At 44.4% G+C, this 1153433-nt stretch overlaps 16 protein-coding genes and 1 pseudogene across 51 annotated transcripts; 10 read left to right on the forward strand and 7 right to left on the reverse strand.

Moving 5' to 3' along the window:
• Positions 1-293: 293 nt before the first annotated feature.
• AGK (acylglycerol kinase) lies at positions 294-54694 on the reverse strand. The gene is made up of 16 exons (XM_039482194.1): positions 54510-54694; positions 52962-53139; positions 29661-29700; positions 24529-24608; positions 23149-23224; positions 21722-21814; positions 20683-20715; positions 18592-18686; positions 16346-16415; positions 15436-15515; positions 13397-13454; positions 10834-10981; positions 9480-9577; positions 7026-7096; positions 2281-2365; positions 294-747 (listed from the first exon to the last, which is right to left on the reverse strand). The coding sequence occupies exons 2-16, from the start codon at positions 53069-53071 to the stop codon at positions 610-612; spliced, it is 1275 nt and encodes a 424-aa protein (XP_039338128.1). The 5' UTR covers positions 53072-53139; positions 54510-54694; the 3' UTR covers positions 294-609.
• A 33981-nt stretch (positions 54695-88675) lies between these two features.
• TMEM178B (transmembrane protein 178B) lies at positions 88676-452871 on the reverse strand. 7 transcript variants are annotated; one of them, XM_039482217.1, is made up of 6 exons: positions 452574-452871; positions 434123-434284; positions 432255-433838; positions 334463-334576; positions 125147-125284; positions 101317-101567 (listed from the first exon to the last, which is right to left on the reverse strand). In XM_039482217.1, the coding sequence occupies exons 3-6, from the start codon at positions 432634-432636 to the stop codon at positions 101317-101319; spliced, it is 885 nt and encodes a 294-aa protein (XP_039338151.1). In that variant the 5' UTR covers positions 432637-433838; positions 434123-434284; positions 452574-452871. The 7 variants fall into 7 exon arrangements, 4 of the variants coding, with proteins under 4 accessions (XP_039338166.1, XP_039338151.1, XP_039338158.1 ...); XM_039482224.1 differs by having other exon boundaries at positions 452570-452871; XM_039482210.1 differs by lacking the exon at positions 452574-452871 and adding an exon at positions 435535-435606.
• Positions 452872-453109: 238 nt separating this feature from the next.
• MRPS33 (mitochondrial ribosomal protein S33) lies at positions 453110-463241 on the forward strand. Of its 4 annotated transcripts, none has more exons than XM_039482257.1 (4): positions 453110-453256; positions 458809-458871; positions 459859-460114; positions 462764-463241. In XM_039482257.1, the coding sequence occupies exons 3-4, from the start codon at positions 459900-459902 to the stop codon at positions 462867-462869; spliced, it is 321 nt and encodes a 106-aa protein (XP_039338191.1). In that variant the 5' UTR covers positions 453110-453256; positions 458809-458871; positions 459859-459899; the 3' UTR covers positions 462870-463241. The 4 variants fall into 4 exon arrangements, with proteins under 4 accessions (XP_039338191.1, XP_039338183.1, XP_039338208.1 ...); XM_039482249.1 differs by having other exon boundaries at positions 453166-453320; XM_039482265.1 differs by lacking the exon at positions 453110-453256 and adding an exon at positions 453963-453984.
• Positions 463242-489636: 26395 nt separating this feature from the next.
• Positions 489637-605277, forward strand: BRAF (B-Raf proto-oncogene, serine/threonine kinase). Of its 7 annotated transcripts, none has more exons than XR_005583091.1 (20): positions 489637-489882; positions 508388-508489; positions 526050-526313; positions 551002-551105; positions 552744-552846; positions 555607-555755; positions 556950-557069; positions 565871-566030; positions 569104-569140; positions 573553-573689; positions 574438-574555; positions 574897-574981; positions 575397-575573; positions 577357-577403; positions 578142-578260; positions 579999-580130; positions 583471-583605; positions 587962-588115; positions 596485-596606; positions 597350-605277. XR_005583091.1 is itself a non-coding variant. In XM_039482534.1 (19 exons), exons 1-19 carry the CDS (start codon positions 489745-489747, stop codon positions 597370-597372), a joined length of 2304 nt encoding a protein of 767 aa, XP_039338468.1. In that variant the 5' UTR covers positions 489637-489744; the 3' UTR covers positions 597373-605277. The 7 variants fall into 7 exon arrangements, 1 of the variants encoding a protein (XP_039338468.1); XR_005583095.1 differs by lacking the exon at positions 489637-489882 and adding an exon at positions 503007-503028; XR_005583094.1 differs by lacking the exon at positions 489637-489882 and adding an exon at positions 507101-507263.
• A 1040-nt stretch (positions 605278-606317) lies between these two features.
• Positions 606318-610354, reverse strand: NDUFB2 (NADH:ubiquinone oxidoreductase subunit B2). The gene is made up of 4 exons (XM_039497767.1): positions 610181-610354; positions 609950-610094; positions 607738-607836; positions 606318-606415 (listed from the first exon to the last, which is right to left on the reverse strand). The coding sequence occupies exons 1-3, from the start codon at positions 610264-610266 to the stop codon at positions 607762-607764; spliced, it is 306 nt and encodes a 101-aa protein (XP_039353701.1). The 5' UTR covers positions 610267-610354; the 3' UTR covers positions 606318-606415; positions 607738-607761.
• LOC120380220 lies at positions 610329-630793 on the forward strand. 3 transcript variants are annotated; one of them, XM_039497736.1, is made up of 13 exons: positions 610329-610826; positions 612011-612133; positions 612716-612942; positions 614494-614859; positions 615997-616088; positions 616297-616471; positions 619303-619531; positions 620154-620722; positions 622453-622618; positions 623912-624105; positions 626765-626928; positions 628286-628535; positions 628891-630793. In XM_039497736.1, the coding sequence occupies exons 2-13, from the start codon at positions 612097-612099 to the stop codon at positions 629113-629115; spliced, it is 2694 nt and encodes an 897-aa protein (XP_039353670.1). In that variant the 5' UTR covers positions 610329-610826; positions 612011-612096; the 3' UTR covers positions 629116-630793. The 3 variants fall into 3 exon arrangements, with proteins under 3 accessions (XP_039353670.1, XP_039353687.1, XP_039353681.1); XM_039497753.1 differs by having other exon boundaries at positions 628286-628531; positions 628891-629033; XM_039497747.1 differs by lacking the exon at positions 612011-612133.
• A 4397-nt stretch (positions 630794-635190) lies between these two features.
• Positions 635191-646799, reverse strand: ADCK2 (aarF domain containing kinase 2). 2 transcript variants are annotated; one of them, XM_039520539.1, is made up of 8 exons: positions 645119-646797; positions 644189-644335; positions 643050-643178; positions 642176-642271; positions 641060-641311; positions 639207-639335; positions 638493-638546; positions 635191-637263 (listed from the first exon to the last, which is right to left on the reverse strand). In XM_039520539.1, the coding sequence occupies exons 1-8, from the start codon at positions 646226-646228 to the stop codon at positions 637120-637122; spliced, it is 2061 nt and encodes a 686-aa protein (XP_039376473.1). In that variant the 5' UTR covers positions 646229-646797; the 3' UTR covers positions 635191-637119. The 2 variants fall into 2 exon arrangements, 1 of the variants encoding a protein (XP_039376473.1); XR_005592811.1 differs by lacking the exons at positions 635191-637263; positions 638493-638546 and adding an exon at positions 640260-640371 and having other exon boundaries at positions 639208-639335; positions 645119-646799.
• Positions 646800-661622: 14823 nt separating this feature from the next.
• Positions 661623-746193, forward strand: DENND2A (DENN domain containing 2A). 2 transcript variants are annotated; one of them, XM_039482681.1, is made up of 20 exons: positions 661623-661977; positions 698408-698506; positions 699857-701077; positions 702591-702718; positions 706702-706823; positions 711853-712050; positions 714849-714942; positions 717534-717584; positions 722322-722509; positions 723339-723448; positions 723732-723801; positions 724176-724253; positions 724755-724895; positions 730711-730859; positions 738771-738948; positions 740598-740639; positions 742207-742324; positions 743122-743361; positions 744542-744628; positions 745434-746193. In XM_039482681.1, exons 2-20 carry the CDS (start codon positions 698439-698441, stop codon positions 745463-745465), a joined length of 3315 nt encoding a protein of 1104 aa, XP_039338615.1. In that variant the 5' UTR covers positions 661623-661977; positions 698408-698438; the 3' UTR covers positions 745466-746193. The 2 variants fall into 2 exon arrangements, with proteins under 2 accessions (XP_039338615.1, XP_039338622.1); XM_039482688.1 differs by lacking the exon at positions 661623-661977 and adding an exon at positions 696284-696336.
• A 4117-nt stretch (positions 746194-750310) lies between these two features.
• On the forward strand, positions 750311-787172 carry LOC120381335 (annotated as a pseudogene).
• Positions 766565-809766, reverse strand: LOC120381329 (pseudouridine-metabolizing bifunctional protein C1861.05-like). Its single transcript, XM_039499540.1, is given in 22 exon segments — positions 766565-767077; positions 774252-774340; positions 775905-776071; positions 777469-777606; positions 778319-778433; positions 781332-781460; positions 782141-782235; positions 784360-784426; positions 788230-788311; positions 788313-788409; positions 795010-795106; positions 796232-796291; positions 796842-796966; positions 797781-797866; positions 798683-798803; positions 801373-801499; positions 801871-801977; positions 803072-803183; positions 804307-804481; positions 806575-806689; positions 807960-808063; positions 809723-809766. Coding segments are annotated over 21 exon segments (2385 nt in total). The 5' UTR covers positions 808045-808063; positions 809723-809766; the 3' UTR covers positions 766565-766881.
• Positions 809767-820666: 10900 nt separating this feature from the next.
• On the forward strand, positions 820667-851627 carry MKRN1 (makorin ring finger protein 1). The gene is made up of 8 exons (XM_039519948.1): positions 820667-820964; positions 837324-837452; positions 839274-839500; positions 847278-847504; positions 847993-848207; positions 848943-849053; positions 849534-849672; positions 849995-851627. Exons 1-8 carry the CDS (start codon positions 820819-820821, stop codon positions 850205-850207), a joined length of 1407 nt encoding a protein of 468 aa, XP_039375882.1. The 5' UTR covers positions 820667-820818; the 3' UTR covers positions 850208-851627.
• Positions 851628-858897: 7270 nt separating this feature from the next.
• On the reverse strand, positions 858898-868051 carry RAB19 (RAB19, member RAS oncogene family). Of its 5 annotated transcripts, none has more exons than XM_039482782.1 (4): positions 867910-868051; positions 866794-867023; positions 864814-864997; positions 858898-861644 (listed from the first exon to the last, which is right to left on the reverse strand). In XM_039482782.1, the coding sequence occupies exons 2-4, from the start codon at positions 866989-866991 to the stop codon at positions 861379-861381; spliced, it is 648 nt and encodes a 215-aa protein (XP_039338716.1). In that variant the 5' UTR covers positions 866992-867023; positions 867910-868051; the 3' UTR covers positions 858898-861378. The 5 variants fall into 5 exon arrangements, with proteins under 5 accessions (XP_039338716.1, XP_039338726.1, XP_039338741.1 ...); XM_039482792.1 differs by having other exon boundaries at positions 867895-867915; XM_039482807.1 differs by lacking the exon at positions 867910-868051 and adding an exon at positions 867618-867756 and having other exon boundaries at positions 866800-867023.
• Positions 863147-909693, forward strand: SLC37A3 (solute carrier family 37 member 3). Of its 3 annotated transcripts, none has more exons than XM_039482762.1 (15): positions 863147-863169; positions 876225-876398; positions 877534-877648; positions 882296-882388; positions 883739-883822; positions 886156-886301; positions 887336-887432; positions 892597-892681; positions 893805-893986; positions 900443-900584; positions 901795-901896; positions 902703-902750; positions 903432-903583; positions 905436-905501; positions 907329-909693. In XM_039482762.1, exons 2-15 carry the CDS (start codon positions 876298-876300, stop codon positions 907419-907421), a joined length of 1506 nt encoding a protein of 501 aa, XP_039338696.1. In that variant the 5' UTR covers positions 863147-863169; positions 876225-876297; the 3' UTR covers positions 907422-909693. The 3 variants fall into 3 exon arrangements, with proteins under 3 accessions (XP_039338696.1, XP_039338689.1, XP_039338679.1); XM_039482755.1 differs by lacking the exon at positions 863147-863169 and adding an exon at positions 869368-869488; XM_039482745.1 differs by lacking the exon at positions 863147-863169 and adding an exon at positions 869468-869547.
• A 46667-nt stretch (positions 909694-956360) lies between these two features.
• Positions 956361-1052881, forward strand: KDM7A (lysine demethylase 7A). 2 transcript variants are annotated; one of them, XR_005583216.1, is made up of 21 exons: positions 956361-956803; positions 979773-979858; positions 996005-996122; positions 997042-997202; positions 1001065-1001206; positions 1001485-1001671; positions 1002268-1002430; positions 1004082-1004169; positions 1004892-1004998; positions 1014809-1014900; positions 1022608-1022697; positions 1023904-1024113; positions 1026335-1026459; positions 1027156-1027316; positions 1029643-1029740; positions 1040069-1040217; positions 1040369-1040574; positions 1044483-1044568; positions 1045174-1045450; positions 1046163-1046562; positions 1048686-1052881. XR_005583216.1 is itself a non-coding variant. In XM_039483027.1 (20 exons), the coding sequence occupies exons 1-20, from the start codon at positions 956535-956537 to the stop codon at positions 1046255-1046257; spliced, it is 2910 nt and encodes a 969-aa protein (XP_039338961.1). In that variant the 5' UTR covers positions 956361-956534; the 3' UTR covers positions 1046258-1052881. The 2 variants fall into 2 exon arrangements, 1 of the variants encoding a protein (XP_039338961.1); XM_039483027.1 differs by having other exon boundaries at positions 1046163-1052881.
• Positions 1052882-1056748: 3867 nt separating this feature from the next.
• Positions 1056749-1082723, reverse strand: LOC120369589 (cystine/glutamate transporter-like). Its single transcript, XM_039483076.1, has 12 exons — positions 1082489-1082723; positions 1076103-1076229; positions 1068734-1068849; positions 1066727-1066852; positions 1065713-1065812; positions 1064784-1064828; positions 1063015-1063138; positions 1062341-1062444; positions 1061708-1061804; positions 1059515-1059664; positions 1058483-1058660; positions 1056749-1057169 (listed from the first exon to the last, which is right to left on the reverse strand). Exons 1-12 carry the CDS (start codon positions 1082703-1082705, stop codon positions 1057105-1057107), a joined length of 1449 nt encoding a protein of 482 aa, XP_039339010.1. The 5' UTR covers positions 1082706-1082723; the 3' UTR covers positions 1056749-1057104.
• Positions 1060584-1118835, forward strand: LOC120369550 (cystine/glutamate transporter-like). 7 transcript variants are annotated; one of them, XM_039483067.1, is made up of 14 exons: positions 1060584-1060645; positions 1092594-1092709; positions 1094045-1094331; positions 1100524-1100650; positions 1106157-1106272; positions 1107226-1107351; positions 1110731-1110830; positions 1110944-1110988; positions 1111181-1111304; positions 1111669-1111772; positions 1112306-1112402; positions 1113215-1113364; positions 1116797-1116971; positions 1118426-1118835. In XM_039483067.1, the coding sequence occupies exons 3-14, from the start codon at positions 1094136-1094138 to the stop codon at positions 1118488-1118490; spliced, it is 1425 nt and encodes a 474-aa protein (XP_039339001.1). In that variant the 5' UTR covers positions 1060584-1060645; positions 1092594-1092709; positions 1094045-1094135; the 3' UTR covers positions 1118491-1118835. The 7 variants fall into 7 exon arrangements, with proteins under 7 accessions (XP_039339001.1, XP_039338990.1, XP_039338980.1 ...); XM_039483056.1 differs by lacking the exon at positions 1060584-1060645 and adding an exon at positions 1061654-1061838; XM_039483046.1 differs by lacking the exon at positions 1060584-1060645 and adding an exon at positions 1087994-1088032.
• Positions 1118836-1135542: 16707 nt separating this feature from the next.
• On the forward strand, positions 1135543-1151881 carry LOC120369605 (protein mono-ADP-ribosyltransferase PARP12-like). Of its 4 annotated transcripts, none has more exons than XM_039483087.1 (8): positions 1135543-1135630; positions 1137565-1137717; positions 1139031-1139151; positions 1139803-1139899; positions 1141197-1141275; positions 1142274-1142404; positions 1148861-1149012; positions 1151518-1151881. In XM_039483087.1, exons 2-8 carry the CDS (start codon positions 1137634-1137636, stop codon positions 1151796-1151798), a joined length of 945 nt encoding a protein of 314 aa, XP_039339021.1. In that variant the 5' UTR covers positions 1135543-1135630; positions 1137565-1137633; the 3' UTR covers positions 1151799-1151881. The 4 variants fall into 4 exon arrangements, with proteins under 4 accessions (XP_039339021.1, XP_039339026.1, XP_039339013.1 ...); XM_039483092.1 differs by having other exon boundaries at positions 1135620-1135630; positions 1137657-1137717; XM_039483079.1 differs by lacking the exon at positions 1135543-1135630 and adding an exon at positions 1135648-1135766.
• Positions 1151882-1153433: the final 1552 nt, after the last annotated feature.

Here is a 1153433-nt window from a genome sequence, read left to right on the forward strand (position 1 = left end):
CATAAGTTGAAGTCACAGAAGTATTTCCCTCCCTCCAATACAGTAAGACATTATGTAAGTGCATTGTGGGAGTTTTATGCCTTCCTCTGAAGCATCCATCACTGTCAAAAGGAGATGGGAGATCAGACTAGCTGACCCATGTATCTGTTCTCGTGTGGTAATTCCTGAACTTCATGAGCTCCCCTCCCATTAACCCCAGCAGCATCTTGTTCATAGTTTTTCCATAAATTCTAGAATTCTCAGCTTTAAACACAGGTAAGAAAGATGGCTCCAAACGCTCAAACCCATAGAAGTGTGTTTTCATTCCACTTTAATACAGACTTGCAGTAGAACGGTAGCATCTGTCTTACAGCACTCATCTGTAGTATCCTACATGGAACAGTGACGGCTTCTTTAAAAAAAGACACCCCTAACTTAATCTGTTTCTCAGAGTCAAATGTACACTTTTTACCTCTTTGGTACTTGCCAAGTCAGCAGTTCCCACCAAGGTGCCAATACCTTGTGTGTTTACTAGCCAAGTAACTAATGACTCAATGGCGTTAATCAGGTTAGCGCTCGCCTGAGTGACCCCGAAGATCCTGATGAGATTGGTCCCTCTGGGGTGACTTCTCATTGCACTGCTGGCTGGAGCATCTGTTTTCTCCTTCTGGGGTCACAAAAGAATTGGAGCTTCCGGGGTAACAGTTTCACTTCTACAGGCATGGCCTCATACTCCTCGCTGTCTATGCCAAAGGAGCCCTCGGTGCCCTGTGCAGAATCAAGCGTAGGTCAGACTTAATAGTGCTGTAACAGTGGTACCTGTGCCCACTTACGTCTCCGCTTCAGAGTACAGCTGGGTTCTCTGCTGGGTCTTGACCCCCTCTGCCTTTCAGCCTGTTTAGTCTCACTACTACATAGAGAGCTGTTACTGGTTGCACATAATGTATTAACCGACACTCACGTAAAATATTACCTGGCTTAGTAACTAATTGGCAATTTGGCAGGAATTAAATGCTAGATCGCTTAAATGATCTGCATTGTTGAGATTTAAGGATTCTTTGCCCTTGGAATTACTATTTACAGTTGGGCAGAGTTTGTCTTTGAGATTGGAAAAAAAAGTAGACAGTGAGTATTTTTGTTCAAAACAATCCCGCTCTCACACCTGTTTTACACTCACACACACAAAATCATCAGTGATTAATGCCAGTCATTCAACATGGTAATGGCTTTACCTTTTGTACATAAATCATGTCCTTGTCTTCTGTTACTAAAGGCCTCATCAGCAGTTAAGGAGTAAACCAAGTTTGTCTTGTTAACAGACCACCTATTTATACTTGACTGTATCCAGCCCTGAGCTGGACAGTTTTGCACCTATTTTCAAAGCCACAGATTCTGATGATGTCGAAGCCATGTGTGAACGAGGATACTGGCTAATGAAAACATTCATTGTTCAATGTGGTTGCCTGGGTGAGGACTTTACCAGAAGAGCAGAGTGCCAAAGATTCTCTCAACTGCTGGGAAGGGCCACTCGGCCAGGGAATGGACCTCATTCTCCATGAGGCAGTTCAGGTCTCTGAAGAGGATTATAATAGCTAAAGATGTGGATGTAACCTAGTAGATCGACTCTATATCCTTCCAAATGCAGGGCCTACTCTTCTTAATAAGATGTATTGGGATGTTAAACCCAAGCTAACATCTACCCCGCTGCCTTATTTTTAGGAGGCAACTAAAAATGTATCTGCTCAAACACTTCTCAGTGGAAGAGCTGCCCACTTATCTAAGGTCTTGGGATTTATATCTGTAGCACCTTTTTGACCATTATTTCCCACCTGGCCTCAGCTCAGTTAGCATAAACCCACACCTCTGCTCTCCATCTTTTCACCTCTGGCAGATCCCTTCTAGACTAGCAATTTAAAGAAAGATTTCAGTACTCAGAGCCTAACCAGCAGAAGGGATGTGCACACACTAAGACGTGAAGTTTAGCAGGAGGCCATTTTCCTAGTCTACTCACACTGCAAGCGTGTTGACACTTTTTGCTGGCCGAATGGACAGGAACGAGCTGCTTCTGGAGCTGGGCCACAGTTCCTACACTAGCCACAGACATGTACAGCAGTGATGCCTGACTGGGGGTTACAACTTGGGTCTCCTGGTTTGGGACCCATTTGTCTTTCTGACTGGCTGCACTGGAGGTGGCTTGCCTTATTCACAGTGAGGACAGCATGACCACCTGTCAATGTGGGAGCTGGGGTTTCTTAGCGTGTCACATTAAGAAACAAGTGACCCAGCTTTCCGGCTTCTCACCTCTGAAAGCTGCAAGATGCATCTGCTGGCTTGGACACACTGACTTCCTTCGGGGCACAGCTGGGGGTCACACATCTTTTGACTTCTGTTCAAATCAAACGAGGAAAAAGAAACATTAGCTTCCAACAGAAGCAACCATGGTTAGGGGTGCAAGACATATAGGAGGGTCATTTCATTTCTTCCTTTCAAAAGAAAGTATGAGCGCCTTTGTGGTTGCAAGCATGAGGGACAGCTAGCGCTTTCTGGACAGCTAGTGCTTCCTATGCTTTGCCACACAACTGTCAATTCATCTCAATATTGACCTTTAGCACCCCAAGCTTAGTGATGCTCTGGGTTTGTCCTGAGCAGCATCTCCCCACTGTGTCATCTCATAGGGTGGGTTTGTGATGTCCACTTACATGCAAGCTGTATCATTCCTGTCTTCCTCGTATAGCACCAAACCCACAAAAATTACTGATGGCCTCAAAAAATGTTCAGTAAATAGTTACGTGATTGAATTCAGAAGTTAGAATCAGATGTACTGGGTTTTTTAAGCTAGTGTTTGACAAAAGTTCTTCCAGTTTCATCACTAGCACAAGGTAAAGCAAAGGTTGCTTTATTAGTTTCACTCCTGTTTGGAGGTACAAAACACATTCATTTTACCTAGTCTAAATAAAACGTTCACTTGCATAAACTTTATCAGTCTGCCTCTTTTAGGTACTTACATGACCTCCATTGCCTTAGTATATGATCACCTCAATCTTTAATATGTTTATGTTAAACAGTGTATTTAGGCAAGTACTATCATCCCCACTGTACAGATAGGGAATGGTGCAGAGCAGCTAAATGACTTGCCCAGGAAGTTTGTGGGAGAGCAGGGACACGAATCCAGGTCCCCCACGTCCCAGGCCAGCACGCTACCCTCTGGTTCATCCTTCCTCTCCAACTGGTAAAAACAATACTCTCATATATTCAGATCCTTTTGTTTTGTTAATTTATCAAGGGTTAAATTCACCTCAGTGCACAGAGGCAGCACAAGGTCTATGCATTCCATAAGTCCCATTAATGTATGCTTCATTTAGAGGGCTTCAGTGGCACACAGACCTTTTACTGACCCTCTGTACAAGAGAGAATTCCCCCAAACCCCAAAAGAACTGATCGCTGTATGGCTCTTTCTGCTCCCACATGCCCAGGCAGGCAAACAGAGTAATACAGTCCCAACCTTTGTGTATTGTAGCTCTCAAGAAGCAGGCCAGAATAATCATGGCTATTTCCACACAAGAGTTACAGATCTCCAAAACAGGTGGAGTTACTGAAGTATTATCTGTCCAGGGTTGTTCTATTAGGGATTTTCTACTCTTACCAGGGGATCAACGCGCAGCGATCAATGCATTGGCAGTCGATTTAGTGGGTCTAGTGAAGACCCGCTAAAATCGACCACAGATCGCTCTCCCGTCGACATCACATAGTGTGGCCCCCGCGACAAGCAGATCTAAGCTACGTCGACTTGAGTTACGCCAGTCACGTAACTCAAATTGCGTAGCTTAGATCGACTTTTCCCTGTAGCGTAGACAAGGCCTAAGGCACAGAAGGCTGTAACAGGCTGATAAGAAAGGAAGGGGGGTTCAAACATCACTCAATAATGGATGTCCCAAGAATATATAATCAGGAAATCCCCCTCAAAAGAGTGACGTGCCTTTGGGAATGCAAACACTCTTAGAATTCATGCTGTGAAGTCATGGGGGATAGGGGATGAGGGAAGAGGACCACAAATGGGGGGGAGGACAAAGCAACAGAAAGGAAAGCTGAGATACCACAGGAAAGGGACAGGTGAGGAGACAAGCAATGTAGACATTGGGAAGGTTGTTTTTAATCATCTATATTAAAAAGATGAATGAGTGAATTCAAGGGAGTTAACATTCTCATAGCAGTATATAGGACTCGGAATCCTGCAAATACATCTGTGCAGGCAGATCCCTCTGTCTGCAAAGGGCCCCACTAAAGTCAATGGGCCTCCACCTGGGTCCAGAGTCTGCCCATGTGGATCAAACTGCATGATCAGGGAAGGCAAGAGAGAGACAGGGAACAAAAAGATCAGGAAAGAGAGGGTGTTAGAGAAGCAAACAGGTATGCAGCTAGAACCAGTGTAATTACCCCCCCAAGAGGTCCTATGTAAGGGTCATAAGGGGTTTACTATTTATTCAGATCCTTACTCTGGTCTCTTACGCAGAGTAAGACAAAAGAAATAAAGAAAGAACCAGGAACAAAAATACCTAACAATAACAATGTTTTCATAGGCAATGATATCCCACTATATACTCTAACCGCCCCCCCCCTCCACACACACACAGGCAAAAGGCTACTCCCCGAATCACACCACCAACTGGCAATACATGCTGTCGCTGGAACACATCACAAGAGAATGATTATCCCCCTAGTCTCCATCAGTGGCCAATGCTAAACAGTTATGAGGCCCCCAAACCCCATCATAACACATACCAGTGTACAATGGAGAAATGCCTGACTTACTCCACCTGGTAACCAAGCTCATGCCCTTAGGTGATGTCCCTTATAATTGTATACAGAGCTCAAGCTGGGGAGTGGGAAAGAAAATTAGTGGTGGTACATGGGGTATCTCCTTTTCCCCCCCCACAGAGCAGCAGTTTGAAATGGGGCTATGATGTAATCACCTCAACTTAAATATTGACTTAATCCTAGCTGCAGAGGCTTGTTATTATCCACGTCTGAGATCTACAGTCCTGGGGCATGGTATGACCTAAATCTCACTTTGCAATCCAATGGCATTCAGCCTCCAGCACTCTCTTCAGGTTCCAAAGCGTCCACTACTTTCAATCTCAACTCATCTTCTGGTTTCCCACATAGATTGCAGAGAGGGAGGCACTATCAGTCCTGACGGATTCACCCCAATGCCTGCAGAAATACAACATTTCCACAAATTTCTCCACCCCGTGGCTAGGTAAAAAGGGGCAAAACTCCTCTACACAAATGATTCCTCAAATGCTTCCAAAGACAAGCTTCTCTGCTCTGGTGGCTGGCAGCAGGGACTCTGTGATGAGGTGGCTTTGATGGTGCTGTCCTTTGAGAGCTTTTCCTTCAGGTGGCATTTTCTATTGGTGTCCCTCCCAGTGGCCTGGTTTGGTTCACCTCTGGCTTTTTTTAATCAGTCTTCTGTTTCGAGGATTGAGCAGACCCTCTCCCTCTATTCTCTCTTTCTTGATTTACCTACAAAATTCTGGGAACTAAATTAAAAAGAGGTGTTGGGTGCATGCAGCCAGCTGCATGAGGTTACATTCTTCAGAGGCTTTCTGCACGAAGGTGTAACTGCAGTCACAGAATGTGACATACTGCTGGGAACCATGTATCCAATCCAGCTGGGAAACAACCTGTGTTGGGTGTGTTGGTGGCTGACTGTGAATGGAAGATACTTTTCTCTCTGAATTCCCACTAATTCACTGGCACCTTCCTGGTGGTGAGATGTCCCAGGCAAGACCACAATCTCCTTTTTTCCCTTCTCCTGGTCAGGCAGATTCCTTTTGCTGCCGATGGTAACAGTATCATAAACATTTCCTTCTATAAAGTCTTTACAGCACAGATTCAAATGGCAGACAACCTACAATCAACATGGCTGATGCAATGTACACCCAGTGCCACCTGATCTTATGCCACTTATGTATTCATAGTTCTGGAGATACTGTTCCCACAGAGGTAATACGGAGTGCTCAAATAAATTGCCTGCTACTGCTATTAATATTGTAAACAAGGTACAGACATGCAGTAACCATGCGGCACCTAAAAGCTGCTTATGACATTTCCACACCTTTCCATCTGGTTTCACTAGAGGGGGCCCTAGGACTGGAAAACAGCAGCTGCAACCAAAAGATCAGCCTGCTGGAATAAGCGGAATCTGATATTGTGGGAGACTCCTTGTGACGCTTCTCTCGAAGCCTCACACTCCACTTCAACAAGGACTAACTGTGATAAACTTGGTATTGAGGGACGTTAGAGGAGGTAGGAAAGAAGCTCAGATCAGCACTGAGTGCCTCCTAGTGGCTCATTTACAGAGTAGGAGAAATGAGCATCTCACAGGAAAGGATCCCAAGCAGAGGGGAGGGGGTGAGAAGACTCCAGAGCTCCTTCCATGTACCAGGCACCCATGCCTGGAACCTCTGGTTTGCCCATGCTGCCACTCTATTTGTTCAAGTCCCTTCTTAAAATGCACTTCTTCCAAGAGGCCTTTCCAGCTGAGACCTCACTTCAGAGATGTGTTAGTGAGCTGAGGGTTTGAAGATCTTTACCCCTTCCCTTAAAAAGTGAATCCTGGCACTAACAAAGGCACGTGCCAAACATCACCGGTGCCGTCACATTGATTCTGCTGTATCCCAGCCCCCACATCGTTCATCTAAGCTGCAAGCTTTCTGGGGCAGGGATGTTATCTTCCTACCTGTCTTTAAAGCACCTGGCCTCTTGATGGTGTTATACCAATAACAATGTCAGTCAGCATTAGAGGGGAGGAAAGGGGGAGGGTGCAGAAATCGTAGAAGGTAGGGAGGGGAGCTCTAGCCACACAACATTGGCTTTTGCTTCCAAAACAAGAAAATTAAAATAAACCTGTATTTGAATGAACAAACCCCACAATCACCACAAGGCATTCCCCACTTTTGTCCTTGCAGCACAAAAGCCAAGAAAACACAGTCAGTTTTGTGACTAGAAAATCTGATGGCCCACGGCAGCCTCCCCGTACTCACCCCCTATTTATGAAGTCTCCTTTGCCGACTGTATCTGGTTCAATGCAAATATTCATGAAGTCATCTGTTCGCTATGGAAAAGATTTAGAATCCAAATTGTTAGTGTTTCTGCAGCATCACACCCTCCATACTGCAGCATGTGCTGGAAGCCCTCTTTAAGGGAACAGCCCTTTTCCACATCCCGGACTGTCCCACAAAAAAGAGGGTTGAGTTGTATTTTATAAGGAATGAGAGGAAAAGAATTTATTTTTTCCTGACTTAAATGGTCAGCATCAGGTTAAAAATGATACCTAATAATTCCTTACCAACCATTATTCTGTACCAAACACTAAATCACATATTCAACAAAAATATTAAACCAATTTTTATGATCGTTTTACCGTTTATGACATTGGTTTCTTTTTGCATTCCATGCAACTAGTAGGACAATGAAAGTAGGCTGTTCAGTCTGACTTCTGTTCACAATACAGTAGTTCCTAGTCAATGCTTCTTTCAGGTTCTTACGTAGCACAATGCTGCAACATTTGGCCAGCAAGTGCTGCAAGAGGAAATGTTTATTCGTTTAAAAAAAAAAAAAAAAAAAAGATGCCCACTGGAGTTAAAAAACATGAATGATGGAAGCATTTCTTTTGGTCCTTGATTTTGTAAAAGCTTATCTGTAGGAAATGTAGATTTGGGGTCAAAGTATATCTGACATTGTCCCTTTAAATTCCCGGCTCAGTTGACCCGATATCTTGATTTCCTACTTACTACATACGCTTACGTCAGGCCTGTACTAGGAATGTTTGCCCTTACAGTAATGTTGGCTAGGGGGTATGATTTTTTTTAAACAACATTTCTATTATGGCAAAAGCCCTAGTGTAGTTTCAGCCAGACTGGCAAAGAAGTTCTTTTGCCAGTATAGCTTATTTCGTCTGCGGAACTGGTGTAAGCTACACTGGAAAAAGCACTCTTTTGCTGATATAAGCTGAATCTAAACTAGGAGGATTGGCTGATATAGCTATACCAGTCAACCCTATCTAGTGTAGATCAGACCTGAGCCTGGGATGGGAGGGAGGAAGGAATGACTCATGTTACTCATCTGAGATGCCTATGGCTGATTAATGAGCTATGTGATAGATTCCAAAGAGTCTCTGTCCAGTCCCTTCAGGCTGGGGGGACAATGACCATTATCTGTGGTCTCAGGGATGAGTGTAAAAGCATGGAGAGGGGATCCAGATGGGTGGGGATAAGATATGATATGAAGATGCTTGTTTAATGGGGGTGAAGCTGCACTTATGTAAACTGTCTTGTTCCTCCAGTCACTCACTCAAAAGGTGGCAAGTTCATGGGGTTGCACTGGTGACCACAGCAGTGAGCACACGCCCCTCCCCATTGACTAGTAAAGTGCCACTAGCGCTGCTGCTGCACAGAAAGGCCAAGTGAATGGAAATGAAGAAGTGGCCCTAGGGACCGGATTATGGTCATGGAACACTGAGTTCTTCACTTTAGATCACAGGTTCTAATCCAGCCCAGCTCAGTAGTGACCAAAGCTGTTACCATCCAAGGACTGTGGATGCTTTCAGTTCCTGTTGGCAGCCTGTGCAGGGAGGCCAAAGGCTGCGTGGAAATTAAACTATCCCCGCACTGCCACATTGTGGCATGTTGGGGCAGGGCAGTATGGGGAAGCTTACACTAAGTAGCCTGTTTTTAACCTGGTCCTATAAACAAAGGGCTTTGATCACTGAGAATGTCAGTCCAGCACTTTCCATCAGAACTAAAGACTTAAATCAACCCAGAAATCTTTGCTGTGATATCCTTGCTATGAAACATGGACTCCAGCCAGAGATGGTGTTAGGGGTGCTTGAAACAAACAGCAGCATATTGCGCCAAGGAGGCTCTCACGGGGACAGCTTTACTTGTCTCTTCCCCGCCCCTCACAAAATAAATAAATAAAAATGACCAGCTCCTGTCCTCTTTAATTTAAAATGGCCACAGTCCTCGTTTTAGTGCCAGCGTTTCTGAGTCCTTCGCTCTGTAGCTGGCAGATGGACAGGGTCAACATTCCAGGCACACATCCAGGCTGAGTGCTTCATTTCAGCATCAGTAAATAATATCTCCACTTTTCCATGGGGCAAGGGGAGGAGGTGCCTAACCCCTGCCATGAAAGCTTTAGGATTTCATTTGGTTACTGAAAGCTTCCTGTTACGCACACTCTGCCCTCTCTGCCCCAACCTGGCTTCTGCAATCCAGTCTCACAGGATCTTTATAATGACCCTTAAAACTGGCCCCCTCTCAGATTTTTCTGCAGTCCCACAAGGACTCCTCGTTCTTTTTGCTGATACAGACTAACGGGGCTACCACTCTGAAACCTGTCACAAGGACAGAGTTTAGTCTGTGTAGTCAGGAAGATGGGAGTTCAGTGAGGAAGGAGTGCTCTGCATGGAAAGGGATTTATTTAGACGGTGCTCTTACTGTCAGGTCAAGCTGCCTGTTCTGAGTTGTGATGGAGAGTTCAATGGCGGACAGCTGCATTTCTTCCCAGGCCTCCAAAGTCGCCTCCTGGGGGATTTCTGAGAATTCAGAAGGGGAGAGACCATTAGCCAGAAAGTAAATTACACAGACTAGAGATCCACTGCTGTGACATATGAAAGACCGGTGCCAGTTAAAGTGGCTCTGTCCCATTATTTCCACAGGCTTTGTTTCCTTCAAATGTAAAAAGTGACATATAGGGAAGGGAAGCTGTGCGGGCTGGGGCGGGAAAGTTAAGTTGACAAACAGCACATTGCACAAACACTTTAAAAGCAGTCCCTAGTGACCCCAGATTGACAGGTCTCTTGGGCTCACAGAGCAAGAGCACTTAGCAATCTAATAAAGGGATGTAGCCCCACTCCAACAAAATCCAAAAGCTGTGACGTTTAGGGTGTTGTGCTAATATTTATTTCCCACAGACAATGTCTCCTCATCCCTGTCACAGCCTATGCTCATCACTTAGTCCTGCTTTTAGCTCATCACTGCATGTGTAGGGCTTCTGGCCCAGAAGAACTGGATGGAAGCCCATCAATACCAGTGGAGCATGCAAGGCACTCTCCTGAGGGGCTGAACTGGATGGAAGCCCATCAATACCAGTGGAGCATGCAAGGCACTCTCCTGAGGGCTGAACGTGCTGCCCGTGTGACACTCCCACCCCCTGCTGGGCCAAGGACTAAGTGCCAAGAACTCCTAAGGGGCCGGGTAGTGGACCAAATTTCTCACTCCTCTCGATATTTGCTCTCCATCCAGTAAACGAGAACATGCTTCCTCTGAGGCCACCATGGCTGTCCAGCAGGAGGAGGGATTCAGGGACCACTAGAAAGTGGCATGATTGGCCCCCTACCACCAGAAGTGCCTGCACTGTGTCTCTACAAAGTGCTTGACTTCTGTCTACTTGGGCATTCCATGCTCATGGCCACTGTGTCTGAGCACTTGCTGGCCCAGCTAATAGCTGAAGTTCTTGTTGTACGTATTGTTTGCTGGGAGCGGGCCAGAGCATACAAAGTACTTCTCTGTCCTTTTTTTGAATGTCGTTATTGCCAAGCTAGCAATAACCATGATGGCCGCATCCCTGCAACCAGCCTGACAGGGCTTTTGGGATGGCGGAGACAGTGAAACAGGAGGGAAACCAGAAATAAAACCTGGACAACGTTTATACACTGCAGTGGAGTCTAAGGATAAAAGCACGCGCAGACAGGATCTGCTCCAGTGGTCTCCCCATGAAACAGCCTTACTGGATGGTGCACTGTTGGATAAAGCCCATCTCTGAGTCTATGCCCACACACATGCTGCTTACCCTTTTGGGGAGATGCCCAGTACAGTGAAAGCCTTCTGTAAATCCTCACATACAAAGGGGGTCTGGACAGCTTCTCTTCTGGCTCCTCAGGGGGTCTCTTGGTTGGGCCCAAATACGTAAGGGAAGCTTGATGTTTCTGAGGCCATTCCTTGGATTTACCCAAAAAGGAGGAAGAAAAATGACCTTCTGGTGAGCAAGCATCTGCTTATTCTGTGAGAGAGAGTGGGAGGTGACAGCTACATTCCCTTCACAGCCCGAGGATCCCACCCCCTCGTAGCCCACTTTAAGGTTCTCCATCCTTCAGATTCCCATGTGGGAGCTGACATTCTCCCAGCTGGGAAGGATTACACAAGACTCCAGAGCCTGTTCAGCTAGTCCTCCCTAGCAGAGCAATGAGGTGTATTTCCTCCCCGGCAGAGGGCTGACTGTGTGTTGCCTCTGCTGCAGGAGGATGAGAGAGAGAGAAATCTGTACTAGAAATCCAGTTCTCCTGCCTGGCAACATACAGAACTAATCATAGGGCCACAGAGGCAGCTCCAGTAACTTTATAAAGCATTTGAAAGGCAAAACACTAACATATAGCACACTGTTACTAGAGCCCTGCAAATCTGCGGTTATCTGCAGACCATGTCTGCAGATCAGAGGCAGATACAAATTTTGTATCCGCGCAGGGCTCTAACTGTTATCCGGAGATATTTCTGATTCTAACGCCAGAACTTTAGAGGCTAAAACAAAACATTAGCTACTCAAATAGTGCCTGTGGCTAAAACTGGGGACACCATTTACTTCCTTTTTTAACTAACTTCTAAAAGACTAAATACATACCCAGAGGGAATAAATGATGCCAACCACTGGCTTGGTATTGAAATTAACACACTACAGAAATTCAGCTGATAGCCCAGGTGCACAAGGTACATATATTCTTCTTTGCACAGGACAATGGCGAGGACTGGAAGCCAAAAAGTTACAAGCTTGTTTTGGATCATAGGACTCAGAATGTAGAGCTCCTCCCCTCCACACCTCTATGCATGGTGAAAAATTCCATCATGGCTCACGGTCACATTAATAGGACTGATCAAATTGTTCAGAAAGAGCAGTACAAGCATAAGAATATTAATGATCCTGGGGAAAAAGCAGGGCCTGAACTTAGTATTTCTTCCAAATTACTGATATGGCTCAAAAAGCTGCAATGTTTTGGACCATCATTTTAGAATAAAGGAGAATAGTCACTGTAATGACATTATATACAATCATGGTAAGTCCTTCACCCTGACTATTATGATCAATTATGGTCACCCCATTTCAAAAGGGGTACAAGCAGAAATTGGAAAGGTGCAGAGTAGGGAAGTGAACATGATTAGTGGCATAGCAAGACTTTAAAAAAAGAAGAGATTAAAATAGGTGGGACTATTTAGTTTAGAGACGAGGTGATAAAGATAACATGGTAGAATAATGAATGACACTGAAAAAGTCGATGAGGCTCTTCTGTCTACAAGGTGGCTCTCAAGGAAATATAAAGGCAAGAGATTTAAAAATGAGAAAAAGATTTTTAAAAACACAATGTATAAACAGCCTGTGGAATTCACTGCCACTAGATATCACTGAGGCAAAGATCAGAATGCTCTTTAAGTCAGACATTTATGTGAACAATATGAATATACCCAGTAATGCTAGGTAAGATATAAATGTATACTATTATCAACTCCTCTGCTTCAGGATCTAAAGACAACCCCTAGCTGCCTGGGGTTAGGGAGAAACTTCTCTCACGGACATGCTACTGCATAACTATCAATTATAGAGACTTATGAAGCATTCTGTGCCGGCCACTATCACAGACAGACAGGATGTGGGCTACATGGATCTGATCTGCTGTGGCAATTCCTGAGTAATATCATAGCATTTTTATGAAGGTTTGTATGTTTTAACGTTAAGGGGATCAGGAGGACAATCTGACTAGAAGTGCATCACCTTTAACACAGGTCAGATGTTAAGCTTCACCCTGTCCTTTAAAGCATCTGAAAACTTTAAACTGAGATATAAGCAATTAACCTTTGTGTTTCAGTTTATCCCACCTGGGAGCCTCTGTCTGATTATCAACACTCGTATGCAGTCTAATTAGAGGCATTTTTTACATCAGATGAATAAATCAGGGTGACACGTTACCACAAGGAAGCCTGAAGACAGACTGAATTGGAGAAAGATGGCTGAGCTCTCTCTACCAATTATCAGGTACACCAGCCTCTCTCTAGTTTCAAAAGTGGTTATTAGCTCCCTCTAGTGACTTTGACTATGGTTCCAGCAGTCCCTCAGACCAGGAATTTTACAATATATTGTAAGAAACAATATACCCTGCTCAGAGCTTCACAATTAAGGCTGTATGTGTTTCTAGGTATATCAATTAGCTGAATTTCCCTCTTAGTTTATGTTGTCACTGGAACGCCTCAAAGGAATTATAATGAATGGAATATTTCTCCACATACAGAGCACATACTCTGCCTCTCTTCCCCCCTCGCTAGGTATACTCTGCTTTTTATTTTTATTTTGTAATGCAATAATACTTTACCTTCAGTGTCTTGAAAAAGTGAGCTGCTTTGGTTTTTAGAGGCCCAAGGTACCAGTATCTGAAAAGAACCGAAGCAAAATTCATGAGAAAACTCAGGGGGCACTGGGTAAAGTAAAAATCTTCCTTGATGCAACACATGCCAATGTATATACATTTGCTTTCCATTGAGGCTTATTCTTGTGCACTTGAACTTCAAGATACAACAAAAATGACTTATACAAGACCTATACACGACAAGATGTGTAGTTCCCGCAACATAATGGCAGCAATATGTAATCATTAGCACTTTTCATCCAGTGATCTCAAAGTGCTTCGTGAAAGAGAGTATCACTATCCTCATATCACAGAAGGAGAAACTGCAGCACAGAGAACTTGCCCAAGGTTACACACCAAGTCAGTGGCAGAATCAGGAAGAGACTCATGTCTCAAGACCCATGTGCCATTGCTGGGTTGCACAGATCGGGGAAAGGAACTACAAAACCTGCACTACAGGTGGCCCAATGCCTCAGCAGCAGAGTGCCACCAAGTTATCTGACACAATCCAAAATGACTCAGGTTCTCATGGTCAACAGCTGGTGGGATGCATCTCAGCAGGCTGCATGAAGGGATGGGATGGAGGATGTGAAATCAATGACTTCTGAATTAAAGAAATAGATGCTCCTAATGCTTACTTGCCTGAAAGTGCTCTCAGACCAAACAAGTATTTAAATAATAAAAATACAGTTACCGTAAGTACTGGATGACATTTAATGACACACGCAGAAGGTCAACATAGCACATGAACTTCAGCAGCTCTGGAGAGTAGGAGACACAAACTATATAGGCTTCCATAAACCTCAACCAGGATCCTGCCACCCATGTTACACTGTCACCACTAAGCCACTGACTCATCTGTCTGCTAACTGCCTCCCATCTCCAACATGACCACCACCACACAAGACCACAGACAACATCATGGCAGTCCCACTGGAGAGTGTCTACACTGGAATGGAGGGATAACCATCAGGCAGTCCACAGAGGTCCCTGGAGCCAGTTACTACTCTTACGGTCCCCTGAACTTGTGGCTCAACTTCATCTGTGCCACACCTTAGCTGGTGCCTTCCCTTCTACCTATCGATGCAATACGGAGTCTGAAGCAGACCAAGTCCTGCACAAGGACATCACTGCACGGGAAAGATCAGGGGCTGGCAGTGTGTCAGAATGAGTGAAGACGTGGGAGTCTAGCCACTGGCAGGAAGGCTAGTGGGTGTTTAGGGAAGAAGAGAATGCATCCCATTAGCTACTGGCCATGGGAAACTTGGGGCTACATCTAAGAGGCACTCCTGTCACACAGTGGCAAGCACCTTAGCGCCCTCACCAGCCGCTGAACCCCCTAGTGACAAAGACTCTGATCCAAGCCAGGCCTTGTCACCCCATTATGCTAACTCCCGACCCCTCATCTGCTGACTGAGGTGGTTCATTTATGAACTACCACATCCCTTTGCTTCCCAGGCACCCAACAGCTGCAGTACAGCTCAGCACTATTCATTTGGAGCAAACCCAGCATTTATTAGTTTAGTGATCAGAAAACAATCAGCAGACAGTACATTCCATGCCACTCCTGGCAGGAACTGAAGGACATTTCTATTGCATCTAATGTTCTTTACTGGAGTTGAATTACATTATGAGTGAGTCTCTGTGAGTGTCTTTTCCTTGGTGACTGATGAAACCCAAGTTACAATTACTCCTCTCAGAGGGGACTCAGGAAAAAGTTTTCCCATTGGCCTTGTCTGTGAAAGAACTTCCAGAATTGGACATCACAGAGCGAGTGTGAGGTTAACATTTTCAAAATCAGGTCAGCAGAAAGTAAAATGCTAAATGCATATGAAAGGGAACATTGAAATGCCTGATAGTTTATCATTGTAAAATGCTATGGAACTTGCCCATGTTTGTCCTCTTCTAAAGCTCACAAGGACCTCACTGCAAGATTTGGGATGGGAAATACCAAGGGGTATTAAAAAAAAAGGCACAGCTACAAAAACCACATTGTATTTCTTTACTTGCTAACTTTAACTCCTGCATCTCTGTAGGATCCCCATCTTAATCCAGTCACTGCAAACACTGGCTGCTCCTTCTCTCCCTGTAAAGAAAAGCAACGAGTGCACATTTACATTCTTTTCTGCAACCATAAAACAGTCACTCAGCTAATCTATGACCAATCCCAGAAGCGAAATTTTATAGCAAGGGTGTCCTACAATAACCAAAACCAATAAGGATTGGACAAAGCTCAAGTGGTACATTCTGTCTACTCCAACAGAGAGGAAATCATAGCTGAAGGTTTCCAAGGTACCAGCAGTTCACTTCGATTGCACACCCAGCAAGCACTATTTCAGTTTGTGGAGCCCAGGAGCACAGCACCACTAAGTACCAGCTGGAAAGACAGCTATTTGCTCACAGAACAGATATACCAGAAAAGGAGGCACTCGGAAAGGTGACAGGCATGGTCAAAGGTTTTCCAGTCTCAGATTTTCCATGATGGCAGGTTATTAATCCCAATATCTACACAAGATGTATTTTAAATCAATTCAGACAGCTATTATCATCCCATTCCTCCAGAAATACCAGGATTTGCAAGTTATGCATTCATCGAGCATTTTCAGCCTCCCTAAAACATTTTTAAATACTCAAATATTTCCTTTAGCTCAGAACATCCCACTTTATTGTATGCAACCCATTAGGAGGGCAAATGAAAGAATTTCCACTATAACGACTAATGTCATAAGCACAAAGTGATGACATCACTGACTGGAGGGGGAATATTCTTGTGTAAACATTATCTAACAGGATTCCCCAATACTATGGAGAATGGAATGCCAGAGTGCATGAGAAATAAACAGAAAAGCCTTCAGAATACTGTTTTCACCTAAAAGCGTGAGTGGAGGGTGCCATTTTTAAACAATTTTTTTTTACCTTGATCTGCAGTACATCAAGTGGAACTGTCTCTCCCTTCAGAATGGCCAATGTAGCATCAGCAACGTGTCTGAAAAAAAGCCAGAAGGCCACAAAAAAGCAGTGTGGGCTTTTGAAGTATTATTTATTTGTATTACAGTAGCGTCCAGAGACCGATCAAGATCAGGGCCCCACTATGTTGGGCATTAAATAAATATATAGTAAGAGACAGTCACAGCCCCAAAGATCTTACAATCTAAACAGTGTGTTATTTTCTTATAGGATGGGAAGCAAAAGGAGTCAGCAGTAATCAATGACAAAAGCCAGTGTAACATTTTCAGAGAGGTTCAGCATCCAATTACTCTTAAGGAACATGAACCTACTCTATTCCCTACCTCCTTAAGTATTCTAATTGCAAATTTCTTTTACTATTGGCAAGCAGAGAATGTGCCGGGGGTCCGTGCATAGGATTGAACTCAGTCAAAATACAGGTGCATATTACTGCTATTTTTGCAGTGTATCAGTGCACTTATCTGGACAAGGGAACACACTATTTATTTCCTTGCACAAGACAAGATTCATTCCTTGTTGTCTTAGATTTTGTGGGCTTTGAAGGTAAGACAGTGACTGTTGATAAAATATGGGAGAGATTGAAAAATACCATTGCTCTTAGCTGGTGTAATTTATAAAAATGATTCAGGGATTTAATGTACGTTATTATACTAAATTAATCTATTCTACGCTCCTTTAGCCTTATATTGTGCCCATCATTATTGCCAATCTTAACCCGGCCTTCCTGCTTCTGATGATGGTTGCTGTTCATCCCCAGGGTTGATATTAAACCATGGCACATGGGCCTCAAAAGCCTTTCTCAACAAATTGTTTAAGATTCTGTACCACAGTGCCTGTTAAACATGTTTAAGGTACATTTCCTCCTTCAGTCACCGAATAAGACCTGAGGTCAAGATTGCGCACATTTCCCATGACAGCCGGATATATAAAACACTTTGGGTCAATCCAACATCCACTGAAGTCAATAGGAGTCTCTCCATTGGCTTCAGTGGGCCTTGGATCAGTCCATTAAAGAAGGAAAAGGAACCTTTTTCTCCATTTCTTGGCTCTTTATGGCTTTTGAACTCAGAATTTAAGTCCAATAAGCAAAGGAGGAATCAATGTCCAAATATCTAAAATGTTACTATTTATCATTCTTATGTCTGCACTCAGGTTCTGTTACTAATATGGGCTGTTAAGCAGCTTATTGACAAACTCTTTTCAACTCCACCAATATATTGTGGTCCCCATCTATGCAAATTATCATCAACAGACAATGAGATCTCTCAATTCAAATGGCTTCTTCAAAGCCCAAACACAAATTATTTTTATCCTACTGTTGATTAGAGCATTGTTCATCTTGTTGAGCTGCAAAGCACTCTGGGAATTTTAATGAAGGATCAGATGTTATGCCAGTTTGGCTTGCAGGCACTGTGTATACCAGCAATGCTTCCACAGAGCAGAATGCTAATGAGTTACAGTGACAAGAGTGAACAGAGCTCACAGTGAAGGGAATAAATCCATTAGTATGGGAGAAATTGGAAGGTAGAAAAACATGGGGAGAGGAAGAAAAGTTGGTTAATTAACATTTTTTAAAACAAACAGAAAAATAAGCTTATGTTTAACATAGCAAAATGCAGAAATATGATAACTACCTGACTGAATCAGACCCATGGTCTGTTTTGTCCACTATCCTGTCTCCTGGTGACCAGGAGAATCTTAAACCGATGCTTCAGAGGAAAGCAGAAGAAGCCCTGCAGTGGGCATATATGGGATATATTGTCCTATATACTGGGGAAGTTTCTTCCTAGCACCTACTAGGTAAATATTGGCTTATACACTGAAGCAGGAGAACTTGTATCCTTTCCAAAACCGTTGGGTTGTTTAGTCTATTTTATCTCTGGCTAGTCTCATTATCCATATAAATGCCCAATCCTTGTTTGAATCCTGCCAGGCTCTTGACTTCAAGGGTATCTTGGGGTTGGGAGTTCCACAAGATAAACTGTGCATCCTAAGAAAAAATATTTCCTTCCATGAGTTTTAAATTTGCCTTAAATTTCATTGACTATCAGGCCCTTAAGATTACCAATTACTGTGTAACCCAGAGAGGAAGGGAGGAGAGATAATAGAAGAAAGATCTGAAAAACCCAAACTATCAAGCAGCATTTTCCCCTCAAAAATAAAACCAAATCTCCCCCCTCACATGCAAAACTTACTGGACTTGGTTTAAACTTCCAGGGTAGAGAGTTTGGCTCAGGGTACTGGTCTTTCCAAGGGGAATGAATCCAATAGGAATCTTACTGAAGGTAGCCTGGAAACATGAGGGAAGTAAATTCACATTTGCATCAGCTGAATTAAGCTTCCTGTGGGGACTATTGCCCCCTTGGCATTAAGCAGTCAGGCACTTCCCGAAACAAGGCAGTAAACATGTAATGACTCAGAACATGGCATCGGAATCTCTGGACCCACCAGTGCCAACTGGCTACAAAGGAGCTTTCTGTAATCATTAGGAGCATCATTACACAAAGGTTGGCAGATACACACTACCTAATGTATGGATTCTGTCAGCAATCTGCCATCTCTCTGCAACTCAAAGTGGCATCTGAAGCCCTGCTGCACTGAATCTCATTTATCTTTGCAGAAGCCCTCTTGGTAGAGAAACCTTGCACGACAAAGATTTCCTCAAAAGAAAAAGTATGAATTGATACAGCAGAGGCTTTGATTGTGGAAGTCATTGCCTGCGTTGTTTTCTGGCCCATGGTGCAGTAAAGGCCTTGTTGCTGGAGCAAGCTAGTGCATCACCACACCACAATAAACTGTGTTCCCTGAAGTGTGTAAGCAAAACAATGTAAACTACTGTATATCACAATGTTCTCTCTCTCTCTCTCCTGGGTACTGCAGCTTGTAGCACTGTGACACTGCAAATCCACATCAGCTAAAACTGTATCCCTTTGCCATCACTTTTACCTGCTATCCCCTCACTTGTAAGCCCTTGCACCTCCGAGCACCCTCTTCTCACTCTACACAGTGTCATTTTATAGCTTGCAAGAGACTGGCTCTTTGCAGGCCTACTTGCTCCTACTTTGCCTTCCCACTTTACTAAAGAGGGCATCTCTTTAGCATCTTTAATAGGCTCTTCCTATAATCAGAAGTGTTGTTAAGACACAATCCGTAAAGGGAAGACAGCACAAGCAGGTGGGCAGATCGGCAGGAAACCATTGCCTCTAGCATGTGGATTGTCAGTAGGGACAAAACTCTGTGAGGTAGGAGAATTCTGTGGCCCAAGAAATGCAGAATCAGAAGCTCTGACTATGCTACAATGAACTCCCTCAGCCTGCAGAATAATGCAGCATGCAAAATATTCCGGGCTACTGTAAATTATCATAAACTGCATTGCACTGCACTATCTTTCAAAATGCTATCAAACGCTCAAAGTAAACAAATGGAGAAAACAGAACATTCATTCTTTTTTCTCCATTCTCTTTCAATGATAGGGAACTTAAGGGTCAACTTCAACAATAAGTAGTACAAAAAACTGCAGAGAAAAATGTTTTGTTGTCGTCATTCGTTTTTTAAGTTCACAGAGTCCCTTTTAAAAATTACCGGCTTATTTGCAAAGTTTCAATATAAAATGGTTGTCTTGTCACAGTCAGACAAAGTAATTGTGTAAGCAATTGCCAAGAGGATCATCAGATCCTTGTCTGGACCATTTCATTGTCTTTTTTCAAGGGTTCTGCCAAGACGTTTTGGAAGCACTGCTCCCCTGCTTTGTTAATTAGCAGTGTCCCATCCCTGGTAAAACATATCATCACTTCCAGTACAAGTATGCTAGCATAAGCCCTTAAAATTTGCTTTCTGCGACCATTTATGTAAGTAGAAATTGACTGCTTGAATACTAACGTTAAGTGAGCATAAAAGGAGTAGGAGCACAGCCGCACTGATTTCAGTTTTAGGTCACAAATACAGAAAATCACTTGTATTTTTTTCGACAGCTCTATTGCCAAACAAAAAACCAGTCACAATTGGGCCACAGGCCTTTGAAAGTTTTGTCTGGCTTCTGCACATTCCTTGCTCTGTAACTAGAAGCCCCGCAACAGTCTGGGCTGAGAGCCATTCCACTAATTGAAAACGGGAGAGAGAGAAAGGAAGTGGGCAAGACTGCAGGATACTAGCATGGCTGACTCATTAAACAGCAAGCTAGCCTTGGATTATCTGCAGAAGTTTGCTTGGACCAAGATGCTCAATTGAATGCCTGGGATGTCGCCCTCAGATATAAATTAAAATAAATAAAAACCAAACACCCTCACCTCATCTGCTCTGCGGAGGAGTCCGGTTATGACCTGAAAGATAGTGGAAATATTTGGCTTTTGGATTCTTTTGTGCAGTTACAGTAGAAACCTATGAAATGCAGACATTTGCTGTTCAGAATAGATGCACTTTTATGAGGCCTCCAATGTTTTATGGAAGGAGCTGTAGTTTCTTACACAGAAAGGGGTAAATTTTCTGTACCCACCATAGAGAATGGCAGGGGTTTGAATGTACAATCACTGACTGAAGTCAACATATGCATTTAAGGATGTAACAGAACCAGATGCTTGTGCACGTGTTATGATGGCACTCAGTGTGCTCTTAACACATGAGGAAATACTAAAAAAATAATCAATTTTAAGGCCAGAAGGGACCATAATCTAAAACATATCTTCCAGAATAGGGTGACCAGACAGCAAATGTGAAAAATCGGGATGGGGGTGCGGGGTAATAGGAGCCTATATAAGAAAAAGACCAAAAATCGAGACTGTCCCTATAAAATCAGGACACCTGGTCACCCTATTCCAGAAAGGCATGGAGAATCCGCTACTTACCTTGGTAATCTGTTCCAGGGGCTAATCACCCATATAATATGAAATTACTGCACACAAAGAGCACTCTATTTTGAATCCTTTGTAATTGTTTAAACATTCTTTGTCTGCATCCCTTGCTCAGGACAATGAACCCCACTTTTCAGTCATTATACCTTTCTGGTTTGGGTGTGGAATATCTGCAGACTAGTTTTAACCCAAAAGCGATGGGATGTGTGTGCATAGGAGGGTGTGTCTTTTCACAGAGTTTGAGTTATGCTACTATGAACATCAGTTGCTTGGGAAAGCATTTTCTGATTTCTTTATTGCCCAGTAACTCTCAAGTGGTTTCATTGTCAAAACTAATCCATGGTATGTTTTGGAATGAACATGTCTCAAATCAGAACTATAACATTCTGCAACTATGTTACACAACCCTTCATCTTTCTATCCCCAATATGGTATTGTGACTTTTTATATACAAGCCAGGAGAAAGCTCCTACAGTACCTCCTGTACAGTTCCATCCCCTCCTGCAATAATGATCAGGTCCGTATTTTCCATCAATTCGAGCAGCTTTTTTGCTTGTCCTTCGTAATCTGTCTGAGATACCAACAGAGACCAAGGGTCAGAAACTCAGCTTACCATGCCTATGGCCGCATGTCCACAGATAAGTCTGTGATGCATATGATTTGCTCTACTATTGGTCTCGTCAAAACACCAAGCACTTATTACATTACATGAACAGAAATCACTTCAATGATGAGTGAAACAAGTCCCCTGCTTAACAGCACTTCTTGTTGAAGCAGCTCACATGCCACAGTGAACCCCAGACAGATGTATTTGGAATACAGTTGTATTCAGCGGAAACTGCATGGAGAATTCAGATTGACTGCATGTAGTCTAAAAAGAACTTAACACAAACACCTGGATTTTCACTCTTGTTCTTGCAAAAGAAAATATCACAGGATCTTTTAATGGTCATCAGTGCTAAAAACTGTAGTTTTGTCTCCTCCAAAAGAGGCAGCCCACCCAGAAGAATAATGCCTCTAAACATGCTGGGGAAGTGGTTCAGTGTTGACCAAGAGGGTACAATGTCATCTACTGAACCACAAACTCCACTTCCTGCAACACCTCGGTTTTTGTAGTGGTACTGGCCCAGTCACATTCTGCTAAACTTGTGAAATCTAAAGCAGCACAGCTGCAGTTTGATAAGAGACTTGTAAAATAAATACAAAAAATAGAATTTCTTCTTGGGTTGACACTATATTTTTTTAGTAGAACAAACACCAATAAAGATAGGGGGTTTATCATGGAAATAACAACACAACCTCATCAATAAGGCTACAAGACAGAAAGATACATACATAAGAGTACACATATCTTCCAAAGAACAGTTTTTATTGCCAGTGTGTAATGAATACTAAACAGCCAACATATCAGTCTCAAGGATTCTTCAGAAACAGCAGGAACCCTTCACATTTGCTTTTCTTTTTCTTTCCAGGGAAGGCTCTATGCAAATTCACGCCCCTTTGTAGTTTAGCATCCCCCTCAGGAGAGGAGAACATTTCATTTTGGGGGAGCCATTAAGGTACGCAGGATTATTTTTAATTAATCTGCAGCTCTCAACTGGATCGCAAAACTTTCTCACATCAATTTTACATGTTGAGGCAGAACTGGTAACTCCAAGGACAGTGTGGACTGTGTGTCTGTATTACCATCTGACACTCAAATATTTGGGAGAGTCTCCTCTGAAATATCAGTTATAGAGGAGTTGCCTCTCACACCCACACACACGTACACATATTCTCAGTCAACCCTATTGAAAATTAAAAAGAATTCAAACTGTCTTTAAATTAACTGGGAGGTTTAAAAACTCAGCATCAGTCCAAGTTCTCAGCATAACACACAGGTTAATATAACAGATAAGGTCTTACCTTAACTATGGTTATATCCAAGCCAGATAAATGTAAAATTGGGGCGGCATTCTTTTCAAAAAGATTTCTTGCTTTTCTGGAGAAAGTAAGGGGGAAATTATTTAATCACTGAGGAGAAGGGGAGGGAGGTGGTGAAAATTCAAAGCAAAAAAAACAAACAAAAAAAGAGTACATGTTCTGTGAAGCAAGTCTTTCAGCCTGTCTGTCAAAAGTCAGTCGCAAGAGGTGGGTTTTGTTTTGGTCCAAATGTATGAATTTTCTAGACTGATTCTTAAGTATGTCAACTTTTTTATGCAGTCTTTATAAATGCAAAGGAGTTTTTTTAAACATGTTCCAAAAATAATTAGTAATAATCAAAACAAGTGCTTGAAAGAGTAATTTATTATTTAATATACAATTAATGTGTTATGGAGCACTGTGCCTTAAAGTCATGAAGGAAGCAAACTCTAGTTTCAGAGGGGAAATATTTTTAAAGTTACTTGTTCTATATATTATTTAGTAAGTTTAAAAACAAAAACTTTACCTGACCTTGTTTTGGTAAAGCTTGCATGCATTTTATGCCTGGAACTGCATAATAAAATAACTATCCCATTAATTATACATTACTAGCAAGGAGCAGAGCCCGGGAATAGAAAACGGAGACTTTAAATTATGGACACTGTACATTTTTCAAAGATGAGTGGTTTGTCACAATTCCACTCCAGCGCCATAGGACAAAACATGCAAGACAAAGTACTTCCAGAACAGGTAACTCACTTGTCCTTTAATATTATTCACTGAACCCCTCCCCAGATGTGACAGGGAGTATAGCCAATCGGCAGGGATAGACACACGCATTGCCAGCAAGCAGACCATTTTTACCAACACAATTTTCAAGACAACTGTTGGCATTCTCTAGAAACCCAACTCGGTGTCTTATTTAAGCATGTATACCATGTTCAGTGGCATGGTATGGGGCAGGACCCCTTCCCCAATGGCTGGCTTCCATGCAACAGGGTCATTGGTTGCCTCTGACTGTCACAAATGTGGAAGACATTATTATTGGTTTTTATTGTTGCTGGGGAGGAAATCAAGGTCACTTGCAGGAAGGGAATACTGATGGCCCCAAAGCAGGAAACAAGAAAACCAGCAATGAAGGAAGCTTAAAATGATTTGGGATTCATTCTTTTAACATAAACAACATTTTATTTAACATCTATATCTTGATCCAACATTTCTGGTGCAACTAGCGTAAGTAAGAGTTAGATAATACCAGGTTTGAGTGGAGTGGAGACACACTTGAGCCTAACAGGATGGCTGGCCTTCACAATGAAGGACAGTTTAGAAGTATAAAGAAGGGGTGCATGGGATGTGGGGAATGAAGTGTAAGGGGAACTTTACCCTTTGCAAGCTGCTGGGTTGAGAAAAACTGTTGCTTTCTTCACCTGCATGTTGGAAGGAATCAGCTGGTTGCCAAACACCTAAATAAGAAGAAAAAAAGGAGGAAACAGGGAGTTTCTCTTCTAAGTCACCTGTTACTAGAGTTTTAAATAACGTACAACAAACATCATCATCATACCCTCACCCCACACTACATACAAATGCCTTCACTGTCAGGCCTATCACATAGGTTCTCATATTAGCAGAGCCTACGATTAATTATTATTTTTATTAGTAATTCCTTGTTCCAGTGACACAGGAAATTTCAAAGGCTGAAGTCCTCCTGAGCAAAAAATTCTCTTTGTCTCTCAAGTCTCTGACTCCCACTACCATTCTTTATTTCAGACCTACATTGTCCTGCCACAGACAGAAATCTTGTGAGTTATTCTTGATCCTAAACTTCTTTTCCCTCCTACATATTCCTCTAATGTCTACCTACCACCACCTCCACAGCATGGCCAGAATTTGCCCTTCTTTTGATCCCATTCCAGCTGAAATCCTTACTAAGACTGTAATCACTTACTAGGCTATTGGTATTCCGTCTTGTACATTCTCTGTAAATTCATATCTTCTAGGCTTTCATCTAAAGGGGGAAGGAACGCTGCAACCAGACTACTTGCTCTCACATAGAGCAGCACCTTCCCAGGCCTGTGTTTTTAGACTCCATCAGTGGATTCCTATCCCACCTCTGTCCCCAGTTCTAAATAGTGCCCGTGGTTCTCAGAGCTCTTCATGGACTTACTTCACTCAGCCTCTCATACCATCTGCTCACTCCATTCCTGGCCACCTTTCTGTCCTCTTCCCACAATTCTTCGTTGTGGGGATGGGCAAGGGAAGATTGTGCTTTCACCTGTGCTGCTGCCCCTCTGTAAAACTCCCTCCCTAGCTCACTGGAAGGCATCATCACTCCCATACCAAACCCTTACAGCCTTTATTATTAATACTTTTTATTATTTTTATTGAAGTAGCACATAGAAGCCCCAGTCGTGGACCAGGGCCCCATTGTGCTAGGTACTGTACAAAGAAAAAAAGATGGTGACTCATTTTACATGGGAACCTCTTCAAAGCATTTTGTGATGCCAAATAAGGTGGCCACTATATAAAAAAAATCTCATAATTTAGTGATTAGCTGTTCAAAATAGTAATTAACTCCAATCACCACCTTTATTATGGGAACCCGAATTAAGAAAAAAATTATACAATTAAAAAATAAAATTCAATTATCCTTCTAAAGTAACTGGAAAAGCAGGGAAAGGAAAAGGGTGTATGAAAGTGGTTGTTGGGGGAGAAGAAAGGGGAGGGGGAGGAATCAAACCATCAGCTTTTAAGTTTTATTTGAAAAACATCTGGGAAAAGCCACTGATTAAATTTTATTACAATTGTTTAAGGGAAATCAGCAAAAATGAGGGCCCTCATTAATAGTCCCCTGGTATGTTACAGCTGTTAAAAACAATTAATAATTCACTCTGGGGGAAATGTGATATATTTATTTGTTCTAAACAAACAACCCGTCACTCTTATGATTTATGACTAATGACAATCATTTCTTTATGTGATATACTTGAGAGTATTTCTGTAGAAAATTCCTGTTTTAAAGCGGGGAAATTAAAAATAATAAACAGAAGAGTTTTTTAAAAACTGTTTAAGAGTCCAACATCATGAAAACAACACAGGAACATATTTTAAAATGATGTAATAATACAGTTTAAGACAACATTCGAGAAGGTCAGTTTCTCTTTTATGTTACCTACCAATAGCCGAACTCTTTTACTGTTCACTTATATAGCACCTTTCATACAAATATGCTTCACAAATATTACTACGCCACTTTAAGGTGTATTATAATCCCTATTTTACAGAGAAAGCAGCTGAAGAGCAATGTGACAAAACAGAAAGTTCCTTAATGTCCTCAGAGGTCCAACAAGAGTAAGATTGAGAACAATGTCAGCCAATCAGATCACATTTGCAAACAAGCATATATATGCAGGTCAATGACAGCTAACATTCACAAAAAGGAGTTGTAAAAAGTTTTAAATGGTGTGGTGGGTTCCGTAAAGTAGAATTTTAGATGGCCTATTACATCACAAGGTGATGAAGGTTCAAATCACCATATCCTGATGGAGTCTTTGCTTGAAATGTAGATGTACTGGTCACTTTAGCACCGAGTTTGCTCCTTCCTGAAGTCTGTATGCACAGGACTTGCAATATGCTTAATAATTCAATGAAGAATTGATATTTTAAAAATTAGTATCTCTTGTATCATTCTTTCACTGCAGTGGGTCTTTTAGTCTGTCTTCCTTGGATTTTTATTATTTAAACGACATCAGAAGCATGCATGGCACTTTGCAAACAATTAAACACTACTCTTTTCCTGAGGATCTTACAGTCTAGAGGTCTGATCCTATCAGCTCTTGCTGCTGCTTCAATGTATGTTTTTATGTCACACTCAGCATCACCATTTTGATGATAAATACACTAATGGAAATTAGAGATTGAAATGAACTACTCATCCACCTAGTCTATCATCTTTCAAATGCAGGATAGTTCTCTGCAGGATAGTCTCCTGCGCTTTATCCACTGTAGTTTTTAAGTGTCTCAAGAGATGGTGTTTCCACCTGTTCATTTATGAGACTAATCCATAATCTAACATATCCCATCTTTATGACTTTCCCAATACACAGGTAAAATTTATCTTTCCTTAATTTCAAATCCATTACTTCTAGGGTAGTTCTATCTCCTTGTTCCATCCTAAGCAACTCTCCCGCTTTGCAATGACATCCTTCTGACAATATGCACATTAAGTTCTTTTAAGCTTTCTGTTGGAATTATCAATAATATTTGAAATGATAAATATTAATATGGGAAACCAAACACTAATTTAACTATAAATTCTTTTATTAAGTCCAAAGGCCAAATCTTATACAATTGCTCTAAACATACCTAAAAAGCCTAAATAATAGGCAATTTACTACATCCAAACAGTAACAAAACATTTATAAGTATTTGATCAAGACACTTACAAATGGGCTAAACCTAGGGGTGCTTAGACTCATAGTGGTCAGCTTTGACGTGGTCAGGCAGGCATTAACAATGAACCCTTTAAGAGTTTACTTTTTATATCCTTTAACAAACAAGTGATGTCACTGCCAGGTACCGACTTTAGCGAAAAACCAAACTGAAACAGTTTCACCCTTCTTTCCAGTCTTAACCCAGATAAGATTTACAACCTCCTTTCCTCTCCTCCTCCTTGCTGCCCAACAGTTTTCCCATTGTGCCTGGATTCAGATAGGCTTTAACCCTGGTGTGTGAGGTGGGAACGGCCATGTTGGCTCATTTTAAGACAGATTCTCTTTTGTTTTATTTAAAACCATCTGCAGTCACTCCTACTGGTCAGAGGCCTTCTTTTTAGACACTTCCCCTTGTCTCATTCGTTATTCTTTGAACCAGACATCCTACTTTATTCCTTCTGGCCTTTTAACTCACTGTTTTCAAGCCATTCCTTCTACTTGCTAGTCAGGGCCTTTCTTTACAACACCCGTACACTTCCTTAATCAAACTTAAGTTAACTCTAATACTTTAATTTCATATTTATCAGACTCTTTCCTTATAAATCAAATCAATCCCTCAAACCCCTTATTCATCTTTACTCTTCTGTGAACTCCCTCCAATCTGGCAGCATCTTTCAGGTAGTGAGGTATTAACCGCTATTTATTGGAGGTGACATATAAGGCACTTATCACTTGTTATCTAAGCACTGAACAAGACCAGAGAAAGCATAAGAGTCTAGAGCAACTGACGTTTTCTATCAGAATTAGTGGAGAATTTGAATGTATAAATGTGGGGAAATACATTGATTTATTGTGAGTAGAGCTCATGGGGAAAGGTTGGCTATTGAAAAGGTTCTCTTATACTTTGATCAGGCTTGGGGTCCATAGACTCTCTTCTGGCGAGAAGCTGCACAGCCTGGGTCACCCTGCTGAGAACACTCTTCCTCGCAGCACTTTGTCTAAATTGGGGTTTCTCTGTGGTCCTCACTATTGAGCAGTTACCTTGGGTGAAGGTGTCTGAGGAGAAAAATAATTTACACCCACACCTCTCGGTGGGCCAATACTACAGTGATGAGCGATGGTTCAGAGCCCTACGAGGGCTCTTGTCAGGGTTCTGGCACGGGGAGCATGATCAGAACAAGCTTTGGTTGGCACGGGCAAGGAGGCAGTAAAACTCTTGAAATATCTACTGTGTCAACAGTGGAATGAGAATGGAGTGTGCAGTGGCGCAGTCCCTGGAAAACAGCACCCACCCAATGAAAGAATACTTGGTAAGAGCAGGCTTCCCTTGCAGGAACACTACAGTAAGAAGTCTGCCCTAGTTAACTGGCCTTACAGACCCCAGATGGCAGAAGTAGATGTGTAAAGAGAAAGTAGTGAGGCCAATGCTCCCAAAGGACAACCACGCAGACTTTCACTAGAATCCTATGTGAAATAAGTTGATGGTCTTCGTCCACTTCCTTGTGGACAAGTAGGAATATTACAAAATCAGCCACCACAACTGATACCCTTGATAGACACACACAGGATTGAATGGGCAAGGATACTTGACTACCCCATCAGCCCCAGAGATAATCTCTCTAGGTTAAAATTAGCATGAAGAACCTTACATGGTTTCTGCCGTACCTGTTCTATGGTATATATAAAATTTCAGTCTCCACTCCTGTCAATCCATTTCCTCTTCACCATCACTTTGCAGACAGATGGAATAATTAAATCTCCATAACTGAAGGACTATGCAAACTGAATAGTACCAAAAACTACTTTAATGATGCAATTGCATTGTTTATTATGGCACTGAATTACAGGTACAATTAAGTACACCAGCCTGTTGAAGGAAGAGGGCCTCATTCATCCTGTGGCTACGTAGCAAAACCACCCCCCGCCCAAAAAAAACCCCCACAACCATGCAAAACAAACAACACAGCCAGCATCCCTGTCAGGTTTGTCACGTAGATGAGACCTGCTGGGAGAATCTCAGGAGTCCTGCACAACTGAGATAAGATGGGGATTTTAATCTAATTGTATCACATTAAATGGTATTACCTGGGCTTCCTGGCATGCAGCTCTCCTTAGCAGGTTATCACTATCAGGAAAAAGAAAGGAGAGAATGGACGTTAAATAATATAACTTTAAGGAGCTAAGGCAGAAACTGTTTAATTTTTTTTCAAAACATATGCATCTGCCCTCTTTCTACTGTTTTGACACCCAGTAAAATATCATACTGAGACCTTTAAACACCATATGGAAAACATTCTACATAAGAATAATTTTGCTTCTATATATATACACATATATAGCATGTACATATATATATATATATATTTCTAGCTATTACCCCCTTTTTCATTACTAAAGACCAGGGCATCAGGTATAATAATTTACAAAGCCCTAAATCTCTAGCTATTATGGTTGTGAATAAAACCTTCAGACTGTGAACTGAACTTAAACGAATGCAGCAACTGATATCTGCCTGAGTCTGCAGGCAGCCTGAAACAGTAACTCAGAGAGACGTAAATTACCCCATACACCTTAATGTATGTAACAATACACATACATAGAGCTGTAACAATGACGTCTTGTAGTGTATCAATACTATTTCACTACTGATCATTTCAGCAGAAATTCTAGACTAAATGTACTTATTTGTCATTAGTAAATGTAATGGTGGATAATGGGCCAGGGTGTAGTGGGTCAATTAGCTAATAATAAAATTTGCTTGGCTGGGGAAGAGGTTACTCACCTTGTGCAGTAACTGAGATTCTTCAAGATGGTTGTCTCTGTGGGTGCTCCACTTTAGGTGTCTTGGCACCCTGCACTTCTAGTTGGAGACTTGTGGTAGCAGGGCCCCGGTTAGCAACACATGTGCGGCAGCCATCTTGCACCGCTCCGAGCAGCTACCCTACGAGCACAGCCAACCGCCAACCAGTTCCTTCTCTACCCCAGAGGATCGAGCCAAAACTCCAAAGCAGAGGGGAGGAGGGTGGGTAGTGAAGCACCCACAGGGACAACCATCTTGAAGAACCTCAGTTACTGCACAAGTTGAGTAACCTTCTCTTCTTCTTCAAGGAGTGTCCCTGTGGGTGCTCTACTTTAGGTGACTGAAGAGCAGTACCCCTCGGTGGAGAGGAGGGGCTTCAGAGTTAATGTATGTATGGTGGAGAGCACCGATTGACCAAAGTGGGTGTCTGCAGCTGACTGCTGTTCCATAAGGTTTGGTGAAAGTATGGGGCGATGCCCAGGTAGCTTCTTTACAAATACCCATGATGGGTACATGTTTGAGAAAGGCTATGGATGTGGACATAGCTCTAGTGGAGTGTGCGCAAAGTCCAGAAGGAGCTTGCAAATTGTAATTTTGGTAACACAGTTTGATACAATTAAGAGATCTATTTAGAAAGTCTCTGTTTAGAAATGATCTGGCCTTTAGATCATTCTGTTGTGGATATGAATGGCCAGGACGATTTTCTGAATGTTTTTGTTCTCTCTATATAGAACGCCAGCGCTCTGCGGACATCTAGTGTGTGAAGGGACGCCTCCCTGTTGTTGGTGTGCGGCTTGGGGAAGAATACAGGTAAGTAAATGGGTTCATTGAGATGGAAGAGGGAGGCGACCTTAAGTATGAATTTAGGGTGTGGGCCTAGGGTGACTTTATTCTTGAGGAATGTGGTATAAGATGGGTGTGCCAGTAGGGCACCCAACTCTCCCACCCTTCATGCTGATGTGATAGCTAATAAAAAAGGCAACCTTCATGTCGGAATGAGCAGGTCGCTAGAGGTTAAAAGAGTTTCCGCATGAGGACATGGAGAACAAGGTTGAGGTCCCACATAGGGGTCAGGTCCCTTAATGTGGGGTAAGTGTTCTTTATATGAGAAAGTGCTTAGTCGGTGGATAGGTGAAGACCGTGAGTCTGTCCACCTTGTCGTGAAAGGTGGTGATGGCTGATAAGTGCACTCTCAGTGAGCTAGTCGAGATGCCCAATTTTTTTAGTGTCAATATGTACTCAAGGATAGTAGGTAACGGGACCGATTGTGGAATGGTTTGCTTGTCTCGGCACCAAATGGAGAATCTTTGCCACCTGCGTGCTTATGTTTTTCATGTGGAGGGATGTCGGCTGTTAAGTAGAATGTCTTGGACCTCCTTGGAGCAGCATATTTTGAGTTCTGTCATCCCTGAATTAGCCATGCCTTGAGACAAAGTGTTGGAATGTTGGGGTGATGGAGGCGTCCTGTATCCTGTGTCAGTAGGTGAGGCAGGAGGGGAAGGGTTCGTGATCTGACAGACAACTGGGTCAGGTATGGGAACCATGTTTGTCTGGGCCATGTTGGTGCAATCAAGATGACTCTGGATGTGTCTTGTCTGATCTTATGTAGAACACGACTCAACTGGAGAATCAGGGGGAAGGTGTACCAGAGCAGGGCCTCCCATTTGTTAAGGAAGGCGTCTCTGAGACAGTTGTGTCCCAGTCCCGCTCGGGAGCAGTATTGTGGGTATTTGGCATTGTGGGTCGTGGCGAAAATGTCAACTGAGGGGAATCTCTATTGTCGGAATATAGTTTGCAGAATTTGTGGGTCTAGTTCCCACTCGTGCATCCATGAGACGATCCTGCTGAGGTCATGTGCTGTGGCATTCTGGTTTCCAGATAGGTAGGATACCGTGATGCATATGTTGTTGGAGATGCACCAATGCCAGAGGTGAACTGCTTCTATGCAGAGCAGGTATGATCGGGCCCCTCCTTGGCGATTTATATAAAACATAGTCACCAAATTGTCTGTGAGAATCTGGAAGTTTTGTTGCAGATCAGGGGGAGAAAGTGATGGCAGGTGTTTCAAACTGCTCGGAGCTTCAGTAGATTTATGTGGAGATTTGACTCCTCTAGGGACCATCGGCCCTGGATGATGATGTCGGCCAAGTGTGCCCTCTATTCCTACCAGAGAGGCATCTATGGTGATAGTGACTAATGGGGTTTCCCTTTGGAAGGGAACGCCTGAGCAGATATTTGTTTGTTTTGTCCACCATGCGAGCAAGTCTTTCACTCTGCTGGGCGTTGTAAGCCGTCTGTTGATCGAGTGTCTGTGAGGAACATATACAGTGCATAGCCAGGTTTGTAGACATCTCACATGCAGCCTGGCATGTTTCATGACAAATATGGTAGCTGACATGTGTCCAAGAAGTTGTAGGCACGTTCTGGCGGACGTTTGTGGACTGTGTCTTACTGTTGTGATTAGGTTTGTTAAGGCAAGAAACCATTGTTGGGGTAGCTGTGCAGATGCCGTGACACAGTTGAGGTGTGCCCCTATAAAGTCCAGTTGTTGGGTTGGGGTCAGGGTGGATTTCTGTAGTTTGGTTTGTAACCCTGAGTTTGTAAATAGGGTTAGAGTGGCGTGAACTGCCTCATCATATGTTGGTGCTTTTAGCAGGTGGTTGTCTAGACAGGGGAATATGGTCACACAGACTTTGGAAAAAACCCTTGGAGCCACAGAGAGGCTGAAGGGAAGTACCTTGTATTGGTAATGTAGGCTGCCCAGAGTGAATCGTAGGAATCTACTGTGCACTGGCTGGACGGTGCCGTGAAAGTAAGCGTCTTGAAGGTTGAGGGCCAAGAGCCAATTTCCTTTCTCCAATGCCGGAATTACGGTTGCTAGGGTTACCATCTTGAAGCACTGTGTTCTCACGAACTTGTTCAGTTGGCATAAGTCCAGAATGAGCCTCCATCCACCTGTTTTCTTCGGAGTGAGAAAGTAAAGTGAGTAGAACCCCGACCTCTGTGCTGAACCAGTACTGGTTCCACAGCACTTAGTTGCATGAGATAGTGTATTTCCTGCTGTAACAGGTACTCGTGGTATGGGTCCCTGATGAGGGACAGGAAAGGGAGGTGGGTAAGAGGAATGGAAAGAAAGGGATGGAATAGCCCTTCTGTATAACTTCCAGAACCCACTTGTCTGTGGTGATGGTTCTCCAGACTGGGTAAAAGGGTGTAAGGCAGTCCCCAAATGGGCTGGAAATTAGCAGTGACTCTGGAATTGAAGAATGTGGGACTCTTGTGTCCTCAACCAACACTTCAAAACGTTTGCCTAGAAGTAGATGGCTCCTGCACCTGACAGCGTCTCTTCTGGCGCTGCTTACGGCGTTGATCATAACGTTGTTGAGACTGAGTGTATGAGGCAGGACGGAATCATTGGATGTAGAATCTGCCTGGTTTCTTTTTGTTCATAGGGATATAGATTCCAAGTGTCTTTAGTGTCGCACGGGAGTCCTTCAGGGTGCGTAAGGAGACATCCGTGCTCTCTGCAAACAATTTTTGCCCCTCAAAAGGTAAAATGCTCTACTGTCACCTGAACTTCCCTGGGGAAGCCGGAGAGATGGCGCCATGAATCCCTCTGCATGACAACGGACATAGCAATGGAGCAATCCGCCATGTCAGCAGAATCCAGAGAAGCCTGCAGGGCAGTTCTGGTGATAAGGAAACCACCTGCTATATCAGCTTTATATTGCTCTTTTTTGTCAGCTGGGATGTGCTCAATAAAAGATGACATCTAAGAAAAAATGTTGTGTGTGTACTTGAACAGTAATGCAGAATAGTTTGCTATGCAAAACTGGAGGGTCGCCAATGAATAGGCTTTCCTGCCAAAGAGGTCTAGGCATTTCCAATCTTTATCATGCGGGGGGGGAGGGGGGGGGCTGGTTTGATGTTGCTTCCCCCTTTGATTAAATGCCTCTACCACCAATGAGTTTGGAGTAGGGTGGGTAAACAAAAACTCAGCTCCTTTAGCCAGCACGTAGTACTTCTTGTCAGATCACTCACAAGAAGGTGGGGCCATGGCTGGAGTCTGCCATATGGTTTTTGCTTGGTCCAGGATGGCAGCATTAATGGGTAGTGCTATCTTGGCTGACGGAGAAGCTTGCAATATATGTGTCAGCTTATGTTGAGTCTCCGGTAACTCCGCCAGTGAGATGTCTAATGAACCAGCTACTCTTTTAAACAAATCCTGAAAGGGTAGCTGGGAGGGTGTGACCCTCCGGCCTGTCCATAGATTTTTCAGCTTCCTTCTCCAGCAGTTCTGGCAAAGCTGGAGCAGATTGCGGAGGCGATCACTGTGTCATGGACCTAGGTGGACTGGATGGCTGGGAGTTTTGGGCTCTGTATAATGCCCATGGATCCCAGTAGAAGTGGGAAGGCCATGGGAGAGGGCACCCACTGTGGGGGTTGCCAACCCACGCCCTGTGGCCGAGCGGGCTCAGGTTTAGGAGAGGGGTGGTGAGGTGTGCCCATTAATGTCTCCATTTCCTCCTCTTCATCACTGGAGAGAGGAGGGGGCCAAGCCAGAGGTGTAGGGATAAAGCTTGGCCCTGACCTGGCCAGGGTGCCATCGGTGCCAAAGCGCGGAGTTCCAGGGGTGGAAGCAATGAGTAGGTCTGCATGGCTAACAAGCTGTTGCGGCATTGGGAGACTCGGTCCCGAGCGCAGGCAAGCTCAGGCTGGGAACCAGAGGAAGCGTTGTCGGTGCTGCAGACTTGTCATATTGTATTGGTGCAGCAGGTGGCGCCATAGTGCTGCTCTGTGCCTGAGGTGTCTGTTCCCTCAGTACTGACCTATGAGGCTTAGGCCTGGTCTACACTGGGGGGGGGTGTGTGTGTGTGTCGAACTAAGGTACGCAAGTTCAGCTACGCGAATAGCGTAGCTGAACTCGAACTACCTTAGTTCGAACTACTCACCCGTCCAGACGCCGCAGGATCGAAGTCCACGGCTCCCCCATCGACTCCGCCACCGCCGTTCGTGGTGGTGGAGTTCCGGAGTCGACGGGAGCGCGTTCGGAGTTCGAACTATCGCGTCTAGATTAGACGCGATAGTTCGAACTCCAGGAAGTCGAACTCTACACGTCGACCCGGCAGGTAAGTGTAGACCTACCCTTAGTTTTGCTGCTAGGAGAGAGAGACTGCACAGGGTCTTTCGCTCCTCGGGATGTCTCGGTACCAGACCTGGTGACTCGCTATCCGGCGCTCTGAGTGCCGTCGGTGTCCTGGACTCGGGGTCTGAGGGATCTCTCCACCATTAAACGTTTTAATTGGCAGTGCCTGGCCTTTCTTGTCCATGCTGTGATTTTCTTGCAGTGGGGACACTTTTGGGTAATGTGTCTCCCACCCAGGCAACGGACACACTGTGAGTGGCCGTCGGTCACTGGTATTGAGAGTCTGCAGGTCAGACAGAGCCTGAAACCTGGAGAACCAGGCATGTCTGAGAGGCTACCTGAATGAAGAATGGGAATAGTCCCAGTCTAATGCCTCTTCAGCGGCTGCCTGCCTCAGGCAGGGAGAAAAATGGGGAAGTTTTTGTTTTTTTAAATGTGAAAACTAAAAAATAAAATGAATGGAGAGATATACAATGAGGAAAATTAACTGAGGAAAGGGCAGAGATTAAAGAAATATGAGAGTAGATAAGGGCACTGCTGTCATTCCGCCAAAATCAAGGGCGGTAGAGAAGGAACTGATTGGCAGTTGGCTGTGCTCGTGGGATAATTGCTCAGAGTGGCGCGAGATGGCTGCCACGCGTGTGTGGCCAACTGGGGCACTGCTACCACAAGTCTCCAACTAGAAGCGCAGGGCGCCAAGACACCTAAAGTGGAGCACCCACAGGGACACCCCTCAAAGAAAAAAAAGAATTCAAACTCCGTCTCCTGAAGTAGTCACTTCTGCCCTTACACAAAAGGTGAGACAATGCATCACCTTCCACAGTACCAAAAGCCCCAACTGCCTCCTAAATACCAAAACCACCTCCTAAACCTTTCTTCTGAGCACCAAAAGCATCCCTAGCATTCCCCTGAAAATTTTTGAAGAGTAGGTCACTATCAATACAAAAATTGCCAGCACAATGAAAACTTAAAATCTGTAGTGAGTGTATAATAAATTGAAAAGAATATCAAAACAAATACTGACTGGATAGGACTGGGGGCAGCAAAGGAAAAAGCAACTGAAGGGCAGGGCAGCCCATTTCTGGAGTCCCTGAACTGTGTCAGCAACTCTTGTCAGGCCTGACATACTTACTATACATATCACACAGTTGTCATGATATATACCCGAAAAGGTGGCATGTAACATATTGTGGGACAACTAACAACTCACTGATCATTAATATTCTTGTGTGATGTATGTACAGGTGTGTACAAAGAGTTATGGACATGTGCTAGAATTATGTTCTTAAAATGTGTTTGGCAAGCAATGCGTAAGCCCAGTCTGCCCTAGACAAAGGGCTCTACTTGCTGGTCATCAGGAAGAGACCATGAAGGCACATTTACTTAGAAGGTAAGCAAAGCCATCAACCTAGGAAGCTGGGGAGATAACATCTTGGGGGAGTCTGAACCTGCAATGATAAGTAACTGAATCAACTGATGCAATACAATATTACTGTATTATAAAAGTGTGTCAAGTAAGATCTTTTATGGCTCATGACATACTGGTGATTAATATAATTGTGAAATGTACGTATTAACACCATATGAAGAAATATGGCTACTTAATGATATTATGCTTTAATATCTGTGACCAAACACAGGGAGAAACAGGTTTTCTCACAGACAGGAGGAAAAGCAGCCATTTACCTGTCTCCAATTAAATTAAGCAGTGTGACCAAAAACAATGGAAGCCCAATTTACATATGAATCAGCAGGGGAATGGGTTGTCTGGAAGCAGGGAAGAATAGCATGAGTTGATCATGAGTCTGGGGATAAACCAGTGAGTTTGGGAAGATACAAGGAGAGAGAAGACACCATCTTGGCATTTCATCAACGGACAGACACGAGGGACTACAGTTCTTGCAAGTTAAGAAAGATGGGTCCTTCAACCAAGAAGTCTCTGGAAACTGAACATAGGTGAGAAACCTGCTTAGGCAAAGATCTTTCACCTACAAGAGAAAATAGCACCTTTGTACTTTTAAGGAAGGTCCTGACTGAGAGAAAGTCAGCCATGGCTGGAAAGAAAAAGACCAGTAAGAAATCTACCTTGAACCAAGGCTGTAGCTCGTTGAAATAAGTCTTAGCCACTGGAAAGTGTATTTTACTTTTATTTTCTTGTAACCATTTTTTGTCTTTATCCCTTGAACTTGAATTCACTTAGAACCACTCTCTTCTTGTTAATAAATTTGTTTAACTTTTAATCGTAACCTCAGCTAAAGCAACAAACCACTGTGTTTGTGTCTCTTCGAAGAAGCAATGGACCTTATCTCTCCTCTGAATGCTCCAGGAGAGTGCTGGACATTCAGGGTAGACAGTTCTGGGGAAATTCAGGACTGGGCTGTGTTGGGGTCACTCAGCAAGTCATAATTAAGGCTGCTGGCAACCAGGCTGGGGCTGTTGTGTTGTAAGCAGGCTTCTGGTATCAGAGTGCGAACCAGGCCTGCACACCACAGAGACAATCAGACAACAGCATGCTTGTCTGCTGGCTGGAAGCGTCCAAGCCAGGGAGCTACAGCAGCAGAGCTTTTTAAGGCACCCAGGGTTATAGGACAAATGGTGATGGTGACACAACCTACTACTGGTCTAGGTTGCATTCCAGAACATGATACCTTGTAAAAGGCATTTGCATTAAAACAGGATCATCGATTCATACAATTTCACAATCTTAGGCTGTTTATCCCTCACTCGGAATCAGATAGTCTGCTCTTTGTTACATCACCATCGGTTACTGTAGCAGTCAATCATGATGCCACAAAAGCAGAGGAATGGTGATTTCAGGTGAGAAATAAATTAGGGGAACAAATGAATTGACTTAGCAACACAAAAGCCATGGAAATAGCCTTAGTAATAACAAAAAGACAAAAGAAAGACAAAAACAAGAGAGAAAGCATATAAATAATATATCCTCCAAATAGTGCCTAATTGGAATATTTATCAAAGTTTTCCTCAGAGGCAGTAGCATTCCTTTAACCTAATGTTTACTCTTTAAAACTAAAGTAATAAATCATTTGTATTAAAAAAACAGGAACATTACTTCCAGAAGTGACAGATTTGTGACTAATTGCAGTAATTTTACTACGGAATAATAGTTAAAGCAATTCCAGCTCTGAAATGGATTGCATGTCAAATATATCCCTGCATTTGCTATACTGAGTGCCAGGGTAACAGAACCCTCACGGCTAATTCCAAACAGTAAACCATGAAGTTATTAATATAGCCCCGTAAGTCCATACTGCACCACTGACTAGGTACTTCAGCCCCACCTTCAACCTTCTGGTCTCAGCTCAGTAAGCAAATTATGGCTTGGACTAGGCCATCCCCAATACCAATTCTCCCACATCCTACAGCAGTTATCAGATGATATGCTCTTGTTGTTCATACCCAGTGCTGACCTCCTAGAGTGAGGCAGCAGTCCATTATTGATGGAGAACCTCTACTTTAAAATTCATTGTCTCTTGTGATCCACCAAAGCCTGAGATTGATGAATTTGAGGATATAGAGCAGGAGTGCAACCTTTCAGAAGCAGTATGCCAAGTCTTCATTTATTCACTCTAATCTAAGGTTTCGCGTGCCAGTAATACAATTTAACATTTTTAGAAGGTCTCTTTCTAGAAGTCTATAATATATAACTAAACTATTGTTATATGTAAAGTAAATAAGGTTTTTAAAACGTTTAAGAAACTTCATTTAAAATTAAATTAAAATGCAGAAGTCCCCCGGACCGGTGGCCAGGACCCAGGAAGTGAGAGTGCCACTGAAAATCAGCTTGCGTGCCGCCTTCGGCTCCCATGCCATAGGTTACCTACCCCTGATATAGAGCAAGATGAATCTATCCAAACCAATTTCCAGCCCAGGAGAAGATAGTACCTTATTAACAGATAGGGAGTTCTTTGTCAACAGATGAGTATGGTCTAGTTTTTAAGGCCATATTATTTGGACATTCATGTGCAACAATCAGGGTCCAGACACCCTACGGGGGGAAAAGAAGGCCTGAACCCCCAAAATAAGCAATTGAATCAACTGATTGTATACAATATTATACTATAAAAGTATATCGAGTAAGGTCTTTTATGAAAGCCAGGGATTAATATTATTGTGTGATGTATGTATGGTTAGCATGTAAAGAGTTACGTGTGCAGAAAATATGTTCTTAAAATGTGTTTGGGAGGCAGAGCAGCCTGCCCTAGACAAAAGAACATACATTTATCTGTCTGACCGGCTTGGTTACACACAGAGGACAATGGAAGTACATTTACATACAAGGTAAACAAAGCCATTGAGCTAAAGGAGCTGGGGAGAAGACCATTTAACAATCACATCTGCAGTGCAGAATCTGCACAAAAGGAAGCTTTCATGGCTCTTCAAGCAGAGACAAGAGACTTGTATAACATAAGGGGGACAAAAACACTTTAGTTATCCATCACTGAGGGGACTCAGGGTTCAGTGCCATCTGAGCCTGTGAAGGTGGGGAGTAATATCTTTGTCTCTCTAGACAAAGATAACAACTTGCTGAAATTGACTTTTAGTCACTAGAAAGCACGTTTAGTTTTATATGTAACGATATCTGTTTTTATAGTATTACCATCACTTAAACTTCTGTTCATTGTTAATTAACTTATTCTTGTTTTACTACAAAACCATCTCTGTGCTGTGTATTATAGCAAAGTGTGACTCTTCAGCTAAACTAACAGGCTGGTACGTGTTCTGTCTCTTTGGAGGCAGCAAACTTAATAACTTCTGTGCGTGTCCAGTGAGAGGGACCAGACACTGCAGGGAGAAGTCTCTGGGGAACTCTGGAGTTCACAGATTGTTACCTGCAAGGCAAGATTTGGATTGACAGTGTCCTGAATAGTCTGTTGGCAAGGCAGACAAGCTGGCGTATCAGGAAGCTGACACATAGCTTAGCAACAGCAAAGCTCTTACCTGCCGAGGCTGAGAGAGGTAACAAAGCAGGACGTCCCATCATGCTCTCTTTAATATTTGTATTCAAGGCCAGATATGGTGAATGTGGGCAAGTAACACAAATAATCCCATGGACCAACTTACACAAACTGCAAGTTTAAACCAGGACATTCCATAAAGTCTGCAGCTTCTGCAGTTCTAATACCAACTTCCAGATGCAGGTTGTCTACAGTGAGCTGTCAAGGCACTGATATGCTAAACAGCCTCATCAGAGCATGCACATGACACTTCCAAACACAGGAACTCCTGCCACTGTGGTTTTTCATTCATTTCCTTCTTTGTTAATTTTTAGATTCAGTATATGTTTAAGTCATAATTGTTTTCACTGCATGGTTGGTGCTACCCCTTCTTTTCTAGGGTCAAAGTGGGCAAGGTTATGAGCCAGTACTTTTTCCAAGGTAGCTGCTATCTTGTGCTCTAATTTTAAGTTCTTTACAAATTTAGTCTATCCCTATGGTTCCTTGGTAAATTGTTTTTACCCTCCCTGTTAAAAAGGAAAACAAAAGCTGGGAGAAGTACCAGTACTTTTCCTCCATAATTCATCTGCCCTTATTCATTCCATATGGTAGAACCAAAGCTCCGAAAAATAGGTTTTTGAGGGCTTCTACAGATAAAGTTTGTCATAGTTTGAACCATACTGCTCAAAAAACAGCAGACAAGCTGGTAACATTTCAGCCTTCTGTCCATAAAACATGATTCAGGCTCTGTGCATACTGGGTTATCAGACCACGGATGTTTGAAATGCAAGCTAGTAAAGAATGATTAGTTAAATATGGGACATTTTGTACTGCTTTCTGTATTGTATTTACCAGCACCAGATAGTAAAATAATGAAACAATTATTGTAACACTCTGATAAGGAGGAGAAAGAGGCAGAGAGAAGTTACATATTTACCAGCTGACTGATCTATCATATTGCCTGAAAGAGTGCACAGACATTTCCTGTAACTATGCTGATATCCACAGGTAAACCATGAAGCAATTTCTACCCTGGTCTTTCCCTCGAGGCTTACAGACACAGCTTATGCCTTACAGCAAAACAAATTTAAAGTACAGCATCTGCTGGTTTATCTGGTGCTGCTTTCCTGATGTCGAAATTAACCATTACATTGCTTACAACGGGGCTAGCCAGGTTACCCCGCGAAAGTGAAGGGAGAAGAAAAAAAGCGGAAGAGGTGTCTCATCGACCAACTCCATTGACAGAGCCCAGAGTGAAGCTCTTTGAAGAGTCACATCCAATTCTCCAGTAAGAAAGGTCACAGTGGTGCAGAGCCTTGGAAGGGTGGACAGGGCAGGAGAACCCACATGGGAAAACACTATTTTATGTGAAGAACCCACATGGGAAAACACTATTTGTTGCTTCTGTAAATTAGTTTTGGTCTTTTGTTACATAGTGTTGAACATAAAGATAGTGGCCCTGATTCTAGAACTTGCCATCTGGAAACACCCCCAGTGACACAGACCCAGCAGAACAGCAGTATGGCATCCTCCCCTTCCCCTGCCCCAGCACAGGGCATGCCACAGGAAGAAAGGACACATGGCCAGAGTCTATTGCACTCTAGGTATTCTGGGCTGCCATGCTAGACCACTGAGAGCTGTTGCAGCACAGTATACATTAGAATATCCCTTGCGGTTCCTCTAACTCATACCTCCAGAATCCTGAACATACAAAGGTGCTCTCTACCCCCAGTTTCGATACTGAGTTTCTGCAGCCAGGACTGAGAATCAAGGCCAATGTTTTACTCAAAAATCACCCAAGGGGAGTATTACATCTTCCTTTTTCTTTTGCATAGCACCGAGCACAGCCTCAGTACTTAACAACTAAAACTACCACAACAGCAGCTCCTAAAAGATGTTGGTTATATCAAAGAGGCCTTTGGTTTTTCCTGATATAACTGCAGCATCCGTGCCACTTGGCACGACCAGAATATCAGTGTTTCTATTACAAGCTTGGCTTTGGGAGGATGTGAAAAATCAGATGCCCAGTCTGAATCAGCTTCTCCAGACTTTGCATTTATGCTCAATGTTTTTAATGAAGTTAATATCAAAAAGCTGCAGCAGCTGCTCAGAATGGAACCTTCAAAAAAGTGACAAACCGAGTTATCATCTGGCAGGGACATAAAGTGCAGCAATCAAATTAACGCTACCAATGACACTTAGCTTACTGGCAATGAGAGCCAAAGCCCTGTGAACCTTGCCAATATTTTCTATGGTGAAAGTCAACTCCTTGTTTGTTACATATGGAAGGTGAAAATGCATCATTTATTTAAAACAGATATTTATACATGGTGCCCACCACTTTGATACAATAAATATAAAAGCCCACTCTGTCAATTATGATGCAAGAGCCAATCAAAAGCATCACTGTAACAGGCTGGCAGCATTTGCCTGAAACCCCCACTTTGTTAAGCAGGTGTCGATCGTGCTAGGAAAGAGTTTAGCAAACTTTATTTGGCAGAACTCACGTAAGCAGGTGACTCATTATGTCACCAGGATATACGGGAGGTGGGGGGAGAGGTCCTGGGGTGTAAGCCAAGAAGTATTTTGAGAAGCAGCCAAAACTGGGTAGAAAGTTTGAGCTGACTTTTATGTTATAATTGTTATTTTCTTTGTGAGTAATGGGGCAGAGTTTGGACTTCACATATTGCGTGGAGTATGTCTGTAGAGCAGGTTGGACAGGGTACCCACTCACATTCAAGGAGATGATTTGTGCACTGTGCCCACAAGGCTGTTCAATTCAGACCCTGTTGCCAGTCTTGGAGAGTTCCAATCCAGAAACGAGTACCAATACCAACTCATTACATCTAACCGCTAAGACGGAATGTAAGGAAAAAGCAATCTGTCACTGGGGGTTTCCAAACTTTTAGGACTTTAGAGATCATAACCACTTAGGCCAGCCAAGTCACAGAGTCTCTTTGATCCTCTGAAACGACTCTACTGTAGTTCCAGTCAATTACCATGCAGTGACATAACCAGATGAGGTTATCTATCCTGTCCTCTCCCCATTTCCAAAGATAATTCAACTCTATCACTTTGATTTTGTAACCAAAGTAAACCTCTATTTGACTTTCAACAAAAGTGCAGAATTGTTACATAGCTGTATGCACAAAAAGCACCCTTACCTTAAGCTTTTGCCTTGCATCTTGAGCACACACTTAAATATGATACATCAGACAGTATATACACAGGGCAAAAGGAAACCCAGGTGTAAACTGGCATAATTCCAGGGAAGGTCAATGGAAGCATACTCACAAGCAGCAGGACTGGATTCTACCTTTCCTTTTCCTGAGCTGCTGGAGCATCCTCTATCCTGAATGCAAGAACTTGGATTTTTTTAAGCATTTGTATTTTATGAGAAATTAGAGTTTTGTAATAATAGCACTAGGGCTATAATTGGGCACAGCCCAGTCAGGTATGGTACAAATTATCCCCCTTCCCATTCAACTCTCACATCTTTCTTGCATATTTTACTTTTCACCTGCTATATCTCAGCTATTCCAGTTCAGTGCCTCTCTCAAAGCGATACCATCCACCACACTAGAATATGGGACCTCCCATGCCAAACTCATTTTCACTTGTGACCTAAATCAATCAGGATGTGAACTAACATGTCTGAAGGTGAAAGGCTACTGCAATGACCCACTGTCGCTCCCCGGGGCAAATGCTGCATTTAAAAATTGTGTCTGCCACAGCAAGGCTGAGATACCAGCTCTCTGACCTTTAGAATGAGCTACCACAATCCTCTGCCATCTGATTAGCATGGTGGCGAGTTACCATGCTCTCCCCTCTCTTTCCTGTTACCAGCTGTAGGACAGAAGGGGCGTTTTCTTCATACCCAAAGGTAGATTTTGGGGCCCATCCCCTATAGGACACTAACCAATTTTCCCACAGGAAAGGAGTGCAACTATGGAGAAATTATGAAGACCAAGTGCAAAATCCTTGCCTTAAATATGTATGTGCAGCTCTCAGTAAAGTCAGTGAGAGCCACGTGCGTATCTGAGGGGAGGATTTGGCCAAAAGCAGGTACTCCAGAGTTCTTCTGTCCGTAAGCAAATCTAGGATGGCTTTGGCTGGTTTGCCATTCTGGAGAGGTTGTTACTTTAAATAGCTCCAATTAATGCTACAATCACAGCATCTGAACCCAAAAAGGGATGAACCTTGAAATGGCAAAAACTAAATGAGTTTCTTCCTGCAAAGTCTTGAGAAGAGGATGGAAAAGCCAAAGGGAGCCAAAACCCTTCCTTCAGCTGCACATATGAACGAGCAAAGCCTCAGACAGCTAATTCCAGAATGTCGGAGGCTAATATGAATTGATGTGAACTAAAGCAAGCCCTTTCGTCAGACACTCCAGCAGTGCCAGAAACAGAAGCACAAGATTTCACTAAACCTTTAATCTGTTCTAAAAGGATAGATACAAGTCTAGTCAAGTACGCCTCATGCATAGTAATTTAGCCTAAGATGTCGACAACGGCAAACCTCACAGGCAACATAATCTATGCTCAGTTTATTAAGTGCTTTAAGTGTTGCCTCGCACACCAGGTATGTGGGGCTAAATGCACCTGTAGTGCTCCCTGGTGTAAGCAGTACGTCACCAAGTGCATGAAAAAATGCTGCCACATTCTGACAGCCCAGAGGCTGCAGCACATTCCATCAATGGAAAAGTAATTATAGACAAGGATTCTGACCTGTCCCTGCTTCCCACAAGACACATCCTCCTCCCTAGGGATAGCAGCCCCTAGAGGTTTATGGGGAAATCCTGGAAATTAGACCATTCCCATATGATGTCCATCTGGGAGAGGTTAGCTAGTTTCCTAAGGATTAACACTCCCTTCTATTGTATTTATACAGTGCTATAGATGGACCTGGAGCTCTCTATTTTTAATGACATACTTCAAATCAGAACACACTAAAGATAAAACAAGCAAATTCTAAGCCAGAATGGATTACAACAAGAAAACCAGAAACAATACCTAATACGTACTAAATAATAAAACAACAGACAAGTTTTAAGCAAAGGAGTATTTTAAAGGCTACTGTCCCATCAGGCTCCAGATACTCCTAGCAATATCCATCTTTCCTTTCCACATAAATCTGGCATTCTGACAAGGGATGGGGAAAAAAAAATAAACCAAGTATGCACATAAATAATTCACACCTGCCTTTTGGCTTCTGTCTCCTGCCCCAGCAATAGCTCTCCACAGAGATCAAGAAAGATCTATATGTTAAGCCTTGTTTTCAAGCACAAGAAATATTATTTTGAGATAAATAACAACACTTTACAATTATGTTTCATCTTCCACCCAAGGAACTCAAAGCACTTTGCAAATGAATTAATAATCTTCACAAAAACCATGTCAGGTAGGAAAGTGTTATCTCCACTTTGTAGACAGGAAAACTGAAACACAGGGAGGTTAAAGGGGCATCGACCTGAAAAATCACACTTCCATGTGAAAATGATGTGCTTACTTTTGTTACAAGTAATCCGCAACATTACTGAAACTGAAAGAGATTAGATGTTTTTTTTAAAAAAACCCTCTATTTTTTCCTGTTTATTTATGTTGTGCTTCTGACAGCACTTTGTTTATAGTCAGTTTCACTGTTTCCTTGATGATGCAGGCCCCTTCCCCAGGTCCTGTGGAAGTGTGTTTTCCAGGAAAAGCATTGTGGAGCCAAAATTGACAGAAACAAGCAGGTGCACTCACAGAGAGAAAGAAGAAGGGGGAAGAGAGGGTTGTGCCTGAAAGCATTTGGTGTGGCTCTTTGGCCTGTCCAAGAGACCCTTCTAAACACAGAGGAGCAAGGGGGGGGGGGGAACATGTTTAAAACAGAATTTAAAAAAAAACAAATGACAACATTCTATTTAAATTGTTCTTTATAGTACAGAGACATCTCCACCCCCAACCCACTGTGGCAGCAACCAGGAGGGTCCGTGATAGGAGGGGGGACCAGTAAGAAAGGTGGTCTAGGTGAGCAGGGCCTACAGACAGGACCCTACTAGGACTCCCCACCACTGGTGGAAGGACCACTTGGCTTCTCAGCTGGATGCTGCTCCTGGATAACAGCTCATGCCCATTATTTGGCCAATGTACATGGCAGAGGGGCATTGCTGTACATTGGCCAAACCAGACAGTCCCTACATAAAAGAATAAATGGACACAAATCGGACATCAGGAATGGTAACATACAAAAACCAGCAGGAGAACACTTCAATCTCCCTGGACATTCTATAACAGATTTAAAAGCAGCTATCCTTGAACAAAAAAACCTTCAGAAACAGACTTCAAAGAGAAACAGCAGAACTAAAATTCATTTGCAAATTTAACACCATTAATTTGGGCTTGAATAGGGACTGGTAGTGGCTGGCTCATTATAAAAACAGCTTTGCCTCTCCTGGAATTGACACCTCCTCATCAATTATTGGGAGTGGACTACATCTACCCTGATCGAATTGGCCCTGTCAACACTGGTTCTCCACTTGTGAGGTAACTCCCTTCTCTTCATGTGTCAGTATATAATGCCTGCATCTGTAACTTTCACTCCATGCATCTGAAGAAGTGAGGTTTTTTACCCATGAAAGCTTATGCCCAAATAAATCTGTTAGTCTTTAAGGTGCCACCGGACTCCTTGTTGTTTTTGTGGATACAGACTAACACAGCTACCCCCTGACAGTTTTTGAATGCTCTGAAAGCAATACTGTGGATTGAAGCCCAGAAAGAAATGAAAGTATTTAAAGGGGGGGCAAGGAGGAGGGTGAAAGAGATAGCAAGTCAAAATTTTAAAACAGATGTAGAAAGGTGAATGACAATTTATTGTAATCAAACACAGCACACAATAAATAGTGCACAACTGTTTTATTCCTTTTAATTTCAGGAGGGTGTGCCAACATGTGTATTTTTCACATGGGCTAGGATGTGTTGAGATTAGGTACATTTTTCAAGTCCTAACCGTACTGTCTTTTACCACCAAAACATATATATATATATATAGACAGACAGACAGGAGAGAAAGAGAGATTCTGAGAATCTCAGATACTTTTTAAAGAGATGTAAGTGGAGAAAAGTATATGAAACTCTCAGACCTACCAACCTTTACAGTGCCTTTTTAAAGTTAAATAGAATTATATAGATTAGAGATATAAAGGGCCTATTAAGCATTTTCTAGTCCATTCTCTCCTGCCTGTGTGGCACTGTTCCCCACAGCATATTCTCTTGTGCTTTGTCCAGCATAATCGCTTCTCTGTAGGACATACTACATAACTTGAAATAATTGCTCAATTAAATTTCATTATTTAAAATGAATTCAAAAACAACTGAAATTTAATTTACACTAGTTATTAAGTTACAGGTAATTACATGGGACCATCTGCACAAAAATTAGTTGCAATTTAAAGCGCGAAATATACCATATGCAAAATGTTCACATTTTACAGTAAGTAGAAAAGAGTACTCCAGAATATACCATGTGGGCCAAAGGCAGTACAGTGATTTTCCCTCTCTGTGCCTCTGTTTCCCCTCCCACCATACGTCTGTCTTGTCTATTTTAGACAGTAAGCTCTTCAGGGCAGGGATGTGTCTTGCTACACACAGATAACGAGCCTAGCACAGGGGGGCTATGATCTTGCATGGGCCTTTAGGTGCTACTGTAATACAAATAATAATGGAATAAAGCTCACATAAATGGACTGATGTGTCTTGGGGTGGGGGAGAAACATGATGCAAAATGGAATTCTCTGTGCCAACTATTCTCATGACAAGACAAGGGGACCAGTACTGAATGTAGCCCATAACTCTTTCTGAAGGCCAGTGGATCATGCAATATGTTGACCCACTGGGCCCATATCCCTGTGTTGTCCACAATCCTCCCGGAATATTGCTGCAGAGGACTGCTCCACTGTGCTGTAAGAGGAGGGAGTGTGGAGTCACCCACGCCTGCCCCCGCATGCAGCAGGAAGTGCTTGAATATGGTTCTATTTGGGCACCCAGGAGAGTGGGCAAAACTTTCTCATAGGAACCTAAGGTCAGCTTCTCTGCTGCTTCTTGGGAGAGAAAGGGGAGAACAGCCTCAAAGACTCACTGGCACCTCACAGAAAAATCGTGAAAGGCAACCTATTAAGAAGAGACATTTCTACTTATAATTTAGTGTAGCTGACATTTCTCTTTCATTGGTCTTTTGGTTATTGGAGGCATGTACATGAAATCAGAACCTCCGTTCATCTGCTGTCACTGCTTATTCCGCACTTGAAGTTGTCATGCTCCATGGCATCAATCAGTGCCACAGTAACCAATTACACTATCACAAAGAAAAGTCTATGGGCCAAACTTTCTGCTGGTGTAACTCCCCTGAAGACAACTAAGCCCCAAGAGTTAGGCATGAAGGAAGCAGCCAAAGCAGACTGACACTTCAAAACAAAGATTCTGATTTAATGCTGCTATCCCTAGGAAGAAAAAAAGAACAGGGAACAAGAAATAAGAAAAATATAATACACGGCATAAGCAGATTTGTTTTCCACTGAGGCCTTGGCAGCATTTTAACATTAGGGGAAAAAGAAACAGTTAAGCCCTTGTCACACTGATTTAAAAGACACAGGGAGATGATGGAGCGAATTGCAATCCCCAAAGCAATAGCACTTCAGAATCATTTGGCTATATTTGCATTATAGTAAAATCATGTTAACAGTAATCTTAAAAATTGGGATTGAAATTTAAGTCTGTTTAAATCTTTTCATAAACCAGTCCAGGATTTAGACCCCTATGGGGAACATTTATTACAGAGATAACAGAAACAGGCAACAGTGGATACTATACTGTATATGCTGTTACTCTAGTTGGTGAGGGAGGAGCGGGTGATCTTATTCCAAAAGGCAAACAATATTTTGGCTATGGCAGATGCTGACATATCTAGAATGCGATCACATGAACTAAAGTTGTGCTGATGCTGAAATCACATGTGTGCTTATTGATGAGCACTTGAAAATAGTACTTTAACATGCAAGTGAAGATAACAATTGCACTAGTTCAGGGATCAGCAACCTTTGGCACGCAGCCCGCCAGGGTAAGCACCCTGGTGGGCCTGGATGGTTTGTTTACCTGCAGCGTCCACAGGTTCGGCTGATCGCGGCTCCCACTGGCCACGGTTCGCCGCTCCAGGCCAATGGGGGCAGCAGGAAGCGGTGCGGGCCAAAGGATGTGCTGGCCGCTGCTTCCCGCCACCCCCATTGGCCTGGAGTGGCGAACCACAGCCAGTGGGAGCCGCGATCGGCCGAACCTGCAGAATATAGGGCTATATTACAGTAGGGCTATATTACAGACCACCTGACCAGGATGGTGTTAGTGACTCTGAAACACTCAGGGAGATTAGAGAGACTATTAAAATAAAAAACTCAATAATAATAATGGAGGATTTCAACTATCCCCATATTGACTGGGTACATGTCATCTCAGGAAGGGATGCTGAGATAAAGTCTCTTGACACCTTAAATGACTGCTTCTTGGAGAAGCTAGTCCTGGAACCCACAAGAGGAAAGACAATTCTTTATTTAGTCCTAAGTGGAGCACAGGATCAGGTCCAAGAGGTGAATATAGCTGGACCACTTGGTAATAGTGACCATAATATAATTAAATTTAACATCCCCGTGGCAGTGAAAACTCCACAGCAGCCCAACACAGTAGCATTTAATTTCAGAAAGGGGAACTACACAAAAATGAGGAGGTTAGTGAAACAGAAATTAAAAGGTACAGCGCCAAAAGCAAAATCCCTGCAAGCTGCATGGAAACTTTTTAAAGACACCACAATAGAGGCTCAACTTAAACGTATACCCCAATTTAAAAAACATAGTAAGAGAACCAAAAAAGAGCCACCGTGGTTAAACAACAAAGTAAAAGAAGCAGTGAGAGGCAAAAAGACATCCTTTAAAAAGTGAAAGATAAATCCTAATGAGGAAAATAGAAAAGAGCATAAGCTCTGGCAAATGAAGTGTAAAAATATAATTAGAAAGACCAAAAAAAGAATTTGAAGAACAGCTAGCCAAAGACTCCAAAAGTAATAGCAAAACATTTTTTAAATAAATCAGAAGCAGAAAGCCTGCTGAACAACCAGTGAGGCCACTGGACAATCGAGATGCTAAAGGAGCACTCAAAGACGATAAGCCCATTGCGGAGAAACGAAATGAATTCTTTGTATCAGTCTTCACTGTTGAGGATGTCAGGGAGATTCCCAAACCTGAGCCATTCTTTTGGGGTGACAGATCTGAGGAACTGTCCCAAATTAAGGTGTCATTAGGGGAGGTTTTAGAACAAATTGATAAACTAAACAGTAATAAGTCTCCAGGACTAGATGGTATTCACCCAAGAGTTCTGAAGGAACTCAATATGAAACTGCAGGACTACTGTCATCTGTAACCTATTATTTAAATCAGCTTCTGTACCAAATGACTGGAGGATAGCAAATGTGACACCAATTTTTAAAAAGGGCTCCAGAGGTGACCCTGGCAACTACAGGCCAGTAAGCCTCGCTTCAGTACCTGGCAAATTGGTTGGAACTATCATAAAGAACAAAATTGTCAGACACATAGATGAACATAATTTGTTGGGAAATAGTCAACATGGTTTTTGTAAAGGGAAATCATGCTTCACCAATCTACTAGAATTCTTTGAGGGGGTCAACAAGCATGTGGACAAAGGAGATCCAGTGGATATAGTGTATTTAGATTTTCAGAAAGCCTTTGACAAGGTCCCTCACCAAAGGATCTTAAGCAAAATAAGCAGTCATGGGATAAGAGGGAAGGCCCTCTCATGGATTGGTAACTGGTTAAAAGATAGGAAACAAAGGGTAGGAATAAATGGTCCGTTTTCAGAATGGAGAGAAGTAAATAGTGGTGTCCCCCAGGGATCTGTACAGAGCCCAGTCCTAGTTAACATATTCATAATCTGGAAAAAGTGGTAAATTTGCAGTTAATATAAAACTACTCAAGATAGTTAAGTCCCAGGCAGACTGCGAAGAGCTACAAAAGGATCTCACAAAACTGGGTGACTGGGCAACAAAATGCCAGATGAAATGTAATGTTGATTAATGCAAAGTAATACACACTGGAAAACATAATCCTAACTATACATATACAATAATGGGGTCTAAATTAGCTGTTACCACTCAGGAAAGAGATTTTGGAATCATCCACTCAATGTGCAGCAGCAGTCAAAAAAGCAAAGAGAATGTTGGGAATCATCAAGAAAGAGATAGATAATAAGATAGAAAATATCATATTGCCTCTATATAAATCCATGGTATGCCCACACCTTAAATATTGCATGCAGATGTGGTCGCCCCATCTCAAAAAAGATATATTGGAATTGGAAAAGGGTCAGAAAAGGGCAACAAAAATTATTAGAGGTATGGAATGGCTTCCGTATGAGGAGAGATTAATAAGACTTGGACTTTTCAGCTTGGAAAAGAGGTGACTAAGGGCGGATATGATAGAGGTCTATAAAATCATGAGTAGTATAGAGAAAGTAAATAAGGAAGTGTTATTTACTCCTTCTCATAATACAACAAGAGGCCACCAAATGAAATTCATAGATAGCAGGTTTAAAACAAACACAAGAAAGTATTTTTTTCACACAACGCACTGTCAACCTCTGGAACTCCTTGAAGGTGTTGTGAAGGCCAATACTATAACGGAGTTCAAAAGGAAGCTAGATAGATTCATGGAGGATAGGTCCATCAATTGCTATTAGCCAGGATGGGCAGGAATGGTGTCCCTAGCCTCTGTTTGCCATAAGCTGGGATTGGGTGACAGGGCATGGATCACTTGATGATAACCTGTCTGTTCATTCCCTTTGGGGCTCCTGCCATTGGCCACTGTCAGAGGACAGGATACTGGGCTTGATGGACCTTTGGTCTGACCCAGTATGGCCGTTCTTATGTTCTTATTTGGCTGCATATATTTGTTGACTAATAACTAGAAATAAAGGGTCAAACCTAGCTACATTACTATTAGACACAGGGGGTTTGGGGATTTCCTCCAGTGCTCCCCACTCCCATTCTCCATCCATTGTATTGTAGTTTAAATAAATTATCAAAATAATTGAAACCAGAGTGATTACATTGTGTTATTTTGACAAATAAAATATGCAGAATTTTAAAATATTGTGTGCAGAATTTTTAATTTTTTGGTGCAGAATTCCCCCAGGAGTACAATTCCTATGACTAAGCTACTGCAGCTTCTCTCTGGAAAACCATGTCACTGTAAGAACCTCTCAGGGAAATTACAGTCTTATCATTGCCCAGTAGGTTGTTCACAAAACCTATCTATAATCACCCTTCTCAAGTTTTACAGATGTTTACCCAACTTCACTACTGTCCATGTGCCATATCAAAAGGTGTTAGCAAAAATACAGACAAAGGTTCATTGTTATTGTACTTCTTTAAGGCCAGGTAATAATTACCAGTGTTTTCCATAGAGCCAGTTTCCTCCCCAGGTGAGCAAGCAGACCCCAACTGTGGTTTTCTTCCAGTGAGTCTTGAAGGTTTTAAACATTCTGACCACCCTGGCCATGTCTATCTTCACGCGGCAATGCAGGAAGAAGACGGAAGATGAGAACTTGCAAGCCTCAGTGTGATGAGCTAATAATGAGATTAATTCAATGAGAGCAGAGACAACCGTGATATTATTGCTTCTAAAACCCCTGCTTCTTTTCCTTTCAAGGAAACTAGACATTGACCAAGAGCTGTAAAACACCTATTGATAGAGGGATAGATTTGTCTGCACAGTTAGCCTGCACAAGAAAAATGCTTTCCACGACAGGAAAACTATTATAAGGTCACCTAACCATCTCTAACTGGTGAGGAAATCCTCTCCTCCCTTGGCGGGTCATTAAAAATGCTCTCAGTTTCTGCATACCATATACCTAGGGCCCTATCAAATTCAGCCAGGAAAAACAGGTCACGGACCTTGAAATCCGGCCTACCCCCATGAAAACTGCTCTTTGGTGTGCTTTTACCCTATACCATACAGATTTCACGGGGGAGACCAGTGTTTCTCAAATAGGGGGTCCAGCCCTAAAAGGGAGTTGCAGGGGGGGGTCACAAGGTTATTTTAAGGGGCTATTGCCACCCTTACTTGTGCACTGCCTTCAGAGCTGGGCAGTCGGAGAGCAGTGACTATTGGCCAGGTGCCCAGCTCTGAAGGCAGCACCCTGCCAGCAGCAGTGCAGAAGTAAAAGTGGCAATATATACCATATCATGCCACCCTTACTTCTGCGCTGCTGCCTTCAGAGCTGGGCAGCTAGAGAGTGGCGGCTGCTGATTGAGGGCCCAGCTCAGCACGCACACGTCCAGAAGTAAGGGTGGAAATACCATACCATGCCGTTCTTACTTCTGCGCTGCTGCTGGCAGCGGTCCTGCCTTCAGAGCTGGGCTCCCAGTCAGCAACCGCTCTCCAGCTGCCCAGCTCTGAAGGCAGCTGCCGCCACCTGCAGCAGCGCAGGAGTAAGGGTAGCAGTACCGTGACCCTCTCCCCCCCCCCCACACCCCTCCTGTTTGGGTCAGGACCCCTCCAACTACAACACTGTGAAATGTCAGATTTTAAATAACTGAAATCATGAAATTTATGATTTTTCAAATCCCATGGCCGTGAAATAGACCAAACTGGACGTGAATTTGGTAGGGCCCTACATATACCCACTCAGTCATTATACACCACACACTGTTTGCACCGTGGAGGGCTCCATCCAGTGCAAAAAAGAACAAATGAGAGAGACGCTCTGTGCTGTACTATACATGCGGGCACGCAACTAACTGAACAGCCCAATGCCCTCTGTGCCCCGGCAGCCTCTGTGACCCCTGCTCCCCACTCGCCCTGCAGCCTCTGTGACCCCTGCTCCCCACTCGCCCTGCAGCCGCTGTGACTCCCCCGCCTGCCCCATCGCCCCCTGCCCTGCCCCTGCTCCTCCTCGCCCTGCAGCCTCTGCGCCCCCCGCCTGCGCCCCGCTCACCCCGCAGCCTCTGCCTGGCGGGGGCTTCGGACGCTCAGCCGGGACCCGGGCGGCGCGGGTCCCTGCAGCCCCCGCACACGCCGCACTCCCCGCCCCGCGCCGCAGCCTCCTTCCTGCCGCCGCCCGAGCACGTTGCCCGGCCGGTCCCCGCTGGAAACAGCTCCCGCGGCGCTGGGTTCCGACCCGCGCGGGGCCGGCGGGGAGGGGAGCTGGGCTGACTCCGTCCCTAGGCCACCTGGCCTGTAGTGAGGGGCGCCCTTTGGGTGGGGGTCTAGGTGGTTGGGGCTCAGTGAGGAGGGTGTCTGGGGGGGCTCATGGGGGTGGTATAGATGCAGGGGAGGTGGGGCTTGTCAGGGTGAGGGTTTGATGGGCCTGCGTAAGGGGAGCCCCAGCTGCTGCAAGGGGATCCGCATGCTGGGCCCCTGCTTCCCCATCCTCTTCTCTTCCCCATCCCATGCCCCTTCCCCACCACTCCATCTCCTCCCCATCCCACCCCCTTCCTTCCCCCAGCCTCTTCCCCCCGCCCCTGCTTCCCCCATCCCCCTCTCTTCTCCATCCCATGCCCCTTCCCCACCACTCCATCTCCTCCCCATCCCACCCCCTTCCTTCCCCCAGCCTCTTCCCCCCGCCCCTGCTTCCCCCATCCCCCTCTCTTCTCCATCCCATGCCCCTTCCCCACCACTCTGACCAGCCCGACCCTGCTGCAGTCCTCAGGGGAAGGGCTGGAGTGGGGGCAGGGTGGAGCAGGGGTGGCAAGAGGCAGGGCTGGGGTGGAGCAGGGGTGGCAAGAGGCGGGGGTGGAGAAGGGACAGGGGCTTTGGAGAAGAGGCGAGACGAGGCGGAGCAGGGGCAGGGGCAGCTTTCCTGGCCGGGTGAGTCGGCCACGGGATCGGGCTAGCCAGGGCCCCTTCTGATTGTGGGCCCGGCGCCATGGCACCACTACCCACTGGCGCCATTGTAAACCTGGTACTACTACAGTGTGATGCTGTGGCCGACTATTTGCGATCCTGGGGTGCATAAACGTGAATCTCGAGTAGGAGTAGAGAGCTTATTTTACCTCTGTATTTGGCACTGGTGCAACTGCTGCTGGAATACTGTGTCCAGTTCTGGTGCCCACAATTCAAGAATGATGCTGATAAATTGAAAAGGTTTCAGAGAAGAGCCATGAAAATGATTAAAAGATTAGAAAACATACCTTGTAGTGATAGACTCAAAGAGCTCAGTCTATTTAGCTTAACAAAGAGAAGGTTAAGTGGTGATTTGATTACAATCTATAAGTATCTACACGGGGAACAAATATGTAATAATGGGCTCTTCAGTATAGCAGAGAAAGGTGTAACATGATCCAATGGGCGGACGTTGAAGCAAGACAAATTCAGACGAAATAAGGCATACATTTTTAAAAACGAGAGTAATTAACCATTGGAACAATTTACCAAGGATTGTGGTGGATTCTCCATCACTGACAATTTTTAAATCAGGACTGATTCTAAAAGCTATGATCTTGAAATTATTTTGTGGACATTCTCTGGCCTGTGTTATACAGGAGGTCAGACTAGATGATCACAGTGGTCCCTCCTGGCCTTGGAATTTATGAATAAAGGGTTTTTTCAGTGGGTTACTGTGTGAACTGAGCCCTGAACTGGGAGTCAGGAAACCTGTGTTCTATACTCAGCTCCACTGCCGACTCACTGTGTGACCCTGGGCAAGTTACTTTGCTATTCTGTGCTTACTTACTTGTTATGCATATGTCTTCTTATGTATATATGTTCCCCAGTATGTACAAATCTCATCCACTTGCTAAAATCCTCTTCCAGAGCAAAGTAACCCTTACCCAGCTTTCACTCATCCCAGTCTCCTTCACTAACCATCCTCCAACCCACTGTCTGACCCTCACTCTCACACCCTATCCTACCTTACCACCCAGCTGCCCTCTGTAGTCTCTCCACATGACATTCCTGGGCAAGTACCCTCCACACTTACTTCTGAGAATCTGTCCTATGCCTCAGTACAAGTCTTCTTCTTCTTCTGATAACAGGGACTCCCAGGGCTACGCGGGCCTCTCCCATTCTTTCTCTGCCCTGTCCAGTCAAACAGCCCTCACGAACAAATAGCTGGCAGCATCTCTCATACATAAGAACGTGAACATGATGTCTGTTTAGTCCATCTGCTATCTGACTCCTCCTATGCTCATAAGATCATCATGCATATCCAGGAACAAAACAGCAAAATGTGATAGGAGTGCAGAGGCTTTAAAGGCACCAGCTGGCACACACTTGCTCCTGCTACAGCAGATGTAGCTGCTGCTGGTACAATTTCTAGGAGTAACTGTTTTTTCCACAGGCCACATCCTGGGGGCCTTATGCCTCTTGGGAGAAAGGAGTCGTTCCCTCCGCTGTTTTTCCAGCTCCCAGGTACAATATAACTTTCATTCCTTTTATTTGTTGGGGACAAAGCACATGATGGTGTGGTCATAGTTCTTTGGCTATTCAAGAAGCCTGTCATGGAGGTGATGTAGGAGAGAATCCAGGGGGCATTCTGCCCTTAGCATTTTCGTGTACAGAAAACAGACCAAAACCTATGGGTTCATTCCCCTGCTGTGAGATATCTAATGTTTCATTTTATGCTCTGGAACAAATTGTCCCTGGAATACAAGGTCTGTTTTGGTTTGATTAACTGCTGGTGAACATTTTAGGTACATCCTGATACAACAAACATCTTTTACTGCTAAATATTCCTGCCATTTCTCTGTACAATGCACCTGTTATGTTGTTAAATGTTCTAAATATGTCCACTCATAGATTCAGAAATTCCAAGGCCAGAAGGGACCACTGTGATCATCTAGTCTGACCTGCTGTATAGTGCAGGCCATGGCATTTCCCCCAAAAAATTCCTAGAGCAGATCTTTTAGACAAACATCCAAACTTGATTTAAATATGGTCAGTGATGAAGAATCCACCATGACCCTTGGTAAATTGTTCCAATGGTAATTACTCCCACTGTTAAAAAATTATGCCTTATTTATAGTCTGAATTTGTCTATCTTCAGCTTCTAGCCATGGGATCATGGTATACCTTTGTCTGCTAGCTAGACTGAAGAGCCTATTATTAAATATTTATTCCACATATAGATACTTACAGACTGTAATCAAATCATCCCATAACCTTTATTAAGCTAAATATATTGAGCTCTTTGAGTCTATCACTATAGGGCATGTTTTCAAATCCTTTTTTCATTCTCATGGCTCTTCTCTGAACCCCTTCCAATGTATCAACATCATTCTTGAATGGTGGGCACCAGAACTGGACACAGTATGCCAGCAGTGGTCACAGCACAGCCAAATACAGGATAAAATAACCTCTCGACTTCTACTCAAGATTCCACTGTTTATGCATCCAAGGATTGCATTAGCCCTTTTGGCCACAGTGTCATACTGCTGGCTCATGTTCAGCTGATTAGCCACCGAAACCCCAAAATCTTTTTTCAGAGTCACTGCTTAGAGAGTCATACTTGGTGTGCTGCTGAATGTTCCAGTTATATCCAGGTAGAACAGGATGACTGAATGTCCTACTTTTTGTAGGATTGTCCTAATTTTTGCCTGTCTTAAGGCAGTGTGGCCAATTGTCCTCCTTTTTTAACACTCCTATTCTCCCTATTTTGTGAAAGTATAATATGTAGTTATAACTTTTTAAAATGCAGAGACACTATATGATGTGTCAGAAGTAACTGGTAAATACTTATAATTTGATTTCCTAAACAAATCTCTTCAAACATATCAAGTCCACGTGTGCTTATTGAAGACTTCTGCCATGGCAAGTGTAAACTTTTAAAATAAAGCCATTTTTAAGTATGTAAACACACACTCAAAACAATCTGGAAAATGGTTAATGTCTGAAGCATTTTCTATGCTTAGGGGGTCTCTGAAATGGCCAAATGGAAATATATCAAAGTTCGTACACAGAAAAACACCTCTGGGCTGAATGTAAGCATGAGAAATTTAGCTCAAAGAATAATTGTCTATCAAGACCAGTGCTGAGCCCTGGCACCTCTAGGCTTGGCAGTTCATAGCCCAGCACCTTTGGGATTGCTGCATCAGTTATGAATGTAAAAAATTGCTTGAGCCCTGGTACCTCTTTCATTACAAATTAAGCACTGATCAACACCTTAAAATAGGGTTTGGAATAACACTGGGGAAAAGGTTTTAGAATAAAATTGCAAAAGGGCCTTTCCATAAGGTTAGTGGGACACTACAATAGCAAAATCGGTCTTTGTATCTACTTAAAGTTAGCTTTCAGCTAGATGCTTTCTGTTGAATGTAATCACATGGGAAGCAAGATCCTCAGATGGTGTAAATCAGTGGATTTCAATGATTCTGTGCAGACTTAGGCCTTGTCTACACTGGGGGTGGGTGGGAATCGATCTAAGATAGGCAACTTCAACTACGAGAATAGCATAGCTGAAGTCGATGTATCTTAGATCAACTTACCTCCCATCCTCACAGCGCGGGATCGACGGCCGCGGCTTCCCCGTCGACTCCGCTTCCGCCTCTCGCCCTGGTGGAGTTCCGGAGTCGATGGGGAACACATTCGGGGATCAATTTATCGCGTCTAGATGAGACACAATAAATCGATAAATCGATCCCCGATAGATTGATCACTACTCGCCGATCTGGAGGGTAGCTAAGAATCTATATTAGAAGTTCTAGACGCTTTCTTGATGCTTTCAAGTGAGCTGTAGCCACTAGTAGCACTAAAGAAAACAACAAATTTTACACTTGCCTTATTATCTGACTTTGCTTATGTACTGATGCAGAGTCCTTGCTGAAAACCCTCCTGGCAAAAATACGTGTCCTATTTTTTGGCTGTGGACAGCTGATCACCCTAAAGGTAGATCACACCTACTGTGCTGCTGAATATACTAAGTACCTTCTTCCAAGCATTCAATTATTTTTCATACAATGTTAAAGGCTATTGGTAGCACAGCAGGTGCAGTGGAAGACAAGGTAAAGGGTCAATCTAAAACACCCTCTGTATTCTATACTGTAGTCATTTTTTAATCTAAGCAAAACAGTTCTGCATTTGCGGCCCTTTTCAGACTGAAGGAAGCTGAAATAAATGTTTTCTTCTCGTCTGATTGTTGGAGGGTTTATGTAGGTTGGAGGGAGTCAGTGTTCAAAAGAATGGCCTAACTGTCAAAATGCTTGTTATGGGAGCTTGAGATGTATCACCTGAAATTAGCCCACAAATTGTTTGCAATTGCAGGGTGATGCCTCATCCCCAGTTACTCAGGTCTAACCCAGTTTGAAGGGTAATGTTTTTCTCATCCTACTAGCCTGCCTGCACTATCACTGCCAAGTTTGCCAGCAGAAGCAGCCTGAGAAATATGAGACTGTCTCTGGGACATCTTTGTTTTTAGCTTACATAAATTCACTGCATTTCAAAGATGCTTGACTAACAGCTCTACATCTTGATTCCTCTCTTTAGCCATGCAGAAGCTTCAGCAGGAGCACAGGCAATGGAAAGCTTCTCCCTGCTACCTGGCCAATGTCCTTGAGTTACTCACCCACATGGGGCAAAATAGTTCAGTCTTCATGGCTTTTTACACTGAGTCTATGTCTACACTACCACTGTAAGTTGACCTACACTATGCAACTCCAGCTACGTGAATAACGTAGCTGGAGTCGACATACCTTAGGTCGAGTTACCACGGGGTCTATACCGCCGGGGGTCGACGGGAGAAAATCTCCCATCGACTTACCTTACTCTTCTCATCGGGGGTAGAGTACAGTGGTCGACTGGAGAGAAATCTGCAGTCGATTTGGCAGATCTTTACTAAACCCGCTAAATCGACCGCTGGTGGATCGATCTCAGAGTGTTGATCCCCGCTGTAGTGTAGATCTGCCCTTAATCTGTCCTAAAACCATCACTAATTCTACTGTGGTGGAAGACTGTAACCTGGACCTGTCTACTGAGAATGGGACTGAAGTTACTTTCTTGTTTCATATAGGCCATTGAATTCATCATCTGATACGTATGTTTGGGTGGCATTTTCAAAAGCTCTATGAGTTATAAACCCAAATTTCATTGAAAGTCACTGTTGAACACTACAGGTTCAAATTCAGAATCTGAAGGCAACAGATCTGGGCTCAATTCTGGGCTGCATGTGGAAAGTGAGAACTGCAGTTTCATTGGGTAATTCTAGTGTAGCCGACTAAATTGCACCATGCTGAATCTCTAGTTCGTTCTTACACCAGAAATACACAATGCATACAGGAGTGTCTTTAGGTAACGGGAAGAGCCAAGGCTGTGAGCCTTGCACTCACATACCCATCCCTATCTGTTTGTTCCCTTCTTTCATCTTTGCAGCAATGGAAAATGGAGATCTCTGTATCATACTACCAGTCTGCTGGTTAATCCAAACCCTGGCCTTTTATATTCAGCCAAGGCAAGGGTGTGATGGTGGTGGGACATTCTAGGGCTACAATCAAGAGCTCCCACACCAGTACCAGAGCCTACTCCAACCCAGTGGTGACTGTACTTCAACAAATTCCCTGCATGATTCTCAGTGGCAGAAATGGAAACTGCCAATTGGCCAAATGCAGCACTCAATAGGAGTTGCATGCTTGATAGGCCAGAATACGATCATATTCTTAACCAAAGGCAGCAGAGTTCCTGGTTACTATCTTCCTCTCCCTGCACACTATTTATGTTCAGCTGGTCAGGAAAAGGACGTGCTTCTTGCTTCTGACACAAAACACTCAAGCTTTCATTTTGTTGGTGAAGAAACTGCAGCTTCACACTCTCCCATTGTCTCTGACCCAATTAGGGGATTGTAATCCAGTCTCATTCAGACCACCAGAATCTCTAAAACCAGGCCTGGTTTAGAATAAGATGACCAGTCCCTTTTCATTGAAGCAAATTTTTTTCTCAAGGTTGGAAGAGGGCCCACTAGGTGGCTCTCCAGATCAGGCTGTTAGAAGGGAACTCTGGCTTTGTAAGCATACACATTCCTCCAGCTTTGATACTCTTTGGTAGGCTGGAGCCTTTCTGTCACTGCTGAGCCATAGAAATAGGCTTGGCTGCAGAAGGCAGCAGTTTTTCCTTACATGAGGTGGGATCCCTCAATAGACTTATGTCTCCTGTGGGTTTCCCATTTAGTGTTTCCCTACTCACGTCTTTCAATTTGTGTGTCTATCCTCTTTGCATCTGCTGGGTCTGCTTGTTACCTTTTCTTCCCTAGCCCCCACTTTCCAATACGAGTCACAGCCTGTGATGGGGGAGGAGAAAATAGGCAGTTAGTGAAGCCAAGCTAAGAGGTTTTCTGGACTGTGAGAACAGAAAAGGTCCAGGATGGGCTCTCTTGCCCTCATTTCTGACACTGCCCGAGGCTGCTGGTCCCCAGGCTAGTCACATCTGTAGTTAATGCCTGCTCCACTGGCTTAGAGAATAATCTAAATTACACTGGCAGAGTTTTGGTTGGGTAACTCAGAGAAAATCTGCCTGGGAATAACATTTCTTCCTTCCCATCCACGCTCTCCTTTTATTCTTGTACTAGAAAAACAGGTTCTGGGAGGATTTCTTTACCTTCCCCAAGCCAGAAATTAGAAGGGATGCTCCTGACGCAGCACTGCAGCAAACACCACTTGTCCCACAGCCACCTCCCTCCCAATACTAGTCCATGGCTCAGGAATATTCCCTGATTCTCAGATTGTATTGTTTCCATAGGGAAAAGTTAATATGGAAATAGAATAGAATCATAGAACTGGAAGGGACCTCGAGAGGTCATCTGGTCCAGTCCCCTGCACTCAGGGCAGGACTAAGTATTATCTAGACCATCCCTGACAGGTGTTTGTCCAACTTGCTCTTAAAAATCCCCAGTGATGGAGATTCCACAACCTCCCTAGGCAATTTATTCCAGTGCTTCACCACTCTGACAGGAAGTTTTTTCCTAATGTTCAACCTAAACTGCCCTTGCTGCAATTTAAGCCAACTGCTTCTTTTCCTATCCTCAGAGGTTAAGAAGAACAATTTTTCTCCCTCCTCCTTGTAACAACCTTTTATGTACTTGAAAACTGTTATGTCCCCTCTCAGTATTCTCTTCTCCAGACTAAACAAACCCATTTTTTTCAGTCTTCCCTCATAGGTCATGTTTTCTAGACCTTTAATCGTTTTTGTTGCTCTTCTCTGGACTTTGTCCAATTTGTCCACATCTTTCCTGAAATGTGGCCCCCAGAACTGGACTCAATACTCCAGTTGAGGCCTAATCAGCACGGAGCAGAGCAGAAGAATTACTTTGTGTCTTACTTACAATACTCCTGCTAATACATCCCAGAATGATGTTTGCTTTTTTTGCAATAGCATTACATTGTTGACTCATATTTAGCTTGTGATCCACTATGGCCCCCAAATCCCTTTCTGCAGTACTCCTTCTTAGGCAGCCATTTCCCATTTTGTATGTGTGCAACTGATTGTTCCTTCCTAAGTGGAGCACTTTGCATTTGTCCTTATTGAATTTCATCCCATTTACTTCAGACCATTTCTCAAGTTTGTCCAGATCATTTTGAATTTTAAATCCTATCTTCCAAAACACTTGCAACCCCTCCCAGCTTGGTATCATCCGCAAACTTTATAAGTGTACTCTCTATCATCATCATCATCATCATGTTCCTATTATGCCTCCTCCACTCCTGTCTATTTCTGGGAAGTTTTTCTATGGTTTCCCAGCTGTGCCCCAGGTTTTTCAGCTCAGATTCCACAGCTCTTCGCCATGTTGTTTTAGGGTGGCCTTGTTTTCACTTGCCTTCAGGTGTCCATCTTATTGCTACTCTGGTGATGGAATCAGTTTCCATCTGAAGCACATGACGGATCCATCTCCAGTGCCTCCTGGCAATGATGGTGCTCAGATCCTCTTGGCTGTACTGTATCAACAGATCTTGGTTTGAGATTGTTCTGGGCCAAAAGATACAGAGGATTTTTCTGAGGCAGGTTGTATGGAATAAAGACAGTTTGGACATATCATACTTTCTCATTCCCCAGCATTCTGCACTATAAAGTAGTATTGAAAGTACGCAGCTCTGATAAATCTTGAGTTTGGTTTTGGTGTTGTATTTTGATGATTTCCAGACTGTATTTAAGCTCCTGAAGGTGTTCCTGGCTTTATTGATTTTGTTCCAGATTTCCTGGCTTGTTCCACCATCCTGGCTGATGGTGCTGCCCAAGTATGTGAATGTTTCTACATTGGTGGGAACATAATCCTCTATCCGTACTGGTGATGGTAAGGCAATATTAAAGGTCATGATATCTGTCTTATTGTGGTTGATTTTCAGTCCAATTTTCTGGCTGAATGCGTTGAGTTGTTTTTTCTTGTATATGGTGTTGGGTATGTGATAGGAGAGCAACATCATCTGCGAAGTCCAGGTCTTCAAGGGATGACAAGAGTGTCCATTTAATGCCTCTTGGTATGTCTTCAGTTGTACGCTGCATTACCCAGTCAATGGCAATGTTGAAGAGGATTGCAGACATGACACACCCCTGACGGACTCCTGTTTTGACGTCAAAACTGAGCTCACTGTGATCAACTCTGCATGTAAAGTTGAAATAGAAGCTTTTGATGATGTTGATTATACAAAAAGGAATTCCACATGCCCGCAGAATGTGCCATAGGTTGGTCCTGTGAATGCTATCAAAAGCCTTCTCAAAGTCTATTAAATTTATGTAGCGTTGCCATTGCCATTCTAAGCACTGTTCTATTATGTTTCGTAGAGTGAAGATCTGGTCTGTGCATCCACGCCTTTTCCAAAAACCAGCTTCCTCTTTTCTGAGAACGCATCAGCTGCCTCTGATATACGGGACTCTGATCTTACACAATACTTTGCTTGGCACTGATAAAAGTGTGATACCACGCCAGTTATTACAATCACTGAGAGTTCATTCTTTGGTATCTTCATTATAACCCCATTGGTCCACTCATCTGGCACTTTTTCCTTTTCCCAGACTGATGTAAATAGAGGAGCCAGGATAGATGCCATTATCTAAATAATTGATGAAGATATTGAACAGAACTGGACCCAGAACCGATCCCTGTGGGACCCTGCTCGTTATGCCCTTCCAGCATGACTGTGAACCACTGACAACTACTCTCTGGGAATGATTTTCCAACCAGTTATGCACCCACCCTATAGTAGTTACACCTAGGTTGCATTTCCCTATTTTGTTTATGAAAAGGTCATGCGAGACAGCATCAAAAGCCTTACTAATGAGCCCTGTATGATGATTTCAGACATTTAGAGATGTAAAGAACTCTGGAACTCATTTGAGCCAATTCTATTGTCCCCAGATAGCTGAAGATATTCTCAGGAAATGTGCTTATTGTGCTTAAAGGAAAACTTTACCTAAATATTCATGCCTTTGAATTACACTGGAAAGCTATTAAACCATTAAGCCATTAAACCATATTGCATCACCCAAATAGCAGTCCTGTAGCGGGTCTATTCCTAAAAATGGGGATTCATTTCAGAAGTCTCTGCACTCCTATGAGACATATTTTGAACACAATGTCACCTAGATATTAGAGAGAACATCCAGGCCTGCATCCTTAGCTCTGGCACAACACAACTGAGGTGGGCAGGGAGGCAAAGTTGGATTTAACCCACCTCCTCTGATCCTGGCGCAGGCTGAGGGTCAACTGTCCCCCAGCATAAATTAGAGCTACCACAGGGCTGCCCTACTTTCCACCAGATGGAAGAGTCCCCTAGGGAACTCTTCTGACAGCCCAACATTGATGAAGCACAATCCCATTCTGGAGTCTCCCATATGCAGAGGGAATCCCAAGCTTCTTCTTTAATAAACATAATACTTAACTCATCAGAAGATCTCAAAGCACTTTACCAAGGAGGTCAGTGTCATTCATAGAATCACAGAATCATAGAATATCAGGGTAGGAAGGGACCTCAGGAGGTCATCTAGTCCAACCCCCTGCTCAAAGCAGGACCAATTCCCAACTAAGTCATCCCAGCCAGGGCTTTGTCAAGCCTGACCTTAAAAACCTCTAAGGAAGGAGATTCTACCACCTCCCTAGGTAACCCATTCCAGTGCTTCACCACCCTCCTAGTGGAAAAGTTTTTCCTAATATCCAACCTAAACCTCCCCCAGTGCAACTTGAGACCATTACTCCTTGTTCTGTCATCTGGTACCACTGAGAACAGTCTAGATCCATCCTCTTTGGAATCCCCTTTCAGGTAGTTGAAAGCAGCTATCAAATCCCCCCTCATTCTTCTCTTCTGCAGCCTGAACAATCCTAGTTCCCTCAGCCTCTCCTCATAAGTCATGTGCTCCAGCCCCCTAATCATTTTTGTCACCCTCCACTGGACTCTCATATTTTTCCACATCCTTCTTGTAGTGTGGGGCCCAAAACTCGACACAGTATGCCAGATGAGTCCTCACCAATGTCGAATAGAGGGGAATGATCACATCCCTTGATCTGCTGGCAATGCCCCTACTTATACAGCCCAAAATGCTATTAGGCTTCTTGGCAACAAGGGCACACTGTCAACTCATATCCAGCTTCTCACCCACTGTAACCCCTAGGTCCTTTTCTGCAGATAGGTCCTTTTTTGCATTATCTGATACTGATTCCTACTTTTAGGAATCTCCAGCTGTACAAGGTGAAGGCCACATATCTATTCCTATCTGAATGTATATCATTAACATAGAATGGACTGAGTAGCAAAGACCCCCTTCAAAGAAACTAGTTTAACACAGAGCCAGCAGATTTCAGAACTGCTCACATGATCGTAATGCCTTTTAAAGCAATGTTCATTTGGAAGGGCAATAACTATAGGCCAACTCTTTGAAAATAGCTAACTTCTCTAGGGTTTAAACAAACAAGCAAATATTTTCACTTCCATACATAGAACCTCAGGAGTCTCCAGAGTGGATGATTCAGAATGGATGGAGTTGTTTTAAGTCAGATATCTTGCCCCTGACAATGACTAATACCTGATGTTTCAGAGAAAAATGCACTTCTCCTTTTCTCCATAATCCATCTGGTCAACTGTGCAACTAGGTACAGGTAAGTGGGGGGGGGGGAGGGGAAGAGAGAAATTTAAGGTTTTTTTCCTCGTTGCTGATCCCTGTGGCAATCAGCTTATGTTCTGAAGCATGAGCTTTGAATACTCATATCTCAGTCTACATTATAGATAATTATAATATTAGAAATCCAGACCCAATATTTAACTCATGGCTGCCATTAATGTAGTCATGTCTACACCCCATTTCTAGCTGATACTGTTTTAATCAGAGTCTTTGGAAACAACTAATACAGCATTAACAATTCATTAATTTTGTATAGAGGCAGTGACCTGAGAATCTATGAGACAAGGCCTAGAACAATGGTAATTAAACAGCAACATCTCATAATCCAAAAGAAAGAGGAGAGATTCACAGATGATTTTCCATTGAACATCTCCATTTTCATTTTGTTTTGACTCAGTCGTGTAAATCATGTTAGCCCACTGGATAAGTCTCTGACAACTTGGACTGTGTGTCCTGTGCAGTCTTGCATATGCTTGATCTTTCACCTCTTCCAAATTTGGTGCCAATACTCTACAGAGACAAGATTTTTACTTCCCATCCTTAGGCAGAGATGGGGGACAATATTATTAATCTTAATTCAATGCAAGAGGAGTAAATCTATCACTGTAATAAAGAGTTACTCCTACACTCTCATTTTTTCCATATAGGCAAAAATCTTTGCAATCATAAGGACATGAGAATTAACTTGATTTATATTCTGGAGAGTAAGGTACAGCCCCCTGGGAAAAGGATCATCCCACTGAGTCATTCAAGTTGGACCAATCCAACCCCTGCTGAAACGCATGTCCTGCACTTAATATTGAGAATGCTGTTTGCTTAGGAAAGCTTCCTTGCCACTTCAACAATTTTTATGAGATAGTTTTATTTTATGTCTTTTAAAATAATGTTGATGAATGCACATCCATTTGGCTTTTCAGTTACAACTATCATGAACCCAGTTTAGGTTATTCTGACTTTTTAATAACTCCCATTTTTTCCATATTATAAACTTTTGTTTGTTTGTTTATTTTTTTAATGTGTGAGAGAAAATGGAAATTTTCTTGGTGAGTGGATTGCTGGAGTTACCAATTTTCAGCTTTAATGTGATATTCTACTTCCAGACACCCTAGGCCTTCGAAGATACCTAAGAATTCTTCCAATTCTGCTTTGCATGTAAGTTCTCTGACACTTACTGAAATCATGTTTGTACCTCTTTTCATGGCCAGTTAGGTTTTGAGTCATAACACTGGTGGTACAGATGAATTTACCTTCTGGAAAGTTATTACATGACACTGTTTTTTAAAACAAGTAATAATAGTTATTTTACATTGTATTGGGAATTGATGTCCTGAATATGAAACAGTCATTGCTTTAGAATTCTGTGTAGTTTCTTTAGCTACTTATTACATCTGTTCTTTGAACTAACACTGCATTAGGGTCTGGGATCCAATGTAAAGGATACAACTCTGCCATTAATGTTTAGTCATATTCATGTCACTTAATACACTGCTGGAAGGTGCTCGGGCACTATGGTGATGAGGGCAGTATAAGAACTTGTACAGAATTGAAGCAGTTTCCACAGTTACCAATTACTGCACGTACAAAGATATCCATCCCACTTTGTTGCTGTTCTCCAAATGGACCCTCTTGGCTGCGACTGTGTGATGGTCTTTGAAAAATGATTTTCTTCCTTTATGTTCATTGCATCTTCACCCAAAAGCCAGGCAAATTCTCCACCTGTTTATTGTTATTTTGGTTCTCTTCATTTCTTTCTCCTTGTGAAATGGTGGTACATGGATGAGTATCTGTCTGTAACAGCCTGAATCTGCATATCATTGGCTCTGCAAATACCTGTAGCTTGGGTTAAGCTTACATCAGCTTCCTGCATCAATTTGCACCTCCTGTGGCCATTCTGTATTCCACATATAAGCCTGTCTTTCATTAAAGGATGACATAGTTCCCTACATTAACATGTTTGAACTTCAAATCAGTCATGAAGGCAGCAGAAAGTCCATATTGCCTTATATTATGAATAAAAAAACCTAATTGTTCATCCTAAGTAATTTTTTAGCTACAGTTCCAACATCTCCCATATTTATCCATAATCTTTGTCAAATGTTCTTTATCCTCTGCCTCCCCACCTTTAAACATATTGTTATAGGAGCCATCAGATGACACTGTTACACATAGTCTTGCACATTCCTTTTCACAGAGTGCACCAGTGTAGGGTCTTTGTTGTTTGTATTGTTGCAGTACCGGGTTTAATATGGCACCGTCGTGCTGAGTCCACTATGGTTGCCAGGTGTCCAGTTTTTGACCAGAAAGTCTGGTCGAAAAGTGGACCTGGCATTATCTGGTCAGCATTGCTGACTGGACACTAAAAGTCCTGTTACAGGATTAACCGCAATCAGTCTCCATGCCAGGAAGGCAGGAAGAGCAGCTGCTGCTGCTTGGAGGAGCTGCAGCTCAGTTGGAGAGAGAGAAAAGTGATTCCCAAGGACCTGGCTCTGGTGGAGAGAAGTAGGTATTGGTTCTGCACTGCCCCAGGGGGGATCCTGTCCATACTCTCACTGCTTTGCTGTGCTTGTCCCTGGCCCCTGCCATAGGCGGCAGGTTTGTATAATTTTTGGTGGGGCCCAAAATGGTGGTGCCCCCCCGCTCCCGCCCTGTAAGCCGATATAAAATGAAGCTACAACGCGTCAGTGCCACAAGATTACAAGGGTCAATTAAAAGTGGAAAGTCAGAAGCAGCACTTGCCTACTTCAATATACAGTATTATATTTTGTTGCATCTGTTGTGATGAAGTGGGAATGTTCTTAATATTTTCTCTGAATACTGTGTGGGTGCCTCAGTTTCCCCTGCAAGATGCCAACTGAAGGTGTTAGGGACAAAGAGATCAGGTGGCCTCCTTGTCCAGAAGAGACACAGAGGCCAGAGGAGGGAGTGTCAGTTTGGAGTTGGCTGGGGAAATTGGGAGAGACCCAGAACTTGGTTCTGGGCTCCCCACCCCCCAAGATGGACCTGACAGAGGGGTTCTGTTTTCTGTACCAACAAGCTCTGTTTAAACTGTGTTCCCGTCATCTAATAAACCTTCTGTTTTACTGTCTGGCTGAGAGTCACATCTGACTGCAGAGTTGGGGTGCAGCGACCTCTGGCAGACTCACTTTGGAAAGTGCATGACGTGGAAGGGCATGCTGAATGCTCCGAGGTCAGACCCAGGAAGGTGTAAGCTTCTTGCCCTGGAGACAGTATGCTCTGAGAGAGGAGGCTCCCCCAGAGTCCTGACTGGCTTTGTATGGAGATGTTCCAAAGCATCACAGCATCCCCTTCCACACCGTGCACTTCCCAGAAGTCCGCACAGGCACTGACACTCCCTCCTCCAGCCTTTGTCTGTTTTCCAGGCATTAGGAGGCCACCTGATCTCTCTGTTCTCCAACACCTTCAGTTGGCACCTTGCAGGGGAAACTGATTTGGGAGAAATGAAGTAAAAGCTGCCCAAACCGAGCTTGAGCACTCCTGAATTTTGAGGTGTTCAAATCTGGAAGGCAGGTGCTGGGGGTGGGAGAGGGTTGTGGGCTCCATGGGGGAGCATGGCAGCAACTGTCTGGAGCTGCATGGAGCCAGATACGCTGGTCTGAGTGGCACAGTAAGCAGTTTGGGGGTTGGAGAAGAGGTAGGGAGTTCCGGGGGGCAGTCAAGGGACAAGGAGCAGGGGGAGTTGGATGGGGCAGAGGTTCGAAGGGGCAGTCAGGGGACAGGCAGCAATTGGATAGGCATGGGAGTCTAAGAGGTTTATCAGGGGACAGGTAGGGGGTGCGGTCCTGGGGGGGGAAGTTGGGTGGGGTCTCAGGAGGGGGCAGTTGGGGACAAGGAGAAGGGAGGCTTAGCGCGGGGCTGAGGTCCCAAGGGGCAGTTCGGGGCAGGGGTCTCGGGAGGGGGTAATTGGGGAACAAGGACCAGTGGGGCTTAGATAGGGGGTGGAGGGTTTGGGGGGCAGTTGGGGCAGGGGTCTGGGGAGGGGGCAATCAGCGGACAGAGGCTGGGATTCAAAGGGCTCTGGGCTGCTGGCAGCCGGGGATCCCAGAGCCCTTTAAATCCCAGCCCCGGCTGGGAGTCAGAGGACTCTGCGCTGCCTGCAACCGCAGGGAGCCCAGAGCCTTTTAAATCCCAGCCGGGGCCGGGAATCAGAGGGCTCTGGGCTGCCCACTGTGGCGGGGAGCCCAGAGCCCTGTAAATCACAGCCGCAGCGGGGAATTCAAGGGCTCTGGGCTGCCTGCAACCGCGGGGAGCCCAGAGCCTTTTAAATCCCAGCCGCAGCCGGGAATCAGAGGGCTCTGGGCTGCCTGCAAACGCGGGGAGCCCAGAGCCTTTTAAATCCCAGCCGCGGCCGGGAATCAGAGGGCTCTGGGCTGCCTGCAGCGCAGAGCCTTTTAAATCCCAGCCGCAGCCGGGAAACAGAGGGCTCTGGGCTGCCTGCAGCAGGGAGCCCAGAGCCTCTGATCCCGGCCGTGGCTGGGAATCAGAGGGCTCTGGGCTGCCTGCTGCAGCAGGCAGCCCAGAGCCTTTAAATCCCAGCCGCAGCTGGGAATCAGAGGGCTCTGGGCTGCCTGCAACGCGGGAGCCCAGAGCCTTTAAATCCCAGCGCGGCCGGGAATCAGAGGGCTCTGGGCTGCCAGCTGCAGCAGGCAGCCCAGAGCCCTCTGATTCCCGGCGGCGGCTGGGATTTAAAGGGCTCTGGGCTGCCTGCAAACGCGGGGAGCCCAGAGCCTTTTAAATCCCAGCCGCGGCTGGGAATCAGAGGGCTCTGGGCTTCCCGCTGCAGCAGGCAGCCCAGAGCCCTCTGATTCCCCGCCGCGGCTGGGATTTAAAGGGCTCTGGGCTGCCTGCAAACGCGGGGAGCCCAGAGCCTTTTAAATCCCAGCCGCAGCCGGGAATCAGAGGGCTCTGGGCTGTTTGCTGCGGCGGGCAGCCCAGAGCCTTTTAAATCCCAGCCGCTGCCGGGAATCAGAGGGCTCTGGGCTTCCCGCTGCAGCAGGCAGCCCAGAGCCCTCTGATTCCCGGCCGCGGCTGGGATTTAAAGGGCTCTGGGCAGCCCTGGCGGCGGCGGCGGCGGCAGCGGCGCTCGAAGCAGGGGAGAAAAAATATTGGTGGGGCAGAGCCCCTGCCTGGGATTTATTCATGGGGCTAAAGCCCCAGAGCCCCATATAAGTCGGCGCCTATGGCCCCTGCCTCTCTCCAGAGACTGACCCTCCCCATCTCACTGTGCTCTTGTCCCAGCCCCTGCCTCACTCCGGGGTCCAACCTCCCTACCCTGCTGTGCTCTTGGCCCCGGTGGCCCACAGATATGTCTTGCCCCAGGCCCACAAAAGGTTAATCAGGGCCCTGCATTGTTGTTAGCTTTATGATGCAGATCCCTTAAGGGGAGTTGTGGCAAACAGCAAGATATTTTGCTCTCTACCTTAATCCTCCAACTAGACTCAGTTCTTCAGTGGGATAGAATTGCTTCCTGGTCGTCAGTGCTGAGGCTGAAATATCTGAACAAGAGGTTTGCCTGCATGCTGTTTGTGACACCTTTGTTCCAAGACTGGTGTATATTGTGTAAATAAACAAGTTACACTAAGAAAGTACATAGATTCCATGTCACTGATTTCTCCTCCACTGGGAAATTGTGAGGCCTCTTAATCTGCTACCACATGGCAGAAGGGCAACAATACCTGTCACATTGCTGGGGGTCACCCCAGGGAAACAATATTACCTGTACTATGGCTCCCATGGCAATGAGAAGGATTTCAAAGTGTGGTGCAGCATTTTCTTTCAAATTGTGTTGCAAAAGCAATTACTCCTTCTATAGTTGGATATAACTTCTGACATCATGTAATGTTTAGCAAGCACTCAGGAGGCAGGCTGGCTAAGGAGCGAAAGGGCTGATGCTGTTATTAACTATAGGAGCACTCAGCTCAGTCTGGCTGCTTAGCTTTCTCAAAACATCATCACTCATACTGGCCATGCCCAGTGGCTTCATACATGCACTAGCACTGTCACTGCAGTAATTACATCATCTCATTAGTAGAGACACACCTCATGCTAGTCACGTGATACTTAGCTGTACAGCAATGCTCTGAACAGTGCTGTCCTGCCACTGTTTGTCAGTGTGGAAGTTGTGGGGGGCTGGGGCGACACCCAGGTGCACCCCTTGTGGGTCCTGGAGCACTGCCAGTACCACTAGACTGAATGGAAAGTCCAGCACAAATCTGCCAGGTGCTGCCTTTTGGTTCTTGTTGGTAACTACATTTTGGAACAAAGCAATATGTTTACTTGGTCTGCTGATTCCTGGACATACGGTTGTTCCAGCAGAAACCAACTGAGACCATTTGAAGGATTCTAATGGAGTCTACTGGACAAGTCTAATGCGCTAGAGCCGGTCAGCAATCTCACTATCTTGCATTTCTCGGTACTTTGCAGCCAGATTTAATCTCCCTGTGCCCTCTTTCCCCCTAGCATTCCCATGCAAGACAAGACAAATGGGCTAAGGAGTTTGGTATTTCAACATAATACTAATGTGAGGGTGTATCCACTTAACTTGGTAGTAAGTGCATCCTGGACTAACTACCATTACAATCTTCATCCTCAGAGTTTATTTACTCCAGGACATAGCTATTGCTATGAACAAAAAGCACCCTCAAGATGTCATCTAACTAGCTAATCATCTTTTTAAAAATCTGTTTCCTATTATCAATACAATTGCAGTACTCATTAAGTGAACAGAGCACAATAAAAATATATATATATATACACACAATAATTGCACGCAAATGAAATTCAAAGCACATCATGAATGATGGATAATTGTGGAGCAGATTGTTCTCCTCAGAGATTTTTATCTGTTATTTTCTGAGAAAGGTTTACATCCTTCAGGGAAATCATATTCTAGTCTCAGGCGTCTTTAGTAGGATCTGACCTGTTTGCACCACTCAGGCAGTGCAAAGTGGCCAGGTTATACCCATAAATGATTGGTAGAAAATACCCCTTGTGAAGGGAAACTCTCGGTGTAAAACTGGTGGAGGTTCTTCCTGCACTAGGTGCTACCCTCTTTCCTGCTGTAGGGAGCAAGCCAGCAGCAGGTCAGGGATGTGATGGAGCTGAGCACTGCTACAACGATCCAAAGGGCCTTAGGTACATAGGCTGCTCTAAGTGACACTGGGGCCAGATCTTAATTTAATGACTAATCCAAAACCCATTGGAGTCGATGGATAGATGCTCACTGACATCAGTGGGCCAAATGTTCAGACTGTTTTTGCATGCCTACTTTTGTGCATACAAGTGATTGCATATCTCCAGGTGGGATCACCTATTTTGCAATTGCACATGTAAATTGAGCAGCCAGTTGTACATAGAAAAGCAGGCAAGCAAAACTGGAAACTTAGCCCAATAAGATTTAATACATAGATCTCCCCTTAATCCATACTGAATATTCTAACATGGTGTTTCCCAGACTTGGGGCGCCGCTTGTTTAGGGAAAGCCCCTGGCAGGCCGGGCCAATTTGTTTACCTGCCGGGTTCACAGGTCCGGCCATTGCGGCTACCACTGGCCGCGGTTCACTGCTCCAGGCCAATGGGAGCTGCTGGAAGTGGTGGCCAGTATGTCCCTCAGCCCGCACTGGCCACCGCTTCCAGCAGCTCCCATTGTCCTGGAGCAGCGAACCACGGCCAGTGGGAGCCGCAATCGGCCAGACCTGTGGACATGGCAGGTAAACGAATTGGCCTGGCTCACCAGGGCTTTCCCTAAACAAGCGGCGTCCCAAGTTTGGGAAACACTGTTCTAACATAATCTTCTTTCTCTCTTTGGTAAAAGAAATGTTGGCAGATAGTCATTTTTCTTCCAAATTGAAACTGTTTGAAAGTACATTGGAGCAGTTTTCTTGAAGTGTCATGTGTGATGTAACATTTATGCTTCTTTATTGGTCTGGTGTATCAAAAATGTCTTCCTCTAACATATCTATTTTTATCAAGCCGATTTTGTACTGCATTTATTTATTTTCTCCTGGAAGTTGTTTCCATTTATCAAAGATTAATTTGTAAACTCTTCACTACAGTTTGGCCCAAAGAAAAATCTCTCTCTTTACCTAGAGTTTAATAAAAGAGAGAGAGAGAGAGAGAGAGAGAGAGAGAGAGTGTAAAGCTCTTATTGAGAGAAAGCTAAGGCAGAAAGATGAGTTTTGCATGTAGTTCTGAATGAAGAGAGATTATTTGTCACTACTCCTTTCTTTTAGCCTGTTCCTGTCTACTTTACATTAATCTGAATGAATGACCTTGATTTCCTTAGAGACTTTATTTTAATTTGAAATTTTTGAGGGTGGGGATGAGAGGATATATAAACCCAACACTAACATAGAAAGAGTTAAGGAGGTGCTTTGGGCTGGAATGGCCCCCATCCCAATGCACCTGGAAATCAAGGTAGGACTGGAGCAGGAGTTAAAATGGAGGGAACTCCTCTCAGACAAAGGAACAGACTAGTGAGCCTATCCAGCCCTGAAGAGAGGACTGATGGCTTGCAGCGCCCCCTGCTCTTGAAAAGGGAGGTTGCAGGACCCCTGAGCTGAAGGGGAAACAGGAGTGATACTTACACTGGAATCCCAGTGGATCCTGAAGTGGACAGTGATACTTCCAGGCCCTTCTAACATCAGAGAGGCCCTTATCCTTTTGTTTGTTTAGCCCCGTTTACTGCCTGTGGACTGTTTGGTGGTTTCGCCTGGGACCCTGAGAGGGGAGATGATTCCAGAGGTCTTGGCTGGTGGGTTGAGTGCCAGCCCATTGGAAAGATGCCCCACAACATCTGCTAGGGTGCAGGATAATTAGACTCACATGTGGTGTGTGCTCCCCCTAGAGCTCCTAGAGGTTTGCTCTACCCCAGACAGTTTTGAGACAGGAGGGTGCAGGTGTGGAGTTTTATTATATTACAAACATAAAAAAAATTAGGGCAGCTTGTAACACTTCCCAATAAGAGATCAAAATGGTGGTGGGGGCGGGGCGGAGAAGGAGGTGCGGGGCGACATTAAAGCAGAGCTACAAAAGGAGCCAGTGAAATTTGAGGCAGGAAAGGAAGAATTTCCTCTACCCAACTACAGGGTCAGGAAGAAAGGAGGATATGGGAAATGAGGGACTATATACAGTTGCCAAGAGACTTTGCATGTTAAGGTTTGTTTGCTTCTGCCTCCTGGCTGGAGCAAGTTTAAGCTCTGTCTTGCTTGCTGGGTTTTCTTGGATCAGGCTGTGGAAAGTGCCAGTTCTGACTTCCTGTACATTTAAAAGGGCAGAGAAATGTTCTTCAGAGAAGTGTGTACATCTGATTCTGGAAGGATGCAGTAAATGTTTTCCCTTGTCATTTTCCCCTCCACTTCTATTGCCTGCAGCTGAAGTTTGGGCCACACTTGCCCAGGGCTGTTTTCATGTGTTTACAGCAATAAAGAAATAACAAATAACCTCTATACTGTGCTCTGCCAAAGCACTTCAGTCCTGATCTTTAACACCCTGCCAGAGTATTTCTGGGTCCCCATCCCCACACAATGCATGATGTCCCACACTCCCAAGTCCAGATCTGTGCCTCTCTTGACCAGAAAAACATCCACTGGACTCACAAATAGGTTAAGCCCACTAATTGTATTTACTGCTCATCTAGGTGAAAGGGTGGTGTGCTAATTCATTGTGCCTTCTATCTTATAAATATTCTTTTTAAAAGGTTCAATATGGTGCAGAAGGCAGATTTTTACAATGGAGAGTGACTATGCAGCCTGTAATGGTAATAATACCACTTAGCAATTACCTCTCCAAAACACTAAACCAATAAACCCTCACAATATCTCTCTGAGGAGCACAATTACCACCCTTTTACACGTAGATAAACTGAGGCATAGAGGTTGCATGACTTGCCCAAGCCAACCAAGGATGTCAGTGTCACAGCTGGATGTAGAATTTGGGAGGGGCTGGCTTCCAGTACTGGCCCACCTCTCCCTTGGAGGAAGCTTTCAGTTTCCATTGTTAGGTTGTGAGCATTCAAACTATGTATGTAGAAAATGGATTTCAGCTCTGATTGTGAATTTTCCATGCCTCCCCTGACCTCCTTGCTCCTGGGGAGGTGTCCTGAGACCCAGACCGGAGACCTCAGCAGTCACAAAATCAGCCTATTTGAGACAGAAGGACAGAGAAGCCACCCTGCAGCTTTAACAAGAAACAGCTGTGATTGGCTAAACCATCAGTTCTCAACCCGCAGCCTGTGGGCTGCATGCAACCCAATTAGCACACAGCTGTGGACCAGCGGTGTGCTAAAGACCACCAGGCCACATGGGGTTTGGGTTCCCGGCTGCCTGGCCGCCCAGCGTTATGGGGTCCAGGCTGCCCAGCTGGGCGCAGCAGGGTCAGGGTCACCGGCCGACGCCGTGTGGCAGAGGTCCAGAGTTGCTGGCCGGCCCCATGGGGTTCGGAACTGCCTGTCGGCCAGCCCCACAGGATCCGGTGGAGTCCGGGGCTGCCTGCTGGCCAGCCCCACAGATGGTCCAAGGTCTGGGGGCTGACCCCGGGATTGGGGTCTGGGGTCAGCGTCGGGGCTGCTGGACATCCCTGCAGTGTCATGGTCTGGGCTGCCCTGCCATCTGGCCCCACGTGGCCAGGTCCAGGGGCGGGGCTGCCACCCGGTCCTACACAGAGAGGTCTGGGGTCTCTGCCGCCCAGCCTCCTGCCCAGGGCTCCTCTCCTGGCCCCACTTTGTGGAGGTGTCTCTGGGCAGGAGGCACTGGGCATAGGAGTCAGGGGAGGAGCTCCGGGGGGAGCGCTGTGGTTCTCAACCTGCGGCCCAGGTAACACATATGTGGCCCACAACGATAAACAGGTTGAGAATCACTGAACTAAACTGTTGTGAGCAGGGGCGGCTCTAGGAATTTCGCTGCCCCAAGCATGGCGGCACGCCGTGGGGGGCACTCTGGCGGTCGCCGGTCCCGCGGCTCCGGTGGACCTCCTGCAGACGTGCCTGCGGAGGGTCCGCTAGTCCCACGGCTCCGGTGGAGCATCCGCAGGCATGCCTGCGGGAGGTCCACCGGAGCCGCCTGCCGCCCTCCCGGCGACAGGCAGAGCGCCCCCCACGGCATGCCGCCCCAAGCACACGCTTGGCGCACTGGGGTCTGGAGCCGGCCCTGGTTGTGAGGACTTGGATCTTGGCCATTACTACCTATGCACAGTGATTCCATTGGGCATGCAAGAAGCACCTATGTCCTCACTGGAGAAGCAGCATTCTGGGCTGATTTCCCCCCCCCCTTCTCTTCCTCCTTCCTTCCCAGCTAGCTAGTAGGATGTCAGTGAGGAAGTAGAACTGTGGCACAAGGAGACTTGCCTTACTCTTGTAACCCTTCTGCCGGGCCAAAACGATAGCAGCAAGGGCCGGGTTCAATACATAGGGGTCCCTTCCCCACAACATAATGCAAAACCAGCTCGAGCCCCCACCCAGTGACCTGGGAAAATCTTACACACACCCCTGGGCGCCTCGAAGAGGCAATACTTCCCCTCTCGCAAGCACAGAGTCTTGGTGTAGCAGAAAAGGTTTAATTACATGACAAACAACAAGCATTAAATTGGGAAAATACCTCAGCTAGAGTTCATAGGTCAAACCGTGAGCAAAGACCCACTCCAGCAAATTGGGCCACGTCCTTCTCTCGGGGCCCTTGAGTCCAGCAACCCCCAAATCACCCACAGTCCCAAAAGTCCCACAATCCAAAAGTCTCTGTCCCGGGTCAGTGCAGCCCCAGAGCTCAAGAGTCTCTCTGCAGAGGTCCCCCTCCCCAGCCTGGTTAGAAAGGGGCACCTTACGTGGTTTCAGGGCCAACTGCCCTGCCTCTTCATGGGGTTCTGCTTCCACTAGTCATCTCCGCAAACAGCTCAGCTCCGCTTGCTCTGTGGGCTGCTCCGCTCTGCCAGCTGCTCTGGTCCACCAGCTGTCCTGTGAGTCACTCCAGCTGTCCTTGCGAGCTGCTTGGCTCCACTCACCCAGTGGCTGCACAAACTGCTCCACTCCGCTCTGCCAGCTGCTCTGCTCCACAGTATGGCTTCAGGCTCCCCCACTCATTAGCACAGTACTCAGTGCTCTCAGCTCAGCAAGTCCAGCTCTTCAGTGATTTCAGCTCTTAGTGATTCCAGCTCATAGTAGGAGAACCCAGTGCCCATGAGTTCAGCTCAGTAACTGGTATCTCAATTCTTAAGGGAATCAAAAAATTAACTCTGACATTCCACAGTGGAGAGAGGCATAGGTGGAACTGGTGCTTCTGGCTCACACAAGGAGCCTGCATCACCAAGTACAGACATCTGTCCCCAGCCTCTCTCTTTTCAATGGGTTTTGGAACCCATGTGCCCCATCTAGCAAGCGCTATCCAGCTGACAATGAAACCCCCCATCACAAGACAATTTTGTAGTTCCCCATTTACGCAATCAGGGTGACAACATTTCATTCCTCCTGCCCCAATAACAAAGAAATTGGGGATCCCACAGCGGTGAAAATAGCCATCCCAGGCTGCTGTGTGCTATGCTAATGGGAGTGGGAGTGCCAATGCAAATAATTGAAATACCAATGCGAATACATGAAACTTCTTTCTGCACTCCCCATAATTTACCACCAGATGTCAGGGTAGAGCTCATCCTGACTCTGCTTACACTCTGAAGAGAGATGTTTTGTTTGGCTTTGCATTAACCTTGTGTACCTAGGAGCCTATGCGCATGAGTGCTCACATGCTCATTCCCAAGCATGCTCATTGCTTAGTCATCACCAGGGGCTGCAGTGCTCCCTTCTCTTCTGGGCCTGGGGGTATGAGTGTGACCAGGGGAATGGTCCTATTGTGGGGAACTTTCCTGGCTTATAAAGTACCCAGTGGAATTGGCTAGCAAAAGGATCTGAAGCCTCACTCCCACTTCCTTTACCCAGAGGCCTGCCTGACCTTGAGGATTCCCCTGCCGCTCTCATATGTGGCAGAATCCTTTTAACCCCAACAAGGCTGGGCCCAGGACTCCTGGGGGCTTGACCTCCCTGCCATCTTAGGTCAGGGGCTAGGGTGTCCCCACTCCGGGGTACTCTCTCCACTCTGGACGCTTCCCTGACCCACTGATCATTACATGTAGTTCAAAGCAAATACAATTTACTAAACAGCAACTAATTAAAAAAATAAGGAGAAAATGGGAGAGGTGAAAGGAAAACACATACCCCTGCTCTGTGGCATGGGGAACCACAAACAGCCATCTCTGGAATGTAAGGGCACTTCACAGTCTGTTCCTCACATGTCCCAGGCCTCCCGCCCAGGCCCTGGCTGTGCTGGAGAGATGCTGAAGTCGGACACTTGCTCTGGCGGTGACCACACACCTACAGGCTCTAGGTTGCAGGACCCTTCTTCCCAGTGTCAGCCCTCCGTTGGGGTTATGATCTCCCTCCCAGTCTGGCCTGCAAGGCCTCTTGGCTGAGGGCATCTCCCTGCGCTGGGCCCACTGCCCACGGTCCCCCCTCATGTTCCCCAGCTGCTCACCGCAACCGGGTCCAGACTGCTCCAGCCCCAGCGCCTGCCTCAGCGCTAGGGTGACCAGGTGTCCAGTTTTCTACCGGAACACCTGTCAAAAAGGGACACTGGAGGCTCCAGTCAGCACCGCTGATGGGACCATTAAATGTCCGGTCAGCAGTGCTGCAGCACTAAGGCAGGCTAGTCCCTACCTGTCCTGGGGCACTGTGCTACGCCTCAGAAGTGGCCAGCAGGTCCAGTTCCTAGGCGGAGGGACCAGGGGGCTCCACATGCTGCCCCCACCCTGAGCACTGGTTCCGCACTCCCATTGGCTGAGAACCGGCCAATGGGAGTTGGGGGGCGGGGCCTGTGGGTGAGAGCCAGGGGCGGCTCTAGCTTTTTGGCCGCCCCAAGCAGTCATGCGCGGGAGGCGCCCCGGAGCCGCGGGAGCAGCGGACCTCCCGCGGGCATGACTGCAGAGGGACCGCTGGTCCCGCGTGGCTCGGCTGGACCTCCCGCGGCTGCGGACGGCTCGCGGGTCCGGCGGCTCCGCTTGAGCTGCCGCAGTCATGCCTGTGGGAGGTCCAGCCGAGCCGCGGGACGAGCGCCCCCTCCGCAGTCATGCCTGCGGCAGGTCCAGTCGTCCCGGGGCTCCGGTGGACCTCCCGCAGGCATGACTACGGCAGGTCCGCCGGCCCAGCCTGCCACCCCCCCCGGCCGCAGGGGACGCCCCCTACATTTTGCCGCCCTAGGCACCAGCTTGTTTTGCTGGTGCCTAGAGCCACCCCTGGTGAGAGCAGCGCGCATGGTGCCTCCTGCCCCCCTGCTTACTAGCGCCAACCTGCTGGCCGCTTCCGGTGTGCGCGCAATGCGGTGTCAGGACAGGCAGGCAGCCTGCCTTAGCCCCTCACCCCCCCCCCCGCTGCACCACTGACCAGGAGGTGCGCGAGGTCATAGGCGCCAACTTTCTTCAGTGCCGGTGGGTGCCCGTGCCTTGCTGTCCCTGGCTCCACCCCAACTCCACCCCATCCCCGCCTCTGGCCCCGCCCCCATTCCAATCCCATCCCCAAAGTCCCACCCTAACTCCGCCCCCTCTCTGCCCCTATTGGATCCCTTCCCCAAATCCCCACCCCGGCCCTGCCTCTTCCCCTAGTGCGCTGTGTTTCCCCCCTCCCTCCCTGCCCCACAAATCAGCTGTTTCACGGCGCAAGCGCTGGGAGGGAGGGGGGAGAAGCAGGATGCAGCGGAGGTGAGCTGGAGCAGGGGGGCGGGGCCATGGGGAGCTGCCAGTGGGTGCTGAGCACCCACCAATTTTTTTCCGTGGGTGTTCCAGCCCCAGAGCACCCATGGAGTCGGTGCCTATGTGCGAGGTAAGACCACACCCCAACCCCGAGCCCCAACTCCCTGCCCCAGCCCTCCCAAACCTGGAGCCTCCTCCTGCACTCCAAAGCCCTCATCTGTGGCCCCACCCTAGAGCCTGCCCCCCCCCAGCCCAGAGCCCTCACATGCCCCCAGACCCCAACCTCCTGCCCCAGCCCTGAGCCCGTTCCCAACCCTGAACGTCTCATCCTTGCCCCCACCCCCGGCAGAGGGAATGTAGTGAGCGGGGGCCAGAGCGTCGGGGAGGGGTGGAGCAGGGGGGCCTCAGGGAAGGGGTGGGACTAGGGTGTTCGGTTTTGTGCGATTAGGAAATTGGCAACTCTACTCAGCACTGCTGCTGCTGCTCCTCTGGCCCCTCTGGCTCTGGCCGCTGCTCTCTCCTTAGCTGGGCCCTGCTCTGGCCAGGCAACTCCAGCTCACACAGAGGACAGGACCCCACATGTCTCCCTCATTGGCCTGCCTGCCTTGATAATCAGGCTGACCTGGAGCACTGACCTCTCCCCGGGGACTGTCAGTCTCAGGGTCTTGATTTCTCATTGGCCTTTCCCCTTTCTTTCAGTACTGGGAGAGGCCAACCAAAGCTCCCCACTAAGTTTAAGTAAGGGGCTAACAGTCTGCTTATATTAGCAAATGTATAACTAACAAGACATGTATACGTGGCTATCATTGCACTGATTGCTCTCACTTTATCTTACTCTGTGGCTGTCTTTGTCCTTTTGGAGAGTACTCCCCTTTGGGGCAGGGACTCCTTGGCTCCTCTGTGTTGACCTGGTGGGATCTAGGGTGACCAGATGTCCTGATTTTATAGGGACAGTCCTGATATTTGAGGTTTTGTCTTATATAGGTGCCTATTACCCCCCCACCCCTTGTCCTGATTTTTCACACTTGCTATGTGGTCACCCTAGCGGGATCATTTAAAATGGTGAAATGACAGTAGAGTCTGTAGTTGTTCAATTCGTGAGCTGTTGTCCGAATGAATTTGCAGCCACACAGTCCCGACAGTAGTGGGCATGTACTGGGACCAGTGACTTGTTTCAGATTAGGAAGTAGCCGTCAGAGGACAGTAGGTTGCTATCACTACTAACATGTGCTGGAATGAAACCAGCAATTTACAGATGAAATGTTCTAGGTCCCCATTACCGCCAGTAGTCTGAGCCATCCAGTCCGTGGTCCCAACCACAGCTCAGCGTTAATGTTGAAATCAGAGCCATGTGAAACTTAGCCGGTTTGATTTTTTGAAAACTTTTCCCTTGGCTTTCATTTATTGGATTTGCTTTTCACTTTGAGTTCTGGCTTTGAACAAACCCACAAACTCACTTACAGTCCCAGCATCTGGAAGAACAGGGAGTGCTGCAAATCAAAACTGGGGTGTATTAGCAAAGCTGGGGGCATGGGGTTTGGAAAGCGCCTTTCTATACTATACAGTCCAACTCTGTCATTTCTGTTAGGCTCCCATTTTCATTAGCAGAACTATTCTCTCACTTCTGGTAGAAAACAATGTGTGACAAAGTGGCCGTTCCTTTAGCTCTTGCCTAGGGAAAGGGTTCTAATCCCTCTACAGGCCTCGCCTTCAAGTCACTGATTCAGGACTATTAAATGGCACATTTGTGATCACCTCTTGCAGTGCTTTGTGCATACAGCTTATCCCCTTCCCCTCCATCACACAGATTACATGATGAGTAATAGTGAATGAATGGCATTAAGGGCCTGCTGTGGGGGATGGATGCTTTAAACCGTAGCTCTGAGAAGGTTTTAAAAGTGATCTGAGGATTGGAAGAAGCAACCATGAATTAGCAATCAAAAGAACAGAAGCAATCAGTATCACAGAAAAGCTTGGCTCATGATAGCAGAGATCTCAAGGCAACCTTTGTGTATACATACTGGGATCAGACTAGCAGAGAGACTGAGCGTGGGATTGCACAGTAGATGTGCACCGGGTGTACAAGGACTGGTATAGCAAAACTAACTCAACACAGTGTTGTAAACTATGCTGTATTCATCAGAGGCTGTGCTGTATGTAGGAAACCGCTCTCATCTCAGCAGTCAGGCTGCCACTCTGGAATAGACTGGTCAGGGCCTTGATGCCACTGCAGAAATGAAGCACGTGCAATGTCCTTGAGCGTAAGTGCATGGTGGCAGCTGGTTTCTGCAAATTACCAGCCCCCAGAGATCCAGTCTCTCTTCCTCATGTGGCTCAGGATCAGGTCACTGCCAGGAGAGAGATTGGTAAGGGTGCATTAATGGTGTCATTGTAGACAGTGGATGCAGAGGACATGTCCAAGCTGCACTGAGAACCTGGTTGTTATACCTTAAGCCTTTCCATTTACCAAATATGTGCTCTTCAGCCTGCTTCATGTTCTGTGCTAGTCACTTTTCTTCCTGAAAGGAAGATGTAGGATTCAGTCTTGACTAGCCTTTAAAGACACTAGGCCACATGTTTTGCTCTGTTACTTCAGCGTAGCTTCATGGGAGCCAGTGGAATTGTTCAGGGTTTACAGAGAGTGGGAGTTAGTCCATCAGCTCTGTTTCGTGTGGGCTATAGGCTGATGATAGCACAATAACACTGTCACACAGCTTTCTTTCTCAGCAAATCAAGAAAGACTTTTTTTCAGGGTGGGGCAGGAAAGAAAATTTTAGTAAAGGTAGCTTTTTAGGTGGCTTAGTTTTGGACTCCATAGGAACAGCTCAACCATGACTCTCTCTAGTCCATCCCCGGGGAAGAGCCCAGTAATGCACTGGAATAATGATTGTCTGGCTATGAAAGCATTTCATTATCAGAATTCTCACTCCCTGCAGACCCAGTCAGTTTCAGTTAACATGTGCTTCTGACAAGAAAGGCCACTGTGAGATTATCAGGCCTTTTGAAAGGAAGCAGTTGTATTTCGGCAAACTAGGGAGATACCAGGGTCCTCCCTTCAGCTTGGGAAGGATGCGTCTGCAAGCATTGCTATGCAGTTTGGGAGGGGCTGCATTTTGTGTGGCTTGTCAGAGCTTGTATTTATATGGTTCAGAGGCAGACAAGTAGTTTAGCTGCTTTGAGGAACTCAAGTTCTGGGGTTCTGGAGTCCCCTTTGAAATGTTCAGTTTGAACTGCACACCACTGACTGTCCCACAATATTCCACAGGAAACTGGGAGGTGGAGTCCTCTCCCCAGAACGTCACTATTTAGCAACCTCCTTTATGAAAAGATGCATTTGTATCATCGTTTGATGGCAAGGCTAGTTTTCAAGTAAATGTTAGCGCTAGTTAAAAATAACAGCTTGACAGGCCTAAAGCTTGAAGTCCTGGCCACATCCCCAAAACTGAAACCACACAAGCAGTAGCAATGTGGCTTTCCCGCCCAGTGCCCTGCCACCTGTTGAGTAGTTCAGACTCCATGGTCAACTCAGCCCTTGCCCTCTCTGCTGAGATAGCTTAATAAGGGTGCCAGTCTAGGATCAATTCCTTGATCTGCTGCATGATTTCTGTGCAATCTCTTTGTGTCTCAGATCCCCAGCTGTAGAACAGGGCTAATAAACCTTCCTTTCTCTCATCCTTTGTCTTGTCTATTTAGCAAGCAAGTGCCTTCTGACAGGGGCTGCCTCGGACTAGGTGTATGTACAGTGCTGTGATATTTATGTCTGGTGCTGTTGCTCGATCAGAGAGAGAATTGCCACTCCAAGCTATTAATGTATTTGAAATGCACATATAAGGATACAACCTGCCTGCTGTCAACCTGCAGTGGGAAAGGTCTGCTTCACGCTTTCTGACCATCTGCTGCTAGCAGAAACAATTCAGCCAATGTGGCCAAAATTCAGCACAAGGTAGATGACTTCCTCACACCTGGAGGTTTGTTGTGATGCTTTCCCAAAGCCAGAATGTTCCTTTTAAAAGTCTGCAGCCAGAGGGTTGAGGCCCATTTAAAAAGAAGGGTTTCTGCCAGCCAGGCTTCTCCTGCTTTTTTGTGCTACAAGGAGTGTTCCCATGCTAACTGAACAACACACACACACCAAAGCATCTCCTGTTCCTCTCCTTTCTTATACTTATCTTTCTCCTTCCTCATATGAACTATCAACAGCTGAGCCTGCCTTTCCCTTCACCCACACTGAGTTCTTAATTTGTAATGAAAGAGGTGTCAGGGCTCAAGCAAGTTTTTTACATTCACAACAGATGCAGCAAGCCCAGAGGTGCTGGGGCTATGAACTGCCAAGCCCTGGCACAAATTAAGCACTGCTCACAGCCCCCATGTCAGGGTTTCTCTGAATCCTTGCAATGAGAAAAAAATACCTGTTAATCCTCTGCTCAGGGACCAGGTTTTAATTATTTCTCTGCCTAACACTGCACTTTACGGACTTCTTCCACCCTCATTCACCTTGATCTTTTTGTCACCTTCTGACACGCTTGATCACTCCCCCTCCCTCTGTAGTCTCTGTTTAGGCCATTTAGAAATCTAAGTATCTGATTTGCAGGCAAAAGCAGGATATAAAAACATGGCCTACAAGTTGTATTCATTGTGCATTGGTCAGGAATAGAGAAATCTTCTAGTAGGCCCAGATCCTCCAAGATATTTAGGGTCTGAATGCACAAAAGGAATTAGGTGCTAAATCCCTGTTTTAGGTACCAAAATACCAGATTCAGGACCAATGAGATGCACAAAACTCCCACTTAACCCTATAAGTACCTAAACTTTCAATAGGAGTTAGGTACTGTGGCAGAGCTCTGACCTTGCTCCCGTGGGTCCTGTGCTTCTAGGCGGTTTATGCTAGCCTCAGTGGCTTACTGTGACCCTCCACGTAGCCCTGCTCTCTCTAGGGCCAGGGTTACAGTCTACTGAGCCCTTTTCATCATAGGCTGCAAGGAGGTTGGTGAGAGAACTCCCACAGTCTCTGTTCAGCCTCCTGTCCTGACAGGGACCTGACTTCCCCTTCCAGGAGCTGTTCCTGTAGTGGTGGGGGGGGGGGGAAGGAACCCAGGCCCGCCCTCTACTCCGGGTTCCAGCCCAGGGACCCTAATGGTAGCAGTTGTTGGCAGCCAACCTTTCACTGCCAGAGTTGCTACATTTCCCTGGGCCACTTCCCCACAGCTCTCCTGCTTCTCCCTTCTTCACCCTTACCTTAGGGCTCCTTTAACAATGGTTTGAGGGTGTCTTCAGTAACCAGCCCTTCAGCCACACTTCCTCTCCGCTGGCTCTCCTCTGCCTGTCTGGAGTGAGCCCTTTTTATAGTATCAGCAGGGCCTTAATTAGAGTCAGGTGGTCACATTAGCTTAATAGCCTCACCTGACTCGTTACAGGTTAATTAGAGTCAGGTGTTCTCATTAGCCTGGAGCAGCCCCTGCTCTGGTCAGTCAGGGAACAGAAAACTGTTAATCCAGTGGCCAGTATATCTGCCTTCTGCTATTCTGCTGTACCCAACTGGCCTGGGTCTATCACAGTACCTAAATACCTTTGAGGAGCTGGACCCTCTTGCTTAAAGCTCTTACTTTTGGGTTTAGCATCTCAACAAGGCTACTGAACTGGCTTCACACTTTGCCAACTGTTATCAAGAGAGAAAAGATCATAGAATTTATGGTCATTAAGATTATGCATTTGACCACTGAATGCTTTCTTACCTTCTTCAATTCATAGTTCTTTCATTTTGCTTCTTATTTCAGTAAATGTTTATATTCTAGACAATACCCATGCTACTGAAAGTGCTACTGAAAGTGCTAAGTACATCCTCCTATTTCTTTGACTTCTCTTCAATGGATCAACAGCAGAATGTGGCTGAGGACAGAAAGTGAAAGGACTGTTTTGATATTTAAAGGGCCATTCATAAAGATAATTGCATTTTTAAAAACTTCTTATCTGTGTGTTCAGTAACAGTTTATAAAAAACAACAACAACTGATGATAAAAACGGAATGACTTTTAAAATCTTTGTTACTTTTCTTCTTTACTTTTCAATTTTTACTCAGTTGAAACTAGTCTGGTCAGTGTCACTCTTTGTTTATTGTCACTTTTCTAAGGATAGGTTTACATTTGCCAAGGAATCCACTGATTTTTGGGTGCCTGACTTGAGACACCTAAGGTCTGTCTCAAACTTGGCACTCATATTAGTGGAAACTTTGGAAAATGTAGGCCTAAGTTATTAGTGTTGGAGTAGATGTGCAAAAGAGATGATGGAAAAGTAATAAGTGACTACACTAGTGTCTCTGACCATGCATGGTGAGAAGGAGAAGTTTTCAGAAGTCTAAACTGTCTGAGCTGATTGCCTATGTGCTCTAACTTCTCTCCAATCTACCTACCTTCTGAATGTTTCCTAAATGTGACAAATCCCACTTCCTGGCTCTCATGCCCTACCACAATATCATAGAGTTTAGGTTCACTACACCGCAGAGGAATGTTTAAATTCTACAATGATTCTGAATTCCCTTTACATTTTAAAGAAATCACGAACATATTTATTTTCATTTTGGGATTCATAAACTTTTCATTTGAAGTTGAACTACTTGACAATATCTCTTCAACAGAATCTTGTATAGACTAAATAGATCCAAGAGAGGATGCTGTGATTAAAATTTGTGGGGATGTTCGCAGTCCAAGGGCTCTCCTACCTATGGGGAGCAGAAGAACCTTTCCCTAACTAAGCAGATTCAGAAACTATTCACGTTTGGAAGATGTGAGCAGAATACGTCCACACAACTAACACCTATTATTCAAAAATAGCTGATAGCTTCTCCGTTGCTCATTGCCACTAACAACACGCCCCTTCAAACCTCACCCCCTTCAGCCTCTCTCCCATTTGTCAGGGGAGGACGTGAGTGAAGCCCCACCTCCTCCATCCTGACATAAGCAGACACATCCGCTTAAAACACACAACATGATTTTTTTTTATTTAATTGTTTAATCAGCTTACATTCCACAATTGACAGTTTACTTATTTAATTTTAATTGTCCATGAACAAGTTGTTTAATTAATAACCAGACAAGATTTTAACAGATGGAAATACAGTATTTTCTGCCAATTGAAAAAAGAAAATTGCAAGATGCAGCCAGTTTTTCGGCAAAGTCCTGCAATGTTCTCTGTGTCCTTTGTCATTCCAAAGTTACAGGAACTTGGCAATTTTCCTTTTAATTTCCCCACCCCCAGCCCCACCATTTAAAATTAACAACTCAGGCCCTGATCCTGCAAACCCTTATACTCATGCATAAGTGTTTGCAGAATCAGGGCCTTGGAATAGAACAATAAATTTTTTTTTTAAAACTAGCTCTGCTCACTTTTTCTGTAATTATTGACAAGAAGGAACGGACAGTACAATAGATTTGGTAAGATGTAGCATTAATTGTAAAATGAAACAACACATTTATTCACATCATATCAGAACAACCTAACATAATAGTTATTTATTCATTTTATTTTTAGCACCAATGAGCCACAGGACCCACTTTGTCTCTGGCGACAGCACAGAAGTAAGAACCATGCAGGACATGCCATCCTCATTTACTTCTAGCCCATGGGATTTCATTATGCAAATAAAACCAAACTGTATGGCGACTGGCGGAGTGAATGATTATGTTTGATTCACTAAAAAAAGTCCCACATGGCTGAGTTACTTCATACCAAATTAACTGCACATATAGTTCAAATGTATTGGACAATGCTTGAACACAATCAGAAATGAACATATATCTCAATAGGCAAAATATGCTCTGATTTAGTGTATTTTAACTTGGATCCAGATCTAGCAAAGAATTTAAGCACATGCATAGTCCCATCAATGGGACTCACATGCTTAAAGTTAGACAGGTGCTGAAGTGCTTTGCTGGATCAGGGTCTTACAGGATATGCTGGTGATGAGACCCCAGAACTGGGAGCCAGGAAATCCTGAGCTCTAATCCGAGAGTTCACACTGACTCCCTGTGTAGATCTGGACAAATCCCTTATGGCCTGGATTTTCAGAAGTGTTGAGCACATAAAATGCCAACTGCAGTTAATAGGAGTTGTGGGGGTGCAGTACCACTGAAAATCAGGTCATTACACTCTCTGCCTCAATTCCCCATCTGTAAACTGTGTATAACAATACTCACTGGCCTCATACAGGTATGGTGTGGATTAATTAAAATTTGTAAAGCACTTTGAAAGTGCTAGATAAATGCTACAAATCAATACATTCCGTCGATATAGTGGAATAATATGCCATTTTAGATCTTTTACATCCAGCCTTGCAGTGTTTGGTTCATAGTGTATACGTTCATTGTCACCTATATTTTAAATATGTATGCACTGCATTTATATGAAATATAGCGATGCCTCTTTAAACATCTGGCTGACCCACAGTGTCTACAAGACCAGTGTCTTGTACCAGCCTCTTGTATTGTTTTACTTGGGAATGTCATAGGAAAGGTGCTGAAATGTATCTGGTCACAGGCATTTAACTGATTTGTTATGCTAAGCTTCTCGAGCTGTTAGTGGCAGTGTTGGGTGAAGGCAATTGGATCCTAACCAGAGCTGGGGGAGGCTGTTGACTCCTTCCTTCCTTCATAGCAAAAGAGTGTTCTCTCCTTACAGCAGAGAGAATGTGAAGAAGGGGGAAAGGGAAGGGACCCTTCTGAATAACTTTTGGTCAATGGTGCAGCATGGGACTAGGGCATATGTTATCTCTGGCAGGAGAATGCCTCCAGAGCCGATGGCCTGCACGGACTGTGGATGGATAAGGTTAACATTGCGTGCCTCAGTCCCCATGGTACCTTGCGCAAAATGCCCCCAGCTCTGAATGGAAGTGTTGTACGACTGTTTTGCATGCTGTGAGAAGGGGAAAATGAATGCACAAGGTGTGAAGCAGTGGGCAATCAGGCCCAGGAGAAGGAGGCCTGTCCTGTTGGCTCAATGGCTCAGAGAATCTGCAAAGTTGGGCTTTTCACTTCTCAGGGCTACTGGGAGTCTTAGTGATGCTCTAACCTTCACATGGGAGGTGCTTCCCCAAGCCCCTGACTTGCGGCTGGTACCAAAGTGATGTTGTGTTCTCATGGCAGGCTGCCCATACACCCTTGCCACAGGGTCAGAGTAGTGATTATGGCTTCTATTAGGCGAAGGAATCGTCTTATGAAGGGGAAGTGGAAAGGCAACCCAGAATCAAAGCTTTCGGAGTTGTGGCTTAGTCTGGCTATATCCTGAGGTTACTGCTTGGGCAGATGGGAGATGAACCCTCTTGGCAAGCCTATAGTCTGGCAAATGTCAGTGCAGTGGTGACGGGCGCGGCAAATGATCAGGTGCCTGGGGGCTGCTACTAGAAACAGAAAAAGCAAATAAACTGGGGGAAAGGACCACTCTTCTTTAACTCCCCCACAATATATAATGTCACATTCACATTGACTTTACATCCTTTTAAAAATGGGCTTTCCTTTGACAGCAATAGTCTCAAAAACATGCAAACCCTTCATTGAAACCAGAGAGTTCTACAGCGAGAAGAACAACCGCAGAGATTTTAATATCCTAGATCTCCATCCATGATACAAAGGGAAGGAGAGAGAATACTGATGAGATTTCAGGGATGGTCTCAAAAAGTTCCTTAGAAAACTGATGCTGAATCTTTAAATTCAGTTTACGTTCAAATCCCCTCCCCCGCAAGTTTATTTTTTAATCCTTTATTTCATCATCATCTTTTTTTTTACATTTTTACAGACATCTTGGATAGAAAAACAGTCACACACTTCAGGTGTTGGTATGAAAATGGGACTCATTGGAAAAAAACCTCTTCTCTCTACATGAAACATTTCCACACGCTCACGCACAGGAAGGAAGGGAGAGAGAAAGAGAGAGACCCACACCTGACCCTAAAAAAAGAGTAGGCAGGGCTTAGCAGGAAGATCAGGATGAAAAAGGTGGGATGGGGGACAGGGGAAAGAATTGCAGTAAAGAATGACATTTGATCTCCTGGAAATCACAGTTTCAGCTACCACTGAATACCACAGTTTCTCCCACAGGAATGCTACAGTATTATTGATCTGCTACAAAATAGGTCACTTCAACCCATCTAAGCTCCTCCAACCCCATCTTAACAGTATCTTCCACTGCTTTATTGGTGAGGGTGAAGGGGGGTGGGGTGGGGGAGTAAAAATCATCAAGTCACTGACAGAACTGAGCTGTGCAGATACCAGTGACCACACAGTGCCACTTCAGCTAACGTTAACCTTATCCAGGAGATTCTGGAACTCGGTTTAATTCTCCCAGCCCCACCCAGTCTGTTGGTCTTAGTGAGATAAAAATGTTTTTGAAGCATGTGAGAGCACAGGAGTTGGCATACTGGATCAAACTGGTGATCCTGCTCCTCTGTCAATGCCTGATCTCTTTGTTTGATTGACTCTATTGCCATATGGTGGCAGGAAGCAGTTGAGTTGGGGCATATCCTCAGTGTGATTGCATCATTGTCCAAATAGTTGCCTGACTAAATGTTCTCTCATTGATTCATGTTTTTTTTTTTAATGTGGATAGCTCATCCTGTGCACATCAGTGAGAGAGCAGATCCCCCCCTTGCCTTCAACATCTGGCTACCCACAATATCCTATATGAGCTGTTTGTAATACAATATATTTAGGATTCAAAAGAAATATTAAGCTACCAAAAATATGTCTTTAAGAGGAAGTTTTAAATGTCTGTTTACTGGCGGATGGATGTCCTTTTTCAGGTCATTTTGTGGGTGGAGCAAGAGAGTTATTCACGGAGTGGCTTCGTTACTGACAGGTATGTGTTTGTTTGTTAGCATAGGTTCAGTGATATTCTAGAATTGGGTTGGAGGTGTGGTACCTTATAAACAAAGATGGGCCTGAACTAAAACCCCACATCTTGACACCTCCAAACTTATAAATCTGGATCCAGATCAGAATTTTGTGAATTGAGTTCATCTCTAATAATAGGTTTGATAATCCACTTCTAGGGGTGGTGGCAAGCCCTCCCTTTAACAATCAGCTTGCTCTTTTTTGTTTGTCTGGAGGAGAGCTGCCACTGAGTTTCAACAATACTAAAGGTATGCCCCGATCCTGGATCCATGTGTGCCATAGACGTCAGTGTGATTCCCTTTCCACATACATGCGGTTGCAGGATCAGGGATTCAATGTGAAACACATTTTCTAATTTGTTTTGTTTTAAATCTGAGATATATAAGGATTGCAACATAGAAACAGGCCCTGGCCTAAAATTCTGTACATCAATCTAAGGGTATTCCAAACAATCATGAATATATGGACATTGTTCATAATTTTACATATATACATATATGTACATATATACATGTATATGTGTATCTAGCTATGGATCTGATTTACCACTGTGTTACTCCAGCTATACACCGGCATAACTCCATTGGTTGAAGCTGGAGCAACACAGTGATGAATCAATCCCTACTATGGACTAGATACCTAAAGTGGGCCCATATGTAAATATATATTCCCCATCTCTCTCTCTCTCTCTTTCACACACACACACACACACACACACACACACACACACACACACACACACACACACACACACACACACACACACACAATTTAATAAGGCCCAACCCAGCAGACTTTTCTCAGGCAAGAGTCCCATGGATTTCAATCAATGGGAGTTCTGCCTGAGTAAGGGCTGCAAGTGCAGGCCCACTTTGGGTATATCTAACAGCTCTGAATTTTACAATGTATGTCACACTTAGACCTCAAAACGTTTGAAAATAATTTAAGTTGCTGCAGCAAAATACTTTCAAAAGTCCCCAGATTTGCTATTTTATATCAGAACAAAGAGAAAAAGTTTTTAGAAGATCAAAGAACAAATACAGGAAGAAAGACACTTAAGTGATGGAAATTGCTGAGTAAAAATAGCACAAGTTTAAATGAGGTGTCTATGATTGTTGTTGGTGCCCAAGAGCTATAAATAATTCAATACACCCAAACTGAACTGAGTCTACAGCTGCACTTTTTACTTTGTGGTTCTGATGACTTGATCTTTTCCCTTATGATCTACATTGTTGCCAAAAACCCTTGATAAACATGCAGCCTTATATTGACAGGTAAAATTGACTTTTTGGATAAAAAATGTCAAAAGCACTTAAGCGATTTTGGCGTCTAAGGTCCAGTTTCAAAAGTCATTTAGCCACTTGGGAGTCTTGGTCTCAGTGTGACTCAGGGTGGTGAACATTCCAGCTTGAGGAGACATACTGGGACTGGCTCAGATCAAGCTAGTGCACTAAAAATAGAATCTAGCCACTGTGGCGTGAGCAGCAGAAGGCGCTAACTGTCCCGTGTATGATCCCACCCGAGATCCTAGGTACCTACCTGGGGAGACTAGCCCCTTCTGCTGCTCAATACTATATTTCTATTTTTAGCACACTAGCTTGATCAGCGCTAGCACGGATATGTCTCCTCAAGCTGGAATGTACACCTTCCAGCTCTAGTGCAGACATACCCGCAGCGCCTAAGTGCCTAAATCACTTTTGAAAATGTGACAAGCTCCTAATGCACCTAGGTGCCTTTGAAGGCTTTGCACTTTATCTGTAGACTTATTATCACTGGCTGAGAATTCTGACCAGGTGAAAAATGTAGCAAAATCATGTTAAAAGAAATAGTTTGTCACCACACTTCTCCATTAAAAGCCTTTTCAATGGCTTGGGAGATCCGCTATCACTTATTGTTGCTGCTCAATCCCCTTGAGGGGTGTAACTCACCCTGGGCAGAAAGACAGCATGAGACCCAGGCCTATGCACCACTGAAATCCAACTTATGCCCATGTTGAGGACTGAAGTGATGCTCAAGTGGTGCACAGGTGTGGTGCTGCCCCTCCACACAGCAGTGATTTTCACCTAAAGCGATCATAAACTTTTCAGATTGGAGCTGACATGGACAGAATAATTCTTCTGAATTAAGCAAAACAAAACTGGCTTTCTGCCTCAGCCTTTACATCCTAGGAAACCTCTCATGAGTCAGGATCAGCTGGTTGCAAGGAGTTCAGTAAGATTCTGTGAACACCAAGACAATCCTCCTGATGAGCCTTTGACCTTCACACTGGTTCCCCCTACCGACCCCTCTGAGCAGTTTTCTTCTGTACCATACACAGCATCTGTGGCTGTGGCTGGGTTATCACTGGTGTTCGGGGCACTGGAAAACAGCAGGAACTTGTGGGCAAATCAGAACTTTTTGGGTGAATTGTGTATAGCTCAGGACGGATTGGTCACAGAGGTGTGATAGGGAGGAGTCCTGTCTCTGAGTCTCAGGGATTCGGTTACAAAGGATAGTTCTGCACTGGCAGCTCTTTAGTATCCAAACACTCTACAGTGGTGAACTCACAAATTGTCCCAATTCCATTTGCACGCAGCTCAAATGTTTCCACTGTGCTTTGTGTGCTTCCTCACTACTCTTCAGCAGATGGCACTGTACGTGATCAGTGCACACGTGTGAATGGAGGTGTATAATACAGCAAAAGATGGGATTTGAATTGCTTTGCACCTCCTGACTGAAGTACAAAAGAACAGAAAAAGGGTATGCTGCCTCCTGCCATGTATTGTCTCTCTATACAGCACACAGACTTCATATTTACAGCATATGGACATACACCTCATGTATATATAAACTGCACATGGAAACTATTGAAGTTTTCTACCACTCTGCAGTGGTGTTTTACCAGTTAAGAAAAAGCTACTGCTCCTGAAAGCAAGGGACTGATAAGACAAGCTACAGAGATGGTGAGACTGCTGGCAGGCATGGCATACGTTTTCCCATACAGCTCTGCCAACACACATCAATTCTGACCTTCAACAACCCTGCTATTCTTGTTCTGGGCCCTTCCTGAGCATGTGACCTACAGCTTGCCCAGTTATTTCCATCCTGGGCGTCTCCTGAGCAGGGACAGACAATTGTACTATATTTGGTGGTGATTTAGGGATGCTTTAATGGAAAGTAGGATGAGACCAAAAAATGCATTTGCCACTGTGGCTTATTGTGTGCAAGATTTAAATCTATGCAGTTACCTAGCCCCTGTTCTCTAAATTAATCCTTGTTACCTACAGGGAATATTGTAATTATTATTATTATTATTATACTATATTGGGCTCCATCCTGTGTCCCAGTGATGTCAATAGGAATTTTGCCATTAATCAGAGGCAGCAGAAACACACTCCTTGCTTTATATATTGCCAGGAGTGACACCAGAGCTATGGCTAAAAGAGGAATATTAGTGTGTGTGTTTACTGGAGATGGACATAGTGAATCAGAAAACATAGAAAGGCTTCTGAACCATTGCCTCTTTCTAGCACCAAACATTTAGTTTTCTGAAATGTATGGACAAGCATTTGAACTTTCAGCTCTGGCCAGGACTATGCTGAAATACTGCAAGAAAAGTTGATTTCATGTGGCATAAGCCAAAGCTCATTGAAGTCAACAGGTTCATTGACTTCAGTGGGCTTTGGATCAGGCCCAAGGTCTGGGACTGGAAGCAGCAGTGCTGGAAATTTTGAGACAAAAGCTGTTCTCATCAGATTTCCAGCTCAGTTTGGCAGAACCAAGAGGCTCAGATCGATTGGATTTTGCAATCAAACTTCAGGTTCCTTGTTTGAAACTAGACTCCTTACCTTTGGAGATTCACCCAGCACTAGCCTTTATCTGCAGTTTGTGCTTCATGGACATTTTCTACTCTCTGTCTTTCAGTGGAGTCTGGCAATCTTCCAAAGCTGTCTTAGGTTTTCACCTCAAGCCTTCCTCCTCTGCATGGATAAGCATTTTTCTGCATGCAAACGGTATGGGACATGAAAGAGTTTTCAATTTGGCTACAAACAGATCAGCCTTGGTCATGTGTGTGTGTTTGTTTCTTTAGTGTCTCGACGCCTGCTGTAGATGCACAGAGAAGAAGAAATAGCTCAAATAATGTCTTTGTTTAAGCTCTACAGTTGGTAACTCATTATTTCGTCTCCATTTCACACGTAGCACTCAAGAATTAAGGAGAGATTACAGTAATTTTCTTCTGAGCTACACTTATTACTGTAGCCAGGATCAGAGGTGCTGCAAATGGGGAAGGACAGCCATAAAGACACAGACTTCCAGTAACACTTGGGACATACAGGATCTCCCCTGCCCATCAGCCCTCACCCTAACTAAGGGCTCCTATTCTATTAGTCACTTGATGTACCAGTAGGATTACAAGTCAAAAGCAGAACTGGCTCTAAACTGTTTGCTTGAAGAGTGAATCAGGAGAACATTTGCATTCTTTAATGATTCTCTGCTGGGAGTGTGAAGAACTTCCACTGAGAGGAATTTGGTTTAGCTCTTTCAGAGTACTTAGAATCACTTTTCACTGTCCAAAACTGCTTGTCAGAAACACGAATAGCTCTGTTCACCTGAGGGGTTGTGGGCAACTGCTGAGAATCAGGGCATGGAGGGCTATGCCTGAAAAATGTTTTTAAAATACTAACTAAGAGATTAATAAATATGGGGAGATCAGTTGTGTATATGGGAATGGGGGTGGGTGGGGAGAAGTGATGGATAATATATACAGATGGGCTGGTCTGAGTCCGGTATTTCGACACTCGACCAGCTTTAGCTTTAAGAGAGTGGCATATACAGTACATTGGATATAGAGTACATGGAATCCTGCCATGTAGTACAATCACACATACACTGCCCCTGGTATGTATGGACATGAGAACCCTCATTGTATCCACAGAACAACTGCACTACACAGTAACTGGAGATCCACTATAAGTAAAACTGAAGTTTGCATGCTGCAGTGCATTGAAACAATTCATTCTACTTCACAATGAGTGGCATTTCATGACGTCTGTGTTCATTTAAGCAGGTTCCTCTGTGGATCTCTGGAACATATACGTTTCGTGTCATAGAAGTGATACATGAAAGGCAATTTGTGAGACACTCTGGCAAATATTGGACTCCACAGTTATCAAGCTTCCAGTAAGAATATCACTTCAGCAATGGGAGCAGATGGGGAAAGAGGAACGGGGGATCAGTCCTGTAAGATACTAAGCACTATGGCCTGATGCAGTAAAGCACTTAAACACATGCTTAACTTTAAGCATGTGAGGAGTCAGTAGCATTACTTACATGTTTCAAGTTAAGCACATGCTTAAGTGCTTTGCTGAATTAGGCTAGAGTGTTCAGCACATGGCAGGATCAAGTCACAGGTCCTTAAAATTGAGATCATTGTCAACCAATTCAGAACTACCTCTGAAGCCTAGAAACTAGAGATGAGCCCGCATCACATCTGGTTGTAGTTTCAGGAACATATTTCAAAGCTTTCCTAAAATTCAGAGTGGGTTCCCCATCTGCTCTGGCCCATTATAGAATTAGACAGTAATCACAACATTTGGATCTGGCTTCAGGTGTGGATTTTAAAATAACCCTTGACCAAAAACTGGGGATGTGGAGATTCAGAATTCCAGCCTGAGCCAATAGAAAGCGTGGCAAAGGCTCTGATCCCTGATAATGTATAAATAAGTATTTAGGTGCCTTGCACTCTGTTCCGGGGATTGAGTGGAATTCTGAATACTCTGTAGGGTTCCTGTCCTGACTTTGGGGAAGAGGGTGGGAGAACTGCCCTCTGGACAAATGGCTCCTTCTACAAGCCAGAGTTTGGCACACTCTAAAAATTAAGCAATTAAGGATAAATATTCACCTGTCACGTCAATGGCTGTCCACATAATTTTTTACATAGTGGGTGCCCACTTATATTACCCACCCCTAGGGCAGGTCTTGGAAGGCATAGGCTCGTGAGTAGATAATCAGAGAATTGGGCCAAGTCTCCAGAGTTAACACTTCTCTTCTTCTTTAAAGCAAAATGAATGTAATCACCCCCTCTCCCTCCGCACCCCCATACACATACACAAACTCACATACATTTTGTCAATTGCCAGCTTCAAAGTTCATCATCATAAAGGCAGGACTATTTTTATCCCAGGTGCAGGAAGAAAGAAAAGACCAAGGAGCTCACAGAACAGTAGAACTGATTTCTGCCTCTTTAAATTTTGCTGCTATGCCTATTTTGAAAATCCATCAACAAAAGAACCCATGAGCTGTCATTGATCATACCACAATGAGCCGGCTGTGTGGTGCTTTCCAGGCCACAATAGCTGATGGTGGAGTGGAGCAGGTACTCTCTGTGCACTTTGATCCTACCCAAGGTACATCAAATATAAGTACTTGCATATAAGGGTTCTACTAACATACTCACCATAGAGGCGGTGGAGAGGTTTTGTTCAAAAATTGTTTCAATGAAATGTGGCTTTTTAAAAAAATGAAATTTTTCACAAAAATATTGGTTTGCTCAAAAATGTCAATATGTTTCAAACATTTTCTCTAAAAACTTTTTCATTTTTTCAGTGGTTGTTTTTGTTTTCCATTTATTATTTTTTGTTTTCAGTTATTTTTAATTTTCTGTGTTTCCTTATTTTTCCCCTTTTACCAATGTTAATTAGTCATATGGTAGGAATTTTGAAAATCGACCAGTTTTATTTACAAAACCATGATTTTTTAAAGTACTTTAATTTTTAAAAATTGCCAAAAAATTTAAAAAAAAACAAAAAAATTGGTCCATTTAGAAAACAAAGCTCTTCAATTTTTTGAATGTTTCAACCAGCTCCATTTGCAAGTGAAATGAATGAAAACTCACCTACAGAAGGTGGCACTTTAGTGTGAACACACTCCTTTGGCAGCTTGGATTTGCTTGATTGTGGAATACGTAAAAGCCAAATCAAGCTAACAAAAAACCAAGCAGCTTAGTGAGGATAAAAGAGAAACAAATCAACCCTACTCTGAAATACCCCCAAGAGTCTTCATTTCTTTGGGCCAGATTAATAAAACAAATTCAGCAAAAAGACCTAGAGGAAGGGAAAGGAGAGAGGGTGCAGGGAACGACTGACAATGTCTCCATAATTGTATTGTATGAGAATGACTGTTTTTTTAAAAGTAGGCAAAACACTGTCTCCCCGCAGCACTGTAGGCCTGGAAGTCAACACGTCCATTTTTTTCTGGAGCAATTTCTGTTTCAAATGGATTGCCTCTTCTGCCAATTATTTTTGTTTAGATGCCATGGATGTTTGTTATCTATCGACCAACTCGGACATGTGATGTGATCTATTCATGTAACAAATGGTTGCAGAGATTGGTCTTGAATTAACAACTGTTTTTTCATACCCCTTCTCCCCTCCTTGCACATTGGTCAGTAAATGCCTCAAGGAAGTGATTCTCTACACTCCTTCACGTGGCTATTCAGTGAGAACACCCTCTGACTCCACTTTGGTTACTCCATTGGAGCCTTCTCCCCTGCATTCCTTTCAGCCACACCTTCCACAGCAGGAACTACTGGAATTTCAGGTGAAATTTAGCTTCCCTGGATGATTTATTCCTCCCCAGTTGAGTTTTAGCTGCTAAATTAGCTGTTCTGGGATCTATGAGCTGCACAATGAGAGGAGCAGAGTAGAAAGGGGATGGCAGATAGGGCAGAAACAGGAAAAAGAGAAAGACACACACAGAGAAAAAGAAAGAATTCTAATTGTGGATTCACAACTATATCATACAAGACTTGAGCTCATGGGGAATGGATTTTCATTCTCTGCATCTGACCCATTCTATTCCATGTGTATAGATTGTTTTCCCAAATGGAAAGAAGAGCTGTCCAGTGAAATGGGGCAGTTTCCAATGACAAGATGTGGGAAAGTCTTATTTGGCATACCTGGACACAACAAGAGGCACCTCTTGTTTCTCCCTTACAAAAACTTGTCCCCCTTTTCTCCTCCGCAATGGCTTTTGCCCAATGGTCTTTAATTTCCAAAATGGAAAATAAAACAAATCCTACTCAAATAAATATTCAGGAAAATCAACTGCAAGGGCTACCCTGCCTCCCTTCCCCCAGGTGGTTCTTTCCTGGTATCCACCATCCTGAATTTTCCATTGTTCCATTTAAAAAAAACAACCTCCAGCGAAGGAGACCAGCTGTCTCAGAACTCGTGCCTTCCCTCACCCTTCTGCAGTCTTGATGCCTCTTTCTTGGGCTACAAACACAGCATGGATGGATTATAGACGATCACATTTCAATGTTTTTAAATTTTTCTTTTTTTTTTCTTTTTTTAAAAAAGAAGGGAAAATAGAGTTATACACACATGTATCACAGCATTTTCAAAAGGCCCCCCACTGCGTCTCTGTTAGCAGTTCAGCCTCCGTGTTAAGCCTGGATGTAAGGCAGCTGGAAGATTAAAACGGCATTGTTAGAACATCCGCTGAAATGTCCTCATGGTTTTTTCTTCTTTGTTTGTTTGTTGTTCCATATTTATTTGTTTGTTTGTTTGTTTTAAAGTTTGGCAGGCAAAGAGAAAATGCTTCCCCTCCCCTTTTTAGGCAGGAAGAAAAATAATGATGGGACAGTTTGTTTTTTTAAAGGTGGTAGGGGTTTGAAAATGGCCTCGAGGAGGTTACATTCTAGAGGTGACTCAAATGGTTGATTTGTTTCTTTTCTTGTTGCTTGTATTCTCCTCTTGCCTTGCAGTTGATAGTTTTTGGTTCCCCACATCCTGTACAGACTCAGGTTTCACATCCTCCATATAACCTGCTTCCCCACCCACCCCAGGTGGCAGTAGATAGATGCAACAGTATTTTCACTTGACCTTTACATTATGATACTGAAGTTAAGAGTTAGATGGAAGAGCCATGTTACAGAAAAGCTTTCCCATCTCTGTGAGAAAGAACGAAGCAACAGAAAGTCCTGTGGAGATGCAGGTGCCATGTTGAACTGAGCTCTACGTTGGCACTGGCATCAGTTTGAGATAAATATAGCTATACATACATATATATATATGTATGTGTATACATATATATATACACACATTGGTTTATTTATTTATTTTAGCACACTGTCCCATTCTCAGGTCTGGATTTGGGGCAGTTGGTCCTGGGGACAGGTTGGACAGAAGGGGCCAGGGTGCAGAAGAAGCCTGATATAAGAGTGAGGCCCAGGCCTCCCCAGGCACAGAACATGGACCATCCGTAGCCATGACTGATGTCATCGGGAAGTCCGTACAGGTAGCGGGGGTAGCGGGAGAGCTCGAAGTTGATTCCAGCCACGCATGTGCACAGTGAAATGATGCAGAAGGTACCTGGAGAAGGACAAGAGGGGGGGAAGAAGGGAGGGAAAGAATAAAGAAAGGTTAGAATGATAAAAGTAGCATTCCCCAGCTGTCTGCCAAAGAGGCAGTGTGATCAATAAGGGAATATCTGAAAGGCTAGGGGCTGGAGGACTTGCTACAAAAAGCAGCATGGTCACACTGGCTGCCAGGAACTGCTGAGCTGTAGCACTGGCCCTGACTGAGCTGGCTGGAGAAACTTCCATTGGAATAGGCTGTTCCATCAAAATCAAATCACTTTGTGAAATCAGGGCAATTTCACTGGTATTTTGTTTTGAAAAAAGAAAGGGGGGAGAGGAAGTTCTGACCATGTTAAAACATCCCATTTTGACATTTTCTGACTAAAATGTTTCAGGTTTTCATTTTACATGACTTTTCTTTTCATTTTTTTAAAATTTTGCAGTATATTACATAGTATAAGACATCATTTGAAAGTTGAAAATGTTCTCAAAACAAAACATTCTGAACCACCTGAAATGACACGTTTGGGGAATTTTTCTTCACAGAGAATTTTAAATGTTTGGTTTTCACTCCAATTCTGAACATTTTGAAATCTCCAAATCCTTCGCAAAATAGAAAATCTGTCCTCCTTGCCATTCTAGCCTCCCTCTGGAATACTGGGGAAGTCACTGAGGCCTGGTTTACACTAAAATGTTAGGTCAACCTCGCTACATTACTCAGGGGTGTGAAAAATCCACACCCCTGAGTGACATAGTTAAGCCAACCTAACCCCCAGTGTAGACAGCACTAAGTCGATGGAAGAATTCTTCTATTGACCTAGTTACCACCTCTATGGGAGTTCTCATCGGCATAGGTAATTTAGATAATGCTTTCCCAGCCAGAAGGCCGAGAAGCAGTGGTGCAGCTGCAATGCTTCATATATGCTGCTGTAACACTTCAAGTGTAGACAAATCCTGAAACTTGCTGCCTCAGTTTTCCATCTGCAAAAGAGGATGAGAGTACTTACCTGCTTCATGAGAAGCTTGTGTGTGTAATTCTTGCAGATAGGAAGTGTTATGGAAAGACATGAGTCTCATTTGAGTTGAGGTTTTGTTGAGCTACTCTCCCTTTATGAGCTTGATTTTCCAATTTAATCCCACCCCCCAACTTCACCAAATTAAATCCAGACCTCTTCACATTTCACAGGAGTGAACGATCTCATAGACCTTAAGGTCAGAAGGGACCATTATGATCATCTAGTCTGACCTCCTGCATAACGCAGGCCACAGAATCTCACCCACCCACTCCTGTATCAAACCCCTAACCTATGTCTGAGTTATTTAAGTCCTCAAATCGTGGTTTAAAGACCTCAAGGTGCAGAGAATCCTCCAGCAAGTGACCCGTGCCCCATGCTGCAGAGGAAGGTGAAAAACCTCCAGGGCCTCTGCCAATCTGCCCTGGAGGAAAATTCCTTCCCAACCCCAAATATGGCGATCAGTTAAACCCTGAGCATGCGGGCAAGACTCACCAGCCAGCACCCAGGAAAGAATTCTCTGTAGTAACTCAGATTTCCCTCCCCCCCCATCTAACATCCCATCACAGACCATTGGGCATATTTACCTGCTAATAATCAAAGATCAATTAATTGCCAAAATTAGGCTATCCCATCATACCATCCCCTCTATAAACTTATCAAGCTTAGTCTTGAAGCCAGATATGTCTGTCTATAGTATGTTCTTATAATGTGTCACCAAGGCACAAAACAAGATCAAACTAGCTAGAGACATAAAGGGTAACAAAAAAACATTCTATAAATACATTAGAAGCAAGAGGAAGACCAAGGACAAGGTAGGCCCATTGCTCAATGGGTGGCGGGGGGAGAAACAACAACAGAAAATGTGGAAATGGCAGAGATGCTTAATGACTTCTTTGTTTCAGTTTTCAGCAAGAAGGTTGGTAGTGATTGAACATCTAACACAGTGAATGCCAGTGAAAATGAGGTAGGATCAGAGGCTGAAATAGGGAAAGAACAAGTTAAAAATTACTTAGAGAAGTTAGGTGTCTTCAAGTCACCAGGGCCTGATGAAATGCATCCTAGAATACTCAAGGAGTTGACTGAGGAGATATCGGAGACATTAGCAATCATCTTTGAAAAGTCATGGAAGATCGGAGAGATTCCAGAAGACTGGAAAAGCAAATATAGTGCCTATCTATAAAAAGGGAAATAAGGACAACACAGGGAATTGCAGACCAGTCAGTTTAACTTCTGTACCCGGAAAGATAATGGAGCAAATAATTAAGGAATCAATTTGCAAACATCTAGAAGATAATAATGTGACAAGTAACAGTCAGCATGGATTTGTCAAGAACAAATCTTGTCAAACCAACCCTATAGCTTTCTTTGACAGGGTAACAAGCCTTGTGGATAAGGGGGAAGCGGCAGATGTGGTATATCTTGACTTTAGTGAGGCTTTTGATACTGTCTTGCATGACCTTCTCATAAACAAACGACTGAAATGCAACCTAGATGGAGTTACTATAAGGTGGGTGCAAAACTGGTTTGAAAACCATTCCCAGAGATTAGTTATCAGTGGTTCACAGTCATGCTGGGAGGGCATATTAAGTGGGGTCCTGCAGGGATCAGTTCTGGGGCCAATTCTGTTCAATATCTTCATCAATGATTTAGATAATGGCACAGAGAGGACACATAAAGTTTGCAGACAATACCAAGCTAGGAGGGGTTGCAAGTGCTTTGGAGGATAGGATTATAATTCAAAATGATCTGGACAAACTGGAGAAATGGTCTGAAGTAAATAGGATTAAATTAAATAAGGATAAATGCAAAGTACTTCACTTAGGAAGGAAAAATCAGGGAAATGACTGCCTCAGAAGGAGTATTGAGGAAAGGGATCTGAAAGTCATAGTGCACCACAAGCTAAATATGAGTCAACAGTGTAACACTGTTGCAAAAAATGAGAACATCATTCTGGGATGTATTAGCAGGAGTGTAGTAAGCAAGACACGAGTAGTAATTCTTCTGCTCTACTCCACACTGATTAGGCCTCAACTGGAGTATTGCGTCCAGTTCTGGGCACCACATTTCAGGAAAGATATGGATAAATTGGAGAAAGTTCAGAGAACAACAACAAAATGATTAAAGGTCTAGAAAACATGACCCGTGAGGGAAGATTGACAAAATTGGGTTTGTTTAGTTTGGAAAAGAGAAGACCGAGGAGGGACATGATAACAGTTTTCAAGTACATAAAAGGTTGTTACAGGGAGGAGGGAGAAAAATTGTTCTCCATAACCTCTGAGGATATGACAAGAAGCAATGAGCTTACATTACAGCAAGGGAGGTTTAAGTTGGACATTAGGAAAAAATTCCTAACTGTCAGGGTAGTTAAGCGCTAGAATAAATTGCCTAGGGAGGTTGTGGAATCTCCACCATTGCAGATTTTTAAAAGCAGGTTAGACAAACACCTGTCAGAGATGGTCTGGACAATACTTAGTCCTGCCATGAGTGCAGGGGACTGGACTAGATGACCTCTCGAGGTCCTTTCCATCCTACGATTCTACCATAGAATCTGAGCACCTCTTCCTAGAGATGATAGCCAAAATCACAGTAGAGCCAGTGGTCTAATTTTCCTCCTTACTTCCCCCCCCAACACACTCAGGGCCATGTTATTTTTCTAATATTTCCTTCTCTCGCTCTTCTTCCACATTCTTCTCTTACTACTCCTCTTCTCTCTCCTTCTTGCTTTTGCCTCTTTTTCTTCCTCTTCTTCACCATTGCTAGTTGCAGCTAAGCAGTGAATTGTACACACTCCAGTCTGCAGGCATGAGTGTAATTATGCTAGAGTGGAATATTTCCGGAATGTCTGAAGCCAATCAGACAAGGTGTTGGGGAGAACACATACCAAAAGACATCCTTGGCACACAGGGACATGCCAGTATGGCAAAATCCTTTTTAGAGGCTGCAGCAAAACAAACCTAGGATTTCCATGTGAATCCCATCTCCACCATTGACCTCCTGTGTGACCTTAGGCAAGTCACTTCCTCTCTCTCTACCTGTTTCCTCCTTCCCCCTCTTTGGGTATGTCTACATGGCACTCAGAGTTGATTGCAGCACAGGATGGAATACCCACGTGAGCTTTAATTTAGCTAGCATGGCTAAAAATAGCCGTGTCACGGGCTTCAGCCCAGGCTGTACAAGCATGCTGGGGAGCCTGGGACTGTACCCATGTTGCTAGCCTGTTCCCTGCATAGTCACTGCTATTTTTAGCCATGCTAGCTAGATTGAAGCTAATGCTGGTAAGCCTAACCAAGCTGCAATCACACCTCTGACTGCAGTGTATATATACCTTTTGACTGTCTTGTCTATTTAGATTGTAAATTCTTTGGGACAGGGACTGTCTCTTATTATGTGTTTGTACAGCACCTAGCACAGTGGCCCCCAAATTGTGGAGCATACCCCTTTAGAAGGCATGGAGGAACATACGAGATGCACAGCAGGGCCCAGGCCAGCCTCCACAGGGGATGGGGAGGGAGCGCCGCCCAGCCCCGCTCTGTCCCTAGCTCCACTCTGCTCCAGCCTCAGCCCCGCCCTACCCTCAGCCTACCTGTCGCAACTGTGACCCTGGCTCCATTCCTGGCCCCCGACTCCCGCTCACAGCCACGGTTCTGCCCCAGACCCCGGACCGTGGCTGCAGCTCCACTCCCAGCGGGGGCAGACACATTCCATTACAGGAAAGAGGGGTTGCAAGAGGAAAAGTTTGGGCACAACTGACCTAGCACAATGAGCCCACTCTCAGCTGCAGTCTCTAAATTATACTGTAAAAAAATTAATAAATAATAATAATAATTACCAATAATAATGAATAATAATCTGGTAGTGCCAAAATGCCAGAGAGCTCCCTCCATCTCTGAATTCACTAGAGACGCGTCCTTTGCTTGTGTAACAGCAGCAAGGAAATCCCACATTCACTAGAAGTTGGAGACACACCTTACATGGGGTGGGGTTATGGTAGGAGGGGATCCCTCTTGTAAGAAGCAAGCTCCTAGAAGAGTCACTCCCCTCTCCTTCGTGCTGCCCCCATATTAATACTTAGTTCTGGCTCACATTTTCTTCATGCGAATGCCTGGGCATGCTAGCCATTAACCCGTCCCGTGCTGCACAGCACAGTATGCTCTGGACAGCGTCGTACAGAGTGGAATGCTGTAACCACAACTCTGAATATTTTCCTTTGGCATGAAGGTACACACAAAGAGTGATCAAAGCTGGCCCCCTGGCACTTTTTTGGGCCTGATTCTCACTTGCACTGTACCTGCTGCCAGAACCTTACTGTAAGTGGGCATCAGGCTCTTTTGAGCTAAAGGTTGCACAGCCCTCTTGAAAGGAAGAGATACTCTGAACCTGTCCCTGCTCTGAGGCTAAATGATGACCAACAAACAGCGACCAAGAGCCTCCATATATTTCTGCTGCAGATGGTTTTATCTCCCTGCCTCCCACATACATGACCCTGGCCTCATGCATTTCCTCTCCCTCCCACTGATGTATCTGAAACCATATATTGGCATGATACACACTGGCTTGGCTTCTCTCTAGACAAACTCACGAAGCCAGCTGCCAGCAAACACCTTCAGAACTCTGGCCGTTCAGTCTGCACTGCCGCCCATGACAGAAGGTCATTCAGCCTGCTCTGTGTCCCTTGTAAGCCAACCTTGCTGGCAGCTGGGCAGCCTGTCAGACTCGCTCCTCTAATGCACTGATGGTGTCCTTTGGCCCAGAAAGCTCCTGGCAGAGGCATGGGACGGAGACAAGGAGGTGTTTGATTTTTCACCTCAGTGTGAGGGGGAAAATACATTGATGTTAGCCCTCACTTTCCCCTCTAACGAAGGGGCGGATGAGGGGAACTTTGCCTCTCTGGCCAAATTCTATATTGATACTAACTGAATACTGGTGTGTTTTAGGGTTGTCTGGGGACCCGTGCAAAATGAGCTGGGGCCTGCAGTCCAATACCTAGTGAATAGATGCCCGTATGACATAAAACCACCCTCCTGATTGGCACCACTGTTGGACTGAATGGGTATGGAGACTGAACTACCCCAAGAAGTGGTCTCTCCAAGTCAAGGTTAGACATACTGGTGGGCCGGTGTGAGGGGAAAGTAGACTACTGTTGCCCATGATACTGTACCGACGCTAGACACGGGACTTCAGAGCCTCCAGGACTGCCAAATTTCATGAACATTTCATTGTAATGGTCTCTTGCCCGCAAAAAATTAAATCCTAAAGAATTTCCCTGATAGGTTCCTGCAATCAGTCATGTACTTCCCTTCCATGTTTACTAATGAGCCAGCATCCCAGGACAGCAGTGGCAATATAGAATTTTTATTTGTTTATCAAAAACACTTTCTGCAGCTTTGGGATAATCATCCAATCAGAACTGAATGCAGATGGGCTGAGGTTTAAATCTCCCCTCCATGGAATTGGAAGATAGAATATGAATGACAGGCAGTAATAACAGTCCGCCAGGGATGCGTTGGCATCCAAGCAGGACTGGGGGGAGAAAAACTGACTTCTCCAGCACAGCTGGCAGGAGTGTAATAAACTGAATTCTGTTGGATGGGGGCAGAGAAATCCAGGCTGAGATTTGTGAGGGGAGGTGGGAGTGTCCCACATGAAACACTAGTGAATGAGACAAAGCCACAGCAATATTTCTGATAAAGGAAAAATCACATTTCATTGGGAAATGCTTCTGTCAGGCAAGACAGCAAGTCTCATCTAAGGCTGTGTCTACACCACAGAAGTTGCTTTGTTTGACATCCAGTAGCTACTCCTAATCAGACAGCTGCCCTTCCTTTCAATCTGGTTTTGAAAATGGTTGCCCTGATAATGGGGAGAGGTTAAATGCCTTACTGCACATGAATTGTATTTGTCTAGCTATTAAATCAATAAAAGGTAATAACAGAAGCTCCATCTTGAAAAAAAGGAGTGTAAGAACTCAGCAGCACTACTTTAGAGGGGAGGGATAGCTCAGTGGTTTGAGCATTAGCCTACTAAACCCAGCATTGTGAGTTTAATCCTTGAGGGGGCCACTTAAGGATCTGGGGCAAAATTCAGTACTTGGTCCTGCTAGTGAAGGCAGGGGGCTGGACTCAATTAGGGTGACCAGATATCCCAATTTTATAGGGACAGTCCCAATTTTTGGGTCGTCTTCTTATATAGGCTCCTATTACCCCCCCACCCCCATCCCAATTTTTCACACTTGTTGTCTGGTCACCCTAGATTCAATGACCTTTCAAGGTCCCTTCCAGTTCTATGAGAGAGGTATATCTCCATATATTATTATTATTATTATTTGTGAGGTACCCCTGTTCTGTTAATCTTGACAAAGCCAATCTGGGGGATCTATATACAATTTATTAATTCTGTTTGATATTATGAACCCTCTGTACCTATCTATATCAAACTACAAACTGCATTATGACTGTGAGGCTGGTCTGTGCCTTCTCTGCTGTCTTTTTACCTCCATCTTGGTGTGAAATTCCAAAGGGTGGAGACACAGGGCTAACAATGGTGGGTTGTTAAACTTCCATGGTCTTCCATTCAAATGGAGATACCTTACCTCAGGGAGCTATCAGGCACTCATAAGACCCAGTCCACTCAGGTGGGCTGGCAACCAGGCAGTTGATCACCTGACGAGGAGGGGGTTGAGGCTGACCTAACAAAGGAGTCTGGAAGTCTATAAAAGGACGATTCTGCTCAGAGCAGCTGTCTCTCACCAACCAGAACAGTAAAAGAAACATGTGTTGAAGGAGAGAAGTCCCAGAATCCGGATCAAATCCCAGAGAACACATGAGTGGTGAGTAAACAGGCAGGGAATCACACATGGGTTTTTCTTATTTTGCATAGATCTGTATATCTCCTGTGCATCTAAAGTAAAGAGTGATTGCTTTTTAGAAACCCTTTGCAATGTCTGTGCCTATTTGCTTCAAGGATCACATGTCCCATAAGGGGTAAATTACAAACTAGAGAACCCACAAAGCTGGAGTTCTGGGAAAGGGTGTGCTTAAGCCACTGCAGTGTCTTCGGGATGGGAGTGGGGTTCAGTACTGGTTCTGGGGGCCTACAGCAGTGGGGCCATGAGGTTCAACTTCCAGGTACCCAACAGAGAATCTGCACCAAGGAAGTATGACAGAGAGGCCAGAGCCTCCCCAGATCAAAGGAAGCTTAAAAGCATGCAGGCCCAGGGTGTGGGTACAAACACAACAGCCAGCAAGGGCCAGTTGCTGGGCTATTACAGACATCATCTCATCAAATAAATCTGTTAGTCTGTAAGGTGCCACAAGGACTCCTCATTGTTTTATCTTATATGTAGACTCTAAGCTTTTTAGGGCAGGGAGCATCCTTTTGTTATACACAACGTGCAGCATAATGAGACCCTTCATCTCAGCTGGAGCCTCTAGGTGCTACTGCAATACAAATAATAAATAATAATCGCTATAGCACCTGGGGACCCTGCTTGGATAAGTTTCCATGGAGGCTATTCAGAGCTGCAGAGGAGGAAAACCATGCATGAGTTGTGACTGTGGTTTGAGAGTCCACTTTTGCCCCCTCCATATCGGAAGCAGTACTGTGTGGAGCTAGTTACAGCCATTTTTAAACATGATTGCATCAAGCAGGGCTGTGGGGATGTTCAGGTAGGGAGGTTTTGTTATCATCTGATTACCAGACTGGCCAAATTGTGCTTGAACTGGTTTAAACACAACCGGCTCAGTTTGCCAGCACTAGCCATGCTGAATCGGTTTAAGGTTTTGCCCCACACCTGTACTTCTGCTTTCTCACATATATTCCTCCGTTCTGATTACCAAGTAACTAGTTTTATAGAGTCCCTTGTATTTGCTCTGAGAGCTTGCTTGGGCTCTGTGTCCCAGCCATGCGTCAATTCCTTGCCCTCTACACCTTTGTGAGGCCTAAGCTGGAAAGCTAGAGGAACCTCTGTATGCTGCCAGAACCCTGCCAACAACAACTTTGTTTAAACATGCCTGTGGCTAGTATTTGTGACTGAGGCCTTAGATAAAGGATGAAAAGCCAACTATTAGTGGAATTCGTTCCTTCACCTTGAAGAGACACCATGGATTTGAAAGCTAGTCAGTTCCTAAAAATAGTTACAAGTAGTTTCTGGTACTATGCCTGCCCTTGAGACCCCCTCAAAATTCATGTGGCTCTACAATCACATTTTCCTCGTCTTTTTAAAAATATCTCTTCTGTGCCTGACTGAAAGACACACACCCCTTCCCTACTCCTCCCAAAAAAACAACAGCGGAAACTGACTCATGAACAGACTGTGCTTTCAAATGTGCAAGATAGATAAATTGGGAGAGTGGGGGGGGGGATAGAGATTTTTTTCCTCTCTGATCTCTTACAGTTATAAGAACCTCAGGTGTTACTTTGCAACTCTAGTAGGTAAGAACAGCCCCACAGAAGCCTGATTTAGAAGATGATATTCATTTAACTTTATTTAACCCAGGCAATTCTCACTGAAATGTGAATTTCGTTTTTTAAAGTGTTTCTGTAGATCTGTATCTGGATGTTGTTGCTATTGGTTGTTATTTGTGGTTATTAATTTCTTTGGAGGGTGTGCTCGTCTTGTGGCTGTCATCTGATCTTTTATTATAGAGCTGGACGAAAAAACCCACATCACAACAGAAGCTGCATCACTTTCAGCCTCTTTTTACCCTACAAGTATTTTTGTTTCAGGTACATGAAACAAATAAATAACATAATGCAGCCTGATCCTCAGGTAGATGTCCCATTAACTAGTTAAATTATATCACAATCCTGAAATTATTGAAGAATAAAACAACACTGCTCCTAGCTCCATGGTGACAAACTCCGTTGTGAGGGAGCAGCTTTGCAGTAAACTCCTTCTGTGCATGGACTGAATGCCTCAGCGGTACACGGCTCTTGAGAACACTTTATTGCTCTGTGCACACTTGCACAGAATATAAATTATTGTTTAATTATACACCATTGCATCATCATCAGCTAACAGACGGGTTGCAGAACGCATAGGATTTACTTTAAATTTGCCCTTATAAAAAGGCTTGGGTGGAAGGAGCTATCTGATTGGCTGACAGGGTTTCCATGCTGTGTCATTATGAGACTATAAACCCACACGGGTTGGAATTTAACACACTTTTTAAAAACTAAGAACCACAATAAACAGCGGGGTGTATAGTAATGCTGTTATCGTATCATATATCTGCTGGTTGGGTGCTTCTTGCATTTGGCCTTTGACCTCATGTCTCACAGCACTCTGGAGGCATGCATAGTAAACCATAGTAACCATGCATCCTGTTGTGTATTATTTTAGCAGCAGTGCATGTGTACTGAATTGTAACTACACAAGTTGTAGTGTATTATTACACCTGGAGAACATGTATCCTTCCTATACCATAACTGTACACCCTCTTGAGCCAGATCCTCAGCTTGTGCAAATCAATGCATTTCATTGAGCTACACCTAATTACACTAGGTAATAGGGTGACCATATGTCCCGATTTTATAGGGACAGTCCCGATTTTTGGGTCTTTTTCTATAATAGGCTCCAATTACTCCCCACCCCGTCCCGATTTTTCACATTTGCTGTCTGGTCACCCTACTAGGTAAGGAGCTGGCCCTTTGTGCATCACTCTCTTATGGCACATAGATATGATACAGTAACTCCAAATTGTTGTGTATTATGACACCCAAGATTTGAGCACAGGACTCTACAATCGCAGTGCACCCTGTTGTGTATGATTGCACCAATGGTGTGTATACAGTGCACCCTATCATGTATCTCTGCATCCAAGATATGCACAACACAGTAAGTGCACACCCTCCCACGTGTTCTGCACACAAGTCAGGAGTGACACTGTCTCTGCACATCCTGTCTTGCATTATTTCTTCAGAAGCTACAGTTGCACTACGTTTCGATGAGATGGACTCCAGAAAAGAATAGAACAGGGGATGCTCAAAGCATGGGAGTTACTCAGTGACTAACGTTGGACACTGTGGGCACAGTGATGACTAGGACCATCTCACCTCAAGATAGCCCAGCAGTAATAACATGACTGACTACACCCATGAGGCCAACACGATGCCTTCAGCCCTGCAAGCACGTAACCAGGGGCAGCAAAAAACTTAGCCAGTATTAGCATAGCTCTTTAGTGGTGTGGGGGTAATACAGGCAGTGGTAATTAATGTCATAATTAAGTAATTTGTGTGTGGAAATAACTCCTTCCATCACTGCATGTCTGATCTCCCAGACTGTTTATCCTGCTGCAAGTTTGTCCAGTATCTGATTCATATGCCTGCCATTCCATCACATCTCAGGTCTGCCATATAACTAGACTGCTAGATTGATGCCAAATTGCAGCACTGGCAGGAACCCCCGTTATGGGCTCTCAATTAATTTGAGCTGACCTTCATTATCACATAGAAGGACTTGACTTGTCACAGTGCTGCATTCACAGCAGTAAAGGTGTTGGACTGAGATTCACTTACTCAGCAGGTGGGCCTAACAAATCTTTAGGAAGGCAAAGCACTCAGTGAGTAGTGATCAATTAATCACAAATGGGAAGCTCATCAGGATGATCTCATCATGGTTACCTCCAGCACTGGACAATAAGATTTCAGCTTCCCGTTGTTACGCAGACTTATTTATAACTTTCTGTTATCTTCATGTTTCCATGTTAACTCTCCTCCCCTGCCAGTACAGGATTTGTGTTAGTTCAAACCAGTTTCTTCTAGCTTTGTGGCTACTTTATCTTTTATTTTCCTCACAAACATGATTACTCTGCAATTTCTTACACATGCGCAGTTATTTTTAAGCTGAAACAAACATAATCAGAACAGACTATTAAAGTCACAGCAGGCTTCTTATCCAGTTTAAACATGCCTTCATGCCCAACAGAAGAGACTTTCAGCACCCTTTTCATTTGATCTTTCAGCACCCTGGTTAATTTTTCCCCTTTCCAGGATGTGGGGGATAAATCTACTTCTGCTCTGAAAATCAGATCCCTATATGGAAGTCTGACTTTGGCTTTTAAAGTGAATTTAGAGCTGATGAGAATTGTCAGATTCATGGCGACTGAGGTCCTTTCTTTGTCTATAGAAGCACAGCATAAACAGAGGCAGTGCAAACTTCTCACACACTGCCCTTGCCAATGCCTCTAAAATACTCAGCAAGGAACAATTCAAGGGATGAGAGGGTAATGTTATCTCCATGTCCATTTAATTCTTATTCCTCTGCTGTGGATGCCATCAAAGATGCCATCTGGTGCCAGTTGTGGTGGTGTTTGTTGTATGATTTGGACATCTGTCCATTAGCAACTGTACTGAGACCACCACCTCACTTCACGCAGGCAACCACACACCTGTCAGGTTATAATGACTTTTTCTTGGTCACTGTCTGACTTGGACTGAATTTGAATGGGGATGGGGGGGAGGAGGGAACCTTGCTGTAGATGGCTTTGTATCCCACAACCAGTCTCTCGAGCCATTCAGTTAGAACTGGAACCATTTATATTTGTCCTGAGGGATACAATTATCCAGAAATCAAACTGAGATTTTCATTGTCCTGTAAATGAAGCCTGCAAGAGACAGGACAAATCCATGAAAATGGTGTCACATGAATTGCAGAGTGGGCAGCAGCACTCCTGATCCCTTATTTTCTGCCTTTTAAAGGATTACATGGCATTGAAAAGGGCTATGATGGATTCTTTCTTCATGTTGCAGGGAGCTAAAACTTTCATCTCCCACGAAGCTGTCCAACTCCACACAAGTACCATATGTATGACTAACTTCTCTATCACCCCCTAATAGGACCCTCAAGAATAGACAAGACAGGCCCACATTGCAAGGGTGCCTGGGAAGGTGGGTCTGAGTCTTGAGTGAATTTCTAAATTCCAAACTAGGCTCTGTTACACATACACAGGCAGTCCCCTTTCTCTCTCTACAGAGAGTATCAGAGGGGTAGCCGTGTTAGTCTGGATCTGTAAAAGCAGCAAAGAGTCCTGTGGCACCTTATAGACTAACAGATGTATTGGAGCATGAGCTTTCATGGGTGAATACTCACTTCTTCGGATGCATGTCTCTACAGAGAATTGTTTCTGCCTGTAAGGTATCGTGCCAGCCCTACCTCTCTTTCTATTACCCATGCACTGCCTTCCTCTCTGTTTGATACCAGTATGCTAAAGGCACTCAATAAGTAATTGTTAAAAAAACCCAGTAAACTCAAATTTTGTTTGACCGTTTTCCTCTGTCCTTGAAATGCAAATGACAGCAGCAGCTCAAAGCCAGGGTGACATTATCAAGGAGCAGAGAATTACAGAACTTTAAAAAAACGTGTAGCTTGTCTTCCCTGGCTGTTGCTGGGACAGTCCTTTGTGTTCCTATCAGAGCCTACTCCACACGTTTTGTCCAGCTTTAATTCACCTCTTCACAGCAGAGCTACTGTCCTCCCAAAAGAAAGGGGCTACACAGACTCTCCTCAGAGCCAACGGCCAGATTATTTGCTGGTGACCAGCACAAGGCATTACCTGCTTTCTCGTCTCCCGAGAGGGCCGAGTGTGCTGCCTCCACATCTCTCCCAGTGCACGCTGGCCTTGGGAGTGAGCAATTAGGGTTCTCTCTAGCTATCTGGCCTACTTTAAAAAGAAACAAACCAAGAGCTGTGAAAAAATGCCTGTGCTGCAAAACCAGGATGAACTGACTTAGCAATCTAACGTAGGCCACGTTGAGTAAAGCGGGCTGATCCCAATCAGAAGTAAAGGGCAATGGGTTGTTGTGATAGAAAGGGAATTTTCTGTAAATATTTTGTATGAACCCTGTGCCTCAGTTCCCCTCATATCCTGCATTGTCACCTAGGGGGTAGAAAAGGGCTATTTACTCTTGAGCAGGCGACCAGGCAGGTGTGACTGGCGCCTCGCTGTGTTGAGTTTGGGGCCCATGCCATTGGGGAGTCCAAACACTGGGACATTTGCTACCTAGCAGCTAACGACCAGGGATGGTCCACTCCTCCACAGGAAGCCAGCCGTGTTTGACCAGCTGGACAACAAAGGACTGAGGAAGGGCCAGGTGGGACTGGCCCAGGAACTTCAACAAAGAGGGGACAGAGCGGGAACCAATGGGACATCACTTGGCTGAGGCTCTGAGCTACAAAGAACGAACCATGCTGTAACTTTCTTTAATCTATGCTCACTAAGGACTTTCTATATTGTGGTCCAGCTGACTAATAAACCCGTTTGTTCAACACTGTGCGAATAACCCTGCAGATGCTGTTGGAGGTCAAATTTGGGGTCATAGCACTGATCCTGTGGATCCGTGACAGTTGTATACACTCTCTCTTTCTCTCTCTCACACACAGCTACTGTCAGATCTCTGCACCACAAAAAGCCAGAGTTCGTGTGTGATCTGATACAAAGGTGCCATAACTATTTGTGTTGGTCTTTTTTCTTCGGGGTGTGAGTGCATGTCTAGAAGCAGCAGAAATGAACCACACAAAGAAAGCATTTGAAGTTTGTCTTTGAGGTCAGCTAATGTTTCTATGGCAATCAAATGCTACAGAGTTGATACTAAATTCTCCAGCTGCAGTTACTGATCCATCCCTTCTGTTAAAAGCATTAAATGAATACCACCTGTGTTACACCTCTGGGATTGGACTGGAATCCACCACTGCTTCAACCCCTCACCCCCAATTTCTGCATGTAGACATAAACTCTTAGGTTTTCACCTTAAAGTGCTGTGCCTGTTGGTATCGGCATAAAGATTAGGCTCCATTTCTGATGTTCTGTGCAAATCATTTAGTGAAAACTGTGTTTCTGCCAGAAGGAGGACACACAGTCCCACAAGTGAACTGATGCTACAGTAGGTGGCGAGATGTGTGTTGTGATCCCTCCTTGAGGAGTATTATTGTAGGAAGTTACAAAAAGGCACTACAACGGAGGACACAGAGTGATTTACAGAAGCGATCTCAGTGAAAGCAGTGTTTCACATTCATTGTTCAAAGTGTCTACTTTGGAAACTGGGTGATATTATTTAAAAAAAAATGCAAAACCTGTGTGAAACACAACAATAAGGCTGGAGAGTGAAGCACTTGGAAGTCAAGAAATGTTAAGACTAATCTGCTACCTTAACTGTGTCCTTTAGGCATGTGTATTATGACACTGTCTTGTATCTTCTTCTTGTACAATTGACCTTAACTTTTGCATTTCCTAACATTAAAACTGGGGAGAGAGAAGGGTGTGGGGAAGAGGCGGTATAACTATTTAATTTTCTAGATTCTTATTGTCTTGGTGAAAAAAGGAAATAAAGAAATGAAATGCCCCATTCCATAGCTGACAGGCACTAGTTGACCAAAGGATGACTGGTCAGCTAGTCTCTCAGGACAAATATGCATTTCCATACCTGTACATATATATCCCCGTCAGTGCACAGATTAAAAAATGTTTAAGGTAACATAAGAGCCCCTGGCCAGCTCACCAGTTCCGTTTTTGTTTGCAGCTTAATGCAATCGATGGCCTTAATCTTAAAGAGCTTAAACCAGTCCAAGACTTCAGATCAATTTAAGCTGCTTATGCCACTTCAAGGCCTTAAATAATTTTAAAATGCAAAAGAAGAGTAAAAAAAAATCAAAATTAACAGGGTAACAAAAGGGCAGGACACACTCCTGCCTGTTAACCAGTTTTGAAAGGCCAGTGTCCAAGACGTGCAAATACAGAGTAGCTCTTTGTCCCCCTCTAGTGTCTAAACCACATATAGGTGTTAATTATGTGACCGCCCCGTGGTGGTATTACACATGCGCTTCCTGAGCACCACATGCATGCAGCCGGTGCCCATTTTTAAGGGAACATCTCCCAGTGTCATGGACAAATTTAAATGAGCATGCTCAATATTTGCAAATGCTCCAAACTTTGTCAAACCACAGCTACTATTTGTCAAACCAAGGAAAGGCACTATTCCTCAGTGAAGACTACATTTACGCCCTTCTTCAACGTTTATGTTTTAGCCATTGATTATGTAGTTCTATTTCAAAGGGGATGGCCAGATTTCTTTGTGTGTAAGTGTATGTATCTCACAAATGGATGAAAAGATTTTGTATAAGCTTCCCAAAATTATTCATTTTTGAGAACAAGCATGAGAAATTGGATTCCCAAACGAGAATGTTATGAAAAGTTATAGGCATGTAAAACAGAATCTCATAATGGAAAGTGTTTTCAGCCTTCACCATAGCAACTGCTTCTGCTGTGACCACTATAAGAGAAGCAACAAAAAGAATAAATAGAGATCACGACCATTTTGCCACATAAAAAGTTACTAAAAAAAGAAATTGCATTAGCCTCTGCCATTTTTAGCGGAACTCCATGGAGTTTCATCCTATCTCAGTTTTTTTCCCTTCTTGCCTCCCCTTGGTAGCTGCCATCAAGGTACTTCATATCTGCCTTGGAGAGATCAATCGCAGAGCTTTGCCACATGCTTGTTTTTACTAAATCCCTACATTTTGTTTGACAAATCAATCGGCAGTAGAATTATTATTTTTGTGAGATGGAGCCCACAGACAAGTGGAATAGAGGCCCTATTTTTCACCATCATATGCAAGTTTCAAAGTAGGTTAAATTTGGGATCCAAAGGACTCATCCGTGGCTGCATAGACAGACACTGCAGTTGTCATTTAATTGCAGATATGCACCACATAGGCCTAGGCGGTACAATGCGTAACCTTGGACTTCTTGAAGACAAGCCTCTACTTGGTGAGCTAGAGGAAGATATGCATGTGTGTTGCAAAGAGACAGACTGATGCACACAACAGCTCTGATATATAAACCTATCTAAACTGTTAGCAATTGTCCACACTCTGTCTCTCTACCCCACATACCAGGAGTCAGTTTATCCTGAGCAGGACCGGCTCCAGGCACCAGCTCAGCAAGCAGGCTCTTGGGGCGGCCAAGGGGAAGGGGCGGCACGTCCAGCTCTTTGGCGGCTGGTCCCTCAGTCCCTCTCGGAGGGAAGGACCTGCCGCCGAATTGCCGCCGAAGAAGAAAGCAGCGCAGAGAAGCTGCTGCCGATCGCGGCTCCCCCCGCCCCCCACTGCTTGGGGCGGCAAAACCCCTGGAGCCGGCCTTGATCCTGAGATTTCTATTTCCATGCGATTTATTTTCCTTAGCATCATCCTGCTCACTGAGCTCTTGGATAGTACCAGTGATTTTTTGGAAGCCACTTGGCACTGATGCACACTGGCATGCTACACATGGCTGTACTGTATTCCTGCCAGTCCCTGGCACCAGGGGGATATGCACTACTCAGATGTTGCTTTGGGCACCAGAAGGGTTGTTTCCACCATCCCCACTCTCTTCCCAGACCAGAATGCAGAAATAGATGTGAGTAGAATCTCATACACTTATACCTGGTTGGGTGTTTTCTTTAACAAACATCCCTGCTTTGCATATCTGGAAGAAAACTCCAAATTGTGCCGGCAACCTGCATACCTATCCTTGACTTTCTTTTTCGTCACACATCTTCCTTGTCTGCTTGTCACTCCCCTAACAGCAGACACAGAGGAGGGTGGGTATTGATCACTGGTATGGGGAAGGGGTATGTAAAGCATTTGTAACCCTGACCCATATCAAGTGACTAGGGCCAGACAGTAAGGATGAGTCACTTAGCAGCACTCCTATGTGGTGTCAGAAGAAAACTAAATCTGTGGTGAAGATGGAGCCAGTGGGAGCTCCTGAAGTCCTCAGATTGGCATATCACTGGGGGAAGGGATTGAAGCACTTCCACATGTTCCTAGAAGCAAGTGCTAATACAGAGAAATTAGACAGGAAGAAATCCACCACACTTGCTACATGGGGAAGGCCAACAAGTCCTGGAGACCAATAGTACCTTCCAATGGGAGCAAGAAGGTACTCCAAATTGCGAGACAAGGCCATTAAAAAATGTCCTGAAGTCTGTGTTTCACCGAGGCACGTCACGTGCAAAAGACAAGGAATAAGCTGCCAGGTGAAACCTCTGATCATTTTGTGACAGCACTGCATACTAAAGCTAAATTGTGCAAACAGGGACATTTAGAAGATGGAATAATTTGTCTATTTGCTAACGATAGACTGAGTTATTGAAGGTAAAACTGATATCTGGTTCAAAGCCAAGTTATTGCAAGACCGAGACGTGACTTTGCAATGAATAGTGAATATTTGCAAAACAAGTGAAAACTGTGCTTCTCCAATGACAGTGTTAACAAACAGTGAAAAAACAAAAGTGCATCTCTAATTAGAGTGTATATTAAGGCATAAATAGATACTACAAGGGTAAACAAATGGCAGAGACCATATTTGTTTGCAATAAATGTGACTGTAATAACATGATGAAAAAGTGGTCATCATAAAGGGTGCTGTGTTATGCAATAAATAGTGCCCTAACAAATTCATGGCCATGAAAAATGCATCCCAGATGTGAAATCTGGGCTCCCCCCGTGAAATGTGTAGACCAGCATTTCTCAAATTGGGGATCCTGACCCAAAGGAGAGTTGGGGGGTGGGTCACAAGGTTATTTTAGGGGGGTTGCAGTATTGCCACCCATACTTCTGTTCTGCCTTCAGAGCTGGGCGGCCAGAGAGTGGCGGCTGTTGGTCAGGCACCCAGCTCTGAAGGCAGCGCCCCGCCAGCAGCAGCATAGAAGTAAGGGTGGCAATACCACACGATGCCATTCTTTACTTCTGCGCTGCTGCATTCAGAGCTGGGTGGCTGGAAAGTGGCGGCTGCTGACTGAGGGCCCAGCTCTGTAGGCAGCAGCACAGAAGGGTGGCAATACCATACCATGCCATTCTTACTTCTGTGCTGCTGCTGGCGCTGATTCTGCCTTCAGAGCTGGGCTCCCAGCCAGCAGCCACCGCTCTCCAGCTGCCCCGCTCTGAAGGCAGCGTCGCCAGCAGCAGTAAGGGTAGCAGTACTGCAACTCCCTCTACAATAATCTTGCAACCCCCCCACAACTCCTTTTTGGGTCAGGACCCTTACAATTACACCACCATGAAATTTCAGATTTAAATAGCTGAAATCATGAAATTTATGATTTTTAAAATCCTGTGACCATGAAATTGACCAAAATGGACCATGAATTTGGTAGGGCCCTAGCAATAAAAAACAACTATTTTGCCACAGTGTGTTGTTCTCAGTACGAATTGCAAAGAAATACAAAAGCAAAATATATTCATGAATGTACAGCTGAAGTACACAGCTCTGATGAAGATCATGAAATTGACAATAATAGAGTTCTTTGTTGGGTCTCTTAATACATTTGCAAAGGAAAGTTCTGCAACAGATTGTTTTTGACACTGGAAATAAATTAACAAAAAAGTGAAGCTCAAAATAGAGCTGAGTGCAATGTAATCAAACTTAGCACACACACATATGAGAGAGAGAGAGAGAGAGAGAGAGACTACTGACATTAAAATAAAAAAAAACCTTAAAAAATTAAAAAAATGTTTTATACAGTGGGCACAAATTAACCTATGTGACAAAGCTACATTTGCACATCTGTGTAAGGACTATCACTCAGCAGAGTATGAAACAGTGAAAGAAAAAACCCCATGTATGCCTGGGGTAGAGAGTAGGCTGCAAATGCAGATGATCAAATGGGTGATTAACTTGTCTACTGTCGATAGGTTGACCAGATAGCAAGTGTGAAAAATTGGGATGGGAGTTGAGGGAATAGGTGCCTATATAAGACAAACCCCAAATATCAGAACTGTACCTATAAAATCGGGACATCTGGTCATCCTAACTGTCCAGAACACAAAATATATTCTTAAATAACTTGATGAGGTGTTGAGGGAAGTGGGATGCATTGACAATATAAGAGTTCACATTGATAGAGACCTCAGTGTGCCACCAAACCACATAACACCTCATTAGCACTGAAAGAGAAAATGAAAGCTGAACCTGACCTGATGGTAAAACTAGATGCCGTTGAGTGAACAGACACTAACTAACTGGAATGATCAGGATGGCCACTATAATAAAACCAAACAAGTTAAGAATTTGGACAAAGTCAAAAGTTTTGAGTTAGGCCACCAAACATGAGTGCTACCCCCTGAGAACCGATAAAGAGTTCATGTCTAGAGGACCCCTAAATATTTAGGCTTTGATGCAAGTCAAGGCAGGTCTGAGTCAATATAAAAAGTATAAAACTCTTTGCCTTCCATATTTCTTTTGGTAGATATATGTTTAAGAAAATTCCCGTTGGGATTGTCTCAGCATCTTGACGTGCATGAAGACATCAGGTGAAATCCTGGCCCCACTGAAGTCCACTGGAATTTTTCTATTAATTTCAGCGGGGCCAGGATTTTCCCCATCATGCCCCAGACCTTTAAGGCTCCGTATGGGATGGAAGTAACTGTTGATGATCTGCTGGCTTAGGGTAAAAATGATCAGTGCCACAACAAGAGCTGGCATAATATTCTGCCGCATATCAAAGAAAAGATTCTCAGATTGAACAGCATGAGGTCAGAAATGCTATACATATTCCGCAGCGCCCATCTGGGTATTTAGAAGTGTAAGAAGAGAGGCTAAAAAATCCTATTATGACCAGGCAAATGCTGCCATCAAAGATAAGGTATCCAAGTGTGAAATCTGCAATAAATAGACTGCAAAATAACCCTGGAGGCCATGAGAGATTCCTGATCTCTGTTGGTATAGATACATTTGAAGTAAACAGGAAAGATGACTTCTTATTAGTGAATTTTTTTAACTTGTTGCAAAACACATTGAATAACAATGTAATAACACATTGTAAATCACCATTTACTTGTCATGGGATTACAGATGAGCTAATAACAGATAATGGCCCACAATTCACAAGTGACTCATTTGGCCATTCTTTTGATTTATTAGATCAAGCACACTACGTCAGGTCCTTACTATGCACAGTCACACGGGCTAGCTGCTGAGATCGGAAGACAAGTAGCAGGGTCAGGAGCAAGCCAGGTCAGAATGCCAGGATGTCAGGGTCAGGCACCAAGTTGCGATAGCAAGGTCAGAGTCAAGCCAGGTCCAGATACCAGGAAGGTCAGGCACTAGGTTTCAACAGCAATTGAATAGTGACATCAAGGACAAACCAGGGTCAGAGCCAGAGTCTAGCATCTGTCAGAAGCAGGGTCTGGAGCGGAAGCAGGCAGTCAGTCTGTGTCATTGCTCAGACAGCTCCTCATGTTGGCTTCCTGGTTTAATTACTGGCATCAGCCAATCAGTGGGCTGTGAGGGGCTGCCACTCAGCCGCTGCTGGGTGGTAGTGCCTGTCAAGCCTAGCTTCACAGGGTCCTCTCATGGCTTAACCCTCCCATGGTGCTGCAGCAGCAACAGTGGCCCAGAAGCCTCCTGGTCCCAGGTTTTAGCCCTGCAGGTTCTTAGAACAGCCAAATAAAACTATGGAGAACACTGACTCTCTGCTTTCTTAGGACAACCACTAGAATGCTACTTGACAATGCTCATGTGCTGACAGAATTAACACCTGCCCATCAAGTCACTGTCAGTGGAAAAACACCAAGAGCAATAAATAGGCTCCAAGTTGCAGATCCATCTCAGTGGCTAACCTGACCTCTGCAGTAGGCACTAGTATGAGAACAAGAAGAGACCATGTGATCAGAAAGCCAGAGGTTCAGAGATGGTAGTTACTGACAGATATTGAACATCCTGACCTCCAGCCTAGATGTCTCTATTTGTCTGTTTTATTCATTGACTGTTTCAGATTGTGGTTGTTATTTTGGGGTGATCTTTCATTTGTATTTGACTTTAAAAAAGTGAGGGAGGATGTAACAGTAGCCACGAGAGTCTGTGGCTACTTACCCATGCCACATGACAGGGGAATAACCTTTTGTAACTCTGACTCATGTCATGTAACTATGACTGACCAGAAAAAAAGTTCAGTCTCTTACCAACACATTTTTATTACAACCACCTCGCTATTTGTCAGATTTAATAAAACAGTCAATGCATCTTATTTCAGTTTGAATTTGCCTAGTTTCAATTTCCATCCACTAGATCTTGTTCTTCCTTTGTCTGCCAGGCTAAAGAACCTTCTAGTATGAGATCTCTCCTCCTTGTGTAGGTAATTCTAGAATCTAGACCATGACCAAGTCGCTTCTTAACCTTCTGTTCCACAGGCTAAAGAGATTGAGCTTAAGTCTTTCATTACAAGGCACATTTTCTAGACCTAAAATCATTCTTGTGGCTCTTCTCTTAACATGCACCAATCTTTCAAAATCCATTTAAAAGCATGGCCGCCAGAACTGGATGCAGTATTCCAGCAATGGCCTCTCTAATACTGTGTGTAGAGATAACACTCCCTCCCTACTCTGACTTAATATTCCCATTTATATATCAAAGGACTGTGTTCGCCCTTTTAGCCGCAGCATTGCATTGGAAACTCTGATTCAGCTGGTTATACACTATGATCTTTTCAGAATCATTGCTTTCCAGGTTACAGTCCTCTCTTCTGTACATGTGACCTATATTCTTTATTCCAAGATGTATGACCTTTCATTTAGCTGTATCAAAATGCTTGTTGTTTGAATGTCCTAAGTCTACCAAGAGATCCAGGTTGCTCTGGATAAGTGATCTGTCCCCATTGTTACTGATCACTGTACCAAACTTCGTGTCATCTGCAAACTTTATCAGTAATGATCTGTTTTCTTCCAGATCACTAATAACATTGTTAAACACGACTGAGCCAAAAAATGATTCTTATGCCACCCACACAGAAACACTCCCAGTCAGTAATAATTCCCCATTAGCAACTCTGTTTTGAAATCTATCAGTTAGCCAGTTTTTAATCCATTTCATATTGTGCTACATTGATTTTGTATAGTGTTAATTTTTAATCAGACAATCCCAGGGTACTAAGTCAAACTTCTTATAGATATCTGAGCATGTTATATCAATACAGTTACCTTTATCAACCAAACTCGTAAGCTCATAAAAAATCATATCCACTTAATTCAACAGACCTATTTTCCATAAAATTGCAAGTACTGAGTCCTCACAGTGAACAATTTGCAAGTGTCCACAGGCTGAAAGGTGTTTGGACAGAACATTTGTTGAATACAAGTTTGTGTCGATAGGCATGGAGAGTGTTAATGTTGTTGGTCCCACTATACCCAGACGGGGAATGATTATTTGTGTCATTTCCAGTTTATCATTACTAAAGCACTTACCTCTGCTGACACCAGACATGTCTGTGTGCTCCTTACTCCTATCTGCACCACAACATGACACAAGTGAGCAATAAGAAGCAAATCTGTTGAAATTGTGATCTCATCATCAAAGAACCACGTGCAGAAAAAAGGACTAAATCGATAAATAAACTATTTATTCTGAGTCACTCACCCAGCTCTGCCTGCGGGGCTTGACTCTGATCTCATTTACACAAACACCACTGGCTTCAGTTAAGTCACTCTTGATTTACATGTGTGGAAGATCAGAATCAAATCAGACACCATGGCATTTCAGACAACCTTGAAACCATATATAAGATACAGAACGGCAGAAGACATTTCTTTGCAAAACAACATCCTTACCTCCCATGAGGAAGAGAAGCCCTGCTACATACTGCATAAGGCCTCGATCCCAGCAGCACCCCAGCACCCCGATAATCCATCCAAAGAGGATGATGGCCACAGCCATGCCCATAAAGCCAGCCGTCATCCTACGCAGGTCTGAAAAGTGAAAGAGAGAACAATAGGATGCTTGTGAAATTTGATAAGTTATTCGGATCAGATCTTCATAAGAACTCTAACCCAAACATCTACCTTCTTTTGCACAGCGTTGTCAGTGGTTGGCACAGTAGGATTTGTGTCATGATGCAGAGGAAGGACAGTCCAGTGGTGAGGGAGCTAGCTTGGGACTTGGGAGACCAGGGTTCCTTTTCCTGCTTTGCTAACGATTTCCTGTGTGACCTTGATCAAATCACTTAAGGTATGTCTACACTACACACCACTGGTGGGTGATGTGTAGGGTACGCATAGCTATGTGCCGCAATGAAAAGCAGGCTAAGTCCACACTGTGGTTTGTAGCTACACACGTCAGGGGGAGGGCAGTAGGGAAAGGCTCCAGCAGTGGGGAACTGCTGGAGCCTTTCCCCATTGCCTCCTCGATACCTGGAGTCTTTCCTTGGCATAGAGAGAGGCTTCAGCAGCAGAGAACGCTGCTGGAACGCTACCCTCCCACTGCCAGAGCCTTTCCCCACCCTGCCAACTACCTTCCCTGTGACAGGAAAGGCTCCGGGAATAGGACAGTACACTGCTAAGCATAGCAGTGTAGATCTGGAAGGCACTGATCGGGCATGTAGACAGCCAGGTAGGGTAGATATCCACTGGGTTGAGGTGTGTCTTACCTTGCCTAAGCAGTGCCTCACCATCGACACTGCTATTTATACCCACGCAAGAGGGCCTGCAGAGCATGTACCCACTGTAAAGCGTGTGCAGTGTAGACGTACCCGTAGTCTCCCCCTGGGCCTCAGTTTCCCATCTGTAAAGAGGGGACAATAGCACTGCCCTACCTCACCTGGGTGCTGCGAGGATAAACATATTAAAGACTGTGAGGTGTTCAGCTCTCACGGTGATGAGGGCCATATAAGTACCTTATATACAAAGGATTGTGGCACGGAGCAGACACTTTTTCCCCTCCTTTGGCTTTGGATGGTGAATATTTCAAATGCCTTTTTGGTGGGGAGGTGTTTTGGTGCTACAGTCAGGAGTGAAGAGCAGTGGCAGAGCTATGGAAGGGCAGGTGCCTGGGAATAAAGCATCTGGCCACTCTAAAGATTAGGAATGAGGCGCATCACCACACCTGTGTGTGTTACATGCACGCCTGCACAGAACCTGTCTGCGCTATGGCTTGCTTTAGGAAATGACACAACAGTTATGAGCATTTCATAGGAGCAAAATATAGTGGAAGAAAAAACATTCAAATTAAAATTTTCCCATGTCCTACAGCAGGATTCATCAAAAAGGGAGGGATGGCTGCACTACCATCTCCTGCCTGCACACAGGAGAAAAATCAAACATTTTCACCGCTATTTCCAGTGCGAAATGTGGAGCTATAGCATCTACATGGCTACTGAAACTGCAAGGATTGCTAGAGTCAGTGAGCTCCTGGACACCCTCAGATCAGATATCCAGAGTGGGGGCACTTTCATTAAAATGAACATTTGACTATTTTCAGCTACACACACACACGCACACATATACGGCCATACTCACCACACAGAGGAAAAATTCCACCCAAGGCAGCACCACAAACACATTCCCTCCCACTTGAAGCACATTTTACTCGCAGAGGATTTTTCTTCTTCTTTCAGATAACAGAATGCACGTGGGAGGAAGGGATGCAAAAGGGGGATTTGAAAACAATGAATCAGCCACTGGGTCTAGGACAGCTTTTCTCCTTGGTTGGGGCGAGGGAAAAGCTGGCCGGCAATAGTGGTGACTAACTCCCACAGACCAGCTCCAATTCTCTATTTCTCTTTGCCACAATGGATCACAAGGACAACTAATGCCATTGGCCTAGGCTTCTCGCCCATCCTGGGATCTGGCCGGACAGTTCAGATTTTCACCTGGCTCCCTGTCCCACAACATTTGTGCAAGTTCAGGTGTAGAACACAACTTCCCCTGTGCATGTAATGCTGGCATGCATCAATGATGTTGTCACCATCTCATGTCTCCTTGTCACTTTTGTTATGGTTGTTGTGTAAGTGGGACAGTTTTACAGAGATAGTAACCCTTACTCTAGGACAGGGGGATCACTACTGAGCTCAAGATTGCCAGGTTCTCTTACAAAAGACAAGTCTCAGACTCCCACTTTCTGTCTTACTCAGAGAAACTTTTCCTGGTTGCCCTGATGACCAATAAGAAAAAGTGAAAAGAGAGTCCAAAGTATTTGAGTATATTTAGGAGGTCCCTGGTGCAGAAAAACCAGATACTTCCTACAGAACCAAAGCACCTGTACTGGTATCTGGTCCTCTGGGGGTTGTCAGAGGGATTGTTTTTTAACTGAAGAAGAAACTGAGTAGCCATCTTCAGTGGCAGAGTAGGCTGATATACTGGTTTTTAACCCAGGGGTTCAAATCCTAATACAGGTGTCAAAGGAAAGGGTTTGCTGATCTGTTCCTTGTCTTTAATGCCTCAGTATATGTATCACAAAACCACTGCATAATTGTCTGTGTTGTTCACAAGAGACCCTTGACTTTAACTCAAGTTAAGAACAAACTGTTTTTCCTTGTGAAGACAGAGCCCAACACCCCTAAGTGTTCGGCCTAAATAGCCTCAGCTGTATTTATTCTGCTCCATGAGCGGAATGCCTCCCTAAACTGCCTCTACATTCTAGCTGGGAGTTAACCCTCAAAAACCCAGTGCATTGACTACCTTGACAGAGCCACGTCTCAGAGTATATCTACACATGGGCTTCAGTGTGCGTAATACAAGCCCAACACAGACGCTTGGTATGTACTGAGCTTACTAGCCTACTCTGACCTGTCTTCATTGCTATTGTTACTTGCACTAGCTGGATTCAAGCTAACGTGGGTAGCTCGCCCGTGCAGATTTTGCTGTGTAGGCACCCCCTGAGAAACTCCAGAGGGCTGGGGTGTGGGAGTGCAGCAGAATCTCTTTCTTATCTCACCTACCAAACAAAGGGCCTGTTTCTCCCCATTGAAATTAGAAGTTTTGCCATTTACTTACTTAAATGGGAGCAGACGCAGGACCTAGACTCCTGGATCCAACTTGTAGGAGTGTCTCTAGTGCTGGGGTTCATTTCATCTGACCACCCTACCTGAGAGGTATCAGTACTGAGGTTCCTTTTCTCAGCACCAAGTTGCAGTCTATTAGCCTCATTACAACCCTGGCTAAGTCCTCTTATGAAAAAGGAGAAGTGGCCCATACTTGATAAGGTTAACTTTTGGCTGACATTGAAAACCAAGCAGAAAAGTTTTATTTATGTTCTGTTTAAACCTCCACTTCCCCTAAATTTATCCTCAGCTCAGTCAAAAATTTCCACCGCTTCCTCCTCCCAGCAACCCTCCTCTCAGAAGGCCTTCCACTAGGCTCATCTGGAAGAACTACAAAATAAAGATAAACTTCCTTTTTGTTCAAAACCAGTTCAGTTTCTGTCCCACCAGAACCGCCCCCAGAGGGCACCACTTGCAAATGGCAATGGCAGGAAAGGGGACTTGTAAGCTGGTTTCATAAACAGCTCTTGCCTGTTTGACAATATCTCCCTGGCACTCCTCACCTAGCAGAGCTCGCAGGATGTCAATGTTAAGAACAAGTCTATTCAAAGTGATTCTTCCATGGGAAAGTACTTAATGTAGCGCATCACTGAATCAGCACCCTCTGGCTATTTAGAAAAGAGGAGGCCAGAGAATGGAAGCCTGTCTGCTTTAGGCACAGGCCTATAGTAGCGGTATTATTACTATTACTGGCTTGTTTAAATGGTACTTGGCAAGGAAGGAAGGGTAGAAAAATCAAGGCTTTCCTTTGCATCACAGAATAGAATCATAGAAGATTAGGGTTGGAAGAGACCTCAGGAGGTCATCTAGTCCAACCCCCTGCTCAAAGCTGGACCAACCCCAACTAAATCATCCCAGCCAGGGCTTTGTCAAGCAGGGCCTTAAAAACCTCAAAGGATGGAGATTCCACCACCTCCCTAGGTAACCCATTCCAGTGCTTCACCACCCTCCTAGTGAAAAAGTTTTTCCTAATATCAACCTAGACCTCTCCACTGCAACTTGAGACCATTGCTTCTTGTTCTGTCATCTGCCACCACTGAGAACAGCCTAGCACCATCCTCTTTGGAACCCACTTCAGGTAGTTGAAGGCTGCTATCAAATCCCCCCTCATTCTTCTCTTCTGAAGATTAAATAACTCCAGTTCCCTCAGCCTCTCCTCATAAGTCATGTGCCTCAGCCCCCTAATCATTTTTGTTGCCCTCCGCTGGACTCTCTTCAATTTGTCCACATCCTTTCTGTAGTGGGGGCCCCAAAACTGGATGCAATACACCAGTGCCAAATAGAGGGGAATAATCACTTCCCTCAATCTGCTGGCAATGCTCGTATTAATGCAGGCCAGTATGCTGTTAGCCTTCTTGGCAACAAGGGCACACAGTTGACTCCAAGGGCAGCTCTAGGCATTTTGCTGCCCCAAGCACAGCAGGCAGGCTGCCTTCAGCGGCTTGCCTGCAGGAGGTCCCCGGTCCCGCGGATTCGGCGGCAGCCTGCAGGAGGTCTGCCGAAGCCACGGGACCAACGGACCCTCCGCAGGCATGCTGCCGAAGGCAGCCTGCCTGCCGCCCTTGCGGAGACCGGCAAAGCGCCCCCCCCGGGGGGCTTGCCACCCCAAGCACGCGCTTGGCATGCTGGTGCCTGGAGCCGCCCCTGGTTGACTCACATCTAGCTTCTCATCCACTGTAATCCCCAAGTCCTTTTCTGCAAAACTGCCACTTAGCCAGTGGGTCCCCGGCCTGTAGCACTGCATGGGATTCTTCTGCCCTAAGTGCAGGACTCTGCACTTGTCCTTGTTGAACCTCATCAGATTTCTTTTGGCCCAATCCTCCAATTTGTCTAGGTCACTCTGGACCCTATCCCTACCCTCCAGCATATCTACCTCTCCCCCCAGCTTAGGGGGGAGTGTCATCCATGAACTTGCTGAGGGGTGCAATCCATCCCATCATCCAGATCATTAATGAAGATGTTTAACAAAACTGGCCCCAGGATCCTTAAGGACTCATTAAGCTCTCCTTGTTGTGGGCATGGGAGTGGGAGGGCTCTGATGTCAATAAACAGCAGGGCATAGGAGCAATATGATGGAATTTTACCCAAGTTTGGTTAGCTTTGGCGATTTTTCTTGTGTAAAGGTATCCTGAAAAAGTAAACAAAACTGTGTTTGTACCCTTTGATGCTTCCTTCTGACGTTTAAACACATCCTGAATGTTTCTGATTTTTTAAAAGGTTTTTTAATTTGTTTTTTACACTTTGAAATTCGGGTCTCGCTATACGCTATTTTTTCTTAGAAGACCCTCTGGATGAATGGAGAACAAGTAGGATTGTGATATCTCAGGAGAGTGAAACCTGATTGACCGAAGGTGCATCTACATTAGAGAAATGCATTGCTGAAACTTGTGCCAGTGGGACTGAACCACTGCGAATTGCAGTAGTGTAGCATGTCCTGTGCTAGCCAGACTCTTTCAGGTTCACTGCTTTCCCTCCGTCCACATATGGCATGCCTTGCACTGCATTATGGGTTACCATCCCACAGTTCCTGACACTGCAGCAGGTGCATAGACTGTAGCACTCATGAATCCACTTTTACAACATAATCAATGTTATGCTATTATATTCTACATATGATAATATCTAAAACTAATTACATCTTTTAGGAGTGTGGTTATATGTTATCATAAAACTGGTTATGGCTGCATTTATTTGGTAAATAGTATAATGTGTAATTCAATTTCAAATTCATCAACTGTTTGGCTGCTAGTCCCAGTGGTTTACTAGGGCATGGGTTCTCATCCTGGGGGTCATGACCTCAGGGGGTCACAACCGCTCTCCCTTTCTTCATGGCTTGATGAGAGGGAAGTCTTGACAATGATTTTTCTGTTGTTAATATAGGGCTATGATATGGAAAGGGATGAGAATCACTTTGTTTAGTTCAATGATTGTTTCATGTTAGTTCTGGCCCTGTGGAGGACCTGTGTATGCACCTCTGGGAACTATGCCTTCACTCTGTAAAGAGATGGGAGAGATTGCTCAGGCTGTTGCTCCATTGTCTCCTGACAAACTGTGGCCCGATTGCCTGAGAATTTAAATTACAACCTACACCTGCTGGAGGCGCTGCTCCAGAAAATCAATGCATTTCTCTTTCCTTTCGTGTGCAGCTTTGTAGAAAGCTTCGCTAGGGTCATTTTTTGTTTCTAAATGCACAAGTGGTTTGTATCTCACTGAGTCTTGTTCCCTAGGCTTGTTCTCTTGTGATGTTTCTTGTTATTATTAAAGTCCCAGCTCCTTGAGTCCTTTGATTACCTGAGAATCTCAGCTTTCTTTCTTTCTTTCTCTTTCTTTCTTTCTTTCTAAAAAAAAGTATGAACCCTAAAAGCTCAAAAACCAGAAGGCAAATAAAAAAGCACCCAAAATTTATTACTTTTTAAAGTCTCATGATTTTTTGGGGAGCCTGCACCCGCCAGCCACAGTGGTTCTGGCCTTGGGCTGGTCACCAATCAGCTGTTTGGCAGGTGGGAGGCACTTGGGTGAGTGGAAAGGAGGGAGTGGAGGGTGGAGGGAGTTTCGAGGGAGGAGGCAGAGTGGGGGCGGGAAGAGGCAGAGTGAGGGTGCGGTGTTAGGGGAGGGGGCAGAGCAGGAGCAGGAAGAGGCAGATCAAGGGCAGGGTTGTGGAGGCAGAGTGTGGGTGAAGCCTGTAACTGGGGGTGGGTTTCACACCTTTGGGGGTGATGAAGCAGAAGGCAAAAGGCCCAGTGCCTCGTAGTTAAGGACTCGGGGTGGACAGATTTGGGGAGACTGTGGACTGGAAGAGGTTTTGGGGGCCACTACAGGGAGTAACTAGGCTGGTGATAGCCCGGGTTAGACCGTTGTGTTTGTGGGCTGGCTACTGGTGTCAGAGCACTGAGCCATAGCAGCACAGAATTAAGGCACCCAAAGTTACATGCAGGAGATGACAGAACTCTTGCTGGTCTGGGTGATCCCCAAAAGTCACACCCATGCACAATGTTGCTGGTGTGTATGACAAGCAACAATGCCAGCCTCATACTTGGCACAAGGAAGATGGGAAGGGGCTGGGATGGAGTTCATGCGTGATGATGATGTGGGCTGTGAGCCAGAGCCTCAAAGCTCACATTTAATAACGTGCGAGAGGAGGGATAGAATAGCCTCAAGTCTCAGGCATGAAGCTGAGATGAGAGGGTTGAGAGCTATCAACCTCATGCACAATGCTGGGAAGAGAGATCTAAAAAATCTCACAAGACTCCATGCATTCCCTAACAGCACTGCAGGCCTCAGCTGGAGAATATTTATTCTACAGGTTTCCTGGGTGTAATGAGAGGCAAAAGAGAAGCTGATGCTGATTTATTTTCTCTAAATAGCATGGGTAGAATCTTCTTGCAGTGAGTTTGCAAATGCCCCTCCCTCTGCTTTCACCCAGACATCTGTCCATCTGTGGTTGTTATGCTGCTCTGGCTTGAACGTCATAATGTGCGGGAAGTTTCACACCCCAGTAACCACAAACGGAACATGTTTTGAAGCAGTGTTGTTACTTGGAAAAATCAGAGTGCCTTTTTGACCATTGATATTTCATTCTCTCTTTTGAAATCACAAGTGAAATCATGAGGGTTCAGTCTTTCTCCCATTGATACCTGTTTGCCTCTCTATGACCACAGGAGTTGAATACCTCACAAACATTAGAATTTTTTTCCCCTTGCAACAGCTTTGTGAGGAAGGAAAATGTGAGCTTTGTTTTAAAGATGGGAAACTAAGCCACAGAGAGATTAAGAATCTTGCCCAAGATGACACAGGAAATTTGTGGCAGAGCCAGAAAGTGAACCTAGATCACCTGAGTCTCAGGTGAGTGCTTTAACCACAAGAGCATCCTTCTGACTTCAGGATGCAGAATTGCACCCAGAGTTTGCTATAATCAATAAGAAGGGTAGAGCTGCTGTAAAGAATGTGCTAGGTATTCTGTGCTACACTGTCTACCCTCTTCCCTCTCCCCACTCTCTAGAATAGCCTCTGGGTGCAGGCCCTAGAGGGAGAAGATCCTAAAGGAGATTTCTGTGCCACAAGAATGGACTCTCGGTGTAACTGCTCCTCTTTCTCAAACCTCCCGCCCCCTGGATCAAAGACTAATCTGAATCAGATTGCTGTGCCCAGCTAGGCCTAGGTGTCTAGGGTTTGTGTTATAAATAAGTAGAAATGGACTGGGACAATGTACGCCTCCATACTAGGTCATTCTAATCCATGATCCTCCCAGATTTAGGCTGACTTCAATTTTTTCTTAGCTATGTTGGTTTAAGTTTATCCAGAGACACCGGAATCACAGACATATCACCCGTCCCTTGCTGGGGGTACGTCTATTATACAGTTAAATTAAGCAGATCCCTGCACAAGTTCTTCTACAGCTCTAAATTCTCTCACATGATCCAAGAGCAAGGTTCACTGACTTCAATGGAGCTGTGCTTATTTATATCAGCTGAAGATCTGGCCCACAGTACTCTAAATTACAAACTTCTGCCAGGAGAATCAGCCACAGGGGATAGTCCTTCCCCTTTCCTCCACGCCAGAGCACACTGCTATCAAGCTAGAAAGCGGGAGATGTGTGAAACAGGCATTTCTACACTGACCTCGGATTTAGCACCATCACCAGCAGAACTCAATCACACTGGGTAAATGAGCACTACTGGAGGTGGTTTTAACTGTGCATTTTGTGGCTTGCTCATCTCATAGTTTAAATGCTGGTTTGGTGTTTTTCATTCTGTGAACAGCAAGATAATGGAAGAAATGCTTCCAGTCTGCCTGAAACACCATCAAAATGCATTCACCTATGAGTTCCTTTTTTGCACAATTGCTGCTCTTGGAATCTCATTTTGCAATATAAGGATTCCTACAAAGCGGCAATAACAAGAAAAACCTGTTTTAATATAAATAATAATAGTTTACATTTATACACAGGACCTTTCACTACAAAGTGATTCACAAACGTATATTCAACCCCACTGAAATGCAGCCCTTCTGGAAGGGAGAGGGTAGCCAGGCAGATAACACCAGCAAAATGGGAAATTTTTGCACAGAGGGATTTAGAGGAACCTTACTTTTACATAAAGTGCTATGGGATCTGTAATGGAAATGCACAGAAGACAGGTCCACATTTTCTTAAGGTTTCATCTGCAAAACACAAAGATCTTGTCTAGACTAGAGTTTTGGTCCTGTTGTAGCACTTGCCAAACACTTAATCCGTGTTAGCTAATGTAGACATGTTAGTCACAAACTTTTGTTCCTGGTTGTGGTTCACACGAGTCAGGCTGAGCTCTGTCAGACATGGTGGGGTTGGGCTTATAATGGAAATCCTGACAAGTTTTTAATTTTTGTCATGAGGAATTGTCTGTCTGTCTGCCTAGGTGTTTACCTAGTAACCACCCTGCACCAGAGTGTCTGAGCACTCCCACAACTATTCAAAAATAGAAACACCAATAACACTCTCTCTCCCTCTCTTCTTTTCCATCTTGCAGGAAGAACAGCTTGATTAGTTTATAAGGTTCTTTTGTTTGGGGTTTTATGTGTCTGTATGACTCTGCTAAGATCGTTAGGAAAGAAAAGCAAATCAAAGAGATGAGTTTTGCATTTAGTTGGGAATGTGCTGAGTCCCCGGTCACTATCTCTTGTGGCAATGAGTTCCATAGTCTAAGTCAAACTCCTGTGAAAGTTCTGTCTTCTGCGCTCTTTGAGCCTCATCGTTATGATCGTTTATTTTTTCCACTGGAATGTAGCTATTCTGTGAGGGCGCAATCTCTCATGCACCTAAGGCCAATCCCAAGGAAGGATTTGAACTTCAGAACAGAGCCAATGAACTGGCCTTTGTGTTCAATGGGGAACTAGTTCAGAAATGGGAGCACCAGAAAGCCATGTTCATGGTGACCTGTGTTCATAAGCAGCTGCCTTTTCTACCAGGTGGAGCTTTTTCAGGTGATGTGGCTTCATTCCTAGATATGAGTTACAATAACCAACCCTGGATGTCACAAATGCACAAATCACTGTGGCCAGGTCTGCATCTCATAGGACAGGGTTCAGTCTTCTGACTGGTGCAAATATAAGTCCCCATTTTTTTCTCAGCAGGCTATTTGTGTATCCCGTAGCATTGAGGAGTCCAAAGAGACCCAGAGGTTGCAGACTGACTACCAGTGGCTCTCAACCTTTCCAGACTACTATGCCCCTTTCAGGAGTCTGATTTGTCTTGTGTACCCCCAAATTACATCTCACTTAAAAATGACTTGCTTACAAAGTCAGACATAAAAATACAGAAGTGTCACAGCACGCTGTTATTGACAAATTGCTTAGTTTCTCATTTTTACCATATAATTATAAAGTAAATCAATTGGAATATAAATATCGTACTTACGTTTCTATGTATAGTATATAAACGAGTCATTGTCTGTATGAAATTTTATTTTGTACTGACTTTGTTAGTGCTTTTTATGTAGCCTGTTGTAAAACTAGGCAAACGTCTAGATGAGTTGATGTACCCCCTCGAAGACCTTTGCGTACCTCCAGGGATACGGGTATCCCTGGTTGAGAACCACTGGACAAAACTGTCTGAAGGCAACTGCCATTACTAGAGGAGGCAAGTTGTTTGAGGTGCTCCTCTTTCCCTACCAGAACCATCTCAACCTTGCCTGGGTTCAGCTTTAGGCAGCTGCTCTTCATGTAGGTGCTGATTATGTCTCGGCACTGTGAGTACTGGGAGACTGCAGTGTTTATATCTGATGTAAAGGAGACAGAGAGCTGGATGTCACCAGTGTACTGCTGGCACTTCAGCCCATGTTGTCTCCCCAGTAATCCCAACAGCTTCGGACAGATGTTGAATAATACGGCATGACTAGGATTGGTGTCATTATAGAGATTTTAGCTTCAGGACAAAAACTCCAGATTGCAATGCACTGTCATGACTCCCCGTCCCTATGTACTCTCATCACAGTGCACCCGAATGGTAGCAGGTTCCCGATTAAGGATGACCTTTGGGATTTGCTAATGTTCTGCAACCTATTCTCAAAGGACATGGGACAGACCTGCTGCTAATAGCAGGGGGCCCTGAGAAATTTGAGATGGCTGGCAGCCCTATCTGTGATCCCACTGTCACTCTTGGCTTTTGGCCCATAGTGCAGGGAGTGGGCGTGCAGAAGAGACATGGGAGACATGGTGGAAATGAAAAGAGCCTCTTGACACAATAATAAAAGAAAGAAGGCAAAAAAGACATCTGGGTTGTGTATGTGAGAGGAAAAAAAGAAAAGGTAGGAAGTGTCTCATCAGGGACTGAAGAGAAGGATTTGTCTTCAAGAGACTTTAGGGAGGTCGATGCACGAAGGCTGCGTTTGTACAGCTGAAGTTTAAGGAAGATTAGATGCAGCTCTGAACTGATGTAGAGGGTTTTACAACTGAAGGTAGAGAGTTTTACAACTGTCTGACCTTTGAGGAACCACATCACAGGCTCCACTTTGCTGGCCAAGGAGGAATGCATTGCAGCTGGGCAACAGCACTTTAAATTGGACAGAGGGATTGCAATGGGAGGGTGTGGTGCACTCCCTTCCCTGCTCCCACTGTGCTATCTCTGTTCCACAACATTTCTAGCTCTGCTGGTCGCAGGAGAGGCTGGGTGGAAAGCTTGGCTTTTTAAATGGAAATTCTTCCGTATTCTCTAATTGTCTGGAAGAAAGCTGGAATAGGCTTGGGGTCTCAGAGCAAAGAACACATTATTTCTTGTAAAGTGAATTTAGCGCTGAGGAAAGGTGTGGGATTGGCAGCCCTGAAAATTGAATTCCTCTATTTATCAACCAACCAGGGAAAAGCATCAGTGCAGGCTTCACCACACTGCCTTGCCAACGTGCCTCAACCCTGAGCTGGAGGGGCCACCTCTTGGGGTGAGGGGTGAGTTTTGTCTCCAGGGCCATTCAGTGCTCAGGCTGTCTACTGAGACAGCCAACAAAGGTGCCAGTTAAGGCCAAATTCTGTGAGGTAATGAGAACTTAATGTGAAGTGCTGAGCTGCCTCTGCTTCCACTAAGATGGTGGGAGTTGAGAGTGTTCAAAAGCTCATGGAGTGTGTGGGGAGGTTTCTAGCACCTCACAGAACCAAGTCCTTTGTGTAATTTGTGAGGGTGGTTTCTGCAATGTGAACACCCATCTTCTAGGAACTCTGTTCCCTAGACTATTAGTTCAGGGCACATGAACCAATAAAGAGCCCAGCCAGGAGATGGCAGGGCAATTTCCAGTCAGGTACCAACCTGGACTTGAGAAAGAGGAGGATCCTGTGGTGAAAGTAATAGATTGGGATTCAGGAGATCTGGGTGCACTTCCTGGCTCTGCCACTGACTTCTTGTGTGACCATGGGCAAGTCACCTGATTTTCAAGGGTGCTGAGCACTCGCTGTTCACAGTGACATCAACTCGAGTTGTGCGTGCTCATCACCTCTGAAAATCAGATCCATCATCTCTCTGATTCTCAGTTCCCTACCTGTAAGAGGAGAATAATACTTCCCCATCTTACAGGAGGTGAAAATATATTGCTTGTGACGCATTCAGATAACAATATGACAAGGCCATGTAAATAGATTTGAAAAAGTGACCTAGGCGCAAAAAAGCTCTGTATCCCATTACAGTCCCTCATTTTTAATTCAATTCTATAACCCATTATGAAAAATGTGTAATTTAGTCCATTCTGATGAACATATAGTGGTGATTTAGGGCTAGAAAAATCTGCTTCCAATCTCCATGCACATCAGATGAAAGGGGAAATTCTGAGACCCCAAAAATGAGAATCAGGTGAGTACTATGGGGGAAGACACCTTAAAGTTGGGAATAAAACACCCCCCAAACAATTCTGTCTAAATTAATCAGAGAAAAAAAAATGAGAATTGACTTTTTTCCCCCAGTTGCTTTGTTCAAGCTCATTCAAGACCAGGTCCTGAGAAGAAGTCCACAGATCAGCCATGCCAGTGAAGAGGGAGAAATGCCCCACAGGGTGAGGGCCCTGTCTCTTCTTCCACTGGTTAACAGAGTAGCACATTATCTTTCTAAATGTATCATCATTCAGTCTACAAATGTCTCTCTGTGGAGGGCGCACACTCTGTCCAGGAAGGGCATGAGACCTCTTATTCTATTCTATTCTGTCTCTTGTACTGCACCAATCATTGTGGCATCTGAGTGCCTTTTCGGCAGTGACCCCTCTGGAGCAATGTGATGGTCTCCCCTATCTAGGATTCCTTGACTAAGAGGAAAGAGGTGCTACCTAATCATTGTGGTGACTACTATTAAGATGGAATCTTGACTGTTGGAAGTACTTCACTCTCTGAATTCATGGGAGTTGATTAAAATTTAATCTCAGGCTATCATATGTGAAACCTGAGTCTATCTGAGCCACAGCCAGCAAAACGTGGCAGAGGTTAATAGGGCAATGAGTAAAGGGGAAGAGAAAATGGAAAAGAGCTTAAAGAGCTTTTTCTCTTTCTTCCTCTTTGAGTGAGGGAAAGAATGAAAAAAGAAAGAAAGGATCCAACAGATGGAAGAAAGAAGAGCTATAAGAAGAGGGAGAAAGGAGGGGAAGAAAAGAGAGAAATGAGAAAAGAAAGAGGGGAGTTCATATGAAAGATGAGAGGGAGACAAAGAGGAGGAGAGGAATAGGATGGTGTGCAAGGACCTGATCCCAAGAGGTGCTGAGAGCTTTCCACAAAATGCAGATTCACCCTCAACTCCCACTGAAGATAAATGACATGGGAGGTACTCAGCACCTCCGAAGATTGGGCCCTGGGACAGATGGAAAGGGATAGACATTGTAGCACCATCTCTGCTGTGCACTTCATACCATCACTTACAGACCAATGGCATTTCGTCTGCTGCTAACCTCCCCGGCCTCTATCAAAATCTTCCTGCTCACTTTAGAAAGAGATTATTCTAAAGGTTTTCTTCTGTGTGTCTCCCCCTGCCCTCCCCCAGCAACCAATGGAATATTATGCAGTGCCAGCCCAAGAATAATACCACCATAAAGCATTCAGAGCAGCAGGTTTGATAAATGGCTGGGATGGAAAAGGCTGGAGGCAGAAGGATGATATCTCTGCTTTATCAGCACCTCAGGGCTCTTTTCAAACATCCTCATTCCACAGAACCCAGCATTAAACATTTTAATTTAGGATTTTTGAAAAGCGTATTCTTATTTAGAAAAAAAGACTATTTAATACAAAAGAGATGGGGGGGAAGAAAGGTGGGGAAGAAACAGGGAGAAAGTATAGAAATATATTAAATAGAGTGAAAAAGCGCTCTCCCTCATGGAGAAATTTTGATTTTGAAGTTTACTCGTCTATTAACATTTAAATTGAAAGGCGTAGCTTCCAAACTCCATACAGGAAGCCAGAAAATCTGCATTTAAATAGATACCATTTAAAAAGGGGAAAATATATATCAGCACTGAATGCGTCTCCATTTTCTTGAAAAGAACTCACCCTATAAATGATTATTAATTTTTTTTTCAAAAAAGAGAAACTGCAAGTATATTAAAATCCTACTTGGGATGAAGAGGAGAGGGGTGGATGGCTGCTTAATTGCCAGAGACCCAGGTTTTGATCTCTGATGTTCCATTTAAGAGGATTTCAGCTTCTATAGAAGACAGAATGGTCTGGCGGTTTGAGCATGGGACTGGAAGACAAGAGACATGGTCTGTATTCTCCATGTTGGGCCTAATTCTATAACCCTTACTCCCAACGAGTAGCACTTGCACTAGCAAACTGTCCCACTGAATTCAATAAGCCTGCTCCCTTTGGGCTGCCGAATCAGATCCTTCGCAAGTTCACGTAGCCACTTTGTGCCTCGGTTTCCCCATCGAAAATGGGGATGATAGTTACCTCCTTCTGTAAAGCGCTTTCAGCTCCTCTGCTGAGAAGTGCTGTATTAACTGGGAAGTGATCTGGCAATAGACAAGTCAAGGGGGTTTGGGAAGACCGGACTGGATTAGTTTTGAGTGAAGTCATGTGGCCACTAGAGACAGACCTGTGCCACAACACCTGCATTTAGATTCAGGTTTCAACCCCCACAAAGTTCAGGTGCAGTAGGATTTGGGGTTTGGGTGCAGCCCATTATAGAGACAGGAACCTAGTATGTAATTTGGATTTGGTTCAGCATTAAATACTCTGCTGTGGTGACTGGAACCTGAGGAGAGAGACCGAGACCAACTCACTGCGCCTGTGGAGCGACAAATACTATTTTGTGGTATATCAGCTAGGGTGAAGGTGAGGAATATTCCCGCTTCACACATCCCGTCCCCTTGCCTGACACACTTTGACTCCTCCCTGTCAAAAGTGACTGACTGATTGAGTGAACATCAGAGCTACGTGCCATTTCCTCACCGCTGACACACAGCCCTGGGCTCTTTCGTCTTAGGTTTCTGACTTGTGTATGGAAAGAGCAGGGAAAAGAAAGGGGGAGTTTCTGCCTCTTGTGAGAAGGGGCATCTCACCTACTTTCTCTGTGATCTGCCTCAGAATCCCCTTTTGGTTTTTATCCTGAGTGATGATATTAAATTTCTCCTACCAGCACCATTCAAAGAGCAACAAAAGGCCACCTGTGTGTGGTGTTCGCTCTAATTCCACTACACAAAGGGCTTCATCTCCACTAGAGAATCCCTGGGACAATCCAATTATTAATATTCATTTCCTTTTTTTCTGCCTCATTTTCAAAATCATTCCTACAGAAAAGGGTAGACACGCATTCTACCCCCTAGCAGTGCATTATCAGCAACCCACAGGGCCTTTACTGCCATGTCAGGAAAGGGATAAGCAGAGACAAGCTAGGACTGGATGCCCCAGAGGACTGGTAATGGACTCCGGTGTCTTTCACCTCTAGGTCACTGGTTTGACTCTAGGGCAAGATGGTAGTAACTGGAAGCCAACATGTGAGGGCTGTGCAGTGGCTTATGTGAAAAAAGCTATGGGGCCTCCACAAAATTGCTGATAGACAACTGTCCACACCACACGTTGGCAGCCTTCGCAGGGTGGCCTCATTGTGGAAACTCAATGACCCCTCGAGAAGGTGATGGCTGAAGCGTGGTGGTGGTGTGTCTATGTGAACTTACGTTGCTCGTGCCTGTTCTGTGACAAACAGGGCCCTTCGGCTTCCATGGCTGTCAGCTAGACAGTTTACTTTAAAAGAAACAAAAATGTACAAAGCCAAAGGACAAAAATAGGAACAACGGAAGAGGAAAGATGGTCTCGTGGGTAGGGGACTAGCCTGTGGTTTAGAAGATCCAGGTTCAGTTGCCTGTTTCCCACAGACTTCCTGCGTGACCTTGAGCAAATCACTCAGTTTCTCTGTGCCTTGGTTTCCGTATGTAAAATGGGGATAATTTCTACCTCAGCAGGGTGCTGGGAGAATAAATACATTAAAAACTGTGAGGTGCTCAGATACTATATGAACAAGGGCCACAGAAATAACTTAGCTAGATATAAAGCTTGTTGTAAACTGCAGCAGGATACGTGAGGCCATCCACTGATTTTCACTGCTTACTTCGTGCATAGTTCTATTCTGTCTAATTAAATCTAATTAAATCTGCAGCAGCATATAAATGAAAATAAATAAGAAGACAGGGAGATGTCATCGCTATACGCAGAGTCCAAACACCTGCAAACTTTGGGGGTGTACAAAATCTGAACCGTGACTGAATTCTGTAACTCTTTATGATGGGCCAAACCAAAACCATGAATCCAACATCTTCAAACTTCAGGGGTGGTGAAAATCTAGATCCTGACCAGGACCTGAATTTTGCAGCTCAAGTCCATTTCTAATTTCTATACACAAATGCCTCGTCTAATTGCAGCATGTGAACTGCAGCTCCTTACTTCTTCTGCATCTGACTTCCCCTGCTCAGCCTCACTAGGAAGGGGCTTTGTATTCCTGGCAGCATCCACTAAGGATTTTTGCTATGTAGACGGTAAAGCCTTTCTGAATTTATAGGTGATAAGAAAACAATGTGCAGTAGGAGAAGCAGGTGCCCGGGAAATGGATTCCCCCTTACCCTCCCCTCCCCTTCTCCAAAACCCAATCATTTCCTTGTTAATAAACTCGCAGACTACAGTGTGGCACTACCCTTTTGCAATTGACGCCAGTGACATTTTGACAGTTCTCCATATGGGCCTGCCGAAAGCAGAAGGAATACAAATTTGCAACATGATGAAAGCTAGGTCAGGAGCCAAAGCAGCTAGAGGGAAGGAGGAGAGAAACAGCCAACCATCCAAACAAAAATATCCTGCACAGATGTTACATTGAGTGAAAATGAAAGGAATACCGCCGTTCTCACAGCTGTAGGTGCCCCAGAAAATACATGCTCAGAAAGCTAGCCTTAGGCTCCTGGCAAGTCCAGCCTAGCCAGAGAAGCCCTCCAATGGTCTCTTCTCATAGGGGACTGGCAAATGTAGGGGATATTCCTTATGGGAAGAAATTAGACAAAATGTTCACAGGGTACCACATTGATACTGGTTGCCAGCATATTATGTGACAAGGGAGTTGCTCTTTTAGGGGATTCTGACAGTATTTCAATGTGACCAGCAACAGGGAAACAATATGTTTATAACACTATGCTAGTCTAGTGGGGCTTGGAAGGTAGCTTTGGATGGCATATCACTAACATATCATAGGATCAGAGAGTTGAAGGCCAAAAGGGACCATGAGATCATCTATTCTGACCTTGTTTATATCACAGGCTATGACATTTCACCCAGTTATACCCTGTATTGAGCTAATATCTTGTGTTTGGCTAAAGCAGAACTCCCAGAAAAGCATCCACTGGCTTGATTTAAAGACATCAAGAGATGGAGGATTCACTACTCCCTTTTGGTAGTTTGTTCCAATGGTTAATCACTCTCCCTGGTAAAAAAAAATTGTGGCTAATTTCTAATTTGAATTTGTTTGGCTTCCCCTTCCAGCCATTGGTCCTTGTTATGCCTTTCTCTGCTAGATTAAAGAGCCCGTTAGTACCCAGTATTTTTCCCCCATGAAGGTACTTATGGACTGTAATCAAGTCACCTCAGTCTTCTTTCTGATACACTAAACAAACTGAGCTCTTTAAGGACATGTCTACATGGGGAAGTTATTGGAAATAAGCTAGGGTATGAATTTACAGTGTAATAGCTACTCTGCACTAGCTCCTTGTGTGGACACACTCATTCTGCACTAAATGTGCCTTTTTCCACTTTCGCATAAACCACTTCTAAAGGGGATTAAACTGAATGACAACAGCTATTCTGGGCTATTTCCCTGCATCAACAAGCTTCAAGTCTCTCACTGTGAGGCATTATCTCCAGCCTACAAATCATTTTTGTGGCTCCTTTCTGCATCCTCTCCAATCTTTCAATATCCCTTTGAAAATATGGATGGCAGAACTATACACAGCATTCCAGTACAGGTCTCATCATTGCTGTATGCAGAGATAAAATCACCCCTCTACTCCTACTTCCTCCTCTCTTCTTTATAGATCCAAGGATCGCATGAGCCTTTTTGGCCACAGCATTGCACTGGGAGCTCACGTTCAGTTGTGTGTGCACTGTGTGTGCACTAAATCCTTTAGAGAGTCACTGCTTTCCAGTCCCCATTCCATAGGATGGCCTGCATTCCTTGTTCCTAGATGTATAACTTTGCGTGGGGCTGTATTAAAACACATTTTGTTAGAACAGGCCCAGCTTACCGAGCAATCCGTTTCTTTCTGTATGACTGCCCTGTCCTTCTCATTTACCAGGCTGCCTGCCTTTCCGTCAATCATCCACCCATAGTTGGAAGGCTAGTGTCAGCAGGCATCGTCACCACTTTGTTGTCAGCGAATTTAGATGACACAGTGGTAAAACACGGGAGCCCTGTCTTTAGTGCTGCCACCATTGCTATCGCTGGAAAAGCTCATCTGAGGGCTAGTACAACAGTGGGATAGCTCCTGAAAAATGATAATCAATTAGCAAATCTTTTTTCAGCAGCTTTGTAACTCCTGTTAACAGGATACACCAATGAAAGGCCTGCATCTTTACACAGGCATCTGGACCCGCCACCCTGTTACAGAATTCTTTAAGTACACTGCAGAGTGCTGCAGGAAGTGTTACTGACAAATCAGTAGGTAGCACTCTGCCCTTTTGAGTCAGTGCTGATCCAATGGCCCATTATGATGGTGTGAGACATTAAAATGGTGAAGGTGATGATTTTTGGATAAGAAATAAAATAGATATTAAAGATCCTATTACACTTTCTACAAGTTCATAGGAGTGTTAGCACTTTTCTCCTGGCCAAATTCCACTTCAGGTAACATTCTGTCTAACTAAAAAAAATCTCCCATTTACCTTCATTTGCACAGTGTGTTCTTCACTTTTTGTCCTGAATTCTTGTTTACTGTTGCTGCTGTCTATTATCCACCCCAGAAACTGAAGATCCTATGCAGTCTCTAAAGTTTGTAGAGTGTGCTGTGATCTTAGGACAAAAGGTGCTATCTAGAAAATCAATACATTACACTCAGCACCTCATCAATCAATCAGAATTCAGGACTTGCCAGAGTTCTAAAGCATGGAAGAAATGGCAAAAAAGTAGACAGATATAAATGTTGCTGAACCTGAATGCGACATTAATTTATGCATGTATGATATTCACGCCATTTGGTATTTGCTCACAACCCTAGTAAACATCCTGTACAGCACGTATACTTCACAATCACACTCAATGATTCTAGAATAACCTACCATGCAACATGCCCTTTAGTCTTCCTGAGAGGAAAGAAGTTATCCTGTTATTCAAGGGGTCAGATTCCTTTCTCAGTCACACCAGTGTAAATCTGGAGTAACTCCACTGATATGCTATTTAATGTGTAATTACTCACTACTGTATAGGAATGGCCAGATAGTTAAATGGTCAATAACCACTACATGACTATAATGCGTGATTGATTTTTGTGCCCTGCAACAAAGTGTTAATTAGTTTAACAGTCTGGAGATACAGATATAGCTGTGGAGCAGGTCATACAATCTTCTGACAGCAGCACCTAAGGTGATTGTTAGTGGTGGAGGGGGATGGCACACTACGTGAACTCAGAAGTCACAAAGTTCACCAGATCACATTTCTTCCTTCACTTCCTTCCTTCAAAGACTTGAGTCCAAGCTTCTGATCCAGATGGTTAGATGTGGCCAGAGTGCACAGAACACAAGTTGGGAGTGGTGTACAAAGGTAACAAAGTTCTCCTTTACATTCTCCCATATCCTACTGTTGCTATCTATAGGTCATTCCCCTTGCACTGTGTTAGAGCGGCCCCAGGTCTGCTCTAACTTGCACCAAACTGCAATGGCCAAAATGAGCTAAAGACCAGCATCGGGATAGCATTGGGGTGTTCTGACCATGCCCCCTTTCTTCAGCCATACCTTCTCCCCCCTATTATGAAGGCAGCAAGGAGAGTGAAAAGAATAAAAACTCCTGCTTTGGCTCTACTTCACTGGAAGAGCACCCTTACAGTGAGGTAAGCTTCCTTGGGTGGGTCAAACCAGCTTTATGGCCAGACAACACAGGTTTTGGGCACAAAATGACCACACTACACAAAGGCTCTTGCCCTCAGTCTTTCCACAGTGCGACCACAAAAACAGCAGTGCAACACAATGCTTCATTGCAGGCGTGTGTGGGGCTATACCTACTGATCTGTCTGCCTACCCCTCCAGTTCTCTTTATAGATATTTATTCTGCACCCATCCCAGCAGTATCTGAGTGGTAACAGAGTGGTGATGTTTCCCTTCCAGCCATTGATAGGGCTTTGGCAGGTACGTGAAGGAAGAACTGATTTTCAAATATTTGATTTCTAAAATAACTTCTAATTATGTTTTATGCCTACCCAGGAGTTATTCCATTAATATGAGACCCTAAAAATCCCTGTAAGATTTTTTTCTCTTTTTATGAAGTATTTCAATTCAGCTTTATTGGGTGTTTCATTTGGTTCCTAGCGTTTCACTGGGTCCCTCCTGGTCCGCCATACTGACTGAAGCTGTGAAGGGTATATTTGGAAGGGGGAAGAGCGTATTGCTAACACTCTGGTACATTTCCTTGCCGCTGTGGTTGGGAGATCCCCAATTCCGTTAACCTGTTTGATCTCACCAGGCAGTAGGAAATAGCAAGAGGGAATGAAAAGATTGCAGTCGTTCCCATTCCCTCTGCATATCAAAACAATTGCCTCAGCTCATGGGGAGCAGGAGAGAGGTACTATAAATGCACTGATGGTAAATGGAGGCAAACATATTTTGATTGGGGAAGAGCTGTTTACCTCCTGGATGGTGTGTGTGAGATGTGAGAAAAATCTCTAGCACACACACTGTAGTGGGAAAGCAAATATATGCAGGTGCAGGAATTCACTCACCTCTGCTGCACTCTATTATGATACAGTAATGGTTTATCTTTTTGCCTTGCTCGTTAGCAGGGGAGCAGAAGGCAGATGGGCAGTAATGTGTCCATTAAAATAGTTTATTTTGCCAAACACTTGGTGACCACAAGAAGGGAGTCACTACAGTAGAGCCCAGTGGGCTCATTCTCCTTTTTTAACTCATGTCCATCTAGATAGAGAGCAGGCCACACATCTTATATAAGAAAATGTACACAACTGGGACAGGGTCTACAACCTTTCCCCCCTCTCTCCTTCCCTCTTCCTGCCTTTCTCACTCTCGCCCCTCCTTCCCTTGCCTCATCTTTGTCTCCTGCATATCTCCCCTTCTTGGCCCTCCGCTTTTCCTCTTTCTCTTTCTTCCATCCTCACCCTCTTTATTATTTCCATCACCCTACCCTTCTCCTTCATACTTACCCTTCACTTCTCTATTCTGCTTCCTATACACTATAATGTCCCTCCCCTCTACCTTCTCTCTTACACTCTCTCGGTACAGCACATACATATTGACATCTTCTTGGTCACTTGTAAGATCTCATCCCTCTGAGGATTTGTAGTCAGATATCAGATCTCATACATGGCCAAGAGAAGGAATTAGGGAAGCCTAATGCTACTAATGATCAGACCTTATGATTGCTGCTGATGGCATGCAATGACCATACCAACGTTTGTGGTCTCAGAGTAGATTAATATTATTTTTAAAACCACATGCTTCCCCCAGTTTTGTGGCATCACTACAGGGCTAAGTTAAGGTTGTCTGGGTGCCTTAACTGTGCATGTCTTAACTTAAAACATATGTAGATTTCTTTTAAGTGTAATCTTAACTGTCAATTTATAATGCTTGGTTCTGGGATAATTACAACATCCCTCAAAGGTTTTTACCCGTAAATTATTGATATATACTCTCAACGTTCACTCCAATTTTAACCTAGGTATTTTTGTCTGGGAATTTTTTTTTAATTATTAAAAATATCACGAATATTCACAAGAAACTCAAGAAGAATGCTACCATGTGACATTTCTAACGATCTGGTATGTAATAACTTTAAATCATTCTTTTTAATTCTAACTTTTCAGGGCAGATTCAGCAGTACCTGAAAGCAGCAACAAAAAGCAGCCAGAGTGCACCAGCCAAGTATGCTGGGTTTACAGCCGTTTTATACCACTGCAAGGCAGCCAAAGCATACTGGTGAATCTGGTCATTAAGTTGCAATTGACTTGTGGGTTTAGAGGGTTATATTAGCGAGACCTGCAACATGTGAAGGGGTGCATGGGGTCAGCCCAGACACTCAGTCCAAATATCTCTGTGATTTAAAGGCTGCCCCTCCATCCTGCCTCAGTTCCCCAGCAGTGCCTCAATGCACAGTGAGCCAAGATAGCATTACCAGCTCAACGAGAATAGATGGCTGGGATCAGTAATCTATCAATGAAAACTCTTGATACATGGTGTCCAGTATCCCTAATGCCACTGAGTCATTGCAACCTGTAGAATTGTTGCAGGCAAATTAGCTACAGAGGAAGGATAGTAATTGATTGAGTTACTTGTGATGTCACAATGGCACCACCCAAGAGTTATCTGAGCTGTAGACCTGAGCCTGTCAGAAGCCTATATAACCACAGCAATTAGATACAATGATCATTAATAACTTTCATTAATTACAGCTTAATGTCTTCATATATAGCCTTATGTGCTAGATTTCAATTAATTTAAACTATATGGGAATTTTGAAGCATCTGCGTTATTCCATTGTTAAGATAATTTGAGACAAGAAAAAGACTGACAGATGCTAAATTTCTCGAAGGATCTATTTTAAATTAATTTTTAACTCAAACTAATTATCAGATTTATTTAGACTACAGAAAATTAATTCTGTAGTCAAAAAGTAATTGTGGTAAGTTTCGGGATTATACGCAAGGGGGTCATTTTGTGAAGCACTCATCACGCAGGGAGGGGGGTGGCAAGGGGCTGATTTTTCTCTGGGAAGAACCTGCCCTTATAGAGTGATTGCCTTTACCAAGTTTGATCAGAGATAACAGATTTGGTGCCATGAGTATTTGCAGTTTGGCCTTGTACTTCACTATACTGAACAGAGGAAATACCTTGAATACTGCAGATAGTGAGCTTATCTAGCTGCAAATACTTAATTAGTTTTGTCACGCAACTGGCAAGTTTTTAAGGCCTCCCGCCCCCATCTACAGCAGTGGTGCTTTTAAAAATGCCTAGAAACTATAAAAATATGCAAAGAATAAATCTGAACTCTGCAAACAGTTTGAAACAGTTTATAGCAAATTAATCGGTGCCAGTGTGGTTGATACTTAGACATGTTATCTCTGGAGCATAGTCTTCCTTCTGTGGGTGGGCAGCACTATGGAGGCAATTGGTAGCTCTCGGTAGTGGGGTAGGAGGCTCGTGTTGCCTCCTAATGACCTCTCTGGCCAGTCTCAATGTCATTAGCATGGTTCTAAGGAAGCTACATCTCCATCAAGATGGTCTTTGGTGCAGGTTCAAGGGGTAATGGGGAAGTAAAGAGGGGAGAGGTGAAAATGTGGGTGATTCTGAAGAAAGTGCACCGTCTCCAACTCCCCATCCCCATCACTCCCTCGAAACCAACGCCAAATGTTCTCTTGTTAGCACTATGGGAACCAAGCCCCACAACAGGTACTCACTTATATATTTTGTTTCTACAGAGCTGTTCACTCTGCCATGGATATGTAGTGGGGTGGTCACCCGCTCCTGCTCTGAGGGGTTTAAAGACAGCCCTTAGAGAGGGCTGGGGTTGAGCGAGAAAACCCTAGTCTGATTGGGGAAACAGCTGCAGCTGGGCCATGCCCCAATCAGGCCCCAGCGGGCCTGTATAAAGAGGCTGGGAGCCAGGAGCTCAGCAGTCTCTCTCTGTTTGTAGAGGGAAATGGGCCTGGCTGCAGGGAGCTAGAGACAGGATACCTGAGTGGAGCAGGGCTGGGGAAAGGCAGAGGAGCAGGGGAGCTCCAGCCTGGAAAGCCCCAGGCTGCGGCCTAGCACAAGGCCAACAGGTACTGGGGGTTGCAGAGGGCAGCCGAGGGGTAGGCAAAGGCAGCAAGTCCAAACCCAACCTTGCCAGTGATAAGTAGGCTGATACTGCAGTCTGCCCCAGGGCGTGGGGGCTAGACATTGACTGGCAGTAGCCTGATACTGAGGTGAGGTGGGGATAGTGGGTGGGGGTTCCTAAGATTGAGGGGTTACTGCCAGGGGGCAGTGCCCGAGAGAACAGGGCACTGGATCCAGGAGGGACATGGGGGGGCAAGCAGTAGTGGGACACTGGCCTGCAGAGGGTGCTCCAATGGCTGGAGAGCTAATTCCCAGAAGAGACCAGCAGGAGGTGCTGCACGGGTGAGTGCACATTGCTACAGATAATACAACAGGCTAGCTCAGCACACCAGGAATGTAACCAAATTCCAACCCAGAGCTGGCCTGTGACTGCCCTAGCTGAGCACTGTTAAGCTTTTTTTTTGCGTTAGCTGCTAGACATATAGAAGAATATCTGAGGGGTGGTGTAATTACATGGCATAAGGAGGAAAAGAATCTACCCTGGATTTCAACACCTACTTGCCTTTCACTTTGAGCAGAGCTTCTGCAAAACACAGCAAAGGGATTATCGCTACAATTATTACTTCTCTTTTACCACCCATTCCCCTCTACCAAGGACTGGGAAGAAACAGAGCAAATCCCTGTCATTGCAGTTCCTACTGGTTTGTACTGATGTGCAAGTAAACCTATGGGAGAGATACAATTCCCTACTGCTGAGATGGTGGTGAGAGGATCAACAGCAGCAGGATTAGATGGGGAGGGGACTGGAGCAACTGCCTTTCAGTGTTTTCTGTTTCTCTGAACTTGTCGGGAACCAAGAATCCCCAAGCTAGGTAAATCTGGAGGTAAAAAGCGCAGGGACCCAGTTTGAATCAGTTTAGTGATATAAAGCCACATTGTGTTAATTAAGGGAATTGTGATTTGCCAATGAAATCCCAGCAGGGCGTCTGCCAGCCTGATCAAAGACTCAGCTTTCTGATGGAATCTTAAGTGCACGAGCCATGAAATTACTTTGCAAAACGGGAACATGCAGCACAAAGAGCGAGAGGAGAGGGGTGGAGGGAAGGATGGAGAGGGTGTCTTGAAGTGATTCTGTTGAGAGCTTTCATTCTCTTCTTCTGAATAAAATTGCAGTGGGCTAGACCAGAGAGAGAATTCACAGAGGCCAGCCAGTTAGTACAGTCAACATTTAAAATCACCACCTCATCAAACAGGTACATTTTCTCGTTTCTTCTTTAAAAAACAAACAAAAAACCTATGAAAGGAAGCGGCAAACAGAAGTAGGAAACAATGGTTTCATTTCTCAGTGATTCCATATTTTTTCCATCCTAATTTTGTATGGGGTTCATACCTCCTTATTTTCATTTTAAATTTGGATATCAAATAAACCTTAAAAAATTCAGCTTACTCAAATCAAGTCTTTTTCTTGCTTGGTTGCTTTTTTCTTTCTTTCTTTGTTTTTTGGGGGGCGGGGCGGGAGGAGAAGAGACATATAAAACAAGTTTCACATTGCTTTAGTGCAAAAGGATCAATCAGCCATATTTGCTCCAAACTGGGTCCATGTTTGCTCCAAAAGTTAGCAAACCTTTCAGCATAACTAGGATGAGTTTGGAGCTCATGATGAAGCTGCAAAGCAGGGGAGTTCTGTTTGATTGTGTGTTATGTCCGAGGACACTGAAAGCTCTTTAAATCAAGAGACTGAAACTTGTTAGTGAGACATGTAGAGGTATCTATGAACTTCATTGATCATTGCTTGCACTCCATGAGCATCTCCACAGCACTCACTAAACTTCCAAAGCCCTGTCCGATCATGCAGCAGGCTCAGCATAAACCTTGGATGGATTCTTCAAGGGCAGTCTGAGCTTTGGTTGTTCCAAAGTTACGGTGAGCAATCTGGTGGCGATACCTCCAGGCCATTCCAGTTACAAATATTTCACACAAGTCTCCTGTCAAGGAGTAGTGTCATCCCTGACAGCTAGTTCAGACTGGTGGGTGTCAGCACCTCCTACTTCCTAAGCACGTATTTTTCTTTAAAATGATCTCTTTCACTGTGGAGTTGAAAACACAACTTAAAGAATGTAAGAACGGTGATAACAGAAAAGAACCGTGGTTTGTCTCATTTGGTGTCCCTATCAGTGGCCTAAGCTGGTTGCGTCTGATGGAGCTGTAATACACCCATACACACCAATTGTGCAATGCAATACCACATTTAAGGTTGGACTAATATAAAACCTCTATTCAGCAACAGCATGGACCTAATAAATCACAGTCAGATGTACTGACATCATCACTGAGACTGGTGCAAAACCAGGAAATAAACAATCAGAGCCCCGTGAATGTCAAGCTCCATTCAGAATACACAGAGGAAAGCAATACACCTAATGGAAAAAAAAGGACAAAATCAGTAAGGAAAAACAATTTGTTTTCAAGCATCTCCAATGGTTTGTGGAGCATAAGGCCAAAGGGATTTTAAAAGTCACTGCATGAAATAGAGAACACAGCTCTGGTTCTAGCCCATGGCACAAGGCACTATGTTTAATATGCCACAGTTTGATAGTTTTATACTAATGTGCACAGACCAAAAAAAAAATAAAAAATCTCAATGGCATCAATTTAGTCAGTTTTCAAGCTTCACTGAATGTTTCTTTTTAGGCCATGCGGAAGCTGCAGGGTGAGGGAAATAGCACAAAGTGGGTCACAGAGCCTAAATACTTAACTTTACTCAACCTGATTTCTGAACAGTGGGTACCTCCCTCCATCTCCTCCCCTACCAAGTTCTACTCACCCAGTTTAGCAAAACATCTGCTGGAAATGCGATAGTCACACATTTTACTCACAGCTCTAGGGTCTAGTAAGGGCTTCTCTAGTTCATAATTGACCTCTTTGGCCAAAATTCTGTCAGTTACACAGGTGCAACTCCCAGTGAAGTAGATGGGTTGTCTCCATATAATTCAGAACAGAATTTGGCTCCTTTTTGTAACTGTTTGTTTGACCTAGCTTATCCCACAGTTCTAATTCTGACATCATTCACATAAGCGCAACTCTAGACTTCAGTGAGTGAAGAATTGGGCCCCTGGTCTCTATCTGTTCCCTTTCCCGCCCATCTCTTCTTACAACCTCATCACTACAACCGATGCAAAGGCCTTCTCCTCTGCAGTTCCTGCCATCTGCAGCAGTCCCTCTCTATTCAGATCTCAGCTAAAAACATAGCTTTGCTCCCTTGCTTCGTTTCTCTCTCCCCTGGCTATTAGTATCGATTGCTGACTCAGTTACGTAACTTCGTAAAGTCTTTGGGGTGCCGTTTATATGAAACTACACCAAATAAAGGTGGAGGTGTTCTCTGGTTGAGAACAAAATAAAAGTGTTTGGGTGAGGGTCTCTGACAGGATAGGGCCCTGGGAAGCAGCCATTTCATATCCACTGCATCTTCAAAACACCTTCCCGCTAAATGTCAGAGTGGTCTTCTTAGCTCAGGGGTAACTCACAAGCCCTACTTCCTGACTTTGCCCTGGTAGGTTCTATGGTGTATGTAGTTATGAAATTAAAAGAATTAAAGTTAACTCAACTTTGGTTAAGAACATAATATATTTGTTTTAATGGTTTGTGGCTGGTAAGGAAAAGGCCCCAAACAGCAAGTAGAAGAACGCTGAGAGACTAATATATTTATTGCTTGTAGTGTGGGAAAAATGTATGGTTCCAAAAGTAAACCAATAAAGTAAAAGCTGCAGTAACAAGACAATGGAAAACTGCCTTAAAAGAAACAAGCCTAAACCTTTCCACTGTTCTGCTGGTAAGCAAGGACAGGGCAAGAGATAAGAAAGGAAGGCCATGGAGAAAAGAAAAGTAGCAGGAATAAACTGCTTCAAACTGGGTTTTTGCTAAAGCTAGCTGAAATTAGCTGAAGGGTATAAAGAGAGCCATGAGTCTGAAGGGTTTATGTCAGACCCAACCTGAACATGCCGGAGCATGCCAAGCAGAGATGGTTTTCCTAGGTCTGGCCTATTTGTAGGTGTATTGATCACATGCTTATGAATACTTTGTTAGTGTAGTGAGAATGGTGACTGCTTATGTTTAGGCTGTTAGGCATGTTTAGAGAAATTGTATACAATACCATTTGCCCTTTGGGCTTAAAAAAAAAGAATTTATGGTTAAATTAGTGTCTGGTGGTCTTCCATACTAATATTAATAATTCCAACAGCTTGCCTGAAAGGGCCAGTTAGAAACATCAAACTTTGCTTATAACTTTCTACATAGACTTGTATAGATTATCGTTAGCCCCAACCCTCTGACCTCTAGGGAGCAGTGTCCCCATTTGGGCAAGAACTCCTACCTTCAGGTCCTCACCTCGGTCACCCATGTCACAGCCACTGTTCTCCCAGCCAAGCAGGCCTGGATGGCTGGAGGAATTTTTGTTGAGCACCATGAGGCAATCTTTCCCTGAGAAGCTGAGTTCAGCTCTGCTTCTGCAGCATCTCCTACTAGCCTGGGGCATGGGACTGGAAATTGTCTTAAGTTTTCTGGCTTGGGAGTGCCTACCACTAGCTAATAAAGCACTGTGCATGCCAGGACGGTGTATGTCATTTGGTTACTCAATAAGGCTTTTGATGCTGTCTGCAGCTACACACAGATTTCAGAAACCACTGGCCAGATCCTCAGCTGGTATATATCAGCAGGGCTCCATTGTCTTCAATGGAGCTATAGCAATTTGCAGCAGCAGGGAATTTGGCTCACGAGACACAGATAGATGTGTATATGCATGCGGTGACTGCACATGTGTGAATGTAGATGTAGTTATGTTTGTGCAGAGACCTGGGTCAGGGATGTGCCTATGAGGAGGACAGTCTATGCAGTGGAATAAAAAGGCAGGTTTTCTCCCCCCCTTTCAAAGGATTCCTTTGGGACAGGAATACTTTTTTTTTTTTTTTGGTTACTTCCCACCATTCCCCCAACTTCTCTCATCTTGGGAGCGGCTCCCTCAGACCCTTTCAAAGCCCTTCCAAATGCCACCTGGAGGGATGAGTTCAGGACGGTCTGCAGGTTAAGGCACTGCACTCCAGAGATCTGAGTTCAATCCCTGTGTGACCTCAGACAAAGCACTTAGTCTCTCTGTACATCAGTTCTCCCTCTGGACAATAGGACTAATCAAGCTCCCCTACTTCATGGGGCTGTGATGAGGATAAATTCATAAACATCTGTAAGGTGCACAAATGCTACTGTAATGCCCTTCAAGTACCTCAGTAGAAGAAGAGTGAGGTGCAGCCCCCACTGCCTTCTGGGAGCTTGGAGATGAGTATTTTGGATTTCTCCAAAGGAGGACACTATCAATTCAGACAGCGACCTCTCCCCTGAAAGAAAGGGGGTATGCAAGCAGAGACGACATCATCCGCGGTTGTGCCCAGCCCCCAGAATCTCGCTCTGTGTAGTCCATAGCTGCTCTGCTCACCATAGGCTCCCTCCCCTTTTTTTATTTAATGGAAAAAACTAATACACATGCACAATCTCTCAAAATCAGTGCTCATTGTCATTAGCCCCCAGTTCTCAAAGGGCATTAATCGCTTTGGGCTTCTCCTCAGAGTCATTAAGTATTGATAATAACGGGTTTGCTAGGGCTTAGTGCCTAAATAGCTGCTAATTACAGCCTGAGAACAGCAAGGAGCATGCTGTCTTTCTGCCACAGCTGTCTGTCTATCTGGTTTGCTAGGCATCTGTCCACCTGTCTCTAGGCAATTGTTCCTATTTCTTTCTCTCCCATCCCCCCCACCCCTTTTTTTTTGCTCTTTTTCCACCTTTTATTTTTGACTTTCCTCCTGAGTCCTGACATATTTGATCTCTTGTCGACAGGGAACACAGTGTGCCAGCTCCACATTCTGGAACCCAAATGTTTTATCACGCCCCAGAAGAAGCTTGCAATGTGACAGGTGAAACGTCAGAAACAATTACAGACAAAGTGAGGCTGCAAACCCCAAAGGGAAACCATCCGGTCTGCATTCTGTGCTTCGTTTGCCAACCATGCACAAATCAGCGAGAGCTCAGACATACAGACTCACAGACAGACAGACATGCAGAGAGACACATAGATGGGGTTCTTCAGACCAGGTCCCTCCACCTGTGTGCACCTAAGAAATAACCCTCAGTCAGTTCCTCTCTTAATATAACCCATTTGCATTGTTGTGACCATCTGCTCCCTCATCTTTGAGAGTCTCTGTGGGTTCTGATGATCACTCTGCCTGGAGTAGAGAACCAGGCACTGGAACTGAAGCCCAGCTTGCCACTCAGGGAGGGCCGCTGGGAATTCATTCTCTGCTGTGGCCCATTGCACTGAAGTCTGACAGGAGATGGATGTGGAACTGGGGTTGGCACACTGGCTGGCAGACTGTGGTGTGGGGCTCATAGCAGACCAGCGTTCTGTGTGGCTGCATGTCACATATGCCCGAAGTCACCCACGCTCAAAGAGATACAAACAAAGAAATCCACGAGCATAAAGATGCACACACAGAGGGCCTGATTCTCTGCTGCCTCCAGCTTCTGTTAGGTGCCAGAGTATGGGGTGCCTGTCAGAGAACTGCTGGTGACCTCCTAAATCTCTCCCTGCCCCTTGATTCTTGCACAGGTAATAACACTTTGGGGGCTGCTCTGACTTTATGTCAGCTGACTACGGACCCTTAGGGATCATATACCAGAGCATATGGGGTTGCCAGGACACACTGCTTTCTGGCCACTCCTTCCACCTGCCCCTCTGCACCCAACATGCCTCTTGCACCAGCGGCTGTGTGGGGAGGGAGGTGTCAGAGCTGGCTATGCAAGCTATCAACCGGCTGAGAACTGCCCCACCGTTAGGGTATGGCTACACTTGCAGCCAAACAGCGCTGCCGCGGGAGCAGCTCTCCCAGCGCTGCAGGTACTCCACCTCCCCGTGGGGATTAGCTTACAGCGCTGGGAGCCGTGCTCCCTGCGCTGGGGCAGTGTTTACACTGGCGCTTTACAGCGCTGTAACTTGCTGCACTCAGGGGTGTGTTTTTTCACACCCCTGAGCAAGAAAGTTGCAGCGCTGTAAAGTGCCAGTGTAGCCAAGGCCTTAGAGTATTGCTAGCTGGAGACTGGAGGGAGGTTTCCACTCCCGATGCACCACCTGAGCAGTGCAAAGGGCATGGAGCAGAGCCAAGAATCTGAGCCAGAGACATCTACAAGGAAATCCACACGCCCACAGATACCCACATAAAGGGTAGCTGTATAACACCCAGAAGGTCAGGACGCACAGAGGTGTGTGAAAATGGACAAATAAAGAAGGAGAAAACTTGACTAAATATTTTCAAACCTCAAAAAGATCTAATTTTAATTCTGTGTGAAGGTTCAGATCAGTTCTTATTTGTATAAACTGGTTGGCTCATCCCTCCCAGTAATCCCTCTGCTTTTCCTTCTATTTCCTTCTCCCCCAGGCACTGCTCACAAGCAGTCTGTCACACCTGAGCTTGTCAAACATAAGCTCACCTTTCCCATAATAAGGGCTCTTGTTCTGCAGATTTCCTGCCATTTATAGAAAATGGCTTTCCCCCTCCCCTGTTTTCTCTCTCTTTCTCTTTTCATAAAACCGTTCCGGCAAATTATCTTTTTGGTTCCTGCTGAACAGTATAATTCGCCTCCCATGCACTTGTGCCAGATGGCAGAGTGGAGTGACTGTATCTGTACAAGAGAGCACTCCAGCTTTCCACACAAGAGAAACAAGCTGAAATGAAAGGGAAAACACTTTCAGATGATGTGTCTCCTGACACAAATGGATGAAAAGCCAGGTGGTTTGGAGCCCTGTCTGTTCCCACTTTGTCCTCAGCTCACTATCCCATGCGCTTCAGTATTGCAGGAAACTTGCAAATCTCTCATGAACTTCTGTATGTGCTACAATAACAGAGATGGGCCCAAATCCAAACTAAAACCCCAGTGCTGAGTATTCCTACACTTTGAGGACATCTGGATTTCACAAATGACCTCATCTTTACAACGGACAGAACCCAAACCTCTGAAGTTTGGAGTCAGAAACCCACATCCACATCTGAATTTTGAGGGCTGAGTCTATCAAAGCTGACAAGCATCACTCATCAGGTGTGACACTCAGACATTTGGCAGCTCGGCTGTGTGTGCCTGAATCCCAGCTATAATCTTATGCATTCAGCTGAACTGTGGGCAGACAGCAGCAGTTCCTCCTCCAAGATGCTGTGGCGCTGCGTTCCAGGTAATTAAGTGGCCTCTCTGCAGATGTCCTCTCTGCTTCTGCTAGTTCCAGGGGCACTGGTAGGCAGTCTGCAGCCCCCAGGGAGGGGGAGGCAGAGCAGAGCAACCAGAAGAGCAGCTGTTTTGGACCCTGGGTAGGGGGAAAATCAGTGACTTTTTCTCACTGTCAGCAAATGTCACACAGGTTCATAAAACAGGCCACCTCTGCTCTGTGCAATGGGACAGCACAACCCAGGGGGGTGCTGGGCAGCTCACAGCCTGTAGGATGGAGCCAGGAAACCTTTAACAAATAGAAGCTAAAGTGGGGGAGAAGCCTACAAGGGATGGTGGTGGTGCAGGAGCAGGGAACAGCTCCAGATGGGAGGTAGAGGAGAGGGAAAGGGGGATTCATCAAAGTTCTATAGGAAAGTCAAGTTTGCTTGCGGTTCCATCTCTCTTAACTCCATCTCTCTTTATAAAAACAGCCATGGGCAGGAGGGTAAGAGATTAACCCTAGGGCCCAGGGTCGATATCCTCTCTTGGTAAATCAGGTTCTGATGTCCAAAGGCTGCATGAGAGCTGCTTCTCAGCACACAGTGGATGGATGCTGTGTTTGCCTGATCAGTTGCTGCAGCACCATGTGACACTAACTCATTGCTTTGGGATACCTGGAGCATGAAAAGCGTTAAATTGTATTCTCATCACAATGTTGCCATTCTTCACTGCTCCAGTTAACTGTTATGGCCTGGGTCATTTCTTCTAGACACCTAAGTGGTATTTTGGAACAACCATTGCTGATTTTATGCTGGGCCTGCTGTTTGCTGGGACAGGATTTGGGGGGTTTAAGTCAGTGCTGCATGGATGCCCATGCAGCACAGACATCATCAATAAAGCCCATAGTTACACACCTGGCTATTAAGCCTCGGTGCCTGGATTTAAGAAGCTCCCAGTCTGCTTTGATATAACATTAAATATTTAAAAAACAAAGTTGTTGGCTGCATGTGTTTAAATCTGGCTTTTCCCTGGTGTTATTCAAAGAAATTGCCTGAAAGTCTCATGTGGTTAACAGCGTACTAGAGAGGATGGGGATGGGGCGCTAGGGAAGGGAGCGCAGGGCTCCATTGCCAGATCATCTCAAGGAGAAAACAAGAGAGTTCAGTGTGCTTCAAAATTCTGAATGATTCAACCTTTAACAGCAATGAACGCAAAACAAAAAGAGCCTGATGCCATTTTCTCCAGTGACGTGCCATAGCTTATTAGGAAGGGGTTATAAGCTGCTTTCCAGGGTACTTGTCCTGGGAGAGATAAGCTGACTAGTGGGAAATCAATCACTATGAATTTTGATAGCAGTGCCTGCTGAAGTAATTACTTCAAGCATCAATAATTCTGCTCACCTGCCTGTGGAGTTTTCAGTCATGCTGAAGGTTAGATTAACGCCACCGTGCTTCTGAGGGGCTTTTGTTTCTTTCTTCTGCCTCTTTCTTTCTACTTTCTTAATTTTTAAAAAATGCTGATGTAACTGAAATGTCACTTTGTTTTTCTTTCTCTGTCTCCTCACCCGAGTCAGCAGCATAAGTTTGCTCTTATCAGTGAAATAGTCTCTTCCGTGTACACAGAAACTGTGGGTGATTCTTGTCGTCAGAAGTACTGAGTTTTGCACAGTCATGCCATCTTGTTCCTTAAGCATTTACATGTGTGTTTAATGTTATATATATTTGAAAGATAAGCTCAAACCTCAAGCCTGGAACCAAATACCCTTGAACTTTGGAGAACTTCACATCAGACTCTGAACATTGTAGCTCTGGCCCATTTTATATATAGATATAAATGTATATAGCTAACTATGTGTATATGTGTTTGTATAGATACAAGATGTGTGGTCCCTATCTGTATTCCACTGTGGGTTACATATGTGCGCCATGTGTCCAGAGACGGATAATTTGAAAGTAGTGTGTTGGTCCAGCATGCGTACTGGCTCATCTTGTGCTTCTGACTAAGGGGATGAAGAGCAGGGTGGACCGATCGCCTCTTCAGTTCCTGTTCCACCACTAATCAGAGAAGATCCAGAGCAGAGGGGAAGGAGGGTGGGTAGTGGAATACAGATAGGGACCAAGCCTCTAAAAGAACCTCCAGCTACAGGTGAGTAACCTTTTCTTCTTTGAGTGATGGTCCCTATTGTAGTCCACCATGAGTAATTAACAAGCAGTTCCTAAGTAGGTGGAGGGGGCGAGGAGGTAGACAGTAGGGATGAGCGACGGACAGTTGTTCCAGAGGAGGCATCAGCAGAGGAGTCCTGGACTAGGGCATGGTGTCTCGTAAAGGTGTGGGCAGAGCCCCACATGGCTGCTTTACAGCTACCAAGGAGAGACCATGCCATATTCGCTGCTTGTGCTCTCATGGAATGAGCTCTTACCCCATGAGGAGGGGGAAGGTTTGACAGTTGATTGCAGCATAGAATGCAGACAGAGATCCACTTGGAGATCCTCTGGGTGGAGAGTGCATGTCCCCTGATTCTTTCTGTTATAGTGACAAATAGCCTCAGGGACTTCTCCATTGGTCTTGTTCTGTGCAGGTAAAAGGACAAGGCTCACTGGACACCGAGGGCCTGGAGTCTCTGTTCCTCTGAAGAGGCATGTGGTTTGAGGAAGAAAACAGACAATTGGATCGATTGGTTCAAAGGAAATTCTGAAAGAAACTTGAGGATGAATTTGGAGTATAAACATAAGGAAACCTATTTTTTATGGCTCTAAGTCACAAACCCTTCTGGCTGAGGTGATGGCTACAAGGAATCTGACCTTCACAGAGAGAAGGGATATTGAGCAGGAAGCTAGGGGTTCAAATGGTGACCTTATGAGTGCAGAGAAAACAAGGTTCAAGTCCCACTGAGGGGTAGGCTTGTGAATAGATGGGAAGATTCCAATTAGGCCCTTTTAAAATCTGGTGGTCAGTGGGTGAGCAAAGACCGAGTACTCCCGAGAAGGAGGATGGTATGCATTGATTGCTGCCAGGTGGAGTCTTAAGGAGCTGATGGAGAGAACTGATGTGTTTAGAGAAATTATACAGTCTACAATGAGAGGGATATCTGTATTTTCTGGAAAAGCATCCTTTTGATGCGCCCAAGAAGAAAAACATTTCCATTTAGCCAGGTAACAGTGTCTAGTAGAATCTTTCCTACTACTGGAAAATATGTCTTGTACGGCTGCAGCGTACAGGTGTTCTAGGGACCATGCCCATCCAAAAAACAAGCCCTGAGGTGAAATGAATGCGGTTTTGGGTGCTTGATCTTGGTGATCCACTGGGTCAGGAGCTTGGTAGCATTGGGAAGATGATCGGTACTTGGGATGACATGCACAGGAGAGTTGGGAACCAAAATTATTTGAGTCAGCAGGGGGTGATCAGGATAACCAGTGCCCTGTGCTGCTTGGTTTTGCGTAGAACTTGTGGCAGGAGTAGTAGTGGAGGGAATGCATAGTTCAGTTGATCTAACCAAGGAAGAAGTGGAGCATAACCTGGGGAATAGCGAACTACGTCTCTTCTGGAGCAGGATGTGATGCATTTTCTATTTGCCACAGAGGCTGGTTGGGGTTCCCCATAGATCGAAGATATTGTGCAGCACTGAGTCGTGGAATTCCCACTCGTAGTTGACAGCGAAATATCTGCTGAGGGAGTCCATGAGAATTTGTCGTTTCCCAGAAAGGTAGGCTGCTGATAGGGTGATTTGGGTGCTGACACACCAGTTCCATAAGTTGATCGCTTCCATGTGCAAGGAGACAGATATCACTCCTCCCCACTTGTTGATGTAGAAGGTGGAAGTGACATTGCCTGGCAGTATCAGGACATGCTGAATGGAAGAAGAGCCTTGCATGTCTTCCTTACTGCTTGTAACTCCAGAATATTAATGTGAATCCTGGACTCTTGGGGTGTCCAGGCACCTGGTATTGTGTGGTTGTTCATGTGGGCTCCTGAACCAAAAAGACATGTCTGTGGTTATGGTCGTGTCTGTTGAGAAGGGGAGAAAAGGGATGGCCACACACACCTGTCAAGGATTCATCCACCATAGAAACCACCTTGGCAGGGATTGTTACCATGAAGCTCATGAGCTGGTGGTTCAGAGTGTATGCAGACTCGAGCCATGCTTGAGGGCAACAAAGATGGAGTCTTGCAAATGGAGTGACATGAGTGCAGGAGGCCATATGGCCTAGGAGAAATACACATGTCCTGACTGGTTCTCAAGGGCTGTTTGTGATATGGACTATAATATTGTTCATGGTCTGAAACCTGTCTGTGGGCAAGTATGCTCTGAATCCAGGGTGGCCCCGATGAAATCCAGAGACTGTGTGACTTTTTGAGATTTTTGAGACATTTATGCTGATCCTCAGGGAAGAGAGATGTAGCATCATTAGAGTTGACACATGGGCCTCTGGGCATGACTTGGCAACAAGGGGCCAGTCGTCGAGACAGGGGAAGACAATGAGACCAAGGCATCTTGTGAGAGCTGCTACTACTGCAAACACTTTGGTGGAGATTTTGGGGGCAGTCGCTATGCTGAAAGGGAGTCATCTGTACTGAAAATGGTCAGAACCCACCACGAATCTGAGGAAGCATCTGTGAGAGGGATGAATATTGACATGAAAATAGATGTCCTTCAGACTGAGAGCTGTAATCCACATGTCCTTTTCTAGGGATGGTACTATAGAGGCCTGCATGACCATACAAAACTTAAGTTTGTGAATGAAATGGTTGAGGTGGTGGAGGTCAAGAATTGGTCTCCATCTGCCCATCTTTTTGGGTATAAGAAAGTAAGTCAAGTAAAAGCCGCTCCCTTGGTATTGAGGAGGGACATCTTCTGTCTCCCCTCGGTGTAATACAGAGTCCATCTCCTGCTTGAAAATGTTCTCAAGAGAGTGGTCCCCAAAGAGGAGAGGGAAAGGGGGTTGTGGAAGAGGTAGAGATGCAAACTCAATCATATAGCTAGAGCAGATGACATTCAGTGCTCACTGGTCTGTTGTTACTGCATGCCAGTGTTGAGAAAGTGATAGCTTGCAGCTCTTGAGGTCCCACCAAAAATAACGCCTCACTGGGGGGTTGAGATTGGGATGCCGAGCCTGTTGCAAAAGATCTAAGGAAGTGGGTCCTTTTAACCCTCTGTCTTTTGCATGGCGGTGCATAGAGCTTCTGATGAAAAAATTGTTGAGCCATGGGTTTAGGTCTAGATGATTGTTGATGGAACTTTCTCTCTGGGGATATATACACTTGCCCCCAAGAGTGGAGAGTAGCCCTAGAGTCTTTTAAGGTATTGAGAGACTCATCTATCTTCTGACTGAATAATCATGATTCATCAAAGGGGAGGTCCTCCACAGTATTCTGGACTTCTGTAGGGAACCCTGACACATGGAACCATGACTCTCTGTGCATAACAGTGGTGAGAGCCAGGGCTCTAGAGGAGGTGTCAGTGGCATTGACTGTGGATTGGAGAGCGGTCTGTGCTACTAGTTTGCCTTCATCTACCAATGCCGGGAAACAAGCTCTGTCCTGTTGCAGAAGTGAACTCCGCCAACTTGGAGTAGTTCAGGAAGTCATACTTAGCCAGTAGTGTCTGATAGGTGGCTATCCTGAACCTGAGGCTAGGTGACGAGATGATCTTTCTCCCCAATTGGTCTAGACACTTACCCTATTTCTCTGCAGAGGTAGACTGGGGGTGTTGCTGTCTACCTCTTTTGGAAGCAACTTGGACTACCAAAGAATTGACAGAGGGGTGAGAAAACAAAAACTCAACCCCTTTGACTATTATTGGCACATAATAGTGTTTTACTACTCTCCTGGAGGTGGCACAGGTAGTGGGAGTGTGCCAAACAGCCCTAGCTGGTTCCATTATAGCCTCATTAATGGGGAGCACTATTTTGTTGGATCCAGGTGGGTGGAGGATGTCCAGGAATTTGTGCTGGGATTCGTGGATCTCTTCAAGAGGAATCTGAAGTTTACTAGCAACTCTGCGAAGAAGATCCTGGAACTGCCTGACCTCACTGAGGAGGGAGAGATAAGGGTTACCGCTTTGTCCAGAGATGAAGATGGCAGTCTTGCTGGTTCTGGCAAAACCACTAGCTCCAGTGCATGTTGTTCTTCATCTTCAGAAGGATCAAGGGGGGATCCAAGTACCTTCTTCAAGGGGAGGGGAGGAGTGACTCCCCAGCAGACCTGACCAACTCTGCAGGGGAGTACTGGTTCCAGGGCCCCCAATATGACCAGTTAGAAAGGATCAAAAGGATATGGAGGTCCCCATGGCATGGGTCCAGTGGTTTTGAGCTAAACACAAATGTTGGTCCCAAGGTGGTGTAAGTCTTTTGGGCAGTGGTGGATATGTAGGGTAAGAAAATGAAGGCTGTGGATCAGTCTCTCCCAATGTGGAGAAAGCTGATTCCTGTTCTGGAGATGGTACTGCCGATGCTGCTGGAGGGAAGTTGTATCTCGAGGAAGGCACAAGTGGTAAACTTCTCCAAGCGGACTTCTCCTTAGGTGGTGTTATGACATCTCTGGAAAGGAATGGACCTGATGGAGGGAATTCCAGATCCGGGAGTACAAAGGTGTCCTGTGGAGGGGCATGGGACCCAGTTCTTCCCAGAGTGAGAGGGGCTGTCTCTGCCTATACCATCAGAGCCAGAGAAGGTGCTGTCAAAGATGGTGCCACAGATAGGCAGTGAGTGGTCTTCGTTGGTGCTGGCAGATCCCAAAGTTTGGCAGGTGCCAAGGATGATGGTACCGATGGATCATGTTCCAGTGCTGATGGAGCCCAATGTTTATGGACTTTCTTATCAAGCCTGTGGGACTTAAGATATACTAAGCCCTCTTGTACTGAGATGTTGGTCTTGCTGAGAATCAAATCTGACTTCTTCTAAGAGAATTTCAAGGAAGACTTAGTTTCATGAGTATAAGAGAGTTTTCTGGGTTCCCGAGAAGATCCGGCCAGGAAGTTTATGGGGGTAGATTCCCTGGTACCAGAGTTGGACTTAGCAGCAGGAGGTTCACTCCTTGATGAGTCAGACTGACATACAAGATGGGGGGTTCCCCGATCTGGGGATTATTGAGGTCTCATGGCCTTTTCGTGAGGTGTTTTTGGAGGTGGAGTTCCTGCCCTTCTCAGGTGTGGCTGGGGAAAGAGAGTCAGATACTGCTGCGATGTGAGCTTCCCCAAGGCCATACAGGCAGTATTGGTGGTTGTCATTGGCCAAGAAGGATAGCAGGTAAGACACTCAAAGTTTGAAGCCTCAAGCTCTGGGCATAGTCCAGTACCTGCATGGGGTATGGGTGTGTGTATGATCACCCAAAGATTAATCTAACACTAAAGCTCTAAACTGTAAAAAATGCTAAAACTATTTACAAAGCTAAATCTTATCTTAAGGGACGAGGCTGAAGCTATGGACACAGAGAGGTTCTAACCCGGACCATGCAGCGGAGAGAAGGAACCGGAGGGGCAGGCAGTCCTCCCTGCCTTTTATCCCCTCGGTTGGAGGCACGAGATGAGTGAGGGTGCAAGCATGGACACTACTACCTAAATTATCCGGCTCCGGATGCATAGCACACATGCATTAGCCACAGTGGAATGCAATAGGGACCATCACTCAAAGAAGTACATATGCCTGTTTATCAGGTACATGAACAATTCAGAACAAAAAAATCCACCACCACATTTTACAAAAACTCTAAGGTGACACAATGTTGGTCAAAACCTCCCCAACGTACAAAACTAGGATACCCCCTTGCTCAGTCCCCCTCATTAAAAGTCAAATTGAATAGACAGGCATTGCAGTGTGTGTGTTTGTGTGTGTATATACACACAAAGGAAACTGCAAATTAAAGGAGCTACAGATCCACAGAGAGGTTGAATGCTTTGTCTAGTTACTAAAATCCCATGAAATCCCTAAAATCCTATGTCCAAAAATGTGTCTGTTTTTCATTTCATGTAATGCATGATCAGAATCTTGGACCCACATTCTTCACAAACTCCCATTTCCTCTGTTCTCCTCATTCCCCAAGCTCCTGGACAGTTGCTGCTGTATTCTGCTCATCGCCCTTCAGGACTCCTGCAACTTCCTCTTCCCCTTCCTCCATATTTCTTCTTGTCTCCCACTGCTGCTTCCACCCGCCTCCAAACAGGGCCGGCTTTAGGAAGTGCGGGGCCCAATTCAAACAGTTTCGACGGGGCCCTGGCAGGGATGACTTAAAAAAAAAAAAAAGATGTAAAAAACCACGTGGGGCTTGTATTCACCGGGCGGTGCTCTGAGTCTTTGGTGGCACATCGTCAGTGGGTCCTTCACTCGCTCCAGGTCTACAGCGGCACTGAAGGATCCACTCCCGAAGTGTCGCCGAAGACCAGAGTAAGCGAAGGACACGCCGCTGAAGTGTCATCGAAGACCTGGAGAGAGTGAAGGACCTGCTGCTGAAGTGCCGCTGAAGACCCAAAGCGCCGCCAGGTGAGTAAAAATTAAAAAAGCGACTCTAGCCAGGGAAGGGATTCTCACTGGGTGCAGGGCCCTCTAAGGTGCGGGGCAAAATTTGGGGGAATTGCTGGAATAGGCCTAAAGCCGGCCCTGCCTAAGGGTAGGGCACTTGGAGCTAGGGTTAGGGTTCCTATGGGTAGGGTGCGCCACCCTAGGGTTAGCGTTCCTAAGAGTAGGGCACTTGGAGCTAGGGTTAGGGTCCCTAAGAGTGGGCAACACAGCCCTAGGGTTAAGGTTCCTATGGCTAGGGCACCTGGAGCTAGGGTTAGTGTTCCTATAGGTTGGGTTTCCCACCCTAGGGTTAGGGTTGCTAAGGGTAGGGCACTTGGAGCTACGGTTAGGGTTCCTAAGGGTAGGGCACCTGGAGATAGGGTTAGGGTTCCTATGGGTAGGGCTTCCCGCTCTAGGGTTAGGGTTCCTATGGGTAGGGCACTTGAAGCTAGGGTTAGGGTTCCTATGGGTAGGGTGCTCCGCACTAGGGTTAGGGGTTCTAAGGGTAGGGCACTTGGAGTTACGGTTCCTATGGGTAGGACACTTGGAGCTAGGGTAAGGGTTCCGAAGGGCAGGGCTCTTGGAGCTAGGGTTAGGGTTCCTATCGGTAGGGATTCCCACCCCAGGTTTAGGGTTCCTATGGGTAGGACATCTGGAGCAAGTGTTAGGGATCCCACGGGTAGGGCTTCCCACCCTAGGGTTAGATTTCCTAAGGGTAGGGCACTTGGAGCTAGGGTTAGGGTTCCTATGGGTAGGGCTTCTCGTCCTATGGTTAGGGTTCCTAAGGCCAGGGCACTTGGAGCTAGGGTGAGGATTCCTAAGGGTAGGGCACCTGGAGTTACGGTTATGGTTCCTACGGGTAGGACACTTGGAGCTAGGGTAAGGGTTCCGAAGGGCAGGGCACTTGGAGCTAGGGTTAGGGTTCCTATTTGTAGGGATTCCAGCACTAGGGTTAGGATTCCTAAGGGTAGAGCACTTGGAGCTAGGGTTAGGGTTCCTATCGGTAGGGCTTTCCGCCCCAGGGTTAGGGTTCCTATGGGTAGGGCATCTGGAGCGAGTGTTAGGGATCCCATGGGTAGGGCTTCCCGCCCTAAGGGTTAGATTTTCTAAGGGTAGGGCACATGAAGCTAGGGTTAAGGTATCTATGGGAAGGGCATCCCGCCCGAGGGTTAGGGTTCCAATGGGTAGGCCTTCCCGCCCTAGGGTTAGGGTTCCTAAGGGTAGGGCACTTGAAGCTAGGGTTAGGGTTCCTATGGGTAGAGATCTTGGAGCTAGGGTTAGTGTTCCTATGGCTAGGGCATCTTATCCTAGTGTTAGGGTTCCTATGCGTAGGGCACCCCGCCCTAGGGTTAGGTTTCCTAAGGGTAGGGCACTTGGAGTTAGGGTTCGTATGGGTAGGGTAGTTGGAGCTAGGGTTAGGGTTCATATGGGTAGGGCACTTGGAGGTAGTGTTCGGGTTCCTATGGGTACAGCGCCCCGCCCCAGGTTCAGGGTTCCTATGGGTAGCACATCTGGAGCGAGTGTTAGGGATCCCACGGGTAGGGCTTCCCGCCCTAGGGTTAGATTTCCTAAGCGTAGGGCACTTGGAGCTAGGGTTAGGTTTCCTATGAGTAAGGCGCACCGCCCTAGAGTTAGGATTCCTAAGGTTAGGGCACTTGGAGCTAGGGTTAGGGTTCCTATGGGTAGGGCACTTGGAGGTAGTGTTCGGGTTCCTATGGGTACGGCACCCCGCCCTAGGGTTAGGGTTCCTATGTGTAGGGCATCTGGAGCGAGGGTTAGGGTTCCCATGGGTAGGACTTCCCGCACTAGGGTTAGATTTCCTAAGGGTAGGGCACTTGGAGCTAGGGTTAGGGTTCCTAAGGGTAGGGCACTTGGAGCTAGGGGTAGGGTTCCTAGTGGTAGGGAACTTAGAGCTAGGGTTAGGGTTCGTATGGGAAGGGCGCCCCGCCCTAGAGTTAGGGTTCATCAGAGTAGGGCATTTCGAGCGAGTGTTAGGGATGCCACGGGTAGGGCTTCCCGCCCTAGGGTTAGATTTCCTAAGGGTAGGGCACTTGGAGCTAGGGGTAGGGTTCCTGGTGGTAGGGAACTTAGAGCTAGGGCTAGGGTTCCTATGGGAAGGGCGCCCCGCCCTAGAGTTAGGGTTCATCAGAGTAGGGCATTTCGAGCTAGGGTTAGGGTTACTATGTGTAGGGCTTCCCACCCTAGGGTTAGGGTTCCTAAGGGTAGGGGGCCCTTCGCTAGGGTTAGGGTTCCTACGCCTAGGGTACTTGGAGCTAGGGTTAGGGTTCCTACGCCTAGGGTACTTGGAGCTAGAGTTAGGGTTCCTATGGGTAGGGCTTTCTGCCCTGGGTTTAGGGTTCCTATGGGTAGGGCACTTGGAGCTAGGGTTAAGTTTCCTATTGGTAGGGATTCTCGCCCTAGGGTTAGGGATCCGAAGGGTAGTGTACTTGGAGTTAGGGTTAGGATTCCTATGGGTAGGGCACCTGGAGCTAGGGTTAGGGTTCCTATATATAGGGACTCTCGCCCTAGGGTTAGGGTTTCTAAATGTAGGGTTTCCCACCCTAGGGTTAGGGTTCCAAAGGGCAGGGCTCTTGGAGCGAGGGTTAGGGTTCCTATGGGTAGGGAACATGGAACTAGGGTTAGGTTTCCTATGGGTAGGGCTTACCGCCCTAGGGTTAAGGTACCTATGGGTAGGGTACTTGGAGCTAGGGGTAGGGTTCCTAGTGGTAGGGAACTTAGAGCTAGGGTTAGGGTTCCTATGGGAAGGGCGCCCCGCCCTAGAGTTAGGGTTCATCAGAGTAGGGCATTTTGAGCTAGGGTTAGGGTTCCTATGGGTAGGGCGCCCTGCCCTAGGGTTAGGGTTCCTATGGGTAGAGCTCTTGGAGCGAGTGTTAGGGTTCTTATGGGTGGGCATCTTATCCTAGTGTTAGGGTTCCTAAGGGTAGGGCACTTAGAGCTAGAGTTAGGGTTCCTATGGGTAGGGCTTTCTGCCCTGGGTTTAGGGTTCCAAAGGGCAGGGCTCTTGGAGCGAGGGTTAGGGTTCCTATGGGAAGGGCGCCCCGCCATAGAGTTAGGGTTCATCAGAGTAGGGCATTTCGAGCTAGGGTTAGGGTTACTATGGGTAGGGTTTTCCGCCCTAGGGTTAGGGTTCCTATGGGTAGGGCACTTGGAGCTAGGTTTAGGGTTCCTATGGGTAGGGCGCCCCACCCTAGAGTTAGGGTTCATCAGAGTAGGGCACTTGGAGCAAGGGATAGGGTACCTATGGGTAGGGTTTTCCGCCCTAGGGTTAGGGTTCCTATGGGTAGGGCACTTGGAGCTAGGGTGAGGGTTCCTATGGGTAGAGCGCCCCGCCCCATGGTTAGGGTTCCTATGAGTAGGGCATTTGGAGCTAGGGTTAGGGTTCCTATAGGTAGGGCTTCCTGTCCTAGGGTTAGGGTTCCTTAGGGTAGGGCACTTGGATCTATGATCAGGGACCCTATGGGTAGGGCTTCCCAGCCTAGGGTTAGTGTTCCTATGGTTGGGGCACTTGGAACTAGGGTTAGGGTTCCTATAGGTAGGGGTTCTCGCCCTAGGGATAGGATTTCTATGTGTAGGTCTTCCCACCCTAGGGTTAGGGTTCCTAAGGGTAGGGCATTTGGAGCTAGGTGTAGGGTTCCTATGTGTAGGGCATTTTGCAGCTAGGGTTAGTGTTCCCATGGGAAGGGCTTCCCGCCCTAGGGTTAGGGTTCATAAGGATATGGCACTTGGAGCTAGGATGAGGGTTCCTATGGGTAGAGCGCCCCGCCCCAGGGTTAGGGTTCCTACGAGTAGGGCACTTGGAGCTAAGGTTAGGGTTCCCATGGGTAGGGTTTCTCGCCCTAGGGTTAGGTTTCCTAAGGATAGGGCACATGAAGCTAGGGTTAGGGTTCCTATGGGTAGGGGTTCCCGCCCTAGGGTTATGGTTCCTATGGGTAGGGCACTTTGACCTAGGGTTAGGGTTCGTATGAGAAGGGCACTTGGAGCTATGGTTAGGGTTCTTATCGGTAGGGATTCCCGCACTAGGGTTAGAGTTCCTAAGGGGAGGGCACTTGAAACTAGGGGTAGGGTTCCTATGGGTAGGCCTTCCCACCCTAGGGTTAGGGTTCCTATGGGTAGGGCACTTGGAGCTGGGGTTAGGTTTCCTATAGGTAGGGCTTCCCGCCCTAGGGTTAGGGTTCCTATGGTTAGGGCACTTTGACCTAGGGTTAGGGTTCGTATGAGAAGGGCACTTGGAGCTATGGTTAGGGTTCCTACTGGTAGGGCATCCCACTCTAGGGTTAGGGTTCCTAAGGGTAGGGCACTTGAAGCTAGTGTTAGGGTTCCCATGGGTAGGGCGCCCTGCCCTAGGATTAGGGTTCCTAAGTGTAGGGCACTTGGAGCTAGGGTTAGGGTTCCTATGGGTAGGGCACTTGAAGCTAGGGTTCCCATGGGTAGGTCTTCCCGCCCTAGGGTTAGGTTTCCTAAGGGTAGAGCACTTGGAGCTAGGGTTAGGGTTCCTACAGGTAGGGCCTCCCACCCTAGGGTTAGGGTTCCTATGGGTAGGGCACTTGGAGCTAGGGTTAGGGTTCCTCAGGGAAGGGCACTTGTAGCTAGGCTGAGGGTTCCTATGGGTAGGGCACTTGGAGATAGCATTAGGGTTCCTATTGGTAGGGATTCCCGCCCTAGGGTTAGGGTCCCTAAGGGTAGGGCACTTGGAGCTAGGGTTAGGGTTCCTAACGGTAGGGCACTTGGAGCTAGGGTTAGGGTTTCTAAGGGTAGGGCACTTGGAGTTAGGGTTAGGATTCCTACGGGTAGGGCTTCCCGCCCTAGGATTAGGGTTCTTAAGGGTAGGACACTTGTAGCTAGGGTTAGGGTTAATAGGGGTAGGGCACTTGGAGCTAGGGTTAGGGTTCCTAAGGGTAGTACACTTGGAGCTAGGGTTAGGGTTCCTAAGGGTAGGATTCCCATCCTAGGGTTAGGGTTCTTATGGATAGGGTAGTTGCAGCTAGGGTGAGGTTTCCTATGGGTAGAGCGCCCTGCCCCAGGGTTAGGGTTCCTGTGAGTAGGGCAGTTGGAGCTAGGGTTAGAGTTTCTATAGGTAGGGCTTTCCGCCGTAGGGTTAGGGTTCCTAAGGGTAGGGCACTTGGATATAGGGTGAAGGTTCCTATGGGTAGGGTTTCCCGCCCTAGGGTAAGTGTTCCTATGGGTAGGGCACTTGGATCTAGGGTTAGGGTTCCTATGGGTGGGGCACATTGAGCTAGGGTTAGGGTTCCTATGGGTAGGGATTCCCGCCCTAGTGTTAGGGTTCTTAAGGGTAGGGCACTTGGAGCTAGGAGTAGGGTTCCTATGGGTAGGCCTTCCCGCCCTAGGGTTAGGGTTCCTAAGGGTAGGGCACATGGAGCTAGTGTTAGTGTTCCTATGGGTGTGGGTTCACGCCCTAGGGTTAGGGTTCCTATGGGTAGGGCACTTGGAGCTAGTGTTAGTGTTCCTATGGGTGTGGGTTCGCGCCCTAGGGTTAGGGTTCCTATGGGTAGGGCACTTGGAGATAGGGTTAGGGTTCCTATGGGTATTGCGCCCCGCCTTAGGGTTAGCGTTCCTATGGGTAGGGCACTTCGAGCTAGGGTTAGGGTTCCTATAGGTAGGCCTTCCTGCCCTAGGGTTAGGGTTCCTAAGGGTAGGGCACTTGGAGCTAGGGTTAGGGTTCCTACGGGTAGGGCACCCCGCCTAAGGGTTAGGGTTCCTAAGGGTAGGGCACCTGGAGCTAGGGTTAGGGTTCCTATGGGTAGGGCTTCCTGCCCTACGGTTAGGGTTCCTATGGGTAGGGCACTTGGAGATAGGGGTAGGGTTCCTATGGGTAGGGCTTCTCGCCCTTGGGTTAGGGTTCCTAAGGGTAGGGCCGGCTTTAGGAAGTGCGGGGCCTAATTCAAACAGTGTCGACGGGGCTCTGGCAGGGATGACTGAAAAAAGAAAAAACACATGCAGAAAAACATGTGAGGCTTGTATTCACCGGGCAGTGCTCTGAATCTTTGGCGGCATGTCATCGGTGGGTCCTTCACTAGCTCCAGGTCTTCTCCAGCAGTGAAGGACCTGCTCCCGAAGAGTCGCCAAAGACCCAGAGTAAGCCAAGGACCCGCTGCTGAAGTGCCGTCGAAGACCCGGAGAGAGTGAAGGACCCGCCGCTGAAGTGCCGCTCAAGACCCAAAGCGCCGCCAGGTGAGTAAAAATTAAAAAGGCGCCTCTAGCCAGGGAAGGGATTCTCACTGGGCTCGGGGCCCTTTTAGGCTTAGGGCCCGATTCGGGGGAATTGGTGGAATAGGCCTAAAGCCGGCCCTGCCTCCAAATTCCTCACAGCACTGGCAGCTCTCTCACTGCTGGAGCAGCAGAGCATTTATTACTGTATTATTATTGTACTTCAGCTCCCAGCTACAGCAAATTCCTCCCTGCTGTAACCACTACCTCCATCTACCATTCGACAGCCTGGGATTCCAACAGACCGGCAATTTTGATAGATTTGTTTATCAGCTCATCAAGACTGATGCAAGTGTGGCTTTATTTGCTGATTGCAATTGAAAGCAGAGGAAGCTACTCCAGGGGGTGTTTTTCTCGCATTTCTTTTCACAAGTCCATGGGGTGGGGGAATGGGGGGGAAGGGGAGGTTGCTGTGATGTACCACAAACAATTTAAAATTGTTTATATGCAGTCTCGAGTCCCACAAACAAAACGCCTCAGATTAATTTGAAGGTTCCCTTTCAGAGGCGGCTCTAGGAATTTGGCCGCCCCAAGCACGGCGGCATGCCGCAGGGGGCATGCTGCCGGTCCCGCGGAGGGTGCGCTGGGAGGGCGGCAGGAGGCTCTGGCGGACCTTCCGCAGTCATGACAGCGGAAGGTCCACCGGAGCCGCCTGCCGCCCTGCCGGCAAAATGCCGCCCCAAGCGCGCGCTTGGTGCGCTGGGGTCTGGAGCCAGCCCTGTCCCTTTTATGTTAGCTTTAAGGCAGATCTGTACAGATTTCCTTCGCTTATATCAGTGATTGACTGAATACATGTCAGAGCTTTCAACAGAGAAAGTCCTCTGCAGACCCCGTTTCAGATCCAAAAAGTATCCTGATGACAATTGCTCACATAAATCCAAGCAAAGAAAGAATGAAGATTAAAAGCAAGTGCCTTGCTGTCTGAAAGACGATACACACTCTCAGCAAAGGATGCTATCCATCACTCCTCTACCACTCAGCAAATCACTGCATCCATGTCTTGCTGAAAGCGAGACAGACAACCTTCCCTGGTAGGGAGCTATGGGTACTCAGAACCTCTGAAAATCAGGCTATTCGCATTTAGGGTTCTTAATCCATATTTAGGTAGGCACCTAGCTACAGGCACTAAGGTTTGAAACTTTAACTAAATTCTGCTCTCGGTTACATTAATATAGCTTTACTTTAGTCAAGTAACTGAGAGCAGATTTGGGCCCATTTTCTTGATAATGCAAAGATCAATATTTGGTGGCATGCTGTGAGGATGTCTATTTGGGCTTATTAGCGGGAAAGTGCACTCGGTTGATCTCACACCGTGTTTACCTCGTTTTTATTGAACTTCCTTTTGAGTTAACTGTTAGGGAAAGGGAGGGGAGCTCTCCAATGAAAGCATGGAATGAGAAGGAGTTGATGCATTTAGAACATTTTTGTTAAGACCGCAGCAGTTTGTGAGCAAAATAAAAATAAAAAATCCTTCCAACCAAAGCTTTTGGATAATATTTTTGAAAGTGCCTAAGTGGTTTATGAGCCTAAGGGCTTGTCTACATGGGAGCAGGGGTGGCTCTATGTTTTTTGCCGCCCCAAGCACAGCAGTCAGGCAGCGTTCAGCGGCGTTTCTGCGGGAGGTCCGCCGGTAACGCGGCTTCAGCGGCGTTTCTGCGGGTGATCTGCCGGTCCCGTGCCTTCGGCGTACCCACCGCCGAATTGCCGCCGAAGCCACGGGACTGGTGGACCTCCCGCAGAAATGCTGCTGAAGGCTCCCTGACTGCTGCCCTCACGACGACCGGCACGCCGCCCCAGGCACCAGCACTTGCTGCGCTGGTGCCTGGAGCTGCCCCTGCATGGGAGGCTACTGCTTGGCAAGCCAGGGTGTGACTGTACAGCACACTACACTTTGCAAGTAGTAATAGCCAAGCTGCATTTTTAGTGTGCTGGAGCAGCATCCACACAGGATGTTACTGCGTAGCAAGCTTGTGTGTGGTAAATTCACACCCTGGCTTGCCAATGCACTAATATCTAGTGTAGACAAACCCTAAATTCTATTGGCTTTCAGAATAGAAAGCAGCTGAGTGTCATTGGGACCAGTTTAATCCCCAGGAACCTTTTTATTGAACTTCAGAATGACTTTTTTCCCTGCCTCTGAAATTGCAGTAACTTTTCAAGATTGAAAGGTTGTGAGTTTTGTGATTCTGTTTTGGTTTCATAGTAGTAGTATGGTTAATATATTTATTAATGATCAAGAAAAGTGGGTAAAAAGTGGGGTAGCAGAATCTGCAGATGATACCATTTATTTAGTTTAGTGGAGTGCAGAAGACTGAAGAATTTCCGATGAATCTGACAAAACTAGGTGCATGGGCACAACAATGGCAAATGAAATTCAATGTTGACATGGTATTTCAGACTGGAAGGAAGAATTTGAACATTGGTGGGGTCTAAATTTACTGTAACCACTGGGGACAGCTCAAAGTGCAATAAGAGCAGTCAAAAGAGCAAACAAAAGGTCAAGGTGTATAAGGAATGGGATGAAGAACAAAACTGAAAATATTATAATGCTATTACAGAAACTGATGATACTCACTCCCTCACTTGGAATAATGTGTTCAATTCTGCTAATCCTATATTTAAAAGCATATAGCAGAAGGCAACAGGGGTCAGATACAAAAATGATGGATGGAAAAAATTCATTATGAAAAAAGATTGGGTCTGTTTAGTTTAGGAAGGAGAAAAATAAGTGGAGACATGATAGCAGTATACAAACCATGGATGGTACAGAGAAGGTAAATCATGTGTTCCTATTTACTCTCTCTCTCTCTCTCTCTCTCTCTCTCTAATTCAACTTGTTCTTTTATAATCACTGAACTGGAAGTTAGTGGTTGCCTAGGGACCAGTGATCATGACCTGATTACATTCAATATGGGCAAAGAGGACAGTCCCAACCAATAATAGATATACTTGGTGATTCCCAAAGCTAAGGAAAATTATGAGAAAAATTGAGTGGGAAGAGAAATTTGGACAGAAAAAATGTGAATTAAAATTGAGAATTCTTTAAGAAGAGTTTATTAAATGGCCAAAAAGCCACAATTCCAAAATCAAGAATAAGGACAGCTTTGGCTAAAAGCCCATCCCGGTTCAGTGGTGAAGAGAAGGTAGCAATTAGAAATAAAAAAGCACAGAGAAGAAAGGGGAAATAAATAGAAATTAAAAATTATGAAGTGCAGAAAATTGATAGGGAAAACTAAGAACTGGCAGGGCTAAGAACAATAAGAAAGGAGTATTTAAATTATATTATGAATAAAAGTAATGGTATAGGCCCATTACTAGATGGAGATGGTAAAACTGTTAATAATGATGTACAAAATGCAAAGTATTCACTAAATATTTCTGTTCTATCTTTGGAAAGAAGCAAAGTGATGTACTAGTGATGTACTAGTGATGTACTAGTATAATCTGTACTAGTATAATCTAGTATAATCTGTACTAGTATAATCTGAGTATAATTATGAAGTACTTTAAATTCCATTAGTAATTAAGGAGGACGTTATACAACTTCTGCTAGGGATAAACATTTGTAAATCATTAGGCCTAGAAAATCTACCTCCAAGAAGCCTAAAAGAGTTGGCTGAGGAGTTTGTTGGCTCTTTAATATTAATTATTAAAATCTCTTGGACGTCTAGAGGAGTGCTAATGTTGTCCAATATTCAAAAATGGCAAGTGGTATATGACCCCTGTAACTATAGGCCAGTTAGTTTGATATCAGTCCTCGGCAAAATTAATGGAAAAGCTGATATAGGATTCAACTGATAAAGAATTAAAGAACAGGAATTTATTTAATGCAAATCAACATTGTTTTATGGAAAATGATCTTGTCTAGCAAACTTGATTTTATTCTTTAAGATGATTACAAGTTTGATTGATGCCAGTAACTGTGTAGATATAACATACTTAAGCTTTTGTAAGATATTTGACTTACTACCGCACAGCATTCTGATTACAAAATTGGCACTATACAATATCAATAAAGCACACATTACATGGTTTAAGAACTAGCTAACTGACTGACAGCCTCAAAAGATTTTTTTCAATGGGGAATCACCACCAATGGGGTGTTTTTAGAGGGGTTCTATAGGCACTGGTACTAGATCTGATGCTATTCAGCATTTTCATCAGTGATCTGGAAGTAAATATAAAATCACTGCTGATAAAATTTGTGAATGAGGCAAAGATTGGCAGAGTGGTAAATAATGATGAGGACAGGGGAGTTATATAAAGTAGTCTGGACCACTTAGTAAGATGGGCGTACTCAAATAAAATGCCTTTTAATACAGTCAAATGCAAAGTTACACATCTAGGAACAAGGAATGCAGGCCATACGTACAGAATGGGGGACTGGGTCCTAGAAAGCAGTGATTCTGAAAAGGATTTAGGGGTCTTAGTGCCAGTGCGATGCTGTGGCAAAAGGGGCTAATGCGATCCTTGGGTGTATAAACAGAGGAGTGGTGATTAGGAGTGGGGAGGTGATTTTACCTTTGTATATAATACTGCTGTGACTGAGACTGGAATATTGCATACAGTTCTGAGGGGCACATTTTAAAAACATTGTTGATAAATTGGTGGGGGTACAAAAAAGAGCCACAGAAATGATTCCAGGGCTGAAGAAACTGATTTACAGTGAGAGACCTGAAGAGCTCAGTCTGTTTAGCTTATTAATAAGATTGAGAGGTGCCTTGCTAACAGTGTATAAACACATTCATGGGGAGAAAGAGCTCTTTAATCTACTGGAGAAAGCCATAACATAAGCCAATGGTTGGAAGATGAAATCAGACAATTTTAAATTAGAAATTAGACATTTTTTTAATAGTACGGGTGATTAACCATTGGAAAAAGAAACTATCTAGGTAAGTGGTGGATCCTCCATCTCTTGATGTCTTTAAATCAAGACTGGATGCCTTTCTGGAAGATTTACTTTAGCCACACACAAGTCATTGGATTCAATACAGGGGTAGCTGGGTGAAATTTATTGGCCTGTGATATGCAAGAGATCAGACTAGATTATCTAACAGTCCCTTCTGGCCTTAATTTTCTGTGACTGTACAAAAGGCGACATGAAAGAAATGGAAAGGTAGAAAATTAAAAAATGATAATAGGAAATAGTTTTTACACCATCGTAAAGTACAATTGGTCTGTGGAACTCATTTCCACCAGATATAATAATTTACTCCTACTTTAAATATCTTGTAATAGTCTATCTGCATACAGTAAATACATTGTCACCTCAAACACAAGCAAAGCCACAGACATGCAGCTTTACCAAATATAATTCAAGACTTTTAGCCCCAAATGGAGGAACTCAATCATGTGTGCTAAGAAGAATCTCCATTTCCAAGGGTGAGGAGAGATGTGTGTCTGCTGGCAGTGTCTGAGAGAAAAGGAGATGTTAATGAGTTGAGGAGTGTGAAAAGTGGGTTGTGTGCGTCTTCACTGCAAAGCTAATTTGGATGATTGGCATCCAGGTCTGAGCACCTGGTTAGCCCAACCTGCGTTTGAGCGGTCACATTGCAAAGCCCTGCTTGAGTGTGTCCACTCAGCTGCATCCACACTTGAGCTCCATTCACCTGTGTGAGGTGCTAGAACATCTGTGGTCAGATCCCATGGTTCTTAGCTCCGCAGTCAGCTTAGGCTCTCTGTGATTCTTTATTAGTGAATTGTGGGAGAACTTGTTTGTTCTCCTGGGCACACAGCAGGGATTATTGGCAGGGCCGGCTCTAAGTTTTTTTTCTCCCCCAGGCAAAAATATTTTTGGCTGCCCCCAGCCATGGGCTCCCTCCCGCGCCCCCAACTCTGGGCTTCCCCTTTTCCCCCCACCAGTGCCCTCCCCACCACCCACAGCTCCCTGCCGCCCCAGCCCTGGGCTCTGCCCCCCCACAACCTCCTGCCACCCCAGCCCTGGGCTCTCCCCTCTGCTGCCGCCCCAGCCCTGGGTCACTGGTAACTCGCTCCCAAGGCGGGTCATCAGCAGCCCATTCATGACACTAGCAGGGATGGAAGCTGCAGCGGCGTATTATCGCCTAGGCCGACAAGGCCTAGGCCTAGGGCGGCAAATTTGAGCACCCACGGAGAAGCTCCCCTGCTCCAGCTCGCCTCCTCTGCGAGCATGCCGCCGAGTCCTGTTTCTCTCCCCTCCCTCCCAGCGCTTGCGCTGCGAAACAGCTGTTTTGTGGGGAAGGGAGGGAGGGGGGAGGAGGGGGAAAGAGGAGCGCTGGAGGAAGAGGTGGGGCCGGGGCAGGGATTTGGGAAAGGGATCCAATAGGGGCAGGGAGGGGGCAGAGTTGGGGCGGGACTTTGGGGAAGGGGTTGGAATGGGGGCGGGGAAAGGGTGGGCGGGGCGACAATTATTTCAGGGCCTACGGGCGGCAAAATCATTAATCCGCCACTGGGAAGCTGCATCCACCTGACTCCTTCCCGGCGTCCAGAGGAGCCCTAATTCCGCCTGCTCCCCCCTCACCTCCAGCCGGTCCGGCACTGGCAGGGTCGGGATAAACAGTGGGGCTCCCAGGCCGAGCCTCAGACCAGGGTCCCTCCAGCCAGGGCTCCTGCCTCCAGGATCGGTGGGACCTGGGAGGGCGGAGCCGGTGGACCGTCCCGGCAGGGGGCTGAGGGAGCCACTGGCGGGGAGCGGAGCCCCGGAGAGCAGGACGCGGCCCCACAAGGCTGTGCCCCAGGCACCGGTCCCCTCTAAGGCCCCGCTGCTGCTCCTGGCCACCCTGCTGCAGCAGCCCCTGCAGCATGAGGTCTCAGCTACCTTACTCCCCGCCTCCCGTTGATCAGTGCCAAGGGAATGCTGGGAAATGTAGTTCTTTCCCTGCTCTAGGGCCGGCTCTATAGCTAACCATGTTGGATCCCTGCTGCTCCGAGGCTTCTGCTGCGTTGTGAGAGGGGAGGAAGTGAGTGTCATGGAGCGCTATGACCGGCCCCCAAGCAAAAAAAAAAAAAAAAAAAAGAGAGAGAAAAAAGAGAAGGATGGCCCGAATGCCGCTCCTGCAAATACGCTGCCCCAAGCACCTGCTTGCTTTGCTGATGCCTAGAGCTGGCCCTGATTATCGGAAGGCATTGGAGGACTACCATTATTCGAGGGGTTTAGCTAGTGTCTTCACTGCAGAATGGGCAGATTACCAGCCTGAATGAAAACACCACTCGGGCTTTAGCCTACAGCCCCATACAAGCCACCTAGCTTAGGTGGAAAGCACCAACACACTCAGGAGAGGAGGTTTTGTATGTGGATGGGAGCCAGGTTAGAAGCAAGATCCAAGAAAGAGCCTGGGTTAACTGTGAAGACTTGCCCAGAGACAGGAGAAGGGTAGAGACGAATGGCATGGAGTATGTCTGAGAGAGAGCAGGATTATGTCCTGAGAGCATGTGAGAGGCGAGAAGGAATGTGTGCTGGGTGGTTATGAATTGGAAATGAGGGCATGTAAGGATGGAGATTAGGGCATAGTGAAAGCAAGAAAAAGATGACAGATGAAAGGTGAGGCAGATATGGGGACAGAAGCAAATGGAATGGGAAGAAATGCCAGAAAAGTTAGGGGAGGATAAAAGCAGATATAAGAAGGGACAAAAAAAAGTGAAAAGATAAGAAAAGGATGAGTGCAGGCTTCCTTCTCCATTCACTTTTACCTCCATCCCCATTACTTCTCTTCTCTTTCACCCTCTCATCTTTCCCTACTCCCCTCCTTCTCTTCTTTTCTTCCCCTGTCCCTGGCAGATATTTCTCTTAAAAAAGAACGAATCCACGCACGCCTCTCTGGTACACAAGCAGGATAATGGAAAAACCTGACATCTCCACCTGAGCCTGTGCCTCTGTCAGCTTCTGAATCAATGCCAGGTATGCAACACTAAAGACAGAGCAATTTTACCTTCAAAGAGACAGCCTCATTCTGACAAACCCAAAATTTGTTTCCACCAAAATCCCTGAGGGAATAGAATTTAGCAAATCATACGCAATGTAATATTAATTCGTGTGTGTTATTTCAAGTTGACATGCTGTCTATTAAATGACTGTTTTTTCCCCTAACAGGGTTATTCCACTGGGAAGGAAATTAACTCAACAAGCATTTCTTTCCTCCTGTCCCCTCTCTCTGGTCTGCATTCCCTCTCATCTTCCGCTCCCTTCTAATACTTCTCTCTCTCTTCCTCTTTCCACTCCCCCATCCCTGATCTCTGAGTGTTCCTCCTCTGTTTGGTCTCCCTCTGACCTTTCCTCTCTTTCTACTTTTCCCTCTCTCCTCCTCGCTCTCTTTCCTGTACCCTTTCCTCTTTCTCTCCCTCCCTCCTTTATAGCTCTCAGTCCTCTTCCACTTTCTTCTCATTCCTCCTCCTCAGCATCCTTGCTCACTCTCTCTCACCCCATCCCATCTGCTCCTACAATCTCTACTCAGTACAGTGCATCAGAACTTCAGTCTCTATTCTGCTAATGCTAAAAATATTAGGGCTGTCAATTAATCACAGTTAACTCACGCGATTAACTCAAAAAATTAATCACGGTTAAAAAAATCAATTGCACTTAATCGCACTGCTAAACAATAGAATACCAATTGAAATTTATTAAATATTTTTGGATATTTTTCTATATTTTCAATTATAGTAATTTCTATTACAACACAGAATACAAAGAGCACAGTGCTCACTTTATATTATATTTTTGATTACAAATATTTGCACTGTAAAAATTATAAAAGAAATACTATTTTTCAGTTCACCTCATACAAGTACCGTAGTGCAATCTCTTTATTGTGAAAGTGTAATTTACAAATGTAGATTTTTTTTTGTTACATAACTGCACTCAAAAAAAACAAACAGTGGAAAGCTTCTGAGCCTACAAGTCTCCTCAGTCCTACTTTTTGTTCAGCCAATCACTAAGACAAACAAGTTAGTTTACATTTACAGGAGATATTGCTGCTTGTTTCTTATTTACGTCACCTGAAAGTGAGAACAGGCATGTGCATGGCACTTTTGTAGCCGGCGTTGCAAGGTATCTATGTGCCAGATATGCTAAATATTTGTATGCCCCTTCATGCTTCGACCACCATTCCAGAGGAAATGCTTCAATGTTGATGATGCTCGCTAAAAAATAATGTGTTAATTTAATTTGTAACTGAACACCTTGGGGGAGAACTGTATATCTCCTGTTCTGTTTTATCTGCATTCTGCCATACATTTCATGTTATAGCAGTCTCATATGATGACCCAGCACCATGTTGTTCATTTTAAGAACATTTTCACTGCAGATTTAACAAAATGCAAAGAAGGTACCAGTGTGAGATTTCTAAAAATAGCTACAACACTCGACCCAGGTCTCAGAATCTGAAATGCCATCCAAAATCTGAGAGGGATGAGGTGTGGCGCATGCTTTCAGAAGTCTTAAAAGAGCAACATTCTGATGTGAAAATTACAGAACCCGAACCACCAAAAAAGAAAATCAACCTTCTGCTGGTGGCATCTGAAGCAGATGATGAAAATAAACATGTGTTGGTCTGCACTCCTTTGGATTGTTATCGAGCAGAATCCATCATCAGCATGGACGCATGTCCCCTGTAATGGTGGTTGAAGAATGAAGGGACATATCAATCTTTAGCACCTCTGGCACACAAATATCTTGCAATGCCGGCTACAACTGTGCCATGAACTGCCTGTTCTCACTATCGGGTGATATTATGAAAAAGAAGTGAGCAGCATTATCTCCTGCAAATTGTAACCAAACTTGTTTATATGAGCGATTGGCTGAAGTAGGACTGAGAGGAAATGTACAGTCTAAAGTTTTACATTGTTTTCTTTTTGAACGCAGTTTTATTTTGTACATAATTCTACATTTGTAAGTTCAACTTTCATGATAAAGAGATTGCGCTACAGTACAGTATGAGGTGAATTGAAAAGTACTATTTCTTTTGTTTTTTACAGTGCAAATATTTGTAATAAAAATAAAGATAAAGTGAGCACTGTACACTTTGTATTGTGTGTTGTAATTAAAATCAATATATTTGAAAATGTAGAAAACATCCAAAAATATTTAAATAAATGGTATTCGGTTATCGTTTAACAGCGTGATTAATTTTTTTAATCACTTGACAGCCCTAATAAATATATATTTATATAGATCTCCACAGAGCCATAAGGGCCAGTCCAGCACTGTTTAGAAATCAGACCGGCTAGCCAAGTGCAGCCACCTCTACAGCACATTGTTCTGCAGCACAGGAGTTCCGTGTGCTGGAGTCGCAAAGGGGCTGCAGCAGGGACCAGGATCCAGCTCCACATATCCAGAAGTGAAACGCCAGTGCATGAGTTCACCGAGACCCTTATGATTCTCCATGCTTTGAGGCAGACAAGTAAGGAGGAGACAACATGACAGAGGGAAGAGAACAGAGATGGGGAAGCTGGGGAAGGGAAGAACATGGAAAGAGTAGATGAGGAAAGAAATGAGCGGCTTTCTGTGCTTACTGTGGAATAGAGCAAAAAAAAGTCCTTGCCTAACTCAGCAATGCATTTAGGGCCTGCTTTTCACCCACAGCTTCCATTGACTTTGACTAGCAGTATGACTGCTCAGCGCCTCGGAAAATCAGGTCCCTGGAGCCTCTCCTGAGATAAGAGCTAATCCAAGTGGTTTGTTTTTCACTGCTAATGCTTTGGGCATCTCACTCCGAAAATGCTGACTTCATTAGATTTTGCAGCTAACCTCTACAGGGAAAAAATGGAGTGAGGGAAGCAGAGAATTAACACAAACATCTCTCGTAGGAAAGCAGTCAATATCAGAGAATTCTGTCTCAGGCTATTTCCCTCACGCCATTCTCCACAGTATAATTTAATCTCCTGACAGCATAGGCTGTCAAAACCTGGAAGGGTGCACACGTATGCATGGGCCTGCTAGTGCGTACGTATAGTTAGGTGACAGTGATTTAGATCATAGCTGTGTATAGATGTATACAGCAAATTTTCTCCTAAAGAAACTGGGAAGTTCAGTACTGTTTTCTTTGAGGACCAGCGCTGGCTTCTGCAGCTGGTTTGATTTGGCATCTCCATATATATAACCATAGCATATGACAATACAGGCTTTAGATAATCAAACATGAAGCAGGGCTGTGAGAAGTGATGTTAACTCCAGGGATTGGACTTTTTCAGGTTCATATTCAGGGCTTCCATAATGGGCAGGGCACAAGGTAACCAAGTGGGAGACAGGGTGAGTAGCAGAAAATAGAGATCTCTGGACCAAATCAAGGAAGAAAGGGGCAATTATAAATCAACAGCAAATGCTACCAGTAGCCCCGTGAATAATCAAGGCTGTTTAAATGCCGGGATAAACCCCCAAGCCATAGGGAAGGTGGATATTTTTACAACCAGGCTCCAGCCATGAGTGGGAGCTACTATATCAGAAGGGGTTTCACCTTGTTTCCAGAAGGGGAATGTCCAAGAGGCGAGGCTTCTGGGCATAATATTAAGTTAAAGATGTTGACCCTGGCTCAGAAACAGCATTTCCACCAGGGAGATGTCACTTCAAAGGGTGAACTTGCTGTGTCAGGTCACTGGGGTATGCAATGGTATTGGGCCTAGCACACCAGGACCTCTTTAGCTGAGCATCCTGCATAGTCACTCTCAGAGGATCTCTGCTGGTGAATCCATGGAGTGACAAAGACCTCGGTGGATGGCTCCTATCCAGCTCTCCTGATCTAGGGCCTGGGTGCTATGACAACATCCAGGGTGGGAAGGATCAAGCCACATGTGGAGAAAGAAAAGCATCCCAAGAGAGATGAGGTGGGCCGTCTCCCACATGTGGAAGCTTGACGGGAAAGGAGGGGGTCTGCCACAAAGAAAATAATTGAGGTGAGAGGTTTTTTAAAACTTCATTCATGTAATAGCACAGTTTTAAAATAACCTGTGGGCCAGTTAGCCAGTGAACCCTTTGTCCTGGAGTACTGAACTACTTTTTGTGATCTGGGTCCTGTGCATTGGCCTATAGATACCCCACCCCACCCCACCCCCCACCCCTTTGTTCTGTTTCCTGACAAGTGAGAACACCTAGGACTCTTGAACTGACCATCCCTAGATTTTCTTAAATGGGTGTTAGGAGCAAGGCATTCCCACTAGAAGGCCTTCACCACTGGAATTCACTTTTCCTCTTGGTCCTACAGAAACTGACTTTGTTAGATGTTTACTTAGGCTGTTTCTGAGGAGACTGACACAGGGGGCAGGGTGAGGAGGTTGTTTCCATCTGCTGACACTGGTTGGTGCATGTATTGTTGTGTTATTTCTATTGATATTATAATTATGCTAAGTGATTGTATATACCACAGGTGAATTTATCACAAAGAAGTAATTCCTCTGTAACTTTGTAATTACATACTAATTATTGTCCATAACAGTGTCGTGCTTTCATCTTTACCTGCCTTCTAATGCACAATGCAGATTACAGTGGAGCTACTGGAGAATCTAATACAGTAAGGGGAATTAAACAGTAATCTATGGGTACCCATAATTGCTTTGGAGTTGCAAGACATTCTTACCTAAGAAGTTACCATGTAATTCATTAGAGCATGAATGTGATATTTCTTCTCTTTAATTTAGTGTAGCACATTTTTGTACGGGAAATGTTAATTTTTTGGGTTAAGCACAGCTGAGACTGGAATGAAATGCAATGCCTGGAAGATACCTTGAGGGGAGAGGATAAGGGGAGAAGTGTAAACATTTGCATTCTCTACTACCCCACACGCAGGCACGCGCACACACTTTTTTAGTTGAATTTTTATTCCAAAGGAAATGGTGCATGGCAACAAAATCTGTGATGTCCCTACAAATGCTCCTTTGTGGGAAATTTGGCAATAAGCACCAGAGAGAGAGAGGGAGAAGGAACGAGAGTTTGTATTGGACCAGCCCGTTGAGTGAGAGCAGCCAAACAGATGCACGTGTCCGAACAATGCACAGCCCTTCATGTCACCCTCATTCACGTGGTAAATTCTTCCCTGCTGTGGGTTGTATCCATGTGAAGAAGAAAAAGGGGTAATGCCTACTATTCTAGTAACCATGGTGACAGCAATTAGGGAGGCCAGCAACTGAAAGCACCTAATTGACCAGCAAAAGCCTCACTCCCTTCACTATCAACATATATCATTCTCTAGCTCAGGGTTCTCAACCTTTTTCTTTCTGAGCCCCCCACCCCAAAACATGCTATAAAAACTCCACAGCCCACCCAGTGCCACAACAACTGTTTTTTCTGCATATAAAAGCCAGGGCTGGCATTAGGGGGTAGCTAGCAGAGCAACTGCCCATGGCCCCATGCCACAGGCGGCCCCAAGAAGCTAAGTTGTTCTGGTTTGGGGTTCCTCCCCACCACGGCTTCAGCCCTGGCATGGCTCTGGCTCCAGCTTTCTGCCCTGGGCCCCAGCGAGTCTAATGCCAGCCCTGCTTGGTGAACCCTCTGAAACCTGCTTGCAGACCCCTAGTGGGCTGCGGACCTCTGATTGAGAGAGCCACTGCTCTAGCTAATTCTGGTGGATGGGTCTAGCTTACCTCTGTCATACCAAAGAGTACATTAATTAAATAAATATCAGCGATAATGTTCACTGATTGGCTAATTAAATTACGCCTCCCTCCCAACATTTAAGACAATGTGACTCAATACAGAGGAGCTTGCCAAGTCTCGTCCTCCATTCATTCTAGTCACTCTCCACTATAAGGGGAACACTGATATATCATTCCAAATTATATGTTTTTTTATTACCCATGGGGCTTCAGAGAGCATTTCTTAGCAGCAGAGAAGGATTTAAGCAGATACACACACATTTTCTCTCTCATACATGCCACATACATATGTTCTACTATAAATATATGTACCGGAGTGAGTGTTTCACTCTTTCTTGTTCCCTGCATTAAGTTCTCCACATATTATACCTGCTTATGTTTTTCTTGGAGTAAATGGAAAATGAAGAATGGAAAAGGTTTTTCTTTGAGTAAATAGAAAAAGCAGAATATCAAAGAACCCATAAGCTGAGTTGCATTTTTAAGCCTCTAGGAAAATGAAAAGCTTAAACAAATTAGGAATGTGTAGGACAGAGGGAAGGTGAGTGGTGTGAGACAGATGGGAATGGAGCAGGAACAGGATGAAAGAAGATGATGAAGAAGTGGGCAAAACTGGTGGGAATGCAGGAGATACTGAGGGGAATCAGGGAAACGGAGTGACAGTGGGTAGGAAATATAGGAATGAAGCACTACCAGGTTGGTTCAAGGAAACAGTAGGAGTGTGAGGGACAGAGAAACAGAACAAGAAGAGGCAAGATACAATGGGGGAAAAGAGACAGGGAAACAAAGCAGGGATTTCTAGGACACTCGGTGGGACTGCACCCAGGATCGTATACACAGATCTGGGCACCTTTTCTCAGAAAGATGTCAAATTTGGGACCATTCAGAGAAACTCAACAGAATGGTTAAATGGTAAATTGGGCTATTACTTGGCTTATTTTACTTATTAGGGAAAATTAAAGGTGCTAAATTTGTAGGTTGACTAAATGATGACCAAGAAGGGATATTATTAATTATTATGCATTTGTATGTTAAGTGGTAGGACCTACAAGCCCCTGCCATGGACCATGAACCCCACTGTGCTAGGTGCTGTACAGACATAGCATGAAAATATAGCCCTTGCACATGGGAACCACCTGAAAGTACCAGCGAATGAAGTGTGCAGACACCAGGGAGGGAGAGAATGTGTTTAGACTGTCACATGTGGTGTATACGTTTCTATGCATTTATGTGGTGGGGGCATATCTAGGAATTGTAGGATGAAACTGAAGCAAAAGAAAATATAGGCTGATTATCAGAAAAATATTCTAACACTGATATCTGATAGAACGTGTAATAGCCTCCCAAAGGAACTGCTGGAAGCCCCCTTGCTTTGGACATTTAAACTAGAGTAGAAAAAACCCTGGAACTATACTGTAGGGAACAAGCCTGCACTATACCACATGTAGGGGATGGTCTTTTCTATCTCTCATTTCTTTGAGTCTGTGACTGTACGACACAGGGAAGCAGAGCAGTTGTGGATATTCAGGACATGTGTAAAACAGATCCAAAGTTGGAAGAACACAAGGCGCTGGAACAGAGGTGAGTGGCAGATAGAGCAAAGGGGATATGCAGAAATGGAGCAGGATCCAGTGATACAGACAGACTTATGAATATTTGATTTTTATGCCTAAAGGAAAATTTCCCAAACCTGGTAATATATTTTTCCAGCCCTGCAACAACCAGGGCCACTTACAACTGGACTCAAAATTAACAAAGATTAAATGGTGCAATAAATCAACTGAACTGAATGGTACCCAGAATCCATTAGAGGTGGGTACCAAACTCAAGGTCATGATTTATCTATGAACCTCAGAGACAAAAGAAAGGTTAAATGCTAAAGGTCTGTCTCAGACAGGTCGAGGTCAGGGGTCCTTCTGACTTGTGCAGAACATTGATGAAGAGGGAAATGGGAATGGGAGGCTTGAGGGTCCCCCTGAAATGGGCTCTGGTGATATTCATTGGTGTATCAAAACCTTTTTCTGGATTTCTAGGCAAGCCGCCACTTAGCATGGACTTAAACTTTCCTTCTGTTGGTGAGACACTAGCCCTCCCTCACCCCACCCCTGATTCCCCTCTTTCACTCCCCACCAACTCTTAATTGCACTAGTTCTATGAATGCACCAAACTCACCTCAGTTCTGACCTCCAGCTCCAATTACACTGCATTTGAGGGCTTTGAAAAGTCAGGAAAGGACAATTTGGTTCTTTGTTCTTTAAACAAAACTGCATGAAAGCTGCAAGTTAATAATCCAATGAGAGGAAACCTCATACAGGGCAAGTGCTGCTGTTGCTCTGATCAGTTGGAAACAGCACAGGTCTCTTGAGAAGAACCTTTAGACCTCACTAGTTAAGTCTCTGATTGGCACAGGCTCCCTCCCCTCTGCCTCCCTCACACAGCCTAGGGAATGGTGTTGAGGCCATTAATCAGCATCAAGTCCCTGGAGAACACCCTGCACTGGAATGTCACTGATGAGCAGATGGGATTTTTGGAAAGACGTGACCTGGCATGAAAATGAACAGCAGAGGAGAGGGCTAGGCGAGAGGGACATGCCTCAAGATTTGCATTTGAAAGGATGGAGGAAAAGAGATCCTCTCTCTCCCCTCATCTAAGTTGGGTTCTTTACTCGCAGTTAAGGAATTCTGCTGAGGCCACCTGTCCCAGCAGCTATAACCATTTCCTTTCTCTGGATTCTAAAGAGCCTGATCCAAAGCCCACTGAAGTCAATGGATAAGGCCCTGAATGATGGAGAATCCTTCCACCTCAGAGAAATGAGTATTCATACTTAGGAGTGTGGGCTCAGACTCCAGTCCTGGGAGTGGAAGAGATGGTCAGGCACATGGTTCCACCTGGACAGCTCAGACCCACCACAGTGGCAGTCGGTGAAATTATTAGCAGTACACACACGCAAACAAGGCTCGGTTCGTATATGTAACTGTCCAGTGTGGCAAGTTTTAACCATGTGAATCCCACTGATGATACTGGGGGTTGGGTAGCTATATTCCATCCCAGAAAATATACCTCTCTTAGTAAAAGGCTTTTACGATCTCACAGTATTGAGGAGCACTGTCATTCTGCCAGGTTCAAACACAGACACACTTGAAATGTTGATGGAGATTGTTTGCTTCAGCTAAGTTTCTTCTTTAAACTCATTCATCCCATCACAAAGTTATTTAGTTAAAAACACAACGCAAAAATGTATAGTTAATCTAATGATAAATAAAGCCGTGTGCACACAGCTTAGCATCCAAGCACCTGCTCAGGGATCATTAGCGACTGGAGATGGAAACACTTCACTGCCTTGCATTCTCACTTCAGACAAGTTTTTAAAAGTCTGAGGCTCTTCATTTGGTGATGCACATGGTACAACAATCTTTTGCATTTCTATAGCTCCTGCTATCCAACAACCTTAAAACACTTTCAGCACATTAACAAATTAATCCTCCTCCCCCCGCAGTGTTGCCAACTTTCATGATTTTATCATGAGCCTCACAACATTTGGTGCTTTTCGTAGGGTATGACTACACTGCAATTAAAAACCCATGGCTGGCCCAGGTCAGCTGATTCAGGCTTGGGCAGAGCTCAAGGTGGGATGGTCCTGGAACTCGGGCTCCAGCCGAGCCCAAATGTCTACACCACAATTAAACAGCCCCTTAGCAGGAGCCTCACTAGGCTGAGTCAGTGGACATGGGCCAACCATGGGTGTCTAATTGCAATGTAGACTTATGATTAAAGCCCCAAGCTCCTGGAGTCATGTGGATATATGAGAATCTCAGTGTGTTGTTGTTGTTGTTGTTGTTAAAAGTGAGCCCTAATTGCTCAAAATGCAGAAGGTAAATAAAAAGATCCCCATTTTTAAAAATCAAATGATTTTTAAGCCAATCTCATGATTTTGGGGACCTGACTCATGATTTTTGAGTCATGCCTGGAGTTGGCAATACTGTAATGCTTCTTTGAGGTGGGTAAGTAGAATTATCCCCATTTGGTAGATGAGGAAATTAAAGGATAGCAGTAAATTTAGCCCTCGTGTAAGTGAATTTTTAAGTCAGGGGAATTGTTCTTCCTTACAGCAGTTGAATTTGACCAATAAAAATAGTAAATGAGTTGCTCAAGGTCATCCAGAGAGCATGTAGCAAAGCCAGTAGTAAAATCCAGCTTTCCTTGTCTCCCAGTTCTGTGCTTTAACAACAAGAAAGACCCTATTCCCCCCACCCCCAAACAAAGAAGAAAAAGTCAGCCATTTTAAACAGCAGAACTGCAACCACATGAGAAGCTGCATAAGGAAAGATAAATCTAGTAAGGAAATAGAGTTAAGGTGGAGCTTCTAATAAAGGATTAGAAACAACAAGGAGTGGTGTGGGGGAAGGAGAGAGAGATATTAAAATATCACCTTGACAGAGTCCCTTTGAAATATTAACCGTTATTTATGTTGTAAGTATTTGGGACAGGTTCCTTGTCTTCAGACTATAAGGTGCCTTGCACACTAGCACTACAATAATAAAATAAAATGAAATAAAATAGCCAATGACACCTATGTTGTCAGTTCAGAGCATAGTAGCAGACAACAACATGAATGCTGGGCTTCTGATGGATAACAAGGTGTTAAATGGAGTTTTCCCCCATTAATTTCACATCCTTAAAAGCTCATTATGGATACAGGCTTGGCATAGCTGGGACCCTGAGGCCTTTTATTTAGCTTGCAGTATGTGGGAAGGGGTGGAGCCCACACCATGTTGTTTGATGCCCAGTGAACAGGATGATATGAGCATGTACTAGGAAGGTTGCACAACCTTCCCGAAGAGAGTCTGGCACAGCTTTTTCTTGGGGCATCCTGAAGTGCACAGGAAGCAGTAATGAGTGCCTCAGGTGCACCCGCTTCTTCTGCTGTCTGCCACAGGCCAGCTGCCACCTACATGGGACTGGAACCCAGAACTTTTGGAGAAGGCAGGATGGCTGGGTTATGCCTGTTCTGACATAAGAACAGCTCTACTGGTCAGAACAATGGTCCAGCTAGCCCAGTATCCTGTCTTCCAACAGTGGCTGGTGCCAAGTGCTTCAGAAGGAATGAAGAGAACAGGGCCATTTATTGAGTGATCCTTTCCCTGACATCCAGTCCCAGTTTCTAGGAGTCAGAGGTTTAGGGATACCCAGAGCATGGGGTTGTGTCCCTGGACCTATCCTCCACAAACATATCTAATTCTTTTTTGAACCCAGTTATACTTTTGCCCTTCACAACATCCCCTGGCAATGAGTTCCACAGGTTGACTGTGAGTTGTGTGAAGAAGTTTGTTTTAGACCTGCTGCCTATTAATTTCATTGGGTGACCTCTGGTTCACTGTCTCCATACCATTCATGATTTTATAAACCTCTATCATATCCTCATCTCTTTTCAAAGTTGAACAGTCCCAGTCTTTTTAATCTCTCCTCATATGGAAGCTGTTCCATACACAATCATTTTTGTTGCCCTTCTCTGTACTTTTTCCAATTCCAATCTATTTTTTTGAGATGGGGTGACCAGAACTGCATGCAGTATTCAAGGTGTGGGTGTACCATGGATTTATATAGGGCATTACGATATTTTCTATCAATTTCCTAATGGTTCCTAACATTCCATTAACTTTTTTGACTGCTGCTGCATATTGAGCAGATGTTTTCAGAAAACTATCCATGATGACTCCAAGACCTTCTTTCTTGTGTGGTAACAGCTATCGTTTTGTGTGTATAGTTGGGATGTTTTCCAATGTGCATTACTTTGCACTTATCAACATGGAATTTCATCTGCCATTTTGTTGCCCAAGTCACCCAGTTTTGTGAGATCTCTTTGTAACTCTTTGCAGTCAACTTTGGACTTAATTATCTTGGGTAATTTTGTATTGTCTGCAAACTTTGCTACCTCACTGTTCACCCTTTATTCCAGGCCATTTATGAATACGTTGAACAGTACTAGGTCCAGTACAGATTCTTGGGGACCCCTTTTACCCCATGTCTGCTTACTTTGCTTAAGCACCTTTGGTGATGAACCTTGTCCTCACCTTTGGTGAGGGACCTTGACACTAAATAAATAAACACAGAAACATAAATAAGCTCTCTATATAAAAGAAAGGGACAGCTTCTTCACAGAACAAGCCTTTGTATGCAATTTAACTTCAACAGCTATCTTTAGGGAGTCAGGCTATTGAATGGTTTTAAGGTCCATAAAACAGATTATAAACTGTTACACAAGAGCGACGCCATATATCGTTGAATGCAATTTTATAGGGTCCTTCAAAATGAAAATAAAATGCTGGGCAGCTGGGGATCTCTTATGTACCTGCGAAAAGCAAGGCAAGGAGAGATCAATTATGCAGGGAATTTATAATCCTGGAGAGAAGAGATGGGGCAAAGGAGAAAAAGAAAAGAAGAGTTAATAAAAAAAATTAAAGAAATAGAGTTTATTTTAAAGTATTGATGGGTCTTCTTGATGCCCTCCTGAAGGAGTATCTGTTAAATGCAAGAAAACATCCCTGGCTAGTATGTAATCAAGGCAGGAAAATGAACAGGGATTTTAAAAGCAAAATACCCTGACACAAATTAGTTGCTAGCATTCTTTAGGTTTAATTTTCCTTGAGAAGAGGGTGGGGGAGAAATGCCTCTCTCTCATCAGTTAGGCTGAAATGATAAAATTCTCTTTTAGAGCGCAGGGGTCATGAGGGACGAGTGTGAGATGAGCACATAGAGACATGGCCCAAGAGCACATACTGTTTCAACATATCCCGTTACAGACCGACTTGATTAAAATGACTAAACCCGCTTAGATTTTCCACATTTATAAGAAGGGAATTAAAATTAACCAGGCTGCATCTGAGTTTCTGCTTCTCTTCCATTTCCATTTGTTCCCATATATTCAGGAAGGTGAGGAGATTGGGAACGTCAGCCTCAATAACCTTCCTCAGCAGCCTGGACCAGACTTGCTGCATATGTGACCAGTCCATTCACTGCAGCTGCATAGCTTAAATGGGGATCTTCATCAGTTGTACGTAGCTGTTCTGCTACAAGGTGAGCTGCACTGGAGCCAGCTTTGTGAGGAGAGGTCAGTAGGAACTGGCACTGAGCTTTTATATATTGTAAAAATATCTGCGTCCACCTCGGACTTCAGAGTGATCATTACTTCTGCACATGCTGGCCACTCAAAACAATATGGAGTCACTGAAACCAGAATCCAGACCCTTCTGCTCCAAAAAGCACAGGCCCCTTACCACAGAGCCAAATTAGTTGTAAGCAGTATGGGGTCTATGAAACACAGGTAAGCAGTTCTGGTTCTGTCCAACAGATAGTGGCACTTATTGGCACTTCCTTTCAATACATTACGGAGAGTAAAATGATAAGACACATCTCCACTACAAATGGCAGCCTGCAGCAGCGAGTCTGAGAGCCTGGGTCTATGCACTACAGCACTAAAAATAGCTGTGTAGCCATTCGGACTGGGGCTGGAGCTTAGCCTCTGAAGCCTACCTGTAATGCAGCATTCCCACCAATCACAGACAACACTTCTTTTAGAAAAGAATATGGTCCTTCCTTCCTTCCACAATGGAAAATAGAGACCCCCTCCCTGCTCTTCTAGTTCTCTCTACCACTGTCTCTTTCTCTCTGTGAACCATTTCTTACTGGTTTAAATCTCTTGACTTCAAAAGGGGGGCTGCATCAGAGATGAATTAGTCTTAGGTCTGCTTCTCCCTCTGTTTCTCTTGGTGAAACCAGTTCTCCTGCTGTCCATCGATATGTCTCCTACACACATGTTAACAGCAAGCCTTTCCAAAGCAACATTTTGCTGAAGTGGCTCAGACTTAAGGAGCATTCTCCTACCCCAACTGCTCTGTTCCTTCTAAAAGTATAGATGCCTTTTAGCATATCATCTTCCTCTAGGTAGTTTCACTTTTGGATATGTCGGATCCAGGGCTAGCCGAGAGACAGCCAAGGATGGCTCTGAAAAATGTCAGCAAATGCTTTGTCTGTGCAAAGAGAAATTTGAGAGCCTTTTATCAACACTTTGCTTTTTGCAGTAGAAAGTACCAGATATTTAACTATGGGCTCCTGGAGCCCACCATCTCAATCAAGGCAAGGCATTTGCCAAGGAGGCAGAGGGAAAGCTCAACAATTTAGCCCAGGGCAGTGAGTCAAGATGTTAGGCTGGCCTAATATTCGCTCACTGTTTTATGATGTGTTACTACAATTTGTTATCCTTTATGCCTTTGTATAGTTATTGTATCCTAGCACTATAAAGCAAGTGGACATCTATTTCTAGCTTAATTCCCTTTCTTCAATCTCTACCTCCAACTCCAATATTCCCATCTTCTACTTACAAAGCAAGTGCTAGCAACTAACCTTACCCCATTGCTCTCTGTGATTCAATAAAAATGTGTCCTTCTGTCGTGCATGTCATTTCATCTTTCATCTCTAGTCCTGGATATCATATGGCAGATAAATCATCCTCTCCCAGGAGCCCAAAAGAATATACTTGGGAAGCTTATTCATTGGATACCTTATTTGTCTCTAATTTTGATGTGGAAGGCAGTGAGAAATGCATTGCAGGAAGGGGCTGATGCTAAAAGCATATCCATTAGGTGACAGTAATGAGCCTTACTCCCTCAGCAGCAGTGTACAGATGCCGTGAGTCAGAATCCTGTTTTTTACCAATATTTCTTTTTTTTTTTAATTAATGCTGGTGAAAAGTGTCACACTGACAGCCCTGGAGACAGAAATCCTCTCTCCACAGATTGCAGACAGCATAGACATTAGCAGTACAAGTTTCCTCACATTGCCTTGCCAATATGCTTCAACCCGGAAAGGGAGGAACCACTTCTAGAGGTCGGAGTTATCTCCAGGGCCATTTAGTCCTTGATCCATCCGCGGAGACTGTTAAGATGCAGTGGTATGAGCACATGCCCATTAGGAAATGAGCTGAGATCAACAATCTACTTACACACGTGGCACCACTGAAATTATGTCATGTAGCAATGGCTTTGAGCCTGAATCAAACTAGCAAACCAGAAGTGAAAGTCTTTATACCCCATTATCAGTCAGTCCCTGACTGGAGACACGTAGGGAATCAATCTGCACAGCAGACACCTAGTAAAAGGACACATGGGCTCAATCCTTAGCTGTGTCCAATCAGGGCTGGGTGCAGCTGATTTGGGGAACTGTCAAAGAGCCATTCTACTCTGCAACCCATCCCTGTCATAGTTTACAGCACATCTGGAGTTGCTTTGAACTATGCTAGTGAGCTGTGGCCTCAAGGGAATAGTACATCAGCCAGGGATCACTGAAGTGCAGTGACATTTCAGCCATGCTCTTTCTTCCTGGCCACATCCCCAATTGGTGGTGCAAGAGGTGCAAGGATGTTGGAGCCAGCTATACCACCTCGACTCCACCCACATAAGAGAAATCCCCACATGCCTAGTTATACAGGCTTTCTGGACACATAATGCTACCAGAGTGGTAGAAAGTGGCTGGAGCAGGGCCAAGAATCTGGCCCAGTGTTCCTAGAACTATACAGTTGAGTGTTGGACATTCTCAGAGATCTTTGGCACAGGTGAGAACCTGAACTCTTCTGGTTAGTGCCTGGAGTGCTATCCATTCTTCAGACACAGTGCGCTGAGAGAAGTGGAAGAGGAGCAGCAAGATGAAAGGGGCAAATGCTAACGATCATGGGGATGAGGATGCTGATGTTGGTGAAAATAAAGCAAGTGGTTTGAGACTGATGAGGAGGGTTACAGAGTATGGAGTAAATTAGGGAAGTGAATAAATCACCCTCTTGAGTAATTTGTGAGACTGGCAAGAGTCCTCTTCGAAGCATAGGTAGATATGACCCACCTTTTCCATTTGGGACAACTGTTTCTTCTATTTCAAGAGCCACTTCTGCAGTTACTGTCAATACTGCTGCAAAATTAACTAGGGTGCAGCATCCTCCACTTGGGGATGAGCTGGAAAAGTTAATTTCTTTTGGTTGCTCTCAAACCCCCGCCTCTCCCATTGTAATTCAAAACAGTGTTACAGTGTCAATGGGCTAACGAAAACATTATTACTAAAGAAACACTGTCTTTGGGAGGGTGGCACAAATTAGCATAATGGCATAATTCATTACAAATAACTGCTTTTAATCTTGACAGTTTAGGTCTTCAGAGAGGGGACCGTGTCATTGTGAACCTGTTCTCAAAAGTCTCATTGAAGTTATCCTGCTGTGTCCTATTAAAACAAACTAAACACCACAGACCACCTTTGTGTCTTCCCTTATATAAAACTCTGGCTGTTCCATTCATTTAAAATTATGTAGGTTTCCCATCTCCATACATATTTATCATTAATAATCTGGTTAATTACAGCTATTTCTTTTTTTATTTTATGTTTTACTGGCTTTGATGCTTATGTGGGAATCAAAGAGAAATTAAAATCTCTTTTTATAGCTACTTAGGTGGTTCTTCCTAACTGAGATATTTGAATACATCTTGTTGCTGCACTAAAAGCAGATAGCTCCAATCTATCATTAACATGTTGTATTGTTAATATCACCTTTTGCAGAGGTTGTGAATTCCTGGCTCAGGAATGGTGCATGGGTGTCCAGAACCTTCTACATGGTAAGATTGTGAATTCCTCTCCTAACATGGGGCACTGGTCTAAGGGAATTCTATTACACTATATGGCTGGGATACGAGTTCTGTTGATCAGGAGGCACCTAAATATTACTGTGGTGATGATCATTACAGCTGATGAGTGCTTAGAAATGCATATATCCAGCTTGTATCACTGGTGCTACTAGTATAGCAGGCTTACTACTCTATGGGGCTGATTCTCCCCTCGCTTACACCAATATAACACCATTTACTTCAACAGACTAAATCAGAAGAGAATCAGGCCCTCCATGTGTATGAGTCCCCTTCTCAAATTTGGTGTGGGGATCCTGCTTAACTATAAGACTGTGGCCTGGTCTACCCCCAAACTTCAGGTCAACCGCTCTACGTTGCTCAGAGGTGTGAAAAATTCTCAAGAGATGTTGTTAAGTCAACCTAAGCCCCAGTATAGACAGCACTAGGTTGACAGAAGAATTCTTCCACCGACCTAGCTTCCGCCTCCTGGAAAGGTGAATTTACTACAGCAATGGAGGAACCCCTCCCATCACTGTTGTAAGTGTCGACATTACAGCACCACAGCTGCAACTGTGTCATTATAGCATTTCTAGTGTAGACGTACCCTGTGTTTATATTATGGAGACTATATCGGCAGAGCTATGTGGGGGTAGCTCTAGCAGCATAATCCCATCGCATAGATTCAGTCTACATTGACAAGAAGGGGTTTTTCCATCAGTGTAGGAACCCACTTCCCTGAATCAAGTTAATTATGTTGATGGAAGCATTCTTCTGTCAACACAGCTGCATCTGCACTGGGGACTAGGTCGGCATAGCTATATCAGTGAGGAATGTGTGTTTTCACATATCTCTGACAAACGTAGCTACGTTGACATAAACTTTTAAGCGTAGACCAAGCCTAACCCTGGTTCTTCTGCACAATGAAGTTCAAGTTGCAGTCCCACCACTTGCATGCTAGGGCTAGGGCTATTATTTCTGTCTTCTAAGGCATGCATGTGTTGGGCATTCAAAGTCCCTAAATTCTAATTGCAGCACTACTGCTCTAGGTGGCCAGTTCTAGCACAGAGGATCTCCAAATGCAATCTATAGCCCAGGTTGGTTTATTGATCACTTGCTGATTGTCTTTGGAGTGTAGGCTGCTCTGCTTCTTGGTTCCAGCTTCTAGTTCCCACTCAAGGCAGCTAAAAATACATTAAATACTTTCCTAATATTTTTCCATAGAAGGCAATTGAGGAAAGTTATGCAATTGTGAACGGAAGGGGAGATGATCTGCAGGATGGTGAGGTGGAGGCAGGTGTCACCAAGGCAATCTCAATATTAAAATGAAGTTCACACTATGAAAAAGATTGAGAAACCCTGCAGCACATTACATAGTGTTAGCCGATATTATTAATCCTGTCTAGTCCAAGAATGCATAGCACTTACTGCTGTAGTACTGGCCAACAGAACATGTATCTTACGGAGACCAGTAGCCATTTGCACTGAATCTTGGTATGCAGCAAACTGATGTAGTATTGTGTTGAGTTCTTTCCATGCTGCTGCAGTAATAGAACAGAACTAAGGGCCAGATGGAGTGGTAGAATAGGGACAGAAAACTGGCTTAAACAGCCAGCTTGCAGTTCCTTTTGTGCCAGTGAATCCCTGGGTGATGTAAAGTCAGTTTGGTGCCCCACGTTCCTGCTTCTCCCTCCCACACAATATATAGGCCTTAGGCTGTTCTAACTGGCACTGGTCTCTGGTTACCTCCTAGAAGCAGGGTCTAGGGAGGCAGAAAGCCACTTATTTCCGCCCCACACACAGACCATTTGTTTTCAGTATAGCTCAGGCACACCAGAGGCACTTGCCTAAGAAACTGCTTGCTAGAGTCTAGGAATGTGTTCCTACCCAGGACCTCAGAACAACTTTACCATCCAGAATATATGGTCAAATTAACAAACACTGACCTGGTATGAAATCAAGAATTTAGGACATGATGGCTCATAATGAACTGGTTCTATATATAACTCTGACATGAAGGGTTAGTGAGGGTATAATGGGATGTGGTATGCAGATAGTGAAAAAGTCAACAGAATAACTAAACATGGGAGAGCACGATATCTGAGGCAAGGTTTATAAAACAATATTGTGAAGTTATATCCAGAAGTTATATAATAAGGGTTTTCAACTTCCCACTATGAAACCTGTCACTCCTGCCTTGGGAACTCAGTCCTGGGGTTATTTGAGCAGGTCCCCCCCCCCTTTTTTTTTTTGCCTGTGTAGTAGTGAGGGTCTACCCTCACTTGAAACTGGGGGGTTTCAAGGTGAGGACCCGCATGCCACCATGTCAAAGGTCTCACCCCCACTTGGAACTGTTGGGCTCCAATGTGGGGACCTGACTTGGTTTCCCTCTAAACTAAAATCCTAGTTTAGATCTAGTAAGCTGCCACCACTCAATCAGGAAATGTGGATTGAGACACAGTCCTTCCCCAAAATCCTAGGGGATTCCAAGAGCCCCAAATCCATGGAGTTCTTACACCCAGGAGAAACAAACCATTCCCCCTGCTTCCTCCCCCCTCCATTTTCCTAGGAGAGAGATACCTGATTCAAACTGCTTGAATCAAACCCAGGAGGAACTGTCTCTTCCCCCCTCACCTTCCCCTGAATTTCCACAGAAGAAGGAATTAACCAAGTCCAAAGAAAAGAACAGAATTTATTAAGAGAACAAAAAGAAAATACAGAATCTCTATGAGCCCAAGCTGGACACTCATAGGGTATAAACTTATCAATCTCTGGAGAGAATCCCCTCTCCCCCTTTCTTTCTCAGTGAAAGCAAAGTAACAGCAAACAGGAATAAAGAATTTCCTTTAGCAAACACACAATTGCAAATATAGAAATCAAATCATAAGACTAATTCGCCTTTCTAATTAATACTCACTATTAATTAGTAGAAACTACTCCAGGAGAACTTGGAGACATGACTGGTCTCTTTTAGATTCAAAAGAGTTCCCGAGACAAACAAAGAAAACACAGACAAAAGCTTCCCTCCACAGAGATTTGAAAAAATCTTATCTCTGATTGGTCCTTCGATCAGGTGGTCATCAGGTACTGTATGTTAACCCTTTACAGGTAAAAGAGCCCTTAACCCTTAACTATCTGTTTATGACAGTAGGTCTCTCCAATAGTCTGAAAAAGGATTTTTGTTTCTCTTTATTTAAACAAGATTATTAATAAAAACTGAAGAACGACAACAATGCCGATGATTTAGTGAGATGTTAAGCCGACAGAAAGGCTAGAGACTGAACTGGAGGGTGGTACAAAAGGAAACAGATCAGAGGAGGCTCGGGTACATAGGAACAGAGCAGAAGAAGGTAGCTTACGTGCAAACAGAAGGAGCAGACCAGACATTTGGAAATGAAGCAGTCGTGGGAGGATAAGTGAAAAGAGATGAAAGTAGATAGGACATGAGGAACAGGAGTAGGCTGGGTGCACAGACACAGATCCTGATTCACCACTGAATGATTCCATTTTTACACTGGTAAATTCATTGGAATCAGTAGTTACACCAGCATAAAATTGGAGTAAACTGTAGTAAAACAGGCTGTTTCTTAAGCTTTGATGTAACAGTCAGGGGCGGCTCCAGGCCCCAGCACGCCAAGCGCGTGCTTGGGGTGGCATGCTGCGGGGGGCACTCTGCCAGTCGCCGGGAGGGCGGCAGGCGGCTCCGGTGGACCTCCCGCAGGCGTGCCTGCGGAGGGTCCACTGGTCCTGCGGCTTCGGTGGAGCCACGGGACCAGTGGACCCTCCGCAGGCACGCCTGCGGGAGGTCCACCGGAGCCGCGGGACCGGCGACCTGCAGAGCACCCCCCGCGGCATGCTGCCATGCTTGGGGTGGCAAAATGTCTAGAGTCGCCCCTGGTTACAGTATAGCTGGTGAGGCAAAGTGGGTAGAGACAACAGGCAAAATTCTGTTTCATTTACACCAGTGTAAATCTATACTACCTCCTTTTTAGCCACTGAATTTTTAGCAGAAATTTGTCTAGAGAGTGTAAAAAGACCTTCCATTGTTTGGGCAAAGTGCTTTTCAAACCTGACAGGAAACCCTCCAAACCTGCCATTTTCCCTTTACAATGGGACAATTTTCAGCTCTTTGGGTTGCAGCTCAAAGGTTTTGTCACAATTTTTCTAACACTGAATGAAAAATCACAACTAGAAAATAAATTATTTTGCATGGCATGGTATAATCACTAAACATCAACATGAAGCAATTTTCCATTCAACACAACCTATTTACTTGACAAGTTAAATGTTTCAATACACGTCGAGAAGTGCTTTTCTTAAAAAAGAGGCAGATTTAGCAGAGAATTTTCAACAACATGTATTTTATGGGGGAGAGCTGGTTTTGTGTGCTCAGGTACTGGCCCTTGGGAACCTGAATTCACATCTTAACTGAGTGAAATAAGTTTGGGAGTTTCATTCCAGTTTTTGGTGCCACACTTTAAGAAAGATGTGGACAAACTCTAGGAAGTCCAGAGAAGAGCAACCAAAATGATAAAAGGTTTAGAAAACCTGACCTGCAAGGAAAGGTTAATATAATTGGGCATGTTTAGTCTTGAGGAAAAAAAGACTGAGTCTTCAAATATATGCCATAATGAGGACAGGTATCAGAGGGGTAGCCGTGTTAGTCTGGATCTGTAAAAGCAGCAAAGAGTCCTGTGGCCCCTTCTAGACTAACAGACGTATTGGAGCATGAGCTTTTGTGGGTGAATACCCACGTCGTCGGAGCTCATGCTCCAATACATCTGTTAGTCTATAAGGTGCCACAGGACTCTCTGCTGCTTTTACATAAAGAGGACAGTTATCAATTGTTCTCCATGTCCACTGAAGGTAGGACAAGAAGCAATGGGCTTAACTCTGCAGCAAGGAAGATTTAGGTTAGATATTAGGAAAATCTTTACAGTTAAAAAGGATAATTAAGCACTAGAACAGGCTTCAAAGGGAGGTTGCTGAATCCCCATCACTGAAGGTTTTTAGAACAGGTTAGAAAGACACCTGCCAGGGATGGTCTAGGATTACTTGGTCCTGTCTCAGTGCAAGAGGCTGGACTAGACGACCTCTCGAGGTCCCTTCCAGACCTACATTTCTATGATTCTAGGCCCTACTGAACATTTATCCACCTCCTAATGCCACATCGTACCCTAACATGAATGGCAGACTCTTCTCAGGACCCAGGAATGGATAAGCAGATGCCCAGCACCTGATCCGACAAGTTCACTTTGACCATTCATGTGGCACAAAGTGAAATTAAACCAACTGGAGATTCGGACTGGAGACTTCCCTCATCTAGGAGACTTGTCAGTGACCAGGACGTAGATGGTTGTGCCTAGTGGTTGGCGCATGATTCAGTAGTGTGAAATCAGAGCCCAGGGTCAGAGCCAAAGTCAGAGGCCAGATGCGAGAGTCCAGGGTCACAGCTGGAGTCAAGAGCCAGGAGTTGGAGCCCAGGGTCAGAATTGGAGTTAGAGGTTAGCTGCCAGAGCCAAAGGTCAGAGCTGGAGTCAGAAGTCAGGAACCAGAGCAAAGGTCAGGACCGGGTTCCCTAGAGTTAAGTAAGGCAGGCACAGGCCTGGAACAAGCGTGGAGCAGGATTGGAATAAGGCAGGAGCAAGGTTGCGAACAAGTAGGTACAGGAGCTATCACAGCTGTGGGGAAATGCTTTGAGCAGACACTGGACTGCTGCTGCTGGGCTTAAAAACCAATCTGTTGACTCTTCCAAGCAATCAGGCAGCCTACTACAGGCCAGCTGCACTTGTTAGGTTGCCCATAGACTGGCTCTGCTGCATGTCCTGATTCCTAACAGGAATCTCCATTGGCCTAAAGCTGGTGGAGGCAGAATAGTCACTCCTTCATCAACTTTTCTCCCCATGGACTAAGGATGAGGAAGCTGCAGCCAGCTCCCAGTGGCCATAACTCTTCATTGTATCTGAGCTCAGCTTGGACATAGTGAAGATTTGAGGCCTATGGATTTCAACAAAATGAGAGTATAAATCCAGTCCCGATATGTCCTGCAAGACCTTGGACAAACAGGAGAATTTCTGTACTATTCTGTCAGTGCCAGGTCCTCACTATATCTGGCATTTCGCCCATCTGAATTTGACCTGCTTCTGAAGCTGGAGGGGAGAAACAGAAATGGCGCTGTGGGAAGAGGTGAAGGTGGAATTTATCTCTTGGAAAGTAAAAAAACCCAGCACAGTTGGTTCTTTGCTGTCAATCTGATCAGCACTGCTGAAGGTACCTGCTCTAGGGATGTTACCCAAGGGGCCATTTATGTCACAGTGACAGAGTGCATGCCATTGGCCTCTGTGCTGCTGACAGCTCCCAGTGTAAAATGCACGCAGTTCCACAAGAGAGCCAGAGCAGGCTGGCAGAAGGACAAAGGGAATTGGAGCAGCAGTGGAGGTGAGATACAGCAATCAAGGCCAAGAATGGGGTCCCCACCCAGGGAATCATTAATGAGCCTTTTATTGCCTCTCTCCCCATTTAAAGGGAAAAGCATCAAAAGTTTTTTTAATTTTCACTCTGCGATACCCTTCCTGCTTCAGAGTCTGAAAGTCAAAGGTCAAAATAGGCTGACATGGTGCAAGCTGCCTGCAGAGCAGGAAAACTTCACACACAAACTGGCCTCCAAAAGTATGGGTTATTCACAGACTTATTCCAGTACTGCAAAGGCTCTTTCCACTTAGGGCATGACTACACTTGTGAGTTAGAGCGCATTAAAGCAGCCCCATGCGCTCTAACTCACGACGTGTCCATACTGGCAAGACATGTAGACCGTCTGACTCCGCAGCTAGAGCGGTCCTGGTACTCCACCTCGGTGAGTGGAATAAGGTTTGATGCGCCCCCACTGGAGCGCCGCAGCACCAGTGTGGACGCCCTGGTCTGTTAATGTGCTCTGATCGGCCTCCAGAAGTGTCCCACAATGCCTATTCTAGCCACTCTGGTCATTACTTTGAGCTCTACTGCCCTGCCCTCAGATCCACCCTTTAAATTCTCTGGGAATTTTGAAAATCCCCTTCCTGTTTGCTCAGCCAGGCGTGGAGTGCTCTCAGTGCATCTTTGCAGGTGACCATGCCTCCACACGCCAGGCAATCCCCAGTATGGAGCAATGGCGAGGTGCTGGACCTGATTGGTGTTTGAGGGGATGAAACTGTCCAGTCCCATCGGCACTCCAGCCGTAGGAATTACAGTACCTTCAGGCAGATATCAAGGGAAATGATGGAAAGGAGCCATGACCGGGACACACTGCAGTGCAAGGTTAAAGTGAAGGAGCTGCAGAATTCCTACCGCAAAGCCCACGAGGCAAACCGCCACTCCGGTGGTGCCCCCAGACCTGCCATTTCTACAAAGAGCTGGATGCAATACAGGGGGGCAACCCCACCTCCACTCCGAGGACCACTATGGACACTTCAGAGCCCAGTTTAATAAGGCAGGAGGAGGAGGAAAGCAGGAGCGAGGGTGCTGAGGAGGAGGAAGACACCCCGGAATCTGTAGATGCATGCAGCCAGGAGCTGTTCTCAAGCCAGCAGGAAGATAGCCAGTCACGGTGGCCAGTGCTTGGGGAAGGACAAACACCAGAGGAGGTTCCCGGTAAGCAGCTTTTATTTTGGGAAGGAAGTTATTCAGTGCAGGTTCTTGGGACGAGGAGGGTTAGAGCTGCATACATGCCCAGATGTGGAATAGGACGTAGATGTGCTCTCTCAGATAGCAGTAATCGGCCTCAGTGATCTCTTTGAAGGTCTCATCTAGGAGTTGGGCAATGTGCTCGCGCAGGTTTCTTGGGAGAGCCACTGTGGTCCTTGCCCCAGTCAGGCTAACGGGTCTGCACCACTGTGCCGTGAGAGGTGCGGGGGACCATTGCTGCACACAGGTAAGCTGCATATGGGCCAGGGCGGAAGCCACATTGCAGTAGAAAACCCTCTCTTGCTTCCCAGGTCACCCTCAGCAGCGAGATATCTTCCAGGATGAACTCCTGTGGAAAATGTGGGGACAATGTTCAGTATAGGGCCCCCTTGCAACTGTTGGCTCTCCCCAAGGCACAGAAACCCAGAGGACAGTACAGCTGTGAAACAATCAGTCCCCCTTGACCCTGTGCTTACTCACCATTTTGAGGCTCCAGTGGGTTATGTGCGCTCACTTTGGGATGGTGTAATCGATTGGGCCGGGGCTCAACCCTCCTGGGGCAGGAGGGGAGCCACACCGACTCCTTACGCGTCCACTGTTACAGTGGGCTGTGCAGCAGAAAACAGTTCAGAGAGCTCAGGCCCTTTGGTGCAGGGGCTGAGCAGCAACCAGTACAATGAGCTCAGGCCCTTTGGTGCAGGGGCTGAGCAGCAACCAGTACAATGAGCTCAGGCCCTTTGGTGCAGGGGCTGAGCAGCAACCAGTGGTTATATAGACCCAGGTCCCTAGACCGGAGCGTTGGTTGAGGGGGAAAACTGCCACCCGCGAGTGGGATGGCAGGGGGGACACAGGCCCACCCACTCCACTGTGTCCCAGCCCAGGGCCCTAGCAGCGACTATCACCACTGCTGGTCAGTGGGGTCCTGACCGCAACACACTGACACCGGTACCTCTGTGTCTGCAGCCTGACAGGGATCGGCTACCCCCGGGCTACTTCCACTTTCCCCCTCAGGGCCTACCTCGTCGGTTGCACCGGGTCCAGGCCAGTCAATCAGCATTGGCTCCTCTCGGCCAGGGCTTGGTGGCAGGTCTGGCAGCTCCTCAGGGAAGTCTGGCCAGGTGTGCTCGGGCGGCTCCTCCGGGTAACAGCAGGGCCGGGGAGGCTCCGACGTCTCCTTCTCCTCGTAGTGGGCGCAGGGGAGTTGTGGCGGCTCCTCCCAGTACCGCGCCCGGGGAAGCTCCGGTGGCTCCTCTTCATAGCGGGCGCGGGGAAGTTCCGGCCAGTCAGGACAGCTGCCTCGGGCCCTGGAGGGATCCCAGTCGCGAGCTCCTGGTGGCACGTCTGCTCCCTCCGGCGGCTGGGGCCTGACTGAGCTCTGGCGGCCGGCTTTTCTACTTCCTGTCCCGCCCCTTGACTTCCGGGGGGCGGGGACAGGTGGTGGTGGCTCCGCCCACTTGGGCATCTGCAAGGGCGCTCCCTCTGCTGGGCAGGAGGGGAGCCACACTGACTCACTACAGATGGGCAAATTATGCTATTGTGTAGACTGTGCTTGCCCTTAAGTATGGGGGACTCATTGCTCTGTCTGTTGTGAACAATGCTGCTTCTGTTAAGTGTTGCATTTTGCCTTTACAGATGCAACCTTGAGATCTCAGCCGTCCATGTTATCACTGGCTGAAAGATTCCAACGAATTAGGAAGAGGACACGTAGAAGCAAAGAAGACATGCTGCATGAAGTAACACAGCAGTTACTTAACGAGAATCTAAAAGTGCAGGACTGGAGGGAGAGTGAAAGGAGGATCCACCAGCAGAATGAGGAGCGCTGGCACAAAAGCGCGGAGTTCTGTCAGCAAAGCACAGAGTGGCTGATAAGCATCATGGAGCGCCAAGCGGACTCAATTTAGGTGCTCGTAGCCATGCAGTCGCAACACTACTGCGCCTGTCCTCCCCTGCATCCCTTTTCCCAAAACTCTTTCCCTTGTCCTCCCATGTCACCTCCAACCCACCTTCCCCAACATCCAGGTTCTTATTGCCACCAGCTGCTTCCAACACCTGTAGCTTCACCACCCAGCCCTGAAAACTAAGACCCTTACCCACTGCACACAACCCCCATCACCACGTATTATAGCCATCCTGAAGTGCAGCACTCACTGCACAGCACTCCAGACAGAAAGGCTTAGTGTGATAACAGGACATACACAAATCTGGGATTATACTGATCTCCACCCCACCCCCTTGCCCTTTCTGTTTCCCAAGCAGTCGTGTTTCTTTTCAATAAATTAATTTTATTTTCAATAAATGGATTTTTTAGCTTTGAGAACATTCTTTATTATTGCATAAAGTAAAAGATACCTTAGCCCAGGAAAGCAACAGGCACTGCAAGTCAGCGTAGCAAACACAGATTCCTATTAACATTGGAACCACTGCACGGCACCAGATAATATTGGTGGCTTTCAGCCTCAAATTGCTCTCTCAAGGCATCCCTAATTTTTGCAGCCCCGCACTGGGCCCCTCTAATAGCCCTGCTCTCTGGCTCTTCAAATTCAGCCTCCAGGTGTTGAACCTCCGAGTTCCATGCCTGAGTGAATCTTTCACTCTTCCCTTCACAAATGTTATGGAGGGTACAGCATGCGGATATAACCACGGGGATGTTGTCATCAGCCAGGTCCAGCTTCCCATACAGAGAGCGCCAGCGGCCTTTTAAATGGCCAAAAGTACACTCCACAGTCATTCTGCACCGGCTCAGCCCATTGTTGAACCACTCCTTGCTGCTGCCAAGGCTCCCTGTGCAGAGTTTCGTGAGCCATGGCATTAAAGGGTAAGCAGGGTCTCCAATGGTCACAATGGGCATTTCGACTTCCCCTATGGTGATCTTCTCATCTGGGGAAAAGTCCCAGCTTGCAGCTTCCTGAACAGGCCAGTGTTCCAAAAGATGCGTTCGTCATGTACCTTTCCGGGGCAGCCTGCGTTAATGTCAATGCCCACGGTGAGCCATAAGTGCCTGTAGAACCATAGAGAAATACCCTTTCCGATTAACGTACTCGGAGGCTAGGTGGACTGGTGCCAGAATTGGAATATGGGGCCCATCTATCGCCCCTCCGCAGTAAGGGAAACCCGTTTGTGCAAAGCCAGCCACAATGTCCTGCACGTTACCAAGAGTCACAGTTCTTCTGAGCAAGATGCGATTAATGGCCCTGCAAACTTGCATTAACACGATTCCAACGGTCGACTTTCCTACTCCAAACTGGTTCGCGACCAATCGGTAGCTGTCTGGAGTTGCCAGCTTCCAGACTGCAATAGCTACCCACTTCTCCACAGTCAGGGCAGCTCTCAATCTCGTGTCCTTGCATCGCAGGATGGGGGCAAGCTCCTCACACAATCCCATGAAAGTGCCTTTTTTCATCCAAAAGTTCTGCAGCCACTGCTCATCATCCCAGACTTGCAGGACGATGTGATCTCACCACTCAGTGCTTGTTTCCCGAGCCCAAAAGCAGCATTCCATGGTGGTGAGCATGTCTGTGAATGCCACAAGCAATCTTGTGTCGTATGCATTACTCGAGTCAATATCATTGTCAGAGTCCTTGCTGTCAGTTTGGATCTTAAGGAGTAACTCGACTGCCAAACATGACATGCTGGCAAGACTCGTCAGCATATTCCTCAGCAGTTCAGGCTCCATTTCCGCAGACCAAAAGGGAAGACAGAGTGCACAGTACAAAAAATGTTGAAAGATGGCGCCAAATGTGGACGGAAGCACAGGGATTGCTGGGATGCGAACCAATGCATCACGGAGTGTTGGGACAGGACCCAGAATGCCCCGCACCTCCCACCCCCTTCCCACAAGCCCCAGGGCCAGAATGGGAAGAGGTGCTCTGTGGGATAGCTGCCCATAATGCACCGCTCCCAATGCTGCTACAAGTGCCACACCAATGTGCTTGCAGCTGTCAGTGTGGACAGGCTGCAGCGCTTTCCCTACTGCGCTCTACGAAGGCTGGTTTAACTCAAAGCACTCTACATTTGCAAGTGTAGCCATGCCCTTAGAGTCGGATCAGAAGCCATCACAAGGCAATTTAATAGATAATTCAATTGCTGGCTTTTGATGATCACATCAGTCATCAGTCTCGCTCCTCAACCATTATTTATTTCATTACAGCTGAAGAAACAGTTAGTGAAGGACCTCTGCAAAGCCAGGGGAAGACTTTTATTTCAAAGAAGTGGGTGAGCCCAGATGGGGGAATTACAGCCGTGATTCACCAGAGAAAACTGTTTATTTCCTCTGAGAGTTTTATTGACTAAGCTAAACACAAGGGGTGGTAGGAGACGGGGGAGGGGATGCAAGGATTAATTGCTCTTTTGATTTTTACATGGGTGTAAATGTTCTCTCTCTCTCTCTCATTAAAAACTGAGCAGCATCTCATGGAAGGCTTATAAGAAGATTCTATTTAGAGGAAACTCTTTTTCCATGTGAAATATCTCTCATCCCTTCTATCTCTCCCCATTTTTTATTGCTAAAGTAGATGTGTATGAAAACAGGGTCTTTACCTTTTAAAAGCACTGCTGCTTATGGGGCCTGGCCCTGTGAGGTGTTGCACACTCTCAACTGCCATTAAAAGGCACCTCACTGAGAACCCCACAGGAGGCAATCTCAGCACTTCGCAGGATTGGGGCCAGCATGCCCCCCAGCCTCTGTTTTAACACCTCAGTTAGTTGCTGTGGAGATGACACAGAGGATTGTGAATTCCACGGAGTGGTGAGAAAGATGCAGAATTATGAACTCAGAAAGGTCACGTCTTCCTACAAACGTCCCTGATAGTAAGAAATTAAGTAATCCTCTCCTGTGCCACCCACCAAAATAGGACACTTAAGCAGAATTGTTTCAACGCAGGGTGCCCCATCAAAACCGGGACTTTGCAGTGGAAAGTGGGAAGGGTGGAAACTGTGCATAATCTCAGTTAAGACTGAGGAATTGGAAGGCTTCCAGAATTCTGTTCCTGCTTCTGCCACAAGCTTCCTGTGTGACCCATAACATTTCACCCTGCTGGGCTTCCGTTTCCCATCTCCAAACTGGGGATAATAACTCCATCACTGACAGGGCTTTCGAGTGGCTAAATTGACTGATGTTTGCATTATAAGGCATTGAGATTCTTAGATGAAGTGCTATAGACGAGGGCTGGCACAGCTGAGTGGTGGGTGGGAGATCGGAACTGGAAAAAGCAGGTGTTTTGCAGGAGTACATTTTGCAGAGTTGGGTGGGTGGGAAGAAATTGCTTAAAGTCTGCCAGGTCTGGTCCTGGTGGTATGCAGAAACGCAGCTTCTGGAGGCTGGGAACCCTGAGTACAAATTCTTTTCTATATGATGTTGCATGTTAATGAAATAATTACTAACCGTGGTATTTGGGATGTGCCGAATCACAACTCGGTGACTCAGCCTCCCCTTAACCTGGTATTAAGCATTAAGAACTAATCAGGGATAGCTTATGACAAAAGGGGGAATATACATGGACTGCATAAGCTTCATGGTTTAGTGTAGGGGTTCTCAAACTGGGGGCTGGGACCCCTCAGGAGGTCACGAGGTTTTTACATGGGGGGTTGTGAGCTGTCAGCCTCCACCCCAAATCCTGCTTTGCCTCCAGCATTTATAATGATGTTAAATATATTAAAAGGAGTTTTTAATTTATAAGGGGGGGTGTCACACTCACAGGGTCGTTATGTGAAAGGGGTCACCAGTACAAAAGTTTGAGAACCACTGGTTTAGTGCTTTAAGGGGAAACACCCCCCCCCCCACAATTTTACAAGAATACTGTCAAATCCAAAACTCTTTGCTTGTTGTTGTTCCAACCCAACTCCTCCTAAGCTTGAGGGCAGGACAAGCATATATATTTTTAAAAAGTGAACCTCAAGAATGTCTGTGAAATAGGTGAAAATCCAAGAGAGAGGCTGAGGAAGGAACCCGGAAGAAAAACAGGAGGAGGAGGATGGTGATAGAAAGACCCTCAGAGTTAGCTCCAAATCCACAGATTCATTCTGGATGGAAGGGAGACAGGTTCAAAATTCAATTCTCCCCCCCCTCCCTGCCACCCACTCATAAGGGTTGAAAGCATTAGTTCAAATTAAAATAATTGCACTTCCTCCCAACCCTTCCGGGGGCTGGGGAGAGAGATTTCATGCTGCAGTCTGGATTTTGGACCAAGTCTGAGACAAAACTCTATATTTTGTTTGCAAAGGAGGTGGTACGTGAAGGATGAGGGGAGAACCGACCATTCTACAGGATAAAGTGTTGCCTCCTTCACCTTGCCTACCAAAGCCATCATACCCCACGCATCCCTAGAGTAGAGAGAGAGACAAACAGCATTTGGGGGATGGGGGTGGGAGAGGAAACCCTGGTTTTTTATTCAGAAGTTGTCCTCTCCCTCAGTCCTTTGCCTCCCATGTCTCTCCTCTGGTTTCCATAGCAACAGCAGGCTGTAAGCATCCTGTCTCTCTTTCTCCCTCTCTCTCTGGCTTGAATATAGATGATTCAACAAAGGGTCAAATGCAGCTGCTGGTTTCAGGGGTGTAAGTAAACACACGTCATCTTCCCTCCCCCACCCCCGTTCTGTTGGTAGTTTTTTGTTTTTATCCTATCATGTTTGTTTTTCTCAATCACTGGCACAAAACAAGTGGTTTCATTTTCAGGCAGCTATTCGGACCCTTGATCAGCCATATTGTCCGTGAATCAGGATGTTTATAACAGAAGCACCACAAAAGTATCAAAATCCCTAGAGAACTCAGCTCCAACCTACCTAGCAGGTTGCCTTTGGTAGAGCTGGCTGAATAGTACAAAAAGAGGTGTGCAAATAATTTTGTAGATAAAAGTGGAGAGCACACACCACTGTTATTAAGTGGATCATATTGTTTATTATTTGTTGTGTTATTTGGATAACTTACTGGTTGGTACATAAAAATGCTTGCAAATCCCAAAAGTTTCACAAATGTCCAAAACCTGGTACCAGAAGTGTGTGATTTCCTACTCGAGATTTTCCAGAGTCCTTGTAGCATGGAGGTCACTTACTGAGCATGCCCTCATGGCCAGAGGTCACTCTGTGACACCCTGCCTCTGTTTTCCCCACTTCAGGGCTCTTACACAGACTCCACCCACTTCTTCTGTGGTCAAAATACCCCTCCTTGGGGTCTCGGTTCATTAACAGAAAACAACAGTCTCAAATTAAAGTCCAACAAACAAACTTCTCTTCCTACTCCCAGGCCTCCTTGCCTGGAGAGTTTTTTCACTCTTTCCCCTGCTTGCTCGGGGACTTTCCTGCCATAGCAGGCTACTCCCAGCCCTTCTTGGCTGGCATCAACCCCAGATCCAAAGACTCTGCTAGGAGTGAGCAGGCTCCAGCAATCTCTCCTTGAGCAACCTCACCATCTTCCTACTGCTCTTTAGGAAGCACCTGGTCCTTCTCAGGTGAGGCTCATCCTGTAATCAGGGTTGGCTGAGTCCCAGGCTCTCCAACTTGTGCAGCAAGCCACCCTCTTATACTTCTGTTTAAAAAGTTTTGGTCATCCAATCAAGGAGCAGAAAACAATACCATGTGACAAACTCAAAATGACTCGTCATTCACATAGTGGACAGCTGTTTAAGAGAGTGAACAATCCCTGGGCTGAAATTTGTTTGCATAAACTATTCAGCAAGTAGTTACAAAACAACGAATATATTAACCATGAACAGGATGAGTTTGCAAACCCAAAAAAGGGCTAAATTCATTGGATTCTTTATTTGCAACTAATAATAATTCTACCAGCTCTATTCTGATTTCTTTAGGTTGATTACAAGTGTTACTGAAAGTTTTAGAAACGCAAATATAATTGAAATTGAAAGTTTTCTAATCACATCATGCTGTACGCCTCTGTCACCATAGAGTTCTCAGTTATGGGAACAGGACTAGCTCCAGATCCAAAACACATCATCCTGCACTGTTCGATATATAATGCTATATGAAATATTTGCTGGGAGAGAGGATAGCTAAAAGGCACTATTTCTTTTCATCTTCTTCTGCCTGCTTTCTCTTCTCCCCTTCTCCCTTTTCCACTTTCTATTTTATAACCCCACCAGGCCACTTGATCTTGGCTAAAGGTTTCTGATGGCACCCAACTCCCAGTTAGGAGAAGACTATACATGGGTTTGCCATGATTGCAGTACTAAGCAGAACATTTATGTCTGATTCCTGCTCTTCTCTCTACAAACCAGCAGGAGGTGCTAGTAGTGCTGCACCTAAGGTTCTCCCCTCCCTCAGAAGTGGAGAGCTGTATGTCAATTAACTGTCACTCCTCCAGATGATCAGGGTGCCACACTGGCAGGTTCTGAAGTAAAAACCCCTCCCAGTCATCCCCAGGCAAAAGGAGAGTAAAAACTGTGAAACAAGCATTTTTGACACTATCACCACAGAGGATGCTGCAACACACATTGTTGCCAAGCAATACGATAGCTGATGACATCTTCATTCCTGATTCTGTGTTTGAAAACAGGATGTTTGAAAACAGGATATTTAAACGTTTTTAAAAAGTCTCCCTCTCTCAGCCCTACTTGAGCTGTAAGAGGCTATTGATTATCACCCCTCATTCTATCATTACCTCTGGTTTAGAACCTCCCACTGGACATTACTCCCGAGCCAAAGATAGGAAAACTGATGAACTACTCAGAAGTACAAATTTGCTCTTTACAAGACTGCGTGCCTTACCCACTCTTGCTCTGCTTCCACTTGTTCCACCCACTCCTTGTTTGCTTTCACATGTCAAACCTGTTCCTACTCCATTTCCACAAGTCCCACACATTCTTCCTCAACTTCCACCTGTCCCCCTTGCATACAGGTCTCCATTGCCACCTGCCCCACCCACTCCTGCTCTATTTCCACGTGTCCGCCCACTTGTGGTGTGGGGAAAAGCTGGCAGCCTTAACTCCGAGTTAGTGTAGATTCTCCATATTCTGTCTCTGCTCACTGTTTTTACCCTAGGACAGGCTCAAATCACCCCATAAATACTGTCTTGATGACCAGTTTCTCTTCACTGACATGCAAGAGGATTAACTTTGATTACCAGTCCTAGGTGCTGGCTCCACAGGTCAGCAGCACTGCAGAGACCTCCAAGGGGTGTAAGGTCAGTACATACAGCCTTCTAGTTGCTAGCACATCACTCCTTTTCTGTAGAGCTATCTTTGTGCATGCTACATAGAGGTAAAACATTGTATATAGGTAGATTTAGACTGACGTCTGGGATACCACTTAACACCCTTCGGAAAAGAGAGTCTTGTACCTTTGGTCAGTAACACTTTCATTCACAGACATCCTTATACTGCAACAGAAACTGTAAGATGTCAGTTCGTCTCTTATTATGAGAGACGCTTGAGATGACTTGAGAGGGTATATAGAAAGCAAGGGGGGAAGGAACACAAACGCACACATTCGCACCCTCACTTTTAAACAACCACAACAGCACAAACGCATTCTGGGTTTTAAATTCCCCTGTTGTCTCAGGGAGAAGTAAGCTGGCCCCAAGGAAGTTGACTCAGGAGCTGAGCGTAGAACCAGAGCCCAAGATTAATGGCTTTTTTTGCTCTTCTGATTTCCAAAGTGGAAAACAAGGTGGGGAGTGAAGAAAGAGGGAGGTTGAAAGGGAACTGGAGTATATAATTGCCTAATTTATAAGATTTTCTCCATTAATTACAATCACTTTTAAATTAAATAGGGTTTAACTGTATCATAACCAAAATCTCTCTCTTGCTTTCTGCACTAGAAAAGCGCCTGCAGAGCATCACGAAGCCCCCTGCAAGGTTAGAGCTCCTGTGATCAGGGCCGGTGCAATCATTTAGGTGACCTAGGCGGTCGCCTAGGGTGCTAGGATTTGGGGGGCACCATTTTCTTTGGCAGTGACCACAGCGGCTGGATCTTCAGCTGCCCTGGTCGCCGCCAGCAATTAGGCGGAGGGAGCTGGGGCAGGGGAGCACGGGGAGGGCCACCTGCAGCAAGTAAGGGGGGGGGAGCGGCACGCAGGGGAACTCCCTGCCTACTCCCCGAGCATGCCATGGCTGCTTCACGGCTCCCGCCTTCCAGGCTTGCGGCGCCTAAGCTGAAAATGGCGACGGCGTGCTCGCGGTGCTCGAGCGCGGAGCAGGGGTGAGCTGGGGCGGGGTGCCTCAGGGCAGAGGGTTGGGGGTGGGGAGCTGCCGCAAGGGGGGCACCTCAGGGCGGAAGCTGCCATGGGGGGGGTGTGCCTCAGGGTGGGGGCGCGGGGAGGGGGAGGGCGCAAGATGGAAGTTTCGCCTAGGGCGTGAAACATCCTTGCGCGAGCCCTGCCTGTGATTGATCTTTTATCAGTGACCTGGGGCCAAATTCACTGCTGGCCTAAACTAGTGCAACACAAGTGAAGTCAGCAGGTTAATCTGGCCCCAGGATTTGATCCTCACTAGCTTAGAATATTGTAGAAGAGGGAAAGTAGAAATGCAAATTGAGTCTGGGATTCTGCAACTGTCCCAGCCAGGTAAAAGAACATTAGCTATTTTTACAGTGCCCAAGAATGTTCAGCCATTTAGGTTGCTCAACTGATGGAACATTCCAACAACTATTTTCAGAAAAAAAGTTGACATCATAGAATCATAGAAAATTAGAGTTGGAAGAGACCTCAGGAGGTCATCTAGTCCAATCCCCTGCTCAAAGCAGCACCACCCTCAACTAAATCATCCCAGCCAGGGCTTTGTCAAGCCAGGCCTTAAAAACCTCAAAGGAAGGAGATTCCACCACCTCCCTAGTAACCCATTCCAGTGCTTCACCACCCTCCTAGCGAAATAGTTTTTCCTAATATCCAACCTAGACCTCCCCAATGCAACTTGAGACCATTGCTCCTTGTTCTGTCATCTGCTACCACTGAGAACAGCCTGGCTCCATTCTCTTTGGAACTCCCTTTCAGGTAGTTGAAGGCTGCTATCAAATCCTCCCTCACTCTTCTCTTCTGCAGACTGAAGAAGCCCAGTTCCTTCAGCCTCTCCTCATAAGTTAAGTGCCCCAGCCCCCTAATCATTTTTGTTGCCCTCCGCTGAACTCTCTCCAATTTGTCCACATCCTTTCTGTAGTGTGGGGTCCAAAACTGGATGCAGTACTCCAGATGTGGCCTCACCAGTGCCGAATAGAGGGGAATAATCACTTCCCTCGATCTGCTGGCAATGCTCCTACTAATGCAGCCCAATATGCCATTAGCCTTCTTGGCAACAAGGGCACACTGTTGACTCATATCCAGCTTCTCATCCACTGTAATCCCCAGGTCCTTTTCTGCAGAGCTGCTGCTTAGCCAGTCAGTCCCCGGCCTGTCGCAGTGCCTGAGATTCTTTCATCCTAAGTGCAGGACTCTGCACTTGTCCTTGTTGAACCTCATCAGATTTCTTTTGGCCAAATCCTCAGATTTGTTTAGGTCACTCTGGACCCTATCCCTCCAGCCTATCTACCTTTCCCCACAGCTTACTGTCATCCGTAACTTATGTAATAGAGTATGTGATAGATCATACCATTGTTGTGTAACTGGATGGGGAGGAGAGCTTTTTAAAAAATAAATTAAATGCTAAAACTTTATTAGATCAAAATGTCATATTATCCTTTAAAATTGTTCAGATGCCTTTGTCTATTCCTAAACAGATTTGTGCATGCAAACTTGGAGGTCAAACATACATTTAACTCAATCTATTTATGTAAGTGATGGCATGCACAAAATTTGCATGAAGTAGTTTAAAGTCTGGTTTGAATACTTGTTCTGATTTAGTTTATTTTCTAGCTCAAATGGAATCAGATAATACTGGGAAATCTCACAAGAAAGCCTGTCCTCATGAGATTTCTAGCTCAAATTTGCAGAAAAAGAAGTTTTGAAAAGGTTCAGATAAGCATCCAAAACTTTTGGGTGCTTCTCTGTCCCAAACCTCTGAACCTTTCTTGGATCAACCATCACTAGCTGTAAGTCAGTGGAGATGGACCAAGTGGGTTTGTGTGCCATTCATGGATGGGGATATCATGACAGGAAACCTGCCTACTTTGGCTTCTTTTCAGCTGTGATAACCACATTCAGAACAGATAATGGCTCTCTCCCAGCTGAAGAGTGGCAACAGGCACTTTAAATGAAGATCTTTATGTGTAAGATGGTGTTTCATCATTTAGACATGAAATGACCTTACTCTGCAAAATGAAGAACCATCTTTAAATAACAAGTGATGACCGCTTGCAGAGAACATAATGCCGTACACTGAACTACAACAGATCTTCTTTTCCCTTGGGAAGCTATCAGGAAAGTTATTAACTTCCCCAGCTGAAAAGAAAAGGAGAATGCCATAGGAAAATATACTCACACATCTGTACACCTCACAGCATAAATACATGTATATATACGACATATGCCTGCAACACACAACAGATACTCTATACACCGTAATCACATATCTCTGAAAATTATAAAGTACAGACACACATGCTTCACCTATCTCTGCAACACATAACATATACACAAATACAGAGCACACTTACACTTCAACACATAGCATGCATACACACGCACACATATCTTGGAAACAGCTACATCAGTGGTTTTCAAACTTTTGTCATTTGCGGACCCCTAAAATTTTTTGAATGGAGGTGGAAACCCCTTTGAAAAAATCTTAGACATAGTCTGCGGATCCCACGTTGAAAACCACTGATCTATATGCATGTATATAAAATGTAACCACTCATCTCTGAAACATATATCATATATACATGCGTGTACAATATTCTAAGGTATCTGAATAACACACAGTATAAAAGATCATATGCCTTCCAGACTCGCCTGTGTCAACAACCTTACACATGTACAACCTTACACATGTATGCATAACGTTGCACACACATCAGTAATTCACTATATAATGTTGTGACGCTCTGTACCTCATGTTGTGACACTCTGTACCTCAGGGGAACACCCAGCACCCCCATGTTCATCCTTATAACATGAATATGTGGTATCCAATGCAAAGTTTGTCATGTCAGGTGTCTTCGGAAGGGTCATGATATGCTGAACATTATTGTTATAATGATGTTATAGTAATTGTTGTTACAGTAAAGTTATAGTAGTATTATAGCTGTAGTGAGGCGGCCTGGCTCCCAGCCACCCCTGAGAGGGCCGAGCAAGAACAGCCGCCTCCGTGGGCGGAGCCGCCACTGCCTGTCCCCACTCCCCGGAAGTCAAGGGGCGGGACAGGAAGTATAAAGGCCCGGGCCCAGAGCTCAGTGGCAGCCCGGCCGCCGGAGAGGACAGATGCTCCTGACCAAGCTCCTGTTGGACCGAGCCTTCCCCGAGCCCGGTACCCTGAGGAGGACTGGCCGAGCCTTCCCTGAGCCCGATACCCTGAGGAGCTGCCTGAACGTCGCCTCGCCCCGTGTCCTGAGGAGCAGCCTGACCTAGCCAGCGCCCAGCATCCTGAGGAGCCCATGGTGTGGGACACGGTAGAGGATGCTAGGGATGAGCAGGTACCAATGGAGGGGGAGATTGGAAGTAGCCCGGGGGCAGTCGATCCCAGTCTGGCTACAACAGACTTTGAGCCCATGTCGGTGTGTTGCGGTCAGGACCCCACCAACACAGCAGCAGACTAACTGCCACTGTTAGGGCCCCGGGCTGGGACACAGTGGAGTGGGTGGGCTTGTGTCCCCCCTGCCACCCCACTCACGGGTGGCAGTCTCCTCCTCATATCAGCGCTCAGGCGTAGAAGCCTGGGCTTACCTGTGTGTGTTTGCTCAGCCCGGGCCTGAGGGCCTGAGCCCCTGAACTGCTGTGTGTTTGCTCAGCCCCTGCCTGAGGGTCTGAGCCCTTGAACTATTGCTTGTTGTCCCGCCCTGACCTAGGGCTTGGGCTTCACTGACTGTTTGTTTTGCCCAGCCCCTACCTGAGGGCCTGGGCCTGTGAACTACTGTTTGTTGCCCCACCCTGACCTAGGGCTTGGACTTTGGAGACTGGACTGCTTACTTAGCCTTGCATAGTGAGGCGGCCTGGCTCCCAGCCGCACCTGAGAGGGCTGAGCCCCCACACCGGACCGTCTACAATAGGTTATAATTTCATGTTTATAGTTATGAGGCTGAAAATGTGTCTTCATGACTTAAAATAAGCCAAGGCAAAAACTCTCTAACAGCAGAGGGGCAGTTCACACCTCATCAAGCATGTATAGGACAAACCCAGCCCAGCCCCACAGGAACAAAGGACACTGGCCTAGGCAGCAACAAAAGGATCTGTTGGACTCTCAAGTGAGTCACCCCTCTTCCTTTGGTCAGTTTGGGACTGTGATAAAATAATGCTCACCTGACTCTGAAGGGGGGGGGCAAAGCCAAGAGGGAAGAAAGAACATGATAAAAGTGAGAGACATTTGCCATGCTCTTCCTCTCTCTTCCACCTACATCTATAGACACCACATCAAGCGACTAAAGCGCTGATCAAAGGGGAGAGCCTGGCTGAAGAGCAACCAGCCAGCCTGTGCTGAGAAGCATCTAAGTTTGTAAGGGCACTGAAAGTGTTAAGATCAGCCAAGAATGTGTTTTGCTTTTATTTCATTTGACCAAATCTGACTTCTTGTGCTTTGACTTATAATCACTTAAAATCTATCTTTGTAGTTAATAAATCTGCTTGTTTATTCTACCTGAAGCACTGTGTTTGGTTTCAAATGTGTCCGAGACTCACTTTGGGATAACAAGCCTGGTGTGTATCAATTTCTTTGTTAAACTGACGAACTCATATAAGCTTGCAGCATCCAGCGGGCATAACTTGACACTGCAAGACGGAGGTTCCTAGGGTTGTGTCTGGAACCGGAGATATTGGCTAGTGTCATTCGGTTGCACAATCCAAGGAGCAGCTTACATGCCAGAGGCTGTGTGTGAACAGCCCAGGAGTGGGGGTTCTCACATCAGAGCAGGGTAAGGCTGGCTCCCAGAGTCAAGGATTGGAGTGACCTAGCAGATCACCAGTCTAAATAACACGTCACAAATGTACATACATAACTATGCACATAGTAATCATCACACATCCTTGCTACATACTGCATAACACCAAATACACATATTGACAAGCTTAGCCTACAAAACTCTGCAACACATTCTATACACAGATACAACATATATGCCCATTGATATAACACACACATCACAGCAAAATAGACTCAGATAACAAAAGAAGTTTCAGATGTAAAATCCCTTTCAGGTGATCTAGACGATCCTTCTGCCAGTATGGGATTGTTCTTTACAGAATTGTTTCCGGTACTTTGTCCCATACTGTTTTAAATGACCCAGCTGCTGGGCTCATGTATACATATACATATACACGTAAACACAGAACACCCACATACAGTGTCTCAGCAACATACCATGTTCATATGTAACCCATGCCCATTTCTTGAGCTACACATATGCATAACATTCTGGCATCTGCATGACACAGTGTACACAAGCACATCTGCATCTACTTCCCACATAGTATCAGTTTTTCCCTAGATAAAGGAATATTATGAACTTCCCACCCTCAACCTCCCTATGGAGCTGAAATGTCATCTCTAGCTGCCTGTTTACAAGCTCCTTGACAGCACTGGCATTGCCATCCATATTATTGACATTCTTTTCCATCCTCCCTTCGTGGTCATCCTTGCCTGCTCTGCCTGGGTAGCCCTGCTAATATCGCCATTTACAACAATAGCTGAGACAGAGGTGCTGACCAAGCGTTTCCACAACACCCGTTATTGATTCAACAGGCATGTGAAAAAACAGGGGAAGCTAAGAATTTTTTCTCTGCAGCACATTTACTTGGAAAAGTGTGTGTATGTGTGTGGGGGGGTGTTTCAGAATTATGGGTACTCCAGAATGTCCTTGTCATTAAAAAAATCAATCCCTCTTCCCCAAGCACACACATCATACCCAGGCTTACCCTGGATTCCAAGCACTCCTTCCACCCTCTATTGGCAGCTTGGCAGTTTGCCATAAATCAATAAGTTCTCTTTAGAGTTCCACCTTCCAAAAATATTTACTGTACATAATTTAATATAATACTCGCCTGGATAAAGAGCTGACACATTTAATTACCTGGCTCAAGTGCTCTCCTTCTACAGAATATATAGCACACACAGTTAGGAATATGAACAATATGCTGGGGATTTTTGTTCTGTAGGGAAATGGGGTGTAGGAACAATTTTATCCATATAAATCCTCATTTGACACTGTCTTCCTTTTCCTGAGGTAAATTTGTGTGTCACCCCAGGAGGAACTGGGGTGTGCCTACTCACATAGCTAAACTAGGCTCGGTGTCTGCACTGCAAACTCCAGGGCTAAGAGGTCAGAGGGTAGGAGAGCTAAGAAGGGAGCCCACAGTTTCAATAGCTCAGCATATAACTGCACTGATTGATTTGGTGGGAGAGTGTTCATCTCAAAGAGATCTTCAGGAGAAAGACACAGACAGAAGATTTCACTGCCACCCACTTCCCTCTTTATTCTGTTCCAGTACCTCTGATCACGGGGAATCCTAGTCACATCAAGACAATCTCTCCACCAACTCCTCTCATTCCCATTAAGGTTTGGGGTTCAGATACCTTTGTCCATGTGTATTTGACACCTGCACTTTTAACTACCCTCCCCCATGCATCTGCACTTTTACCTACCCTTCTCTTCACCTGCTCACCACCATGCACTGCACCAGGTTTTCTAATGGGAAATGCTTGTGAGGTCATTCTACAGCTACTATTACTATTACTATCCCAGACTCCCATGGCTTTTCCCCCACCCCATTATGTTTTCATTGAGTTGATTCCGTCATGCACAGTATTGCTATGAAAGAGGACTGGGTGTGATGTCACCATATGAGACATTTTGTGGTGATGGTATCACACCATGTCCAGGGTGGTTAAATCATGTCAAAACTGGGAGGAATCAGATTCTTAAAACTCAAGAAATGGTCAAGAACTGAGAACCTTCTCCTTCAAAATAAGAGATCTGAAATCTTCAGAAGGACTCATTTCCCAGTCTGAAGTCAAAGCCTGTTATATACTTTAACCCTCTCAGGTACCATGCAATTTTCCCACATGTAGTAACAGACCTCTCTCAATATACCTCCAGTTCTCAGTCTTTCTTAAGCAGAGGTTGCCAATCACGCCAAATTGTTTGCTAGGGACAAATGTCTCTTGTGTAAAAATAGCCCTGAACCAAAAATCCTGGATCTGAACAATTCTGTAAGTCTGTAGGAGAATCAGAACCTGCAGTTGAATTTTGTAGCTAACCCAATCTCTGTAATGGCTGAATCAAAACTACAGATCTGAGCTTCCTTAAACTTTTGAAATCTCAGGTCCATCTCTGCATGTACATGTGATGGGGTGTCTGCCCCACACTGGGCTCTAAGGGGTTAATAGAGCCCTAGGGAGGCTGTACAGGAAGCAGCCACTCAGAAAGGTTGAAGGGAGGAGCCAATCAGGGCCAAGCAGGCCCATATAAAAAAGGAGCTACAGGGCAGAGGAGGACAGTTCTTTGCTGGGAGCCCAGGGAGGAAGGACTGTCTCTTTGGAGGGCTGAGAGAACTGCCAGCACCCTGGACAGAGCAGTACTGCTAGCAGGGAACCTGGGGAGCGGAAGACAGTTCCTGGCTGGCTGCTGGGGTTTGCGGGCTGAGGCCACAAGGAAGTGGCCAGACAATTAGCTGCAGTAGCCACTAAGGGAAGTGGCTGAACAGTGGACTGCGGGTCCCCTGGAAAGGGGGAGCACAGTGTGTGGCACGGCTGGAGGGCTGTGTCACTGAAGAGGATGCCACGGTCGTTGGAGAGATGTGGGTCCTAGAGCAGAAGTGATGGCAGCAAGGCACTGCCAGAGGAGGGTGCACTGACAAACTGAGCTAATCCCCAGGACAGCCAGCAGGAGGCACCACAGTGGTGAGCGAACCCCGTTACAGTAGGGTCTAGGATGAGACCAACAAATTAATTTCACTTGTGACCTAAGGCATGATCCAAAGTCCCCTGAAGTCAATGGGAGTTTTTCCATTGACTTCAAAAGCTTTTGGATCATGTCTGAAATCAGGATATGAATCTGATCTGCTGAGATGAAAAGCCAGTGCACTCACCCGTCTGCACCAGGGTACTTCAACTCAAGCCTTTCTAGCAGCAGACAGCTCTGTCCCTCTGTGACATGCTGCATGCCAGTCTCCCTGTTTCTCCCACTCCTACTGTCCCCAAGAATAGCTTATCAGAGTCTCCTGCATTGTCTATCTGGCTGCAAACCAGCTAGCAACTTCTGTCTCCATGGCGACTGATTCTTTGTCATCTTTTCCTCAAAGCCTCCTAATTAGACATCCTGTAATTTGCAGCTTTTCTATGAAATATTTGGAAGGATGGCAGGGGAGGGGAACCTGAGTAAAGATTAAAAAGTGGTGGTGAATCAGCATTCCACAAATAGCCATAATAAATAAATGAATGTAAAATAGAATATTTTTAAAATGACATGACCATGGTCGTCCTTTCGGACAAACAGCTGGTCACTTTGTTGCTTTATCCTTAAATCCAAAATCTGCTTTAACAAAGAATAATTTGGCTTGAAAGTTTCCACCCATTCTCAATGGCATAAGACAGTCCTGAGTTGAATGATCTGTCCCACACCCTGCAAGGCTAGCAGAGGATAGATTTTGACAGTTTAACAGAGTGATTATGTAATCTAGAAATTTCACCTCTAAATCATCACTTCGGATCCAGGTCAGACTGGCAGTGACCAAAAAGTTGTTAGCATTTGGTGATCTCTGTGAAACGAGATGGTGACCTCAGGACAGTTCCAAGTGGAACCCAGCACTAAAGCTACCGTCACAGCTGGTGTTATTCAGCAGGCTCAAGAGACAGGCCAAACTAAAAAAGGAGGCAGGCAGGCAAAGAAATGTCAGTATAGGGAATAGATGAACACAGAAAGAAGTCAAGAAGGCACTTGTGATCTAAAAACCTATTTTTCTCACCAAGGATCTAAGTTTACAAATGAATCCTTCTGTCACATTCCAAGGTGCAATACCATGGGGTTGTGTCACCACCTGCCCTCCAACCTTGGGTGCTTCACAATGCTTTGCTGCTGTAGCTCCCAATCTGGACTGCTCATAACTAGTCAAACAGCATGCAGGTCACACTCCGAGTGTCTGTGTACATCTGCAGCCTTCCAGAAACACTCCAGTCACACTCTGACTTCTACCAGCCTTGGTTACTACTTGCAGAGTGACCCCAACACCCAGTCCTGAATTTTCCCCAAAATGTGTGTTCTTCACTGTCCAGCCCTCTCCTGGACAGTTCAGATATTAGAGTCCATTGCCCCTGTAAGGGGTCATTACACAACAGTTTGTTCCTTTAATTGGCATTACCCAAACAGTTCAGTTTAAACACAACATTGGATTAGTTTTGATTAAAGTTTATTTAACTACAAAGAGAGGGATTTTAAATGAGTACAGGGAGAGGGTATTAAAGTCAGAAATAGTTACAGGAGAAATAAAGATAAAACGCTTCTTTGTAACTAAAACTTCAACTAGACTTGGTTCAAGGTAAAATCCTCCATATATTCCCAACAACAAGGCTGACCAAATTCTCAGGTCAGAACCCTGTCTCCCCCGCAAAGTCCAAAGGGGTGAAAAAGAGAGAGAGAACGAAGGAGAGAGAGAATTCCTGGAATGTTTTTGTCCCTCGACTTTTATAGCCCAGTCACCCTTTGAAATGCATTTTTCCGAGGGTTACCCCTAGATCAAGTTCTTCCTGCTGTGAGGACAGAGACATGGAATCTCATGGTGAAAGAAGTTCCATGTTGTTGTTTGCTAAAATGCAGATTGATCTGTTCCTGCCCCCCTTCCTTGCCAAAGAATGGCCACTGACCAGTGATTGCCAATCAGCTTCGATGACACCTGGTTAGAGGCATCAGCTTGTCCTTTGTCTTTGAGAAACAGGTTACCCCTCCCTAGATTTGTCTGGAAAACACAGCAATCATAATTTCAGCTTATGTTCATAACTTTACCTATAATGTTGCTACATACGTTTTACTATGATATTATTGACCAGCAAGGTATTTGTTTTCAGATGATACCTCACAAGGCATATTTTGTACAAAGGTGATTACAATAGTGTATAGGGTGTGAATACAGGGGTGCATTCAGTCACACCTCCAAAATTGGTTTTTATGTCATTATTATGCTAGTAATCCCTGGGCTTGAGTCACATTTCCTGATGGAAATTTAGGAGGCAGAACCCTGGTGGCACAAAGTAACAGGGTGCCTACTCTGCCAGAGAACCTGAATTTCACCAAGGCATCCAGGATGTATGCTGGTCCAGCACATATCGCAGGGAGCCTCCAACAATATGGCTGCTTTGAAGCCTACACTGTACTTAAAAGGTGCCCACCCCCAGCAAAGCGATACTATGCCCCCCATGCATAATTTCTACCAGTGCTGAGTTCAGCAGTGATGAATTAAGTCAAGTGTGTTTGAACATGGCTGCCAGTAACCAGCTTCTGATCCCAGTGTAAATAGGGCCTGAGGGAAATAGCACCCTTCCCTGCCTTTTTTTTTTTTTTTTTAAAGAAGTGCTGCTATTTGATGGGAAATTTAATAAAATATTCTCCTTGGAAGCAATTTTTGTTTGTGTGTGTGTGTATATATATATATATATATATATATATATATACACATACACACACACACACACACATCACATATTGTTTGCGTTTCTCTCTCGCTTGTTTATTATCGCTAGGGACATTTGCAGAGAAAGATGGTGTTTGTTTCTGAAAAGTTCATCTGTCCTTGCTGCTCATTCCCCAGTTGAAGTCCTAATCCTCTCCTTGTGACATCATAATAATTTCCATAGCAATTAATTGTGTTGTCACAAAGAAAGGCTTTATGATTTCAAAAGGGGAATAATCAGCAGGAGCAGATGAACTCTGAAGAAACAATGATCATGTTTTTCATGGAAATTTCTGCAGCAAGAAATAATGAGAGAATGAGCTATATGGAAAATATAACATACAATATAATCAGATTTACGTCTAAATAGAACATTTCCTATGAGGCATTAGCAGATCATTAAAATGTCCATGTCCAAACCCCATTGTCAGGTAAGTTTGCAGCTTTGTGAGCAATTTGAATTAGAGAACCCCAAAGCAAAATTGAATGTTGGGGGCAAGGGGATCCCTCACCCAGAATATAAATGGGATGTTGGTCAGAGACACCAACAGCCAGAAGAACAAAAGGATTACAAAGTCCGTTTCATTTGGCAGAGGCGGGAGTGTTGTAGCTGTCTTTGGTACTTACACTAGAAGCAAGTCTTTAATTTGAGCTGTAAGTAAAATACCCTCACTTGGCCAATGGGCTTCTGAGACATTTTAGGGATTACCCAGACCAGTAAGGGGTTCTGTCACACCTGCCTCATAACTCTGGGTGCCTTAATGCTATGCTGTATGGCTCAGAGCTCTGACACCAGTAGCCAGCCCACAAGTATAGAGGTCTCAATGCTGGCTTCCCCCAGCCTCGTTACTCCAGGCACGGTGACCTCAACAACACCTTCCAAATTTTCTCCCCTGGTTTGTCACCTCTGAAGGAATGAAACCTGACCTCAATTATCAGTTCACATTGTCACACACACTTCCCACAACAGAGAATTGCTTGGGGTAAAAATAAAGAAAAAAGTTACTTAATAGAAAAATCGTAGATTCTAAGATGCAATAGTAAGGGAAACCAAACACATACAAGTTACACAGGAAACAACATGAAAATGCAACCTCAGGCTTTACACTTCTATATTAGCTAAATTCTCTTTTCTAATATACGTTATCTATTGCCTCTGAACAGTTTCCCAGCATGCCCTGTGTCCCAGAGGGCATTCAGTATTTCATGGACAGCACCCAGTTTAAATGCTGGGCCTCAGCTTCTGGATAGCCTTCCCTTCAAAACCCCTCCCTTTTAACAGGGATTGCAGGGTTTTTTTCTTTCTCTCTGGCTATGGTAATTCATGGTTATGTACAGCTTATGTATGAATAAGCCACTCTCTAAGTGACATAAGTTACACCGACATAAGCGCCAGTGTGGACAGCATTGTCAGTGGGAGAGCTTCTCCCACCGTCATAGCTACCGCCGCTTGCGGAGGCTGGAGTAATTAAGTCAATGGTAGAGCTGTCTGCACTAGCAACAGTGCAGCTGCACCGCTGTGAGCTCAGTAGTGTAGCCATAGCCACAGAGTAGGGGAAACTCCCTCCTTCCTTGGTTTTCCAAGACTGGGGGTTTCTTTTCAGTTCCAATGGCTTTCCATTCACTTGAATGGTTCGCAGTTGTCTTTCCCTGGGTTTTACAATGCTAGGTGCTTGGATTAATTTCATATAAACATCTAGCCTGGGAGGGGCACCTCCCTGCCTGATTGCTTCCCCATGCTGCTATGAAGTGATGCTGTAGTTCAGTGGCTCTCAAACTTTTGTACTGGTGACCCTTTTCAAATAGCAAGCCTCTGAATGCGACCTCCCCTTATAAATATATTTAAAAAGTTTTTAATTTAACACCATTATAAATGCTGGAGGCAAAGCGGGGTTTGGGGTGGAGGTTGACAGCTTGTGACATCCCCCCCCATGTAATAATCTCGCAACCCCCTGAGGGGTCCCAACCCCCAGTTTGAAGTGCTGTAGTTGCACCCTACTTACAATTACAATATCCTATACATATGTACCTGCACACACGCATACCCATAACCTGGATACACATCTCCTAATGACCATCAACTCCAGAACATGACAAGCTTTCAGAAAAGACCGTACTTGACATATATTTATATACTATACCATTGTGTACAACCATTTCATTCAATTGCTTTTGGGGGTTCAGACCTTCTATTCTCCTCTTGGGGTGTCTGGACCAGGATTGTCACAGATCATTATCTTTTTGCTCCAGCACTGGCTATTGCAGCACCTCAGGAGGACACTACATCCTGAAATTATGTCATTGCACAAGAAATTCTGGACTCTTAGAACTAGTAATGATATTCCCAGAAGTAAAACCTTTTTGGAGGAGCTATGTCTGGGAATGAGATCCAAGACTGGCATAATGGCAAATATCAGCAGGACAGGCAGACATACATACAGGCACCACATTAAAAAAAATCATTGGATGTGCAACTATTTAAAATATATAATAAAATCTGCTCCACAGACCACCTAGAGTAGAGAGCCCACTACTTAAGTCAGTGGGCTTGTCTACACTTAAAAAGCTGTAGCAGCGTAGATGCATTGCTGCAGCGCTTCAGTGTAGACACTACCTACGCCAATGAGAAGGATTCTCCCATTCGCATAGATAATTCACCTCCCTGAGAGATGGTAGCTGGGTCAACTGAAGAATTCTCCCACTGACCTAGTGCTGTCTACACTGGGGGTTAGGTCAGTATAACTGCTTCACTCAGGGGTGTGGTTTTTTCATACTTCTGAGCAACATAGTTGCACCAATCTAATTTCCTACTGTAGACCTGGCTGGTATTGAAACGGATTCAGGCTTGGTCTACACTTACAACAACCTAGCTACATTGCTCAGGGCTGTGAAAAATTGCACACCCTGTGCAATGAAGTTAGGTTGGCCTAGCCCCCACTGTAGACACAGCTCAACTGATGGAAGGATTCTTCCATTGACCTTGCTATCGGCTCTCAGAGAGATGGATTTACTACAGCAATGGAATAACCCGTTCCGTTGCTGTTGTACATGTCTACACTACAGCACTACCTCAGTGAGGCTGCAGTGCTGTGGCTGCAAGGCCAGCTTTAGGCCTATTCTACCAATTCCCCCGAATCGGGCCCCACACCTAAGAGGGCCCCACACCCAGTGAGAATCCCTTCCCTGGCTAGAGGCGCCTTTTTAATTTTTACTCACCTGGTGGCGCTTTGGGTCTTCGGTGGCCCTTTGGTGGCGGGTTCTTCGCTCGCTTTAGGTCTTCGGCGGCGGGTCCTTCGCTTGCTCTGGGTCTTTGGCGGCGGGTCCTTCAGTGCCACCAAGGACCTGGAGCGAGTGAAGGATCTGTCGCTGAAGTGCCGCCGAAGACTCGGAGCACTGCCCAGTGAGTACAAGCCCCACATGTTTTTTTACATGTTTTTTTTTTTAAGTCATCCCTGACGGGGGCCTGTCAAAACTGTTCGAATTGGGCCCTGCACTTCCTAAAGCCGGCCCTGTGTGGCTGTGCTACTGTAGTGCTTTAGTGTAGACACAACAGCGACGAGAGGGGTTCTCCCATCACTGTGGGTAATTCACCTCCCTGAGAGGCAGTAGCTAGGTCAATGGAAGGATTATTCTGTCAGCCTAGCGCTGGCTACACCAGCAGGTAGGTCAACACAACTACGACTCTCAGGGGTGTGGATTTTTTCACACCAGTGAGAAACTTAGCTATGCCAATGTAAGTTTTCAGTGTATAGACCAGCCCTTGTGCAAACCTCATGTGCAAACACTTATTTCTGTCTGAGAGTAGCTTCTTTCAGTTTAGTTTAAAACTGTTCCCAGTTGACTTAAATGAAAACAAGCCAGTCTCAAACTGAGGGTTCACATAGGAGTTTAGACCCCTTTAATTAAAGTGATTTAATTCACACTTTAGTTTAATCTGGTGCAAACTGCTCGCTGTAAACAAGCACTTCATTAAAAGCTCTGGGTCAGATCTGCAGGTGTAACTGGCATATTTACAGTGACTCCAATGAGCTGGGATGATTGACACCAGCTGAGGTTCTGGCCCTGTATCTCTAGACACCTGATTAACGCTGGTTCTCTGCCTGGTCATTTCAGACAGTTCTCACCATATTAGGAATTGTTCCACTGGGATGTGAGCATCAGCAATGTCCATTTCCACAGCTTCCCCATGTAATGCACCAGGTATGAACCAAATGGTTTGTGAGGTTCTGGCCTCATCCTCAGCTAATGGCTCCCAGTTAACAGAACCAGCCCAAGGGCAAGGAGATGGGAGAGAGAGTTCATGAATATTTATGAAGCAAAACAAGTGGCAGAGCTAGTTCCTTTTAACAGTCTTCATTATCTCCCTCTCCATTCTCCTGATGAAGCAATTGTATTAAAAACTAGGCATCTTGTTAGTGTTTCTCAGCTGCCACTCACACACAATCAGACTCACAAACATCATTTAAACACATACACGTCTACAAATGGAAACAGGAAGGAACAGACACACATTTCTTTTTAAATCACTCTGCTGCTCAGGGACAGGACCAGACTGACAGACCTCTTTTGTGCCTAATCCCACAAGCTGCTGAGCACCCTCAGTCCCCATGAGTTGGAGACCAGGGTATTTAGCCTCTCTCAGAACGCGTTCAGCAGTTTGCAGAACTGAGCCCTTTATTCACAGAACACGTCTAGCCTGGGCAACAGCAGAGCAAGCTTTCCCCATGCTGCCCCACCAACCGGCCAGAACAGTCTGTCTTTACAGGAGAAGGATTATTTCATTCTCCAACCTCCGTCAGTCCTCAGCTTTTCTGCTGAGGCTGCCAAGAAGAGTGGAAATTACTGCTGATTGTGATGTAGAAACCTGCCCTGCTAAGACCTCCAACTCATTTTACATCAACCAATCAGCAGCAATGAGGCATTAACAAATTTCAGCCTGGGCTAGTGTTAAGATCATGACCACATCCATCCAGTTCCCTAAAGGACTAGGCACACACCAAGAAACAAACTTATGGTGAGATTTTTCATCCCTGCTATGGTTTCTGTTTGCCGCTGGTTGAGGGAGAATTCCGTCTGCATCGGACAGCCATTGGCATACTGGGGGCAGGAGGGGATGTGCCAGGAGTAAGAGAGGACAGGCTGGAAGTGCCATGGGGATTCTGGTTAGCACTGCCGCAGCTCAGGACAGGCTGCTGTAATTTAAGGCACTTCCCTGGAATGACTTGGAATTTGGAGCTATCCTTGATTTCCTCCTCTGGATTGCGAGTGCTGTGTTGCATCTCTACGAGACACAGTTTATAATGTCGCTGATAGAGTTAATACACAGAGACATCAGGAAACAACACATCTGTTGAGACACACAAAGAAATGCACATACCCACACTCAGTAACACAAAACCAGCTCCAAGCACACCAGAAGAAACATGCAACTCACTCTTAGGTATGGACAAACTTACATACACGCACCCTTACATACAAAGAATCTTACATATTTTCCTTACATAACATACACCCTCTTACATACATAACATACACCTTCCTTACATAAGGTGCACGCAACGTGCACACAGCTTCATTAGGATATTCATTTGCAACAAAGGCCTCGTGGTTTGTCGGAGATCGTTACCCCACAAAAACTGATGCAATGACTCAGCTGAAGAGAAATGTAAGTGCAATCAGCAAGGGTTTTTTCCCAAGGGAGAATGTTCATCACACATAATTAAAACAACCTAGAAGATGCAAAGAAAGAGTCACAGACAATTCTCCCAGCTTGAAGTTCAGCACTATGACCCTGAGATTGGCATTCCTGTGTTCCCACCAGCATTCTCCCCACTTTGCCACCCAACCAGTCAATTCACTGTCTTACCTTTGAGCACCTGTGAAAGGGAGAAAGGAAGCTGATTTGAATATAGCTAACCCTGCTTGGGCTTGTATTGAGGTCTGAATCCAGGACCATAAGCACTCCCTAGCACAAGCCTCTACCACTTGAGCAAGAAAGGAATAAATCCATTTGCTCGGAGCCGTAGCAGACTCTTAAACCTCTATGGATGAGCCACGACAGGGGGATGCAGGACACCCACTGAACAATGGTTTATATACAGTGGTTCGCGGAGACCAGGAAATCCCCCTACATTCTTGCCATAATAGTGGCCAGTCCCATCAACATTATGCCATGAGAAAAGGAAAGGAAAGAAAAGAAAAATATTCTCACATCTGGTCCCTTTGGGTGTTTCACTACCTTAGTATCAGGCCTCATTACCATGCTGAAATCCTAGTGGGAATGGGATCCAGTTCTACAGGCACATTTATATTCATTTCCCCGAAGAGCGCTGTCTAGGATACACAAAGTCAGTGATGCAGAATGTTCGAAGAGGCATCTTGTGTCACTGAAAAGTTGCTGACTTTTCTATCGCTTAGCAGCATATAGCACAATGCACATAGGGACAGTCTACCAACACACCTCTGGAGTCCATCTGTACACACAGCATTCACAAAGCTCCCTAAACCACAACACTGCAGACACATTGCTCAGACCAAGGAGGAACATCATATTCGGAAGCTGTTGTCTCCAAAGGCTAAAATTAGAACTGTTGAAAAATGGGGAGGAGGGATCACGGAAAATTTTGACCAAAAAATAGTTTTCATCAAAGTTTTTAGTAAAAATAAAAAGGTTTTCATTGAAAAAACTGAAAACCCCAGAACTAAACATTTTTGGTTTTGGCTAAAACATTTCAATTTTCACTTTTTCACTTTAGGCCAAAACAACAATTTTTTTCAGGAAAGCAGGTGCTTTATAAAAAAAAATGGTTTAGTCAAAAACCTAACTTTCCACAGAAAAAAAGTTTTGACAAATTTTTTGACCACACCTCACCACGGTTTTGCATTACAAATGAGCATGCTTGCCTTCTCTTCCATTGTAGGTAAATTAGGAATGTTTACCAGCACATTGCCAGTGCAGTTCCACAAGCAGATCATAGTTTCAGTGTGCCTGATCTACATACCTGATCTATTTGTAAACCTTTGAATCGGTATTCCTTTTGTATTAGTAACCCCTTTCTCCAGACCATCCACCTACTTCTGATCCTCAGGTCTCTTCCTATCTCTCTGTATCGGACAAATTCTATAGATTTGCAGCAATGACTAGATAGACTCTGCTATGTTAAGAATGAAGGTAGTTCAGGAAGTCCATCTCATTCCATCCCCTCATTTAAATTAACATTTGAAGTGCCCCACCACAACAATACAGGATCATAGATGGTAGAGCCAGAAAAGACCTTCCAGGTCATCTACTTTGACTCTTGCAGACATTTCCTTAAAACATTCCCTTTAATATCTAATATTTTCTAGGTCTATAATTTGTTTTAAAAGCAATGGGATTTATTGCCCATCACACTAATTTTATATTCATGTAACTCCAATGACTGCCATGGCGCTACTCTTGATTTACTCTAGTGTAAGGGAGCGGAGAATCAGGCCCATCATACATAATGCAGTTTTACAAAGCACTTTATTAGGTTCTTCTGTCATTGCCTGTGGGAGTTCATTCTACATACAAGAGGTGGAACGAAACTTTTTGACTATTAAGTCCATTACCTTTGATTCAATCCTGCAACCAAGATCAGATATTAAACTTGATTTAGTCAAAGCAGGAGGGGAGAGCACCAAGCTGTGGTAAAACAGAGACGAGGGGAGATTTAGTCTTAACTGTGCATCTCATTTATGCCACATTCAGTATTGCATACCTCCAAAATATACATACCACATGTTAAAGAGTTCTGGAATATTTGCACGTGGTCTAAATGGGAATCCATTCATATTGTTTTGTTTTTACTGTCTAGAAGTGTTTAACATCCAATAAAGGTGAAAGTTCTGAGCTCTCAATCTGGACAACTAATTCTGATCTGTTCTGAAAGCCAGGGGCGGCTCTAGGCATTTTGCCGCCCCAAGCACGGCAGGCAGGCTGCCTTTGGCGGCTTGCCTGCGGAGGGTCCGCCGGTCCCGCGGCTTCGGCGGACCTCCCAAAGGCGTGCCTGCGGGAGGTCTGCCAAAGCCGTGGGACCGGCGGACCCTCCGCAGGCATGCCTGCAGGAGGTCCGCCGAAGCCGCGGGACCAGTGGACCCTCTGCAGGCAAGCTGCCGAAGGCAGCCTGCCTGCTGCCCTCGCGGCACCAGCAGAGCACCCCCCGCCCTCGCGGCACTGGCAGAGTGCCCCCCGCGGCTTGCTGCCCCAAGCACGCGCTTGGCGTGCTGGGGCCTGGAGCCGCCCCTGCTGAGAGCTGCTTGGCTGTTAGAAGTAGTGGCTTCTAAAGACTGGTGCAACTGATCTCTAAACTGCTCAGAACCTTTTTACTTTGTTCTTAATAAAAGTGAAACATTTTGTTAAGTGAATTCAAGTGAATGCTTTGTGATTTGTCAGTACACAAAACATATATAAAGTCTCATTTGAGGTTCTGGTGACACAAGTTTGTTTTTGTGGTTAGTAATGTCATCAGAATTCTTCATTCCTGTCAGGGTTCACATTATTCAGTAAATTAATGGGGTACTGGTAAGTCATATTTAGTCCAAAAATTAGGTTCTATAAAATTTTACAAAACCCAAGACAAACAGAAACATTTCCATGAAATTATATTTTAATTAAAAAACACACACACAACAATGGAACATTTTAAATCTAAACTAAAAATCTGCTACAGCAATTGGATCTCAGTTATATCTAGGGCTTCTGATTTTTGGTTTTAACTGATAAACACTGATTAAAACATCCTGATATATAAACAGAGAAGAGAGAAATCAGTGTTTATCCAACAAACACTGGAAAACACCAGAACTGGTTACTTGTATCTAAGGGCTTGTTGACACAGAGCAATAATGCGGCCTACAGGGAGGATTTCTATAGCGCACTAATGTGTTGCATGGTAATTGGTCCATGTAGATCCTACTGGTGCACACTAAAGGTTCCCTAGTGCGCTTTAACATAGCGCTGTTTGAAACAGTACTATATTAAAGCACACCAGGGAACATTACAAAGAGATTACTCAGTACAGTATATACAAACAGAGAGCCCTGAAAGCACATGAATTTTGCACATCTATATAAAACTCCAAAACTGCTAAAAACAACTCCCTAAAATTAAATTAACTCAAAAAGCAGAAGCCCAAGTTATTGTGTAAATACCAGAGTGAAATTGACTAGAAAACGACTAGTTAGACAAAAGTGAAACCAACTAACTATTTGCATTAAGTTAGCTGAGAAAAATGCACAAAGGAGTCAATTAGCATGAAAAGTGAACTCGATTTTTTAAATATTCATTTTTAATAATCTTAGACTCATATAATTTTAGGACTGGAAGGGACCTCAAGAGGTCATCTAGTCCAGGCCCCTGCACTCATGACAGGACTAAGTATTATCTGTCCCTGACAGTTGTTTTTTAAGAGCAGGTTAGACAATTTCCAATGACAGAGATTCCACAACCTCCCTAGGCAATTTGTTCCAGTGCTTAACTACCCTGTCAGTTAGGAAGTTTTTCCTAATGTCCAACCTAAACTGCTCTTGCTGCAATTTAAGCCCATTGCTTTTTTGTCCTATCCTCAGAGGTTAAAGAGAACAATTTTTCTCCCTCCTCCTTGTAACAACCTTTTATGTACTTGAAAACTGTTTTCCTGTCCCCTCTCAGTCTTCTCTTCTCCAGACTAAATAAACCCATTTTTTCCCAATCTTCCCTCATAGGTCATGTTTTCTAGACCTTCAATCATTTTTTCTGCTCTTCTCTGGACTTTCTCCAATTAGTTCACATCTTTCCTGAAATGTGGTGCCCAGAACAGGACACAGTCGTTCAGTTGAGACCTAATCAGCATGAATTAGAGCAGAAGAATTACTTTTTGTGTCTTGATTACAAAACTCCTGCTAATACATCTCAGAATGGTGTTTGCTTTTATTGATTGATTGATTGATTGCAACAGTGTTACACTGTTGACTCATATTTAGTTTGTGATTCACTATGACCCCAGATCCCTTTCTGCAGTACTCCTTTGGAGGCAGTCATTTCCTATTTTGTATGTGTGCAACTGATTGCTCCTTCCTAAGTGGAGTACTTTGCATATGTCTTTATTGAATTTCATCCTATTTACTTCAGACCATTTCTCCAGTTTGTTCATATCACTTTGAATTTGAATCCTATCCTCCAAAGAACCTGCAACCCCTCCCAGCTTGGTATAGTCCGCAAACTATATAGGTGTACTCTCTGTGCCATTATCTAAATCATTGATGAAGATATTGAACAGAACTGGACCCAGAACTGATCCCTGCAGGACCCCACTTAATATGCCCTTCCAGCATGACTGTGAACCACTGATATCTACTCTCTGGGAACGGTTTTCCAACTAGTTATGCACCCACCTTATAGTAACCCCATGTAAGTTATATTTTCCTAATTTGTATATGAGAAGGTCATGTGAGACAGTATCAAAATCCTCACTAAAGTCAAAACATACCACATCTACCGCTTCCCCCATCCACAAGGCTTGTTACCCTGTCAAAGTAAACTATGAGGTTGGTTTGACAGAATTTGTTCTTGACAAATCCTGCTGACTGTTACTTATCACCTTATTATCGTCTAGGTGTTTGCAAACTGATTGCTTACTTATTTGCTCCATTATCTTTCCAGGTACTAAAGTTAAGCTGACTGGTTTGTAATTCCCTGGGTTGTTCTTATTTCCCTTTTTATAGATGGGCAAATATAGTGCCATTTTCCAGTTTTCTGGAATCTCTCCTGTCTTCCACGACTTTTCGATGATAATCGCTAATGGCTCAGGTATCTCCTCAGTCAGCTCCTTGAGTATTCTCGGATATATTTAATCAGGCCCTAGACACTTAAAGACATCTAACTTGTCTAAATAATTTTTAACTTGTTCTTTTCCTAGTTTAGCCTCTGATCCTAGCTCATTTTCATTGGCATTCACTATGTTAAACATCCAATCACTACTAACCTTTCTGGTGAAAACTGAAACAAAAAAGTCATTTAGTATTTCTGCCATTTCCACATTTTCTGATATTGTTTTTCCCCCACATTGAGTAATGGGCTTACCCTGTCTTTGGCCTTCCTCTTGCTTCTAATGTATTTGTAGAATGTTTTTTTGGTTACCCTTTATGTCTCTAGCTAGTTTAATCTCAATTTTGTGCCTTGGCCTTTCTAATTTTGTCCAGACATACTTGTGTTATTTGTTTATATTCATCCTTTGTAATTTGACCTAGTTTCCACTTTTTGTAGGAATCTTTTTGGAGTTTCAGATCATTGAAGCCAGGGTGGTCTCTTGCCATACTTCCTGTCTTTCCTTGGCAGTGGGATAGTTTGCTCTTGTGCTCTTAATAACGTCTCTGAAAAACTGCCAACTCTCTTGAACTGTTTTTCCCCTTAGACTTGCTTCCCATGGGATTTTAGCTATGAACTCCCTCAGTTTGCTAAAGTCAGCCTTCTTGAAATCCACTACCTTTATTGTGCTGTTTTCCCGCCTATCATTCCTTAGATTCACGAATTCCAGCATTTCATGATCTCTTTCACCTTCCACTTTCAAATTATCAACCATTTCCTCCCTATTTGTCAAAATCTAGAAGAGCCTCTACCCTAGTAGCTTTCTCCACCTTCTGAAATAAAAAAAAATGTCTCCAATACATTCCAAGAAGTTGTTGGATAATCTGTGCCATGCTTTGTTATTTTCCTAACAGATGTCTAGGTAGCTGAAGTCCCCCATCAAGTCCTGTGCTTTGGATGATTTTGTTAGTTGTTTAAAAAAAGCCTCATCTACCTCTTCTTCCTGGTTAGGTGGTCTATCATGACATCACTTTTTTTCTTTACCCCTTTTATCCTTACCCAGAGACTTTCAACAAGTCTGTCTACTATTTTCACCTTAACCACGGACCAAGTGTATATGTTTTTAATATATAAGGCAACACCTCCTCCATTTTTTTCCATGTCTGTCCTTCCTGAGTAAGCTGTATCCTTCTATACCAATATTCTTGTCATGTGCATTATCTGACCAAGTCTCTCTGATGCCAGCTATGTCACAGATTTGTTCATTAACTAGCATTTCAAGTCCTTCCTGATTATTCCCCATACTTCTTGTATTAGTATACAGACATCTAAGATTAATTATTGGTAACAGAGATAAAAATGTTTGTTTTGTTTTAAACATAAAACCAAATTCTCTGCTGACATAACTGTGGAAATACACAAACAGAGAACATGGTCCATGATTTTTCTCTTGGCTGTGTCCCTTAACTTCTCTATGTTTAGAGGAATTCTGCCTATATTTCTTCAGTCCCTAGCCTCTCAGAAATCACTTAATAAACCCAGACTGCCACCACTCAGCTCCAGAACCCCACACCTCTCCTTGCAAGAATTGATCATCTTATTTCACTGTGAAGATCTCCTGCGTCTGGGAGCAGCAGAAAAGCAGCAATCTTTCCAGGATGCAAAATCAAACAACAGATAGGACCACATTAGCCCACATCTATCTGAAGCTGTTGGGATTTGTAATGAGAAAAGAAAGGCTGATGTGCCAGCATCATGCAGATGACACCCAGCTCCACATTCCCTTTACATAAAACAAACAGCATCATCCCCCAGCTTTTCAGGCAAGACTGAGACGATGCTTGTAGGAAGAGGAAAGCAGTTAGAGAAGGCAAGTTTTTTTTAAGTTGTTCCCATTATTCAAGGCATCTTCCTTCAGACTGTCAAGATGGTCCACAACCTTGGGATCTGCTTGGAGTCCTCAGATGCTACTGGATGCCCAGATAGCCATAGCAGAAAAAAAGCCACAACACTTCCATCTGCCACTGGCTATAAGATTGCACCCCATCCTATCAGACATAAACCTGGATATAGTGATTCAGGCATTCATGACCCTCAGTCTTGATTACTGAACCTCATCATATCTAGGAATGAAGCTACACACCCTGAAAAAGCTCTACCTGGTGCAAAATGCAGCAACTCGTCTGCTTATCTACACAGGTCACCATGAACACATCACCCTGTGCAATCTCTGCATTAGCTCCTCTTTTAAATAAGAGTCCAATTCAAGTTTTCTGTCCTGATATTCATGGGATAGCGAGTAGATGTGGAGGGATCACCTCTTCATCAGTGACTATGACCTCCCATGACAGCTATATTCCACTCAAACAATAAAATGGTTGACCAACAGCAGGAGGCTCTTGAGAGGAAGAACTTCACAGACTGTGAAACTCACATCTGTAAGAATTAAGAATGACCCCAGGCCACACCTCATTCAGAATTCAATGCAAAATACATCTGGTGTGGCTCTTCCTCTATAAGACATTCATAAATTCACACACATGCCAGCTGCCACTAGGGTGACCAGATGTCCTGATTTTATAAGGACAGTCCTGATTTTGGGGTCTTTATATATATATATATATAGGCTCCTATTACCTCCCACCCCCCATCCCGATTTTTCACATTTGCTGTCTGGTCACCCTAGCTGCCATACACTCACCTATACCCACACAAACTAATCTAGCTATTTCTTTTACAGTCTGAGGAGGGTGAAAGAAAAAAAAGATTGTTAATGTTGTTTCTATTTTTAATTACTTGGATGGGACGCAGATACTGTGTTGATGGAGGTCCTGTGAACACCTACTTGACAGATAGTTTAGATAGATTAGATATGGGGTTCTCAAACTGGGGGTCAGGATCCGCTCCCTGCCCTGAAGGGTTTAAAAAGAAGCCCTGAAGAGGGCTGCAGCTCTAAAAGCTGGGCTGATTGGGGAGGCAGCCGCAGCTGGGCCACGCCCCAATCAGGCCACAGCTAGCCTATATAAAAAGGCTGTGAGCCAGGAGCCCAAAGAGTCTCCCTCTGCCTGTAGAGGGAGAAGGGCCTGGCTGCAGGGAGCTAGAGACAGGGTACCTGAGTGGAGCAGGGCTGGGGAAAGGCAGAGGAGCTGGGGAGCTCCAGCCTGGAAAGCCCCAGGCTGCGGCCTAGGACAAGGCCAACAGGTACTGGGGGTTGCAGAGGGCAGCCCAGGGGAGGCAAAGGCAGCAGGTCCAAACCCAACCTTGCCAGTGATGAGTAGGCTGATACTGCAGTCTGCCCCAGGGCGTGGGGGCTTGACGATAAGTGGCAGTAGCCTTATACTGAGGTGAGGTGAGGATAGTGGGTGGGGGTTTCCTGGGGAGGGGAGACCCTGAGAGAAAGGGGTTACAGCCAAGGGGCAGCGCCCCAGCTAACAGGGCACCGGAGTCCAGAGAGGGACACGGGGGCCAAGTAGTACTGGATCACCAGCCTGCAGAGGGTGCTTCAGGCTGGAAATTGAGCTAATTCCCTGAGAGACCAGCAGAAGGCGCCACAGGGGTGAGTCCACATGCTTTCAGGGTCACAAGTTTATTACATTGGGGGTTGTGAGCTGTCAGCCTCCACCCCAAACTGTGCTTTGCATCCAGCATTTATAATGGTATTAAATATATTTAAAAGTGTCTTTAATGTATAAGGGAGGGTCGCACTCAGAGGCTTACTATATGAAAGGGGTCACCAGTACAAAAGTTTGAGAACTACTAGATTAGGCAGATATGTAACCCACACACCTCCTGTGCATGGTATTCTGTCCCATCTAGTGGCACTAAGACCACAGCGGGTATGTCTAAACTGTGAAGTTGTCAGCCCCACCCCCTTACCATGCGGCTCTGAGTGGGGAGGAGCTCAGGCCCCACTGGAGCCACGCTGCACCGCTGTTCAGGAACGCTCCTGGATGTGATGCGCTGAGGCTCGGGGGGGAGCTGGGGGTAAGAGGCTGGGCCAGGGGGGTTGGATAAGGGGCAGGGAGTCTGGGGGACAGTCAGGGGACAGGGAGGGGGCAGAGGTTGGGGTGTGTGTGTCAGGGGACAGGGAAGGGGGGGTTGGATCATGGGCGTTCCAGGGTCTGTCAGGACTCAGCGGCGGGGTGGATAGGGGTTGGGGCAGTCACGGGACAGGGAGAAGGGGTGAGGTCCTGAGGTGGTGGTGGGGGACTGTGAGGGGGCAAGGAGCAGGATGGGTTGGGGATTCTGAGCGGGGTGGGCAGTTGGGGGGGCAGGAAGTGGGTGGGGGTCAGATAGGGGACAGGGACAGGCTGTTTGGGAGGCACAGCCTTCCCTACCCTAAAGCTCATTCAGCAGTTTGAGGCTTGCAGAAGAGCCAAGCTGTTAGCTTTTCCATTAGGGCTACCATCCCTTTCACTTCTCAAATGCCAAATTTATAGTCTATATTTAATTTCAGTGCCATAGGGAGATTCATGTCAGGGGAGGGTAGCTTCACTTAAAATTAGCCATTGGGAGAGGGATCACATGAGAAGAGCAATATCCTACACCACCTACCTCCTTCCCAACTCTACCAAGGGAGACCCCCCTCCCCTGCATTCCCTGAGGCTTCAGAGGGGTTAATTCAATGGTTCTCAAACTTTTGTCCTGGTGACCCCTTTCACATAGCAGTGCGACACACACCCACCCCCCTTATAAATTGAAAACACTTTTTTATATATTTAACACTATTATAAATGCTGGAGGCAAAGCGGGGTTTGAGGTGGAGGCTGACAGCTCGTGACCCCCAGTTTGAGAACCCCTGAGTTAATTTAATTTTAGCACCCTGTGTCCATTCACATGCATGTGCTATTTTGAGTATTTCAGTTTTCACAACATAGGCTCATCCCAGATTCTGGAACAAGCTCAAATGCTCAGTTCGTGGAGTATGTACACAGGCTATACTAAAGACAAACCCACCGTAACTGTCTCCAGTTTGTGAGGGACCCCATAGAGCCAGTCTCTAGGAAACAGATAAATGCATGGAGGTTAAGTCCATTAATGGCTATTAGCCAGGATGGGTAAGGAATGGTGTCCCTAGCCTCTGTTTGTCAGAGGGTGGAGATGGATGGCAGGAGAGAGATCACTTGATCATTACCTGTTTGGTTCACTCCCTCTGGGGCACTTGGCATTGGCCATTGTCAGTAGACAGGATACTGGGCTGGATGGACCTTTGGTTTGACCCAGTATGGCTGTTCTTATGTTCTAACCTAAATGAACCCAAACTTATGGAGACAGATACGAGTCAAGGAAGCCAGCAGAGTATCAGAAACCTGGAAAAATCTCTGACTGGATGGGCTCGGGCATTTGGTCACAAGCTGAGGTGGTTCAAAAGTTTTGGATTTTTTTTAAGCAGAATTTTTTTTATTGTTTCTTTAAACAATCAAACACAGCAAATATTTGGCCACACACTTCTGAAACCCAAACCATACTCAGGTTTTGGCAGACTAATTTCAGATTTTCAATTTAAAAAACCACAACAAATTTTGAAGGAAAGCAGACATTGTCCGTAATTTTTTTTCCCTCTTTTTACAAACCCCTAGTTTTTGATCCAAAAAAAGTTTTGACAGAAAATATTTGTCTTCCCTTTTAATGAGCTTTAGTGCCTTTTAGCACTAGCTGATGCTGAGAACCAGTGATACCTTGTAAAGAAGTTTTCTCAAAACTGGGTTTGTACCGAGATGTGGAAGGTTTATTTTTCCCAGGGCCGCCCGTGCGGGGGGGAGCAAGTGGGGCAATTTGCCCAGGCCCCACAGGGGCCCCCACGAGAATATAGTATTGCAATTTTTTTTATGGAAGGGGCACCCAAAATTGCTTTGCCCCAGGCTCCCTGAATCCTCTGGGCGGCCCTAGTTTCATCTGGACATGATAGTATACACACTGCCTGTTCTAAACTGCTGTGCGTTGTATGTTGTTAAACAACTGGTGTGTTTTACCTCAGAGGTGGCTTAATTTCAGTGCTGGGCAAAGTGATACATTTTCTCTCTCTCTCTCTCTCCTCTTCTCCCCCCCACCCCATACAGTCAGTTTGTAAAAAGCTGTGCAATCCAGTTGGCTGAATGGCACTATATGACTATCATACATCATTCCTTATCTCACTTGGCTCTTTTTATAAATAGCACAGCTTGACTTTGTACATCTTAAATGTTTTGGATCATTTCTTTTGTTTGGGGAAAAAAAACAGTGATAAGGATTTATTCATTTACAGGGAGAGGAAGACAGGTATTAATATCTTTGTGGTGATGTTGTTAATGAAAACAGTCCCAACAGGAGATGAATTTTCAGTCTTTTCTATAAAAGGTACCAGCAGCCTTATTCACTAGGCTACCTAGGATGTTGTTTAAAGCTTCACACACACACACGCAAAATTTCATGTAAATTAGCCACCTGAGGGTACCAACATGGACCCATGATTGAAATGGAAACATATTGACATTGGCATAAAAGAGGCTAATTAACTGCTCCCCTTCTGCCAATTGTATACCAGACCCATCTAGCAGCTGAGCACTTCTTGGGCTGCCGAACATACACAAGCAAATCCTCTCATTCCATTGACTTCCGTGGAATGCCTGTTTAACACAGCGGCACAGAATTACTCAGGAATGGAAGAAGGAGAGTGAAGGAACTCCAGAAGCAAAGGGATAGAGAGCTGAAAGTACATCTCCCCACCTTCCTATGCAGCAAAGCTCTCATCACACCTGCAATATTTCTGGAAAATCAGACTTCACTTCATAGGTTTTTCTTCCACTGTACAAAAAGCTATTGAAATGTTTTAGTCCAAATGCAGCATGTTTTGGGCTGATAAGAATAACTACGTGCAGAGAATGTAGTCCTTTGTATCACACTGAAGAAAACAGAGGGGGAGTATTTTCACTTAAAGACTTAACTCTAAACAGGATTTGAACTCAAACCCCTTAAAGTTTGAAGACAGGCACTTTAGCCAATAAACTACACGGCCTGGGTAAGAGTGAGGGGACTTGGTAGGCATTAAGTGAGAGTCTGTACAGCTTCATAAATGCAACAGAAACATATTGAGAATTTGTTTTTAAGTACTATACTATGCACGCGGTACTGGGCCTGATCTCCACTGCCTTGCACCTTGTGTCATCACTTGCACCAGTGCAAGGTAGGCACAACAAGGATGCAAAGTACTTTCCGGGTCTGGGTGGTAAATTCTGGACATGGCAGCAATTTATACACTCATTGCACTCATTTTGCATGAGTCTAAATGGCTCTACAAGGTGCAAGGCAGGGGAAAGTCAGGTCCACAGATTTCCAAGCAAGTATGTTCTCTAGTATTTTCCAAGATCTTCAGGTTTGCAAATTTCATGAGACTCAGACCTCTTTTATTATCTGAGATAAGTCCAAATCAAACCCCCAAACCAACCACCACCAAAAGCTGAGATGTTTGCAATCCAGATCTACATTTTGAAGCCGAACCTATCTTTGCAATTTATAATCCTTTTATTCTTCTTAATCACTCGTTTTCTCCACAACGTGCAGCAGAAGGGGAGATCATCTTAACATGTAACCATTCTGTATCCACATCATCACTTCCTATAATGAAAAGCTGTATCTATGAATTATACCCATGAAAGTGACATAATAATGGGTGACTGGATAGATCAGGGGAATCATAATAGGATACAAAACCTTTCATCTTTAGGTCACCAGTATGAATCCAAATCATCTCACTAGTAAATGAAAGCCAAATGAAAGTTGTTACAGACTGACACTATTCAGTAGCCTATATGAAATGAGCTGGTGGTCTCGCTCCGTTTCACAGTGGACTGATGATCTCATAGAAAAATACTACCAGAGTTGACATCACTGTTATCACTCAGTAATGAAGCCAAGGACCTAAAATGTTTGGAAGTGAAAGCTTATCCTCTCATCCCAGGTACAGCATGGGCAGCGACAGTCCAAGTTTCAGCACAGCACATATGCACCTCCAATGCTCTCATAGATGCAGGTGCACAATTCTAGGGGAAAGCTCTCCATGTACCAGAGTTCACAGTCAGCAAAGGGAGCAATTTTCAAAGCCCCTGCATTGAGGGTGATCAGATAGCAAGTGTGAAAAATCAGGACACTTTGATTTCAGGGGGGAGGTATAGTTGTGTATAGAAGACAAAGCCCCTAATCTCAAGATGTCTGATCACCCTACCTGCAACTCTACAAAGGTCTGCCTCTTAATAGGCTGTAGAATCATTACACTCCCACTTCTGAACTCATTCTAGAGACAACCCTTTTCCCTCTGTCTACAAATTAAAACATTTTTCCCCCTCTCTCTCTGCCCCACCTTTCCATTCCCTTCCAGATTTGAAAATACAGCTGTAAGGAAGATGGATGCTGTGGCAACTGCAAACTGAAAATGTTACTGGTTAACGAAAATGCTTGCTAGAAATAGAAGATAAGGTTACAAGCAATGTTTCTGCTGCCAAACCCTCTTCTGACTCCTGAAAAAGCATAACAAAGGTTAGCTGTTCTACTAACCTTGCTCTCTAATTGTTTCCCCCCTCACAGCCCGAAGAAGGCCTTGAAGCAAAAATATTACCTCTAATATCATTGCTGGTTTACAGTGTGTGCTCTTTGAGGACCTTTTCCTTTCATGGGATACAAAGGAGCTGATGAATTCTAACCAATCCTGCAGACAACAGGGATGCATACACATCCAGCTTGTGTTGCTTTGAGCACTCTGGCAACCGCCAGCTACAATTAGACAGGTGCCCTATTAGAAGTTAACATGAGGGGATGGAACAGAGCTGAGTGTGCAGTCAGGCTGTCCTGAAGAGAAGGACCAACACTCAATCCATTAGCCAAAGTCTTTCTGTTAATTGTAGAGTGTTAGCATTTATGTACTGTACTCTGTGGACCATGTACTAGTGGACAACATAGTCTCACTTGAGCAGGTCTATCCAACCCAGGGCAGTGAGCATATAGGGTGGGATTTTCAAAAGAGCCTGAGCAGCTTAGAAACACAAGACCCACTGAAGTCTGATGCAATGAACACTGATGTCAATGAGAGTCTTTCCATTAACTTCAATGGGTATTGGATTAGACTCTAGTAGAGCTGGATGAGCTATCTGTAGGAAATATTTTATTCGCTGAATTTTACCCTTTTTTTCCCCTGTTTGCAGGCAGACTGATTTTTACAAATGTGTTTGTTAATTCAAAATTGATGAATCCCTACTGCAAATTTCAACCTATGGATTGTTTACCATATGTTTTTACTATTTGTTAGTTATTATTACTGTTGTGTGACTCGTCACTTTACTCCCATGGTATTGTTTCTGGTCCCTGGATTGGACAAGTGTAATGGAATAAAGAAATAGAAGGGGTTTTGGACCAAGTGAATAGGAAAACCAGGAAGTCTGTTACTTCTGCTTCTTCCCAAACTGAAGTGTGTTTTGGAAGAAAACATATTTTGTCTGCAGGCTCAAAACTCATTTCCAAGAACAAAAGTTTGTTTGTGTGTTTGCAACAAAACAGATACAGTGAACCAAAATTCAGTTTCTGAATTTTACCAAAATGTTTGTGAATATTTTCCTCCACTCTTCACCCACTTCTGCACTTTAGCTAGTTACATTACAATTCTATAAGAAAAAATACAATTCTCCAAACACTTCAAAAGAAACCAAAACATTTTGAGTACTTGCTTTGAAAGATGTCAAAGAAATATATGTTGGTATATGTTCAGAGGAAGATCATTTCAGAGTTTCTGGCTGTTAGCAGAGGCACCTCTGATTCCTGTCCACTTGAGATTATAACATATCAATATGATGGTCAGATGGACCAATCCCAGAGCTCTTAATAGGCGTGACAGGACATTGGACAACAGACAGTCCCTTAGCTGTGCCAGTCCTACAGAGAGTTCTCCGGTTCATGGACAGAGTGGCAGACCAGAGACAGTAGCTGACAAGAGAAGATCCCCGATAGAAGCACGAGTGATCAGTAAAATAAAAATTTGTGATAAATGAAACCAAGCTGTCAGTGTTCTCATTCCTGAGAAAGGGAATGAATATTTGCTTCAGCCCGTTTCCTTATGATTTGCCATATCCGTATCAGATCTTTTGTTCCTCGAGTTTGAATCCCACTGCTAGCAAAGGCCCATACGTGATCCTTCAGAGGAAGGCTAATAATGTACACCATCAGTTGTGCAATACTGTATAGGGTGGGCGGAGGAACAGGGAGATTCCTTCCTGATGCCTGCACATGATCAAATTATACACCCTGAAGGAATTTGCCTTGACATTTTTGAACATGCTCCGGTTTATTTCCTAAATTGAAAGGAATCTCTTTGGAGGATAAGGATGAACATATAGACTATTTACTTCCATTAGCCATGCCAGTCCTCTTTTAGCTTTAACACATCCACACACATCACTAGTATATTTTGCTACACTATTTTATCAGAAGCTTTAACAACAATAGCTCTGCTGACAAAACATGAGCTAACCAGTAAAACTGAATAACCCATATAGCTGCCACTGCCACCGCCCCCACCCCTACTCACCTGCGATTTTGTAGCTATGCTGCTGGATAGTCTCATAAACTTCCTTTTAATATGCTATTACAAAAACAAAGGCATTTGCAGCACCCTCCCCGCTTCAGTGTCACTACTGCGTGCTATCCAGAATGGCACAGATGAGCTGCAGTGATTTAACTTGGATGGAGAGAAGGCTGCTGGAAAGTCATGAGCAGGGATTAGGAAAGGTGAGTCTACTGCTGGGTCATAGGAAGGGGATGGGTTAGAGAATGAACTTCAAGGTTGGGTAGGGAAAAATCTGAGCTACAACATTCAGCTCCAGATTTCAAACTCTGGGTATTTGGGTCCTAGGCTCTGATTAGACCTATTACAGAGACTGGGACCAGTTGCAAAATTTAGGTGCAGGTCAGATTCCAACCCTCGCCCCAAAGTCTCTAATATTTTTCAGCTCTGGGGTGCACAAACTTCCAAAGCTTTACAGGTTCTCCCACCTCCATTAATAACCTACAATGTTAATCACTATTAGTATATTCAATGTACATTATAAGGAACATTCCAACTTCAGTACTGCTCTCCCGTTCCTTCAGGTGACTCATGCTATATTTAATTTTCTGTGCTTTAAAACTGCTGCTGGTTTTAGTATCCCCCCCACACACACACATACACACACAGTGTTGATATTGTCTACAAATCACACATGACTGCAAGCAGGATTGTGCAGTGGAGCGGACAGGGCTGGTAGGAGATTCATGGGGCTTACTCAGCTCACTATGATACTTATCTTGCAGGGAGTGACAGAGGTAGCGGTATGGCACAGTAGGAATGCTGGGTTTCTTGAACAATGGCTGCTGAGCACCTCATTACTACACTGTGGATCAACTCTCTGCACCCCTAATACTCCCATTTAGTGTGGTGCACGTGTGCAGAAGAGGGGTGGGCGTGCAGGTGCTGTCTTGCCATGCAGAACCTGGTATGCTTAACATACTGTTCCATGGGTGCCTGTGCACACAAGGAACATATGTGCATCCACCACTCTATGAGATTCTGGATAGCACCCCATAGTTTGTGCACTATTTAAACCACCCTGGAATGTCAGCCAGAAACCAATGAGCTCTGAGGATAGGGTTTTATTAGGTGTCCACTGAAGAGCCAGCAGGGTCAGCTCATAGATTCTATAAGCAAAGACATTCAGCATCTGGAGGACATTCATCTCCATATTTGTGGTGTGTCTCATTTTGACCTTAAAATACTTGCTTTTAGCCCTATTCCTAAAATACATAAGACATATGCATGTTATTCTTTGGGGGATGGACTCCTGCTCACCTTACTCTCAGCTCTACAGATGGGTTCTCAAAACAGCAGTTAAGCGCCAAAATAACCATTTTAGGCAACCAAGTGAAAATCTGAGCCCTCAGATATGGATCTAGGCAATTAATTTAAGAGCCCAAATTGGAAAATTAAGGCCTGTGATGAAAATGCATCAGGACATGGTGCAGTTGTATAGCGACTTCATGACATAAAGCTACTTCACTATCATGCCATACAATTTTTTTCCTACCTGAATTAAACGTGGGAATCATTAATGTCCTGCAAAGTGGACTTACAGAATACAAAACTGACCTTCAAGATCAGGACAGTGCCAGGAAAGTCAAGATGGTTGTCATTGTTAAACCTTCCCAGACCTTGCCTAAGGAATGAATTTAGGACAGAAATACATTTCCGCATAGCACAAATGACACTGTTTTTAAATCATGAGGCCTCCAAACAGAATCCCCATTAAGCATTTCTTTTGTTAGTGCGGCTGCTCAGCAGACCCACTGTCAGTGCTTGTGCCAAATACCCAAGGTGGCTGTGACACTGGGAAATCTAGTGGTGCAAAAGCAGTGACAGAGATAGTGCAGTCATACCAAATGCAACGTTGTGTGGGCAAAGAGTAGGGTGACCATATTTCCCTGTGGTGAATACTGGACACCTGGTAAAATTACTCATAGTCAAGCGAGTTACTATGCAGTACGAACATTCAAATTAACAAGTTGACTGAGCCCCTGTCAAAAAGAAACACCATGTAGGTGTACCTTCTTATCTTTAAGGCTTTATGGTTCACACAGGGAGAGGTGACACACACACACTCCCATACACCTCTCTCACAGTAGGGGGTGACTGACCGACCCAACCCTCCCTGCCCAGCCCTCTCCACCCTCCATGCCCACCTCTCCTGGTACCTGGCGCCATATTTTCCTGAGGCAACGCGTGGGGGGACACGCAAGATCACATGCCCGCCCCCCCCCCCAGATTTCTGCCAGAGTTCGCTCCAGAATGTGGCCAGCAGCAGCCTTTCGGCACTGTGGGGAGGGAAGGGATGGGAGCTGCTTCCAGATGCGGGGGTGGGGTGGGGGAGGGAGGATGACTTGGCCTGTGTCTTTGCAGAGCTCATCTCTTCCCCGCTTGCATCCTCCCCCAACCCGCTCCCCTGTGGCTGGAAGCAGCTTGTCCCTTCCTGCCCACACAGTGTCGAAAGGCAGCTAACACCTTCAGGCTGCTGCTGGCCACAGCTGGCCTCCAGATACAGCACAGGCAGGAAGGGGTTAAGCCCTAAGGATGCATTGTGCACCAGGGCCCATGGAACCTGACTGCAGGGGCTTCAGCGAACGGTGCCAGAGAGGTGGCTCAACAGGGGAGGGTGCATGGGGGATGGAGCAGCCCCATGCTCCCTGGGGGCAGGACCCAGGACGGGGTGTGTTTGAAGAGGGTGCTAAGCTCGTGCCTGGGAGGCTGCTGTAAAGTCTGCACGTTCAAGGCAGGAACAAGCTGGAAATCGCTTGCCCCCTCCACCCCACCCCCGCCACTCCAGAGCTTAGTTGAGAAGCGGAGAAGCTTCCCCATGCCAGGGCTGTGCAGGGCTTTGGCACATGCAGGGCTCGGCTCCTCCTGGCCAGTGCCCCGGGCCAGAGGGTCTTGGGCTTTCCTGGGGTGCCGGCCGAGCCAGAGGCAGTGGGAGAAGGAAGGAGCCTGCCAGCCAGGCTGCTGGTGAGCTGAGCGCTTTGACTAGGGACTGGTTCTCCGCACAGCGCTGGGAGTGGGACGCATCTCACCATGGGGGCGGGGGGTATGTAGGAGCAGTGGGGCTGGGGTGGGGGGTGAAGGGGCAAAGCAGGGAGAGGACAGTGAGATGGGGAGCACGTAAAGGGCCGATGGGTGGGCAGCAGAGGTGACATGTAACCGGCCACCGCCCTGCACCTGCCCACACTCACCAGCCACTGCAGCTCACAGCGCACAGTCAGTGCCGGTGTAGTGGCACAAACTGCTCCCTGGCAGAATTTCAGGGTAGCAAAGGTTAGCAAATTCTACTGGGTAAGCAAAGAGGCCATCCTTACATGACGATCGCTGCTACTGGTGGGAAAATGTGCCGGTTGCAGTTTGTGCCACTGCGCCAGCCGGAAACGGGATGCAGGGCAGGGCCCCACTGGCCGAGAGCCAGCACACAGCAGGGGTTGTGCTGACGGACCAACAGGAGGAGCAGCCAACCCCACGTGCTGCAGCTTTGTCCCGCCACCAGCCTTGCACACCCACCCCCATCGTCAGCCACTGGACCCCTCCACTCACCACTGGTGGGCGGGCGGCTGGTGAGCAGGGATCTAGCCAGCAGCAGACCCGCCAGTACTGATGAGGGGGGAGGGAGAGACAGAAAATATGGAACAATTTGCCTGTTTTCAAGAAGAAGGCGGGGCACCTGCAGGAGGGTTTAAATACGGGATTGTCCCTTTAAAAATGGGACGTCTGGTCACCGTAACAAAGAGGAGGATATGGATGGTAAGAGTTGAGGTAAAGAGATGCACAAAGGAAGCCATTTGTACCAAACAGGTTCCTGTTCCGTACCGGAGGGGACAACGGAACTCTAAGAATCTATCTTCAGAGTGAAATGCATCAAATTTGAGCAAGAGCAAAGAGCAGGATTTTGACAGGGGAAGTTAAGTAACAGCATGGAGACAGTCTAAAGAAAGCGATAACCTGTCAACGTCAGGTCAAGAAAGAAAATCTGCGAGGAGACAAACTGTGAAAGAGACGAAAACTACCATGCCACAGGCTATGTCATCAATGCCTTCTAACACAGCCTGGCAGACTGCAGGTGCCCAGCAGTAACAGCACCTAAATCCCTGGGGAGATTGAGCTGTCTCTGCCCAGCTCACCGCCATCCCTGCATTTGCTGGTGTTAGTCACTGGTGTCTTGCTAAGGCCATGCCAGTCAGCCTTCTAACACAGAGCCTGAATTGGCACTGGATTCCCTGCAGAGCCCTTGGCCTAGCGCTGCCAGTGGGAAGTGAAAACAGTGTGTCCCGTTTACTGACACAGGGCACAGTTCTTTTTACTGACACTGCCTGGGTTTGTCTTTGGTTTGTTTCTATATGGAATGCAGACAACGGCCCTGGGAGGGGAAGGGATCTGGACTCGGGAAAGCCCCATTGCTCTTACCACAATGGTTACATTTCCAGATTTATTAATCATGTTTGAATATTAAATAGTCAATACATGTCAAATAAAAAGACAAGTGTTCCTTTAAAATGTAAAAAGAAAAATAAAGAGGTTGCAAGACAGCAAAAGCCAATGAGATATGGTCTCCCTTTTGGGGAAATGCACCGGGTCTGATAGCGCCAGAACAAATGTCCTGTCCCAGATACAGTTTCAATTCTCTCAGTGCTTCAGGGTTTATTTATTTTTATTCCAGATGCTTCTAAAATGGAAACAATAATAAAATAAATAAATATTATTAATAATTTACTCATAAATAAAATACTCATTAATAACAACAGAATCCTACATAAACTACATGTATTTCATCCCATAGGGTCCTGGAGAGATTTACAAATAGGCTAGAGTCATCCTCTGCCAAAACCACTTCAGAGCAGTGCACGAGGTGGGCAGGGCAGTGCTGAAAAGCCCAAGCTATGTCTTCCACTACCAAAGCAGGGCAGGGATGTGCTGGCCTGGCTTTGTAGAGTCTGAAGAGAGTTCATGCTAGCCAGCCCGCCAACGCTGGAGAGGCTGTGTTTAAGGTTCCCCACCTTGGAATGCTTGCAACGGATGCTGGACAGCTCTGAAAACCCCAAGGTCAATCAGGGTATGACAGACTGATAATTCCCTGCAATATCCTGAATGAACTTTATTGAATTAAGTTAAACCTTACTGAATTAATTGCAACGTCTCTGGAGTTCATTGTGTTAAAAATGCAGTGCTGCATGTGTTATTGTGGAATTGTATGTATTTCCATGGGAAGGGTAAATAGGAGAATAGCACCGGCTGATTAGGCAAATTCACTGAGGCTGTAACATCTCCAGAGAAACTACGCCCATAACATGTGTGCATATACTTGTTCAAACCGGATTCTCCAGGGACCTATAGACAAAGGAAGGGTTTTGGAATAAATAGCCTGGTTTTAAACTGGCATAGGGCCTTTTTCCTGATCCAGCAAGTGGATGGGATCCCAGGTGCATGGAGGGCCTCAATCCTTCGGGGAGGGTTGAAAGGTCTGGGCCTACTGAGGCCCCATACGATGGGGCACTTGTTCTGAGCTGAAGCTGTGATGAACTGGTAACTAAAAAAAAAATATCTACTTGGGTGGGGTACTGAAGGATTGCTCCTGCCAGAATCCATGTTAGGTTGGGATAATGTTGGTAGGCTTAATAGTGAGCATGTAGATTATTTTATTATTTTACATATGTTTTCTCTGTAGTGCTTTTTTCCTTAATAATAAAATAGGCTTGCACAGGAAGAGCTGTGTGGTACTTATAACTGTAGCAATTACACCTGTTGGCTGTTTCTGAAGAGAAAGCAAGCTGGTGCCCTGGGGCAACCTGTCTATGCTAGGAAATACAGAGCGATGGCGGGGAACTGGGCAGCCTGGAAATACTTTGGTCAGGAGGGAGAAAGATGTGGGTCTCCATCCAGGAGAGGCAACACCTGGGGAGCTGGAAACCTGAGGGTTGGGTGCCCTGGCTGGACCACAGAGGGGAATACAGGTGTGGTTGCCCTGAACTGTGACACAGGGCTGTTCAAAAGGGTTGCTGAGTACAGTGGTTGCCATTTAAAAAAGCAGCACGTACCAACAGGAACCATACCATGGTTTTCAAAATACCACTCTGCATACCGTACTATTGAATTCTATTGACATGCCACCCAAACCAAAGCACTAAGACTTTTTCAATTGCAACACTGGTATCCTAGCCATACCTGGTGTATTTGGCAGTAGGTTAAGTATTTTGCAATGCATGGGATCCAAAAAGAGAATCTTAAAAGGGAGATATTTAGAAAACCATGTAACAATGGAGAAAACACCTTATGCTAATACTCATAGGTAGTCAGTCTGCTCAGGCAGCCATCAGTGGTGAGTGTGATGCCACCAGCACAGTGCAAGCTGGGTGGTACACTGACTGAGCAGGTGAGGTAAAGAGTCATGACAGGTCTGTACTTCACAAACTGGCTGCAGATGGGGATTTGAGATACATTTTCAATTTCTGAACATACTCCTTATTCAGTTTACAGCTACATTCAGTACACACTGCCTTTAGGGCCTGATCCAAAGTCCACTGAAGTGAATGGGAAAACTCCCATCCAAACTCCCATTTGGATTAGGCCCTTATTCCACAAATCCTTCCAACTTTGATTTCCACAGCAGCCAGGTCTGGATGACGTTACATCATTACCCAGCATAATGTTTGTGTCAAAAATTAACTCGGAGGTTGTTTGGGAAGGGACTTTGTCTTTTAGGTGTTTGTAAAGCATCTTGTCCACACGTGCTTTATAAACTATAAATACATAAGGCTGCTTGATTAGGTTTTCTTAAAATGTGAAGGTCACCTTGAAAGCTGCAGTGTAAAGTATTAAACCACTTCATCTCTAGCACCACAGCTCTGCCTGCTGCTGCAGAATAAATAGATCCTCTCAACTATTGTGTGGAGATTCAGCTGGCTCTTCTGGAGTTACTAGAAACACAAGCAATGACCAAGATGATCCTGCCTGGCCGCCTCTAGGTGTTGTCCAGATGGACATTTAAGATCCCATGGCACTTTTTTACTGAGACTCAACAGTAATGTAGGAGAGTCAGCATGGTTTAGTGACTATGGTGCTGCGCTATGAGTCAGGAGACCTGAATTCTATTATTAGTAAATATTCTGATTATTTTATTAGCTACCCCTGCTGAGGAAATCATGATACTATGAATAGGTGACACCAGGATATTCTCTGGCTGGCCTGATGTCAGCCTCCTCTTTGTAAACAAACATGGATTGCCTGCAGCATCTGGATTCTTGTTTATATCTCACAGTGGAGAGGTGGAATTCTAATGCATCAATTTCCTGATCTTCCCACAAAAAGGTGCTATGAAAAAACCACAAGTATTTGCGTTTGCTATTTAAATTAGGCCCTTATGCATAAAGTCATTAATGTTGCTCTGTATTTTATGTCACTTTAAAATAGCTGGATTCTTGCATGTGGGTTAGAAATTTCCTCTTTCTTTAAAAAAGCCTGCTGTCCCTGCTGCAGTCCATCCTGGTGTCCATCCTGTCTGACATTAGTTCTAGCCAGTGCTGAAACGCTGATCATTTTAATAATTAGTATTCTTAAAGATACATTTCTCTGTTTTGAGCTATTCTGCATGTAAAGGGTCTGCCACAGTTTGCATGGTGAGGAAATTCAACTAAGGCCTTGTCTACACTACAAGACTATTTCGAATCAACTTAGTTCGAATTTGTGGATTCGACCTTATGAAGTCGAATTTGTGTATCCATACTAAATACACTAATTCGAATTTCTGAGTCCACATTCACGGGGCCAGCGTCGACTTTGGAAGCGGTGCACTGTGGGAAGCTATCCCACAGTTCCCGCAGTCCCCGCTGCCCATTGGAATGCTGGGTAGAGCCCCCAATGCCTGCTGGGGGGAGAAATGTGTCGAGGGTGGTTTTGGGTAAGTGTCGTCATTGAACCGTCAATCACAACCTCCCTCCCTCCCTCCTTGAAAGCGCCTGCGGGCAATCTGTTCGTGCACTTTTCTGGTCAGTGACAGCGCGGACGCCACAGCACTGCAAGCATGGAGCCCGCTGCGATCATCGCCGTTTTCTCCTCCTCGCACTTTATCGTCCACCTCTTCCACAGTCAGCTGCTGAGAAATTGGGCCACTTTTCAATGGTGCTGCAAGCACTGGGGGACCATAGGGGACGTTTTACAAACATCAACGTCGGGTGGCCGGGCAAGGTTCATGATGCGTGTGTTTTCAGGAACTGTGGGCTGCTCAGACGCCTGCAGGAAGGTAGTTTCTTCCCGGACCACGAAATAACTGTTGTGCATGTGCAGATGCCTGTAGTCATCCTCGGGGACCCAGCCTGCCCGCTAATGCACTTGCTCATGAAGCCCTATACAGGCGCCTGGGACAGCGACAAGGAACTCTTCAAATACCAGCGAGCAGCGAGCAGCGTGACCTGTGACTGTTCAGTTTCTTTACAGAGAAGCTGAACCTGCCCCTGTTTCTTTACCCAGTTACTGTTGACTCTCCTCTTCGGTTACATACCCCGTTCACCCCGTTACCCCCACTTCCAGCACACGTGTAAAAATAAAATACATGTCCCATTATTACTTAACAAAGGTTTCTTTATTCATGACTTTTCGTGAAAGGGTTGAAACTGGGACGCAGGCTGTGCTGGGTAGGGTGTGCGGTGATGTAAAGACCGCCTCTAAACTCAAGGAATGACAGGCTCCTGCTCCTAGAGCGGTCCGCAGTGCCAGAATGCTTCTTTCAACGGAGCCTGCCATTCCTCTTTATGGAATTCTGTGTGCGGGCGGATATGTGACTTTGTGGTGGAGGAGGACGGATACAGATTCCTCAGCTGCGTGACTCAGCGGTCCAGGACAAGGACCGCTGTATAAGATCTGTAACCGCTCCCCGCTGCAAAGTCACATCTCCCCCGCCCACACAGATCCTGGAAACCACCTCCAAAAACCGACCAGGGTGCCTACTGAGTGCACCGTGTGTGTGACCCACTGCTGATCCTGCCCCCGTGTCTGTACCCTGGGAAAGGTGACTGTCCTATGCAATTAACCACCCCCTTTCCCACGCCCCCCATTCAAACACAGTCTTCTTTGAAAAAACATTACGGAAACAGTAATTAACAGCAAAGCATTTTTATTAATTAAGTAGACAGTTAGGGGATGGGACTGGGATTGGGACTACTGTGAGTGTGGAAGTGAAGGACTTCGGCAAATGTAGGGTATGAGAGCTTTTGGGTACTTGAGCACTGTGCTGTGGTGCAGTGACAGTATTCACGTCCCCGGCCGCCCCTCCTCCTGATCACTTTCGGTGAGGGGGGTATGGGACTTTGTGGCAGGGGAGTGCGGTTGCAGATACACTGCAGGGTGTCTCTGTCCTCCTGCGGTCCTGCAGAACATCCACAAGGCGCCTGAGCGTGTCCGTTTGCTCCCTCACTAGTCCAAGCAGCGTTTCAGACGCCTGCTTGTCTTCCTCACGCCACCTCTCCTCCCGTTCACTGTGTGAGCGCTGGCACAGAGAGACGGTCTCCCTCCACTGGCTCTGCTGGTCCGCCTCTGCTAGGTAGCAGCCCATACGTTCCTCAAACATCTTGTCCCTTGTCTTTTTCTTTCGCCGCCTAATCTTTGCCAGCCTCTGCGAGGGGGATGCTGTGGCAGGTCTGGAGACAGTGGAAGCTGTGAGATGGGAAACAGGGAGTGAATTCCTTGCAAAGATACATTTTGGCGAACAATTAACTGAGTCTAGGCTGTCTCTGTGAATTCTGGGTTGAGACCCCTGTGCCTGCTGGGGCACAAATCATTTTCGCGGTGGATTCTGGGTAAATGTCGCCAGTCATTCCTTCCTCTGGGAAAGCAACGGCAGACAATCATTTCAAGCCCGTTTTCCCAGAATTGCCGTCTGTCCGTAGATTTTTTTAAAAATACTTTGGACCAGGCGTAAAATTACAGTAATTACCCTAATTAGATGCAGGAGTCTCCGAGCGAGATCACCCTGAGGAGGGTCACTGAAGGAGATAGAGAGCGCATGCTGCGTGAAAGCTAGCACGAACCAGGGCCCGATGCAGCCGTGCTCGGGGAGGCAGTGCTCCCTGAGTACCTCATGAAAGCCTTGCGTGGAAAACTGTGCTACCACGGAGCACCCAATAAGGCAGCTCTCCCCAGGAACCTCCTGCTGATGCTTTTCGATTAACGCAAAGAGAGCTTCGTGGAGATCTCCAAGGATGATTTCTGTTCTATCCCCATATCTAGAGAGACCTCCTTTTCACACAGTTAAGATTCCTGTTATATTAAGAATAAAAGTTAACATGGTTACAGCACTTACCGACTGCTCCTTCCCCTGATTCAGGGTCCGGGTTAATGGCCGGGGAGGGTTGTTGGGGGATCTCCGTGACGGTGATGAATAGATCCTGGCTGTCGGGGAAACCAGCGTTGTAAGCGCTCTCGCCTGCCTCGTCCTCCACAAACCCTTCCTCATCTTCCCCGTCCGCGAACATCACCGAGGAACTGGCCATCGACACTGTCCCATCGTCAGAGTCCACGGTCACTGGTGGGGCAGTGGTGGCAGGCTCCGTAGCGTCCGTTTGCCGCTTTGATTTTTCGGTAGCCTTGTCTGGGGTCCTTGATTTTCACACGGCGCTGCGTTGCATCCCGCCTGTATCCTCTGTCTCTCATGGCTTTGGAGACCTTCTCGTAGGTCTTCGCATTCCCTGTTTTGGAGCGCAGCTCCGAAAGCACAGACTCCTCGCCCCACACACCGATCAGATCCAAGAGTTCCCAGTCAGTCTATGCTGGGTCCCTCTTTCTATTCACAGATAACATGAACTCCTCTGCTGGAGAGCTCTGCATCGTTGCAGGTGCTGCGGAGCTCGCCCCGATGTCCAGCCAGGACATCAGATTCAAAGTGCCCAGACAGGAAAATGAATTCAAATTTTCCCGGGTCATTTCCTGTGTGGCTGGTCAGAGAATCCAAGCTCGGACTGCTGTCCAGAGCGTCAACAGAGTGGTGCAGTGTGGGATAGCTCCCGGAGCTACTAAGTTCGATTAGCATCCACACCAAGCCTAATTCGAGCTAGCCGTGTCGAATTTAGCGTTACTCCACCTGCCGGGGTGGAGTACCAAATTCGAACTAAAGAGCCCTCTAGTTCGAATTAAATGGCTTCCTGGTGTGGACGGTTGAGCGGTTAGTTCGAATTAACGCTGCTAAATTCGAATTAAAGTCCTAGTGTAGACCAGGCCTAAGAGTGTTGCATCAAAGTCATTAGCACTACAAAGAACAGAGGTGAAAGATTTGGCACAATAGAACAGCAGCACTTCTTTAGAGAGAAATCTGCATTGAAAAACACCCCTTCTATTATTGTATGTGTATTACAGTAGCCACTAGGTACCCCAGCAAAGATGGGGGTGGCATTGTACTGGGCATTGTGCATACACATAGTAAGAGAGAGAGTTCATACCCTGAAGAAGACAGTCAAAAGGTGAAAGAAAGGAAGTATTATTATCCCTATTTTGCAGATGGGGAACTCAGGCCCAGAGAAGTCAAACTCAAGGTGACATGACCTGGCTTTGGCACAAGTTGAGTCCAAGTCCAATGACTTAACCACATTCCAGTTGGGAATGGGAAACTGTCACTATGTGCTGAAGAGCAGAGAGAAGGAATGGGAAATTAGCAGACTGGGAGGGGGTGAGGGTGGGGAGTGAGAATATGTTTGTACCAGGGAGAGACAGAAACGGAGATACTCCCTTTCTTCCTGTTAATGAGAGAACACGACATTGAGCAAATACACATGTTGTACAAAGGCAAACGTCTCCAGAGAAAAGGGCAAGAACCGTGTAACTGAAGGGTGAGGATTTCCAGCACACACCATCTTCCTCTCCGTCAGAACCCTGTCTCCCTGCTCTCTTCTCTGCCAGCAGACTTGTTTCTACCATGCAGTAAACCCAAATAATCCTTCAATATTTGGTAACTGTGACCAGGTGGCTTTCCCACCTTGTTCCAAAACACAGTCCATGCATGGTACTAGGTAAAAACTCCACCTCCCTCTCACTGGGATTTGGCTTTATTCACAGAGAAATTAATAACAGTATTACATACATTCCAGCTCCAGCCTTCTTCTGCACACTTGCGTGCTCCCTTAGACATCCCGGGAGGACTGTTCAGCCTCTCTGATGAGAAAGGTACCCCGATGTTATACAGCATGGAATTAGCCCCACCTGCTGCAAACAGTGAGTCAGCAAGAATCCACCAGCAGTTCCCAGAAGGGTCCGAACACCTACTCAAGAGAGGGTCAACAGAAGAATCCTAACCCCTCGTACAGTAATTGTCCATTCGGTGCCAGTCTAATGATATGGTCCATAGTGTTCATTTAGGCACATGCTGTATGCGCTTAACTATCTTTTATTTTACGGTTCTCTCTTTTGTCAAATTGCCAATAAAAACGTATTCTGTTTAAATCACTCTAAATGGGCTCTGTGATTTATCTAGGACAGGTGCTGGTGGCTCACTCCGAGAAATCTAAACTCTGACCTAGAAAAGGCAGATAAAGGTGAAGTTAACTCAGCCCATATTTCAGGTCACTAACGCGGGCTGTAGTCTTCCTCTGGAGCGGTGCCACACTACAGTTAGTGAGGGGCCCTGTGCCTGGGGGACTTACAAGGCACGAAACACAGCTATAGATTATTTTTTAAAAGACTCAAAGCGAGGTTGTCCAAATGGCCAAGTATTAGTGAGTGCTGTCTGGGGGTGTCCACCTGGGAGATCTAAGTTCAGGCCTCACACGCTCTCTAAGAGCTGTGAATACTACTGCGAATCTCCTCTTTTCCCCAACACCACCATTACTCTCCTGCCTAAGCACCTTAAAGAAAGTCCTGCCCTTCTCACCAAGGTTGGTAGCTAAGACGTAAGCCCTGAGGATGGAGTTGTAAAAGAAGGGCGAACTGAAGATCACCAGGCACTAGCAAGACTATGGAGGACCCCATTCTCTTCAAATAGAAAATGCACAATTTAAGAAAGAAAAGAGCTCCAGAGAGAGGGTCTTATTGGCAGTTGGCTATTGATTTTGCAATATTTGTAAGATTTATTCCCTTTTATTTTTACCAGGGGAAATTATGCTGTCAGGATCTATTAACCTGAAACAGGCCCTTATCCCCCTCATTATTACCATCTTGCAGAGCTGGCTGCAAAGCCTGTCAGATGGTGAAGGGCTCTGCCTTTACTGTGTGCACATAAAGGATTTACTGCGGAGGCAAGTCAGCGGATAGAATGGATCCAGGAGTCTAATGTGCAGAATGAGAAGCCCATGACATTTCCCCAAAGCCCTGTACTGCATTGTACCGCCCCATCGCCAACTCAAGGCCTAGCGTTGGAACACTGAACAGTTTGTGCAGTGACATCACAAAGCATCGTCATCACGTCCTTGCAACGTGATCTTGTTGTAATGTAGCCATCCAAGGAGCAGGGTTAAGGCTGCATATGTGATTTTGGAATCCTTAATGCATCCTTAATGTCCCCTTAACATAGCTTATTGCATGTAATTTGCAAGGGTGTTTGTTCAAGAAAAAGGTAGAAAAATCAAACGAAGAATCTTAAATCTCCACCGATTTTAAATTCTTCCAGCTCACAAAAAAATTGCAGTACAGTTTGTTAATCTAAAACTGCTTTGCTAAATACTACCAAAATTCTGCCATGCTTGATCAAAATTTCAACCCACCCACCCTGTTTGAAAAGTATGTCCGAATAATCTTCAGGGGAGATTAAATAGCTTAGTGTGCATTTAACTACAGGACAGAGGCACATTTATGCAGCACCTCCTCTCTTAGATGCTCAGTTAAGGAGCCTACCAAAATCTCTGCTGGACAGGTTCAGTATGTGATTTGTAAAAACTCTTAAATTGGTCAAATGAAAATCACTTTTCATAGGAACCAGGCCAATTGCTGCTCCTGAGTGCCATCTGTTTCCATATTAACCCGCAACTTCCAAATTCCAGCCAATTCAGCACAAGCCAGCCTCACTAAATAAGGGTTGTAAAATGCAGAAAGTTATGAAGCTCGGAAGAACTGGAAACAGGATTCATGCCCTCTTGACTCTACAATTGTGCATATTTCCCTGGGCTAAGGAGGCATTTCAAGCAGCAGGAACAAAAGAAGGATACATCTTTACCGTGAGTTTTTCAAACCATTTATAAAGTTGTCCATGATGGTTTGAAGCTATTCTGGGACCTAGCCAGTTGACTGCAGAGCTAAGTTATTCACTCATGCACAGTGCCTAATTTCTAAGGTGTGCACTTAAACTTAGCAAAAACACTCTACTGTGTAGGCTCAGTATGCAATTTTCAAAATGCTAATAACTCTGTCAAATCAAATACAATTTCCTCTGGAAAAAGGCCATGCACTGCTCCTCAATGAGGACTATTTGCAATCCAAATTGCAACTTTCAAGCATCAGCCATTTCTACTGAAGGACTGATACAAATAAAAAAAACAAAAAAGGCACAAGAAGTTTTTCTTTCACTCCCATCAAAAACAGCTTGTTCCAACATCAAAGAAAAGAAAAGGAAAAAAAAATCTAAACCACCTGCCTCCCCACCAAAAAAAAAATCATGTTTTGGTGGAGACCCGGCCTGTCTGCCCCTCTGTCTCCTTCTACTGATTGGTAGCCAGGCCAAATCTGAGTGCCACTGTGTCCCACTTTAAAATTTTGGGAGACATGCATGTGTATGTGCAAGTGCAAGAGAGAAAGAGAGTTTGTGTTGGCCCTGATTCTTATGCTGAGGAGAATGATAAAAGCTTGTCTCCTCCTCTTTACAGCTGGTTTCCAGAACTGGCACTGCAGGCAACTGCTAGTCTGGATGGTGACCCAGTCAACTCAGCCAGGTCTTCAATACCGTAAAAAGACTAGGTTGCACCATCTGTGGTGGGTATGCATCTGTCACAGCACCACCTGCATTCCCCTGACATTACGTCTCACTGCACTAAGGGGAACATGAAGTAAAAATTGAACTATTCTGTGGATGGGGTTGTTCTTGCCCTCCTTACACTGAATTAGGGTTGCCAACCCTCCAGGATTGTGATGGAGTCTCCAGGAATTAACGATTAACCTTTAATTCAAAATTATGTCATGTGATGAATCCTCCAGGAATATGTGGAACCAAAATTGGCAACCCTACACTGAATGTATAGCAGTGCTATAAATTCCTCCCAGCTCAGTCAAGTGAGAGAGTGAGTGAGTGAGTGTGTGTGTGTGTGTGTCCCCGTCCCCATCTCAGGCTGTCTGACCTGTAAGCAATATACCTGCATGTGCATGGCCAGAATGTGATGACTGGTCCTTGCATGGTTACGTGGGGGAGGAGGTGCAGCGTGCAAGGGCCTGTCCAAATGCAGTTCCTCTACTTGGTGGGAAGCGCAGGAGCTGCTCCTTCCACATGCCTCTAGGGTTGCACATTGCCCACCCCTTTGTAATGTAGATGTTGCGGGTACGCCCAAAGGATGGTGCTGCCAGTGCAAACCTATGCATTCTAGGGAGCTCAGGGAGGAATGCTCCCTGAGACACAATCCCTCCCTAATTCCCTCCGTGGCACTACGGCTCCTGAGGAGGCCTGTGCAATAACAAAGCACAACAATCTGGGCCTCAGGACCTCGTCAACTCTTGTGAGAAGCTCCATCTTTGTTAACCCTTCTGCATCTGCAGAAAGTTGCTGTGTCAGTTTCAAAGAGAAATATTATCTGACTTGTGTGACCAGAATGTGGGGCTGGGGTTGGCGGCGGGGGATATGTTGGATGTTGCTTTAGATCACAGAAGTGGAGTACGGCCTTTCCAGGATTAGACACCACTGTTTTTAGATACTGTTGTGCTGAAAGGAGCTAACTGCTGCCAGTAGGTCTGGGTTTAGCTCCAAAGACAACCGTAGAACTCATTGAAGACAAAGGGCGTGCCAAACACTCTGGTTCAGGCTAACAGAAAGAGCAATCAAAGGCCCCTTAGGTTGCAAAAGCAACTGAAAACAATGGACCACCCAAGGCAATAGACCATATAGCAAACCAGAGCTAAACTGTGTGGACTGAGGGATTCCTGGATGCAAACACGAGGGCTTTAGGCTATGAATGCTGGAGACAAAAGGCCCTGAAAAGAAGCAGAGGACAGAGCTATGGAGACACGGCATTCATGGGAGTGGCAGACTAAGGGATTTCTATTAAGGAAACTGATGCTTTTTTTCTACTGTGTTCAGGCAAACGGGACTTTGTGTACACTTTTGTAAATAAACAAGATTACGCCAAGAATGTACCCGACACATTTTACCAATTTCTCATCCCAACAGGAACAACCCTGCAAGGTCTCAAATTTTGGTTTATTGCTTGGGCCAAAGGGACAACCATACCAAGATAATACAGATGCTTCAGGAAAACCTGAGATTTAGATACAAGGTTAGATAAAATAGAGAGATTAGATTAGAAAATTGTATAAATTAGATTATAAAGAAAGGTTAGCGAGGCTGGGTAGAATGATTAGATTAGATCAAATAGATTAGCTAGAGAGATTTTAAGAGTACTAGACAGATTATATAGCAAAATTATGGACATTAGATTGAGAGAGATTAAGGGGATGTGGAGAGATTATGGAAAATAGAGAGATTAGACAGATTAGCTAGATTCACTACTTCATTCAACATGGAAGAGGAGGAGATGTATATTTTGAGGCCAACTCTGCCTACACAGTCAGTTCTGTGACATTTTATTCCTTACACATGCAAGTTTTCCCATTAACTTCAATAGGACTAAACATATAAACACAAGAGAAGAGTTTGCAGGATCTGACAGACCCCCAAAATATCAGGCCAAATCTTGAAGTTCTACTTGAGTAAAATTCCTGTTGACTTCGGTGAGAGTTTTGCCTCAGTAGGAACTAAGTGAGGGTTTCAGAACTTGGCTGTACTCCCCCCCCACACACACACACAATAAATGTTTCATTCAAAACTGAGTGGAACTGTCTTAACAAAGCCAAGAAATAAAGCGTTCCTGGAGAAATCTACAAGGCACATGAAAAGCACACAGAATTCTTAACTAGCTGAGAAACCCCACTGGCCCTTTCTGTGTACATTCAGATATGAAGAGATGGACAAGCAGACTAAAGACAGCCCAGCCAATTTAGAGAACAGCCATTTAGAGGACACCCATGACAACTTCACAGCATGTGAAAAAAGATTCTGACTAATCATGTATTCGCTGATGATTCTGGAGTGGGAAAAATAATAGTAAAATGCCAGTCCCATGTCCCACTGCCTCACGCGACAGCTGCACCTGACTCTGGTGCAGGAAGTGACATAGCAGCTTCCTCTATGGCATGGGTCTCTAGGAAGCAAAGGGGACACCTGCTAAGAGGGAGTCTCTTTCTTTTCTGTCCTCTGCTCATAGAGCATCATTAAACCCATTCCTTTATTATAATAAGTAGGGCAGCTGTATGTTTTTCCCTTGCAGACTTCTTCCTTAAACCATGCTCTGCAGGCTCTGACATGAATCCCAAGTGCCTTGTGAAGAGGACAGGTTGAAAGGGAAATGCAGAGGTTCTGAGCTCAGGAACAAATACCGGAAGTTGGAGCTCCTGCTTATGTTTCAATGAGAGCGTGTGGCCTAGAGGATAGACCAGGAGAGGTCACTGTGTAGCTATGGGCAAAAAACCCTTGTGTCTCAGTTTCTGTATTTGTAAAATGGGAATAATAATGTTCACCTACCTCACAGAGGTGTTGTGATGTGTATTTAATATCTGGACATGCTTTGAGATCCTGAGATGAAAGGTGCTATGTGACTGCAAAATATTATTATAAGTCAAAGTATGTAATATGGGTAAGAATTTGGAACACAGAAACCCACATGCTCATTCTCTGTATGCCAGAATCTACAAGGATCCATATTTTATTCCATTGAGATGAGAAGGGAGACTTCCAGTGGGAGCACAGTATGATCAAATGAAATCTCCTCCCCCATCTTCATCGTCAGATCAGCCGCTAAAATCCCTATTTATTGCATTCACCCGGAAGCAACAACACCACAGCAGCAGCAGCTATTATTGTTCCCATATACAAACTGTATTAAAAACACCAGTTACAATATAAGCTGACAAAGAATATCCTTCCCCTCCACCCACCCTTTAATATATATCCACTGCTGTGAGGAAACCAGGACTTTAGGTACTGGGAGGGGGACCCCTCTCTCAGCAGTCGTGGCAGTAGAGTACAGTGTCACACAAAGGCACGGTCTTCCGGGCATACTCGGAGGAAACTCTCAACTGAAAAGGAAAGATAAAAGGCTAAAAGCTGAAGTGTTTGCTCTGTAGATGACTGTGCCTGAATTTTCTAGGGTACGTTTCTTTTATGCTGTTACTAACAGCCTCTTTCAAATGATGTGAAAAGATGTAATCTTTATTTGTGTTCTTGTGAGAAACTGATTGTTCAGACAGCACAATTTTCACTACAAAGGACAATAATAATATTTTCCATTTACATCGTATCTTTCAGCACAAGATCTCAAAGTGCTTTACAAATAATAATGAGAAAGTGTTGCCCCTATTTTATAGATGGGCAATTGAGACTCACAGAGATTAAATTACTTGTTCAAGGTCATGCAGGACCTTGGCAGGCAAGAAACTGAACCCAGATCTCTTGACTCTCAGTACTGTGCATTACACAGAATATCATCCTTTTTCCTTACTAGCTTTACTCCCAATCTATCATTCCCAGCCCCCGAAACACTTGCACCTAACAAGCATAAATTCACAAGTGCTTGCACACGTGCCAACTCTGACACATATACACATCTATGCAACTGTACACGAACACACACACACGCACACTTCAATGCATCACACAAGTAGCCATACACCCTCCCTCATACCCAAGCAAATGCTTAGAGCTGCAAGACTATGGTCTCCAACTACTCTATAACAAGTGAATTTATGAGGCTGATACAGTGACTGCCTACACTGCTCTGAGGGGCAGGGAAAGTGCGTATCCCAAGCCTCTCCTGGACCAAAGAAAGAAAAGTCCCAGCTGCTTCTAGGACTGAGTGGGGACCAGGAACATGAGCTGAGCTAATACTCTCAACCTGCGATACCAGTTACTGACTGCTGGAGGGAAACTGAGCGAGGGGGCAGGCAGTGCCGCTATGGGATATGCATCAGAAGAGGGGATGAAGGAAGATGTTGCTGCGCTCTGTGAACCTAATAGCCTCTATGATCATCTTGCAGCCCGTTTTAGCTACTTTACTTCACTGGGCAAGGGGAACTGTAGGCCAGCCCCTCCCCCACGTGAGAGAGTTGGATAGGCAGGGAGAACCGCAGTCATGGTTAGGATGCAGGGAGGAGCAGCAAGCAGCTGCTTGAACAGAGAAAAGAAAGAGGATGATGTGCCTCTGAATGTCTTTCTTTCATTGCCCCTTCTCCCATCTCCAGGGCGATGGAGCGGAGCGTGGGCAGAGTGGCCTTTGGGGGTGTGGAAATGTGGGACAGACGGCTGAGCAGTGCAGGTAGAAAGGGAGCATAACAGGAGTGGGCAGATGCAGGAGACACTCAAGAGCTGGAGAATGCGCAGAATGGGCACTGCTGGGTTGGACAGGCATTGTCAGGGGGAGCTGGAGCATGAGGGAGTGAACACTGTGGGTGAAGCGAGCATGTTTGGACTGGAGAATGGCAGGAGTGGGCCTAGGGACTGCTGAGCTAGTGGAGTGGGCATAAAGGTAGAGCAAGGGTATTGGTTTGTTGGCTAAATCATAGAATCATAGAATATTAGGGTTGGAAGGGACCGCAGGAGGTCATCTAGTCCAACCCCCTGCTCAAAGCAGGACCAATCCCCAACGAAATCATCCCAGCCAGGGCTTTGTCAAGCCTGACCTTAAAAACAGCTAAGGAAGGGAGTAGGAGGAGAGAGATGCCAATTTCAATATATGGAATGGTTACTGGTGAGAGATCTTAGTGATTCAGCAGCCTACTATAATCTTTAGCTACAGACAGAGTTAGGTTTGAACTGTTTAATTTTTTTTATGTCTGGCTCATTCAGGGACCGTGTAGAGCTCTTTCTTTAGGAAGCAAATCATTCAAGAATTTGTTAAAAAGAAAAAATAGTTTTGCTGGGTGCCCTAATTCTAACATGTCGGGCCAGGTTCTTGGTTTCCTCACACTTTGTATAGTCATTCGCACCAATGCAAAATGCCACCAGATCAGAACAGTAGCACTTTAGACCCACTTTGTGCTGATGTAAATGAATGCACCAGGCACAGTAGAAAGGAGAATCAAGTTAATTGTTCTGAATCATTCCTGCCAGCCACTAAGCAACCACTCATTCCTGGGTATATAATAAAACAACCTGGCTAGTGACTTTCCAGACATTCTTCCAGGCACACGCTCTCTCTCACACACTCACAAAATTGCCTGTACATACACTCACAGAAAGGCAAAGCACCTGCAAATCTCTGTGCATACAGACATACATGTGGTGTGTGTGTGTGTCTCTCTCTCTCTCTCTCTCTCACACACACACACACACACACTCCTTTCATTGTGCTGACAGCTTTTACAATTGTTCAAATTGCTTCTGTAAATGTAATTGTTCATCTTCTGTCAAAACACACGGAAATAAGTTTGCTCTTCAGTGGCAGGTTCTTAATGGGAAAGAAGGATTAGCAGCAGCTTTTCATACAAAGCAGGAGTCCACTTCATCATCTCAGCCAATGCCATCCAGGGACCTGGGATCTAGAAAGCCTCTTTCCTGGAAGTCCATTGATCTAGTTCTAACATCTTAATGTGGAGAGGTGAGGGAGGGGAGTAAAGGGGTACAGTCAGAATTAAATGTACATTTTCATATAGCGCCCTTCACTTGCACCGAGTCTTTAATCCTTAACTCCTCCACCACTGGTCTCCTCCAAAGTCAATTTAAGGTTAGGCTGTACCTGGCATGTTTGACTGAACAGCAGGTATGGTCTAACAGAGCATAACTGGCTCATCATGAGACTCTGAGTTTAAAAATTAGAGATAATTGTCCACATAGCAAAGTGGTGACCTAGCAGAGGAGGAGCACTGGGATGGGGTATACAAATTCCACACTAGGCAACACCGTGTTAATGAGCTATTGTGGTCTCAGGCAGCCCCACCTCACCACACCTTTGACAGATGTCAGATTTGGAGGGAACAGACTAAAAGGGGCAGAGCACAGTACAGTTGGTAGCAGACCAGACCTCCAGTTCACAGCTCCTGGAGAAGGGCTGGTTGAAGGCAAGCACTCCTCAGTTGACTGATGCCCAATGGACCCCTTCCTTGCAAGAAGGGAGGGCATGGTGCGGATCCACTTTTAATGGGACTATTCTTCCCTATTATCCTGTGAGCCCAATTGGGACCACAGCCTACCAGAAGCCCTGTGAAGAAAGAGAGCCTTACCACACCTGTGAGACAACTGATCATTCCTTTTGTGTCTGGTGAGAGCTCTGGAAGAGGCAGACTCTCCAGGGCTCAGCTAGAGGTTTGCGCCTCTTTCCACTGGACTGATGTAGTGGAATGCCCAGATGTCACAGACCAGAAGCTGGGTGAGTGCAAGGCAAGGGACCTGGGGACATCCCCTAGTGGCACACAGATGTCCTTTAATGTCTCTGGGATAGACTGAGGAATTACATGTTCAGCAATAAATCTAAAATTCAGCTGACCTGGTTTTCTCGTGGTTAGTGGTTTAGTGCTAAAGATTTATCTATTAATTTGTCTGTCTAAGGTGTTTGTAGAGCATTTATCACTAGAGTATCAAAAGGCTAAATATAAACTAATACGCAGTGGCTTCAGAAAGCTACCCCCATGTTTAATATCTTTACCCTTAGCTAGTATTATCATTATTACTTACATACTACAATGTCACAAATGTACAAGGAAAACACAGCCCCTGGCCCAAAGAGTTTACATTCTGACTCCTACAAAAACACAACACTGGGCAAGAATTCAGGTGCAAGAGAGGGTGGACAAAACAATGATTATGGCTACGTTGGAGCTAAACAGGGGTGAAAGTAACTTAAAGGACTTACCAGTATGCCAGAGTCCTGAGCAGGGGGCATGGCCTCAACCGGAAGGGGCGTATCCTCAACCGGAAGTGGGAGGACCTTTAAATACCTGGGCCCTTTAAATCAAGGTTTAAAGGCCCAGGGGCTCCAGCTGCGGCTTTAAATCTTAAATACAGCTGCAGGGCCTTTAAATCACCCCCAGAGCTACCAGCTGCAGAGGTGGCTGGGAGGCCCAGGGCTCAGGGGCAATTTAGAGGGCCCGGAGGTCCACCTGCCGGGCCACAGCAAAGCTCCAGGCCCTTTAAATCACCAGTGGAGCCCTGCCGCTGCTACCCCTGGGCTCTGGCAGCCAGGCTCGGGCGGCGATTTAAAGGGCCCCGGGCTCCAGCTGCTGCGGGGAGCCATGGGCCCTTTAAATCACAGCCAGAGCCCTGCTGCCGCTACCCAGGGCTCCGGCAGTGGGGCTCGGGAGGCAATTTAAAGGGCTCAGGGCTCCAGCCGCTGCAGGGAGCCCCAGGCTCTTTAAATCGCCAGCCTGGGGAAGCCAGTCTGGTCCGGCACAGTGTACTGGCTCTTGCCAATATGCTGGACCGAACCGGACTGGCTTACTTTCACCTCTGGAGCTAAATGACAGGTCCACTAATTTATAGGAAAGATTAGATTCATAAACCTTTTTACCGGAGGGGGATAATTTCCTTCATCTTATGGTCTGTGTTTTTGGAGCCATTCAACCTGTGATGTAGTCCTGGCTTTGGGTTATTATGGAAAAGTTGGAAGCATCTCCATAGTTTGAGTTGTAATTAGGGTCCTGCCAGGGTTTACCAGAGTACTGTGTCCCGTTTTGCATGCCACACTTTAAGAAAGTAGATGACAAACTGGAAAGAGTTTAGAGGACAGCAACAAAAATAATAAAAGGTTTAAAAAACCTGACCTATTAGGAAAGGTTAAAGAAACTGATGACAGCCTTCAAATATGTTAATGGCTGTTATAAAGAGGACAGTGATCAATTATTCCCCATGTCTACTGAAGGTAACACAAGATGTAATCCCCTTAAACAGCAGAGAGGGAGATTTAGGTTAGATATTAGGAAAAACTTTCTAACTATAAAGGTAGTTAAGTTCTGGAATAGGCTTCCAAGGAAGGATGTGGAATCCCCATCACTGGAAGTTTTTAAGGACAGGTTAGACAAACACCTGTCAGGGATGGTCTAAGTTTACTTATGTGACACAAACATGGCCAGGCAGGTATGTTACCTGTGTCTGATAATCTTCTCAATATTTCACCAAAGAGGCTCATGTGTGGTCTCTGCTGAGAGCTAAAAACTAGCGGAATGTTGTGGTTATTCCGAGATGTTTGTACAGGAACTAGTTTAAGAGAGATGTAAAATATTAGGTTGCAAAACTGTTGACGAGAAACTTAGCGAAGTGGGGTCTCAGGGCTAACTCAGTCAGCATTGAGACCAATGGATATCTGTGAGCCAGTACTTTGTTTACTGTCTGGACCAGTTAGAGACTTGAGAATTTACAGAGACAAACAAACCCCAGGAGAGTTCTCTGAAAAGGGACAAGAGGTCCCCCATGCTGTTGCACATGCCTCTCTGAGAGAGGAGGGGGAGCCTACCATTGCCACTTTAAGTGTGGGATGGGACCAGGGCAATGGGATAGGACCATGGGGGCCCTGTGTTGCGGTGTGGGAGCCCTAGGTTGCCTTAATCAAGCCCTGCTTAAAACGGATACTTTTAAATGGTTTTGCAAAGTTTTTAATGTTTCTTTGCGTTCCTCTCTCAGCCCTGTAAAACCATTACAGCACAACATTGCAAGCATAGTAAACTTTACTGACTACTGCAAAGCAGCCTCACTGCTGTTTTTTAATCTATGTACAGCACTTGAATACCACAGTGGTAAGTGCCTTAAAAATGCCAATGGACAGAACTGAGAAATGTTGACACTGCCTAGTGCAACCACAGGCGGTTTTCAAGGGCAGGGACAGTAAAATGTTTAACAAATTGCCATTATTTGAAAATCAAATACGATTCTGCACTACTGAAGCTGATGTAAAAAAGACACAGAAGATATTGTCTGACAGCCCCTATCATCATTAAAATCTTTCAGTGAACAAAGCAAAAATACTGGACTAATGGATCATTTGTATACCATGGATTTTCACTAATAGATTTTTTTCCCCCTAGGACAATTTCAAAGCACTAAAGAAGTATCAATGTTGGTTTTCAGAAATTATTAGGTTAGGAAGAATGGCTCACTTCTTAAATTTAATAATTGGATGAACCCTGCCATCCCTTTTTATTTTTAAAAAAAACTGTGTTTTTATTCACCTGAACACAAAAATAGCAATTAAATTTTTAAAAAACAAATTAAAAAAAAACAAAAAACTTGCAGTTAGGAAACCATTAATGTTGCTAAGTGGCAATAATGTGTTGATCTATCACATAAAGCAAGGAAATTAAGGTATCAAGCTGGGGGGGGAATGTGATGATACTCCCTCACTAACCAAGCTCTGCCTTCAGCCAACAAAATGAGACATCACTCACAGATTCTGCAGATGTTCAAAATATGGTCATGAGTATTCTGCTGGTCTCCTCCCTCAGGGGGTTTCAGATACACTCTTAGACAGGACTGGCATAAGGCGTAGGTGAAAAAGGTGTGTGTATAGAGTCCCTTCTTCCAGATTTGTGATGAAATCAGAATCTGTATTTTAATGAAAACTGAAAGTGTCTAGACCACAAGGTTGTAAAGACTCATAGACTTTAAGGTCAGATGGGACCATCGTGATCATCTAGTCTGACCTCCTGCATGTACTCACCCACTCCTGAAATAGACCCCTAACCTCTGGCTGAGTTACTGGAGTCCTCAAATCATGGTTTAAAGACTTCCAGTTACAGAGAATTCACCATTTACACTAGTTTAAAACCTGCAAGTGACCCATGTCCCATGCTACAGAGGAAGGCAAAAAACAAAACAAAACAAAACAAAAAACAAGTAAAACCAGGGTCTCTGCCAATCTGACCTGGGGGAAAATTCCTTCCCAACCCCAAATATAGCGATCAGTTAGACCTTGAGCACGTGGGCAAAACCCACCAGGCAGATACCTGGGAGAGAATTCTCTGTAGTATCTCAGAGCGCTCCCCATCTAGTGTCCTGTCTCTGGCCCTTGAGGATTTTTGCTACTGGCAGTCACCAATGGGCCACATGCCATTGTAGGCCGTCTCATCATACCATCCCCTGCATAAACTTATCAAGCTCAGTCTTGGTGCCAGTTAGGTTTTTTGCCCCCACTGTTCCCCTTGGAAGGTTGTTCCAGAACTTCACTCCTCTGATGGTTAGAAACCTTCACCTAATTTCGAGCTTAAACGTCTTGATGGCCAGTTAATAGCCATTTGTTTTTCTGCCCACATTGGCACTTAACTTAAACAACTCTGCTCTCTCCCTGGTATTTATCCCTCTGATGTATTTATAGAGCACCATCATAACTCCCTTCAGCCTTCTTGTGGTTAGGCTAAACAAGCCAAGCTCTTTGAGCCTCCTCTCATAATGTAGGTTTTCCATTCCTCTGACCACCCTAGGTTCTCTGAACCTGTTGCAGTTTGAATTCATCATTCTTAAATATGGAAGACCAGAATTGCACAAAGTAAAGAAAAGCCTAGAAATGTGAAGTGAGTGTACCCAACATAGTGATGTCTGCCCAGTGGTGCAAGTAAGCCAGTACGCTCAGGTACACCATACCATTAAGACATGTATTCCCGGTATGCTGTACTGGGGAAGACATATTTTCAAGAATGAATTGTAGAGCCCTGCGCAGATACAAATTTATACCCATGGATGCTGGAGCACATGACTTATGAGGAGAGGCTGAGGGAACTGGGATTGTTTAGCCTGCAGAAGAGAAGAATGAGGGGGGATTTGATAGCTGCTTTCAACTACCTGAAAGGGGGTTCTCCAAAGAGGATGGATCTAGACTGTTCTCAGTGGTAGAAGATGACAGAACAAGGAGTAATGGTCTCAAGTTGCAGAGGGGGAGGTTTAGGTTGGACATTAGGAAAAACTTTTTCACTAGTAGGGTGTTGAAGAACTGGAATGGGTTACCTAGGGAGGTGGTGGAATCTCCTTCCTTAGAGGTTTTTAAGGTCAGGCTTGACTAGATGACCTCCTGAGGTCCCTTCCAGCCCTGATATTCTATGATTCTATGATGCAGATATCCATGAACAGAAATTGGTATCCGCTGAACCGCAGGGCTCCCCTGGGAACCGCAGCAGCAAACGGAGCAGAACGTGCGGTTGCCGCTCCCAGGAGCCAGTGCCCCACACCAGCAGCTCCTCCGGCACAGCTGTAGTGCCCACCCCCAGCTCTTCCATGCAGCTGCATCTCCTGTCTGAGGTCTGTACAGCCCCACCAGAGGACAGGGCTGGGGGCGGGGCTAGGGGCAGTACAACCGCGCCAGAGGAGTAGCTGGTGTGGGGCAGTAGCACCTGGGAGCGGCGGCCCCACCTTCTGCTCCTTTCACTGCTATGGTTCCCGGGAAAGCCCTGTGGTTTAGCGGATACCGATTTCTATCCATGGATATCCACATCCGCAGGTATAAATTTGTATCTGCACAGGTCTCTAGTCACGGAACATTTTTTTTTGTGAGGAAGGGCAGGGTCGGAGGGTCGGTACCTTACCGGTAAGAGTTAAAATCTACTTGCAACACTGTGTCTGCCTGAGCCTGCAGGTAGCCTTCAGCAGCACCCACTAGAGCCAGGGTGGAAGACACCTGGTCTCATCTCCTCTGCAACAGCAAATTCAGCCTTTGCTACTCAAGGAGGTGGGGCAGGGGGAGTCCCTGATGTTCCAATCACCTGTGCTCCTCTCCTTTGGCCTGTTGGAGCCCCAATTTAAAAAAGTGGTGGTACTCTCCCCATCTAACATTGACTCATAGCACCAAAATAAGATGTCACTCACAGAAGATTATGCTGACCTTGCCTGATATGCTTTGATCAGTAATAGACTAGTTAACAATGTTGAAATTTAAATAATTGTAATTGGACATGTTAGTTAACATCCCACTGAGATGATCAAGGCAGTGCTCACCTTGAACTCCTCCAGGAAGCAAAGGCATAGCCTGTGCACATCACAGAATGGATGGACCAACAGAGAGGTGGATGGACAGGACACAAAGTTAAATATGAACTTCATGAAGTATTGAGAATGAAGTCCTGCTTTCCCAGGGGTGCCTGTACCACTGGGATGAGAGTGATATGCTGTACACAGATCACAACGATACAGACCACTGAGCTCAAGATGCAACAGGCAGTTTAAAAAATAAAAAATAAAAAAAGCATCCCGCATGGCTTATAATAGCAATAATGTCCTCTGGGTTGGGCATTTCCTAGCAGTTAATGATTGGCTGGGCTAAAGCTCCTTAGCAACTCCTCTAAGCTAGTCATTAACTGCAGGAAAATTCCCTCCCTGGTGGTGGTTAATACTTAGGGGAGAGATTGTGACCTTCCAGGAGAGTAAGGGGGTGTAAGGCCCCTCTTTATCTCCCTGCGTAGCTGTGTGTGCTACATTCAGACAGGAACTAAGGCATAAATTTTGAATGGTGAGCGTAATTAGCCATTGGAACAATTTACCGAGGATCATGGTGAATTCTCCATCACTGAGCATTTTAAAATCAAGAGTGGCTGTTTTTCTAAAAGATCTGCTCTAGGACTTTTGGGGGGGTTTTGGGGGCGGGGGGAAGAATTCTCTGGCCTGTGTTATACAGACGTTTAGACTACATGATCACGATGGTCCCTTCTGGCCTTGGAATCTATGAGTGGTCTTCACTGGCCAATGCTCAGACCAATGACAACAGGCTGCGACACAACCACATCTAGACCTTCTTGCTCAGGAGAGGGGTCCCCAGAATGTGGGCTGAAAGGAGAGAGAGGGAGAAAATCATAAGGGAACCCTTCCTCCCCCCCCAAAAAAAAGAATAAAAACAATACAAATCCAATACTATAGCTGAGACATACAGTAAATCCAGGTTTCTAGCAGAGGTGTGTGTATGGAGAATTTCAAAACTGCATTCTGGACTGGGGCACTGGGCATCCCCCAATCTTCCAATCAAGGTTGCAAAAAATCCTGACCTGACTGCCTGATGCAAAAGACTAAGAATGGAACTTGGAGTCATAAACTCTTGAACTCCAAGCCTGCTTCTGCCCCTGATTTGTTGTATGACCTTAGGCAAATCACCTAATCTGTGTGCGCCTCAGTTTCACCATCTGTAAAATGTGGTTAATCTGCCCTATCTCACAGTAGTGTTGTGATAATTTTTTAATTAATGTTTGCAAAGTGCTTTGGGAACATAAAGCACTAAGTATTATTACTTCTTTCAAATGGTGCCATGGGGAAAAATTCAGGCTGCTGGGAAAATTAGGCGTAAAATGGAATCAAGCAAATGGAAGTCTCTGGGGTGGCCACCACATATTTATTTGTTTTTCACTCTTTAGAAGGCAGCTTTCTCACTAGTAAAAGCCACCACTCCATTTGGAAAGGCTATGCTGTCTGTTCCCTCTAGGGTGACCAGATGTCCCGATTTTATCGGGACTGTCCCGATATTTGCTTGTTTGTCCCGCGTCCCGACCAATGTTAGGTTGGGACACTGGACAAACAAGCAAAGGCTCCGGAGCCCGAAGGGCTCGCGCCCTCCCCTGCCCCGACTCCGCCCCCTCCTTCCCCCATTGGATCCTTCCCCAAATCCTCGCCCCCATCCCCGCCCCCTCACTGCCCCATTGTCTCCCTCCCCAAATCCCCGCCTCTTTCCAAGCATGCCATGCCCAGGAGACTCAGGGGAGTGCGGGGCCGGGGTGAGTGTGAGTCTGGCCTGGCCCCGAGCAGGTGGGACTCGGGCGCGGTACCTGGAGGGAGCGTAGGGGGGCGGCCCGTGGGGCTAGGTGGCGGCTGTTCTCCCCACCTGGGCAGGGGACTCGGGAGCAGCCGCTGCTGCAGCTCCCACTGCTGCGGGGGGAGGAAGTGGCCAAGCACGTGGCGCTCGGCGGCTGCGGCTTTGGTGCCCGGGCCAGAACCCCCCGAGCCCAGGCCTGCTGCGGGGCAGCGCGCACACTGCGCTCAGCCCCTGGCCAGTCGCATCTGGGCTGGCTGCCCAGCTGGTGCAATCCCGTGGCGGAGGCATCAGCAGCCCAGACGCGAGTGGCCAGGGGCTGGGTATGCGCAGCGTGCGCGCTGGGTCCCCGCAGCAGGCCCGGGCTCGGGGGGTTCGTGGGCGCCAGAGCCGCAGCTGCCGAGCTTGGCCAGCGGCCGCTTCCTCCCCCCGCGGCAGTGGGAGCTGCAGCAGCGGCTGCTCCCGAGTCCTGCTGCCCAGGTGGGGAGAACAGCCGCTGCCTGGCCCTGCAGGCCACCCCGTACTCTCCCTCCAGGTACCGCGCCTGAGTCCTGCCTGCTCGGGGCCAGGCTGGACTCACACTCACCCCGGCCCCGTGCTCCCCTGAGTCTCCCGGGCCTCCCTCCAGCACTTGCGGAGGGAGGAGGAATCGGGGGTGGGGGATTTTTTTTTTTTTTTTTGCTCTGCCGCCATTTTTCCCCCTCTGCCCCCGCCCCGCCCCCCCACGTCCCGATATTTGACCTGGGTGATCTGGTCACCCTAGTTCCCTCCAACACGATGAGCTGCTGAAGCGGTTTTCACACTGTTACAAACTCTCTCCTGTGGAACACAGAAGCCAGCCTGAGAGTGCAAAGACAAAGCATTTGGAAAATCCAGCCAGAATGCTACAGAGACAACCAAACAAGAGTGAGTTTCGTGCTGTGCAAATGCCACACTCCCTGTGTGCTGGCAGCAAATGTCTGGCAAAGCAAAAAAAACCCAACCTAGAATGTTTTGTTCTACATGTGCAGGCAAACTGGGAGGGTTCCCCACTTGCACCCTCCCTTTCTTCCAGACACACAGAAGGAGTCTGGGAGGAAGGACCATAGCTTTGGGAGGCTCTCAGTCTGTCTGAAAGGATCAATGAGTCAAGTGCATGCTTTCTGGGGCACTTACCCAATTTCTAGGCAGGCAAAAGAACCCACCCTTTCTCTATTTGGCTCATCCGCCTTTGTGTTTTCTGGGATTGACTTAATGCCTCCTATGGCCTTTAAAGCCCAGCTGCCAAAGAGAATAAGAGAAGCATTCGCGCGGCTCCCGATGGGAAGCAGAATGCAGTCACTTAAAATCACAAAACAGAAAACAAAAGCACAGACTAGGGAGACAGGGAACGTGGTGACTGTAACAATAAATGGACTCATCTAGGCAGAATCCAGTCTGCATACGATAAAGAATTAGCTTATCTGTGGACCACAAAAAGAGCCATGCCAGGGAGCCAAGGGGGCTTTAAGCCCGTCCTTCTCTGCCCCTCTTGAAGCAGAAGAGTGGAGGTGGAGAGAGAGACATCTGTATTTTCCCTTTTGTTGCAGTCCATTCCCCACTGGCATCCCTCCAGTGTATGGGTGCTGCAACCTAATCCTGGTTAATTATCTTCCATTGAAGGTTCAGTCTTATGTCAGTGCTGTTATTCACAAAGGAGGAAGGAGGAGGGGAAGGGCAGGCAGGGAGAGAAAGCAGCTGCTTGCAAAATTAGCCAGCCTAGGAGTTCCTCCCATTCCTGGCGGCACAGAGCTGACCATCTGGAGAAGGGGAGGGAGAGATGAAGAGGAAGGAAACAAGGGAGAAAGAGAAGTGTGACAGAGGGAAGATAGGTGCGGAAGGACAGAAGTACAGTAGGGAGAAAGGGGGAGGGGGTGATGGGGCAGAGGCAGGAAAGGAGAAAGGAAAGAGGAAGAAAGGGGAGAGTAGGGCAGCTGGGTCCCAGATTGAATTGAGGGTGTGGCAATCCAAAAATCAGCTTAAGGGCGTTTACTAATTAATATGCTCACAGAGCTTGCTCAGGGCAGATGAAAGGGTCATTTAGAGAGAGGCAGTATGATCTGATTCTACAAGAATGATCTCAGGGCTGGGAGGGAGGGACTCCTAAGTTTTAATCATGGCCAATAACTCACCTTGTGTTCTTGAGCAAGGCATTTAACTTTGGTGCCTCTGTTTCCCCATCTGTGAAATGAGACCAATACTACCAACCACACAGGGGTGTTTATGAGGCCAGACATGATTCATGTTTAAACAGGGCTTTGAGGCCCTTGGCTTTAAAGTTGCTATAGCAACTGCAAAGTTCTAGCCTCAGCCAGTAAAGGAATCAATCCTGACTTGTTCTGGACAGAACTAATTCAAATCATGCTGTCAAATGATCTGGGAACCTCATTCACTAGGACTGGCCTGGGACAAATGTTAATGCATGGCCTGGCACACGTATAACACTGTGGAAAAGACTCATGACTTCTCTCTGTCGTATCAGTGGTGCTTCAAAAGAGCAGGAAAGTTCAACAACAGGGGCACGTATCCCCTTGTACCCCACTGGCATGAGAGCTCTGTCCACAACTATGACAGGCACTGGGGCCCAGTGCTGCCAAGTGAGAAAACCCAGTGTAGGAGCAGCACAGTTGCTGCTTAGGGTACTGTTAAGTGAAATCAATGAATACTGGAAGCAGCGAGGAAGCTAAAGAGACAGAGGAGGTTAAGATCAACTAAAAATGTCAGTATGAAAGGGGCAGGATAAACTGGAATAAGCCAAGTCATCTTAAAGGGCCAGCAGCCTAATAGAGGAGAGAAGAGCATGCAATGCCCCTTTCAAAAAGGGAGGGGGGGCATGTTTTAAATGTTCCATGCATACCAGAGGTCCAGACAGTATTGCCTAACTCTTGGTGGCCTAGTTGCTCAAGAAATATAGTACCAGAAGGAGGAGGAGGGAGGGCAATCCATACATGTGAAAGGTTTCCTCCTCCTCACTCCAACTATCTTAAATGTGACACTGTAGTCTAGAGTATACACGTTCCAGCAATCACAAGGTGATACTGTAGGCTCTTGATTTCTCCCTCACCTATCTAAACCATGTGGGAAATCAGCAAGGAAACCCCATGAGGAAGCAGTTTTATCACCCAATTCCAGTGAAACCAAGAGGATGGCCTTTTGCGCACTGCTGGATCAGAAATACTGGGGGATGGGGCTGGTACCCATCATCTCCAGTACATTATTACTAAACTGCATCAATTTTGCCTTCAGAAGTGAGAAATTCTTTGTTACTGCCTGTAGAAGAGCTAGTACAGTGACATCTAGTGGAACTTGTGTGTGAGTCCTACGAAAGAAAAGCAAAAGAGGAAAAAATGACTTAAGGCTAAAGAGATAAACACCAACATGGCAGCTCCAGCATCATCTGGCTGAGAATTAAAAATCTCCTTCCAGTCAATGCTTAGTATCTTTAAAGTGTTATTTAAAGCAGGCTTCAAACAATTCTCATGTCATGAGTGGGTTTTTCATATTTATATATGAAATATAAATACACCCCCATGCACCCTCCAGATCTAGAATCAAAAGCTCATCGGAGGAGGAATCGGTGGCATAGCTGATACACACACACAGGTATCAGGGTTCTCTGTGTGATCTAGAGATCACATTGTCCAAGTAATGTAAAACAATCCTATAAGGGATCTCCCACATTTTCAAAGCACAATATGTTTTGTTACAGGAATTCCTCCTTTGGTTCTCTCTTCTTTGTTTTTCATGTTGTGGGAGGAATCCAAGTCCCTGCTCTCAGCTGTATGCTCAAGGAATTTAAGAGAAGTCCTGTAGCACAGGAGTCATGTCACTGGTGAAGCCAAGGGTGGGACAGAGGGGGGCTATAACTCAGGTCACTGTGGCCATTCTGGTTTCCCCTGCAAGCCATAGACAACGCCACGGGGGCTACCATCATTTACAGCAGACCCCAAGGCTGCCTAGGTTAGGCTAGGGGCTGTTTTAGGCCCCTGCAGCAGCCCACAATCCAGAAGCGCAAAGATTATTTAAACTTTGTTTTGTATCCCCTCCTCCTGAACACACAGCACAGAATCTGACCTTTTATTTGTATGAATTACCATCTCAGAAATGATATAGATTATAGATAAAAACTGAACAATGAGAACTTGGAGAAAAATATTTCAGATGGTTTCCCTGCAAAAATGAATACATTTCCCAGAAGATCTGTAGGCTCAGATGTTTGAGCAGTGCACGGCACAAAAACTCCAGACCAGATCTCCTTGTTACTGACCCAAGAGGTGAATATTAGGGAGGCAAACCTGTACTAGTGTCAGACTTAGATAGAGGTACCCTTCTTCCCCACTTCTACCCAGTGACTAATTCAGTTGGAAGAAAGAGGACAAGGACCTGAAATGAGTTTCTGTGCCTTCCGCTAATAGGTTTTGTGGCTTTGCCCCATGAAGGTTGAAAGTTATGGGCTGGAAAACACCTCAAGTAAATATGTCCTTTCATACTTAATAGGCACAAAGGAAAGTGCCTGTTAAACAGAACAGACAGAGCCTCAAGGAAAGGATTAAATGAATTTATTATCTGTGTCCGATGGAGGCAGGCAAAAGGCTGAACTGGATTTTCTAATGAACTACTGGCCAGTATGTGTGAAAGGCAAGAGGGCTGGTTTACTGGGAATAAAAGTAATTGTAATCTGTTATTAAAAGGGCTGTCAAGTATCTTAGACTCAAACTCTTATTTAACTTAAAACTGTTACAGTCTTGTGAGGAGTGCCCTATTATTCCTTCTCCCTCACTCCTCTTGATTATATAACTCCAGAGAAAGAGAAAGGCTGGACAGGTGTGGAAGACAGGGTTTATCTGCATGCATTTGGGATGGTGGTGACATTGGTCATAAGTGGCAAAGCCACGTGTTGTGCAGATCATCCCTAACTCAAACTAATATGACCTTTCGACCATCACGAACCGTCATGTATGTTCTCTATGTGCCACATATGCTACAGAAAAACTATTTTAAGAATGTTTCAAAGAGTTTTGTAAACTGTAATTGGGACTGCATTGTTCATATCCTTCTGCCTGTAAAGCCAGGTGCCTTAGTTACCATGAGCTCAGTGGTACAGGGCTCAGAGGGAACCATTAATACTGCAAAAAATGACCTAAAATAGCTTTTTTATACCTAAAAATATCACAGCTTTAGGCTCTTATCTCAGGTCCTTTTAAGAGCTAGAGGCAAGTGCTGATCCCATTGGGAAGCCAGGGATCTTCTCTTCCCAATGGTATAAAACTCCGGTCTCTAGTCCTGCAGAACCACATACTTAGTTTTATGTCTAGAAAAGCCATTACTGGCTGACGACTGGATCCTCTCCATCCTAGGCTTTGGACACTGGTTACTTTGGAGGGGAAAATCCCACATTTGCAGGAAAAGAGGAAATATTACTCTGGCAGGCTGATGTTTTATCTATTTAGGGTCAGCTTTTTCAAGATGTACAGGGGAAGAAATGTTAGAATAAGTCACACAAAAGCAAATTAGTGGGCAGAGGCCAGGTGAAGTACTTGTTAAATGTATTGCATCACTCTGCAGTTTAATATTACCTCTATCAGCAAGCACACCTTACTGGTTAAAAAAAAAACAACAACCTCATTTAGAGGGAAAGAGAAGGCAACTGTAAATATATGTCTATCTACCTATCTATCTATATCTATCCATCTATAGATAGATATAAAACAAATGGAAGAAAGGGAAGTTGATAAGCATGAATATAAATCAGAAGTTAGGAAATGAGAAGGAAATGAGAAGGAAAGCCAAAAGAGATAGGAGAATCTGGGGCCAGCAGAGTTAAGGACACTAAGAAGGAGTTTTTTAAAAATATATTAGGAACAAAAAGAATCCTGACAATGGTATTGTCCATTACTGGATGGAAACCGTAGAACTATCAATAGTAATGCAGAAAAGGCAGAAGTGTTCAATAATTCAGTTTTGTATTTGGGGAAAAAAAACAGATGATGTAGTCTTACCATATGGTGATAACACTCTTTCCATTCCACCAGTATCTCTGGGGGATGTTAAACAGAAGCCACTATAATCAGACATTTTTAAATCAGCAGTTGCAGATAACTTGCATCCAAGAGTTTTAAAAAAGCTGGCTGAGGAGCTCTCTGGACTGTTAATGTTGATTCTCAATAAGTGTTGGAGCACTGGGAAAGTTCCAGAAGACTGGAAGAAAGCTAATGTTGTGCCAATTTTTAAAAGGGTAAATGGGTAGTTATAGGCCTGTTAGAATGACACTGATCCCAGGCAAGATAATGGAGCAGCAGATATGGGATTTGATTAATAAAGAATTAAAGAAGAATAATGTAACTAATGCAAATCAACATGGGTTTATGGAAAGCAGACCCTGTCAAACTAATTTGATTGTATATATTTTATGAGATTACAAGTTTGGCTGATAACAGTAATAGTGTTGACATAATATACTTAGACTTCTGTAAGGCATTTGACTTGGAATTGCATGGCGTGATAAAAAACTAGAATGATGTAAAATTAACATGGAACACATTAAATGGATAAAAACTAGCAAACTGATGGGGCTCAAAATGTAACTGTAAATGGGGAATCGTCATTGAGCAGATGCATGTTCAGTGAGGTTCTGCAGGGATTAATTATTGGCCTTACATTCTTTAACATTATCATCAATAACTTGGAAGAAAATATAAAACCATCACTGATAAAGTTTGTAGATGACAAACACTGGGGGAGTGGTAAATAATGACGAGGACAGGTTACTTATTCAGATCAATCTGGGTCGCTTGGTCAATTGGGTGCAAGCAAACAACAGATGTTGTTAATATGGCTAAATGTAAATATCTAAGAACCACCATACTAGGTCAGACCAAAGGTCCATCTAGCCCATTATCCTGTCCCCAAGAATGGCCTGCACCAGAGATTCACGTGGAGTGTACAGAACAGGGCAGTTAGAGTGAACTAACCCTGTCTTTCCCTTCCTCACCCCCAGCTTCTGGCGGTCAGAGCATTAGGGTCACCCCAAGACCTTCCCTCTTATCCCATGACTACTTGGTTTCTTTAAGAGCCTTTGGTAAGGGATCTTGTCACAGGCTTTCTGAAAATCCAAGTACACTATATCAACTGAATCATTCTTGTTGACATTCTCAAAAGGATTCTATTAGACTGGGGATGCATTACAAAAGCCACGTTGGCTGTTCCCCAACACATCAAGTTTATCTATGTGTCTGATAATTGTGTTCTTTACTAACCAGTTTGACTGCTAGTGAAGTTAGGATCACTCAATTGCCAGAATCACCTTTGGAACCCTTTTAAAAAGTCAACATTACAATTGCTACCTTTCAGTCATCTGATACAAAGGCTTATTTCAGCAACAGATTACATACTACAATTAGTAGTTCTGCAATTTCATATTTGAGTTCCTTCAGAACTCTTGGGTGAATACCATCTGGTCCTGGTGATAATATTCTTTTTTAATTGATCAATTTGTTCTAAAACCTCTTCTATTGACACATCAGTGTGGGACAGTGCTTCAGATTCGTCACTCAAAAAGGATAGCTCTGATGTGGGGATCTCCCCCACATCTTCTGCAGTGACTACCAATGCAAAGAATTCAGTTAGCTTCTCTGCAATGGCCTTGACTTCCTTGAATGCTCTGTTAATACATTGATCGTCTAGTGGCCTCATTGCCTGTTTGCCAGGCTTCCTGCTTCTGATGTACTTAGAAAAAATTCTTACAGCTAGTTTTTGCATCTTTACCAAGTTGCTTCTCAAATTCTTTATTGGCCTGCCTTATTATACTCTTACACTTAACGGGCCAGAATTTGTGAGCCTTGTTATTATCCTCACTAGGACTTGACTTCAAAGGGATGCCTTTTGGCCTCTAACGGCCTCCATTATTCAGCTGTTTAGCCATGGTGGCATTCTTTTGATTCTTACATTTTCTTCTTGGATTTGGGGCTTACATTTAGTCCAAGCCTGTATTACAGTGTTTTTAAGTAGTTCCCTTGCTGCTTGTAGGCATTTAACTCTTGTGACAGCTCCTTTTAATGTCCACCTAACAGGCATGCTCATTCTTGTACAGTTCCCCCTTTTTAAAGTTAAATGTTACTGGGGTGGATTTTTTGGAATTATCCCCAACCTGACAACAAGGATTTTAAATGTAATTACATTATGGTCACAATTACAGAGCAGTTCAGCTCCAGTTACCTCTTGGACCAGATCCTATGCTCCACTTAGCCTCTCCTCTTGTGGGTTCCAGGACTAGCTGCTCCAAGGAACCGTCATTTATGGTGTCTAGAAATTTTATCTTGGCATCATGCCCAGAGTTGACATTTACCTAATCAACATGAGAATAGTTGAAATCACCCATTACTATTGCACATTCTGCATTTTTAGCCTCTCTAACCTCCCTTAGCAGTTCACAGTCACTGTCACCATCCTGCTCAGGTGATTGGTAGTATATTCCTACTGCTATATACTCTTTTTATTCATGCATGGAATTTCTATTCACAGAGATTCTATGATATATTTTGTTTCATGTATGATTTTTACCTTATATGCTTTAACATCTAGTGCCATTCCTTCACCAGCATGACCTACTCTGTCACTCCTTTATATTTTATACCCTGGTATTACATAATCAATTAATTATATCATTCCACCAAGTTTTCATGATGCCTATTACATCAATATCCTCATTTATTGCCAGGCAATGTAGTTCACCCATCTTAGTATTTAGACTTCTAGCATTTGTATATAAGTATTTGTACATTTTGTCAATATTCAATTGCTTGTTTTCCTGTGCTATATTTAGATGGGACTCCATTTCATTTGACTGTTCCTCACTAGCTCCTTCCTGTACTTTAGCAACTTCTTTCCTATCCTCTTTACTAGGATATAGAGCTCCCCCTTTAATAAATTCATCCCTAAGGAACATTTCCAACCAAATCAAGTACTCTTCTGCACCTGTCAGCTTCACCCCAGAACAAAGAATGTAGGACATACATATAAGTTGGGGGAACTCTATGCTAGGAAGCGGTGCCTCTGAAAAAGATTTGGGGGTCACAGTGGATAATCAACTGAACATGAGCTCCCAGTGTGGTGCTGTGGCCAAGAGAGCTCATGCCATCCTGCTTTGCATAAACAGGGGAATCTCAAGTAGGAATATTTTACCTCTGTATTTGGCACTGGTGTAATCACTGCTGGAATATTGTATCTAAGGCTGGTGCCCACAATTCAAGAAGGATGTTGATAAATTGGAGAGGGTTCAGATAAGAGACACAAGAATGATTAAAGGATTCAGAACATACCTTATAGTGACAGACTCCAGGAGTCTCGATCTATTTAGTTTAACAAACAGAAGGTTAAGGGGTGACTTGATTACAATCTGTAAGTATGTACATGGGAACAAATATTTAGTAATGGGCTCACTGATCTAGCAGAAAAAAGTATAACACTATCCAATGACTGGAGGTTGAAGCTAGACACATTCAGACTGGAAATACAGTGTACATTTTTAACGGTGAGAGTAACTAACCACTGGAACAATTTAACATGGGTCAGGGTGAAGTCTCCGCTGCTGATCATTTTTAAATCAATTAAAATTAAACCAAGATTGGATGGTTTTCTAAAAAATCTGCTCTAGGAATTATTTTGGGGAAGTGCTACAGACTGTATTAAACAGGAAGTCAGACTAGGGGTAGGTCTATACTTCCCTACTTCCATGTATCCCATGGATTTTTAATTAACCTGGTTTTTAAAAACGGCGTCTGGACAAGTAAGAAGTTTGAACTAAGGTAGTTCGACTTCAGCTACGCTATTCGCGTAGCTGAAGTCGCGTACCTTAGTTCGACCCCCCACCCTAGTGTAGACCAGGCCTAGATGATCACAGGTGTCTCTTCTGGCTTTGAAATCTATATCAGGGGTGTGTATGTTTAATCCACTATTGTTGCCAAGAAATGTTCCAAGAGTAATAGTCTCTGCTTATGTAGGACCTGCACTGCGTTACTTTGTGCTGCTTCATAACCAGAAGAGGTAGCATCAGTTAATTAAAGAAAAACCCATTCCCAGAGCTGTGCGGGCATTCTCCAACATGCAGGTGCTCAGATAAGGAAGTAAATGGGAAAAACCAGGTTAATTAAAAATCCATGGGATACATGGAAGTAGGGAAGAGGCTCTAAATTATGTTTGTCTAATGGTAAAGGATGAAAACATTAAGAAAAAGGATTTTATTTTCATCCTTTTAAGAGGGTCTCACAAATAAGAAAAGCATAAAATACCAAAAATTAAAACCAATGGGCCAGAATTTAATCTTAGTTAAAATGATCATCCAGGGTAACTCCATTAACTTCAGTTGGTTTACTTCACCTTTGCAGTAGTAAAGATGCCTCAATGCCCCTCTAAATTTAAAAATACCCAGATTTCACCAGCAATCGCAAATCCAGTACTCAGATTCTCTCTCTCTCTAGTGGTACTCTGCTGTCAAGCTCTAGTCAAACTTACTTAAGTATATTTTAGACTCTTGCTGCCATTGCAGATTATGCTAATATGGATGAGAAATCATTTTGAGGAATAAGACAGAAAATTAACAGTGGGATTAAATGGACTTTCATTTTGTATTTTTAAAGTCTCCTTTGTTTGTAGCCACCATTGAGACATTGGGAAAGAACAAAATTTTTGTCTCCATTGTTTTTTGCCCTTTACTGTTTGGAAAACGCTGCATTTTCTCCCTGCACTTGTGAAGCTGCAAAAGCCAATGTGGCCCCATTTTGTTTTCTCCAGTGTCCATGCACCAGTGTCTACCAGATCTGTATACCTGTTTCTTGGCCTTTCTAAAGTGCCTGTCATAGTATCTCAGCAGTTCATAGATTAAGCACTGACTTCTGCTTTAAAACTTGCAATTGGGTTTTTCCATTACTTCACATCTTTTGGAGAAGGTTTTGGCAGAGATGAGTCTTGCAGTGTGATATGAAAATAGGAAGGCTTGAATACTTTCTAGCTTCCCACAGGGGGATGTTACAGGGCCTTTGCCATTGGGTTTTTCCCACTGTTGAGGAAACTCTACCTATGGCTTTCTTATGTTTATATCTGGGCTCTGTCAGTTGCAGTATGTTGGACAACTGCTGTGGTAAGTCTTGTAAGAAGAGGCAATCTTAGATCTAAGTTGGCCTACCCTTTCTGTATCAGACATAGGCTACCATCAGATATTCCATTAGGCTCCTGAAGTAGTATATGCATTGTAGATCAGCAGTAGAATCTTGAAGTGGATTTAGTTTTGGGAATTGTGGGTTGGTTTTTTGTTTGTTTGTTTGTTAATTACTGCAGTACAACCAGCAGTGGGAGGACAAGAGAATGAACACTGTTTCTGTATAGTTCCATGTGAGAAGTGAGTGCCATCTTGTTACAAGCATCCCCTGGCTGAGCACGTGTGCCTGTACTCTCTTAGGGTACGTCCAGACAACCCGCCTTATCAGCAGGTAACGATCGATTTTTTGGGGATCGATATATCGTGTCTCAGCTAGATGCGATATATCGATCCCTGAATGCGCTCCCGTCGACTCCGGAACTCCACCGGAGCGAGCGGTGGTAGCGGAGTCGACACAGGGAGCTGCGGACGTCAATCCCGCGCCATGAGGACCTGAGGTAAATCGATCTAAGATACTTCGACTTCAGCTACGCTATTCACGTAGCTGAAGTTGCGTATCTTAGATCGATACCCCCCCAGTGTAGACCAGCCCTTAGTCTGTGGTGACCTCTGTTGGTGCTTTCTCAGGCAGTTTTCAGTAACTCAGCTCTCTGGCTGAGACACACACAGTCTGTATTTGAAACAAACCAGGCCCCTTCTGAGGTATACACTCCACCAGGGGCCTATTCCAGTACCCCTCCATTGGTATCTCTGTGGCCCTCACTAGGCTCAGTCTTTAAGTAGTCCTGGCCCTGATATGGGGTCGTGCCCCCAGGGCTTCCTCCCTGGAGACTCTTCACCCTTTCTGGCCCCAGCTGTTCTTCTATCTTCAGTCCCAGCAGCCAGCCAGGAGCTCCCTCTCGCTTCCACAGATCCCGACAGCAACTGCTCTGTCCATGGTCCTGCTGCTCCTTCTGCCAAACAGCCAGGAACACAGTCCTCATACCTCCAGCAACTGACTGTCTCTAATGCTACAGCTACTTTTATATGGCCCTCCTGGGCCCTGATCAGCTGCTTCCTGCAGCCTCTCTCCAATTGGCTGCTTTTCCCGCAGCCACTCTAGGCAGCCTGGAGGACTTCTCTACTGCTCTTTTCTGAGACTGGGTATGGTAGGAACCTGAGGCTGCCAGCAGGGGGCCTCTGGGCCTAGTCCACCCCATTACAATCCAAAAAAACTGGTTTTTAAAAACAATATTAGGAAGACTGAATTTTTGAAAGTAAAAATAGATATTAGGAGCCAAACTCTGCTCTCCAAGACCTGTTCTCACTGAAATCCAAGGAAGCAGCATTCATGTAACTGAAGGCAGAGTTTGGCAGTTCGAATTCAGAGGCAGTTCTACATCAGAACATAACTGATTGAACGTTGAGCCTAGAACAATTAGCGTTGCCTTCTTAAACATTTTAAAGCAACTATTTAAGTAACCCTAAGATTGGGACATAAAACTGAAAAAAATCTGGGAAATATTTTATGTGATTTAAGTGAAAAAAATCTTGGAAATATTTTTAAGTGATTAAGAGAGAGATTCCAATTTGATGACCTCTAGCTACAGACCAGTACAACATAGGCAGTAATTCTACAAGCTCAACCCACCAACATGTTGGAACCCTGATGTGGGGGGAACCCCTCTAGTTCTACATCTATAGTACTTATATGCCCCCTACTACCATAGGATCTGAGCACCTCCCAACCTTTAGTGTCTTCATTCTTGCAAGACTTCTGTCAGATAGGGAAGTATTATCATCCCAACTTTATAGATAGGGAATTGAGGCAGTGAGAAACAAGGGGCACTTCTACACTGCAGCTGGAGGTGTATGGCCAAAGGAAGCAACTCTATGCTTCTTCCCACTGCAAACTTTCGTATAGGGGGACAGACTGGGGAAATGAGGGTACATGCTGGGACTGGAAAGGGGAGTGGCTGCAGCACTGGAGGATTATACAGCCCTGGGGAGGTTACTATAAACTGGAGCAGCTCCCAGGGCTCCTCTCACTCATCCTGGGGTGCAAGTCACCTTTGCCGCCTCCTCATCCTGGGCTGAGCCTTTTGTACTGCACCTCTCAGTGTTACTGACTTCACTGGGAGCTGGAGCTGGCCCCTAATCCTGTACTGCATTGTTATCACAGCAGCAAATACACTGATTGCAGACTGTTGCAATGCCTACAGTGGGGAAGCATACGTTACTGCCTACAGAGAATGTTAATGAGTGCAGTGGGGAGATGGATTGCAGGGGAGCATGAGAACATAATCACATTTTGTCTGGTGAAGTCCCTAAAGCTTCCCCAAGTGTCAGTGTTGAAGGATGCAGTTCAAAGGCATGAGCCCAAGCTCCTAAACCTCAGTCTTGCTGTGTAGATATGAAGGGCATAATGTGCCATGTATAGACCTTTGGGGGTTGTTAGCAGATGTGTGTTCTTTCTCAACCATGTAACTACTGCTAGGTGTTTTAGGTATATGTCCAGACAGAATGTACCTGCTGTGTTGCCAAACATCCCACGTATGTCCCTTTGGAATAGAACAGCTGTGTGGTTGATCCCAGGAATGACATAACATTAATTTCAATGGAATTTTAACTGAATGATGGCAGCCCAGCTAGGGTAGTGGAGAACCAGCAATAAAGGAGGTAATACTGTTCTCAGGGTACAAAGTGTGGCAGGGGTACCAGAGGGATAGACATTGGACCAGAACACAGATGCCCTTCTTTAGCACATTCTAATCAGAAGCTAGAGTGGGGAGCAGAGCAGGATCTTCACTGGCTCACCAACAGGCAAATTCTGCATCACATTCATTACCTAATCAGATAAACAAGAATAAACAAACTCCTCTTCTTTCCCTCATTTTCTTTCTATTTCTACGTCTTTCACTCCCCCTTCCTTTCTCACACACTTTGATTCTTCATCCTTCTCCTGCTCCACCATTTTTCACTGCCTTTCTCTGTTTATTTCCAGTTTCTGCCTCTGATACTCTGTTTCTCTCTTCTTCTGTCTTGTCCTTTGTGTCCTCTTTCTCCCTGCCTCCCTATCTCACTCCTCACAGCTGTAGGCTTCTCCTCTATCCTTTTCTGTCCTTCGTCTCCCTTATCTCTACCCACCCTTCACTGACATAGCGAGACAAGTCTATTCCTTTCTCACTCTTTCTGTGGCTCTGCCAGGAGACAGAGTGTTAAAAAATGAAAGATGTAAGTAATTATTTTGAGTGAAACCCTGACAGACTAAATTAAGAGAGCAACATGGGCTGCTCTTGGCAGGTGTGTCTCATGAGTGGGAGCCTGCTACCTTTGTGCAGTGATATGCTGAGCGACCTTGCCCTAGGGAGATCCTGCCACCCTTTCATGGCATTTCATGTATTTCTTTAATGCCACAAGAAGTAAACTAATCCATCTCATTAGAAAGCAGGGTCTTTATGGTATTCAGGAAATTCTCCTTTGAAGCAAAATGCAAGAATTTTGTTTCTGTTTCATAACGTTTCTTGCTTTGCATTATTAATAGCACTTGGCACTTCCCAGCTGTTAACTAACTAATCCTTGCAACCCCCTCTGCGAGGTGAATAAGTATTATTATCTCAAGTTTAAAGATGAAGAAACGCAGAGAAATTAAGTGATTTGGCTAAGGCCACAGAAAGAACTAGAATTAGAACTCAGGAGTGCTTGGGCTCCCAAGGCCACTAGTCAGTCTAAGTCTCTCTGTAACAGGGCAGTTTTGCATCATCCTGTTAGCAGGCACTGGAATCCTACAGAGAGCCCCTAGTTAATTCCTGATCACTCACTGGGGAAGAGGTAGCTTTTTCAACTCCACCCTGGATATAAGGAAAGTAGGAGTAGCCCTCTGGCAGAGGAGCTAAATTTTGTGACAGACAGGTCGTGAGTTAAGAAGCCTAGAAGCTGCCAAACCTTAATTAGAAGACTCAGACTTAAATTTATGTTGTATTAGCCTGAGTTACTTTGATAATAGAGCCAAATCCCAGGATGAGGGTAAAATTTTGAACTTATGCAATGTGTGTGTAGCCTTTGTTTGGCACAGCATCAGGACTCCAGTGTCTTATATTTTACCATTACAACTTGCTGGGAAGTACTAGAAAATACTTGAGAGCTGAGGCTCTTTTGAAGTGCAATCAGGAAAGAGACTATGTAAAAATGGGTACCTTCTAACAACATAGCGTTTATTAGGGCTGGTCAACATTTTTTATTTATTTATTTTTTTAACAAGAAATTGGGTTTTTGACTAAACAAAAATGTATGTGGAAAGTGGCTGCTTTCCTTGAAGATTTTTAATCAGAAAACCAAAAACTGAATTTTTCAATTATCATCTGAAATTTTTCAGACAAAAGAGGGCAAAACCTCAAAAATATTACAGTTTTCATTCCACAATTACATGGTTTGGAGGGGGGGTTGTTTTTGAAACAAAAAGTCAAAATCTTCCACTGAAAATATCAGTGAAAATGTATTTTTTTCTTTTTTGGCAAAATTTTCCATTGGGGGAGGGAGAACATTTTCTGATCATTTCTGAATGTATATTTGGAATATCCATAACTTGTTAGATGCATACAGGAAGATACAGATCCAGATTTTTAAAATCACTTAGGCATGCTGCACTCAGCATTGCTGGGAAAATCAAGGAACAAGGACCTGGTATCAAATTTTCATGAACAATGGTTCTCTAAAATTGGGGTAATACTACTTCTCTACCTGAGAAGGGACTTGTAAAGATACTATGGTAATGGGTGCCATATAAGTACCAAAGACATACAGAACTAGAGGGGTTTCCCCCAAAATCAGGTTCCAGCATGCTGGGGTGTTGTATGTGGGGAACTCATAGAGTTACTGTTTACGCTGTACTTGTTTTGTCTCTAAAGATCTTCGATTTGGCATATTTCTCTAACATTAAATCACTCAAATCATTTCCCATAATTTTTCAGTTTTGATGTCCCAATTTTAAGGTTACTTAAATAGTAATATGTGATCTCAGTCAAGGGTGATAACACACGCTAATGTGGAGCATCACACACAAACGTAACCCAAATTGGGAATTCTGAAAGCTGGAACAGCAGAGTTTTCCTCTCCTCATACATTAATTGATAATTGTTTTCTTTTTCCTTCTCCTTGTTAGTTTAGTGCTAGCAGAAGTTGGCAGATTTAAAGCCCTGGAGGTAGAAGTCTTAATTATCCACAAAATAGGTACAGCATCGTCAGCAGCAGCAAACACTTTCTTTCCCACACACACACCACCTGTCAATACACCTTACTGAAGGGACCACTTACACAGCCAAGAAAGTACTTTAATCTCCATGTGTATTCAGTACTCTTGGTCTGTCTGCTGTGATTGCCAATAAAGGTATCTGTTTGTGCTATGGACATCTCGCCACTCTGAACTAGATTCACACCAGCAAATTATTTCGGAGGCTATCAAACAGGGCTCAGATTATAAGGGATTTCTGGTACTACTGACCTGATCTCTGCTGGAATTTTGAGGAGACAGGCTCAGTATCCCATTGCCAAACCTGTGAACTGTCTAGTCTCCTACTCTGAACATTTAATTTCTAACCTGACTGGAATTTATCATGGATTTTTTCCCCTTCTCTACAATGCATGTGTAGGTACAAAAAAAGTCACAATCCTACTATTCTGATGGACACCTTTAGAGATAAATTGAAGGATTATCAGCAGCCAGTTGACTAGTTCCCCCAGAGTGAATTTTCCAGGTAACATGCATTAGCAAACATCCTCCTAAGAGCTGCACTGTGTGTACAGACAGAATGGGGGGCAGTTAAAGGCCATTTGCTTCTCATGTGACCACTAAACATATCCGGTTCAAAGTAAAGATACCGCCCTGCCAAACCAAACACTGTCACACTCCTCCACTCATTCTTCACTCTCATTTGTAAGGAACTGCTGACATTCAACAACAGTACATTAGCTTTGGCTGAGAAACCCCAGCAGGAAGTATTAAAGTCACAGTGGGAGGAATCCCAGCTCTGTGCTCAAAACAAAATATCTGCTCTGTAAGGAAAAGAGCATGTTGTATAAAAATGAAGGGGAGAGTGACTGCACCATAAGGTGCAGACCTTCACCATCCATGAGTGTTTGGGTCATAGGGGAAAGGTCCCTGCTCTACAGGGCTCACGTTAGAAATTCAAAGGGCAATCATTCCCATCCATAAAATGTTGGAAATACAAACAAATTCCCTGGTGTCTGTTAGAGAATCTAATAAGAGTGATCAAGCAAGTGTGCTAGATAAGTTCTAGTCAAGTACTGGGCCAGACATGGATCCAATCAATTCTGGAGAAGTACTGGATTAACAGGTTTTCTTCCCTGCCTCCCTCCCCAATACTTCTTCAGTACTCCATGGAAGAAGTGCCAGAGAGATCTTGTCTTATATCTTGTAAGTGTCAATAGAGAGATTTTGTTGGATAGCCCTGAATAAGGCAATCCATGTTCCTACCTAATTTGAGTTTTTTTGTTTTTTTTGTTTTTTTACAGGACTAATCAGAATTTTCCCCCCAAAAATCTTTCAAATAGATTTGAGACCTCCTGACAAATATTTATATAGATGATGCCTTCAAATCATGATATCCTTACACCTACTGCATAATACCTTACTCCACAAGCAATCCCATCCAAAGCCAACTATTCCACATGATTTAAGAGCCCACATTGATGAACCAAACATCTGGCTGTTTCAGCATCTTACATGGGAGCACTCGTAGGCCAGTCCTGACAACAGCTCCAGTGGGGTTTCGATGCTCACTTCTGTATCCATCAGTCCAATCCTCTTCCAAGGGGGTTCAAAAGGTCAAGGCTTCTGATATACATCTCATTTTCATGAGGCTCACAGGGGAGAACCATCATATAACTATACTTCAGCCTACTTCAATTAATCTCAAACAGCATATTTTTATGTGTCTCTCCCAAAGAGGTTAACAAAGTCCACACACTGTTTAATCAACAATTAGATAACACAAAGTTCAGCTCAAGCATTCTCCTCAGGTTTGGCTATTTCTTGGTTCCTATGTCAGGACAGCTCAGCCCACACTCTAGATCCTCTCTTTCCCCTGTACAGCACCTTCACTTGTAGCTGAATATATATCCCTTATATCTCACTTATACTTCATTTAGTCTAGCAGAACCCACTGAACCCTTTCCTAGTGGTATCAGCACCTGCAAACAGAATAGGGTGTATAAGGCAAACAGTACTGTCTTGTTGCATTCTGATACTCCTGTTTCCTATTAAAAGTGTGTGTGCATGTGCACATGCATGTACGTTTTTAATGCTTATAAAATTGTCAGGCTGAAACTGGAGTCCCCTATTTATTCACATAACAGAGACAGCTTTGTGCTGCAACTGTGACCAGGTAGGAGCTTTCCTAACGGCTAGAAAATGACACTCTCTTGACCCATTCAATTTTTGACATCTCTTCTGAGACTGCCAGTTGGTGTCCATTGTGTTGGTGGTTTGTGTGAAGTGGTTAGCTGTCCAATGGGAACAGGCCCATGATCACCAACCTTTTTACACACAGGCCACTAAGCAGAATTCTGCTAGCAAATGGTAACTACCTTCAATTGCTACTGATCTGGGCTGGATTCAAGCCAGAGGCCTAGGAAGGCTACGAGCCAGATTCATCTCTGAGCTGGTGCAGTTGCTGGCACAGATAGAGGCAGTTTGCACCTCTTCTATTCAGGGGCTGCAAGGCCAGCCAATATGGCCTCCCATGTAGACAAAAACAGCCCTAAACTGTGCCCTTGCTTCAGTGACCCTTACAGTCTTTTTACAGGAGTGCAGGATTGCCAGGGTACAGATCCACCCCAGCCACATCTCCTCCAGCCCATCTGCACTCCACTGCAGAACACAGGGAGCTGATGCACAGGTGGTAAAGAGTTGGCTGAATCAGCTCTAAATCTGCGTGCAGGTGTCTCTGTGCCAGGGGTATTTTCCAGGGGAACTTGCATCTGCCCTTTGGTCCCTTTGCACTGGTCTAGTTGGTATAAAGAGGCCACAGATTAACAGTTATTCAAGCACTATGGGCCTGATTCAGATCTCATTAACTTTACTCATATACCAGTGTAACTCCATTGATTCCATGGAGTTAATCCTAGATTACATTAGTGAGAGATCAAGATCAGGCTTGCGTGTCATATTACTAATTGCATGAACTATCCAGTCCCCTGGAGTTTCACAGTACTCAAATGAAACAATGGTAGTCTTGGCACTAGCCTAATAATTTAGCCTTGATTTGCATTTTATCCGACCCACAGGTCCACTGGAAAAGATGACCGGTATTTTTGGCTTGGGGCAAGCAATAATGGACTGCGCGTGTGTACAGGAAGATATTGGCAATATGAAAAATGCCTCCCAGTCTGAACAAAGCCTACTGGAGAGAGATGGATCTTCTAGTAAAAGGAAATGAGATGGCAATACCCACAGAGCTTTTGCTTGTTTCTAAGATAGACTGAAGAGAAATTTATCACATCAGATAGCCCTACACCAACCTATAGCAAAAGGAAAGGAAGCTCCTAGTAATGGAAGAACACGGGTACTACAAGGCTGTGATGAGACCAAAGACCAAAAACAATATAATGGTAAGCTCAGAGCTAAACACAGTGCCTTGCTGCACAGAATGACCTTGGTGGGACTTGTGTCCCTCATGCTGGAGGATCTCAAGGGCACCAAGAACATGATATGATTGGGAAGGGAAGTTGCATCTCCTGTGAATTAATTCATTGAGCTTTAGTTTCCCCCAGTGGGAATTTCACCCTCCCATCTGGACGCAAGATGCTACAGTGGCAGCTGCACTAGGTGTAGGGTATGGGAGAAAAACAGTCTGAATAAGCTGAGATTTTCATGTGGATCTGCCTTCATGTTGGGCTGGCCTGTGGGAACCCACAGTCACACGCTTGTAGGATGGGGAAAGGAATCTTAATAAAAAGAGAACAAGGGCAAAAGCTACTGAAGAAGGGTTTTGTGGTATAATGAAACATACATGAAAGCGCTCAAGAGTTGCTAGGCAACAGTGCCCTGCCCTCAAGATCACTGAGCTGCCAATGAGATTTCATTCCATCATAATGCTTCTGTCTAGCATTTCACTGGGCAAGGAATTATATTGCGAGAACAGAGTTCAGTGAAAACTGATCTGAAATAGTCCCAGCTGCTTCTGAGGACACTTAGGAGCTCCCTGACTTGTGCAGATGAACAAAGCTCTGTGGATGAGACTGTTAACTTTCTAATTCATCTCCAGATATTTAACTATGACTCCAAACACATAGTGTACAAGTAGTCTGAGTTTTTAAACCAAGTCTCCTTAAGAAGCCCCTTATTACAAATGAATCCCTGGAGCACTCCCTGTCCAGGAGCTATTGCTTCTCATTGCTCATGAATTTTTCATTAGTTTTTAGCGTAAGAGGAAATTCTGCCTCCCGGCAACAAAGGGTTAACAAAAGCTCCAATAATTAAATTATCAGCAATCAGCTAAGGCGCTCTCCAATGCAAAGTCTGGTAAATATCAGTTCTACTTCTTCTCCAGGATAATGCACCAAGAAAACTTCTGAAAGTCCCCTGCAGGACTACAGCTAACAGTCACAAATGTTACTTACACTGCTCAGTCTCCCAACCACAGAATGACTATGCCCCCCCCCGGCCCCATGGCAGACAAGCCTTTATACACAATGGGCCAAATAGCATCAACAGGAGTTATACCTGCTTCCTCCAGGTTTGAATCTGGTCTAATATAATGGCTAATATAGTGAGTGTGTTAGAAAAAGAGATCTAATAAGGTGTTAATGAAAGACCAAAATTAATGTTGGCCCCAGGAAATTAAAAATTGCATGCTGTGGTATAAATGGAGTAAGTTGGCCTTTAATAGACCCTTGACATTTCTCTCCCTTTCATCAGACCCCACATGGGAAAATCACTGTAATGTGCAATCTCTCTGAATGGAAGCTTCAAGTTCTCTATCTCCAGGGAAAGTACAGATTGTTCTCCTTACTGGCATGAGATAGCCAGTTAAGATGGTAGAGATGGGAACTAATTACCATGGAAATTAAATCAGCCATAGAACCCTCTCTCCTTCTCTACCCTTTGAACTGGATAGAATCTGGTTCTCTCAGATTCTTCAGAGCGGAGAAGGGGAGACAGAAAGGCTTTCTTAATGGTTGGGCTCATACCATGAGGCTTTCAAGCCAGGATCCAAATGTAACATTTGTTAAAGCATGATGCCTAATGTCACGAAGACATCCTTGTTCTACTCTCAGCAACACTAAGAGTGCTGCATCCTAATCAACAGCACCACAAGCCAAACACACATGGAATATATGAGCCAGAGGGATGATTCACCTCTGGAGGAACTGGAAGATAAATAGCAGAACTGTTGTCATCCTCCCTCAAAGATTCCCTGTGGGTGGGTAGCTTTAAATTCTGCTACTGACAGCTACCTGCAGATGTACTGATTCAGCACATTTATTAGTCAGCTTGGCCCCTAGTCCTCCCTAGGCTAGTCCCATTTATTTGTGGTAGCAGCTGGATATAGGGGGTTTCATGTGGCTTATGCCACTATGTCCCCAATCCTGGCAGTGAACATACATGAAAAATAACTTCCCTCTTGTGACATTAATTTAAAGAGCACAACACGTTCTTTGTTTTGCAATAGAGTGTGTATGGTTTTGTTATTGAGAATGTGGAAATGTCAAAAATATTTGTTGAGAGCAGTTTTTGCAAGCTGAGTTAAGGTTAAAATTTTGAGTCAATTTTACAGTATGACAATTTAGCTAGGTTCTTTTACAGTCTTTTCTGCAAGAAGGGAATGACTTGGTGATATACAGTGTGTAGTAATAACCTCAAAATTCCCTCCCAGTCACAGACATTTGTTAATGTAATCTGCAAATATACAATTATTATAAACAGTATCAAAACAATGGTACAATCAAATGAAAAATGAATTGCCAATGCACTGGTGTTAATAAGAAATGTACCGTTGGCATAATAAATTATGCTGGTATTCTTCAGATACCAGAATCTTGTAAGAACTGTTTGGATTTTACACCGTAATTGATGTAACTAGAGTGAAGTTATTTTTCATGCCTGTTGTAAATAAAACGTAACTAGATATCTGTATTGTCAAGCTAGTACAAATATTAAGAAGTCAACTCCAGGGGTAATAACAAATAATTCAGTCAGGCAGATATCTGTCCAGTTATTGAATTTTGAGGAAAATACATGTCAAAAGCTATATCTACAATTAATGTACCTTTATGACTGAGGTTAATGAATTCAGACAAATTTTGCAAACCCACAGAATAATTTGCAGTGCACCAAATTCTAAAATGCCTCTTTGGTTTGTCTATCCCTTATCAGAATGTTGCAGTGCTGAAGCTCTCTGCAACTCCATCAAATGCAAGCATATATTAAAGTCTGAGTGATGCTATTTTAGAACATTAGGGGCCTGAACATCCCAAGAGATACATGCATGCAGCTCCCAGAATGGCTGGACCCCAAGATCTTGAAATGAAGCTGTGTGTGTATGGGAGTTTGAGAGAGACAGAGGGAATGGGGAAAGAGAGAGAGAACAAGATCAGCTCAGGAAGCTGCTGTATGCAGATTTTTCAAACATGTGTTTATATAATCTGCAAATAACACCCCACTGCCTGCCCTCCAACAGCCAACTCTTGATTCGATCTGTCTTGGCAGTGTCTGGGAGAGATGCTCCCACTGGGAAAACATCCACAGATGCCTGAGGACTAAAAGTCAAAGTCATCATTAGATGTGGTGGTGGAGTCTGCAGGACTGCAGAGGACACGGCCGAGGGGAAGTGGCATGAAGACTCGGTATGACTGAATTCTTTCAGTACACCCACAACTAATATTTACAGAGAGGACTGTACTTTCTCCCCCTCCCCCACATCCCACCACCATTGCAGCTTCCAACGTCTGTTTGGGGGTGCTGTATTTTGTAAAGGACTTTGTTAGTTTGGTTAATTGCCATGGGTTAGGTTACTGATCATGGAAATAATGGACTCAGGTTGAACTACAATTGGAAAGTGGAGGCAGTGACTGAGCATGATTTTCTTTTAAACACACAACTCTGCCAATCATCTCAATCCTAATCTGCATCATCCCCCATTATTCCAGTTCTGAGCCTAAGACTCAATCCTCACCTGAAATACTCCCTGGTGTTTTCATGCTTGGCCTCATAGGAGATCTGGAAAAAAAAATCAACCTTCATCCTGCTCTGCGGTGTCCTGTGCTATTCCAGTCCTGGGATCCCACCCAGCTCAGCAAATGAATCTCATTAACACCCTCTGCCAGTCAAGAATGTGACGAATACTGCCACACAGCAACTACGTTTTCACTTGTGATATGATGATAATGCAAATTTAGGGCCATATTTTCAAATGCCTAAATTGAGCCTGGAAAATTTGCATGTGCACCCAATGCACTTGCGAATCCTGAAATTGCTTGCACAGATGAGTCTTTGCACGTATTATCAGTCAGCTCAGTTGCAGGTGTATCCCAAAGTTTCATGTTGCTCACCCTTCGTAAAATCCTTAGACCGGCTTTGTGCCTACAGGTGTAATCATGGTGGACATAAAGAGATTATGCTTCAGGGGTGGGAGTGAGGAAAGGTAGCAAACGCTTCTTCCACAGCCTACCCCAAAAATGCAAACACCAGCTTGGCTTCTTTCAGCTCTTGCTGGAGCGGAGATTGATTTGGCTGCTGCTCACTAAGGCAGCATCTGTGGCGCAGATATGCCCTCCCATTGCTGTGGCAGCTGCTGCCAGGGGAACCCCCCTCCTGGGTCCTTCACTTAGCGCCGATAAGAGCGCAGTGGAAAGCGCTGTGTCGTCCTCCCCTTCCCTTACCTCACTGCTCCAGCAGCACGTGAGGTGAAGACGAGTGGGGCCATGCTACTGCTGTACTGACTAGAAGGTACGGCCCACATCTCTCCTCACTGTCAGTCCAGCCCTAGTTTGAAGTTTAAAGAGCTGGTACTGGGAGAGAGCCTGGAGGCCCCCCGCCACCACCACTACCCAGGAGAAACAAGCTTGCTACCTCACTTAAGTCAGGGGAGATTTGCTCCCCTACCTTGCTCTCCACACCAGTTAAGAGAGACCTCCTGCAATTAGGGAAGTCTTTCCTATCTCAGCAACCAAAGAGGACGGCCCATCCCTAAATGACTACCAAGCCCACCTTGAGAAGGAACCTGCTCCCCACTCTGCAAACCTCCCCATTGCCAGAGGCCACAGGATGACCCACCTGCCCCCACCTCAGCTGCTGCAAGGACCGGGTGTTTAATAAAGGAGCCAGCTAGAAGAACTTTCACCAGGCGCTGGAGACAGGGAAACATGGTGAGGCTGGGAGAAGGAGGACTGATGGAAGTTTTGAGGTAGGAAAGAGTATAAAACTGATAAATTTAAGAGGGGAAGTGAAGCAAATGGAAGGAGGAAGTAATTTATCCAGTGAATGTCAAATGTATAACCAACTTGGCGGGGCATGGGTGGAATCTGAGGGAGCCCCTTTTCAAAATGTCGGCAACACACCCCTGAGGGAGACTCTTGCTGGCCGTCTCAGCAAAGAAGCTAACTATTGAACAGGCCACGAGACGGACTTCTTCACTCACCCCTGCCAAGGGTCTCTCCAAAACACATTACAGTCATATCAGCAGGGCACTGGGGGGCATGGATCAGCATTCATGTCGCATTCCCTGTCAGTTCCCGGCCCAGGCCAGGGAAGCTAATGGTCCAACCAGTGGACCAAATTCGGTGATGAATCTTGGTCACATGCCAGCCAAGGCACGTTGCGCATATGCTAAGAAGAAGCAGGGCAATTTGCACTGATACTCCTCATGCTGTACCGCCACCTGCTCTGTGCATTAAGGATGGGATTTTCAAAAGTGCCTAAGTGAGTTGGGATCATGAGTCCCATTAACCTTCAGTGGAACTTGGGATCCTAAGTCACTTAGGTGTCTTTGAAAATCCCACTCTAAATGAGTTCAGTCTCCAGAGCCATCACTATGCTGGGGCTTTCTGCCAGCATTGATATTTACTAGATGTGGGGAGGAAATTGATTACAAGTAACAAAAATAAACCTTTGGCCAACCAAAAAAAATCAGCAATTCAGGTAAACGTGGCAAACAGACTTTTTCTTAGTCTGCTGGTTTCTATTTTTCTGAAGCTCTCTGGGCCAGTCAAAATGCAAGCCTGCAGCAAACAATCCAGTGAGCAATTGTCACTTAACTGCACTAACATCCATGAGAGAGAATGACAGCATTTTCTTTGTGGATCACACAGTCCTCTGACAGAGAGAGAAAAACAACTACAGTGAAGCCTCTCCAAGAGACCATGCTCATCAGGCAACTCCTGATTGTAGGAGACAGATTACCGCCAAGTCTCCACACACACACACACACACACAACACCAAATTCTCATAAGCTTACTCACAATATATGCTGAGAAGTGTTGAGCACCCACACTCCGAAAATCAGGCCCTTTTAAGGTCTCAATTTCTTGTGACACCCAGATTCACTAATCACGGCTGAACATTTTATGTTTAATTTAATATAGTTTTATAAATAAATATTTAAAATTGGCCAAAACCATTCTCCTGATACAACAGTCTCTTCTAATGACACTAAAAACTCAGGATCTCTCAGCATGCTTTTCAGACCGCTGCCTAAAGATCATGTAGTCTATTTTTTTCTAAACAGCCATCATTTTGCTGGTGCAAAATATGACTCTGGGTTTTAAGGCCCCTTTGAAAATGTAGTCTGGGATATCTGGAATGTGCCCTTTGCTCTTGACACAGAAATGTCCAAGCATATGGAAAGAGGCCATCCTGCCTTCTCCTTCCTGTCAAGATCAAGTAGGTCACCAACTTGGAAGAGGGCAGAAACCAAGATCAAAATAATGGACAAAGGATTTACAAGGAGCTGGAGATGAGTAACCAACTTGTTTACCTGCCACTAAGAACCTATCCCTTCTTCAGGACTTGCTTAGGTAAATTATCACTCTGCAAACCAGTGAACGGAGATTAAGTTGCCCAGCTCTCATTAACAGTAATGATAGATGCATAGCTAAATCTTTGCACGCTAGTCGGAAGATAAATCACAGACTTTCATCTGTAGGGTGCTCAGAACTCAGTATATTTGCAATGAATGGGTCAGCCATTCTTTGCAAGGCCCTTCTTTGAAGCAGCAATGAGAATGAGGTAGGTGTGCTGTGTATTAAGCCTCTCCTTTACCCCACTAGGACTTACCCAGGCAGCTTTGCATTGAAGTGGGAAAAGTAGAGCTATATGATTCTATCTTGTTGCCATCCCAGTAATATCAGCCAATGTTCTGGGGGAAGGGGCTGGCGGGGATGATTTAATTTAATTATTTTATTGAGGAAGAGAAGAGAAAAGAAGTCACAAAAATTCTATACATGTGCTACTGCAGCTGATTTTTAATAAAGGATGAAGGCTGAAACATTTTCATATAGGGACCTGGAAAGCTAAAAATAACTTCTATTTAAAAAACAAAACAAAACAACTGCCAATGGAAGAGTCTGTGTTGAATATATTCTGCAGGAAATCTCTAACTGTGTCTTTCGTTTTCTCTCTTTTCTGCAACCCTTTCCCCAGCCTACCCCCTGTCGTTTCCCTGGAGTTGAGGGACAGGTGGCCATTTTTAAACTGCCTCAAAGAATCCTTGGCTGAAGAGGGTAGTTAAACCAGTTAATATTTCACAGGAGGCTGGTTCTGTCAAGTCTAGGCTCGCTACAGTTTGCCTCCGAGATGCTGGGATTTTGTCTGATTTGATGGCAATCACAACCTTTCACCTCATACAGTCTCTATGTAATAGTGCTCCATAAGCTTTTAGACCTTTTTCTCCCTGACCTCTTGTTCTTCTACCTCAGAATCTCCAACACACTCTCTCTCTTTGCAGAACTTGTGTACAGTAAAAAAAATCATACGAGAGGGTAGCAGGGGTTACCATAGGATAGGCAAGAAGCTGCAGGGCACACTGAATTATAGCGCATAAGTCAGGGATAATCACTAGATGGACCACTGGCCAAATCCAGACCGGCAGATGCTTTTGAACAGACCACAAAATCTTTTTATTTACTTATTGTTGTCATTATTGTTATTTTAAAAATTATTTTTACCCTCTCATTCTCTCACAACACGACCTCCAATACATTGTACTTTGAATTAATGACTGACTGGTTCGCCTTAATTCCTATTCACTTCGTTTGAGCTATCAGTTTTCGCCAAAAAAAAACAAAAAACCAAGAGTATTTTCCTTTTAAAAAATATTACATTTTCCACTGTATGCTCAGAGGCTCCTTTACCCCATTGAAAGCTATAGTCCCACCTGCGGCGCTTTCAACCTTTAACAGCACTATGTTTAAACATGGCAGCAAAAAAAAAAAAAAAAAAAAAGGAAAGTTGACACCGAAAACCATTCATTTACAGAAGACCGGACCGATGCTTATTGTTTTCTTTTGCCACAGTCTCCAAAGGCGTAACCAGTATGTTTCATTTGTAGAATGGTTTGATTTTATTTTTCATTTAATGCACTAAAAATATGACAAGGGGGTATATTACTAATGGACAGCATTGAATATGTTTGTTGAACAGGGGCACGTGCAGTGTGAAAAATGTCCTCTCTGCAGTCAGTGACTTCCACCAGGTCAGTGGCTTGACTTTCTTTACAGTTTGGGACCAAACCTGTACTACTTAATACGTTGTGTATTTAATGTAAATGGTTTTAATAGATTATAATAACTTAGGCCCTAACATAGCATCTCAGGAAGAGCAGGAATAATTGCAGCCAGGCTTGAGACTCATTGGAAAAGCACTGTGCTATGCCAGCCAGGGATCGCCTGTTACTAGAACAACCGTTTTGTAAGTTGTGATTGAAGTGCACTTGCATAGCTGTAATTGGGAAGCTTGCCCAGTGCCTGCCTGCAAATCAGTCCTTGCTTTCATGAGCAATACATTATTTCTAGAGCTGTCGATTAATCGCAGTTAACTCAGAAAAATTAATCAGGATAAATCAGTTTTAATCACACTGTTAAACAATACCAATTGAAATTTATTAAATATTTTGGATGTTTTTCTACATTTTCATATATATTGTATTGTGTGTTGTAATTGAAACCAAACTGTATTTTTATTATAAATATTTGCACTGTAAACATTATAAACAAAATAAATAGTATTTTTCAAGTCACCTCATACAAGCACTGTAGTGCAATCCTTGTTGTGAAAGTGCAACTTACAATTTTTTTTTGTAACTGTAGATTTTTTTTTATAACTGTAGATTTTTTTTATGTAACTGCACTCAAAAACCAAACAATGTAAAACTTCAGAGCCTACAAGTCCACTCAGTCCTACTTCTTGTTCAGCCAATTGCTAAGACAAACAAGTTTGTTTACATTTACAGGAGATAAGAAGAGGGCAGCATTATTTACAATGTCACCAGAAAGTGAGAACAGGCATTTGCATGGCACTTTTGTAGCCGACATTGCAAGGTATTTACATACCAGATATGCTAAACATTTGTATGCCCCTTCATGCTTCAGCCACCATTCCAGAGGAAATGTTTCCATGCTGATGATGCTCATTAAAAAAAAAAGCTAATTAATTAAATTTGTGATTGAACTCCTTGGGGGAGAATTGTATGTACCCTGCTCTGTTTTACCAGCATTCTGCCATATATTTCATGTTATAGCAGTCTTGGATAATGACCCAGCACATGTTGTTCATTTTAAGAACACTCACTGCAGATTTGACAAAACACAAAGAAGGTACCAATGTGAGATTTCTAAAGATAGCTACAGCACTCAACCCAAGATTTAAGAATCTCAAGTGCCTTCCAAAATCTGATCGGGACTGGGTGTAGAGCATGCTTTCAGAAGTCTTAAAAGAGCAACACTCCAATGCAGAAACAACAGAACCCAAACTACCAAAAAGGAAAGCTGCTTTAGATTGTTATCGAGCAGAACTCGTCATCAGCATGACGCATGTCCCCTGGAATGATGGTTAAAGCATGAAGGGACATATGAATCTTTAGTGCATCTAGCACGTAAATATCTTGCAACTCAGGCTACAACCATGCCATGAGAACGCCTGTTCTCACTTTCAGGTGACACTGTAAACAAGAAGCGGGCAGCCAGGGCCGGCTCCAGGCACCAGCTAAGCCAATATCAAGGGGCAGCATTCTGGCTGCTACTGGGGCAGCACGTCCAGGACTTTGGTGGCAATTCGGCAGCGGGTCCCTCAGTCCCTCTCAGAGTGAAGAACCTGCCTCCGAATTGCCACTGAAGAGTGGAGCAGTGCGATCACGCTGCTGCGGCTTTTTTTTCTTTTCTTTTTTTTTTGCCGCTTGGGGTGGCAGAAAACCTGGAGCCGGCCCTGTAGGCAGCATTATCTCTTGCAAATGTAAACAAACATGTTTGAGCAATTGGCTGAACAAGAAGTAGAACTGAGTGGACTTGCAGGCCCTAAAATTTTATATTGTTTTATTTTTGAATGCAGTTATTTTTTGTACATAATTCTACATTTGTAGGTTCAACTTTCATGATAAAGAGATTGCACTACAGTACTTGTATTAGGTGAATTAAAAAATACTATTTCTTTTATTTTTTACAGTGCAAATATTTGTAATAAAAATAAATATAAAGTGAGCACTATACACTTTGTATTCTGTGTTGTATATATATATATATATATATTTGAAAATGTAGAAGACATCCAAAAATCTTTAAATGGTATTCTATTATTGTTTAAAAAATGCAATTAATCACAATTAATTTTTTAATCGCTTGATAGCCCTCATTATTTTACATTTTTTAAAATAAAAGGAAAACATCTTATTTTGGGAGCCCGTGTTTATGACAACTGTAAATTAGTTTTCATTCCTTTGTAAAACAAAGCAATCTAATGTTAGTTATGATATTTTCTACCAGGAGTATCCCACTTTGGTTAAAAGCTCCTGTGTGCAACCTGTTATGTTCCTGAAATGGTCTTTTATCTGATAGGTAGCCACTGCAGCCATGAGGACTATCATTTTCTAGTGCATACTGTATAGTGTGTTTTTATAGCTCAGTCCTCTGAGTGGTCAATGACTCCTCCAGTAGAGCTGCTCACTGGCTAATAGTGTTAATATATCTCTAATATATGAGTGCCCCTTCATAAGTTCTTTTCGTTATGACCAACACATTGGTACTTGGGGACTATAAGGTGCTGGCTTGTTCCCAGCCCATAGAAGACCCACTACCACACCCAGAAGCTCTTTCTAGGAACAGTTTGATTTATCAGATATAAGCAAATACAGCAAGAATAGTTCCTTAGCCTCCCTAGGCTACAGATGGATTTTCCCCTTTGTCCTTCTCCATCCTTCCTGCTTCAGGGCCTACTGTAGGATTCTTCTGTGCTCTGTTAACCGAGCACTGCCTCCAAAGGCTTTCTCCCTTGAGGCCCTTTTCCCCTAGCTGGTTGTCACTGCTTCTCCTCCCAGAGGACTCTGGCAGCCATTCCCAAGAAACTTCCTGCTGCTCCTGTTCTACACACTAACTTGTTTCTTCCTTCCCTCCCGCCCTTAATGGGAGGGAGGAGCTTGGATTGTGCTGACTACACCATGTCAAAGGCACACCTGCCCTGCAGTGCCCTCTCCCCCCACGACGGGCCAGCAGGGCTCTGGTGAGGCCTGCCTCAGTTTTCCCTTCTCTCAGGGCCCCTTAAAAAGTCCACATAATCCAGATAGTCACAACATTTCCCTTCTGAGGTCCAATTTATCAAGTGCTGCACAAAGTCCTTCAAAATAGTACTCAAACATACAAAGTGATTTAGTTGGGGCTGGTACTTCTTTGAGCAGGGGATTGGACTAGATGACTTCCTGAGGTGTCTTCCACCCCTAATTTTCTATGATTCTATGAAAGTCTTCCTCCCACTTTCTGCTGGGCCCAGCCCCTCCCTGAGCTCTGTCTTCTCTTCAAAGTTCAAACACTCTTCTGCACCAGTTCCAAGCCTTTCCTCCCCAAGGATCTGTCTTCTTGCTCTCCCAGCACCTCTCCCCTGGAGCTTAGCCTTCTCCATAGACCTTCCCCACTAATGTCTTCCCCCTTCTAACTCAAGGCCCTGCAAGAGCATTCTTACTCCCTGCAGCATCTATAGGCATCTCCCCAAAACCGGCAGCTCTCTCTCCCTTTATAAGACCCAGGTATCTTCCTTAAGCCCAACTGGGCAGCAGGTAATCAGTCTGGATGCACTGGACCCCACTCCCACTTAAAGGTGCCAGTCTGCCTGTGACAGGCATATTTGTGCACGTTAGTTTGTGTACATAGTTCTCCATCTTCCTGTATTACTGATAACAAGCAGCAGAAAAGATAGCTGTGTGCTACTTGTAAATAAATGGCATAGCCACGTTGCCATGAAATAGTGCATCCCCTATACGGCTGATCACATGACCTGATGGCATATTAGTGTACTGGCTAGCATCCCCATGCCTCCGTATAAACCAGTCTACCAAATGTGTGGTGTATTAGTGGACAATTACTGCAGTCCTTTGCCCCACTACAGATTAGTGTACCAGATGCTAACCAGGACAAAAACGCATTCCCAACCTATGCCTCCATACAATTCTGCACCATATGCTGTGGTCTATTAAGACAAGTATACCAGCACCCAATATGGTATCGCAATACATGTGATGGTCCACTAGTAAATAACAAAACAATGAAACTGGGCTTTGATGTATTAGTTTAGCTAAAGGTCAGCACATTAGATGCATAACTATGGGTGTGCATACATGCCCACCTAGCGCGGGTATAAAATGCAGTGTTACCGGTGAGGCACAGCTTAAGCAAGCAGAGTAAAGACAAGCCTAAAGGGTTCAGGCATCTATGCAAATACATACGCTACATGCTGTGTTCTCGCCCAAGCCAGACTTCCCTGTCTACACGGCTTTTTTTAGCTGTGTCATGGTCCCCCTGCCTCCTGGAGTATTTCTCCGGGGCATAAAAAGAGTCCCCCAGGGGGAAGTCTCTAGCAAGGGAGAGGCAGCAGGGAAAGATCTGGGCAGCTCCCTGCTACACAGCCTTTCCTCACCACAGGGAAACACTCCAGCAGAGGGGAGGCACCAGGGAAAGGCTCTGGCAGCTCCCTGCTGCTGGAGCCCTTCCCCACTGCAATGAAAGACTCCAGCAGGGGGGAAAGGCTCTGCCAGGGGGAGGGAGCGGGGAAAGGCTCAGCCCCACTGCCTCCCCTCTGCCAGAGCCTTTCACTGACAGCGTAGCATGGACACAGCCTGCTTTTTACGGTGGCATGTAGCTACACGTACTCTACATGCTGCCGCCAGTGGTGTGCAGCATAGATGCATGTAGCCTGAGTGTGCTTTCTAGGTGCTAGTCCAAAAGAACACTGTGTGTACAATGCTGCACCCTCAGTCTCACTGAGTTGCCATGAATGGGCTTCCGGCAAGAGTTCTCCAGGATGTTGTCCCCCCACCTCGCCCCCGTGCTCTGGTTTTTGGGGCTGTCCACTAGCTAATGGCATCAAATGTACTTTTAATTGCAGTTTTTGTTTTGCCATCCAGATGAAATGAAGAGACTGATCTCTATTGATCCAGGGAAAGGCTCGTTTTGTTTGCTCAACCTTTCCTGTCGCTTATCTGGGCTATGCCAAGAGGTTGACACACGCAGACACACAGGCTGAAAAGTAAATTAAAGAAAAGCAATGTGTGAGTGGTGGCAAACGCAGGCCAGTCTAGTCTACCCTCAGACTTCAGTGCAAACAGAAAACAGAGGAGGTGGCTTCAGGCTGCAGTCTCACTCAGTGATGGCAAGGATACCAGGGACTTGTTTAATAACCTCGTGGTCTATAGTGTCTGCTTCCAGAGAAAATCTTATTACACACAAAAGGGCATCTTGGCATCACATTTTTATTCTACTGTAAAGATTTCCCTGGGATTCTCTATTATCCCTCCTTACTTCTCCCCAGCCTATCTATGCAGATACTTTATTAGCCCTCATCACCACAGTAACAGAGTATCGACTCTTGAAAGCCCTCATTGCCATTACCCTCACATAACCCATCAGTGCCACCCTACACAGCCTCCAGCAGAGAGAACTTGATTGCAGCGCAAGGCACTGCCTCTTCCCTGTACTACCACTGCATGGGTGGGTCTCGCACTTGCACAGGAGCCCATTTTCACTGTTCATGTGTGTCAGGATTAGGGGCTGTAGAGTAGCAATAGCCCTGTTGTTGCTGGCTGGATCATCAGACAATTGCCCAAGGCAGGAGTTGTGTGTCTCTCATTTATTAACATCAGAAAATGTAAAGGGTTCCTCTATGCCTTATTCTTGGTATATCCTCCCTCCTTCCAACAGGCCAACTTCTGATCTTCTTTCCTCTCGATCATAGTGACACTGCTGATCCTCTTGAACTATAAATATCATTTCTTCCCATTGTCTGCTACAGCACCAAGATGGAGCAACTTTGATGCTCTGTAAGGAAGTGGCAGCCAAGAGCTCATCATGAAGCCAATAAACAGATGACAAAGGGTCTTTTTTTTTTGCTTGTACCCCTTGCTGATGGAACATTTGATCTCCCCCTAGCAGTGATAAAAACAAAGATCACTGCATGAGCCCTCTGACCCCTTCCCCAGTAAAATGGAGAAAACAGTCTCTCTGAAGTTCTGTCCTCTCCTTTTGCTCAGGAGATGCCATCTCATGCAGCTGTCAGAAGGCAAAGGGGAGATCGTTAATCACAGAACCATTGGAATTAGAGGAGAAGAGATGGATTAGCTCATCTAATCCATCTACGCATTGTGAGGACACTTGCACTGCCACTGTCTGTGCTATCTGGTCTGTCAACAAAGAGCTTCAATTAACAGAGTTGTCAATTCAGCCCCTTCCAGTGCCACTTATGCCTCCTAGAAAACTCTGGAAGCATTCTACTGAGAAACAATACCACTGCCATGTCAAATATATTCTGAAATTCTCATCCCTTGTTCTTTATTATGAAGAGTTTTGGCACAAAAAGAATGTCTGTTTCCTAAAAATTCACTACTGCTGCTTGAAAATTAATCTATCCCCCCCTGAAATCACAATCCACTGAATGTGACAGGATCCTAGTCACTGTAACATCACAGTTTGATGATGTGGAAGAGAGACAACCAAGGCTTCGGATGGGAAGTAAAGAACAGGAGCGGATGAATACTTCAGAAAACAAGATCCTGCAAAAGCGCTTAGTAATAAAGAACAAAGGGTAAAAAATACAGTTAATATGTAGAGCCAGATGCTCAGGTCCAGCCATGCTGTGCTCAGTGGAGGACCTCCCCCGTCCACCACCACTCTATGACAAGCCAAGGGCCACCTCAGCCCTAGGCATAAGTTACAGCAAATGGAGAACTGCTCTAACTTACACTTACTGGTAACATCTCCCTAGGGGCTGCACAAGCAGCCAGGAATCACCAGACTGCAGCGGCACTCCTGTCACCCCGCCTGGTCCATTCGCAGCATGCCTTTCATATTCCCACTAGGCTTTTGGCGGGGGGGGGCAAACTGGCTCTATGCCAGCCTGGAATTCTCCTATACAAGTTGACTGCTGAGTTGCCCTGTACTGTGCCCTCCAGGACCAAGAATATGGACCACATCATACTGAACAGTGTTTCTTCAACAAAAAAAAATCCATATTTTCCCATGAGGCATCATCAACATCTTTTTCAAGCTTACCTTCAGGTTGGTTAAAATAACTGATTATAGTCACACTCTACATTCTGAGAAGTAATCTGGTTACTTTTCAGATCAAACAATAATGCACATTACTTGCAGGTACTTTTCAGTTCAATTATGTTATTCTTGCCCTGAGCATAAGTGAAGTTGTCATGGCAATTAATAGGGACACACACTCAGTGTGTGATTCACATATGGCAGAAAAGCCACCTAATATTAATCCACAATCTAATGGAGACAAGCTCCAAAAAATATTACTAATTTTGGGTACCAATTTGAGATTCCTTACAAGGCCTGTTTTTAAGAAGGTGCTGAGCACTAGGCTTTTTGAGCATCAAAAACCGTGAGCCATTTTTAAAAATCTTGGGTCTTCTATCTAGAAAAAAAATCACCAGTAATATATGTAATGGATTCTATTCTGTGACCAGTAATCATTCACATGCAATTGATTGACTTTTTAAAAATTATCTTTAAATAACCCTGTTAACCTCAATAGGGTTATACCCTGGTCTTTTTTAGGATATATGCTATAGCTTCTATGCCAGGGGTGGCCAACCTGTGGCTCCGGAGCCACATGCAGCTCTTCGGAACTTAATATGAGGCTCCTTGTATAGGCATCGACTCCGGGGCTGGAGCTACAGGCACCAACTTTCCAATGTGCCGGGGGGTACTCACTGCTCAACCCCTGGCTCTGCCCCCACTCCACCCCTTTCCGCCCCCTCCCCTGAGCCTGCTATGCCCTTGCTCCCCCCCTCCCCCTCCAAGCCTCCTGCATGCCATGAAACAGCTGATCAGGCATGCGGGGAGGGAGGGGGTGAAACTGATGAGGGGCTGCTGATGTATTACTGTGGCTCTTTGGCAATGTACATTGGTAAATTCTGGCTCCTTCTCAGGCTGGTCACCCCACTCTATGACCTTGCCTACACTTGTGGTAGCACATAACGTACATGTAGCTAAACACAGCAGTGAAAGGCTCAGCCTTTCCCTGCTGCCTCCCTAGTGCTGGAGACTTTTCCTGCTGCCGGAGTCTTTCAGTGCAACAGGCAAAGGCCTCAGCAACAGGGAGGCAATGGGACACTCCACTGCTAAAAACTGCAGTGTAGACTTGGGAGGTTCTGCTTGGGCATGTACAGAGACATAGAGGGTTTATACTCTAGGGTTCAGGCATGTAGGGCACCCTACACTCTACTTGCCTAGGTAATGTCTCACTGCCTAAACTGCTATTTACACCCATGCTAACTAGGAGTGCAGTGTCTGTATGCTACATGCCGCTGTAAGTGTAGACCTACCCTATGACACTAAAGGAAGAACTGCCTAGCACTGCGAGTCAACAGACCTGAGTTCCATTCCTGGCTCTCCCACCAAGTTACTGTACGACCTTTGACAAGTCACTTAACATCTGGGTCTTTGTTTTTCTATCTGTAAAATGGGCATAATACTTATGCTATATTAATACTTCTTACACCATATCTATTTCACAGAACTGTTGTATGGAGTAATAGTTGTGCAGTACTTTGTGATCCATTGATGGAAGTTTCTCTATGCATATTAATTACTATTATTATTAATAAAGGACCGTTGCGCAATTCTAGAATCAGTCTACCACTTTGGAGTCTAAAAATCAAAATGTCTAAAACCTCAGAAAGTTGATTTATTTTCCTGAAAATTCCATTAAAATCTTCTGGAGCCAGATTCCGATTTCACATTGTATTTATAGCAGACTAACTACTTTGACTTCAGTGGATTTATTCCTGACTTACACTGGTGTAAGTGAAAGCAGAATCAGTCTCCTAGTTCCCAGCCTTATCTCCCCTCCCACACACATTAGGATCCCCATGAACATGGAGCCTGTCATTACTGACTCTCCTCATATTGACAAAAAGACAATACAGTGCCTTGTTTTGCTGGAGAACATCCTTTTTCCATGGCAACATGATTTGACATGAGAGGTATAGGTAAAGTTTGGATGTGCACAGATGTCTGATCACAACATGCAGCAGAATGGACACCAAAGGGAAGATCCTGTTTAGTATGAAAGTGTGTGTGGTGGGTGGGGGAGTGGTGATATTGAGCTAATACGTGAGCTACAGATTTGATCAGATAAATGACAGGCCCAATCAGCCATCTCCTTCTGCTCTCCCATACAATTTTAATAAGGCCAGCCATGAGGGAGGAAAAAGGAGACTGGGACCCTACTGAATTATTCACAGCCTTAGTTGTGTATGGCAGAGGAGTCTCTCTTATGTGTCAGTAAGCGATCTGCTCCCATTGATTTCCCCGCCTCAGGATCCCAAGGTGAGAGTTAAGTTTTGAAAAATATCAAAAGATAAACAGAAGCTAAGGGCAAACTGGACAGAGACAGAGGCTGATCGAGACAGAGATGGTGGAGATTTTTCTATATATGGCAAAGATCAATCAACTCTAGTATACATCAATGATGGAAAGACTCTAATTAGCTGTCAGAATTGTCATGATGCCCAGGCGCACACACATGCTCAACTTCCATTAAGAATAACCTATATCTGAGCTGGCCGGATGAGAGCTGAGTGGATGAGCCCTGAACAGGGGCGGCTCTAGACACCAGCGCGCCAAGCAAGCGCTTGGGGCGGCCGTTTCCCGGGGGGGCGGCATTTGGCTCCGGTGGAGCTCCCGCCGGCATGCCTGCGGCAGCTCCACCGGAGCCCGGGACGAGCGGACCTGCCGCAGGCAGGACTGCGGCGGGTCCCGTCTTCCCGCGGCTCCGGTGGACCTGCCGCACGCATGCCGGCGGGAGCTCAACCGGAGCCGCGGGAAGACGGGACCCGCCGCGGGACCGGGGAAGGGCGGCGCAGCGCTCCCCGCTGCTTGGGGCAGCCTACTTTCTAGAGCCGCCCCTGGCCCTGAAGTCCCATGGGAGAGACCTGCAGCTGATTTATGTTCCTGCTTTCCTATTCCCACATCAATGGCACACTCACCACTGGAGGTGAGGAGCTCAGCTGTGACCCACCCAGTCAATTGAGGAGTCATGTGGATGGGCTCTGAAAATAATCCTCTCTCATTTGCCTAGGCCAGAATGATGTTCAACTGTGATTTGAGGCTTGAAGGGTGGGGTCTAGTTAAGCGGTGAAATGATCAGGGCTCATCAGTAGGGACAAGGAACCCAAAGAAAGAAATCCTGTACCTGCAATGCCTGTTTTCCTTCCCTTCCCCAACACCAACAGACTCCTGTACTACTGTTTTCAATTTCTTTACAGCTCCATTCCCTAAATTACAACAAATACTTCCCAATATGTATTTAAAGGCTGTAAAACACAAGAAGGGAGGGAAACTGTTTTGGGTTAAATGAGGGAAATTAACTAAGGCCTGGTCTACACTAGGAGTTTATGTCGAATTTAGCAGCATTAATTCGACTTAACCGTGCACCCGTCCACACCAGGAAGCTAATTAGTTCGACCTAGAGGGCTCTTTAGTTCGAATTCTGTACTCCTCCCCGACGAGGGGAGTAGCGCTAAATTCGACATGGCTATGTCGAATTAGGCTATGTGTGGACGGAAAATCGACCTTAGTAGCTCCGGGAGCTATCCCACAGTGCACCACTCTATTGACGCTCTGGACAGCAGTCCGAGCTTGGATGTTCTGACCAGCCACACTGGAAAAGCCCCGGGAAAATTGAATTCCTTTTCCTGTCTGGCCAGTTTGAATCTCATTTCCTGTTTGGACATCGTGGCAAGCTCAGCAGCACCGGCAACGATGCAGAGCTCTCCAGCAGAGGAGTCCAGGCAATCTCAGAATAGAAAGAGGGCCCCAGCATGGACTGACCAGGAAGTCTTGGATCTGATCGCTGTGTGGGGGGATGAGTCTGTGCTTTCGGAGCTGCGCTCCAAAAAACAGAATGCAAAGACCTACGAGAAGGTCTCCAAAGCCATGGCACTCAGAGGATACAGCCGGGATACAACGCAGTGCCGCGTGAAAATCAAGGACCTGAGACAAGGCTACCAAAAAATCAAAGCAGCAGACATGCCGCTTCTACGAGGCACTGCATGCCATTCTCGGTGGGTCTGCCACAACTGCCCCACCAGTGTCCGGGGACTCCGACGATGGGATAGTGTTGACGGCCAGTTCCTCGGCGATGTTCGCGGACGGGGAAGATGAGGAAGGAGATGAGGAAGGAGATGAGGAGGAGGAGGCAGTCGACAGCGCTTACAACGCTGGTTTCCCCGACAGCCAGGATCTCTTCATCACCCTCACGGAGATCCCCTACCAACCCTCCCCAGCAGTTATCCCGGACGCTGAATCAGGGGAAGGATCAGTCGGTAAGTGCTTTAAACATGTAAACTTTTATTATTAATGTAACAGGAATCTGAACTATGTGAAAAGGAGGTCTATATATATGGGGATAGAACAGAAATCCTCCTGGGAGATCTCCATGAAGCTCTCCTGGAGGCAATCGAAAAGCCTCCGCATGAGGTTCCTGGGGAGAGCTGCCTTATTGGGTGCTCCGTGGTAGCACACTTTTCCGCGACAGGCTTTCATGAGGTATTCTGGGAGCATTGCCTCCACGAGCATGGCAGCGTAGGCCCCTGGTTTGTGCTGGCTTTCACACAGCATGCGCTCTCTATCTCCTTCAGTGACCCTCTTCAGGGTGATCTCGCTCGGCGACTCCTGCATCTAATTAGGGGAATTACTGTAATGTTACGCCTGGTCCAAAGTATTTTTAAAAAATCTCCAGACAGACGCCATAGCAGAGAGTCAGCACGCCGCTGCGTGACAAGCGTAACGGAAAGCCAAAGAATCAAATGGACGCTCATGGAGGGAGGGAGGGGGGACTGAGGACGCAAGCTATCCCACAGTTCCTGCAGTCTCCGAAAAGCATTTGCATTCTTGGCTGAGCTCCCAATACCTGTAGGGTCAAACACATTGTCCGCGGTGGTTCAGGGCATAGCTCGTCAATGTACCCCCACCCCCCACCCCCAGAAGGAAAAGGGAAAAAAATCGTCTCTTGACTCTTTTAAAATGTCACCCTATGTGTACTGAATGCTGCTGGTAGACGCGATGCTGCGGCACTGTACTGTAGCATCCTCGCCCCCCCTCCTTGGTGGCTGACGGTACAATATGGCTGATATCCGTTGTCATCATCAGCCTTGTGGCAGATGGTGTAGTGCAATACGACTGCTATCCGTCCTCGTCATCAGCCCATGAGTGCTACTGCTTCCCAGTAGACGGTACAGAATGGCTGGTAACCGTCTATCATCATAGCAACAGGGGGCTGAGCTCCATCAGCCCCCGCCCTTCATGTGTAAAGAAAAGATTCTGTACTGCCTGGACTATCATAGCAGCGGGATGCTGGGCTCCTCTCCCCCACACTGCTTAATGTCCTGTCTGGACTATCATAGCAGCTGGAGGCTGCCTTCCCCTCATTTTATCTCACTAACAAGTCACTGTTTCTTATTCCTGCATTCTTTATTACTTCAGCACACAAATGGGGGGACACTGCAACGGTAGCCCAGGAAGGCTGGGGGAGGAGGGAAGCAACAGGTGGGGTTGTTGCAGGAGCACCCCCTGTGAATGGCACGCAGCTCGTCATTCCTGCATGATCTGACACGGAGCGGCTGTGCTCTCTGGTTCTCTGATACACTGGATCTCTAGTACACTTGCCCCATATTCTAGGCAGGACTGATTCTATTTTTAGATACCATAAAGGAGGGATTGACTTGGGGAGTCATTCCCAGTTTTTTCTTTTGCGCCCCCGGCTGATCTCGGCCAGGGGCACCTATGACAGCAGCAGAAGGTATAGTGCAATAGGACTGGTAACCGTCATCTCATTGCCAATTAACAATGGCATGGTAGACGGTACAGAACGGCTGCTAACCATCTCTGCTGTCATGCAAAAGCAAATGAATGCTGCTGTGTAGCGCTGCTGAATCGCCTCTGTCCGCGGCATCTAGTACACATACGGTGACAGTGACAAAAGGCAAAACAGGCTCCATGATTGCCACGCTATGGCGTCTGCCAGGGCAATCCAGAGAAAAAGGGCACGAAATGATTGTCTGCCGTTGCTTTCCCGGAGGAAGGAATGACTGACGACATTTACCCAGAACCACCCGCGACAATGATTTTTGCCCCATCAGGCACTGGGATCTCAACCCCGAATTCCAAGGGGCGGGGGAGACTGCGAGGGGGTGGAACAGGGGCAGAGTTTATGCTTTCCGGATTGCCTGCAGCAGGAGTGCGCATGAGATAGGTGCTGTGCATGGTCTTGTTCACAGAGACAGACTAGACTGTGTTCATTGTTCGCAAAAATGTATCTTTGCAAGGAATTCACTCCCTTTTTCCCATCTCACAGCTTCAACTGTCTCCAGACCTGCTCCAGCATCCCCCTCACAGAGGCTGGCGCAGATTAGGCGGCGAAAGAAAAAGACACGGGACGAGATGTCCGCTGAACTTATGGGCTGCTCCCGAGCCGAGGCGGACCAGCAGAGCCAGTGGAGGGAGAACCTCTCTCTGTACCAGCGCTCACACAGCGAACGGGAGGAGAGGTGGCGTGAGGAAGACAAGCAAGCGACTCAAACGCTGCTTGGACTAATGAGGGAGCAAACGGACACGCTCCGGCGCCTTGTGGATGTTCTGCAGGACCGCAGGCAGGAGGACGGAGCCCCCCGCAGTGTATCTGCAACCGCCCTCCCCCGCCACAAAGTCCCATACCCCCCTCACCCAAAATAACCAGAAGGAGGGGCGCCAGGGGCCGTGAAAACTGTCACCACACCCCAGCAGAGTGCTCAAGTACCCAAAAGCTCCCATTCCCTAAATTTTGAGAAGTCCTTCCCTTCCTGACTCACCCAAGCCCCAATCCCAGTTTCACCCCCTAACTGTCTAGTTGATTATTAAAAATACTTTGCTGTTAATTACTGTTGCCGTCATGTTTTTGTACAGAAGACTGTGTTTGAAGCGGGGGGTGGGGAAGGGGGTTGGTAATTGCATAGGACAGTCACCTTTACCAGGGTACAGACACGGGGGCAGGATCAGCAGCAGGTCACACACACAGTGCAGTCAGTAGGCACCCTGATCGGTATGGGAGCTGGTTTCCAGGTTCTGTGTGGGTGGGGGGGGTACGTGACTTTGTAGCGGGGGAGGGCTGTTACAGATCTTATGCAGCAGTCCTTGTCCTGGACCACAGAGCCACACAGCAGGGGAATCTGTATCCGTCCTCCTCCGCAACAAGGTCACATAGCCCCCGCACACAGAGTCCCAAAAAGGAGGGATGGCAGGCTCCGTTGAAACAACCAGTCCGGCACTGCGGACCACTCTAGGAGCCGGAGCCTGTCATTCCTCGAGTTTAGAGGCGGTCTTTACATCACTGCACACCCTACCCAGCACAGTCAGCATCCCAGTTTCAACCCTTTAACGCAAAGTCATTAATAAAGAAACCTTTGTTAAGAAACAATGGAACATGTATTTTATTTTTACACGTGTGTTGGAAGGGGGGAAACGGGGTGAACGGGGTAGGTAACTGCAGAGGAGAGTCAACAGTAACTGGGTAAAGAAACAGGGGCAGGTTCAGCTTCTCTGTAAAGAAACTGAACAGTCACAGGTCACGCTGCTCTCTGAGGACCCTAGCTTTCAAAGCCTCCCGGATGCACAGCGCTTCCCGCTGGGCTCTTCTAATCGCACGGGTGTCTGGCTGAGCGTAATCAGCAGCCAGGCGATTTTCCTCAACCTCTCATCCTGCCATAAAGGTCTCCCCCTTGCTCTCACAGAGATTGTGGAGCACACAGCAAGCTGCAATAACAATGGGGATATTGGTTTCGCTGAGATCCAAGCGAGTCAGTAAGCTTCGCCATCTCCCCTTGAGACGTCCGAAAGCACACTCCACCACCATTCTGCACTTGCTCAGCCGGTAGTTGAAGAGTTCCTTGTCACTGTCCAAGGCGCCTGTATAGGGCTTCATGAGCCAGGGCTTTAGCGGGTAGGCTGCGTCCCCGAGGATCACTATAGGCATCTGCACATCCCCAACAGTTATTTTGTGGTCCGGGAAGAAACTACCTTCCTGCAGGCGTCTAAACAGACCAGAGTTCCTGAAAACATGCGCGTCATGAACCGTGCCCGGCCACCCAACGTTGATGTTGGTAAAACGTCCCCTATGGTCCACCAGTGCTTGTAGCACCATTGAAAAGTAGCCCTTTCGGTTAATATACTGGCTGGCCTGGTGGTCCGGTCCCAGGACAGGGATGTGAGTTCCATCTATAGCCCCACCGCAGTTTGGGAATCCCATCGCGGCGAAGCCATCTATGACGACCTGGACGTTTCCCAGGGTCACTACCTTTGAGAGCAGTAGCTCAACGATTGCGTGGGCTACTTGCATCACAGCAACCCCCACGGTAGATTTGCCCACGCCAAAGTGGTTCACTACTGACCGGTAGCTGTCTGGCACTGCAAGTTTCCAGAGGGCTATGGCCACTCGCTTCTGCACAGTCAGGGCTGCTCACATCCGGGTGTCCTTGCGCTTCAGGGCAGGGGACAGCAAGTCACACAGTTCAAGGAAAATGCCCTTACGCATCCTAAAGTTTCGCAGCCACTGTGATTCATCCCAGACCTGCAGCACTATGCGGTCCCACCAGTCCGTGCTTGTTTCCCGGGCCCAGAATCGCCGTTCCACAGCATGAACATGACCCATTGCCACCATGATCTCCGCGGCGCGGGATCCCGTGCTTTCTGAGAGGTCTGTGCCACTCTCACACTTCATGTCCTCACTGTGCTGCCGGAGCCTCCTCGCCCGATTTCTCAGCATCTGACTGTGGAAGAGGTGGACGATAAGGTGCGAGGAGTTGACAACAGCCATAAGTGCAGCGATGATCGCAGCGGGCTCCATGCCCGCAGTGCTGTGGCGTCCGCGCTGTCACTGACCAGAAAAGTGCGCGAACAGATTTCCCGCCGGCGCTTTCAGGGAGGGAGGGCAGGAGTGACGGTTGAATGATGACAGTTACCCAAGACCACCCTCGACACATTTTTCCCCCAGCAGGCATTGGGGGCTCTACCCAGAATTCCAATGGGCAGCGGGGACTGCGGGAACTGTGGGATAGCTGCCCACAGTGCACCGCTTCCAATGTCGACGCTTGCCCCGTTAGTGTGGACTCACAAAGTCGAATTAGTGTCCTTAGTGTGGATACACAAATTCGACTTTGTAAGGTCGATTCCACAAATTCGACTTAAGTTGAATCGAACTACTCTTGTAGTGTAGACATACCTTAAGAGTAATAGCATTAAGGAAAAGATAGGCTGGATATAAGGAAAGACCTCTGGAAAATGAGGTTTATTAAGGTGGTGAAAAAAGTCTTTCACTGGAAGCAGTGGAAATGCCATCACATGGAACATTTAAAAGTGAACTGAACAAAGCATTGGAGTATATTGTGTAGGGAATAACTTGCACGGATAGGGGCACGGACTAAATGACCTAATATGATCCTATGTCTTGTCAGATAGTATTCGCCACCAGCAGGATCTTCACTACATGCCCTATTAATACAAGCCCTTTGCCCAAACAGGACTGACGGGAATAAAGATATGAGGGTAGACATTACGGTATCTGAGGTAGAAGCCAAACTTGAACAGCTTAATGGAAGTAAATCAGGGGGCCTGGATAATCTTCATCCTAGAATATGAAGGGAATTGCCGAGTGAAATTGCAAGCCCGTTAGCGATGATTTTTAATAAATCTCTAAACTCGGGGGTTTTACCGTTTGACTGGAGATTAGCTAATATAGTTCCTATATTCAAGAAGGGGAAAAAGAGTGACCCGGGTAACTACAGGCCTGTTAGTTTAACATCTGTAGTATGCAAAGTCATGGAAAAAATTTTAAAGGAGAGAGTGGTTACGGACCTCGAGGCCGATGGCAACTGGGACAAATTACAGCATGGTTTTACGAAAGGTAGATCGTGCCAAACCAACCTGATCTCCTTCTTTGAGAAAGTAACAGCTTTTTTAGACAAGGGAAATGCGGTGGATCTAATATATCTTGATTTCAGTAAGGCGTTTGATACGGTACCGCATGAGGAATTACTGGTTAAATTGGAAAAGATGGGGATCAAAATGAAAATCCAGAGGTGGATAAGGAGCTGGTTAAAGGAGAGACTGCAGAGGGTCGTATTGAAGGGTGATCTGTCGGGTTGGAGGGGGGTTACCAGTGGAGTTCCTCAAGATTCGGTTTTGGGTCCGATTTTATTTAATCTATTTATCGCTGACCTCGGAATCAAAAGTAGGAGTGGGCTGATAAAGTTTGCGGATGACACCAAGTTGGGAGGTATTGCCAATTCGGAAAAGGATCAGGATATCCTCCAGGGAGATTTGGATGACCTTGTAAACTGGAGTATTAGTAACAGGATGAAATTCAATAATGAGAAGTGTAAGGTTATGCATTTAGGGATGACTAACAAGAATTTTAGTTATAAGCTGGGGACGCACCAGTTGGAAGTAACGGAGGAGGAGAAGGACCTAGGAGTCCTGGTTGATCGTAGGATGACTATGAGTAGGCAATGTGATGTGGCCATTAAAAAAGCTAATGCGGTCTTGGGATGCATTAGGCGAGGTATTTCTAATAGAGATAAGGAGGTGCTAGTCCCGTTATATAAGGCGTTGGTGAGACCTCATTTGGAGTATTGTGTGCAGTTTTGGTCTCCCATGTTTAAGAAGGATGAATTCAAACTGGAACGGGTACAAAGAAGGGCCACTAGAATGATCCGAGGAATGGAAAGCCTGTCATATGAAAGGAGACTTGAGGAGCTCGGTTTGTTTTCCTTAACCAAAAGAAGGATAAGAGGAGATACGATTGCACTCTTTAAATATATCAGAGGGATAAATACCAGGGAAGGAGAGGAATTATTTCAGCTCAGTGCTAATGTGGACACGAGGACAAACGGATATAAATTGTCAGTCAGGAAATTTAGGCTTGAAATTAGACGAAGATTTCTAACCATCAGGGGAGTGCAATACTGGAACAGCCTACCGAGGGAAACAGTGGGGGCGAAGGACCGCCATGACTTTAAGATTAAGCTGGATAAGTTTATGGAGGGGATGGTATGATAGGATAACGGGTTTAGTCAATAGGTCAATAACGTGCCACACTGGTAATTAGTACAAAGGGTCAATGTTGGGATATTGTTAGCCTTTTCCAGAGGGTCTGGCTGGAGAGTCTTGCCCACATGCTCGGGGTTCAGCTGATCGCCATATTTGGGGTCGGGAAGGAATTTTCCTCCAGGGTAGATTGGCAGTGGCCCTGGAGGTTTTTCACCTTCCTCCGAAGCATGGGGCAGGGGTCGCTTGCTGGTGGATTATCTGCTACTTGAAGTCTTTAAATCATGATTTGGAGCATTCAACAGCAGAGTCAAGGGAGAGAATTAGTTCAGGAGTGGGTGGATCGGCTTATGTGGCCTGCATCTTGCAGGAGGTCAGACTAGATGATCATAATGGTCCCTTCTGATCTTGAATTCTATGATTCTATGATTCTTGCAAAAACAAAGTCCAGATGCAACAGTGGGAGCTTTCTTGGGAATATTACCAACAATAGTTTCACGCTGGTTACCAAAACAATAATACTGGCATGCTTTATATTAGATGTACAGAAAAGGATTTAGATTCCCAGTTACACTGGTGTTTATATGGAGCAAATCCACTGAGCTCCTCTCTGTCTCATTAGCTGAGATCAGAATCTGACCCAGCATTTCTACAGACTTTATTTCTTCAATTTTAATATGAGTTTTAGGGCTAGTCTACGCTAAAAAAGATTTGCCAGTATAGCCATACAGGTGTAGCTATGCCAGCAAACCCTCCTAGTACAGCTTATATACCCACAAAACAGGGCTTTTGTTGGTACAGTCCCCAGAACAAAACAATCTATACCGGGAAAAGCATTTTCACTGTCCTACAATTGAACATCACTGAAATAATTCTCTTGTGTTGCTAAAGATGAAACCCTTCCTCTTACTTTAGCTCCAGTGTTAACCAAAATGGCAGACCACTGGGAATTCAAAACTCAATAAGGAATTTTCTAAGGGAATGCAAAACACAACGATAAAAAACGGAATAAATCCTTGTGGCTCCGTGTTGGCACAGATGTCCAGGCACACACATGCACACATTGGATCCGATTCTCATTTCTACTCAGGCCCCTTTTTATCCTTCTAACATTGTAAAGGGGCCTTAATATGGGCATAAATTGCATTGTATCTAAGATTTCTTTATTCTGCCAAGTTGGTGTAAGGGTGTGTTAGTGTACATGAGAATCAGCTCCAGGCAGTAATTCACAATATCTTTATGTCAATGCAGCAACTACAATAGCAACTATTGTCTAGTACAGAGGTGAGCAAACTACGACCCGCGGGCCACATCCGGCCCGCGGGACCCTCCTGCCTGGCCCCTGAGCTCCTGGCCTGGGAGGCTAGCCCCTGGCACCTCCCCCGCTGTTCCCCCTCCCCCACAGCCTCAGCTCGCTCTGCCACCCGCACAATGCTTTGGGTGGTGAGCTCCTGGGGCAGCGCCACTGCAGAGCCCGGCCTGACCTGGTGCTCTGTGTTGTGCAGTGCGTGGCAGTACCGCCGTCAGCCACCGGTGCTCCACGCAGCGCAGTAAAGGGGCAGGGAGCGTGGGGGTTGGATAGAGGGCAGGGGAGTTTGGGGTGGTGGTCAGGGGGCGGGGGTGTGGATAGGGATCAGCACAGTCAGAGGGCAGGGAACAGGGGGGTTGAATGGAGGCAGGGGTCCGGGAGGGCAGTCAGGAAGGGGGGGGGGGTTGGATGGGGCAGTGGGGGGCAGTCAGGAACGGGGGCTCCAGGGGGTGGTCAGGGAGGCGAGAACCAGGGGTGGCAAAGGGGGGGGAGCACACACCCTTCCCCTAACCAGCCCTCCATACAATTTCCAAAACCCAATGCAGCCCTCAGGGCAAAAAGTTTGCCCGCCCCTGGTCTAGGACTATCAGGATTTTAAAAACACCTACATGATTCAGCTTCCAGATTGTAACAGGTCAAAGTCAGGTTAGTTGATTCCTAGTTTGTAGTCACATCTCTCATACTGAGTGCTGTGATGTTTTATTAAGGTAGGAGTATGCTTTTATCTGAGCGGATCAGAAGAGCCTCACCTCCAAAATATTCTGCTATAAAGTCTGTCTGTACTGAAGCAAGGCAATATTTGCTTCTCAATAGTAAACCAGTGTGCATGTAATCAACTTGAAATATTTAACTGGCCAGATTTCATTTCACAAACAGCATGTGGCGTGGCATCAGACTGGTGTATAAATAAACTGGGATATAAATCACTATAAACCAGCCATTAAATTGGTATATAAATAAAAAATTATAGAAGTCAAAGATGAAAAAGACCCATCAGATCATCCTGTTTGTATTTTGCAGCGTTCTCACCCTATAAATGCACCAGACATCACTCTTGATTAGCCAAGAGACATAGAAAAACACCCCACCCCCCCCAGAGAGAAAGTGAGAGAGACAGTGAGCGCGCCACATGCATATTAATAAAGCTGTATTTTGACTGGCTGAATGATTTGACATGATTAGTGATGGTATGCTTTACCTGTCAACATCTCCACACTGCAATAGGAAAAAGCCTCTAATATTCCTATGCAGAATATTACAGATAAGGTTTGAGAGAGGAGTGGTCACTTTCAATGCTGCTATAATACTGGGGATCTCCCTAAATGCCCTAAATCTGTTTTCAAGGATCAGAGTGAAAAGGGCCTTCTTTCTTCTATGATACGTATGAAAGAAAAAGCCCAGCCAGCCAGGAGATTCACAGAATCAGAGTATTCACATATATTACACATAGAACAACTATGTTAAAAGAACATTATTGAGGTTGAAAAGTCAAGCACTCAAGAGCTAGGAAATGCCAGAATTATGGTTGCCCATGCAACCTTCATCCAGCTCCTTTGTATGTATGCTTTATGACACCATCATTAATTACATGATCACATACTACTTTTTCTACAAGACCTCTGCCTCTTTCAATGCATCACATGGACGGTGCTCACTTAATGAGCAGCTATTCAATATTTGGTTTTATCCTCATTGTTCAATGTGTGACCCTAGGCATTATTTATTGCACACTATTCAAACCCTGCTCTGAAGACAGTATTATGGAACTCCAAGACCATCAGAACTCGAAAGACTATGGGCAGCTGCCAAATGACTGACCTTCGTAGTGGTCTGTCTCATCCCATATTAATAAGCAATATGCATTCAGGAATAACATGTTATCAGTCAACAACCGGCATTGACTGGTGTGGTGATTCCATACTTTGTCCATAAATTTGAAGCCAAGTTAGCTATTTTTAAAACAATGCAGATGTTCTTCTGGCGGTAGTAAGGAAGGAGGATGTGAAGAATGGATAGCAGGCAGGAAGGGTCATGGGAAGGCTAGAGTAAGACAGCAGCAAGGAAAGATGGATGTTGATTGTTTAAGTCAGCTATGCATTCACACTGCTTTCCTTATTATTCAGAAAATAAGTAGGGTGAAAATTCTCTACAGTCAGCACTTAATACAGATATGATAATGACATATTTACCATATTTATCATAAGGTACAGAATTGATGGAAAACTCTTCAATCTCCGAAGACTTACTACAAAGACAAAAGTTCTTGAGAAACTCAAATGTGAAGCCCTTTTTGCAGATGATTGTGCTCTACTTAGTCAAAGTGAAAGTGACCTACAGCTTATCCTAAATAGGTTCTCAGAGGCAACTGAACAGTTTGGACTCAGCATCAGGCTGGAAAAAAGTGAAGTCCTCTTCAAACCAGTTCCATCAACAATTACCATTGAGCCAAACATCATCATTGATGGTACAGAACATTCATCACTTTACATAACGTGGCAATGCCATCTCAAGTGATGGTTTGCCGGATCAGGAAACATCAAACAGACTATGAAAGGCAAGACAGGCTTTCAGAAGACTTCGCCATAGGATACGCAACCAGCATACCATCAAACAGTCAACAAAACTGATAGCATCCCTTTTATATGGATATGAAACACGGACAGTTTACCACAGACACATTAAGCAACTTGAAAAATGTTACATTCGCTGTCTCCGCTCTGTTCTGAAAGTCCACTGGCATGACAAAGTGTTAAACCTTAACATCCTTGAAAAAGCAAGAACAACCAGCATCAACGCAATGAGCGTCAAAGCTCAGCTTAGATGGACAGGTCATGTTCTCAGAATGGGTAATGATAGACTCCCCCAAAAAAGCTTGCTGTAGTGAGCTGAACCTCAGAAAGTGCAGGAGGGGTAGTCAGCAAAAACACTTGAAGGACACCCTTAAACAGAATCTGCCCTTATGCAGCATGCATAAATAATAACTTCAAAGATGTAGCCAAGGACAGACCTGAATGGGGAGCAACTATCCAAAAAGGTTGTTAACACTTTGAGGAAAACAGATGTGAAAAACTGAATGAGAAGAAAAAAAAAGTGGCCAAGCTTCATGCCAAGTCTTCAGTGGGAGCCTGCGTATTCCTATATAACATCTGTTCATGATCTTGCTCCTCATGGATCGAACTATACAGCCCCATGAGAACACGTGCTGCTGTGACAGCATCGTTGGATATAATGGACAACCACACAGATTTACCCTTGCTTTTACAAATATCAGCTCAGCCCAAAAGCAGAGTGGTGTTACCTAAATACTGTCAAGCAGAAAACCTGAGTCTCTGTGCCAACCTCAGCATCTTGCTCCTGGGATGGATGCAGATGTGTTTAGCTCCTGAGGACTGGGAAGTGAAGCCCCATGTCTTTTCTCTAGTAATACTTGCTAGTTACTGTATCAGTATCACAGATGAGCCCCAAAAGGACATCCCATCCAGATCCCTCATGACTTCAATGGGGCTTAAGCAAGTGCTGAAGTAATTTGCTGAGCCTAAAATGGGGAATAATGATAATATTCATCTCCGCCACCACACACAGGCAACGTGAGGGTTAGACCAGTGGTTTTTTTTACCTTTTTTTCCATTTTTGGACCCCTAAAAAATTTCAAATGGTGGTGCAGACCCCTTTGGAAATCTTAGACATAGTCTGTAGGCCCCCTGGGGGCCATGGACAACCTGCTGAAAAACCATTGTTCTATGGTAACGACAACCTTTTGCAGACTCCTTAGACATAGTCTGCTGACCCTCAGGGGTCCACAGACCACAGGCTGAAAACCACTAGGTTAGATCATTCATGCTTGTAAAATGTTTCAAGTTCCTAACATGGAAGCTGCTATGTAAATAAAAATATTATTTCCATCTTCCATTAATTCTTCACTTTCCCTGATGATTGTCCCCCTGCCCACCATCAAAGTCGTCTTCTTCTGACATCACAATAATTTTTTTTGCAGATGGCTTCCATGATGATTATATATATATATGATTATTATGCACTCACATTATGAGAAGAGCCAGCTATCACTCCAGTGAACATGCCAAAGCATAATGGTTCCTTTGCTCCTGACAATAGGATTGGCCACATAAAAGCTGTATGCTCAATGCCAATGCCCTTAGTAATAATGATCATGAACATACAAAGAAACATACAAAGGAGATGACACAGTACCATAATTGTTTCCAAATAAACAGGATATTCTAAACATTTTTGGGGAAGCATCAGCTACTTATGTGTAAGTTGAATCTCTCTAGAGCAGTCTGGTGACACTATTTCTATCCAAGATGCACAGGGAAAGGAAATCAGTTTCCATAGCAATTCCATGGTCACTTTATGCCCAGATGGAACACATGCCGCATGTTCCAGAACACAAAACACAGCTGTTCATCCATCACCATTGATGGGAAAGGCCTAGGTGGCAGGGAACAAAGGCCTAGTGGCCAGGGGCGGCTCTAGGAATTTCGCCACCCCAAGCACGGCGGCATGCTGCGGGGGGCGCACTGGCAGTCGCCGGTCCCGCGGCTCCGGTGGACCTCCCGCAGACGTGCCTGCGGAGGGTCCGCTGGTCCCGCGGCTCCGGTGGAGCATCCGCAGGCACGCCTGCGGAAGGTCCACCGGAGCTGCCTGCCACCCTCCCGGCGACAGGCAGAGCGCCCCCCACGGCATGCCACCCCAAGCACGTGCTTGGCGCGCTAGGGTCTGGAGCCGGCCCTGCTAGTGGCAGCACCAAGGCTTGGAGGAAAACAGACAACACATTTTCCCCTTTTAGCCAAGTTTATTCCGAAGTATAAATTCAGGCCTGTGATGCACAGAAAAGTTGAACTAGAAGGTTTAAAAATACAGAAATATGTCTAGTGTGAAGGACAGTGGAGCCCTGTGAAGGACAGGAACAAAGGTCTTTGGAGAGAGGGAAGCATGTTTTATCTCACTTCTGATCTGGGAGGCCTACATGTGGTACAGTATGAGCTCTGGAGGGGACACACATCAGTGTTTTGGATTACAAACAGTATGGGCTTCGTGTAGCATTTGCCTACAGTTCCTGCTATCACCAGGGGGTTTGTTTTGTTTTCATGAAGAAAAAAAATCTTATTAACCAGGAACATATGGCAGGAATTTGTTTGTTTGTAAGCTTTTTAGACTCAAATACCTTTCTCGGTGGTCTCCTGAGGAGCAGTTCTTCCCTTCCTGCCCTAAGCAATATGATGCTGAAGTCTGCCTGAATGCCCCAAGGACTGCAGTCCTGGCTGGGGCTCAGTAACCAGAGAGAGGTACACTTGGGGTGACAGTGCTCAGAAGGCAGAGTCCTTCTAATGTCTGAATTATTTTGCTTAGTGAAATGTTTTATAATAATATAGGGTGTACACACTCACACTCTGAATAAAAATAGTTTAAAAGGAAGAAATAAATGAGCGTAGCACATGCAGCCATTTAGACCAAAAGGACTCAGCCATAGAAGTGAAGGGCAAAAATAAAATGCCTTCATACCAGATTAGTTCTTTTAAAAAGGTATTTTCTTACCAAACAAAATTATATCAGGGTACAATACTTCCCCATCTCTAGTCTCCCTTCCCTACATTATTTGGCTACCTGCCTTCCTTAGAGCAGGTTTGGGTTACAAATAAATGATTTATGGCTAAAGCACAGGTCTTGGGCTTGGAAGACCTGGGTTCTAGTCCTTGTTTTGCCACTGACTTCTTGTGTGACCTTAGGCAAGGAATTTAGCCTCTCTGCATCTCAGTTCCCCAGCTGTAAAATGGGGGTGATGATATTAACAGGGGCAGCATGACAATTAAATCATTAATATTCATAAAATACGTTGAGATTCATAGATAGAAGTGTCAACCGTTGTCATAAACAGTTGTGCTGGCCTCATCCACTATTTTTTGTGGACTTGGATTAGGACACAGAAACATAGGAGCAGCCACACCAGAGCAGACTAAGACCAGATTTTCTAAAGGTGTTTAGGTTCTTAAAGATACAGATAGGTGCTTAGTGGGGTTTTAAAAAGGTATGTCAGCAAGCTAGATGCCTAATTCCCACTAAACATCTATCTGACTGCATCTCTAGGTGCCTAATGATCTTTGAAACTCTGGCCCCAATTGTCCATCTCATTGAATATGCCGCCTTCAGCAATGGCCAACACCAAAAGCCGCAAAGGAACAAACCAGATCCTAGGCTCTCTGTTGCTTCTCCCATTTCCAAAAACTTTCTGATGGTTCATAATGCCATACCAGTCAGCTGGTCGTTATTTCTGCTCCAGTGAGGTGGAACCAAAGGAATAGCTACTCTCCAGTCCCCTGAGTGCCACATGAGGTATTTTTATATTCTGGTCCTCATTCCTCAGCAGCACTAGAGAAGGACACAGCTGGCACACAAACTGGATACATTGTTTTCCCTAGTGGTTTCACTGGTGTATGGAATGGGGCCTTCAAAACAACCAAAATGTTTCACACACTCTACCACTGTACATCAGATTCAGGTCTCCAGAAGTTTTCAAGATAGGCAAAATATGTAAGGCCAGATCTGCAGCTGGTATAAATTAGCACAGCTCCAGTTACTCACCCCAGCCGAGGATCTGTCCTGTAACATCCAGCCATATGATTATTACTATTATTGGATTTACCAAAAAAGGGTGTGATTTTAAACCAGTTTAGTTAGACCGGTGCAAACCACCATGTGGACACTCTTATTTTGGTTGAATCAGACTTATTTTAGCTTAACTTAAATCAACTGGGAACAGATTTAAGCAAAACCAAAGTGTGCCACTATCAAACATATAGTGAATGTAATATTAAATTAAATAGCACAGGGACTACTGTCCTAACTGGATTTTTTATTTTCAGATTTAATTCAATAGAAACCTCAATTTTTAAAAAATATTAAATGAAGTTGCCAAAGATCTTTAGACTCCAGTTACCCTACTGCAGAATTCCTCTCCATCTTGCTGTGCAGTACACAGGACTGTGCAGTACACAGCACTGTGTTTGGTAAATACACTTACAGTACCCCAGCCCCATCACTATGCTTGGATTTTCCAGAGAGACATGTTAAAAGTTGATGGACAAAATGTTCTTTTCCTTCCCTCTTCTCTTCCCCTCCCAGCTAGTACAGATAGTCATTTTGTTTAATTGGATGAACATTTATCTCCTGATGGGGGGAGCTGGCAAATCTACAGTCACACTCCCTGCCATTCCTATTTAACAAGAGACTGTTGAGAGGAACTGATTACAGGGAAGTGAAGTTCTATTTCCCTGCTCTCACTGCCACAGGCAATCAATTTGAAGCAAAGGATCTATCTTGAAAATCCCAAACAGAATTGAAAAAATGCTAAAATCAAAAATGAAAAAGTTGGCTTCAGCCATTCCTCTGGGACCAGCCTCTCCCCTGAGTTCTTCTGGTGCATCACTCAAAGCACAGCTATAGGAGTATATGCTTCACTGTACTGACTGCTGTCACCGGGGTCCTCTGTATCAAATGAATAACCCCTCACCCTCTCCCACCCTTGAAAAGGAACGTGCTGGAGAGTCCGTTGTGGCTGTCAAGCTGAGAAAAATGGGCTACTAAGCACCACTAGGGGCCCATCTATCCCTCACTCCACCACTTAACAGCCTGTTATGAGACCAAGGAGAGCTGCTGCAAAGGTAGCAAGAGCAATCGAATGCCTTCCTAACTCCAGCTAAAGCAATCTTTTCCTATCTGAGGGGGAAGGGAAATCATAGCATAGTGATTCAGAGATGGCAAGGGAGAGCAATGGCTCTGGCTAAGGCACAGAGTGTATTTTGGAGGAAGGTTAGAGCTAGAGTACTGAACTATACATTCTACCTCTTTTTCTTGTACCTCTATGAAGCCATAGAATGAGTAAAGCACAGGCAGCCATAACCCAGCCTTCTCCCATGTAACTTTGTCACTCTCCCTCAACCCTGAATAGCGAGGACCAGCCCTGAATGTGGGAGGGGAGCTCAATCTCTAGTCACTTCTTGGCTTCTCTGCTTATGCCAATTGTGGTTCTGGTTTCAAATACTTTCTCTGTACACCACAAAATACAATCTGGCCTCTGCTGATAGTAGCTACCAAAACCAAACTCAGGACTCCTTGTGTCAGATGTGCACAGCTAGAAGTAAGACTGCTATTACCCCTGAAGCACAAGTATGTGCTACTTCCTGGATTGATTCAGGGTGGGTTGGGGGAAGCGGATCCATTGGAAAGAAAAAAATCCTGAAGACGGTTAAGATCTCTTTTGTTTTTCACAGCTTTCCAGTTTCCTATTCTCTTCATCCTTTGCCTCTGAGACAATAATCCTAACTGTGAAAGACGCAAGATGTGCTGCCCTAGGATGTCCACTGTCAAGTCATTTCTTCATTGCTAAAAACATTGATCCCTTTGTTTTCAGGTATTATTTGCCCCAGAATACTTTTGTATTATTCATGTATATCAGGCAATATAATAATAATTTACCTGAATGTAGTGCTCTTTAGTCCTTTACAAACAGTAATTACATAGGAATCACATCAGCCTCCACTGAAATGTAGCCATCTCTGGGGTGGAACTGTTTAACAATGCACAGCAATACTAAACAACCATTTAGGGGACTGAAAAATACTGTAGCCAGTTAAAACTGCAGAGAAAATATAGCAAGACAGTTCATAATTCACAACGTTGAAACTTGACCAGATATGGCTAAAATCAGGAGTGGTTTTGGTTTCACAAAACATCATTGTCAGAGTTTTGATTTTGCACAGCTAAAATCTGGGGTGGTTCAGATCTAAATCCCAATTCATCAGAATCCCCAAAAAAAGTGTATGAAGGGAGATGCATAAATGACAGAAATCTGAGTCCATCTGACATTAACACCTCCTTTCTTATAAAAAGGGACATGGGACCTTTAAGGAGCACAAGTGATCAGGGCCTTGGTTTTATAGCTCATCCAGAAAACAGCAACTATAGCCACAGAGAGCTTATTAGGGCACTGGTTCAGTGCTGACTATGGGTATGTCTATACTGCATGATTGTAGCTTGTGCAAACATACCTGAGTTAGCTTTAGTCTAGCAAGCTCAGATATCAGAGCGGTGAAGCTGTGGCAACATGTGCTTCAGTGCTAGTTGTACAAGTCCGCCTGGAACCCTGGGTAATTATTCACAGGGCTAGCCCATACTAACGCGGCTTCACTGTTCCAGTACCTGAGCTAGCTCGATTAAAGCGAGCTCGGGAATGTCTACTCACACCCCATGGCTGCAGTACAGACATAACCTCAGAGGGAACGTTGCCTTTGAATCACCAATCCATTTCCTGCAACACCTACATGTTGCTTGGAGGTCTCAAAGGCATAACTTGCCAAGACTTATACTCCTAATATATTAGTATGGTGTCTATAGATTCCTAGATTTGGTACACTAGTGGGGTTGGATGTTTTCTGGATCGCCAAGTTCCTATTAACTCATGGTTCATTTCTGTCCTCTTGAAAAATTAATTCATGCTTCCACTACATTGGCAAAGGAAACATTAAAAATTGAGTAATAAGACAAAGGTAAAGAAAGTATAAACCCAAATATTGTGACAGCTGTAACTCTTCTAATCAAATAGGTTCTATGCCTATTGCTGCCATAGCCTTTTGAGGATATCAGCCAGCAGGTATAGGAAGGGAAAAGGAAAGTGGACTCCATCAAACCATCCTCATTCGCATGGACAACATCTTTAACGAATGCCTGCCCCTGTATCTGCTATGGCCTGTCTCTTAGTGTGCCCCACACAGCTGGGAGAACCATGACCTGTCCCAGAACTGGAGGCTGTGATCTGAATGAAACCAGCCTAGCTGTACAATATATTGTCCATGGGTACAGAGGGGGATATGGTCAGAGTGTTTGTGTGGGTAAACTTTTTGTATTGTCCTTTGCCCAAGCTAGTGACCATCTAATGGAGATTCCAGAAGCTCTTTGAAGAGAGAACACCTCCTCCAGCCCAAAAAGAAATTGAAAGGAGATTGCTAATGAGAGCTTTTCTAGCCACCTCCCTCCTTTAAAACTGAAAGTTGGTCAATGGATAAGGTAGCAAGTCACAAACACACCTACCTCCACACAGTAAATCTACCTATGGCATCAGTTCATTGTTAAATACAGTGACCTTCAGACCCTCTAGTGGCTATGCATTAACCCCACATATCCAACACTTTGAAATGTAAAGCCACTGCACAAGACAAACTGATCTATAAACAGCACAGATTTATCAAGGCATGCCTCTCCTTTTCCATCTTTGTTGAGAGGGACACAGATTCGTACCTCAATCACATACAACTATCTACCTACACTTATCTGATTCATGAAGCATCAAGAAAATCTAGGTCAGGAACATGCACAGATGCACATGTGCCTGCCCACACATACCTTCCACAGTGAGGAAATAAACAACAGCCTCACCCTGAAAGTGCCTCGGACCAAATTGGATATGTAAATGTGTCAACACTCTGTGTCTAGACTGCCTCTTCAGAGACTGGAAAATATGCTACTAAAGATTCCAGTCAGCTGCTAACACTTTGCATTCTCCCACGGAGCTTAGCACTAGAACAGGAAGGGGGAAGCACTCCAAGGGACCAATATGACCAGACATGTCAGCAGTTACACTTCAGCTGAAAGAAGATACATGTACATCCTCACAATGACCCATAACCCTAAACATTGCTTGCTTAAAGATGCATGTTTTTTTAAAGACAATAATTCCTGCATTAATTTGCGAGATTCCCAGAAGGTGATGACAGGAGATAGTCACTGCTGCTCGAAATAGAAGAGAAGAATTTTCAAAGTAAAACACAGTATCCAATATACATATATAACAAGAGGATGCGCTCCTGTTGGCATCTTCCCTTTCATGTGAAATCCTAATTGTTCTATTTTGTCAGTGAAAACTCTTTGTCCATTTCCAAGCCCATAAGGAGGAAGAGAATCTATAAAGCCAGCCCTGCATATCCAGGCAATTCCATCCCTGTCATGTCTTATTGCTTCAGTCACTGCTACAAGTTGATGGCCAATGGCCACAATTATCACCAGAAGCCAGGATCCTTCCCTGTGCCTTTAAAGAGCAGCATTTCTTTTCCTAGATTCTCAAAGGCAAGCAGTGTCACTGAGCAGGGCCTCTCACCCAAGAGACGGAGTGGGGGTAAAACCACATATTCCATGACAGAACCTACCAGTTTCTGCTATGTGCTAGTACTGAATTCTGCTGGAAGCTGGAAATTCTGCAGCAGCATGAAATGCATGGGAAAAATGCAAACGCAGAAGATTTTATTGAATTAAAAATTACAAAATTGATTATTGTATTCATGTTCATATTTAATTCAATACTAACTTCTGCATATGAATGTTTCCTCCCCCCTGCACACACACTCTTAATGCTTTCATGCTAATGTAGAATTTCCAGTCACCCAAACAAATACACAGAGCTGTGGATGTTAGCAGAAAATTGGCTTATCTGCCATGACGACTATCCACATGAGATGTCTCTGATTGGGTTGTCTGTCAAAGCCGCAGTTCACCTTTACTGGTTACTATTGCCCTTTATGTACACAACAGAGAAAAGGAAGAAAAAAGATGGACACACTTACGCAAGGCATGCCACTCATCCTGGCGGATTGTCTTGGTGATGTTGTAGGTGAGGTTCTTGGGAATTGTTGCTGAGGAGTAGTGGTACTTGATGTACGTGCACTGATCAATTGCTCCTGTGATGGCCAAAAAAAAATAATAATAATAAAATGATGTTAAACAAGAGCAATTTGTTCTCCCAGTCAAGGCCCTTCACTACCAAAAACCAAAAAGAGTGAAAGCCAAATTAACTGCTTGGGTAACTCCATTGAACCTATTGGGATTGCTAGGGCTGTCTTTGACTCACTAGGACTATCCTACTTACAGATGTGGAGGGCACACTTTTTTGACATGATTTTCACATGATTTTTTCCCCTGGGAACAGGAAGCAGACAGAGCGAACCACACCTGACAGATTATAGTCATGTAGCTTAGTATACCTCTGGAAGGTGCTCAGATACAATGGTGATGCATATGGTATAAGAACCAGAAGAAAATAGAACAGAAGCAGAATGCAGTGGCGTCACATGACCAAAAAATGACAAGCTTCAAACGCAAACATGAATGGCCAGCATTGTCCCCTATTTATTGTGTAGCTGAGATTTCATCTGCACTCTATGGGAGGCAGCTGTATGTGATACTACTTTTTTGTTTGATTTGATGCTGGAGGGACTACATTTTCTTTTTATAGCCATTCCCCTCTCCCCCACAATAATCCCCACTGCAAGCGTTGGTCTCCTGAGGAACCTCTCAGTGAAAGTAATGCCCATGGAAGCAATGGGTTCACTTTGGCCACAGGCTCCCCACAACTCACGCCTTAGCCAGTGTTTGCTTCTGATCCGAAACACTTAGAAGTTCAGTGATGCAAGGATGGTTGCAATGACAGTAGGGTTTCCTACATCCCTTTCCCTGGAACCCCCACCACCATTTCTTTCATGAGACCATTTTGCTAAGCAATTAGCAAAAGCCCACTAAAGTCAACTTTCCTTTGACTTCCATGAGCTTTGGATCAGGTCCTTAATAAATATGTATTCTCAGTGTCACTCCACTGCCATGCTCAGTTCACCACTCGGAAGAGAGACAGACTTTCCTAACTGTTGCCTCTCTGATTGATACTCAGCAGATGATAGAAAAATACATTAAATAAAGCAATAAACCCATACACCAATAAAACAAATAAGAAAATGATGCAACCCAGTACTGGGGCCATGAATGGAGCACCCACCATTAGCACCAACTTAAAAGGCATTTAAACACATGATGCCAAGAGTCCTGTCTTTCAGCTCCAAAGGGTTAAATATGCTTTCACCATTCACCTCTGGAAATCTAGGTTTCAAGCTGCCTCAGGTCATAAATGTTACTTGGCATGAACTGAAACAATGCACCATGGATTCAGAGTGTGAATAAAACATTATGCAACAAAATTATTAGTTACAACCCAGACTGTTAGCATCTTCTGAAGTTAGTGCAGCACAAACATTGGAGGTCCTCACTGTTTGCTTTTCTTAAGTGTTCTTTGCATTCTGCCTTTGACAGCAATTAGATTAGACAAAGCCAAATATTACAGGGGAAAAAGGCAAAATATTTACATATGTATCCGCCTGCCCTGACAGCGTGATGGGCTTCTGTGTGTGCCTGCACCATCTGGGCACCAAATGTACGCCCAGAATGAAAGTTTCAAACCAAGAATAGTATTTAAAAAAAGAAAGCTACCGTGGAAAGATCTTCTTTAAAAAGAAAACAAAAAAAAAACCACACTCAACCTTCCTAGTGATGAATTTAACGTCTTCATGCTAATTTGTAAAAACATTCTACCCGCTTTTGCTCAGCTACATTCATGGTTCAGAAATTTTGGCAGAAAGATGGAAATTGCTTATTTGTCTGGAAATAATCTTCATGTTATCTGATACCTATCCAGAGAGAGGACTTGCCTAGAGCAGCAGCAAGGAACACAGATTCACAACTGAAAAAACCATAGTATTCCATTTATTAATATGTTTAAAGGAATGCAATCAACACTGATGGGCTGTGCTAACTTCCTGTGAGATGCTGAGCACCCTCCATTCCTGTTGCTGTCATTGAGAGTTAATGGCTCTCGGCACCTTGCAACATCAAACTCTAAGGCAAGAGAGAAACTATGACCTCAATTCAGGGCAGAACTTAAGCATGTGCTTAAGTCCCATTGGCATCCACACGCTTAACCGTTATCCTGAACAGGAATGCATTCTTCAACAAAGGCCTGTGTTTGCAGTGGTAATTGTTTAACTAAGATATATAGCATTTATGATGAAAAAAATTGGCAATATTTAGGTGAGTAGAATGCCATATCAGTAAATTCCTCCTGTGCCTACAGAATTTAAAAGACTACAGCGAATGTAGTTCAGAATATGTCAGAACCACATTTGATTAACTGTCTGACACACCTGAATTATTTCAGACTATACAACACTGACAACTGGTGGAACACACACCCCGTGGAAAGGATGTGCAACTGTGACTGCCTTCTACTGACCATCACTGACAGACAGTTGTTTGCAGTATTGTGGTAGCCATGTTGGTCCCAGGATATTAGAGAGACAAGGTAGGTGAAACAATAGTTTTTACTGGACCAACTTCGGCTGGTGAAAGAGAGAAACTTTCAAACTACACAGATCTCTTCTTCAGGTCTGATAGACAGGGCAGATGAGCTGTAATAAGGTCCACTCAAGATTTCCTGGTCAAATTTACAAAAAATTTCCTGTAGCCAGAGACAAACTCAAGTCGTCATTCTGACCTTGCTTGCACACAAGTGTAGATCTGAGTAAACTTCACTCCATTCAACGGAACCGCACTGGTGTGAAACTGGTGAGAGGAGAATTCACCCTTAAACATCTGAAAGGGTTTTCTTTGTCAAAGTCTCTAATCACAGTCAACAAAAAGATGACTTTGTGCTGCCAATGTTTAAGTACTTCACCCCCACAGATGGTCTAGCTCGTAATATAAATTACCTCCAAGTCCTCTGAATACACTCATCCTCTAGTGGCCTGGGAGGATGACATGATTCACTACAACCGGGCCCAGAACTACTTCCCTCGTGGAAGGCTTCCTGAAAATCCCTGCACTCAGGAGGGCATGCAACTGTGGCTTTTCTTTTCAGAGAGAAAAGAAACTCAACCATCTCTTTTTCATCCACTGAGTGAGGTGTCTCCACCCCATCACATTGATGCACAAAGATTTAATACTGCTATAGATCACAGAGATTCACATTTAGTTCAAGTGACTGGGTCAGGGCTGGATTTACATGCAGGCAACCCAGGGACTGCCTGGGGTATCAGGCTGGGGGGTGGGGCGTGCTGGGCCCGGTGTGCTGTTTTTGTTGTTAGCAACAAAAGGGAAAATAGAATGTTTGCAGTAACATGTTTCAGATATTCTGTTTGTGGATTCATTTTCCACTAAACCTCCTAGAATGTTCTTTGTAGAATCTCCTGGAACCTTCCAGACTTTCCGAGAACAACATTTTCCTTGAACCTCTTAGAATGCTGTCAGCCATGCCCTTGCGGGTATGTAAGGGGAGGGGACATTGCCAGTCAGTCAGTGAGATACAAGAACGAAGTGAAGGGAGAGCCCAGCTGCGATATTATGAACCTAGTTTTACTGTGTAATTGTGAAAGTGTACTTGTGTTTTAAAACTTGAAGCATGTAGATAGTGACTAATAAAGGACATATTTAATGAGATGCCAGAGATATCTATTCAACTCTTATCTGTGCAACAATATAAAAGAAATACTGTTACTTCTTTTGCCGTGCTTAAAACATGTTTGATGACTTGATGTTAGTACATTTCAGTTATTCTTAAAATTAAAAAAAGTTTCTATAAGCTTAGAGAAAACAGTTTTTATTTGCTTATATATGGCATGAATAACAAATTTACAGATCCTAGCATGCAAATTTATCGTCTTGTATGACAGGATAAATCATGCATGCAAATCGTGCATCAAAGTAGTGAAATGGGCTACAAATTTAATAAAAAAAATAAGGATTCAAAAGTTTAACAAATGGAAAGAGGGCACCAAAAACACTCTTTGCCTGGGGCACCATTTGGTCTAGGGCCAGCTCTGACTGGGGCCAATGTTTGGGGGGGGAGAGGGGGGAAATCACACTGAGTGCTCTCTTTTTTCAGCAACCCTGAAATCTATGCAGCCAAAGTGAACAGTACGGATGGCCACTGTCAAGACAATATGGCTACAGAACTGAAACTAGGAGATGTAGCCCATCCCATGTTCCCCTGGTGGAAGGGAACTCCCTGCTGGCAAAAACACAAAGAAGGTGGCTGCTATGCCAGTTGCCCCACACACACACACACACACACGCCCCTAGCAAAGGGAGGTGCCAGGTAAGGGGTGTGTCAAGGGGCCTGAGCAGAACTCAGAGCAGAGCAGCACTCAGCTACACCAATTCTCCACCGGTAGCATAAGTCAGAGCAGACCATAAGGGTTAAATATGCTTTCCCTATTCACCTCTGGAAAACTAGGTTTCAAGTTGCTTCAGGTCATAAATGTTACTTGGCATGAACTGAAACAATGCACCATGGATTCAGAGTGTGAATAAAACATTACGCAAGAAAATTATTAGTTACAACCCAGACTCCTAGCATCTTCCAAAGTTTGTGCAGCACAAATACTGGAGATCCTCAGAGTTTGCTTGCTCCACCCCTTAGCTCCTTTCCACTCCTACAAAAGGAGAATTGTTTCCAGGAGAACCATCACACCATGGCATGGCAGGGATACCACCTGAATACCCTGGCTCACCACGCTCTCTTCCATTTTCAAAGCACATTCCAATATTGTGGCCTCAGTCCAAGTGCTAATGAACCTGTGCCCCCACATGCGACTTGCACTTTAAACATCACACTTGCTGGCAGCGTCAGCAGAGAGACCAAGGATGGGCATGGGGAATAAAACTGCCCTCTCGCCTCACAGAGGCAGTAAAGAACAGCATTGAGGCACATTAGTAGGGATGCTCACACTAATGTTGTCCATGCTGAACCTATTCTGTGGATAAATAGAGGGTTTCAATCTCCAAGGCTCTCAGGCTAGTACCTTTCCTTAGCTGATAATAGGCGGACAGCAGGACTCTGACCAGAGTGGTCATGTTAACTTTTCCAGAGATAGTTTCATAGATGTTAAGGCCAGAAAGGATCATTACAATAATCTATCCTGACTTCCTGTATAGCACAGGCCTCAGTTTAGTTGTCCGACAGTGGCATGACTGAAAGTGCTGTTCCAGCAAATGACTTCTCAAGGTAGTCAGGAACATCAAGAAAAACGTCAGTTTGCACGGAAGGCACTGATGCCACATTGATCCTAGCTTTGATAGATGGGGTTAAATCAGCGGGGAAGGGTGTTGTTTTTATGGTGACAGTGACAGACTCCTCCCAGTCCCACTGGAGGATGCACCTTTGTTCCCCACATTCAGAGCACCACATTATGAAGACGATTCTTACAAGTTAGAAAGGGGTTTATTTTGGACCTATTAATGGCTTTCCTTTGCTAGGCAGAAGGCTCAATGTTAACAACATGGGAACTCCTCCTACACACACCTTCCATGAGCTGCCATCCTGGAGAATGAGGGGCCAGGAATCCGACATGGCAGTTGCTGAGAGCTCCGTCACTAGGCTTAATTTGTTTTGGATTACATTTGACAGGGACAATCTAAACTTCACAACTGATTTAGCCTAGAGCACTGACCTGACAGAAACTCCACAGAATGTTTCCTTTAGATAGACAAAGACCAATCAGCTGAAAGCATTTGTCACCTCCCAGTGTGTACTTTGATTTCTTGGAAAAATTCAAATGTAGCCCCATCATTTGTTTATTTCATGGACCATGGTACCATGAGCTTCCCCAAGAAGACTGAAGGCAGCTCTCTCATTCCTGTGTTCTAGATACGTCTAGTGAACTGTTCATAACAAACAATTTATTCCACAAATTTCAACCTTTGCTCTGGCTTTAATTTTTACAACTCTGTTCTTCAACATTATTAGACAAACATGTTGTATGAACACATTTCAGCCTATGACTTATGCACCCATGTTCACCACGTGTGTTCATCATTCATCACTCTGTCTGTGGGAATAATCATCCTAACCACATGGTTTTGTTTCTGTCCCCTGATTGGATGACTATATCTGTAATGACAGGAGTAAGATATGGTCCAGTCACTTAATCTTGGATTCTCTTAGGGGGAAATGTGGGAGCAGAGTGTGGGATTTGGAGGAGCTAGCCCAGCAGAACAGGGAATGTTTAAACCCTTTCCTTTGCAGACCAGTTGAGTCAGGCTTTGCCTGATAAAAATTAGGCTGTAGTATTACTCTAGATTTGGATCACAGCACTCAAAATAATTATGTGTAGCCTACATATGTGTGAGGTCTCAAGCACAAAAGTCATGTCTGTACTAGGAAAAATAAAGTGTATTGCTAACACTCCTTAACATCTTAGTGTAGACAAGGCAGTTGTAGTTTTAACACCTTGGCTGGTAAAGGTAAACTGTGGGGGGAGCCTATGGTTTAACTTGACCAGCTGTGTTAAGACTTAACACTAGGATTTTAACACAATAGTTAACATATTAGCTAACGTGTTAAAAACACACCTCTTTTCCTAGTGAAGACAAGGCCAAAGAGTGTGGCTAGATACTTGTCTGGATTATTTCATTCCCTCTGGAGCAGTTCCAGCTCTGAAGACTGTAGTTACATACTTTTGTCCATCTCTATTCATTGTGATAGCAGCAGAAATCTGGCCTGGGGTTTTGGGAACACAGTCCTTTTCTGTGCATACCTGCTAGAGCTGAAGGTCTAAGCCTGTAAATAATAAGCAAATGACACAATACCTTAACCTGCCTGTCTGACTATGACTATGCATTGCATGATTGCATTGCATAAACGACAGACAATGTCCTGATTACCGACACTCAAAACTGACTAAGATGCATCATGAAACAAACTTTGGGAATTTATTTGTTTCTGGCTGGCTCTGGCATACCCTTGAATTGGTGTCCTGGTGGCTTTAGCAGCTCTGCTCACTGCTGCTTATCCTGGAATGAGTGGAGAGCTGTGGTTGGGATGGCAGCCCCAGTGCTAGCTACTGCCTGTCCTGGGCTGGGAGAAGGAGCTGGCTGCTTCCTACATTCAGCTAGGGGGTGTTGTGGCTGAGCTGGTGGCTCTTAGCCAGATGTCTGGCTCTGGCTACTCCTTGCCTCTTGCTCTGTGGCTGGAGGGAGCACTGCAAGACCCTCCCTGGCTGTGTGTATGTGCTCATGAGCACATGCACTGGCTCCCCTATCTACTGCTCACAGGCCCCAGAGGCCATGGAAGGAGGTAGAGCACTGCCCAGTGTTGCTTTAGCCACATCTCCAAGTTTATTGTCATGGGTGGGTTATCATGGAAGGAATGGGGGTGGGTCATTTAGGCTTAGGGGAGGACTCTAACCATCGAGAGTCAGCCTACAGTAGTGACCTCCCAGTGATCTGCCACACACCATCTATCCATCTCTTCAATGGTGACCCACCACCATTCCATCCATGATAACTTTCTCAAGGTTATTTCCATCTCTACACCTAATGTGACTGTGATAAATGAAAGGTGGGGGAGATACTTCCCTCTTATGGACACCCAGCCAGCCAGTTAACTATAAAATCCCTCTTAGTAGCTGTTCTCTACTTGCTTTACCCGGAAAGGGTTAAGTATCTCACTGCATGCATAGGTAGAGGGAACTGAGTGGGCACCTGACCAAAAGAGTGAATGGGAAGGCTAGAACTTTATAAAATTGAAAAAAAACTTCCCTTTGTCTGTCTGACAAAGCATCTCAGATCCTCTAGATTAGGGCAAATTGTACAGAAAACCATCAGTATGAAAAACCATCAGTATCATACCTAGAAACTACTCATTTAAAACCCCAGATATGTAAGTAGATTAGGAAATGTCTAGGAGGACGTGATTAGGTTTTATCCCTTTTATTTCTTTATAGCTTATGGATACCTCTTTGCTATCCCCAGGTGCTTTTGTCTTGCTTGTAACCTTTAAGATGGACCTCAACAAAGCTATTTTTGGTGCTTAATCCTTGTATTTACTCTTTTAAAATATAGCAACAGCCTGAGTTCCCAGATATATTTTCCTTTCTTTTTTAAATAAAATTTATCTTTTTTAAGAACAGAATTGAATTTTTGTGTCTAAAGAGATTTGTGCACATGGTGTTTGTTTTGTTTTTTAAATTAGCTGGGGGCAACAGTTGATTCCCCCCCCCCTTTCTCAGCTCTTCACTGGAGGGGGCGTGAAAGGACTTGAGAATTCCTTCCTGTGGGGTACCCTCAAGTAAACCTTCCTGGCCTCTCAAACAGGTTCTGCACTTGGGTGGTGGCAGCATCTACCAATCCAATGTCAGAGAAAAGCTGTAACCTTGGTAATACAAGCCTGAAGTGGCAAGTATTAATTTTTAGAGTCCTTGCGGGCCCCCACCTTCTGCACTCGAAGTCCAGAGTGGGGAAATCTGCCTTGACAGTAACCAAAGTACATAAGTTTGTATCCGTTGATTTCCAACATCTGGGTCTGCTCTCACCAATAGTATGTCTATCAGAGGCATTCATCTTTTTCCCCCATAGGGGAGATATGCAAGAGTTTTCACCAGCACCACATTTCAAAAGCTTCCATTTTCTTCTTGTCAGCAGCTTTAATTTCTCACAATTCACATCCATACATTGCTATGGAAAAAGTTAGGCTATTCACCAATCGCATCTTCATACATTTTGAGATGCCATATTTTTCTCCCCACACTTTCTAAGGGAAGCCATAGCTGTCCGAGCCATCCCTAGTCTTCTTGTGATTTCCTTGGAAGAGCCTCCCTGCTTGATATATGATCCCAACTGATTAAATTAATCTACTGCCTCTACAGTTTGTCCATTAATCATGATGTCCACTTGTTAGTCCTGTCAATGTATATGCATTTTGTTTTCGTCACATTTAGGAACTGTCAATATTCCTCATTAAACTGTTTTTACAGACTCCAACATTTGTTTCATTGGACCAATGGTTGTAGTAAAGAGCATCATGTCATCAGCATATCAGAGATTGGTTAAGAGGTGTCCATCAATGGAAATCCCAGCTCCTTCCACTTTGTCAAAACCTTCAAATGGCTTGTCTGATAATAAATTCTGCATTTATGTTAAAGATGCTTCAGACAAAATATACAGTGGAAAACAACTCACTGTCTCCTACTGCTGTTCGCACTGTGGTCTGCTGTTGGTGGTAAAGACTTATGACAATTTAAATGAGATGCTTTGGAATCCCTACATCTGCCAGTATCCTCCAAAGATGGTCACGTCAGACAGCAAATGCTTTTGAGTAGTCAGTGAAACCCATGATCAATGAGATTGCGTACACTGCATTTTCCAGTGATGTGATGGATATTCGCTATTTAGTCAGGGATGCTTCAGCCCTCTCTGAAACCAACTTTGTGGTGCTAGTTCTCTTTCTATCCTTTGTTTCATGAGATCCTTGATTATGTAGCACATAACTTTGCTTGCATGGGATACCAGGGAAATGATACGATAGTTACTGAGCTCTGTTATGCTTCTCTTCTTTGTTAATGTCAAAAAAATTCTCTTTTGTCTAGTCCTCTGGCTAATTTCTAGTCATCCATACATCATTACAGATTTTCTACATAAGATCAGTACTGCATTTGCCAACCACTTTTAACAATTCTTCAGGCAAGTTATCTACCCTGGTGCTTTCCCAGGTTTCATGTGCATAATAGCACACCCCACTTCCCCTTGTAGGATTGATGGCTCTGGTTCCATACTCTCTTTTCTGTCACCCAGTATTATGACTGGGTCTGGTGAGGCACATAGACTGGGCCTGGGCCTGCTGCACTCTTATTGGCTGCTTCCCTTCAGCCTCTCTAGGCAGGCCTAGAGGACCCACTTTCGATGCTCCTTTTCTGGGGCAGGGATTAGTAGGACCCTGAGACCTCCAGAAGGGGGCCTCAAAGGGCCCAGTACATCCCATCATAGTCACCCTCTGTGAAGACTCTGCCATCATGATCTTTTATGTTTGATCACAGGGAAAACCTTTTGGTAAGAAGTCTGACCCCTGTGAACTTACCTTTTGTATTATTACTCTCTATCATTCTCAAGTTCCATACATTTTGCCCCTTATATATTCAGTCAGCTCATCTAGTCTGCCTTTAAATCAGACTGCTCAGTTCCTTGTATTCTCTCCTATGTTCTTCCACCTCCTAGCCATTCTCTTTCACTCTGTGTAATTCTTCCTCCAGCCCACCCAGGTTCTCAGTTAAGCAGGTGCAGTCCAACATGGATGTTTCAGAACATGTGCTTTAGCAGTTTCAAGCACAATAGTTTTCATTTTATTTCAAAGTTTGTTGGGAGTGTTCTCCTCTTTTGCCTATGCCAATGCCTCAGACCCATTCTGAGCAAAGATTATATAATCTTCATTGAGATTCAGGCCCAATGGCAGTGGAGCTGTTGAATGTCATATCTTTTTAAGTTTTAACTGTATGTTTGAGGCTAATAGCTAGTGGTCTGACCTGCAGTCTGCATTCGGGAAAGTCTTTGTCCACTGGAAACTTGCACTCCAGCATTATATCATTACACAGTCAATTTGGTTCTTTGTCATACTGTCAGGTGACCGCCACGTGAGCCTTAGATGTGGCATGTGGACCATTGCTGTGAAGGATAACACAGAAGCATTAGTGGTGGTGAGGTGTCCCACTACCTGGTAAAATCACTAAGGACTGGGCGAGGTGGTGGAACTTCAGAACATGACTTCAGAACACTACAGGCAGTGACAGCAATGTGCTGTGGCACAGGCATCACTCAGCCGCCCTCCACACAACACACAGGGGCAGGAAGTGAATAGCCCTGAAGGCACCCCTGAACACACCCCTGGACTAAGGGACTTCATTGACCTCAGACGACAAACCGTGGGAGGGGTGGAGTGGAGGGAGCAAGATGGGCGTGTTAAAGAGACATTTGTCCATTGGACTTTCACACTGCAAGGTGGAAAACCGAGGTAAAAGATACTTCCCAAGATACTGTGGAGCAGGTGTTTACTTATTGTTTGCATAATTTTGAATCATCATTTCAGTGTTTTCCCAAATTAATGCCACAATCCCTCTCGTCAAAGTTTTCTTTTGTTATACACAGACTCAATGCTTGCAAGTGGGGAAGTAGTGCCTCGTAGAGGGACTCAGGGGTGGTGTTTAGTTTTCCCAGATTTCTGGGTGGGAGCGTGAGCCAGTTCTGTACTGTAACATTAAGAGGAATCCCTAGATATTAAACCCAGCGCTTGTTGCTGCCAGCACTGCCTGGCAGAAGGGTATATATGTATTAGCCGGAGATTTTTAATAGGAAAAGAAAAAAGTTTTTTCTTTGCAGTCAGGAAGGGAAACTTCCTATTTCCTTTCCTCTTCCTTCTTTCTCTTTAGTATTTCTTCTCAATTTGCTTCCAAATGAAGAGCATCTCAGATCCTCTAGATTAGGGCAAATTATACAGATAGTGGTCAGCTGGTGGAAGGAGACCGGTAGAAATTGATGAGGCGAACAAGCTATAATCCTATAAAAATACCTTCAGTAGGCAGCTGAATTTCAAGGGTGATGAAAGAGATAGAAAAAGTCTACACAGCTTTTGCCAATGCCGTTTCCCATGTACTGCATACCCACAGCTGGCAAACTTCAGTTCATTGAAACTGTTCCACTGATGGAAGCATAAATATTCTACCCGTGATAAGAAAAGAAGCCAAGTATGAGACCAAGTTCTGAATTTGCACTGGGAAATAAGCAGTGCACACTTTCTCTCAAGGGACCAGAGGAAGGGGGTTTCAAGGAAGCTGAAGCCAGGAAGATGGTTATGAAACACTTTCTTATTTCTGCTATTAATAACAATCTCCAGGCCATGAAGCACTGGAGGGGTAGAGAGACATCCATTTGAATTTGTTAATCTTTGTGTCCGATTATTTACATGGTGGAGTGGGGAGGAAGGAGAGATGAAGAGGTTAAAAGGGCTGTAAATTATTTATTCCTGCTTGTTTAGATACAGAAATTAAGTGATCAATAGAGTCGTGGAGACTGCAGTGACCAGTAAAGACTCACTGAAGATCCGGCACTGCCAGCCGGATGAGAGTATGCATAGTGGGGGCTTGTACAGCAGAACGGGGTGAGAGAGAGGCTAAGGGGGGCATGGAGATGTTTGTCCTTGGTTCTCTAGCCTCCAAGTATCAGATGGAAAACTGTGTTCACTGATCTAGGAAGCCATCTCACTGTATGAGCAGCTCCTCTCCAATCACAGCATTGATTACAGGCCTGGAGCTTTTTTACTGAGTCCTTAACACACAGGCAGTGTCAGTATCTCTATCTCTCTGCTAATCTCATCGTATAGTCCTTCCATATTTAAATACACTGGGCCAGATCCTCCTCACACTTATGTTGCTTTTATTCCCAAGTAACTCTTCCGATTTCAATAGAGTTACTCCAGATTCACACTAGTGTAAATTCAGACAGAATCAGGAAAACATAGGCCCTGTTTCTAAGAGACTGGCTGGAAATGTGAGGCCACTCTTCAGATGTAAATAGTAGGATGACCAGATGTCCCGACTTTATAGGGACAGTGCCGATTTTGGGTCTTTTTCTTATATAGCCTCCCCACCCTCATCCAGATTTTTTACATTTGCTGTCTGGTCACTCTAGTAAATAGGTACAGATCCATTGACATCACTGATTTACACCAGCTCAGGACCTGGCCCATTTTGTGTAACAGAATCTCATCTGTACCTTGGCAAACTGTTTACTGTCTCTGGTGCTCCAAGATGTAAATCTGCCTTTCCCTGCAACATGTTCCTCTCTGCCTGCTGAGGAAAGAGGAACACACATCCCACTCTCCAGGTCTCCCTGCTGCTGGTTTTTGGCTGCTCCACAAATTGCCATGCTAGACAGTAAGCTTGGCAAATGTTTTTTTCAGTATTTCACCCCAGGGTCTTAACAGCAGAAGAACAACATGACAAAGGGAATAATTCAAATGCTCTACAGCCCACAGTCCAGAATTACAGTGTGCATTGTGTCTCAGCCCATCTCCCAAAAGGTCACACTTACAGACCCAGTCTGATCGAGAGCCCTAGAGCATTCTCCCTTAGAAAGTTTTACCTTGCTAAACATGCATGTGGACTGCAGCATGTGTCTAGATAACACTCATCACATTTCCATGCAGAATTTATGTTCTTCACCTGATGTTTCCAATGAGTTTCACATTGGAAAAATGTCATGAGCTCCGTAGGTGGCCCTCATGGGTTTCATATGTGGAAATTCATAGGGATAAAACAAAAGAAAAAAAATAGTGTAGACAAACATTTAGGCTAAATGCCTTCTCCAGTGCCTTCAAAGATGGCATGTACACAAAATGTTTCTCTCCAGAATTGTTTCTTAACTTACATTTGGGATCACCTAGGAGGCAGGTTTTGTATGGATTAAATAACCCAGGAGTAACATGACTTGCATATGAATCTCACATCTTTTTGCATGTTTTAATAAAAGGGTTCGAAGCTATCACCACAGAAATTGATAGCATCCAGAAGAATGGCATTCCTGTAGAGTAAATGTAAGAGGAAATCTCTGTGCCTTATTTTCTTTAGGCTAAGGTCAGAATTCAACCAAGATTGATTTTTTTCCCACCTATTGGTAAAAATCAGGAAAATTCAGATTAACGCAGACTGTTTTGCCTATAAATAGTGCTTTCAACTGATCTCTGCAATGAGTTTGCAACATTCTTTGTAGGCAAGATAGACAGTCTTTATGCTGGACTTTCCAGGCCTTTTCACTGTGAAAGCCATGGGCTTTGAACATATTCTTTCCCTCTGAGGGAGTTTGACTTGTTTTCTGGGGAGCATATACTTGGTCTTCTGGGTTCCCCAAGACTCAACTCTTTGCTCTGCCCCCTATGTATCCCAGTTGCTTAATGCAAGTGTTGTCGCTGTGCTGTCATTATTGATGGACATTATCAAGACATCACTCAGCAAAGGGAAGAGTGCTGGCCTTCCACTCACGTGGAGGTCTCCTACAGTTGTAGGCCAGTGAGCAAGATCATTCCTAAAAATTGAGTAGAACAGCTGATAATACACATCTATTTCTCCATGAACTGCGCAAGTTCTGTCTCTGCTTGGATGACACCTTGGATGATACTGCCAGCTAGATACCTCACAGCTACATTGCCATAAACCCTGGAAAAGCAAGTGTTGGTGAGCTGAGATCATTCATTATAAGGATGCTCACTCTTCCTTTGTAAAGGGACCCCCTCCGAGGTAGGGCAGAAGAATGTTGGTCTCCTTTTTGACCATACCCTTTCCATGTAAGGCCATTTGTTCGATGATTGTTATTTGAGTTACATTGCATAGCACCCAGCAGTCTGAATCAGAAGCAGGGCCTCAATGTGCGAGGTGTCGTGCAAACAGACAAAAAGAGGCAGTCCCTTCCTTGAAGTGCTTGCACTCTAAATAGAAACAAGATGCAACAAAGAGGTGTACTAGGACAGGGAAGGCAAGGAGAAGAGGAAGAAGATCATGCAGTTATACTGCAGTATCCTAGGCTGGCAAGTGCACAGTTTGATCATTCTGAAACATTTGGATTATAAAGAAACTCTCCCCAACCACCACTCTCCCTAGCCTGGGTGGCTGCTTCCTTGCAGGCACAAAGTTCATCTTCAGCAGGGATTTTAAAGAGGAGAGGTGGTCCCAAAAAAAGATATTTTTCCAGCTGTGTATTTTGACCAGGCTGTCCTTTATCTCATGATGAATTTTTGCAATAACATCACATGCCCTTGTGTCCACAAGCCTTAGTTATTGATAGTCCCCCTTAGCTGGCTTTCCAGCAGCACATCTTTGGTGCCTGCAGGTTGTGCCAGCTGCATTCACACACTGATTTTTATTTAAACATTTTAGAGCTAGATTCTCCAGTGTGCGCTAGGCACTTTGCACCGAGTAACAGCACAAAGATCTTAAAATGGAGACAATCAAAGGAGAATTTCCTTTACACAGAGGAACAGAAAGCTGGCAAGGACAAACTTCCACCACCTCCTGAGCCAGCCATCCCCCTAATCCCATGAGGGAGATGGCATGGACAGGAAGGGACACTCCTGATCCTCCACTGGTGTAACATCCATTATAGACCTAATATACATGGTGGAGGATAGATTAGTCCCCTCGCTGCTCCAATTTCCACCAGGATGGGGCGACCAGGGATCAAGTTGCAGTCCCTAGCTCCTTGAGGCTGCAGCTTTCCACTAGCTCAGTCATAGCAGAGAATCAGGGCATTTACTTTATTTATAACATATGCATAAATTATGCAAATTTAACATATCTCTCAAAATGGATTGGCCAGCAGAAGGCAGCTCAGGTGACATGACTGGATAGCAAAACTGAAAGAATGCATAAGAAATAACTCAGCAGCTGCAGTAACATCAACAGCTGATTTAAAAATGCCAAGAAAGTTATACATTGTCATGAAAATACATATCACACTAGACTAGACTGAAGAGCTGGCATATGTTTAAATGGACTGAAAGTCTATTATTAAGAGATGAAAACTTTCTCATCCAATACGCGCCTACTGAGAGGTTAGAGCAGTCTTGGGAGTTCTCTTTTTACAATACAACGGTTCCTTGTCTGTGGAACAGAGTCATGTCACTTGTGTGAGTAATCTACCGTTTCTCATATCCCATTGTCTGCACTGTCAAATCACATCAGAGGGTCGTTGTGTGAAACCTTCTCCCACTCACTTCACCATAGAAAATGTTCTGGCCAAAGCAAGACAGACTGAACATTTCTGTTGCCTGTCAGGTAAGGTTTGTAAGTTAAAAGAGATCCTTGAAGAGTAGCTGTTAGGTTGGTTGAAAGAACCTTATTCACGGCAGTAGCAAGTTTTATCCAGCAGGTATGTACCCCAGCAGTAAGAACAACTCCTGTCCCTCTAGCCCTTCACTTAAAAGGATTAGCTGACTTTACATTGGCCTCATTTGTTTTCACAGCCCGTAGAAGTATTGGCCCTGGCTATACTCAAGACCTACTTCTTGGGCCTTGTCCTGAAAGGACTCATCCCCCTTCTGGAGATCCAGTCACCACATCTGAGGTCAGCAGGTGAAATTAACAGATTCTAAAGCCAGAACCATTGCGATCATCTAGGCTGAAATCCTGCATAACACAAGCCAGAGAACTTCCCAGAAATAATTCCTGTTTGAACTAGAGGTCAGCAGATGATTGTGCCTTTGCTGTAGTGGTCCTGAGGATGTGGTAATGAAACCCCCTTGAAATCCATATTGGAATCTTCATCCCTATTTTTAAACCAAGGCTTTACATTTGGAGAGGAAGGGTTGGGGAAGTGGATGTTTGCTTTATGACCATTGTGACTCATTATTCGTTACCTTTACCTTGGTAGTAGCTGTAATAAATACAGATATTCTGGTAGCACCCAAAGGCCCCAAACGGGAGTGAGGCCCTATGGTGCAGGGCACTGTACAAGCATTGGAAAGAGACAATCCCTGCCTTGGAAGGCTTACATTATTCCTTTTTTGTTTTGCATTTTGCATACCCCCTTCCCGATCTCTTTGCAAGTTTTGTTGAAAATGTGAAGAGAATACCTCTTCGATTATAACGTTTAGTTCTACAAACGTTTTAATTGCACTATAGCTCAGCACCCAATGCACTTATCAATACAATGAATGTTAGTGCTATTATTATTATAATACTATCTTGCATTTATGGAGTGTTTTTCCATCTGAAGATTCCAAGGCATTATACAATGGTAGGTATCATTGCCTTGCCTTAGGTATACACCTAACCAGTGGCAGAATTCAAGCCTCTGATTCCTAGTCCCATGCTCTAACCAGTAGGAACACTGCCATCCCTAATCACAGTAGGTTGCTTGTTGCCATGCGGACACTAGTCCTTCATTAAATATCTGCAAAGAGGGGTGAACAAATCTATTTTTATTTTTCACCCATAAATTCACAATTACAAGTTCAAGAACTATCAACATGAGAAGACGAGAATCCCTGTTTATTCATAGGCCAAGTAAAGGACAGCAACTTATTACAACATGAATTTCCTATGCTGCCTCAGAAAGTCATAAAAGTCAAAGTCATAGTGGTTGGAAAAAAGACCAAGCAGATGCTAACTTACATCCCCTATTTTTCTTTCCTCCCATTCTGGTAGTGACCACGTTTGGCCTCTCTGAGTTTCAAAAAGGACGGAGTTCCAGCTCACTGAATGAAAGTTCAGCAGAGGAGACCTAATATGTCTCTAATGGGCCATCAGCATTTCTGATGGAGTGTGTGAAGAGGACACATCAACCTAATGGAATAACCCATTCCTCGAAAAACATCCAACACACTAAAAAAAATAAAAACCCACCATCAGCATTACTTCCTGATTCCCTGGGGTTTTGCAATGCAAGCCTTAATGACAACAAAGATCATAGTACAGAAAGCCAGAGAGACAGCTGTTTGTTGATCTTGTCCAGAGACTCCAGCCATCAGAGGAACCATCAGCTGCAGCATTACAAAGAGGCTGATGGGATACCAGTCTAACAAGTCAACTTCACTCAAATCAATTACAGTTTTTAAACATTGCAACTAGCCAAACCAAAAGGAGACAATGGACAGTAGATTGTTACAGCAGTAGCACAGCGGAGGTTCACATTACTGCCTTCAGTACAGAGGGTTTTCTCTTTGGAAGGAAAAGGAAATAAGATTGGTCTTATATCTCATCAGAAGTGATAGATGATTAGAGAAAAGTCAGGCCCAGTGACTACCTGTTAGTGCTTTGTGATGACATGCAAGAGACCTGGGTTTGATTTTTGTGGTCATCTACTGGGGCAAGGAGCACTGGAATTGATTTGAACCCCTCTGGCAAATTATGAGTTGCATGGATATGCTAAGAGGAAATTGCCTCCAGCCTTACATGGCTAAAAGGATGGGTATTGCCATAGGCATGGGAAATAGAAGTGCAGGGGATGCTGTAGCACCCCCAGGTTTTATGTGGGGCCACCAGCCCCATGCCCAGGGCTCCACTCCCCAGCTCAGGTCTTGGGGGTCAGCCCCATGCCCCACTCCCCAGCCCCTGGCTCTGCACCTGGGGCCTTGCACCCAGGCCCCCGGCGCCCCATGCCCAGCCCCCTGGCTACAGCCTTAGCCCCCTTATCCTTGTCTGGGTCCCCCGCTCCCAGAGACACACCCCTGCTCCCAGCCCCAGCTCTTGGGGGGAGTGGCGCAGACAGCACCCCCACTACTAAAAGTGTTCCAGCGCCACTGAGGGTTGCAGTGTTAACACTTGAGGGTGAAGAGTGGTGTAAAGGGAGCAAACAACAAAATCAGAAGCATGTTCTTGCCAGCAAATTAAAGAAGTATCGATTGGATGAATGGACTATAAGGTGGATAGAAAGCTGGCTAGATCATCAGGCTCAATAGGTAGTGATCAATGGCTTGATGTCTAGTTGGCAGCCGGTATCAAGCGGAGTGCCCCAAGGGCCGGTCCTGGTGCCAGTTTTATTCAATATCTTCATTAATGATCTGGATGACGGGATGCACTGCACCCTCAGCAAGTTTGCAGATGACACTAAGCTGGGGGGAGAGGTAGATACGCTGGAGGGTAGGAATAGGGTCCAGAGTGACCTAGACAAATTGGAGGATTGAGCCAAAAGAAATCCGATGAGGTTCAACAAGGACAAGTACAGAGTCCACCACTTAAGACAGAAGAAGCCCATGAACTGCTACAGGCTGAGGACCGACTGGCTAAGCAGCAGTTCTGCAGAAAAGGACCTGGGGATTACAGTGGATGAGAAGCTGGATACGAGTCAACAGTGTGCCCTTGTTGCCAAGAAGGCTAACGGCATATTGGGCTGCATTAGTAGGAGCATTGCCAGCAAATCGAGGGAAGTGATCATTCCCCTCTATTCGGCACTGGTGAGGCCACATCTCGAGTATTGCATCCAGTTTTAGGCCCCGCATTACAGAAAAGACGTGGACAAATTGGAGAGAGTGCAGCAGAGGGCAACGAAAATTATTAGATGGCTGGAGCACATGACTTATGAGGGGAGGCTCAGGTAACTGGGCTTATATAGTCTGCAGAAGAGAAAAGTGAGGGGGGGATTTGATAGCTGCTTTCAACTACCTGAAAGGGGGTTCCAAAGAGGATGGATCTAGACTGTTCTCAGTGGTACCAGATGACAGAACAAGGAGTAATGGTCTCAAGTTGCAGTGGGGGAGGTCTAGATTGGATATTAGGAAACACTTTTTCACTAGGAGAGGGGTGAAGCACTGGAATGGGTTACCTAGGGAGATGGTGGAATCTCCTTCCTTAGAGGCTTTTAAGGTCAGGCTTGACAAGCCCTGGCTGGGATGATTTAGTTGGTGTTGGTCCTGCTTTGAGCAGGGGGTTGGACTAGATGACCTCCTGAGGTCTCTTCCGACTCTAATCTTCTATGATTCATGCATAGCACTTTGTGTAGCAGAAGGGTGTGAACAAAATAGAAGAAAGCAAAAAGGTGAGGCTCCTATTTCTGGGGTGTATCTGTTTACTGATAACATCCTCTTCCTGTGGTCTGACTACAGCTCACTGGTTACAAACACAGCTGCTTTCTAAATTCCAGGCTTATGGATGATACATCATTTTCTTCCTGAAAAATACCTGCAGCCAACAGCTATACGACATTGGTTAAGTGGCCCCATGGTTTTGGCAGATTATGCCAAACTGGGGCCGCCAAAAAGGGAACAAACTGAATGTGCACTAATCTAACTGAATCCCTGGTTACAACCCCCCCCCCCCCACTTCCCTGTCAAGTACGTGCATAGAATTGGAGTCTGCAGGTCAGCGCTTTGTAATTTATTGCATTAAAAAAAAAAAGATAGCTCAGCAATACAAAACCCCAAAGGTTTGAGAATGATTTTTTCAATATCAATGAGTGAACAAGTAGGGCAGAAAGGGAAAATCCCTTGGTACCTAGAAACCAAGGGTTTCCAAGGCAGGATTTTCCAGCCTCCAGCAAACATCTCCTCTTCAAAAAGAAAAAGAAAAGAAAAAAAGGAGGAAGGAAAAAAAAAAAAGACGACGGAGGGTACTAGAGGGAGAAATAGGCAGGCATCCATGCCCACAGAGCCCTTTAAAATACTAGCCAGCTGGCTATGGAATTCAGTGCTAACTAGTGTATTCAGGCAGAGGGCCAAAATAAATATGAAATGAAGAGACAGCCTAACAGCTTTGCATGTTGTTGAGGCTGCAAGGTTTGGGGAAGCTTATATTATGCCTCTTTCACCAAAGCTTGCTGTATCAAGATGCAGCATTGTATGCTGCTTCAAAAGAGGAAGTTGGAGACAGGACTCCTTTGTTGTACACTCAGCCCTGTTACAGGTTTGCTGATTATTAATTATTCGTATTATTGTAGCATCCAGGAGCTCCAGTCATGGACAGGACTCTATTGTGCTTTGTGCAGTGCAAATCCAGACCAAAAATATTGTCCTTGACCCAAAGAGTTTACAGTCAAAGTATCTAAGGAAATGCTCTCTCTCTACTTCCATTTCCCCATCTATAAAATAGGGATAATGGTATTTATTTGGTGGAATGCTTGGAAATCTATGGAAGAAAAGAGCTGCACTGTAACAGGGTGCTGGCCAGGAGATCCAAGCCAGGCCCCGTTAGCCCAGCTCCACTTAAAAGGGGGATTAGTTAGGACTGGCCGGGGAGGCCACTCCCTAATCACCTGAGGGGATGCACCTGCAGGCCTGAGTGGCCAGCCTGCTATATAACGCTGGCTGGGAGGAAGCAAGCAGGGAAAGACAAGAAAGGGAGGAGCAAGGAGCTCTAGATCCCTGCTGGCAGGAGAAGCTAGTGGTCTCCCAGGGCGTTGGTCTGTAAGATATGTAAATAGTAGGTGGTGGGGATAGGCACGAACAATAAAAAAAGAGCACTGGTGCATGTACTTTGGCGCGGTCTCCGACTGAGTTTGTGGAGGGGCCAGGAGAAGGCGCTGCTACATGCACACAACGCTAAATATTATTAATAATCAAACTCCACAGAAGAAGATATCCCCTCTCAGCAGCCTCACCATGCTCAACCATATCTGCAATCTCTTACTCACACAAGCGAAGTGTCTCTTGTGGACATGTTCAGGTTTATTATTGCTGGCATCTATCAGGGGATTATTACCATTCCAACGCATGGAAAACACTCTGCAAATGTCTCCAATCATTTTTATAGTTGGAGAATTAACTTCTCCTCACGACTCTCCCTCTTCTGCTTTCAGCAGACCATAGCCTTCAGTTCCTGTGGCAAAAACAGTACGTGATCTGGTAATTAAAGACTGTATCAAAATGCACAGGTGCAAGTGGACCAAATTAAAGTGGTTAACTCTGGCATTTCTTAACTTTTCAGTAACTGACTTTCTAGTCTGAATATTATGAAATCTAGCCTGAATTTTTGACCTCTTTTTTAGTCCTAATCCTGTGCTGTAAAAGTCCTATAAAATCAGTACAAGGGTTTACTGCAAATTAGGCTCTATCAACACTACAGAGGCACGGTGCTGCAGCTACACCACTGTAGCGGAGACGCTTCCTGGAAGGGCTTTTTCTGACAATGTAAGTAATCCAGCTCTCCAAGAGATGGTAGCTATGTCAATGGAAGGATCCTTCCATCAACCTAGGCTTGTCTACACCAGAGTTTAGGTCGCCCTTCACAGCTCTGAGCAATGTAGCTAAGTCAACCTACACTTTAGGTGTAGACTGGCCTTACTCATCACGAACTGCTACAGCACAGCAGATCAAGCATTTCAGTACTAGACAGCTCCTAGGCAGATCACTATGGATGCTCCACAAGCTAAAATCTCTGTAGATAGGTCTTAATGCTTGTGATGCTTAGCATGTTGTCCTCCTGACTGGTACTGTCCATCACAGCAGTGGCAGAATTTAAGTAGTGCTGTACAGTCTTTGCTTTCTGGACCTGAAGGATCCCTGTCTCAACTCTGCAAGGAAGGACAAGATCACTGTCACCATGGATGCCCTTGGCAGGAGATATATTGGAGGGAGGCAGTGCTAAATTAGTGGCCTGTTTCCTGTCTTTGGCTGGAGGATGCTGCTGCCTGATACACCATAAGCCTATTGTAGGGAGGGAGGGGGACACTTCTGCTAGAGGATTGGCACTGCCCGTCAGACAGATGCAGAAGGTGTTGTGTCCTGACAGCCAGAGCAGTCCTGAGTGAGGCGAGACATTCCTGGTGGAGAGCTAGGCCATGTCTGCCATGTAAGGCAGAAAGATCCTGGGAATGGGGGTGGGAATGGGGATTCTTCTGCTGGAGGGTCAGTGCTGTGCCACAGGGCCGCCCGGGGGGGGGGGGGGCAAGTGGGGCAATTTGCCCCAGGCCCTGCAGGGGCCCTCACGAGAGATTTTCGGGGCTCCTGGAGCGGGGTCCTTCACTCTCTCCGGGAACCCCAGAAAACTCTCGCGGGGCCCGGGCTCCCGAAGCTTCTTCCGCTCCGGGTCTTCGGCGGCAATTCGGTGGCGGGGGGTCCTTCCGCTCCGGGACCCACCGCTGAAGTGCCCCGAAGACCTGCAGCGGGGGGTCCTTCTGCCCCGGGACCACCGCTGAAGTGCTGGGTCTTCGGTGGCAATTCGGTGGCGGGGGCCCCCCCGCCACTGAAGACCCCAGGCCCCCTGAATCCTCTGGGTGGCCCTGCTGTGCCAGGGTGCCCAGTCAGGCATAAGGATCCTGAACGAGGAAGAGATATGAGCACCTTCCTGCCAGAAGCTCTGTGTCGTGTCCCGTCAGGCAGACAAATCCTCCTGTGGCAAGGGTTACGTGATGTGACAAAATGCGGCTCATCATGAAGCCTCTAAAATTACCCTCCCCCACTGCATATGCCCTCATTTCCTATCCATGAAACACACCCTCTCTGGACCACCAACTGCAGTCATAAAACAGACAGTGGATGCAAGTGGATTGCTAGGACTTGTGAAGGCAAGGAACCTAACGTCTGTTCCCCACCCCAAACTAAGTAATTTACATGGACCACACCACTTAGCATGTACCACTACTGAACAGCTATAAAATAAATTAGGAATAAAAGTCACTGTGTCTGTATAAAACTGTTTTTAAAAAAGAAATAATCCAGGTTCTGAATTACCATTAAAATTAACTTCCATCCAAGCTCAGCCAGTGCTACTGAACTAATGTTCTTTTCAGAAAGCAGAGCGGGTTGTTTTATGAGTGAGTGATATGAATCGATATGAACTATTGTGCTGGCTGCTTCAGCTAGAGATCAAAGGGTGCAGAAAAGCAACAGTCTTAGGCCTCTTTCCTTTTTTCCCCTCCCTTTCTTCCCCCATCTTAATTTTCAGTATACAACTCCTATATCACTAAAGCTCTTCTCAGGCAGAACTAGTCCTTTTTCCCCTGCCAACCATCAGTCCCCACTCTCCCCGAAAAGGCAAATACAGCACCCTATGAGAATTAAAGCTCTGAACAAGATAGCTCACAGACTGTAGACGACTATACCGTTACACTAAAAAGCCATCACATAACTAACGAGGGCTAAGTAATGTTTAAAGGAGTGGACGCAGCTTGTCCGGGTTTCTTTCCCTATGGCACTTTGGCAAGAAGTCAAATCTCATTTCAGGGTGGCTGCCTGTCTCTTTTTTTCACAGCACTATGAGCAGTGCTACTGGGTTACGAGTTCCTAACGTCCTTTTCTTTTTCAGCCCCTTTCCTAGCTTAAGTATCAGCTTTTGTGATAGCTGGATGTTTAATCTTTCCTTGGTTTAAGAGCTACTCAGAGATTCTGATCCATTCTAGTAAACTGCAGCTGGAGGCAGTGAGTTGGTAGAGAGACAACAGTGAATGAGCAATGGAGGGAGAAATGACATAATTTGTATATGATTTTTTAACAATATAAAAGAAACTCTTTCTCCCAGTGATTCCTCAGAGTAAGTCACACTGCAAAGCATCTTCCACTGGGCTTCGAAAATACTTAAATAGTTATTCCGATCATAGGCTGGTGTCTTGTTACATAGTTCAGGAACTATTCTGACTTTCATGATTTATGCCCATAGATCTGTTTTTCTGTGTATTTTTTCCCCCTTCACAGATGCCCTGCAGCTTAGGATAGCCACATGGGTGGCAGAGGAACTCAGGAACCACAAAATACTCCCAGGAATGGTTTAGGTGTACTTAACCCTGCCTCAGTGCAGTGGGCTGGACTAAATGTCTTCTTGAGGCCTCATCCAGCCCTACACAGTTCTACTATTCTGTATCCTATTGCCATAGGAGTTATAACTTTATATAGGTATTGCTTGTTGTTCGGTGGCCGTATTGGACTGGTGGCCCTCTGGAGTTGGCCGGGAATGCTCTGGCCAGATGCAGCAACTGTGATCCGCGCCCCATGCCGCAAGGAGTATTTCTGTGAAACTGGTGCCCAGCTCCTCCTTGACAGCAAAGGCGAGGTGGATGCTGTAAAGCATCAAATAAATCAAAATAGCCAAAGATGGACCATGCGGAAACTCAAAACATGCAATCAAAGCCGAGACGACCGCCCGCAATGGCAGTTTCAGGAAAAAAAATTGTTCAAATCAAAATCACAGAGAAGAAAAAAATGGGCGCTTTTTAAAAACAAATAAGCAAGGAAAGTAGCAGAATCAAATGGAGCAAGCATGGAAGCCACAAAAATCAAATCTCATGGACTGGATTGCAGGCTCAGTACAGAGCGAAAAGCTTCTCGAAAAGTCTTTGCATCATGAGGCTTGGAGCAATGCTTGCACTGGGGTCAAACACATCAGGTCAAAAACAGTGCATGGAGCTTGGGGCAGAAGTGACTGGGTGAGCTCAAATAGCTTTTTTCTGGCTGGTATAGGCTGTTTTTTCTGCTCTTAGGAGCTAGGTGTGACATAGGGGTTAGCACATGTTAGTAGTCAAACAGGTGTTAGGTAAGTCATGTTACAGCTGCTGTTGTAATTTGCTGCAATTATATACTAGAGTATGCTAGGCTAGAGCTGCCTGCCCTGAGAGTATAAAGAAAAATGCTGGACTTGCTTGCCATCTTGACTAATGGCAATGACTGCGTGACTGACCTGATACGATGTTGGTGCTGCCAGTGAAACTGACTGAACGGGTGTTGGTGAGCTGAACTGACTGAGAGTCGCAGATGAGCTCAGGAAAGTCCGGCGCGCCTGAAGAGGCTTTTCAGTGGGCCGGCGCGAGAAGTGGAAGGCCCGGGTGGAGGCACGCTGAGCTCAGTGGTGCGAGTGGCAAGCCGCAGGAAGGGAGCGAAGGGGAGGTCAGTGCACCCAGAGGTGAGCAGGGGCGCCTGAGAAAGCAGTGCTCACAGGAAGGGAAGGGTGCTGCAGCGCATGAATATCGCATCGGGGAGGGAAAGGACAGCAGAGGAATAGGGAGAGCGCTCCCCATAACGGGCTGGGCAGCAGAGGTGAGGTGAGGCGGAGGAAACCAAGTACAATTTTGAGAGAACTGTTTGGGAATGGAGTCTGCAGGCTTGGGGAAGGCTCGGAGGCTCAGGGCGATATGGCTCAGGGCTGATAAGCCAGGAGGGGAGCTCTGGAGAATAGGCCCGGAGGAGGCGCAAGAGGCGTGGGCAGCGGGCAGAGAGACGCTTGGCCGTGAGGCCAGCTTCGCCTTCTGAGCTGCCGGTTGAGCCATGGAGTTTGTCGGTGTAGAGAGCGAGAACATACCCTAGGATGTGTCTGTGCAGCGGCTTGGATAGTTGCTGCCCTGCCTATGGATCGGCCCTCCATGGCTGATCCTGCTACGGTCTTTGACCCCCGACCGGGTCCCCCCCCCCCGGCTAGTCTTGCCGTATGCACCTGCCCAGCCCTGCCGGCCCCACCCTCCAAGTGTGCCCACCTGGCCTGGGTTGCTGCGTTGGTGGGGCACAGAGTCCCGCAGTGGAAGCGTGGTGGAACATGTGCGGTCGAACCCATATCCCTTACTCAGTTTGTTTACTCAGTTTACTTGGGGAAGTAGATGGATCAGGAGATGGAGCTCCATGGGATCAGCAGCCAGTTGGACCAGAGCTGCAGTTTATATTTTGGGATGGTTGGCCTTGTAAGGTTGATGCTCTGGATGATCTTCACACCGCCTTTCAACAGCCCTCCTTCCGGGACCCCTCCGGCCGATACTCTCCTGGAACTGGGCGCTGCTCCGATCCGGGAAGCTTTGCACCGGGTTACCCCGCTTCGCCTGGCCCGCCTCAACACCCCTCCCTAGATATCCAACACCCCTTGGAGGATCGTTTGGGCCCTTATGGACTGGAAACCATCATGATGGCTGGAACCCTTGATCATGGCTTGCGGACTAGATAAACAGAACATCATCTGTACAGTATATCATTGATAATCTGCATGAAGCAGTAAATCGATGAACATTGATGCGCTGCACAATGAGCTGACATGATTTGGAACACAGCTTATGATTGAAACTGATGTGGGCTTATGATTGGCTATTTGTCACCTGGGATGATTGGTTTATGACTGGATATTTTTGATGCCACTGATTTGGCTGGTTGAGCGAACTTTATTGCCTGCAGCAATTTGATCCTCCTGCCGTGATCCCTCGATCCCTGCAGGCTGCCGGCAAGCATGTTTGTTTAGTTGCAAGCCTGCCCGGCAAGCCAAAGCCGCAGCCTCGATCGCTAATTTTGCTTTGCGAACTTTGAGAGCCCCCTTTGCGATTACCCAGATGAAGGCTGCTATTCATAGATCTCATGCAATCTGAATCTGACACAGAACTGCATTTGGGCTTTTGATCTTGGGCACCAGAAGCACCTTGAAATCGCCCGCCGTATATTAGCCACCCCATTGCTGGAACATAAAATGCCTGAGAATGCCCATGGCATGGGCAAGCCCAAGACTGCGACCCTGCAACGGATGGCTGCTTCATGCTAAGGCGATGCTGCCTGGGAAGCGTATGGCCAAGACCTACATGCCAGGCTGGGCCCCTCGGGCCAGCTGGCCCTGTTTTAGGTTTTCGGCCCGACAGCGGGTTGCGGAAAACTGCCCGGGACAAAACCTGCAGGCCCCTCTGCGAAAACCTGGCGGGCCTCTGATGTGTTACCTGGACTGCGGCGCGGGATCTGATGCGCCGCCTGCCGCAACGCGCCGGGATCTGTTGGGCGCGTTTGGACCGGGACGGGGCTGCCGCGCGCCCGGGGCCCTGGCGGGAAACACGGGCACGGGGCACACCACCTCGCCTCCCAACCCGCCAACCTGACACACCACAACACAAGCCCGGAGTGTAGTGTTAGAGACCGAGGCAGTTCGGTAGTTTAGAGCAACTGGTTAGCAGCGCTCGATGTTCAACAACAGATGGTCCCATAGTTTTTTTTGAGTTCTTTTTTGTGTTTCAGGCTTTGCATTTGGATTCAATTGGCCTTGTTTTGCCTTTTTTTTTTGATTGCCTATATTTGATTATACTTATATGCTGGTAATATCGTGATATTATAGCCGATTATACAAGTCTTGTGTACCTGTTACTATGTATACTTGGCCCTCCCGATATGCACTTTTGGATCCCCTCCCGCCCGACCTTTGCCTTCCCAAGATGTGCCCGAACTGCTGGCACCCCTGGCTCTCCTTCACTGCCAATCTTTGATCCAGAGGAGGCCTTTGCTGAAGATCAGGGCAATTCGGGGCGGGGATTCAGGAGCGATCGGCGGGGTGGGATGCAATGAGAGGTAGTGGACTGAGACACAGAGTACTTGGGACGACAGGAGGTAGAAGATAGGCAGACATGAGGGAATCAGCTCCACTGGAAGAATCAGCTCCCCCAGTGTTAGGAGATGAGGCCCAATGCGAGTAAATGCCCAGATCCAGATATAGGAGGCCCATCTGCAGGGGGCATGTACCTAAGGACTATGGCCCCCTGAAGAGGTGTGTTGTGAGCAAGAGCAGTGCTGTTGTGATGGGGAGAAGAAGAAGAACATTGGCTGTATGGCTGCTTGCTCTGCAGCTCAAAATTTGTTTATAAAGCCTAAATTCAAAAATAATTCATGAAAACTATTGAGAAAGAATGAATTGCAGCAGATTGAAGCACAAAAAAACCTCAGCTGACTGAGGAAAGCCTTAAAAAAACAGCCTGAAGAACTTACCACTGAATGCTAGGAAAAGAATTTACTGAACAGCATCGGGATTTGAGGCTGCAAACAGTAGGTATCGGAGATGGAAACACTGTGAAAGCATCAAGATGCACTGCAATCATGGATAGAAGCTGCAATACTGAGTGGAATGTGACACTGCAACAAGTTTGTGTGGCTGCAGAGTTCCATTGCTTGACCTGTGTGATGTTTTTGTTTGATGAAATAGTGTGATGAATGATGATTGATTTAATTTCTTGAAATAATTTTGCTGATAAAAGGATGATTGAAATCCTGAATCAAAAGAATGATAAAACTTGGTGGAAGATGGTGGTGGAAAGAGAGAGATTGACTACTGCCTGAATGTACTGAAGATTTGCACACTGAAAAAAATTGATTAAAGAGGAAAAAAAAAATACACTGGCAAAGCAAATTGCACACTGGCATTTAAAATTTGGTATTGATGTAATTGGATTTTTTTTTTGAATTTTTTTTCCTATTATTTTGTTTGCCTAATTTGTTTGCATTTGATATCCCCTAATTATTTTACCTAATTTTTGTACCCCCTAATTTTTAGTTTTTTTTAGCCCTTTTTTTTTTTTTTTTGTTTTTGAGAAAAATTCAGCCAAAAGGTTTGTTGAGTATATTTAGGTAATTATTGAGGTGGTAATTGTTATTTTTTGGGAGAATGGCTTTAGTTTTATTAATTTAATGATACCTTTATGTAAAGGAATAGGCAATAGGATGAGGCCTAGGCAGGTAGGCAAGGAAAAAGCGCTTGGAAAGGAAAAAAAAAAGGGGCAAAAAAGCAGGGCCCAAGCTTTGAAAGCTTGGTGAAAAGTTTTGATAGTGTAGAGTTGTAAAAAATAATTAACTACATGCAGAAAATAAGTTTAAGGTTTAAAAGAGTGCAAGGCAGTTGCTGGAGTTGGTACGTTGGTTGAAGAGTAAAGTTGCTAAAGTTTTTAAATTTTTTTTGTTAAAGAATTTTGTTTAATAAATTTTGGTAAATGTTAATAAAAAAAAAAAGGGTTTTTTAAATATTTAGTTTTTTGTTGCATTTGTTTATTGTTGTTGTTTTATTGTATGTGTATATTTTATTGTGTTTATATAATATATATGTAGTTAAGTATATAAGTGGTGATTTAGGGTAGTAGAGGTAGACGTTAATTACTTAAAAGTAGAAGCTTTGAAGTATTTGATAAATGAATTGTATAGATGAAAATATTTGATTTTGTCTGAAATTAATTAATTTTTGTCTGAAATTAATTGTTTGTAATTATATTTTAAGTAATATTGTATTTTAAGTTTTGTATTTTATATGTTTGTGGATTATTTTTGTATTTATATTTGATATTATATAATATTAATTTGTTATTGTTATAATTTGTGTTTTATGTTTTTTATTTGTGTTATGTGTTGTATTGTTGTTTGTATGTTTTGTTGTTTTGTTTGTTTTTTGTTGTTTTTTTTTTGTTTTTTTTTGTGTTTTTTTGTTTTGTTTGTTTTTTCAGTGAGTGTTTGTTTGGATTGTTTGCCACACATGTTGGTGCTATATTTTTGTTTTATAGAAGTATAGAAGTTTTAATTGTATAGAATTTTTGTTTATGTTTTTTTTTTTTTTTTTTTGTTTTTTTGTTGTGCTGGTGTTTGTTGGGTTATGTTAAAGTTATCGTTATTTTTTATTTTTTTTTATTTTTTGTTTTTAATTGTTTTTTGGTTTTGGTTTGGTTGTTATGTTTGTTATGTTTTTTTTTTTTTTTTTTTTTTTTTTTTTTTTTTCTTTTTTTTTTTTTATTTTTGATGAGAGAGTGGAGGAGTATTGAGACTTCAAGAAGAAGGACTTCAGAGCTGTTAGTTTTTTAGACTTCAGCTGGTAGTAAATAAATAGAGTGATAAGTCAAATAGAATGATAAGTCAAACGGGTGTTAGGGTTGCAGCTTAATTTGTGTAAATAGCAACTAATTATTAATAACCAATTGCTGTTGCTTAGCAACTGCAGAAATAATATGCTGGAGAGAAATAAATGACTCTTGCGAGAGAAAAAACTGACTGATGGCTTTGTTCATCACTGCGATCAGCACTGCATATATAGCCATGCACCACACCCCCCCCCCTGCCCACCCCAAAAAATCCTCTCAAAAATCCTCTCAAAATTATTTTCCTATCTGAACACTTTACTAAAATGTAAATTGCATGATGCTGCTAATCAAAACATCCAACATCCCCTCAACCCCCGCCATCCTCCTTGGTGCATGCTGCCTGACTGACTGGTCAGCATATTGGCCCTATTGGCACATGGGGCAGTGCAATAAGGGTGCCCAAAGGACTGACCATCAGTTAGGTCAATCAAGGGCGCCTGCCTTAATTTTTCCTGGCCGGGTTTTGCGGTATGGGATGGTATAATCATCATCATAGCCATCATCATCATAGCAACACCTCCCCACCCTTCATGTGTGTGAAAAATTCAATTGCCCTTAGACTAGCAGAGCTAGCTGGGTCCCTCCTCCTCCCTCTCTACCCTCCTGTCTGGACTATCATAGCTGCTCTGGCTGCCTGGGCTCTCATTCCACTCATTTCTCATTAACAAGTCTATGTGTCTTATTCCATTCTTCTTTACTTCTCATCATTTACAAGTGGGCTGGGGGGGTGGGGGAAGGGGAGGGAGGGAAGAAGGAAGGGGGGACGGAATCAAACAGGTGGGTTGTTGCACATGCATAGCATGAATAGCATACAGCTCAATTTCAGCACAGGATCTCTGCAACTCTCTGTCTGTGGTTCTGGTTCTTGTACAGATACAGACCTAGATAGACTATTTATATTTTAGAAACAAAAGGAGGAGATTGACAGGAGTTCATTTTTTTTGCCCTTTTGCGCCTAGGTGATCTCAGCCAGGGGGCACTTAGCAGCAACAGCAAATGCAGCAGTGCAAACTCACTGGTATGATTTATCATCAATTTACCAATTTATGGTATGGGAGATGGGTCTGTATGGCCATCTCTGCTCTCTGCATACAAAAAAAAGCATGCTGCTGCTGTGGCTGTGCTGCTGAATCGCTCTGGCATCTAGTACACAGGCACAGGCGGCAACACACAGGGCAAAGGGGCAACCCAGGCATCCATGCATGCAATCCAACATCTGCCAGGGCAATCCAGGGAAAAGTCGTGAATTGCTTTGCCTTTGCTGCTCCCAGAGGAAGGAGTGACTGATGACATTTTGCACCACCACCCAATTTTTTTTTTTTTTTGATTTGCGGGCTCAGGGATCTCAACCCGGGGGAGGGGGGAGGGGGCGGGTGGGATAGGATAGGGAATAGCTACGGACCACAGCCTCCACCAGAAATTGGCGCTATCGGGACTCGGTGGGCCACACCACCCGATTTAATGTGTTTAGTGTGGCCGCGCACACTCGATTTTATACAATCTGTTTTGCTAAACCGGTTTATGTAAAATCGGAATAATCCTGTAGTGTAGACATACCCTCTGTAATGTAAGAGTGTAGATAGATTACACTAGGCCCCATTCTCCTTTGTCTTGCACATTGCGCAGTCATTCGCACATGCTGAGGGGGCAAAGCAAGGGTAAAACCAAGTCAGAGTGGCAGTATTTTATACCCACTGTGTACTCACTATGCACTGTAGTTAATGACTGCACAAGAGGCAGTGCACTGTAGAATCCACTCAATCTTTGAGCAGGGCACTCTCTCTCAGAGCTTGTGTATACTGGGTGGATTTTTGCCTTGATGTAGCAATTGACCAAAATAGATGCACTTCACTGGTTGAAAGCAGGCTTTGAATCGGTGTGACTTATGGCTCGTCTACATGGCTCTACAGTTCAGACTACAGGGGCATGATCTGCAGCATACCCCAAAGTGCTGAGCTGCAACTGCCCTGCCTGGACACTGCTGGTGTGAGCTAACAGGTACCTAGTCTGAGTCCTGAGGCGTTCTAGGTTCATTCGAACCAGTTATATTTGAGTTCATGCTAGCAGCATCCACACAGGGCGGTTACAGCTCAGCACTTAGGAGCATGCTGCAGTTCACACCCTCATAGCACACACTACAGCACCACATAGCCATAGCTTTCAACCGCATGTGAAGGTGGATAAATCACCCCAGAGCAACCTCCACGTTCAGTCAGTGCAATGCGCCTATACTGGGGGGTTGCACTACTGTAGTTACACTGTGCCGAAAACCCCAGTAAAGCACAGCCCTTCAACGCATAACCCGCATTGCTACCTGGGCTGGGTCTGAATTAATGCCTTGTGTCTCTGAATGCAAATGTCAAATATGGGAATATAGGTGCATCTTCTACCACATATGAGAGAAACACAGGCTCATGGGGTTACTGTTGACACCAATGGGAGTTATGCATTTAAAACAAGACGTTGTTAATGCCTAATGTAAACATTTTGCATTTTTTACCACAACCAATAGCTACCCACAGCAGGTACAATGAAACACAAGTTTACTTTAGATAATGTGTACCATACAAATTTATCCCAAAATGCTTTGTAGAGGTAAATAATAGCAGATGGGGAAAGGAGTTAAGAGGCACTGGCAAAGGAAAAACATATGTTTTCAGATGAGCTTTGAAATGAGACAGAAAGTCAATGAGGCAGAGAGGCATAGGCAGGCTGTTTCAGATGGCAAGAGCTGCAGAGGAGAAGACTCTCACACCAATAGTGACTAGAATGTGGAAGGTGAAGGGTTAGACAGAAGCTTAGGGCTAGCAGAAATAGATCTCAGGAGGAGGAGCAAAAAACATAGTAATACACAGGGGACTGCTTGGGTTTCTTGGAAACACAGGAAAGGGAAGAGGCAAAGAGAAGCTATTCAAGGCTCAAATCCACTTAGACTCTGTATGCTTTGCTGCTGTGACCCCACCACACTATTGGGAAATTAAACCAGGCCTCACGACTGATCTTCTAATACAAAGGCGAAGATAATCCATCTTGATGCCACATTTCACCCTTTACTCCCTCCCCTGTCCCACGAAAGTACTGTTTGAGAGGAGCTTCATAGTTGCTTCTGTGCCACTGGAATTGTGCTGTTTCATAATCAGACTGCACTAAAGGACTCTAAGAAGTGTTTATTCTTGAAGCAGGGCCGGCTCCAGACACCAGCACAGCAAGCAGGTGCTTGGAGCGGCCAAGGGGAAGGGGCAGCATGTCCGGCTCTTCGGCTGCGGGTCCCTTGGCCCCTCTCGGAGGGAAGGACCTGCCGCCGAAGTGCCGCCAAAGAAGAAAGCGGCATGGTGGAGCTGCCACCGAAGTGCCGCCGATCGGGATCATGGCGCTCTCCACCCCGCCGCTTGGGGCGGCAAAAACCCTGGAGCTGGCTCTGTCTTGAAGGGTGGAAAATGCTTCTGAATTTACTCTGCCTGGTAATGAATTGTATCTCCTTTCAGTCTATTGCGGATATGGAACAGTAATTCCTGTTTGATGTATTTGCATTAAATTTAATTTTTTTTAACAAATTTGTTATCCATCATGGTGAAAGCCGGATAAATAAAACAATACCATAAGAGGGACAGAAGGGAAGGCCAACAATAAGGGAAGCTGAGATTTTCCTTACAATAGCTACAATAAATTAATCAAAATGGGAGGGAGCAGAAATATCAGTGGAAATAGAAGACATGCAGGTCAGTTTAATCAGGAACTGGGTTCGTTGGTATGGTTATAAAGCACCCAGCAATACTTAACCAATCAGAATGTTTGATTGACTGAACATTACTTGTCCTCTAATAACACTGGAACGCTGACAATGACAATAGACTATTTCACTGTAGAAATGGAGAGAGAGGAAACTATCTCATTTTTGTTTTAAAACTCGTGTGTGTTGGTCTTCTAAGAACATTTTTTTTATTAAGATAATGTTCCATTGCACAGTTCTGTCTATAGGAATTAGAGAACTCCTGGTTCAGAGTTCAGCTATCATAGAATCATTGATATCAGAGATGGAAGAAAAGACCTAGTATGTTTCTAGTGCCAGGGCCAGAAGTATCCATCTTTGTTTCACAGTCCTATTATGCAATGTCTGAAATGGCCACAAGCAGCAGGCGCTGAAGAGCAAGTGGAAAACAGGGGGGCACCGGGCGGCGCCTGCGGGGGCGTGGGCTGGGGGGGGGTTCTGCGCAGGTCATGCCTGCCTGCATGCCACCGCCGTCCACCGGAGCCCGCGGCCAGGCATGCTGACTGCGCGGCGCTGCGGGCCGCGGGGCGCGGCGGCTGCGCGGCTGGTGCGGAGCATGCATGCAGCGCCTCGCCGCCGCCGCGAGCCCGAGCCGCCGCGGCTGCCGGAGGTCCAGCCCGAGCCACAGGACACCAGCAGTCATGTCATGGAGGTCCGCTCGCGGCGCCCGCGGGCGCCCCGCGCATGACTGCTTGGGGCAGCCAAAAAGCTAGAGCCGCCCCTGGCCACAAGGCAACGTCCTCTAATTCCAATGACTGAACAGTGGTTTATAAACAAAGGTATAGCATCTCAGCTGGACTAAACTTATGGTCAAATCAGCTGGCGTGGAAGGGAGGAGGGTGGCTCTAAGCCATCTTCCCACAACCCAACCCTTATGCCACCGGGGGCCAAAGGCATTCTAAGAGTTGCTCTAGCATACATCACTTGGCGCAATCCCATAAGCAGGGCCGACTTTAGCCCAATTCCCCAGAATCGTGTCCTGTGCCTAAGTGGGTCCCGCGACTTAGGCGCCTTTTTAATTTTTTGATTTTTTTACATACCCGGCGGTGGTCCGGGTCTTTGGCGGCACTTCGACGGCGGGGGAACCTTCACTCACTCTGGGTCTTCGGCGGCATTTCGGCAGCAGGGGGTCCGGAGCAAGTGAAGGACCTCCCACCGCTGAAGTGCCGCTGAAGACCCGGACCACCGCTGGGTTTTCGAATCAGGCCCCACAGTTCCTAAAGCCGGCCCTGCCCATAAGAACTGCTCCACCAGCCAAGGATCTGCACAGGACTGTCTGCTTAAGCCCTGCCCCCAAAATACCTAAGATGTGACTGGCATAAGGCCAGCTATACCAGCTGAGGATCTCCTTGCACTGGGGGAATCTTCAGCTGTCTACCTGAGGCTGCTCTAAGTCTCCTTTGGATTGCTGGAATGGTGCAAAGGGGACTTAGGAGAAGCAGAGACTCATGAAATGTGAACCCCCGTTAACACAGTCAAGGTCAGCAAGTTCTGCAATAATCTGCTAAATAACTGCTGGTCAGTCAATTTAGAGATGGCTGGGGGGAAGCTCAGATCTACACACCCAATTGCTGCGAGATTGCCTGTGATATTAGCAGGGGATTCATGTGACTTGTTCATTAGACCCAATTGCTCCTCTGTTCCTATTTTTTCTGTCCCCACCTCTCTCCCACAAACACACCCTTTGGAATGTTCCCATTTCTTTACCCACCAGGAACTAGTCCAACATCGGCTATAAGCTACCAAGAGAAATTCCATTCCTCATTCAGATCAGGCACAGTCCTGACACCTGCAGGGGAAAGTGAACATAATTTGCAAAGACAGGATGTTTTTATATGGTTCCAGTTATGGACAGGACATTTCTTTGTCAGGTCAGGCATCTATTTCCCAGTGTTGCTGTTAAAACATGGAGAGCAGCCCATTAATTGCACTAATGGATACTGTGTGTATAATTTCCATGTTATTTTGAAAATGTGCCCAACAGTTAAAGAAATCCATTCCTCTGCTTTCATTGCATATGTGGGGGGGGGGCGCTAAGGTGAAAAGTGCTTTTCAGTAACACCACTGTGCACCTACTTAATGCCTTTCATTTTAGCATCACTTAGACTTTTAATTAAGCATCACAAAGCACATCACCGTTAACACATTATAATAAAATTATTTCATTGATAAGTAAACTGAGACAAGATGCTAAGTACTCCCTTCCATTAGGGCAGTTTTATGCCATTCTGCTGATACACGGCTGACCTGGTCAGCCAGCCAAGCCAGTCCCAGGAGTACTATGCCCTGGTTATAGAGAATACAAGTTTGGCACAAAGCTGCTGTGATATCGCCTATATCACCCCTGTAACAATAGGCAACACGTGGGGGGGGAGGGCAAGCAGAGTCATGTGCCCCTCTCCCTGATTTGCTGCTTGGGTTGTACTGAGCATGCTCAGTAACACTGTTAAAGCCGGCTGCCCTCACACCACCTGCCCCTTTCCCCCCATACACACAGTATTAGCAGGCACAGGTCAGCTCTGCCTGTAGCCATGGCCAGCACAGAGGTTGTAGCCATGGGAAAGGCAGAACAGACAGGGCATCTCTACACTCTGGCAATCCCCGACTGACATAGCTTTTTGGAGTCACTGGCAGCCAGCACAAGTTAGGGTGGCCTTAAGCCTGCTCCAACTAGCACTGGAAGACTGGAGTGGTGAAAAGTGACCATTGCAGCTGGGAAGCACAAAGGTGGCTTAAAGCAATATCTGCACATAGGCACACAAACCTGAGCTGCAATCAGGACCAAGGAGTCATTATCCAAAGTTGATCCAAGTGAGTCAGCCAAGGATGTAGACCTCTGTTATAAACCACTGTTCAGCCATTGGAATTAGAGGACTTTGCCTTGTGGCCATTTCAAACCTTGTACTTAGAGAACTGTGAAACAAAGCCGAATGCGTCTCTCCACCTGAGTAACTTGCCCAAGATTCTACTGCAATTGAATGGCAAATCTGGGAACACAATTTAGCAGCTTGGCACCCAGTCTCAATGAACACACATATAGAAAAGCACTTAATCAAAGATTTCATTAAAATTGACAAAAAAAGACCCCAACAACCCTGGAAGAGATACTTAGGGCTGATCTGCAGTTTAAAAAGTGTTACCAGGGTAACTACAATGGTAAGGAGTGCGAGATTTTCCGACGCAGCCTAGTGTGGATGCAACTATATTGATATAAAGTGCTTTATACCACTATAGCTTATTTTTGGCTCCCGAACTGGAATAAGCAATACCAGGATAAGCATTTTTATACCAGTATAACTGCATCTATGCTAGGGAGGCTTTGCTGCTTTAACTAAGCCACGGTGAATGCTTCCCACTGGGAGGTGAGCTCAGGACCACCAAATTTACTGACACATTAGGCTAGATTTGAACCCTGCATAAAAAGTCAAAGGTTCACTGACAAAACCTGCCAACTCCAATTCTGTTTTCCACCCCTCCCCCCCACTCATTTCCTAATGAAGGGGTTATTGCCCTTCCAGAATGATCCATCCTCAGAGTGATTTGGAAACTGAAGTGTTAGACAAATAGTTTATGGGAAAAAGCACCTGGAAGGTATTGCTGCCTCCAAGGTTGGAAAAAGTCCAATATTGCTATTTACGCACATACACAGAGAGATTGGCAATGAGCTACACAGTCTCTAATTTAGCTCACCAATTTGAATCAATCTTAGGTCAGTAATCTAGAGTTGAGTGAATAATTCACAGCACAACTTATTTGACAAGTTTTACCTTTTTTTTCCCCCTTTTCATTAACTGTCTGCTAACAGACTGCAAAATTCTCAAATTTATTCATTATTCAAAATTATTCATAAACATCTTCAGTGAATAACTCTTGGCTTAGCAAATCTCAAACTGTAAATGTTACAACTGAATATACAGTTTGCAATTCATGGTGTAACTTATGTAATGAATTTTTGTAACTTATATAACTCCCTCATAGTTTAAGTAGCTAACTAGCAAAGGCATTTTTAAATTACCGTATATACTCATTCATAAGCCGAATATTGTTGGTAAAAAAGTGACGCATCAAAGAGCGGGGGTCGGCTTATAAATGGGTCTACACCAAAATTTGATGATTTTGAACGCTGTGAAATCATTGAATTGAATATCTAATAAATTGTCGTTTTGTTTACCTGGAGCATCTGCAGGCATGGAGCCCCTCAGCACCCTGTGGCCGCAGTTTGCCGTTCCCAGCCAATGGGAGCTGCGGGAAGTGGCCGCCACTTCCCACTCGCCATTATCTGGGAACAGCGAACTGCGGCCACAGAGAGCTGAGGGGCTCCAGGCCTGTGGATGCTCCAGATAAATAAAACATCCCGACCCACGAGCAGCTTACCCTAACGGGCCAGGAGCCAAAGTTTGCCAACCCCTGAAATATAGGGTCATCTTATGAAAGGGTCATACAGTTTTTGCTATTTTTACCTATCCATCTTGGGGGGTTGTCTTATAAATGAACGGGCTAATGAACGAGTATATATAGTATATGTTTGATTGCAATATTTGCAACTGAGAGTCTGTTGGCTGGTTATATAAGTCCTCCATCCAGGGTACAGAAACAATGCCATGTGACTCATGTAACCAACATAGTGCATATAGCAAATACCAAATTTTACATTTGAATATATGTGAAATTTACTTTTGTCTAATATTCAACCATTCCAGTTACAAATTAGCTTTCTGCATGCATCTTGTGCCAGTAATGCTTGAGCCAACATAAAAGGGACATGAACATAATCAAAATAAAGTATGCTTATTAAATTCCAAAAAAATATTTATAGACTTCTTTTCTATATTCAGTCAACTCTACAGTAACCAGAGAAGTTTAAGATGCACACACCTATTAGGCTATCCGGTCCATCTGCCTACCAAGTTAGGGTTGTCTTCTACAATACAATATCTAGTAGTTTCTCCAACCAAGTTTCAAGAGGCCCAAGCAACAGGGCGTCCACCATTTATTTTGGGAGTCTGTTCTATAACCAGTCAGGAATTCTACCTGATATTTTTCTCTTTCTTAATTGTGTCCCATTACTCCTACTTTCCCTCCTTGGTGTTTACACCCTTCAGAGATTTGTAGACTATTATGTCCTCCCCATCTGTTGCTTCTTTGCCAGATTCAGATACTACTTGGCATAAGGGTATCTTTCTTATATATAGTCAACTGGAGAGAACTGATTTCATTGGCACTACTTGGAGAGTAGATATTCAATGTCAATAAGGGTAGCAAAATCTGGCCCTATATATTTAAATTTATGAGGAAAGATTTTTAAAAAGTTAATCTTCCCCATTTCCAAATAATTTTTGTTGTTCTTTGATTTTCCAAAGTTGCTCAGTATCTTTCTGGTATTGTAAATGCCCAGAACTGAATGCAATAATCCTGTGCAGTCAGACAATAGATATATCATAATCACCTATGGCTCCAGGATGTGACACTTTGGTCTCCCTTAGTGTCCATCCACAGTACAGCTTGGCAAAAAAATTCACCGCTATTTTTTTTTAAATGACCTTTTTTCAAAAGCTAAACTTTTCACAGAACATTTTCAATTTTTCCATTTTTTATTAAAATCCCACACTTTTCATTAAAAAGCCCACATTTTTCAATTCAGTAACAATTTCAAAAACAATTTCAATTAAAAAAAATTCACTTAAAATGTCATGGAAAAATCTCACAAAAATAAGAAAATGGATCTATTTCAAACTATGTGAAACTATTTTTTGTATGATTACCTTCCCCTGTTTCTACCAGCTCAAATTCCTGGGTCTCTTTCTACTCCCAAGGCTTCCCACTCACCCTCACCCATTGACTATATGTTCCTGATTATTTTGCCCTGTATGCACAATTAGTTTCTTGTATTTTCCCAAGACTCTCATTTTGTTATTTTCTATCTGCGTTTTTAGTCTTCCTAGTTCTCTTTCCCTGTCTTGACCAGTGTGTGCAGCTCTTCCTAGTACAGTATCATATCAGTGAAACTCTCCTCTGTGCAGAAGGCCAGCAAGAGGCCTATGATGCACTTAAGAGCCACTCAGCCCCCCCCCCCCCCACCAAAATAAGGTCCAACCTTTCCTGACTACTGTATCCCTTTGAGGAGCCTCATGATTTGTCTTGTGCACGCCCAAGTATCACCTCACTTAAAAACGAGTTGCTTACAAAAAGCGTCACAGCACAGTTACTGAAAAATTGCTTATGCTCTAATTTTTACCATATAATAAAATACATCAATTAGAATATAAATAGTGTGCCTACATTTCAGTGTATAGTATATAGAGCAGTATAAACAAGTCAGTGTGTGTATAATTTGTACTGTCTTTGCTAGTGTTTTTTTATGTAGCTTGTTGTAAAACTAGGCAAATATCTGGGTGAGTTGATGTACTCCCAGAAGACTTCTGCGTACTCCAGCAGTATGCATATCCCTGGTTGAAAACCACTGGTCTAAGAGATGCATAGGCATCATGCTGATTCTGTGTACAGGAGGAAGTATCACATATTTATGAATTACATTAACATGCTGTTTACTTCCTCTTCAGCGTACCCTCAGCCAGCAGCCCCTTTTCTTATCCCAGTGGGACTCCAGCTGAGATGCTCCTGCCAGCCATGTGGGAGGGGGTGCTCTTTGGGGGCCACATTCCAATACCCTTATCCACACTGAATAGCATCTTACGCTACAAGGAATCTCCTTGACTCCAGCAGGATAGCCAGTGTTGCCAGCTCTTGCGATTTCATCACGAGTCTCACAATATTTGTTTTTTTCTTAAACCCCAAGCTCCTGAAGTCTATTCTGTGAGACTCACTTTCATTTTCAAAAAGTATGCATCTAGCCTTGATGGTTGGGGAGCAAAGCATGAAAGTGTGACCTCAATGTATCCTAAAGGCTCAGAACCCAGAAGAAAAATCAAACGAAGCCAGCAGGTTTTTTTAAATCATGACTTTTGCATGCTTGACTCATGACTTTTGCATGCTTGGGGCTGGCCCTACTGGATGACTCAAAGAGTAAAATGTTGCTCAGTATGAACGAGAATCATAATGCAGTCCTTAGGGCAATTAGGTCTCACGTGAGAGTTTTGGCACTACTGCAGACGTTGCCACACTTATAACACACCTCCACACACAGCACAAGGCAGTGAGGAATCAGGCCAGGGGTGTACAGAGATCTGGTGCAGAATGTTACACAAAATAGTGTTTATTTTAATTTATAATATAGAGACACGTCAACTTAATGAAGTGTGTTTGTTATAGCTTCACAGTACTAGTTGGTTATGGAGATGGACAACTTATTGCCTTTGCTATTTGTTACTCTTATGGAAATTGTGTTATTACTACATTGCAGTAGAGGCCATCACAAAGTAAGCAAGCCTTTAGAGAGGCTGAGGCTACATCTCCACAACACACCACTGGCAGCAGCACGTAGTGTATGTGTAGCTATCATTCTCCACTGTGAAAAGCCATCTGCAGCCACACTGCAGGGTGTAGAGATGTGTGTCAGACAGGATCTGGCAGAGGAGAGGCAGTAAGGAAAGGCTTCAGCCTGTCCCTGCTCTGCGGAAGATCTCCAGCAGCAAGAGCTACCCAAGCCTTTCCCTTCTCCCCCAGCCCCACCAGAGCTTTTCCCTGCTGGGAGAGTCTTATCCTGCAGAGGGGAAAAGGCTCCAGCAGCAGGAACAATTTAGATCTGAGTAGCACCATTGAGTTAACAGGACTATTGAGATACTTACAGATAAGCACCTACATACTGGTAAATGTGTGCAGAGTACAGGCCTAAATAAGGACAAGATGTGAGAAGGGACAAAGAGGGAAGATGCAGATAATAGGAGCACAAGGTTGCATAGCTAAGCATACAATTTGCAAGCTTCTAAGTTTTATTCCCCTCTCTCTGCCCAGACAAGGTCCTGCTTCAATAGAACACTTCAACACATGTGTAACTCTAAGCTCAGGAACAGGAGTATTCCATAAGCATCCATAGAGCTAGGCACATGCTTAGGTGCTTTGCTGAATTGGGGCCCAAGTGAACAATAGATTTGAATAAATCTCATTTGTTTAATCAGCTTTATCTACTTGTAAATAAACAGAGACTTAAAGCATGCAGAGTGCATTTGTTGACAGCACACTCACCGGCCATGTTGGGCTAGAGGCTTACTACTGGGCAGCGATAGCACTCCCAGGCAAACCTTAACAGTGACCTCAGCAGCATTAAAGCAGAAGAACTTCCCAAATGTCACAGTCAGATGTGCTGGTCTGTTAATATTAAACACCGGGTCACTGTTAATGTTTTGTGTTAGATGCAAGTTTGATGAAGCTGGGGTATGTATTGTTTTTGGGCAGTGGATTAAAAAAAGTCAAATGACTGTATTCCCCAGTGAAAAGTGTAAATGTCTTTACCCTTGACTACACCAATGCTTTTGGTTAGCTGGTGCAGATGGGAGGGAAAGCCTTATGGAGTGTGTTAACAGCACTGGAGGAGTCGGAAGGTAACAAGGAATGCACAAGTCTTCTTAAAATCTCATTTCCATGCTTTTAAGGTTCTGGGTGAATAGGGTGTTGTCACCTTACCTGTTGCTAAGTGTAGTTTGTTTCCTAATACAGCAATGCCAGAGGTCCCCAAACTGAGGCGGGCACAGAGGAATGTTCAGGGGGGCACAGCTGAGGCCCAGGCCAGCCCCAACAGGGGGCAGGTGGGAGTGAGTGCCACCCATTGCTGCTCCTGGCCCCATGCCTGCCAGGGCCACGCAGCTACCCCCAACAGTAGCCCCAGCCCTCTTACCCCTCTCTGCATCCCCCCCACTCCTGGCCCCAGAAAGGGCAGCAGGTAAAAAGTTTGGGGATCACAGCTGGACCTGCCATTAATACCCCTACTGGCCAAGCACACCACTACAGGCACTCACTGACAATGGCCCCACACCAGGATTCTCTCTCTCTCTCTCCCCTCCCCTCACATGGTTCAGCCATACAGGTGGGCTACTCTCAGAGTCTAATCACCTTCCCAGCGTAACAAGAGCTCAGACAAAAGGGTCCTTCCACCCTGCTTGGGTTCCTCTTCAGCCCACCCTGGAAGTTCATTGCCAATCCCTTCTGGGTTAGTTTTAAGTACCTCTGGCTCCAGGATAGAGCTCTGACTCCCAAGCACCTTTCCTCAAGTCCTCTCACATGGATTTCAGCTTCTCTCAGCTACCTTCCAAGCTCTGAGATCCACTGCTGACTTTCAGGCTGCTTCCCTAGAGCCTTCCCAGACCATCTATAGGAGCCCAACTTCCTTCCAAACTCAGTTTTTTCAGTACTTTGATGAAGCCCAGGTGTTTCAGACTGTCACCTGACCCCAATGAGTCCAGCCCCCTAGGAGGCAGCTAATTATGGCACAGGCAGGGCTGGCTAGCCCCGGGGCTCTTAAAGGGGCAGGCCACCCTGAAACAATCAAAACTAAGAGAAATCTTTAAATCCACCCCATCAGTTGTGATATTTCACAGGATGAGAAGACTCTTTCCCTAAGACTAAACTAGGAAATGTATTGCAGAATAGGGTTCTAACTGTATCACCAATTATAAGCAAATTGCTGGTGGCAGCAACCATCTCACAGAGAAACTGATGGCATGTTGAGCAGGGGAGCTTAACACGGGAATTGATAAACCCATTTGGAACACACTCCAGTATTAGTTGAACAAACAGAAGGAGAATATTAACTTTCCGGAATGAAAATTTGCTTAAATACTAATTATTGTAGGTTTCTTCTGATTCCCAACCCCAGATTTATAATCCTAGACGAAAGAGGTGGACAAGACCTATTGGATTATCTAGTCCCTCTCCCAGCCAGAGCAGGGCTGCTCCTGCTCCTACTACATTTATTAGTACCCAAACCTGTCTAATTTTGTACCAACTAATCAATGAGGCATCCACCATTTCCCTAAAACCATTCCACAATCTGCCTCCCTGGAAGGAGCTAAGAACCACAGTTGCCAATTTTCCCCATGGTAAATAAGCACCCAGGCTTTCACAATAAACCAAAAAAAAAATCAAGCTAACCCCATTTCAAAACAAGCCAATCCCTAAGAACCTCAACACTATCTGACTAAAACCCCCCAGCATACAATCTGGGGCTGTGGTGGGCCTGCTGAGCACCCAGACTCTTTCCCTGCCTTGCCCCATCCCTTACAGGAGCCCATTAAAAAAAAGGCAGCAACAGGTTACAACAAGCTACAAACAAACCAAGCTACAAGCAACTCACAAGCCAACTAAGCCAAAAACAAGCCCAATTTTTGCATTTTTTCCATGGGTTTGGCCTGTCTGCTAAGAACAGATAGCAAAAGGGGAGGAAGCTTTGCTACCTATAGGCTATTGTGAGCTATTCTCCCAGGCTGGGCATCTGAGAGCTGCTAGAGGTTTGTAATGACTACTGCAGGGCTGCAGCTACAATGGCAGCTCTTGCACAGCACCACAAATATTGGGAGCACCTGCCACGCCCCTAACACACCTTGTGCCCACACAAGAGCATCTGCAGTGGTGCATAAGCACTGCTGCTATTGCACTTACTCCAAGCAGGCTCACCACTATTGCATCTTGCCTGTGGATGTTGAAGTGGGGATTGGTCCTGCTTTGAGCAGGGGATTGGACTAGATGACCTCCTGAGGTCCCTTCCAACCCTGATAGTCTATGATTATAGTATTCCAAGTGCTAGCATAGACCCCAACTACTAGCATTTCAGGTACAATGGTGCAACTGGTCTTCCCAATTCAGTTCGCCCATACTCCTTCCACCCATCTTGTCAGCTGCGTGATGCTGAGGCTAGCCAAGGCACAGAAGCATTGCAAACATACCCCTTCACTTCAGCAAAAGCACCTACAATAGGGGAACCCACATCAGGTTTATACTACCCAGGACTTCCCCTAGGCTAGGGCAATCTCCAGGTAGCCAGTTAAGCTGACTGCATAGCCTCTTTGCTACAGCAAGGCAGTACAAAGGAGCAATAACACAGGAGAATCTAGCTCCTACTGTTTAAAATAAATTCCTTTGGTACAATCCAACTGTAGATAATGACAGAAGAGCAAAAATTGGGTCCCCGACAACCCTTTCCAATTGTCAGTCAGAGGTATACCCAGCCCAAAAGTTGCACAACCCTTAGGAAGGAAGTTGGCCTCTGCTGAGAAGACACTTTATTAGAATAACAGAACCCACCTGCTCTCCCTGATGGGTACTGAAGTACACAGCTGCCTCCCATTATTGCAAATTGGAGCAAAGTGCTGGCTTTGCCTTGTTAATCCTGGCTGGTGGTTTTTGTCCCCATGCTAGTGTGTGCTGGTGAGGATTGTCTATTGACCTGCTCTCACATGGGGCAAAAAACCAGGCAGTTAGAACTGGTTGTTGCTTCTCTTCTTCCCTTCACCTCAGTTGTCCTGGGTAACTGTTGTGAGAGAATGTTCCTTTGCTAGGTACTAGCCCCCTAGGCTCAGGCAAAGCCAGCTGGGCTTTTGTCCTACTCTCCCTTGGACTCCACAGCATGGCCATGGAGCAACTAGAGCTACTCGTCTCCCTCTCCTGTGATGCAGCCAGCAAGGGAGAGGCAGGCAGAGACCTCTGGCCCTGAGCAGTGGCTCACATTAGAGTAGCTCTGGAGGTGGTGCCCCCTATTGACAGAGTTGATTTGCTTCCATTTAAAAACCACAGGCTGCGGCTCAGGGAGCATATTTTCTATTTGTAATCAAGTATACACATTTGCTTCTTAACAGAGGCCTTCGAGGGCCACAAGTGGCACCCATGCTGGATACTGCTAATATTAGCTCACGATTGGGCCCTTCGACCACAATGTTGAGTTAAATGGGATTTTCCTCAACCCCCTCCCCCCTCAAACAAAAACAAGCCCAATCATATATTTTCTCAGGTGTATTTTCAGTGTTCACTAGACAGATGCAATTAACATCTTGGGGCCTTATGCTATTTTTTCACACAGTAGTAAGCATGTATCAAGCAGCTAAAGTAAAATGGGTCATCAGGCAAAGAGTGAGATAAGAGTGTTCAAAAATATAGGAGATGCAACGAACCAATGCAGCGGGCTTGCTTCCATCTCTCTCTCACTTCTCTTTCCATTGAAAAGCTGCAAGGCAAGTAAGTATCCACAAGCCAAGGGGGAAACATTCTGCTCATTGTCCTGGCATTTTGTCCCCCTCAAAATTCCTATGAACGTTGCACACATGCTGAAAATGTGCTCCTGTGTACAGCTCATGCTAAATATTTTTGGAATATATTTATCTGCTCTAAACCCATTCTGTTCTCATGTTGAACGACCATGAGCACTGCAGCAGATCAAATAAAGAAAAGCAATATACAGCCTCTTTGGAGTAAAAAGAAGCAAAAATAAAAATGGATAATATGAAAACCTCAGTACACTTGGTTACTGACACCAGAACTCTAAGTAAATGGCTGAAGTCATATGTGTCTAGCATTGCAAACACACATAGTACTTCTGCCCTTTGATCAATCAATTATCCCCAAGGGAAACATAACAGGGTTTGCCTCCTCCCTAGCCCAGCTGATCCTAGTTTAGTTTAAAGCAGCAGAACAACTGGAAGAAAAAGGATGGTGGAGAAATGACAAGCATTATTAATCACATAGAACTTAGTTTTCAGAGGACAAATAGATATATCGCAAACTCCTAGAAAAGTGCTATTTTGGTCGTCTTCTAGTCCCCCTCTTCCAGGGCAGGATTGTTCCATACAGTACTTTCTTCTAGAGTTTCATCTTATCTAATTATTAAAGTCTGAAGTGATGGGTCTTTCCTGGGGAGATTGCTCCTCGGTGGCTCAAATCCTTTAGTGATAGGTGCCAGGCAACAAAACCCTGAGATAGGCAGCATGAGGATACTATACATCTTAATGCCAGGAAATTTATCCTGATATTCAGGCTAAATTCTCCCTCAATTTTGTCTCATTGCACTCCATGAGGGGCTATAGGATTAAAACTCAGGATTGTAGAGCGCAGGCCAGTTGCTGTTCCTACATTACCATGGGAGGATCATGTAGAACCATATCCAAGGAGCACTGTGTAGATTAGGTGCTGCAGGAAGTACCGCCCAAAGGGACCAGAGGGACAGCACCCAGTGGCCTCCTGATTGGTGCATACTCACTACTCAACTTGCTGGGCTAGTCTCCAGGGTTATTTAGGCAGCCATGCAGACTTGTAGCTTGCTGTGACTCCAAATTAGGGTTGACCAGATGTCCTGATTTTATAGGGACAGTCCTGATTTTTGGGTCTTTTTCTTATATAGGGTCCTATTACCCCCCACCCCCGTTCCAATTTGTCACATTTGCTGTCTGGTCACCCTACTCCAAACCTTTCACTGTTCCCCAGTCTCTGATCCTTGCCTGACTCTTGCGTGGAGATCCCATCCTGGTCAGTACCTCTGATCTCTGACCCCAGCCTGACTCTTGCCTATTGATCCTGGCTCTAGTGATTACTCCAATTCCTGCTTGCTGACTCCTGCTTTGTGGCTGTTGTTGACTTGTGGACACCAGCTGAGCTGTGACCAATAGGCCAGACTGCCTATGCCCTGGTCCCTTACACACCCACCCTGAATCACATTAAATAATTCCTCCTTCTCCCTAGTATTAACACCCGCCAAATATTTGGAGATTGTTAGCACATTTCCATCTTAGTCATCCCTTAGCCAGTTTTAGCATTTTGAATCTTTCTTTATAATTCAAACCCTGCAGTCTCCTGATCATTTTGTTGCTCTTCTTTGAACTTCCTTCCATTTGCCAGTATGTTCCTCGTAATATGGTGCCCAGAGCTGAGTGTGATGTTCCAGGTATGAATGCATCAGAGCAGCATAGAATCAATCTATTACTATCCTGTTCTGTAACAGTGCAGGGGACTGGACTTGATGACTTCTTGAGGTCTCGTCCCGCCCTACATTTCTACGATGCCGCCATATATGCAGTTCAAAATTGTATTTTTTTGTGTGTGGACATAATGCTTTACAAACGAATGTCTATTATGTTATCCACTATCATCCCTAGGTCTCAGCCAGGGCTGGCCTTACCATGAGGTGAACTGAGGTGGCCACCTCGTGCCAGACTGGGGCAGCGGCGGGGGGAGGGGAAGACGTCACTAGGACCCAGAGTGTAGAAAACTGTGTCTGCTGCTGGTGCATATGTATTCTTTCTGCTCTAGATGCACAGAGATGGTGGAGTGCTGTGGTGGAGGAAGGAGGGCATAAGAGACATAACAGCAGGCAGGAGAAAAGGTGAGAGGGAATAACAGAAAGCAGCAGGAGCTGCACGGAGAGAGAGGAGGAAGAGCCTCTGATGTACCTCTCTAGCACTTCCAGGAGCCTTGACTGATTAACACCAGCTTCTCAGGGAGCTTCCTGTTTCCTGCAGCTTCTCTGAACCCACTTGTGGAGAACAGGTAGTCAACTGAAGTAGTAGGAGCTAGTTAGGCCCTTAAGATGCTGATATCTTCCCTCACTCAGGCCCTGCTACCAGCCTGCTTATTTGTTCCCTTCAAATGAGTGTTGAGAGCCACTATAGCTGGCACAGAACAGCAGTCATGAGTGAAAGTAGAAAACGCTCCTCTGGGGCAGCATTCAGAAAAAGAAAGAAAGCAAAGGAAGCTTTTCCAGCTAAGCAGGAAGGAGCTCTCCTGAGATACATAGACACAAATGTTCATGGTGAGCCTTCCGGCCCCAGTGAGGATGTGAGTGGTGAGGAGATGCCTAATCTTCCAGTTAGTCAGAGTACAGGCTACCTGGCAGCTACAGCAGCATCCATATCTCCATGTCAAATGGATGTAACCCATGCACATCCCTGAAGAAAAGTGTAGACTAAAGAAGAGCGCGGTGGAGGTGCAAGAAACAGCTGCTGTGGAGTTCAGTTCCTTAAGTCTAGCTGATCCAGGACAGTGGACCCACTTGAGCAGTAGCCTGAGGGACTTCCTTGTACTGCATGGGCCACAGCAAGTGAAAAACTTTATGTTCCCCAAAGACAATGAAAATAGAAGTTTCCATCCAACACATTACTGGCGTAAAATCCATGAGAAGGCAGCAAATCACCAGAGGGCATTCCATAGGTGGAAAGAGCTTGAGATGAGACTAAGGTTAAAGGCCACCATAGATGATCAGCATCAAGAGAAGATTGCATCAGAGTCTCTTTACTTGCAAAATGTTCTGAAAAAGCTCATTGCCATTGTGAGAATGCTTGCTACCCAAAACCTAGCACTGCGTGGCACTTCAGATCAGCTGTATGTGCCAAACAATGGAAACTTCCTTAAAATTGCGGAGCTGATGGCTAAGTTTGATGCTGTACTCCAGGAGCATCTAAGAAGAGTCACCACCCAAGAAATGTACACACACCACTACCTTGGAAAAACAATTTAAAATGAGATCATACCGTTACTGGCAACAAAAGTCAAACAGAAGACTGTGGCAGATATGAAGTCAGCAAGATATTACTCTGTTATTCTGGACTGCACACCTGACATCAGCCATACTGAACAAATGACTTTAGTGGTGCGTTTTGTAACAACAGCAGAACCTAGCAAAAATATCCCTGCAATGGTGACTGTCAGAGAGCATTTTCTAGAATTTATTGACATTGATGATACTACAGGAACTGGTATGACAAATGTGCTTCTTAAAAAGCTGGAATATATGGGAATTGCGATAGCTGACATGAGAGGTGAGGACTACGATAATGGTGCCAACACGAGAGGAAAAAACAGAGGAGTGCAGACATGGATCTGAGAGTTAAACCCTCGAGCTTTTTTTGTCCCATGCAGTTCTCATTCATTGAACTTGGTGGTCAGTGATGCAGCATCAGCTTCTAGTGAGGCTGCTGAATTTTTTAATGTAATTCAAAGCATCTATATATTTTTCTCAGCATCAACTCATCGATGGCAAATTTTGAAGCAACATCTGGGAACAGTGAAACCACTGAGTGCCACACGATGGGAAAGTCAAGTGGAGGTAATAAAACCTATCAAACACCAAATTGGGAAGATAGATGATGCCATAGTTGCCATTATGGAGGATAATGCTATGACAGGAACTGTTCATGGGAGAACAGTGGCAGAGGGAAATGGAATCACCAGAAACATACATAACTTCACATTTCTGTGTGGCTTAGTGTTGTGGCATGACATACTGTTTGAAATAAATGTTGTAAGCAAGAAACTCCAAGGTTTTGACCTTGATATATCTGGAGCAAAGGAACAACTAGACAAAGCAAAGTCATACCTACAGTCTTACCGGTCAGATGAGGGATTTCAGAATGTTCTGAAGAGTGCACAGAAGTTGGCAGAGGAACTTCACACTGAAGCTATTTTCCTACCCATTTAAGAATACAAAAGTCACCGAAGAAGACGACATTTTGATTACGAGGCACGGGATAATCCCATAAGAGACCCCAAACAACAATTCAAAGTTGAATTCTTTAACCAGGTGCTAGACTATGCAATACGTTGAAGAACGTTTCATGCAGCTCAAGGAACACAGCAGTATATTTGGGATGTTGTATGATATTCCAAAACTCCTCACTATACCTGAAGAAAACCTACACCAGCAATGCAGGGCACTAGAGACAGTGTTGACACGTGATGACATGCGCAATATTGATGCAAGTGATTTAGGTGATGAACTGAAAGACCTGTCAAGATATATTTCAGCACGATCAACTCCAAAGGCTGTTCTGGAATATATGTGCACAAATAAGATGACCAACCTCTTTCCAAATGCTTTTGTTGCTCTGCGCATACTTCTAACACTTCCTGTAGCAGTTGCCAGTGGAGAACGCAGCTTCTCCAAGCTGAAGTTAATAAAAACACATCTACGCTCCACAATGACACAGGACAGGCTAGTCGGCCTTGCAACCATCTCAACAGAGCATGAGCTGGCCCAGACTGTGGACCTTCAGGAAGCAATTCAAATCTTTGCAACCATGAAGGCACGGAAAGCACCACTTTGATTATTCAAACCGATAAAAATGCCAGTGTTTACTATGCAGACAAGAAAAGTTACATTTGCTGTTCAGGTGACTGAAAGTTAAGTGTTACTTAAAATTTTTGAACAAGCCATTTTAAGTTGTTAGTTCTCCTTTATTGGGGTAGGTAGCAGAGCACTATCACGAGAGGAGTAGAACAGGAAGAAGGCAGAATTGAGACCTTTCAAAGTTTTGGCCCAAGCGAGGGGACATGGGAGTGTCATTTGAGCTCCCCGCCTCAGGTGCCAAAATGTTGTGGGGTGGCCCTGGTCTCAGCATTACTGTTCTCCAGGTCTCTCGCTCTTTTTGAGCAGTATGTGTGTCTTGGATTATTTTCCCCAGATCTTGCATATTTCTGAGCTGAAAATCTATCTAATTGATACTGAATATACACACAGATGTAGCGGGCTTCAATGACAACAGCATCAGAGTATGCTACGCAAATCAGCAGGGGGTCTTTGGCAAACGTCCTGAAGTCTCCACAATGTGTGGCTCCTCGAAGAAAAACAATCTAACTGGACCAAATCCTGACCCCCATTCTGTGTGAGTGCAGAGCCCATCTGGATCTCCAAGGAACAGCCAGAAGCCACACCCACACAATCCTCAACAGCTCCACAAGTGTATAACCTCTTTGTCCCCTGTAAGGTGAAGTTTATGATTTCAATGTCCACGATCAGTGGGATTGCTAGGAAATGGCATGACGGGGAGACAATGCTTCACCGGCCATGTGGCATAGTGTTACACCGGCTGACTGACAGGAAGCTCAACCAGGGAGACACTGAGGAACTAATAATTAGCTAACAGCTGTGAGTGGGGTCCCAAGGGAAGATCTCTCATATCTCATACACCTAATGGGCAACTAGGGGAGGAGAGACCCCAGACCTCTCTAAACCCCCACCCACCAGCCTGCTAAGGTTTAGTTTCCCATGCTGAGTTGCTCACTCCCTATCTTTGGGCTCCCCCAGAAGGCTGTTACATGGGAGTTACTATAATATAACCACATAATTTCAGTAGTATTTGCTGTTCTTGTCTGAGTAAGGGTACGTCTTCACTACCCGCCGTATCGGCGGGTAGCAATCGATTTCTCGGGGATCGATATATTGCGTCTCATCTAGACGCAATATATCGATCCCCGAACGCGCTTCTGTCGACTCCGTAACTCCACCAACCCGAACAGCGGTAGCGGAGTTGACATGGAGAGCCGCGGACATCGATCCTGCGCCATGAGGACGGTAGGTAATTCGATATAAGATACTTCGACTTCAGCTACGTTATTCACGTAGCTGAAGTTGCGTATCTTATATCGATTTTCCCCCGTAGTGTAGACCTGCCCTAAGAGAGGGGCCAGGAGCTGCACAGAGCTGGGGGGAAGGGTAGGGAGCTCCCCATTCCCTTGTGAGGCTGGAAGCCACTCCACACCATCTTGACCATTCTCAGGATTGGTCAGCTTGGGGCAGAGCTCCCTTCCCAGGATGTGCCCCTCTAGATTTGTGTGCCCCCAAGTACACAGTAATACAAATCCTTGGTGCCTCCCTATGTCTCAAGGTGCTGAAGAAAAGCAGTTTGAATCCCATGTGTCACCACACGCTAGCTGCAAACCTTGCAGTCAGTCAGTGTATGCAGGTACTTGGCAACTTCCACCCTCCCCTCCTTTGATCTGATCCTTTGCTGCACTGAGGTGAGCTTACGTTTGTGTGCATCCATCAGTGTGACACAAGAAGATCTTTGACTGGCACTTCTAAGATCAGGAACCTTGTAAGGTTACTTTGCTATTCACGAAGGTAAGAGGTCGGTGCAGAATGGGTAGGGGCTGGAAGGTGGATTAAATAACAAGCTAGCTCACGAGGGTGCGGGTGGTACCAGAGAACAGGAAAAGCACAGAAAAGGAGGGAATGGAGAGGAGTAAGATCCAAGGACTGAGAAGAATAGGAGTGAGACCACCAAGAAAGGAATCTCAGTTCTGGTCTCTCACTTTGCAGGCTAGCAAGATCTGTACACTCACCCCGTCAGGGGTGAATGTCATATCAGTCACAATCATATTCCCGCTGGCTGAGCTAGAAGGGGCTTTACCAGGTTCCAAAGGGAGTCCCATTCAGTCCTCCTTGACTGAGATGTTGGGGACTGCAACATAAGGCCTTTGTGGCTGGACATGTGAACTAAAACAAAGAAAAAGTTGGGGCTTCTTAGAGCTCAGGCACAGATCCACACCCAGAGGAAAACAATCGCATCTTTTTGGGGATGAATGGAGCCACCCTCTGCATTTCAAGCACTACTGATGCAATATCAGGAGAGGAGCCATAGACACAGACCTGTCAGTGGTTCAGTTGATTTTAAAGATAATAACCAAGATCCATTGCTGCTGAGACAAAACCCAAATGCACATCTCTGAAAGGACCCAACAAGGGCTTTGATTTTTTCCAAACAGAAACTGAATAGAGCAAAATGCAATGCAGAAATATAATAATACCTTGCTCTAGCTTATGTCTATCAAACGGGGTGTGGCCACTGGGAAATGGTGGGAACTCACGTAAGGGGAGCAGTGTCTGCTCAGACAGTGCTGCCCCTTCTCCCCTGATTGCTCAGTGCATTAAGTACATGAGAATTGGGTTAAAATAATGTTAAAGGTCAGACTCAGCACCCACGAAAAGAGTAGTGAGAGCTCAATGAAAGCTGAAACCATGTCCTCGCCTCGCCCTGGAGAGATGGAATATGGCAGTTGCAGCACAGAATGCCGATGGTTTCTGTCACAAACTGTCAGTCTGCAGAACACATATGTTAGATATACAAATGCACCCTCCGGGGATCTTGGAACAGTGCTCAGTGTCAAGTGCTATAGCTGAGGCAGTACCAATGCCCAGAAAAGAGAGAGTATCAACTGGGAATGCTGCATGCACCCAAACGGGTTCAGGGAAGTGGAAATTACATCTCCCTGGGGCAGCTCATCCCTCTGCACCTGAGGGGGATTCACCCATAGACAGGGCAGAAGGGAGTGTCTCAGCGTTTGCTACAGGGGAGGGAGTAGATTTCAGTTGTGGTCAGGGTTCCCAGGAGATCTGCTGACTGAGGCTGCCAAATCAGCTCACCTCTCAGACAGCATGGCCAAGGCCCCTTCCCAAGCTGGCACCAGCCCTATGGCCCACTGCAGCCCCATTCTCCTCCAAAGGAGGTATAATTGAAGCTGCCGTCTACTCCTACAAACCCTGCCTGGTGGACTTTCTACTGCTGGGGCACTTCTAGCAGGACTTGTATTGGTGGAAGCCAGTGTACAGCCATGAATGAAGCTGGACTGGAGTTTTCTGGCTAAGAAAAAGTGCAGCTGTGAGACAATGGGCTATACAAAAATGGTGCCTTCTTGCTTAATAGATCTGCTCCATGACTGCCTTCAAGCCATTCGATGTTGTTGTCAGATGTTTGGCTGTGTGTGTTCCCTCTGTATGCCATCCCAGCTCTGCACAGGTAGCTGGCACAGCAGACCTTGAGCAAACCGCCCAATGACCTCAAGATCTGTTAAGGTACGAAGGCACCCAGCCAGGTTTATTGTTGATGACGCACAGTACTAGTATCCTGCAGACTCTACCAGACCACTAATACATGTGTGCCCATGACCAGCTCAGTGGTCGATGGGACTTTCCATTCCTCCCTAGGCCAGACAAAGACACTCCCTTTGAGGCATCATTTTATATACCAATACAAACAAGTTATGTATTGTCCCTCTGATATGGGCTGTTACCACCCATTACCTTGTACATGTTGGTTTGATCAAAACATCTTTATCCATCATGCTGTCATCCTGACCTTATCTTTAGGAGGGGTCAGTGTGTTCTCGTTATCTTTGGGGGCAGGGAGATGTTCTGGTACCATCCTTCTGGAATGTGTTTGCATGAGTGTCCTGTGCCTAGCTTTTCTTAGGAATGTGTGCGTTTTTGCAATACCAGCTCTGTTGTCAGGTTCTGTGAGCTCCCAGCCTGTCTCTTGCTAACTTTTGCATTATATTAGCGAGGCTTGACCACTGCTTTAGTTCAGGCCCCAGGCCTAAAGCCAGGCCTCTGATGCAAGGGTGTATGTCTCTGGCTCTCTTTCTAATACATGTCTGGTTGCTTTACAGATATAAATGAGTTTTTACCAGTTAGCACAGCAGAGCCAATTCAGCTATGGAAGAGTGAGTTGGAATCTTTTTTGCCTCATGTGTCAACTACCCACTTATCAGCTATATTCTATTTGCAGAATCTTTATTATGGGTGATTATGCATGAGCCAGAAAGGACATGGCTTGACTTCCAGATCTCAAGTTGAGTTTAAAGGGCTAGCTGGTCAGAAAAATCACCTTGAAAACTAAGTAAATTTGAACTGGAAGCTACTGAAAGAGAATAATTATGGAATTCCTCCACCCACCCCCCCGTTTGTTTGTTTTTTTCCAAATTCACTGTTCTGACTACAACAGCAACTTAACTTTATTTGAATGAAGATTTTCTGTTTTGAATTTACTTTTCTTTGCATTTTTTTTAAACAATAGAAAAGAAAAATAAACCCAGAAAAGAAAAGCAAGAATCATTGTCAATCTGTCTGATGTTTGTTGTGACACAATACACAGCTGTGGAGAATGGAAGCCAAGCAGGGGTGGCTCTAGACATTTCGCCGCCCCAAGCACGGCGGCATGCCGCGGGGGGCACTCTGCCGGTCGCCGGTCCCGCAGAGCGCCCCCTGCAGCATGCCGCCCCAAGCACGCGCTTGGCGTGCTGGGGCCTGGAGCCGCCCCTGAAGCCAAGGGAGCTTATTTATAAGGTTTTCAAGCTTTGATAGAGACCAACGAGCTTAAATTACCCATTGCTAAAGTCAGGGGAGATTGTAAACTGCACAAGATGAATAGAAGTGGAGCAAGATATTTACAAGATCGTATAACAGACCTTATAAACTGTGAAAGTTGATTATGTCCAGATCTTAAATTGATTTTTTTCCATTTTTACCCTGTTTTCTTTTTCCTTTAAAAAAAATTAAAATGCAAGAACCCCAGCGCTAGTGTAACATGGAGGCTGCAAGATCAGCTTGTCAAAAGTCAGGATGTTCCAAAAGTTAAGAATGATCCAACAATATTAACTCAGCCATGTTGTACAGCTGTACTATTTACTATTCCCTAGTTAAATGTAAAACCTGAGGCATTACTCAGCTTTACAGTGTATTATTACCTCCTGGAACAATACATTATTTGTATTACATAGAATGGAAGGATGACCCTGTGGTGAATGCACTAGAGCAGGACTCGGGATATTTTGGTTGAATTCCCAGCTCTTCCACAGACTTCGTCTGTGACCTCAGGCTAGACAGACCCAGATACACAGAGATATTTAGGTTCCAAATCAAGAGCCTAAATACCTTTTGTGGATCTGGGATTTAATTTCTCTGTGCCTCAGTTCCCCATCTCTATAAGGGGATAATAGTACTGCCCCCTCTCCTGCCCTGGGTCTTTTCCAGTTAGATTGCATACCTGGAGCCAGTGACTGTCTCTCAATATGTATATTCACAGTGCCTGGCCCTGATTTGGTTGGGATCTCTAGGCCCTGCCAGAGCAGTGTAATGGGATCTTAGCGTAACAGGGAATCAGACTCCTTGAGCTTTGAGTGTTTGATTTTTTTGCAACTTTTGTGTAGTATTAATGCTTTTAAGGGGGTGGAGGGGGGTGCATGATGCTCGTAAACGGTCACTTCCTCACCAGCAAGCTCCCTCTAGGATTCCTCCAGCAGGCTGAAGCCCTTCTGTTTTGTTGAATTTCCATTTTGCAAGTGGGAGTGGAAGCTGATTAGCTCCATCAGCCACTCAGTACACCCCCAGGGCCTCATTCTCCTCTCATTTATACCACCTCATGCCTTTGTAATTCCAGTGAGGTCAGTGCAGTGACTAGTGATTTACCTCAGCGTGAGTGAGAGGAGAACCATGCCCCCATTATCTGCTGTGACTTGCATGCTTCTGTCTGTGAGCCTCCCTGCCTCTCGGGACACCTCCCTCCACTCTGCCTTCTAAGCTGACAGTAGCTGGACATAGCTGTCTCCGGACAGCCAGGATTCAGACACCACAGTGAAGGCGATCTGTAAAAAATGAGTTAGATCAAACCACTGACACTCCTCTGCTGGGGGGGTTTCACAGTACTGGGAATGAATGCAGTGTTTTCTGGAGGGCTCCCAACCCTGTGATCATTCAAAATGGGGGCACCCAGGACTCAGCACAGAGGCAATTGTAAGGGGGTTACCAGAGAGCAGGGTTTGATCTGTATCCTGTGGTGGATACAACTGCAGCAAGTAAGGATGCAGGCAGAGATCCCCACTTGGGATCAGCCTCCAGGAAGATTAGGGTTTTAACCCTGTGAGTGCTATTTTGCTACAACTGTGAAAAGGGACATTGAAATGTCATACAACTGCCCCAGGGTTATGGAGCAGAAAGTGATAGGGAAGGGAATTCTTTTGCGGGGGCTCAGCAACAGGAAGGCAGCCGGGCTTCACAAGAGCATCACTAATGGAGAATACCTGTGAAATGCCCTGAATGGGTCTGATCCAAAGACCACTGAAGTCAATGGGTGTTTTTCCATTGACTTCAGTGAAATTTTAATCCCCAAAAATATCTGGTAGGGCCCTGGCCACACTCCTCCCTAGCTGGTTCCACCCAGTTTCTGGGCTGTTCTCCAATTCTCCTCCTCCCCCATGCAATGGGGGTAGTTCACACACACATTTTCCTCCACGGGAAGTCCACAACCCTGGTTCCACCAGCAAGAGTGGTCCCAGCCCATGACTCTGCTTTTCTGCCACCAAAGAGTTGACAGTGAGGTGGGAAAGAGGGTTTGGGAAATCTTTCCCTGGAAAGCCCTGTATGTGAAATTAAATAGCGCATTTTGAAAGTAAATTCAACCCAGGCCTTGCCAGGCAGCAGGCATCGGAGGCATGCCCAGTGCTTTTACACTCAATACCTTCTGAGTGCTAAGTCCACCTTTTGTGTTAACTAGTGATTAGGGGGGTGGGAAACTTTATAATTAAAAAAAACACTTGCAAAAAGGTCATGTTACCCTTAAAGTGAAGAAGTCCACTGTAAAGAGAAGCAGACAAAGCAAAAGATGAATCCCTTAAAGGGGGGTGGGAGTGATCCTACACTCACTCCAGTAACATGTCAAAATCACTAAGGGGAAGAAAAAGACACACAGTAAATCCAGAGCGGGACATATTTTAAAAGTAGCTGGAAACTCAAATGATGTAACAATAGTATCCAGAGTAGCTGGCCATGAAAACTTAAAGGGTCAGATTTTAACCCCCATCTGTCTTCAATATGTAAGACCTGGCATAGAGGTCGTGTTCGGAGTGGCAGAGGGGGCCCATAGCACTACAGGCATTCTTGGTGGCACTGCAGCCCACCGGGCTACCTGAGGAAGGAGCTGTAACTTATGGCAACCCCATGAACTGCCTCATTTACACGGAGGGTCATTTCAGGCCCTGGAGCACCCCAGAATTGGGAAGATACAAATAAGGTATAATGCCACCATTGCTCTCCCGCCCCTAGGGCCCCGAGTTCAGTTCTGCATCTCTACAAGGTACAACACAGACTCTCAGCCCATTTGGTTTACCACAAAGCCCGGTGTATAGGGGCAGTAATATAACTTTTATGTGATTGTATGGCTCGAGAAGGCACAGGACTGTCAGCCCTGAAGACAGCTGTCCTCTTTAAGCACAGTGGGTCAGATCGTGCACAGCACAGGTACTGAGTATATTGTTGCACGGCAGCACAAGGTCAAAAACTGATGAGGACAGTCAGGGCTCCACTTCTCTATTCGGGCTGAGCCGAGATGGAGGCAGAGGTTGCAATGATGGCTTTATGCCACCTTCGCATTTCCTGGATATTGAGACTGACTGGGGACTGAAGCAGTCCCTGGCATAAGTTAGAGCAGCCCTTAGGGTTCCATTTGTGAATGTGGTTTGGAGATGTAAATATTTGTCTGCTAATAATTAGACTGAGACAACACACTTCACTTGTGGTGATTACTTTAGTCACTACTAACGTAGGCAAGATTCAACCTACAATCAATAAGTGAAATGCTCTGTATTCTATGACTAGTCCCATAAAGCATCCATTCTCTAGCCAATATGCTGTAAGAATATACCTGAGTGGCTGGCATAGAAAACTAAATATGCCAGCAAGAAAATGTCTTTCACTTTACCCTTTGTTGTCAGAAATGTGAATTTCTGCTGGACTGCTAGCATATGGGGTGACTATAGGGAGAAATTCACCCCCTGACAGAGGGCCGGCTCAAAGGCCTATGAACCTCTTAAGTCTCAGAATTCTATTTTGAATGCTTGAGTGGCGCGAAAGCCCTCAGCACAGAGGTGAATTTCACCCTCGAGGAATGAGTGTCTTTTCTTCCAAGCAGACAGCTAGCAAAAATGGCTACAGTCGCTCCAGTTTCTTTTCCACTTTTGCATTGCCTTGATTCAGTTTAATTGTTTTTATGCCTCACTCTCTTCTTCCAAGCTGGGGCCTGAAAATTAAACTACATGCCCTACAATAACAATGCTGCATGAAGCTAAGAAGCTTTTAAACTGACCATCCATATGAAAGCAGCATTTTTGCTGAATGCTGCAAATGCTAAGGGAAGGAATTCAGCACATCTGTTGTTTCACATAAAAGGCTGGGTTGGGGAGCCAGGGTTGTGTGTGTGGTGGGGCGTGGGGGGGGGCGGGGAGTTCCCAGTTGATAATATTGTTGCAAAGCACAACCTCATTCTCTTCATGGGACACAAGCCCCTACATTAGTGCTGCAGAATACATGCAGCTGGGAATGGCATAGGGCCCAATTTCCACTCCCACAGTCCAGGCCTGCTTGCTGGTCCTGAAAATCTGGTCAGAAGCAGATGTGCCAACTTTGTGATTTGCTCCGGGGGTGCTAGACCCCTGATCTGCCCCAGGCCCTGCCCCCACTCCACCCCTTCCTCCAAACTCCCACCTCACCCCACGCCCCCTCTTCCCGCCCCGCTCCACCCCCAATTCTTCTTGCCCCCGCTCCTCCTCCTTCCCCCCAGCACCTTCTACACATCACTGAACAGCTGATCACTGGCAGGAGGCACTGTGGGGGAGGAGGAAGAGCTGATTGGTGGGGCTGCGGGTGGGTGCTCTGGCACTGGAGCACCCACGGAGTCGGTGGCTATGGTCAGAAGTGTCACAGTGGGAGCTGCTGGAAGCTGAGCACTTTTGAAAATCTGTCCCTGATTGGGGGTGCCGAGTCTTTGAAAATCTGACCCTCTGACTATTGTGTGAAGCCTGGAGGCTAGCTAAAGGAGTAAAGGAGGTGTTTTAATTAAAATAGTGCATTGCTATCTTTTTTAATATTAGGGTATACCATGGGGTGTAATATTCAAGTAGGATTAAATTAAATAACTATATGATATAGTGTGTTTAAAAAACCCCTGCAAGATGCAAAGGAGCTCAGCGTTGGGTGAAATAACACTTGCAAAGTATGGGCTAGGGAGTTTGCCTGGAATGGGAGGCTGTGAGCTGAACCAGGGGATGTAGAAGAGGGCAGCACTTCATGACCTGCAGAAGGAAACAGAGATTTCCATTCCAAATGTGCTGAATAGCCCTTTCTCCAGCTATTCAAGGCACTCTGCATATAATGCATAATTGTCTGATGGAGGATGGGGAGGGGTTGGTTAGGTGTAATATTGCAATTCAGCATCATATCCCTGCTGTAACAACATCCTGCTCTTCGTTTACATTGTGCTGTGACATAACTTAATGGGAGATACTGATTTATTTATTCCCATACAGCACGGTAACAATGAAGGAAGTTCACTATCCCTAACAGGCATGTCTTTCTTCTTGCTCGTCTTCTCTTTCCACATTCTTTATTCAGTCATTCCTTCTCTTTCAGTCTCTCCCACTCTTCCTTCCTCCCTGTCTAATATTGTTTTTAAAATAATGCTCGTTACCTTTTTTAGACATATATTAAATCTAGTGTTCCCACCACCCACTTCCCTGGCTTTCCCCTGTGTTCTGGTGTCTATCCTTCCTTGCTACCTCCCTCTTGTGTTCTCCCACCCTTTCCTTCCCTGTGTCTGTCACCCAGAGAGAAAAGAAATGGTGTGGGATATCTGACACGCTGCAGGACAATTCTGACTCACTGAGCCACACTCTGCTCTTAGTTACCCAAGTGTAAATCCAGCATGACTCTGCTGAAGTTAATGGAGTTGCTTTGGATTTACATCAGTGTGACGGCAGAATGTGGTCCACTGTTCATAGAGGATCTGGATTACTGTGCTGCTATGCCACTAGATCAACCCAGCTATCAAAACCATGGTCAGAAGCTGGGCTTCTACAATTAACTTATTTGTGCTCCCTCCTCCACCTCCGCAAACACATACACACACTCCCCTCTACCATTGGATTCTGACCTACACTCAGGAAAGCCAGAAAAACCCTGGGAATGTTGGTGTCAGTCCTTCCTTTTGTTGTAGTGTTAAAGCTGCTCCTTAATGTTCATACATGCATATTGTATAGATGAACAGCCAAAAGGGACCACTGTGACCATCTAGGCTGACCCCTGTGTAACTCAAGCCAGAGGACTTTCATGAATTGATTCCTGCATCGACTAAAACAGATCTTTTACACAAACATCCACTCTTGATTTAAAAATTGCCAGTGATGGAAAATCCACCCCAGTCCTTGATATGTTGCTCCAATGGTTATTTCTAGTCTGAGGGCTTGTCTGCGTAGTGGGGCATTGCAGGGTGTGCTTTTCTAAAGCACACTAACTTGTTGCGCATTAATTGGTCTACGTAGACCATGCTGGTGCACACTAACATTTCCCGAGTGTGCACTAACATAGTGCTTTTTCACAGCATTACGTTAAAGCACATCAGAAGGGTCTAGACCAGTGGTGGGCAACCTGCGGCCCATCAGGGTAATCCGCTGTCGGGCCGCGAGACAGTTTGTTTACATTGACCGTCCGCAGGCACGGCTGCCCGCAGCTCCCAGTGGCCACGGTTTGCCATTCCTGGCCAATGGGAGCTGCGGGAAGCGGCGCAGGCTGCAGGGATGTGCTGGCCACCGCTTCCCGCAGCTCCCATTGGCCGGGAATGGTGAACCACAGCCACTGGGAGCTGCGGGTGGCCGTGCCTGTGGATGGTCAGTGGAAACAAACTGCCTCGTGGCCTGCCAGCAGATGACCCTGACGGGCTGTGTGCAGCCTGCAGGCCGTAAGTTGTCCACCACTGATCTAGACAGACCAATTAATACACAACACGTTACTGCACTTTAGAAATCACACCCCTATAGAGCGCATTAACCCACCATGTAGAGAAGACATCAGACTAGAAATAAAAGGTGCAACTTTTGAACATTGAGGATAATTACCATTGGACCAACACACCAAGAGTTGTGGGGGATTCTCCATCACTGGCAATTTTTAAATCAATATAATCTCTCTTTTCCAACTCAATATTCCTCATTTATACATACAAGAAATTCATTAGCCTTTGTGGTCACAGTGTTGCACTGGGAGCTCATATTCAGCTGACTATCCACCATGATCTTTTCAGAGTCACTGCTTCCCAGGATAGTATGACACATCCTGTAAATATGGCCTATATTCTTTGTTCGTAGAAGTATACATTGACATTTGGCAATATTAAAATGCATACTGTTTGCTTGCACCAGCTTATCAAGTGATCTAGGATCACTCAGAATCAGTGACCTGTCCTCTTCATCGTTTACCACTCCCCAATCTTTGTGTCATCTGCAAACTTTACTGGTAATGTCTTTGTTTTCTTTCAGGTCACTGATAAAAATGCTAAATAGCTCACGGCCAAGAACTGATTTCTATGGGACCCCAGTAGAAACACATCTGCTCAATGATGATTCCTCATTTAAAGTTATATTTTGAGATCTATCAGTGAGCCAATTTTTATTCCATTTAATGTCTGCCATGTTAATTTCATATTGTTTTGATTTCTTAATCAAAATATCATGCAGTACCATGTCAAATACCTTACAGAAATCTAAGTATATTACATCAATGTTAACTTTATAAACCAGACTTGTAATCTCATCAAGAAAAGATATCCTATTAGTTTGATAGGATGTATTTTCCATAACCCCATGTTGATTGGCATTATTTATATTACCTTCCTTTAATACTTAATCAAATACCATATCAACTGTTGCATTATTTTTGCCTAGATTGATGTCAAACTGACAGGTGCAAAACTGACCCGAGTCATCCCATTTACACTTTTTAATTATTGGAACAACGTTAACTTTCTTCCAGTCCTCTGGAACTTCCCCAGTGTTCCAAGACTTATTGAAAATCAACATTAATGGTCTAAGAGTTCCTTGACCAATTCTTTTAAAACTCTCAGATGCAAGTTTTCCAGACCTTCTGATTTAAAAATGGCTAGCTTTAGTAGCTGCTTATTAACACCCTCCTAAATCTTTGGAAATGGAAAGTATTTCATCATCATACAGAACAGAAATATTTGTTGAACACTTCTGCCTTTTCTGCATTATTATTGACTACTCTACCATTTCCATCTAACAATGGATCAATACCATAGTTAGGATTTCATTTGTTCCTAATATACTTAAGACTCCTCATTGCCTTTAACTTTGCGGCCTGTAGATGTCCCTTTGTGTCCTTTTGCTTTTCTTTTCAATTTTCTACAATGCTTAGCTTCTGATTTATATTAATTACTATCAACTTTCCCTTTCTTTTATTTGTTATATATGCTTTTAAAAAATTATAGCTGCTTTCACTTTTCCTATAAACCATCTTGATTTTTTTTTAACCAATGCAGTCTTCTTTCTCAGTTGTGGAATTGTGGCTTGAGCATCTAGTAAAGTGTTTCTTAAACTGATTTGGCTCAATTGTTTTCAGCTTTGTCAAATGTTACCCGATCGGCTCTTCCTTCACATATTTTAGTGATATACAGTTACAGGCATATGGTACAGTGATGTAGCTATCCAAAATAGATAAAAATCAATCTATATATACTGTATTGATATCAACCAACAAGTATAAGAATGCAGAGAATTAAATTTTGTAGGCTTAGAATTTGCTATTATTCTGCCATATGTTTTGTCATCACCATCATGCTACTATCACCTGTAGATCTATAGAATCAGCAAAACATTTTTTAAATTAAATCTCAGATCAGTCACTACACACAAGTATCTACTTATCAAATTCAAATGTAGACTGTGCTAAGAGTCTGAAATTAGCTATTTACATTGATGAAGCAGAATGGTTCAAGTACTCCCTAGCTCAGCAGTGCTCTGCCACCTGTGGGTAAATAAATCCTTTCTGTGCACACAGGTTTAGTCGTCAGTGAAAACTGCGGGCTCCCTCCCATTCAGGACTTTGTTTCATTCTGCTGGTCTGAAGTCAGGTTCTGCAGGCAGTTGATAACACTTCAATTAAGTGTTCCTCTTCCAGCACTTGCTGATTTATATATCTTGCTCCTGTATCAGCCATCTTGCTGAATAAGTCCACATAATAAAAAGGATACCCCTCCCCCACGACACACCCTCCCAAGACGTATAACTTTATCTACTTAAAATAGTAAGCACCTGAAACCAGTCGCTACCAAGCAATTTAAAATAAAGTGATATTTGATTTTTTAAATTATTATTAAAGTTGTAGAGTGCATATTACAAATGTTAATAACAATGCCCCATTTAGGTGGCTAATAATACGTGGCATATCTTATTCCAGCCAGTCTGTGTGTGTTTCCATGTGTGTGTATACTCAGATACGATAGCATAGTATAAGAATCTTAGTGACACATTTTATATTTAGCCAGGTCTCAGTAGTGGTACACCCACATATAACTGGTGTGACATGCATGCAGAATCAGACCATTGAAGAGTTTACAATTGAATGTCTAGACACTAACTACTCATTAACAGTGTAACACTTACTATAGTGAACAATTCTATTGTGGAAGCATTACATTCAGCATTGTTCACAGGATCGGGCTTCAGATTAAGATAACTTGATTCATAATTATTACAAATACTTTAGGGAAGGGGACAGAGGAGGGTGAAGGTAACATCAGTAAGACTATGCAGATGATTTAGTTGGTACTCCATGCATCTTGGAAGTTCTGAGCTCTCTGGTAGTGAGTGATATTTGTCTGTCTAAAGGGAACATGAGCATTTTTAGCTTTCACAGGAAAAGTACCATATATACTCATCCATTAGCCCATTCATTTATAAGCTGACCCCCCAAGATGAATAGGTAAAAATAGCAACAACTGTATGACCCTTTCATAAGCTGACCTTATATTTCAGGGGTTGGCAAACTCTGGCTCCTGGCCCATTAGGGTAAGTGGCGCCACTTCCCACAGCTCCCATTGGCTGGGAATGGCGAACTGCGGCCACAGAGGGCTGAGAGGCTCCATGCCTGCAGACACTCCCGGGTAAACAAAATGACAATGTATTAGATATTCAATTAAATGATTCCATAGAATTTAAAATCATCAAATTTTGGTGTAGACCCATTTATAAGCCGACCCCCGCTCTTTGATGCATCACTTTTTTACCAAAAATATTCAGCTTATGAATGAGTATATACGGTAAGTTTTGTGGAGAGAATTGAAAGAGGGGAAGGTGGAGGCATGATGGACCGTTTTAGTTAAGTGACTCTCAATATTCCCATTTGTAAAAGGTTTATATTACTTGATGTAAATTGTCAGGTTATTTTATTTTACAAACATGAAATCTCTTTGATTTCATTTATCTCTCTCTATATATATATAGTTATAATAGCCTTGAAAAATTATCCTGAAAACTTACCAGTCTGGGCACAAAATCTACTCACTTGCCTATTAGACTATGAAAATAATGAAGAAGAAAAAATCACCCCTCAGAAAAAGTACTTACCCCCAACATATAGCAAGTAAAATTTGGCAAGACTGTTGTTGAGATGCTTTTATCATAGCAATACATGTATTTTTAATTGTACATGTTGGAGATCACCTGCACTGTATGTAACTTATTACCTCTAGGCCTACCTCCAGACCTGCCACAGAGCAAATCCTTCCCTGGCCCTCACAGGGTTAGACCTGTGCTGGAAAGACTAATTCAGAAGGCCTTCCTCCATTTTTACTCAGCCCCTCCACAGACAACACATTCAGTAAAATCCTAGTCTCACTGAAAGAGAGGTTTGCCATTCTCTTCAGTGGGGCCAGGATTTCATCCATTGACTTCAGCAGAAGTCTTGCCTGATCAGAACTAAATAAAAGCTGTGCACAATCTTCAAGATTTTGCCCTGGGACGATTTCAGTGAATATGGCCCTCAGGATGTCCAGCTGCTGCCATCACAGCTTATCAAGGAAATAAATAGTAAGTGCTATTTTAAAATGCAAATCATAATGGGGCAGAGTGAGGGCCCTACCAAATTCATGGCCATGAAAAACGCATCACAGATCCCCACAATTACAACACTGTGACATTTCAGATATAAAAAGCTGAAATCATGAAATTTACGATTTTTTTAATCCTAAAACTGTGAAATTGACCAAAATGAACCATGAATTTTGTAGGGCCCTAGGCATTGTGTGTGTGCATGTAAAATAACATAGAAAACATGTGTTTTAGTAATATCAGGGACCTTAGTAAACTCAAAAGAGCCAGAAACTAAGAGTTAAGAGTAGAAATCCGGGATCAGAGTCCATCCTGAACTAATGCAATGAAGGGCAGAGTATCAGCATGGATTTACTCTGATTTTCGTTGCTTTTCTGGGTTTAAGACAGACCCCCTAATGTTCTTTTAATATGGATTTGCTACAGGCTCACCAACAGAATAACTGACAGGCAGCCATGAATTACAGGGATATAAATAAATCAGAAGGGCTGCAATGACCGGCGCTGATACAGTAAGTGATTACTTCTCAGCATTGCATTTTTAAGAAGTAATCTGATTACTGATTATTTCAGGTAACAAAGGCACTGTGATTACTTTCAGTTCATTTTCTTGGCAATCCTATCATTCCCATCTTGCCCAGGAATAATCATGCCATCCATGGTGCTGTACCCACTTCGCCCCTAGTGGGCACACACAGTGCAAAAGTAATCATGTCCTATAAAAAACAATCAGCAATATGTATCCAGTTATTTTTCAGGCAACAATAACTGGTCAGTTCATGGAACTATAGGGAATTCAGAGCCACCATCTAAACAGTCTTGTAGTAGTGATGGCTGAGGTATGCAACCCCAGTGAGACTTGGTGGACAAACACAGAGCCTCCAAGAGCACTAGAAGTCAAGGTGGACTTTGAAAAGATACCACATGTACTGCTTCCCCCAGGCCAAGCCAGCTCTGCTAGCTAGCATTGAGAGTTGGGATAGCCTCAATCCTACCCTCCTCTTGTCCCTTCCTGCCATCTTTGTGCAGGACAGTCCATGGCATGCAGGGCCGGCTCTAGGCATGTGCTTGAGGTGGCCCTTTTCAAGGGGAGGCATTCCGGCTTTTTTTTTTTTTTGCTTCGGCGGTGGCACTCTGTTTTTGTTGTTGTTGGTTTTTTTTGCTCAGGGCGGCAAAAAACCTGGAGCCAGCCCTGATAGTATGCTGTAGTTTGGAGGAGCTCTTGCTCTCCGAACTGAGCTCCTGTGCAATGGCTAGTCACAAGGCATGGGAAAGTTTCTTGTGCTCTCTCCCCTATTTCTCCATGCACATGCACAGGGCTAGTTACAAGCTGCTAATAGGAGCTGAAGACGAAAAGATGTATTAGGTCATCTAATCCAGTGGTTCTCAACCAGGGGTCTGGAGCCCCCTGGGGGGCCGCCAGCAAGTTTTAGGGGGTCTGCCAAGTAGGGCCAGCACTAGACATGCTGGGGCCCAGGGCAGAAAGCCAAAGCCCCACTACATGGGGCTGAAGCCCAGGGCCCCGAGCCCCACCATCCAGGGCTGAAGCCATAGCCTAAGTAACTTAGCTTCACGGTGCCCCCTATGGTGTGGGGCCCTGGGCAATTGCCAGGCTTGCTACCCACTAACGGGTGCCCTGACTTTTATATGCAGAAAACCAGTTGTTCCGGCACAGGTGGCCCATGGAGTTTTTATAGCATGTTGGGGGGCCTCAGAAAGAAAAAGGTTGAGAACCCCTGACCTAACCCACCCACTGCCAGTGCCGGAGTGTTCCCTGCAGTATTTTTCCTAATACTTTGTCCAGTCGAATGTTATATGTCACTCATAATAGATTTTTTCCAAAAATAACTTTCACAGTCCTGCAGTTGAAGTTATCTGAAACCACAGGATTGGAGTTCAAATGGACGGTGATGTTATCAAAAGCCAAGCCATCATGCTGCTCCTCAGCCTCCGGTTTCCCTTTCTGCCCTTCGCTCAGCTATACAAGCTATGGTGAAAATCCAAAGGAGCCAGCCAATCAGCGGTGGTAAAACAATCTCTCTCTCAGCCACACACACCATGCCACATCCTGTTTAGCTTACTCAAATGAATAAGTCTCATTGAAGTCAATGGGACTGTTTGGGTAAGTACAGGCAGAGAGATATGGCAAGAAGGATTCAGGGCCTGATCCTCCAAAGTGAATGGCAAAACTTCCATTGTAGTCAATTGGACACGATTGGGCCCTTAAAAATTAAAGATTTTTACCAATGAGAAAGGCATAACAATTGGGGAAGTCTTGTTTTATTGTAGAGTATTCTCCATATTATAGTATTCTCTAGGTTCTCCTGTTTTCACTGTGATCTGAACTACTCTCATCCCCTCCAGAGAAATCTTTAGATTATCCAAAAGCTCAATTACTCAAACTTAGTCAACGTCTCCCTTGATGTTTGGACTATATCGCTTGTGTTGTATATCGATTTCTCTTCTCCTCCTCCCTGCCCCCTGCAGACCTCATCTCCCATTTCATGTACATATTCTTCCTGGATTTCAGGGGGAGGTATCTCAAGGTCACAGCAAGATGCTTCAGTAGGAGCCTGTAGCTCAGTTATGAAAAATGCATGCAGTTCACAATATTGTTCAAAAACAACCGACTGGAAATCATTCCTATTGCCTGAAGGTGTTCAGATTTATTTAAAATACATATGTATGTATGTGCACTTCTAAAATTTCTATTATATTTTAATAGTTCAAACAATGAGACTGAATGAGGCTGTGATCTGTCAAGCAATCCTTTGTCACTACCAGGGCAGGGCTGTAATCCCTCCGTGGTGATTATGCAGGAGAATATTACATTGATCCTGTAAAATATCTCTGATTGGATCAACGTTATTTTCTCTCGCATAGACAAGGTCTTACCAGAGAATGAATATAATTCCACTGCTAACACTGTCTTACTGAAATCCCCCAATAAATCCTCAAAGCAGGGCTGTTAGTAATACCTTTATTAGACTAACTAAACAAGATATTTATATGCAGGGCTTTCCTGATCGCTCTGGTTCCTGCTTCAGATCAAGGAGGAAAACTTGAGCAGAGGTGCTCTTGCGCAGAGGAAGAGACCAGCTGCTCTGCAAGAAGACTTGCCTCCACAGAAGGTCTGTTTGAACACAGTTTACAGGGGAAATCATCCCCACAAAATTCACAGGGTCAATCAGAGATTTGTCAAGACAAGGGCAATTTATCCCACGTGTGCTATGGTGACGCTGCTTCTCTGGGTGCTTCCAGTGTCCAAATAGACCAAGGGTGTCAAACTCGTTCAGAGGAGACAGGTGAATTCTGTTTCAGTATGGTCTGTGGGCCAGCGTGGGGACTATGTGCTCTCCACGATGCACAGCAGAACAGCTGTGTCAGTAGGGCTTGCAAAGAGATCAAGAGCAGAATATGGTCTTGAGGTAGTAACTGAATGCTTAGTTACTCTATCGTTTACTATTTGTTTGGTGCCTTCTTGTCACATTCATATCTCAGGAGAAAATCTGCTCCCCTTTGGGCCTCTACTGTCTCTGTCCCTTGCTTCTCTTCCTTTCCTATTCTTTCTTTTGTTTCTCCTTCTCTTCTCTGTTTTTCTGAGTGTCTTCTGTTCTTTTTCTCCATTTCTTTTTCTGCAGCCACTCTCAGTTCCCAGAATGAGCTTCACTGCCATTCTGACCTCAATTTCCTCCACTGAAATAGCCAGTGAAAGTGAAGGGTCCTGTACAGGCTTTAAATCAGATTAATGGTGCTAGCCCCTTTGCATCATTTTTTGTTTCAGGCTGTCTGCACACTCTTGCAGTGGTTACACTTGGTTCACATGTGGAAGGTTTTCTCTACAGATATGCGGGCTAGAAACTTATTGGCAGGGGTTGTTGGCTTGTTTTTTTAATGAAGGCTTAGATTCTGAATATGTCATGAGGGCCCCAAAAATACATCATATCAGCCAAATCTGGCTTACAGGTCATATCTGACAACCTTTGAAATAGACACCTGTGCACCATATGTGCTTAGAATGTTACGTTTCTGAAGAACAGAGCAGGGGTTGGCTAAAAGATGCCTTTGGGGCTTCACTCATCATACCCTTTTGCCAAATCATACCATCCCAAATTTGGCCCAAATGAAGGCCATGTTAAGCACAGATGATATTCCTTCTCTCAGGCTAATTAACTGATGTACAATAGCTATCACAGAGGTGGAGTCCTGGGTAAACAGACTAGAACATACAGCTACACATAGCAGCTGATGGAAAGGTCACAAAACAAACATCAGTGATCAAGAATATCAAGCACTTGCTGGAGGATGTGTCATCTTAGACCCTTTGAAATTGGATTGGCAAACTGTGACAAGCACAATTTGGCTTTTATATGTCTCATGTGAAAAACGTACTCACATTCCTTACATCTGCGCACTGAAATGTCAAAAGAGTCACCTCTTGGCATGAAGACCCTCAGAAAAGCAATCAGCATCAGCCCTTGAGAATGTACATCTTGCTGACTCACCGATTAGAGAAAGCTGTCTGTTTAATCACTATTGAACACCCTTGGTGAGAGACCTACTTCTACATTCAGTTCATTACATGTTGCTTCCACATTCTAGTGCAGATGTCTACCTAGGCAAATCAGTAAGAGATGGAAGAACTATCAGTGGGACTAAGGCCCAGATCCTCAAAGGTATTTGGGCTCCTAACTTCCATTGATTTCAACAGAAGTTAGGAGTCCAAATTCCTTTAAGAATATGTGCCTAAGTGACTTTGGTAACAATTTCTCCCTTAACAATATACCCAGCTCTTATGCGCTGGATATTTTGCTGACCTTTAGGATGATGGAATCTGAGATCTATGCTATTATGTTTTTATGATTTATAGTAATGTAGTACATGGAGGCCCCAACCAAGAGCAAGGCCCCAACACATGGTAAGTGATAGTCCCTGCCCCAAAGGGCTTACAATGTAAACAGCCCGGACAAATGGGAAACTGAAGCAGAGCGGTGAAGTTGTATCATGATCAGTGGAATGGGAGTCAGACCACCATGTTCCCTGGAGGGACTGTATTGATAAAACACCAGGAAAACAGGGAACGTGAGGAGTCATGGAAGCAATGCAGCCACATGGACAGAGCAGAGCACAAGGGTTTTAATAACACTCCTCTTGTTCTATTTAACCTGCCTTCAGCTTCGCGTTTTACAAATTAAACATGGTGGCAGTGCCTGAGCTGTGAGTTCTCTGCATTGCAGCAGCTGACAGCAGCATGAGCCATAGAACTCAGTCTGAAGCCCCTCCAAAGCCTTGGATTCAACTGATACAAACTTAATCCAGAGGTGGGCTCAGTGGAAGGAGGAGTTTGAGCTGTACACTAGGGTGACTAGATGTTCTGATTTTATAGGGACAGTCCCCATATTTGGGGCTTTGTCTCAGATAGGCGCCTATTACCAGGGCTGGCTCTGGCTTTTTTGCTCCTCCAAGCAAAAAAACAAAAAACCTGCAGGGCAGCCGGAACAGCAGAGCAACAAAAACCATGCAGGGCGGCCGGAGCGCGAGTGCAGGGGGACTTCCGGCGCTGCAGACATGACCCGGGCAGCAGTGGGGAGAGGGAGGGAGTGGGGGGGAGAAAGAAGGGGGGCGGCCAGGCCTTCTTTCAGTGGGGCGCTCGCCATGTGGCCCCTCCCACCACGCCGCCTGCCGGGAGGGCTCCGCACCGCTCCGGTCGGTGGGGAGGGAAAGACGCGGGCTGCCCTGCCGGGCTTGCTGCAGACCTGGCACCGGCTGGGGCAGACGGAGCGCGCAGCCCGCTCCCAGCAGGGCGCTCCCCTCCTCCGTGGTGCCACCGCCCCCGCAGGGCAGCCAGAGCGGTGAACCAACAAGAAAAAAGAAAAAAACCTGCGGGGCAGCCGGAGCGCCGAAGCAACAAAAAAAAAGGATTCGAGGGAATTCCACCCCTTAGAATCTGCCACCCCAAGCACGAGCTTGCTTGGCTGGTGCCTAGAGCCGGCCCTGCCTATTACTCCCCACCCCAGTCCCGATTTTTCACACTTGCTATCTGATCCCCCTACTGTACACAGACCTGGCCAGGCAGGAGGACAACAACAGCAGGAAAGTAAAACTGCTATTTTACCTCTCTGGGGAACAGGGCAGAGAGAACTACAGCACTTTCAAGCTCACCACTGACGCAAGCCTCACAGCAATCCTAGGCGCCCTGGAGACCTATTGTTCCCCAAAGCAGAACAAAACTGTGGGGCCACTCAGGTTTTTCATGGGAGACCAGTCTGAAGGAGGAGATAGACCCCCTGTGTTACTGCCTTAGGCACATTGGCTACCACTTGCAATTTTGGGTACTCAACAGTCTCCTTGATTGAGGACAGGATCATCTGCATCACTTGGGATCACCACCTGGAGGAAGGCAATCTCCCAGATGCTTAGACATAGAGTGCACAGCAGATGCCTCAAGAGAAAGGGTGAAAGCCCCAGGAGACCCAACATCCCCAGAAGAACGTGCAGTGAGACAACAGCAAAGGAGAGCGGGTGGCCAGGGTACCATACCCATAGTGAGATGCACTAGGAAAACATTGCAAGGAATGTGGCAAGCTGAGCCACTTTAGCAGTGTGTACAGGAGCAGAGGAAGGTCCCAGAAAGATTCAGTGAGACTTGTACAAGAGGGAAATGGCACATGAGCCAGCAGTGATGACATCACAACTCTCTCGTTAAGTCCAAGAGCATGTTGGATTCAGGCTGTTGGGACAGGAAAGCAACAAGAGACAATACCAACCTCTACGCATGCAACCAAGTTAATAGGGAAACATCCTGTGCGATTTCAGCTGAATAGTGGGGCCTCCTGTTCTGTGATTTCTTTGGGTGAGTTGGACTTGAACACAGTCATTACAAAGAGCAGGAACAATCTAACAATGTACCATGAGATCCTGCAGGAAAATGTGACTGCGATGAACTGGGGGTTCTGCCACTCCCACTTCTGTATTTTGAATGATTTTATGAAATTTTATCATGAAATTACTGTGTCCTGGAAAGCCTTTATTATATGTGGATCCCCAACAGGGAGGTGTCATGTCTCTGCCAGGCCAGAGACACTGGGGAGTGCCAGCACTCGATGATCATCTGTTTACAGTAAAACTTCTTTGGACAATAGGTTTGTTCTGAGTGAGAGAAGACACTTCTTCCACTTATCTGAACAAGGGGGAGTTGGGAGTACTGGAAAATTTCCAAAATGGAGAACAAAAGGAACAGGTGACCCCAGTAAGAGTCTATAAAGGGACTCACATGGGGCAACTAGCGGAGAGAGACATTTTGTACCCGACTCAGGGTACGTCTACACTACGGGACTATTCCGAATTTGCATAAACCGGTTTTGTAAAACAGATTTTATAAAATCGATTGCGCGCGGCCACACTAAGCACATTAATTCGGTGGTGTGCGTCCGCGGTCCGAGGCTAGCGTCGGCTTCTGGAGTGTTGCACTGTGGGTAGCTATTCCCTAGCTATCCCATAGTTCCCGCAGCCTCCCCCGCCGCCCCTTGGAACTTCCGGGTTGAGATCCCAGTGCCTGATGGGTCAAAAATCATTGTTGCGGGTGGTTCTGGGTAAATGTCGTTAGTCACTCCTTCCTCTGGGAAAGCAACGGCAGACAAGCATTTCGCGCCTTTTTCCCCTGGATTGCCCTGGCAGATGCCATAGCATGGCAATCATGGAGCTTGTTTTGCCTTTTGTGACTCTCACCGTATGTGTACTAGATGCCGCTCACAGAGGCGATTCAGCAGCGCTACACAGAAGCATGCTTTTGCTTTTGCATGACAGCAGAGATGGTTACCAGCCATATTGTACCATCCAAACCCTTCCATAAATTGGAACTAAGATAATCATGGCTACCAGTCCTTTTGTACCATTTGCTGCTGTCATAAGTGCCCCTGGCTGCTCTTAGCCAGGGGCGCAAAAGCCAAAATTGGGAATGACTCCCTGAGTCAATCCCTCCTTTTTGGTATCTAAAAATAGAATCAGTCCTGCCTAGAATATAGGCAAGTGTACTAGATAACCACTGTATCATAGAACCAGAGAGCACAGCTGCTCTGTGTCAGATCCTGCAGAAATTATGATCTGTATGCTATTCACAGGGGGTGCTCCTGTAACAACACCACCTGTTCATTCCGTTCTTACCCCAGCCTTCCTGGGCTACCATACCATTGTCCCCCCACTTGTGTGATGAAGTAATAAAGAATGCAGGAATAAGACACACTGACTTGTTAGTGAGAAATGAGTGGAAGGCAGCCTCCAGCTGCTATGATAGTCCAGACAGGACATTAAGCAGTGTGTAGGAGAGAAGCCCAGCATCTCTCTGCTAGTCCAGGGGCAACTGAATCTTTTCTTTACACATGAAGGGTGGGGGGCTGATGGAGCTCAGCCCCCTGTTGCTATGATGACGATGGTTACCAGCCATATTGCACCATCCACCACCAGAAAAAATTAGGGCCAGGCGCCCTTGATCGACCTGACGGATGCTAATCAGCATGGTTACTGCCCCATGTGCCAATAGGCTGATGACAAGGACGGTTACCAGTCCTTTTGTACCATCAGCCACCCATGGCAGGGGGGAGTGATGATGTTGGTGTTGAGTGCTGCAGCATCGGGTCTATCTGCAGCATTCAGTAAAGATAGGGTGACATGTTAAAGAGTCAAGAGAGGATTGTTTTCCCTTTCGCTTCTGGGGGTGTGTGTGGGGGGTGAGTAGATTGCCAAGCTATGCCCTGACCCACCGCGGACACTGTGTTTGACCCTAGAAGCATTTGGAGCTCAGCCAAGAATGCAAATACTTTTCGGAGGCTGCAGGAACTGTGGGATAGCTTCAGTCCTCCAGTCCATGAGCATCCATTTGATTCTTTGGCTTTCCGTTACGCTTGTCACGCTGCAGTGCGCTGAGTCCCTGCTATGGCGTCTGTCTGGAGATTTTAAAAAAAGGATTCTGAATTTCATCTTCTGTAATGGAGCGCTGATAGAACGGATTTGCCTGCCCTTACAGCGATCACATCCGCATGGTCCGTGCTGGAGCTCTTTTTTTATTTTGATTTCGGACTGCATCGCCACCCGTGCTGATCAGAGCTCCACGCTGGGCAAACAGGAAATATTCAAAAGTTCACGGGGCTTTTCCTGTCTACCTGACCACTGCATCCGAATTCAGATTGTGGTCCAGAGCGGTCACTGGTGCACTGTGGGATAGCTCCCGGAGGCCAATGCCGTCGATCAGCGTCCACACTAACCCTAATCCGATATGTTAATACCGATACTAGCGTTACTCCTCTCGTTAGGGAGGAGTACAGAAACCGGTTTAAAGAGCCATTAAAATCGATATAAGGTGCCTCCTAGTGTGGACGGTTGTGGCGTTAAATCGGTTTTACGCTCCTAAAACCGGTTTAAACGCCTAGTGTAGACCAGGCTTAAGATGAGGGAGGCTGCTGCAAAGGCAGGGCAGGCAAAGGGGCGGAGGGCCCTGCCTGCCTGCTGGCCGGCTGATCGGACAGAGCACAAATGATCACCCAAGGGAAGGGTGAGCTAATGATGGACAATTGTGGTTAGGATGTTCTGTTGTTTTGTATGATCTGTACTCTCCTGTGCATGATTAAATATGATTAAATATAAGGAGCATACAACTGTTACACTGTACAACGTGTATGTGTACTGATGCTTCACAACTGCTGTGTGGCCCTGAGGGAGTTAAACTGGAAACCAGAAGCTTCAGACCTGTTGGGTGGAGTTCTAGGAAAGGGGTGTGTTGGTGTACTTGGGAGCGAAAGGGGTCAGTGCTGCGCCCAGAGGGGCTAGGTGACTGGACAGTGGGTTCCAAAATTCAGAGGGGTATGCCAGATAGAAGGCTTGTGCCCTGAGTGTGAGCTTAAGGACCCTTAGATTGGGGAAGTGGCTGGACTCCATTCAGTCTTCAGGAGCTTAAACACCCCTGGAAATCCAAAGCACAAAGGCTTGGATTCCCCTCACAGCAATCATAGAAATGTAGGACTGGAAGGGACCTTGAGAGGTCATCAAATCCAGCCCCCAGTGCTGAAGCAGGACCAAGTAAACTGAGACCATCCCTGACAGATGTTTGTCCAACCTGTTTTTAAAAACCTCCAATGATAGGGATTCCACAACTTCCCTCGAAAGACTATTCCAGAACTTAACGACCTTTATAGTTAGAAAGCTTTTCCTAATATCTAACCTAAATCTCCCTTGCTGCAGATTAAGACCATTATTTCTTGTCCTACCTTTGGTGGATAAGGAGAACAACTGATCACAGTCCTCTTTATAACAGCCCTTAACATATTTGAAGACTGTTATCTGGTTCTCCCTTGGTCTTCTTTTCACTAGACTAAACATACCCAGTTTTTTAACCTTTCCTCATAGGTCAGGTTTTCTAAACCTTTTATCATTTTTGTTTCTCTCATTGGGAGTCTCTCCAATTTGTCCATCTCTTTCCAAAAGTTTGGCACCCAGAATTGGACACAGTACTGCAGCTGAGGCCTCACAAGTCACAAGCAGAGCAGGACAATTACCTCCTGTGTTTTACATATGACTCTCCTGTTAATACACCCCAGAATGATTTATTGAATTTCATCTTGTTGAATTCAGACCAATTATCCAATTTGTAATGGTCATTCTGAATTTTAATCCTATCCTCCAAAGTGCTTGCAATCCCTCCCATCTTGGTGTCATCTGCCAGTGTTATAAGCATTCTCTCCACTCCATTATCCAAGTAATTAATGAAAATATTGAATAGTACTGGACACAGGACCAACCCATGTGGGATCCCACTAGATACTCCCTCCCAGTATGACAGCGAACCATTGATAACTATTCTGAGTATGGTCTTTAGAATGTTGTGTACCCACTTTATAGTAATTTAATCTAAACTGCATTTCTCTAGTTTGCTTATGAAACTGTCATGTGGGACTGTGTCAAAAGCTTACTAAAATTAAGATATATCACATCTACTGCTCCCCCATCCACTAGGCCAGTAACTCTGTCAAAGAAGGAAATTAGGTTGAGTTGGCATGATTTATTCTTTACAAATCCATGCTGGCTATTCATTATAACCATATTAACTTCTAGGTGCTTACAAACTGATTGTTTAATAATATGTCCCAGTACCTTTCTAGGTGTTATGCTGACTGACCTATAATTCCCTGGGTCCTCTTTGTTCCCCATTTTAAAGATAGGTTCTATGTTTGCCCTTCTCCAGTCTTCTGGGACCTCACCCATCCTCTACAAGTTCTCAAAGATAATTGCTAATGGTTCTGAGATTGCTTCAGCTGGTTCCTTAAGTACCCTAGGATGAATTTCATCAGGCCCTGCTGACGTTAATACATCTAACTCATCTAAATATTCCTTAACCTGTACTTTCCCTATTTTGGCTTATGTTCCTTCCCGCTTCTTGTTAATATGAATTGGATTGAATATCTGGTCACCATTAAGCTTGTTAGTGAAGACTGCAGCAAAATAGGCATTAAACACCTCGCTCTTCTTGATGTCATTTCCTTCATTTTCTCTTGCTCTAATGACTTTAAAGAACCTGTTCTTTTTGCCTTTTATGTCCCTGGCTAGGTGTAACTCATTTTGTGCCCTAGCCTTTCTTCTTTTGTCCAAATGAAATTAATAGGCAGCAGGTTTAAAACAAATAAAAGGAAGTTCTTCACACAGCGCACAGTCAACCTGAACTCATTGCCTGAGGAGGTTGTGAAGGCTAGGACCATAACAGGGTTTAAAAGAGAACTGGATAAATTCATGGAGGTTAAGTCCATTAATGGCTATTAGCCAGGATGGGTAAGCAGGGCTGGCTTTAGGCCGATTCCCCCGATTCCCTGGAATCAGGCCCCGTGTCCAGGCCTAAGAGGACCCCACGCCTTAGGCGCCTTTTTAATTTTTTTATTTTTTTTACATACCCACCAGCGGTCTGGGTCTTCGGCAGCACTTCAGTGGCGGGGAGTCCAGAGCGAGTGAAGGAGCCCCCGCTGCCGAAGGGCCGCCGAACACCCGGACCGCCACCAGGTATTCAAATCGGGCCCTGAAGTTCCTAAAGCCGGCCCTGTGGGTAAGGAATGGTGTCCCTAGCCTCTGTTTGTCAGAGGGTGGAGATGGATGGCAGGAGAGAGATCACTTGATCATTACCTGTTAGGTTCACTCCCTCTGGGACACCTGGTATTGGTCACTGTTGGTAGACAGGATACCGGGCTGGATGGACCTTTGGTTTGACCCAGTATGGCCGTTCTTATGTATTCTTATGTTATAAGCTTGTGCTTTGCTTTTGTATTACTCCTTAGCAATTTCTCTCTGTTTCCACTTTTTGTAGGATTCCTTTTTGATTTTTCAGGTTATTAGAGCTTTTGATGGCACCATATTGGCCTCTTACTGTTCATTCCATCTTCCATTCAGATACAGATAGTTTGCAGTTGTGCCTTTAATATTGTCTCCTTGAGAAACTGTCGGATCTCCTGAACTCTTTTTCCCCTTAGATTTTCTTCCCATGGGACCTCACCTACTGAGTCTGTTAAAGTCTTCTTTTTTGAAGTCCACTGTCCTTATTCTGCTGCTATTATTCCTGCCTTTTCTTAGAATCATGAAATCTATCATTTCATGATCATTTTCACCCAAATTTCCTTCCAGCTTCAGATTCTCTACCAATTCTTCCCTGTTGGGGGAAGTTTAAATCAAGTTTAAAATGACTGGCTACTTCCTCCACTTTCTGGAACAAAAATCTGTCCCCAGTACATTTTAAGAAATTAATGGAAAATTTGTGGTTTTCCTCAATTACTACCAGGTCCTATGTTTTAGATATTTCTGTTGTTTGTTCTAGAAATGCCTCATCCATCTCTTCTTCCTGATTTGGTGATCTAAAGTAGACCGCTATCCTGACATCACCCCAATTTTTACCCCTTTTAATTTTACCCAGAGACTTTCAACTGGTCTTCTTCACACCTCCTTCTGGACCTCAGAAGAAGTATATAATGGAACCCTTCCTCCCTGTTCATCCTGCCTGTCCATCCTGATCTAGCTATACCCCTCTATATGACTATTCCAGTCTTGACACTTACTCACACTTACTGTGAGGCCAATTAAGCGATAATTTAGTTTATGGACTAATACTTCCAGTTCTTCCTTTTTATTCCCCATACTCCTTGCATTTGTGTAAAGACAATCCTAGTGGGTGGCCAGGAAAGGGTGCTTGCTAGAATCTGTCATGGTGACCTCATAGTTACTAACCTCCCAAAAAAGAGACAGTGCCAACTGAAGTCCGTGGTGGTGGTGGATGGTAAATACTACAGACCTTTCTTTGAGTATACAGCAACACAAGCCATGGATCTGATCAGGGTGCAGCATCAGAATGTTATAGCTGCAAAAGGGACAATGGAGACCATTTAATTGCTGAAATGTTTTCAAAGCTGTGACTTGAAGGAAAGCTGTAACTTAGGTTCCATTGTGGGCGCCAACAATTTTTCAAGGCTTATTTTGTATTTGTACATTAAATAATACAAAAAACATCATATTTAATATTACATAATATATGAATCCATAAGATAAAAAGGGTAATTTTACATGTAAAAGGTATTAATTAAATTATTCGGCAATTACTTTTTCACCTTACCATGTGAATTTGCTCTTTTTTATCTACCTGTAAGAAAAATTAAGGAGTTTTTACAAAATAAATATCATAAACAGTTTTCATCTTATTTATTTAAAAAAAGTTAAACATTGTTGAACTGCTGGTCCAAATATATTTATTATTCTTACTTTAACATAGAATGAAACCTGCCGCCCCAGAGTTCTCTGTCCCCGGCAGGTGCGGGGCCACGGCTTCTCTCCAGCTTTGAAGCCGGAGAGAAGCCACGGCCCAGCACCTGCCACGGACAGAGAACACCGGCACCTGCAGCCCTGGAGAAGCCGGAGAGAAGCCGCAGCCCCATGCCTGCCAGGGACAGAGAACGCCGGTGCCCGCAGCCCCGGAGTTCTCTGTCCCCAGCAGAGGCCAGGCCATGGCTTCTCTCCGGCTTCGAAGCCGGAGAGAAGCTGCAGCCTGGCGCCTGCCGGGGACTGAGAACACTGGCGCCTGCAGCTCCAGAGAAGCCGGAGAGAAGTCGCAGCCCCGTGTCTGCCAGGGACGGAGAACACCAGCGCCCGCAGCCTGCAGCCCTGGAGTTCTCTGTCCCCGGCAGGCGCAGGGCCGTGGCTTCTCTTCCCTGCTGGGCACTAGGCAGGCGCACATAAATGCCCTGGCGGGCGCCATGGCACATTGGGGACCACTGCTCTAACTCATAGGAAACTGCAGCTCACCTATACAGAGTTTGTACTGTGCAGTGAGACATACAATGAAAGGGGCATAGCAGTAGGATGGTTTATGGACCACAACAGGATAGGAGATATGGGAGAAGGGAAGCGACAAATGGAAGGTTTTTTTCTAACAAGCTAACCATGTTGATATTCTTGAACCAAGAACATAGGCTGTCTTTCTAACAAGCTGGAGGTGTCAGTTAAAGCTTTCCTTCTGATGCTTTCATTGACATTAATTTGGTTGATATCCCAAAGTTTCCCTGACCTTGGCAGTGTAACACTGGACAACTTTACATAGTATGAATGTTTTCCTATATGTCAATGATAGAGCTGCTGAACATCAAAGCTATCCCTTAGAGAGATCACATCTGTTTTATCCACTGTGCCTTCAAATTTGCGAAGGTGAGCAAACTGAGAACTGGATACCATGGCAGATGGATTTCCGCCACCAGCACCAAGTGTTTCAGAATTCAAAACAAAGCAATAACAGATGCAGGAGTATCCAGTCCCTTTATTTTTGGTCATATTATATTTTCATCCCTTTGGAGGCTTCTTAAGGGCCTGATCGAAAACCCACTGACTAAGGGCCATGCTTCTCCACCTTTTCAGGTTGGCAACCGCTTATTTGAAGTCAAAACATTTTGCAGCCCCCTTATATTTACTATAATATTAAAAATGTATGGATGATAATAAGCCTATATAATTCACATGTGTGTGTTTTGGGAGGCCAACAGAGAATACTTGACATTGAACAGTCAGGGTGTGCTTTGCTTTAGGTTGTAATATATTTTCAATGCTGCACAACCCCCCAGTGGCCTTTTGTAGCCCCCTGGGAGTCATGACCCACCAGTTGAAAAACACTGAGTTAGAGTGAGCTTTGGCTCAGGTCCTAAATACTGCTTCTTCCCTAGTTTGCCTTCACAGGAAAGTCCCTGCCATGTTCTCTCTGGCAAGCCGGACCTAAATCCTGCTGCAAAGTCCCTGGCTTCTGCAGCACTCTGGTGTGGCGAGCTGGAAATTCTACTGCAGCTTCACTGAAATTAAAAGAATGGCAGTTACTGATGAATTAACTGTGAAAATGAATAACACAGTCAGGACAGTAGTCCCTGTGTTTTTCATTTTGATACGAAATTCAATGTATTCTGTCCTGTCCCTAGGTTTTCTGTATGCCACAGACCTTTGTGCTGACAATAACTGCAGGGTAAAAGCTGTTAGGAGCAAAGCTGGAGGTTTCGGCAGCTGAGTGAGGACACTTGGGACTCTAGACACCTGGGGAGGCAATATGGGATTGTGCAAGAAGGTGGGTATTTCTGCTCAAATGATCAGCAGTGAACTAGTTAACATTTATATTGTGATCTTTAGGTTTTGGGATTAACAACCCATGGAGCTGTGTGAGGCAATTTTGTGTTTTTTTCCAAACCACTCTTTCAGGTTTTGTGCAGACTCATGCACACAACCTCGCATTGGTTTACACTCGGTTCATATTTTCAAGGTCATCGGTGATGGCTAGAAAAACTTATTTTAAAGGAAAAATTAAATTCAGGAGCACCATCCTGCAGTGAGGGTGGAGCCTGTGGCAAAATCCATAGATGTGAAATTGCAGAATGCACGGGGGGCTTGACTACAGAACCCAGTGTGGGTTGTTTCTTACATTACAAGGTTGACAGGTGGGCTAATACATATAGTGCAGTCAGATCCTCAGATTCTCACCTGTTCACTTCACAACAGCTACTAAGTCCTTGCCATGCTCGGCAGAGCTGTTCTGAGCTTCTTCAATATAACTTGGCATTATGTGTTCCTATTCAGAGGGTGGGAAGTGGTTTAGACTGATACCTTAACACAGCCTGAAACTCCAGACAACAAGCTGGATCCTTTTGGTATTTCAAAGTCAAGAAGGTGAAGTAATTTGAATGGAGGAAAAGTGTTCGTAACAGATAAGTGATCAAACAGAGTAAGGGCCCAATCATCAGCTGGTGTAAATTGGCTCCACTGAAGTCAACAGAGCTATGCCATTTGAAAATCTGGCCATTTGGACCTTATTTTGAAACATGGGCACCTAAAGTAAGTACCCAAATGCCATTTGGGAGCCTCAATACATGTTTTAGGCCACAGATCATGTGCCCAGATCATGTGCCCAAACGGAACACGTGGTATATCAGCCTGTGTTCCAGGTGCCGACAAAATGCAGCATCCCAACACAGCAGTAAAGCAACTGCACTTTATACATGTGCCCTCAAAGTGCAGGTCCAAAATCCGGCCATGCAAGAATTCAAAGGGAGGAGGAAAAGTAAAGCAGTCCAAGTGATCCAAGTGCCTTCAGAGCCAAACACTGTTATCCAACTGAAGTACAGTAACACTGTCAAATACAGCACGGGAACAATCGTGGGAATGTCACAAACCCTTTGTCAGAAGCAACGCTAAAGCAAGTGAAACAGAGGTTGGGTATGAAAACCTGACAATGTCTAAAACCTTTGGGAAATGTTCTGCTTAGAGAAATTCTCCTTAGCTATCATTTTTCTGTGCCTCTCCTCCCTGTCTTTTTTGTTTCGGTTTGGTTTGGTTTTTTTGTTCAAAAATTATTATTCCTAGAGCTATTCATAAGGAAACAGGATCTTGTTTCTAAAGAGTTCATCTGCTCCTGCTGCTTTTTCTTCATTTGAAGTCATTGACAACACAATTAGTTGCTGTGTCCCAGGCAGCATTATAACCTTAAAGGGTGAACAAGATGCACCTGAGGATGGGTGTGCCCCTTGACTCTGTTGTAGCACAAAATCTGTGATACCACTCATGGCAGAGCCTAGGTTCCCATTCAGAGACAGGAAAACTGTGGGGAGGAAGGAATAAACTACTGGAAGCTACCCCTGTATAATAATTCCCCCCGGGTGAAACCAGAACCCAAACTAAAATCTACCTCCCTGCCATTTGACACTGTCTGCCTATGAAGAGCATTTTATCCTCCCCCTCCCCCGATTGAAGACACAGAGCTTGATGCCTTTAACCTCACAGGTCCAGTTCACTCTATGACAGACTCCTTTACTGTGGGATGGAGCATCCCTGGCCTCACCAGTCAGGTGGTTGGGCTTCTGAACTAAAATGCACTTCTTAAATCAAACGTGTGTGGATAAGATTATTGAGTCTGTTTCCCTGTTTGCAGTGCTGAGGACTTAAGGAAAGTATGAAAACACCATGGCTTGCATTTGTTTTGTAAATGAACTGCTCTCCATGAAAAAGCGAAAGAGCGTTGTAACAGGGTGGCTTGCCCGCAGGTTGGAAAGCCTGGGGCTAAGCCACCCCCCCCCCCATTGCAAGAGGAGCCCCACCTGAGAGGATTCCCATATAAAAGGCAGTAGGAAGCTGCAAGGAGGGGTGTGGTTGAGAGAGGAGCTGATACTGCCAGAGGCAGGAAGCCTGGCACTAAGCTGGAAAAGCTTAGGAAACTGCAGCTATCCCTGTAGGGAGCTGTAAGAAGACATCTGAGTTAGTAGCGGGAAGGCACCAGCTGAGAAAATCTCTGGAAAAAAAGACAAACTCCAGGCAGGAGCACCTGGGAAGCTGACAGACAGACTGACCGACCCTCAGGGAGAAGAGGCTGTGTCCCGATGAAACCGGGATAAAGACTGTGAGAGTTTGTTTTGTGCTATGGGATGAGAGACACTGAACCATGGGTTGGGCCTGAAGGGCCAATCTGTACCCAGAAGAATAAATAAACGGGATCTCATGTGGGGACTATTTCAATTACCTTTGAACGATGAGTTCTTAAATGGGCCCTGTAAAGTGAAGAGGAAATAGAGGCAGGATGGCCACAGAGGAAACCCTAGCTACAAGGGGGCACTTGGGAAGCAAGAAGTAGCCGCTGTGCTACGAGCACTGAGATAACAAGGAGGGACTAGTCACTCCCACAACGTATATGTACCCGTGGCTGAGGATTTGACAGACAGCTGTTTGCTTTTGCAGAACAGAGGCAATTAGAAAGAAAAACAGATTAGCTGACATGAAACAAAGTTCTTCTTAACTAAAAGAGGGAAGGAGAGAGACCGAAAATATGTTCCTGGTCCTAATCCTAAATCCTACATGAATGTGCAGGGGCATAAGGCAAAGGAAATACTGCACGCCTTGGATCCAAGTAATCTAATCCCTGCAGTGGAGTGAAGTGGAGCAGCTGGCTTTGTCTGAAATTCCTTCCCACACACCATGCAGTAGTAGTTAGCATCAGGTTCTACATGTATATCAGGGCTCTGCAACACAGGTTGGGCGGTGGGTTCCTCTCATTGGGTCCAGCCTGCCACAGAGCATTTTTAAGTCAGCAAAGCCCTTGTAACTGAATTCAGGCTTTGCTCACTTTTTCAGGAAGATAATTCCTTGCAGTGTTGTAATACTTTTCATCAAAGGATGCTCCAGTTAATGTTTTCAAATGTGCCCCGGTGACTTAGGACTTGACGTCCCATTTTCAAAAGTGACATAGGTACTTAGGGCAAGATTTTCAAAGGTGATGGGATTTTAGTGTGCCCAATTTGATAAACAGGCCTGATTTTCAGAAGGTGCTGAGAAATCCCTTGTGAATCAGATCCATTTATGGTGTCTGAAGTCGGCCACTCAGAAACTGAGACACTTAAAATTAATAAGGAGTACTTGTGGCACCTTAAAGACTAACAAATTTATTTAAGCATGAGCTTTCGTGAGCTAAAGCTCACTTAAAATTAATAGTCACTCTTGAAAATCGTGCTATTAGGATCCTAAATCCTACTGATTTAGGAGTTTTAAGGTTCCTAAGTACTTAAATCACTTTTGAAAATGGGTTTTAGTTGCCTAAGTCACCTATGTATTTTTGAAAACATTACCCCAAGTATTTAATTAAGCCACATGATGCCCCATGAAATAGTAAAGTCATAGATAGGGATGTCTATATTCAAGACTGAAATGCAGCCACCTTTGGGGTGAAATGGGGTAGCTATTTAACAATCTAATGCAACATTGCATGAATTGATAAGTGAAGAAGACCATTGTATCTCATTGAAAAGGCAAGGCAAATCTCTTAGGGGATTATAATTAGTTGAGTAGGAATTTGTACACAGGGCTTATATCCCTTCTCTTACAAAACATGCCATCAGATCCTGCATGACCACAGGTGGCCAGATATTTAGACTTACATTTCATACATTGGATGGCACTTTCAGCAGCACAGTGCTTCTGACCTTATGCAGGGGCAGTGATTTGGTGCTGCCTCAGGGGGAAAAGTGCCAAGCACGCTGAGCGGTGCTCTGTGGAGGTCATCTACATATAAAACTATCCCTCAGTAGATTTTTATTTCAAAGTTTGCCATGAGTTGCCTCCTTAAGACCTAACCATCTTGAGAACCCTTTTAAACAAATGAGTCTTTCTAATGGGATTAGAGTGTCAGATACACAGAGTGAGACTCTCCAAAGTTGTGCATTCTTCACTGTCTCATTACAAGCAAGGAGCATTATTAAATATAACCTACCTCCATTACCCTCCCTTTAACCAACATTACATTTTGGATGCAAAGCCAATGAAGTCAGCTCTTAAGCTGCTTCCTTAGTTTGCATCATTGCAAAAAAAAATAATAAGGCATCACAGGTGTGCATGAATTCTCAAAGCTTAAAATAGAGAGGAACGATAGTCCAGTGATTAGGGCTAACATAGGATTTGGGAGACGTGGATTCAAGCCCCTGCTCTGTTACAACCATCCCACACCTGCAACTTAGCTGAATCATGCAGACCTTGGACAAATCACTTAGGGCTTGTCTACACTTAAAATGCTACAACAGCACATTTGCGCCACTTCAGCGCTTCAGTGTAGACATTACCTATGCTGATGGGAGGGGTTCTCCAATCAGCATAGTTAATCCACCTCCCTGCGAGGCGGTAGCTAGGTCAACAGAAGAATTCTTCCATTGACCCAGCACTGTCTACACTGGGAGTGGGTCAGTATAGCTACATCTCTACATTTCACACCACTGAGAGGTGTAGCTATACCAATGTAAAATCCTAACATAGACCAGGCCTTGGTTTCTCTGGGCTTAGGTTCCTGATCTATAAAATGGGGTAATCTCTTCCTCTGCAGGGCGTTGTGAGGATAAATACATTAAAGATTGCACAGTGTTCAGATTATGGTAATGAGAGCTATATAAGTACCTAAAATAGATAATTTGTGCTGGATCACCAGCTACCGTGGATCAGTGCACTCCACTGAAATCAGTGCAGCAACCCTAATTTGCACTAGATGAGAATATGGCCTTTAACTTTTAATTTTCTTTCTTTTGTCAGTTTCTGTTACAACCCTTAATTTATTAAATTGCCCCAGGGCCAGAAAGGGGTGGCATCTCAGATGGGTTTTTATGAAATTTCTTTATTTAAAAAGAAGCCTTCATACATTCAAAAGCATGTATTAATTACTGAAGCAATTGGGTAAACACCATTCATATTTAGGCTGAAGGATTTTGTTCAAATCTCTCTGTTTGCATGATAGAACTAGAAGGAGCCATTCTGCTCCATCAGATACGGTTAAACTGTGTTAAGGTGGCTTTTTTAAAAAAATGTTTAATTAAAAGATCCCATAAGCTGCAGATCTACTCGCCATTAAATATGGCTGGCTTGCATTTTCACAATGACTAATGATTTTGGGTGCACTGATTTTTGGGTGGTAATTTGAGGCACCTTAAAAAGACCTGTTTCCAGAAGGTTCTCAGGACTTTCTGAAAATCAGGTCCCTTTAAAGCATCTCATGTTGGGCACCCAAAAATAGAAACACCCAAAATCACTAATCACTTTTGAAAATGTAGGCTGGATTTGTATTTATCTTTAATGTTGTTTGCACAGTAGACTTCAGTAATCAATTGGCTGATTGGCCCTAACTTGACACCAGCTACTGTTATCAGATCTGGGAAATCCTCCAGATGCTAATAACTCTGCTCTCTTCATTTTGCCCAACCCAGTGGATGTGGCTGAGTTTCCTTCTCAGTATACGGTAGTGGCGACACAGAGGTAAAGGAGCTGGTTAAGACCCAGTCTAGGGAAGACTGAGGTGATGTTGTTGCAGCAAGCAACTGGAAGAGATTGTAAAGATTCTGTCAGCCCCTCTGACTGAAGGTGGGTGGCTGCCAGTTTTCAGTCATGTTAAATTCTCATCGCCCTTTCTCCCTGATGTGAACCTTGCTATATGCACTCAGGCCTTTGTAACTTGAAGGCATTACTGCAATGCACACTATACGGGGGTACCCCTTAAATCAATTCAGAGACTGAAGTGGGTATAGAAGACAACATGTAAGGATCCAGGAGTGAGGGCCCCCAGTTTCGGCTGTGGGACCCTGGGTCTCTGACACACTGTTGTCGCCAGCAGGTGAGACAGACAAAGCAGCACCTCATTAATCCTGGAAGGTCAGGCCCCACAGGAAATCCTATTAGGGCTCCCAAGGTTTGGGGTCACCTGATTGGCTTGCACCTACTACTTAAACCAGGAAGTGATCCAGGTGGGAGGTCCAAGCAACTGTGCAGATTCCTTGTTGCTGCCACATCGACCCTATTCTTTGACTCCTGCAATCTGCATCCAACTCTGTTCCTGGTTCCTGCCTTCCTCCTGACCTCATTCCCAATTCATTCCCTGCTCCATTCCTGCCCCATACCTCGTCTCTGGTTTCTGCCCCTATGCCTCACTCCTGACTATTGGCTACCAATTCTGGCTCTGACCCTTGGCTTGACTCTTAACTGTGGCTCAGACTCCTGGTTCCTGATGCTGGCTCTTGCTTTTGGCACTGTTCCTGCCCTTTGAGTGCCACTGCCATGGCCACTGGGCATGACCGCCACTGCTCCAACCAGTAGATCAGACCCCTACAGCCTGGGTCCTAACACAGCAGTCCACTTGTTAAGCAATGAGTCTCATCATGAGCCCACGATGGCAGCATTCCAGAATCTGCACTGGTTGGCTGGCAGTTTCTGGGTGGATTTTAAGATGTTGGTCCTGGCCTATCAAGTCCTAAGTGGCTTGGATCTGGCCTACCTGAGACACTGTGATCAGCAGAGGCCCCTGAGCTACAGGAGTGGTGGTATACATGAGAAGAAGTTGCTGGCATGGCTTCTCAACCCCTTAGTCGAAAATAGCCTGAATTTGTTCATCTGTGAGACAAGCTGAAAAGCTCATTTTTTATTATCATCATCATTATTATTTTACTATTATGATAGCACCTAAAGGCTCCAATTGAGATCAAGGCCTGGTTGTTCTAGGCACTGTACAAATACATAGTGAAAGACGGTCCCTTATAATCTAAGGGTGAAAGTCTGACCACATTAAAGTCAATGGTAAAACCCCTAGTGACTTCAATGGGGAGTGTACAGAATTTCACTCCAAGTAGACCAGACAGACAACTCCATGTTGATGATCCTTAGCTGCACATTTCCTCACCCTCACGGGTTTTCAACCTGCAGCCCTGGTTCAACTCTCCCACTCACCAAAAGGGCCACACACTTGATTTGGTCTTCACCAAGCATTGCTTTCATTATTTCTCTTGTCTCTCTGTTTCTCTGTCTAATGATCACTTGGTTCTTCAGCATCACCCATCCCCACCCCACCCCCTGCCCTCGACACACACACCCTGTCCCTTGGCCATTCCATGACTTCTGGACCATCACTGCTGCTGCTATGTCAGCTGTTCTCAGCCTTCTCCTTCCTGCCCTCTCTTTCCTTTCTCTCATGTATATGGTCACTGAGTGTCTGTATGCTTCACTATCCTCGACCCTTGACTTCTCCCCTCTCTCCTATTGTGAGGTCTGCCCTGCCATCCCCTAGCCCTAGACCACCCCCAATATCCACTTCCTCTGCTCCTGCATGTCCTTGGCAGAAATCCTGTGATGAGGATAACTTCTTCCATTACAAACTCATTCTCTCCTTTTTCAGTTCTGCCATCTTCCTAGCTAATGTCTCTAACTTAATTGAATCCCACACCTGCAATCCTAGTGCCTTTTTGAGACCTTTGACTTCAAATCCTCCTCCCCTGCTGCCTTGACTTCTCTCTCCACACAAGATCCCGTGAATTTCTTTCAAGGGAAAATGGACAAAATATAATGTAACCTCCCCCTCTCATCTATTTTTCTTTCTCCCCTCTCCCCTAGAACTCTCTTCTCAGTCACAGATGCAGAAGTTTTTCATTTGCTGTCCTCCTCTCACCTCTCCATTTGTCCCTGAGACTCCATCCCCCCTAGCCAATATCCTTTTTTATGCCCACTTTCATTCCCCTACTTTATTCATCTCCTTAACCTCTCACTCTCTGTATTCCCCAATTAAAAAAAAAATAAGGACCAAAAAAGTGCCATGGTGGCTAAACAACAGAGTAAAAGAGGAGGTTACAGGCAAAAAATCATCCTATAAAAATTTGAAGTCAAATAATAGTGAGGAAAATAGAAAGGACCATAAACTCTGGCAAGTCAAGTATAACAGTATTGTAATGCAGGTCAAGAAAGAATTCGAAGATCAATTAACTAAACTAACAGCAAATATTTTTTAAGTACATCAGAAACAGGAAGCCCACCAAACAGTCAGTGGGGCCACTGGATGATCAAGATTTTAAACGAGCACTCAAGGAAGACAAGGCCATTGCAGAGAAGTTAAAAGAATTCTTTGCATTGGTCTCCATTGAAGAGGATATGGGGGAGATCCCCATACCTGAGCCATTCTTTTTCGGACAAATCTGAGGAACTCTCCCAGATTGAGGTGTCAATACAGGAGGTTTTGGAACAAACTGATAAAATTAAATAGAAATAAGTCACCAGGATCAGATGGTATTCACCCAAGAGTTCTGAAGGAATTCCAATATGAAATTACAGAACTACTAATTGTGGTATGTAATTTATTGCTTAAATCAACCTCTGTACTAAATGACTGGAGAATAGCTAATGTAACACCAATTTTTTAGAAAGGTTCCAGATGTTATACTGGCAATTACAAGTCAGTGAACCTAACTTCAGTATCAGGCAAATTGGTTTAAACTAATCAAGAACACAATTTATCAGACACATAGATAAACATGATATGTTGGGGGAAGAGTCAGCACAGCTTTTGTAAAGAGAAATCATGCCTAGTCATTCTATTAGAATTCTTTGAGGGTGTTAACAAGCATGTGGACAAGGGTGATCCAGTTGATATATCATACTCGGACTTTCAGTAAAACTTTGACAAGGTCCCTCATCAAAACAGAAAATATCATAAAATACTGCATGCAGGTCCGGTTGCCCCATCTCAAAAAAGATATATTGGAATTGGAAAAGGTACAGAAAAAGGCAACAAAAATTATTAGGGGTATGGAACAGCTGCCATACAAGGAGAGATTAAAAAGACTGGGACTGTTCATCTTAGAAAAGAGATGACTAAGGGGAGGGATATGATAGAAGTCTATAAAATCATGAGTTGTATGGAGAAAGTAAATAGGGAATATATAACACAAGAACCAGAGGTCACCCAATGAAGTTAGGTTTAAAACTAACAAAAGGAAGTACTTATTTCACATAATTCACAGTCAGTCTGTGGAACTCATTGCCAGGGGATATTGTGATGGCCAAAAGTATAACTTGGTTCAAAAAAGAATTAGATAAGTTCATAGAGGATAGGTCCATCAATGGTTATCAGCCAAGATGGTCAGGGATGCAACCCCAGGCTTCAGATGTCCCTAAACCTCTGACTGCCGGAAGCTAGGACTGGACAACACTTGAAATTTCCCTCATCTATTCATTCCCTCTAAAGCATTTGGCACTGGTCAATGTTGGAAGACAGGATACTGGATTAAATGGACCATTGGTCTGACCCAGTATGGCCATTCTTATGTTCTTATATTCTGGTTCTTTGCTCTTCACACAAGCATGCTTTTTGTTTTTCCTATCTAAAAAAATCCACCCTTGACCCCACTTGCCTCTCTAATACTGACCCATTTCCCTTTTCCCTTCTGTCGCTAAACTCATTGAGCAGAGTTTATGATTGCTGTCTGGAGTTCCTCTCCTCCAATTCCTCCTAGATTCTCTTCAGCTTGGCTTCTTCCCTTTGCACTCCACTGAACCAATTCTCACCAAAGTCTCTGAGGACTTCTTCCAAGTCAAAGCCAGATCCACTACTCCATCCTCATCCTCGGTGACCTGAGAACCCACCTCTGAACACCATCAACAGTGCTCTTCTTTTTGAAATTGTATCTTCCCTTGGCTTCCATGACCGTCCTCTCCTGGTTCTCCTCCTACCTTTCTAATCATTCCTTCAGCCTATCCTTCAGAAGATCCTCCTCTTCCTCCTTTTCCTCTAACTTTCTATGGAAGTTCCACAGGGCGGTCCTTCGTCCCTTTATCTTCTCCCTCTACACATTATCTATGGGCAATCTCACCTGCAAACACAAATTCAGCTACCAGCTCTATGCTGATGACTGCAATGGGAATTGTGGTGCTCTAGGGTGAAATTCACTCCCCTGCAGAGACCCAGCACAAGGCCTGGCCATTACTTAATGGTGATGCATTGCTTTGAGTAAAGTTATAGCTGAACCCTGTGGGTATGTACCCTACACAACTCTCTACATGCCCAAGCAATACCGTCTACACTGCTGTTTTTAGGAATTTAGTGTCTCGCTGTCTCCCCACTGCAGGAAAAAGGTCCAGCAACTCCCTGCTGTTTGAGACTTTCCCCACCACAGGGAAAGACCCCAGTAATGGGAAAAGGCTTTGGCAGAGGAAAGCAGTTGGGAAAGGCTCCAGCAGCTCTCCACTGCAAAGTCTTTCCCCACTGCCTCACCCTGCCAGAGCCTATCACTGCTGTGTGTTAGCTACAGACCGCAGCATGGACCCAGCCTGCCTTTCACCATAATGTGTAGCTACATGTACACTGCATGCCACTGCCAGTGATGTGCAGTGTAGACGTAGCCTTAAGTAGTATTTTAGCAGTGCCTGGGCCTTGTGCTGGACATGTGCACAAGGACAACTTTAACCTTGGAGGAGACTTGAAGGTGATTGCAGTCCTGAAATCAATGGAACTTTTGCCACTGGAGCAGGATCAAGCCCTCAGTGAAGTCCGCTTCATACAGATGGAGTAATAGGAAAATTGTTTTGATTGTTTTTAAATAAAATATCATTAGATTGCTTTAAATTTATGAAGAATCCAGGAAAAACGAATGTCCTTATTCACCTGGCAAAACACTGATTTTAAAAAAAATAGCCAATTTCAAATAACTGCAGGATACTGCAATTTTTTTAACAGACATAAATCTTTCTACTCCTATACGTACCCGCAGTAGCTGCTCATCAGACTTTTCCAACTGCCTATAAATAATCCCTAGTCACCGCTGGAATGGTCTTGTTATGCCTTTCTCATTCAGTTGTGCCATGCATCTGACAAATCTAAATACAGAGTACTTTCATTTCAGAATCCTTGCACATTATTTGCTGTGGAGTTAGCCTGCACAGGAATTAGATTTTCTTTTTTGTTTCTGTGTTGGCATGGGATAAAAATACTCACAATAAAGTGTTTAAAAATAGGATTTAATATGACCGCTGTGTATGTTGGGGGGCAAAACATTAAGGTTATTGCCATATTTTTCTATAACTGGATTCCAGTGGCAGCAAGCGGAGACCAGACCAGACAGTTTTAATTGGCAGTCTTCCAAACACATGATGAAAGGTCCTCTGAGTAGTAATTGTCTAAGTGGAATGATCTCAGGTTATTGTGTAACTTCTTCATATGTGGTATTGTAGCTGTATTATGAAATGATTTAATCTTTTTTCCCCCGTTCTTGTTTCCCTTACTGCTCAATACAGAGGGAGCTTCCAAAGTTGCCATCTGATACAGACTCAAGAGGCTCTGTTTTCCTTTTGGGTTATTATGAGTCAAACACAATAGGATGTAATCTGATTACTGCAAAGGCAGGAAATAAACTCCTCCCTCTCCCAATCATGTCCCACACTGAACTGACAGTTCTGTGCATTAAGGGTCTTTGCTTGCTGGCTTGTTTTTTGCTTTCCACTAGAGAATAATTACTGAAGGATGGACCACTGGTCCAAGATGGTATAGTGACTCCTAAGTCCAAAGTGAGTGCAGCAACAGTGCTGTAAAATTCATTCTTCCTGGAAGAAACCTAGATTATTCAGATGAATGAAAATGAAATTAATTTCCTGCTACTTAGACACTAGAAAGGCTTTCAAGATCAATGGTAAAATCCTGGCCCCACTAAAGTCAATGGGAAAGATTACACCCCAAGACAGAACAGAATCAGAGGCCCAAACGCTTACTCTCATAAGTGGGCCTTACTCCCAAAAGTGGTCCTATTGTATCAAATGGGACTATTCATGTGAATAAAGGTAACTCATGTGAGTAAAATTTAGCAAATGGGGTCCCAGGTTTGTATGCTTGAATGCAATACTCTTTTTATTGGCTATATTTTCTGTTGTCTTCATTATTCTTTTTATTTATATAAATAAAGAGTATAAATTAATTGCCCCTTTTTGTTGAAGTTGTAAAATGTTCTTATACCTTTGATCTGCCACATTTGTCAGCTCCTTTGTGTGTGGGCTTAATTGTGGAAATATGTTTTAATTCATTGCACGCTAATCCAATTGTTTTGTTTAGAAATCTTCCAGCTGGATTCTATGGGAAGATATAAAAATAAATGGGGAAAATATAAATATGAGGAGCTTTTATATGCATTATTATTTATTACTGTGTACTAAAAGAAATCTCAAGTAGCACATTTTCAGTTGCGCCAAAGCCACACATAAGATTTTGATATATTTCAAAAAATGAAAAATAATAAAGAAAGAAAAGAATTAGGGAATTGGTCTAGAATTCCAGAAATAGGATTGTTTTTAAAGACACTGATGTCTGAATATTCCAAAGTCTTTCATGGGTCCCAATCTTGCATCTGATCTGCACTTACAACTCTCATCAATGTCAATGGTAATTCCACAGCTGGAACACTTGCAGGATATTTTCAAAGATAGTGAGCAGACCATTAATATGGCCCATATCCAGCAGTCCTTTCTTAGGCAACACTACCATTGACAGTAGTGGAAGTTTTGCCTGGGGAAAGATGCCGGACTTAAAATACTATCCATCTTTGAAAAGAACTCTTAACAGCATTTATATTTGGCTCTGTACAGTACTATATGCAATATTCGGAGCCGGAACCTGCATTGGTTTATACAATTCATAAACAGGAACACTGTCTGAAAATGACATTTGTGCAGAGGGGCAGCACAAGGTTGCTGCACCACTTAAATGCTCCAAATGGTTTTACATGGTGCTGGCCCTCTGCCCAAGGGGAGATTTCACCAGTAGTGCATATGCAGCCCACTTGTGGTATTTGACTACTGCAGGCATGGTAAGAGGTCATTCAGAATCCTTCATGTTCGCACATGGCATGCTGAGCCCAGCTCCTACACACTCAGTTTCTACTACTGGAGGAGACTCTGTGATGGGAGATTAATCATCCAAGGATCATGAATATGTCAGAGTGCCTCGTTTTGGACCCAGCACTGTTCTTTACACCTGACAGCAGTGGAAAATACACTTACACCACATTCACTATATTACAACAGAACCTAGAGAAATGCAGGAATACCTGCCCTCAGGACATGGAACTGGGACGCTATTTGATTGCCCATATAAGGATGGCCTATACACATATATATTGAATACCTTTTGCAGTGATAGCTGGATACAAAGATTTTTAATGGATTTTTAAAAAATTGTTCTTTGATATTTTTGTATCATATATAGATATATAAAGATAGCTATACTGTAGCATGATGATTGAGAATTTATTTTTGAGTAAGGTAAAGCTTCATATTGCTAACTTGTTGTAATCTTTACTTTTCTGTGTTTTAATTCTTAAAGTTCTAAGGCAATGCAACCCCCTATTCTTAAAAATAATGAGCTAGTATTACGCTGAATAATGACTCAGAGTTGTTATATAGATGTATCCTCAATCAAAATAATCCCCCATTTCACTGTAATATTGACACTTGACTTAAAAGAACCTCCCTCCTTTTACCTCTCCCTTTTCACCCACACAGAAAAAGCTAAAGGTGTACTGCAAAGCTTTAAAAGATAAAGACAAAATATTGTTTAAGCTCACAAATCGTGCAACAATATACACCCAATTTTCAAGCCAAATGGCAACCAACTGCATGCATATAATTGTGCAACCTACCCAAAATGCAAACCCAAATCTGATATTTGTGCACAAACATTGACAATTGCCTGGCTGGCCCTGGCGTAATCATATATCCAATCTGCAGGCATGCATTGGATACCTGAGTCCATAAATTAGGCACTTGCCTCCTTTGAATATCTGCCTCAATATGTTTAGGCTAAACTGACCACACACGAAAAATTAAAACTAGATCTTCCAAAAATCAACTCTTTCTGCAAATATTTATCTGCCTGAGGTTACAGCTGTGTGTTCTGCCATCACTAACACCTAAAACAGTGGTCCTTACACTGGTTCAGATGTTAAGTGATTTCAACAGCAATATTAGGGGAAACACAGATTCCTGAACTCAAGACGTAGCAGGCAGGCAAAAGGAGGATTGATTTTCATATATTTTGTTTTAAAATGAAATGCATTTATAATCTTTTAAACTACATTTTAAATAGACTTAGTATTTGTGAAATTTTCTGGAGACTGAAATTCACTATTTATCCTTATACCAGGCAGAGCACACACTGTAGTGCAAGCAATCCCGCGCTGCCACACCATTATGCCTCAACCCTGACCTGGAGGGATTAAAGGAATTCTTGGCTTCGCAGCTATGACTGCCAATCAGGGTGCCAAACATGATGACAGGTTTTGGATGTGGTCATTTGTCCATTACAAAATGGACTGAAGCCTCCAATCTATTTCACATAAATGACTGAACAGCCACCACATAGTAACGACTTGCTCACTAACAGCTTGGGCTAGATTTGAACTAGCAATCTAGAGGTGAAAGGCTCCATATTTCATTATGCATTTGTACTTTGTGTGCCTATGTGGTGTTATTAACCTTTTGCGGTTCACTTTTAAAATAAACAGAACTAAACTCTATATTCATAAATGTGATTAGCTCCTTCGATATTTCTGCATGTAGTATTTGTAAAGGGGAGTAGGACAGGCAAAGAGAATCACGAGAATTCTGGATAGTTAATATATTTAAAACACAAGTGATTTTAAAGATTATATTGTATAAGAAGCAATCAATTCATTTTGGGGGAAATATATTGATAGGTAATCCTCTGAATTCATCATAAGGACTACGGAGAGAAAGGATGTTTTGTTGTAGGGAATAGCATGATGGGGCCAGCAATGATGCTGTAATACTCATCTGGAACCCTAATTATCTTGCAAAAACATCCATCTTTTTTGAAGGAATGTTTAACTTAGTTGGTGTTTATACACAGCTGTTTGTGCTGCGCTCTGGATAAAAGAACCATTCAAGGCAAATTGACCATCATCCTCACCAATTCCTCAGGAAAAATAAAACAAGAACAGCACAATGATGCTACTGGCAAACATCTGTGTCTCCTTCTTGGGAGAAAACCATTCCTCTTCAGACCTTTCTTGATGAATCAGTTTTGGCACATTGAACATATTCCAAAATCTGGTTTGGAATAAGCGGCAAGCAGGCTGTATTCTCTCTCTTGCTCTCTGGCATTTCCCTTTGTTTATTGGGAGCTGACGTTTAAATTTGATGTGGCAATCAGGAATAGCGAAATACACACATGTACAGCCTGGGTAACAAAACAAACAAAAACTGGGCTGGGCCAGCAGGGTCAAATGAAGACTTTTCTAATCTGCGAATTATTAATATTGTTTACTTCTCCAGGCAGGTTCTCAGAGGGCAGCCTTATGAAAACCTCCGACAGACAGACAGACAGACTACCTTCCCTGCAAATATGTAATCATGCCATTCTAGACTCCCTCCCCTTCAAGTCTCAGTAAGGGAGAATTGGACACCTTGTACCAAACGGTTAAGCAATGGTTTGTGAGATTACACACTTCAGAACCTTACACTGCAGAACCCCCATTGCAAGGAGGGGTACATGGCTGGGAATGTCCAGCTCTGCTATGTTAGATAGTGGGGCGCTGTCAGCATAGGTGCTGGAACTGGGGTGCTGCCCTGCCCACTGGCTTGAAGTGGTTTCCATTCTACACATGGTTCACAGTTTGGTTCAATGGCTCTGGGCACCCCCACTATACAAATTATTCCAGCGCCCCTGTCAGGCGCTGTAACTCAGCCCAGCTCAGCTCATTCATTTTGCAAAGCGGCCCTTACCTTTGGCAATCAGCTCCTCCAGCTCTTGGTCGAAGCCCAGTCTGTGGCATTTCCTCCAGAGCCCCATGTTGGTTGAGTTGTACTGTCTGTTGCACTCATCGGCGGCGCTCATAGCAAAGAGCTGCCTCCTGTTCCTTGCTAAGAGGAGTTTCCCTTCCCAGCGGTCCAACCTAGATCTGCTGGCCCTCAGAGGCAGGTTGTTGTTGGAGTTGTAAATGAAGCCAGGGTCGTTTCTCCTGGTGGTGAAGCTTTTGCACCTCTCTCTGTGCTTCCTGGCGTCCGTTTCATACCAGTGGTCGGAGCAGATCGCCACCGCCAGCATGCCCAGGGCACACAAAGCTAGAGAGAGGCCGGCATAGAGCAGTAACCTTCCCGCAGCCATACCTCAGCTTCACAGCAACACCATGGACATCTTCACAACAGGCAAAGCCCTGCCACGCGAGACCCCGCGGAAACCTCCAGGAGCAGCTGCTGGGAGTCACTTGACAGCCCGTCTGCCTCCAATGTCAACAACTCGGGCGGGTTCGCATCCAAGCCGCCGGAGCCTGGAAAAGCTCTACGAAGTTCTGGCCTGGAGCCAATGCTGGAGACTCACCCGCTTCTCTTATGGCTCCACTCTTCCAGCGCAAGCATGCCAAGTGCAGACCCGGCGAGGAAATCTGAGCCTCCCACTTAAAAACGGAGGCGTACCTGTCCAGAGGTGTGTGCCCCCCGCTGCATGGGCATGGAAGGGGTCTGGGGGTCAGGGCAAATGTCCTGAATCTTCCCTTGCAGTGTCCTGAAGGCTCTGGCCGTAAGATCGGTCCACCAAGCTCTTTCGATCCGGCCAGCTGACGAAGACAGAAGGGTCCCTTTAATACCAGCGTGTGACCTGCAACATCCCAAGAGCACAGGGCTGGAGAGGAAAGTTCAACGGCTGGAAATCAGCGGATGTCAAGCAGCGGCCACGGCTATCCTGGTTGCAAGAATCAATGACTTGCCTTTTCTTTGTCAGTAGCCCGACAGGCGCATCAGCTGGTTGGCTGGATGCTTAGGGTCGGGAAGGGGAAGTGGGGAAGAAATGTGTTGTTTTAATTTCAATCCCTGGTCTGGGAGGGAGGGTCCCTCCACCGCTAATTAGGGATCCACGTTCGCAGGCGTCTTTTCATTAGCAGACTCCATGTAGGTGTGCAGCCAGTGACATCTTTGTTTCAAAACCACCTCCGCCTCTGTCCCAGCCTTGCCATTCACTAGGTGTGTTTTGTTGTCGGTGGTGCTGTCATCAGGGCAACGTAATGGATCAGTTTCTTCCCCTGACTGGCTGAAGCTGGAGAGCACCGGGGTTCTGCTCTCTCATCCACAGTAACGCAGCAGCCGCGCCGGTGCCCAGGACTCAGCGTGAGGCGGCTGGAGATGGGGGTTGGAAGAGATGCAGGATTCAGCACCATGGACCGTGCCAGCTTCCTTCAGGCAGCAATGAAAGCAGTCCTAGATCCCAGCCTTTTTTTCCCCCGCGATCTCCTCCTGTTGTTGCAAAGAGTCCTTTTTCACCGGGGCTTCAATTCGTTGGGCAGGGTTTTCCTAATACACAGACACGTTCCCCATCTGCAAAATGAAGGCAGGCAGGCAGGCAGGGCTAGGGCTGATTAAAAGGATGGTAGGGAAAAAACAACCAACCTAAGAGTGGGGGAAGGAAAACAGCCTCTAACAGTTGTCAACAGCTTTCGGTCTGCACCATTTCTCTGACATATGGCCTGATCTCCACACAGGAGCCAAGATCACTGGCTCAGCAGCTTCCTGCGATTCCTATCCCCAGCCTCAGCAGTTATATATTCAGACATTTTTTGCTTAAATTTCTATTCCCTTCTTTTCTAACGGGAATAACTCACCCATCTCGCCGAGATCTGGAGCACCAGAAGGCGAGCTGGAGTCCGCGAGCTTTAGAAATCTCATTTCACCGTTTTCAACCCAAATAAGAGCGAATCCAATCTTCTGTACACCTGGGAATCATTCCTTGTTCAAACACTGAGCCCTGCAGCCTTGGCTAAAGCCTACAGACAGAGAATACAGAGCACTGAGCCAAAAGCCAGTGATGTCACCCATGCAACGTGAGACTCATTTCTTATTTCTCTAGCCTCCTTAAAGATAAACTGCACCACTTCATAGACAGGAAACGTCTAAGTCTTGCTCTGTTAAAGGGGAGGGAAGGTAAAACCTGGATCTACCTGCACCCTGCTGGAGCCTGCTGATTTTTAACCACAAGCCCTCCAATGGTGCCACCAAAATACACAAGTGTAGCCGTGTCTTGCTGAACCAACAAAATCAACCCCCCGAACATATCCCAAGACACCAAAAACCTGGATCCAGCACCTGGATTCTACTGGCTCCAGACAAATTTTGGCCCCAGTCCCAGTTATAATGTTGAAATAGAAAACAAGTACAGTGGTTCCTACTACATCAAAAAAAATCTGGACCCTGACACATCCTGGAGCAAGCGCACCACAAAATCCCAAACCTGGCACATGGATTCAGGGGCATTGGAACAATTTGTATAGTGGGGGTGCTGAGAGCCATTGAACCAAACTGTAAACCCTGGATATGATGGAAACCACTTCAAGCCAGGGGGTGCAGTAGCACCCCAGCACCCCTAGTTCCAGCACCTATGCATGGATCCATCCAATTTTATGCCCCCCAATAGAAAACAAGTACAGGCACAACTGCTTCAAAAAATCCAGACCACGATGCACCCCAGAGCAGAAGTATTGCAAAATCGTGGATCCATATGGATCCTTGCAACTTTTGGCCCCAATACCCAAATTGTACAGTCAGAAGAGACAGAAAGTGCAGCCTTTCCCACTTTACTGGAATAATCGAGATTCTGCTGCATCATGGCCCCAGCAGCACTGCAAAACATAGATCTGGCACCTGGATCCTGCCAATTTTTACTGGTGAACTAGATAAAGAAATGTAGCAGTTCCTAGTGCACCAAACAAATTCAGATCCTGTTGCAAAGTGATGCAGCTGCATCACAAAAATGTTGATCAAGCATCTGAATCCAGCTCGATCTTACCAAATTTGGCCTCAAGCCAAAACAAATTGTAGCAGCAAAAGAGACAACAGGTGTAGCATCTCCTGTTTAACCAGAAAAATTCAGATTCCAGTCCACTGTGACTTTCAAAGCAGCCTAGTGGATTTAGATACACAGTTTACATTAATTTATGCTTAAAATTAATAAAATATATGTTTAAATCACACGGGGTGTTTGGGAAACCACAATGGAAAGAAGGTAATCTAAACCTACCTCTAATGTGATCATCCACATCTGCTAGACCAGTTCCATTGCGAAATTTCAGTGTTATGGTATGACTGGTTGTTGGCTGGTGTCTAGAAGGATCCAGATGTCAGATTAAGTTTGTTGTGGTTTCAGTGAAATAAGACATTGGATAAATATTATTCAGATGTAGAAATATAGCTCCCTTCACTGTTTATCTAAAATGTAAAACTTGGAGTATCTAGGTGAAAAATGGGCTAGACCATGCGGGATCCACATCCATATTTGGATTTTTCAAGTGATCATGTTCCAGGATATATCAAGGTGTAACAGTCTGTGCTCCTATGTTCACTCCTTTTATGAGATTATGATAAATTTTGTACAAAGTGTGCCTTCTGAGGTATCATTTGAAAATTCATAATTGGCTGACCATTATTGTCCTGGTAAAATATGTATGGCAACATTGTGTGTAAAGTTATAAGATTTCACTGTATGCTATTACTAAAACATGTTCCAAATCTGGGGAGCAGTCACAAACCAGTTCCTCAGAGACAAAAGGCTAGCCAACGCCTCAGCCAGGTGTCAGAAAAATCAAATGGACCATCACCTGGTTAAGTGGCCATTCTTTGTCAGGAAAGGGATGTGGGCAAAGAAACAGCTGGGGGTTCCTGTCTTTGTCTCCTAAACTTCAGATCGAGATGATTCTCAAAGACGAGAAATAACTATAAGAAGAGAGAGCAGATGCCCCAAATTATCTCTCCCTTTCTCTCTAGTCACAGCATTGACAACACTTAAGAACAAAGGAAGCAGCACTGGTCTGGGAGAAGGATCCTGACCTAAAGAATTCAGCCAGTAAGACTGCTAAGACATGTGGTGAGAGAGACTTTTCCTTTGAATCTATTTAGCTTGTTAAGTTAGGAATTAGTTGCAATTTACTTTTATTTTTGTAACCAATTCTGACTCTTATGCCTCATTACTTGTAGTCACTTAACATTTATCTTTCTGTAGTTAATAAATTTGTTTTATTGTTTTATCTAAACCATTGTGTTTGGATTCAAGCGTTTCGGGAGCTCCATTTGGGATAACCGGATTTGTGCATATTATTTTCTATTAATAATATGTCAGACTTTATATGAACTTGTATTTTCCAGGAGAGAGCTGGGCAGTACAAGACACAAATTTCTGGGGGTAAGCCTGGGACTGGGAATTTGTTGGTGTTGCTCTGTAGAATAATTCAAGGGTGGCTGGCCATAGCACTCATACAATACAACTGCAAGTAACTTGGGGTTCTGGAGGCTGGTGCCCTAAGTTGGAGAATTGAGGGGACACAGCTGACCATCAGTTCAGATTTCACCCAGGGTAATGTCACACAGGGATCCAATTTTCATAATGGATTAGGAGCAGCTACACTTTTGGTCTCCACTTAGACAGCAGAGGTTATGGGGTTGTGGACAAACATTTGCTGGATCCAGAATGATTCAGATGTCAGCTATGTCTTTCTAGGTTGCTTTTGCATGGGGATGTGTAAAAACCCGGAATTCACTGGTCAAAAAAGAGGGGCAACATGTGTTGTCTATTTTGATGGAACAATGTGTTGGCATGGGGACACAAATAATAGGATCCAGCTGGTGCTGGGTGTTAGACAAGTGTATTTACAGTATTATTGAGCAGCAATACACAGGTGTCTGTATTTTTACAGTGAAGTTAGAGCAGCTATGCTCCTGCTGCTGGTAGAATTTTGGGGTTTGGGCTAAAACAACCAACCTAAAAGAAGCCAAGTCCTAAACGCATGTTTTATGGTATTGTTGCACCACTTTGAAACTAGGTGGGATGAGGTGTTCACCCCAAACAAAGTAGAGCAGATTAAATTAGGTTAATTAACCTGACCAGCTCCACCTGGGGGAGAGTCAGGGCTCGACTGAGTCAGCTCAACTGAGAAGGAACAGTGGGGCTGCCATAAAGCCAGGAAGTTGGCAGCAGAAAGGGGCTGCAGTGAAAGTAGCCTGCAGTCTCTTCATAGGAGAGAGGTGTGTTTGGGGCTATGGAGTTAAGTGGGCTGTCGTGGGAGGAAGGAATTTGAGTTGGTAAGCCTGGAGAGGGGGAGCCAGAAGCTGTAGGAAGGATTCCAGGGAAAGAGCAACAGGGTCTGAGAGCAGACTGCAGTTGCTAGATGTAGGGTCCTTGGAGTAGAGAATGCATCTGGAATCCTATACCAGCCATTGGGGAAGTGGCACAGACTTGGCAGTGGAGCAAAAGACTACCTGGGATAGTCATCCATTGGGACTTCGATATCCTGGAAGGGCAGAACTGTAGTGACCTGGCTGGAGAGCCTAGTCACAAAGGAGTACCTCAAGTCCCGGGGGAGGGGGCATGGTGTAAGGAAAGGGGCATTGGAAAAGACAGAAGGAGGTGCCCTAGCAGTGAGTGGACTCTGTGACACAAGGTCTCGATTTTGTGGTGTATTGGAAGCTATTTTTTGTCTATTAAGACTGTGGAATTGTGGGGGATCAGGGTTAAAAATCCATTGTCCGGTTACTAGATCTGTTTGGTTTTTTCCCCCAGTTATATGGAGCCAAGATGCATCAGGGGCCACAGGAATAATCTAAGATAGAAACGTCTACACGTTTTCTATTTAGACATTAGAATTTGGGGAAAGGGGCCAAACTTTGGCAGGGCTCAGCAGGATCCATGTGCCAGACTTTGGTTTTTGTGATACTCTTACTCTTGGATGCATCAGGGGCTGGATTTTTATTTTATTTTATTTTATTTTATTTTATTTTTGTTTTGCAGTTGGAGAGGCTAGATTTGCTCTTTATTTTGGTCACCTACAGTCTGGGAAGCCAAAAATTAGCAGGATCCACCTAGATCCAGGTTTGGATTGTTTCCTTTCAAAGGCAAACCTGTGGCACTCTATGTGCAGTTTTTTTGCTTGTATTTGTAGCACTGTCAGACAGCAATCTATATCCTCCCTCAAGTCACTTTCAGTATATAAATGTTCAAGAAAGTGTAGGGTTTCAGATTAACTTCAATTTAACTCTTAGAATTAAGATTTTTTCCCATTGTCTCAGTCTTCTCAAAAGGGGTAGATTACTGCTCAGTGCAGACCTTACAAACATTTTCTTTGACTCCTCGCAAGATTACTATAGGCAGCCCCATCTCAGCGTAAACAGATCATTATTAAATTCTCTCACTCCCATCCTGGCCCCACCTCACCAAGGGAAAAACAATCATTGTGGATACTCTGATGAATGTAAGATGGGACAACAATCTTGAAGAAGTATAGAAGACTACACAGACTCTTTTGGGTCCTATATACAAATGTTTCTCTATAGTTAATTAGAGGTGTCTCAGGGAGGGGGATTGATATAATGACTTGAAATCAGTTTGGATATAAAAATGTAATTTGAGGAAATTATTAAAATGAAAGTTGAGGGATTTGTTTGTGTAGATTACAATATCTATGAAAGATAGACAAGATAAGGCACTGGTGCACTAAAAACCATGTCTGAAGGAACAGCCCAAAGATTCCATTCAGAACAAATTTGTTGTGACAAGCTGCCTGTATTACTGGTTAGACCTCACCACAGATGTTATCTTACAGATAAAGACAGTCCATTCTCCCTCCCCTTGCAGGACTGTTTCAGTTCTCCTTAGCATCCTTTAGCCACAGCAGCCTAATGCCTTTCAAGAAAACGTCAGTTACAGAGAGGCCCTACTGAGGTGCATTCAGGCATTTGGGGGTCAGGCTGGGGGAAGGGCAGGGTTGCTTGGAGAATCAATTGCAATTTGCTTTTCTTCATATTTTAAAATCAAAATGACCTCCACCATATTTTTTCCTCATCTTCCTTCTCTCTTTTTTTAAGAAAGAGAGTTCAGTGCCATCTAGTGGGGGAGGGGATTAAACAGCTCAATACATGTTCCTGTTCACAGGGATCTGTGCTGCTAACTCAATTTATTCAATGGAGAGAGCTGAGCCTTAGTATTTCCCTTCTCTCTTTGGCAATTCTTTGTGCTACCAGCCTGGGCAGCATGTATAATAGGCTGGGGAAAGCAGTGCCTCCCCAAAGCGCCCTGTGTGGCCCCACCCACGCTCCACCCCGAGGCCTCTCCTGCTGCCAGTTGGCCCCCGCCCAGGCAGGCTGCTCCTCTTTCCGGAAGGGAAGCCTGCTGGGGCTGGGGCTAAGGCAGTTGGCACTTGGGTGGCTGGGGCTGCGCTGCCCGCCTGGTTCTCCGGAGCAGGGGGAGGCCGCGTGCCGCCCACCCAGTGCTCTGGGGCATGGTGGGGGGACTGCATGCCACCTGCCTGGCACTCTGTGGCGGGGGAGGGGCCCAGGCAACCCAGGGCTGCGGGGGGGCTGGCAGCTGGGAGGAGGTCTGGGTTGGGGGGGGAAGGGGCGGGGCCTCAGGCCGAAGGGGTGGGCCGGGCTGGGGGCTAGCCTCCCCAAGCCCATGGTTCACCCACTGCCCACGAGTTTTTGGGTGCACAAGCAATACAAGATCTAGCACAGATTCTATAAGAGGGAATCTAGAATAGAGAGGGGAAGGATGGTTTGGGGGTGAAGCCATTGGACAGAGACTCAAGAGATGTGGATTCAATCCTTAACTCTGTCACAGACTTGCTGTGCATCAGAGAGCAAATCACTGAGTCCTTCAGTTCCCTGCCCTTTCTCTGTCTTGTCTATTTACATTGTAAATTCTTTGAGGCAGGGACTGTCTCCTACTTTAAGTTTGTACAGCGCCTAACATGGGAGTTCTCTGTGAGCATTGTGGCCTGTAGGAGGGACACAAACAGGAGTCGGGGGTTGTTGCCATTCTGCTCCTCCCATGTTAATAAGATTGGAATATGGGCTAGATCCCAGCTAGTTGGAAGTCAGTCACCATAGTGAAAAGGGCACTACTGTACAGAAAAAGTTGAGAACTACTGGCCTGCCACAATGAGACTCCAGTCTTGGTTGGAGCCTCTCTAGACACTGCTGTAATATAAATAATTAGTTCTTGATCTTTTTCATTCAACCCCCAATGTCATCCATTCTTTTTCTACATGATCTCCCATCCTATAATCGTTTACAGCCGTCTCACATTCTTTTACTATATTTCCGTCAAAAACCCCAACTGCTGTTACAAATTACATCCTAGTTTCAATGTAGTGATTTGGCTCCTATGTGTCAAAAATAAACACAGATAATTTTTAAAAAATATATTCATATATAATTTGAGCTTTTTATGGAAACGCTCATGAATTCTACATTCCCTAATGTAGTCCAAATTATTACTATTGCACATTGTCCAATATTAATTCTTTTCAGTGCTACATATGCAATAATGAATCTGGGAGCAAAGTCTCTTGGGAGACCAGAAGCTCCCATTCTACAAATTACATAGTAAGACAGCTCACATATACATTCTTGACACAATACAGTGATAATTTTACACAGTGTAATAGAGGAAAAGCTGTGCTATCTGGCATTTTATAAACCACAAAGCTCTATTAACCAGCATTTCTGATATCTCCCAATACAAATCTTCAGTCTAGTAACCAGCACTAGTATACTGCCCAGGAGGTTATGCGATTGCACATTCTGCACTCTACTTTTATGTAAAAGAGGCAGAAGACAAGTAAGCAAGCTGATATCAGGGATTTATTCAAAAAAGCAGCTTCCAGGGTGTGTCATAGGATCATTACAGATTCAGCCCAATCTCTTACACCTTCTACATCTATACTGATAATTGATGTTGATAATGATGACCCTGAGGCACTGCAAGATCCTGAAGTGCCTTCTGAATCATCAAAGATTAAATTATGTGCAATATAGTTTGAGTGTTAAGTGTATTTTAAGTGATCTGTGTGTATGCCATGCACTGCCCATAGCAATATGTAGTGTTATAAGATAACCTACTGTATAGAAAACTTTACCTGTATACACCTAAGTGCTTCAACAAACCCCAGCCACCCTGCAGTGCAGTGCTTCTACTGGATTGCTGAGTACTTGTATACTATTTTATACTTTATTCATTTTATTGTATTCTTATTCTTTGAAAATTGGTATTCCATTGGTAAGTATAACTCTTAATTAAATGAAATATTTGACTAACTGGCACCCCACCTCCCCCATTCCCCCAACATGCTGAATTACAAAGCTTTTGCTGTAGATCAAATTTTGCTCTAGTAAACTCACCTAATCCAGATAAATTCTACTAATGGCAAAGAAATTACTTCAGCTTTTCACCAATGTAGAAGAGCAAAATTTGACTGATGTTCCCAGGTGATAGATATATCATATTATTGCACAAATTAGAAACCTATCAATACACACACACACACACTGTTTCTCTACATCGGTATATATATATATCGGTATATTTATATATATATAGTTTTATATATATAAAACTATGTTAAGGGTTGCAAAATTAAACACCCAAATTAGGAAATGCCAGAATTAAGGCTACCTGTGCTATAGTAATTTACCCCGCATATGTATGTCTGCACATTATGATAGCTTTTAACTACATGATCACATACAATTTTTTTCTACAGGACTCTTGCCTTTTTCAATGAACAGGATAGATGGCACTCACTTAACAAACAGCTATTCACCACTTCTTTTTATCTTCATCATTTGTTGTGTGGTCCTTTGCATTGTTTAATGCACTGGCAAAACCCAGCACTGAATATAGAATTATTCATTTCCTCATGGGCTTTTCTATGGTCCTGTCAGCGTAGTGTCTTAAATTCATTAATGTTTGTAAAGAACTAAATTCAACACCCATATGTTACAGCTGAGGAGGTACTATCCCCATTTTACACAGTGGGAACTGAGGCACAGAGATTAAAGCCAAAATTCTCAAGTGCCAACATATTCTGAGCATTAAGTTTGAGAAGTGTAGGGCCACATTTTTCAGAGTACAGTACTAGCATTTTATATTTTCAGAGCACAGCTTTCATTGACCTCAGTTGCAGTTGTGAGTGCTCAGCACTTCTGCAAATCAGACCCATGTGTCTCAAGCGGAGTGCCTAGAAAATGAGGAACACACAGAGGCCACCTATGAAAATGTTGGTTCATGTGACTTGCCCAGCCTCTCACAGGAACTCTGTGGCAGAGGCAGGAATAGAATCCAGTTCTCCAGGGCAGCATTCAATTGTCTTAACCATGCAACCATCCTTTCTCTTCCTGCAGTTCTCTGCCACATTCCCTACACACCTTCCAACTTCAGCAACCAATGAATCAGGGTCCTACAGACAACAGCACGAATGGTGAGAAGGGATTCCTACTCTTAAAGTATCTGGGGGTAGCCGTGTTAGTCTGTATCCACAAAAACAATGAGGAGTCCAGTGGCACCTCTTAAAGCTGGGCCTAACACACAGCTATTAAAGCCTGTTAGTAACTCCCACTGAATAATTCATACCTTGCTGTAGCGCATCAATATTTGGTTCATATATGTGGTCTTATACTTAAGGCGCATCTCTACTACTGTTAGTCTGCATCTGGTGAAAGGTCATTCTGTACCTCCCCATAGATGAGTGGTTGTTACTGATGGCTACCGTGACACTATTTTTTTTTCCAAAGGGACTCTTGGCCACAGATCATATCAATGATATTTCATGCATTAGTCCATAGAGATATGGAGCCATAGTCTAAGCTTAACATTTTCTCCTTGGCATAAGTGTATCACATCTGCATCATGCCTATGCCAACTCCAAGCTGCCAATTCGATTTACTGCTTCTGTTGGCAACAAAAGAAAGACGAGGTTTTTGTTGTTTGTTTTTAAATGTAATTCACAGAAGATCATGGAAAAATCACAGGAGGGACTGGAAGAAAAGCCAGTTAACAAAACCAAAAACTAGCACCTGGCCAGAAAAGTATGTTCTCTAAAAAGTTCCTTAATTCTGAAGCATGACTTAGAAGAGAAGCCTTAATCCTGTAGCCTGATCTATTATTACAATTATAAAATTTATAGAGGTGCAACAGGTTCTTGTCTTGAATAACTGGTTCTTTTTCAGGTGGCTACCTAGTTAATTCTGAAGATGAAACTGGTGAAGCATACACAGATGTTATGAGCTTTACTTAATACAAATAATTGAAATCATGGGAAAAATCTATATACATAAGTATAAGAATAAGATGTACACTAAAGTGGTTTCCTGCATTGTTCATACTTAGTTTTTCACTGTGCATACTTATTTTCCTTTCATCTTTGTTTCTAAGGCTCTCCATAAAGTTGTAAGTGGAGATCACAGGAGGGCACTGGGTCAGGCTTCCCCTGGTGCCCCAACAATAGGTTGCATAACTAAATCTTTTATGACAGGTTTCAGAGTAGCAGCCATGTTAGTCTGTATCTGCAAAAAGAACAGGAGTACTTGTGGAACCTTAGAGACTAACAAATTTATTTGAGCATAAGCTTTCGTGGGCTACAGCCCACTTCATCAGATGCATAGAATGGAACATATACACCTCTGCCTCGATATAATGCTGTCCTTGGGAGCCAAAAAAATCTTACCGTGTTATAGGTGGAACCATGTTATATCGAACTTGCTTTGATCCACCGGAGTGCGCAGCCCTGCCCCGCCGGAGCAATGCTTTACCGCATTATATCTGGATTTGTGTTATATGGGGTCGCGTTATATTGAGGTAGAAGTGTAGTAAGAAGATATATATACATACAGAGAACATGAAAAAGTGGAAGTAGCCATACCAACTGTAAGAGGCTAATTAAGTAAGATGAGCTATTATCAGCAGCAGAGAAAAAGCTTTTGCAGTGATAATCAAGATGCCCCATTTTAGACAGTTGAGAAGATGTGAGGATACTTAACATGGGGAAATAGATTCAATATGTGTAATGACCCAGCCACTCCCAGTCTCTATTTAAATCTTCTTATTTCATCCATGCATGTCCGGGACCATATATGATAAGGTGTCAGCCCCTGCCCATGTGTGTTATTCCAGCTAACCATAGTTAAACTTCCGACCACTGGTGCAACCCATTTGTGTTAATGTATCAATAGTTTTGATATGTGAATGCAGTTAGCTGCATGGCCACCTTATTGCAAAGGTACCCTAAGGTGCAACTGTATGTTCATTTGTAGTTTACCTATTTATCACGTAGTGCATTTCTAAACTATCACAAGATACATTTCACTAACACAGAATACTCACGTTAGCTTATGCGACTGCAAACTACTTTTGGACCTCGCTAAGCCCTTACTACTAAAAACCTATAGCCAAGCCTATTTTTAAAACATATATTTGGATTTTTCTAGTTCCTGTTACAGCTTCAATAACGTATATTATTATTTCTCTAAGGATGTTAGCAAATAGATTATATTTTACCCAAAAACACATGCCTCCAAGGTCAGTTTGGGGCCACCAGGCAACAATTCTCATGTATCTTTGTTGGCAGTGGAGTACCAGCTGAGCAGGTTCTTTCAATAGTGAAAACAATTTCTATAAGAGCAGGTGACATCTAGGATTAAAAGCATTCTATTTAGAAACAAGTCTGCTGCTATCTCCTATACTTCCGTATTTTGCTCCTTTTTCTTTATTAATAAAGGTATTTGCATAAAAATGCACTCTTTGGCTCTTCAGAGTTCATCTATTCCTGCAGCTTTTTTCCCCCACATGAAGTGTTTGTGATATTCACAATTGGTTGCTGTGGAAATGATTAGATCACAAAGAGAGGATTATAATTTTAGGTAGGGAATATACAGCAGGAAGAGATGAACTCTCATGCAAGGAGACCTAGTTTCTATGCAATCGTCACTGGTTCCTTCTCTTTCTCTCATTCTGTATTATTACTAAGGAAAGAAAATATGTATTTCTACAGAATTGCTACGTAGGATGGTTTCCAAGTGGTGTCAGCAACTCTATTTCCTAAACCAACAATGAACTGAGATCACAACAGTGGTTAGTTTCTTAGACACCATAGTTATTTCCCATTGAAAATTGCAATCTGATACATTATAGTTCTAAAGCTGACATGGAAAATGAGGCATTATTATAAACCTATAGCAAGACATCTCTCTCTTAGATTAGCATTTTCCTATGGCACCTTTCAGACTTTGAAAGGATGGACCACTGGCCACTGGCAGAAGAGAGAATACTGGACTATTGACCCAGTATGGCCATTCTTTTGAGATACCCAAGTGTTTTACAACAACACGTTAGATACTCATAGCGCAGTGACTGTGAAAGCAAAATCAGCAGTCACCAGACACTGTGGGGAAATACCCGTTCTCAGTGCCCAGCCTGGATAACTGGGCTAGCTGCTGGTGTCTTCCGAGGGAGCTGAGAGAGGAGATCTTCCCCCGCTCTCCACAACCTCCACATCTATCTTGGTGCTACTACAGTAGCCTCTGTACCCCTGCATATGTTGGGTCAATGTTGGAGATTCTGTGCAACAACAGATCAATTGTTACTGTGTTACATCCAAACAGCCACTGCATATGGTTGTGTGGGAACCCTTACGGAGCTGAGTTCTGTAGGGATTCTGGGTGTGTGCATAGCCCCTGGCTGCAGTCTCTAAAAATACTGTTTCCTCCACCCTCAATGGTGCTGAACTAGTACTGCTTCAGGCAAGGCCTTCTACACACATGGAGGAAGGAGCAGGATTTGGAGCTCCAAAACAGTTGATACAGACAAAGGGAGTTCAATTTAATATCTGCTCAGCAGCAGCAATCCTCACCCCACTCCAAATGCCACACTGCAGTGTCAGCACTAAAAATAATGAAGCCAAGCCTAGTGTGGGATTGAGCCCAATGCCTTCTGAGTAAGACGCAAGATGCTGCCAACAGAGCTATACAGACGGCTTTTATAAGTGTCTAAAGGTTCCAGAAGGGATATTAACTTCTCAGGGGAGTAAATTCTCAGGTAGTCTGTGCTATAAAAAAGAAGATAAAATTATGTAATACAGCAGGGAGAATGGAGAGTTTAATATGCATTTACAGGTCACCCCTGAGATTGTTGATGGCACACTTCTGTTTATTACTCAAATGGGCTGATGAACCCTCTTGAACTTTTTGTTTGAGAAATGGTTATCTTCCTGAGGATTTTATCACTCGAACACTTTTTTTTAAACAGTTGGTCAAACATAGTTAGACGTGGACAGATTTTTTTTTCATTTTGGAAACCCTTGAAAGATACGCTTTCAGATGAGCTCTGCAAAGGATGATGGGATAGGAGCTGTGAGAGCTTTTATCAGCACAGAGCCAGATGTCTCCATTATGTCTTTTTCCTTTCAGTGGATTCTGTCATTTTAATTTTTCCTTTCTTTTCCAATGCAATATTTTGTTCTTGTCAGAATGACAGGCTTTTGTTGCTGCTACTTTTAAAAAGTTTTGTTGCATATAATATAAAATGCTGGTAAAGTAATAAGAATACTCTGCATAGGTAAAAGCCCCTTTCATCTCCATACGTCAAAGCATTTTACAAACCTCAACTATGCCTCACCATTTGTAGCCGACAAGGTGGTGGAAGCAAGAGTTCAGGCTACCAGTTAGAGCTGGGTCCATGATGGGCAGAGTCAGGAAATGAGCCAAGGGTCATTACCAGAGGGACAGCAGCCAAATGCCAGAGGCAGGGGGTAAATCAGAAATGTAAGCCAGAGACAGAGCCAGGGATCAGTTCCTGAGAGACAGAAGTTGTATGCCAGAACTGGATGATCACCCACAGCCATAAGCCAGAGGCAAAGCTGGAGATCTAAGCCAGAAGTCTGAAGCCGGTGGGGAGCAGGGACTGGAACAAAGGCTGGAACAATGCAGGAGCAAGGACTGGAACAAGGGCAAGCACAGCTGAAGACATGGTACACATTGAGCAGCTGCTGATCTGCTGTGGGGAGCCAGGCTTATCAGCAGGGCTGCTAAACCAGCATCCAATCACGGGCTGTGGCCACTCTGTCAGTTCCAAGCAGTGCAACTGGGCTCATGGGTTACCTAGAAGCAAAGTTAATCAGGAAGCAGGCCAGAAGCTCCTGGACACCACTCCGTCTGTGAAGTATATTATTATCCCTAGTTTACAGAAGCATAAGTTGCCAAACAGGTTAATTCACTTGCCAAAGATCACACAGGGAGTCAGTAGCAGAGCTAGGAATAGAATTCAGCAATCCTAATTCTTCTTCAAGTTCTGGTCCCTATATGAATTCCACATGTGGATACACATATGTGCCATGTGTCTGAGTCCAGAAGTTTTTCCAAGCAGTGTCCGTTGATCCATACATGTGCAGTATCTTCCCTCGTGCTCCGGACTGAGGGCATAAGGGGTGGTGCGAGTCTATGCCTCTCCAGTTCCTTCTTACTTACGCACGGCCTGAGTTGCAATCCTGTCCTCCTTCGCTCTTGCAATCGCTAAAAAAAATATTGTAAATATTTGATGTAAATAGTTGTCTTGTAGTTTAGAAATCTTTGAGACTCTTTGTCGCTATAGCAGAAAGTTCAAGGGGCCCACCCATAACCTCATAAAGAATTTCTAAGTGCATCTTGGAATGCATATTAGAATAGTATCAAATAGCAAAGCTTCCCCTTCCTGGTGGTGTTACAACTCACTCCACATGAGCACAAGCAGTCTCCACAGCATCCTTATCAGACATCCCATTGCAGAACATTTGCAAAGCTGCAACATGGCGATCTGTCCATGCATTTATGGCAGAATACACCCTGACTCAAGCAGCAGCTGCTGATGCAGCAATAGGAATGGCTATATTACAGGCAGCTCTGCAATCAGCTTCCTCGCACCCACCTTTACACTGATCACTGCTTGCAAATCACCCATATGTAGAATATACATAGGGACCAGCACTCCAAGAGGACAAGGTTACTTACTGTAACTGGAAATTCTTCAAGATGTGTGGTCCCAATCTGTATTCCACTACCCGCCCTCCTTCCCCTCTGGTTCGGAATCCTAGTGCACAGCGATAAGAGGAGGAACTGGAGAGGCACTGACCCACACCATCCCTTATACCGTTGGTCAGGAACACGAAGGAAGATACTGCATATGTGCGGGTCAACGGACACTGCTTGAAAAAACTTCCAGACTCAGGCACCTGGCGTGCATGCATACACCCGTGTGGAATACAGACAGTAACCACTGTGGTTACTGTCTGTATTCCACACATCTCAAAGAATGTCCAGTAACAATAAATAACCTCCTCTTCCCAGGCCCTTGATCTAACCACAAGGAAACATTCCCTCTCTTAATTTTAAATATTCCATCTAATGTTAGCCATGTATTAGGACATACGTTTGAACTATGAATCATTCAGTCTAGATGACATGCATTTGAAGACTGGGGATTTTCTGTATCCCCCGTTATTTGTCTCCATTCATCCTCGTGTACCCCATACTGTGCTAATCAACTAATCCATTCAAAAAGGACTTGATGCACTTCCCTCACATACGGTCAATACCATTTCAAGCATCAGTCAGAGGGTAGCACTAGAGACATAAAACGTGCTTGCTCTCTTTCCCCAGGAGGTGAGAATGCTGCCTCCACAGCCCCACTGGCCTGGAAAGCAATGAACTTGAGACTCAAACAAGCTTTGAAAAAATAATTTAGATTTTTCTTTTTAATTGATGCCAGTCTTGAAATCTCGTACACCACAGTGTTTCTAATGGGGTCAAAGTGGCAGCGTTTAATAGCAGCTTCCTTGCAAATTTCCTTCTGAAGCACTGACTTCAGTGAGTTATCTTAAAGCCACAATATGTTGCAAACAACCACCCAAAGACTATTGGTCTAATAAAAGATATTACGTCACCCAAAGACTGTCATCCCCCTAGTACAACATATTCTCCATAGTGGGATTTGCATTACTAGTTGTTCTCAGGGATTAGTGTGAATCACTGGAAAAGACAGCCCAGTTCAAGCTCACAAATTAATCACATTAATCATTAACCAAAAAAAAAATCAGACATAATGTATTTTTTTAAATAGACAGCACTTGATACTCAATGCAAATTAACACAGTGCCCTATGCAGCTCTCTACTTGAGTCAAAATACATCTTCTAACTTCAATATTTAAAATAGAACAGTCTAAAAGGTGTTCCTTCTACAGCATGAACCACCTGCTATAAGCAAATTGATAGGGGGGGTTAGGGATATTTATCCCATCCACAGTGGACTAGGATTTATTACCATGTATTACACATTTCCAAACATAAATAAAAATTAATAAATTGAGACTATCCTGTGAGTCACAAACTAACTGATCCACAGATCTATTGTACTTACTGGTGGACGTACTACTGCCCTCTAATGGATAGACTGAGACAGGCTCCAGCATGCATAGTGTGTCCAGAGTCCCACTGTCCAGGCCTGTTTATGTTCAATTTTAAATTAAAATGTACAAAAAATATGAATCAACCAAATAGGTGACTTCATATAATTAATGTTATTGCCCTGTAACCCGCACACAAGATTTGTCCTGCACTTTTACTATGATGTCTGATTAACCACTCCTTCCTATGCTCTACTCTGCCAGTACCCTGTGTCTTGATATTTCCTTCATCGCAAATTCCCATGCCTAGAATAGCCACCCTGGTTTTATGCCCCATGTAACTCTCCTTCAAACCTCATTTCAAGACTCCCCTCTTTTGGTCAGCTTTGTACTACCAACCCTCATCCTAGACATTGTCCAAGCCAAAAATATTACTTTATTAAGAACCAAAAGCCAAGAAAGCTCTAAAAAGACATGTTCATAATACTCAGCTTATCTTCCAAATTTTCTTTGTTGTCACCCTCCAATACCTCCCATTCCCCCTCCTTTTGCTCTTCTTCTCCATCGTGTCAGTCTAATTTAGATTATAAACCACTCAGAGCAATACGTCACTTTATTTGTCAGTAAAGCACTATACACACCTATAGTACTGCATCTTCTTCAAGTGCTGTCTCTAACGTAGAGACTGTTGACCACCAACTTCCATCTTTTGCAGTCACAACAAAGTTGTAAAGCTTTCACTCTTCTTTGGATACCAGTCCACCTGATGACATTTCCAATATAACTGACTCTCTTCCTCTTCCTGGTTTTCCTATGATCTTGCCTGATAGTATGAGTGCTGAAATGTCCACAAAAAGATGTGTTTTTTACCTAGGGTCTCAAGTTTACTTTTTAAATTAATCCTTCCCATAATTTCTTCATTCATATGTCTACACATACAGTGCTGCAGCGGCACAGCTATGTCGATACAGCTATGCTGCTACAGCACATCTGATGAAGAAGCTCCATGCTGGTGAGAGAGAGCTCTCCTATCAACATAAAGAAACCACCTCAGCGAGTGGCAGAAGGTCTCCCACCGACATAGCGCTGTGCACACAAGCGCTTATGCTGGTATAACTTACTTAGCTCAGGAGGGTGGTTTATTCACACCCCTGAGCAACATAAATTATGTGACATAGGCTGTCCATATGGAGCACTTCAGCATTCTAGTGCAGATGTGCAGTTTTAAATTTTGACAACACAGAAATCTTTGGAAGTTGTTGAATATATCTTTTACAAGCTGTATCTCTCTCTCGATTTCTTCATCACATCTCCTGTCTGATGTCATTAGATCCCTTAAGTAGGGGAACCTATTCACTTGTTCCACCACTCAACCACCAAAGTATAGATGTTGCCTAGTTTGTGCATCACTGTTTACTTACTTAGTATTGCATAAATAATAAAAATAAAAGCCTGATTAAAAACAAGTAGCTCTGCCCTGTGCTCTGAACACCATCAACTTCAGGGAACAAGGTGAAGTGTAAACCTTATGAACCCACTCTGTTTCTTCATCCCGTATCTTCCTGTGTTCATCATCCTGGGCTGGAATGGAGGTGTATAAGGAATGTAGGAAAGAATGCCATGGAAACAGGGCCACAGAAATGCTTACTGTATTTACCACAGCCCTTTCTCTGTGACTAGAGGAGCTCATAATAAAGTACCAGCCAAGTGATCACCCATGCACTATATCATTAGCAATAGTCCCAGAAGATGGTGGGAATCTTCCATTCCAGCCCATTCACCTTAGCAAATGGTTAACGGTCTTGGAATCCAACTAGGATCATAGAAACAGGAGTATGATCACTTGTGGACCATTGGGAACAATTCTGTATATGAATGAGTAGTGTGCTACAGACCTGTGAGGCTTTCACAATGGTGCTTAGCACTACCATAGGCAATTAACATTACTGCACTTCTTACCTACTGTAAGTACTACTGTACTTAATATAGGCAAGACCTCAGGAAGAACAAGTTCTGCATCAGGAGTATGCTACAGATGATTCCCTCCACTAGTCCCATAAAGTCTAGGAACTAGCAGATCTTAAACTTCTCGATGGGCACTAGAGAGAAAGGCAATCTCTCAGACCATTTACAGCTTCACAGATTGTAAAAAGTACCTTACTTTCCAGGTGCAATGTAACAGGCACTAAGTGGAAACTACATTTGTGCTTTGTTAACTATTGTGACTTTGTCATCCTGTATGTTTGTACAGTTTCTAGCTGAATGCGGCCATAATCCTGACAGCTCTTTGCATGCTACCATCATAACTAATACATATAGTAGTAACGGATAAGGAACTGATGAGAAAACAATTTTTACTTTACTATTGGTCTAAGACTAAATAACATGTGGTTGTTGTTTTGTTGACAGAAGGAACTATTGATTTGCAAACAGAAATATACGCCCTGATTCTGCACTTTTGTACATGCTTAAATTTACTCCCACAAGGGGAACACTCGTTCAAAAAAATAAGCATGTGCATGCTTGCAAGGCAGAGGCAAGATTGAGACGAAGGGCCAAGGGGAAGATGTTTCTAGCTAGCAGAACTGCTTCATGATGGAGCCAGTGGCACAATGAATAACAATAGATCAGAACCCAGTAGGTTTGAATCTTAACTGAGTCTTGAGTTACTGGAGCTTTTATAGTGTAGCAGTTCTGAGGCATTAGATGTCCCTTAGCTGGAAACCAAGCAGGATTATTTTAGGCAATCAGACACGACGGGGATTATGCTGCATAAAAACTTAAAATGGAAATAGAACCTTTACAGTAGGCACATTTTTAGGCCAACCAACACTAAAAGGGAAATTAGAAATGTAAAGCACCTACTAGGTCATCTAGTCAGTGCCTTGCCAGCGTCGGATTGTTCTGTGCCACACATTTGCTCATTCATTATCCCTTTTAACAAGGTGGTTGTTCCAAGCAGGGAATTCACGTATTTAAAACAGTGGCAGAAGATCTGTGGCGCCTACGGACATGCAGGAATTAGCTCATAGGGCGGCAGGCAGATGCCGTGGGGGCAAAGCTCGCTGCGGGGGGAAGGGCTGCTGAGCATCGTGCAAAGAGCCCCCTTCTAAATGACTGCCCCGAGGGCGCTGCAGGCAGGGCACGGCAGCGTCCCCCTAGCTCCGGGAGAGTGAACACACGCTGCCTGCCCTGGGGACTAAGCAGCGGCTGCCTAGCAGCGCGCTCCCCGGGCGCGTGCCGCTGCCCTCCGCCCCTCTCCCAGGAAACCCCGTGCCGGGATGCCCCCCTAGTCAGAGGGAGAGAACCAGCCGCCGCCGCCCGCCCAAGAACGGGCGGTGACCCAGCAGCGGGCGCGCGCCCGGGGACGAGCGCCGCGCCCCCACCCTCGGCACTGCAACAACCGCCGTACCCTGACGTCACCCACACGGGGAAGAAGGGACTCGAGCTGGCGGCGTCCGTAGAGCGCATGCGCACGGCTAACTCTGTCTTCTTGTGTTGGGTGGTGACGGGGCGCCGGCGCTCTATGGCTTTGCTGTTGCAGCCCGGTGAGATTAGCGGGAGGGACACTTCCTGTGGGGGCGGCGGCTGCATGACCGGCAGGGCAGAGAGGTGAGGTCGGGGTGGGGGCGTCTGTGAGGCCCGGTTAGGGGGGAGAGCTGGGAGCCCAGGAGGCTGTGCGCCAAGGGGAGGGGGCGCGCCTGCGTGTGTTGGGGAGGGGGTAGGGGTACCTGTGGTGGGGGGAAGGGCTCGTGCGTGTGTGTTGGGGGGAGGGGAGGGCTCGTGTGCGTGTGTGTTGGGGGGGAGGGGAGGGCTCGTGTGCGTGCGTGTTGGGGGGGGAGGGGTACCTGTGGTGGGGGGAAGGGCTCGTGTGTGTGTGTGTTGGGAGTTCCTGTGGATGCTAGTAAAAGGGGGGGGGCTCATGCGTGTATATATTGCAGGAGGGGTACCTGGGGGGAGGGGCGGAAGTTGGGAGGGGCTTGTGTGTAGGGTAGTGGGGGAGGGGGCTCCTGTGTGGTATGATGTGGGAAGGAGGCGTGTTGCTGTGTAGGGGGCTTCTCTGTGCATGTTGGGTGGGATGGAGGAGAAGCTTGTCTGTGTGCTGTGAGAGATAGCAGCTGTACCTAACTTTAAGGAATAACTTAGCGTAGGGGGTGAATTTATTGGCCCTGAACTGTATCAGTGGTTCTCAGCTACAGAGATTGTTGTGCTATCCCCACCATGGATACTGCAGGCTTTTGCAATTGGTGCTCGCCATGGCATCCGTCAGGGTCTTGTAAGTTCGGGATGCGGCAATGAGATGAAATGTTTCACTGTTTTAAAAAAAAAATTCCTTCACTTTTTAAAAATAAAATTAATGGGAACATTTTTGTTATAATTTGGTATTGTAACCCAACCCCTTTATTCTTGTTTGTCAAAATCTAAACTGTGCCTCCTACTTAGAATGCTAGTGTCTTTCCTCTTCATGGAAAGCACTTGAAATGATGTAGGGCCCTTAGAATGGATAGCAATGTAACATTAAGAATTAGTTCATATTTTATCAGAAACTGTTGGAAGGAGACAGGTGGCTATTGTTGATGGGGATTACGCTCTTCTGTTTCTGGCCCTCTCCTGCATTGTCGCCTATCTCTAAAGACACTGTCAGGTTAAAAATTATATTAATAAGGGAGAACTAATCCTGTGGTCTACAGGTCTTTTTAAAGACTGTACTGTGGGGGCCATAGTGGAGGAAGGGGGAGAGGCAGTAAGTAGGAGCAAAGGAGAGGGAAAGAATGGCATTTAAGAGGAAAAGGAGTGGGATGAGGTCAGGGCAAACAACCTATCAGAAAACAGCATTCAGTGTTAAACTGCTAACAGTCAGTTTGATAACATCACTGTCATCCAGAAGTGTGGGCCAGCCCCTAGTGTGGCTAGCTCAGGGGTGGGTAAACTATGGCCCAGGGCTGGCCCGCCAGCCAATTTAATCCGGCCCTCGAGCTCCCGCTGGGGAGAGGGGTCAGTGGCCGCTCTGCGCAGCTCCCGGAAGCAGCGGCATGTCCCCCCACTTCTGGCTCCTATGCATAGGGGCAGCCGGGGGCTCTGCACGCTGTCCCCACAGCTCCCATTGGTCAGGAACTGCGGCCAATGGGAGTTGCAGGGGCAGCACCTGTGGACAGAGCAGGGCACAGAACCACTTGGGGCAGTGTGCAGTATCAGTAGTCTTTCATGTACTATGCTCAGACTTTCCATCTGCTTCTCACAGAAACTCGGGTCACCAAGGAGACCGGCTTGGATAGCTCTTCAGACACTGGTGGGAGTTTTCAGTTTTTACCAGTTTAATCTCTCTGGTATTCTTAGATTAGATAGGATTAGCTAAGGACTCCAACCTTGGATTAGGCTATTTAGAAGATCCCAGCAGGGACTATTAAATTAAAAGCCCATCACTATTCTGCTGTCTTGCATCATCTAGGAGCTAAGAGTGGTTTCATGTCTCCTGGCACAGTGGAAAAGGGAGACTGGAGAGGGTTGGTTGTGGCACAGTAGAGTGCATTGGTATCTGTGCAGGTGGTGGCCAGTGCAAAATAATAATCAATTCCATTTAGGTCTGACCTACAAATGCAGAACATAAGAACATAAGAAAGGCCGTACCGGGTCAGACCAAAGGTCCATCTAGCCCAGTATCTGTCTACCGACAGTGGCCAATGCCAGGTGCCCCTGAGGGAGTGAACCTAACAGGCAATGATCAAGTGATCTCTCTCCTGCCATCCATCTCCATCCTCTGATGAACAGAGGCTAGGGACACCATTCTTACCCATCCTGGCTAATAGCCATTTATGGACTTAGCCACCATGAATTTATCCAGTCCCCTTTTAAACATTGTTATAGTCCTAGCCTTCACAACCTCCTCAGGTAAGGAGTTCCACAAGTTGACTGTGCGCTGCGTGAAGAAGAACTTCCTTTTATTTGTTTTAAACCTGCTGCCTATTAATTTCATTTGGTGACCCCTAGTTCTTGTATTATGGGAATAAGTAAATAACTTTTCCTTACCCACTTTCTCAACATCACTCATGATTTTATATACCTCTATCATGTCCCCCCTTAGTCTCCTCTTTTCCAAACTGAAGAGTCCTAGCCTCTTTAATCTTTCCTCATATGGGACCCTCTCTAAACCCCTAATCATTTTAGTTGCTCTTTTCTGAACCTTTTCTAGTGCTAGAATATCTTTTTGAGGTGAGGAGACCACATCTGTACACAGTATTCGAGATGTGGGCGTACCATGGATTTATATAAGGGCAATAATATATTCTCAGTCTTATTCTCTATCCCCTTTTTAATGATTCCTAACATCCTGTTTGCTTTTTGACCGCCTCTGCACACTGCGTGACATCTTCAGAGAACTATCCACGATAACTCCAAGATCTTTTCCTGACTCGTTGTAGCTAAATTAGCCCCCATCATGTTGTATGTATAGTTGGGGTTATTTTTTCCAATGTGCATTACTTTACATTTATCCACATTAAATTTCATTTGCCATTTTGTTGCCCAATCACTTAGTTTTGTGAGATCTTTTTGAAGTTCTTCACAATCTGCTTTGGTCTTAACTATCTTGAGTAGTTTAGTGTCATCTGCAAACTTTGCCACCTCACTGTTTACCCCTTTCTCCAGATCATTTATGAATAAATTGAATAGGATTGGTCCTAGGACTGACCCTTGGGGAACACCACTAGTTACCCTCTCCATTCTGAGAATTTACCATTAATTCCTACCCTTTGTTCCCTGTCCTTTAACCAGTTCTCAATCCATGAAAGGACCTTTCCTTTTATCCCATGACAGCTTAATTTACGTAAGAGCCTTTGGTGAGGACCTTGTCAAAGGCTTTCTGGAAATCTAAGTACACTATGTCCACGGATCCCCTTGTCCACATGTTTGTTGACCCCTTCAAAGAACTCTAATAGATTAGTAAGACACGATTTCCCTTTACAGAAACCATGTTGACTATTGCTCAAGAGTTTGTTTTTCTATGTGTCTGACAATTTTATTCTTTACTATTGTTTCAACTAATTTGCCCGGTACCGACGTTAGACTTACCGGTCTGTAATTGCCAGGATCACCCCTAGAGCCCTTTTTAAATATTGGCGTTACATTAGCTAACTTCCAGTCATTGGGTACGAAGCCGATTTAAAGGACAGGTTACAAACCTTGGTTAATAGTTCCATAACTTCACATTTGAGTTCTTTCAGAACTCTTGGGTGAATGCTATCTGGTCCCGGTGACTTGTTAATGTTGAGTTTATCAATTAATTCCAAAACCTCCTCTAGTGACACTTCAATCTGTGACAGTTCCTCAGATTTGTCACCTACAAAAGCCAGCTCAGGTTTGGGAATCTCCCTAACATCCTCAGCCGTGAAGACTGAAGCAAAGAATCCATTTAGTTTCTCCGCAATGACTTTATCATCTTTAAGCGCTCCTTTTGTATTTTCATCGTCAAGGGGCCCCACTGGTTGTTTAGCAGGCTTCCTGCTTCTGATGTACTTAAAAAACATTTTGTTATTACCTTTGGAGTTTTTGGCTAGCCGTTCTTCAAACTCCTCTTTGGCTTTTCTTATTACACTCTTGCACTTAAGTTGGCAGTGTTTGTGCTCCTTTCTATTTGCCTCACTGGGATTTGACTTCCACTTTTTAAAGGAAGTCTTTTTATCTCTCACTGCTTCTTTTACATGGTGGTTAAGCCATGGTGGCTCTTTTTAGTTCTTTTACTGTTTTTCTTAATTTGGGGTATACATTGAAGTTGGGCCTCTATTATGGTGTCTTTAAAAAGGGCCCACGCAACTTGCAGGGATTTCACTTTAGTCACTGTACCTTTTAACTTTTGTCTAACTAACCCCCTCATTTTTGTATAGTTCCCCCTTTTGAAATTAAAGGCCACAGTGTTGGGCAGTTGAGATGTTCTTCCCACCACAGGGATGTTGAATGCTATTGTATTATGGTCACTATTTCCAAGCGGTCCTGCTATAGTTACCTCTTGGACCAGCTCCTGCGCTCCACTCAGGATTAAATCTAGAGTCGCCTCTCCCCTTGTGGGTTCCCGTACCAGCTGCTCCATGAAGCAGTCATTTAAAGTATCGAGAAATTTTATCTCTGCATTTCGTCCTGAAGTGAAATGTTCCCAGTCAATATGGGGATAATTGAAATCCCCCACTATTATTGGGTTCTTCAGGACTTCAGGATATGTGTTTAGAAAAGGCCGGTGCTGTGATTCAGCATGGCTGTCTGATGTCTAGCTGCTGAAGAAAGAGAGCCACTGTAGCACAGGAGAGGCTTATGTTAACTCTACCATATGTAGCCCATGGTTGTGATAAACTGAGATGCTGGACTGCAGCTGTTCCAGAACTTCTCTCTTCTCACATTAGGACATTGCTTTGCCGTAAAGCCTCTGACACTTTGCTTGCCCTCCCATTGTAGTTCTTCTCGTATTCTCTTTTGACCCAGAACACTTCATTATTATTTGGGTGCTGAATTTACTTCCTCCCTCTGTTTTGTCTTGCTATTGAGCACCAGTGGGAGCAAATCTAAGGAGGCGATTGTGCACCAGCTCCTCCACTATGTAAAAGCCCACGTGGGGTAATATTTACTTCAAGATAATGTTATTAAACAAAATATTCCCAATTAATTTAGTTAAATCTACCTGGCTTGGTCCTACAGGTGGTTTTCACTGTTGCTTTTATACATCTCCAATATTTTTATGCTCATCTTGATTCTGTTGCTGGTTTCTGGATGCAATTGTGAAATGCTTTTTAAAAGAAAACAAGGACTTTACAGTCAATCTAGTGCTCATGAAAGAATGCTGCCAGCTCTAAAGATTTAAACCATCACCTGTTCACCAGACAGGCATGGTATGGGCAGCACAGGGGGTTTGAAGTCATTACAGGATCATGGGAATCCCGTATGATCTTGTTCACTAGCCCTATATGACATATTACATAAATTGCTTGAAACTCCACTGCCAGGAATATCCCAAACAGAGGATTGTACCTCTGTGCCTCATATGCAATGCTTCCCCAGTGGAGCTGACTGCAATAATAGAGAAAAGCAGATCTAATCCTCTTACTCCTGTTTATAGCTGTCAATCCTACGGGAAGAATCAGAGGGGCGATCTGCTGCTGAAGCCAAGACAAATAAAAGGGTTAGTCTTTTCCTTCTCTCACTCTCTCATTTGTCTCATTTTGTGTAGCTGCTTCCCCATTGATCCCAGCAAGTAGAGTGAATCTAACAAGGTTTGTCCGGTTCATTCAGTGGACAGTAGGAGCTTGAGAGCTATTCTGTGGGAAAGAACAAATTTAAATAGAGAGGAAGATGAGGAAAGAAATGGGGAAGGAGAAATGTGAAGAGAGCTGAAGAAAAACATCAAAGGGATCATTAGGGTTGGGAGAGAGAGAATTGCTCTTGTGGTCTAGCAGTAATGGCTAAAAGTTTGGAGTATCACTCTGAGAGCATCTTATATTCTAGAGAGATTCCATTTGGCTGTCTGAAGGAGCAGAAGTGAGGGACTCTGGAGGGAGTCTCCTTGGTTGGAGGGAAGTTTGTTGACATGTTTGGTTCTCTTGGAAAAGAGAAGGCAAAAGTGGAAAAATAGTTGGAAGAGGGAGGTGGGGACATGCTTCAAACAAAAGGACAGATATGAGAGAAAACTGACAGAAAACAAGGTCGTGGTGGAGGACATGCATGAAATCCAAAGAGATGAGGAATGGGAGAAAGAAATGGAGATATGAATCTCCTAACTATATTGACATCTATGGAAGCTAGGTGCCTAAAAACCTTTTGAGGATCTTGGCCTGAGTCTTCATGCCATTTAATCCCTGTCTTCTCTGCAGAGACTACCAAATTAAGTGATGTCTCTATATGGAGAACTGTATATTAGGAATTAGACTAGTTTTACATAGAGCTGGGATGACAAACCTCAGACGTGCTAAAAGTGATAAGTAATGTGTTTTATGGTTATGCCAAAGACATTGGCATCAACTGTGTTGCAGTGAGAAATGCAGCCTCAAGCATGATGCCCCTCGTGTGAATTGCAAGTGTGATTTGAGAGTGGAAGACAGGATCATACTGGCAAACGCTTGGGATCCTGGAACATCTCAAATAGCTGCAGTTTTTCCTCTTCCTTCTGTAGGGAAGTGTGCATATGTGTGCGTGTCCATTCTTTGCCCGGAGATGTCTGCTCTTTCCAATTATGCCTTGCGGATGGCCCGCCTGAGTGCCCGGATATTTGGAGAAGTTGTCAGGCCAACAGACAATAAGTCCATGAAAGTAGTGAAGCTGTTCAGCGAGCAGCCCTTTGCCAAACGGAAGGAGGTCTACGATTGGTATCCCTCTCACAACACCTACTTCGCCCTCATGAGGAAACTCCGCTTCTTTGGCCTCTACAGGTGATCCATATGTGTAATGGAGGGGCGGGGGGTGAGGGGGATGGACTGGGCAACAAGGACTTGTGGATTCTATTAGGGTTGTGTTAAAGCAGCAGTAGAACTATTAAAGTGGTGCAGTTCAGAAAACAGACAGGTCATATAGAAGAAGCACTTTTTTTGCTGTGCTTGGTGTGGGAAGAATAGAGTAAAATGTGGACTGGTTGTTTATGTAGTTTTTCCTGTTTAGATGCACTGAATCTTTTGTGGGCAAGAGTTCGTAGACCAATGGGTGTAGTTAAGCAATCACATGTCACTATGGGGCATGCTTCTTCTAGCTCAGTGGTTCTTAGACTGTGGGTCAGGACCCCAAAGTGGATCGTGGCCCTGTTTTAATGGGGTTGCCAGGGTTGACGTTAGACTTGCTGCAGCCCGGGCCCAAAGCTGAGACCCAAGCACAGGGTTTGACTCGGGACTGAAGCTGAAGCCTGAGCCCCACCACCTGGGGCGGTGGGGCTCAGGCTTTGACTTTGCCCCCTCTACTGGAGGCCGCACGGCTTGGGTGGGCTCAGGCTTCGTTGGCCCTCCTTCCCCTCCCCCATGGTCTTGTAATAATTTTTGTTGTCAGAAGCGGGTCGCGGTGCAATAAAGTTTGAGAACCCCTGTTCTAGCTGTTTGGGACAGGGGCCTTATCCATTAAGAAAGCATTTTGCAAAGATGATGAATGATAGGTGTGATGTCTGTCTGCAGAACAGAAGCTAAGGCAACAATTATGGGGTGTCCTGTTCTTTCAAGGAGCTGCAAAAGACGTATAGCATGTTAACACACCAACTGCTAAAATATCTTACCCTGTGTTTATGGCTACTTCAGTATCCATCCTTGAAATTTGGTGGTGGTTGGTTTTTCTTTAAGTTTTAAAAAACGAAGTCCCCTTCAAACCATCCAAAATGAAGGGAAATTGTTTTACAATTTTGAGTAAGGAAACTCTGAACTGATTACTTATAGATGTTCTTTGAGGCAGTTAAATGCAGCCTTTACTCTGGCAAACTGGCCTGGAATTTATAGGAGTTTCTTTACCATACTAGAAATAGAAATCCTACCTATTATATAGTGACCATCCAGGTGTTGCCTGCACTATTGTAAGAACAACACTTCCTAGAATAACTTGCTCGTGGCACAAAACGCCAAACTATAAACTGTGCTCGCTCAAGTGTCTTGTTTCTTGTGTATGCTCAGAGAGGCCTGCAGTGGCTCAGGTGTGCTATTCAGAAATAAATGTTGTGGTAGGCAGTAGACATTAGACACAGATCTAAAGACCAAGGGGGCCTGGGAATAATTCTTAAGCTTTTCTGGAAGTATTAAAAAGAGCAGGGCAGCAGCCTTAGACAAGCTTGAGGTGCTACTACCCATTTTCCCACACTTTCCACTGCTAAGTTGCATTTGGATGGGAGATGGAGTGGAATTTGTTTAAAGGGTTCTCCAGGATTTCCTATCCTGTACTTCCCCACCCCTGTTCACTTTTTTACTGCTTTTTTTACAGCAACTAGTGCAGGGGAGTCCTGCTTCATGACTAGGGCTCCTAGGCGCTATGATAATACAAATAAATAATAAAGATCCCACTGGCAGATATAGATTCCTCCAGAACCCTTCAGTGAAATCAATTGAGAGCAATGCCAGGTGTAACTGCAGCCCTCCCTGCCTCTCTTCTTAGGAGCTAATGACCCAAACTTAAGTCTTTGCATGACATTACAACACAAGATGAGACTTCTGAGCTAGCTTGGGGGCGTGGGATTTTGATTTTCTGTCTCTTTTTGATTTTATATTTTACTTCCCATTTGAGCACAATGGATCAATAAATGTACTGTAAGAAATATATATCATTTGTAGCTGATAAAGGCAATCTTGTTAATTCCATAAGTACCAAAGGAAATCTTTCAATGAGATTCAATATAAGCTTCATTCTCTAACACATCTGGACAACCATCAGACTTGCCTGGGAATAGGTGTGGGTGTGGGAGTTGGAGAGCATTGGATAAACAACAAGACTGCAAGTGAGGAGATTTGCATCCTGTTTTTCATTCTGCCACAGACTTGGTGTGACTCTGAGCAAGTCCCTTCACTTCTAAGGCCATGGCTACACTGGCGCTTTACAGCGCTGCAACTTTCTTGCTCGTGGGGTATGAAAAAACACTCCCCTGAGCGCAGCAAGTTACAGCGCTGTAAAGCGCCAGTGTAAACAGTGCCCCAGCGCTGGGAGTGCGGCTCCCAGCACTGTAAGCTAATCCCCACGGCAGCGCTGTACAGTTGCAAGTGTAGCCATACCCTAAGTCTTGTTTTACCCCACCTTTTAAAATGGAATAACACTACCTCACATGTTGGTGGTAGGCTTCATTCCTTAATTTCTGTTAAGTACTTTGAGATTCTTGAATGGAAGGTGCTGATGTAATGCAAAATATCACGTTGTTGGTTTGTTTTCCTCTTGATATAAAACACACTAGGATAATGTACATGTTGTATGTTTAGTTCTCATCTTGTTTTGTGTACATCTCTCCGTTCTTCTAAGTGGGAATCTACCATTCTGAGTGGGAAGTATTGGCCGCCAGAACCCACTGCACTCTTGTTTTTTTGGAAGAAGTTAAATTTAACCCTCTTCCCTCTCTTTCTTCCATTCAGAGATGAACATCAAGATTTTAAGGAAGAGATGAGGCGGCTGAAGAAGCTCCGTGGTAAAGGAAAACCCAAGAAAGGAGAAGGAAAAAGAGCTACCAAGAAGAAATAGTGCTATTTTGGAACTGCAACAGACTACTTTGGAAATGTCAGAGCAAAAGCAACCCTATCCCTTTCTTCCCAGCCAGAGATGGATTTGCATGCAGCTGAGTTTATGGCTGCAGTGGGGATTGGGTGTAAGCAGTCTGCCAGATATTAAACTCTGAATCGAACTCTGTTTTTACTAGGCTTCTTTGAGTGCTCAGGTTTTTGGGGGATGATGTTTTTTTTTTCACCAGTGACTGTATATATGGGAATAATTCAGTATGTTCCAGTACCCATGATGATGATGGTTTTTTGTTTCAGTTGCTATGGGAGCCCTTTTCTACCTGAGTCAGCAATAAAAACCGATCTACATGTTTGGTGTTCACCTTTGCTGCTTTCAGTCCTTGTTTCTTGACTTTTCACTTTCACCAAAATACTACATGTTCTACCTTTTTTTTGTTCATTAAGTATGTCTTACTTGCTTATATTGATCCCAGTGCTGTTTGGTTCAGACTCAGTAAGAATGATGCCTTCTGCTACTGTGTAGCCTGGAACATCAATTTATAATGCATGCAGCTTTACCCGCCCTACCCTTTGCCTTGGTGGTTGCTTTTACTTAATGCTGGAAACAATTCATTTGCATTCTGCACTGGAGGGCACTTTCTGGTCCCTCCCTGCCCACAACACTCTCACTGTACTGTGTATAATTAGATCTACAGATGATAGAAGTTGTGGTGTGAGGATTCTAAATTGCTTCCAAGTTCTGGTCCCTACCAAATGTATTATTGTTAAATATGTATTGTTCCAAAAGGAGATCAGACAAAGATGTTTATCTGTAAGGACATGTATGTATTATTCCACAAGGAAATTAACTCTAGTTCATTGATATTGGGGGCATCTTTATAGCTAGGCTCCTGCAGCGTTATCCATTTTAGCAACTAGGTGTCTCCTTACCCTTTTTTGTCTTCTTTTCTATTCTTTCCCATTTTGTGGGTGCAGCAACAGAAGATACGTCCACATCTGTTCCTGTGTTTTAGGTGTACCTTTCTGGCCCTCTTCCCACTTTACATGCTGATGCCTTCTCTTCCAAGTGTATAGGCCCAGCTCTTTCCCTTTCCCCACTTGCACAATGTACTGCTAACAGTACTCCCTTGGCTGCCTTCCTGGATGTGGCAAGTGAATTAGCAGGAGAGGGCCAAGTTAAAAGGCTTGTGTGCATGAGGGGGGAGATTGTAGTACATAGCAAGCTTTCAAACTCCAAAGGCACCTACTGAAATAAACACCTTCTGCATACCCTGGAACATACAGATACAGGCTGAAGGTAAAAATCATCAGGGAGGCATACTCTTCCCTGTGTATCTATGCCACATGCACTTGAGAATGAGGATAACTTTATAGGTATACTCCAGCTGGAGATACCCAGTAGAAATTGGTGTGTGGGTCTATGCATTCACAGTCATGTTAGGGTTAAAGTTTTATATAGACAATCCAAATTCAAAAATATGGCTTCTAGAGCATACAATCCACTCCTTGTGCAGCTCTAGTGCTTACTATTACTGTACATGAGATTTGTATGTATCTTATGTTAGTTAATCCTTATTTTATGGTGTCTTCCCTGGCAAACAGTAATCAACAAGGTTTTCTCTCTCTCACATACACACACACACTATGTGTGTTTAGAGTGCTGAAACACAGTTTGAGAGGAGACTAACTTTGTTTCTAGACTTTTGAGCATTTAAAATCTCAACTAATATTACATAATTTATTTTTTTCTAATTCATACTACAATATACAAATGAGCACCCATCACAAATTCTGGTCACCTTTGGCAAATGTCTAAAAGGGGTAGGCAACCTATGTCACGCATGCCAAAGGCAGCACCCGAGCTGATTTTCAGTGGCACTCGCACTGCCCAGGTCCTAGCCACTGGTCTCAGGGGGCTCTGCATTTTAATTTAATTTTAAATGAAGCTTCTTAAACATTTTAAAAACCTTGTTTACATACAACAATAGTTTAGTTATAGACTTATAGAAAGAGACCTTCTAAAAACATTAAAATATATTACTGGCATGCAAAACCTTAAATTAGAGTGAATAAATGAAGACTTGGCACACTACTTCTGAAAGGTTGCTGACCCCAGTCTAAAAAATAATTAATCAACTTCAGCACTTACACCCAAACAACCACTACCTTCCCCAATCACTCCCCTTCCCAACTCCTTGCAGGGAAGAGAGAAGAGATGGTTCTTATAGCATGCCCTGAATAATAAACTTCAGGCTATGAACTGAAGCTGCAGGGCAGTGAGTTTCAAAGGCATAGGTTTCCACCATTAATCAATTCCCGGCAGCCCCATCTCTCTTATCCTAAAGGGGCTTTATCTAGCTGAAATACCTATATGGTCCCCTTTACTGTAGTATTAGAGCCCCTCATAATGTTTAAGACATTTAGCCTCACAATGCCCCCATTTGGTAGAGAAGTGTGACTATCCTCATTTTACAGATGGAGAGCTGAGAAAGAGAGATTCTAAGGGTACCTCTACACTGCAATATACGATCTGTGGCTTGGCCACAGCTGACCCTGATCAGCTGACTTGGGCTTGCAGGGCTAAAAATTGTGGTGGAGGTGTTTGGACTCAGGTGTCTGGGCTCTAAAACCCTGTGAGGGGGTGGGTCTCAAAAGCTGGGCTCCAGCCTGAGCTGGAATGTCTACTTTATGTTTTTTAGATCTGCAGCCACCCTGTGAGGTGGAGTCAGCTGAGCCAGGGTCTGAGACTAGATGCTGCAGGTTTTTTATTACAATGTCCTTTGCCCTTGTATAACCTTTCTTAGACTTCAGATCAACAGTTTTTATAGTGAAATTACCTTACTTTGATATTTAGATGACATGCAGACTGGGAGCACCTGAAATAATGTTACACCTGTGCTCCAGCTCTTGATGATGACAAACTTGGTTCATTGACCTTTAAATAAGGAGCTGAGAGCTAAATGTTTGCTTTCATCTGTATCCTGAACAGGTTTATTGAGATATCCTGGCAATTTATATCCTAAGGTAAGAGGGTCAGTGTCACGGTTTATTTCAGGTGAGGCATGATGGTCAAAGGAAGTGTGACTTGAGGTCTAGCAAAACATTACAAAGTATAAAGAAATATGTTTCTCTATATCTGAAAATCTAGCCTTTATACTTCTATATAATGATAGTAACAGCAACCTTGAGTTCAGGCAGAGTATTTTTAAGGGTAGCAATGTTCTAAAGTAGGGTTCATGGGGCTCTTTAAAACTTGTTTGTATCATAATGAGAGAGTAACATGGTAACTGGCCCCTTTAAAAGGGAGCAGGATCCAGTGCACCTGGACTGATTATCTGCTGCTCAATAGGGTTTATGGGAAGGCAGCTGGGGCTTGGGATGGGGGAGATAACTACAGGTGGCTGGAAGGTGCCTGTGCAGACACTGCAGCTAGTAAGAAGGCTCCTGAGTCAGCAGGAGAAAAGCACTAGCTGGGAGGGCTTGTGGAGAAGACCGAACTGTAGGTAAGAGGTGCTGAGAGATAAACCTTGGAGGAAGAGCAGGTCTAACTTTAGATGGGGGTGAATTAAATGAACTTAAGGGAAGGAAAGATCCTCAGGGAGGAGGGACAGAGCCCAGCTGAAACCAAGATGAAGACTTCATATGTTTGAGTTTTCTTTTGAAAGATTTCATGTAGGACTAAACAAATCAGATGGGGGAATGTTTTGAATATCTGGCCTAAGTGGACTTTTTAAGGGGCCCTGAGTGAAGGAGAAATTGAGGCAGGGTGCTGCCAAACCATATTTGTCTAGAAGAAGGCACAACAGGGCAAGTATTTCCTTTGATAGAGGCACACTGAGAACTTTTTTTGAGCAAAATAATTGACCTTGCACAGCCCTACCTTTATGGGATCCAGTGTTGTCTGTCTGTCCAAATCATGCCTATCATGCAGCCTCCTATTATATATTATAGTCTAATAAATGCAAGTTTCTTTTGGAAACATAGTGAAGATGTTAAAACAAATACTATTGTGAATGTAGCCATTACTAGCACCACTTATTGAAAATGTGGAGCAAATTTGATTATTGATAATTTGTATATTACTACAACACTAATAGTGGGTGGGGGGGGAAGAACAAGTAGAACTTTTTTCACACCCTAGGTATGTGTGCTTCATTCAGGATAAATGTTAAATTTAAAATAATTCACCAGCGGTGTCCGGGGGCGGGGGTGTATTTTATTCCACTAGTTTGAGTGCAGAATTGGGTAGCAGGAGATCTGGAATATGTCCCTAGTTCTGCTAATGAGTTGCTGTTTACTCTGTCTCACTGTGCCTCTGTTTCCCCATCTATAAATTGGAATAATGTTTACCTACCTCACAGAATTTTTTATGTGGTTAAGATGCTACCTGCCCCTATTTATGCAAATAGCAGCTTTGCCTGTGTACACTAGGGCCTACACTTGTGCAGCTATGCCAATGGCTGGCTATGGTGGCTGTAACTGGAGCAAATCCACAATGGAAAATATATTTCAAAACCTGATTTCAGAGGGATTCTTTTCATGTAAGAGTTGATGACACCAATAACACCTGAAACAAGCTGTATGGAGCTCTGCATTCACTGTTCCGCTTTAGGTGTTAGAGATGTTCCCTTCCAGTAGCTGCTCCCTCTGGACTTAGTTGACAAGTGGAGGGGAGAAAAAGCTGATTTTCAAAATTTTGTTTTCAATGGTAAATGTATCTGCAACTTTTAAGTGTAACACACATTCCTTGGAGAGATGAGTTAAGACAGTTTTGCATACTTTTTTTTTAAACACACAAATATGGAGGGAATGTCACTTTAGCCCCTAGAATTCTATTCCTGTGTGTGGTCATTGAACACTTCTTGTACAGCTTTTGGATTGGAGCCCTACAAGCCATGCTGCTTATCAGAAAACATCTCTGAAGCCTTGTCTTCCCTGCTAAAAAAGGTGGTGTTTTATTTAAAAAAAAAAAAAGTCCTCCAGGCAGCTCATACTTGTGAGCTATCCCATGAAAACAAAGCACTTTTTTTTACCATGAGATAAATTAGGCAAGATCAAACCTAGGCAAGGGTAGAGGGTTGACCTCACCTAATTTACCTTGTGGTAAACTAAAGCCTTCTCCTCACTGTGGTTTTACCTCAGGCTAGCTTGTGTGTTAGTTATCCTGTGGTAAAAAATACACTTTTTTTTTTTTTAAGGCAGTAAAGAGAAGGCTTGGTCTGTGCCCTCTTGACTGAGAATCCCGAGTGTAAGGGTAGGCACTCTTCCTCTGCAACATCTTCTAGAGGTTGGAGGCTGTTTTACGTCTCCCAAACTACTTGCATGAATTTCCTATATAACAGTCTTCGGCCTGGGCTACACTAGCATGGGGGTTCGAACTAAGATACGCAACTTCAGCTACACTATTCACTTAGCTGAAGTCAAAGTATCTGAGTTCGACTAACCTGGCTGTCCTCACAGCGGTGAGTCAACTGCCGCTGCTTCCCCATCGACTCTGCTTACTCCTCCTGCCGAGGTGGAGTACGAGTGTCGATTAGCAGATCGATTTATTGCATCTCATCTGGACACCATAAATCGATCCCTGATACATCGAACACTAGATATACCCTTAGACTCAAGCGTCTAATTAAAAATACTTAGTAAGAATAGAGAAAGGAGCAAATTAAAACAAATGGTTTACATAACCAATGTAGTTTTTACCTTAGGTGAGAATTAGACTAGGTAGGTACATCTTGGGCCAGAGCCTTAAGACTGACCTTTCTGGGACAGATCCACTTGGTGGAAGAGAAGGTGTAAAGGTTGCATAGCCTGATATCTTATTTCCTGCTCCCTGCACATTTTCCTGCTTCCTTCAAAACCAATCTGTGTTAGGGAATACAGGAGAAAAAGGGAATAAAAATTATTAGTCCTGAGAGGATTAATTTATGATTATAGAATAAAAAGAGCCATGTAGCTAAAATGTGGTTAAATGCTAACTAAATAGAAATATAATTGTTTGCAAATATTTGAAGCTTCTAAACACCACTGTAGCTGAGGGATTGTTTAGAATTGTCTAAGGGGATATAAATAGAACTAACCGGTTGCTGATTCTGCTGCCACTGCTGAATCTTAGTACTCTACAAGTATTAACTGTTTAATGAAATTGAGAAAGTTAATTTAGGCTAAATAGTTGGGAAAAGTTTCTAAGGTGGTTATGTAGTGGACTGTGGGTTGGGCTCCTGAAAGTAGTAGATTACACCTCCTTGGCCTGAGCCATTCATTCAAAGCTAGATTGGACAAAGCTTTTTGTAAAAGACAGTGTATGGAACAAGTCTATGCTGTGAGGCAGGGGAGATATGCTAGCTGACCTAACAGGTCTTTTCCATCTCTAGCTGCTATGAGTCTATGAAAACAAACCTCTCCAAGGGATAAGAAACGGGAGGGGGCCTTATATCCATTATGGTGTTTTGTCTAAATCTGAAAGTTCTTTACTTCATCCCACTGCTCTTCAAACCATTTGTAAATATTTGATGGCGTTCAGTGGGTATGCTCCATTCTCCTATGTTACATGTCTTGTGGCTTTTTCAGTAAATGGACCTTTTAGCAGTATCAGAAGCAGAATGCATTCAATCTGGAAAAAACTAAGAAACTTGACACATCGGCAACACTGTTTTTTGCAGCAACGTTTTATTGCCGCAGAGGTAAAAGTAAACATATAGGGAACCTAGTGTTTCATTACAACTCTTGTCTGGATACAGATTCATAGGGTTGCTTAGGCCAGGATTTCAGAAGTTGATGACTTAAGTTAGGCTTTATAATCAAGCAACTAAAGAAGGGGCCTGATTTATTTTATTTTTAAAATGCTGAGCACCCACTGATTTCATTTAGACTAATACTTGCATAAGGATTGAGGCCCAGATTCATAAAGGGACGCAGGCACCTAAACCCCAGCTTCAGGTGTGACTGTAATCCACAAAACCCACTTTCATCTGCTGCCTAACTCTGTAGGTGCCCAAACTCACTTGCCCCTGAAACTTTCACTGTAAAAGTTCCCTAGGTGCCTACGTTTCTGCCTGCAGCCATGTGTAGATGCCTGTCTCCTGTCCCACCTAAGCCCCAGTGTGACCCATGAACTGGGGGAAGATCCATCTCGCCTATGGGGCCTGAGCTGGTAGGTGTGCTCAGAAGCTGCCTACTTGAGCTCCATTCAGAATTGAGAAGGAGGTGGTAACCCCCTGTAAGTTTTAGCCCACTGGTTAGAGCACTCACCCAAGACCCAGGTTCAATTCCTCCCTCTAGCTGCTGGGGAGAGAACAGAGGTCTCACACCTCTCATGAGTGCCTTAACCACTGAGCTATTGGATATTATGATGTGGGGGTAGGGGGTCTCCCTCCATCTTGCCTGTTGAAGCTGTTCCATTGTACATAACTAAGTATAGACTCATTGAAGCAGGGGAACTGGATCCTCGGTCTCCTACTTCCCACCTCCATTCCCCAATCACCAGGCTATAGAGTTGTTCTTTCACTCTCTGGCCCAATGACTATTTTAGGTATTTCTCCAAAGCAGAACAGCATCAACAGGAGAGATTGAGGGGCTCTTGGGGTGCCCCACATGGGAATAGAAATTGATGGAGTCTGGTATTTTTTTATGCTATTGTTTATTTAAAGTCCTGCTTGTCTGCATGTAGGAGAAACCAAAAACAAGGTATAGCTGCTCTGCTTACAACCTCAAGCCTTTTTAGCCAGCACCAGACCCCAAAACTTCTCCAAGGTCATGCTGTGTTTATAGGCTCCTGCTTGTTTTGTTTTTTTTTATTGTCTCTAAGTCTCTGCCCGTTTCTTGTCTGTTTGCCCACCTACACTTTTTTTCCATACCTGCAGACACCCAACTGGTCAGAAAAATTGCCAAATCGTGCTAGTTTCTGGGCAGACTCCATTATGCCTTGTTTTAGCTGTGTCCCCTTAACTGCCCTTTACAGCAATCTTAAGTAAAGGGCACTTTCACACATGAGTTTCAACCATGTTTTAACTCAACCCATAACAAGGTTTAACCCAGCTCACAGCACTCAGGTAGATGGCTCACAGCAGCTCTGACTTAGGTACCTGTAGTGAGTCGGTGTGGCTCCCCTCCTGCCCGGCAGAGGGAGCTGCCCTGCCAACACCTCAGTGGGTGGAACTTGGCGCATGCCCAAGCTCAGTCAACACCCAGCGGTAACTGCCCTGCCTGGGGAGGAGCCCCAGGATTGCAGGCCCTGCTGTTACCCAGAGGAGCCGCCCGAGCAGTCCTGGCCCAACTTCCCAGAGGAGCGATGCAGACCGACTGGCCTGAACCGGGTGGGACGGACGAGGTAGGCGGCTGAGGGCACTGATGTGCCCATGTCAGTGTGTTGCGGCCAGGATCCCCACTGACTGCAGCGGGTCCACGCGGCTGGGACACAGTGGAGTGGGTGGGCCTGTGTCCCCCCTGCCACCCCACTCACGGGTGGCAGTCTTCCCCCTCAACCCAGCGCTCTGGCATAGCAGCTTGCACTTGGCTGTTGCTGCTCAGCCCCTGCCTGAGGGTCTGAGCTAGAGCTGCTGTGTTGCTGCCTGACTGAGGGCTTGGGTTTTATGGACTTGAACTGCTGCTCAGCCCTGCCAGAGGGCCTGAGCTCTGCCTCTTGCTGTTGCCCCGCCCTGCTCCAAAGGGCCAGGGCTTATTGAACTGCTGTTGCTCTGCCCTGCTCCAGAGGGCCAGGGCTTATTGAACTGCTATTGCCCCGCCCTGCTCCAGAGGGCCAGGGCTTATTGAACTGCTGTTGCCCCGCCCTGCTCCAGAGGGCCAGGGCTTATTGAACTTGCTCCAGAGGGCCAGGGCTTATTGAACTGCTGTTGCTCTGCCCTGCTCCAGAGGGCCAGGGTTTATTGAACTACTATTGCCCCGCCCTGCTCCAGAGGGCCAGGGCTTATTGAACTGCTATTGCCCTGCCCTGCCCCAGAGGGCCAGGGCTGTTGCCCTGCCCTGCTCCAGAGGGCCAGGGCCTATCTGAACTATTGTTGCCCTACCCTGCTCCAAAGGGCCAGGGCTTATTGAACTGCTGTTGCCCTGCCCTGCTCCAGAGGGCCTGGGCCTATTTGAACTGCTGTTGGCCGGCCCCTGCACCAGAGGGCCCGGTGATCTAATGTTGTTGTGACTCCTAATAGCTAGCAGGCGAACAGAAGTGAGTTCCTGCCCGCTGGAGGACAGTACCTAACTCTGAGAGGGGTGGGGCTAAGGACACATCCCTCTTGTTGTCATCTCACATTGGCTATCTTAGGCAGCTCCCCACCTAGCATGCTGGCTTTTATGGATTATATTTTAAGGTGTCCAACCAACAGGGAGATATACAGGGAGCCTAGGCACCTAAATCAGGTTTTGTGGATTCCATTGTTGGTTCCAGCACTCTTTCTAGTTAGATGTTGTGACTCCTAAATCCCTTCGTGAAGCTGGGCCTGAGTAAATACTTAATGAGGATCTCAGAATGCAGTCCCTGGAGAATCTTTGTATACCTGAGTCAGCATTGGCTAATGCATATTAGGCCCCAATTCAGCAAAGCACTTAAGCAAGTGCTTACTTTTAAGCGTTTAGTGAAAAGGGATCAACTTAAAAATGTGTTTAAGTACACCCCTGACCTGGGGACTTATTTTGTTTTCAGCAGATTGAATCATAAGTTACATTTTTTTAAAAGTACTACCAAGAACGTGTATAAAAGACTGATGGGATGTGCCTGAATGGATATTTCTTCACCTGAGTGAACCACTTAGAAAAAAAGATAGACGTGGTCTCTGGAAATAAGTCTCCACACAAACCAACTGCCAAGAAATTCAACATTAAGTCTGCCATAGTTCCCTAAGTAAAACAGGGACATTGGATGGTTCGGAGGGATTGGTAATGGGCCATAGAACCTTTTTCTGTTGCCATGACAAATCTAGCTTGGGTCAATAGTGACCAAAAGATATTCGCATCTGAGGGCTGTTCAGCAAACTGCATGAAGTGAGTTGATATTCTCAGCAGGCTGGTGTTCATGTCAGTAACCATGATCACAAATGGTGTAAGAGGAAGACCAAAGGCTGAATCCAAGTGGAGACTGATTTATCCAATTACTCAAAAGATGGTCCTTCCAGGTTGGGACTGAGGTGCAGTATGAGGAAGCTCGTGTTGCTGCTGCCTGGCTGTTCTGTGCCTGTTTTTATTATTATTGATATTATCATAGCACGGAGGAACTCTAGTCATGGAGAAGGACCCCACGGTGCTAGGCACTGTACAAACACAGAACAAAAAAAAGTATCTTCCCCACCCCTGCCTCAAAGAGCTTACAATCAAAATAGGCACTATGATAATACTAATACTAAGCCAAGAGACAATGGATGGACTTTCAGGCTAGCACTGTTCACAAACACTAAATTCACACTTCTAAAAAATAAATAAAGTAAGAAATATCAACCAAAAGCATGAGAATCTTGCAGTCATAATTGACTCTCCTGGAAAGTAGCACTCCATAGCCTCTTGGCTTGTTTATGCTCTTAGCCAGTCTGCTTATACGTTGTGTCATTTTTCAAGGCACTGCTCTGTTGCCTGATATTGACCCAGGCACAGGTATAAAGTCTCTCTGTATATTGTCAAAATCAAACTGCTAGTTAAGTCTAACATGCCATCAAATAAAAGCTCTCTATATAATAAACAATGCCTTCTGAGTATAGATGAATATTTATAAAACATACAATTCATTTATAAAAACAAAAATAAAAAATGGATCTAAGATGGAGCCCTGCAGAACTTCCCCAGTGGGAGTATCTAGGAGTTGTATTCATTTACTGAAACAAATCGTTGCCTTTTGTAGGGAGAAGTCATATCAAATTAGAACAGGAATACCCATGTCCAGAAGCCTTTAGTGTAACTGATGGCTGCAAGCAATCCACAGCATCAAAAGCCTTTGAGAGATCATTGAACATTGCACCAGAAATTTTGCCTGTGGTCTATTGCATCTTAAGCATTCTCAGATACTCCTGTATCAGAGGGGTAGCCATGTTAGTCTGGATCTGTAAAAGCAGCAAAGAATCCTGTGGCACCTTCTAGACTAACATGTTTTGGAGCATGAGCTTTAGTGGGTGAATACCCACTTGGTCGGATGCAAGTCTATAAGGTGCCATGGGATTCTTTGCTGCTTTTTCAGATACTCCTAGAAATGATAACCATAGAGTATTCAGTGAGTTGCCTGATTCCCACATGCTAGACAAGCAGATTGCATCTTAAGGGAAACTAAATGTAAGCAAGTCTTTTTTTTTTTATTTTATTAATTTTATTTTTTTTAAACCACTGACAGACTATTAATTGTGGCATTAACCCCTTCAACCTTAATATCCATATATTACAGTATAAAACTTCCATTAAAAACCAAACGACATTCAATGCATTGCTGAAGAACAAATATTAAAACGAATGAAAACTCAAGCTAAAATTTAACACACAATTCTGACAAACAATTTTCACAACATGAATTGACACATACCTATCAACTGAAAATTTCTGTCTGGACACGTATGCTGTGTGTTGGGGAATATCTGGAGTAGAATAATAGGGAAAAGCATGGGATGTTGGTGGGCCTTGGAGAGGCATCAGGCAGGTAGTGGGAGAAGCATAGGTGGTAGAGGGCATGGAGCATATAACAGGTAAGCTCCACTCCTCCAGTGCATGTGACTTCCATGTGCTGAGGCAATCCCTGCTTATGCTAAAGAAGCTTCCCCCTCTCCGAAACAGGTTTTCTCCTGTGCTGAGGAATTCCTGCCCTTTTCTTTGAGGGATTCTCCAGCTCAGGGAAAACCTGTACATCATGAATGGGACATCACTATCCTTAAAGAGGCAGACTGCCCCATCACAGTGACAAATTGTTGTTCTTTACTCTTATCACTTGATACTCTGTTACCCCAGAGGACTGTGAAAATAAACAGTGAAGATGGGGAGGGTTGGCAGGCTAACAGGCCAGCCCCTGAAGATGATTCAGTGGAGAGGAAATGTCCACTCTCCTTCACAGAAGCTACAAGGTTCATTTCCAATCAGCTACTTTAACAACAATGGAATGGTTGCAAAGAATTCCCAGCTGAAATAGCAGAAATAGTCATAAAACCAATACAACCAACATCTCTTATAGCAATGACCATTGATTGGGCAACATTATTTCACTGTCCCATTCCAAAGCTGCAGTTTCTGTATTTGAGTTACTGTATTGATTTAGCCTCTTTTGTCTTATAGCTTTCCTACTCCAGACCCATATAATCCCTAATGACTTTTGCTGTTCTGTGAAGGAGGTAAAAACTGAAGAGGAGGGAAAAAAAAAAACGGAGTGAGCGGATACATTCACTTGCTAATCTGTTAACATTAGATCAGAGATGCAGGAAGAACCTCACTTCCTTGGAAGTGCTGGGGGGAAAAAATCAGATTACAGCAGGTGCTGTGGTCAGAAAGAAAGCTCAAGGAAACAAAGACAGAAAATGCAAGCCTGGGAGTTGTGGAAGAAACTTCTAAGACCAGGCTATATAAATGTCTGGACACCAAATGAAACTGTTTATGTGGAATCCTTTAAATTCCCCTTCCTGCAGCCCCAGTAAGTTCTCTGAGCTATGTTTTGTACCCTGTTAAGCAGTTGTAGACTATGAAATGTGACCATCAAGTGGCTGTTGATTTTTTGTATTATACTTCCATTTAGCACTTAAAGGCTGATACATCTGAATTGTTAATGATAGACTTTTTTTTTAGAAACCAGATATTTGCATGATAGCAGGGGTGGCTCTAGGATTTGCGCTGCCCCAAGCATGGCGGCATGCCGCGGGGGGTGCTCTGGCGGTCGCTGGTCCCGCAGCTCTGGTGGACCGCCCGCAGACGTGCCTGCGGAGGGTCCGCTGGTCCCGCGGCTCCGGTGGACCTCCCGCAGGCATGCCTGCGGATGCTCCACCGGAGCCGCGGGACCAGCGGACCCTCCGCAGGCACGTCTGCGGGAGGTCTACCGGAGCCGCGGGACCAGCAGACCCTCTGCAGGCATGCCTGCGGGAAGTCCACTGGAGCCGCCTGCCGCCCTCCCGCGGGATGCCGCCCCAAGCGTGCACTTGGCGTGCTGGGGTCTGGAGCCGGCCCTGCATGATAGCATAAATCAAAGCTATGAGAAGCATAAGTAGAAACCCAAGTTAACAAATGTCTTGGCTGATTCTATCAAGTATGGCATGTCATAGAATATCAGGGTTGGAAGAGACCTCGGAAGGTCATCTAGTCCAACCCCCTGCTCAAAGCAGGACCAATTCCCAACTAAATCATCCCAGCCAGGGCTTTGTCAAGCCTGAGTATTTACTTAATAAAAATTAATTAAATGTTTTGACATTGTCAACACTAAAATCAGTGTGCACCAATGTCCGACAGCGTTGGTGGGCAGCTGGGCGCAGGGGTAGTGGTGCGTCTATTTGTGCCCTCTTGCTCTGTCCCGCCCCTCCCGTGGCCTGGGTTGAGATCCCAGTGCCTCCCTGCTGAAATCAAAATTCCTGGTGTGACAACCCCCCTCACCAGCGCTCCTCCCCCCTCCTCCCTCCCCTGACAGCCGCCTCCCTAACCGTTTGCTTGCGTCTGAGCGCAGCAGCGCCATAGCAGCATGGAAAGCATGGCGCCGTCGTGGATGTTTTATATGCATTGACTCCTCTGTTCCATACGCAGTATATGACCCGTGCACCATATGCATAAGAACCCAGGCGACTGGCGGCGGAGATGCGCGGATGCGGAGGAGCACACAGATGGATTGGAGACCAGATGATGGGACTGGGCGGCGCGCCCGATCCCGATGGCTGGGCAGATTGACAGTGATGAATTTTGGGACACGGGCTGAAACAAGCACTGGGTGGTGGGATTGCGCGTGTGGAGTGTGTGTGCGCATTGTGGTGCTGCCGTGCGCGATCGCTTTGGCACTGCACTTTCGATGAAACTTGGCTGCGCTTGCCATGAACTGAGTGCCCCTGCCCTGGCGAGAGAGCTGCGCAGCAGCAGAAGATGAGAGCAGAGCAGCAGCGAGAGCTCAGTAACACAGTAGCCCTGTGCTACAGTCCTATCAATTTCACAGTGAAGGTCAGTCGGGAAATGGGGGCTGCTAGCATGCTGCTGCAACGGGCTCACTGTGTAATGCAAGGCTGGTTGTGACTGCTGCTGCTGCTACTTATGTGTGCTGGGAAATGTGGCCATAGTGGGGGATGATGCTGGGATGGGAATGGGATGCCCCATCACCGATAGATGGCACCCTTGGGCTATCTTGGCACTGCGACGCATGCGTGTGGGGGTAAACATATGCACAAGTTTTTCAATTGTGCTTTAAGAGGATGTGGAGGGGAGGGTCGACGATGACCAGGATCAGGGCGCATGTTCATTTGTGTGGTTCATGCAGCAAGGTTCATGATGCTCGCGTGTTCAAAAGGGGGAGCTGAAGAAAGGGACTTACTTCCCCAGACATCAATGTACAGTTGGGGATGTGCCATGGCCTGGACCTGCACACCCAGCCTACACCCACCCTCAGCCAGCCATACACAGGGTCACAGGACAGGCAGCCTGGTGGGTGGCAAGGGCAGAATCAATTACAGGAGCAAGTGTGGAATGATGGTGTGGTGGCTTTGCTCACTGAGTGCCAACGCACATGCCCAGACCTGCGTTATTGCTGCTTGCTGTAATCTCTCCATGTGTATTTGTGCTATCTTGCTGTATTCTGGGGGTGGGAGGCTGAGGAGGGAGTGCTGATAGGCAGCAGCCAGGGGCCAGGCTGATTACAGAGGCCACACACAGGGAGAGCAGAGAGAGCAAGAGAGAAAAAGAGCACACCAGAAATCAGACACCAGGCAATGAAGCTGCAAGCCATGTGTGAACACCAAAGACCCCATTGACCTTGATTGACTCAGTTGACTCAAGCCCCCCCTCCCCTTCCCCCTACCCCTGAAGTACGAGTACCCCTTAAAATTACCAGCTTTATTTTATTTTTATTTTTTATTTTTTCATTTAGAGGGATTAAAAATTTTTTGGAGGGGAGGAGGAAAGGAGAAGGGAGTGAGGAGAGGAAAAAAAGGAGGGGAGGAATGGGCTTCCACGGGGGAAATGGGGGTGGGGTGGGGCTGGGGTGGGCTGTCACGGGGGGTGGTGGCCTGGTAGGGGGGAGGAGGAGGAGGGTTCTTAGGTGGGTGGGGAGGAGGGAGAGCAGAGGGTGTGGTGACAGGGGTGTTGCTGCTGGGCTGCCAAGCGACTCTCCCACATCTGCAAGATCATGTCAGTCAGGCAGCCAGCAGCCCTGGTTTGATCCACCTGCAGCCCATCTGCCTGCCGCTTCCGCTCCTCTTCCTGCCCCTCCTGCCGCGCCTCTCTGCTCTCCTCCTCCTCTTCCTCTCCCTCCTTCCTCTCCTGTCCACTAATTTGAAACCACGTCCTTCATCTCTCTTCACTTTCATCCACCTTCCTTTCTACATGATATCATCTCATCCTTCCATCTTTCTCCTTCCTTTCCTCCTCGTCTTCTTTTCTCTTCCCTGGAGGGGGCTTGGACGCCTTTGGGATGGAGGAGGAGCTGGATATTTAGGAAGATACATTTTACAAGAATAATTTTATACTTTTTCTTTTTAGAAAGCACTATTCACCTTACATTCACAGTGAAAAGCACACTTCCATACATAGCTTGATTTTTATTTCACAATGCATGCATTCATCTCTTTATCTATCTTCACACACAGGGTCAGACAGACACATTCAGGCATCAGGCCAGGCATCAGGATTCAGCTTGCACTCATTGATTACCCTCCCCCCAACGCATCCCCCCCTCCCCCGCTACGCTAATGCGCTTCCTCCCCCTCCCCCCCCTGCACTGCCCCTCCCCTTCCCCCACCCCGCGCGCTGCCAAACAGAAAGCAGAGAAGATGATTCAAACTCCTCCTCCCAGAAAGCTCCCCCTCATTTCAGTGTTTTGCCTCCCTGCTTTTTCCAGAGGAAAGTGTCCAGACCCCCAGCCCTTACTTAAATTTTTTTAAATTTTTAACATTTATCCTTTTTGATATTATTAACTGTTTTAAAAAGGTGAACTAGAATAGAAGATGCCAGAGATAACAGATGCCAGAGTCCCCCACATTTGGCGTATGCTGGATGCCATGATATGATACCTGATTACTGATTATATGCATGTGCATGGTGCATGTACATGGTGGGGTGTAAGGGATGCCTTTGCCAGAACCAGGATGCCTTGCCCTTCTGACCTTACCTACAGGAGCCGCTCATCGAGAGAGATGTGGAGGAGGATTTCTTCAATCCCCGGACATGTTAAACTTTTTTTCTACAAATAATGCTAATCAAGTCTGCAGGCACCCAACTCATCCCAATCAAATCAAAAAAAAAGGCTTGCAAAAAAAAATTTAAAAAACTATTTGCAAGGTACACTCACAGAGCTCTCCTTCCAGCCTCTTCTCTGGGCAATTGTTGCTGCAGGGAGCTGGGAGCAGGAGTCAGGTGGTAAAAGTGATAAAAAGCTCTGGTCTGCTGGCTGGCTGGGCTGCTGCTCTCTCTGTCTCTCTCTCTCTCTCTTCCTCTCTCTTCCTCTTAATCTTCAGAATCCTCAGAGATTACAACCCCACCCCACCCACAGAAGAACACACAGGGGGGGGGCCCTACGCATGCAGCAACCAGGTGCATGCAGCTCAGCATGCATAGAAGCATGCTTTCCAACCTTCCCCCGGACTTTTTTGCTTCTTTGGTTTTCTTTTAGGCTTCTTTGTTTCTTCTCTGCAACACTCTCTGCTGCTGCACTGTCTGCTCCTCCCCCTGTTTGCCTTTAGAGTCACTAAATTCTTTTTTTTACTTTTTTTTTTTTTTTTTTTTTTCAGTTCTGTTAGCTAGCACCCCTAGAATCCTCCCCCATATAGCGATCAGATCCATTACCTCCCTCATGGTCGGGGGCTCTTTTGATTCTCAGGAGACTGCACTGTTAACTGTGCTGATGAGCTGAGCTGATGAGCCTGTGCTGTGCTGCTGATGAGCATGCGTGGATGATGAGCTCTCACGCGCAGGAAATGAATTTCAAAAATTCAAAAAGTTTTTCTTGGTCTTCCTGGCCAGTGCATCGCCAGTGAATGCTGTCCAGATGGCGTCAGTGGTGCACTGTGGTGGATAGAGGCCAAGGCCATCCCGCCCATACGGCCACCACCCACCCTATATATAGATATATTATTATAGCGCTAGCGCTCTACTCTCCTCGGGGAGTACAGAAACCAAATTTAAAAAGAAAAAAAAAAATCGATATAAGGTGCCCTCTAGTGTGTTGTGTTGTGGCGTTATCGGTTTTTACTAAGAAATCGATTTAAACGCCTAGTGTAGACCAGGCTCTTAAAAACCTCTAAGAAAGGAGATTCCACCACCACCCTAGGTAACCCATTCCAGTGCTTCACCACCCTCCTAGTGAAAAAGTTTTTCCTAATATCCAACCTAAACCTCCCCCACTGCAACTTGAGACCATTACTCCTTGTTCTGTCATCAGGTACCACTGAGAACAGTCTAGATCCATCCTCTTTGGAACTCCCTTTCAGGTAGTTGAAAGCAGCTATCAAAACCCCCCTCATTCTTCTCTTCTGCAGACTAAACAATCCCAGTTCCCTCAGCCTCTTCTCATAAGTCATGTGCTCCAGCCCCCTAATCATTTTGTTGCCCTCTGCTGGACTCTTTCCAATTTTTCCACATCCTTGATGTAGTGTGGGGCTCAAAACTGGACACAGTACTCCAGATGAGGCCTCACCAATGTCAAATAGAGGGGAATGATCACGTCCCTCAATCTGCTGCCAATGCTCCTACTTATACAGCCCAAAATGCTGTTAGCCTTCTTGGCAACAAGGGCACACTGCCGACTCATATCCAGCCTCTCATCCACTGTAACCCCCAGGTCCCTTTCTGCAGAATTGCTTCCTAGCCATTTGGTCCCTAGTCTGTAACAGTGAATGGGATTCTTCCGTCCTAAGTACAGGACTCTGCATTTGTCCTTGTTGAACCTCATCAGGTTTCTTTTGGCTCAATCCTCTAATTTGTCTAGGTCCCTCTGTATCCTATCCCTACCCTCCAGCGTATCTACCACTTCTCCCAGTTTAGTGTCATCTGCAAACTTGCTGAGAGTGCAGTCCACGGTGTCCTCCAGATCATTAATGAAGATATTGAACAAAACCAGCCCCAGGACTGACCTTTGGGGCACTCCGCTTGAAACCGGCTGCCAACTAGACATGGAGCCGTTGATCACTACCCGTTGAGCCCGATGATCTAGCCAGCTTTCTATCCACCTTCTAGTCCATTCATCCAGCCCATACTTCTTTAACTTGGTGGCAAGAATACTGTGGGAGACTGTATCAAAAGCTTTGCTAAAGTCAAGGAATAACACATCCACGGCTTTCCCCTCATCCACAGAGCCAGTTATCTCCTCATAGAAGGCAATTAGGTTAGTCAGGCATGACTTGGCCTTGGTGAATCCATGCTGACTGTTCCTGATCACTTTCTTCTCCTCTAAGTGCTTTGATCCCTGTTTCAGCAAAACAAAGCAGGCAATGCAGCTACTTCTCTCTCTTCCCTCACCTTCCCATTTTCCACAGCCTCCCATTCCCCACATACATTGCCTCTCTGCCCCCTTTGCTGGTGGCTTCTGTTCCTGCTTCATTCTCTCTTCATCTAGTATTCTATCCAACCCCTGCCTCTCTACTTCCTTCTCCCATAGCTGCCTTCTGCCTGCTTCCATCCCTTTCTTATCTTAATGATGACTTCACTTCAGGACTCACCAGTTTCTATTAATGAATCCTGATGTGCCACCTCCATCAGCCTTTTGAAGTCACCTGTACTACTGCACAAGTGTTTGGACCTTTCAGTGTCTCATATTTCTACTGCACAGGTGATTACAGGAGGGTAGCAGGAGCAGGAGACAGTAGGTTAGGGCTCAGCACACAGACAGTTGGACCTTGAAGTCACCATTAGGGTAGGAGAGGAAGTGGATTGGTGTGTGTGGTTTTTTGTTTTGTTGTGAGAGTGCTGAAAGACATACGGCGACAGAAGGGAGAGAAATTAATTCTCATTTAGCTAGTGATATGTGCTCCCATCCCCTTTATGTGACATATGGCCCAATCTGACCACCTATCCAGCTGCCAAGGCCCTCCCTGATGTGTGTAGTCCATCAAAAGGGAAATGTTTTGGTTTTTGCTTTCCAAAGGTCACCTTGAATGTGTGAGTTGTATTTCAGAGTAATGTTTTATTAGAAACGATCCTGTAAAGTTATTTTCAACGGGGGTCCAGTGAAAAGCTTGTGGCTCAGTAAATATGCCTCTTACCACTCCCAAAATAAGAAGTTAGGTATTTTTAAAAGGGGGTTTGTCACAGGGTTCGCACAGGTTTCCACCTTCTCACCCTGTGCTGAGGCTGGTAAAATAAGAGTTCTCACTCCTTTTTCTGGTATTTCACCCTTGTGCTTTATTTTACAGTGCCACCATGCAGTCCCCTTTATCCGGTGGTGAGCTGGAGCCGGTTCCCACCAGTTCGCGGGAACCGGTTGGTAAATTTAGAAGCCCTTTTAGAACCGGGTGTCCCAGTTCTAAAAGGGCTTTTAAATATAACAAAATTTCTGGCAGCTCCCTGCCCTGCTCCCAGCCCCAGCTCACTTAGTGCCACCTCCTCCCCCTCCCCTGCTTCCTGTGAATCAGCTGATTCACAGGAAGCAGGGCTTCCTGCAGGTGAGTTGGGGCAGGGCGTGAGGACGACTCCAGGCACCGCATGGCCCGGTCCGGCTCCAGCCGCTGCCCAGCCCCGACTCCGGCCCGGGCCCCAACTCCGGCCGTGTGGAGTGGCTCCGGCCCAGGCCCGGCCCCAGCAGGGGTAAAAGGCTGGGGCTGGGGGAGTTGGATAAGGCGGGGACAGGGAGTTGGATCGCCGTGGGGGAGTTCCAAGGGTCTGTCAGGGTGGTGGTGGATGGAGTCAGGGCAGTCAGGGGACAGGGAGAGTTGGGCAGGGGGTGGGGTTCTGGGGGGCAGTTAGGGTTGGGGGTCTCGGGAAGGAGTGGTCAGGGGACAAGGAGCAGGGTGGGGGGGGTTATGGGTTGCAGTTTCTGAGGGGGGCAGGACATGGGTGGGGGGTGTATTCACCGGGCAGTTCCCTACTGGGTCTTCGGTGGCAGGTCCTTCAGCTGCCGGAGCCGTGCCGCCGAAGATCCAGTAGGGAAGCAGTTCCTAAGACTTTGGCAGCTCATCACTGCCTTTATCCCCTTGCCAACCCCTTCCAGGGTCTCTTGGCCCTTGAGGCTCCCTTTCTGTGGTGAGGTGACAAAGCTGTAGCCTCCTGTCCCCTCCCAGGCTAGCCTCCTAACTGAGTTTTGTTCAGGGCTTTTATAGCCCGCCCAGCCTTCAGCCCAGCTGTTGCTGGTTAGCTCAGTCTATTGCAGTGAGCCAGCACTCGTTAGGGCCCACAGCTGGGCTCCCTGCTGGCTGCTTTGCACCTCTGTCCCTGACCTCTCTGCCTGAAAGCAGGGCTTAGCCAGCATTTTAGCAGGGCATTCAAGGGGTTTCACCCCTGCCCTGCCACAGGGTGAGTTAGGACATCATTCCTTAAAATGTAAGAATGGTAACTGAGGTAAGAACTTTGTGGACTTTTCTTTCTTTTAAATAAATACAAAAGGCATATATATCAAAGAGGAAAAGCTTAAATTAATATTCTAAAGTATTTTTAAAAAAATAGAATGTTCTAAATAAATATTTAGAACAAATATTAAATATGATATATTTAAACTATAAAACACATGTCATTTTTAACATTTAGTTTTTAACAAATCTTTTACTAGTGTCAAATCTCTGAAAGCTTGGATCTAATGTTCAGCCTTTCAAAGTTACTGGGCAGTAGAGAAATTGTACTTTGGTTTGAGGAAAATGTAACTTTTGTAATGATTTAAGGCCATTTTATTTGTGATATAATTGTTTTATATTGTTAAATTGTTTGGATTATAATTCTTTAGTTCTCTGTCTAAACATTAGGGGCTTGAACCTATAGAGTGAAAGTTAATGGGAATTTTTCCATTGGCTTGAATGGAAGCAGTATCCAGTCTTTTTATAACATGCAGATGTGAACTAGGTAGCATTTTTGTGCCTTTTGAGGGAGAAAGAGAAAACATGAACTGAGAAGATGACTTTTACTGAACTGTTCAGCTGCCAGTTACTTATCCCCTGCCAACTATTAGTTCATTTCCATAGAGAGGGCATGCAGCATCAAAAGTCTGAGGCTCAGCAGCATTGCAGAACTACAAGATTCTTCAGCTGGGAGCTTCAAACGATGTGAAGAACTATCATCATATTCTGCTCAAAAAATATCAACAAGATCAACAGAGAAACAATAACAGAAAAAAACAAAGCACCTATGCTTTTCCCATTGTCTAACATGGGAGTAATCAGACAGGGATCTCTTGGGAGCTTTGAAAGGTGTACCAGCTACAACTTATGAGTGGGACCACCAAGCCTTTCATGGATGGTGAAGACAAGTGAAGATCGTCTGGGCTCACTCCTGAGGAGTGTCAACTCATTCTTCCTGGAGGGCAAGCTACCTTTATGAAGTACACACTATTCTGGCCAGTACTCAAAAAACATGGTAGGATTCCAGTAATCAGGTTAACTACTGTCCTGTTTAAAATTTCCTTGGCAGCGTTACAGAGAAGGTAGTGACAAACCACTATGAGCGTATCTATGTTCCACCACAATCCTGGTTTCCTCCCTCTTGGGATTCAGACTTGTACATGACACACAAACAGTAATCTCCACTGGAGGATGGATGGATACACAGTTATGTATTTTTAGCTCCATATTATTGCATATAAAAGTGCCATGTACCTAACACATGTTAGAAGGTTTATTTATGATGATTTCACTGCAGTGGATAAATTAGTCTCCCACACTTAAAATGTGTGCTGGTAAAATGCAAATACTGCAATGCATGGGGCAATTCCTGCATCCCTTACTAAGCATCATTGAACTCCCTTGGCCTTGTTCAAGAAAATGCTCAGGATTTGGCACAGTGGGTCAGAGTAAAGATATTTAGATGCCTAAAGATGCAGACAGTTGTCTAGTGGGATTTTTAAAAGCGCCTGGGGGCGTCTGAAAAGTCAATCATGTACCTATCTGCATCTTCAGGTGCCTAAACACCTTTAAAAATCTGGCCTTGTGTGTTTAACTAACCTAATTTATTAACATATATAAAAAATCTTGGACTAACCATTTGGATAAGAAGCTATGAAAGATTTCTATTATGAAAATGTACCATACAGGCAGGTTTTTGTTTATTTCTCATTTTACTTGTTTCAAAATGCTCCCTTATTTGAAAAAGAAATGGCAAACAAGACCTATCTTAGGTCTGACTGAGAAGCCTTTTCACACCACTGGACACTAATTTCTTCTGAACATTCTGTCAAGGTAATCTGATTTCTTTGTGGAAGGACAGCTGATGTGTTCAAATTTCTACATTGGGCTAGACACTGTCAACTAAACTGTCTTATTTTCTACTGACTAAGCATTTTGTTTTAAAATGCATGTGTTAATTTGACCAATAAATGTTATGTTGAGTAATCTAAATGTCTGTGCCCTTTAACTACCTAACCAGCTTATTTTTCTGATCAGATTTTAACCTTTTTCTGAAAAGGAAAAAACAAACATAAAAAGTTGGTGCAAAAAAATTGCATCAGTACACATTCCTTGGAAAGGGGCAGGTTTTTTATGTTTACAAATTCCTTGCCATAATAGCAGTTAGACTGTCTGTACTACATCTAGGAATAACCCACCCAGAGGTCTGGATAGTTTAAGGGTTGGGCAATGGAAAAACAGAGCCCTTCAAGTCTAGGGCACTAATTTGACTTGAACTTATGTTGATAGTGACTGGAAGTACCAGCTAAAGGCTGTCTGGTAGCCGCTGCAAAAGTGAACAGAATTCTACATAAAAAATAGTTACATTTAACACTGATTAGCCTCCTTTCTGATGGCCTAAGCAGAGAAACCAATGATGATGCAGGACCACAAAATATGAATAATATTCATCAATGGATGTGGACCCTCCCAAAGAGCAAGGACGTACAGTGTGAACAGAAGGTTTCTGCCTCTATTCTTCTCAATCCATCATCTCTAACTAGCATTGCATTCTCTTTTATTTAAAAAACAAAACAAGCAAACAAATAAAAAAACAACCCACCCACACCGTATGTATTAGGTGGTAACTCTTAGCTCTAATTCTAATTCTGGTTCTCAGTTGGCAGCATTAAGGTTCATACTTGCAGCCCTTAATGTGTTACACAGTATAAATAATAATAACATAGTATGACTAATGCTCGCCATGTGAACGCAAACCTCCTGATAAAGTAAAATGCACAAGAACAAAGCAATGTGGGATTATTAAAGGCAGAAGGAAAATGTACTAAAAAATTGTAGATTGATGGTAGGCTCCTGGTGCTGATGTTAGACTTACACCTGACTGTAAATTGTTTGGAGAATAAAACATGGATTATGACTAAACTTTGCACAGTAAGGCCAAATTCATCCCTGTAGTAAATTCTATTGAAGCAAAAGGAGTTACACCAGGGATGAATTTTACCCAGTGACTTTTCCATTAACATCAGCTATCTAAGGAATGTGCCTACCAGATAAGTACTTAATACTGCACTTCCTTTCATTTCCTTACAAGAACAGGGAAATCTCTCTTAACATTCTAATCTTCATTGTTACATTTATTTCCTAATCTGTGTTTTGCTTACAGGCTGTGTACACTTTTTGTCAACATTTCAGATTCTTATCCCACATAGTGCATTGTTGACTATTATCTTTTCAACAGTATGTTTAGAACACAGTTTTCTAAGGCATAAAGTTACAAACTTGGCAAGTAACTTAGTTTTTATGTTTGGTTCTCTTACATAGTGTTGGTTAGTGGTGGTAGTACTCCAAGCCACCTGTGACACACAAATTTGGGCTTCTGTTCAGTGGTGATGCTGTACTGCCCTAGTAGGGAGGTGCTGTGTTGTTAAGGTGTAGTGTGTCAGATGACTTGTTAAACCAATCCCTTCTGCATATCTCTGGTGGCTGTCCAGGTGGGAGTTAAATATTATGTGGCCTTTTGAACAGAGCAGGAAATAATTTTGACCAGATTTGTGGCTAAAGTTCCTCCTCTTAATAAAACAGGATCTAACGTTCCAGTCTGTATGGGAGCTATTGCTGAGCTCATACAATAAATAACTGTTATACTTACTTAATATTTATAGTACTACCAGCACTTAACTCATTTCCAAGTGCTTTTACAAAGCACTAACTTGAATGTGAAAGGTGCCATATAAAACCAAAAGTTATTGTGTGTGTGTGTGTGTGTGTATATATATATTTTATAGAGTATTCAGCATCCCAAAACTACATTAATAGAATGAGAAGGCTGCATGTCAAATGTCAGGAAATGCAAAAGTTAAGGATGCTTGTGCCATCTCAAAGGGACGCTGTCAACTTGAATCTGTTTAATTGACTAATTTAAAATATTCCAGGTTGTGACAGAACATCCTTTAAATAGTTTGGCTTGATTTTGTTTGTATTTGATGCATTTTTGGTAATTTTTTAAAAAATATGCATGAGGTTTTTCTGTTGCTTTCTTGAGGATATCATGAGGATATTTTCAGCAAGATATCAACTAAACCCCCGATCCTGCAAACACTTACATACATAAATAAAGTTAAGAATGGGCATAATGTTTGGAGGCTCAGGCTGTCAATAAATTGAAAATATTAGAGGTGTTTTGTTTTTAACTCCTCTCTTTTTTTAATACTCTTAGGTGTTAAATGTATCTACTCTAGTTACAATTATGTCTGAAAACTGATTTTTCAAGCTGGCAGAGTCCTTTTAACTGCTCCTTTTGTGCATATCTATAAAAATGTCTTACGTGCTTACATAACATTTCTCAAATGTTACATCGTAGTTTTTTTAATACATTGAAACAGTTGTAGCATCTTGCAATATTTTCCCATTATTGCATAATTTTAATTGTCATAATGTTCTGGTATATTGTGAATTTATACTGTAAGGTATTATCTCTTGGAAATGTATTTTAATAATATTGTCAGCAGTCATGTACTATGCATTTTTTTCCAACTGCAATTTGGGAAATAGTATGTTACATAATTAGGGACAGCATTGTAAAGGGGTTAAAGATAATTTTGCCTGTACAATCTTAACTTTGGACTCTTCTGATATTCAGTACTTAAATATGCACCCTTAGACTCCAATCATTCAACTGCATCTGCATAGGCAGACCCTTGTGCATATGGTTTCTTCTGCAGGACAGGATCAAAGCCTTAAGGTTCTATAACATACTGTAGTTTTGAAGAGAATATTTTACCCATGAAAATATACAGAATTGTGATTGTGGGCCCTTTGAAGTTTACGTTCAGCTTTCTCCCACCCTCCTTTTTTATATCCACATTTTGTCCACTAATTTCAGAAGTGAAGGCCTGGTCCCACTGAAACCACCGCCAAAACTCCCATTGACTTCAGTTGGGCCAGGATTTTACCTTGGTGTCCAAATTGAGACATCTAGGGGATGAGTTTCCAAATAAAGCCACTGGGGGCTGCAGGCACTCAACACTTCTTCTAAAAATCAGATCCTAACCACTTCAGGTTGGTCATCCTAAAATCAGTGGACACGGTTGAAAAATTTGTCCTAAATACTCTTTACAAATGACTCTTCTTTTTATGTAATATTTTCTCAGTACAAAGGTTTGATTTTTTTAAAGTTGAGGGTTTTTTGTTTTTTTGTTTTTAGTTAGTTAGTTCATGCTTTGCGGCATGCCAGTTTAGTAGAGGAGCAGCACATTCTGATGTATTGTTGCTTTTGAACCCCCCTCCACTTGTTGGAAGACTGTCTTCCTATAGCAGAGAGGCAGAGTTTAACCTTCTGAGCTCCCTCTCTGAGTAGAGATCCCACCCTAGCAGAAGTTAGTACCCTACTTCCAACCAGTGACTTGTCATTGTGCTTCCTGCCCTTGTGTGATTTGCTAATGGTTTATTTTTAGGTTGAAAATATGCTAGTTCAGTGCTTTATACTACTACTAATTGCTAAAGTGGAAGAATGAGGGGGCAACAGGCTAACACCATACCAAAGGGATTTTCTGCCCTGACTAGGGTAAGAGTCTTGAGGGGGAGAGAGCCCCAGGAAAGGCTGGGGCATTGGGTAGAGAACCTGGGAGGATGGTAGATGGGGAAGGCTGTTAGGGGCTGGCTGGAAGGAGGGGTCTATGGAGAGGGAGGTATGTGTAGAGATGAGAGAGGTTGTTGGGAGCAGGGAGGGAGGGTGTGTATGGAAGGGGCTCTAGGGCTGAGATGGGCGTACTATGCATATCATAGAATATCAGGGTTGGCAGGGACCTCAGGAGGTCATCTAGTCCCAGCCCCTGCTCAAAGCAGGACCAATTCCCAACTAAATCATCAGAGGGCATTGGGGGGAGGCAAAGAATGGAAGGGATCTGGGAGAGGCTGGAAAGGGGCTTTAAGGATGTTAGTGAGGGGGTCGAGGAGGAGCTTATAGGAAAGGGGCGGTGTTACAGCCTGTGCCCTCTGAGTTCCCTGGATGACGTTTAGTCGCGCCGTGACGTCAAGGTGTTTCCCCGTGACGTCAGACGGCCCATGCGCAGTAACAGTGGCTATTATAGGTGACGTCACGGACCGACTGTGACGTCTAGTGGCGCGGGCCGCTGGAGCTCTCCGGGTTGTGTGGTCTCCCCCCTCCCACTACGGGTCGCGGCTGGGGGCGGCCCGGGAACGGGGACGCGGCTTCCCCCTCCCACCCCTCCCCTTCCTCCAGCGCTTCGACCCAAGATGGCGGCGCTGAGCAGCGGCAGCAGCTCCGAGGGGGCCTCGCTCTTCAACGGGGACATGGAGCCTGAGCCGCCGCCCGGAGCTGGGGCCTCGTTCCCGGGAGGCGGCGGCGGCGGCGAGCCGGCCATCCCAGAGGAGGTGAGCGCCGGGCGGGGAGCGGGGCCGCCGAGCGGGCTGTACTGGAACCCCCCGGAGCCGCTGCCTGGGGCTTCCCCGACCCCTGGGCTCTGCGGCCTGAGCTGCCGCCGCGGGGGCGGAGGTGCGCGCTGCCCCGGCCCCTGTCCCGCGGAGGAGGCTCTCAGCGGGGTGGCCCGGGAGCGCGGTGCGCACGGCGGGGCCGGGGCTGCCCAGGGGCCCAGGTGAAGGGCGCGGCGGGACGGGGGCTCCCCTGCCCCGTGTAGCGGGAGGGGGTAGGGGATGACGGGGCCTCCCTGGGCGCGGGGGATCCCCGGCGCCGGCAGGCCCAGCCCGGGCCGCTCCGCATTGCTCCGATGCTGCGGCTTGGGAGGGGGCTGCTCAGCTCAGCTGCGCTGCCGGCGCTCCCCCGGGCCACCCCGGCCGCTTTGCGCCTGGCCATGGCGACAGCGCCTGGCTCCCAAGGGTTAAGGCGGGGGCCCCGGCGCGCACGCTCCGCCTGCTCAACAAGTGCAGGCGGCGCAGGTGGCTCCGGCGGGCGGACTGGCCCTGGGGCGGGGGCGAGGCGAGGCGCACGGGCAGCAGCGGGCCGGGGTAGTGCTGTGTATCTGCAGCGCGGGGACGCCTCGGCAAGGTCCCTGCTCATTGTTCGGGGCTCCCGGCCTCCCTCTGCCCGGAGAAATGGAGACGCGTGTGCGCGCCTCGCTCTGATGTAGGGCCGCTGGTAGTGACAGGTGCAGCGTCAAGGGGTCTGTCTCTGAGTCAAAACCGAAAGTCGGGGGTCTTCAGGCAGCCCCCCTACGGCTCCTCTGTGGTGTGCATCTGAGAAGCTGTAGTATGCTTTTGCAATCAGTTTATTTTGTGTCTGAGAATCTCAAAGCGCATGTCGGATATTGCCGGATCTCAGTGGAATCACTCCTGTGTGTTTGCGGGATTGTGCCCTTAACCACTATTGCAGCGTGAGGTCTACTTCCGTGGATTGGGCACTGGGTTGGGGTTCAGGATACCTGGGCTCTAATTTGTGTCTGTCACAGACATGGTGAGACTTCTGGACACATCACTTAACTAGCCAGTGTTTGTTTCCCAATCTGAGGTGTTGAGGTTTAAATTGCTGTTTGCAGAATGAGTTCAGCACTTGGCTATGCAAAGTATTTTGAGGTTTGGGGAGATTTAGGCACAAAGACAAAGTGACTTGGCCAATGTCACACAGAAAATTGATTTCAGAGCTCGGTTTAGAACCCAGAAACCCTGACTTCTGGTCTCTTGCATCAGTCACTGATAGTAAAACTTTCAGAAGCACCTGAGTGATTTGGGAGCCTGGGAATCCAAGTGCTCTGGGTCATCAGACTCTACTCCTAGGCTCTCTACTTTTAGCTACACCAGTTGCTAAACAGTTGCCATATTCCTACCTTAATGGTAACAGTGTTTTCATGTTTACTTATAGCACAATAACTAAATTCTCAGTATTTCACAAACACAAACGAATTATGCATTGCATAATCCCTGGGAAATATTTTTTGTTTGTTTCCAGTACACTTTACAAATGGGAAAACTCAGACAGGGAATGGGTCTATGGCAGGGCTGCGATTAGACTCTTGATCCCACATCTCAGACTTCTGTCAGTCACATAATTGTTCTTTTCTGTAAGTAATAATCATCATTTGTTTGTAACTCTAGTTCTAATAGCATTACTTCCGTAGTAAATAAGAATGGTAATGACAGCAGTCAAAACTTTGCTAATACATAGTAGAAACTGAGATTTTTATTCCTGATACAAAAAAAGAATTTACAGTTTAAAGATTTAAATGCCATAAAATCAGTGTGTGCACGCATGCTCTCTATATTTTACACAACATGTAGGAGAAAGTGATGTGTATGTAGCAAGAATTATCATATTTTGTTACTGTTAAGTGGCTACTGCTCTTGGACCAAAGATGTTTAAGGAAAAACCTGAATAGAACAGTAGGAGCCAATTTTATTCATGTAATGTGCTCATCTGCAAATGTAAATATTTTGTACATAGACTTTAAACAGAATAGATTTGTAACAGATAAAAAACCATAGGTTCACATACATTAAGTTGATAGAATGAGGAACTTTGCTTATTATGAATACACTTTTTAATTCAGCCCTGATATGTTCAGATGCAAAAATGTATATTTATGGTCTATATTTACTCAGATCACACACATTTTGAGGAGGTCTGGTTAGCTATGAAACAGGAGACCTACCAAACCATCTTGTGAGGGGTGACTTTGCTCTTGAAAAGGGTAGCTACTTAAATGCTAACACCCTTGTTTTTATATACTTATACTTCTGTCAAGTTCCCAATCACAGATTTGTAGAGAAGAATTCTTTTTTCTTAAAGACAATGGAATTCTAAAGTTCTTAAGTATCTACTACAGCGTCTCATTAAAAAGCTCAGCTTCAGTTGCTTTGAGTCAATATCTAGAATGGCTTCAGGGTCAGAGTGAATGTTGTCTTGAGCCCATGTGAAAACCTAAGCTGAATTTACTGACACATTACAGGAAATCTAGCTTTCTTTATAATGTTCTTTTTTGGGCTATTCCATAGTTTTTGTTTTTTTAAAAATGTTAAAAAAAGGTGGGTGAAAGTGTTTGGGAAATTTTGAAAAAGTCTGACTTACGTAGTATTTCAACACAAAATTACTTGTATTTTAGTTGAGTATATAATTTATACTGAAAGCATAATGCCTTACTATGAGGTTATGTGGTTAATGGCCAGAGCTGAAGTAATGCCTTACAAGTTCAAGATTTAGGATTTAAACAAACAAAAAAACCCAAAACCAACTTTTAGGCAGATGTAGTTAAGTCTTCATGAAGAATTCTTATCAAATCTTGAACTTCTTGCCTCAAATGTTATCTCTGTAGCTCTAGCCAGTGAGATAAAAAGCCTGTCATAATAAAGTGTGTTGATCATTAATACTTGCTCTGGTACAGAAAACAAAGTTGAATACATGCATAAAACTAAAAGCTTATATCTGGTGGTATGGGGGGAAGAATTCACTGTGCCAGAATGTAGTAATTGCAAAAGCTCATCTCATCTGAAAAATCATGCAGGAATCGTTAGTGTACTTGGAACCACACATGTGCTTACAAAAGCGTGGTACAGTTAGGAAATTACTCCTAAGGGCATTCTGTGCCAAAAAATTAAATTCTGCGCACAATATTTTAAAATTCTGCAAGATTTATTTCTCAATAAATAAATGCAGAGGCTCCAGCATGGCAGTGGGGAGAACAGGCCACTGGCTTTTTGAAGGTGGGAGATTACCCTGCAGCCTCCCCACCGGGACACGGACTCAGTGGTGAGGCTGCACCTGACCCTGACACAGCACAAGGTCTGGGCCTGCTCTTCTGCACCAAGTGCACCAGGTGTGGGGCTTGCAGGCTCAACCAGGCAGGATCAAAGTGTGGAGGGGCTCAGTGTGGAGTGATCCAGGTGTGGGGTGAGAGCATTGTGTGTGGGACAGTCTGGGTGCAGCTCAGTGGGGGATCTAGGTGTGAGGGGATCTGGATGCACAGAGGCTTTGGGGGGTGGTGGTGTTCCACGTGCAGGGGCAATGGGACTCTGCAGGGGCTTCTAGGTGAAAGTGGTTCGGTCTCAGAAGGGTGGGTCTGGGTGCAGCTAGTTGGGGGTCTGTGGTATGGTGGTCTGGATGTGGGAACTCAGGGTAGGGTGACCAGATGTCCTGATTTTATAGGGACAGTCCTGATTTTTGTGTATTTTTCTTATATAGGCTCCTATTACCCCCCCACCCCGTCCCAATTTTTCACATTTGCAGTCTGGTCACCCTAGCTCAGGGTGGTGCAGCGGGTAGGGCTTATCAGGATGGGGGTTTGAGTGCAGGAAGCTCAGTGGAGGGTGGTCTGGGTGCAGGGGTTGGGGTCTGGAGGCAGGGGGCTGGGTGCAGGGGGGCTCCAGATGCAGGGGTTGAGGTTCAGTGGGGTGGGGTGGGGTTTGGGTATGGAGGGCGGCTTCGTGAGGGTGTCTGTAAATGGGAGGTCCAGATACACAGGGATTGGGGAGCAGCTCCCTGTACAGTGATCCCTCCCCCCTGGAACTAAGGAGCAATGGGGGAAGGGGAGGATGCTGAGCTTCCTGCAGCTGGAGGTGGTTTCTGGGGATGGGACTGACACAGCCCTAGCCACTCCTTGCAGAGGAAGAGGAAGTCCTTTTCTCTCCTGCCTCCAGCCCAGCCGGGACTAGCAGCTGATCCCAGCTCAGGTGTCCCCAGCCCTGCAGTGATGTACCGGTAGAGCTAGGGAGTGGTGCATGACTGCTCTTGCAGCTTCTCTTTGCTTCCCTGTCAGAAAATCATTTTCTGCGGGGAAGCAAAGAAATCTGTGGGAAACATGAATTCTGCACATGTGCAGTGGCACAGAATTCCCCCAGAAGTAGAAAATGCATACTTTCTAGAGGCACCGGGATCTCTAGACACTGGAGGTGAGTGCATTTAGGGTATATGTCTTTTACATCCCCTACTCCATTCCCATCAGTTGTTCTCTTATAAGCTGTACTGTCAGATGAGGACAGGGTTTTCAGGACCTGGTGAAAACTAGAGATGAGCCTTGGGGAACCATCAAAGTATTATACCTGACTTCTAAGGGGGCAAGATGGACATTTCAAAGTGGGGAACCAGCCGTCTGAGTCTTGCCTTCTTTCCTGTCTCTTGGATGCCTCAGTCTCCACGCACCTTCTCAGCTCCCAGTGGCCAGTCTGGTTGCCTGGATTCAAGCTGTCTGTCTACTCTTGGGTGAGTTTCGGGGACATTAGACATTCAGGCTGGTTCACCCCAGGATGGATTCTCAGAGCACAGGCTTGTTCAGGTAGGGAGCATCATGGGTTTGCAGGATGGTTGGACGTATTTAGCAGCTGGGAGTAGAGACTACATTCTTGTCACTGGGGAGTAGTTCCAGAATTATTAAATCATTCCAATTAGATTCTGTTCTTTCAGAGGAAGAAATTCAAAAATAGATGACTCAGGAAGTCCCTGCGGAGACACTCAGACTTATTGGACTCCTGATGCCACTTTAATGGCTGGGGAGAATAAGTTCTGCTTCAGCCTTTTTGGAACATGTCGTTATTTTCAGTTTTGAAATTATTTTAATTTTTAATAGTCCATAATATTTTCTATTGATCCGAAACAGCTTTCCCCCCAAATTTTGAAACTTTTTGCCTTTGTTCTCTTTTGGAACAGTTTATTTTTCAAACTTGCAGCATTTACCGCAAAACAAAAAATCCAGTTTCCACCCAGCCCTAGTGAGAAGCCACCTTTAATTGAGTGATACTTCAGTTCATACTACTTTAGTTTGGAAAACATATTTTTTTCTCCTTTTGAAGTATTTTCCTGCCAAGTGTAACTTTACGTAACAGATGTTTGTGGATTGAATGAATTTTCTCTTATGATGAAAGTTAATGCAATATGCATTCCCAATGGAAGTACTCTACTATGATGAAGCCATTCACTGTATTTTCCTCATTACAAGACACAAGATGCTAGCATTGAAAGAGTCCATGTATCAACATTCACTCTTTTTGTTGAAAGCTGAGTCTTAAAAATCAGTTACTTTTGGTTTGAAAAAAGGTTTGCAATCAGTTACAAGTTGTTGATGAAACTGAGTATCTCTGTGACATCTTCCCTGGCAAAATGAAATGTAGTTGCAAAAAGAACAGGAGTACTTGTGGCACCTTAGAGACTAACAAATTTATTTGAGCATAAGCTTTCGTGGGCTACAGCCCACTTCATCGGATGCATGCAGTGGAAAATACAGTAGGAAGATATCTATATACGCAGAGAACATGAAACAATGGGTGTTACCATAAACGCTCTAACAAGAGTGATCAGTTAAGGTGAGCTATTACCAGCAGGAGAGAGAGAAACTTTTTGTAGTGGTAATCAAAATGGTCCATTTGCAGCAGTTGACAAGAAGGTGCAAGGAACTGTGTGTGTGTGTGGGGGGGGAAATAAACATGGGGAAATAGTTTTACTTTGTGTAATGACTCATCCACTCCCAGTCTTTATTCAAGCCTAATTTAATGGTGTCCATTTTGCAAATTCCAATTCAGCAGTCTCTCATTGGAGTCTGTTTTTGAAGGTTTTTTGTTGTAATATTGCGACTTTTAGGTCTGTAATCAAGTGACCAGGGAGGTTGAAGTGTTCTCCGACTGGTTTTAGAATGTTATAATTCTTGATGTCTGATTTGTGTCCATTTATTCTTTTACATAGACACTGTCCAGTTTGACCAATGTAAATGGCAGAGGGACATTGCTGGCACATGATGGCATATATCACATTGTTAGATGTGTAGGTGAACGAGCCTCTGATAGTGTGGCTGATGTGAGTAGGTCCTATGATGGTGTCCCCTGAATAGATATGTGGACAGAGTTGGCAACCGGCTTTGTTGCAAGGATAGGTTCCTAGGTTAGTGTTTTTGTTGTGTGGTCTGTGGTTGCTGGTGAGTATTTGCTTCAGGCTGGGGGGCTGTCTGTAAGCAAGGACTGGCCTGTCTCCCAAGATCTGTGAGAGTGATGGATTGTCCTTCAGGATAGGTTGTAGATCCTTGATGATGCGCTGGAGAGGTTTTAATTGGGGGCTCAAGGTGATGGCTAGTGGTGTTCTGTTACTTTCTTTGTTGGGTCTGTTCTGTAGTAAGTGACTTCTGGGTACTCTTCTGTCTCTGTCAATCTGTTTCTTCACTTCAGCAGGAGGGTATTGTAGTTGTAAGAATGCTTGTTAGAGATTTTGTAGGTGTTTGTCTGAGGGGTTGGAGCAAATGTGATTGTATCATAGAGCTTGGCTGTAGACAATGGATCGTGTAGTGTGGTCTGGATGAAAGCTGGAGGCATGTACGTAACTATAGCAATCAGTAGGTTTCCGGTATAGGGTGGTATTTGTGACCATTGTTTGTTAGCACTGTAGTGTCCAGGAAGTGGATCTCTTGTGTGGACTGGTTCAGGCTGAGGTTGATGGTGGGCTGAAAATTGTTGAAATCATGGTCAAATTCCTCAAGGGCTGCTTTCTCATGGGTCAAGATGATGAAGATGTCACGAACGTAGTGCAAGTAGAGCAGGGGTGTTAGGGGACGAGAGCTGAGGGAAGCATTGTTCTAAGTGAGCCATAAAAATGTTAGCATACCGTGGGGCCATGCATTTACCCATAGCAGTGCTGCTGATTTTAAGGTATAAGTTGTCCCCAAATGTGAAATAGTTATGGGTGAGGACAAAGTCACAAAGTTCTGTGACCAGGTTTGCTGTGACATTATCGGGGATACTGTTCCTGATGGCCCTTTTATTATAGAAACACTATAATTTTCTCCAAAGTACCCAACAAGCAGCAAAGACATGAACTAATTAATACACTAAAATGTATTTACTATCAAAATACGTTGCATAGCTCAATTGTCAGTGAGTTTTTAAAAATAAGAATTCTGTTATGCAGACGGATACTAGCAATAATTTCTGCAGCATATTGTTTAAGTGTATAGCATATTTAAGCCTCTGAAACAGTGTTATTAGTAAGGTAAATTGAAACAGTAAAACTTGCTGAAAATTGGTAATTTTAGTTTCTAATACAGTATTTGAATTGTTGCATGAGAGTGCGTGTGATAGAGCATGAAGTCTGCTTTTTTTCATGTATTTTACCTAATGTCTGTAACTTTGCTTGATGTAAAATGTTTTCCTTATTTGACAAGTTCCTTATTTTAATTTATGAAATGTCTGAACTTCATTTTTTTTGCAAAGCATTGCAAGCAAAATTGCTCTTTTTGGATTTATTTATTTATTTATTTTGGAGGTCCCTTAACACCTTTCACGAGGGTCATCTTTGACTTGTAAACTTCAGCCTGGGCAGAATTTTTTCTATTAATTTAATGGAATAAAAATTTCTTCTATCTCTTCCCCTTCATCCAGATGTCCTGGGCACAATAACTTTTTTTAGTTATTGCAGTATTCTCCATGATTTAAATATTCTAGTAAAGGGAAAGGAAACAGGTAGCTGATGCTTCCACAAATATACCTCCAGCAGAGCAAGCTGGAAGGGTATACCATAGCTCTTTTCAGAATGTCTGGAATATAAAGTTTTTAGTCTTTGCTAGAGTTACTATAAGATCTTCCAGTGTCCTAATTGCTCTGTGACTCAGGAAAAGCAGGCCATTCCTTTTATTGGTTGTTTTTTATTATCTAGCACCTAGGTGCTTATTTACAAAATTTAAAAATATCACACACATTCACAGTGGATAAGGATGACCAGGTCTGGAATCCCTTGGGTCTTCTGGCTCTCCTTATGTTCACCTTGGCCTATGCCAGCTGCACGAGCTGGGAAGGGGAATCAAAACCCGATTCAGCCTTTACGGAATGACCACACTGTTACCACGTTCCTGTTTCTGCTTCCCTTATGGGCCAAAGTCAGTGGTCTTCTTTACCAAGTATCTGCAGCAGTTAGTCCAGTTGCAGTCGCCAAATCCAGTTACATTTATTTTAAGATACGTGGATTTGACATAATGCAGGAAAATCTCTAAATAGTCAATTGTAAATAAGTGTATCTATTAGGATATTATGATGTGTTGATCGTTTGACACACAGTTTGGATTACAAATGTGAAGTATTACCTACAACATATATAAATGTTTTTAGTCTTCCTCAATCCCAAACTTCCAGATACGTAGGGCTGTCAGGCTTTCTTGCAGCATGTCCAATTAATGTTACAGCACATCTCATTGGAATTCTTTGGTTCTATCTGTACTAAGCAAGTATACTATTATAGGGACATGGGTTGCATATAAGTTGTTGGTTGCATGGATTGTCTTTGCATTGGTGCAGCATGTCCACCCTGCAAATCAGTTTGAAAAAGCACTTTTATCATGTTCACATGTAGTTCTTTCAGCTGGTCCTGTATCAGGGCATTTTAGGACTAACCATCTCATAGTTCTAGCATAGCTTTGTGGAACACTTACAAAAATTTGTGATCTGCAGGGCATTCTGAAAGACTTGTTTAAGCATTCTTATTTGTTGCAGTGAATCCCTTTTGGGGTTGTCACCTTTTTCAGCATGAAGTGCATGAGAGACATTTTTGGTGCCACTGAGCTGTTGGCCTGGAATCCTTTGGCTTCTCAGGGTTAGCTAGTATACCTCCCTATGAGGAAATGGGAGGGGAGAGACTTAAAGGACATCTGTCACTGAAGGCTCTGGGTCTCCAGCATTGTTAAATGGGGCTACTGAATTGAGCTTAAATAATTTCCTGAAGGCTACCAGAAGTTTAATTTCTCCTGACAAAGAATACCATTCAGCTCATGCCACTAGGTGAAAGAAGAAACAGATTCTTTATATCAGGTATTTCCAAATAAAAGACAAGGACATTCTGAATATAAAGGATCTAGTATTTCTGGTAGGAAAAGGTAGAAAATAGTGTCTGCAATTATGTAGCTTCCTAAGGAAGGTGACTGGCTGTGCTCTCCAGATTTTTGCAAACACTTAAGTGCGTTTGGGGGTGGGAGGAGGGGGAATGTAGTGCAACCACTGAAAGTATCACAGATTTCTTATAAGAGACCCAGACTAATAATTCTGGGTGTTGCCTTTTGGTCTGGCATCAGTTATTCATTTCTGTAAAATACTTTGGCAACCATAGCCTAATACCATAATATTTGAGTGCCTCTGGGGCAGAGACCCCTTGGCAATGGATCCCCTATTCTCAAACATCTCTCACTGAGATTTGACAGACTAACTAAACTAAACACATCTTACACAACACTTATTTGTAAACAGTAACATGTAAGATATCTACACAAAGCTTATAACTTGTTAAGATTCATAATCATTGTAAGGTGTATGTACAGGTATTTTTCAGAAACAATGTATTGAAAGTATGCTTTATGCACTTAGAGTAGAAGTTAGTCATCTGGAGATAATGTAATGGCCCATTTGGGCAAGGGGGAGTTGCCACGTCACCCTCTTTGGCTGGTGATGCTATGCAAGCTCAGTTGTTTAGCCTTGAGCAATACTAAGGGCTTGGCTACACTTGCAGGTGTGCAGCGCTGGGAGTTACAGCTGTCTTCATACAGCTGTGTAGGGAAAGCGCTGGAGTGTGGCCACACTGACAGCTACCAGCGCTGCAGTGTGGCAACATTTGCAGCATTTGCAGTGCTGTTGGGAGTGGTGCATTATGGGCAGCTATCTCAGCATTCAAGTGGCTGCAATGTGCTTTTCAAAAGAGAGGGGTGGGGTGGAGTGTGACAGGGAGTGTGGGGGAGAGAGAGAGAGAGAGTGGATTTTTGGAGCCGACACTGTCAGCTCCCTGCCTTGCAAATTCTGACCATTTCCCCGACCCCTCATTCACTCTTAAATGCAAATAGCCTTCAGACCAGATAAGTAGCTGCTCCAACGGTCTCCCTTCCACCCCCCCACCCCCCCGCCGTGCTGTTTCTGTCCTCAAGCAAACACTAGCTGTGGACATTCATCCCCCTGCCTGCCTCATTCACAGCAAACAGGAGCTGTGTTTGTTTTTTAGATAAGCAGCTCTGGGAGCCCCGAGTTCACAACAAAACAAAGAGAGGCATCATAACAAAACAAAGAGAGTTCTTTAGTTAAAAGCATTATGGGAAAATTCTGGAGGTCAGTTACGGAGTAGTAAGATTAATCATTGTTTACACTGGCACTCCAGCGCTGCAGTCGTTATTCCCCAGGCAGACGTGGAGTACAGCCAGTGCAGTAGCCAGGGAGATACAGGGCTGTATGTGCCTTGCAAGTGTGGACGGTGAGTGAGTTGCAGCGCTGGTGGTGGCTTTACAGCGCTGCAACTCTCCAGTGTAGCCAAGCCCTAAGACATTGAATGGGAAGCCATCAGAGGCAACAACAAACAAATGAAACCACTTAAAGGTAAAAACAAACAAAAAAAACATTACAAGTAAGTATTCACCCTGTCTGTGAATAGTAAACTGAAGGCTGATTTTGGTACAACATGGAGGGAAAAGCACCCCATTTACTGAGGATAACCCTGTGTAGAGCAGGGATGTTTTCCTGAACTTTCAGATTATGGTTCTTAAGAAACCAGCTATGCCTGCAATAGATTTCCTGGGGAAATCTACTTTATTAAATAGGAAGAGTAACTGTTGATAAGTGTAGACCCAGATTTGCATTTTATGATTTTGTTTTATATTGTAACCCTTTTCATAGAATATCAGGATTTGAAGGGACCTCAGGAGGTCATCTAATCCAACCCCCTGCTCAGAGCAGGACTAGTTCCCAGACAGATTTTTGCCCCAGATCCCTAAATGGCCCCCTCAGGGATTGAACTCACAACCCTGGGTTTAGCAGGCCAATGCTCAAACCACTGAGCTATCTCCCCCCCGCCCTTTTTTTTGTTTCGTTTCGTTTCCACCACTCTTATTTCTAGTTAAATCTTCATTTTTACAGTAAACCACAAATATGTTTGTTTAAGTGCTCACAAGTGTTGTGTGTTGTACAGGAGTGGTGGTTTAAGGTAAAATTGGTAAACTGGGGTATGCTGAACCTTTGGGTGTAGAGAATCTAGAGTTTCTGTGAGTAGCCAGTGTCGGGGGCTAGATATCACAGGGGAATGATTCAAAGGGACTCGGGGATTGAGGTACATCTATTGTTAATCTGCAAGGCAGATTTAGGGCTGCCATAGCCCAGAGGAGAGTGGTTGAAAGGCTGGTGGCGTTGCAGAGCTGATGCCCAGCTACCTCAATAAAGACTCTTTTGCGGAAAGCAGGGGGTAACAAGGTGACAGTCCTGGCTAGCCAAAGAACTGTTGCAGCCTTCCAAGAATAAGAACATCTCTCTCTCTCTCTTCCCCACCTTCTCCCTCCCCACAGCAAAAGTTGGCGTGTGTGTGTGCATGTTGTATTTATTATCCTAAGGCTTGTCAACGTGGTACTTTTGTGCACACCAAAGGGATGTAAATTTTAATCCTCTTGTGTTGCACAGTAACCTGACCCAGGTGTGGTGCATTAAAAGTTCCCTAGTGTGTGTTAATATAGACTACGCTGACATACTTTAGTGCATGCCGTCAGGCTCCACGGGAGCCAGTAGTGCATGACACGCTAGTGAGGACTAAAATTTACACCCCTCTGGTGTGACTATCTCTGTAGACAAGCCCCTGGAAAAAGTGATGGGTGTGGGTAAGGGTGCAGTTAGAAGAGAGCTTGAGAACAGAGGGGTGTATTGCATTTAGCCTGCAAAGTCACATAGTGCTTATTCTTATGCTATCCAGCAGTGAGTTCTATAGTCTTGGGCTGGTTCTTGCAAAGATTCTATCTCCCATGACTGAGTTGCCCATATTGATCAACAGTTTCATTGTTGTGGCAGAAGATAGTTGTAAAGGAGAATGAGATGTGATGATTTCTTGTGTAGCTAGAGCCATAAGAGGCTCATATGCACTTGCTTGCTGTTTGGACAATTGGAAGGAACCCACACATCTGTTTGTGCTGCCGGAGGCAACGGGCTTCCTTCTTAAAGACCCAACATTCCAGCTTTTCCCACATAGGTGAATGGGGTGTGATGTTGCACTCTACATGATTTTTTTGAAAATATGCTGAGTGAATATAATGTAACAGGAATACGCTTCATGCAAAAGGTCTCTTGTAAGGTATCATTACAAATCTTATAATCTACTGAGCGTGGTCATCCTATTTGTATAAATGTACCACTCTTGTATCTGAAACTAGAAATATGAAATATAACTGAGGTCCTATTGTAATTATGCAAAGTGTGGGCCATTAATGGTGGCTTGGAATCTTGATGGCTCCCATCAACTAAGACAATTGACTGTACATGGCTCTGTTTACTTGTAAGCCTTCCTGTATATTTGTGTACTGACAAGTGGGTAATGAAGTCTTACAGTGACATGTGATCATGTCACCTGAACTAGAATCCATCTTTAACCTGGTGCTTTTCCATTTAGAAGGAGGGGTGGTAACCCAGAGAAGGACAAAGGATTCCCACCTTGTGCAAAAGATATATAAGGGGGTGGAACAGAACAAAGGGGGCTGCAGTCATGAGAAATCCCCTAGCTACCATCTGAGCTGGAACAAGGACTGTACCTGGGGAAAAGATTGGGCCCAGACTAGGGAGGCATCCAGTCTGTGAAAAAAGCCCATTGAAACATCTCTGAGGGTGAGATTTACTTTTATTCAGTTTTCTTACTGTATTAGGCTTAGACTTGCGTGTTTTATTTTAGTTTACTTGGTAATTCACTTTGTTCTGTCTGTTATTACTTGGAATCACTTAAATCCTACTTTTTGTATTTAATAAAATCACTTTTTACTTATTAATTAACCCAGACTATGTATTAATGTGGGGAGGGGGAACAGCTGTGCATACCTCGCTGTCAGTGTTATAGCGGGTGAACAATTTGAGTTTACCCTGTATAAGCTTTATATAGGGTAAAATGGATTTATTTGGGGCTTGGACCCCATTGGGAGTTGGACATCTGACTGCTGGAGACAGGAGTACTTCTTAAGTTGTTTTCAGTTAAGCCTGCAGCTTGTGGGGGACATGGTTCAGACTTGGATCTGTGTTTGCAGCAGGCAAGCATGTCTGGCTCAAACAAGGCAAGGCACTGAAGTACCAAGCTGGCAGGGAAAACAGGCTCAGAAGTAGTCTGGGCACATCAAGTGGCATTCTCAAGGCGGTTTCGGTGATCCAACCCATCACATAGGTACCTTGTGTGGAAGCCCAGCTGGACTCAAGGCCTTCTGCACTGGTACAGTATCAGCAGTGTGGACCTAGCAGAGAAGAGATATTGGAGCCATCCGGCTTCAAAATGGATTAAGTTATAGATTTGGGGCCTGATAGCCATAACAGTAGCTCATGGCATGGGAGACCTCTGTATGAGGTGACAGCTACGGATGCTGTAGTGTTAAAGTCAGGTGTTCTTGTGCTGCATGTGATTGACTGCCTCCATGAAGTAGTGGCTTGTTCACGGGCTAGCTGCACTTAGGCAGGGGCTTCCAGATTCCCTCAATCAGATTGAGTAATCACAGGCTTCCTGCTTGAGATGGGTTGTACATACATGGAGCTTCATTTTTAAGGAGCTGTTCTCTCTCTAGGACAGTCTGTAGATTAGTGGTCTCCAACCTTTTTATACCCAAGATCACTTTTTGAATTTAAGAGCAACCCAGGATCTACCCCCCCTGCTCACTCCACCCCACCTCCCGTTGCTCACTCTCCCCCACCCTCACTCACTTTCACCAGGCTGGGGTAGGGGTTTGGGAGGGATACGGACTCTGGGCTTGGGCTGAGGGGTTCACAGTGTGGGAGAGCACTTTGGGCTGAGCCTGGGCAGGGAATTGGGGTACAGGAGGGGGTGAGGGGTGCAAGCTCTGGGAGGGAGTTTGGGTACAGGAAGGGGCTCTGGGTTGGGGCAGACTGTTGGGGTGCTGTAGAGGGTACACAGTGCTGGCTCTGGGAGGGGGCTCAGGACTGCGGCTTGAGGTGCAAGGGGGGTATGGGGTGCTGGCTCTGAGAGGTGGGTCAGGGCTGGGGCAGAGGGTTGGGGTGCAAGAGTGGGTTTGGAGTACAGGAGGGGGTATGGGGTGCTGGCTCCGGGAGGGGGCTGGGGTATGGCCTCCTTCCAGGTAGCACTTAACTTGGGTGGCTCCCGGTTGGCGGTGCAGCAAGGGTAAGGTGGCTCCCTGCCAGCTGTGGTCCCATGCTGCTCCCAGAAGGGGCCAACATGCCCCTGTGGGGGAGGGGCATGTGGCTCTGCGTGCTGCCCCTCTCTGCAAGCACTGCCCCCGCAGCTCCCATTGGCCACAGTTCCCCGTACCTGGCCAATGGGAGCTGCGGGGGCGGTGCTTGCAGGCAGTAGTAGTGCGCAGAGGGAGATTCCTGCCCCCTCCCCCCAACCCCAAGGGCCACGTGGCCCCGCTGGCCTCTTTTGTGAGCAGCATGGGGCCAGGGCAGGCAGGGAACCTGCCTCAGCGGCAGCCACGCTACACCACCAGAGATTGCGATCGACTGGTTGGTGACCACTGCTCTAGATGCAGCTTTTTTGAGATAAGATCCATGAGGTAAGGTTCAGAGCTTTCACTGACCTAATATTCCCAGAAATGGTTGATTCAACATACAGGATCCTCTCTATGTGCAAGGTAGAATGGGTGTTGTCTCCTTTGTTCGGCAGTTCTTCAAGGATGGGTTCGGGCAGTGTACCACAATATGTCTAATTACCAGTTACTTGGCAGGAAAGAGAACCTGATTGTAGACAGAGTATTTCAATCAATGTGAGGGCCATGTGAGTTGTCTCAGATTGAAGCTAGCTCTTTCATGAGTGGGGCATACCAGAGAGATCGGTTTGCGGTGTCTGCAAGCAACACACTATTGGAGTTCTGCATAACTTGTTTAATGATCCACTTTTGAGGGATGCTTTCTTTACTTACTGGATGGGGAGGGAGTTCATGTACCTTTCCTCCTGTAAGTAATGCAGCTAAGGGAGTAGAGCTCAAGAGGTTAATTTTTCGGGTAGACTCCTTCCAACCATCTAGGAAAACGAACCAATTCCAATAGAAAAGGTCCATGATTCAGTGTGAAAAGGTGTGGTTTAGAATTTAGTGTGTGCTCTTCCCCAACTCCTTTGAGTACATTTGGCAGCTATTTGGGCTTTTCCAGGGCATTAACTCCAGTTTTTGGCTCTGAAAGTCTGCTCTCTATCTGCCCTCTCTTCCTCCTGGTGCTTCTGCTTCTGTTATTATAGTGCTAGAACAGTAGAACAGGAAGGAGGGAGAGAGAAAAAGCAGCTCAGAATAGTAACTGCTGGATGCAAAGTAGAAAACATCTTTGCAGGGAGGGAGGAAGTCATTCACCCTCCAGCCACCACAGAGAAGAAATGGGGAAGCTTCTGGTAGTACAGGGACAACCAGATGAGACCACTTTGTCCACTGGCGATTCCTTCCTCAACCACCTATGTATGTGATGTTGTTAGTGTAGGAGAGGGATGTTGAGTCCTAAGCCCCTCCATGAGGTGATTATCCATGGGTGGGATTTTCAGAAGTGAAAGTTGCATTGAAAGTCAGCGCGACTTGATTCGAAGTCACTTAAGTGCTCTTGAAAATTGCCAACCCTACCAAGAGCCGAGTGGAGATGTAGCTTAGTAGGGACTCCAGCCATAGTGGTAGAGTGGATTTCTCATGCTCACAGAAGAACTGGGAACAGAAGGGCTGGGAACTCTGTGATCGCTGCTTAGTTTTAGGATACCTAAAGCCCTATTTAACACTGGAGGTAGATGAGCTTATAAATGTAGTACACACAAAATAAAAAGCCGAAGTGCCCATGTTGGATGTTAATGAGGTGATTAAACTTTAGTGAAACCACCTCCTTTACAACCACTCGATATGTGAGCAGACTTATTAAATGAAGGTTTTCCTTCGATACTGGTGATTTCAGCTTGTGTCTTGAGTGAGCGTTAGGGCTCTGTTGACAGATCCAGTTGCAAATATCTTCCAAGGTTGTGCTGGGATTCCACCTTAATCATCCTGCCAACTTTCTTTCCCAGCATCCAAACCAGCAGGATCTTATTCCATCAGTTTACCAGGTAAAACTCCCTACTCTCTTACCTGGAACAGATTTGATGACAGAGCTTTCTGATTCTTTTGATATGTATACATTGCACAGCTCTCTCATTGCTGCTTCTTGGCAGGCATACAACTTAATGGTCATATTAACAAACATTTGTGTGAGTTCAGAGAAAAAGTTGGTCTTTACAGCCAGCCTCCACTGAGTTTACATAGTTGGAAGGCAGCCACAAAGTTCTGTACATCTTTTTACAAACTATTATTGCTTGAAATTGGCCTCATGAGAAGAAGCAAAATTTATCATCAGTGCTTCAAACTTGTATTGGGCTAGAGGTTACCCAACTGTCTTTTCACCTTGTTTTATTTTTGTGGTGTCCCCATCCTTAATAGCTACTACTGAATAACTGAGATATCTTTATTAAAATATGAGTTAGTTAGGTGTGTTTTGAACTTCTAACATGTTTGTTCTGTGTTGCAGAAAGATTTTTCTCTTTACTTACCTTCTAGTATAATGTTTGAGACATCCATGGAGTTGGGGTTCTGTTACTGGTATCTTTTAATAGAACATAAAGCTAATTCCTTGCAATTTTTTCGGTAAAGGTATAAGTTCTATCACCACCATCCCACCTCTCTCCTTAGAGACTGAGGGATTTGTATTTTCTTTCACTGACAGGTCACAGGAATCTCTGAGGTTCCATTGGAAGAAGCAGTATGCAATTCTTCATCCTGGAGCTGATGGCTTTTTTTAATTTTGAGCTATATTACTTTCTCACTAGTCTCTAAGTAATAGCATCAATTTTGAATAGTGATACTTTTATAAATGGTACCTTCAGAGAACAGATAAGTATTTTTTCTCTGGCTTGTAGAAATTAAATCTTTCTCAATTTTCATCACATTAAGTTGATAGCAAATGTAATCTTTAAGAAAAATAAAAATATCTCTTTCTGGAGGCCAGAGTTTATTGGTCCAACAAGTGAAAAAATTCGACTTCTACTGGATCAAAGTACCTTGTTTTCCTGTAAGTGAACTTACTATTCTATTGATTCAGCTTCAACAGCTGAACATTGCATAGTGATGACTTACACTGCAAGGTAGCACTCATAGTCCTCTCATAATACTAACAGTGGTTATTATGGGCTCTTTTAAGAAGTTGCAGAGTCAGTGGGGAAAAACTTGCAAACTGAGGCAGTATAGAGCCCCAAGTGTACAATGTGTTTAAGATCAGGGCATTTAAATACTGCAGTGATAGGGACATTAGAAATATCTAGATCATGTGATTACAGTAGTTACCAGTTTACCACTGAATGTTTGACATTTGTTGATTTACAAGTGTCGTCATAGCAACTTGAACAGATTAATAAAATCCTGAAACTCTGAACATTACATAGATTAGTTTTCTCCTCAGATTAGTTTTCTCCTCTAATCAGATTTCCGTTTTGTACTGTATCATGTGTAACCTTAGACAAGTCACTGCACATCTTTACCTCAGTTTCCCCATCTATAAAATGGAGATAAGACTTTGTAAAGTGTTTTGAGATCTCCATATGAAAAGTAATATATGAGAGAGATGTTTGTTTTTAGCAGTTCCTGCATTTCAAAATGAAAGGGTCTTTGCTCAGTTTAGTTTAAGACTGGAACAGAACCGAGACTGTATTGATACAGATAGTAGGTGATCATAATAACCACCAGTTGCTGTTTTTGATTGATATTACTGATACTTTGAAACGGTATTTTCATTAAGGACTTTTGTCAACAAAGCTCTGGAAAAAAATGATTTGATTTATGTCTAGGACACATTTTACAGTCATTTCAGTAAAATATGGAGTCTGACTTTTTTTTTTTTTCAGCCTTAAGGATTAACTTAGTTTTTAGCTACTAAGATGTGGGTTCATGGTTTTTAATTTTTTAAAATCTATCCCAGACTTGCCTCTTTTGATTTACAAAAATATATGTTTATATTTTAGGTATGGAATATCAAACAGATGATTAAATTAACACAAGAACACATAGAGGCGCTGCTTGACAAGTTTGGAGGAGAGCATAACCCACCATCAATATACTTGGAGGTAAGCTTTGAGTATCAAATGAACTCCATTGAGTTAGTGTAATATGCTGTATATTTTTCAAGTATAAAGTAACTGTCCAGTAGAAGACTGACAGAAATACTTGTAATAGAGAACTATTTCCTCCTTGACTATATAAAAACAGATTATGCTTCTAATACTTAAGATGGTAAAGAGATATTAGTGAGTGTCCCTCTTTTGTGACAAGCTGTAGGGTTCCTGGTGAGTAATGTGCGTACCACTGAGGAAAAGGCAGAAAGCTATTGAAGTAGGTGTGCTGTTACAACTAGCATAAAACATAAACTCTTAATGGCAGCTTTCCATTCTGCATTCTAAGTGCATGTAGGTGTGCATATGTATATATCTGGTTGCAACTCCATAGGTAAGGTACAGTTGTGTTGTGCATTGAAACCTTTATTTTGTCTAGGGAGAAATACAAACTTAAAACAAATTCTCCAAGTTTAGAACACTTTTTGATCACAGTGAATTTTCTGAGAATGTATAAGTAAATCTGTTAATTTGTTTGCATTATAATTAATAACATTATTGCTTTTAAAAAAAATTAGTATTATGTTTTTTGTTCCAAATAATCCTAATGGAATAACATACTTGAAATTTACCATGATAGTTGAAATGAATTGAAATCTTAAACTGTTTGAGATAACTAGTTGTAATTAAGCTATATTATTGTGTCTAATTTTTTATGGCTAGATGGGATCAGTTAAACAGCTCAGATAACTCTCAGATGGGACCATTGTGACATCAGTGCAACCAGTCCCCACCCTTTCTGTACATCTAACTTGCATGCAACAGTTTTATTAGTTGTAATGGCTCAGTTGTACAAGGGAGACTAGACATGCAGCGAGATCTTCTTGGTTAGATTACTTGCCTCAACTGTCATTGCTCTTTAAAGATTCTGTAGTGAAGACTAGTGAGCTAGTTATTTGCCTTTGCTCCGTTGCATGTTAAGGCAAAACTGCTGGGGGCCCAAGCACAGGCGGAGCCATTAGAGCATGGACACTGGGACTCTGGGATTGAGTTCTCGCTGCCTTTGGGATTGAGTTCTCACTGTCTTTATTCACATAGCACTGATTTTACTAACACAGCACTCTGATAAATCCATTGCAGTTTAAGGGCCAGATTCACCATTACACTTGGGTTGCTTTGCTCTGCTTTGGTGTACTGCTCTTAAAAGTTAAAATAATAAAACATGTTATTTTAACAAATTATTATCAATATGTGATAGCATTCTCTTTGTGTTTCTTGCTTGGTGTTCATATATAACATTTTTTAAAAATGAAGAGAATTCACAAACCAAAAAGCTGTTACTTTCTCTTAACCTTAACTCCATAACATCAGTAAGTTTTTTAAGGATAAAAACATTACAGGGATGTTGTAATTCAACCAGGAAACTCAGAAATAAGGTTACACTTAAAAGAAATCCAGATTTGTTAACAGGGGCAGCTCTATGTATTTTGCCGCCCCAAGCACGGCAGTTAGGCGGCCTTCGGCAGCATCCCTGCGGGAGGTCTGCTGGGGACGCGGATTCGGCAGCGTTTCTGCGGGTGATCTGCCGGTCCCGCGCCTTTGGCGTACCCGCTGCCGAATTGCCGCTGAGGCCATGGGACCGGTGGACCTCCTGCAGGCATGCCCCCGAACGCTGCCTGACTGCTGCCCTCACAGCAACCAGCAGGCCGCCCCCCGCAGCTTGCCGCCCCAGACATGTGCTTGCTGCGCTGGTGCCTGGAGCCTCCCCTGTTTAAGGTATGAAAATGCATATTTAAGGCACCCAGATGCCTCTAGGGCAGGGATTCTCAAACTGGGGGTCAGGACCCCTCGGGGTCACAAGGTTATTACATGGGGCGTCGCGAACTGTCAATCTCCAGCCTAAACCTCGCTTTGCCTCCAGCATTTATAATGGTGTTAAATTAAAAACACTGTTTTTATATATTTATAAAGGGGGGTCGCACTCAGAGACTTGCTATGTGAAAGGGGTCATCAGTAAAGAAGTTTAAGAGCTACTATTCTAAGGGATAAAGAGACAGGATTAAAACTGGTATTTAAACATATGAAAGAAAAATCTAATCCGAGACCAGAAACACTAAAATACTTTAATCAGAATCCTATATTCTTTGCATAACATCACTGCAGGCAGAGATAAGGTTGTTTGGTTGCCTTGACTGTGCATTTCTATATCTAAACATGTTAAGATTTCTTTGATCAACATGTTTGTTTTAGCCTGGTGCAAAAGTAGTGGTTGGCGCTTACTAGCTTGTTAGAAGTTGCCGTGACACAATTGGTCTGAGACTCTAGTGTATCACAGTGCTGGATATAAAGCAGCCTGACACACAACAAACAAAAACACATGTTGGTGTTGATTGCAGGGTTGAAAGTACAAAAATGTAGAAAATATGTTCCACTGTCTGATTAGAAACAGTATGGTTGCCAAAGAATGGAAGACAAATGTTAAATTTCAGCAAGTGCATATGAGCAAGTTCACCAGGAAATTCTCTACATATAAGAGAGACTTTAGAAGGGAGATAAAGCAATACTGATAAGTTACAAGCTGCTCAACAGATGTGCATACCATTGAGAAATCTAATAAAAATGAAAAAACAATGTGGATAACTTGTGCACCACCATCTTGCCTGTTGCTCAGGCCCTTACCAGGGCATCATCCTCAAATCAGACCTCCTTTGGTTTTCATGACCAGGCTATGTCTAAATCTTGCAGGTGCTTTTTGCATGACATACCTAAAATATGCCTTTCTTTTCCATCCACACAGCTAAAACTCTTGATCAGGTCTGATCATATCATGTGTAAATTACTGCAAAATCCTTTTCTGTCCTTGACAAATGCAATCTTGCCCCATTCCTATCTATTCGGAATTCTCCTGCAAATATACTTTTCCTAGCTCATCACTTTGACCATGTCAACCCTTCCTTTGCATCTCTTTTTCTGTTGAATCAAACATAAGATACTTGTCTTTGTTTTCAAGGCCCTTTGTGGCCTGTCCTGACCTTTCTTGTCCTCTCATTCACTATCAAGATGTGGACTTTGTCTCAGATTGACCCATGATACCAGCCTCCATTGCCCACATGTTAAATTTTCATACAAGCACCTTTGTGCTTTCTTCCATGCTGCCCCTCATGCATGGTAGGAACTCCCCATGAACATCTGCAAAACTAACTTACTGTCCTCCTTCAAAATCCTCCTTCAGACTCTTTCTTTATACTTCCCATCAGTCTGTATCTGTCCATTGTATCTTCTCTGATGCTTAATGTGCCCTCTGTTGGAATACTGAGAACTTAGTGACAATAGTTGAGCACTGCTAGGGAAAAACTACTTCAGTGTTGAGCAGTGAAAGATGTGGAAACATGCAAAACATCTTTCTGGGGACTAAAACACAACTTACTTTAAAAACCATTTCTGATTTTTTTTTTTTAAAGTGATACAACCTACAGTTGCTGCTGGCTCCTCTTGATCCAACATGTGACTGTAAAAAAGGGAATGGTGGTTACTTCCACAAAAACAGAGCAAAAATTCAGTTGTTGCCACCAAGCACATATGTATTGTTTTGTGTGTAAGGTGCTCAGGAATGAAAAATCAGGCAGGGAGACAACCTTTAACCCTCATCAAAAATTTCCAGATATACTCCTCGGAACACCTGCAGTGAGTCTACAGCAGGGGTCTCAAACTCAAATGACCATGAGGGCCACATGAGGACTAGTGCTTTGAACTGAGGGCCGCATCACTGACACTCCCCCTCGCTGCCTCTGGCCCTGCCCCCACTCCACCCCTTCCATTAGGCCCCGCCTGGCCCCACCTCTTTCCACCCCTTCCCTGCACCAATCCAACCCCTTCCCCGAAGTCCCCACCCCAACGCTGCCCCCAGGGGGTGCAGGGTGTGGCAGGGGGCTCAGGGCAGGCGGTTGGGTGTGGGATGTGGCAGGGGGCTCAGGACAGGGGGTTGGGGTGCAGGGTGCAGGCTCCAGCCCGGCACCGCTTACCTAGAGCTGCTCCGGGGTGGCAGTGGCGCGCAGGCTCCCTGCCTGCCCTGGCCCCCGGCCCCATGCTGCTCCGTTCCAGGAAGCAGCTGGAACCATGTCCCTGCAGCCCCTGGGGGAGGGGCTCAGGGTTCTGTGTGTGTGTTGCTCTTGCCGCTCCTTTAGGTACCTCCCACGAAACTCCCATTGACCGCGGTTCCCTGTTCCCGGCCAGTGGGAGCTGCGGGGGGTGGTGCCTGGAAGGAGGCAATGCAGGAGCCCTCTACCTCCTTCCCCCTCCTCCCTGGCATGAAGGGGCGTGCTGCCAGCTGCTTCAGACAGCGGCGCGGGGCTCGCAACGCCATGGGGCAATTCCACGGGTAGGCAGGGGGGCGGGGGGAGCTTGGCGGGCCACACGCAAGAGCCCCGCGGGCCGCGTGTTTGAGACCCCTGGTCTACAGAGAGCTGTGCTGGCTGTTTTTGTTTCCAGCTGCTCCTGCAGGTGACAAAGCTCTTCACTGCAAAGAAGAGTATAGATGTCTGTAAAAGCAGCTGGAAACAAATAAGAGCCAGCGTCTGTCCCTCTGCTGGAGTCCACTGCTACTTAGAGGAAGAGAAAAGACTGGAGACGCTGCCACATATTAGAGCAGTCCGCAGGAGAAGAGTGTTGAGATGAAAATGGAGTGAAGCATTGGGGCAGCATGTCAAGGGGAGAAGGGAGCTAAGAAAATGTCTACACAGCCTACAGGAGCAAGCCTCCCAACCTGGGTTGAGAGCCCACCCTCCGCTGTAGGTTTTAGTGCTGGAGCGTCAATCTGAGCTGCAGCTTCAAAGTGCTGTCTACACAACTATCTTTAGAGCTCTAGTGCGAGCCTTGCTAACCCAAGTCTGTTGTCCTGGACTCAGAGGCTCACTCCCATGGGCTGTGTGGATATACCAAAAGTGACAGGGACATGTGTTGGGGGCAAAAAGGAACATGGCTGCAGAGAAACTTGCAGGGGAGTGGTGAAGGAGAAGAGAGGTGAAATGAAGATCAAAAATACAATGATTAACTGTCCAAAACCGATAAAAACGCGTGTATTGTTAGAAAGCCAAAACAACATTAAATATTTTTCTAATAAGTCTTCCGTATAAACTATTGCTGTATTTAATCTATCAATTTAAGTATCACCCAGTGTCCTCTAACATGGTTGCAACGGGGCTCTTCTGTCCATACAGCCTACATGGAATAACCAATTTTGGGTACAACCACGTTTAAACATGGTTTTTGTAGTGTAGATGAAGGTTAATTTTATTTCAGGCTATCTCCGTTTTTCTCAAATTCTCTTTCCATAACTCATCATATTAGGGCACAGTTTTGCCCAGTCTTATTAACCTCTCCTTATATGGAAGCTGTTCCTTACCCCTAATCATTTTTGTTGCCCTTTTTCTGAAACTTTTCAAATTCCAATATATCTCTTTTTGAGAAGGAACAACCCGATCTGCACACAGTATTCAAGATGGGGAGTACTATGGATTTGTCTAGAGGCAATACGATATTGTCTGTCTTCTCTCCCTTTCCTAATGATTCCCAACATTCTTCTAGCTTTTTTGCCTGCTGCTGCACGCTGAGTGGATGCTTTCCGAAAATTATCCATGTTAACTCCTAAATCTCTTTCTCGAGTGGGAACAGCTAATTTAGACCTCCATAATTTTATATGTAATAGTTGGGATTATGTTTTCTAATGTGCATTACTTTGCATTTATCGGCATTGAATTTCATCTGCCATTTTGTTGCCCAGTCACCCAGTTTAGTGAGATCCCCTTGTAACTCTTCACAGTCTGCTTTGGACTTGCTTATCTTGACTAGTTTTATATCATCTGCAAATTTTGCCACCTCACTGTTTACCCCCTTTTCCAGATCATTTGAGTATGTTGAATAGGACTGGTCCCAGTACAGACCCCTGGAGGACATCACTATTTATCTCTCTCCAGTCTGAAAACTGCCCATTTAGTCCTATCTTTTAGCCAGTTATGGATCCAGGAGAGGACCTTTCCTCTTATCCCATGACAGCTTGCTTTGCTTAAGAGCCTTTGATGAGGGACTTTGTCAAAGGCTTTCTGAAAATCTAAGTAAACTATATCCACTGGATCACCCTTGTCTACATACTTGTTGACACCTCCCCCTCCCCCAGAATTATAGTAGATTAGTGAGGTATGATTTCCCTTAACAAAAACCATGTTGTGTCTTCCCCAGCAAATCATGTTCATCTATGTGTCTGATAGTTCTGTTCTTTACTACAGTACCAGGCAGACTGGTTGAAACTAAAGTTAGGCTTACCGGCCTGTAATTGCCAGGAGCCCTTTTTAAAAATTGGTGTCACATTAGCTATCCTCCAGTCATTTAGTACAGGAGCTAATTTAAATGATAGGTTACATACCACAGTTAGTAGTTCTGCAATTTCATATCTGAGTTCCTTTAAAATTCTTGGGTGAATACCATCTGGTCCTGGTGGCTTATTACTGTTTTTAGTTTATCAGTTTATTCCAATACTAGTAAATAAATATCAGTTTATTCCAATCTGGGCCAGTTCTTGAGATTATTGACGTAAAAAGAATGGCTCGGGTTTGGGAATCTCCCTCAAATCCTCAGCCATGAAGACAAAGGAAAGAATTTATTTAGTTTCTCTGGAATGGCCTTATCTTCCTTGGGTGCTCCTTTAGCATCTTTATTGTCCAGTGGACCCACTGGTTTAGCAGGCTTCCTGCTTCTGATGTCCTTAAATTTTTGCTGTTACTTTTTGTGTCTTTGTCTAGTTGTTGTTGTTCAAATTCTTTTTAGGCCTTCCTAATTATATTTTTATACTTCAATTGCCAGAGTTTATGCTCCTTTCTATTTTCCTCAATAGGATTTAACTTCCACTTTTTAAAGGTTGCTTTAGTGTCTCTAAACTGCTTCTTTTACTTTGTTTAGCCATGGTGGCACTGTTTTGGTGGTCTTACTGTGTTTTTTAATTTGGACGGTAGTGTCAAGTTTTCAATTTACTTTTGGATTGGTTAATACAGAAAGAAGAGATGAATAAACATTGTATTGCTTTGCCTTGGAGAAGCTGCAAGAGCATCTCGAGATTCTATAGCACACTTTGGTAGCATTATATATCACAGCCACTAAAAAACTGCACTCTGGAATTAAAAAATCTGTTCTTAAAGTGGTGGAAAGACAACAATTGCTGAAGTGCTGTTTCCCCAGATGTGCAGTGTATGATTAGCTGTGATTGGCCACTTAAAAGGTGGCTGATCATATTGCGAGCACCCTAAAGGAAAATTGATTGTTAGACCTGGTGTATGCACTTTCAGGACTTAAATTTTTATTTTTTAGAATCCTCAAAATAAGAACTAGTGTTGCTTTTGACACTAGCAACAAGACTGATGATCTACAGCGACTGAAGAGGTAATGCGACATTGATGCAAAAGGAGACTTCAGGGAGGAAATAGATAAACTACAGAGCTATAAGTTCAAATTTGGTATTAGAAACATATTTTAGTTTTTGGTTATGGAGAAGCTAAACATGTATACAGGTACAGAGAGGTCAAAAGCAGTCAGCTCGGATTTATAAAGGAGAGGCCATGCTTAAAAATCCAGTTAGCTTATTTAAGCAAGTGATAATGAGCCAACATCGGTGAAGTATTAGACCTATTCTGTTTATTCACTTAATGTTTCTATGAGCCCAGATTTATGGTACTGTATAAGTGTATGCAAGGATGGCAGAGAAAGGCTTTTGGAAGTTTAAAGAATTGATATAGCAGTAGTAACATGCCAGAATATAGTAGTTCCGTAAATGGGTACAGATTAGGTTGGAGCAGGGGTTCTTAAACTGGGGGTCGGGACCCCTCAGGTTAATGAGGTTATGACATGGGAGGATTGCAAGCTGTCAGCCTCCACCCCAAACCCTGCTTTGCCTCCAGCATTCATAATGGTGTCAAATATATTAAAAAGTGTTTTTAATTTATAAGGGGGTGCGGATCGCACTCAGAGGCTTGCTATGTGAAAGGGGTCACCAGTACAAAAGTTTGAGAACCACTGGATTGGAGGGTGTTGCTAAGGGTTTTTCAGGGATCACATCTATACCTGCTTTTTCAAACTATTATGCCAATACCCTGAATTAATTGTTACAGAAAACCTAGTTTGCAAATGTAAACCCAGTATGAAAAGGAGAGGGCTAATCAAAATATAGAAAGAGGACTAAATGGTTTTATGGCTTTTATTTTTGTTTGGGGGAAATCTTCTTCCCTCCCAATTCCTTCTATTGAGAGACAATCTAGAATTACAAAGATGGAGGTGGTTGTCTTTTCAGATAGCATAATTTCTCATCTCTCTTTCTGGGTGTCTCCAAACTTTTTTGCTTTTCTGTATTAGGGAATTTTGCCATTGACTTAAATAGGGCTAGGATTTAATTTCAGGTTTCTGCATAACTCAGTGTCTTCAGCAACCCACTGGTTTACTTAACAAGATAACTTTTCTCTGCTGTAGATACAGCATGTAAATTGTAGATACAGAGAATAAGGTTGAAAAGAACTGGAATTGCTGGATCCCAGATTGTTTCTTATTGCTCCTTGGACTACCAGGAAAGTACTACTATGCAGGAGCAGGGGCACAGTGATGCTGAGTTATTGTGTGGTAGTCTCCTGTTTGGGTGAGTGTAGGAATAAATACCAGACTTGTATAAATCTGCACTGAACTTAAACCCATGACCCTTACACACACACTCAACTGGTAAAATGGATTGGGACAAAATCTGAGTGTCTAAAGTTAGGCTCCTAAATCTATATTTAGTTTGTTAAATAAAAATATCCTGGCTATCAACAATGCTTGACCCCTGCAGCTCCCATTTAGTTTGGTGGCATTTGGGGGTTCTCAGTGCTTTTAAAATCAGGCCATTTTTGTTTAGAAGCCCAACTTGAAGGTCCCAGATCTGGAAACCATGTCATAAACTCTGAACATTCACACACTTCAGGGCTCTGATCTGGTCTCTACCTACTTGAGATGAGACTTAGTTTCTCACCAAAAGTCACTACTCCTGCTAGGCAAAACCCATCTTTTTCCACTTGCCATTTCAGATTAACTTTTTGAAAACTTTTCCCTTCTTGACATTTCTTGTTCCTTAAAAGAGTAGTAATAGAATGAGTTAAGTCTGGTTATGGCTCAGGAAAGTGACTCTAAAAAAAAGTACATTAGAATTCTTTTATTTGTTGGCATTCACTTCTGTGTAACGTTAGAAAATTCTTATGTGATTTGTAAGCTGAATTAAGACCACCACAAATCAAGACATTCTTTATAAAACTTCTCAAATTATCACCAACAGCAAAGATCCTGGAAGTAGAATTTTGCTGGCACTTCTGCAGAATATAATGCAGTTTGCTGTTTCGTGGATATTGATTCTTGTGGAGTCTCTCACTAGTAAATTTATTTTGTCAATAGGTAACTATGTTTAAGTTTAAGTGGTTTTACTTTTTCACCTGTATTGATTGTGGGAGGGGATGGAGTAGGCAGCTGTATTATGATATGTGAATGTATACACCTCATATAAACACACCAACTGTGTGTAACATTTTGGATATGCTCTTTAATTAGCCTGTTTAAAGGGTGTAGTAAATGCATTTAAAGCTGTTGCAGCTTCATTAGTATTCTCACTTCCATTATATCTTTTGTGTATATAAATGAACTTGCTGTAATGTCTCAGATGATAATAGTGTTCTCTCTCATGCAGTTACTTTGCTTTGAAGTTTCCACATATTATTAGCCCTTTAAATGAAGAGCTTAGGGGCAGTGGCAGAGTGGCTAATGGGAACAAGGATACAGAAGTAGAAATTACCACATCCAAGATGGAAGTCAGACTCAGACTACTTAGTGGGACTAAATCGGGGGGAGAGGACGACAGATAATCACCATCCAAGAAATTAAAGGAATTGCCATTGATTTTGCAATTTCATGTGCCAAGCATTTTTAATGAATTTGTAAACTCGGGGGTCATACCCACGACTAGAGAAATGCTAATATAGTACCTATTTTTAAGAAAGGGGAGAAAAAGTGATCCAGGAAACTACAGGCCTGTTAGTTTGACCTCAATTGTATGCAAGGTCTTGGAACAAATTTTGAAAGAGAACATAGTTAAGGACATAGAGGTAAACGATAATTGGCATAAAATACGACATGATTTTAGAAAAGGTAGATTGTACCAACCTGATCTCCTTCTTCTTTGAGAAGATAAATGATTTTGTAGACAAAGGAAATGCAGTAGATCTAATCTATCTGGGTTTCAGTAAGGCATTTGATACAGTTCCACTTGAGAAATTATTAGTTAAATTGGAGAAGATGGGGATTAATATGAGAATTGAAAGGTGAGTAAGGAACTCATTAAAGGGGAGACTATGATGGGTCATACTGAAAGGTGAGCTGTCAGGCTCGAGGGAGGTTACTAGTGGAGTTCCGCAGGGATTGGTCTTGGGACCAATCTTATTTAACATTTTTATGAGTGACCTTGGCACAAAAAGTGGGAGTGTGCTAATAAAATTTGCAGATGACACAAAGTTGGGAGGTATTGCCAATATGGAGAAGGATCGGAATATCATACAAGAAGATCGGGATGACCTTAAAAACCAGAGTAATAGAAATGGGATGAAATTTAATAGTGCAAAGTGCAAGGTCATGCACTTAGGGACTGACTAAACAAGAATTTTTGCTATGAGCTATTATCAGTTGGAAGCGGCAGAGGAGAAATACCTGGGTGTATTGGTTGATCACAAGATGACTGAGCCACCAGTGTGATGCAGCTGTGAGAGAGGCTGCTAATGCAGTCCTAGGATTCATGAGGTGAGGTATTTCTAGTGGAGACAGGGGAGTGTTAGTACCATTATACAAGGCACTGGTAAGACCTCATCTGGAATACTATGTGCAGTTCTGATCTCCTGTGTTTAAGAAAGATGAATTCAAAGTGCAGAAGGTGCAGAGAAGGGCTACTAGGATGATCCGAGGAATGGAAACCTACCTTATGAGAGGAGACTCAGAGCTTGACTTGTTTAGTCTAACCACAAGAAGGCTAAGGGGAGATAGAATTGCTCTCTATAAATACATCAGAGGGATAAATGCCAGGGAGGGAGAGGGGTTATTTAAGGTAAGTGCCAATGTGGATACAAGAACAAATGGATATAAACTGGTCATCCACAAGTTTAGGCTTGAAATTAGACAAAGGTTCTAACCATCAGAGGAGTGAGGTTCTGGAACAGCCTTCCCAGGGGAATAGTGCGGACAAAAAAACCTAACTGGCTTCAAGACTGAGCTTCAGTTTATGGAGGGGATGGTATGATGAGACTGCCTACGATGGCATGTAGCCAGTCTGTATCTGCTAACAGCAGATACAGACTGGCATCTCCAATGGCCAGTGATGGGACTAGTATAAATGATGGATTCTATTTAACGTGAAGTCTTTAAATCAGGGGTAGGCAACCTATGGTACGCGTGCCAAAGGCGGTACGCGAGCTGATTTTCAGTGGCACTCACACGGCCCGGGTCCTGGCCACCGGTCTGGAGGGCTCTGCATTTTAATTTAATTTTAAATGAAGCTTCCTAAACATTTGAAAAACCTTATTTACTTTACATACAACAATAGTTTAGTTATATATTATAGACATAGAAAAAGACCTTCTAAAAACGTTAAAATGTATGACTGGCACGTGAAACCTTAAATTAGAGTGAATAAATGAAAGGTAAACTTCTGAAAGGTTGCCGACCCCTGCTTTAAATCATGATTTGAATACTTCAATAACTCATCTAGAAGTTAAGGGTCTATATTACAGGAGTGGGTGGGTGAGCCTCTGTGACCTGCAGTGTGCAGGATGTCAGACTAGATGATCATGTTTGACCCTTCTCACCTTAAAGTCTGAGTCTAAATATTATAACATTTTCATTTAATTATGTAAAATACAGTAGAATCTCGCAGATTCACACTAACTGGGAGTCCCATCCCCATTGTGAATTACTTATGCTGTGAATTAGTGAGCAAACGAGCATAATATGTCAAGAATGTTTTATTGAATGCACTTCATTTATATGGACTACTGTCTAATTCAAATGTAGTAATATTTTGGTAGTATTAGAAGCATAACAGCAGTGTTCAGGGGCCAGCCAAAAACAGGGTCCCTATTGCTAGGCATTGTACAAACAGAATTATACACTGTCCATGTGCCAAAGACCTTACAGTCTAAGGGCACACTTTACGCAGCAGCAGGCTGCAGCAGCAAAAACACACACTCTGAAAGCAGCACCTCCCCGCGCGCTAGCCAGCGCCAGTAGCGTCAGTGCCCAGCGAGCAGCGCCCCAGCGCAGTCCAGCGCTGTCCACCCACGTGGGAGGGGGACAGGCGACAGAGAGCTGGGAGCAGCGTGGTGCTGCTTTGACTACACTAGCGCAAGCAAGCGCGCGGCGCGCGCAGCGCGGCAGCGCTTTGAAATGTAAGTGTAGCCAAAGCCTAAATCAAGAAGACACCCACAGAGTAGAGGAAAGGGATATAACATACAAGCAGACTGATAGATGTTAATTCCATGACTTTTTTTTTTTAAAGTCTTTTCTGCAGCGGGGTTGCATTAAGAGGAGATTCTCTAAATGGAAAAACAAAGGTAGGAAGGAGGACGATGGGATCCGGGCAGAAGATGATAGGGCAGGGGTCAGCAACCTTTCAGAAGTGATGTGCCGAGTCTTCATTTATTTACTCTAATTTAAGGTTTCGCATGCCAGTAATACATGTTAACGTTTTTAGAAGGTTTATTTCTGTAAGTCTATAATATATAACTAAACTGTTGTATGTAAAGTAAATAAGGTTTCAAAATGTTTAAGAAGCTTCATTTAAAATTAATTAAAATGCAGAGCCCCCCGGACTGTTGGTCAGGACCTGGGCAGTGTGAGTGCCACTGAAAATCAGCCTGCGTGCTGCCTTTGGCACCCGTGCCATAGGTTGCCTACCCCTGTGATAGGACAAGAGTGCGGGAAAGAGGCAAGCATAGAGGGCAGTTGGATAGAGGCTCACGTGAAGTTTGAGGGAGAGGGCTGTAGTAACTAGGGGATAGTGTCCACATTAGACTGCTTTTTAATAGTTTTCAGTGACATCTTTAGTGTTCAACAGTCCCTCCTGCAGTACCTGCTGAGGCTGCTTCTTCTGTATGTTCCTGCTGGCTTGAATTTCTGTTCTGTGACCTTCATGATGTACTAGTAAATGTAGTGAAAATATGGTAGAACATTGGGTAGAAGAAAATGTAGTTTTAGGAATAGTTTGCACTTACATAGCACCTTTCTCTCCCCCCCCCCCCCCCCCCGAAGGGTTCAGGGGGAAGTATTACCTCTCTTACAGATGGAGGAGACTTATGCCGGGGTGGTTATGCAATTACTCACATAGCTGTGAGTTTGGATACCAGTAATGTCATGCTTTATTGAAAATTCTGCTTTCAGAGAAGATCCAAGGATGTCATGCTTGGAGAGGGTTTTTACCTTGTGCTTCACTAAAATGTTGAGTGTCTTTCAGATTTTTCTTTTCTGAGAAATTTAAGTTCTGTTGCTAGTTTTTTACCTGTCAGAGAATAAACAGCTTGCATCCATTTCTGTAACACGTCAGTCTCTGAAATGGTTATCCACATTTCTGTCATAACAAGAATAGATTACCGGAATTCCCTGTAGGTTGGCTTGCGTAATAAGGTTTTCCACAAACTCCAGCTGCTGCAGAACACAGGTGCCAGGTTCCTTGTGAAAAGGGGGTGATCTGAACATGCTTCACCAGCTTTAGTTGCTGGATAAGCATATAAAGGCTTTAAAAACTGCAGTTTTTAATCTCCAAGTGCTACATGTCCTCAATCTTGCACATTCCACTGTTCTGCATTTATTTTCTTGTCTGTATATGGCGCTAAACACAAATATATTAAACTTGTCTTGTAGCAGAATCCTGCATGCTTCCATTGGAAAAGCAAAAACTTAACAGATTTCAACCTAATTTTTTTTTGATATTTTATAAAACCCTATTACAATTTTAACTCTGCTCATTATGTTGACAGAATATTCAGTTAACTAGGCCTTCCTTACAATACAGTGGAGATACGATCTAAGACTCCCTTTATTTAAAGCATTACTTTTTTCATCAACTAAATCAACCACTATAAGCAAAAGAAGGAGCAGAAATCAATTTTGACTATTAAGGCTTTGTCTAGATTGTTTAGAATTTTTTTTTTAAGGGCCATTGGTGTAGCTTCACAAATGCAACTCTCTAGTATAGACAGGCAAAGTTTCTATTTGTATCAGTGCAGTTTATCACAACTTTCAATAGAGGTGAATCCTCTTCTTCTAACTGATGTTTAAGATAGGTCAGTCAACCTTTCTGTTGTAATAGTCGTATATCTTTACCCAAATGAAGTACGGTAGGAGGATTTTTTTTGTTTTTTTCCAGTATGGTGCAACTGTGCAGCTGTTACATGTACTATAGCAATCAGTCAAAACCCACATGTGTTGTTTTTTGTTTGGTACATCTCCAATTTAAAAACAAACAATCTCCTAGAACTGGAAGGGACCTTGAAAGGTCATCGAGTCCAGCCCCCTGCCTTCATTAGCAGGACCAATTTTTGCCCCAGATACCTAAGTGGCCCCCTCAAGGATTGAACTCGCAACCCTGGGTTTAGCAGGCCAATGCTCAAACCACTGAGCTATTCCTCCCCCCACAAAACATGTCTCCAAAACATTTTGGCTTTGACAAAATGCAATTAAATTGAAAATGTTCTGACCAGCTCTCCGTTCTGTTATTGCTTCTTGCTTATAAAATAGATTGACTTTTAAACAAACTGCTAAAATCCAGTCATGGATATCTAGTTGTGTGACATGTTTTTGCTGTTTCTTCTGTTACTCTGTGACTAATAGTTTAAAGTCTAACAGGCCCTGTTCCTGTTCCCATTAAAAGTTAATGAGTTTTTTCCATTGACTTTGGTGGGAAGGAGCCCAAAGTTAGTTTACCAATGTCTGTCACTTACATTCAAGTGACTTATCTATAAAGTATAACTTGGGTTTGCAATAGTAATATCTTAGGTTGCCAGAATAAACATTCTGCGTATTTTGAAAAGTATGTGTAATTTTGTCCAGGAACTAAGTTAAACCCACAAATATCTTGCAGCGATGTGATACTGTCTGTTACAAAACATTATTTCAGCTAATGTTTATGAAAAAAGGAAGTAAGAATAGATTTGGAAAAGTATATTGGCAAAACTATAGTAGAAGCTTGTGACTTTTAACATTTGTTTGGCTTAAGATAATTCTCTGCGTATAACTTACTGGAATTATATATGGAAAAACATGCCACTTTCCTGAAAGTAGGAGAGAAACTTGTATTAAAAGCTGATCTTCTGTAGACAGAGCCAATTCTTCCCTCAGTTACACCTGAGTAAATCTGAGGTAACGGTTTTTGACAATGGGGTATAATTTACGGCAGAATTTGGTGTCTGTGAAGCGCTAGACCCTTTTCTGGTGTATGAAGATTATATCATTTCCTTTTCAGTTTTTCTGGGTTCTCTTCGAGATTTAGTATTTGAATTTGATTGTTTTTTCTCACAACTTTTCTTCTTAATCCCAGAGTGAATTCGTAATTCTTTGTCAGTCTGGCATAGAAATGATGTCACAAATTCAGAGTACATCTCCATCTTGAACAGTTGGTAAATGCTGATAATGAGGAAGAGGAAGACTGTTTGCTCAATAAAGGCAGAGTGGTTAGCTGAACCTGCAAATGCAGTTTTGAAGGCGAAATACAAAAATGACAAAATGGAGTGCTAATGACAGGCTCATTGAAAGTGTTGTTTTTTCTCTCCAGTGAATGCTAATGGCTTCTCCACACATGGGCGTTGGACTCCAAAATCTTTAAGATGTTCTGTTAGTTCAATTGTAAAACATTTCTGATAAAAAAAATTAAGACCAATTCATCACATTAAAATTACTATAAAATCAATTGGAGGAAGTTTATAGCTAGAAAACATTGCGTATGAAAAGGACAAATGGATTTAAGTTGGAAATGTGTTAATGTTTCTATAACAAGGAAGCCCCTCTAATAGTCAAAGCAGGCAGTATGCACCTTGACATCAGTCTTGACTTCTTGTGTGGAGGATAAAGGGGAAAACTTCTGCCCTCTTCAGCTATTTAGATGGCAAGCTCTTGGGGGCAGAGATCTATCTTAGTTTGTCTGTAAAATGCAGTGCATACACTTGTGTGTATTTTTTTTTTAAACCTCCAAATTCAGAGAATCATTGTAACTAATCTGAAAGTTTTTAATGTTAGTATTAACTAACACACCCAACAGAAACACTTCTGGTGAGCTGGCTGCAGAGTTCAACATTCTAGATGAAAATAAAGCTAGGCTATTGATAGTCTATATTTTGGTTAAAAATACGTCTGATTGCAGGTATCATATTTGTTCTGAGGGTTTCTTGTCTTCATCTGGCTGAAAAATCAACAGCACAATGAGTGATTTTTCCTCTCTTGTGTCTGTGTATTAAAACACTTTTTTTTTTTATAGCCAGACATAAAAACTGTTATTCAAAGGATAGTGTGCTGTTTTTCAACTAAGGGATACTGTCAAATAGTTTTGGATTCAAATTTTGAGCCAGCTTTAATTATCTGGTGGAAATGCACTGGATTCAAAATATTTAACTTGTCACACAGTTACCAAATACCATCTTTTAAAAATTGTTTTATGTCCTGGCAATTGTTTGTCCTGCTGAAAAGCCCTTCAACTTGAGTGCACTTTCTAACTAAAACTGTGTTTTTGAGAGCTGTACTGGCATCCTTGATAATGTAAGTAGGGAGGGATGAGGAGGAGTAAACAGGGTAGCTTGTCAGCCAGCAATGATGAAATATGTGAGATCAAAACAGGAGGCAAAGACATGCTATTCATGAACCCCTGAAGGGGCATAACAATGTAAAGTGAAAATAAGATTTTGTTTTTAATTGACACTTTAAAAAAAGAGAGAACCATGTTTAATTTAGTGCACAACTAGTCTTAAGGAACTGGCCTGTAGTTATTAGCAACTTTTCAAGTTAGTATTTCTCCATAATAATGAAATACTAAAACGTGTATACTAGAGGTGAAAACTTCTCTTTCCCCCTTCATTCTTATTCTGCACATGTTTGGTTTTGGTTCCAACGGAGTAACCAGTTTGTAGCATAGTTCAGTGAAGTAACCAGCAAACTTTGTTAAAGCTCATTATTTAAGTTGCCTGTTTTAGGTACAACAGTATCTTTAGAGCATTTAATTTGGAGTTGATAGTCATGATGGTTTTTATATCACATCAAAAGATGAGGTATTGGTTCAGTATCAGCTTGGCTTAACAAATCAATAGCAATGTCCTGTATTTCCTGTTGTTTTTTTACCCCGTCTCCTATCCCAGAACTTATCAGGCCTAATTTTGTGTAACTTGAATCTTCTGTAATTACAGCCTAAAGTGTTATGGCTACAAATTCACACTCAATGCAACGTATGCATCCAAGATGCCTAACTGATTTTAAATAACTTTTTCCCCCTCTACAGGCCTATGAAGAGTACACCAGCAAGCTAGATGCTCTACAACAAAGGGAACAGCAGTTATTGGAATCCATGGGGAATGGAACTGATTTCTCTGTCTCCAGCTCAGCTTCAACAGACACAGTTACATCATCTTCCTCCTCTAGCCTCTCTGTAGCACCTTCATCCCTTTCAGTTTATCAGAACCCCACAGATATGTCACGGAATAACCCCAAGTCTCCACAAAAACCTATTGTTAGAGTCTTCCTACCCAACAAACAGAGGACAGTGGTGAGTCAGCCCTGCATACATGCTCATAACCTTAATTTTTTGTGCATCTGTCCCCCTCTTTCCATGTTTTTGAATCAAACCTGAAAGCCAAAAAAGTATCTGTGGACGTATGAAAGCAAAAAGTGTAATGTAATTCTTGTATTCTGCCAAAGTCTGTTGGTTATTTCAACTTGGCTACACATGCTGCTTTGTACAGTGTTAACACTGAGGAGATTGAGTCTGCTACGTGCAACAAAAGAAGCAAAACTTTAACTTCAAGCAAGATGCAAAAATGGATGCTTAGAATAGTTTTCAAAAATTAAATCTAGGTCAATGAAACAAATATAGTCAGCATAGCTATTTCCCAGATTTAGTTTTGAGTAGTATTGTTTCACTGTATATTTATTCTGGGAGTTGGAGATTAGTGTTATATTTCCATGTAATGTGTATTGCAGGTAACACATTGGTTTCCAGACTGGTCTCTGAACTGCTGGTGGTTTACAAACAGATAGAGGTCATAGTGCTGGTTCTTCTTTGCCTCCAGTTACTTCTACAAGGCATTCCAGGCTCTTCATTACCAAGAGCAGCCTTGGCAGCAGTGAAAGCAGGAAGGGAGCAGGAAGGAAACAAGATAGTGGAGCCAGCCTTTTTTGCATCCACTTGGCTATTGCTACATAGAAGTAGTAGGTGAGGAACTGGCTATCCTGAGACTGTAGCTGCCTGGACCTGCTAATGTAACTGAAATCGCTCATGCTAGAGAAATGTCCAAGGGAGTGGAAAACAAGTACTTGGGTTGTATCTCCAAGGGAGAGGAGGGCCAGACATCAGGGAAGCATGTGTCTGAGGTACAGAGAAACAAAACAGATCCGGGGAGAATAAGTACAGAACAAATGTACACAGTTCGTTAAGGGCCAGTTGTCAACTTAAATTTCAGGTAGAAGTTTGACTTTTTTAAAGTTAAAGTTAAAATAGTTAGAAGTTGTATGTAGCGTTGTAGCCGTGTCGGTCCCAGGATATTAGAGAGACAAGGTGGGTGAGACAATATCTTTTGTTCGACCAACTTCTGTTGGTGAAAGACAAGCTTTCGAGTTCTTGTAGCTCAAAAGCTTCTCTTTCACCAACAGAAGTTGGTCCAATAAAAAATATTACCTCACCCACCTTGTCTCTCTAATAGTTAAAAGTATCACCTAAATCAGCAGTTCTCAAACTTTTACAAAGGTGACACACCCAACTGCATTTTGTCTTTCTGGGGGACCCACCATTACTCCAGTTGGTTCCCTTCATCCCCCTTACCCTCACTCTCTCAGTTCTGCCCCCTCCTGCAGCCCCAGCTGGCCACTCTCTCCCCGTGACCGACCATGGCCACCATCTCTTTCAGGCTGCTGACTGTCTGCTCACTGGCTCAGGCCGCTTCTTCTGCGCTGCTGCTGTCCAGATCCCACTCCTCAGACTGCTGCCTGCTGCCCAGGGGAAGTGAGAGCCAGTGTGGGGGGTGGACACCTGTGGTAGGTCGGGGCCTACTATTTGGGAAACACACTGCAAGATTAGAGAAATATTTTCTGTACTTTTTGAACTGTTTACTGCCTTTGACAGTGTTTTGTGTGTAGTCAGTTTTCCTCCCTTTTGTGGGACTTTTGCACAACACCGGTGGAGGAACACTTTAAAAATAGGAAAACATAATTGTGAAGCCACAAAAAATGGCATGGGGACTCGAACCACTTTTGTACCTGAAACTGCTTTTAACTTTTTAAAATGGACTGTTTAATGCTTAAATTGAAAACAAACAAACAAAAAAAACCTACAAGAAACTTGGTTGCATTAAGGAGAACTAAAAAAGATATTCTGTGGGTAGTATTTTTTAAAAATACTTTACTCCAGTTGCTGTAGTTGCCATAAGAATGGTGAGTAATGACTGGGTGGTTCATAATAAAATATATCCAAGATCTAGTCCATACTAAGGAAGAGTTTGAGTGCCTCTGGAAGTGTGCATTTAGTATTTGAAAACTTTGAAAAAGAGCCCAGTGTGTTAATGACCACTATTCATGATATAGTATAACCATCCTTACTGGATGAGTACACTTCCTTGGCCAAAAGTGAAAATGGGAAATATTGATCAATGAGGGATGAGTCATAAATCTGTTACCAAGACCTCTTTGAAGTAAGCTGATTTGTGTACTGTTGTAAACAGCTGTTCACGTTTTATTTGTCCATTGAGTCTATTCTTGCCCTCACGCCCCACTCTCTTAGCCTGTGGTTACCCATGCAGCTCAGCAACACTTTCTAGGCAACTCAGCAGTTGCACTTATAAATGTATTTGTTTACTTTGAGATCTCAATAAAAATGAATTTACTGTTCATGAGAGCTGCTGGATTGATCACTCTGGTGAATTAAGTTCTTATCTACAGAGCGTACAACAGACACAGTTGTAGTATAAGCTTCACCCACCTCAGTTCTTTTCTAAAGGTGAAGATAGTTCAGCCTTTGTCTGTTCAGTCCTGCATGCATCATCTGAAACCAGCAACAAGATGCCAATTGATGTCAGTTATGAATATGACTTTTGTGATTTACATATTTGTTCCTTGGAAATTGGATAAACACTAAAAGTTCAAAATTTAAATCACCAAACACCTATTGGATAGTAAGCCTTTTAGTCACTTCAGCATACATGAGCCAGAATACAACCAGTGACTTAGAGGCAAAAGGTTTTATCTTGTTATCCAAAATCCTGATCCAGTCTAAGACTCATAGACTTTAAGGTCAGAAGGGACAATCATGATCATCTAGTCTGATCTCCTGCACATTGCAGGCCACAGACCCTCTCACAGCCACTCCTGTAATAGACCCGTAACCTCTGGTTGAGTTCGTGAAGTTCTCAGATTATGATAAAGACTTCAAGTTACAGAGAATCCACCATTTACACTAGTTTAAATCTGCAAGTGACCTGTTCCCCATGCTGCAGAGGAAAGCAAAAAAAACCCAGGATCTCTGCCAGTCTGACCTGGTGGAAAATTCCTTCCTGACCCCAAATATGGTGATCAGTTAGGTCTTGGCCACATGGCTCAGGGTCTATCAGCCAGATGCCTCAGAAAGAATTCTCTGTAGTAACTCAAGCCTTCCCCCATCTAGTGTCCCATCACTGTCTGTTGGAGATATTTGCCGCTAGCAGTCACAGATCAGCTACATGCCATTGCAGGCAGTCTCATCATACCATCCCCTCCATAAACTTATCAAGCTCAGTCTTGAAGTCGGTTAGGTTTTTTGCCGCTACTGCTCCCCTTGGAAGGCTGTTCAAGAACTTCACTCCTCTGAGGGTTGGAAGTTTTCACTTAATTTCAAGCCTAAACTTGTTGATAGCCAGCTTATATCCATTTTGTTCTTGTGTCCACATAGGCACGTAACTTTAACTCCTCTTCCTCCGTGGTACTTATCCCTCTGATGTATTTATAGAGAGCAATCTTATCTCCCCTCAGCCTTCTTGTGGTTAGGCTAAATAAGCCAAGCTCTTTGAGTCTCCTCTCATAAGGTAGGTTTTCTATTCCGTAGATCATCCTAGTAGCCCTTCTCTGCACCTGTTGCACTTTGAATTCATCTTTCTTAAACATAGGAGACCAGAATTCCGCACACTGTTCCAGATGAGATCTCACCAGTGCCTTGTATAACAGTACTAACACTTCCCTGTCTGCTGCAAATACCTTGCCTGATGCATCCTAGGACTGCATTAGCCTTTCTCTCAGCCTTTTTCAATTCTTCCTGTTTCCCCCATACGTTGCTGATATTAGGAATTTAATGCCGTGTTTGAGTACACAAAACTTAGAGCTAAAGCAAGTCCTGTCATGGAATAAATCCCTTTTATTAATGTACCCCTGGAATAAACACTAATTTTTTCAGCCGTGGCCTTGTCATCTGTACTCTTCTCTATTTATACATTTTACAGTATTTTATGTTCCAAACCTCTCAGTAATTTCAAGTGGCTGTCATTTTAGTAAAAAGAAGCTGCCACAAGAATATCATGCTACCCCTCAAATGTGTATCGGATAAAAGCAAGGATTTAGAATTTAGCTTCACCTATTCAGACGTTGACCAATGACAGTTTTAAAGATCCATTTTTTGCAACATTCCAAAGCTAGAGATAAGTCCTTTATGTAACTTGAAGAGCAGGGATTCACAACCAGGGGTGGCTCCAGGCCCCAGCACCCTAAGCGCGTGCTGGGGGCGGCATGCTGCGGGTGGGTGCGCTCTGCCAGTCACCAGGAGGGCAGCAGGCAGGCCGCCTTCGACGGCTTGCCTGCGGAGGGTCTGCTGGTCCCGCGGCTTCGGTGGACCTCCCGCAGCTTCGGTGGAGCCGGAGCTGCGGGACCAGCGACCGGCAGAGCGCTCCCCGTGGCATGCCGCCGTGCTTGAGGCGACGAAATGTCTAGAGCCGCCCCTGTTCACAACTTTCTATTGATGTAAAGCATTTGTTCATAGAGAAGTGTATTGAGAAAGTGTACCTTAAATAATGACATGATAGAAAAACTATTTAGGGAAATATTTAGTTCTTGAATGTATATTAGTACTGATGTCACTCCAACAAATGCACATTGTAAATGAAATCAGCTTGTCTTCACAACTTTCCATCTGTATTAGTTTGTGCAATTATCTACTTTTTTTTTTTTTAAAGGGGGATTGGAAAAGCCAGTGTCTTTTTCTCTTCAATGTTTGACAGAAACAAAAGCTTGAAAAAATGATTTAGCACATACACAAACTGTGAATGTCTGATGTCACTTCCTCTCCACAGCTGGTCCCCCAGCAATTTGAAGGAATAAAATAGTAGTGCACTACTTGTGTTCTGTTAAATAAACTATTCAATAAGTATCAGTGAAATCTGGCAAGAGAGTCCATGGAATGTTATTAAATTAGACCTCATTACTATTTTTTTTGTTTATACCATTGGCCCCTACCTGCCTTTACTCTTTACACCGTGATCCAGTATAGGAAAGAGAGTATCACTTCCTACATTATTCTCAGTGTTGTTCCTTCTCTGTCCCTATTGTTATCATTTTCTCCTATGTTGCTATTGCCTGCCTGCTCCCCTACCCCCACCCAAAAATCACATTACAGGCATGGTAATGCCTTTAAGGCTCTTCAGCTCTTAAAGTGCAGGGGTACAACCTCTTTGTTTTGCATGAAGAATACAGTGTATATTCTCCAAACTTACAGTACATTGTGTGTAAATATTGAACTTTGTTGGGTTTTAAGAGTATATCTGTTGATTTGAGTTCAAATTAATTTAAAATAGGACCTACAGGAAAAGTTTCCTCTCTGATCTATCTCCGATGTCTTGCTAACTAAGGTGGATAAAAATACAATGACTAAATAAAAGCATTCTTTAATTATTTTTTTTAAATAAATCTATTTAATTTTAAACTTGTGGCAACCTGTTAGAACCTACAGGGTTGGAACCTGGGACCCTGAGGGTTCTAGGCTGCTGACTCCTACACAGCCACAGGAGGCTTAGGCTGGGCTTCTGTGGGAGGTCCCTGTGAGGCTGAGCTCAGCAGGAAGTACAGCAGGACTGGAGTGGAAGTCCCTTTTGCAACCCCTTGATTGTCAAATACCAGTATGTAAACCAGGAAGCCGTGAAGGGGAACTCTCTGAGCAACAACATAGACTGTCTGTCCATTTCTGCTCCAAACTCAGCTTTCAATAGACCCTAGTCTCTGGCTGCCGACCCTGGTTTGTCCTCAACTTAGCTATTTGATTGCGGTCTGTAACCTGGTACCTCACCCCAGTCTCCTGGTAACTTGAGCCTGCCTGACACTTGACTCTGTTTGCCCTTCGGCTCATCTTTTACTCTGACTTCCCCGTACCTGACTCCTGGTCCGATCACTAGGTCTGACTGTCCATGTCCCGGTTGTGACACAGCCTATGTTAAGGTGCAAACTTACAATCTATGAAAATAATTTACATTGACTACTTATTATTTTTGTATTTAATGTTTGCAGCTAAGTTTTAAAGTCAAACCACTGAGCTGCTGGAAGAGGGTGGCTAAGCACCTGGAACCAGAGTTTGTTGTAGTCCTAAACCACCTTTTGATAGCAATAGCCTTTTCTGCAAGTGTAGAGAGAATATATTTAGTTTCAGAGAATTCAGCTAGTTCTTTCAAAGTTAAGAAACCAATTGGGAATTGGAAACAAAAAAGAAAGTTTGTTTTTCTGATTCCTATCTTTGAATCGAAACTAGGTCTGAGAAGATGAGATCATCTAGTTCTAAAATCTTGAAGGACGTGGCGACCAGAAACAATTACGGTAGTTCAGTTCACTAACTACAGATAATATTTATTTTGTTTAATAAATCAGTTTTAAATGCAAAACACATTTTGATATTTTTTTTCCTTATGTATCCAGCATAGGTAAGGTAGTTTCATTTAATAAAAATTAAACTGTTTTGTGAAAATAGAACTTGACACAAATCCCAAGTAAAGTAATCGTGTAGTAAATAAGAAATGCATCATTCATCATTTTCTAGCAATAAAAAAAGTAAAAATTAAGAGTCTGCCTAAAAAATAAGTTAAAATATATGTAGGCTTAAGTAAATGTGTATAAATATATTGTATCCTCCTGGTTAACAAGAAGCACCAAATTTAATGTAGAGGGTATACTTAGTTACAAATCAATGTGTATTAAGGGCTATTCACTAATAGTAGGGAAATAACTAAGGTACAAATGCAAAACACAATTAAAACTAATGGCTTCATTCATGATTAAAATTGGTGATTTAAATCACTTTGATTTAAACCAATCCACCCTGTTGCTAATAAAAGGCTGGCTTGTTTATACTTTATAGTTAAAACTCATTGCTGGTAGTGATGAATGCAGGTTTGAAGAAGTTAGGTTGCATTTAAAGTTATTAACAATTATTTTCTCCTATCTCTTTCATCACATTCACAAATAACACAGGTATGTAGGCACAAAATTAGGAAGGTCAAGGCACAAAATGAGATTAAACTACCTAGAGACATGAAGGGTAACAACAGAACATTCTACAAATACATTAGAAGCAAGAGGAAGACCAAGGGCAGGGTAGGCCCATTACTCAATGAGGGGGAAAAACAGTAGGAGAAAATGTGGAAATGGCAGAAATACTAAATGACTTTTTCAGTTTTCAACAAAAGGTTAGTAGCGTTTGGACATCTATCATAGTGAATGCCAGTGAAAATGAGAGAGGATCAGAGGCTAAAATAGGGAAAGAACAAGTTAAAAATTACTTAGACAAGTTAGATGTTTTCAAGTGACCAGGGCCTGATGAAATACATCCTAGAATACTCAAGGAGCTGAGTTAGGCGATATCTAAGCCATTAGCAATTATCTTTGAAAGGTTATGGAAGACGGGAGATATTCCAAAGGACTGGAAAATATAGTGCCAATCTATAAAAAGGCAAATGACTGGGGAATTACAGACCAGTCAACTTAAGTTCAGTATCTGGAAAGATAATGGAGCAAATAATTAAACAATCAATTTGCAAACACCTAGAAAATAAGCTTCCTTATAACTTTTTTGACAGTGTTATAAACCTTGTGGATGAGGGGGAAGTGGTAGATGTGATGTATCTTGACTTTAGTAAGGCTTTTGATACTGTTTCACATGACTTTCTCATAAGCAAACTAGGGAAATACAATCTAGATGGAGCTACTGTAACAAGGGCGGGCAAACTTTTTGGCCTGAGGGCCGCATCGGGTTTTGGAAATTGAATGGAGGGCTGGTTAGAGGAGGGGGTTGTGGCCCAGACCCCACCCCCTATCTGCCCCCTCCCCCCCGGGACTCCTGCCCCATCGAACCCCCCTGTTCCCTGATTGCCCCCTGGGAACCCTGCCCTATCCACCCCCCTTCCAGCTCCCTGTCCCCTGACTGCCCCCCCATCGCTCCATCTAACCCCCCCTGCTCCTTCCTGATTGCCCCCCCCGGGACCCCTGCCCCATCCAACTCCCGGTTCCCTGCCCTCTGACCCCTATCCACACTCCTGCCCACCTCCCTGAACTCCCCTGCCCTCTATCCACACCCTGCCCCCCACTCCCTGCCCCCTTACAGTGTTGCCTGGAGCACCGGTGGCTGGCGGTGCTACAGCCACAGCCCCAGTAACTCGCAGCCCCACTGCCTGGAGCATTGCACCGGGCGGCAGGGTGAGCTGAGGCTGTGGGGGAGGGTGAACAGCAGGGGAGGGGCTGGGGGCGGGCCAGCTTCCCCGGCTAGATTCTCAGGGGCCAAGCAGGAGGGTCCAGTGGGCCGGATGTGGCCCACGGGCCATAGTTTGCCCACCTCTGTACTATAAGGTAGGGTGCCCAGATAGTAAGTATGAAAAATCGGGACAGTGTGTGTGGGGTAATAGGCACCTATATAAGAAAAAGGCCCAGATATCAGGACTGTCCCTATAAATCGGGACATCTGGTCACCCTACTATAAGGTGGGTGCATAACTAGTTCAAAAACCATTTCCAGAGAGTAATTATCAGTGGTTCACAGTCGTGCTGGAAGGGCATATGGAGTGGGGTCCTGCAAGGATCAGTTCTGGGTCTGGTTCTGTTCAATGTCTTCATCAATGATTTAGATAATGGCATAGAGAGTACATTTACAAAGTTTGTGGACGATACCAAGCTGGGAGGGGTTATAAGTGCTTTGGAGGATACGATTAAAATTCAAAATGATCTGGACAAACTGGAGAAATGGTCTGAAGTAAATAAGATGAAATTCAATAAGGACAAATTCAAAGTACTCCACTTAGGACAGAACAGTCAGTTGCACACATACAAAATACGAAATTACTGCCTACCAAGGAGTACTGCGGAAAGGAATCTGGGGGTCGTAGGGTATCACAAGCTAAATATGAGTGAACTGTGTAACACGGTTGCAAAAAAAAAAAAAGCAAACACCATTCTGGAGTGTATTAGCAGAAGTATTGTAAACAAGACAGAAGAAGTAATTCTTCAATGCTGATTAGGCCTTAACTGGAGTATTGTGTTCAGTTCTGGGCATCACATTTCAGGAAAGATGTGGAGAAATTCGAGAAAGTCCAGAGAAGAGCAATAAAAATGATTTAAAGGTCTAGAAAAGATTACCTATGAGTGAAGATTGAAAAATTGGTTTTGTTTAATCTGGAGAAGAGGAGACTGAGGGGGGACATAACAGTTTTCAAGTACATAAAAGGTTGTTACAAGGAGGTGGGAGAAAAATTGTTTTCCTTAACCTCTGTGGTTAGGACAAGAGGCAATGGGCTTAAACTGCAGCAAGGGTGGTTTAGGGTGGGCATTAGGAAAAACTTTGTCAGGGTAGTTAAGCACTAGAAGAAATTGCCTAGGGAGGTTGTAGAATCTCAATCAATGAAGATTTTTAAGAGCAGATAAGACAAACAGTTGTCAGGGATGGCCTAGATCAATGGTTCTCAAAGTTTAGCAACCTGAGGACACCCATTTTGATTTAAATTTTTTGGGGGATTGCCAAACCCCCCCCACACACACACACTCAGCCCTTGCCCTGCCCCCTTCACCAAGGCCTCTTCCCTGCCCACTCAGTCCATACACCCTCCCTCCATTGCTGGCCCTCCCTCACTCTTTCACCAGGGTGAGGCAGGCAGGGATTTGGGGTGCAGGAGGGTGTGCAGGCTTTGGGAGGGGGGTTGGGTGTGGGAGGCGGTGTGGGATGCAAGGAGTTTGGGTGCAGGGTGCAGGCTCTGGTTGGGCAGCGCTTACCTTGGGTAGCCCTGAAAAAGACCTGCACATCCCTCTAGCAGCGGCTCCTGGGTCGCGGGGGGAAGGGGTCTCCGCACGCTGCCCCTGCCTTCAGGTACTGACTCTGCAGATCCCATTGGCCGCAGTTTCTGGCCAATGGGAGCTAGGGAGTCAGTGCTCGAGACGGGGGCAGCATGTGGAGACCCCCTGTCCCACTCCCCCAGGGACATGCTGGTCACTTCCAGGATCGACACAGAGCCAGGGCAGGTAGGGAGTCTGCCTTAGCCTCGCTGCACCACCAGACTTTTGGCGTGCAGGTGGCGCTGGGAGGGAGGGGGAGAAGTTGATCAGCGGGGCCTGCGGACCCCCCGGAGTATCCTCAGGGACCCCCCAGGGGTCCACAGAACCCAGTTTGAGAAATGCTGGTCTAAATAATATTTAGTCCTGCCATGAGTGTAGGGAATTGGTCTAGATAACTTCTTGAGGTCCTTCAATTGTGTGATTCTGTGATTCATTCTCCAGCAGATAAGGTAATGCTACATATTAATATTAGTCTCCTCACCTAACACAAGACTTTAGTGATGACCTTATACTTTCTCTAGGATTCTTGAGTATGTCTCCACACCACTTTAAAGTGTAATTATAGCAGGGGTAGGCATATCCCTGCTAGCTTTGATCTAACTAGCCCAGGTAACAATACTATAGCATAGGCAGGGTGGCATGGACTAGTGACCAGAGTTTAAGCCACCTGGGGAGCCAGAGTATGTACATGGGTTGGTAGTCCATGCCACCACATCTACCCTACTGTTACCCACGCTAGCTAGATTAAAGCTAGAGTGAGTATGCCTGTGTGTGCTACAGTCACACCTTCACTTGAGCTATAGACATACCTTTAGAGTGACCCATCAGATGGTTAATGTGTGTGCGTGTTAAAGCTGAACATTTGCTTACTGAAGTTTTGTATTATGCTGCTGGGAAGGTTAAGGTGTGTTGGACTGGAGGATGAAGAAGGTTCCTTGTGGGGAAAAAAAAGGAGTCAGTCACCATCGGTGGAAATACGCTGTATGGTTAAGAGATGTCCTATAATTTACCGAATTTTTGCTTTTATCATTTTGCGTTGGGGGGAGATTTTGCACTTAACTAGACTTAATCCCTTTCAGATAGATTTTGTTTATGGAATATACACTGTGCCTCTTCTAATTCATGTCATCAATTTCTTTCAACTCTGTCCACCTCCATTCTAACACCTATAGCCCTTGAGGGATCCATTCCTGGGGCCTGGAAACTTTACCAGACAACTTGAGCCTGATCCATTAGTCAGTGAAGACAGTGGAAGGACTCCCGCTGACTTCAGTGGTAGACAATTAAGGACAGATCAACGTTCCTAGCCTCAGAATGAAATGAAAGACATAAGGCCCTATTGTCAAAGCCAACTGCTTCCCCCTCCTCCTGCCAACCTCAAGCTGCTGGAAATGGGTGAGGCTGCTACATTTCAAACCAGCAGTGGTGTCTCTGAAACTTACTTGAGACCTCCAATTCTCCTTCCTCCCCCCGTTGCTTTTAGTCTGAATTTGAAGTCTGTCTCCTTTGCCCCAGCCTCCTTTGGCTACTGGAAGGAGGACGGAACAATTTTTCTCACCCCATTTCTGCCTTTTATTCCTCCTTTTATTCTGTTGGCTTCTGCAAGGGTACTTGGCTGTCTAAGTTCTACCTTCCCCATGTTGCTACATGGTTCTCTCTAACAAGTAGCTGCAGTGCCTCCTGCCCTTGCTGCTGCCCATAGTTTTCACTCTTTTCTGCTTGGGAAAAGCTTATCAGAATCAGAGTCACTTGGACTGTCTATCTGCAGATTTAGGACAGGACTACCTCCATTTACATTCAGTTTATGTTTGGAAAATTTTCTTCAACTGTAAGGAATAGAAACTTTTTTTGTAATGAAAGCTTAGATTTTGCAGACAATATGTTGGTACAGAAAAAGCTTTCTGTTAATCACAGATTAGTGTGGTTTCTCATGGTACTTATTGAAGATGATCTGCATAGTAATCATTGCACACTTACACCCATAAACCTTTAACACACCACCATTTTGTGTGTATATAAATATCATGGGTTTCTGTATTTAAAATAACACAAGTTAATCACAACAACAAAGGCAATGCAATATATACAAAATACCAGGCAACATGGGACTGTTTCCTAGACTTTTCTTTTATCCCCAAGGCATTTAGTAATTCCAAAAACTAAATAGGAGTGTGTGTGCTGTTCTGCATAGGGACAACAGTGTTTGTTACTCAGAGTTCTGACTTTTGTCATACCTGTCTCTAAATTAGAACACCAACCCTCTAATTACAGTAAAAGGACCATTTGATTTGCTCCTCTTCCCTGGGGGTGTGAAAACTGGGAGAACCAGATCTTACTTTTTGCTAGTACCTAAGTGATTGACATAGTAGGCTAATTTTATGCAGTACATAGTTGGATCCTTTCTGCTATTCTGTTCCTAAATATCTTTGAGCAAGCTTTAGGTAATTAAGTTATCCATAATATATTTGTCCTTTTTTGCCTCTAGATTTGCATATTGCTTTCTGCAATCTGTGTTCTGAGTTTGATACGCCTCAAAGTTTGCAAACTGTAACCATTGAGTTTCTACAGGCATTCAAGTAGTCCTACTGGTTTCACCTGTCAAGTGTGAGGAACTCTTCCTTCTTGGAAGTTTCAGACAGCTGAATAAATTAGTTTCTTACCACTACTCACCTTCTTTTTGACTGGCAGAACCTAATGGGATTAATCCAATTACAACTACCCACACATTTATCAATCAAATATTGAAAATGGAGTTCTTGTGCAGTCTGTGGCAATGAAGACTTACAAAATGGATCTGAATACTGTTGGTTATAATTTACATGATATGTATAATGTGAACATATTGGGTAAAATGCATCAGTAAGTTCCAGATAAATTTATTGATCTTACTGCACTAATCCTTCAGTAGATCTTATACTGTCAATCTATCCAGGCTTCTCCTTAGTCTCTTAGGGGTTCCTGTACTTCTTACACATTGGGCAATCCAGTTCTTCCATCGATAGTAGTTGCTCACTAGTTGTAGGTTTCAGAGTTGTACTACTAGTTGTAGTAATTCTTCCCAGGTGATGCCAGTTCATTCAATATCTTCTGTTACTGACTTCTGACAGTTCTTCCTTGGCCTTCCTCTGTTTTTCTTTCCTTCCTTGGGTACCCAATTGAATGCTTGCTTAACATGTTTGCCATTTTCCATATAGTGTAAATGTCCCAGCCACCGGAGACTTCTTTCTTTGATATTTTCTTTCCATAAAATGTGTAATACCTTCCTCGGCCATCTGTGATGGGCAGCCTCCACTCTCTTTTTGTTAGCCACCTCTCTACTCCATACAGTAGCATGCAAAGTATAATCACATTGTATAATCTGGCCTTTAATTTGGTGTGGAGACCTCTGTATGAACAGATGTTGTTCATCCTTCTAAAAGTAGTGTTTGCTTTTCCTAATTTTGTATGAATATCTTTATCATAGCCACCTTCAAATGTCATCACACTCCCCAGATAATAGAACTCTTCTACCTGTTTGATTTCTTTTCTGTGTACACTCTTGCATCTATTGTGCATTTTCTTATCTTCATAATCTTAGTTTTCTCTATTTTTATTTTCAATCCAATTTTTGCTGCTTCCTGTTCTACCTCTGATGTAAGTGAAATCATTCCTTTCCACATTATACTTAGTACAGTAATGTTGGTAGCAAACTCAAGGTTGTGTAATTCATCTCTGCACACCCATTGTACACCAACATGCCTTTTGTTGCCCGCTTTATCACCCAGTCTGTTGCTAACACAGAGGATTGGTATTTAACATGCACTCTTGTCTAACTCCAGTCACAGTATTGAACCACTCAGCCAGGCCTATATCTGATCTGATTGCATGTCTGCTTCCATCATATAAACGCCTTATGATGTTGATCAGCTTGCCTGGTATCCCACAGCTTCTAGCCATGTTTCACAGAGTCTCTCTGTGGACACTATTGAATGCTTTCTTAAAGTTGATTAAGATGGGTTTTTGCCAAACAGTAGCATTTTTGATTATCTGTCAAAGAGTGAATATTTGTTCACAGCCTGATCTATCTGGATAATTGCTGCATAGGTTTGAGAGAAATGCCAAAGCTAAGTTAGAAATAGAAGAGGGACCATTAACATCTGATGAAATTAAAACCGCTATGAAAGATTAAAAACGGAAAAGCCCCTGGGGTTGATAGAATTTAAGCAGAGGTACTCAAGGTAGCAGGCAAAATTCTGATTGAGCAGCTAGCAAAACTCTTAAATGAAATATGGGTGAAAGCACAGGTGCCAAAAGACTGGAAAATGGTATCAGCGTGGTATTGCCAAAAAAGGGTGATCTTCATGCACGAACTGGAGAGGTACTGCTATCAACCCTGGGTAAAGTGATGGCTACCGTTAAGCCGAATATAATGAAGAAGGCAGTGGATGGAATATTATGAGATTGCTGGATGACTAAACTCAAATAACTCAGAGTACGAATAAATGGTCATTTTTCATCATGGCAAAAGGTTAACCATGCGGTGCCTCAGTTCATCAATAAGACTTATTTAACATATTTAAAAAAAAAATGAGGAGTCCTTATGGCACTTTGGTCTCTAGGACTCCTTGTTGTTTTTGCTGATATAGACTAACATAGCTACCACTCTGAAACCTGTTAGCATATTTATTAATTTCTCAAAAGGAGCTGAGGAGTGAAGTGAAATTTATACTTGGCACAAAATTTAGGTACTTCAGATCTGGGGAAGACTGTGAGGAAAGCCTCTTGAGAGGGACCTAACTGAGCTATGTGAATGGGTAATGTGAATGGCAGCTGACATTCAGTGTTGTTAAATCCACAGTAATGCACACGGGAGGGAAAAATATGAATTACTCCTACCGTACTGGGATCTTATTAATGGTATTGGCTTACCAAATGGACCTGGGTATCATTGGGACAGCTGAATGAAGATCTGGAATGTGTGCAGCTGTGGTTCAGCGCCCTCCCCCTCTCCCCCCCCCCCCCCCAAAAAAAAACAACAAAAAAACCCAAACCCATCGCATGTTAGGTTGCAGAATGAATGACATGAAGACATGGCAGCTATCAGCAATCAGTTCCAGACGTGAGGGGCCTGTGGTGTGCTTTGCTCTTATAGGACTCTAACACCATTCTATTGTACTGAACTACTCCTGGGTTTTCCTACACCTTTGGCACCATAAAATATTCCCTTCTATTAAACAAATAACTGCTTCATGATGACCATGTGGAAGAACCATCACTAATAATTGATTCCACTATCTATAAATAGCTCAGAAGCATGATTAATGGAATGTTAAATCTTGCAAAGCAGATCAGTTCTATTCAGTTTTGCTTTGGAAGAGGGTTTGTGTCACTGCAATGGAACAATTCCCCCATACTCTTTTTGTGAATATTGATGCTGTTTTAATAATTTATTTTCTTAAACTACTGCTATTGCTGGAGGTTAGAACATAAAGGCTGACCCCAAGATCCAGTGGGGAAAAACTGCCTTCCTTCTAATTTTATGGAGGACATTTCTGTATGTTTCCTCTGTTTCACATAGTGTTCAAAACCCTTACTTTTTATTTTAACAGGGAGCAGTCAATTTTACCCTGCACCGCTGTTAACAGATGATTGGCTAAATGTCCTGTGAACAGCTCTAGATAAGAAATAAATGCCCACTGGATCTCAGATTTGGGGTTTTAGCAAGAAAACAGCTGAAAGTTTTGAAGGCAGAAGTAGTTACTTTAAGCAATACCTTTCCTATCCCCCCACCTTCCTAAAAGACAAACACCTGGTCTAATATGAACTGAATTTTGTATGACTAATAAATGTTAGTGTCACACCATTTTACAAGAAAGAATCCATAGCTTTCCCATGTGTTGAAAATTTGGCAAGATATAACTTTCTAACTAGTACTTCCTAGTGATATTTCAAAATAGACTCCACCACTTATAATATCCCAGATATAACTAATTCCACAAGATGTACGGTACTAAAATATATAAAATTTGACAAAACCGAGCTAACATTGTTCATACAATTTCATGAGAAATATTAATTTAGAAAAACAGGCCTTGTATTTAAAAATATCATAGAGTCGTAGAAGATTAGGGTTGGAAGAGACCTCAAGAGGTCATCTAGTCCAACCTCCTGCTCAAAGCAGGACCAACCCTAACTAAATCATCCCAGCCAGGGCTTTGTCAAGCTGGGCCTTAAAAACCTCTAAGGATGGAGATTCCATCACCTCCCTAGGTAACAGTCCAGTGCTTCACCACCCTCCTAGTAAAATAGTTTTTCCTAATATCCAACCTAGACCTCCCCCACTGCAACTTGAGACCATTACTCCTTGTTCTGTCATCTGCCACCACTGAACAGCCTAGCTCCATCCTCTTTGGAACCCCACTTCACGTAGTTGAAGGTTGCTATCAAATCTCCCCTCACTCTTTTCTTCTGCAGACTTTAGAAGCCCAGTTTCCTCAGCCTTTCCTCATAAGTCATGTGCCCTAGCCTCCTAATCATTTCTGTTGCACTCCGCTGGACTCTCTCCAATTTGTCCACATCCTTTCTGTAGTGTGGGGCCCAAAACTGGATGCAATACTCCAGATGTGACCTCACCAGTGCCTCGATCTGCTGGCAATGCTCCTACTAATGCAGCCCAATGTGCCATTAGCCTTCTTGGCAACAAAGGCACACTGTTGACTCATATCCAACTTCTCATCCACTGTAATCCCAGGTCCTTTTTTGCTGAACTGCCACTTAGCCAGTCAGTCCCCAGCCTGTAGCAGTGCCTGGTATTCTTCCATCCTAAGTGCAGGACTCTGTCAAGCACTTGTCCTTGTTGAACCTTATCAGATTTAGAAATAGTTTGAAATGACAAGATAGTTAGATCTCTGGTAAAAAATAAATAGCCAGACTGTGTGCACTTTTTTTCTACAGAACTTCAGGTCAACATTGACACCATAAAGTTAAATTGGGAAAAAGAAATGAGCCAGCATCTCACTCCTGAGGATTGGAGGAAGACTGTACAGCTGACAGTGGCTGGCATTATAACTTCTCTCTCTTGGAGTGAATACCAGTAGAAATTTTGATTCTTCTTGGAGTCTTGGTCCTTATTGTATTCCACTGAGGGCTATGTGCATGCACCATGTGCCTGGAGCTGGAGCTCTTGAAAGTAGTACTGTTTGGCGATCCACACGAGTCCTGTGCTGCCTTGTGGTCTCACCCGAGGTGATAAAGGGCACAGGTGGCTGCCAGCATCTCCAGTTCCTTCTCACCGCTGCATGGTCTGAGTTGGAGCTTCTACTCCTCTCGTCCTTGTAACACACTTTCCAAAACTTTTCAGAACTGTCCTTAGTACTGTTCGTAGTTTAGATTTGTTATTCTGGAATGTTTTTATTTTGTTTTGTTTTCTGTTCGATTCTTCCTTTTTGTATCTGATTTAGGACTTGGCTTCAGTGGTGCTTCCCACCAAACTTTACCCTCCCCGTACCTGGGCCTGGGTACTGGATTATGCCAAAGATGCAAGGGCTCAAAACCTGTGCGTACTGCCCTTGCTTGTTTTCCTCAGTGACGAGCACCAATGCTGTTTGTGCTGCATGGGGGAAGCCCACATCATGTCTGGGTGCAGTATCTGCCTTTCCTTTCCTGCCTGTACTTGGGAGAACTGGACTCTCCACCTCAGGAAATACCTTATGGAAGCAGCCATGGGACTGGCATCAGATCCTGTCCAGGGAACCCCTCCCCCCTCCCCCATACATCAGCCTGAACAGGTGAAGAGCACTCCACTACTGCGTAGCCTCCATCAGGCTCCATGAATACCCGTGCTAAGGACCCTGCATTGGGGCCGAACCAAGGAAGCATGCCCATAAGCATGGCAGTAAGTCTTCCTCCAAGTCTAAGAAGGACTCTGCACCATCCATGGGTACTGTCCACGAAGGAACCACACATTCTAAGTCTCACAAGACCGAGAAATGGCTGCACAGATTGCCAGATCCACTAGTAATGACTATGGACATGTCGACTCCGCCAGCATTCCGAGAACAATCAGTCTCCAGACAGACACAGTTCCTGACACTGACTCCTCCAGCAGAACGGTTACCATTGACCCCCGGGAGACTCGGAAGCACCTCGGGTTCCCACGAGTTATTCACACTAGAGGGACTACGGTCTCCATGACCCTCGATCCAATCAACAGGTCAAAGGGACCCTTCCCCCGCTATGTTCCTGCTGCATACCGTTCTGGTGGTTCCGACCGCACAGCCGTTTGGTGAGGTTTCTGACTCCTCTGATTCAGATGATACGGCTGTCCAACATGGTCCACTGCTCCCATTCTGGGAGCACAAGTACCAGAAGGCTCTGATGGCACTGTGGCAGTTCCCCACCTTGCCTTACCTGCAGAGTTGGTATCCGGTACTGTGGTCAGAAGCTATGCAACAGCAGGGTAAACCGAGCTGGCCATACTGCAGCTTGTGGCCCCCATACACAACCTCCGAACGATCCCACTTGGATCAGGAAGACTCCCCCACTTCACCATCACAACTCTTGTTAGGTAGGTATTCCAGCATAGCGTTGGATGACACGCTGATTAACCTGATTCTTATGGTACCAACAGATCCGGAGAGACATCCCTCATCTTCTCCAGACACAGCCACTTCTTCAGCCCCTCCTCCCCACTGGACAACTATAGCCAGTTCCAGGAATTGCTGCGGAGAATAGCCAATACCCTGGAAATTTCCTGAGAGGAGGTACAAGGCAGTCAGCACTAGCTTCTTGACATCTTGCATACTTCAGTACCAGCAAGGGTGGCCCTACCAATCAACGATGCCATCTTCCAACCAGCATGCACTGTATGGCATACCTTGTCCATGTGTGCACCCACCCCAGAAGGGTCTGAGAAGAGATACTATGTCCACACCAAAGGGCCCGAGTTCCTGTTCTTTCATTCTCCACCAAACTCATTGGTTATCCAGGTGGCTTCAGAGTGTGGAGGGCAACTCCCATTCATGGTCAGTTACAAAGTTTCTGCACTGACAATTTGGACGTTCCTGGAGCTACTGAGCCAACACAACAGCAGACTCAGACACCCCAACCTGCATACTCTTCATCTGATGGCTTGGTTTTTGGATGGACACCTCCACTAGCGCAGGAATGCTCACTGGCAGTGCAAGATGTCCTCTAAAGCAGCAGGAAGGAGTCCACAAGACTCTCCTATCGAGCCAAATGGATGTGTTTCACTGCCTAGGCTACCCGGAAGGGCCTTGTCCCTGAAGGGGTGGCCATCCCACTACTCTTGGATATTTCCTTTATCTGAGGGACTTGGGACTGGCCCTCAGTTCCATTAAGGTGCATGCAGATACCCTTAGTGCTTTTCACCTGCTAGTGGACGGCCATTCAATCTTTACCCACCTATTAACTGTATGGTTCTGGAAGGGCCTTCTGTGAAAATACCCTCCCATTCAGCCTATTGCCCCACAATGGGACCTTAACCTAGTCCTCACTTTGTTGATGTCCACCCCCTTCAAATCTATGACCTCATGTTCACTATCTCTCCTTTCCATGAAAGTAATTTTGCTCATCACCATTACATCAGCAAGGGGGATGGTGAACTAGGAGCCATGATGGTTAACCTCCCCTTCACCACTTTCATATAGACCAGGTCTCTTTACAATTTCACCCCAAGTTCCTATCCAAGGTGGTTTCCCAGTTCTACCTCAATAAACCCATACATTTACTTACCTTCTTCCCCAAGCCTTACGCTTCAAATGAGTAAAGAAGGTTCACTCATTAGATGTTCAAAGGGCATTGGCTTTTTACCTTGATCGGAAAAAGCCGTTTCAGAAATGTCCATGTCTTTTCATTGCCATAGCAGAGAGAATGAAAGGGCAAGCCAGAGAATCTTCAAGTGGGTCTTGGGATTCATTACATGCTGCTATCAGTTATTGGGACGATCCCTGCCTGAAGGGATTCAGGCTTATTCCATGAGAGTGCAAGCATTAACTATAGCTGTACTCCACAAAGTGCCCTTCGCAGACATATGCAAGGCATCCACGTGGAGTTTGGTACGCCCCTTTCCACACACCACACTGTAATGTATGATTCTGCGATGGACGCTTCGTTCAGAGAAGTCCTCCATTCCACAGTCTCCTTGCACAATCCTCCCACATAGGCATTGCTTGTTAATCACCCTCTCTGGAATTCAATAGGGACCATCACTCGAAGAAGAAAATGAAGTTACTTACCTATAACTGAAGATGTGTGGTCCTGATCTGTATTCCAGACTCACACTCCTTCCCCTCTGCTCCGGATTCAACAGCTCTGCAGTAGAGAAGGACCTGGACATGCCAGCGGCCCACTGCATCCTTTATTGCCTCAGGGGAGACCACAAGGTGGCACAGGGCACATGCGCAGACCACCGAACAGTACTGCTTTCAAAAGCTTCAGCTCTGGGCACGTGGTATATGCACATAACCCTCAGTGGAATACAAATAGGGACCATGCATCTCGAAGAATCTCCCGTTACAGGTAAGTAACCTCATTTTACTTTTGGCATGCCAGTCTTGCAAACAAAATTGACACAGTTCATAGTAAAAGACTAAAAGGATACCATGGTGTGTGTCATGACCTGCCTCTTCCTGGGGCCAGGCCTTGTTCAACACCAGTGGCTCTAGGGCACTAACCCTCAGCTTCCTCTCAGGATGCTTGCCTGTGAATATTGGGCGATCCTGGCTGCTTCTCCTAACTCTACTTTCAGGGCCATGTAGATTTCTTCAAAACTACTAAGGTCTCTGACTTCTGGGTTTGAAAAACCACTCAACTTTTATTTAACCTGATTAAACATAAAAGAAACATAACAATAGCTTTCAGTAACCCTTTTGTTTCTTGCTCCCAGAGGGAAAACCTAATCTTATAAGAGCCCTGCAGTGCTTCCCTTCCTGATTGCTGCCTATTTGTCTGATCGCCTCTCTGATCCTGTTCCCTCTCCTCATGAGCCAACCAAAGACCCTTCAAATTCAAAGCCCCCAAAGTATCAAATGAGCAGTTTGGATGAAGCTTCTATCCAAGAATCCATGTCTCTGTGCACTCAGTAGCATATGTTCTTTTTGCCTTCATCCAGCAAAATAGCCCATCATACGGTTTTGCTTAACAGCATGGAACCAGCTTTCTATCTCCTGAGAATGTCCCAAAGTGAAAGGTCTGATGTTAGAAAATTGATGCAAGAGTTATTTCAGGGATATAGCCCCATATCCTCTTATTACAGTGTTACTGGAATTTAACACAGATTTACTGAAATAAAGCATTTCCAGACACCTGCTTAAATCCTTGTGACTGCGGTTAATAAATGTATTTTCAGCCATATGGTTGCAAATACACATATCCACTTTGCAAATATTTGATAAGAACAAAAGAATTGAGAAATGGAACAATTGATTGTCTAAATAGATTAATTTGAACTACAGCCCTGATTCAGGAAGGTTTTTAAGCACAAGTAATCCTGTTCATTTAATTGGGACTACTTACATCCTTAAAGCTAGGCACATGGCTATATACTTTCCTGAATGTTTGATGAAAAGTGTATCAAATGGGTTAAACTGAGTCATTTGTTAAAAATGATGTAACTTACTTTTTTTTTAAGTGCTTAATGCAGCTCACAATCTACACAGCCTTAGCTCTGCAGTGTTCCCTTATAATATATATTCAACACCCTCTCCTACAGCTTATGTAAGAAAATAATTTGTCCCAGTAACAATTCTATTTATCCTTGATTAAAAAATATTAGCTGAGGCTGAGAACGAGAACTGGCCTGTTAAATGTCTCTTCTTGTTTTACTCGAGATTGTCTCAAACTGCGCGTTGGGAAGAGTGCATATAAGTAACTTGGATTCAGAAAAAATAAATCACTAGACTTCTGGAAATAATACAAACATGAGCAATGTGCAGCCTGAGTTTATAAGAAATAAATATTGCCAAACTAATGTAGTTTATTTTTATATAATTGCAGAATAAATGGATAAGAAGGGAAAGTGGTAGATATGTGAATTTTAATAAAGCATTTTATGTAGTCTCATTGAATCCAAAATCAAAATTTAGTTCAGCCTATCTTGGATAGGAATATAAGGGTATGGATTAGAGCTGGTCTGAAACTTTCCAGTGAGCAGTTTTCTGTCAGAAAGGTTTGATTTGATGGAATTGAAACATTCTGTGGGAACGTGCCAAATCATTCAAAAATTTTAATGGAAACCAGCCAGGTTTCCCCCAGTCAACTGGCTCCCAGTCTTGTTTTCTCCCCCCGACTCCCTTTCCTCAGTGGCTCCCAGTCCTAGTCTCTACCCCCTACAGCTCCCAGTCCCAGCCTCCCCTACCTCGTCACCCACCCAGTCCTAGCCTGCCCTATTCTCTCCCAGTATCCTTGCGAGACCAGACCCAGTCTCCCTCCTCCAAATCCCAGTCACAGTTTCTCTCCCTCCCTCTGTCCCCCCAGTCCTACTAAACTCCATGTCCCAATCAACCCCTTCCCTCGTCCCCTCTGCACTTAAGTCAGCAGGCTTCCTCCTCCACACGGTCTAGGTGCCACCAGGGGGATCACTGAGAGCACAGGATAGACAGGCTCCGTGTTCCCGGACCAGAACAGCTATTACGGGTAAAGCCTTCTGAACCCCCTGGGCTGGAGCATGCTCATTTGCTCTGTGGGGATGGTGCAGGCACAATTTGGTCAGCATGAGAAGCTGGAAGGTGATGGAGCATGCTCAGTGAGGATAGAATTTTTGGAGATTTTAGGTATTAAGCTCTAGTAAATCTTTAGTGAGCATGTGCGAACTGTGATTTTTTTCAAAGGCTTATAACTTGGCCAAATTTGGGTGCGTTTTCACAGGGATGGCAAAAGGCACAGCCCTGACAAAGGCCACCCCCTGCCAAATTTCAAGTCCTTGATCCAATGCTAGAGCATTTCAAAGAAAAAGTATCAATTTTTTAAAACATGGGCATAATATATTTTTTCCCTAGTTGCCCTCTTGGAAATGGTTAACCCATTTTGGTTGAAAATTTCCATTCAAAATCAGCATGAGGCAGATACCTAGCAAGGAAAATTTCAACCCGAACAGTTAAAGTTTAGCAATGTCGTAAGCACTTGAACTCAGGGTCTTATAATGGGAAGTGTTGGACAACCTTGATAATAGGCTGTGCTATCAGTCCCACCTGTAACAATTTTGCTAAGTAACAAGTACATGGGGGCGGAGGAGAGAGAGAACATAATTTTACAAAAAATTGAACGGTGGGATGTAAACACTATGAAGTGGGAGGTTGGATAAATGGTGTATTTTTGGAATAATGGAGTGGATTTATGGAAGGGAAGGTCTAGGCTGTATAGCGAGAAAAACTTTGACACACATTTGTCTGTTTCTACAAAAGAAGTACTGGAAGCCCCATTTCTTTGAACTTTTAAAAATAGACTAGATAAAATGTACTGTAAGGAACAATTGTACATGGACAGGGAGAGGGATCAAGACCGAAAAGGTCACTTCCATTTCTTCCTTCTAGGAGAGCTTACACCTAGAGTCCTAGAAATGCAATAAGTAGTGTAACCTCAGTAAAGTGGCATTCACAAGGACGCTTGAAAGAGGGTTGTCATTGTTATCTTTAAGTATGAGCCACAGGCTTCTGTCTACATTTAGAATTTTTAAATGTTAGCTGCTCAACTAAGCCCTGATACAAAATCCTTTAAAGTCTATGGAAAGACTTCTATTGACGTCAGTGGGCTTTGGATCGGGCCCCCGATAAGCTGTAAATAATTTCATTTCATTTGGTCTGACTGGCTTTTTGGTTAGTTAAGGCTGAGGAGCTTCCTAGCATGGAATGGCTTCATTACAGAAAAAAATAAAATACCAGGGATGAGCAGAAGGGAAAGTATTGGTGTATATACCAGCAAATGAAACCCTGTTCAGCAAATAGCACCAGAAGTATTGAAATGGTAGTGTTTGATATGTTTAGTCACTCTAATATATCTTATCCTTTTTTTTTATTGCTTTAAGGAACACTGTCAATTAAAAATCACAGTTTGCTTTAAAAAAAAAAAAAAAGCTTTACTACTGTTACAGGAAACACCTAAGATCACTGAACTGGAAGAGATTAGAGGAAAAATTGTATTAGAGAACTGTATAGTTTGTGCACTTCACAATATTTTGTGTTTGGTCAGTTTTAATCTGTTTCCTTTGTATTCAACTACTCCTCTTTGCTCATGGGGATCAAACAGCAAAAGGGGAAAGAAAAATATTCTTTACAAATAGGAAAATGTGTCTGTAGAATCACAAATATTGGCGGGGGCCTCAAGGACAGATGTGTTACCAGCCACCACTATTAACTCTTTTTTTCTCTTTTTAAATTGACTAGATTTGAAGTTGATATTTTCCACTGAAGAGATCTGTATCTTATTTCAATATTTATTGTAATGAATTTTATAAACTTGTGGCAAGTAGTCCAGTTCAAGCTAGTTCATCCACGCCTATTGCCTGTTTATTTTTAGTTCTAAATGACATCACTCCACTTAATTGCAGTACAAGGTCTTCAAAATTATCATATGTATAAATAGCTTTTAGTTATCTATCTCTCTGCCATCTCTGTTGCAAAATGGAAAAGGATAGAAGGTCACCCGGTCAACTCAAGTTTTCTCTCTCAAATGTCATTAGAAATTTAGGTGGCATGCATGTCCAGCTGAGCTTGGTTTGATATGGAATTCATAATGGTGTGGTTTGCACATTGTGGACATTATGTAAACTGCATACAAAGTACTTTGAGAAATTAATATTTAGGATTCTATGAAGTGCTGTACAAATGAAAATTGTGGCGCTTTGAACATTTTGTATACTTTTTAGTTTGCTTCAACCATGAGAGTGAATTGTAATCTCTTCCTCTAATGCTTGTCTTATATTTGACCTTGCAGGTTCCAGCAAGATGTGGGGTGACAGTCCGGGACAGTCTAAAGAAAGCTCTGATGATGAGGGGTCTTATCCCAGAATGCTGTGCTGTTTACAGAATACAAGATGGGTATGGTTGATGTGGGGTGTGGTTTTTTTACGCTATCAGGGTTCTTTCTAGGAGTATACCAGCATGGGCCAATTCCATCCAACACTGAAGGTAAAGATCAGTCTCACTAAATTCAGAATGAACTATTTAGTTTGTGCTAGAATGGTTTGGGCCAGCTTAAAATATGGGGTGATAGCCACAAAACCGTGCCTAGAAGGCTATGACATATGAAAAGTTTATGGGGAAATCTCTAACAGAATGCAACAGGCTGTTATCCCTGAAGTCTGTTTTAGCTGCAAAACTATATGAAAACATCTAGTTTTAAACTATGAAGTAGGGTTGTTTTGAATTTTTAACTTTTATTTGGTTTTACCTGAACTGGGTTTCAAAGTAAAACTTTGTTAGATGCAGGATTTACATGAATAGCTCTTAAAATGAGTTTCCATCCTTAAACTTCTAATTAAAATCCTACCATTCCCCCAAATTAGTAAGCCCTCTGAAAGTCTGTTGTGGGGACAAATTAGAGAGACAAAGTAGGGGAAGTAAAGGCTGAAGTGACCTGTAAACTTCCCCTGTTGGACTTTATCCCCTGAGCCCTGAACCAACCAAACTGAACTCTGCCCTGTGAGGGTCATCCTATCATCATTACCCAGTCCGCTCATTTATTCATGCCCACGACTATCCATAACCTGTTTGTATGAGTGATGTACCCTCACTGCTTGCTGGCTGTACCCTGAACTCACCCACCGTATACCCCGCATTGGGGACATGACAGACTGTGTATATGTATATGCCGTCCAATACCAAAACGCTAATATCCCCCTACAACCTGTATGTTACCCCCAATGACACAATAACTGACGCTTCAAACACTTTGTATCGTTTATTTTTAAATAGTCTCTAATAAACTTTCAATCTGTTCTTTTATTGGACCAACTTCTGTTGGAGAGAAAGACAAGCTTTCAATTTTACACTGAGCTCTTCCTCAGGTCTGGGAAAGGTATTCAGGTTGTCACAGCTAAATAAAAGGTTGAATAGATAGTTTAGCATAAGTAGTTAGCACATATTCTAAGGGGCCATTCAAGGTGAATATGTGCTAACTACTTATGCTAAACTATCTGTTCGACTTTGTATTTAGTTGTGACCTCTGAGTACATTTCCAAGACCTGAAGAAGAGCTCTCTGTGGCTTGAAAACTTTTCTCACTCACCAACAGAAGTTGGTCCAATAAAAGATATTACCTCACCCCACCCCCCCCTTGTCTCTCTAATATCCTAGGACTGACACGGATACAACAACACTGTATACAACATGGGGACAAATTGTCACACAAGTACTCTTTTTCTTTGAATGGATAGAATAGTATCTGTCAATTTTGGACCCAAAGGACCAGCCATTCTCTGCAGTTGTAGATCTTTGCTGAAGCTGGTTTGAAGAAAAGAGTGCATCTCTTTACCCTGCTGTTTGTCCAAGAGTGATGCAATTATTTGGGAGTAAACTCAGATTAATTTCTTGCCATTTAAATTTCTAACAGTGGAAGACTGGATAGCAAACCTCCCACAATACTACTATCCTCTCGATAACAACTTTTCACGTCTTTAGCATAATGTTTGCAGGGGTTTGCAGGTTTGTAACCATACAGGGCTTGTTTACACTTCAGAGAGAAGAAGCCCATTGGCTGGGACACTGACATTTCCTGGCTCACAGGAGAGGAGTTGCACGTGGAAGTCTTGGAGAATGTGCCGCTTACCACACACAATTTTGTACGTACTTTGTATTATGAACTGTCTAAAATGTTGACTAGAGTTGAATCTACTTTTGAACATTTTAAATCAAAATAACTGTGTCTGGTTTTGAACAAATATTTGTATCTGTGGTGGGGAAGATTGTTGCATAAGAGGTTTTTAATCCAACAGACTCCGATGAACTAAATCTTATTGCAGTTGAGATAATTGACATTAAAATAAACACAACTTGACTTTCCTTAACATTTTAAATCACCACTGCATTGCAGAGTGGTAATAATAATCCACTATTTTTGTATAGTTGTATTTATAAAATGTGTTCTGTGCTTCCCTGCTGACTCCGCAGCAGCAATTAACTAATGAACCATATTCCGAGAGCTATGCTGACATCATCAGTGATGTCGGTGCACATATATTTTTTGACCCGATGAGGTGCTACATGAATGGAAGCTATTTAACAGAAGCCCTCTGGATCATTCTAGGTCCATACAGAGACCTGGAAATAACATTTACCACATGGAAAAGGGCAAAATCTAAATGAAAGCTATTTTATTTTTAGGCTTAGGGTGTATTATACAAACAGTGGACTGTTAAATTAATGCATACAAGCGATTATAAAAATTTCTGGACATCATCCTTTAAAACTTTTGATTGTTACTTGTAGGAAATCTTGCTTGTGTTACTTTTAGGTTAGTTTTGTTTTTAAGGTGGGGGAACCAAAATAGAACACAAGTTTTGTGCCTTGTAGTGTGGCTCTGTAGTGTAGCTTTTTCTTTTTTACAATTACAAACATTTCCAGGTTTTACTAAACAAAATTATAAATAAGTTGGGTAGAATTTGATTTTTTTTTTTTTTATAATTGTGATGGATAACATCGATGTTTATTTTTGCACAGAAAGAGTTTAAGTCTGGAACATTTCTGGTAATTAAAAAGAGCTCTTTCTCTGGAACTCAGAAGTATGATGTCCCTCAGGATATTAGTACAACCAGCCAGCAGTCTGCTCTATGCCATGTAGTCCTGTTGTCCACACTGTATGATAGGTGGCAAACCCCATTCACACTGTGCCCAGGAAATAAACCATATGCAACATTTAAGTGTAGGCAATGGATCTTTCAATCCCTACGTTCAATTGTCCTTCCAAATTGGAATGAACAGAAGTTAGGTGTACTGAGACCTGAAATGTGGGCCAACTGCTCCGTTGGACCAGAGTACTTTATTAGAGCCAAGGAAGGCTTAGTATCAGAAGGGTAGCTGTGTTAATCTGTGTCCACAAAAACAACAAGGAGTCCGGTGGCACCTTAAAGATTAACTGATTTATTTGGGCATAAGCTTTTGTGGGTAAAAAACCCCACTTCTTCAGATGCATGGAGTGAAAATTACAGATACAGGCATAAATATACTGGCACATGAAGAGAAGGGAGTTACCTTACAAGTGGAGAACCAGTGTTGACAAGGCCAGTTCAGTCAGGGTGGATCTGGTCCACTCCCAATAATTGATGAGGAGGTGTCAATACCAAGAGAGGGAAAATTGCTTTTATAGTGAGCCAGCCACTCTCAGTCCCTATTCAAGCCCAAATTGATGGTGTTAAGTTTGATAAAAATTTAAGTTGTGGGAAATTATGGGAGCTTTCATGAGTGGGGTTGGTCAGACAATAATTATTTAATGGTAGTAGATGTTGAGATTCAAAAAGTTAAAGCTTTATGACTGTTAAAACACATTGTCAATATCAAATGTCAAAATATACAAGGTAAATATCCTTAAATCAAACTCTAATAAGTTCTCAAGCAGCATTTTTCTTACTTTGCCTGTCTGTAAATTGAAATAATTATTAATGGAAATATTTTTTCAATGGTTTTATGTGTGTGGTGACATTGATATTTACTGACATTTACCGATAAAAATCTAAACCCTCCAAATCTAATTATAAACCATTTGAAAGTTTCCAATCCTCTGATTTTGAGGAAGGGGGTTATCTGATAAAGATAAACAAAACCCTCTAAAACAGGCCTTCTCTCAAATCCTCTATTTACAAGGTGTTTTGAGACATTCTGTTTAAATATCTTTGAGTTGTTTTCTCCTTCAACCATTTTAAATGCCTTCAAGAGTCATATCTTTGAAATAGGGTTGCTTCTTTTACAGTTCTGACACAGGGATACTTTTGACTTTGCTTCACAGTCCTGTGGCCATTGTCTTTACTGCTCATGGAATGATGCACATTAATTCTGATGGTGGGAATCTTAGGGGCACTTAATGGCTAAAGAGCAAAATGTTCAAACTTGGATGTTAAAGTTAGCCACTTTAAAACCATATTTAGGCAGCTAAATAAAGCAATCTGATTACCAGAGGTGCCAAATGCTTCTGCGCTCCTACTGAAGTATGGTTATGCGCACCTCTGAAAATCTAGCTACTTCTATCTAGATGCTTAAGTATGGATTTGGGTGACTAACTAGGCACCAAATTTTGAAAACTTTGTCCTAAATTCTTATTCCATTTTTATTACTCAATATACTTTGTATAGTGTTTATATTAGTCTGATAAGAAGTTGAGAGGATGCCATAATGCTTTATAACTAAGATTACTTCAAATATAAGATCTTTATGTGTTTAAAATAATACTCTTTGCTTATTGTGTATAAAAGTATATTTCCAAGATCAAAAAAGAGAGTTGTATGTATTTCTTCCAGGGCAAGATGATAGTAATATCTTAGTGGAAACATAGAGCCCTGTCAGATTACAAAAGTATCTAACTATCTAACTGTTTGTTTTCAACACTACAGGTACGAAAGACATTCTTCACTTTAGCATTCTGTGACTTTTGTCGAAAGCTGCTTTTCCAGGGATTCCGATGCCAGACTTGTGGTTATAAATTTCACCAGCGCTGTAGTACAGAGGTGCCACTGATGTGTGTTAATTATGACCAACTTGAGTAAGTAATCAAAACTCCTGTGTTCTTTAATTCAGACTTTTGTTGAGTTTCTTTACATGACGCAAAAACTAATTGACAGATGTAACTGAAAAAGTCAAGAGAAGTGTCTGAGAAAATTACAATAGTGAAGCTGTTTCAGTGAGAGTATATAGTTCTTATTTTCTCAGTGCTGGTTCAGATAACAAGTTCAAGTTTTCTGTTTGTACTGTGAAACTCTTTCTTAGAAGATGAATAGAAGGGCTGAAATCTTGATTCAGCCAGATAAACTTTGCATTGGTCACATATGTTGTTATCCAGTCAAAAAAAATTCCTTATGAGGGGAATGATAGTGCCTTACTTAAATGTGTTTAGATGCAGGTGTATTATCTTTGGTCAGCTACAGTTAATTTGGTCTCAAATAACATTGGACTTGATCAATTAGACAAAGTTGACATTTGTTTTACTGCAGGCTTGGTTGAAAAATAAAACCCGCTGGTGGTTTTTATATACCTGGGTAAAAAGTATCAAGCAGAATCAAGAAAAGTGCAGAATGTTTCAATATGCATTTGTTCTTGAATTTTTATACTCAATTTGTTCTGTACCAGGACTCTTAACCAAGGTTTCTGCTCAATCTGTAGTGATCTTAGTACCTATCAGTTCCAACAGGGCCAAGTAAAACCATTTAAAAAGACTTCCCCATTAGGGAAGGCTTCCAAATGTTTTTCAAATAAAGTTTTACTTCCAGCTTGCATTCATCACAATTTCCCTGGCCTTTTCTAGATGATGAACTAAGAGTTGTGGGTGCAGTTGTTTTATCCTAGTCGTAGCCCCATTCGAAAGTCCCTTTTTAATATTATACTACCACCTTCCATATAAGGTTACATCACAGTCTTCTTTATAAATTACTGTGATTTAACATGAAGGTATAAGTTGCCTGCTTTTACACTGCTTAGAAACTAGGTTTTTACAATTTCTAGCACTCGGAGGTCAAAATAACTTTAGACATAATAGTGTTCAAGGCACTAACTCTTGCTCCCTTGCAGTTAACTAACAACTTGTGAAAATGTGCAGGGTAGTCTGCCAGTGCATTCTCTATTCTAAAATTTAGAATTTGATACATGATTTTTTTTTCTTCTGTGCATATTATGTTGTGAACCTTCTGGGTTTTGCACAAGTTAGGTTTGTTTTTGTTTTGTTTTTGTTCTTGCCTCACAGTTTGCTGTTTGTCTCCAAGTTCTTTGAACACCACCCAATATCGCAGGAGGAGGCCTCCTTAGGAGAGACCACCCAAGCATCTGGATCGTACTCCTCAGTGCCCCCATCAGATTCTATTGGGTAGGACCTTACTCCTGCTGCTTAATGACTTGACATTTTAGTACTGTTTGCCTTGATGTATTCAGAATACTGCTTCAGAGCCTCTTCGCTCACCTGCATAATTAGGTCCCTATCCTGCTAATACTTGCACATGTGCTCAACTTTTAAGTTCACCAGTAGTACCACTGATTTCAGTGGGAACTAGTCACATGTTTAAAGTGAAGCATATGCATAAATGTTTGCCGGATAGGGACCTTAGTTGTACTTTTTTGCCTATAGTGGTAATGTAGGCCTGGTCTAAACTGGAAAGTTTTTTGATATATCTTTAGGTTTTTTCACTATAAATTGCTTTGCATCCACACACAAATTCTCTCTTTTTGCTTTATTTTGCATATTGTCCAGCTATAACTAATTCGCTTTGAAGCAACATAACTTTATTTCAGAATGAGTTATAGAAGTGTATGGTTTGTATGGACACATCTCCATTTCAGATGAACAACACTGCTTCAGGTAGTCCTCCCACTACCATCCCTACCTGCACATTACTTCACATCTACATTGGCCTGCCTGGCTACCTGTTCTTTGGGGTCCTCTTGACTGGATGTCCCCCCTCTGTTTAAACACTGACGTACCCATATCCATCTGTTTGCGATGCCAGCTTGTGATAAATTCACAGACACCAAATCCTTTCAAGCCACCGTGCTCTGTACTTCTGCATGTTCCCATCAGGGAATGCTGTACTGCCTTGCCCTGTGGAGAGAAGAATATGTTTACTCTCATCTATCCAGTAATCACCGGAATGCCAAGATCCACCAGCAGCTAGCAGAGCAAATGAAGGAGAAGGGGTATTCCTGGGACACTAGCCAGTGCTGTGCCAAAGCAAGCAGCTGATTCAGAATTACTAAAAATGCTAAAGATAAAAACAAGACCTCTGTTAATGATCCCATCACATATGTATGCTATGAAGAGCTGGAGTGGATTTTTGCCCAAGAGGCCACCACAGAACCCTGGTATATGTTGGCAACTGAGCCATGGTCCATAATAAAACAGACACACCTTTGGAAACTACACAGGCAACCATGGACACCTGACCAGGAGAGATTTCCCTTGTGCAGCCAAGATCTCTTTAACAGAGACCCAGCTTGATACACCCCCAGGGATCCTGCCAGAGAGCTAGAGTGAGAATGCTGCAGAGGGGATCTCATCCAGTAAGTACTGAGTGCTATATTACTATTATTCATCCCGTAGTGCCTGCTTCGCGGGATTTGGAAACCTTTCTTCTAGGTGCTGGCTGTGCGATGCCATGTCTAGTGGATGTTGCTATAACGATGGCAGTCGTGTCCATCTCTTTGCAGCACCCTTACTCCTTGGCTTACTCAGCTTTTCTCTGGTCCCAACAGCATGGAAGCTGGAAACACAAGCTGAAAATACAAATTGTTAAAAGTAGCTTTTCTCCTCCATGCAAAATATTTAATCCCGTGCCCATAGACCAAAACACACCACATCACTTCTTCCCCATGCTGCTTGATGTTAAATTTCTCTATCCCTCAACCATCTCTGCCCTCACCCACTACCATCCACATGGCACTACACTATGTGGTGACTAGATAGCAGAGAGAAAAATGTAAAAACAAATTGCTTCCAATGTAGGCAATGAAAAAGCAAGACATAGTAGAAAATTCATGTAAGACCATAGTTTAGACATTGCCTTGAGCTTTCTCATATATGTGAAGGTAAACAAGATAAATTGGCCACTAGAGGTTCTTTTAGGCATTTCAGATTTAAAAATTGTATTTATTACATAGACTTGAAGGCATATGTGGTGGCAGGCGTTATAAAAGGCGTGTAAGCTTTTCACAGAGCACTCATTTACCAGTACAATGTACTGCAATAAAGCCAGTTCAGGACATGCATCACAGCTGCAAAATTCTGTTTATTTTGTAGTGTGCTTTATGCTGATCAGATGGTTTAGAATTAGAAATAAGACTTGTAAGCAAAGATAGTGATATAGTTTTGACACACACATTACAAGATATTGCTGCCTTCCCAGACAGACTCATGTAGGTAATGCTTCACTCCCGCAACAGCTCAGTGACCAATAACAAATAACGATGCTACATATCTTCCTGGTTGTCCTTTGCTTTCTGAACATGCCTCCGAGTAATACCCACCAATGTAAGGGCAGGCTGCAGGGTTCTACAAACAATTAGCCTGTCTCATGGGAACACACATGCTTTCCATTCCCCCATCCCCAAACAAGCAAACACACATACACAAAATGTAAGGATAGTTTTAATTTAAAGGTCGCTACTACACCATATTGCAGGGAACCCCACTAGAGGGCAAATAACGTCAAAAAAGTAGTATATCCAAGTGTACCCCAGGCTGGGAAGAACTCAAGGGAATGGAATTCCAAAATTGAGAAAATTTGGAGAGAAGTAACATTTTGTCATTTGTGGCTATTATATTGGTATAGTAACTACGTGTATGGTTTCTCTGTTCTCCTAGCCTGTGGCATGGCACAGCCCACATTGAATGGGGTATTACCAATAGCTGAGTTCCTGGCAATCCTCTGAGGGTAGCAAGAGAAGACAAAGATGCTGTTTGGTGACCTCATGAATGAGGCCCAGCAGAGGGCAAAAACCCCAGAGAACGGAGCGAAAGATTTGTGCTGCAGGACAGGAATGGGAGAGAGGACAACAGGGCATATGCTGAGGAGTTGTCAAGAGAGCACATGGACTGACTGACCAGAGAAAGGGACATGCAGGAAAAAATGTTGGACATGATGCAGAAGGAGACATGTTTGCTGGAGAACAGTGTTACGCTATATTCCTGTGTAACACTCTAACCTAATCCTGTGCTGCCGCCTATTAAGATCACAGTGTACTGGGAGCCCCCTTTCATTCCCCAACTGCAAGAGAGAGACCGTTCCCCACTCCATTCAACCCCCAAGACAAGGAGAGAAAAATGTGTAGGTGGGGATCGTTGGTGTTGAGTCCCTAAAGAAATATATATTCACTTTTATACCTTTTAGCGCAAACTTAAAAAGAATTTTCTTGTGTTAAATCAATAGTTTTGTTTACTATTGTACTTGTATCAATGAAGTTTTTCAGCCAGCTCTTCCTACCAATATGCATTCCTAATAAATTAATTCACAAACTGTATAAGTTACTTTGTATTCATTTCATTCAGTACATTACGTCTATTTTCCTCACCTGCACCCTGCTCTCAAATAGCACATTGCACCTGTGACCTAGTTCCCTGGACCACAGGGACATTTGATTGAGGCATCCTTTCCGGCTATTCATAGTGTTCCAAAAGTCTCTCTAGTGTCCATTTAGCCACACCAAACTGGTTAGCTACTGACTGGTACAATTGGAAGTGGCGACCTTCCATATGGCAGTGGACACATAGTTCTCCATGTTAAGGGGGGGGACACTCATTGTGGTGGTCCAGCATTGCAGCTCCAGATTGAGTTCTACACAGATTTCTAGGAAAGTGCCCTTCTGTGTCCTGAGAGATTGCAGCACTGTCCCAGCCCACTGGTAGGTGCTGACTGGCTGCGGCCACAAATAATGTTGCACTGAGTAAAGCCTGTCCCAGAAAATGTTGTGCAGAAGTAGCTGCTCCTTCTCTAGTAGTATCTGCCTGGCATTGTTTGTGATATCCATTTTATCCACATGGAGGAAGAGGGGTCAAATCTGGCTTAAGGGGAAAGGGGATTCTTGCCCTCATGCAGTGGGAAGCCCTGGCCAAGTCTGCCCTGCACTCACCCCACAGCAGCAGCTCTGAGAGTCAGCAGGGTCTGAGCTTGGCTCCCTACTCTGGGTGATGCGACCATGTGCCCTGAATGGGGAGCCAGGCCGTACCCTGTGGACAGGGGCCACCACTACGGGCTGAGCTTTTTTCATTTTCTTTTCTTTTATACATTATTTGTTTTATTTCGTGTTATTTCATATTTGTGAAAAACACAGGGCTCTAGCGATCTTCCATCTCCTTCAAAGCCACCTGCTTGATTGCCAATACATCTGGAGTGCCTTGTTTGTGTTAATTAGAGTTGCCAACTTATTTCTAAAAACCGGACCCCCTGAGGCTCTCCCCTTGCCCTGCGCCTTCCCTTGAGGCCCCGCCCCTGCTCTCCCCCCTCCCTTTTCCTCATTGCTTGGTCCTTTCCACCTCCCTCTGCTCCAGGGCTGGGACGGGAGTTTCAGCCTGATGCAGAGTCTGCTGCTTGCCTGCCGACAAGATGCAGGTCGGAGGTGGCCCTGGCTGGATAGGGGCTGGCAGGCAGGTTGCCTGCCCAGTGCCTCTGCCCAGCTCCCCCTCCACGGTAACAGGACTTTTGGAGTCTGGTCAGTACATTTGACGGGATGCTGCCAGGTCCCCTTTTTGACCAGAAAACCAGACACTTGGCAACCCTAATAATGGTCAGGATCAAGGTGCTCAGCATCCTGGCTGGTTGTAGTTTGAAAATTTGTTTGAAACTTTGAAAAAAAAAATGGTGCTGGCTAGCGAAAAACAGGCTAATTATGGCATACAGTGAAAGGAATCATGGGTGTTTGACCCAAGTCCCAGAATTCTAGTAGGTATCTCACAATCTACCATGATAAATAACTTATAATGCATTGAGCCTAGCTCCAGAGAATTGTACCCTGAGATACCAGCCCAGAAAATGGCACTTATTTTGAAAAACCATAGTTCTGTGTGGATGCTGCTTCTCACAGGTGAAGTGGCATAAGCCACTTTAGACAAAGCAATGCTGGATACGCTCTTTCACTTTTATTGTATCTGTATAACTACAGTGAGGGAAAAACTATGTCAAAAAACCTTTCCTGGGTAGACAGAGCCTTAAGCACATGAAAAGTCACGTTGGTGGGTGTAAGGAAACATAGACAATTCATCTTTGGTATTTGTAAGGGGAATAGAATTTTAAAAGACAATTAGATATTTAAAAAAAATGTTTCAGGCATCTAGATATTTTGAGGACATTGTGTGAGGAGATGGGGAGAGTTGTGGTTCTGTAAAATCTGTGAAATATTGTCATTTGCAGGCATATATCCAAGCTTCATTCCTGTTCCCAGTGACCTCGAACTTGCATCACTTGAAATCAATGGGAAAGTTGCTATTTGTGACAGTGGGCTAAAGATTAAATCTTAGACTATGTCTCATCAGTGCAATAACTTAGGCATGCTCTCCTTTCTTGGGAGATTGAACGTTATTTTTCTCTCTCTCAGAAATTCCTGCAGATTGATGTCAGTAAAATAGGAATCAAAACAGGACTTCATCCTCCCTTCTAGCACAAACACGCTGTAGAAATACAGAGTCTGTTTTCTATTGTTATAGGAGTTAAAGTAATGTCTCTTAAGGGGTAGGGATGTGCCAGGCATTTGCCATGTAGGCCATTAATATTTTATTTATGACTGATTTAAAGGTCTCCACAGTGAAAGACTGGAATATAAGTATATGGGCCTGGGAAGATACTGTGCTGGATAATGTCACAAACCTCCCAGTACACCCAGAAAGAACTCTCTTCTCATATCGCCTGGAAACTGAGAGTTAACCACAGCCACAAACATCAGAGAAGCAGCAGACTTTCAGAATTTGGCACATAAACTACTCCCCTCCTTTTATGAGTCCTGGAAGTGCATCAGAGCACCAGTTTGCTGCATCTGTGCCACAGTAAACAGCGCTTCTCATAAGAACATAAAAATGGCCCTATTGGGTCAGACCAAAGGTCCATTTAGCTCCATATCCTGTCTTCTGACAGTGGCCAGTGCCAGGTGCACCAGAGGGAATTAACAGAACAGGTAATCATCAAGTGATCCATCCCCAGTCGCTCATTCCCAGCTTCTGGCAAACAGAGGCTAGGGACACTGCCTACAACTTCTGGGGCATACGGCTGCAGGCAGGTCCCTGATAACTCATGCCAGGTTTCACATGAAGTGTCTCCAGGTGTGGTTCTGCTCAGTTTACAGGCCGAACAGAGACAGATTAGACCATGGGTCCCCAATGCGTTGCTGCCGAAATGCCGCAGAAATTCGGTGGCATTTCAGCGGATGCTCCACCGCTGCCACGGTCCTTGGTCTGGCGCCTGCCCGACAAAAAGGTTGGGGACCACTGGACTAGACAAACCTCTGTCACTGCCCACCAAAGTCAAACACTCCCTGGACTAGTGGAAGGACCCAACAAATGTCTGCACAGGGATCCCCTTCTTGGAAACTTCCTCATCATTACTACTCACCATTGATGCATCCCTCATAGGGTAGTGCTCACATCTCAACAACCTCATGACACAGGGCAAGTGGTCATCCATGGAGACAAGTCTTCACATCAACCTCTTTCAACTCAGAGCGGTCAGATGCACTCACTTCCTTCCGCTGATCAGAAGTACACATACAGGGGTCATAACAGACAACATAGCAGGCATGTACTGCATTACATAAACAAGGAGGGCACCAGATTACCCTCCCTTTGCACAAAAGTACTAAAGCTATGGAACCTGGTGCTTTTCCTACACGTTCACAATATCAGCGTTGTACCTTCCAGGAGTACGGAACCCGACAGCAGACAGTCTCAGCCACAGGTTCCCACATGACCACGAATGGAAGACGAACTCAGAAGTACTCCACGACATATTCCGATGGTGGGGGACACAGACCATAGACTTATTTGCCACTTAACCTGAACAAGAAATCTCCATCCTACTGCTCCAGGGCAGGCCTTGGACAACACTCCTTAGGGGACGCTCTCCTTCTCTCATGGGATAAGGGCCTTCTATACATCCCTCTTACTAAAATTCCTGTAAAAAGTAAAGAGAGAGAGCAAATGTCATACTGATTGCTTCCACCTGGCCGAGAAAGCTGTGGTACCCTTACCTGTCACAGTTTGCCAACCCCTCTTCAGCCCACTCCATACCTCCTCTTGCAGAACGAAAGACACACTCTCCACCCCAACCTGCAGATACTCCGTCTCAAGGCCTGGCTCCCTCATGGTTCAGCGCATAGAAAGATCCTGCTCTGAGAAGGTACAGAAAGTATTACTACACAGTAGGAAATCGGCTACTTGTCATACGTACCTGCAAAAGTGGATCAAGTTTCAGATTTGATGTAATTCCAAGCAAATTTCCCCGACATCTGCTATTCTCCAAATGGAAATCAGGACTATCTCTTAGTTCACTGAAAGTACACCTAACAGCCTTTCATCAACACATAGAGGGATACTGAGGTCGGAGTACCACTGTCTTAAAGTAAATGATGCAGGCTATCGTAGATGGAAAAACTCAGGGTCCCTTATTCCCTTGCGAATGTTCCCCAGAAGGAAAAGAAAATCAAGACAGATCGTGCTTCCCCAATGCTTAGCTTTTTGGAGAAGGGTAGTGAGTGCACAGTAATTTAATTGAAAGAAGCCATCTATTTCTAGGGCCTATGCTAAACTATATAAAATTTCTAATGAAAAATGGGATAAATATGGCTCTGCCCGTAAGGTAGACTTCAAGATATCCTCCTTGGGTTAAAAATAAAAAAAGACCACTGTCTCTGTTGAGGGTGCTGTTGCCCCTAAAGATCAGTGAACAAAAGATTAGAAAGAATTTATTTAAAGGGGACTTGATAGAACTTTGTTGGTGCTGCATGCTGCTTTGTCCTTTGCCTCCACTTCTAAAGCCCTTCCCTATCCTAACCTTTGTGGATGTGGTTCACTCATCTATCAGTCTCCAGACTAGAGGACTGGTCTGTTATGAGAAGACATATTTGCAATTAGTTCAAATTGACTGTTACCTGCTATCAAGTGTGCTGTAAATGTAAAGTTGCCTTTGAAGAAGAAAAGCAAGCATTTCTCATTGACTTTTTGCCTAAATCTATTAAAACTTACCAACAGACCCAGCAATGATTGACCTTGAATTGAATAATAGACAAATATTGAATTACTTCCCTTAACCAGAATACCAAGATAAGTGACATCTTGCCTTTTTACTAATAAAAAGATAGGCACATGTAGATACTTTCTCTGTTAAGTAAATGACACAGAACTCCACAAATCAAAGGTTAAGGTTTTAGCAGGATTTTAATGACCTGCAACAGCTACTTTTCCTCAAAAACTGATCTAAATATTCTGAACTGTATGTTTCAGGTCAAAACTCTCCAATTCAGTGATTGTAATATTTATAAGTAATGTTTAAAAATATTTAATTGTTCTAAGTGATTTGCTGAAGACAGAGGTTAAAAGTTAGTATTTTTATTTTTATTTTGATACTAATAATTCCAATTCCAATGACAGCCATAACATTGTTACCTTTGCTAACTTATAGTTTTCAGTCCATCTCTACTGCGCAGCAGTCGTATTCTTATATGCACTTTATTCTGCAAGATCATTCAAACGCAGGTCACTGATGTAGTACATCATCTTTAATTCTCATTGGGTTACCATTAAGAAAGGGGTACCACATTTGCCCCTTAGTATAAGAAGCTGTGGAGCAGCCCATTCTCTGCAATGCACATCTGGCCTCATTGATTCCCAGCATAAAGGGATTAACACAGGTAACTAGATGCAGTAAAGATTGTTTTTGCTTTAACCCCAGAACATTCTATTTCACTGTTTTGTAATTAGGGAGTTCACACAGCAGGGATTAATTACAATTAATCCTAGGGGAGTATAGACAGTTAAATATAAATTGGTTTTGATTGGGTCTTTATACTGGCCTACTAAAGAAATGATCTTTTTATATATATCATAATTGAAAAGAAAAGGATTTGCCACACCCACTATAGAATATGTGAAGCCATTTGTACCCCTAAATCCTCTTTTTCCTTGACTTTGTTTCTCAGACCACCAATTCTCCCTAGTCCTTCTCCTTCAAAATCCATTCCAATCCCACAGCCCTTCCGACCAGCAGATGAAGACCATCGGAATCAATTTGGGCAACGAGACCGCTCGTCTTCAGCACCCAATGTGCACATCAATACAATAGAGCCTGTCAATATTGATGTAAGTATCAATATATGTTTGATCAGTAACAGTGTAGTTGATCGGCTTTCTTAATACATGCCACTGAGCTCGTAAAACACACAAATGTTATTGTTCTAAATAAATCCTTGTTGATCTGCTTAAATCCTCATAAATCCTAACTAACAAGAGAAGAGTTTTTACCAGTCAGAGCTGGGAAAAAATCAGGCAATCCCTTCACAAATAATATTGAATCTCTCTTGACAATCATATCCCCACTCCTCCACACAAGCACACTGCCACAAACAATTAGTTTTAAGATCAATTCTTGAACTTGTTATTGCTAGCAACACTCCACAGTGATGATTCTGAAAAGCCAGTAACAACTCTTGCAAGACATCCCAAGTATTGGAAATGTTGTTTTAAATGTTCGATTTCTTGTATCACTTACAATGGGAATAATGTTTCTGGCATTGGAGGATGTGGTTTTTGCAATAAACTGAATTTGAAATTACCAGATGCTGCTTTGAATCTTAGAAATGATCTATTGTCCCATGTGTATCACCCTTAACATTCTCCTTGAACCTCCAATAATTTTCTACAATATGATTGTCTTGAATTTTTTTGTCTGTATCCTTTGACATTTTGGAGGCTGAATTTTACAATTTATGAAAATGAAGGACAAATACATTGTTTCAAACTAGGCATAATGCTGTCCAGCACTATGCAAACTACTGCTAACACCAGTATCTTCCCAGTTTTTCTAACACATACCTGTATCCTAGAGAGGAAAGGTGAGTGAAGTAATATCTTTTATTGGACCAACTTCTGTTGATGGAAGAGACAAGTTTTCAAGCTTACACAGAGCTCTTCTTCGGGTCTGGGAAATGTACTCAGGTGTGTCACAGCTAAATACAAGGTGAAACAGATTGTTTAGCATAAGTAGTTAACACACATTTTCAAGGGAACATTCAGTGAAGTGGCCTGTTAACACCGCTCCAGTTATAGGGGGCGAAAGCTGGGGGAGGGGAGGGAGGGAAAGGGGAGAGATTTAATGGGTTATAGATTGTTGTAATAAGCCATAAATCCAAATTTTGTAGTTTCTAGCAAAGTCATTTGAAGGTGTGCAGGTTTCCTTTGAGGATGACGACTGAGCGGTCAGATATAGAATGATTTTTTTGTGATAACTGTTCACTCACAGATGATATGGTATTTTTGTCTTTTAGCATTTTTCTGTGTGAGTCCATTCAAGAATGTAGTGATTGTCTTATTTCACCTACGTAGTTGATATTGGGGCATTTAGTGCACAGGATGAGGTATACTACATGTTGTGCTAGGCATATGTAGGATCTTGAAAGGTGTGTTGTGGAGGGTGTTGATCATTGTAGCAGTGGAGATATGTCTGCAGACTTTGTATCTGTTCTGGCAGGGTCTGGTGTTGCTTTGAGTTGGTGTATCCTGGTCTCTGGGGAGTTTGCTTCTGATGATGAGCTTGGAGAGATTGGGGCTATGTTTGAGGCCATAAGACAGGGTGCAGGAAAGATTTCTTTCAGGATGTGGTCTCCATTGAGTATGAGTTTTAACTATTTAATGATGTTCCAGTGTGGGGTGATAGATGACAACTGGGGATCTACAGTTGGAGGGGGTTTTATTTCTATAGTGAAGCAGGTTCTCTCTGGGTGAATGGGTGGCCCATTCGATGATATGATCTACTTCTCTGGTGGAGTGTCCTTGTTTGGTGAAGGCGGTTGTATCCTGGAATTTCTCCTCAAAACTTGTTCTGTGGTATCTGAGTGCCTGGCTGTAGACAACAGATTTCTTGGTGTGTTTGTGGTGGTTACGGGATCTGTTAAAGTAGGTCTGGTGATCCGTGGGTTTATGTATATAGTTGTCTGTAGGGTTCCGTTGTTGAAGCTAATCGTGGTGTCCAGGAAGTTGATGTTAGTGTGGGAGTGTTCTAGAGAAGGTTTAATGGGTGGGTGGTCGTTTTAAAGTTGTGGAGTAAGGGAGTTTAGGTCGTCTGTCCAGATGATGAAAATACCATCAGTGTATCCCAGGTATATCATTGGTTTCATGGTGGATTTGTCCAGAAATTCTTCCTCAAGGTGGTCCATGAAGAAATTGGCATATTGGGAAGCTATCCCAGTATCCATGGTTGTTCCTGTGGTTTGGACAAAGTGTTGTTGAATGTAAAATTGTTATGGGTGAGGATAAAATGGATGAGTTTGGCAATGTGATTGGGGTACTAACACCTGAATCCTGGTTTTTAGTACCATTACCTGTCCGTTAGCTTGCCCTCTGAAAATCACTGAGTTGTCAGTTGAGTTGTCTTGATTTAGCAGCAAAGCTACCAAAACATAAAGATGAACAAACTCCTTGAACCTGTGATCTAAGTAAGAGCAAAAGGTTAGTACAACACTTAAGGCTCATTGATGAAAAGAGATGCATGAAGGGAATTTGCATAACTTTTCTCTGTTCAAAAATTGCTGTTTACTACTACTTGTAAAATTGCTCAGTTATTGTCCCTGGATATTTTGTAGCAAATACAATCAATGCATACTACATTGCAACCTAAAAGAACCTGATAAAATTAATCAACATCTTTGAAAAGAACTTGAGAGCATTTGGTGTAGAAATCAGGTACCTTGTTACAGGAAAAGCTTAAGGAAACTTTTGTGAATCAGTATCGTCCACTTAAGCAATTGGTGTCCCAGCTTCTGATGTGACATTCAAGAGCATTTTATGTCTCAAACAACATAACTAGAAAAATGATTCCTGATTTGGTTCAATTTTTCCCTTTTCATGTTGACTAATTGCAGGCCTAAATCAATACCTACAAGTATGCATCTGTTTTAACTAGCCTATACTTCAGGTTAGTGTTGAGTTACGCTATTTGAAATTAAGTGATTTCTTAAAGTTTCATACATTATTATATATATTTTGTGTGCTACTGTAATTATTAGATTGTAAGCTCTTCAGGGCAGAGGCTGGCTTTTACTCTTTGGATAATTCTTGGTTTGATGGAGCTTCAATCCTGATAGGGGCTTTTAGGCAATACAGTGATACAAATAATAATATATGAACCAGATACATACACTTGTGCTTTTGTTTGTAGGACTTGATTAGAGACCAGGGGTTACGAGGAGAGGGAGGTAAGTAATCTTAGAACTATCTTCTCTTACTAAATGTAATTACATGATTGCCGTAGCCCCTCCCCTTTGTACTACTTCATTCCTCCAAACACAGACACAGAGAGAAATGTGAAGAGAGCAATGAAATGTATTTACATTTGTTTGTCCATGATGTTTAGCATCTGTCTGATCAGGTTTCAGTCATTCTAGGAGTGGGGGAGAGGGAAGGAGGAAAGGCTGTGAAATGGTAGCCAGCGTTTTTTTAATTTAAAAATAATTTTATTTCTAGAGAGGGGGAATCCCCTCTGTTCCTGATGGAGCCTTGAGGATTCTCCCCAACATATACTTAACCTCCAATTCCATTCTCAACGCCCTTTATGCCAGCCACTACCCTTCCACCTAAGGAGTCATCAGGGACTTCCTTTGAAGTCTGGCAACATGTTTTGTGAACCTGGCCATATAAACTGCTCTCTCTCGTAAATGGCATTAGATATTTGAGCTCCTTCTTCCCCTCTCCCCAGCTGAAGCTGCTGCTTTGCTGTACTGCATGCCTTTGTTAACCTGGGAAACAAATAATTATGACTATTAAAGGCTGGTCTCTTGTATGCCTTTCAACAGCACTCTTGTAGACAGCCTTAACTCTTAGCTAAGGCAAAATTAGTGAAAAAAGACAGAATTACCATTTTTCTTCACGTGTCACACATGAGCCCACAATCACTACTATGAAGTCTGCTTTCCCTAGGAAGAACCCTAAGCACTGGCTGTCAAGGTCTTGTGAAAACGACTCCTTTGCTGTACTGAGTCACTTGAGATGACATAGCTGACTCTTAATAAAGAGGAGATGCATGTGACCACTCACCCAGCTCCAAATAATGAACAGGCCTGATATTTCCTATTAACTATGACTTGCTTCACCCCTCAGCAAAGTCTTAAGTTAGCATGATCTCTCTAGCTCAGTGGCTAGGGTCTTGTACCTTAAGCTACAGCTGACTTTGGTTTTGCCATCTGTATCTGTTAACTAGGAAGGTGGTAGCTGGCTACGGCTTTGTGTTCTCAGGAGCTAGGATTCCTTATATTGGCTCTAGTACCACCCTCTTTTTTTTCCTCCTTAAATCCATGAACCTACTGATAAAGAATTGGCCAGTTTTAACTATCTTGTATGTCTTGGTAGCTGTGGCTTTCAACAAGTTTTGCCCATTATGTCCAGCATTTAAATGTCATACTATCATGTCAGTTTTAACTTTGGTCATAAGCTGTCTGCTTGGCATCTGAGAACAATTGGCTATTCCCATTCTTGAAAGCATGTTTTTAATAAGTGGAGGTGGTTTTTTTCCCTTCAAAATCCAGAAGCAATCTATGAATAGGAGTCAAAGCCTCCTAGTTATTTCCCATGACTTCTTTCATTTCTTCTGTGTGTCTGTCTTCCTGTCTCTGCCTGCCCGTCTCTTTCTCTCTAACAGCCCCTTTGAACCAGCTGATGCGCTGTCTTCGGAAATACCAATCCCGGACTCCCAGTCCCCTCCTACATTCTGTCCCCAGTGAAATAGTGTTTGATTTTGAGCCTGGCCCAGTGTTCAGAGGTAGTTGGGCTCTTCTTTCTCGTTTTCACCCCAAACAAAATAAGTAACACTACAGATGCTGTTTGTGCCTCACCCTCACACCGTGTGTATGTAAGTGTGTGAGTTTACCAAAACACCTCAATTTTTTGCTTGGCCTGGCTGGAATGCTTTGAATGTGCTTTTCACACATACTCACTCCCACCTTTATACATATGCAACTACTGTATGTTAAATCTGACTTAAAGGTTCTAAAGCAAGGAATTTCAGAGTTAAGGTTTCCATAGTGTCCCTAATATAGCTTGTTCATTGCAGGGATCTCAGACTGCAGTGGAATGAGGCCAAGGACATAGTGACATCCTTAACTTTGAATTTCCTTTACTGTCAATTTAACGTTCTAAGAGTTTTCTATATTTAACATTCTGTTTTTTAAAAGTACTGTAAGAAATAAAATGCAAATTGCAAACATTTCCCTTGATATTTTGTTAGGTCTTAGGCTTTTGGAGATCACGTAAGTGTCAACTTGCTATGATTCATATGTTTTCAGAGAGTTGCACTGACATCAAGTTGGGGATTTAGATAAGTTGGATCAGATCAGACACTAGTGCAGTTATTTCAGTTCTCTGCATAGTCCCATTAAAGTCAATACTTGTTTGTGTACTAAAATTACTAAACAAGACCGTCATTTTGACTTCTTATAAGGTCTAAGGATCTCTCAGACATGAGGCTGTCAATAGATCTGTTGTTGTATTGTACAAAATCCCAGAGTACTCTGTGGGATTTCATGTACTAAAGATACTAAGTATTAAAAAATAGTCTAGAATATTAGTGCGTGTGTGTATATATAGATAGATAGATAATAATGGATAGTCCAGTGCATACTGTATATGTTTTTCAAATACTACTATTCTGGCTGTTTCAAAGATTTTTGTTTCAGGATACTAAGAGCAATTCACTTTATGGACTAAACTCTTAGAAAATTGTTCCAATGATCTTTTTGAAGAGAGGCATTTGCTATTCAGTTTTCATCTAACAGACATGACTAAACAAATCAGAATTAATTAAATATAGTGCATAAAATATATCTTCAGATTGCAGGCTGATGGCTTGGTGTACAAGTTTCAGTCCAACAGAAGCTGAAGTAGTCAAACTATAATTACTGGAAAAACAAGCCTTCTAGGTTACTTACAAATAGATTAACTAAAGCAGTTCTAACTTTGTGCTGTAACCATATTCTCATGGAAGGCTGAGTATTGTATTGCTATTTCTGTATCTTGAGTTTAAAGTTGAGTACAAGAACTTACCTCTAAGGAAGAAACCATTCTTGTTGAACTTTGACATTACAGCTAAAATCTATAATCTAATAAAGTTGTAGGAAAATTGCATCTTTCCTTTAAATGTCAGACAGTTAAGTTGAAATATTTGTAATTCAGAAACATGGTAAAATTAACACACAAAGCTTAGCTACTACAATATTAGTATAAAAAGGAGGAAATAATAAAGTATTAGATTTAAAAATAAAACCTCACCCTTGCAAAATCAGTGGTTTCCACAAGTCTGCTTAGGTAAGACACCTGGCACATTTATCAGTACTAGTGCTTCACACCTTTATGATAATATTCTAGCTACTCCTTCCCAACCTTTATGATGACTTTTCATGATGGCCTGTGTATCCTTTTTGTCTGCCTCCCCTTTTCAATGCTGGGTTTTGGAGCAGTGAGATCAAACCTAATTGAAAGGGCAGTAGCAGCCGTGGTCTTAGTCTGGCAGACTGGTATGCCCTGAAAAGTAGGAACCATTGAGCTAGTGCAGCTGTTATTAATTGGGATTTTAATACTGCTTCAGCAGAAGTCTCCTTTCTAACAAGAATGGAGCTGCTGCATGAATTAGAGGGAAAAAAAATAACTGGCTTCTACCAATTCCTCAAGCACCACTGTAATAGAAAACATCTGTGAAATATTGGAGGTCTTGCATGGTGACATGTAATGATTAGCAGAGCAGCACAAACTTAACTAAAAAGTGGCCCTGTTTTATGTCCCTCATGTTGGGAGTGTCAGTTTAACCTCGCTACTAATAATTATAGGATATTTTAGAAAGCAGTATCTAGTTTGAAGTGGTCTGTATAAACAGGCATTGAAGCTCTGAAATGCAATCCTGTTGTTAGTGACATTTTTCTGTGTAGCTTTGTTTACATACACTGTATGCTAGGCAGATGGACTCTTTTTGTATTTAATGGAATAAAACTCAAGCAGCTAACTAAAATACTTGTTCTTTTGAATCCCCAGTGCACTCTAGTATGCAACTTTGAAATAAGTGCTCTCTGCTAGCAGCTAGCTTTGAAACAGCCAAATGAGATGGCACTTGAGGACTCAACTGGAAAACATCCCTAGTTTTTATAGTCAATCCATTTTAATCCCAATTTTGTTGCATCCCTGCAATTGTCAGGGCCCTAAAAAGTTGGCAACAGCAAGTCTGGGAAGCTGGCTCTGTTAACTAAAGTATTACATTTTTATTTTTGTTATAAAAAAAACTGGATATATCAAAAATAATGTGTAGTGGTGTTTTTGTTGTTCAAAGAGACTGTCCTTTTAATAAATCAGTAACAAGACATTGAAGACTCTTTGGCATACAGGGATGTTTGCTGTAGATTAAATTTTGGTCTTTCCTGCTTTCTGAGTAAGACTTCAGTACTAATCAGATATTAATACAGTATTCGTAAGTGCACGTTCCTGTACTCTTAACATTTACATTTGTGTTTGGAGATATTGCATCTTAAACACAATTCCTGCACTTAATATTTTTTTACAATAAATTAATATGTACACTGGCTTTATAAAAAATTACATAAATCTTCAATTTATCTAATTTCCAATTTAGGTTCAACCACCGGTTTGTCTGCCACCCCACCTGCCTCCTTGCCTGGGTCCCTTACCAGTGTGAAAGCTTTACAGAAGTCCCCTGGACCACAACGAGAGAGGAAGTCATCCTCATCCTCAGAAGACAGGAATAGAATGGTAAGGGGTAGATCAACTATGTATTACTGCTTTTGTATTAGGCATCCTTATTCCTTCATCAAAGCCATCTAGAATTATTCTGGAGAAACTGATATTTGCTATCATATACGTTAAGCCAATAAATAAGATGATAGGACAACATTAGGCTACTTGGACTGATGTAAGAATCAGTTGTAAATCACTGAGTTATATACAGGTTTTCTAGGTGGCATCCAAAAGATTCTATATACTTCATAGTGTGGTGTGGATCTCCCTGAGAGAAAAACTTTTAAAATTGTCGTACATCTCACAAATTTTAGCTTCCTGATTCTAGATTTAGCCTAATCCCCTGAAAGTTACTGGGTTTTTAAAATTCACAATTTAACCATTATTTGTCTTTCAAATTCCAACCTAGTCATGGGTTTTTTGGTTTATTAATAATATCTCAATTTTACTAGTGACAACTACCAAAAATCTGACTCAGTGATGAATGCCTCCTTGATAGGAAAATATTTAGTGCACCTCTGTGCCAGAGTATAGAGGTACAGTATGTGCTCATCTTGAAAAAAATCACAAACACTTAAGAGTAAAGATTAAATTATAAATAAAATATTACTAAGTACTTACTCTGGAAATCAAATGAAAATAAATTTTGCCTGACGATAAATGACCTATTAAGGCTTCAGGTTTAGAAAGATACCCAAGTAGCCTTTAGCTGGGAAGAAACCTGTTTTAATGAAGAGTACTACAGTTGCATTTCTTTTCAAAGAAAACCCTTGGTCGACGGGACTCAAGTGATGATTGGGAGATACCAGATGGGCAAATTACAGTCGGACAAAGGATAGGATCTGGATCATTTGGAACAGTCTACAAGGGAAAGTGGCATGGTATGTAATCATTGTGGCAAAGTACTGTTACCAAGCTTCATAGGGGAAGTTGTCTGGGTGTCTTTTTGTTTAATTTTTCATTTAAACAAAGCAGTAGATCAAATGTGTGATATTGGAACTTCAACAAGTTAAGAAACAGATATCTTGTTAATTTTAGTGAGTAATTATCACACTAAAGATTAATCCTAATTACTCATGAGCCTGAGGTGTCCATCTCTTATTGAATAAATATTTCCAAAAGTATGTGTACGTGTGTTATGATCTATGTTGTATTTCCTCATTGAGTGATCTGTGTATACTGTATACATCTTCATTTTGTTTATTAAATGGCTATTTTTAAGGTGACGTGGCAGTGAAAATGTTGAATGTTACAGCACCCACCCCTCAGCAATTACAGGCCTTCAAGAATGAAGTAGGAGTGCTCAGGTAAGAATGTGTAAATTATCTTTTTGATGACATTAGATAATCAATATGCATTTACATAGCTTCAGGAGTTATAACTCTTGTGTATTCCATTCAGAACACTGCACTTATTCCCTTTATCATAATATTCAGAAGCAGAAATAACTAGCATTTTTCAGAAATATTTTGGACCTATTCCTAGTTTTTCCTTTTTAAAGATAAATTTGAACAGTTAGCAATTCTTGACCTGTCATCAGAAGTGTTTAAATCCTTCCATATAGTGAAAGAAGTTTAGAATACTGCACAAACCCAGGCTGTGATATTTCCTTGATGAAACCTGCATTTGTATATTAGTACATCTAAAGGCAGTCACATCATCTGGATTGTGAAATTTCCATTAGTGCTTTCATTGATTTCCAGTGAAAATTTTCTTCTTCAGGAAAACACGACATGTGAATATCCTACTTTTCATGGGTTATTCAACAAAGCCACAGTTGGCTATTGTTACACAGTGGTGCGAGGGCTCCAGTTTGTATCACCACTTGCATATCATTGAGACCAAATTTGAGATGATCAAACTCATTGATATTGCACGACAGACTGCACAAGGCATGGAGTAAGTATTGCATCACTTGTTTGCAAATGAACTTTGAGATAATATTGAATTCTTCTTTCTCTTTGCTCTGAACTTGAAGCGCAAAATTAAGTTAATATATGTGTACCACGGCCAGAGTCCTATCTTGATGTATCACATCATTTTATGACAGTACTGAGTTATTGCTGCTGAAGAAAAGAGTAAAATAGGCCTTCTAATGTACTACTGTTAGAAGAATGGAGATGTGTTACTCAACAAGGAATATTGTTCCAAGAAATAATATTTTACCAGGAAATAAAGGTACTTAACAAAAATTAAAGGTAATTAGATAAACTTTAGTATGTCTAACTTTAGTTTAGTCAGTCTGTTCATCAAAGCCCCTGTAGTTCTCGTGTTAAGAAGAGTGAAACAGTAAATTTGCAGAAATCTGAAAATCTGTAGCCAGAGTATTTGATTAAAAACTAAATCCTGCAAATCCTTTAGCTATTGCCAACACTTCTATTACAGTGGATGATCAATTCTAATATAAAACATAGAGTTTCAAGTCTGAAGGAAAAATATTTATAAAAAAGATGGGATGCTAAGGTTTAATTATGAGCTCTGAGATATAGTTTCAGGTTTAAAGCAAAGGACCAAATCAGTAGTCATCATGATCTTTAACCTGAGGCTTATTAACGCTGAGATTTTACCTAAAAATCCTAAAATTAGCAGTAAAACAATAACTTTAGGGCTATAATCTGTTGATTACTTTGAAAATTCATATGTGTGCTGTTGTTTGTAGTTTAGAATACAATCATATTTCATGCATTCAGTGAAAAACTTGTGTTGAATTATGTACAAAAGTTGTAAATATGGGATCTGCATTTTTGCAATCTCTACTTGCCTTCTAGTAATTTATACAGTTCTACACATTTTAGGATCCCCATCCCCAGGCATCTAGCACCTTACAATAAAAAATAAAATAAAAATAAAACAATCACTCTGAATGCGCAATGAGACAGAACTCTGCTATATACCAGAGAAGGCAGATTACCTCATCAGCATTCAGGATCAGTTTCTTTACAGTTAACTTAAACATGTCAACCTCCAATTCTGATACAGATATTTGAGTTTCTAATTTAAATACTAGAATTTAGTATTTGAATAATACAGCTATTCATATCAACCTTAAAGAGCTCAGGTGATCCTGCAAGGACTGTGTGAGTAATCCTAACTCACATGGGTAGTCCCACTGAAGTCAATAGGACAATTTGTGTAAAAAAGGGTTTATTGGACCCATATTCTGTATTTCAACAAATTAAAATACTAGTAAGGTCAGGATTCACCCTCTGACTGAAAAATTATCACAGTGACTAAAGTTAATAATAGTTCCAGTAGATAAGATGCTATGCTGAATACAGTGGTATTTTCAGTCAAGACTTGGTGTCTAGGGATCGCCATAAAGAAGGCTGGAAGGTGGAGCTGTTCAACACAGAAGGTCATTTCAAAAGCTTTGGTTGAAATTCCTCGATGCTGGCTTCGAGTGTTGAGTTAAAGACAAATAAAAACAAGGTTTCTGCAACATGGCTGGTGGTTATTCTTCAGCAATGCCAGATGTGACACTAGAAATCTAATTCTTTCTATAAAACTGCTCCTGGTTTGATAGGACTATCAAGGGTAACTGAAGATTTACTACTTTGACTCTGTGCATTTTAATATGTAAACTGTTTGTTGCTTCACTAGAATAGAGAGTGTACATTGAACTGTTGATGAATGAAACATCCTTTAGCCCACCCATCCCAAAACATTCTTTGTTTCTTTTCAGTTACTTGCATGCCAAGTCAATCATCCACAGAGACCTCAAGAGTAATAGTATCCTTTCCTAAAGATGTGACCTTGGAACATGACATGAAGCCTCTTTCATGTGCCAGAAATGAACTTCCCAAAGTGAAAAGCAGCTCATAAGTGATTCTTTTCAGAAATGTTAGAGGAGAATTGACATTTGGGTGGGAATGGGGTAATAGTACCAAGAACAGAAAAGAAATACTCATTGCACCTTATAATACGTTCACAAAGGGAAAGCAAGTTTTGTTGAAGTATCAGCATTCACTTCAGATAACCATTCATCTTATGAACGTGGCAGGACCCTGACAACTCACTCACAGACTTCCACTATATCTGCTGTTTCCAGCAGCCCTTTAAGAATTTGACATTGTAATATGATCATCTGGTCCATAGTCTGCTTAGTACTAGTCTAACCATTACAGCTATCTTTAGAGCAGGGGTTCCCAAACTTGGTTCACAGCTTGTTCAGGGTAAGCCCTTGGCGGGCTGCGAGATGCTTTGTTTACCTGAGCGTCTGCAGGTACGGCCACTCGCAGCTCCCAGTGGCCGTTCCTGGCCAAGGGAAGCTGCTTTAGAGGATAGGACTTCACAGGTGCTGGCTATTTGGAATCTAGGCCTATGCGAGAACTGATCAATTGAAAATTATACAGTGTATGGGTGCTACAAACTGGTACACCTAACGCTGCAGGCAGAGGGTCATTTAATGTGTTCGTGCTTGATAGGAATCTGTAGGGTCAGTGCTTTTCCTTTACATCTCCTCCATAGATATATTTCTTCATGAAGATCTTACTGTAAAAATAGGTGATTTTGGTCTAGCCACAGTGAAATCACGATGGAGTGGGTCCCATCAGTTTGAACAATTGTCTGGGTCCATTCTATGGATGGTAAGTAAAGGGGGATGATGTAGTCCTTTCAAATTATTTGACTGTAGATGGCCTTTGAAACGTCAGCTCCTGTTCTTTCAAAAGGTTTCCATTTTGACCAAAGGTCTCTAAACACCACCCCTCAAGCATGCAGACGTATAGAATCTGACTTAAGCTGACATGGTCAAGATCAATTAAATTAATACTTGTTACTCTTCTTTAAATACATTTTTAAAAAATCAGCAAAATCTGAAATGTTCTCATGTTTGTTTAAAAATAATTTGCTTTTATGTTTGATATATTCAAGTGTGGCTGTTGTGAAGAAACTGTCATAAAGATTAACCAGATTAATTACCTCTTCAGAAGAAACTTATTTAAGGACTTTTGTTTAGCCCAGCTTCACCCTCCACCCACACCTCAAAACTTTGATGGTGGTCAGGGTTGTTTTAGCACTGTTGTAATTCCAGTTTCAGAATTGCTTCTCAGTCTCTAAAGTGTCAGTTGGCCTGTCATAGTACAGTAATGAACTCACCCAGTTTGGTAGCCGATGGATTTAGAAATTCATGTTCAGATCCACCATATTAATGCTGTAGCTAGCCCCAGCAGTTCTGGACAGAGCCATCCCTTGGATATGGAGAATCAGAGCAACAGCTCTGGGCCCCACGCTTCAGTGTGCATGTCATGCAGGAGGGAGGGTTAGGGGTGCCTGGGGGGCCAGCCCAGGCCAGGGGGTGGGGTTACAGGTCAGGGGACCAGGCTGGCCTGGGAGTCTAGCCGGGGGCCTGGTGCCAGCAGTGGGGGTCAGGTCGCACTCACTGGCGGGAAGCATGCATTGTATTTCTTGCTCACCTGCTGCCGCACTGGCCTTAAGTGTCCTAGCGCTGCCAGAACATACCAGCGCCAGGCTGACCCCATCCATTGCTCTTCCGCCCTGGACCCCTCTTTTTTCTGGGAGCCCCTAGCACAGGTGGCCCCCTAGCCCCTAGCACTGGTGCCACCATGTGACTCTCCATCTTCCCTCACCCCCCAAGCACTGGTGTCTGTTCCCCACACCAGATTTCACCTGTATACAAAATATTAAGGGGGGCCCATACAGGCTGATTTGTCCCGAGTCCTGCACCCCGTGAGTGACTGCCCTGGTTCTGGAGCAGAGCCGACTCCAGGCACCAGCACAGCAAGCAGGTGCTTGGGGTGGCCAACGGAAAGGGATGGCATGTCCGGCACTTCAGTGGCAATTCGGCAGCGGGTCCCTCAGTCCCTCTTGGAGGGAAGGGTCTGACGCCGAATTGCCGCCGAAGAATGAAGCGGCGGAGTTAGAAGTACCGATCACAGGTTTTTTGTTGTTGTTTTTTGCTTTTTTCCCCCCGCCGCGTGGGGCGACAAAAACACGGGAGCTGGCCCTGTTCTGGAGTATCTGTTTCCAGCAGTGGACCTGAACAAATCCAAGTACATGTTTCCAAAGTTACAAGATTTTAACAAATACCTCTGAGGACTTGGCTACACTTACAAATTTGCAGCGCTGCAGCAGGGTGTGAAATTGGGTAATCAGTACTGAGGACAGAGAGAGAGCATGGAAGCCTATGTGTTTTCCTGTTGAGCAGTTGGAGCCTAAAACTGAAAGACTGCATTTGCATGGCACCTCACTTGGTGTTGTTTCACTGCTTGTTTGTTCTTTTTTTAAAGCAAAAGTTTCATATTTGGTGTGTGAGATGGCAGCCTGAGGTGGTAAAATGCAGAATAATTCTCTTTCCTTTTACAGGCACCAGAAGTAATCAGGATGCAAGATAAAAACCCTTATAGCTTTCAATCAGATGTATATGCATTTGGGATTGTTCTTTATGAGCTGATGACTGGGCAGTTACCATACTCGAATATCAACAACAGGGATCAGGTAAAGAAAGCATGGGTTTGGGGAGGTTTTGATTGCACTTTCTCACTAGTCTGTTGTAGGTGTTAACTGCAATGTAGAATAATTTAGGCTAGTGAAATGAACGAGATAATGTTTTTCAGCTGTCCCTTTTCAGTGTAGACCCACTTTGGCCAGGTAGCACCATTCTCACACTTCTTTTAATTCTTTTCTGTTTTTCTTACTGAAAGTGTGGGTTTTCAAATTCTGAAAACTGTGTGGCAGGAATCTGCTGAAAGAGAGAACTTGTTATTTATGGTAATCTAATTTACTCTTAATGATCTGCAAAAAGCAGGTGATCTTCCGTATATTCACATTTATCCACCTTCCTCCTTCCTAATTACTTCAAATTAACATAGGCTTAAGAAATAGTTCAGGAAAAGAACTGTAAGTAATTGTGTCCTATATTCAGCTCATACATTGAAAAGCGCATACATTAGTTAATTGAAATTCAGGATTTCAAGCAGCTCCCAAGGTCTGCTTAGTGAAACACATGGCTTTCCAAAGTGTGCATATTCTGGAAGAAGATTACTTAATTGTGACCAACTAATCAGTAAGTCATGCAGTGTTGAGGGAACATAATATGCCTCCATGTAACAATGTTCAGAGACCTTACTTGCTTCATAATTTTTCAGTTTAATGTGGAAAGTGTGTGTGTGAGAGAGAGAGAGAGAGAGAGAGACGGCCTTTAGTGAAAACTGTCTAAGGTCTGGGTGATGCCATTTGTTACATTGTTTGTGTCTCCATCCCTGTTCTTGTAGTGTCAATACTGAGAAATGCAGCCATAGCAATGTTCGTCCACAGAACTTAATTTTATATGGCTGTGTGACAGGGTGCTATCAGCAGCACCCTGATCACTGACATTGATGCAGCCTGGAGTAGGCTGAAGGCCCAGCTGAGGGCAATTACACACTTTCTGATGGGGGACTGCGAGCATCTGGATGGCAATCACTGGGTTAACAAGGTAATTGGGGAGAATATAAGCAGAGGAAACAGTCAGCAAGGGGCAGCCTGAGAGAGTCTTAGGCTACGTCTACACTACCCGCCGTATCGGCGGGTAGCGATCGATTTTTCAGGGATCGATATATCGTGTCTCATCTAGACGCGCTATATCGATCCCCGAACGCGCTTCTATCGATTCCGGAACTCCACCGCCGCGAACGGCGGTGGCGGCGTCGACATGGAGAGCCCCGGACATCGATCCCGCGCCGTGAGGACGGGTAAGTTATCGATATAAGATAGTTCGACTTCAGCTACGTTATTCACGTAGCTGAAGTTGCGTATCTTATATCGATTTTTCCCCTTAGTGTAGACCAGCCCTTAGAGGGTGAGCCTGGGCTGGGGAGTGAGGGCTGCAGGGAAGCCTACCCTTGCTATAAGCCTGCGTTGCATGCTGCTGTTATGTAAGAGGGGAATGAATACACACTTTGGTGAAAGATAAACAGCCTGGTGTGTGTTTGTGACTGAGAAATCAACTGAACTGGCCAGGCAGTGAGGTTCGCCAGATAGTGACAGAGGCACCCTGTGACAGGCTGCTTCCATATATGTCAGAATGCTTCACAGCTCATCAGATCTTGAGTGACTCATTTGCTTTCTTGTTTCTGCATTCTACATCTTTTAAAGGAGGGGAAAATGCCGACATTCCCAGCCAGCAGGCTGTTACCACTTACAAGTTGTACTTGGCCCTGTTTCATTTTAATTTTTTGACAGCTCTGACTCATGAATCAGTTTTGTCTGCCTGGTGATAGATGACATGAATGCTGACTGTTGTTTTCTGAAACAAATTTTAAACCACAGGTGCAGCTGATGTGTAAAATGCAGTGAAATGCCTTGAGTTTATCTTCCTCGGTCCATTGACTGAAAAAGATATAAACAGGGCGCTGTATGTTTTGACAGTTCTAGGCCACGAAGAAAACAAACAGTTTAGCTATGACATGAAAAGTTAAGTCCAAGTTTGACAATGGGCAAAATCTATGTCACTGCTGCTTATTGGCTCTGTGATGTAATTGAACTCTGGTATGCCTGTTTATAGATTATGCAGGCCTTAGATTAGGACTACTGTTCTTGTGATGGTCCCCTACTTGTAAATATTTAAAAAAAAATAAAGTCCTTAATGTTAATTAAACCCGTAATATTGAAATCAGCAAACAAAAACAAATTATCAATAATGTCAGTGTTAAATATTTATTGTAGTCTAAAGAATGTTGTCTCCTGGATGGCAAAATGTCTGCAGAAGCAAGGGGTAGACTAGACAAGTTTTTACATAGGATACTTAGTTGGTGCTTGCCAGTTTCTAAAGATGATGTGTGGGAGCTTCAGGCTATCTCCTAAAGGGAGGGCAGAAGCTCTTTGGGACCAAAGTTTAAAGAAGGAGCAGTAGAATATGTTAATTTAAGCAGCCTCCATATGTAACTTGACATGTAATTGCTTTGCCTCCCATACAAGACATAAAATAATTATATTTCTTTAAATGTGAAGTCACAACACGCCTGCTGGAGCCATCTGGCTAGTTATTCAGCAAAGGTAGCGATTGTCTGTTACAGCATGAATAGATCTTTGAACAGTTTGAAGAGGTTTTTTAGTATCAACGGAATGTTCAAGCTCCGTTATATTTGACCTTGGCTTGACATAATAATGTCTGCTTAATATTTCTAAAAGAAGATGCACCAAGTTGGAGTTGTGTGCCTCATTTTTAGTCCTTTCTGAAATGGAGGCCTTCCCTGTTCAATAAATTGGTATTGAAAATGCAAGATCTATTTCCAAACAAAGCAGACCTATAGCACTCTAGCTCAGTAGAAGTGCGGCAATCTCTCCTTTCCCAATATGTTAAGAAAATGTAGTCAGAAGAGAATCAGGAGAATTTATGATGGAAAAGTACGGTGCCATATGTTTCTTTAATTGTCCTAAGGTGTGAATTTGCCACTGACTTCTAGATAAAATAGCGCAAAATCATTAAATGGCACAGAATATTTATCCTTTAGTCCTGCAACAGAGCCATTTAGTGTTTTTATTTTAACCTCTTTCGGTGTTCAAGACTTGTTCCTTATATACATTCCTGCAAATAGTATTGTCTGCTAGCATTTATGGTTCCCCCTCAGTTCCTTTTTAAAAGGGGAATGGAAAAAAGAGCATAACTCCTTTTCTACTGAAATGATTTATGAAGTATATCAGCAAAGTCATTAGTCTCAGAATGTACTATGCCAGATACTTCTACATATGTGCAGAGAACTACTGCTGGAATATTGACAGTTAAATGTGTAATTCTTTCTGATTTGTTACATGGTTTTGTTTTATGAATTTTCCCTTTCCCTTTTTCTTTAAAAAGATCATTTTTATGGTGGGACGAGGATACCTGTCTCCAGATCTCAGTAAAGTGCGAAGTAACTGTCCAAAAGCCATGAAGAGGCTAATGGCAGAGTGCTTGAAGAAGAAAAGAGATGAGCGACCCCTCTTTCCACAGGTAAAAAATGTCTCCATTTTGGATTGAGGTGGCAGGTAAAGTAGTCTGGTGGTTCTCATCCATTATTGGGCTCAGGACCCATTTGTAAACTTGGATGGCCTGCCGTGATGCAGTAAATAGCATTAGTGCTAAAAACATCTGGCTTATGAAATATTTCTTGCCCACAATATATTACTCCTGGAGGAATTCTGCGCCATTGCGCATGTGCATATTTCACGTGCTGCGCATATTTTTTTGTGTGCAGAAAATAGTTTCTGCTGAAAAGTTGCTGCAGTTCCGCCTTCTGCTCACCAGAGGGCTCTGTGGCGCTAGAACACAGCAGCTGCTCCTGGGAAGCTCTAGCTTTAACAGGGAAGAGAGAGAGCCTGCAATGCCTTCTTCACAGCGCCAGGTCAGGAGACAGGAGATATGGGATGACAGACAGTGTGGGGTTGCTGGGGGTGGGTGGGAGGGGTCACAGACAGGTGCTCATGAGAGCTAGTGGGGGAGGACAGACTGGGGAAGGGTCTGAATGGGAGTGAAGGTGCAGGGCCATAAGAAGAAGAGAGGTGCAGGGCCACAGGAGGTGCATGGACACATGGAGATGGCGGGGAGGAGGCTGGCTGAACAGGTGCAAGGACACATGGGCAGAAGGGGAAGGGGTGCAGAGCTACAGGGGGGAAAGGGGATATCTGAGTGCGGGCACAGAGACACATGGGGACAGGAGCAGATGTGCCTGACTGTATGGGAGAGGCTAGGGTGGGATCGGCAACTTGTGGCTACGGAGCCACATGAGGCTCTTTGGCTGCCCTCTTATGGGCAGCTGTTTTTTGAGGGGATGCGAGGTGCAGGCTCTGGCTGGGAGGCGCTTACCATGGGCAGTTCCCAGCTGGCAGCGCAGCAGGGTTCAGCAGGCAGGCTGGCTGTCTGCCCTGGCCCCACGCCGCTCCCGGAAGTGTCTGGCTGCTGGCACGTCTCTGCGTGCCCCTTGTGGGGAGGAGGCAGCTGGTCTCTGTGCGTTGCCCGCGCCCGCAAGACCACCTCTGCAACTCCCATTGGCTGGTTCCTGGCCAATGGCAGCTGTGAGTACAGTGCTGGGGGCAGGGGCAGCATGAGGAGCCTCCTCCCCTCCGCCAGGGGTGCGTAGAGACATGCCAGCAGCCAGCCGCTTCTGGGAGTGTTGTGGGGCAGGCGAGGCAGGCAGCCTGCTAAGCCCTGCTGTGCTGCCAGCTGGGAGCAGCCAGTGGTAAGCACCACCCAGCCAGAGCCTGCACCTCACACCCCTCCCGCACCCAAACTCCTTCCCAGACCCTGCACCCACTCCTTCACCCCATCCCCTGCTTTGTTATCAAGGAAGACTGGCACCCAGCGGAAGAGGTGGGAGGTTTGCATGCGGGGGATTCGGAGTCTGATACAAAGCCAGAGTGAGGTTCTCATAAGCACATAATCCACCACAGCACAGGTGTAGTTATTGTGTCGTCTCAGGTATGCAATGCTCCTGGGACTCCCGAGCGGGGTCTGTGCACAGCTGATTGCTTTGAGGTACTGGTAGTGATATTAAGTGAGTTTTAGGTGTAGTGGCTGGAGAACAGACAAAGTGGTTACTGGTTTGTTATTTTCTGTTTGCTTATTTCGGGAAAGAGAAGTAGGGACAGAAAAGGAAGCAAAATAAATAAGATTGAAGGTCAGAAGAAGCTAAAACTGCACTGGTTGCAAATTATCCAGAAGGGCAGAACAGTGGGCACAGTGAAAGTCTGTGTTAACTAAGCATCCCCTGAGCTGAGTGCATCTCAGTTTGAGCGAACTGCAGAGGTGTGTGGCCCAGCACAAGAAAGCAGGAAAATGAGTACTAGTGACGCCGCTATTAAACTAAAGCTGGCCAAACTGGAAGCAAAAGAGAAAGAAAATGAACATAAGAGACAGCTAGAACTAAGACAATTAGAAATTAGTGTTTTGGAGACAGAAAATGCAAGGGAAGAAGCTGCCCACAAGAGGGCTATGGAGGCCCAGAGGGAGGCCCAGAAACATGAACTGGCTGTTATGGAGCTGAGGAGACCACTCAGCCCCCAGGGAGCACACATTGCATTACTGTGACCTCCTGCCAGGATACTGGCCTTATTCAGAGCCTCACTTGAGGGACTGTCACTTCACTGCAGGCCCTGTAGCAAATGCATTTTAACAAACCCAAATCTAAATGCAAACTTAGCTGTATGTCAGTAACATCAGTAGGCCCCAACTGAGATCAGGTCCCCATTGTGCTGGCGTGTTATACAAATACAGGGGGTGTGCCTACACTGCAATCAGAAGCGTGATTGCAGCTCTGCTAGCTTTAATCTAGCTACCCTGGCTAAATATATCACTGAAGATGCAACACCATGAACCCAGCATGATTTAACACCACTGCTACATACCCAGGCTGTGGGCAGTATGGTAGAGTCCTCGCTGAAGCACCTAGATTCTAGTCATGTTAAAAGTATTGGTGAGTAGTAATAACTTTAATATGTTCAATTATTATTAGTTGATCAATTTTAACTCTACAAGTAGCCTTGCGTGTTATGCGGCTTTCAAAATATTTTGGTCAAAGACAAAAACAAAAAAATGGCTCTTCTTTGAAAGGTTGCCAACCCCTGAGCGAGGGTCTGCATGGGAATGCTCCCCAACAATCCCTCCTCACCCCCACAAAAATCCTGTTCCATACTTTTCCCACCCATACCCAACAACCCTTCAAGTTCACACCCAGACTTCTTCCCAGCAATTACTTCCCTCTCCCTCAGCTCCTCCATTACCCCTGACTCCCCCAAGCCTTTGCACTGCTTCTGAGGGGTGTGGGAAATACAGTTCTGCATTGTAGTTTAAATGAATTATTACACAGAGTTCTGTATTAATATGCTAGTAAGGAATCTGTTTGTCAAAAAACATTTCCTGAATCTTTTTGTGGTCTATATTGTTACAGACGTACTTGCTGACAGGTATTTTGAAATAAATGACCAAATATAATTGAAACTGGTAGGATTATATTGTTATTTTGACAAATAAAATATGCAGAATTTTAAAATATTGTGTGCAGAATTTTTAATTTTTTGGCACAGAATCCCCCAGGAGTAATATAATATATACACATTAACATCATAAGTAGTAAATAAATGGATTGCGTATACCATAGTAATGACTCCTGTCTCACAAGCTGGTTGGGCGTGGCTCCCGGCTCTGGGTATTACCATCTCCAGGGTTACAGCCCAGATGGGGATCTGGCCAGGCCGAATTTATGAGAGTGGCACTGTGACGTGATGCATAGGGACACAGAACCACTCACTCAAATTTGGCCTGGCTCTTTCCCTGTCATCAGGATGGAAGGGTGGCTGGGCTAACTCTGATCATCACTGTGACTCCGTGCTCCAGGTCACAAAGCCTAGAACGGGGAGCCAACCCTAGCCACCCCACAGGACCAGAGCCACAGGAGCCACTGCTGCAGGGTGAGTGTGGGGTGGCCTCTGTAACATCCTCCTTTCCCTCTGGCCTCCCACATGACCCTTTGATGTATTCTGGCAACCCAGTTTTGAGTAACAACTCACCGGTTAAGAAACCCTGGTCTAAGAAACGCACCTATAGTATGTACTTATTGACTGTTTCAAGGTTCTCCCTTTGAACTGGGACATGAGTTCCAGCTGAAGATCTGACTAAGTAAGGTTGTAAAGTTTAGCACATAGTTGGCATGTGTAGTTAGCAAAGTGCATTTTTAATACAAAGAAGGCACATTCACACAGCAAGTGGACGCTGCATTAACTTCTCAGTTTTAGTACTTACTATATATTCTCTGAAATTTTTATACTCTCAAAACACTATAAAGGGGAATTGTCAAGTAGTTTTGTTCCAAAACTTGACCTGCCAATCCCTCTGTCAGGGAAAATAACTTTGGATTCTAAACATTTTTTACTGTATTTTTTTTTTTTAAGTACATGGGTTCAACACTTAAAAAATATAAAAAGGTGAGTTCCCTCTGCAGGCTTTACAGTAGTGGTTTGAATCAAACTATTTTCCAAAGCACGTTCATTCCTGGTGACATCATTGATGCTGGTGCATACACAAGGTGGTAAAAAAAAAAATATTGTCACTGTCATCAGATTCACTGAAGAAGAGGCAGTATATTCCTTAAGGTAAAAAGTGATGCAATTTCTCCATAGATGTTTTTTTCAGCCTCCTCAGGAAGTATAACAAAAACTTGAGTGCAAAATGTTAAACTGTGTAAAAAGTGGTGGCGTAATTGACCTTGAGTCACTCATTGTTTGTAACTCTTCAGTGTTCTGCCTTTGGCTTTGGGATGCTGTTGCCACTCTACAGCACCAGGTTTGATCTTCTCTTGTTTTCTGCTTGTTTTAGATTCTTGCCTCCATTGAGCTTCTGGCTCGGTCATTGCCAAAAATTCACCGCAGTGCATCTGAGCCCTCATTAAACCGGGCTGGCTTCCAGACGGAGGATTTTAGTCTATATACTTGTGCTTCTCCAAAAACACCCATCCAGGCAGGGGGATACGGTGGGTTTCCAGTACACTGAAAAGGCGTTGAAAGCATGTGCCTGTGTGAGTGCTGGTCTGTTCCCATGTGTGCATGCACAAGTGTGTGTATGTTCTGAATTCCTACCTGCTGTTCTCTTTAGAGGTGCACTGAGGGAGTAAACACTCACATGTTAGGAGTGTGGGCATTGTATGTTCCTGGCATGAAGACTGTTGCTGGCAATGGATGCCCTGGGAATTGCCAGCACAAAAGGATTAAAAGGTCATCTAAGAGAAAAGGGAAAAGTCACTTCAGACAAAACAAAAAAAGCCTGTTTGGGTTACTGGGTCATACCTTGCGTTTCCTTTGCTTTCTATGCCTTCTTTCCTTACTTTACTGGTTGGGTTAGTTGCTTTGTGGGCGGTGTCTTAATGTTTAAATAATCAAACTATATATTTTTTTCAAATGAGTTGTCTGTATCCATGAGCAACAGGTTTTAGCTTCTCAAATTAGTGGTGTTGCTGATGATATGTGAAGATGGCAAAAAGAGCTTAGCTTCAAAGCTGAGCACAGCCAAAACTTGGTGTAGTCAGCAAAGATGAGCAAACGCAACACAGATTGCAAAAGAAGGCTTTGGCAGTGTGTGACTTTTATTTTTAAATGTATGGTTTAAAAGAGTGCTGGTTGGAAAATATCTTTTACCAGAGAAGGTATCTGTTTTTTGTCTAAATGGTCTGACCAGTTCTACTTTAAAACCTTTTACAAATCTCTCATATCATTGCAATGTAGAACAAACTTCAGATGTCTGGTGTTGCTTCTGAACAGCACATGTATCACAAATAATCATCCCTGTATCCTGCAAATTAGAAGGAGCCTTACTTTAAGAAACTTGACGACTCTGGAGAACATAACCAAACATGTGTCTGCTATGCAATAATATGTTAACACCCATAATAGGAAAAACCTATTTTGTAGAAACAAAGCAGTAAACTTGAAAAGTTGTTTTCAGTGGGAAATCAATATTGTACCATGAATTTCAGTTTTAAAAAATGGTTTGCTATTATTTCACTACTTTATTTTAGTTAGTAATGTTGCCGAAGTAGTCTCTTTTCTGTGGGGAGAACTTTTTACTCTTGTATAGAAGCTACTGGGTTGACTGCAAGTACCTCGCAAGGCAAACTAGAAACCCTGGTAAGATCATAATGTCAGCTCACACTCTATTTTTCTCTCTTTTTGGATTATTCATTTGGAACAGGTAAATGACAGAGTAGTCCTATCTGTTTCATGTTACACTGACCTCTGGTGGCAGACATTAAAACAGTAACATTTTCAATGTCTGTGTTGTCATATTCCTATCCTATTTGAACTGTGTTCTTGCATATTTTACAGTTCTTTTAAATATTAAGCTATTTACTGTGAACAGTTTCTCTCCACCAGAAACAAGATTTTGCTATTCTGGTTGGGCCTTCAAGGAAAGGAAAATATTTCCTAATGGCTTCTGGTTTATAATTTGTAGAGAAGTTTGCAGTGGTGCCGCCGGGATATCTTACTGTTAAATGTGGGGGAACAGAAAAAAGCTTTCCTGCATGCCTGACCCTGCTGTAGGAGTAGAGTGGCTAGCCATGTGGTCACAGATCCTTGTAATACAGTAGTTGGAAGCTGAGGACTTGGAGAGGCGTGAGCTATTCCTACAGTCCATAGGCTGACAATAATCGCCTAGCCCCTCTAATAGTCACCCTGGTTCCTTTCTATCCACCTGCTGCATTAGTAACAGAACAAACCTCTTTTTTTTTTTTCCCCCATTTCGTAAGATAAGGAACTCCAATTGTAAACTGTGGTTTTATTAGAGTTAGGTTTAGGATTAAAAGCTTTTATTTTTTTAACCTTTTTGACCATTGTTTTGTCAATGTTTGGGTATTTTTAGTTCACCATGGCAGACCTATCTTAAAACCAGAGTTTAAAAGGTTTTTTTTGATCTTGCCCATGAAATTCCCTACTTCAAAGAGTCAAGAAAAGTGCCTCTTATGCTTTGGGAAAGGGCACTCAGCTGAAGGTTACGATGCCTCCCCAGGTGCAAGTAGTATGGCTGCTATACCTCCCTTGCTGTCAAAACAAGATACAATGCAGAATTCCAGGCAGAAAGGGCTCATCCTCTCCTGGGTTCATCCTCTTGTAAAATCATCCTGCAAGGAACCGTCAAAATGGTTTCCCTCAGCTAAGGGTGCAGAGTAAGCAGCTGTGACTCCAGCAGACCCAAGAGGCATCTCGGTAAGAAAACAGGTGCTCTAACAAGGATCCCACAGTCAGATTTGTCTCGGCTTCCCTGGATCTGGGAGAAAAGTAGAACTTGTTTGGATCTGGGCCAGCTGGATCAGTCATCCACATTGGGCACCCTTCCATGTCATCTAAGTACCAGGAGCCTTTGAAGGCTCCAGTGGTGGGGCTCTCAGAGAACACAGAGTCATCATCACTGCCCAGCCCCAGCTTACTCCCTCTTGCAGTCAGTCAGATCTGGTAAAGATATTCTTTGGAGCAGTCTTCCCCTCAGTGCTCTGCAGATGAGCCTTTGATGCCGTGGAAACCACAGTTCTGGAAAAAACCAATGTCATACTCAGATATATGGGGACCGCGTTTCCTGCTATATCTAAGCTGAGTGCAGTTGTCTTCTTGGAACCAAATAAAAAAAAAGAGTTACTTGCCATTCTGCTGCAGCTCCACCTCAAGGGGAGCCCTGTATGGGCACAGGAACATCCTTGGAGCCTCAGGTGTCAGGTTGGGAAGCTCCAAAGTTTAAATCTTACCCAGACTTCCCTCCTGAACACACTTTTTGGGGATTTTTACCCTATCATCTTCCACCACCTGTGTCAGAGGTCTCTTCAGCGAGGAGTGGTAACAAGAGACCATGGTTTCCTACTCTCCCAAAAAATCTCCTGAGAAGGTGAAGGATTTAGCAGGGATCCCTCTGCCATCTCCACCTGAATTCACTAATTTTCCTGATGTGAATTCAAGTCCTCAGAAATATAACTGTCTACCTCATCCTCTGATGAGACCATCTTAACTGTTTCCTCCTCTCCTCCAAGTAATATCAGGGCCTTCTGTAATTCCCATCACCTATCCTGGACCTATGGAAAAGGGCGGGGGGGGGGGGGGGAAGGAAGCTCCAGAAAGTCTAATTTTGCATGGTTTCTTTGGGGTGAACCCAGTCCCTATTCTCAATCCCCAGGATTGATTATGGGTCCTTATCCTTTCAAGATGCCTACTTCTGTATCTTTTTAAGGCAAAAGTACAGTGACTACCTTAGGTTTGGGGGGGAAACAACCTGTACAAGGTAGCAGCCTGCAGGGTATTCACCAAGTAACTAGTAGTGACTACAGCTCATCTGCGTTGACAAGATTTACAGGTGTATCTGTATCTGGATAACTGGTTCATTAGAGCCCAGTCTTACTGTGAAATAGTTTATTCCCGGTGAGACTTGCTCCTTCTTCAGATCTCTTGGTCTGAGACTAAACAAAGTGAAATCAAACTTGGTCCCTGGGCAGGCTCTAATCTTCATAGAGGACCAGCCTAAATTCTACAAGAGTTCTAGCTTACCTGTCCCAAACAGTGAGCCTAGCTATGTCCATGCTAGATGGTCCTGTGAGATTTTATCTGTATGCATGAGGCCTGATGGAGACCTGCACCTGTGTTGGCCCCCTTTGTGACCCAGGTAGAGGTAGCTGCAGCTGGTGTAGAAATGTTTTCATCTCGGTGGATCAGATACTCACTACTGCTGTGGATACTGCCAGTGTGCATCTCAAAGGCCAGAGGATGCCCTTCTCTTAGCTTGCTTCTCAGACAGTATTACATCAAATCTGGGTTAAGGAGCACATCAAGGATCTTGGAGCTGTGAATAGTCTTTGGAAACCTCAAGAGTCCTGAGTCCACATAAATTTGCTAGAGCTGAAGATCCATAAGTTGGATTGCAAATCCTTTCTCCCAGAGATGAGGAGCAGCTAGTACAGACCCTATGAATGTGATTTATTATATGGACATCCATGGGAGAACTTGGTCGCCTCTTATTAGAGCAGTTTTTGGAAATTGTGCATTTGAAACAAAGTGGGTCCATCTGCTCTGCACCTAACAAGTATGAAAATGCCTTAGCCAACTACTTGAGACAAATGGGGACCATCATAAGTGGCCATTCAAATAATCTGTGGCATTTGGAAATTGAGTTGTTTGCTGAAAGTTAAAACAAGTGTCAGATGTTCTGATTGAGAGAAGGCAGAAATCCAAAAACCAGATATTTTTCTTACGTGCTGAGGGAAAACGTCTCTTACTTATTTCCTCTCGCATCCAGAGCATTGCATAAGGTTCAGCATGACAGAACCAGACTGACCTTATTCACACTGGGCTGGGCACAGTAGACTTGTTCTCAGAGTTTATGGCACTGTCTGAAGATCATCCATTCAGTCTTCCTCAGAGTCAAGATCTCTTGTCCCAGCAGAACAGCCGGCTAGTGAACATCTCAAGTTACTTCATATAACAGCACGTTTGATGGGTTTCAAGAACCAGAGGTCTGTGCTTGTCAAGTCAGTCATTCTACAGATAGAGGTTGAGTGGGGCTGGGGTTATAGATCAGCTGATGCAAGGTTTTTATATCATCAGCATATGAAATGTTGGGATAAGGGAATTTGCTCTTAACTGCCAACTACTGCTCAACAGAGTTCTGTGGCCATATGGCTGGACACATGACTCTTGCAGCATGGCTGTGTGGAGCCAATGCACTTGCAGACCAAGAGCATTTGTTGGCAAGTAGACTTTTTTTTATATATGTAGTCTTATCAAATTTTAGAAGAAAATTACCTTGATTATCTACCACTACAGGGCCAGCATGTTATCTGCACTAAATTTGTCAACCATTCAGTTAAGATTTATTATCTGAGATCAGGCTAGCACCCGAAAGTTAATAAGGATAGACTAAAATCACCTTGTTATAAATGTCACTTTACTAAGATGTAGATCATAGAATCATAGAATCTCAGGGTTGGACGGGACCTCAGGAGGTCATCTAGTCCAACCCCCTGCTCAAAGCAGGACCAAACCCAACTAAATCATCCCAGCCAGGGCTTTGTCAAGCCTGACCTTAAAAACCTCTAAGGAAGGAGATTCCACCACCTCCCTAGATAACCCATTCCAGTTCTTCACCACCCTACTAGTGAAAAAGTTTTTCCTAATGTCCAACCTAAACCTCCCCCTCTGCAACTTGAGACCATTACTCCTTGTTCTGTCATCTTCTACCACTGAGAACAGTCTAGATCCATCCTCTTTGGAACCCTCTTTCAGGTAGTTGAAAGCAGCTATCAAATCCCCCCTCATTCTTCTCTTCTGCAGGCTAAACAATCTCAGTTCCCTCAGCCTCTCCTCATAAGTCATGTGCTGCAGCCCCCTAATCATTTTTGTTGCCCTCCGCTGGACTCTCTCCAATTTATGCACATCCTTCTTGTAGTGTGGGACCCAAAACTGGACACAGTACTCCAAATGAGGCCTCACCAGTGCTGAATAGAGGGGAACGATCACATCCCTCGATCTGCTGGAAATGCCCCTACTTATACAACCCAAAATGCCATTAGCCTTCTTGGCAACAAGGGCACACTGTTGACTCATATTCAGCTTTTCGTCCACCATAACCCCTAGGTCCTTTTCTGCAGAACTGCTGCCCAGCCATTCGGTCCCTAGTCTGTAGCAGTGCATGGGATTCTTCCGTCCTAAGTGCAGGACTCTGCACTTGTCCTTGTTGAACCTCATCATATTTCTTTTGGCCCAATCCTCTAATTTGTCTAGGTCCCTCTGTATCCTATCTCTACCCTCCAGCGTATCAACCACTCCTCCCAGTTTAGTGTCATCTGCAAACTTGCTAAGGGTGCAGTCCACACCATCCTCCAGATCGTTAATGAAGATATTGAACAAAACCGGCCCCAGCACCGACCCTTGGGGCACTCCACTTGATACCGGCTGCCAACTAGACATGGAACCATTGATCGCTACCCGTTGAGCCTGACCATCTAGCCAGTTTTCTATCCACCTTACCGTCCATTCATCCAGCCCATACTTCTTTAACTTGCTGGCAAGAATACTGTGGGAGACTGTATCAAAAGCTTTGCTAAAGTCCAGAAATAGCACATCCACTGCTTTTCCCTCATCCACAGAGCCGGTTATCTCATCATAGAAGGCAATTAGGTTAGTCAGGCATGACTTGCCCTTGGTGAATCCATGCTGACTGTTCCTGATCACTTTCCCCTCCTTTAAGTGGTTCAGAATTGATTCCTTGAGGACCTGTTCCATGATTTTTCCAGGGACTGAGGTGAGACTGACTGGCCTGTAGTTCCCTGGATCTTCCTTCTTCCCTTTTTTAAAGATGGGCACTACATTAGCTTTTTTCCAGTCCAGATGTAGACAGACTGAAAAATGACTGACAATATTGACCTGTTTGCATCTTCTATGCATCATATCAGTTACTAGATGAAATACTTTGACCTCCTAGCTCTGTTCTCCGGCCCATTCATATTAGTAGTTCATCTTTCATCTTCTGAAGTCCCTTAGCAACAATTAAAAACTGAACTATTAGCTGAAACAGGCACAAGATGAGTAAAGAGGGAACGATCTCTTGTTTATAAATTAATCTTTAATCAGCCGTTTTGGAAAGTAGACTGAAAAGCAAATTAAGTAGAACATGTTTAGACAGTTTGGCCTGTTAACCTCAAAGAGGCAATATTGTAATCTTTTGTCCCTTTCAAAAAAAAGTATAAAAACACGAGGCCATGAGTTTTACTAAAAGATGTGGTATATATGCCAGAGAGAGGCAAGGATAACATTAAATATATTGAGTGTTTGAGAGCAAGGGTTTCATCTGTTGGTAGGTTAAACGAGTATTAACACAGTAAACTGAGCAAGTGGATAAAACACTTCATTTAACAAGATTATCTTTCAGTTACATGCCATGGGGTACTGGAGCTGTCAGAGGGCATACTTTTACTTGCAAGTTGCATGTGTGTGACTTCCACATATTACAGGGACACTAAACCCGTTCAAGCCCGAAATTTGACTAATTTTAAAATGGTGAGAAGTTCTCCAGACAGTTCTCTTCCTGTGCTCCCTCCACCCCATACCTTAAATCAACAACTGTGATGCTGGAAGATTTAAAGTGAGGAAAATGAACATTGCTTTGGTATAATGTCCCTACTGCTGCTCTCAGGATGAAATTCATCCTTGTGCAGAGGGCTAGTGCAAGGCTTATGCACTGCTCACATCCCAAGGCTTAAATGTGGCTTAAGCAGTGCACTGAACTTGGGCTGGCCTCTCTGCTCCTGGATAAATTTCATCCTCCAAGCTTATCACTATTCTGGTGTTCTCTTTAATGCTGATTCCCAAAAAGATATAAAAAAAAATATGTCATATTGGATTTTTGCCAAATGAAGGATGACAAAAGTGCTACTGAAGGAATTATGTTTGAGCTTGCAAAAGGATAGTCTGGAAAAAGCTAAACATTGTGAAATGCTTTTTGCATTGTTACTACTTAAAAATAACCCCACCAATAAACAAGATACACATGGTTCTGTAGATTACAAAATGCCCACTTCTTTATCCCAGACCCCCTTATTTAGAGATCTTGAAAGCACTCCCTCACTCACTTCTCATGACACTCTCCTTCTAGTCAAGACCTTCTATTAGTTTCCCCAACTCTGACTCCCTTATGTGCTCCTGTGTCCTTAGGGAGTACCTCAGTGCATGCACTTCTGTATGAGTTATTCCTAAGAGTACTCTCTGCATATGTTCTCCTCACATGGAGACTTTTGTTCACTCTCCTTGGTTCCTTCCTTTGTAAAGCAGGCTGTTCTACACATTTTGAGGAACTGAGTGTCACTTTGAATTGAACTAACGTAATTCTTTTTAAATGCGACTTGTGAATATATTTCTGATTTTTTTCCCCCTTGTTCAGGGTATACATGTAAGACAGTACTTGTACTTATTTTTCTTTAGACTATTTGGGCTGTTTTTCAGAAGGTGTAAGGATACCAAGACAGGGAGCAGTTGTTTGATTGTAACAGTGTACAGAATACCTTTGCTGAGAAAAACAAAGACTGTTCTGTGCATTTATCAATCATCCACTATTGGAAAAGGATTCTGAAGGTTCCTGTGGAGAGGTATCCTCTTGCATGAGAGTGGCATAGCTTGTCCTACCAGCAGTGTGTGAACCCAGTAATGGAGACTGTAGGCCAGTTTCTTTTCCTCACATTCAGTCCCCTCGAGTTAAGCACATATAGAGATCCTCCATGAAAAGCCTGCCACGGTACAATTTATTGGCAGGGAGGAAAGGAAGGTCTTTTGGCTAAAGCACAGAATCTGAGGGCAAGAGGCTTTTGTTTTATTCCAGGCTTTGCTACAGACTTCTTGTGGTGACCTTGGGCAACAATCTTAATCTCTGTGCCACGGCTTCGTTTCTGTGAAGTGGGGATCTGGATCTACCGCACGGGGTGTTGAGGCTTAACTAAATGTGTATGTGAAGGCACTGCATAGAAGTATGATTTATTGCTAAATAATTCTAAAATGGCCATTAGGATTGTTTCAGAGCCAGGCTAGGCACCCATTGTTGTGCTTCCTGTCCTTGGTGAGTGAATGTACTTCCATCACTCTGCTTTCTGGCCCAGGAGTGAATGGATGAGCTCACATCTCAGGTTCCCATCCCACTAGATTGCTGCATTGATCTATAACCCAGTTTCTAATGTACTTTAGTATTGGTTTAATAATCAAATGGACTTTAATGTGTAACACTTAAAGATTCATGTGTAAGCACAATAATTCTTTTGATTATTAAACCAGTTTTCAAGCAAGATAAAACTGGTTTACAGGCTGACAAACTGCCATTATTACAAATGTCACTTTTCAGCAAGTGGTACACATCTGACAGTAGGAAGCATTAGAAATGAAATTCTAATGCAGTATTTTATTTTAAAACTCAAGATGAAAAAGATTTCTTCCTGTGAATGTTCAGACCTCTGCCCTGAGCAAAATGGGCATGGCTTGCTTTTAAGAAATCTTACTTCAATGAAATATGCTGTGAGTGTACACTTGATGTTCTATCACTACAAGTATGATCTTTCTGTGCCTTAATTTTAACTGTTGCATTTTTTTTAACATCTGACATATTCAACTAGACTGCAGAAATCTCTGTCCAGCTGATAATTGAGATCACTTTTTTAAACCAAGATCTTGTCCTCCCTCTTGTCCTCCCTCTACAGGAGAATTTGCAGCGTTCAAGTAGCCACAGCGCCATGGCAGCACCTACTCTATTATTTAAGTCTTGTGTTCCTACAGTTTCTTAACATCAAAACTCTGTTCTGCTCCTCAAAACCTAAAGCAATTTAGGAAAAGATATCCGTAAGCTTAGAGCGGAGCAGAAAGGAACTGCTGGTCCAACACAAGGGGGGGTAATAATCTTTTTAGGAACCAGAATTCTCTGCTGCCAGTGTTTCTCCTTCAACACAAAACACCACGTGTATTCAGAGACCCGCAGTGGCTGCCTGTACCGTTGTCATCATTCCCAGGAGAGAGGAGAGGGCACGCGTGTTTTGACTTTGGTGCTCAGGCATAAGGGGATGGAACTGCTGCAGCAACTTAGGAGACTTGCTTTGGATGTCTGCCAGTTGGCTTTCTCCCTCTAACAACGAATCATCAGAGGCTGAACATCTGATGAGAGTGCTAATCAAACGAATCATCTTCTGTTCTGATTTATTTTTTTCCTGGCATGCTTACTGATTTATGGGTCAAAATGCAGCATCCCCTTTTCATTTAAATGCAAATATCAAACATTTCAATCGATCTATGTCATTGACTTTTATCCCAGTCAAATTTGATACTTTGAGGGGTGGGAGGTGGCTTCAGGAGAAGTTAATCTGGAGGAAAAGGGGATGCTGCACCATTTTTCAAATTTACTTTTCACTTATCCAAAAACTACCCTTTTCTTGTTTCTAATACTTTCTGGTGTGCTCAGACAGGGCATCTTTCAGAAGGGTTGGGAAGCTCCTCTCGTTGGTCCAGCAACAAACTAAAGTTAACAACAAAAAATGTAGCAAGTTCTCAAAATATTTTTTTGTATCCTCTAATTCAATGTATTTTTCAGAAATGCGATAATGGCATGTGCTGTCTGTAAAACTGCTAATACAGACTATGGAATGGTGTATGTACCTATTTTAAAAGTTTTATTTTAAATGAGGGTGCAGGTGAATGCCAGGTACCTTACCAATGTATAAGGTTTTCATAAACAGGAAAAAATAGTTCTCAGGTTGAATTGAAAAAAAAAAATACAAAAATCCCCCCCACCCCTGAATTAGACATTCTGCAAATTGTGTTTTGGTACTTAGAGAGCTTTTTTAAAAGGATTTTTATCCTGTTAACTCAGTGTTCTCTGATAAGTGTGTGTGTAAATGTGGAGCATCTTGTCCCAATGGCAAGGTGTTAGATTTAAAAAACAATCAACTACTACAAAAAACGGTACTTGCTGGATCCACGCTGACCTTTTCTCCTCTCATTGATTTCTTCTGTTTGACTCTCTTGTTCCCATCCCTCCATTTTTCCCTTTTCCACAGTTTGCAAACTAGGATAAAGGTGGCAGTATCCACATTTAGTTTCCCTTGTTTCCCTGTCCTCCAAGCCCAGTTCTCAAATGGTTGGTAGCTTTGTGACAGGCTACCAAGTCAGAAGACAAATTCGTAAAGTTCAGCACAGTGTTTACCTCTAGTAGAATATCTTGTGATGTGATCTGTTTGCAGAATTCTCCGATATGTGGTATTAAACGTAAATTATTTGTACAGAGGCAAGTCAGACCATAGTAGAAAGAACTTCAAGCTCACACGGAAGTCTTCAGAGTTTGATTAATATCTGCCTATCCCACTCTACATGAGGCAGGAGAATTGATGCCATTAATTGGCAGCACTATTCTTAGGTGAATAAAATCAGGTGACTCATGTAAAGGAGTTAAATGTGTACAGACGCACATGGCGTTGGCTGAACACATTGTTTCTGCCTCACTAGGTGAGTGGGGACCTTTACTGTGTACAGAAGGGTGCCCTTGGAGATATAGGTAGCCTGTTATGTTTGTTAATTATTATTTACTGTGGTTAAGGGGTCCTGATTAATCTGAAGTGAGAAATATAATTGAAATACTGTGTATTCATGTTAATTCCACAAACAGCAGCCAGACAGCAATAGAGAGTGATGTGAAGTTACTACAAGGATGAAGCAATTCATGTTGCTACATGAATAGAATTGATTTTATGTACAGGATGCATTTGAACAAACAAGCACAACTTTTTTCTTCTCTGCTGTGGGTCTTCAGATGCTATTAGGTTTTTTTCCTTCCTGAAATGGGCAGGAATTAAAATAATCAGTAGCAGTGTCTACTGTACTTTCCAGTGTGGAGAAGCAAGCAAAGTGAGCAGTAGTGCACAGTCAGGTGAAATCACCATGCACCATGGTAGCGTAATGGCAGTATACAGTGCTATCTGAGGCAGGTGACAGACCAAGGTGGAAAAAGCAAGGAACCAAGTTGTCAGCAACAGTTGAGAATTTTTACCAATATTAACTCCAAGAGAGTGAAGTCATTACTGTATCAATGTTTTCCCCTCAACCTTTTTTTTTTTTTTTTTGGCCTGTGATGTAGCTTGTAAATATAGGGCACACTGAAAATTACATATGCTCCTAAAGAAAGGTATAGTCTAAGTATGTATTGCTAGGTTAAGAATTATCATTTCAACATACTGGATAAAAATCCTAGTTTCCTTCTATATTTTCTTGCTGGCAGAGAAGTATTTGTTAAAATAAAACAGTAAGGAATGACTTTTTTTATCCTTGTTTTAAATGAATTTATTTTGTAATCCTTCATTACCTGTTAGTCTACAATATGCTTCTTGAGCCCACAGGAAAAGCACAAGGAAAATTGCTATCCTTGTCCATGCAAAGCACTTTATAAGTAACACATGGTCTTTGATTTCCCCCACCCCCAAAAAACATGTATGTTGTTTGACTGTTGTTTAGTTAAGTCTTTCAGGTTTCATTTCTATTACCTTCCAAGTTTTTTTCTCTTAAAGTAGCTGTAATGCTTTATGTTTGTGTCCAGCTTTCTATCTGTATAAAGACCACCTTAATCCTCATGCAAAACTTTGGGAAAATTTGGTTTGTAAATAATTGTTTTTCTTCATTTCTTTTCCTTCAGAAATTACTAAGGACGTTTTGCATGAAAATAGGATCAATTTCAAAGGTGCCTTGCAGGTGTTTGGTAAACAGTGAGACAGTAGCAGGGATATGTATTGAAAGCCCCAGATAGCAAGGGGGTGAAGAAAACAATGAACTCTTTTTAAAAAAATAAATAAAATTCAGGCTCGCTGTTCACACCATACAGCTTCAGCTCATCTGTGATTCCCTGGCTCAGTGCACTAGGGCATAAACCCACATGCTGGGTTTGGTAATTTTATTAAATATTTTATACCTGTTCGGATATAAAATTATCTAGGCACTTATACTGCTTTAAGATCCAACATATCTGAGCAGATAATAAACCTTTTCAAAACCACCACTTGAGCACCCATAGTCCAATTCCATGCTCTTGTGGAATACATTAGCTATGAAACACCCCTTCTTCCCCCATATACAGAAATTAGAAAATACCTGTCCTATCATCTAGTCCCATCTCCCTGTCAATGCAGGATTCGTCCCTACAGTATATTTTCTGGGGCACCGTGGTGGCATTGAAGTCAAACGGAGTGAACGTAGGAGCCTAAGGTAACAGCATCAGTTAAATGCTGAATGTCTCTGTATTTGACATAGTCCTGCCATTCTCACTTTTCACAAAACATTTGCAGGTCACTGAATTAATCTGTTCCTGCTTGCTTTATTCCTTACCTGAAATCATCCTTTCTCACAATTGAGTTCTTTGGCAATTACTGATAATACAGATTATTTTGGGTCAAATTCTGCCCTCATATTTCTGTGACTTCTGCTTAAGTCAGTTGGAGCTATATGTGCTCTTTAGAGGACAACATTTGGCCTACTATGACATGAAGTGAATAAACAGAAATGTGAACTGTTAACAAAGATCACATCTTTATGCAAATGTCCAGCGATAAAAACATACTGAAGAATTGCCTCTGTAGTTGTATTGTGCTGTCTATGTACACGGTGCTTTACTGAACACTTTGAAGACAAGGTCCATTCCCCAAAGACACGATGATCTAATATCAGTTGAGGCATCGGTAGTTCTTGAAGGTATCTGTGTAGTGGAGGGCCGAATTAAGAGCTGAAGCGTGCAAACATTTCACACCTTTCCAGCCTGCAGGTTTTTATGGAATATATTCCCTTCTTGACTGTGAGTGCAGCATGTGTAGCACAAACTATTCAGAGTACTGTAGACAAGTATCTTTCCGTCCATTGAAACAATGTCACCAGGACGTAATATGATAGTCTAACCTTTTAGGTACATTCGAGATTCAGTTGAAAACCAGTTGCATAAGGACTGTCATGGCATCACTTTGAAAATACTGGATGTTTTGTGTCTCAATGGTTTGGTTTTTATTTTCTTTATATATACTAGTTTATCTCATGCGCGCACACACACATTTTCTTTATAGATAGAAGTTTATCTCACGCACACACACACCTACACCTACCTACCTTTCTTGGCTGCTTTATTATTTCTTATCTGGTAAATCAATGCATCAGAAACAGGTGTTGAGACAATTGGAGTAAAAACATTTTGTTTGTCTTTAGGTTTTAAAGATGCTAATATAGAAGCTAATCAGCACCATGAGAGCAGTGAATAGTAATAGTCATAAGTGTGTGTATGTGATGAAGGCAGTTTTTCAAAAATAGCAGGATGGGGATGCTGATGTGAACAAACTGAAGAAGTGAAAGCTAGTAGTATTTATATAGAAAAGATATCCAGAAACTCTCTTAAATGGTATACATGAGGCTTCCCAAAAGTTACCTTTGCAATTTGCCAAATGATCTTGTGCCTTCATGACTTAAAACAACAATACATATATATTAGGTGCTTTGTAACTAGAGCAGTGGCTTTGGTTTAATTCCAATGCAGTGTCTTCATATTTAGATGCAAATATGGACCTTTCACAAAAGTCAGCAGTTTTTGAGTTTGTAAATGTAAGCAAAAGATATATGGAGGTGAGGGGGAGGGGAGAATTTACAGAAATATCTGTAAAAAGGGACAGAGAGTCCTGTGGCACCTTATAGACTAATAAACATATTGGAGCATAAGCTTTCGTGGGTGAATACCCACTTCATCAGACGCATGTCTGGTGTTTGTATCCAAAATAAAGTTCATACGAGACATATGCATGTCTGAGAAAATCTGCAACTAGAAGCTACTCTACAGACAATAAAATGGGTTACATTTTTAAATTAATAAGACTTTTTGACCCCTCCAAAAATCAAGCATCTTGTTAGGGAAGTGTAATATAAAGTTCTTAGGAGAGATAAAGTTAGAATATCCAGAGCAGTGTATGAAAAGCAAGCTCTAGAATAGAAGGCTGTCAGTACCAATAAGCCATGTACATCATGGTATACTGTTAATTTCCCGGTCCGGGGTTATGTCGTTTATGGAATATCAAGAGGTTTCTTTAGTTCTTCCTCAGGCCTCGTATTGATACACTGCTGAACCTCTACAACCCCAGCCACTGTTTAATGATCATATATCCTGTAATCACGTTTACCTTGGGAGATGAGTATATTATCAGTTGAGGGGCAAAAGATACGTTTGGATTTGATGTATTCATGTTTCAAACTTATCTTCGCTCCTGGCAGTACTTTAATACTAGTGTCATATTTCATCTGTATGTCCATAAGGAAAAGAATGGTCTTTGTTCTTAATGTTTTTCAAGTCCTTTCCCTAACTTTGTTGTTGGTGGAAGACTTTGGACATAATTCTGTGTTAGATAAATCAGTGCAATTAAATGCACAATTATTACAGACTATTAGACTTCTAACAACCCCTTTTTAGTTCCTTTTATAAATCAGGATGTAAGGTTTTTCACCTGTTTTACTTAAATGCCCAGGAAATATCTGGAACTTTTCTCCCTCTTCCAACCCACGCACTGAAAATAGTATCCTCCCTACTTCTATGAAAAACACAACTATTTCCCTATTTTGCGAAGGGGAGAGGGTAATGTTGGGGAACTTTGAAACTGCCTGAACATTTGTTTTAGTATGTCATAGCAACAGTATGTTCAACCCATCCAGATGCCCTAACAGCCTACATGTACTATCCAGTCTTTGTGTCTGGCTTATCATACCTGCAGCAATTGTAGTTTAGAATAAGCCTGTATGACATTTACTTCTGAATTAGTAAAACACAAAGCCAAGATTGTTGTTTGAGTTTTAAATAATAGTTTGTTTTGACAGATATTTAATTTGGGTGCTCACCCTGCTTGAACTCAATTTATTTGTTTTGTGTGTTTGGAAGTTCAGTAAAATGTTAAGACATGACAAGTAGTAACCCTATCTGGGCACAGATGTTGGGGGGATAGGGGTAAAATGGACCAAACTGGTATGGTGGGTATTTTTGGGATAGTGGGGGTGGGCATAATTTAAATAACTTTGTCTAAAATAAAATGTAAGTGCAATAAATGTGCTTTTTATTCAAAGCTGTGAACTGTTTAAAAAAAGACATGCACATCATTCCTTCCTGAGCCTTGTGTTTTTCCTATGTTTCTCCCCAAATGACTGAAACCTGGCAGTGGCCAACCTGCATGTCTTCTTTAGTATCATGATTAAATATGTGCTTATCTAAACCATGCCATTAAAAAAAAAAATCTAAATCCCCCTTGGTAGGACTAAGGCAAATCCTCCCCCTACTTCTGCACCCCTGGAGAGTCCTTATAGTGCCAGTCTGCTGTGCTTCACTTGGAAGGGCAGGCTGTGAACATCCCTTGAGGCTGGAGCACTGGCAAGGGCCCTGAGGATCTGCTGTGTCGCTCCTCTTCACAGGGGTACAGAGCCTACTCCAGCCATTGCAGTAGCCTCTCTGAGTAGGAAGATTCCTTCCTCTGCATATGACTGGCACTTGTTCTGGCTAAGGGCACCAGGGCTGGGCAGAGGATTTTTTCCTAAGCAACTAGGAAGAGGGCCAGCAACTTCCTTCTTGGGTCCTCTATATTCCTTTTGTCAAAACAAGCATGCAGGCTGGCCCCTGTTTTCTCCTATTACTCCACCTTGTTTTGAAGGAATAGTTATACATATTTTTAATCACTTGTGCGGTACTTACACAGTCTGTCCCTTCCTCACTCAAGATCATGTGCTTTCCCTAGACTAGGAAAGGTGCGGTGGTCTTTTCTCCACAAAGGACTCAATACTAACGTTTCATTAAAAAGTTCATGGAAAGCGTAGAACTCACTAGTTGGACCCCGTAGGGAAAAGCAAGGGGGATGGCTTTTTAAAAAAAATTATGAAGATGTTGCCTCATAATACCTTGTTTATGAGCAACAAAATACTCTAGTAAGGAGAGGAAAGGGAAATCATATATAGATTTGATTTTTTTACTTAGTGCAATGAAATGTACATCCCACAGTTTGAACTCTGTGCTAACTAACACAACATTCCTTTAAGCTGTATTTTTACCACCAAAAGTTTTGTGAGGGTCTAAGTCTTCACTGTAGAAGGTCCAATCTGGTTACTTACGAAAAAAATTGTGTTAGTAGATTTCTATAGCTGCTTTTAAAAACTACAATGGAGTAATTGTTTTAAAACTTGTATTTATTTTTTAACTCATAAGCAAATGTTTATTTTCAGTTTTCTGTTACACAGACCATGGCAACTCCCATTCTTTCCCTTCCCAATGTCCACAGTAATTGCTAATAAAAATTATTTTTCTTGCTTGTTTCCCTGCCTTCTACTTTTGTTACCCCTTCCTGCTCAAGTCCCTTCATTTGTACTTTGAAGTTTTTTCTCATGTAAATTTGTACAATGGGAAATATTGTCCAGTTTGGTTAGAGAGCATGGAGACTTAAAGAAAACATTAAAAATTTGATAGCTGAAATTGAAGAAAACTATTTCTGTGTAAAGTTATTTAAAGAACTCTGTATTATATAAAAGGCAAAAAGTTCTATGTACTTGATGTGAATATGAGATTACTGCTATAATAAAGATTGACTGCATGGAGAAACAGCTGAGAGATTTATTTTTAAGGGTCCAGTCCACAAGACATTGTCCCAGATGTGTTTTAACAAGAGTAGTTTTGTTCTTGTGACAGCTCTGAAGTTTCATAATCAACTTATAAGAGTGGGAGTCAGGAGAACCCAACTTTACCAGCCTAAAGGGCTGTGTCTTGTCTGTTTATTGACCTGTGTTAGAACAGATATTTGCACTTTCTTTAAGAAACTTGGATTAGAATTTCCCACACTACCTTTGAGGAAAATAAAAATCAAGGATTCAGAATGCATCAGCTAGCTTTTACATATGCACTTTTCATCAATAGAGCTCAAAGTACTTTACTGTCTAATGTATTTATCCTCACACCACCACTCAGGGGCAGTGAAGTATTAACATGTTAAAGCAAGGGCAATGAGGCTAAATGGTTTGATCAAGGTCACACTGGAAGACTAGTGAAGCAGGAAATTGAATCTTGGTCTCACACTTCCTAGGCTAGTGCCAATTTGAGTTTAGACATATGCTTTGTAGTCTGAGGGGTAGCAGTATCCCCTCCTGCCTGCAGCAGAAAGCTGCTATGAGCTTGCTTCACATTTTTCTAGTTGTCAGATTTTTAAAATAGGAAGAACTTTCCACATTAAGTGGGCTATTTTAAGATATCATTAGATGCTATTTTTTGGTTAGGCATTAATGTTAGTATTGACATTTAAGAGGCTATACTTCAATTCCCCCCCCCCCCCATTTTGTATAACTAATGCTAACAGTTTTGTCCTCCCCTACATGAAGCCACTTGCTGAACATGGATTTGTCTGGGATTACACTTGGTGCTAAATAGTATTCAGCACATCTTCAGCTGCCACCACAACTCATTAGTGTAGCACAGACCAATTCAAAGTAAAGTTGTGAAGCAACTGCATGAGCATGTTTGGCAGGAGAGTGGGAAGTATATAGAAGAGAACTTATTCAATTGCCCTTTCCTCTCCCCATACAGAGATGATTATTTTGCAAAAAGTTTCTATAGAACAGTGATGTAGTCAACAAAAGAAACTTAAAGCACAAGTTTGTAACTTGAGTTTTTATTTACAATGTGGATTTGCTGAAACAGTTATACGAGAGCCAAAGCTTCAACTTCTTCAGAGATCCCACCACCAGACCTGCAAGTGACAGATGGGAAGAACATTAAGAGAAACTTCGGTTGTCAGAGTCCCTCCCATATCAGTACAAGCATATACCAATAAAACCCAAACCATCTACTTAAGCCTTTTTTGGCAGGAACCTGTTTTCCCATGATAATGTTCTAGTGCAAAAAAACACCTACGTTAACAGCTGCAATGGTTTTTAAAGACCTTTTAAAATGCAATAGTTTGAATTCCCACCGCAAATGGAACAAGTTTGTCTTTTAACCAGTCTTAGATGGAAACAAGGGCTTGACAGCAAATACTTTCATCTTTTTGACATTTGGGAAGGGAGGGAAGACAATTCCTTTAACTGGAGAGCTTCAAATGGGGGGAGGGGTGTGTGAGAAAAACTAAATCAATGTCTCCATTACACTTTTAAAAGTTATAGTAACATCCTTCTTCGGTGGATCACTAGTTCTTAGCATTAGTAGAGGCAGCAGAAGGTAGTTGCTGGGTGAGCATAGTACCTCCTACTAGCTTTTCCAACTCAAGTGCCCACTCAAAGATTTAACACATCAGTTTACATCCCAGACAAATCCTAAAAAGGAATACAACTAAACTTTGAAGCACAAGCCTGTTAGGCCCCTAAGACTAGTTTTAATCCTATGTGCATTTAGTATTAGGAATGGGATCTAGAGCCTTTCAACTCTCCTGATGCCATGACTTATTGTATTCAGTGAAGTACACAGTTATAGAGATGGAGAGCTCGAGGCAAAAAACACTTTAGTTTATTCTTGAACTTTTATAAAAAATACCATGGTGAACAGTGGCAGAAGATACAAGATTTATCCCACTACATGAAGTAGATTAAGGCTGTCACAAAACTACTAAATGACTTAGTAGCAGGATAAGTGAAAATACTCCTTTGGCTGGGAATGTGAAGTGTTACTTCTGTCCAGTAAAGTAGCATGTCCTCAAAACTAGATAAGGACAGTCTCAAAGGATTCTAAGCTCATGTAAGTCCCCGACAATAGGGGACAATGCAAACAGTTATGAAAAAAACTACCCTATTCTGTGAATCAATACATTAAAAGAGGAAAGCAAAAGGCTCCTGAAGTCTGCCAGTAAATCTTACTGGTAGATATCCCTCTTCATGTTCAGGAATACACTTGAGCATGACAAATAGGACACTACAAACACCTAAAGACTCATCTTGAACTCTATATCAACTGTGCTATGGGAGAATCCTGTTCAGTGTTCACTGTACATCTACATCAATTCACAGAGGTTGGACATTAAGACAAGTATAGCTCATTCTAAAGATCATCTGAAAAAGGGAAAGTTTCAAGAGAACCTACACATTGACAGCTCCAGCTACCAATCTATTCTTCATCATCAGGAGGAATCCCCAATTCCTCATCTGTCCATTTCGAAGCATCTGGGTAAGGAAAGTGACCCTTGTAGCAGAGGAAAAACATTCAATAGTTAGTTAATATTTCGTTTTCTACTGAGGGTCGTAACCTCAAGTGGGATCACTCCAATATATGGGGGTCATGGCAATCCTGAGTGTATAGATGACACTTTCATTAAATGGCATCCACTGCACAATGTGACCTCACACACACAAGTGCAAGGTCATGTAGGATGCTATTTTACTCTACAAGATGGTGTTCCCTCTCCAATGTGACCTCTCACACACGGTGGGTGCAGATCTTGAAAAGTAAAATCCATATGGCATGACCTTACATGTATGCTGCATGGAAGAGGCTATTTCAGGAGCAAAGCACAGGAAGCAATACATGAGAAAATGGGGTCATGCAGGGAAAGTGTTTGGGAACTTCTGATATGCTACCACAAGAAGAGATCCTGAATACTTGGTTAGTAACTATAATGGATGCTAGAGGCATGTTCTTTCTACAAATGCAACAAATTTGGGTGCTATAACATCTCCTCCTGCACTGGGTGGTTTGGGGTAGCAAAGGCATTGGATTGAATGGTACTAAGGCACCTAAATCCAGTTTTGGCTCCACTGTGATCCACAAAACTGCTGTCAAACCCTGTGGTCACCTAAACTTGCTTGTCACCTAAGTTTTTGGGTAAAAGTTCCCTCAACATCTATGTTTATGCCTCTGTGCAGGTGCACTACTGTCTCCCTCTAGGAGTCTGGACACCTATCTCCCACCTAATCCTCACAGCAATTTGCAAACCAGAGTTAAGACAGGCATTTGGCCACTTAAGTCACATGCAGGGCCCAATCTAGTAGGCATGCCTAGAGGACGCCAAATTCCAGAGGGAGGATGAGCTGAAGGTGGTGGTGCACTCCTCCACTTTTAAACTATAGGTAAGAGCAGTTGCTTAGGATGTGGGAGACCCAGGTTCAATTCTCCCATCCCCCCAGACAGGGAGAGAGGATTTGAACAGGGGTCACCCACCTCTCAGGAGAGTGCTTGAACCATTTGAGTTCAGGGATATTCTGATGTGGGACTCCCTCCATGTCTCCTGCTGAAGCTTTACCACTGTAGATAAATGACAAATGGAGCAGGAAGCTCCCTTGCCCTATTCCCCAGCACTGCTCTGCTTCAGGTACCTTCCTCTCAGGCAGCTAGCCCCTCTCCCTCTAGGGCTAGAGTGAGTCTCTTTCAGCTCCTGGCCCACAGCCCTCTTATAAGGGCCAGCTGTGGCTGCCTCCCCAGTCAGCCTAGCTGGCTGCTTTAATCCCTGTTCTTCAGGAGTGGGGCAGCTGCCCCACTACACACACACAATAAATAAACCCTGTTCCATACTTTTCCCCCCCATATACAACGACCTCCCAAGTTCACATCCAGGCTCCTTCCCAACAATTTATTTACATCTCCCTCTGTTCCTCCATTACCCCTACCTTCTCACTGCTTCTGAGGGTGCAGAAAATACAGTTCTGTATTGTAGTTTAAATGAATTATTACTCAGAGTTCTGTACTAATATGCCCAGTAAGGAATCTATTTGTCAAAAAACATTTCCTGAATCTTAGTTGGCTGTATTGTTAGACATACTTGCTGACAAGCATTTTGAAATCAATGACCACAAATAATTGAAACTGGTGGGATTATATTGTCTTATTTTGACAAATAAAATATGCAGAATTTTAAAATATTGTGCACAGAATTTTAACTTTTTTTGGCACAGAATTCACCCAGGGGTATTATACCCACAAGAAACAGCTTAATCACTTTAGCCCCTTGACTCCAGAAGAGGGGTTCCCATACATGGATCACTAGGCAGAGATAGAAGCCTCCCTGCAGCAAGACCAAACACAGTCCCCCTGAGAAAGAGGTGGGACTTAATACACCACCCCCCTCCCAATTTAGCATCTCCCATTAGGTAACTTACACAACTCACCCCCTTGCATGGTTACTTTCGCAGCCAGCTGCCGCTCGCCCCCACTCATTGCACTAGGGGCGGAGGTGCTTAACTCGGGCTTTGGGCAGCACAGGCGGTTCCTAGGATTTTCCAGGCACCGCAGCAACCAGCACTGGCGCACCCCCCCACCCCACTCACGGGCCCCTCCCCTCGCCGGGCCCGGCCCCGCTCACCAGCACCGCGTCCGGGTCGTGCCAGAAGTGCCACAGGATCCAGAACCACATGAAGCCGCTGAGGATCTCGCCGTGGATCACCTGCCGGCGGGTCAGCCCCGGGAACTGCCGGTAGTGGGGCTCGATGTGCACCCCGCCGCCCGCGCTGCAAGGGAGGCAAACACAGGGCCCGTCAGCGCCCGCCGCCCCGCCCCCACTCGCCGCCCCCAGCCCCGCCCCGCCCCCACTCACCGGCGGAGCCCGGCCGCTCCCCTCACGTCTCTGGCGCGGAGCACCCGGACCAGGCCGCCGCCGGTGCGGCCCAGAGCCCCGAGCATGACGCCACCGGCCGAGCCGCCCGCCCGTTCCCCAATGTCACCTTCCGGTATTGAGGGGGGAACGTGGCCTCCCAACAACAGCCGCTTTGATTGGCCTGCGCCCCAGCTGGGACATACCAACTGTAACCACGGAGGGAGGGAAGAGAGAGACACAGGCAATCCTACCGCCTCGGCCTGCGGCGGGGACCCTTATCCGAAGTGGCGCCCTCCCCGTCCCAGTAATGCGGAGAAGCGCCACCCTTGTGGTAACCAAATCATTGTTACCCCCCCCTTTCCAGGAGTGGTCCCGGCCCAGGCGCTACCAAGTCCCGGGAGGGGGATTCGATGAGCTGAACTCCATCATTAAAGCGGGTAAACAGCGGGGAAAACATGGCAACTCCCCACAGCAATACATGGCCCGTCCTTCCGTAGGTGTGTGTGTGTTTCTTACCTTAGTCTGTATTAACGGACGTGCAGAAAAAGGCTCCCCCCCAGCGCTGGAGATGGTCGCGTCCGCGGCGTCTGGTTACCGGGCAACGAGCTCCTGACCTGCAGAGTCCGACAGGCGAGTGGAAGCCCCGGTAAGTGGGGGGAGGGGCATCCCCAGACACCCCTACTGGGGGGGGGGGCACACACCACACACACCCCGGCCTTGCCCTCGGGGCCCAGAGGGAAACGCCTAAACAGCGACACTGACCCCTGCCCTGTGGGGGAGGAGACCCACACACATACCTGCCCTGCCCTGCCCTGGGGTGGGGGGAAGAGATTCCCCCCCCACACACACACACACACACATAGAATCACAGAATATCAGGGCTGGAAGGGGCCTCAGGAGGTGTCTAGTCCAACCCCCTGCTCAAAGCAGGACCAATCCCCAGCTAACTCATCCCAGCCAGGGCTTTGTCAAGCCTGACCCTAAAAACCTCTAAGGAAGGAGATTCCACCACCTCCCTAGGTAACCCATTCCAGTGCTTCACCACCCTCCTAGTGAAAAAGTTTTTCCTAATATCCAACCTAAACCTCCCCCACTGCAACTTGCGACCATTGCTCCTTGTTCTGCCATCTGGTACCACTGAGAACAGTCTAGATCCATCATCCTTACCTGCCCTGGGGTGGGGGGAAGAGATTCCCCCCCACACACACATACCTGCCTTGGGGTGGCAGGAAGAGATTCCCCCCCACACACACATACCTGCCCTGGGGTGGGGAAAGAGATTTCCCCCCACCCCCCACCCCTGCCCTGCCCTGAGGTGGGGGGAAGAGACCACAGACACACACCAGTCCTGCTTGGTGGATGGAAGGGGGCAGAACCCAGAGTGCTCCACTCTTAGCATCTCAAAAATATAAATACATCGGGGTCCATGCTGTTCGGGGAGTCGAAAGCAGGGCTGGGCAGTGATGGCCACCACCTTCCAGACAGAAAAGGCTCAGAGGGTGATAGGGAATTTTAGGGGAGAAAGTACCAAGCAAAGCCGGCTCCAGGCACCAGCGGAGGAAGCATGTGCCTGGGGGCAGCACATGCTAAGGGGCGGCATTCCGTCTATTCTTGGGGCGGCACAGTCTGAGCGGCTGGCAAAAATGGTAGAGCTGGCCCTGGTACCAAGCGTAGGCATGGAGGAGAAGGTTGGATTGCCAGCCCCAAATATTCACAAATCATTACTCAGGCCCCCCAAAATCATGAGATGGACTTAAAAATCAAGAGATTCAAAGAAAAATAATACATTTGGGGTAATTTTTATTTTCTTTCTGGTTTTTGAATCTTTAGGTCACACTCAGGTGACATTTTCAAGCCTGAAGGCTAGAAACTTAGTTTTATTTTTTAAATGAAACCTGAGAGACTCCTGTAAGCACATGATTCCAGGAACTGGAGCTTTAAGAAAAACACCAGGTAGTGTGAAACTCATGATAAAATCATGAGAGTTGGCAACAACTCTGCAATTAACAAAGTATTAAAATGCTGGAAACCAGCAGATCTTTCCCTAAACTAAGTTCACTGTTGGTTCTATTTGCCCATGCAGCTAAACTAGTGATAGCACCAATGGGAATTGTTTTTAAGAGGCTTTATCTGCATGAGAGAGGGATAAGTTAACTGTAATGTCCCTGAGTTAATGGGAAGTGACATTGCATCCACACACAAATTGATGCTACAGTTGATGTCTGCTGGCCAACAGTCTGTGAAAATTACTCCCTACAAGTTCTAAGGCTGATGCTGTAGTTGGTGCAAGCTCATTTATCTGAGTGCCTACATGATGCATCCTGCTACTGGGATCAGATGCTGTAGCGTAAACAAAGCTTTGGGTGTGTGTTTTTAAAGCAGTTGGAGAACTATGGGAAAGTAAACACACTGAGTGACATATGACTGCTAATTTAGCAGAGGAGTTGGGAATAGATTGGATTCACCTTGTACCACAAATCCTTTGTAAAGTCAGTTTTAAGAAGCTTTTTATAAATGGGCTGTTTGTTTTGGCAGGTGGTTGTCTTCGTGCTTTGGCCATGTCGGTGCTTTCTCATCCCCACTGTGCCACCTTACCTTTGTTTGGTGATCTCCAAGACCAGAATGTAACCTTTGTGGTCAGTATGTTGGAAGGCATGTCCTCCAAGCAGGATTTTGTGAAAGAGCATCTCATAAAGACTCTCTTCTTGATGTCCAACAGTCCAACAGAGTCCACATTCAACATCATAAGCTTTGCCAACAAGGTAATGCCAATACAGCCATTGCTGGGCAAAGGGTTAAGGTTTTATAAGAAAGGTGACATCAATGGAAACAATGCTTATCGTTGTTGCTGTGTTTGAATTATAGCAATTAACTAGTATAATCTCTGCCAGGTGAGGTGGTTGTAACAAGTTAGTGGTCCCCAGTGGGGTGAAATAAGTATAATAAAATAGGATTGGAAAATGCCTAGCAGATTACCCAGTCCCTTTCCTGCCAGCATAGGATTATTCCTTATAGTATAATTTCTTGTGTTTTGAGTACTTGGTTCCACAGCTGGCCTGGGTATATCCTGCTCCTGTTTAAGAGCTGACAGTTGTGGCAGTGTCAAATAAAGGAATTCTAACATCAAGTGTGATGGTTGGTCCATGCATTTTCATGGTAATACTCCAAAATCTGGAAGAGCATTCTCATGCAGTAGCAATATTGGCCTCTGAGCTCTGGGAACAAATGGAAAGGGATGGGATTTGCTGGTAGATGCCTTGGGATCTTTCATGCATGCTTCCTTACACTTGCTTCCTTATTGCCTGGTCCTCCTCATCCCTTTCACACTTTGTCCATCCATGTGGTCCTCTTCTAGAATAGTGAAAGATGATTTTCCTGCTGCCCTATCACCATATCTTCCATTAGTTGAGGGAACATGGAACCCATCTCTCTGACATCTTCTCTTGAATGTCTCACCGACAATTTAAGCTTAATATAGCCAAAACTGAACTTCTGACCTCTCTTCCCACTATCTGTCACTATTGTTAACAGTACCATCCTTCCTGTCATTCCAGCCCCATAATGTGATATTATCTTTTACTCTTCCTTCTCTCTAGCCCAACACATCCAGGACATGTCCAAAACTTGCTGTTTTTCCCTTCATAACTTCACTAAGATTTGGTCTTTTCTCTCTGTCCATGACTGAAATAACTCTAGAACAGAGGGAGTTAGAGTAATCTAGCATATTGACTAAAATCAGTCAGCTCACAGTTACCATACTGAGTTATACAGATGGTACACAGAAAAACATGAGGCGGAGTTAGACAGCAATGAATTTGGGCTTTGGAATCTGTGATTACACAGAGAGTCTCATAAGACACCATCATAAGACTGACATTTCCTTTTCATTTTTAACCAGGGAAATTTCTGGCTTTCTACCACAGTCCTTGATGAGTGATAAATTCATCTTATTCTCCTTCCATCTTCCTCCAAAGAAATCCTCTACAACCCTGTTGGGAGCCTCAAAACTCCCCTCACCCTTAAAGACCCTAGAATGGCACCCCGGTTTTTTCTCCAGAAAGTTTAGAGCCCATCAGAGCTTAACTGATTAGAGCAATTGTATTGCAAGATGTGAGAAACTCTCTTCTCCACCCCAGAGGATGAGCAGGCTGAGAATCAAGTCCCAGATCTCACATATGTCAGACCATTTACGAAAATATCAACTAGCTAACCCATTTCTCAGTTTTATCAATTTTTTAAAAAATTCTGTGTTATAAAATATTTGCTTAATAGATGTTTAGTGTGTTTGGTTAAAAATTTTGGCTTTTGTACAGGTGGTAAAATGGTGCAATAGTTTGGTCAAATGTTCGCTCAGTAACATCATTGAAGCAACCGCCTGGATTAGAGCTCTGCAGTGTGGGAATGGTGCAGATCCTGTGCGTGCTTTGGCTATGGCATTTGAAGATCCCACCTGCCAGGTGGCATACTTGGTCACTGATGCACTCTCTGAGAGTGCTTCAGAGGAAATCTGTAGCCTTCTCGCAGAGACTGGAGAGGAACGCCCAGTGCACACTGTGTACTTGGTAGAAAAGCCAGGTGACTATGAAAGCAGCACACAAAAAGAAATGGAGAAAGTAGCCAGACAATCTGGAGGATCCTTTCAGGTGATCACCGTGCACCCTTCTGGAGCTTCAGAAGAGGTAAGTCATTAACAGCAGGTTTAGATTAAATGAATTTTTGGTAATTCCAGTCCACACAAACAAAATTTCACAAAACCAGAGCTAAGGCAGAGGAAGTTTTTTCTCTAGGAAGGTGGCTACTACATATTTTGTCTGGCAACCTGCAAACAGAGCTGCCTGTGAATAAAAAAGAAAATAAATTCAGAATCTCTGTTAAAGATTGCGCACACACACAGTTGTTCTAATGAGTACTCTCTCCCTTTCTGTAGAGCTCACAACTTTAGATTCATACTTGGGAGTGTAGTGCATGCAGTATGCTCTACCTCAGGGAGAAGGTATCATCTCATAGTACTCTTGAACAACAATACCTGAGACCAGTATTAGGGTTCAAATTTAGATATACATAGGTGCAAACCCACTGACTTCACCAGACCTGAATTTGGCCTCTGAAGTGGTGCAGATAGGCTTTCAAATGAACTGATTCCAGCTTTTGAAAGGAGAGACTGTGGTGTTGGGGAAGGAAATGAAGATCCTGGCGGAAGTCCTTGCAAAGAAAGTATATCTTACTGCTGCCAATTCATTTCACATTTACCATGCTAACTGTTTGTGCGCAGTGATGGCTACAGTAGGTCCAAATATCTTTTTAGACATCCCATGGCTATTTGGATCACCATCAGCAGGTAACATTGAATATTATCCTTCTAAAAAAATAACAGTACTGTTAAGCAGTGCATTTAGTAAGCAAAATATTAATAACACTTTTAGCATTTGTCTAGAATAGGTTTTCACGGTTTTTTTTCACAGTGTGGGTCACATCTTAATAAAAGGGTTATGCAGGGCTCTTGGACACTGACTAAAGAAACAGACGATGATTTAGCTACCATATGTTCACAGCTTTGGTTTATTTTGTATTTATATTCTAGTCTCTTAATGTTCCTCTTTTTAAACCTTTAGATTGCTTGAAATGGGAGAAATCAACTATAGCACACTTATAAGAGCTTATATACTACATTGAGGGGTGTGGTTAAGAACCAAGGTAGATAGCTGAATTTTGCTTGAGTGTTAATTGAAGCTTTAAATATAAAATAACTGGTGTAAGGATTTATGGCTTCATTCAGAAATTAGTTTAATTTTCTGCTTCTCTTCCCTGTTTTCCAGGTAAACCCAGGGTGCAATTCAAGCATCCACTGTTGCAATGCTATCAGTAAATATCCCTCTTGTTCTCTGCCGATGGGTATTCCCAAAGCACAGTAAGTTCAAAATGTGGCGCATGGGACTGTCAGAACCATTAGAGTGGTAGCTCAATTTGATAACCCAATGATGGAAACAACTGGGAAACCACCCCAGTTTTGGGTGGATTTTCGTTGGCTTTAATTTTCATAAATTGCAGAAATCTGCATTATCTATTGTGAGAATCTTCATCCCTTCCTAGAACATACCACTATCCTGTTTCCACAGCTTTCCTGTGTGCATCTGTGCAAATTCCCCTAGTATACCTCTGACAACCTTGACAAAGGGAGATTTAATGGACTGGTCACCAGAGGCTCCCCATTTGCTGAGGGGGGCCCGAGTCCTGGCTAGGAGAGAGACTGATGGATATTATTATCTGGGCCACATTGCCCAAGAGGTGAAGGTAAGTCTTTAATATAAATGATGGTTGTAAGTGATTGCTCCTTGGGTCACATGTGATGTTTCTCCCTATTCCTCACCTTGGGCTTCGCTAGGGTGAGTCTCCTTTAGCTATCCCATATCTCTCTCTCTCTCTCTCTCTCTCTCTCTTGCTGGATGGGTATCAAGCTGTCCTGCAGTGGGTCACAATCGTGGGAATCAACCTCAGGGCAGACTGTTAGGAAACAGGGCACAAACCCCAAACTGGTTATGAGTTCTATATGTAGATGTCACTAATCAATTATCAAGTGTAAACTCCTCAGGCAGACAGTCCCCTTGAGTACTCTGATGTGTTTCGCCACCCAGGTAAGCTTACTTTTGTGATCAATGGTTCATTACACCAAAGATCACAACAATAGTCAGGTTTCTCTCAGTCCCAGTCACTTACCCTAGGTCAGTTGCACTTTAGATCTCACACCAAAGACAACACTTGCAGCCAATCCTATAACAAACTATCTAAAGATTTATTATATAGGAAAAGGAAACAAGAGTTATTTACAAGGTTAAAGCAGGTAAGCATATATATACACACAAATGAGTTCCAATCTTAAGTTTTAAAAAGTAATAGAAGCTTCCATAATAAGTAAGTTCTATATGTTCTTTAGGGAATAACCCAGGCTAAGCACTGAGGATCTTTTGCTTATGCTTAGTAATCCTTGCCACTCAGAGTCCAAGCAGTATAAAGATACTGTTCCTCCCTGTTATGGCATTTTATTTGCTTCTCCTTCATGTGTTTTGAGCTGAAAACTCAGCTGATGAAAGGAAATCACTTGCATGACTCCTTTTCACGAGGGGGAGGAGAGCAATCAACAAACTCTCTTTTGTCCTCTCTGATGTTTCACAATAGTTCACCTGGGCCTTTCTTTTGAGATAGGCCATAACATCTTCTGTTGGAGATCAGCACTTTTACACTAATTAATGTCTCCTGTCTGGTGACTTACACAGTCACAGAGACTTATAATACAAATGCTTAAATATTACCTTACAATATGGGATACAGATGTTAGAAGTGAGATTAATACATGCAGCAGCTTACAAGCATTCAATAAAATCTAAACACTAAGCACATTTTTATAATTCTAATGCCAGTTTACACACAGGTGAGCCAGAACAGTTCCAGTAATGTATTTTTCAGTGTTCCGCTGAGGCTTGAGGTCCTTGGCATGAGCTGGTATCTGGGGTTTCCTAATCATGTTGTTTTTTGCTTTTCAATGACTCTAAGCTGTTTACAGCAAGGAGCCCTGCAGTCAGAAGGACACACATTTTTGGTGAATGCCACAAGTTGTCACTCAGAGCCAGTCACAGCCAGCAAGTCCTTTATATCGCCTTCACCCAGCTCCACCCAAGCCGGCAGGAAAAGCTAGCAGCTAAACAACGCTTGCCAAAAAACTGAACAAACTAAGAAGGCCCCTCTCCTGGATCCCTTCCTCCACAGGCATCTCTGCTGGGATGGGTTTTTTCAACTCCCCTCTCTCTCAGTGGTGGCCTCTGTTGTTCCCTGGCTCTCTGTGTGCAGCAGAACTCCTGCCATGGGGTGGGCCTGGCTCCCAAGACTTCCCCTTCCGGGGGAATATGCTGCAAGGGTCAGAATATGCCATTACAGTGCTCTCTGTTCAGAGGGCATGGCCTTTGTATAACAAGTGGACAAAGATGCTTTTGTTATGGAGCCAACCTCTGTAGTTATCAACTAAAGACAGGTTTTCTGAAGAGGGAATGCTTACTGAAGAATTTAATTGGTATGAATTCTGTTTGGTTTTTAAGATGACATAATCTCAGGCCTCCTTGGCTTTCTTCTCACTGGAAATGTGCAATCAGCAACCTTTTATGGTGAACTGAGTATTTCATAGCCATACAAGGAAAAGCTGGGTATAGAATCAGGGTCTGAGCTAAGGATCTCTTAAATTAAACAAATGTGACTATCGCAAAGCGTTGATATCATTCAAATGTGCAGTCACTCCCTGTATGAAATCCCCAATACAGTTAATATAAGTCATTGTTTTGTGAGGGAAAAGGAAGATGCTATCAAAGCCCTTCAGAGATTATTTTATCTGGGGCCAGTGGAAATCAAACATTTTGCAAGACGATGTGTCTGAGTTCAGGATGAGGATACTAGGCGGCAGGCTGGCTGAAATAGCTGCTCTGTATCACCATTGTTAACTCTGTGACCTACCCTAATAGTGGAAAAGACCATGCCCTCTGTCATTTTAATCAGCAGGGAAACAGACTGTTTTGGGGAAAACAGGAGAAAAGGATGTTGGCTTCTTGGCACATGTAGAATTTAACATTGAGCTTTCCCAACAATTTGTCACTTGTGGAGTGGAGGAATTACCTGAATTACTCCCCACTCCTATGGTGGATGCTCAAATTAAAGCAGTAAAATTATGGCATTGGGAGCATTTTACCATTTTATTTTTCCCTTTATTACTGTGTAACTGACCAGGCAGCAAAAAGCAGTCTGTCTTGGCTACCCTTTTTCTACTGACTGGGTGATAGAGGTCTTCCTTAGCATGGCAGTTGTGCTGCTCATCCCCAGTGAACACATTACTTGCAAGATCCAAGAGTGAAGGAAGTGGGAGGGCTTTACCGGGCAATCTGCTATGGTCTTCAAGCTCTTTGGAGCTGACTTGGACAGAACAGAGTAAAAAAATGAGTGTTCTAGGTTCAATGGATTCTCTGACCATGTGCTATTTCTTGGAATTTCTGCCAGTTCCCTCTCTCTAATGTTAGCAGCCCTTAGCCCCTGTGTTTGGCCATTTGTGGGACTCACCTTGCATACTGCATGGTTTAATCCTGCAGGGCTCCAGGGAACGTTTTTTAATCGAGTTTGAGAGAAGTCGGTTGCTGAAAGGCAAGGTACAGTTTCGCATGCAAGAAACACCCCTCTATGACATTATCCACTGTGAAGATGCCAGGCGACAGCCATTAGCTCCAGAAGACAGAGTCTTGGCACCATGGGAGGCTAAAGGTGAACGATATGGCCCAGGCACTGTACTAAAAGCTGCAGAGAGCAGTGAAGCACAGTTAGGTACAGTACATTTTTTTCCTATTGTTATTTATATTGGAGTAGCACCTTGAAGTGTGGTAGACACTGTACAGAGAGGAAAGCAGTGTCTGCCGCAAGGAGCGTACAATCTGTAATTTGCTTTCCCTCTTCCTCTCTCCTTTCCTTCTCTTTTCCTTTCAGTGCTGCTAAGTAACCTTTTCCTGTTCAGTGCCAGAATCTAGCGCTGCTCCATGAATCAAGCTGTAGGGCTGCTTTGTGAATGGAGACTTCGAAAGCATTTAATCTGTTGTGGAGCCAGGTGATACCACTTCTAATATAAAGAGGAAAAAAGAGTTCTGGGGCCTCTTAGGTACCCAGATGATTTAGGCCACTCTCCAGATGCATATTGGGTGAAATCCTGGCCTCATTGAAGTCAGTGGGAGTTTTGTATTGACTTCATAAACACAGGATTTTACCCATTGTCTTCTCAGTAAGTTTGAAAGAGATGAGTGTGAATCCTAAATATATAAAGCAAAACTACTGTTAAATGGTTACAAAACCTTTCCCTGCTTTCTATAGTACAAGACCAGGTCTCCAAGAGGTCAATCAGGCATGTATTTGGCATGCTTCTAAAGTGCTGTTTGTCATTTATTTCTATTTGTAGCCAGTGAAAACAGCGGAGTGCTGGTGAATTTCTGGAATGGTCAGACTAAGAAGGTGTCCTCTGACTTAGCTCTACGGATCTCTCTGCCCCTGAGTGAGCGCATCATCCTGGAACTTCAGATGCCATTAGTAGCCAGGCAAATGTTGGTGGACTCAAGCTCAGACTATCCCTACATTGTGACACCTGGTTACAGAGCTTCAGGGCATTGCAGACAGGATGACTTAGATCCAGTTTGCTGGCAGGATTCCACACAGATTCAGTCATGTCCTAACTGCAGCTCTGGATGTTCCTCACTTTGCCATTGCTGCCTTGGAGCCTGGGTACCCATCAGGCCCACAGTGAACAGAGCACAACCAGAAGATGTCCTGATCCCAGGAACAAGCCTGACCAAAGAAGAGTTGAGCAGGAAGATAGAAGAGCAGCTGTCTAAAGGGAGAGTCCCCATTTCAGAAAGGGTCTCCAAAGAGGAAGATAAAAAGGAAAAGAAGAAGCGACTAAAGAAAGAAAATGTCCCTAAAGATTTAGGATCCTGTGTGGAGATGGGAAACAAGGTTACAGAACCCAAGAAGGTAGAGAGTGCTTCATACTGACTATGGTATTACAATATCCTTTGCTATAGCTGCAGTAATATCCCGTGATTCTGTTTTCTGTGGCAAAAAATTATTAGAAATACTGGACTAGATTATCATGTATACCTGAGCTCTGCCAAGGATGGGGAAATCCTAGATGTCTTTCTACCACCTTTCTGAGCCTTTGATCCAGGGAGTACCTGGGGTCTCATTCATTCTCTGGCACTGGCTGGAATAGACTCCACCTGTTCAGGATCACTGAAGCACAACACAATCTAGCCACACCTCATCCTGCCTTGGCATGCCCCCTTTACAGTGTGGGTACGGGCAGGAGAGGGTGTCACTAAGATGGTTTTGTACCACTCAGTACAAAAGGAATCTCTATTCACCCTATTAAGGCAGCTCCATCCATGACACAAAGGAGATAGGACTAAGACTGAGGATCTGGCCTATATGGTTCCACACTCAAGTATTTTTGGCATGTTTATTGTTTCATGGACATGTTGACTCCAAAGTAACTTGTATGTTTCACTCAACATTTGATTTGCTTGATTATTGTTGTTCTGCGCTAATATATGAAATAATACAGTGTTAAATACACATACAAAGATAACATTTATTGCAACAGATGTCTGTACAATTAATTAGCAGCATACCTAACTGGCCACGTGTAAATCATGGTAATTGCTTGTACAAATATCGGCATTTTTGTGCAGACTAATGAGTCTCTTTGGCTTTAACAAATCTGCTCCCTCAAAGATTTTTAAACCAAAGATCAGAATAAAGATTTTTTTTTAATACACAAGCACTTTGTAATACTAAACAGTCCTTCAGAATTCGAGGTTTTTATTTTATTTGCTTTGTTTGTAGTTTAAATGACTCCTTGGGCTGAGTGTTAGAGGCAGATCATCAATTAGTATAAATTGTCAGAGCTCCATTCATAGATTCATACATTTTAAGTCCAGAAGGGACCATTATGATCATCTACTTGAACTTCCTTCATAAAACAAGCAGAGAACCTCACTCAGTAACTTGAAATCACTGGAGCTATGACAATTTATACAACTGAGGATCTCTCCCCTCAGATTTTGCAATTTAATCATGAATGTATTTCTTCCTTTTCTGTTTAATTTGGTGCTCATGGGAGAGCAGGCTATCAGCTAGAACAAGGTCTAGTTCATGCAGGTACCGTGGAAGCTTCTTCATATGGCTCTCCAGAGAACCACAATTCTGATTTACCTCACGTCTTTCTAGTGCGTGTCTGCCAATGCACCTTATTCCTGGCCTGCTACTCCAATTTTGGGTCCCTTTAATGCAGAAACATTGTCAGTTGTGGGGTAGCTTTTAGCTGCAAACAAACCTAAGAAATGGGCAGAAACTCCTATGTTTAAAGGCTTCAGTTATTCCTTGAATAAAGAAACCAGTTTTATTTTCCTTCTGAAACCCCAATTTCAAGAAGAAGTTTGGATTGCTTGTGTGCATGTCAAAATGACCATAAAGTTAGTCATCACTGTGTCAGCAATGACAGCTCGCCCTCTCCAAGCAACATTTCCCTACAGCTGAAGGCTCGCCGGTCTTTCAAGTAGTATCAGCCAGGGTTGGTTTACACTAGCGATGGGATTAGTGCAGTAATGGCAAAATCATACAGTAGCTTATTTTGTAAATTCATGTTACTGACATATTCTTCTCCCCAATGGTTCAGCATTTTGATAGTTTCCTGTTGTTTCCAGAGCCCTCAGAAGGAGATGACTTCAGCACGTTTGATGGGAGGTGCTCGTGCCATGGTTGATATTGCTGTCCACCCAGACACCTGCCTAATGGAGCCAATGCACAATGACAAAGAAGACAGCAGACACAATGGGGCTGATCTCGAGTCTCTTCTGAAGAACAAACCTGGTATTGATACTGTATCAACTAGCTGTTTCATACAAGCCTAGGACATGCCATACCAGATGAGAGCATTGGTTCTTCCTGTCTGGTCTCTTGTCATTCCTGGTGCCTTAAAGGAAGATGAAAAAACACCATAATGCATCTGGTCAGTTGTGCTCTGGTATGTTTAGGCACTAGTGGTTGTGCACTATGGTGATTTACTTATCTTCCTCTGAAACATGAACAGTTCCTTTTGGGCTCCTGTGGCTGCCACCTTCCCTGAAGTAAGATCTTTGATTGCCCCTGTCTTAGCATGCACTACAAATTTTATTAGTCCTAAAGCTATCCTACCCTTTTTAAAATCTATCTGTAGTATTTGACTAGACTGCCTGTGGCAAAGGATTTCACAAGTCACTGTGAAGAAATACATGCTCTATGTTCTGCTCTTTAATTGCACTTTAATTTAAGAGATTACTGCTCTTTAATTGCACTGTGTAATCCCTTGTTCTAGTATTGTAAAAAAGGTTCATAGTCTAAAACATCTTTTAATTAGGTCCCCTTTAACCAATGCCTTCCTCACGTAAGAGAGATCTGTGAGATGTGCAGGCAACTGGGAGTGGATTCCAAAGGCCAAAAGCCTCCTCCAGCCACACCACCTATTTAGTGCCATTGTTCCATTCCCTGTCCTGCCTCCTATGAGGAGAGGCTGAAGCTGGTATAGCAGAGGTGCACATTTCCTCACAGCCAGCATTCCCTACAGTAACTCCTACTGAGAGAGGCTCAGTGAAGGCTAGGACTATAACAATGTTTAAAAGGGGACTGGATAAATTCATGGTGGCTAAGTCCATAAATGGCTATTAGCTAGGATGGGTAAGAATGGTGTCCCTAGCCTCTGTTCGTCAGAGGATGGAGATGGATGGCAGGAGAGAGATCACTTGATCATTGCCTGTTAGGTTCACTCCCTCTGGGGCACCTGGCATTGGCCACTGTCGGTAGACAGATACTGGGCTAGATGGACCTTTGGTCTGACCCGGTACGGCTGTTCTTATGTTCTTATGTAGTAGATGTGAGCACAGTCAATGCTTCATCCCAGTTACTGGGTAAAAACTCCTCCTTGTCTATGTTGGCAAGATTCTTTTTGAAAGTGGTGACTGTCCTGTGGTCACTGTGGTTCTCACTTCCTTGGGGAGAAATGTTAGTACTTAGTGGTAATAGAAAGGTCTTGCTTGAATGCATTTGACATTAACACATTTTTCTTTCTATCTGTTCACCATTTTATCAGGTGTCCATCACTTGTTATATCTCTAATTTGTCTGAAAGCTCTTTTTCAGTCCAGCATGATGGAAGCTCCAGCCCAGCATCCCCCAAGGAACCCTCCTGTGAAAGCACATGCTTTCGGCACTTCCAGGCTCCAAGCTATGTTTGACCGAGTGGATCAATCACTGAAGAAAGACCGCTTGACCATTGAATCAGTTCTGCGTATACAGAGACCCCACAGCGCTCCGAGTACACAGGTTAAGCGCACACAACATTTTCTAGGAAGAATAAAGCAAACATTTGTTATTGCTGACCCAATGCCTGGTCAAAAGCCTATTTAAATCAGTTGAATAGATTCATGATTGGCTTGTGCCACAAAGTTCTTTTTGTCAATTTCCTGAAAGGTTATTTTCATAAGGGCCTAATTAGAAGTAAGGAAGTCTGATCTCTGGCTAAATGTTAGGAGAATGAGTTGACTACTGGACACTGGCTCAAATTCTCCAGTGCAGCCAACTCCCATTATCCTTGGCCATCTCTGTGCCAGCATAAATTAGACAGCCTGAGGGCTGCTCTAATTAATGTTGATTGTTAAGAGGACAGGGATACCTGGCCAAACCCCAGTCACACTCTTTGCTGGCAGCTGGAGGTGTACGTACCTCTACCCTATTGTGGCAGAATCCTCCAATGGTGTAATCCTCTGGGGCAGACTATGCTGTTTTAAGGGTTGCATTATGTGGAGAGTGTGGTGCAAAGCAGCTGTACAACAACACACAATCTGGCCCAGTTAGTTCCTGGCCATTAGGTTGACAGGATTTATTCACATGGCATGGTATAAATCAACTAGCATGGCCTCATTTTTGTCTATTTTACGGTGACATGTACTGCAATTGAAGATACATACACCCATACAAACATCAAACCCCCATCAATGCATGATGTCATTGTCCAGGAACAGGATATTAATACTTAGTCCTTCTGTGGAGCTTTTCATCTTCATATACTGACTAATCCTCTCAATCATCCTTGCAATATATAAAAGAATAATTCTTCTTTTGCAGATAAGGAAACCAAGGAACAGAACAGTTAAGTGACTAGCCCAAGGCCATAGGGGGAGTCCATATGAAAGCTGGGATGAAAATTGAGGATGTCTTAGGCCTAGTCTACACTGGGTCAATGTAAGATATGTCGACTTCAGCTACGCTATTCCCACATATCTTATTTTGACTTACCTCCCGTCCTCACGGCACGGGATCAATGGCTGCGGCTCTCCTGTCAACTCCACTTCTGCCTCTCACCCTGGTGGAGTTCCGGAGTCGATGGGAGCATGTTTAGGGATCGATTTATTGCGTCTCATCTAGACGTGATAAATTGATCCCCAATAGATCAATCGCTACCTGCCAATCCAGCGGGTAGTGTGGACATACTCTTAGTCCTCAATACTGTGTTCTAGCCACTAGATCAGTGGTTCTCAACCAGAGGTACGTGTACCCCTGGGTATACGCAGAAGTCTTCCTGGGGGTACATTAACTCCTCTAAATATTTGCCTAGGTTTACAACAGGCTACATAAAAAGCACTAGCGATGTCAGTACCAACTAAAATTTCATACAGACAATGACTTGTTTATATTGCCTCTGTACTATACACTGAAATGTAAGTACAAATATTTATATTCCAATTGATTTATTTTATAATTAAATGGTAAAAATGAGCAAGTAAGCACTTTGTCAGTAATAGTGTGCTTTATATGTCTGATTTTGTAAGCAAGTAATTTTTAAGTGAGGTGAAATGTGGGGGTACACAAGACAAATTAGACTCCTGAAAGGTTGAGAGCCACTGCACTAGATCACATCACTTTTTCATCTTCCATTTATAAAGCACTTTTTAATTTTTTGAAGTTTCACTTTATTTGTTTAAAATCTTTCCAGCTGTAACACATTAAGCACGAACTACTTACAGGGCCTAGGTTTTGTACATGCCACACAGCAAAGAATAGGAAAACACTCGAAAGATTTAGCAAAGATACCTGACTTTTTAATTAAAAAACAGCAGAAACACTACATGAGCCTTCTAGGGACAATCAGGAAAATAGGGAAGACAATTGCAGTCTAAAGTTCCTAAAGCAAAGGAACTATAGCTTATTGTTATTTAAATTCAAACTTGTATCTGAAGCTTCAGGTACACTTGTGTTAGGAATACAGTGCATATTCAGGAGACAAAGTAAACACTGCACAATGAGATAAGAACTCAGTGGATGCTTCATTGCTCAGGCTTTTCATCCCTAAGGATATACTTTTACAAACTGCAAATAAGAAACACTCTCCAGCACTAAAATACAGCCGCCACTTACGTGAAACATGACAACTGCTCAACAGTGGATAGCAACATTACACCCCAGGAAGTCACGAATATAATATCTGTTCAAATCTACAGGGAGCAATTTCCATTGCCATAGGTAGGCAGAATGTAGTTATCCCTGCTGGACTTTCTCAGCACACGTAGGTTAATACCCCAAACTCTTGTAAAATCCGATGTGGGATTTTTAATAACCACAAGTGGTCAGAACCTCTGTTCTAATCCAAAAGTTGCTGTCATAACAACATAGGGCAGATCCATGTATTGGATCAGTAGTGACTAAGCTGGAACGGTGCTGCCTACTGAATTGTGAATACCATTTCTTGAAGTGCCTGGATTTTCCTTCACCCCGCTAGTTATAGACCATGCTGTAGAGCTCCTGAAATGTGCTAGTGTCAGACCCATCATGCTCACAGCTAGGAAATGATGCTGTGACAATAATCAATAACTCTTGCTCTCAGAGCTCAGGAATGACGTTGGAAAACTAAGCCTTACTGATTATACAGGACTTCGGTTTACATTAGGAATAAACCTTAACTGATATTAAGGACTTTTTCTTTCAGAAATCAGTCACCAAAGGTGCAACTCAAGAGAGCCTGAGAAAGATGAACTTCAACACAGCCTGGATTGAGCACAGAAGGCAGCAAGAGGAGCTGAGGCAGCAGAAGAGGGAACAACAGCAAGAGGCAGAAGGCCTCAAACGCCAGTTGATGCGCGACAGCAGGCGGTAACGGTGTGGGGTGCAGGTGGGAGGTCAGAGCAGGGAGGAAAGATTTCAGCAACTCCTGAGGGATGTCCATCTCTTTATAAGTACTGAGTATTCTGTAGTGCATGCTTCCTGAGCTAGTGCTTTGGTACTTTTTATCTTAAATGTTTATAGAGTGTTTCCCCACCCTAGTGTCTGAATGCTGGTCACAGTTGTCCATTTAGAGCCTAAGACTTGGAGGGGCTGAGCACCCTCAACTCCCATCCACTTCCAAGAGAAGGGAAGGCACTTACCACCTTGCAGGATTGCGCCCTTAAATAGTGCAGTTGGTTTAGTTATGGTTATAAAATGTACTCCTTCTCCAGCTGCTGGGGAGGGCAGTTTACCCTCTTCTTCCTGCAGTTTGATTAACTGATGAATTTCCAATGGTGACTCATGAAATCAGAGACATCTTTTAGTATGAAAACATTCTTACCAGTATATTTTGTTATGAGGCAGAGAAGTCAAAATTATGCCTAGCTGAGGAGTCTGCTTTGGTAACTTGCCTGTGAGGGCAACACCTAATTGCGCGCAATAGAGCGGCATCACAGTTGTCCTCATCTTTGGGCTTGCCTACACAAGGAGTTATTCCTAATTAACTCCCTGTGTGGATGCTCTCATTCTGGAATAAGAGTGCCTTCTTCTAAATTAGCATAATCCACTTTGGACGTTGATTATGCTAATTCAGAATAAGGCACTCTTATTCTGGAATAACAGCATCTACACAGGGAGTTAATCAGGAATAGATATTCCACTTTGAATTCACACCCTACCTTAATTCAAATTGACTTTCCTGTGTAGAAGCCCCGTCTTGATCTGATCTCAGCATATGCTGGTGAAGAAAGAATAGCATATGCTGGGACCTGCAGAGTCAGGCTGCATCTCTATTAAAGATTAAGAGTTTTGGGCTATATTGTAGACTGTAAACATGGGCTGCATTTGGCAACAAATTGCAGTTTAGCCCCCCCATTCTAACAGTACATAGCAAAACTGGGCACAATAAAACAAGAAGTGAAGAAATACATGGTGGCTTGAAAACGCAAGATGAACAGAGGGATGCAGAATCTAATAGCTAGCGATGATTGCAAACTTTAGACAACAAAATGTCACGTTTTTACTATTTTCCCACCATCTGTAGTAATTATTTGAGCAGGAATTTGGACAGGAAACAGGGGTTAATCTCCTTAACGTTGCAAAACGTGGGATTGTATCTTCAATGTCCAAAAATTGTCTGGAATTCTGGTTTACATCCTATTTATTGACACTTCTACGGATGACCTTTTCCCTTTCTTTCTTTTGGTTTCTGACAAGCTTTCTGGAAATTCTGTTTTGGAAACAGACAGAGGTCTCTTCAGAGGACACTGCAAAGCTTGGAGAAGCAGCTGGAGTACAATAACATGGCCTGCCAGCACATGGCAAAGCTCCAGACTGCCAGGGCAGAGAGGAGCAGAAAGGAGTCCTCCTTGCATGAAGAGGAGAAGAGAAAGGAGAGTCAAAGGCTGCAGTTCTTAAAGGCACAGCGCTTGCAGAGAGAGGAGTTGCAGGCAGAATACAACCAGAGGAACTATGACCAAGACAAAAAGAGGCAGGTAAGGGTTATTTCACTAATGCTTTTCTTGGACTCTTCCTTCCCCTGTACTGGCACCAACACACTGTCTAAAATAGTGATATTATTTGGAGATACAAATATGAAATGTGACTTTAACATGTGCAAACTGATGAAAGGAGAGACCAAGATCTCCATATCTCTAAGGACTATTTCAGAATGCTGCATGCCAGCCTTCTGCAGCAGGAGTCCATGTAGAGAACTGTTTAGAAGGTGCTGGCTGTGGCAAATTCACGACTACCCCATTCCCAACTTCCACCAGAAACAGGCACTGGATGAGACTGAGCCTGAGAGCTAGTTGTAGGACTTAAAACATCCCTTCACTTCCCTTGCTGTAGGATATGCTGAGGAGCAGAATGCAATCCCGGCAGGAGACCTTAGAACGAGAAATCCAGGAGCAGGATACCCAGCAGAGGAAGCGTGAAGATGCCAGATGGAGAGCATTCCAAAATCGGGACCATTTCCAACAGAAGCTGGAAAAGGAGTGCCAAAAACATCATCACCTCCAGCAGTACCTCAGAGAACAGAAACTTTTGATGCTCCGGGCCTCGCTGCTGTCATAAAACGACTGCTGCGTAGGCAAGCAGACCTCTGAGCATTGTAAATCTATTACAGATGAGTTTGTGTGCTGGGGCCTAGGAAATGGTGCTATTGAAACAAGCAGAATTATTATTAGAGCTATTTGATATCTCCCCTTCATCACAGCTAGAGGGCCTTTTCAGGTATCTGTCGCTTACAGGCCTTTCGTTTTGGACAGTCTAACCCAGCTATCCAATGTGAAGTCACCCAGCCAGCTGTCTAGCTTCCTTGTGCCTTATGTGCTACATGTGTAGTGGTCTAGCAGATGGATGCAGCCCAGGTCAGGGCTAGGGATGATAATGCACAGCAAACGAGAGAGGAATTTGCAGTGTGATTTGCCAGCACCAAAAAACAGCACAATGTTGAGCTTCAGACACAGGCATCCCATGGAGCAGGAAGGTGAGAGGCCCTGCCTGTGGGACTCCAATGAGAGCATCCCTGCGATACTGCATTCAGTTCTGAGCCCCTCAGTGAAAGGAAGATGGTGATGAACTGGAGGGAGTGAAGTACCATAACAATTAGAGTCAAAATAAAAATACTGTATAGCTTGGCCAAGGGAGAGGAACATCAGGCTGTAAACACCAAGGAAGGAGAATAATTATTTAGGCTTCTACAAGAGGTATACTTAGGAGTAGGGACATAAAAATAAGAAACATTTGAATGTCAAGAAAAGCCTCCTGAAAGCACAGTCTGTTAAACTGTGGATTAAACTTTCCCATAGGAATTGTGGAAGCCCCATCCCTGTAGCCATTTTAAAGTAGTCTGGGCACAGCCAAAGGAAGTCTATTGTTGTGAACAATTCAGCACTGGCAGGGGGGTGAACCATGTGACTAGGTGTGACACTCTGTACCTCAAAGTAGCACCCTGGAGCCCCCATATTCACTACTGTGATATGATTAGGATGTGTTTCGTACTGAGTATGCCTTGGGAGGTATCATTTTAAAAGTCTTAATCTGTTGAACATTAATCTCCTGTTGGATTGTGTGTGCTATCATTATATGTGAAGTTATTAAGTATTGCTATATGTTGTGAGGTTGGGCACACACACAACTAGCCTTTCAGTTACAACAAAGGAGAAGCCATCAATAGCCAGACAGCAATAATAGCTCATCAACACACAATTCACTGTCCCAGAGACTTCTCAGAGAAGGCACATACACCATGGGGGGTGACTAACCCACATCACAGCAAAGATCTTTCCTGCAAGCTGGAAGAAAGCATAAAGGAGAGGCTGTGACATCATCATCACTTGGCCTTTCTTCCCCCGCAACTCAACACCTGGAAGAATATCTGGTGGACAAAGACTTTGAACTGGGGAAGTTTGCTCCCAGGTTTGAAGGTAATCCGAGCCTCTGTAATCATAGAATATCAGGGTTGGAAGGGACCTCAGGAGGTCATCTAGTCCAACCCCCTGCTCAAAGCAGGACCAATCCCCAGACGGATTTTTGCCCCAGATCCCTAAATGGCCCCCTCAAGGATTGAATTTACAACCCTGCATTTAGCTCAAACCACTGAGCTGTCCCTCCCCGCAGGGTGTGGAACTGCAACCTGCTTGGACCATGTGTCAGGGTGAGAAAAGCTGTTTGATTCAACTCTTGCTTAGACTAAAAGTTTAGGATTTTGAATGCGTGTTTGCTTTTTATTTTCTCTGACCTCTATGCCTATCACTTATAATCTATCTTTCTGTAGTTAATAAATCTGTTTTATATTTTACCTAAAACTGTGTGTTTTGGTGCATGTTGTCTTTGGTGTAAGAGCCAGTGTACCAATTGATCTGGGATAAGTGACTGGTCTCTTGGTAAAGTAACCTAAATATGGTGTGATTTTTGGTGTAAGTGTAAGTGACCATTTATCACTGTTGAGTTTGTCTCTGAGGGGCAAGATAGACTGGAGAGTCTAAGGGGACTGTCTGTGACTCTATGGTAAGACTGTAAAAGCAGCAAAGAGTCTTGTGGCACCTTATAGACTAACAGACGTTTGGGAGCATGCGCTTTCGTGGGTGAATACCCACTTCGTTGGATGCATACTTGACACCACGGTAAGACTGTTATAGTGATCCAGGTCACATTTGTTACTGGCTCGATAAAAGCTAATTATAGCCCATACCACCAAGTTTCAGGTCTTTGCCCTGTTTTTGATACGCTGCCCTAGGGTGACCAGATCACCCAAGTCAAATATCGGGGCGGGGGCAGAGAGGAAAAAAATGGCAGCAGAGAAAAAAAAAATCCCCCACCCCTGATTCCTCCTCCCTCCGCAAGCGCTGGAGGGAGGCCCGGGAGACTCAGGGGAGCGCAGGGCCGGGGTGAGTGTGAGTCCGGCCTGGCCCCGAGCAGGCAGGGAGCAGTACCTGGAAGGAGAGTAGGGGGTGGCCTGCGGGGCCAGGCCACCGCTGTTCTCCCCACCTGGGCAGCGGGACTTGGGAGCAGCCGCTGCTGCAGCTCCCACTACCGCGGGGGGAGGAAGCAGCCGCTGGCCAAGCTCGGCGGCTGTTGGTCTGGTGCCCACGAATCCCACGAGCCCAGGCCTGCTGTGGGGACCCAGCAGCGCGCACGCTGCGCATACCCAGCCCCTGGTCAGTCACGTCTGGGCTGGCTGCCCAGCTGGTTCAATCCCGCGGGTGGCCCCGAAGTGGGGGCAGCAGGCCCCGGAGTGGGGGCAGCAGGCCCCAGCCCCGCCATCCCACTCAGGTCCCGCAGGGGAACGAATGGGGCTGGGCTGCCGATGCCTCCGCCGTGGGATTGCACCAGCTGGGCAGCCAGCCCAGACGCGACTAGCCAGGGGCTGGGTGCAGCGTGCGCGCTGCTAGGTCCCCGCAGCAGGCCCGGGCTCGAGGGGTTCGGGTCCGGGCGCCAAAGCCGCAGCCACCAAGCGCCATGTGCTTGGCCACTTCCTCCCCCCGCGGCAGTGGGAGCTGCAGCAGCGGCTGCTCCCAAGTCCTGCTGCCTAGGTGGGGAGAACAGCCGCCGCCTGGCCCCGCAGGCCACCCCCTACTCTCCCTCCAGGTACCGCGCCCGAGTCCTGCCTGCTCGGGGCCAGGCCGGACTCACACGCTCCCCTGCGTCTCCTGGGCAAGGCGTGCTTGGCAAGAGGCGAAGATTTGGGGAGGGATCCAATGGGGCAGTGAGGGGGTGGGGAGGGGGGGGGCGGGGGTTGTGGGACGGATCCAATGGGGGAAGGAGGGGTGGAGTCGGGGCGGGGGAGGACGCGAGCCCTTCCGGGCTCCGGAGCCTTTGCTTGTTTGTCCAGTGTCCCGACCTAACATTGGTCGAGACGCAGGACAAACAAGCAAATATCGGGACAGTCCCGATAAAATCGCGACGTCTGGTCACCCTACTCTGCCCTGAGATAGGAACTCACGATTGTGAGCCACTCCAGAGCACACGTGTTTTATCAGTGTTTGTCAGTTAAAATTGAAAATCAGAAGCCCTAAACATGACCTAATACTTTTTTTCCACTTCTGATTTCTCTGGCCCTTGGGCCGTACTCTGCTGTGCTCTACAAGGGTTGCAACTGCATGTTTCTCATATGCATTAAGAGCACTATGGACTAGGAAAGGTAGCTATGTGGCATTCCCCACACACACACATGCTTGCCCCCACTACAGTGATACCATGTCTTGGGAGAAGCATGTGGAGGGGGAGTCAGGGAGCAGCAGGGCTTGTGGCATGCAGTTGTGGAAACAGGTTTAGTTATACAATGCTTTGTCATGTAAAGTTCATGCTGCAGCTTTCAGCATTAACTCCCCGCATCTGCACCCTCCCTCACCAGTGGAGGGGGTAGTTGTAAGCAACCACAGAGGGGGAACTAGTGGCTGCACAGCATATGAACAAGTTGCACTGCTTGTCACAGATATCGCTGCGGGCGGCAGAGAGGACAGTCAGTGCAATGCTGGGTGCTTTAGAAAAGCTTATAGCTGACCAAACATTACCCGGGTTTGGCTTTAATTTAACTTCACAGCCTTCATCTCTGAATAACCATCAGGCCACACTCCCTCCCACCTCCACACCAATGCAGGCCACCCCCCATAGGAAGGCGCATGCAACCCATAAACTTATGGCTATTTTCTTGTAAAAAGTCACCCCTTCCTGATGTTCTGCTGTGGGGGGAAGTGACAGCTAACTGTGACTAGGGACACTGATGGGTAAACCTGAGGAACAGAGAGTCCCTTTGCTGTTACCATGAATAGCCAAGGCCAAGAGTAGTCAGACACATAACTAAACATTTCTGTGAATAAGACTAACAACTCTAGGATGAAATTACAAGGGCTACCATTTCTCATGCTTCGTGCAGAAACTGATTAGCAGCTGGAGAACAGGAAGTATTTCCTGATGCCCCAATACTGTATAGAAGCTTTCAGCACTGGTCACTACCACAGACAAGTTGTCAGCTCTGCTGTATGTCCCTACATTTCCCCCTGCATGTGGCCTTCCCAGCAAGCGGAAGGGAGGCCACAACAAGTGCCATGCTTGGACAAGAGCAAGTATCTTTAAAGCATCACAATCAGAATAATCAGGGGTGGCTCTAGGAATTTAGCCGCCCCAAGCACGGCGGCACACCGCAGGGGGTGTGCTGCCGGTTGCCGGTCCCGCAGCTCCAGGGAACCTCTTGCAGACGTGCCTGCGGAGGGTCCGCTGGTCCCGCGGCTCCGGTGGACCTCCCGCAGGCATGACTGCGGAAGGTCCACCGGAGCCGCCTGCCGCCCTGCCAGCAAAATGCCGCCCCAAGCGCGCGCTTGGCACGCTGGGGGCTGGAGCCGGCCCTGAGAATAATACAGGCTTCTACTACAGCCAAGTGTTTTTCTTTCCACTCCTGTGGTGGGGTGATGACTGTCACTTTTGTGAATGCCAATCCACTGCCTGGCATCATCAGGTGTCCAGATGTGTCAACGTTGAGCTGCTGCTTCAGCAGCAGAGAGCTCCTAGCCTCCGCTTTAGTTAGGCAGAAATGCAACTAATTGACATGCTCTCTTGTGACCACAAATGATGTGAGATTTAGACACTTCATTTGATAAGAATCCCTTTTACTGCAACTCTAAATGGTCTGATTTCCTATATGGTATGATAAAAACAATCCCCACTTGAGATACTGTGTTTCAAATTATAATATTACAGAACCAAGATTTAATTAAATAGATAAAACTACTACTGCATTACATTCTGGGCACTTTGGGAAACGGTAACAAATTGCCTGGAACATTGATTGTACAATGCAAAACCCACAGAGATGAAGGATTATATAAATTCACGTCTTCACAGGACCAGCTGTTTATAGACACTGGCCTTTTCAAAAGAGCAACCGTCTTTTTTTTTTTTTCTAGCAAGTTTTTAAAGCGGAGTAGTTGACCACTTGCACTTTCTGCTCTTCAAGCATTAGAACATATTCCCATAGATAAGGCTTGAAGGTTGTGCCCTCAGATCTTTCAGTGAATGCCAGTTACATAGAACTAGGTCATGGAGCCAGATTCTTTCTAAGCAATCTAAGGGCCTTGGCATCTCTGCTAAAAAGGTGTAATTTTTTTACACCAGATAACTAGCATGAGCTATGCCAAGGTAAAAACACAATGAAGACCAGGCATCTTACTTTTACCAGAAGGCAAACTAAGCAATGGCAGCACTATATACCTGCCTTGGGATGATCTTGCAAGGTTTACCTCAGAAAAAGCAGGTCAGACTAGATGATCCTGATGGTCCTTTCTGACCTTTGAGTCTGAGTCTAAAGCGCCTTGGCGTCAGTGTGTTTTTAACCTCGCCATACCTCACTTGACTCAGTTTTGTGGAACAGCTCTCTCGAACCATGACTAACAAATGTTTCCATGATGGCGTTTTAATTATGGAACCAACTTTTTCTTTAAAACAAATAATCTCCTTTATTGTTTATAACTCAAACTTCTACAGCACGGGGGTAGCACATCAGACCCTGAAAGTGAAAAAACTGACTAGTCAATTTTGTTCAAAATCATTAAGAACACAGGGGAACCCTGCTCCTTCCTGGGATCTCAGGGCACTACAGCGGTACAAATAGAAATGATATTGATAACAAATAATACAGTGAAAAGTATGTTTGTTTGATTTTTTCAGATTATTTTAATAGCCAGAACTTTTGACTCACTTGTGTAGGTGGCACCAGGCCTCTGTGGTCACACTGGGTACCAAGGCATCACCACTATGCCGGATGGCTCAGAAAAGTAACAATGTAGTGAATATTGTTGTTCCTTCAAAATAATCAGATTGCTCACTCCTAATACAATGATGACGTAGTTAGTATAGTCAGTTACTTTAACAACTTTGATCTACAGGGGGAAAGAATGGGACAAAAAAAATCCCCAAACATTTCAATATAAAAATGGACTCACAGGTCTCTGAAACTATGTATAATGAGCCATCTGATCTTGTCTTCAGTTGCAGTTCAGCATGTTATATCTTATAAAAATCCGTAGCTTCTCACAGGTGGATATTCATTAGTTATTTTACTCAGATGTTCATAAGCCAACAGAATCTGTGTAAAATCATGTTTCATGTAAAGGTACTTACAATATCAACTACTCAAAAATGTGTCAGCCAAGAGGAGATTGATAAATGGTGCATTTTAAATTAACATCCTTCACCAGAGTGCTTACTCTTTCAAGAAAATAGTAACAAAACAAAATCCATTTTGTAACATTTACTCTGTGGAAAGGCTTATGGGTAACATTCAAATGGCGTTAGGAAGGGTAGCATTTAAAGACATGAATGCTGATGACATAGGAAGGTCAAACCAGGTCTCCATTGCCTGTTCCAAACGTCAGAACAGCAGAGTCTTCTCTGCAGTCTCATCCCACTGCTATTCAGCACAGGGTCTGATCCTGCATCCACCAAAGTTAAGGGCAAGTTTGAGCCCCTGCTCCGCAGCCTGCAGCAAGCATTTCTGCTCCTTGCACACTAAGATCCATCTTTAATTTGCTGGTGCTTGAGGAAAACCATGCTGAGCTTGTACACAGGGTCAGACCTACACTAAATAGGATGCAATCTTCTTCCAGCAATAGAACACCTGGAGATCACCAGCTCCCCAGAGTAAAAGATGCTTAGCAACTATTTAAAAAATATTTATAGCTTCTATTTCTTCAAAGCCTGAAAATAATACTCTCCCCACCCCCATTTGACAATGACTGATCCCCTCCCCTGGGACTGAAATGACACTGAAACCGATCTGGTTCTTTAAAGCTCATTCCAACAATAGCTTTTAGGAGCTAGCCTACAGGGGGAGATCACACATGGTTTTGTTCCACAAAAGAGATTTTTTTTTTTTTAATTAAAACTCCTGACCACAGTGGTAAGATCTAAACATTTTCCAAAGATGTTTCTAACCTAGACGACTTATCCCCATTAGATTACAGCAATCTTGGGAACCTAGCTGACTTGACAGTGTCACTTCAGTCAGGCTGAAGGAAAACCCAACGTCCTGTCAAACCCAACTAACAAAACACCAGATTGTATGAACGTGTAAAATTCTAAAAGGCCCACAAGGCTGAAAGCAAAATTCTCGCTAAGGGAGTCAGAACTCACCCACCATTTCAAGCTGCAAAATGTCTCTGATGTTTGCAATTGCATTTCCAAGGCTTTTCTGTCTATCCACTTATATGACCTCTTCTCATTGCAGTTTGAGTGCCTTTCAGCAAAGTGGGACTAATCAATAAGGAGGCCTGATTCCTAACAAGTCTCACCAAGCTCAGCGTCAATACTTGTTACTCAAACTTGGATACAAATTAAAGGGCTTTATTGTCACAGAACAGCTCTCTCTCATAGGCAGGATGGGGGACCATGAAGCCTGCTGGAAAGGCCTTTGGCACCTGGATGCTGCCTGGGTGGTGATGGCTGATACCCAGTTTAACGGGGAATAGCCCACTGCTTCTCCTCAGAGATGAGAGGTGAGAGGCTGTCCCCAGCTTCAGGCTGTTTCCCCATCGGCTGCCAAGGATCCCAGCAATGCAAGACAAATGTCAGTGGCTGCTGCTACTCTAGGAGAGAAGCGGCGGTTCTGATGAGAAGTGGTTTAGCTGCCTCCAAGATGTCCAGTTCGGGGTCCAACGAACGGGCAAGCCCTTCCAAAACCATGATGGCAAAGACAACGGAGGCAAAGTTACTCTCCAGCTTCACCTGAAAGCACAAGTGGAGAGGTTGTAATGGACTTGGGTGTCTCTGTGCGTTCCACGCCCCTTCCATTGAGGTTCCAGCCTGTGGTGGGTGGGGGCTGGGAGGGCATGTGTGTGTCCTCCTAGACAGCTGGACTGCGACACAGGAGCTCACTCATTTCCCTTCAGTTTCAAAGCAGCCTTGCTGCAGTTCAGCAGGAGGGGAAGCTGATCATTTCACCGGAGACACCCTAAGTCAGCCCAGTAGACAGTGCTCTGCACTTCCTTATAGGAGAAGATGTTTCCCTCCCTGGAGGAGCAGGAGGTAGCAGGACTGCCCAGTGCCAACTCAGCTGTAGGAGCTTCCATGGCCCAGGCAAGTAGACACGCATGAAAAGGGGCAATGTGCCCCCCTCCCCTCTGCCATGGAGGGAGCCCCATGGAACAGAATCAGACCCCTATTCCACATCTGGACTGCCTGCAGCCTGCCCCCCAGCCATGCAAGAGAACTGCTCCACATCCTACTGCCTCACACATCTGCTGAGCAGGAGGCAGGATTTGCCCTTATTGGGGCTTGGTCACATTTAATGTTATTGGGGATAGTTCAATGGGGTTTAACATCCAAAAAGCTGAAATAAAATAAAATTTGAGGGGACACTGTCCAGGTCGAGCACCCCAGCATTTGACCTAGACACTGTTCTGATCTTTGTAAAGTCCATAGGGCAGATCCTTAGCTGGTATAACTTGTCATAGCTCAGCTGAATTCAATTGAACAAACGTGATTTTTTTTCTGCTTTTAAAGTAAGTGCCAGCAGCTCCTGACTCCTGCGTAACCCCCTCACAAACCAGCACATGGAGCCCAGCGCTCCTACACAACCCTACGATAACGAATCAATGCATGGAGGGAAAAAAGCAAATTGTTTTCATTTTACTTTTAACAATAAGGAAAAAATAAATGGAGACACCGACACAGTCCTTTTACGGTCTGGTGTCAGTTCTGAAATGCAGGCTATTGAAGGCCAGATCCAAAGCCCCTTGAAATAGATGGAAAAATACTCACTGGCCTCAAAGGCTTTAAGGCACTGTTTTCCAAACATCGCAGGCAATAAAGCATGCACGATCCCCCAGCACATTTCAGGCACTCTCCCTCACCTCACACCTTTCCAATCCCAACGGTTCCCGCCTGCCCATTTTTCAGATGGCAAAGCCTGGCACAACTTTTAAGGAGAATGAAATGAACACAGAGAACCTCACCTTGTGGGTCATCAGTAACTTAAAGACACTGGAGAGCAGATTCGCCACTTGAAGCTGGGATGGAAAGATACAAAGAGGAAGTTAACTCTGCTGATCAGGAGACCATGAAAACTACTGCAAGCAGGAACAGGAGGGATTTACCAGAGTAAGCTGCTGGCATATCGTATGATCAGTTTAACGTCTAAGAATATTAAATGTCAGATTTTATTATTAGAGATATTGCTCAGGGAACAATATTTGCTATGTTCCATTGACAGCCTTATCCATCAGGATGTTGGTAAATATTGAGAGGGCATCAGCTGAGACCCCACCAATATCTATGGATCTCTTAACCCCACAGCCCAGGAAGGAGGTAAGAGGGTTGAGGAGACAACCATCAGCCCCTGCTTTGCTTGCAGCCTCACCGCTGGAGCACAACTATGGTTTCAAAGGGAGTCCCAGCAGGATTTAGCCAGAAGGATACAGGCTACAGCTCCTTGGATTAAAAAAAGTCAACACTATTTTGAGTTAGAAGGAAATAAAAGAGGAGTTAGGGGCCTTGACGGAGTTTTTCTCCAGCTGTGAGACTAAAGAATCATAAAGAATCGGTAACACTGACAAGGGAGATGGCTGATGTGTAAGCGTCTGGTCTTTCAATCTGGGCCCGTTTAAAAGCACGTGTGTACTCAATAAGAGATCGTGTCCTGGGCTGGGTACCATATTTAGTCTGCTCACCTTTCCCAGTGCTACAGTGTTCATCCTGGCCTTGGTCACTAGCTCTGCCATTTCAACTTTGAATCTCTCTATGTCCTTGCACTGGTTAGCCCTGGCGTGATGAAGGATCAGTTCTGCCACTCTCTCCCCCTGTGAAACAAGTAGGAAGAGATGTGTCTTTAAGAATCCCAGACCATGGTAACACCACCAGATCTGTAATGCAGCTGCACAATTCCCTCACTCTCAGGCTTCCACTGGCACCTGTAGTGATTAAACTGCTTCCTGTAACAGGGTACACTGGCCCTTTTCGACCAGAGGCTCAGACTACCCTCCTCAGGGGTTTGAGGGCAGATAGAGACTGACGCTGAGAGAGAGAAAGTGGTTCTTGGAGGGGGAGAGTCAGTATGTGGGAAAACCTAAAGCTCCTGATCCTTTTAGGGCCTGGGAGTAGGAGCCTTGTAGTGTTGGGCTGGCCAGAACTGCCTGCTCTCTCAGCCAATCAGGACAAGTTCTGGGAAGGAGGGCTGCATATAATATGCCTCTTCCCTTATAATAGAGGAGACAGTGGTAAGAAGAGCACTGATGGCTAACTGCTCCCATGTCAGGGTGACTGAAACGAAACCCTCTGCCTCCAAAATTCCCACCCCAGAGAGTCTTCCAAGCCAGTGTGGGTGGAAATAATTTAAAGGGCCAGCTGGGAGAAGCTGGTTCAGGGCTGCAGCCAACTACACATACCCTGAGGGCTGGCCGGCCCATGGAAATAGTGACAGGACCTCGTGTAAAAGCCATTCTTCTGTAGGCCACTAGTTCAAAGCCAGCTTGTGTCTCTAGTGACTGGAAGTAGTTTCACTTCAGCAGCTGAGTGAGGTGAGTTGGGTCTCAGTACAGTTCCTGACAGACAACAATTGACTGCTGCTGGCACTGACTGCCATGCATGCTGGCAGTCTCAGAAGAGAGGCCAAGGACTGAATGGGCGTGAAGACATCATACATCCTCTTGCAGTAAGGTGAACCCTCCAGCTCAAGAACGAGATGCAGCAATAGGGTTGTGGAAGTGCTGACGTGTGGGCTGTACCTGTGCTGTGGATAAACAGAAGCCTTCAGGGCTCGACTGGGGAAGGGACCGGCTTTTTGTTCTATGGTTGGACAGCACAGCACAATGGGAGCCTGGCTCAGGACTGGGGCTCCTAGGTGTTATGATAATACAAATAACAAATCATTATTATTATCATCCAGTTCACTAGAGGCACAACGCAGCTGGAGATGGGCAGTGGAGAATTCCCCCTGCATGGAAGAATTCTCAGCTGGGTGAAACCTGGCAGAGGTGGCTCTTCCGCCTTCTGTGCCCGTGGCTCTCCCCAGTCCCTGGTACAAGGGGAAGAAAGGGGCGTGTTGTGGGCATTCCGGGAGCAGGGCATGGGAGGATGGGGAGGGGAGCAGCGTGGCAGAGCAGAGCTCCACTACACAGGCTCCGCCAATCTGGCTTAAATCCTGAGGGACCTTACACACGCTGTGTAAGCTGCGGTTGCCTGCATGGAGCCCTAACTTGCCGCGGGGTTGAGCAACCCTGAATTGGGGAGCTGCGACTGCCCTCTGACTCCTGAATCAAGCCCGGCACTCTCCTGGGCTAACTGAACTCGTTCAGAATGAGAACCCAGAGAACCCACTTTCTTTCATGTGTGATACAGTTATCAAGGCAACTGAGAGTGTCTGAGAGGCAGAAACCTTCCTTCCCCCTTTTAGAAACCCAAAATGGCACTCGTGTGGGGAACGGCTGTATAACGTACTGCTGACAACTGAGATGACTGAAGAACTCCAGATGTCTCCCTTCCCCCAACTCCAGAGCCGTCAGCACCCATCCGGAGCAGGCCTCACCTGTCCCTGTACCACAGCCGTGAAGACTGACTTGAAGTTCTGAAGATCAGCTCCCTGCAGCTCTGCCACAATCCCTGCATCCAGCAGCATCAGACGGAGCGGGCAGGGGGATGGCCGCACTTCCACGATCAGCGTGTCACACATGTCCACAATGGAGGTTTGATCCTTGCAGCCAATGCTGAAATGGGCGGTGCCCTGGACCAAGATGTTCCCAGGGTGCAGGTCAGCATGGACAAAATTATCAACAAACACCTGGAGGGGGTGATATTTATAATATGAAAAGGAAAAAGGTAACTGGAGTAAAATCTTCCATGGTGAGAGACCTGGGTCCAAAACCCGACGATAGTAAATGGCATTAGTGGGGTGGTTTCAGTCCTGCCCCCCGTGATCTCCTTGCCACATCACAAAACCAATACACACTGATACAGTTAGTAGTTCTGCTCAGGAGTGGCCCAATACTGAAACAGCAGGAGATGCTGTAGGCGAAAATCGGTGCATTGGCAAAGCTGCATGTAGTGAAAACAAAGATTTGCTATGAGTCCAAGATAGTTCTGGGGAATCACAGACCAGGAAAGCATTAGTCTCTGAAAATAAGCCATAACTAGACAGAACTCAGGCTTTTCATTGCCAGTACCCATTCAGCATCCAGCATTCGCTCTGGCCATGACTGAGTAACGGAATAGTTAGTTATAGGTTGCAAAACCCACGCAGGGCTAACCGCCTTGCAATTCAATAGAAAAATAAGGAGGGTAAGTTGCACTGCTTGCAAGAGTTGGCCAGATTTATTTTCTTTGCTCCACGCTTAGTATTATATTTCACCTACCTGTAAACTGCTAGCAGCAGATGCTTTGACAAATGGAACTAGAAAGTTAGCTGGTTTCCCTAGGGCTTTTATAAGTCCTGTAGCCTCCGTCGAGATGCCACTTAAAACTTTGTGCTTTACATCACCAAAGCGATGTGTAAATATTAATTAAATGCAGCTCTATGGCTCCCCAGAGCAATACACTTCTCTGTGTGTATATATAAACATATGTATTAAGCTAATTGAATTATTTTAACAATGGGAAGGCACCCTCCTCCTCAGTTCAATTCTAACAACACAGCCCAGACTCTTACCATCTTTAGGAGCATGTCTATGCCCATCTTGGCTAGTCTCTTCCTGAGCTCTGAGGAAATGTCCACGTGCAGATACTGGGATATGGGCTGACTCTCCTTAAACAAAGACAGAATGGGAGTCAGACAGATCCTGTAGATCCCTATAGGGATCTTCACCACCCGCATTCCAGGGTCATGGTCTCTCCTGTCCTTGGCAGAGCAATGAAGATGCCACAGAGGGGGCTAGGTTAATACAGGCTGAATTTACTGTGGCTGATGAAGCCAGAGAAGCAAAGGTTTGGGACTGGGAGGTGATTGGCTAAGTGGGTGTGAAACAGGCCATGAGGGATTTTGGGGACAAGAAATGCTAAAGAAAATATATAGCTAGAATTGACACACAGAGTGGGGCTGAAAGAACAGCTTTGGGAGCTGATTCAAAGCTGGTCCACAATGAAGATGAACCAACAAACCCAACTATATCCCTTTACACAGACCAGCTCAGGTTAGATTCCTGAACTATACACCCAACCCTAACACAGAGAAGGAGAACTAGAGTGTGTTTTATGGGCAGAAAACACAAACAGAAACAAGATTGCTAGAGAACAGTTCTGGTTTTGGCACCCTGAAAACCAGTTGAGTTTCCTACACTGAGCTGAGACTACATTTCTCACCCTTATTCCAGGGAACGCAACCTTGAAAAGAAAAGCAAGAAAGGAATGAGAGAAGGAAGGACCTAGACACATTTAAGCCAATAGCAGAGAGACGCACCCTCCTACCACTCATCTTTCCCTCCCTAGGCCACCTCTAAACAAGGGCTTTGTGTTGAGGTTAAGATCAACCATTGAGTGTAAACCTCCAGCACCACCAACCTTCTCATGGCCGTTGTAGCTCTTACCTCAAACGTTTCCACCAGGATGTTTCTCGTTACAAAGGGGCGAAGTGGAGTTGGGAATTTCACAAAATCCACATCCAGGAAATTTTTCTGGAAGCGCTCCAGGTTTCTGGCTTCGTAGCGTAGGTCAAGCTAAAGAGGGAGAGAAAAGGGAGACTGCGTGGTGCAAGGGGTGCAGAACTAGGAGGACAGGAAGCCTGGAGGGTCCTGCCTGAGCTACCATCACACTGCCTGACATTCAACCCCAATGGAGCTCAGCCAACTCCACCAGAAAACTGGTTAAAAAGCAAGAACCTCAATGAAAAGAAATAGATGGTGCTCCTTAGCTAAGCTCTCCTGGTGGGAATATTACAGAATGAGGCACCCCAGGGGTAGGCATCTTAGAACTACCTCAATTAGATAGAAAAGTGACAAATATTACTATTTATTATTTGTATTACAGTAGTGCCTCAAAGTCACAACCAAGATCGGGACCCATTGCACTAGGTGCTGTACATACACATAAGTGATATCCCTTGCCCAAAAAGAGTTTACAGTCTAACTAGATATGCCAAAGGGTGGGAGAAAGGAAGTGTTATCCTCATGTTACAGACAGGAGAACTCAGGCAGGAAGAAAGTGTCTTGCTCAAGGTCACCCAGGCAGTCTGTAGCAGAGTCAAGAACTGAATCAAGATTCCAGAGTTCCAATCCAGTGCCTTAAGCACAAGACCATGCTTCCTCTCTAAGTCACACTCCTTCATACCCCCAACATATATTTCTTAGCTTTCAGCTGCAGTTTGAGGATTGAAGCAGGAGGGTGATGTCCCCTCCATAATTTGGAAATGATGACTAGCCTGTGAGTATAATTATCCCCCTAAAGAGAAATGAAAGGAAGCTGTCCTGAAAGATACTGTCCTGACTCTTCTCACCGTTTGTACCCTCGGCAAAAGGCCTGGCTGCCTGACTGACGAGGCACTGAACACCCTGGGCTGAAGACATCCCTGGTGTAATTACTGATGTCACTACTGTGCACCAGAATGCAGTGATGCTGCACAGGATGCAAAGTCTCTTTGTAATTGCTGGTAGTAATGGGTAGGTGGCTGTATGACAATGAGAGGAAGCAACTGTGCTTCGGTATATGCAGAGCATGGAATTGTGCCCACCTGTTGAGTCATGAGCTTCTCAAATTCCTCCACTATTTCAGTCAGACTGAGCCACTGGAGCCCCGGGAAAAGCCCAATGATCTTGCTGCCCATCTTCATCAGCAGCAGATCTATCTGGACCTGGTGGACTAGTCCAGGATGCAGGACCTGAGCGAGAAACAAGTGTAGGCAGATCATCTCCCATGGACATAATACCGATACTGTAGGGAAGCCAGTCCATTCAGTTTAGTAAACTAAGATGATAGCTCCTGAATAGTCACATGCCAGGCTATAATGGAAATACTCTTTAGATTAAAAAGGGGATGCTATTAGCTCTGTCAACAATGCACATTTCCCATGGATCCATGGTTCAAAATGTGACTAAGGGAAGTCTTTATAATACTCTTTAAACTGCTCAGATTTATTCAGTTTAGAGTCTGCAATGTCAGCAAAACTAATTTACAACTGCTTTCCCCATCCTCCCTTCATCTGCAGCATACTATCTATTGATGTTCAGGGGGCCTGAACAGAGTATTTATTTCATGGTTAAAAAGAAGCAGAGAAGGGCTGGACAATTTACTTAAGACCACAAGTGAAGTCTAGCTCAATACACAGGTTTAAAGTAAATTGGGCCTTAGTGGTCTAGTGCCCACATGGCAGTCAACGTGGCATGACTGGAGTGTCTGTATTTTGGAGAGTCCCAGACATGCGACAGCAAGGGCTGCTGAGGATCAAGTTTGAGGAGCATTAGTAGCATTTTGTGGCAAGCAGAACCACAGGCTGGAACTGAAGAGCACTGGGAAAACTGCCTGGGCAGAAAGGTTCAGCAGCACCTCTCCTGCACTGCATTTAGCCCTAGCCACATCTATTAATTTTTCATGAGAACTAAACTCTTCACCAGATTCAGCAATCTCTAATTCCAGTCATCCACCTACAATATATCTTACTTACTTTAATGGCTACTGGAATAAGATGGTCCATCGCATCTAAACTGCCAATAGATGATGTGTTTGCAGTTAGCTGAGATCCAGACATTCGCTCCTCAGAGGTAGCGTTTCTATTAATACCTTCATCGAAATCTTCTTCCTTAAGTGAGTGGTCTGCACTACTGTCTGCCAAACTCTCTCCAGCCTTCCCTTTCCAGGGCCACCTGAAGAAGCCCCTAAGACCAGACACCTCCCAGGCTTCAAAAGCAGATTCTGTTTCAGAGTTCTTCACTAGTTCCTCAAACTGGGGGTCATCAATGGTAGTGGCATCAGCATAAGCTTTATACACCTGGGCAACACAACCCGAGCCAATGGGTTCCTTGCTCTTAAACTTGAGGACTCTCTTCCAGTCTTCCCCAAATGCTCTCCTGAGGAAGTGTTTGGTGTAACCCCAGGGATGAGGTGTCACCTTGACATGAAGCTTGGAAAACTTGATGCAGAACTCTTCAGAGAAGAGATCTCTCCTGGTGCATGCCCACTGGCCCAGCTTGATATAAGTGGGACCCGAGGACTCTGTGGCCTTCAGCAGAAGATGGAGCCACAGGGCTGCAAAACCTGAAGACAGGTAGGTCACAGGATAAAGCAGAAGCAAAGGGCCAAACTTCAACAAGAGAACACAAGCCCGGAGTCCCAGGCGAAGGGCAAAGCCAAGATGCCAGAAAAATCCAGCTGAAGGTTGTTTGTCTTTGGCCGGTTCAGGGAATAAGGATGAACATTGGTTTGATACTTCCTGGCATCTCACAACAGACACCTTCGTGATCCCCCAGCACACTAAGGTGGTCTGAGCCAAGGCTTGCATTTTGATCAAGCTGTGTTTATCACTAGATGGGGAGTTGCCAGATTTCTTACACCATCTTATCCAAGCCAGGTTTTTCCTTACATTGAGGGGCCTTAAACTGAAAAGGTAAATCCTAGCAGTGCAGCCCCAGGCAATCATAATCCTGGAGGTCAACAATGACAGAGAAAGTTGTGTATCTATTGGTGGGCAGTGCAGCCTAGATAGAGAATAACAGCAACCAAATCCAACGTTTGTCATTTGCTGTTTTGCTTCAATGTCGGTGAAAAACTGGAGCATAAAAAACCCCAGATGATGCTCAAAAACTGGATTTACAAGGTTCGGTTTTGTTTGTTACACCAAAGTGCAAAAAGAAAAAAACAACATTGGCGAGTCTGTGCCTGTCAGCTCCAGAATCTGCTGTGATGGGATCAAAGGCTGGGGTTTGGGCTGACTTGCTCCCCTCCATGGGTAAGTAGAGACACCCGCCCTGAAAATCAGGCCAAGAGTCTCTGTTCTTACGTCAGACCACAACCTCCTCCAGGCAAGGGCTGGCAGCAGAGGCAGAGGGCCACAGACAGGCTCTGCTAGCGGCGCGCCTCTGCATTGCGTTCACGGCCAAACCGCTCGCCGCTTCACCTTCCCCAGCTCGCTTGTTTCCCGGCCGCCACGGAGGCAGTTTCATTCATACTCAGCTTCCCTCCGGGAGCAGAAGGCAGAGCTGGGTGGCGGCGATCCCCCGCCGGCGCCGCGTGGGGCTGGTGAGAGCAGCAGAGCCCCCGCTGCGGGCCGATCGGCTACAGCCTCACGCCGCAGAACGCGGGGGGCAGCGAACATGATACACAACGTTCCAAGCCCACGGACTTCCGTGGGCGAGGGCCCCGCCCCTTAAAGAGACAGCGGCTGGCGCTGGGCGCCGCTGTGCAAAGCCCCGGGGAAGCCCCTCCCTGCTGTACGTTGCGGGGCTCGCAGAGAGCGCGGTTTCCTCGGCGGCTCGCAGGCACCAAGCACGCAGCGCTGGTGCTTCGCGAGTTTATTTTTGTAACAGCCTCCCAGTGGCCCCGTTATCCTTTCGCCAGCCGGCTAGATCCCGCCTTTGCTGGCGGTAAATTCTGTCTGTTCAGGACAGTCATTAATTTAGGACATAGGTTGGGCCGTACATTTGTATCTCCCGCCCTGCTATTAATTGTATTCCTGTTTATTAGTGGGTTTAAATATTTGTTTCAAGTTGTCGTTACAAGCTTTTATGGTCTTACATTATCAGTATATCTTGGTCCTAACTTTCCTGGCCAGGTCTCACTGAACCTATGTAGTGTACAATGGAGTCAGTCCCTGAAGTTATTAAAATGCTGCTTTTGTTCTGATCGGTCGCTGTTTGGGGAGTCCGCTAAAAGGTGTTCTACTTCCTGGTAAATTACATTTCCCATCCCTTGTTAATTTCGGCAGGTAGAGCCGCTGGCAGGGCGGGAATTAGTCCGTTTCCACTGCTCAGATAGTTTGGGATAGAGGCATCTCATCGGTCAGAGTAAGGCTGTTTTGCGGGCAAAAACTATTATGGCTTTTCCCAGCCTCTCCTAGTAGCAGAAAATAATATTTTAAGTTGATTTTGAGTCTAAGTCTTAAGATTTTGGCTTTAATTTTCTGCTCTGTGACTTCTGTGTGGGACATTTTATTTTGTTCTTTGATTGTTTTAACTTTGGGATATTTCTCTTGTTTGTTTTCATCTTGTTACTACAGGGAGAATATGTAAAAGCACAGTAGCTCCTTTTCCTGGGGGAAACTACATTTGAGTGGGGCAAATGACGGATTTTGTAGTTCATTGGCCATTTTGGAAATTCAGGGGAAAGTTTTATTTGAGGTTAGAATTGAAAACAAAAATTTTCTAAAAATTTTTATCAATTGAAAAGGGAAAAATCATTATGGGTTGAAGAAAATATTTTGTTCAGACAATCAAAATGTTTTGTTTTTATCTTAACCATTTTAAACTTTTTTTATTTAAAAAAAATCAAAACTGAAGGAAATTTTGAAATCATTTCAAACCAAAAATTGAAATGTTTCATTTTTTAAAAATCTCAAAACAAAATTTCAATTTTTTTCTGATTTTTTTTCACAACAAACAATTCAGCAAAATCAGTTTGAATTAGCAAAATATCTTGGGTGTTGACAAATGTGCATTTCTCACTGAAAAAAAAGTTTCAGCTGAAAAGTTTCAGCTACCTCTACTCTACATGAATTTATTCTTTGCTGTGCCCAAGTATAAAAGAGCTGGTTGATCAAGGTGAAGGTTTATGTCAAGGAAAGAAACAGTCTTTTTGATCAACAAAACAGGAATTGATAACATGCCTCTTGCTTTATAATATATAGGGATATGGTGAGAGATCTTGTACATAAAAATTCTGAATTGTTACTGTTACTAGGTGGAAGACATGACTGTGGTATTCATTCCTTTTATAGCTCTGATCGTAACAGCTCAAGGCTTTTCATATGGGTAAAAAAGCTAAAATCATCTAATGTTTATTTCAAGAAAAAGTCACCACTCTCATAAAGAAGCTGAAATATCACACTGTTTGAATCTCTAATCTAATGTAGATTGGAGTGATTACAGACACACTGTGATTATTAATTATGTTCCAAAAATACTGAAAGAGAAGGAGATAGCTCCCAGGCATTTCCAGTTATGGATGGACATGAAGGTTAGTTGATCTAAATGACAAGACAGGTTTTATCTATGTGTGTGTTGGTGGTGGATGGGGGTGCTCTGGAGTGAATGTAACAAGTGCAGGAGCATTTGCTGTGTTTCAGTTATGCAGACAGGTAGCTCAGATAAAACCAGGACAGGGACTCATAGACTAAGATCATTATGATCATCTTGTCTGATCTCCTGCACATTGCAGGCCACAGAACCTCACCCATACACTCCTGTAATAGACCCATAACCTCTGAGTTACTAAAGTCGGCAAATCATGATTTAAAGACTTCACGTTACAGAGAATCCACCAATCTGTTTGCTCTCAGGAGCAAGTGATTCCACATTTTGGTGTAAATGCCTCTGGTTTAATGTAGGAAAGAGAGTCTAGACTTGTGTTTAAATAAATATAGGAAAAGGTCCAGGCATTGAAAGGACAATGTGTCCTTTTTCAACGGTTACAGAACTGTGTATTAAATATTGGAGAGCTGGGCTGTACCGAGCCTTTGGGGGAATTTTCCAGGTACTCTCATACAATCGAAAAAACTGTGTATTGACTTAGCTCTCCCAACCCAGTAATATTACAGCCCTGCAAAGAGTCCCTGTCTGCTCACTGTGGTCTGGAACCAAATCCCTTCAAACTGAATGCCCTTCTCTCCCATCCCCACTTGGAGGGAGTTGGGAATCTGGTCTGGGTCTGAACTTGGTGGTCTCCGGGCCCATTTCTGATTCATTTGTTTGCTTTTAATCTCTTGCCCCTGACACATCATTAACCACAGGGAGCAGGACTGGGGTTTCTCTGCCTTACCGAAGGGAAGGGAAGGCCAACATTTTCAAACTTGAGTGCCTGAAAGTAGGTACCTACATCCATACTGAGGGACCTAAATAGAAGTTTCAGAGTAGCAGCCGTGTTAGTCTGTATCCGCAAAAAAAACAGGAGTACTTGTGGCACCTTAAAGACTAACAAATTTATTTTAGCATGAGCTTTCGTGAGCTACAGCTCACTTCTTCGGATGCATAGAATGGAACACACAGACAGGGGATATTTATACATACAGAGACTCTGCCTGTTGGTATGCATACTTCCACCTTTTCATGTTCTCTGTATGTATAAATATCCCCTGTCTGTGTGTTCCATTCTATGCATCCGAAGAAGTGAGCTGTAGCTCACAAAAGCTCATCCTGAAATAAATTTGTTAGTCTTTAAGGTGCCACAAGTACTCCTGTTTTTTTTGCTAAATAGAAGTGTCTCAGTTTTTAGAGGTGCTGGTCCCCAGCCAAAAACATCCACTGATATCAGTGAGAGCTGCAAGTGCTCGGCACACTTAAAATTGCAAATCCATGAGCTGTGGGCGGCAGACACACTACCAAATAAATCACACATGGAACTGCAGAGGCTGGAGGTGAAACCCTCCTCCCTCAGCTCCAAAACTCCAGAGCTTTAGCCAGCAGGTCTTTTGTTCTGTGGCCCAGCCACTATTTAGTGACTGCTTTCTGGGTATGTTGCATTAGAATTTCAGTGAGCCTTACAAACGTTAATTAACCCTCACTAGATCTGGGCAAATGATTTTCAGCAAATAGTAAATTAGTTGAAAAATGCATTTTTTTAGGGCACTGGAACTATTTGCAAATTCAGGTTGAATTTGGGGAATGGTTGTGGGTGAAAAAAATTAGGAAATGTCAAAAGGTTTTGATGTTTTTAAAAGGAATCATTTCCACATTTTGTTTCATATTGACAGTTCATTTTGAAAACGTCATTTGAAACATTTTGTTCAACCCCCCCGCCCCAACTATTTTTATTTCTGTACTGAAAAACTGGGGGGAAATCAGTCCATTTGAAATGGACCCATTTTAAAATTTTATTTTCAGTTCCCCTTTAAACCAAAAATCAATTATTCACTCAGCTCTAATCCTCCCCCCGCCCCTTCTGTGAGGGAGGGAAGTATTATTATCTCCATTTTACAGATGTAGACCTGAGGCACAGAGAGAGTAAGACCAGAATTTTCAAAAGGGCTCAGCACCTGTCAGGCTGTTGATTTCTCTGACCATTGGCAAGAAACACTAGAAGCCCCAGAAACACCACAGCCAGTGAGCCAGCAGTTCTTCCTGCTGCTTCCACTTCACATTCTCCTGCCTGAGTCCTCCTGTATGGGCCAGAGTGAGGGACTGGCTCTGGGAAGTGAGCTCCCCCAACCTAGGGAGAGGAGCGGGAGCTCTCCCTGTGCCTTCAGCTGAGCTCTGAGAACTGTGCTTCCCAGTGCTCCTTCTTACCATGGCCCCTACACTTGACTCTCTGGGAAGTCCAGTACAGTGGGATTTCAATGGAGCACTGCCATCAGGGAGCTGGGGGAAGACTTTCCAAGGGGCCGAGACAGTGTGGGGGCAAAGGTCTTGGCTTCCCATGGATTCTTTAGGTTAGAGGATTGGTCCTGTGCCCTTTTTTATAGATTCACAGATTCCAAGGCCAGAAAGAGCCATTGTGGTGATCTAGTCCGACCTCCTGTATAACAGACCATAGAACTTCCCCAAAATAATTCCTAGAGAAGATATTCTAGAAAAACAGCCAATCTTGATTTAAAAATGGTCAGCGATGGCGAATCCACCACAACCCTGGGTAAATTGCTCCAATGGAGAATTACTCTCTGTGTTAAAAATTGACACCTTCCTTCTAGTCTTGCATCCGAAGAAGTGGGTATTCACCCACGAAAGCTCATGCTGCAAAACGTCTGTTAGTCTATAAGGTGCCACAGGATTCTTTGTTGCTTTTACAGATCCAGACTAACACGGCTACCCCTCTGATACCTTCTAGTCTGAATTTGTCTAACTTCAACTTCCAGCCATTGGACCATGTTATACCATTTTTTGCTGGAGTTAAACTTCTCTCCACCCACTCCCTTGACATGACAAAGTGAAAGGACCTCTGAGAGGAGATCCTTGCGGGAAGTCCTTTCCTCCCACCAAATGACTGTGGAGTGGACAGAAACTTGGTGAGGTATTATCCAAAGGAATGAGAGACGGTACAAAGAGCTGAGCACTGCTGTCATTAAATGACCCAATGTCCCTCAGCCCTCCCAGATGGGCTAGTGGCACCCCAGAGCTAGTTACAAAAGGTCAACAAAAGATTAAACATTGTAGGAAATTATTTTTGTGTTTTCTGACTGACTATGGAGCCCAGCTATGTCACAGCACAGAGCATGGGAGCTCACAAACACAGCTCAGCTCCTCTGTGGGATGCTGCATCCAGCTACCTTCAGAGAGTATCTCATTGCTAGGTGTGATCTTCTGGAGATAGGGGAGAGCAAGGGGTCTCCCAAGAGATCCTCTGAGAGGCTGTGGGGAGGGAAAGACAACCTTTGCTTTACACATTCCAGTTTAGGGACCCCTTTAAGTTATAGGACTCCTTCTCTCCTTCCATTGTTCTCCTTTATTAACCCCAGTAGTCCCAGCCTCCTAGTTTGATACATTTACTGACCCCTCTTAACACCAGATTTGGGATGGTTGGAGGAAGTCGCTCAAGAGTACTTTCCTCAGGGAAGAATGACCTGTGTCAGTGCTGCGGTGGAAGTTCTTCCCTCCTCAGGGTCTAGAGGTTTCTGCCTCTTATGTTGTAGTTGTACATTATCCCAGCTAGATGGCACTCTCCACATTTCTGATGTTCAGCCTCTAAGAGCTCCTTAGGGTTGTCAGTTGGCCCTCCAGGGAAAGATGCAGGGATTCAGTGCGGAAAGTTTCACTGGTTCATTTATTGACATTTTCCAAATGACCAATCTTGTGTTTGGCCACATACAAATCATTACGTTCCTACTACAAGCCAGAGGCAGGGAGTACAGCAGTATGGGCTAATGAGTAGAGCCCAGGGCTGGCAGGGACAGTCAGGAAAGCTGGGTTCTTTTCCTGGCTCTGCCACAGATTTGCAGCCTGGCTTTGGACAAGTCACTTGAAATCCAGGCTCTAGTGAAGCCAATGGCAAAGCTCCATCTGACTTAGGGCCTGAATTTCACCTTCTGTGTTTGTTCCCTATCTCTAAAGTGGAGGGAAAATAATACTTGTCTCATAGGAGTGTTGTGGGAACTAGTTAAGGGCCTGATTTTACAAACATGTATGTGTACAGGAGTAGGGTGCATCCCTTTAAATAATTTTTTAGCCTTTTATTGGCACTCACTGTGTTATATTTTAGAAGCTGCCAGGCTTTTTTAGCAAAACTAATCAGCTGTTTAGTAAACACAGTTATCTGGGAGTTAACTGTGCCTGTATGTTTTCTCCATATTGTTTTTGTTGTGCTAAGAGCAAAGGGCAAAACTGTAACTCTATTCACATGCATAGTCCCACGGAACTCATAAAGTTACATGTGTAAATGTTGGCAGGACAGAGACCTAAGTTTGTAATGTGCTTTGAGATCCTCAGACTTGTAGCCAACTAGTTCATTTTATCATCTATTTATCATTCTGTTATGTGATGTTATGGTCAATGTATATGCTATTTCATATATAATCAACGTATGCTAAATAGATTTAAGTTGTAGGATTATAGAAGTATAGGATTGATAAGTATTTAGGCGTGATGACTATGTAGTAGGTATACAAGTAAAGCATGGCTGAAATGCAAGGCCTGTGGGCTGAGAGCTGTAAGTTTTTAGCTTAGCCATACTAGGCCATAGGCTTAAGAATGCTTAACAGGAATGAGTGACCTAGGAATAACCCTGTGCCCATAAGGTCACAAGGTGACTGTAAAGGTGTGCCAACAGGTGACTGCGATAGACTGCAATGTATTGCCCAAGGCCATGAGACACCTGACTGTGACATCTTTGAATGTCTGTCTTGACTACAGGATGCATGCCAGGCGTAAATGCTAATGAGAAAAAGAGGAACTACTGTACAAACAATCTATGAAAAATAGGGCAACCAATATTCATGGGGTGTGGAAGTACAAATAAGAAAAAGAGGGTTGACACTATCATGCATATACATAAGGTGTTAGGTGTGGTCAGAAGTACAATATAAAAGAGGGTTCTGTGGTTTGGTAAAAGTGGGAAGATCCAAGGGATGACCCCACAGGAAACACCAGCAGGAACCATCCATCTAGTGAAGATTGTCTATTGAGAGGTCCATCAGACCCTAGAATATCACTGAGGCTGTGAGTATGACTACAGTTATAATTATTGCATAGGTTTTTTATAGGATTTCCATATGCATGCGAAATTGTAACTTTTCTTGTTGCTTTAATAACACTTGCAGTACAGATATGACTTTGTACTTGTGATTGTGTCTGTGGTCCTTATCCTTGGACTTCATATGTTCCTAGAGCCTCAACATTTCAGAAAAGCACCAGAGGCAATTTCAGTCTGAGCTTGAAACTGTAGCAACCAGAGCTGCAGCCATGGTGCTGTAATACGACATCACTAAATTCCCTGTAAATAAAATAAAAGGCTACAGACTGAAGATTCTATGTAGGTTGAAATATCCTGTAAAAGGAAAACAGACTGGAATCATACAGTGTTCTCTCTTTTATTTTCTTCACTATTGCACGTATTAAAATTCTCCGTGAAGTCAACAGTTATTTGCAATGGGAGACGGGTTATATTTGCCCCAGGATACAGTGGAGTCGCAACTTATGCGGGGGTTAGGTTCTAAAGTCAGCGCGTAAGGCAAAAATTGTGTATAGTCAAAATTACCCTTGAAAACCCTTAAATCGCCCATAAAGTACAGTATACTGTACATGGTTTTGTGTATACAACCCTGTACAGTAATATGTATAAATGTATAATGTATACAGTAATGTACAGTATATAATAAAGAGTACATATGCAAAATATAATTTTACAATACTGTATTTTTAATTACAGGGGGTAATTACAGGGTGTCGTCAGGGCTTGATGTCGATTCAGGAAACGGAGGTGACGGAGAGCTTGGGTGACGGAGAGCAAGTCGTAGACGAAGTGGTTGGCTCTGGTTCAGCCCGAGAAGTTGATTGCGTAGACTCATCTGCTGCTGGCTGTTTTTCCTTGAAAAACATGGTGATCGGCAACTGTCACTGTTGTCTCTTGAGCTGCTCAAACATTTCTTGTTACGGGCTCAAATCATCTGTAATACTACGTGTGATTTTGAGGCTTCATTCCATAGAGGGATCATATTCAGAAATTAAATCATTCAAGTGTTTTGCTGCTTGGAACACTTCAGAAAATTTATGAAGATTCCAACTTGCTGGCTCTTCCTGTTCGTCATCATCATCTTCATCTTCTGTAGACGATTTTATCAGTTCCTCTAACTCTTCGTTAGTCAATGTTTCTCTATGGTTCTCAATTAATTCTTCAATTTCTTCCTCAAGGATGTCGACGAAGCCATCACCACCGACTTGCCTGGCCACCTGAACAATGCGTTTCACTTCTTTGTCAATGGTCGGGAAACCCTTAAAATCATTCACACATTCTTTCCATAGGTTTCGCCAACATGCATTGACTGTTTCAGGCTTGACTGCATCCATTGCCTGTTAAATATAAGTGATGCAATTGGCAATGTTGAAGGACTTCCAACACTCCATCACATTAACATTGGGATCAGCATCCATAGTGCTACATATCTGTGAGAATGTAAGCCTCATGTATGTGGCCTTGAAACAGCGAATCACGCCTTGGTCGAGAGGTTGGAGGATGGAGGTGGTATTGGGGGGGAGAAAGATGACTTCAACGTGGTTATGTGCAAACCGGAGTGCCGCAGAGTGGCCAGGAGCTTTGTCTACAATCAGCAACATGTTAAAGTCAAGTCCTTTCTCTTAGAGGTACCGCTTGACCTCCAGAATGAAACACTTGTGGAATCAATCCAGAAATAATGCTGCCATCACCCAAGCTTTTTTATTTGATTGCCAGAACACAGGCAGGAGATTTTTGTTCTTGCCTTTTAGGGCACGGGGATTTCCAGCCCTGTAGAGCAAGCCTGGCTTTATTAAATGCCCAGCTGCATTGCCACTAAACAACACAGTCACACGGTCTTTAGCTGCTTTGAAGCCAGGGGCTTGTCTTTCTGATTTCGAAATGTAAGTGCGATTGGGCATTTTTTTCCAGAAGAGCCCAGTCTCATCAGCATTAAAAACTTGTTCTGGAAGATAGCCCTTTTCTTCTATGATTGTCTTTAATTGTTCAGGTTAGGCTTTTGCTGCCTCTTCATTGGCAGATGCAGCTTCACCAGTAGTCTGCATGTTTTTGAGGTTGAAGAGGTTCCTAAAACTGTTAAGCCAACCTTGGCTGGCTTTGAATTCCTTCTCATCAGAAGGCTGTCCCTCTTTGGCAGGAGGTTTGAACAGCGCGTAGAGGGTAAGAGCCTTTTCTCGCAACGTGTTGCCATCGATAGGCACACGTTTACAATTCATGTCTTCCAGCCATACGTTTAATTCCTTTTCAGTCTTACTAAAGTCTTATCACGCACCTGGCTCGTCACCTTAGCAGTTATTGGAGCACTTGATGCCACGGCTTGACGAATTTCTCTCTCTCGAATCTTGATGGCACGGATGTTAGATTCGTTGCGGCTGTATTTACGCGCCACGTTGGAAACCAACATACCGTCTCTCAACAAGTCCAACACAGCCAGTTTTTCCTCCAGGGTTGGAACAGATCGCTGTTTCTTCGGTTGAGCACCAGATGAAGTTGGCTTGCATTTAGGGGCCATGTTGTACGAAAAATACATATCTTTAAACACTAGAATCACACTCAGCATGGCGAGATGCTCACACTATGAGGGGCACGTGGGAACTGCGACCGACTGAGGGAATAGCAGATTCACGTCTCCCATCTCACGCTCACACCGGGGCATATGCTCATTGGGTGGAATCGCCCGCACTATTTACAGGTATCTTGTTGTTTTTCTTTTTTTTGCCGAGCGCGTATAGTTGAATTTGCGTAAGTTAAATGCGCTTATGATGTGACTCACCTGTACTTATATATGACTTTCTTACATACAGTTCTTGTCCTTGCTTTTACTATCCACATTATTTTTTATTCTAACAAAAACAAGAGGAAGAGGGATCTTTTTTTTTTTTTTTTTTTGCCATCCCACACAACAGGGTCAGCACAGCACAGGGAAGGGGAAAACAATTTAATCAGAGAGATGTAAGTACATCTCAAGAGCAAAAATAATTTGAATGGAGATCTGTGGGGATGAAATCAATTTCCTCTTCTTATGCCTGAGATGCCAGTGTTTTAGTATCTAAAAGTTATGGGGATGGGGCCAGCGTACTGTGTGTGGGCAGCATCCTAGTGAGATATGTGATGCTTTTTCAGAGTGCCAGTTTCTGTGTTGCATTAAGAAAAACAGGAACAGGGCTCCATAAAATGCACCTCAGATGGAGCTTGCTGTTGACTTAGTAGAATGCCATTGTATTGCAGCAACAGTGTGGTTATGTTTAGCTTGGCAAGGTAAAATTCTGCCCTTTTATTATTACTGGGTTTTGTATTACAGTAGTGTCTTAAGGGCCCTACTGAAATTGGCGCCCCATTGCCCATATCCACTGGTAAGAGAGACTGCCCTAAAGGGTGCCTACTGTCAGTAGACAGAAAATAAGAGTATTATTTCCATTTTGTGGCAGGGGACTGAGGCTCAGAGAGAGATTAAGCAATTTGCCTAAGGTTATTCAGTTAGTCCTTTGTAGAGGACTTGAACCCAGCTCTTCTAAAGCCCAGTGTAGTGCCGTAACCATTAGACGAGGCTTCAACTCTATTATTATTTTTTTTAACCTTGGTTGGGAACTCAGAGCATTAGATATGGAGCTTTTCACTTGTGGAGAGACAACTGGCAATTGCTGGAGTTTTTGGATTTCGGAGGCCCCTTCCGGTCTGGTTTTAGGCTAAGAGTATGTCTGTGCTGCCAGTGCTACAGTGGCACAGCTGCAGCAGCGCTGCTGTCGTGCCATAATGTAGACACTTGTTACAGTGACAGAAGGGGTTTTTCCATCACTGTAGGAAATCTACCCCCTGAAGAGGCAGTGGCTAGGTCGATTGAAGAATTCTTCCATCAACCGAGCTGCATCTACAGTGGGAGTGAGATCAACCTAACTAAGGGTATGTCTACACTACCCGCCGGATTGGCGGGCAGCAATCGATTCAGCATGTGCAGCTGACGAAGTGGGTATTCACCCACAAAAGCTTATGCTCCAAAACGTCTGTTAGTCTATAAGGTGCCACAAGACTCTTTGTTGCTTTTTATAGATCCAGACTAACACAGCTACCCCTCTGATACTTAATTTTTGTAGTGTAGACTTGCCCTTACTTAGGAGCATGTTTTGTACGGTGCATGCTACAATCCTGAACCTGAATCTGCAAAGCTTCGAGTTATTTCCCAGATGCAGTTCAAGTTCTTTATGGCCTGAATTTTAGCTGTTTAGAAACCACCTCTCTCATCATGCCCTGTCCTGTATTGCCAACGCCAGCATTCAACAATCGTGAGTCAAGTCCTCAAAAGAAGTCATTATATTAGCATAAAAATCTTGGATTTTAAAATAACTACTCTTGGGTTCTTTTTATTTGCCTCCTTGTGCTGAAGGGTTCAGGCATCATGTTTTCAAGCTTTTCTCTGTAACCATGAGAGGTAGAAACTTACTTAAAAAAAATAAAAGCTGAGATTCTCAGGTAACAACCTGATTCTAGCAGTTGTGGTCTTTAAGAAAAACACCTGGGAGACCCAGCATACCCCTTACAGCCATGGCTCATGAAACCTTACACGGGACACCTGAACAGCAGTAAGGAGCAGTTCAACAATAAGCTGAGTAGGTGCCGGATGACCGTGGAATTTGCCTTTGACAGATTAAAGGCGCGCTGGCGATCCCTTTATGACAAGTTAGATCTCAATGAGGATAATATTCCCATGGTCATAGCTACATGTTGTATGTTGCATAATTTCTGTGAAGCTAAGGGTGAAGGGTTTGCTTAGGGGTGGAGTGTCAAGGCAGAGCGCTTGGCTGCTGATTTTGAGCAGCCAGATACCAGGGCTGTCAGAGGGGCCCAGAGGGAAGCAATGCGAATCAGGGAGGCATTGAAGCAACACTTTGAAAATGAGAACCAGTAACGTAGATCTCTGTGATTGGTGATGCAATGTTACATTACATGTAGTTTTCATAGGAAACAACGGTGACATTTGAGGCCTTACATTCCAGTAAACAAATTGTTGAACTACCTCTGTATGTATTAGTGGTGCCTGCTATCTCAATTTGTAGGAAACAAATAAAGATGAATTACCATTTAAAAACTTTACTTTTATTGCACAAGAAACAACACACACACACACACACACACACACACAAAGACGCTTGGTGGGAAAGGAGGTACCAGGGAAGGGCAGACTTTCACAGCTGTGTGTAGGTCCAGGTATCATTGTGAAAGTTGTCCGAGGGGGTGGAGTGAAGGGGAAACTGAGAAGTCCCGGAAACGGGAAAGGATTGTGCGGGCAGAGTTTCGGGGAGCACAGAAAAGATTTCTGAATATGCTGCAGGGGAGGGTGGGCATGCATCTGCTCAGTCTGCAGCTTTATTAAATACTTCAGAATCTGTGTTTGCTCCTCCATTATTTTAATCATCCACTCAGTAGCATCCTTAACAAACTCCTGATTTTTTTTTCTGTCCTGCCTTTCAGCTTCCCTCCACTCCTTGTGTTCCCTTTTCTCTCCATTGGAGAAATGCAGTACCTCCTGGAACACATCTTCTTTGCTCTTAGGCGTTTTCTTATCTGGCGGAGATGCTCAGCCGGTGTGTGGGGGGTGTTCCTCAATGCTACATCTGCCGAAGCACAAGGAACAATGTACAGAAGCCCGATTGTTAAGTTCACACACAGCATTGAAACATTTCAGTTAAATTAATCTCTGGTAACATACCAATCACTTTCTCACTGACCCTTGGCAAGCACACACCTCTGTGAACACCCAAAGCATGGTGAGTGTTGGCCGGGGTGGAGGAGCACTCTACATGGGGGAAAGCCGTGTGTGCAGCCGACTAGGGAAAAGAATCTAAAATTCTTTTCCACAGGCAGGGGTCATTGTAGCAGATATCTCACTGCTGAGGGTAAACAGGGAAGCAAGGTTGCATCTACTACACACTTGTGGCTTCACCTCTTTTGTCAACCACACTCTGTAGTGTAGACAAAGACTTTTCCCCCTCCAGTTTTCTCCTTAACTGTTTTTCGCCCTTCTCCTGCAATTTGATCCATACAAGCACAATCCTGTCCCCCTGCGGAGTCTCAGGGACTTCATTGGGGCCCTATGCAAGTCTGCAGGTCTGCCCATGTAAATCATTTTGCAGGAGTGAGACCTTAGTAACTAACTGTTTTCAGTGAAGCACCTGAAGGCTGGAGTGGTGGGTTCCCCGGGCGGCAACAAAACGTCAGGGAGACTGGCGCGCTTTCGTGGGCAAATGCTGACTAGCAGCTTCCTTCTCTACCGTGTCTGTTCCTGAGCAGGGAAAGCATTGCCCCGCTGCCTCTCTGCCATGTTCCTCTTGGCCAGTATGGTAGCATTGAAAAAGAGCAAGATGAGGAAGTGGGGGAAATGCTCCTGAATTGGAAGCAGCAGTAGGTTGGTAAATCTCTTCATTATTGTGTCTCCCACAGAAGGGCAGAGATAACTTTCAAACAACAAGGGAGGCACCAGGGTCCAGTAGGTAAAGTACTGGACAGGGTTTTAGGAGAGCCGAGTTCAATTCCTGGCTCTGCCACTGATCTGCGAAGCAACCCTTGGCAAGTCACTTCACCCTTCTGCTCCTCCTTTCAGCCTTTGTCCCATACCAGGATGGATTATTACATACTGTCTCCCTGCATTTCTTATGCAGCACCAGATGGATGCAGCGTTTCTGCCGCTTGTGATTTTATCGCAAACCTTGCAATATTTGGTGTTTTTTCCCAAAGTCCCAGCTTCTGGAGTCTGGTTATTTCATGAGATTCTCAGCTTCCATTTCTTCAAAAAGGAAGTTTTTAGTCTTTGTGGTTGCAGAGACAAGCTTGGAAATGTGACCCAAATGGATCCTACAGGCTCAGAAACCAGGAGACAAATTAAAAGACCCTTCAGTTTAGTATTATTTTATTATTTCTCATGGTTTTTAAGACAGTCTCATGATTGTTGAGGCCTTATATGTTTTGAATGCTTGGGGTGGGTGATACCATGGGCATAGTACTTCCTATTCCAAACAGTTGCATAGTGTGCCTGTGCAGTGCTGAACATTCGCCCCATTCCACGCCAGAGGAGGCTGCTTCAGCACCATGATTCCTTTGTGGATATCAGTGTGTTTGTAAAGGGAATCTTTAAGGATGGGGAGCACTATATAATGGTAAGCCCACTTTTACTTCTCACGTGTTGCATTGCTCATGATACCCTAAAAAAGTCTGCACTTCCCCTAACGAAAAGAATAAAATACTGACTGGATGAGGTGATCTGCCATACTGCGGTGACATCAAGGTGAGCTGTAGTGTTTTGGAGAATGGTGCCCTAAAATGCTGGTGTAAATCTTGGGGCCTAATCTTGCCATACCGTGCTGGGCAGAACTCCCCCAGGTCCCATGTCCAGGAGGCTGGCAGGGCAGGGCTATTTGTTAATTACTGTTTCTAAATTGCCTTGAGGTCCTTGGAGAAAAGGCACTAACCAAGTACCAGCTGTTAGTGATTTTATAAGGATGACCCTTTAGATCAGCAAAGGAGAGAGTCGGGTTTGCTAGGGAGCTTTTGGTGAGCTTGAAAGCTGCTGGGACTTTAGGGGCCAGTTCACAGAGGTGAGAAAGTATTTTAAAAGTCAGTAGCACTGAAGGAGTTAATGCACCTCCCACTCCCCCCCCCAAAGAAAAGTGTCCAGCAGAAGGTCCTGTTTACTGTAGTTTCCCCAAGTCAGTCAAGTATTCAGGGACATGGGTTTCCATGGTAATGGGGCCTGTTCTTCAGCCAGCTGCAGATTAGCTCACTGGAAAGGAGTCAGGATGGGTCAGGCTAGGGAAGGGTGGGAAGAAAGACACAGGAGGGGGAAGGGGTGGAATTAACGTCACGAGCTTGAAGAGATAGTTACAAAATCAGGAAAGAGGAAAAAGTAACAGAAGAATCTAGGGGAAATAAGCTCCACAAAAGCCAACGGGGGCAGGAAAAGGCTCTGGGCAAGAAACCGCTCTCCTGCTTGTGACTGGGGAATGATTGAGAATGGAAACTGATCTGTATGGAGCGGGAACGTGGGGCTTTCGAGCGAAAGGAAAAATCCTGTAGAGTGGATTGTAAGGAACTCTGCTAACAAAAGAGGGGGCGAGCCAGGGAGCCATGCATCCAGATGTTGCTGCTGCTCCCAGGCTGGAGCTGGAGTTCCCCAAAATGAGACCTGAAGGTAAAAGAGCTGCAGCCCAACTACTGCCACTGAGAAAGGTAGGACTGGGATGCCAGTGTCAGAACTCCTCTGAAATTAAGCTTAGGGGTGAGGGGATGGGGAGGAAGGGCCTGGTGTGGGGAGAGGATGGTGAGATAGAGGGGGAGCAGTTTGGGGATCCATTCTGCAAATGGCGTTGGAGCTTTGGAACAAACTTGTCAAAGCAGCTGCATTGATCAGGGTGTGAGGAGGAGGGAATATTGTAATTAGCTCCAATTGGTCCAACTGGTCATTGACAAAACAGATTGCAGTGCCCTTTTTTTTTTTTTTAAAGGGAGAAAATGCAACCATGCTAACAAAAGGGACTGCAGCAAGAGCCCAGGGTCTTGCTCACAAGTAGTTTTGGGGGGATCAGTAATGCAGAGAGTAAAGCAGCCCCCCCCCTTCCCCATCTCACCACTCTCTTTTCCCCCTATAGTTGCCGTGCGGAGCTCCCAGGAATGTAGATCGCGCCGCAGACTTACACATGAGGGTTTTCTTTCCTTTTTAGGGATCATTTGTTGTTTCAAGGAGCCAGATGGAGGCTCAGTCTAGTGGGGCTGGAGCTGTTTAATGTCATTGTAACACAAGGCTAATGATATGTGCACGTACATATGCGCGTCTCTGACTCTACCCTTTGATTTGGCTGGGACAAGTACTTGCATTAGCCTCTTGGTTTATTTATTTTTTCCCAGCAATGAAACATAAATGGTTAAAGTTCTCTCCATTCCACACACACACACACCCCAGCCCAAAGAATTAATTAGCTGGAAAGCGCAGCTATCTAGAGAACTGACTGATTTCACACACTGCACTGCAGGAATGGGGTGGAGGCCATGAGGAAGGATGATTAATTTTGGAAGGGAGCAAAAGTCTGTGAGCCTGATTCTCTTGTCGTTTGCGCCTATGTAAATCAGGAGCAACTCAGTGGAAATCCATCCGTTACAGCCACTTGGTGTTTGTGTGTCTGAATGCGGGAAAAGTCTCCCAAACATTTCAACACAGTTATCAATTGTAAAAGCCTTGGTGTTGCAGCAAAGAGGAACAGACTGTTCCCTAAATCATTTTGAAAGTCCAGGTTGAAAGCAAAACAAAATATCAAAACAGCTTGGGGGCAGGGGCAGTGAGAAGGGTGTTGGATGAAAAGATTGTATAATGTTGTGGTCTTTCCCATCACACTTCAAAAGCACACTCTTCTTCATAACTGGCCAGCGTTAGAATTCCTGAGAATGGAGAAATAAATAATAATAATAATGAAAACAATTTCCCCAGCTCCAGGACAGTTAGTCTCCCTTGGATGGAGAAATTGTAAGTATTCCATTGCCTTTATAATGCTTTACATTTCCAGCAGCACGTTCCCAAGTGGAAAAACTGACAGGCACATTTCCCCTCTAAATTATACGGGGGGAAGCAGTAATAAATAGAACAGAAATTTAAAAAAAGTTGCTGGGCTGTGTGTTGTAATAATGGCTGATTTTCACTCTGCTGCTTTAAGACCCATTCTGGAGTCAAAGCAAACTCTTTGCAAGGAAACTACATTGTTGGGTTTTTTTGTTCTTAGTACAAGGAAAAGTTGTTTTAATTTCTGCTGATATACAGGAAAGAGACAATAGGACTTTTGCTTCCTTGTGGCTGGAGATTTTAGATAAAGGTATGATTTAAAGGGATAAAACTGAGGGACTTGAAAAATTAGGTAAAAGCAGCAACATGCAAACTGGTTTTGTGTATCACCCCAGGGAAGGGAAATGCAAAAAACTCAGAGGAAATTTTTGTCTGCTCAATTTTTTTTTGTCTAAATATTTGCTTCTGATTTACGAGACAGAAAACAAAGGTGGTAAGCACATTCCCTCGTAAGAACAGCCATATTGGATCAGACCAGTGGTCCATCTAGCCCAGTATCCTGGCTTCTGTCAGAGGCCAGTGCCAGATGGTCCAGATGGAATGAAATGAACCAGACTATTTCAAATGATCCACCCCCTGTCATCCAGTCCCAGTTTATGTCAGTTCCTTAGCTCTGTAGGGTACTTTTAATCCAGCATTTTCTTAACAACAGCAAATTTCGAAAGAATATTGAGATCCAAAACCAGGCACGTGTAGGTCACTGATTTGAATGTAGCCCAGATAAGCAGTGACTCTCAATAGTAGCTATTTCATTATCGTTCAATGAGACCTATGTGAAATAAGCTGCTAGTCTCAGTCCAGTTCCCAGTGGACTAGTGTCTAGTCACAAAACCCACTACTGAACTGGCATTCAGCACACGCATGGAAGATTGAATAGAGATGGGCACATAACTAGTTTAATGTCTCACCTCTAGAGGTTGTCCCTATTTCAGGGATGAGGGGAAAGGATGGGGCAAAGTGGGTGAGCTTGCTTGGCAGCTATCAGTGGTCTTTTGCTACTAAACGGGACTTCACTCTCTGGTGCTTTCAATCCTGCGCCTTTGTCTAGCACTAATCTGACTGTAAAAAATAACACAATGACCACAATAAAATGCTCAATGAGCTAATTCTTAGGATGGAATCCTGGCCCCATTGAAGTCAATGGCAAAATTACTTCATGAGGTCAGGATCTCACTCGTAATTTTTAGTTTGATTGACTTTTCATTTCTTGGATTGCTTGAAATGTCCTTATTTAATTTGCTATAGATGGAGCTATCAGCACTAACTACATTAAGTGGCTCAGTAAACATGGCATCTAGTTTCTACCCTTGATGGTGACCCTGAGAACTCACCTGACCTGAGAAGAGAGGCTCAAATCACCTCCATGTCATAGTGTCTTATGATAATGAACATTAATTAATTAGCCATAGGGCTCAGTTGGAACAACAGCTGGGAGGGGAGTAGGAGAGAATTTACAGCTATCTTTGATCCTCTGTTCTTATGTTGTGAAATGCACTGTGAGGGACAAGCTTTGTGAGGTGCTACGGCCCATCAGACCCAGAGCTTCTGGTTCTATCTGTTAATCTAAGCTGTGAGGTGCCCAGATGTCACAAGGAGGGGTGCTATTCAAGAACCTTGATAGACTCTAGGCTCGTCACCGAAGTACCTGAATCTGATAGCTGGAAGCAGCATCTTCTCACCAGTACTTGTAGCTCAAAGGAACAGACTACAGGCTTCTTTTACCTCCTAATCATAAGCACTAAATAGGCCTTGCTTGGTGGCCTTGATGGTTAGTACTTTGCAGGGCATTTCACAAGACCACAGTTTAATTGCTGATCAGGTTGGCAGAGCCTAGAGACAGTACTTCACTGTGGGCAAAGCTTAGTAACTTGTGGCTCTGTAGCAGCTCTCACCATTAACGAATGGGTGTTGCTAGGCTCTTGAGACAGTGGCATCTAGACTGCGAGACCTCAGCTGGCATAGCCTTGGTGCTATGCAGCTGTGGTTCAATTCCCTGACACCAATAGCCTGCCCACAAGCAGAAGGCCCCAGCCTGGCTCTCACCAGCCTAGTTACACTTTGCAGAGTGACAGGTGACTCTGAGAGTAGGGGAGAGATGGAAGGGGGATCCTGAGGGCTCCAACAGGAATGCAGAGGTCCCAGGAACATGTGGTTACCTTCTCATCCAGTTGTGTATAATCCTGGGATAATTTCTGTGACTGGATTGTGGTTCATTACTGCACAGTGAGCTACATGCTTCTGGCACAGAGTTTTCTAATAAAGCTTGTGGGCTGCATTTCTGAACCACCAGAAAGTGAGTAACACCAAGTCAAACCAGCACTTCGCTCTGTCGGAGTGGAATATTTTCCCTTGACACTGAGAGCCTCTCATTGTAATCTTAGTTGTCGTCATCATTATATTATTTGTGTTTTCACATCTGGTCTTGGCAATAATGAATTTAAAAAATTATATAAAATCTCAGTATGTCAATAGATCCTAATCATCATTGTTTAGTCTTTCAAGAGCTGAAAAGTATTTAAATGAGATGAAATCAAAAGATTCCCAAGACAACATGCAGCTCTTAGAGGAAGTGAAGAATAAGAACCGAGAACGAGGAGCGCTAGAGTGACCAAAGTAAGCTGCAGATTTATAGCTCAGCTGGTAGCACTGTTTGATGTCTTACACCAGTCCTTGGCTGAGCAGTCAGTGCTGACGAGGCAATGCAGAACAGGTCATTGCTAGAGATGGCCTTCTTCAAACTGAGAGCTTAAAACAAGGTCCTTTCTGCCTCTTTGTGGTAGCTGTTGAAGATCCCATGGTACTGCTTGTGAAGTCAGGGATAAACTATGTGTCCAAAACATCATTCTCTGTCTCATTTAACCAGATTCTAATGACAGCTGCAGCATGACAACTATCTAGCTCACTGCCCTGTATAGTGCTTTGGGATACCCAGGCTATACAGGGCATGGTGTGATGCTGACTATGCTGTTAAAAAGAGAGGGGCAGCTACATCCTCTGCTTAGTGTTGACAGCATGCTCAGTGCTCTATGTAAAGGAAAATATGGTTCCTTCTCTGAAGAACTTACAGCCTAAATGAAAAGGCAACCTAAGATGCATTGGGAGACCCAGAGGATGATGCTAGCTTCCTTCATACCTTTCCACCATGCCTGCCATATTAGTCATTCCACAATTTTCCTATTAAAAATAGAGAATATACGTAGATTAGTCAAGGCACTGATTTTTTTGGAGGTGCTGGGCACTTCCAACTCAAGCTGAAGTCAGTAGGAGCTGGGGGTGAGGAACTCTGAAAATCAGGCTTTGATGGCAATTAACTTATTTATGTAAATCAGAACTGAAGTCATGTTGTGCTAGGCACCCTACAAACATAGAGGCAGACATAATGCCTGTCCCAAATTGCTTGCAAACTAAGAAGTACTTCAATCTGACTTGGGGGCCAGAAAGCCAGCTGGTTAAATGGGGGTGATGCGACGACGGGGTATTTTGAAATAACCTGAAGGATGTCACACCCTCTTTGGCTCCCTGTGGATATGTTGCCATGTGCTTGTGTGGTTCTGTTTTTCTTTTGTAGCAGTTGGCACTTTCTGTCTTTCCTGAATGGTTGTGGAACAAAAGGAAACCATCACCCTGCCAGATGGAGGCCCAACTGGGAGGAGATAATTCTCCTTATCCCACCCTTTGTGAAATCCAGGGCTGATGGGAGGGGATCTAGCTGGGAGGTTTCTTCAAGTTCATTCTGTTGTGGGAGCAGGTTAATTCAGCTGCTGAGCAGTGCGCTCAGCTAGTCAGGGCATGTCTATCAGCTCTTCAGGACAACATTTCTTAGCGTAAGGGCTTAAGTTTTAGTGGTTGCTCCAGCTTTTGACGGAATCCCAATTGCTGGCTTGAGGGGCTTGGAAGGGGGGGCATTTGCATGAAAGAGTGAAAGTTGAAATAAGATTTGTCATTAACCAGCTTGTCAGTTTCTTAAGGACTGAAAGTTTTACCCTTGGGGAGGTGATGACTATCAGGAGCTGGACATTCCCTCCTCTCTTTGACATCCTATTGTGACACAACTCTAATGAACTGAAAAATAAACCATCCTCGATATTCACTAGATGCTGCCGAAATAGTGCCGAACAAGATGGGCACTACTTTGTCGTAATGAGATCTGGGGAGAGGTGGTGTTTTTCCCATAGCAAATGAGAGCGAATGGGTCAGTGAGTACTGGTTCAGTACGCATTGAGTTGTGCTTGTGGGATTCGTTTGTTTGGCATTTATAAATAGTTCTAACTGTATATGTAAATAGCTGCAAGTGACAGCTGGGATCAAACTGGGTTCATCTACATGCTGTTCCTTGTGCCTAGTGAAGTGAAAATGAGTTCAGTTTCATCCTAGTCGCTAGCAATTGGCTATTTGTGTACCACACTATTCAATCCAGGGTTTTTCTATAGCGCCTGTGGCCATAGTATCTAAATATTGGCTTCTGCAGGAGCTGAGGGTTAGCATCACCTCCGGAAATCAGGTCTTTTTTGTTTAGGTGCCCAGATTTAGATTTAGGCACCTAAGTTTGGAAATTCTGACCCAGGTATGTGTGGCTAGTGGCATTAGAGGGATGGTCTGTTCCTGTAAAAGCCTGTTTTCTCAACCGAGGGGTCATGGTATTATGTCAGGGTGGCAACCTTCCTGCCCTTCCCATATTGCTGAACAGGAGCGGGGTTCTGGTTAGATCCCAGCTAGATATGAGAGGATCCAGTATGGAACAGGTTGAGAACCTCCTTTGAAGTGTGTCTCACTGAGAGCTTCAGAGGGAGACAGCCATGCTATGAAGTCATTTAGACAGATATTTAATGCAAGGACAAACCATCCACGGCCCTGCCAACACTGACGGAAACCATGATGGCCACAGCAGTGTTTATAGCATGGGTCTAGCATGCTTTCCCTGACTGTTGCAGACAAGGATTTTTTTCCTCTGCGAGAGCCCTGGTACATGGTCCAGAACAGTGGTGCTCTGGGATATCCCCAGGCTTTCTCCAACATGAGCTTAGCTATATACACATTTCTCGGCCTGCCACGGTTCCAGTGTGGAACACAATGTGTGTGACCAAGACCCAAAGTTAGGGACACCAGAAATGATTCATGCAGGAAGCCTGAAATGCCGTGTCACTCCTTCCTGGAGAGTAGGTAATATTTTTCGATAGTCTCTGTTTCATCCTTTCTGCTGTAAATAATTTTCCATAACAAAACGGACTTGGACTCTAGGGAAATGTAAACGAATGGCATCCCTTGGATTTGAGAGAGAGGCAGTTGTAATGCAATCCTCAATTAAATAGTAAATAAATAAAAAGCTCACGACCCCTAGGTTAGGGAAGCCAGGCTAGAATCAGCCCAATTTCAACCCCGGGAGTTAAAAAAAGTAGTCAGCAGTGTGGCATGACCACTGAAGTTCACTTTAGACTGATTAAGCTTATTAAGAGAAAGGATTAAACAGTGAGGGCCTGATTCTCATTTACACCAATGCCCTTTCACACTGCGAATGTTACCTAATGTCTTTAGTTCCTGAGAAGGTCCATTAAAACATGACCTTTCCATAGCGGTATGTGTGTATGCTGTGATTACCTCCCAAAGGGGTGGAGGATGCAAAGGCATGTGGGTGTTAGGGTGACCAGATGTCCCAATTTTTATAGGGACAGTCCCAATATTTGGGGCTTTGTCTTATATAGCTGCCTACTACCCCTCACCCTCTGCCCTGATTTTTCACCCTTGTTGTGTGGTCACCCTAGTGGGCGTGCACATTGGAGCAGTTGGAGGGGGAGCAGTAATTCAGTGAGTAAGCTGCTGTGCTCAATGGAGACTGAAGGGGTTAGCGCCGGGTCTCGCTCTAACTCATTCTCAGGCTCTCCTAACAGCTGTGGAAGGCCTTGCTCCATTCTGTTCTCATACGCTGGGAAGCAGCAATGTTTATGTGATGAAAGGGAACAGAAGATGGCTTTTCTTGACTGCTGCCTTTACACATACACACACTGGCCCTACGCCAGCCATGATGGAAACTCTCTCCTCATGAGCAGAGAGAGATGGGCGGGGAGAGTGGGGGGGGGCAGGGAAAGAGAGGCCCACAAGCAGAGGAACCAGAGGAAGTGAAAATAAAACCTCAAACCCAAGCACAGATCAGACGGTAACAGCTGCCCCAGAGTTCCTTAATGGGCCTTTTCTCAGGTCAGTGGCTTCAGATACCCCTTCAACAATAACTCACTTTTAGCAGTAGGTAAATTTAGTGTGGGATGCTGGCCCTTTAAAAATATGGGATGGAAAACCAAAGTAAAAGGCAAAATGAGGCTAACAGGGATTGTAAATTAAGCTGTTGGAGGCCTTGTCTGCACTGGCTACAGCGGGCTTCATACACTGGCATAAGTGTAGCACTGCTGGTGGTAGCAGTGCTGGAAGATGTAGTGTAGACAAGTGTCAGACATTTTTACCATGGTCTCCACTATAACTTCACAGTTGCTAACACTGTTGGAGCTGCAACTGGGGGTGAATTAACGATCTATTGTTTACCAGAGTAGATACAGCCAGTAAAAAACAGAGAGTTAGAAATCTGACTTGAGAGAGATAGGGAGAGGGTTCCTCTCTCCACCAGTCAGAAATACACTCCCCAGCCATGGCCTCCCATCACAACCATCCTGCTGTGCCATCTCCTGCTCTTCAGGTTCTCAACCAGCAACCCAACCATGACTCACCATCTGACAGTGCAATCTGTGCCCCTCCTGCCTGATGGGGTGCCCCACTTTCCCTGCCAGGCTCCTCCAGCAACTTCAGTGATGCCAGCTGGGTCCCTCAGCTGATGCTGCATTGGCAGCTCTCTGGCTGGGGCTGCAGCAGGAGTGGCGCTGATAGCTATGCAGCCCAGTTCCCTAAAAGAAACACCACTTGTTAGGGTGAAATAGAACTGTTAGACCCAGTTTTCAAACCCGGGAGCCAAAAATTAGAAACATGGAACCAAACAATGACACCTACATAAAAGTGGCCTGGTTTTCAGAAGTGCTGAGCGAGCACCCATGAATCCCCAGGAAGTCAATGGGAACTTTGGGTGTTCAGCACGTTTGAGAATCAGGCCACACTCATATAGGATCATTAATATAGATTTCAGAGCCTATCGTTAGGCACCCAGGTTTGAAAAGTTTGCCCTTGTTTTGATGATCTAGTGCCCGGTTCATCATCATGGCTTCTCCTCATGAGAGAAGGCTGGTGTTTCCCTCCCCACAATCACAATGTACACTTCATGGGGCCTGCTTCACTGCAGTTGTCTTTGTTATAGTTCCTGCAGTGGAGCTGATGCATTGTGATGGAGGGACTAGTCCCACCTGCAGCGGCTACCACAGCACCACAACTCTCTTTTGAATCGCCCATAGTGGGTGTGAGTGCAGAAGGGTTGTCTCAGTGCAAAGCAAAGACATTAGCACTGTACCTAGACTTCGTGGGGTCACAAGCGCAGAGCCTGCCAGCTGACTGAGCGCTTCATCATTACAAGGAGGTGAAATCAGTATTGTTCAGGGGTTTGGTGTGACAGCTTAAAAAGCAAGATCCTGGTCTGCTCTGCACGGATTTGAGATTTGCAGTGAGATCTAGGGTTTAACTATAATGACGAAATAAATTTGTAGGGAAGAAGGTGCCACTAGGTCTATCTTTCTCCTTGTAACACAGGCCATACTAATGTGATGTTAAATGTGATTCTACACATTTAAGGACTGTGATAGTTAAAACTGTGTCCTCTGGTTGTGGTTCTTGCCTGCTCTTAATGCTTAATATTGCGTTGTTAGTTAACACCTGTTATAATCCAGTGTTATTTGCCAGTGTAGACAAGCCTTTCATAAGACTAGGATTTTGCCCTTGAGCATTTAGCTAAACTGTTCCTGCTCCCTACACTTCCACAACACCGCAGGACAGTTTCTCTGAGCCTGGTGGCGATATTTCTGCACTCCTGTGTGGATGTGGCATAGAGACCATCGCTCCAGGGTGCAGGTTGTGTTTTGTTTAGCTTTCAGTTATCAGCCTGAGATTTGACACCTCCACTCAGGTGTGTACTGTCTGCAGGGCCAGAAGAGTACAGTGTTCTGAAAGAATGGGGCTGCCATTGCAGCATCTGCATGGTAGAGCTTCCAAACTCTGCAACGGAGTTTGCGATGAAGCTTCCATCTGTTTCCCATCCCAGGCAAGCCATCTTTGCCTGACCAGGGTCAGGGCTCCACACAGGAATTTCCAGTCAGTGCTCTGCATGGACCTGATGCAGTTCCCACTGAAATTAATGGAAGACTTTTTATTGGCTTCAGAGAGGACCTGGACTAGGCATTATGGCCTCAATTCTGCAAGGCTCATTATTTTTATTATTTGTACTGTTGTAGTGCCTAGGAGTCTTGCCCAGGGAACAGGCCCCCATGGTGCTGGGCACTGGACAAACACAGAACAAAAAAAATGTCTCTGCCCCAAAGAGCTTACAGTCCAAGTATGAGACAACAGATGGATACAGACAGATCAATGGAGCCGTACAAGGAAAGGATGGCACAGTATTGGTCAGCACAGCAGGCAGTGATCTCGGCACTCCAGCAGCCTAACCATCGTTCAGTTTTTTGTAGGCTCACGGAGGAGGAGAGTTTTAAGGAGGATCGATTAGTTTTGTGGCTGTTTACGGGGATCTTCTCCCAAGCATGAGGGGCAGCACCGGAGAAAGCACAAACATGCTTGATGGAAAATGTAACAAATGGATGGTGGAAGCTGGCATTCTGGGCCGATCTGAGGTGGGAGTTGACTTTTTGATAATGCATAAGAGATGACAGGTGGGGTGGGGATAGGTCATGAAGGGCCTTGAAAATGAAGACAAGTAGCATATGTTACGCATGCATGTTACATATGCAAGTAACCTCACTGATGTGTGGAGTTCGGCACATGCTTAACCTGCCCGCTGGATTGTGGTTTATTAATGTAAATCCTCATCTCCTTATAAATGAATCAATGGAATTTTTATTTGTAATGTTCTTTGTCTTGTTTTGGCTTCTTTAACTGTTTTTTTTAACCCAAATTAGTGAATAGTTTGTATATGATTTATCTAAAAGAGCTTTTCAAGAAAATAGTGTTTAAGGCAGATGAAATAACACTTCATAAGGTCTTTCTTTCTTTCTCATTAAATGTAAATATTATTTTAAAGACCATTATTAGATGGTTGTAGGTTTTATTATTTAAAAATCTGAATTGAGGAGTTTAAGGTTAAAAGTGAACATCTGAAAGTCAAGCAACTAAAATGCTGTGTCAATATTTAAATAAAAATTCAGAGATCAAATTTAAGCCAGGACCAAAATATAGTCACTCATGGGTGACTATAGGCAAAACACATCTCACTTCACCCTCCCCAAATGTGAGGATTGTATGTTCTAGTTGTAAAAATGTAAGCAAAAATTGTGTTATAATTCACATGTATAGGGAAGAGTCAAATCCTTTCATGTCATAACTAGGCTCTGATTCAGCAAAGTGCTTAAGCATGGGCTTAACTTTAAGTTTGAGTTGGAAGCAATGGAACTACTCAGGTATTTAAAATTAAGCACATGCTTAAGTACTTTGCTGAACTGGGACTCAAATGGTGGTCTAGCTACAGTTGATTGGAGGAACTTTGGTGGAGCTATATTTCATTGGAATGTATGGTTCTGTCAAAATCAAAATGCTTTGGAAGATCAGGTCAATGTTGCTGGAATTTAATGTAGAGGAAAGAAAAGGGCAAGGAGTGGGGGAGTGCAGACAATGTCAAAACATCTTATTCCAGCTTTTTTTCTTTTAAATAACTAATATAATACCTCCCATGAAAAAGTCAAAATCAAATCAAAACATCAAAACAAAACATTCTGAATGACCTAAAAATGTTATTTTTTAAATTTTCCTTCACAGCGAATTTCGATATTTTGGGTTTTGCTCTGATTTGGAATGAAGCTAAATTTTAAAATCTCAAAATCCTTTACAAAGTAGAATTCCCATTCTCTGCCCAGCTCTAGTGCTAGCCTGCAATGCTGAGGGGTTCAAGACAACGCTGGTGTTGGATCCTTAATTGAGGATTTCCAGACTCTGGCATTTAGATTTGAGTGCAGTGTTCTGCTTTCCTGCCTGTTAAATGTTTGACTCTTTTAAAATACCAGCAGTGTTCTAATCACTTTGTGTTAAATTAATAGATATTTGCAAGCATAACTAAAGTGTGTGGGCTTGGGGCTTTTCTTGGTTTTGTCTGGGAATATAGCCAATGAAGTGCCTTGGGGAGTAGAGTATTCAGATCTATGGCACTGATTCAGCAAAACACTTCAGTTCATGTTTAACTTTAAGTATGTACTTAAGTCCATTCCTATTTAGCAAAGCATTTAGGCCACTAATTCAGGAAAGCACATAATCAGGTACTGAACTTTAAACACAGGCTTAAGTCCTATTGAAGCCAATGGGAATTAAGCATGTGCTTAAAGTTAAATACCTGCTTAAGTTCATTCCTGAATAAGGATGGGCTTAAGCATGTGCTCAGGTCCTTTGTTGAATCCCCGCATGTGTGCATTTCCACACTAGAGACATGCAGGAATGTTGCCCTCCTCTTAATATCCCCGAGCCGAGCCTCGTTACCACAAGCAGTTCAGGCGAGATGTGCTAATAGTGCTGGTATTTTGCTAGCACTGTGCATGACCTGCACATGTGAATGATTAAATCAACCCATCAGAGTGTCCTATTGAGAGAAAAAAACGCTGAGCTTGCTTTGGGGAAGAGGTGGATAACATGCCCCTCTGCATCTTTTGCTGAAAGGTTTCCCACTGCACAGATGTGAGGCTGTTGAGATTCCATTGCCATAAAGCCGCACAGAACAGCAGAGTGAGGGGAATGCACAATGCAGGCGGCTTGGTGGGCCATAATGCTGGAGGTTTTATTTTCATGGCAAAAAGTGCCAATTTTTGTGGAGCAACACTGCAAATTTCACAGAGCAACATTAGAACTCATAAACACACATCTTAATACCCCGTATCAACCAAACAATACTTTATAAGATACTACAGATGCTCCAGCACATACCTTGAGAAGGGGAGAAGAAATTTCCAGTCAATTTTTCGATTGTTGGAGATTTACTTTGAAAAAGTCTAAAAATCAAAAGATCTGGGGCATTCAAAAGTGCATCACATTTCAAGGGTTAAACACCTAGAAATATGATTTCTTCTAGGAGTGAAGTGTTGGGTTATTCAGAGCACTGAGTGGCATGTTAGCAAATGTAAATGCCTCCACCAAATTGGGAAGGGCTTCTTTTCAACACACGTTATGTTCTGCTTTTATATAGCGGAGCTCAAAATCTGGCCAAAATAGACCCCATAGGCCTATTGTGCTACGGAATTCAATGCTTTGGATCAGGCCCTAATTGAGAATCTGCTTTTGTCTGCCTTGCCACTTTAGGCTGTGCATACAGTAACCCATAGTTGAATTCTCAAAGGTACTGAGAAGTGGCCTTGCAGTGATGGATTTTGTTCTAAATTACACTGAGGGGTCATGCATTTTGTAGCGCATTGACCAAGCTTACTGCACACACCAGGGCTCCATGTTGCTAGGCTCAGCAGATAGTCAGGGCTTCATGTGTTCCCTCTTTTTTCCCTTTTGTTTTCCAAATTTTACCCCAAATCAATAGAGTTCTGGTCACTGATGCCAAGAACGTTCCCTGAAATGTTGAAATTGATTGGATGCTGTATTCATACGTTATAGTGTTACAGACAGACATACTGACTGACAAATGGAGACATGCCTTCAAATTCAGCACAAAGCCTTCACAAGCTTGACCAATAAGAATCCCTCCATCAAGATGGCTGCAACATTCCAGTCCTGCCAAACACAGACTAGATGCATAGAGTCCCACCACCGGGAAACCAAGACTCAGTGGCTGTGTCTGCATTAGAATATTTTCCCTAAGATTTCCCACTGGTGCATTTCTATCAGTGGCAGCAACAGTGGCGCTAGTATAGGCATGGTTCTAACTGGTTACTGGCATTGAGTGATCCAAACATCTAGCTCTGAGCAATCCTAGACAATACAGTACTAAAAATACTGGTGGCTAACTCCCGCCATTGTTATCACTGTTGGGCTACACAGCGGAACATTTGAGGGGGAAAGAAAATCTAGTGAGGGGTCACTGGCTATTCTTGTAACATTCCTTAGCTGCCCACAGATGCCAGGCAGCTGGGAGCTTCTCAAGAAAAAATGGGATTGGCTTTAATAGCCACAAATTTAAGCAAAAGGTGCCCGCATTTCAGGAGCTATTTGGTTTTTTACACTAGTAAATTCTGGGGTGCCTAATACCCAGCTTGTATAAGAGTTACATACAACAGTGGGGAGAGATTACTTTTCTGAGTTTGAACAGTCTGGGGACTTTCTCAGAGACAAAGAACTCGTTCCTCACGAGCACCATGGTTTTTCAGCGCAGACAGCACTCACTGAGGAAATAAGAATCCCAGACCTCATGTACATAGAACTGGAGCTATTCATGCACGCTGGTTCCAATCTCTCTGCTAATTCAGCGAGGTTAGGCTTCCACTCAAACTCTCATTTTATTTCAGGCTCTCTGCTCTTCAAGTGTGATCTTGAACTATGTTAGACTTTCTTTTTCCCTTAATAAAAGACATGTAGAAAATAGTCTCCACAAATGGCTGGCACACATATGTACACCAACCGTATTCTTCTTTCATGTAAGGACTTATAGAATTAATTTAGCATTATATTTTCCCTCTTTCTTTCCCCATTTGTGGACAATCCTTTCTATGGAAGATGATTTTGGTATGATTTATAATGAATTAATTTAATCCGGAATAAAACAGAGTATTGTACTGTGCAACTTTTCTTAAACAACTGCCCCAAAGAGCCAACAAAAATTGGTGATCTATTAGAGGTGGAGGACATTGGCTTGAATATGGACATGGCCAATAGAGACCAGGGTCAGTTCCTCAGCTGATGTAAAATGACATAGCTCCGTTTGACTGCAGTTGAGTTACAACTGTCTAAACAAGTTGAGGATCTGGTCCCAAGATGGTTTGCCATTTGAAAGATATTTCATGACTCATGTGAAATGAACTGGTGACAACCTGTGATTCTATTTCAAACGTTATATTTCCATTGATATGCTGATTTATATTCCCACACAAAGTACTCTGTAAACACCATTTTATAAGTATTTTAACAATACATTTGACATGGAAACTTCTTAATCCTACCGTAAAGTACAATATTATGAGAAACAACAATGAATATATTGTCAGAGTTAAGGCTGAATTCTTATTTATACTTCTATGCAAGTACATAGCTGTTGGATGAAATGTGTGAAAGAAGTGATTTCTCAAGTTTGCGAAGCCAGTTTGCCAGAAAATTTCCTCTGTTTTTAACATTCCTTTTAATTAAGAATTGACTTAGCTCCATGTTAGCACAATTTGTTATGGTGGTGTAGTGAGGCGGCCTGGCTCCCGGCGGCCCCTGAGAGAGAGGAACCGGAACAACCCCCTCAGTGGGCGGAGCCACTGCCACCTGTTCCCGCCCCCCGGAAGTCAAGGGGCGGGACAGGAAGTATAAAAGCCCGGCCTCAGCACTCAGTTGGAGCCCAGCGGCCGGAGAGGACGGACGCTCCTGGTCGGGCTCCCGCTGGACCGAGCCTGCCCCGAGCCAGGTACCCTGAGGTGGACGGACCGAGCCTGCCCCGAGCCAGGTACCCTGAAGTAGACGGGCCGAGCCTGCCCCGAGCCAGGTACCCTGAGGTGGACTGGCCGAGCCTGCCCCAAGCCCGATACCCCGAGGAGCAGCCCGAGCGTCGCCCTGACCCGCGTCCGGAGGAGCAGCCCGACCTAGACCGTCTTCAGCCCGCCGAGGAGCCCATGGTATGGGACCCTGCTGCCGAGCCCAGCGGGGAGCAGGTACCCGAGGAGGGGGAGATGGAGTGTAGCCCGGGGGTAGCCGACCCCTGTCCGGCTGAGGGCACCGACGTGCCCATGTCAGTGTGTTGCGGCCAGGATCCCCACTGACTGCAGCGGTTCCATGCCGCTGCTAAGGCCCCGGGCTGGGGCACAGTGGAGTGGGTGGGCCTGTGTCCCCCCTGCCATCCCACTCACGGGTGGCAGACTCCCCCTCCTACCAGCGTTTCGGCCGAGAAGCCTGCACTTACCTGGGCTTCCTGAACTATTGTTACTGCTCAGCTCCTGCTATAAGGACCTGAGCCTGGAACTCTTGTTTATTGCCCCGCCCTGACTAAAGGGCCTGGGCTTCCTGAACTATTGTTACTGCTCAGCTCCTGCTATAAGGACCTGAGCCTGGAACTATTGTTTATTGCCCCGCCCTGATTGAGGGCCGGGGCTTCCTGAGACTGATGCCGCTGCTCAGCTCCTGAAGTAAGGACCTGAGCCCTGAGACTGGTGCTGCTGCTCAGTTCCTGAGGCAAGGACCTGAGCCCTGAACTGGTATTACTGCTCAGCTCCTGCTAAAAGGATCTGAGCCTTGAACTATTGTTTCTTGCCCCGCCCTGATTGAGGGCCTGGGCTTCCTGAGACTGATGCTACTGCTCAGTTCCTGAGGCAAGGACCTGAGCCCTGAACTATTATTATTGCTCAGCTCCGGCTGTAAGGAGCTGAGCCTAGAACTGCTGTGTTGCTGCCCCGCCCTGATTGAGGGCCTGGGCGTAGCTCATTAACTTTGTGGTGCTCAGCCTGCAGGAAGGACCTGAGCCCCCTGGACCCTTGTGTGGTGCCCAGCCCTGAGCTGGGGCTCGGGCTTGCTGGCTTGGTGGCTGCTCCGCCCTGGCTGCGGGGGCCGGGGCTGGGAGCCGGTTTGCCGCCCCGCCCTGGCTCAGGACCGGGGTTTGTTGACTGTGTTGCTGCTCGGCCTGCGGGGGGGATCTGGGCCTGGGGCTGGTGTTTGCTGCCCCGCCCTGCCTGGGGGCCGGACCCATTGCGGTGGCCGTGTGCCTTCTGTTTCGGCCCCTGCCTGGGGGGCGGGGCCCTGGGGCCTTCGGCGCCCGGGGACTGGTCCGGGCCGTGTGGTGGGGCGGCCTGGCTCCCGGCGGCCCCTGGGAGGGCGCGGCCCCCTTACTGGACTATTACAGGTGGAAATTCTCCCAGGGCCGCCCAGAGGGGGGGCAAGTGGGGCAATTTGCCACAGGCCCTGGAAAACTCCCCCGGGGCCCGGGCCCCCGGAGCTTCTTCCGCTCCGGGTCTTTGGCGGCGGGGGGTCCTTCCGCCCTGGGGCGGAAGGACCCCCTGCCACCGAATTACCACCGAAGCGGGGGCCCCCCACCGCCGAAGACCCCAGGCTCCCTGAATCCTCTGGGCGGCCCTGAATTCTCTCCTCCTTTTTGTTTGGGATTGTAAATGTTAATACAATTAATGTTAATGTAAATATTAAAGGAAGCTGAGGACAGATTTTCATTAAGTAAATACTGTCACATGTGAATGTTTATTACTTATGGAGGAGCTGGCAGGAGGAATGCATATTTAAATGCTAAACATACTTCTTACCAGCCAAGAAGTAGATCAAGTGTAACATTACAAAAGCACTTTTGGGGCCTCCTCTAGTGCAAAGAAGATGACGGGGGAATTTCCTCTTAGGTCTGGTCTACTAATAGTTCCTATATAGACAATATCCTCAAAATCATCTTTATTTGCAGTCACAGATAACTTAAACAACACAGGGCTGAAATAGAGTTTAGCCCTAGTTCCTTCCTGTTAAAGTGCATCGTAATGTTGAGAAATGGATCTCTAGATTAGATGGACTATTACGTAATCTTGTGAATGTAACTGGATGCAGTTGAGGGTGTGTGCTCTTGTGGAAACCACTGTCTAGGCCGATAGACCTGGGACTGGACTGAGGACCTCAGAGCATGACTCTTACAGTTGAGCTAAAGCAGTGCACCTGGGAGTTATGACAGGCTCCCATCCTCTGTGGATTGGTCATAGAGAGGAACCTGATACACACTGGAGAGGGGAAGGATTGCAAAGGTAATCTGTCTCCCATCCTGGGCAGATTGTGTTTCTCTCTCAGAGAGACCTGCATGGGCTGTCTGGTTAACATGTTGGTAACACTTGTGGTACTTACCATGCCAACAACGCATTATTGAATTCAACTGAGTGCAGTGTGTGTGGCAGGGGTGTGCTCCACCCCTGCCTCTTTCCAGACACGCAAACTGTTTGGAGCCCTTCTTCAGGCAAAAGACCCAGTGATTGATTTACAGAGTTCATTCCCACCACCTTTACAGATTGTGGCAGCAGCTAGAACAGTATCCTGGGGCTCTACGGCTCCTGAACCCTGCAGGGGAGACATCCTGTGTCCTTGGCTCTACCAGCCTACAGCTCTTCCGCTCTCTCTCTCCCCACTTGGCACTTCCTTCCTATGCCGGCTTTGCATCTTCTGAGTCACTGAGGTAATTAGCTTTTAACTCTCCCCAGCCTATCTTCAAGCTACCAGTTTAGCAGAGTTCCCATATTCGGGCATTCGGGGCCACTGATTGAAGTCACAGTGATCAGAGTGCTGGATCACCTGCTGTTGCCCAGCACTCTGTCACCGCGTGCTCGTTTCTCTGGGAATTCCTGTCAGCGTGAGGAAACAACTGCTTGAATGTGGATGCCTGACTGAGCAAGAGTAAAAACTAAGGGTGCAATGCTAGCTCCACTGAAATTAAGGGAGAAGTGAGGCAATGGCGATTCAGAGGATGATGCCAGGAGCAATCAGTGGGTCTGGGAGCTTTGGAGCTCCTACAAGGGACTTGACTCCAGAAGGGTCCTGCTTTGACACTTTGTCCTGGACCCTGTAAATCCTGGCTACAATGCTGGTGAAATGCATTCTGTGTTAGCTTCACTGGAGCAAATGCCTTCCCCATGCACAGTAAAATATCTTTGGGCCTGATTCAGAGCATATGGGGTAGGACACTGGAATACAAGATTGGATGTCTTTATAAAAAATATACTGTAGCTCATCCATAAGATATGGGCTTGATGCAGGAATTACCAAGTGAAATTCTCTGGCTTGTGTTATGCAAGGGGTCAGACTAGAAGATGGTCATAATGGTCCCTTCTGACCTTAAAATCTATTAATCTATAAATTGTGGGCAAAATGTGTTTGTCAAATGGCTTGGCATAAATAAAAGTAAAGGCAAAAATGTAGGTTAATATTTTACTGTGTACATCTGAAATTCAGCACATCTCCGTGACTGGAGAAGTGATCAATATCTACATACTTGGTAAGTCTCAAGTTTCAAAGTTTTCAGCAATGAGGGACTCAAAGAAACATTCCAATAAAAAAGCAAAAATTTCCAAATGAGTCATTTAAAATGTTTCTGGCTTTTAATCTATTTCACGGAATCACTAAAAACCTTCACAGAAATTAAATCTGGATCCTCTTACTAAATGATGTGAGTTTGGAAAAGAAATGTTTTTCTTTGCTAATAAATCAATGGAATAAGTCTCCACTTTAACACTATTTTGCAATGCAGCCTTAACTATGGAGTCATGACCAATGGCTCCATTACAGTTTGTACTGCATTTGTGAGATTTGACAAGCAATTTGGAGTCAGCTGGAGTATAAATGTCAAGAATACCATTATTTTGTATGTTTTCTTCAGTTTGCTCTCATCTTGGCTGCCTTTCGGCTACTTGCTTGCCAGTTAATGTGAGAAATTTAGAAAACAGATAAACAAACCCTCTTGAACATAGAAACTTTTTCCATTTAAACATACACTCACACACATAGGTCTCTCCTCATAAAAGTCTTTCAAGAAGGGGAGGATGTGTGTTTCAGGTAATTCTGTAGCACTCCAAACCATGATGAACTTGTGACAGCGCATGTGACTGTACAGACACACACATTGTAATGTGCATTCAGATTTCAAAGGAATCCGAATCAGCCTGACTAATTTAATGTTTGTTTTACTTAGGGTAAAATTTCAAAAGCACTTAACCTAAGTCCTATTTTCAAAGGTGACTTAGGCACTTAGAAGCCTAAGTCACATTGACTGTCAACAAGACTTAGGATTCAAAGAATCAGATTTTTAAAGGTATTTAGGCACCTAAAGATGTAAATAGGTGCTTAGTGGAATGTTCAAATGTGCCAAGGTGTCTACAGCCCATTGAAATCACTGGGAAATCAATGGGACCTAAGCACTTTTGAAAACCCCATTAGGTGCTTTAAAAATTTGGCTCTAAATCACTTTTGAAAATGAGACTTAAGCTAATAAGTCATTTAGTCACTTCTGAAAATTTTACCCTTGAGTTTTATTTTATTTTATTTTAGCCTCCAAAGGTCTTTTAGCAGGGCAAAAGAACATGAGACATGGTCCTCTTGCTGTATTTCCACCATCCACTGACTAAACACCATTAGAAGATCAGCTCTTTCATTAATGTGGTCCTATAAATTGCTGTGTGGTTCTCAAGCTATAAAAAAGTCAGTGAAAAATGTAAACACAAACACAAGCAACACAAATGCTATACCTCCTACACATGCAAGTGCACGCTTCACTGCAGGCGGAGAAAGGAGATTAAAGGCACTTTGTCTAAACTGTTTTTCGTTCACATTGCTAAAAATCAGATTAGTGAAGGGCTCTCCTGAGAGGAATTTCAAGGCATCTGAACAGTTGGGTGTCAGATCAGATCCCAGAATCTCTGATTGTTTTGTTTTTAGCAGTGGTAGCAATTGTAGCTGCAGGTGGTAGAATTTGTATTTCCACAGGCCACCGCCTTCCTGACACTAGCTCTGTATTTCAAGGTCTCTGCTGAAATCCTCCAATAGAAATATATACTTACTTTGGAGTTACTGCTCTGTGTGTGTGTGTGTGTGTGAGAGAGAGAGAGAGAGAGAGAGAATTGAAAGGGGGAAGCAGGAGAGGAAAGACTCTTTTTCCCAAGTGTTCTGCTTAGACTCTTTTCTTTCTTTCTTTTACTGGCCATCAGTGCAATGACCCACTTAACCACATCATCTCAGCTTGCTCCCTCCCCCACACTTCCTTTACCCTTGCAGTGCACAGGCTCTCATATTTCCTCCCTCGTGTAGGGCGGATGGAGGCTCTCTGAGCTACATTCCTTCTATTACAAAAGAAAGGGGAAAATTTCTCTTCATGCAGGCAGACGGTCAACTGTTTCCTGGCAGCTCCAGTTCAATATCCTTTTTCTATTGTCTTGACAAACCTACAAACACAGCAGCTTTCCCCCTTCAAAAAATAAATAAATTCAAGTCTTTTCTGCAGAGCAATCTGTTTGGGCTTCTTCCAAACAAGGATGATGGGTGACCCTCTGGTGGCTGATATCCTGGCTGGTTATCTCCTGGCGCTGGTCTCCTTTTAAGAAAGTTGACTTAGGGGGTGCAGCACGTACTGTTCCCTGCTCTGGAAAACAGCATCTTTCTTAATTCTGCTCCGTGGATGTGTGAAAGCTGACACTTGGGAGACTGAACCAGAGATCTCTGGAGCTAAACTAATGGGCTGTTAGGGCTTCTGTTGTTGGTGGCTGTCATAGCTCCAGCCTCCTATCCTCTGTGAATTGGCACAGAGGGGTACCTGTAACATAGTCTCATTAATGGGTTACAGATGGTGCCCAGATCCAAGGGTGATGAGCTCCTCACAAGGGTGTTTAGTAAATCTTGCTAGGAAGGGGAATGATTCAATGATCAGTGCACTGCAGGGTAAAGACAGCAGCAGGAGAAGTTAGATGAGGTTAGGATTGTCTTCACTTTTCCATCACTTACTCCCTGGTGATAATTTATTTTTATCGCTTTGGAGAGGAGTTGGCATCCTCCACTTTTTTGTTTCTTTAATTCCCTTCTTTATTGAGGACTCCCTTCTAGCCAGGGAGTTCTTTGTGGGGTCATTCGTCAACAAACTTGACCTGGCTGCAAGGGGTCACTCAAGGTCCCATCTGTACTGGAATCAGGCTCAAGTCATTCCACAGTGCTCCGGAATGCTGTGCTGCTGTCACTTACAAGTGATGGTTCCAGAAGCACATTCCAGCATTTCTTTTGTTTTTAGGACTCACATGTTGCCTGGAATAATATGGTGTTACCTAACCCATGTCCAAAACAGATTCGAATGTGGTTCATGGCGTGACCACCATCTTACAAAGTGAGTTTACCAACGCTTTTTGAAAAACTAGGCCCTCTCCCTCACCCAGGATGACCTGACTTTCTTTTATGGCCGCACCCCTCATAAATTATGTAGACAACCCCAAAACTTCATTGTCCTGATTTTCAAAGATGTGATTGAGCATTCCTAGCTCCAGTTGCAGTCAATGGGAGCTGCAAGTGCTCAACACTTCTGAAAAACAAGCATCACGGCAATAAAACCTCTGTCCCATTCCATGCTATCAGCCCCTAATCCTGGCACCTACTAGACTGAAAGAAAACCATTTATGGAAATGTGAAACCATTTTATTGGTCTTATATCTCTTATTTCCAGCTGAAAGGTCAGGCTCCCTTAGTAACATGAGGTCAGCTCTCCAGGCCTTTGAAGAAGAGAGAAATACATTTTAGTAATCTGCAATTTACCTAAGGCAATGCACATAAGCACTTAAGATCCAATGAAGTCAGTTGTCTTTAAGTATGCGACTAAAGCTAAGGATGTTCTTAAGGGCTTTGCTGAACTGAGTCCTAAAGTAGCTTTGCCATATATAGTAATGTTGTGATTTGGAGCTCTGATATTTTGGGAGTCACCTGTGTGTAGCCTAATCTATAGCTTATGTATTAATTATAATGATTACTTAAGAATTCCTAGTTATTACTTTGAGGGTTGACAGGTCCTTGTCCCAAGATCGGGCCCAGTATTATTAAAATGACAATATAGTTGGGAACCCTGATGTGCACAGTGGCAACACTCACACCATAGGAACTCTTCTATATTTACAAGTAGTTTATTAATCCATTTAGCAAAGTTACAAACCTTCTAACTCAGTAAGGTAGATAGCAATACTACAGAATGTATATTTGAACATCCATATACTCATACCATCCCTTGCATGACAACCGGAAATGTTACCCATCGTCTTCCTCATCATGATCACCTTCCTCATCATCGCCAGCGGCCATCATTCTGGCACCTCCCAAGGGCTACATCTCTCTCTCCCACTGTCTGGGATGTAACTTTTATAATATGTTATGCTGATGCAATTATGTCTAATGCATATTCAGTAGGGGTTTTTCCCCTCTTCCTTATTTGTATTTCTTCATTCTACTAATGATGAGGTGTCCTTCTTTTATGGATTAGTATATTAAGGATTTCAACTAATTATCATATACGTCAATTTGTTGCCCTGGCACTCTTGTGGTTGGATGTTCTTTCCAAAACTTTCCAAAAGCTGGTGTTAGCTCATGTTTTTGTAGTTGGCCAATGTCATTTTGGACAAAATTCCCCGTTACACTCTATTTCTAGTTCCCCAAAACGTAGGGGTTACCGTTGAGCTGTTTATCTATGCCAAAGTTCATAGGCCTCAAGCCTCATGCTAACTCCTGAAGCCAGTGCCTTACAGGATACAGGCTTGTAGGTTACTGCTGAAGATAATAAAGGCAGAATATAATAAAGGCAAGCTAGCCCTATGGGCTACAGCACTAGAGGTGAACAGTAGCCTTATGCCAGTGGAAAAAGACCTCGCAAGATCTCTAATGATACTCCAGTTTCTAGCCCAGATGCTTCACAAGGTATCAGACCTTAAAACAGTCACTGTTCCAGAGCTGAATATGGCCCATTCTACACGTTAAGGCAGTATAACTTCAGGGGGAAATTCTGCATTTTAAGGGAGAATTAAGAAAGCCTTTTTAGTCGCAGGTTGTCTTCTGTACTGTCAAATATTTGGGTTCCTTTTAAACGTAACCATAATGGTCTCTAATGGTTGGTATTTTTTTCAATAACTACCATGTTTTTGGATGTTTGTTTATTTTTTCTGTTATTCTGAAATTACTGGCATGAAATTCTGGCCCAAATGAAGTCAATGGCAAAACTCCTGTTTACTTCAATCAAGTGTGGATTTCATCCAGATATTTCCTCTCAACTTTAACTCAGTCTTAAAATTAACAAGATTTTCAAATTAAAGTTGGGTGCCTAAATTCATTTATCGATACTGATGTGGCCTGATTTTCATAGGCGCTGATCAGTTAAAGTCAATTTTGTAAAGTGTGTGCGTGCGCGTATGTACACAATTAATAAATACACACAGACACTGTCTGTGTCTTACCTAATGGTCTGAGCACAGGCCTCGTAGTCAGAAACCTCTGAGTTCTATTCCTGATTCTCTGTGTGCTCTGAGTCACATAACCTCTCTGTGACTCAGTTTCTCCATCCATAAAATGGATAATGGTACTTATCCTACCACACGTGGATATTGTCAGGTTTATAAATCATTTTGAATAGGAAAAGTGCTATGTGTTATTACTGTTGTTTTGTTAGGTATGATCATGTGGCATCCTGCTGTGAAATGGAGTGTGAAGCTGGAAATGGAGCGCTTCCATGTGACACTTCAGGAACATCTGTTGCATAAATTCACTCACTTTTTATATGTATGACTTGGAGTTAGAAATCTACAATTAAGATCCTGCTGAAATGTAATAATGGGAGTTCTGCTCTGAGTTTCTTGAATCAACTTGGTCAGCAGAAGCCAGGAGCACTATACAGCTGGCACATTCAGATCTTGGAAGGAGATGAATGCTTTACATTGCTCTCAAGTAAATGCACTGAGCTGATGCTTAGAAAATCATGGTGGGTTTCTACAGCTTGCAGGAATGAGGGTCACCACAGTATCAGGGCTGCTAGGCTGAATGGGTGAGGGAAGGAAATGAAGGTGACTCAGAGAAGCCCCTTCAATGTAGTTCTGAGGATCAGCTATTGCCGACTATGGGCCTGATAAAAGCCCATTGTAGTCAATGGAACTCTCATGCTATACTTCAACTAGCTTTGGATCAGGCCATAAATATCCTGTGGTCAAGTGTCTGGGACCTCATATCATCCCATCCTTTATAACAACCCATTTCTGTCTCCTAACGGGTCCTTGGTACATCTTTGTGACCAAGATTATTTACCATGCTTTGCACCATAGAAGGGCAGCATTGGGCCAGTAGAGTCAGCATTTCCTACCCACTGAGCTCTCCTGCACCATACAGGGAGTTTGCCACTTGGTTCTTCTTCCCATCTCCTTCATGCCAGGCTCTGCTACCTTTAGAGCACTGGGAGCGTATATCCCTGCTTGATTTCCTCTCTGTTTCTCTGTGATTTGACGCAATCTCGGTCAAACTGCTGTTTGAGATCCCAGAGGAAATGAATTCTATACATGCACATGCATAACAAGGAGACTCGTTTGAGCGTTGAGAACCTGCACGCAGGCCACGCAGAGGGCTTTGTGTATGCGATTTCTTTTTCCCCTAAAGGGAAATAGCCTTTAAATAGAATATAGGGTGGGGTGGAAGGGGTTTGAATTCAAGTTCCCAACTGTCGGCTCAGCCCTACTCGTGATCTTCCTGTTAGTATTTTGTCTTCCTGGCATCCTTCCTCCTCTTTATATATTGTTTGCTGGGTGTTGCCTTCTGTATGTTATATTTGCACTGTAAAACACTTTGAAGTTTGAAAGCACTATAAAAATGCTGTGTATTGTTGTTGAGTCCTATGGACCTGAATAAGAAATTGATGTGGTTTAGATGTCTTCAAATGTAAATGACTGCGGGGGAGGGAACCTTTTTGTGGGCATCTTAGAAGAGAAACTGGGGATTGTCCCTCCTACAATGTTTAGGTCTTTACCCTCTTTGGGCAACAGTTTCTGCAAACTGGCAGGTGAAGAGCTCTGGCGTCATGCAGGTGATGTGAGATAATATTTATTATTATTGTTATTTGTATTATTGTAGCATGTAGGAGCCCAGTCATGGACCAGGACCCCATTGTGCTAGGTGCTGTAGCAACACAGAGCACAGAATCCCTGCCCCCAAAAGGTTGTATTCTGAGATATTGCCTTATCCTCTAACATGCTGGTGGCAGGCACTCCATTCCAGGTTACAAATGGCTACGGTTCACTGTACAGTGAACATCTCTAAAACCACAAGGTCCTATGTGGGATGTGCTTTTTTTTTATAGTACCATAAACAGTGTAACAAAGAGGGAGCCCTGAAAGGCTTATTGTGGTTGCTTGATCATGTTTGTGAATAGAAGTTCTGTGACATCATTAGATACAGTGACTAAACTGTTTAATGTTTGGTTCTCCCATGGCTTACCTGATTAGAATTGTCCTATAACTTTCAGGAATGTGTTTAGAAAGCTGCAGAAGGTGAGTACCTACTCTGATAGCAGATTTCAGAGTGGTAGCCGTGTTAGTCTGTATCAGCAAAAAGAACAAGAAGTACTTGTGGCACCTTAAGAGACTAACAAATTTATTCGGGCATAAGCTTTTGTGGGCTAAAACCCACTTCATCAGATGCATGAAGTGGAAAATACACTAGGAAGATATATATACACAGAGAACATGAAAAAATGGGGGTTGCCATGCCAACTCTAACAAGACTAATCAATTAAGGTGAGCTATTATCAGCAGGAGAAAAAACAACTTTTGTAGAGATAATCAGGATGGCCCATTTCAAACAGTTGACAAGAAGGTGTGAGTAACAGTAGGGGAAAAATGAGCATGGGGAAATAGTTTTTAGTTTATGTAATGACCCATCCACTCCCAGTCTTTATTCAAGCCTAATTTAATGGTGTCCAGTTTGCAAATTAATCCCAGTTCTGCAGTTTCTCATTGGAGTCTGGTTTTGAAGTTTTTTTTGTTTGAAGAATTGTGACTTTTAAGTCTGTAACTGAGTGTCCAGGGAGATTGAAGTGTTCTCCAACTGGTTTTTTAATGTTATAATTCTTGATGTCTGATTTGTTTCCATTTATTCTTTTGTGTAGAGACTGTCCTGTTTGGCCAATGTACATGGCAGAGGGGCATTGCTGGCTCATGATGGCATATATCACATTGGTAGATGTGCAGGTGAACAAGTCCCCGATCGTGTGGCTGATGTGATTAGGTCCTACGATGGTGTCCCTTGAATAGATATGTGGACAGAGTTGGCAACGGGCTTTGTTGCAAGGATAGGTTCCTGGGTTAGTGTTTTTGTTGTGTGGTGTGTGGTTGCTGAAGCAAATACTCACCAGCAACCACACACAAACTGCAGAACTGGAATTAATTTGCAAACTGGATGCCATTAAATTAGGCTTGAATAAAGACTGGGAGTGGATGGTGTTACCAGATTTGCCCATTACTTTGGGGTATGCTCATTTATTTGGGTTACCCTTCTGGGGAAGGGGATTCTGTAATTCTATTAATGTACTGCTTGTGTCACTTGTGTTTTTATATGGAGCGCTACTTCTCCCTTCTGCAAGTCCCCTCCCAATGGAGCTATCCTGCAGGACCTAGGTTCCCTAGGGCTGGGTTTCTCCAGCCCCAAAACCGGATGAGCACCCACCCACCCACACATACATTAACAGAGCAAGTCTGAGTGGACCGGGTCAATTAGCACTTTCAAGCTGACCCCTTATATGTCCCTGGACTCACTGGGCTGGATGAAGCAGCACTTTCAAGCTGACTCTCCTTATATGCCCCTGGGCTCCATGGATTGGGTCAAACAGCACTTTCAAGCTGTTACCCTTATGCATCCCAGATTCAGCACGTCCCTATCCCCACTCTCTCAACACAATTGTACTGTCAGTAACCTACTTGATGAGCAAACTCCACAGTATTCTGGGTGCTGCAGGGATCTTTAGCTTAGGTAAAAGAAGTGTTGCTGTAGAGTGAATGGGGGAAGCTAAAAACACAAAAGAGTAAAGTTCAGCAAGAGAGAGAGAAGCAACCAAGTTAACCATAAGAGTTATTTATTGAATAATAGTGATAACTACACAAGGAGGGCTAGACCAACATAACATACATTATTAAAGGTTAATACCTAAGGTAGAAAGGAAAATGAAGAGAGAGAAGGGGATCTCACCGCTCCCTGGAGCTTGAACTGGTTGGGATTCCCAGGTGATGGTAGTAGCTCAGGGTCCTGAGGGCAGGAGACAGGCAGAGCCCCCAGCACGATCAGTCAGGAGAATATGGAGTCCCCGTGGATCTGATGCAGTTTGGATCTAAGCATCAGAACACTGACTGGAGGGTGAGTGGGGATTTTTGTAGAGAAATTACAATGGTTGAAGGGAGAACACTAGATTTGTTTATAGGTAAACTGCTGATTCAAGGGTTTTCTTTAAGCTAGACAATAAGAGCTGATCACTCTTGGCTATGGGTGGTGTTTTCTTCCAGGGAGTTCACAATGCAACTAGGCTGCTTCACTATTTGGATATCAATTAAGGATTTATTACTAGAATTGGTCTGATAACTGCTGAGCTGGGTGTGGGCAGGCCTAGGTTCATTAGCATCTGGAGCAGAGATTCCCATGATGCAGTGCTTCCGTGCTTTTTCTGGTCCCAGAATTCAGTGTGGTTCTCTGTTCTCCATTCTGTATGTAAATTGAGATGTCTTCCTGTCCCATCTTTCATGCAGATGAGGCTAGGGGAGTTGTCTCTGCTCGCCATTCTGTATGCTAATGGAGATGTCTTAGGGCTTGGCTACACTTACAAATTTGCAGCGCTGCAGCAGGGTGTGAAAACACACCCTCTGCAGCGCTGCAAATTGCGGCGCTACAAAGCGCCAGTGTAGTCAAAGCCCCAGCGCTGGGAGCGTGGCTCCCAGCGCTGTCCGTTATTCCCCACAGGGAGGTGGAGTACGGACAGCGCTGGGAGAGTTTTCTCCCAGCGCTGGCGCTTTGACTACACTTAGCGCTTCAAAGCGCTGCCGTGGCAGCGCTTTGAAATGCAAGTGTAGCCACAGCCTAAATCTTGTCACCTTTGTCAGGAGGGGTCTAGGTGTGTCTCCCAATGCCCTTCACTGCTCTCTGCAAATTTTTTTCCTCTGATGGATTTTGGTTTAAGCAGAGGCTGGGGGGCGGGGGTGTCTTTCATGAGTCAGGCTGGATACTGTACCCTGGTTCCCCAAGAACACAAAGGTGTCTGGTATCAAGATGGGTCATTACACAAAGTAAAAACTATTTCCCTGTGCTAATTTTCCCCCTACTGTTACTCACACCTTCTTGTCAACTGTTTGAAATGGGCCATCCTGATTATCACTACAAAAGTTTTTTTTCTCGGGCTGATAATAGCTCACCTTAATTGATTAGTCTTGTTAGAGTTGGCATGGCAACCCCCATTTTTTCATGTTCTCTGTATGATATACATATATATCTGTTCCTACTCTATTTTCCACTTCATGCATCTGATGAAGTGGGTTTTAGCCTACAAAAGCTTATGCCCAAATAAATTTGTTAGTCTCTAAGGTGCCACAAGTTCTCCTCCTTCTTTCTGATAGCACTCTGGGCAGATTAACACCAGGTCTGCATCCACCTTCTCCACAATATATTTTGCTTATTTTCCTCTGAAAGGTTTCTCTATCCTTTAGGTCAGGATACACATGTCTCTCAGTGGTTCATTGTTAGTATGCTTGCTGCTGGCTCACAAGGAGGTGGGGTTGGGGAAAAGCTTATGCTGTCTAAGATGATTGTTACTTGTTTCCATATACTGAGGCTACATTTTCAAAAGCTAATAGTGGAAGTGGGGTACCTTTTTTGAGAGCCCATTTCAGGACTGCTTTGGGGGCCCTGATTTTTCAGGAGGTGGGTGCTCAGCACTTTGGGGAATATTACCCCCTTGTTAAGATATCTCAAGTTGGGCACCCAAAACCACTAGTCCTTTCTGAAATGCTAAGCCCTGGTTTCCCTAAAGTATCCAGCATCCATAAAGAGAAGCATGTGCTTTTTTTTACTACTGTGTTTTGAGTGGGAGGTTGGGGAGAAAGGAAAGAAAGGAAAACTTAAATTAGAAGAAAACCAAACAGCGACTGCTGGTGACAGATGATTACAGCTCATTTCCAGGCCATTTCCTGCATGCCAATGATAGATCAGTAAACAAACGCCTTGTTGCAAACACAAAGCAGGCAGGAACTCTGGAAGAGAGAGGTCCAGGCAGGTCTCACTCTGCCTGGCAGCAGGAAGTCCCCATCACATGACCCTGGGAATCGTAAGGCCATGTGCATGTGGGAGATATGTGGCGAGCCTTCTGTCCTGAGACTTTGCATCCTTCCCACAGTCCAGTCAACAGGTTTGAGAGCTTCTTCCCCTTCTTCTTTCTTCCCCTCCCCCTTTAGATGGCATTCCTTTCCCTAATTTGTTATGAAATGGTGTCAGATGGCTGCTTTGTTCCCCCAAACAATGGCAAGGATTCCTGAGTGCATTGTAATGGGAAGGATCTCCAACTGGGACTTGACATTTGCCTCCCTTCTTGTCAATCTATGGACCATGATAGCCTGGTGTCCCAGTTCACACAGTAGTGGAGTGCCCCTGAGCTCAGTCCTCTGTGGACCCACACGTGACATAGTCTTCTTTGGGTTTTGTTTTATAAAGAAAGTAATTGTAATGCCGGTGAAATGTGCCAGGCTGACATTATATTCTTCCTTGGACTTCCCATAAACACAACTCTCATCCATGTAACTCCCTCTAGGCCTGGCAGAGTTTTGTTTATTTTCCTCTGGAAGATTTCTGGGGTGCTTGTGATGCTGAGGATGAGGTGAGGAAAGCCATATCTTTCGTTCCAAAAACTTGTCAGCTGGTCACTGCCAGGGGAGACAGGAACTTGCCAGAATCCGCTATCTGCATCTAATAAGAACAAGACCATTGCAGATTATATCTTCTATGGTGGGAACAATGTACCTTTCTCTTCTTACTGCTTCAGTGAGCCTCGCTAGGTCTCTGCAGAGATGGACATGCCTATTTTCCTTTTCATAATGTCCTGGTTATCAGGACTTAAGCCTGAGTAGGCTGCAGCATGGAATTAACTTTAGGAATATAGGAGTCACTGTTTTCCTGGCTGGCCCTGACATCTCCCCTGGCTGGGTGCAAGGGCATCAGAGCCTTCCCCCAAAATAGAAGGCCTGGAGGGCCCCACCCCACAAAGTCCTGCCCCTGGCCAAGCCGGAAGCTGGAGCAGGGCCAGGGAGCCTGCTCCCCTGGAGGGTGGGGAGGGGCAGGCCAAAAGCAGCCCCTGTCCCCCACCCCTGGACCACTCGCCCAGGGCAGATGGAGGACCCAGGCTCCCTACAGTGGTCTGCGCGGCTCTCCCTGACCTGGCTCCGGCTGGCAGAGGCTCCTCGAAGCCACAGCCCAGCCACGATAAGAGCCACAGAGGACCCTCCACCTGCCTGCAATGCAGGGGCCAACTGAGAGCAGCCTCCAGGCTGTGTCTCTGCCCCCTGGGCCCCCCGCCCAAGGCAGGTGGAGGGTAGGGTTGACAGGTGTCCAGTTTTCAACTGGAATGCCTGGTCGGAAAGGGACCCTGGTGACTCTGATCAGCACCACTGTTAAAAGTCCATTCGGCGCAGCAGGGCTGGCAGGCTCCCTGGCTGCCGTGGCTCTGCGTGGCTCCCAGAAGCAGCGGCATGTCCCCACTCCGGCTCCTACGCATACGGGCAGGCAGGGGGCTCCGCATACTGCCCCTGCCCCAAATGCTGGTTCTGCAGCTCCCATTGGCCGGGAACTGAAGCCAATGGGAGCTGTGGGGGTGGTGCCTGCAGACGGGGCAGCGTGCAGAGCTGCCTGGCCACACCTCTGTCTAGGAGCAGAAGAGGGACATGCCGCTGCTTCTGGGAGCTGCTTGAGAAAAGCGCTGCCCAGAGCCTGCACCCCTGAGACCCTCTCCCACACCCCAAACCCATGCCCCAGCCCTGATCCCCCTCCTGCCCTCCAAACCCTCAGTCCCAGCCCAGAGCACCCTCCTGCATCCCAAACTCCTCATCCACAACCCCACCCCAGAGCCTGCACCCCAGACAGAGCCCTCACCCCCTGCTGCACCCCAACCCCCTGCCTGGAGCCCCCTCCCACACCCTGAACCCCTCATTTCTGGCCCCACATCAGAGCCTGCACCCTCAGCCCAAAGCCCATACCCCCTCCCACACCCCAACCCCCTGCCTCAGCTTGGAGCCCCCTCCCATATTCCAAACCCCTCGGCTCCACTCCCCCAGCCCGGAGCACCCTCCTACACCCCAAACCCCTCATCCCCAGCCCTACTCCAGAGTCTGCACCCCCTGCCAGAGCCCTCGTCCCTCTCCCGCACCCCAACCATCTGCCCCAGCCCAGAGCCCCCTCCTGCACCCCAAATCCCTCATCCCTGGCCCCACCCCAGAGCCTGCAACCCCAGCTGGAGCCCTCACCCCCTCCTGCATCCCAACCCACTGCCTCAGCCTGGAGCCCCCATCTGCACCTTGGATGTCTCATTTCAGGCCCACTCCCAGCCTGAACCCTCACCCCCTCCCACACCCCAACCCCCTGAGCCAGCTCACTGAAAATGAGTAAGTGAGGGTGGGGAGAGCGAGTGACAGAGGGAGGCGGGATGGAGTGAGTGGGGGTGGAGCCTCTGGTGGGGGCATGGGTGGGGCAAGGATGTTCGGTTTTGTGCGCGTAGAAAGTTGCAACCCTAGTGGAGGGGCTGCGCCGCAGCTCCCCACAGCTGCCCCCGCAGCTCTTACCATGTCCGGGCTGCGACTCTGAGCCCCCCGCACGCTGGAGCCGGGTTGGGGAGACCCACGTGGGCAGGTGTGGTGAATCGTGGACCCTCCACCGGCTTTGGGCCGTGCAGGGAGCCTGGGGGTGGGGACATGGGCTGGGGGCTTCCCTCAGCCCCCCCGCACCGAAGGCAGGTGGAGGGGGCCACACGTGCGTCTCCCACAATTGTCTGGGCTCCCTGGCTGGACTCCATGCTGGCCTGGCCCGGGGGAAGGGTCCGCCCTGGCGAAATGTGGGAGGGCCCTGGGCCCCTGCCCTCCCCGTTCCGGCACTACTGCCTGGGTGCCTAGCTCTGGCTACTCTCCACCTCCTCCCCTGTTGTTTTCCAGTCACTGCTACAGGCCCGTGTGGCTAGGGAGAGATGTGCTGCTCAAGCCACAGGTTCAAGTCCCAAATACGCGTGGGGCATTATATGTCTCTCTGTGGCTAGCAGTGAACCCTCCTGCCTAGAGCAGCCCTGCTCATATGCTCACAGACCAGTGTCCCTCAGCTCCTAAGCAGGAGCAGTGCAGAAAGCAGCTACGAACAGGCGTCTTTCCTGGCTTTAGCGGGAGACTGAACAGGTCTGCACCCTCCTCCTTCCCCCGTCACCAGTGATGATCCATTTCTTCTTCAGCCTCTCCTCCCACCTCCCAAGGTGGCTAGTTTAGCAGTGTGCTCGGATCAGACGTATGACCCATGTTGACCGCTGCCACCCATGTGCCCACATCTGAATGCTAGCTGATAGGGACGCAGTGGCAAAGCAAGGACAGAAACATGCATGGACTTAAGTGGCAGACTGCAACTTTTATTAAACTTGAACGTAGGGGAGGGCCACTACCTGCCCATCACCACTACTCACCTATACCAGGCATTCAATTGGTGCCGGTGCGGGGATTACAGGGCTCCTTACCATATAACCCATAACTGGCACCAGGTTACAGAGTTCTTTATCATATAACCCATAATGTGGGGTGGTTCTCCTCAGCCTATCCCCCAGGACTCAGTTCTCTGAGACCTAGCACTCTCCTCCCCCTGAGGGGGACAAAGGGGGCAGGAGGGTGGGGACCTTGGCCCACGAGGGCCACAAGGTCTGACCACAGCCCACAAAGTTTCATCCTATCATACGAGCCCAAAGCCAAAATCCCAGGTCTTTCACCTCAGGGAACCATTCATTTTATTCTCTTAACCTCACTGGAAACCGGCTGCATGTTGCAACAAGTAAGCAGCACCATACCCGTACCTCAGTTAGGTACTAAGCACCTTGCAGATGCTGTGAGGAAGGGAAAAAACTCCCTGGTCCTCTGCCAATTGGCCCATGGAAGAAAAAATTCCTTCCTGACCCCTACACAGGCTAGACCCACAGCATCCGTCAGGCTGGGCTCCCCTTCCTAGTTTGGGTGGGCAGTTGGAACGGAGCCAAAAGAGGCTCCAAATGGCCCCTTCACTGGGCTAAATCCTGGGAGCAGGGGAATGCTGGCCAATCAGCACCCCTTCCCCCCAGCTGGCCAATGGGTGCTAACGACTCCCATGGGAGGAGCTACCTATTGTCCCTTGGCAAGTCCCTCCCTCCCTTACTACTGGAGCTGACCCCCTTTCACTGCTGGCCCCATCAATTTTCCCCACCCATTGGTGTGGGTAGGTGGCATCTTTCTCCAGAGGGGGCTCTGCTGGCAAAGAGTCAGAGTCTGAGTTTATTGGGTGGGGGAAGGGAGAGGCACCTCCCCCCACCCCCACCACACCAATCATATTGTGATAAACTTCAGAGCTTGCCAGAAGAGAAACTCCAGAATGGTGATTAATGAAGTGGTTATATATACCCCAGCCTCTATTAATATTCCTATCGTGGTAGCTCCTAAGAGCCCCAGTCATAGGCTAGGACCCCATTGTGCTAGGTGCTGTACAAACACAGCACAAAGAGATGGTCCCTGCCCCAGCGAGCTTACACTCTAAGTGCAGAGCAATCTCTGTCACCGCTCTGCAGAAATCTACTCGCTCGTTTGCCTGAGTGAGTCATTCTGTGGACAAAGGAATGAATGATCTTCAGTTTTTTCATTATCCTTAAACATAACAGCTAGTGAGTGGGTGACTAGATTTTGATCCTTGGGCTGGTCAATTTTCCTGACAATTTTGTAAGGTTGCTTTGTCATTAGAAATGAATTGGGTGTTGTGCCAGCTACTAATGAGGAAGAGAAGCAGCAGGGCTTATTGCCTGGGGAAAGAGAGGACATGGTTTGTAATAAATTACCCTGAACCTGTACTCATTGAGATGATCCAGAGTTCACTCTGTCTTACAGAATGTTGCCTGGGCAGGATGAGAGCTCAGAAGAGAAAAAGACTGAATTATTTCCATTTCTCCCTCTCTCTCTTTACAAGTATGTCGACCATGGAAATGAGAAATACTTTTATATGTTCATTTGCTTGAAAAGTCCTAGGAACTACTAACTTTACTGATGCGATTGGTCTTGCTGCCAAACTCCGGCCGTGGCAGGGGAGCATCTGATAGACCAGCCAAGTGGATAGACTCCAGAGGCTTTCAGGGTTTCAAAGTATTGTGTAAGAGACAATGAACTCCTTCCTGTCATTGAAATGCTTTTCAGTGCCCACTGATAATGCCCTCCTGAGAAGTACTGACACTGCCTTGTGGGGTGGTTGCTCTTAAAGAGCCAGCGTTGGTTTTCAGGACAAGACTAAAAGGAGAACATCTGTTGTATTGACTGTGTTGCAGAGGTGCTCCAAGAGGATAGATTGACACCCCTGCCCCACAAAGAATAGAAATCACCACGCAAAGAATAGTGAGCAGTGACCAAAGCAACTTCTGCAGTTTAAAAACCTTAGGCCAGGGATGCATTGCACCCCTTAAATTCCCAAGGGAGATCAGTACCACTCTATAATGACTCACTAGCGTGAGAATACATCAGGTGATCAGGAACCTGAGCACAAAGTGGCTGTGAGATCGACAGTAGTTTAATCAATAAACCTGGGTCTCAGCTAGTAGCAGTCCAAGAAAGCTGTTGATACAATGGCTTCATAAGCCATGGCGCTGTTAATTCTCTGGATCAGACAGATTATTTTTACAGCCATTTTAACAGTCTCCTGAGGGAAGACAGATACCCAAGTGTTATAACAATAAAGTTTAGCTTTTATGTAGTGTCTTGGCCGTTCAAATCACTGTACAGCCATTGACTGGTTATATTACTAATTGTGTGTATTATGGCAGTGCCTATGGGACCAGCTGAGACGGGAGTCCCACTGTGCACAGCACTATACAAACACATAGTAATAGACAGCCATGCCCCAAAGACTGCCTAATTCTCACAGCACCCTTGGGAGGTAGGTGGATAAAAATGCTCATCACCATTTTACAGAAGGGAAATGGAGGCAGAGAGATGAAGTGACTTGCTGCTATTATCCTACTGGACTTCCAGGGGCAGGTTTTGTGGGTGTGCTTGGAGAGAAGAGGGACAGGGGAAGTTTGTCATGTGGGAACAGACAGTGTTACCTGTCACAGTTCAGGGCAACCGCACCTGTGTTCCCCCTCAGGGGTCCAGCCAGGGCACCCACTCTCAGGCCTCCAGCGCCCCAGCAGTTGCCTTTTTGGATGGAGACCTGCATCTCTGTCCCTTCTGACTGGTGTATTTGCAGGCTGAACTGTTCCCTGCCATCACTGTCGTATTCCCAGCTCCGACAAGCTGCCCTAGCACACCCGTGGAGACAGTTCACAGTGCGGCTGCCCATGGCTATAGAGACCACACAGCTCTTCTTATGCGAGCCTATGTTTTTCTTAGGGTAAAAGCGCTGCCGAGAAAACGTGTTTAAAACAATAGACACACCTACCCACGTGTAAATAAACGTATCAGACGTTATCCTAACAAGGGCTCTGACAGGCGCAGTCCTTTGCCACCTGAGGAGTTTCCTTTGTGGTCACAAGTTCATCACAACTTCAGCTCCATATAAGTACCCAGTCTTATGGGGGATCAGTAGGCCCCATCCTTCCAACCCTACCGTAAGGATTGGGGGCCTGCATGCACCAGAGTCCTGACCGTTTCCTGGACAAGGAAGAAGGCTCTGAGTGAGTTTAAAACCAGACTATTTATCCAAAGCCCCTTCCTTTGACTGCTGGTCACTGGAGAATCCCATTTGAACTAGTATATGCACATCTCTGCGTGGGGGGAAGGGGGAGGGACACTTCAAAGGGCTGATAACAGAGGAAGTACATCAGCATCCCTCTCTTCCTAGAGAAGGTCCATACAGTGCCCCATAACACATACACAATTGCATTTTAATACAATGGAATTCCCAAGCTACTAACCCTGATTCAATCACGTTTAACTTAAATCAGTAACATTTATCTTCATTCCATAAGCTTTGGTCAGGATACTACAGGATATTGTCAGTCTGTCACAATACCTCTGATCATTTAAGTGTTGCTTTGACTTCTCCCAGGTGACCTGTCGCCACGCCAGGTGTTGACACGATGACAGCTAGCAAGGCAGCCGACGTGAGCAGCAAGTCTGAAAACGGTGTCTGCAAATCCACTGAGAGGTGAAAAGTCCTAAATTCTTGTTTTTCTTTTTCCCAAGGGAGGGGAGTGGAGAGGGAGTCGTTACTTTCCATTGGTGCTCTCTCGCATAGCCTAAAACGTGCCTCTAGCATCAGTATGCCTCAGCCGGTGTCTCTAGGCCATCAGGTTGTATGTTTAAATCCCACATCCTAATGTGAGTCTAATAACCTGTGATGATACCACAGTGCACTGCTAGACTAGGGGTGGGGGTCCACTCCATTAGAGGCATCATCCAAAAGGTTACACGAAAGTCCCTCCTCCCACTGAAATAGGCAGAAATTATAGGAGTATGAGACTTGGGGACAATGATACCCTGGTTAGTATCTCCTTTCCGTTTGGTAACCACAGATGCCAATGTCCGAGGCTGGGTGTTAGCTATGGCTGGGTGCATAATGGCTGCCAGGTTTGCTTACTTGCTCACTGCACTACCAGCAGGAAACCTAGGGCTGACCAACTTGGAAGGTGAAATTATTGGAGGAGAGGATCACTATGGGCAAGGTTCTTTCTTCTGTTTCATCGATCTCAAGGCAAGAAGGGGCTGCTGTGATAATTTAGCCTGACCGCCTGTGTAACACAAGCCATAGAATTCCATCCAGTGGCTCCTTCATCTAGCTCAATACCGTCTGGTTGAACTAGCCCTTATGTGTTAGAACAACATCCAGCCTTGATTTAAAGATTCCAAATGATGGCGTGAAAATCATTTACATTGGTTAATTTCCCTCCTTTTATTTCTAGTTTGAACTTTGCTAACTTCAGCTGCCAGCCACTGGATCTTGTTATGCCTTGTCTTGATGATTAAGCCAAGTAGTCTATTTAGAAAGGCGTTACCGAGTAGACTGTAGAGGAATACCTACAGTGTCCCAAGTCTACACATCTCTTTGATAATCATGTGCTAGCTACTAAATCTTAAGTAAACTAGAGTCCATTTTGACTTTTATATTGATGCACCTGTCTAATGCACTAAGTAAAAAAACCCTACCATTCTATTTAAAATGCATACAAAAATACAAACTGACCTGTTCGCAGTATGAACACTCTTAATTTTCAAAAACTATCCCACCCACGCTCACCCCATTCCACTCCCTCAGAGAAAGCCTGGGATAATAGACAGGTCTTGCATCAAACTAGGTTCTGTCATAGCAAGAGAGAGAAGGAGTGCATTCCAGAGTCCAGGATCCTCCCCTGAGAATGCTCTGCAGCAGCCCCCATCTTTGAGCATCCCTGCCAACCTCACCTGCTTCAATAGAGCGTACGGAGCTGGTGTACTGCTGACCAAACCTAGAATGATCAGCAAAAGTGATTTTTTCTTCTCTTTTGTCTTTGCTGTGTAGGGTCAAGCTTGCAAGTAAAAATAATACAAACACTGTGGAGGAATTAGAAAGACTTTGGTTTGGGTCTTCAAGTGAAAATTATTCTGAAGGTGCCAGTTTCACTCTGAGTCTAGGACCTAAAGCTGAACAAGTTTCTTCTGTGGTGAAAAGCCCATTGAAATCACTGGAGAACTTGATGCTGGATCCAAGGCTAGACTGCTTTCAGCAGAACATGCTGAGTCCCAAAATGATTATCAGTGACCCATCTGTGGATCTTAATGTCAAGGAGAGCAGCAACATCATAAGGAGGCAGATAGGAGGCACTCAGAATTTACAGTCAGCTGGGAAAGTCAGTTTGAGGAATAAGCCCTTCAGTATCAAGGACAAGATTTCCGAGTGGGAAGGGAAAAAGGAAACGCCTTCTCCTCTGGTCAGTCGGAAGGAGGAAGAGCCAGGAGTTAAAGAGGAGCTCAAGATGCCATGTGTGGTGGAGAAGATGAGTGGGGAAGTTTTGGGGCCTAGGAAAGTGGACTCCAAGAGACTTATAACCTGGGAGTTGGAATGCAAAGGGGTAGGCAAAGAGAATGAAAGAAGAGTGGGCCCTTCAAAGAGCATGGGGCAGGGAACAGAGAGGAAAGTGGAAATGCAGGAGAAGGAAGAGAAGATTGATTCCAGTGTTGGAAAATGCAAGGAGATGAAAGGTGGTAAGTGGGAGGTCCAGAAAGAGAACCTTTCAGTACTGACTCAGGTCAAGAAACTGGAGCAGGCCTTGAAAGAAGGATCAGCAGAATTGCAGCCACAGTTGCCAGGTACTTATTATTCCCCATACTGTCTGCAGGAGAAGGCAGATGAGGGACAAATCTTCCCAGAGGACCAGGAAGGTGTATGTGGCTCTGAACTCAATAAGAGGCTCCTAAGCTTAGACTCAGAAATCAGTGAGCCCATTTTTGGGACTCTGGAAGAGGTGAAAGCATCTCAAGTGAAATGCAAGGATCACAGCGTGGAGAATGTGTACACAGAACCAGGGATACCGGAGAAGAAACCTTTCATCAACCCACTTCCAAAGCCCAGGCGGACTTTCAAACATGAGGGAGAAGAGGGATGGATTCCGGCAGCTAGAAATAAGAGAAACTTGCCCCCTCTGCCATCTATACCTCCCCCTCCTCTCCCTTCTTCTCCTCCCCCATCAGCTGTCAGCAGAAGACTATGGAATGGGAAACATAAGAATAATGCTGACCACAGGTATTCTGGCTTTACTATTCTAATGCTGGTACAGGAGTGCTTGATTAATTTGATGATGGTGTACAGTTCTGCTTCTGAAAGGGGCCTCCACAAAAGTGGCATCATCGGGGTCTATGTTTATTGTGTCTCAACCTTGTTCATTAGTAAAAGGATGCCTTTCTGACGATCCGCTCCCTAAATTCACCCTGGGCTCTGAAAGTGAAGCAGTGTTCTTTCCGTCTCAGCAATGTCAGTGATCACGAGCCTGCAGGATATATTCTGCTCTGTTACACCTGTGCAAACACTGAAGGCCAATAGGTTTCCACAGGTGTAATGACTTTGACATGGAGATCCTATGACTAGTGACAGTGAATGAGAATGAATGATTCCAGCCTGACTCTCTGATAACAGGATGAGTTCATGATGTTGCCAGTTTAAAGACAAAACAAACAATCTTTTTAGCTTGCAGAATGAGCGCAGCTGGTCCGAAGCCATTGAGAGATGGTAAGGGGGGGACCTTGCCATGCCATTTTTACACTGTCACTTTTCAGAGGAGAGCTGCCCTTTCTCCTCAAGTCTGTTCCTTGTTTACTCATGTTTTGCTGGAGGTTGCTCCCGACCCCGTCCCCTTTTGTAAATCCAAATATTTGAGTGGTGGGGGGAAACCCGCCTTAAAAATGTACTGTTCTTTTTGAGCCAATCCTCTGCAGTGGATCTACCTTAAAAATAAGAATTCCTGACTTCATGTGGACTGGGAGAGGACTTTAAACCTCTCTGTGATCGACTGGCTAGGATGCTCCACTGCTGTCCGTTCTCATCATTCAATGTTGCATATTGCTGTCCTGCACCACTCATAGGAGGCCTGATTTCTGACAATGCTTACTCATGTTGAGTAGTAATCAGTGGGACTGCTTGTGGAGGAGGACACTGCTTAGGGTATGTCTAGACTGCAGTCAGAGGCGTGATTGCAGCACAGGTAGGCATATCCACGCTAGCTTTACCTGTGCTAGCAGAGCTAAAAATAGCAGTGTCACTGGGGCGACATGGGCTTAGTGCGAGCTAGCAGTGCTATTAGGTACCCGGGGGTCCTTGGCGTACTTGGACAGTCCACACTGAAGACTGTGCTGCTGCATCTACACTGCTATTTTTAGCTGCGCTACCGCAGGTATGTCCACCCGTGATGCAGTCAGATTCCAGATTGCCGTGTAAACATGCCGGAGGTGTTGCAGACTGTGGCCCATAGTATTTTACATGTGTGTTAGAATTATTATACACTAAATAAACCATTGCAACCCTGACATTTGCTGGCTAGTCCCAGTCTGGTAAAAACTGATTGTCGTGTTGACACTGCTTTATACGTTGTACGGGACGGATCTGTGGCGCACTGGCTCTCCGTAGCTCATGTTGCTGGCTGAGTGACTTGCTGGAGACGAGTGAATGATATTGAATTATTGGACTTGTAAAGTCTGTTTATCTCTATCACTCTCCATCCTATTTCTCCCCCACCCCCTTCTTTCCCCCCCGAATGGCACAGGAAGTCCTATGAGTTTGAAGACTTGCTGCAGTCGTCGTCTGAGAATGGCAGGGTGGATTGGTACGCTCAGACCAAGCTGGCCCTCACACGCACTTTATCTGAGGAAAACGTCTATGAAGACATTCTGGGTAGGCGCTTCAAGAGGGGAAGGGTTGGACAACTAAAAAGACTTGGGGCCCATCGATGAAAACGTGTCACAGTCCAAGGCCTGACCTAGGAGAGTGTATTTATTAGTCAAGAGCATACTGTGGTGCATCACACACAAAATATCAGCCAGCAGGAAGAAAAATATTGTGTGAGCGGGTGACCATGAAATTAAAAAATTGGGTCCCACAATCCCTGCGTTCGTGTTTGTGGCACTGTGATTTATTCCACCCTTCAGTGTTAGTGCAGGTGCCTGGGGATGGCTGAGATTCCATCAGCGCCATTCCCAGGAATGTTATTTTATTATCCTACACTTACATACACAGTGTTTTCCAGAACGTAGAGCAGAACACATCCCATGTCCTGAAGAGCTTTGAGTCTAGCTGTCGCAGAGCTAGAGTTAAGTGAACCTCTTGCCAGAGTTCAGCTGGAGAGGAAGGAAATCAGTGCTGTTGTATCCTACAGAGGTGGGTCGCGTTGTTTGGGATGGGAGAGAGCCACAGGAACCAGCAGGGCATTGCCATTTTGATCTTAGCAAACTCTCATGCTGTTTGGTTAGAGAAGTCTCACAAAGGATATGCATCCCCTTGGGATTTGCTACAGACAAGGTGGAGATGCCCTGTCCTTTCCCCAGTCAGAAAAGATTGGCATTAGTTGTAAATTTTAAAGCTGCCTACCCCTTTTGCAAGAGTTAGGGGGCCCTTATGTGCCCTCTTTCCCCAGTTGGTTTGGGGACCAAAGGACAGGGGATGTCCCAACAGCTGCTGGTCAAAGCCACTATGGAAGTGTCACTCTTCCAGCTGGAATAACATGGATCATATTACATGGTTAAAGCACTGGCAAATCCCTCCATTCCTAAACAGCCACGCCTCTCTCCCCAAGCTGACAAATTTCAGAGTGGGAGCCGTGTTAGTCTGTATCAGCTTGAACAACGAGGAGTCCTTGTGGCACCTTAGAGACTAAAAAATTTATTTGGGCATAGGCTTTTGTAGGCTAGAACCCACTTCATCAGATGCATGGAGTGGAAAATACAGTAGCAGGTATAAATACACAGCACATGAAAAGATGGGAGTTGCCGTAACAAGTGGGAGGTCAGTCTAACGAGACACTTTAATTAACACTAGGATACCAAGGGAGGAAAAATCACTTTTGTAGTGATAATAAGAGTGGCCCATTTCAAACAGTTGACAAGAAGGTGTGAGTAACAGTAGGGGGAAATTAGTATGGGGGGAAATTAGGTTTTGTAATGACCTATCCACTCCCAGTATTTATTCAGGCCTAATTTGATGGTGTCCAGTTTTCAAATTAATTCCAGTTCTGCAGTGTCACATTGGAGTCTGTTTTTGAAGGTTTTTTGTTGAAGAATTGCTGTTTTAGGTTTGTTATTGAGTGACCAGGGAGATTGAAGTGTTCTACTCATTTTTTAATGTTATAATTCCTGATGTCAGATTTATGTCCATTTATCCTTTTGCGTAGAAACTGTCCGGTTTGGCCAATGTACTGGCAGAGGGGCATTGCTGTTACCCTACTCTTACTCACACCTTCTTGTCAACTGTTTGAAATGGGCCACTCTCATTACCACTATAAAAGTGATTTTTCCTCCCTTGGTATCCTACTGTTCATTAAAGTGTCTCGTTAGACTGACCTCCCACTTGTTACAGCAACTCCCATCTTTTCATGTGTATTTATACCTGCTGCTGTATTTTCCACTCCATGCATCTGATGAAGTGGGTTCTAGCCCACGAAAGCTTATGCCCAAATAAATTTGTTAGTCTCTAAAGTGCCACAAGGACTCCTTGTTGTTCAAGCTAACAAAGAACTCCAATACCATGTTCAAATTCCTATTCTCCCTACCTTTTGATTGAAAAGGTTAGAGGGAAGGATAATAGTTGTCAAGTGGGACACACTTGGGTTTTTGTTTCCTTTTGTGTGCTTAGGCTCTGCCGGGCTCTGTCTGGAGTTAATGATCTTTAATTGACCCCTGCAGTCCTGGTGTGGTTGCCATGGAATCTGGAGGAGGAGATGGCTGATAGGGATGACTCCAGCAAAGCTACAACTTGATATTTCATAAAAGCACAGACTGGGAGACTTTATAAAGGATATACAGCTCTAGCTAGAAAACCCCACCTGTGCATGGTGAGTGGGGTGTTTGGAATGGTTCCGTCTGTCATTCTGCCACAGGGTGCTAGTGATGACCCACAGATGATAATATGTACGAAACAGAGCGCACGCGCACACACACACACACACACACACACACACACACACACGAGCTGTCAGTATTAGAACTGCCCCTTTTCTGTATGTCTCCCATACTTAGAGTATGTCTCCCAGCGTGGGTAAACGGACCCATGCTAGTGCACTAATAATAGCAATGTGAGTGGTGACACGGACTAGCTGCCTGAGCCAAACCCTCTGGACCTTCTAGGTCTGAGCTCAGGTGACTCGCTCTTGCCCCAGTGGCCACACTGCTATTTTTAGCATGCTCGCTCGAGCAGAGCTAATGTGCGTCTGTCTAGCCAGGCTGGGAGGCATGCTTAGCTTGTCTCCCACCATGGCTCTCCTGTCTTGCTCAGTATTGTTTATGCAAAGCACTGGAATTCAGTGTAGGACAGACAGGAGGCAGGGTTTGCAGGTATTAGTGGGGGAAACCTGGCTGCCTCCCAGGCCAATTCAGATCAGACATGGTGCCAATATTTCTGCACAAAGTGCTGGCAGCAGGAGGAGAGCTGCAGTGTCCCCTTGTCCTGAGTGCGAATTCTCACTGCTCCTGTCTCTCCAGGGTGTTAAATGCTGATCAGATAATTACAATTGGAATAATTCACATCCATGAAAAACCGACACCTAAAATAAGTTCTCTAGTTCAGGGGCAGCGTGTGGTTCCAGAACATTTGCATGCAGCTTTCTTTGATAGACAAAAGTACTTCTACCTCCCTCACCTTGGTGAGTCCAGACATTGGGTCACTCATAGACTCATGGAGTATCAGAGGAGAAGAGGTAGAAAAGGTCTTGTGGTGCTGTGTCCTTGTCTGATGACTTCAGCTGCGGTCCCTTCCCCCCCCCTCCATTGACCTCTGGCAGGACAGGCTGTTGCACAGCCAAAGAGGAAATACAAACCATATACAGGATCCAAGCTAAGCTGCAGTGCCTGCCCCAGCATTACTGACCCCCTAGTTTCATTCTCAGCTAGATGTGTACAAGAATAGGAGAAAGAAGGTTGCTTTTAACTAATGGCTCTCCATTGTGGTGGCACAACAGTATGCATAAGGAAAGGGAAGGCTTATAATAAATTGCCTGCCCATTCAGACACTTGGGCCTACATTTTCCATCACTGATTTTAGGTACCCAGACTGAGACACCTCGGGCCTGATCTCTCAGAGGCGCTGAGTATCTTCAGCTCACTTTCAAGTTAACTGGAGTTGTGGGTGCTCAGCATTTCTGAAGAATCAGGCACTAGCTGTCTCAAGGTGGGCACCTACAAATCAAGGCACCCCAAATTAGCAGCATGAGGCTTATGCACCACTTATGACCCACTTAAATGATATTTGGAAGGCTTAAGTGGGACTTAGATGGAGCACAGACCTTTGATTCAGAGAGAACAGGGAATCAGAAGAATGAAGAGAAGGGATATTAAAGGCCACAGTATATGAAAACCTTATGACTTCTCCATTGACAGGGAAATGGACTGGAGGACTTAATTGGTCTTTTCCATCTCTAACTTCTGTGACATAATTCTATGGCTGGATACATCCTGGTCAGGATTTGGATGCAATCCAGTAAGCAGCTGGACTCCCAGAGCTGGAGAGAGGGAAGGGATGGCAAGAATGTTTGAGAACAATTTTTTTTTAACCACCAGATGTGGGTGGGGGAGGGGGGGAGAAAGCCATAGGATCCCAGCAGAGATTTTGTGGGACTCCTCCAGGATTTTCTGCGTTTCTTACCTATAGCGTGTGGCTCTTTGCTGCAGACCCACCATCGAAGGAAAACCCCTATGAAGACATTGAGATGAACAGCCGCTGCCTGGGGAAGAAATGTGTCCTGACTTTCCCAGCATCCCCCACCTCCTCTGTACCTGGCACGCCCCCCAAGGTATCTTGATTCAACCAGCATGACTTGTGTCCAGTTCCCAAAAGACTTTGAGTGAAATCCTGCTCTCACTGAGGCCAATGGAGTTTTACTATTGACTTTAATGGGGCCAGGATTTCACCTTGTAGGTTTTAGCTACTGTTGAGGGGAAGTGCAATAGTGAGAACAGAGAGCCATGGGCACAAGAATTCCCATGTTCACCCTTTGGTATGGTGTCTTGTTTTTGTTTTTCTCACATTGGGGTTATCTCCTAAGCAGTATGCCAGGAGCATGCATCTGGAACTCGCTCAATAATCCGTGATAAGATTTAAGGGTCTGTAATTGTCAGTGCTACATTAAGATTTTATGCAAGAAGGGTGTGATACCAGCGATCATGTTTTGTTTTGGACAAAATCCTGTTTTGATCCATTTCCTCTGTAAATATGTGTTCCCAGTGAAGCCTCCACATCATGCAAGCAGTTTGGGGGAAAGCAAGCAGATCACAAAAGGAAGAGCATCTGTCTGATCTTAACTAAGGCCTGGTCTACACTAGGGTGGTGGGGGTCGATCTAAGGTACGCAACTTCAGCTACGTGAATAGCGTAGCTGAAGTCGAAGTACCTTAGCTCGAATTACTTACCCGTCCTCACGGTGCGGGATCGACGTCCGCGGCTCCCCCGTCGACTCCGCTACCGCCACTCGCTCCGGTGGAGTTCCGGAGTTGACAGGAGCGCGTTCGGGGTTCGATATATCACGTCTAGATGAGACGCGATATATCGAACTCCGAGAAATCGATTGCTACCCGCCGATCCGGCGGGTAGTGAAGACGTACCCATAAGATGGTAACTCATATATGCACAGACATGCTAAGGGCAGTGGTAGGGCAGTGGGCTCGTGTTGGCCTTTCGCCTCTGGAAACCTGGAGTCAGATTTTTACCAGGTTCCAAGTGAAAATGAGTTGTGCTCTGATCTAGTCTCTACACGTGTCCAGCACAAAACTAGCTGTGGACCTCCGTTGCAAAATTTGGTTCCAGGGCTGACCTCTCTTGAGGTTCAGGGGCGTTTGCATTTGGAGTGTTGGTCTGGGCCCAGTTCTACAGCGAATCCTCACCAGATGGCAGTCTCAGTTTCAATCTAGCAGAACCCCAGAACCGGAGAGCAGGGTGGAGTTGCAGTTTAGAGTTGAGGACCATTGGCAGAGCTACAAGGAGGAAGTTTTACCTGTTCCGGGCTGCTTTGTATTTTGCTCAGTCCTGCTCTTTTAGCCCCATAATTTTGTGAGTGCTGCATTCATTCACAATATTTAAAACCAGGGAAAGGCCATTCATTGCTGCAGTGTAAGGTAGCCTTCTCTTCTTTAAAGTGGCCCTGGATGCGCCGCCAGTCAAGGCCCAGCAATCTGATCAGCATCCATGGGCAATATGTAATCCATTTTTGCAACTGTTAAGAATTGTGAAGTGAAGCGTCTATTGCCCCCTCCATTAGGAAGGTCCTGTTGGATTTCCGTTGATAAGTTTGGTTAAAGGTAGCAACCAACTCCCTGTGGTTTCACTGGGAGGTGCTTACTAGAATTCCTGGCCAGCTCAGACAGCCTTAACAAGTGCACCCTTGGGTCCTACTTTCTTGGGGACTCCCCCATCTCATGCAAGTGCTGCAACTCTGTCTGACGCTGTCTTTCTCTTTAGCAATGAGACCAGAGGAGGAGGTAAATGTACGGTCTGAGCCTCTTTCTAGAAGCTTGTGATCCAGTGAAGGGCAGCCGTGCTGTCTGCCTCCTGTGTCGTTCCAGTTGCTACCTTTTCTACCCTTAGACCAGGGGTTCTCACAACCAATTTTTTGGTGACCTCAGAATGCAGCCACCAACTCTTGCTGGAGGCTGCTCTGACAATTTTTCCTAAAATACTTAATTAACTTTAAGAAAACAAATAAATATGCACATATATGCTTCCAAATCATTGTAAGTTAATTTTGTAGAGTTTGGGTTTTCTTTTGCAGACTCAATAATAAAAATAATGTACAGTTGTCACTAATCTTTATTGGATCTAAACAGAATAGAAACCCAAATAAGGCGCTTTGCACATTCTTCTCTCTTTTTGTTGTTTCTTTGGCTTTTTGGGAGCTTTTTAAAAGACTTGATAGCTAGTAAGTCTGCTGCCCCAAAAAAGTAACATTTGTATGTTTGTTAATATCGTTTTTCACAGCCTTCCAGCTAGCTAGTAAGTCTGCTGTGAAAAGTGATATTAACAAACATACATATATTAATTTTCACAGCAGACTCACTCGGCCCTGGTAAGCCAGAAGCTCTGGACGGGGAGGTGGGTAGGGGGACAGCAGTGTCCAGGAGCGATGGGAGGATGGATGGGTGACTGGTGAGGCAGCAGGGGCCAGGGGTGATGTGAGGTGTATGTATTTGAGCCAAGGGCCGGCACCAGCTGCCGCATGGCCAGAGTCCAGAGCCAGAACCCAAAGACCCATGATCGGATCCTGCTGCCCGCCACCCCAGGGCTGAAGCCAAGACTCACCACCCCAGCAAGGTGGGGTACTCACTGGTTGCCTGCTCCTCTGGCGTTTGGGGCTCCAGAGTGGGGCAGGGCCCAACCCCTGCTGGTAGCCCTGGGGGAGGTTCCACTGCTTTGCCACCCCACCCCCACTGTCCAGGAGGCTGTCGTGGCTGCAAGAAAAGCCCCTGGTGGTCCCAGTGGCTGCATTTGAGAAATGCTGCCTTACATTGTCCAGGTTGCCTCAGGCTCAGCCCACGTGACAGTAGAAGATCATGCTAGTAACAAGTAATGTTGACAGCTGGGGTATGAACTCAGTTTTCCTTACCAATAGCCCTCGCCATGCTATCCAAACTGCAGATACTGTTATTAGGGCTGATTTAAATTTTTTCAAAATGTTGACACCTTCCCCCCCACACACCAAAAAAACTGTAAGAGTGATTGAGATTTTTTTAGAAAATGTGAAATTGCAATGAAATGTTCTTTTGAAAATGTGTCTGCATTTTTTGATCAGCTCCCTACCCCCCAGAGGTAAACTGCAGCATGGCTGTAGAGCTAATCTCTTCATCACAGGTATTTGGGATGGAATTCACACCTGTGCAAAGGGCACATACAAGGACCCATCCACCTCTTAGGTCCCACTCAAGCTCTCAAAAATGGGACTGAACTATTGCATAGGCCTTGTGCTGGCCCTCTGCATGGGGATGAATTTCATCCTTATGGCTCCCCTGTCAAGGTCATATCTAGGAGATGAAATAACACAGTTATACTTCTACATGGTTCTTAACACAAAAAATTGCTGTCCGCGTTGGTCAGGAAAAATGTGCTGTTAACACCCTGTCTGATAGCCAGCATAGTTTCAACTATAGCATGGATCTTACTGGACCCAAATAGTGGTAGAACCCTGCTCCGTCCCATTCCCCCATCCCCGAACTGACTAGGGCCTGGTCTACACTAGGGTGGGGGGTCAAACTAAGGTACGCGACTTCAGCTACGCGAATAGCGTAGCTGAAGTTGAACTACCTTAGTTTGAACTTCTTACCTGTCCAGACGCCGCGGGATTGAAGTCCGCGGCTCACCCGTCGACTCCGCCACCGCCATTCGCGGTGGTGGAGTTCCAGAGTCGACGGGAGCGCATTCGGAGTTCGAACTATCGCGTCTAGATTAGACGCGATAGTTCGAACTCCGAGAAGTCGAACACTACCCGTCGACCCGGCCGTAAGTATGGGCGTACCCTAGGACTGTCTGAGAGGCTCCCCACCCTGAAGACCCATCATACATAAATTGAATCATTGGGTTGATGGAAGAAACAGTGGAGACCAGTCTCCAAAGGAGACGCTTATTCACCCTCTCGGAAGCCGTGAAGAAGCAGAAGGCTCATTTTTGCCCCCAATTCCTTCCTCTCTGGAAGATGTTCCATTCCTGGAAGGGGGCAGAGTAAGCTCTTCTGGGCAGGGATTGTCTCTGTGGGTGTACAGCACTCAACACAATGAAGAGCTGATCCTGCTCGGGCCTTCCGGGTGCTGCTGTACTATAAAGAAGGAGAATGCGATAAAAGTTGTTACCAAGAGTCATTGCACTGAAAAGCAACTTGCTTGGATTTAACCAGAGAGCTGAATTTGAAATCCATTTGAATTAACTGCTTGTTATCTAAATAGCGCTGGCCTAACTCTGTGCCTGTTGACTCAATGGCAGAACTCCCATTGACTTCAAATGGGAGCAGAATTAGGCCAACGCTGAGTGCGTTTGAAAATCCCGCTATCACACGAGTGAGTTGAACTTTGACCCTCTTAAAGGCCCAAGCTCATCCTGTGACATACCAACAAGAGAAAATGTAGGCACTAGCCAACTCTGATGATGTGAAAGGAAGCTGCACCTTCACGCCCACACATAGGTTCCTGTAGTTTCACTAAATAAAAAAGTTACAAATAGTGGAGGGATTAGAACTGATGAGGAGAGAATTTTCCATGACTTCCCTCTGTATTCCTTCCTCTACTTCCTCTTCACGCTTCCCCGCAAAGTGTCATTTCACAATGGCCCTATCTCTCTCTGGAGCTTCTCCCAGCATTGTCCAGGAGTTGCTCTCTAGGATATATGAGGCACTCCCTCCCCATGAGTATGCTGCTTTGGCACTACTCCCAGCTCCTTTGGTCTGGGGAATTTAGAATCTGAACATTGATACTATAATATACCAGCCTGTTGGGTTGCGACTGGACTTAACCAAACACTTACTGATGGGGTTAGAAAGAAACTAACTTCCATTGCTGTCCATGGTGGGGTTTCTTGCACCTTCCTCTGAAATATTGTCTTTAATTGTCTGGCACAATATTGTCTTTAACTGTTTTGCATGGTAGTCCTGTGTAAACTGTGACAGCCATGCAAATTTCTTGGGCCTGTGAGAATCTGTGGTAAGCCGCATCTGCCTGTGTGCTAGCCATGTGCTCCAGCTCACCTAATTGAAATTAGTGCTGTCACAATGTTTCCTTGAGAAGTATAGTGAGATAGAGAGTGCTGTGTTAATGTATTTCCTCTCCTCCGTTCTGTCTCCTTCCTCAGTTGCTTTCCAAACCCATTTTCTTTCGACAAAACTCAGAGCGGCGGAGTTTCAAACTGCTGGACATACGGAAACTGAGCCGTGACGGTACTGGGTCCCCTTCCAAAATCAGCCCTCCCTCTACCCCCAGCAGCCCAGATGATACCTTCTTCTCCCTGGGAGATTCTCAGAATGGCAAGAGGAGAAGGAAGATTCCCAAGGTAACTTCAGGGTTTTTTCCCCCCCTTATCCTGGCTTCTCATGTGTTATTACATTGATAAGGGCGAATTTTTGGTACAATTTCCAATGTCATGCCCATAAAATTTAGGAAGAATTCTGGGCTATGATTTGATTTCCATTAACCTTTCACCGTTAGTACTAAACATTTTCTACATCCCACCCACCCTTTTTCTCATGGGAAAAGGAGTCCAAAGATCTCTGCAAGGTCTAAAGCAGTGGTTCTCAAACAGAAGTACATGTATCCCTGGGGGCACACAGAGGTATTCCAGGGGGTACATCAATTCCTCTAGATACTGGTCTAGTTTTACAACAGGTACATAAAAAGCACTAGTGAAGTCAGTACAAACTAAAATTCATACAGACTTTATACTGCTTTACATACTATACACTGAAATGGAAATACAATATTTATATTCTAGTTGATTTATTATATAATTATATGGCAAAGATTAGAAAGCAAGCAATTTTTCCATAATAGTGTGCTGTGACACTTTTGTATTTTTATGTCTGGTTTTGTAAGCAAGTAGTTAAGTGTCGTGAACTGGAGGTACACAAGACAAATCAGATTCCTGAAAGGAATACAGTAGTCTGGAAAGGTTGAGAGCCACTGATCTAGAGAATGTGTTTTTTTCTCTCTGTCATGTCCCACACTACTGTGAGGGATAAAACAAGTAAAAAAAAATTCAGAATTAGAAATTTCAACTAGATTTTTTTAATGAAATTCAAATGTTGATAGAAAATTGATGATTTTTTTTGCAAAGAATACATCTTGGTTTCCAACCATGTTTAGTGAAGGACATGGAGAGCAGTGGATCCAATGAAGGGCCATGTGTCCAATAATTGTTACCTGGTGATAATATATATTTTCTTTCAAGATATTATTCACTAGCTGTCTCAATGTGCTGTAAGAGTTCCAAGCAGGGGTATAATCCCACGTAAACAAAGGAGACAAAGCTGGAACTCAAGCTGTGTAGAATCTTGTTTGTTTGTCTGTAGTTATAGATGTTTTCTTTAACAACACTTCCTGTTTAAGATTGACTGTGATTTCATATATCATGACACTATTTTAGATTTAGATCGGGGAGTAGTTGGGCTCAATTCAAGTGAGGCTGTGGACCACGAATTGAATGCTTTCAAAACATGGTTATGTTTCCTGCTCTTAGCAAGGCTCTGACAAAAGTTAGCAGTGCTAGGCTGCAACTGTGTCTCTTAGCAGACAGTCTTCCTTTGGGAAAATGTGTGCTTGTGTGTATTTATGTCGTCTGATCATGTGTTCTCATGTGTACAAATCTAATTGTGCATGCCTGTGTTGTACATATTGGGTCTTCACAATGTATATGTTCATGCCTAAAAAGAGATGCAGATTTTTCCCATGTGTCTACTTAGTGTGCTTGTGTGTGTGTGTGTGTGTGAGAGAGAGAGAGAGAGAGCATTCACATTTCAGGATGTGCATGTGTGTACACAAGTTCACATTAAGTGCCATGGATGGGGAAGTTAAGGGTTGTGAACTTATTGGTGAGTGTAGTGCTGTGTGCCCGGGAACAAGATTTACTATATACATTGATGTTGGTACCAACATGAGAACCAGGACAGACAGTTCGAGATGTGAAATAAATGATCTATCCTAAAGGCTTTTGTTTAAAGCATTTCTGACCAAATTTCTACTAAGTCAGTAAGTCCAGCACCTCTTTATCATTGTCAATTACACGATGGTTGTTCTCCAGGGTCGCTCATAGGTGTGTATATACTAGTGTAGTAACAAAGCCAAACTGTTAACATAAAGCGTTTCTGCTTCTTGTGGCCCCTTCTTTTGCCTCCCCCAAGATCCCAGCTGCACGATGTGTTGTGTCCTGTTAGGCATCCGTTTCATATTTAAAAATATCAATAATTGAGCTGTGCCGCTGGGGTGGATGGGACGGGATTTTGTTTGAAATTGTTTTTTCAAACTCTTGCAGCTGGATCTTCAGGTCTACCTGTGTGTAAGTTGCATTCTGCCACCTTGTTGCCATCCCATACCCAGGGAATGCTTTGGGCCAAGGTAGATCAGCCTCAGGTGCCCGGTATAGCCTAGGAGCCACTGGCCTTAGATGACAGCAAGAGCTGATCATGCCCCCATTCATCCTACTCCCAGGACACCAACTGGACCAGCTGACAGCCACGAGCCCTCTGGCCTTGAACTGGCTATAGTGACTTCAAACCAGCTGGGGATTTCCCTACGCAAGGGGAACCCCCATTTGCCCTGTGAGAGTCACTCTCTGCCTGCAGTGCAAAGAGGGATGATGAGCTGACCCCTTGAATCTACAGCCCTGATTAGTCTACAGAAGGGACTGTACTAAAAGACTTGTTTTAAAAGCTCATTTTAACAGCGGCTTCAGTTAGCACTGATTTCCCCCACGTGGAAAATGTATAAAGTGTCTAAAGCATTTTTTTAAATGAGGTTCTCAGTAACCTAAATAGGTTTTCAAATCCTCCTTAGGTCTCTAACATGCTTTCTGTAAGAGGTGTTGAGAACAGTTTAATCCTAATCTTTACTGGTGATCTGTTGTTCTCGAATCCACTGGGGTGGGGAGGGCTGGTCCAGGGGATGGCCCAGGGGGACTCATTGTCAACAAAGTGTAGACAGAGTCATAGTGTTTATGGTACCTATAGGGTCTAGTGGTGGGAAGGTTGTTGACCAGGATTAGGAAACTGAAAATTCCCTTTGGAACAATAACATTTTCATCTCCCTTATTGGGGAAAGGGCACTAACCCTGTTTTCTGTCTCCTGCTTGCTGAGCAGCTGGTATTGAAAATCAACGCCATCTATGAGGCCCGAAGAGGGAAGAAGCGTGTCAAGAGGCTGTCCCAGTCTACGGAGAGCAATTCAGGGAAAGGTAAATGAACTTTGACCAAAGCTGAGTCTTTTTGAGAGTTTCTACCTGGCTTGAATTTTTTGTGATGTACAGTGTGTTTCCTAACACTTTGTCTGGTTCGGTGTAAAAGGACTGGCTGGGGCCAGGGCCAGCGCTTCCATTTAGGCGACCTAGGCAGTCGCCTAGGGCGCCAGGATTTGGGGAGGGGGGCGGCATTTTGCCGGGAGGGCGGCAGATGGCTCCAGTGGACCTCCCGCAGGCATGCCTGCGGAGGGTCCGCTGGTCCCGCGGCTCCGGTGGAGCATCCACAGGCAAGCCTGTGGCAGGTCCACCGGAGCCCCGGGACCAGCGGACCCTCCGCAGGGACGCCTGCGGCAGATCCACCGGAGCCGTGGGACTGGCGGTGAAATGGGTAGAGCCGGCCCTGCGCCTAGGGTGCCAAAAACCCTGGCGCCGCTCCTGGCTGGGGCTTCCTTTATGAATAGGGCCCTACTAAATTCACGGTCCATTTTGGTCAATTTAACAATCATAGGAATTTAAAAATAATAAATTTTATGATTCCAGCTATTTAAATCTGAAATTTTACAGTGTTGTAATTGTGGGGGTTGCAGTACTGCTACCCTTACTGCTGCTGCTGGCGGCAGCGCTGCCTTCAGAGCTGGGCAGCTGGAGAGCAGTGGCTGCTGGCTAGAGCCCAGCTCTGAAGGCAGAGCCAGGGCCAGCAGCAGCGCAGAAATAAGGATGGCATGGTATGGTATTGCCACCCTTACTTCTGCGCTGCTGCCTGCGGAGCTGGGCCCTCAGTCAGCAGCCAACACTCTCCGGCCGCCCAGTTCTGAATGCAGCAGCACAGAAGTAAAGATGGCATGGTGTGGTATTGCCACCCTTACTTCTGTGCTGCTGCTGGCGGGGCGCTGCCCTCAGCTGGTTGCCTGGCCAACAGCCACCACTCTCCGGCCACCCAGCTCTGAAGGCAGGACAGAAGTAAGAGTGGCAATACTGTGATCCCCCCTAAAATAACCTTGCGACCCCCCTCCCGAAACTCCTTTTTGGGTCAGTACCCCTAATTTGAGAAATGCTGGTCTCCTCCATGAAATCTGTATAGTATAGGGTAAAAGCACACAAAAGACCAGATTTCACGGAGTGGGGGAGACCAGATTTCATGGTCCCTGATGCGTTTTTCATGGCTGTGAATTTGGTGGGGCCTTTTTATGAAGCTAAAGGCTAGTCCACTATCTAAGGCTATGTCTACACTGCACACCCTACAGTGGCACAGCTGTGCCAATACAGCAGTGCCACTGTAAGGTCTCCCGTTTAGCCACAGAGAGCTCTTCTGCCAACAAAATAAAACCAGCCCCAACAAGGGCAGTAGGTTTGTTGGCAGGAGAGCATCTCCCACTGACATAGTGCTAGCCGCACCGGCACTTTTTGTTGATAAAACTTTTGTCAGCCAGAGGTGTGGGTTTTTTTTCACACCCCGACTGACAAAATTTTACTGACAAAGTGCAGTGAAGACATAGCCTAGGACAGTGGTCCCCAATGCGGTGCCCGTGGGCGCCATGGTGCCCACTGGGGCATTTATGTGCGCCCGCCTATTGACAAGTGAGTGCTTCCGCCGGACAACCCACCACTGAAGAGTGCGGCCGCTGGACAACCAGCCGCTGAAATGCTGCCGAGAAGCAGCAACGCCAAGCGTCACCGACGAAATGCCGCTGCTTCTTGGTGGCATTTTGGTGGCAACGCTTCTTGATGACGCCAGTTCTCGGCGGCATTTTGGCGGCGACGCTTCTCGATGATGCTGGTTCTCGGCGGCATTTTGGCGTCTGGTCGTCCGGCACCCGCCACACTCTTCTGGGAACATGAATATGCTATTGCAACAGAAAGGTTGGGGACCACTGAGCCTAGGAGCTCTTACTGTAAGGACATTTCCCCCCCGACTCAGTTTTAGTCCATTACTCCTAATGGTAACCTCATGGGTTGCACTGAACAATTCCTCCTCTTCTTGGTGTTTCTTTCTCACAAATGCTTGTAGATGTTTGTCATGATATATATATATATATATATAAAAGCTTTTGTTTTGGGTTTTAAAACAATCTCTTTGGGGGATTAGAAAGAGACCTTAATGGGGGCAGATTACTCCACATTGGCCTATTCCGGGGGTTTCTGGCACCTTCTTCTAATGCATCTGGTTCTGGACACTATCTGTGGCAGGATACTGGACTAGACAGATCATGCATCTGATACAGAATGGCAATTAACTGTGTTCCCCCTGTCCCTCAAGTTATTGTGTAGCCAAGATAAGCGTGTTAGATCCAAATGTTGTGCTTGGTTACATCCATACAACCAACTGAATGTCAGTTGAAGCTTTCTGGATTTTTCCTTTCGCTCTATATACATAATCGCTTTTGTTGCTCTTTTCTGAATGCCCTCTAATGGACAGGAAGGTATCAAGAATGGTGAGCTAAGGCTCCATTGTCATGGGCACCCCTGGGAAGAAAGAGCCTTTGTGTGTGATACATTCTGCCTCCTGAAGTGGTTAAGCCTGGTTATATTCTGCCATCCATAAGCAGTGCACTATTTTTAGACAGTCTTTATTTCATGTTTCCTGGTAGTTACAGATGAGAACAGTGAATCGGACAGTGACACTGAAGAGAAACTGAAAGGTAAGAAAAGTTTGCCCTCCGCACACACATGGGAAATGGTAACTCCCACTTGATTTCCAGGGGTGTATTAGCTCTTTCCTGTTCTCTTTGCGGAACTTAGAGAAGAGACTCATTTCCACTCAGAAAAGAGAGAAGTCAAAGGCCACAGAACCGCAGGAGAAGCTCAGTTTGAGACACATGAGAGCCCAAACCAAACCGAGAGCCCGTTCCAACTCCCACAGAAGTCAATGGGAGTTTCTAAACTGACTGTCGTGGGAGTTGGCTTGGACACTGAGGCAGTTCAGAAGAGGTTTCGATAAGTAAAGAGTCACAAATGTGTGAAGAAGGCTGCCAGAGGCAGCACTGCAATGTAACAGCATGAGCATAGTCCAAAGTCCTCACTTGAGGAGCAAACTATTGCAGCCAGTGGAGAGATTGAGCTGCACTACATGCTCTCCTGTGAAACTCCTGTGCCTACGTGAGGCTGTTTGCTCAGCCCTAGAGGAACTATGTGTTGTATCAGCCTCCACAGGATTCCTGCAGAATCTCCTTGAATTCCCTGCCCTGGTTATCACTCCAGCACTGTACTAGTGACACTATGATTATTTCTGGATTTATAGCCGTGATTAGAAACCAGCCGAAACTGGCATTTGAAATCTAAACTCCCCCAACTATAAGGATTTTCAGATTCCTGTGCAGAGATACAACCCTAGCCCCATGGTTTGGGGAACAGGTCAGATCCTGGTGCAGGGCAGAGGTAAGCAGGTGGCATTCCCACTCTGCTTCTCACACAGTGCACTAGTACTGGAGATGACCTGACCTTATCCCTTTTGGGGGGTTGCCTGAATAGAAAAATTAAAACAAACATAAACATCACCCTGAGCATCCTCCTGAATTTAGCTGTTAGCAGGGTTTTTCCCTGCAGGACCCTTGTGTTCCTGACTCAACTTAGCTCTGCGTCAGAAGGTATGTCTACACTGCAATTAGACACCTGCGGGTGGCCCATGTCAGCTGACTTGGGCTCCCGGGGATTGGGCTAAGGGGCTTTTAAATTGAGGTGTAGATTTTCACCCTCAGTCTGCAGCCCTCCCACCTTGCAGGGTCCTAGAGCCCAGGCTGCAGCTCCAGCCTGAGGCCAAGCGTCTATGCCACAGTTAAACAGCCCCTTACCCCAAGCCCCATGAGTCCAAGCCAGCTGGCACGGGCCCGATGCGGGTTTTTAATTGCAGTGCAGACATACCCTGAGAGATACTCAGGAGCCCTTTTCTATTCCTGGACTGGAGTTAATATGAACTGTCTGGTCTGGCTGCCAGAGTGAATCAGCTTAATAGGCCTGTATCTCTGTGCAGGGTCCTAGCACCTGACCGCTTATCACAGGCCTGTTGTCCACTTTGAAGTTAGCTGAAATCTAGTGAGGACAGCTCATGAGGCTTTCGTTTGAACCTGAGTTAGAGCCCTGATTGGGCTCAAACCTACACTTAATCCAGATCAGGGTCCAAATACCACCTCTTTGGCCCATACGTTCCAAGGCAATGTGGGAACAATTCTACTCTAATACCATATTGCCATTGCCCAGTCACTACACCAAAATCTTCCAGTAAAAAACATTAGTGTGTTACCGCTGTACCACAGTGCTAGAGTGGTAAAAACTACACTGCCTCTGTGTTCCCATGTGTTCATGTGCTGAAAAAGATTGTAATTCTGCACATGCGTGTAGGCATTCCACGTGTTCAACAAGAGCAGATTTCAGGACTTTCTTCTCCTTGGGTATGTCTACACTACCCGCGGATCGGTGGGTAGCGATCAGTTTATCGGGGATCGATATATCGCGTCTCATCTAGACGTGAGATATCGATCCCCGAACACACGCCCGTCGACTCCAGAACTCCACTAGGGCGAGCGGCGTTAGCGGAGTCGACAGGGGGAGCCGCAGCCATCGATCCCGCGCCGTGAGGACGGGAGGTAAGTCGAAATAAGATACTTTGACTTCAGCTACGCTATTCCCATAGCTGAAGTTGTGTATCTCTCATCGACCCCGCCCCCTAGTGTAGACCAGGCCCTTGTTTCACCAGCTTTTGCTTCTATTGCTAGTTTGCTTTTTCTATTCATGGAAAGTGCATCTCTCTGGAGATGGAACCTGCCTGTTTTAAAAATCCAGAAGGGAGGATTTTGCTCTCCCATGAGCAGGACCCGGTTAGTGTGGAGAGGCAAGGTGGGTGAGGTAATATCTTTTGTTGGACCAACTTCTGTCGGAGAGAGAGATAAATTTTCAAGCTTACTCAGAGCTCTTTTTCACGTGTGGGAAACTAACTCATAGCCAAACCAAAACCTCAGATCCAAACAGCACCAAACTCAAGGGTCTCAGAATCCAAACATGACTCTGAATCTGATGATGCAGATAACACCTGTCTCTATAAAGGTGTGAATCAGAACTCTGGAGCCACAATGTGTTGCTGAGATGTGTTCCCCGTGCACTTATTCTCCTGACTCAAACAATATGGTGCCACTGTTTTAAATACTAGGAAAGTGGGCCCATTTTGTAATTGAAATGTTTTATGTTTGGGGCTTTCCGTTTGAGACAGTATATTAAGTGCTGTCCATTAGGGAAGGGAGAACACTCTGAAGCCAGATTCTGCCATGACAACAACAGTGCAATCCGATTAGCTTTAATGGGGTTGCACAAGACGTAAGCCAAGGCAGAATTTGATGTATAGGCTGCGTTTACTTTACACTCGACTGCGGGCAGCATGTAGTGTACGTGTAGCTACACGCTGCAGTGAAAAGCACACTGTGTCCACACTGTGGCGTGTAGTTACGCATGTCAGTGAAAGACTCTGGCAGAGGCTCAGGCTTTCCGTGCTGCCTTCTCCCTGCCAGAGCCTTTCCCTGCTTCTGGAGTCTTTCCCTGCTGCAGGAAACGGCTCCAGCATTGGGAGGCTGGTAGAGCCTTTCCCTGTTGATGGAGGCTTTAGCTGTGGCAAGGAAAGACTCTGGAAGGGGGCAGGCAGCAGCCTTTCCCCACTGCCTCCCCCCTGCCAGAGCCTTTCCCCAGCATCCCGGAGGCAGTGGGGCACTATGCTGCTAAAAATAGCAGTGTAGTTGGGGAGGCACTGCTTGAGTGAGTGGAGAGGCATGTAGTGTATGTTCTCACATACTTACCCACAGCCTTCAGGCATGTCTGTGCCTACTCCCCTAAGCCGTGGCTCACCATTTTCTTCTGTGGAGACTACACACGTATGTACACTACATGTCGCCGAAAGAAGGGTACAGTGTACATGCATCCTTGGGGGCGGGGGTGGCATTTTCAGAAGCACTTAGCCTACTCTGCTCCTATTGAAGACAGTAGTAAAACTCCCATTAGCTTCAGAGGGAGCAGATTTAGGCCAGTACTGAATGTTTTTGAAAATCCCTGCCTTAGACAATAAAGGGCCTTAACCCCACCTGTAGCCAGGCCCTGACTGGTGCAGGTGCGGTGGGGATAAAAGATGATTGTAAGCTATATTTCCAGTCCCCTTATATCCTGACCAGGCATTGTTTCACTTCTTGCTGTAACTTAGAGCAGCCACAGGGCTGCTGTCAGTTGTATTCAGCTGGAACCTATGAGCAGCACAAAGCAACCTAATGAGGGGCCAAAGATCTGGCCCAAGGCATTCATATAAGTCTCCACGGGGCTGCCTCTTCTTGGGCAGAGCTCTTGTTTGCAGTCACTTTATTTGGTGCTGATCAGTTCCAGTACATCATCATGGATTGCCCCTGTCAAACTTGGGGGCATCACTCTGCCACCCAGCAGCACAAGGTGCCTGGCTGTGACGTATTCTGCAGTCTCGTCTTGCAGTTCATTACCACTTTACTTTTATGGGAGGAGGGGGGCACTTTTGGAGATTTACTTTGAACCTAACTATAAAACTACAGGGGAAAATGTTCCAAAGGAATCTTGTCTGGCCTCTCCCCAGTGGGTGGCTTTTCATTACTTTCCCGACTGGAGTGTTTCTTGACCCATTGTTTGTACATTGTGGTAGTCTCAGGCTGCTGGTCAGTTTTGTTCTTTTCCCAGTATCTTTGGGTGAACTTGGCCCTTGTTTTGAAAAATAAAAGTAATTTGAGCTCTGATTAGCTTCAGGCATAGTATGGGCTGGCATAAGGCAACCTTTTTCACTCATCCCTCTGCCAATGCATTTCATTCCTGGCCTACAGCTTCCCCCATCATGCCATTACAGCCCTGGGGCCGTGACATTACTCAGCCTGACTGTGTTCTGACCTACAGGATCCCCAGCTACTCTAGTTCTGGGCTTCAAGTGCTGCCAGCGACCTCTGTGCATCAGTCACATGTGCTGGCTTTGACATGTAGATGAATAAGGATGAGGATGACCCCAGGAACTCTCTCTTTCACTTGCTACCCCACCTGGATTTCAATTTGGGTCTCCCCGGCTGAAAAGCCTACCTATTAAATCTCTGTTCCCCCTAGACCCCCAAAGGTTGCAATTTGGGCACCCACACTCTTGTCCCCTCTTCCCGTGTGCTTTTGGCCAGTGCTACACACCTGTGTTGAAAAACTGCTCGGATTACATACTGTCTCAGCCATTACAGCTTTTCCTTGGAAGCTGTATAGCACAACTTCCAAATGTTTCCGCCTCTCACTCAGCCCTTGGGAAAGGAAACACATTACAATTGCGGTGAGCTCACAATAGGTCATTCCAAAGCATGGTGGGAGCTCTATTCAAATTCCAGTATCAAATGACTCTCTCTCTCTCTTTGTAGCTCACAGCCAACGGCTGGTACATGTGAAGTCCCGCCTGAAGCAAGCCCCACGGTACCAAACCTTGGAGCGGGACTTGATTGAGTACCAAGAGAGGCAGCTGTTTGAGTACTTCGTTGTGGTATCACTGCACAAGAAACAGGCTGGGGCTGCATATGTCCCTGAAGTCACCCAGCAGTTTCCATTAAAGGTTCGGTGCACGGGCAAAGGCCTACTGGTGTAACAGTGTCATCATTTAGGCTCTTTATCCCCATCTGGAACCCATTGCCCTCCTGTCTAGCGTGCTGCAGGACGCATGTTTAAACAGGACACTCTCGGGGGAAGTTAGAGCTCTCATGTTAGCCCGTAATGTAATGCAGGATAATCCCCTGCTGTGCCATTGTTTAATAGAACAGAGGATTTGGAGGTTGCCCTGCCCTCCATGAACTTCATGATGTTCCCGAGTGTAGATGGAGCAGCCACTTTGACCCTTCACTGCCCTGGGAAAAAGTGTGTAAAAAATTCTTCCACCACTTGTCTCAGTTAAAAGGGAAGCAACTTGGTACTGCTAGGAGAGACCAGCGACTGTGATTCTCAGGGTGCAGAAAACTGTCATTGCAGAGAGAGCAAAGCTATTACCAACAGGTCTCTCTTGGCATGAGAAACAGGACCAAATGAAAACATGTGGCAGTGCATTTTCCAACATGGTGTAACAAGAGCTCGCTGCAGGCTTTATTCTGCACACACGCCCCCGCACAGATAGCCTCCTCCCTTTACCGAGCTCTTAGCTATATCACAGGATAGAAGTGAGACCCAGCAGGGACAAACAAATGCAAAAGTAGGGTTTGGTGGAGAGCGTGTGAGGGGAATGACTTAAATTCCTAGGGTCAGGTGAGCTAGTAGAACAGCAATTTTAATATCTTCCAGGCAGAAGCTTAGTCTCTGTCATCACCTCTTCATTTATCACAGGACAAATATTTGAAGCCGTTCCATCCCCACGTGACTAATTGAAAACATTCCCTCCTTCTGTTCCCCGCTAGCTCGAGCGTTCCTTCAAATTCATGCGAGAGGCAGAGGATCAGTTGAAAGCCATTCCCCAGTTTTGCTTCCCCGATGCTAAGGACTGGGCGCCCATCTACCAATTTGCCAGGTAGGCAGGTGTTTTCCTCTCCCCACCCCCGTGAGAACTGGGTTTGTACGTACAACTCACTTAGCCATGGGAACTGTTAAGACAAAGAGAGAGAAACCCAGTGGGGGCAGAGACACTCCTGGAGAGTCCAGAAGGGAACAGAACTGACAGTGTGAGACGGGAAAGGTGGAAATATGAAAGGAGAAAAGTGTTCTCTGGGCGGTGGAGTGGGTGTGTGTACGGTGGTGTTTCCTAATGTGACCGTTTTTTTTTCTTCTTCTGGTCTCTGTTCTCCCTACTGCAGTGAGACCTTCTCCTTTGTCCTGACTGGTGAGGATGGGAGTAGACGGTTTGGATATTGCAGAAGGCTACTGGTAACTATTCACCATTCTGTTGCCTAAAAGGGTCTGAAGGGGAAACCCTCATCTGTGGTGTTTGTATTGCTGGCACCAACTGGACAGGGGTGGGGGACTTCTGCTGTTCTATTCAGTGAAGAAGCAAATGGCACAGCAGAGGAGACTCTCCAGCTTTCTGCTTCCCTGTGCTGCTCTGTTTAAGGTCCCTCTTCAGAATCCATCCCCTCACTCCAAAATACAGCCCCTTTTCGCGTTTCTCAAGGTTTCGCAATGAGAGCTTCTCCTGTTTCACCAGCCAGTTCCTGAGCAGCGCAGAGAATGCAGTCGCTTGCTCTCTGCCTAGGTTGAACTAACTACCTTTTTTTGGTGTGTTTGTGTTTCTCTCTTGAAAGCCCAGTGGGAAAGGGAAGCGTCTTCCTGAAGTTTACTGCATTGTGAGCCGCCTTGGATGCTTCAACCTCTTCTCTAAGGTGAGGGGGAAAGAGGGAGAGAACCTGCACTGTGGGTAGTAATGAAGCTGAAAGCAAAATCAAGGCTAAAAGAATGAGGTTCAGTAAAGTGGAGGGCTCAGACTTGAGAGCCTGGAAGATGGCATTGGGAGGGGGAACACACACTAATTACATGAACTTTGCAAACAGATTATTAAAAATTAAATTACATAAAAATATGGACCAGCAAACATTGGCTTGTTCCTTTAATAAAACGACCAGAGCAAAGAAATTCCAAGATAAAGGATGAAATCCTGGCTCCACTGAAGTCAGTGGGTTTTACTGTTGACTTCAGTGGAGCAAGGATTTCACCCAAGGTTTCTACTCTAGTCTCTCTTGCTCACTCCATAGTATTATGATACTGCACATTTGGGCTCCACACACGCTGGGGTAAGGAGGGAATGTTAATGCTTTTGTATTTTATTCTCTGTTTCCCTCTTGCCTCCTGTTTATACATCTGTGGCTTGATGTTCTTTCTTCCAGATCTTGGACGAGGTTGAGAAAAGACGGGAGATTTCCCCTGCTTTGGTGCAGCCTCTCATGAGGAGTGTCATGGAAGCTCCTTTCCCTGCGCTGGGCCGGACCATCACAGTCAAGAACTTCCTACCAGGCTCAGGGACTGAAGTAAGGACAACACCAGAGCTGCAGGAGGATGGGATGATAGGACAGGCCAGCAAGCACCTGCTGGAATAATAAATCAGGCCTACACCTGTAGTGCAGGGCTGTGGAAATATGCAAATTCCTGTGAAGTGGAGGCTCGAGTTTAGTGTCAAAGGGATTGATTCTCAGTTCCTCTGTTCCTGAGGCAGGTGTCTTCAAAAATCCTTCATGCTCCCTGTATTCTGGGGCTGTTCTGGGCCACTAATGGCCCTAGTCCTCTGCGGTCTGCCTCTTCCCATGACCAGGGCCGGCTCCAGGCACCAGCTCAGCAAGCAGGTGCTTGGGGCGTCCAAGGGGAAAGGGCGGCAAGTCGGGCTCTTCGGCAGCAATTCGGCGGCGGGTCCGTCGGTCCCTCTCGGAGCAAAGGACCTGCCGCCGAATTGCCACCAAAGAAGAAAGCAGCGCAATGGAGCTGCTGCTGATCGTGAGCACGGGGGGTTTTTTTGTTTGTTTTTTGTTTTGTATTGTCACCATTTGGGGTGGCAAAAACCCTGGTGCTGGCCCTGCCTATGACTCAGCCCTCTAGCCAGGTTGCTTTAAAGTCTCTCCCCTTCCGGAATATGAGAGTCCCACAAAGAAACTGTCCACTGCCTTTCTAACAAGGTCTTCAGACCCAAGTCTGGGCCTCGTTGTCCTCACACCCTTCTCTCAGGGCGTTCCACTCCCTCAGGGTTCTCCTCTGGTTCCCCTAATACAAATTCCAAACTAAAGGTATACAAACTAAAAAATCAATTCCTGCCCTCCTTGGGCTTCCCCTTTTATCCCTCTCTACTGCTCTGGTCCTCCACTGAGCACTTCCTAGGACTCTTTCCATGGGAGAGTCCAAATCCTGCCCTTCTATCAGGGCTTACCACTGGAGCCTGCTCCACTCCCAGTGGCTGTTTTATCTCTCTCCTGGCTTCTGCCAGAGCTCTCTGTTTAGGAGAGGATCGCAGGGCCAACTCTCCACCCCTGGGCTTCTTTCTTGAGCCTCTTCACTCTGTAGTCCCAGAGAGTTACTGCAGACTCTCTCCCGGCAGTCCCCTCCTCCTTCTTCATCTTCTTGGGTTTGGTGGCACAGCAGAATCACGTTCTGTGTGTCCACTGCCATGCACTGGACTTTGGAGGTAGGTTATGATTTGAAGTCTGTCACCTTTCCCAGTATTCTAAAAGAATTGCAAAATAGCTTTTTTTATTGGGTCCCCATTTTCCTTGTATTCTGGACAGGAGTGGCAAAGAAAATGTTCTTATTTATATGGAAAACTCAGAACCTGTAGTACATCTCCTTTCACTGGTACAGTTTTTACCATTCCATGAGAGATGATCCATCATTTGCTGGGCCGTACATGTTTCACATAGTATATTCTTTTGTGTGTTTATTGGAAATAGGTTACTATTTCATCCACAAAGACCTGTTAACATTTTGAATAAAGCCATTTTGCTCTTAGAATCATAGAATCGTAGGACTGGAAGGGACCTCGAGAGATCAGCTAGTACAGTCCCCTGCACTCACAGCAGGACTGAGAATGTTCATCTCAGGGCCTTGGACTATGCCAACGTTTTCAACTATTGGGCATAATTCACAGAATTTTTTCCCTTTTATTTCATGTGCTCACAGTTCTTGCCATTCCTTCCTTAGTTCATTTTTGATTAAGTGCTTAAATTCCAGTTTGCTTAAGGGGATCTCTAGGTCAACTTGTTTGGCCTTAATAGCATTTTTTGTCTCTTTGTTTGCCAGTTCATTGCCTGCTAGCCCTACATGTGCCGGGATCCATGCTATTATTATGGTCACATACAATTGTACCAATTCAGCCATTAGCAGTAATATTTCATTACATAGATCGTGTCTGCTGTCAGACTTGCCATTATATAGTGTCTGCAACCCTGATAAGGAATCAGACAAGGTGGCCATGGCAGCTGGCTGCAAAGCTAGGGCCCAAGTTAGTGCCAGCAATATCCCTATTAGCTCAGCCGGAGATAACGTTAGTGAGTCTTATGGTTTTCTTGACTCTGAATGTGGGTGCCCAGGAAGCTATTCCCACTCTACTCATTCCTTCCTCTATGGAGCCATCAGTATGCATTTGTCAATAGTGTTCCCACTTAGCATAGATACATTGATTTGCTATATCTTGTATATTAATCATTCTTCTCCTTTTGTTCACCATATAGTTCCAGATCTATCGCGAGGAGGTAGTTCTCCGGAGATAGAGTATTTTCCCAGTGCTAGAGATTTTGGCCTCTTTTTTAAACCTTTATTTTTACAGAGATCATTTATCCACTTCCTTACCCTACTTACTGAGGATTTTTGAGTTTTGTCCTACCTGCTTTCCATTTAGTTCCCAACAATGAATATATATTAGCTTAGTGTTGTCTTCACTATTACCTAGTACTTTGGCCCTAAAGGCTAAGCCTCAGAGCTTCATTCTGAGAGTGATCGGCATGCTCCAGCTGCTATCTGCATTACATACAGAGGCGAGGTAATGAAGGCATCGCTTGCAATATGCAATGTCTGTGCTTGGATACAGTCTAGTTTTCTCAGATTTGTTTTCAATGCTGACCTAAAGGCCTAGCAGCCATACTCAATAATAGGTCTGATTAGGGTTTGCCATTTTCTTAGTACGTTGATTCTCCCTTTGCATTTATCTATAATGTTTTTGATATGGTCCTGTCACGAGGTTCACAACTCACTGCTAGGGGCGCCTCCTCCTGGCTGGTTTGGGGATTAGCTTTTTCGGCCTGATGCCTCTTCTAATGGTTTCTCAGCCCGTCATCTTGCTCTGCAGCCCTGAGGCCCTTCTCCTGCTCAGGAGCTGCAGCGCCTCGTCTTCATGGCTTGCATCTCTGGCCAAGTCACAACAGTCCTCCCCTTCCGTGGTTCCACAGCATCCCAGGCAGTCCTTAAGTCCACTGCCCTGGCTAAGTAACTCCCTCAGTAATGGGGATGGATAGTGCCAGATAGTCCTCAAGATCACTGCCCAGATTGGGCCACTAATTCAGTGGCTGGTAGGGGAACCCAGGCCCACCCTCTACCCTGGGTTCCAGTCCAGGGGCCCCATCTCCGGCAGCCAAGGTCTGTACTACCCCAAACATTCCTACCTCTCTCTTGGACTACTTCCTACATTGCCTCTCCCAGGCTTTCATTCTCCACCCTTCTAGCCAAACCCTTTTCCTCTGGGTCTGCTAGACAAACCCTTCCTCTGGGGTCTAAATCTCTTTCTCTTCCTTGTCCCATGAAGAGTGACTGAAGCTCTCTTCCCGGCAGCACCCCCTTCTGCTACCAGCTCCCTGGTTTTATAGAAGCCCGGCCTATTCCTGCACAGGTGAGCTTCCCTTAATTAGGGCTTTCCTCTCAGCTGAAATGTCCCGTGGTCTGCAGCCTAGTAGGTTAATTGGCCATCTGGCCTATGTTAACCCCTTCAGGGCAAGTGAAGGAAGCACACTCCATCACAGGTCCCTCCAGGTGAGCTTGTTATCAGATATCACACCTAAGAATTTGTCCTTTTTCACTATATTTATCTGCTGGTCATATATTTATATAATTTCTGAATCTTCCATGTTGTGCAGATCATTCATTTAGTTTTGTCAGTGGAGAACTTGAAGCCCCACCTGTTTCTCTGTTCTGTACTCCTGCAAAGTGCATCGCTGATTCCTTTGGTGGCACGTCCAAGGTTTCTGCTTTTGGTCCCTATGGCCTGGTCATCAGCAAATCATGTGATGCCTATTCCTGCACTCGTTTCCTTTGGAAGGTCATTTATCATGATTTTAAAAAGGGCTCGGCTAATGACAATCCCCTGTAGAGTTCAATATACGGTAGAAAAGGCTTTCCCTACCCGGACCCATGTAGTTCTTTGTGCAGGAAATCCCTTGGCCATTTGTATATTCTTCCTACCATACCCATGGTTGCCACTTTATATAATAGTCACACTCTCTGTAACACATTGCAGGTTTTCTCTATGTCCAGGAAGGTTACTCTCATGGATTCTTTCCTTCTCAAGCTTTTTTGTGCTTCTTTGTCTATTGGTGTCAATTGCACCCCTGCTGTCTGAACCCACATTATGTTCCATCTGTGAGCCTATTTCCTTCTGAGTGTGCGACTCATCTCTCCATCCCCAGTCTTTCCATGGTTTTGGCTAAACATGCGGTGAGGGCAATTAGTCTGTAGGCCTCAGGCCTAGAGTGCCTTTTGCCGGGTTTCCTCACTGAGGCACTAAGCCCATGTTTCCAATCCCTAGATATTTCCCCTTTTCTCCGTATGCTAGTCTGTCATTTTAGTATTACACTCAGGCTTTCATCGCCTAGGTATTGGAGCACTTCAAAGCTTACTAGCCCCCTTCTGCTACAAGCTTCCTCTCTTTATGTTAGCCAGCCTGTTCCTGCCCAGTCCCAGGCTCCATGATCAGTTTAGCCTGGCTCTCCCTCCAGGTGTAGCCTGCTAGGTGAATTGGCCGTTCAGGCACACATTAATCCATTCAGTGCCATGTGGGGTAGAGCCTTGCTTGGCCCTGAGGGTGAATTTAAGTGGCCTTAGGGTCTCTGGGAAACCCATATAGAATATCTGTAGTGGAGCATGCCCCAGCCACACCCTCGGACTGCTGCCTACACCAGAGAGCTTCACTGCACAGGGGTTATTCTTAGGGGGCTGTTTCTGCTAAGGCCCTTTCAGCTGCCACAACAGCACATGAGGCCTTAGCCTACCTGAGAACCGGGTCCAAAGTTGAGGGTGGGTCATGTGATGTACTGTGGGAGAATGGGCAAGGTGCTTTGAAGCTGGTTGCACCGGAGAAAAGATGGTCTATCAGTTAGGGAACTGGCCTGGGATATGGGTGACCTGGCTTGAATTCCCTGCTCTGTCACAGACTTCCTGTGTGACCTTGGGCAAGTCACTTTGTGCCTCAGTTCCCCCTCTGTAACATGGGGATGATAATACTGTCCTATCTCACAGGGGTGTTCTGAGGAGAAATACACTAATGGCAGTGAAGTGCTATGGTGAGGACTGTATGCGTAGATAGAAGCAAAGGCAGTAGTCTGGGTTGTAATTGCTACCAGAGTGGATAATCTACAAGTTAGACCTTGCTCCCCTCTCCTTCCCATCCAGATTCTCATAGTGAAAGTGATCCTGGCTGTTTGAACTGACTGAAGAATTAGAAACATCCCCTGGCTCCGTCCTTCCCCCTGTACCCTGCAGAGTGTTTCCCAGAATCCATTCCTGATGGGAACAAAATTCCACTCCCTGGGACTGCCCCGTGTCAAAAGACTAAGCATAAAAGTTTGCTTGGGCATCACACTCATAGTGAGGGAGCTCCCTGTGCCTAATTTAGTGGGAGAATCTGCAATGGATTTCTGCACCCACCTGGAATGGACTCTGGATAGAGCCCCTGGGAGAGAGCAATCTGAACTGTTCCTGTGGCCTACTGGAATATAGGCCCTTGCACAAACTGAACTCCAGGTTCTACTTGTTATTAGCCCAGTCTGCTGAACCTCATGTTGGGAGAACCTCTCCATCTATGATAGCCATCTGCTTCAGACCACCTCACCATCACTGCTCAAAGGGGGTGGGGAAAAGGTGATGGGAAGCCAGTGCTGGCCTTCAGCTTCATCTGCAGGCTGCATTTGTGGGTCCTGTAGAAAGACTAAATCTCAAGGCTTGCCACTCACTAACATAGAGTCTCCTTTAGCTCCAGCAGCAATGCTGTTTCTTTTGGTTGAGAGGGTCCCTGGTTAAAGTCCTGGGGGAGTCTGGCCCCTTGCTTGTCAGTGCACTGATTGAGGCCGTGACCTGTGTTTTGCTTACTTCTGGCAGGTAATTGAGCTGCGGCGGCCTCTGGACTCGAGACTTGAGCATGTTGATTTTGAGTCCCTGTTCTCCTCTCTCAGCGTCCGGCACCTGAGCCGAGTGTTTGCATCCCTGCTTCTGGAGAGAAGAGTGATCTTTATAGCAGACAAACTCAGGTACCCACCTTTGCATCTTTCTCTTGCGTTCTTATAAACCAAATGTTAGTTAAGGAGAGATTGAGAAGGGAGTACTGGCCCCTCTGTGTTGTTCTTTTGTTCTTCTCTGTTATTTCCCAGCAAGTACAACCAATGCTCCCAAAGGGCAGGAGCTCTGACGAAGTGACATGCCCTCTACTGGACACGCTGCGAGACACCTCAGCCCAGCTCTGGAACTTGCAAAAACTGAGCTTCCTCTGGTGCACAAAGGAAACCAAGTTCCCTTTACTCAGAATCTCACCAAGGCAGAGCTCCTTGCAATAAGGAAGCAGAACCCTTCTTATTGCTTGGGAGGGGAACAGTGTTCCCTTCTCAGCCATGCTCTGGCACCCACAGGAGCCAAGCCCGGTGGGGAGGAGAGAGGGAACTCAGTATCTCTTAGCCCTTTCGCTGAGGTTCTCAGATTCTGTTCACTAATTTTTTAATATTGGTTCTTGAGGTTTGGGGTTTAAACTGATTCACTCCCGCAAGTTCAGCACAGGGGTCCAGGTCTCTTTAAGATTTTATGCAGCTGGTGCCTGGCAGCCATCCAGCCCTTAAGCACTTGAGGATTCAGAGAGAAGAGTTCTCAAAGCTCGGTGACAGAAAAGCTACAGATGAGTAATGACACGTATGAGCGCGATCAGGTTTCAGCAGCGTACAATACCCCCAAGCTGTCTGTTTTCACAGATCCCAGCCAGCCGGGTTACAGCCCTGGGACTGGGGGAGGGAAGGCAAGTGGAGAGGCCCCTTTTATAGGGGAGCAAAGGAACAAGGCGCCCTGCAGGGGTCCAGAGATTTGTAAGGGCAGAGCTCATACAAATCCATCACACCAATGGGGAGGCTGGGTGGGTTGTAGCATACAGGCTGCAGCTCCCCACTTTCGCTCCTTTACTGCTGCTTTGGGTCAAGGAGGGGAGGATCTATTTGGTTACATTCACTTGACATGTTACATACATAGATTTTTTTTCATATCCTCTTAAAAGTGCATTAATATGCAAAGCATGAAAGCACCAATGCTGCCCTTAGCCTGAGACAATCCTATGTTTCTCATGTCTAAACTACAAAAATAATTTTGGTAATCTTTATAATGACAAGGTTTTCTCTGGGAGGTTTTCCCTCCCATATAGGATAAGTGCAGCATTATGACTGGATTCATTAGGGACAGAGGCATAGATTAACCTTTACATGATGATAGCCAGTGAGAATATGTGATGCCATGCAAGGATTTTATTGGTATAAGTTTGGAATCAGCACATTGTTAGGCAGCTCGTCCCCAGTGAGTGCCAGTAAAACCCTTATATCATATTGCACCGTCATGTGGCATATCCAGAATACGTGTGTTACAGAAAATATTGCAAAAATGTTTTCTATCAGTATTCTTCTGTCAGTAAAGCCAGGTGCCTTCGTACTGAGTCCAACTGTCCAGGACTTGAAAAAAGAGAGGAAGTATTACAAACTGTAGAACCCTCTAAAAATTATATACAATAGCTTTCCTATACGTAAAGGTTTTAAGGTCCAGTATCTATGAATCTACAAGAGCTAGAATCAAGTACTATGTGCCGTGTTGCCAACACTCGTGATTTTATTGTGAATCTTGCAATATTTGGTATTTTTCTTAGCGTCCCAGCTCCTGGAGTCAGTTATTTTACGAGAATCTCGGCTTTCTTTTTTTTACCATTAGCTTAAAAATAAGTTTCTAATCCACATAGTTGTGGAGACGAGTTTGAAAACATGACCCAAGAGTACCTTAAAGGCTCAGAAACCAAAAGTCAAAGAAAATAACCCAAATGTAATATTAAAAACAAAAAATCCTTGATTTTTAAAGCCAAGCTCATGATTTTTGGGACCTGACTCATGATTTTGGAACATTGGGCATTGGCAACAATGTAGTGTATCATAATGGGAAGCTGAGAATCTTCTCCATCCATTGATGGAAAGCTCCTGTTCCTATCAGTGATGGCTTTTGAGATATTGGACTCCAAATCTATCACTGATTCAAGGTTGACAGTCACTCGTCCTGGAACAGGGGACAAGGAAATTGTCAAGTATTAAATAGTGTTTACTTTGGGAATGGGAATTGCATGTTTTGGGGGAAAGAAAACAAACATTTTTATCTGGCAAATAGATTTTTTTAAAAAGTAGAAAAGACAGCTGTTTGAAGCTGCTCAGGGGTTTGGAATGCTAGTAGGAGTCCAGGAGGGATGGATTAGTGGTCAGAATGCAGGTGAAGTGGTGAAAAGTGTGTGATAAATTGCATTTATTGCACACCACTCTAATTTATCATGTGGATGTCATCACTGTGTTTATCTGTACGTGTACTTGTTTGTGAGGGTATCTATGTATATATTTAGAGAGAGAGAGAGAGAGAATGATACACACATAGTTTATTTACGTGTTTTAATTCCTACAAAATCTGAAGTCTCTGTGAAAGGAAGTGGAAAGGACTCTTGCCAAGTACTGTGTGAATTATTAAATGTTTTCAAGCTGAGCCAAAAACACATCTAACAAGTATAAAGCAAGTGAAATGCTTTTGCCTTTTCCATCTTTGGAATGAATATTGAATGTTTTTTAAAAATCTGTCAATTCAAAGCTTGGCAGTGGACAAAGAGAGAATTTGGTTGTTAGTTTTATTCCCCCTGGCCATAGCAACAAGAGTAAACATTCCCTTTCAACCCAAAAAATGACTCTCCCAAAAAATTGTTGATCTATTGAGATAATCTTTCTCCAGCTTTGCTCAGGCCTGTATAGGCCTTCATGTGGGCATGGGAAAACACCAGTACTTAAGGTCTGCTATGTGACACAAATGGATTAGACTATCTTTGTAGTGAGATTTTGTTTTCAAATCAAAGTGCCAGAGTGACAGTCCTGGACTCTAAAGACCAAGTTTTGCAAAAACAGATGTCTCAGAGTCAGACTCCTTAAACCCAACCTAAATAGGTGGCCTGATTTCACCAAAGTGCTAAGAATGTGGCAGTTCCATTGGGCTGAGTGGAAGCTGCTAAGTAGTCAGCACTTTAGAGATCAGAACACTTATCCAGGAGCCTAAATATGGATTTAGGAGCCTACCTTTAAGGTACCTATTTTTGAAAATCTTGGTCTAAAGTCCTGTGAGGGCCTGGAGGTCACCCTGGTGCACCCCCTTATGGTCAGGCATGGCACTGTAGGTGCACCTCATCTCACGTCCCTTCAGCTGGGTTAAAATCAAGTCAGAGGGATCTTTTTAATCAAAGAGCACCCTCCTTGCAAGGGTCTCATTTATTAGTGACAGCCACAAGCACAAGTAGAAGCTCATTCAGGTACACCCAGGGATATTCGTTGTCTTGAGCTTAGTCTAGCTAGCCGTCTCTGGCTCCTTCCTTCAGGAGACTCTTTATTCCTGTGCCTGAAAACAGCCTCTGGTCCAGCAACCCTTCTTGATTCATTCTGAGGGTTACCCCTTTTCAGTGCTTCCTTAAGCTGGGATCCCCAGCTCTCCGCCTGGGAACTGGGCTGTATGAGTTAATTCCATCCTTTCCCCTCACCTAGGAGCCTCACCAACTCTCCTCGCTGGAGATGGGTGGGCTCTGTTAGATTTTGTGGTTCTTCCTAAGCAGGATTCCTTAGCTGTCCTCTCTGGAACGGAGTCATGGATTAGCCAGCTGTGGGACCTTTACCAGCTTCACCCCCAGCTGGATCAGCTTTTCCCTGCTGGTGTCACCTACTGTCCACTCTGCTATGAGAAAGGAGGCAGCTTTTATGCTGTTCCCCTTCTTTCAGCTCATCCCAATTGGCTGGGGGAGAGGGGAGCCTTGCCCCTCTCTCTCTCTGCAAGGCTTCTGGCTCAGTGTCCTTAAAGAAACAGTAATGGGATTTCATCCCGAATGCTTTTTACTCCCGGGACCACTTCCTCTCGCTGCGTGTCTCCCAAGTCCCTATATATATAATCAGGCCTTTCATCCTCCTAAAGGGCCAAGCCATGTGATGGAGTGGGTTGACCATTAGGCACCACTACTCTTAAAGGACAGATTACCCCGTCACAAGTCCTATAGATCCCTGCTGGGGACTGCAGCTGTGTCAACAATGCTTCGGGGTCAATAGTATCAAAGGCAGATCTAAAAGGATCAGCATGGACACTTGATTTTGATCATCACCAGTAGGAGATGACAAACCAACAAGAGCCGCACAAGCTCCATGCTGTACCTAGGTCTAAAATCAGACTGATCAGGGCCCAGGCCATCTGAGCACTCTGGAGTTACTTTTCTCTCTTCTCCCTAACCTCAACCTGAAGGAGAAGATTAGAGAACAGATGATAACTGATAGGATTCCCAGCCTAGAGAGTATGTGACTAAAAATCATTTCAGCATGACATGGTATCTGCCATGCCAAAGGGAGGCATTGACGGTCTCCACAAATAATGGACCCATGTCTTCCTGCTAGTTTTTAATCATTCTAAAGATTCCATTTTGCAGTGGAAAGGCTGAAGTTCCCTGAATGCATCCAGCACCACAGCGAGCAATATTGGCTGAAACTCAAGCAGAGGAGACTCCACATTTGTATTCTGCCCCATGCTCCTGCTCCCCAAAGCAATTTCTGTGCACTCCCGGATGCTGATGGATCTGAAGCTAAGCAATCTGATCCACAACGTAGATTGAAAACTGCACAGTGGGAGAAATGTTCCACACTGAGCGCAGATGACCAGGATTAACCTGGGAGAGTTCTGGTGACCAGGATTTCAGAGATGCTACGGTGAAAGGGAAGGAAACCTTCTTTGTTTCCTGTACAGTCACAGCATACAACTAAAAAAAAAAATTGTCATAACCAATGCAACTGAGTCTGTGACTTCCACCAGCTGTCCTCTGGCTCCCAGGCATCTTCCCTCCCACTTCCGCTGTCACATGGCCTCTGTATTCCACTGTGACTTGCAAGCAGAGGAAGAGGGACTGGAGAGTCACTGTAATGCTGGTAAAGGACAAAATGTTTTAATATCCCACTAGCCCCCAGGTAGAGTAATGTTTTGGCTGCACAATGTTCTTCCTTAGAGCTGTCTGGAACCAGACCAATTAGTTTCGTTAGTCACTAAGACCAACCTTTCACATCAGTTCCTATCAGTCCCTGCATGGAGGAGCTGGCTGTGCCCTGAAAATGAAGGAGGCAGAGGCTGGTTCACGACAAAGAAGTAACCTCTACCCTTGCCACCTGCATCCCAACTCAAAAAAAAAAGAGCTCCAATGCTATCCTCAGAATAATCCCATAACACCACTGATAATTGCTGACAGTGCTTCCACACAAACGCTGCTAGTATTTCTGCAGGTTATAAAAATTGGGGAGGTGAAAAATATGCTAGGAAATAAAGAAGAAGGAGGAGGAAATCCCTGCTTTTCAGTCTCCGATAATGTTGGCCCCAAAATGTGTGAGGAGACACAGATTTAAAAATCTCTTAAAGGAGACAGTTTTAAAGGGACACAGGCTGATGTTCACATGGCAGGCATACTCTTGTTACAAGTTTGCTGTAAACGAATGCAACCGAAGAACGTTTATTTGCCACGTTGTTTGCCTTGTGCAATTGACAGGACTCTGTGCAGAGTCAGTATCAGTAGCTATGGTTGGTGGAGGCCCTGCAAAAGGGGACTTGCTGGGGAGAGCAGAAGCAAAGTGCAAGTGGAGGTGAAGGGGCAGCAGGCTGGAATGTGCACAGAGAGCAAGAAGGGGGCTGGAACATGCTTTAGTGGTTAGGCTCCTGCACCCTTCTAAACATCAGCTGGGGAGCAGAGCCCTCTGCCCGTCTTTAAAAATCCAGGAGACGGTATTTAAAGGGCACTCCATCAGAAATGTCAATTTTTTTTTTACAGCTGGCAGTTAGAAACAAATCAAGTTGGCAGTGTCCCTTTAAGCAAGGAAATGAACATCTGGGCCTCTTTTATAAAGAGAGACTCCCTCCATGTGGAAGTCCCTTGAAGTAATTCCCTAGTATATTCTCTTCACCGGTTAGAGTCACTGTAAAGCCTAAAGAATAACAAAAACCTAGCGCTTATATAGCACTTTTCATCAGGAGATCTCAAAGCGCTTTACAAAGGGCAGTACCACTATCCCCATGTGAAACTGAAGCGTTAAATGGATTCCTCTCTCTGCCCTACGATCAGAATTCACTTGTCCCCTGGCTGCCATGAACCTCTGTATAAACTGTTCAGAGCGCTTCTTTACCGGGTCACTGTGATGTCCCAACAACAGAAGTCACACTTTGCCAAATGGAATGTATCCAGTGACAATAGGGTGACCAGATGTCTCGATTTTATAGGGACAGTCCCAATATTTGGGGCTTTTTTTCATATGGGCTCCTATTACCCCCCACCCCCTGTCCTGATTTTTCACACTTGCTATCTGGTCACCCTAAGTGAAAAGCAGCCAAAACTTGTAGCCCAACCATGATATTCTCCTAAACCCACTCTGCTGTCATGCTGGAGGGACTCAAGTTTACTAGACTTAATTGGAACAAAAAATCAGGCCTCTTACTTTCTGAGCAAGCACAAGACCACATCTACCAAACCCCCTTCTCTCGATCTCATTACAAGTCAGCAACAGCTGCCAGAGCCACATTTCTCACTGTAAATTTCCCCCCATGGAGTTTAATACAAGCCAGCTGTGAGTGCTTTCCTGGCCATGTGATTCCTTCAGGCCAGACTAGCCTTTCTCCCCTCCCCCATTCTTTCAAGAGCTGGATGCTAGTAAAACCGAAATGACGTTATGTACACGGCTTGTTATGGCGAGCCTCCCCATCCCCTGACATGCACAAACACTTCCAAAGCCAGAACAGATGAGTAACCAATGTCCCGCAGCGTGCTCTGCATAGCCCCGTGAAACTGACCGCACGCCCCGCCCACCTCTCCTTCCAGCACTTGGAAGAGTTCTCTGGCCAAACCTTCTTGGAAGTCGTCCGTGAAGGAACTTTCAGCAGAGTCACTGGTATCATTTGAATGGGAAAAGCATGAACTATCCCAGCTCCTCAGGGTATGTCTGTACTGCAATCAGGAGGTGTGATGTCAGCACTGTAGGCATCTAGATAAATCAAAGCTAGCTGGAGTAACAATAGCAGTGTAGCTGCGGCAGCATGGCATGGCTGGTCGCTCGCGCATGTGCTCCAGGTCCTGGATGGGGTTGCACTCAGGAGGCTAGCCCATGCCACTGTCCGGCTGCCACAGTTACCCTACTCTTGTTACTGAAGCTGGTTTTGATCCAGCTAGAAAAAGGCAACTCGAGTATGTCTACCCCGTATACAATCACACCTCCCAATTGCAGTGTAGACATACTCGCAATCTAGTCCCTCCCCACCATCCTCTTGGGTCAGCCTGGCCTTTTGAGGCCCTATCCTGAGCAGGACGGGTATGGTAGTATAGTATTTTGTCCTGCTTTCTGTTGAGTATTTAGACTGTTTTCTCTGAACTGTTCATTATATGTGCATTGATACCCTTTTCCCCTGCAGCCTTGTTCTTCGCTGAGGTGTATGCCAAGTGTCAGAAAGAGAAGATGTTGTTAATTAAAAGAGTGTCATTGGGCTGGGAGAGAATTAAGCATCAGAACAAGCAGTGCCTTCAATACTGTAACTCTGTTCTGTAAAGAAAGCAAAGTTGCACAGTTAGCCACTTCTGTGTGTCCTTGCCAGGCATGCACAGCAGCTACTGGAGGCAGTGGGAAACTGCCCCTTGTTATGTGACAGAGGAATAGCTTTCAGTAATCCTCACCCATTGCATGTGTCTTTAGACCAGGAAATAAAGATTGGGGAAAAGAGTTTTACAAATGACTAGTGACTGTGGGCGCCCAACTTGAGACACGTGAAAGGGGCCTGATTTTCAGCAAGTGCTCAGTGCTCACCCTCTGCCTTGCCTCTACTGCTGTGTGCTTTGTGTTGTCTTCTAGCACCTTGTCGAAGTGTTGCCATGCCATGGTGGCTCTCCTCTACCCCTTCACCTGGCAGCACACCTACATCCCCGTGTTGCCGCCTTCCATGATTGACATTGTGTGCTCACCAACTCCCTTCCTGATTGGCCTGCTCACCAGCTCACTGCCTCGCCTCAAGGAGCTACCGGTGGAAGAGGTGAGCCATGAACTCAGATTAAATTGTTGTTTTTAAAAGCCACAGGCATTGGCTTCACTGTCTTCTCACCCAGAAGGGTTTGCCTCTTAGATTGTGTCACTGTTTTAAGGCAGGGTGGGATTGTAACTACCTGTGGCTGCAGAAATACAGCTATCCCAGTTGTCAGTGAACTGCATCATAAATAGAACCTGTAACCTTTGGCTTCAAGACACACAGGCTGCTACCTAGTGAGCAGGGACTTTGCTGCAGTTGGTAGGGGGAACTGACATAATGACCTTTATTTTTCCTTCCTGTCCCACGGGGAGTTGGGAGAAGGGCTCCAGTGGTGATTTTGCTGGTGGGGTTTATTATTACAAGTTTTGTTATAGTTGTAGTGCTGGCAGGACAGTGCATGCGGAGAGTCAATTGCTGAGTCTGTCATCTACTAATTGTTCTTTTTAGAGATTGTCCAGGGCCTGGGACGGTTGTAGTTAGTACAGACATCTGTCTGACTGGCTGTATCAGTCTGTTGTCTCTTGTCTTATACTTATCCCTAGCCTCTGCTTGCCAGTAGCTGGGAATGAGCGACAGGGGATGGATCACTTGATAATTACCTGGTCTGTTCATTCCCTCTGGGGCACCTGGCATTGGCCACTGTCGGAAGACAGGATACTGGGCTAGATGGACCCTTGGTTTGACCTAGTATGGCCATTCTTATGTTCTTATGTAAATTACAAGCTCTTTGGAGCAGGGACTGTGTTTTAGTTCTGTTGTACAGCACCTAGCACAATGCGATCTGGTCTGTGACCAGGGCTTCTAGGTGCTCCCACATTACAAATAAATAATAATTAAATAGCAGGCCTGTAAATAAATGACTAACTCTGAACAGGACTGATGAGTGGTGTGCAAGGGCAAACACACACACACACAACGTGACAGGTCATAACATTTTTCAGCTGTGTATACAAAGTGTTCCTAGACTCCAGTGCAGGAAAAACTTTTGCGGGGGCTACAACCTTCTGCCCATTAGTGGCACTGATGGTAGTGAGGTGTTAAGGGAAATAATCTTTTAAAGACAAGCTTAGATCAGACACCCTGTTTTCCTCCCCACTTCACACCTGCTCTATAACTACCAACACTGTTCAGTCAGATCTGATCTTTGCAGAGTCATAGTAAGCAATTACTTCCAATATTCCTGTGGCAACAAGTTCCACAGATTATATACAATGTGTTAAAAAAAATTTAAAGTTGCATTGCTTTGTTTTGTGTGACAGAGTAAATACTAAATAGGAGTTCATGATAAATCCCCATATTATTTTGGTCACTCACTCATCATTGGCTGTGTAAAATAGTCTGTGGCTTCTTTGTAAAGCTTTTTGCTGAGACAATAGATCTGATTGTGTTCTAGTCTAAGGGTTTGGGATGTGTGGGGGAGAGGCGAAGGCAGGAGGGTTCAGGGCTGCCAGCTTCTTTCAGTTCAAGCTGTCATTTTGTGGCTTGTGGCGAAGTGGTCAGAAAACCACAGCAGGGGCCCTGCTGTTGACCAGTGTTTTATATCTCCAGCTGCTGCTGTGGTTCTGTGAAAGGGGAGGAGTTTCCTGGAGAGCCAGGAAGGCTTGAGATAATCTCTGGTAACAGGAAATAACAATTCCCCATTCTCTCATTGGTAGGTCCTTGTGGTTGACCTTGTTAATAACCGGTTCCTCAGACAGGTGAGTAGAGCTGTCCCATATGGGGCTTCTTTCTCCCACTTCCTCCATCTCCTTGCCTTGACCTGTATTTGCTTATTCTGCTTGGCTGGCTGGGCCAGGAGCACCTGCCTTGACCCAGGCTGGGAGGCAGGCTTTGATGGCAGGTATTGTTTAACAGTAATGTCACAGTGCTTTGTGCTTAGGTAGCACCTTAAAGAATCTCAGAGCACTTTACAAACATTAAACCCTCCATAATCCATGTGAAGTAGAGAAGCATTATCCCCTTTTAACAGATGGGAAACTGAGGCACGAGGCCTGCAGAAGTGTGTTGTCCAAAGTCACAGAGTGAGTCACAGGCAAAGCTGGGAATAGACCCGAGTCTCGACACTGTCCTTTGCTCTAAGCACTGTCCACACTACCTTCTAGGGTAATATCTGCACCTTCCAGTGAAGAATGGTTTTAGTTGATCTTTCAGTTTCTGTCTTCATCGGTCCCTCTCATGTTCCTCTCTGCCTAGTCCTTGCATTACCAGACCATAGTGGGAAGAAAATAAATGGGAATCTGGCCATCAGTTTGCAGACAAATACGCCTCTTCTGATTCCCTTTGACCTGGAGCAGAGGAGCATGAATTTTGGGGTGTCCTGGAACATATTCCTAGACCTGGAAGCCAGGGATTGATTATCAGGTGGTTTTGTTTATTTTCTAACCAGAATCCAACTCCTCTGAATCACAACCACAACCCACAGAATTCAGGCTAGGGCAGGAAATCAATCAGCTGGTTAAGACATTGGACTGGTCCAGGAGCACTGGGGTCAACTCCCATCTCTGCCACAGACTCCTTGTGAGACCTTGGGCAAGTTTTTTAGTCTCTCGGGGCCACAGTTCCCCATCTGTAAGTGGGGATAATAGCACTGGTCTCCCTCACAGGGGTGATATGAGGACAACGGCTGTTTCTTATCTTTCAATACAGTTTTTGTATGTCAGCTGCTCTGGCTATACAGCCCTCTTGCAGTGGCTTAGAGCGTGGTAAACTCCTCCCTTCTGACTCCCAACTCTGTTACTGCCCAATCCGTCTGTGGTGTCTCTGTGCCTCCCCCGCTGCTCCCTGCATGTCACTGTATGGGGCTGGGAGTGGGGTGGGGGTGAAAATCACTTAGCCATATGCTGGTCTTAGCCTAGCCGCTGTGCCTGCCTAGCTGCTTGCTGGCATTGTTTGGCTGACTCCTGCTCCTAATATTAGCAACACCTTACCTCCAGCAAGGCAGTGGGGTCAGGGCTGGGCGACATGATCTCAGATCGAACAGCTGAAACGAAAGGTTACAAATCTGTCCAATGTGAGGTGGTAGCTGGTGGGTGAGACACCCACTTTAGTGCTTGTAGAAGGGATGGACAGTCCTGAACAGAAGGCACTAGATAAGCACAGAGTATTGTTGGTATTGCTCTCCTGGACTCATAACAGATAACTGTCCATGCCCTTGCCACGTCTCTCCCTGACTCCACGCAAGCTAGCTGAGGAGAAATGCAGGTCCCGGAGCCAACACAAGCCCCACCCTGAGAAGGTCCCTGAGTGTGTGCTTGTGTTTTCTAGATGGAGGACGAGGACTCCATCCTGCCTCGGAAGCTGCAGGCCGCGCTAGAGCACATCCTGGAGCAGAGGAATGAGCTGGCTAGCGACAAGGAGGAGGGCTCTTTGAATGGCAGACACGGTACAGCCTGCAGCCTGTTTGCTCGTTTTCATCGGGTGGGCCCGGCAGCCCTTCAGTCACTTCCCCAAAAGGGGCGGTTTTCATCCCCTGGCCCAGGTTTGAATGGAAGATGTAGTTCAATTGCTAGAACTAGCTGAGGCTTTGCTACACTCTCCAGCGCCCTGGTGACCTTTGCTATGTGACTGACTCCCATGGGGTCTCCTTCAGCCTCTGCCCCATCTGTCCTGCCTACACACACCCACCTTATCCACAGCCAGACTCCTTCTAGCCAAGGAGGCCACTTTGGTGTCAGTCCTGGGAGTGAAGCCTTCCCCTCCAACCAGGCAGAGCCTGCGCCCTCCACAACACCCCTATCCTGGACAGGGGTGTATTGGCAAAGTGTGATAAGGCCTCCTGCTTAGCCGCTGGACTCAAACAGCACCTTGGAGTGGAGGTTGATGGGGGGGCCACACTGAGGTTCTGCACCTTGTGCATGTGCCACGCTGGATCACCTGCCAGGGGCCTGCAACCTACGTAGTGCTCCTGGGAGCAGTGGTAGCCCACTCCCAGCCTTTTAGTGGAAAGTACATGTTGAGGTGTTCTCTCTCCACAGCTGCTTCTCACTCTCAGACCTGTGCAGGGCACAGTTCCTAAAGAGGCCATCAGGGCTGGTAAGGTGGTGGGGAACCAAAGCCAAGAATGCAACTTCAAAGTAAACCAGGGTGTGACCCTTCCCGCCCAGTGCATCCTCACAGTTCCACCTCCAGCACTACCGTCACCTCATGGCTTTCTCTGCTTCTCCCCCACCTCTTCCTTAGAGTCCAGCCCCTTGAACGAAGTGGTGTCTGAAGCCTTTGTTCGTTTCTTTGTGGAGATCATGGGCCACTACTCCCTGTTCCTGACCCCCAGTGAGCGAGAGGAGCGGACCCTACAGCGGGAGGCCTTCCGCAAGTCTGTCTCCTCCAAGAGCCTTCGACGCTTCCTGGAAGTCTTCATGGAAACCCAGATGTTTGGGGGATTCATTCAGGAACGGGAGCTGCGGAAACAGGGGGTCAAAGGTTAGGGGCTCTTCTTATTCCAGTGAGGCTTGTGGAATCTTTGTCATCAGTCCCCTGGGAGTGGTGGGTGAGCAGCCAGCTTCGTCCCGTGGAGCAGCACTGACTGTAGCTCTGGGGTGAGGCCATGATGACCATGTGTATTTGAAAGATTGCAGTGATCCCATCCTTCTCTGAGAGAGGTGGGGCCTGAGTATAGACCCAGGCACCAATTACTCCTGGGTTCCATTTCTAGCCTCTATCTCTGGTCTTGGAAAAGTCACTTAATTTCTCTCTGCCTCAGTTTCCTTATCTGTAAAGCTGGGGGAACTATTACTTACATCACAGGAGTGTTGTGAGGCTTAGTTCATGTTTGCAAAGTGTTTTGAAGTGATGAATTTATTAATGAATGCTGGGAAATAGTAGCAGTTTAGAGGTGCTTCTCTTAGCTTGTGAGCACCTTCTCATGATGTGTTAAGCATAACTAGTTTCTGTCACATGTGGTTCCTCTTCCGTTCTATGTTGAGTTTTTGTCAGGGATGCTACAGAACTAGCATTAGCTCCAGTGTATTGATGTATAATGTATTTACTGTCGTAATGCCTCCTTCTGGGGATAGACATTTGAGAGAAGGGTGTCGAGGAGCTCTTAACTACTGTCCCGTGGCCTCTAAGGTTCCACTGATTTGAGAGGCCTGTCTCATCCAAACGGCTGGTCAGTGCTGGTTGAGCAAGCTCCTCAAAAGATTTAATGACCGGTGGACATTGGAAATGGCAGAGGGATCAAAGAGCTTTTCCTAGATGGTGAAAATGTGGCCCCCAAATGTTAATTCCTCAAATGGCCCCACATTCTAATCTCAGCTCCCTCCTTGTCAGAGAGATCAGGAGAATTCTCTTGAAAAGATTCCTCCATTCCCTCCACGAAGCAAAGATGCTCAGTCTGGCTAGTCGTGCCTGCATGAGAAAGCAGTGTTGCCTAGTTGATAGAGCACTGGACTGTGGTTCTGGAGATCAGGTCTGCCACTGGCCTGCTGGGTAACCTGGGGCAAGTCAATGTCTGCTCTGTGAGCTGCAATTTCCTCCTCTGTAAAATGGAGATAGTGATACTCATCTCCTTAGTAAAGTGCTTCTAGCTCTACTAACGAAGAGAGATGTATTATTGTTATATATTTGGAACCAAAAGGATTGTGGATCTTTTTTGCTGCAGGTCTGTTTGAGGTACGTGCCCAAGAGTACCTGGAAACGCTCCCCAGTGGGGAGCAGAGTGGAGTCAATAAATTCCTGAAAGGACTCGGTAAGATGCAAGAGCAAACCATTGTCTTTTCAAGGTGGTTGTGTTGCATGTTTCTCTTAACACCAGCTCAGTGATTTGGCAACAAAGATGCTATTTTAGGTAGCTCCACTCTCCCGAGGGTTGAATCTGCTTTTCCCTGGGGCCTTCAGTCAGTGGTCAGGGTTGGGCCACATATTAACGCACACGTATGGCAGTGGCCCTGGGAGCTGCATTGCCGAGGCAGGGGTGGGGTCTGTGTGTCAAAGTTTGGACCCTGAGCTCATTACCTGACTCCCAAAGGAGGAAGGCTGGTCTTGTGGGCTAAGGCACTGGGATGGACTGGATCCCCACATGGGCAAGTCAGCTAATCCCCCTGTGCTTCAGCCCCTCTCTGCTGAGGCGAGGGTGAAGAGATTACCTCCCAGCAGGGTTGTGAAGATAAATCTATTAACAGCTGTAGGGCAGGCCATGTAAGTACCTAGGGGGACAGAGAGAAAGAGGGCTGGAAGTCCTTTGAAAGCACAACTTATAACTATTGCCTAAGGGGGAAGGAGGGAGAAGGCCGTATCTTGTGTCCAGTTCAAATCGCCACTGTCCGGCTATTGTGCCTAGCTCCAGCAGGAGCCAATTTCTTCCTTGGGGGCAGGGAGAACTTGCTCTTGAACAAGACCCAGCATTGCTGGGGCAGGGAGGGGGTGATTCCAAGGCAGCAGCTCCCCCTCAGTCCTTACTCCAGTTGGCACTGGGGGTGAGAGATGGAGCTCAGACTTTCTCCACTGTATATGTTGCTATGTAACGGCTGTTTTCCTCACTTCATCTCCATCAGGTAGCAAAATGAAATTCCTCCACAAGAAATAAGAGTCACGAGCGCCATCGTTCCATGGAATAGAAGGAGTTTACAATTCAGCAGAAACAAAATGAACTGTTACCCACCATTCCCACTTAGCCTGCTCCCAAGGGGGTGACAGCCCTGGATGCTGAGCTCTGGAGGCAGAAAGGCCAGGGATTGCTCTTGTGTGAAAGTGGCCCCATGAGATGAACAGATGGCAGTAGAGCAGCCTGGAGAGGTCTCTGGACTCCTACAGTAACATGCACTGGACCAAGCACTCTAAACTCTGCAGTAGCATTTTGCAGACCTCCAAATGGATTTGATTTCTTAGTTATTATACTTTTTGTTCTATTTATATTGGGGTTAGGAAAAATATTAACCATTGACACATGCCCTGCCTCCTTTCCGAGTGGCACTGTTGGATGTGATAATGGAGACTGGGGAGAAAGGGTCGTATTACCCAGGACTGAGAACGAAGGAGGACAGAAGGAGGGGAGAAATAGAGGAAACATGAAAATAGGTCTTCACAAAAACGAGGACTCTGAGGACTGCAGGGATGCCGAAGGACATGGGCAGGGTGTGCTTACGAATGAGGAAAGGAGGTGGAGGGGGAACCACTAAACCTACTGAGAACTTGATATGCCAGCCAACTAATCGACCGCTATGCTCTGCAAGGCAGCTGTGTCACAGGCCTCGTGGAGAGGCCTTTCCTTGTATTGTCTAAGTTGAGAACCTTACACAATGTAATTAAAAGTGAGTGGCATAAAAAGAAAATGAGTTGGGAATTTATTGCTGAGAATTATAGATTTTTTTTTTAACCCGCTGCTTCATTTATAGATTTTTTTTTAGCCTTCTAGGCAGACTGCGAAAAGCTACAAAAGGATCTCACAAAACTGGGTGACTGAGCAACAAAATGCCAGATGAAATTTAATGTTGATAAATGCAAAGTAATGCACATTGGAAAACATACTCCCCACTATACATATACAATGATGGGGTCTAAATTAGCTGTTACCACTCATGCAGGGCCGTCCTTACCCATACGCAAAATATGCAGCTGCACAGGGCACCAAATTTCTTGGTGCCCTGCGCAGCTGCATGCTGCTCTAGCACCTGCTCCACCTCTTCCCTAGGGCCCTCGCCCCTGCTCTGCCCAGGCCTGCCTCTTCCTGCCCCATCCCAGCCCCACCCCCACTCCACGCCTTCCCCAAAGTCCCCACCCCTGCTCTGCCCCAGCCCCACCCCCACTCCCCAGAAGACTCCAGAAGCGGACCGGCCTGCACTCACTGGTAAGTAGAGGTAGAGTGACCTGGCCCCAGCCTGCTCCACTCCCCTGGCTCCCAGCCACGCTGCCAGTGAGTGCTGGGGGGCAGTTTCCCCCTGCACCCCAAGCCTGGGAGACAGGGGAGTGGAGCAGGCTGGGGCCGAGTCACTCCACTTCCCTCAGAAAGTGGCCAGCTCCCCCCAACACACACCCCAGTGGAGGCCTGGGATCCCCCGCAAAGGCCTGGGGCCCCACATAGCCCCCTCTGCAGGGGGGGGACTGCGTAGGGCACCAAAAGAGTTGGGAATGTTGGGAAGCATCAAGAAAGGAATAGATAATAAGACAGAAAATATCATATTGCCTCTATATAAATCCATGGTAGGCCCACACTTTGAATATTGTGTGCAGATGTGGTCGCCTCATCTCAAAAAAGATATATTGGAATTGGAAAAGGGTCAGACTAGGGCAACAAAAATGATTAGGGGTATAGAACGGCTTCCATATGAGGAGAGATTAATAAAACTGGGACTTTTCAGCTTGGAAAAGAGGCGACTAAGGGGGGATATGATAGAGGTCTATAAAATCATGAGTGGTACAGAGAAAGTAAATAAGGAAGTGTTATTTACTCCTTATCATAATACAAGAACAAAGGGCCACCAAATGAAATTCATAGGTAGCAGGTTTAAAACAAACATAAGAAAGTATTTTTTCACGCAACACACTGTCAACCTCTGGAACTCCTTGCCAGAGGGTGTTGTGAAGGCCAATACTATAACAGGATTCAAAAGGGAGCTAGATAGATTCATGGAGGATAGATCCATCAATGGCTATTAGCCAGGATGGGCAGGAATGGTGTCCCTAGCCTCTGTTTGCCAGAAGCTGGGACTGGGTGACAGGGCATGGATCACTTGATGATAACCTGTCTGTTCATTCCCTTTGGGGCACCTGCCATTGGCCACTGTCAGAGAACAGGATACTGGGCTTGATGGACCTTTGCTCTGACCCAGTATGACCTTTTTATGTTCTTATGGCCTTCTGCCTCATTTTGTATGTGGGTCAACAGGGCCATCTAGTGGTCAAATTGAATAGTCATTTATCCACCCACCCACACGCTGATGCTCAAGCACTCTTTCTGTGACAACTCTTTTGTGTCTCTCACTGTCATATAACGCCCACTAAAGAGCTCTCCACGATGAGCCCTGCCCAGCATCCAACCCTGAAACAGGCTTCCAGAAGTTCAAGTGGGTTTCCCTTTTCCAGACTTCAACTTTGACTGGGAATCAGCTCAGGCACAAAATATGGCAGCTCACCCAATGCTCACCCAATGCTGCTCTGACAAGACATGCAGTGTCTGTTGTAGTTAGTTTGTGATGCTGATGAATTCCTGAATGGTTCTTGCGTTTTACATGGGATCTGACTTCCATGTTCTGTGTAAAGTTATCATTTTTAATGCGGGTGATTATTAAGTGTTACGCAGTGTTTGATTGGCAGTGGTGGCATGGCAGGACATGGCTGATGGCAAAGAAGGAGCATTGCCAATGGGTTCACCACCTCAGGCGCACCTGGAGAGAACAGCCAACTGTGTCCAAGGCAAATAAAAAGTTTTAGGACTCAACCTTTGAAGGTAGGATGTTGTGGTGGTAGAATTTGTATTTGTTTATGTGGGTCACTGGCAAAACCAGTTTCATGACCCCTTTAGTTCCTAGTCCACTAGAGTATAGCAACTTATTACTGCTCCCAGCTAATGAGGTGGCTCCTTTTGTGGATGTGGCAGAGATCTGGGCTGCAACATTGAAGGTTCTCTGTGCAAACCCTGTGAGGCTACCCCATGCCAGCACTGTGTGGGGCTTCGCACATGCAGGGCTCAGCTCCTCCTGGCCAGCGCCCCAGACCAGAGGGTCTTGGGCTTTCCCAGGGTGGCGGCCCAGCCAGAGGTAGTGGGGGAAGGAAGGAGCCTGCTGGCCAGCCTGTTACTGAGCTCAGTTCTCCGACCAGGGGCTGGTTCTCCGCACAGCGCTGGGAGCGGGATGCATGCCACCAGGGGGGAGGGGGAGGATATGGAGGTGCAGCAGGGGAGAGGGGGTGAAGGGGAAAAGCAGGGAGAGGATAACAAGAGGGGGAGCACGTAAAAGGCAGATGGGTGGGCAGCAGAGGTGACACTTAGCCGGCTGCCGCCTGGCGCCTACCTACACTCACCAGCCACCACAGCTTGCAGCACTGGCTGGAAACAGGCTGGGGGGCGGGGTCCTGCTGGCCAAGAGCCAGCACGCAGCGGGGGCTGCGCTGATGGAGCAGCAGGGGGAATGGCTGGCCCCACGCACTACAGTTTGCCCTGGCACACCCACCCCCATCGTCAGCCACTGGACCCCTCCACTCACCGCTGGTGTGGGGGCAGCTGATGAGCAGGGATCCAGCCAGCAGCAGGACCCGCCGGAACTGATGGAGGGGGGAGGAAGACAGAAAATACAGGACAATTTGTCCGGTTTTTAAAAAAAGTCATGACACCTGCAGGTTAATATGGGACTGTCCCTTTAAAAACCGGACATCTGATCACCCTACTGGTGACTCATGGGGCTGGGGGTTTATTAGGTCCCCCAGTTCCCTGTCAGAACCCTGGGGATCTCCTCACTGGTTCCTTGCACTTTACACCCTCCACCTATATGATCCCACATAAAACAGGCCCCAGTAGTATTCCCTCCAAAGCTTGCACAAGAGCAAGATACTGGATGGCTCAGTGCGAAACACTCTGTGGGTGTTAATCAGAGAGCTTCTGCAGCACTCTCACCCTCTGCTAGCCAAGGAAGCAAGAGTGTAGGCCCAGGAATCAAACCCAGGCCTCTAACTTGGCAATATAGACCGTTAGGAGGACACTGTCAGGTTTAAAACCATATTTAAAAAAAAATTGTTAGCAATGAAAGCAAATTATGAAAGCGGGAGGTATTTTATAATCGAATTTGCTTTCACTATTTCTGGTGTTTATTTTCTGCATTAGGCTCAGTTTGAACAATGAAAATTGACAAGCCAGCTTCCCTTTTGTTTCGAGTGGGTTTCTAGTTAATTTCTCTTTTAGAGAAGAATGCTGCAATGTCGGACTGCAAACACTGCCAGGGGAAAGGCGATACCTTTTTTGCAAATTGTTTTCATTGGCTATGTCTTATTTGACGCAAAATGTTTCTATTGTTTTTTCTTAAAAAGATCAGTTTTAAAAACACCTACATTTGGGGTCTGATTTGACCCAAAGTGTCCCTTGAGCCATCAACGCGATGTTTGAAAACTTACAAGCTCCAACTAGGGCCATAGAGGAAGAAAAAATAAAATCACTAACTCTACCTGCACACGCTGGACTAGGAGAGTTCTTTGGTGGGATGGAGTGGGAGAGTTTGTACGTGGCTCACATGACTGTTTTATTTCACCTGGGATTTTGGACCTGGTTCAGTTAAAAGAAAAAAAAAATATGTTTAGCCCCACCACCACGTGGGGGAGCTGTGAAGAGTGGGCAGGAGCCTGGTTGCTGCTTCTCTCTCCTCTCCTGCTCTGCTGGTTGCAGGCAGCAGCTGTTTCCCTCCCCATCATCCGCTGAGCCATGCTCTGTTCTACCCTCTGTCTCTCTCTCAAGGTTCTGGGGGAGGGAAGCATAGCAGAATACAGGCATATAGCAAAGCAGATGTGCTGCTGGAAGTTCTTCCCTGGCTGGCATGAGAGCGCCCCTCTCCTGTTTCAATTGCCTTTTAACCCCTGCTCATGAAGACACGCAGATGAGGAGGGATGGGGAAGTCCTGAAGCTCACCTGCTCCCTGGAGAGAGGCCAGATGGGAGGAGCCCCAAGCCTTCCTCTCTGGAAAGAGGAGAGAAGCCACACATCCACCCTCTGTGAGAAAGAGGGTGAGTGGAGATGTCTCCTGAGGATGCACACAGGTAAGAGGAGTTTTAGGGATGGTGGTGTTTGGGGAAGGTGGATTATGGGGAGTGGGACATCCCTAGAGTCAGAAAAGCATCCACAGTCCTGGATATTCATCTGATACCCCTCCCCCAGACCATGGAAGGGCCTTGATAATTCATATATTCAGCTTAAGAGCAGCCTACATTTCACCAGAGTCATGCATATGGAAGTCCCCTCTCAGCACCTGGGGGGCTGATGGCCTTTGATCCTTGTGTTCTGGAGAGTTGTGCCTGCAAAACTTCTTCAGATGTTGGCACCTCTCTTAGAAGGAGCTGTGGTGGGTGCAAAGAGTGAGTGGGTGAGTGAGTGGTGGGCAGGGTGGACACATGCCTTTCAGAGAGATGGGTGAGTGTTAATTAGCTAATGTCTGTATGGTGTTTAGCAATTTATATATTCTTTATGTATGTATGTAGTATAACTGGGCCTCCTTCCTGGTTGGCCTCTGGGCAATACCCCAGTATAAATGTGAGATAATCATAATATACAAGTATGATTATTATGGGGACAGTGGTAAATAGACAAACTTCATTCAGGTCCTAAGAGCTGCACAGTGGAACCCTGCATGCAGCAGCAAAACAGGGTAAAACCAGCTGATTCTCAGCTGGACTTTTAAGACCCCCAAAGAGCCTTCCCCTGGGAGACTGGGTTTGCAGCGGTAGTTTAGTAACACTAAATATATCCAAAGTTATTGACTTTGTACCAAACTTGGTACAATACTATTTCATTTATTGGGGTGTCTCTCTCAAAATGCTTTACTGAGTTAGATGAGAAGCGGAAGACAGAAATTGAAGCAAGCATAAGGGATGTGTTTTCGGATGGTATAAAATGAGGGAGCATTGAGGCCACAGAGAAACTGTTCCAGGCAATAGGAGCTGCGGAGGAGAAGGCTCTTGCATCAAATGCAGTAGGAATGTGAGGGGGTTGTTGCTAGATATGAGAAGGGACCAGGGCAGAGAACAGGTCCCTGAGGTAGTCTGAAACAAGACTGTGAGGGATTTGAAAACAAGGCAGGCAGTTTTGAAGAGAATAGTGAGCCTGTGGGATTGTTTGAGGATGGGCATGATGTGCCTCTGCTTTGTTGTTCGTGTGAGAAGACTGGCATCAGCCTTCTGCATATGGTGGAATGGGAAGAGCTGGAATTTGAAGCCACAGAGCCTGCAGCTCAGACTCAAGGTTGCTAGAGGCTTATCATCTTAATCACCCCCTCTGCTTTCAGTGCTGCTATTTTAGGGTGTCCAAGTTGGGACTCTCGGCACCTGGCTCTCAGAAGTACTGTACACTCCACTTAAACTCAGTGCGACTTAATTTCCAGCTTTCCACAGAAGCCAGTAGTGGCATCCACAAAAAATCAGTGGGGCCCATTGCATAATGTAAAGTTAATTATGTATAGGTGTTTTTTGTTTTTTTTAAATACCCGTTTCCTTCCATCAGTTACAAATTAAATTGAATGTGCTTTGTTCTAGAAGCAAGTAGAGAGGCGAACCCAACTGATCTTCTTTTCCAATTGTTATTTTACCCACCTCGATCATGTAACAGCCCAGTTTCCAGCGGTCAAGTGCCAACATCACAAATCCCACCACCCATTTGTGGTTTGTTGGCCGCCTTGTCAGTAGCCTCAGCAGATAGGCTGATGGGGGCCAAATGAGAATGGAGATTTGAACTCCCCTTTCTCTGCTAGGTGCTGTTCAACCAGAACAGAGTTGAATCAATATCAACTGCTGCTGTCTCTGATCTGGGGATAATTTCTGTTTCTAGAGCTGTCAGCGTAGCACAGGGATCGGCAACCTTTGGCATGTGGCCCGCCAGGGTAAGCACCCTGGCGGGCCAGGCCAGTTTGTTTACCTGCCACTTCCGCAGGTTTGGCTGATTGCAGCTCCCACTGGCTGAGGTTCGCTGCTCCAGGCCAGTGGGGGCTGCAGGAAGCGGCGCGGGCCGAGGGATGTGCTGGCCGCCGCTTCCCGCTGCCCCCATTGGCCTGGAGCAGCGAACCACGGCCAGTGGGAGCCGCAATCGGCCAAACCTGTGGGTGCAGCAGGTAAACAAACTGGCCTGGCCCGCCAGGGTGCTTACCCTGGCGGGCCACATGCCAAAGGTTGCCGATCCCTGTGCTACGCTGACAGCTCTAGAAACAGAAATTATCCCCAGATCAGAGACAGCAGCAGTTGATATTGATTCAACTCTGTTCTGGAGGAACAGCACCTAGCAGAGAAAGGGGAGTTCAAATCTCCATTCTCATTTGGCCCCCATCAGCCTATCTGCTGAGGCTACTGACAAGGCGGCCAACAAACCACAAATGGGTGGTGGGATTTGTGATGTTGGCACTTGACCGCTGGAAACTGGGCTGTTACATGATCGAGGTGGGTAAAATAACAATTGGAAAAGAAGATCAGTTGGGTTCGCCTCTCTACTTGCTTCTAGAACAAAGCACATTCAATTTAATTTGTAACTGATGGAAGGAAACGGGTATTTAAAAAAAACAAAAAACACCTATACATAATTAACTTTACATTATGCAATGGGCCCCACTGATTTTTTGTGGATGCCACTACTGGCTTCTGTGGAAAGCTGGAAATTAAGTCGCACTGAGTTTAAGTGGAGTGTATAGTACTTCTGAGAGCCAGGTGCTGAGAGTCCCAACTTGGCTGAACCTGTGGATGCAGCAGGTAAACAAACCAGCCCGGCCCGCCAGGGTGCTTACCCTGGCGGGCCACGGGCCAAAGGTTGCCGATCTGTGGCGTAGCACCTTTCACCAGCATTAAATTCACTTAATTAATGTAAAATAAATACAGCAAGTGGCATTTACCATTTTGCTTTATTTAGAAGCTTTCCCATTGACCTGCATAAATCCATGCCCTTGGTCTTCATGTCAGATTCCACTTCCAAGTATCGTCACTTTCAATCATTTTGTATAGGGCAGATAAGCTACATATCTTCCACCTGCCACTTGAAAATCAATGACATTTGCAAGCAGTGACTTCTAGTGGGTTAGATGAATGGCTCAGTTGAAGTCACTGTTTTTGTTCTATATTGCAAGAGCTGTGCACAGTAATACAATCAAACAAATAATCAGGAAAAAAAAAAGTTAGACACAACTGTTGGCTATAACATCATTTGAAAAGGCCTGAAAAGAGTCCCCTGTTCATTGTAAACCAAAGAAACCAAGCATTCTTGGGACTGTTTACAGTGCACTCATTTCTAGAGTCAACTACAGGGAGACCTCAACCATTTTAGTCCAAACATCCTGAAACCTTATGTGTGTGAACAGGAGGGGGGATGGGCTCAGAATCCAGATCTATAATCCAAGTGCGTGACTACTGCAAGGACTTGACAGATATTAGCAATGTGTGAACATAAACACACAAAGCACGGATGAAGCACTAGGAGTCCAATCCACTGTCCGCTGAAGTCGGTTGGAAGACTCTGACTTACTTCAGTGTGATTGGATCAAGACTATGGGCCTTCTTCAGCCCTAACAACTCTGTGATTCTGTGACTTGTAAAGAGTAGTTTCTGCAGCTACCAAAAATCTTGGTGGACTCCCGCTGTGGTGATTTCTATGGAACAGTTTATCCTCACTAACCTAAAGCTGTTCCTTTATATTTAAAAAAAAGGGTCAGGGAAATGTAATGATAGATAAATGGGGAGAAACTAGTGTTCCAGGCCCCAGGCCAGCCAAACATTTAACCATGTGCTTTACTGCATCTGTAACCCACACCTGTGCAGTGTAGTGTTCTGTTCCCCTCTAGGGGTGTCTGGGCCACATACAGAGGTTGATGAACATGCAAGGGCATTGGTGAACAAACCTGGGTCTCTTAGCGCAGGTAATAGAGGCTCATGCTGTTAGAACCCGAGTTCAAGTTATGTTTCCGCTCCGAGTGACGCACCCAGAGTTGCTGCTACACATCACAAATGCTTAGCTGAGTAAAGCACATTTGAAGTCAGCAGGACATAAGCACGTGCTTGTATTGCTGTATTGGAGCCAGAGTGGGGGAAGAACTAGGAAAGTTTCCAGACATGTTCAAAATGCTAACTGCCTTCTAAATTCATGTTTATTTTGCATGTGGACATGCTGAAACTGGTGGGGTGAACCAGGCAGCTTTTAGTGAAACACCCCTGATAGTAGCCACAATAAAACAGGCCATAATTCACTCCTGGGGGAATTCTGCATGACTACACACCTGCAGAAAATGGCAGGGAAGCAAAGAGAAGCCGCGCGGAGGGTGGGGGTGAGACACCAGGGGCACAGGGTTTTTTCTGGGGGGGAGGTTGCCCCCGCCCCAACAGAGGTGAGCCATGGTGGAGGCACACAGGATTAGGTGCCACTGCCCCCCTCATTTCTGCTAGCACAGAGCTGTCCAGCTGAAGGAGGCTGCCTCTCCACTCTGCTGACTCTGCAGCTGAACGCTGCCTCCTGGGTCCTAGTGCCAGTTGAGCTCCCCTTCTGTGTGGTGGGACTTGGGAGCCTTCCAGTTTTCTCGGCAACAGTGAGTGTCTGCGGAGGGGGTGGGGGAAAAGAGGGAAAGGCGGGTGAGGTGGTGGGTGGAAGAGGCAGTGGGGAAGGAAAGGGGTGGAATAGGGTAGGGGGAGGGGAATGTGGGAGTGAAGGGAGGGGAATAGAGAAGAAAAGGGGATAGAGGAATTGCTGGGGAAAGTGGGAGGCTGGCATGCAGCGTCTCCTTGGCAGCCGTTGGGACTCCCCCATTAAGCAGGCCCATCGAACCCTCACCTTGACAAGCCCCACTGCCCTAGACCTGGACCCCTCCAATGAGCCTTCCCCACCCAGACCCCCACCCCACTGAGCCCCAACCAGCTGCACCTGGACCCCCACCCCATCAAGCCCCACTCTCCCAGCACCTGCAGCCCCCAACTGAGCCCCCTACACCCAGCCCCCCCTGCTGAGTCCCAACCACCTTCACATGTATCCCCTGCAGAGTTCCATTGCACCTGCACCTGGAAACCCCCAATGAGCCCCTGTGCATCCAGATCTCCCACTAAGCCACCCGCACCCAGATTGCCCCACACAGAACCCTCTCGTCCCACACCTGGAGTCCCCCACACTCAGCGCCTCCACACTTGGATTCTGCTTGGTGGAGCCTGCCCACCCACACCTGGTGCACCTGGCGCAGAGGGGCTGAGCCCCAGTGTGTTTCTGGGGCAGGCCCAGCCTTTTCACTCTCAGGGTCAGGTGAAGCGTCACGGCCGAATTCCTGTACCAGGGCAGGTGGTGGCTTTAGGGTGATCTCCCACCTCAATGTAGCCACTGGCCTGTGCTCCCCACTGCCATGCTGGAGCCACATTTATTTATTGACAAATAGAATTTTGCAGAAATGTAAAATATTGTGCACATAATTTTTAGGTGCAGAATTCCCTCAGGAGTAATAATTACAGCCATGTTCCTCTGATTTTGTGGCCTATGTTTAGTAAGACTCATGCAAATGTGCTCCTCAACCCCAGGGGCTCAGTAGCCACTGAAATAGTTTCATTGGCAGTCTTAAGGAAAGAGCAATTCAAATCTATGTACCATATGGAATGTTGAAGACTAAAAAGCAAGACTGTGAAATGTTTCTTGTATGGAATTCTTACATCTTTGAAGTTTTTAGTTCAACATTTAAAATGAGAGCTATGAAAAAATACAAAAAGTTTGGGGCTCTAGGCTGCAGTACGACTTTTCCAGCTTGATATCGTGCTGTGTCATTCAGCGGTTAGCAGGATCAAGTACCTCGGGTGCTGTGTACGCTTTGGTAGAATCCACCTACAGAGAAAAAACACAAAGAAATAAGCGTGATGAGGGATTGATTAGCTATAATCTCAGTTGTATTCCTCCTTCAGACTTGGGGCTTGTATTGATTTGTTTAGAGCTAACGGAGCTGCCAGTCAAAGCTACAGAAGCTGTCAATGTGTAAATAAGTTAAAATTTAAAAAATGAGCTCTAGTAACATCTGTCCTGAATTAAACACCTATAGCAAATTCAGACAGACAACATCGTTTGCTTGTATGTTCGTAACACTCGCCATTTCTATAATGCTTTCCATCCCCTAATGTCAATTTGCTTTACAATCAGTAATTAATTAAGCTTCCTGCCATGCAGTAAGGCAGGTTTTATGTTCATTATGCAAATGAGGAAGCTGATGCACAGAGAGGTTTCTCAAGTTCACACAAGACACCTGTGCAGATCTGGGACTAGAGCCAAAGTCTCCTGACTGCTACTCCAGTGTGTAAACCTCGAGACCATCTTTCCTCCTTATCTTGCTTACGCTGACATGCTTGGCATCTTGTGATGGGATGGAGGGTCAGAGGACAAATCTGAGATCTTATTACAAATCTAAGGAAAGCAGCAGTATCTTTCCACTGATCTTTTTTTAAAAAAATGATTTATATGGCACTATGAATGGTCGGGGTGCTTACAGAATATACATGTGCTTTGCAGGTCCCTGCCTGTGACAGGCTATGCAGCCCTGGTCCAGGGGTTGACAGGGAAGGGGTTTCATGTTAAATAAAGGATTGCAGTTCTGCTGCTCTGAGTGCAGACACTTGCAAGGCAAGCAGGGTTGAGCCAGCTCTGGGGCATTAATCAACTCCCTCGCTACCCTTTAATAAGGATATGCTGTGGGAAATTGAGTTTGCCAGTGAGAGTCAGGCTGTTTAGAGAGGCTGGGGGCTTAGATCAGATCATGTCCTCATCCTCTCTGGAACTTGACTGAGAGGAGCTGGACTTTGATCTTTCTTTGGACTTGGTTGCAGCAAGCTGGGCCTTATGCCATCAATTTAGCTGAGGAAACCCTTGTTTTTGTGTTTGGTCGTCAAAGGGACAGGACACTCTTCACATTTACTTTTCTGTTTTTCAATAAAGCAACACCACAAGGCTGTGCACACTCCACCTAGCCAGGCAGAGTCTTACTCTGCTCTGAAAGTATGTCTACACGTGGAGCCAGGGTGTGGGTGTTTCCCAGCTTGAGGAGACATACTTGTGCTAGCTCTGATCAAGCTAAGCTACCATACTAAAAATGGCATGGCCGCCGGCAGTGCAAGTGGTGGGATGGGCTAGCTGCCCTGAGTACTTACCCATCCAAGACGATAGGCATGTACTTGGGGTGGCTGCCTGTTGTGCCGCTGCAGCTATGCTTTATTTTTAGCGCACTGGCTATCGCGAATATGTCTCCCCAAGCTCCAAGTGTAGATTTACCCTAACTGACCTGTCAGATTGCCCCCAAAAGACTGCCCTCTAAAGGCACAAGTCAGGATTGCACCATACACAACACTAAATTGGGTGAGGACTCAATAGTTTGAATAATCTAAGTTAAAGTCTTAAATGCAGCTACTTGGGGCTTGCCTACATGGGAAAGTTTTGCCATAGCATAGTAATACTAGTATAAACTCCTGTGTGTGGACACTCTTATTCCAATATAGGAATGGCTTTTTGCTGTTTAGCTTAATCCCCTTTCTACGCGTCATAAAGAAAAACTGAAAAAAGGTGCTCTTATGTTAGAATAAGACTATCCACATGGTGGTGGAGTAGGGGATGTTATGTCCATGTAACTATATTGGTTTAAATTTACAGAGGTTAGGTTGCACAGAAAAATTGTTCCCAGACAGAAAAGGTTTTAGAATATCCACATTTTATTATGACAGTAGATAGATATGCTGTTTAATGTCTCCTGATGTTGTTCCTATGACTTCGCAAAGAACACTTACATGGGATTCTGTCAATCTTCTGGTAGTCTGGACTAGAGTGTCCACACAGGGTTTTGCACTGGTTTAATTAAATCTGTTTAAAATCACTCCTATGGCTTGTCTACACTACAGATGCTACAACAGCACAGCTATGGTGCTGCCACTGTAGCACCATAGCGTAGACACTTGCTACAGCAATAGGAGGGTTTTTTCCCCGTCACTGTGATTAATCCACTCTTAAGAGGTGGTAGCTAAGGTATTGGAAGAATTCTTCTGGCAAGCTAACGGTGTCTATGCCAGGGCTTAGGCTGGTTTAACTATGTCTGTTGGGGGTGGATTTTTCCCAACCCTGAGTGACATAGCTGGGTTGACCTAAGTTTTAGGTGTAGACCAGGCCTTAGTATACTTTTTTAGAGTGTAAACCAGGCTCAGGAAAAATCTGTTTGATTGGAGTTTTTTGGGTTTTGTTTTACTTACCTCAGGGTAACTAACCCCATTTGAAATACCAGTTAGCAGCTAAAGCTAAGCTAGATGCAGTGTAACACATTTACAATCATGTGTTGCAGTCAGCCTGAGGAAAAAACTAGTATGTGATCCTACTCAGGGGCGGCTCCAGGCACCAGCATGCCAAGCACGTGCCTGGTGCGGCAAGCCCCGGGGGGCACTCTGCCGGTCGCTGCGAGGGCGGCAGACAGGTTGCCTTCGGTGGCATGCCTGCGTAGGGTCCGCTGGTCCTGCGGCTTCGGCGGATCTCCCGCAGGCGTGCCGCCGAATCCACGGGACCGGTGACCTTCTGCAGGCAAGCTGCCGAAGGCAGCCTGCCTGCCGTGCTTGGGGTGGCAAAATACCTAGAGCCACCCCTGATCCTACTTAAAAGCTGTATCTTAGTGCATATATGCTCAAGTGGGCTTAATGGTGGTTGCACACGCAAGCTTAATTCTGGCATTTTCTAACTTGAATGTTTAACTTTGCAACCCAAATCACTCAGGGCTTGTCTTCAATACAGAGTTAACGGAGGCTAGGTAGTGCCCCATTACTGCCCTGCCTGTAGCTCACTTGTTGAAGCTTGGAGGAGTTGTTATGTGCAACACAAAGAGAGGTTTTGAAAAAGGCCAGTGTGGCATTTTGTTGTTGGGGGTTTTTAAGTGACATATGTAAAGCCCCTACTGTTTGGCCATCTGTAATGGGCCCCTGATGCATTCATTGCTGCATTGGGCTGGCTGACATGGGAGTTGTGCAGTACCTGTTTTCCTGGAAACAGCTTTCAAACCACACTTCCCACTAGGCAGTTTGCAGGTGTAGAGACCAAAGCAGCCATCACAGTCTGAAGTTTTCTGGCAGGTCTTAGACTGAATCCCGGGACAGGAATACTGGAAGGAGAAAGAGAGAGAGAGAGGCTGTCATACCAACACACTCCCTCTGCAACCAATTCCCAGCCCAAGTGATCCCCACACCCTCGAACTATACTGAACTTTAATTCAGGTTTCTAGTGGTTACACTAGTAAATGCACTGAATTCCCCACAGTTGAGGGGAGGGTTATCTCTAAACATAAACATTTACTTTCTGCATAGACCTTTTCCCATGAAAGTGTGGATCCTGATCCAAATTTCATTTCCTCCTTCTACCTCCAGTATTTGGATCTGGCGGTTTGGTTTGGCTTGGCTTGCTCTAGCACTGAGGAACAGCCATGACATCGGGATCTAGGGTCCGATTTCGAAGCTCCCTTCAGTCCAAAGTTTGGGGTTTCCACAGTTGGAGGTTTAGTTAAGGCCCATCTCTGCACTTCAGGTTAATATTCAAACATTGTGAGCCCCTGATTCCTCCCTCCTTCCCCTTGGTGGTGCTCACTTTCTTGTAAAACTCTCTAAAGTTGCAGGGTGAGGATTTCAGAGTCCTTAAAACCTGGATTGATCTGGACCAGGACTGTCTTTTTGTTAAAGTGTGCACGGTGCCTAGCACTGTGGGGCCTCTCGGAGCTACAGCAGTGCAAATAATGATCCATCCAAATAAAGTTCTCCTCTTCTCTAGGCATAGCTGCAAATCAATCATAGGGACTAATAAGGCTAGCTCCACGGGGACTTCATAAAAAAACAGCTCCTTCCTGTTTTTAATTTAGCAAATTATATAACAACCCTATCTCGTGTAGGCGGCTTAGCAACAACCACATTTAATTACTTGCCCCAGGGCTGAAATATGACAGCAGCGTCTCTTAAAGCTAACTACTTTCCTGGCAGAGGTGCATGGCAGAGGCAAAAGGGTAGACTTTTCACAGGCATTAAGGGCAGGTAGGCACCTAATTGCCATTTGTGCCTTCGAAAAAACCGAACCCAAAGCCACTAAAAGGAGCTTCTGTTTAAAGATGTACAGCTACTGTGCCATTACTAATTGTGGCTGGCTTCTAAACTGAGCTGCAAAAAGCCATTTAGTTCATTGTTCAGTTTTATCCGTGTCAGTCAGTCAATCTCAGGGATTGCACTTGTCATGTGCCATTGTCTCCAGCACTTGCAAATTGACAGCAATAGGGTGTTTGGAAATTAGATGAGCTCAGAAGATCCACTTAATCTCTCCCAGACAGCTGGAGGGATCTTTAATGAATCCAGGAGAAAATGAAGCCAAGTTGCAAAGTTGACTATGAAGTAATGTGATGAGCGTTTGCTGCCTGTTCTGGGCTCCTCACTTCATTTTTCTTAAATGGTCTGGATGTACAATCTACATTAGCTAGACTTTGGCTCTATTTAGAGACAGAAAATGGTAGATTACCAGGATCTAGAAAGGTCTGGGGGCTTCAGTTCCCATTTTTACAAACATAACAAGCAAATATATATGTATATATAATCTCCTCATCCATTTGAAATGTGCTGAAATGAACCTGCAGGAAAAAACCACCCATTTCTCTGTAGAGTTGAGCTCCGATGTAGAGAGCTAGGAGGAAGAGGTCTGAGTAGGCTTGGATGAACTGAAAATAGTACTTGTGGACACCCAGTGCAAGGACATGGACAATGAGCTGGATTTTATTAGATAAGAAACAGTCCCTTCCAGAAAGGAGGACATGCAATTGTGGGAGAAGTTGTTGACCAGCTCTCTCCTGGATACCTGCCATTGAGCTGGGGAGGGCAAAGGGGGAAAAGCAAAGGGTGCAGACAGGGGACTCTGGCTTGTACAGTTACCTCTACCACCCTTTAGTTTTTGCAATTATGACCCATTGCAGCTGGGTTTGTGCGGTCATTACTTAGACAAAGTTCAAGGAGATGCTTTTCTTTATCGTATTTCTTGGTTTATCCGTTTCTTCATTCTCTTAAACAGTATCCTGTTTAAATACAACTCTAATTTGACTTTGAGTAGGATAAGTTTGATCTATTGACAGACAGCAGAGCCTATGTGTCACTGGTGCCTCCTCCTGGTCATGCTGGGAATTAGCTCGAGACCAATGCCCTCATCCGTGGTGTGCACACTGGCACTCTGTCTCTGCTCCTGCCTATGGCTCCTCTCTCAGCTCCCAGAACCACAGTGTCATCTTCTCAACTCAGCCCCCCAGTTAGGTTGCCATCCACTTCTTCCCCCTTCCGAGGTGTGGGGGGAAGGATATCTCTGTCCAACAGTCCTGCCACTTTCACACTGGTGAGTGGGGGAGGACCCAGGCCCGCCTACTACTCCAAGCCCCAACCCTGGGACCCTGTAAATAGCAGCCTCCTGTTGCTTCTCTGTAACCTTGGTCAATGCTGCTCTATTTCCCTGGGCCACTTCCCATGGCCCCAGCCCCTAATCTCAGGGCCTCAGCTATTCAGTCCCAGGAACTAGTCACTGCTCTGTCCAAGGTGCTTACAGTTCACTCAGCCCTCCAGGAACACAGTCCTTGTTCCCTGGGCTCCCAGCAGCAACTGCCCCTACCCTGCAACTCCCTTTTATATGGACCCTCTGGGCCCTGATTGACTGTCCCTCCCAGTCCTTCTCCTACTGGCTGTTTCCCACACAGCCTCCCCAGGGCTCTGTTAACCCCTTCTCTGCCAGTGTGGGGTGGTGGCCCCATCACGCTATGTCATAGGTGCTAAGAAGGAGCTGTGTTCCCAACCTTATGATGAGACGCTGATCAAGGTCCATGCTGGTATAAAGCAAGCCCTCTCGCTATAGATTGGCCAAGGTTTGATGACTCACATTACACAGATACCAAAGTTTAAAGTGGCCTGGGTGAAGCTGGGTGGCAGATGTGAGACCACTGCAGTGAGATGTGACCCAGGTCAGGTATTCAGTGAGTCCATAGTAGCACCCCCTGATTGGAGGTGGAGCTCAGACCCCATGGGCTACAGCCCCTATAAACTACCTGCTCTGTAAAGATGCTATTTTTAAACTTAGACACTTAAAGTTGATATTTTGTTGCCCAGCTCCAGACATCTGTGTTTTGAAAATATGTTGATGAATGGTACCAGCAACGGTGACATACTTAGTGTGAGGTGAATTTTTTTTCAACCAATAGTAGATTTGCCAAATAAAGTTTTATTCAGGGCCCCAAAACTGTTCATGAATTTGGGGTGAACTCAGCAAATGGTTTCAGCTGAAAAAAAAAGCAAAAATATTGAAAGTTTCCTTCTGACATTTTTCAAACTGGACTGTGTCAACATGTCATATAGGAAATGTTGTTTTGAATCACCATTCAAAATGTTTCATTCGACCAGAAGAAAATTTGTGTTTTTTGTCTTGTTTTGGCAAGGGAACACTGGAGAAAAAAACCCTCGTTTTGGTTTAAAACAAACTGAATATTTGGGAGGCGAGGGGTTGGTTCAGCCACCAAATAGAAAAATCAACGTATTCACTCCATTTTAATCATAACTCACTTGTTTAGACGGGAACAAATGGCCTGGGAATGAGATTTCTGTACACGTCTTGCATTTCCAGCTTACAAGTGGACTCGTCTGTTTATGCTGAACTCTAAGAAGAGACAAGCTGTGCTGCGTCAGTGCTCTGCAGCCATCCCTGGCTAATCTATGAGCAGGGTGTCGAGGTTCCTGACTGGCAAAGACAGGCCATCTCACACTGCTATCTGAGCTATGGCTGCTGTTTAGTATTAAAGATAATCTCCCCGTCTCCCCAGAAATATTGGAAAAAAAAGCTGTAATTTGACTATGAGCTAGTGAATGACAGACCCAGATCTTCGGTGACACCACTTTAAGCCCTGCAGACAGAGTAGCTAGACTGGATCACAAAACTGTATGCGTGCATACCACTCAAACTAGGAGAACACTTGATGGCTTTAGCTGGTTGTTTGGCAGGCACAGAGACCCCCCCCCCCAAGAACTCTTTCGTTCTGACTCTCTCATACAAACCCTCAGTATGCCGTGGCTCCTTCAGGATGGGATGGCTGGGGGAAGAGGATGTTCTCTGTTGTCTCCCCAAACCTTAATAATTGTTTTTTATTTCACCCTCTGATGAGATGAACCAGGGTCACTTCCCCACCACCCCAGAGGCAGCTTTTAGGCAGGGACAGGGTCTGAGGTGGAAGCAAGACAGAGGCGGAGGGCAGTGCTGTGGTGTTATACTCACAGTGTCAGTATTGAATTTTCCGTGGCCTTCCAAGTGGTTGCTGGATCCTGGGCTCTTTCTCTTGGGGGGCTGCAGCTGGGGGCTCTGCTGCTTGCTAGTGGCCTTCTGTTTACTGCTTTCTCGATGTGGCTTGCTCAGCAGTTTGCTGTGGGACCTTGCTCCAACTCCAGCTTCTCCTGCCTTCTTCTGCACTCTGGCAGCAGGCTGACACCTCACTGAGCTGCCTTCTGGCACTTTCTCTCCTCCATCTGATGGCTGAGGTGCTTTTCTCGCTCTCTCAGCTCCCACCTGCCTCTCTGGAGCTACCAACCCTTTCCCATCCCCAGCCTGAACCAGGAAAGAGAGCTGCACCGAGAGGACAGCAATAGTGGTCACTGCATAAACCTTCATCCTTGGGCTCTGGCTTCTTCCCAGCTACTGTGTGTTCCTGTGCCCAGCCCAGGTGCTTGTAGGGAGGATCAGAGCTGCCTCTTCCTCAGTGTGGGCGGCTGAAACCCTTTTATAAAGCAGAGCTCTCCCTCCACCCCACCCCTCTTTCTGGGTGTCAATGACACTGAAATTCTAGCTTTCGTCTTATACCTGCAAACCTGGCTGCTACTGCTGGGAAACTCCCCCTCCCCCAAACTCTCTCACAGCCCTCCCACTAGCAACACCCCCCGCCCTCTTTCCAAAGGTATCTGTGCGTGTCAGGTGTACTCTTTCCCAGTGTGATCATGGAATATTTTGGCTAAACTATTTGCAGGCAGGATTGAGATAAATAAATGGATCTGCTGGCAAACTGCACATCAGGTGCAGGGAGGTGCATGAGAGGAAGGGGTTAATTTGGTCTCAAAGGCATCTTTTACAACCATAAATTTTTAAATACCTTAGATGATTGATTATGCACTTTCACCACTGGGATGTTGGGGATGCCTGTTTCTTTCAATGTTTCCAATGGAAAGACCCTTGGTACGCCCACTCTTTGGTTAGGCTGAGGTTGCCCCCTGAGTACACAAAGGTGGTGGGAAAAGGTGTTAGCTCGATGGGAGCTGGTGCGAGTATGTGTACACAAGTAGGGAATCACACCCCCAGCTCATAGTGTAGACATAGGGATATTAGTTTTTCACTAAGACTGAGACTGTATAATAGGCAGAGAAGATTCCTGCTTTGTTTTCTGTGGTGCAAAGTACAACTTCCAGTGCTCAGAGGTGAGAGAAAAGTTAATCATCCACCTTAGCTGGCCTTGCTGCTGAATTTAGCCAATGAATTGCTAACACCACCCGCTGATTTTGAAGAGGAGGAAGGTTGGGCCACTGTAATACTGGAGGGCTAATGGTACACACATACACCCCGCAACGGCTCTCTATCAATAAGGGCACCAGTGAAGGAGGTTTAATTGCACAGACAACCACCAGTCCACTGAACTCTGAAGCTGAAAACTGAATAACCCCAAGGAGCAGTGCTTAAAGTTGCAAGGTTGGGGGTTAGAGACCCAGTGAGGGAAAAATCGAGCTGGATCACTCAGGGGCGCACACACACACACACACACACACACACACACACTTTAAGCACTGTCTTACCACAGCTGCTGCTCCCAGCTTACGTGAAAGCACTGCCAGCAAGTTCAGGCTGAAACAGTAACAGGATGTTTCGCTAACCATATACTTCCATCTAACTTGTAAAACCCTATGGATGTCTTCTGAGCATTTGGAATTGCAAACACATGGACTTGCATAGTGGCTCTTGTGAGGTGACCTAGGAATTGGGTTAAAATCATCACCTTCATTGTTACTTGTGACCTGAAAATGGTTTGAGTGGTGATACCTAGTCCGAGGTATTTAGGCTCCTGTGACACAGCGGCCCAGCGGTAGTTCACTACTCTGTCTCGGCGACTCTTGTCAGGCCCGACAACCTCATACACCTCTCACACTCGTTATATTTATATAAAAGGTGACATGTAATATATTGTTGGAAATCTACTAACACACTGGTCATTAATGTCACTGTGAAATGTTTGTAACAGCACTGTGAGATTATAGAGCCTCTGATACTATGTCTTGGAGACTGAACGGACAAAGGAGACAAAACAGATCTTTTTTCCAAATGAAGGGAACAGAATATGGTGACAGAAGTCTCATCCCAGAAAGGGGGTCTGACTTGCTGCCTCCGGGTGAGTCCGTGGCTAACCCTCCTGCAGCTTTATAAGGCGGGGAGATGTGACCCTAAGAGCACCCTAGTGCCAGATGGAATAAAGCTACTTCTCATAGGTTTGTTCGCTTAGTGGTCAGAGGATTAGCAACTTGCCAGAAGCCGAAGGACTGTATCTAATTTCTATTAATGGTGCAAATTGTTACTGCCCTCAGTAATAAAAAGATGGATGCCAGAAAAGCCATAGGTAGAAGGATGGTCTTGTGGTTAAGCACTGGGCTGGGAACTGGTAAATCTTGGTTCCGTTCCCAGCTGTGCTATAGACTTACTGTGACCTTGGAAAAGTCACTTAATCTCTGTGCCTCCCATCCCCCATTTGTAATACAAGAACGGTGCTTTCCCACCTCAGTGAGGAGATGCGAGGTTATGTTCATATGTGTTTTGGAAGCACTTGGACATTGCAGAGGGGCTATAGAAGTTTCTAGTTATTTAAGTCCCAGCATACAATGCTCTACTTTGATCACTGGCCTAGAACTGTGTGCCAATGGGCTGCTGTTCGGCCAGCCCATACATAATAAGCATATTGTCTGAGCTATCCATTGTTTTGCCAAGGTGGTGGCTGAGCAGGGCTGTTCAAAGGAATTTGGTTCAACTCTTTGGGCTGGAGGAACAGCTGACTGGCGCCTACGCTATGAATATGGGAGGAAGAAATACAAGCTTTTTCAGGAAGGTGCAACCCAAGCAGTTTAGGCACCCTGATTTTTTGCTTTCTGGGAGGTGCAGTACCAGATATTGGCTGTGTGGCATTGGGGGACTGACAGTGGGGGTTAGAAATCTGAAGTCATGTTGCGCTTCAGGTGTGGTTGGAATGGGGAGGTAACATCTGCTAGAGCTCTAGAGCCCAAGCTCTAATTCATCTTCCACATCTTCACCTCTGGCCAGCTCCTAGCCCTGACCTGCTCCAGGTTCACGCTGACAGTACTGATCTCCTGGGAGATGGGCTCGTATGAACGGAGGGAGAGGCAGGCAGCGAGCAGGCCCATCCGGACGCAGGTGTCTGTGTCATGCCCAGCAAGTAGCCCAGCGATTATCCCTGCCATTAAACTGGAAAGAGAAAGAAAAGGCAGCTTTGGACACTGGGGCATGGATTTGATTCTGCAGACCTTGCCATCCCAAAGCGAGACTAAAGTGTCTCTACTCACAAAACAAAGCTAAGAGCCAAGGGTTCCTACAGCAAATCAACCTACAAGCAACAGAAACTGGGATGGGGGAGATGAGGGTCTAACACGGGGTTTGGGTATCCGTAAGGAAGACTGAAAGTCCCCTCTCTCGTCGTGTCCCACAGACATTATCCTTTTAATGGGGAAGGGTATCATGTCCTGGAGATGTTCCTTCTTAGGGTCATGACAAGACTTTAAAACAGTGAGTGCCCCCTCATTTTATACTGTCCCAGCATGCCACTGGCTTTGGAAATTGAGATGCCAGCCCTCCAGGATTGTCCTGGAGTCTCCAGAAATTAAAGAGTAACCTTTAATTAAAGATTATATCATGAAATGAAACCTCCAGGAATATGTCCAACCAAAATTGGCAGCCCTATTTGGGAGGTTAGTCCGTGCTGCATGGCTACTCACTGCAGACATGACCAGTAGAGCTCAAAATATGTAGCACAGGTGCCGGAACTGGGGGTGCTACTGCACCCCCTGGCTTGAAGTGGTTTCCATTATATACAGGGTTTACAGTTTGGTTCAGTGTCTCTCAGCACCCCCAATATACAAATTGTTCCAGCACCCCTGATATGTAGCTCACTATTGAGCCTCAGTGCCTTAATTTAAGTACCATTGGGATGTGAAAAAGAGAGACAGAACTTCCTTTAGAGACTCTGAGTGATGTTTCTTACCATAACAGAGGAGTTAACAGGAGAAATTCCTTCCTTTGTCATGCGCACAACTGGCTACTCCCAGTCTCCTGGGGCAGAGTGCACTGCCTCTGAGATGTTTGTGAAATTGTTTTTAATTTTCTGAGACAAGGTGGGTGAAGTAATATCTTTTATTGGACCAACCTTGGTTTGTGAGAGAGACAAACTTTGGAGTTACATAGAGCTCTTCTTCAGATCTGGGAAAGGTACTCCCAGCATCACAGCTAAGTACAAGGTGGAACCATAGGTGGCAGGTTTGTATAATTTTTGGTGGGGCCCAAAATGGTGGCACGCCCCCCTGCTCCCGCCCTGTAAGCCGATATAAAATGAAGCTACAATGCGTCAGTGCCACAAGATTACAAGGGTCAGTTAAAAGTGGAAAGTCAGAAGCAGCACTTGCCTACTTCAATATACAGTATTATATTTTGTTGCACCTGTTGTGATGAAGTGGGAATGTTCTTAATATTTTCTCTGAATACTGTGTGGGTGCCTCAGCTTCCTCTGCAAGGTGCCAACTGAAGGTGTTGGGGACAAAGAGATCAGGTGGCCTCCTTGTCTAGAATCGAGACACAAAGGTCAGAGGAGGGAGTGTCAGTTTGGAGCTGGCTGGAGAAATGGGGAGAGGCCCAGAACTTGGGTCTGGGCTCCCCACCCCTAAAGATGGACCTGACAGAGGGGTCCTGTTTTCTGTACCCACAAGCTCTGTTCTAGACTGTGATCCTGTCATCTAATAAACCTTCTGTTTTACTGGCTGGCTGAGAGTCACATCTGACTGCGGAGTTGGGGTGCAGGGACCTCTGGCTGCCCCAGGACCCCGCCTGGGCGGACTCACTGCGGAAGGCGCATGGTGTGGAAGGGCATGCTGAATGCTCCGAGGTCAGACCCAGGAAGGTGTAAACTTCTTGCCCTGGAGACAGTATGCTCAGAGAGGAGGCTCCCCCAGAGTCCTGACTGGCTTTGAAGGAATGGTGCCAGAGCATCCCAGCATCCCCTTCCACACCATGCGCTTCCCGGAAGTCCGCACAGGCATTAATACTCCCTCCTCTGGCCTTTGTCAAGAAGGCTAACAGTATTTTGGGCTGTATAAGTAGGGGCACTGCCAGCAGATCGAGAGACATGATCATTCTCCTCTATTCAACATTGGTGAGGCCTCATCTAGAGTACTATGTCCAGTTTTGGGCCCCACATTGCAAAGAAGGATGTGGAAAAATTGGAAAGTCCAGTGGAGGGCAACAAAAATTATTAGGGGGCTGGAGCACATGACTTCTGAGGAGAGGATGAGGGAACTGGGATTGTTTAGTCTGCAGAAGAGAAGAATGAGGGTGGATTTGATAGCTGCTTTCAACTACCTGAAAGGGGGTTCCAAAGAGGATGGATCTAGACTGTTCTCAGTGGTAGCAGAGGACAGAACAAAGAGTAATGGTCTCAAGTTGCAGTGGGGGAGGTTTAGGTTGGATATTAAGAAAAACTTTTTCACTAGGAGGGTGGTGAAGCACTGGAATGGGTTACCTAGGGAGGTGGTGGAATCTTCTTCCTTAGAGGTTTTTAAGGCCCGGCTTGACAAAGCCCTGGCTGGGATGATTTAGTTGGGAATTGGTCCTGTTTTGAGTAGGAGGTTGGACTAGATACCTCCTGAGGTCCCTTCAAACCCTGATATTCTATGATACTCTAAACTGACCACCAAATTTAAGTAGCGTGTTTTTCCCGTCAGGTGAGGACTCTGGGGCAGGGCTGGGGATAAGGAACTTGGGGTGCAGACAGGCTGCCCCAGGGCTAGGGCCAGAGAGGACTCCCCTCCACCCTCCCTGGCAGCAGCAAGCTCCAGGGGAGGGACCCCTCCTCTCCCCCCCAGTCACTGCACATGCTCCTAGGGTCCCTCTCAGGTCCAGAAAGCCCACTCACCTCCCCTATGGTGGGTACTGGGGGGGGGAGGAGTTGCCATCACGTGTGGCCTCCCCTGCTGCCACCCCTCACCATAGCCTCACTGGGGATGGGGCTGCCCCTTGCCCAGCATGGTGCAGGAGTGGGGACTGCAGGGTGGTGGCTGGGGAGGGGCAGAGTATCACAAAATTCACCCAAGCCCCAGCTGCTCAGGTCTAGGAAGCTCCCCTCCCCAGTGGTGTAGCCAGGTTCTAACATCAGGGGGAGCGAACACGTAAAAAAAGGTGCCAGCCAACATATCCCATTACTAATCAGGTAGTAGGGTTTACAGTGCTATAACAAGAGATTATGCTATTATCATTATCCAGTCAGCTTGCATGCTACTATTTTGAATTAGTGATAATTCAGAGAGAAAGAGAGAAGAAAGCTGAATTTAGAGAACAAGTATTAACCAGATTCCTGGTTATCCACCAGCCACTTGGCTCCAGCCCATGGCACAAAGCACCATAAACGCAGTAGAATCTGGCCAAGAGACTATTCACCTCAAACTGGCATCTGCTACACTCCCCCCTCCCCCGCCCCCAGTCCCCACTATTCAGGATGTAGCTGAGTGAAAAGGTGGCATTGTGGAAGCATTTAGCAGGCAATTGAAAACTCCTATAGAGCACTGCATAGTCCCTGAGAACATTGCTGAGTTCTGAGCACTGGGGCTGCAGCTAGTCAGCAGTGAGACTGAGGAGACACAACTGGCACCTTAAAGCACCTTTAACCCCACCCCCTTCACAAGCTGCACTAAGCACCGTTTCACAGCCCCAGGTGCAACACTGAGGGAGGGTAAGTGTGTGGGGGGGGGGCAATAACCCAAAGTCGCTCCTTTGCCTCCTGGCCCTGCTGATCCCTCAGCCCCCTCTGCTGAAGAGAGACCAGGAGAAAAAAACATCCCCCCTCCCCTTCCCTCTCCACAGGCACCAGCTGGGCTTCAGAGCCCCCTTTCCTGCCACGTGGCTGCCTTGCTCTGCACGGGGCTGCTGCTCCTCAGTCCCCCGCCGCACTTGGGGGGGCTGCCCTGCTGCCCCTCCCGGCAGAGCCCACCCCGGCCGGCTCGGGGAACTGGGCAGCTGCGAGCGGATGGGCGCCTCCTCCTCCTCACCCCCGGGGAGCCCGGCAACCAGCCGACCTGCCTGCAGCCCCCGAGCCAGCGAGCAGGGCTGGGGCTGCAGGAGGGCGGTGCAGAGCCCAGAGCCAGCTGGCGGCCACACGCAAAACCCGGTCCGGACTCCAAGTCCGGAGCCCAGTGCTGGCTGCCTGGAAAGGTGCTGATTTTGTAAAATGTGCTCAAAGGGGAGCGGCTGCTTCCCCCCTTCCACCCCACTACGCTATTGGGTGGGCGGGGATGCTCCGGGGCTGGGGGTGGTGGTAGTGGCAGCCAGGGGCCGGTGCCTGCTCCAGGCAGGGCCAGGGGAGAAATCCAGCTCCAGATATTGGTGGAGCACAGCCCCCAGCCCTGAATATTCCTGGGGCTGGGGCCCCTGGAGCCCATATAACTCGGCACCTATGAGTGGAACAGACTGCTTAGTGTAAGGAGTTACCACATGTTGCAAGAGACCATGCAAGATCTTTTCTCCCATAGGCATTTAACAATGGGGGTGGGGAATAGTTAGGATAAAGGTAGGGAATTGTTGGAGTTGGAAGATGGGGGATGGGAGTATGAGCTTCTAGGCTGCCTGACTTGCTGGTGGCTGGTTCTATTGACTTCTGCTGCTGCATGTGGGGCATTCTGTGTGATGTATTCAAGTTCTATCAAGGGCATCTGGGTATATGGATAGAAGCCTCTTTCTAGCAGTTGTACACAACTAAATAAATAAGGACTGAGACAGAGGAAACAGCAGTGAAGACGAGGCAGAAGAGGAAGAAGGGGAAAAGGAAAGATGAGGAAGAGAGAAGGTGATGGAAATCATAAGAGGAAAAAAGGGGTGGTGATGTGAAGGAGATGGAGAGTGGGGAAGATGAATGGGAAGTCCTAGGAGAATGGAGGAGATAGTACTAATATCAGGGGAAGGGCTTAGGGCTCTAAAACAGAGCTCCCACGTTGGCTGGGGGAGGGAGTCCTCTACAGATAAAGTAGTCTGTCAGCTTTCAGCCAGTGGTTCATCTAAGGTCTCTGGAGGCCTCATCTGCCTAGTAAAGGCAACAGCAGGTGCAGGTGGCATGTAGCGCTAGAGCCTCGTCGGGTCTGGGGAGCTGCACTTAGAGTGCTTGCCTGCACAGGGCAAGGGTAGCTATGGGCCAGTAGAGATTTACACTCAGTACCAGCATGGCCTTCCACTCTGGAGCGCGACTACTGCTAAGAGCTTCCAGGTGCTTCTCACTACATCCTAGGGGATGGGAAGGAAAAACTTCCATTTCTTACTTAGATGAATTACCTCAGTTTCTGTTTAACAAAAGGCACAGAACATTGTGGTTTGTGATGACCTTTCAATCTCTCAACAGCTCCTGAGACTTGGAATAAATATTTGGGGGGATTATTCCTCTGCAGTGCTGTGTACATGCACGCACTGTTATGTTGTCACAGCAACCAGGGTGCAGGGAGCAAACAGCTTCCACAGACTGACAATGGACCCAGCCATCTGGGCAGGGATTCCAAGAGAACCTTAAGATACAAATGAGCTGCACGCTCCTCTTGAGCCAGTGCCCCTACTGACACCATTCCCTCCAGTGCCTCCTGCTGGGAGAGACTGAGACTGGAATAGCTCTGAGCACCTTCCCCAAGTCAGAGCTTTGGCACCATTAACTACAGCACAGTGAACCTTGCTGGATCCCAGCACAGAATTTAGAAGGTGAAACTAACTGAGATATGAATGTGTTGGCTACTTCTGGTTAGATTCCATTGTTCAGTCCCTTGAAACTGCTCACCACCACCCTGTACACTGGGGGGTTATACAGCTTTGGTTTCTCAGCACATGTAGCCTGTGTGAGCATTGGTCTTAAAGGCCTGGCAACAAGCAGTCTGTTCTTGCACCCAGCACTGTATGGAACAGAGGATTTCTGCAGAGCAAAGGAACAGCCATTAGACAGCAGGAGAAGGAAATTACCATAGAAACTAGAAGATTCTGAGAAATGCCAAATGGACTCAGAGAAACTGAGCTTCATGAGAGCAGATCAATTTAACTTTAATAGGACTACAGTAATATAGATACTAATGGGCCTGAACTTTCAGGGTCCTCTAGGAAGAAAAAGCTAGGCGTCATCAGACATATCATGGACAATGTCTGGCAGGGGAGCAGCTTAAAGCAAATAGGAAGCTTAGGTAAATTTTAAAAGAGAGCAAATGATAAGATATTAGCCACCTATAACAATTATTCCGGAGGAGGTTAGGTCATTGTTCAACGTATCGTGCCCAGTTGTGGCCACCCCACCTTCAAGATGTGGCTGAGATTGAAAAAGTCTAGCGAAATGCAATGCAGAGGGATAGAGATATGGCAGGAGTTACATATGAGGAATGATCAGAAACACTGTGATTATTTAGTCTGGAAAGGAGAAAATAGAGGAGAGTTGACTGAAGTACTCAGAATTACTAAGGTTCCCATGAAACTAACCAGTCCCTGTTTATGCTGTCCTCCAGCATGAAAAAGCAGGAGGCTAATCACTCCTTTAAATTAGTGGCAAATAAATGTGGAAAAATCTGCCTCAGACAGGCTTCCCAGACAGTTCACTGCAGGAAAATATCAGTCGTTGCAGTTTATGAAAAAAGGTCTGGATAATTATGACTGTATCACATGTAGTTATACAAGACAAGGAGGATAATAAAGATGTAAGTTGATCACTATGGGGTCAGTAAGTAATGCCTGTCCCCTCCAACCCCAATGTACAGCATTGCATCAATGATTAGGTAAGGTATGGTGAGAACTCGAAGCATAAGGTACCAGCTACTCCCACAGGCAGAAAACTGGACTTGATGAACTGAACTTGTACGGCAACTCCTGCCTTTAAGGCACTTCCTGGCTCTGGTGGGTCCCACTTTTAGCAAACCTTACAACAAAGGTTAAGTCTCACTTCCACTGGAGAGAAATGGATTCAGCTTTGTCTTAAGATTGTTTACTTTATTTTGACTACTGCCATGGTACTTCAATAGCCAATAAACTTCAAGAAGTTTGGCAGCCCAGCTCAGAGTAATTCAGAACTTGTAGCTGTACTGCTGGGACCTAGGATGCTGTAGCATATGTTCAAGCCAGTTCTGTGAAAAGGAGGATGAGTGGCCAGACTGGCTTCAATCGACATTAAGCTGTTATGGGCAAATTCTTAGTACACGTTGTGGGGAATTATGTTCCTTACTCCTTATTGGGTGGATTTAGTGTTTAATTCCCAAGTATCAGAGTGAAATCTGTCTTCATGGTAGTGTTAAAAATTCCAGATTGGAATTCAGCTGCAGAAAATAAAGGAATCCCATAACTGCATCTTTTCTCTGGGTAATTAGTAATATACCTGTCACCCGCTCCTGAGACATTCACTATCTCTTCCCTGGAGATGGGGATTGCTGGGTAGTGGGTGGCACAGAGCTCGCCTGCAGCATTCTGTAGAGAGGGAGAGGAGGAGTGACATTACTGGGAACTCACCGAAGTCTGGAAGCAATATTTCGACCTGGCTGATCTTGTCCACAGCTGCCTCAGTACTTAGAGTCCAAATAATATTTCTTTACATTTTGAATCACATTCACTTTGCCTATGTTTGCACCCTTTTCGGGTTCGCTTTCCACCACGATTTGTGCAACTGAGTTTTACTAGCATGTAGGTCCATGGAGAGTGTGTTTTAAACTTGCATTCTTAATTAGTGAGGGGAAAGCACATTTTAAATGATCACTTTCTGTGATCACTCCACAGATATGAATCACTGTATGATAGGATGGCCCTCCCTGGAGTGCCCTCCTATGACAAGTTACAGCATGACTGAGGCACCTGCCTCAGTTTCCCTTTCAGAATCCCCAGTAACTCCTTGCAAGCTTACCCTCCAGTCCTTTGATGTGGTTTATTACCAAAAACATATTTTAAATAAGCCAAAACAAAAGTACCAAACATAATCCATTTCTCACATCCCAGTATATACAGTCTTTAAAAATCCAACGACATGACACCCCAAATACTACACTCCAGAATTTTCCATCACACCTAGGCTTCTTGTCAGTCCTCTTCTGTCCTTCTGCCAAGATAGCCACCCCAGCCCTTCCAGCAAGAGCCCTACTCTCCCCAGCAGGAACCCCCAGAGCCTTATCAGGGGAGCATCCCTCACTCTCCCTGGCCCTCTTGCTGCTTCCCTGACGCCAGCTCTCCAGTGTGGACGGGGGTAAGCCCTGCTACTATTTCCATCTTCAGCCCTCTCCAGCCCTGGGCTGCAGCTTAGACATCAGCAGGCAACTCCCACTGCTGCTTTCTGGCCTCCAGCCTTGGTCCTCTGGCTTAGGGACACGTGCCAGCCACCAAACCCTTCTTGCTGCTCTCCTGTCTTTGGCCTTTTCCCAAAAACCAACTACAGCTTCCTTCCAGGACCGTCCACCATCCCCCTGGTGTGTGGAAGCTCTCACCTGCCCTTTTCCTGACCGACTCAGTCTGTGCTCTAAGACCACTTTCACTCACCAAGTCTCCTTCCTCTTTCAGATTCTCCTTGATCCTTTATAGTTAGGGCCGTACCAAATTCATGGTCATAGGATTTAAAAAATTGTAAGTTTCATGATTTCAGCTACTTAAATCTGAAATTTCACAATGTTGTAATTGTAGGGATCAAGGAGCTGTGGGGGAGGGGGGTCACAAGGTTATTGTAGGGTGGGTTGCAGTACTGCTACCCTTACTTCTGCACTGCTGCTGGCGGGGCACTGCCTTCAGAGCTGGGCGCTTGGCCAATAGCCGCTAGTCTCCAGCCACCCACCTCTGAAGGCAGTGCAGAAGTAAGGGTGGCAATGCTATGACCACCCCTAAAATAACCTTGCAACCCCCTGCAGCTCCCTTTTGGGCAAGACCGCCAGTTTGAGAACGCTGGTCTCCCCTGTGAAATCTGCATAGTATAGAGTCACTACTATGCCGGTGCTCCCAGGCACAAGGGAATGAGAACTCCTTGCCACTCAGTTGGTCTTCCTGAGCCCCCTACCTGTTTGCAAGTTCCAGGGCACAGTGAGACACTCCCTTCCACTCTCCTGCCGCACAAGAGGACTCCATGCATGCCGAGTGTCACCACCACACAATGCAGTTGTGTCAGCAAGGGGTGGGTTAGGGTCATCGCAGTCCTGACAACATCCTCCAGCCTGGATGGCAGCTCTTTAGACAGCAATGGAAGAAAAGCTGCGACATCACTTCAGACCACAAAACTACTGACTTGAGCTTTCCATGTCATGGGATGTTGGCCTATTTGTGAGTGGTTTTCAAAGTCTAGCCTGGAGTTTACAATGCTCATGGAAAACGCTGACAGCATGGACCAGAAGCAGCCGCAGAGCTGACATACTGTGCAAAATTTCCACTCACAGCTCCGCCGTGTGCTTCTCATTCCTGACCTGCAACCCTCCCCATACCTGCTATTCCAATCCTGGGCTTCCACGTAGCCCCTCCAGTGCACCTCCATTCTGAAATGAGGGTACCATCTCTAATGAGTTTACACCTGTGTATGTGCACAGGGGCACAAAATAACTGTCATGTTGTCGGTATCTTAATGCCATTGCGTTGGTGTCAGCATAGGGCAATGTTTCATCTCCTATAGAGACAGCATCACAGTCTGAAGACAAATTCCATCATACTGTGATGCTTCATTGGGGCATCTGAAATAAACTAGTGATCCTCTTTGCTTGGTTGGGCTTGTAGTGTGCATGACAAAAACAGTGACTCAAACTCTAGGATATGTAGCCAGGGCCAGCTCCAAGCACCAGCCCAGCAAGCAGGTGCTAGGGGCAGCACGTCCAGCTATTCTGCGGCAATTTGGCGGCGGGTCCCTCACTCCCTCTCGGAGCAAAGGACCAGCCGCCAAATTGCTGCCAAAGACTGAAGCGGCAGCGGTAGTGCTGCAGATCGCAATCACGGCTTTTTCTTTTTTCTTTTTCTTTTTGCTGCTTGGGGCGGCAAAAACCCTGGAGCCGGCCCTGTATGTAGCAACCCCAAACCTGCAGCACTCTCTGCTGGACTAGTTTTTTGCCTTATCTGAATCAAGTTTTAGAACTTGTGGAGATTTTGTGAGGTGGTCTAGGTGCCTCATTAGTTAACCAGGGTCTTTAGGTTCAGAGTATTTGTTTTAACACACACACAAAATAAAAAGGGACTGAAATAGAAATTAATTAAAATACAAGTCTGTGTACTAACCCTAGAAAATCCATGTTCTTTCAAAACACACACAATGGTCACCAGCTCCTCTGCTTCAGTGAACTGCAGCTTCTATGCTAGTTCATCACTCCCCTGCCCAAAGCTGGCCTTCCCTGATTCTTGGGCTTTGTAAAATCTCCAGCTGCTGTAGCTGTTTTGGTAACCAATGTTAACTCTTCTGGAGGCAGCACTATGACAGACAGCTCTGCTGCTTCTAGAAGTGCTGGTTCAGCACAGCGAGGGACTTGCAGTCAGTGGGAGCAGTCAGTCTGAAATGGCGGCAGGGGTGGGGAAAACCCAGCTCCCTATGCAGTGTCTAGGTTAATCTGAAAGTATTTGTCTCTCGCTACCACTTCACTGTACTGTACCTGCCGGCACAGGGTGCCCGAGGGTCCGATTTATTGCCCTTAGTTCTCGCAGATTGGGGGAGATGTAGGTCAGCGCTTTCCAGCTGTCTGAAAGGAATGGCTTAGAAGCCTTGTTCTCATCTGTTGGCTCATAGCACACTTCAAAAAAACATTGTGGATGGTTAGCTGGTGTAACAATCTCTCTGCTTCAGGACAGACAGCTATTTGGAATGCTCATTGTGATTTTTACAATGTTTGGTATCTACACTTTATTATAGGTAGGAAAGGATAGGCTATCTTCAATCTCCCTTTCTACTGCAACAGTACTGATTAAACTGCTTCTGGCTCTGGGGTGATGCGATGAGAGGCACAGTCAGGAATGGGCATTTAGTTCGATAGACAGGCCAGTGAGCCAGCCAGCCAGCAGGAGCTATCTTTGTAGTCTCTGCTCACTGGCTGAGTCTAGAGAACTGTCTCCCCCTGCAGAGCTTACTTCTGAAGAAGGTGGGGGAACAATTCTGAAGTCTTAAGATGGGTTGTGAAGAGTCTTCAGCAAACCAAGATTTTCACAGGGAGCGGGGGTGGGGGGGCAGAATCGTTTTTAAAAACAGGTAAGTTAAAATGTATTGCTTTGCTGAATGCCACAAACCATGGGAGGCATACAGCATACAAGTCTGTGCCTGCCTCAGCTTTCAGCTTAGCGTTTCAGTTCACCTTTAACCTTTGCTGGTTTTCTGTCAGTGCTAGGGGCTGTAGATGTTACCCTGATAGAAATCTGACATAGCTGCAGAATAAGAAAAACTAAGAATATATGAAAACATATTTCATATATTTTTAAAAAAACATGGGGAAAGAGGGGAGTTCTCCTTACCGGCTATCTGGTGCTCTGTAGCAATTTCACAGATGTACTGAATGGTGGCAACTGGCACGTTCCCATCAATACATACCAGTGGGGCCAAGCACAGACTCTCCTTGAACCTGGACACCTAGTGAAAATACAGAACACAGAACAAGGGCAGCTTGACTCAACTGGAGAAGAACGAGATATGCGAACCTAGCACATCTTGCTGATCGACTCAGGTGGCTAGGATGTATTTGCAATATCAATTTTTGCAGAAACTATTAGACACAGGCTTGACGTGAAGCAAGAAGAGCATTTTCCTAGAGAAAGCAGGTCTTACAGGTTCTCCATTTTTTTTCCTTCTCTTTCCCATCCTCCACTATCAAGCCTTGTACCAGACCAGCCTGTCCTCCTCACAGAGGAAGGTTGCTGGTGGCTCCCCCTTAAGATCTTTACTGCTGCTCCTATATCAACTGAAGGTCTCTAGTGAGCAAAATGAGATGCTTCCTCCCCTTGGAGTTCCAGTAGGGTGCCTCTACAGAGCTCCCAATCTCAGCTAGACCAGAGAGCAAGGGACAAAATCTCATTCTCAGATCCCCATGTGTCAGTCCATTGCAGTACCAACACTAAATTGCAGGACTATCTTGGAGAGGAGCCATTAAAACTTACATGTCTCATGGTCAAGCTGGAATGATTAGAGAGGGCAGTTTATTCAGACCCTTGAAAATATTTTATTTCAATGGCAGCTAGACACCTAAATATCTTTTGAGATCTGGCCCTTTTCCAACAACTGTTCTAAACCAAAACAATAGAAATAACAGGCCACATTCAGACCTGATATAAACAAATGTACCGGGTCTGAATTCAGCCCTACATGTTTTCCTCATCTCTCTGAAACCTTGTGAAGGTATAAATAGAAGATATGAGTACAAAGGTGACAAAAGACTGATTTGAGTTAGAAGAGAACATTCCAACATATAATGGTAACAGAGCCATCAGTCTAGCACCAAATTCCTTTATCATAATGAGTACCTGCCACCCAAGAAATCCTACCAAATGTACTACCTGCATATGAAGCCTGTGCTGAAAGTCAGAAGGAAAAGAGATTCGCATTCAACCCATTTGGGGAGAGGAGCTAGCTAGAAATTGCCTGCACACTATGAAGGCCAAGGAGAAACCACCAAAACCAGACCAACTTTCTAGCCAAGACTTTCAGAAGTGGGGTGCATAAAGTTAGGCTCCAAATGCCATATTTAGCCCATGGGAGCCTCTAGGTGCTCACTACTTTGGAAAATCAGACCACTTTTTAGGGGCATAAATATGGACACAGGAGTCCAACTTTAAGCACTGTCTTAAGCCTTTGAGCTTGTGTGTGTTTTGGACTAAACATATCTCACTCACAGGCCTTCAAACTCCCATATTCATACTTAACCCTCTATATTCCTGGGTCTTCAAATCATTCCCCTTCTCTCTGTGTTTGTGTCTATTACTCCATTTGCAGTCCTTCAAATGCCCCCAATTTTTTATGCATAACCTGTTAACTGGCCTTTAAACATCCATTCAGGGAATCTTATTTCCCCTCTGCCTTTATCTCTCAGGTCTGAGGCCTCACCTCAGTGCAATCTTTCCCTTCAGTGAGAACAGAATTGAGATTCTCTTCAGCATACATCATCTCTGCTGCTCCCTAATTACCCAAAGGGGTCACAGGTGTGAGATCAAGCTTTCCCTCTCCCAAGGGCTGAAGATACTGTCTCTACGGTACTTCCAGATCTTGACCACCTGGGGGGTGAATAGCAGCAGAGAGCAGAGGGACTGATCACTTAAGTAAGCAGCCCAGCATTTCTTGTTACTTAGCTTAGAAATATTAAGGCACAGCATTTTAGCAAACACTTCCTATCACAGTAGCCATCTCCCACAACCCTGGCATCCCTGAGGCAGATGTACAGAATTCAGAGACACTGTGGTAATGTGTGTCCCAGCCCTGCTGTGGCTCCTTCTGGCTGGCGTGACAACACGTTGCACAAATGGCTGCCACGTGCCATAGACTTCCATCCCTATTCCAGCAGTCTCTCTCACACGTCTCTGCTAAATTTCCTTGACGTAAACATCACCACAATGCAGCTTTCATCAGTAGCTAGGTTCAGAGTTTCCATTGGTTATTTTGCAAAGCTCATGAGGATTAACCCATCATGTAAAGGTTTTGTTTTCCTGTCTGATGGCAAGGGATAGGGAGGGGAAGGGTGGAGATGGAAGTGGGAGCAGTGACCACTTTTTTCCCCAAGGAATTCTGAACCTCCTGGGGGTCCTGATGATAAGTAAATTACACTTGCTTCCAAATCACCATCAGTTGTTAAGTACAGGCTCTTGTTTTGTCAACAGTGGAATTAGTGGGGGAAGCAGGTAGGGCTGTGGGGGTTTGTTTGAATCAACATCACTTCCATTATTGTCCTGAAACCTTCCCTAACCACCAGGCTGAGAAGCAGAATCTGTTTAGCTGTGTTTAAATAGCTCAGCATGTAGAAACAGAGACCACCGGGGAGTAGAGAGAAGGTGATGGGACAGGAAAATTGGCTTTCGGGGCTCTATCCATGCTACCTATTTTGGTTTCCAAAGGAGAAACACCATCTCCAGGTCGGTGGGCATGAAGTTACTGGGGGCTCAAAGGGGCCTAGAGAAATAGGCTGCCTTTCGAGAAGTCTGTGGTATAGACGTTGTGGCTAGGGCAGCATTGATGACCCTCAGTTGGGAAAAGAATGTTTTCTGTTTCCATCTGGCTAGCTGGAAATAAGTAGCTTTGGCTGGCCAGCAGCTTGCTGCAGTGCCATTTCACTGAGCCAAGTTTGAGGCTACCCTTAGGCTTCCACAGGTTGATGCTGCTTTCAGTATGCTGCCACTTGCAATGTATAATGATGTTATCTAGGCATCCTCCACCCACAAGTGTGCACACACATTATCTCGCATCCTTGCACTAGATGCTTGCTGCTGTCACACATCCAGGCTCCTCCTCATGAATGAAGGAGTATAGGTCAGAGGGCATCCTTACGTATTGCTCTGTTATCTGCTGGTGGATGTCCATGTCTCCCAAGCCAAGGCTGAGCTCCCCACTGCCTGTAATCACTGCACAGTAGGTAGCTGTACTGTGTCCCGCAAGCTGAAGGACTCCTGCCATGTCCTAAAACAGGAGGAAGAGTAATAAATGGAGTAAATTTCCCTTCTCTGCCACACTCAGCTGACTTCAGGTTTCTCTTCCCCCAGCAGACAGCTTTGTGGCAGCCCACTTATCTGTTCTCGGTTTCACATCCTCCCTATCTTGAGCTGAGCAACATCAGTGAGGAATCCCATAATACCCGATGTGGACAGTACTGGTTGGTGGTTTGTTTTTCATGGGTGTAAGGCACCCAGGCTCCATGGAGATGGGTGCCTAATACATTATTTAGCAGAGGAAGTGACAGATCTCTCCAATAGAGTTTGGTAGAGCCCTGCTCCCACCTCTTTCTGATGCTCTGCCTGAGGAAGGAAGGGGGTCTCCGACTTCTGGTATTTATATGGATGATGAACCAGACACATCCCAGTGATGCACAGTACAGTTAGTGGGTTGAAGAAAGCCAGCTAGTTCCCTCCCAGTCCTGGCAGTTTTGGTCCAATGTTCTAATGCAAGCAAGTACCACTAAGCTGTTATCCCAGGTAGATTTGTTCTGCCTGTATTCAGGAGAATGATGGCACAGGTTAGAGAGCTGTGTACATTTGGATGAGGGTAGGGGATTATACACATGCAACTCTGGGGTTTCTGTACACCAAAGAAGTTCAATTATCATCTGTCTTCCTCTGGGGAACTGTCATTGCATGACCTACCATGTGGCGACAGTAACGCAAGATGGATTCTGAATGTTCATCCTTCCCCAGAGCTGAGATAAAGAGAGGGGTCTTCCCAAGACGGCTTAAACAATCTATAAAAACAAATGGCAAAGGAGCAAGATTATAATCCCAGCAGAGGACCGCGCGCTTGAGCGCAAATTCCAACCTGGGAATCTTTGAGCATTTGTGGGAAGGTCCTTCTTGGAAAAACTGGTGCCCTTCTCCCCACCCACCAGTCCCTTGCTAGTATGTCTTCAGCAGAACTTTCTATCAGGGTGTCCTGTGGCTGCCCATCAGTCTGTCTGGCATGGGAAAAAGACAAGTTGATATGCTGGTCTTCTGCCACAGAAACTACTGGCTGTGTGGCTAGTTTGAATTGGTAATGGGGAAGTGGAGAGGTGGGCAAGGGAAGAAACACCCCCAAACAACACCTTTCTTCCTTGGGATCCCACCTGCAGAAGTGCAACCCAGAGTTCCCCCCTATCATTTCTGTGCATGGACTCTGTGAATATATCTACACTGCATTTTGTCTACACTCCAAGCCTGGGTCAACAGACTCAGAATAGTGCTCTAAAAATGGCTGTATAGACAGCACTTTGTGGCTTGGATTCTGAAGTCTGTGGAAGGGGATGGGCTTCAGAACCCGAGTTCCAGCCTGAGCTGCACCTTCAGAGCACCACCTACACAGCTATTTTTAGAGCACTAGCGCAAGCCCCACTAACCTGAATCTATCAACTCAGGCTGGGAGACTTGCTCCAAAATGCTTTGTAGACATACTCTACAACTGCTAGACTTCTCACTCCACTGCTCCTGCTGTACCTTGGTCTAGAACTGATTCCTAGAGGAGAATGAGTTTCCCAAGCTATCACAAATATTTCATTGGCATGGAAGGTTTTTTTTAAGCCAATCCATTCCTTGCTCTGCGGTGATGGCAGATTCACGTTAGCATGATTTGGGGACTGACTGCAAAGCTTAAACTTCAGGGTTCACAGATTCTCAGGCCAGAAGGAACCACTGAGATCATCTAGTCTGACCTCTAGTATAACACAGGCCAGAGAACTCCCCCAAAATAATTCCTAGAGCAGATCTTTTAGAAAAACATCCAATCTTGATTATGGTCTGTAAGTACCTACGTGGGGAACAAATATTTGGTAATGGGCTCTTCAATCTAGCAGAGAAAGGTCTAACAGGATCCAATGGTCGGAAGTTGAAATAGACAAATTCAGACTGGAAATAAGGCATAAATGCTTAGCAGTGAGGGTAATTAGCAATTGGAACAACTTACCAAAGGTTATGGTGGATTCTCCACCATTGACAATTTTTAAATCAAGTCACCCCTTAACCTTCTCTTTGATAAGCTAAATAGATTGAGCTTGTTGAGTCTATCACTATAAGGCACATTTTCAAATCCTTTAATCATTCTTGTGTCTCTTCTCTGAACTGTCTCCAATTTATCAACATCCTTCTTGAATTATGGACACCAGAACTTTGGACATAGTATTCCAGCAGCAGTCAAACCAATGCCAAATACAGAGGTGAAATAACTTCTCTGCTCCTACATGAGATACATTAGGGTTTTTTTCTTTAAACCTTCTCTCCTTTCCCCAAATAAACAAAATATCAAGCTCTGCTCATTATGGCACCGGTAATTCCAGTAATCTAAACCTGAACTACTGGAGTTGTGTCGATGACTTCACAGCACATATCTTATTATATCACCCTAATGATCACAGCCTTGACGGTGCCTTTGTCTGCTTCTCCCACAGATATTTCCATGCTTGCCCCTTATGCATGGAGTGTCCTCCCTGAGTCAATCTCTAAAGCTACTGTGGCTCCTGTAGGAAGTCAGCTAACTAATGCTGATTAGGTTTGCAGCAGTTATCAGGGAAGACTGATGTTTGTTGGTTTAATTCTGATTTTGGAGCCATTGCGCTGTGAAATAGTTACTGCATGTAATTGCAAGACCTTATTTTCATTACCCTTGCTTGCCTTCCAGCCCTCCCCTTCTATTTCTTGTAATGTCCATTTGTTGCGTCTGGTTTCCTAATAGATTGTAAGCTCTTCAAGGCATGGACTGTGTCCACTTGTGGGTTTCTACAGTGTCTAGCACTGTGGGGCTCTGATCCTGATTGGGGCTTAGTCACTCCTGCAATACAAACAATACACAACAAACCATTATTTGCCTGCCCCCACAAACAAAACCCACCACTAAGCACCTGCCAGGTTTCTCCCCACACCTCCGAAAGATTGGCTCACTTGCCCAGCGTTTGTCTGTCCGCCAGCCTGCAAGAGTAAATCGCAAGTTAGTAGAGTTGGGAAAGTTGAATAGAACAGAGAGAATTTCTCTGACTGTGTTTAAAGTGCTTCTGAAACGGTAGGCTTGACACAGCTGTGGAGACTGACGTCCTCTAGCTTCAGAACAGAAAACGGTGCAAGCTTTCTTATCCTACCCACTTGCTTCAACTCTGAGCAGAAAGGACCACTCCTGGGGGTAGGTCAGAGGGCAGTTCATGCTTCTACTTCAGTGTTTCCCAAACTGTGTTCCGCGGAACACTGGTGTTCCGCACGATGTGAATAGGTGTTCCGTGAAAGAATCATAATTAGAAAAAAGGGTCTTTAAATTTTTTTTATTTTTAAATTTGGCCAATTTGAAACGTAGTTTACAACTCTTTTTGAATGACTATAATTTAACATAAAACTCTTTTTCTGGTTATTGATGGATCTCGTATTAAATATCATGGTGTAAAGAGAACGTGGCATACATGCATGTTGACGTCTACCCCTTTCGGGCACGTTTCAGTTAGTGATGTCGTACCCCTTCCGCTCGAGGCTGCGCAAACTGCAGTGGTATGCACACACCATTCTCTTTACGCCATGTTGAATATAACATATTCACTCAACACACTCAAACCTGTGGGTCTTTACCATGTGTGTGATAAGTACAACTAAACTAGCTTCGCTCGAAACAATATAAATATTTGTGACAAACAAAATTTGACAAAAATCAGTATTTCTAAATATTGTTACTAAACCTAATCACCGTGGATTTGTGGCTAAAAGAAGGAACTTTGAAACGAAAAGCAAGTTCTTCTGGTACTCCAACTGTGGCCAAAATGAACGAGCGAAATATTGTGACACTTCAAAGTGAGGATGAACAATCACAGTCTTTTGTTACCGAAAAATCTGTTAGTTCTAGTGAGTTATCCAAGGTGAAAGAATTTCCACCAAAGTATATCAAAAAACAAGAAGAAGCAGATGTTAAAAGACCAAAACAAAAGTATGATGAAAGTTATTTGTCTTTCGGTTTTACATGTGTTGGCAATAAAGATGTTCCTGATGTGCAGTGCGTCATGTGCAACAAAATACTAGCAAACAATTCATTGGCTCCTACTAATCTTTGTAGGCATTTGGAAACCAAGCATGCTGAATACAAAGACAAAGATATACGTTTTTTCAAGAGGAAGCGTGACTCACTTGGAAATTGTAAACTTTCAATGATTAAAATTGCTAAAACAGACAACAAAAGTGCAACAAAGGCATCTTATTGAGTAAGTTACCGTATAACGCTTGCACTATTGGAGAAACGCTTATCAGGCCTTGTGCAAAAGATATTGTAATGTGCATGTTGAGTGAGCATTCTGGTAAAAAAAAATTGACGCTGTACAGTTGTCAAATAATACTGTTGCACGCTGTATTAAAGATCTTGACGATGACATAGAAAAAGAGCTAGTTTGCCGACTGAAACTTTGCCACGAGTATTCATTTCAACTAGATGAGTCCACTGACATTTCAGGACTTGCTGTGCTACTAATATTTGTCTGATATAGATTTAATAATATTATTGAAGAGGATCTGCTCTTATGTGAATCTCTGCAAAGCAACACAACTGGAGAAGAAATATTCAACTGCATCAACAATTTTATCAGAAAGCATGAAATTAGTTGGGGAAAATGTACTGATGTGTATGTACTGATGGTCCTCGGGCAATGATCGGGAAGATGAAGGGAGCTGTAACGCGAATCATAAGTGTGGCACCAGAAAGCACTAAGAGCCATTGTGTTTTACACAGACAAGTGCTTGTAGTTAAAAAAATACCAACCTATCTGAAAATTGTGCTCTATGAAGCAGTACAAATTATCAATTTTGTCAAATCTCGACCACTTCAATCCAGGTTATTTAAAATTTTGTGTGAGGAAATGGGTAGTCAGCACAAAGCGCTTCTTTTACATACGGAAGTGAGGTAGCTATCCAGAGGAAAAGTGCTTGTGAGGCTTTTTGAGCTTCGTAGTGAACTACCGGTATTCTTCACTTCAGATAATTCAGGACGAAAATTTAATGACTGACAAATTCCTCATGGCTAATGAGACTTGCGTATCTTGCAGATATTTTTGCAAAATTAAATGAAATTAATCTGTCACTGCAAGGAAAGAATGTGACCATTTTTACTACAATGGATAAAATTTCATGGTTAAAAAAGAAACTGGAATTCTGGGCATCTTCTGTAGAACAGAATAACTTTGACTGGTTCCCTACAGTACATGAATTTCTGACTGAAATAAATTCTACAGTCCATGAAGAAGTTTCCAGCACCATTTTCCAGCACTTTTGTGACTTGCAGGCCTCTTTATTAGAATATTTTCCTACAACTACTGATGATAATGCTTGGGTTAGAAATCCATTTGTAATTACAGCCAAACCAGTCAGCTTTACTGCGCACAATTATGAAAGCCTAATTGACTTAATTTCTGACTCTGATTTGAAACAAAAGTTTAAGGATCTTCTGCTGAATAATTTCTGGAGCAGCCTAATAGAAGAGTACCCTAATGTGACTAAATGTGAAGTTCGAGTGCTCCTTCCTTTTGCTACAACTTATTTGTGTGAGACGGGATTTTCGTATTATACTGCAACAAAAACCAAATATAGGAATAGACTTGATGCTGCGCCTGACATAAGGATTCAACTTTCCAGCATTATTCCTAATATTAAGTGAATTTGTGATAGAAAAACACAGAAACACCAATCCCATTAAATCCAAATTTGTATTTCTGTTTATAAAAATAGATTTTTCCTAGTAAAAATCTAATTTGTTTGGTGTTTGTGTATATATATATAAACAGTTTTTTTAAGTAGAACACTGTTTTTAATTTTGACTCCTGCACTTGATTTTTGTATTACTTTATACGCGCTTTCCAGTTAGAAATTGTTAGTTCAAGTTATTTTAAATTTGTATTTTTGCTTTGTTTTATAAAATAAAATATATTTGAGCATAAATAACGCAATTTTTTATTTGAAAACCAAATGACTACAAAATAGTATTGTAAGTGTTCCGTAATAAGCTAAAAAGTGTTCCGTGACCAAAAAAGTTTGGGAAAGGCTGTTCTAGTTCATTGAATATATTGTGCTGATGAGATTACTTACACTACACAACTGTAATGTTTTATGTGATCTGAACAGTTCTGTGCTAAGACAGTGACCAACTCAGACCGGACTTGAACCACTGGCCCTCGGGCAAAAGGCTCTGTATTCCATTACCAGCCTCCAACTCATTCAGTCCCTCGTTTAAGCAGTGTAGGAATATCCTTCTTAAATCATTTAATAGATTGTGTTGGATTAATCCTCTGCTTTGCAATGTCTGCCTGTGCTGTGCATCCTTCTCTCTGTCCCCAGAAATGTCTGCTTCACTATCTATATATCCTTTCCCCCTCCATTCTCTCCCTAAATGGCTCCGTTCCATCTGTCTGGCTGCTGCTTTCTCTCTCCTGCTGCCCATTCCTTCAACTTTCTCTTGCTTTCTTTAAAGTGCTCTGTCAGTCTGTCACACACATGGCCAGATTCTGGGCTGTGGAACAAACTCTGCTTTCCCCCACCAGTACGTTACCTCACCTGGCTCCTGCTGAGATGAGCAGCAGCCCCAAATCCTCCAGCTAGAAACAGGACAGGCTACTTGCCTCACCCCACCTGGCGAGTGAAAGATCTTTCTCAAGTTAGTTGGGGTGTCATCGCTTATTATCAACAGGTCTTAGCGCATGAACCAGAGAAACACATGTCATAAATATACACAGGGCAGCTGTACCAAATTGCCTTACCTGTAAGGGGTTAATCGGTTCAATTAACCTAGTTGGAACCTAACCAGAAGGACCAATGGGGAAAGAAGATACTTTCCAATGGGGGTGGGGCGGGGGAAGTTTTGCTTGTGCTCTCTTTGGTTGTTCCCTCTCTGGACGGAGAGAGGGTCCAGGCAGGAAAAACATCTCCTGGAAACATACCTGAAATGACCATCTAAGATTACAAAAATTGTAAGTAAGGCAAGGAAATGTGTTAGATTATCTTTTGGTTTAGTTTGTGAATTTTCCCTATGCTAAGAGGTAATTTCATTCCTGTTTTGTAACTGGAAAGCAGAATCAGAGGGGAATCCTCTGTGTTTTAAATCTTTTTATTTACCCTGTAAAGTTATCTTCCATCCTGATTTTGCAGGTGTGATTCTTTTACTTGTTTTTTTAATAAAATTATTCTTTTAAGAACCTGATTGATTTTCAGTGTCCTGAAAACCAAGAGGTTTGGTTTGTGCTCACATTGTAACCAATTGGTTGGTATACTATTCTCAAGCCTCCCCCAGGAAGGGGTGTGAATGGGTTTGGGGGAATATTTTGGGGAAACAGGAACTCCAAGTGGCCCTTTTTCCTGAATTTGTGTCTAAATCACTTGGTGGTGGCAGCAATACCATCCAAGGACAAGGAAAGGATTTGTGCCTTGGGGAAATTTTAACCTAAGCTGGTAAAAATAAGCTTAGGGGGTCTTTCTTGCAGGTCCCCACATCTGTACCCTAGAGTTCAGAGTGAGGAGGGAACCCTGACATGGTGGCAGCACAGTGGGATCATTTTGAACCAGAAGCACAGACCTCAGGATTTTAAAAGGACACATTTTTCCTTTTGGCTGCTTGAAAGAACATAAGTGATCTCTCTCCTGCCATCCATCTCCATCCTCTGACGAACAGAGGCTAGGGACACCATTCTTACCCATCCTGGCTAATAGCCATTTATGGACTTAGCCACCATGAATTTATCCAGTCCCCTTTTAAACATTGTTATAGTTAACAATAAAGGGAGCACCTTAAATTCATGCAGCCCCTTATGGGTGATGAAGGCTGATCTTTTCTTGGTGGATTCATCTAGCAGTAGTTGCCAGTACCCCTTGGTTAAGTGTAAGGTAGAGATAAACTGGGCATGTCCCAGTTTCTCCAATAGCTCATCTGTGCGTGGCATTGGAAAGTTGCAAAATGCACCCGCCACCTTCCAGGAAAGGATTTGTGCCTCGGTGCATTTTAACCTAAGCTGGTAAAAATAAGCTTAGGGGATCTTTCATGTGGATCCCCACATCTGTACCCTAAAGTTCAGAGTGATGAGGGAACCCTAACAACATGTTTTCCTGTTCTTTCAGGGGAGGTCGTGAGCATTATCATTGCTCTGGAAATCCCAGAGATTTCAAGGAGGGGAGGAATATTTTCTAAGCATACGTTTAAACATGGGTGCAAGGGCCAAAATGCTTCCCCAGCCAGCCCCCTGTAGGCGCCGGAGACGGGGGCAAAAGGGCCACTGCTCCCACGCCTTTTTAAAAACCTGAAATGCTCATGGTCAGGGGCATGATTTAGGTGGAAGGGCAGTTGCCCCCCGCCCAGTGATCCTGCATCCTGGGGAGCCCTGGCTGAGGTGCAGTGTAGCTTCCCTGGGTTGCAAATGAACGGCATCCCTTTCCCCCTCAGCCGGGAGGCCTGGCTGCAGCTGATGAGCTAAGCTAACCCCAGGGTTGCTCCAGAACCCTGCCCTCACCCGGAGAGCTATGACTGACCTCCCCACGCTGAACCCCACGTGCCTGCAGCATCTGCAATCATTCGAATGTCTGACTTAACAGAACAAACTAGTAGGGTCATCCTTTCATAAATATTTCTACCAACTGTACTGTAGATCTAAGTGGGGAAACGTTGTCTGCAAAGGCTCAGACAAAGAGGATGAACTGAAGGACGAATAGCCAGACTTTATGCAGCCCACAATGATGCAGAGACAGGCAGTTTGCTGCATATAGAAGTGAAATGAGCAATCGAGTTCCAGAGTCTTGTAGAAGATACAGTCATCTTCATACCACCGGGTCTTTGCCACCTTAGGGAGAATTCGGCTACATAGCTGTTATCACTAACCAAATGAACTCATACAGCCTCCCAGTGGCTGCTGGAGACGCTTGCAGTCAGAGAAGTTACTAGGCACATTTTCTGGCACTGCCATCGGAACCAAACTTTCTGATGTCACATAAATAGCCTGAAAAATACCTTTGTAACAATCCTCACATTGGGTCATTTGCATGGACTGAATCTGGAGCATCAGCACCAAAAGCCAGGCCCCTACCACATGAGCTAAACATGTAATGCCATTAGCTGGTATTACAAGTAGGCTTTTATCTTGTAAATGCCTATTACTGCTACCAACTACCAGATTTACTCATTTAACTGGTAGAGGCGCAGTAGACTCATCCTCTATGTAGAGCAGCCATTAGAGAGGGACAAAACGTAGCCAGTGTGTTATACCTTTAGCATGTGGTTTAATACAAATCCAACTTACTGTATTCAGGGAAATATTTCCAAATCCAGAATGTAATATTATGGAGTATTTCCCACTGCAGAATGCCACCTATTCACAATAGCAACAGTAGTTGTTGAGAAATGTAGCGCTATGCTATAGCTCACAAAAGAATCTTATGATTTAAGGTGGGACTAGACAACATACAAGGAAAAGTGGGCTTTGGAAAAAGCTACTACTCGCAACATATAATTTCAAACTGAAATAATTCCACAGAATAATTCCAGCCTTCCAGGAAAAATATCCCAACAGAAATCAAGGCCCCATTGTACTACAAACTAGACAGGAGAGACAGAAAGGCAGGAAGAAAGAATTACCATTATCCTCATTTTATACAGGGAAATAAGCATGGAGAAATCAAGTTTGTGTCAGACTCAAGGAATTAAACTCTTATCTCCTGATGTCCAGGCCAATGCTGTAATCACAAGGCTACCCTACCTTCCCAAGTTTTCAGTCACCTGCATTTCTGCCTGCTGCTTGTTTACCAGTCCGTGCTCTATTGCACTATGCACACTGGAAGCTGGAAAAAAGCCAGTAACAAATTGTTAATACCCTGGGGTTACTACCTGTTCTCATCATTTAGTTGTGTAACTGCCTGTATAGTCTGTGAATCTAACAGCTTTCTCAGTTGTGTACAATCCTGTAATACACACACAAACAGTTATTTAAAAGGAAAGAAACTCTCGTCTTGTCCATAGCATATACTGAATAGCAATTGCTCATTTTGCCTAGCTGCAATGACCAACCCAGCAATAACCTAATCCTTTGGCATCTATTATATCTTTGTATCTTTTTTATATTTTAACCGCATTTTAAATAAAACTCTTTTAAAGTACTTTAAAAGAAAGTGCTGGCACTTCACTCCTACAGGGAAAGGGTGTCAGAATGCAGGGCCCATCAATGAGAGATTTACACTTTTTCAGTTGTTCTGGGCCTAGTCTAAAAGTGTTGCTCCTTTCCTCTGCCCCTCTCTCCCCCCAAGTATAAGGCTGGGATGTAAAAGTATTGTCCATGAGAACACAGCATCGGATCTGGCAAACAGTCAAAACTTCACATATTCACAAGTATGTATTGAATGCTGTCCCAGAGATCAGAGAGCCTTATGTAAGGGGACTCTTATCCCCTTACTAAAACTCAGTGGGGGTGTTTTGGTAGGCTAGCTCCCAGTACCAAAAGAAAGGGGAAGGATCGATGTGAAATCAGGACCCCGAGACTCACAGTCCCCAGGAACAATGGGGAGAGACCAATGCTCCACATCAGCCTGATTGACAGGGCGGGCAGGCTAATCAGAGAGTCAGGGGGGTGGGAGGGTCCCTCCTCCATGTGAGCTGGAATTGCCTGGCTCAGACAGAGTGGGGCTGAGCTAAGGAGAGAGCAGGGGCCCAAGCTGAGCTGGGGAGCAGAGCCGTGCCAGATTCAAGGGGGCCAGAAAAGCAGCCCAGGAAGCAGGTCAGGGCTGGGAGCAGAGTCACAGAAGCAGCCCACAGAGCAGACCTGTGCTGGGAGCAGAGGTGCAGCAACCAGAGCCAGAGGGGCCAGAGAAGCAGCCCAGGGAGCTGGAGGCAGAGCAGCAGCAGCAGCCGTGCTGAGGCAGAGAGCTGGAGCTGGAGCAGAGGCAGAGTGGAGCTGGAGTTAGAGCTGGAGCAGTCCGGAGCCGGGTGCGGTGAACAGCTGGGGAGTACGAGGGGGACCCTGGGCAGTGGGCCCAGTGCAGGGAGACATCCCCAGCCAAGAGGGCTTGCAGGCCGGACTTGGAGGGGGATCGTAACCCCGATGGGGCAGGGGCGATTTTTGGAAGAAGGGTCCTGCCACCTAGAGCCTGAGAGTGTGTGGCCACCGCCAGAGCAAGTGGTCAACCTGCAGCATCCCTGCAGCACAGCCAGGGCCTGGGCGGGAGGCCTGGGATGTGTGAGGAACAGACTGAATTTCCCGTACATTCCAGAGATGCTGGTTGTTATGTCCCTGTGCCACAGAGCGGGGTGACGTGTTCTCCTTTAACCTTTCCCATTTTTTTAAATTGATTGTTTAATCAATTGTATTTGCTTTGAATTGTATGTAATGATCAGTGGGTCAGGAAAGCATCCGGTGCAGAGAGAGTACCCTGGAGTGGGGACACCCTAGCCCCTGTCCTAGGTGACCACAGCAGGGTTGGGGGTCGAGCCCCCCAGGAATCCTGGGCCCAGCCTTCTTGGGGTTACGAGGACTCTGCCAGACAGGAGAGTGGAAGGGGAGCCCTTGAGGGCAGGGAGGCCTCTGGATAAAGGAAGTGGGAACGAGAACTCAGATTCTTTCGTTAGCCCACTTCACTGGGGTACTGTATAAACCAGGAAAGTTTCCCACAATAGCGGGACCATTCCACCACTCACACTTAGCCGGTTAAACACACAACTGAGTCAAATCAAAATGGAAACATGTTATAATAAAGCACCTGGGTATCCCTTCAGTCTTTCTCCCCTCACCATTGACTGTTGCCCATCATTTACTATTGCCTCTGGCCTTCACCCACCTGGCCCATAGGTTAAATTTGTCAATGGTACCTGTGAATTCCTGCTTGCTTTCAGCACTACCAGGAGTAAAGAATTTCCTCCTCTACTTTCCCTAAGTCCTTGCCTATATGAATGCTGCAAGGTTTACATAGCCCCATCTGACAGCAGCAGATTTTCAAAGCACTAAGCGTGGCTATTTTAACTCTGACAGCCACTGTCAGCAATAGAGGTAGCCTCAAAAAATCCCACCAAGGAGCTAAAAGCCAGGATGCTTGTCTGAGTGAGTCAAGGGCACTGCTTTGAAAACTCATCCCTATGTTAACGTTAAAGCAACCTGCTCGCAGTGTGAGTCCATTGAAAAGCAAATAATCCATTTTCCAGCAATCCCAGTTACATAGATTTCAAAACTGGCTCCAGTAAGAATATTGAAAGATGCTCACACGCCCCGTTCTTTAAACCCTACTTCATTCTTCTCATCACAGCAAACCCTGCAAATTCCTGATATTGTCCAGTCTCCTGAAACAGAGTGCAGCCACTACAATTCTTTTACCATCGCTTTGTGCGTAGATCAGAGCATGTGAAGCTTTGTCACCCCCCTAAGGTTGGTCAGGCGTACAGCAGCGGAGAGAAATTAAACAGAACATCTTTTTAAAGCAGCAGGTGATTACTGTTATGGAAAAACTAGCAACCTGCTTTCACAGCAAAAACAGATGACTCCATGTGGAACAGGTTCTGGATCTCCTTGGACAATTATGAGGGTGATACTCATCTCTCTCTCCTTTTTTTTTTTTTTGCTGAGCCCTGACAGAGCCTGTTTCCTTTTGTTTTTCTAAGATAGGAACTGGATAAAAACCTGCTCACTTGAGCTTATTCAAGACAAGACAGAGGTGATGCTTGCTGGCAGGAGAAAGCATTTGGGAGAACTAAATAGGGACTATGATTTCATTGTTATTGAGGGCCTTTATCCACCTCTTGTCAAGGCGGTGTGCATTCTAGGGGAAAAGAATAGACTCTTCTCTGCTTCTGGATTTCCACATACCATGGTAGCTGCATTGCCTCCCCCTGCATCTTTATCTGGCTAAAAAATTGTGGCCATTCTGCCGCAGGCTAGATTACTTTCCTTTTCAAGCACTCTATTTTGGGCTACCCTTGAGAGTCACTCAGAAGCTACCACCAGTACAGAATGCAGCTGTCTTCTTGTTAAAAGGGACAGCATGATGAGAGTGCATCACACCCGTGCTCTGATATGAATAGGCAATGCAGAACAATGAGAGCTCTTTTAAAAATCTGGCCCTAAAAGCCTAAATAGACTAGGGATCTTGTATTTTACAGTTGGCTTCTTCCTCTGTGCCCTGTCACAGCTGCTGTCAAGGTTATTTCTGATGTCAGTTCCCAGATAAAACTCCTGGGGACCAGCAACAGGGTGTTCTCAGCTCTAGAATTCACTCTCAGTGTTCTGGCATGGCCCACATCTTATTACTTTTGTGTGCAATATAACTTCTTCATTCATGTTCCCTAGCTATGAATGCTGGATTCCTCCAGCAATTACTCCCCTTCACAGATGCGGAGAGCAGGATACCATATTCGAGAGCAGGATTTTGCCCCTAGTCCCTAATTCAGCAATCAGTGCATTGTAATTTAAGCCAGGCCAACCAGGAGTCCCACTCAACCTCACATAAATGCATAAAGCCATATTCAGCTGTACTGTACACTACCTCCCATCAGAAAACAAAAAAATAAAAAGTACATATACATTTTAAAGGCAAGCAGACATGCTTTGAAATTGAGATGACACAGTTCTGTTCCAGACAAAACTCTTGAGACACCAAATGGATTTTAAAAGATACTTCCTTAAAAAAAAAAAGTGAGAGAATGAGTTGCTGGTGACATTTACAACTTCATTTATTTTTTTTTAACTAAAAGTGATTTCCCATCCAAATCCAAGTTACTTAAGCAGATTCGCTGTAACTGGAACACCACAGCTTTTGTGAAAGACTTCTTAAGATTTGTTTCTGTGCAGATAGGAGTTCCCCCTATGTAAATGTTCTCTACCCATACACACATGCTTCCTGTACACACCTCCAGAACTGCATTATACACTTACGCACCACGCTATATTCTGTGCAGTTTGACACACTGACACGCGCTATACACACAAATAAAAATAAACCTACCCTCACTACTCTACATACAGACATTGGACCAGATTTGCATCGCTATGGTTTGGCAACAAAAAGGACAAAAAACTTCCTCCTGGGAAGTGCCAGTGTATAAGGGTTATCCCAGGGTGCTGCAGAAGTAGCATACCTGTTCCATAGCCTCATTTCCAGCATCTGTTACAGGGGATGTGACTGGAGAAAATGGGAGCCTGGCAGGGCAGCTCTGTGCACCAGCTGTTCTGCTAGAACAGCTCCTTGGGATTGGGAGCAGCCGGATGTAAATTTGAGCTGCCTTAACTTACATAGCTGGGGCAGAGCAGCCTCCAGAAGACAGCCTCTGAACATGAGGGCCACAAAGGTGGTATATTGCCACTTTTGTGCCTCCTCTCCTGCCATGAAATGCACTAAGATCAGCTTGGATGCAGGTCAGATTAGGCTATGATGTGTGCCCACATACACATATTACACCAGAGGTAGTCAATTATCTTTTGTCAAGGTCCCAATGTCTTGGTCAAAGTATAGTCAATGTCTAGACTTGAGAAAATAATTAAAAGAAAAAAACAATGATGATGATCATAAGTTAATAAAAATATTCCAGGGTCCATTCAAAAGCATCTGGTGGTCTGTATTTGACCCACAGTCCACCTACTGGCCACCCCAGTATTACAACAATACATGACACTGTACCCTCCCCAGATATAAAGGCACATTAGGCACCCACTCTGCACTTCCATATTCAGATACACTATACATGCTTGGAACTCGCATGAAAGTAGTTGAGAATGGTAGTGTCTATGCATGCTTTAGATACAGTACCTGTATGGTGGTATTCCTCGCCTTGGCTATGAAGTCCACATTGATGCCTCCAATCACCACCTTAATAAGAGGGGCAGGGGAGAGTGGAGGAAAAAATTGGCCAGAAGAAGTGCTGCGTTTTGTTTGCTTTTCTCAAGCTCACTCTCCCACCAACCTCTCAAAGTAGATGAAAATCATACTATGAAGGCCTGATCTTTTCTGGCTAGGCCAGACCAGACAGTCCTTCCACATAGCACCTTTGGAAAGAAAGGAAAATCTATTCTGAATTCTACCCTCTGAACTACTCCTCCTTACAGCCAGCCGCAGAAGAATAAATTGCCTGGGGCATGCAGGGTATTAGACGCACACACAACACCAAAAATACAAAGTTTTGTCGGCATAGCTATGTTGGTTATTAGTGTGGAAAAAATAATTAAAAACCCCCAAACAAATAGTGTAAATGCAACTAGGCTGACAGAAGAGAGCGAAGAGAGATTCTCCAACTGTTTACAGCAGAATGAATGGTCCTTGCCCCACAGTGAAGAGTCACCATGTTTGGGACACTGACTGTGAACTTATCTATAATGCTATTTGTAGATAGGCACTACACACGGAAGAGCAGAGAACTCACAGGCCTACGTGCAGTTACTTTCTCACGCCGAGGCAGGTTGCCCTTCCGTGTGGCAGTTTGGATCTTGCTCAGGGCCACAGCTATGCGGCTGCCCACTCTGGCATTGTTCCGGATCAGAGCAATGTCTGAATGGAAATTCTTTTTTAAAGAAATAAACAGCAAGAACCTGGCCTGGGAGAAGCCTGTGTAGGAACTTCCCTTCCCTAAGGGGAAGAGAACAGGAAGTGGAGGCTGGGACAATGACACAGGGGGACCTCTTGGTCCTGATTCACCCCACTCTAGCTGTTGTACATATGCCAGATTCCCCTAGTGCATGGAAACCTCACAATCTTGAAAGGCATTTATCTTTACCACACACCTCGGACGCAGGGAAACGCTATCAGATAGGGAGTCTAACAGTTAGGGGCCTAAATACCTTTGAGGATCTGGCCCTACCTGACTTGCCAAAAATCACACAGGAAGTCTGTAGCGGACTAGGGAACTGAATCCATGTCTCCCAAGTGCACTCCCTCACTGCTGGGCCATCCTTTTTCTTCCCAAATGCTGGGTGGTTGATCATACTCCAGCATGCTCAAGCATACATGCTACTCAAGTGACATATAATAATGATGCCCAGAGTCTTCTCTCTAAGACAGAGGGAGCCTGGCAGCTTGGGTGTTTGGTGTACTGCCTGTCCTGAAAATTGCAGGAGAGCCTTGGCTTTAGAACACCTCCTCTCTTTGCTAGTCACCAGTTTTTACAGCAGAAATTGAGGGAGACAGAGTGTTATTGACAAGTTTAACAACTGTTTCTGTGCATTCAGCCGTTTTGAAATGCTAAAGTATTTGCCCTTTCAAGTTTCCAGATTAGCAACAGTGACAGTATTTTGTGGTCAACCTGTCCAATTAAATTTTTTCAGGGGGGATTGTGGAATATTTTTTTTCTTTAGTAAAAGGATACTGGAGTCCAGCGATTTTCCACTAGTTAGTTCATTCACCTTCTGTAGCATAAAGGGAGTCAGCTCTTTCCCTGTGATCCCTTTTGACCTGCAAACAAAAAGAAAATGCCTTTTGATAAGAAGTGAGCTAGCAGGGCATCAAAGTGGACGCACTGGTTACTAACAGATAATCTAGCTATATAACTGCATGCCATCTAAGGCCCAGTAAACAAGCCTCAGTACACAGTACATAGAACTATAGTGAAAATCATATCAGGGAGTCACCCAGACCTGAGATTAAGGATGTAGTCTGCACTATATCCTTGTTACAGTATAGGTTAGAGAAATGATCACAGCAAGAATAATCTGGGGCCCCTGAGATCTGCAACATAATCTAAGTATAGATTTGAAATTACTACTCATTTTTCAATGCAAATAGTTAGAAAAACATTTCCTCCTTTTACTTAGCTGTTAAAAATTGTGTTCTGGGTTTCCCTCACCTCCAAAGAACAGTATTTTTCTGCACTTCCTTAGCTTGCCTTATGAGTTATTACTGATATGGAGTGAAATTCACCTCTCTGCAGAAGAGAGTTCAAGTAGTACATAGATCTTGTTTTGGCCATCTGCACAAGGGTGAGTTTCACACATAATGAATAGTTGCAGGGGAAAGTGAAAGGGGGAGCTAATTTTCAAATCATTTTTGTTTTGAAATATAAATGTATTTTCAGTTTCTATGTCTGCCCATAAATTCTGATTTAGGAAAGGAGATGGGAATATTTAATTTTTTTAAGGCAATGCTGTTCTCTTTTAAAATGCCCATCCCTGGTCTGTGCCAAGGAGTTGAGTACTTATGATAAGCACTGGAGCCCCTTATGTGGTCACAACCACAGAGTAAATTAAGGACAAAGTTTGGAGTGTTTCTCACCGGGCGTTGCTCAGAGCTTCTTGGATGGCATCTTCAATGACCTGTCCTGAAGCAGCTTCCTCCTTAGGGCAGGGCACTGCGATCAGCACTCCACTGCCCAGGCCCAGTGCCAATGTGCTGGCTGAGAGAGGAGAAACAGCTGTTAGCTGTGTCTGTGTGAGGTGAATAATCCAATCAAACTGTGAAACACCAAGGCATAGGAGAAAGAGAGAGAGTGAGAGCGCGCACATAAGTGTGATGGAATGTTCCCTGACATCAAGGATTGAACCAGTGATCTCCAGAGCTGAAATCACAAGTCTCTGCGGACTGAGCTAAGAAGAATCAGGCCCCATAGCAGGGGGCTATAACACACATCCTTTGTGGGTTAGGCACAGCTGGGAACACATAAATTACACGAGCCTGTAGGTTGTATGTGTAAACTCTGATACGGGGCGGGGAGGTCTGTGTATATGTCAGGTGTATGTGTGAGGAAAGCAGAGACGTGAAGACAACATTTTAAGAAGGGGTTCCCTTGTTGTTTAGATCTGCTTTGAGCAGGGTTAGATGAGTGGGTGGTGGTAACACCTGTGCGTCTGTGCTCTGTCTACACTAGTGCTCCCACTGTTGCTGCCAATGGTGGTGCTGCAGCAGTGGGAGATTTCCTGAAAATGGCTAGTGTAGACATATTGCCTAAGCAGTTCCCTTGCCTGGCAGCTGGTCCTCACATTGGCAATGCCGGCAGACAAGATTTCCTGTGGCCTTGATTGTGGGATGCTTGAGTGGGTGGATAAAAGTTCTCTGCTGGGAGTGGGCTGGGTAGTCAGTTGGGGAATAAGTTCCTTTTGGTTCTTAAGGTGGGCAGGTCTCCCCTGGCCACTGGAGGTCCCTCCTAGCTGGTTTGTATGTAAGCAAGACGGTCTCCCCAATATGGTGAAGTATGAGGATGGGTGGGAGAGTGAGTGGGAGAATGTGGCTCCACACTCCCTCCTAATACCAGCTCTTCTGACTTCAGGCTGGGGCTGGGCAGACACACAATCTCTGGCCAGAATAGTAGGTTGCTGTGGCCACAAGACTCCCACACAGTGCTGTAGCAGCTTGGCCCTGTCTCCTCATCCACTGTCAGGGATGGTCTAGATAATGCTTGGTCCTGCCTTGAGTGCAGGGACTAGATGACCTCTTGAGATCTCTTCCAATCCTATGATTCTATGACTGCTGGTGGAAGTTTGGAGGGGCTGCAGGGACCATGTGGGTTCTCCCCCATGACAGGGGACATAAGGAGAGAATTCCCTTTGCAGTAGCTGCAGCGATCGCAGCAATCATGGCTGAATTCAGAGAGGGCTGAAGAGTTTAACGAGCAGAGCCAGTTTCATGTTCCTGGGCAGATTGCAAAACAATTTCTTGTCCCCCTATCTGTAACCAGTTTCTTTCCACACTTATACCATGCACAGGGCTGCACTGAGGATTTTGAGGGAGAGTTCGAGAGATGCTTCTTCAGGATATACCCAAACTAAACTCCAGAGCTGTGCTGGACCCAGATTTTTCATTCCAGGGGGAGTTTCACAATTTCAAAATTGTTTCATTCCAGAAGGGATTGAAAACAAAAAACATTCCCTACAAACAAATATTCCAAAAAAAGAAAAAACGTGTTTTGGGTCAATTGAACTGTTTTGTTTTGACAGGGGTAAGAACCAATAGTTTGGTTCTGATTTTGACTTTTTTATGACTTTTTGTTTCAATTTTTTTATTTTCTATTAGATTTCATAAGATAAAATAAAAAAAATTGAAACAAAAAGTCATTTTGAAACAGATCAAAACATTCTGTTCTGAAATAATCGAAATGGCATGTTTCAACCTTATTGAAATGCTTTTTTTCTATTTTTGTCTCAAAACTGATTTTCATCAAAGGTGACGATGCATTTCTGCAAAACATTTTGCTTTTCAGCAAATCAATGGGAAAACATTCCATCGGAAAATTTCCAAAGCCTGCTCCAAAAGTGGACACCAGCTGTGTGTGTGTGCGTGCGTGCGTGCGTGCGTGCTGGGGGGCGGTAGAGGGAAATCTGTTTGTATTCCCAGCCTGCTCCAGAAGTGGAGACCAGCTGCATAGTCCCTTCAGCCCTAGCAATCAGTTTGCATCAGCTTATGTTTTCAAGTCCATCTTTGCAATGAAAAGGGACAGAGACTACGTCTTCTTTTTTTTTTTTTTTTTTTAAGATAGCTATGATTCTCCTTCCTGAGGTCCAGAAGCCAGCTTTGTTAACCCCTCCAGATCCTCAGAGCAGGCAAAGTGCATCGATGTGAGAGTGCCAGGGTGTGTGCGAATAATTCTGTGCAACTCAGAGCACAGATGCTGGAACTTGGGCTGCTGGGGGTGCTGCCACACCCCCTGGCTTCAAGTGGTTTCCATCATACACGGAGTTTACAGTTTGGTTTAATGGGTCTCAGCACTCCCACTATACAAATTGTTCTAGCACCCTTGACTCAGGGCATATGTAACTTTTGCTTAGTTGGTTCCATCTAAAGGCTGACCCTTTTCTCCTTCTCTGCTTCCAAAGCAAGGGGACAGAAAAGGCATTCTTCTGGACAGCCACCTCTCCAGGTGAAATTAACACAGAAAGTACATCATTAAAACACAGCAATCTGTGTGAACCTCTGCCTCCTGATCCAAATCTGAATTTCACAGCTTGGGCCTTTCTTCACCGCAAACTCACCAATAAGTTTGGCAGCCTCCTCCTCATTCTGCACCTGACACGGTGCTTGGAAGCCACTCTGGTGGGAGAAGAAGGCAGGGAATTCCCTTGAGTCTCCAAAGGCAGCCACGCAGACACCCTGAGTCTCCTACAACAGTGAAGATGAGATGAACAAATAATCAGCAGATGGAATAAAGAGCCACCAGCAGTGGCTACTTTCCCACCTACCCAGCTAAGAGTTGCTACACCGTAGAATATAATTTGGTTAGTTTTACACATCTTCTTTTCTACTCTAGATATTGCACAGTAATTTTCAAAGCAAGGAGTCAGATATGTAACTGTGGAGGCAAATGCGATGGCCTTAGAACCTGGTTTAGTGCGACAATGTTGGCAAAAACAATGGGGCTATTGTTTTAGACTAACACGGCTACCCCTCTGATAATGGGGTTATTGGGGGTTGACTGGTTCTCTTCTCTGCCCTCGTTTTCAGCAGCCCACACAGAAACTTGTGCTACCTACCAGATATTCCAGCGTCCTACCAATGTCCAGAATAGACTTAACGCCTGCGGAAACCACAGCAACTGCAGTGCGTCCTAGCTCGGTTAGGTCAGCACTCACATCCATAGCTGTTAAGGGAAAAGTAGCCTTTGTGTTAGTGACAGAGTTGCATTCCTAATTGTTATGCTCTCCTCACTTGCTGTGGAGATGGAAGTGAAGAAGAATGTTGTGTCCAATTAAAATTGAAGTGCAGATTTTACATAAGAGGAATATAATTTGCTAAATTTGGACATTGGCCAGAACACGAGTCATACCCCCTCACTTGCAAAATGTGCTGTGGGATCTTTCTTGACCACAAGGGATCATGGTCTTGGTTTTACATCTCATCCGAAAGGCAGCCCTTTCAGCAGCACAGTGTCTCCAACACTATGCTGGAGCATTTGGTTCAGTACTGATTCAGAAGGGAGAATGCCACTAAAAAGTCATGTTCCTACAGCATCCTAGGTTGTCCTTTATGGGTCATCCATCCTAAGCACTGACCAGGGCTCAATTCTGCTCGCTTGCAAGAGACTCTCACCTGAGTGCAGAGAGCCAAGCATATTTATCAGTATCCCCAATAACTCTTCAGCTTCCCTGATAGTCTTTATCAGCATAGCTTGCTACTACAAAGGGTGCAGCCGGCTCCCATTGGACTGAATTACTGTCTAGCAAGCAACATCAAATGGTATACACACCATTCTGTGGATGGGAGAAAGGCCAAGAGAAGCTCCCACCTCCCTTGGGGAATATAGGTGTCCCAGAGAAAGAAGTTGAGCCTTGTGGAGAGAAAGAATGGGAAAGAAAGGCAGGTGAAATATCAGAGCTCCTGACGACACTCATGCTGAAACCATGCCAGCATCAACTATGTGTCTGCAAACCTGTTCCTGGTAGGGTTCTTGCATGATTTCCCTGGCCAGTGTAGTCAGGGATATTTTTCTGAGAAGTGTGCTAATTAAACTTTGTGCTATAGATACCAAGCATAGTGGGGTCAGAACCTTAGTGTAGATGTATCCCCATCTTTGGAATGAGGCTGGGGGTGATTGTTTTACTCTTCCCAGCAGGAGAATACGGTGGACCTATACAGACTAATCAGGAAAGAGGGAAAAGGTGGATGTAAACAAATAAAACTGTAACATTTAATTCAACAACAAAGAGACAATATGAAGTGCAATGCTTCTCTTACTCTTCTCTCCTTCGCGATGGACCCCTCCGATCCCTCCTGTCACAAACACGGGGATTCCTGCTTTGTGTGCCACAATCATCGTCCCTGACACAGTGGTACCGCCAGACAAACCCTGTCATGGAACAGCCAGTCATAATCCACACACTGTGTGACATGGGGAACTGTATGTTCATGGACAAACTACCAGCAGTTGCAAAACATTCTGCTGTGCCCAGTTTGCAGGTAACAGAGAACTGCTATAGTATTCTTTTTAACAAATCCTCAGGGAAAACCAAAAACATTCCTTTGCAATAATAAACAATAGGGCCATACTCAGAGATGGTGTCATACCTTAAATTCCCGTACACAGCCTGACTCCTAAGGGCACTCAAATAGTACAGGGTGTGTGTGCGTGTGTGTGCGCGCGCGTGCAGTATAAGAACTGTGATGGAAAAGTAAGTGCTGAGGAACTTATTTTGATGTAACTGATACACTGCAGAGTGTCTTTAACTTCCACATTCTTGCACCTTGATGGATGTTGCTTTTCTTGCTATAGCCCTCTCTTTTGTATAGCCGGTTATACTATTGTATCTACTGAGAGGCCAGAAGATACAGTATGTGAATTACACTAACTTGGGCTCCTTAACATATCAGTAAGTGGGTGTAAGTAAGTCTGAGGAAGTCTAACTGAGTGTAAGAGAGTCTGTCTTATGCCATCTTACATTTGGCACACAGTACAAAACACAAGATGCTGAGCTGCAAAGATAGGGTAACTAATGCAGCCTGGCTCTTGCCATTTTTCAGTGGAGTGGGGTGGTCTAATAGGACTATGGAGGGGGTGGTCTAATAGGACTTTCAAATTGGCAACAATCCTGAGCAGTTAAAATCACTTTAACAGTTGTGTGCATGTTTAAAGTGTGCGGCCTATCATTGTTGTTGCATTGACCATCATTTGCAACACACCAGGGCTTTTTCACTATAATGTGTATACCCTAAGCCAAGCCTCACTTTTCATGCTGTGAGCCAACACAGAATGATTTCCTTGGGGAAATGGCTATCACGTTGTGGTTTCCTAGCTCTACTAGTGTGGAACCTAGTTAGGAACATGTTTTGTGAACATGTCATCTTAATAATAGAAAATTGTATATGACATCTTCAAGACAATGAGAAGTACTTTTCCCACCTGGGTTTAGGCTGGGGCAGCATAACATTGCTATAAAGAAAACTTGATGGCAATGAAGATCTACATACAGTACCTGGCTGAGAACGTAGGGAAGGTCCCTCCGAGATACCTTAACTAAATTTTTACTCTTTGCCAGAAACTGAAGTTCCTCATCATTGAGGCCGATGTGGATCCTGCCATTTAAAATGCCCACGGTTGCAGGTACTGACCCATTTGTCCTTACAATCTCTTCCACCTCTCTGGCCATGCTGGAATAATACAGACAGAGCAACAAACAATAAAACAGAAAAATGATGAGATGGGAAATATTTTCAGATCTCTCTGCCACCATGTTCCAGTTCCTACTTTATAACATTCCCTCAACTTCTGCTAAATCTGGTTCCTCTCCTGCACCTTACAACTAGCAAAAGTCTTTGGATCTCATTGCCAGAGGTGCAGATCTTCCCACAGCTTCCATTGCCACATTGCCAATGCTCAGTAGCTCTGAAAAGCGGGCCCTTTATATGTTTAGTTTCCAGCGGGTGTCTGAAGGTCTGACCTGTCTGTCTGTGTTGCATAGATTAGAGGAGATATGATTTGTGGTGGAGATGTTTAATTATAGTCTTCCCTCCCTAATATGCAGCCAGGTCTATTCTGTGGCCAGTGAGCAAAAAAGTGCTGTATGTCCCGAGTCACTTATCAGTTCTGACTTCATCCTAAAAGGTAAACCAGGGCAGGTGTGGGTGGACGAGACTGAGAACTCTTCCTAAATTGTGCCATAGATTATTTGTGTAAAAGTGGCTTTCCACATCGCAAAGCAAACAGGTGTGGATGGGATTTGTTTCCATTAACTTGATTTACTGTACCCTGCCAGCTTTTCTCTCCACCAAACAGCTGAAGGTGAATATCATGGAGAAATGAAAGGTAATGATTTGGTATGTTAAGGAAGCAATTACACATAATCTGGCATGTGCTTATATTAGGTATATTATATTATGTTTTGTAAGACATGAAGATGTAGGCCAGGGGCTCTCAAACTGGGGGTCGGGACCCCTCAGAGGGTGACGAGGGCATTACATGGGGGGTTGCAAGCTGTCAGTGTCCACCCCAAACCCTGCTTTGCCTCCAGCATTTATAATGGTGTTAAATATATTCAAAAGTTTTTTTAATTTATAAGAGGGGTTGCACTCAGAGGCTTCTATGTAAAAGAGGTCACCAGTACAAACGTTTAAGAACTACTGATGTAGGCCAAGTGCTGTCAGCTCCCTGAAAAGTGAGGGTATTTAGTGTAAATGATCCTCTTGAAGGATGGGATTGTTTTTTATAAAACATTTTGTATCAACTGGCTAATGAGTCACAGCTCATACACCGTTACTGGATAGCCACCTATTCCAAGTCTTCATTAGACACTCAAATTCCTCCTCTCATAGTGCAGACTTTGGATATGGACAGTGAGAGGCGTGGGATACTGAAGGGCTGCAAGTTGGGGCTTCTTCATCTTTGCAGGCTCTTTATTTACTAACTTGTGAGACTATTTCATTTCTTGTTGAGCAGAATGCAGATTTGGCAGGTCCTTCTGCCCCTGGGGCTTCTGTACCTGTCCTAGGCTGCCTTCTCACTAAAACAGAACTCACTGCATTCTGATCTCTAAGGAACAGCACCAGAGGAAAATAATGGCTGTATAAGAAACAAATAGAAAATCCAGTACAGTAACCTTCCTCTGCCATGGCTCAGTAGCTAAGCAAAAGTATGGGAGATTGCTTACATTTTTGGCACTGTCACTCAGAGGAATACTTATATAGAGGGTACCCACAAGTAAAGAGTTGGTTGCAGAGATGGGGTTCCCTGGCACAGTGCTGCCTTAGCATAGGCCAACAAGAGAGTCCAGTAGAACATTGAAGTGGCATTTACAGTCAATATTCTTATGGGTACAGATGAGCAGAGGTCATCACTCTATTCCAGTAACTTTTACATTATAAAAGATGTAGCCAAAGAAACTTATGAGTACTTGCAAGGTCTCCACAAGCCATACAGCCACACATGCCTGAGCTCTCTATCCAGAGGGGGCAACGTCATCATTTGCTGCCACTTTGTGAAGAAATCCAGGGATTTGATGCTACAGATGGATATGTATAGTACATGCAAATCTGCGGTTTGTCATGTAGTCCTGCTATCTTTGGAAGCCCAGATGCAGCTGTTTTGTAACCAAAGTCATATTCTGCATGCTTATCACACCCTCAGTTCCCAGTAATTGTAGTGGCAGCTTTGGATGAACCACAAATACAGAAACTGGCCCATAGATTATCAGACACAACCGTACAATTTTGCTGCACTAGGGTCATCAAATCATCAAATCTACAACCTCAAATTCTGGGGATAGGGCATGCCATGTGTAATGATGGTGCTCTCCAAGGCTACGATCGGTCTCCCATCAGCCAGAGCTTCCTCCACAGAAGATGAAACCCTGAAATGAGTTCCTAGGAATAAAATATAGGAAAATCATTTATATTTTAAGGTGACGATAGACTTTTTGATGTATCAAACTGATCTACATTAGGCAGTGTGGGGATAGCTGAATAGGGAGATGGAGGATCAAACTGGGATGAGCACACAACCTAATTTTTATGGGACAGTCCCAATTTTTGTGACTCTGTCCTGTGTCCTGCAAAGCCATGCGAAAGCAAAACCTGCTTGAAATGATTAAATCATTTGGGTAAGGAAAAAACCTTTTATGCTTTACAACGTAGTTTCGTCACACAATCAGAGTGTTTTTCTCTTCCTGCAGAACAAGATGGGAAAGGTGGTAACACACCAGCATTTGGAATCCTGAACCCTATGCCTCTCTTGAATACACCAAAAACCCAATAAAATAAAAAAGGGCTGAAAAGAGAGTTTTATTCCATATTTTCAGTGGCATCAGATTGTAAAAAGAGCAAATGTAGAACTGTTTTGCATATATGGTAATTCAGCATGGAATTTACAGGATTTTTTTTAAAGCTAAATGGTTTTCTAAAATTATTCAGACTTTTCAAGTAAATATACTACTTAGTGCCACAAACCAGAAAAGAATTCATCATTTTGAGACCAATTTTAGGGGAAATTTTGAGAAGAGAAAGCTATGAATTTATTCTGTATCAGCTCAGCACCTACAGTACTTGCCATAGGCAGGAATTCAGATAGCCCAAGATCAGATCTATGCCCAAGGTGCCATGAAATTTAGACAAACCATTTTATTAGGAGTAATGTAGATCTTGAAGAGTGATTAGGATCCTTTTAATCCGAGGATTATTCTTATTATTTTTTGTATTGCAGTAGCATTGAAGGGTCCCAGTCACGCCGCTCCTGAAATCTGAACTGTGAAGTCAATTGTCAATCGATTTCATATTGAACATTATAGGCCTCATTATCCTCTCCCACCAATTTTACAGCTGTGTAACTCCAGGGACTTCAATGGAGCTAATCCCAATTTACACTGGTGTAAGTGAGAGGAGAACTGGGCTTTGCAAGTCTGCCATGATTTGAGAAGGATGTGCTAAAAATACCACCACAGCCAAGACATTACAGTATCATGCACTGAAATTCTCTTGCCCCATACTTTTTCCTATAAATGCCATAAAACAGAAGCTCTCTGTGAAATGAGTTTTAAAAGGCCTCAGGCTACCTTGAGTGAGCTGCCTCTACATTGTTCCCAGACAGGATCCTGGTTGCATTCTGCTCACAGGGACTTTTTCAGAGGACACTACTCACCATGTAGGAATCTTCTCATCTGGATGATCCTAGGAGCCACAGCACTTATTTGTCTTCCCAAGGTACAGGCCAGATTTCCAATCATGCTGTGTGCAGGGATGGCACTGTCAGGAGAGCAATGCCATGTCAAATGAAAGTAGTATAGAAGGCAGTGACCTTATTGTTTCCCAAACTGCTTGTTAATCATGAACTGCAGCCCGGCTCCCTGTGATCTCCAGATCGAGAAAACAAGTTGTATGTGTTGTAGAGGATGGGCTAACAGACGGAAAAATCCTCTGTATAGATCAACTGGGGTTTTGGGTGCCTTAGACAAAGAGGTAAGCAGTATGGTAAAATGTGCAAAGAAAGAAACCTGCAGACAAAGAGAAAGCCAGATGGCAGATAGTAAATACGGAGAGACAGACTAGCTTCCCCAGAAATAAGAGGGCTGACTAATCTCTTACTTTATGTAATCACTACGTAAAAAGGTACAAAGGGCTGGAAACGGGGCGTTTCAGTTCAACTCTAGCAATAGTTCCTTCAGTCCTTCTCCAGAAGCTATTCTTTTCTCTGAACAACTTCTGTTAATGTCTGTGAAACTATTCCTTCATTCTAAAATATATAAATAGAAAGCTAGCTCCATAGAGAGAGATGGGCTTGTGGTGAAGGCAATGGACTGGGAGTCATGAGCAATTCTTGGCTCCTTCACAGACTTCCTGTGTGACCCAGGGCAAGTCTCTTAACCCTCTGGGTCTCAGTTTTCCAGCTGTGAAATGGGATAATACTTCCTTTGTCTGTCTTGTCCAGTTAGACTGTAAATTCTTCAGGACAGGAAGTGTCTTTTTACTGTGGGTTCATGCAGTGCCTAGCACAGTGAGGCCCTGTTCTCAGTTGGGACCTCTAGGCACTACTATAATAGAAATAATTAATAATAATTAATATATACACACTCAGTAGGTGATTTTTGATACAATCTCAGAAATCCACCTGTAAGGGAGGGATGGGTCTGTTTGATATAAAGAGGGGCAATAGTTCTTACAGACATCCTCTCTCAAGCCACCAAACAGCAGTTGTCAAGAGAGATGAGACACTCCTGTCCTAAACAGTGGGCCAAATCCAGATGTCAATATTCCTCTTTTAATCTGGCCTTACTAAAACAAAACCTCCATTTCATTAAGTGTTTGGAATCAGATATGATCTCTGGGGAGCAAAATCCCCCTTCTATATATGTGTTCTTTATTAGATCTGTGCTAAACTCCAACAGTTTGGGATCCCCAAGGGCTTTCTAGTTTTCAGTTGTGAGCCTGCCACCCACAGGCCAAATTCAGCCCTCCTGTAACTCCTTTGAAGATAGTTGGATATCAGGTCACTCCGGTTTTGTGCTGAGTTTCCAGTTTTAAACAAGCCCCCAAATTGAATGTGAAACATCAGCTGAAATTGCCAAGTTGCACCTGTTTGGGGATCAAAACCAACTTGTTTCCACCCAAAACCCTACATTACCTCAGGTTTACTAGAAACTATTCAGCCAACATTCACTTAATATTCAGACTAGGTTTACTGAGAGATTTTTGAACTTGGCAGACATTTTAGCAAACCCTGCCTGAACTTTTGGTTTATAAGAAAAGATATGAAGTTTCATTACAAAAGTTTCACACAGTTCTAGTTTAAACTAGCTTTTCCCCAAGTAACCCTCCCCCAAACCCTCCCAGCTAGAAGCCCTTTGTTATGCACCATCAGCAATTGATTTCATTAAGTGGCGGACTGGTATATTGTCAGTCTCTTACCTCTGGGTTTCTGTCTGACATACATGGACTGTTGTCTGCACTAAATTGTCACTCAAGCAGCTCTGCAGGGAGGTGGGACTAGTGGGGCTTGCAGCAGAATTGGCTTGAGCTGTTCCGCATTCCAGACACATGATCCACGCTGAGATAGTCTATCTAGTAACAGCCTAAGCAGCTGCGGCTCTGGAACTGGTTCCTGCATAGGGGATAGGAGAGGATTTCACAATTGAATGGGGATTCCTTTTGCTAACTCGGTGCCAAATATTTTTCCCTCTTTTCACATCACTTTTTTTTTTCACTTTTCATGTTCCTTTGTTCTTTGTACTAGGTTTTAAACATGAACGTAGTGCTGGCGAAAGCCACTAAAGAGAGAGCCCTGGAGATTTAAGTTCTACTTATTTATCCACAGACAGTACAGAAAGTAGCAATACAAGCTTCCTTTACAGCCCTACCAACATGGGAGGTGTTAAACCCACCTTTGGAGGAGAGCAGGTAGTTCACTCTAAATGCCCATTCAGTCCTTGGATGCGCCGCAAGGAATGCCACTGGAGTTAGTGCCACGTTTGGTTATACTTTTTCTGACGTGGATACCTGTCCCCTGGGACATTTACAGAGAACACAAGCTCATTTCACAAAAGCCACTGGATAACTCTCAAACTGTAATTACTTTCAGACACTACAGATCTGAGCTGGATTCAGACTTAGAACTAGAATTGAAATGGTCTTTATCCCCTTTCCCAAAATAAAGCTTACATGTAGCTATCTAAAACACAGTGGTTGCTTAGATGAATCAAATAAAAACCTCTAGAAAGAACTAAACAATTAAAATAAACAATATGTCATATTTTCAAGAGATTATATCAAATTTAAGGTGGATCTCATAACTTTTACAAATGTCTCCAGGTGACCTCTGAGTTGATCAGAAATATGTCTTTTTATGCATCCTTTCTTCCCTTAATCCATTCTGACACTGAAGGTGCAGATTTTTTTTTCTTCCATCTCCTTTGTCTTGCTAAAGACAAAAGTCATAGTTAATGTTAGTCCCAGTGTCACTGGCCACCTGTTGCATTTTCAGACTGATAGTTCATCCATTTAATGTTGGTTTTTGTGTTAAAAGATTGTTTAAATCCGCTCAGAAGATGCTGAAAACTTTAAAATTCAGTGGAAATTTAAAATCCTGTCATAATCAGGCCTAGCTCCCATTCATTTCAAGTGGAGTTGCATCCACTTACACTAGGAATTAGTTTGCCACACATATCTCACAATCTAAGGCCCTGATCCTATCCTGAGCTCTGTATGGGTGAGCGCGTGCACGGATCCCCACTGAAATCAACTGGGCTCTGTACAGGCAGAGGGGTCCACCCATGTAGTGCTCAGTGAAGGATCAGGGCCTATATATGGATATGATAAAACAAGTGCAGTCACAAACAAATCAACTGGGCTCTGTACAGGCAGAGGGGTCCACCCATGTAGTGCTCAGTGAAGGATCAGGTCCTATATATGGATATGATAAAACAAGTGCAGTCACAAACAACGTGTGCGAAAGAGAAGTCATCCTTTAAGGGGGCATTATAGTTTCTCAAACACCATGAATTTTAGTCTGGAAATTCCAATCTAAATTTAAATCTATTTTAAATTCCAAGTTAAAGTTCCACTTTACAAAACAAGCAAACAAACAAAATCGAAACCTTTGGGAGGATACAAATATACAGAGTCACCCACACAAATTCTGCCCTATGGTACCTTCCTGAGCACAACGAGTCACTCTAAGTCAACCTTATTCATGTATATCACAGGTTCCTCTTATTAGTGACCATCAAAAGGACCTTACCAGAGTCCCCTATGATCATTGATCCAATCCCAAGCTCTTAGGCTGGAGGAGGTTCTACACAAGCTGCCTTATCACTGGACCCATCTTTTTCTTCTGTGTACTTTTTTTCCGAAGGGGATGCTAGTCTGCAGCCTAGGGTTAAACACATGTTACTATCCATTACTTTTGTTGGCAATCCTTTTATCTGGCATGAATCATGATCTCATGGGATCCAGTACAGCCACAATCTTTCTGTGCAACTTCCATGCATAACACAAAAGTAACTAAAGTAATCAGTAGCCTATTATTTCTATACCAGAGTAATCAGTAATATGTAACTGATTCCATTGAAACCCCATAATCAGTAAATCCTAGAAGATTAATTTGGAAAGTAACATTTATGCCTTGCAGTTAACCTTTCCAAATTGAGCTTTCTACAATTTTGCTAATGATAGCAGTAGTGTTTCCTTCTCCCTCCACTCAGGGGCGGCTCTAAACATTTCGCCGCCCCAAGCACGGCATCATGCCGCGCGGGGGGGGGAGGGCGCTCTGCTGCTCGCCGGTCCTGCGGCTCCGGTGCGCGGGACCAGTGGACCCTCTGCAGGCACGCCTGCGGGAGGTCCACTGAAGCCGCGGGACCAGTGGACCCTCCGCAGTCATGCTGCTGAAGGCACCTTCCTGCTGCCCTCCCGGCGACCGGCAGAGCACCCCCCGCGGCATGCCGCCCCAAGCACGCACTTGGCGTGCTGGGGCCTGGAGCCGCCCCTGCCTCCACTGTTTCAATAAAACACCTCAAGAAAACTGCATGCAAAGCATGCAAAAATATATACATGATCCAATTCTGACTTGTACACACTGCAAGGAAATTTAACTGCAGGGAAAGATAGGATGTGCCCACAAATACAGTAAGTGGACATTGCACATTTCTTGAATTAATGTAATCTGTTGTGGAGAGTATACATAGTTCATATGCTTTTAGGAATGTCTTCTTGGAAACACTACAGTACTGTAGAAACTTAGCTGGGCTATCATTTTATTTTTTAGAGACACCAGGTGGAGGTATTATCTTTTATTGGACCAACTTTTATTGGTGAAACAGACGCGTTCAAGCTTACACAAAGCTCTTCTTCAGGTCTGGGAAAGGTACTCAGAGTGTCACAGCCTTATCTTTGCAGGCTACCATACAAATCAATTTGGTAATCAAGCTGCATAACCAGTTGTTGACCCCTGTTCTAGTAAATTGACACTTTAGCCAAGGCTATTCTCCTTCAATGTGACCTCAGCATGCAGTTCACCATATCAGGAAATCCAAGTGTAACAGTTCCGAAGAAAATGCAGCCTTCCATGTATGTTTTCTTCTGTTATTTTTCTCCCCAAACCAAATGAAAACCATTCTCTCTGTGGGTGTCAGGATTGCAGCTCAGCTCTGCAACTTAGCCATGTAGAGCACAGGTGTCACTGTACTACCCTGGTCATGTGCTGGTAACCTTACACTTCTTGTAACCTTACACCTCAGATATCTGGAGTATATATTTTAGGTTTGCCATAGAACATATGAACTTTTGTGAACAATACTCCAAGACCAGTTCTTCCCTCAGTTCAATTTAAAGCCGTTAGGCTTCATAATCAGTGAAAGAGAATAAATGACTTTGATACTGAATACTCCCCCATATAAGAGGCAGACTGGCAGCAATATTCTAGAGAGAACAGAAGCTTCTGGGATGGGGAATACAGTGAGTAATGTCAGAAGGACCAGAGACGGGCAGGAGTGGGGTGGGGAGTCTAAAAGACTGTGACAGCTGGAGTCAGTCAAAGAGAGGAAAACTGACTGTCAGTTGGGAGCCAGCAGATCAGACTCTAAACTGAAGTAAGTTGTTTCCCAAAGCCCTAAGGAAAAGGAGTTTGCAGCTAGAACTGGTTGGGAATTTTCTGAGGTTTTCATTGGAAAATGACAATTCATTGAAACCAAAATGTTTCACAAAAATTAGGGCTGTCAAGTGATTAAAATAATTAATCACGATTAATTGCGTGATTAATCGCACTTTTAAACAATAATAGAATACCTTTTACTTAAATATTTTTGGATGTTTTCTACATTTTCAAATATATTGATTTCAGTTACAACACAGAATACAAAGTACACAGTGCTCACTTAATATTTATTTTTGATTACAAGTATTTGCACTGTAAAAAAAACAAAAAAATAGTATTTTGCAATTCACCTAATACAACTACTGTAGTACAATCTCTTTATCATGAAAGTTGAACTTACAAATGTAGAACTATGTACAAAATAAACTGCATGCAAAAATAAAACAATGTAAAATTTTAGAGTCTGAAAGTCCACTCAGTCCTACTTCTTGTCTTGCTCAGACAAACAAGTTTGTTTACATTTTAGGAGATAATGCTGCCTACTTCTTGTTTACAGTGTCACTTGAAAGTGAGAACAGGCATTCTCATGGCACTGTTGTAGCTGCCATTGCAAGATATTTACATGCCAGATGTGCTAAAGATTCATATGGCCCTTCATGCTTCAACCTCCATTCCAGGGTACGTGCGTCCATGATGATGACAGGTACTGCTCTATAACAATCCAAAGCAGTGTGCACCGACGCATGTTCATTTTTATTATCTGAGTCAGATGCCACCAGCAGAAGGTTGATTTTCTTTTTTGATGGTTTTGCTGTTTCTGTAGTTTCCGCATTGGAGTGTTACTCTTTTAAGACTTCTGAAAGCAAACTCCACACCTCGTCCCTCTCAGATTTTGGAAGGCACTTGAGATTCTTAAAACTTATGTCGAGTGCTGTAGCTATCTTTAGAAATCTTACATTGGTACCTTCTTTGCATTCTGTCAAATCTGCAGTGAAAGTGTTCCTAAAATGAACCACATGTGCTGGGTCATCATCCGAGACTACTGTAACATGAAATATATGACAGAATGCAGATAAAACAGTGCAGGGGACATACAATTCTCCCCCAAGGAGTTCAGTCACAAATTTAATTAACACATAATTTTTTTAATGAGCGTCATCAGCATGGAAGCATGACCTCTAGAATGGTGGCCGAAGCACAAAGGGGCAAACGAATGTTTAGCATATCTGGCACGTAAATATCTTGCAATGCTGGCTACAAAAGTAGGAGCGTTGCCAGTAGATCAAGGGAAGTGATTATTGCCCTCTATTTGGCACTGCTGAGGCCACATCTGGAATATTATGTCCAGTTTTGGGGCCCCCACTACAGAAAGGATGTGGACAAATTGGAGAGTCCAGTGGAGGGCTACAAAAATGATTAGGGGGCTGGGGCACATGACTTATGAGGAGAGGCTGAGGGAACTGGGCTTATTTAGTCTCCAGAAGAGACAAGTGAGTGGAGATTTGATAGCAGCCTTCAACTACCTTTAGGGTGGGTGTGATGTTATTGACATGAACTGTGACCATATAGATCGTTGTTGCAACCAAAGTCATATAGTTGCACCAAATCTTGTACAAAAGAGGTCAAGTAAGGTGTCTATGAAAAGGTTATGATTTTCTGGTTATGATTATGCTATCTCTATGCATGTATCATTTTTGCATTTAAAGTTATAAGTATTGGCTCTATACTGTCTGTATTTCAAACTTGTGCTATGCTTCTGGGTGACACCCCAGACAATTTGGCATCAGCACTGCCTAGCCTGCTTGATGGCCCATTAAGGACCATCAGCTATACAACTGACCCATTGAGAGAGGGCAGATACACCTTGTGCCTCAGCAAGGCATGCAGGGACATGCCTATGGACAGAACTCTAAAGTTTTTCCATGCCATGTGCTGGGTAGCTTTTGTTTGGAACAAAGGAAGCACAAGCCACATGGCAAAAGGACTATAAAAAGCAGCTGTATCATCTCCATTTTGTCTTCAATCCTACTTCTTACCTCTGGAGGAACTTTGCTACACTGAAGCTCTGAACAAAGGACTGAATGACCCATCCAAGCTGTAGATTTGAGCCTGCAGTTTATTCCATCACTGCTACAAACCTGAACTGAGAACTTTGCCATTGCTGTATGTAATTGATTACTTTGACCAATATTAGCTCTCATCTATATTTCTTTTTTTGAACAAACCTTTAGATTTTAGATTTTAAAGGATTGGCATAAGCGTGATTTATGGGTAAGATCTGACTTGTATATTGGTCTGGGGCTTGGTCCTTTGGGATCGGGAGATCCTTTTACCTTTTACTTGGGTATTGGTTTTCATAACCATTCATCCCCATAAGGAGCGGTGCTGGTGGTGATAAAGGGAACAGGAGTATCTGAGGGAATTGCTTGTATGACTTCTGGTTAGCCAGTGGGGTAAAACCGAAGTCCTCTCTGTTTGGCTGGTTTTTAGTGCCTTAATAGTAAAGGAACTCCAGCTTTGGGCTGTAACTGCCCTGCTCTAAGCAATTTGTCCTGAATTGATACTCTCAGTAGTATCCCCTGAAAGACTGCCTCGTTACAGGATGGAGGATGGAGTTACGCTGTTCTTGGTGGCAGATGACAGAACAAGGAGCAGTGGTCTCAAGTCGCAGTGGGGGAGGTCTAGGCTGGATATTAGGAAAAACTATTTCACTAGGAGGGTGATGAAGCATTGGAATGGGTTACCTAGGGCCCACTTGACAAAGCCCTGGCTGGGATGATTTGGTTGGGGTTGGTCCAGCTTTGAGCAGGGAGTTGGACTAGATGACCTCCTGAGGTCTCTTCCAACCCTAGTCTTCTATGATTCTAAGAAAAGGGCAGCATTATCTCCTGTAAATGTAAACAAACTTGTTTGTTTTAGTGATTGGCTGAGCAAGGAGGAGGACTGAGTAGACTTGTAGGCTCTGAAGTTTTACTTTGTTTTGTTTTTGTACACTTTTTTATTTCAATTACTGCACGGAATACAATATATATGAAAATGTAGAAAAACATCCAAAATATTTAATAAATTTCAATTGGTATTCTATTGTTTAACAGTGCGACTAAAACTGCGATTAATTGTGATTAATTTTCTTAATTTCAATTAATTTTTTTGAGTTAATCACGTGAGTTAACTGCGATTAATTGAAAGCCCTAACATAAATGTTTTGATTAACTTCTGATGAAACACATGGAGGTGTCCATAGGTTTCCCTCCAGTTCACAAGGGCGTCTAGGTGTGCAGCTCCAGGGCACCCTGCTGTGCAGGCTGCCCCAAGGTCAGGGATCCCTGTGATGCCAGAGCTTCCGGGTTCCCATTTCTGTGATGGAGAATCTGGAAGCCCGGGGAACCCCAGCTCCCAAGTTCTGAGGCTCCTGGTTCAGGCATGGTTCACTGGGCTTCTAGGCTTCCAGCTCCCCATCAGTCCACGCTGCCAGGGAGCTGGGAACTTAGAAGCCCTTTAAGCCACAACTGAGCAAGGAGTCTCAGAGCTTGGGCTCCCTGGCTCAATTTTGTTTCAAAACTTTTGAAATGGAAAGTTTCTAACATTTCTAAATGATTTTTTTCAGACTTTCCCTTCCACAAGAAATTCTGAAAATTCTACTTTTGGTTCAAAAGCGGACTGGATCTTTCTGCAGAATTTCCTACAGAATGTAAATTCCAACTTTCAATGACCTCCAATAACGGGAGAAAACGGTTTTTAAAAGTATGTCTTGCATGACTATTTTACCTATAATCGTAGGTAGGCCTATCTTAACCCAGACTTCTAATCTCTGGGGTTTGGGTCTCAGCAAGTTCCCCAACAGTCTCTGTTTCCTCCAACCGCCCCCCAGCTCTATGCCCTCAGGGACTCCTTTGGAATCCATTATGAGTCCTTTTTTCTCCTGTGTTTTCCGAGCCTGGTTAAACCAGTCAGGTGACTCAGTGGGGTGTTGGAGTAGCAAAATTAAAGTCAATCATCCTGGGACTTCATTGAGATGCTGTTAGCTATTGTCCTCCTTCCTACCTGTGTTTCCTGACCAACCTGCTATGGCACTGACTCTATATATGCATACCTATATATGCATACAGCAGACATCACAATAACCCACTCAACACGTAACATTGATAAATCATTACAGTCAGTTCCAGGTCTGTCACACACTCCACATTCATTTCCCTCTCCAGCTGAAAATTGGCTACCTTATTTTTTTAAAATGTTCATTACCTAATGGACTTTATATCTTTTTGTATCCTCCTCTGCTCATTCAGCACTAAACTGTTCTCTTCCCCTGTGGACAAACTCACCACTGTTGATGCAAGAGCCTTTCCTCTGCAGCTCCTGCTATCTGGAACATTTTTCCATCTCACTAACTCTCCTCTTTTCAAATCTAATTTCAACATGTTTTCTCCCTTGACTGTACCTCTTCATTTCTCCTGTTATTGCTATGTAACTTTGTAACTGAATTGTTTTAACTCTGTACACGCTTTGAGATACAGCTTGCATGAAAGAAACGATAAAAATAAAGTAGCATGGTACTGTATTATCATCAAATGACTAAAATAGAAAGCCTGGGTTAGAGGCCAGTTAATCTGTCACTGTTGTTCTGAGGGAGTAAAATTAAATTTGACGCCCTCCCAATGCCAGATGGAGTATAAATCAGAGGTGGACAACTCAGCACAAATTGTAAATGAACTTCTCCACAGAGTAACTACAACCTGGCCCTGAACAAGGTATTTGACAGAAAGATTAAATGAACAGTATTGCCAACCCTAAATAATAAAAAATCAGGTGCCAAAAAATCATGAGGCTTAAACCAAAGAATATGTGGGGGGGGTTTATTCCCCTCCTCCCTTTTTTTGAGGCCCTTAAGATATACTTGGGTCACATGTTTGAGCTTCTCGCCACATGTTTGAGCTTTTCACCACAGCTGTGAGGGCTAGAAACTTGGGGTGGTAGGGTGTTAATGAAAGCTGAGCTTCTCCAATATTCGTTTGTCTCCAGGAGCTGTGGCTTTTAAGTAAATCAACAACTACTGTGAGATTCATAATAAAATTGCAAAGTTGGCAACACTGACATGGATGATGCACATCTTCAAGTTCCTAATTACTGCACTAGGGAAAAGGCTTAAAAGAAAAAAAATAAGAGTTTGAATAGAAGTTGGCTGCTAGTGTGCTGAGAGTACTGCTTATCATGCTGAATAATATTGTCTCATGTACTCCCCCCGTTGATCTGTCTATATCCATCTCTTTTCTCGTCTTATACGTAGATTGTAAGTTTTGGGGGGCAGGGATTGTCTTTTTGTTCTGTGCATCTAGCAAAATAGGGCTGTGGTCCATGACTAGGGCTTCCGTGTGCTATGATAATACAAATAATAAATAATACTAAGACATGGATTAGGTAGAAAGGTTTACTTAGTGGCCACTCAGATTCTCTCTGGGATGGCTAATTTGCAAAGCATAATTGGGATAAAAGAATTTAGCTTCCCTGATTTAAGTATTTTCCCTCTTGCAGCTGCATCTTTTTCAAATTATGAAATCTTTTCAAGTATATAAACAAAGTGCCCACATAACTGTATTGTTTTAACCCGCATCCTTCTTCACCCTGTCCCTTCCGGTTTGTTACCCGGACTTCTTAGGTTGCATCACTGTAAACTCTTTGTCAGGTGGACCATGCTTTCTTGTATCATCTGTGAAGGACTTAGCACACATTTGGGCACTATAAAACAATCAGAGATTGTAAAATTGCTTCTGTGGTCTTAAATGAATGTGCTTATGGATGTCTGTGGAAACAGAATTGCCAATGCACATCTCAAAAATAAAACTTGGAAGTAAATGGGCTCAGTAAATTTAACATATTTATTACAGACAGGAATTGGCATCCCCTGTATTTCAGCCTCTCCTGGAAAAAAATAAAAGCCTGTGGATTAAAATATCAATAATGTATCTGAAAATAGCAAATGCCATTAAATTATTGAACTTCTATTCAAGCTTTTATTTTTTTCTTTTAAGCCATTTCAGACATTTGACATATCCAATTACTTATGTAATATAAAAGGTCAAAGAAGGGTTCTGAAGCGGAACCATTCAGTTCCTAGGGATGCTAGGCAAATCCTCTTGCTGTTGTGAAGAGATTTGCCCAAGTTTCTGAATCTGCATAGATGAGGGGAGAGGTCAGGAAGCCTCATCACATGAGCTAACTTGAAGAGCAAGTCTATAAACCCTGAAGAAATGAAGCTATCCATTGTCGCTGTGGGCATTTCAGGTGTGTGTTGAGACAGATTGAGAACATTTCAGTTGTGTCTTGTGTATGTGGACATTTTGTGTGTGATCAAGAATGTTTCACTGTGTGCAGGAATTATTGCTTATGACAGCTTTATTGGTTTGCCAGCCCTGAAGGCCTCTGTTTATGCCCAGAGCAGGTACAGCATGGGAAGCATCCGTGTGGGCTTCCCAAGTGGCTGGCCAGTGTGCCTCCCCAATTCTAGGGTGAGAGGATTGTGATACTTCTGTGCTAGGGTGACCAGGTTTCCTGATATTTAGGTGTTTGTCCCACAATTTCTCTCTGCTGGCAGCACTCGGCTTTTCCCCCTCACCCCCACCAGTGGACCCCCCCCCCAATGTGTCCTGATATTTTCTCCCTCTCATCTGGTCACCCTATTCTGTGCCCATTGAGGCCATGGCTTCCCTGATGCTGCAGATAGAGTAAGGTCCCTCCTGTCTGGCTGCTGCACCTGTGTGGCTGACAATGTGGCATCACCACACTGTGGTGTACAGCACCATGCACAGGGCTGACACATTGGGACCCCCCCCCCGGGGTGTTAGCTACGCTGGGGCCCCAGCAAACATGATGTGCTGGGCCTCAAACTGCCCTGCAGCTCCTGCCCCCAGCCCCTGCCCCTGGGGCCACTGCCTAAGGCAGCCCCCTGAGCCACAGGCTAAGCCCCGGCCCGCTGCTGCCCTGGGGTCGGGCCAGGCGGCCACAGGCCCCCAGCCGGCTCGGGGGCGGGGGGAAGCAGGCTACGGAGCTCGCCGAACCCTTTCGCTCCCCACTTCCCGCGGCTTCCATTCTATTGGTGAGTGGGCGTGGCCAAGTGGTTCCAAGAGCCCCGCCCACCGAGCTCGTGACCACGCCCCTCCCGGCCTCGCACGTCGCGCTCCTGAGTGGGCGTGACTAATGCGCCGATCCACCAATCAGCGCTGTCCTTCCGAGTGGGCGGTGCCACGCTATGTTCTTCCCGAGCCTACGCCTGCCCGCCGGCCCCTCCGCCACCCTCAGCAAAACAAAGGGGCGGGGCCACGAGGGGTCCCCTGAGGCCCTCCCGACTCGTCCCCCCCGCCTGACCGGAAGGATGTGCTCCCGGAAGTTCCGGTGCCGTCGCTGTGTGGGATAAACAGTAATGGCGGAGGCTGCGGCTCCGGGAACAACAGCGGCAACACCGGGAGCAGCAGCCACGGCCTCCAGCCCCACAGCCGCGCCCCCCGCGCCGCCGGCTGCAGCGGGGCCGGGAGGAGGCGGCGGCTGGACCAAGCAGGTCACCTGCAGGTAACGCGCTGCCAGGGGAGCGGAGTGGCACCGGGGACCCCTCGGGGCTGCTGCCCTTTCCCCGCCTGGGTCCCCCGGCGGCTGCAGCCGGGCCGGCTCCTTCCCAATCCCTGCCCCCGCCTCGCCTCTGTCCGGGCCACCGGGCAGCGGTCCGGCTAGGGAGGCATCGTCTCTGTGGAGCCTGGCACCCCCGTGACTGTGCCCAGGAGGGGCCCCCGCCAGCCCGGGCTCCGCCTCTAATCCAGCAGCTCCCCACCCATCCCGGCGCCGGTCCGGGCCGCTGTACAATTGTTCAAACTTCTTATGTTGTTGTGAAGAAGCTGGAGCTGCTTGCCCTCTGGGCGCTGCCGTGTAAACGAGAGTGAGGAATCGGATCTGCTCTCTGAGGCTGAGGGAGGGAGGGAGATTTGTTGTTTTTTTTTTTAAATGCCCCCCTCCCCTCCAACATCTCAGTGACCCAGATTTGCCAAAGCGACTAGAGATTTTGCTGGTCCAGTTGGAGATCTCTTAAAGAGGCCTGTTTTTTCAGAAAATGTTGGGTGCGCTTGCAGTCTAAACATCAGGTTCTTTTAAGGTATCTCATATTGGACACCCAAAAATCAAAGTAATACAAATGGCTTGATGTGATGAAAAATCTTAGCCAGTGTATTTGGGTTTTGTTTGGGGTTTTTTTAAATCAGAAGCAGAATTTATCCTATCTCATTCAAGTTGGAGTGGTGGGGAAAAAAGTAGGTATTGCCCAAGCAGAAAACATCAGCTCACGTAAGATACATTTAATTTCAGCTTCTTCCAAACGGAAAATGTTGAAAGGTGGAACTTGCTGCAGCAGATGGGTGGGGAAGGGTTGACAGGGTGTTCTCCCTGGCTGCTGGCTTATCTGGTTCAACTGTGGGAATGACCTATTCTGAGGATCTCTTTAAAGTGTCTAGGCAGGTAGTTGCATGGAGAAATGACTACAGTTGAGCCAACTGGCTGTTCTTGGTTAGACAGCAGGAACTGTTTCTTTGTGTGGAATTATGTCCCACCAATGGTGGATGCACATAGCTGTCAGAACACAATGTAGAAGACCCACAGTGATGATCCAAAGATGATAAATGCAGGAAGTGTAAAATGTGGGAGCATTATATTCTCAGTTCCAGATATAAATAATGTAGCATTTACTAAAATATTGGATTTATGGCTGACCTGCCCAAAGCTTGACATTTAATAAACAATGACACAGGAGGAAGCTACAAAACAGTAGGGAAATTTCTCACTTTTGCAGTACATTATGTCGATCTTTGGCACACTGTATGATTCTTTTATATAATTTTGCTTCCTTCAAGCTTATTTTATTTCTGCAGGACCATCAGAAATACAGAGATTTGACACATTCTGCTGAGACTTTCTCAGTGTACAGAAATCTGCAAATCATAAACTCTACACGGCAAGATTGGCAAGATGGGCTGCTTTTGAACCATCTATTGTAGGGATGCTTGCAAGTAGAAATAAATATGAAATATTGCTGTTTTGGTAATTCACAATAATTAAGGTAAAAATCAGGTCATACTGCAGTCTGCAGTAATTCAAGTACTACAGTATACACAGCAAAATGAAAATTCAAGCTAATATCTGGGCTCATTCTTCTAATTTCTTGGCATATAAATATGTTGGACATTGCAAAGGTAAAAAAGTATCCCTCTCTTGGATTAAGAGGTAGATCATGTCATTCTGCAATACCATATGCCTTGTTGCTTTGTACAACAATTAAACAAAAGAGTTGTGTGCCCATTCTCTAAGTTAGAAGACGTGCAACATTGCAATTGCTATCAGAGTGTGTAGCTTGGCGTATTTTGCCCATTAATAACAGTCGTTCTGTAAGCGTACATAGAGCTTTACAAACCACAAAGATGCTTCAGGTTCCTGACCTGAAGAGTTCATAATCACTTTCTGATAATAAGGTACGCAGGATGACAGTTCAGTCATGAGCATGTCTATGAAAATTTTCCTGTGATCTTTAATCCTTAATATTTTGTTCTGATAATCAGAATTGATATGAGTGGATGTTGTTGTAGTTCTAACTCTTATGCTGAGAGGAGAGAGAGAGGGGAGAAATTTATTTCATTTCACAAGCTAATTTTTCAGCTTTGCTGACTTTAAAATGTAATTCTAAGTGGAACATACAACACTTGTTTCATTAAAGTAGGGGTGTGACAATTTGACATATAGTTAAAGAAGTGACAGTAAAATGTGATAAGTGGGATTACCAAAAAAACCAGAGAAAACTGAAGAGTATTTTGACAGCGACAAATAATTTCCTGTCTTGAAAGTCAACTGCTGACTCTACTAGAAAACATTAAGTAATTATATCAGACTTTTAGAAATTAGCAAGAGAAAAACTCTTGAGTTTGATCTAAACATTTAAATAAAATCAGTTGTTTAGAAAGTAAAAATGTCAAGTTATACAGAAGCATAATTAAGGAGCTGCTCAGCTTGTGGGCAAAATCTGTGCTGAATTGCAATTAAAATGGACATATTTAATAGACTATAGTAAAAATATTCCAAAACCACTTGGGGAGGTAAAATAGAGAACTATTCTTGGGAGGGAAGTATAAAGAACAAATTCTAGCTTTGAATCGCATACTGTCTGTCTCTTTTCTTGTATATTCTTCTAGTAGAGCAAATGCACCCTCAAAACCATTATCTGAAAGTAATACAGTAGAACCTCAGAGTTAAACACCTCCTGAATGGAGGTTGTTCATCACTCTGAAATGTTCGTAACTCTGAACAAAGCACTATGGTTGGTCTTTCAAAAGTTTCCAACTGAACATTGACATGATATAGCTTTGAAACTTTACTATGCAGAAGAAAAAGGCTGCTTTTAATCATCTTAATTTAATTGAAACAAGCGCAGAAATGGTTTCCTTACCATGTCAAATCTTTTTTTTAAACTTTCCCTTTATTTTTTTAGTACCGTACAGTACTTGCTTTTTTTGTTGCTGCTGATTGCATACTTCTGGTTGCAAAATGAGATTTGTGGCTGACCGGTCAGTTCGTAACTCTGGTGCTTGTAATTCTGTGGTTCTGTAAGAAGCTAGCTAGGAAGCTGGCTGACCGTTTCAGATGTTTGCTCATTTGAAAGTGGCCTGGAGTGTCTACAGCCTGCTATTATAAATGGTGTTGATATTTAGGATTGGAAATCTCCGTTCTGCGTGATGGGGAGCTGTAAAATGATGTGACTACTTGGATAAGGAAAGCTAGATCCTGTAAGAGAACTGGCAAGCTGGAAGTCTAGTCTAATTAAAATAATGTGAGCCATGGCCATGTCTGACTCCTTGGAAGGTAAGAGGTGGTCTCATTTGTGCTATTAGTGTAGATATTTTGGGGTACCTCTAATGGAAGGAATCCCAAATCTGATAAGATTACATAGTGGGAAAACAAATGTTGAATTTTGGGGGAGTATTGAGGGCTGGCTGGTACATTTTTGTAAGTGTGCTCTTAGCATGGACTATTGGGTCTGCTCTACTCTAGTCACAAGTGAAACTCCCATTAATCTCAAAGGCAATTGAACATGCTTATAGACTCAGTGCGGAGCTGTTGAATGTGAAGCAGCAGGAGGAGAAATGGCAGAGAACTGTGCCTAGCTATGTACTAAGTGGACTGGAAGAGAAGGAAACAGTTTGTCTTCAATATACAGAATGTAGCCTATTAATTTCTGAAGGCCAAGCTGGTTACATGAAATTAAATAAACTAGTGATCTGTGTGTTCGTTCTTGTTTGCAATTTGCTCAGATGAATGAATGAGTTATCTAGTCATGTCATTTTGAAAGCACCTGCTGCCATGGTACATAAGTATCACACCTATCAGTGTCAATATTGCCCAGCCTAATGACCATACATAATTACTTGTATATAAAGGTATTCAAGCCCACAGAATTTTGTTGAGTGTAGTAGAAATAGACCTGGAATTATACGGTTTATCAGACGCATGCAACCACAAGTTAATAGTAGGCTATCAAAAGTTGCTCTTTTATAACTGCTAACCTGATGTGCTCTAATGCAAGCTTTGCAGAAAAACTGTGATATTAGCTGTGGATGAATGATGATGTGAAGAGTGATGGGGAGGAATTTGTTCTGTTTCAGTAACTTTCTAGTTACCCGATTTATTTATTTCCTGGTGAATTTCTTGATTTTTTTTTAAAGCAAAATGTACGTTGCACTTCCGAGCTTTTGTGAACGTGTGAAAAGAATAGTTTACCTAAGTTCAATTTGCTAATAGGGTTCTGTAGTAGAGAATTTTTGTTGCCATTGCTTTGAGTGGTTTTTATTATACCTTGTTAGTTGGGGTAAAAAGGCTTGGTTCTTGCTCTGAAATTTTATTTTAGTTCTAGTAAAACAAGCCTGAATCTTACCATGAAAAGGACATAATAGTCTTCCTAAACAAAGATGATTACTGGCTTGTCTCAAGAAGCTGTTTCTTTGATCTTAAATACTCATGAGAAATGCTTCTCTTACCCTAAGGAAGTCCAGAGCAAGTAGTTTGCTCTGACGAATGTTTTAATCTCTTGCATCATGTTGAAGAGCTTAACCTCAGATGGATATCAGTCAGCTATTAGGCAGATGTTCTCAATCCGTGGTACAAAATGTAATATTGAAACAAAGATGGGAAGATTCTTAAGGTTTTAATATTTTGAGGTTAGGGAGCAGGAGGAGGAAGAAACAAGGTTGAAATATTCTAGATAACTATTCTAGATGAGTTGTGTTGTCAGCAACACTTCAGTACTGTGTGAAACTTGTGGATGGTTATCCACAGAGGTTCAAGACTTGAGCATGGGGAACTCTCCCTCTGCTTTACAGCTTGTGGTAAAGGTTTTTAGTTGTTGCTTTGGAATTTTATAGTGGAATTGCATCTCTCTTAATACCTTCTCTGTGTAAGACCATATGCCCTGTAGATCTGTGTTTTTTTGATGTTAGGTAGTCACTGAAATGCGTATGGGTGGAAATGAAAGGAGTAATGGTTACTGTCATAAACATACAGCTAAGGGTAGCATAAAATCCTGCTTTACCCTGTAAAGGGTTAATTCCTCTTTTACCTGTAAAGGGTTAAGAAGCTCAGATAACCTGGGTGACACCTGACCAAAAGGACCAATAAGGGGAGAAGATACTTTCAAATCTGTGGGGGAAGGTTTTGGTCTGTCTCTTTCAGAGCCAGCCAAGAAACCAGGCAGGAAAATTACATCTTCTTAAGTATATCTGAACTAAGCATCTAGTCTTGCAGAAATAGTAAGTAATAGCAGAAAAGAAATGCGTTAGATTAACTTTTGTTTTAGCTTGTGAATTTTCCCTGTGCTAAGAGGGAGGTTTATCCCTGTTTTTGTAACTTTAAGGTTTTGCCTAGAGGGGAAATCCTCTGTGTTCTTGAGTCTTTTGTTATTCTGTAAAGAACTTACCATCCTGATTTTACAGAGGTGATTCTTTTACCTTTTCTTTAATTAAAATTCTTCTTTTAAGAACCTGATTGATTTTTTTCATTGTTCTTAAGATCCAAGGGTTTGGGTCTGTGTTCACCTTTACCAATTGTTGAGGATATTATTCTCAAGCATCCCCCAGGAAAGGGGGTGTAGGGCTTGGGGGGATATTTGGTGAAGGTAGGGCTCCAAGTGGCCCTCCCTGAATGTTTGTTTAAATCACTTGGTGGTAGCAGCGATACTAAGGCTAGAAAGGAATTTGTGCCTTGGGGATGTTTTAACCTAAGGTGGTAAAAATAAGCTTATGTGATTTTTCATGTGGGTACCCACATCTGTACCCCAGAGTTCAGAGTGGGGAAGGAACCCTGACAGTTACCGTGACACACTGTACCTCAGAATGACACCCTGTAACCCCCATATTCATCATTCATATATGGTTGTGATATTTCATACAAAGCATGCCATGTGAGTTATCATATGAAAGGTCATAATCTGCTGAAACCTGTTGTTTTGTCTAAATATATTTATCACTAGTATGTATACAATTATGAGATTGTGCTGTATTGCTACTGAAATATGCTGTAAGTTTGCTAGTGGCAGACAGAGAATCCTTGGCCAGATGGGTGTTGACTGCCCATTACAACTGGGAGTGGATGGGTCATTACACAAAGTAAAAACTATTTCCCCATGCTAATTTTTCCCTTACCATTACTCACACCTTCTTGTCAACTGTTGGAAATGGGCCATCCTGATTATCACTACAGAAGTTTTTTTTCTCCTGCTAATAATAGCTCACCTTAATTGATTAGTCTCATTATAGTTGGTATGGCAACACCCATTTTTTCATGTTCTCTGTGTGTGTATATATCTTCCACTGCATACATCTGATGAAGTAGGTTTTAGCCCACGAAAGCTTATGCCCAAATAAATTTGTTAGTCTCCAAGGTGCCACAAGTATTCCTCGTTCTCATTACAATTGTATGACTCAACTATGCAAACACCACATAAGGGGAACTGCACTGTGACCTGGGGGCTGCTTGTTTACTGTGACTCAGCAAAGCGCATCAGGACATGTGTAGGCTTAGTGTCTGCCAGGCACATGGGCCAAGGGTATAAAATAAGGAACAGTTGCAGCATGAGAGGGCTTTTCTCCTCGCCCACCTACACTGGAAACAATAGGGAAGCTGAGAAGACGAAGATCATCTGAGGAGACTGGTCCAGGCTTCAGGAGGGAAGGCTGTGCATTAGGGACTTTAACATCCAGTGCGGGGGTGAGAACATTGCTTGATCTAAATACTGTCTGGTGTGATAAGGTTTAAGATTTAGATTGTGCACTTATTTTTATTTTCTTTGGTAACTATCTCTGTCCTTTCCTGTATACCACTTGTAGTTAATAAACCTGTTTTATATTTTACCAGAAACAGTGTCTTTTGCTTGAAGTGCTTGGGAAACCTTTGCTCAGTGTACAAAAGCCGATGCATGTCCTCTCCACATCGAGGGAGGGGTGGACTGGGTAATAAACTTACACTGGTCAGGCTTCCGACCAAGGCAAGATGGTACAGCCTAGGCTGGGGAGCTGTGAGAATTGGCTGGAGCCTCTCTATTGTTAGTTCATGAGTGGCTGGAAGAAGTCTTCATGTAACTCAGCTGGGTATGTCCTTTCCTGTGGATGTCTGTGTAAGTGCAGTACCTGGAGGAGTTCGCAGCTTGTCACGCATCACAGTGTGAGAGGGAGCCCAGGTTGGGAGGACAAAGGGCTCAGCGGTCCCACCCTGGGGATCCCACCACAATTGCACTTCAAGTTTTGTTGGATAATCAGCTGCACCCAACTCATTCTAGAGGGGGAGTGCCACAGCAATTTTGTCCTGGGAAGAGATTGAACTGTGCGCACATCAGTACTGTTTGATATGCCATCAGCAGCCAGGGGCTTGTTCTTGCAAGATGCTCAGTTCTCTGGCCCCAGTCACAATGCAGTTAAGCACCTGCTTAACTTTAAGCATGAGACTAATCCATCTTGCAGGATCAAGCCCTAGATCACAAGGGAGATACAATTTGTTTTTAATACATAAAATAAATTTTAGTTGGATGCCTTCCATAAGCAACTCAGTGTTTGACTCAGAGGGAATTTAAATTTCCTCTTAGGCACTCCAAGAAAAACTGGTCTGCCACTTGACTAGAGCTAATCAAATAGAGGATATTTTAGACATGCTCCCATCCTTTGAAATATTCAGTAAAACCTTCTCTTGGCTATAGAGTATTTCTTCAAACCCAAGTATTTTGAGCTACTTCCTTTCTTAGTAATAGTGTGACACTGTCTCCCAACAAATATTCTGCTTGAATTCTTGTATGTTTTTCAAGCAGGTTCTATTGTAGTACCTTTTGCTGATTATTTTTTTTTGTTTTTTTGAGGGGGGCAGTTAAAGCCTCTAGTATAGATTCTTCATACCTATGGCTAGGTAAGGAATTCCCTAACTGCAAATGATATTGTTTTATCCAAACAGGTGGAAAATGCCTAGAATGGCGGACAAAAAATTCGTGTCACTCATCTGAGTTTTCAACTCTCCCTTGAACGTATGATTTGTTAATCTGTTGATTACTCAGCCATGGTATATTACAAATATGGTGTCCATTAGATGATGGGAGTGGGGCGGGGAGGAGGACAACAAGGTGAACAGAGTGAAGAACCTTAGCTTGTCCCTTTTGTTCCATTTTTGCGGATCTTCCACTTGTGTATTTCTGGAACCAAAACTGAAGGGGTTAAAATTATGTATTAACTGATGCTTTGACCAATTATCAGAAACTTACTGTGGGGTTTCTTCTTGGTAATAATGCTACAAGCAGTGCACCATAAATCTAGGGGTACTTTTTGTGCACTCAGCTAAAAAGTAGAATTTCTTAATGAGTCTCATGAAATGTTTCTCTTAATTTCAGTTTACAAGAAATATGGCAGAGTCTGTCAAACCATATGATAGAAATATAGTTAACTGTACTAAGAGCTATTGTCACGTAAACTGTACCATTTTTCTTTTTCTGGAAAACTACCACCATTTGTTAATACACCTCTCCTCCAATATAACGCTGTCCTCAGGAGCCAAAAAATCTGACCGAGTTATAGGTGAAACCGTGTTATATTGACCTTGCTTTGATCCTCCGGAGTGCGCAGCCCCGCCCACCCAGAGCGCTGCTTTACCGCGTTATATCCAAATTCGTGTTATATCGGGTCACATTATAGCGGGGTAGAGGTGTATCTTCCAACACTTTCACAGTGCAATATGAATATTGGCTCTCTTGCCCTCTTTATTTTGAGGCATCCCCTACTTAATCTTTAGATAAGGATATGTATGTGTCCTTTTTTCCATAAACAGACTGGAGGATTTGAATAAAACTGATATGATGGCTTGCTAGATCACTATCAGTAGTTTGTACAAAGTGTTCTGAATGTTAAGAACAAACAATTTTCCATTTCTACCTGAAATAAATTCTTGCATACCTGTTGGAGGATGGTAGTTCTTAAAGGGAATGGAATAGAACAAATCTAGCATTCACTCTTTTTAATAACAGCAGTATTAACAGGTGTTTGGCTGCTTCCTTAGACAGTGTAAGACTTGCAGAAGAATGACAACTTTTTTTGGGGAAAACAGATGAACAATGGCCAGGTGAATGACTTGGTATCTTGGTAATAAATTATAATATCTAGATTTTGTCAGTTACATATAGGGCCGCCGGAGGGATGGGGGAAGCAAGTTGGGTAATTTGCCCTGGGCCCCGCGGGGGCCCCGCGAGCCCTGGCCCAGCGGCGGTCCGGGTCTTCGGCGGCATTTTGGCGGCGGGGGTCCCTTCAGTGCTGCTGAAGACGCAGAGTGACTGAAGGGCCCCCCGCCACCGCAATAGACCCGGACCACTGCCGTGTGAGTACAAGCACCGCAGCTCCCCCGCTTTGCCCCAGGCCCCCTGAATCCTCTGGGCGGCCCTGGTTACATATCTGTATTTGAATATAGTCTTGTTTTTCTTTGTGAATAACACACAACCCTCCCATTTAGGAATTAATTGTAACTTCTGAATAAAGAGCACTCATGAAACAACTGTGTTTTAAAAGACTGTTTGTTTTTACTGAGTATTCTGATCCTTCCATGAAATGCTGTCTTCTTGAAAGGAGAATACTAGCCTTTATTAAACTTACTGTGTTTTCCTTCTGTTTTTAGAAGGATAACTCTTTCCAAGAGAGCGTTTGTTTGAATGACTATAGTAGATTTCTCTCTAATTGACATGGATTCTCTGATTTAGGAATTGTAATGTTAACTTCAAATGTTTTTGTGTGTTCTCACACTTCTTTATTATTCTCTTCTCTCTCCTCCCCCCCCCCCCCGCCCCCCAACGGACTACTAACTCAATTTCTTTGATCCTAGTGAAGTCTTATATTGCTACCTATAAAAATTATATGAACTGGCTCATAACATCTTTTGAATGATCTGTATACACATATACCCACTTCTCAATTCACCATCTTTGCTGAAAACTTAGACCATTTATCTATGCTCTAGAAGCAGCTGCCTAGCCAGCAGAGGGAACTCAGTTAAACTAACGAATTCCGTCCCTGGTATCTGTTACTGGAGTACAGTGAAGTGGCCATGGAGCCTGGTTAGCTTGTTAACTTAATCTGAAACAAATAGAAAAATATATCTTTTTCAGATGGATAAGAAAAAAAGGAAGAAAAATATTTGTTAAAACATAGATAGTGTGTTCAGAAATAAAATGAGAGGGTTTTTTTTATTTCATAACAAGCATGCAAATTTCTTTGAGTCCCAGGACACTAAACAAATACAAACAAGCATGATCTGACAGATTTGTGTGGCTTTCTGAATTTAAAGATTGGCACAGTCCCCAGGCAGCACCTTAAAGTGTCAAAAGGTGCTAATAACAATTGTATACATATTTTCTCCTTAATTGGCATTTGGGCATCCTCTGAAGAGGAACTAGATCCATTTTCACAGGGCCCACATAGAGGTCAACGTCACTGAATTGAAAAGGGTGGAGGCAGTGGCTGAAAAAACAAAATGGAGCTACTTGGAGACAGAATGAAGTACACTAAATTCAGAACTGATATACTTGAACAGACAAATCTATTAAAAAGACCTTCCAAATCCATGGAAAGGAAATGTTGCGTATTGACTTGACTAATAGTTGTACTATTGATAAGACATTTGATGTATAACAGGAGCTACTGGAAAAGCAAATACAAACTTATAATTCAGGACTGGCTATCTGCACTCAAATGTGGAAGTGACCATTTTTTGGAATAGTCGGTTACAAACATACTTGTTCTCTTCTCAGGTGAGCTTTAAGTTATAGTTAAGGTTGTAAATAATTCTATTAAGTGAAAATCTTCAATAGGATACTTAGTTTTATATCCAGGCAATTCACAGTTGGTTACACTTAAAATTTTAAAAATTAAAAATGGAAATAGAGTACAAATAGGAATGATAGAGTAGGTCATATTGGTGAAGAGGTCATGCTGCTAAAGCAGTGGCAGTATGTTTAAAAAAAAAAGGGGGGGGATCAAGATTAAAATCTTACATGACTCAAACCGTACCATAGAATCTCTGTGGATAGAAATTCCATGCTTGAATAATAAGATTATAGCAGTAGGCTTATACAACAGATCATCTGATCAGGATGATGGCATTGGTTGTGAAATGCTAAGGGAGGTTAAAGAGGCTAGAAAACCAGAAAACGATATAATGGTGATTTCAGCTATCCTCATATTGACTGACAGTCACCTCGTGGCGCAATGCAGAGATAAAATTTCTAGACGCCATAAATGACTGCTTCTTGGAGCAACTAGTCCTATAACCCACAAGAGGAGAGGCAATTCTTGATTTAGTCCTAAGTGAAGCACAGGGTCTAGTTCAAGAGGTAGCTGTAGCTGAATGGCTCAGTAATAGTGACCATAAGATAATTAAATTTTGTTTAGCAGCCTTTTGGGGGGGTGGAGTACCAAAAAACTCACCACAATGACATTTAACTTTAAAAGGGGCAACTGCACAAGTAGGAGGACACTAGATAGACACAAATTAAAAAGAGCAGTGACAAGAATAAAATGCCTGTAAGCAGCATGGAGACTACTTTAATTGCATAATAGAGGCTCAGACTAAATGTCTACCCCAAATAAAAAAGATGGCAGGAGGACCAAAAGAATGTCACCATGGCTAAACAGCTGCATAATGGAGGTCATTAGAGGCAAAAAAGCATCCTCTAAAGTTCAGAAGTCAAATGCTAGTGAGAATAATAACATTCACAAACTCTGGCAGGTTAGGTGTAAAAATATAATAAGGCAGGCCAGTAAAGAATTTGAGAAGCAACTTGCCAGAGATACACAAACTAACAGTAAGAAATTATGTTTTAAGTACCTCAGAAGCAGGAAGCCTGGCAAACAGGCAGCGGGGCCACTAGATGACCAAAGCGTTGTGGGAGCGCTCAAAGGAAACAAGGCCATTGCAAAGAAGCTACATGAATTCTTTGCTTCAGTCTCCACTGCAGAGGATATGAGGAAGATACCCAGGTAGATTTGTCACCCAAAAAAGGATAGCTCTAAAATGCTGTCCAACAATGATGTGCCAATAGAAGAGGTTTTTAGAACAAATTGATAAATTTAAAAAGTAATAAGTCATCAAGAACAGATGGTATCACCCAAGAGTTCTGAAGGAACTTAAATATGGAATTGCAGAACTACTAACTGTAGTCTGTAACCTGTCACTGAAACAAGCCTCTGCAACAGATGACTGGAAGGGAACTAATGCAATGCCGGTGAGGTGATCCTGATAATTACAGGCCAGTGAGCCTAACTTCAGTACAGGACAAATTGGTGAGGCATGATTTCCTTTTACAAAAGCCATGTTGACTCTTCCCCAACAATTTGAGTTTATGTATGTGTCTGATAATTCTTTTCTTTACTATAGTTTCAACCAATCTATTAGTACTATTTTGAGGGAGTCAGCAAGTATGTGGATAAGAGTGACCTACATTCAAAAACCAGTAGGAGAACACTTCAACTTCTCTAATCACTCAGTGACAGACGTTAAGGTGGCAATTTTGCAACAGAAAAGCTTCAAAAACAGACTCCAACGAGAAGCTGCTGAACTTGAATTAATATGCAAACTAGATACTATTAACTTAGGTTTGAACAGAGACTGGGAATGGCTCGGTCATTACACTAATTGAATCTATTTCCCCATGTTAAAGTATCCTCATGCCTTCGTGTCAACTGTCCGAAATTGGCCATCTTGATTATCGCTTCAAAAGTTTTTCTGTCCTGCTGATAATAGCTTCTCTTAATTAATTAGCCTCTTACAGTTGTTATGGGTACTTCCACCTTTTCATGTTCTCTTTATGTATAAATATCTTCTTACTGTATGTTCCATTCTGTGCATCCGATGAAGTGGGCTGTAGCCCACGAAAGCTTATGCTCAGATAAATTTGTTAGTCTCTGAGGTGCCACAAGTACTCCTGTTCTTTCTACTTGATGTAGTGTACTTGAATTTTCAGAAAGCCTTTGATAAGGTACCTCATTGACGGTTTTTAAGGAAACTTAATCGCCAAGTGATGGACGGAAAGTCCTCTCATGGATCAGTAACTGGTTAAAAGATAGGAAACAAAGGGTAAGAATAAATAGTCAGTTTTCACAATGCAGAGAAGTGAACAGTGTGATCCACCCAAGGCTCTGTACTTGGATATGTGCTGTTCAATATGTTCATTAATGACCTAGAAAAGAGACTGAACAGTGAAGTGGCAAAATTTGCAGACAGTACAAAATTATTCAAGATCGGTAAGTCCAAAGCAGACGGCAAGGAGTTACAGGGGGATCTCACAAAACAGTGACTGACTGGACAAGAAAATGGAAGATGAAATCAGTGTTGATAAATTCAAAGTAATGCACACTTGAAAGCATAATCCCAACTATATATATACAATGATGAGCCCAAAATTAGCTATTACCACTAAAGAAAGAGATCTTGGCGTCACCGTGGATAGTTCTCAGAAAAACTTCTATTGCACAGCTGCAGTCAAAAAAGGCTAAGGCTATGAGCAGGCCTTCACTATCTGCCCATCCGGCAGGTAGTGATCGATCTATTGGAGGTCGATTTATCGTGTCTAGTGTAGACGCGATAAAATTGATCCCCGATCGCGCTCCCCGTTGACTTGAACTCCAGCTCGCGAGAGGCAGAAGTGGAGTCGACGGGGGAGCGGCAGTGGTCAACTCGCTGCCATCCTCGTGGCCAGGTAAGTCAACCTAAGATGCGCTGACTTCAGCTACGCTATTCACATAGCTGAAGTTGCGTATCTTAGGTCAACCCCTCAGCTAGTGTAGACCTGGGCTGAGTTAAGTCTTGTGAAGTAGAGGTCAGGCTCAATAGGTGATATGCATGTGGATTGCAGATGGAGTGTGAACTACTTCTGGAGCATGGTGCAGCATTTGGCTCATAATAAAATAAAGTGAGGAAAATAGCCTAAGGACAACACCAACCATTCAAAATTTATAAGCAAAAGTCTTTCATTGGGGTGGATGTAGGGCTTGTGCTTGTGCTTTTTCATTTTACATTGCTGCAGACATTTCAAATGTCTGCAGAATTTTTGTCCAATATGCTGTAGAATATAGGAGGACCATCTCACTAAGTTTGATTGCCATATCTTCATTTCTAAACAGGCTTCACAGAAGATGAGCGTGAATCAGCTGGCTACTTCCATCCTCCATGTTCCAAATTGTGCTGATACAAGTCTTGGCCACTGCTATGTGACATGCTTTCTCTTGTGGGATTAAATGACCCTCTTCTGTGTGCAAGGGACCATTTTAAAAATGCAGTTTCAAAAAAATCTTTGGTAGAAACCTGAGACTTGGTCCTGCAAGATATTGTGTGGGTGGTTGGCATCTGACAAGTCTGGGCTTTCCTGGCTTAACAAGATGAATTCCAGAACTTGAGTAATTTTGGTGCTTAATACGGAGTTATTGAAGAACCGACAGTTACAGTTGTACACACTCATAACCTTTCCTGGTAGCCTCTTCCAGTTGGACACTGGTCATTTCACAGATTCCACTCTAGCCTCAGTCTTGGCCATCCAAATTACTCAGTTGAGTTTTGAGTATATTTTCAGTTTTCCTCTCCATGTGCTATTGTGTCTCATGCAGCTTTTCAAGCCAGTTCTGCTCATTGGGAGGCAGAAAGAAGACTGGCTTAAAGATGGAGTCTAGCCTTCATGCTGGGAATCGGGGGGTGGGAGGGCTCCTAAAGAAATCTGCTTGGTCCAACTACTAATTCCAACTGTGCTAACTTCCATTTGACATATCAGCAAAATCTCCCATAGACCTCGATGATCACATAAGTTTCAAAAAACAGTTAAAACTTGAAAGGACACCAAGAATCTGTATTTGAATCATGTTACAACCAAATTAATTAGTTCTCCATGTATGTACAATTCCAACCCTTCAGAAACAGTGTTTGCTACAAGGCAGTGTGTCATTAGGACTAACTTAGAATTCAGGGGCACCCTAGGTAAAAAGACTAAATTGGTCTTTGTTGAAGTATCGTACGAGGGTTCATTGCTATAAACCAACTTGTATATTTTGATCCTGAGATGGTAAATTGGGAGTGGGGTGTGTTGTCTCAAATTTACACCTTCTCTTGAACATTTCTAGTTTATTGACTTTCTCAAAAATATTGAAATCAGTATAGTTGTCAAGAGTTTCTGATAGCTAAAGTTTTCTGATAACTAAATTTGAGAAGCGACTTTACTTATAAAATAGAAGAAGTTTGTGTTGCTACTTTTTCTAGTTCAGTCTCTCAGGATGTAATAATGTGTTCTGTTTAGCTTATTGCTTCCAGCTAAATTTAAAGATTATCTTGCCTTAATATAAATTTATAAATGCTGACTTTGGAATCTGAACACTTGTGTCATGACTCAGTTTCTAGTATCTTGAATATGAATCTATACTTGTGTTTATAGTTTGAGCCATAATATTATCTCAAGCTGCCTTTCAGGGACATATGTAGGCATAAGTAAGCACCCTATATGGTATTCTAAAATATGTCCAATGTGACTGTTATGCAGTCAGAACTTTGAATTTCCTGACTTTTGAATCTCAAGAACAATGTTGCGTTAAGTTTAATTATAACTATAATATTCAAGTGAATTTTGTTTACAATATTTAAGCTAACTTTGAACATTATCTTTAAAGGTTGAATGAAGGGCTTCACTATCTATATGGGGTAGGAAACTCAGTTTCTTCCAAATCATCCAGTAAGGAGCAGGATTGCCAGGGAGTTCAGCCATCTGAATTCACTGATGGCCCAAAATTGGTGCTGATTTCATGATGCTTGCCGGCAGCAAAAGCATACTATTGAGGCAAAGTACCTCTGCAAGGTTCCTGACTTCACTATGGCAGCTTAGCTCCTTCAGAAACTTTGCTGATGTGATCTTGTCAGTGACAGCACTGCAGGTCTCAGTGATAGAGGTTGCATTATTAGAGGTGATGTTACAGCTGGTTGAACAAACAGTATCTTTCAGGTAGATTTCAGCCCCCTGGCTTTTCCCTGGCCCAGAGCCATCAGTGGGCGTCTGTGGTACCTGGGTCAAAGTGAGAGAATAAACTGTTACTCTCCTCACAGAATTGGTGTTCCAATTTCCTTCTTCTGGGTTTTGCTACCCTCTGCACCAGTGTATCGGGGCAGCATGTGGCTCACTGGCTTTTTTTTCCTCTTGGCATGTGGTCCAAGAGCTCATCACTCTTTATTGCTGAAGTTCTTATTAATTCAACATTGCTTTCATTTCATTTACATTTACTTGTATGGTAATATATCTGAAAATCCTAATCTGCACAGCTCTCTTCTATTGGTTCACTTCTGTAATCTTTTGTCTTGCAGGTATTTCATGCATGGGGTTTGCAAGGAAGGGAACAACTGCCGTTACTCCCATGATCTCTCCACAAGTCAGTCTGCTATGGTGTGCAGGTATTATCAGCGAGGATGCTGTGCTTACGGAGATCGTTGCCGGTAAGGAAATATTGCTGAATGTTATTTCTTTGAAAGAGGGACTTTCATCCTCAAGTTCCAGTGTGGAAGACTCAGCGGAGGTTGTCTATTAATGAGAGAAAATAAGAGAGAACAAAACTTGAGCAATATTTTCCTATATTCCATTGAAACTGCCAAATTGTTTTAATAAGAATCTCTCCTTCGCAGCCCACCTCCTCCCTTTTGCTGAGTCCTACAGTGACATCTCAAATGTATTGCTTACTTCACAGCAGGAATAAACAGGCAAAGGGAGGGGGGAGACCATTGTTCAGACACAAGCAGAATTCAGATCTAACAATTGCATAATGAGATATATTTGTCAAAATCTAGATAACTTTCAAACTGACAAGGCTGGTGAGATAATCAGTTACACTTGGTGAGTGGGTCATTGTCTTCAGAAATAACCGATTCCCCTTTCAGCAGTGCTTCTGATTGTACTCATAGCTGTTGAAAAGTGAGCATGTGACACTTTTGAGGCCCTTTCTAGGGAATGTAACTTTGAAGTATAGTAGCAAGGCATCTAAAGCATTGTCTGTGCAAACAGATGCGAACTTGCTGATGCAAACTTAACCTTACTTAAAATCAGAGGCCTGTAACTCTCCGACAAGAGGAGTGTGCATGCAAAGGATTTTGACATTTGTCCAGTGTGGACTGGGTTTAGCAAGGCTAAACAGTCATAAATTGAATAAACTTCAAAGGCTACTCGTAGGTCTCTGACTTAAGTTATTGAAACCTGCATATAGTCAAATATTTATTGCATGATTGTGTACAGTTGCACACTGCAGAAACACTAATGTTACCAAAATAAAACCTAGTACAAAATCTAATTTTTTTTTCTCTCTCATGGATAGTGGGATTACTATTATATGAATGTAAACCTGGGGAAATCTCTGAACAGTCTTTTTTATATGCTGGCCTATATCACTTAGTCATCATCCATTTGAAGATGTGCGTAGGTGTGAAGGCTTAAGATTCTCAATTGAAAGAGCAAGGGAACCATGCTGAGAGGCATGGTTGACTTCCCTTTGAGAATGTTACTGATTTACACAGAACTAGGACACCCTCTCCAGTCAGACTGAGCACTTCTCCGCTTTTTATGTTTTAACAATTGTATCTTCTTCATTAACTGTTCCCATCAGTGTAAAAATCTTTGGCAAATATCTCTGAAATATTAACAGAAAAATAAATCTTAGATCTGCGAATGAAACTAATTTTCTAGTCTCTGGAGCCTGAGGGCTGGCAGGACTTGGACTTCTAAGGAAGCAACATTTTCAGCCCCTTGGTGGATAGGGGATTAAGGGATCTCATTAGTAAATAGTGACACCTTTTGTGTTCATCATGGATGTAAGGCTGGGGAGTTTGGATGGGGAGGGTGAAAGTATGTTTACTGAGTCAAAGTAGCTGTTTGGTTTTTAATGTCTGAATGAGGCACAATGATGAAATGTTGAGCAAGTAGGAAGTATTCAATAATGGCATATCTGCATATGCTTTGAAAGGGCCAGCTTCAGATATGGTTGAAATAAGCAGTTGTAAGAAGCACACAGGCAAATTTGCTGTGGACTGCTTCATCTCTTGCAAAATCACCAATAGCTACTGTCCCCTTAAACAGTGCGGGTAGGTTTTAAAGTAAACTGTGTCTATGTAAAGGGTCACTTTTCTAATCTAGCTCTGGGAAATCTAGGGCACCTCTGGTATTATGCCTCAGTGACACCATCTCCCTGTGCTTGTATATCAGTCCTTTTGTACAAGGCTATTGTATGGGTGACTTCTTACTGAGTTTACATGCAGCATTTAATTTGTTAGATATGAACATACCAAGCCATTGAAGCGGGAAGAAGTGACTACTGTGAATCCAGCTGCAAAATCTTATCCATCAGCATCTTCAGACCTCCCGTCTGTCCCTGAAGCACTTGAAGCAAGCACTGGTGAGACTGACCTTGAAGATACAGATCTGGCAGCTACAGGAGCAGGTGCTGAAGACTGGGTGAATGCTGTAGAATTTGTCCCTGGGCAGCCATATTGTGGACGTGGTAAGCTGATCATGGGATAACGGTAATTTTCTTTTGTGGGTTCACAATTACATGCAGTGTGCAAACTACTTGTTCTGTGTTTTGTCATCTTAAGCCATCTGTAATGAGTGTGGATGTTTGTATTTTTAAAGTGGAATATATTCTTCTTCATTAATTGTTTTTAATTGATCCCCCTATTCTGAAGTTGGCTCGCACACTCTTGCATGGCCAGTGCAGTGATTCCACAGCAGTTACTGGGGACAATGTTGCACCTGGGGCACAGACCCAAATGTTCTAGAACCTATGTAATGAAGGACTCACCCTGTAGTTCCTCAGTTCCTTTTTTCCCCCTGGTCTAAGTAGGTTGCAGAACCTTCTCCTTCAAGTTCCCTCTCTCTCCCCTTTGAGAAGGGGTGCATGTGTTTGTTGTACATATACAATTTTTTAATATTAAACACTAGAAAGAAAAGAATCTATCTTTCTGTAATTGACTTTTCGTAGGACACCATGGATGATGGCATGAAATCAGATTTCAAGAGGGTGCTCTTGTTACCAAAATATATGTGCTCAGTACATCTGTTGTCTGGTCTGCCTTGGAGAATCTTTGTGTTGCCATTATTCCCAGGCCCAGGAGGAAACAAGCTGGCTGAAAATGCTTACTTAGAAGAGGTTTTGCTGCCTGGCCATATAGCATCCATGAATCAGGGCAACAAAAACTTCAAATAAGACCTTGGAGCATGAGTAGCTGTTATCACCACACCATTATGGCTGGGGTGGAGAGAACTTTGGGGTTGACTCATTATAGTTTTGAGATTTTTTTAGACCTGTTCTGTTCCTGCAGGAACCCTTGATGCCCTCATATCTGCATACTGAGTCCACCATCTACTTCTACTGTTAGTGTGAACAGGGAATAATTTCACAGTTAAGACTTCAAGGAAAGGGCAGCTTTTGGTGCCGTTTGATTTGAAGGCAGTCATCTTGCAGGGTGAATTCCGTTCTGGAGGTATCAGAATTGGTAACTGCAGATAATCATTTGGTCTATGTAGCGTGGATGTTCCAGTAGGTCCACAGGAATAAAGACCCACCTGTTTTCTCTTCCAGTGCTGCTTATCTATAGTGACAGTATGCTGATCTCTGTTTTCACTGGGGCAAAGGGGTGCATAGTTTAAAAAAAAAACAAAAAAAAACCCCTTCTGCTTGTGAAATCAGTTGAATACTGGATCTGAGAGCAGAGCTGTGTGTTTTGATGTTTCTTCTTCTTCTTCTTCTTCTTCTTCAGTGCCTTGACATTTAGGAATGCTGTCTGGCCAACATTCTTACTTGGTCTTACTGAGGTTGGGTCCTCTCCATGCTTGGTCAGGGACACAATTTATGGAGACTCAGGGTCACCAGAGCATGAGTCTAACAAAGCTGAGAGGCATCATCAATACAGAGGATGAAGCTGAAAGAACTGGATGACTTTGAGGACTGGAGTATTAGAAATTGAATTAAAATTAATAGTATAAAGTGCAGGGCCTTGCATTTAGGGACTAACTAGAATTTTTGCTATGAACTGGGGTGGTGTCAGCTTAGGGGACCAGATGTCCCATTTTTAAAGGGACAGTTCTGTATTTAAGCCCTTCTGCGGGTGTCCCAACTTTTTCTTAGAAGATATGGGACAATTTGCCCATTTTTGTCTCCCCTCGCACGCCCCATCAGTACTGACGGGTCATCCTGCTGACTGGAGGGAGGCGGGGTTTAGTGGCCCCATCAATGGGGATGGGAGTGGGTGAGCTGGCTCCCTGTGTTAGATATGAACATACCAAGCTGGCTCCTCCCCCTGCTGTGTGCTGGCTCTTGGCCAGCAGGGCCCCGTCCCGCTTCCTGCCAGTGCTGGCTGTGCGCTGTGGTGGCTGGTGAGTGTGGGCAGGCGCCAGGCGGCAGCCAGTTACATGTCACCTCTTCTGCCCACCTATCGGCCCTTTTTGCATTCCCCCTCTCACTGTCCTCCCTCTGCTTTGCTCCCCAGCCCCTGGTCAAAGCGCTCAGCTCACCAGCAGCCTGGCTGTGGGGCTCCTTCCTTCCCCCACTGCCTCTGGCTGGGCCACTGCTGCAGGAAAGCCCAAGACCCTCTGGCCCAGGGCGCTGGCCAGGAGGAGCCAAGCCCTGCATGTGCCAAAGCCCCGCACAGCGCTGGCATGGGGCAGCCTCTCCGCCCCTCAGCTAAGCTCTGGAGTGGTGGGGGAAAGCGATTTCCAGCCTGTTCACACCCTGAACCAGCAGGCTCCACAGCAATCCCCGGGGCAGGGACTTAGCACCCTCTTCACCTGCCCTTCCCCTCAGCCTGGGTCCTGCCCCTAGGGAGCGTGGGGCTGCTCCGTCCCCTAGGCACCCTCCCCGGCTGAGCCACCTCTCTGGCTGGGTTTGCTGAAGCCCCTGCAATCAGGATCCCTGGAGCACAATGCATCCTTAGGGCTTAACTCCTTCCCTGCCCGTGCTGTAGTCAGAGGTGGCTGGGTTATGTTGGTGGCCAGCAGCAGCCTGGAGGTGTTAGCTGCCTTTCGACTCTACGTGGGCAGGACGGGACAAGCTGCTTCCAGCCATGCGGGGTGGGTGCGGGGAGAAGAGATGAGCTCTGCAGACTCTACAGATCAACCCTTCCCCACCACCACCTCACCCTGTGGCTGGAAGCAGCTCCCGTCCCTTCCCTCCGCACAGTGCCGGAAGGCTGCTGCTGGCCACATTCTGGTGTGAACCCTGGCAGAAATCTGGGGAGGGGAGCATGTGACCCTGCATGCCTCCCCACTTGTTGCCTCAGGAAGACGTGGCACCACGTACCAGGTGAGGCAGGTCTGTGCTGGAGGCCCAGCCTGGCAAGGAGGGTGGAGAGTGCTGGGCAGGGGGATCGGGTTGGTTGGTCTCCCCCCCACCCCCGTGTGTGAGAGGTGTACGGGTCACCACTCCCCATGTGAACCTTAAAGATAAGAAGGTAAATAAAAAGAAGCCAACTATGCAGGATTTCTTTTTAACAGGGGCTCAGTCAACTTGTTGTTAATTTGAATGTTTGTACTGCATAGTTCTGATCGATTGCTGTTGAACTCGCTTGAATATGAGTAATTTTACCAGGTGTCCCGTATTCAGCATAGGGAAATATGGTCACCCTACATCAGGTGGAAATGATAGAAAGACCTGAGTGTATTAGTCAGTCACAGGATGACTGAGCCATCAGTGTGATGCGGTGGTGAAAAAGGCAAATGCAATCCTAGGATTGCATCAGGTGAGGTATTTCCAGTAGAGATGAGAAGTATTAGAGGCGATAAAAAGGTAATAATTGGAGATATACCAATCTCCTAGAACTGGAAGGGACCTTGAAAGGTCATCGAGTCCAGCCCCCTGCCTTCACTAGCAGGACCAATTTTTGCCCCAGATCCCTAAGTGGCCTTCTCAAGGATTGAACTCACAACCCTGGGTTTAGCAGGCCAATGTTCAAACCACTGAACTATCCCTCCCCCTTATCTGTACTATGTACAATTTTGGTCACCCAGGTTTTTTGTTGTTGTTGTTGTTTTTTTATTTAAAGAAAATTGGAACACGTGCAGAGGAAGGCTACCAGGATGAGCAGGGGAATGGAGAACCTAACTTATGAGAGGAGACCAAAAGAGCATGGCTTGCTTAGCCTAAAAGAATGAAGGCTGAGAAGGGTTATGATTGCTCTGTAAATACATTGCAGGGGTTGGGGGAGTTAAACAGCAGAAAAGCTATTTAAGCTAAAAGATAATGTTGACATAAAAACAAATGGATAGCTCTGTCCATAAATTCAGGCTGGAAATTAGAACGTGATTTTTAGCCATCTGAGGAGTGATGTTCTGGAACAGCCTTCCAGTAGGGAGCTAACAATGGGGACTAACAACCTAACTAGTTTTTAAGATGGAGGTTGGTAAATTTCTGAATGCAATTACAGTAACTCCTCCCTTAACGTTGTAGTTATGTTCCTGCAAAATGCAACTTTAAGTGAAACGATGTTAAAAGAATCCAATTTTCCCATAAGATTTAATGTAAATGTGGGGAGTTAGGTTCCAGGGAAAATTTTGGGGGGCAGACAAAAGGCATTATATACTGTACAGTATTGAACAGTGGTGGGGAGGTGCCCCTGGCTTACCCCCTGGGGCTCAGGACTGGGGGTGCTGGGTCTGGGAGGGAGTTAGGGTGCAGGAGGGCGCTCAGGGTGGGGGTGCAGGAGGAGACTCAGGGCTGGGGCAGGCAGGAGGTGCAGAGCACTTACCTGGGGCAGCTCCTGTTTGCTGCAGGGGGGGTGCAAGTGGCTCTGCGCAGCACTGCTCCCATGACCATGATTCTGGGAGCTATCTCCCCCCTCTCCCCCGGCAGGCAGGACCACCCTTCCATGTTGCATGAGGAACATATCCCAGTTTCTTCCTGTTTTAATACATGCCAATGATACTAGACTCTTGGGAACTTTTTGTATATGCAGTTCAGGAAAAGACAATCTTTAGTATGTTGGGAGATTTTTAAAGGTATACGGCACATAAAGCTGCAGATGAGCATCTAGTGGGATTTTCAAAGAGGACTATCTGCATTTTAGGTGCCAAGATAGCTTTAAAAGATAGCTAGCTTTAAAAATCTAGCCGTGGGAATCAAAAGAGGGAAATATTAGTGTGCCTTATGGCATGTACAAAAAAGCTTCTGTTGCAGCTAGCCATTTGTTTCAGTAGCAAAGAACCTTTTTCAGGCCCACAAGGACTTGCCTGACTCCAGGTTCTCAATTGGTTTTGGCAGCCATTATTTGGACAAGAAGATCCGGTCTTCCAAGGCTGTAAGATCAGCACCTCTGTAAAATAATTCGAGGACACTAGGTCAAATGGATAAGAGCCAGTGCAGTTGTGTTCTTTTGTTGGTTCTTAATGAAGATTGCCATTTATCAGAGTGTTAAGGCAAAATTATGATTTGCACCTTTAATCCAACCTCCTGCCCTTCTTGGAATATTATTGTTAGCCAAGAGAAATGAAAGCTGTTACTTGGGAATGTCAGGAAACTGCTAAAGATAGTGTTGTGTGCTGCTAACAATATATCTGATACATGTGATGTTCTGAAAGTGACCTTAAGAAGACATCTGTATCTCAGAGCTTCCAGGTTGTTTCTGTAAAGTTCAGATTCAAGCTTTCATGGAAAATTATGCACAGTAACTTGAAAAGCAACAATGCTTTTCCTCAAGATTGGTCTGGAAGCCTGGGTCTTTGAGTTGTATGCTTTGTGTATGTTTGGAGGAGCAAACACCCAGGAAATACTCTTGAGGTTCAAGCTTGGCAGTTCACTTCCAGCACTTAGGATATCACCGTAACCCAGTGTTTCCTAATCGGTGAGGCAAGCCATGCTGGGGGTACCAGACTAGTCTGTGGAGTGGCTGAGATGAACAGCCAAGCAGTGTGGAGGGGAAAACTTCATGATCCAGGATCTACCCCATTTCTCCATTGTAAACATCTTGAAAGCTGCTTCCTTCCCTTGATGCAGATGAAAGAATAGCTTGCAGGCTCACTCAACAGCCTGCTGGACCAAATTTTTTTTGCTCACCGAGGAGAGTTACATGTACTCTGGCAACCAGAGACACCAATGGAGGTCCCTTCATCCCAATGTAGTATCATGATGCATGGAGGACTGAAGAAGGGGAGCAACTGGAGAGCTTGCTCTTTGTTAAGAAGCAATTCCTTGGGATTAGTGAGTTGAGAATTAAGTCATTCTTTTGTCTTTCACTTGCCTGGGGCAAAAAAAAAAATCCATAGCAAACAAGCTGAGCCAGGATCAATATGACTGATCTTTAAAGTAAGCCATTTGTGCTTCAATTTACCTTGAAGTGGGGGCATCCAGAAATACTTATTTGCTTCTGCAGAGAATACCAAATGCCTACCAATTTGCACAAAAGCAGTGATGCCTGCCCCATACTTTTTTGCTCTATGGGGGTGGAGACCTTAGTTTTTTCCCTTCTTTTGCCTGTGGTTCTTAAAGAGGAGATGCAAGAGGCAACACACAATTCTTATAGTACCAGATTATAAAGTAGTTCTGGTTCTAGGCCTCATTCTGGCAGAGGAGCAACAGGTGATTCTTCTCTACTTTTCCAAACCTGTTATCTCACAAGGGAAGATTGAACCTGCACCCAGATCCATAATTCCTTCCTCTGGCATTTTACATCTTGGAGTTTAGTAGATGAAGAATGCTCTTGGAAGAAGTCCAGCAAATTACATTAGAATCTTGTAAGCCGTCCATTGGAAATCTTATGCCCTAAGGTGGAAATGTTTCTCATTCCTTTAAGGAAAGAGCCTCCGGATCCTGTCCTCTTTATTTTATATTGGATTGTTTTCTCTTTCCCATATCAAATCTTGGATTATCTTTCTTCACAGTTAGAGTGGCATCTCAGTTGTCTTTTAAACTGAACCATTGTCTTTTCTCGTCTCATGACTGAGTTGGTGAGGTTATTCCATAATTTGGATGATAAAGGGAAATTCAGTTATACCATTTCACAAATCATCCTGGAGGTTCCTGGCATAAAGGGAGAAATCCCAAGAGAAATCCATCTCAGCCCAGAGAGAGTAGACAAATGGATAAGGTTTTCAGCTCAATTTATGACCAGGCAGGGATCCTGCTAATCAAAAGCTCTTGGGACTCCTTTTACTAGGCTTGCTGCAACACTGCCAATTTAATTTAGTCTGTAGAAATATCTAGGAACTTGGAGAGCATTTTCTTTAAATTTAATTCATAAGCTTACTCAGTGCTGTTCTCTTGATGACCAGGACAAATCATATGGATGTTTAGGCACAAAAGTCCTTCAGTCCTTTAATCACTGTTTCAGCTAGTTCCTGCGGGACTAATGCTGCTAGTTCTTCTCTCCAGAATGAAGAACAGCCGAGGCAATTTATGAAGAGGAAACAAAGATTACTTACCTGTGATCAGAATTCTCTGCAGGTATGATCTCAACAAATCCATGCTCATTATCCCTCCTTACACTTCAGAAGGGGGATTTGAGATTTGCCACAGTAGTAAGAGACTTGGGCAGGGTTCTTGTATCCTCTGTTCTAGAACATTCTTATGAGTCCAGCAGTGAAAGCCACCCGAGCAACTAACTGCTTAAGAACTGCAGCCTGTGCAACAGCATGCTAACTAACATGACTCATGAGCATAAGAATCTGTTGAGGCAGTATTTTTGGAGCTCCAAGTTAGTCCTCCTGGTAAGTATCCGTCCTCTTCTACAGGGCCTATGTGTTGGCTGTATAGGGACAAAACACCAGTTTTAGTGGTTGAAGCATAAGAGTTTAACCACCACGTACTGAAGCTTGTTTCAGCCCATGTAAATCATGTTTGAACTGGTTCAAAAAGCAAGAGGGACAGGGTTTTTAACCTACTTTCAGCATGATTTAATTCAGTTCTTACTTGAACCAAACCTTGTTACAAGCATGGTTGACCCACAAGAGTATTTACCCACTTTCAGAATTGGTCAGTTTTCTTAGTATTGACCTTGTCCTGTTGGATAAAGTTGAATCTCACCACTAATGCACTGATTGTCTTGCCTTGCTTATACTGAAAGCTGAGAAAATCAGAGTTGAAACTGCTTCCTTCTAGGGTGAAGAAATTGCTAAGTCATTTCAGGGTGAGGTTTTGAGGGATTTATTGACACAAGCCTTGTGCATTTTCTGTTATGTTTTTTGGATAAACTGAGTTGGTTTACCCAAAGTTTTTTATAGCTGAAAAGCATGCATTGCGAACCCTAGCCCTCAAATGTAACACATTTACCATCTCTAACTTCCCCCTGCAGCTGCCCCTTCCTGCATCGAAACACCCTTGCAGGGAATGGTAATTGAGGAAGAGTATGAAAAGCAGCAAGCAAATGTGGAGATGAAGAAGCAACTGTGCCCCTACGCTGCAGTAGGAGAATGTCGTTATGGAGAGAACTGCGTGTATATCCATGGGGATGTGTGTGACATGTGTGGGTTGCAGGTCCTACATCCAGTTGATGCTGCCCAGAGATCCCAACACATAAAGGTAAGCATACAAATGGCTTGTGTTGAATAGCTTCAATTACTCCCTTGCCTTGTGCAATCACCTGTCATTCATTCCCTTTCTTCTGAAGTTGACTGCATACAAGTCAGTCACTTAACAAGAAGGTTCACATTGCAAACTGAACTATTTCCTGGTCAAGGCTGTTTTCAAAGCAGCCTTGTTTAAAAGAAGCTGGACCCTGTCTACATTGAGGATAAAGTTTGTATAACTGTACTAATACTCACTTAGGTCACTTTTCGTGAAGTTTTAATTCAGCTATTTCTGCCTGGGTTCTTGGCAAAGAGCCTGAACTTGACGTTGACCATTGCCTCCTATTACCTAAAAGACTGTTTTTTGAGGACCTGAACCTCCCAGGTGGTTTGTTCTTTTTAGTTTAGAATGTGGGGAGAATAAATTTAAGATGAAACTAGTGAGTTAAAACCTATTAAATAGTGCACAAGATTACAGGCTGGTTTTCTCTCTCTCTTCAGTCTTGCATTGAGGCTCATGAGAAGGACATGGAGCTCTCATTTGCCGTCCAGCGTAGTAAAGACATGGTGTGTGGGATCTGCATGGAGGTGGTATATGAAAAAGCCAACCCCAGCGAGCGCCGCTTTGGGATCCTCTCCAACTGCAACCATACTTACTGTCTCAAATGCATCCGCAAGTGGAGGAGCGCTAAACAATTCGAGAGCAAGATTATAAAGTGAGGCACTTCCCCATCTTGATTGTGCTTTGTTACATGGGAAGAATTTAGTGTCTTGTGACAACTTGCAACAAAGTCCCCCCCCACAAAGACTGCATTTAATGCATCCTAACTAATGTTAAGCCAGAATTGAAGTCATCTTCCAGGGGTAGCATTTTGTTTGTATTTACACTCTGACCTAGTTAGTCTAGATTGGATTTTGCAAACTACTTATTTGGATGAAAGTCATGTTTTGTCTTCAGTTAGTTACCATTTAAAGGTTTCAGGCATCCAGATTAGATGGTGAAAACAGATTAACCAGTTCTGAATGTATGTTTCCTAACTTTTCACTGCCCGGATTAATTAGCCAGCCAACAACCGACCCGACCGATACCCTCTTTAAGGTGTTCTAAAGAAACCCAAACAAACAAATACAAAAACCAAACAAAACTACAAAAAATAAATTTATCTAAATCTAAAGAAAAAGGAGTCTGTGTGAAATGTTTTTTCCCCCCAAGTTCTGTGGAGACAAAATGATCAGCTGCTGAGTTGAGTTCTGAAAGAAGAGGAAGAGTTTAGGGTGTCTTCTTGTGCAAAAGAGAACGTAGATTGAAAAAGTATAAAGTCCTGGCAGTAAGTGCCCAGGCACAATAGGATACATCTTTAAAGATGGGATATGTGCCATGGTATGTTTTATAATAGGACAGAGCGCCCCTGTAATGTGGAATTTTGCAGTGCAGTCTCTTCGTTCCCCAGGTCCTGCCCAGAATGTCGGATCACATCTAACTTTGTCATTCCAAGTGAGTACTGGGTGGAGGAGAAGGAAGAGAAGCAGAAACTCATTCAGAAATACAAGGAGGCAATGAGGTACGAGCGCTGCAGCCTTTTGTCAAGTTAAGACTGCAGAGATAAGGGCGCACCTGGAGAACAAGGGTGTTTATCTAAAGCCCTCTCATACCTCCTTTCCACCCCCACACGTGTGAAGTGCATCCTTACTTATCCACCCGCAGATGCATGCATCCACACAGTCACCTAGCTTTCCTATGTACTTATTGATCTCACAAGCTTTTTCCTTACCCACCCAATACATAATTGATACAGCCATAAGGTAGTAGACTTGTGCACTGTGAGTCATCAGCTTCCCTATGCATGCATCTACCCACGCACACATCTGTTGGGTATGCACATAGTGTAATACATCATTTCTGTGTATGTATTTTTATTGATAAAATGGCGTCAGCGGCAAATGGTGCATATTTAAAGAGACCCCCTGGACCATAAGCAAATGCAATACTGAATTCTGAGTGGCTCTGCTGTGAGTAAGGGTTGCGATATTTTCCTTTCCAGCAACAAGCCATGCAGGTATTTTGATGAAGGCCGTGGGAGCTGTCCATTTGGAGGGAACTGTTTTTACAAACATGCATATCCCGATGGTCGCCGAGAGGAGCCACAGAGACAGAAAGTGGGAACATCGAGTAGATATCGGGTAAGTCTCATTGCTTTTAGACTTTTTCGGAAGAGGGAAGGAAAAGGTGTGAATGCCTCAGATTTGCTTATGTAGTAAAACATACATAGTGGATTGGAGGGGAGAGTGATCCAAAGACTGGAAGTGATGGAGGGGAGACTATGGAAGAGACACATTTCTTAATGTCACCTGTATCTTGAAGTGTTGGTGGTCAGCTAAAATAGGAGTAAATGCAGATCCCATTGTGAAGCATGACTAGCTGCATGTTATATACCTGGGAGCTGAGCATATGTATCTTGTAACTCTCGGTCACACAAGAGCAATAACTGTGTTCCCTTTGCAGGCCCAGCGAAGGAATCGGTTCTGGGAATTCATTGAGGAGAGGGAGAGCAGCGATCCCTTCGAGAACGATGAGGATGAGGTTGTGACCTTTGAGCTCGGCGAAATGTTGCTCATGCTTTTGGCAGCAGGAGGTGATGATGAGTTGACAGACTCCGAGGACGAGTGGGACTTGTTTCATGACGAGCTGGAAGATTATTATGACTTGGATCTATAGCACCTGTCAGCGGAGTTTGGACTGTCTGCTCGGCATCAGACAGTAGCTCTTTCCTGTGGTGTTGTGGCAGTGCCTGTGTTTCTCCTAGGCAGGCCTATCAATTCCAGGTGCTGTTGTAATAACTTTTACCCAGGGTCTGTCTCCTCCCCTTGCCCCAGGAGTGTTTGTTTTTCTCTGTTTAAACAAATAACAAGAAATCTTTAAAACGTTAGTTTTTGTAAAATGAATTAACTGTCAAACAGTTAGCTTAGGTTTGTTGCTTCATCTGTGTTCCCGACAGGATTCACCCAGTTCCAGGGTTAAAGTGTTTACAGACTTCCACACTCATCTTGAAGAGCCCAGATACAAAAATGAGAGCAGTGGCCATGCAGTGGGGGATATAAATTGGCCAGTGGCCTTTTTCTGCTGTGGACTTCAAATCAATACTTCCGATTTTAGGCCAGACACACGTACTTCTTGCTGGCTTCAGCTCTGTTCCAACCCCCTCATGTACACATCTTCATTTGTGGTTTTGGTCTCTTGTTTACTTGCACATTACTATTACTACTGTGTAACCAGAACCAGGTGCGAATGTTCCAGGTTTTTACTGTGTTTAGCATGAAAGGAAAATGTGTTTGTACGTGAAAGGAGAACTTTCAATGTGTATAAACAAATAAACGCAGAGTTGGATCTCAAGGGCTGGGAGACTCTGTATATGTTTAAGAAAACAAAAACTAACTCTCCTCCCCTTTTGGTGCATGAATTGTAGTCTCCAATTGGACACGAAACTGGTTTAGTGGTCTCAGCCCAGTCTGTGGCAATGGTCTTAACCATCAGGTATAACTTGACACTCCTTAATACACCAGCTCTCTCTGATGTATATTATAGGGACTGACTAAAAGTAGGAACCTGGTGAGCCAGAAGAGGGTTCTCACCATATTGTTATCCAGTAGAACATCAAGTCGGGATCCCTTAATTGCATTGCTCACATAGTTTTATACCATCGATAACCACTCAAGCCATGAGCTTATCCAGGAAATCATTATACTACTTAGTTGGTTCAAGGCACTCCTGGCTCATATCCCATCTGAATTATGCCGGTTGCTTGGAAGAGCTGCGAACTTGTGAGTTATTGAGTTACCTAGAAAAGAACTAGCAGTCATGCAATAGCAAGATAGAATTCCATTGATAAGAGCTCATATCTCGCCACCAAAGCTCCAGTGCAGGAATTTTCATCTTGCATTAAATTATTGCTGCTCTTTTAATGACTCATGGATGCCCCATGATCTGTTCTACTGCTTCTCTTGCCCTGAGACAGCCTCTCCTTTCACTTTTAAAATGGAATAAGAAGTTGTTGCTGAGCTCTATGATGTATTGTTTTGCAGCTGCCTTTTGTAAGAAGCACTTTTCCGAAATAAAAAACAAACAAACAATTAAACAAGAAGTCTGTTCTTTCTTTAAGCTGAGAGTCTCTAGATCTCAGCCTCTCTTTGTATGCCCTTAGTGTAAACTAGTCTGGTTACTACTAATTACTGAGTCCTCTGCAATGCCATAGTCATGCTGCAGCATTAATACACAATTGTATCTTGTCAACACCCTTATGCAAAACAGGAAATTCTATAATATATAAAGAGAGAACATTTTATGAACAAAGACAGCTGAGACCACCAAACTATGAAAGTGCTTGGGATTACCACTGAGTGATAAGAGGTGGTTTTCCTTCTCAGAGTTGAGTTCTAAGACTGGCTCAATTCTGTCAGTTTGTTCTGGGCTGTACATTTTATAACATGCACATCAAATATTGCTTGTGGTGTCAGTGGGTAATAAACGCCTGCTATAATACTTTGTACTTAGTACTGTTTATCCAGAGAACTCAAAGCACTACTGTACGCTAACTACTTCCTGGTAGACCACATGCTCCTTTATGGGCCACTGTGTATATTACATTGTAAACCACCTTCGTCACGGGGAATCGGGAGATACTTAAGTAAACAGCTGTGAAAATGTTTTCAAACTGACTGTGGGGGCAGGGGTGAAGGAAGAGGTGAGTACTGTTGAAACTGGTCTTAGACCTGGGGGTCGGGACCTCTCGGGGTTGTGAGGTCATTACATGGGGGGTTGCAAGCTGTCAACCTCCACCCCAAACCACACTTGCCTCCAGCATTTATAATGATGCTAAATTATATTAAAAAGGGTGTTTAATTTATTAGGGGGGTCACACTCAGAGGCTTGCGATGTGAAAGGGGTCGCCAGTAAAAAAAAGTTTGAGACCCACTGTCTTAGACAATCCAGATACCTTATCCTGCACCCAGACATTATGAGGTGGCTAGTAGAGTGCACAGATCCCAAATAGGAGGGAGAAGTGTGGGGGTGGTAGAGGCCAGGCAGCGTGAGGGAAAAGGATACAGAGCTAGGTGGGGGAGATGAAAGCATAGGAGAAATAGGGAAGGATGCAGCAACAGAGTAACAACAGTTTTGGAAGGAAATGGGAGAGGAGGGAAAAAAAGATTTAATGAAGAGAAAGCAGAACTAAACATGGACAAATTAACTTTCCTGTAGACAGCTAGGTGCCAAATCATTTACAGATGTGCACATACTGTTATTTAACAACAAAAAAATGACACTAGGATGTGTTGTGGGAGAGGAGGAAGTGTTGAGAGGGAAGGCAGGGAGGTAGCAGACTTGGCTGTGCAAAGGAAAGGAACGAGGAAGCCCAATGTTCTCTATAAGGGTTAGGGATAGAATAGTATGCTTTATCTTCATTGAGAATAAGATGTGTGCACTGAAAGATGTTGATTTTGGCTTTTGAATAGTCTCATGCACCATTTGTTTCTGCATCTCACATCAGATGCAATCGGGCATTTGGGTTATTTTGGGTGCCCATTCATTGGTATATCAACAGAATCTAGCTGGCCACAGACAGGTTCTCCTACTACAGAATTCCAGCTCAATACAAGGTAGGCACTTCCTTTCTGATATTTTTTCTTATGAAATGTTCCTAATTTTTTTAAAATGCAATGTTTTATTTTCCCAAGGGGAGGTGCCTTCCTATATCATTGCACAGCCTCTCCACTTGAACTTGGCTGGGTATTGGGTCTGATTATAAACAAGTCTGGTTATTTATTAATCAACTCTGATTCTGACTTAATTCTGATGGGGCTAGCAATGCAACAGATTCAGTCTTAAAGAAGAGGCTAAGAGGATATGTGAGCAGTATACAAAAAATAAATGGTATAATCAATCATTGGCTTCTATGTACGCTTTCTCAGCATACAAGAGTAAGAGGAAGTTCAATAAGATTGAAAGGCAACAGATTTTGAAATGGTAAGCGGAAATGTTTGTAAAGAAAATTGATCTGTGAAATGTGCTACTACAGTGGGTTTTTTTGTTTTTTTTTTAAAGCTTTACATTCAGAAATAGATGAGACTGATAACATCCACAGGAATTCAGGATAAAAATATATAAAAGATATATAAAAACTCTCATGCTTCAAGGCATAATCCTGCCAATGAAAACTTGGAATTAGACAAAACTTCTCTCACAGCCATGTTCCTTCTTCTAACATCTTGGATTAGCCCTTGCTAAATTTCACCTCCACTAAATTATGCGATGGAAATTTACATTGGTTCACTTGACTTTTGTATCTTGTGATAGTGCTATGGGTCCACACAACCCCTCCCACATAGTATAAAGTTGTTCGTATGTGGGTAAATATTCCAGCCTAGGTCCTGGCGCAGTGTTCCCTCTCATTTATGTCCCTGTGCGGAATGAATTTTGTTATGTGCACCAATATGGAGGTGATGTGTGGTGAGGGTGGGGCCGAGGGGTTTGGAGTGTTGGAAGGGGCTCAGGGCTAGGGTTGGCGTGTGGGGGGATGAGGGCTCTAGATGGGGATGCAGGCTCTGGGGTGGGGCTGGGGATGAAGGGTTTGGGGTGCGGGAGGGAGTTCAGGGCTGGAGCAGAGGGTTGGGTGCAGGGGGTGAGGGCTCTAGCTCTGGGATGGGGCTGGGGATGAGAGGTTCGGGGGATGGGGCTCAAGGCTGGGGTGCAGAGGGTTGGGGTGGGGGGTGCGAGCTCTGAGGTGGGGCTGAGTGGTTTGGGGTGCAGGCTGCGGCAGGGGGAGAGAACTTCCCACAGCCGTCTCTCGTCGCAGCAGCTCGGGGCCGGGTGAGAGACTCCTCTCCCTGGCTGCTGCAGCTCCGGTGGGGTGGGGCTGGGCTAGGGAGGGGCTCCTCTCCCCAGCCACGGCAGCTCTGGTGGGGCGGGGTTCCGCCAGGGCAGGGGCTCCTCTCCCCGGAAGCTCTGGCGGGGCAGGGCTGGGCTGGGCCAGGGGAAGGGGGCGCTTCTCCCTGCCTGCGTGGCCCTTGCTAGCCTGCTGGCTGCATGGCCGTGCAGCTTACAGGGAATTTAGGTCCTGGGAGCAGGATGATTTGCCATAGCAAACCACAGTGGGACAGGTGCTATATATTTTGTTAAATATCATTTTAACATGTTAACATATCAGGCATTTTGTAAAACGAAATGATATTGCATAGCAATATCCAGTGCTTCTATATCGTGATGCCAACTTTTCCCAGCCTAGCGCTAAAAAATTCCCAAATCTGGTGAAAAATTCCCAGATAAAGTTTTTTATTTCAAAATCTCAAGGGAACGTAATGTGTGTTTTTAATAACTATAGAATATATATTACATAGTTATTATTCTTATTTGTTTGAGATATTTCACATTTATTTATAATTTTTATACGTATAGACATGTTTTTCAATTTTAAATTTGTTACTTATACAGTCAATAAAATATTTTAACACAGGAGGAGTAGGATTGAAATTATAGAAAACAATGTGTTTTTATACAAATTTCACTGAAGTATTACAATACAAAAGTTAATAAGTACAGCATGTGCCCTGCAGTGTACTGTACATCAGTTACTTTGAAAAAATAAAAAGTAAACATATGATTATAAAATAAGATGAAAAAGCAAACAGAACAAATAACACTCTTTTCCTTATTATAATCTCTAAGTTTTACTCTGTTGGGGGTGCTATTCCGTTGTTTTTGTTTCGACGTGGATGGATCTTTGTCTACTCCTGCAGTCCTCTTCCTCTTCTCACCAGCCTTTGTTAGATAAAAAATGGAAAGAGATCTCTGAAATAATGGAATGCAATAATTAGTATAATGTATATTTCAATTTATATTTAAATCAAAGAAGGGAACATATTATATATTATTACCTAACACAGTAGGTGAAGATATTTAATATTTGCCTGGAGGAAGGTGCTGTTACAAATTTATGAACAGCCGAATGCTCTGGTCCATATTATCTGTGCAACTGCAAGCACGAAAGACAAAATTTTAGAGATTTAATGACAGGCCAAGAAACTAATCATAATCAGTAACTATTGCAATATATTTAATTATTGGAAGAAACCTTACCGAGAAGATAAATTTGATAACCATCTCCTCATTACCCGCCAACCAGCTGTTGCTAAGGTTGGTTTGTTGTGAGTGCATGTGTGCACTTGTCACTTCACTTGTGCTGTCATGATATAGTATGTTGAAGCACCACCAATAGGAGAGCAGCACAGCCCAATTATGAAAATCACGTGACAAATATTCACCAATGGAAGAACGTATTTTGAAGGAAATTTTAAAAGAAGCGCAAATATTTTACTTTTTATTAAAACTTCCCAGAATTTTTGAGATTTGGAAAGTCTTGCTTTTTATGAAATTTTCCCAGGATTATTTAGGTTTTGAATGAAAATTCCCAATTTTCCAAGTTGAAACATTTTACTCAGAAATTCCCAGATTTTGGGAAATTTCCCAGGATATTGAAGCACTGGCAATATCCTTTTCTTTTTAAGCAATAATCCTTAAATGGGTATGAGTTTTCTTTTATAAGTAGCAATGAATACATACAATGACCAGTACTGCAATAGCTCAAACCTGGAAAAATCATCAGAATGGGAGTAAAAGGAAAGAGTAGTGACTCCAGAGATTGCTGGAGTCTTGTGGGATTGTGCTGTAAGGACCACTTGCAACTGCAATGCCCATTCTTTCAGTCTAATTTCATTAGAATGGTGTAGTGACCTCAAGCATGTACATAATTGTGGTGAATCTTCTTCCAAGCAAGTAAAATTGCAACAGGGATGGCACAGCTTGTGCATCGTGGTAATCTGTTTTGTGTGTGAACACGAGCTGAATTGCACTCAATTCCCGGAATACTCTGCAGTAAACTAATTTTAGTTCTGGGCCAAGGTCCCTAGATTGATTGATTTATTTATTTAGACACTTTTGGTGTGGCAGATGAAATTATATGGCAGCTATATTTAAATTTTTTAAAAACCCACTGACTGCATTGTCAATTTTATTTAATTAAGTTACTAGGGCCTTGGCTTGCTGAACATAGTTTGTTCTGTGGACACCGAACCCAGATTGACTGCAATCAATAATGGTTCAGTTTCATACTATAGACAACGTTGATGCAGGCAGGTGTAATGGAGTACAGCCTTAATTTACAGCTACCTTGTAAACACTTCTTCCAGGAAGTGGCCAGTATTGCTATTTTAAATCTCATTATAGGTAGTGTTTACTCTTTTTATACCATGTTTTATAAAAACCATATTACTGCCTAGTAACATAAGATTAAAATATTGACTTCGTGAGATTTAGGCTCCTAAATTTATTTTAAAAAGGGAATTAAGATCCTAATTCACTTATGTGCCTTTGAAAAAAAAATGTACCCTTAAGCTTTCCTAAGGGGAACTTTCTACCCAGTTTTAAACCAGTTCAGTTAAAACAGCAGTTATATAGAACTGGGTTTTGGTGGCCTAACCTGTTTTTACTGAAAATTTCAAGATTGATGATGCTCTACACTACAGGTGTAACCAGTTTGTTAATTGCCCAGTGTAAACAGACCCTAAAAGCTGGAGGCCCCTGTCTGTACGGGGATATAAAAGTGTTTGTCATCATTCCACGTAGAACCTTTTAAAGCATGACTCTGGGTAACATTTGAACTCTCCTGTCGACTGGTCTGACCAGACTCTTGCAGTTGGAAGAACAGTTGCAGTATTTCTAAGTCTTATTTTACGTTTGACAGCCCCAGCTCCTACAGTGATTACATGAGACTCTCAGCTTTCATTATAAACCCCACCTCAAAATAAGTTCTGTCCCTTGTTGTGGAAAAAAATCTTGAAAATATGAGTGTACCCTAAACATTCAAAAGCCAGAAGGCAAGTAAAAAGACCCCACATTTAATACTTGTGGCTTTTAAGCCAATCATGATATTTTGAGGCCCTGATTCACTTTTAAGTGCTCAAGATTGGCCATACTGCAGTTGACCTGTTATGGACACCACTGATAACCATAGGCTTGTCTCAAACAGTCTCAGCTGACACCAGTGTAAAGGTCTGATGTTAGTGAGTGTAACAGCCACTTGGAACTAGTTTTATGGGCTTTTAAAGGTGGTTTTTAGCAAAATTAGGCTCTGTCCATCTTTTCAGTAGCTAAGAGGGCTTTTAACTGGAGGACATGAAATACCGGGAAGCTTGTGAAATGGCACCATGAATATCTAGCCTCATTTTCTACCTGCTTGTTAATGGAGATGTTAAACACAATACATTTACAGATGATAGGAGTGGGAAGTGGAACAAATACAAAGAATCCCAGAGCAGTTTAAAAGAAAAAGCCTGGGCCAAGGCAAGGTGATATGTACCCAGGTGCTTTTTAGGGAGACGTGCTAAATAAGAGTTAAATTGTTCTAATTTGGCAGATAGGTATTTTTCCTCTGGTGGGTGCCATTTTGTGTCCCAGAATCTAAGCTTCCATTTTCAATAAAGTTTCTCAGTGTTATGGCTTAATTTACACTGGAAAATACTCTGTAATCATTAATATTGCCCAGTAGCGCTTGTGCATTAGGAATCCTATTGCACTTTACTACATTGCTGTGTGTGAATGCACAGAAAAGTGTTGTTAAACACATTGCCCATTGGGCTCTGGCCCAGCCCAATTACTTTTTTCAAGAACTTGGGAAGAGATTTCAAAAGGGAGTCTATGAGTAGGGGGTTCAGTGGAATTGTGGGAGATGGGAATCAAACTCCTGAAAGTCCCAGGGAAAAGTAGCCTTTTCTTTAATATCATCCCAAAATGGAGGCTAAGCTGAATCCTCAGTGGTAGGATTATCTGTTTGAGCTACTGAAGACTTGCCAAGAGTCCCCCAACAAGAGATGGCATGCACTCACTTCATGCAAAAAGGCTCTGCTCCCTCCTCTACAAGGTAGAGGGAAGGGGACCTGTGCCAGGTGAAACAACAACTGCAGACCAGTGAGTGTTCGTCACACAGTGCACAGAACAATGCTGCAGAACCTCTTGATGAGAAGAGAGACCACCCTTGTCAAGCAAGTAGCATTAGCTCTGTGGAAGCTGCCTACACCGGACAAATTACTGGTTAGTGGAATATCAGGTTGGGGAAGTCACAGAAGGTCCAGTAGTGCTGGAGGTATGCAGGGACATGTACTTAACCTAGCAAATGGACTGACAAGCATTGAGGGGCTTCTCTAACAGTCCTGCAGCCTTTGTTGGTAGGTACCTAGTCTCCAGCCACTCTATCAGCCCAAGAGAAGTATTAGGAAAGGCTACTCATCATGGTAACTTTTGTGGACTGGCTCATCAGTCTTGGCTATCGAAAGAAAGAGGCCAGATAAAGTGCACAAGGGTAAATGGTTTTTGGTTGTTTTTATTTGATTAAGGCTGTTTTAGGAGGGAAAGTTGCACAAAGATGTAAATGGACTCTCACATAAGTGGGACTTGGTTTGCATGCAGAGCATGGGGGGAATGCTTTAATTTAAACAACAAAACCCCTACAGCCCCTGCCTTTACACTGTTAAGTAATGTCAGATGAGTGAGCATCAAATCACCGTACCAGCCCAAAAACGCGAGTGATTTTTGGATTGTTAAAACACCACATTACAGCAGAGGGAGCAGCACTACCTCTCTGTTCAACTAAGTCTGCATTCAATCCTAGTCCCCAAGAAGTTGAATGGTAAAGAGGAATACATGAATAAAGGGGCTGGATAGGCTGATTGAAGGAGCATATTTGGTGTAACTAATGACAACCAACATAGGCTATAACTTTCCATTAGGTCTACGCAGCCAGGGGGAATAGAATTATGCAGACAAGTATTAGGCTGACAAGGTAAATGTAGGCTAAATAGCAGGTGGTAAATGTGAGTGCTCTGTCTGTAGCCAGTAGTGGGAATCCCCCATTACTTCAGCTCTTAGTTCATAGAGCAGCCCGGTGGCTAATATTAGGCATGTTAACAGCTATGTTTAACACACACGAGAAGAAACTGGGCCAGAGGAAGTTTCATTGTGTTTAAATATATGCCCAAACCACAAGCCTTCAATCCAAAAGTCAGTGTTTAACATTCTTTGTGCTTGATCAGACAAGCCTTTTCAGAAAGGAGAGATTCTGCCACCTGTTATTCAAAAGCAGAGAAGAAAATGTGAACCTTAAGATACCAAAGGCAGTTTACCAAACCTGACACCTAATTCTTGGGCTCCTGTGCATTATGACTAGGTCTGTATTTAATTCTAGCTTGTAATTCACCAGTGACAGCATAACTAAAGAGGCATTTGAGTAGAGTACAGAGGGACACAGGCAAGGTTTTTTAGGGCCATGCTTTGAGTATCCCTTGGGCAATCTTCTCAGAAAGGGTTAAACTGGTATTGTTTCACTTTCCCCAACCCCTAGTTAGAAATTATGGGGTTAAAGGAACAGTTTCCTGGAGTCTTCCAATAAACTGAGTAGGAGACCTATGCTAGCAGAAGCTTCTTTGTCAGGAATGGTAGAAATGTGTCCACTGTTAACACAGCTGACCATTTTAGCAGCTCTCCCTTCAAATTTCTCATTAGAAATCTCCCAAAGCAGTGAAGAAATTCTGAGTTTACAGAGAAAACTACAATCAATTTGCAGAGCATACTTTTGAAAGGTCATGACAGGAAACACATACCCCCTTGCTGAAGAGAAGCTTCACAATACAAAAGTTTGATTGAAACCAGTATTGCGGCCACCAAAAGCTAGGCAATGTCTTACTGAAAAATGCAATCCAGTAGCAGTACTAAGGGCATCCCTATCCTGCTTCATTGCTGAAAATCAATTACTTAGTGAGCCATTCTAAGCAGCTGTACAGAAGCCTGAAAGCTATCTTTGAGTTTAAGACTAAACTATGGTGTCATTTCCACAACCTGACCAGCAACTGTTTTAGATAGGCTTTTGACTAAAAATCATCCCTTCAGTTTAAGCAAGGGATTAGTAAGAAATAATAGGGAGTCTTTCATCTCTAATTTGAATTCTGGCCATTACTAGTGGCTTGGAAGGGGCTTCACTAGCGAGTCTGTATCACAACAGCAGCAACCACCAAAAAGTGGCCCTGGTACTATTCAATGTCAGCAGAAAGACCAAAGACGACGACTGAAGGCAGCTCTTCTCACCCATTGAAGTTGGGGGAAAAAGTCTTAGGGGTACCCCTAGACCCACTGGCATACCAGTCAAATTATTCTGGCTGTTATGCAAGCAATAGGGATGGAGGCTAAGTTGTCTGGCAAAGGGAGGAAGATAGATGTGGCAGCATTGTCTACTTGATCACAATACCAGTAGTAAGTTATGGCACTGTATCTGCCACAGACCTGCCATCAGCATCTCCCTGAATGGAGATCTGAACACTGGAGTACTGCAAGCCAAACAGCCATGAACAAAAAAGTTTAAGTACACGTGTCACACATTGTAAAGCTATTTATGAAGACCAAAGAATTTGACCTACAGCAGGTTGTGTATCCTAAAGGAAACAGTCAGCACAAAACCTGGTTACAGTCAGCCTCTGGCACAGCCAGAAGACTATTTAGAGAGTCTATTCAAAGGCAGTTGCTTCCATTTAGGAGTAAGAGTCTTCACAGTTCTTTTCAGGCTAGCAGTGCCTAGTCTTCTCCTCTCAGCTCAAAGTCTTCGCTTAAGTACCAACAGCTGCCATGTTCAAGGCAATCCAGCACTTTTGACCATTGCAACACCTATCTCCTGGAGAGAGTTACAGGTCAAAACAGCAAGGCAGTGATACATTAGAATGATGGTTTGAGGCCAAACAGGAAACATATGAAATCATCAGCCACACCTTCACAGCTCTTATGATTGAGACATCTCGTCAGCAAGAGCACTGGGACTTCTCTGCACTTGGACTGACAATCACTGGCCTGGAGTCCAGATAGATGCTGTTTGGAGGATGCCCCCCATGAAGCTGCAAGGTATTGCGGGCTATCAGCTCCTTTGCCATCAATGTAAACACCTCATCTACATTCTGGGCCTCTTTGGCTGAAGTCTCCAGTACAGCCAATAGCCCATGCTTCTCTGCCAGTGTACAGGCATCTTCAAAAAGGACCTGGCGGTTCTCTGCTACATCTGATTTGTTCCCTTTAAATAAAAAAAAAGGCTTCCATTAATGGTCTGCATTCTAATGTATGAATGCAAACAATGCAATTGGTTAGTTTCCCCAATGTTTTTTTAATTTTTATTTTTAAAAGGGATTTTGTGCAAAGGAATAACATTATGCCAAACAAGATTTCTAGTGAGCAGAACACTAAAACCAAGGAAGTTTCATGCATGGAAACTACAGCAACTTTTTGGGGCCTGTGGTGAAGGTTACCCAATTCATGCTGCAAATTGAAATTGAAAATACATTTTTGTGCTCCTGGACCTGCTTTAGGGAAATAGTGCAGGAGTACTGACTTGGAAAGAATTAGATTCACCTACCACTTTGCAACTTCTTAGAGGTTTTGCTGAGTTAGAGAATTCAGTTCTATACAGGTGTTCTTTCTAATTTGGCTATTTTTTCTTTCTAGGTAGCTTAGCTGTTAAAGTGATCACACACAAAATGCCAAGAGGACCTTGTGCACAATATAGCTCCTTATAAAGCATGTCTCCATGTGTTCCAAATATTTGTGTGAATTTTCTCACCAGTATCAAACATCCATTCAGAAGACCATTAACGGAAGCCATATATATGGTACTACCAAATTAATTTGGCCTATATCTTTAGGTGAAGCGGAGATCCCAATACCAATACTGGGATATTGCTAGACTAATTCAGGTCTTCTGAGAAAATAGGAACACTTATAGCCTCAGCCCATGGTAAGGAAATACCTTCCCAGCTTTGGATATTAACAAGGTCCAGTATTACAATTAAGGAGTTTGGAGGTAAAGTCAGAAGGTACATGACCCTATCACTGCTGGCCAGCTTTATATAGGCTACAATTTAAATATAAATAAGCAGCAACTTTGCATATGCAGATAGAACTGTTATACAGTCAATCAGTATAAATCAAAACCTAGTCCAAAACCAGAAAGCACCTCTAGCTAATAATAGTGTCATTAAACAATTTCATCGTACACACAAACCAATGGAAATATTTCCATTGATAACAGAAATGTACAGATAGACAAAGTAGGAAAAACACTCAGAGGTGAAAGTAAGCCAGTCCGGTCCAGCGTACTAGCAAGAGCCAGTACACCGTGCCGGACCGCACCGGCTTTCACGGCAGGGATTTAAAGGGCTCGGAGCTCCCACAGCTGCGGGCAGTCCAGAGCCCTTTAAATCCCGCCCGCGGCTCCAGCGGCCAGGCTGGGACCAGATTTAAAGGGCTCGGGGCTCCCCGCAGCGGCAGGAGCTCTGGGCCCTGTAAATCCTGGCCTCTGCCCGGCAGCGGAGCTGCGGTGGGGATTTAAAGGACCCGGAGCTCCGCAGCAGCCAGAGCCTCGGGCCCTTTAACTTGCCCCAGTCACCTCTGCAGCTGGGAGCCCCAGGTTGATTAAAGGCCCTGGGGCTCCCAGCCACAGCCCATGCCCCAGGGCCTTTAAATCTTGAGGCCCCACCCCTTATGGTTGAGTCCACACCTCTTCCAGATGAGGCCACACCCACCTCAGGACTCCAGCAGTACCAGTAAGTCCTGTAAGTTACTTTCACCCCTGAAAACACTGCTTTAGAACTTACTAGAGTTTGACTTAAGGCTATTTAATTTATTTTTATATACAACTTGTGTTTTAATGGTTATAAAGTTGCATATTCATCTTATAAAACAGATTTTCTTCCCCTGCCTGAACCTCCATATTCTCCTGGCGTGTACGATATTTTACTAATGAGAACTTTCAGATTGCTCAAGGATGTTGAAACTTGTCTTTTCAGCAAATTCAAAACATATACTGTCAGGAGTCAATCTTTTTCTAGAGGGGCTTTATAAAAAAAAGCCACACCCCAGCTTTATAGCGTATCTGTTTATTTTCTTACATATCTCCTCTCTTTCCCCAAGCCTATTTCAAATGTGAAAGGGTAGGAATCAAATTATTTTGCATTAGAAATTTACACCAGAATGAATTATTCTATAGCTGAATAGCTGGGAAAGGTTCAGTCAGACAGTTTGAGTAGCAAGTAAAAGCTAAGCAGTACCAGCCTTTGAAATACAGTCAATGTTTTATTCTGAGACACTGAATCTATACTGGACATTTTCCAAAGAGTTTAGGGCTTTCTTCATTTGTGTGTTGAGCACAATAGATTGTGTTTCCACTTCAGGAAAGAAATAATAAACAGACTAAGGGCTACAGAGTTCAAGTGATGCCTAGCCCCTTGTTCACACCAAGCTCTCCAGCTCCATGCAAGTCAGAACTTGTTTTTCATGTCACATCTTGAGATGAGTACTAGGAAGGACTTATCTAATTCTTCATAAATAGGAGTATAGTATTTTTAAAGTGTGTGGTAGCAGGGGCTCAGATCCCACAGCTATGAGGCTTGGGGGTCCAGCCTTGCCAAACTACGGGGCCAAGTCGGATTGTTGTTCTGCGGCTTGTATAAATATGCTGCTCTCAGCACAGTGCTGATAACAGAACAGGCAAAAGTGGGAGGCTCTCTCACTTTGCCAGCTCAACCCTCTTTCCTATGGATGAGAGAAGGAATAACTACAACTTCTGATTGCAGGAGGGAGGGAAGGGAGGAATATCCCTGCTTCCCATCAACCACTCTCCTTGTCTGTGAGGAAAGAAAGGGGGAGACACAGGCAGCAGCCTTCCTGCTCTGGAAGAGGGACCCATTGCCAGCCTGTTTCCACTTAGGATCAGCCCCCGTGGGCAGTAGAAGCAAGTGCACATCAGTAGAACGGACACAGGAAGGCGAACATATGGAATATCAGAGAGGAGGTTGAGATGGGTGCATTTTTGCCCACTGACAACTTGTTACGCTCGCGTGTATTGGAACCATTTGGCTAAATTCATCATTTCTGAAAGTGGGCCCATATCCAGTGACCTCAAGGGAGTTGCCCTGGTTAGACTAGCAGTAAGCTTTTTTCCATTATAATGGGGCAAAAACAAGGAATAGGATACGAATACTTGACATTGCTTGGTTCTGCTGTCTAGACAGGAATGGGTCACTTTCTTTCAAAAAAGAATATAGCTCAAGTGACTACACTCATTCTGTTCTCTGTATTTTGAAAAAATCATGTAACTAGAGCCTGAGATGAAGGGGGGGAGGGGAAGGGAGGTTAAGGCTATGTATAAAAAATAAAAACCAAAATAGAAAAAAAAGTTTGACTCCTACCAATTAACATCAGGACTAAGTTAGCAGCTCCATATTTTTCAATTTCATTAATCCAATGAGGAATAGATTCAAATGTGGACCTCCTGGTAAGGTCATAGGCAAGGATGGCACCATGGGCACTGCGATAGTAACTCTGAGTTATTGTCCGGAAGCGCTCCTGGCCCGCTGTGTCCCACACCTGGATCTGCAGGAGGAGAAAAAAAAAAAAAAAGTACTGCCAGTGAAGTCTAGTGAATGCCACTTCAGAGTTTGCACTGGAATTTATGACATTCAATACTACTAGGCCTTATCTACACTCAGGGTATGGCTACCCTAGAGATCTTATAGCAGCACAGCTCCACCGAAGCAGCTATGCCGCTGTAAGCTCTGTAGTGTAGATGCTCTAGGCCAATGGGAGAGAGCTCTCCCATCGACTTAATTAATCCACCCCCAATGAACAGCAGCAATTATGTCATTGGGAGAAGCTTTCCTGCAGACATAGTGCTGCGCACACTGGAGTTTAGGTCAGTGTAACTTGGGTCACTCAGGGGGGTGGCTTATTTATACCCTGAGTGACAAGTTTTGCTGATATACGTGGGAGCATAGACATCGCCTAAAGCTACAACCGCTTTAGTGAACCTACTGACAAGATGGTTTGGTTTTGCCTGTGTAGATGTGACAAACTATGTTATAACCAAGGTGCAGCATGGTTATAACACAATTTGGGCTGGTCTATGCAGAGAGAACCAAACCATGCTATAATGTGGCTTAGACATTATTCTGGAGGAATTATTTTTCCTAACTGGTTTGTATTATGGAGAAGGCTATCATGTTGTGTCCTTAGGAGTGGGAGGGAAGAAAAGAGACAGTAGCTTGTGCAGCTAATGTATGGAAAAGGATGAAATCCATCAGTCTATTCTATATAGCCCAATACTCAGGGCTGATCTGGGAGGAAGCTCAAAATAAGCGCTAGCTAAGTTTTTCTATAGTGCTAATCACCACAGTATCCCAGTTCTTCAGCTTTCCTCAGAGCTGAGTGCACTGCCATTCAGGGAATTGCAGATCTTGGGGAGAGCAAAGACCCAAGTTCATGTCTCCCAACTCGATCATTGGATTCAGCTTCTAGAGTGCCATCCTCTTCACCACAGAGGTTAGGAGGAGAGGCCCAAGAGCTATTTGAAGGCTGGTTTGGGCATCTATTTCCATCAGGGGTTAATCCTCAAGATTATTATGTTTTTAGATGTACATACAAGTCAAAATACATGCACAAATAATGCAGACAGACAGCACTCAGGTTTTACCCTGCTGTTCCTTTGGAGCACACTAGAATATTATATCTACATTGATAGGGGCAAGTTCTTCCCTGGTCTTCAGCAGAATTACTAGGGGTGAGTCCAGCTCATTTTAGGAGGCACACAAGGAATAATGAGCAATTTGGAGGCCAAGGGGAAATCTGGGCACAGCTGGGAACAAAACCCACCTCTAGCCTGTGCTTGAACTAGGAGACAGAGTTTTCCCCATCCACGGGGGCTGACAGGAACAGGGATGGCCCACCCCACCTGCAAGTTAGCACTCACTTGCTGTGACCTGGCACAGAGGGCATGGGCAATATCTGAGCTGTAGCCCTCCAAAAAAGGTGTCTCCTCCTCACAAGAGGAGCCCACCCGCGGGCTCAAGGGGCAGCGTGCGCTGAGCTTTGCCCAGGGCTGAAACAACAGGCAGGGCTTGCTGCCTGCAGGTAAGTTTCGGGCAGGTGCGCGGGGGACCCTTGCAGCACAGCGCAGCTCGACCGCCGGCTGCAACATCGCTCAGATTCCTAGTTATTGCAACCCATTTCTTCCTCCCCCATCCCCGGGTGCAGGCAGCTCGTTTGTCCCGCGCAGGGCACATGAGCGGAGGGAGGACTCGTGGTCCCCGGCCCCGTGCTGATCACAATCTTTAGTCCCAACTGTTTCCTGCTCTGGGTCACCTGTCACCACCGAGCCCGCGACAGCCACTAACCTTCACCTTCTTGCCATCGATCTCCAGCGAGCGCACGGTGAAGTCCACCCCGATGGTGTTCTGCTGCTTCTCGTGGTACTGCCCCGACTTGAAGCGATGCACCACGCAGGTCTTCCCCACGTTGGAGTCTCCGATCAGGATGATCTTGAACAAGTAGTCGAAGGCTTCCTCCGACCCGGAGCTGGAGAAGGGCATCATCCTCCTCCCCTTCTTGGCTCAGCCTCTCCCCCCTGGGAGGGAGGACAGAGACGGCATTCAGAGCCCCGGGGCATGGCCACCCGTGTTGCACGTGGGGCGAGAATTGCTGCGTGCGGCCTCCCACGCAGGTCATATAAGCCGCGGAGCGCTTGGGCAGCGGGCACGGAAGGGCCACTCCTCTCCCCCGGAGCAAGGAGCCGCCTTGCCTGCTCCTCCCCGCCACTGGCTTCTGCCGCCTCTTGCGGGAGTCGCTTTGTGGAGAGTTTAATGAGAGCTGCGTGCCCGGCGAAACAACACTCGCCTGGCCTCCCTCCCGCTGCCTTGCAAAGTGCCTTAGCCCCAAAGACAGAAAACAACCCCACGCTCAATCCGGAAGGCGCAGCTTCACCTCCGAATCAGAGTGTGCCGAAGCCACGTGTCTTCCCTGCACCCTTTCCCGCATTGAATCGAGTCCATCTTAGCTTGGTTTCTTTCAAACTTCTCCTCCCCGGCGCTGGCGCCGGCCGGCCGCTCCGCCTTCCCCAAGGGGACCAAGCTGAGAGTTACCGAGGCGCCGAGCCGCACGCAGCCATAAGCGCCCAAGCCAAATTCTACGCGCCGCCCTTCCCCCGCCTAGGTTTACTCACCTGTTACTCACCCCTCTCCCGTACCTGTGTGAACAGGTATCGCCAGCTCGCTTTGTACCCCCGCCCGCCCCTTCTGGCCTTTCCCTCGCTGGCTGCTGGGAAACGTAGTTCGGAGACAGGGAGAGCTGCTTAATGTAGCGTCTCCAGCCACCCCCTAACGCCCACCTTAGAAACGTGCTGAGCGCCCCGGAGCCGTGTAGCGAGCAACCCCCCGCCCAGTCTCCCCCTCCCCGGAATATTTCTTTGGGGATTACGGGAAGAATAATGGGAAACGAGCTCAGCCAAGGCTCACAGAGCAGCCTCTGTTTGCTTCCGTTGTAGCTCGCTTATCTCCCATCAGAGTCTTCTTAAATAGCCAGGGTGGCTCCGCGTGGGAGGGGTCAATGAAATCATTAGCTCGGAGGGTCGCCGGGGTGGTGTGTTTAGTACAAGAAGCGGGGTCACGGTAAAAGAGGAAAACGCCGGGTGCCGCGTAGACCCGGCGGGAGCCGCGGGTCGATGGTGCAGAATGGGAAGCCGGGATTCCCCTGTGCCTGGGAACGGGGCTCGCTGGGGCTGCCAGGGGCGCACGTTGTTACTTGACTAGCTGGTTCCGCGGTGCCTGGCCCTGAAGTTGTCTGTCACATGACGTCATTATTCTCTGGAAACTGGCTTGGGGCTTCCCCCCCCCGCACAGCTGCCAGCTGGGAAGCTAATGTGTGCAGAGCTGCCATGGCGATAGTTATTGTGTCACACTAACTGGGTTTCCCTTGAACGTGCCCGGGAAGTTTGTCCAACTAGCAGCCCTCCCAGTCTACAGTGGTCCTGGGGTTTTATCATCGCTCCCTTGCCCCCCAAAAAACCCTGCCCCGGACATTCTGAAAGGCTTTGTGTTAGGCGAAGGACTAAAAATAACAGTCCCTTGGCTGACAGGTTTCAGGGTGGTAGCCGTGTTAGTCTGTATCAGCAAAAAAGAACAAGGAGTCCTTGTGGCACCTTAGAGATTAACACATTTATTTGGGCATAAGCTTTCGTGGGCTAAAACCCACTTTATCAGATGCATAGAGTGGAAAATACAGTAGGAAGAGATATAGAGAGAGAGAGAACATAAAAAAATGGGTGTTGCCATACCAGTTATAATGAGAGTGATCAGTTAAGGTGAGCTGTTAGCAGCAAGAGAAAAAACACCTTTTGTAGTGATAATCAGGATGGCCCATTTCCACCAGTTGATAAGAAGGTGTGAGTAACAGTAGAGGGAACAAATAAGCATGGGGAAATAGTTTTACTTTGTGTAATGACCCAGCCTTATTCAAGCCTAATTTAATGGTGTGCAGTTTGCAAATTAATTCCAATTCAGCAATTTCTCGATGGAGTCTGTTTTTGAAGTTTTTTTGTTGTAATATTGTGACTTTTAGGTCTGTAATCGAGTGACCAGGGAGACTGAAGTGTTCTCTGACTGGTTTTTGAATGTTGTAATTCATGCATCCGACGAAGTGGGTATTCACCCATGAAAGCTCATGCTCCAAAACGTCTGTTAGTCTATAAGGTGCCACAAGACTCTTTGCTGCTTTTACAGATCCAGACTAATGCGGCTACCCCTCTGATACTTGTAATTCTTAACAGCTGATGGGTGTGCACGGTGCAGGATGTAGGCGTGGCACTGGGAAGAGGGTGCAGCAGCAGCCACAGCCCGGGAGCCTCGTGGGCAGCGCGGCCACTCCCTAGCGTTACCGCTATTGCCCCAGTGCGGGGGGAGCTCAGCCGGGCGGAAGGCGAATTAGCTGGGCAAGGACTACAACTCCCAGCATGCACTAGCGAGGCGTGGGCGGCCTGCCTCCCCGGAAGAGGCGGGATCACGTGACTTCCTGTAGCTGGTCTGGAGATGCTGGCAGGTGAGCTGCGTTGACGTGGAAGGAGTCGGTGGGACGCCTCTGAGCGCCTGAAAAGGGAGGTGAGCGCCGGGCCCGGCCTCGGGCCGGGGGAGGGGTTCGTTCCTGCCCCGTTGCACTGCACGGGGGGGGGGTGAGCTGCCCTGTGGCAACTCTGCTCCCGCCCGGGGCTGAGCCTCGCTCGCTCGAGGAACGGGCTCCTTTGCCCAGGGCGGGGACATTGCAGCCTTTCTCCTCGGTGCCATCTGCGAGCTCCGCTGCTGCTCCAGAGCCGCGGTCTCCTTTGTCTTCTCTTCAGCCAGAAGAGCCTTGTTGTTTTTGTTAATACCAGTTGGGCTTCCCCCCCCCCCCCCGCCTCCCTGTTTCCTCGTGTGGGGTTTAGGGTCTGTATGGCTCAGGAGTTGTCACTGTTTTCAGGCCTGGAAGAGTGGGTTTGGGGTGCTTGATCGGAAACCAAACTTGCTTGTATTCAATAGTGTTTTGCATCTGAAAATTTCGAGGTGCTTTGCGAATTGTAATGCTTCATGAGTCCTCTCTGAGTTTAATAATCATAATAATAATAATAATAAAAGCAATATTCCTGCGCCTAATGCACACGTTCAGAACCTTTGTGTGCAGACATGCAGGCCCTCTGCTGCAGGTGTGAAACCAGAGGCAATGCAGTATCCTCTGGCATTTAGGCTAATGACCTGAGTGTTCTGCAGCAGACTGCTTTAACAGGAATAGTGCCTCTGCTAGATGGTTATAGCTTATTGAAAAAGTTAATGAAATGGCAAGTAATGATGCTATGCAAATACTGGTAATCTAACTCAACAATCATTTTTTTACTAATAATTCCTTACCATTGTCTCTTTCCATGAAGATTTTTTTCCAGTAAACTCAGTTAAAATAGTCAAGAACAGTGAACACAGTCAAAAGAAAGTGCTCAAAATTTTGAGTGAATTCACTGACTCTGTAGCATTTATTCTTCTTTACTTAAGAGTTATTGTTGATATTTGAAGAAATCTCTCCCTTTTGCAATAACAGTTAAAGCAATTAGAAACTTTGGATGTGTTAAAATTGAAAATACTTTGGCTTTAGAGAGATCTGCTCTTGTACCTTTTTTTTTTGTTCTTTATAATGTGGAGAGAGAGTCTGAAAATACTTTTTTAAAGCTTTTCTTCTGGTTTTTCACCTTAAAAATATCAAGAATATTAATTTGGGTCTTCCCTGGCTGCTTTGGAGGATCACTGGCTGGTATGAGGAATGTTTGTGAGCTCTTAACACCTTAATTGAAGTGGGGGAGGAGGATGTTGAGTCTTTAACAAAGGCTTATTCAGAATGTTAATTGGTTGAAGTTAAATAGGTATAAACAAACTGACAAGACTGTTTAAAACAGTCTTAACTAAGACCTTCCCCTCTTAAAGGCTTAACTTTCACTTATTGGGTTCCTATCATTTCACTTGTTCTCCTGTCCCCACAGTATCTTCTAGCCTAGACAGGGCATTAATTCCTAATGTGTAAAAGTCAGAAAAACACTTGGTTTAAAAAAACTCAAAACCTTGGGCCTTCTTTTATACTCAAAAAGTATATTTCCCTTGCCATATCCCTGCAGATCACCTTCAGGAAATGTAGCTGGGATTGAAAAGCCCAGAGAAGGGCACCTCAGATACAGTAAAGATATGTGCTCTATAAATAGCGTAGAGGCCATAGGGTCAAAACTGTGGCTAGATATTGAAAAGGGTGGGGTAACTCTCACAAGTAAGATTTGCATTGGTGTATGCTAAAGCAGTGTCAGGAAACGCTCATGTTTCAGACTGTAAACCAGAGTAGTCAATAGATGGACTGAGGGCAAAATCTGGACTGCCAGATGCTTTTGAATGGGCCCTGAAATTTTTTTATTTACTTTTTTATTTTCTTTGAAGTCTGGACCTTGACTATACATTGACCAAGAAACTTGGACCTTGACAAAAAATAGACTATCCCTGTAAACTGAACACATCAGAAAGGATTATTTTTCCCTCTCAGTACCATTTACAAAGTGCCTTAGGGGGGTGCTTAGGTTTCCTCTAAAGAACTGGGTATTTTTCATTGCTTGGTTGCTATGAAGGGGTGGATGGACAAAGATGTCAGGATATCTAATTTGATGCAGCAATCATTTGATTCTGTATAGCAAATCATATGCTCCTATAGTTATGTTGAGGGAGGCAGCAGGATTCAGTCGATAGGGTGCTGGATGGGGACTCTGGAGACTTGGGTTCTAGTCTTGGCTCTCACTGACCCCCTGGGAACCCTTGGGCTAGTCGCTTCCTCTGTGCCTCTGTTTCCCCATCTGTAAAATGGGGCTAATGATACTGACCTCCTTTGTAAAGTGCTTTGAGATCTGCTGATAAGTGCTATATAAGAACTAACAATTATATAATTTATTCCCAGTGTACTGGGAAGCAAGAAGCCTGTGTTTTTTTTCCCCCATCAATAAAATGAGGATAACACTGCTTAACTGTCACAGAAATGCTGAGTCTTAAATCATTAATGTTTGAAGAACACTTTGAGACCCTTGAGGGAAGGGACCCTAACAGTTAAATGCTATTATAAATAAGGCTGGCCAGAAAATAAGACTTGTTCTTCGAGGGTTCAATATTTGTCTTTGTTCCAATATGGAATGAAAACCTATTGAATGATTTACCAAGACTCGCCTAATATTCTGGTTTGAACCAGTGTCTCACATTCTAGGTGAGTGCTCTCATTGTCAGGCTAATGGTTATTCTGAGGCACATGTACACTCTGTATCCTTCCATCTCCCCAACCAGCCCTCGTTATAACCTCAGCTAGATTTGCAGTCAAAAGATGGTTGTCCCTGTATCTTTCTCTTCCACTATTCCCAGGGTAGGTGCTTTGCCTATTTAAAGAAACGAGCCAACCCTGGAACACTTTGCCACTTAACATTCATTAGCAGTTAGTGGCTATAGCATATTTAGGGTCAGGCATGTCTACCTTAGGCTTAACTTCAAAAACAAAGCGCAGCAGCGCGCAGCTAGCTGGCAGGCAGCGCCAGTGCTGGGAGAAAAAACTCTCCTCGCTGTCTCCCCTCTCCCTCCCTGTGGGTGAATAGAACTGCTGGGCTGGGAGCGTGGGCTCCAGCGCTGGGCTTGACTACACTGCGCGCTTTAGCGCCGCGCATTGCAGCGCCTGCAGTGTGTTTTTTCACACCCTGCTGCAGCGCTGCAAATTTGTAAGTGTAGCCAAGCCCTTAGAAGTAAGACTTTCACTGTGGGTGTTCATATAATGGAATCTTAAAAAAAATTGGAAGGAAGAGTAAAAGAAGAACCTGAGGAGTAACCATGGGATGGGGGTTTCCATAAACATTTTGCTTTTCTGCCCTAGAGCTCAATTGAGAAGCAATGCAGCAGCCAGTAACCCAGAAAAGAGGGAGGGAGAGAGACTGGGTGGTGAGTGTTAAGTGCCCCAAATTGGGTTGTGTGGCTGAAAATTTGAGATGCGTCCACTTTATTTTAGTCCTGTCAGACATGCGAATCATCGCAAAGGCATCTGCACATGTGAAGGAAGACAGAGGAATTCTGTTTCTCCTGTCCCGCTAAGCTCTCTTTGGTAAACTGGCACACACCCCAAAGGAGGAATGTTTCCATAACTGGAATTCAGACTGTCTGCTGGGTTTGAGTGCTGTTTTGCAACACTGCTCCCACTGAATGGTTTTCTAATTTGATTTGGCTAGCCAGTGTTGACAGGGCTAAATCACAAGTCTCCCCACCCATGCAGTGTTTTAAATGTTTGTATAGCACAGTGTATTGACACTTTTTTTACTTGCATAAAATAAACTGTGGGAGGGAAAGGGAGTGTTAACTAGCTGGAAATTGGCTGGTAATACCAGTAGCTAGTAATAATATTCCCAGAGCCAACTGTATAGCAGGCTTGAGGATATGTTCTCTAGGGAACAGTTCAGTCCTGGTGGGGCAGAGGGGATGTATTGGAGCAGTAGTTGCTGACTGGTCAATCCCGGAGACTCTCCCAGTTGATCGAGATCTCCAGTGGCTAAAAGTCTGGCGGCTCAGCAGGGCTGCCACTAAGGCAGGCTCCCTGTCTACCCTGGCCCCATGTCGCTCCTGGAAGCGGGCCCCTGCGGCTCAGGGGGTGGGGCCAGGGATCTGTGTGCTGCTCCTGCCTGCAAGCACCACCCCTGCAGCTCCCATTGGGCGAGAATGGGGAACTGTGGCTAATGGGAGCTGTGGGGGCGGGGCCTGCAGAGGGGCAGCGCACAGAGCCATGTGCCCCTTCCCCATGGGCTGCAGGGGTGCATTGGCCCCTTCCCGGTGTGGCATGGGGCAGGCAGGGAGCCTGCATTTGCCCTGCTGCGCTGCCAGGAACTGACTAAGGTATATGCTGCCTGGTGGGAGCCCAACCCTGAGCCCCCTCCAAGACCCAGCACCCCATACCCCCTCCTGCAACCCATGCCCCCTCCTGCACTCCACTACTCTGCCTGAGCCCCAAGCCCCCTCCTGCACCCAAACTCCCTCCCAGAGCTTGTACCCTCACCCCCTTGTGCACCTCCAACCCCCTGCCCCAGGCTCAGCCTGGAGCTCCCTCCCATACTTGAAACTCCTTGGTCCCAGCCCAGAGCCTGCTCCCGAACCCCAACCCCAGCCTAGTGAAAGTGAGTGAGGGTCGGGGAGAGCAAGTGATGGAGGATGGAATGAGCAGGGCGGGGACTTGGGGAAGGGGTGGGGTAGATCTTGGGTTGCACTTAAATTCAAAAAGTGATCTTGGGCATAAAAAGGTTGGAGACTACTGTGTTAGAGCTAGTAGATGTTAATTAACAATAGCTTCAGGGGAATTTCTCTTCATGGTTGACTTTGCAGCTGGGAGTAAAGGGGGTCTTACACTAGGGAGTCTGTCTCACCCTTCATAGCCCCTATAGACCAAGCACCAGGGCCTCCTTGCATTCTTCCATTCCCAACCACCAGCTCCCTGTGCCCCACCTTCCCATCCCCTCTATTTCATGGGCCCCTCGCAACTTCCTCGCTGGCAGCAGCTCTGTGTGCGCACCCCTTCCCTCCCTGTGCTAGGTGCTTTGTGTGACCCCCTTGGCCCATACCAGTTCCCCCATGAGGAGTTGTGTATCCCACTGTTTCCCCCATTGCAGGATTCCCACATGCTTACCTGTCATAGGGGATGTCTCCTCTGTAGTGCCTCCTCCTGGCCTAGCAAGGCCCTGCAGACATATTTTCCTTAGTTTCCTCTACTGGGGTTTTCAGAAATAAACCACTCGCCTCCAGCAGCTTTACACAATATATACTTCTCTTGGGTTCAGTTTATACAGCTTTCCCCAAAAGCACCCCTTTCGTGTCAGGGGTCTTCCCAGCCTTCCTCCTAGGGACTGGGGTTTTCCATCAGGCAGTGCCCTGTGTTTCTTACCTCAGGACAGCTATGACTTTCCAGCGGCTCCTTCAGCTGGTCCCGGTCTCTAAGCAGCCCACCAGGGTTCAGCGAGGAGGCTGCCTCCTCCTGCTGGTGTCTGTGCTGAGAGCTGAGTCAGGATGTGTGCATACAGCCCTCTTTCCCAGCCAATAGAAGTGCGGAGCCGGTGCTCGAGGCGGGGGCAGTGCTCGGAGCCCTATGGCCCCACCGCCTAGAGGGCAGCGCAGTGTTGGAAAAGGGGCGCAGCGTAGTGTTGGAAAAGGTAGGCACTAGCCTGCCTTAGCTGGGCAGCACTGCTGACGGGACTTTTAACGTCCTGGTCGGCGGTGCTGACTAGAGCAAGGTGACCCAGTGCTGGGTCATGACCCATGGTTTGAAAAACATTGGTCTAGTCCATTCTTCTGGTTTTTAGCAAGCACTGTATACTCCTTCCTTGCTGTGGTTTCCCTGATCTAGCTGTAAGTCTCTAAATAAAGTGTTACACTCTTTGACTTGCAACTGTAGAAGGTTGGGCAGGTATGAACATCCATCTACAGATGGAGATGGTGAGGTGCAGAGAAGTTAAGTGGCTTGCTCAATGTCATACATCATGACAGTGGCCAAGATGGGACTAGAATATAGGGCACAGGACTGGTAGGCAGGAGGCCTATCTACTGGACCTCACCACCCCATAATTTCTAAGCTAAGCTTCCCCTTTTCCAAATGTGTATGTCCACTCTTTTTTGTATATGGTCTCTCGTTGACATCTTATTGGCAAAGGAAGAGACATTTAAATTCAAAATCTCACACTTGACTCCAGCAGATGCTGGCAGGAGTCAGATACGTGAATGTGAACTATCGCTTTAAGATCACTGGTGTGTGTCAGTCATATAACAGTAGTAAGAGAGACTCTTATGATCAGTCTGTAGAGCGCAAAGTGTGTTCATTCACTGAGCATCTTGCAGTCTAAGTTGGACAAATATGAATAGGGGATGGATGACTATTCAGGGACTGGGGAGAGACCCCCTGGGGAGTTTGTCCGCTGATGGGCACCCTTTAAGAACCTAGACAGGCAGGACATAGGAAGGGCATGTGAAAGAAGTGGGACTATGAAGGTGCTTGGTGCATGAGAGAAACTGTTCCAGGCATTACTGGTGCCAGGAAAGGAGAAGCTGATGAGATGGGCACAGAGGTGTGCAGAACATTGAAGGTGAGGTTAGAGACTCGAACTTCACTGGGAACAAGTGGAATAGCATTGTACCCCTTGTTGTGTTCCAGCTACTTGCTGAACATTGTTTTATAAGTGAGCTTTTCTTCAAATGTTTTTTTTTCTTTTTTTCCTTTGAAGTGAGAAGAGAAATGACCTAAACTAACTTTCAGCCTTTGAGGCCAAGGACCAGAAGGAGGGCGAGGCCAGCAGTATGGCTGTGCCTAGGAATTTGCGAAGGCAGCCTGCAAATGGGTCCCTTGTGTCCCATTGCACTCATCACCACATTGCTGTGTTCCTGCTTACCTTCTTCAGGTAGGTTGGCCGCTCCTGGATCAGCATGACATTTGTCCAGTTGAGTTTGGGGAGTGGCTGTGTGGAGGGAAAGCAAGGGAGGATAATGAGAAGACCTGACCATTGGTTTTTATAAAAAGCCAAGTAGTAATAATGATGTGTGGAGGGAGGCACAGTGTCAGTAATGTTGTGCCGGAGTTTCCTGTGCATTCAAATAACGAAATGCATATTCCCTGTGTGAATACTGACATAAATCAGTGATTTTCAACCTATGGTCCATGGACCCCAGAAGGACCGCAGGCTATGTCTAAGGGATCCACGAAAGATTGTTGTTACCATAGAATAGTGGTCTTCAGGGCCAGCTAAGACCCTGTTTTTTGGTGGAAGTTGAAGTACCTTAATGTGCAGTTAGATACTCTGGTTTTTAGTGTGGAGAGGAATGTGACTGTGGTCTGTGGACTTATATTTAGGATTTTCAAGGGGGACCGCAGCTCCATTCAAAATTTATTAGGGTTCCACAAATGAAAAAAAGTTGAAAACCACTGACACAAATAGTACTCATGATGAAGGACTTCACTGACCTGTCCATTTCCCTTCATGCAGAGTTACACTACGGAAGAGTGGAAGCAAGTGGAGTCTTCCAAAACCAGGGGAAAATAAACCCTCAATCCCAACAATGAGCACATTTAATGAGGGCTCCAACCAGTGTGAAGTGCTCTGCCAGTGCTGTTGGTAGCTTCTTTCTCCTCTCTGCATTCTACACATGCAGAGTTCTGGAGGAAAGAGGATATCTGATGGGTCTTTAGACGAGAACCTATGGTGGTGATTAGCTGGGCAAGTGTGTGTGTTCAGTGTATAACCATTGGTGGACATTTCATCTCCCCCCTCCTTAAAAAAAAAATGATGATGATGATGATAATTCATTCCCTCCAAATTGAGATGTCGATCACACTCCTAGGCCTGGCATTCCTCCCCACACTAACAACAATCAGAGTATGTAACTGCAAATTAGGGTGCTTCCACTCCCACCAAAAAATAAAGAATAGGTTCTTGGCTGGGCCCTGAGGCAGACTGTGTATGGAATTTTGGGTCCCTTTCGCTTTCTGCTGCAGTGAAGATCTGTCAAACCTATGTGTGTTCACTCTCTGTCTTGCAGTTACTCCCTGCTCCATGCTTCCAGAAAGACGTTCAGCAATGTCAAGGTCAGCATTTCCAGCCAATGGACTCCTTCCGACTTAAATACCACAGCCCTGGAGCTCCAGCCATATGAGGTGAGAACAGTCAGGACTATCAACCTAGCTGGCAAGTTTTAATACAGACACACGAATGCTAGTTTGTGAATGGTCCAACTCAGACATTGGTGTGAAAGAGATTATTTTTTGCCAGAGATACCCCTTGCTACTTGAGTACTTGCATAGGCGGGAGTCTCAGGTGACTTAAAACAGTAGATCCCCCACTATAGTCTCTGGACCACCAGTGGTCAGCAGAGCCTTTCGTAGTGAGCCACAGAGTGAAACTTTTTGAGAAGTTGGGGAGTAATGGTGTTGGGATGGGAACTGGGTCCACAGAAACATCTGTGTATGGTAATCAGCAGAATGCAAAAGATGGAAAACCCACTGACTGTAGCTTCAGGTACCTGTGTGTGAAATGAGCAATGGAGGGAGTTGCATCTCAGAAGCAGAGGTGTTAGTAACATTGTGGTTATGGTTTTGTCAGTAGTAGTGCTTTTATTTCCTTCTGGAAAGGATGGCTGACGTGGGAGGGAAGAAAACTGCTACAATCCAAGCTAGTTATGTGTAGCGGCCAAGATATTTCTAACAGGGTGCCTAAAACTAGGCTGCTATGTCCACATTTAAACGCTTGAGTAAGTGACTGGATTTTCAGAAATGCAGAATTATCAGCAGCTCCCACTGCCTTTAAAATCCCAGTTCCTTGGTTGTGAATGAGAGCGTTGCCTTGTGATCAGTAGGACCAGGATTTGACCTTATGGAAGTCGATGTACTGTACTTGCTTCTATACAGTTGTACTGGATTTCCACGAGGGGTAAATGAGCACAGAATGTGGCCTATTATCTTCTACAAGGCCTTCCCTGAGAGCCAGCTAAATATTTACTATGATAGGTGTGGGGTTTTTAGAGCAGCTGTCTGGCTAGGCCAGCAGAAAGAAGAATTTTGACTCTCTTCCTCCTCAGATTGCACATTTCCTAGGCTCCTATTTTTAGAATCACATGTTGAAAAAAATACTTGTTCTCCCTTCCTTACTAACAGGTAATTGCCATTAAAGTGCAACACAAGTGGGATAGATCTACTTGTATTGGGAACACAAGAACTGCCTTATTGGACTGGACCCGTGGTCCATCTGGTCCAGTATCCTGTCTCCAACGATGGCCAGCACCAGATACTTTAGAGGAAGGTGCAAGAAGCCTTGCATATAACCTGCACATAAGGAAAACTTCTTCCTAGCCCCATGAGTTGGAGTTTGGATATTACCCTTCCAGACCTCTTGGGTAGTGGTGTTTCTTTAAATCCTTGCTACTGTAACTCTGAATGTTCTTGTTATCCATAGGCATGTCTGTTCCTTTGCTGAATTCTTGGCCAAAGGATAAATCATAAAAATCATAGAAATATAGGACTGGAAGGGACCTCAATAGGTCATCTAATCCAGTCTGCTGCACTGAGGCTGGACTAAGTATTATTTAGACCTGTGGTTTTCAACCTTATTTCATTTGCGGACCCTTAAAAAATTTCAAATGGAGGTGCAGCCCCTTTGGAAATCTTAGACATAATCTGCAGACCCTCAGGGCTCTGCGGACCACAGGTTGAAAACCACAGATCTAGACCATCCCTGACAGATGATTGTCTAACCTGTACTTAAAAACCTCCAATGATGGAGATTCCACAACCTCTCTAGATGCTTTGTTCCAGTGGTTAACTACTCTGACAGGAAGTTTTTTTTCTGAATTTCTAACCTAAATCTGCCTTGCTGCAATTTAATTTCATTACTACTTGTCCTGTCCTCAGAAATTAAGGAAAACAATTTATCATCCTCCTCTTTATAACAAGCTTTTATATACTTAAATATGTATATATATTATGTTCCCCCCATCAGTCCTCTCTTCTCCAGACTAAACAAACCCAGTTTTTTCAATCTTTCCTAGTAGGTCATATTTTCTAGACCTTTAATGATTTTTGTTGCTCTCCTCTGCACTTTTTCCAATTTGTCCACATCTTTCCCAAAGTGTGGTGCTCAGAGCTGGACACAGTATTCCAGCGGAAGCCTTATCAGTGCTGAGTTGAGTGGAAGAATTCCTTCTCATGTCTTGCTTACAACAATCCCAGGTGCAATCCAGACCGCTGAGGGGTTGTGTCACCTCCTGCCGTGCAACCTTGGGTGCCTCACAATCCTTTGCTGTTGTGGCTTCCAACCGGGGCCGCTCTCAAACAGCTAAACAGCATTCAGGTCACACCCTGATTGTGTGTACAGCTACAGCCCTGGTCCAGCAACTCTGACCCCAGTAGCCTGTCAGCAACACACCAGCCACATTCAGGCTTCTACCAGCCTTGGTTAACATGTGCAGGGCGACCCCAACACCCTCCCAGTCCTGAATTTTCCCAAAAACTTATGTTGTGCACTGTCCAGCCCTCTCCTGGGCAGCTCAGAAATTAGAGGTTTGTTGCACCTGTAAGGGGTCATTATACAACAGTTTGCTACTTTAACTGGAGTTCCCCAAACAGTTCAGTTTAAACACAGCACTGGATTAGTTTTGATTTTAAAAAATAAAACACATTTGTTTAACTACAAAGAGAGAGATTTTAAGTGAGTACAGATATAGGGTATTAAAATCAGAAATGGTTACAGGAAAAAGAAAGATAAAACGCTTCCTAGTAGCTAAGACGTAACAAACTAGACTTGGCTCCAGGTAAAATCTTTACCACGTGTTCCAAGCAACATAATTGATCAAATTCTCAAGGCAGGATTTGCTCCCACACTCCAAAGGGCTGGTGCCTTTGTCATCTTGGGTGACAGAAAGAAAGATAGAATCCCTGGGATGTTTTTGTCCCTCACTTTTATAGCCCAGTCACTCTTTGAAATGCATTTTCATGAGTTACCCTAGATTAAGATCCTTCCCCCTGTGAAGACGGAGACATAGAATCTTGTGGTGAAAAAGGTTCCATGTTGTTTGTTAAAATGCAGATCAATCTTTTCCTTCCCCCCTTCATTGCTAAAGAATGGCCACTTGACCAGTGATTGCCAGTCAGCTTTGATGACACCCAGCTAGAGCTGTCAGCTTGTCCTTTGTCTTTGAGAAACAGGATGGTAAATGGATTTCAGTCATAATTTCAGTTTATGTCCATAACTCTTAATATACACATTTTGTAGATAAACATTATACACATTTCACCATGATACTATTGACCCATGAGTTACTACTTTTCAAATGATATCTTATTAGGAATATTCTATACAAAGATTATTACAGTGGTGTGAATATAGGGGTTCATTCAGTCACAACATCTCAGACTGATGATCGGGATTTTTTTTGCGACAGTATTATAATTTTGACTCATATTTAGTTTGTAATCTCCTGTAACCTCAGATCCTTTTCTGCAATACTCCTTCCTAGGTAATCATTTCCCATTTTGTATTTCTGCGATGGATTGTTCCTTCCTAAGTGTAGAATTTTGCATTTGTCCTTATTGAATTTTATCCTGTTTATTTCAGACCATTTCTCCAGTTTAAGATCATTTTGAATTCTAATCTTGTCCTCCAAAGCACTTGCAACCCCTCCAGATGGATGCCTTTGTGTAATAAGTGTAAAATGTAAAGTATAAACTTTTGGAGTGTAATCTGTCTGGATCAGGGACCTTAGGTTTTTATTATGTTATAGTAAAGGGTCTAGCACACCTGTGAATGCTCTAAAATGAAGTATTGTGGATGTATATTCTACCCATTAATCAGTATTTAGCCACTCATTCCCGATATGCTCAGCATTCTGTGCTAGCAATATAGTTTATTAATAGACTGACAGATGGATACTACTGACCTCTAGTGGCAGCAATAATTTTCTTCAGTGGCTTTACCTTTTATTATTGAATCTCTTTTTTTACACACCGCATTTTTTGGAAAACAACTAAATAGAAGCCACATCTGTCAGCTGCTGCCTGGTCAGCTGAATAAGGCTAGCTGTGACCAGTACTTGGGTAGAAGGCACTCGAAATACAGCCAGGCCTGTCCTGACTGTAGGCAGTGAGATGTGTGGAAGCACAGCTATCATTTACTATTACAGTAGTGCCTTAGGGCCACAATCATAGATCAGAGCACCATTTTTCAAATGCATAATTAAAAGGTGGTCCCTACCTTGAAGAACTTGTTCTATGGCAAAAACTAAAATGGAGCTGATGAAAGTTGAGCATAGGAAATGTCACCTTTAAGGTTGATCCACCCCCCTCTCTCCACCCCACCCCCCCTTTATTAATTCCTTCTACTCTTCCTTCAAATCCATCCTCAAAGCTTCCTACTTTCAGCTCGTGTTCTGTCACTAATCTCATCTCTGGGACTACTGATTCCTCTGTTCTCTCCCTCCTCCTGGTAATTTCCTCTTACGTTGTCCATTTAATGTAGATTGCAAGATCCTGAGAGCCCAGGCATTATGTATAAAGCAGCATGTAGATCAGTAACATTGTTACCATAAATATTAATTGCAGTGTTTATTGCTCCTGGTGTGCTAGAAGTTAATTGAGGTCTCTAGCAGGAAAAAAGTGCTTTTCATAGAATTTGAAGTCAAAGTTGATCCTGACTCAATCAATTAGCTAAAGCATTTCAGAGATGGGATGTTACTGGAGCCAGGTATTTCTTGTGTATTGTAGATGAGATCTGTCTCTTTGGAAGACTCATGATGCAATTGATTCTCTTTGTAGCTCTGGAACAGTAGCCATTTATTTCCCAATGCAGAAGAAGCCACTCTTTTCCTGGGGACGTTGGACACTATCTTTCTCTTTTCCTATGCTGTGGTGAGTAAAACTTAATCACAGCTGCCGAAGTTTGGGTGGGAAGGATGGTGCGGATGACTCATCACGTTTGAGGGTGGAGGGACGGGATCTGCTCTCTGCTCCTGACTAACACTAAGGGTTTGGGAAGTGAACAGATTCCCTTTGGCTACATTACTTTTGCTCTCACACCACATTGGATATGTTGCATCTTTTAAGGGGTCTGCAAATAGGTTTAAGAGAAATACATCTACTTGAGAATTACATGCTGAATGCTCCAAATAGGAATGGCGAAAGGCTGTCAGCATATAATCTGCTTTAAATTTACCTTCTCTGTCCTCACAACCTCTTTCAAGTCTCCTAGAATCCATTACAGTCTCCAACACCATACATTAGCGGCATGTCACATCCACCACAAAGTCTGACATAGCAAGGAGCCAGACAGTAGAGGAGTTTGGGGAGGAGGGTTGTAGGATCAAATAAATGCCTTTTGCACTGGTATATTGCACAGATTTAGGGAGGCTTTTTCAAGTGGTTTTGTATCATGCAGGGTAACAAACACTCTGCAAAAGACACTTATTGGGCACCTCCCCCAATACTCTGGCTCCTTACTGAAGTCTGCTGTAGTAATGATGTGACATCATCTGTATGTGGTACATCATAGAATCATCATAGAATAGCAGGGTAGGAAGGGACCTCAAGGAGGCCATTTAGTCCAGCCCCCCCGCTCAAATTCCCCTGCCAGAATATCTCACAGGTGCATGGCAATTTGCACTTCAGGAGACTTGAAAGGACTGTGGAAGATGGGGAGCTATATTTAAAGTAAAATATTTGCTGGTACATTTACCCTTGCTGTTTGGGACACTTATTATATCACTCTAAAGTGAATGACATTTTCTTAACCTTTAAAGTCATATTTATAAAATTTGGCAAATTTCTTTACCTGTGTTACTAGTAACACCTTCGATTATTAAAGCTGAATTTTTAGAAATCTAAGCTTTCACTATTCTGTTTGCTTTGAGTTTATCTACAGTTGGACACCAAGAACAGACTTTTCGCTTCTGTTCATAGTCCAATGTCACTTTCTTGATCTAGTACACCAACACAATGTTGCCATGTTTGCATTGCAAATGTTGCAGGAGAGCCTCTGTCAAAACAAGTCATTGTGACTGAAATTTCAGTCGCCATTAGTTAATGGAAACACTTCTGTTTGTATTAGATCTTGTAAAAACAAACAGCTCCACCAGACTTCTACACACCTGTTCTTGGGGTCAGATTTGAGCTCCCAGCATTCCTTCAACTCTTCTTACAGATCATGTTGAAAACAAATGTAAACGATGTGGCTTTGCTTAACATACTCATCTGTGTTCTTAGGGTCTCTTTGTCAGTGGCATAGTTGGGGATCGCCTGAATTTACGATGGGTCTTGTCTTTCGGCATGTGCTCCTCTGCTTTAGTGGTAAGTTGAAAAATGTCTCTGTTTCGGTGAAGCATGATTATGTGATTTTAGAAACTCTCCTTCCCTCTAAAACACTTGGCTCTTGTTTAGAGTAGAATAGCAGAATTTATCTGACCCTAGCCTGTGGGTGCAGGGGCTGGCATAGTAATAATACTTGCCCTAAACCCCAGTGCTTCCTAAGTAGCGTTATTAGGGGAGTGCCATGCTAAGCTGTTCAGAATGCCTCACTTTTATTTTATTTTTTGAACTTTTGTGGCAAAAATTGTTTGTTTATGGAGTTTGGTGTTGGGCCAGACTTACTGTTTTGTATCATGACCAGAGTCTGAGGCCTACAGAAGAGCACTTCCAACCCCCCCACCAAAAGCCTTCGTGGAAGTATGCATTTGTGTAAGGATAGTGGTGACGTTTCTTCAAACATAGATGTTGTGACCTACAAAGATACAAACAAGAGTTGCTTGAATATGAGGAGCCCAAATCCGGGCCTACATATTCTCTTCTTCAGTCTGTTTTCTGTGTGTATCAGGACTGTTTTCCAAACCCACATAACTTTTTAAAATGGCTTTCCTTCCAAATAAATCCTTCCTTTTCGTTTCTCTTACAAGAAAACACTAACATTAATAAACTAGTATTAACTTACTTGATTTTGCAGCTGGCCGTGGGTGAAATAAATCAGAAGGAATATCTGTAAGGAAAGACTTCTTCAGTTTCAAGCTTCCATGGATAAACATTGAATGCATTTTATCTTATTGGGTTTTTAATCATTAACCTTACATGGCTATGCCCATACCTTAATTCATCTCAATGACTGGGAGACCTGTTGGTGGATTATTACATTTTGCAAATATGGATAAAAACACTTGCATAAATCAAGTATATTGCATCACAAAGCATGCTTTGTTTATCCTGGATAGTGCAGGTTAGGGCTAAAGTTTCTGTCTGTCCCACATGATATTCTTATAGGCAAACTAGGAAAATGCGGTTTTGATTAAATTATTGTAAGATGGGTGCACAACTGGTTGAAAAATCATATTCGGAGAATAGTTATCAGTGGTTCACTGTCAAACTGGTTCCCTGTCCAGAGGGAGCAAGAAAAGAGGTGTAGAAAACGTGGCCTATGAGGAAAGGTTGAAAGAATTTGGCATGTTTAGGACATGTCTACACTATAAGTGCTACAGCAGCAGCTATGCTGTTGTAGTGTAGACACTTGCTACAGCGATGGAAGGGGTTTTTCCATTGCTGCAGTTAATCCACTCCCTCAAGAGTTGACAGAAGAATTCTTCCACTGACCTAGTGATATCAACACTGGGGCTAAGGTCATCTTAACTATGTGTCTCACGGGTCTGAATTTTTCACATCCATGAGCAGCGTAGCTATATCGACCGAAGATTTAGGTACAGACCAGGCCTTAATCTAGAGAAGACTGGGGGTCTGAGAGGGACTGTTAATCTTCAAATATGTAAAAGGTAGTTATAAAGAGGACAGCGATCAATTTTTGTTCTTCGTGCTCATTGAGGGCAGGACAAGAAGTAATCAGTTTATTTTACAGCAAGGGGGATTTAGGTTAGATATTAGGAAAAACTTTCTAACTATAAGGATAGTTAAGGTCTGGAATAGGTTACCTGGGAAGGTTTTTGAGAAAAGGTGAACCAAACACCTGGCAAGGGTGTTCTAGGTATACTTAATCCTGCCGCAGTGTGGGAGGATGGAGGTTTCTTTCAGACGTACACTGCTGAGATTCTATACTTATTATGCTCCCTAATGTTCTAGTAAAAGTACAGTCATCATCTGTTATATTGGTGACGATTTTGTAATTTGAGACCTGACTATAGCACTCTTTGCTATTAAGTGTTTGCTGATAAAGACCGTGAAACCACGGTAGGTTTTTTGCAGGGGTTTATGCATCAGTAAAGTGGGAATTAGTGAGACTTTCCTGTATTTCAGTATTGTTGCATATTTAATTTGACAGGTGTTTTGTCCATCAGTCTTTGATTCAAGTTTTATTTTTGTAAATTAATGGCAACCACTACTCCTGGGGTGGGCTGTAACTAAGCTGAGTACCACACTTGGAAGGGAGGCACGTTTAGATGCTGCAGGACTTGCTGTTGGTGACTCAGCAGGTGGTGCTGTTACCTCTGAGTCACCACTGAACATTGTCTGAGCATGGTATTATGAACACCTGAGCTGTTGGAGATGCTGTCACTTGAATGAAATGTAAAACATAGGCTTTGAACCACTTCCTCTCCCCGCCTCCCCCTTTCAGTTTTGCGTTGACACTTCCAGTCAGCCTGGAAGATTTGTAGCAGGATCACAGTTTTCCTCTCTTTTCCCCACAGGAGTTTGTATTTGGCACTCTCACAGAATGGCTGCATTTCTACAACAAATGGTTCTACTGCTGCCTATGGGTTGTGAATGGCTTGCTGCAGTCCACTGGCTGGCCCTGTGTTGTTGCCATCATGGGCAACTGGTTTGGAAAAGCTGGGTACTTGGTATTTCTCTTTGGTTTAGTAGCTTATCTGTGATGCAGAACAGCAGTTTCGGCTGAATTCCCAAACCAAAACAATTCTCTGGCAAATCCTGTTATGGTGGCTAAACGAGAACGTGCTTACCTATTGTAACCTGAGCATTGACAGGCAGTAAATGAATAGTGAACGACAGAACTCTTACATGTCCCAAACAAACAATAAACAAACTACTCTTATCAGATATAAAATACAGTAATGCATATTTCTTTACTACATAACAGCTTTAACTCTGACAACATAGTTTTCATTTTGGGTCAGATTAAGGCTGTTGTATTCTGCCAAAACTTGCATTATTTTTTGGGCTTTGTTTCCCTTTGTCAAATGGGGATAATGATATTGACCACCCTTTGTAAAGTGCATTGAGATCTAGGGATCAAAAAGGTTCTATAAGAGCTGGGTATCATTATTATACGTTCTGTGCTCTTTGTTGATTTGGCCATTGACATATATTAAACTCAGTTTGAACTCACAATTGCAATGACTGTGATTACACACAGAGTGCGCAACTGCACTGCTAAATTATTGGAAAATCTGGCCCATAAAGTGTTGTCATTAGATTTAAGGTTTCAAACATCTCTGAAGGCTGTTTCAGAACACCTAAGGTAGGGCAACAGCAGGTCACATTCATAAGGGTTAGATAGAAACTTTGACCTGTTGTAGAATCAGAATTTGTCACATTTATCCATGTAAATCTATCCTGTGTCCTCTGGTCTGGATCTGGTCTGGTGTCATGACACCACTGACCTAGACCTTGGTTTGACTCAAGTGAAACAGAGTGGGACATGATAGATAAACTTGTCTATCATGAGCTGATTATTTTACAGTATATTTTATTTTAAATGAAGCTGCTTCTGTGTGTGGGGAGGCGGTGGGAGTGGTGGTGGTGGAGAATTTAATACTATTACATATCAGTTAAAGCCAGTGTTAACTCTCTCTCTCTCTCTCTCTCTCTCCCCCCCTTTCCCCCCTCCATTTTGCTGTGCTTTCTCAGGAGGGGTTTTGTTTTTGGACTCTGGAGTGCCTGTGCATCAGTGGGGAACATTCTGGGAGCATTCCTTGCCTCCTGTGTTCTGCAGTATGGCTATGAGGTGAGTAGTTGCTGTCTGACTTGGAATTGTGCGTAGGGGCTGTCTTATCCCCGGGAGTCTTTCCCTGTCTCTGGCCCACTGAGACCAGATGAGCAGATAAATGATGTGGCTTTTTTTCTTTCCCATGTCTATGGGGGAACTCTGCTCCCTATATCTTTGTGGCAACTGGTGGTAGACAGAGCATAGTAATCCTCTCTTTTCCTTCTCAATTCCAGAGAGTACAGAATATTGCATGAGATTTGGAGGGGCTCTGTCTCTTTAAAACTTACCCATTGTGTGTGGGGGAGGGGGGACACGACATTTGGTCCCTTTAAAACTTACCCATTTCTGCTGAGCCCCTATGTTATGGTCACCTACCATCTTCCTGACTTGGGAGAGGACAAAGTGATGTTTGGAGCTAAATCTAATGCTGCATGTCAGTTGGCTGACAGACACTGCTGTTAAGCAGTGGTGAGGCAAGGACAGGGCCGGATTAACATATAGGCTAAGAAGGCCATAGCCTTAGGCCCTACTTTAAGCCTAATTTTTAGACCCTACTGTAGGCCCTCCATTCCGTATTGAAGTAACAGCTGAGCGACGGTAGCAGAGCCATTGGGAAATGCTTTGTCTCATTAGATATTGCTTTGTACAAATTAATCCATCAAGACTGTGAATTCAATTTATGGTGGTTGTGATTTTGTCTTTGTGGGCTAAGTAAGTGTTTGTGGGCCCAAGCAATATAGAACCTTGTACACAATAGGCCTACACTGGATAATAGAAACCATGTCGAAGAAAGGAGGATGGCAGAAATTGAAGGCGGCCAAAGAAAGACGGCAAAGACAAGATGTAGTACTGAAAGGTATTCCTTCGTTCCTAACGTTTTTTCCTCCTACTGAGTTTGGTGGTGAGGAAGTCCAGGCGAATACCAGCCCACGTGAACCTGCTGCGCCTGCGCTTGATGAAAAGGAGCAGCCTCCTGTGACTTCTCTAGCTGCAGTCTCACCCCACCCCTCTCAAGACTTTCCCAGTGATAGTAATATAAAAAAATCCTTCTCCAGTCATCCGGGCACGTGGGACATGACTTCTCAAGATCTCATTTCATATTGGACTGAGAAGGGCTCACAAATGCCGGAATCTAGATGCTGACTTGTGATTGACAAAGCGAGAGTACACCAATCAAATCCTTTATCTGACCAAATCAATGTTTGAATATGCGAAGCCTAACAAACAGATTGGCAAGCGAGAATGGCTCATCTATTTGCCTTTTTTTTTTTTTTTTTAAGTGTTTTTATTGCCGCCTGTTTTCTGAAGTGGAGGTTGTTCTGCAAAGGCTTCAGTGGTTGGACGAAAACTGCGTACATTACCAATCATACAATGAGTGAGCAGCATACATTGTCAGTCAGCAGCTTCCATGCCCAGTAGAAAGTTAGTGGTAGAATTGATACCCGAATGGAAAACCAGTTTTTGGAAGATTGTGCTTATTGGAAGAACATTCTTAGACGCAGAGTTGAAAGCAGTTTTTCTTGCTAAACGTGGTCTGCCATTCTGCGGCTCAGGTGAGACTGTTGGATTGAAACACAATGGCAATTACCTTGGTGTTCTAGAGCTAATTGCTAAGTTTGACCCTTTCTTAACTCAGCACATCAGTGAACACGCAAATTATGGAAAAGGCCGTGCATCATATCTATCAAAGACTATTTGTGATGAATTCATTGCACTGCTGGCAAAGAAGACGCTATCAACCATTGCAGATGAGATTGAAGACATGGGATATTTTTCAGTGTCTGTCGACTCAGCACTGGATGTGTCACATGTAGATCAGCTGACTGTCATCTTGCGTTATGTGCTACCCCGCAGACCAGTTGAGCATTTCGTGACCTTCATAAACATCACCAACCACACGGGAGAAACTTGCCTTGTACCTACGCGATTTCCTCACCGAAAATGGGATTGACATCCGCCTTTGTCGTGGCCAAAGCTATGATAATGCAAGTAATATGAGTGGCAAATATTCAGGGATGCAGGCAAAGATAAAAGAACGCCATGCTTTGGTTGATGACATACCATGTGCTGCTCACTCACGCAACCTTATTGGCCAGTCTGCCGTGGATTGTTGTGTTGAAGCAGTTTCTTTTTTGGTTTTGTCCAAGAATTGTTTATAAAAAAAAAAAACCTTTCTCTGCATCAACCAGTCGTTGGATGATTCTTAGAGATTAACTACCAAAGGGATGCCCAGTGCCCAAATCACTCTCAGGGACATGGTGGAGTGCCAACGCTAAAGCTGTGAATGCAGTTGTTCTGGGAAACTCTAACATCCTTGAAGTGCTAGAGAGCATCAAGGATGATGAATCTAAAAAATCAGCAACAAGAAAAGATGCGAAGATCCTGAGTGATGCAGTGCTCACTTTGGAAACTGGTATTTTGTGGTCTGGAATGATATACTTCAGCCATTCAGCAGGTGCAGTCTAAGCTTGCAAAGTGCTCAAGTTGATCTTTCCACTCCTGTAAACCTAGTGAGAGTCTTGGAACTGTTCTTCAACAAATGCAGGATAGCTTTGAGTATGAAATTCAGGGGGTTGCAAGGATTGCTAACCATGAGTAGAAGTCAGCCAAATGCTGTAAAAGACAGAAGACATACGATGATGCTACTGCCCACTCATTCAGTGACAAGGAGGCCTTCAAAGCTAATACCTTCATCACAATCATTGACAAACTGAAAAGTTAATTGGAACATCGGCTCAAGGCTTACGAAAATACCGACACAACCTTTTGGTGTACGGACAAATTTTTCGCCAAACATTTCAAGCTCTGAAGTCAGTGAAGGTATCAAATGTGTCAGAAATAGCCAGACGATCTCCCAATAGATTTTACTAAATAATTTCTTCAATTTGTTGAATTCGTATCGCTCTCAGATATAGAGAGAAAAGGTGACGGAAGCAAATCGTATCTGTACGTACCGAGTTATCACTGAATCCAGTGTGATAGAATGTTTCGCAAATGTTGAAACTTCATTATGCCTGTATTTGTCACTAATGATCACTAGCTGTAGTGGAGGATGTTCCTTCTCTCTTCTAACCAGGGTCAAAAATTCCTCCGATCCACCATGACTCAAGAGCATCTCAGTGTGTTGTTCCTCTTGAGCACTGAGAATGAAATAGTCAGGTCTTTGAATTACAATGACCTCATTCATGACTTTGCCACAGCTAAAGCTGGGGCGGGGGGGGGGGGGGGGCAAATTTTGTTTGAAGAATTGAGTGTAGTGAGAGTAGAATTAACTTGTTAATTTTACATAAATAATACGTAAATACATATGTAGATAAATGTTTGATGACTTCATAATTTTTGTGCAATATGTAATTCATACTTAGACCCTTCCCTCCCATTAGTGTTAGCCCTCATAACCTTAATCCGGCCCTGGGCACAGACATCCATCAGGGTGTGGGGATGGGCATGCCGCTGCTTCAGGGAGCATTTAACAAGGATTAGCAATTAATGTGGCCTCTTATAGAAATAGATCCAAATTATGATATAGTTAAGGTAGCAAAACAGCTTTCATTATAACCACCTGTTTTCAGCCACTCAGCTTCCCAAAACATCCACCTTTTGGGCTGGAGTTGTCTATTCTTGGCTTCCTCCTGGAGGTAAACACTTTTTTGAAAGTTTGAGTAAAATACCTTCAGCTGTTTTTGTGTTACGGACCAGTAAAAATTTCCCTTCCTACTACATATTTTTACATATACTTTTAAAGAGGTTAGGCTTAAATTTGAAATGTAGTTCTCACTGTGGAGTTGGTGCTTTCCTTCTCTTTTGGGGACGGGATATAAAAATAATCAGTGCTAAGGTCAATCTGACTGTGCTCAGTGAGCATCTTGTAAGATTTTTAGCGGAGTCTAAGAAAACTGGGCCTCCGTTATGACAACCCTGTACCTGCCTGGCTTGAGCAGGTGCAATCTCGTGCTTGAGAACAATAGTATTGTACTTAAAAACAAAACTCCTCCCCCAACTTCCAACCATCACTTGAGTAAAAATAGTTCCTTCAGGTAGACATATTTATTGATTTTTTTTTTTTGAGTTCTATAGGATAAAAGAACTGCTCTCCTGTGCTCTAGGTGTCATTGACAGTATTGAAATATAAAAGTGTTATACGTTACAACTTGCTCTCCAGCACTTCTCTACCCCACAATGGCCAAGCAACAAAAAGATGTTAAATCCACCGTATCATCAGAAGCCAGGGAGAAAAGAAAAGGGTTTTGCATTGTGGCTTAAAGGCCAGACGTAAGCTGTTTTGGACCAAGTTTGGGGAAGAGCTTCAAAGTCAAGGACCCTTCACAGAGAACCTCTGTTGGCAGCCTTTTCTCTCTTATACCGAGGGGGCTCCAGCTCGAGCATGTCCACTGACTGCAACGCCAGTCTTCACCTTTTGGACAATACAACCTGATTTGAGGAGTTCTCTCCTTGTCTGCCCACCCCTGCCCCTTGTAAAGCAATATTATATAGCTAGTGACCTGAGAACAAGGCAGTATTTATGGACTAAATACACACATCTCCAATATTCACTCTCATGGAAATCTTAAATGCAGCAGAGTGTGAAGGGAGGAATGTTCATGTGCTCTGCTCATGTGGCTGAAGGTCCTTATTGCACAAACTTGAAAAATAGTATAGAAATACAATAGCTTATTATTTTAATTTATTTCCCTCTGCCAACAGGAAGCTAAGCTCCAGGAACATTCGTTAGGGTTCACCCTTCTGAATGGTAGATGCCTGTACGTACTCTGCCTTGTAACCACAAAGAGCAGTGAGCTGCCAGCTGTGGCCATTGCTGTAAGACAAAATGTTAATTATCTGCCTGCATTAAAGGAAAAATGAATAAAATCTAGTGTTCGGTGTCTAAGCTCCTTCCCCACCATCATGTGTTCCATTCCAGTGCTCCCCCTCCAGCGTGGTAAACAGTATAGAGTCTGCTCTGGAGGCAGGGGTGACTGTGTTTCTAGGTTTTATGGAGATAGTCTATGTTGGTATGGCTTACTCTCACACAGAGATGGGGTACAGAGAAATTGCCTGTCTCATTGCATGGAGACCATGTGTGATTGAAAGTGGTTGGAAAAATAGAGATGAATGTTCAATTTAGAATGAGATGCCAAAGAGCAATGTGAAAGGTAGTTCTTTTATTCTCTCTTCTCTCCAGTATGCCTTCCTGGTGACAGCATCAGTGCAGTTTGCTGGAGGAATCATTGTTTTCTTTGGACTTTTGATTTCCCCGAAAGAAGTGGGTAAGTAAAAGAGGTCCGTGTCATCTTAAACCCTAGTCGGCAAGCAGGTTTGCAGCTCTCCCGTGTGGCATTAAAAATGTGGTTAACATTGCCATGTCACTTCAAAAACCCAATTCCTGCTGCCAAAAGTTCATGTCACTGACACAGTTCTAAACTTGCCTCGAAGCCCAGTGGTGGCTACCTGAGTGAACGTTTTCCAGGCCTGCAACACGCTAGGTGCAGACAACGTTATTCACATGGACAGAGGGTCAAAGAGGGGTCCAACTAGTGTGCAAACAATATTCCTTAGAATGCAACCATTTCCCAAGTGTCCTTCCTATGGAACTAGGTGTTTTTCTAAGAGTTAATAGAGGAACATGCAAGTAACTACCATGGGAGTAAATTGTGTTGAGCAGTAGGTTCAGAATCCTCTCCATCCCATGAGGGGAAAGAATGCCTTGGGTTTGCAAAACTCCGCCAGCTGTTTAAAGATTGGCATATAAGCTCTAAAGGGGGCACAGGCCTTATCTGAGAAGATGGTTGACAAGGCAGAGTCTCCAATGTGAGTAGAAAAGAGATCTTCAGGGCATTGTCAGGGACATGGTGGAGTCTCCCAAGTTTTTGGGGAGGCTGCAGAGGAGGTAACTGTTGAAGTGTTGGAATGTATATAAGGATGTCCTCCAGGTCAGACAGCGTAGGACAGCTTCTAGCAAATCCACCATACAGAGTCTTCCTGTTAGTTCATCTGTCAGAACTGCTGCTGGTACACTGTGAGCATCCATGTTCAAATACTGCCTGAGGTGATGTGTGCAGGACCCACGCACAGGGAGTCTAGCCGCTAAATAGGGGGAAATGCACTAATTTGTTGTGTCTTCCAACTAATGGCCAGACACTCAGAACAGACAAAGCCGACGCCAGGATCAGACAGAATACTTTCAAGAGCGCTAGAAGACAAGGGGTAGTTTCTACTGGCGACTCTGCAGAACACCATCTAGAAGAGTTTCTAAGCCAAAGGAGGATGGAGGTATGGGAGAGCAAGGGGGTGTCAGAAGGGAGAAATGCTTAAAAGGAGTGCGCATGGGTTTTGTGTGGGGAAAGAATGGTGTTTTCCTTTGTTACTAGTGTACGTTCTCATGTGTTATAGGCCTCCCTGAGCTTGGAGAAGAACAGGAGGGCAGTGCTGAAGAAGATGCAAACAAACCGTTAATCAGCAACAATGAGGAGGATGAGGATGATCAAAATTACTCTATTCAAGCATCTGATACTAGCAACCAGCCGAAGGCCATTGGCTTTTTCCAAGCTTGTTGTCTACCAGGTGTTCTACTGGTAAGGACTCAGCATTGTTGTTTGTGATGATGATTTACAGATTTAAAAATTTTATTAAAGCTAATGTTAAATATATATAATACATAGGTTGGGAAAAGAGTGTCCACTGCTGGGTATAGTGCTTAGATCAGGGCTTGGCAACCTTTCAGAAGTGCTGTGCCGAGTCTTCATTTATTCACTCTAATTTAAGGTTTCGTGTGCCAGTAATACATTTTAACGTTTTTAGAAGGTCTCTTTCTATAAGTCTATAATATATAACCAAACTACTGTTGTATGTAAAGTAAATAAGGTTTTTAAAATGTTTAAGAAGCTTCATTTAAAATTAAAATGCAGAGCCCCCCCACCGGACCAGTGGCCAGGACCCGGGCAGTGTGAGCGCCACTGAAAATCAGCTTGCGCGCTGCCTTCGGCACGCGTGCCATAGGTTGCCTACCCCTGGCTTCGATTATTCACAAATATAAAGTTAGTTTTTTAAAAGTCATAAGATACATAGAGTGCATAATCAGTAATAACCCAAATTTAGGTGAATAGATTTAACAATACAGTTTATATATTAGACTCCAAATACTCGGGTACATCACTCAGAAAAAGTTGTACAGAAATTTGGTTGTGGAAAGCAAAATGTATCAGTGAGTGGCGATTGTCCTCCGTAATTGAGAATTAGGTTGGTTGTCCATTTAGAAAAAACAATCCATGAGGAAAGTGTTTTTTACTTTCCTGACTGCGTTTCTCATCAGCAGTCCAGCTCATTCCTCCTGGTATTGCCAATGTCCAGTGAAGAGTGCAGATCACACATTCATCACTCCAAGAGCTAGAACCATGCTGAAAAGGATCCTGAAGGATGCCATCCGCTGCCAATACACGGAAAACCGGAAAAGGAAGCCAGACCAGGGGAAGGCATTCAAGGTGATATGCAAGTGGGACTCCAGCAACCACTTCCTCGCCAGGGGCAGCTTCACCCATTTTGCTGACGGGCGGTTCATCCATCGTGCCCAGCTCAACTGCATCCCACTCAATGGAGCGGTCCGTAGTGCAGCTACGCCAACGAGACGCTACCCCATGTCTTGTATAGCTGCAAGTCCCATTCGAGAGCTTGGCAGCTGCGACACAAAGCCATCCAAGATCTCCTGGCTAGAGCCATCCCACCACCCGTGGGGAAGGTTGCCGTGAACTCTGCCATCCCCGGAACCGACAGCCAATGGTGACCGGACATAGTCATCACCACCTAGGACAGAAAGAAGATCATCATGGTAGACGTCTAGTGCCGTTCGAGAACAAGACCCTGGCCTTCCACGATGCCTGAGCTCAAAAGGTAGAGAAATACGGCCCTCTGGCTGAAACCTTGAGAACTAAGGGTTACCAGGTTCAGACACATGCACTGATTGTCAGAGCCTTGGGCGCGTGGGACCCCACTAATGAGCGAGTGCTGAGAGAATGTGGAATCAGTCAACGCTACGCTTGGCTGATGCGGCAACTCATGGTGTCAGACGCCATCAGGTGGTCGAGGGACATCTACACAGAATACATCACTGGACACGCACAAACTGTTAAAAGAACATTGTTAAGGTTACAAAATCAAGCACTCAAAAGTTAGGAAATGCCAGGATTGAGGTCACCTATGCAACCAGAATTGACTGCCGCACAGGCAGATGGACAGATATGGAAGTGAGGGGGACACAGGATTAATTAGAATGTTGAGGCTAGGGGAGAAGCTGGGAACTCCACACCATCAGGCAACCAGCAAGAGGTCCTGCAGTGAGGGCCGAAATTACCTTTCCCCATAACTTTGGGGAAACAAACACGCATGCGGCAGGCAGGGGAGTACAAAAATCAAGACAGAGCAAAAGCCATACTAATCTTTTTTTGGTCATGTGGTGATTTTGAGGGCTCTGAGTCATACATGTCAAACTTTTGGGGTTGGCAATACTGCCCTTGTGTGTATGCGTTATGGTAGTCTTTAATTACAGGATTGCACTTTTTCCCCACAGGACACCTGTGTCATTCAGTGCACAGGATGGACAGAGCTCAATTAATGAGCAGCTATTCAATATTTTGTTTTATCCTTGTTCAGTGTATGGTCCCCAGCCTTATTTGCTACACACTATTCAAACCCTGTTCTGAATACAGAATTTTTAATTCCCTCCTGGGCTTTCCGATGGCGCTCATCACTACAGTATCTGAATGCTTCACAAGTAGTAATTTATGTTCATAACAACCATATGAGGTGAGGGGTGGTATTATCCTCATTTTACAGATGGGGAACTGAGGCACAGGGAGATTGAGGTCAAAGTGCCCACTAATTTTGGGTACCCAATTTGAGATGCCATGGGGCTGATATTTAGTTCAGAGTACTTAGCATTATACGTTCAAAGCACAGACTTCAGTTGCAGCTGAGTGTGCGCTCTTCACTTCTGCAAATCCGACCCTTAACGTTGCACCCATAATGTTCTTTTAACACAGTATTTTGTGTGTATTTCCTAGGTTTTTATTTTAAGCAAACTGAAAAAAAAATCCATCAGGTGGCATCATATTGATATCCACATAGGTAATGGACAGGGATAGAACTTTTAGATCCACTGCAGAGACCTTTGCCACTGGAGCTAATTGAGTAACTGGTAGCGGTAATAGGTTGTGGTCCTCCCCCATGTGGACCAGCACTAGAGGGGGCTGAGACACGCTTTGCCAGGGGACTTCACAGCTGTTTACTGACAGCAGAGGAACAGTGTGGTCCATCTTGGGTTCCATTTCAGGTTCTGGAGGGGAGTGTTCTAGTGAGCACATACCCTTCTGCCCCCTCCACTCCAACCTGTCCCTGTCCTAGTCCTTTCTCTTATCTAGTCCTCGCTCCTTGGCCCAGCCCCCATCTCCTTCAGGCATCGTGTCCCAGTCTTCATACTCAGCCAGTCCTAGTCTCCCCCTCTGGACTCCTTGTCTGAGGCCTCATTTCTCTCTTCCCCATCCCCACCAACCCAGTCTCCTTGCCTAGCTAGACCCACTCTCCCCATCTTACCCCAGCATCCTTGTCCGATCTCCCCTTCCCCCATCCATTGGTTTCTAGTGATTCCACATTCCCCACCTATCTCGCAGTCCCAGTCTCTAGTTCAGTTTCTCCCCTGTAGATCCGTCTTGCTGTTTTCCTCTTACCCCAGTTCCCAGTCTCCTTGTCCTGCCAGTCCCAGTCTCCATCCCTCCTCCTCCAGTCTCTGGGCTTGTCTGCACTTAAAAACTACAGTGGCGCAGCTGCAGCGCTTCCATGTAGACATTACCTACGCCCACAGGAGAATTTCTCCTGTTGATGAAGATAATCAATCTCACTGAGAGGCCGTCGCTAGGTCGACTGAAGAATTCTCCATAACACCGGTGGTGAGGTCTTTGTAGCTATGTCTCTCGGGGGGGTGGATTTTTCACACCCTTGAGTGATGTAGCTGTACCGATGTAGGCCAGCTTAGACCTGGCCTCAGTGTTCCAAGCATCCATCCCCTCCCAAATGATTCCCAGTCTCCTTCCTCCACCAATCCCAGCTTGTCCTCCACCCCGGCCAGTACTCCACTCCCAGTCAAAGTTTTCTCTCTTCCTCCTTGTCCCGGTCTCACCAGGCTCCTTTCCCTTCTACAGGGTCAGCTCTTGTCCCCTCTGCATTTGAGTCAGGCAGTTTCCTCCTCCATGCTGCATTGGCACCAGCAGGTTGGTTCTTGAGAGCACAAGAGAGATGGGCTCCCTGCCCTGTTCTGGTGCCCAGCCCTAACCTGGAGCAGCTGGGAGCTGCAATTGTAAGGAATGTCTGGCTTTGCCTCTCTACCCCTGGGCTGTCGCATGCACAATCCAGTCACACACACAGGAGTTGTGAGGAGGTGCTGCATGTTCCATTGCTCTGTGGGGTTGGCACATGTGTAGTCTGGTCAATGCTGGGGGGCTGGAGCAGTGGCTGCTAACATTGAAAGGCAGGTACAAACATGGACTTTCCGCCCCCACACCCCAAAGGCTTATAACATGGCAGATATTCACAGGAATAGCAAAAGGCCCATCCCTGATCCTGACACAAATGCCCCCCTCTGTGAAGCATCAACTTCCTGTTCCAAGTGTGGGGCACTAGAACTTTTCAAAGAAATAGTCAGAAATGTTTTTAACATGGGAAGGACAGTGTGAGAGTAGCCTTATGCTGACTCACCACTCTGGGCACTTGGTAAACATCCTCACATGGGACAAATTAGGGAGATAATTGGTTAAGGACTGAATGATTAGCCAGATGGCTCAGCACGCGGGCTGAGGACAGCTAAAAGCCAGACAGGAAGAGGGGAGGGATAAGCTGGAAGGGCCAGAGAAGCCCAAGATCTCTTCCCTCTCACCCTGTGCCTAGGGAGAATGTATGAACTCTCAGCTGTGGGGAACTTGTTCTGGTTTATTTACAGTGTGACTATAGCCCTTTCAGTTGGACTTGTCACTAGCTGTGCGTGAGGACTGTTTGCAGACAGGAATCTAGGGTGAAGGAACCCTGCCCCGTGACAATGGGCAGAAGAACCTTGTTCTCAGAAATGGCGAAACAATTTTGGCTTAAACTTAAAGGCAAAACCCCACTAACCTGAGGGGCACACCTGGCATGGAAAACTTCACTCCCAATGATAAAGTTTGGTAAAGTTATAAACAACTGAAGACAGGGTTTTATATTGAGACATGTTTGATGACCTTAATAATAGGTTGGGTGGCAGCATTGCCTATGCTTACGGTAGCACCTAACGGGCACAGTAAGAGTAGGGCTGCCATTAGACAGGGTGCTGTACAGACACCTCAGTCACTGAGGAATTCCATGTATACAGCTTGGTGAAGTGATGACTAAGGGGAACATAACCACCTTGAGCTGTGTAAAGGCCATACAAGAAGAGGACTAATTTTTTGGTGGGGCAGGGGAGGTTCTGGGAGAAATGGGATAAAACGGTGAAAGAAATGGAAGCTGAGTATTAGAAAAAAGGTTCTGATGGTGGAATAACTGCCCAAAGTAGTAGTGGAAGTCCCCTCACTTGAGCCCTGTAAAATTAGGTTGGTCAGAGTGCTAACAAATACATTGGAGGAACAATCCTGTGTGGCCAGGGCAAAGGACTGGAAGATCAAATCAATTATCTGTCCTGTGTTGTTCCAGAATTACTTTACTGTACTAATGGGGCCTTGTGAGCAGCTTGGATGTGAGTCTGGAAAGTGAATGTGGATTCCTGAATACAAACAAGGATAACTTCCAAGAGATAGATACACTCATGAAGCAAATCAACTATATTCCTACTCTGGTTTTCTTCATTTTTTCCCCTTCTCCAACTGAACAAGTGCAATGGAACTGACAGCCTTCCTCTTGGGTCTCTGAAGATTAAGAATGGCTAGTCTCTCAAGCAATCCAGTCGACCATTCTGAAGTGCTTTGTAATGATAAGCAGTGGGCTCAGTAAGGCCCAGTCCTGCTCTTCCTGAAGAACTTTGGTTGACTTCAGTGGGAATCCTGCCCATGAGGCACATAGTGTTGGGCCCTATAAGACAGGAGGCTTAAAGGGATGCAAGCCTCCGTTGTTCCGCTTTCTAATCAAACGCCTGCTGAAGAAATCTGTGTGTTAGGAGGCATTTATTTTATATCCAATGTCTTTGGCACTAATCACTGTATCATCTATGTCTCTTACCATATTAAAACAAGCCGATAATTACACATCCACAATCTATCCTCTTGGGTACCTTAAAAAGCTACAGCGCTTGCCACTCAGCGCTGGAACTCTGCAAACATGGCTGACAAAATAACCTTATACCTGCCCTGACAGCTGCTGAACCGGGTCTCTGGGCTGTCCAAGGGGAGGTATTTCCACTGAGAGAGCCCTCCTGCAAGCTAAGGCAAGTTCACTCCCCAGAACCATAGCAAGAGCACCACAAACAGTCTCAGCTGTAGGGAGACGTGGTGCTCTCAAGCATGCCTAAAGCTTGTGTCTTGGGCTCTGGGATACAAACATTTGGGTATTACGAGGAGTTCTTTGTAGGGTGCTTTGAGTATGTAGCAGTATTCTGAATGGCACACAGTGATGCAGATAAAATGTGGTGCTTGCCATAGTCTTTCTCAACATAGTGCGCAAATAATTAAGGGCCCCTGGCTTGCTTAGTGTCACGTGGTTAACTTCCTCTGATCTAGGAGATGAACTGATTGTTTTCCTCTTTAGAAGCTTGTGCTTCAAGTGAAGCTGCTGGAAGAATTGGTGTTTCAACCCATTGTGTCCAATGAAAAGAACACTAAAAATAGACATCCTGGTTGATTTTTCTCCTCCCCCCAATCTGTCCCTTTGATGTTCAGCATTGGGCTTTCCTGACATTGCATTCTCATGTGAAATGCAGAAGCACTTACCATGGGAGCGTCAGCTGTGGAAGGAGGAGGAGTTGCTACTTGTGTTTTTCTAGTGCTAACTGCTTGCTGGTTTTTTGGCTATTTTTGTCTTAGTATTCCCTGGCCTATGCCTGCTTGAAACTAGTGAATTACTCCTTCTTCTTCTGGCTGCCGTTCTACCTCAGCAACAACTTTGGATGGAAGGAGGCTGAAGCTGACCAGCTTTCAATTTGGTACGATGTGGGAGGAATCATAGGTAAGTGCAGCAAGAAAACAACTTATTTTTTTTCGTTGCCCAGCTCTTAGGTCTCTTGCTCTTTAACATGAAGGAACCACCTGGGCCCAGTTTACTGAATGTGCCCAGCATGCAAGGTCTGGTTACATACACTGCTGCTCTGTCTGCATTGTAAAACATAGGACATAGGGAGTACCTCTAGAGAGCTCACAGAATGTTTAAAGGGGTACTACCCTATTTCTGTACACTTCAGCAATAGGAGTTTTTTGTCACTTGCTATGAACGCGAGAGTATCCCACTCAATCAGATGTCCCCCAGGTTTCTGTCCTACTTCCCACTGGAATCCCTGAGCGAGAGGATAGGCCTAGATTAGGGGTACACTCTACCCTAGCAGCCGTTCCCACGTTGCTGCAAACAAAGGGCTCGGTTCAGCACTGGGGTGAGCGGGCACAACTCCATTGTCTTCAATGGAGCCAAGTGTAGTTGTGCTTGTTTATGCCAGTGGTAAAATCTGTACCTGTGCCTCCTAGCCAGAACAAAGAGAGCCTCTCTTTATGGCTTGTGCTCTCCTCTCCCATGTTCACTGTTCCTTGGCTGGGTAAGTAGTCCACTCTGCTTTCCTGCAAGACACTCCTGTTCTGGGTCTGCTTTGCTGCCTCTTATGGTCTTGTTTATACTAGAATTATTTCCTAATGCATTATCGGCAGTGCAGCTCCACTGGTGATTGCCATGATGGGCATGCTAGTGTAGACAAAGCTGCCAGCATTGTAACCCTTGTGGTGGTAGATCTGCTCTGAGCAGGGTTAGAGAACAAAGTGTTAAAAGTGTCACTGGGGTGTCTAGAATCGGTTATGTGCTAGTGCTCCCACCAGCGGAGCAGACCCATTAATAGGAACAGTAGGAAACTCTAGGAGACGGCCATGATGTGTTACATTGCGCAGACCTGAACTGAGATTACAGGAAGGGTGTGTGGGGAAAGGGAACAAACAGTAGAAGCGCTGACTGGCTACACGCAGAGAGAGCGAGACATAGTAATCAGTCCTCGCTACTGTGTCCTGAGTACCCTGCTTTGATATTGCCTTGACTGTGTCTCAGGCGGCAGTGAGAGTTTTGTCCACTATAGAGGTGCCAGAGGTAAAGATAAAAGAACAGAATTCAGTAAGTGCAGCAGTGTGTGGTTTTCCATATGTTAATTGGAAGGACATGATGAGCTTTCATTTTATTTTTGCAGGTGGGACAATCCAAGGCTTGATTTCCGATATGCTACAGAAGCGAGCTCCAGTGCTAGCGATCAGCTTGCTTCTGGCTATAGGGTCTCTCTTTGGATACAGTCGTGAGTATATTTTGCATTACCATGGGCAAGGGGGGGACCTTTTGGGCCAGATGAATGGGCACTTGCCAGTTTCTATGCCTCGAACCTGTTTCTGGTTCAGGATATTGCCCTTTAGAGTATATTTCTGGGTCAGTCACACTCTGCAAGGTTGTATTGCTCCAAGAGATCGTGGCATCTGGGAAGAAGTCTTTCTTCGGATTCTGGTTAACGATGGGGAAAGATGTGGGTTGAGTGCTTGGGTTTCTTTGTGCCAGTGAGGAATCTGGCATTAGATGTGCTCCTTTGGCTGCATTTCTAGCATTGCCAACATGTCAGAGTTACAACCCGTAAAGCAGTATCGCAAAGGTGCGAACATTTTGAAAGAGGAAAAGCCAATGGGGGGTGTGTGCAAAGAGTGAGAGAAGATCTAGGAAAGGATGAGAAGTCAGAAGCTCTTAGACTTCACACCATTTACAGAAGCACTCCAGCATCTGGCAACTAATGGGATTTGGAAACAGTCTGTTAGGACAACTAATTAAAGGACACATCTAGGCTCAGCAAGCCAGTGGACTTGGGAGCCATCATAAGGTTGAAGATCTCACATGTATGCTCTCTGGCTGCACCAAGGGAATCCTTTAATTGAGTGGTCTTTGGCAGGTTACTTGACCACTCTTTGCCTCCGTCTCCCCATCTAAAATGTGGGATGATGAAGCTGATCTCCTTTGTAAAGTGCTTTGAGATCTACACATGAAAAGCTCTGTATAAGAGTTAGATATAATTATTTCTTATTTTATTAACACTCCTCTTTTCTGTCTGCCCCCTGGCAGGTTCTCCAAACAGCAAACCCATCAACGCGTTCATCATGGCCATTACAGGTATGTCATATAAACATCACTTTCACCCCAGTAGCTGTGTAGACAGAAAAACAATAACACTGCTGTAAAACCTTGTTAATGTATTCAAGTGTGCTGCCTTCTCCGCTAAATGCCATGGCCGCAACAGGAGTGACCATGAAGGCCCAACTGTTTTTTTTTGTTTGGTGGTGGTGGTGGTGTTGTTAACACTGTTTTAAGAAGCTTTCACAAACAGAGGTGTAGAATAAGGAATTATGCTGCAGACTAGAAGAGCTCAGATGGCAAGCGTCTCTTGTGTTCTTTATACTACAAGAAGCTATAAGCTTCCTCTGCCACTAAACGTGCATACTTGGGAGCTTCCTTGGCAGCACCCCGTGATGTGGACTCTATATTAACCAGCACGAGTGAGGGTCCTTGGTTTCAAACACCCATATTTTAGGGGCTTCTGTGAATTTCCCCCAACTTCCTCCCTTAGACGCACAGAGAAGCACATCACAACCGCTGTGAGGGATAACTAAACCCTCTGGGAGTGAAGCATTCTTCCCCTTACTGCAACCTGTTCCCACAACTGAGACTTCCAGAACATCCCAGCCCTTGACATCTGGGTAGCAGAAAATCCCTGCCCTGTGAAACTCTTGGGTTGTGCCAATGGCAGCCTCCTTGCAGTGCTGTCATTGGAAGATGGTCTTTTGGTACTTTCAGGGTTTTTCATTGGAGGCCCATCTAACATGATCAGCTCTGCGATTTCTGCTGACCTGGGACGTCAAGAATTGGTTAGAGGGAACAGTGAGGCTCTGGCAACAGTCACAGGAATTGTGGACGGAACTGGGAGCATTGGAGCTGCAGTGGGCCAGGTGAGATTACGAGATAGGAATTGAGGAATTAGGGAATGTGCCTTTAAAATTCTACATGGGAGTGACATGGGGGCTGGGAAAAAAGCTTCCAACCCCAGCTGAAACGTTTCCATTCATCTTTTTTTTTTTTAATTTCCAGTTGAAACAGTGTTTAACAAACAAAATGTCTCTGCAGAGTTTGTAATGCAAATATTGTGGCAACAAATTTTGAGAATGAAATGGGGTTTAGACACTTCCATAATCTGAGCCGTTGAGATATGGAAAACATTTACACTCCATAAATAGTGAAAAGAAAATTGGATTTTTAAATTATTTTCAGTTTTGAAATAAGGTGGTGTTAGCAGCTCTGGTGAAGAAATGTATTTACGAAATATTCTTTTTAAGATGAATGTCCCCTTGACATAGAACATAAGAATTTGTTATGTTAGACTAGTTTGGGTGTGATTCTCTTTATCTAGGGCAGACTTCACATCCTGTAAGACTGGTATCACTTGCTTTCATCTTCCACGCTGTGTGCTGTTATAGGAATTGACCACAGATTGTTACTGAAGCAGAAGCTGAGGGCATTGGCAGTAGGAACGTACTTGTTATGCAGAAACAAAATTCATGCACATGAAAGAACATAGTGCTGATTCTGGGGTTGGACAGGGCCTGTGATGTAACTGGCCCCATAATACTAGAGAGAGTATAACATCATGAGATACCAAGATGTATGTTGGAGTGGAGTCCACACCCCCATTTCCCAAAGGAATTAGGGTTCATAGTTGGCACTTGTGGGAATATTCCTGTGAATATCAGCGGTGCTGATTGCAGGTAGAGAAGAACTTGTTAACTACTGACTGAGGTGGTTCTCCCCAGTAAATGAAATGGTCGGTCATTCTTTCTCTGAGATGCTTAGTTTTCCACATTTAACAGGCTGCTAACACCTTTCAAATCTTGTTTGGAAACAAATTTCCCAGTGTACCATGCTTCCTGCATCTTCCCCTTTCCACACATTTACCACTTCTTAAGGAGAGTGTCATGAAAAGTGGGTCTCTCTTTCTGAAAAGTTCTGCCTCTCACTGCTTCGCTATCTGGACTTGCACTCACATCAGTGGGAATGCACTCATATCAGTGTCACTCCAGGTGGGGAAATAAGCAGCAGAAGCACCAGGAACGCTTCCAAAATGAAGATCCTGTTTTTGTGCCAATGTGCTCAGTAATAGAGAGGTACAGAGGCACTTTAATCAGAGTTGTATTCAAATACTGCATATAAGGGATAATTTCTGTCTTTACTTGAAACTTGCAAAGCCCTGTTGAGCTCAGGATGTAAATCAGTGCAGAAGCTTGAGCATCTTATCTGCATAACAGGGTGTTGGAAAGGGTTAACTAGCTAATGCTTGCATAGCTGCTGAAAATGCATGTCCTTTTTAAGTTGTACATCTTCCTAGAGTGTTCCGCTTTTCTGAGGTTATTTACATTCACTTATGTAACTGTATGTTCTGTGCAATAAAATCCTTTGTTCAGTCTAGTCAAATTGTCGCCCCTTGAAGCTGTAATTAGTTTTTCTCCTCACTGAACATTGTTACCTGTAAAGCTTCAGGCTGGTATCTCTCTTTCACCTATCTTATATGGATTTATATAGAAGGATTAAGGAAGCAACTCTCCCATTATGCCAGGCAAGGAGCCGCTAGATCTAAAAGAGAGAATTTGTGATTGGCTGCTTTTTTTCTTTTTCTTTTTCTTTTCTTCTCCTCTTTGATAAAGGTACACAAACTCAGGGAGATACAAATGAAAGGGTGACACCAGAAAAACACCCCTCACAGTTGTGCATGTGTTGATGATCTAAATATCGTATTTTGTTTCTTTACAGTATCTAGTTTCTTTGATCCAGGACAATCTGGGATGGATGTGGGTTTTCTATTTCTTCATTCTTATGGTAAGAGGTCTTTTCTTCTTTAGCTTTTTCACCCGTGTTGAGTCTGCAGCTGAAAAGAATTTCTGAACCCTAGAATAATAAACAAATAAATAATAGGATCTTTTTTGTGAGAGCTTTAATGACTTTCACACCTTAAACTGTTTCTGCCACAGCCATTAATTATAATGCTGTTCCCAGAGCTGGTATATGGCTGGGGCACACCAGGAAGTGATCTAAATCAGCCGTGGTAATATCAGTTCCTTCCACCAATCAAAAAATGGATTTTGAATTATTATTGCCAAATGAACAAGAATAGATTTTTAAAACAGGTTTTCTAAGTGATAGAAAGGGAAGCACTTGCCATTACCCCTTTTAAAAATTCTTGTATGTGGTGTGCAATATTCGTTCTGGTTGAATTTCACTCTAATTTCCAAGTTAAGATTCTGCCCCCTCCAACTCCCCTGTGTGCAAGTGCATTGTCACATGGCTTCCAGTGTTTCCAAGGAGCTGATGTTACATAAGAATGGCTATACTGGGTCAGACCAAAAGTCCATCAAGCTCAGTATCCTGTCCTCTGACAGTGGCCAATGGCAGGTGCCCCAAAGGGAATGAACAGACAGGTTATCATCAAGTAATCCATGCCCTGTCATGAGTCCCAGCTTCTGGCAAAGAAAGGCTAGGGACACCATTCCTGCCCATCCTGGCTAATAGTCATTGATGGACCTATCCTCCATGAATCTATCTAGCTCCCTTTTGAACATTTAAGTATCAGAGGGGTAGCCGTGTTAGTCTGGATCTGTAAAAGGAGCAAAGAGTCCTATGGCACCTTATAGACTAACAGACGTTTTGGAGCATGAGCTTTTGTGGGTGAATACCCACTTCGTCGGATGCAAGACTATTCACCCACGAAAGCTCATGCTCCAATACGTCTGTTAGTCTATAAGGTGCCATAGGACTCTTTGCTGCTTTTGAACCTTGTCATAGTATTGGCCTTCACAACATCCTCTGCAAGGAGTTCCAGATGTTGACAGCGCATTGCGTGGAAAAAATACTTTCTTGTGTTTTGTTTTAAACCTGCTACCTATGAATTTCCATTGGTGCCCCTTATTCTTTTATTATTGGAAGGAGGAAATAACACTTCCTTATTTACTTTCTCTGTACCACTCATAATTTTATAGACCTCTATCATATCTTCCCCCCCCCCCCTTAGTCACCTCTTTTCCAAGCTTTTCCCAGTCTTATTAAACTCTCCTCATACGGAAGCTGTTCTATACCCCTAATCATTTTTGTTGCCCTTTTCTGAACCTTTTCCAATTCCAATATATCTTTTTTGAGACAGGGTGACCACATCTGCATGCAGTTGAGCTGGTAATTTGTGCAGCCCTTTCTTTTGGGTTGGTGGGAGGGATGATCAGACATTGAGGGACCAAAATGAAAATGTTCTATAGGGCTGGCCCAGTATGGTGGAAGTACAGTGCTTCTGCCTAGGAGATAAGAGTTCACACTCTGAGCTGCTCAGGTTGGTAGTGGCTGGGAGTCTTGCATAATCCACCTACTTCTCCTTTAGGGCTAGGGCTGGGGTGATGCCTTGCTTTGCTCTGAGATTCCTTTTTTGATAGGCTCCAGAGAGAGCAGTGCAAAGCCATGGAGTAGAGGGAAGAGCCTTAGCTTATACAGAAACTTCCGTGAAAGTCTAAAGCCCATTTTTGTCCTTCTGATAGGCAAACTTTGACTTTCCTGTTTCACTCTCAGCTTTCTGTGCTTACAAATGCCTCTAAAATGTGTTGGAGGGAAGATGCAGTGGCATGTACATGTGTTAATTGTCCTTCATGTTGTTTCTTTCCACAGACAAGTTCAACAATCCTGTTCATCTCGCCGTTACTAGTGAGGGAAATTAGATTGCTCCTGCATGAGAGACGCTTGCGTACGCGGACTGGGTGACTGCCGCTTCCCTTCAGAGGGACTGTCCAAGGAAAATCAACAACTGGGAGACAAATCAAAATTCTGGGAGGTTTATGTTTGTTTTCTTTTCTCCCCCTCCTGCCCTGCAAGTTTGGACTAATTCAGAATGTGCCACAAGGTTTTGCAGACCAGCCTTGGAGAACTTGCTGTTGGAATACCAAATACCCAAATGGATCGAGGCCATCTGCAACATGGAGCTACTGTTCCAAGATAGAGGGATGAATCAGTTTGGCTCTAGTCCCACTGGAGCCTTTCAAGTCAGCAAGTGCGCTCTTTCCTCGTGGTTTGTGGTCCCATTGCCATAACCTTTACTGATTATTTCTGGATGTCCTGATGACAAGTGTCAGATATTTAAAACTGAAGATGGGGAGTCAATGTTACAGTGATTGGTGAGACCTCATTATGCTGCAGAAACCGCACAGCCCACTTCGTGAATATTCTGAAGTTCTTTCTTGCTTTGGTTTAGAAGAATGAGCAAAAAGTTTATTTGGAATCGGATGCATTTGTGCTGTCCAGGTGTCCTGAAAATACCTTTGCTAAATCTATACACAGATTAATCTCTACTATCCTTAGTTAATAACCCTCCCATATACAGATAATTTCTCCATCAGAAGCTAACTCCATGCTTGATCTGTTTATTGTTGTTGTTGCGAAACCCTGCAATTTCTGAATATTTAAGTAGCCAAATACTGTAGAATTGGAGGATAATCCTCTTTTAACACTAATTTTCAAGGATTGCAGTAAACTTTATAGATCTAAAAGCGGCCATTTATATGGCTTTGAGGATTGGGACTGGGATACAGATTCTTTCACCAGTTGGCTGTCAGATCAGTTGTGACCTGAAGTCGTTGGTCTCTGCATTTGATGGCTATTTGGGTGACACTTCTGAAAGAAGCTGGTGTCATCGGTCCTGTTCTCTGTGGACAGTTGACCATTTATCCTTCCTCAGCACAGCAGACCCAAGATTGAATGAAGTGAGTCTGAACTATTCCTCTGCCTTTATATGTGATGCTTCTGGGTTAGGATTGAGGCACATTAGTGGGGTAGTGTGACGAAACTGACACGGCATTGCCCAGGCTTTACTGACGTGATGGACAGACAGAAACCTTCAGGTTCCAGGGCTGTCAGTCTGATAACACATCTATTTTTCTTATGAAAGCCAGCTACAAAGACATGTAATTCTATTCTGTGCTTAACACCGTTGCATCTGAGCACCTTCCCATAATGCATTAAGCAAGTTACTAACACCTGTCACATTGATGGAAAAATTCTTAGGTAACTAAGAATTTGAAAAAAAAAAAAAAGGAACTTTTTTAAATAGAAAATTGCCTTTTTTTTAAACTTAGTGTACAGTGATTTTTTTAAAATGTCTGAATGTAAATGTTTAATCATGTGATTAATGTGGGAAAGTGTTAGTGCCTTATTGTATTGAATTGTTGCTCAGACATTGTTTGCTGATCCTGCAGTGCCAACTGTTTTCGCAGCTTCACTTACTGGGAAAACATGGTTGCTCTATTTCTTCTATGGTTTCTGAAAGTCGTCGTCCTCCTTCTTTGTCTGAGATGTTTTCTGCTTTTAGATCTTTTCCTCTCTGCTTTTAGTTGACCTTCAGACAGTCCAGTGGTTGGGGAGAAAGCACAGTTAATCATATAAGGGACCCATGTTCTTGTCTCTTCTTCCCACCCTTATTCCAATTTTTGCCATTTTAATTCGGGGTGGTCCTGAGGAGATGCTGTTCGGGGACCTACCCTTGTGCCCTCAACTCATTGGGACACTTAGCTAAGTATTCAGATCCCAAACCAGTCCTTAGTCCATTTCTAAATAGAAGTGAACTCCTTGAAATTCATGTTGGAAATTGTTGGTGGCACTGTTTGCCCAGTCTGTTCATGTGTCTGAGAATGGAGGTTTTGGATTCCAGGCTTTGGTTGACTGTCGAGGTGCCAACTAAGTTCTGACGGAAATGAAGATTGCAGCCTTCATAGCAAATCATTTCATGTCAAATTGGTTGCAGACTCCATCTGCACACTGAGCTTCAGAGCATGTGCAACTGTTCAGAGGGTATTTTGGAGCACAGCATATTTATTGCTAATACTTGATTGGCTGTGCATTCCACCCAAATCTTAATATATTTATTTTTACACTAGACCCTTTGGCTGGTGTATTTCCTCAAGCAGCGGCGATGAGAAACGTTTTGATTCTGATAATGTCAAATCAATGTCATCTGAATAAATCATTATTTTTGGTGAACTCATGTGGAATTCTTTTGTGTGCTTTATTCCACTCCACTCCACCCGTCTAAAATCATAAAGTTCACCAAACAGAACTCTTCCTCCTTTTTTTGTATAGTTCTGAGTTACAGGTGTAACAGTGTTGTTGCAGTTGTTTTCCTAGTAATTAGTTCTGAAGAGCTGGGCCTACGCAGCCCTTGCCTGCTGTCTACGCCTGTTTCTCCTCGGTGTTCTCAGTTCCTAACTCTTGCGACCACTTACAACAAATCCCCGTCCCAACCAGAAAGAGGCAACATGTTGCTGTTCGTTAGTTTCGCACACTTCCTGATCAATTTCATAAGAAGCTTTGTGAGACTCCCTGCCAGAGGCACTGAGAACAGTGTGATTAATGGCCTCTGAGAAGCCACACATACCTGATTTTTTTTTTCCCCTCTGAATATAGAAGTCATATGCTGCTCATTCAGCATTAAACACAACATGCTTGCTATCCTTGTTAGGTACCTTCTTTGCTCGTTTCTCTGAGCACAAACCTGAACTCGCCCTGGCTCCTGTCTTAGATGGACACAGTGGGGAGCTTTTTAATTGTGTTCTTTTTTCATAGCGCTCTGTAAACTCAGATTGGGGTGAGACACTGGCTTTCGTGAGACACCCAGAGATCATGGCCCCTCACTACCTACAAGAAAACTGTTTAGCAGTAATTTTTCTGAGAAGCAGTGATTTCTTGCCCTGCTTCCATGTTTCTGTGAATGACTAGGATCAGAATATCCTAGCCTCTAGGTACCTGAAGAAAACTTTATTTCCTTGTAATGGCTATTTGAACAAGATGATGCTAAGCAACCTCAATCCCTCTATCCCCTCACCAAAAAAGCCCTCCCACCACTATGATCATGACCATGATATCTGGAACCTATCATTTGAGCAAGGAGAGAGGCAGAAATATTGGTTAATTTTCAGAGTTTTTAAAATTATAGAATAGCAAAATACCAAAAATGCTCCCCAGGTGTCTGGGCGGTAGCCAGAATGTGACCGATCTAGGGGGTAATCAAGTTGGTGGGGAACAAATTAAAAGGATGTGCACTGGCTACCCCTTTGCACCACCCCTACAATACTTTCTCATTTTAAATTACACTCATCTGGTAGACCCCTTTCAAGTATCTTGAACAGTGGAATGTCATGCCCTGGATACTAAGCTAGTCAGTCTTGATCCTGCCAGTAAAGTTCACGCACTGGAATGCCTTGGGTCTGTGTGATCAGACATTGCACATCTCTTAGCTGGATATCATCTGCCATTGCCATCTCCAGTAGTGGTAGGAACCCAATTTTGCCTTAACCATTGGGGACCTATAAAGATCCTATGTAATGTATTTTTTTTCTCCTGAGTTTTTGGGGAGAAGCTTTGCTCTAAAGGAGACAGTGCACTTTAAATACTCTCCTTCTCCCCATGCATCCATTTCCCCTTACATCTCCCTCCCCTACCCCCAATTAAAACATCTGATCCATTTAAAATTGCCTACTGTTCTCTGAAAACCTGAAATACAAGCAAGATTTACAATTCCTAGACACTTCTGTGGTGGTTGGATTCCTGGTGTGACCAAGTACGCTGGATGTGCGACCTTTCTCTGTCTCCTAAGCTTAGGGTAGATTCATCTATATGATTACTACAGTATTGAGTAAGAATTGGGAAACTGATTCAGAATGTTCTCTTGGACTCCCATGTAGCCAGTGCTTCTCCCAAGAGTCCGTGTGTTAGACTATTGATTCCAGAGTCTCTGCGATTTGGGCAAATGCCTTTTGAGGGTGCCGAAAGAGGATGTGCCAGGGGTGCCTATGAAAACCATTGCAACTGTGAGATCCAACATTTTCATCAAAGTCCCCTGATGCTAATGGACTCTGTTTTGTCCTTCCAATATACTTCAAACTATTCAGTAGAGAAGGAGGGCTTCTGTCTGAGATCAGTTAGCAGGGCTCCTACATAGTCTATCTTAGGAAAAAGCTGTTTTATATTGGGTAGTATGAATTGTAATGAGCTTCACTTGACAGACAAGTAGCTGATCTGGTATGGCAAATTCTGCATTCAGACCCTTGAATTCCTCTGTGTACTTTCCTTGATCAGCCATCTATCCAGACATGGGAATGACATCCAGATTCTCATCCCATATGGATTTAGTGTGACCAGATGTGTCAATTTCATAGGGACAGTCCCAATATTTGGAGCGTTATCTTATAGAGGCACTTATTACCCCACACCCTGTCCCTATTTTTCACACTTGCTATCTGGTCATCCCATATGGATTCATCCTTAGAAGCATATAAGAGGCCCTCAGATCCGGAGCATGCAAGTCCTCTGCCTTCTGACAAGAACAGGATTATTCAGACAGTGTTTAAAACTCCTCTTTTGTAACCTATTGGTTGAGGTCTCTGAGATTCAGGATGGGTTGTAATGCTCTGGATTTTTGGACTCCAGATGCAGCTGGAAGAAATCCTGTTCCCCTTATTTGCCCCAGTGGCACAAGTTCACTGGCTTTTTCAATCTGGCAGATGGGACAGGCTTTCCAAAACTAGCTCTTCCTGATATTACTGATCTCAAGTTCACGTCTGAGGGGAGCAATGTGTTTTTTCAAAGCCAGATGCTTATATGCAGCTAGTAACAGAGTAATGGTTATGGAAAGTCTTACCCTAGATTTGCTACTGTGGGGAAGAGAGGTTCTGCAAGTGGATGGAGGTTGGGGGATGTAATTCTCAGGGGTTGCTGCTCTCTCTGATCTTTACTCTTACATCAAATTATTCCAATACGTCTGCTTGGAACCAGTCTGGTCTACTCTTCATCTCTCCTACCTCATGACGACAAGCACAACACACGGAAGCAGGTGACTGTGTTTTCAGCCACTGGCGTGTGAAGAAGCAGCTGTACTGGTGACCATACAGATGAACATGTTCCTGCAATAATATGGACTGTGGTGCTGGAATTGTATTAGCCACAGCAATTAGCCAAAATGGGGCACTAATTTACTATCTTGGAAAGTGTAATGGAGCACAAACTCTGAGTTGGTAGGCACAGCGGAATAGCTCTTTGTAGCTAGTGTCATGTGCATGCACCTACACAAGATTTTTCTAGGGTGGGATGTACTGTTTGATAATGAGGACACCTTTTTATACTAGTGCCTTGTCTGTCTATGCTCATGTGCCGGCTGTTCTCAAAAACTGATTTTCCTGAGGAAGGGAGGATGTGGTTAAAGCATGATTGCTACTAAAGTAGCATCCAAAATGTGTTAGATGTTGTACTTTTATACAAGGAAGATGATCTCTGCCCCAGTGAACTTAAAATCTTCAGGCTAGTTCATGTTTCTGCCTCTACTACTAAATATGCAGGTCCGACTCCAAATTCATCCCTAGTGTAAGGCCTTTGGATGAATTTGGTCCACAACCTTTTTCTTTCATTCTCCCTTCACTAATCTGTCGGGCTGCCTGGGAAGGAGCCGGTACATTCTGTACTAACAAAGGGAGCATTGTAATGTAATCACAGAATGGGTGGATGTGAATGATGAAGGATGTACTCCTGGTAGGGTGTGGATTGGAGCTCCAAGGTGACTTTGGAATTTCATAAATTCACACACAACTTCCCTAGAGAATTAAAAGGGGGCGAAAAAATGTGATCAATGAAGTGTCGGAAGTAAATACATTTACATAGTATATGCTTATAAAGCATAAATATTTCCATGGTGAGGAGCCTCCTTCAGAGGCCAGGGTAGTATCTATGTAGAAATAATGTGTTCAAATCGAGTAGAAAAAAACAAATTGTTTAGGTGAGAACATTTTAGTTTGGCTCTATAGGCCACAATCCCAACTCAATGGTCCGGGAAGGTGGATGAGTAACCCGTGGTGTGGTACATGCAGTCTAGTTGGCCTCTTGGTGCAATACATTCCTTGCTCACTTAACAGGTGAGAAGGCGGGGGGAAAGCCTTTACTAGAGAAAACAGAGTTGCTCTCTGTCAGTCAGACTGATTGATTGGCTGTTGAGAAATGTTTAGCTGGCGTCGCCTGCACTCTGCAACAGTGGTCCCAACTGTATTCATTCCTTTTAAATCTATCCTTAATCCAATTCCCTTAGCCCTCCCCCATTTATAATCTTTGGCAAAGTGGTTTAACTACAGTAAATCCTACCTGGGATGCTTTCCTTTGCAACTGTTGTCTTCGGAATCTCTGTCTGAAACTGATGCATGGTTCTTGTTTTACAAAGGGAGAAGAATTTTGTTTGCCATCAAAAATGTGCCTGGGTGGTTGGATCTGATATGTGTAGTGTCAGAGCAGATTATTCAGACGATTAGATGTTACTAAACGCAGGATGTTTGCCTCTCCTAGTGCCTTCATCCCGTGATCTCAACATGCCTTACAAACATCCCGTGCAGTAGATATTATTCCCATTTTACAGATGGATAAACATGCAGAGAGTAGTGGGGAGAGTTGGCTAAGGCCACACACTGAGCTAGGAACAGAATCCAGGAGTTTCAACTCCCCCTCCCATGCTCTAACCATCAGACAATACGACTACCCTACTGTCAGTAGAACTACAGGGCCATAACCCAGCCTGCAGCTACTGTACAATGCAGACTGAAGTCTGTGGTGCAATCACGTGACCAGCTGAGACATCAAAAAGAGAAGACACTTTTTTACTAGAAAATCTGGCCTGGCCCAGCTGTTTAAATGACCAGTCCAGGGGGGGTTTCGGGTGTGGTCCCTCAGCTCTCTGAAATGGCAGTGTTAGAGAGCGCTGCAGAGAAAACACCAAACTTCTGGATGGGGGTCCTTTATCTGAGCCATTTCCCTCTGGCTGACCGAGGCACAATGTTGATGGGGTCTTGAGAGAGCTTACCAGCCAGTCCATCGCAGCCAGAAGGGAAGGGCAATGTGGGGCCTCTTTGAAGGCAGTGGGAGGCAGGATCTCACGGAAGATTTTTCCCCTCCACCAACAAGCTGCTCTTGTACCAGCACTGGGGTTTCAGCTCTCCTGCTGGCAGCTGGGCTTTGCTGGCTTTGATAGACTGAGCAGTAGAGCGGAGAGAGAAACTGTATTCAGAAGAAACACCTCTGTAATTCTCATAGGACATTTATACTTGTTAATGCAACAGTGCTGTTAAAACAATTGCATTTTCCTGGGTGTAAAGTGAGTGTTCCACAGCTTCCTCGAGGAAGGTGGGTCCTGTGGAGACAGCACTGGCCTGGACCTCAGAAAGTCTGGGTTCTACTCTCACAGACTTCCTGGCCGAGTTGCGTAGTTGCTACGTGCCGTGGTTCCTCATCTATAAAATGGGGGTGATAATGGTCTCTTCCTCCCACCCTTTGTCTTGTCCAGTTAGACTGTAATCAGTTTCTTTCTATGTGGGGTACATTTTATAGTCCCCATTTCCATAGCACTTGAGCGCCTCAGTCTTAATGTACTTCTCTCATCCCTCTGAGGGGCAGGGAAGTGCTATTATCCCCATTTTACAGATGGGGAACTGAACCCAGACAGTTAGTGACTGGCCCAAGGTCATACCGGGAGTTACTCCTTGGGGAATTCTGCGCCACTGTGCATGTGCAGAATTCATGTCTTCCAGAGATTTTTGCTTCCCTGCAGACCCTCCCGCCCAGAACCTCCCCCCCGCCCGGGCTGATCCCCACTCCTCCTGCCCCTGAACCACCCGGATGAGTTGCCCGTATCCCCACCCCACTGAGCCCCAACCAGCTGCACCTGGATCTCCACCCCACTGAGCCCACCCAGCATCTGGACCCTCACTGATTCCCAGGCCAATCTCTGTCTGCCCCCCACTTACCAAGACCCCCACTGCTGAGCCCCAACCACCTTCACCTGAATTCCTCTCCTGAGTCCCATTACCATTGATCCCAGAACTCCCTAACAAACCTGTGCATCCAGGTCCCCTCACACACCTGAATCCCCCACTCAGCTGCCCACACCCAGATTGCCCCACACAGAACTCTCTTAGCTCACCTGGATCCCTCCACACTTGGCTCCTGCCTCGCTGAGTCTGCCTGACTGCCCGCACCTGGCATTGAGGGGCAGGGCCTGTCCTTGCGCTGTGTCAGGGTTGGGTGCAGCCTCACCACTGAGTCCATGTCCCAAGGGGGGAGCTGTACGGTGATCTCCCACCTCTGTGCAGCCAGTGGCCTTGTGCTACCCAGTGCCATGCTGGAGCCTCCACATTTATTTGACAAATAAAATTTGCAGAATTGTGCAGAATTTTTAATTTTTTGGTGCAGAATTCCCTCCGGAATAAGGGAATCTGCTGCAGAGCTGGGAATTGAACAAGGGTCTCCCCAAGTCCTAGGCTAGCTGCCCTAACGATTGGATAATCTCGCCTCTCCTTTTTGGGTAGGTACTTTTTGTTACAATTGTATGGGGCCTGGATCTCAGGCTGGGCCCCTCACCGTCACAGTGCGACAAATACAAAATTAAAGGAATAATTCTTTTGAAAGAACAAGCTTTCAGGGCACCAAAAGAGAAAATGCCATAGCAAAGTGAACTGGTGTAGAAATAACACATACAATTATTATAACCTAGAGATTTTGCGTACACTTTAGTGCTAGCAGAAACATCCTTCTTTGAGAAGTGGATTGTGCAAGTGCAGCTCATGAAAAGGTTCTACTGGTGTGTACAATTCAGCGTATGCTGCTTCATCAGTAAAAATATCACACACACAAACTCTGCCAAAAAGCCTCTTTCTAAGTGGTATTAATTACTTATAAAGTATATGTTGTGTTAGCAATATAAGAGCAACATCGAATTCTGAGCTATATCAAGCTATACACAGGATAGATATAGAAAATAAAAATTATATCTTGTTACAAACCACTAAATGAATCTTTACAAGATTATACTTTAACATCTGATGATTACAAAATACGACATTTAACTCTCCTTCACTTCTGTCATTATCTTACAGTCAAATATTGATTTGCATTTGAATTTAAATTGCCTAGGGAGGTTGTGGAATCTCCATCATTGGAGATTTTTAAGAGTAGGTTAGACAAACACCTGTCCGGAATCATCTAATACTTAGTCCTGCCATGACTGCAGGGGACTGGGCTAGATGACCTCTCAAGGTCCCTTCCAGTGCTGTGATTCTATGCCCTATCTCAGAAATACTAGCTTGAGCCTGAACAATTTTTTCTGCGTTTATCCAACTCTTAAATAATTTTATTTTCTCTGCAATATGGTATTCTGTTTAATCATTAAAAAAAATCCACTTAAACTTGGATACTGCTAATTTGGAAAATAAACAAAAAAAAACCTCAAAAAAAATCTAGAATCTTAACCTAAAATCTAACTGTCCATCTTCATTGACCTCAATCTATGGACAACCCTTCTTCAAACTGACAAGCAAACCAGAATATAATGGTTGGATAAGGATCGGGTATAACTGAATCTGAGCAATTAATAAAGCAGAATGAAATATTGTCAGTGGAAGAAATTGAGAGCCAATTCAGATTATCGTATTTACCTATCATTACTGAGTGCTTAGAAATACCTTTGCTACAAACCAAAGATGGAATAATTTGAGCACAATGAAATTGAGAGCTTCAAAACTGCATGAATAAGTGTCAATACTATGTGAATAATGAAGAAGTCATACACTTTTGTATGTATGCAAATGTCTACGATCTACTTGCTTACCCTTGAAAAATACCTATGACACTGTGGCAGAGGTGGATTCATGTTCACAAACATAATGACTCTTGGCCTTAGGTACACAGAGATTAGTCCAATATTTCAATCTGTACTTCTCACTTTACCACACAGTATCAGATTACACAATGTATCTTGCCCTCAAGGAAGTTTGTGTGTGATGGGAGGAGCAGATAACGAAACATGCTGGGAAGAGATGGCTCTTCTGATTGTCTTCACGGGGCTTGGGTGAGGTTGACCCCAGAGCCAGGAATTCTGTAGACTAGAAACTGAACAATGGGAATTGATCATCAATGAACGGATTGTGTTGAGTCTTAAGTTAGTATTGTTAGGCTAGGATGGCAACCTTTGTAAACAGACTTTCTCACTGTATAGTTTTGTTCCTTAGGGACTTGCATAGGAAACTGCTGCTGAGTGCTGAAATCCACAAGCCTCAACAGACAGACTAATGAAGTTTAGGAAGTGCTGCTCCTAAACAACAATTTGAAAATAGATACACATAACAAATACCTTATTAAACCAGTGGTTTCTCCTGAAAGGGAAACCCTACGTAAAGAAGCCTTCTATCTTTGTCAGTTTTTCACCTTGTTGTCCTTGGACTTTTATATAAAATACAGAAAAGGACCTATCTGCTCTATTCCCAGTGAGGTGGCTGGTTTCTTGTATTCTGTAAAGGTAGATTATTCTTGATTTATTATATTTTTGTAGATTGGTGCGTTGCATCTTACTGTACCCTTTTCCCTATTTTGTGAATGTGCTTGTCTGTGTACTGTACTGCCGACTTACAGTTTTAAGACAATGATATTGGTGTAATATATGAATCCTGTGTTTCACAAGACACAACCTCCTCTGCCCAAGAATGTATAGTGTCCTGAAAACGTGTAATATCACTTTGCTTCCATCTGATGGAGGCAAATATTCAAAGTCTTTCTGCTGAGTCTGCATTTCCCTAGTATTAAAAGGTCAACAACTACCGTATGTGTCCACTATTAGCACAGATTTATTTCCCTAATTAAACTGATACACTGGGTATAATGCCAATATAAATAAGTGAGGCCCTTTCATTCATTTAATTCTGTACTGAAGACTCAAACAGGGCTTACGTTTAACAGTGTTTTGATTTTTCATTTGCTGACTTTCTCAAGAAAACCAGGAAATGAAGCTGTGCATGCATGTGTGGGTGTGAACTTGTGTCGGAGTGGGAGAGAGCTGGTGGAGCAAGTTTAGATGATCCTGGCGCAGAGAAGGAAGTGGTTTGGGTAAACGAGACTGTGAGTAACAGAATGTGGAGGTGACACACAATTGTTCTCACGCTAGAAAACAGTATGTACAACACTGTGAGAGCAAGTGACACACCTATATTACTGAGTTCATGCACTGCATTTAAAGGGACCCTGCCAAGGTTGCTTTTCTTTTTTCAGATGAGTTTACAACACAAAATGTAGATCGACCTTTCCCTAAAGTTTGGGGGTGTCCTAGCTTGCAGAGTACATCAGGATGATAGGTACTCTGACAATGTAAGGGGGTTTTATTATTATTATTATTTATTTATTTTATTTTTATTATAGATCAATTCCCTCAGATCCCTTGGGGGCAATGAAGTACAGTATAGGTCCCACTTACAAACATGGAACTATACAACACACGGCTGTTGGCTAAGTGGAAAGGAATGTTAATGATGCCCTCTTTCCCCTGCCTTTACCAATGTTGCTGTTATCAATCCATAAAGGAAAGTGCTACGGGTCTGATCAAAAGCCCACTGATGTCAAATAATGAGTCTTTCCACTGATTTCAGTCGGGTTTGGTTCAGACCTTTTAAGTATTTATTCTCAAGTATGAGCACAAGGGCAATTCTGATTGGACAGGCTGCTTTAAATCAAGCAAAGAGCATCTTGCAGGTGAGGCAAGTTTACTATAGTCCTGGCATGGGTGGACGCCTTTTGGTTCATGTGATCCAGCAGCTGCCAGCAAACGACCAGAGACCCATTTTGACTTTTCACTGCTTTGCTATGTTAACAGGTGCCTCTGCAAGGAAAGCAATGGAGCTGAACTCTCGATCCAATAAAAGGATAAGTATTTCTTGGCATGCACTGTTAATGACTTTTCAAATGTTAATACTGAGTCATTTTGTTTCTAAATTTCAAAAGTAATATGTTCAGAGGAAGGGGTCAATGCACACAGGAAACTTCCATTGCAGCTAATGGCAGTTGTGTGTGCAGATCAGCCTTTTCAGGGACTAATGATTAATACATAGCGCTTTAGCTTTTAAAGCACTGTGCAAAGATTAACTAATCCTCTCAACTCCCCTGTGAGGGAGGGAAATATTATACCCCTTTTACAGGTGGAAAAACTGAAGAGGACAAGTTAAGTGACTTGCTCAAAGCCAGAGAGGGACTCAAAACTGGGATTAGAAGTCAGGAATTCTGTGTTTCTTGCCCTGTGCTCAGATCGCTAAACTAGGAGGCCTCTCAGCAGATTTTATTTTAGAACATATGGGGTGATCAATGAGAGAGCCAGTGAAACCCAAGAGGACTCTCCAAAAGAGCAAACAGATTGTTGTTGGCGCACAAATATACTGCAATTGTAGAAAACTGCCGCGGTCCAGGTATGTTGCAGGGTCACCAACGAGCATAAATTACTTAGACGTCTATTCAAGTATTTCTTTTTTGTGGGGAACTAGCTTTTCAGGAATCATGAAAAATACATGAAAGACCTCATTCCATATTAAAGGTCAACTTTAAGGCAATGCTTAGGTATGAAGAGTAACCTGTAGATTCCAATATTGGTTCCATTGCTCAGTCATAAACCTGAGACTTCTGGAAGAGATGCCTGTCAGGGGGCTTATCACCAAGCAGCCATGCCATAAAATTGTCTGCAGTTCTGGGTTTGTTTGTTTTTAGGATTTACATAGAAGATACTGTGACAGGAGGTCTTTTGTTTGAGGATTTAGGGGGAAAGCTGAGAACTAACTCCAGTCAGTCTGAACTGATTTAAAAAAAGTTTGTTTTTATTTTGGTTACCAAGCTGTGACTGCTATGAATTTGGCTTCCAGTGGGCTATGTCAGGAGCACACAGAGGGGTGTCTGGGGACAGGGCATCATGAAAGGGTGGGTAATTACCTCTCTCTCTCTCTCTTTTAAAGGGACTTAATGAAAATGTATTTTCAGGTGTGGTGTTTGGTGTTATGTGTGTGCTCAAGGGGTTCTGACCACATTCCGGTGTGGCTGTTGTTTCATTTCTCTAACTTCATCATCAACTCTCTCTGTGTTCTTCTTGGAGCTGTTTCTCTCTCTCCCACCCCCTCCACACATTTTTACTATCTTTAATTTTATTTATTTTATCATCCAGGGCCCCGAGCCTTACCCACAGGAGTAGTCCCACTTAACTCAATTGAATTATTTGTGTGTAAAGCTACTCCCAGACTTGTTTGCAGGGTCAGGGCCTTAGTCTGGGACTATAAATGTTGGTAACATTCTCTAAAGGTATCATTGGAAAAATGTAGGATGGAGGTATTCACGATGTTCTGTCACTCAAGGGCAGTTGCCCGTGGTGCTGGCCTGGAACAATTTCTATAGTGGAGGTGCTGAAGGCAGAAACCTTGTCTGCTGGGTTGTTATTAGTACTTTAAACCAGCACCTACAGCAGTTGCAGTCAGTTGGATTGTCCTCCTTTATCACCCAGGATTCATTCTGGATTAGGTAGGCGGCAGAGCATTGTCTGTGGCACTGCCTCCTTTAAGGACGTCCATCAGGAGCCATCTGTTTTCAGAACTCCCTGGACTGCCTTTCCATTTGATTCAGTGTCTCCATGGCCATCTAACGTCCCTTATTCCTCTGGATTCCTCTGCTGTGGTGAGGGGATGAGTGGAAGTCTGGATACTATGTTTAAGTAAGCTGGGGCAGATTTGTGGTTTTTAACTGAATTGCTGTACAGCTCCCAGATGTCTTTTCTGCAATGGAGGCTTAATGAATTACTTAAATAAATAAAATATCCTCCTGATCCTGTGTTAGGGCTCCATATTCCAAGGGCGCTGAAGGTTGTGAGCTTTAATTTAACACTTGTAAAGCACATTGTCATCCTTAGAGGTGGAATGTTATAGAAATTATCCACCCTCTGAATTGTGGTGATGTTTTTATCTCCCAGTTCTTTACTTATTAGCCAGACTAATACATACTGTGGCTTGTCTCTCTCTCCATCTGCTCTGACTTTAGTTTATTCACTTTTCTGTAGGTATTGTCCAGTACTCCAGTCTTTTAGTTAACAGTTTCTGGGGAAAGTTTCCCTTTGATGGGTCTCTTTTTCATTTTCTAGGTCTCATCAATAATCAGGTGCTATGCATATGTTTCCAGTATACCTTAACCATCTGCTGTATTTCATCTCCATGGTGTCCAGGCCAAATTCCGACTCTGGTAATTACATCCTGCCTGCCCACATTCCCTCTGACGTTTTAACCAGCTATGATGGCTTTTTCACTTTCTGTCCTGAAGAACTATGTAGTTTTGCTTTTGCATTTCATTGCAGCGGTGATGGATTTGGTGGTTGCTTTTCAGTAACCAATGAAGTGATCACAGTCTAAAAGTACCTTAATGGGGAAGAGGTTTCTGAAAGTAGACGAGTTTTTCGTCAATCAGAAATAGGCATAACAAGATCCAATGGCTGGAAGCCAAAATTAGATAAATTCAGACTAGAAATAAGGTGTAAATTTTTAGCAGAGAATGTTATTAACTATTGGAACAACTCACTTATGGACAGTGGTGCTGGAACAATTTGTATAGTGGAGGTGCTGATGTAACCCATACACCTCCTGGGTGTGATGTTCTGTCCCCTCTAGTGGCACCAAGACCACTTAGAGATGAATAAGTCAGCCTGCTACAGCCTTATCTAGAAACCATGTGGCTTTTAGCTCATTCAATAAAGGCTCATGCATTTAGCTTCAGAGGTCCCAGGTTCAATCCTGCCCGTCGATGATCAGGGTCTGTCAGTGTTACACTGAGAGCCATTGAACCAAATTGTAAACCCTGTAGCGATGGAAACCACTTCAAGCTGTGGGGTTGTAGCAGCACCCCCAGTTCCAGCACCTATTCCTATGGTGGATATGGTGGCTTCTCCATCACTTGAAGTCTTTAAATCGAGACTAGATCTCATTCTCAAATATACACTATAGCACAACCAGAGATTGTTGGCTTGATGCAGAAATAATTGAGTGAGGTTCTTTGGAGGAGGTCAGACTGGTCCTTTCTGGCCTTAAAATCTATAAATCCATGAAAATTAGTCTAGGGCCCGATCCATATGGGTGACCTCTGTGCCCATGTGACGCTTCATTGATTTCAGTGAGGCTTTGTGTGTGTGGAACGATATGCTAACTCAGATCCAATTGCACAGTCAGGGCCTATTGCTCTGCTCCTCTATCACTGGAGCCAATGTGAGCTTCATAATTCATTCAAGGGGGCAGGAGCAGGCCTTATATTTGTAAATGGTTGTGGGGTAAAAGGAATGAACTTATTTCTTTTTTTAAACTGGGCTCTCATCTTTGAAAAGTCTTGCACTTAAAATTAAACTGTATTTTTCAATGCTGTATTTCTTAGTATGGAAAAATCCATTCTCCAGACTTTCAACCCTATTATTCTGGCATGTTTTAAAGCCTCGGGTAGCTGGGAGTGGGCGGATAGCCAGGGGCAGCTCTATGTATTTTGCCGTCCCAAGCACAGCAGTTAGGCGGCTTTCGGCAGCACACTTGTGGGAGGTCCACTGGTAACACGGATTCGGCGGCATGCCTGCAGGAAGTCCGCCGGTCCCGCGCCTTCAGCGTACCTGCCGCCGAAGCCATGGGACCGGCGGACCTCCCGCAGGCATGCCGCCGAAGGCAGCCTGACTGCCGCCCTAATGGCAATTGGCAGGCTGCCCCCCGTGGCTTGCCGCCCCAGGCACGCACTTGCTGCGCTGGTGCCTGGAGCCGCCCCTGTTGATAGCATACAGGCACTCTACTGTGTGGTTTGTCATCTCTGGCTATGATTCTTTGATATTAAAACTCTAGTCAAGTTGTGATGTTGAGTCAGGTACTGATGGCCATGAATTATCAATGTCTGATGGGTATTTATGCTCTCCCTAGGTCTATTGCTTGTTGATGGTTAATAATTAATCTAATTACTGTTAAATTATAACAATCTTGTTCAGGTCGCAGTAAATAATTGAACCCTCCAACCACAAAATGGTTAGTTTGTTAACTTGCTCTGTTTGTACAATTTGGGATGGCAGTTTTGAGAAATTCCCTTCTAATCATCTTCAGGAGTGACGTTTACAACACAAATTCAGAGATTGCTGCCTCCCATGAATGTCCTCAAGAGCATTAGTAACGTGCCAAATTATCTGTGGAGGCGGCCACTCCTCAGGCTTGCAATCCAATGAGTATGCATTTATTCTTCTTGTAGGCAATTTCTATGGTGCTCATCACCGTAGAAACTGAGTTGGATGAATAGTAACAATTTCTTTGCTGAAAGGGATAGCTGAATGCTCTAAGCATCGGGTCTGAAATTCCTCGGCTTCTCAAAATCTAATCCTGGCTGGACTGACTCAACCCCTTCATTCTCTGAGGTAAATACATTGAGTTCCTTGCAGATTACATTAAAACCAACATACTGTCTACTCTGTGTGACTAATAAAGATTGTGGGGCACTTTTTGTAAGAGAAGGGTTTTGCCCTTGAATACGGACCAAAGTTTCCCTCTGCTTCCCCTAGTGTTATGCAGTATGTTGGTAGTATTAGGGTGACCAGATGTCCCGATTTTATAGGGACAGTCCCGATTTTTGGGTCTTTTTTTTAATATAGGATCCTATTACCCCCAACCCCCATCCCGATTTTTCCCACTTGCTGTCTGGTCACCCTATGGTAGTTTATCTGGATAATGTCCTCCACTCCAAAGGAGTTTATCCATGGTCATTTAACCTCTTCTATTTCCTTTCCATTTACCCTTCTCTGCAGATTGGGGGATGGGCTGGGATTGGGATTTGGGTCTGTTTTATGCTTTTTAACTATTGGTTATATTTATGTAGTGTCCAAGTGTCTTTTTGGTTATGGACACTGACTACATTTATTTACATATTAACATAGCACGTTTTATTTTCAGAGCATTTTACGGACATTAACTGATACTCCAAACACCCCTGCAAGGCAGGTAGATTAGGATAATAAAAACTGCAATAATACCTAGCACTTTTTGTTGGATTGTTATCTTCATTCTATAGATAAGGTGTAAGTGATTTCCACAAGGCCACAAACAGAGACAGTGTCAAAACTGGGATTATAATTTGCAGCACCCCTTGCTTTGTGAGCAAATTCTCTACAAGACTTAAAGCACCTTGTAGTTTCAGTTGGTTTGGAAATACAAAGGAGGAAGGGGAACTGCGGGAGTATTCCGGTTAAGGTTGCCACAAAAAGTCTGAGTCTCCACCAAACCAGGAAAAGAAACTCCTGGTCTTGTCTCAACACAATTCCTCTTGCTCTTTCCTGTATGGTAGTTCATGGCCTTCCTTTAATACCATTAAGATGCCTACTCTGCTGCTATTTTGCAGTTAAGGATGCTATTTTAGCTCAGATGGTTTCCTTTATCAAGGAGGCAGACCAACCAGCATCTCGGGGAGCGGGGGGGGGGGGGGGGGGAGGGGAAGGGGAAGACAAGACTAGGATAGATTAAACTTAGCAATAACACTGTAATAAAGTTCTTTGAAGTAGGGTGACTGACCTTGTAGGTCCCCATCTGATCTATGTTCTTTGATTATTATTTATTATTTGTATTCCAGCAGTGTGCCTAGAGGACCCCTCTGAGATGGTGGGCCCCATTGTGCTAGGCTTTATACGTGCACACAGAAGAGCTTGTCCCTGAAGAATTTAGAATCTAAATACATAAGATAGACAAACGGTGGGAGATAGGAAGGATTATTGTTCCATTTTACACATGGGGAGCAGAGATTAATGGCTAGCTTTTAAAGGTATTTAGGTGCACCAAAGATGCAGATAGGTGCCTAGTAAAGTTTTCTTAAATGCATACACACCTAATTCCCAATGGGACTCTTAAGGGAGCATCCTCCAGGCCTCCTCTGCTGAAATGGCCCATTGGTCCACCAATGTGCAAGAAGAAAGACTCTCTGGGCTCCATCTATACTACACAAACTAAGTGTAACAATCGGTAAAGGCTGGTTGTTGTTGCCCAAGTATAATGTAAAATGGTTCAGCCCAGTCAGTGTGGAAGGGCCCAAATTGTTTTAGAACTGGACTCTTAACCCCTCCCGAACTCTCTGCCCAAAGTTTCCTTGGGCTAGAAGGCGGTTTCTGAACCCCTATGTTACAACCTTGTTAGGCCTCCTCAATGCAGGCCAGGCCAAACTATGTTAGATCCTGCTTAGGCAGCAATTGCATTTAACAGCGCTGCTGATCTTTGTGGTTTGTGTAGGGCAGACGGAGCCTTAAGCTTACAGTGCCAAAAGCCAATCTCAGAACAGCAGAGCTGTTCAGTGCACCTAAGAGCTGAGAAGTAGCAGAGGTCGGAGCTGGCTGAACGATAACTGGACTCACTATTTCACTTCTAGAACAAGTCTCCCTGTGGCCCATGACTGGGGCCTTGCCAATGCTGGGGATTTGCCCCAATTCCACTGCAATTACGTTGTACTGGTGCAAATAGTGGCTTTGCCTGTCTGTGCTATGAGGTGCCTTGGTGCAGCTACATTGGCGGCTGGCCCATGATGATTGAAATCAGGGCAAATCCCCAGAACAGACAACTCCATAGACTGCAGCTTCCTGTTTTGCACTGTAATACATCTGAATGCGAGTAATGGTGTTTGTTGTTCCAGGTCAGATAGCAGGACAGCAGTGACTTGCTGATTCTCTTCAGCACCTGAAGTGTTTAATGATCAAATTATTTTTATTGTTTTTTTGACACATTCCAGACCAGTGCCTTGAAGGTGTTTACTTTGTAACATGACCTGTGCTTTGCAATTCACAGCTGACACCCAAGCCCTAAGCACACATGTAAGGCCCCAGGGGACCCTGTTCAGCTACTACTCCCAGCAGCTCGGGTTTAAAAGCAACAAAACAAAACCTTTTTATTAACCAGCAGCCTCTAGGTGGCAAATTCCAAATCCTGCATTTTCAGTCATAAGCATGGACCTTGTATGCCATTAACACCAGACTTTGCCTGGAACACAATAGCATGCAGTGCAACTGTTTTTAGAGAATCCATCACACAGCGTATCTGTGTAAGGCACAAAGGATTTAATATCCAAGATGGTGCAGCCATATCTCTTTCTTTCAATCCTCTAATCCCTGCCCATCCCTATCAAAACAATAGGCAAGATGCACATGAGGTGGCATAGGCTACCAGGTGCACAGATCTTTTTTGGATGTGCAGGAAAGTTGTTAGTGATCTTTCTCCTCTCCTGTTCCCTTCCTTACCAGCAGGATCATGAGAAAGGGAGCCTGCTGCTAGCTGTCATTCCCTCCTTCTGAAGACCAAGAAAGGAGCTGACTCCCCACCATAATCCTGTCCCAACACTTCTCCAAGAGAAACTTGCTCTCTCATGTGCACATCCTGAATCTGCTGGAGCAGAGATGGAATAATAGGATTTGTACACATCAGGTGGCTGGAAAAGAATTGTCACCCCGATTAGTTTGGTCTGCTTGAGCTAATCCAAATGGAAGGCTTTCCTGAGAATTCTTGACCCTACTACCCTGTTAAATATGCAATGTATCTGATCTTATTAAATTAGTCCTGAACCTGAAGTCCTTCAGGATGGAGCTTAATGCTGTGATACGCAGTTCAAGAGAAGACAGAAAAACCAAACCTTCAGAGCACTAGCTCTACATGTCAGCTCACCAATATCCCCTATGTGGCATTCCTTCTGTTAAGGTCACCACAGTGAGTGTGAATACTTACAGGGAGAGCTGAGCGGCCCAACTCAGAATTAAGTATGTCTGCATAATAATTAGTGTCAACCACTGCCTTGGGTCACTTTGTAAGATGTCTGTATCCATCTAAGAAAGCTACAGCCAAAGGCAAAGCATCCATAAACATCAAAGTAAGTACATGCTCCACAGTCTCAAAAGTGCTGTTAATATCCAAAGAGAGAGCCATCTTAGCTGTCCTCCCCAGCAGAGACAGCTCAAAAAAATCTTTCAGGTATTCTTTATCCCTCATAAAGAAGTAAAAAGGACACAAACCAATTTTTTTCCTATGCAGATCATCTACACTTGTAAATTAATCCAGTCAAAGGAGGTGTCTCCCTTCCCTCAAATCCTTTATTGCTTAAAATATTATATAAGTCTAGCCTGGCCTGAACCCCGGCAGCTTGTTGGCAGGGGCAGCTCTAGGGATTTTGCCGCCCCAAGCACGGCAGGCAGGCTGCCTCCAGCAGTTTGCCTGTGGAGAGTTCGCTGGTCCCACGGCTTTGGCGGACCTCTGAAGCTGTGGGACCAGCAGACCCTCCACAGGCAAGCCGCCAGAGGCACCCTGTCTGCCGCCCTCGCGGCGCCGGCAGAGCGCCCCTCGCGGCTTGCCGCCCCAAGCACACGCTTGGCGTGCTGGGGCCTGGAGCCGCCCCTGCTTGTTGGTCATCCAGGTAGAACAGGTTCTGTGTCTCTATCTTAGAGAATTCAAAGATATCAAGGCTCTGACTGCCCTCCACGTTTCTTGTCTTCAGTGTTTTCTGAATTTTCTTGTGGTGTCCTCCCCTGCCCCCCATTTCCCAGAGACTGGATCCTTATTTGAGGTCAAAGCTCCTCTCTCTTCTTCCGAAGCCCTGGCAAGCAAGCCTACGTGGGGAGATCAGATTAACAAAACAGTCTTTTGTATGTCCTGGAACACGGCTGTAGAAGAGTAAGTCAAATGCTCACTCTGATTTATACTTCTCCTTAGAAGTGCGGGGGATAGGGAACACTTTGTTCCTGCAGACTCAATGTACAATTAGAAGTGTGATGAATATGTTATAAACCATCCCCTTAACAATAGACGTAGAGAACACAGCTTAGAGTCTTTTCCCCTAGACCTGGTAGGTGATTAAGAGTGATTAAAAGTTCACATATTATATGCCCCCAAGGGCTTGGAAGTAGGCATCCTAGTAACTATTAGTGCAGTTAGCACCTAATTTAAACGGGACTAAAGCAATGGCCCCTAGTGGATCCAAAGTAAATCATACTCGGACATATTAGTGCAATCAAAAAATTGTTAAAAAGAATATTAGGCTGGCTGGGTGTGCACTCAAAAATCAGGATCTGTCTAAGAGAAGGTTACATGTGCACCTTTAACTCTGTCCTTCTGCGTGTATGTATTGCAAGAAGCTTTTCCTTACATGAGATATCAGTATTTTTATACAAGTGTAGACATATGTGTAGTGTTTTGTAGGGCCGTTGACTACTCTGCATGTCAGACCAGCAAGATCCAATGAAAGCTGTTTGTGTACAAGATGCACAGTGAATGAGGACCTTTACAAGGTGGATGTTTACGAGGCTGTAGAAAAACTGTATGACAGTATGGTGTACTTGAGAATACACTTGGTGTATTTGTATCCTAAGCAGGTTCCTGCACAAGGGGAGGGATTTAAGCTTGTGTGCAACCTGAACACTGGTATTTCCAGAGCCAAGGTGATAAAGCTGCAGGGCAGAACACAACGCAATAAAGCAGGACAGTTACAATTCAGTGACCCCTTAGCACACACAGGGCCCAGATCTGCCACCCTTACTCACTCTGAGCAATCCCTTACCTTTTAGTAGTCCTGTTGAAGTCAATGGAATCAGTGTGAGTAGGGCTGGCGGAATCTTGCCCTAAGGAAGGAGGTGAAGGTACTGGACTTATCCTGAATTCCAGTTCTGTTGCTCCGTCCCTTACTGCCTGAAGGAGAACTGGTTCCCCTGCTTCAGACCAGTGGGAGGACAGCAGCTTGGGCTTCCTCCTTGCAGAAAGAAACTGTACTAGACTCTTCAGGCCAAGGACTTAAACGATTACAATAGTGAATTTTTTGGTGTAGTCCCAGTGCTGTAATAAGAGCCAGGATTCAAAGCAAGAGATCCACTCGTTGACTGTGATCTGTCAGTCTCCTGGATACACAAATTTAGGCTTGCAGCTTTGTTCTTCTTAAGTCCCCGCTAAATACTCCTCTTTGAATATCAAGTTCACAGTCCATCCTTTAGTGCTTCTAGCCTAACTTTGAACAGCACCTAGCTAGCCTAGCATCCTCCTCCTTGATTTGGTTAATAAGTAGCCCGTTGCTACCCAAATGCCTCAGATTTATCAGTAGAGGAGGTAACATTTTTAGTCATTGTGTTAATTACCTGTATTCCCATCCAGTGCGGTGAAAAGAAACTGGCGGTGCTGATTGTCTGTTTTGTCCTGTATTTGCCTCCCTTCACTTGGGCCATTCATTTTTATTCCTTTCTTGTCCTTGATCTTGGGTCTTTTTGAACCATTTGAATTCGTGTGTCGATACACACTGCTGTAAATGTCCAGGAAAAGGTAGGTGAAAATAATTTGCACTTACATAGTATCTTTCACCTGAGGAATTGGACCCAGACCCACAAAGACACTTAGGTGCTGCAAAATCCCAGGAACAACACTGCAATCCACAAAGCCAGAGTTAGGCACCTAGGCTCCCTGTACAATGAACGGGGAGAGACAGGCACCTTAGAATGCAATCCACAAAAGCCAGCATGGTAGGTGGGGAGCTGCCTTAGGTAGGTAGCAGATGGGAGAAGCTGACAAAAGAGCCCTAAGCCCTGGCACCCCACAGGGCCAAAGGTAATGAAACCTCACTACTCCCCTGTTAGGTAACTACTGTTATACTCTCAAGATAACAGATTTCTGTAGTGGTAGTAGCGCTTATGTTCTTTGTAGGCTGGAACCACTAGCGCGTGGCATGACCATACTATCTACAGTTTGTGATGCATTATTTAGCCAGTAGAGGGTGACATGGTCTTTCTGGCTCTCTCTCAAACAGGTGAGGGATTCCATCCAGTAGCAAGGTAATCAAATTGTAAAGCACCACAAAATTATTATTTTTCTTTATCTGTTAAGGAGTCATTCCCATTGGCTTAGTGTTCAGTACAGTATGTAGACATATGTAGAGTCTCTGATCTCTTAGCTCTGAGTTTCTAAAATAAGTAAACCAGCCTGTGAGGATTTAATGTACCATTAGGTTAATGACTACAGGAATCACAGCTGGCTTCTTGCACATGACAGCACTGAGACTCCTGGGAGAAACAGCCTGTTCAGCCTCTAGATCTGATGTTCAGACCTGTGCTGGCTAGCTCACCAGACCCTACTCATGCAGTGACAAAGACATTGTTTTTTCCAGGTGACGTAGTTTGCTGAACATTTCTGTCTCCAAATTAGGGCACTGGAGACATAGTTCTGTTTAGGGCTCACAACTAGGCATAAAGGAAATATTAAAAATGTACAGCATTTCTGACTTGACAAATCCGCTCATCTGATTCAAAACCAAACAAAAACTGCCTTTTAGACCAAGAATTTCCTACTGATATCATGGACTGCTTCTGGCTTTAATGAGGCGCAAAGCTGCTTTGTTGTGAGAGAATAGGGGACCAGTGACACGTGCATTGGATGTTCCGGCTGATGTAAATGACTCCGGTACCACTAGTAGAAGCTGATTACATCTGAGGGTGGCTAGGTAAATAAACAAGTTCAATTTACAGCACAAATAGAAGGCTGTAAATTAAATGTGTCTGGGGTAGTGGGGATGTGGAAAGGTCATGCTTTCTTCCAAGAATCTTTTTTATTCTTTGAAAGCAGGTGCAATGTGCTTTTCAAGTCCCAGTTAAGACCTTGATAAAAAAAAGTATGTAACGTGCTTTACTTTGATTACAGGCGTATTCACATTGTTACATTAAGCACAAACATAAGTGGCTTGCTGGACAGAGATGGTAAATTCCCTGCTTTTCAGTAAGCTGTCCCCCATCATGCCTGATTTAAAAAGAAAGAAAATGGCCTCACTTTATGCAGGTAGTCTCTTTGTTCCATCACATTTTGTCTTCTGCTCGTGGTGTTGGCTCATCTCTTCCACTGTGGGTTGTAACAACCCACCCAAGAGATGTTTTCCCTTTTCAGTTGCTGGCTGAAAGTCTGCCTGGGGAAATGCCAGCTTGCTGCAGGGAGAACAAGGGAAGGGGCAGAAACAGAACAACAGGGATGCCCTGGCAAGCATCTTTCCTTTAGGGCTTGACCTTTCACTTGAGACACTGTGTGGTCTAGCAAATAAAGCACAGGACTAAGAGTCAGAAGGCCTCAATTTATTCCCAACTCTGCCACTGACCAGCTGCGTGACCTTGAGTGAGTCGCTTCACCTTTGTTTGTCTTTTTAGACTGTAAGCTCTTTGGTGAAGGACTGTCTCTTACTCTGTGTGTGTGTGCGTGTGTGCGCGCGCGCGCAGTGCCTAGCACAACAAAGCCTCCGTCTCAGTTGGGACTTTAGGAACTACCATTACTGTTATATTAATATAATCTACTATGGCTGGAGTATGCCTACCACCCCTTGACTTCAGTGGAAGTGTCGGGTGGGTGCACTTTCTGACTGGGCTTTTAAAGAACTTCACTGAGAAGTTTGAATTTTAGAAGGAATAGCTCTGCTTATGTGCTTGTTACTTCTATTCCCTTGTTTTTTGAGGTGGGCAACAAAAACAGAATTTTTCACAGTTTCTTCTTTCTTAATTCTGAACCAAAATCATAACCCACTGTGACATTCTAGCTGATTGCTATGGAGAGGCTTTGATATCACAAATGAAGGATTGTAGTTGTGTTATTTAATTTTTACAGTCATTTAAAATATATTTTCTTGTAGCTCAAGAGCAGGAAGAGAAGCTGAACTTTAAATCAGAAATCCTAATGTAAAATCCTTAGTACAATATAAAAGAAAAATCTGCAGGAAACAAATATTTCATGTACCTGCAGAATGATTTCTATGAGCAAATTTTAAAATGCCCTTTTATAAAAGCATGAGATATTCTTTAAATAAACCTCCTCCCCATCCTAACACCTCTCCCTAACCCTTCATCCCTGTGCTGGCCCCTAGGTGGCCTATAAAAAGAAAGTGAGTCATCTCAGACCAGTTTCTAGTGCACAAGCATCTCACTGTATCACAAAACCCCCATAAACTGGCATTCCATCAGAGATGGTGTTGGAGACCAAATTGCCCTCTCACTCAAGGGGGTAGGTAGACATACACCATGTGCCCTATCATGTATTGTTTATCTAGAGCAGCAACATTTCCTGTGGAGTCTGGCTGGTTCTTCTAAATTAGGCCCCAGTCTTTTAAATACTTAAGCATGTAGATAACTTCATTTACGTGAGTGGTTCTACTGATTTCACTGAATGAAGATGTCAGAGAATTAAGCGTATGCAGAATTGGGGCCTTTTTGATCACATAGCATGCAATAGCCTACTCTAACAAATACTTGAGAGATTATTGTCATGTTGCAGCCAAGGCTTGATCCCTAAAGATGGCCTTGCAATTGTGGCTCTGTGCAAGGACTTGGGAGAGCTGGGTTCTACACCCAGTTCTGCCACAGACTTTCTGTGTAACCTTGTGCAAATCACTTAATCTTTCTGTACCTCAGATCTTCATCTGTAAAATGGGGATAATACCTTCCTATCTCACAAGGTTGTTGCAAGGATAAGGCTATGTCTACACCACCACTCTTGTCAGTCAGGGGTGACAAAAGCACTGGTGTGGACAACACTATGTTGGCAGGAGACACTCTCCTGGCAACATAGCTACTGCTGTTCATGGCTGATGGGAGAGCTCTCCCCTGCCAGCACAGAGCAGCGACAAGGGAGACCTTACAGCAGTGCATCTGTAAGTGGCACAGGCGCTGACTCCGTGGGTGCTGGAAAAATTAGTGGGTGTTTCACACCCACCGGCACCCAAGCTCCCACCGTCCCCATCTCCTCTGCCAAGTGCACTGCATCACCGCTCCTCCCCCTCCCAGCACTTCTCACCCGCCGCTTAACAGCGGTTTGGCAATTATTAGGACTTTCTGGGAGGGAGGAGGTGGTAAAGAAGCAGGGCAGGGGGGGGAGACTTGGGGGAAGGGGGTGGAATTGGGGTGGTGCAGGGGCGGCCAGGGGTGGGGTCAAGCACCTATGGGGCAGAGGGGAAGTCAGTGCCTATGTGCAGTGGTACAGCTGTGCCACTGTAACATCTGTAGTGTAGACATAAGCCTTCATCTAGGAATATGTGGGAGGTGGTCACATACAGTGGTGCTTCGTGGGGTGTCCTATAAATAATCAGGCCTGGTCTACTCCTAAAGCTTAGGTTCACCTGAGACACACCGGTAAGCTGACTTAAGCCCCAGTGTAGTCTAGTCAGCATTAGGTCAACAGAAGAATTCTTTCAACAGCCCACCTACCACCTCTTGGAGAGGTGGATTTAGAGCGTTGACAGAACCCCTCCCATCGCTGTCGTGTCTGCGATACAGATGCGCAGTTTCAGTGCTGTCGCTGTGCCACAGTAGTGTTTCTAGTGGTGGCAACCTGCCCTCTCATAGCAAAGGAATCAGTGTGTGTAAAAAAAAATAAAAAAATTTCAAACGGCTTGATATCACCCCTGCTCTCATCTTTAGAAATGTCCCCCCTTCCCCCCCCCAGTGGGCCAGGACTGAGGTAGAATCATAGAAGATTAGGGTTGGAAGAGACCTCAGGAGGTCATCTAGTCCAACCCCCTGCTCAAAGCAGGACCAAACCCAACTAAATCATCCCAGCCAGGGCTTTGTCAAGCCAGGCCTTAAACATTTCTAAGGATGGAGATTCCACCACCTCCCTAGGTAACCCAGTCCTGGTACATAGCCATGGCAGCATGGGAAAGCTTGCACTACTGCAGTCTTTGCTCTACCTGTTCCCCGGCAGTGCAGATGGAATGTACCAGACTGACAGCTCTGAATTCACTATTTAAAAACATGTTTTAATAGAGGAATTTTTGTGCAACAACACTTTCCAGCCTACGTCAGCCTTTCGCATTTGCCTCACTACAGTCTTGGTTCAGAAGCAGGAAAGAATAAAAACCATAGAGTCAAAAGAGAGCATTCCTTAAAACTCTTAGCAAATAAATTAGCTGGTTTTAGTCCCTGCCTCCCTCCTTTTTGGGCAGTTACAGTGGCCCCCTTCATATGGATCCTTTGTCCCTGCTGTGGCTGTCTGCCAAGGGTGAGACAGGCAGGTGAGTGGTGCACAAGGGAGGAGGCTGGTGACACGCTATAGCAGATGCATATTAATAGATTCCCCAGCCTGTCACCAGGCTTTTGATTTGATTCACTCCACCCCCCACTCCCCGAGTCTCTAGGGCTACTGCTTAGGCCTGGGATGAGAATGATGCCATTGTCTGCTGGATCTTGGATGGCTGATGATACTGCCACCTCCACATCTATCAAAGGACTTTGCACCTTTGCCCAGTGCCTTAACTTCCTGCCTATTAGAGGTGCCTGTGTTTCCACGACAATAAGAGGAGGAGCCTGCCAATCACTATACACTGCACGTGCTGCACGTTCCCTGCCAGGCCAATGTCTTTGCTGCTGCCTTAGACTCTGCAAAGGAAAGAAGCTAGGCAGGCAGCTTTGCAAACACGATGTCTCAAAGAGCAAAAGCAATTGTATTCCAGTTGCAATGCGCTGCGTTCAAAAAATGTTTCCTGTGTAAATGGAAATGCTCCCATACCCAACATTAGTGGCATGGAGAAATAAAGTACATTAAATCCTTTCAATGGAAAAAATGACTGATGGCCTTATATCAGGATCCAGTGATTTTTATAATGTCTGGAATGGTTTGGAATTTGAACGAACTAAAGATACAGATAGTGATAAGAGATTAACCAAACACAAATGGATCTTTCAAAGCTAATAAATGCAGGCTATGAATCAGATTTGTTACTGTGTGCATGGAAAGTTAATGTATGTTAATAATGGTGAAAATAAAAAGTTAAAAAACAAACTTCCATCATGATTGCAGAGTCCTTGGTAGTAAATGCTTTGCTACAAATGGGATAGTTTAGATTAATCAGACTCTGTCTTCTGTTTTCCCCCATCCCAAAACACACATGCTCTTAGCTCCTTCAGGAGCTGTTGATATTTGGGGAGCAAATGTGCTTGAGGAAGTGGGAGCAGAAAGACTATCCTGGAAAAAGGCTGACGGGGGACAGGATGCTGCTTCCTGGGCGTGCAGTGCAAAGCCCTTGAACCCTGGCATTTTGAGTGTCACGTTTCATTTCTTATGGCGCTCATAGAACAATGTTAAGTATATCTCGTAAAAATTTTCCTATGAAATGGCACTTTCTTGAAATTTTGTTGCAATTTTGTTTTTATTTTTTCCATTTTTTGACACCTTCACCTCGCAATTATCAGTTTTAGTTTTTGGTTTTTCATTTTGCCTCTCTCCCTTTTCTTCCTGAATAAACTGAAAGATGAACTAGCTGAAAAAAACATTTTTGCTTTTTTTTTGTCAAACTGAAACATTTTGAAAAAGTCAGTTTTGTTTTTGATTTTTTTTTAAATCAAGGTTTGAATGAAAAAAGTGAATGAAAAACTTGTGGGGTTCAGTTTCTCATAATAAACACAGGTCTGCAAACCCTGAGTTGGATGGGCTTTGAAACGAGCAGGCTGAATCATTGGATTCCCTCCAGACAGAAGGGAAAACTGTACTAATTTAGACCCCGAGCCTGCGCATGTTTATGCTTGTGCTTAACTTTACTACTATGAATACTACCATTGCATGCAGGGTGGTAAAGTTAAGCATATGTGTGGTTGCAGGATTGGGGCCTTGGTTGCCAAGGCACTACAAACCAAGTTTCATACATTTTAATGTGTAGGTTGTGTGTCTGTATGCAGCGTGAAAAATAGCATTGAGAGATTTAAATCCTCATTATCCAGCTCCTTGGATGTTAAATCTGAAGCCTAATGAGGACCGTGGAAAAATCAACTTTAATTATTTAATTGTAAATTATTTAAGTAATCCAGTGGAACAGAAAAAGCCAAAGAGAAGCATGAGCAAAGAAAGCAGGGGGTGGAAAAACGTCTGTCCACGTCTAGATCCCTCATCAGATTACATTTGTACAAGAAGACACACTGAAGCAAACTGACTCTCATGTTAGCTACGAGGTGGGACTCCAACAACAACCCTCTCCGCAAGGCTGGAGACACATCTTGATTCTTAACTGACAAATATTTCCATGTACTTAAAAATATTAAAACTCAAGACCGGTACTTGCCATGGATGAGGACAATTTGAGATGCAGAGGCCTTCGGCTGTAGCTGCCAGTGAAGTCTGAAGAATATGAGCCTTTATTTGCAGATTCTAGGGAACGGCGTGAGCATTAGTAGCTGCCAGGTGAGCAGAGGACGCCTGGAACTGAGAGCTTATCTTTGATGGACAGCTTCAGCCAAATTACCTTCCCCACTTTATAAATTGCCAATAAATGCTCAGGAAGTATGTGTGTGATAGTTGCCCCTTTGGTAAATGGATCAAGAAACTACAAGATTAATTTGCTCAACCACTTAGAGGTTTTCAACAATGTTCACCTGCTTTCAACTGAAACCAAAGAAGTGAAGGTCATTTAGAATCAACTGATTTACTGTGTTAGATCATCTCTAATTCGGGTTTCATGAAGGAAACATTTTGCTCACTTAGTGATAAATCCAGAATTATTGGAGAGGGCTATTTTTCTGCAAGCTTATTTGGGAGTCTCTTGTATTTGGGAATAGCCTTTTGCCTGTTACGAATCTGAACAAATCAAAACACTGCAATTGCCTAACTGCCAGCCTCAGGCCATCACTCTGTACTGCATGTGGTTCTTGAACGATAAATCAAGAATTTGGTTTGGGAGAAGTAGTGCCAGGCTTCCTGTTCATGCGTCTTCCTCTGCTGCCCTCAAAGCTTGTTCTTTCTTTCTATGTGTCCTGTTAAACTGTTTATGCTTACAACACTCTGTAACTAAAACACAACTGGGTGCCTTTTGCTCTGATTAAAATCATGCTATGTAAAAGGAGATATAAATTAGGTGTGGCCCTTGGGCTCCTGACAAGTTTCATATGCAGCCTTCAGAGCTGCAAATATTGCATAATTCTGCTGTACTCAAAGCACCATTTCCTCTTCCCTCACAAGCCGGAAGTGGCTTATGCAGAACCTTGCTTTACTCATTAATATTTCAATAATCTCTTTCCATTAAAGGAGGAAGCGTTCATTCTAACAACAGACTGAACTGAAAGAACTTGTTTCCCCCCTGCTCGGATAGAGTAATTAATATAATATTATACCTAGGAAGAAGGTAGAAAGCAAGTAGTTTCCCTTGTTAATTATTTACTAGTCAAATCCTGACATTTGAACAAACACTCCCAAGTCATTCCACTGTGATGACTGACTTTACTCTGAGAGCTACTGAACTGACATGTAGTATGGCCACCATAGTGTTGCTTTTAGTATCTAACATTTCAGTTCAGGGAAGCAATGCTGAGCAACATGGATGTCTCTGAAAGAGGTGGGTGCTTTGGCTACCTTTAGGCATTGTTCCACAAGTTTGCCAATTCTTCCAGATTTAGAGGTACAAGACACTTTTTAGTCTGCCCTGAGGGTTTGAATAAGTCAGTCTTGTAGAGTCCATGACCATGCTTGTTTTGCCTTATAAAGTTTCAAGAGTTTGTCTTAATCTCACATGAAGCTGCAAGTAACATGTTAATTTCTGGCAAAAAGCATTTTAAATGCCTCCTCCTGGGCACACCCACCAAACACAATCAAGACCCAATAGTGAATGAGTTTAAAATGACATTGCCAGTTTCAAGTCGTGCGTAGGCAGAACGTGGGTGAGGATTTCTGTGCACTCGGAGTTCTCTAAAGGTCTCTGAAGCATGAGGCATGACTGAATGATTTGTATTTTCTTCAAATGACATGTGGGTGAATCTTTAGGCTGCTTTTATTTTTGTAAGACTTGTGTGGGAGGACAACATGACTCAGTATTTTCTTTGCAGATTCAAAGATCACATTGCCAATTTTAGGTAGATTCATGCTGAGATCTGGGAAATATCAGAGCTTTGCTTTTTGGCAGCTTGAAACTTCTTGATTTAAAAAAAATATCAAAATGAATGAATTTGCAAAATGTGCAAAAAATACATTGAAAAGCTATTTAGGACTGTGAATCCCTTTTCAATCTTTTCCCAGCAATATCCTAAATCTCTTGATCTATGGGATATGTTACTTCCAGTGTTTATGTGTAACCAGTGCTCTCCTGCCAAACTGCGCGACTAGAGGATTGAGGCCCTGATCCTGTTAACTCTTACTCACATGCTTAACTTTACTACCACGAGTCACGCACATGCATAAATGCTTGCTAAAGATCAAGGCTAAATGAAGACTACATCTAGTTTGCCTAATTATCTACTTATACTTTTTTTATGTCCAATGTGACTGGCATGAAATTGTATTTTCTAAATGCATTTGATTAAATTGTTAAGTAAATGCTTCACTCAGTGCTGGGAAGTGTATTGATGGAGGGTGGTTTTTTTAAGTCTCCTATTTTTCACCTATTGTGTAATCTTGGCCTTTTATAACCTTTTTGCTGAATATTCATGGACAGTACTCTGTTTAGTTAGACTCTGACTGACAGAAAGGAGCTGTCCGAGAGTAGAGCTAGACTGAGACTATTTTATTTTTCATGTTTTATAGAAAATAAACTAGGGTTTTTTTCTCCCCAAGGGGTTCCCACCAATCACCAATGTCTTCTCATCCTAAATTATGATTCAATGAACAATGAAATGCTGTTTGCAATAGCAGTCAAGTGCAATAGCTGTAGATTACATTGTAAATAATCTCCTCACGGTTAACGCTGTACCTGAATTCTATTCTAAAAACCCTAAGGAGTTGTTAGGAGCCGTCCAAAACTCCTAAGCTCTATGTTGTAGTAAAGGCTAGGATAGACGGAGGACCTTGTGAAGAGCTGAAAGACACCGGTGGCCAAAGCTTTTCCTCCTCCTGCCCAACCTCTACTGTTTGGGCCAAAGACAGTTGCCTACCACTGGCTGAACTCCAATTATTGCCATCCCCAGCACTAAATCAACCAATGCTGAGCCACCCCCAAACAAAACAAACCCCACCCACATAGTAAATGAAAGCTAAATCAACCTATGCTCTTCCCCACCTCAGGCCCTCTACTGGAGTGACGGGAGAGGTGGATAGAGGCCCCCTACAAACACAGCCCTCTGCTGGGGTTGTGACTAAGGGTACGTCTATATTACCCGCTGGATCGGCGGGTAGTGTTCGATGTATCAGGGATTGATTTATCGCATCTCTTCTGGATGTGATAATTCGATCCCCGAATCGATGCCCGTACTCCATCTCAGCAGGAGGAGTAAGCGGAGTTGACGGGGGAGCCGCGGCAATTGACTCACTGCCGTGAGGATGGCCAGGTAAGTCAAACTAAGGCGAACAGCGTAGCTGAAGTTGAGTATCTTAGTTTGAACACCCCCCTCCCCCTGCCCGCTAGTATAGCCCAGGCCTAAGGTTTCTTTTCTGGACCAGACACTCACCCACCCCAAACAAGGAAGCAATGGCCATGGCCTGCCTGAAGATCATTGGTAGCTAGCACCTGCCTGCCACCCTAGTGGTAGACCATTGTTTCTGACTTTTCGAACCACATCCCACCTCACCAAGCAGAGGGCCCTGTGTGTAAGGCTCCTCCTATTACCCCAGTGGGGCCCTATGCTTGCATGGTGATAGTGGTGGCAGGGGACCTCTTATGCCACATAGAATGGGAGTGACTGGAGGCTCCCACATGCAGTCTTCCACTAGGGTAACACTGGTCCCCTCTTTTGGGGGTTACTGTAGGGCACTCTGCTGTTGGGCACTCTGTTGTTGGGCACTCTGCTCCTAGAATGTTGTCCTCATTATGAAAAAAAAGTTTGAGGTAAACTGGTTTTGGAGGATTTTGGAGACACATTTATCTCAGGTGGGGATTCATACGTCAAATGGTTGTTCTTTGAACTGATGTTCCACCATACTCATACATAACAACAACCCTAACTTAAAGCTGTCCTGATTTTTTTTGTCTGTTAGTAATTGTATGATTATGTGATAATTGCTCTTGCAAGATCTTGTAGGTCCAACCAGTAAGGTCCAGCCATTTACAACTAATTAGATATGCATTAGGATAAGATTCATATTTTAATAATAGATTATGCTGTTGATGGTTACCCCACTGCTTATAATAAACCCTTAGGTCTTGAAACTATCGTTTATTTCCCTACTCTTTTTTTACCTTGTATTATGTTCATACTAGTTTGTTAGAGGAAGATTACATGTTTGTGTGTATGTTCTAAGCTGCTGAAATACAGGAATATTTTGCAGAAGAAATAGCACTGAAGTTACTTTTAAAAAACTTCCCCTCATACAGCTACATATGCTTTGTAACAAGATCAAATTTTGGCCCAGCATCCTTTATCATTGTTTAAAAGTCCTATACTTTTCCTGTATTTATTTCTCCATTAGTTCTGATTACCAAGAAACTTATGTGTTGGGTTTTTTGTTGTTTGTAGAAAAATGCTTTGCTGCCCAATTTCATCAGTGATCTGTGATATAACAATCAAGGGTTACCACCCTTTGTAAATATTAACATTAGCTTGCCTCACAGTTGCAGGTGGCAAACGAAACATTAACTGTATAGTGTTCCCTACCCAAATGCAAGTATAGGAATTTTTGCAGTTGCTGGTGATGTATGACCAGGGATGTAAACTACAAATGTTGGATATGGGTCTATAACCATAATGACCATGGTAGCATGCACTGCCACATCATAATTGTTATTGTTCTACTATTTATTTGCTATAATTATTATGGAAGATAAGACTATTGGGGCAGGTTCCCCTGTGGAAGCATAATCTACAGCCCCCCGAGATGCTATCTGCCTGCTAGCAGACTAAAAAATACAAAGTTTTCCAAGCAGATGAAAATACCTTATTAGGAATTTTCAAGTGCTTCACTGACAAAGCAGTAAGAACTATAGGAAACAGGTGATTCCAAGAAGGCTGAAATATTTGGGTTTAAACTATAGTCTCTTCCCCAGAGCAGCCTATCAGGTGTCAACGTTTCTTTTCTACCATGAGATGAAGGCCGATTTTATAAAGTATGGAATAGCCTTAAAATGTACTTTGGGAGTTCCACAACAGTTAGTCATTACAAAACCATCCAAACAGTACAAGAGCAATGGACCTTTCTAGGCTCCTTATAACTTAGATGTGTCTCAGAGCTCACAGATCTCCCAAGGAAAAGTGGAACTGCAGACCTATTACAGCCATATAATGTGCCAAAGATATTCCTTGTATGGGTAGGTGGGTTCTCCAAAACACACAGTCAGCTAATGCTGTTTCATTGTGTTTCCATGACTCTTGCCTGGCTCATCAACCACTTTCATTGAAGCCACATGGCGAACAAATAATGGTTTGCCATTTTATGAAAATACTTCTGTCACAGTTCAGGACAACCGCACCTGAATTCCCCCCTGCAAGGGGACCCACTCTTAGGCTTCTGGCTCCCAGCCATCACTTCTCTTGGATGGAGACTGTGAAGGTCCACGCCCCTAGGGTCAGGGCAGTGTGGGCTAGCGACCAGAGTCTATAGCGCCACCCTTTGCTACAGGGCAGTGGGGCCTAACGGCCAGAGTCCATAAAGCAGCCCTTTGGTGCAGGGCAGCATGGCCTAGTGGCCGGAGTCTATAGTGTTGGGGCACCTCTTATGCGTTGTCGTCGCAATATGGCGGCTTATAAGGTGGGTTAGTCCCAGGCAGGTTGATAGCATGTTGGGGAAATCCTTATGAGCTGCGTCTCTTGGGCCCGCAGCAGGTTCTCCAGGGAGAAAGCCCCCAAGGCTTGAAGCCGTTCTCAGAGACGTAGCACATACTGGATGGTCCCGAGTATTCGTGTCTCCTGTGCCTCCCAGTCTTCCCTCAGGAGGTCCAGGATCCCTCGGGGATGCCTGTCATACAAGAGTTCAAAGGGCGAGAACCCAGTTTACAATCGGGGTACCTCCCTTATGGTGAACAGCAGGGCTGGCAATAGTGTATCCCCAATGGCTGGGGTCTTCCTCCACAAACTTCCGCAACAGGGACTTCAGGGTACTATTAAAACGCCCACTAGACGGTCTGTTTGTGGATGGTAAACCGACGTTCGGAGTGTCTGTATATTCAGGAGGCGGCACAGCTCTGCTATCGGTTTAGAGGATATGTTAGTACCCTGGTCAGTCAGGATCTCCGCGGGTATCCCGACCCTAGCGAAGACCTTCACAAGTTTGGTGGCAATCACTGGCACCGTGGCTGCTCGCAGGGGACCAGCCTCGGGGTAACAAGTTGCGTAGTTCACGATCACTAAAATAAATCGATTCCCTGTCTTGCTTCATTCTAAGGGTCCAACCAAGTCCATTCCGATGCAGTCAAAGGGTACTCCGACCACGGGCAGGGGTACTAACGGGGCTCAGGGTACACCCTTTGGTCTGGCCCACTGGCATTCCAGGCAAGATGCATAATACTCCCGGACCTCTTGGTGAATGACATGGCCCCCCCCCCCAAAAAAAATTGGCGGGCCACCCTCTGAAGGGTCTTTTCCTGCCCCAGGTGTCCTTCTCAGGGGTTTGCATGTGCTAACTGTAGGAGACCTCATCGTAACCTCTGGGGAACCAACAGCTGACAGAGTGGCTCGGGTGTCTGTGTTTCCTGTACCACCCGATATAGGCGGTCCCGCTGGATCTCAAACCGGGGCCCGTGCGAAGGTCTCGGAGATGTGTCCTCTCCAGGGTCGGGGATGGTGGCCTGCTCCCAGGCTCTACTCAGGGTCGGGTCTTCTCTCTGCTCCCTCACGAAGTCAATACCCTGCTCCAGCTCTATCTGCGCATCTTCCATGGATGGAGGTTGGGCGTTGGTGGGCACCTTCCTCGCCATAGATGTCCCTTCCCCAGGGTCTGCCTCCGGTATGTGTCCGAGCAGTGCCCTCCCTGGAGACGTAGCTCCTTCCATTTGTGGAGCGGGTGGTTGATACTGCTGGAGGACCTCCCTAAATTTTGGCCAATCTCGCCCCAGCACTACGGGGTAGGCCGATCTGGGGGCCACGCCCACATGGAGGACTTCCTCCCGCTGGCCAGTCTCAAGCCTCACCCAGGCTGTGGGGTAAGGGTGGATGTCCCCAAGGACACACTGTAGGTGTATTTTCTCACCCGACAGTCTAAGGCCAGGACCAGCCTCTCCCGTAAGAGGGTCTGACTGCATCCCGAGTCCACAAGAGCATTTGTGGGGGGTCCCTTCGACCCACACAGGGATCACTAATTTTCCCGGCCCCCTTTTCTGGGCTCTGTGTCCAGCAACCCACACTTGCTCGTAGTTGCAATCCATGAAGGGGCATTCCTGCTGAAAATGTCCCTCTTGTCCGCGCTCCCAGCAGCGATTCCGGCCTTCCGAGGGTCCAAGGCCTTCCCTTGGCAGGCTCTGCCCCCCTTGTGGGGGCCATTCCCTTCTAATCGGAGTCCGAATGACTCTGAGTCTTGGTTTGGGGCTGGGAGGCTTAGTGGGTGCGGAATGGGTGTTGGATGGGGATTTCCGAGCCTCCGCTCCCTGAGGGCTTCCCTTGTCTGGCCCGTCTCTCCTGCTCAGGCTTCCGGACCTCCATGGGAGTGCCTCAGCTTCCTCGGCTGCCAGGTAGTCCTCCATTAGGCCCACGGCTGCTGACAAGGTCGCTGGTTGGTGACGTTGCACCCATGCCTTCCCTCCTACCAGGAGGATCTGGGTGAACTGTTCGAGCGCCACCATCTCTGCCAGCTGAGGCCCGGTCAAGCCTTCTGGCTCCAACCATCTCCAACAGAGATCCCGTACCCGTTGGGCCACGAGCCCCAGAAGGGTACCATTCTTTACCGAAGTGCTGGCAATAGGTCTCAGGGCTAATGCCGGTCTGGTATAAAATGGCCGCTTTCACCCGGGGCGGGGGTACTCCAGGGCCTCTCAGGGATCAAGGTTACGGTAGGTCATCTGTGCTTGTCCCATCAAATAAGGGGCTAGCATGGTGGCCCAGTGTTCTGGGGGCCACCGAGCAGCAGTGGTGATCTGCTCGAACGTGACCAGGAATGCCTCGGGATCGTCACCTGGTCCCATCTTAGTGAGGCGAACCGGCAGCCCCACCAGAGTCTCTCCAGATCTCGCTCCTGTGCGTGTGGGGGCTGGAGCTCCTGGCAGGGACAGTAGAGTTGCCACTTGTTGGACTAGGCATTCTTGTTGTAATTGTTGCTGGGCACCCAGCTCTTGAAGGAGTTGCTGCTGTTGTTCCTGGTGCTGGGTCATCTGTAACTGCTGCTGGCTGGCCATCTGCTGCATCATGTGAGCCTGCTGCTGTTGCTGTTGGGACACCTGCTCTTGCTGATTCCCCAGCAACCACTTTAGAAGCTTCTCTGTATCCATCTTGGATGGCGGTGGGACTCCCGTCATCTAGATTCCTGGCACTGGACCTTTTAGCAGGTCCCAGGTCTTACCCACATTCTCCACCATGTGTGAAGGTCCACACCCCTAGGGTCAGGGGCTATCGGTCACAGTCCATGAAGCAGCCCTTCAGTGCAGGGCAGTGTGGTCCAGCGGCCAAAGTCTATAGCACCACCCTTTGGTGCAGGGCAGCGTGGCCTAGCGGCCAGAGTCTATAGCGCCACCCTTCAGTGCAGGGCAGCATTCCCTAGTGGCCAGAGTCTATAGTGTTGGGGTGCCCCTTATGGGGTGTGGCTGCCCCGGTAGGGGGGCTTGGCCCCACCCAACTGCATCAGGCCCCAACCCAGGGCCCTAACAGTGGCGTAGCGGCTTGCCACTGACTCAGCGGGGGGTCCTACCGAAACACGCTGAGCTTTCCTGGGTGAGAGGTACCACTCCATCATCCTCGCTGGGTCACTTCCTACCAGAGTCTGCATTGGGGTTTCCCATGAGGTGCCGGGTCCTCTGTTTGGCGGGGCCAGTCGTATTCAGGGTTTCCTCCAGTCGCCAGGATGCAGGTGGGCTGTGGACGGCTTCGATTCCTGGCACACCCAGAGGCTGTGGCTGGCACGCCGCAGGAGCTTCCCAGACAGGTCCTTCCCCTGTGGCCTCTAGTCCAGAATGAGCTGGTCTCCCTTCCTTTATACTACTAGAGCACTTGGAGCATGCCCAGTCTTGCCAGGGAGGCGGGACTTCCGCTGTCAATACCTAGGGCTTAACCCTGTCTGGGCTAGTACGGGGTAGGCAGACCCCATCATAGAGACCCACATCTCTTTCCCTCCTGACTGGGATTTTTTCAGGTTGCACAGTTTCCTGCCTACACGGTGTTATTCCCAGCAAGCCAGACTGACTAAACAGGCTAGCATCTGCCCTTTGCTCTCTCTCCAGAGGCTGAAAGCAGCATACTTGTTCACAGTTATAAATTACCACACAGTTCTTTCTAAGCAAGCACATTTATTCTGACAGAGAAAAGATATTAAAAACAATAAAAGAACCTGCACACGTGCTAATAAGCTTACCAGAGATCACCCCCCAACGCCAGCCTGGGTTTTGGGAGGAGTCGTCCTTCAAACCCCACCAAGAGTTTTTTCTGTGATTACAAGCTCATAACAGTCTCAGCTTAGAATAAGCACACCATGCGTAGGTTAGTCTTTCCTTTATACAGCCTGAGCCTTTGATATTCAGATTCTGGGAACAGGTAATCAGTGGTCCCTTTCTCAGGGCATAGCTTCAAAAGGCTAGGTTTTAGCATAAGGATTTTGCTTTCCAACCCCCTCCACGCCCCCATGATATTTCCCAGGAAATCCACTTCACACGTATTGTTCCAAAAGACTATTTTCATCTGCCACATTGCTCAATCTAGTCCGTTGATCATCCAGGCCCACAATAATATATAAGCTTTGCATTTAACACCATGAACTCCAAGGATATTTAAACTTAATTCAATAAGGTTTTTCAAGGATATTGCAGGAAACTGTGTCACAGCTGTCACAGCTTCTTAAGTTATCAGATTGCTGCAGGTGCTGTGCACAGAAGTAAATGGGCTCCCTCTGCTCCTGGCAGCCACACCAAAGAGCCGATGATTGGAGATCGTATTCAGAATCAGCTCACAATGTAGAAGGCAGGGGAAGGCATTACAACATCCCATGCTTCTGCAGCTGACAAACCTTACATGGTTCATCAGAAGTCAGTTTTATTTCTGGAAAGCACAGTTGGTTCACTGACTGGAGAAAACAGGTAAGTGCTAGTGCTTCCCCTTCTTCAGTCCCACTGAGTTGCTCCTGCATGCCTCCCCATCCCTCAGCGCCTGACAGCCCACTTCCCATCTCAGCATATCTCTAGTATGAGTTTCTGATTTTCACAGGGCATCTGTATGGGGGAGAAGGGAAGGGCAGAGTGATGGTTGTTTAGGAGCCTTGTTTGAGAAGTGTAACCTTAACTGAATTTTCTGGGATTCTAAGATTTTTTTTTTTAATTTGAAAACTAATATCCCTTTTCCGTAGGGACTGTCCAGTTTGGCCAATGTACATAGCAGAGGGGCATTGCTGGCATATGATGGCGTATATTACATTGGTGGACGTGCAGGTGAATGAACCGGTGATGGTATGGCTGATCTGGTTAGGTCCTGTGATAGTGTCACTGGTGTAGATATGTGGGCAGAGTTGGCATCGAGGTTTGTTGCATGGATTGGTTCCTGAGTTAGAGTTACTATGGTGCAGTGTGCAGTAACTGGTGAGAATATGCTTCAGTTGGCAGGTTGTCTGTGAGCGAGGACTGGCCTGCCACCCAAGGCCTGTGAAAGTTCAATGATAAATGGACACAAATCAGATATTAGGAATGGCAATATACAAAAACCTGTAGGAGAACACTTCAACCTCCCTGGACACACAATAGCAGATTTAAAGGTAGCAATCCTGCAGCAAAAAAACTTCAGGACCAGACTTCAAAAAGAAACTGCTGAGCTTCAGTTCATCTGCAAATTTGACACCATCAGCTCAGGATTAAACAAAGACTGTGAATGGCTAGCCAACTACAAAAGCAGTTTATCCTCCCATGGTTTTCACACCTCCGCTGCTAGAAGAGGGCCTCATCCTCCCTGATTGAACTAACCTCGTTATCTCTAGCCTGCTTCTTGCTTGCACATATATATATACCTGCGTCTGGAAATTTCCACTACATGCATCCGACAAAGTGGGTATTCACCCACGAAAGCTCATGCTCCAATACGTCTGTTAGTCTATAAGGTGCCTACAGGACTCTTTGCTGCTTTTACATATGAAATAGTTTGTTTTAAATATTCTGGAGGACCTTATGCCACGGATAGATGCTGAAAATGAAAATAACTGAATAACTGTAACATTCTATACATAGGTTCACTCAAAGTTTTTTTCTTCTGTTGCTACCTCTTTGAGACTTATTCAAGACCATATATTGTAAAGTCCATTGTGTTCCATAACTTCCTCCTATTTTAAATGGTTCCCTTATAGAGAAGATATTGGGCAATGTAAAGAAATGCAAATACACCATAGCAATCTGTCCCTTTCTTCAAACACATGGTAGGGGGGCAGAGGGGTGAGAAATCCTTCACCGTTTCAAAAGGAAGAACTTGCTTTCTTCACATACTGTAACAAGTTTTCTTTGTCACAGAAAAATACTAAAGTGTCCCTCTCTTGTAACTTCCCTCAGCAGTAGTTCCTTCAGCTTGTTTTGGAAGGTAGTCCCAAATTTATCTAATGTGAAGAACATTAACATTTCTAAATTTTACTTCAGATTAGTAAAAATTTTCCACTGAGGTATGACTTCATGTTTTTTTTTTTAACGGCAAACCAAATTCTGAAAGATGGCAATGCTAATAATCAAACAGCATTTGCAAGCTCTGTGGGTTCTTATATCGCAGTGGTATCTAAGGGTACGTCTATACTATCCGCCAAATTGGCAGGTAGTGTTCAATGTATTGGTGATCGATTTATCGTGTCTCGTCTAGACGCGATAAATCAATCCCCAAATCGACGCCTGTACTCCACCTCGGCAGGGGGAGTAAATGGAGTCGACAGGGGAGCCGCGGCAGTCGACTCGCCGCCGTGAGGACGGCCAGGTAAGTTGAACTAAGATACTTCGACTTCAGCTACGAACCCCCCTGCTAGTGTAGCCCAGGCCTAAGAGAGGTGCTTCTGGCTCATTTACCTAAACCAGATGCAACATACTACAGGAGAGAATCAGATACCTTGAAGAAATGTTTATGCTTGTAGAAATCTTATAAAGCGTATGTTTCATTAAAAACGTCAGGCCTTCTGTGAAGATAAGTCTCATTTTCTGCTCAGCAATAGCTTGAGCTAAGTCAGAATAACTTCAGTTCCTACCCTTCCCTATATTATCTGTCCATTTACTGTTTAGCAAACTCAGCTAAAAGTTTGTTCCTTTTTTTGATAGCCATGAAAAGGGCACACATATACAAATGCTTTGGTCTGGTGATCAGAATTAATGCACCCCCCTTCACATACAATTTCCTCCTATAATGTTCTAAACAAACAAATACTAATAGACATGTAAGAGTTTTAAAAAGTGCTTTTAGGTAGTAATCTGTTTACCACTGCGAGTCTCATTTTAGCAAAATTTTGGAGGGCGGGACGCCCTCCCTCCAAGCTTCCCAATCAGATAAATGAGTGTGGTATTTGCTATCTACCCACAACCTAGAGGCAAAATTAGAGGATTAACACATAGGCAAATGGGGCACCAAGCCTAAGGCCCAAATTCATGGCAGGAAGGTGGTTGTTTTTTAACCAATGTGGATTTGTGTGCAAACTGAAAGAACTTTACTATGATGGACATTCCAACCGTTTCGACAAAGCATAGGCTGCTGAGTGCCATTTAAGGTATATTGGGGGCATAGATTTGCTCTGGGTCTCAATGTCACTCACTCAAATTTGGACTGGCTATCCCCCTGTCATGGCAGAGTTTTGGCTGAACCAACCCTGAAAGGCACTGTGACCTCATGCCTTCAGCTGTCTCTAGACATGTACCTGCTGAAAAGTGGTTAAGCCATGAGCCAGCTGCTCACTCCCACTCCCCTTTAAAAAGTTATTTGTCCTTGTCAGTGTAGGCAGGACAGTGTGTATATATCTGCTGTTTGTTGTTGTTGTATTAGAAGGCAGGGACCCAGTGATGAGTTAATCCAGCCCTGTCCAGAAGGGCCAAAGAGGGGCTGATACTGATATGGATAGTGCTAGGGACTTCAAACTTTGCCCAACTACAGAGGGTGCATTGGCAGCTTGCCAGCTGCCCAAGTACTGCATTTAATTGCCATAAAATGGAGCAGATTGCCGCTGGCCTCAGTGAAGTGAGGTGTGGTTTGCAGAGATGGCAAACACCATGCACCTGGGACCTGTCACACTGCACTGAGAGGATAGGCCTCGGTGGTGTGTTATGCTATATTGAGCTGAAACAACAGGCCTCAATCACAAGATGCTCTTGCTTTGAGATGGTACAGATTCCTGATGTAAGAGATTCAGTCTCACTTTGAGATGACAGGCCTTGCGGCAAAAGTGATATCTTTGTGCTGCGGGACAACAAACCACAGGGGCACCAAGACCCCTGGTGGGAGCTGGGACATCTTGGTGAATGGTATGTACCAGCACAGTGCCAGCCTTGCATCAGACCTTGCATGTTCCTATAGCCATTGTGCTCTGTGGGCCTCCTAGCAAATCCCCTGTGCCAGGCCCTACATGTGCCTATAGCACCATGGCCCACAGGCCTCCCAGCAAATGCCCTATACTCCCTGGTGCCACACCCTACACATCCCTATAGCACCATGCCCCATGGGCCCCCTCAGCAAATGTCCTGTGCCACCTCATGCCGGGCCCTATGTGTCCCTATAGTACTGTACCTCATGGGCCTCCCAGGAAAGCTGGGGATGTATCAGTTAGAAGTGACAGAGGAGGAGAAAGATCTGGGTGTATTGGGTGATTACAGGAGAACTATGAGCTGCCAACATGGTATGTCCATGAAAAAGGCTAATGCAAGCCTGGGATACATCAGGGGAAGTATTTCTAGTACAGATAGGGACGTGTTATTACCATTATACAAGGCACTGGTGAGACCTCACCTGGAATGCTGCATGCAACTGAGGTCTCCAATGTTTAAGAATAATGAATTCAAAGTGGAACAGTAGCAGAGAAGAACTCCGAGGACGATCAGAGTAATGGAGAACTTACCTTATGAAAGGAAACTTAAGAAGTTTGGCTTGTTTAGCCGAACAAAATGAAAATTGAGGGGGATATGATTGCTTTCTATAAATACATCAGAGGAATAAACAGCAGGGAGAGACAAATTAGTTAAATTAAGCCCAATGTTGGAACAAGAACAAACAGCTATAAACTGACTATTACTAAGTTTAGGCTTGAAATTAGATGAAGGTTTCCATCCATCAGAGGAGGGAAGTTCTACAGCAGCCTTCTAAGGGGAGTAGTGGTGGCAAAAATTGCAACTTGTTTCAAGACTGAGCTCGGTAAATTAACTGAGGGGATGGTATTGTGAGATTGCCTACTGTGGCATATGGCCCATCTGTGACTACTATTAGCAAATATCTCCAATGGATGGAGATGGGACACCAGATGGGGAGGACTCTGAGTTATTACAGACAATTATTTTCCAGGGGTCTGGAAATGTGGGTCTTGCCCACATGCTCAGGGTCTAATCGATCTGCCATATTTTGGGTCTGGAAGGAATCTTTCCCCGGGTCACACTGGCAAACCTTGAGGATTTTTCATCTTCTGCTGCAGTGTGGGGCATGGGCTGAACTAGAGTAAATGGTGGATTCTCTATAACTTGAAATCTTTAAATCAAGATTTGAGGACTTCTGTAACTCAGCCAGAGGTGATGGGCCTATTATAAGAGTGGGTACATGAGGCCCTGTGGCCTGCGATGAGCAGGAGGTCAGACTAGATGATCATGATGTTCCCAGCTGGTCTTAAATTCTATGAGTCAATGCCCTGTATGAGCCTACAGTGCCATGCCCTATGGGCTTCCTAGCAAATACTCTGTGTTGTCTAGTGCCAGGCTTTATATATCCCTATAGCACCATGCCCTGTAGGTGTTACAGTAAGTGCCCTGTGCTGCCCAGTGCCAAGACCTACATGTCCCTATAATGCTGTGCCCCTCCCAGCAGATGCCCTATGCCTCTTCACGCCAGGTCCTTCCTGTTCCAGGGTGGACTGATTTAAACCAAGATGATTTAAATCACCAAGTAGAAAGCTTCAATTTAAATAAATTTTAATAAACTTTTCTGTTTGTACTGCAGTTATTTTCTAAAGAAAGGTGAATTCTCTTTAGTTCGTATCACCATCAAACCATGCTGATTTACAACTAGGTCGGGCCTTTGCACTAGATTTGGTATATTATTTTGCCCCTTGAGAAGATACACTATATACATTTATTTAAGTAGTGATATAGCTTAGTATTTTCAGATTCTTATTAATTGTACATATTTAGTATGCAAGAAAATAGTGAATGATATCTCTTATTAGATAATTAAGTTTTTGCTCATGATTTGTGACAAGCTGCATTAGAATGGTAACTGGAATTTAATTAAACACACAACATATAACATTTATTTTTCTTAAACAAAACAAATAAATTTCTCTTTTAATTTCACATTTACAACTAAGTGATTTATTAAAGGAGCAGTGGGATTAATTGATTATTTCAGGTCAGCCTTGGAAAATTTTCAAATATGCCTAAGTGAAAGTGACTGGAGTTTAAGTTCCTACTCGCCTAAGTTTCTTGAAAACAAGACATCAGTTTTGTAAATTACTTAGGCTGTCCTTCAGACTTATAAAACTAGTAGATCACATCCCCTTCCTCCTCATTTTTATTCATAGACTGGAAGAGAAAGACAAGTTTTCCAGCTTTTTCAACTCCCAATCGATTTCTCAACTTTGAGTGAATTAGTCCAAATGAAGAAAATATTCTATGCCTGCAGAAAAAGCTATTGCTGTCAAAAGCTGATTTAGCACTTCAACTAACTCTGGTCCCAGGTGCTTAGCCAGTTCAATGGTGTGACTTTCTTTAAAACATCATCAGCAAACAGGTACTGCTTGAGTGGTTCATCTCCAGCCTTGACATTTAGGGCTGGTCTACACTAGGGAGTGGGGGATTGATCTAAGATATGCAACTTCAGCTACGTGAACAGCGTAGCTGAAGTCGAAGTATCTCAGATCGATTTACCTTGGGTCCTCATGGTGCGGGATCGACATCTGCGGCTCCCCTGTTGACTCCGCTACCGCCGTTCGTTCGGGTGGAGTTCCGGAGTCAACGGGGAGTGCGTTCGGGGATCGATATATTGCGTCTAGATGAGACGCGATATATCGATCCCCGAGAAATCGATTACTACCCGCCGATAAGGCGAGTAGTCTGGACGTACCCTGGGTATAGTTGGAATGACTGAGGGGTGATTATTAGATGTCCATGTCATAACAGCAGCATGTTCTTCAGCAGTTAGGCATCTACCCTGGTCCCTGATACTTTTGGTTGAAAATACTAGCATGGAAAAGAGATGGAGTAAGTGCTTGATTCATTTACTTCTTTACTGCCACAATTTAACTTTGTTGTTGGGTATTCTTTCTTCAGTGTCTCTTGCAGTTCTTTCCAAATTTCAACAGTGTCAGCAACACAGCAGTAATCTTTCTAGAGTTTGCCCAAGGGGGGCATGGATCAGCATTCACATTGCACTCCCCGTCAGTACCTGTCCTGGGCCGAAGAAGCTAATGATCCAACCAGTAGACCAAAATTCGGTGATGAATCCTGGTCATGTGCCACCTGAGGCATGTAGCACATACACTAAGAAGTTTGTCCAAGGCTATGGAAATAGGTTTCAGTAACTTCAGCATGTCTTATACATTTCTCTTTAGACCGATGCTGACTATTTTGTCTATGATAATCCCATCTATTTTGTCACAATTTTCTTCACAAATTTTGATCAGAATAGGCCAGTTCTTAATAAACAGCTCAAAACAGTCAACCACTGAATTCCATCATACATCTTGGGGGAGAATTAGTTTGGCTCCTCCTGCTCTCTTTGCGGAAGCTGAAGCAAAGTGGCTGTTCCAGAAGTACTCTGCAATTTCAACACTACTTTCTTTTTACTCCTGGAGTTGTATTAAATTTTGGCTAGAACAGGGGTTCTCAAACTGGGGGTCGGGACCCCTCAGGGGGTCATGGGGCTATTACAGGGTGGGTTGTGAGCTGTCAGCCTCCACCCTAAACCCGGCTTTGCCCCCAGCATTTATAATGGTATTAAATATATAAAAAAGTGTTTTTAATTTATAGGGGGGGTCGCGCTCAGAGGATTGCTATGTGAAAGGGGTCACCAGTACAAAAGTTTGAGAACCACTGGGCTAGAAGATGCACCAATTGGGCACTTCACCCATAAATCTTTCAGGTTCCCTACTTTATCTTCTTCTAGATTTGCTGGTCCTGATTATAAACTCATGCATGGTTTTACTGGATGACGAAGAGTCTTTTTTTAATACAGGTAATTTACTGTCTGATGTCTGTTAGTTGCAGCCCTAGTGGTATCAATAGATGACTCGGAAATTGTAGACACTGCAGATTATGGCAGTTCATATTCCTTTTGCCTGAGTTGGACCCTGGAAAAAAAAGGGTAAAAAAAAGTCACTCATGTATTGAGTATTACCCAGTACATTGCTTTTAAAAAAAATTGTAAAGGAAAGATTCCTCCTACTGCAGTTGTCTGTACTATTATTTAAATTATAAAAGTTATTCTACACCAATTTTTATAGGGAAAATAATTAATAAACTGTAAGGATTATCTGAATCTATTTAAGTTCTTATATCTAACATACCAAACAGCTTGATTTTTTTTAAATGTTAAAATTCATAAATGCCTAATAAAACTTTACTTTTAGACAGGAAATCTTCACCTAGGATGTTTAATAATATTGAGCAATAAAAATCATTTCACAAGGCCAGCAGTGACAGTAAACATGTAATTGATAAATCCTTGTCCTACAAACTAACATACCAGTTACATGTTGAACACAAACATTTTGAAATTCATACATAATTCACCCAAAACACAAATGTATAACAATCATGTAATCATTTACTAGCATAGTAAGACATGGTAGGCAATCCATAAGAAGGGTGCAAAAATAAGTTCAAATATGTCCACATCATTTTCTTCAAAGTCATTGCCTTCTGAGGAGCATTCTTCATAAAGTCGTTCTTTCATTCTGACAACCAGGCCTTGCATCTCTTTGTTGCACTGTTTACATTTGGCACCTGTTCTCTTTTTACCCACAGGTACAGGATTTCTTGAAAGCATTCCCAAATAGGGTTTTTTTTTAATTACCCTCAGCTATGGCAGTTTTTCTTTCTCCAGTTCCCAGGTACTGAAATCAACACTAGCAGCTGCACGCTGAAGAATGTTGCATACTCTGCTCCTTCTTCCTTGTTACATTTCCCCACCCCCCGCAAAAAAACAAACAAACAAACAAAAAAAACAACAACAATCCAAGACTTTTGCTAGCGTAACCCACATACCTTTTGCACTACAGTATTTTATTTGTTTGGAGACTGAAAGGGAGTTGAGAAATTAATGGATTTCTGTTTGTCTCTCTGTGTACACGTGCATGGAAACAGAACAATGTCATTTGCTTGAAGTGCCCAGACCCATCCAGAAGCAAGGGCTGGTAGTTACTGGGCAGATCAGTGTTTTTTCATGAGCTGGAGTGAGTGGGTGAAGTCATAATATTCATAATATGAGTATTGAGCCAATCAGGTGTCACATTGGGAAAAGCTATAAAACAGGAGCAGGAGAGCATCCAGGTGAGCTGAATGGATGATCTTGATGAGATCAAAAAGATGTCTCCTGTAATCAGAGGTCAGGTCCAAGTGCCTTTTTCTTTCACCCAGTAGCACAGTGACAGGATCAAGCCTTTAATACAGTATGTGATCTATTGTGCCATATATAAAATTTGACCATAAACATTAGATGTTTTACTCCCGATTCTTTCTTGATACAGAAAAGACGCCTTTAATGGAAAAGTGTTTGATACAGACTCATGGATTAAGCATATTTTTTAATTTAATGTCTTAAAATATTATAACTGTAGGCCTTAACATATTTTGTATTAAAATCAGATTTCATTTTAATTGGGTTTATTTTTAAATGGAAAAATATTATGTAAAAAAAATAAAAGTCCAATTTAAATTAAAAAATTGGGTTTTCATGTATCGTTTTAAAATCGATTTTACCCCTCCTGCATGTCACAGTGGTTTTCAACCTTTTTTAATTTGCAGACCCCCTAAAAGATTTCAAGAGGTGGGCACCCCTTTGGAGATCTTAGCCATAGTCTGCGGACCCCTAGGGGGCTGCAAACCACAGCAGGTTTGCTCCACTGCCCCATAGCGTGGTGCTCTGCAGCCGGCCTCTGAGCAGATGCTCGCTGAAGCCTCATGCCAAACCCCGTGTCCCTATAGCACCATTGGCCTCCCAGCAAATGGCTTGTGCCACCTGGCGCCAGCAGCAACCATGTGTCCTGTCTTGCACCAGGCAGGCCCCATGGAAATCCCAGCAATGTCCCGAGCCGCCAGACCCTAGTGTCCCTATAACGCCAGCTCCCCCCCCCCCCCGCCTCCCCGTGCCCAGGTGTCGCGGGCACAGCCCCCGCGATAGGGGACCCCCCCTCGTGTCATTCACAAGCGTGAAAAAAACAAAGTCTAGGAGTTCGGGCAAGTCCGGCAGCTGTCGGCACTTTCCGTAGAGGGGAGGCGGCAGCCCCCTCCGTCCCGTCTGCCCCGCTCGGTTACATAAGGGAGCCGGCTCTTCCCCCCTCCCAGCGCTCGAGCTCTTTCTCTCTGTGTCCTCGCGGAACCCTTCGCTCCCCAGCTCTAGCCCCCTCCCCCGCCCGGAACTGTCACGCGGGGGAAGGGAGGGGGGAGGAGCGAGCGCGTGCCCGGCCTGCCTGCCTGCTCCGCCTCCAAAGCGAGTTGTGGCACGTGCTTTTCTGTCGCGCATCCAATACAGCGTAGACGGCTGGCGGGCACGCTCAAGTGTCGCATCCGCTCGTACGTCCTCGAGCTGCTGCCGCGGCTCCCGGGAGGCGAAGTTCCCAGGCGCGCATGCTCAGCGGTGGAGCGGTCACTGGCTAAATGACTGTGTGGGCCGCACGCGCGCGCTCTCTCTCGTGTCGCCCCTGGCGCGCGCGCGCTCCGTGGGGCTGGCGCGCGCGTGCTGTTGTTATTGGTGCCGCTGGCGGCGGCTGTTGGAGGGGGAGGGTGGCTCAGTCAGTGAGTTCTTTAAAGATGGCCGGAGCGGCGGCGGCGACCGCGACCCCCGTGTACTGTGTGTGCCGGGAGCCCTACGACGTGAGCCGCTTCATGATCGAGTGCGACATCTGCAAGGACTGGTTCCACGGCAGGTAGGGGCCGGGGAGCCCGCGGGGCGAGGGGAGCCCCCGCCGGCGCCGTGGGGGGGGGAGATGAGGGGAACAGCCCGGGGGTGGCAGCAACCCCGGTAACAACAGCCGCCACCAGCGGGAAACAGTGGGGGGACGCGGACCCCCGGCGGGGACCCCTCGCGCCCGGACCTCCCGGCAGGGCAGCTGCGAGCTCCCCCGCCCCCAGATGCCCTCTTGCCCCACGCCACCGAGCGGCATAACCCCGCTCCCCGCCCCCGCGGGGAGCCGCGTGGGGGGACTCCGGCCCGGCACTGGGGGGGGTGTGTCACCCATCAAAGTAAAGAGAGCAACAGATGAGGGCTCTCGGGCCGCCGGAGAGCGGGGGGGGGGGCAGCAGCTGCCCAGAAGTTGAGCTCGCGGGGGGGAGTGGGCGCTAAATGTGGGTGTGGGGGGGATTCCCCCCGGCTGCCTCCGTCATGCAGGGGTGGGCCATGCCGGCCGCTCGGTGGGGGTGAGGGATAACCTCCTCTTCCCTCGTGCCTGCCCCGGGCCGTCAGGGCTCCCCCGCGCCGGGAGCTCCCGGCGGCGGCCGCGCCTGGGCTTCGTGGCTCACTCCGTGGTTTGGGTCCGTTCCTGCCTTTCCTGGGTTTGACGTTTCTTGTCCGGTCCCAAGCGGCTTCCCCGGCCGCGGCCGGCTCGCGTGTGTGTTTTGTAAACTGTGCGTGAGAGAGGCCCGAAGCAGCGGCAGCCGTGCGTGTGTGTGTGTGTGTGTGTGTGGTGGTGGGGGGTATTCACGGACATTTAAACAAAGAAACAAGTTGGGGGCTCGGCGGCTCAACTGGCTGTTCGGTTCTGACCCCAGCTGCCTTGCTCAGGTTTGGAGTCTGTTATTTGTAGAGACCAAGCGCTGGGATATTTACGGAGGAGCTGGTTGTGATTGTAGGAAGTACGTTTTGATTGACAGCAGGACATTTAAATACCCCCATTTAACAAAAACAGACTCACGATGTAAAGCAGGCTAGACAGCCAAGTCTCCCTCTGCTGGATGTGGATGGGAAGAACGAACACACGCTTTTAGTGCTCAGTTCAATTTTCTAGATTCAAGGTACACTGGAGGCAGTGACAGGCCCAAAAGTTATCTATCCAGTAAAGTTAAAAAAAAATCAGTTATTCTGCTGCATAGTCAGCTCTGAAACTTTTTATCGGGTTTGTTTCCCCATTGCAGGTGTATTTGTGTTCTCATATCCCAAGCATGTGGTCCTGTTGTGAGCAGGGAGTGTGCATTGACAGTCTGACAGCACTTCTGACAACAGTTGCTGGGTGTAGATTTAGGCCCCACATTTACGTTTTGTTTGAAAATAAAAACATTTATTTTGGTAACTCTTTTTGCTGGGTGAGGAATGTTAATAATTTCAATACTTTTTTTTTTTTTGTTCAGCATGTGATTAGAGAATTCAATCAGACTTCATGTATATGAGCCTTTCATACAACAGCAAGGGACAGAAAAAAATGAGAAAATTGGAAAATATAGTTCTAAAACCACAAAAATTAGCAAGGGGATTTAGAAAAGATGTAGGGTTTGAAACTACCTTTTTAGTTGATTAGATTTCAAATTGATAGTGATTACATCTTTATTCTCCTGCACATACAGAATCTGTTTAGATTTGGAATTGCAGCTTTTTGATGTCACAAATTATCTTCCTGCTGTATTATCTGTTAAATAATAAATTATTTGCTCTGCATTTTTCAGAGCACAGTGATATTGGACCTTGCCTTTATCTACCTTGTTTGAGAAATCTGTATTAAGCTAAACAGTGCATCCTGACACATAGGCCCTTTGATATTTATTGTTTTTAATGGGATGGAGGGTTGGGGGGGAAGGAATCTTCTGCTTTTTAAAAAATTATTCTTAAATCGGGATGCATGATGTTTGCCTGATACAGTGAAAGGCAAGCTCTCTTCTCTCTGGACTGATCACATCTCATGAGGCTGTTAGCTAATGAAATATTATGGTAAGATTCTTTTTTTTTTTTTTTTAATTCCACACAAGGTTATAGGCCACTGCCATGAAAAAAGTGTTATCCATCATCATGAAGTAGCTGCCTCTTGCTGGTACTAATTGGAACATTGATACAATTTTCTGCTATTTTCTATATGCTATGCTATCCTTTTAGCGTCATAATTTATTTGGGCATATGTTAGTGTAGTACATGTTTTACCAAAATTAAAACTCAAGTCATTTGCTGTAGATAAAGTCATAGACACAAATCTTCACACAAATTAGGGGATAAATTATAGGTTACCTTTCTAATATAGAAGGGCATGCATACAAGGATGTTGAACCATTATGTTTCCTTGATCATTAATACCAGGCACGGTGGCATGTGCCTGTAATCCCAGCTACTTTGGAGGGTGAGGCTAGCATATCACTCAGGGGTTCTGGACTACAATGCGCTATGTCGATCGGGTATCCAGTGCCACTGACAGCCCAGCCAGCAGGTAGCTGAAGGACTGGGTAGACTAGAACAACAGGAATGATGTGTTGTAATGGGCGCGCTCTCTGTGAGAGCTGATGGACCGATTGATCAAGGTGGTCATTAACACTGCACATAAATTATTGGCATTTAAGGGTTAAATGATTGTATTCTGGCATCGTAAGGAAATAAATTTACCATTTCTGAAGCAGCATAATAGAGGTTGTACTATGAGGGAAAGGCTTCTTTGTTGCTAAACACTCAGAATATAATTGATTTTTGAAATTGTTTGAAAATTCTTTTGTGTTCTGCTTATTTTTTTCAATGTTAATGGTATTGAATAATGTCTAGTTGATCATCCAAAAGGAGATGCTTATTTCTACAAGCTTGGTGCCTTTTACAACTGAATATGTATTTCTTCCTGGGTCTGTTTTAGATTTAGAAGTTTATATCCATATCTGTTTAAAATAATCACAATTTCACAAATGAAGACACATTCTTGGTTACGCTATTTAAAAGTGAGTCAGTTATAGAGGGTCATGAAGAGGAAAACTACAGCACTATTTGTGTGCATAATGAACATTACTTTTGGTATAACTTGAAACTTTAAATGATTAAACTTCAATTTTGGTCATCTCTGAATTCACAGCGTTGACATGCAGTTCTCACCCTCAGAAACTTAATTCCATATTTAATCTAACCTGTTGAAAAGAAGTAACTTCATATCCATTCTGGTGAGAATTGTTACCAGTACAGAATTCTCCCATTTAGTTTTCAGTTGTGCCTAAGGTCTTTTCCAAACGTGTCTCTGTGGTGATAGTTCATTTGAAAAGGTAGAATGTTCATGTATTTTGTAGTTTGAGGACTGGTTAGTAAAAGTGCAGATGCCTCAAGGTCTCTTCTGCCTTTTAGATGACTTCCTTATATCAAATTCTTGGGTCTAAGACTAAATCACTTTATACTTACTCTAATGGATAATTTTTTTACAAGTTAAAATAGTCTATAGCAGGGGTATGCAACCAATGGCACGGCACGTGAGCTGATTTTCAGTGTCACTCACACTGCCCAGGTCCTGGCCACTGGTCCAGGGGGCTCTGCATTTTAATTTAATTTTAAATGAAGCTTCTTAAACATTTAAAAAATCCTATTTACTTTACATACAACAATAGTTTAGTTATATATTATAGACTTATAGAAAGAGACCTTCTAAAAATGTATTACTGGCACGCGAAACCTTAAATTAGAGTGAATAAATGAAGACTCGGCACACCACTTCTGAAAGGTTGCCGACCCCTGGTCTATAGAGTCCGAGGATGGTAAATATCTGCTTCCAGACATTAAGATGTTCTCAGAACCATTCATTTAATACAATATCAACCTCAAAACCAGTTTTATGTGTTCCTTTGGCTGTTAGCATTAACATCATCATATATTCTAGTATCAGAGGGGTAGCTCTGTTAGTCTGGATCTGTAAAAAGCGACAGAGTCCTGTGGCACCTTATAGACCAGAACAAAAACTGCTTTTCTGTTGGCGTTTACAACTTTTTAAAAACAAGCCTCCCTGTCTTAGCTCACTTCGGAGTAGTACTCGGAACATTTGGTGTCTGATTCCAGCCCTGACGCAAGTTTCCTGAGAACAAGTTGTTCTCTTTGTGCCTCAGTTCCTCTTCTGTGACATGGTTTCTCTTGTCAGAATAAACTCATTAATCTGTGTGACATGCTCATATACAAAAGTGTTGAGTGCTATAGAAAAGTCTAATTCTTGGAATTGTGTGGATATCTATTTTGAGTGCAGTTGTCTTGATAAACTGGCATTTGACTGATTTGTATATGTGCTGTGTTTGAAAGCAATGCATTATCTTTTCCTTTACATCAATAGTATGTTAACAATTCTGATACTTGATTTTTTTTAATGCCCCTGCTCCTGGAGTCATGTGACAATGAGAATCTGACTTTCCCTTTAAAAAAAAAATTAAACTTCTAGCCCTCATTTTGGGGGTGGGGGAGGGGAAGGGGAATTCTGAAAATGTGAACAATAGAGGCTCAACTCAAAGGTAAATAAAGACTCTGAAGTTTACTTTTTTTAAATTATGATTTTTTAAAGCTACTTATGACTGAAGCCTGACTCATAATTTTTGAATCCTGAAATTGGGCAATAATGTTAACATTTTGTTTCAGTAATGTTTTGATAATATCATTCATAAAATTACAGTGGGAGGACAATAAGGTGATTTCATCATGCTAAAATAGGTGGTGATTAGTTAGGGAACTCGAGTTTTTAATAGTGCCTTTCATATGAGAAGAATCAAAGTATCTTGTGTACATAGGAATCACTGTATCCATTACTGAGTGTTCTGGGGTGAAATACAGCTGCCGTTTAACAATGTATAACAGTGCAAAATTTAGAACAGGAAGTGAAGCATACTATATCCAATTAGAATCTGTAAAAGAATCTAGGTAGGCAGAACTAAGTTTTCCAGACTAGAATCAGGCCAGGACATATTGAGCATACTATATACATTTGTTTGTTAGAATGTTGGTAGTATGTAATAATGAATGAATTATGTAAATAAAAAGTTTCCAGGATCGTCACACTGAAGCCTAGAATGTTCGAATCAGTGTGAAGTGATGGAAACAGCTACAAGCATAGTTGAGAATTCTTTGTTTAGAATATCGCCAGGTTCAGTTGTTACAGGGATTCACGGTCTGTTACTGTCCAGTTGTTAAGTTCTCAGCTATTTTCTGCTTTTTTGACACTTTCTGAATTGGACTTGTACAACAGCATGGATTTTTACATAGTTATCTATACTATGCTGTTTAAAAGAGTTTAGTTGTAATCTATATGGTATTTAATTGCTCTGTATCAATCATATTGTTAGCCTTGCCTGTTTGTTTAGTGTACCCATTTGAAAAAAAATAAAGAAGCATACTTGAACTTGGTAATCACTTATTACAAAAAATGTTAAATGAGTTAGTGAAGACAGTTCCTGTAAGGCGCTAAGTATGAAATTTAACTTGTTAGTAGAGAATTTGTATTGCACCACCATCTAGATAAGTTACATAGAAAATGTTCAGGTACATTAACTTCCTGTTTGGTTTCTTTGACATATAGTTAATTTGACTGAAGAATTGAAGTCATGGTTTATAAAGGTGCTCTTATTTTCATGGATGTACGTTGTGTTGCTCTTTTAATGAATCCAATATTTATGTCCTTAATTGTGTATGTAATGGGATTCCTTGTTGGATGGTCCTTAATTCTTAGGTTGCCCACCACTGCTCTATCAGGCGGCCCAGCAGGATAATCCGCTGGCAGGCCGCGAGACATTTTGTTTACGTTGACCTTCCACAGGCATGGCCCCCTACAGCTGCCAGTGGCCGCGGTTCACTGTTCCCGGACAATGGGAGCCGCAGGAAGCGGCAGGCCGCCGGGACGTGCTGGATGCTCAGGGCTGGTGCAGGATCTGGGAGGGAGTTTGTATGCAGGAGGAGGCTCAGGGCTGGGGCAGCGGGCTGGGGTGCGGGAGGGCATGAGGGATGTGGGCCAGGTGGCGCTTACCTTGGGCAGCTTCCAGTTGGCGATGCAGTGGGGCTAAGGCAGACTCCCTGTTGTACAAATACTTGTACTTTCTAGTACACCTCTACCCTGATATAACGTGACCCAATATAACACGAATTTGGGTATAACGCGGTAAAGCAGTGCTCCATCGGATCAAAGCAAGTTTGATCTAACGCGGTTTCACCTATAATGTAAGATTTTTTTGGCTCCCGTGGACAGCGTTATATCGGGGTAGAGGTGTACATTGTTTGTTCTTTTCAGAACCATGTCTGAACAATTTTGACTAACTTGTAAAGACTTTCATATATTCAGTTCACAGACTTGAAAAGTAATATTCCACAGTCTAAGAAGAATTTATTCATTTAATAACAGTATTCCAGTCAGCTATGAGATAATAGCAAATTGCCACTGACCTGTTTAATGATTCAGAAGAACTATTAAGATGTTTTGGTGAAGTATTTAGGGAATTTAAAATTGTTGGTGTGTATATATATGAAATGGTTAAGTCTTTTTTCTGTATTGTGACATTGGCATATGAATACACAGAACTCACATTTTAGAAGTTTCAAGTGTCTTCAGATATGTTTCTGCTTCATGCCAATAACATGGGTTTAAATGGATAATTCTGTCTATCCAGGTCAGTTCTGCTTCAAATTGAATTAATATTTCATACATTTCTCTCCATTATTTTGGCATTAAGTAAAGTAGATTTTCTTGCTGAAAATGTTGAGTTCATTCTTTCTCTGCAGGGCATAAGTGCTTAGGTTTGTCACAAAAGCAAAAAGCTTCTATAGAAGATCATTCTACATTAATGTAAAAGCCAAATGCAGGGAGTCAAAATATTCTAAATTTTTAATATGTTGAAGTATTAAATCTATTTTCAATAGAAATTCAGTTGACAGACTGCAGCTATCCTGCTAAACTTATTCCTACATTTAATTATGTTGTTTCTATTTACATTAATGTTTTGTTTTATTCTCTTTAAGGCTGTCTTAAAAACACTATGCATGAAAGTGGAGGGAGGGAAAGAAAACATTCTGAGAATTGAAGTTTTTCGTGCTCCATTTTTTTTTTAAGAGGACATAGACTTGATTTGATCTGGATCATTCTAGAACAAAGGTTCCCAAACTTGGTTCAGGGTAAGCCCCTGGCAGGCCGCGAGACGCTTTGTTTACCTGAACATCTGCAGGTATGGCCGCATGGAGCTCCTACAGGTTCAGAGAGCGGGAGGGGGATCAGGGCTGGGCCTGGGGCAGGGGGTTGGGGCCCGAGAGGGGGTCAGGAGTACAGGCTGTGGGCGGCGCTTACCTCAAGCAGCTCCCGGAAGCAGCGGCATGTCCCGCACTACGGCTCCTAGGCAGAGGGACAGCCAGATGGCCCTGCCCACTGCCCTGTCCACAGGTACCTCCTCATAGCTCCCATTGGCCGTGGTTCCCGGCCAATGGGAGCTGAGGTGGCGGTGCTTAGGGCAGGGGCAGCATGCAGAGCCCCCTGGCTACCCGTACCTGTAGGAGCCGGAGGGGGGACATGCTGGCTGCTTCCCGGGAGCCATGCGGCATGGAGGCTAGCAGGGAGTCTACCAGCCCCGCTGCGTGGCACTGCCAACCAGACAGTTGATGGCCTGGTCAGCAGTGCTGACTGGAGCTGTCAAGATCCCTTTTCAACCGGGTGTTGTGGTCAAAAACCGGACACCTGGTCACCCTAACTAAGTGTCTGTGTGGACCCTGCTGCAGTGCACTAGAAGTTCTCCTGTGCACTTTAATCTGCTCCGCTTTGAAACAGGAATAGATCAGAGAGCATTACAGAACTTTCAGTGTGTGGCAGCAGGGTCCACACGGACACTTAGTTTCTGGGCAGGCTAGTGTGGGGTAGATTTAAACCCTAGCTTGCTGCAAACTAACCGTTCATGTAGGCAAGCACTTATTAGTTTGTCAGTTTTACACTGTTGCTGTTTCAAAAACCTGTGTAGGTAGCAGCCTAGTCACTCGTAATCTCCACAGGCTCAGTTTGGCTGTAAACTTTAGCCTCTTCACTGACATAATAAAGACTAGAAATACCTACATCACCTTTCAAAGTTGTTAGCGATTGGACTGCCTGTGTTGGACCATACAGACTTGCCTAAGATGTGCATAAATATTTAAAAAATGTAATTGTAAAATTTCAAAAACACTCAAAGGCATTAGTTCAGTGGTCCCCAAATTTTTACCTTGTCCTTTCCCTTACCCCTGTCCATGCCTGCCCACAGGAGCTGGGGCCAGGAGCAGGGCTGTGGCTCTGGGAGGTGAGGGGCTGAGGCTGGTGCCATAGCTGGGTGTGGGTGTAGGGCTGGCAGCCAGTGCCCGTTGGGGGCTGGCCTGGGCCTCAGCTGCACCCCTCGAACATTCCTCCGTGCATCCCCGGGGGAGGGGGTGCCCCACAGATTGGAGACCTATGCATTAGTCCTTATCAGAGTAATAGAGTATGTTCAGTTTTGAATTTCTAGGTCAAATTGAGCTATCCTAGGGTAAAAATATTGCAGTATTTTTTCGAACAGTGAAGAGATGAAAATTCTATTTTATGAATCACATGTCCAGTTTTCTTACTTGCTTTGCTAAAAATATTCTTTTGACAATGAAATGCTTCTAGTGGCTGGTCCACATAGAAGATAGCCTAATACTACTAGCAGGTGCTCTGTTAGCTCAAATGTTAGAGTTCTGTGCTGAGGAATTAAAGATTCCAACCCTGCTGATAACACCTATAGGATCAGTATTGTTCCATACTGTAAAATTATTTTGAGTTTGCTTTTAAAAAAAAAAAAAGTGCTGTACATAAAAATAAACTCAGTTTGCAAAGTCAAACACTCAGAAGTTATGAAATGCCAGAATTAAGGCTGCCTGTGTATTCTTAATCTGGCCCCCTTGTCCATAAGCATTATGAGGCATCCTTTAGGTCAGGATTACGTATTTTTTTCTATAGATCCCCAGCCTCATTCAGTGCACAGTACAGATGGTGCTTAGGGATCACATCAGGCTTGTGTAGTGAAGGAGGCTGTTTGTAGGACTAGTGACTTATTTGATGTGGAGCCTGCCTGCCCACGAGATGCAGGTAGGGGTGGCCCTGGCTGAGAAGAGACTGGTGTGGGTTGATGACCCAGCATTCCTTTCCCTCCCCTTACCCCAGGCTGGTGGGTGGCAGGCTGGCAGTGGTGTTTGCATGCAGCTACCCCACTGTTTTGCTGCCCCGACAGATGGTAACTGGACTTTTGTGTCCGGTCAGTACTTCTGACTGGACAACCTACAGGTCCTCTTTTGACCTGTTCTTTTGTTTGTTTGTTTAATCCAGAAAATAACAGGCACCTGGCAACCCTAATGCAGTAGATTAAATCCGACTGTCTCTAAGATGATGTGGTATTAATTGCATTGTTAAAAAAATAGCGATTCTATCAGAAGAGCCGACAGAACTAGAGAAATCAAGGCAATGTTAAAATCTTTTACACAGAGCTGTTAGCAGGAACAAATTAACTGAAAGATAACATGTTCTAAAGTTGACATTAAAGCCAGGTTTGAACTAAAATAACCTCATATTTTGTATTCAGTGAATCATTGAATTCATTAAGATTGTGTGAGATCAGTGACCTCTAAAGCTGTATATAGGAGATGCATATGGTGAACACCTTGATAGTAGACTGTCATGGAAAGTGTTTACTAGCTTTCACTAACTATTCAGGAGGAAAACTTGTTGGGAGATCCTAATGATACAGTAGCAGAGTCTGCAGAAAAAGCAAAACATTCGTTGCCATCTGCAAAATAGAAAAGAGGCTTTAATAAAAATGGACTTTACTTTCCAGCAGATATGCCAGACATGAGTCAGGTTTTAGAGACTTAAGGAAAAATGAATATGGGTAGAAAATGTAGACACCTCTCCTCAGTAAACTTTATTTTAAAAAAAGAAAAGAATTTATCCCCTGTCCTTAAAGTAGCCACAATGGTAGTTCATGGATGGACTTTTCATGTTATTGATGTACTGTAAAAAGGAAGGTTGGATATCGAGGATTTTTTTCCAAAGCCCAAAAGAATGGATGCATTAACATCATAAGTAACCATTTCTAATTCCAAATTGCTTTCATTTATTAGACTATAGATTAACACCACTTGTTAGCTTAATCCCTCACATTCCCTGTAAAGTTGATGGAAACAGTAGAAAGAGTTACTCTAATTTAAGCGAGACAGCGTTGTTATATATTTTCAGATTTCAAGAAGCAACGAGACCTGAGAAGCAATATTCTGTTTTACACACAAACTTTTCAAGCCTTTCACCAACTAGTCTGAAGACAAAAGGTATGTCTACACTGCAGTTGAGATGTGATTGCAGCTCAAGTACACATACCAACACTAGCTTTTAATCTAGTTAGCATGACCACAAATAGACCTGAAGCCGCGGTTGCCTGGGATTCAGTACATGCTGGGAACCTGTGTATCAGGATTCTTGGTGGGCTAATCCAACCCATGCAGAAGGTTGTGGCTTTGTTGCTGTTTTTAGTCGTGCTATCTAGATTAAAGCTAGCGTGGATATATATATACACATCTTCAATTGCAGTGTAGACATACTTACTAGTTTCTCAGGTGACAAATACGGTTGTGCTCCTATAATTTAAAGGAATAAAATAGCTTTATACTGGAACTATAGCATTATCAACTATAACAGTTTTAAAATTCTAACGAAATGGACTGTCACCTGTGCTTTTGCTAAATCTTCTCTTCGTGGCTTCACTCCACTCCTCTCCTACTCTCACACGTGTCTTTTTGTATTTAGCGTGGCATTCTTTTCTTTCTACTCCCCCTCTCTTAAATATTTCTTGTTATCTCTGTATTGTGTTCAGTTATCTTCCTCCTCTCCTTCCTTCCTCCTCTATCTCCCTTCTTCATGTACTCCTTTTAAGCTAATCCCTTCAGGCCTCATCCACTTTTGAAAGTTGTACTGGAATAACTGTCAATGAGGGGTGCTATTTTATTTTTTTAAAACCACCATAGCAATACTGTTATAAACAGTAGTGTGGACACAGTTATGCTGATACAGAAGTGCCACTTCCTGTACCAGTATAAGCACCTTTGTACTGGCATAACTGTGTCCATACTCAGTGGTGATGGGATTTGTTCTACATAACTATATTAATATAGTTAAAGTGGTACAGCTTATGTGTAGACAACATCTTGGTCTCTTTGTCCCTTGTCCAGAGTCTCACTCTCTTTCCTCTATATCCCTGGGTTTGAAACCTTTCTTAATAGCTATTAATTCAAAGACTAAGGGCTAGTCTACACCGGCAACGCTAAAGCGCTGCCATGGCTGTGTTTTAACGTGCCTTGTGTAATCGCGGCGCAGCTCTGGGAGAGAGCTCTCTCAGCATTAAAAAAAAAAAAATACCTCAGTGAGTGGCGCAGCTCCCAGCACTAAGCACTGTTTACTCTGGCGCTTTACAGCGCTGCAGCTTGCTGCACACGGGGGTGGTTTTTCATCCTGACCGAGAAAGTTTCAGCGTTGTTAATTGCCAGTGTAGACAAGCCTTAAGTCCTTATGTACGTGCACAAGTTGCAGTATTTAAAATAAAATGTTTTTAAACTGATTAAGTTAAACTTATGCAAGAGACACTGTGGATGCTCTTATTTTGGCATAAATCAGGTTTATTTCTTTTCAGCTATTGACTCAAGGTAAACAAAAGAGGGCTTGATTTTAAACCAAAAGAAGTGACCATATAGCTTTTGTATCAGTTTAATTTAATCAATTAAAAAAAATTAAATGGTGCAACTTTTTTGTGTAGATAAAGCCTAAGCCTACTACAGTAGAATCTCAGAGTTACAAACACCTTGGGAATGGAGGTTGTTCGTAACTCTGAACAAAACATGATGGTTGTTCTTTCAAAAGTTTACACCTGAACATAGGCTTACTACAGCTTTGAAACTTTACTATGCAAAAGAAAAATACTGCTTTTAACCATCTTAATTTAAATGAAGCAAACACAAACAGTGTCCTTACCTTGTGAAATCTTTTTTTAAACTTTTCTTTTTAGTATGTTTAACACAGTACTCTATTGTATTTGCATTATTTTTTTGTCTCTGCTGCTGCCAGATTGTATACTTCTGGTTCCAAATGATGTGTGTGGTTGATTGGTCAGTTTGTAATTCTAGTGTTCGTAACTCTGAGGTTCTGCTGTACTGTTGATGAAATATACCTGCAAAGCTGGGTCTCTAAAGACAGTGCCATTTTACTTTGCCTTGACATGTCTTTTCTCTTCCATTAGTAAATCAACTACCACCCACAAATAAAATCAGTTATGATGTTTTCCTGTCTATCACATACAACTCCAATTAATCCATCCTGGACTCCTTCCTAAGTAAAACAAAAAATTGAGTTATTTATCCTAACTAAACCCCAGAATAAATTAGTTCTGCACTCACCCTTATTCATAAATAAATGAACTGGAAGGAGCTCCTACCTTTCCCTATAAATAAAGGAATTGCTAAGCCTCTCTGTTTTTTCTTGGCTCTGCTGCTGTTACTATCCTGGACTCAGGAAGCTATCTGCGTCTCAGTTCCATTTTTCCTTATGGACTGTTATCTTACCCAAAGGGGAGCTGAAGTGGGCTAGACAGAAAATTGGGGGGGCTATGTTATCTGCCCAGCATCTACTCCTGTATGGCTGCTCACTCTAAAGGCAATACTGCCACAAGCAGCAGCACAGAAGTAAGAGTGGCAGTGCCATACTATTCCACCCTTCTTCATCTTCTCAGAGCTGGGTGGCCGGAGAGCAGTGGCTGTGGCCCCCATCCCCACGAGAACCCCAGTTCCCTTCATACCCACCCAGCACTCAGAAGAACTCCAGTTCTTCTTGCACCCCATATACCTCTGCCAACCTGTCAGCTCCCCTCTGCTCCCTAAAAAAGCCCCACATATCCTAGACCCACATCTGCAGCCCATCATATATCCCAGAACCCTAGGTCCCTTAAGATGCCAAACCTACAGCCCCTACACATGCACTCTGCCCATATCCAGACCCATTCCCCTGACTCTCACAGCTTCTATGCTCTCTTGGACCGGCCATAACTTATCCTCCTCCCCCAGCACCTGTTACAGCAGGTACCTTTAGCCATAGCCCTGAGAGTGGAGCCAAATCTAGTCCAAAGATGTCCTGGCAGGAGGTGAGGAACCCCTCTGACAGCCTTCACAGAGACTTGGTGTAGCCAGCTGCTCCAAAGAGATACACCTAGCTTCTCTCCACTGCCTGAATGGCCCACCTCCTATTGCACTTGAGCTGTCCAAGTCAGCGTGACTTCCTCCCAGGGAGGGTATTTAAAAGTGTGTCCCCTGGTTGCTAATAAGCCTGTGCGAAGAGCAATAGGCTCTGTGAGTGGAGGCCAGACCAGGAGCTCAACCTGCTTTGCAAGATTGCACCATATGGGCGAGAGTCCTGGATCCCGTGCCAGATCCTCAGGCACTCCCCAGCCACTATGTGTGTGGTTCAGGTAAGTTGTACGTATCAGCCCCTATAAATGCCAGGAGCAGTAGAAAAGTACAGGTGCTGATATCATACCGTGCCACCCTTATTTCTGCATAAAGTTTGACCTTTGTGCGGGGAGAGGTGGCAATGGGGCAGGGATGGCAAAGGAAAATGTTGGAGTGGCTATAGCCCTTGCAAGTCCCCTACCCTCAGTGTCGCCCCTGTTGAAGTATAAAACAAGAGAATTGATCTCCGTGGTACTCTGAACACAAACCATTTAGACATCTATAAGTTAGACATGTTAAATGACGTCCAGAAAAAAGCTAACAGACACTGCTCTCTAGCCACTCAGTACTGAAGGCAGAGAAGAGAGCAGCGGCTGCTGGCCAGGCATCCAGCTCTGAAGGGAGAAAGAAAATGTGGTCACTGGTCGCAGATGACAGGCAGTCACTCTTCACTGTTTCTTCACAGTTAAATTATAGGGGAAAAAGTTCCATGGCCTCTGCAACTAGTTGCTTGTGACAGATGGTCTCTCTTCAGAAATGGTCACTAAGGCAGGTTTTATAATACTGTGGCATGGTCTGCATACAGAAGAGAAGGTTCTTCAAGTAGTGTCCCTATGGGTGCTCCACTGTAGGTGTGTTTGTATCCTGCACTGCTGATCAGAGAACATTGGTAGCAGTGTCCATTAAGCCTGCACATGTGCTGTGTCTCCTCCTGTCTTGCCATGAGGCTAGTCAGCATGTACGGGCTAACCCCCCTCAGTTCCTTCTCAACCACCCTTGGCTAGGGACGAAGCCATTCACAGTCCATTACAACCATTGCTTTCGATTTTGCATTTCTGTAGTTAGCCTCCTAGTACTTAGTGTAGTTATAGTGATAGTTTTCCCCTTCCCCCAGGGGACTGAATTCCTCTTCTACCACCCTTCACCCAACTCCATTGTGGTGGACACTATTAATTCCCACAGCCGTCAATAACAGATGAGGTCCACTGCCTATGATAGGGACTGGAAGTGCTTGGACCTTTTGGGGAGGAAGGCATACTCCTTGGCCATGCTTCAGTTTCAAATTGCCAGTTCCCAAGCCCTGGTGGCAAAATACAACTACACCTCTACCCCAATATAACGCTGTCCACAGGAGCCAAAAAATCTTACTGCATTATAAGTGAAACTGTTATATCGAACCTCCTTTGATCTGCCGGAGTGTGAAGGCCCTTCTCCCCCCGCCCCATCCCGGAGTGCTGCTTTACCGCGTTCTATCCGAATTCATGTTATATCGGGTCGCATTATATCAGGGTAGAGGTGTATGTAAACTATTAGAAACTGAATGATTTTATTGAGCAGCTGCCTGAGTCGCATTACAACCAATTTAAGGCTATCATCCCAGAGGGACAGTTAGCGGCCTAGACATGCTACAGTCTGCCCTCGATACAGCTGACACAGCGGCCAGGTCCATCTCCATGGCTGGGTGATATGACATGCATCATGGCTTCATCTGTCAGGCTTCCCGAAAGAGGTGTGGTCAACTGTTGAAGAACTTCCCTTAGTGCCTTCAAAGTTCTTCACAGAGAAGAGTGATGGCTCTCGTCACACACTGAAGGATTCTAGTGCCATTCGCTGTTCACTGGGCATCTGCACGCCAGGACAAAAGAGAAAATTTAGTCAGCAGCCCCAGCACAAACCACACAGCTCCCAATACTTGACTCAGCATTACTAAGAGCCACAAAGAGAGAGAAATTTTTGAGGCATAAACCATCTGGCCTGCAATCTTCCTCATCCCAGCTGTCCATGTCCAAACACCAATTTTGACATGTTGGTTGAGGCATCGATAGACCATTCCCCCTCCCCCCAACCTCTACAGCTGACCACCACTATCCATCCATTTGGGCAGCATTCCGCAGCACTTAGGAGCACATAATATCAGACCAATGAGTCTTAGAAATGGTTCGCAGTGGGTACTCTATCCATTTTACCTCCCTCCCTCTACCACGCCATGTCTTCAGGGACCCTTCTCATGAGAATTTACTAAGACAAGAGGTAGATCATCTCCTCTAGTTAGGAGCCATAGAACCAGTACCTCAACATCTATGAGTCAAAGGGTTCTACTCAGCGCTTACCTCAGGTGGCTCCCGGAAGTGGCCGGTACATCCCTCTGGCTCGAAGGTGCACAGGCAGCTAGGTGGCTCTCAGCAGTGCCCCAGTCCACAGGTGCCGCCCCCGCAGTTCCTATTCTCTGTGGTTCCCAGCCAATGGGAGCTGCGGAACTGGCACTCTGGGCGAGGGCAGCATGTGGAGTCTCCATGGCTGGCTGCACCTGTGCCTATGGGCTGCAGGGACGTGCTGCTGCTTCCAGGAGCGACATGGAGTTAGGGCAGGTAGGGAGCCTGCCTTAGGCCCACTGTGCCGCTGACCAGACTTTTAATGGCCTGGTCAGCGATGCTGACTGGAGCTGCCAGGGTCCCTTTTTGACCGGGTGTTCCGGTTGAAAAATGGACACCTGGCAACCCTACAATCTGGATGTAAGTTGAGGATGGAAGAGCTTGAATCTGGTGGCAACCAAGATGTCTGAGTACCAGAAGGCCTGCTGATCCATCTGAACAATATATAAATCTACCTGTATTTTTGCAAAGCTCCCATGGTTACTTACCAGTAACCACAGTGCAAAAATATAAATAAAAATATATATAAATAGAAATAGAAATAATAATCACTGGCCCCATATTGAGTTCTATAATTATGCTTGTTATGTATGAGGAACTACTTATTTACCTAGTTCATAGCAGTTTGGCATAGACATAAGAAACAAATGAGTCAGCATAATTTAATCAACATAAGAGCTGAATATTATGTTTCAGAAAGCCTTTGACAAGGTCCCTCACCAAAGACTCTTAAGCAAAGTAAGCTCTCATGGGATAAGAGGGAAAGTCCTTTCATGGATCAGTAACTGGTTAAAAGATAGGAAACAAAGGGTAGGAATAAATGGTCAGTTTTCAGAATTGAGAGAGCTAAATAGTGGTGTCCTCCAGGACTTTCTACTGGGACCAGTACTGTTGAACATATTCATAAATGATGTGGAAAAGGGGTCAATGATGAGGTGGGAAAATTTGCAGATGATACAAAACTGCTCATGATAGTTAAGTTGAAAGCAGACTGCAAAGAGTTACAAAGGGATCTCACAAAACTGCAGGGCCGCCCAGAGGGGGGGGGGCAAGAGGGGCAATTTGCCCCAGGCCCCGAGCCCCACGGGGGCCCCCACCAGAGTTTTTCGGGGCCCCTGGAGCGGGGTCCCTCACTCGCTCCGGGGTGACCGGCAAACTCTTATGCGGCCGGGTGCAGGAGCTTCTGCCGCTCCCGGTCTTCGCCGGCGAGGGGTCCTTCCGCTCCGGGTCGGAAGGACCCCCCGCTGGCGAATTACCGCTGAAGACGGAGCGGGACCCGCCGCCGAAGCGCAGCCCGGTCTTCGGCGGTAATTCGGCGGCGGGGGGCCCTTCCGTTCCGGGACCCGCCGCCGAAGTGCCCCGAAGACCCGCGGCGGGGGCCCCCCTCCGCCGAATTACCGCCGAAGCGGACTCGGGCCCCCGCCGCGGGTCTTCGGGGCACTTCAGCGGCGGGTCCCGGAACGGAAGGGCCCCCCCGCCGCCAAAGACCCCGGGCCCCCGGAATCCTCTGGGCGGCCCTGCAAAACTGGGTGACTGGGTAACAAAATGGCAGATGGAATTCAATGTTGATAAATGCAAAACAATGCACTTTGGAAAACCATAATCCCAACTATACATATAAAGTGGTGGGTGGGTCAAAATTAGCTCAAGAAAGAGATCTTTGTGTCACTAGATAGTTCTCTGAAAACATCCATTCTATGTGCAGCAGCAGTCAAAAAAGCAAACAGAATGTTGAGAATCATTAAGAAAGGGATAGATAAGACAGAAAATATCATATTGCCTCTATATAAATCCTTGGTACGCTCACATCTTGAGTACTGCATGTAGATGTGGTCGCCCCATCTCAAAAAAGGTATATTGTAATAGGAAAAGAGCAACAAAAATGGGTATGGAACAGCTTCCATATGAGGAGCAATTAATAAAACTGTGACTTTTCAGCTTGGAAAAGAGACGATGAGGGGGGATATGATAGGAGTCTATTAAAAACACAATTGGTGTGGAGAAAGTAAATAAGGAAGTGTTATTTACTACTTCTCATAACACAAGAAGTAGGGGTCACTAAATTAAATTAATAGGCAGCAGGTTTAAAACAAACAAAAGGAAGCATTTCTTCACACAGTGCACAGTCAAACCTGTGGAACTCTTTGCCAGAGGATGTTGTAATGGCTAAGACTATAACAGTGTTCAAAAAAGAACTAGATAAGTTCATGGAGGATAGGTCCATCAATGGCTATTAGCCAGGATGAGCAGGGATGGTGTCCCTAGCCTCTGTTTGCCAGAAGCTGGGAATGGGTGACAAGGGATGGATCACTTGATGATTACCTAGATGGATCTAATGTGGCCGTTCTTATTTTTGTTCACTAATAATGCAGTATTGGAATGACACTGGAATATAAAAGGACTAATGGATGGCTATTGGTTCCTTTTTTTTTCACAAAAGAAAAAAATTAGGTTTGCTCAATTCTTAGTAGCGTGATATAAAAATGAACATCTTTGGAATCCTTTTTGTCTAAGGCTACTTCCTCATCAGTCAGTTTTATCTTATATTTAAGGTTTAAATGACTTAGTTTTACTCTCAGAATATTAATGATCTGTCTTAGTTATTTAGACTAGCCTTCAAATACAGTTCATTTTTTCAGCTTGCTTTTTCTCTACAGAAGGAAATGTTTGTATCTGATGACTGAGAATTTTCAATCTGTTTCTCAGTCTTCATCTGCAACCCAAGCTCTAAAATATTTTGATTGTTTAAATTTGCTTCCTGAAGGAGTGACAAATTGTGACTTAAACAGAACACTTTCTGCTTACAGAATATCTCCAGAGCCATTTGGTGGATTGGGACAGTGACATCTTTAGCACTTTCTGTTGTCTGAATCTTCAGATTTTTCTTACTTGGCGTCCTTTTGACACTTGGAGACAATTGACTTGAATTAATGACTAACCAGACTTCCATGGGATCTGCCAAACTGATATGGTATCTCCACTCCCATTCCCCTGGATAAAAATGCTCACGTTGGCATTCTTTTCTAGGGACAAGGAGTGGGAGGGGTTATTCTTTGCTTATCTTGCAGTAGTTGAAAGCTGGTTCTGCTAATAAAGGTACAACTAACATTAAAGTGTTTAGTTGGCATGTGCAACCTAGATACAAAACTATGCATAGGAACTGTAGGCCATGTTTTAGTCAAAATATAATGCAAAAATTTGCAAAACCTGTTTAATAGAAAAACCTTTTGTGTAGTAAATTTGTAGAATTTTGTTTTGATTTGTGATAGTTTGAAAATTAGCAATAATACCTTATATTTAAAAAGGTATGGTATTAATCTTTAACACGTACATAACTATTGCAAGCACAGAGTAGCTAAAATGGGGATTTTCTTTCTATTTTATAAAAGCATCTTTTGGAGAGAAAAAATCCTGTGGAGATGTCATTTTTAAAATTTATTTTAAAGCCCCTTCAAAGTATGTTTAATTTAATATGCATTCTATACACATATGTGAGGCTAAATCATTTTGTTTTAAGGTTCTCTTCATTGTACAAAAAACCAAACAAACTCAAAACAACCTCCATAAAAACTCTGTAGCTAATATAACAATATAACTAATTTTGAAAGGATTCTGCTACTGATGGTGGTGGGAAGGTATATTTGTAATCAGTTGTTACAGGTATCGTTCTAGTATTTCACTTTGCAAACACCTCATGGAGACTCAATTTAACTGCCTTGCAACTTCAGTTTTGTACTTCATTTCTGTAAAATATTAGTCCTAAACAGCTTTAAAGCTCTTTTTTTGGATGGGAAAGGAGCGGAGAAACTGAATAGGAGAGGGGCTTGGGGGAGGGGGGGGAAGTTGAATGTTTGGCAGGGGCGGCTCTAGACATTTCGCCGCCCCAAGCACGGCGTCATGCTGCGGGGGGCGCTCTGCCAGTCGTTGGTCCCGCGGCTCCGGTGGACCTCCCGCGGGAGGTCCACCGAAGCCGCGGGACCAGCAGACCCTCCGCAGGCATGCCGCTGAAGGCTGTCTGTCTGCCGGCGACTGGCAGAGCGCCCCCCACGGCATGCCGCACCAAGCATGCGCTTGGCGTGCTGGGGCCTGGAGCCGCCCCTGATGTTTGGTATCCTCAAATATTTTGTGCACATGATTTCTTATCTGTTTTCTTTCTGGAACAGCCTTCCAAGGGGAGTAGTGGGGGATAAAAAACCCTAAGCGTAGCTTGATAAATTTATGGAGGGGGATGGTATGATGAGACGGCATACAATGGCAGATAGCTGATCTGCAATAGCTAGCATCAAATATCTCCAACGGCTGGCGATGGGACACTATCTGAAGAGGGCTCTGAGTTACTACAGGGAATACTTTCGTAGGTGTCTGGCTGGTAGGTATTTTCCACATGTTCAGGGTCTAACTGATTGCTATATTTGGGTTTGGGAAGGAATTTCCCCCGGGTCAGATTGGCAGAGACCCTGGGTTTTTTTTTTTTTTTCACCTTCCTCTGCAGCACGGGTGGACCCCAGCTATGTGCTAATTGGGCAACGGGTTGAGAACCCCTGGACTAGACAATCATCATGGTCCCTTCTGGCCTTAAAGTTTGATTGTGAGGGCCGGCTCCAGGCACCAGCTTATCAAGCAGGTGCTTGGGGCGGCAATTCGGGAGTGGGGCGGCACTTTTAGGTATTTGGCGGCAATTCGGCGGAGGGTCCCTCACTTCTGCTCGGAGCGAAGGACCTCCCACTGAATTGCTGCAGATCGTGATCACGGCTTTTTTTCGCTGCTTGGGGCGGCAAAACCCCTGGAGCCGGCCCTGTTGAGTGTACATCTTGTTGTACAAAGATTGTGGATATTTTATGGTGCCCTTAGAACAGTTTTCTATGGCATAGTCAGGAGTTTGACTTGTGACTCTCAATTCTAGTGAATTAGAGTTTCATGGCATTCTTTTAATATATATGGTGTTTAACGGTTTTTTTAAGTTTGTCCTTTATAATAAAAAATGTGCCTAATAAAAACATCTATCTGAAACCATCTTAAAACTCTATGACAATTAAAGGTGGGGTGGTAGGGGGAAGAGATCATCAGCTTTTAATACTCTGAGTTTTTTGGTAGCTGTGAAATTACGCAATGAAACCTACCTATTTTTATAAACGGTTACATATGATAAATTTTCTTTCTGGTCAGTGGGAGTATTTAATATTTTCTTGTTAAACTTAAGAACATTTCTATTTTATCTTTAGACCACTTTTAATGTATTATTATAGATCATAAAATAAACATTTGTGTAAACACAACTATTTATTTTGAATGCAGAGCAGTTCAGCTTTGATGCAGAGTTCATTAGTTGTGCTCCATGAATACAGACATTTTAACTGACTTCTCATGCTACCATATATAAACACTTGTGACTAAATATAATAAGATACCGAAACCCCAGTGGATGTCACTGAAGAGCACTCTCTTCTTGACAAGTCAGATATGGCACACAAGCTTTACATTTTTAACCAATTTGCTGTAGACGTTGGGTCTGTTATGGCTTGGGGCCTAATTTACATGGCAATACTATGGGTAATTATCTGTTTGCATTGGATTTATTAATATGAATGTTCAGTCTTGTCTGTTTTGTAAACTTTTATGATTAGTGCCCTACCAAATTCGTGGCCATGAAAAATGTGTCATGGACCCTGAAATCTGGTCTCCCCTCGTGAAATCTTTTTTTGTGTGTGTTTACCCTATACAGACACTCCCTGACTTATGCAAGTGTTCCTTTCCAGAACGCCTTGCGTAACTCGAATTTTGCGTAAGTAGGAAACGCATCTCAAGGTTATTTTAGGGCGGTCGCAGTATTGCCACCCTTATTTCTGTGCTGCCTTCAGAGCTGGAAGGCTGGAAAGTGGTGGCTGTTGGCTGAGTGCCCAGCTCTGAAGGCAGCAGCGCAGAAGTAAGAGTGGCAATACCATACCATGCCATCCTTACTTCTGTGCTACTGCTGGCGGTGGATCTGGTCCTGGCCAGCAGCCACTGCTCTCCGGCCACCCGGCTCTGAAGGTAGCACAGCCACCAGCAGCAGCGCAGAAGTAAGAGAAGCAGTACTGCAACCCTCCCCTACAATAATCTTGTGACCTCTTCCCTCCCACAACTCCTTTTTGGGTCAGGACCCCTACAATTACAACACTGTGAGATTTCAGATTTAAATATCTGAAATCATGACATTTAAGATTTTTAAAATTCTATGACTGAGAAATTGACCAAAATGGACTGAATTTGGTAAGGCCCTATTTATGATATAAAAACCATTCTTTAATCTTTCATCATTATTGATGAACAAGTCACATACTTTGAAGAGAGAGGAATTCTGCCAAACTTTGGATACCTCTCAGCAAAAAGAGTATTTAAACAATAAAATTTTGAGAAAATTCTATATAAACACTGCTTTTCTAAATCATTAATCTCTAGTGATGCAAAACCTGCAAAGTATCACTATCAATACTTCATTTCATATGCAGCTATCTTGAATAGAAAAACTGACCTTTTCCAACACTGCTGGGTTTTTATAGCCATCCATATGTGTTGGTGTAATCTTACCAACAGAGGAAATAACTTGCTGTAATGTTTGGTCTAAGTAATGTACTTATAAATGGCCTAATTGTAGGTATTTTATAACAAGCATTATAAAGAAGTTTATTTATTCAAAAGGATGCATATATTTTGCAGATCAGAAGAATACACTTAGTGTGGTCACTTTTAGCTGCTGTTGTGAGGGAAGGTATAAGGAAAAATGAATAGTATACCTTATTTCTCTTTGATGTTTGAGAGAATAGCAGTCTGTGTGCTTTAAGAAAAATTTTTTTTGTACAGTATGCTACCAAAGACATGCATTGCCACATGGGAAGCAACAAAGCTTCCATGATGTCTTCTATAAACTACGAGCGCTTAGACTTCAGTAATACATTTTTTCTGGCTTTGCTTTAATTACCTTGCACACGCTGCTTCTTGTAATTAAGATCAAAGCATTTGTGTAGTTACACTGTGGAATTTACTTCCATCTGGTTACTTTTTATCAGATACTTTAATGGTATTCCCAATTAAACTTTGATTTGCATATTGTTAAAGTAGCTGTATAGATGCTGAAAGTGACAAATATAGTTTGGCTCTAAAGTGGAGTCTTGATGTATGTAGTTCTGACTGCGTAGAGCTGCAATATGGTCTGGTAAATGTTGCTAGACTTAACGTTGATTTTTTTTTTTTTTTTTTGGCTGGGGCGGGATAGAGGGGAAAATAAAAGGACTTGGACTCTTGATTTTTTTTTTTTATTCTCATGAGCATTGAAAACAATTTTTTTCTTTTCAGCTGTGTCAAAGTAGAGGAGCACCATGCTGTTGACATTGATCTGTACCACTGTCCCAACTGTGCAGTTCTGCATGGACTATCCTTAAGTAAGTACTGAATGCTCAAACAAAGATCAAGGGTGTAAATGACTATGGATATTCTTTCCTCAACCTGGAACTGGAAAAAATTGTTTGGAAGAGCATTCAAAATTTAACAGGCTATTTATGGCTAATTCGAAGTTTTAAAAAATAGTCTGGGGAGGTTCACATGATTCATGGCAGCAGATAAATTGGGTTAGAGCACCTACAGACTTTTTTACTAACTGTCATTATCCCATAAAAATGTAAACCACAACTAAAGATCAAACACAGAGTATTTTAACCGAATATTTGGATTGTGACTGGAGTTTGAAGAAAACAAAACTGAGTTGTAGGGGAGAGAGGACAGTAGTCACTTTTTAAGTGACTTGAGTGTAGGCAATGATGGTGCATCATTCTTCTCACGCTTCATTGGACACTGATGAAAATAGCAGGGAAGTGAAAACTGACAAAAATCCTAAAGGACCACACTATAAAAACAAGGAGTTCTTATTCAAGTGATTGCTTATGTCCATTCCATTGTAGGTGTGTGTGCTTGTTACACGCACCAGTGATGGAAGTTTTTCCCTCACAGATATTTGTAGGGGACTGGCTCTGGCACCCTCTGGAGTGGTGTGCGTATGCGGTGGTATAAGGGGTGCTGTCAGCTCCCACCTCCCTCAGTTCCTTTTTACCGCCTGTGATGATGCTGGAATGTCTCCTTGCCTTGGCAAGTTTACATCTCTCAGCTGTGTCTAGTTGTGAGTCTTTTGTACACAGTTGTTAAAAAACTTGTATAGTATTATAGTTCTAGTAGTGTTAGTTAGTAACAGTTGATTAGTCCTGGACAGAACTTAGTCTAGGAATGGGTCATGTCCTGGTCCCTGGACTTTAAGCCTTGTGACTGCTGCAAGAAACCTATGCCAGTCAGTGATCCCCATGAAAGCTGCCTAAAGTGCTTGGGGGGGACCCACGTGAGCAACAAGCATTACATCTGTAAAAACTTCAGGCCACAAACAAAAAAGGAGCGGGACATTCGTCTTTGAGCACTCCTTATGGAGTCAGCCTTCGCACCGGCATCGGAGCCGACTAGATTGGACTCTGCTCTGAGCACTGCAGCGTTGGCGTAGAGCGTGCCGCTGGCACCAACCTCAGACTGGCACCAATCCCATCCCCGGTACCAGCTAAAAAGCAAAGAAAGGCTGAGAGGGGGCATTTTCCTGTGTCCTATAAAAGGAGAGAGCCGGAGGAGAGAGAAGACCCACGAGGGACAGCTCTTTTGCTGTGGACTGTGGCCAGGCTCCAGCACCTATTGAGCTGTCAAGTCTCCTTTGATCCCTGGAAAGCGGCAGAGGCACTCGGCGCCTGGTGGTGCTGTCCATGCCAGAGGTCTTTCAGGTCGCTACAGACATATTGTCCCTTCTGGTGCTGTCCACACCAGCTACTGAGGTGCCACGTTCAAAGGGAAAACCTGCACTGGGACCCTTCCAGCAGTCTCTGTCAGTGCAGGGGGTGCCCCACCAGCGCTCACCTGAACAGTACCACCAGCCCCTGGATGCGGGTCGGCTTACCTGCCAGAGTTCCCGGCATGGTTCCCCGGTCTGTAGGCAGTGTTCACCGGGATCCCAGCGTTGATCGTCGGCTGTCTGGAGCAGACCCTTGGAGGTGTGTCGCCAGAGCCCTGGCACTTGGAGTGTCCAAATCTCCGGTTTGCTGGTACGGATCCCCACAGATGCATTGATGGTCTCCAAGACGTCGATCCTCTTTCTCCCAGTCCACGGAGTGGCACCGTTCTCATAGCATAAAGCGTCAATCACGGCACCGAGAGACATGGTCCTGGTACAGCTCCCCAGCAGAGGTCCGCAGAGAGAGCCGACAGGAACAGGGTAGACAGGCAACATCAGTCCCGTTCTGGTCTCCCAGACAAGCTCCCCCCTTCCTAGGGTTCTGAAAACGAGGAGCAAGACCTGTCCGCAGGCCAAGGCCACCCGCTGGGGCATTGGCATTTCCTTCTGAGCCACCAGGGGCTGCATGGCTCCAGGGCCAGTGGCCAATCCCTGACACCTGTGGAACCCCTGGTCCTGGCCAACTCCTGACACCTGTGGAATCCCAGGGCATTTCCCCAACCATTGCAGGGACATTGGTCTCAGGGGTATCAGAAAGATGCTCGGCCACAGTCTCCCGCCCACCCCCTGACTTGCAAGCGGAGTTAGAGAGAGCTCCCCAGGGACAGCCAGTTCCAATCGAGGCTCCCCTGGCAGAGGCAGTGGAGTTACCAGGCCCATCTATACCTACCTCCTCCTCATCTTCGCCCGACGAGGCGATAGCGAGGCCCTCTCACACAGTCCCTCAGGATGACACAAAAGCCCACCGGGAGCTTTTGAAGAGGGTGGCACTGAATCTCGGTCTGGAAACAGAGTTGCTGGCGGAGCCTTCGGACTCCCTGTTCAACGTGCTGAGTGCAACAGCCCCCTTGAAGGTGGCATTACCAGTACATGAGGGAGTTGTGAAGCTGATCAAAGCCCTTTGGGAAACCCCCTCCTCCCTGCCCCCATCTCTAAGCAGGCAGAGCGGGAGTATAATGTCTCTGCTAAGGGGTTTGAATACCAGTACCTACCCCCCACCTCAAGCTCACTCTCAGTGTCAGTAGCCAGTGAGCATGATAGACAAGGCCAACTGGGATCAACCCCTAAGAATAAGGAGGTGAAGAAGCTCGATCTTTTTGGTAGAAAGATTGATTCTATGGCCAGCCTCCAGCTAAGAGTGTCCAAACATCAGGCCCTACTTGGCTGCTATGATTATAACATCTGGCAGTCCATGGCCAAGTTCTCAGAGTCACTGCCTGAGGAGCCCAGGAAGGAATTTATGGCTATTCTGGAGGAGGGCAGAGCGGTAGCCGGGACAGTCTTCCCAGTGGCCTCGGATGTGGCAGACACAACGGCCTGGTCTATGGTTTTGGCCATTTCAGTGAGACTGGCGTCCTGGTTGCAGTCGTTGGGCTTAGTGGCAGAGGTTCAGCAGCCTATCCAGGACCTCCCCTTCGACAGCTCGGTGCTGTTCGCAGAACAGACAGCAAGTTAAAGACTCTCAGACCCCCTTCACACTTGCTGGTCCTGCACACCCTGGTTGCCAGTGAGGAAGCAGTTCAAGCTGCAACAGTCCCACAGGTTTGAGGTCTCTTCCTGTTCAAAGTCCTTTGGTAAAAAGGGCAGGGGCTGTAAGCACTGGCAAGGCCATCAGCTGGCCTCTTCAACTCACTTGAGGTGTATGCGCACCCAACTGGGTAATAAGCAGGCATTTTGAGGGTGCACTCAAGCGTGACCCTCCAGCCTGTGTCTTGGATCCAGCATCCCTGTTTTTTTTTCCAACCGCCTGTCTCCCTTTCTCCCTGCTTGGGCCTCTATAACATCAGACCAGTGGGTCCTCAGCAGAGTAGCAGGGAGGTATATCCTCCCCATCTCTCTTGATGTATCCTTCTCACAAGCATCTTCTCGCTCAGGAGGTGCAGGGCCTTCTGCAGGTGGGAGTAGTAGATGAAGTTCCTCTTCACTTAGGGGGGAAATGGTTTTACTCCTGCTATTTTTTGATTCCCAAAGGCCAAAGTGGGTCTACGCTTCATCCTCGATCTGCAGGGTGTCAACATATACCTCAAGAAGTTGAAGTTCTGCATGGTCTCCCTGCATGGTCATCATTCCTTCCCTGGATCTGGGAGACTGGTGCCCTACGCTCGACCTGAAGGATGCCTGCTTTCACATATTGATATTTCAGGGACACAGATGGTTCCTATGTTTCGTATATGGGACCACCCACTACCAATCCACGGTGCTCCCCTTTGGCCTAGCAACGGCACCAAGGGTATTAATGAAGTGCATGTCGGTGGTAGTGGTTTACCTCAGATGTCAAGGTATCAAGATCTACCCGTACCTCAAGGGCTGCTTCAGGTTCCAGGTCCAGTGCAGTGTCAAGTAGTTGCGGGGCAGGGGCAGAGCAGGGGTGGGAAGAAGCAGGGCAGGGGTAGGGCCTTGAGGGTAGGGGTGGCATGGGGGCGGGGCCTGGACAGAGTCAGGAGAAGCACCCCCCAGCAGATTAGAAACTCTGCACCTATGCCGTATTGGCTCCGTGGCCACTTCCTAACCGCCTTGACCTATCTTGCAGGATCAGGGTTGGCTCTTGCACCTGAACCTCACCTCTCTCCAACTCACGGCTTGGATGCTGCATGGCTGAACCTAGAGGAATGAGCCTGCTCTAGTCAGGTACAGCAGGTTCTCTTGGAGAGCAGAAAGCCTTCCACCAGAATGACTTACCTGGCAAAGTGGAAGCATTTCACCTGCTGGCGTCAGTGCGGAATATCTCCCCGATCCAGTTGTCCTTGCAAGCCATCCTGGATTACCTGCTTCACTTGAAGCACCAGGGCCTTGCCTTTTCCTCAATCAAGGTGCACCTGGCAGCCATATCAGCTTTCCATCCCCGCATCCAGGGTAGATCTGTATTCTCACATGAGGAGATGATCAGGTTCCTGAAAAAACTTGAAAGACGTTTTCTGCTGATCCGGGGCCCGGTTCTTCAGTGGGACCTTAACCTGGTCCTCTCCAGGCTCACAGGTCCATCGTATTCCTTGTAGTTATTACTTCAGTGAGGTGAGTCTCTGAGAATAAAGCCCTCACTTTGAAGCCCCTGTACATGGTGTTCTACAAGGACAAGGTTCAGCTGTGGCCCCATCTGGCCTTCCTGCCAAAGTTGGTGTCGCACTTCCATGTCAACCAGAATATCTTCCTCCCAGTGTTCTGTCAAAAGCCTCACACAACCAACGAGGAGAAAAGCCGCCTGCACACTCTAGATCAGTGGTTCTCAAAGCCAGTCCACCGCTTGTTCAGGGAAAGCCCTTTGCGGGGCGGGCCGGTTTGTTTACCTGCCGCATCCGCAGGTTCGGCCGATCGCAGCTCCCACTTGCCGCAGTTCACTGCTCCAGGCCAGTGGGGGCTGCAGGAAGGGCGGCCAGCACATCCTTCGGCCCACGCTGCTTCCCGCAGTCCCCATTGGCCTGGAGTGGCAAACTGCAGCCAGTGGGAGCTGCAATCGGCCGAACATGTGGATGCGGCAGGTAAACAACCCTGAACAAGCGGTGGACCGGCTTTGAGAACCACTGCTCTAAAGCCAGGGCATGCCTGACATCTAAACTTGGAACGCACCAACCCCTTCCGCAAATCGGCTCAGCTCTTTTTTTTTTTTTTACGATTGCTGACAGGATGTAGGGCCTTCTGGTGTCCTCTCAGAGGATTTCAAACTGGAACACCACCTGCATCCGTACTTGTTACGAGTTGATGCAGGCTGTGCCTCCACTGATAGTGAAGGCTCACTCTACTAGGGCTCAGGAATCTTTGGCTGCCTTCCTGGCGAATGTCCCTATCCAGGACATCTGCTGTGCTGCAATGTGGTCTTCAGTACACACATTCACCACGCATTACCCAGCAGGCCAGAGATGATGATGGATTTGGCAGAGCTGTGTTGCAATTGACACATCCATGAACTCCTGCCTGCCTCTAAAGGTACTGCTTGGGAGTCACCTACAATGGAATTGACAGGAGCAATCACTCAAAGGAAAAACAGTTACTAACCTTTCATAACTGTTGTTCTTTGAGGTGTGTTACTCATGTCCATTCCAAGACCCACCCTCCTTCCCTTCTGTCGGAGTTCCGGCAAGAAGGATCTGAAGGAGAGGAAGTGGGGGGGAGTCAGTGGTGCTCCTTGTACCGGTGCATATGCTAGTCACTTCAGAGGATGCCAGAGCCAGTCCCCTATGGATACCACTGAGGGGAAAAACTTCTGTCCCCAATGCATGTGGCGAGTGCACACACCTACAATGGAATGGATATGAGCAATACATCTCAAAGAACAGTTATGCAAGGTTGGTTAACCATTTTTTTGTCAAATACTTGGAAATTGGGAAGGACTGGAGATTAATTTCTAGTTTCAAATCCTGAAGAAGCCAGCAATTGAAAGAACAGCTTGGCAGGTTCTATGTCTTTTCTTTCTTCCATGAACAGCAGGCCTCACACAAAGGGCAGTCCAAAGAAATCCGAGAGCTGCAACTTCAGTGGGGACCTGTCTGTGATGGGTTCCCTCTGGGGTACCACTGAGCCCCCTCTGACCCACTAGCTTGGGCTCCCTATACGCTGTATTGCTGTGACTAGCCTGCCAAGCCCTCAGGCTCCAGCACACATACAGGTAGGGACACACCCACACAGGTTCTTTAACCAGCCCCTGCATGGGGGCGCAGCTAAAGCACCTCTCAGTTCCTAAGGCAGGCACCCAACTCTGACTTGTAAATCCAAAATTATACTGTCTTGCGCTGTACAGAGACCTGTACAGCATAAGCTCATGGTACTCACCCCCTCCCTCAATGTGCAGAAGGATATGCAACAGCTCTCCACCCCAAGTTATGACTCCCACACACTGGTTTTAGACAAAGCAAAAATAAGTTTAACAACTACAAAAGATAAATTTTAAGCAATCATAAGGGATAGCAAACAGATCAAAGCAGATTACCTAGCAAACAAAACACACAAACTAAGCTTAATATACTAAAGTGATTGGATATGAGTAGCAAATTCTCACTCTAAATGATGATTCGAGCAGGCTGCAAAAAGTCTTATGGGGTCAGCTGCATTTGCTTACAGCTTAAAATGCCAAGTGTTGCTTTCACAGGATCCAGCACTTCCTCCCAGTTCGGTCCTTGTTCCTCAAGTGTTTCCAGGAGTCTCTTTGGGCAGGAAGTCTGTGAAAAACCTCGATGAGGTCACTCCCTTGCCTTAAATAGCTTTTGCACGTGGTGAGAACCCTGTGTCTCCAAGCTTTGTTCCCACACCAGTCAGTGGAAGAACACTGGCATTCCAAGATGGCATCCAGTACCAGGTGACCTGGTCACCTGCCCCTGTAGTGCTTCCTGGTGGGAGATTATCTTCTTCTAAGACTTATTGTTTTCTAATGGCTCTGTAACCTGAATGGGCCCTTCCCAGCTAGCCATCTAGACTGACAGTCTTTTGCCTAGTGGGCGTTCCCCAGGTGTAAACACCTGGTACTGGATGCCATCTTGGAATGCCAGTGATGCAGATACATAGTCAATATTCCTAACTTCAGATACAAAAATGATACACACATACAAATAGGATAATCATATTCAGTAAATCATAACCTTTCCAATGATATCTCACATGACCTATCTTGCATAAAATACATTGAGTATGTCTTAATCATATAATATTACTGTGAAGAATATGGGGTGCAGTGCCACACTTTCCTCTTATATCTTTGTAATTTTTCTCATTGCCGGTCTCCATTCCAGTTTCCTGATTTATAAACAAATCCCCACACATCCCTGTGAACCTAAATCTCCTAGGAATTAGCCTAAATCTCCTAGGAATTGCAAAATAAACCATCATTCAAACACAGTGCTAGCAGAGACTTCTCCATCCATTCCCTCTTCATTAGATCCGTGGTGTAGATCATAAGTGAAAAGATGAAAAACTTCATTTCATTCCTTGATGGTTACTTGCAAACCTCAGTGGACAGATTTCCTGAGCAAGTTAAAAAAAAAAAAAAAAAAAAAGCAGGGAATCATTTGGTAGCAACTTAAGTTAGTGATAGTAGTTGTAGATAGCATCGGATATCTTTGCCAAGAGCTGAGCCAGTTAAAAGCACAGGTTACTAGAACAACCAAGTACCTTGAAGAGTTAGAGAAGAGACACAGAAAGCAAAAATCTTTTTGAAAAGGGGTAATTTTGGCAGTATTTCATCTAAAATTATGCTATTATGTGGCCATATTATTATGGGATTACACTGACTATAGTATCATTCCCATATTTCTTTGCAATAACAGAATTAAGATAGAACTCTAGTTTCTGCAGCTCTCTGAAGATGGATGTGTGGGGTTCATGTTTAATCATACAAACTTGTATTTTTTATAAATTAATAGGGGAGGTACATATCAGACTTTGTATTTTTTTTCGTTTATATTATAACTTTGCTGAGGCAGGGAGGAGTTTCAAAGGTGATCAAATAGCCTGTTTTAAAGTAAAGGCTCATAAATTCATCCTACTGCAAGGTTCACCCAATACTCCCTAGACTCAGAGCTTGATTTCTGTGTTTGATAACTTTTGAACTTTGTAAGCACATCACACAGGAATTTCGATATACAACATAGTTTGTTATGCTTTTTGATTCTTACTACGTTTTAAATATTTTGGGTTTTTCCTCCCAACGGGATGACTCCTTTATACTGTAAAGTTTTTGTACAATTTCTTACCCTAGGCTTCTGGGAAACTGGCTCCTATTAGACTTCTATTTGGTCTCTAGAAAATGTTCAAAATGAAATACTCTGGATCATTAAATCAGTACCTGTTCCTGTAATTTAATGGCTAGTTTGGGATTAAATTACTATCAAAAGAAAATAGTAGTCTCTTTGGAGGCAAACTGTGCATATGTTTTCCTCTTGTGAGCATATTTAAATTGTGCTGAGAGTGGATGGAGCAGTTTCTTCCCTTTTCATTCAGCCCTAAGAGCAAAGAGGTATGTATCTTGGAGTGTAGTGATTAAAACGTTTTAATAATGGAGAGAAGAATATTGAATGGAAAAGAGTAAATCTTGTGAAATGCTTATGTACATGACGGCCTGGTCTTGGTTTTTGAAAGGTAATCTCTTCTTGTTAAGATCTTACCTAGGGAAATGTTTTGGATGGAGTTTTGAATTTTATTCTAAAAGCTTATCTGCATTGGTTTCCCTCCCTCCCACCCCAATTCCCTGAGGATATTTGAGAGCTTGCTGAGAGATTGGGTAACTGACTTTTCTCTGAATGGCATATGGAGATTACACTTAAAACTCCAGCTTTGCCTGCCTTTTCTAAAATGTTTCTGATCTGTATGGGTGTGACATCTGCTCCTCAATTAACAACATCAGAGGTGAGTTGTTAAAGCCCTGATTGTTTTGGAAAATTAATCTCTTGTATAGGATATAAAATGTAATTAATAGCTTCAGGATTAGCAACCTTTAGTTTAGGGTCTAAAAACCTTGTTAACCACACCAGTGCAAAAAGGCATTTATCAATTCTCTAACCTTTCATCACTGTGCACCTGTCCTATGGATCAAAATACAATATAGTGCATATAAATATCCACCAACCTCCTCCAACTTTTTGCCCACCCCCTCTCTGAAAGTGTGATGTGATTTTATATAGATAGGAAGAGGGGAGAGATGGATGGATGTTTTTGGGGTTGGATGGGGAGGGAAATAGGCTTTGTAATTTACCTTGACTGCTAATAAATCCTGGCTCTGCCAAATCAAGGAGAGAGATAAGTTCCAAACTTAAGTATGCCTCATGAATGTTCAGTTGACAGCCTCCTTCTTAGAGCCCTGCAACCCAACCTCAACCCAGTGGGACCCAACTACAAGAGTCAGGTCTTGCAGCACTTCTCACCACACACAACACAGCAGAGAGTGACAGACAGCAGAAGCAGGCTGTTCATCCATTGCTGTATTGACTCTATGGGAAGGAGGCGGCAGGGCCGGCCCACAACATTTTAGCACCTGAAGCGAGGAGCTCAAATGATGCCCACATGCCCCATCACTTGGGCCAAAACTTAGAAAGATCTCAATTCTGCCTTCTTCCTGTTCTACTCCTCTCATGGTACTGCTCTGCTACCTACCCCAATAAAGGAGAACTAACAACTTAAAATGCCTTGTTAAAAAATTTTAAGTAACACTTAACTTTCAGTCTCCTGAACAGCAAATGTAACTTTTCTTGTCTGCATAGTAAACAGTGACATTTTTATCTGTTTGAATAATCAAAGTGGTGATTTCTATGCCTTCTTGGTTGCAAAGATTTGAATTGCTTCCTGAGGTCCACAGTCTGGGCCAGCTCATTCTCTATTGAGATGGTTACAAGGCTGACCAGCCTCTCCTGTGTCATTGTGGAGCATAGATGTGTTTTTATTAACTTCAGCTTGGAGAAGCTGTGTTCTCCATTGGCAACTGTTTCAGGAAGTGTTAGAAGTATGCGCAGAGCAACAAAAGCATTTGGAAAGAGGTTCGTCATCTTATTTGTGCACATATATTCCAGAACAGCCTTTGGAGTTGATCCTGCTGAAATGTATCTTGAAAGGGCTTCAGTTCATCACCTAAATCACTCCGCATATATATTGCTTATGTCATCGTGTGTCAACACTGTCTCTAGTGCCCTGCATTGCTGGTGTAGGTCTTCTTCAGGTATAGTGAGGAGTTTTGGAATATCATACAACATCCCAAATATACTGCTGTGTTCCTTGAGCTGCATGAAACGTTCTTCAACTGACTGTATTGCACAATCTAGCACCTGGTTAAATAATTCAACTTTGAATTGTTGTTTGGGGTCTCTTATGGGATTATCCCGTGCCTCGTAATCAAAATGTTGTCTTCTTCAGTATACTCTTGTATTCTTGAATGGGTGGGAAAATAGCTTCAGTGTGAAGTTCCTCTGCCAACTTCTATGCACTCTTCAGAACGATTTGAAATCCCTCATCTGACCGGTAAGACTGTAGGTATGACTTTGCTTTGTCCAGTTGTTCCATTGCTCCAGATATATGTTGCTCTGCGCATACTTCTAACACTTCCTGAAACAGGAAGCTATTTTCCCTATGTATGCTATTTGTATGATATTCAAATGAACAAAGGCTGTTCATTTGAGCTCCTCAACACCTTGGAATCTCTTGCTTATAACATTTATTTCAAACACTATGTTATGCCACAACACTAAGCCACACATAAATTTGAAGTTATATATGTTTCTGGTGATTCCATTTCCCTCTGCCACTGTTCTCCCACAAACAGTTCCTGTCATAGCATTATCCTCCATAATGGCAATTACGGCATCATCTATCTTCCCAATTTGGTGTTTGATAGGCCTTATCGCCTCCACTCAACTTTCTCGTCATGGCATTCAGTGGTTTCAGTGTCAGAGAGGATGGTCACAGATGTTGCTTCAAAATTTGAATTGTTTTTCCAAGGTAGTGGTGTGTGTACATTTTTTGGATGGTGACTCTTCTTAGATGCTCCTGGAGTACAGCATCAAACTCATCCATCAGCTCCACAATTTTAAGGAAGTTTCCATTGTTTGGTACATACAGCTGATCTGAAGTGCCACGCAGTGCTAGGTTTTGAGCAGCAAGCATTCTCACAATGGCAATGAGCCTTTTCAGAACATTTTGCAAGTAAAGAGTCTTTGATGCAATCTTCTCTTGATGCTAATCATCTCTGGTGGCCTTTAACCGTAGTCTCATCTTAAGCTCTTTCCACCTATGGAATGCTCTCTGGTGATTTGCTGCCTTCTCATGGCATGCCAGATTTTTCCAGTCCTTTGTTCCTGTAGAACCCAATGTGGCTGAAACATTAGACTGGAAGAGTTTGCAACAAAAACAGTATGCAGCATTCTGGGTTTTTTGAGTACATAAGCCATGGCCTCTCCACTTTGTCACTGTTGGGGATTTCCCGCCAGTAACATGTTGGATGGAAACTTCTATTCTCATTGTCTTTGGGGAACATGAAGTTTTTCACTTGCTATGGCCCATGCAGTACAAGGAAGTCCCTCATGCTACTGCTCAAGTGAGTCCACAGTCCTCGATCATCTAGACTTAAGGAACTAAACTCAGCAGCAGCTGTTTCTTGTGCCTCCACCACACTCTTCTCCGATCTACACTTTTTTCTTCAGGAATGCGCATGGTTACATCAATTTGAGATGGAGATATGGATGCTGCAGTACTCCAAGTCCACTCAGTCCTACTTCTTATTCAATCAATCGCTAAGGCAAACAAGTTTGTTTACGTTTACAGGAGATAATGCTGCCCTCTTCTTATTTACAGTGTCACCAGAAAGTGAGAACAGGCATTTGCATGGCACTTAAAATAATAATAATAATAATCCCTCTTACTTGAAATATGTTTTTCCAAAATGGTTTTGAAAGAAGCTTAAACATAATTATGTTCAGATTAAAAGGAAGTTGTATCGCAGTTCTAGGGAGTATATACGTTATGGATATTTTCCCACCTAATCATTAAAAGATTGTTCATAACAATTTAACTTGTAAGACTGAAGGTATAAAAACTCCATTTTACCAAATGTCAATTAAGGCTGACTTCCGGCTCCCCAAAGAATCCACTATGCTAATAAAGGCAGACTTCAGTACCTAAAAGAACTCTGCTGTGTAGTTTAAATATGTAAAGATCAAATTTACTAATATCAGAAAATTACTCAATTTATTTTTCACACTTCAGCCCAAGTGTGCACTCCTGACTTGACAATGCACGGCATCCTATGGGTAGGCAGTTTGAATATCCACATGTCAGCTTGACTTGTGCACTTATCAGATATTTCATACATGTTTTTGAAAATGTGGGTCACCATATCATATTCCTACTCCTACTGTGTAGACATGGTGATCACTGCAAATGTGTTTTGGTTGAGGGTTGCGCTATTGCCAACTTGAAGCATTAAAAAATGAATAATCATGAGTAGCTTAAAATAGTAATTTTTAAAATACCACTAATTGTGGGTTCTTATTCTTTGCCTACTGGTTTTGAAGCCTTTAGGTTACACTTGGGTTATGTTTTCAAGCTTCTCTCCCTAATCATGAGAGCTAGAACATTTTTTAAAGCTGAGGCTCTCATGTAGTCAATTGACTGTAGGATCAGGAGCTCCCAAGAAAAACACTCATGCATGTTGGCAACACTGCTTTTCATCTTGTTTCAACCTCTTTCAAATCTCATAGGTCCAGCCTGTTTCTGTTGTGGTAGCACCTAAATACCCCAAACAGGATTAAATCCCCATTGTGCAAACAAATAACACTGACAGTTCCTGCCTAAAATCTAGATTTGTGATTTTTCTGAGACAATAGGCAAGGGTCAAACAAAGAGGCAAGGGGAGGGCAGGTAGGAATAGTAAAGGGGGAGGGATAGCTCAGTGGGTTGAACATTGGCCTGCTAAACCCAGGGTTGTGAGTTCAATCCTTGAGGGGGCCACTTAGGGATCTGGGGCAAAAATCGGTCCTGCTAGTGAAGGTAGGGGGCTGGACTCGATGACCTTATGAGGTCCCTTCCAGTTCTAGGAGATTGGTATATCTCCAATTATTATTATAATTATAAAAGGTGTGTTTACATAAGTTGGTAAGAAGTGGTTACTGGCCTCGTGTGCAGAATGTAAAAATCTTAATTAAAACAATAATTAAAATAATGCTTTATCCTGCACTATCTTAAAATGAACTTCTGGCCCATTTTCTGTCACTCCTTGTCCTAAAACATCCCTGCTTCTCCAATGGATTTCCTTAGTCCATTTTTAGTGTTGTAATTATGGCAGGGCCTTTCTTGTTTGCATTGGTGAGGGGACAAATATTTTTTCCTTCCACTTCTTAAAGTTCAAGTTTTTTACATGACATGTCCATTCTAAATCACAAAAATCAAGTAATTTCTTTTTTAAACAATAAAGTTATTGTACTTTATTTTCTTATCTGCTTGTGTATGGTTCTAGTGTGTCTTACTGGATTTTGCCAAATATAGAAAATAATTTGACAGTTAAATAGAAAGGTACTTTTCTGTATTTTTGAATATTCTCTCCTGCTCAAGGAAGCATGATGCACCTCCTCCCTAAGTACCAAGTGGTGAAAAAGAATTAACTGAAATAAAATTATTAATTCCCAGCTCTCAGATGTTAAAAACTGATTGTAAACATCAGTACTGCCCTGTAAAAATAAATGTATTATGCAACTACTGCGTTCCTTCATTGCAGTATATTATTACAGCACAGATGAATTTTGGTGGAAGTGCTGTATGTTGCAAATCATCAAATTAGTGGCTAGTACTCTGCATTATTCAAATATTATTTATGATTGAGGAAGTAGATTTGGAAAGTTAATTAAAACTTGCTTCATTATTCATGAAGCACTACTGAGTATTTGAATAGTCTACTCATTAAAGTAGCTCTACAACACTGATTTTCAGGTTAGCAAGTCACTATAAACGTCATATGTTTAATTGAGCCAATTTATTTTCCTAAGTGTCTTTTAAAGGGCACAGTTTGTTGCCTCTACAGAAAACAATACATCATTAGGAATAATTACCTGTCATGTATAACGACTGGGAGATGCAAATAGATTAATTAGCTGTCAATCAGTGCTGGACTGCAGCTGGTGTTTCTGAAAAACCAGCAACAAAATATTTTAATAAGCTCTAGAATTAAGTAAAGACAATTTTTTTTTTTAAATTAAAATAGAGTGTTCAGACTTGCTAGGTTTTATTGCAGTCTTTGGAGCAATATGAACTTTTTACAAGAGCTCATCCTAAATTTATTTAATATTTGGAATTATGGAATATTTGGGTTGAATTAAGATCCAATAATATCATATTAATAAAACTGTTTAGATGTTAGATTTTGTTAGCCATGCTTTTTTGTCTCAATTTTTGAGACACCATTTGAGTGAGCAGGCTAGTAACCTGAACTCTTTCCTTTTCAGCAGATGTAACCAAGTTCCTATCAATACTAGAGTAGTAATTATTACATTACACACTTGGTCTCAGTATATATCTTGGGGGCAGCTGTCTTTATTAGCAGCTATCAAATACTACTGATCACAATTTGGCATAGTTTTTGTTTTAGAATTAATCAGAATAAAATAAACATAGCCTGAGTTTTAAGTTTTTTGTTCAACTTCTCTCAGTTGGTAACTGGTACATTGCAGATCAATAAAAAGGTAGTGAGAAACTAGGGCTAAACTCAGCTGAAGTTCATTCCAAGCTGATGTGGTATGATCCTTTTTGCTGAGGCACCTGGTTGGGAATTTATTTGGGGTTTGCAGCCACTGAAATGATAGAAGCGGAGTGCAAGAGAATCACAGTATTCATGGTGTTGGTAGAAAGTGCTAATAAAGTGTTGGCATTCTTTGCCATCAAATTCCTGGTTGAACGTTTGTTGCTTCTAAAAGAACCTTTGCCATTCTATCTGAATTACTGTGCCAAGTGGTTGATAACAATTAAGGATTAAATGGGTTTGAGGACAGGTGATATTCAATCATTTTATGTTAAACGGGGAAGCTTTTAAGATTAAGTAAATTTGTCAGTTTTTCAATTCTCTTAAAACAAAAAAAAAGGGATGTGGGAGACTGCATATAATTCCTTTGTGACTTTGTTTAATTTTTTCAGTAACGTATCTGTGATTTGTAATGGTGCAACTGGCAAAGCAATTTGTATGAGGACTTCTAGTTTTACATTTGTGTTTAGCTCTAGACATCTAAAGCCTTTGTATGAATATACCATATAGCTAATAGAAGAGAACCAAAGTCAATTGCCCAAAACCATAAAGGAACACCTATTTATCCTTTTATTTTTATTAATATAAAATCATCCACCTGGAACTTGATGATTGTATGTTGCAGTTGCACGTAAACGTTTCAATCAGGTCTGGACCCTTTGTGCTAGGCACTGTACAAACATAATAAATAACAGTCCCTACCCAAAAGAGCTTACAAACTAAAAGACAAGATGTAAATAGTGGATGGGGCAAACAAATAGGGTGAGGGGTACGATTAGTGGGTGAGGGTGGAGTAACCAAAAATAAGTTATTTTAATAGTAGCCAGAGACTAGATTTTTCGTATGTTTATACAACTGCTAGCATATTGGAAACCCCACTCAGGATTATTGGGATGTATTGGTCTATGGTAATATAAATATTAAGTAATAATTTAGCTCATCTTGAAGATGTAGAATGATCTTGTGATTAAAATGTAGGACTGAGCATTAGGAAACCTCAAGTTCTATTTCTGGCTCTTCTGTAGGCTTCTTCTGTAGTTTTCTGGGCAAGTTTCAGGCTGTCAGTGTTTGTATTCCCTTATTACAGGAGGGTTGAATCTTAAATCATTATTCAGACACTGCTTTGAGATTCCCAGATGGAAGGAGCTATAGAAATGCAAAGGATTAATATTTTGTTATTACCATCATAATATTTTAAAGACGACTTTGTTTTATGCAAGAGATGAAGTCAACTGAATTAAAAATAGACTGTCAGGCTAATTAACATGGTTGGTTCACTGATGGAACATCAGCCAGTCTGACCCATGCCATCAACACTGACTAATTTTAAGTTTAATCCTTTAAAAAAAAATCTAGTGAAGAAGAGGAGGAACTGGCACAGACATGACTACACAGAGTTTGATGATGGTTCCAAACCAGTCCAAGCTGGAACACGGACTTTTGTTAAACAACTGCGGGCTCGCTCATTCTCAAGGTATGGAAACTTGCTTAGAAGTCAAATCATAAAAAGGGGGAGAACCTTGGGTATTGATCATGTCTAAAACGTCTTCCTAACATGCCTCCACAAAAACACCACCATCACAAAAAATCCTTCCTACTTGTCTGAGATCTAATTTTTTTTTTCATCCAGTGTTTCATATCCATATATTTGCCTTCAAGGCACCTTGTTGTAGCATCCATCAATCAAATTACTACACATGGATGTAATTTCCTCTGGAGTCTATCACTACCAACCAATATTGTTAGGTGGGTTGCCTCTTAGCATTTTCAGCCCGTCTGGTCCAGGAAACAAGAGATTCAGAAATCACTTCCCATTTTCTCTCTCTAATGTAGACCACAAACATCGGAACAGTGGTTTATCTAGTCCCAGATGCTTCAGAAGAAGGTGAAGGAGATCCCCTGGTGCACAGTTATGTAATAACTTGGTCATAAAAGAAATTTCTTCCTTATTCCAGCAGTTAAGGGTTGGCTTACTCTCTAAAGCATGATGGCTTATATCCCTTTTAAAAGAAAATGCTTTTTATTCTAATATATCAATGTGTTGTCCTTATCTGTATAAGTGACTTTTTTTGAATCCTCCTAAACGCTTGGCTTCAATGACATTTTATGGCAGAGTTCCCCAGATTAATTATACATATAAAAATGTACTTCCTTGATTTGGTTTTAAATTTGTTGTCTTTTAGTTTCATTAAATGTAATCAGCAGGCTTGCCTTTACCTTGAGTGCTTAATTCAATACAATTGTATCCACTTATTTTAATTTGATTTATATTAGCTATGTAACTCCAATAAGATGTTTCCTTGAAACCTAACAAAGCTTTTGTTAATTTCTCTTTCAAACAGGTTTACTGTTTTTTCAGTGCTAATATTTTGATTTCTTCCCCCTCCCCCCAGTGCTGATGAAATCATTTTGAAAATGCATGGCAGCCAGCTGACACAAAGATACCTGGAGAAACATGGGTTTGATGTCCCTATTATGGTTCCTAAATTAGATGGTCTTGGGCTCAGACTCCCTCCCCCTACTTTCTCCGTTTTGGATGTGGAACGCTATGTAGGTAAGGGACTTCCTGGAATGTGTGAATGCTTCAGTATAAAGTGAATTAAATGCAATAAATATTTGCACGGTTACAACAGTTAAAGGATACTATATGCCTAATCTAAATTGAACAGTTCTTACCAGAAGGTTGGCAAGGGTAAATTAGACCTACCAATTTGGGTTTTGTTTATGGTATGCATGTGACAATTGTATGCCCGTAGCTCTCAACATTCACACCTGGCAACTTGTGGCACAAGTTATCAAAATGTGTGATGACTGAAATGTTGAACAGCTGTATCTTGTTCTGCAGCACACCATAAGCAACAGATTGTAATGGTTTTTGAGGATGTTTTCTTACACTGTGAATCAGATAAGCTAGTTTTGCAATCTGTACTCTAATGGTGGGGATGGGGGGCTTTGTTACAAATTTAAAAAATGGTTTGTCGCACAGTGAGAAAGTCTTTTAAAGGGTTTTACATTTACCAATCATCTGTTGCTGATGGTGCATTGCACAACAAAGCTTTTGCATATGTGAGGATGTCCCTAGGATGTCTGGGGTATTGGGGAGAAAGTTCTTGCCTGGGCTTCTTATGTGGCAGTGGGGGTGAACTTAGAGAGGGATGCTACCTTCCAAGCTGCCCCAAAATACAATCTCCCCACCTACACTGTTAATACATGGATGTTATAGCTGCAGCTTGAGTCTAGGGACTCCCAGCTGCTGCATCTCTGGAACCCCCTGCTGCTCTCTGCCCCTTCCCCTCCAAGGAACAGAGCAGCCTGAGAGGGAAGTAGAGGAGCAGACAGTAGATTTCAGATAGGTGAGGAGAGAGGGAGGTAGCTGCAGAGCAGAAATATTCACAGTTAGCGGATGAGGGAACAGGAGGAGACTGAAAGCTCAGGGTCGGATCAGTTTCCTCCCTCTTCACCTCTCTTATATCTGTAAACTGTTGGCTCCTCAGTCTATCTGATCTTTCCCTTATAAGCTTTTTTTTCTGCTCCTTGGAGGAGTGGGGGAGAAGTTCAGGGAGCACTATAGCTTCAGCAGGAGCATTTAGTTTTCCATCAGGCTTGCTGGGCAGTCTCTAACCACTTCAGGACCACCTGAATATGTATTTCAGTGGGACAGTGAGACTGAGCCAGCTGCAGTGTGGAACGTGCTGCATAATATATTACAGCTAAGAGTTTTCTGTGTGCCTTGTATCATCTCTTGTGTTCTTTTGGTAGCATATTGAAATGCACTACAAAGAGGACTTTTGTGCTTATCAGTATTTTAAGACTCCACTAGAATACACTATGTTGAGTATACTGAACGACCTGACCATATACTGATTACTCAGTCCCCTTATTGATTGATCATGGTTGCTTGGAAGAATAGCTGGCATTTCAACAATTCTGTGACTTTATTTTGGAAGTCTGGCTATTCCAGGGCTATCCCTCCACCCCACACACACTTCCACACACTCAGTTTGGCACATCAGTTTCCCTGGTCCTTTTTCAAGGAGTGTCCCTGTGTGTGCTCCACTTTAGGTGAATGTGTGTGTCTGCACCTGTGATCGGAGAATTTCAGTGGCAGTGCCCGTTTGGGTCACGCATGTGCTCTCCCCGTCTTGTGCCACTCCTGGCGGCTACATAGCGCTATGCGACAAACCACCCTCAATTTCTTTTCATCTGTCCTTGAGCTGTCCATGGTAGTGCCTCTTTGCTTGCTTCACGTTTACCTCTGAGAGTTAGTGTTTATATAGTTTTAGAGTAGAGTTAGTTAACTATAGCTACCCTCCTCTCTCATCATTTATTTTCTTTCATCCTTAGTGTACCTTTAACCTTCTTCACCTGGGGGAAGGCTACTGACAGGAGCATGCCCGGATCCCTGGGATTTAAACAATGCCTTTCTTGCTGGGAGGCAATCCCGGTCAGTGATGGGCATTCTCAGTGTGTCTGATGTCTGGGTGAGAGACACGTACCTCAGAAGTGCCCCCATTGCCACAACCTCAAGGCTTACACCAGAAAATCAGGGGATTTAAGTTGAAACTTATCCTGATGGAAAAGTCACTGCACCTGGCTTCTGACCCCCAGACCTCTTTGCACCCAGGACACCAGTTCTTCGCCAATCCCAGTGACAGCCTCCGGCAGACATTCCCCACCACCTTCAAAAAGGAAGTCCTCTAAAAAGATGGACAAAAAGCAGGCAACAACCTCCCCTACCAGGGAACCAGCTAAAAAAAAAAAAAAAGCCGGCTCATTCAACATTCTTGGTACCGACCACAGTGCTGCTGAGCCCCTCCGAGTGGGCAGGATCCTCCAATACTTCTGGTACCATTAAAGCCAAAGACCCTAAGGAGGTGATCAAAGAGAAGCTTACCTCCTCCTCCATGGTACTGATGGAGCCGCTTAAATGTGTGGCATTGGGCAGCTTAGCATTGCTGTAGTCTGCTGCGTGATGTACCAATCACCTAGTGCATAGCACAGCCAGATCAGTACCGACAACCAGTACAACTTCAGCGGCACCAACAAAAACGTCCTCCTTGGTACCGATGCTTGTGGTACCTCAACAATTCCTTTTCCGCAAGGACCTTCCAATTTCCGCAACACTGGAATCTCCCCTTTTTGATACTGATATTACTCCAGCATTCTTGATACAGTGCCAATCTACAACCCCATCCAGATAGGCCCCTCCTTTCTCCAGTGAGGAGGAGGATAAGGAGGAAGGGGACATTTACTTCTCATCCATTCAGGCAACCACCAGACCTGGTCCACGGGAACAACCCACATATCACCCCAGGGTTAACACCCATTGGTGGTATGGACATCCATGGATGCCACCACTAATACCATTCCCACTGCAGTGGCCTTATTGGGATCCATGGGCTGCATACAGGCAACACTATTCTAGGACTTCTAGCACTCACAGGGAGAGACTGAGATGCTCCCCATCCTCAGCAGGTGGACCCCTCTGAGGAGACTTTTGATCAGGAAGTCACCCTACTGACCAATATCTCTTCATCCTCTCTGGATGAAGCCGTCATGCCGCCTCCACCCCCAATAGCTGATGACTTTAGACAATTCCAGGAGTGGTTTAAAAGGATTGCTTACTCACTCAAGATACCCTTGGAAGAGGTTGCAGAGTCTCAACACAAGCTGTTGGACATTTTACAAACATCAACCTCATTGAAGATTGCGCTCCCCATAAATGAGGCATTCATAGATCCAGCCAAGATAATCTGGCAGGCCCCCTGCAACGATACCACCCACTTATCAGAGATAAGAAGTACAACGTCCACTCTTAGGGTCCACAAGATATCACTACAAATACTCAGAAGAAAATCCATAGACATAGGAGCAAATCCTGCAGAGAATTAAGCATGTGCGTATCTTTAAGCATGCAAGAAGTTCAGTGGGATTACTCCATGCTTAGTTATTCATATGCTTAAACCTTTGCTGGATCAGGGTTATAAGTTTCATTATTGCTTGTAGAAAATTTGTAGTAGACATTGAGTTAAGTGCTCAGATACTGTGGTGATGACTACTATAGAAATATATACAAATAAATGTATTCTTAATAATTTCCTTCTACCCTCTCTTCCTTTCGGTGACAGAAGCCACAAAACCAAGCATATGAACCAGCTAGTCACGTTAGGTTCCTCTGTTTCCTTTTGGTTAACCACAGAAGTGGTGACTTACTGTTATTTAAGAATATAACTGAACCTAATCTTAAAAGTAAAGTAACAAATTATATCTAGATAAGATCTTGGTTTACTCTTGACCCTCTTTGTTTTGGGGTGGGTGGGGTAGTGGAGTTCATTTGTGTACAAATGGATTGTCATATCTTGCAGAAAATATTAAACATATGTCTTGTTAAAATGTTAATTCTTTTATTTTTACAGGTGGCGACAAAGTGATAGATGTAATTGATGTGGCAAGGCAGGCAGACAGTAAAATGAAGCTTCATAATTATATTAAGTATTTCATGAATCCTGATCGACCAAAAGTATTAAATGTGATCAGTCTGGAATTTTCAGACACAAAGTGAGTAAATGACTTTTGAGACAACTTGACTTGGACTCCTTTGAAGTAGAAAGTAGATTTTGCTAAAACAAAGAGTAAATGTAGAAGTATAAGTAAATAGTACTCTACAATAAATGAAATGGTCTCTGGTAGACTATTTTGTGTTGAGATTTGGGGACACTATGGAATCATATAGAAGTAAACATTTTTACAATTTGATAGAGATTTAGGAAAGGTAAACATTTAAAGATGTCTCTCTTCATTACTTGTATTTACCCATCATTTACTTACTTTTTAAGGATGTCTGAATTGGTGGAAGTCCCTGACATTGCCACAAAGCTTTCGTGGGTGGAAAACTACTGGCCAGATGACTCCGTCTTCCCCAAGCCCTTTGTTCAGAAATATTGCTTGATGGGAGTTCAGGACAGCTACACTGATTTTCATATTGATTTTGGGGGCACATCAGTCTGGTACCATGTTCTGTGGGTAAGAAGGTCCTTGCTTCCTGAATGCTTGAAAATGATTTTGTCCTGTGTACATCTTCTTGCCACAAAAGAAACCTGTGTTCAGGGATTTCCTCATGTATTTTGAATGAAATTGTTAGTTTCAGAAGGGGGCAGAGGAGGATTACTGACTGTGCACTGTTGTTCATTCCTCTGTACAAGTTGACCCCCTAGATGAAAATGCCAATCTCTGCACTTTCTAGCAGATAGGTGGATGCTATCCTAAACATTTTATAGGATAAAATGAGTGAAATGACAAACTGAACTTTCTCAAACATTAGCTTTCTGAATTGCAGCAGCCATGTAGCTGAGGATGACTGGACACAACTTCCACCAGAACTAATAAATTGTTCCTTAATGTGACACTTTCCTTGTCCCCAAACCCCAAAAGGGTGCAATGTACTACACAGTTAGCTTCTGGTAGACCAGAGTGACACAGAGGGTTGGAAAACCTAGGGCACTCACATGGAAGTACAGGACATTACTATTAGATTACAGGGCTTGTCTGACAATAATACTGTTTATGTAAACAATTCCAAAATTGTACCATACCTCATATGGGATATTTTTTGTGTACAGGGTGAGAAGATCTTCTACTTGATCAAACCTACTGATGAAAATCTGGCTCTCTATGAATCTTGGAGTTCCTCTGTCACCCAGAGTGAAGTGTATTTTGGGGATAAGGTAGACAAATGTTATAAATGTGTGGTGAAACAAGGACATACCTTATTTGTTCCTACAGGTAAGATTTTTACCTCCTCCCCCCCACCTCCCAGCAGTTTGTGTACTTACATTGTATCACCAGCAAATTCAGGATATCAAAAGATATGCATTAAATTATCATTTTTAGAAATATCCTAAAGTTTGTGGAAGAGACTGTCTGTCTTAAAAATACTTGGAATTGATACTGAAACAGAGCAAAATATCAGTCCTTTAAAATGTTTAACTAGTTGGAAAGTTTCTTAAATTGCCTTGGGTTTTTGTTACTTGATTCATAGTAGTAATGTTTAAGGAGAAAAAGACAAGATTAGAGTTTGATAACTTTCCAGCATGGATAGGGATTTGCCAGCTATTTCTGCAGCAAAACATTTAAAATGCGTTTCCTCTTATGTGGCGTCCAGTCACTTCTAATATTTCTAAGGACATGCAACACTTTGGCCATTTCTCTCTCTCTGTCCAGGTACAAATGGACATTTCCTCTGATTCTTAGGTGGCCTCCAAAATATGTTCACAAATGGAGTTGCAATTCAAATTTAATCTTGCATTCGGACAAGTAGCGTTTAATGGCTATGCTCTAGGTCATCACTTAAACATAGTTTAAGAAACCATTCTTGCACAAGGAGCAAATAACAAATATGAACTTCAAAGCCTGAAATTAGAAGTTGCTCACAGATAAGTACTTGGGGGAGGAGATTAAATGATTTGCCTAATATTTAGCAGCAGGTCTGGGAATAGTTTATTGAACTTTGCTGAATTGATTCTACCAGTAATATACATCTATAGAGTTGAATGATTTTGGGAAGAGGAAAATGAGTGTATGCTATTTACCTGAATTAAAGCTATTGAAGGCAAACTTAAACTACATCCACTTTTAAATAGGAAGCCAATAGATGTATACTTTTGTGTGCATATTTGAAGTTATTTGAGCTTCAGTAGTAGCTAGGTAGAGACGTACAATATTATTGGCCTGTGCTCATCATATTAAATTGTGGTGTTATGAGAACAGTCTTCCAATTACATGACAAATTAGTAGTGTAAGAGTGATTATTAGTCTTGGTTTTAATTTGATCATAGTTTCATTGGGCTATTATATAATGTCTATGGTTTAGGATAATTAGTGGAAGTACCTTCTAATTCTTTTCTGAATAACTTAAATAGGGCTATAATTACTTGTTAGATAAAACATTCAGACAAAAATATTTTTTGTTACAAGTAACACCTAAGATTACAATGAACTGAAAGATTAGCAAGAAATTGTTTCTTTTTATTTTGATTACTTTGTGTATAGTCTGTTTCATGAAAGTCAATTTCCTGGGGTTTGTGGGTTTTTCACATAGCCAATGGGGTGGGGAGAGGGATTGAAAATGTTTTTTGTTTTTTTAACAGGAATGTGGCTTTAAAACAACAAAGGCCTTAGATAGGTGTAACTTCTGAAACTACTATTAACTTAAAAAAACAAAACAAAAAACAAAACAAAAAAAAACCCCACACCACAAACAATCCTAGATTTCAGATTGATAATGTCCTGTTAACTTGTATTTTGCTGAAATGCGAATTGTCACTCTCTGGCCTTATATATACACACACAACTGATATTTTTGTGCCCAAACCCAGGTACAACATTTTGTAGTGTAGATGCATATTAAGTTTCATGTTTGTTTTTGTCAATTCAGGCTGGATTCATGCTGTGCTCACATCTCAGGACTGTATGGCTTTTGGAGGAAACTTTTTGCACAACCTCAATATTGGCATGCAGCTCAGGTTAGTTTCATCTGTCTGTTCTGACTATACCTTTTCCTCCACAAGCAGGACATCCTTCTATTTAATAGATAGTTTTCATCATACTTGTTAAATGGGATTAAATGGAGACAAGGTCTGGTAATGGACATTGCTGACTTTCTTAGTTTGTGCCAGAAGCAGACTTTGATCTATTTCACTTCAACAAGAACAACATAGTCTCCAATGAATGCTCTGCACACATTTAATTCCATCCTAAAATCAAACAAGCTCTACTTTGGAGATTAATACAAAAAAGAGGGATGCTAAAACTGGTCAAGCTTAGGTGTGAAATTCTGAGATGGAAGGAGCAACCTTCAGTCAGGATTGCTGTCAGGACATCTATATTAATTGTTGTCCAAGATGTGGAGCTGTCTTCTAAACATACTGTTTTATTTATTACAGTGGAATCCCAATTAAATTCCATCTGTTAAAAGATTACACATTGGGTTTGTTTCCTAGTTTTATGAAGTCCAACTTTATTTTTGCAAGTGCAGCAGTTAAACTTGATAGTCAGAGATCGGTTAAGATCAGAGTTCAGTCTTGTCCGAATGTGGTCTTGTTGGGGTTTGGCTATGTGGAACTTGATTTGTTTTGTTTATCATGGCCTGTTGGTTTTATTTTTCTGAACATTGTATGAGTTGGATATTGCATTGATTAATTCTAAGATGTACCCATATAGTAATCTTTCTAAATTATTTGTTTAGGTGTTATGAAATGGAGAAAAGGCTAAAAACCCCAGATCTTTTCAAATTCCCTTTCTTTGAAGCCATCTGTTGGTTTGTGGCCAAAAACTTACTGGAAACTTTGAAAGGTAACTAGTTTCATGTTTTAATAAGATTTTGAGCATCTTGGCTTTTTTTCATCTTGGGAAGGTCATGGTCTCCATCTCATGACAAATGTGTAATCTGGGGAAGTTGGGTGAGCTGGGGAACATAGTCTTTGTGTGCTTTGAGTTCCTAACTGGGAAAAGCTTGTATAATTTGTTTACCAAAATCTGTTCTTTTGATTTTGCTAATGCTGCACTGTTACAGTTCTTCATCTAATCATTTTTGCTTTCAGTAAATGGTAATTCTGAATATTGATGTGAGGACTGACTAACAGTAAAACTCCATTTGCGGAAGTCTAGGTGTATAAATTGATTACTCTGGCATTTTTTTTTAGTATTTGAAGTGAAACTCAATGTCAGTCATCATGTGTCCTCCCCCCTTCCCTCCCCCCCAGATGCCAACAGCATAATTGGCCAGTGAAAATACATTTCTCTAAACAGTATTAAGTTTTAATTTTGGACACACTGGGTATCTAAGATCCTGGGAAAATACAATCTTACTGGGAAGGCTAAACCTAACATAGTAGAATTAGTTCTCTGCTGACTGAAAGGACCATGTTAAACCTGATGGTTGTAAAATGTGTTCCAACTCCTCTAGATCACCTCTTCATGAGGTACCTTCCAAAGAGATCAAGCATTTAAGACACATAACATCATGCATTATCTATTTCTGTAAAACTCTTCCTATTGTCTGTCTTGGTGAGATTCTCAATTCAGTTTGATCAAAGAGACTCCTTCAAGAAGTCAGGGTTTCACAGTATCATCTTGAGGTGCTTATTGTGGTAACAGTGTTTTGAGAAGAAATTCTTGATCCAATGTAACTCTTTTTAAAGAGCTCAAGTAACTTACATGGGATGTTTTTTCTGTTTTTCTGGTGACGGTCTCTTTGCCTTGTAGAAGCAGTGAACTCCACTTTTAGTGACACAGCCAGCACAAATTCATTTTAAAAGTTTTTTGCTTTCTTTATAAGGTGTCACTTTTACAAAGTCCATTTTTTTCATTTATTCCCTTCCATTGACATTTTCCCCTTTCATGGGAATCTGTTGCTCATGTCCTCAGAATTGATTAACCCTTCTTGAACTTCAGCTTTGACTGGCTCTTATGCTAAACTGTAAAAAAATTTTCAAAAGCACCTAAATGATTTAGGAGCCTAAGCCCATTGAGAGGCAGTGAGATTTAGGGTTCTAAATTATGTTGGCTCCTTTGAAAATTTTACCCAAGATCTCATCCTCATTAGATAAAGCAGTATGCTCACAATACTTTGTGGACTGCAAGATTGAAAGGGTTTTTTAAGAGAAGCCTTGAATACTCCTCCATTACTTTATATGCTGAAGTAGCATTTGTTGTCAACTCATATGGCTCTATCAATCAATCAATCAATCACTCCTTTGTATACTCTCAAAAAAAAAAATCCCATCGCAACTGGAAAGAGTGATGTTAAGAAAAAGCTTCCTTCTGTCAGGAGGATATTAGGCTGTATCTGCAGTTCTTACAAACATCAGTTCTCTGGCAGGTCTGTCTTCTTTAACACCCTAGCACAAGTAAATGTGTGACTGCAGGTTTTGGTTCACCTCTTCCGAGCTAAACCATCTTCAGGCTCTCTTTTGAAGGTGAATTATTTTGAGTCTGTAAAAATTTTTTGAAAGATAGGTCAGTGCTTAAATCTAACTAAATCTATCTAGAAATGCTAGGGCAGCTTCATTCACTTTGCCACAGTTGGAATTTCCAGTCATCCTGGAAATCAGTCTTACTTTCATGCCATTGAGATTAGGACATTCTCCTACCCCACCCCAAGGGGCTGTCTCAGATAGATCTTCTCCATAGACAAATCCTTCTGACCCAGGATCATCTTCCCTAAGAGTCTCAAGAACATCTTTAAAACCTGAGCCACTACCATTTCAAACAAGGGCTTCTTCAAAGATTTAAAAAATCCCAATTCACTGCCTTTCCTGGTTTCCCCTCTCAAGACCTAGTGAAAAGAAACATTATCCTGAACAGTATCACAAAAGCTCTTTCCCTTGGGACAATCATCCATTCAGTCAGAATAGAGGCTTTAGTTTCTGCTCCTGATCCTTTGTGGTAATTTAAAAAAAAAAGGGGGGGGGGAGGGAGGTGGTGGGGGAGTTTTTACCTGACCCTGGGCCTATCTATCCTCTGAAGGTATGGGTATACAACTTGCGGCAGCAAGCCTTCCAGCCCTGGTCAACAGACTCAGGCTAGCGGAGTTCACGCTGTCACTCCAAAGTGTTATCTACAGCTATTTTTAAAGTTGGGGCTTAGGTTGGAGCTCAGGCTCTGAAGCCTAGGGAAGTGAGAGGGCTGAGTCTGATGATCTGGACTGAGAGGAGTGCTCAAGACTCCATTCAGGGTGGAAACTCTTGCCCTTCTGATCCAAGAGACAGACCCCAGGATTTCTCTTTTCCTAGACCTCCATGGTCCTCTGTGTAGTGTAGATCAGATCACAAGGACTGCACCTGCACTTTCCTGATCAGTTGCATGTTACTAGCTGCCTCCACCTTCCAGGTCTTTTGTGATGGTCAAACAGGAAGCTCCCTGAAGGAGCTATGACTGGGGTCCTGTGAGTGATTGCTGTTCAACTCTACTTTGGTTTATAATCAGACCTCCACTCCTTTGCCTTCCCATTTTCTAGTTGAACTTTTACTGAAGAACCTATTTAGTTCATCTTTTGCTGATTATTATAGCACCCCAAAGCCTGGTATGTGCTTTACATTGTAAATAAAGGACTAGGTCCCTGCCCAAAAAAACCCTATAGTTCTTGGCACTTTTTCTGTTGAAGCTTTGATGTAATCAACTGCTGTAACTTATCCTGGAAGCAAAAGTGAGAGTCAAGGCCCCTGTTTTTTGAGGACTAGGAATCTGTTTTGGTGCTGCTTGTTTCAACACAGTCCCAAGATTCCTGCTGAATTCTGCCAGCTCAGCTTTGACTACTACATGCAGGATGCCTGTGCCACCTATATTGAAGCCAAGGTATTAAAAATGTGTCCTCATTTCAGCCGCACAGCAGTTGTCATTTTTACTTGGCTGCAGCTCATATGACATTGCTTCAGTAAAAACCCCAACTTCAGCAGACACAACCTCCCCTGCCTTCCACACTCCTCTCCAGACTCATGACACTACTCCCTTTCTCCCCTGAGGACAGCATCTCCCTTCCCCAGTGACAAGGAGGAAGAGGGCTCCATCGCGCCTTCTTATTCCAGACAGGAGCAAACAACTTCATCTAGATACCTTCACTATGCACAACCCTGGTATGGACCACCGTGGATGCAATCCCATGTTCTGCTCCGCCCACACATTGGCCATGTTGGGACCCTTGGGCCATGTATGGGGCACAATTTGGGAAGCCTTCCATGATGCAGAGCCAGAGACCTGCACCTTTGCCTTTTCTATCAATCTCTCGCCACCAGAGACTGAACCTCTCCTGATACCGGACAAGGAGGAAGAAGAGGAGGATGAAGCTCCACCAGGACGACATTTCTCTTCTTCCCCTGATGAGGCTGTCATGCCCCCATCTTCTGCTGCTGCTGATGACTTCAGGCACTTTAGAGAATTATTTCGCAGGATTGCAGTCTCCCTCTAGATTCCTTTGGAAGAAGTGAAAGATCAGCAACATAAACCACACTACTCAATATCCCGCACGCATCATCTTCTGCAAAAATTGCCCTATCAGAGACACTCTCTCAATCCCATGAAAGTGCTCTAGCAGACTCTCTAGTGTCCATCCCTCTGAACTACAGATGGCAGACAAAAAATATTATGTTCCCACAAAAGAGATGGAATTTCATTTATCACATCTCACTCCTAATTCCCTAGTAGTTAATGTGGTGTAAGAAAAAAGACAGCAATGTCAACCTTGATCGGTCCATCAGGACAGAGACCCGAAGTGATTAGCTTTATTTGGACGCAAGGCTTATTCATCTACCATGTTCCAATTTCATATACTGAATTACGAAGCTCTTATGGCCAAGTACAACTACCTCAGCTACTCCAAGATAGAGGAACTCTGCCAAGACCTGCCTGAAGCCAAGAAAGAACAATGCCAGGCACTTATGTCTGAGGGACACCTCCTGGCCCATATAGCCCTATAAGCTTCTTCAGACTCTGTGGATACCACCGCCTGCTCCATCGCAACTGCTGTAGTCCTGAGGCAGGCATCATGGCTACACCTCTCAGGCTTTCCTAAGGAGGTACAAACCACAATAGAAGACTTTCCCTTTGAGGGCCCCAACTTATGTGCGGCGCGTACGGATTACTCCCTACACTCCCTTAAAGACTCCCTAGCTACTCTCTGCTCTCTTAACGTTTACACGCTTGCGTTGAAGAGATGTCGGGGAAAGTATCATCTTCCTCCGCAATCCCAACCACCGCAGTACACTCCCCTGCAGAAGTATGACACTCAGCGTCAACAACAAAAGCCCCCTACCAAATGCACACAGGCCACTCCTGAAGGGGCTACTTCATACAAACCTCCAGCCAAGCAACAAATTTGAAGGTGTGGTTGAGGCCCCCAAGAAGCCTCCCCCTGTGCCAGTCATACCAACCATCTTCAACATCCCATTAGTCTGGCGAATGCTTAGCTCTGTTCTTTCCATCATAGAGCGTAATCACCTCAGACAAGTGAGTTCTAGAGATTGTCGGGGAAGGATACTCATCCCTTTCCTATCTATCCCACCCTGCCACCCTCCTTCCCCATCCCTCTTCAGGGACCCCTTTTACAGACCCCTTCTATGAGAAGAAATAAATAATCTTCTGCAACTGAGATCCATAGAGCTGGTCTCTTCCCAACACAGGGGACAGGGTTTCTGCTCCCATTATTACCTGGTGCAGAAGAAATCCAGTGGCTGGCGGCGGATCCTGGATCTTTGAAACCTAAACAAGTTTGTCAAACTGCAGCGCTTCAAGATGGTTACCCCCCTCCACCATTATCCCAGCACTGGAACACGAGGACTGGTTCTCTGCCCTTGACCTCCAAGACTTATTTTTCCATATCACAGTACACTCTGCCTCCAGACAGTTTCTCCGATTCACCGTGAAACCCCCGCCCCCATCAGTACAAGATAATGCCTTTTGAACTGTTGATGGCCCTTTGTGTAGTCACCAGAGTTCTTGCAGTAGTCGCTGCCTACCTAAGGAGATAAGGTGTCATCCTACTTAAATGACTGTCTTCTCAAGGCTCCATCCGAAACAGAGGCTCTTCGCACCATCCGGGTGACAATGGACCTTTTTATGAATCTAGGCCTCTGTGTGAACCTAGAGAACTCTACTTTAATGCTGGTACAACATCTGGAGTTCATTGGCACACAATTATATGCCATACAAGCCAGAGCCTTCCTTCTAACTCACAGATTCTTGACTACAGTGGCTCTTGTATCCAAAGTACGAGCCTGTCCCTAGATCTCCGCCAGGACGTGTCTCTAACTACTTGGTCCCATGGCAGCGGCCACTTTTGTGGTAAAGCATGCATGGTTACGTATGCAATGTCTTCAGGCATGGCTCCGTATAGTATATGTCCCTCACAGACACAGCCTCCACAAACTTTTATCCATGCTGATGAGTGTCAAGGACTCGCTACTCCAGTGGACACATCCCAAGAACATCTGTGTCAGGATTCCTTTCCTCCAACCAGTGCTGACCATGATTCTAACAACCAATGCATCTCTAATCAGTTGGAGAGCATACCTTCACAATCATACAGCACAGGGCAGATGGTCCTTAATTGAATCCACCCTACACATCAACCTCCTAGAGCCAGAGGTGAAAGTAAGCTGGTCCGGTATGGCATATTGGTAAGAGCCAGTATACAGCCAACCTTACTAGCAGGGCTGCTGATGAGGGAGGCTGAAAGGGGCAGCTTCCCTGGGGTCTGGCAATTTAAAAGGGCCCGGAGCTCCTGGCAGTGGCTGGAGCCCCTGTCCCTTTAAATTGCTGCCAGAGCCCCATAACTCCCAGCTGCTGGTACCATTACCATGGGGCTCCGGCAGCAATTTAAAGGGCCCGGGGCTTCCAGCTTCTGCCGCTGCTGCTAGCACTGTCACCACTGTGGACTCATGGAGCAAGAGATTCTCCCACGACCAAGAGTGGGAACTGGATACATGAATTCTTCAGCTTATTTTCAACTGCTGGGGATTCCCCACCATAGATCTTTTTGACACACCACATAATGCCCACTGTCCTTAATTTTGCTCGAGAGCAGTACTGAAACATGTATAGGAGATACATTCCTCATCACGTGGGATGCACCACTACTCTGTACCTTCTATGCCATTAGCTTTCTGCCTGGACAAGACTAAACCTTTCTGAAAATCACCACGTTTATTCCTTTCATGGACCGAAAGATCCAAGGACACAGCCATCTCTTAACAATACCTTTCCAAGTGGATCTTGCAGTGTATACATCTGTCCTACCAACTACACAATCAACAACCTCCTGCTGCAATTAGAGCACATTCCACCGGCTCACTTTTCACCTCTGTTGCCTTTCTCAGTAATGTTCACATTGCTGACATAAAGTGGCTATATGGGCATCCACAGACACTTTTGCCCATCACTATGCCTTTACTCATGACACCACAGCAGACACTTTCCTAGGATATACTGTCCTATCATCTGCAGTAAATGCTGCTTCAAAGCCCCTGCCTTCCAATTAGGGGCACTGCTTCTTAGGTACCTACAGGGGAGCATCCATAGGGACATCACTTGAAGAAGAAGAAAAGGTTACTCTGTGCAGTAACTGAAGTTCTTTGAGATATGTGGCCCTGTTGGTGCTCCACTACCCACTCTCCTCCCCTCTTCTTCAGAGTCAACACATAGGCTCTGCGGCGGAGAAGGACCTGGAGGGCAGTTGGATCTCAGTGTTATATATACATCCTGCTCAGAGCACAAGAATGGGGAGGTCCGCACGTGCAGTCCAGGCACTGCTGATGATCTCCTGTCGTAGGTGCAGGGGGCGCTGCCACTAGGGTGACCAGATGTCCTGATTTTATAGGGACAGTCCCGATTTTTGGGTCTTTTTCTTATATAGGCTATTACCCCTCCCACCCCCGTCCCAATTTTTCACATTTGCTGTCTGGTCACCCTAGCTGCCACACCTACTCCTACATTGGAGGGACACATAGTGGGATGCATTTTGAAGAACCTCAATTACTGCACAGGGTGAGTAACCTTCTCATCCCAATAAAATTTCTTTTATGAGTGGACAGTGTGCCATATGGTATGAGGTTCTTTTTGATCTTTTACCCTTTTATGGATCGATATTTTTAAGACTTCTTCATGTATAAAGCTCATTCTGTCATTGTTATGACAATAAAAATGTACTTTTAGAAAAACGAGAACAGTATCTGAACAGAAACCTTTCATGCCAAGTTTCAGTGCTAAACTAATTTGTACAATTTGCTGGACAGAGGTACTTTTGTGGTACTATGAGTGTTGTAGCATGCATTAAACTGATCTGTTTCACAATCAGAACTTTAAAATCATTGATTGCTCTCCTAAACAGAGCTCTCAACTGTACTGTATCATTGTGACGGGGTTCCCGGGGTGCAACCTGAACTGTGGGACCGCTGAGCCCTCTGTCCCACCAACCTGGGGTATCCCTCTCACACTGTGATGCTGTTGACAAGCTACAAACCTCTGGCAGGTACTGCACTTACACAGACATCCACAGGCAGGGACACACCCAACAGAGTTACATGAATGCTTCTCCCAGCCACTCATGAACCGACAATAGAGAGGCTCCAGCCAATTCTCCCCAGCTCCCCAGCCTTGCACCCCCGAACTGTACTGTCTTGCCCTGGTCAGAAGCCTGACCAGTGTAAATTCATTACCCAGTCTGCACCTCCCTCAATGTGGACAGGACACGCACTAGTCTTGGTAATGTAAGCTGAGATTTCCCAACCAAAACGCACTGTTTTAGGTAAAATATAAAACACATTTATTAACTACAGAAAGATAGATTATACGTAATAAGCGTAGAGATCAAAGTTGGTTACCTAAGAAATAAAATAAATTGGCAGTCTAAGTTCTATAAACTAGACAGGACTTGAATCAAGCAGTGTCTCGCCCTGATAGATAGTACAAACAGGTCACAGATCTTCAATACGCAGTCTTGGAATTCTCCTCCAGCCTGGAACCCCCTCACCTGTTCAAAGGCTTTGTCCTCCAAGCATGTTTCCAGGTGTTGAGCTGTGGGGGCAGTGAAGCCAAGTCATGATGTGACTCCCCCTCTTTATAATTTCTTCCAGTTTGCTGGAAAGATCTATCCTCATGAGGTGGGGGTCCTCTCCCATTGGTTAAACATTCTCCATTGTCTACATGCTCTCTCTGAGAAATCTCCATTGTATACAGTTCCTGGGACAGTGGATTCTCTTTAATGAGCCATCAGCACGTCAGGCTACTCCATTGTTGTACCTGAAAGGTTGGTTGTGGGTGTTCCCAACCTCACAACATACCTCAGTAACATACACATAGCAAAACTTAGTATACAATGATAGCACATACAGTCCAACAGATATTAATGTTCAACAGATCAAGACTTTTAAAATGATATCTCAGAAGGCATACTTTGTATGAAACATAATTATATGATAGTGGTGAATATGGGGGTTTCAGGGTGCTGCATTGAGGTACAGAGTGCCACAATCATGCAATACATTTGCACTGCAGTTGATTACGGCAGGTTCCCTTCACAGGGGATAACTGGCAGGTGGAGATGCTTCTGCTGCACCTTTTGGGACCCCCTACTCTTTTCCTCCACACTTCCACACCTCATAGAGCAGAGAGCATCCTGGCAAAGAAGAAACAGAGATGCCTTGAAGCTGAAAGGAGTTTTCAGATAGGGAAGAGGAAAAAGCCAATGACTGGGCCCACACCTTATTCATAGGAGGAGGGAGCAGGAAAAGCACAGCAGCTCCAGGCCAAATCTGCTCCTTTCTTCCCCATGAAGGTATTGGCCCAGCAGCCACCTCCCTCCTCACCCACTCTGTTTGTAAGGGGGCAGGGGCAGGAGGAATACAACCTGCTGAGTCTGGCCAGCTCTCCTTTCATTGTAGGCAGTTCTGCTACAGGGAAGAGAGTGAAAGGAAAGGTTGAGCGGCAGCCCCCAGGAGCTGTAGCAGCCTTTGGGAGTCTTTGCAACCCAGCAGAAGCAGCAGCCACCATCCTTAAGGGAAGAAGAGGGTGGCCACTCACTGCAGAGGAGACCGCATTAATATTGTGTGTACGCATGTGTGTGTGGCATTGATTGGGATTATGGCAGAGATCTAGGGTGGCATAAGGCAGCTGGCTTGAATTGCATGAATTTTATATGGGTGAGGAGGAGCTGCATGAATTTAATTGAGGCATTTTGTACTGAGACTGTTCATCCACACCACTCTTCTTGTAGTCCCAAATGGTAAAAATGTGGAACACCTGTGTGGTGGTGAACTAGAAACTAAAGATTGTTTCAGCATAAATTGTCATTAAGGATGTTTTCTCTAAACCAGTTGTGCAATCTGTTATCTGCTGCTCCCTCTGGCCCTAAGTAACCTGTAACACATTGCAAAACTCATGTAATTCTTTCACACAGTAAGAAGCCATAGTTGAAAACAGATTTTGTACTTGAAAACATTATTTCTTATGGTCTGATGTACATAAACATATAGAGTACTACAGTTCAGTTTGTCGCATGTTTTGTTGGTAGTGTAATATATTGGCAGGTTTATTAAAGGTTGAGAGGTATGTATCTGATTTGTGGTTTTACATTGCAATATGCTTATAAACTGAAATCTCGGTCCTTTTTAGAACTGAGGGAAGATGGTTTCCAGCCCCAGAACTTCTTAGTCCAAGGAGTGAAGGCTTTACTTAGTGCTTTAAAGTTATGGATGAAAAAAGAAGTAAGTGCAAGTGGATTTGTTTATTTGTTGTTTGTTTCTAATTTTAAAATGACATGAAAGTCTGAGTCCTTTTAGAGTGTAGATCTTTCATCCATTTGTAAGTATTAGAAAACGTGCTAGAAATTACGGATGGATGGTTTCGGGGAAAGCTGTCTGAGATAATGTCATACAATATAAAACCATCAGTTATTATAGACCAATTACTATATTTAACTCTTGGGATTGCATTTAATCCTGCTTTCTCTTTCCAGTGTATGATAAAAGAGTTAGATGGCAATCACATGAAGTTTCCCCATGTGAAATTATTATTGCGTGTTGGCAAAATATACTTTGTGTGTCCACTGATATCACTTCTGTACTGCAGAGATGATCAGAATTTGGCAGAAATGTGTTCTGATTTAGAATTTGCTTTTGTTTGCCTCCACATTTTGCACATATGGTGCACAGTAACTTAGACCTAATAGCCTTTAAAAGCGTATCTACAGAAGTGGCTCCTTGTAGGTACTCTAAAAGAGATTAAACCATCCATAAATGAATATGAGGAGACCCTAAATACATTAGTACACTGGGATCCCCTCTGGAAAAAAAGTATTATATTTGTTAGCTCCGCCTCTGGCAAAGTTACTCTGTGTGGGGGAGGTAAGATTAATGGGATCTTGTTTTCCCTCCCTTTTCTGAATGAAAATTTAGTTGAAACAAGGAGCTCTGAAGACTAAATTATTGAGAGCAGTAAAGGGAGAAGGAAAAACACAGGACCATAAACCAAAGAGATTCTGAAACCACCCCACTTCCCCCACCCGCCAAAGAAGACAGTACTGCTTTTGTTGGGAGATTTGGAGTTCAACACTTTATTCTCCATTTCCCTCCTCCCTCCACTATGGTTGTTGGTCTGATCTACAGACTTATCTGAAAGCTCAAGAGGGGACCTCTTTGGCTTCAGGCCCATTCATCCATGCTTCTACGAAACTAATCACTGCATATCCATCTCCTCTCAGGCTTTTCTTTGAACATTCACAGTAAGCTAAAAACTGGAAGAAGTTTGAATTGTAATTTTGCAGAGAAAGTATGTTTGGTTGTTTTTTTTTTTGAGTGCCCTCTGTGTTTTCCCACTTGTGGGATATAGCGACTTTTGGAATTTTTCTAGCGAGCAGTGTCAGTTGGGGCCATTTTCCCCTTCCCTCCCTCACCCCCCACAAAGGATTCGATGGTTATAAAAGGGAAGGGGAATGGCCACAGCCACCCTTCAGTTCCCTTTTAACCACCAAAGGTATAGTGAGATTGAATCATATGCAGTATCATTGATGTTTCTTATCTATTTTGTGCTTTTTGGTTCTGCCTTTTTTGGGCTATTTTCTTTTTTGTTAAATTAACAGTACAGGTTTCTTCAGTTTGAAGAATAAAGAAGAAATGCTACCCATCTGGATGACCTGCAGGAGCCAGGGTGCTGCCTCACACTCCTTTTCTAACAAGGGAGGTTCTTGAGACTAAGTCTGGTTTTGATCAAGTTCAACATTGACTTTGAACATCCGCTAGCCTTAAGAGGCTCTGTGTCCAGCTTAAGCAACATCTATCTCCCCAGTCTTATCTGAATGAGCCCACCACTGAGGTCTCCAGGTCAACCTAATTCATTGTCAAGGTTCTAGCATTGCCAATATTGAGGTTGAGGTCCACAGGTCCCATTGGGTTGATTGAATTTCATGCTGACACCATTGGCTTGACATCTCCTGAGCTACTAGGAAACAGCAAATAAATCAGTTAATACATTTTGACTGCCACTCTTGGAATCTGATTGCCTTAGCACCGGAGGTCTGTGTTCCAATCAGATTAGGTCCTCTTGTGCTGGCACAGCTGCTGCTTTAGTCCTAGAACCTATTCTGTTATGGTGCCAGGAAGACCTTGGACTTTGTCTCCTATGCATAAACTAAGGATAATCTGCTTTGGGCACAGATGCCTAAGCAGTCTTCTCCTATTTTAAATTTACCTGTACCTGAGTACTCAGATAGCAACAATGCCCAATGGGAAGGCATTCAACTTCTTAATCTCGGTTGGGAACCCTAGATACATAGTACCAATTCTTCAGAATTGTTAGTGAATAATGTTGTTCTTCAGCCACAGCAAACAAAGATTGCTACCTATAAGGTGACATTTAGATTGTATCACTTTTTTCCATGAGACAAATTCTAGCTCTTTATCAGTCCAACTAGCCGCAAATGTCCATGAGATGCTTCCTTTTAAAACTGTGCTTTTAAAAAATACCAGAGAACCTTGCTATGCTGACTTCATCTATCTTAGATGTCAGAGTATTTGTGTGTCTCCAAACTTTGGTCCACAGTCAGGTTCTTTAACAGTATAACTGGGTGATACCTTTTACCCGGGCCACACATATGGCCTCCAGAAGACTGGAACCACAATTCATTGATGCTGCTTACTCCTGAGTCACTTATGTCTCAGATCACTGAAGATGCAGAAAGTGAAGGAACACATGCTCATCAGAGAATTCCTTTCTCACATCCCTTGCCATTTACAGAAATATTTCCATATGGTAGACTTGGGACCTTCACCTTGTTATCCAGCTTTTTTAAGGAGTATGGACTCTGGTGGAGGTGGAAGCTCCACATTACGGTTCTGGAATTGAATGCTTTTTGTCTAGCATGAAAGTATTCCTCCCTTTAATCAAGACCATAGATTCATCGACCAAAACCACAAATTCTTCATTAAGTCTCAGTCTGCCATTATGTATTGTGTAAAGAGTATGACCGGACTAGACCTCCTTGTTACCAAGGAGAATATCCATTGTCTCCTGTTCTGCTAGAGAGGTCACTTTAGGGTCAAACAACACTGTGTTCCTGACAAACTCCTTTTTTCTTAAATTGGAATTGGGAATTCCTCTGTTCCATTCCATATAGACCTGCCAGAGCATACACATTTAGAACATAGAGCATTTAGAAAGAAATTGAGAGGCAGCCAAAAAGAATGAGCGTCTGAAGAAGGTAGAAAAAGATGTTATGCTGAAACAGGTTATCTTGGCAGCCCTGAAAGATGAAAATGGTGAAAGGACATTAGAAAGGAGCAAAATAAACAAAATATGTACAAAATTTGACAATGATCTCTAGTCCTCACGTGTCAGTGTCCAGCATACACCATCAAGGCAGCAGGCTACAGAAGAAGTTCACGACATTATGTGGGAAGAAATCAAATATGCAGTTCATAACATCAGGAGAGGGAAGGAGCCCAGGAGTGGATGGAATATCTCAAAGCAGGGGAAGATACTCTCTTCAAAGCGTTGGCGCAATGGTTCACCATCTACATCAATAGTAAGCATGTTCCAGATGCATGGAAGAAATAAAAAAACAATACTATTGATGAAGAAAGGCGATCCAGAAGAATTGAGCAACTACTGTCCAATCACATTCCTCTCACAAGTGTATAATGTCTTCTCCACTGTCATACTCATTTGGATTAAGAAGGATCTTGAAATGCATGAAAGCAGAGAACAAGCTGGTTTTCACTCAGGGTATTCGACAATTGATCACATCCACTCAGTTTGGCAGCTCATCAAAAAATGCAAGGAATACAAATTACCATTGTGTCTTGCATTTGTCGACTACAAAAAGGCATTTGATATGGTGGAGATTCATGCTGTACAAAATGTGCTCAACAAAATCGGAATCAACCCAATGTACATTGACCTGCTGGAAAAAATTAACTGTAATTGTTTGACAGAGATAACATGATTCAATGTCCCGTGCATTATTATTATACATAGAGGAGTCAGACAAGACGACACTGTTTGCAGCAGTACTGGAGTTGCTGTTCAAGAAATTATACTGGGAAGAAGGAATTGGAATTGATGGAGAACAGTTAATGCATCTTCTCTTCGCTGATGGCTGTAATATTGGCAAAGGACACAGCAGAACTGGAGAACAAATTGCAGCAACTGCAAACACTTTTGCATGATATTGGGTTGGAAATGAACAAATGGAAGACTAAGTGGATGCGAAATGAGCATTGTGCAGCAGGAATCATCACTGTAAACAAGAAAGTAATTGAGGAGGTTGACAAATATATTTACCTGGGTCAGCACATGAACAGAGACATCTCGTTTGAAGGGGAATGCAGTAGGAGAAGACAGGCGGGGTGGCCAAGTTTCAACAAAGGCAGAGGAAGAAAAATTCACTGTCACCCAGAGATCAGTGGAAAGGTGAATGTGTAAGATATTGCTCTGTGATCACATATTGAATGAGGCGATCAGAAGGTGTACAGAGGTGACTGATATAGTGCAGGCAATGTATAAATACAAAGCGGAGATGTGCAGGTCAGGTAGTCTCACAGGCAAGACAATAGGTGAACAACCTGCATCAGTGACTGGATCCCCAGAGACCACAAGCAACCGCTGGGCATACTGAAAATGCGCTGGGCCGATCTCATGACAAAAGTCTTAGGCTAGAAATGGAAAGAACGTGCTCGCAACAAAACAGAATGGTGTGATGTCGACTTGTGCTCGTGGAGGGACAGACAAGGACAAGCCGGACAAAGGTGATTCCATATAGGGGTTCTTACTGAACTCATCACTGTTGTATCTGAGTATGTTCCAATAGTGTATTAAGCAAGATGACCAATGTCACATGTTTGTTCTCTGATCCTCTCCAGGGGGAGAAGTATATGCAGGGGCCTGTCTTGTTTTGGTAAGGTGTTTTAAAATATATATGTTGGTATGTATGTTAGAGAAGGAAAGGTCAAAGAAATGTGCCTTGCACTTGGAGTGGAAGATGGGAAGATGTGTGATGGTCTTTTGTTCCTGGGGGAATTCATTCTGCTTTTTTGGAGTGGTCCCTGGGAAAATTCTGTCTCCTGCACAGATGAGATTTACCTTTATTGTGTAGTGTTCTCTTGCACCAGAGGAGCAAAGTTGTTGGCCTCAGTCTTCATCCTGGAGCTTTAGGTGGTCTTTTAGATACTCCATGGTCTGAGCCCAGGATATCCTGAAGATGACGATCAAGACCTTAAATTCAATTCACTGTTCTATGGGAAGGCAGTGTAGGGAGCAGAGGTCAGGTTTGACATGCTTTAGCGTGTATTGCTAAAAAGATGTGCTGCAGCGTTCTGCACTAGGTGGAGCTTCCAAAGTGCTGAAGGCTTCATGATCAGATATATTGGTATGTTTATTCCATCTGAGAGTTGACAAAGGTGTGAATAATTGAGGCCAGGTCCTCATCCACCAGGATGAGAAGGGGTCTGCTAGCCAACTGGAGATGATAAAAAGAGCTACTCACAATACTGCTGTGTGAGAGTCTAGTGTCTCCAAGGAATCCAAAAGTAATCCTAAACTACAGATTGAATTGACCAATTGTGGATGTGTGCCTTCAGTCAAAGGAAACTTCACTGTGGGTATGTACTCTTTTTAGTATGTTTTCATCTGCCCACCAGCATCATCCATTTCTTGCTCGGGTTCAGCTTCGGTCAGCTGTTCTTCATCTGTGAGCTCATCTCATCTGTGCACTGGGTCATCTTGATGGTGGTAAGGTGGTTATATGTAGTGAAGGATAGGTAGAGCTGTGTATCATCTGCATATTGCTGGCCCTTGAGTCCATGCATCTGACCAGTTCACTTAGTGGCTGCATAGAAATGTTGAAAAGGATTGGAGGGTGAAATTATGGTCATTTTCAATATTCGCTTGACCTGCCGTCTACAGCTGATGCGTTTTTTGTTTGTTTGTTTTTGTAGATTTGCAATCCTTGTTTACCTAGAATGCCTCAGCCCACTTTTCTAGGAGGGGTTGTTTTGCTTGCTAAACTCTAAGTGGGAATATGCAGAGGCCACTCGAAGAAAGAGGTTACGTCCAGTAACTGTTCTTCGAATGTTGCCTCTGCATATTAATACTTATGACCCATCTTTCCCTCTTCTTTGGAGTCTCAGGTCTGGTTCTGCACTTAAGTTTTGCCGACATAGATTTGTTGATTAGGAGTGTGAAAAAAATCACACCCTTGCCTGACAAAGCTATGCCAGCAAAAGCTCTAGTGTAAATGCAGTTACACTGGCAAAGAAGTCCTTTTGCTGGCATAGCTTATTTTGTTCAGGGAATTGGTATAAGCTATACCAGCAAATGAATTCTTGCTGGTATAAACTGTCTCCACTACTAGGGTTTGCTGATTTAACTAAACCAGCAGCACTTTCTAGTGTAGACAAGGCCTTAGGTAAATAAATGTGAAATTAGGGAAGGAACTGAAGGGCAGTTGGGGCTACTTCTCCTTTGAATCATCTGGGGGGATAGGGACGGAAGGCGTGAGTAGCCCCAGTGTGCACTGCTTGCTCGAAGAACAACAGTTACTGGTAAGTAACCCCACAGCAGTCAATTTAATATTTTCCATAAAATCAATTATAATGATCTGAATACAGCTTTAACATTACAGCTATGTATTACATCATCTGTTAAAGGAGAGCCTGCTCTTTCCAACTATCAAAAGAAAACTAGATTCTCAAAAAGGTGCCAGAAATATAAAATCAGTATAGGTTGATGGCTGATTGTTCAATACAGTGTATTTCATAAGGAAAGAAGGCATTAGTTCTCAACTAAGGTAGTCTCTGATTTCATCCCAGTCATTCTGTATACTTGTACTTTTTCCTGTATGTGGCTCTTTGCAGAAGTTAGGTTATATAGTTTAGATCAGTGGTTCTCAAACTTTTGTACTAGTGACCCCATTCACATAGCAAGCCTCTGAGTGTGACCCCCTCCCCCTTATAAATTAAAACTCTTTTAAAGAAATTTAACACCGTTATAAATGCTGGAGACAAAGCGGGATTTAGGGTGGAGGCTGACAGCTTGCGACCCCCATGTAATAACCTCATGACCTCCCTGAGGGGTCCCAACCCGCAGTTTGAGAACCCCTGGTTTAGATGTTAAGCAAATTCTCAGTTAACTAGCTAGAACTAAGCCTTCATGTAGGTCATTTAGACTACTTACACTGACTGAAAATAAATCTATGGGGAAAACCCATCTATGCGCAGATATTGTCTAAATGGATTAAAGTGAACACACACTATTATGGCTTTGCAGGCTTTTCAATACCGTAAGGCTTTGGATCATGCTCTACCAGGTTTAAAATAGGCTCCATAGCTGAAATATACAAGGATGCTGCCTGGAGATCAATTCATGCATTTACTCAGCATTGCTTTTGATGTGGCTTTTAGATCTGAGGACCAATTCAGATTAGTGTTGTGACCTTAATGTAACTGAATTCTCTTCAGACCCCACCAGCTTTTAACATTGTTACTATTAGTAATTTCCCCAAGTAGGGTTCCATACTGACCATACTCAAAGGAGAAAAAGAAGTTGTTTCCAGTAGAAGTAGTCAGTTAAATAGGTTGTCAGTATGACTTCCTGTCCCCACTTCTTTAGTTTCTTAGCTAAGGATTCTGAGAAAATGGAAAGTGCTGAAGGATAGTTGATGTTGCAATCCCTTAAATATCCTTGAGACCAAACATGCAGTGATGCTTTCTAGAGTTCTGACTGGATTCCCCTGCATGTATATTCATTCATATTGTCAATCTACTCTAACTATTACTAGTAAGTACTCTGGCTTAATTTGAATAGATTTTCTTTGGATCTAGACTTTTCATAGTTTCCTCTACTTTATAGTTGTCTACTATATAGACTTGATTTTTATCTTAGTATAACTTATTTTATCTTTTTCCACTGTTCACATACAGCTTGTAACAGAACATGCCTTTGAAATTCCCGACAATGTTAGGCCTGGGCATCTCATTAAAGAACTCTCTAAAGTGATTCGCTCTGTAGAGGTAAGACTAGAAGACATTACTGAACTACACACAGGGTACTGTGTTTCTCTTATATCTTTGAATTATTGTGAAAGCTGTCATATTTACAAAAAGGGTACTTGATCACTTTGAGCTTATAGCTTTACAGTAGTTGCAACTTTAGGGTCATTGTTTTCTGCAGTGTCACTTATTTATTGTCCTTGCCATTTATTTTTGAAAGTAGAAGGCCAGGTGGAAAATTTTTGGAGGTTGTCTAACTGCCAGTATTTCTGATTAACCAAAAACATAGCAATTTTTAAATTGCATAATCTTTATTCTAAAATTAGAAAACTTAAATCTTTTCAAAAGCAAGTGAAAACTTCTAAGAGTTCTAGTTTTTAAATATTTACAGTTTTTTTTAAGATTATGCTGTTGTAGGGTTATACATTTGAGAGCCCTTTCTTAGATCTTAGTATTTTGTCTCCTTCCTTCTCTCCTTGTCTGTCCTTTTTTCTTTTGAACATTTTCTGCTTTTTTTTGTCTGGTGTATCACCATCTTTTCTTTTTCCTTTATTTTTCCTTCTCTGTATTTTGTATTGGGCATATTGTGCACTTTACTACTAAGAGTCCTTCAATGATTAGGATTCCTAGTCTCTTTGCAATGAGCATAGTCCTGTGATGAGAGCAGTGCTGGAAACTGAAGAGAGTAGTGGTCTGCTGACTGTAGTGGGTATATGCCCTGTACTTCCTTAGTGTAAACAGTGGTTAAGGCAGCAGAGTTGTCCTGGCAATTTTTATCAAAAATCACAGAAAAAGTAAATTTAGTAGAAGTCACCAGATTTAGGAGGAAATGATGTATAAAATCACAGGAATGCTATTTAAAAGGGGGAGCGCTGCAGGGATGGTTGGGTTGGATCATGGACACACAGAAAAATCCGGGGCACACAGAAGAATCGTGGTATTTGAAATTTTTACCACTGTTACAAACATGCTGCCCTAACAATTGTATGTGGTGGTGGGTGGTGGTGGTTATTATATTGTGGTAGCACTTAAAGGCCCCAATTAGGAGAGGGGTCTCCTGCTGGATGCTGTACAGATCCATCAGAAAACACAGTACCTCCCCAAAAGACCTACACTTTTTTGTTTCTTTTTACGATTTTTCTTTCATTTATGTGAATGGGAAACCCTAATTAAATGTTTGGACTTGTCCCTGACAGACCCCTCTGAAATATTTGTTTTCAATTAAAGGAGGAGAACAGCAAACCAGTTAAAACTCAGGGAATTCTTGGTATGTGCCCAGTTTCACGATCCTCACATGAAGCAACCTCTCCTCACCATTCCAGAAGAAAAGTGAGGAAACTGCGAGATCATACGACCAAAGTTCCTTCTAATTTGGATATCCTGGAGCTCCACACAAGGGAGGTACTCAAAAGGCTGGAGATGTCCCCATGGGAGGAGGCAAGTATTACATTTCATGGACATAAAAGACAAAAACTAGAACGTATAAAAAGTTTTTAAGCCATATATTAAGATGTGAAAAACAGCATAGGAAATTGGATAAAAAATGTATTATAATGCCACTGTATAAATTAGGTAACTCTCACCTAAATTATTTTGAGAGATCTAGTCATCCTATCTAAAAAAGGATATAACAAAACATAGGAGACTGAGAGGATAAAAATGATTATAACATGAAAGTGCCATAATCACTAAACAGTGATTTCACTAGAACAGTGAAAATATTGGAAATATTTAGATCAGACAGGAGAGGTTGAGATAGTATGTTAGAAGTATGCAAAACAGTGAATGTCATAGAGAAAAGTGAATTGGGTACTCTTATTTGCTGTTTTCTCATAATACAAGATCAAGAGACATTCCATTACACTGAAAGGCAACAAGTTAAATTTAATTTTTATATACAAAAATAATTAACCTGTAATTATTGCCACAAGATGTAATTGAAAAAGAGCCTAGAAGGATTCAAAAATATTTCTCCATTCATATGGATATTGAGGACATAGAAAATACATTAGATGAAAAACTAAAAGGGATGTAAACACTCCTGTTTCAGAGGATAAGCCATTCTTGGAGTTAGGAAGAAAGTTCAATTTATGGGCAAGTTACTGAGCATTGTGGGATTTTTCCACTGGCAGAAGCTAGCTAGTGGGTGTGATGTTTTGGGGTCCACCCAGACCAGTAAAGGGTTCTGTCATTCTCTGTCATGTAACTTTGGGGGCCTTTGGGCTGGTTCAGTTCCCTGACACCAGTATGGCCTCAAGCATAAGGTCTCATCCTGGTTCTCACCAGCCTAGTTACTCTTTGCTGAGTGACACCAACCTTCCAATTCCAGGTCTCCCCAAATACATCCTCCCCAAGTTCTTAGTTACCAGATACTCAGACCATTCGCCTTTGGTGTGTCACACCCAAGGCATGAAGCCAGCCCCCCAGTTATTAGCTTACTTTGGCATATACATGCTCCACACCATTTGCACACTAGAGAGCTGCTTGGGGTAAAAATAAAGTTTATTTAATAGAAAAAACACAGATTCAAAGATGAAATAGTAAGGAAAGCAAACATATGCAAGTTACATAGAAAATAAACAGAGATGCAAGCTCAGGCTTTACACTTTCATATATTCGATAAAATCTTTTTTCTAATAATAGTTACTGATTGTCTTAAAAGTTTCCCAGCATAGATCCTAGCTACAGGAGGGATTCAGTGTTCATGAACAGTCTCCCACAAAAAGACATTCCTCCAAGTTCTGGATGCTCTTTAGTTCAAACTTCTTCCATTTTAAGAGTTTGCAGGGTTTTTCCTTTAGTCAGTATAGATACTCAAAATGTGGAAAATTTCCTTCTTTCTTAGTTTCCAAAGACTCGGGTTTTCTTTTTGGTTTTAAGCTGTTCTCATTTGCTGTGATGGTTCCTCATTATTTTTTTCCTGGACTAGGTACTTGAAGTCAGGTGCATCTGTTTGTGGAGGTAGCCCCCCTCTGCCTGATAGGAGGTATTGCTGAAGTTGCCACCACAGTTTTAGTTTCAGTTTCTCTCCCTCTCACACATTCACACTCACACACCCTACCTATCTACCTACCTGCCTTCATAACCTGTATACTTAACTCATAATGACTATTCAGTTCAGTGCATTACAAGCTTTCATAAAAGATCTTATTTGATAAACTCTTGTAGTAAAATAGCATAGTATGTAATCATTTGGTTTAATTGTTTAGTTTGTTGGGTTTTAAACCTTTTTGTCCTCCCCTTGGAGTGTCTGGACCAGGTAGTAGTTGCCATACCAGTTGCCCACTTAGCCTTCGATTTGCATCACCTTGTTGCTGTTCCTATGATTTGAGAACAAGGATAACTTCTAGAGGGAGCAGTTTTCAACATACTTGTCTGGAAGGATGTTTGTTGGCATATAGCAATGGAGGGTGGTCACAATAAGCAGAAAAAAATCCATAGGTGAGGGAATGAAATCCAGCAATTTTGTATTGCTTATATCCAAACCTGTTCTATCCAAGCCATTGATAGCCAGCTTCAGCTTTCCTCTGCTGGCTATCAGAAATATTCACTATGATCTTTTGGGGAGAAATGCTGCTGTGGATTGCAGAGAACAGAGATTTGTGTAAACTCTTGTCATTTGGGGAAATAATAAACAGTCCTGCTTTTGATTCTTTAGGACATAGCAAACTCTAAACTGAGTGGAAGATTTAACAAGCCCTTTCAGCCATCTTCTACAGTACCTGAATGGAGAACAAAGGACAATGATCTACGCCTTCTGCTTTCAAATGGAAGAATTATTAGGTATAAAAAGTTGCTTATGGATCACTTGTTCCCAGTCATTTTGGATTGGCACACTCATTTTTTGACAGAGTTCTTCCCTTCTACTTCTGGTAGCTTGTGTCTTCCCTCACACTTACAATAAGGCTTCATGATGAAAGCAGAGTGGAGAAGGGTCCACTAGCACCTCTGTGATTTCTGTGATGCTAGGGAAGCAAAGAGGTACTAGGATGGTGGGAGGGAAAGAAAAAGGAGGTGTCTTGCATGTGCATTTATGTTGTATTACATTCAGTTATTTGATTAAACTTCAAATTGTAAATATTTTTAAATCCACAGATTTGTTAGAAGGGTAAAGTAAATACTCTCCAAACAAAAAAATTCTCATCAGAAATACCATAGGGCCAAATTTAATATGTTCAGAGTCCAGGTTCCAGGAGGAATGTGAATGTACTAATAAATCTTCCCAAAACATGCTGACACAATTATGATACACAAAAAAGGAAGTAAAATGTAGAACATGTGGCTGTTACTGCAGAGGGAATGCAGTGGGGAAAAGTTTGGTAAAAGGAGAAGAAAAGGGCAGTGTGAGAATGAGAATCTTGCCTCTAAGAGAATATTGCAAATAATAAAGAATGTGAATGACTATTTTATGTAGGACTCTGTAAATAATATACAGTTCAGTAAATAATGCTTGTAATATTTTAATTTCTTGTGAGATAGAGATGAGCGACGACCATTTACAGATCGAAGTCTTTACACGGCAGATAGTGAGGATGAGGATGACAGGACGAGGTCAAAAAAGACAAAGACTATTAAGCTGGAAGACCAGAGCTCAGGGTTGGAAGGACAAGGGACTGCAGATGCCCAGAAACCACTGAACAGTAAGCTTGTTTTTGCTGGAACTGAACAATTCAGCATCCTTTATGACCAGAACAAAGTCCACTTGTACTGTGAACCTTGTCTGTGGAACTTTGTACCAACCAACTGGAATATGGCTTTTCACCAAATGGTTCTTGCTTTAGGTACATTTGGTTAAGTGTGTGATATGTAAATATGTAGATAATTATGAACCAGAAACTGGTGCCTCCAGCCTTTAAGATTTGAGTTGAGCTTTTCACTTAAAGCAGGAATTCAACCTCTTTGTTACTTATGGAAAAATACAGGGTTATCCTTCCTAAAATTACAGCACTTATTCTGAGTAAAGAATAAATTTTCTGAGAATTTTCAAGTAAATCTGGTAAATAATTTGAGCAAAAATTAATTTGAAAATGGGTCCTTTAAGAAATTTAGCACCCAGTGTCAGACTTAATTGAATTATAGACTTTTTGAACTTCCCTTATAGTTAAAACTCACCGAGATTTTGTGCATAGGCTGCAGTTGTGCATAGGCTTATAGTAATTTTTTGACATTATTCATCTTCCATGGGTGCAGATTGGCTTCATTTTCACAGGGGGTGATGGTGTCAATTTTGAAAGAGGGCAGTTCTTTGTGAGTTTCTCTGAAGAAGATTTATGCACCAGTTTCTGCTGATAGACAAATTTTCAGTTATAAAAAGTAAAAAAAAATCTTCAATTTGTTTTCAAAAGCTATCCATTGCACCAGTTTTACTCAATGGATAAAGCAGGAGGGAGGGGTAAAGTAGGGTATATGTGGATGTATGCATGCACATGAAAGTTGTAGGTGGTGCAACAGGGAGGCGGAAACTGGGGCAGGTCGGTGCCAGGGAATGTGGAAAACAGGTAGGGAGGGGAGTAATTTGCAATGTGTGCAGGGGAATATAGAAAGCAACAGGCATGGAGAATTTGAAAGACAGGAGTGAGAAGGAAATTGGATGTACCTTCCATCTGCTTTGCACTGCTCTGGCAAAACAAAGTAGCGGTAAAACTGGCTGGTGTGCTCTGGCTGCTTATAGGAACTGCCATACTGGATCAGACCTGAAATCTATGTAGTCAAGTATCCTGTCTCCAACAGTCACTAGCACCAAAAGCTTCCAAGGAAGATGTAAGATCCCAAAATAGGCAGATGTAGGATATGTCCCCCACGTTAGGTCTCATAATTAACGATTGGCTTAAGCCCTTACGCATGAGGTTTAATATCCCTTCTAAAATTTGTTCTAGCATTAACTATGATAATTCTGGATATTTTTGTTACCCAAACGTCTGATCCCTTCTTGACCTCAGTGGTTTCCTGTGGCAATGCGTTCTATAGTCCAAGTACATGTTGTATGATAAAGTATTTCCTTTTATTTGCTACCTTTAAATTTTATCAAATGTCCCCTCATTCTCATGTTATGAGACAGGGAGAGCAGAAGCTCCTGATCTACCATCTCTAGATCATTCATTATTTTATGTATATTTATCATGGCCCCTTTTCATCCCCTTTCTAAGGTGAACAGTCTTCATATGAATTTTTCCACGCCCCAAATGTTCTTGCCATCCTTCTCTGAATCACCTTTAATTCTTCAATATCCTTTTAGAAATGGGCTGACCAGTACTATGTTCAGTATTCTGGCTGAGGCTGTACCATAGATTTTATATAATGGTATTATAATTTCCATATTGTTCTCCATCACATTCTTTATCCTAACACTTTGTTTGCTGTTTTTCATGGTAGTTGCACATAAAGCAGAATTGAGCTGTCTATAGTGATACCCAGGTCCCTTTCCTGAGTTGATAGTTAGAACCTTATAAGGTGTATGTTCTCTCCCCCCCACCCCAAATGTCTATTACTTCACTATTATCAACATTTAAATTCATTTGCCATATTTGTTGCCCATTCACCTAGCTTGATAAGGACTGAAATCCTCTTTGGTCTTGACTAACCTAAACTGTGTGTTCATATCTGCAAATCACTAAAAAATCACATGGCAATAGTCTCCTTGAGATTCTTGTTTAGTTTTCGTGTATGAAACTTTTAATTAGAAACAACAAGGAAATTCCAAGACAAAAACTGTCAAGATGTAGTTAAGATTGAGACTACACATCAGTAATTTGGGGTAAAGGCATCTAGAGAGAGAGATCTCTCTTAAAAGGAAAGTGGCTTCACTAAATAGCATAACATAAGATCTTATAGATTGTTTGTTTGTTTTTTGGACATTTGCGGGGGCTTTTGAAACCAGATGTTGCAAACTAAATACATGTGATTATTGTTTTTGAAGGCGAATGTGAAATGATAGATTTAAGAACTAATTTTGTCCTTTATTTCCAGTGTTCTTTGAAAGTGTGAAATCAGAACTCAGGAATGGATCCTCAGAGTACTCTGATATTTCTGATTCAGAAGAATCTGAGCCTGATTGCACTACCCAGGTAAATGCTAGAGAAGGAAACAGGAGTTGGTCAAATGAAAATCAAAATAGTATTTATTTATTTATATTCATGTATTTACATCTCTGGGTATATGTACAAAACAGTTTTAAAAATCCATTCATGTACAAATTGGGCCAATATCTAAAACTAAAAACTATCCCAAATTTGCTCATGTACCTAAATCTCTCTCAGACTCCAATACTGGAGTGTCATTGGCACTGTCACGATTTCTTGAAGAAGGATCTTTGAGAGTTGGACCACAAAGGCGTTTGTGTAGGATAATAGGGAAACCAAAGTGTATATGTCATGAGCTCTAGTGCCGTGAGCTCATTCACATCCCATTCCAGATATTGATCTTGCAGGGAAAGTGTTGTGTGATTTGGGGCAGGTGGCTTGTTATCCCATCCTGGTCAAAAGAAGATGGAGGTGACTGTAGGGAGGATCTGGAATATGTTCTGAGCAGTCCTGAGGAAGGAAGTGCAGAACAAGCTAAGCCTGCAGAAAAGGCTTGAGTTTAGCTGCTTTGATTTCTTTGATGATAAAGCCAAAGCTCAAGAATGGGGATATGAGTTTTGACTATACGCTTCTTTAAAAACAGGTTGGGAAAGTACCTACTCTCATGCCCTCAACTGCTTTTGAAAGCATAGTGCTCCTCTGTAGAGACTCTCTTCTGTAATACACATGCTGTTTTAATAAGTCTTGCTTGTGCTCAGCACAAGTTGAAACATATGTAAATGGTAGATGCAAATATAGCAAGGCAGTCATTGTGAAAGTTCTGCCAGGAGTCACTGGGAAGCTGCAGCCTCAGTCCTCCTTTTGTAGTCAGCCAAGCATGAAACTGATTTAGAATTACAGAAGAATTTTTGAATTTCAGTAATGTGCTTTTGGACTGTTAAGTGTTAATACTTTTTCACTGAGGGTTAAGTTGTGTACTGAATACCTATGACCTTCAGAAGTTCTGTCATCTTTATCTTACTTTCATTGTCTGAGTAGGGGGTAGAGACCTTGTCATGCTTCTGTCTGCATTCATGGATGGCATCTGCAGCAATTCAGCTCAAGTTATATATATATTTTTTGAGCTGTAAGATCAGTAGCATTACATAGCAATGCAGTTTTCCCTTGGCTATATGTAGCCATTATTGAATTATTTTTGCATTGATGTTGATGATGATTCTTTTAGCACCTGTATTTTTTCTTTTCTCTTCATTTATAACATATAATAGTGTGTTTGGCATGTTTAAATTAGAGCTGTCGATTTAATCGCAGTTAACTCACACGATTAACTAAAAAAAATTAATCACGAGTAATTACAGTTTTAATCGCACTGTTAAACAATAGAATACCAATTGAAATTTATTAAATATTTTGGGTGTTTTTCTTCATTTTCATATATATTGTATTCTGTGTGGTAATTGAAATAAGTGTATATTTTTATTACAAATATTTGCACTGTAAAAATGATAAAAGAAATAGTATTTTTCAATTCACTTCATACAAATACTGTAGTGCAATCTTTGTCATGAAAGCGCAACTTACAAATGTAGTTTTTTTTTTTTTTTGGATTACATAACTGCACTCAAAAACAAAATAGTATAAAACTTCAGAGCCTACAAGTCCACTCAGTCCTACTTCTTGTTCAGCCAACAGCTAAGACAAACAAATTTGGTTACATTTATGGGAGATAATGCTGCCCTCTTCTTATTTATGGTGTCACCAGAAAGTGACAACAGACATCAGGGGCGGCTCCAGGCACCAGCATACCAAGCACATGCCTGGGGCGAGAAGCCGTGGGGGGTGGCTTGCCGGTTGCCAGGAGGGCGGCAGTAAGGCTGCCTTCGGCGGCATGCCTGTGGGAGACCCGCCGGTCCCGCGGTTTCAGCGGTGAGTACACCGAATGCACGGGACTGGCGGACCTCCTGCAGGCATGCCACCGAATCCGCATTACCAGCAGACCTCCCGCAGGTGTGCCACTGAAGGCTGCCTGACTGCTGTGCTTGGGGCAGCAAAATACATAGAGCCACCCCGACAGACATTTGCATGGCACTTCTGTAGCTGGCATTGCAAGATATTTGCATGCCAGATATGCTAAACATTCGTATGCCCCTTCATGCTTTGGCCACCATTTCAGAGGACGTACTTCCATGCTGATTACACTTATTTAAAAAAATAATGCATTAATTAAATTCATGACTGAACTCCTTGGGGGAGAATTGTATGTCCCTTGCTCTGTTTTATCTGCATTCTGCCATATATTTCATGTTATAGCAGTCTCAGATAATGACCCAACACATGTTCATTTTAAGAACACTTTCACTGAAGATTTGACAAACACACAGACGGTACCAATGTGAGATTTCTAAAGATAGCTACAACACTCGACCCAAGGTTTAAGAATCTGAAGTGCCTTCCAAAATCTGAGAGGGACAAGATGTGGAGCATGCTTTCAGAAGTCTTAAAGAGCAACACTCTGATGCAGAAACAACAGAACTCAAACCACCAAAAAAAAAATCAACCTTCTGCTGGTGGCATCTGACTCAGATAATGAAAATGAACATGCATCGATCCGCACTGCTTTGGATTGTTATCAAGCAGAACCCGTGAGCAGCATGGGCGCATGTCCCCTGGAATGGTGGTTGAAGCAGGAAGGGACATATGAATCTTTAGCACATTTGGCACATAAATATCTTGCGATGCTGGCTACATCAGTTTCAGGAGAACGCCTGTTCTCACTTTCAGGTGACGTTGTAAACAAGAAGTGGGCAGCATTATCTCCTCCTGCAAATGTAAACAAACTTGTTTGAGTGATTGGCTGAACATGAATTAAGTCTGAGTGGACTTGCAGGCTCTAAAATTTTACATTGTTTTATTTTTAAATGCAGTTTTTTGGTACATAATTCTACATTTGTAAGTTCAACTTTCATGATAAAGAGATTGCACTACAGTACTTGTATTAGGTGAATTGAAAAATACTATTTATAGTGCAAATACTTGTATTAAAAATAAATAAATATAAAATGAATGCTGTACACTTTGTATTGTGTGTTGTAATTGAAATCAATATATTTGAAAATGTAGAAAAACATCCCAAAATATTTAAATAAATGGTATTCTATTGTTTAACAGTGTGATTAATCGCGATTAATTTTTTTAATCGCTTGACAGACCTAGTTTAAATCTGTGTTTATAGGGGGGGCTATATCCAGGGTGAAGTATTTCAGGTGCCATCAAAGAATGTAACAGCTTTCTTCTTCGAAGAAGTGGGTGCTCCACTGTATGTATGCTTGTGTCCCTGCGTTGTTGATCAGAAAACTTTGATAGCAGTGTCCGTTCGGCCTGCACATGCACCATCACCTCCTCATGCCCCCCCAAAAGGCTAACCAGCGCGCACAGGAGAGCCCCTTCAGTTTCTTCTCAACCATCGCTGGCTAGAGACGGAGCGATTAGCAGTCCGTTTAAGGATCATTTTCTCTCTTTCTATCAGCATTTCAATAGCTAGTTAATCCCCTTTTTCTCTTAGTTATAGATTTTCTTTATTTTCTCTCCTCCCTCCTTCCCCCAAAAGAAGACTTTTAGTTCCCCTTTGTCTAGGGCCCTTTTTCCTCCAGTGTGGGGTATGCCCGGCTCACTTGGCTTCAATAAGTGCCTCTTGTGTAAAGAAGCCACCCCTCTAGCAGCTAAACATTCTCACTGTATCCACTGCTTCAGGGAAGAACACATTTCTCAAAAGTGTGTTCTCTGTCAACAAGTCAAGCCCAGGTCTCGGAAGGACAAGGAGCTGAGACACAAATTTATCCTGATGGAGGCAGCTCTTTGGCCTCAGTTGGACCCATGCCAGGAGTCACCCAGATGGCACAAATCTTCCCCATAGCCCTGGATATTTAGGGACTATGGGTAAAAAAAACCAGCCGCAGACCCCTCACGTAAGACTTGTAAAAAGAAAGCCCCGAGCCAGCCAAAAAAATTGGTGTTATGCTCAATATCGTTGGCACTGAGACAGTCCAAACACAGTACCCATAGCTCACGAGGGTCAGAAGCGACAGATACTGTTGATGCATCTACATGCCTGATGGGCATAGGCACTGAGCCAATGGTACCGGTAGATAAGGACAAAGACAGAGACCACCCACCACTAAGAAGATGCTGCCAGTATGAGCAGCACCATCGGCACTTACCCAGCCTCAGAGCACTCGACATGGCCAAAATCCCCTATTCTCTCCAGACTAACTCACCAACAACTGCCATTGGCACCAGTTCGGTCAGCACCACAAGAGTTCTGGCACTCGAGGACTCACGGTATCTGATATACTAGAGTCTCCCTTGATGAGTGCTGGAGCTCCGATACAGAGTCTTCTCCGGACATGGGAATCTTCACCGACATCGTGTCACATATCTCTACTCTCTAGTGGTGACTCAGATACTGAGCTGGTGGAGGTTGTCTCTGACCACTCCTTACACTCTCCTTATGGTGCCCGATATCAACCTGGGACTCCCCAGTATTATCCTCTTCCTGCTCCTTGGCCACTATGATACTGCCAGCCATGGACACCATCAGGCACTATCACACTGCCCTAGCGGCCCTACTGGCATCCATGGGCAGCATATAGACTTCACATCTCCCAGGCATCCAGCGTGTAATTCACCATGAGCCCTTGAGACTCTCCCCGTCGACCATGACATTCAGAACCGCCGAACGTCCAGAGGAGATCATAGAAGAACTGGAGGGCAGATTCAAGGAGGAGATCATGTCGAGGACCAACATCTATTCCTCCCTAGATGAGGCAGGGATCACCCCTCCACCATCCTTAGCTGATGATTTCAGGCTATTTCAGGATTTGGCTAAAAGGGTAGCAGACACGTTGCAGATACCTCTAGAGGAGGTAAGATACCCATTATAAGCTCCTGGATATCTTGCACTCCTGCTCCTCCTCCAGAATAGTCCTCCCAATCAGTAAGGCCCTTCTGGATCCAGCCAAGACTATTTGGCAAACGCCTGGCATCAGTCATGTAAATGGGCCAATACAAAAAAAAACAAACTACATCCCGGCTAGGGATACAGAGTTGTTTGTTCTCATCCTCCCCGAGTTCAATCGGTGTGGATGCTGTAAACTCCCAGAGTCACCAATACAAAGTGAGATCCACCTCTTATGATAGAGATTGGAAACACCTTGACCTCTTCGGGGGAAAGGCCTATTCCTCTGCCACATTGCAATTTAGAATTGCAAACTATTAAGCTTTAACAGCAAACATTGATCAGCTCCCAGAGTCATACCATGATCAGTTCCAGGCCATTGTCAATGAGTAGCAACTAGTGGCCAAAACAGTGCTCCAGTCAGTGTTTGGTGCAGCTGACACAGCAGCTTGGTGTGTCTCCTCTGCAGCGGTTATGCGGCAAGCATCCTGGTTGCATCTATTTGGCTTCCTTAAGGATGTGCAGACTAGTGTAGAAGACCTTTCCTTCAAAGGCACAAATTGTTCGAGAAGACTGATGTTTCCCTCCATACGCTGAAAGGCTCCAGGGCCACTCTCTGCTTATTAGGGATTTATGCTCCTGGACAAAAAAGAAAGTTTAGTTCACAACCTCAACATAAATCCCGCACTTCGCATTATCCAGCCCATTGTTTCTATGAGCCTCAGAGGAAAAAAAATCCTGGTTTTCTAAACATAAATCAAGCCCGCAGCTTTCTTTATCACAACCATTTTCCTCAAAACATCAATTTTGACATGTTGGTTGAGGCATCAACAAATCGTTCCTCCCACGCCCCCCAACACCAACTGCAGCTGACCAACCCATTGCTCCCATTTGGTTACTGCCTTGCCTCCTTCCACAACTGGGAATGTATAATATCAGATGGATTTGGGTCCTGGAAATCCATCCACAATGGGTACTCCCTCCATTTCAAACCCCTCCCCTCTGCCAACACCCTTCCCCATCACTCTTCAGGGACTCTTCTCACGAGTGTGTATTACGACAAGAAATAGATCTTCACCTCATCCTCCTAGGAGCCATAGAACTAGTACCCCAACATCCGTGAGGCAAAGGTTTTTGCTCTCATTATTTCCTGATACCCAAGAAGAAGGGATGTTGGAGACCCATACTGGACTTCAGAGCTCTGAACAAATTTGTCAGCTCAAAAATTCAGGATGGTCACACTAACAGCAATTGTTCCAGAGATAGAATATGGAGATTGGTTTTCGGCCCTTGACCTACAGGATGCCTATTTCCACATATTGATCCTACCTTCCTACAGACAGTTACTCAGGTTTTCCCTGGGCCAGGACCATTACCCATACAGAGTACTCCCCTTTGGCCTCTCATTGGCTCTGAGAGTATTCCCTTAGGTACTCTCTGTAGCGATGGCTCTCCTATGCTCCCAGGAGATCATGATCTACCCCTGCTTAAATGATTGTCTCCTCAGAGCCTGCTCCTTCAGTGAGGCCTGCCAGGTTACTCAAACCGCAATAGACTTGTTCATGGAACTGGGTCTACAGATCAACGTCCAAAAGTCAACCTTCGCCCCTGTAGAGCGCCTGGAGTTCATAGGGGCCGACCTCAACTCATTACAGGTGAAGGTGCTCCTGCCTCAGCACAGGTTCCACACCTTGACTACACTCATAGAGACAATATAAAACAGCCCTCAGATATCAGCTAGACACTACCTCCAGCTTCTGGGGCATATGGCGGCAGGCTCATCTGTGGTATCCCATGCCAGACTTCACATGCGATGCCTCCAAATGTGGTTCAGCTCGGTCTACAGAACAAACAGAGAGATTACACAAACCTCTGTCATTACCCATCAAGGTCAAATACTCTCTGGCCTGAGGAAAAAATCCAGGAGATGTCTTCACATCTGCCTCCTAGAACTCAGGGTAGTCAACAGTGCCTGCACCCATTTCCTCCACAAATCAAGGGAATACACACAAGAATCCTAATAGACAACATAGCATGTATGTGCTACATAAATCGAGAGGGAGGGACCAGATTGCCCTCCCTTTGTTATGGAAGTTATGGAACTCTGGTGCATTTCCTACAATGTCACTTTCTCAGCAGCCTGCTTTCCAGGAATACAAAACTTGATAGTGGCCAGTCTCAGTCTCAGGTTCCCATGCAACCCCGAACAGGAATTAAAACCAGCAGTACTTCATGACCTATTCAGGTGGTGGGGGACAACAACCACAGACCTGTTTACCACTTACATACCAAGAAATGTCCATGCTACTGCTCCAGGGTAGGGATAGGGTGACACTCCTTGGGGGGATGCTCTTCTTCTTCCAGGGACAGGGACCTTCTCTATGCCTTTCCCCGTCCCCCCTACTATCGAAAGTCCTATTAAAGATAAAAAGAGAGAGAGAGAGAGAACATCACATTGACTGTTCTCATCTGGCTGAGACAGAGTAGCTACCTTTACCTGTCTCGAGTGTTGATGTGCCCACCGATCTCTCTCCACCCCAAACCATATCTCCTATCACAGAACGAAGGATGCACTCTCTCTATCCCAACTTTTGGATACTCCAGCTCAAGGCCTGGCTCCTTCATGGTTCCAGTGCATAGAAAGATATTGTTCTGAGGAGGTACAGGAAGTGTTACTACACAGTAGAAAATCCACTACACGTCATACTTGCCTGTAAAAGTGGTCCAGGTTTAGTCCGGACAAATTTCCCCAATGTCTGCTACTCTCCCAATGGCCTAGACTATATACTGACTCTCAAAAAATCAGGGCTATGCCTCAATTCATTCAGAATTCACGTACTGGCTATAGCAGCCGTCCATCGACAAGTAGAGGGGTAGTCAGTGCTCTCACACCCAACTGCAAAATGATTCCTCAGTGGTACAGTAAACCTTTTCCCCCAACCCAGACATCCCATCCCAACATGGGACCTAAATGTGGTACTAAAAAGCCTGACTAGACCTCTCTTTGAACCCATGGCTGCTTCTTCACTCGCATACCTGTTGATGAAGACCGCCTTCCTGGTGGCAGATCACCTCGGCAAAAATAGGGGAAATAGCAGCATTGGTGGCAACCCCCCTGCATATATTATTATTTCAGGACAAGGTCACTCTCCGATCACACATGAAATTCATCTCCAAGGTGACCTCCCCTTTTCACATAAACCAACTGATTCACCTCCCGACATTTTACTCCACCTCACCATAACAGGGAGTCTGTACTACGTACACTAGATGTTAGGAGTACCCTGGCCTATTACCTGGATAGGATGAAGGTTTTTAGGAATTATCCTAAGCTTTTCTTTTTTCTATTGCAGAGAGGTCTAAGGGCACAGCGATATTGGCTCTGATACAGTTTGAGACTCATTTGGAGAGTCTCTAACAATGCTATCAGGTTCGTAACATAGTACCTCCATCCGCCATTTTCAGCTCACAGTATTGTCATCTGTAACAGACTTGACTCCCAGCCCTCCGTTGGGGATACTGCTCGGAAGTCACTTACAGTGGATCACCCATAGGGATACTATTTGAAGAAGAGGAAGTTACTCGTTTTGTGGAGTAACAATAGTTCTTCAAGATCTGTATCCCTATGTGTGTTCCGCAACCTGCCCTCCTCCTTCTCTCTATTTTGGAGTTCTTGTTAAGGACTCTGTGGTAGGCAAGGAACTGAGTGGGGTTTGCCAGCACGCACTGATTAGCCTCGTGCGGGTGGTGGGGGGGAAGGGCACAAGGAGAGAACAGCAGTGTCCATTCAGCCCACACACGCTCTAAGTTCTCTGATCAGCAGCACAGGGACACAAGCACACCTACAGTGGAGCACTCAGAGAGAGATGCATCTTGAAGAACCATCGTTACTGCATAAGGCAAGTAACTTCCTCTTGGTGAAGTTAGTTGTTGGCCTTTCAGTTGTTATAGCATAATCGCTGATCTGTCACTTTTTGGGAGGCAAAGATTAACCGACTTCTCCGGTAAATGAAGCTGATATTGAAAGGACTGTATATTTGTTCTTTGTTTATACAGTGCCTAGAACAATGGGATCTTAGTCCATGACTGGGGTTCTGAGGCACTACAGTAATCCATATATTAAATAATAATAAAAGGCTGCTGAAAGGCATGGAACAGAGACCTAAATTACAATCCCAGTCATGTTTTGAGAATGATGGTGGCATCAAAAAATCTCCTTATTTGCCTTTTCACAGATTTGAAATTAGAGCCTAAAGTTTTATAGTACCAAAAAGTGTTCATGTAAAGACTTAAGAATGTAAAAAAAAATTAAAAATTCCCTCCCTGCAGTAACCTCCACTGAGTTTTTGTTTAAAAAAGACAACCCAATCCTAGATTTTTCACAGCCTTGATTTCTGTTCTGTTGATAAAGGTATTCTTCCACTTCATCAACATATCAGTTTGTTAGGGTACTTAACATACAGAAATCTGAGCTTTATATTGCTTTAGTAATCTTTTGTTCTATACTCTAATAAGCAATATATAAATTCAACAGCATGCATCCAGAGTATATTTCCATTACAGAACCAAACAAAGGGGCACAATTAAGATTGGGTGGGCACTGTAAGCCAGCTGAGATGAATAGTGAATGATGGATCATCTGACATGCAAACTAGATGGATTCTTTAATTGCCTATTTTCAAATTTTAATTTTTGAAGTTAAAGTGTAGAGTTTTTGTAAGACAAGTTGGGATTTTGGAGGTGTTAGCTGTAAATCTCTGAAACGCACTGTGACGGAACAGGAAGCAAGGCGGATTTGACCTGGGAATGTTGCAGGAGAGTTACATTGGGGATGGGGGACTTCCCTTGAAGAAAGCTACCTGAGCTGTAACCTGAGCCAGGAGCAGGGTTGGGAGAAGTGACATCTTCTGCTTGGGAGACTGAACAAAGAAGAGGAGGAGCTGGGGGGAGGGGGAAGAGAGCTGCTGGAGGAGTTTTTGTTTTGAGTCTTGGGCTGGGTGGTGCAACGCAGGGAACTCCAAGCTGGGGTCTAAGCTCCCTGAACACCCCAGAAGGACTTGATTGAGGAGTTATGGTTGTACCTACACGCTCCGCTTGGGACTGTGTTCCTGTCATCTAATAAACCTTCTGTTTTACTGGCTGGCTGAGAGTCACGGTGAATCTCAGGAAGAGGGGTGCAGGGGCCTGACTTCCCCACACTCCGTGACACACACTTTCAACCTTTTTGAGCAAATTTGATAAAATCGGATATATTAGACCTGTATGGGTGTTCGGTGTTATGGCATTCTTTGCACTATTAGCTATTTCTGAAAAACGAATTAACTGGAAGATGGAGAACCTTTTAAGTCTCGATTAGAATAGCAATTATAGCTTTAGAATTGATTATCTTCATCTTATGTATCATTTGCTCTTGTTCTAGCTAAATAATTCCTCTACGGAGGAGTCGGAAAGCTCAGGTGATGAAGAGAAACAGGAGGTAACATCAAATTTCAAGGAGGAATCTAAGATGATAAGGGACCTCTGTCAAACTACCCAGAAGCCATCTAAAAATGAAACTCCAAGTAAAGGGTGAGATAAATGATGTGGGAGGGCTGGTTTATAAATTGATAAGAACTTCCAGACAAACATATTTGTAAGCCTTTGTTTAATATGAATATAAAAATTATTTCCTTCAGTGAAATTAAAATTCCCTTATGTACTGTCTGATCTGTTTTTCTAGGGAATGTCCTACCTCGACAAGTACAGAAGAAGAAGCTATTCAGGGCATGCTTTCTATGGCAGGATTGCACTATACCACATGTTTACCAGGTCATATACAAAGCACAGACTGCACAGATAAAAGAACCTCTCATCAGGAACACAGAAGTTACCCCAGAAGTAAGCATAAGGACAGGCAGCCATCCCAGAGTCATAAAACAGAATGTGGTAGGTACTTAAGTTAACTATCATTGCCACACTATGTTACACTAGGACTAAGATTTTTCAAAAATAAGTTCCTAAAATTAGGTTCCTAGATCCATAGTGAAGTTCCTAAATAAGTCTGGCATACTTTACAGAACTCAGTGAGATAAAAGTGTGTGTAAACCAGGCCAAATCTATTTAGGAGCCTAACTTTTATGAGGGCCTTAGCTGTCAACCCAAAAGTTTCTTCAGCACCTTTGGCTTTACAGGAGTTGCAATGGTATGGATGGACGAACTGAAAGCTGTAATTCCCTCCAGGGGAAAAAGCTGAAAGCAATAGTTCATAAGATCTCCCTAACTGTTGCTTTCATGGTATATGCCTCACTAGATAAACCTTAGACTCTCAGTCTGCTTGATGGCTTCTAATACTGTCTCTCTAAAAAGCACATATGGATTTGTTCCTGGAATGCAGATGTAAAGGCTAGACAGTTAATGGCTGCATCCTTATTCTCATAGGGAGATCAGTTTGGTAAACCTTAGAAAAGGCTATAGCTGATGCAGCTGATAAAGGAAACTTTTTTACCTTTGGTGAAATGAAAAAGGAAAAATCACAGTCTGTTACAGGAATGGGGAAATCATTTTGTAGTCCACAATATTCAGATACCTTCAAAAATAGTTTGGAAAAGGAGAAAGTCCAGCAGAGTTGGAATAGAAGATATATTTAGCGAAAAATACTCTATCCAAACTTATCTCCCTACATACAAGCACAGTGTGACTAGATGTGGCCTCTGCAAGGGTGTAGCTCATCGGGTGACACCAAAAGTTTTATCTATAGAAATGAACTATGCTGGAGAAATGAGTCCTAGACATAATATAGAAAGGGATATATTATAGAATCGAAGAGGATCCCAAAGATACAGAATAGCATCAGAAGTTTAAAAACAAAAACAAAAAACAAAACCCCAAACAATAAATGTAGGATGTAAGCAATAATAGAGACATGCAATTCAGCTGAGCTAGGAACTGGAGATTTCTCAATACTGCATCTGACAAAGTGAGTATTCACCCACGACAGCTCATGCTCCAATACATCTGTTAGTCTATAAGCTGCCACAGGACTCTTTGTTGCTCAATACTTTTTCTGGCTCATCAGTGCAAATGGTTAGGTGGGGAGGGATCAGTGCTGATACTGGACCAAGGTATCAAGCAAATTTAAATTTCACAGGGAGACTTTTTGTAGTCTCTCTAATGTCAGCAAATTCTCTCAAAATCAATAGACCTAAAAGAAACACATGCCTATTTCAAACCTCCACGTGAAATTCCTCCATTTTTTTTTCATAACAATTTGTATTTCCATCACAAATTCTTATGGTTAAGATTATTGACCTGTCCCATAATCTTCACAGATGTCTTAGTGGTCCAATAGCAGCTCGTTGAGAGAAGAGAATCCAAACCATTCTTTCTTAAATTGTTGTAGAGCTTAGAAGACAAAGACAGACAGTACAATAACACTACAATTCAATTCTTTCAAGTATGACTTCCTGATAAACCAGAAAAAACACCTGCAGCCAGCAAGATCATGACTCACCTAGGTGTCCAGATAGTTACAAAGAGAGATCATTTATTGTGTAGGTAAAGCAACCAAAGATTACGGCTATACTTAGACTGTTTCAGCAGAAACCAGAAGTCACAATTGTCACCTGGTGAGATTCCTTGGGATGCTTGGATCTTGCATTGATTCTAATCTGGACAAGATAACATAGAGCTGCTACAGACCTTTATGCTGTCCGTTTTCCCTTTTATAGTCTGGGGAAAAAGTAGATGGTATTTTGGAACTAGCTTATCACTCGGGAAGAACCAAACACTACTTACAATAGACAGAATTCTGGGAGCCTACATTAGTAAAATGGTTCAGGGGTTATACTTTCAGGAGATGTCAAAAAACTGACTAGAGTTCAGGCCATTTTGACTAGGTCTGTAAGAGTTTTAGGAAGAAATGTCTTAAACATATTCTGGGAATGACAGACACCACCACTGTAATAACATACATCATTTCCCAAGGAAGAAAGACAAAAGGCATTTGAATTTCTAAAAAGCAGTCCACCGTCTGTCATGGGAAAAGAGACATTTGTTCTTGAAAACTCTTCACATGAAAGGGAACAGAATGATCAGCACTGCCTGGCTGTGACACACGAATTAGACCAAGTGGAATGAAGTCTCTGCCAAAGACTTGTTACCATGATGATTCACCAATTCAGAGTCAGATCACTGATTCTTCTTTGAATGGCCTCTGCATAGTCCCACATTTGGGATGCAGCAGCCATGTGCAGCTCAGAAGGTGGACCGTAACTAGCATTGCCCATTTGAGCTCTCACGCACCCCTCTTTGCTTGGCTCTTACCTGTTCATGAGCATTCTAGGGCGTGTCTGTAAAAGGAGGCATAGTACTCCAATTACCTCTGCTCCTTCCACCTGCCAGAGATGACAGACCAACAGCTCTGGAGAAGATAATCCCAGACCTCTTAAACAGTGCTTTACTTGTTAGTTAGTTTCTTAGGTAGCCTATTTTTGTTAAAGTTAAGGTTTTTAGTCCTCTCAGAAATTGACCCAGCAGTCTCCTCCTTTTCTACGCATCTTCCATTTAACCAAAGTTGCATACAACAGCTAAGTGAAAAAGGCTTCAATTACCTTAAAAAAACTGTACTGACCAAGAAGGCTGTGATTCTCCAGCCTGATGTAGGTTAAGTTCTTCTATTCTGCTCCCAGCCCACCTTGCTTTTCTCAGCCAAGTTTTATCCCCTATTGAAACCTGACTGAATTGCTGTCCTGCGATGCTCTTGGGCATGAGGTTTACAAATCAGCATTGTTGTCAGCTTTCATTTTCCTTCATATGGGCATTTAGATTGTAACATTGTGTCCTGAACAGTCATAGAATCATAGAAATATAGGGCTGGAAGGGATCTTGAGAAGTCAAGTCCAGCCCCCTGTGCTGCGACAGGGCAAATTAAAGTAGGCCACCATCTCTGAGAGGGGTTTGTCCGACCTGTTTTTAAAAACCTGCAGTGATGGGGATTCCACAACCTCCCTTGGAAGCCTATTCCAGAGCTTAACTGCTCTTTTATAGTTAAAAAGTTTTTCCTAATATTTAACCTAAATCTCCCTTGCTGCAGATTAACCCTGTTACTACTTCTTGTCCACTGAAGGTAGGACAAGAACAATTGATCACTGTCCTTTTTTATAACAGCCCTTAACATGTTTGAAGGTTACTAGGTCCCCCGTAGTCATCTTTTCTTAGGTTAAAAACAGGGTGTTTTTATTCTTTTCTTCATAGGTCAATTTTTTTCTAAACTTTTCATCATTTTTGTTGCTCTCCTGTGGACTCTCTCCAGTTTGTCCCCATTTTTCCTGACGTGTGGCACCCAGAATTGGGCACAGTACTCCAGCTGAGACTATTCAGCCAAAGTATACCAGCACTTTAGTAAATAAATAAATAAACAAAGTGGTCAATGTGAGTTGCGGAAGGCTTGCACCTTTTGTGGACTGTCTTACAAGGATGCAGAAAAGTCAAGAAACCGATATTAAGGAAGCATCCACCAGGCATATTTTGATGGTACTTAGACAGTACTATGGCAATGAGGGCAGCTGTTTTCAACATCAGTACTTTCAGATCTACATGGCTGTGTTTATCAGACTTTCATATGGAGGCTCAGCAGAAATTTGAGCAATTTGATGTGCCAAATGGGTATGATGGGGAAGTGAGAAATCTGCCATTTCTGATGTGTGACATCTGTGGTAACAGACCCTTGAATTCTGAGATAATAGTTTGTCTAAGAAATCTCTTTTGCACTACTTTCTATTTCATCTCAATTGTAGGTTTTAAGTTTTTCAGTCACAATTAATTTCAGAGTTTCAACTTGCTAAATTTCTTTTTAGGTAAGCACACGAGAGAAGAGGAAAGAGGCGTGGGGACTTCAATATGGGCAAGACAGCTAAATGCAGCTTCCAGGGTTACCCCTCAGGTAAGACAACATTTTAACCCTTGTTATAGAACAGGGAGTATGCATCTGTCAACAAAAAACAAACCCAGTAAACTTGATGACGGTGTCACCCTACTGCCCATCTGGTAACTAAATAACTTTGGAGCTGGTAATTGGTGACTATCTGTATCATGTTTTATCTGAGCTGATTGTGATATTCATTTTAGTTAGGAACCATCTGTGAAATCAAGGACGTTGTGTTCACACTTTGGTCCCCGTAAAATAATGAAAGTGGAAAAAAAATGGGTTATATATTTTTGTGTTCCTTATTCCCTGTATCTGTATTAGCAACAGTTAAAACAGTTTACCACTATTTTAGTGACTTTAGTAACTGCATGTGAAAAAGTTACACAGAAATATCATGTTATTATAACTTGAGTTTTTGAACGGTCAGATACTGTAGAGAAAAGGACAGGATGCTAAAACAGACCAGCTTTGTTCTTGTTAGGACTGTGTCTTCATTCAGAAATATTTAATTTGTCCAGTAGTACAATGAGAAGAATTAAAAGGTGTTTGCATTCAGAAATTATAAGTCCTCATGTGTGATTGATTTCCTCCCCCTCTTCCCCTCCCCCATTCTGCTCCAGGATACAAGTAAAGCTCAGAAATATATTAAGAAGGAGAGTGCATCAGAAGCTAGTCATAAGGTTCAGGAGAATAGAAATTTTACACACAGCAATGGCTTGAGTTTCCAACATGGCAAGTGCACACGGGACTCGACCCTGATCCAAGGGGAGTGTCGGTTGAGTGACGGCAGCCTCAGCCCTGATAGGCCATATGGTGAGACGTCCTTGTCTATACCCCTTCACCCAACCAAGAGGCCAGCATCAAATCCACCCCCTATCAGCAACCAGGCCACAAAAGGTAACATTTTTTTTTTCTGTGCTCTTTCCCCCCAAAAAACCTGGTTTCCTATTTTTTATTATCTAGGAACTTAAGAAACTTGTCTGAAACAGAAGCAGCAAAAAGTGCAGACATAGAGTTTGAGAAAAAATCCTACATAAGCATCACCTTGTAGTCAGATTTTGGCATGGGGTAGTTGTATAGTGGAAAAAGAGGGATTTAATGGGGTTATGCCCAATTTGAGCTTTCCCTAGTTAGTGTTGACAACTTCTGTAAATTTATCAGCTGTGAAATAATTATATCTAGTTTAGATTAAGCATCTGGGCTTTTTTCTTCTTTCTGAGATGCGATACTCAAAGTATGAGGCTTTAAAGGTACCTTGATGGTCTTACTAGTTATCTCCTTAGCTGTGTAATTTAGTTGAGTACAAATCTGAGGGAAGGGCACAATTCAGGGAGCAGAGATTAATGGGTTTTCCTATTTAAACTCGGAAAATCTGGAAGTATATAATCAAATTCTCTATTATAAAGCTGACTGTAGCTTAGGAAAAGTAACTCTGAATTTCATGTGTGTCCATTATGCCCACTGTTTTGGTCTAAAACAGTTGGACAGAGGTGAACTGCAACGTAGAAAAGTCAGACTCCAGGAGAGAATCTGCTTTCCATTTAGGTTCATCTGTTTTTTACAAAATCGGTTCTAAAAATAGACTGATGTACTGGTTTCAATTTTCCAGGCAAGCGTCCAAAGAAAGGAATGGCAACTGCCAAACAGCGCCTTGGGAAGATCCTTAAGCTGAACCGAAATGGCCATGCACGCTTCTTTGTTTGATGTAGCTGCTACTACTACTACTGCTGCTGTCTTTCCTTCACAGCCAGTATTGAGGGCAACAGAGCCTGGAGCTTCTGCTGTTCCTCTACCCGAAGCAGACTTGCATGTACCATGTAGAACACTGCCTAATGAACAAAAAAACCAATGCTGCATTTTCACTGTGCCACACCCGCTCAGCAATAACCATTTGGGAATGGGGAATCTTCAGAGAGACAATGGACTGGGAAACAGTCTCTCATCAGGGCTTGAATATAACTTTGTTGCTGGTAGTGTCTGAGCTAATTCATGAGGGGAAGATGATAAAGGTGGTTATCCATAATTTATTTCTGACAGATTTTTACAACTTTTAAATTCATTTTTAACTATTTATTTGGAAGACTTTTTTTGTGGGGGTTATTAATTTAGATTTAAGAATGTGAAGGTTTTTAATTGTTCTTAATAATGTATGTTTGGTGCAGTGGAGAGCCACATTAATGGTGATTAGTCTGGACTCCTAAATTTGATATTCAGGTTATAGTCTTAAACAGGGATGTGATGCATTATTAATTATTTTTAAATTAAGTCATATGGAATCATATTTTATATTTTTTTCTGCTCTTTATAAGCTATTGATTGGGCTTTTGTTGCCCTGTAAGGTGCATGCGCTCTGCCAGTTTAGTTCCCTTAGCCTCTCCCCATTCTGTACACGTTGCTGACTCACCAAAGTGGAGAAGCAAAGACTCTTCTGTATACAAGGAGAGCATGATTATTCAAGTTCAGTAGCTAACATGTCTTAAACAGCCCCCCTCCCTCAAATTGGGGTTTATGCGCTTCCTCCTGCCATGATTGGTGTTTGGTCCAGGCCATGTGATTTTTCTCTCTTAAGGAGAAAATAAAATCGCTTTGCGAAGTTTTATTTATACAACTTGTTAGTACAGAGACGAGCAGCTTTTATCTTTTCCTGGGGGATGGGAGAGAGTGCAATATGATGGGTTAAGTTTCATATTTCAGAATTAATGTGTTGGTTGAAGAAACAATTCTTAAAATTATAAATAGCAGAATTAAGATTTGGCAGATTACTTCCTGTGGAGGGAGCACTAAAACCAGTGATAATCATTAGTATACTTCAAAAATGTATTTTACCGAGGAACTAAGGAGGCAGTTGAACATATGCTGCTTGCAAGGCTGCACATGAGAGCCAGTTTCAGTCTTAACAGGTGCATATGTAAGTGTTGAGTTTAGTAACTAGCTGATCTCAGAACGATCATTTGTGCCATGCTTTACATAGAGCTGATAGTAAATGCCAATTCTGAATTACCTGTAAATAATGTTGATTTTAAATTTGTATTTTTCTGTAATATAAAATTAAATATTTAACTTTTCAGGGTGGGTGGAGAGGGGAACAACTTTACTTGATTCTGTAAAAAGGGCATTTTGCAGGGTCCAGCCAAAAGTAAACATTGATGTGCTAGGAATACCATCTTGAATTTTTCCTGTATAATGAGAGTGAAAAGGCTTGGCTTAGCTATCCAATTTATTGATTTGTCTTAACTCTACGCAGTTTGCCTGTCCTCCATATTCTGTCCTGGATAGCTTCTTCCTGCTGTGCTTAAAAACAAATACACTTTTACCTTCCTGATTTACACGTAGCTATATCCATGTATACAGCTAGATTAAAGATCAGATCTAGCTAAGTGAGGACCAGCCCATTTCTGGATGAGAAAATATCAAAATATAACATGGGTATGCATAGTGCAAATAGCATTCATTATTTTTCTTTTTCCAGAACTTGCAAATTATTGCTTGTTTCTCTTCGTCCCAGCCCAGCTTTTGTTTGAAAGTAGCGTAGACATTAAAGTTAATTGATTTTGCTAACCCATAGCCAAAAATACGGTGGATGAGTTCAAGCTCTGTTGGCAGACCATTTTTATTTAATGCATGCTGCCAGCCTTGTTTAGGGTGCTGGGGAAAGGAGACAATAAAAGTGATACTCACAAATTACCAACTAACAAAAGACGGGGAGCAGTTACTCTACAGGTTTCAAAAGTGACCAGAAATAATAATGTTCTCAGGCAAGAAATTTTCCTGTCAGTAATGATGAGAGGAAAAAATACTTTCAACATTCAGTATGAAATTTTAATTCTACCTTCTGATGTATTCTCATGGAAATATTTGATAAATGTGTACCATGTTATCAGTACTGGTTTAAATGATAAGAAAAAAAAGCTTAACTCTGATCTGTTTGTGTCAGCTCAAGGAAAACCAGGTCAGACCTGCCAGGTTTTGAGTAACTGGTTCAGTTCTGGCAAAACAAACCAAACTGCTTTTCTCTTACTGGCTATCTTTTTTTTAAAATTATTATTATTAATTAAGACAACAGAAGTATTTTGCAAGGGACATTAAGCAGAATTGGAGGGGAGTAAAGACTGATTTTTTTTTTTTAACGTAGATTCTGAGAACACTACTTACTGAAACAGAACTATGCCATAATGGAATCTGGAATAAGGAGGTTTGGAATATGGAACATACACAATGCTGCTTTCCCTGTGACTTGTCTGCAGCAGGTCTCTTCTAAGCTTCTTCATTAGCAAAGTATATAGCTATCATCTTACTAGTAGAAAAAGTACTTGGCTGGACCCATAGATGTTTAATGGTTATTTCTAGTTCTTTCTTTTTCCCTTCTCTCCCACTTTTTCAAGGTGGCTCTCCATTGTAGTGAGTGTACTAATGTCTCTTCATAGGCTGTCAACAGGCAGAGATTCATTTCCATTTTCTCCTGATTTCCATGCTTCCAGCAGAAGTCTTTAAGAGACTAAAACTTTATTGGGGTGAGAAGGAACCTCAGTCAATCAGTTTAAAAGAAATTGTCTTGATAATTGATAACAAATGAGTCTCCTTTTGGTAGCTTGATGAAGAGGATCTCATGACCTCACTTATTCATGTATTTGTATGTTGGGATGTTTTTATTATATTCTTGGAAGAAAACACTGTTGCACCAAGCTTTTTGTAGGTGGACTGAACCTGGTGCTATAGAGGTGGAGAGAAAATAACCTGTCTTCTCACATTTCACTTTGGGGGTGGGGGTAGATGGATAGGAGCACTGATATGGGGCTGCCAGGGGACTGAGTCCTCCTATGGAAACTTATTTTCAAGGAGGATATTTAAAGAAAAAAAAGACATGAGACTTTAAGATAAAATTACTGTACTTGTTTTTTAAACTTTCTGTTCTAGAAGGAAAAATGCCTCTGAAATGAAACACTTGGGGTTTGCTGTTCTCCAAGTACTCACGTTCTTACAATTTTTAAAAAGAAAAATGTGAAAATGGAAAGACCACCTAGAAATTATATCAAGGACTCTTCCAGCAACTTTCCCCTTTCTTCCTGTACTATACTTGCTAATAAAGCCTGGCTACAAGGTAGCCCTTAATGACCTCTGAGGTAGATTACCTATGCAACCTATAATATTCTACATGAAATAATTCTTGAAGAAATCATTTCAAAAGGGTTTTATGTTAAGAATGAACAATTGTTACTTTCTGACCACGTTTTTAAGCTGAAGTACCTGTATTAATTTGAATAGAGAGAAGAGAGCACAGGGTCATGGCCATCCTTTAAAAAGCTTCAGCTTTCCCAAGCTTTGTTATATGGCATAGGCTGCTTTCGTTCACCAGGGCATGAAGTCCTACATTTTGGAACCTTTGCAGGAGTTTAACCCAGGGCTGAGTCATTATCCGGCTGTCTCTTGGTTGGTAATTGTGGGGACTGTGCAGGGCTGAGGCTAAAACCAAACCATAGTTTGTGGCCCCTTCTAGCCTCCATGCCACCAAAAATCTTAATGTCTTTTTAAAGCTCTTTTATATAATACTTCCAGACCATTAAAGGCTGTCCATGGCCCTGGGACTAAGCAAACCTAGAGCTGCTTTATTTTGCAGAAGAAATATAAATGAAACCAAGGCCTTACTGTTTGTGGTTAAACTGGATTAAAAAGCTGCGACATCCATTTTTCAAAAAAGCAGGGGGTGGGAAATATGAATAGCACTGATTAGGACATTCATAAGCTGCATTTCCTTTTGGAAAAGGACTTTTTTCTACTTTTAATAAAAATTAAGCCATAACAGTTTCATGCTGTGGGACGGGAGTGAAAGGGATCACTTTAAGAGATTATATTAATATGAATTATCACTTCTGCTGGGATATGTCTAATTTTGTCAGTGCTTTGGCAGTTATTTCTTTTTTTAAAATCTATGAAATTTGAAAAAGGGGATAGGTCTTGGCTATATTTACTAGTTTTGTAGTAATGTTTTGCTGGCCCATTTGTCTTTCCCTCTCCCTTTTCTACTCTGTCTAATTTCTATCCTTTTTTGAACATCTGTGGAAAATACTGGCTTGTCTGCCTGAATAGGGGTCTCCGTGTGCATGTGTTTGGGGGTGTGTGGGTGTGTCCTTTTACAGAAACGCACTACAGTGTTGAGTATTTGGCTGGGAAAGGGGATGCTGCAGCTTTAAGAGCATTTTTTTCAATTCATAACAGTATTTCCCATCCTCTTTTGCCTGCAGGCAGGGAAAATGTATGTACAGTATTTATTTTTGTTTCAATTTTACTTTAAATTTGTAAGTTTCTATAAGTAGCTCACATTGGTTATTCTAGGGGAGGACAAGTGGCTTGTTTCAATTTGTATTGATATTCATAGTTTCCAGTTTCTGTACTTTAAAATATTGAAATTAAAAAGTTGTATTACTTATGTTTTGATTTTAACAATCTATAGTGTTTAATTTCTACAGGTTTTTGTTCACTTGCTTTAAAGTGTAAATACAGAAAGTTGTAAAAAATGTCTTATGAGGAAAAAATGCTTAATTCTGTTTGTAGGTCTGATTTTTGTGCCTGTTATTTGACTCTTGATTTTGATGAAGATGTACTTGAGAGATGTGGGGAGTGCAGTACATTTTCTTACTATTTAAAGTGTAAGTTTGCTTTCTATCAAAACATTCTCTGGGAGCTGAATGCATTTTGTGAGGATGTATACAGTCTTTTTGACACCTAAATGTAAAAAGAAATGGTTGAGACTTCCAGTGGTCCATCACTTAGTAAATGTCAGAAATTGATCCAATTTGGAAACATTTTAACGCCGAAAGAAATTATTTTTTCCTTTTCTTCTTGCCTCTTTTTTTCTTCTTTTTTTTCATATTCTTTCTTTTTGATCAAGTTTGTCTTATGCTCCTGATGCCTCTAGCTTTTCTGGGAGCAGCTCTTCCTGTCTGTTACCGACGAGGTACTGTTTCTGGTAGAATGGGTTTCTCTCACTCACACACCCCCTCTTTTTATTTTTTTTTCTTTACCAACATTGTCTCATTTCCTTTTATCCTTGCCTGCTTTTCTGTCCATTCCACCTGCAACTGCATCATGTTTCCTTTCACAATCATCATTGGTCCCCAGTTTGTATTCATGTGTTGCCACACCACTGGGAGGAAGAAGCACTGCCACACTGCATTTAGAATTAGTGTAATGCTTTCTCTTTCTCTGCAGAGAAAGCCATTTGCTGTGTGCTGCTGAACTGCTGCAAAGACTTGCATGGGGGAAACATTCCCTCGATCCCATGCAAGTGGTGTGCTCCAATATCACAGTGATGGCCACGCCACAGTATAAAAATCTTAGATGGTGTGTCAGTGGGTTCAGGGGAAAAGGATGGCAAAAATTGGTTTTTGTTTTTTTGTATCCTGTGTACCTCGACAAGTCACTTACTCCTCAGGCTGGCTCTCAGCTTACTGGGAGAACATTATTTAGTGTTTATATTACGGTAGCACCTAGGAGCCCTAGTCATGGACCTAGACCCCAATGTACTAGGTAGTGTGCAAAAACAAAGAAGATAGTCGCTACCCCCAAGGAGCTTCAGTATAAGATAGAAATGGTCCAAAGGTAAATTATCAGGCCCTTTGGTCCACATGTTTAAAACATGCAGCCATCATCGTTTTTACTGAGCAGAAATTTCTTCTGCACTTAAAAAAAAAACTTCATATTTGAAGTAAGGGAAGGCTCTGAGATGAGAGAGGTCTTAATTTAAGTAAATGCGGCAGAGACCTCAAATATTAAAAATGTCAATAATTAACTTTGCCAGGTGTGTGCTTCATGTGCCTTTCATAGGTTTTTTTAACTTCACCTAGTAAAACTCTTCTAAAATTGTTCAGCCACATAATTACACGGAATCTCAAGATGTTAATCTATCAAGTAAGCACACATTTTAAAAGGTGTTAAGAGCACTTACGCTGTCCAACAGTGCTGTAGCAAGACTATATGTTCCCACCAAACAGGCTGGTTGCATTCTCATGCACCAAATGGCTTTTAATACTGATGTTCTGAGATGTGGGCAATGGCAGCGGTATTCTCACCGGGTTATAAGTAGGAAGCTGCGTAGCCATATAGAAGCTTGCTTGGAGTACTAATCTATTGCTTTCAGAGGTGGCGGTGGCTGTTAAGGAGAGATCATATGCTTTCTTCCCCCCTTATGCCTTTTACCATAATTCATTTTTTGCCTTTTACCAGTCGCACTCCATTGCAGAGCGAAAAAGAACTGCATGTAAAAGTGCCCTAAGCAGAAAGATTACAATAAAATATCCACACTTACATATTTAATAAATAACTGAATGGAAACATCACTGGATGGACTTTTGCACCTTTACTACAGCATTTTCTTATTCCCTTTAATACTAAAGGTTTTTTGGGGGAAAATACTCTTTTTACCAGACAGGTGAAATTTTACTAGATTGTACCAAGTGAGGCAAACATCTGAGTTTTCCCAGTTTAAAAACTCACAAGATAATCTCTTCTGTTAAGAGAGGTTAGGGTAGTTCTTGTGGTTAATACCGTACTGCATTTGAAGCCTTGAGCCATCCATTGTACTTCGCTTAGCACACTGGCCTTGTCTTCACTACTGGAGGTAAACCTAAGCTCCTCCATAGGGTTTAGCTTGTTCTGGTAGCATTTTAAAGTTACAATTGCTTGTCTACCTTGGGAATTGAACATGTTAGTTAATAGGATGTTAAACACACATCTTTTTTGCTAGTGTTTGTCAGTGCTACTGGAAACAAAAGCACAAGGATGGGTATGTTGGATTATGCTATGCTGAATATTCATTCCTGTAGAAGTACTCTTCCCTCTGGGAGACCTGGGAATTTAGGCTTTTACACTGGTAAATAATGCATGAACACTCCCAGAACAAAAGTTAATTAGGACTGGAATGGAAATGCTAGTATACCATTTTTATTCCTTTTAAGATTGCTGTGGAAATTAATGCATTTAACACACCAAACTAATTAGAAATTAAAATATAAACAGACAGATGGTTTATATGTGGGAGAAATCGCAGATAATTTATTCTCCTCTACTGGTAGTTACTAAGAAGATTAAGGACCAAAGTCTCAAAAGTCAGAATTCTTACTGTTCCATCTGAAGCATTCAGTGTGTAGCCATGTCAGTCACAGGATATTAGGGAGACAAGCCGGGTGGGATAATATTTATTAGACCTATTTCTGTTGGCAAGAGAGACCAGCTTTCTTACTTGAAGAAGAGCTCTCTGTAAGCTCACCCCACCTGTCTGTGTTCAATCTGAAGGCAGGCTCATGAGCCATTGTGTTTTGTCTTTACTACCTAAAGTCTGACTTCCTGAAGCCATCTTATACCGAGACTTTAGAACAAATGCAGCAAACTTGTAAAGAATTGCATTTGGATTAATAGCTCTAATTATCTGTACTACTCAGTGTTCCTGCTGTATGTGTGTGGTTTTGGAAAATAACCATCTGAACATACAAGGTAACTGAAAATACAATACATGGAGTCTGTTTGTGATGCTTTGAATCTGCCACAAAGGGATCATACTATCTTACTCCTCCCCAAAGATCATTTTTAATGAGAAATAATAGTTCCCCAGTTTAACTTCATGCAATTATTGGGAGTGGTATTTCCACCCATGCACAGAGATTTAAACTGTAGTACACCTGAACGAACTATTTGTGATCCAAGTATATACCCTGGTGGTAACTTGTGAAATTGCAAGCCACACTTTTATGAAGAAGTCAGCAAAACGGAGACCTGCTAATACAGTCTCCTGTGATGGGGAGAGGAGGAGTGTGAACAAACTTCTAATTAGTTAATGCTAATATACACTTTGGAGGAGAGATTAATCTTCCTGCTTCACTCTTAAGCCAATCTGTAATTAGTAGGTATTGAGAGGTTTCTTCCACCTTCTGAAACATCTGGTGTTGGCCACTGTCAGGATACTGGACTGGATGGCCCATGGGACTGATCCAGTATAGCAATTCCTGTTTTGCAATTAATTCTATGGGGAATGACATGCTTCAGTTCCATCATGTGACAGTTATGTTATTTATGAGAATATAGTGCCTTTTCTATGTGGATAAAGTGCTTCTGCATTAGAAGGTTTTGAATCCTCAGAGTGGGAAGCAATCAGAAGAACATTTTCACTGTTTAAACTGAATGTTTTAAAAAGTGGTGTTAGGAGGAGCTTGGGTGGCCCAGATCAGGGTTTCTCAAACTTCATTGCACCGCAATCCCCTTCTGACAACAAAAATTACGACATGACCCCAGGATGGGGGACCGAAGCCTGAATCTGCCTGATTCTCACTGCCCTGGGTGAGGGAGCTGGAGCCAAAGTTAAAGCCCGAGCCCCACTGCCCTGGGTTGGGAAAGGGTCAAAGCTGAAGCCCAAGGGGTTTAGCCCCAGCCAGGGGACCTGTAAGAGCCCCGCCGCCCAGGGCTGAATGCCTCAGGCTTTGGCTTCGGCCTCAAGCGGTGCGGTTCAGGCTTCAGCCCCAAGCCCCAGCAAGTCTAAGCCAGCCCTGGCAACCCCATTAAAATGGGGTTGCGACCCACGGTTTGAGAACCACTGGCTCAGATGTATAATAGGTAGCCTTTTGCTTCTGGATGGTCAGTTCACATTTAGCCTGTATCGGTGGGGATCAGGTTACTATCTATCTCATGGATATGAAATGAGTTGATCACACTCCAAATGCTAATGGCCAGATGTGCACATCATAAAATGAGTGCCACAAGTGACATTGAAGTTTCCAGTCTTAGCAGGGGAATAAAGCATTAAATGTGACATCAATCTGAATTATCATTCCCAGTAACTGTTTCTCCAGCCCTGGACTGAGGCACTAGTGGGACATTGTGGAGAAATGCAGTGTATCTAATGTACCTTTTCTTTGGCTAAATAAAATGTCAAGCTTCAACACTATTAACCCAACTTTTTTACCTATATGAAATTCACCTTTTAAAAAGTTAAATCCACAATATTTAAGCACAATGGGTAATGATTTAGGATGCGCCAGTGGGTGTCTCAGCTGCCCTGATTAGAAATCACATTTTTCAATAATGACGTGGCTCCTGACAGGAGCGTTTTTGTGGGTTTTTGTTTAAAAATGTAATCTTCAGTAGTGTTCTTGACAAATATCCATGTGTATTGCATATGTAGAATACATGTTTATAATGCCTGCTGGGAGGATTCCCTGTAGTTTGTGCAGTTGCTCAAAGTGGCTGGAAAGATAACATTCTCTCTGAAGCTGAGAGCAGCCCCTCTGCAGCACTGCCAGACTCTGGAGTGAGGCTACGTCTATACTACCCGCCCGGGTCGGCGGGTAGCGTTCGACTTCTCGGAGTTCGATATATCGCGTCTCATCTAGACGCGATATATCGAACTCCGAACGCGCTCCCATCAACTCCGGAACTCCTCCACCGCGAATGGCGGTGGTGGAGTCGACGGGGGAGCCGCGGACTTCGATCCCACGGCGTCTGGACGGGTGAGTAGTTCGAACTAAGGTAGTTCGAGTTCAGCTACGCTATTCACGTAGCTGAACTTGCGTACCTTAGTTCGACCCCCCCCCCCCCCAGTGTAGACCTGGCCTGAGAAACCCTAACCATAGCTGTTTTAAAACTTTTTTCCAAAACTCAAATTGTCCTCAAACAGCAGCATCAAAATAATACATTCAGCATATCCTTACCCTCCACCCTCGTCTTTCCCTTTCTTTCAATTTCCATTTTATTTAAAATAGAAGGAAAAATTCTAGTTGCTAAATACAACAGTTCTGCTGCCACTATCATTTTCCAGCATCACCTTTAAATAACCCTTTTACTGTTTGAGAATAAACTTAACACCTAAGGGCTAGGGCTAGTAGTGACCTCCTGCACAATAATTTTATCATGAACATCACTCCCAATCCTCTCTTGCTTGGTTGTGAAGTTCAGAAGTTTATTGATAGGAGAGTGATCTCCCACATTGTGGCTGGGTTGAACCAAAATGTTTGAGGAGAAGACTGATGTGTCCCTCCATACACTGAAAGACTCCATAGCTACTCTCTGCTTAGTCTATGCTGGGCAGCTTCCACGTGAAAGTTGCTCAGGCATACTTTAAGGGTTTTGGAAAACGATTTCTTCTCTATAAATGATCATATTTTCTTATTCCCTTTCCCTGTTATTACTTCCTATAATGATATGCATTGACGGTAGCTTTGTCCTTTGCTCCATTTATTGGAAAACACCACCATTCAGTTTGACTTCAGATTCACCCCCACAGTAGTGAATTACTGGTGTTGGGAGTACTGGATTGTAACATCACTGAAGTAATCTGACTTTAAAAAGAAGTATTTTTATATGCGAGCATCTGAACAAACCAGCATTAGGTAAGGGTTCATGAAGGTGACCATGGTAATGTTAACATTAAAATAGCCTTGGGTTTCCACTTATGGTCTGATCTTATTGAAGGTCTTGTGGATCCTATTGTTTGGATTCTTTACCAGCTGCTCCCAAGAATGGGCCTTTTTGTGTTAAGTCTGAAGTCTGGGTCCTGATGCAAGAGACCTTCAGTAGGTCTGGATTTCCTGTGGGATGACTTCCATCAGGACCTGTAGCTTCACCGTCATGGAATCTAAACACAATGCAATGAAGAGGTGAGAGGAGAAAACACTGTCTGAAAAGGAAGCCAGTTTGGGGGTGGGGTAGGGGGAAGTTTATTCCATAAATGAAAACTGCTGAACTAGGGCAATCTCTGTCCAAAGACTCCCCCAGCCTTCCTTCTGCCACACCTCTTATACAGAATTAGTGAAAACTGCACCAAGGACCAACTCCCCTGTGCAACCCTCTGTCTTAAATAGCAACCTTAAAGTATTCCTATGTGGCTTCCAGTGCAGTTTTGTTTGACCTCTACTTACCGGGGGTGCCTAGTACAATGGGGCCCTGATTTATGGCGTCAAGGTGCTGCTGTACTAGAATAATACATATGACTTGTAACCTGTTGCATAAGAAAGGTCTTGTGTGTGCTTTTTCTGGAGAACTCTTCCTTATTTCCCAAATAGGCCTGACGGTGGGCCAGGACAAGAGATTCTCAGATGCATCATGATAAATTGTAAGAACCTGAATCAGACAGAATATGGCTAGTGGATAAAGGGTGAGGAGATTATAATTGCAGTGCTGTCTAGCCTACTGCTATTGACTGTGGTTGGAAGGGTCATGACGCTTCTTAATCCTAGAATTGAATGTTTGTGTTGAGTCACTGCTAGTGTATGCATAATTTTGCATGGGAATATGCAAGACTCACACTTTTTTGCCTTAAAATATCCCTGCTTCACAAGTACAACGTGGGGCAGGGGTCACTTGCTGGTTTGAACTAGAGTAAATGGTGGATTCTCGGTAACTTGAAGTCTTTAAATCAAGATTTAAATCAAGTAACAGGCAGAGGTTAAGGCCTGTAACAGCAGTGGATGGGTGAGGCTTTGTGGCTTGCGATGTGCAGGTCATCAGACTAGAGGATCACGATGGTCCCTTCTGGCCTTAAAGTCTGAGTCTATGAATCTCTTCCTTTTTAAGGTCAGAAGGAACTATGGTGATCATCTAGTCCGACCACTTGCATTAATACAGGCCATAGAACCTTAGCAGTGAGATTCCTGCATTACACAGGTTTGAACAAGAGCCTATTTTTTAGAAAGACATTCAGTATTAGATAATATAATATAATAAGTGGAGATATACCTATCTCCTAGAACTGGAAGGGCCCTTGAAAGGTCATTGAGTCGAGTCCAGCCCCCTGCCTTCACTAGCAGGACCAAGTACTGATTTTTGCCCCAGATCCCTAAGTGGCCCCCTCAAGGATTGAACTCACAACCCCTGGGTTTAGCAGGCCAATGCTCAAACCACTGAGCTATCCCTCCCCTCATTAGATCTAAACTTACTGCCGGTACTTACTGAACATTGCACTGCAGCTGGCTGGTATTCTTGATTTCTGGACCACCAGATAGTAGACAGGCAGACCAGTCAGAGTTATGGCACAGCCAATGCCTGTGTTCACAGGGTCTGAATAAAGGGACATTCCCACGATGAAGAAACATATTATTGTGAAAACCAGTGGGATGAATAGAGGCACCTAAAAAAGAGAGGAAATCTAGGAAATGGAAGGTCTTTCTAAGCAGTCAGCTGGCAGAGCTTGCAGTCATGTACTGAATAGATTGCTGTCATCATATTGAGCAGCAACAAACAAGACATTTGTACAGAGCACTGAAACTGCATGGTAGTGTTTCACTTTCTAAGCTATAGTAGTCCTGAAAATATCTGAACTTCAGAGGACAGAGAGCATTATTCTGGTTTGGGATTCACTTGACTGGATTGTTTTTGTACTGAGCTTTGTTTTTTGTTGCAACAAAGCTTAACATAACTGGGCTAAGTTTCAGATTTCTGCAGTTTTACCTGCATGATTTCCATTGACTTTAATCAGTTGTTGCAGCTGAGAGAGCTGTGCTGAACATTTGACATGCATACAGTTTTCATTCAGCTGGTTGCATTTTGCAGTGTTGCTGTGCTTGGGGGGGAAAGCATCACATGATCATTTTCTACACTGCAGCTGTCACTTCTTGTGTGTCAGTAGGAGCATTTGCCTGCTCAGATACAAAACTTAAGCAAAATCAGCTATGTTTTTCATGTCTTACTACTGCCATTAACTATATCAGTACTGAACTCCTGCAAGCTATGCTAATAGCCAGGAGGCTGCAATTGTTGCTATTCTATAAGCAGAAACGAATTAGTGGCCTTATCTAACTCACTATAATTACAATAGTTTGCCATTTGGGTTCCTTGTCTCCAGGTGAAACAGAATACTGGAGGGCCATTTGATCTCATGCAGCTGCTTTTGCCTGTCTCTATCCTTTCACATCTAAACTCCTTTTTCAAAATCCCCACATTGTGTGGTTTTGCGTAGCTGTCATTAGCTGGATCTCCTTGTACCTTGAAGGGCCTCGATATCTCAGGATGCCGATAACGATGTATCATGAGCCCCAGGGTCACCAGTCCTATGAAGAGCCAGCGTGAAAAGCTATAGAAGTTCAATAGGCCATAGAGATCGCCAATCAACACCATCAAGAAGATCAGAGGCAACTAGGACACAGACAAAAATGCAGCATTAAGCACTGCAGTAACACCTAGGGAAGATGCTTTTCCTTTCCACCCCGTGTTACTTGTGTAGGTCTTACAACAGCTATAAAGTGCTATTGTCTTATGTTCTTTCCGTCTCCTCAGTGGTGCTGGTGCCTTTTCTCAACATGTGCAAATATGGTATTAACCAAATCACAGAGCCTCCTATAAGTGAAAAGAGCAGGAGACTTAAGTCCTTACTGTGCAAATTTAGTTTGCTTGGGAAACTCTTAGATCTTGTGTTCATGGGGCACTATAAGAAACCCTGAGTTGAGAAGGTTTTTTAAAACAAAAGCTTAGCTTGGGAGGAGATTTTAAAGGAACAAATGGGAGTTAGGTTTCCAATTCCCACTGACTGTCAATGGGAGTTGGGTGTCAAATTGCCCTTTGAAAAATTTCTCTCTCATGTGACATAGATGAAACGCCAACCCTTTCCTTTGATGCAAAGTCCACCAAAGCTAGAATTTGGACCCCTCCAGGAAGCATTTTATTAGTCTCAGGTTACTTGGTGCCACAAGGCTCTTTGAAGGGCTTTATCCTATCATGGTAGCACCTGAAGACACCAGGACTGCACTGTGCTAGATGCTGTGTGGAAACAAACAGGTAACACAGCCCCTGTCCTGAAGAGCTTACAATTTAATATGAAACAAGACACAACAACTTCCTGTGACCAACAAAGGGGGGAAGGAAGTGACGTCCAGGGCTCGGAAATCAGATCACTTGTCCTATAGATTAGTTACTGCACAACTGGATTCCAAATAGGAGTTTTTTCCTCTATAAAAATGTGCTAATGTGAATTTATCACTCCTACAGAGTGGTAGGTTTGATAGTGCTGTCAACTGACGTCTTCTGTCTAGGCAATGAACGGCTACAACATGGGAAGTAACAGTGCAAGCGTCCCATATGCTGTCCCACCAAAGTGTCTCGAACCCTGCTCTGAAGAAGGTACAGTAGTCAGCCAGCATACCCATTGTGTTCTTGGGCAGTGAGGGCACTGAACGGTGCCAGTTATAATGGCAGGGGGTTTATGTGGACAATGGAAAGTCCAGTTAAGAATTCCAGTCTGTGGGGGCAGACCAGACAATGCCATCTGTTAAGGGCTAGGCAGGGGGGAGTTGTGATCTCTGCTAGTGACTGGTTAAGAATGACACTCGCAGCTAGTTTGTGCAAAAACATTGGTATTGCTACTCTCGACCCTTCCCCTGTCTCATTCACCTGTGTAGTCTTGTCTTTTAGGCTACGTCAGCTCTGCACAGGGCTGCCCACAGCACGCTGGGTACATGTAGCTATGTGCCATAGTTAAAAGTGGGCTGCAGCCACACCGAGGTGTGTAGCTTCATGTGTCAGGGAAAGGCTCTGGTGGGGGGAGGCAACAAGGAGACCCCTCTGACATGACCTTTCCCTGCTGCAGGTATAGGCTCCAGCAACAGGGAGCTGGAACAGCCTTTCCTTGCTAACTTCCCACAGCCAGTGTCTTTCTCTGTGTGTGTGTGTGGCGGCGGGGGGGAGGCTCCAGCTGCAGGGAGGCAGTGGGACGCTACAGCCCTAAAAATAGCAGTGTAGACAGGGAGACATGTCTTGGGTGAGTAGAGAGCCTGTAAAGTAGGTCCTCACACACATACCCACCACACCCTTCTGGTGTGTCTGTTCTCTACTCACCTACGCTGTGCCTCACCAGCTACACTGCTCTTTATACCTGTGCTGGGGCAGAGGCGACACGGGTCTACACACCACCACAAAAAAGCTCCCCAAAAAACGCGTGCAGTGTAGACACACCCATAGACCATCAGCTGCTTGGGAAAGGAGCCGTCACTTATGATACATTTGTACAGTGGAGCTTTAGGTGCTACCCCATAGTAAATGACACATCTGAATTTTTTATATTATCATAGTCCGTTAATGAAATGGGCTTAGTGCGGGGGTGGGGAGGGCAGATGAGTTCATTCTCTAAGAATGAGAGTTAAAAAAACCCCAAGCCTCATTCAGCATCCAGAAAGCTCTGCTCACCATTAATAAAAGGGCTGGGAGGGGGGTGTTTCTTCGCCTATGGATCATGGAGAAGAGTGGAGGCCACTGTCCTTCCCTGGAAGCTGCAAACAACATCCTGTTAGAAAGAAGCAGAACTGGATGAAAAGAAGGTAAGCATATTTTGTGAAAAACTTTCATTTTATACAAAATTTTCAGTTATGTTTTGGGTTTCTTTTTTAATGAAAATATTTCTGATTATGTGCCTTTTTTGGAAAAATTTTGACCAGCTGTAGAAACAAAGATAGATACAATATTACTCGTCACCAGCAGGGGGAGCTCATGATACAGCATGTGTGTTTCTGCCGCTCCCTGGCTCTTGAGTTTCCCCTTAAGCTTCACGTTACACAATGAAAGAGATCAAACCACACCAGCAAAACCAAAGCCACAAGAGAAATACAACATAGATGATAACCTTAAGTGTGAAGTGCTCTGATGGCATGATACTTGTTATAGCATTAGTATAGCTTTCACTAGTGATAGGGTGTCTTCAGTCCGTTGATTGACGTGAATGTTTTTTAGCAGATCAAGGGCTGCAGAAAGTGTGTTTGAACTGAAGATTAGCTGGTTTTAGTGTGGAAGAGATGTTTGGCTTTAGAAAGGACAGGCTTTTACCTTGCAGCTGCAAAGATTCCTCCATTCAGAGAACCAAAGCAGGACAGAGCAACTAGGACGGGAATTGCTGAGGAAATTCTCTTAAATGCTCTATCTACAAAGCTCTGGGGGGAAAAAATTGAGGGTTAGTTACCTCTCTTTCACATGTCTGTTTCTATAATTGTGCTGGTGGAAAAGCCAGGTTTTATCACCACCTCAAGGTAATCCCATCTCCATTATTACTGAGAGGCAAGAGAACCTTATAAGCAATCCAACAGGTGAGTCATTTCAGAAGAATTGCTGGGAGGCAGGAGCAAAGTTATCAGTATAAAGAACTTTATATAAAGTTATAGCCTGCAAGGCTGGGGAACAAAAAGTGGAAGGGGTAATGGATCATATAACCCCTATGAAAAACTGGGGGCAAACCCCTGCAATCCAGTGGCTGTAAGTATATTTCTTCTTGCTAAAGAGGACAGAGACTCCTTGTGAGAGCTATACTGTTCCTAGACCATCTCCTTTATACTTCTTCCTTCTTGCCATATGTTTAAACAGACATTTGCCCCGGCATAAGAATCTGCAATCTGTTCCTTCCTTTAATGAATCTCTGGCCTCTCTCCAGTAGCCCCTCTGGTCCCAGATGTGAACTATCTGTGTTACACTGAAAATATCCAATAAAAACGAAGGACCATACTCACCACAGCTACAGCCTCAGAGGCCAGCACTTCCTCCGCTGTCAGGACTGCGTAGTAGGAGACATTAGTGAGAAGGTACCCTAGAGTAACAATGAGCAAGGCCACTATCACGCTCAGTGGGATATTCCTACAATAGAATAAAAACAACCTTTTTATTGCACCTCTCAACTGTCCATCAGGTTTACCTCTATCCCATGTGAATATAGTAGATCTGGTTGGGAATTTGCAACATCACATTTTTTCACTGAAAAATGCAGATATTAAACCAGAACTTTTGTGGCAAAGGTTTGGTTTGGACAAATTTCGAAATTGTCAAACCATCCCATTTTGACGCTTCCAAAATGGAAAAATCTGGTTTTGGTTTGAAATGACTTTTTGTTTAGAAACCTAAGCTAAGTATAGAGAAATAAAGACAAACCAGAACATTTCAAAATGGTTACATGAAATGTTTTTGATTGACCGAAAGTGAAATTGTTTTCCCAGTTGTTAGTTCATGAAAATTTGAGATTTCAACATTTCGTCCCGATTCAGAACAAGAAAATCTGCAATTTTGAAACTTTTTTACCAGGATGGGAAAAAAGTGTCCTGCCCAGCTCCAGAACCTGCATTGCATCTCCTAATTATGATTGTAGGTTGCGGATTATGTAAATGCAGAATCATGAGAATAAGGTTATAGCAAACAATTGTTAAATTCCCTGCTGGTGGCATTTTTTCTTGTGGCTCTCATTTCAGATCTTTTTAAAAAATACCCATACTTGTCTTGGGCAGAAGAGAGCTGTGCCTAAAATAATACTTCCTAATCAGGAGGTGCTAAATGTGGGTAGGTCCCCTTTGTGCTCTTTTGCATCAGCAAGACATCCTATGAAGATCCAAACCTGGTAGGCTAAAGCATCTAATTTTAGGCACCAGGTTGCTGAGGGAGAAGTGCTATGGGAATTGAAGCTCGTTTTAGGTCCCTTTTTAAAAACCCTATTTACAATGAGAATAAATCTCACTGTAAAGGGAAAAACCAAAGAAGCTCTTCATTCTAAATATCTCTTCTCTTCTGAGAGTCACTTTTTTCATCCCTACAGATCCACTGGCAATGGGATGAAATTCCTGCCTTCGTGCTCATTAGAGAGACAAGGTGGGTGAGGTAATATCTTTTATTGGATCAACATCTGTTGGTGAGAGGGAGAAGCTTTCGACCTTACAAAGAGGTCCAATAAATGAGATTACCTCACCCACTCTGTCTCTCTAATATCCTGGGACCCCATGGCTACAACAACTGGTGCTCATTGTAACTTTGCTTCAAAGAGGGTTGAGTCAGGCTATGCTGTACAGCACAGCATAACAGGCGTTGAGAACACTAACCAAGCTCAATTCTCAGCTAATGTGGTTATCCTGGGACTGACCCCACTGGTTTAAAAACGTACATTTTTCTTTAATGGGGTCAAGAAGAAATTCCGGCCCTCCAACACAGCCTCCTCCACTGAACCATCAGGCTCATTACCACCACGCAAGCTAGGCAACAGGCCTTGATAGGCCTGTAGTCTGCTCCAATATGACAACAGCTGGTATGTGCATAAATGAATTGCACCCAAGTCAAACCTCAATATGAAAAATATTCAGACTTCAATGAACAGGCATGGTGTTGTGCTGAAGTGAGTTCATGCCCTTTAACAGCTTGTATTATTATGCTGCTCCAGCTTTGGGGCACGGGAATCAACATCCTCTTCAGTGGCTTGTTCATCTACCACATGTGAATTCAAGCAGCTGGCCATGGTACTCACCTTTCAGGGTTTACGATTTCCTCAGTTACAAAGTTGACATAGAACCTGCAATTAGAAGAGAAAAGTGTCTGGACCTGAGACTCCAAAGCCCAACATGGAAAATGAAGAGTGAGATGGAACAGGTTATGCATCTGTCACTGTTCCTGAGCTGCATCTGGGTGTTTGCTTCCTGAATAGAGGGGCATCCTTTCTTAGACCATGTGTCTTACTACATAACTATAGAGAGACTTTCTACAAAGAAAGTCAAATACTTCCTCTTCAGGGTGGTAGTGAGGGAAGAATCTCTTGGGATCGGAGTTCCCTCCATCCCCTTCCCACCCAATATTAAGGATTTAGATGCTTTGAGTTTCGCCCTGCAAAATCATTGTCTTTACTTTCTGGACATGAGCTTCATTTGTAATGTATCAGAGGGGTAGCCGTGTTAGTCTGGTTCTATAAAAGCAGCAAAGAATCCTGTGGCACCTTATAGACTAACAGACGTTTTGCAGCATGAGCTTTCGTGGGTGAATACCCACTTCGTCGGATGCAAGTAGTGCACTTGCATCCAAAGAAGTGGGTATTCACCCACGAAAGCTCATGCTGCAAAACGTCTGTTAGTCTATAAGGTGCCACAGGATTCTTTGCTGCTTTCATTTGTAATATGCAAGATAGAGCAGAGGTGCTCTTTGGAGGTCCCCAACATTACTTCATTTGGCACTCGAATGATGTTTTGCCTAAGTAAAATGGTCTCAGTCCCATCTCTAGGGGACAGGTAAACAGCCACTACGATGACTTGGCCATTGCTGATCCAGGGTGCATTTGAATCTGTAACTGTGATGAGACAGGCTCCACACAAGTTCCATACCGCAGCGATTTGAACTCTTTGGGACTTATCCAGCTTTCATCAGTGACTGGAGTAGATGTGGTCTAGTACAGATATGGAAGCCTACCATCCTCCATATGCAAACATTCCAGAGTAAAAAGCCAGAGGCAGCTTGTCCAGAGCCAGCGAGCTAGTGTCAAAAGCATTCTGGAAATTCTCATAGTGACCTGAGAGGAGATGGAAATACAACAAATAAATCTGATCGTCTCTGAGAAGTTGGTGCTAAGAATTCAACCAGCAAAGCCACTGCCATAGCTCTGACAGCACAGTGCTAGCTCAGAGAGACTCTACAGAGACCGTCTAAAATGACTCCTCAAATTTCAAAGATTTTTAAGGACAAAATTGATCGTTGATCTAGTCTGACCTCTTGCATAACAGAACACACAGATTTTCACCCAGTAACTAATGCAGTCCCACCAATAACTTGGGGTTGAGCTAGAGCACATCTTTTAGAAAGAGATCCCATTTCATTTTTCAAGGGTGAAGAATCCACCATATCCCTTGATAATCTGTTCCAGTGATTAATTACCCTGACTGCTAAAAAGAGACCTTACTTCCTGTCTTAATTTATCTAGCTTCAGCTTCCAGCTGTTGGATCTTGTTATGCCTTTGCCTGCTAGATTAAAGATGCCTCTGATCCAACATCAGTCTGCACAGAAATACTATTTTTAAATTATGTGCAATCCATCAACGTCGGAGCTCTGCTGCAACTGGAATGTGCCTCCATTTCATATTTCTCAGAAAGCAAGACAAGTTCAAACCTGCATTGAGCTGGCATGGAACATTCCAAGACCCGCATCATCTGCTGAACTAGCAGTTGATTCAAGGACATGCAGCCTTCATCGCCTTCTCCCCTGGCAGTGGGTATTAGACACTGCCGCCCCCTCCCAGTAAAGGTTTTTCTCCTGGCTAAAATTCTCAATCCCTCTTTCTTTTTCTGGTCTCTCTCTTTCTGACTCTGTTCTCCACTTTTTATCTCCCTTCTCATCTGTCTGTGCCTCTCCCTAGGACTCCCCTACCTCTGTGTCCTGCTAGTATCCCCTTCCTGTCTCATGTCACACACAGGATGCACTTGTCTTACCTTCAGCTAGCACCAGCATCCCTGGGACAATAATCAGGCCAATGGTGACCATCTTGAGGACTGCAAGAACGGTCTGTATATTTGCAGACCAGCTGACGCTCCAGCAGTTCACAGCAATGATTAAGGCTTGGAGGGAAGGAAAAGAAGCAGAAGAACAGTGTTATTCATGTAGACTGAAATCTAAGTCGAAGGCATTAAGTAAAGAGTCTTGGCAGGGGGTTGGACCAGATGACCCTGGCAGTCCCTTCTAACCCTACAGTTCTATGGTAAATGGCAAGGTATGGCTGTGTGGGGAGGTGTTTAGTGGAGGTTCAGTAGGAAATAAGATTGGCACCTGTCCTGTTTAACATCTTCATGAATGATCTGGAATAAAGTGTAAGCACAGTGGCATGTTAATTATGTTTTTAGAGGATACTGAACTGTGACATGTTGAAAACACCAGTGAGGATAGTAAGACATTAGCAACTTGAGGAGGAAATAACTAAGACGAGATCTAAAATAATCCCAAACCCTGATATTCAGGGCTGAGGAGAGCTGGGAACCGGCTGCACGGGTTTTCAATATTGTTGGAGTTCCATGCATACTGGCAATGCCCTCCAGAAGGAGGGACGTGATAGTTTCTCTCTATGGCCCCGAAGAGCCTACTTGGAATATACTGAATTCACTTCTGGGCAGGGCTAGTGTGAGGTCATTATTTTGTACTATGACCCCGCGTCTTGGAAGTTCCTCTTCAGGGAGCCTGGTATTGATGTTTTCCACAATGGGAGCTTTATGTTCATGGGGAGTCCAGTACTGGGGCAGTTGTACAAATCCCATATCTTAGGTCACTGTAAACTGGTCCTCATCCTCTTGGCAAACATGAGGGGATGGGCTAGTTGGCCTGACAGGTGTTTTTAGTCTCTAGTTTCTGGGAGTGAGTGCACGTGATTGGAACTTCGTAGTGTAATAGCACTCTGGGGTCATGTGAGATAAGCTTGATGCTTATGATGAGACAGATAGGGGTCCTGTTGTAACTGAACACTACATCCCAGGAGAGGTTTGACTTTTGTTCTTTATGGGGGAGATTTTCAAACTCACAAATGTGAGTGAGATGTTCAATCTCCATTGAAACAAAGGGACTTGGGCCTCTAACTGCCTTACACTCCTTTGAATATACTGTACCAGCCTATGTGCTTTATGTACACAATGTGTTCTTGGCTAATACTGCGCTAGCTTTGGATTTATTTGTTTGTATGTAACACCCAGAGACCCCAGTCAGGATTGGGACCCTGTTGTACCAGGCTCTATACAAATGCATAGGAAGTGACACTTCCTGCCCAAGGAAATTAAATCCCCCCCCCTTACTTAGCCTAATGGAGGCAAACACTGACTATTCTGAGAGGGTGTGGTTGCAGGCTCTCAAACTCTGCCCGCCCCTCCCGACCCCGGCTTAGTATCGTCCACCCGCGCGGCTGAGTTCCTCTGTCCTGCCGGTGCTGCTGTGTCTGTGCATCCTGCACCGCGTACTGCTGCCCCAGTCTCTGGTGCCCTGCTCATGCCCAGCCCAGTCATGTGTCTAAGGGTCTGGCCTGGCTCTGCTCTGGCCCCAGTGCTAGCCCCACCCAGATCCGCTCCCCCAAAACACCCCCCACACACACACCTGAGATGACTCATCCCCTCTTAGCTTGTGGATTTGGGGGGCTCCGGCCCCGCCCGGGCTCCATCCTGGATTTCAGGTGCCTGAGTGATGCTCAGGTGGGCGTGGAGGCTAAGTGGGTGGGCCGCAGCCCACCCAGGCCCACCTGTGGCTACGCCCTGATTTACTATAGGGAGGTAACATTAGAGATAAATATTTATAGAGCATCCCATTGCTTTGTATGGGGCTTGACAGACATGGAAAAGGGCAATTCTTGCTGACACAGGCAGAAAATGAGGTAGGGCAGAATCATACCAGGAATAGCCAGTCGATCCTGCTCTTTTCCCCTTCCCCACTTTTGCTTTGATTGTTTGTTTTTGAGGGTTACTCACAGATGCCAGTGATGGTGACCAGCTTCACAGCCAGGGCAGGGGCGTGGCAAGGGGTGAAGAGAGGCTCAATTAAGTAACGACCGAAAGCCAAGGACACCACGGCAATGTTGGCAGGACTGGAAAGCAAAATAGAAATTCAAAGCATGTTAGACAGGGGAAAACACTTCCCGCCCCCTCCCCATCCACCATTATATCTCCTCTTCTACCACCCTTCCTTCCTTGGCCCACTCATCTACTTCGGATGCCTTCTACGGGTGCCATCATCTCATACCAAGGAGACTTGGATGCTATCTGACTGCAGCCGGAGTCCAAGAGTCCTTGAACGCTTTTCCCTTGGATCATCACCGGAACTGTTGTTACAATCCAATGGCCCCCTCCCCTTAGGGAGTCCCCTGGGAAGGTAGATCCACACTGTATATTGTGTGGAAATGTTCTCAACATATCTATAATGTTTTATAAGCTCATACCTTCATCTCCAATTGAATATCTTAATCCTAAATAATCATTAAAGGGAATATTTAAACTGTCTCACTGAAGCAGAAAGCCATAAAGGTGAAAATCTGCGTGCAGATTATTGAAATGTCATATCATTTATGTGGGCATTTTTCATTAGTTTCTTTAAATGCCAGTAACCTTAGCATCTCTCCCTCCGGCCCAGGGGGGTGAACACTGTAAGCCCAGTGCTGAGGTGAGCAATGTGAAATCTCAAGTGAAGTTGTACCAACGGATTGGGTCAGCATGTTCAGGAAACAGAAGGGTACAGCTGCAGACTCGGGAGTCCTGCAGTTGTGGGTGATGGCATCAGCAAGGGGTTCAATGCTGGACGTATGGGCTTTAGAGAGTGCAGACAGGGTAGTCCGGCTGCTCGGTCAGCTGGCGTCACGGGAAGCAGGTGGACCTGATGCCCGAGCCACGGGGGAGGCAGCAAAGAGGGACGGAACCCTGCTGCCTCTTTCAAAGGGGGAGGGGGTGAAAACCTCTCCCGGCTGGAGAGGGCTCTCGCCAGGAGGGATACAATCCCTGGGGTTCTGTGACAGAGCTTCAGAGGAGAGGGCATTCTTGGCAGGATTTGTTAGATCTATATACTGAGTATGAAAAGCAGAAGGGTAAAAACCTAGGGGCAGCTGCAGGATTAATTTGGACTGCCGCAGCCATGTGGTATCTCGTGTTGTTGGGACAAAAAAGGGAGTTGGGAAGAAGGGAAGAGGTGTGTACCCTGTGGATTGCCACGGACTCGCAGGGGCGAAAGAAAATGCAGGCCTGTTATTTACCAGGCTGCACGTGGCAACAGACTATACTGGTAAGGGATGCAAGGAGAGTATGGGTCACGATGCAAACTGCAGACACACACACTAAAATTAATCAATTTAAAGTTTTATTGGGGATAATTATAAGGGGTAAGGGAGGAGCGTATGATTAGCTAATAGAGTTAATGAAACTTAAAACACACAATGACTAAAATATCTACTAACAATATTTATAAACGAAGATGCAGCATTTAGTAATAATTGATACTTACAAATACAAACCAACGCATAACGACAGGCAAACGTAGAAGCTCTGTTTGAAACATGTGAGCTGAGAGAGAGGCTTCGAGGTGATCAGGCTCGGTTACGGGTGTACACAGGATACACAGGATTCGTTTTTCTTTCTCCTCTCCCTGCCTGCACATGGCAGGCAGGCCTAAAGTACCAACTATGACATCATAGAAGTGTCATAGGGGACGGGGCCCAAAACCTGTTTGTGTTCGTTTCTGATTGGCACAAGCAAAGTTTACACCAAGTAGGGGAGCAGGTGCCTTAAAGTCTGGCTTCGCCCCCAAAAGGTGAGGAAATGCATATTGTCTTAGAATGCGTTCAACACTGAATGACAAAAGAAGAGGCCAGGGCAATACCGGTATGGGCAAGTTTTACAGGATGCAGACAGGAACTCATCTCAACATACCCGACAGCTGCGGGGGAACTAAGCAACTGAAAGCGCAGATTACTAACCAGGCAGCAACCCAAGCCAATGCCCAGGACAAGTTGCAAGCCCTGAGACAGGACTTCCAGGCAAAAAAAGCGGAATGCACCCGCCTGGAAGCACTGGCTAAGCAGGTACGATCCTTCAGGGACTCGTCAAAGACTTGACCATTCGTGCCCAGCATACGCTACAACGGCAGTGTGCTTGCCATGAAAAGAAAATGGAACAGTTAAAACGTCAATTGGCCGTGCGTTCGGTCCCGGCGGTGAGCCTCATGGGGGATGATTTCGGTGACCCTTGTAAGGGCTTTGATCTCTCCCTTTGTGAAGATCCTCAGTTTTGGGCGGAACCTTGCACCCCTATAGTGGCCCTCATTAAGACTGAGGAGAGGTCCAGCGAGTGAAGGGGGAGGAGAAGGTCATATGTTCGGCACCCTCAACTACAAGAAGAGCACCCCGTGGGGGTGATTATAAAGAGGAAAGGGACCAGGAGGGGTGGGGACTAGTTAAGGAGCCCACCCTCCTTGCTAAATTGGTAGTGAAACAAAGCCTGTGCCCATGGAAATAAATGGTTCAACGAGAAAAACAAAATCGGGCCCAGACAAGCAAGCAGGCAACAGTTAAAAAAAATAATTAAAAAACAGGTTGCAAGCCCTGAGTGCATAGTGGCAGAAGTAAAAAAAAGAAAGTCAGAAGTTAACTCTGGAGAGTCTGGAGGGAATTAAGCAGTACAACTTTGTAAAAATGTTTTAGAAAAAAGAGAATTCTTGGTTTCTTTGCAGCCACTCTGAAGGAAAAATGGGCCCTTTTCTTTAATAAATAAATAAATAAAAAGTCTGTAAATAATCCAGGCAAAAAGGTTATCTAAGTAAAATCATTAGACTATGAACAAGTTAGTCAAATTTGCTAAAAAAAATCAACAACAAACCCCCCCCCCCCACTCCTGGTGTGTACAGTCTTTGTTTTGTGGATTAAAATAAATTGGTGGTGTTTTAAATAATACCACTGAAATCCCTTTGAATTTTCCATTCAAAGTTGCAAAACCAAAAAACACTTTTGCCAAACACAGGTAATTAGTGTTGTTTAACTTTGGTATTTCGCATTTAACCCTTAAGGTAACTCAATGCTTTACACAATTTAAAATGTTTTAAATAAAGACCAAAGTTATGGCTGCTGCAGCAGGGCAGTCAAAGCCAGAAAAACGAGGAAAAAAATTTAAATGTGTTTTTTTCGTAAAAGCTGTAGTAAAAGAGAGAGAGAGACCGTGCCCCACACTGAGCCCCACACAACGAATAACCTTTTTTTTCGACTTAAAGGGCTCTTTAAATCGATTTCTTTACTCCACCTCCGTGAGGGGATTAGCGCTGAAATCGGCCTTGCCGGGTCGAATTTGGGATAGTGTGGATGCAATTCGACGGTATTGGCCTCCAGGAGCTATCCCAGAGTGCTCCATTGTGACCGCTCTGGATAGCGCTCTCAACTCAGATGCACTGGCCAGGTAGACAGGAAAAGGCCTGCAAACTTTTGAATTTCATTTCCTGTTTGGCCAGCATGTTTGCAGAGCTTATGCAGAGCTCATCAGGGTGATGTGCACATTGCCCGGCCCCTACTTTGTGAGAAGTCTATGACCATGTCCCTCTTGTCACCGCGCTGCCGTCGCCTACTTGCCTGGTTTTGCACGAAACAATTGTCCGCCGTTGCTCTGACGGAGGGTGGGGTGACTAACGACATGGCTTACAGGGAATTAAAATCAACAAAAGGGGTGGCTTTGCATCAAGGAGAAACACAAACAACTATCACACAGAATGACCCCCTCAAGGATTGAACTCAAAACCCTGGGTTTAGCAGGCCATTGATTTCACAAAACAAATCGGGTCAATTTCTTGTTTTGATCCATCTATCTTTTACATCTTAGGCTGGCAGCAGACAGTGCAGTATGACTGCAAGCCATCGTCATCTCCTGGGTGCTCGGCAGAAGATGCTGCATTACGATTGTTAGCATCATCATCATCATCTCCTGGCTGCTCGCCAGAAGATGGTGCAGTAGGACGGCTAGCCATCATCATCTCCTGGGTGTTCAACAGAAGAGGGGAATGACCTGGCTGAGTCACTCCCACGTCTGCCCAGGCGCCCCTGACCAAGCTCACCGAGGTCGGCTAAAAGAGCACCCAGGAATATGACGACGATGGCAACCAATCGTAATGTACCGTCTGCTGCCAAAAGGCAATGAGCTGCTGCTGTGTAGCAATGCTGTCCCACGTCTGCCAGCACCCAGGAGACGTACGGTGACGGTCAGCCGAGTGGGCTCCATGTTTGCCATGGTATGGCGGCTGCTCAGGTAACCCAGGAAAAAAGGCACAAAACGATTGTCTGCCATTGCTTGCACGGAGGGAGGGAGGGAGAGGGGGGCCGGATGGCATGTACCCAGAACGACCTGTGACACTGTTTTTGCCCTATCAGGCCTTGGGATCTCAACCCAGAATCCCAATGGGCAGCGGAGACTGCAGGAACCGTGGAATAGCTACCACAGTGCAACACTCTGGAAGCCGACGCTAGCCTTGGTACTGTGGATGCAGTCTGCTGACTCAATGCACTTAGAGCATTTTGTGTGGAGACGCACACAATTGACTGTATAAAAACGATTTAAAAAAACCCGACTTCTATAAATTTGACCTAATTTCGTAGTGTAGATTTACTCTAAGTTACACCAACCTAAGCGTTGGTGTGGACAGCGCTATGTGGTGGGAGAGCTTCTCCCACTGACTTAGCGACCGCTGCTTGCGGAGGTGCATTTATGATGGAGATGGGAGAGCTCTCTGCAGTGATGCCGCTGCACCGATGTAGGACTTTTAGTGTAGAGTAACCCTGAGTCCTTCCCCTGCATGGGCTAGCCTGAACAAGAGTCTCCCAGAACAGAGAGTTCCATTCCACTCTCTGATGGCGGGGAAGAACAAGGTAAAGAAAGGAAGGGTGGGGGAAAAGGTGCTCAGTTTCTGTTTTGGCTGTAGGCTTTTTATTGTCTTGATCAGGGTTGGAGTCCTTCCTTAGACTCTTCCCCCCACCCCACCCCCTTTTTTTTTTTTTTTTGGTAACACCTGGTCCAAGCAGTCTCAGGGATTTCTGGCTCAGTGCCTATTTCCTTTGCGGCTCTATCCCTGTAATCAGGTGCCTGTGGCACAGCAGTCTTCTCCTGTAAACACCTCTTGTGTGGCAGGCCTTCCCTTTTTATGCTTCTTCCCTTCAAGCAGAGCAAGCATTTCAGGTGTGTCTAGTTAGGGATCACCAAGCTCATTAGCTTCCTCCTTAATAGGGTGTGGACGTGCCCCCTCACAGAGAGGAAAAACATCCACAGATTTATTTTAACGCTGGTGAAGGGTGAAGACCTGGAGACTCTCTTCCCAGGGCACAGGTACTTCTTCAGCTTTGTCTGTTCTCTTTCCCCCTCTGAGATTGGAGGGAATTGGATTTTTCTCGCTGTGGGAGGTTAGGGACAATCAATGTCTTTGTCCCTGCAACAGTAAGGATATGTATTCCTGTACTCTGAGCTGGGGGTGTGGTTCCCTGCTCGCTGAGATTTATCCATGCTCGCTCTGAGCTAGCCCACTAAAAATAGCAGGGCTAGCCACCCTGATTTCAGTCCTGTCTGAGATGCGATGTATGTACTCGGGACAGCTAGCCGCTCACACTGCTGTGAGGACATGATTTTTTATATGCCAGCTGGATCAGAGCTAGCGCAAGTATGGCTACCCAAGCGGGGAGGTGTAATTCCCAGCTCAAAGTGTAGATGTGCCTTAAGGATGCCCTCTTTGCTCTCCAGCTGAGCCGGGTTAGGGACCTGGGTTGAATTTCTCTCCGGCCCCATTTTTCAGAGAACTTAGTACTGCTGGAAGTTGCCAGCTGGCAGCTCTGGAAACAGAAGTCCTTTATGCTTGCTTGTTCTGGAGCTGTGTAAGCTTCCTACGCTGCCCCACCAATGTACCTGTAGGGCCCACCACAAGGTGGAGGAAGAGAATTGTCTTCATGGGCCATCCAGCATTTCTGCTGAGACTGGGGAGCCGATTGTGTGGGCAGCAGTTCTTGCAATCTATTTATTTATTGTACTTATGTCCCCTATTATCTTAGTATCCAGGTGCCTCCCAACCTGTAATGTATCTGTCCTCCTATCACCCCTGGGAGATAGAGAAGTATGAGTATCTCCATTTGGCAGAGAGGGACTGAGACACAGAGTTGCACAGAAAATCTGTGATGGAGCAGGGTATGAAACCCAGGTCTCCTGAGCTGAAGGCTAGTGCCCTACCCACTGGACCATCTTTATTTTGTGTAGGAAATGAGTTGATGCTACTAACACATCACCATGAGGTTGCTGAAGAGCCATTAGAGTGGGACTGTTTTTCAGTTGCTGCTTCCCTAGGAGGGGATTCGAACTGGTAACCTTGAGGTGAGAATCTGAGGCCTTCTCCCTAGCCCCCAACCACAGAAAGAGCTAGAGAGCACACACAGTGTGGTAACATGCAGTGCCATGAAATAAAATGTGTTGTGCTGCGTGGGGCAGTGGCTGCACACCCCACCCCCTACCAGTGCTCTTCTCCCTCCAAACCTGGAGGTATCACCCAGAACTGGGGCTGCTTTGCTGATGGTGGCTTTGTAGAATCTAGACAGATGGATGAAAGGATATTTCAGACTCCATTTCCATTCAGCCTGTGACCTCTCATTTTTTTATGGCCATAAACACAGGCAAGGTTAACAGGCTAAACAATGGGGTTTTTTTGTTTTGTTTTGTTTTCTTAAATATTTATTGTACCCATTTAGTAGGGGGGTTGATTTCCTTTTCCCAGTTCTGCAGGGGTTCAGTTGCGTAAGCTGTGATCTCATTCTCCATGGGGGCAGACCTCATGGCGAAGCCCAGATGTGCTGTGGCAGACATTTCTGTTTAGCCAGCAGCTATTGGAGTTGGGGGGGGGGAGAGGAGGAGGTCACATATCAAACAGATTTCTAAGGAGCATGGAACTTTTTTCCAGAAAATCCAGCTGTGTTGGCAGATTGCAGGAAAATGTCCATCTATCTCATTACCACGTTTGCTGCAAGCTGTTCCTTGTTTTTAATTTTTTTATTCATCTCACTTTTTTTTTTACCTTTTACCCATTCATTTTCCCCCTCTTCCTCCTTTCCCCCCTCCATTTCCCTGTCTTAGGGTCCCACTTCCCCCCTTCTTTCCCTCTAGCCTCCCTCTAGCCATTTGAAAGTCCATGTGTTTGCTACTGTTTTGCATTCACCAGCTGGCTCCTTTAGCCACACAGCTGGAATCTGCCCCAATTAGAGTTTTAAAGAGAGGAGACTATAAATACAAATCAGCAATGACATATCACTCCTGTCCTTACACACCTATGGAAAAGCAGAACTGTTCTTACCGGATCATAACAAATTCAGCCCACAATCTTAAGAAGGCTGGCAAAGGCCCAAGGGTTTCTAGAAGGTAGATGTAATGGCCCCCAGATTTTGTGATGCTTGTTCCCAGGTCTGCATAAGACAGAGCACCTAGACACAAAATAAGGAGGGGGGATTATTTATTTATATTACAGTAGTGCCTCCAGACCCCTAAACATACAAACACACAGTGATAGTCCCCACCCTGAAGAGCTTGGTCTATATAAACAAGATGGGAGCTCCTGAAGAGCTGTCATGGCCAAGGTGTTGGTCATAGAGTACAAGGTCTTCTAGTCACAGGACAAGGACCATGATGAAGACCCAGGAAATGGTGGTTCGTGAAGCTTCATGTCCTCCTCCAGAAGGCTGGTGTCGGCATGGAAGGAGCACTTGACAGGAATGACTGGAGACAAAGAACAAGAGCTACCGACCCTGACTGACAGGAAAAGGTGAAGAAGAATGGAGTATTACAATCTCCCCTCAGAGTTGGCAAACTGAGGCAGAGAGAGATTGTGACTTGCCAAGGTCACACAGGAAGTCAATGGTTTGGAACTGAACCCGGATCTACTGCATCCTAGTCCACGAGACCACTCTTCCTCTGAGATAACAGTTGCTGCGAGGGAGCACTGGGATTTAATGACTGTAAAGAGGTGACATAATATACAACAGCCTGATTATGTACTGTGGTGGCTGGTGAATTTTGGGGCAAGTGGGGCACTTTACCTGCACAGCTGGGAGGAGCAGGGTTGTAGCTGGGGGAGTTGTGAAGAAGATAGAGGCAGCAAGAGAGCTGGGAGGGCTCAGGGGTTGTCTCCCTACAGAACCTGTCCTATGCCCAGATCCCGCTCCCTGCAGGGGGCTGCACTGCCTGGGTGGCCCTGGCCTGTGCTCCTGGTGGCTCTGGCCCCAGCACTCCCCTGCTTGGTCCTGACTGCAGTATTCCAACTCCCTCTGTGCTGACCTGCTACTGCGTGCCACCCACCCTGGCCTGGCACTGCTGGGGAAGTGGGGGGTTGGGAGGGGAAGGAGGAGAGGTACTGGCTGTGACCTTCTCCCACTCCCCTCACACCAGAAAGGCCAGAAATGAGTGAGACTTTTCCCTCTCTGCTCCCACTAGGTCTGGGGTATGGGAAGGGGGGTGTCTGGCTTCCCCTTGTGATGTGCCCTTGGACCTATCTGCTCCCTGGAGTCCATCCTGGTGATTGGAGGGGTGTAAGCTGTGGAGCACTCTAAAGTGTTGCGCTTTACCTGCCTCATGTAGACCCTGGCAGTGTGCTCTAAATGGTGCCTCTTTCACCAGCAGGGTCTATACGGGGCACTTAAAGCCTTTAGAACTTCTTACTGTCGCTACTGCCTGTGGCTTACGCAGTGAATCTAATGCTCCAGGCCCTACAGGAAACTTCTGCTGCTCCTGTCCGACCTTGACTGTGCAGACTGAACATGTGCCACAGGACCAGTAGAGAACAACAACCTGCTGCTAAATACGAATTGTGAACAAAGGAAATATATAGCAGGTTCCTATAGATTTACTGTGTCTGTGATTCGTTTTGAGTGACACACACACACACACACACGCGCGCATGTATGTGTGTGTGTTTATCTGCTTTGATGCCCCAATGCCCTCTACACACCACCTGCCACTGATTACATATGAGATATTAGTGAACTTTTCATTATACTAATAATCTAAATGTTTATCCCCTGGGAAGGACAAGAGCAAACAAAGGTAGGAACATTGAGGATGCTGAAATACGAAGTCTTACAACACACCTTTATTCTCTCAAGTCCTTAGCATTCACTATAGAAAGACCCCTTTTTCTTTTCAAATAGGGCACATTTCCTCTGGCTTGTTTTATGGATTCACATTTTCCACTGGATTGTTTGTCCGCACTGTCAAGCGGGCTTGAGCCACGTCCAGGCCGTGGTGTTATGTGAAGGCAGGCAAAAGGCTGGAATGCGGCAAGTTTGTGCTATGGTGATACTTAGTGCTAAGATTATTAGCGCTGAGTATTCATTATACAGCACCTCACATGGGCTTGGCATTGTACAGCAGCAGGACCCTGAGCCAGTGGTGGGGTTCATTAAATGTGCTGAAAAATTCTGCATCGGCCCTAGAACGCCTACGCTGTCTTCGGAGTCCTGCAGAGGACAGCTGCGGACTGAGTACAAATAACTAGTGCTTAGTTTGTCCCCTGGCTGTGGCCTGCCATCTCAGCACTGTTACTAAAGAATATGCTACCAGACACACTATCTTAACCTGGGACTTCAGTTCCCCAAGGGACTGGGCATCCCAGTGAGCTAATAAATAAGTATTTTGTATCTGGAAGCATGTGTTCAAATCCTCCTTTGGTCCCAGATAAAAGGGGTGGGTTTTTTTGTTTTCCTGGCTTGCTCTATTTGGTGGAGAGAATTTTTGTCTAAATCGGGGGCCTATTCTAACATGAAAAGACACTGACTTCAATGAGCTTTCAGTCAGCTTCAAAATTGCCACTTAACTGAATGCTTAGCTTTACAGCTATGATTTTTAAAAATATATATATATTTTTACTGAAGTTTCTATTTATTTTAAAAAACTACAGACCTCTAAGCTATTCTACCACCTTGCCCCCATTAGCGTTCTCTGTACTACACAAGTGCGAGAGCTTTGCCCCTCTCCCTGCACACCTTCAGTTATAGCTGGAACTTGATTTCTGTGTCCTCAATTCGTTTGGTTTTATGCCTTGTCCTTAAAACTACGGAGTTCTTTAAGGTTCAAGCCTCCAGTGTGGTTACACATGATTTAATTTAGTGGAGGACTGTGACTGACACAATGAGTGAGACAATTATACTTTAGTTAAAGCACGCAGGCATCACAATGTGACTATACACTGCATTGATACTAATGCTCTAAGATGAGACGATGCATCTGGACCCTCCCCGGATGGTAAGAATGGCTAGCCTATAACCTTTTCTCTAATGGTTCCTTGCTGGTAGTTGGGTGCACATAATTTAAAAATAGGGTGCTACCCTTTTTATAATCACTAAAAACACCCACATTAATTAGCATCAAGCCTGCCTTTTACCATATCTATATTTCCACTGCCATAATTTAAAATAGCCAATGAGGGAGTAGAAGAGGGTATTTAATATTGAACTCATCTTTAATTAACAGCTGTGTAAATGCTGCCATACTAGTAACTGTCATTATATAGAGAGGATCTATAAACACTTGTAAAATCCAGTGAGGGCCAACAATGTTTACCTCCAGCTCTAATTTATCTCTGACTTGCCTCTGAATTGTCTCACTTCACTTCACTCAGATTTTACCAGACCTCACTTGACTATTGTCAAGCCTATTTTTAGGAACTAGGTTATTGGGCCTACTTAGGTTTCTATATAACATAACCAAGCATCATCTCTATAGGCTACAGGTCTCTCCACCAACCCCATGTCAGCAACTGTGGAAGACAGAGGGAGCTATGGGTTGGGGGATAGAGCATGGAGCCATGGGAACTGCATATATAGAGATCTCTGCTCAAACTAGTGAAAAGTTTGTGATCTCATCGTAATCTTTTCCACTGGGTTCCCTCTGGGGATTTCAAAACAGGCTTCAGGGGTGCAGCCTCACTTTCCAGGTTAAGGGTGCGTATTCCCATTCTGATCAAGTATCAGATTAGAATCTATGGGTAGGAGCAACAGACCTGGGGGCCAGGTACAGCTAGCACCTCTGCAATGAAAATATTATGGGGGATCTGCTCCCATGTAAGTTCATGCACACTTTGGGGAGGGGGGAAGGCAAGAGCTGGATCCAGCAGGGCCTGAGAGCAGGCAGGAATCCCTCAAACCCTCCTTCCTAGCCTGGAGCTAGCTGCCTTCCACTCCCTGTGGAATCTTATTACCTCCCCTCACTCTTCCTTTCCTTCCCTCCCCACCCCATCCCCGGAGCCTATGGGCCTGGTTCTCCACTGACTGGCATCTCTGTGTAGTCTGGTTACTGATACTGAGAGATCTGGGCACAAGCAAACAATATGTGTTTTAATAGGGGTAAATGTATAAATCTAGGAACAAAGAATGCAGGTCATGCTTAAAGGACTGGCGCCTCTATCCTGAAAAAGAGTTGGGGCTGCTGGTGGCTAATCAGCTGAACGTGAGCTCCCGGTGAGATACCGTGGCCAATAGCGTTAATGCGATCCTTGGATGCATAGACAGGGGAATGTTAGACCCTGTAGGCATTATATTACCTCTGGATTTGGACTAATGTGATGCTGCTGGAATACGGTGTTCAGTTCTGGGGCCCACAACTCCAAATGGATGTTGAGAAATTGGTGAAGGTTCAGAGAAGAGCCACAAGGTTGAGTAAAGGATTGGAAAACAGGACTCTCATTCCTCCCTCCCCCCCAGGCTTCAGAGCCTGAGCTGCAGCCGCTACACAGCTATTTTTAGCATATTAGCATGAGCCCTGCTAGCAGAAGTCTGTGAACCGGGGCTCGGAGGCTCACTTCCAGGTGCAGTGTAGATGTACTTACAATGGTAGACTCAAGGAGCTCAGGCTATTTAGCTTCAGCAAGAGATGATTAAGCATCACTTGAGCACAGTCTATAAATACATACTCAGGGAACAAATATTTGCTAATGGGCTCTTCAGTCTGGCAGGCAAAGTTCTAACATGATCTAATGGCTGGAAGTTGGAGCTAGACACATTCAGCCTGAAAAAAGGAACACATTTGTAACAGTGAGGGTAATTAACCAGTGGAACTTTTTACCCAGTATTGGGGTGGATTCTCCATGACTGGCCAATCAAGACTGGAGATTTTTCTAAAAGAGACTAATTCAAACAGAACGGAATTCAGGGAATACTGACAACCTGTGCTATACAGGAGGTCAGAGTAGGTGATCCCAATGGTCCCTTCTGGGTTTAAAATCTATGAATCATTCACCTCGGTGGAAAGTGAGGGTAAGATGGTACAAAATCAGACTGACATCATTTTGCACCTCCTTTCCACTGGTGCATCTGGCTCCAAAAGGTGTAAGGAAGTGAAGAATCAGGCTGAGTCTTTGACTTAGGATACGTCTATCCTGCAAGTGGGAGCGTGCTTCCTACCTTGAGTGGACAGACACACGCTCGCTCTGCTTGAGCTCGCATGCTAAAAATAGCAGTGTAGCCAGCAGTAGAAAGGGTTGCGGCTCGGGCTAGCCATCTGGGTAAGAAACCTGCCCGGAGCCTCTGCCTACGTACTCAGGTGACTAGCCTGAGCTATTTTTAGCACACGAGCAGAGCTCGTGTGTCTGGATACCTGAGCTGGGAACCACGAGCTGCACTGTCTCCACGGCTATTTTTAGCGCCATAGCATGAGCCCAAGTCTGTCAGCCCAGGTTGTGAGGCTCGCTGCGTAGACATACCCTTAAGGTAGATAAAAAGGCAATAAAAGACCTGGGGCATGGCTGCACCTGGTCTGGGGCTGGTGACTCAGGCTCATGGGGCTTGGGCTGCAGAACTATAAAATTGCAGTGTAGAGATTTGGGCTCAGTCTGGAGCCCCTGGGCTCCAGAGACCCTTCCCCTCGTGGGGTCTCAGGGCCTGAGCTCCAGCCTTACAGCTTTTTAATCCCACCAATTGCTTTACATTTTCCTGCAGGCCCACGCAAGGAAACGGGCTAGAAACATCCTTTAAAACAAGCAAAAAAACGAAGAGAGAAAAAGTTGAGATAAGCCCTTAGACGACCAGCCACGTGGGGTTGCCATGGCAGCATGCTTTGTGGGCTCGGAAAGTTGGTTTTTCCCATAGGTCAGAAACCCAGCCAGGCCACCTTGCCTCGGCAGGCTTTGTGCTATGGAGCCAAGGGTTTTGAATAGGGTTTGGATTTACAGGACCGGCTCCACTGGTGCATGGAGCTTCGATTATACGGATTTACATCTGCCAAGGGTCTACCCCAGGGGTGGTCAAACTGCAGCTCCTTTTACAGTTAAAGTGCGGCTCCCCAGCAGCTTGAGTTTCCCCCTCTTACACTCAGCAGCCCCCCCCAGCACATTGCTTCTGGCTTGTGCCCAGCGGGGAGGGGGATCTCGGGGCTCGGAACTTCAGCAGTAGCGGGGCCCCGGCAAGCACCTCCAGCGGGGCTGACGCCCCAAGCGTTGGCAGCACATCCTGACTCCCAAACATCTGAAAATTGTTGTATGTGGCTCAGAGGGTCAGTAAGTTTGGCCACCCCTGGTCTAGCCCACATTACTCCGGGTTATTTTCTATTTGCTTTGCAGTCCCTTTACAATGTACTGCTGATAGTTCCCCTGTGTTTTCATGTGAAAATCTGCACGGCTCTAGACCACGCACAGATGTTCGCAATGTTGTAACGTTGTTGCTGGCTCACGCAGGAGATTTAGAAAAAGCAACTCACCGAACAGAGAGAGGACCCCGCAAGCCAGCCAGACAACCAAGGAGAGCCCCACATTGCCGGAGTTTTGCAACACCCCTTTTGGAGCGATAAAAATGCCACTGCCAATGACTGTGCCGATAGTCAGTGCGATGGCCCGCACCAGGGTGGTGATCTTTCTCAGGAACACTGCCTCCTGTCCCCTCTCTTCCTTCGCATTTGACTTTCTGCAAAATCCCATTGCTCTCTGTCTGTCTTCTCTGTTTGAGCCCTGCAAGCACAGGTCTTCCCGAGAGCTCTGTGTCTAACACCCAACTTCTAGGATTGACACATCCGCCGCCGATTTTTTCCCCAGCCCTGTACAGGCTCCCCTCCCTCTAGGCTTTCAGGCTGCCAGAGAATGGCCTTGGCTGGAATCCTCTAGGCATAACAAGCATGAAACATACAAACAAAAACAGCAAAGTGAGAAGGTGAAAGGTGCTTTGTAGCCCAGGCAGAAGGGGGAGATGACATGTCACATTCTGAATTTTACACTGTAAATCCAGCTCAGTGGGACTCCAGCTTGTGGACTTGGTGGTCCCAAGCCAGTGCTTGAGCAGCTAAACCGCATTGTAAACCTGGATTCACAATTGCTGGAGCCGGGTCTCTCAGCTGTGCTCATGCATCCACACTCCATGCTGCAGACCGTCTGACTCAGGTCTGCAGCTTGATCTGCGTTCACACTGCAAAATTACATGGGTTTGACCTACCCCCTAACAAGATCCTAGGACCTGGGGTCTGACCTGAATCAGACTGATTTGTGGGTGGTGAGAAGTGGCTTTGGGCTCAAACCTGAGTCAGAACCTTGGCTTAGTGTGCAGTTTAGATGTACCTAAGGGGCACAGTTCTGATCCCGCTTATCCTGACTTCAGAGGACTTGCTCCTGTTTTACATTAGTGTAATTCAGATCAGAATCACACCCGTACATTTCCCTGTTGGCTTTATAGTGCTAATTTAAAATCCAGAAGAAACCACAAGCAGGCTCAGAGCTAAAGCTCTATTTGGTGCAAAATGTTATAGTAACATAAGGCATCTCATGGTGGAGCAGAATCCTGGCCCAGCAAATCTATCTCCAACGGTGGCCAGTGCCCGATACTTCAGAGGACAGTTACCCTGCCTACAACTATCACAAGGTGTCTTGTCTACTGAGGTTTTACCCACCAGTTTAGTGGCACCGATGCAAATCCAAGGCACTAGTGCGCTGGTCTGGTGCAGCTTATTCCAGTTTCAAACGAGGCTGAAGTGCACCAGTGGGTGTCATGGCTTTCTCTGGTGCAGTTACATCAGAGAAGATAAAGATCCCTATAAAAGTAACCAGCCCAGGCACCGAATCTGCTCGACCATCCATTGCTATGGTGAAAAATTATGTTTTTACTTGCCCTACACAAGTAGAATTTTGCAAGGCTGACCAAGCTTATTGTGCAATGCTATATGCAAAGGAAAAGTTCCTTCTGGACCCCCACCTCCCAAAGCGATCAAATTAGCCCCTGAAACATGAGATTTGAGTCCGTCTTAACATGCATACCTACAAATGCAGTTACTGGTCCCTGAATGATTTGGTTCTCTAGTAAAGCCAATTAGGGTCCAGAACCTCTGGCAGCAGTGAATCCCCTCAGCTGCCCGCAGACTGTGTGACGCACAGTTTGCATTTACTGCTATTTGTTCTAAATTTACCTGCCATGAATGATGCAATTATTACAAGCACAGACAACAAAGAGGCTCAAAGTCCAGGGGCAAAATAAAGAGAAGAGGGTCTAAGGCAGGATATGGAACGCAGGCCTAAACAGCCAAGAGAAATGGAGAAAGGGAGAGCAGTGGTGAGAGTAGAGGCCTAATCTCCACAGGTATTGTCCCACCCAAGTGGTGGTAGGTACCCCTCAAGCACCTCTCTGCAGCCAGTTCTATATGGCTTGATCCAAAGTGCCCCGAAGTCAGTAGGAGCCATTTCACTGACTTCAGTGGAATTTGGATCAGGCCCAAAATCACAAAGGGAAGCTTAAGGGGTTTGTAACATTCTGACTTGCTGTACAAATGCATAGGTTCATGTAGTGTATGTGCAATGCTCAAGTCACCAGGAATGGGAGGAGTGAAATTGCAGCACCTCCCACTGACTTTAACTGGAGTTGTGGGTGTTCAGGCACTTCTGGCAACCAGCTCCTATTACTTGCATTGATTTAACTAACTGGATTTCTAAATCAGTTTAGTTAAATCAGTGCAACCCTTTTCGTTGTCACTTTAAACTGAACAAAGGTTTCTTTGTGTTCATAGGTGTTGACTCTGTGGGTGCTTCGGGGCTGGAGCACCCATGGGAAAAAATTAGTGGGTGCCCAGCACCCACTGGCAGCCAAACTCCCCCTGCCCTTGCCTCACTTCCTCCCGCACCTCCTCCCCTGAGCGCACTGGGTCCCCGCTCCTCTGCCTACCTCCCAGCGCTTGCCACCACCAAATAGCTGTAGCAAGCTCTGGAGGGAGGGGGGAGGAGCGTGCTCAGGGGAGGAGGCGAGGCCGGAGCGGAGACTTGGGGAAGGGGTTGGAATGGGAGTGAGAGGGGGCGGGGCAGGGGGCAGAGCGGGGGTTGAGCACCCACCGGCGCCAGTAAAAGTCTGTGCCTATGTTTGTATTGATTTAGCTTCATTCAGTGTAGGTATAAGCCAGGCTTTATTAATGCCCTGACCCCTTGAGTATAAGCATCCCATTTAGAGGTACTGATCGAGGTGAAAATTAGAGGTGGACTAGGAATCTGTACAGGTATGTGGCTGAGCTGGGTTTGATTTGGTTCTCATCTCCCATTCCTGCAGGTGCTGGAAAGTAGCACGGTAGCATACTCAGTCCCATGGTGACAGTCTCTGACCATGGCCAGCACCAGCTGCTTTGGAGGAAGGCACAAAAAACCCTGCAGCAGACAGTGATGGGATAAACTGTTCCCAGGGAAAGAGGCCTCTGAATCCCCAGTAGTTAGAGGTTGGCTTATGCCCGTAAGCAGGGGGTTTATAGTCCTTCACAAACTCTTCAGGATGTGTTTCCCTTTAGTATTTACTGTCATTATTGTAACATAAGGGTGGCCAATCCAGGGATGAAGCTGATCCCTCACAGGTGGTGAGGCTGGAGCAGGAGGGGAAGGGATCACACCGTAAGTCATTGGTGAAATAGCTGAAAATGGAGGACAGGGCAGCGCAGGGAATGGTTCCAACAGGAGAAAATGAAAAGCAACAGATTAAAGGGTTGCTGTGAAGCTAAAATCATCTCTGAATAACTCCTTGCCAGGGAACACCCTGAGTCATTAATTACAAGAACAAATAGACAATGGTTCTACTTTTCCACACCACTTACGCTATTTCTTTATCCTTTGAACTTCACTTAGCTTGGCCCATAAAAGGTGGGTAAGGTTCACTTTCTCTTCAGAGTTCATTTCGCTTCCCGTCTCTTGTGCACTAATGTAAAATCATTATGCGTGGCTTTACAGCACTGAGTGGGAGTCTTTCCACTGGGAAAAAAAAACCCTGATCTGATGCTTTCAAACACAATCATGAACATGTTTTCACTTCATATTTAATTTTAAATCAAACTTTTTTTTTTTTGGTCCTTAAATAGGTGTCCCTTTTAAAATAGCCTCCAGCCTCTGCTTAAGTATTCTATAAAATGCTTTTCCAACAGTGGAGGCTTCCCTTCTTCACCCACAGCTCTGACTGCATACCTTGACTTTAGTTCCAAACCACTGTTGCCAATACCCCTTAATCCTGAACCAGATCCCTCTATGCTCCTGAAATTTAGCCCCTTCCTCCTCCTTGGCACCTCAGTCCAGACCCAAGCCCTTCCTGCTGCCAATGCAGCTCAGGCCCAACCAGCAGCGTATTATCGCCTAGGCTGACAAGGCCTAGGCCTAGGGTGGCAAATTTGCAGGGGCGGCAAATTTATAATAGCAGGATTTTTGTAATCGTGGCATCAGTGACACCGCGATTCTACCAATCATAGCACGTGTTGAAACCACCGATGACAATGCAATGCCATTTAGTAAACATACTCGTGAGAATCCTAAATGTTAATAATATGACTGGAAGGAAGAAATTAAGCGGTTCTCAGTTTTGGATCCATGTGCGGTCCCGTGCTATAAGTGAAATCACGCTATACAGACACACATTCAAGCAAGCGTCCGCTGTACTTGTAATTTTATTTATAATAAAACTTGTAAATGTTCAATTACTTTAATGATATTTAGAATCATTTTAGTTCAAACAAATTTGTAAAAAAACTAAAACAAGTTCCTATTGGGCCGGTGGTGGCAATTATTTCAGGGCCTAGGGGCAGCAAAATCATTAATCCGCCACTGAGCCCAGCCTGAAGCTCCCTACCACTTCTGGTGCTCTTCAAAGTTCAACTAGAAAGGCCTTTTACATTTCCTGTGGCATCCCCACCTCAACCCTCCCCCTCCAGCTCTGTGGGTTTCCCCTCTTTTCTCATTCTATGAGGCCACATGGTCTAGCTCAGGGATTCTCAACCTGTGGGTTGCAACCAAAATTGGGTCACCAGAATGTGACCAAGGGTCTCATGGGAAGCCGGAGGGAAGCGAGGAGTGTTGCAAAGCCAGCCTCAGGCTTGTCCTGTGGCAGTAGTCCCATGGAGCAGGCTGGGCTCGGCTTCCCGCTCCAGGCGTTGCGATCTGGCGCCTGCGGTTGCAGCGCTGCTCAGCTTTGGCCCAGCAGCCCCCTGGTCGTGCATCAGGTTGCAATTCCGCTCACGCAAATTTGGCCCAGTTGGGGCCAAATCTGAGCAGTGCTGCTACCTCAGAGCCCAGCCCACCCTGGGGGACAGACGCTACAGGGCGTCACTGCTCTGATACAGTGCACTTAGTACTTATTGCATTAATGTGTAATTAATAAGACAGATATTGCTGGTACTCAAGCAATTGACTGGGTCATGACAGGACACTGTTTACAAATGGGTCCTGAGCCGAAAAAGGTTTGAGAACTACTGACCTGCTTCACTGGAACTAGGACCCAGAAACTCCTAGGTTCTAATCCCAGTTTTGCCTCTGGCTGCTGTGTGACCGTGGGCAAGAAACTTTACCTCTCCTTACCTTGGTTTCACCATTTGTTAAACAGAGATCATGATATTCACCTCTCTACCTTACAAGAGACTAATTAGCTGATGCTAGTGCTTTGGGTCTTCTGTGCATTGTTCAATCTACGGTATCAACAATTGCTAGCTAATTTGTCTGAGGAATGTCTTAATCCTGCTACTGTCACTTTAGCCTGGGCAAAGGACCTGAGTGGGTTGTGACAGGGAAGCTCCGCAGCAGAGCTCTGCAAAACAGTGGATGAAGTTGTGTCTAGTAAATACCAACAGCTTGGGAAGTGTTGAACAAAAGAAAAAAAAAACCTCAATGGGTTAAAAAGAAACTGTGCTAGCTTGGTTATAGTTGTGTTTAGCTTGTGTTGTAATAAATCAATAACATCTGATCTGTGAGGCCAGCAGTGCAGAGGCACTCGAGAGATCGGGGCTGAGGAGGAGTTTGGGCTGAGGAGGAGCTAGGTACAGTACTGAGTGAATTAGTACGTATATGCGGTAGAGTAATTATGAATTAGGTGTTTGCACTGAAGCCGAGTCAGCGACCGAAGGTGAGTGGCTAAGAGGTTAGAGTCAAAAGGAATTATCTATAGGCAGGGGGGAAACAGCCAGGCTCTGAGTTAGAACCTAGAGGGTCTTGGAGAAACCTCAGCTCAGGAAGGTAGATCCAGAGTCGATGCTTAACTCTTGATGGTGGGGGCACGTGATCACCCCACGCGTCACCTCTGGGTTGAGGAGCAGCAGCAGAGCCAGCTAGACCACCTGGGCAGCGGCAAGAGACCATCTCAGAGAGCATCTCATAGCAGTCAGGCTCTGCAGGCATGGACCAGGTCCTGGTGGTGTCACCAGCTGGAGCCGGGCTCCTTTAGGGGAGAGGCAAGAGCGTGTCAGGGGTGCAGCTCGGAACTGTGCCACCTGTCCTGCCTGGGGAGCGTCTGGCCATGCAGAGAAATCTTGGCTCGGGGAGCGGGGCAGGGAGGGCTGCCAGGCAGGCTGCCGGTGCCCCAGCTCCCAAAGCTCGGAGAGCCAGGGGCTGCAGTGAGCTGGGCAGCTCCCACGAACTTCCGATCCTCTGGCTCCTGGCATGAGTTGATGGTTTTAAAATGGTGGGACTGAAAACCTCTGTGCTAAATGGAAGGCAGAAATCGGGGGCGGGGTGACACACACACATGCATCGCCTCTTTTTGTAGATCAACAGCAGTTGAGTTAGATTCAGGGTACACTTACTGTAAATCTGAGGGGACCCAGAACATAGCATTTCAGTACCAGCAACTCTGGGCTCTGAGTGGATAAATGAAAGAATGAAGCAACACAGAGCTAAAACAGAGTGAGAGTAGACAGATGATTTTCATTAGAGGTGACCCATCTTCCAATAACAGGATAGTGCAGTAGAGGTGGGGAATGATTTTTCTCATTCAAAGAAAAAGTTTCTCCTGGAAAAAATGGGCCCTGGGGAATGCACTAAGTAGCCGGGTAAGATAGTTGACAGTGGCAGGGAGTTCTGTCTTTAAGGGTACAGGTGGCAGGGTGTGTGGCCGCTTTAGAGCTCCACTGGAGTAATGTTGTTGGGTCTCACAAGACAGACATTGCTGGAAATCTTTTATTTACTTTAGGAATTAAGTTGCTGGTAAAAAGTGTCAGCGAGATCTAAAGGCTGGAGTCCTTTATCTAAACAACAGGTACAGCGTGATCGTCGGCAGTGCAAGCTTCCCTATGCTGCCCTGCCACTGTGCCTCAACTTGGAGAAAACTGCTTCTGGAGGTGGGGGGAAGGTAGTTCAGCCGCCATGCCCATTCAGCCCTTGGCCTCTGGGGGTGCTAATGGTAATGCATGTGTTTGCGAGGTGGGCGCATGGCCCCTGGGAATTGGACTGAAACCACCAAGGCACTTCCCGTAAGCCACCCATCAGGCATTAACACCTGTTATCACTGCCACCCTGGGTCAGATCTGAACCAAAGAACTAGTTGCGGAAGGAGTTTCTCTATCAGGATTTAGCCCTGATGGGCCTTAGCATTGCTCAGCGCTAGGTCAAAGTTTTAAGCAAACAATCTTCTAATTGTACATGGGAGTGCTGTGATTGAGGTCTCATTTTGCACTGACGTGTTTAAGGGACTGAGAATTTCAGGAAGGGTTTGCTCTGCTTTGAAGGAGGATCAGACCCCTCTATGGGATCTTGCTGCTGGGAATGTTTAGATTGTTTTTTTTTATTTTGTCCTTTGCAGCTGAGAAAACAATTTAAAAACTGGACAAATAGTCTCAGTCCCTGCATGTGGCCTGTTCCTGAGAGTGGAAGGAGGACAAGTCACAGGGGAAAGTGTAGCAGGTTCATGGTAGCATCCCATAATAAATATTGTCAAACCGGAACGCTAATCTCTTGAAGCTCTTATCAATATTAGCTGGCTTGCCTTCAAGTTGGCTGTGTATCTGGGATGGGGTGCCAGGACTCCTGGGTTCTACTCCCCACTCATCCCAGTGTGACAAGCCATTTAACCTCTTCAGTCTCAGTTTCCCCCACTCTAAAAATGGAGAAAATATTTAACTACTTCACAGGGAAGCTGTACGGCTTAATATTTGTAAAACGTTTTGAGATTCTTTAGCAGCAGATGGTATAGAAGGGGGAAGTATTCTGTTTTCATCTGACACGCTCTTCTTTTGTGTTGCCTTTTTGCTAATATCATGAAAGAATTTAGGGCTGGCACATTTGTGAAAAGAATCAATATTAAGTAAATATTGCAGAATATTAATGGGACATGAATTATTAGATTACCAAAGTAAGTTCTCTCTGCCATGAATTTAAAACTCACCGTTACACTCAGCCAACTGAGGATCAGAAACAATACCATGTGATCTATATGGCCAGTGAAATCTAATCAATACAGCTAGAATTAAAATAGTGAATACTTGCAATGACCTATTTGACAGATTGGGCTTAATCAAAAATGTTATATTTGATGAAGAATAGAAATTCTGGTAAGAGGCAACTATACGAAAATGCGGTTTTAAGGACAAACTTAGTTTACTTCAGTCTCTCACCAAGTGGGGTGGGTGAGTGGAGCCTACTCCATCCTGGGTTCTTCATTAAAAGGTCATAGACTAAGATGTCTTCTTGCAGAAGATGTGATGTGCCAGGCTGTGGTATGATGGACCAGGAAATGCTTAAGGACCAAGGTCAAGGGGATAGAGGTAACCCAACCCAAGGATAATTTCCCATAATTACTTGGCAAGTAATTTTAATTAAAGAAATTTGAGAAAATTCCAATCTGAGCATGGACAATTCATAAACAGAAAGAGGTGAAAATTCCTTAAATAAAGCATTCATTAAGAATTATTCATTTTGCTCTCATATTGAACCTCGATATCACATTGGCTTTATTTCCAGCATCTGGCACTGCAAATTCACGTCTGATTTTACCAGCTATTATTCCTCCAGGTTTTTTAATCTAGGACAGTAAGCTAGTGAGTCTGATGTAGATAAAGAAAGCCAAAAGTAAGTCTATTCAGACTTCTCTTCTTTAGCCTGGTTTCTTGTGTTAATTACGGTTTCATAAACAAATGACTCTCAGTTTTCCTAAATAGATTGTCCAGTCAGGTACGTAGACCACAACGCCACCAGTCCAATTTATCCCCATTATTTTAATACATGAATGAAGAAGCTTATATTCACAGTTGGTTTTTAGTTGGACCCAGCATCTTCTAATGGGCATTGAAACAGAGCGATGATTTGTGGCAGAAAAAAGGAAGAAGCAGGTCTGGTTAGCACAGCTCAGTGACTACATCTTTTATTGTATGAAAAGAAAGGGAACGTAGTTAAAAAGTTCTTGGTGGTGTCATTTTAACTGAGGTCTGTACAAAGAAAATATAGGTGGAAGTAGTTAGGAATGGTCCTCAGAAACTATAAATTAGGGTTGTGGACATAACTGGATACATATTTATACAGTTTGTGGTAGAGAGGAAAGACAGTCTGGCAGTTAAGCCACTGGACTGGGACTTAGGAGATCTAGGTTCAGTTTCAGCTGTGCCACACGTTTCCTGTGTGGTGTTAGGTTAGTTGGTCTTTGCCTCAGGTCCCCAGCAATAAAATGGAGATAAGAATATTCCCTGGATCTGTCTTGCCTGGTTAGATTGTAAGCCCTTCAGGACAGGAATGGTCTCTTACTGTGTGTGTGTGGGGCTGGAGAGTCTAGTACAATGGGGTTCCTATCTCAGCTTGGGCCTCTAGGGGCACTATGGTAATACAAAGTTTTCCCCTTACTCTCGGTTGGCTTTTTCTCCATCTCCACCCCATGCCAGGCTTCGGGTCCTGCTAGGTAAGATGAGTAGTGCTTTATTCTGTTTTGAAATGTTGGTAAAAATTGCTTGAAACACTGGTTTGAAGTGCAACCTGAGGGGCTGTAATTTTAAGCAATGCTGTTGGTAGATGCAAAGGTACTGTATGTGGGAGTGAGAAGCATTTGAGCCAGTAGTCAACTAAAAAGGTTAACAAAAAGCAGCTTTGTACATTTTTTTTAACACTAAAGTGCATATTAAGCATTGCCACAAGGATTAACATAGCTGTATTTTAATGCGTCAGGCACAGAAATTCAACTAGAAAGCAGAGCTGGAACAATTTGTTCTGCTCATTGCTAGGTGTCTGTTTGAAGTGGTATGCAATAGCTCTCTGTTTCTCCCCTAGGGTGACCAGATGTCCCGATTTTATAGGGACAGTCCGATTTTTGGGTCTTTTTCTTATATAGGCTCCTATTACCCCTCCCCCATCCTGATTTTTCACACTTGCTGTCTGATCACCCTATTCTTCCCCTCTCACCCCCTCCCCACAATAGCCTGTAGAACAAATCCCAGTTGATTTTACATTCCTGAAATCTGTGGTGTTTGTCCATTTATGTTTCCAGATATTCCTGGCTGGCACTGGTGTCTCAGACCATGTGGCTAAACATGTAGAGTTCAAGAGTTACTTCAAATCCTTAATTTGGTCTATATATTTGGTTTTACATCCTGTTTCTTTTATTTTTACTATGAAATTTCACAGCCAACTAAAAGAAGCTACTGGTTACTGTACATCAAACTGCACTGAGACTCCAGCAAGGGATGACCGTCTGGGACAGATTGTAAACGTCTCTGCTTTGTTCAAAATCAACCAACCAGATAAGTTCACTTTTTACGTTTAGCAATAATATTTGTCTATTATTCTGTTATTCAAAAGAACTCCTTAGTTTAGATTGAGTCTATAAATCTTTAACCAATCCTACATTTGAATATCGGCCCCACATGCTTTGTAGTTCTACTTTCAGAGATATGACACGTACCAGACTATAGCTGTTTCACACAAATTAGTTAGATACCAAGTAAGACCGTCCACTTGTAACATCAGTTGTATGTTGCAATTCACAGCTCAGGAGCCTTGGTGGTTGTTACTGTCCACCCCTCAACCCATAGACTCATCAGTTCCAGCAACCTGTCTGAGCCTTAGAAGACTCATGAAGTTACTCCCTGCCCTGATGAGCGATAGCAGAGAATCTGGCACATCAAGGACCAAAAGAGCTTATTTTGACCTTTTAAAGCAATGGTGGGCAACCTACAGCCCACGGGCTGCACATGATCCATCAGGGTAATCTGCTGGCAGGCTGCCAGACAGTTTGTTTATATTTGCATGGCCACCTGCGGCTCCCAGTGGCTGTGGTTCACTGTTCCCGGCCAATGGGAGCTGTGGGAAGCCGTGCGGACCACAGAGACTTGCTGGCTGCTGCTTCCCACAGCTCCCATTGGCCAGGAACGGTGAACCATGGCCACTGAGAGCTGCGGGTGGCTGGGCAAATATAAACAAACTGTCTTGCGAACCGCCAGCAGATTACCCTGATGGGCCGCAGGTGGCCCACCACTGTTTTAAAGGCTGAGCAGCCAATTTTGGGTCAAGACCAGATGCCCTGGACATGTTTATACAAAATGTCTATTAAACTAAACCCTTTGCTCTGCTGTTGCCAAAGAAAAAACAATTTTTAAGGCCAAAAATTTCAAAAGTGACTAGTGATTTGGCTCGGCCTAAATTTATAGGTGCCCAACTTGAAACATCTTAAAGGGGCCTGATTTTCAGAGTGTGGGTGCTCAGCCATTTATGAAAATTTGGGTCCCTTGAGGGCGACTCAGGTTGGATACCGAACTATAGTGGCACCCCAAATCACTCATCACTTTTGAAAATCTTGGCCTAAAGGACTGTTTATATACAGCCTACAGTGTATTGTGCTCTACTGCAGCAGGAGGCGCAAAAGTTAATTAGCAAACCTGATACCCAGAGGTGTTCTGACATAAGAGATTGCATGGTTGCATAGCATGTTTTATGCACCTGGGGTTTCTTTGCCCAGTGATATCCAATGGGTGAGGAGAGTAGATCCAGCAGATTTTGATGGGTTATTGGTAAAATGGCTTTAACAGTCATTCCCCAAAGAAGCCCCACAAATCCCTGACTTTCTTTTCCCCTATCACAGGTAAGCTCTGTTGACTGTGGGATTGGGAAGGACCCATAAGGAAATCTTAACTTCTGAATGCCCATCCTTGCTCTGAAATTGTAGAGGCCATGGGAAAAGCCAAGAAAGAAGAGGAGGCTGTTTTTCTAAGGAAAAAGATCACTTTGCTGAGGGCTTTTTCACTCCTCGTTGGCAGCATGGTGGGCAGTGGTATCTTTATCTCTCCAAAAGGGGTGTTGAAACACTCCGGCAACGTGGGTGTCTCCTTAATCGTTTGGTTTGCCTGCGGGATTCTCTCTCTATTTGGTGGGTGGTGAGTTTTTTTTACCTTTTTTGTTAAATTCTTGATAGATGGGGAAACTAGCAAATGATATATATCTACAACAAAGGCCTAACTTTACTTCTCCAAGAAAAATAAGCTGGGAACACAATGGACCAAAACTCCTATCTCCTAATGCCATAGAATTGAAGCCGTAATAAGCTCCCATGTCCAGAGGGTTCCAAGGATCCATTGTTTAACTGGTTTATCTGAGGGACTTGGGGGAAAACCCCAGACTTAAGATCTATGAATGTGGTGCCACATGTGGGCACAGACATGGGAGTAGTTCTCTTGTCTGTGGAATTTCTAGATGCATGGGGGCTGGGGGAGGTTAGGCCTTTAGCTAGGGGCACTAGATGGAGAACCACAGAGTTCTGGGGACCTAGGAGACGTGTGTTTATTTCAGAATGTGACTTAAAATTTTTTTTCCTCCTTAACAGTTAATTTTCCTGCTTTGTGTGCGCAAAAAACTGCTTTGTTATAGTTCTGTGGGTGAGAGTTTTAAAAAGCCACAAGAATCAGGAAATTCAATCATAGATCCCACAACAATTGTCACTCTTCCTTCTAGTGTTTCTCGTATGTAATATTTTGTATTACAGGAGATGTTGTCACACTTATACCTTACTATATATGTATAATGTGGCTTAGTTGAGGTTGCTGTGCAAACATCAACTTTAAAATGTCATTCTTTTGCATATGTAAAATCTCAAACCATAACATCACAAATGTAGGTTTCTTTTTAACTGAGCAGGATAATAAATGATAAAGTGTTTATTGGTCAACTAGCCAAACCATCTGTACTTGTGAAGGATTATTCTCTCCACTAAACACATAGTGTATCTTGTGTATTCTTGAAAACCTGTCTTGGTGGCACTCAAATGGCTTCCCTTGTCAAGTTATTAAATTTTCTAACTGACTTCATTCTTCAACTATTTCCCCCTAATGTCCATCTTGAAGACTTCCTTTTATTAATGTCACATTATTCATCTTTGATATAGTGCCTTAAATAATGCTTACCCCCTTTTTATGTTTTCCCTTGAAATGCAAGATTGATACATGGTTATGGCCCCAATTCAGCAAAACTCTTAAGCATATGCTTGAAATCAATGGGACCACACGTGCTTCAAATTAAACATGTGTTTGAGTGCTTTGGTGAATCAGGGCCTATATTCCTTCCATTGCATGTAGGTAGGTTCTGAGGGGTTTACAGCTGGGACAGAAGTGGCCAGTTTTAAAATCTATCTTTACATAGATACAGGAGGGGAAATAAAGAGTATTTGAACCACTTGATTAGAAATTCTCAATATTCTTCTGTACCAAGTTTTTCTTCTTCTTATGTAGCTGCTTCATGGATCTGATCAGAGGGAGGTTTCCATGTCCTTGGTTCACCTATATTTGAGGGAGGAGGTGTGTGTGTTTGAGGCTTAGAGCTAGGTAAATGGGGGAAATGAAGCCTTTTAAAGTAAATCTCTAAGGCAAAGACAAATTTCCTTCTATGGACTTTTCCACATAAGGTCAGCGGAGAAGTTATGCCATTAAACTGACAAGCAGGTCTTACCAGATGAAAATAGATCTCCCCTGGAAACAGCATTATTGCAAATAAATGGATTTGCACTAAGAACATAACAAGAACATAAGAATGGCTGTACTGGGTCAGACCAAAGGTCCATCCAGCCCAGTAACCTGTCTTCTGACAGTGACCAATGCCAGGTGCCCCAGAGGGAGTGAACCTAAGAGGTAATGATCAAGTGATCTCTCTCCTGCCATCCATCACCACCCTCTGACAAACAGAGGCTAGGGACACCATTTCTTACCCATCTTGGCTAATAGCCATTAATGGACTTAACCTCCATGAATTTATCCAGTTCTCTTTTAAACCCTGTTATACTCCTAGCCTTCACAACCTCCTCAAGCAAGGAGTTCCACAAGTTGACTGTGCACTGTGTGAAGAAGAACTTCCTTTTATTTGTTTTAAACCTGCTGCCTGTTAATTTCATTTGGTGACCCCTAGTTCTTATATTATGGGAACAAGTAAATAACTTTTCCTTACTCACTTTCTTCACATCACTTTTGATTTTATAAACCTCTATCATATATCCCTTAGTCTCCTCTGTTTCAAGTTGAAAAGTCCTGGCCTTTTTAATCTCTCCTCATATGGGACCTGTTCCAAACCCCCTAATGATTTCAGTTACCCTTCTCTGAACTTTTTCTAATGCCTGCCAGTATATCTTTTTTGAGATGAGGAGACCACATCTGTACGCAGTATTCAAGATGTGGGTGTACCTTGGATTTATATAAGGGCAATAAGATATTATCTGTCTTATTCTCTATCCCCTTTTTAATTATTCCCAACATCCTGTTTGCTTTTTTGACTGCTGCTGCACACTGTGTGGATGTTTTCAGAGAACTATCCACAGTGACTCCAAGATCTTTTTTCTGACTCGTTGTAGTTAAATTAGCCCTCATCATATTGTATGTATAGCTGAGGTTATTTTTCCCAATATGCATTACGTTACATTTATCCACATTAAATTTCATTTGCCATTTTGTTGCCCAATCACTTAGTTTTGTGAGATCTTTTTGAAGTTCTTCACAATCTGCTTTGGTCTTAACTATCTTGAGCAGTTTAGTATCATCTGAAACTTTGCAACCTCACTTTTTACCCCTTTCTCCAGAACATTTATGAATAAGTTGAATAGGGTTGGTCCTAGGACTGACCCTTGGGGAACACCACTAGTTACCCCTCTCCATTCTGAAAATTTACCATTTATTCCTACCCTTTGTTTCCTGTCTTTTAACCAGTTCTCAATATATGAAAGGATCTTCCCTCTTATCCCATGACAACATAATTTACTTAAGAAAGAGCCTTTGGTGACGGACCTTGTCAAAGGCTTTCTGGAAATCTAAGTACACTATGTCCACCAGATCCCCTTGTCCACATGTTTGTTGACCCCTTCAAAGAACTCTAATAGATTAGTAAGACACAATTTCCCTTTACAGAAACCATGTTGACTTTTGCCCAACAATTTATATTCTTTTATGTGTCTGATAATTTTATTCTTTACTATCATTTCAACTAATTTGCCCGGTACTGACATTAGACTTACCAGTCTGTAATTGCCAGGATCACCTCTAGAGCCCTTTTTAAATATTGGCGTTACATTAACTATCTTCCAGTCATTGGGTACAGAAGCTGATTTAAAGGACAGGTTACAAACCATAGTTAGTAGTTCTGCAATTTCACATTTGAGTTCTTCCAGTGACTTGTCACTGTTATCAATTAATTCCAAAACCTCTCTAGTGACACCTCAGTCTGTGACAATTACTCAGATTTGTCACCTACAAAAGCTGGCTCAGGTTTGGGAATCTCCCTAACATCCTCAGCCATGAAGACTGAAGCAAAGAATTCATTTAGTTTCTCTGCAATTACTTTATCGTCTTTAAGTGCTCCTTTTGTATCTCGATTGTCCAGCCCCCCCCACCCCGGTTGTTTAGCAGGTTTCCTACTTCTAATGTACTTAAAAAAACATTTTGTTATTATCTTTTGAGTTTTTGGCTAGCTGTTCTCCAAACTCCTTTTTGGCTTTTCTTGTTACATTTTTACACTTAATTTGGCAGTGTTTATGCTCCTTTCTATTTACCTCACTAGGATTTGACTTCCACTTTTTAAAAGATGCCTTTTTATCTCTCGCTGCTTCTTTTACATGGTTGTTAAGCCATGGTGGCTCTTTTTTAGTTCTTTTACTGTGTTTTTTAATTTGGGGTATACATTTAAGTTGGGCCTCTATTATAGTGTCTTTGAAAAGGGTTCATGCAGCTTGCAGGGATTTCACTCTAGTCACAGTACCTTTTAATTTCTGTTTAACTAACCCCCTCATTTTTGCATAGTTCCCCTTTCTGAAATTAAATGCCACAGTGTTGGGCTGTCGAGGTGTTCTTCCCACCACAGGAATGTTAAAAGCTGTTATATTATGGTCACTATTTCGAAGCATTCCTGTTATATTTACCTCTTGCGCCAGATCCTGCGCTCCACTCAGGACTAAATTGAGAATTGCCTCTCCCCTTGTGAGTTCTCATACCAGCTGCTCCAAGAGGCGGTCATTTAAAGAAATTTTGTCTCTGCATTTCGTCCTGAGGTGCCAAGTTCCCAGTCAATATGGGGATAATTGAAATCCCCCACTATTATTGAGTTCTTAATTTTGATAGCCTCTCTAATCTCCCTTAGCATTTCATTGTCACTATCACTATCCTGGTCAGGTGGTCAATAATAGATCCCTAATGTTATAGTCTTATTAGAGCATGAAATTACTATCCATAGAGATTCTATGGAACATTTGGATTCACTTAAGATTTTTACTTCATTTGGTTCTACATTTTCTTTTACATATAGTGCCACTCCTCCCCCTGCACGACCTGTTCTGTCCTTCCGATATATTTTGTACCCCGGAATGATTGTGTCCCATTGATTGCTCTCAGTCCACCAGGTTTCTGTGATGCCTATTATATCAATATCCTCCTTTAACGTGAGGCACTCTAGTTCACCCATCTTATTATTTAGACTTCTAGCATTTGTGTACAAGCACTTTAAAAACTTGTCACTCTTTATTTGTCTGCCCTTTTCTGATGTGTCAGATTCTTTTTTATGTGAATGTTTCTTGTCTGATCTGGCCCCTACTTTATCCTCTTCCATCCTCTCCTCCTGACTAAAACCTAGAGAATCTCTATCAATAGACTCTCCTCTAAGAGAAGTCTCTGTCCGATCCACGTGCTCCTCTGCAGCAATCAGCTTTCCCCCAGCTCTTAGTTTAAAAACTGCTCTGCAACCTTTTTAATGTTAAGTGCCAGCAGTATGGACCCACTTTGGTTTAGGTGGAGCCCATTCCTCCTGTATAGGCTCCCCTATCCCAAAAGTTTCCCCAGTTCCTAATAAAGCTAAACCCCTCCTCTCTACACCATCGTCTCATCCACCCATTGAGACTCTGAAGCTCTGCCTGCCTACTTGGCCCTGCACGTGGAACTCGAAGCATTTCTGAGAATGCCACCATAGAGGTCCTGGATCTCAGCTTCTTCCCTAGCAGCCTAAATTTGGCCCCCAGGATGTCTCTCCTACCCTTCATTTCATAAAAGCCTTCTCCTAAAAGCCTTTATTTCCTCTATTATGGATATTTCTCTGAGAACTTCCACCCAATGCACACCAGCAGTCAAAAGGTTAACAGTGTGTTAGGAACTATTAGGAAAAGAATAGAAAATAAGACAGAAAATATCATAATGCCACTATATAAATCCATAGTGCAGATCTGGTCACCCCATCTCAATAAATGCTATAGTAGATCTGAAAAGGTTCAGCGATGGGCAACAAAGATGATCAAGGGTTCGGGATAGCTTCTGTATGAGGCGAGGCTAAAAAGATTAGAGCTGTTCAGCTTAGCAAAGAGGCAATGAAGGGGAGATATGATAGAGGTTTATAAAATCATGACTGATGGGAGAAAGTGAATATAGAAGTGTTATTTACCCTTTCATACAATACTAAACCTAGGGGTCACCCGGTTAAGTTAATGGGCAGCGGATTTAATACAAACAGAGCTCTACCATTTTTGCTGCCCCAAGCAAAAAAAAAAATAAAAAAAATTAAAAGGAAAATAAAAACACCTGCTCAGACTGGGCTGCCCCAAGAATGGACGGAATGCTGCCCCTTAGCATGTGCTGCCCCAGGCACGTGCTTACTCCGCTGGTGCCTGGAGCCGGCCCTGACAACTAACCTGTGGAACTCATTGCCATGGGATGTTGTGAATGCTAAATGTATAACTGGGTTCAAAAAAGAACTAGATAAGTTCATGGAGGATAGGTCCATCAATGCTTATTAGCCAAAAGATAAGGGATGCAACCCCATGCTTGGGCGACCCTAAACCTCTGACTATCAGAAGCTGGAACTGGAAGAAAGAAGTGGATCATTCCAAAATTGTCTGTTTTGTACTCTCCCCTTGAAGCTCTGGTATGGGCAATTGTGAGAGACAGGATACTGGGTAAGATGGACCATGGTCTCACCCAGTATGGCAGCTCTTAGATTCTGGGTTCTTAGCTCATTTTAAACAGATTCCTTTAATTCTCAATAAATTCTATGGGCAGTGGTAATTGCATGGGACAATTTACTAAATACATTTTTACTTCATCTGTTTCAGGTGCCTTGTGCTATGCAGAACTTGGAACAAGAATCACAAAGTCTGGAGGACATTATATCTATATACTGGAGACACTGGGGCCTTTGCCAAGTTTCTTGTATCTGTGGGCCGAGTACTTTGCTATCAGGTAAGATTTTTTTCTGCTACCTGAAATGAGGTGTTAGTGAGACCTGGGAAAGCCATGCAAATGGATAACCAGTTTGTATTATTTTAAAAAATGCATAAAGTGAGAAACCATACACATTACCTCGAAAGTCTTCTAAAATAAAAAGAAGGCAGAAGAGGTAAATAGCCACATGTGCGTGTTAGACCAGCATGTCCAAAAAACTCTCTTCTCCAGGATATTTGGTACCCTCATTATAGCACTGTGATAACAATGTTATAATTGAAGTTAGAGGCTAGTTTTATTTTAAGCCTTCTATTTTCAGTCACTTTGAGCTTTCTCTTGTTTCTCTTGTGCTGAAAATTCTCTGGATTGGTCCAGTCCTCGGAATAAATAATAATTCTGGGAAGTGTAAAACAAATCACTTTCACTCATATTTTATTTATGACTAGGAAAAAATCCCACATGGACGGTAAGGTAAACATGACACATGAGAGAGCAAAAACTGAACTTTAATACTGTCCCCTGTGACGTTGCACTCCATATGATGTTATGAAAATATGCTAATGAGTGTGAATATAATGTAACTAGAATATGCTTCATGCAAAAGGTCTCTTGTACGGTATTATTACAAAGCTTATAACCTACTGAGTGTGTTCATCCTATTTGTATGAATGTATCATTCTTGCATCTGAAACTAGGAATATAAAATATAACTCTTAGGTCCTATTGTAGTTATGCAAAGTGTGGGTTTAGAATCTTGATGGCTCCCATCAGCTAGGACAATTGACTGTAGATGGCTCTGTTTACTTGTATGCCTTCCTGTGAGTCAGCCTGGGAAGAATGGAGGCTGGGGTCCCACAGGACATGTGGCCATGTCACCTGGTACTGGGATTCATCTTAAACCTGGGGCTTTCCCATTTAGGAGGGGTGGGGACCCAAAGAGACAAAAGAGACCTGCTTTGTGCCAAAGCTATATAAGGGGGTGGAAAGGGGGCTGCAGTCATGAGAAATCCCCTAGCTACCACCAGAGCTGGAACAAGGACTGTACCAGGGGAAAGGATTGTGCACAGACTAGAAAGGAGTCTCGTCTGTGAAAGAAGCTTATTGAAACATCTCCGAGGGTAAGATTTCATCTGTAATCAGTTTCTTAATGTATTAGGCTTTGACTTGTGTGTTTTTGTTTTATTTCGCTTGGTATTTACTTTTTTCTGTCTGTTATTACTTGGAACCACTTAAATCCTACTCTTTGTATTTAATAAAATCACTTTTGGCTTATTAATTAACCCAGAGCAAGTATTAATACCTGGGGGAGCAAACAGCTGTGCATATCTCTCTGTCGGTGTTATAGAGGGCAGGGGTAGAGTCAGGGTGGGGCCAGAGGCAGACGGGGGTTGAGCTAGGGTGACCAGACAGCAAGTATGAAAAATCAGGACGGGGGTGGGGAGTAATAGGAGCCTATATAAGAAAAAGATCCTAAAATCAGGACTGTCCCTATAAGGTTGGGACATCTGGTCACCCTAGGTCGATTACCCACTGGCACCGGTAGAAGTGGGCGCCTATGAGTGGAAGGGGGGTGTCTAGCACCTCCAGGTAGAGAGGAAGTCAGCGCCTATGGTTCACTCATATTTAGCTTGTGATACAGAAGGGGTCAGCAACCTTTCAGAAGTGCTGTGCCACGTCTTCATTTATTCACTCTGATTTCAGGTTTCACGTGCCAGTCATACATTTTAACATTTTTAGACGGTCTCTCTCTATAATATATAGCTAAACTATTGTTGTATGTAAAGTAAATAAGGTTTTTAAAATGTTTAAGAAGAGTCATTTAAAATTAAATTAAAATGCAGATCTTATCAGTTTAGTGTGATCGTTGCCCTTGCTTTTCCTTGCTGATGAGTTTTCCAATGTCTGGCACGTATTTGGATACTTTAAGCTACACACGGGCTTCTGAATGATCAGTTAACCAGCTCTGAGAGGGACAGAGGACAGATTTCATGTGTGAAAATACCTGTTCACACGGGTATGTGGATCCAAATGCTGAAAGCATTGCAAACGCAATTTTCTTCAAACAGTTAAATTTCACTGGCAGGGACGTCCAGCAGGTCAGAATAGAGGCCCCATGATCTCTCACGGTAGCTTTAAGTGCACTCCGCAGTTCTCCAAACTTTGATGCCCACAGTTCTGCGCTTTTTAACTGAATGAGCTGCATTTCAAAATCTTCAACACCCATCCACTGAAATACAGACAAATCTAAGTTGCTTTCATTGAACTTTTCAGATTTAATTAGAAAAGAAAGCATTGGGCCAAATCACTGGAAATCTTGAAATCTGCCAGAAAATTCTGATTCCAGTTCTTGCATGAACATTCCAATCTCATCGACACTGACAATGCAACATGTCGATAGCTCTTTTATGTGTTGGAAGTAGCGGAAAGTCGAAGTTTGAATATCCCAAGGAAAAACTGAGAGTTTTACAACAAATGCCTTCCAGGCTTCATAAAGATCCAGAACCGTTTGCCCTGCACTCTGGAGACGGAGGTTGAGTTAGTTTAGGTGAGTGGTTGTAGTGGGGTGGTTATCCTGCTCCTGCCCTAAAGGGCTTAAACCAGCCCTGGGAGGGGCTGTGGCTGGAGAAAGCAGCTCTAAAAGGCTGGGCTGACTGGGGGAAGTGGCTGCAGCTGGGGCCACGCCCCAAACAGACTCAGCTGGCCCTATAAAGGCAGAGAAGCCAGGGGTAGACAACAGTCTCCCTCTGCCTGTAGAGGGAGAAGGGCCTGGCTGCAGGGAGCTAGAGACTGGGTACCTGAGTGAAGCAGGGCTGGGAAAAGGCAGAGGAGCTGGGGAGCTCCAGCCTGGAAAGCCCCAGGCTGCGGCCTAGGACAAGGCCAACAGGTACTGGGGGTTGCAGAGAGAAGCCCAGGGGAGGCAAAGGCAGCAGGTCCAAACCCAACCTTGCCAGTGATGAGTAGGCTGATACTGCAGTCTGCCCCAGGGCGTGGGGGCTAGACATTGACTGGCAGTAGCCTGATACTGAGGTGAGGTGGGGATAGTGGGTGGGGGTTCCCCAGGGAGAGAAGGTCCTGAGAGAAAGGGGTTACTGCCAGGGGGCAGCACCCCAGCTAACAGGGCACCGGATCCTGGGAGGGACATGGGGAGCCAAGACGCAGCAGATCACTGGCCTGCAGATGGTGCTCCGGAGGCTGGAAATTGAGCCAATTCCCTGAGAGACCGGCAGGAGGTGCCGCAGGGGTGAATCCGCTCCTCTACAGCGGTGGTGTCAGTTAGAAACATGAGCTTACACAGCCATTTGTCATCATCCAGTTTGGGGTAGTTTTGTCCTTTTTCCAACACAAAGGCCTTGATTCCATCAAAACAGTTTACAAAGCGCACAAAACCTTGCCACGACTTAGCCACCAAATGTTGCTGTGAAGTGGAATGTCATTATAAGAACTGTCCATCTCTTCTAGCAGTGCTTGAAACTATCTGTGAGTCAAAGCAGATTGAGCAACAAGGACATTCACAATTTGCACCACTGTATTCATCACATTATTAAGCTCTGAATTAGAAATTTTAGCACACAGGTTTTCTTGATGGATGATACAGTGAAATTTGACTGTCGGGTGGCCAATTTGATCTGGGGGCAGCTGCAGAGCCCTGGGCTGAGGCCAGGAGCAGAGCTCCGAGCTGGAGGTAGAACCCCAGGCCAGCAGCAGAGCCCCTGGGACCAGTGGCCGGGACCCGGGGCTGGCAGCAGGCTGAGTGGGACTTGTGGATGGGACCATGGGTGGCTGGCGTCCGGGACTCCAGGATGACAGCAGAAGCCCCAGGACCGGTGGCTGGGACCTGGGCACTGTGAGTACCACTCAAAATCATCTCGCATGCTGCCTTTGGCATGCATGCCATAGGTTGCTGACCCCTGTGATACACTCTGAACCCCAGATCCCTTTCTACAGTACTCCTTCCGAGGCAGTCATTTCCCATTCTGTGTGTGTGCAACTGATTGTTCCTTCCTAAGTGGAGTACTTTGCAATTGTCTTTATTGAATTTCATCCTATTTACTTCAGATCATTTCTCCAGTTTGTCCAGATCATTTTGAATTTTAATCCAGTCCTCCAAAGCTCTTGCAACCCCTCCCAGCTTGGTATTGTCTGCAAACTTTATATACATACTCTCTATGCCGGGGTAGGCAAACTTTTTGGCCCAAGGGCCGCATCTGGGTATGGAAATTGTATGGCGGGCCATGAATGCTCATGAAATTGGGGGCTGGGGTGCGGGAGGGCATGAGGGCGCCAGCTGGGGGCGGGGCTCTGGGATAGGGTGGGGGATGAGGGGTTGGGGGTGCAGGAGGGTGCTCTGTGCTGGAACAGAGAAGTTTGGAAGGCGGGAGGGAGATCAGGGCTGGGGCAGGGGGTTGGGGCATAGGAGGGGGTTGAGGGGGCAGGCTCTGGGCAGCGCTTACCTCAAGCCGCTTCCAGAAACAGTGGCATGTTCCCCCTCCAGCTTCTGTGTGGAGGTGCAGCCAGGCAGCTCTGCATGCTGCCCTGTCCTCAGGAGCTGCCCCTGCAGCTCCCATTGGCTGCAGTTCCTGGCCAATGGGAGCTGCGGGGGCAGCACCTGGGGCGGGGGCAGCATGCGGAACCCCATGGCTGCCCCTACCCACAGGGCCAGCTCCAGGCACCAGACGACCAAACACGTGCTTGGGGTGGTACCTTGAGGCAGGGCGGCGCTCAGGTTTTTTTGTTTGTTTGTTTTGGCTGGGCAGCGCTTGTAGCAGGGAGTGTTTCGGCGGCGCTTGGGGTGGGGCGGGGGCTTCGGGCGGCATGGCGCTCCGGGTGGGCGGGGGCTTCGGGCAGGGCAGGGGCTTCAGGCGGCGCGGTGCTTGGCGGGGCGGGGGCTTCAGGCGGCACGGCGCTCAGGAGGGCGAGGGCTTCAGGCGGCGCGGTGCTCGGGGGGTGAGGGTTTCCGCGGTGCGACATGGTGCTGTGGGGGGTTTCAGCGGTACGGCGCTCGCGGGTGTGTGTGTGTGTGTGTTACGGCAGGACGGCACTCTTTTTTTTTTTTTTGCTTGGGGTGGCAAAAAAGTTAGATCCGGCCCTGTCTACACGTAGGAACTGGTGGGGGGACATGATGCTGCTTCTGGGAGCCATGCAGAGTGGGGCAAGACCTTGACCCCGCTCCCCGGCTGGAGCGCCGGAGCAGGACAAGCCCTGGACTCCGCTTCCTGGTGGGAACTCGAGGACTGGATTAAAATGTCTGGAGGGCCAGATGTCGCTCCCAGGCTGTAGTTTACCCAACCCTGCACTATACCATTATCTAAATCATTGATGAAGATATTGAACAGAACTGGACCCAGAACTGATCCCACTGCAATCGATATGCCCTTCCAGCTTGATTTAAGTCTAAATTTCCTGATTTTATGGTCCTGTTTAAATTTTCAAATGTTAACATTCTTTTAATGTAGCCGTTTGCATATAAAATAGCTTAACACCAGAAAGTCAGTTTCTAACTCCATGAATCCGTCCCTCCTGATAGGCCAGCCAACAGTGCAGTGATTTCTCTGGCATTTGGAAACTACATATTGGAACCATTTTTTGCCCCCTGTGCAGCCCCACTTCCTGCTGTGAAGCTCGTTGCTCTCTTGGGGTACTGTAAGTATAAAGCAGATATAGGTCTAAGCCACAAAATTTTAATTCAGATTTTGAACCCCTACTCCCCAAATTTACAGGTGTTTACATCCAGGGTTTGGGCTGGTCCCATTACAGATAAAACTGTGAAATCTGGATTACATAGTAAATGCTGAGCCACCCAAAGTTCAGGGTCTGGGGTTCTGGGTTGGGCCCATCTCTGGAAAAAAGCGGGGGGGGGGAGGGGAAATGAAGTGACAAAGCTGATGTAAATGGGTCTGTGGATTGCGAAGCTGGGTGGAGAGCAGAAACCATCACTGGCCATGCACTGCTATCAGATTGGCTGGGAAATGGAACCAGAGTTGTAGCCAGCAAGTTTCAAGGTCTGTTTTTACTTATGGTCTAGTATTGGCTAGATGCTTTGTCAGGCTGATGACATTTTGGAAGAAAGGAACTGGAGATGTCTGGGTTATGCACAGTGATACTGGGAGCAGAGATTCTGTATATGGTGCAAGCTCCATCAAAACGTAGCAGCATATGGCTCAGACTCGGGAATGCCAACTAGTGCAGTTGACAGGTGAAAGCTTCCATGCTTTTCCAGTCCCAGTAGATTCAAATTCAAGAAGCGCTCTGAGGCAGAGAAGCGAAAATGAAATTGCACTCATGGATTATTTCATCAGCCAGGCACAGATTACACAACAGGAAATGTGAGGGAAGTGAACTAGATTGTGCTCCACTCTCAAGGTAGTAACCTCCTTTTCCCCTTGAAATGTCATGCTCTGGGTCATTTATATGGTCTTAAAATATCTGTCACTCTGAACATTCTGGTCTCTAAGAATTCTTCCCAGCACCAAGGGCAGGGAGTGTTGCTGTCTCTAGTCAGTGTACTCAGGGCAATAGGCTGAGACAATGGGAAAAGCACGAGTGTAAAATTTGTCTGATTTATTCTGAGCCCCAGCTCTTTGCCTTCTCTCCAGACATAGTCCTCATCCTGAACTCTTGGAGTGTCAGCTGGACTGCCAGGCTTCAGAACGTCCTATCTGTCATCAAACTCCTGGCTCTCATGCTCATCATTGTGCCAGGGATGATGCTTCTGGCCCAAGGTGGGTCTGCTCAGCTGTGATCTGTGGGAGGGCATTCATTAAGGGCTTGTCCACATGGGAAGGTTTTATCTTTTCACTGGTATAATTCTACTGGCTTAGGCCTGGTCTACACTATGAGTTTATCTCGAATTTAGCAGCGTTAAACCGAATTACCCCTGCACCTGTCCACACAACGAAACCCTTTATTTATGTATAAAGGGCTCTTAATATTGATATCTGTAATACTCCACGACGAGGGGAGTAGCACTCAAATCGGTATTGCCATTTCGAATTAGGGTTAGTGTGGCCGCAATTCGACAGTATTAGCCTCCAGGAGCTATCCCACAGTGCACCATTGTGTCTGCTCTGGACAGCAATCGGAACACGGATGCACTGGCCATGTAAACAGGAAAACCCTCCGCGAACTTTTGAATTTCATTTCCTATTTGCCCAGCGTGGAGAGCTGATCAGCACAGGTGACCATGCAGTCCCAGAATCAAAAAAGAGCTCCAGCATGGACCGTACGGGAGATACTGAATCTGATTGCTGTATGGGGAGATGAATCTGTTCTATCAGATGAATCTGTACTTGCATTCGATGAAATGGGTATTCACCCACGAAAGCTCATGCTGCAAAACGTCTGTTAGTCTATAAGGTGACACAGGATTCTTTGCTGCTTTTACAAATCCAGACTAACACGGCTACCCCTCTGATACTGTTCTATCAGAACTCCCTTCCAATAGATGAAATGCCAAAACATTTGAAAAAATCTCCCAGGCTATGATGGACAGAGGCCACAACAGGGACTCAACACAGTGCTGCGTGAAACTTAAGGAGCTGAGACAAGGGTCTCAGAAAGCCAAAGAATCAAATGGACGCTCACGGAGGGAGGGGCGACTGACGACTGTAGCTATCCCACAGTTCTCGCACTCTCCGAAAACCATTTGAATTCTTGGCTGAGCTCTCAAAGCCTGAAGGGTCAAAAACATTGTCACTGGTGATTCAGGGTATATATTGTCATCCCCTGCCACCCCCTCCGTGAAAGCAAAGGGAAAAAAATCCTTTCTCGCCTTTTTTCAATGTCACCATATGTCTACTGGATGCTGCTGGAAGACGCGGTGCCGCAGCGCTACAGAGCAGCATCCCCTTCCCTTCCCTTGCCTTGCGGATGGCAGACGGTGCAGTATGACTGATATCCGTCATTGTCATCCCGTGAGTGCTCCTGGCTGGCCTTGGTGAGGTCGGCCGGGGGAGCCTGGGCAAAAATGGGAATGACTCCAGGTCATTCTCTTCTTTAAGTTTTGTCTAATGGAGATTCACTCCTTCCTGGAATATCATGGCAGCTGGAGGCTGCCCTCCCCTCCCCACTTTGATCTCTGCTTGCAGAGGCAATAAAGTCAGTGTTGTTTCTTATTCATGCATTCTTTATTACTTCATCACACCAATGGGGGGATAACTGCCACGGTAGCCCAGGAAGGGTGTGGGAGGAGGGAAGCAACAGGTGGGGTTGTTGCAGGGGCACCCCCTAGAATGGCATGCAGCTCATCATTTCTGCGAGATGTCTGGGGCTCTGAGCCGGAACAGCCGTTTACCTCTCTGTAGACCAGTCCTCCACAGTGTTCAAAGTTGGGATAATAAATCTTGTGTCCTCATTTTATATCTTCCACTGAGAGAATAAGGGGATTGGGGTGAACGGTCATATTTCTGGTTGTCATCTGGAACCTGCTTCATGGGACATGCAAAAAGCCCATCAGGCTGGCTGTGCTTCTGACCTGAACCAGAAAATCCTCAGCAATTTATTGCTCAGAATGTCCTCAAATGACACACTGAATGCCTGGCACAACCCCCGTGGTAGAAGGAGTCATGCTAGTGATGTCTGAGAAGTGTGGTCAGAGACCTCAGAATTACAGGTTGTAATTAATGTAACTATACAGGGATTGTAAATCATCACAAACAATAAATCAGGGGTGGCCAACCTGTGCCTGAGAAGGAGCCAGAATTTGCCAATGTACATTTTCAAAGAGCCACAGTATTATGTCAGCAGCCCATATCAGCTCCCCCGCCCTGCCTGCCAGCTGCCCCGCCGATCAGCGCATCCCCTCCCTCCCTGTGCCTCATGCAGGATGCAGGAGGCTCTGGGGGGTGAGGAGAAGAGCAAGGGCACAGCAGGCTTGGGGAAGGGGGAGGGATGGGCAGGGCCTTGGGGGAAGGAGTGAAGTGGGAGCAGGGCCTGTGGCAGAGGCAGGGGTTGAACAGTTAGCATTGGAAAGTTGGCAACTGTAGCTTCAACCCCAGAGTCGGTGCCTATACAAGGAGCTGCATATTAACTTCTGAAGAGCCGCATGTGGCTCCGGAGCCACAGGTTGGCCACCCCTGCAATAAATCGTTTTATTATGTATTTATTAATCAGCAAACATGTTAGAAGATACATAACCTCCCCCAAACATAGGCAGCTTTCTCCATTGTACCCCCTCACCTTTCCATTGATCCCAGCAGAGAATTTTGTCCTATCTTCTCTCTTCCTTTCCTTTTTGCCTTTCTTTTTGTCCTTCTATTGTAGTTACCATTTCTTAAATGTTTTAAAGAACACTGTCCCTTCTTTCTAGGCTCTTTAATACCATTTTAACTTGCTGCTTAGTTTTCTTCAACTTCAGCTTTCTTTCGATTCCACAAGCTTTGTTTTCTCAATCACCTAATAAAATGGGATCCCAATCCAAACCACCTTTGTTTTTGTCCATCTCAACCATCTCTTCAATTTTTCTTCCCTCTCCAGCAGTCAGTGGAGAGAGAGCAGGGCAGTGTAGGCAGGGCAGTGTGCTTTCATGAAGTTGCTCCAAAGGACCACTAACTCCACTCTTTGTGCTACCTCCTAGAGCTCTTTGTTTGGTGGTTCCCATCATGAGGCTGGGGTCGGTGCTTGTGCTGAGGAGTCGGGGTAGCACAATTTGAGCAGCGTTAGCTGGCTGCGAAACCTCGAAGTAGAGCACACATCCAGAGTTTGGGGGTCAGGGAGTTCATTTCAGGTCTAGAAAGAGGTTTTCTACCAGTACAGACTCTCTCAGGCCATGTTTGGCCTCCTCAGCTCTACGATCTGCTTTCTCCAGAGCAGACTGTGTGAGAGAGGGAACCAATCACCATCACTCCCCTTTCAAAAATCTCTTCGACAGCAGAGCTTGTATTGTGCACTAACAAGTCAACTGAGCTCTGTGAATTAAAGTAACAAAACAAATCTGAAATTCATTATAAATAATTGAAGATCCTGCAACCACAAACTCTTGGGGTTGTATGAGAGACAGAGAGAAATGGAACCTCTTCTGCAAATGTTTTTTTGCAACACTAGAGGGGAAGTCTCTGTCTCCAGTGCTCTCTAACCCTGCATTTCTCTCCTTTTTTTTTTTAGGCCACACTGAAAATTTCCAGGATGCTTTCAGTAGTCAATCGCTGGCTTTGGACAAGCTGCCCTTGGCTTTTTATGCTGGGATGTTTGCGTATTCAGGCTGGTATGTGCAGTCGGGGTCCTTTAACAAATGGCAGCATCTACTCCTAAATCTACGGTGCTTCTCCTGAGCCATCATTTAAACTCAGCCATAACCTTTCTTCTTTCGCTCTGCAGGTTTCAAACTAGCTTTGTGCGAGAAGAACTGGTCCGACCTGAACGGTAAGAATAGGAGAGGGCCCTTTAAGATCAGCCACTGGAGACAGCATTATTTCAAAATAAGCTGCCTTTTAAATGGAAAGAGAAATGAGTGCTAGTTCTTCTAAGTGCCTGGCATGGTAGTACTGATCTGTGAGTTAAAAAAAACCCAACAGCTTTGTTCATTAGTGCTTTGTCTCTCTCCTGCTTTTGTAGAAATAACCCACTGGCTGTGATAGTGTCTGTGGTCACTGTAATTGTGGGGTACATGCTCACCAACGTTTCCTATTATACAGTCTTGACAGCAGAGGATGTGCTGGCTTCCCAGGCTGTGGCTGTGGTGAGTTGTAAGCCCATTATTAGTTTTCTTCGGAGGGATCAATTTACATTAAGTGGGTGGGGATGGGGAGGCTTCTGGGATGTGGACAATAATAATGGATTTCATAGCGGAAAGGCCTTCAGCTTTGTCACTTTTCAAGAGTATCAGCAAGCAATAACATCTCTTAGCTTTGCCTGAGGAGATGGAATAAGAAATAGAGATCGAGATGGCAGTGGGGGAAGAGGAATAGGTGATACAGACTTAGGAGTAAGTGGAGTTCTGTTTTAAGCCTTTCAGTGGAAGGCCATCCAGCTCTTTCCATTAATTCTGATGCCATTCAGGGATTAGCAGGTTGTTTCTGAACTGAAGCGTGTCTTTCCTCCAGAGTTTTGCACAAAAAGCTTTCCAAAGACTTGTCTCCGTGATTCCCATCCTGGTTGCCCTGTCCTGCTTTGGAACCATGAATGGGGGGATCTTTACATTTTCAAGGTCAGATTCTTTTAAATCTTGCTAACTGATTCGTAGTATAAATAGGAGGAGAACACTGGCACCAAATCTGTTGACCACCCAGAAGTAGATATCACTCATCAGCTAGTTGACACACAAGCAATCCCGGGAATTGCTGGTTCTCCAAGGCAGTGCCAGAACATCCTGGCCTCTAACATGAGAAATGAACTTGGAAACGGGGCCACTTCTTGGGGACTTATGGGAATTTCCCAGAGAATAAAGGGAGTTTGACTTTGTTTTTCAAAATCTCCCACAAACGACTGTTTCAGGAAGCTGTGCCAGGAACTGTGGGATAGATTAGCAGAGGATGGTGCAGCTACAAAGATGTAGTCAAGTACAAGTGTGGACTTGGGACAAAACTGCACCCTAATGAGCATGGTTAGTGTGGACAGCCTGTATTGTTGGTACTTATGCTGGCTTTATGTCACCCATTCAACTACCAGTGATTCAGTTCTCTAGTGCAGATGCAGGAGACTCGAACTCAGGTTCTTGTACTGCTCCATGTCTTCTCTCAGGACCCTATTTGTGGCTTCAAGGGAGGGTCAATGGCCTCCTCTCTTCTCCATGATCCACATCCGAAGGCACACTCCCCTTCCAGCCGTCATGTTAATGGTGAGGAGATCTGATTTTACAATGGGAATTTCTACTGTCCTGCAGTTCTGATTGGCTTCTTATTTTACGTGTCACTATGCAGAGTCTGGACAGGTGTGTGAGATTTTAAAGGGAATCAAGTTACTCTCAGGTCTCTAAAGAGTAAAAGGGAGAGAATACTGCAGAAAGGTTTCTGTGGATATTCATTCACACCTGCAAACGAGTTTACATTGACTGCATATTGCAAAGTATTATCAAATTTGCTTAGTGAGAGAGGTGGGATTTGAACTCAAGATCTCCTGGCTCCTTGTCCTGAGTTTAAAATCCACTTAACGTGTGGCTTAAACTAAGAGGGTTGTTGCCACCTCCACCTTCCACAACAATTTCTCAGAATTATCCCACAAAAATGTCTCTTCCAGGCTTTGTCTGCTTTCTTTGTCGATAATTGAGTCCTTCAAATGTTACAAACACTGACATTTCGGGGATGGAGTGAAATCACATGGAATGAATTTTTGTGCAAAATGTTTCACCAATTTTGCCTGGCCATGGTTAGGTACCTTCTAACACCAGCAGTGTCTTCTTTGATTGAAGCAGTGAAAACTCCTATATTTAAAAATGCAGCCTTTTACCTACCATGCATTCCCACCTGAAACCTCATATAAAGAGAATATAGTGGTCTCAGCTCAGCATTAAAATTGGTCCCTAACCAGAGCGTGCCAGCTTTATCTTACTGCAGCTGACTGTAAACGCGAGTTTCTGACCCAGCCATGTTTTAAATTGCTAAAGGCTGGGATGAGGATTTAATGAATGTGTTTCATTTTTACAACCCCCAGTTGCCACTGATTACCGCCATGGTGTGTGTTGGAGACATCTACCATCTCCTGAATTTCTTCAGCTTTTCCCGATGGCTCTTCATAGGATTAGCCACACTGGGGCTCATCATCCATCGTTACCGTCACCCGGAGCTGCCCAGGCCATTCAAGGTAACACATAACCGGTTTCAAAGCCAGGCCCATCGTTGTTATAACTGGCTTCTCTCTGCGTTGTTCACTGAGAGCTAGAACATGCAGCACATTGCCTCAGTTCCATTTAGACTTAGGAGAGGTAACCCGGTATATGGGACCTTTTGTCTGCCTTCAGTAAAGCAGTGTTCTACCCAGGTGTGAACAGCCATGTTTAATTAAGAAGGTAGTATAGTCCAGTGGGTAGGGGGTCAGATTGAGAGTCAGGAGGCCTGATAAGACTAGACAGCCCCTACCCCGCTCTCTGATACGCACACAAGAAGGGTAGTGGGGTTTGCCGCAACAAAGCACAAGCCTCAGCTAAAGCTTCCTCCTGAGCTTAGTTTGTTCCCAGATCTTCTCCCCGCAAGACCCCTCTATCCCAGCCCCTAGTTTCCTCTCCCCTGAGAGGTCCTCCAACAGCTCTTCCATCCCACCTCCAAATATTGTGCTGTAAGTTTGCTCAAGTACAGCCACCACAAATACAGGCTTTAGAGGAGTAAGAAATGCACAGCAATCAACCAACAGCAGCTTATACAAGGCGTAATTTTGGTCTAGCCCATTCAACTCAGGTGCATCGTCCGTCTCTTTGGGGTCAGGAGAGACATACTCTGGCAGATGAGAGCAACAAAGTTTAGGCTGGAAAGCTGCATTCTGAGCCCACAGTCCTGTACGTGGGAGCATTTCCTATTTCCAGCTGTATTAGGGGCCACCTTAGGAGCAGGAAGGGAAGATAGGTTTCAACTTGCCTACCATTTTCCCTGCTGCATCATGTTTGCAATGGGGAATCAAAGTGGATTCTGGATTCTGCAGTTTTCCTGGCTCCCACAATGCTCCTCTTCTCTGCCCCATGCCATTCTTGTCAGGTCTACCCCCAGCCCCAGGCTGAGTGTCATGGATGGACAGTCTCCTGAGCTCTAAGTGCGTGGATGGGGTTTTATCTAGATCGGGATGGGCAAACTGGCCCACGGCGTGAATCTGGCCCGCCAGCCATTTTAATCCAGCCCTTGAACTCCTGCTGGGAAGCAGGGTCTGGGGCTTGCCCTGCTCTGGCGCTCCACCTGCGAGTGGGGTCAGGAGCCGCTCCACATGGCTCCTGGAAGCAGCGACATGGCCCTCCTCCAGCTCCTATGTGTAGGGGCAGCCAGGGAACTCTGCTCTGTGCACTGCCCCCGCCCCAAGCTCTGGCCCTGAAGCTCACATTGGCCGGGAACTGCAGCCAATGGGAGCTGCAGGGGCAGTGCCTGCGGACGGGGCAGTGTGCAGAACTGCCTGGCCATGCCTCTGCATAGGAGCCGGAGATGGGATATGTCACTGCTTCCAGGAGCCGCTCGAGGTAAGCGCCACCCAGAGCCTGCACCCTTGAGCCTCCCCTGTGCCCCAACCCCCTGCCCCAGCCCTGAACCCCCTCCTGCCCTCCAAACCCCTTAATTCCAGCGTGGAGCACCCTCCTGTACTCCAAACCCTACACCCCCAAACCCTGCCCCAGTTCTGATCCCTCCCCCACCTCCGAACCCCTCGGTCCCAGCCTGGAGCCCTCTCCTACCCCCCAAACTCCTCATCCCCAGCTGGAGCCTTCACCCCCCACCCCACCCACCAGTCGAGAACCCCCTCCTGCACCCTGAACTCCTCATTTCCGGCCCCACCCTGGAGCCTGCACCCCCAACCAGAATTTTCTTTCCATCCCATCCTGCCACCCCACTCCAAGTCCTTGCTAAAGGAACATGTTAAAAGACACCCTCAACTTTCCCAGACAGCATGCTGGCTGCACCCACAAATTCACCCAGAACCACCTTTTAAAATATATTTTCTTGAACTAGAATCATTTGATAAAGCTTGAGCGTTTAACAAAGAAATCAGCAACATACTGATTTCCCCCCTCCCAAGCTTTTTACCTCATTCTATTGGGTCTAAATTTAGGCTTTAAACCACTTCTGAGAGTTTGAAAAGAGACAAATTGAATAGAAGAGATAACAGTTTAGACGGGCTTTATTCTTCTGCCTGAGGGAACTGCCTTTCTGAAAGAGGAAAGACCAGTTTAAGTGTGATACGTACTGATGCTGCTCTCTAGTGGCCATAGAGGAAAATCCTTACGGTTGATATTGTTCCATTTATTTGTATCGTTATTATGATTGCTGATTTTTTCTGTAATATTTTATGCTTAAAAATAATAGAAAAATAACAAAAGCAAGAAGCTTCATCCCTTGCACCCCCCTGATCAGAGGAGCAGTACTATTGGTAGTTGCACGGGAATGAGATCCTTGAACTGCAATTTGAATCCCCAGTTGGTTTGGCTACCATAGTCTCCATTACAAGGGGTTCAGAACATATGGAAGATGCAGGAGGCTAGTTAGTTTTTTTTACTAACTCCCAACCAGTTGTTTAATTTCTTCCTAGGTGATTACTTGGCTGTTTTTCATTACTTAGTTAACTAACTGCTATGTGTGCTAAAGTGTGCTGACCCCGAGGAACACAGACTAGGAAAGAGAACCAAACTAGCCTGTGGGTTGTTTGTTAGTTTATAGCAGTCATGGCATGAACAGCAGATCACCTTTGATTACAAAAGACTAGAGTCTAAAAGAGCTTGAAGGGAGATTTTTATTTTAGGTGAACTGTCAGATTTCTCCAGAGATTAGGATCACATTTTTTCAATTAGATTGTATGGAAACTGGGTGAGACTGGATCCACAGTCCAAAAAAAATCACTTTGCAGTTCTATTAGGGTCTGCTAATTTATCCTGAACTTTAAACAGCCCGGGGTCATTTGGCTTCCCAGAGAGCTAAGTTACAGTGGTAGCTACTCTAAACTGTACACTGAAGTATGGTGCTGCTAGCATGAAGCAGTCTCTCAAGCTTATTTGGCCTTCCCTGAGGCAAACTAGAGACTGCTCAAAATGAATTACACCACTACATAAGCACATTGAAAATCATTTATTTGAAAGGGCACACGCTACTCATGGTAGTACATGCTCATGATTTTCCACCAGCAGTATCAACAGATGAGACCTAAGACCAGTCCGTAATAAACTCAGAAAGCAGCTTGGGGCATGGTTGATTTCTGCCTCCTGCTAAATTCCTGGCTGCATAAGGCGTTAAATTTTATATATGGCGACTCCTGAGATAGTCACTAATGTCTGCTTCTATGCCTCATCAAGAGAGGTGAGAGTATGCGCTGGTGGTGTTACTGTAATGTAGTAGATGGCAGATTTGACCATATCAAAGAGATCATGCATCCCACTCATTGGAGGCAGACTGTTCAGAAAGATTGGACTGGCCAGGTTTCTTGTCTTCCGGACACAGGAGTCTAGCTATTGATAAATATTTGGGTACAAGCTAACACATAATGTGTTTGGACAAATTAAGACAAATTACAATGGTCAGATATGATTAGAAAGGTCTGTGCTCTTTTCCTCAGGTTCCCCTCTTCATTCCTGTCTCCTTCACTGTCATCTGCCTCTTCGCAGTGGGAATGTCTTTCTACTCAGACCCGGTGTATGTCAGCATTGGCTGTGCCATGGTTTTGAGTGGTTTTCCAGTCTACTTCTTGGTGATCAGCAGGCCAATACCTGACTGTTGCCGTACCACATTCTGTGAGTATAAATTTGATAAAAGGGATAACCTTAAACATAATGTAGTATTAGATTCTACTCAGGTTTCATAAATCACCACCTATGAGAGGCTGTGTATACTAAGTCTGGGTTTAATAAAAAGAACTATAGAAATTAAAATTAAGAGGATGACCCAAGCTGTAGTGATTGGCTCCAGATCTGAATGTTTCCAAATTTCAGGGAGTTGGTTCTCGGGTTGCAATTTGGCCCCGTCTCTAATAAAATTGTATTGTGATAAGGGGTCTACTTAAATCACAGAGAAATCATACCATTTTCATGGGTTGGCCATGGCATAAATAGCAAATTTCTTGGATGTGTTGCACACCCATGAAATTTGCTATTTATGCCATGACCAACCCATGAAAATGGTGTGATTTCTCTGCAGTGTTTCTCAGACATGGGGCCTGGACCCAAAAGGGGATCACAAGCCTATTAGGGGGTCATGGTATTGCCACCCTCACTTCTCTGCTGTGGCTGGCGGGTGGCGCTGCCTTCAGAGTTGGGCACCAGGACAGCAGCCGCAACTCTCTGCTCTGCCTTCACAGCTGGGTGGGCAGAGACCAGATTTCATAGGGGAGACGAGCTTTCACGGTCCGTGACGTGATTTTCACACCCGTGAATTTAGTAGACCCCAATGATGTCTACATACTGATTTCTGCTGAAAGCCTGGGGAAAGCATTGTTAGGAAGAGAAGGGAAACACTGTAGTTGTTTTCTCTAGTTCCCAGTATATACTTGTAAACAGGCAAAATATAGATGTTGGTCATGGAACACCAAGATTTTTATCCTGTCTTTTGAAAAATCTTAGAAGTATGTATGGACAATGGATCTGGAATACAAGTAAGATATATTTTGAGAGGATTTCCCCATGTGGTATCAAACACAAAGTTTCAGGGGTAGCTCTGCCACCTTTAATACAATAAAAACAGCAAAGAGTCCTATGGCACCTTATAGACTAACAGAAGTTTTGGAGCATGAGCTTTTGTGGGTGAATACCCACTTTGTCGGATGCAATTCACCCACGAAAGCTCATGCTCCAAAACTTCTGTTAGTCTATAAGGTGTCACAGGATTCCTTGCTGCTTTTACAGATCCAGACTAACACGGCTACCCCTCTGATACTTTAATACAATGTTTGTCTCTCAGATAAAGCATTGATCATATCTGTGTTTTATCCTGCACCCTGACTTCTTTAGACTTGGTGCATTAGTAAATTGCCCCTGAGTTCTGTTCTGTCAACAACCATTGAGAATGTCTAAGAAGACACAGAAGGAAAGGTAGCAGAGATACCTTTTGCTAAAGAATGGGCTGTATTAGACAGTTTCAATTGTGTTGAAATAAATTGTTTCTCCACACAAAATACTCGACCCAAATACCAGTTTTAACATAGTTCAAAAAACAAATTAAGCATTCCTCTCTCCTTTTTTTCTTGTGACAGATTATCTTACATTCAAACTTCAGGTACTGCTGGAAGTAGTCAGACAGGAAATCAGGACTTATTGAAGACCACATCTTATTGGAGAAGACACATACTGGCTTGTCCAATGAAAGCCACTAGTCCCATTTCTGATCCTTTTGGCCTGCTAAGAGACCAGGAGGCACTCTTAATTTTGCAGTGAGTGCGGTGCAACTAGAGATGTCCAGAACAAATAACTTAGATCCAAACACCTCCAAGCTTTGATGATCTGGATTTTGCATCCGCTTCTATCTTTCTAAACCCAAACTTCACATCTGACCAGCTGACTTTTGGAGGTGTTCAAAATCAAGATTCAAATTTTGTAGGTTGGTTCATCTCTCAGTGACACAGAGGGCCGGCTCCAGACTCCAGCGCACCAATTGCACGCTTGGGGCGGCATTTTGCCGGCAGGCGGCTCTGGCAGACCTTCCGCAGTCATGCCTGCGGGAGGTCCACCCGAGCCGCGGGACCAGTGGACCTCCCATAGGCATGACTGCGGAGGGTTCGCTGGTCCCGCGGCTTGGGTGGACCTCCCGCAGGCATGCCAGCGGATGCTCCACCGGAGCCGCGGGACCAGCGGAACCTCCGCAGGCACGTCTGCAGGAGGTCTCCCGGAGCCACGGGACCGGCGACCGCCAGAGCGTGCCCCGCGGCGCGCCGCCCCGCTTGGGGTGGCGGGATTCCTAGAGCCGCCCCTGGTGACACACATGATTTTTAACTTCCTAGACCTCGAGGAAAGACAAGGTGAAGAAGAGCGCCTGTTTCACAATCCAAATATCATTTAAATTGACAGCTATGGAAAACAAATTCAGCTTTTAGATGGAAGGTTATGGAGATCTGAAATGATGTGCTGAGGATGGTCAAATGCTTTTAAGGTAAAATTGGAGAGCGGGAAAATCAATAAGAGAACTACTTAAGAGAAGCAGAGTGGTAGGTGAACTCCCATTCTCCTTCCATTGGACAAAATGATCTTTGGGACTTAGAGTTCAGTTCTACTTTGAAAAATGACTCAAAAATGCCTTGTTGTGTCTCAGTGATTTCCCAATCAAATTTGCTTGGTTTACAAGAACAAAACCTATTCATTTTTTGGTGTACCAGCCCTGCCCAAAATCTGAAAGTCGACTTTTTTTTCCTCCTTCTTAAGCATCATTAGTAGTAAAGATTTTCCAGGCTAAATTCCGACCTCATATCTGTGCAGCCCCACAGAAGTGGGGCTGCACAGGTATAATCAAGTAGTATAGTAGAATTTGGCTCTGCAAAGGTTTAGTTATCAATTCCTGTAGATGATGCATGAGTTAAACTAGAACACACCTCACTTTCTCAGAGTTCTTCACAGCCAATGCACCTAAGAGGAGTAAATACTAGAATCTTTTTGTCACTAAAGCCAGAACCCATGACCCTGAATTCACATAGGGAGCAGGTCTGAATAAGAAGGTGCAATTTTTATATAGTCATTTCAGGGTATAACTGCATCTTAAAGGAATCTCAACCAGAAGTTGTTGGTGAGTTGAGAGCAGGGATTTTAATAAACATATCCTTCAATGCAGTAAGAATGCAAAGATATTAAGGTCTTGATTCAGCCAAGCACTTAAGCATGTGCTTTAATTGTAAGTACATGCTCAGATGCTTTGCTGAATCAGGACCTAAATGCTCATTTGAACGAAGTTTCTCTTAAGTTAATATTTTTGGTTTACAGTGTAATATTGATGTTGCAAAATTCTGTCCAGGTGCCACAGTAATCAGTTAGTTACAACAACTTTTAAAAGTGTGACTCAAATTTTAAAAGATGAGAATCAGTGTATCAGGAATTGTCCATCTTAGCCCTCTGAAGAAGGGAAGGCCAGAACGTGAAGATTTTAAGTACTTCATGTTAAGCCTCTAAATATTTAGATCAAAACCAAAGTAGCATTTACAGAATAGTAATATCAGTCAAAACCCTATTCAATGTACTATCAAGACTTTTTAAAATAAAGTTTTCAGATGTGATTGAGAGTCATTCCTTTTGTTGAGGTCTGTCTGTTTTCACGCTAAAGTGGAACTAGAACAGACTGTCTCAGGCCTGGTCTACACTACGCGTTTAAACCGGTTTTAGGAGCGTTAAACCGATTTAACGCCACACCCGTCCACACTAAGAGGCCCTTTATATCAATATAAAGGGCTCTTTAAACCAGTTTCTGTACTCCTCCCCAACGAGAGGAGTAGCGCTAATATCGGTATTACCATATCGGATTAGGGTTAGTGTGGCCGCAAATCGACGGTATTGGCCTCCGGGTGGTATCCCACAATGCACCACTGACCACTCTGGACAGCAATCAGAACTCGGATGCACTGGCCAGGTAGACAGGAAAAGCCCCGCGAACTTTTGAATATAATTTCCTGCTTGCCCAGCGTGGAGCTCCGATCAGCATGGGTGGGGATGCAGTCGCAAATCCAAAAAGAGCCCCAGCATGGACCGTACGGATGTGATCACTGTATGGGCAGGCAAATCTGTTCTATCAGAGCTCCATTACAGAAGACGAAATTCCAAAGCATTTTAAAAAAATCTCCAGACAGAGGCAATAGCAGAGACTCAGCACATTCTTGCGTGACAAGCGTAACAGAAAGCCAAAGAATCAAATGGACGCTCATGAAGGGAGGGAGGGGGGACTGAGGACTCAAGCTATCCCACAGTTCCTGCAGTCTCCAAAAAGCATTTGCATTCTTGGCTGAGCTCCCAATGCCTGTAGGGTCAAACACATTGTCCGCGGTGGTTCAGGGCATAGCTCGTCAATTTACCCCCCTCCCCCACCCTCAGAAGGAAAAGGGAAAAAAATCGTCTCTTGACTCTCTTAAATGCCACCCTATCTGTACTGAATGCTGCTGGTAGACGTGATGCTGTGGCAGTGAACTGTAGCATCCTCGCCCCCCCCCCCTCCTTGGTGGCTGATGGTACAATATGACTGATATCCATCGTCATCATCAGCCTTGTGGCAGATGGTATAGTACAGAAGGACTGGTATACGTCCTCATCATCAGCCCATGAGTGCTCCTGGCTGGCCTCCCGGTCATTCCCAGTAGATGGTACAGAACGGCTGGTAACCGTCTTCATCATAGCAACAGGGGGCTGAGCTCCATCAGCCCCCGCCCTTCATGTGTAAAGAACAGATTCTGTACTGCCTGGACTATCATAGCAGCAGGATGCTGGGCTCCTCTCCCCCACACTGCTTAATGTCCTGTCTGGACTATCATAGCAGCTGGAGGCTGCCTTCCACTCATTTTATCTCACTAACAAGTCACTGTTTCTTATTCCTGCATTCTTTATTACTTCATCACACAAATGGGGGGACACTGCAATGGTAGCCCAGGAAGGCTGGGGGAGGAGGGAATCAACAAGTGGGGTTGTTGCAGGGGCACCCCCTGTGAATGGCATGCAGCTCATCATTTCTGCGGGATCTGACATGGAACGGCTATGCTCTCTGGTTCTCTGATACACTGGTTCTCTAGTACACTTGCCCCATATTCTAGGCAGGACTGATTCTATTTTTAGATACCATAAAGGAGGGATTGACTTGGGGAGTCATTCCCATTTTTGTCTTTTGCGCCCCCGGCCGCTCTCAGCCAGGGGCACCTATGACAGCAGCAGATGGTACAGCACAGAAAGACTGGTAACCGTCATCTCATTGCCAATTTACAATGGTATGGTAGATGGTACAGAACGGCTGATAACCATCTCTGCTATCATGCAAAAGCAAATGAATACTGATGTGTAGCGCTGCTGAATCGCCTCTGTCAGCGGCATCTAGTACACATACTGTGACAGTGACAAAAGGCAAAACAGGGTCCATGGTTGCCATGCTAATGGCGTCTGCCAGGGCAATCCAGGGAAAAAGGGCGCGAAATGATTGTCTGCCGTTACTTTCCCAGAGGAAGGAGTGACTGACGACATTTACCCAGAACCACCCACGACAATGATTTTTGCCCCATCAGACACTGGGATCTCAACCCAGAATTCCAAGGGGCAGGGGAGACTGCGGGAACTATGGGATAGCTATGGAATAGCTACCTACAGTGCAACGCTCCAGAAATCGATGCTAGCCTCGGACTGTGGACGCACACCACCGAATTAATGTGCTTAGTGTGGCCGCGTGCACTCGATTTTATACAATCTGTTTTACTAAACCGGTTTATGTAAAATCGGAATAATCCCGTAGTGTAGACGTACCCTCAGTTGCAGGGTTAGCTGCACCTCTGACCCATCCAGTCTCTGAGTGCATCCCTTCGGTATCAGGCCTCACACCTTTCTCTCTCCTGGAGTGGAATTGCATGATTCTACCACTCTTAGAATATACCCTGGGCTACAGCACCCTGTGTATTGACTGGGGTCGGACTGAGGTCAGTACCTGTGGGTCTTCCCTTCAGGAGCTTGTGACCAGGCAGCTTTCTTAAAGCAAAGTATTACAGTATGAAGACAGCATGACATCAGAGAGGATTTTAAAACAACAAAAGGTCCATCTGCATGTCTATTTTACTTAGAGTCCTGCCATCCTTTGGTAGGGACCCTACGCAGGCCTCACTTTCCCAGTCACCCTTAACCTCTGACATTTGGGTGTCAGTCTGAATCTGGTTCCCATTAACTCTCTCTCCATGGAGGGAGTCTCCTTTTAAAACCAGTCAGGTCTTCTCCTGTGTTCACAGATTTGGACTCCTCCTTGATGAAGAAGGTCTGCTGAGCTCAGGATGGGGGCAGAGGTAGAACTTCAGAGTGAATGACTCTTGTATTGTCCTGTAAGTGTTGGTAGATGGTGGCTTTTGAGCCATTGCTCTGCTTCCTGCCTGTTTTTCCAACAGCCTGCTATTAAACTAAACCAACATTCATACAGTAACTATCCCAATAACCAGGTCAACACTCCTAAACTACTACAGAGCAGCTCCACCTCCCCCATACAGAGGAATCCGTAAGTGGACGAAGTAAAACCTTTTCTCCATTATAGGGAAAAATGAACGAGTGTGTGAAATAGGCACATCTTGTGTGTTTAGGTCAAGTTTCTTCTTACGGAACATCATCTACCGATGATAAATTAGTTGCTAAATAAAGGAAAACCCCATTTCAATTCAATGGCTAACAGTCTGATAGTGCTCCAGAAATTCTCCTACGACATATGAAGCAGGTTATCAGTCCTTACCTGCTGCATTACAAAAGAAAATAGTTCAAGTAGCTGTTTTATACACTGGAAACTTTAAAACAGTTGCAGTCTCTGTGCACTTTTGACACTAGAAATCCATGGGTGCAAAGGTTCTACCACCATCGATCTTATGGCAGCATGGAGGCTTCTGTTTTGATTAAAAGCATCAAATCACTTAATGTTCAACAGAAAATAAACACCAGTATTGGATGAGCTTAGTGATTTCAATTTGTGGCCACTTGCTCGTTTTAGAAAGTGAGTTGGGCTGTTCCTGGCAAGGAATGAAAGAAATTTTCCATCGAGTCAGAATTGCTAGAATTGAGACCTGGCACCTAACTGTTGCTCTTGGTCTCAGTTCAGGAGAATCTTTTGCCAGTAGCTTCACTTTTTGAAAATGAGGCTTCAGCATCTTATTACCTCACCAGCTTTGTGTTTCTATCTGTTATTGGACCAAATTCTGTTGGTGAGAGAGAAGCTTTCAAACTTACACAGAGCTCTTCCTCACAGGTTTCCCCACAGACCAGGACACACCAACTCAAAGCAGCACCAGATCCTGCCCGAACAACAGATGCAAAATCTACAAACATATCTCCACTGCTACAATGATCAACACCCCCACAATGCACCTTTCAAGATCTATTGGTCCTACACGTGTGGTGTACCTCATCCAGGGCACTAAATGTGACCACTCTATGTCTGACCTATCCGTTCTCAGCCACAAAGGCAGCCTGCACAACACTTTCAAAACATGAGCCCGAGAGCTTAAATTCATAACTTTGCTAGACACTAAAAATCACGGTTTTAATAAGGACACTGGATTTATAGCTTATTACAACAACCTGTAACCCACTAACAACCTCCTCCAATTCCCAGTTGCTTCTTCCCCAACTTTTCCTCTCTATGATGGAGGGGTGTTAACTGGCCACTTCACCTTGAATTGTCCCTTGAAACGTGTGTTAACTACTTATGCTAAACAATCTGTTCTATCCTGTATTTAGCTGTGGCTCTCTGAGTACGTTTCCCAGACCTGTCACCTGAAGAAGAGCTCTGTGTGGCTCGAAAGCTTGTCTCTCTCACCAACAGAAGTTGGTCCAATAAAAGATATTACCTCATCCACCATGTCTCTCTCATATCCTGGGACCAACTCACCTACAATAACATTGCAGCATCTGACACTTCATAGCTCATGGATTAAATAAAAAGCTAGAGTTTGGGAAATCAAGGAAGTGATTGAGCAGTGCTATGGGAAAGGTCATGAGTTACTGGAAAAGGTTAGATGGAGATGAACTAGAAAAGTCTGTACACTGACATGCCTTGTAAAACTAGTTTACTTGATCCTTATATTGGCTTTTTCAGACTGTGCCCACAAGATGCATTCATAACACAAACTAGCATTCCCAGAAAGTCAGACTAGGGTTGAATAAACCTCAGTGGTTACTGGTTTGGTCTGAACAGCTTAGTTACAACAAATTTTATTTCGGTCAATTCAGTCAAACTTAATTGCGAAAAACCTATTTGTATCTGAGTGGGTATGTATAACTGAACTGTTGGTGGGGTTTGTACTTGGGACTTTTACCACTAAAAGCATGGATCTCTACTAACCTGAAGTCCTCAAGCTGAAGAAGACTCATTGACCTTTTATATAGCTCAGTCACGAGAGGGGGAGACATTCTCCTAGAATTCACCCACGAAAGCTCATGCTGCAAAACGTCTGTTAGTCTATAAGGTGCCACAGGATTCTTTGCTGCTTTTACAGAACCAGACTAACACGGCTACCCCTCTGATACTATTCTCCTAGAATGAGCTATATGTGCCCAGGCAACTCATAGGGGTCAGCATTTATCATAACATTTGGTGGTGGTAGATAGGGTGACCAGATGTCCCGATTTTATAGGAACAGTCCCAATTTTTGAGTCTTTTTCGTATATAGGGTCCTATTACCCCCTACCCCTTGTCCTGATTTTTCACATCTGCTGTCTGGTCACCCTAGTGGTAGAAGACAACTCAATGACAATCTGCCGATTCTTTCTCCTTTACTAAGTTGCTGCCGTGAACACAACCCAGGCCTGTACTATCACCAAATCAATACCATCTGATGGCCTTTCTACAGCCTATAAAATCAATTGGTGGTTTCAATGCAGATTTTAGCATACAGTGCCCAGATCACAAACATTTCCATGAGAGTTGGTCTCCTTTTTGCCAGTTTTAGCAGAGAAACCAACAATGGAATGAGTGTGGGAACTGAAATACTGTCACAGAGTTCAGTTTGGGGTAGGTGGTGGTGGTTGGGGTGTGTGTAAAATCTAGACTACTGAGGGGTTGATCACTGCCTGCTCTGTAACCTTGGGTGCCTCACAATGCCTTGCTGTTGTAGCTTCCAACCTGGGCTGCTCACAACCAGCCTTCAGGCAAGCAGATCACACCCTATGTGTCTGTGTGCTAGACAGCGCTGGTTCAGCAGCTCTGACCCCAGCAGCCTGTCTTACAGCCCCATTCTGGCTGCCACCAGCCTTGGTTACAACCAGAACGTGACTGCAACACACTCCCCGTGCTGAATTTCCCCAGTATTGTGTGCATCTCCTTGACAGTTCAGAGAAATAATAAGGTTCACTTGTTCTCAGATGACCCAGACCTGCTGATAGTGTGGGGACACAATTTAAAGGTTCAGCTGCCCCCAGAACAGCTCGAGTAACATCCCTCCCCACACACACAGGCAGGCCCCCCTTCCCCTCAGTCTCCCCTCTCAGAAAGCAGCGGCTCCTCCCTGCAGCTCTCAGCTGTTGTTCCTGCTTCTCCCTGCGGGGTGCAGCTTGCCAGCTCCAGTAGCTGTCGTGCAGGGAAGAGTTCCAGCTGCACCCGGTGACTGAGCAGCCTGGCAAACTCTGACAGAAATCTTGGGGGGGGGGGGGCATGTGACCCCCCCATGTACCCCTCTTGCCTTGCCTCTGTTTCTTCTTGAAAAGCCCCAAATGCTCCAGCTTATTAACGTAATGGGGGGTTAATAGATGCTTTCATTTTAACACTGCGCCGAGTTGGTTTATAGTTAAGATAAAACAAACTAATTAACAATAGGCCATAAGTGAAGTGATGCCAAGTAAAAGGAATAATGTTGGAAAAGGTTACAAGCAAATAAATGTGAAAACATGCATCTAAAACTTAATCTAGAAAGATAAAGGTGTTGGTCAAGATGGTTTCTCTCAAGATCTTCCACAAAAGCACAAGGACCTGGTTTCCCTTGTCTTCCTAGGGGCTTGGCTACACTTACAATTTGCAGCGTTGGGAGTTACAGCGCTGGTCATGCAGCTGTGTAGGGCCAGCGCTGGAGTGTGGCCACACTGACAGCTACCAGCGCTGCCTTTCCGGCAGCGTTTGGCGTTTCTGTCTGCTCTCTGTGTCTGTCTGTCGTCGCGATTGTTTGGGCTGGAGCCTGGCTGCTGAGGAGACTGTGCTGCTGTGAGTGTCGCCAGCACAGCACAATGGCAGTCGCAGTCGATTCCTTCCAAGTCAAAGTGGTGAGACAGTGAGAGAGATCGATATCTCGATGATGATTCTCCTGCGTGTGACACCAAAGTGCTTGGCATTGGCATGCTCAGCACTCGTTGAGCCGCGCTTTTGGGCTGGAAACAAGCAAGCAAGTGGTGGGTGGGATCACACATGGAAGTCTGGGATGACGACGAGCAGTGGCTGCAAGACTTTATGAGAAAAGCCACTTTCATGGGACTGTGTGCTGAGTTGAGCTGCCCCTGCCTGGTGGAAAAGCGGGTGCTATTGCAATCTGGAAGCTGGCAACTCCAGTTTGGTGTGAAAAGTCGACGTGGGAATCGTTTTGATGCAAGTTTGCAAGGCAATTAATCACATCCTGCTAAGAAAGACCGACTCTGGGGGGCGTGCAGGACATTTGTGGATGGCTTTGCACAAATGGGTTTATTTCTCTATGGTTCTCCAGGCGCTTGTGGATCACGCCTGGTGCATGATGCACGCATCTCTGAACAGTGGCCTGTCTAGGAAGAAGATGCAGGCACTTTTTTTCCCAGACAGGAAGATCACAGTAGGGGATGTCGAAATGCCCACTGTGATCCTCATGAAACCCTATACAGGGGCTTTGACAGGCAGAGGAGGTTCAACTACACAGCTGAGCGGGTGCAGAATGAGTGTGGTGTGTTTTTTTTGTTTAAAAAAAGCCCGCTGAGTGTGTTGTTGGGAAGCTAGACTGGGGGAAAGCCAGAGAGGGCAATAGAGAGAGAGGCAGCAGGGCTACAAGGATTAGGGATGCCTTGAGGGAAGAATTTGGTTGCTGCCTTGGGGTGGGAATTGCACTGCTTACACTGTTATTCTATTATCCATATATAATATATGATTTTTGCAGCCTCTTTCTTTACTGGGCTAAGGTATCTTTCACTATCTGCTATAATAAAGACTGTTTTCAAAGCCAAGAATTTTTTTGAAAAAAAAAAAAACTTCCTTGACAGACAGACAGACACACATTTCATTGAACACAAGAGGGCAGGGGTGTGGGTTGGTGAACTGTACAGTCACAAGTTTGCATATGTCAATCCTTGGGTGCATGCACTGGTGGGTGGGTGATGGGGATGGTGATGAAGGGGTAGGGGTCAGGGTCAGGGGCTGGGGGGGTAGCGTGGGAGGGTTGTGGGAGTGGTGTGGTGGTGGTGGTGGTGGGAAGAACCTGGGAGCTGACATTTTGGGCGGGGGGGGAAAACAAAGCTTTGGGCAAGGGGGGGGGGGGGGGGGGGGGGTGGGCTGCTCTGCTCTGCGGCTACCTGCATGAGAGAGGAGACTGGCGCGACAGGATCTCTAGCAGCTGGTTGCTTTTTTTTTTCTTGCACAGCGTTTCTACGCCTCTGTCTCGTCTCGGGGATCATTTGCTTTCTCTCTCTTTTTTTTTTTTTTTTCTCTCTCTCAGCAGAGTGATGAAGAACAGTTTTCAGCATGTCTCCAGTAGGTCAGTCTCTGTAGAGACACAAATGACAACACATTTAACACGGCAGCATTGTATCCACTATCTCCCAGACTGAATTTGTACACTGAGGGAGTTCTCACTTACACAGTGGCTCTGCCCTATAAACCTGCGCGCAGGCATTTTGCCGCCTCTGGATGAAAAAAACTTTGCTGATAACTGAAGAGAGATTACCGCGATGTGATAGACCATCAACGGGCTATTCATCTAGAGGCTGGCATGCATGCAGCCATAACCCCCTTCCTCTCCAGAAACATTTCCACCCAGAAAATAACCTCTGCTTGTCCTTCTGCAACTGCTGGCTGCTGCGATTGGGTACTTTCTCCTGGCTTGAGAAGAGCCCTGGCTGCATGCCTCCAGGGATCTCGGGTGTCTTCCCCATCCCAGGAGCAGTGTCCATCGTTATCCTGGGATTGGCAATGGGGTCACCCCAAGTATCTCGTCCATCTCGCTCCAGATCGGCGATTACACTCGCGGGCTTTTTGTAGCAGCTCTCCGCAGCTCTTTAACTTTCACCCTGCATTAGTGCGTCCCGATCATGGCCCCTATCCAGCATGGCCCTTGATATCTGCTCAAGCGCTGTGCCTGAACTGATTCCTCACCCCAAACACTGATGAGGTCGCATGGTCACCTGTAACTGATTAACTGATTGCACTCCACACCTGGCTGCAGCAAACAGGAAGGAGATTTCATTTAAAGGGCGGGTCACCTGAGGCAAGAGCAGTAGAGTGCAAACTGATGTGCAGAGTGGCTGAACAGGAATTCTGGGATAGCTCCTTATTCCCTGGAGGACAATTAAAGCACTGGTGAGTGTCCACTGCTGAGCTGAGCGCTGGTCACCAGCGCTGCACTCCTATACCCCCTGCGGGATGGGTTTTCAGCCAGCACTGCAACCAGGAGTTGCAGCACTGGTTGTGCCCTGCAAGTGTGGTGAAAGATCTCTGCCTAAGCAGGTTTCTCACCTATATTCAAATCCCAGAGATTTCAGTCCCCGTCCCGTTGAAGAATCCATCGTTCTCAGCTTGCAAAAGCTCTGTTCTCTTGTGTCTGTCTAGTGATGGATACCAAAGATGGCTTCTCTTCCTGGCTATGGCTTCCATAGTTCAATGACTTTGCTTCAAGAAGCAGCAAGACGACATGCTGTTCTTCCCTTCTTGTGGGCTTCCCGTCCCCTTGTATGTAAATAGGGCTTCCATTGTTTTGATTCAACCATGCTTAATTTACATAAGAGACAGGTTTAGCTGCCTTCTCTCTTGTCTGGGAGGGAGCCTGTTGTTTCCTGTTTGGCCACAGACCAGGGCTCTCAAACTCAATTTACCTTAGGGCCAGGGCCAGTCCTCAAATCCTCCCAGCAGGCCAATAATGTGACTGAAGATGGTGTTCAGAAAAGAAAATGTTTATATTGTATTTTTTTATTTTGAATTTTTTAGAAATAATAAAACTCTCATACAACTTTATATTCATGGTGGAAAAACGTGATGCTGCCTCCATGGCTGACTCTGCCCGGCAACTAGTGATGGTATCTCTGTCCTTCTCCCGCAGCCAATGGGAGCTGTGGGGGGCTGTGCCTGCAGTAGACATTGCCGGCAGCGTGGCTGAAAGCATCTCTCCTCTGCGGGCTGCAGTGTGGAGGTTCTTGGGCCGCAGATGGCCCGCGGGCCGGGACTTTGAGACCCCTGCCATAGACTGTAGGGCCTAATATTAATGAGTGGCCATAATTCCTTATGTAGTGTTAATGCATAAAATTAATAATTATATTAATTACTAACATCATTAGGTTTCAGAAAAGACCATATTCTATACACTTTTATAATACAGTAAATTGTATACAATCAGTGGCTTCAATTGCTTATCACTTGAGAATCAACCCCCCGCCACCTCCCAGTCTTTATAGACCAGTAAACCTTTGCAATGTATGCTTTGAAAAGTAAAACCCAGACCAAGCTTCTCTCTCCTGCTGGGTGTAGATTCTATGCTGTCATCTTCTCTGTTTGTCAGTGTGAAATTTGCCTCCACCCTTCGCTAGCTTGGTGGGTCTGTTTATGTTCTTTGCAAATACATTCTCTGCCTTTCAAAGTACTTTGCAGGTAACTCCCAGTTGGGGAAAACACATTCCATTGTATAGTGCAGACCTGGCATGCCTGGTTTCAACACACTTTAGTTATAATTCCAGCATATGTCCATAACTCTTAATACCCATTGTGTACACACATCATGCAAGAATATTAATGCTCAGTGAGCTATTAGTTATTAAATGATACCTCACAAGGCTTAGTTTGTACAAGATTATTGCAATAGTGCATAGGGTGTGAAGATGGGGGGCTTGGTGTCACAATTATCCTGCCACCACAGCAGATGGTTTTGTAAGTTAGGACTGTGGCACTCTGATGGGAGGTAATTGTGATGCTTTGGGCTTCAAGCCAGCGCAGGAAGGATTGCATTACCATCTGCCCTGAAGCTCTGGATGCCTTAAATGCTATGCTGCTGTGATTCAAAGCTCTGACACTAACAGCCAGCAGACAAGCATATAAGTCACACCCTGGATTCCATTGCCCAGTGACTTTCCGCAGAGTAAGCCCCAACATCCCCCAGTCCTGAATTTCCCCCACACCATCAGCCCTGTAGTGTCCAGCCCTGTCCTGGAATACTCACAGAAGTTTTCTGCCCCTTTAAAGAGATACTAAACAGCAGGAATCATTAAAAAGGGGATAGAGAATAAGACTGAGAATATATTATTGCCCTTATATAAATCGATGGTACACCCACATCTCAAATACTGTGTACAGATGTGGTCTCCTCATCTCAGAAAAGATATACTGGCATTAGAAAAGGTTCAGAAAAGGGCAACTAAAATGATTAGGGGTTTGCAGCGCACAGTCAACTTGTGGAACTCCTTACCTGAGGAGGTTGTGAAGGCTAGGACTATAATAGCGTTTAAAAGTGAACTGGATAAATTCATGGTGGTTAAGTCCATAAATGGCTATTAGCCAGGATGGGTAAGGAATGGTGTCCCTAGCCTCTGTTTGTCAGAGGATGGAGATGGATGGCAGGAGAGAGATCACTTGATCATTACCTGTTAGGTTCACTCCTCCTGGGGCACCTGGCATTGGCCACTGTCGGTAGACAGATACTGGGCTAGATGGACCTTTGGTCTGACCCGGTACGGCCGTTCTTATGTAGCTCATTAATTTAACTGCGGTTTAACAAACACTCTTATTTCAATCACTGTGCACTGTTAGTTTATATTAAAAATAAAGGAAGCTTATTAATCAAAAAGGCATGGATTCAAGTGATATCAAGTAAAGGGATTAAAGATACAAAGGGTTACAAGCAAACAAAAGCAAGATTAAAACCTGATTTAATAAACTGGAGTCCAGGGGTAAAAGTAACGCCAAAGATTTACTGGTACAGGGGCCAGCTCTGGCCCCTGGAAGGTGCAGGGCCTCGGGTGGAAGGGGCAGGGGTGGGGAGGTCAGCGTCCCCCACAGCCAGTCCTTCCATGCTGCCTGGTCCCCGCGGGTAGCAGTAGCAGTGGCCAGAGTCCCAGGCCCTTTTAAATTGCTGGCCCCGGGGCAGCTGCTCCTTTTGCCCTCGCCCCCATTGGCAGCCGGGGGGTGGCAAAAGGGGCAATGATGTTAAAGTGGCAGCACTTAAGCAGGGTCCTTTGCCACGGCAGCACTTTAAAGTCAGCTGTACGGGCCGGTACCGGTGGCCACTTTTTACCTGTATGCCATACCGGCCCGTACTGGCTTACTTTCACCTCTGCTGGAGTCTGTTGTTCTGAAAAGTTGTGTTTCTCAGTGACTCTCTTTTCCAGCAATTGCTGAGCAGCCTTTCTGGCCAGGATCCTGTATGGAGTCCAAAGTGCTCATTTTCTTTGAATCTTCAGGTAAAAGGATCCCTGAATTGTTTTTTCCGTCTCTCCTTATTTCTTCCTATATTTCACTGACTGTGCTTCAAGAGGCAAGAAGCCTTGTGGGTTGGAGGGTGGAGACAGGGCAGTTTCCACACCCTGTAGAGATTGTGGTAATCCACTTGATTGTTTCTCCACTTGCTGTCCTGATGGCTTTGTTCATCTTGCATGTAAATGTGCCTTCATGCTCTGTGCCTGATGACCAGGCAGGTCAGACAAGCAAATATGCCTAGGGCAGACTGGGCTTATACATTTCTTGCCAAACACATTTTAAGCACCTACTTCTAGCCTGTAACGACTTGGACACACACCTACATACATCATGCAATGATTGTTTGGACCAGGGTGTTACCTGTTTGTATCTGATACCCTACATGACACCTTTTAGATACAGATTATAACAACAGGAAGAAAAAGAGACTAAAAGCAAGCCAACAGAACACATTCTAAAAAATATTTTATGAATCCAGTTGTTATAAGATAAGGTCCTGGAACATAAGTCCTTGTATCAGAGGCCTGGTATGAAACTTAAGGCCTGAACTAAAGTAATGGTCAAGACTTTGCTAACATAAAGCAAAGTTAAGCTGTGAGCAAGAGGCAGGCCCTGCTCACAGAATCTGGCATGAAGAGGGCTGATGCTGCAAAAACACACATCTCTAAAAGGTACTGGGCACAAGTGATGTAAACACATGCCAGGATGGTACCAGAACACTCCAGCATGAGCACATTCCAGATAGATAACAAGGAAAAGGCTGGCCCATCCTAAAGACGGGCAGGATGGTAATATGATAGAGTTGTTTTGTTCAAACCAACATAGACTCTAAGGTCAGAAGGGACCATTATGATCATCTAGTCTGACTTCCTGCACAATGCAGACCACAGAATCTCACCCATCCACTTCAATAACAAACCCCTAACCTGTGTCTCAGTTACTGAAGTCCTCAAACTGTGGTTTGAAGACCTCAAGCTGCAGAGAATCCTCCAGCAAGTGACCCGTGCCCCATGGTGCAGAGGAATCATAGACTATCAGGGTTGGAAGGGACCTCAGGAGGTCATCTAGTCCAACCCTTGCTCAAAGCAGGACCAAACCCAACTAAATCATCCCAGCCAGGGCTTTGTCAAGCCTGACCTTAAAAACCTCTATGGATGGAGATTCCACCACCTCTCTAGGTAACCCATTCCAGTGCTTCACCACCCTCCTAGTGAAAAAGTTTTTCCTAATATCCAACCTAAACCTTCCCCACTGCAACTTGAGACCATTGCTCCTTGTTCTGTCATCTGGTACCACTGAGAACAGTCTAAAGCCACCTTCTTTGGAACCCCCTTTCAGGTAGTTGAAAGCAGCTATCAAATCCCCCCTCAATCTTCTCTTCTGCAAACTAAACAATCCCAGTTCCCTCAACCTCTCCTCATAAGTCATGTGCTCCAGCCCTCTAATCATTTTTGTTGCCCTTCGCTGGACTCTTTCCAATTTTTCCACATCCTTCTTGTAGTGTGGGGCCCAAAACTGGACACAGTACTCCAGATGAGGCCTCACCAATGTTGAATAGAGGGGAATGATCACGTCCCTCGATCTGCTGTCAATGCCCCTACTTATACAGCCCAAAATGCTGTTAGCCTTCTTGCCAACAAGGACACACTGTTGACTCATATCCAGCTTCTCGTCCACTGTAACCCCTAGGTCCTTTTCTGCAGAATTGCTGCCTAGCCATTCTGTCCCTAGTCTGTAACAGTGCATGGGATTCTTCCATCCTAAGTGCAGGACTCTGAACTTGTCCTTGTTGAACCTCATCAGGTTTCTTTTGGCCCAGTCCCCTAATTTGTCTTGTACAAGGTGAGAGGCTGCACTCTAACACATAGAGGGGTTGTACCTCAATACATCGGGAGTGATGTGTAACTTGTTTGTACCTGTGTATAAAAGTGTACCCCTGAGGCGTTGTCTTTGTCTGGCCTAGGGGGCAGTGGAGAGTCCCACCACTGACTGAGCTGTGTCCATTGCCAGTGGGCACATATTCGTAGTATATCCTGAAGAGTCTGCGGGAAACTATTACTGTGCTTCGTTTGATAATAAACCTGGCTGGGTACCTTCGTACCTTATCAGAGTCTGTGGTCATTGGGGGTTCTCTCGGGGTCTGCAGTGTCCACTATCTGTGCAGAGCCAGGGCAGCACACAGAGGGAATGCATGCATGCAGCTGACTGTTATCAACATTGAACAGAGCAGAGCACCACACTGGTGACGTCTGACCACATCGGTGACCTCAACCGCTGATCTGGTGAGTAAGCGAGCTGTCTGCTGTAGGAATCACGATCTAACATGACAGAAAACCACAAACTAAGGAACCCCTTTATCCCCTCCCTTCAAATCCCCACAGAGTTTGATAATTCGTGGACCCGCTGGGTTGCTAGCAAAAGAGGTCCATATGAAGTTAAAAAATATAGCGGGGAAGAAACATGGAATGAAATTTGTAAGGCTAGGGAAGTAACTGTAGCCTTGAAATGTAAAATATTGCAAACTATAACCATGGCCATTAAATGGTTAAGACGACATGCCACATAATTGGTGGGGCAAGTAACAGTAACAAAGAAAGTGTTAAAAGAATCAGAAGATGCTACAAAGCCCTGGTCTGCTCTCACCTCTCCTTGCGGGGCAGCAAGCAGTCCACAAACAGCAAGCAGGGTCCGAGCCTCTTTTTATAGTTTGAGCACATTGTAGGAGATACAGGAATCCAACTTATGCATGGAGACTGGAATCAGCATACCTGCCAAAGCCATCTGTCCCATCTGCACTTCCTTCTAACACCAGAGTGTTACTGTGTGTGACAATAACTGCAAGGAAATGTTATTGGCTTCAGTTTTCTAAGGAGTACTACTTTAAATATAAAGGATAGCCTAGCACCTCAGAAAGGGAAATACTTGAAAAAAGGCAACAGCATGCAGAGGTGTAGTTAGATTATGTGTAACACAATGACAGTGTTTTTCTGAAACATCTTTCCCAGGCTGCAGGTCTTAATTCTGCTGAGAAGGGGTTAAGTGGGTTCTTCTGACTCAGAGGCAGGTGACTAACTACACCACCTGTGTATAAGGGTGGTGGGAGGGGCTCCCTGCCTGTAGAGGATTATGGCAGAATAATGCTTAGGTAAGAACCGAACCCTATGAACACCCAAGTTCTGGGCTTTGTTAGTAAAGCCAATCCAGGGAGAGGGGGAGTGAGTGTGTTTAGACAGCATGTAGATTTTGTTTTAAATGTAGTTTGGGAAGAATACCTGCTTACAGTGAGTAACATAATGATGTGTCTGTTAAGAAACTGTATTTTCCTTAATTGCTTGCCTCTCACTCCTCTATCTGAAATCTGTCAGTAAGAAATGTACTGTAAGATTGCTTTTGATGCGCACAATATATGATAGCACAAAAACCTACTATATTTAAGGGAGAACTTGGCTTTCTGATTTAAGATGACCCCTTTATTTGGCTGCTTGTAGGCTCTGCTACAAGGTGAGGGATGTCTATCCATTGAAGTGCCCCCTCAAATAAGGTTTTTTTATAAGTTTAAAAAAAAACATTTAAAACTGTCAATTTTGGCATGATCTTATAGTAAATTAAAGATTTCAGAAACTTTAGTGACAGGCACAACTTTGGAAAGTGCAAATAACAGGCATGCACAAGTGCCACCCTGGAAGGCTTTGAAAAATAAACTGGTGCTAATATGAGCCTAGCAAATCTGCTGCAGTGGGATTTGAATGAGAACAAACAAGGGTCGTCTTTATAGGAATGGACCTTGCACATATTACTATAGATTAAGGAGGAATAACAGTGCAGGGGAAAGAATCTGAATAAAGGATTTTGTCAAGGCAATCAAAAGATGAGAACTCTGATCATTCCACAGGCCTTTTAGTTCCTGGAATTACTCAGACTGGACCTTTGTGCTTCTAATCTCTGTACTCGGATAAACTTAGACCAGGGGCTTTGTTTTAATTTGTTTTTTAAATTGAGTGATTGGGTTTCTTGTTAATAAGGTACTTGGGTCTTAAAAGTTGCTCTTTTCAGATCTAGAAGCAGGTTTGATGGAATTTTCAAAGCCTACGAAGAGATATGGAAGCCCAAATCCTCCTGGAATTGGGGATGCAGATTTGTTAGGCAGCTTTGAAAAATCTCAGCCACGGCCTCTTGTAAACTTGCATTCTAAGCAGATGGGCACTTCTTGAATGCGTGTGCAACTAGTTATAAGGAAAAGTTGTACATGGGATAGAAAAGCACTAAAGTACAGAGAGGATATTGTCAAGTTTAAAAATTGAGATGGTCAAGTTTAAAAAAAAAACACAACAAAACCCCCCAAATTCTCCAAATAGTAGGATTATTAATATTTGGCTGATGGATAGCCATATTGCTCATCACTGGCCTTCTGCTACTAGCCTCGAGATATGGGCCCAAACAAAATCCCTGGAGTCAAACATGCCTGAACTTTATGGAAGTCTGATTCAAATCCAGACTGCAGAGCTGGTCTTTATGGAATGGATTAACCCTAACCCTGCCTCCCTGTAGCACCCCTACCCCCACCCCCGCCAAAACGGCTTTCTCCCAAAATACATTTTGGACCTATAAATGCATAGACGACACTTCCTTTGTTCTGTGGAATCCTGTACTCTTAACTGGCTTAGTGGGCACTTTGAGAGAGAGAGGGAGAGAGGGGACAAATCACTGGACCTGAATCCTCAAGCCACTATTGTGGGATTACTTTGACTTAAGCCAGTTTTTCCTTAGGAGGACTCCTGAGGATAAGTATACTCATTACATTGCATGGATATACTGACCGGTATACTCATGCAGGGCACCCCAGAAAAGGTCTGCAACCTGATTCCCGCAGAGATCCATCACAGTCTAAATAGAGCCTTTTTTTTTCCAAGCACCATGCAGATTCTGCTATTGTTGTTGAAAGAGCTCTTGCCAAGTGTACAACGAGCCTTGCTCTTACCTCAGAAATGGCCGGTGTTCTAATGCTTAAAGAAGATAAGATACCATCTGAACAGTTCTGTTAAGGCTTGTGTTAAGTTGGGATTTCTCTCTCAATATTAGAGTTCAGGAAGTTATCTGAAGCCAGTCTGCTCTTTTACTCCACTTTGACATCTCTCTGCATCATCTGTCATGCATTTGCAATCTATTGTCAGAATGGAATACATCTGGTACTGGTTGGATGGATCTGGGCAGTGGATTGAATATGGGAAACAGGTGAGCTTGTGTTCGACTGACACTCAACACTCTACACTCTGAGCCAGCCAGCTCTAAGCCATTCTAGATGTCACACAGATGTTCTCTCAGTGCTTTCTGTGTGCACAGGTGTATTACTGTATTATCAGGTGTGCCTCTGTTTTAGTTGTTCCTCAATATTTCATTAATACTCCATAGAAGCTTCTGAGGAATAGCTCTAAAAATTGGTATATGTTGTCTAGGGCTGGTCATATAATTTTGGTCAAAAACTGTTTTTCAGCTAAACAAATTGTACCATGAAAGGTATTGGGTTTCCAAGGAAAATGTTGATATTTCACAGACAGCCGAAAGCACGAAAACCAAAATACTGCTCTTCGATTCAAAACGGCATCTTGGGAGTTATCATTTGAGTGTTCCCATTCTCACTGTGGGCTGGGCTTTACTACATCTCCTATGATGCGCTCCTTCCTGCCCACCAAAAGAGGAGAGAATAGGGCTTCACCAGTGATGTAGTCTAACCAGACAGCCTAATTCATAGAACAAAATGGGAATATAAGGCACCCAAACTACAACTCCCAGGAGGCACAGCAAATATTTTGGGTTTTGATATCTTGCTGAAAAGTCGAAAACTTCTGCAGAAAATTAAGGAAATTAAGGAAAACAAACCATTTTTGTGAAAGGTTTCTTCCCTCTGGAAAATAATCTTTTGATCTGCTCTAGTATTTTCTGTTACACAGCCCCGTTTCCAGTTACTGCATTCAGAAAAGATCCTGCCTTCTCGTATCCTTTCACCTTTGCTTTGCACTGTAGCTCTATGGAAATCCTAGTAGCCCAACTGCCCTTTTTTCTGTAGAGTGCTTTCAATCTCCTCTGAACATGGTGGATCTATAGCTGTGCTATATCCACTAATCTGTCACAGTGGACTTATAGTTGATCCTATTGGAACTCTGTGCAGGAGCAAAGAAAGGGAGAGTTTAATGCCTTTTCTCAGGAATAACGTTGGCATTTGTAAGCACCATTTCAATCAAAATCTGTAACAGATCTTCAGCTGATGTGTCTTTGAGTGAGTCCTAGTTGGTTCCTCTTGAGTAAATCCTTTCTATCTCTTGTGCACTAACTCAACCAGACTAATAGTCATTGGAAGAAGAGTATTTAGCTCTGCTCAGTGGTAGGAGGAAGCATGCCAAACTGACCTAATTTAACACTATCATTGACTTAATAGAATAAATGAATAGATTATAGGCTAACCACTGCTCTGTTGCATGCATACAATGCCACTGAAGCCAAAGGTCCATTTGTAATGAGTGTAATTTTCCCATGCTCTCATTCTATAGCATGCAAATTATTGTGCTGCCACGGTAACTTCTGAGGATCTGGAGGCGGCATTTCTAGCGGACCGAAAAGGCACTGTATTGTTTCAAGCTGGTTCTTGGCAGTATGAGATAAACTTTCAAGGTAAGGTACCTGCTTGTTTAAAGTTTAACACATTACAACATGGAATTGACTTAAACATAGCTTCCTTCGTACAAAGTCCTTCCAGTTGCTCTCTGCTGATAAATAGACTAGTGAGTGAACTCTCTATGAACTCTGGGACAGCCACTCTCATGCAAGAACAAAGGGGAAAGTAAAAGAGGAGAACTGAACCTTAAAACATGGTGAAGATGCGAAGACCAGTGGATATTCTTGCAGACTGATTATGGTGAGGGAAGGCATAAAGGAACAATCCCGTACTGCCAGGAAGAATGCACTAGCTAGATGACCTAATGCGTCTTCCTCTTTTAGTCCGTATAATTCCATAAACAGAAACCTAGATGGTAAGAGGAAATGCAGGAAAACTGATGATGGTGATATAGCACTATATCTAGTCAGATTTACCCCATAAAGTCCTAATGACAGTGAGATAGAAGAACTGGAAATGGGTCAGAATAACAAAAAGCTCTTCAAGTAGGAGTAGAACAGGTGAAAGAGTGACCCCAACCTGTGACGCACTGAAGGCCAGGGTAGGAGCAATACATAGCCGTACTATATCTTTATTTAAACAAACAGAGTTACTGGGAAGTGAAGGGTCTTTAACTCTTGCCATGTTACATTTTTTTTTCTTTCAAGATATGGTCCAGATAAACTTGCACTATCAAACTCGGAGAAAAGTCTGTAGGTGGCCAAAGTTTGTGTTCTTCGGCGGGGGATACAAGAGTGAGAGAAGGTACTGGCGAGTGTGTTCACTACTTACTTTTTCATTTTATTGCCAAACAGTGCCCTACACGGAGTGTCAGTTCATAGGGAAGCCTCTGGCATACGCTAGTTTGGGTTAATGCTAGGCTGTGTTGTGGATGTGATGGTGAGCGTAGGTTCCCCAGCACCTCCAGGATGTAGGCTTTGATGGCACTCTGTGGCGACTGATGGCTTGCAGATAGCTAGAGCAGTTGTGTACTCTTTGCTACTATTGGTAACCCTATCTCTCTGTTGCTTGAGCAGGCATCTATTTGTTATTAATTTTATTCCTGTGGTCCCATACATTAATTTCCTTCATACAAAAAATAGGAGCTGGGGAATGCCACTCTGGAGAGCTAGGATGGAGCTGGACAATGCTGTCCCTGGAGGCCCAGGGATGCTGTGATGGGCAGACAGTGAATCATACACCCGGATTTAAGGAACTTCAGTTAATCTGAGGAAGTTACAGCATATGGCTCAATAAAATTAGCGATAGGGAATTTAAAGCATGATTGGTTCAACAAAATTTCGGACCCCAGCTGGGAGAACAAGTGTTACAGTGCCTCTCTTCTCTTTACACAAAACAACTAGCTTCTGGAACTCATTGCCACAGGATATCTTTGTAGCCAAGAGTTCATATAAATCCTTTTTTAAAATCCTGCTGGATAAGAATAGCCACAGTCATATTATCTAACATAAAATAATTGTATTTTGGAAGGACTATTCAACACCCTGAATCAGGAGAGTTTCACAACTATCTGATGGAGGTTAGAATAAACGTTCCTTATGGACTCGTTATGCTATAACTGTCCACTTCAGTTTCTTGTGCCTCCTTCTGAAGGGTCTGGTACAGGATAGTGGGCTAGACAGACCACTAATCCAATCTGGCATGCTACTTTGTGTGTGCATAGCCCAGGCGAAGAGAAAGGGGTAAGATCTTAATTTCCCAGGGGTTCAAACAGCTATTGGAACTTGCTCTGGAAGCATTATGTGAAGTGTCCTTAAGATTAAATTTCAACAGCTTTCTTACCCATTCTACCTCCTCTTAATTGTGCTGCCTGACTCTTACAGTACCCTTTATTCTCTCTGGCAACAAGTTACCTCTTGTTCCTATTATAGCTGGTCACTGTAATATGCATGAATTGGCAACTAGTGTTACCAAGATAAAATAGTTAATGTGGCTTGTGTCTTCAAGACAGCGTTTAGAGCTGATTGAAGCTCCAGGGCAGGATAATCCATGTGGAAGTGCCGTATGCTCACTGCTGTTCATTTCTTTTGTTTGCAAACAGCCAATTGGAAACTACGTATCCATTTCATCTGTTTCCTCCAAACTGGGACCAATCGGCACTGCCTGAAATAGGGTACAAGGTACTCTTTGACCGGTTAGCTCTACTCAGGAAGAGATCTTTCCTATACTAGTTCTTGTGGAAGGTAGACTACTTAAAATTCAACCCTCAAACTCAAGAGATGAGGTTCATGTGGTGTTTCCAGTGACATGTGCAAGCTGGAAATATACAGTTGGCATGTTTGACATAGACATGTCACTGGGAAGCGAATTAAGACCACCAACTCATTCCACAGGAGCGCATGACTGTACAGCCATCAGATCATAATGACTTTTTGGTGACTACTGACTTGATCTGGACTCCAACTAATGACTTAGAGCGTGACGCTCCATAGCTCAATGCAGATGTTTTTAAAAATACCCAGCAGTACTTTTATTTAAAAAATGAACACACACTGAAGAATTCATAGTGAGAGGCATTCTGAAGATTACCAAGTCATGTAAAAAAATATTATGGAGACACTTACATTGCTTTCCTCATTAAAATGTCTGCCACTATGGTTACAACGCTATTTTAAAATACTAACTTTACTGTAGCAAACTTACTTTTCAAGTGTGAAAAGACCTCTAATAAGTAAGGGTGGGCCCTGGGAAAGTTTGGAGTATAGTACAGCTTGCTTGCTTTTTTGAAATTTGACCAATTTAAAATACACACTTGCACACGTGGGTGAAATGTACTCAAAAATGACTAGAACTAAATGAAAAACTCGAAGAAAATTCATTTTGAGTCGACTCAAACATTTTTGATTCAAAACTTGAGGAAAAAAATGGTCTCAATTTGATGAAATAAAAAAAATTGATTTCTTTGGTTCAAATCAAACTCCCCCCCCCCCCCCCAGTTCGGGGGCCAAACTGGGGGAAAAAAAAAGAACTATTCACTCAGCTTGAATTGTGAGTGTAGTTGCAGGGTAGTTCCATCTCTAATGCAGTGTGGTTGGGTGCTTCCTTTTGTGAAAGGCCTGGGGAGAGCTCATTGAAAACATGTTAACATCTTGATTTGTGTTATGCTTATTGTTTTTAGTTGGTGGAGCTGAGTGATACTACCAGTGAATACAAGGAAGTCAAGGACCTATTTGAGAAGACAATGAAAAATTATAGAATCTGCAGATTGCAGAGGATTCAGAACCCATCACTTTGGCAAGTTTTCCAGTGGTTTGTATCCATTTTATTTAATTAAAAAACCTCAGTCTTCTAGACCTGAGCTCAATAAGTTTATGGAGGGGCTGGTATGATGGGACTGCCAATGATGGCATGTGGCCCATTGGTGACTGCCAGTAGCAAAAATCCCCAACTGCTGGAGAGAGGACACTAGATGGGGAGGGCTCTGAGTTACTACAGATAATTCTCTCCCAGGTATCTGCCTGGTGGGTCTTGCCCACATGCTCAGGGTCTAACTGATTGCCATATTTTGGGTCCGGAAGGAGGTTTCTCCCAGGTCAGATTGGCAGAGACCTTGGGGGGTTTTAACCTTCCTCTGCAGCATGGGACATGGGTCACTTGCAGGTTTTAAACTAGTGTAAATGGTGAATTCTTTGTAACTGGAAGTCTTTAAACCAGGATTTGACGACTTCATTAACTCAGCCAGAGGTTAGGGGTATATTTCAGGAGTGGGTGAGATTTTGTGGCCTGCGATGTGCAGAAGGTCACACTAGATAATCATGGTGGTCCCTTTTGACCCTAAAGTCTATGAATCTAACTAGGTACAGCAGAGTAATCCTGATAATTCTAGAGTTTGTTCTCTTTCTCATTATGTGCTGATGAGTCTCACTAACTCTAACCAAGAAGAAACTGTCCTCCCTAAATACCATAACTGGAGTAGCTCAAGACTGTTTTTTCCAGGGGTGCTGGAACAATTTGTATAGTGGGGGTGCTGAGAGCCATTGAACCAAACTGTAAACCCTGGATATGATGGAAACCACTTCCAGCCAGGGGGTGAAGTAGCACCTCTAGTTCCAGCATGTATGCTGATTTCTCTTGAATGTGCAGTTCTGGGTCCCTTTTATTAAGGCTATGGGTTGGTGAGGTTTTCTACTGAAACTTTGCAAACCATTCCTAGCTCGATTTAAAATGTGTCTGTAGATCTTCTTGTCAGAATACAGTTTACATGGCTTTGCAGGATATAAAAAGGATCATGCTCCTATGAGCCTGTTACTTTATGGTTGAATCTTGTGGCTAGATAGGTTTGCACTGACCCAGTGGAACTAGAAGTGGGGTTAATAGAAAACACTATGACTCCTTCCATGTGCCTTTCCCAAAGAAACCTAATTTGATCTTTAAAAGCAGCAAAGAGTCTTGTGGCACCTTATAGACTAACAGATGTTTTGGAGCATGAGCTTTCGTGGGTGAATACCCACTTCGTCGGATGCAAGTAGTGGAAATTTCCAGGGGCAGGTTTATATATGCTAGCAAGAAGCAAGCTAGAGATAACGAGGTTAGTTCAATCAGGGAGGATGAGGCCCTGTTCTAGCAGTAGAGTGAAAGCCAAGGGAGGAGAAACTGGTTCTGTAGTTGGCAAGCCATTCACAGTCTTTGTTTAATCCTGAGCTGATGGTGTCAAATTTGCAGATGAACTGGAGCTCAGCAGTTTCTCTTTGAAGTCTGGTCCTGAAGTTTTTTTTGCTGCAGGATGGCCACCTTAAGATCTGCTATTGTGTGGCCAGGGAGGTTGAAGTGTTCTCGTGCAGGTGAATGAACTGGTGATGGTGTGGCTGATCTGGTTAGGTCCTGTGATGGTGTCGCTGGTGTAGATATGTGGGCAGAGTTGGCATCGAGGTTTGTTGCATGGATTGGTTCCTGAGCTAGAACCTTAATGCCAACTGCACATCCACCAATGTAATATATGCCATCATATGCCAGCAATGCCCCTTTGCTATGTACATCGGCCAAACTGGACAGTCTCTAAGGAAAAGGATAAATGGACACAAATCAGATATTGGGAATGGCAATATACAAAAACCTGTAGGAGAACACTTCAACCTCCCTGGCCACACAATAGCAGATCTTAAGGTGGCCATCCTGCAGCAAAAAAACTTCAGGACCAGACTTCAAAGAGAAACTGCTGAGCTCCAGTTCATCTGCAAATTTGACACCATCAGCTCAGGATTAAACAAAGACTGTGAATGGCTTGCCAACTACAGAACCAATTTCTCCTCCCTTGGTTTTCACTCAACTGCTAGAACAGGGCCTCATCCTCCCTGATTGAACTAACCTCGTTATCTCTAGCTTGCCTCTTGCTTGCATATATAAACCTGCCCCTGGAAATTTCCACTACTTGCATCCGACGAAGTGGGTATTCACCCACGAAAGCTCATGCTCCAAAACATCTGTTAGTCTATAAGGTGCCACAAGACTCTTTGCTGCTTTTACAGATCCAGACTAACACGGCTACCCCTCTGATAATTTGATCTTGAAATTTCCTTGTGGTCAGTGCCGAGAGAGAGAGATCTCACACTAAGGTTTGATTTTTAGAGGCCACTAGGGAGTGTAGTATTGATTAGACTCATTTTGTCTCACTTCCTCGCCTTCTTGCTGAAAGCCACAGCATAAATCTGGACAAGTTGTTTCAACTTTAAAAAACAACAACAAAAATACTCTGCACTTAGTTACACTGATGGGGTTGCATGGGTATATCTCTGGGCAGAATTTGTCCCTTAAACATCAGAACCCTAAGACAGGAGAAGTAACTTGCACTAAGTCCAAACACTTTTTGCTCGAAGAGATGTTTCCTTGGAGTACCCTGGCTGAATCAAAGAGCAGCAGCCATGAAGAGGAGAAGGTGGCACAGAGGCTGGACCAGGAAGACAAGATTGATCGGGCAAAATTTACCAGCAGCAAAACCTAATGACAGCAGAGTTGGATGATGTGAAAATCTTTGTAGAAAGCACTAATCTGAAATTGCAGAGCTTTCAAGGAAGATTTGATGCAGTCGAGGTTTGCACTAGTGCTTCAGAGGCTCTTGATCTGCTTATTAACCTGCACATGAACATTAAAGCAGATGTGACAGTTATATTAGGGAAAAAAATGAAGATTTGGAGAACAGAAGCTGGTAACCTGCAGCTCTTGGGGAAGGGTGATTGAGGGTGTAGAAAGCACAACTGCAAAAGCATGTGTGCAACAGTGTTCCTCTATGGGAGCAAGGCCACACTTTGCCCTTTAGTCTATTGTCCCTATCCCTGTAAGAAGTGTGTGTGTTTGTGTGATGGAGTGGCTGTAGCTTGCTTGCTTCCCCTTATAACCTTGATTTTTTTTTCTCTTTCTCTCATCTCCCGCACCAGAATGAACCCATCTTCCTGAAATATTGCATGTTATACTATCATTCCAGGGACAAGTTTCTTGGCTCATTGGACCTGAGAACTTAGTTAAGATGGCATTGTACCCTTTCATCAGTACTTGTTAGAATTCCAGAAGTGACCATCTCAGGTGGAAAAAGCTAGAGGAAAGTTAGGATTTCAAATAGCTGGATGGAGAATGAGAAGAACTACAAAAAGAGAGGCTAGTGTGTTTCTAGCTAGCAAGTCATGTGGGAAAAAACCCAGCAATCCTTGATGTGCCATATGAAAAGTCTGAAGATAACTAAAGTGAGACCGTTATACTTTTCTCACTCATTTGATTGCCACTCAAAGAAGATATAGGGCAGGTCTCGACTACTGCTTAAGTCGATCCCTGAGCAATGTATGTTAGGTGTGGACCTCCCTCCTCCACCGAGCAACAGAAGTTTCATGCTGTCCACCCTGGCGCTATGTCAGCGGGAGACACTCTCCTGCCAACATAGCTTATGCTTCTCCCATCGGCATAGCGCTTCTCCACCAGACACTCTACAGCAGCAGAGTTACATCGGTGCAGCTGTGCCAACATAGTGCTGCAGTGTAGACTTGCCCATAGAGTGGGGTATTAGAACTCCTTCGGGACTGTAACTGTCTTCCTGCATGTGTATGTATGTTGACTAGTGCATTTTCGGAGCTACCATAGTGTAACTAACAAAAAGGAAGGACCTCTACTAGTGTGAAGCTGTGCGTGTGTGATACAACTGTTCCTTTAATATGCGCCACACCAAGCTAAAGGGACTTTTTAGCTAGGAGGGACCACTGTGATCCTCTAGTCTGACATTCTGTAGAACTTCAGGTGATAGGATCCCTCCCCCCCCCCCCAAAAAAAATTCTCATTTGAACTAGAGCATATCTTGTTTTTTTTTTTTGTTTTTTTTTTTAAATCCAATCTTGTTCTAAAAATGACCAGCGATGGAAAATCTACCACAACACTTGCTACAGTATTCCAAAGGCTAAACACCCTCGTTGTTAAATTTACACCCCGTCTCCAGTCTGAATTTGTCTAGCTTTGACTTCCAGCCATTGGATCCTGTAATACTTTCCTCCACTAGACTGAAGAGCTGATTATCAATTCCCCCCAACCCCCATGTAGGTACTCATAGATTGTAGTAAAGTCAACTCACCCATTAAGCTTCTCGTGGGAAACTAAGTAGACTGAGCTCCTTGAACCTATCGCTATAAGGGCATGTTTTCTAATCTTTTAATCATTCTTGTGGCTCTTCTCTGAACCCCCTCCAATTAATCCACATCCTTTTTGAATTCTGGACACCAGAATTGGATACAGTCTTCCAGCAGTGGTCACTCCAACGCCAGATAGAGGCAACATAACTTCTCTACTCTATTGGAGATTCCCTGGTTTATTCAGCCAAAGATGGCATTAACTTTTTTGGGCATGTCATTGAGCTTCAAAGTCCTGTTTAGCTGATTGTCCATCATGACTCCCAAATCTTTTTCATAGTCACTGCTTCACAGGATAGAGTCCCCATTCTGTAAGTATGGCCTACATTCTTTGTTCCTAGATGTATTCATTTACATTTAGCTGAATTAAAATGCATATTGTTTGCTTGCGCCCAGCTCACCCTGTTATCCAGATTGCTCTGTATCAGTCCTCTTCATCATTTAGCACTTCCCCAAACTTAATTTGCAAACTTTATCAGGGGGGAGGGATAGCTCAGTGGTTTGAGCATTGGCCTGCTAAACCCAGGGTTGTGAGTTCAATCCTTGAGGAGGCCAGAGGATAGGGGGGGGCAAAATGGTCCTGCTAGTGTGAAGGCAGGGGCTGGGACAATGACCTTTCAAGGTCCCGTCCAGTTCTAGGAGATTGGTATATCTCCAATTATTACCTATCAGAAATAATGTTGTTTTCTTCCAGATGACTGATAAAAATGTTAACTAGCAAAGGGCTGTGATCAGTTTCCTTGAGAGATCCCACTAGAAATACACCTACTTGATGATTCCCTGTTTTACAATTACATTTTGAGACCTCCCAGTTAGTCAGCTTTTAATCCATGTAGTATCTCCCATGTTAGTTTTGTATCATTCTAGTTTTTGAATCAAAATGTTGTGCAATATGCCTTACAAAAATTTATTACACAATGCTTTACTTTTTATCAACAAACTTGTCATTTCATTCAAAAAACATCTATCTAGTTTGACAGGATTTATTTTCCATAAACCTGTGTTGGGTTGCATTAGTTACATTATCCTCCTCTAATTCTTTATTAATTGAATCCTGTATCCCTGAAGCTGAACTGAATGGATACCAAGAGGATTGGCATTAGTAGCAGAGCTGAGAAAGGTTGATCTATGGGTGCCATGCTATATGCCATAGCTGAACAGAAGCTGTATTCAGCTGAGTGGGTTCCCTGTTACCATTCCTCTAATGTGTGTGAGATGAAGTCTTGGGTTCAGAAAGAGAGTTCTGACCTGAATTTGCTATTCTGGTTTCAAATGCTACTGTAACTAGTTCAGTCAGGGTACCGGTGGTGGCATTCCTTCCCTCCTCCGTTAGGAAACTTAAAAAGCTAGAAATCTGGTATTAAGAAGTTGCTCTGACTCCTGTTGTGCCATGGGTTGTTTCATTTGTCAGGAAGTCCTGCAGGCCTTTTTACTTTATTGCCGTACTTCTTAGTTCAAAATAGGAGACCGATTTAGAGGACTGGAATGCCTCAAGTGGGCTTAAACTCTTCCTCAAAATACCCTGACATTGGGGATCTTAATTGCACTGTAATGGTATGCTCATGTGTGAGAGCATGCATGTGCTCACACACGCTGGTTTTAAAGAAACTCTCTCTTCTTAGCTTATTGCTCCATATCTTTAGTATAAGGAAGCTAGGGCAAAGGATGAGGAGACTTGCAACAAGAGCTTTTACCAGCACTTCTGTGTCATGGTCTCTCCTACATCCTCTTGAGGTTCATTTTTCTGTGGTGGCGTTTCTTCCTTGTACTCAATGTGTTCTCATACTTCTGTTCTTGCTGTAGAAGTTTCTAGACTGAAGTGGAACTGGCAGCCTCCTTGCCTTATATTGTCTTGACTGGTGGCCTCCTTGCTTTCTGGTAGGTAGAGCCATAACACGTAGCATAAGGGATCTATTGGATAACGTGGGAAGAGGAAAACCAAGGTAAACCCACTTACCCTTCGGTATTTCTTTTGTTCCACTTTCTAAGTTTAAGGTTTAACTGGAATACGGTTGAAGCAGAGAGGAAGATTGAAAACCTCGTTTTGCCCTAGCATAAATGTTTTGGGGTTTTTTGCTTTCCGCTGACACATTTCTATCACTAGGCAAAAGGAGCAGATGAGGAAGACAAACAGAGGAAGAGATGTGGATGAGAGGCTCTTATTCCATGGAACAAGTACATCCCATCTGCATGCCATCTGTGGGCAGAACTTTGACTGGAGAATCTGTGGGACCCATGGAACATTATATGGAAAAGGTATAGAGGTAGTGTGTGTACATGTACCATGAACACTCTCTCTCTCTCTCTCTATTCCTGGAATGTAATGAAACGGACTCAAATTAATACTGCAGAAGTCAACTTCCTACAGACTGGGCCTGATTCTCTGTTGCCTTGCATCTTTAGTGGCCACTTACACCAATGCAGAGTGAGCACAAAGGCTATTGAACTGGCATTTTACATCTACTTTTTACAGGTGTAAATTATTACTCAGAGTGCAGAGCAACATGGTTTCAAATTTAAAAGATCTGTTCTATCCTTCTGAACTCAATTGTGCTATTTTGCTCAGTTTGAAAACTCTCACTGATTTTAATGGGATTGTGTTCTAATATTAATGGAAGATAGTCAGGCATATCAAAGGGCATGTAGAATGTGTGCTTGCTTTCTAGCAACACTTTTGGTCTGTTTGACTAGTTTTTTGTGTTGGTATTTAGAAATACTGAAAGGATCCTCTCTTTCAGGTAGGGGTTCAGTGAATAGTTAACCGCAGAAGGGCTTGTCTGGTTCTGTATAATTTCAGAGCAACCTTATCTGTTGGGAACTTCTGATTTGAATCCATCATTCCTTAAGTTTAACATTATTACTAGGTTTTTATTGTGCATCACTTTAAAACTCTAGCTTTGTCTTCATGGTTCATGATGTCTCAAGATTCCATTGTTGGAATATTAACTGCAGAATTTGTAGCCGACTACTATCTGCTAGCTTGTAAAAAAAAAATGGATTGAGAACTCTCTTGCAGAAGCTCTTTTTCTTAAATCCAAAGAAATAGAAGTTTGACAAACACTCTTGAGGCAACCATGTGCTTTAGAGCAGTGTTTCTTAATGAATGGTCTGTGGACCGGCGCCAATCCCTGAGATCTCCCTGATACAGTTTAGGAAGGCAGCAAGCCCGTCCTTGGTGTCAAAAAAAGTTGAGAAACATTGCTTTAGAGGCTGTTGAAAAGGCCGCCTCCTTCTCCTATTGTAGTCAATAGGAACTTGGATATTGACTGGGGCTGGTCAAAATTTTTTGCTTTTTCTGTATGGAAAATTGGGGTTTTGACAAAATGAGAACTTTTTGCAGAAAGCGACTTCTTTTCTCTGAGGCTATGTCTATGCTAATAGAGCCTATGTTGACTCTGCCAATGTAGCTGCGCACCTTTAGTGTAGACACACCATTCACGGAGAGTTTTTCTGCTGGTACTGGAACACCACCTCCCTGTGCAAGGTTAGCGATGCCAACAGAAACACTCTTCTGTTAGCACAGTTGCATCTACACCGATGATTTTGTCAGCATAGCTATGTTACGAGATGGGGGTTGTTGTTGTGGTTGTTTTTTTTTCACACCCCTGACCAACACAGATGTGCCAGCACACATTTTTAAGTATGGGCCGTGCCAAAGTTTTTTGCTTTTTGTTTCTTTGTTTTAATCTGAAAAGCAAAAAGTTTTCCCAGAGGGGAGAGAACTACTTCCTGACCAGCTAAGGTCTGGTCTACACAGATTTAGTGGCATAACTATGTCAGTCAGGGGTGTGACTTCATTTCCAAAATACCAGCCCAGCCCTTAGTGTGGACACGGTTATATAAGATAGTAGTATACCTATTTACATGCATCCATACTAGGAGTTCTACTGGTATTTGAGGGGGGAAAAGTCACATCCCTAACTGACACAGTTTACTAGTATCTTATATTGGTACAGTTTGCTCCTCTTCTAGTACAGAAATAAGCTATATTGGAATAAGGTACTGTTGTACCTCTAAGGGTAGGTTTACACTTACCTTCCCGGTCAACGCGGTGAGTTCGACTTCTCGGAGTTCAAACTATCGCGTCTGATCTAGACGCGATAGTTCGAACTCCGGAAGCGCTGCGGTTGACTCCGGTACTCCACCACTGCAAACGGCGGTGGCGGAGTCGACGGGGAAGCCGTGGAGTTCGACCCCGCCGCGTCTGGACGGGTGAGTAGGTTGAACTAGGGTACTTCGAATTCAGCTACGCTATTCACGTAGCTGAATTTGCATACCCTAGTTCGACCCCCCTCTTAGTGTAGACCAGGCCTAAGTGCAACCATGCTAGGGGCTGGTGCTAGTTTAACTATACTAGTATAGTTAAAGTGGTTCAACTTTGATGTGTAGACAAGCCCCAGTGCTGACTTAACTAGGCGCAGGATGCAGTCCTTGAAGTAAAACACGCATTAAAAAGCCAAAATAGTTGCACTAGTTAGTTAACTAACTTACTGACTATGGGTGATTGAGGGTGTCTTAAAAAGCATGATTAGATATTGACCTTAAACATAATGTACGAGTATGATTTAGGAGATATCTATAGTTACCTGGAGATATCTATATCTGTAGTTACAGTGTGAAGGAGATATCTATAGTTACAGTGTGAAGGGCACTTGTTGAAATGCTGTAAGCTAGACCATCAACTGTTATGGCAGTAATAGATACAAGCATAAAATAAAGTCTACAGAAATAATTCTTATCTTGGCTTTTTCTTGTTCTTAGGAAGCTACTTTGCCAGAGACGCTCGTTATTCCCATCAATATTGTCAGACTGGCTCCAGTTCCAAGACCATGATCGTAGCTCGAGTGCTAGTTGGAGACTTTGTTCAAGGAAGCAATAACTACCTTCGCCCTCCACCCAGACCTAACAATTCGAACAGCTTTTATGACAGCTGTGTGGACAGTCCAGTGAATCCCTCCATTTTTGTCATCTTTGAGAAGCACCAGATTTACCCAGAATATATAATAGAATATGCAGAAGGGTACAGCTGTGTGATCTTGTAATGGACAGCAATATCACTTTCCTACACTGAGATAGTCAAATGATTTTACATATTTCCTATTTTAAAATATATTTATTGGTACTACTGTCTTTGTGTGTCTCTGTGTGTTATGAAACAGTTTTTGAAATGCAACAAAACAGAAGTAGCCAGTCCCATCATGGATTATTGGCACTTTGGTATATTAAAAATACAGAACTCTAAGGGTTACTCCTGCACTAAAGGGAGAGGAGCTGGGGTCTGGAGAAGAAGGGAGCCTGTTTCCCATAATGCATAGGAGTGCTGGAAGAGGTGCAGGGGCCTCAGTTTAGTCAGGCCCCATTTTCATATCTTGCACTTTGGAGAAGTATTGCTGTTCCCTGCCCCCTCGAGACTAGCACCTATTAGCACCCAACTCCAGCTGGCATCTACTGGCGTACATGTAGCACTGCATGCCACAGTCCAGTATCTCTGCTTTCAGATGAAATCCTTCATCAGCTATTTCCCACAACGGGTTGTCTCTGCTCTCCTTGCTCCCGGGGCTAGGCCTGGATTTACCCGTAAGAAAAAACACAAAGTATAGAACTTGCAGCATCCCCTGAGCAAATGTTTAAGGCACATTCTGTACTCTGGAACATGGATCATAATACCGGAGTGGCTTTATATTACACTATGATAGCCAGAAACAATCATTAAAAGTTGGTCAGTATCTCCTTGGACTGAGGGACTTGCAAAAGACAATGTTGGAATTGTCATATTTGGGGTGATCATGTCTGAAGGATAGAAGCAGAACTGTCATTTCCTTGAAATCTTCACTCTTCTTCTCCAGAGAAGGTATCGTATTGTTGCTGGCTCAAAGGGCCCGAGGCGGAGCAACAGCAGGGGTTCGTTGCCCGGTGTGCATCGCACTAATTAACACACCAGCATGGAGAAGCAAAACCATGTTTATTTGAGCCCAAATAAGGTGCCAGGGAGAAAAAACATTCTCAAATCCTGCACACCCGCGCGCAGGCGGGGTCCCAGTATTTATACCCCCCTTGTTTGTGTAAGCCTTTTGTTTGGTTTTCCCCCTCACCCTTCCCTTCCCAACAGCAGTTACTTTAAACATTACATCTCAGCGTGTTAGAAAAGTTCCCATTCGCATGCTTATCTTTGGCCTTGTCGGCCCAGGCACATGTAGACTTTTCTCCCCCCTCTCCCCCTCCTCCCCGCCGCTTTTGCTGTTTCAAACTCCTGCATCTGCAAGCTGAGACAGCTGACAGTTACTCATTTTGCTTGCTGTCAGTGAGCATCTTAGGCTGGTTAAAGTTCACAGCATGGAAGACCTCTGGTTCACTCAGGCCTGCAGTCACAACTTTGGTTTACTTAGGCCTAGTGACACCAACAGTATAGAGAAATGTGTCCACAGACTGCACAATCCTCTCTTGTATAGGGAGAAGTTCAGCTGTCTAGCAAAGAGTTATTTGTCAAAGGGTAGCTAAACACACACTACAATTTGCATGAATAACTCTAAAATGATCAAATATAAATTTTCCTTTACAGGAGTATATAGACTAAGGTCTCATGGGACTCCTGATTTGATACTGTTTCAATATTCTCTTACTGAAAGATTAATTTTGAGAAGGTAACAGATCTTTTAGACAAAGGAAATGCAGTGGAT

The sequence above is a fragment of the Mauremys reevesii genome, linkage group 1 (genome assembly GCF_016161935.1).
Source record: "Mauremys reevesii isolate NIE-2019 linkage group 1, ASM1616193v1, whole genome shotgun sequence".
In the NCBI taxonomy this organism is placed as follows: domain Eukaryota; kingdom Metazoa; phylum Chordata; order Testudines; family Geoemydidae; genus Mauremys; species Mauremys reevesii.

Excerpts from the sequence above, each read along its gene's own strand:
- AGK (XM_039482194.1), bottom strand. The coding sequence starts at position 53,071 with ATGGCCAGGGTGGTCAGAATGTTTAAAACCTTCAAGACTCACTGGAAG. Across the intron at positions 29,701-52,961 it reads TGGCTCTATGGAAAACACTG|TGATAACCTGCTAAGGAGAG; the intron begins GTAATTATTACC and ends TTTTCCTGATAG. Across the intron at positions 21,815-23,148 it reads TGGATATAACCATAGTTAAG|ACAGATTACGAAGGACAAGC; the intron begins GTAAGACCTTAT and ends TTGGTATCTCAG.
- TMEM178B (XM_039482232.1), bottom strand. The coding sequence starts at position 432,636 with ATGGCTGCGGGAAGGTTACTGCTCTATGCCGGCCTCTCTCTAGCTTTG. Across the intron at positions 334,577-432,254 it reads GGAGGAGCTGATTGCCAAAG|GAGCAATTGATCAGTGCACG; the intron begins GTAAGGGCCGCT and ends TGGCCATCACAG. Across the intron at positions 125,285-334,462 it reads GGATGAGTGGCATGCCTTGC|ACCTGCGTAGGATGACGGCT; the intron begins GTAAGTGTGTCC and ends TTCACTTTTCAG.
- MRPS33 (XM_039482257.1), top strand. The coding sequence starts at position 459,900 with ATGTCTGCTCTTTCCAATTATGCCTTGCGGATGGCCCGCCTGAGTGCC. Across the intron at positions 460,115-462,763 it reads CGCTTCTTTGGCCTCTACAG|AGATGAACATCAAGATTTTA; the intron begins GTGATCCATATG and ends TCTTCCATTCAG.
- BRAF (XM_039482534.1), top strand. The coding sequence starts at position 489,745 with ATGGCGGCGCTGAGCAGCGGCAGCAGCTCCGAGGGGGCCTCGCTCTTC. Across the intron at positions 508,490-526,049 it reads CACCATCAATATACTTGGAG|GCCTATGAAGAGTACACCAG; the intron begins GTAAGCTTTGAG and ends CCCCCTCTACAG. Across the intron at positions 574,982-575,396 it reads AATGAAGTAGGAGTGCTCAG|GAAAACACGACATGTGAATA; the intron begins GTAAGAATGTGT and ends TTTCTTCTTCAG.
- NDUFB2 (XM_039497767.1), bottom strand. The coding sequence starts at position 610,266 with ATGCTCGGGGCTCTGGGCCGCACCGGCGGCGGCCTGGTCCGGGTGCTC. Across the intron at positions 610,095-610,180 it reads GGAGCGGCCGGGCTCCGCCG|CGCGGGCGGCGGGGTGCACA; the intron begins GTGAGTGGGGGC and ends CCTCCCTTGCAG. Across the intron at positions 607,837-609,949 it reads ACGACCCGGACGCGGTGCTG|GGTCACTTTCCTTACCCAGA; the intron begins GTGAGCGGGGCC and ends CTCTGCTACAAG.
- LOC120380220 (XM_039497736.1), top strand. The coding sequence starts at position 612,097 with ATGATTCCAGGAACTGGAGCTTTAAGAAAAACACCAG. Across the intron at positions 616,089-616,296 it reads ATGGGTATTCCCAAAGCACA|CTTTCCTGTGTGCATCTGTG; the intron begins GTAAGTTCAAAA and ends CTGTTTCCACAG. Across the intron at positions 619,532-620,153 it reads GAGCAGTGAAGCACAGTTAG|CCAGTGAAAACAGCGGAGTG; the intron begins GTACAGTACATT and ends TTCTATTTGTAG.
- ADCK2 (XM_039520539.1), bottom strand. The coding sequence starts at position 646,228 with ATGCTCCAGTTTTTCACCGACATTGAAGCAAAACAGCAAATGACAAAC. Across the intron at positions 643,179-644,188 it reads AGAAGCTCATGACTCAACAG|CTTGACCTACGCTACGAAGC; the intron begins GTGGGCACAATT and ends CTCCCTCTTTAG. Across the intron at positions 641,312-642,175 it reads TAGACATGCTCCTAAAGATG|GTGTTTGTTGATAATTTTGT; the intron begins GTAAGAGTCTGG and ends CACCCCCTCCAG.
- DENND2A (XM_039482681.1), top strand. The coding sequence starts at position 698,439 with ATGACAGCTAGCAAGGCAGCCGACGTGAGCAGCAAGTCTGAAAACGGT. Across the intron at positions 724,254-724,754 it reads GCTTCAACCTCTTCTCTAAG|ATCTTGGACGAGGTTGAGAA; the intron begins GTGAGGGGGAAA and ends TCTTTCTTCCAG. Across the intron at positions 742,325-743,121 it reads CTCTTTGAATGGCAGACACG|AGTCCAGCCCCTTGAACGAA; the intron begins GTACAGCCTGCA and ends CCTCTTCCTTAG.
- MKRN1 (XM_039519948.1), top strand. The coding sequence starts at position 820,819 with ATGGCGGAGGCTGCGGCTCCGGGAACAACAGCGGCAACACCGGGAGCA. Across the intron at positions 839,501-847,277 it reads GCAGCCATATTGTGGACGTG|CTGCCCCTTCCTGCATCGAA; the intron begins GTAAGCTGATCA and ends TTCCCCCTGCAG. Across the intron at positions 849,054-849,533 it reads AAATACAAGGAGGCAATGAG|CAACAAGCCATGCAGGTATT; the intron begins GTACGAGCGCTG and ends TTTCCTTTCCAG.
- RAB19 (XM_039482782.1), bottom strand. The coding sequence starts at position 866,991 with ATGATGCCCTTCTCCAGCTCCGGGTCGGAGGAAGCCTTCGACTACTTG. Across the intron at positions 864,998-866,793 it reads TCGATGGCAAGAAGGTGAAG|ATCCAGGTGTGGGACACAGC; the intron begins GTTAGTGGCTGT and ends CTCCTCCTGCAG. Across the intron at positions 861,645-864,813 it reads CTTAGTCCTGATGTTAATTG|GGAACAAATCAGATGTAGCA; the intron begins GTAGGAGTCAAA and ends TTTTATTTAAAG.
- SLC37A3 (XM_039482762.1), top strand. The coding sequence starts at position 876,298 with ATGGCTGTGCCTAGGAATTTGCGAAGGCAGCCTGCAAATGGGTCCCTT. Across the intron at positions 887,433-892,596 it reads TTCTGCAGTATGGCTATGAG|TATGCCTTCCTGGTGACAGC; the intron begins GTGAGTAGTTGC and ends TCTTCTCTCCAG. Across the intron at positions 892,682-893,804 it reads GATTTCCCCGAAAGAAGTGG|GCCTCCCTGAGCTTGGAGAA; the intron begins GTAAGTAAAAGA and ends CATGTGTTATAG.
- KDM7A (XM_039483027.1), top strand. The coding sequence starts at position 956,535 with ATGACTGTGTGGGCCGCACGCGCGCGCTCTCTCTCGTGTCGCCCCTGG. Across the intron at positions 1,002,431-1,004,081 it reads TACCTTATTTGTTCCTACAG|GCTGGATTCATGCTGTGCTC; the intron begins GTAAGATTTTTA and ends TTGTCAATTCAG. Across the intron at positions 1,045,451-1,046,162 it reads CAGCAACCAGGCCACAAAAG|GCAAGCGTCCAAAGAAAGGA; the intron begins GTAACATTTTTT and ends TCAATTTTCCAG.
- LOC120369589 (XM_039483076.1), bottom strand. The coding sequence starts at position 1,082,705 with ATGGGATTTTGCAGAAAGTCAAATGCGAAGGAAGAGAGGGGACAGGAG. Across the intron at positions 1,063,139-1,064,783 it reads GAAATCGTAAACCCTGAAAG|GAATATCCCACTGAGCGTGA; the intron begins GTGAGTACCATG and ends ATTCTATTGTAG. Across the intron at positions 1,061,805-1,062,340 it reads GGAATCTTTGCAGCTGCAAG|GATGTTGTTTGCAGCTTCCA; the intron begins GTAAAAGCCTGT and ends TCTTTCTAACAG.
- LOC120369550 (XM_039483067.1), top strand. The coding sequence starts at position 1,094,136 with ATGGGAAAAGCCAAGAAAGAAGAGGAGGCTGTTTTTCTAAGGAAAAAG. Across the intron at positions 1,110,989-1,111,180 it reads GAACTGGTCCGACCTGAACG|AAATAACCCACTGGCTGTGA; the intron begins GTAAGAATAGGA and ends CTGCTTTTGTAG. Across the intron at positions 1,111,305-1,111,668 it reads CTTCCCAGGCTGTGGCTGTG|AGTTTTGCACAAAAAGCTTT; the intron begins GTGAGTTGTAAG and ends TCTTTCCTCCAG.
- LOC120369605 (XM_039483087.1), top strand. The coding sequence starts at position 1,137,634 with ATGCATTTGCAATCTATTGTCAGAATGGAATACATCTGGTACTGGTTG. Across the intron at positions 1,139,152-1,139,802 it reads GTATGAGATAAACTTTCAAG|ATATGGTCCAGATAAACTTG; the intron begins GTAAGGTACCTG and ends TTTTCTTTCAAG. Across the intron at positions 1,139,900-1,141,196 it reads GGATACAAGAGTGAGAGAAG|CCAATTGGAAACTACGTATC; the intron begins GTACTGGCGAGT and ends GTTTGCAAACAG.